Source organism: Chiloscyllium punctatum, chromosome 49 (genome assembly GCF_047496795.1).
Source record: "Chiloscyllium punctatum isolate Juve2018m chromosome 49, sChiPun1.3, whole genome shotgun sequence".
Taxonomy (NCBI): Eukaryota; Metazoa; Chordata; class Chondrichthyes; order Orectolobiformes; family Hemiscylliidae; genus Chiloscyllium; species Chiloscyllium punctatum.
The window spans coordinates 52417246-53570678 of record NC_092787.1 but is presented as its reverse complement, the minus strand read 5'-3'; the positions used below and the strand labels follow the sequence as shown (position 1 = coordinate 53570678).

Here is a 1153433-nt window from a genome sequence, read left to right as displayed (position 1 = left end):
CACTATGGAAAGTAAAACATATTAGCCCTTCATCCAGGTAGAAATGCTAAGTAACTATCTTTGATCCGACTCACTGTCATCATAGCAGTGCATGGATAGTTCACAACACATCCATATATGAAAACTACAACATCTTTCTGGGACTTGCACAGCCTCAGTTTACTCATTTTAATCTCAGAGACTGCTGCAAATTTCTCCAAACATTGTAGCTTCATCTCGGTAATAACATCCAAGCTCTCTAACCACCGAGGGTTAGTGTCAAACAGACTTCAGAACAGATTGTAACATCCCCTTCATCTAGCCTAAATTTAAATTTGCACTCCCAAAACGTCATCATTTTACAAGCTTCACAGCTGTGACAATTGCCAGAAATGACAGTAGGCACTGGATACCGCACAGACTATAGTGTCTGCCAACATCTCAGCTATAGGATTGAACATTTGTGCTCTTGAACAAGCTGTACCTTTAACCAAGCTGTTCCAGTACAGTTACAACATTGGCATTTACATGAGATTTTTTTTGGAGCAGCTTGTAATAGAGCCCATTAAGGAACAAGCAATTCTACATTTAGTAATCAGTAATGAGGTAGACTTGATTCAGGAACTTAAGGAGAAGGAACCCTGAGGGGACAGTGACCACAATATGGTAGAATTCACCCTGCAGTTTGAGAGGGACAAGCTGGAATCAGTTGTAATGATATTAGAATTGAGGAAAGATAACTACAAAGATTTGAGAGAAGAGCTGGCTACAGTTGATTGGAAAGTAATTCTAGCAAGGATCATGGTAAAGCAGCAATGGCATGAGTTTCTGAGGATAATTTGGAAGGTACAGTAGAAATTCATTCCAAGGAAGAAAACATACTAAGGAGAGGATGAAGTGACTGACAAGGTAAACTAGGGACAGCTTAAAAGCAAAATAGGAAAATATATAATGTGGTGAAGGAATAGAATGTTCTAAATTCTGTTGATGTGTTTTTGCAGGTGTAATCAATTCACTAATTATGCATGATTGTCTCTGGGAAGTTAAAGGATTGGGAAGCCTTTATAATCCAGCAGAGGATGACGAATAAAGCAATAAGGAGGGAGAAGATGAAATATGAGGGTAAGCAAGCCAGTAATAATGAAAGAAGATTGCAAGAAATTTGTTTGGGTACATAAAAAGTAAGAGAGAGACAACAGTGGACAAGGAACTGCTGGAAAATGAGATAAGAGAATTAGTAATGGGACACAAAGAAATAGCTGAGGAAGTGAATGGCTACTTTGCATTAGTCTTCATTGTGGATGCCATGCTTAAAATACCAGAACTCCAAGAGAATCGAGGGAGAGGTGATTGTAGTGGACATCTCTAAGGAAAAGGTGCAGGGCAAGCTGAATGGTCTAAGTAGGGACCATTTAACTGGATAATTTATTATGAAATGAAACTGATTCAAGGAAGATGCAAAATTGCTTAACACACAATTTGTAACATGAAAATATAGGCGTTTACTCAACTAAATAATCAAACAAACAACACATATAAATTTAAGATAAGAAATGGAATTCTCTCTGCAGAGATACCCACTAAAAAAGTGAAACTCCTTCTGGCCAATCGTGCATATTCCTGACGACAAAATGGATAAGGAATAGAATGTTTTAAATTCTGTTGATGCGTTTTTGCATATGTAATCAATTCACTAATTATGCATGATTGTCTCTGGGGTCTTGGTAGATTCAGATTGTTCAGGAAATATAATATTGAGTTCTTTTGGTTATTCTTCCAGAGGAACAATCAGGTATCACCCGACTCTGACAGACTAGACAGTTTCTCAGACATGGAGATACGAGGTGATCAGCTTGATCAGTAGCATGTTTTCCTGAAATTCCAAGTGCAAATATAAACTCCAAGCCTGCAAATGCCTTTCAAACAGAATATGCCATAAAATCTGATTGTAAAATGATCAGGTGATTTCCCTAAAATGAATTCAAGTCATGAAAACCAGTAATTATCTTGGACATGATGGTTTCCAAAAGAACGCCTTATTTTAAAAAAATGTTACACTATGTCTTTTCATTGAGGCTATCACTTTTTAAAAACAATCCAGGCATCTACAGAATCCTTAAGACTCAAGCCCACTAAAATGATTAAATATGAAGCATCATTGCAAGATATTTATTCAGTCATGACACACTCATCCATGCTTCATTTGGATTCTGCCAGAAACAGTTAGTTCCAAAACAGAACATCAACTGTTAGGTGTGATCCTGTGATTGGGCACCACTTGCTGAACAACCAGAGTGTGCTAATTGCTATACTACAACCAGTTGGAACTCAGAAGTTCTCACTATCCCATGGAAAAATACATTTCAGAAAAATCTGATGAATAGCAAGAGAACTGAGAAAATGGGGCTTATTTCCTATAAGAATGAATGAATGAGTTTTTGGCAGTATTTTGAATGAAACAGCTCAAACCATTGAATGAGTTTTAAAACTTGCTCCCTAATAAAGTAGGATGTATATGCAAAACAATACATATTGGGCAACATATAGTGCAGACATTCTGTACTCAGTTGATTTTGTAGTGTTGTTCATTGTCACTTGTTAGAAGTGATGTACATTGTTATGAAGAGACTTTATCTCTAAAAGAATAGAAAGAATATGTTCAAGCCTTTCACTTTGACACAAATAACTTGAGAGCTCAGACAGCCTATAATCATAACATCATAGTCATAGAGTATTACAGCCCGGAATCAGACCCGTCGGTTCAACCAGTCCATGCCGTACATAATCCTAAACTAAACCAGTCCCACCTGCCTTATGTCCCTCCAAATCTTTCTTATTCATGTACTTATCCAACTATCTTTTAAACATTGTAATTGTACCCACATCTACCACTTCCTCAAGAAGTTCATTCCACACGTGACCCAATCCTCTATGTAAAACATTTGCCTCTTATGTATTTTTAAAAAATTTCTCTCCTTTCAGTTTAAAAACATGCCCAATAGTCTTGAAATCCTCCACTTTTGGGAAAAGAAACAATGACCATCAATTCAATTTATATCCCTCATTATTTTATAAACTTCTATCAAGTTGCTTCTCAATTTCCTGAACTCCAGTGAAATAGTCCCAGCCTATTCCGCCTTTCTTTATAACTCAAACATTCTTACCCGGCAATATCCTGGTGAATCTTTTCTGAACTTTCTCCAACTTAATAATATCCTTCCTATAACTGGGTGACCACCTACAGTTCCTTCATGCTTTCTACTTGACAAAGTTGACTTGGTAACCAATCAGTACCCTTTCCTCACGTCGTATAAATTATTGTAATCATTTGAAATGTGACATTGCTGCATTTGTCCTGATGAGTGCAAGATGGGAAGTTTCAGCAACAGGCATTTCTTCTAATCAACATTTCTTCAATAAATGCCAGTATTCTTTATTGATATCTTTCTAATCACATGCTACCATTCAGTTGACCTTCCATCATCATCTGATTTTTTGCCCTCACTATTTTGCTACCTTCAACATAGTCAATATGCCTACACATCAAATAAAAATAGACCTTATAATATACATATTTGATAGAGTAACAAGGAGTGACACATGCTTGACAGTGATTCGAACACAATTAAAAATATTTCAAGACGCTGTGGTAATGTGTAATGATATATCAGTTCTACCAACCAAGTTTGGATAAATGTGATGAATACAAAGTAACAACAGCGTTTCTTTGATACTCAAACTGATCACAAACTATGCTCATAGTGTGAAATATAATTGGAACATAAAAGCCTAAGCTTTGCTCCTGGAATAAAAATGTTTCAGTAGCAGAATTTTGTCCCTGTAATAAGATCACAAAAATGTGATAGCACAATTTCACTCGTAGCCATTCTTGGTATATTGGTACAAGAATTCTTTAAGAAAGCTAGAGTGGTTTGTAAATTCTATAAGTGTAATAATGAAGGTCTTTAGTCCAGTCCAGGTTGCAGATTTTCTAGAAAAAAGTCAAATACCAAGCCATTCACAAACAAAATCTACTGAGAAAATTTGCAGATGGCAGGAACCACTTGAATTGAGAAACACAATGAGAATTTTTTTCTTGGGTCAGACATCCTCTGCATTCATCAGCTTTGGTCAAACAAAGAAATTTATATCAATTGTTCACGTAACTAGGCAGACAGTCAGATTGAAGGTGTGGGAAAGACCAGCACGAAACAATCCATGAATACCACCATAAAATATCACTGAATGTAATACATAAAGGTTATTGAATGCAGTGATAAGATAATACAATAGCAGTACACTGACACAGAAATATATCAGTAAAAATGAAATAGGCATGAATGAGAACTGGTAATGGATTATATAAAGTACATTGTTGCTATATGTGGGCAGGAAAACAGATGATGGGTGGGAACCTCCAAGCTGAATCACCCTGATTTTGAAAATGTATAGAATCCTAGCATTTCCCATATGTCATAAATTAATATTTTGAGATGGCACCTTTATTTAGTCCAATGATATCCCATATGCCAAAAGCCCTCTCAAATATACCTTTCCAAGATAATTTTCATGACTCATGAGCTGCTGAGGGAGAATATATCTCCTGACCTATGCCACAAACCCTTTCTATCCTCACAATGAGAGGCATCCATAATGATTTAGGTGTTCACCAGTGAATCAGGAATCTACTGTAATACAATCAATATTAGAGAATCTGGCAGGGAACCCCTGGTACTTATATAAGGATCAAAGTTTTCTTGCATTTTCCAGATCCAAGTGAATCCCCACAGATGTAGCACTGTTGACTAAACTTCCATAAAATTATTGTATATAAAATCAGTGAAGCTTGGGTTCCTGAGCGACAGGGAGAGTATACTGTAAAATGTTAACTGCTGGATACGCTGCTTAATAGGTTGCAGGTTCCAGAATGAATGAAACATAACTATATTTAGTTCACTTCTCCCACTGTATACTTCTGATGTTGCTCTTCCAATCTCCTTCTCTGTCTTCTTATCCCCTCGTGAAGTGTCTTTGTGCTCAAATCTTGTTATTACTCAATTAAAGGTTGAAATGATTCACTCTGATGGCTTTGAGTGGGTGAAATTGGTCTATATCGGCAATGAAGCGCGAATCGTAATCAGATTAACACTTTGCTCAAACATTCCTATGCAGAGGCATTATTCTGCATTTCTTCCACCCTTTTCTGAGCCTGGCTTCCATGGCAATGCCAAGTGTACAACCTCTCCAAATTCCATTTCAATGCTGTAGCATCCAGGGGAAAACAAATCCCTTCTTAACATCATGCCCTTCAGTTTAAACGTATGCCTTTTAATTAGATATTTTCCAATCAACCTGTTCAGTGAAGCAATTACATAACTCTGGACCAACAGGGACTTGAATCTGGGCTTCTGGTTTAAAGATAGGGATGCTACCACTGCAGCATTAGAGACCTATACCTCCTCATTATTGACCTTTCTATTAACAGGAGCTTGTATGGCATGATGGATCAGTGGTTAGCCTCACAGCACCAGAGACCTGGGTTCGATTCCACCCTCGGGTGACTGTCTGTGTGGAGTTTACATCTTCTGCCTGTGTCTGTGTGAGTTTTCTCCAGGTGCTCCAGTTTCCTCTCACAGTCCAAATGTGTGCAGACTAGGTGGGTGGGCCATGTTAAATTGCCCATAGTGTCCAGGGATGTGCAGGCAGATTAGCCCTGGGAAATAACAGAGTACTAGGATAGGATGGGGGGGTGGTTGTGAGTGGGGTGCGCGTCCGTGAGTCAGTGTGGACTTGATGAGCCGAATGGCCTGCTTCCACACTGTAGGGATTCTATGATTCTAACTGCTTCCTGTCAACCTTGTCCATGCCCCTTTTAATCTTTCACACATCATCTCGGCTCTAAAGGAAGCAACCCCAACTTTTCTAGCTTCTCTTCATAGCTAATCCCCGATAATACCTTGGCAAATCCCCTCTCTAATACAATCGCATCTTTCCTATAGAGTGCTAGCTAGAACTGCACTCTATATTGTCTATAAGTAAAACACACTACTATTTTCAACAATGATGTACTTCATGGGACAGGCACATTGAGGATTTGTGACAAATAGTTAATTAGATAATTTATGACAGATGGTTATCCCTCCCTCCAGCCATTGGTGGCCCAAGTAACATGACACAGTCATAGTCTCCCTGATAAATCTGAGCTTCCTGATTTACGAGATGTGGTTGTCATTGGCTGGGCCACCATTTATTAGATTATACTTCCTACAGTGTGGAAACAGACCCTTCGGCCCAACAAGTGCACACCAACCCTCCGAAGAGTAACCCACCCAGACTCATTTCCCTCTGTCTAACATACCTAACCTATGGGCAATTTAGCATGGTCAATTCACCTAACCTGTACATCTTTGGACTGTGGGAGGAAACCAGAGCACCCGGAGGAAACCCATGCAGACACAGGGGGAATGTGCAAGCTCCACACAGACAGTCGCCCGAGGCTGGAATCAAACATGTGATCCTGGTGCTGTGAGGCAGCAGTGCTAACCACTGAGCCACCGTGCTGCCCATTGTCCATCCCTGATAGCTCAGAGGATAATTAAGAGTCAATCACATTGCTGTGGGCCTGACAATAGTGTGTAGACTAGACCAGATAGAGAAAAACAGTTTTCTTCCCTGCATGACCACATGGGTTTTTTCCCTTGTTCCACAGTTATCATTAGACTCCACATTTTTAATGAATTCAAATTCCACCATCAGCCATGTCAGAGATTTAAACCCAGGCCCTCATACCATGATATGAAGAAGGGTCACTGGATTCAAAATGCCAACTCTGCTTTTTCTCCACAGATCCCTCCAGTTTCCCACCAATTTCTGTTATTTCCTCAGACCAGGGTCTCTGGATTAACAGGATAATGATAATACCACTAGGCCATCACTTTCCTGTGTTACACACCTTTACATAGAATTTCTAACACAGAAAGGAATCATTCAGTCTGCTGATCTAACCCAGTGTCTACATTTCAGACATCAACGCCCAACTTTCTTCATTACAACTATTAACAAATCCTTCAGTTTATTGCTCCCTTGTGATAACTTTGCTTCCTTTTCAATACAACTATCCAACTCACCTGAATTATTTCATGTGTTCATTTCACATTTTAGCATTCTTTGGGTGAAGAAAAATTGTTGAAATTGGATTGATCATTGTATATGGGGCTGAAAGGGGGGAATGGTTAAATTCCACAGGCACCACCCACTGTGGATGATCTCATGGTAAATGGGTGGGGTATGCAACTAAGGAGCTTGAAGTTGCAAAACCAATGATCAGGCTTTCCTAACAATCCCTGCGATAATGTAGCCATCTTCCTATAACTTGGAAATTGTTTTATTTGTTTGTTCATGGGATGTGTGTTTCATTGGCAAGACCAACTTCTAATGTTGATTTGCCCTGTAGAAGGTGATGGCGAGCGGCCTTCTTGAACTGATGGAGTCCTTGGAGTTTAGGTGATGTATCATAGAATCATAGAATCCCGACAGTGTGGAAACAGGCCCTTCGGCCCAACAAGTCCGCATTGACCCTCTGAAGAGTAACCTAACCAAACCCTTTCCCCTACCCTATTATCCTATATTTATCCCTGACTAATGCACCTAACCTCCATAACACTGAACAGCATGGGCAATTTAGCATAGCCAATTCACCTGAACTGCACATTTGTGGAAGGTGGGAGGAAACCTGAGCACACAGAGGAAAGGCGTTCCAGAAGTTTTACCCAGTCAGAGCGGTCTGTTGCAGAGATGCCATAGACTACATGTTGTTTCCTACAAGGGTTGATTTTAGCCAGATCAGTGGTGGATGCCCTCATTCACACTAGACCATATAGTCTTGTCTTTTGGAACATATACCTAGAAGATACCGGTGGCAGCACATGCAATATGGTGAACTGTGACGATCTGCAGAATTGCTTCAGCCTCACCGTGCAACATGGTGATCAGGAGTGGCGATCTGAATGAGATCTGAAATCTGATCTGCCTGTTGCGACAGAATAGAGGGAAGTATTACGAAGGTCATCACTTGAGAGCTGAAAATGTAACAAACTGTAAAGAACAAAACCTTGTGGCAACATTCAACCCTGAAGGATGATAGAAAGCATTTCCGATTGGAGAAAAGTTGCATTGTAACAGCAAAGACATGGAGCCGCAAAGCTTAGGCTATGTCACAAAGTGGTGATCTGCAAGAGGAATTCAATGTCTGAGTTCAGCTGGTGATCAGTCATCAGATATTGGATGAGTCAAAACTAGAGGTCCTTGGTACAAAGTGGCATCATTAAACAGAGTAGTAGTTCAGGCCAAAGTAACTTGCATCCCACTGAGTTGACAGGAACTGACCAGAGAATGTGTGCAAGAGGCAACTTTGCTAATGTTTCATCTGAAGCCTCTGAACTCTCCTCCTCAGATGTGCTTCCTTGTGGGGGCACTCTGCTTGACAACCAAGACAGTGGACATCTCCCTCCAAACTGCAAGACACAAAAAGGTGATGGTGTCTCAGCAAAGAGTTATAAGATGTGTTTAGTGAATGATACTGACAATGGGGTAAATGGAACAGAAGCTTTCAAATGAAGAATGGTCATCCCCGTTGGAACAGTTCCTTTTTCTCCTGTGATGATGAGGATTCATCAGGTTGAGCAGCTAAATCTTTCTACCATCTACCTGGACCTTGTTGGTCTTATTATGGGTGACATTTTCGTGCAATGAGACTTCGAGTGAACTGAAAGTGGGTGGTACATTTGTTGGTGCTGTTGCAGGTGTGGGAAGGGTGGCAAGATGTACTGTAGTAGGCAGCACAGAGGACATGCAGGATTGGTTTTATTTTTAGAACTCTACAGTGTGGAAACAGGCCTTTTGGCCCAATAGGTCCACACTGACCCTCCAAAGAGTAACCCACCCACACACATTCCCCTACCCTACTACCCCACATTTACCCCTGACTAATGCACCTAACATAGAACATAGAACATACAACAATACAGTGCAGAACAGGTCCTTTGGCCCTTGATATTGTGCCTACGTATGATCTAAACAGCCTGTCCCCCAACACTATCCCACCATCATCCTTTGCTTATGCAAGGACTGTTTAAGTGCCCCTAATGTGGCTGGGTTAATTACATTGGTAGGTAGGGCAATCCACGCCCTTACCACTTTGAGTAAAGAATCTGTCTCTAACATCTGTCTTAAATCTACCACCCCTCAATTTGCAGCTATGCCCCCTCGTACAAGCAGATGTCATCATCCTAGGAAAAAGACTCACACTGTCCACCCTACCTAATCCTCTGATCATCTTGTATGTCTCTATTAAATCCCTTCTTAGCCTTCTTCTCTCCAATGAGAACAAACCCATGTCTGTCAGCCTTTCCTCATAAGACCTTCACTCCAGACCAGGCAACATCCTGGTAAATCTTGTCTGTACCTTTTCCAATGCTTCCACATCCTTCCTGTAATAGGGCAACCAGAACTGTATACAGTATTCCAAGTGAGGCCGCACTAGTGTGTTGTACAGTTGCAGCATGACATCGTAGCTCCAGAACTCAATCCCTCTACCAATAAAGCCTTATTCACCGCATGACTTCTTAACCTTATACATCCCTGAATGCTATGGGCAATTTAGCATGGCCAAGTCACCTAACGCGAACATCTTTGGATTGTGGGAGGAAACCAGAGCACCTGGAGGAAATTGACGCAGACACAGGGAGAATGTGCAGACTCCACACAGACAATCACCCAATGCTGGAATCGAACCCAGGTCCCTTGCATTGTGAGGCAGCAGTGCTAACCACTGAGACACCTTGCCATCCTCAGGTTGGTGAGCGAATGAGGGAAGATGTTGCACGTCACAGTGCAAGTGGTAAGGTAGAACATGACTCTTGGTGGGAAGTGGGTGCAGGAGCATGGATACAGTGAGTATGAGATTGCAGAGAGAAGATGGTAATGCATAGCCTGGTGGAGTGGAGAAATGTCCTTTATGACATTTTTGCCCTTGCCTCCAGACTGTGCCAACCTCACACCAAGCTGGCAGGATTTGATGGCTTGGCCTCCTCTGACAGTTCTAGGGGGAAGAGAATTTCCTTTGTCTGCACCACCCATTGACCAGGGCCCTAAGGTCCCTGTCAGCAAAATAGGTGTGGCAGGTTTCCCTGTATTTCATGTCTAGGAGAAAGGTGACTTACCACGCAGGGCAGTTGCAGAATTTTAATGCTCATCCGGGTGCACAACAGCCTTTTAAAGTTGATGTCAGTGATGCCTAGATATCCAGTGAGTGGGGAGTTCTTCTGCAAATAGCAAGTGGTAGAATTGGGCTAGCAGTGAACAAGAAGGTTGCTGTCGGCTAGTTAGGTACGGTTAGTTAGTGAGACAGGTTTCAGATGAATTGCTGACAAACTTCACAAATCCTCATGGAGAGAAGCTCTCTGTAAAACTCAACAGAAAGTCAACAAGTCAGAAGGTCAACCATCTTCTCTGCAACTACCCCATCGAATCTCTTTGTAGTCTTAAAGCCAGTTTTTGTGTCATGCTGATAGTGATCTACTGATACATCCAGTGAAAAGTGCATGACTATTCAACATTTCCTGATGTTGTATATTCTCTCAGTTTTGGTATCATCCTTGTAAATATATTTTGGACTTTCTCCAGTATTCGCTGCCATGCCCACTGGCTGACTCTGCTGCAATACACCCACGTGCTGTTTTAGTACCTGCTGTGAATCAAGCACCACTTATCCTCCTGTGTTCCCAGATCATACACTTCTTGCTTTTGTTGTTTTGTGATATGCACACCACTCTCTTTCCAAAGACGTTCTCTTGGTAAGAAAACAAAACTCTCCATACAAATCACTTCAGTTCCTGAAAATAATTGTCAATCAATCATTTTTACCAAGGCTTTAGTAAAATACTGTTTCTTCCCTTTTTTTTGAGGCAGAAAATTATTGTACATGCTTTCTCTGCTGATGTTAGTTTTACAGCAATGTCTCATATTTTATGTCCTGCTTTATGCTTTTCACTATAATTAGTGGAGAGAGGAATTGAAGCTGGATTACTACATTGTAAATCACTTTCCGCAGACTATTGATCGTCTAGTCTGGTTATAAAATCATCATTGCAATAACTTACACAGAATTTCACGTATGTTACAATCAATGATGGTGTCGATTGTTTCCACACACGTTTTCGATGCTGAATAGAAACACCTGATGACTAAGAAGGTTGGGTTGGTTAAAACCTTTGGCAGATTACAGAAATTCTCATCATTTTTTTCTATGCTCATATGAAATTATTGGCAAGGATGATTGCTGATACATCAACTTGTAAATCAAAAAAAACTTTAAGAGTAATTTGCTGATCTACACAGATCGTAGAGATGTCTTTAACTAATAAATCAGCAAACTGTGGATTGGTTATTAATTGCAAAGCCTTCAGGACACCTGTAATGGACAGCTTTACTGATCCCAAGACACACATTTTGTGTAAGATATGTTATCTACCACATTTATGATCTACTTTGAAAGTATACTTTTCATGTCCATCTCTAAGACTGTTATAATTTACTTCAATCACTATGTGCAGACAATTATTTTAATTAAGTTTCTGATCAAAGTGACACTTGCAATTTTACATGATGTAATTCTAAATTAATTCTAGTGTTTTCCATTGTTTTTCTCTTCTCAGTTCTATCTTCAGCAAAAAAATACAGTTGTCACAAACCTTTTGCATTTGCTGCAAGTTACATTGAGTTGAAAAATAGGAGACAGAGACAAATTGAGAAAAAAAAAACATTGCATATAAGATAAGGAAAATGATTGTTACTAAGAAACTCAGCTGCATTCACTCATGTGAAATAAGTTTTTTGTTGTACTCAGGTTGCATCTTTAAAATAAAGTTTGCCCAGTCAGTCATGTTCTGCTTGAGAAATGTCTTGTTCCGTTACTGTCATAGAAAATGATAATAGGGAGAATTGCAAAACCACCTCAGTGCTCAGAATTTTATCTTAAATTTTTCCAATTTTCTGGTCCATACACTATATTAGATACATGCCATTATGTGTAAGTTTTGTATTTATTCTATTCTTTTCTATCATTGTTTCTCATATCTCAATAAAGTATTTCATTCGTCTCATTAATAAGTCAAGATCAATGTGGGTTGTGAGTTCTAATTCAGAAAAAAAAATAATCCCCAGCTTCAATGGTGGATGGTAAATCCTTTCCTGCTACGTATCTAAATTCTAAAAAAAAAGAGAAAAAAGAGCAAATGGAAAAGTTCCATTTTCTCATGATTCAGAAGGTAGTCATCAATTCATGAATAAAATCTATCCCCTTTGGCAGTCGGTTATAATAAAAACTAGGACAAAGAAGACTATCCACAGATTGATGAATGATAGTGTGATTTTGCGTCAGCTATGAGTCAATCCAAGGATAACTATTTGCATAGTTTATTTCGCAGCCGATTTCTAATTGGATATTAACTGAACCTTGGAATCAGAGATGTACAGGACTGAAACAGATCCTTCAGTCCAACTTGTCAATGCCGACCAGATATTCTAAATCATTATATTCCTATCTGCTAGCCATATCCTTTGGCCCATATTCCTCTAAACCCTTCCTATTCAAGTGTCCATCCAGATGCCGTTAAATGTTGTAATCACCTCCACCACTTCCTCTCGCAGTTCATTCCATACACGCACCATCGTCCGTGAATCAAACAGCACCAAATGCATGCATAGTCAAAATTTACCAAAAGGAAACTGAATGCAACTATGCCAGTTGAACAAGAAGTTATATGTTGGGATAAGCGATATTCTTCACTGAAGGTCAAGCATGTATGAGGTGGGGATGGGTGGGAAGTGTGGTAAAAGGAATGAAAAGAGTTTTATTAATGAATTGCTGAATAACTTCTGAATCATGAGGATATTTAATGTGTTCATTTGCTGTTCACTCTCCATTCCTTTTAGAATTTAGCCATTAACAGAAAAATATTTACTATCAACCACTGAAACTGAGGACTAAGTTTTCCAAATTGGATTTCTGATAGTTTTAAGGAGATCATTTTCAATGCTTCCTATATTATGTAATAAGGTTCATTTTTTTCTGAAGCAAAAGAACATAAAAATGTATTAAAGTACAATGGCAACCTTTTATAAATATGTTCAGAGACTTACCACCACAGTAAACAAAAATAATAAAACTTTCAATCCATCAAGCCAGGGTATACTCTGGAATCTGACTTATCTTGTGTTAGTAACAGCTAGAACCATAACAATTTCACTAACAGGCAGGAAGAAGGATCAGCCAGTATGCACACCCATTGCTATCCACTGTACTGTACTTATGCATGTATATGATCTGGTGTATATAAGATTAGCTGTGCCTGTGATTCTGCCCATAACTGAGCAGTACAGCACAGAAAGTGGTTCTTCGGCCCATCATGAAGTGAAAGACTGCTGATGCACACAACTGTCTCGCAGATAACATGTACGTAACTAAAAGTGGAGCAATGGACTTATATTTACTTTACATCCATCACCAACTTAGGACATGGCAATGTTTAAAACAGTTTAAAGCAAATGTTTGCAGTGTCATCACTGTTGTGAAGTGGGAAATGCACAGTCAGTTTACACACAGCAAAGTCAAAAAAGCAGCAGTGAAACACCAGATCACCTGCTTTAAGGATCAGGATTTTCTTCCAGTGATGGGACTCCCTCAATCATTCGGAGAACCAGTGGAAACTTTTTATTTCTACTACAGAGGGTGGTCAAAGCAGTCAAGCAATCATCAAACTAGGTAGCATTGGGTCTCCCACACTAATTGGTATCCCAAGACTGAAAATTCCCTTTATATGACAGTTACCAGTCAATCAAAGGCCAGCAGCTCTTCATTGCTGCCAAACACCTAGGGACGCCTTTTTTTACTTCCAGGGATATCCCAAGAGTCAACATTGGATTGCATGACTCGGCTGAGGGGGATAAGATGGGGAAAGACCAGAGGTGGTGGTGACAGGCAGGTCAGTGCCATGAAGAGTGATTGGGTTTCAATGATTGCCCCTTTCCCAATGCAGGGTCCTTCATAACAAGGTTCTCCACATTGTGAGGGTACAGGCAAACACCACAGAGGTTACAGCCAGCCCTTTGGAAATATGGGAGAAACGTGCAACCCCCAATAAATCCCTGAGCTGGTGGTAAATTCTGGTTGGCATGGGAATTACTGGAATCAAGTGACTCCTCAAGGAATCTCATTAACCTTGATGATGGCAGCAATTCCAGCTTTGGGCTTTTCGACTCCCCATCTCAATTTGGTGACAGTTTCCCCAATGTAAGTATTACTGCCTGATTCTCTAGTGATAGCTCCAACCCCCTATACAGCCACTGTGCTTACTCTTGTGCGCTTCATTAAATTCTGCCAAATGTTTATTGATGGATAAATGTTGGTTGCGATAATGGCAATAAACTACACCATGGAATCTATTATGTGATTGTGAGTGGAAAGATGGGAGCTTGGTTCAATGCTCATTTGAAAGTTGCGAAAGCATCTTCTTTATGAGAATGCTTGCCTGACTTATATGTTCAAAACTCAGGAGTGGGTATTGAACTCATGACCCTTAGATTGGTGACTTCAGGACAAGGGGAAGAAATCTTAGGAATGATAACAGAAGGAATAACAGTTGGACCACAGATGGCTTATGTCAGGATCCCTTGAGTATCCCGATACTCAGATACTTTGGTAATAATAAATCTGACCCCCAGTCACTTGCACTGACCACTAATTTCCCCTGCTGAACTCCCAATTATCACCTTGTATCTGGGCACATGACCATCACCCACTCCTTCAGACTCTGACCTCTACAGCTACAGCATCTCCTTCACCAAACCCAGGACTAGCCCTTCCACAAACAAACTGCCCCCTCACCCCAACTGCCCCTAGCCCCAAACACCAATACCCAAATCCTCGGTCTGACATGATTAATCACTCCCTGTTGCCTTGATATTGAACTCACTATCCTCCTCACTGCCACCTTAACATCTCATTCATTCTTCTGCCAGCCTACTACACTTAGCTCAAACATTTACCTTCTCTCAGTAGTTATTGGAGTGGATTTGGGATGGTTAAACTGTGTTTACTTGGGAAATACAACAGCTATTTGCAGTTGAAAGGAACCCAGCTTCTATGAAGATTCATTCCAATGCTGCCTGTATGGTTCATCAGACTGTGTATGTTGGGATAGATCCTGGAAACTGGATTAATACCCAACAAGATCTTGGAAAGTATGGAGATATCTCATTGTCTGATTTGATTTTCAAGTAGCCATTCTGACACAGAATAGATGATTTGGACCAATATGATTGCATTTCAAAAAATATCCTATTATCAGTTATTATACCATTTCATTTAATTATGTGCAAATAGCACATCTTTGTGAATTGATAGTTTCCTGCTGCGATAATCTTCTTGGTTTTGCATTTAAACATGGAACTAAATTCTGAGATGTAACATGGTGGTTAGTTCTCAAATGCAGCTCAAATTGCAATTCCTCTCTAACTTGTCTCTGCATTTTCAATCAGTGACAACATGAAGTTCAATTTCGGCTGATGTATTCCACATATGTACATGGGAATACATATGATTCCAGGAGGACATGGAGACTGTGTTTCAATGAAATTTTTGTGCATTAGTATGAAGATTATTATCAGATGAAACTCAAGCAAAGTGTACTCTGTTCTTTGAGTTTATGATGTTATCCATTTATTTAATTTTCTTCAATCTCAAATTGTCAACATTGCTGTCCCATGGTTCCTGCCATCAATAATATTATGAGTGTTCCTATTTAAGTCTCCATGCTGCTTCAGGTTTCTGAAGCCTCCATATTACAATTTTAATGCCTATTCTACCATTTACACCTGCTTATAGGAAAAAAAAAGCATTAAGTTCCTAAGAACAATACACTCACAGGTGAAAATCAAGATAAAATAAAACGAGGAACTGTTGATGCTGGAAATCTGAAACAAGAAGTGCTGGAGAAGCTCAGTAGGTCAGGCATCTGTGGACAGACCAACAGAATTAACATTATGAGTCCTGTAACCCTACTTCAGAATTGGACTTGAAATGTTATCTCTGTTTTTCTTTCCATAGATGCTGCCAGACCTGCAGAGTTTCTCCAGCAATGTTTTGTTTAGTTTGTGAAAAACAAGGTGCTGGGCACAAGCAATGTGACATGCTTTGCTATACTCAGTTTAAGAATAAATGCATTTCTAACTTGCTTTACAGAGCCAAAAGCAACCCAGAATGAATTAGCAACCTATTTTACACCATTTATCTGAATGCAATGTACCATAGCTTCTTCTGTGTTCCAATTCCCACTGTGGAAACTCCTCAATAATCCTTTTCTTTTCTAGTCAGATTTGCTTTTCATCCAGAAGCTGGAATTTTGCGCATGCCAAAAAACAGTGCAAAGCTATTGAACAATGAAGCAAGAATATTAACATCAAGCACTGCAACATAAACATTGTGTTCGAAGGCATGAACTCTTCCTATCCAGCTCTTTAACTCATGGTCTGTGCTTCCTCAGAATATTGAACAACTTATACTAGTTAAATAGTATTCACTTGAAAGTATGAGTTAGGGAATATCACAAGGAGGAAAGGGAGACATGGAGAAAAAGGGAAGATAGAGGAGAGCAGACTGAAAACATGATCCAACAGTCTAGTAGTATGCCATTAGTAACAAAGAGAGAGGGGAGAATTATATAGAAAGAAAATTCCTCAAGCTAGTGTAATGGTATTTTTTTAAATCCTTGAGAAAATTGGGAACAAATGACACCAGTTCAGACTCTTGTGTCAATTAATTTAAATTGGCAACTTGTATTGCAAAGTTATTTCCTTAATGGATGTGACCAGGGAGAGTGGTCCAATCAGCGTGTGTTGGGCAAACTGCACAACACAGAATTTCTTCATGTTTATGAGTGGGAAAAGACTGCAATAGGCAGGCCAGTGAGAAGGAGCATCACAGACCTGAAATATTGCTGTGAGGATCGGTTGAACGCTGGTTTCTGCAGTGCTGAAGAGAGTGTGGAGAGAGCCATCTGGTCCCACTACTGGTAAGCTGATCTGGGAAACGAAACAGCTTGGTGAGAACTCTCATCTCAAAATATAAGCAACTTCAGCGGAGTGAGTAGTTTGTGGGAATTGATGGAATTTTAGCCAGAGTAATACAGTTGCTAGTGAGAAGGAATGGGGATAGGTCAATTGAGACACATGGATTCATGTCTTCAGTTGTGCAACAGGTACAGTGCCAGTTCTGCATTAGTGGTGCTGATGGAGTTCCATAGTTAGGTGTCACTGTCCCATATATTAAATATTGATCTTAAACTTGTGTGTGATCTTATGCAGGAGTAGGAGGCAGAAAAAGGGTAAGAATCGATAACAAAGGATGCATGAGCTTGGAAAGAAAAATCTTTTGAAAAAATATGAGGTTTGGTTGTATGTTATTTTTGGCAATGTGTCAGTTTTGTTCGGTTCCATTCAGGATTTGCTCCACAAGACCAAGTGAGAGCTCTCATGTAAGTTACTGAACTTGCTTTATTGGCGGCCCTCTTACCTGAAGCTAGTGTCATCTTATTATTCATTGTTTCTGGAACAACTCGCCACTCACTTAAGTCCCACACCAAGACCAGCATCCCTGGTGCCTGTGCCATCTTTAAAAGACCACTGACCACCTGAATGAGCACTAGCATCTTGAAGCTGCTCTGCTCATTGAAGGATAGTCATTCTGAAGATGTCTGAGAAGGGGGAAAATGGTGCTGTGATTCTCCGACAGGAACCTGGAGGTCCTGATGGAAAAGACGGTCTAGAGGAGGGTCATCCCACCTTATGGAGGGCTAGCAAAGGAGTCCACACTGCCAGGCCTGACAGCCTAGTCTGAGGTTACCACTAGGGTGAGTGTGGTCTCCATAGTTCAGAGGAATGGCCAGCAGTGTCACAAGAAGGTCAATAACCTCTCCATACCTCTAAGGTAAATGGCGCACTCCTCTCTCTCAACCTCTGACTTGCTTTAACACACTTCTTGTACTCAAATCCAACCAAGACTGCACCTCCAGCACTCTCACTATTATAAGTCATATCTTCCCTTGCTTGTTGTCACCCATTCTAACATCCTATTCTACTAATCTGGTAGGACCTCGGTGGCTGTTTACTCACAACTCCAGAACACCAGCTTCTGACCAACCTGTACCTGCACTAAAAGCTGTACCATCCACTTCCATGTACCACTTAGTCACTTCCTTTCTCTCAATACAGCTCACAGCAGGGAAGCAGGGTCCATGAGCTGTTGAGGAGTGCTCAACATCAATCTTCTCAAGCATAATGAATCTTGTCCCTCGTAGAAGAAGGCTGACACTGCTCCGACAGGAATGCTGAGACACCCACTGTTCTGCCAGTTGAGTACTTCCTCATTCTGCTACATCTCTCACATTATCCGCACTATCAGTGTCAGTTATGACACACACTTCTAATCATGGGGATACAACACCTTCTCTCTCATGTCTACTAAGCGCCAATGGGAATTGGCATAAACTGGCTAGTAGGTAGAACATAGAACATAGAACAGTGCTGCACAGGAACTAGAACTTCGGTCCACAATGTCTTGCCGAGCATGACGCCAAATTAAACTAATCCCTTCTGCCTGACTTTGGTGCATATCCCTCCATTCCTTGCATATTCATGTGCCTACCTAAAAGTCTCTTAAATGCCTCTATCGTATCTGCCTTCACCATCATCCCTGGCAGCTCATTCCAGACTCTATCACTCTCTGTGTATAAACCTTACCCCTCACATCTCCTTTGAACATTCCCCCTCTGACCCTAAATGCATGCCCTCTAGTTTTAGACATTTCAATGCCTGGAAAAAAAATTCTGACCATCAGCCCTATCTATCCATCGATAAGTTTATGGACTTCTATCAAGTTTCCCCTCTGCCTCTGCCGCTCCAGAAAAAAAAAACTTGATACCCTCTAATCCAGGCAGCATCCTGGTAAACCTCTTCTGCACCCTCTCCAAAGCCTTCACATCCTTCCTGTAATGTGGTGACCAGAATTGAACACCTATTCCAAGTGTGGCCTAACCATAGTCTTATAAACCTGCAATTTAAAATCCTACTTTTGGAGTCAATTCTCTGAGCAATAAAGGCAAGCATGCCATAACACTTTCTTTCAAATATAAGAACAGAAGAACTAGAAGCAGGTGTAGGCCATCTGGCTCCACCATTCAATAAGATCATGGCTGATCTTTTCGTGGCCTCAGTTCCACTTACCTGTCCTCTCACCATAATCCTTAATTCCTTTACTCATCAAAAAATGATCTATCTTAGCTTTAAAAACATTTACTGAGGAAGCCCCAATCACTTCAGTGGGCGGGAATTCCGCAAATTCACAACCCTCTGGGTGAAGAAATTTCTTCTCATTTCAATTCTAAATCTGCTTCCTCTCATCTTGAGGGTATGCCATCTTGTCGTAGTTTCACCCACCAGTGGAAACATCGTCTCTACTTCTATGATATCTATTTCCTTCATAATTTTGGATGTTTCTACAAGATTCCGCCCCCCCCCCCCCATTCTTCTAAATTCCAATGAATATTATCCCAGTCTACTCAGTCTCTCCTCATACACCAACCCCCTCAGTTCCAGAATCAACCTTCCCAGCACCCCTTCTTGTGCTAGTACATCCTTTCTCACGTAAGTAGACCAAAACTGCATGCAATACTCCTGATGTGGCCTCACCAGCACACTGTACAGCTGCAACATAACCTCCCTGTTTTCCAACTCAATCCCTTGAGCAATGAAGGACAAAATTCCATTTGACTTCTTAATTACCTGTTGCACCTGCACAAGGACACCCACCCAGGTGCTACAATTTCTTACTATTCAAGTAATAGTCCTTTTTACTGTTATTCCTACTGAAATGGATGACTTCACATTTATTAACGTTGTATTCCATCTGCCAGACCTTTGCCCACTCACTTAAACTATCTATATCCCATTGCAAGGTTTCATAGTCCTCTGCACATTTTGATCTACCACTTATCTTAGTGTCATCGGCAAACTCTATACGTGGTCCCCAATTCCAAATCATCTGTGTAAATTGTGAATAATTGCAGTTCCAGCACTGATCCCTGAGGCACACCACTAGTCACTGATTGACAACCAGAATAGCACTCATTTATCCCCACTCTTTGCTTCCAGTTGGTTAACCAATCCTCTATCCATTCTAATATATTACTGTAACACCTTGCATTGTTATCTTATGCAGCAGCCTTTTGTGCTGCACCTTGTTGAATGTCTTTTGGAAATCTAGATATACCACATCTACTGGTTCCCCATTGTCCTATATGTTCATAATGTCTTCATAGAATTCCAAAATATTCATTTGGCATGACTTGCCCTTCATGAGCCCATGATGCATCTGCCCAATGGGACAATTTCTATCCAGATGCCTTGCTATTTCTTCCTTGATAATAGACTCAAGCATTATCCCCACTACATAAATAACGCTAACTGGTCAATAATTCCCTATCTTTTGTCTACCTTCCTTTTTTAAACAGTGATGTCACATTTATTATTTTTAAATTTCTTGGAACTGCCAAGAATCCAAAGAAATTTCGAAAATTACCACAAGTGCATTTGCTATATCTCCCGCCATCTCTTTCAGTAGCCTGGGATCATTCCATTGGGGCCAGGGAATTTGTCTATCCTTACCTCCATTAGTTTGCCCAACACTAACGCTTTTGTGATAATGATTTTTTCCAAATCCTCACCTACTTTCCTCTCTTTGTTAATTGTTGGCACGTTATTTGTGTCCTCCACTTGTGATGATGCTGCCCCTTTCACAAGGTTATGCTGTCCTTGACTTTTTTCTCAGAGAAGTTGTAAAAGCAGTGATTCCAAAATGTCTGGCTTGGATAGGTTTTAGGGCCAATTTGATAACAGCTAACAGATACTGGCTCAGGAAAAAAGGTTCAAGTTAAAAAAAAACACACATGTACAATGAAAGAGGAGTAAGGAAAGACCGGAGATGCTGGAGATCAGAGTCAGGCAGCATCTAAGGAGCAAGGGAATCAATGTTTCAGGCAACAACCCTCGATCAGGAATGTAGACCTCATTCCTAATGAAGGGCTCTTACCCGTAACATCGAATCTCCTGCTCCTTGGACGCTGCCTGACCCGGTGTGGTTTTCTAGCACCACATGCTCCACAATGAAAGGGGAGTGGCCAGTTCTTCCAGATCAGTTTTTTTCTCTGGTTTTGGTCTGGCTGTTCACAGAAAGCAGGTGGTCAGTTTTGAAGCTGCTGATCCAAGAAACAGCCACAAAGAAGAGGGTGCTCCATGCTGCCATCTCTCTCTCTCCTGCAAGACCCTGTGTTTGACTTTACTTTTTATGCCAAGGGGCATTTATGGGGATTGTTGCAAGTATTGGGGACAGCATCATAAAGTTGGATTTTCAGATAAGTTAATTTATTTGGTATTCTATTCTCTTTTGTTTGTGTTTCATTCAGTAATTTTGTAAATAAATTCTGTTTTGTTTAAACCTATGTGGTTTGACCAGCTGTATCCCTCTTGGAATATTTGTGTTACATCTGCTAAAAACAACTAGCAAAATTCGGGCTACTTTCTTGAAATGTTTTGAGGGGGTCTGGCCTAGTCCATTACATACTGTGAAGACCTACACAAAGCCAGGTCCCTCTCACCCTATCGACTTGCATGATCACTTTCAGGGAGCTATGGATGTGAACCCCAAGGTCCCTTTGCACACCAATGCTGTTCAGGGTCCTGCCATTAACTCGATACCTTTTCCTTAATATTTGATCTTCGAAAGTGCAGCTTCTCACACATGCTCGAACTAAACTCCATTTGCTACTTTTCTGCCCATTTCTGCAACTGGTCTATAGTCTGCTGTATCCTTTGACAAGTTTCTACATGATCCACAACTCTCCTGATCTTTGTATCATCTGCAAACTGATCGACATCTACATTTTGATAATTCTACACCGTCTGAGCAAGTGACTTCAGAAGTCTCAGACAATGCCTTGACAAGACTGTCTGGTACACCTACCCCACCTGCCAATAGGTTAAATCCTGAGATCGCGATGGGAAGGTGACATTTTGAAAATTTGTGACCACTTACTGTGACGGCACTCGAAGGACTGCCAGAGACCATGTACCTGCTTTGTTCCAGGCAGGAGAAGATTCATTGATAATGGAAACCAGGGACTGTGTCAACATGCACAGGAAGGTATACAAGCAGAAGACTGCTTTGTGGGAGTCAATGGCCCTCATAGGCTAGAGAATACAGGAGAGCAAATACGCTCTGGGGAACTGGTTGTCTCGAGCATGTGGTCATCTGTCTGCCTGTATGTTTGTGTGTGCAGTCAGGATCAAAGACATGGGGATCGGCCAGCCCATGGCACATGAGCTGACCATACCAGATGTGATCAAATACTGTGCCCCCTGGAGATCTGGGGCTCCTGAACATGTACAACTGTCCCCTGCTTACCCTCCATCCCCATATCTCACCCTTACAAATACATGGTACCACGTTGGTTGAGTAATCATCACTGTTGTCTCACAACACCAGGGACCTGGGACTCTTGGGTTATTATCAGTGTGGAGTTTGCATGCTCTTGGCGTGTCTGTGTGGGTTTCGTTCGGGTGCTCCAGTTTCCTCCCACAATCCAGAGATGTGCAGGTTAGGTGACTTGGCCATGCTAAATTGTTCATACTGTCCAGGGATGTGCAAGCATGGGAAATGCAGAGTTGCAGGGACTGGGGGGAAGGTGGTGTTGGTCTAGGTAAGATGGTCTTGGAGGGTCAGCGTGGACTCGATGGGCTGAATGGCCTGGTCCCACACTGTAGGGATTCAATGATTCTATATGCTATGATTTGGATTGAATGCCATTTGCCACTGATTGACCTATCTGCTCAGCCATCCATACCCTCCTTTCACCTAAGTCCATCCTCCCCACTATTTACAACAACACCAATTCCTCTGCACCTTCTCTAAAGCTTCCACATCCTTCCTATCATGAGGCGGCCAGAACTGAATACAATATTCCAAGTGTGGTCTAACCAGGGCTTTATAGAGCTGCAGCATAATCTTGTGGCTCTTAAACTCAGTCCCCCTGCTAATGAAAGTAGGCATACCATACACCTTCTTAACAACCCTATCAACCTATTCCTCCACACTGCCAAGAATCCTGCTTTTAACCTGTAATCTGCATTCAAATTCGACCTTTCAAAATGATTCACTTTACTATTTTCCAGGTTGAACTCCATCTGTCACTTCTCAGCCCAGTTCTGCATCCTGTCAATGTCCCGTTGCAACTTCCAACAGCCCTTCACACTATCCACTACTCCACCAACCTTTGTGTCATCGGCAAACTTACTAGCTCATCCTTCCACTTCGTCATCCAAGTCATTTATGAAACTTACAAAGAGCAGAGGTATCAGAGTCCTCTCGTGATTCTGTTTTGTTTCACACCATAGCCCATGATGTTCAGACAACTATCAGATTCCAATAATAACCGTACTGGAAGAGGTTGGGGTTTGGCCATGGAAGGACAATACTTTGGAACTGGCAACAGAAGGCAAGGTTCCCCATGGGAGACTGGTGAGCAAGGTTAGATCTCATGGAATTAAGGGAGAACTGGCCATTTGGATACAGAACTGGCTCAAATGTAGAAGACAGAGGGTGGTAGTGGAAGGTTGTTTTTCAGACTGGAGGCCTGTGACCAGTGGAGTGCCACAAAAATCGGTGCTGGGTCCACTATTTTTTGTCATTTATATAAATGATTTGGATGCGAGCATAAGAGGTATAGTTAAGAAGTTTGCTGATTATTGGAGGTGTTGTGGACAGCAAAGGAGGTTACCTCAGATGACAACAGGATCTTGATCAGATGGGCCAATGGGCTGAGAAGTGGCAGGTGGAGTTTAATTTAGATAAATGCGAGGTGCTGCATTTTGGGAAAGCAAACCTTAGCAGGACATAGACACTTAATGGTAAGGTCCTAGGGAGTGTTGCTGAACAAAGAGACCTTGGAGTGCAGGTTCATAGCTCCTTGAAAGTGGAGTCCCAGGTAGATAGGATAGTGAAAAAGCTGTTTGATATGCTTTCCTTTATTGGTCAGAGTATTGAGTACAGGAGTTGGGAGGTCATGTTGGGGCTGTACAGGATATTGGTTAGGCGAGTGTTGGAATATTGCATGCAATTCTGGTCTCCTTCCCATTGGAAAGATGTTGCAAAACTTGAAAGGGTTCAGAAAAGATTTACAAAGATGTTGCCACGGTTGGAGGATTTGAGCTACAGGGAGTAGTTGAGTAGGCTAGGGCTGTTTTCCCTGGAGCGTCGGAGGCTAAGGGGTGACCTTTATCGAGGTTTATAAAATCAGGAGGGGCATGGACAGGATAAATAGACAAAGTCTTTTCCCTGGGATTGGGGAGTCCAGAACTAGAGGGCATAGGCTTAAGGTGAGAAGGGAAAGATATAAATGAGACCTAAGGGGCAACATTTTCACTCAGAGGGTGGTACGTATATGGAATGAGCTGTCAGAGGAAGTGGTGGAGGCTGGTACAATTGTAACATTTAAAAAGCATCTGGATGGGTATATGAATAGGAAGGGTTTGGAGGGATATGGGCCGGGTGCTGGCAGGTGGGACAAGATTGGGTTGGGATATCTGGTCGGCATGGATGGTTTAGACCAAAGGGTCTGTTTCCATGCTGTACATCTCTATGACTCTATGACTAAAAAGAGATAAACCAATGTAGGAATATGGGATATTCAAAAGTCTCAGCATCAGCAGAGAGTGAGGAGTAAGAACAAATCTTTGACACAACCACATATTTTGCTCAACTTGAATTGTTGATTAATGTTATTCTCCTTCAGATGTCCAATCTTGATAACCCCTTTTGAGCAGACAGTCTGAATTCTCTTCATTCCTAATTCCCTATATCAAGGAATGGCTTTAACTGATTGTAGTCATTTTCTCTGATCCTTAACCCTGTTTTCCTCTTAAAATTCTATATTAAACCACAGATAGCTTACACAATGGAACCTACTTTAAAGTTAGAATCATAGAATCCCTACAGTGTGTAAACAAGCCCTTTGGTCCAACATGGCCATACTGACCCTCTGAATAGTAACCCGCCCAGATGCATTCCTCCACACTATTATCCTATATTTACCTCTGACTAATGCACCTAATCTTCATATCCCTGAACACTATGGGCAATTTAGCATGTTCAGTTCATCTAACCTGCACGTCTTTGGATTGTGGGAGGAAACCGGAGCACTCAGAGGGAACCCACACAGACAGTCGCCCAAGGCCAGAATCGAACCCAGGTCCCTTGCACTGTGAGGCAGCAGTGCTAACCACTGAATTACCTTTAGTTGAACTTTAGTTGAACCTAAAATTGAGAAGCCTGTTGATTGCACTTATATGGGCACTTGGAGTTTTAGAAATTGTCAAGAGTTCTGTTTTTTTTCCTGAAATCCTAAAGAGATGATTGGTATGTAACTGACACCAATCCAATTAGAAAATATTTTTGAAGCATAGGACTAATCAGTAGTATTTTATTTGTCTCCAAGCTATGGGCTAGGAGCTGAGTATAAATGAATTCAAAAATAATGAAGCTCCTCTCTTAATGTCTATTCACAAATGATGAGGTGCTGCCAGTAAATGGCTATAAAGATGACTTTAGATCAGGTACAAATCTGCAAGAAGTCATGTTTGTTCTAATCACAAAGATTAAACAGAGATTCATATTATTTTATAGTGAACCCTGAGAATTCGTGCACCTGCATGTATTTTGTTTATGTTTGAAGGTGTTGGAAAGGAGAGTTTAAGATGACTTTGCAAACATATTGACTGTTTTTTCTCAGTTGGAACAGTAAAATCTCTCAAGTTCAGATGAATGTTAATTTTTATCAGGTTGGCTTTGAAACAGGAAGAAAGTGAGCAACAAAGTTGATGTTTATTATCTTGTCATACTTTCTCCTCACTTTCTCCTAGAAGATTTTAACCTACTACGAATCCTCTTGCAAGGATGCCTTCCTTGAAGAAGCTCTCTTCCTCCCTCTACAAGGATTTCAGTGAGTCCCTCTCTCACTGCACACCCCAAGTCATCTCCTCTGCCCAGAAGCTCTTCGGCCACTTTCTCAAACCAAACCTCCCACTTCCTCCAAACCAAAGGAGTAGCCATGGGCACCCGCATGGGCCCCAGCTATGCCTGCCTCTTCGTAGGATATGTGGAACAGTCCATCTTCCGCAGCTACACTGGCACCACCCCCGACCTTTTCCTCTGCTACATCGCTGACTGTATTGGCGCTGCATCGTGCTCCCACGAGGAGGTTGAACAGTTCATCCACTTTACCAACACCTTCCACCCCGATCTGAAATTTACCTGGACCATCTCAGACTCCTCCCTCCCCTTCCTAGACCTCTCCATTTCTATCTCAGATGACCGAATCAACACGAACATTTACTATAAACTGACCGACTCCCACAGCTACCTAGACTACACCTCCTCCCTCCCTGCCCGCTGTAAAAACACCATCCCATATTCCCAATTCCTTTGTCTCCGCCCAATTTCCCCCCAGACGTGATCGATGATGCTCTCCACCGCATCTCCTCCACTTCCCACTCCTCCGCCCTTGAGCCCCGCCTCTCCAATCGCCACCAGGACAGAACCCCACTGGTCCTCACCTACCACTCCACCAACCTCCATATACATCATATCATCTGTCATCATTTCCGCCACCTCCAAACGGACCCCACCACCAGGGATATATTTCCCTCCCCTCCCCTATTAGCCTTCCGAAAAGACCACTCCCTCCGCGACTCTCTTGTCAGGTCCACAGCCCCCACCAACCCAACCTCCACTTCCGGCACCTTTCCCTGCAACCGCAAGAAATGCAAAATTTGCGCCCACACCTCCCCTCTTACTTCCCTCCAAGGCCCCAAGGGATCCTTCCATATCCGCCACAAATTCACCTGCACCTCCACACACATCATTTACTGCATCCGCTGCACCCGATGTGGCCTCCTCTATATTGGGGAGACAGGCCACCTACTTGCGGAATGTTTCAGAGAACACCTCTGGGACACCCGGACCAACCAACCCAACCACCCCGTGGCTCAACACTTCAACTCCCCCTCCCACTCCACCAAGGACATGCAGGTCCTTGGACTCTTCCATCGCCAGACCCTAGCAACACGACGGCTGGAGGAGCGCCTCATCTTCCGCCTAGGAACCCTCCAACCACAGGGGATGAACTCAGATTTCTCCAGCTTCCTCATTTCCCCTCCTCCCACCTTGGCTCAGTCCCAACCCTCGAATTCAGCACCACCTTCCTAACCTGCAATCTTCTTCCTGACGTCTCTGGCCCCACCCCCACTCCGGCTTATCACCCTCACCTTAACCTCCTTCCACCTATCGCATTTCCAACGCCCCTCCCCAAGTCTCTCCTCCCTACCTTTTATCTTAGCCTGCTTAGTACACTCTCCTCATTCCTGAAGAAGGGCTCATGCCCGAAACGTCGATTCTCCTGCTCCTTGGATGCTGCTGCGCTTTTCCAGCAACACATTTTCAGCTCTGATCTCCAGCATCTGCAGTGCTCACTTTCTCCTATCTTGTCATCCAGTCAACAATATAATGAAACGAAGGAAAATCCAAATCTGTTTTCCAAATTATAATAATGAAGCAGAAGTTCAATTGCCTAAAATATAATAAATAAAGCAGAATTTCAATTGTCAAAACTATTAGATTGCCTAGTGGATAAACCTCTAAACACAGGATGAAGGATAAAATTGGTGACACAGGAGCATCTTCTGGAGAATGTAATGTTCTGCTATTCTTAGAGTTATGTAAAGACTGTTTGATGTACGTCACTCAAAAGATATTTGGTGTAACAGACACCCCAAAGCATGAGAAACAGATGAAAGGAAAACTTTCTGTGTCAAAATGTTTCTTTTGATGACATGATGAAGGTGGTTCAGATATGATGAGCAGAATGGCCTCTTCCTGTACCATGAACTTCCTATAGTTCTATGGAAAATGTAATTGAATTGGATGTGCACTAACTGGTTACTAGAAATGGTTATTATGGGTTAAAAGGTTGTGGGTTCAAAGCCCACTCCAGGACTTGAGAACAAAATCTAAGTGAACACTATATTGTAGCATTGCAGCATATTTCAACGAAAAGTCGGTGAGTTTTACCTGATATCCTGGTCAGTATTTATTTCTCAATCAACTTTACCAAAATGGATTATCTGGTTATTATTGTGTTACTTTCTGTGGGAGTTTGCTGTGCAGGAAGTGACTGCCACACATGCTAAATACAATAGTGACAACAGTTCAAAATGTGCTTCATTCATGGAAAGTACCTTGCAGTATCTGTGCATTTTTTTAAAAAAAAGAATATAAATGCAAGTCTTTTTTTACTGCATTTCTTTCAATTTAGGTTGAATGATAATTTTGACAGAAAATGATTTGGAAGCTCCTGTTGTATTGCCACTGGATTACATAATTAGAGTTTTAAAAAAAAACTGCAGATGCTGGAATCCAAGGTGCTGGTCAAAGAGCTAGAATACACAAAGGATCACCAGCAAAACTGGTTAAAATGTTTCAATTTTTGTGATCACAGGAAATGGTGATTTATATCTTTCCTTGTTATTTAAGAACATTGACTGATGCCCAGAATTAATAACGCATTTACCATTTTTCTATTAAAAAAAGCAGTGTGAACTATGTGGGAATAGTTAAACATTGCAGCAAATCCCAACAATGTAGATCCAAGGGCCTTGATACAAAGCCAGAAAAGAATGACATCAGACAAGCAGTCAAGGCTTGTGAATGCATCTTGAAATATCATATGCTGAGGAATGAATGGCTGGCTTCAGACCCCGTTCCATTCATCGCACCCATTTAATTTAATTCCCAATGCACCTAATATAACATGACTCACTTCACCATAACACTACTGCAAGCCTCAGACCTATACCTCGCAGACTGACAATAGTTCAATGATAGCATGCCTATCGTCCAAAAAACAGTACCAGACTCACTGACACACTTCATTTTTTCTTGCAAGATGAAGTGGCCTATAATTGGAAGCAACTCCCTCACCCTCATGGAGGAGAGCACACAGGATTGGACCCATGCTTAGTGATAAGTCTGATATCCTAGAAGATAATCCTGTGTTCCTACCTAACTCACCATCTTACATCTCACTTAGCTCTCATTACAAAATCTCTTCTGAGACAAAAGCTGCAGATTGTGCAACCATACACCTTTTGCATTGCTCTTTTCCTCATCCCAACCTTATCCTTTCAGATAACAAGAACTGTCTCCTGTACAAAAAATGGTGAAGGAGTCGAAAGTGCAATAGGGACAATGAGGCTGTTGAAGACGCATGATTTGATATTCACAGCCATTAGCTCAGATATTAGCCCTTGCGCAAACATAAGAAGGTGAATCCGACTTTGAGTTACAAGGAACAGGCAGGATCTAGCCAGGACAGACGAAAATGATAGGATGTGTGTCAGTTCCCCAGAGGTCATGCGGAGGTTCGACTGCAGAAGACTCAGATGATGATTCTGACAGATGGCATAAAGATAGAGGCTGATGGGCCCAAACTGTGAAATGATTGGCATATTGGCAGGCCTGCCTACTGCCACAGTCAGGGAGCAGAGCGGACTCTGATTCCACTTTGTTACATGTACAAGATGATGCTCAATCTTTCCAGTGTGGAAGTGTCAGCAGATTGTGAAAATTGCTGAGGGACCACCTCGGAGGAGTAACATCATATTCATGGAGCACCAAACTTCTGTCTCACTTGAGTTAACAGCAGCTGTTGACCAGTCACTACCAGTTGACCAGTGTTCTGTTGCCAGCCAGCCACCAAAGATTACTGTCATCCATATCACTTGAACTGGACCTTTTATATTTGGAGATGTTTGAGAATATCCTTCAAAGCCTTTGGAGGTATTCTCTTCTGAAATTCAGCAGCCTTCTGTCTGTCATGTGATAACCACTGGGGTAGCTTTGCTTACAAACACTAGGACAGGGAAAGGAAATCAAATGTCAAACAATCAGGGATTGAACAAGAGTGGTTCCTGACTTTCATTTAAAATATTGGGTATTTTGTTAAGTCAGTATATGTGCCCTTCATGACTGAAGTGCATTTACTCCCTGCTCCACCTCCACCCAAAGTCGGCAATCCCAGTAACAGGCCAAATATTATTTCTCTACATCTCTCAAACTTTCTTGAACACTGTTTCTTTTGTCACAGATGTTACTTTCTCTAGAACAGATATCTTGCCTTATCATTTGTAAAGCATACCATCAGAACTGAAGCTAAAGCTGAAAGCTAAAGCATATAAAAGACAAAAAAAGATTAGTTGCAAGTGTGCATATTGTCAGTATAGTACTAACTGTAATATTCAACATGTTATGTATTTATACAGTGCCAATCAGTTAAAAATTCTCAATATTGAATAATGTTACAGAATAATGGGGACATTTCTGATTTTCCAAGAAAATTAACTTGCAGCTCTGGTTTATTATGCAATTTAAATACCATCATTAAAATGATAGTCTCGTTACCCAAAATAACATGCCATACTTGGGCTCATCTCTATGATCTTTGCCAGGCAGTGGGAAAGTCTGAGGATCTCCTTAAGACCATAAGACATAGGAATAGAAGCAGACTGTCTGACCCATCAAGTCTGCTTTGCCATTAAATGACAAATCCACTCTCCTGCCTTTTCCCCATAATCAATTATTCTATAACTGATTAAAAATCTGTATCTCTGCCTTGAATGTACTCAAGGACCCAGCCCCTACTTTGGAAAATAATTCAATAAATTGACGACACTCTGAGAAAAGCAATTCCTCCTCAATTTGGTCCTAACTGGATGATCTCTGATTCTGAGGTTATGCCTGCTTGAACTGTATACTTGTCCACAAGAAGATAAACAAAACCTCTCTGCATGTATCATGTCAAGCTCTCTCAGAATGTTTAAAGCAAGGAAAACAATCACATTTGGAAGACTTGGTATCATATATAATACTGCCAGGAAAATTTTATTTCAGACATGGTTCAAGCAGAGCATAGAGTTGGATATCTTGGAGAAAATGCAGAACAGCTTCTAAATCAGGGGCTGAAAGTGTTAAGACATGTAAACATTCAAACAAGAAGGCAGAAGTGGGTACTGCAGATGCGGGAATTCAAAGTCTAGATGAGAGTGGTGCTGGAAAAGCACAGCAGTTCAGGCAGCATCTGAGGAGCAGGAAAATAGATGTTTTGGGCAAAAGCCCTTCATCAGGAATGCACCATTCAACTAAGAGCAGATCTGATGAGTTTACAGTTCAGTATGGTGTGAAGAACCAATGAACATCTAGAATGAAGAGTTAAAAGTCTTTCACACATACTTTAACCTCAGGACTCATATAATCCTTGAAAGAGCAAGATTTAATTGAAGAAGCAGCAACAAATCTAACTTTGCAACAGTACAATAGTACACAGAACTCATGTAATATAGTCAGCAGTGCAAGGGATTGTTCATGCAACAGGTTGGATGTGACTTGAGGAGGTGGTCACTCCTACCAATTGAATCTATAAGGAATGTGAAACCTAAGAGCAGAACTAGACCATTTAATAAGATCATGACAGTGATCTCAACTCCATTTTCCTGCCTGTTCTCCCACTCATATTTGTTGATTCACTAAAACAGAAGCAGAAACTCTGCTTTCTCTTTGCAAATGCTGCTAGACCTACTGAGTTTCTCAGCAATTTCTATTTTCGATTTCAGCATCCACAGTTCTTTATTTCGTCTCTTGACACATTGTCTATCAAAACAAAACGTCTGACCCAGTCTTGACCAAATTCAAAGACTCAGCCTCCTTCATATTTTGGGGAAGAAAATACCACAGATTAATGATACTCAGAAAACAATCCTTCTCATCTCCAAAATGAAAGAGCCACCATGTCAAGTTCCCTTAGGATCTGATATTATTCAATAAGATCACATCTCAATTTTCTAAATTACAATGAGAATTGACCCAACTTGCTCAACATTCTGTCAAGAGATTCACTTTATCTGTGGAATTCACGTCCCCAGAGTTTGGTGGATGTTGAGACATTGAGTATATTTAAAGAGGCGATAGGCAGATTTTTAATTTGAAATGTGTTAAAAGGTTATGGAGAGTGCATAAAAAGGTGGAGTTCAGGCCAAAATGAGATCAGGCATGATTGCATCAAATGGCAGAGCAGGCTTGAGGGACTGAATTGGCTACTCCTGCTCCTTTTTTTTATGGTCTTCATCAAAGTCATGAGTGCTGTGATTTTTTTTCTGAGCTGCTCCCAATGTAATTAAACCTTTTACTCCTTACCTTCAGTCATCTCCAGATGGCCCTGAGCAGCAAGTGTGCCATTGAGACCTTCTACTACTGATGGACACAACAGAGACTGAAGTGCAGTTTTAGACACTGGGAGTTTACTAAATTGATTTGTTTCTTTTGTTTTAGGGTGTAGCTCTGATTCGTTGAACTTCTCCAAAAGGGACATTTAGATTTCAGTTCAATGACACATTCTACTTGTCACAAAGCTGGTTTCTTTTCTTTAAAAGCTGTTCCTTTTCTCAAGGATACTATGCACTTGGTTTTTTCAGAGGGGTAATAAACTGCTCTCAGTGCCGATTAATCTGGTTTGGTACAGAGATTAAAGGGTATTGAGAGACCTTTTTGTTCATATGTAAACAGATGAGACTTCAGGCCAAAGTGGTCATGTTTTAGAAGTTACCTGTATAATGAAAGGGGAGTGGTCAGCTCTCTAGCTGAGCAGTGTAGTTCAGTCCAGAACTAGTTGGGAGTTCAACAGTGAGCTGTGTAGAAACAAACTCTCTCTCTCTCTGCCCTTCTAACTTCAACCTGTAAGCATCTGTTCCATTTATTTATACTGGTTTCTAAGGGGGTTTGCTTATTGGGACTGTTGTGTGTATTTGGAACAGCATAATTAAGTCTAGTTTAGATAGACTAAGTTCTAGAGGTGTTCTTTACCTGTTCTTTGTGTTTCATTGTGTAATTTTGTGAATAAACTTTTGTCAGTTTTAAAACTTGGTAGTCAACCTCGGTCACTTAATCCTGGTAATTTTCACTGTACATTTACCAAAACAAATTGAAAATTTATGGTCTGGGCTGTCTGCTTAATAACGTTTTGGCCTAGTCCATAAAATGCTGTTTCTTTATGCCTGTATTTAGAAGGGCTTACACCAATCACTGTGTCATGCATTGTTGCCAAGCACCATCAACTGTATCACTCCAAATAAATGTGATATAATCCTATCTTAAAACACATCAGATTTTCTGTAGTATCCCTCATGGCTAGAGAGTCCACTTGCTCTATTTGGCAGTTACCATTGGCTTCCCCTTTAAGAGACTTGTATTAAATAAGCAAATCATAACTGCTGGGATGAAGATAAATTGTTGTCACTTAAAAGACAATTGTAAGTGCTTGTGAGTTTCATGATACAGATCAATGAAAGCTTCTTTTTGGATAAGACTGTTGCATTTTATCATGAAAAGAAAACAATATGAAGTATGAAGCTTAGATTATGCTGGACATATACTGGATGTGAGAATTTTACAGATACATATATTTTTCCAACCATTCAATAATTAGAAAATCACAAATGTTAACAGACAAAGAAATTTTTAAACACAATTGTTACAGGTATTGCATTAGAATCTAAGACTGAATATTTTTATCTGATTTACTGTCAAAGCCTGAACATTTTGCAGTACAATAGCATACTCCAAATGATTAATGCAATTTTGTTTTTTGTTATTTTAATAGAGGTTCTAACCCATTACAAATAACCTTTTAAATTTATATTTACTTTTAAAAAGGTAGTGCCTCAGTTTAGTTATTGGAAAATAAATTTAATATCCATGGCTTCTACTTTTAATTGCAGAGTGCAATCTCAGGTCACAAAAAAATAATAGGTAGGAGGAAGTTATAAGACAGTAATACAATTGAACAGCTACTGTGATATCAAGAGGAAAGCCCTGGCAGCTCAGTTTATGTAACAAATGGAATGAGATTTTGTGCTACAGCACTGTAAAGCTGTTTTTCAATATCGAGGCTAATGCAACTGAAACCCCAACTTGCAGCAAATTTCAGCTCATTGTGATTTCCACCGCTATAATTTAATTTCATCCCCTGTATAAAACAGAATTCTCAAATGATACAGCACACAATATAAAATGCATCAAATCTCTTTGTATGTCCTTTGCCTCTCAACTGCCAGTGGCATTTAAGATCTTCTTTGTAATTCTGTTCCTGACTACATTAGGTTTAGTATTGTATTTTCATCTGTTTGAATGCAGATCCATTCTTCAAGAGTCTTTTGATTTTGAGGATTTTCCTTTTGTGTTTGATATGCGTGTATCATTTATATGTCTTGTGCTGTTCCAAACTTATTTCTATGTTTTCCTTGCCTGCTAATTTAGTTTTATTAATAATTTTCCTCAATTCCACATCCATTGATGATAGCTTATGCTTTGGAAACTTATACTTAAATTAACTCCACTCTGCAAACAGTTTTTCAGTAGCATTAACTTAATCACAATTCACTAAGTGACATTTGAAAATAATTTATAAGAACATGGACGCAATTTTAAAGTTTGCAATTTAAAGTGCACATTTAAAAGATGTTAGAGCAATAGCTTAGGGTAAAGTGCACAAAGTTCATGCATTACATTTTGCTCAATTCTTGCAGTTTATGCTAATTTTAGATCCCTTTATTGTCTTGCTAAGCCAAGATTTGTCAAGTTCGGCATTTTTAAAAACTGTTTTTGGGCTGAACAGAAGTGAAGGTTCTCTTGGGCACAACTGTTATGTACCTATTGATGAAAATGGAATTGTCTGGGATAAATGGGCTTCAGATTGGTTCCATCGGTCAGCGCAGCTGAAGGGCCTGTACTGTGCTGTAATGTTCTATGTTCTATCTGTGTTCTAACAGTTTCATTTCATTTATTCATGGGATGTATGTATAGTGGTTAAGTATGCTGGCTGTTGAGAAGATGATGGCGAGCTGTCTTCTTGAACCCACTGCAGTCCAATTGTTGTAGATTGACAATGCTGTTAGTGAGGGAGCTCCAGATTATTGACTGAGATACACTGAAGGAATGTCATTATATTTCCAGGTCAAGATGGCGAGTGGCTTGGAGGATAACTTGCAGATGGTGATGTACCCATGTATTTGCTGCTCTTGTCCTAGACGGTCAGAGTTGTGGGTTTGTAAGGTGCTACTTAAGAAGCCTTGGTGAATTGCTGTAGTGCATCTTGTAGATGATGCACACTTTTGCCACTGAGCATCAGTAATGGAGGGAATGGATGCTTGTGGATGTTATGCCAGTCAATTGAGTTACTTTGTCCTGGATGCTGTCAAGGCTCTTGAATGTTATTGGAGCTGCACTTATCCAGGCAAATGAACATTATGCTCTTCACATGCAGCTTGTAAATAGTGGACAGGTTTTTGTCAGTCAAGAAATGAATTGTTCACTGAAAGACCACTAACCTCTGACTTGCTCTGCTAGCCACAGAATTTATATGAATGAATGAACGATTTTTATTGTCACATATATTTGACAGTGAGAAAAACAGTAAAAAAACAGTGAAAAATGTTTCCACTGTTGCCACAATCAGTGCCATTTTGAATAGTTTGAAGAATAAGAAAAAAAATCTAGAAATACATGGCCTAAAGAGAGACCATTAGTCATAAGCCAGCCCATCATCAATGACACTTGTGCTGCTATCCTTCCTCCAGCTGCCTCGACACCATCTACACCGGACCCAACTAACATTGATGTTGTCACTCTTCAGGTGCCATCTTTCTCTGCTGGGCTGATTCTATGCCTCGCTACCGCATGTGCCAGACATGCCAATGTCAGAGTCGTATTTCTCACCAATGGGCCCATCTGGATGTCACCATGATGTTCTACCACTATCGCTAGACCCAATCAATGGTTGCCGATCCTCAAGCGCCATCTTTTGCTGCTGAGCTTACCTTGCCAATGTGGCCTCCACTGACGTAGCAGCCGCCGATGTCAATGCCAAGTCCCTGCTCACCCCGACAAAATAAGCAGGGGCGTAATCACCACCACATGAGGTCCACACTGGACCCACTTACCGCTGTCATCAGGTCCGATTCAGTTTCTGGTAAATGGTAACCCCCAAGATACTGATAGTTGTGTACTCAGCTAAAATAATGTATTTGGTTTTTAAGAATGAATTGTTCAATTCTCTTTTGTTAGAGATATGTAGTATGGGTGTGGCATCAAAGTACTTTCCACTTGACAGCCCAGGTATGGGTATTGCCCAGGTCTTGGTGCGTTTGCATATGGATTGCTTCATTATCTGAGGAGTTGCGAAAGGTGTAGAAAATTGTATAATGGTTAGAAGAGGGAAGGTATTTGATGAAACAGCTGAAGCTGATTCAGCAAGTAAACTACCCTGAGAAACTCCTTCAGGGAGGTCCTGCTGCTCAGATGATTGCCCCCCAACAATCAAACATTGTGGTTAGTATTATTCCAACTTGCAGACAAGGTACACCCTGATTCTTATTGACTAGTTTTCTAGGCTCCTTGATACCACAGTCAAAAGTGATCTTGATGTCAAGAGCAATCATTGTCACTTCACTTTGGAGCTTAGGTCTATTGTCCATATTTGGACTAAGGCTATAATAAGGTCAAGAGATGAATGGTCCTAGGAACCAACAAACTGAGTGTCAATGAGAAGAATATTGCTAAGCGAATGCTGCTTGATATTGCTGTTGATGAGAGATCCATCACTTTACTGATGACAGAGGATAGACTGATAGAGCGGTAAATTGACTGGATTGGATTTGTCCTGTTTGAAATGTACAGGACACACTTGGAAGGTTTTCCATCAATGTTGGATTGATGCCAGTGTTGCAGCCGTGCTGGAACAGCTTGGCTAGATGCATGGAAACTTCTGAAACATAGGTCTTCACTACTACTACTGCAATGTTTGCAGAGCCCACAGCCTTTTCATCATCCAAAGCCTCCAACCATTTCTTGATATCAAGTGGAGTGAATTGAATTGGTTGAAGTCTGGTGTCTTTATTGTTAGGAACCTCTGAGGAAATTGAGATGGATCAGCCACTCTGCACTTTTGAGGGACAATAGACAATAGACAATAGACAATAGATGCAGGAGTAGGCCATTCTGCCCTTCGAGCCTGCACCGCCATTCAATATGATCATGGCTGATCATTCCTAACTTACATTCCTAACTTACATTTCTTGTAAGTTCATTACCCTTAACATTTGTACTGATGTGCTGGTTCCCATCATTCAGGATGCAGAGGTTTGTGGAGTATTCTCCACCTCCAATCACGATTGGATATGGCAGGGCTGAAGAACTTAGATCTGACCTGTTTAGTGAATAAGTTCATGAATAGGAACGGTTTGGAGGGATATGGGCCAAGCACAGGCAGGTGGGACTAGTTTAGTTTGGGAATGTGGTTAGAGTGTACTGGTTGGACTGAAGGGTCTGTTTCCATGCTGTATAACCCTATGACTCTAAAAATCTCTCTAGCACTTCCTGCTTATGCTATTTAGCATACAAGTAGGCCTGTTTTGTAGCTTCATGAGATTGACAACTCAGTTTTAGCAATCTGCTGCTCCTGGCATGCCTTCTGCTCTCTTCATTGAAGCAGGGTTGACCCCAGATTGATAATCGTGCTGGGTAATGAGGTTGCAGATTGTGTTGGAGTAAAATTCTGATGGATTCCAGTCTTGAGTTGCTAGATCTGTTTGAGTATCTATCATTAAAAAGAAGCACTGATTCATCAGCAGCTGTGGGGGAGGGAACACATATGTGTGGTTATCAGCAAGAGGTTGTGTTTCCCAATTTGATCTGATGCCATGACACTTCATGAGGAGAGATGAGATTCATGGGGTCTGTGATCAATGTTGTGGACTCCCAGGCTAACTCCCTCCTTACTGTATATCATAGTGCTGCCATTTCTGCTGGCTGTGTAACACTGGGGGAGACAGGATATACACAGAGATAGCGGTGCTGTTTTGTGTGCCTACATTGGCTGTAAGGTATGATTTCAGGCTGTTAATTAACTACTCTGTGAGATCGCTCTCCCAAATATGTTACTAATCCCCAGATATTAGTAAGGAAGACTTTGTAAGATTGACAGGATCAGGTTTGCTGTTGTTATTGCCAGTGCCTAGATAAAAAGAGTTAAAAAGAATCAACCATCTAATTTTAAAAGATTTTGTATTTGTCATTGTTACCATGTCCAATGGTCTATTACCCAGGTACGAAGCAAATCACTGAGATATATTCATTTTTGGTGTTGAAGTAACACATGCAATGTTGTATTGCACTCCATCGTTCTCCTTATTAAGGCTACCCTTTCCTTCAAGAGGAACAGAAACAGAAATGCAAGGATAATATACACTCCAAATAATGCCATGCTGAAAGGGTTAGATTCAAACTAGTGGCTGCGTTGAATAGCTTTGCATTGTTAAAGTTGGGGAGTGGTCTGATAAAGTTGTTTAAAATGATGAATTAATTTGATAGGAAATGATTCCTCTTTAAGTGACTCTGTCGGCAAATCCAGAACAAAGACCATAAGACCATAAGACATAGGAGAGGAAGTAAAGCCATTTGGCCCATCGAGTCTACTCCACCATTCAATCATGGCTGATGGGCATTTCAACTCCACTTACCCGCATTCTCCCCGTAGCCTTTAACTCCTTGTGACCTCAAGAATTTATCAATCTCTGCCCTGAAGACATTTAGTGTCCCGGCCTCCACTGCACTCTGGCAATGAATTCCACAGGCCGACCACTCTCTGGCTGAAGAAATGTCTCCGCATTTCTATTCTGAATTGACCCCCTCTAATTCTAAGGCTGTGTCCACGGGTCCTAGTCTCCTCGCCTAACGGAAACAATTTCCTAGCGTCCACCCTTTCCAAGCCATGTATTATCTTCTATTAGATCTCCCCTTAATCTTCTAAACTCCAATGAATACAATCCCAGGATCCTTAGCCATTCCTCGTATGTTAGACCTACCATTCCAGGGATCGTCCATGTGAATCTCCGCTGGACACGCTCCAGTGCCAGTATGTCCTTCCTGAGGTGTGGGGACCAAAACTGGACACAGTACTCCAAATGGGGCCTAACCAGAGCTTTCTAAAGTCTCAGTAGCACAACGGTGATTTTATATCCCAACCCTCTTGAGATAAATGACAACATTGCATTCGCTTTCTTAATCACGGACTCAACCTGCATGTTGACCTTTAGAGAATCCTCGACTAACACTCCCAGATCCCTTTGTACTTTGGCTTGATGAATTTTCTCACCGTTTAGAAAGTAGTCCATGCTTGTATTCTTTTTTCCAAAGTGCAAGACCTCGCATTTGCTCACATTGAATTCCATCAGCCATTTCCTGGACCACTCTCCAAACTGTCTAGATCCTTCTGCAGCCTCCCCACTTCCTCAGTACTACCTGCCTTTCCACCTATCTTCGTATCATCGGCAAACTTTGCTAGAATGCCCCCAGTCCCTTCATCCAGATAATTAATATATAACGTGAACAGCTGCGGCCCCAACACTGAACCCTGCGGGACACCGCTCGTCACCGGCTGCCATTCCGAAAAAGAACCTTTTATCCCAACTCTCTGCCTTCTGTCAGACAGCCAATCCTCAATCCATCCCAGTAGTCACCTCGAACACCATGGGCCCTCACCTTGCTCAGCAGCCTCCCGTGTGGCACCTTATCAAAGGCCTTTTGGAAGTCTAGATAGACCACATCCACTGGGTTTCCCTGGTCTAACCTACTTGTCACCTCTTCAAAGAATTCCAACAGGTTTGTCAGGCACGACCTCCCCTTACTAAATCCATGTTGACTTGTTCTAATCCAACCCTGCTCTTCCAAGAATTTAGAAACCTCATCCTTAATAATGGATTCGAGAATTTTACTAACAACCAAGGTTAGGCTAATTAGCCTATAATTTTCCTTCTTTTGTCTTGATCCTTTTTTGAACCATGGGGTTACAACAGTGATCTTCCAATCATCCGGGACTTTCCCTGACTCCAGTGACTTTTGAAAGATCTCAACCAACGCCTCCGCTATTTCCTCAGCCACCTCCCTCAGAACTCTAGGATGTAGCCCATCGGGGCCAGGAGATTTATCAATTTTAAGACCTTTTAGCTTTTCTAGCACTTTCTCTTTTGGAATGACAAGCATACTCAACTCAGCCCCTTGACTCCCTTTAATTGTTGGGATCTTACTCATGTCTTCCACTGTGAAGACTGATGCAAAGTACTTATTAAGTTCTCCAGCTATTTCCTTATCTCCCATCACTAGGCTTCCAGCATCAGTTTGAAGTGGCCCAATGTCTACTTTTACCTGTCATTTGTTTCTTATGTATTGAAAGAAACTTTTACTATCATTTCTAATATTACTGGCTAGCCTACCTTCATATTTGATCCTCTCCTTCCTTATTTCTCTCTGTGTTATCCGCTGTTTGTTTTTGTAGCCTTCCCAATCTTCTGATTTCCCAGTGCTCTTGGCCACTTTATAGGATCACTCTTTTTCTTTGACACATTTCCTGACTTCCTTTGTCAGCCATGGCTGTCTAATCCCTCCCCGGATAATCTTTCTTTTCTTGGGGGTGAACCTCTGTAAGTGCCCTCAATTATACCCACAAACCCCTGCCATTTTTGCTCTACTGTCTCCCCCACTAGGCTCTATTTCCAGTCTATTTTCATCAGTTCCTCTCTCATGCCCTCATAATTACCTTTATTTAACCGTAACACCATTACATCCAATTTTGCCTTCTCTCTTTCAAACTGCAGACTGAACTCTACCATATTATGATTGCTGCTTCCTAAGTGTTCCCTTACTTTAAGATTTTTTTATAAAGTCTGGTTCATTACATAGCACTAGGTCCAGAATAGCCTGCTCCCTTGTGGGCTCCATGACAAGCTGTTCCAAAAAGCCATCCTGTAAGCATTCCATGAATTCCCTTTCATTGGATCCACTGGCAATATTATTTACCCAGTCCACCTGCATATTGAAGTCTCCCATGATCACCGTGACCTGTCTTTCTGAAATGCCTTCTCTATTTCCTGGTACATGTTGCGCCCCTGGTCGAAACCACTGTTAGGAGGTCTGTACATAACTCCTATTATGGTTTTTTTGCCTTTGTAGTTCCTCAATTCCACCCACACAGACTCCACATCATCTGACACTATGTCATTCAGTGCCATAGATTTAATTTTGTTCTTAACTAACAAAGCAACCCCGCCCGCTCTGCCCACCTCCCTGTCTTTTCGATAAGTTGAAAATCCTTGGATGTTTAACTGCCAGTCCTGACCCCCCTGCAACCACATCTCTGTGATGCCTACCACATCATAATCATTCACGATAATCTGTGCCATTAGTTCATCTGCTTTGTTACGAATGCTACGAGCATTCAGGTAAAGTGCCTTAATGCTAACTTTCTTATCGTTAGAGATATTGGAAGTCATAAGATGTCCTAAATTATCCTTCCTTTTTGCTGCATTCCCTGAAGGCCAATCACCTTAAGGCCAGTCACCTGAAGACGTGAGGCAGACTGTTCATAACAAATAAGAGCAGGAGTAAATGATTCAACCGCTTGAATCTGCTCCATAATTTGATATGATCATGGCTGATCTCATCTCGACCTCAACTCCATTTTCCTGCTCACTCGCCATATTCCTTGAATGCATGAAAATCCAGCTAGTTCCTCCATAAATTAACTTAATCTACCAGCATCCACCCACACTCTGGGGGAGTAAATTCCACAGATTCACAATCCTTTTGCGAGAAGTAATTCCTCCTCAACACTGTTTAAATCTGGTTCCCCTTATCCTCAAACGAAAACTTCTCATTATAGATTGGTCCACATGAGGAAACATCCTCTCTGTATTGAATTTGTCAATTCACTTTAACATCTTATACTTCAATTAGATCTCCTCTGATTCTTCTCAAGTGCCAGTTTCAGGGATAACTGGGGTTCTTTCTGGGGAAGGTGGGACCTCTATAGACAGGATGGTCTGCACCTGAACCTGAGGGGCACCAGTATCCTTGGGGGGAGGTTTGCTAGTGTTCTTGGGGGGGGTTTAAACTAACTCTGCAGGGGCATGGGAACCCAGACTGTAACTTTAGGGTGCAGGACCTGGAGTGTAGGGAGGGTAGGAATATGGTATCAATCTTAAAGGATCGTGCCTGTAAACAGAAGAGTGGCTTGAAGTGTGTATACTTTAATGCCAGAAGTATACGAAATAAGGTAGGTGAACTCGCAGCGTGGGTTGGTACCTGGGACTTCGATGTTGTGGCTATTACGGAAACATGGCTAGATCAGGGACAGGATTGGCTGTTGCAGGTTCCAGGGTTTAAATGTTTTAGTAGGGTCAGAGGTGGGGGTAAAAGAGGGGGGGGTGTGGCTTTGCTTGTCAAAGATAGTATTACAGCGGTGGAAAGGAAGATGGATGAAGATTTGCCATCTGAGGTAGTTTGGGTTGAGGTTAGGAATAGGAGAGGTGAGGTCACCCTGTTAGGAGTCTTTTACAGGCCTCCTAATAGTCCTAGAATCGTTGAAGAAAGGATTGCGAAGATGATTCAAGAGAAGAGTGACAGTAATAGGGTGATTGTTATGGGAGACTTTAACTTTCCTGATATTGATTGGGAAAGCTATAGCTCAAGTTCGTTAGATGGGTCAGTGTTTGTGCAATGTGTGCAGGAGAGTTTCCTGACACAATATGTAGATAAGCCAACAAGAGGTGAGGCCATACTGGATTTGGTTCTGGGTAACGAACCAGGCCAGGTATTAGAACTAGAGGTAGGTGAGCACTTTGGGGACAGTGACCACAATTCGGTGATTTTTAGTCTCGTGATGGGGAGGGATAAGTGTGTACTACAGGGCAAGAGTTATAGCTGGGGGCAGGGAAATTATGATGCGTTGAGGCATGACTTAGGATGTGTGGATTGGAAAAGTAGATTCCAAGGCAAGAGCGTAATTGATATGTGGAACTTGTTCAAGGAGCAACTATTGAGTGTCCTTGATAAGTACGTACCTATCAGGCAGGGAGGAAAGGGTCGTGTGAAGGAGCCGTGGTTTAATAAGGAGTTGGAATCCCTTGTTAAATGGAAGAGGGCGGCCTTTGTAAAGATGAGGCGTGAAGGTTCAATAGGGGCGATTGAGAGTTATAAGGTAGCCCGGAAGGACCTGAAGAGAGAGCTAAGAGCAGCAAGGAGGGGACATGAAAGGTCCTTAGTTGGTAGGATTAGGGAAAACCCTAAGGCTTTCTATAGGTATGTTAGGAATAAAAGAATGACTAGGGAAGGAATAGGTCCAATCAAGGATAGTAATGGGAAGTTGCGTGTGGAGGCTGAAGAGATTGGGGAGGCGCTGAATGAATACTTTTCGTCAGTATTCACTCAGGAATAGGACATTGTTGTCGATATGAATACTGAGGCACGAATAAGTAGAATGGATGGCTTTGAGATATGTAGAGAAGAGGTGTTGGAAATTCTGGCAAGGGTGAAAATAGATAAGTCCCCTGGGCCTGATTGCATTTATCCTAGGATTCTCTGGGAAGCAAGGGAGGAGATTGCAGAGCCATTGGCCTTGATTTTTGTGTCCTCTTTGTCTACAGGAGTAGTGCCAGAGGACTGGAGGCTAGCAAACGTGGTTCCCTTGTTCAAGAAGGGGAGTAGGGATAATCCTAGTAACTATAGGCCAGTGAGTCTCACTTCTGTTGTGGGCAAAGTCTTAGAGAGAATTATAAGGGATAGGATTTATGCACATCTGGATAAGAATGATGTGATCAAGGATAGTCAGCATGGTTTTGTGAAGGGCAGGTCGTGCCTCACAAACCTTATTGAATTCTTTGAGAAGGTGACGAAGGAGGTAGATGAGGGGAAAGCGGTAGATGTAGTATATATGGATTCTAGTAAGGCGTTTGATAAGGTCCCCCATGGTAGGCTACTGCAGAAAATACAGAGATATGGCATTGAGGGTGAGTTGGAGGTTTGGATTAGGAATTGGCTCTCTGGAAGAAGACAGAGGGTAGTAGTTGATGGCAAAGATTCATCTTGGAGTGCCGTCACTAGTGGTGTTCCGCAAGGATCTGTTTTGGGACCATTGCTGTTTGTCATTTTTATAAATGACCTGGAGGAAGGGTTAGAAGGTTGGGTGAGCAAGTTTGCGGATGATACGAAAGTCGGAGGAGTTGTAGACAGTGAGGAAGGATATGGCAGGTTACAGCGGGATATAGAGAAGCTGCAGAGCTGGGCAGAAAGGTGGCAAATGGAGTTCAATGTAGCTAAGTGTGAAGTGATTCACTTTGGTAAGAGTAATAAAAAGATGGATTACTGGGCTAATGGTAGACTACTTGGTAGTGTGGAAGAGCAGAGGGATCTTGGTGTCCATGTACACAGATCTCTGAAAGTTGCCACCCAGGTAAATAGTGCAGTGAAGAAGGCATATGGCGTACTGGCTTTTATTGGTAGAGGAATTGAGTTCCGGAGTCCTGAGGTCATGCTGCAGTTGTATAAGACTCTGGTGCGGCCGCTTCTGGAATATTGTGTGCAGTTTTGGTCGCCATACTATAGGAAGGATGTGGAGGCACTGGAACGGGTGCAGAGGAAGTTTACCAGGATGTTGCCTGGTATGGTAGGAAGATCCTATGAGGAAAGGCTGAGGCACTTGGGGTTGTTTTCTTTGGAGAAAAGAAGGTTTAGGGGTGATTTGATAGAGGTGTACAAGATGATTAGGGGGTTAGATAGGGTTGACAGTGAGAACCTTTTTCCGCGTATGGAGTCAGCTATTACAAGGGGGCATAGCTTTAAATTAAGGGGGGGTAGATATAGGACTGATGTTAGGGGTAGGTTCTTCACTCAGCGAGTCGTAAGATCATGGAATGCCCTGCCAGTAGCAGTAGTGGACTCTCCCTCTTTATGGGTATTTAAGCGGGCATTGGATAGGTATATGGAGGATAGTGGGTTAGTGTAGGTTAGGTGGGCTTTGATCGGCGCAACATCGAGGGCCGAAGGGCCTGTACTGCGCTGTATTGTTCTATGTTCTATGTTCTATGTTCTATGATGATGTCTTCAACCGAAAAGAATTGGAAATATTGTCAACTTACTCCCTCACCAAGATCTGATGAAGCTAGCTCAGTTGAACACTTCAAAATTGAAGTTGATAACTTTTTTTGTTAGGTCAGAGTATGGAATGATAAACCAAGTGATGGGATTAATATGGAATTATCAAAACTGGGGCTTGTGTGCACAGTAGTGGTCTCTACATCTCTGAGCTAAGGTGCCCAGTTTCAAGATCGTCTGCTTCAAAGTATGGAAAAACATCTCCAAACATGTTGATTTGAAAATATCTATCATCATCTAAATTAAACGTGATGGAGTTGAAAAATGCAAAAGGATGGAATTGCTAACTCTAATTCCTATCTTTGTCTGTAACATCCTAACTAATCGTTGTAGATTTTATCGATTTTGATGGATTACCAGTTAGTGTTCCATGTTCCCCGGAGTAGAGGGAGGACAGGGTGAGATTGAAAAGCTGTCTACTTGTTAGCTGCATGCATTTGCCTCTTAGTTCTCCATAGCATGGCAGCTGAGGGAGTTATTTTCTATACAGTATCTTCATAACACCTTCAGAAATTGGAAGTCGGGAAAGATCAACTCAAGTGAAAATTAATATCCCTAGAGTAATGAGAGTTTTTGCTTTATCTTTTTATTTAATTCTACACTTAGAATATTCAAAGCTATGGAAAGAGCTAATTGCAATGTTGGGTTCACAACTTTGTTTAAGATGTTATGCATCTCTTGTTCAGGAATGACATTTATCATTTCAATTGCTTGATACTTTTCAATTTCATCAAGATTCACATTCCTCTTCGATTTCAATCTATTTATTTTACAGATTGGTGAACTAATTTCTCATTATATTGGTTAAAACAAAAGAATTAAATATGAAGTGCCTCCCACATATTCAGCAAAAACATTTTTGGTATTAGTGTTGATAATAAGTCTCGTCGGTTCTTTACGTTGTGACCACATGCTGCTGAATCTTGATAAAGACAAAGAGGACTTTATAGTTCACTTTCCAGAAACCTTCTCCAACGTTCTGATCAACACATTATCTAAAGGTGAAACCAAAGTTGACAAGTGATATAGGGCAGAAGGACATGGGCTCCAGTGAGAAATCTGGGAGAATGAAGTGAGAAGTTCAATGTGGCCTTTCTTGATGGTCATACGTCAAGATGGTTTCTTGCTAACTGTCACCTTCCTTAACACTGTGTCTTGCCTCGTTACTATGCCAGTATTGTTCTAGCATTCACAGGTGGACAAGCATATGGACGTATATGGAATAGTGTGGGTTAGATGGGCTTCAGATTGGTATGACTGGTCGGCGCAATATCGAGGGCCGAAGGGCCTGTGCTGCGCTGTAATGTTTTATGTTCTATGTTCTATGTAGGTGGAAACTAGACTATCATCAACAGCAAGCAGCACCCTGGGGTGAGGTGGTTTGAGGAACAATGTACTACCACGTCTGGCATTTCCACCTCATATGCCTGGGGCTTTGAAGGTGCAAATAATGTCGACAGATGCAGACTTAGAAAGGTTCGGTGGGTAAGTGTGACCTTGTTGACAGGGAGGGCGAACTGGAAGGGGATGGTCATGGTTTGGGGTTCACCTAGGTAAAGAGACAGCCTGGAAATCATTGCCTGACGAATAGCTTCTGTTGTCTTCCATCATCCTGTTAACAACAAATGCCCGATAGGAATAAAAATGACTGTGACCACAACTGGAGCAGGCAGGACAAGTGTTGCGATCTGTGTGGAAGTGGTCTGCAGTTTTGAGTGACGTGAGGCCCTTCAAAGAGCAACACCAGTAGGTACGCACTCATACAATGAAGGTGAGAGAGTTGTGAGCACTGCATTCCTTGTGACTCTTAGGCCTTAGCTTACAGTGAGTAGGCAACTCTTTGCTGAAACCCTCCTGACTAGTTAATGCCGGATAATGACTGATTACCAATAACGATGTCTTTGCACTTCGGAAGATGAGGTATGGTCACCAAAGTGACAATCACCTGCGATGTACCCACTGCCTGGGTCACAGTGAGCAGCTGCCTGGTAATTTCACACCTTGGTCCATGGAACACAATGTAGGGATAAGGATAGGTGGCTTCAGTATCTGCAATGCTGACACAGAGCCTTGCACACCAGATGGTGGTAAAAAGTGAACATTTATTTTCAAAAGTGAGAACCTATTTACAATGAAGGGCCACCTGTGCCACCAGTGTGCCCCCAGAAGGTTGGATTCCACTCCCTCCCATTCCATCTCAGTGCAGACTCAGGTTCTGCAGCTTGGATGGGGCAGATTCTGTCCTGCAATGGAGACAATGGCTTTGGAGGTTCGGTTGGCTGACTCTGGGGCAATTGTGACCAGAGGGCCTCAATATGTTGAGTATGTCTTGCCCAGGGGAAAGTGCAGCCTCCTCAGCTTGTGCTCCCAGGTCTGATGGTGGCAGGGAGGCTGCAGGTGGTAGGCTCTACTCAGAATGATCACCTCAGGAGTGTGCTTAGAGGAGACCGCTGAGAGGGGTGGGGGGCTGCTGGTGTGTGACTCCCGCTCCTGCTTTGGGTCTATTGGCACCCACGGAAAGAGACCCTTCGGTCCAACTCATCCATGCTGACCAGATATCCTAATCTAATCTCGTCCCATTTACCAGCACTTGGCCCATATCTTTCTAAACCTTTCCTATTCATATACCCATCCAGATGCCTTTTAAATGTTGTAACTGTACCAGTCTCCACCATTTCCTCTGGCAGCTCATTCCATACACGTACCACCCTCTGCGTGAAAAGATGCCCATTAGGTCCCTTTTATATCATTCCCCTCTCACCCTAAACCTACACCCTTTAGTTAGTGACATAATGCTCAGCATGATTAGCAAGGTTAGATCTCATGGAACGCAGGGAGAACTAGCCATTTGAAAACAGAACTGGCTCAAAGGTAGAAGACTGAGGGTGGTGGTGTAAGGTTGTTTTTCAGACTGGAGGCCTGTGACCAGTGGAATGCCACAAGGATCGGTGCTGGGCCCTCTACTTTTTGTCATTTACATAAATGATTTGGATGCGAGCATAAGAGGTACAGTTAGTAATTTTGCAGATGACACCAAAATTGGAGGTGTAGTGGACAGCAAAGAGGGTTACCTCAGGTTACAACAGGATCTGGACCAGATGGGCCAATGGGCTGAGAAGTGGCAGATGGAGTTTAATTCAGATAAATGCGAGGTGCTGCATTTTGGGAAAGCAAGTCTTAACAGGACTTATACACTTAATGGTAAGGTCTTAGGGAGTGTTGCTGAACAAAGAGACCTTGGAGTGCAGGTTCATAGCTCCTTGAAAGTCGAGTCGCAGGTAGATAGGATAGTGAAGAAGGCGTTTGGTAGGCTTTCCTTTATTGGTCAGAGTATTGAGTACAGGAGTTGGGAGGTCATGTTGTGGCTATACAGGACATTGGTTAGGCTAGTGTTGGAATATTGCATGCAATTCTGGTCTCCTTCCTACCGGAAAGACGTTGTGAAACTTGAAAAGGTTCAGAAAAGATTTACAAGGATGTTGCCAGCGTTGGAGGATCTGAGCTACAGGGATAGGCTGAACAGGCTGGGGCTGTTTTCCTGGAGTGTCGGAGGCTGAGGGGTGACCTTATAGAAGTTTACAAAATGATGAGGGGCATAGATAGGGTAAATAGACAAAGTCTTTTTCCTGGGGTTGGGGAGTCCAGAACTAGAGGTCATAGGTTTAGGGTGAGAGGGGAAAGATATAAAAGAGACCTAAGAGGCAACTTTTTCACGCGGGGGTGGTACGTGTATGGAATGAGCTGCCAGAGGATGTGGTGGAGGCTGGTACAATTGCAACATTTAAAAGGTATTTGGATGGGTATATGAATAGGAAGGGTTTGGAGGGATATGGGCCGGGTGCTGGCAGGTGGGACAAGATTGAGTTGGGATATCTGGTCGGCATGGACAGATTGGACTGAAGGGTCTGTTTCTATGCTGTACATCTCTATGACTCTATCACTCTATGACCACCTGACTCTGATTAAATAAAATGAGTGTCAGTGTGTCAACACGAATACCACCATTACACGGGGCGACGCCTCCCATCATGAACCCAGTGAGCACTCATTTGACTCGGCCAACATTGTCTATCTCATATGCTGCAGGCAAAGATGTCCTAAGGCATGGTACATTGGCAAGACCGAGCACATGCCATGACTACGGATGAATGGGCACTGTACAACAATCACCAGACAGGAATGTTCCCACCCCAGTTGGAGAACACTCCAATGGTCCGGGACATTTGGCCTCAGATCTTCGGGTGACCATCCTCCAAGGCGGACTTTGGGACAAGCAACAATGCAGAGTGGTCGAGCAGAGGTTGATAGCCAAGTTCGATACCCATGGAAACGGCCTCAACCGGGATATTTAGTTCATGTCACACTATTGTACTATACACTCTCTTAAACACACATACACTCCTACATACTCAAACACCCATGCAGATTCTCTCTCATACACATGCTCTCTCTCATAAGCACACACATGTACTCTCCGCACTCACATCATGCACGCACTCTCTCACAGGCGTATTCCCCATCACACTCACACACACATATATACACACTCTATCACATGCACTCACACTCACATGCACTCACTCACTCTGTCTTTCCTGCCAGTGCACACATATAAGTTTATGGGGTGCACTTTGTTTTTGCAGAATTACATTTTATTTTGATCAAAAACTGCATGACTCCATGTAAAACTCTGTAAATCCCACTTTAGAAATAGAACCAGTCTAAATCAACATTGGGACACAGATAGACCTCACACCTTAATGCATTGTCTGAGCTGAAATGGCATCTGTTGTTAGAAAAGATAGACCTTTCTTGAGAATGTTAAAGAAGTTCTGGGATTTACATATAGTTGGAACAGAAATCAACACATCCCATTCTAAAAGATGAAAGACTTGATCTAAAATTGTTTAAAGAATCATCTTCATGACACTGTACTCATTTGGCTATAAATCCTGTGTCTTATGATCTTATTCTCCACAATCACCTGAGGAAGAAACGGCACTTCAAAAGTTTCCAAATAAACGTGTTGGACTATAACCTGATGTTGTGTGATTTTCAACTTTGTTCATCCTAGTCCAACACCGGCACTTCCAAGTCATGCTTAACTAAAATGCCCTAGTCCAACACCGGCACTTCCAAGTCATGCTTAACTAAAATGCCGAGCACGATGCCTGAACCTGAGCTGGTAGGAGGTGGTCCAGGAGGCAGCCATTCCAGTGCTCTCTCTGATACTTCCATATTGTTCTCCTCAGGAGCAGGGGAGGGGGATATCTTGCAGGGCAGACCCCATTATGATGGTCTCAGTGGGCATGCTGTTTGTATCTGCAAGATACAAAAAGCAGTCAAAGCTTCATGACCAAGGGATATAATAACGTTAGGAGTACATTATCATTATCCTCCCTGTGCATTGTGAGAGTTACGCAACAGTGAATAATGCTTCTTACTTGGAGTTGGCACCTGGATGTCTCTGAATCTCTGCAGGAATGGTCCTGGTTCTTACTGGTGAGAGCTGGGATCCTCCCTATCATGGGGGGGTAAGGAATGAAATGTCTAACACCCCTATACTCGTTCAAGTGTTTTAAATGCCACTTTCTCCTGGAACAGAAGACAGGGAGGGTTGGAATGAGGTGAAAATGGGTGACATAGCGGTAAGCACTGATGTGGGGCAAAGATCATCAGGGGTCCTGAGTGAGTGAGCACTGGAACCCTACAAGGTTAGTAAGGTAGGGGGACTGGGTAGCTGAGAGGGAGTGATGGAAGATGCGGCATACAATAGTGAGAGTGGTAGGGAATGAGCCTTGGTGACTATTCTCAGAGAAAAGGACAATTTCCCTCTGAAAGGCACCATCCAGCAAGATCTCAATGTTCCTGACACATAATGGAGTGCCATTTCTCCATGGAATCTCAGAGACTTTGGTAGTGCAGGACAACTCTGGAGTGCCAGGTACTTTTCCAGGTGGTACCAGATCCATGAATCAGGGTGCATGCCAGCTTGTCCTGCCATTGGTGAATTCTAGGAGAAAGTGAGGACTGCAGATGCTGGAGATCAGAGCTGAAAAATATGTTGCTAGAAAAGCGCAGGAGGTCAGGCAGCATCCAAGGAGCAGGAGAATCGACGTTTCGGGTATAAGCCCTTCTTCAGGGCTTATGCCCGAAACGTCGGTTCTCCTGCTCCTTGCTTGCTGCCTGACCTGCTGCGCTTTTCCAGCAACACATTTTTCAGCATTGGTGAATTCTTCCAGCTACAGTGAGTGGAAAAAAAATCAAGCTGGCATCAGAAGAGGGGGCACCACGGGGAGGTGAGTTAGTAGTTAGAGATGAGTTTTGGATGATCACACAAAAAAATGAGATGTCCTGGAAATAAAGCCTCTAAATAACTCAACAAAAATTGTCCTTTGCCAAAGTACAGTAGAGTTCAGTCTGAATTCTTGTGATTTTCAATCTCTTTTGGAGCTCTCACCAACTCTCAGTAACACTGTTCTCGTTTCGGCAGATCAGATTCTTCAAGCACATTTATTTTGGTAACCAATGCTTTCATTCAAGGAAGGTTTCTAAAGAGTCTTTTTTTAATGGTGCTGTTTTTTTTCTGTCACCCTGTACTTGAGGTTTAGTTTCTTCATGCCAATTTCCTGATGTGTGTGGTGAGAAATGAGATTCACAGATACGGGTAAACCTGTTCTTACGGATACTAAAAATTCCATTAAGTCTGTTCTCAGGTGTGGGAGTGTGAAATGCAAGCTACCCATACCTGATTCCACTAAATCTGGGCTGTTCCTTAATCGGCATGCTTTTAGCATAGGGCCCAGTGTGCTTAAGAGCTGTGTTGCTGTCGGTTTGAATACTTAGCTCGGGACCTAGCAACAAGATTGGTGCAGCTTCTATTAAAGGAAGTCTGCTCTTCTGAAAGGGTTCAATAATCAGCGGAAACGAACAGCTGCTGACTATCTCCTCACACCGATTCCAAATATAACTTACACAAGTTGAGCACCCAATTAATGAAGGCATTGCAAGAGATCCCAGGGTGGAGATCAAAAGGACACAAGAGGGCACATTTCCTGAAGAGATACAGGAGGCTTTCAGGCAAAACTGTGTGAAGGAAGGAGGTAGCCAGGGAGACCAATACCCAGAGTCTGGCTCCAAGGGCCTGGGAGAATAAGAATATTAATGACACCTCATGGTGTTTAAAAGTAGGGGAATGCACTTTCATATGATACCCCTATCCACAACACCCAGATGAAACCCCTTATACACGAGAGCTACTATAACATCCTGCTGCTCCATGCATAGAAATTGGAGCCCATCCCATCCAGATGGTGGCCAATTCTATTTCCACAACCAAAGATTCTGAGATGCCATGGTGTCCACTTGTGGACTCACCAGCAATGCAATCTCTGGACCCCTTTCAGCAATTTCTATTGAAACATAATGAAAGCCATCATCTCCCTGGGTGCTCCATTGGTCACTCAGAGGGTAATGCTGAGATCCATGCTAGCTGACGTTCAGAGTCAGACTGATGCCTTCATGGCTGCAGATCTCAGTCAACAGGCCCGCAGTCTGAGTTCCAGTAGGTTACAAAGCTCACCAAGGACCTGCTGTGAGAGAGTGACAGTTGCATTGTTAAGTAGGAAACTGCCAACCTCTCTGAGCAAGCTGTCATCACTGCTGCTCCAACTGACCCTTTCAACAAGCCAGCTGAGACTGCTGCTGCCCATGCAGTGATGCTGTAGCCCCAATCCTTGCCTGTGAGGCCTTGAGCTGGTTATCATTGTTATCTCCAGCTTCCATTAGTAAATGTCAGCAGCCTTCTCCGAGCTGAGACTGCAGCCCCTGGGGCAGCATTATGTTGAAGCATTAGGACAGCTAGACACCACCAAGATAGACACTAGAGGAATATACGTGGTCAAATTGTTAATTCTGTTTATACTGTTAAATGTTATTTTTTTTAAAATGATTAGTGGCTTTTATTGCAGGTTTTTTGGGATAAATAAATTGAGAAGTGGGCTTGGTGGAGGTAGTTTAGTAAATGGATGCCATTTTTAGGGAGTCAGAGTCTGAATAGATATAGACAGACAGCTTGGCCAGGAGACAGTCTCGGTCTCTTTTTCACACCTCTTCTGAGCTTCCTCATCCCCAGTCTCAGCTCAGGCTCTGCATTGTATCTCAGATCCATGGGCTCCCCAACCTTACCTTTTGTCGCCTTTGTGCAGACAGACCACCCTCTCTGTAAGAACTCAGTAACATTTCTTGCCAAATCCAGAAACTCATCTCAGCCCTTCTAAAAACACTACATCGCATCCACAATCTTTCCTTAGAATCACAGAATGGTTAAAGCACAGAAGCAGGCCATACAGCCCATATAGTAGAAACTCACCACCACATTCTCAAGGGCAGCTAGGGACGGCTGGCTAGCCAGTGACACCCACATGCTCAGAGAAATAAAACAAAATCTGTATTGGCCCTTTGAAGGAGCAATTCACCTCCTGCCACTCTCCACTGCCTTTTGCCACACAGCTCTGCAAATGTTTCCATTTCAGTTAAGAATCCACTACACTTCTTAAAGTCTAACTGAACCAACCACAGTGTCAGGCATTGCTTTCCAGATTCTAAGGATGCACTACATGTCATTTCCTGTCCTCACACAATGTCATTGCTTTTTTTTTCCAATTGCCTTACGTGTGCATTCTCTGGTTTTCAGTCTTTCCACCAATAGGAACATTTTCTCCCTCTCTATTTTGTTCAGACTGCTCATGATTTTTAACACCACGATCAAATTGCCTCTTATCCTCCTCTTAATCAAGGAAATCAGGTCCAACTTCCCCAACCTTTCTACACACTGAAATTCCTCATCCCTGCAACTACTTCTGTGAACCTTTTCACTGACTTCACACCCTAAAGTGTGGAACCCAAAACCAGGCACAATACTCCACTTCAGGTTGAACCAATGCGTGTTTTACTTGGTTCTAGCATAACTTTTAATACTCTACAGCCAGGATGTCATTGGCTTTATTTGCTACCTATTCAACCTGTCCTGTTATCTTCAATAATTTGTGCATATATCAACCCTGGTCCCTTTACTCCTGCAGCATCTTTAGAGAAGGATCTTTCATTTAATATTGCCTTTCTCCAGCCTATTAAAATGAACAAATTCACCACTTCCTTGCATTACTTTTCATCTGCTACCTTTCTGTCTATTCCACCAACCTGTCCCTGTCCTCATCAAGTATTAGAGGAGAAAGTGAGGACTGCAGATGCTGGAGATCAGAGCTGAAAATGTGTTGCTGGAAAAGCGCAGCAGGTCAGGCAGCATCCAAGGAACAGGAGAATCGACGTTTCGGGCATCAGCCCTTTTCCAATAGTTAAATTCCTGAACAAGGGCTGATGCCCGAAACGTCGATTCTCCTGTTCCTTGGATGCTGTCTGACCTGCTGCGCTTTTCCAGCAACACATTTTCAGCTCATCAAGTATTAAACTACCTTTCTCATTATATTGTGTATAATCTGCAAACTTTATAATTGCATCCTGTACCTCACGACTGGGGACTTAAAAAAAATCAGGGCTCATAACATTAATCTCGAGAGAACTCTATGATAAAGCTTTCTCCAGTTTAAGAAAATGAACCCTTCACCAGTACTCTATTTCACATCTTTCAGCCAATTTCATATCTGTGTTGCACCTTTCACTGCTATTCTATGAGCTCTTTCCATGCTCACAATTCTGTTGTTTGTTACTTTATCAAATGCCTTTTGACAGTCCATATACACCACAACAATAGAATTACCCCCATGAACCTCTCTGATTCCTGATCAAAAACATACTCTATCATGTTAGATAACTAGGTTTGCCTTTAACAAGTCCATGCTGTCTTCTTTAGCTAACCTATCAAATGACTCCTAAGTTTGTCACTAATTATCACTTTTAAATCTTCCCTAATACTGTGGTTAAACTGAAGACCTGGAAGTACAGGGCTACTCTTTATCCCCAAGGATATAACATTTCCAACTCTACAGTCCTCTGGCCCTACCTTTGAATCTAAGAGAGACTGAAATATTATTGCTAATGCCCTCAACATTTAGAACACTTACTTCCTTCAGCATCCTTGTATGCATTTCATTTGGTCCAGATGTCTGGTCAACTTCAAGTACTGACAAACTACCAACTACCTACTCCTTATCAATTTTAAACCCTTAACTACCTCCTCATCATGATCCAGATAACACCATCTTCTTTGATAAGAACAGCTGTGCACCTTACCTCCATTTTTAATCTCCCACTTTGGTCCCCAAACAGCTCTATTCCATCTCATAAGACCACTAACTATGTGCCACTAACAGACTTTTGATTCCATTCAATATTAGCTGCCAATTTCTTTTCATACTCTTTCTTTGCTTCTCTTATCTGTTTTGTCAATGTTAATCTGAACCTTCTATAGTTAGCCCTTGTTCTCAATTGTGTTCTGATTTTTGTTATAAGCACTCAATTTTTCCTTCAACTTAATCTTTATTTCTTTTGGCATCCAGGTAGCGATTGATTTGTTTGTCTTATCTTTCCCTTCGTGATGACGGTGTCACTTTAAAAGTTTATTTTGTCCTTTGTTTTGAAGAGAGGTTGTAAAGCAAAGGTGGAGAACTGTCTATTGAAGACAACTAGTGTAAACAACTTGTGAGGCCTTGGGGTATTTTAAACAGCCTGAGTGGGTGTGGCCAGCTCTCAAAGATCCAGATTTCTGGGTTTTGGTTTTCTTATCAGCATAAGAAGTCATTGGGGTCTCAAAACAATCAAAAGCTTCAGTAAATTTCTCTTAGCTGCTACTTTTTCCAAAATTTCTCATATTGGTTTTTTTCCTTCTGGATTGGAGAACTGCATATAAGAATCATTTCTGAATTTGCCTTTTTGTCAAGGGATGTAGTTATGGAATATTACCATAGTGAAACAGTTAATTAGAAATAGATACTGTATCTACTATTTGGTTAAGTTTTCCAATAGTAAAATTGTTATAAATGCCTCTTTCTTTTGTTTGTATTTCAACTATCGTGTTTAAATAAATTGTGTTTCATTGAATGTTGAGTAGTTGGACCAGTTGCATGGCATTTGGAACGTGGCACTTTCCATTTACCTTTAAAATAAGAAAATGATAGAGTGCAGGCTACCTTCCTAAAATATCTCAAGGGGGCCTGGTCTGGTCCATCGGCCTCTTTATAGGAATGTACCTGATTGCACTTTGACTACGTCTTTAAAAGTAGCACATGTGTATGGCTACAGATCTGTCTGGTGGAGTTACTCAAAATCATTTCAGTTGAATGTTTCATGGCAGGTCCTTTAAATAGCATCAATAAAATTTCTCTTGCAGTTGAATGCATGTTCATCTCAAAGTGACTAGTGATTGCATGGTCCAACTTTGGTCTGTGTCTCTCAAATCAGAGGCAGAAATTTTAATTTGCTGTGTGAATTCTTGGACCCATGACTTTTTCTGCAAAAACTACACAACCGATTCAACATTTAATAATGGTTTTGCGTGATTCCTAGTGCATGAAAAGCTCATTGAGTTTTACATATTAAGCACTCCTTAAATTTAGTCTCCACAGGAACTGTGACGCTTTTACAATTATGTTCTGGGAAAAATAAATCCATTTGTCCATGAATCAACATTAGTTTGCTTTCAAAATCTGCCTATTTAGAGCATAGTTTGTAGCTCAACTAATTGAGCCCCAGTAGTTGTTGTATCACCACCCACATCCATCGTACTTTGTAAAGTATAAACTGTTCAAACTCCTGTACCATGCTGGGTAGAAAAAAATTAAGTGAGCATTCGTAATTGTCATTTAGAACAAATTTAAGTTGATTGCAACAGGGGCAGCACTAACTAACATGATACGAGACTTGAATAATTTAGACTCGAGTGCAAATCCTGCTTCTGAATCATTTAACTTATGTTCCCTTAGCAGGCAAGTTTGAGCAGCTGCCAGGTTTCTCGATTAACTATGTAATAGAAACAGTGAGGGGAAGAACATTTAAAAAGCTCCTTTTACAGCAGTTCCACCTGCCGGAGAATTGCAGATCAGGACATTAGCAGTATTTTTAAAAACATTTCATTTACTCATTTATGGACTGTGGAAGTAACTAGAAAAGTCAGCATTGACTGTCCATCCTGAATCACCCTCATAAAGTGTGTGGTGAATGGAATTTTTAAATGACTGCAGAACATGTGGTAAAGTGACTCACATATTGCTGTCGTGAAAAGAGATTTTGAATTTGACCTTGTAAAACTGAAAAGTCAGGATAGGATATCACCTGCATGGGCACTTGCAGCTGGATACATTTCCACATGCTTGTTCCTTTTGTCGTTATAGACGGTGTTAGTTATAGGTTTGGAAGGTACAATCAAAGAGGCTTTAATGTCTTGTTGGCATGCATGTTGCAGATGGTGCCACTGTGTACCAGTTGATGGGTGAAGTGTTGATCAAGCAGAATGCTTTGTTGTGGATGGCATCCAGCTTCTTTGGTGTGAATGGAGCTGCACTCACCCAGGGAAGTAGAACATATTTCCTCATGCTTCTCACTTGTGTACAGCCTTGAGAGAGTCATTGCTGAGTGATACCTAAACACTGACTTGGTCTAGTAGCCTCTATATTAGTAAGTCCAGTTCTATTTCTGGTCAACAATTCCCTTCCATTTTAGCTGTCAGTGTCTTTTCATACTCTCTCGATTTTGTTTTAATTTTGAGGGGAAGGGCTGGAATGATGGTGTGTCACTGGCCATTAAGGTAATATAATTAGAGTGTAATTGAAGATAATCACTGACTGACACTTTGTGGTGTTAGTGCTCCTTGCTACATCAGCCTAAGCCTGGATGCTGTTCAGGTCTTCTGCATGTAGACACAGACTGGTCCAATATCTGAAGAATTGAAAATGTAAATAAATACTGTGATTTCATTAATGAGCAGCCCCTCTTACTTCAGACCTTATGATGGAAGGAAACATCAGCATGTTTTATTCGGGATGAAAATGAATTTTGGTCATATAGTGTGGTGCTGGAAAAACACAGCCGGACAGGCAGCATCCGAGGTGGAAGAAAGTTGGCGTTTCGAGCATAAGCTCTTCATCAGAAGTGCTGGGCGGGGAGGCCCAAGGGGGCTGAGGGAAAAATGGAAGGGGTGTGGGGTTGGATGGAAGGGAGCTAAGAATGTGATAGGTGGATGAAGGTGGGAGGGTGATGGTGATAGGTCAGAGTGGAGGGTGGAGCAGATAGGTGGGAAGGAAGATGGACAGGTAGGACAGTTCAACAGGGCAGTGCCGAAGTGGAGGGTTGGGTCTGGGATAAGGTGGGGGAGGGGAGATGAGGGGGCTGGTGAAATCGATATTGATTCCTTGTAGTTGGAGGGTCCCAAGGTGGAAGATGAGGTTTTCTTCCTCCAGTTGTCTGGTGGTGAGAGTCTGGTGGTGGAGACTTGCATGTTCTTGATGGAGTCAGAGGGGGAGTTGAAATGTTCAGCCATAGGACAGTGGGGTTGTTTAGTGCATGTGTCCCGGAGATGTTCTCTGAAATGTTCTGTAAGTTGGCGTACTGTCTCCCCAATGTGGAGGAGACCACATCAAGAGCAACAGACATAGTAGATGAGGTGTTTGAATGTGCAAGAAAATCTCTGCTGGACAGTGGAAGGATCCTTTGGGGGGCCTTGGATGGAGGTGAGTGGGGAGGTGTGGGCAGAGGTTTTATACTTCTTGCGGTGGCAAAGGAAGGTGCCAGGAATGGAGGGTAGGTTGATGGATGGCGTGCACGTAATGAAGGAATTGCAGAGGGAGTGGTCTCTACAGGGCAGGTAGGGGTGGGGAGGAAAATATATCTCTGGTGTTGGGGTCTGACTGTTGGTGGCAGAAACAGCAGAGGATGATGTGTTGTATATGGAGATTGGTGGGCTGGAAGGTGAGGACAGGGGAATTCTATCCTTGTTACAGTTGCTCCACTGCCCCCCCTGTAACTCCCAGCCCCCTTGGGCCCTCTTCCCCCCCCAACATTCATGACTCTCCAACCACAACAAGGATAGAACTCTCTTGGTCCTCACCTTCTACCCCACAAATCTCCAGATACAATGCATCATCCTTCACCATTTCTGCTACCTATAGTAAGACCCCACCACCAGAGATATATTTCCCTCTCCACACCTATCTGCATTCCGCAGAAACCATTCCCTCCATGACTCCCTTGTTCGGTCTATGCCCCCCACCAACCCACCCTCTACTTGCGGCACCTTCCCCTGACACTGCAAGAAGTGCAAAACCTGCACTCACACCTCCCCCCTCTCCTCTATCCAAGGCCCTGAATTAACCTTCCACATCTGGCAGTGATTTTCCTGCACATCCAAACACCTCATTTACTGTGTCCGTTGCTCTCGATATGGTCTCCTCTACACTGGGGAGACACGATGCCAACTTACGAACAGTTCAGGGAACATCTCCAGGATACATGCACTGAACAACCACACCACCCTGTGCCCGACCACTTCACCTCCCTCTCCCACTCCACCAAGGACATGCAAGTCCTGGGCTTCCTTCACCACCAAATCCTAGCCACCCGACATCTGGAGGAAGAAAACCTCATCTTCCACCTTGGGAACCCTCCAACCACGTGGAATCAATGTCGGTTTCACTAGTTTCCTCACTTCCCGTCCCTGCACCTTATCCAAGCTCCAACAGTCCTAAAGATCTGTCTTCCTTCCCACTTATCCGCTCCACTCTCCACTCCGACCTATCACCATCATCCCCCACCATTCACCTATCGCATTTCCAGTTACCTTACCTCCAGCTCCACCCACCTCCCAATTATCTCTCATCCCCCTTGGCCTCGCCTTCCACCTAATTCCTGAAGAAGAGCTTATGACTCTCTTGCTCCTCGGATGCTGCCTGACCTGCTGTGCTTTTCCTGTGCCACACTTTTTGACTCTGACGCTCCAGCATCTGCAATCCTCATTTTCTCATATGAAAAGGAATCATAGCAGATGATGAATAAACATGAAACTTTAACTTTAAATCTTAAAAGCATGATTTTTTTTTGCTGAATCCTTTTCGTTCTTTAATAGCATAAATATGTTTCATTTAGTGAACCAAGTGTGGAAGGTGCTGTAGAAACTCTGCAGCAGGTTTGGCAGCATCTGTGGAGAGAGAGACAAAGTTAACATTTTGCATGAAACTTCATCAGAATTAAGTTTCCACACTATTTTTTGTTCATTTCATATTTCCAGCATCTGTAGTATTTTACTTTTATCTTCCTGAGGGGTCTTGCCAGTAACTGTAGTCAAGAAACTGTTGTCTGGACAATTCTTTGTGAGTTTTTTTTATGATATCACAACACACATCACAATTTGAGTAGAAAAAAAAAGATACCAGCATGTGATTTGTGCAATACAAACTTCCAACTGAAACATAGATCAAGAATGCACTCATACTTGAATCTACTGAGACAGAATTATTTTGATTAATTTGTAAAGCTACAATTTGACATCACTGTCTCAATGTTAAACCCAGGAAATCTCCATTGCATATTGCAAATCAAGCTGGTAATTTAATCCAGTCTCTTCCTCAAACTGAAGCAAGGTCTTAAGGTTTGGACTTTTCAGCAGGCAGACATTGCAGACCCTGATAAGTGAAAAGTTCTGAGAGTTAAACAGAATATTATTTGTTACATTCGGTGAGTCACAGTTCGTGTGGTAAACTCATGTGGCTGCTGCTCTGGAGGTTAGCTGATTGTAGCCAATGCCGTGTGCACTATTCATCAGTTCTATACAACAGAGGTCTGATGTTGTGAATGGCTAGCACTACTTAAAGATATTCTGCATCTTTTAAGGGGAAGTGGGGTGCATTGTGACTACTGGAAGCTGGAGAGTTTTGAAAAGTAAATCTGACCCGTGATATCAGAGGAATTGTTGAACTTATGAGACAGAGGGTGTACGAATAATTGCTGACATACAAATGTATAAATTCATCACGGAAAAGGCTTCTCAGGTCCTTGAGTCTGAACACCACTGAATAAGATCATGATTGACATGACTTATTCGCATTCCAAAAACCCAATAACCTCTTGCTTATCCAGAATTAATGCCTTTAACGCTGAGGGAGAAGAAGAGAGAATGTAATTGAGGTCCTGATGTCTGAAGAGGAAACTGGGAAGGATATCCCATGACTGGATGTCATCTCCTCAGTGGGAATTAGGAACAGGGATGTTCATGGGGATAGTACAGGAAGGTATTTCACTGATTTGAGATGTATTGTCAAGGTGACTTTACCTAACCAGCTCCATGACAAGCCTCAATCAATCCTTCATTCACTTCACCCCCATTGCTTAAGAAGAATCCTATTTATTTCATAGTTAGCACTGATGCAAACCTTATACCCATAAGTCACAGCATGCCTATACCATCAGATCTTCAACCATGCCACACTTGCTCTTTCTGTGTCGAGGAAGGTGAGGTATAGAGGAGGTAACAGGATAGAACTGGAAGAGGGCTGACACACCTACATGATTTAACCCCCGAGGAGGAGACAGTGCTGGCCTGACTTAGATATGGGGATGTCACTGATGGTGATGGAGAAATTGCTAAGCTTAACTCACAGTTAACAGTTTAAAATACTGAAGTAATGTATAGTTTAGAGACTAGAAGAGAGGACAGTTCCCCACATAGTGAGATACCAGGCACAATGCACACTGGAAGGAGGGATAGCTCAAGGATAACTCAAGAATCAGTTCCTAACAAACATTAGTGAACAGTAGCACAAGAGGATATTGATGGGGCAGGCAAGAGAAGCAGGCCGATGGATGTACATAATCAGTAAAGCTGTGCATAAGGTCAAGGAGCAAAGCACCAGCATCAACTAGGTATAGGACTTAGCCCAGAATTTCATGCTCCTCCTTACCAATGTAGAGCAGTGATAATCTCCAGAGGTATACCAATGAAACCCAACAGGGTGCTGCAACTGATGAGATCACAATATCCATTGCAAGACAATGGTCCAATGTAAGCTTCAATTTCTGCCATCATGACTGTCAATATCCTTGATCCAAGGGTCATACAGGATTCACCAAGGTTCAATCTGCTATTTCAACAGATCAGTATGTTTCCTGAACCACAGCAGGAGAGTTGTTGCTGTTTCCTGAATTATGGAACTGCTGTTCTCACAGACTGTTAATATTCTAATTCCATCATTTCCACTGTTGTCCACCAGCAAGCCCAGACTGCTATAGTGCAGGGTGAGATGGTGTGATCTAAAGCCATGCCTCCTGGTCCTCAAATGTGGGTCAACTAGACTATTAATCCAGAGACACAAGCAATGTTCTATGAACCTGGATTCAAATCTTGCCACTGCAGATGATGGAATTTGAATTAATAAAAAATGTCTGGGATGAAGAGTCCAATGGTTTTGTGGACCAGACCTGACCCTTTCAAAATATATTGACAAAGTAGCCGAGACCCTAACATTTCCTTATTTCAAAGGCAACTGTAAAGTGCTGTGTGCTGGATGCAATTTGATTGGTCAAACTACTTGATGTTAAGTAAAACACAATTTATTCAAACACTATAGGCAAAATACAACAAAAAGAAAGGACAACTTAGAATAACAACTCTATTGGAAAACTTAACAGAGTAACAGGTACAGTAATTACTAATTAACTGTTCCAATGCAATAAAACATCCTGCAAACATGCCAATGGCAAAAAGGCAAATTGAGAAAGCAGATTTTCTCATATGCAACACTCATAATAGAAAGAGAAATCCTAGCTTCTAGCTGTAACTGAGAGAGGGAAATAAAGCTTCTACCTTAAGACTCCAGTAACAACTGCTGAATCTAACAACTAAAAACTGAAAAAAAGCCTCTAGAAATCTTGGTCTGTGAGAGGTGGCCACACCCAGCCAGGCTGCTTCTATTGTTCCAACTTTAAATTAAAACAAGGCCTCATTAGCTGTTTATGTTACCAAAGATGGTCCGTTACCTCTCAGTGAATCTCTCTCTAAATAAACCAGGACAAACCACAGCATCATCACAATGTTTACAAAACCATTGCTGATTATTGGGAAAATCCATTTGGTTCACTAACATCCTTCAGGGAATGATATTTGTTGTTTGCTACCATGTATGGCCTACCTGTGTCACCAGACCCACAGAAATGTGTTTAACTTGTAACTGCCATCTGGGTAATTAAGAATGGGCACTGAATGCTGGCATAGCCAGAGGCACCAACACCTTGAGAATAACTGCAAAAAAAATCTCCTTGTGGAAAAATACAACTTTTGTACCTTCGCTGAAGCAAGACTGGTTTAATCCTTCATTTGGTTCAAACCAATAGGTTATTTTGAAAATATAATTATCTTTTACTCATACCTTAAACTTAAAAATTACATCCAAGCTAAGTTTACGCAATGTACACGCAATGTAACGTGAAGCATAGCTCCTTATCGAAGTACTGCACCTTTTGAAGTTTTGAAATATTTGGCATCAAAGGCTTTTTATCATCTGTGAAACAAAACACCTTTTGAAGCCCTGACCCATCTTCCAGGGAGGTTTAGAAAATATCAGAAAAGATAGTTCCATAATTAGTTCTATTATAACATTTGCATGACATGTGATTCTTCACTCAAGGACACGGGTTTGTTTTCCCTCACAGTTTTATTGAGCTGCAGTTTCAGCCACTACAATTGAACTTACATGGTGAATCAATTCTTTACAAAAACATGTACTTTATGAACAAATGTTGGGAGGTTAATTCAGGTGTCAGAAACGTCAAATCAAAATGCAGTGAAGCACAAATTGCCTAAACTTTGCTGACTGCCTCATTGCCAACATAACAGAAATGAAATGCTGTACAGCTGAGTTCCTCAAAGTGTAGTTTCATGTACTACACTGAATTTTTTCACCTCGGTCTACCTTTCTGAGCCATACATACCAGCAGCTCTCAAAATTAGTCAAACTGATCAAGGTTTGTATGAGAGGTACCTAGTTGTAGTCAAGGTTACCAGTTTTCAATAAGAGATGGAGGGTAGTTTAACTGAATCTCACGGGTGAGAAATCCATAGAATTGGGTGAAATGTCTGCTTTGAATCCCACTTCAATTTGACAGATGCAAATCAATTAGAATTCCACATTCATCAAGGAAATCCAGAGCTTAGAACCTTGGTAACTGACAGTCCAGCCAACTATGGTGGAAATTAAAGCTGGTGAGCCAAAGCGGCCTGAATTAGAAGGGTACAGATCATCTGAAGGGTAGCAAAGCTGCAGGAGTTGGTCGGGTAGGGTCAGAGGTGGAGGAAACTCAAAGCAGAATGTTTAAACTGGGAGTTAGTGTAGGTCAGCAAACACAAGGACAATGGTTCAACAACATTTGGTAGATGAAAACAAAGTCATGAACATCTTTGGCTTTCTTAATTCTTTTCTAACCTAAATTAATCATGGTCATGTACAAGGCCAAAGCAGACCACAGTTAAAATACTTTTATACACTAAAAGAAATTAACTCTGACTAGAACAGGGAGAGGTATCAAGTTCAAGTAAAGGGAACAAACTCTGAATACAAAGCATCTGGATAGAAGGGAGCAGTGGATAGCTAGTAACATTTTTAAAAGCCATATTAGGAGTTCAAAGTTTGGGAGAAGATTTGTAGCTTGGGTGCTCGTTGTTGTGGTTCTGTTCGCCGAGCTGGGAATTTGTCTTGCAAACGTTTCGTCCCCTGTCTAGGTGACATTGTCAGTGCTTGGGAGCCTCCTGTGAAGCGCTTCTGTGCTGTTTCCTCCGGCATTTATAGTGGCCTGTCTGTGCCGCTTCCGGTTGTCAGTTCTAGCTGTCCACTGCAGTGGCCGGTATATTGGGTCCAGGTCGATGTGTTTGTTGATAGAGTCTGTGGATGAGTGCCATGACTCTAGGAATTCCCTGGCTGTTCTCTGTTTGGCTTGCCCTATAATGGTAGTGTTGTCCCAGTCGAATTCATGTTGCTTGTCATCTGTGTGTGTGGCTACTAAGAATAGCTGGTCGTGTCGTTTCGTGGCTAGTTGGTGTTCATGGATGCGGATCGTTAGCTGTCTTCCCATTTGTCCTATGTAGTATTTTGTGCAGTCCTTGCATGGGATTTTGTAGACTACATTGGTTTTGCTCATGCTGGGTATTGGGTCCTTCGTTCTGGTGAGTTGTTGTCTGAGAGTGGCTGTTGGTTTGTGTGCTGTTATGAGTCCTAGTGGTCGCAGTAGTCTGGCTGTCAGTTCGGTAATGCTCCTTATGTATGGTAGTGTGGCTAGTCCTTTGGTTTGCGGCATGTCCTCGTTCCATTGTCTTTCCTCCCATGTCCTTTACTCACCCCCACATCCCTGGCCCGGTCATGACATGGGCTCCTTTCATCACAGCCAACCTGTTTTCACCCATTAAAGCTTTCCTTTCTCCCCAGCTCACCATGATCCATTCCCTTGTCTGTCCAACTCTTGTCCTTTCTCTCTCGGGTCTCCATCTCTACCTATCACTCACTCCTTGACCTCCACCCCCACTCCTAGTAACTTCAACATACATACCAGCTTTTCTTAGCTGTAATCAGTTCTGGGGGTGGTGGTGGGTGGGCTGTCACTGTACCCAAAATATCAACTTTGCCTTTTCTTCAGAGAGGCTGCCAGATCTACTGAATTTCTTCATCAATTTCGGTTTTATTTTAGATTTCCAGCATCTGCAGATCTTTGTCGTTTACATGGTGTTCAAACATCTATTTTACGTAAGTCACCTTGTCAGTAGAGTATGTCAATTGTCATGGTTGTAATGTGCAGTTAACACTGAAGTTCAACAACATAGAAGCTTTTTTTTTTGAAGGCGCAAGTCAAGAGTTGTTCCCGTAGATCAAAGATCGCTAATGTTGCATCAACATTCGAAAAAGGCAGCAAGTGCGATCTGGGAAATCAGCTCGACTTCAATGATAGGCAAGTGAGGAGAAAGGGTTAACGATTCCTTGCTTAGATTCCCAGAGAAGTCTCCAATGCTCAACTCACAATTCTGGAAATGAGGAGCAAGTCTTTCTCATTTCACTCAATCGGCATTATGCATCTGGAATATCATGGAGATTTTGTTAACGTTTCGACTTATTCCATAGGGATCTGTGTTAAGACTGTTTCTCCTTATTACCTATACTGACCCAAATCCTTACCTTCTCCTGGAAGCAGATTTTTAGTTCAGTCTGATCTCCAATTCATAATCACACTCTGCCCCGTGGCGATTTGTACAACCACACTTCTTCCCCTCCTACCCAGTTCAAATCAGTAACAGCCCTTCCACCACCACCCTTCCACCACCACCCTTCCACACCTCCCCCCCCACCCCCCCCAAGTCTTGCAATCAGAAACAATAAGATGATTGGAACATTATAACCATATGGCAAATAATAAATTCATAACTCTCCTGAATGATGAGGGTAGAATCAAATGGACATATGGGACAGACAGCTCAATGGCAAGAGCAAAACAATGTTAAATCAAAAATAGCAATTTGTGCCTTCCCTCAAATGACCAGAAATAGCTGCACATGCTCTTGAATTAATTCAAATACATGTTTCTCGATGAACTATGTGCTCTTTTGAATAAATAGAACTTGCCACTTTTAACATCAGATTCCAGACATCCTATGAGATCCCATTAGAAATTGGTTTGCAACACTGCACCTTCAATGAATTATGAGTCTCTCAGAGTAAAAAAAAAAGCCATAACTCTCTACTACCAGGATGGTTGACTAATGATTACATCAAGGATGTGTTTTCCCATTGTGTAGAAGTGCTTTTCTCATAGCTTTGTAGAAATAAGTACACATTGCTTCATTGGTTTTCTTCAGTTTGGTCACATGCTGAGGAAGCTGTTGATTCAGTGTTCAGTCCCTTTCCCCTTGTGAAGCCTTTAATCCCTGCTTCCAAGTTTGTACAAATGTCTCCACCCGGCCATTTGCCACAGGGTGTTATGGGGCCAATCTTATGTTTGACTCCATGACTTTCTAAGTACTCCTTGAATTCTTGCACCACAAACTGTGGACCATAGTCACTCATGACTTGTTTTGGGGTTTTCGACCTTGGCAAATATTTCATCCACTTGGTCTGTTGATGCTTCTGCCGATACAGACATGGTGTCCCACCACCTCAGCACACTTGAGGTGGGCATCCATAACCAGGATTAGCATCTGTCCCTTGATTGGTCCCACAAAATCGACATGAATCCACTGACATGGCTAAAGAGGCGTTAACAGCGCTGCCTTTCTAATGAGTGTGCAGGATTCAAAGGATCCCACTTTATTCTCAACCTGGCAGTCCACATTCAACCAAATATAGCTCCTAGTTATCTCCGTCATTCACAACACGCATACTTCCAGAACCTTTCTGCAAGATGGTGCCGGATATAGTTGACTCCTTGCGAGCTCCTGCATGTAAAACTAAGTTTTCTATTTCCTACACAGCGAATACCCTTGTCAAATTTTATAGGTGTGTCATGGAGAGCATTCTGTCTGGATGTATCACTAGCTGGTATAACATCTGGAAGATCGGAGACAGTTACAGAGAGTGGTGAGCTCGGCCCAGACAATCACAAAGGCCAACCTCCTATCTCGAAAATCCATCTAATAGGCCCACTGTCAAGAAAAGGCCGCCAGCATTCTCCATCCCACCCTAGCAATGTTTTTCTACAACCTCTACCGGGGAGAAGGTACAGAAGCCAGAACACATGTACCAGCCGGTTTTGAAACAGTTTGATTAGATTAGATAAGATTCCCTACAGTTTGGAAACAGGCCCTTCGGCCCAACAAGTCTGCACCGACCCTCCAAAGAGTAACCCACCCAGGTCTATTTCCCTCGGACGAACGCACCTAATACTATGGGCAATTTAGCATGGCCGATTCACCTGACCTGCACAACTTTGGATTGTGGGAGAAAACCGGAGCACCCAGAGGAATCCCACGCAGGCAAGGGGAGAATGTGCAAACTCCACACAGACAGTTGCCCGAGGCTGAATTGAACCTGGGACCCTGGTGCTGTGAGGTTGTAGTGTTATTCTACCCTACTGTTGTTAAAATACTGAATGAACTCACAAACTCTTAACATTAGCCTGTACCTGTGTTATTGTTTTTGCCGCTGTTTACCTATTATTTACTCTCTATGCTACTTAACTCTGTGATCTGCCTGTATAGCTCGCAAGACAAAGCTTTTCACTGTACCTCGGTACATGTGACAATAAATTCAATTCAATTCTCCTCAACAGGGGAGGAATAACAACTCTCATTCTCAATGTTAACCACCAGTCTGATACGCAGAGCTGTCACCTCCTGGACAGATAAAGGTGTAATTTTGAACAGTTTTCCTCCCTCTTTGAACCATGCAGCTCAAACGTATAGTAATGCACCACATCTGCTTCACTGATACCAATGCCTTATTATCCTGGGAAAAGTACATAATTTTCAAGTTCCAATCAGGAATCTTTATTACTGGTAGCGGCAGTCTTGATAAGGTGTATGTGCATTGCCATGTTTTTCTGCCTGTTGGCATTTGATCTCATGTGGAGTAGGCAGACAGAGCCAGTACGTATCCCTGCAGCCGTGCCAATGCCATTGGTAGCATCCCTGCATCAAAGATGGAGGTTAGACCTTTCTGGGTCGCCCAGTAGCATAAAATGTCTGCGATAAAAGAAAACGGGGCAACTTCTTTACCCCAAAGCAATATTGAATCTTTTCAATGGGAGCATAATCCTCCTGTGTCTTTGTTAGTCACCTCAATGCAAAAGCAGTGGGCCTTTCCTTACCTTTCAGTAGGACAGCACAGGGCCAATCCCATAAGGTGAGATGTCACATGCTGACTGGAGTGACAACTTCAGGTCAAAATTTGTTAACATTCCCATACCTTTCGTGCTTGGTTCCCCTTCCATTAAGTCACCTCACATTTCTGAATCCATTTCCATACCCCTCTTTTCCCAGCAACCGATACAGCAGTTTTAGCATAGTTACCAGATCAGACATGAGCGTGCAGAGTAATTTGCAAGTCTCTGGGCCTTCATGATAGCCTCCATCTTCTTGGGCACTTTATGCAGTCCCTCACCATCAATTACATGGCCCAAATATAGTCTTTAAACAGAAGTCATATTTCTCTTTTCATTTGTTAGCCATGGTCTTGCAATTTTTAAAGGATTTGTTCTAAATCTTTCAAATGCTCCTCTTCTGAGGAACTAGCCGTCAAAACGTCATCCAGAAAACACTTGACTCCTAGAATCCTACTGAGTATTTGGTCATGACCCTGTGGAACTGAGCCACTGCTGATGTGATGTCAAGAGGAAGTCACATGGAGCAGAAAAGGCCCCTGTTGTCACTATCGTCAGTGCCGACTGAGACTCCTTTGTGACTCCCATCTGTAGATAGGGCTGTAACAGATCCAATTTGGAAAATTTCTTTCCCCCGCCAGTCCACTGAATTGATCTTCTATGAGTGGAAGGGGTATTGGTTTACAGTCAGATCTGGGTTGACTGTGACCTTAAAGTCATCACAAATCCTCACTGTGCCATCTGTTTCTAAGACCGGATGGATGGGAGTGGCCCAATCATTGGTGGTTACTGCTTCCAATGCTTCCAGATTCACCAGCCACTCCAGTTAATCCATTCACTTTAGGCCAGATGGTGTACAGTAGCGGAAGTGTTTTTAGATTCCTAGAATAAGCCTCCGACTTCAGCTGTAACTTAATTTAAACTCCTTTCATTTCCCCCAGGGTTTCTTCAAAGACATCTTTGTACTTGTCCAGAATCTCTTGCAAACCTCTGTTGGAGTCTGCCAAACTGCTAACCATGCTCCTGTTCAACCTTAGCACGAACATCTTGCATCTGAATCTTGCAGGGTATTTGCCTTTTACTAGGTAAAGTGACAATTCTGCAGACTGGTCCCTGGACTGAACTTTCTCCAGTACACAACCCTTCAGTGACACTTCTTGTTCCATGTATGTCCATCGTATAATCCTTCGTCATTTCCACCACCTCCAGACAGACCCCATCACCAAGGATATCTTCCCCTCCCCTCCCCTATCAGCGTTCCGGAAAGACCACTTCCTCCGCGACTCCCTCGTCAGGTCCACACCCCCCACCAACCCAACCTCCACTCCCGGCACCTTCCCCTGCAACCGCAAGAAATGCAAAACTTGGGCCCACACTTCCCCCCTCACTTCCCTCCAAGGCCCCAAGGGATCATAAAACATAGAACATAGAACATAGAAGAATACAGTGCAGTACAGGCCCTTTGGCCCTCACTGTTGCGCCGATCCAAGCCCATCTAACCTACACTAGCCCACTATCCTCCATATGCCTATCCAATGCCCGTTTAAATGCCCATAAAGAGGGAGAGTCCACCACTGCTACTGGCAGGGCATTCCATGAAGTCACGACTCGCTGAGTAAAGAATCTACCCCTAACATCTGTCCTATACCTACTACCCCTTAATTTAAAGCTATGCCCCCTCGTAATAGCTGACTCCATACGTAGAAAAAGATTCTCATGGTCAACCCTATCTAAACCCCTAATCATCTTGTACACCTCTATCAAGTCACCCCTAAACCTTCTTTTCTCCAATGAAAACAGCCCCAAGTGCCTCAGCCTTTCCTCATACGATCTTCCTACCAAACCAGGCAACATCCTGGTAAACCTCCTCTGCACCCGTTCCAGTGCCTCCACATCCTTCCTATAGTATGGCGACCAAAATTGCACACAATACTCCAGATGCGGCCGCACCAGAGTTTTATACAACTGCAACATGACCTCAGGACTCCGGAACTCAATTCCTCTACCAATAAAAGACAGTACGCCATATGCCTTCTTCACAGCACTATTTACCTGGGTGGCAACTTTCAGAGATCTGTGTACATGGACACCAAGATCTCTCTGCTCATCCAAACTACCAAGTATCCGACCATTAGCCCAGTATCCCATCTTCTTGTTACTCTTCCCAAAGTGAATCACTTCACACTTAGCTACATTGAACTCCATTTGCCACCTTTCTGCCCAGCTCTGCAGCTTATCTATATCCCGCTGTAACCTGCCACATCCTTCCTCACTGTCAACAACTCCACCGACTTTCGTATCATCCGCAAACTTGCTCACCCAACCTTCTAGCCCCTCCTCCAGGTCATTGATAAAAATGACAAACAGCAATGGTCCCAAAACAGATCCTTGCGGAACACCGCTAGTAACTGCACTCCAAGATGAACCTTTACCATCAACTACTACCCTCTGTCTTCTTCCAGCCAGCCAATTCCTAATCCAAACCTCCAACTCACTCTCAATGCCATATCTCCGTATTTTTTGCAGTAGCCTACCATGGGGAACCTTATCAAACGCCTTACTAAAATCCATGTACACCACATCTACCGCTTTACCATCGTCGACCTCCTTAGTCACCTTCTCAAAGAATTCAATAAGGTTTGTGAGGCACGACCTGCCCTTCACAAAACCATGCTGACTATCCTTGATCACATTATTCCTATCCAGATGTTCATAAATCCTATCCCTTACAATTCTCTCTAAGACTTTGCCAACAACAGAAGTGAGACTCACCAGCCTATAGTTACTAGGGTTATCTCTACTCCCCTTCTTGAGCAAGGGAACCACCCTTCAGTCTTCTGGCACTATTCCTGTAGACAACGACGACATAAAAACCAAGGCCAATGGCTCTGCAATCTCCTCCCTTGCTTCCCAGAGAACCCTAGGATAAATGCCATCAGGCCCAGGGGACTTATCTATTTTCACCCTTTCCAGAATTTCCAACACCTCTTCCCTACATACCTCAAAGCCATCCATTCTAATTAATTGTGACTCAGTATTCACATCGGCAACAATGTCCTGTTTCTGAGTGAATACTGACGAAAAGTATTCATTCAGTGTCTCCCCAATCTCTTCAGCCTCCACACGCAACTTCCCACTACTATCCTTGACTGGACCTATTCCTACCCTAGTCATTCTTTTATTCCTGACATACTTATAGAAAGCCTTAGGGTTTTCCATAATCCTACCAACTAAGGACTTTTCTTGTCCCCTCCTTGCTGCTCTTAGCTCTCTCTTCAGGTCCTTCCTGGCTACCTTATAACTCTCAATCGCCCCAATTGAACCTTCACGCCTCATCTTTACATAAGCCGCCCTCTTCCCTTTAACAAGGGATTCCAATTCCTTATTAAACCACGGCTCCCTCACACGACCCTTTCCTCCCTGCCTGACAAGTACATACTTATCAAGGACACTCAATAGTTGCTCCTTGAACAAGCTGCACATATCAATTGCGCCCTTCCCTTGAAGCCTATTTTTCCAAGCCACGCATCCTAAGTTGTGCCTCACTGCATCTTAATTTCCCTTCCCCCAGCTATAACTCTTGCCCTGCAGTGCACACTTATCCCTCTCCATCACTAGAGTAAAAGTCACCGAATTGTGGTCACTGTCCCCAAAGTGCTCACCTACCTCCAATTCTAACACCTGGCCTGGTTCGTTACCTCGAACCAAATCCAGTATGGCCTCACCTCTTGTTGGCTTATCTACATATTGTGTTAGGAAACCCTCCTGTACACATTGGACAAACACTGACCCATCTAACGAACTTGAGCTATAGCTTTCCCAATCAATATCAGGAAAGTTAAAGTCCCCCATAACAACCACCCTATTACTTTCACTCTTTGCCTGAATCATCCTCGCAATCCTTTCTTCTACGTCTCTAGGACTATTAGGAGGCCTGTAAAAGACTCCTCACAGGGTGAGCTCACCTTTCCTATTCCTAACCTCAGCCCAAACTACCTCAGATGGCGAGTCTTCCTCCATCGTCCTTTCCACCGCTGTAATACTATCTTTGACAAGCAATGCCACACCTCCCTCTCTTTTACCCCCACCTCTGACCCTACTAAAACATTTAAACCCTGGAACCTGCAACTGCCAATCCTGTCCCTGTTCTACACGTCTCCCTAATAGCCACAACATCGAAGTCCCAGGTACCAACCCACGCTGCAAGCTCACCTACCTTATTTCATATTCTTCTTGCATTGAAGTATACACACTTCAAGCCACTTTCCTCTTTACAGGCACCCTCCTTTGAGATTGATGCCATGTTCCTAACCTCCCTACACTCCAGGTCCTGCACCCTAAAGCTACAGTCTAGGTTCCCATGCCCCTGCAGAGTTAGTTTAAACCCTCCCAAAAAGCACTAGCAAACCTCCCCCCAGGGATACTGGTGCCCTTCAGGTTCAGGTGTAGACCATCCTGTTTATAGAGGTCCCACCTTCCCCAGAAAGAACCCCAGTTATCCAGATACTGGAATCCCTGCCTCCTGCACCATCCCTGTAGCCACGCATTTAACTGTTCTCTCTCCTTATTCCTCAACTCTCTATCATGAGGCACGGGTAACAAACCAGAGACAACAACTCTGTTTGTTCTAACTCTGAGCTTCCAACCTAGCTCCCTGAAAGCCTGCCTAACATCCTCAGCCCTCCTCCTACCTATGTCATTGGTGCCAATGTGGACCACGAGTTTGGGCTGCTCCCCCTCCCCCTTAAGGATCCAGAAAACACGATCAGAGACATCACGTACCCTTGCACCTGGGAGGCAACATACCAAACGTGAGTCTCTCTCGCCTCCACAAATCCTTCCATATCCATCACAAATTCACCCGCACCTCCACATACATCATTTATTGCATCCGCTGCACCCGATGTGGCGTCCTCTACATTGGGGAGACAGGCCGCCTACTTGCGGAACGTTTCAGAGAACACCTCTGGGACACCCGCACCAACCAACCCAACCGCCCCGTGGCTGAACGCTTTAACTCCCCCTCCCACTCTGCCAAGGACATGCAGGTCCTTGGCCTCCTCCATCACCAGACCATGGCAACACGACGGCTGGAGGAAGAGCACCTCATCTTCCGCCTAGGAACCCTCCAACCACAAGGGATGAATGCAGATTTCTCCAGCTTCCTCATTTCCCCTCCCCCCACCTTATCTCAGCCCCAACCCTCGGACTCAGCACCGCCTTCTTGACCTGCAATCTTTTTCCTGACCTCTCCGCCTCCACCCCCTCTCCAGCCTATCACCCTCACCTTAACCTTCTTCCACCTATTGCATTCCCAACGCCCCTCCCCAAGTCCCTCCTCCCTATCTTTTATCTTAGCCTGCTTGGCATACCTTCCTCATTCCTGAAGGAGGGCTTATGCCCGAAACATCGATTCTCCTGGTCTTTGGATGTTGCCTGACCTGCTGCGCTTTTCCAGCAACACATTTTTCAGCTCTGATCTCCAGCATCTGCAGTCCTCACTTGCTCATCGTATAATCTTCAATGGTAGTGCCCTTAACCTCTCAGTCTGGGCTGATTCAGGGATCAGGGACATTGCTGTGCCTATATCCACTTCTATTTTTAACTGCCTTCCCCTCCACTTTGACAAGGACCCAGAAGTGCTCAGCTTTACCCATATCAACAGGATGTTTAACTGGGTGTCCTGCTTCTCCCACAGACCCAGCAGACTCTCTGACTACTTCCTGGCTGGTGGCATATCCTTATGCCTTGCCCTCAGGGTTATTTTCTTTTCTGACTCCCCTTCTCTTGTTTGGGTTCTACTCAGCAATTTCGGGCAATATGACCCAATCACTTACACCTATGCCATTGGGCTTCGAGTCCAACATGTTGACTCCTTTGTGGCTAGTCTTGCCATGTTATAGCATTCTATGGCTGCAAATGCATGTTGAGTTTCCACTACTTGATGTACCCAGGGAGTTGTCAGCCAACTGGGTTACTTCACTGGCAGCCAACTCAATTGAGATAGCGATTTCAAAAGCTGCCATAGAATCCAGGTCACTCCTTGTTAGTAGCTTCCATGGGTTTGCTGTGTGTCAGAGCCCACAAATTAAATGGCCCCATAAGGCATCTCAGAGGAAGCTTCCAAAATTTTTGATATTTCACTAACCTGCTTAAGGTGGTCACAAACTGGGAAATGGACCCTCCTGCATCCTGTATTCATTTGTAAAAATGGAAAAGTTGCAAAATTATCAGTGGCTTGGGTGGGAAATAATTTCCTAACACTTCATATTGTTATGAAGGTGAAGGTGTGTACTGTACTGTTAAGAGAGAATGAATGTTGTTTTGCACTGAGAGCTTACAAACATCTGTCATATGATTAACTAGCAGTCTCAGAGTGTACCGGAAAATTGAAAAAAAAATGTAACATTTGGCTGTGAAATAGATGCCTGAATTGATTGCTGTTTTGACAATTCAAATCTAACCTGTTTAAATTATGCCCCAAGATACTAAACCCCAAAAGAGTTTGAATGTACTATTTTTGCCAACATCAAAGCAATGAGATGATCCGATGTTGGGGTACAAAAAGGCAGGCAGTTTGAAAGTCAGACACAGCAACTGTCATCGAACTAATAGCTGCCATCGAGACAGACCCAAACACTCCCTATCAAAGGTACCTTTTCAGATAAAAAAATGTTCGCAGTAAAAGAAAGATGATGACCTAGGGAGATCTTCAGCCGGAAGAAAAGAGACACCGACGATGATAGTTGCTGTATGGTTTTGAAATTAAGTTGATGTAACTTTACTAAGTGTTTTTATTGGCACAGTATATTATTATAGACTTGGAGGCAGATAGCAAGCAGTTAAGAGAAAGGGGGGTTAGAGTTGTGAAGAGTTGTTGTTTAATGTTCACTTTTGGAGTTCAAGAAAAAAATGACATTATTTTAGTTAAATAGTAGAATTTGGGAGTTCTCTGTCTCTCATATTTTAACGGATTACAAGGTGAGGTGAGCTTTTTTGGGTATTTGGTTAAATTAACAAAAGGGTTCACTGCCATGTCATAACAATGTAGATTTTGAAAAGTCTTCTCTGTAAATTTTTCTGGTTGCTCCAGAATCTTTACAATTGCAAAGGTTCTGCTCCTGATGATATTAAAAAAAAACAATCCAATGATTTTATCCGCCACGTTGTTCACTTTTAAGAATAAATTAAAGTGTTCTGTGTATAAAATCCAAGTTTCTGCCTCAAAATGGTTCCATCACCCAAAATTAGTCTTTCATTTTGTTCTCCTGCTGGCAGAGATTTTCTCGCCACTCGAGTCTAGTTGCTGTTCACAGCCCAAGCCCCCTCAGTGAATGTTCCTGCGTTGGCTGCTCCCTCACTGCCTGTGTTCACATACTGTTTCTTCCTGCATCGCCTGCAGCCTGAGTCCCCTCGGGAGTGCTCTCCCTGATGATTTCAGTAACTCCCAGGTATGCAGCCTTTGCTTCAGCCATCTCTCTGCCTGGTGAGCACCTTCTTTCCTGGCGTCAACCGCAGTCAGACTTCCCTCACGACCGTTTCTCTTGATGTTATCTCCTTACCCTATTTCCAAAAACAGTTTGTGCATAGATCGTGAGCCAGACACCATCATCGTCGTAGGTTATATTGGTGCTTCCTTTGGAACCAGGAATTATACTCCAGGTAGACCAATACTAAATCTGAACAGGAACATTTGAATTATGGTGCTCACAGCTCCATAGCCATTTCTAGATTGGACCCAAGCTCCATCCCAAAAGGTTACCTGACCAGATCTCTTAAAGGGGCAGGAACCTCAAACTACATACATAATATTTTCCACTATTGGAGCATTTTGACACTTGCCCACCTAATGTAGCCAGAGAATATGGTGCTAGTCAACTTTGTGAAAGAACTATTATCAAGCTTTCCTCACCCTAGTGATGGCTTCTTCAGTCAACTGGGATAACTATTTTCTCGCATAATTAATCAATCAGCTCCTACACCTTATGTGCGAATTATTCCAGTGAACAGTTACAAGTTAATGTGGACCATGAGTTTCATCCCATTTTATGACACAATTTCTTTTAAGGAATGTTTGCACCTCATCTTGTGTATCCATCTGTTGGACTTTTCATTTATCTGGTTTATATCTAACTAGTGGAGTCCAAAATAACTCAACATACCAGAGATTATGCAATGGATTATAGAATGGGTAAGGGACAGAATGAGGTCATTAAACTGAACAGAGATACCATATCCTAGACAAGCAGGGTCAGATGCTCACACCTCTATATCCTAGGTTAAACAAGGTAGGAAACTGAGCATGATTTTAAAGGTACCAATGGGTGCAGTTCTATTCTATCGAGCAGCCTAACCTACACTTTAAAATGTGCGCTGACTTCCAAAATACCAATAGGGCAGAGATATTGTTTCACACATTTGTGCATTTCCAGCTGGTTTTCTTGACTCTTCTGCCAAAACTGAACTGCTGATTGTCTACTGAAGTGATATTACAGAAAGCCAATTCTGAAAAGGAATGTCGTGGATGTCATAAAACCCGGTAAACTATTGATGACAACATAGTAAGATAAATGTTAATGCTTATGCTACAGAAAAACAAAATGTTGATAATTTGTACCCGATTTTAACAAAATTGGAAAGGTGGTCATGCTGTAAGTATTTGAGATTTACTCTTATGGTTGACCTCAATCAGGCCTTCATTGTTTATACAAGGTTGACAGGCTCAGGGAAATTGTTCAGACAGTGCAAAGCAAATATGTTTTTATACCAGCAAAGCACGCATTGCATAGAAAATGTCAACAGTTTTAATCTTATCACTTTGCACTGGGGCAATTCAAAAGGAATCAATACAAACCAGAGGACACTCATTGAGAAGGCAAATACTCTTAAAGCAATAGGATAAACACTTCATTTGAGACAATACAGCCCCTCAGGTGATAGGGCCAACCACACATCAGGTCTCAAATTTCCAGACTTCAGAACTGTACCAGAAATTAAAAGCACATTTGAATTGATGTCATCATGCTGACACAATAATTTTGACTTGCTGCGTTTGCTTTATTTCAGGAAAAGGGATGAAATAAATTTTTAAAAATGCAATCCAAATGCATAGGTCAAACTGACAAGAAAGAAGGAAAATAACTTGGATTTGTGTACATAACTTCAATGGCTTCCACATAATATTGTAAAGTATCTTAAACACAATGTAGCTACTTCTAGTAATTGTAGTTTGTTGACAAAGTTTTCTATGGTAGTACCAACCTTGACTCACTCTTAAACTTGTCTCAATCCAAAAGGCTATGGATTCAAACCTGCTTGAATATAAAGCACGGATCAACACTTCGGTGCAAGTTAATGTCATGGCTGCATCGTTGATGTATTGTTTCAATTTACAAGTTCCACCCCATCTGCACTTTCAGGTGGACAAAAAAGATCTGAAAGCTCTATTTGAAGAAAGTAAGATGTCCTCGACAACAATCATTCATGTCAAAAATGTATCTGATCTGTTTTCATGTCACAGTTTGTGGTGCGATAAAAGGATACTTCACAAAAACAGAAATTGCTGTAAACATTCAGCAGGTCTGGTGCACCTGTGGCGAGAAAGCACATTTAATGTTTTGGATCTAGTGACCCTTCTTTAGAACTGTTTATAACCAGGAAAATAATCTCTGACCAACATCTGATCGTGGCCAACTTTTGTCTTAGGCTTGTGTCAGTGCTCTCGTGAAGGTCAGCGCAAGCAGGAAGAATAGCACCTCACTTTCCACTTGGAAATCCTACAACCCTCTGGATTCAGCATTGACTTCAATAATTTTAGGGCCTGAGAACTTTCTCTCATGTCCTTACCCCAATCCTTACATGCTAGACCTTGTCATCACATAGACTGTTACCACAAACAACCTATTGTCAGTGACTAATAGTCTCCATTAGCAACTATTCATTTCCCCAGGCTGACCATTACTCATTCCTTTTTCTGCCCAACTAGTTTTCTCTGTCTGGGCTTTACCATTTCTTTCTTCTTTTACCCCATTTCTAGCAGAAATACTAAATTTTCATAGCTACATTCAGTTCTGAAGAAGAGTATCCAAACTCGAAACTTTGACTGTGCTTTGTCTCCTTAGATACTGCCAAACCTGCTGAGTTTCTCCAGAAAATTTGATTGTTTGACATCTCGCATCTGCATTTTTTATTTGTGTTTAAGATACTTTACAATAGTATGTGGGAGCCATTGAAGTTATGTACACAAATCCAAATTATTTTCCTTCCTTCTTGTCAGTGAAAATTTTTCTTTTTACCATTTTGACCCTCTGAGAATGTTAATCTCTCAGTCTATTGACATTACAATCTATCTGTAAGAGATTATTTGTGCAACAGTTGGACACAAGAGACAGAGTGCAAAAAACTTGAAAGCAGAATGAAATGAATAAAATGGGAGGAAACTCATGGTCTCGCTTAATTTACAATTGTGCCTCCCATTAATGATTCTCCTATTACAAGCTCATTCACTTGTCCATGGCAAGCCAGGCAGCATCAGGAGGTGCAGAAGTTGACATTTTGGGTGCAACCCTTCTACAGGACCTGAAGGAGGGTTACACCTGAAACATTGACTTCTGCACCTCCTGTTGCTGCCTGGCTTTCTGTGTTCTTCCAGTCTCCTGCCTGTCCACTTTGGATTCCAGCATCTGCAGTTTTGTTTTGTCTCCATTCACTTGTCCATGACATGCTCCACCATGCACACTGAACCGATGGCCATCCAGTGCACAGTGCACACTTTCTCAACTTTGCCCGTTTTTTTCTATGCTGAACCTGGGCTGTGGGAACACACAGCATGTAGTGAGAAATGGTTACTGCCACAATACCACTGATGTGGTTTTCAGGAACTGAGAAAAGTGGCTGAAATGAAACGTAGAACAAAAATTTTCACAGGCAATAATATTCAAGTCCAAAGAATCGTATGTTCAAAATCAACACAAGTTTGTTATGTGATGACAAATCTGTGCACAAATTAGTTAAAAATGCATTACAGGAAGTCATCCTTACATATTATTTTGCTCCAGCAATTGAACGTGATGTTCTATTTAATGAAGTAAAACATCACTTGATCTTATGCCATGACCTTCAACAGCCTCTGTTTCAACAAAGTTGCCCTCCCTCCTGAAGTGAATTGCATGATTAATAGTTGTACCTTCTGCTTTGGCAATAAAATTAAACCAGTGGCATGTGGGTTAATAATTACAGTTTGTGATTCAGATGGAATAACACCTGTTAGCCTATGTCCTGAGGGGAGCAGAACAGTTTCAAGAAACCTTATTTTCTAAACATTGGCGATGTCACAGGTAAACCTCTGCCAATAAATCTTGTGCTAGCATCAGGGATTCTTTTAAGAATCCATTTAAAAAAAGAGCCATTTTGCAATATTTATACTATGCTTAATCATTCATATGCGGCTAAATATAAACAAAAACTGTAGTGGATTGCAGAAAAAAGAAAAAATGCAACCTAAAATGAATATCAAGGAAAGAATCTTTGAAAAATAGTCTAATGCTTTTCACAGTAAACAATAAATTGTGATAATTTTCTTATTAAATTTTGTGTGCAGTATATTTACTGGATGGAGATTTATCATCCTGCAAGCACTGATGAAAGCAATTGCTGTCTGGTTAGTCGCTGAAAAAACTCTCAGTCGTAGTTGGTAGCTGACTCCTCAGGCTCACCAGAGAACTCTCAAATGTCTCAAAGAGCGTCAGTTCACAGAAGGCTGGTAGTTGCAGATCAGCAAAGTCAAACAAACTGACAAATCTAACATATTGAGTCAACTTACTTTGGCTGGATGAATCAGTTACCTGGACTCAAATCCATTCAATGTTAACAAGACATAACAGGAATCATCATCATTCTTCAACCTCATGATGATTACTTTCCTTTCAAGGAGTCAATCATTTCAAGAGCACATGAATCACATGTGAAGGAATGTACACAAAAAATTGAAAATTAAATGAATATTGTTCCAAAGTTCCAAGAATAGAGGTTTACAAAATTATGAGGGGCATGGATAGGGTAAATAGGCAAAGTCTTTTCCCTGGGGTCAGGGAGTCCAGAACTGGAGGGCATAGGTTTAGGGTGAAAGGGGAAAGATATAAAAGAGACCTAAGGGGCAACTTTTTCACACAGAAGGTGGTACGGGTATGGAATGAGCTGCCAGAGGAAGTGGTGGAGGCTGGTACAATTGCAACATTTAAGAGGCATTTGTATGGGTAAATGAATAAGAAGGGTTTGGAGGGATACGGGTAGGGTGCTGGCAGGTGGGACTAGATTGGGTTAGGATATCTGGTCGGCATGGACGGGTTGGACCGAAGGGTCTGTTTCCATCCTGTACATCTCTGTGACGCTAAGGCTCTATAATGATTTGATTTGGGTATCCTTTAATTTCTTCTGCAATTGAAACAATGTTCCAAAGGAAAGGTAACAGACATTACAGCAAAGTGTGATAATAGTATGGCTTTGAGAGGTGCATTTTGTTCTTTTTTAAAAAAAACAATGAAGCGGTTGAAATAGAGGTGCAGTTTTGAGTCAATAAAGTAAACCACTTGTGGGGCCTTAGGGATTTTTTTCAAGTTGGAACAATAGAGGCAACCTGAATGGGTGGAGTAAGGCTCCCACAGAACCACGGTTTGGTTTAACTTTCAGCAGTTGCTGGGTTTAGAAGCTGGCTGCAGAAACTCTCTCTTTCTCTACTACAGCTAAAAACTTGGGTTCATTGTCTCGCATGTAATTCTAGCAGCAGAAAATCTGTTTTACTGACTTTGTCTTTGCCAAGGCTATGTTTAAGGGATGTTACTATACTGGAACAATTGCTGTTTAGTAATTTAAAAGTCTACGATTCTGTTAAGTGTTCCAATAGAGCTCATGTTACGCCAATTCTTCTTTCTTTTTTTGGGTTTTAACTGTAGAGCAAGAAAGTGTGTTTTGCTTAAAGCTGAGTTATGTAACTAATCTAATTACATCTGAAACACAGAAGCTTACACTTGTCTTTAAATAAAATTAAAGTTAGGGTCTAGGCTATGTTCTTGATAAATTTGCAGGATGTTTTGTCTGGTCCAAAACAGTTAAAATATGTATTCACACTTACACCCAGCTATTATTAAATGAACCTAATTAACATGCAATTGCTATCTATGCATGGTAAAGTACAGGAATTTAGTTAACTTATATTTACTTAAATGAGTGGAGCCTTCTGATATTGTCATATTTTGAGGGAGGAGTTGACTAAGGGGTTGGGGCTAGAGTGAAGAAGGAAACACCAGTGTTTTGCTTTGAGGTGAGATTTCCAAACATCACTTGCCTTAAATTTTAAGATCTCTCCAGAGTTATTTTGACTCAATTAGCTCATTCAATATTTTCTTACTCTGGAATTCTGCAGGTTTGATGATATATCATATTCCATTTATCATTGACTTTTAGAATATTATAGTCAAAGCACCAAGGCACCCAAAGACATCAGTGATAGAATGCAGGCCTATGGAGCTCATATTTTGGGCATGGTGTTTCTCCTTAGTGGTTAAAAAAAAATTCAATCTCCCACGTGACTTGCACTGAATGTCACATGGGTGAGAATGGTTCATGTATGTGCAATGGCCATGACTGGCATTATGCAGAAAAATGGTAAAACATTTGTAATAAGATTTGAATCCAGTTGTACTGTTGAGGTCTGATATTTGAAGATAAATTCACTGACCTTGTGCTAGTGTGAAATTGTCATTTTAAAAAAATTGTTATGTTATTCAGACACTTGGTGCTTGATTCTTCACAGCTAACTGATCACACCTTTACTTAAAGGGTCTTATGATCCTGCACAGAAAATTCTCTGTTTGTATTTTTTCCCTCATGGGTTCCAGTGCAGTATTTAAGAATGTAATTACATCTTTTCTGTCATCTTGAGCCAATATTCAACAATTTCCCATAGCCTGAGGGAATTGTTCATGAATTTCCAGCATCTCCTTCAGTCACAGTGCTCATCCCATTTTTGAGGTGCATACTAGCAGTGTAAGCTAATCTGCACACACACTAGCTTCTCATGATTTTGGTCTCACAGCTATTTCAGTGCTTGATGAATGCTAGTTGCATACATGTTGGCAGCAAGGTGGGTCAGTGGTTAGCACTGTTGCCTCACAGCGCCAGGGACCTGGGTTCGATTCCCTCCTCAGGTGACTGTTTGTGTGGAGTTTGCACATTCTCCCTGTGTCCGTGAGGGTTTCCTCACACAATCCAAAGATGTGCAGGTTAGGTGGATTGGCCATGTTAAAATTGCCTGTAGTGTACAGAGATATGTAGGTAAGGTGTACTAATCTGGGGTAAATGTAGAGCATTAGGGGAATGGGTCTGGGTGGGTTACTCTTTGGAGGGTCAGTGTCGACTTGTTGGGCCGAAGGGCCTGTTTCCACACTGTAGGGATTCTATATCAAATCATACTATAATCACAGCACTAAACAGGCACACCAAAAAACTGGCATGGTGTCAGCATCAACGGTAATGTGTAGGCCTTTATCAGTGGCTGTTTAGTTTAGTCCCCCGAGAATCTCAGCAATGAAATGTTGGAATGTTGATCTCGTTTGCTAAATTCTTCTTTGAAATGGACTTAGTAGCTGAATGATCATTTTAAGAGTTTCAGCATGTAGAAGCAAGGCCTTAATACAAGTTAGATAGATCAGTCAGTTACCATCAGTTACACTTAGTCAAGTTACTATTGGTTTACTTATTTATTATCATAATTTCATGATCACAATGTGAGACCAAAAATCACATTCTAAGATTGATTGTCCTATGATGAACTTACATGCGTTATAATAGAACAAGCTTCCACATGCAAGTATTAGACAATTTCCTGCCCCTCATTTTGATATAATTCTTTCACAACAGTTTTATATTTTGAGATAAAGAACCATGAAAATCAACAATAGAAAGTTTCAATTCTATAACCAGCCCTTCCCATGGCATTTCATGCTCCATGCTCTTTGGTGACTCAGAAACACAGCTGTCCACATCCCCCAACACTTTGTGTATCGGCTTTCATAGATAATCACATGCTTATTATGACCAAACAGTTGCTTCCCTAATCATTGAGACGATATTAAACATGGTCCTTTTAATAGGAGGTACACTGGCTGAGAAGTAGCACATGCCATTGTCCGTAACCTTGGAGTCAAATATTCAACAGACTTCGAGAGATTTATACCCAGCTCTGTTGGCACTCTGCATTCACAATAACAAATCTGACATAAGTGTGAGCATATTCGGTAGATAAACAGCAGGCAGCATTCACATGATGCTGTTTACATCAATCTCATTCAAATTCACAATGAATAGATTTCATGCAAGGAACAACTTTGCATTGATGCTGTAATCAGTTATCTGCACAGCTTCAATGGAATGTTTTCTGAAGAGATACGAAAAGGTAATAGGCTCCTGAAATTGAACACTCCAACAATCTTGAACATTACGATTATGGTTTTAAAAGTGCTGATGATCCAATGAAACTCACCTAGACTATTATTCTCAAAAGGAGATTAAAATATGTGCATCAGTGGTTTATGTTATAAGGAAAGGTTTAATAGGCTGGGACTTATTTCCCTCGAGTGTAAGAGGCTGAGGGGGTGACCTTATAGACATTTATAAAATGAGGAACATAGACAAGGTGAAGAGTCAAGATCTTTACCCCAGGAGAGTCCAAAGGTAGAGGGCATAGGTTTAAGATGAAAGGGGAACAATTTGAAAGGGGAACAATTTAAAAGGGACTTGAGGGGCAACTTTTTTATGCAGGAGATGGTCCACGTATGGAATGAGTTGCCAGAGGAGGTGGTGGAAGCTGGTATAATATAACATTTAAAAGGCATCTGGATGGGTACATGAACAGGAGGGATTGAGAGGGATATGGGCCAAACACAGGCAAATGGGTGAGTAAGTTACTTGCAGATGCTGGACTATGTACTGAAAACAAAAAATGCTGGAGATCACAGTGGGTCAGCCACCATCTATGGAAAGAAAACAAGTTAACGTTTTGAGTCAAGATGACTCTTCAACAGAACTGATGTGAAGTGTGGAGGGGCGATGCTGCCCTCTCTACTCTTCACTTCAACTCTGATCAAGAGTCATCTTGACTCAAAACGTTAGCTCATAGGCAAATGGATTAGGTTAGAATAGGGTACCTGATCAGCATGGAGGAGTTGAGCCGAAGGATCTGTTTCCCTGCTGTATGACTCTATGGGACTAGAAGGCATCAAAATCAAACTTAATGCTAAAAGAGTCAAATTGGGGACACATTTTCCAGCAAGTGTCATAAGATGATGACCAAGAATAGCAGCTTTGATTAAACTTTCTCCCACCCAATCTGAAATCCAAAGCATAAAGCCTTGACAATTAGTTGGTGCAATGTCAGTTTCAAAAATGTTACATATCTCATGACATCTTACTTTTTCAATGCAATACTTCATTAACTTCTTGGGTCTTGACTCTGTGTATTTTTCTCACGTTCAGAGAAACTGAACTTCTCACGATCAAAAGAAGAAAAAAAGAATTAAGTGGAGGAATGTTTTTAATCAAAAAGTTGTCAAACCTTCTTCAGTCTAGGGATGGAGATGGACCATTATTCATCATAATGGCAAGTACACCAGAAAGAAAAAGGTGCATTTTGATGTAACCTTCCTTGAAACTGATTTTCCACATTTCTTCTCATTAAACTTGTAAGCAATTAATTTTGAAATGCTCGGGACGGCAAAACAATTTGTAGCATTCTCTCCAGAACAAGCATGCACAAAAGTGAGCTCTCTTATGGAAGCACAATGAGGTATTTGGGACATAAGACTAGCCAGTACAAGGGACCAAGAAGTGCACCTGGAAAAATTTCCATGAAAGCACAAATTGGTTCTGTTTCCATATAGTTATGTATCAACACATTTCTCCCCATTCCATTTTATTCAGTTATTCTTGCTTAGCCACAGCGTGCTACGAATCATTGTCATAACAGTGGTTCTAACTGCACAGTTGGAGCCACCCAAGAGTTACTGATGCAAATGTCCCTCTCTGCAAACTGCCACAGTGTTATGCTTTGGAAGGAGGGCTTCAATCTACCAACCTGCTTCATCATTGACCCCACCTTCAATGATGTTCCCAGCTCACTTAAATACCCATTTGCATTGGTTGATTGCAACTTTGATGAAACAAAGAGGTTGTGGGCTTGTGCTGTGTGGAAATCCTCATTTGCAGCCTTTAAATAGCATTGAATTTTAATAAAGTGTAGCAGCAGGTTCTGGTAGCAAAGCACAAGTATTCAATAATTTGAAAAGACTGTCAAGTTACTGCAATATTTAACTCTTAATATTTTGACACTTATGAAGACTGTCTTTAAACCATGTTGTTAAATGCAGGAATATAAAACGGTGTCCAAAAATAATGGAAGATTGACATTTAAAGGACCCAGAAATGGATATTAATGAGGCTGATCGTCTCAATGTTCTGGAAGATAGAGTCACAGGAGGTATTGAATACTATGCCCCTATCAATGGAAATACCTCATGTTATTTGAGAGGAGTCAATGCTGCCAAAGAATGCCATTTCGTTTAATCTGTTTGAATACTGGATGAATTTCAATAACTTGAAAAGAGCAGGCAATATCCAACTTCTCTTCTTTGTCTGTTTCAGATACCAACTCTATGAGCCTATCGTCATCCTCAATAACAAACAGCTGCACAAGTCACCCTTCAATCTGATTGAGGGTTTCAGCAACTACATCTTGCAGCATGTGTTACCATTTCCTGTAGCATAAATTAATTGCATACAAAATCTTAAGTGCACTTTGCCTGCTTAACAAGGAAATATTGACTAATTCACAACATCAGTCCGCTGATATCATATGGGCAATATCCATCTAAATCAATTTCAATAGAAGCATGGAATCATGTTACTGGGCATGTTTATGCAGAATGACATCTTACCCTTTCTGAAGAGATGATAGAGCTGTTGACAGCGATATTCTGCTCAAGTGAGCATTTTTTTTTTGCTAATCCCTAATTGCCTGCGAGGTGTTGGTGGTGAGCTTCCTTCTTGAACCATTACAGTACTTGGAGTGTAGAGAGAGTCACAGTGCTTCCAGAATCTTTACCCAGCAACACTGTGGGAAGATGAATATCATTCCAAATTGAGATAGCATGTGGCTTGGAGGGGATCTTCCAGATGTTGGTCTTCCCATGCATCAGCTGTCCTTAACCTTCCAGATGACAGAGTTCTCATGAATTTGGGATCTCTGTCAAAAGAGCCTTTGAGTTACTGTAGTACATTTTGCAGACACACATTGTTGCCTTTTATCAGTGAATGTTGATGATGATGATGACGGATGGAATGCCCATAAAATGGGTTGCGTTCTCTTGGATGGAGCAGGGCTTTGGGTGTTGTCAGAGCTATGAATGCTTAGGCAATTAAAGAGTATCTCATCATACTCTTGTCTTATACCTGGAGGACAGGCTTTAGGGAGTTAGGAGGGGAGTTCCTGCTGCTCTCTGATTTAATCTTATAGCCACAGTCTTGATATGGCTAATTCAGTTCACTTTCTGATTAACGGTGACCCGTAGGATGTTGATGATGAGGGTGGGGGAGGTGGGAAATGGAAACCCAAAAGAACTGCGGATGCTGGAAATTAGAAACACAAACAGAAATTGCTGGAAAGATTCAGCAGTCTGGCAGCATCTGTGGAAAACTGTTCTGAAGCAGCGTCGCTGAATCCAAAACATAAAAATGTCTCTTTTTGGTGTTGATAATGGGGGCATCAGGGATGATAGTATTATTGAACATCAAGGGGAGGTGGTTACATTCTCTTATTGGAGATAGTCAGAACCTAGAACTTGTGTGACAAATGTTAACTTGCCTTTTATCAGCTGTGGTTTGAATATAGTTCATGTCTTGCATGTATATATGGATACTTCCAGTATTGGCGGTGTCCCAAATTGACAGCCTCAAGTGTAGCACTAACAACAAATATCCCCTCCTCTGACTGTTTGATGGAGGGAATGTTATGGATGACACGGCCATGAATAGTTGGGTCTAGGAAAAGCATCCTGAGGAAAAAGGCTCTGGTGCACATTGGTCGTGTCTCTACCTCCGAATCAAGGGACCTGATTCAAGTACGATCTACTCCAGGAGGTTTATCGTAATATTTCTGAATAGGTTGATTAAAAATGGGGCTGTTGTGGCACTGTAGTAATGTCTCTCCCCCTCGGCCAGGAAGTCAGGTTCAAGCCCCAACTACTCCATACCTGGTTGAATGCTACTGTGAATTCAAGCACAGTCCCTCCCTCTGAACTGCCTCTGGAGTTCAGCTCTCTTGTTCATTACAACAAGGCTGTAATAAAACACCAGAAAAAGTCAAGAAGCCCTGGCAGAACCCAAACTGAGCAGCGAGCAGGTTATTAATGAGTCGGTGCGACTTAATCACTTTATTGGTGATCAGGAGTAGACTGATGGGACAGTAATTGGCTGGGTTGAATCTTCCCTGCCTTTTATATACAAAACAAGCCCAGGCAATATTTCACATTGCCAGGTGGATGCCAATGTTGTAGCTATATTAGAACAACTTAGCTTGGAGCATGGCCAGCTCAGGAGCACAGGTCTTCAGCACAATTAGTACATTGTTGTCAGGACCATTAGTCTTTATGGGATCCAGTGTTATCAGCTAATTCTTGATATAACCTGGAGATTGAATTGAATTGGTTGAATGGGATGCTGGGGACCTCAAGAAGCAGAACAGAAAGGACCAACTGCTGGTACTTCTCGGTGAAGATTGATGCAAGTGCTTCTGTCTTTTGTTGAAGATGGGGATATTTGTGAATCCCCTTATTAGTTATTTGATTGCCCACAACTAATCACAACTGAATGAGAAAGGATGACACTGCTCAGGTCTGATCCATTGGTTGTGGCATGCAATTAACCATGTGTTTTAGCTTTACAAGATTGCGACCTCACATTGAGGTATGCATAGTGTTGCTCCAGGCTGAGTTGGTCTTTCAGCTTGAATGCTGTTTATATATTCAAAGACACAAGGCACATAATGGTGTTTCTTTGGTACTTTCCCATGGTATGTTGCTCCATGATTCTATAATTAAACAAATTTACACCAGTATAAGGGTAACAATTACAGGAAGATATTGAACAAAGAGGTTTTAAGGAATTTGGCACTTGTGTCTTGTAGGTTTTTTTTAATATCAATATTCCTCCTTTCTACATAAACCCATATTTTTAGAAACTTTGCATGAAATGTGCATTCAATAATCTTAGTTTCAAATATTGACATTCAGGTTATCAATGAATGCTTTACACATAGATGTGACAAAGTAACGTCTCTAATCTTGCTTGAATTTACGGAAACAGCTTCCACGGTCTTATTGCAGACTTCCTCCAGTAGCCACTCATGCCTCTGAGTATAAGTGTCAAGTTTTAGCTAATAAATTAATTATAAGCACCAACATAAAACAAAGTTCCACCCTTCTTTGGGTCTGTGTACAGAGAAGGGCGAGAGCAAAGTTCATTAGTTCATCCAAGTTTTACTTATGGCTTTTTTAAAAATTACAATGCAGGAGACTCAAATTGCTTGAAAGCACATGCTTCAATGCAACATTCATTTGGTGGAACATTCTTGTTTCCAATGTGTTATGCATAATGTTCACAATAACTGGGCGTAACTTAAAAATTGCCTGACTGGTTTCCTAGCATTGAATCATTGCTTCTGACTTTGGGGTTTGATATCTACTTACTTGCTTTCAACTTAGAATCTTTTGCTGTTGGACCCCAGCATTTGGCAGAAGTGCCTTGCGGTAGGCTATCCTCTCTGTCCAGTGGAATTTCACAGTCTTCAACTGAACAGTGTGTGGGCAAATTCAAAATTTAATGCACACTGCCAACAACAAATGCAAGTGCAATACTGTATTGACATTTCTAGGGTCATGCGAAAGAAGTCACAAATCTGTCTTCCCAATGCATTTCATACAGGAAGTGTCATGTACCAGCTCACTGCAAAGTTGGGAGCAGCTGGAAGCTTAGGAAAACTCCGTCTGTACAGAAGCAAGAGTTCCACTTGGAAAAATGTGATGACAGAATCTAAGGAGGAATTGTACTCCATAATTCCTTATACATTCATCTCCTCAGATCAGTGGGCCAACACATTTCTTCAAAACTATTCTTATCACAGTTGTCTGACGGGTGGATAAATTCTAAATCAGAACACATAACCTGTTAGCATCAGCATGGATGCATGAACAACATGTGACAATAGAGCTCCAACTTATTGTCAAAGCTGATCCACAAGGCATCAATTTGCAATTACAAGCATTTCCAAAAGACAGAAAGCTTAGAGCACTCCTGCACTGAGAAAGGACTTTGATAAATATACTTTTTTAAGAACAGGGAAGCATTTGATACATGTTTGCCTATCTAATGAGATTCATGACATGAATTATACATGGCTGTCTGACTCCAAGTGTAGCAGATGCTATGGAGTGCAGTGACAGTAGGAAAGATGTGGGTTGGGGAGGGGTGCATTCGATGGTAACATGTGCATTATTTTAAAGTACAGTTGTGAGCATTGGTTGTGTGGGAAGAAAATGGCAGGCAGCAGGAAGCCAAAGACAACAAAACATAACAAATAAATTTGCTTGTGGAGAGAAATTTAAAAGACAGGTTTTACTGTGTCATGAGATTTGCGTTTACTTGTGTTTCAAGGAGAGGTAGGTGGGAGTATATACAGTTTCTGTGACAATTCCCTGGTGTGGCGAATGTGCCAACAGTCCTCCTCCAGTACGAACCATAACACAACAAGGTCAGTTATACAACTTTACTGGGAGCACAACATTTAAGATCTTCATTTGCGTGCAGACAATGAATTTGTTGTCCTAAAAAAAGAAGCAATGGCTCCACATTTCTTTGGCTTGAATGCCAGTAACATCATTAGGCTCCCTTTAACAAAATAAAATGGACCTAATAAACATCTTGAATGACAATTTGAGTGATTTCTTGCATCCTTTCCAAATTGAAAGGAATATTAATAACAGTTCAGTGCAATGGTAATGACAGTGAATAATCGTCTGTTTCTACTAGAATACATCACTATTACAGTTGCTGTATATTTGTTACTAATGGCATTTATGAAGTTCCTTGTAAAACTAATTTAACTATTTTGAAAAGTATTCTTATTTGTTTCAAGGCAGGGTAATGCAAAGGACAGACACAGTCCACCATTGTAGATATAGAATCCCTATAGTGTGGAAACAAGTCTACACAGACCTTCTGAAGAGTAACCTATTCCCCTAACTAATACACCTAACTCACACATTCCTGAACACAATGGGCAGTTTGGCATTGCCAATTCACCTAACCAGCACATCTTTGGATTATGGGAGGATGCCCACACAAATTTAGGGAGAATGTGCAAACTCCACACAGACAGCCGCCTGAGACAGGAATCGAGCCCGGGTCCCTAGCGCTGTGAGGCAACAGTGCTAACCACCGAGTCACTGTGCACACTTGAGAGTCACGTAATGAACCACAAATGGCAACAATTGAATCTCTAATATATATTATATCTGTCTTTGCACAGCACAAACAACAATGGAAACTTAATGAAAAGGGCAGTGTATCTTCAGTTCCAGTTAACACATTGCTGTCAAAGGCCTGTAGGGGTCACAGTTGGATCATGCAGAGAACATCAGTAAATTGTTCACATAGTAAATTAAGAATGTTGTGGTTCACTTCCTGCTTAAACTGTACATCATAAAACAGCACGAGACTAACAACATAACTAGGCACAGCAGGCATCTTGTTATCTTGTTACGAAACAGCATGGATAATTACATTTGTGTATCTATCACTTTCATGTGAAGCCAAATATATGTTTTCAGCAGTTGAATGTACATCTTGTTCTTCGGTGCTCCCAAAATTAAGAGGGCATTCTCCATTTTTTGTATCTCTCTTTCATTTCTTCTGTCTAACACAGTTCCCTGCACATTTTCTTTGGGGACGTAACATTTCGCGTTACCTTGAATAAAAAGATTTTCCCCAAGGAGCATCCAATATATATAACCTTTATACATTACAGGTGAAAGACTCTAAATGTGTGGCTACTAAATTTGCTAATTATGTGAAGGTAAGGAGGAAAGCAAATTGTGCGGAGGATATGAAGAGTTTAGAAAAGGGATTTAGGCAAGTTCAATTCAGGGACAAAAGAAAATTGGCAGATTGAGTCTGGCAAAATGTGAACTCAACCATTTTATAAGAAAGAATAGAAAAGCAGTATATTATTTAAATAGCAAAAGATTGCAAAATGTGTAGTACAGAAGGGTCAGAGAATCCTGGAACATGAATCACATTTAACATGAAGGTACTGCAGTAGATTAGAAAGGCAAAAGGAATGGTTCTGTTTATTGCAAAGGGAATGGAATGTAGGGACATTTTGCTAAAGTTCTACACGGCATTCATGAATCCACATCTCTGGTACTGTGTGTAGTTTTGATTTCCTTATGCATGAAAAAAGTAAAATTTTCAAAAGCAGTTCAGAAAATGTTATTTGACCGACTCCTGAGAGGAAGGGTTTGTCTTATCGAGTTGAGCTTGGATAGTTTAGGGGGGTCATGTCCATTGCAGTTTAGAAGAATGAAAAAGTGAACTTATTGAAGTGCAGAGCCTGAGGCATTTGAGAGGTTAGAAACTGAGACAGTGTTTCTCCTTGCAGGATAGACTAGAATAGGCGTCACAGTTGAGAAATAAAGGCTCTCGCACTTGATAAGAATTATCTTCTGATGGTCATTGTTCAATGGAATTCTCTTCCACGAACAGCAGTGGGAACAGTCATGGAATATTCTGAAGGTTGAGTTAGATTGATTCTTGATTGACAAGGGCACAGGGTAGACAGACAGGAGGCTGAAAGAACACAGCAAGCCAGACAGCCTCAGAAAGTGCAGAAGTCGATGTTTCAGGTGTAACCCTTCTTCAGGACTTTGGATTCCAGAATCTGTCGGGTTTTTTTGTCTCTAATCAAGGCACAGGGTAGACAGGGAGGTGGAGTTGGGACTTCAATCAGATCAGCATGATCTTTTCAAAATATTGAACAGGCTCTTCCCGCTAACTATGTTTGGATATTCATAAGAATGAGAGAGATAAGAGCAGAAGACTATACTGCCAGTTAAGCCTGTCCCAACATCCAACAGGATTACGGCTGACTTTGGTCTTCAACTCCCTGTATTACTTGATTTCCCAAAGTTTGGGGACCACAAGAGAACCAAAAGTCCGGCTAAGTATTAAATATAGTCAATCATGGAAGATCCAAAAACTTCTAGACTTGAGAATTACGTATTAAGTAACATATAATTTTTCACAGTACTAAATAATTAACCTCTGATCCTGAAACCATGTCCCCTGTTCTAGATCCCTTAATCAGGGGAAGCAACATCTCAACATCTCAACATCTATCCTGTCGGGCTTTTATAATTTTCAATGTTTCAATGAGATCGCCTTTTTCTAATCTCCACAGAATGTAGATATCATTTACACAGATTCTCAAACAGTACAGCACACTCATGATAGGAACTAATCCAGTAAACCATGACTATATTGTCTTCAATTCAAGTATATCTATCTTTGAATATGTCAATTAAAATTGCAGTTTTCCTGGTCTCATAAAAAGCTCAGTGGAGTTGAAGCAAAATGTCTTCATTCCTGCATTCTAGTTCTCTTGAAATAAGGCCAACATGCCTATTTGCAAAGTAAAGTTACTCATCTATTTTGGGGTTGCTGTTTAGACAGATATTTATTGCCCTTAAGAAATTAGAGGTGCACTGCTCTGCTACAATGTTGCTGTCCTTGGGGTGTGCCTTCCTTGTGGAAGTACATCCAAAACTCTTTCTGACCATCAACATTTATAAATTTAATGTGTTTAAAAAAGTTCTGCATTTTTATTCTATGGTTTAAGTGACTAATTTCATATCTGCCTCATGTTATACCACATTTACCACCTTATTGCTCACTCACTTGACGTGGCTATATATCTATTTGCAATCTACATCCACCTCACAGCTTGCATTCACACCTTGCTTTATGTCAGTGCAAACTTGGATAAAGAGACAGAGTAATACAATCTCAGGCAACAATGTGGATTGTAAATAACCAAAACTCCAATACTGATCCTTGCGGCATGCAACTAGTCACTACCAGCCAATTTGAAAATGTCTCATTTGTCGTCAGTGTCTGCTTCTTGTCCATTAACCAACATTCTATCCATGATGACAGCTTTATGAGACCTTGTCATGTGTATCACTATGTAGCACCTCACTGAATACCTTTTGAAAATCCAAGTGAACTACTTAAATTGACTTTTTTAGGTTTCAGCAATTAACTGATGACTGATGTCAGGCAAATTGACTTACTGGACCCTATTTTCTGAATAGCAGCGATACAGTTGCTGATTTCTATTCCAAAATCTAGGAAAGACCACAACCAGTGCATCCACTATACAGAAGTATAATGGACTCAAAACATTAACTCAGCTTGTTCACAGGCCTGCCAAGTTTCTCCAGCATTTTCTGGGATTATTTAATCCATCCTCTCTACAGATATAATTTTCAGATCCCTAGGACTTAGGTCATCAGCCCCTGAGGACTGGCCCAATGAAGCTAATAGCTCAATTTCTCTTGTACACATGCTTTTCTGTTATTAATTACCTAATTTCCTGTTATTTATGCCAGACTATCCCTTTATGCATGCAATTTGTCTGCTACTGTGAAGGCAGACAAAATTTAGGTTCAATAATTCTGCCATCCCTTCCTTCCAATAATATTTCTCCAGCTGATACTTTTAATGGAAAAACATACTTTCTCTTCCTTTTTATATCCTTGCAAGAGGTCTTATAATCATTTTTTGGATTCCTTGCTAGCTTCTTATGTTCTATATTGCCGCTCTAGATGTAGATTTGCTCGCTGAGCTGGAAGGTTCTTTTTCAGACATTTCATCACCATACTAGGTAACGGCTTCAGTGAGCCACCGAATGAAGCCTAGTTACCTAATATGGTGATGAAACTCTGAAAACGAACCTTCTAGCTCAGCGAGCAAACCTACACCCAGAACCTCAACCTGAGCTACAAATCTTCTCAAATAATACAGCTTTTTAAAAAATCAACTCCTAGTTCTTAAAATAATCCTTAGAATAACTAGTTATTCTTTGCAACTTGTCAGCTTTTTGTTTTAATCTAATACTGTTCTTAATTATCATAACCAGATCCTTCTCATAATCCTTTGTTTTCAATGGAGTGTGTTTCTGTCCAACATTTTGAATCCTAAATTTTATAGTTCCCTGGTGCTTATTTTCAGTCAAAAAATTCTGTAATTACCCAATTAACTTTAACAAGTTCTATACATATACATAATTGAGTTTATTTAAGATCAAGTTCCACGTTTACAAATTACATACTCCAATCACAAACTTAATGCTGAAATGGCCGCTATTTGCCAATAGATCTTTTAATATGATATTGTCAGCCTGGCTTCATTGCATAATACTGGATGTAAAATAAAATTTATGCCTGAATATTTCCATAACATAGTTCTAGGAAAAATCCATAATAGCATTTTGTAAACTTATCTTCAAAGTCACCTTTGTCAAATTGATTTGCCTAGTCTGTATGAAAATTAAAACCCACATAATTATTGTGTTGTCTTTGTAATAACTTCCATTAATCTATGGTTTTCTCAATCATTTAAACTACTGGAAGGGAGCCTATTAACTCACACCCACCAGCAGTTTCTGCTTTTCTAATGGGTAACTAAATCTGATTTGTTTACTTCTACTTGCACCTCTAAATCATCTACTTTATTGCACAAGTTTCATATAAAGTGGTTTCAGTTTTATTTTTCATTACTATTCCTTGGGTGAACTTAATTTATCTCACTCAATATAACTTTACTGACAACATTTTTATTGACTCAATTTTTATTTTTCGATTCCAAATCACCCTTCACAAAAGCTCTCCCTCACCTCCAATTTAAAGCTATGTTTCCCGACTCTGACTTCATTGGTGTCTTTTTCTGCCACTCTCAGGTTACTGTTGCTAGTGTGACTATCCTGCACCACTTTCAAAATGTATCCCTCGTCACCCTTGACCATTTACTTTAAATCCTTCTCTCTATGCATAGTTATAGAAAATGCAGAACATTGGTCCCAGTCCAGTAGGATGCAGATTATCTCAGTGGTACAGCCCCTACTTTCTCCAGCCCTAGTACGACTATACCATGTGTAAAAACTCATTTTTCCCATACCAATCATTGATCCATATATTCAATTCTCTCATCTTATTTATCATAAGCCAATTTGCACATTGGTCAATTAATAAGTCATTGGTGAATCTTTCATTGCTATATTTTTAAATTTGGCTCCTAGCTATTCATATTCCCTCATGTTGGATGAAGAAAGAGATTCAGTGTTGTGTACCATGATAACTGCAACATTTGCTCATTTCTAAGTTTCTCTTCAGACCAGTAATAACATGGCACCAGACAGGCAAGACCGGCTTTGAGACTCCTTCTCTCATTTGTTTTGAGCATTAAGAATGGACCGGAAGTGGTCAGGAGACTTAGGAATTAAAAAGTCAAAACCCTAAGGCTTTTCATGATACAAATGCAAGATGAGAATACCAGAGAGTTGGGAGCAAGGCATCTGAAGGTTAGTCTGTTCATTTTCCTCACCACCGGCTCTCTTCTGCTTTGCCCTTGCTAAATATTTAGATTCTGGATTAGTGGTGCTGGAAGAGCACAGCAGTTCAGGCAGCATCCAAGGAGCTTCGAAATCGATGTTTCGGGCAAAAGCCCTTCATCAGGAATAAAGGCAGTGAGCCTGAAGCGTGGAGAGATAAGCTAGAGGAGGGTGGGGGTGGGGAGAAAGTAGCATAGAGTACAATGGGTGAGTGGGGGAGGGGATGATGGTGATAGGTCAGGGAGGAGAGGGTGGACTGGATAGGTGGAAAAGGAGATAGGCAGGTAGGACAAGTCCGGACAAGTCATGGGGACAGTGCTGAGCTGGATGTTTAGAACTAGGGTCAGGTGGGGGAAGGGGAAATGAGGAAACTGTTGAAGTCCACATTGATGCCCTGGGGTTGAAGTGTTCCGAGGCGGAAGATGAGGCGTTCTTCCTCCAGGCATCTGGTGGTGAGGGAGCGGTGGTGAAGGAGGCCCAGGACCTCCATGTCCTCGGCAGAGTGGGAAGGGGAGTTGAAATGTTGGGCCACGGGGCGGTGTGGTTGATTGGTGCGGGTGTCCCGAAGATGTTCCCTAAAGCGCTCTGCTAGGAGGCGCCCAGTCTCCCCAATGTAGAGGAGACCGCATCGGGAGCAATGGATACAATAAATGATATTAGTGGATGTGCAAGTGAAACTTTGGTGGATATGGAAGGCTCCTTTAGGACCTTGGATCGAGGTGAGGGAGGAGGTGTGGGCGCAGGTTTTACAGTTCCTGCGGTGGCAGGGGAAAGTGCCAGGATGGGAGGGTGGGTCGTAGGGGGGTGTGGACCTGACCAGGTAGTCGCGGAGGGAACAGTCTTTGCGGAAAGCGGAAAGGGTTGGGATGGGAAATATATTCCTGGTGGTAGGGTCTGTTTGGAGGTGGCGGAAATGTCAGTGGATGATTTGGTTTATGCGAAGGTTTGTAGGGTGGAAGGTGAGCACCAGGGGCATTCTGTCCTTGTTATGGTTGGAGGGGTGGGGGCTGAGGGCGGAGGTGCGGGATGTAGATGAGATGCGTTGGAGGGCATCTTTAACCATGTGGGAAGGGAAATTGCGGTCTCTAAAGAAGGAGACCATCTGGTGTGTTCTGTGGTGGAACTGGTCCTCCTGGGAGCAGATCCGGTGGAGGCGGAGGAATTGGGAATACGGGATGGCATTTTTGAAGAGGTAGGATGGGAAGAGGTGTAATCCAGGTAGCTGTGGGAGTCGGTGGGTTTGTAAGAACTGTCAGTGTCAAGTCGGTCGTCATTAATGGAGATGGAGAGGTCCAGGAAGGGGAGGGAGGTGTCAGAGATGGTCCAGGTAAATTTTAGGTCAGGGTGGAATGTGTTGGTGAAGTTGATGAATTGCTCAACCTCCTCACGGGAGCATGAGGTGGCGCCAATGAAGTCATCAATGTAGCGGAGGAAGAGGTGGGGAGTGGTGCCGGTGTAATTACGGAAGATCAACTGCTCTACGTAGTCAATAAAGAGACAGACATAGCCTTGTGAATACCGAGAGTCGAGGTCAAAGAATTATTTCGTAATGATCTGAAAACATTGTCTTGCACCAACTGATGGAGTGCACTCCTGCCGAGAGGGACCTGTCCTGCAAGATCTTTGACCTCTCCTGAGAATTAATTTTCCATGATTGAATACTAATATATCCAGCTCAGTGAAACAATAGACTCTGTGATCTAGAATTAAATGTATTCAGGCAAGAGGAGAGGATATAAATCTAGATTGACCCCTTTAAGTAATGCAAAATGTCATTACCAAATTTTTTTAATAGTTTAGTAACATGGTACTTTTTAATATAATCACTTTCTTATGAATATTTGGAATAGATTGAGATGCAGAACAACAGTATTTCATTTTGTGTTGTATTTCTTATGATACTGTAGATGTTAACCCAAAATTGGCTGGGTTAGCCAAAATGAAGTAAATGAAAGTTAACAAAATTAAATGGCAAGAAAACACAAAGCCTGGTGATGACCTAATGACTAAAAGATTCATGGATTTTAATGTGTTTGTGTTTTGCTTAAGGAATGTATGTTTATATTGAATATTGGAACTCAGCGTAACTCTTAAAAAGTTGGTTTTGCTTAAAAAATAAATGAAAGTGGTGCATAATGTGCACTATTTATGACTTGAATTTGAGATTGTCATACAATTGTGTAAATATCATACAGCTGATTGGATACCAAAATGTAAGCAGGCTAAAGATGAGGTCAAAATTCATTAGAAGCCAGAAATAAACATCTTTCCAGGGAGATGATCCAGTCCTAATGAGTGAATCAATTAAATCAATGTGGAAAACATAACACATTTGTGATGTTTACTGGTGTCAAATTAATTATCTGTTGCAGGCACCTCAAGAGCGTAAATGCACAGCTTCTTTGTATGAAAAGAGGACAGAAAGAAACTTGCTTCACAGCACAATTAGCTGGCTCAGGAGAAGTTGATAGTAAAAAAACTGAAAGTTAGGACAGGGCACGCTGATCACTTGTTAAGAGCATAAGAAATGAGAGTTTAGCCCCGCAAGCCTGCTCTGCTCTTTAGACAGTTCCACAAAAGCGGGTTCACTCATGATTGTAAGTCTTGTATGGGCAAGTTTGTTTTTTGTAGTGTACCTTGCTTTAATGAAGAACATCAGAGATACTGAGAAACCTCAATTATCTGGCATTCGATTCGCTGAATTTTGGATTATATCCGAACAAAATCTCAAGGTCCTGATGCTTGGCTAAACTGTGTTATCCGGCATTCGATTATCTGAACATTTGATTATCCGAACATTCGATTATCTGAACATTCGAGTATCCAAACAAAATACCCCCTGCCCATGTCGTTCGGAAAATCACGGTTCCTCTGTATTCCATTGTTAGAACTACTTTGGGCTTTTGATATCTGGAGGAAATTTGAGGACCGAGGAAAGTAGGAATAAACACCGACACTGTTTTTCCTTGTAGGTAGACAGGCAGGGGGCTGGAAGAACACAGGAAGCTAAGCAGCATCCAGAGGTGGAGAAGTCAATGTTTTGGGTATCACCCATCTTCAGGACTGGGGGTGTGGGTAAGGGGAGGTGCAGATAAAGGGAGAGTGGGGAAAGGTGGGTGGGTTGGAGAGGTAGGGATAGTTGAACACAGGGAGAGGGTACAACCTAGTCCCTCAGACATGCCTCCCCATCGACCAACCAGGTCGTACCCTCTACCTGTGTTCACCTATCCCTACCTCACCACCATGCCATCACCCCCCTCCTCATTTATCTGCAGCTCCCCTTATACCACCCTCAGTCCTGAAGAAGGGTTATTTCCAAAACGTTGACTTTTCCACCTCCTGATGCTGCCTGGCTGGCTGTGTTCTTTCAGCTTCCTGCTGGTCTACTTGGATTCTAGCAATTGCAGTGTGTTTTGTCTCTAACTGTTTTCCCTCACAGCATGTACTCCTGATTTGAACTCTCCCAGCACTACCCTGGCCCCATTCTTTTCTTACAATTCAAATGATTAACAACCTTCAAATCACAATCAGAAAATATCACTTGCCAGAATGAAATAGATCTCTGCCTGATCCCGATAACCTCTCATCCCTTTGTTTACCAACAATCTATCCATCTCTTTTGAAAATAATCAAATACTCTACTTCCAGACCCTTTTCAGGAAGTGAGTTCCTAAGACACATGCATGTCAATCGAAATAATTTAAATCTAACGTCTTAAATAGTTGACCCCTTATTTAAAACAGTGATCCCCAGTTTTAGATTCTCCTTCAAAATAAAGAGTCTCATTCCCCCACTGAAGACCCATCAGGATCATACATTTCAATTAAGTTGCCTCCTCCTCTTCTAAACTCCAATAGATACAACGTTCTCCCCATGTCTGCGTGGGTTTCCTCCGGGTGCTCCGGTTTCCTCCCACAGTCCAAAGATGTGCCGGTCAGGTGAATTGGCCATGCTAAATTGCCCGTAGTGTTAGGTAAGGGGTAGATGTAGATGTAGGGGTATGGGTGGGTTACGCTTCGGCGGGGCGGTGTGGACTTGTTTGGGCCGAAGGGCCTGTTTCCACACTGTAAGTAATCTAATCTAAAAAAAAGTCTGGTCCTTCCAACATTTCCCCGCAACTCCCCCCTTCTCCACAGGCTTCCAATTCATTTCCATTCTTCATAAAAAATAAGGTAATGAGTGCTGTGTCTAGTATTGCAGATGTGATCTCACTAGTGATCTGTGTAACTGAAGACCAAGTTCCCTACTTTTGTTACGGTTTCCTAATTACTTGCTATATCTTATGCCAGAATAGATTTCGTTTTAACTGCATCTCAGAGTGCTGCAATCTCTCACCATTTAGATAATACTCTTATTTTAATTCTCCCTGATGACATGGACTGTTGCACATATCCCCACACTTCTCCACTTGCAAGATCTTTGCCCACTAACATGACCCATATGTATCTTTGAGGCCTGCCTATCCTTGACACAAATTAAATTTCCTCTCCATTTTATGTCATTGATAATTCAGCAAACGTATCAAACTTCCGTCACTTCGTCCAAGAGACTTATAATTTGTGAACAATCAAGATCCCTGCACTGAAGCTGGCTACATACCTCTCTTTACATCTTGCAAACTTTAAAATGATCCAAAGTTTGGTAGAAGATTTGTAGCTCGGGTGCTCGTTGTTGTGGTTCTGTTCGCCGAGCTGGGAATTTGTCTTGCATATAATTATATTCTTATTGTTTCTTAGTGATTTTAGTGCTTCCCTCTCCTCGGTGTTGAGTTTATCTGTTTGTTTCTTTCTTGTTATCAGCGGTACGATACTTTGTCTCACAGTTTGTTGTGTCTCTTCTGTCAGTCCATTGTTCCTGAGTGTGCATTCTAGTGCTGTTAGGAAGTCTGCTGTCTTGGCGTCCCTGTGGTTGTAGTTGAGTCCCTTGGCCAGTATGGTTCTTTCCATGTCTGTGAGCTGTCTGTGGGAGAGGTTTTTAACCCAGGTGTGTGTTGTGGTGTCCTCTTCGTTGTGTGTTAGTTTGACCATTTTTTCTTTTAGTGCCGTTTGTTTGCGGTGTGTGGTCCTGTTCTGTCCTACGGTGACAGCCTGTTCTATGGTCCGGGTCCATTCCTGATTGGTGGTTTTTGAAATTAACAATTTTTGGCACGCAATTTCTGGTCTGTATTTGTGTAGTCTGTTGTGAGCGTCTGTAATCATTACCTGGATCATCCTGAATCCGTTCTGTCTGGCTGGGTCCCTGGCTTGTGGATTGTTGACTGGTGGTCTGTATCTGACACATGGTGGAAGGATTTGATTCTTTCGGCATTCATGCAGGAACAGGAGTTGTTTGTATGTGGCGCTTAGGCGGTTGGCATAGGATTCCCATTTCCTGGCTTGTCTTAGCGTCTCTCGCCCGTAGGTGTTCAAAGTTACGTAGAAGATTTGTAGCTCGGGTGCTCGTTGTTGTGGTTCTGTTCGCCGAGCTGGGAATTTGTCTTGCACTAAAAAAAAGGCACTAAAAGAAAAAATGGCCAAACTAACACACAAAGAAGAGGACACCACAACACACACCTGGGTTAAAAACCTCTCCCACAGACAGCTCACAGACACGGAAAGAACCATACTGGCCAAGGGACTCAACTACAACCACAGGGACACCAAGACAGCAGACTTCCTAACAGCACTAGAATGCACACTCAGGAACAATGAACTGACAGAAGAGACACAACAAACTGTGAGACAAAGTATCATACCGCTGATAACAAGAAAGAAACAAACAGATAAACTCAACACCGAGGAGAGGGAAGCACTAAAATCACTAAGAAACAATAAGAATATAATTATATGCAAGACAAATTCCCAGCTTGGCGAACAGAACCACAACAACGAGCACCCGAGCTACAAATCTTCTACGAAACTTTGAACACCTACGGGCGAGAGACGCTAAGACAAGCCAGGAAATGGGAATCCTATGCCAACCGCCTAAGCGCCACATACAAACAACTCCAGTTCCTGCATGACTGCCGAAAGAATCGAATCCTTCAACCATGTGTCAGATACAGACCACCAGTCAACAATCCACAAGCCAGGGACCCAGCCAGACAGAACGGATTCAGGATGATCCAGGTAATGATTACAGACGCTCACAACAGACTACACAAATACAGACAAGAATTTGCGCGCCAAAAATCGTTAATTTCAAAAACCACCAATCAGGAATGGACCCGGACCATAGAACAGGCCGTCACCATAGGACAGAACAGGACCACACACCGCAAAAAAATGGCACTAAAAGAAAAAATGGCCAAACTAACACACAACGAAGAGGACACCACAACACACACCTGGGTTAAAAACCTCTCCCACAGACAGCTCTCAGACACGGAAAGAACCATACTGGCCAAGGGACTCAACTACAACCACAGGGACGCCAAGACAGCAGACTTCCTAACAGCACTAGAATGCACACTCAGGAACAATGGACTGACAGAAGAGACACAACAAACTGTGAGACAAAGTATCGTACCGCTGATAACAAGAAAAAAAACAAACACATAACCTCAACACCAAGGAGAGGGAAGCACTAAAATCACTAAGAAACGATAAGAATATAATTATATGCAAGACAAATTCCCAGCTCGGCAAACAGAACTTTAAAATGATCCATTTACGCATACACTTTGCTTCCCATTTGCCAGCCAATTATGGATCCATTCCAATATGCTGCACCCTACCCCCACATACAATGAGTTATTTTCTGTCATAAAACGTTTGATGCAAGACCTTATCAAATGCCTTTTGTATATCAGTGTAATACAGCTACTAGTTCCCCTTCCTCCTCGCATGTTACTTTTTCAAACAGCTCCAAAAGACTGATTAAATGGGATTTCTCTTATAGAAAAACATGTTGGCTGAGTTCTGGAGAGGAGTTATACTGCATTTGAAACATTAACTTTTTCTACGCAGATACTGCCAGACCTGCCAAGCTTCCTCAGCATTCTCTGTTTCAGGGAGTCAATGTTTCGTGTCAAGTGACCTTTACCTCAGAACGCTATTCATGCATTTCGACCATACTTTGCCTTTCTGAACTTGCCACCTCTTTCAGAACAGACATGTGAACAGTGATTCTCTCTTTTCTTGCTGTTTAGCTCAGACACAAAGCCAGGCAGCTTGCCATAGTTGTCAGCAGTTATCAGTCAAGGGGATGGACATGTTCCTACACAGTACCATGCTATGCAAACGTCACACCTCCACCATATGCCATCGGTATATGCAGCAAGTACACTGCATATGCTTCAATCGAATGACCATGTCTCAAAGTCTGAGAGTAATCCTTAGTAAAGTCAAGGGAGACACCCTTCAAAATCAATGGGCTCCAGCACACTAGTTCACGACATTGTCCTTTCTCAGCCCAAGAGCTTGGACATGTTCAGTTTTGCCGCTTGCTGTCTATAGTGAGTGGGTATAGGTAATTACAGTCTAGGAAATGGGCCATGGTCAGTCATGCATATCTAGCACAAAAGATTTGGAGATTAACAGTGATTCAGGTGGGGAGCTGAACAGCAACCGTGGAGTGGTTTTTCAAAATTGGTCAGGAGGGTGGGCTAGAATCAGGCAAAAAAAGAGTTACTGAAGATGCTGGAGATTAGAGTCAAGATTAGAGTGGTGCTGGAAAAGCGCAGCAGGTCAGTTAGCATCCAAGGAGCAGGAAAATTGATGTTTTGGGCAAAAGCCCATCATCAGGAATGAGGCTGGCCTCATTCCTGATGATGCGCTTTTGCCTGAAACGTCAATTTTCCTGCTCCTACGATGCTGCCTGACTTGCTTTTCCAGCACCGCTCGAATCTGGGCTGGAATCAGTCCAAGGGGTCCAAAGACAAAATCAAATGCTGTTGATCAGGAACCACTGCCGTAGTGGGGAAAATCAATTGTGGGGATTGATTTTCATGCCGGGATGTGTAGATGATAATAGTTGTGAAAGGGGCCACTCAGAATACAAGGGTGTGGGAGACAATAGATCACAGGATGCTACAGGAATGGAGGATGATGTCATCGATGGTCACCATCATCCTGGCTTTGATGGTGAGACCTAAGTTTATGTTTTGCATAACTAAACTCTATGTCTGGTGCTCAGGCAGTAAAGTAGGGAGATGAACTGTTGTTAAATAAAGTCGAATGGGAATGTGTGGAAGATCAAAGATGATCAGGCTGACTGTGAAGGCAAAGAAGAAAAGCAACTTGGAGGTTTGGAAGACGGTATGGCATTGAGACAGGTGCTGAGCCTGTGATTCACTCCATACAACACATCCTGCGTCTGCCTTCCATCCTTGCTCAAGTTGCAAAATGTGCAATTAAAATAGAAAAAAGCTGCCCCGAAGTGTGCAGAGTAAGAGTTTCATTCTCTGAAGGAAGGGGCTCCACTTGTGTACAATATGGAGCCTTTCAAAAGGCAATGGCCTTAAAACAGACACTTAATCGAAACAAAAGATACATTATCACAAAGTGCAATTTATGGACCTCATGCATCAAATGACTGTCTCAACTAAATTCTGGCCCCAAACACCAGCTAAACATGACTGCATAACTAATAAGGTAAATAGTGAGAGTTGTTGGAAAGTGTTCTGTCAGGGAACAATTGTTCAATATTAAATAGGCACAATGCATTGAGAAATTCAGGGAGCAAATAAAAGGGAAATACTACTTGGACACAGCAAGACCCCAACAATTAGGATATGTTTGTATGTAAATAAAAACTAAAATTCCCAGAGAGACTCATGTCTGACAGCATTTATAGAAAGAGAGAAAAACAGAATTAATGCTGAATCCAGGATGACTATTCTCTGAAACATGTACTGGACTCAAAACGTTTACTGTTTTTCTCTCCATAGGGTGCTGCCAGACCTGCTGAGTTTCTCCAGACCATTTTCTTTGTTTCAACTTTCCAGCATCCCCAATAGTTTGCTTTTAGTTCAGCTATTTGTGCATTGTTTTCTTCAGAGTACAGTTCTTCAAATAAACTCAGATTAAATCACCTGTAGGTAGAAAATTCATGACTGCAGATACTCCAAGTTGCATATAGAGATCTAATTCAAAGGAATAGCTGCATTGTCATAGGGAACAACTTCCTCAAAGAGGCAGATGAACAGGCAGAGATGAAGGGCTTTTGCCCGAAACGTCGATTCTCCTGCTCCTCGGATGCTGCCTGACCTGCTGTGCTTTTCCAGAACCACTCAAATCTAGACTCTGATCTCCAGCATCTGCAGTCCTCACTTTTGCCTAGGCAGAGAGGATTGTCAGTGAGCAAAGGAGAAGAGAGATGACTGGCTGTGTCCTACAATGTCAGGTAATCAAATATAACAAGCTGTCTAAACAATTTGTATTTCACCACCAGATAAAACAAAATTATATGGTCTGACTAATTTTAGGAACTTCCCTGAATTTAAATTGACATAATTTCCAATGTCTGCAATAAAGACAGACAGATGTTCCAAGTATGAAGTGACAGGAGGAACATTTCACCCTCATGTCCTTATGCAGGGAAATGTGAATCTTCTTTGCAATAGTTGTTCTCTCAAAAATCAAGTAGAGTTTTACAAGGTAATATCTCTCAGAGCATTAACTAATTCTGGTTAAGCTTGGAATGGGGACCTTTTGAAAATGTGGCTTGTGAAGAATGGAGTTGTACGGATGGGATGCTATAATGATGAAACAGATGTGCAAATTTTAAAAGAACAGTCAATAAATGTACAACAAAAGTGCCCAAAAGGAGTTGAGTGCAACTGGTAGGCTGTGGGCAGTGAGTGAGTAGGTACCTTTACACAATAAAGGATTACAGCACTCTTGATTGGCTGCATCCCTTACAAGCTTCTAATTCCACATGAGCCACAGATTCCAGGATCAGGAGAAGGGAACTGGTTTCAGCAATGTAAATACCTCATGTCTAAACTCTCAGTGAGGATCCATGAGACTGCCAAATTCAAGGTTCCTGTGGACGCTCTTAGCTATTGAAGTGATCAACCAAAATCTGAAGATTGCTTTCACCAAACAAGATGTGTAAAAGTAAAAACCCCTGGAAAGCATAACTTGCCTGGTGCAATACTGGTCAGTTCAAATAATTAATGGAGGAAGACAACACATTCGAGTGAACAGTTCAGGCCACTGACCCTTATCAGAACCGGTATCGTTGGAAATGCAATAGATTTTGAACAAGGGGGAAGTGGGTAAAATAAAACAAAATGAAGGTCCATGTTAAAGGTGGATAGAAGATCTTAACAGAAGAGATAATCTTGTTTGAGCCAAAAGGAATTAGCTGCTGGCTAAAAGTAGAAACAAGATGTGACTAACTTAAGGCAAAAAAAAAGACATTTGGATAAGTACTTGATTAAGAAATGTTTGGAGGGATTTGGACCAAATGCAGGCAGGTGGGATTAGTTTAGTTTGAGAACATGGCCAGCATAGACTGTGCTATGCGACTGAATGCTATAAATTCCCCAGATTAAAGAGAAGATGTTCCACACTCCGAAACATTAACTCAGCTCCCTTCACTCTAATCAACAGGTCCTTTCAGGACTCAAGCATAAAACATTTTTGCATCATAATTTCATAGCTGAGCTGCCCAATGAATTTTTTGTCAGCTCATTTGCTCCACCTTATTGCACATAAAAAAATCCATCTTAAAAGGTGACATCTGAAAGAAGGCATGTTTTGTTGAGTTTGTGAAGCTCAATTAATATTATTATTTACCAGACACCTTCCGTCATTCTGATAGTGACTATCATTGATGCTCAGTTCTGGATTAGATTGCTGCAATGCTGGAGCTTATACTATAAAAACTCTCAGATGGTTTTCACACAGGAAACCTTCCTTATGGCAGACATTTTCACTTGATATGGACTCAGTTTGAATTTAAATCTTGAGGAGAAAGGATACAATTCTGACCCAGTTTACATTTCAGTCTCTATAATGTACAGGAAACTATTTTAATTAGTATCTACATACAAAAAAGACTGCTGATGACTTGTCATGACTGTCCCAGCTGAACACCAGAGAGTAGTGATGCCAACTATTAAATTATTCTATTTTTTTAAAATAGAATACCTACACTGTGGAAACAGGCCTTTTGGCCCAACAAGTCCACACCGACCCTCCAATGAGTAACTCACCCAGACCCATTCCCCTATCCTATTACTCCACATTTATCACTGACTAATGCACCTACTCTACACACCCCTGAACATTATGGGCAATTTAAGCATGGCCAATTCACCTAACCTGCACACCTTTGGACTGCAGGAGGAAACCAGAGCACCGAGAGGAAACCCAAGCAGACACAGGGAGAATGTGCAAACTCCACACAGACAGAGGCTGGAATTGAATCTGGGTCCCTGGCACGGTGATGCAGCAGTGCTAACCAGTGAGCCACCATGCCACATGCACTACTCCAATGGAATAATCAAATAGAAAAAGGAAACAATATCATTTTAAGTGCATAATCAGCTGGTGAGAGCAGATTCAAGAACAAGAGTATTGTATTACACATTTACTAATCAAATAAGTATTTTACAAATTTACTGAACAGGCCATGCATAATTAATGCTGATATTTTCATTTATTCAATATATATAATTTGAAAGAGGAAAATACTGCAAATGTTGGAAATCTTTAATTAAAACAGTGCTGGAGGGATTCAGCAGATCTGACAGCTGAAGTGTCTTACTGGACTTAATGTCAAAGGTTTCTTTGTTGCCAGACTAGCTCAATTTCTCCAGCATCTTGTATTTATTTCAGTGTCCATAGAGGATTCTATCGCTGATCTTCTTCAGTTTCTGATCAATGATAACCTCCAGAACATTGATACTGGGGAATTCAATGACACTAATGCCATTGAATGTCAAGGGTAGATTGCAGAGATTTATTGTTGGGACATTTACTTACCTGGCACTTGTGGCACAGGTGTTACTTACAACTTAGCCCACAACCCAGAAATGTTGGCCATGTCTTGCTTTCTATGGATAAAGGCAGCTTCAGCCTCTGAGGAGTGGTAAATAAATGTGGAACATCGCACACAGAATATTCCCATTTATGACCTTACAGTGGGAGGAATATCAGTTGAGAATAATTATGCCAATGACAGTATCCTGACATCCTCCAGTGATGTCCCAGGACCAAGCTGATTGGTGTGGTTATTGATAATCAGTTATCCTTTGTGCTTGGTATGATTACAACCAGAGCTCTCCTTCCCTGATTTCCAATACTTCTAGTTTTGTGACAGTACTGTACCTTTAAGAGAGATGTGTTTGGTGCTGTTTCTCTTGCAGAGAGGTGTTGCCAGTAGTGCAGGAACGTCTGCTTCAGCCAAGCAGTTGGTAAACAGCTTGGAGGTATTTCTGAATGTTTCTTCCCCCCTCGCCAAGTTATGCAAAAAGAGGCATGAGTAGCCAAGATGAGGGATCACATAGACCTAGGAAGTTTTTTTTTGTTTTTCTTTCAGTTAACGTGAAAGTTTCTGCTGCTGCTGAGCGAACAGCTTGAGCTCCTACTACAAGAATCTGAGGCAAGAGGCTTCATCTTCAAAATAAAATGAGGCAGACTGTTGCTTTCAGTATGTTATTCTGCTAGACTGGAGGGAGAGGCAGCATGTGAGAACTTTAACGTTTTGCTAAATTGTCTTGCCAAGGCTGTGTTTATGAGATGCTGCTTATATTGGAACAGTTGCTGATTGCTGGTTAAGTAAAACATTATCTCATTAAATATTCCAACAGAGTTAAAGTCATGCCAATTTTTCTTTGTATTCAGTGTCATAAGAATAAACTTCATTTGATTAAAGCCTAAAGATGGACCAATCAAATCACATCTTGAACACCTTAAAAAAAATGAGAAAAATTTATGTAGTCTCCTTACTATATGTTGGGGAAAACCTGGTCTGGTCCATGACATTTTAGAAATACTCCTTGATTCCAGACTTGATCATAGAGTCATTGTGATTTACAGCACAGAAACAGACCCTGCGTTCAACTCATCCATGCCGACCAGATATCCTAACCTAATCTAGTCCAATTGCTGTCTGGGTGTCAAGGGCAGTCAGTTACTCTCACGTCTCTTGCTGTTGCAAATCTCTTGAGCTTGTTTGATCAAGGATTGAAATTATGTCAGGAGCTGGTTGGCCTTGGTAGAGCTCAAATGGAGCAAGTTATCATTGAGTAAGTGCTGCTCATGATTATAGTCCCATAAAAATACTTGACGATATGAGTAATCATTTGAGCTAGCCATTGTCCAGGTCGGATTTGTCCTTTTTCATTTTTGGGAAAGGTTATGTCTGGATGCTTTTCCATTTTGCTGTGTACAACTACAATGTTGTAGCTGTACTGGAACAGCTTGCGTAATTATTACTGAGGCAATGGAACATGTCAATGAGGATAAGGTTATTAATGTGGTGTATTTGGTATTCCAAAAGTCAATAGATGAAAGGTATCATGACAGACTGGAATAAAAAGTTAGAGTTCCTGGAACAAAAGACACAGTAGCACTATGGAATTGAAATTGGCTGAACGACAAGAAAGAAAGTATTAGCCAACTTTTGCTTCCGACTGAAGGAAATTTCTATTTCATGCCCCCAAAAGGTCAATGATAAAGGTATTTGCTGACCAGGATATATCCAAAAGTGAGCTACACCTTGATCTACCAAGCAGTTTTAATGTGCGAATAAGTATTGCAAATTATATCAATAGTATAGAATGAGTGTGAGGTTAGTGAAATAGCTGGAGACAGACAGGTGAAAATTAAATGCAGAATAGCGTGAGGGGATTCATTTTGATTGGAAGAAGATGGAATTACAATAGAATTTTGCTCTTTATTTTATAGAGGATAGAAGGGTGAAGTGATCTGGGTGCTAATGTACATATTTTATTTAAACTTGGTGTAGTTAATACTGCAGACAGCATCCTGGGCTCAATCAACAAGGACAGAGGCTGAAACAGCAAAATAATTAAAATCACTTGATATAAAACATCGGTTAGTCTTCAACTGGAGTATTGTATGCAGGTTTGGGTAGCACACTTGAGAAAGGATGTAAAAAGGCATGTGGGAGATAATGCAGAAAAGATTCACAAGAATAGTCCCAGGGAATGGAGGACCTTTGCCACATAGAAAGACAAATGAGGGGGTTGTCCTGGGAGAACACTGAAGCTTGGGAGAAGATGTAATAATTTTTTTAAAAAATCAAAAATCAAATGAGGGGGATGGGTAGAAACAATGAAAGGATTGAGAGTGAGATGGTACAGACTTAATGGAATGAAAGTGAAATTTTACAGAAGTTGGAAATCAGTAATAAAACATGGAAAATGCTGGAGAAACCCAACAGGTTGGCAGTATGGAGACAAACAAAGTACTTCAAAAATCAGGTTTTGATTTGGAAAAAGAAGCAACAACACTAGGTAACATTTTCACAATGGATGGGCAGGACCTGGAAAGGCGTATTCATGTCGTAACACTCAGCTGAGGTTTTAAAAAAGGGAATTGGATTGTTCTGTATTTTGAAAAAGACATTTGCAAGGCTATACAGAATAATGGCAAAGTGGACCGAAGGGTCTGTTTCCATGCTGTACATCTCTATGACTTGAAGTAGCACAAGGTCAATTGCTCCTTTTGAAAGTTAGCACTGATGTGATGGGCCAAATGGCTATCTTCTATGCTGTAACCATTCTATGATACTACATTAAGCAAACAACATGAAAAACCTTACTCCTTTCGTGGTCACAGGGAAGTGCATAGTCCTTTGCAGCCAACTGAATACTTTTTGAACTACAGTCTATGTCGTACAAAATAATGTCTGTCTGACATTATTTTCCTGTCTCAGTGTCCCATGAAATAATGAACACAAAGACCCAAATCAATGTCCCAGATTGGAAATGAGACATATCAGGATATTATTTTATCTGATCTGAAGTAATGTCCCTTTAAGAGTTCAACATGTAAATGAGCCAAATATCCAAGAGTAACCACATGATCTCAAGCTCTCTACACCTTCACGTTTGAGGCACAAGCTGTATTTGAAGATTACTCAGTGTATATATTAAATTAAGAATTGCAGCTGTTGGGCGATAACCTGGTGTTGTGATTTTTAACTTTGTCCACCCCAGTCCAACACTCCACTCCAAATCCTGTATATATTAGGTTAGGATGTAATAAACCCAGGAGATCCTTAAGTAATTGGAATCCATGTATCACATTTATTAGATTTAGAAGTCCAAGGATATTATCAAATAGGATTGTTTATTCCCCATTTAGAAAGCACATACAAAAACCAGCTTTTACAATCTCACCAGGCCAAGGGGAACAACAGCAGCAAATAAAATACAAAGGCTCCATGGTACAGAAAACAAAGATAAAGGTTTCTTCACAAACTAACTAGCCAAGCTCATAAAGGCCCCCAGCTGCTTCAACCCCTCCCTATCATTCTGAAACTTCAGTCACCATGGGGAGTCAGCCATAATCTGGCTTTTTTTTCTCTAAAAAGTACCTAAATTTAACAAAAGCAATGGAAATAAAATGACTGTTTTCAGCAAGAATGTAAAACTACCACAACATACCTTAAAACAAGCATCAAGCCAAATTTTAAAAAAAGCAACAGTGCTGAAAGCAGAGGGGTGAACAAAGTTAAAGATCAAGATCAGATCCCCTGACAAACTGGAAGATCCTACAAATCTCTGATCAGAGTTCAATTTCTTTTTAAATAACAAAGGATGCAGCAATGCTTCATGAGCTAAATCATGGCAGAAGAAATTAGGAGAGATGCGAAAATACGCATCACACTTAGTGGCACGGTGGCTCAATGGTTAGCATTGCTGCCTCACAGCACCAGGGACCCAGGTTCAATTCTAGCTTCAGGTGACTGCCTGTGTTGAGTTTACACATTCTCCCCATATTTGAATGGGTTTCCTCTCACAGTCCAAAAATGTGCAGGTCAGGTAAATTGCCCATAGTGTTTTAGGTGCATTAGTCAGAGGGAAGTGGGTCTGGGTGGGTTACTCTTTGGAGGACTGGTTGGGCCAAGGGGCCTATTTCCACACTGTAAGGAATCTAAAAATGCTAAATGTAATCATTTACAATTCACGCCCTACAGACAGACAGCACTCAACTCAAATTATTAATTGATGCTGTAAAAAGATTCTGCAACTTTCAAACGTTGAGGTGGATAATGGAGTTTAATGGTTGGAAACTTTGATTGATGTTGAGGCAAAGAAAAAGACTGCTTTGGGAAAAAAATTGGTGATACAATTGTTTCAGTGCTAGCAGGTAGTGGAAAGTGCAAAACCATTATAGATAGACTGCAGCACATGCAAATATTAGATCCAACAAGTTGAATTGACACTGTAGCCAGGATGTAAGCAAGCTAGCTGTGTGGCAAATGCAGTCTATAACACCCATTACAATGCTGTCTCTCCTTTTAAGATCAGTGCAAGCTATTAGTACAAAAGAATACTGGGGGCTCGCCTTTGCAAGAAAGTCATTCTCCAAAGGTACAGCCTATGGCTGTATCAAACAACAACAAACAGAACCCAGCAGTATGTCGGCAACAAGGAATGAAGCAGAGTCCCATGTAGAAATGCAAGCCCATATAAAAAGTTCACAGCAAGGTAGATCCGAGACAAGACTCAGCATGGAACAACTTCCAACCAGAAAATGAACAGGTGTTCTCCGTGGTCAATGCAACTAATTGTGAGCAAAGTCAACAAAGAAGCTTTTGCTGCATTCAAAATCCTTTGCCCTGAGAAAATCGGCAAATATATTTAAAAATTGAGTGGGTGCAAGTCCAAGAACAGCCAAATGGAAAAAGGCACACTTCAAGAAGGTTACATGGTCACAAGATCTGCAAGTACTGTTGGACTCTAGAACAGTATGGACTCTGTCACTGTTGCTTGTAAAGTTTACAATCCTGATGTTTGCCTAACTAAATGTTGTTATTGCCCAGTACTTGTGTTTTAATTATATCATGAGAGCTCTCTTTGGGAAATTTTAAAAAAAATCATGTTTAGAATGATATGCCTTAAAAAATCATAGCATGCAAAGGAGTCGAATACACAAGTATCACATGATCACTGGCTCTCTGCACAGGCTGCATTTGGAACTAACATTTACACAGGGGATCAAAAAGAGAGAGATCTTAATGAAATCCAGATACTTCTTCGGTGTTACATTTAGATAATGAGAATATTAATAACAAGTATTAGGAAACTGTGGAAGACTTCAAATGTCAACATTTCAGAATTGTTCAGGCTCATAATGGCTGCCCAGTGCCTTCCAACCTTGAGCTGAGGAGAGTTGCATAGGAAACATGTGATTTTCCTGGATGCTTACCTAGAAAGTTGGTTAAAACAGTTTAAAACCTGGATAACAACTAGGTAACTCCACAACTAATTCCCTCCACCATCATCCCCTGACCATTCCATTATCCGACAATTGAATTAGCCCCACACACTGATTTGGACATGACCATTCCTTCCTTCACTACTCACCTCCCCGGGCTGTCCTGCAAACCAACTGGGTATAGGTGCATGTGTGTGGCATGTGAACAGTATGAACATGTGTGTGGACACGTGCAGTGTACACAGGCATCAGGCAATGTGACTTGAACATTGCAATTAAGTATTGTAGACACTGTTTTCACAGCATTATTCTCATGGGGGTAAAGGTGCTAATGATCTGTTGAACTTCCTCAGAAAGTGCTGCACTGCCCATTTCTGTCAAATGGTTTGGAAAATCCAAGAAAATGGGCAGTAAAATCAATTAAAATCTCCAAAGGTTTGGGGCAGTGTGCCCAGTATCTCTGCTGTCTGGAAGAGCATTGTATGAAACATCGTTGCGTGAAGAATAGAAATCAACCAACTCAACAGAGGGGAAGAACATCCTTTTCTTTGGAAAGGAGTAAGTTGAGATGTCATTTAGATGCTTGAATGCAGGCGAGACCTTAAAATCTCATCTGATAAGTGGCACCTTCAACAAAGCAGTGCAGTTTCAATAATGCACTGAAATGTCAGTGTGGATTTAGAGCAGGACTTAAAAGCTCTAACTGAGGTGAACTTGCTACCATTGAATCAAAGCAGAAAAAGAGTCACTTAAGAAAAATGTCCCTTGGCTTCCACTGCTCCAGCATCTTGGTTCATTTTTAAAAAATGGCTCTGTGTCCTCTGAGAATAATGCTATAAAAACAATGTCTTCAATACTTACTTGTAACGTTCAAGTCATGTCGCATGATATAGACTTACTGTTCATTGGAACAGATTGAGACCATGCCTGGTTTGGCAGGTACAGCAGAAACAAACACATGCTGCGAGAGAGAGAGAGAGAAAAAAAAATTGAATAAGATTGAAGTGTCAGAAATCTCAAGTTATGATTGCACCTCAGGTTGTACTCACCTTAAAAAAATCCTAAAACGAACATTTAATTATCAGAACAAATAATTAGTCAGTTAATTATAAAAATGGTGTACAAGACAACAATCCAAAGTGTTTTTGACAAAGCCTGTACATTTCAGATCACATACAGAAGTGCCAGTCCAGTTGTTTAACATAATAAATGGGTTGTGTTAAAATCCCAGTAGAGATTGGTGACTTTAAGAAAAAACATTTGACATTACAGTGACTGACTAAAGAATCACATAAGGTTCAGGTTAAACTTTTACTTTAACAAAAACAGTAGAATTGACTAAATAACTTTCAACGACAATAGAGTAATGAACTTCCTCTTTTAAAAATGACAAAACCTACACTGTCATGGTTACACTTTACTGTGCCGTAAATGGACAATTCATTCTCCAGGAATTAGCCCAAAGCTAATTCTCTAATTCTGATGGCTTACTTCCTTTTCAAACTGGATACATTTGAATCTATGAACTGACATTCAGAGTGAGGGTTAAGAGATATCCTGCCCTCTAGCCAAAGCTAGGTGAATCTTTCAGTCTTGACTCTTCAGATTAGATTAGGTTCTCTACAGTGTGGAAACAGGCCCTTCAGCCCAACAAGTCCACACCAACCCTCCGAAGACCAACCCACCCAGACCCATTCACCCCTGACCAATGTACTTAACACTATGAGCAATTTACACGGCCAATTCACCTAACCTGCACATCTTTGGATTATGGGAGGAAACCAGAACACCTGGAGGAAATCCATGCAAACACAGGGAGAATGTGCAAACTCCACGCAGATGGTCACCCAAGGTGGGAATCAAACCTGGGTCCCTGGTGCTGCGAGGCAATCTCAATGCAAACTCCCACTTGTTTTCTGTGTAGTAAATAATACAGCTTGGCTTCTTCCATCACACAGATCTCTATCAGGATTCTTGCAGACTGTACTGTCTGTGTGATTCATGAATATTTTGGCAAAATCCTGTAAAGTAATAAAAAATAGCTTTCAATGGCCTGTTTCTCTTAAAAGCCTCTCTCTATTTTAAAGGGAATCAACTGAACTGAGCATCCAGATTGAAATGCTGAGTAAAAACTGAATTCTCAGAATGGAGTTCGGGATTTAAAGACAGAATTTTAAGACTTTTGCAAACTTGACATCCTTAAAGCCTATTTTTGAGACTTGGGGACTAAAATTCTATCCACTATTAGCAATATTTTATTGGTTGTGTATAACTGAAAATCTAACTCCTTCTCAGTAAGGCTACCTAACCTATCATTTACCAACCAGACCAGATTGGTTATCAGGCAGAGTTTGACACAGGTCACATTCCCTTCATTCATTTCCTTCAAATTGAAGACTCATTCCCAAAACATTATCAAAAAAACTTGATATTTATAACAAACAGAAAGAATAGCACATGAATATAGCCAAGGAGGAGCTGAAGAATGGGCTTGGTAGGGCTAGAATAGAACATGAAAAAGTCTTAGTGGGCAGAACTAAGGTAAAAGATAAAAACAATGACTGCAGATGCTGGAACTCAGATTTTGGATTAGTGGTGCTGGAAGAGCACAGCAGTTCAGGCAGCATCCGAGGAGCAGCAAAATCAACCCTAAGGCATTCTACACTTACATGAGGAGCAAGAGGGTGGCCAAAGTGAGGGTATGGCTGATTAGGGATTGTGGAGAAAACTGGTGCCTGGTGTCGGAGGAAGTAGGGGAGGTCCTTAATGAATACTTTGCTTCGGTATTTACTGTCGAGACGGGCCTTGACATTTCTGAGGACAGTGTGAAACAGACTGATAGGCTCGAACAGATTGTTATTAGGAAAGAGGATGTGCTGAAAATTTTGAAAAACATAAGGATAGATAAATCCCCTGGAGCAGGCTGGATATACCCTAGGTTACTACAAGAAACATGGAAAGAGATTGTTGTGCCTTTGGTGATGATCTTTGCATCTTCACTGTCCACTGGAGTAGTACCAGATGATTGGGGGGCAGAAAATGTTATTCCCTTGCTCAAGAAAGGGAATAGTGATAATCCTAGGAATTACAGACCAGTCAGTCTTATGTCAGTGATGGGTAAAGTATTGCAAAGGATTCTGAGAGAGAGGATTTCTGATTACTTGGAAAACCACTGCTTGATCGGAGATAGTCAGCATGGCTTTGTGAGGGGCAGGTCATGCCTGACAAATCTTATTGAATTCTTTGAGTATGTGACAAAACATGCTGATGAAGATAGAGCAGTGGATGTGGTGTACATGGATTTTAGCAAAGCATTCCATAAGGTCCCCTATGGTAGGCTCATTCAGAATGTATGGAGGCATGGGATATGGGGAAACCTGTCTGTCTCAATACAGAGTAAGCTGGCCCATAGAAGACAGAGGGTGGTGGGAGATAGAAAGTATTCAGCCTGGAGCTTGGTGACTAGTAGTCTTCTGCAGGGATCAGTTCTGGGACCTTTACTTTTTGTGATTTTGATAAATGACTTAGATGAGGAAGTGGAAGGGTGGTTTAGTAAGTTTGTCGATGACACAAAGGCTGGTGGAGTTGTGGATAATATGGCTGGCTGTTGTATGTTGTAATGAGACATTGACTGAATGCAGAACTGGACTGATAAGTGGCAGATGGAATTCAACCTGGAAAAGTTTGAAGTGATTCACTTTGGAAGGTCAAATTTGAATGCAGAATATAGACTTAAAGTCAGGATTCTTGGCAGTGTGGAGGAACAGAGGGATCTTGGGATCCATGTCCATAGTTCCCTCAAAGTTGCCACCCAAATTGATAGGGTTGTTAAGAAGACATATGGTGTGTTGGCTTTCATTAGCAGGGGGATTGAGTGTAAGAGCTGTGAGGTTATGCTGCAGCTCTCGAATTCTGGTGAGACCAGACTTAGAATATTGTGTTCAGTTCTGGTTGCCTCATTATAGGAAAGACATAGAAGCTTTTGTGAGGATGCAGTGGAGATTTACCAGGATGCTGCCTTGGACTGGAGGTCATGCCTTACGAAAAAATGTTGAGGGAGCTAGGACTTTTCCTATTGGAGCGAAGAAGGATGAGAGGTGACTTGGAAGAGGTGTACAGGATGTTGAAAGGCACAGATAGAGTGAATAGCCAGAGACCTATTCCCATGGTGAAAATGTCTATCACGAGAGGGCATAATTTTAAGGTGATTGGAGGAAGGTTTAGGGGAGATGTCAGAGGTGGGTTCTGTCCACAGAGAGTGGTGAGTGCATGGAACGCAGTGCCAGCAGTGGTGGTAGATTCAGATACATTTGGGACATTTAATTGACTCTTGGATAGGCACATGGAAAATAGTACAATGAAGGGTATGTATGTTAGTCTAACCTTAGAGTAGGATAAAAGGCTGGCACAATATTGAAGGCTGAAGGGCCTGTACTGTGCAGTACTGATCTATGTTGCATTATTTACAATTCTGCTCTTATTGAACTGCTGTTATATGTTATTCTGGATTAGTGGTGCTGGAAGAGCACAGCGGTTCAGGCAGCATCCAAGGAGCTCCGAAATTGACGTTTTGGGCAAAAGCCCTTCATCAGGAATAAAGGCAGTGAGCCTGAAGCGTGGAGAGATACGCTAGAGGATGGTGGGGGTGGGGAGAAAGTAGCATAGAGTACAATGGGTGAGTGGGGGAGGAGATGAAGGTGATAGGTCAAGGAGGAGAGGGTGGAGTGGATAGGTGGAAAAGAAGATAGGCAGGTAGGACAAGTCCGGACAAGTCATGGGGACAGTTACTGAGCTGGAAGTTTAGAACTAGGGTGAGGTGGGGGAAATGAGGAATCTGTTGAAGTCCACATTGATGCCCTGGGGTTGAAGTGTTCCGAGGCGGAAGATGAGGCGTTCTTCCTCCAGGCGTCTGGTGATGAGGGAGCAGCGGTGAAGGAGGCCCAGGACCTCCATGGGCTTGGTAAGGGGAGTGGGAGGGGGAGTTGAAATGTTGGGCAACAGGGCGGTGTGGTAGATTGGTGTGGGTGTCCCGGAGATGTTCCCTAAAGCGCTCTGCTAGGAGGCGCCCAGTCTCCCCAATGTAGAGGAGACCGCATCGGGAGCAACGGATACAATAAATGATATTTGTGGATGCGCAAGTAAAACTTTGATGGATGTGGAAGGCTCCTTTAGGGCCTTGGATAGAGGTGAGGGAGGAGGTGTGGGCACAGGTTTTACAGTTCGTGCGGCGGCAGGGGAAAGTGCCAGGATTGGAGGGTGGGTTGTAGGGGGGTGTGGACCTGACCAGGTAGTCATGGAGGGAACGGTCTTTGCGGAAGGCAGAAAGGGGTGGGGAGGGAAATATATCCCTGGTGGTGGGGTCTGTTTGGAGGTGGCGGAAATGTCGGCGGATGATTTGGTTTATCTTCTAGCTTATCTCTCCACGCTTCAGGCTCACTGCCTTTATTCCTGATGAAGGGCTTTTGCCCGAAATGTCGATTTCGAAGCTCCTTGGATGCTGCCTGAACTGCTGTTCTCTTCCAGCAGCACTAATCCAGAATCTGGTTTCCAGCATCTGCAGTCATTGTTTTTACCTTGCTGTTATATATTAGTTAAGTGCAGCACTTTAATGGGAATAACATCTAAAATATCTTTTTGTATCTGAAGAACAAATGAGCAATGCTCATGGGATATATTGGTGATTCTGTGAATGTTTTAGATTAGATTAGATTACTTACAGTGTGGAAACAGGCCCTTTGGCCCAACAAGTCCACACCGACCCGCCGAAGCGCAACCCACCCATACCCCTACATCTACCTAACACTACGGGCAATTTAGCATGGCCAATTCACCTGACCTGCACATCTTTGGACTGTGGGAGGAAATGGGAGCACCCGGAGGAAACCCACGCAGACACAGGGAGAACGTGCAAACTCCACACAGTCAGTCGCCTGAGGCGGGAAATGAACCCGGGTCTCTGGCGCTGTGAGGCAGCAGTGCTAACCACTGTGCCACCGTGCCTCCCATTATTTTTCCCCATTCATCAGTATGGGAGGCACAATAGCAAGCACTGCTGCCTCACAGCGCCAGAGACCTGGGTTCAATTCCCGCCTCAGGCGACTGACTGTGTGGAGTTTGCACATTCGCCCAGTGTCTGTGCGGGTTTCCTCGGGGTGCTCCAGTTTCCTCCCACAGTCCAAAAATGTGCAGGTTAGGTGAATTGGCTATGCTAAATTGCCCGTAATGTTAGGTGAAGGGGTAAATGTAGGGGAATGGGTCTGGTGGATTGCACTTCGGCAAGTTAGTGTGGACTTGTTGGGCCGAAGGGCCTGTTTCCACACTGTAAGTAATCTAATCTAATCTTTTTTCAGGTAGGTTTATCCGAAACTGTTCCTCAAGGTCCAATGTCTCAGCAAAGGAATTTTTATGGAATAAAGTGGAGCCCTCCTAGTGCCCTCACCATATTCCTCCCCTACCCAATCCCACCAAATAAAGATAATTGGCTATTGGCTGCCTGTGAGAAATCCTTGAGCAAGAGTTCTGCTGATTCTGACAGTGTATTAATTATTACCCTTCAGAGCCATTGGAAAAGCAGAAATTGGAGATGAAATCAGTAGTTCAAGTCCCCAATTCAACAAATCGTTTCTGTAATCTTTTCCCATTTTAAACTCCTTATATCCACCAATACAACTTTGGTCAATCCTCTGAATCTATTCTTAACCTGGAGTTTTAGAACATATCACTGGATATAAAGAGTGATTCAGACTGGATATAAAAAGGAGCACCATCTTAAGTTGTGCCCATGACAAGTGAAGTAGTTTTTATATGTTTCAATGAAAATGTAGAAAATTAGTATGCTGTAAATTATGACAAGTGGAGATGGAGATGGTAATATATTTTGGGATCCAAAGGAAATGTTTACACTTGTTCAGATGATACTGAACATTGTTTACTCAAAAAGACTGCAATCTTCAAACGCAGATGTCTCTGAAAATTCAACAGCATCAAAGGTACACGATTTTTTTTCAGAAAAGAAACAGCATTTGAAGAGTAAGCCACGGTGTACAATAAAACATTGCCATACAAACCAGTGAGTGTACGGAATATAGGAGAAAGTGAGGACTACACATTCTGGACATCAGAGTCAAGTGTGTGGTGCTGGCTGAACTGTTGTGCTTTTCAAGCACCACAGTCTTGACAGTACTCCACAATGGAAGAATGAGAATGTGCACTGTACGTTTTTGTACAATGATACCCAGGATGGAAAACTATACCCAGTAGAGATTTGAGATGGATGGACTAATTGCACCATAGCAGAGAATGCCAAGAAGTAATTTGAGGATTTGACATTACATACCAAATCAGGAAAAATTACTTACACTACTTGAGGAAGCTTGAATAAGAAGTCAATGTAAAATTGTCAATGAGAGTGAGGAGCAAGGTTAACAGAAATGTCTTTATGTCATTGACTATGAAGTGGGGTGGTACAGTGGCTCGCACTGCTGCTTCACAGCACCAGGGTCTCACGTTCAATTCCAGCCTCAAGTGACTTTCTGCATGTCCCTGTGTCTGCATGGGTTTCCTCTGGGTGTTCTGGTTTCCTTCCCACAATCCAAAGATGTGCAGGTGAATTGGCCATGCTCAATTACCCATAATATTAGGTGCATTAATCAGAGGGAAATGGGTCTGGGTGGGTTACTCTTTGAAGGGTTGGGTGTGGATTGGTTGGGCCGAAAGGCCTTTTCCACACTGTAGGTCATCTAATCGAATCACAAGTAGATAGCTTCTGAAGGGAATGTCTGAGAAAAAGGCTCTTGCATTTTTAAAACCAACAGGAAACATATTGGAAATACAGTAAGATGCAGAGCTATGAAAAGAATGCAGGACAATGCGATTAGTTCTAAAAAGCTGGAACACAACAGCCAAATGATTTCCTGGTACCTTTGGCTTTGATTAATTGTGTGAAGTGTTGGACGATATTTTCAGGACATAACAATGTGGCGAATGAATATAAGACCTTCCTTATTTCTACACAGAAAACCATTTGGATCAACACATGTTGACAGATGCAACATTAAAACCTGACCATCTGTACTGTGCTCCTGTTAAATTGAAATTAAACAAAAAAACTTTCAACTAAGTTGTCCAACATGACACTCCATTGTGCTAGATACCATTTATAGTCATGCTGCTTGGAATAATTCTATCATGTTAATTGTCCCCTTTTAAAACAGCTCATAATGGCACAAAACATATCAGCACTTAGCTAATTTTGCACATTTCTCACCAACTAAACCTTTTATATGCACTGCCTCCCTTACTCCACAATCAAAATATTTCAAAGTTCTGCGTCAGCCTGGCTACATAGCAAAATAAAGAATATTTTTCATGTCTTTGTGCCTTCAGCTTATAAGTAATAAAACAATAATAGTTCTGTACGATCAGCAGATTGAACTGGAGACAATTGCCTCTCTCTTTCAAAAATAGATAAGATGATCAAGAAGGCATCAGGCATTCTTGCCTTCATCAGGCCGGGCATAGCATATACAAAATGGCAAGTCATGTTGTAGTAGCCAAATTTGGAATATTGCTTAAAAGTTCTGGTCACTGCACAACCAGAAAGATTGGAGAAAGTACAGAAATTATTTACCCAGATGTTACCTGATTTGGAGGGTATTAGCTGAGGAGAGATTAAACAAACTTAGCTTGTTTTCACTTGAATGTAAAAGGATTGTTATGTCCTGATAGAAGTTATGAGATGCGATGAAAGAATGGATAATTGGAGTATTTTTCCCACAGGGTCAAAAAGTAATTTACTAGGAGCCAGAAGATAAAGGGAGATGGTTCAAAGGAGATGTGAGAGGCAGTTTTTCAAAATAAAAGGGGGTGGTAACTGCCAGAAATGTACTAGGTAAAAACAATGACTGCAGATGCTGGAAACCAGATTCTGGATTAGTGGTGCTGGAAGAGCACAGCAGTTCAGGCAGCATCCAAGTAGCTTCGAAATCGACGTTTCGGGCAAAAGCTCCTGATGAAGGGCTTTTGCCCAAAACGTCGATTTCAAAGCTACTTGGATGTTGCCTGAACTGCTGTGCTCTTCCAGCACCACTAATCCAGAAGCCAGAAATGTACTACCAAGTGGTTGTGGTGGAGGCAGATACAATAGCAACATTTAAGATGCAGATTGTCAAATAGGAATAGGCAGGGAGTAGAGGGATAATGAACAGTGTAAAGGCAAAAGGGTTTTAGTTTACAGAGGCTTCATGTGTTGGCACAGTCTGAGTGGGCCAAAGACCTTGTTTCTATGCAATACCATTCTTTGTTCTTCTGAGAGTTGCTTCGGTATAATTACGAGAAATTAAATTGATCAGGGATAAAATTCTAGATTGAGAAACTAAACTTAATGCAATGATAAATATGGCAATGGCAGATTTGTTAGAGGCATTCAAGAGGGTATTGGATGGTGATTTAGACAGGAATGGTGTATGCAAGAGTAGGGGGTGTGGTAGGGGTGGGGAGGTGGAAGGAGATTGATACGAGATGATGCTTGTTTGAGGGGAACCAATGTAAGCCCAAATGGGCTGAAAGACCTCTTCATGTGCCAAAACAATTCTGTAATCAGGTTTCAATTGACAAAAATGATCAATTTGTTTAGTAGAAACCGAGCAAGCAGATTTTCTGAAGAGTGGCAACCATAGTCAGGCTGCCAATTTGATTCAACTTCTCTTCCCTCTGGTCCTCGCTCCACTACATCCAATTAAGACAGAGCTCCATACGTCTGACAGGTGATTCCCCTCATGGCTCCTTCAGAAATGTGAAGCATATATGAAATCTAACACAGTAATCAAATACAAGGACAGAGGGTAATTTTGAATGGGGCAGGAGGTGAAGTAATGGGATGCATGGAACAAAGCACTCCTACTTTCCCACTCCATAAGAAGTGCTATAAAAAACATAAACCTTTTCCCCAAAACAATCCTTGCCTCCCTTAAGCTCTAGGCCAGAAAATCCAAATGGACTTCATTTCACCGAAACAGATTAAGTTTAAAAATCACAACACCAAGAGATAGTCTAACAGGTTTATTTGAAAGCACTAGCTTTTGGAGTGCTGCTCCTTCATCAGATGGTTGTGAACCACTTGATGAAGGAGCAGCACTCTGAAAGCTAGTGCTTCCAATAAACCTGCCGGACTATAACCTGAAGAAGGGCTTATGCCCGAAACGTCGATTCTCCTTCTCCTTTGATGCTGCCTGACCTGCTGCGCTTTTCCAGCAACACATTTTTAAGCTATAAGCTGGTGTTGTGTGAGTTTTAACTTAGTCCACCCCAGTCCAACACTGGCACCTTCACATCATAGACAGATTAAGTCAGGCTTCTGTCCTCATGAGAATTATTAAATGGCCAGTCTACTTTGTGGGTACAGGCAGATTACCAGGTCCTGACTCTACCATTGAAGCTGGAACTGGCTGCATTTCACTTGGAATGGAGGTTCATATTTCTGGCATCCTGCCTGACTCCCAACTCATTTATTCTGGTATTAAAATGAACCACAAAAATGGATGGATAGATACACAATGTGATTGTAATATCGCCTTCAAGGTATAGGAGGAGAAAATAGTTTCTTCCCCCACTTTATTTCCTTTCTACATTGACAGGATGAATGGGAAAGATATTTGTGATCCATTTCACTGAGAAAGCCCGTTTGCACAATTCTAGCCATTCAAAATGAGCCACTATGATCTGTGAGTTCCAACTATTACATTATTAATGCCAACAATTCAAAAATATAGAATCAATGAATCCCAAAAGTTTAGATAATGGCCATTCGGTGATAGGCTCTGCACTGACTGTCTGAAGAGCGTCCTAACCAGACCCACCCCATCCACAAAATCCTGCATTTACTAGCTAAGCCACCTAGCCTGCAGGAGGAAACCAGAGCACCCGGCAGAAACCCACGCAGACATGGGGAGAATGTGTGACCTCCACAGAGACAGAAACCCAATCGAACCCAGGTCTCTGACATTGTAAGGTCACAGTACTAACCACTGAGCTACTGTGCCATCTTGTATTTAAAATATTAAAAACAGACCAGAAATTCAGAGTTATATGACTGCAAATAATATAAATACTGAGAAACCCTTCTTCAGCTTATACCCTAATGAGAATGCTATGAAATTTCAATAGAATCTGGAGAAGCCCATAGGCAGGTTTGAACCTTGTCATTATTTACAACATGCTGTGAAAAACTAGATGATCTTTAAATCCTGTTTCTGGTTCAAGGTGGTCAGAAGTACACAAATATTCCTGCTGCTTCCTCAATTTCTCATTCTTATATCAAGTCCATCGCTCAAGACACCAATTTCTCCGATAAGTTTGCCAAAAGTATGGCCAGACAGCTACAAGATACTCAGGCAGAAAAACCCATAATACTTAGAAACAGAATTGTTGATTGTACTGAACCTCCATTCTAAAGTGCATGGACAAGTTGGACCAGATGATCTCATTTCTCAATGTTACTGGTTACTCCTTCTGGAAAAGATTATCGTATTTCAAAGGAACTGCGTGATTCAAGTTTCATGTCAAAATTTCACATCCTTCATTGCTTCAATAAAGTTGTTCACAAGCTGCATAATCGTTCAGATGCACATTAAAAGTTCTGACATAGAGTTAAAATGTGAGAACATCTTCCAAAGCTGCTAATTCCTTTTGCTTGAACAAACATCTCTTATCTCTTGACTGAACAAAGAAAACAAAGTGTCGCACAAAATCAATCAGGTATTTGTACATAGAACACAAATGTTAAATACCTAGCAATTTTAGTGAATAGATTAGTTCAAATTTTCACAATAAGCTTGAGGACAAGCTGTTGGTTTCCATTTGGACAAGAAACTCACCTCATGTGGGGAACTAACTGAAGCTCAGATTTGGACATGGGGAGTTATTGGTTGGAATTGAGGGTTTTTTGTCCACTTTGAGCCATTGGGGGCAGGAATGAAGTGGCTCAGATTAAGGTTGGGATTCTGTTAGTTTCTTCATAGCAGCACAACTGAAACTGCTGATTTCTCTTTGAGACAGAATCTGCTGGTCTACCAGAGAGAAAGATATTACCCTAGCACCTCGAGCAGCACAGGGCCTTGTAGCCCAATAGCCTTATCCTTTTGTTACTTTGTCCACATTCAGTCAGCCGTCATTTGTTATAATTGGATGATAAATGGCCAACACGTGTGCTGAGTGCATAGAGCCTCACCATGTTCCATGACTTGTTCAGGTTCCGGAAACATATATATCAGCACTAGCTAACTGTAAGGAATATAACTGAATAGTTTAGTTGCAATCTGGACATTTAGTGGGTTTTCTTGCCTACTTTACCCATAACTTCAGTTGGACCTTTCTATTTGGTCATTCCTTTCTATAACATTTCACATTGCTGCATTTAAACTTATTTCTGATGGCCTGAGGCTTGTTGCTATTAAAATCCTCCAAAACCTGAACCTTAATCAAGGCCTTTGTATGCAGGCCCTTAAGCTGCTAAGAAAAAGAAAAGTGTAGCTAATTATTGTGTCTTCACAAGCCGAGGAATAATCACAAAATTACCACAACTGGTACATATCTTACAAAAACCAACCGATATGGCTTTTAACCTCAAACATCTAAATTCTGGACATGAACAGTCCTTGCCATGGCACTTGTTAACATACAACTTGGTCAGTCTGCTAAACTATTCTGAAGCATCTTCTATTATCTTGCGACTTTTGATGTGTTCTTACTTTCATATATATCTTTAAATTCATCATTGGCAATCTCCTTCCCACCTCCACTGCAATCATCAGCCAATGTCCCAGTCTGGTTTTTATCTGTTTTCCCCTTAGCTTTCCCTGTCACACTACACTGCAGATTCACTAAATATAGTTGCCTTTTCAACAAACTAGAAACAGCACTTTTTCTCTAACCCCATGATTATCCCAAACCTTCAAGTCCACTGCTGCAACATTTGTTGTCATTTCTTGCGGATGACTCACTGTAGGCTATTAATCTCATCCTCCTATACTTTGGACATATAGAAGAGATCAATGATAAGTATGCAAAGTTCAGTATTCTCATTATCCATTCTGTTTCTATCATTTTGTCAGATTTGTAATTCAAGGTGGTGTATGGGAAACTGATGCAGTATAGATAATTGGTCCATTTTTCCTTTAATTCCTACCTACTGATGCCAATACCTGCTTAATATAGATTTGGGAAGTTGTTTTGAAAAAGGAATACAATAGAAATTCAATAATGCTCATTGTGTAAACTCTAGGTCAATTGGTTGCCTCCCAAAAAACAATTGTCCTGTTACATTCCATGTCTACCTTCCTTTCTGTCTTTTTCAGCTTGATTGACATAATAGGACAGACAACTGCTGATGCTGGAGATCTGTAAAAAAAAAAGAAATTGCTGACAAAACTCAGGTTTGGCAACATCTGTGGGCATAAAACAGGTTAAATGTTTCCAGTCCAATGACTCTTCATCAGAACCTCACTTTGATCTTGATTACTTACATCTAGCTAACACTAACTCATTCATTTCATTCACTGTGGATGTGTATCCACTGTCTAAACAATGATTATGACTAACATATTCCGTCAGTAGATTGAAAAGCTTTTTGTAACTTATATAACTCACTCTGTTTGACTTGTATCACCACCTTTTCCTTCACAACCATCAGTGTTGTGTAACTTCAAACAAACAAACAAACAAACAAAAACAAAACTTGATTTTGGTTAATTTGTTACGTAATAGTATTGAGTCACATCTTGGACATTTGTGGGTTCCTCCTGTTATAGTTCTTCAATTCCTGTCATACAGTAGGCATCTCTCACTTCACTCCTTGCAATTATAACATTCTCCTTTCAGTCTGTGACCATAGCTACTGCCACTGAATCCTCCATTCCAACATACTTGCTGAATAACCCACTTGAGTAATGATTACTGCTGGGAATGAATATTTTCCTTTCCCCTTCCTGAAAAAGGCTTCTCACATTTGCTCCAAAAACAACTTTTTCAAAAAAAAATCTTCATTTAGCTATGAAAAAGGTAAGCACCAAATCAGAAATCTCCAAACAGAACTTTTTGCCTCCTTGCATTGAGTAAAATTCCATTTTGCATTCTTGTATAGAATATCTCACCTGCCTTCTTAATTTGTCAAAGTCGGCTCATTCTTCATCTGCATTTAAAAGTTGGTGACCTCTTTCTAGTTTGTCCATAAATTCAGTAGAATTTAATCAACCTTCCTCTGTCAATTATTGAGACTCTATCTCTGACAATACTTCACACCTGCTCTTGCTTCCAATAGCAAGCAACAGTGCCAACACCTTACTTTTTCTGGTAAAAGCATAATCTGCGTCCATATAACCACTTCATTTTTCCATTGATTGCAATGTTTAACTTAATAACACTCAGTTTGAAAGCAAACCTCAATACTTTGCTCTTGCTGTCAGCTAGTCGCCTGCATACCTTCAATTATACAGATTTTTTGTCTGCAAAGACCTTAACCTTCCAATATTCACCTTGATGTGACCAGCCTCTGCTAACAATTTGCCATAATGATAATGTTGTAAATTATGGTCCTTTGAAGGATGAAACAGTCCAACCTCTGCTTTACTAAACAACTGACTAGCAAAATGATACTCCTCTGCCTTTCCTCCTGCTTTCTACCCTTGAGATGCCAGGATTATCATTCAGATCCAAAGCCTAGATGTTGAGTGCCCACACCATACTAAGGGCATCCCCTCATCAAGTGCATAGTCATCCTTTGTTCTGCATAGCAGGCCAACATGATGCTGTCGGGCCATCATTACAGACTCCCCACTGTATATCCATCTCCTCTCAACTGGTCTGATGCCAAAATTTTGTACAATCACTTTAAGTATCCCATCCGTGCCCATTCAGGAATGGAGTCATTTAATCAAGTATAATTGAGCTTTATGAGAATGAAATTTCATCTGGACTCTCCCTCTGTACAGCTCATTATTGCTCACACAGGGATCAGCACTTGGAAGTGGGGGAAGGGGGTGCGTCCAAAACATTTAGCCCTGCTTGGAGTTGAGTAAGTGATTGCGTGATTGAGCGAGTGGGCAAAAATCTGGGAGATGAGAAAAACGTTATTCTTTCTGGTCGGAAGGACTAAATCTAATTTTATTAGTAAGTTTTGATTTTAGATTCAAAACCAGAGCTCATTTGTCAACTTTCCAATCAATGTCACACAATTTGTACATTTGTACCAGAAGAGAACTAATTAAATGCAAGGACTGCTATTTCATGGCACAAGAATCCTGATAATGGGATAATTTACATTTTCAATGGTCTTCACTTTGGACGAATTACCCATCAATGCTAACCTGCACAGACCACATAAAGTACACACATTAAAAACAGTGGAAATAAAAAATAATTAAAGCTGTCGCAGATCAAGGAATATACAGCTTACAACTAAATTAACTAGTTGATTAAGATTATTTTAAAAAGTAAGGGATAGATCAAAATGCATTTATCTGGTATGGGCGTTCAAAAGTGTAAAATTATTTAAAGGTGACAATTACAATTCCAATCCTTGCACTTATAACAAAACAGAATTTTAAGTAATTATGAATCATAACTGGCTGCAGTTGAAATAGATGAAAAACTGAAAACGTTACAAGATAGTCAAAAAATGAGTCAAATTACATGTTTAATAAATTAGTGCTTTACTTCATTGTTTCAGTTTAGGAATTGTTGTGCTTGGAACTTGAGAAGTATGCCACATTAATGAACAAGTTGATCTCTTGGGTTAAACCTTTAGGAGTTTATTGGCTATGACATGTGGGTATCAAGAATTTCAAGCCTGCAGAAATCCACCTCAATTAAGTTCCTCCCCCTGCTCTTAAACTCCAATGGAACCAAGCCAAACCTGTTTAACTTTTCACTCAAAATAACTTGTCATTCCAGGTATCAGTCTAGTTAATCTCCTCTGAGCTATTTACATTCTTCCTCAAAAACAAAACTGCATGCAATGTTCAAGACAAAGTCTCACCAATGTCCTGTCTAAGCAAAGTGCATTATTCTTATCCTTACTTTTTAATTCCTTTCATGATAAAGCATAGCATTCCATAAGCCAAGTTAATTATTTACTATACATGCATACCTGACCTTTTGTGATTCTTGCATTTGAACACCTAGATTCCTCTATATATCAATTCTGCAGTTGGTTTGTTGAAATAATACGTTGTTTTAATTCTTCCTGCCAGAATGAACAATTTCATTTTCCCATATTACATGTCATCTGCCAGATTTTTGCTCAATCACACTGGTTTATAGTGTCTGTAACCTCAAGTCATCTTCACATTAGACTATCCTATCTTTGCATCATGCGCATGTTTAGCTACCATGCAGTCTCTCCCCCATCCAAGTCATGAATATAAATTGTAAAATGATGGGGCCACAGCACAGAGCTTCGTAGGACCCCATTCATAGCCAGCAAGCCAGCCTGTGATTCATGCAAATATGTTACCCATTATTTTACAATAAGTTGTCACCTTACGCAATCACCTTTCATGTGGCACCTTAGCAATTACTTTCCAGTGATCCAAGTGTACAACATCTATAGGCTCCCCTTTATCCATAATGCATGTTACTCCTTCCAAGAACTTCAGTGAATTGAATCAATTGGATTTCCTTCTGACAAAACTGTGCTGACCCTTCACATTAGTCTTAAATTTTTCTAGAAGTGGTTATAATCTCTTTAAATGATAAATTTCAAGATCTTCCTCACAACATTTCAAGCTAATGAGCCTAAAAGTCCAGTTTTCTGACTCCCTCCCAGCTTCAGTAGGGGTATATGTTCTGCTTTCTAGTTAAAATTGTAGAATTCTGGAAAATCAACATTAACATATCTACTCTTTTATTACTACGCTATTCACCTCCCCTTTTAAGCACTCAGTATGAGCTTAATCTGGACCTAGTGGCTTGTCATTCTATAGTTGTCAGATTGCTCAGAATCACTTCCCTAGTAAAGAATTTCAAGTTCTTCACTCCCTTCCATGTCTTGATTTACAGCCTCATTGGAGTATTTTGCACATAATAGTGAAGACAGAAGGAAACGTTCATTAATTCATAACTATTTCCTTGTTGTCTACTGTATTAATACCTCATTCTGATTGGAGGATCAACACACTTGATGTATTCTTCCCAAGCAGCTCTAGACACTTCACATTTCCAGCTCGTTTTCATCCCCACTCCGATTTCTCAGGGTCAACCTTTCAGTCAGTCAGTCATTCTCTGATCTTTATAGTCCATCTATTCATCTTTGCACAGTTCTGGTTTTGCTTCAAGTCTGATAATTTTCAGAACCTTTAAGTAACCACAGATAGCAGATCCTCCCTTTACAATTTTTCTTTCCAGGAAAAGTATTGTTTAAGAACAAAATGCAACAGCATGTACAACACAGAAAATAGTGAACATGGTCCAGATCCTAACTTTACAATGTTGAGGTATCAAAAACAAACTCCAATACATATATTAAAAAAAAAAGCAGAACAGGATTTTGTACTCATTTGAATCAGAGGGGACACAAGGATGCAAAGACTTACAGTAGGAGTAGGTAATTCAGCTGATCCAGCTTAATATGATCACAATTAGTCTCAATTCCATTTTCCTACCAACTCCACATAATTTTGTAATCCATTAATAAATTGAAAATCTCTCTGTTTTGTCAAAGTTATTTAGTAGTCGAACAACCATGCATTCCAGGGGAGTGAATTCCACATTCATGACCCTTTGAGAAACTAATTCCACCTCCTCTGTTTGAAATCTGCCACTTCATAGCCAAAGGCTATAACCACTCATTCTAGATTACCCCACAGGGGAAATGACTCGTCAATTCCCTTTAGCATTTTGATTATCATCTCAATTACATCACTCATGAAGATAGGACTAAACTGCTCAAATTTCAACAGAAGCACTTCATCTCTGAAAAGAACCTGTTGAACCTTCAAACTGCCTCCCATACAATTACATTCCTTCTCAAGCAAGGGAACCAAAACAAAATGGCTCCCCAATGGGAAGTCTCACCAATGGCTTGACCATTTGCAACAACTTTGCTACTTTTATACTCCATTCTTTTCACAAGAACTGCTAACATTTCATTTGCTTTCTTTATTACCTGCTATACCTGTGTAGTAGTTTACTGCAATTTATGTACTAGGATACCCAGAGGTCTCTGCTCAAAAGCATTATGCAGTTTCTGATTCCCTCCATTTAGTGAAGTTGCCTTTTTATTCTTCCTACCAAAATGGACAACATTTCATTTACCGACATTAAAAACATTATTTGCTAAATTTTGGCCTCTTCACCTATACATATCCATTGGTAAAATGTCTCAACATCTCGCCACCACCTCATTGCCTCAAGAACCAAATCCTGTGGCACCCTACTCAGTGCACCTTGCCAGACAGAAAGAACAATTTATCCCAATGCTGCTTTGTTGGTTATCCAATTCTCTCACCAAGAGAATATTACACCTATCCCCTAGTCATTCATTAGTTATCAGAAAAATAAATGTAAAACATGTGTCCTCCATTTGTATTATTTACCTGTGATTTCAAGCAAATAATTTCCTAAACTTCAAAGTTGTTGTGGAAATTTTTATAATGCGCTTGGACTTTGCTATTTAATGTTTATATTCTGCTCAATGAATTTCATGGACTTTTAATACCAAGAAAGTACTAAGACATTGATTAAAAAGCTGCAAATTTTGTTTATATTTAGGACTGCCAGACCTAATAATATCTAGAAAGCAAAAAAGGTACAGTTCCTTGTTATAGTCAGTAAACCATTTCCCGATCCAACTGCATTTCTATAATCCTCTAAAATACATTCTTAAGCAGACACTTTGCCAGCTCTTTTTAAAAGATATTAATGACAAAATGTTAATTACTTTTGTCAGTAATTTATTTCACAAACTAACTATGCTTGTTACAGATTCATTAATTCAGTGTTCTTGCCCTCTACTTGTATAGTTGTAATCCAAGTTAATCATCCTGCTTAGATCTACATTTTAATTAATGAAAAATACAGATAATGTAAAAGTAGAATCATAATCCCTGCCAATAATCTCATTTCTATGAAAACAAAGCCGCCTAAATCTGGGAATCATTCTATGTACTCTTTTCAGAGCCCTGTTACAGTATGTTTGTGTCAAGTGTAAGGCGTTGTATCCAAGACTGACTTTCAAAGCCAAACCTAGTCAGGCCAATACTATTCATCTGTGTCAGTTGATTGCCAGTCATGATTTGGGCTGTACAGCCAGAGACCATCTTTTATCCAGATTTTACATACACCCCAGGCTCATTAGATAGCGAAATCCTTTGGGTAACGTCCATCCCACAGGACAGTCTTTCACAGCCCATGAGTTGCTAATGAATTTAATCACTTACATTAAAATAGGCAAACATGACATCCAATTTGCAACCAAAAATGGAAAAATGTGTTTTGAGGAGTACTGTGTGCAGTTTTGAACCTGTGGATGATAAAAAGTATCCATTCAATGTGTTATAATCACTGAATCCCCCACTAATTTCACTTTAAGATTACCATTGACGAAAAAAAATTCTCAACTGGACTCGCCATAAATTGGTTACAAGAGCAGGTCAGAGGCTAGGAATACCATGGTGAGTAACTCACTTCTTGACTCCTCAAAGCCTGTCCATCATCTGCAAGACACAAGCCAGGAGTGTGATGGAATACTAGGAAACAGTGAGGTCTGCAAATGCTGGAGATCAGAGTTGAGAGTGTGTTGCTAGAAAAGCACAGCAGGTCAGACATCATCCGAGGAGCAGGAAAATTGACGTTTCGGGCCAGAGTCCTTCATGAGGAAATGATGTGATGGAATACTCCGCACTTGCCTGGATGGGTGCAGCTCCAAAATACTCAAGGAGCTTGACACCATCCAGGACAAAGAAGCCAGCATCTACTCCTTCCCACCACTAATGCTCAGTAGCAGCAGCGTGTACTGTTTACATGATGCACTGCAGAAATTCACCCAAGATCCAGAGATAGCACCTTCCAAAGTCACAACCACTTGCTTCTGGAAGGACAAGGGCAGCAGATTGAAAGAGAGAAGGCAAAATCGGATGTAATGGTGTTACAGTTAAATAAAGGTAATTATGAGGGCATGAGAGAGGAACTGACAAAAATAGACTGGAAGCAGAGCCTAGCGGGGAAGACAGGAGAGCAAAAATGGTAGGAGTTTGTGGGTATAATTGAGGACACTGGAGAGAGGTTCATCCCCAAGAAAAGAAAGATTATCCGGGGAGGGATTAGGCAGCCATGGCTGACAAAGGAAGTCAGGAAATGTGTTAAAGAAAAAGAGAGATCTTTTAAAGTGGCCAAGAGCACTGGGAAATCAGAAGATTGGGAAGGATACAAAACAAACAAACGATAACAAAGAGAGAAATAAGGAAGGAGAGGATCAAATATGAAGGTAGGCTGGCCAGTAATATTAGAAATGATAGTAAAAGTTTCTTTCAATACATAAGAAACAAACAACGGGCAAAAGTAGACATTGGGCCACTTCAAACTGATGCTAGAAGCCTAGTGATGGGAGATAAGGAAATAGCTGGAGAACTTAATAAGTACTTTGCATCAGTTTTCACAGTGGAAGACAATTAAAGGGAGTCAGGGGGCTGAGTTGAGTATGGTTGCCATTACAAAGGAGAAAGTGCTAGAAAAACTAAAAGGTCTTAAAATTGATAAATCTCCTGGCCCCGATGGGCTGCATCCTAGAGTTCTGAGGGAGGTGGCTGAGGAAATAGCGGAGGCGTTGGTTGAGATCTTTCAAAAGTCACTGGAGTCAGGGAAAGTCCCGGATGATTGGAAGATCGCTGTTGTAACCCCATGGTTCAAGAAAGGATCAAGAATAAAGATGGAAAATTATAGGCCAATTACCCTAACCTTGGTTGTTGGTAAAATTCTAGAATCCATTATTAAGGATGAGGTTTCTAAATTCTTGGAAGAGCAGGGTCGGATTAGAACAAGTCAACATGGATTTAGTAAGGGGAGGTCATGCCTGACAAACCTGTTAGAATTCTTTGAAGAGGTGACAAGTAGGTTAGACCAGGGAAACCCAGTGGATGTGGTCTATCTAGACTTCCAAAAGGTCTTTGATAAGGTGCCACACGGGAGACTGCTGAGCAAGGTGAGGGCCCATGGTGTTCGAGGTGAGCTACTGGTATGGATTGAGGATTGGCTGTCTGACAGAAGGCAGAGAGTTGGGATAAAAGGTTCTTTTTCGGAATGGCAGCCGGTGACAAGCGGTGTCCCGCAGGGTTCAGTGTTGGGGCCGCAGCTGTTCACGTTATATATTAATGATCTGGATGAAGGGACTGGGAGCATTCTAGCGAAGTTTGCCGATGATACAAAATTAGGTGGACAGGCAGGTAGTACTGAGGAATTGGGGAAGCTGCAGAAGGATCTAGACAGTTTGGGAGAGTGGTCCAGGAAATGGCTGATGGAAATCAACGTGAGCAAATGGAAGGTCTTGCACTTTGGAAAAAAGAATACAAGCATGGACTACTTTCTAATCAGTGAGAAAATTCATAAAGCCAAAGTACAAAGGGATCTGGGAGTGCTCGTCGAGGATTCTCTAAAGGTAAACATGCAGGTTTTGTCCGTGATTAAGAAAGCGAATGCAATATTGACATTTATCTCAAGAGGGTTGGAATATAAAAGCAGCGTTGTGCTACTGAGACTTTATAAAGCTCTGGTTAGGCCCTATTTGGAGTACTGTGTCCAGTTTTGGTCCCCACACCTCAGGAAGGACATACTGGCACTGGAGCGTGTCCAGCAGAGATTCACATGGATGATCCCTGGAATGGTAGGTATAACATACGAGGAACGGCTGAGGATCCTGGGATTGTATTCATTGGAGTTTAGAAGATTAAGGGGAGATCTAATAGAAACTTACAAGATAATAGATGGCTAGGAAAGGGTGGACACTAGTAAATTGTTTCCGTTAGGCGAGGAGACTAGGACCCGTGGACACAGCCTTTGAATTTGAGGGGGTAAATTCAGAACAGAAATGTGGAGACGTTTCTTCAGCCAGAGAGTGGTGGGCCTGTGGAATTCATTGCCGCAGAGTGCAGTGGAGGCCGGGATGCTAAATGTCTTCAAGGCAGAGATTGATAAATTCTTGATGTCACAAGGAATTAAGGGCTACTGGGAGAACGCGGGTAAGTGGAGTTGAAATGCCCATCCGCCATGATTGAATGGCGGAATGGACTCGATGGGCCAAATGGCCTTACTTCCACTCCTATGTCTTATGTCTTATGTCTTAGATACATGGGAGCACCAACACCTGCAAGTTCCTCTCTAAGACACATAGAAATATATCCCTGTTGCTGAGTCAAAATTCTGGAATTCTCTCCCTAATGGCATTGTGGGTCAACCCACAGCAGATGGATGGCAGCGGTTCAAGAAGCAGCTCACCACCACCTTCAAGGGCAAATAGGGACTGGTAATAAAAGCTGGTCCAGCCAGTGACGTCCGCATCGCACAAATGAATAAAGACAGTTCATGTGAGAAGCCGGAGGGGTGAAAATCATGGATATTTTTAGTCATTGACTGGTTGAGAATCTGTCTCTTTGTTTAGGAAGGTGTCAACACACTGGCCTCAATTCCCCACCCCTTCTCACTTCACCTGACAAAGGGGCTACACTTCGAAAGCTTGTCATTTCAAATAAACCTGTTGGACTTTAACCTGGTGTCGTGATTTGACCTTTAGATCAGTACATAAATATGAAATGTTGAAAGATATGGGCCAAGCACAGGCAGGTGGGACTTGTTTAAATTGGGATTATGATTGCCATGGATTGGTTGGACCAAAGGATCTGTTTCTCTGCTGTATTACCCTATGACTCTAAAAACAGCCAAATGTTTAGTTCTCTTCCAGCTGTCAAACTAGGAATTTAGAACTCCCTGCTGGGTTAATTGTTTGTAAATGATATAACATAACATAAATGATCGCTTTAAATGTAGACAAATAGCTGTTTTAAAAATGGAGTGAAAAGTAGCTGGTCTTTCATTGACATAGAAAGACTACTTTTCACTTTTGAAGGACTGAGATTTACAGAATTTCACAATTAGTTTATCAAAAGCACTTAAAAATTTGTAACTCTCACATTTCCCTTTCTACAGTCAACGTGTCACAGAGTTCACATTTCCCTTGTAGGTCACATCCATCCCCTTTCTTCTACTGGTGAAAATTGCATCAATTCAAATGAAGTTGTATTTATAAATGTGAGTCTCACTCATCATTAAGATGAAATCCAGAGTCTCTATGACTCAGCAAACATCCAGGTTTAGATTCCTGATGATCAATCTTCCAACTCTTTGATCATAATCTTCCTGTTGCCCTTGATGACTTCCGTAGGCTTCAGTTAGATTCCACCTGTATGTTCATAAGACTCAACTGCATTCTCTCACTGCTGACTAAAACCCTGTCTGATTTGAAGTCTTAAAATTTAAGCTAGAATTTTCTCCAATTCAGCAGGAGTTGGAAAAATGAAAGCTGTTCTGTTCTCAGCGCTAACATTGCTTTCTTCCCCTTGACTCCATCATTAGTCCTGTCTCTTGCATCAGTTGGAATCCATTAGAGATTGCACAATGTTGTGAAGAAAAATTCAAAATGGTTCCGTTTCTTCAGGCTTCTCTTCATCCCCATTGGGGTTTCACTCTGCTAACATCTTATTTGTTCCAAATCCTAGCTCTGTCTCACCATGAAGGAATTTAAAAAATGGAATAAACATTTTTTCACCAGTTTGGAGAGTGTGAATCCATTTTGTCCAACATTAACAGCTTGCTGAGGAGTAGCTGAAAGAAAGGAGAGCTGTAGTATAATTGTAAATGAATGTCAATTGTGATTTTTTAAAAAAAAATTACTTCTCAATATAGACATAAGGGAAAAATGGAAAACAGCAAGAAAGCCTAATCAGTATTATGTACACCAAAATTATGAATAAACAGGTTACAGTGTTGTGTAATGAAGAGTTACTGTTAGATGAATCAGAGATAGAGATGTACCAAACTCGATAGATCTGGTCCAGCCATATAGAGCAGCCTCCAGAATGAAGAACAGAAATCCAATGCTGAGAATCCATGGTAGGTGGAATCCCATGATAGGATAATGATGCAGGCTTGGAATCCAATGAAACAGAATAGTTCATGAGTACAATAGTATCAGCACTAAAGTAAAAGATGCTTGGAGTATCCCGAGGAGTTGAAAATAGTTGCATCATGGGGCAATTTAAAAATCACTTACCAATCAAATTAACTTATTTGGTGACTGTTTTGAACTAACATGCCCTGACAACCAAGGAGAGAAATAAACATCGGATACTACCTTACAAAAGGACCAATAATTTTCAATCAGGTCAAGAATAATTAAAACAGACATATCCAAAACGTGAGTCACAGAAATGACTATTATGAATGAACTGTGAGGTTCACATTTGCATATACCATACATTTTCATGCATGAATTATCTGTGTCTTCGTTTGCCTCATGAGTTTTCATTTAGTTAAATTTCTTTTGAACTTCCAATTATAATTAATCATCCCAACCTATTATTCCAACAGTGTAAATTAGATGCAATTGGAACAAGAAAAGGAAGGAATGGAATTTTAAAAACAAATAAAATTCAGATGTACTGCTTAAAGTTTTATTTTCAAAATTAGGGCAGCTGACAAGATATTTTAGTGCCAGAGTTGAAGGTAAAAAGGGACTTTGATCACAAAGAGAAAGTTTTTGCAACTTTTTAAAAATAGACATGTAGAAATTTTTAACATTTTAAAAAAAGGAGCATTGTACTTGTGCTGCTGTTAACTTACATCCTGTCCAAGCTTTTTTAAATCTTCTTATCCAATCTAGTAAGATAGAATTTGAAATTACTTTCAAACACATAAGTGAAACTTTTCTTTGTTCAGTCCAGTATTATTGAGTTTATTACAAATTCAGAAATAAGCATAATGTTGAGGAACTTCAGCAGACTTATTAGCATCTGTGGAGAGAGAAACAGTTCATGTTTAGAGTTGAAATGCTAATTGTTCCTCTCCACAGATGCTGGCAGATCTGTTGGGTTTTTGCAGCACTTTTAGATTGCCAGCATCTTTAAAGTATTTTGCTTTTACTTATTGCAAATCCAGAGAATGTTCTTAAAAAAAAAACTAGGAATTTTGGAACCTCATTTAGATCAACGACTGACAATTTTGATCCAATAAACAACTGTACCAAAAAATTACAAGTAGTAAAAAAATTAAGTTCAAAAATCAGCAAAATCTGGAAAGACAGATATTCAGATAGAAAATACAGCCAATACCTGAGTTTTGTAAAAGTGACGATAAAGAGGCAGAGATACACAAGCAGAAGGCCAAAATTGCAGACGTTTTCATCAGCAATTCCCTATATTTTTTTTCCAGACATATTCCTACCTCTGAGCCAAGAGGGTCTCACCTGCTCCAGAGGTATGTAATGACCCTTTTACAAATAAACTGCAACGCTGAAAATCAGAAACAAAAACATTCTGGAAAAACTCAGGTCTGGCAGCATCTGCCGAGAGAAAGCAGAGTCAATATTTTGGGTCCAGTGATCCTTGTTCAGAACTGACAATTGGCAAGTCTTGCCCCTTGAGACATTGCCAAAAGAAGTCTTTGACTCGGACTATTTGGAACATACTAACCCAAATAGTTATGTAGGTAATGTATACCGTATGGTCTTGATTCACTGTATGCATAAGTGAACCCCTGACCATACACTTTCCCATCTGACTCATATCACCCCTTCCACAGTCCTGGCACACTTACCATGTCCCCACATACCTCGCCCTGCAAATATTCACAAGCTCACTTCACACCAGCTGGCACCATGGAGAGAGGGTGGCCCTTCTTCCTTCCCACCTGAATCCACAATGAAATTCTCTGATGAAAGGTTCACTGTGCTGTTTTGAAGCAGCTGGGATTGGAGGAGATGGCTGGAAATACAAGCAATTGTCTCAGGTGCAGATAAGCTATCCAGCACTGATCAGGCTTTGTAGCAAATCCAGCCGGAAGCGACTATGTTAATGTTGTAATCCTCTCAATCATGTAATGTACAATGAAACTTCATTAGCAGAGAGATGAACAACCAATTGATCTGTTGCTCAGATACTTTATTTACTCGTTAAATATTTTGCGTTAAATAAGTTAAATAATTATTGCACTGCTTCCATTCCAGTTCCATTGAATTTGGTCAAAATCAAATTTAGAGCCACACTCCAACCAATACCTACTGTGATTACAACATAAATTAGAAAATTAAAGTAGTCTTGTTGAAAATGTTTTCTTGCTCAAGTAATTCTACTTTTGAGTCAAGCAGTGTACTTATATGTCTCCTAATCTCTGCTAGAAAAAGCAGTGTTAAGAGAAGCCTTGATAAAAATGGGAAAATTTTAAAATCAATTGTGTTCCATTTTACCATATTTTGGTTCAAATTCAAGGATCTGAATAATCACACTTGGTATCCCAGAGTAATTTTTAAACAATTGTTTTGAATTTTGAATTTTAAATTTGACTGACTCCTCATTAAGTGGTAATATCTTGCTGTCTGTCTTGCAATTTAAAGAAGAGTGCTATTTTGCTTGAGATTACGCAACGCTAGCAGCTTAAATTCCCATTTATCACCAAATTTGGACTTGGACCTTACAATAGTCCACTTTGTTTTTAATGCCTCTGATATTTATACTGGTCAGGTTGTTGGCAGGCAAAGTAAACACATTGAAGCCATTAGTATTAACTTGACTTGAGAACAGAAATATCAACTTTCCCTCTTTAGTTCACTTGACAGAGCCAACCTTGCAGAAGTGGTCTCCAGAATGTGAAGCTTCCTAAGCATGGAATCCCTACAGTGTGGAAACAGGCTCTGCGGCCCAACAAGTCCATACCAACCCTCCAAAGAGTAACTCCCCAGGCCTATTATCCTATTTTACCCTGACTAATGCACCTTATCTAAACATCCCTGAACACCATGGGCAATTTATCATGGCCAATCCACCAAACCTGCACATCCCTGGAGACTACATTAATTTAGCATGGCCAATTAACCTAACTGCATACCTTTGTGATTGTGGGAGGAAACTGGAGCACCTGAAGGAAACCCATGCAGACACAGGGAGAATATGTAAACTCCGCACACACAGTTGCCCGATGCTGGAATCGAACCCTGAATCCTGGCGCCGTGAGGCAGCAGTACTAACCACTGAGCTGCCAGGCCGTCCCCGTTGGAGGGATAGTGCGTGAGCCATCAGGTTGATAGATACGAGAAAGTTTCAGCAAGCTCTCTCTCCATAGGTGCTGTCTGAGCCAGTATGATCTCCAGCATTTGTTGGTTTCAGCTTTATATCTAACTTTGTTTTTTTTGTGTGTAAGTAACTTGACTGTCCTGGTAAAGAAAATCTGTAGTGCTTACCAATGTGTTTCTGTGACTAACCACCACAGTAAGCAACTGCAAAAGTTAAATATATGAACTATCAAGCCAGTTTTCATTCTGGGATCTGGGCTGTGCAGTATCACCATCAAATGGGGATCATAACACAGAATAGGTGCTTTCCAAACTGGTGACCATCCACTCAATGTAAATTACCTGAGAATAAAATTGGATTAGTGAAAATTTCATTAAAGTATTCATATAATTGAAATTAATAGTTCTTAAAATGCGATTAAACATCTTTTTTGTTCCATCTGGAATGGATGGTATTTAAATCAAAAACCAAGATTGGGAAAATGTATTAAGGGACAGAAATCAATTCTACTTTCCACATTACATTTCCATAGTCTTTTTGTTGCTTTTCTTTTCAGTATATCAGCATGTTCTTCCTTTGAGGCAGGTTCATAAGTCAGCCAGGTGCAGTAAAAACAAATTTAATTTCACCACAACAGTGATTAAGTTGATGTTCTGAGCACAATTACCACAATTTACAACACAAAAATGGAGACACATTAAGTTTAGTGGTGTTACAGATTCAAAAAAAAAGGAGACAGTTTTAATTGTTGGCAAATGATGAAATTTCATCAGCAGTTCAGAAATTTTAAAAGTTAGCATGTGTTTTCAGAAAGTGCATATTGCTTAATGTCTAGTAGTTTGACTTTGTGCCAATAAGTGCAAGGTGAATCATAACTCTAGTTAAAAGTCTAAGCACTAAGTTGTTCGGGGAAAAAGCACCAGCAAGACTTGCAAAGGACACATGATGGTCCAACAAAACTTGTATGTTTTGAAATGGAGTTGCAGCATGACCAGCATATTAATTTCTAAGTTTGACTTTTATTTTTTAAATCTTTCCTTCTGGGATCATCTGCTTTGTTTCTGGGTCACATTGGGTCTTTTCACTTGATCTGTATGCTAATTTTGGAAATGAGTGTCAGCTTCACACTGTCGCTGAATGTATAAACAATGACCACAATATAAATTGCTGGAAAAGCTCAAAACGTCTGGCAGCATCTGTGGAGAAAAATCTGAGGAGTTAATAATTCAGGTCGAGTACATAAAAATGCACCTCTTTAAAGGAATAAATAAGCCAATTTGCAATTTCTTTATCAACGATATCAGCAACAGTATTTAATGTTATTAAACAAATGCTTATTAATTCAGAATTTCTGCCATTGAATATTGGCATGAATCTTTCTCTATCTCCCATTTAAACACCATTGTATGATTGCAGCTTTGGTATTTTCACTCAGATACTGCAATCAAATAAGTGATTCTATTGCCTCCTACTACTTAAAATAGAACATGAAACTTTTATTCTGCAAACTTCATTCTTGGTGCAAACATTGTTATTTCTAACCTGAAATTGTCACTTCTGAAGTGGTCTGAAATGCAATGAGGTCATTAGGGATACCAACACACATGATATATACATTGAGGGGATGATCTTTGAGCATCAATAGCAAGGGAGAAATTATTGCCCCTGTGTTGTCTGGATTGTGTTTGGGACTTAATTATGCACATTGTTATCAGTATATATTCAAAAATTGAAACTTCTGTTTTCTTCTTTCAGATAATGCAACATAATATTGAATATGTCTTTAGTCTCATACCACAGCACATAGAAGATTCAAAAATGCTAATATGTACAACATTAAAATTTTGATGTTGCATCTGGGACATTTTAGGTGTATACTGTAAACCAAAAAGGTTGAATGTAAATCAAGAGTATCTATAACATGGGAGAAGAAAATTGATACAATATTAAGGACAAGAAGAACAAACAGCTGAAATAATATTAAATGAGTTAGCTTCTCATAGTAATTATTCCCATTATTGTCAGAATTAGTGTTAATGAGCCAGCTTCCCAGAGTAATTATTCTCATTATTGTCAGAACTAGGCTGCAATTGGTGCTATTGATGGTCAAATAAAAGGAGACAGCGGCAGAAAGAGATACAAGTGGTTATACCCAGTTGAATTAATGTTCAGAACCAGTTGACAAAAGTCTGCTACTCAGTGACTTTTGGATCTCATATTAAATAAACGGAGATAATACATTTGAAAATACTTGACATTTTGGAAAGATCTTGCATTTCTAATTCAAGGAAGAGAGCAGAAAACTTAAGGCCATCCAAACACCAAGTAATTAAATATTTTGAAATGATTAACATGTTACTTGCAATGTGCTCAGTTTCGTTCACATCATTGAATGCAATTTGCTGTTTAATGTTACTGCATTCATGAAGTTGGAGATGATTATGCTCATTAAAAGTCTCCAGATTAACAAAGGAGAAAAAGTCCCATTAATGTCACTGCATTATAATGGATAACCAGCTGCATTTACTATATTTTTTTCTATTGCAGGCTTTCTTTCACTATGGTCTGGATCGTGCATATCCTCCCACAGAAGCAAACGAAGGGGATAAAGCCATTTCAGGAATATAAATTACACAAACCTATTCAGAGAACATAAAACATTACAGCGCAGTACAGGCCCTTCGGCCCACAATGTTGCACCGACCTGTGGAACCAATCTGAAGCCCAAGTAACTGATACTATTCCATTTTCATCCACATGTTTATCCAATGATCATTGAAATGCCCTTAAATTTGGCATGTCTACTACTGTTGAAGATGGGGCATTCCATGCCCTTACTACTCTGAGTAAAGAAACTACCTCTGACATCTGTCCTATAACTATCACCCGTCAATTTAAAGCTATGTTCCCTTATGTTAGCCATCACCATCTGAGGAAAAAAAAGCTCTCACTATCCAACCTATCAAACCCTCTGATTATCTTGTATGTCTCAATTAAGTCACCTCTCAACTTTCTTCTCTCTAACAAAAACAGCCTCAAGTCCCTCAGCCTTTCCACATAAGACCTTCATTCCATTCCAGGCAACATTCTTGTAAATTTCCTCTGAACCCTTTACAAAGCTTCCACATCTTTCCTATAGTGCGGTGACCAGAACTGTATGCAATACACCAAGTGCGGCCACATCAGAGTTTTGTACAACTGCAACATGACCTCATGACTCCAAAACTCGATCCCTCTACCAATAAAAGCTTACACACCGTATACCTTCTTAACAATCCTATCAACCTGGGCGGCAACTTTCAGGGATCTATGTACAGGGACACCGAGATCTCTCTGCTCATCTAACTACCAAGAATCTTACCAAGTTAAAAATCACACAACACCAGGTTATAGTCCAACAGGTTTAGTTGGAAGCACTAGCTTTTGGACGGCTGCTCCTTCATCAGGTGGTCCCACAACCACCTGATGAAGGAGCAGCGCTTCAAAAGCTAGTGCTTCCAATTAAATGTGTTGGACTATAACCCGGTGTGTGATTTTTAACTTTGTACACCCCAGTCCAACACCGGCATCTTCATATTAAGAATCTTACCATTAGCCCAGTACTCTTTATTCTTGTCACTCCTTCCAAAATGAATCACCTCACACTTTTCTGCTTTAAATTCCATTTGCCACTTCTCAGCCCAGCTCTGCAGCTTATTGATGTCCCTCTTAACCTGCAACATGTTTCTGCATTATCCAAAACTCCACTGACCTTAGTGTCATCCGCACATTTACTAACCCATCCTTCTATGTCCTCATCCAGGTCATTTATAAAAATGACAAACAGCAGTGGCCCCAAAACAAATCCTTGTAGTACATCACTACTAACTGAACTCCAGAATGAACATTTCCCATCAACCACTACTCTCTGTCTTCTTTCAGCTAGCCGATTTCTGCTCCAAACTGCTAAATCACCCTCAACCCCATACCCCAGTAATTTGTGCAATAGCCTACTATGGGGAACCTTATCAAACACCTTATTGAAATCCACGTACACCACCTCATCCACCTGTTTGGTCACATTCTCAAATAAGTCAATGAGGTTTCTGAGGCACGACCTACCCTTCAGAAAACTGTGTTGACTATCCCTAATTAACTTATTCCTTTCTAGCTGATTATAAATCCTATTTTCATAACGTTTTCCAGCACTTTACCCACAACTGAAGTAAGGGTCACTGGTCTATAATTACCAGGAGTGTCTCTACTTTCCTTCAAGAGGACCACATATGCTATCCTCCAATCTTCTGGCATTATTCCTGTAGACAATGATGACATAAATATCAAAGCCAAAGGCTCTGCAATCTTCTTTCTGACTTCCCAGCGAATCCTATGATAAATCCCATCTGGCCCAGGGGATTCATCTATTTTCACACTTTAAAGAATTGATAACACCTCCTCCTTGTGAACCTCAATCCTGTCTAGTCCAGTAACCTGCATCTCAGTATTCTCCTCAATAACATTGTCTTTTTCTAGTGCGAGTACTGATGAAAAATATTCATTTAGCACTTCCATGATCTCCTCGGACTCCACACCACAACCTCCCATTACAGTTCTTGGTTTGCTCTAATTGTACTCTCATCATTCTTTTATTTCTATGGAATGCTTTAGCATTTTCCTTGATCCTATCTGCTAATGACTTATCATGTCCCCTCCTTGCTCTTCTTAGCTTTCTCTTTAGGTCCTTCCTGGCTAACTTGTAACTCTCAAGCGCCCTCACCTCATGTTTCATCTTAACATAAGCTTCTTCTTCCTCTTGACAAGAGATTCAACTTTTGTAGTAAACAACAACTCCCTTGCTTGACCACTTCCTCCCTGCCTGACAGGTACACACTTATCAAGGACATGCAGTAGCTGTTCCTTGAATAAGCTCCACATTTCAATTGTGCCCATCCCCTGCAGTTTCCTTCCCCATCCTCTGCCTCCTAAATCTTGCCTAATCGTATCATAATTGCCTTTCCCTCAGCTATAACTCTTGCCCTGCAGTTCATACCTATCCCTTTCCACTGTTAAAGTAAACACAACCAAATTGTGGTCACTATCACCAAAGTGCTCACCTACCTCCAACTCTAACACCTGGCTGGGTTCATTATCCAGTATCAAATCCAATGTGGCCTCACCCCATGTTGGCCTGTCTACATTCTGTGCCAAGAAACCATCCTGCCCACATTGGTCAAAAACTGACTCATCTAAAGTACTTGAACTGTAGTTTTTCCAGTCAATATTTGGAAAGTTAAAAATACGGAGGAAAGTTTTCCTGAAATGTTCATGTCAACTAATGCATAGTGACCAATTGGCTTCTGTATCTCAGTAAAATAAGTTGTCAGAAAAGGAAATACTTATTAACCATTAACCATTTTGCTGTCGACATTTGTTCAATTTTGCATTGAAGTTTCAAAAATAAAAATGTGCTGTTCCAAGCGTTTTGCCTCTTGGCAACATCACCTCACACAAGCATACAACAAACTTGGCAAATACTCTGCTAAGTGTTGCGCCAGTCGTGTTGAAACCCAGGCTAGGCAAATGTGTCGAAAGGTGTGGAAAAGCACAACCGGTCAGGCAGCATCTGAGGAGCAGGAGAATCGATATTTCGGGCATACGTATGCAGGACATACACCATCTTGAACAGACTTTCCTTATTGGACACAAGAAAAAATTACTCAGCTGGGTAGGTTCCATAATGGCAATGTCACCCTCCCAAAAGTCTGTGCAAATGAAGAAAAAAAAACAGCAGGAAACCAGTGCGGCAGCTACATCAGGATATTCACAGATATCACAGATGTCATGAACTCCCAACAAGTGGAGTTCAGTGTTTCCAATATGGGTAGGCTGGACCTATCCAACCACTTTACAGATGTAAATGTGCACATGACTGAAAGCAGCAAAAAAATTCTCAAGGAGAAAATACTCGATAAGGAGGATTTTTGGAAAAGCAGAAAACTTCAGAGTGTGCAAATAAGTAACAGGGGAGGGAAAAAGAAACAGGTAAAGTCAAAGACAACACAGCCACTGGATGGTCGCACTGGAAATGAAAGTCTTAAAATATAAAACAGGTTAAATTAGGCACCAATGAAGCACTTTCATTTTTAGCCAACAAGCTACGATTTCGTAGATGGCCAGTCAAACATGAGACAAAAAAAATTTCATTCGCAAGGTAACTGTATTTTTGCACAGTCAGAAATATGGGAATAAAAATGAGGAACAAAAAAAAATGACTTCTTAAATATATACTGTAGCTTTCGGTTCACAAAGGCAGGTAATATCTAAAAAATTGAGTGGAACTCCAGGTCGAATGATAATTAAGAATTAATAGTAATGAATATAAATGGCAAATGGAATTTGTGGGGCAGCATGGTGACTCAGTGGTTAGCACTGCTGCCTTACAGCACCAGGGATCCAGATTTGATGCCACCCTCAGGCGACTGTGTGGAGTTTGCACATTCTCCCCATGTCTGCACGGATTTCCGCTGGGTGCTCTGGTTTCCTCCCACAGTCCAAAGATGTGCAGGTTACTTGGGTTGGCCATGCTAAATTGCTCAGTATCCAGAGACATGCAGGCGAGGTGGCTTAGCCATGGGAAATGCAGGGTCCCAGGGATAGGGGAGAGGGTGGGCCTGGATGGGATGCTGTTCGGAGGGGTGGGGATGGACCAGATGGCCGACTTCCACACTGTTGGGATTCTATTCTATGATTCTAAATTCCTCAGAGCTTGATTACCTTCAGCCTAGAGTACTTTATATAGTGGCCCTAGAAATAGTAGATGCGCTCATGGTATCTTCCAAAATATCTATAAACTTGGGAACAGTTCCTGTGGATTGGAGCTAATGTAACCCCATTATTTAAAAAGAAGGAGAGAGAGAAAGCAATGTTTAGGCTGGTTACCTTGACATGAAAAGTGAGTAAAATGCTACTGTCCATTCTAAGAGATGGAATAACAGATAACTTGGGAGATTGTGACAGAATCAACATGGATTTATGAAGGGGAAAGTCAAGGCTTGAAAAATCTTCGGGAATTTACTTTTTAAGAATATAATGAGTGGATTAAACAAGAGGGAGCCAATAAATGTAATTTTCTAAAGGCTTTCAATAAATGTCCCACATTAAAAAAATCATCAAAGTTAAACTGATGGAGTAGGGGTTCTTGCACTGAAATGGATTCAAAATTGATTGGCATGCAGGAAACAATAGGAATAAAAACAGGGATTTCACCCTCACTTCCCAGTGACAGGTAGTGACAAGTGGAATACTGTAGTTATCAATACTTGGACCCTAGCTTATCACATTATACATTAGTGATATCAGGAGGAATCTCAATATAATATCTCTAAGTTTGCAGATGATACTAAGTTGGTCAGGAGGACATGCTGTGGGAAGGATGCAGAGAAACGTCAGTGCTATTTGGACAGGATAACCAGACAATTGCCTGGCAGATGCAGTATGATGTAGATACATGTGAAGTGATCCACTTTTGTCGTAGAAAAAAAAGGCAGCTAGGTTTAATAGTCTGAATGGGGATAGATTGGGAAAGGAGCAAGTGCAGTGAAACCTGGGTGCCCTTGTCCACCAGTCACTGAAAAACATGTAGGTGCAGCAGGCAGTAAAGGCAGAAAATTATATGTTTGCTTCATAGCAAGAAGATTTGATTACAGGAGCAAGGATGTTTTATACAAATGTACAAGGCATTGATAAAACCATGGAGTATTGCGCGTATTTGGTTTCTTCATTAAAGGATGGATGTTCACGATTGAAGTTGTGCAAAAAAGTAGTTTACCAGAATGGTAAATGGTAGGGCTTTAAGTGTAGTCGAATAGAGAGATCTTGGAGTACAGGTTCACAGTTCTCTGAAAGTGGAGTCACAAGTAGGCAGGACAGTGAAGGCAGCTTTTGGCACATTGGCTTTCATCAGTCAGGGCACTGAGTATAGAAGTTGGAAAGTTATGTTGCAGTTATACAGACATTGATGAGGCCTCACTTGGAGTATTGTTGTCCAGTGTTGGTCACTTTCTTACGGGAATGATGTTATTAAACTGGAAAGAGTGCAGAAGAAATTGACAAAGATGTGACCTGAACTCAATGGTTTGAGTTGTAGGTAGTGGTTGGACAAGTTAGGCCTTTTTTCTTTAGAGCGTAGGAGACTGAGGGAGTTGGGGGGAGGGGAACCTTACAGAGCTGTATAAGATCATGGGAGGCATGGATAGGGTGAAGGCACTCAGTCTTTTTCCCAGGGTTGGGGAATCGAGGACTAGAAGACTAGTTTAAGGATAAAAGGGAACCTGTGGGGGGGGGGAATCTTTTTTACACAGAGGGTGGTTTGCACATGGAATGAGCTGCCAGTGGAAGTGGTTGAGGTGGGTACATTAACAACATTTGGACTTATACATGTATAGGAAAAGATTAGAAGGATATGGGCCAAGTGCAGGGAGATGGGGTTAGCGTTGATGGAAATTTTGGTCAACATGGACCAGTTTGGGCAAAAGGCCCTGTCTCTGTGCTATAGACTCTATGACCAGAATGAGTCCCAAGATGGTGAGATTGATGTACGGAGATGGATTGAATCAATTAGGACTGTATTCACTGGAGTTTACAGGGTTGGTGGGGGCAGGGAAATCTCAAATCCATAAGGCTTATGCCCAAGGCATCAATTCTCCTGCTCCTCAGATGCTGCCTGACCTGCTATGCTTTTTCAGCACCACACCCTTGACACAGAATTAGACAGCAGGAAGGATGCTTGATGTCTGAGGAGTCACAGTCTAAAAGGATAAAGGAGAAGACCTTCTTGGACAAAGAAGGAGAAATTCTTCATCCAAAGAGTGATGAGCTTGTGAAATTCTCTGCCACAGAAAAAGTGTTGGAGGCCAAAACTTTAAATGCTTAAGAAGAAATTAGATATACTTATGATTTTAAAAGGATCAAGAATATGGGGAGACAGCAGGAATAGAGTATTAACTTGGATGATTAGCCATTCTGTATTGAATGGTGGAGGAGGCTCAAAGGGGCAAATGGCTTACTCCTGCTCTTATATTCGAATGTCCCTATTTTTCTAAAAAAAATCCAAGGTGTCAATCTCGTCAATTTCAAGCTTTTTCCACTTCTACTTAGCCACAAGGTGAGAGAGATCAAACTTTGGTACACAAAGAGCTGAACAAAACATGATCTGAGAATTAATGCATACATATAATTGGGTCTTCTGGACAGAAAGGGAAAAAGTGGACCCAGTATTGCAGGAAGGTAACAGGACAGAATTTCATGTGCCAGGAAAACTCAGGCAAAGGAAATTACATCTCTCCTGGCAGATATAGATATATTAGATTGACATCCTGAAGTAAACCACATGGACTGGAGAATGCTAGCATACAGTTTAACCATACGCTACAGTGGGGTGTTATCAGTTATCCCAGAGCCAGCAAAAATGTTCTGCTTCCAAATGGAATGGTGGGCTTCAGGAATGAGAAGTCTGATATAGCTCATGAAAAGCATATTCTTCAGGAAGTTAGATGCAAATAACATTGTTTGGCAAATGACTGCAGGCTACAAGTACATAATTGCTGTTATTGTGTTTAATTTTGGGATTTTGTTTTAATTCCTACTATTTGAAATATTTCACAGGCTGATTATATTCCAATGCATTGTGTCCAAAATCCTGGAAGAGAAACAAAGTGACTTATCACATGGATAGCATGTCATAAAAGGAAGGACATGTGAGCTCAGATCATTATAGAATGCAAGCCTAACAGTGATTCTCTAATAGCTTAAACACTTCTGACCGAAAGCTACAGTTTCTATATTGTGGTGAACTATAATAAGTGTTTATTGGAATATTCAATGTAATGCTATCCTCCACCAGCACCTCTTCTTGCGGGAGGAGACCACAATCATTGCTGCATCAGACAAAATACCCTGCTGGGCAAATATTCACTTAATAGTTTATTTGTAAGATGAAAATATAAAATATAAAATTAGTAAGGGCAAGAAGAGCACACACAAATGAGGCAGGACAATATCATACTAGAAGAGGGAAATGACATGGAACTGTTTAGAACGGACACATGGTAAGGAGGGAGTATGGATATCCTTGTGCCAAGGAACTAAAACACCAGGATTGAAGAAAAGATTTTGTGTGGGCCATCTGTCATCAATATCAGTGTTAACAGTTGTAGAATTGAGGACTTCAAATCAAACTTCTGTTCGGATGAGAGAAATACTGATATTTGATCAAATCATGTTGCAAGATGATTTTGCTTTAGGGCTTTAGTTTTTCTAGAAGGATCAGTATCTGGCTTTTCCAGACTGGAGGTCAATCTTCAACTGAGGCACTTAACTGAGCTAGAAAACAGTAACTGCTGTCTAGGGGTTGTTGCTGAATTTTATGTCTCTGCAGCTAGTAATCTGTGAAACCCCATCTCTTAAAAAGCTTTTGATGTCTTTCCCACAAGGTTATTTGACTTCCAACCAAAACAGCAGGATTCTAACAGCCCAGATTAAAATTCAACTAACAGTAACTGCTGAATATAACACCTGGAAATCACATGGTTAGAAAGCCTTTTTTTTTAAATTACAGAACATCCAGTTACGTAATCTCATTCATTGTTGTCCTTAAATATAAAGATGCATATTTGCAACATCTCTCCTTATGTCACAACAGAAGTTCAAATAAATTTATCAAGAACTGAATAAAACAAACTTTCATACAGCTTTTCTACATTAGACTTCAAACAAAAATAAGGTAAAAACAATGACTGCAGATGCTGAAAATCAAATACTGGATTAGTGGTGCTGGAAGAGCACAGCAGCACCACTAATCCAGTATTCAAATAAAAATAGCCAACCATGTTTTGTCAGTGAATACTAATTGGGGGAAAAATGTTTTACAAAGGTATAACATAATCAATGTTATGTGGTATGTGCTTGTGGTGCAGATCAAAATTGGCAGGTTTAAGGTGGTGGGCATCACGGAGACTTGGCTGCAAGGGGATCAGGACTGGGAGCTAAATATCCAAGGATTTACGTCCTATCAAAAAGGCAGGCAGTGGGCAGAGGGGGTGGGATTACCTTATGTGTAAGAAATTAAATTAAATCAATAGCAAAAAAATGAACTGGGGCCAGATGATGTAGAATCTGTGTGGGTAAAGTTGAGGAACTACAAAGGTAAATAAAAATTGTTGTGGGCATTATGCACAGGGCTCCAAACAGCAGTCAGGATGTGGGTCACAAGATACACCAGGAGATAGAAAAGGCAAGTTTAAGAAAGTTAAGTTTACGGTGATCATGGGGGATTTCAATATGCAGATGGACTGGAAAAATCAGATTGCAAGGAAAGGAATTTGTGGAATGTGGAGCAGCTTGTGGTGGAGGCCATGAGGGAACAGGAAATACTGGATTTAGAGTTGCGCAATGAAGCAGACTTAATATGGAAACTTGAGATGAAGGAACTGTTTAGAGGCAGTGACCATACTATAACAGAATTCATTCTGCGATGAGGGGGAGAAGCTGGAATCAAATATAATGGTATTACATTTGAATAAAGGCAATTACAGATGTTTGACGGTGGAGCTGACTGGGAGAGGAACATGCAGGAAACACAGTGGAACAACAATAGCAGGAGTGTCTGAGAGTAATTTGATTGGAAAAATCCCTCGGAAAATAAAGCACGCTAAAGAGAGGATGAGACAACCATGGCTGACCAGGGAAGTCAGGGATAGCATAAAAGCAAAACAGAAAGCATATAATGTGGCGAAGGGCAATGGGAAACCAGGAGGTTGGGAGTTTACCAAGACCACAGGACAACGAATAAAGAAATAAAAGGAGGGAGAAGATTAAATATGAGGATAAGCTAGCCAATAATATAAAAGAAGATTGCAAGAGTTTCTTTAGATATAGAAAGGGCAAAAGAGAGGTGAAAGTGAACATTGGGCCATTGGTAAATGACACTGGAGTATTAGTAATGGGGAACAAAAGAAATGGTTGAGGAGCTGAACAAGTCCTTTGCATCAGTCTTCATGGTAGAAGACACGAGTAACATCCCAAAAATTCAAGAGACTAAGGGGGGGGGTAGAGGTGAGTATGGTGGACATCACCAAGGAGAAGGTGCTGTAAAAACTGAAAAAGTCTGAAGAATAAATTACCTGGACAAGATGGACTGCACCCAGAATTCTGCAGAAGATAGCTGAAGACATAGTGAAGGTGTTAGTAGTGATCTTTTGGGAATCACTAGAGTCATGGAAGGTCCCAGAGGACTGGAAAAATCGCTCATGTAAGAAGGGTGTAAGGAAGAAGATGGGAAATTACAGGCTGATTAGCCCATAATTATTGGTAAGATTTTGGAGTCAATTGTTAAGGATGAGATTTCTGAATACTTGGAAGTGCATGGTAAAATACGGCAAAGTCAGCATGGCTTTATCAAGGGAAGGTCATACCTGACAAATCTGCTAGAATTATTTGAAGATGTAATGAGCAGGTTAGACCAAGAAGAGCCAATGAATGTTAGCTACCTGGACTTCCAAAAGACCTTTGACAAGGTGCTGCACAAGGTACTGAGTAAGCTGGCATTAGAGGCAAAGTTCTAACATGGATAGAAGATCGGTTGTCTGGCAGAAAGCAGAGTGGGGATAAAAGGGTCCTTCTCAGAATGGCAGTGGGTGACAATTGGTATTCCACAAAGGTCAGTGTTGCACCACAACGTTTCACTTTTATACATTAATAATCTAGCTGAAGGATCTGAGGGCATTCTGGCTGAGTTTGCAGATGATACAAAGATAGGTGGAGGGACATGTATTATTGAGGAGGCAGGGAGGCTGCAGAAAAAATTAGACAGGATAGGAGAGTGGGCAAAGAAGTGGCAGATGGAATACAATGTGGGAAAATGTGATGTCATGCACTTTGCCAGGAAGCATAGAGGCATAGACAACTTTCTAAATGGGTAGAAAAACTCAGAAATCCGAAGTGCAAAGGGACTTGGGAGTCCTAGTCCAGGATTTTCTTAAGGTAAATTTACAGATGGAGTTGGCAGTCAGGAAGGCAAATACAATGTTGGCATTTATTTTGACAGGACTAGAATATAAAAGCAGAAGTGTACTCCAGAGACTTTATAAGGATCTGGTGAGACCACATTTAGAATATTGCGAGCAATGTTGGGCCCCATATCACAGCCTGGAGAAGGTCGAGAGGAGGTTCACTAGAATGATCCCAGGAATGAAAGGCTTAACATATGAGAAATGTTTGAGGACTCTGGGTCTATACTTGATGGAGTTTAGAAAAATTAGGGGATATCTCGTTGAAACTCACAGAACACTGAACAGCCTTGACAGAGTGGACGTTGGGAAGATGTTTCCATTGGTAGGAAAAACTAGGAACTAAGAGCACAGTTTTAGAGTAAGGGGACAACCCTTTAGAATGGAGAGGAGGAGAAACTCCTTCAGCCAGAGTGGTGAATCTGTGGAATTCATTGCCACACAAGGCTGTGGAGGCCAAATCATTGAGTATGTTTAAGACTGAGATAGATAGGTACTCGATTATCAAGGGGATCATATGTTATGAGGACAAAGCAGGAGAATGAGATTGAGAAACTTATCAGCCATGATTGAACGCCAATTGGTCTAATATCTGCTCCTCTGTCTTGTGGTCTTCTGAATGGCGAGGGCAACAAATGCACGGGATCAACCCCTGTAAAACTTCTCTAGAGTACTCACCAGCCTGATTTGGAAAAGTCTCACTTCTTCAATGTCTTTGGGCCCCAATGCTTGACTTCTCTCCCTAACAATATTGTGCACATTCATACACTAAATGCACTGTGGTGGTTAGACAAGGCAGTTCATTGCTGTCTCCTTAAAGGCAATTATACAAGCCCAATCTGTGAAATATACATTCCCTGAATGAAAGAATAGAAAGTCTTATGTAAGGCAGTGACCTGAATAATCCACACAAACTAGAGACAATGCAATCTAAAAGGAATAACCTCAACAGTGAGGTCCAGGATAATACCTCAAGTGCCCATACCAAATGGTAGTCTAATCCACCAGGCTTGATTAACTAAAAGATGTATCAGTGAAAATAGATCAATTCAATTAACATTTATTGCTAAAAGAGGGATGTTTTAACTTAATGTGATGAGATTTAATTTCATATTAATTGTCTTTAATTGTATGCAGATGGTGGCCATTAAGTGAGAATTGACATGTGACCTTAAACTCGACCCAAACTGAGATTGTAATTGTTAGGTGAGGTTCGTGTTTGACATGTAATTTGCAGCTACATGAATAAATACTTCAAAAATTTGTATAAAATATTCTCTCTGCTTCTCTTACCAAATGGCTTTTTGGAATAACAATTGCTATTTAAGGAGGTTAGTGCGTACCTGTATGCAAATAAAGCAATTTCATTGTACTCTGTGTAATTCAAATATAGACAGGAAGATGTTGTCTTTGTATATGCATTGGAGCAATTGGACGAGATTAAATCAAACAAATGCATCTTGTATGAACTTGGTATATTTACACAAAAGTAACAACCAAGTCTGCTAAATTTAACAGAACCCAAGCCCTTTTGTTGGAAAGTAAGCTCAGTTTTGCAACTTGCCATATGCTGAACTGCTAAATCAGGACCTTTGCCATCAAATTATTGGCTTGGAGTGTTACAATTTCCTCAAATACAGGAATAATGAATGTACTTGGTTTAAATCTCAGGTAGTTGAATCTGTACTTGTTCAGACAGATTCTTGACAAAGATACTGAAAAAAACACTTCATGTGCTGAGTATCATTCGATAGATAATATTTATGATTTGGATTATTAGTCCAGTGATGAAACTTTACATTCCTGTCAGTATGAACAACTGCACTGGGTGAGTCTTCAATTCTGGTGTTAAATTGGTGTTATTGTTTGGATGATTTCTTGAACTTTAAATGCCTCCATGCCCCTGCCACATTTCTGATGCAGCTCTTGAAAAAAAATGGTATTTCCTCTGTCTGTGACAAAGATAAACCAAAAAATAGAAAACATAATTGGCCAGATAAACCTGCACAGGCATTTTGAATAAGGTGTAAATAAAAAGAGAGAAGTTTTCCTTTTCCATTGTTAAGTTCCTAGCTAGATGTCTTTTGAGAGGTGGCACATGGTGTCTCGTGTTCTCGATGCCTTTAGAGAGAAATAGCCACCGCGGGCAGATACAATTCTTTATTTTTCTCTCCAACTCCAATTTTATTTAGTTCCCTCTCACCTCTCCCTCCCTCTCACTTTTGATGGTTTGCATTGCAACTAATAAGCTTTGCTTGTAAATATGTCATTGGCTACATGGGTGTTTTACAGGTGACAATTCGTAGTTTAAGAAAAAGGTCATGGTGATTTGGTGGAGGCAAAAATCACTCAGTTGAGACACTTCTGGGTATAAAAAGAAAAGAAAAAAAAGCAGAGGGAATTTCTGCCTGCCCCTCTCAGTTTTGTTGGTTTACATTTAACCATAATGGGCTTTGCAGGTAAACTTCCAACTGGTTACACAAGTACTTTACTGGTGATGGTTAATGCTTGCAAAAAAAAAGTCATCTGATTTGGTGGTGGAAAAGCTATTTGGTTTGGTTGTATGTGATAACACTACTGGATACATGAAAGAAACAAAGGTGGGAAGTTAGGATTCTTGTGGCGCAGTGTTAGTGTCCCTACTTCTGACATAGGAGACCGGGGTTCATGTCCTAGAGGTGTGTTGTAACATCTGAAGAGGTTGATTTTTCAGAGTTAACACAGTTGGACTGAAAATTAAATTTATGCTTATCTTGAAAATTCTGGAAACTCCTATGCCTAATTTAAATTCGCCAGACAGGCGAGTTCCCTCCCAGGTGGGGAACACTTCAGTGGTCAGGGACGTTCAGCCTCGCATCTGCGGGTGTCCATCCTCCAGGCAGACCGCGGGATATGCAACAATGCAGAGTGACTGAACAGAGGCAGACAGCCAAGTTAAGTACCCATGATGGTAGCCTCAACCAGAACCTTTGGTTCATGTCATACTACAGGTGACTCCACTACACCATACGCACACACTCTTACATACTCATGCAGACCCTCTCTCAGATACACACACACACACACATCCCCCACACTCACATCCATATACTCCGTCGCACTCATGCACACAGACTCTAGCACTCTCTCTCATACACACACACACACACACAAGTCTGTGTGGTGAATTTGCATGTACAGAATTATATTTGCAAATACATTGTATATTTTTACTCAAAAAGCACACAACCTGCAGGCATCAATCCATGTAATATTTTATAAATTCCTACTTTGGAAATATAACCGGTCTGCTTCAAAATTGGGACATCGGCAGACTCTAACCTCACACTTTTAATACATTGTTTGAGCTGAGATGTCACTTTTTTTTTGTATTAAACCTTAAGTTATCTTGAGAATGTGACTTAAAACAAGTTCTGGGATTTACATATTAATGAACCAAAACCTGCAACCCACTCTGAAAGATGAAAGACTTAATAGAAATCTAGGTTTGTCCAATATGTTGTTTTAATTGTATGATACTGTTATCTTTTACCATAAACTCTGTGTCTTATGATCCTGCCCCATGCGTTACCTTGATGGAGAAGCAGCATTCTAAAAGCTAGCACTTCCACATAAATCTGTTGGACTATAACCTGGTGTTGTGTGATTTTTAATTTTACTTTAGTTAACGAACTGGCCAAATCTAGAAATGAAAAGCCGATTTCTTATTTTACTTTGAAAAGGGTAGCTACCATATACAGAAAATGTACATGATCCACTAAGAATCAACTGGAATAAGTGTAGACCAATCTTTTTTTTATTCAGAGTGTGAGCATTAATGTATCATTTGCTTCCAACAGGATGTTTTACCTGATGTTGCAATGTTATTGTTTATGGTATTGAAGAATCCAACAGATATTATATACAAGTTAACTATCACATTCAATCAATAGATTACAAGTGAGCAGTATGCTTTATGAGGAAAGTCACGTGGTGATTTGATTGCTGCAGGATTCGTAGCCCCTGATCTGCTTTATAGCTATAGAATTTATGGCTAATCCAGTTCAGTTTCTGGCCAATACTAAACCTCCCCACGTACCCAAAGATGTTGATAACAGGAGAAGCAGGAATGTGGTAGAATATCAGTGATTTCAATGCCATTGGAATCCAATGGGTAGTGTTAGATTTTCTTTTGTTGGAGACAATCATTGCCCGGTACTCCTGTGATGGTGTGAATATTACTTGCCAATTTTCAGTCATTGTCCTAGTTTTGTTGCATATGGTCACAGATTGCTGAAGAGTCATTAATGGTGCTAAGCATTGTACAGTGAAGATCTTGATATCTGAACTGATGATGAAATGATAGATAATCGATACCTGAAGATGGTTGGGCCTAGAATTTGATCATCAGGAATTCCTGCCGAATGCAGTATTTGGCTAAAATTGACCTCCAAAATCCACAACAGTCATCCATCATGCTAGCTATGACTGCATAGAGTAGCTTTATTCTCATCCTGTGTTCCTATTGACTTCAGTTTTTCTTGATACCAGAAATCTTGATACTGGAAATCAAGAGTTGAATAGTCCTGGCAGAATTTAGGACGAGCAACAGTTAGCAGGTTATCATTGAGCAAATGATGCTTGAGAACACTTTTGACAATTTGTGAATGATCCAGAGTAGACTGATTGAATGTTCATTGTCTGGGTTGGATTTGACTTGCTTTGAGACGAGGAAACACATGGACAATTTTCCACTTGGCCGATATTGTAGCTGTTTGGGAACAGCTTAGCTGTGGTGTGGCTAGTTCCTGAGCACAAGTCCTCAATATTGTTACCATAACATAGTCAGTGCCCACACATCACCTTTGTACCATGCAGAACCTTCAACCATTCCTTTATATTAAAGTGGAGTGATTGAAATTGGATTAAAAAATGGTGCATGTTGCTGGGGGCCTCCAGAGGTGAGGTATACTATTCATTGGACACTCTTGACTGAAAATATGTGAAAATGTTCAAAACATTTAGTCTTTCTTTTCGAACAGATATGCTAAATTCTTGCACCAGTGACGATGGGGAAAAGGACATTTGTATAGCCACTTTCTTCTGAGACTTGCTTACTTCCACACATATCACAGGAAGATTTGGCAGGGCTTTGGTATGGTCCATTAGTTGCGGAACTATTTTTCTATTGTATGTTACATCCATTGGTTGCCATGCAAGTGGTCCTATCTTGCAATTTCACCAGTTTAGCACTTCAATTTTAGATAGATCTACTCCTAATGTACTCTCCATTAAACTAGGGTTGCTCTCCAGACTTGATGGTACAATATGCAGTTTCAGTGACAGTGTATAAAGCTATGATTTTGTTGTGGATAGGTAGGTGGTGTTTTATTTTCCTAGCTTTGTCAGCTTTTTCTTCGTCCTCCTTCCTCATTATTCATTCATGGGATGAAGGCATTACTGGCTAGGTCAGTATTTATTGCCTTAATTACCCACAGTAGACAGGGAGGAGGCTGGAAGAACACAGAGCGTCAGGAGGTGAAGAAGTTGCCGTTTCAAATGTAAATCTTCAGGACTAGGAGACGCTGCAGGTAACAGGGGTGGTGGGGGCAGGGTGGTGAAGTAGGGATAGGTGAAGATAGAGTGTGGTGCTAGAAAGATACAGCAGGTCAGGCAACATCAGAGAGCTGGAGAATTGACATTTCGGGAAAAAGACCTTCATCAGGAATGAAGGGCTTTTGTCTGAGACATCGAATCTCCTGCTCCTCGGCTGTTGCCTGACCTGCTGTGCCTTTCCAACACCACACTCTTGACTCTAATCTCCAGCATCTGCAGTCCTCACTTTCTCATAGGTGACGACAGGTAGAGGGTACAACCTGGTTGGTCAATGGGAAGAATGAATCTAGTAGATGGCTGGGAGGAGTGGAAGGGAGGGGGAGGGGCTGGGAAGGGAAGGGAATCGAAACAAGGGAAGGGAAGGGAGGTCATTTGAAATTGGAGAACTCAATGTTGAGTCCTCCGGGCTGTAGGCTGCCTAGGTGGGAGTAGAGGTGTTATTCCTCCAATTTGTGGTTTGGTTCAGTGTGGAAATGGAGGGAGGCAATGATGGTCATATTGGAAAGGGAATGGGAAGGCTGAGATGTTCGGCAAACCATTCCCTTAGTTTACGTTTGGTCTCCCCAGTGTAGAGGAGACCACATCAGGAGCACCTGATGCAGTAAACTAGGTTGGAAGAGAGGCAGGTGACCCTCTGTCTCACCTGGAAGGACTGTCTGTGGTGCTGGATGGAAGTGGGTGGGGTGGTGTACCAGCAGGTTTTGCATCCTTTCCGGTTGCAGGGGAAGGTACCTGAAGGTTTGGTGGTGGTATCGAAGACTATTGAAGGGAACAGTCTTTGAGGTAGCCAGAGAGGGGTGGGAAGGGGAAGATGATTTTGGTGGTGGAAGGCAGTTAAGTATCAACCACATTGCAGTGGGGCTGGAGGTACATGTACACCAGACCAGGTAAGGATGGCAGTCTCCTTCCTTAAAGGATGTTTGTGACATTATGGTCAACATTAGATCCCATTCCAGATTATTATTTCATTCAAATTTCACATCTGCCATGGCGGGATTCAAACCTGGGACCCCAGAACATGACTTGGATTTCTAGATTAACAGTCCAGCAATAAATCCACTAGACTATCACCTTTCCCAGAGTCTCCACCCGACCACAAGGGCAGGGAGCCAATGATGGTTCAAGGCTAGAAAATGCCAACAAATGCACTCAGATAAAAATAGAAAGATGATATCACAGGGAAAATGTGCAATTGATTGTCTGATGAGCATTTTGGTCATATTGTTGGAGCCCAGAAATTTTAAGCATTATAATTTTTTAATTAATCATCTATTATACAATCTATTAATTTCTTGCGAGTGATAGATTTCATTATTTTTGTTAATTTAGAACTGCAGGATTTGGAAGTTCCTAATCCCTAATGTTCCAGAATGAGCACAGCTTTCTGACTTGTGTGTAGCTCAAATAAGTTTGGCTCAGAATTTGAGCAGAAAATCAGCATGTAGACATTGATGTATCAGAGAGGGGAGAAATGAACTGAATATTTCATTCTAAGAATGTTAGGGTCTTCTGATTTGGTCAGTAGTCATGGACAGAAGGTTGTGAATACCTAATGTAAGTCTGGAGCCCCAGAAAGTTGAGATGGGGGAACCTCAGTATTTATAATTGTCCAGCAAGTTCATCAATCATCTCAGCATTATTATCTGAGCCACGAGCCAGTAGGAATAGGCAAATTAAGATTAGAGAGATGACGTGGGTGGCTCAAACATTTGTGTGACAGAGAAGTGGATGCTGATTCTTACGGCTTTGGAGAGACCGCTATATCATTGGGATAGCCTACACTTGAACTAGGCTGGAAGCAGTGCTTTGGCCAATCACATAATTAAAAGGGTCTAGATATCAACCTAAATATTTGTGGAGCAGGCAGGTCAGAAAAGGAGATCATGTAAGCAGAGACATAGTACATGGTGGCTCAATGGTTAGCACACTGACTTGGTATCAAGAACTGGATTCAATTACAGCTTTGGTTGACTGTGGTGGTTGCACACATTCTCCTGGTGTTCGCAGATGTTTCCATGAGGTGATGTGGTTTCCTTCCACAGCCCAAAGATGTGCAGGTTAGCTGGACTAAATTGTCCCCATTATACAGGTGAGTGGGCTACCTATGGTAAATGTGGTGAATGGGGGAAAATTACATCTGTTATTTCATACAATCAGTGACATTTACAACCCCAAAGTGTGCTGGATGCTGGGACATTGAGTAACTTTAAAGTGGAGACAGACAGATTTCTAACTCGTAATGAATTGAAATGAAGAGTGGGCTGGAAAGTGGAGTGAGGCCAGCTGAGAACAGCTGTGATTGTATCAAATGGTGGAGCAGCTTCAAGGGGCTGAATTGGTTACTCCTACTCCAAACTCTTACACAGTCTTTAAGGAAAGTACCAAAATAATCATGGTGACTTTAACCTACATGTGGATTGTAATAACCCGATAGGCAAAGGTAGCTTGGAAAGAGACATTCTAGAGTCTGCAGGACAATTCCATATGATATGCTCTCACAGTAGTCACGACATGTCAGATCAGTTTGAAAGAAGAATGTGGACCTTTGACGAGTTAGGTATGAAAGCAGAGCTGACTAAGGCAAACCAGGAAACAAGGTTAATAAGGTAGATTGGTACAGATGGTGGCAATTTTAATCTGATAAACGTTGGTTGTCCAATAATAAAAAAAAAATGAATGTGTACACAGTATTCCAGATGTGGCCTCAACAAAGCCCTGTCAAATTGCAGCAAGTTATCCTGTTGCTGCACTCAAATCCACTGCTCTCAACAGGGGATGTTCTTATGGTATTCACCCTGTTCAGTCCCTTGGATCTTTACCAGTTCAATAAGATCACCTCTCACCCTTCCAAAGCCAATGTTTAAAAGTTATTCATTTAATCATTTTCAGCAAAGATTATCCCAGTCTGAAAGAAAGATGATACAGCCTTCTCAAAGCTTGTGGCTAAATAAGTTAAGAATAAGATTAAGGTGGGCAGCACGGTGGTTAGCACTGCTGCCTCACAGCGCCAGAGACCCTGGTTCATTTCCCGCCTCAGGCGACTGACTGTGTGGAGTTTGCACATTCTCCCCGTGTCTGTGTGGGTTTCCTCTGGGTGCTCCAGTTTCCTCCCACAGTCCAAGAATGTGTAGATTAGGTGAATTGGCTATGCTAAATTGCCCGTAGTGTTAGGGGCAGGAGTAAATGTGGGGGAAATGGGTCTGGGTGGGTTGCGCTTCGGTAGGTTGGTATGGACTTGTTGGGCCGAAGGGCCTGTTTCCACACTAAGTAATCCAATTAAAAAAAAAAGGAAAGACCAACTACCAATTGGCAAATGTTAATGTTAGTGCAATAAACTAAAAATGAAAAGAAATGCAAACGATTAATATGAAGAAAAGCATAAGAAAAAAAGAACAAAAAAGTCAATTTAATGCAAATACTAAGAATTTATGCAATTACTTGAACAGGAAAAATATAACTTCAGTTAATGTCAATCTTCAAAAATGAGCCAGGGGAAATCAATAATAAAAATCAAGGAAATGGCAGAAGATTTTAACAAATATATTGTATCTGCCTTCACCGTAGATGATTTAACTCTCCAAAAGGTAATTGGAAATCATGATGATAGGGAGAGATGAACTTCTAAACATCACTGTCACCAGGGACAGCATACTAGAAAACTATTGGACCTAAAGGTGCACAAATCCAGGACTAGATGGCTTGAATCCTCAAGACTTAAAATTAGCAACATAGATAAGTGCATTTGCTATATTCTTTCAAAAGTCCTTTACTTCTAGAAAGTTCCACCTGATTTTTAAAAAATATCAAAATGGAACACCCTTATTCATGGAAAGGAGGGAGAGCAAAACATGCAATCTATAGGCCAATCAACCTAACATCTGTCATCAGAAAGGTGTCAGAATCAAGTATGTTCAAATTTGAAATGTGGTCAGCCCAAACCAAAATGAGCTTTGTGAAAGGGAAGTAGTATTTAACTCATTGATTGGGGAGTTTTAGATGAGCTAACTTTCACACTGAAAGAGGGGAGCTGGTTGATGGGGTGTATGTGAATTTTAAAAAAAACGCATTTGATAAGGTGTCACATCAAAACGTTACTGCACAAAGAAAGAGTTCATGGTGTAGAGGGTGACATAAAGCGATCCTTTATGCATGTTCATAACAGTAAAGAGTGGATAAATGGATCAGGTTGAATAAGTGGAATAATGTAGCGTATTGGAAATGAGGGCTGGGCCCTCAACTATTTACAATCCATACCAATTGAGAGGGTGAATGTCCAGATGTATGATAGTTAACTGTTCTAACTGCATCCAGATTGGTAGGAAAGATATTGAGAAGATAGAGAGTACATAATGAGGTAGACAGGTTAAGTGAGTGGACAAAATAAAAAGCAGATAGATTATAATGTAGATAAAAGTAAAGTTGTCCATTTAGGCTGGAAGGATAGAAAAGTAGCCTAATTAAATAGAGATCACAGAACTCAATACTAAAGAAAGATCTGGGTGTCCTGGTATAACTGGGTTTAGAAAGTGATTAGGAAAGCAAATGCAATGTCCCCATTTTTGCAAGTCGAATGGAATGTGAAAGAAGGAAAACTTTACAGCAGCTGTCCTGAGTCTTTGTGACAACATATCTGGAGTACTGTTCACAGATTTGATCTCTTCTCTTGAAAAAAGATTGAACTGCTTTAAGAGCAGTTCAAGAAAGGTTCACTCCACTCCTTCTTGGGATGAAGGGCTTGTCTTAAGTGACTATTTAATGCTTCTCCTATTTTTTAAACAGAGTTTAAAAGAATGCAATGGATCTACTGGCCTGGATAAGGGTGTTCCATTTTGATATTTTTTAAAAATCAGGTGGAACTTTCTAGAAGTAAAGGACTTTTGAAATAATATAGCAAATGCACTTATCTGTGTTGCTAATTTTAAGTCTTGAGGATTCAAGCCATCTAGCACTGGGGGTATTGGATCAGGCTTGGCAGAGGGAGGGGTGGTTGACAAGTGTCAAGGCCCAGGGTTGATGAATAAAAGGTTGGAATTAGATGTAGCTGTGGCAAATGAGGCAAGGATGTGGCCAGTAGAATACCATTACTCAGGAATTAGGACTATGTATTAAATAGTCTAACTTTTCTGGAGGAAAATAGAAAAGTCACATAGAAAAGGCAGGCAGAAAATCCAGTTCCTAGCAATTCCTTACGATAAGGATTCCATAGGGTCCCCATGTGTAACTGCAACTGTGCTGGAATAAAGACTGGATGGCCAGTGGAAAAATGTGTCTGATTTACCCAGTGACTATTTATACAACTGGGATCTTTGGTTCTTAGTATTAGAATCTAAACAGGTAATCGGTTAAGACAAAATAACAATTGTCATCGCAGAATTTTCTGTTCCCCATATCTGGAGGGATTGGATGACTGAAATAGGCATCTGTAGGACTATCAGGAGAAGGGGAACGGGTTATAGTCTAAGGTTTTCGCTTATTTGAAGACTATGATAGAAAGTTAGATGATTCCATTTGGAGTGCATTATCAAACATAGTTGATCAAGTTCAAGAACAGGAGAATTAACATTGCAAGCATCAGCCCTTCATCAGGATGGGCATAAAAACAACAAATGAAACACCTTTATTCAAGGAAATGAGGGAGACCAAAAGCAGCAAGTTATATACCAGTCAACCGAGCACCTATCATAGGAAACGTGTTAGAATCTGTTATTGAACAAGCACTTTTCAATGCTGCAGTCTCACTTTTCCCAGGTTTAAGAACAGGTAAATGTCCTCACTGAATTCTATTTCATTTCATTCCTCTGTAGTCTTTGCTCAGCTTGCAGAAAGATGACATTTTAAAAAGCCAATTCTTGACGTTTTGAAAATGATGCTAAATGCAGACAGATAGGCTCATTTTGAGATTGAGAACTTGAAATGAGAGTAGTAATCATCCTGGACTGTCACATTGATCTTCACTGCTGAAAAGCAGCTCAACAGCCATCAGATCAATTTTTTATGTTCCATGCCAAGCACATTTTCAAAAGTAAATGTTTTCAGTAAAAAAAAATTCCTCTTATCTTTAATGTGTTATGATCTAAACAAGAAAACGGTTTTTCAAAAGTGAGTTTTACAACCTCAGTACATTACAAATGCTTCAGAGTCAATGATATGCCTTTTAAGGATCGTCATAGTGCTAGAAAAACATGGAGGACAAGTGAGCAGAAGTTTCCAGAAAAAGTAGCATGATAATAACCAGATATATGTTTCTTACTAATGCAGGTTAAGGGACAAACATTGGCCTGAACTTTCCTGACTTTTGTTTTTGCAATTTCATGGCTCAAAGCATGACTCTGCACAGTGTGTCAAATTAGTGATTTGTTCTAGTCAGTGGAGTAGAACCGGAATCCTTGGCTCAGCACTTCGACCAATCGACAGCTGACAGACAAATAATTCAATTTCTTTTTTCCCCTTAGCAAATGCAAAGAGGGTTTTGAATTGGCTACTCAAAGCAAACAGTGTGACAAAATTCCAAAAGATAACTAGTGGTTTCCCTTGCTCCTTACCTTACATATCCATTGATGGAGGGAAAACAATGGCAGAAACCAAATTTGTGCTAACCAGGTAGATTGCCATCTGAATGGCAACACTCCCTTAGTTCAACTCAAAAGGTGTTTGCCATCCTGAGGATGAGCAGCAAGTGCTTCATAGTGGTACAAAGCACAAAATAAAAGTGACATTTTAGCCCCGACTTTGCTCAGATTGTCTGGCCTTACAGAATACACCTTTACCTCAGTTCCTGCTCCAGAACCAGCCCATCAGCAAAGCTGTGATGGAGAGAAACGAACCGACTGACGTCCTGAGAGTCCAATGGAGCAAACCAAGTCAGAACCTACATCCATCAGAAATCTGTCCAGAAACAGGATTTTGCAAGTTACTTAATTCACTCACTTGTGTAAATATTCTGTGCTATATCTGCTGACCATACAGCCATAGTTTACATGTGATGATGCTGTCACTTTAAGGGTCATTTTGTCCCTGTTCTTCTTTGAAGAGAGATTCTAAGGCAGAGATGCAGAGCTATCTCCAAGTCAGTAAACAATTTGAAATCTTGGGGATTTTTTCTTTTAAGTTTGAACAATGAAAACAGCTGGATGTGGCCAGCTCTCAAATCAAGCTCTCTTTAGTTTTTAGCAGAAGCCTTTGGGGTCTCAGTTGAAAACTTCAGGTGAATGTCTCTTAGCTGCTATTCTCTGAATCTTCTCATGTATCTTTCCTCCTGGATTGGAGAACGTGGGAATGTTGCATGTGGGAATCAGTGTCTGAAATTGCCTTTCTACCAAGGGGTGTTTATTGGGACAGTTAATTAGTAATAGTTACTCTGCCTATTGTTTAGTTATGTTTTCCAATAGTTATGTTATTCTAAACTCTGTTTGAATTATAATCTACTGTTTAAGTAAATTAGGTTTTGCCTAATGTCAATTGGTTTGACCAGTCGCATTAGGTCTGTAACACAGCACTTCCTATCTACCTGTAAAATAAGGACAAGTTAGGGTTTAGGCTACCTTCTTGAAATATTTTGAGGAGGCTTGGTCTGGTCCATAACAAAAAATAATTTAACATGGTGAGATAAGTGAAAAATGGAGCTAAGGGCAGTGAGGTCATACGACTAGTTTCAGCTAATTCAGAATACATGGAAAACTAATCTGAGGAAACAAAGTTTAGACAAAGCTCATGATCTATTTGATGTGGTGAGACTGGTGAAGGAGGAGGAAGAAATTAACCTCTGCTATGCAAAAAAAGGAAACATTTTGGATATGGAATGTGAAATGAAAATTCTAAGAATGAAATAGGCAGTGCAAGTTAATTTGAATATCCAACATTCCAAGCACCAGTCATGAGGGGTTGGGAAACTGAAGAATAGATTTCCCCAAACATCTTTCATAACTTAACTAGAAAGCTGCTTAAAGTTGCTGTCACCCATTGACAATCTGGAGGTCTTTCAGACAGGCACCAAGATAGCAGGGAGGAAGGAATCAACTTACCCTGCTCTGCTATAGAGCACTTATGACATGGATTCACCTTTGGCTTTCCATAGGTTTCAGAGGTTCCTCAGGCTTGGGAAACCTGGTGGGTTCTGTTCTGTAAAATAAACAGAATGGGTGTGCAATTGAAGATACTTAAAATTTTAATCATCAAATAACCAACTTTCATCTCAAATGATATAGGCTAACTACCCATCAATATGCCTTTAAAACAGGAAGTGGCAGATATTGGGGTTGGGATGAAGTAATCAGTCATTCGTTGACCCACCCCCAACTGCTCACATTAACCTTCACCGAATCCCCTGCCTCCTTTTATGCTTTCACTCAATTTCTGCAGCCCACATATGAATATTAATTTAGAATTCAGATCACAATTATGTGGAAGCTATCTACTCCATTAAAAAAAAATCTTGAAATTATAAACATTTGGAACAGATTCTACAGCTTGCAATATTCACAAAGCCACTTTTCTCATTAGATTTCTGTGTTCTGCTCAACCTTAATTTTAAAAATTACTTTCACTATCCATTACTCCAGAAACCAAAGGAGAGATGGATTCACATTTACATAATATTCTTCAGAAACGCAAGAGTATTTTATCCACCATGAATTCTAAAACTTGCAATACAGAATTGCACTAACAGAACACAAGTATTACTCAAAGTAGTGACATTGCACCTTTAATAACTATTCAATGCAGAAGTCCACTGAAATTAACCTCTGCTTTGCAAAAAGGAAAATTTTGGACATAGAAAAATGTAAGGAATGTACTGAATGTCAAGCCTTTAAAAAAAGTACTGACCCTTTTCAAACAGAATTGTCATTAGCATATTTCTAGCCCTTGTTTTAAGTACAAGAACTCCAAACTACAGCTTTTGGAATTGCTAAATTTCTATAGGCACACAAAGAATAGGGTAAATTGACAATCTTTTCCCTGGGGTCAGGGAGTCCAGAACTCGAGGACATGGGTTTAAGGTGAGGGGAATGATTTAAAAAGGACAATGTTTTCATGCAGAGGGTGGTGTGTGTACGGAATGAGCTGCCAGATGAAGTGGTGGAGACGGGTACAATTACAATATTTAAAAGGCATCTGGACGGGTACATAAATGGATGGGTTTAGAAGGAAATGGGCCAAGTGCTGGCAAATAAGACTAGATTAAATTTAGGATATCTGATCAGCATGAACAAATTGGACCAACAGGTCTGCTTCTGTGCTGTACATCTCCATAATCTAACTACAGAATACAAAACATAAAATTCAGTAATCTAGCATGTCTGGCCACTATTACATAAAACACTTAAAAAACCTAATGGCCAACATGAAACCACACTATATAATGCATTAGGTACCATTGTGAGAGGATGGAAATACTGGACGTGTTTTGTGAAGTTCCAAACTGAACTCTTAACGAGAAAGAAAACATCAAATTTGCTATGAATAAATTGTTAGCTGGGATTTCACAGCTCTAATTGCAGTAGTCTCTTTTCATTCCCTCTACATATTGGACCATTACTATATTTGCATGCTGTGAATTTTATATTGAAGTGAATAATTTTTTTAAAATAAAACACTGAGGAATAAGGCACCACTAAAACAGCCAATCATTGACCACTCTTTGATGCCCTGGAAAAGTGATTGGCAAGCCTGCTTAAGCATCACTATAGAATGCTGAGAGATACAGGATTCCAAATTGGGTGAATAATTATGAGTTAGAATCACAGCTCTAACAGGATGGAAACAGACCCTTCAGTCCATTTTGTTTATGCTGACCAGATATCCTAACAGTCTCATTACCCAACATTTAGCCCATATCCCTCTAAACCCTTACTATTCATGTACCCATTCAAATTTCTTTTTAAATGTTGTAATTGTACCAACCTCCACCTCTTCCTCAGACAGCTCATTCCATACATACACCATCCTTTGTGTGAACAAGTTGCCCCTTAGGTCCCTTTTAAATCTCTCTCACCTTTAACATCTGCCCTCTAGTTTTGGAGACACCAGCCCTAGGGAAAAGAATTTGGCATCTCACCCTATCCATGTCCCTTACAATTTTATAGGCATCTACAACGTCACTATTCAGCTTCCAGAGAAAACAGCCCCAGCCTGTTCAGCTTCTCTGTGCCTCAAATGCTCCTGTCCTGGCAACATCCTTGTAAGTAGTTTCTGAACCTTTTCCAGTTTCACCACATTCTTCCTATAGCAGGGAGACCAGAAGTGAACACATTATTCCAAAAGTAGCCTAACTCAATGTCCTGTGCAGCTGCAACATGACCTCTCAATCTCTACACTCAATGCACTGACCAATAAAGGCAGTCATACCAAATACCACCTTCATTATCGCTGCTCATTGGATGCTGCCTGAACTGCTGTGCTCTTCCAGCACCACTAATCCAGTATTTGGTTTTCAGCATCTGCAGTCATTGTTTTTACCTTCATTATCCTGTCTACCTGCACACCAAGATCTTTGTTCAGCAACACCCCTAAGGATCTTACCATTAAGTGTGTAAGTCTTGCCCTGATTTGCCTTTCCAAAATGCAGCACCTCACATTATCTAAATTAAACTCCATCTGCTACTCGTCAGCCCAGTGGGACAACTGATCAAGGTCCTATTGTACTAAGGTGACCTTCTTTATTGCCAACCACACCTTCAATTTTGGTGTCATCTGCTAACTTATAACTGTAGCTGCTATGTTCACATCTAGAACATTTTTTTAAAAAAAGGACAAAAAAAAAGTGGATCCAGCCCCACTGCTTTTTGTTATTTATGGCACATTGCTGGTCACAAGCCTCCAGTCTGAAAAGCAACTCTTCACCATAACCCTCTGTCTTCTTCCTTCAAGCCAGTTCTGCATTCAAGCATGCACAATATGGTGTCAAAGTTAAGACAGTGTATCAGGTTATACAGATAGTTTCTCCTTACTGGTAGAAGCTACTAATGTTGGAGGGTCAGTAAGGGTAGTGGAAAAAAAAATCACACATTTTCTCCATTGAGAAAGTCTGAGACACTGGAACAGGTGTTTCCTAATTTTAGACATTTTACAAACAGAGACCATCCAGACATCCTAGTAACCACAGAAAGCCCAATCATGTTCAAAATAAAAGTGGCTAATGTACATCTTGACTTTTTCCCTTTACACAAAAAAAAAGTTCAAATTATTAAAGATTTTCCATAGGATCTCTGCAGTGTGGAAGCAGGCCATTTGGCCCAACAAGTCCACACCAACCCTCTGAAAAGCATCACACCTAGAGCCATTCCCTGATCCTGCAACCTTGAATTTACAATGGCTAAAAGACCTAACCTACTCATCCCTGAACACTTTGGGTATTTTCGTGTTGCCAATCCACCTAACCTCCTCCAGGGAGGAAACTTGAACACCTAGATGAAACCCACACAGACACGGGGAGAACATGCAAACTCCACACAGACAAATTCCCAAGGGTGGAATCAAACCCATGTCCCTGGTGCTGTGAGGCAGCAGTGCTAGCCACTGTGACTGTATTGGGTTCTAATCCTTCCTAATGGAGGTATCAGGTTTGGTTTTTCTTAGATAGAAAAAAAGTCTCAGAGCTCCACTTGCATTAAATGTTTGAAAGCTTGAGAACAATTAAGAGAAATAACTGACTAATACAGGGGCTTCTTAGCTCAGTGTTACTGCTAAAGAGTTCATGGTATAAGTTATTATTTCTCCAGACTATGAAGGATAAACGTATGACAGTGATACATTTCAGATAGTGAAAATTTGCAGAAGAGCCCCACTACCTGATGTAAACCCAGCTGAATCAAATCATAACACAAGAACACTGAATATGATCCCACTAACCTGTGCTGAGCTTCATCAGAATTCCACAGTGGAACAGCAATGCCCAACTCATCTGTTCCTAGGCCTCTTCACATTGTGTCTTTGATAGCCAGGGACAGTATTAAAATGTAAAAATCTGCATAGCTCCTCCATACAATCAGACAGGTCAGCAATTGTGCAGACATCCATCCCAAACATGGATCCAATTTACTTGATCAGCAGATTAAATCAGTTTGGCCTTAATTACATTAATCAGCATCATTTATTCTTTATTCCTGATGAAGGGCTTTTGCCCGAAACGTCGATTTCGAAGCTCCTTGGATGCTGCCTGAACTGCTGTGCTCTTCCAGCACCACTAATCCGGAATCTGGTTTCCAGCATCTGCAGTCATTTATTTGATCCAGGTTTAGTTTCAATCAAGCATTTTGGAGTTAAATGCATTGCAGATTACAGAAGGAAAATAATAGTACATTATAAATGATTAACTTATATTGATTGATTTTTAATCTTCTTTAATTCATTTTCCAAGTTATTTTCTTCTAAAGTAATTCTATTGCTTTTTAATGTTATCTTTTACATGATTCAACAATTTCCAGTTATACAGTTTGTAGTTCTTTCAGCTTATTACCTGCTTCTCTCTGATCTGAGTTGTTCCAGTCTTCTGAAATTGATGGCTGCTACATTGCCAGAGGTGATGTTGGCGAGGTAAGCCCAATGGCAAAAGATGGCACCTGAAGATTGGCCAGTTTGTTGTTGGTTGTGTCCCGTGCTGGTGGCACCACGAGAATCATGGCAACATTAAAGAGGTGGATCCAGCGGTTAAAGACACAACTCTGATGTTGGTTGACCTGGTGTGGGCGACAGGGAGGAGGAGTATCAGCCCAGTAGCAAATATGGCGCATGAGGATCAGTGACTTTAACATTTGTTGGGTCCAGTGCATACAAAGCAGTGCCAGAGAGATGGTGGAGCAGGTATTATTGACGATGTTGAGCTGGCTCAGGACTGATGGACTCTCTTCAAGCTATAGTTTACTTTCTGTTTTCCATTTCCTTAAATTATTTAAAACGGCACCATTTCAAGGCAACATATGAAAGCTTTTCACTGTATCTGTAAAATGTACGTATCAAAATCAAAATCAAATCAAATAAAATAGTCTGAGCAATTAAAGAAAGCATGCAAACCACCTTTTGTGCCACCCTGTATACTTGTGATGCAACTTTCAAGGAATGATGTACCTGTACCCTGGGTGTCTCTCTGTTTGACAACACTCCCCAGGGTCCCACCATTAACTTGCCCTTGTTCAACTTACTAAAATGCAACAACTTGCATTTATCCAAATTAAACTCTATTTCGCATTCCTTGGCCCATTGGCCCAATTGATCAAGGTCCCTTTGTATTCTTAGGTAATGTTCTTTACTGCCCACTAGCCCACCAATTCTGGTGTCATCCACAAACGTGCAAACCATGCTTCCTAATTTCTCATCCAAATCATTTATATAAATGACAACCTTCATATTTCCATTTATTACAACCTTTATATTTCCATTATTACCCATTTGTCTTCAATACTTTGTGTTTTGTTTTGATTGTCTTACTTGATTTATTTCATTTTCTTTTAAAACCAGCTGCATATATGATTAATCCAGAATTAGCTAGGTTTCCCAAAAGAAGTAGCTTTGGGAGTTTTCCTACAGACAGCTGAAATTCTTCCAATAACTTTATTCTTTATTCTATAATTTCAAATTCAAATGCAATAAATTTATTTATGCTTTACTTTAATGGCCAGATCTTCAATGGAGCAGCGCAGACTGGAGTTGTGCATTGGGAATGTGCATGTGGAATGCTGGATGCAGCAGATTCCCTGGGAATTGTCCAGGAAGTTGAAACTTTCAATGGTTAATTCCCTATGCCAGCAACATCCAACCTCCAAACCTCCTGTGCTTCCAAACACAACCGTGAAATACAGACTTCGGAGTTTTCTGACTTAGTTAAGCTTATTTGTTGCCCAAATGAATTGGAGAGTTTAAACCAATTCTAACACTCATTTAATTATTGAACTGAGTACCCTTCCCATCCCCAAGACAGGACAGACACCCTCCACAGCCATGAACCCTGATCTGACCCTCCCTTGACCCAACACCTTTCCCCTTTTTCTGCTGCTTACTCTAACTGGCATTATCCAACACCTCCACACACCCCACAAAATGGATTAGTCAAATTCCCACCAACCTGATCAACGGTGATGTTAGTTTACCTGATCCCAACCCAATGCATGTCAGCAGCTTCCTCACACCTTATGCAACACTCCCCACCCCCAACATAACCCCACCTCCAATGCCAGACCTGATACCTCCTCCTTGTCTTCACCGTCAACCTCGGCTGGGCACAACATTTACATTAAGGGCTGATTTACTTGCCTGGCACCATAACTAACTGTCATTCTATCCGCCAGACTTACTACCATCCAGTCGCCCTACTCACCTCATTGAATTGCCACCCTAACCCCACACTTTGCTTGCATTCTTACCCCTCCATAGAAACTGACATTTTTAGGAAAAGGGTTCCAGGATTTTGATTTGGCAACAGTTAAGGAACAGGGATATAATTCCATGTCAGGATGATGTGTGGTTTGAAGGGGAACCTGCAGGTGATACTGTTCTCATGCAACTGCTCCTCTGGTCCCTCTGGATGGTTGGCCCAGAGTCAATGTTGTGGGTTCCCAAGACAGCTGCTTCCCATCTGCACACCATTCTTCCACTACTCTTTGTGACTCTCTCCTGACAGTGGGACAACATGCTTTACTCAGTTGCCAACACAAGCACATTTAAAGAACAACTGAACTGAAAAGAAATATGGATTGTATCATTCAAAACTGGTGTATAATTCCTCTCAGAATCACCATTGCAAAAATCAGGTGTAGAGTCACAAACAATGATAGGCCCATGAAATGTGGATCGGACAGAGAACTTGATCACTGCAATTGAACTGAGCAGTGTCCATTTCAGCAAAACCACTTTGCCAGCCTCAGGCTACACTTTGAGAAAGCTTGAGTCATCTCTCTCAAAATAACTTTAAAACTGGGTTTGGGCACAATTGTTTTTTTTCTTAAAATGCAATGATAACATTCTTATCTCTTGGGATAATTCTCATGTCCTCAGTGCCAAAGACCAGAACTGAGGTACAGTCAGTTTTGCTATAATGCGGTAGTTGTGTTCCCATGTAACCTCATGTCATAGAAAATCACGCAATAGAAATAACAGGGGTATGGGAAAAACAGAGTTGGGGTGGACCACCAAAACTATCAGGAAAAATCAAAACAAAAATAGTGGTTAACCTAACACAAATGATAGCACCGTCTAAGTAAATGGTAAATCGTACATTTTAATGAAATAATACAGTAAATTTAACACTTTAAGGGGTTCCTAAGTTCGCTAAGTTACAGTACTGTGTTAAGGCAGGGGCTGAGGGTCATCATCAGCATCATCATCACTATTTTCAGGTGAAGGTCTGGGTGCAGGATTATAATGAAAGAAAATATTTAGTCCAGAAGTGGGTGGCTGTGGTTTATTGGCCTCAGACTGTTTCTTGGGGGGTTTGGCTAAAAAAGGCATCCATTTTTGCAACTTTGCCATCTTTCTTCTTTCATGAAGAAGCTGCTCATAAGGTGCCAGATAAGACTTTCTGCCGTGAACCGCTATCCTGCTGTGTTCTTCATTGTAGTCATTTTCTTCTAAGAGCTACAACTGCTCCTCAACTTCCCTCAGGATAGAAGACAAAACAGAAGTGGAATGTTCTCATGGTACTGCATCCTGGACTTCATCATCTTCATCTGGAGCTTCGATTTCCCCTGCAGCAATAAGTTATTGTGGATCAGTCTCCAGTTCTTCAAATCTAACTTGCTTTGCAAGAGTGATGCAATGTTCTTTGATTGCCGGAAGCTTCTCTGATAGTTCAACACCTTTAAAATCATGAAGAAAATATTGGAGAAGCTTCTACCAAAGACCATGCAAGCCGTCCCTACTGTCATCACTCCAGGCTTCCACAATGATGTCAATAACATTCTTAATTTGAAAGCTCTTCCACAATAGAAGGACGCTGCTGTCATTATCCCCCTCAGTAGCTGCAATCAGCTTCCTGAATGTGTGCCTTAGAGCTGCTATTGCACCCTGTTCCATGGGTTGAACGAGAGAGGTTGTGTTTAGAGATAGAAATAGCACTTTGATGTTTTTTAGAAAGCTCACCAATGACAGGAGGATGGCTTTGGTGCATTGTCCACAATGATGAGAGCCTTGAAATCCAAATCTTTGCTCTTGCAATAATTTCGAAAACATCCTTGCCAACATCAACAATAAGGTCAGAAAAACTTGCCCCAACATCCAACCTCTTTTGCTTGACCAGAAGTAAACACTGAGAGTGGACTTAAGGTAACCGGGATGGAATCGCGTAAAATCAATGGGAGTTTGTGTTTTTAAAAAATCGTTCCCCAATTCACCAATCATGTTGAAGCCAAATGGCATTGAGGAAATGTGCATTATAGGAGACCAACCTGTAGGCCCTTTCATCTTTTGAACCAGAGGGATTTTGAAACCCCCAACACCAGTACTCAAAGGAGCCAAGTTGACCTTGAACCGTCTGATTCAAGTTAGATGCAAGTGGTGATGCAATGTCACCCATTCTGGTTGTTCCTCAGTTATAGCTGTAGCCAGTTTCAGCATAGTTCACTGCTGTACAAATACAGTATCAGTTTTGAATGGTTAAAGTCTCTTAATATGTCGGATCCAACAATGGATATAGGATTCCACTTGTCACATTGAGGAAGAATACATTACAGTGTACCTTGTGCATTCTCAGATCAGTTCTACAACTTGTAGAAAAGAACACCAGCAAAAGTAAGTTTGAAATTATCTTTGTGGGGTCAAGAGACTAAGGAGTGTTTCTTCAGATCATGAAAAGAAAATTGTTCTTTCTTCACTGCTGCTAAACTAACAGGCTGATTGTCTGACTTTCAGTACTCGGTAAGCAGAAGTTCCCTCCAACAAAATATGGGGAGACTAAAGCAATTGCATTGCCCTTCTGCCTCCAACCTGACTTCAGGCTCCAAACACAGGTCCCCAGCTATAGACCTTTCCCCTTTCCTTTACAACAATCTGGCATTTAAAATAATTTGTATGCCACATTGTTGACCCTGAGCTGTGCTGAATGAGACTATCACTGGACTTGTAATTCAGAGGTGCACTGGGTTCAAATCCCACCAGGAGAGCTGGTTAAATTTAAATTCAATGAATAAAATTTGGAATTTAAATCTCATCTCAGTAAAGGTGACCATGATAACTGTCATTGATTGTTGTAAAAAAAAGCTGGTGCAGTAATGTCCTTTAAGGAGAGCAATATGCCAACCTTATATGGTTTGGCTTATATATAACTCCAGACATAAAATAATGAGGTTAACTCTTATTTACCTTTTGAAGCAGCCTAGTAAGTTCTAGGGCAATTATGGATGGGTAATAAGTATTGGGACACCCACATCTCATGAAAGAAAAAGCATTCTATCTGATTTCAGCTCACATGCTGCTGTTGTCATTACCTCAAGACAAAAGAAGACATTCCAACTGCATATTACCATAACCTCAAATTAATAAAAAAAACTGATGTAAATTTGACTTGAATGTGGAACATTTGATTCTAATATCAACCTTCCATACAAAAATGAGAAAAGTTATTATTATCCTAAACTGTATAAAATGACATATTAGACTTATAAAGTGCATATCCTCATTAAGAAATGCAGGCTGGCTTTAAGTGGTGTGGGCTAACTTTTACACATGCCATCGTCTTATCACTTTGCACCCTCTGCTCAAGTGTCTCGTCATTCAACAGTGTGCCTTGCACTAATTGCTCATCATTTAAATTAGCAGGTGGCACCTAATTTACATGCTATTTGCAATTGAAATGACAGGGCCAAGTTAATGATACATCCTTTTCAGGGTTATCAGGATCATAAATTCACATGTCTTAATGTCATATGACATGCTGAGAACTGATGAATTCTGCCTCTTTCTTGATTTGGCAAATTGTCTGATTTTTTATTGTCAATTTTTTTCGTTTAAATTGTTTTTTTCGTCTGTAATGACAATATTGCAGTAAAAGTACAAATAAAAATGGAATTTGAGGGGTTTTTTGCTGCAGGATTATAGGCTACTATTTTTTTTCTCTGAACTGAGCATTGTCAAGCTTTGAGTCATAGAATCCCTGCAGTGCAGATAGAGGTCAATTGAGTCTGCACTGACTAGCAGTCACAGCTATCTTAAATCTACTGAGTTGCTTGAGGTAGGGATTCTGATGTGAGCATTGCGTAAGTGTTGCAGTTGGGTCCTATACAAGAGAAATCAGGCATTTTTGAAGCTTGCAAAAGAGGTGCTTGGGGATTAATGGGATTATGCTTTCACTTTGAGTTTAAAACTCTTTGAATTTATGTTATAAGCAAATAGATTGATTCATTCTATTTATATCCATTTATTTTGCTAAATATACCTGTGTTTGATATTTAAAGCGAAATCTGCAACATTGCATGTTTTTGTCATAGTGAGATACCACCTTGATAAAATCGAAACATGGTCTATCAAACTAGGTTTCTGTCTGTGATCTGATGTGTCCAGTTGAGTCATAACAGAAGGAGGTTAAGAACATAGATTAGATTACATTAGATTCCCGACAGTGTGCAAACAGGCCCTTTGGCCCAACCAGTCCACACCGACTCTCCAAAGAGTAACCCACCCAGACCCATCTCCCTCTGACTAATGCACCTAACACTATGGGCAATTTAGCATGGCCAATTCACCTGACCTGCACATCTTTGGACTGTGGGAAGAAACTGGAGCACATAGCCAGTAAATATACTGGAGAGCTACAAGCAGAGAAGCTGGAAGGTAAAGGAATGCATCCAGTGGCAGGAAGAATAAATTTTTTTGTTGTTGAAGAGATAAAGCAAATCACTCCCAAGAAGAGTTCATTTTTTTCTATTTGCAGAAAGCAATAAGAGAGCTCTTGGAGGTGCAAGATCTAAAGCTTGGGAAACTGTTTAAATGGCCTGCAATGCAGGGTGCATTCCCAGAAATAGTTAAACTGTGATTTCAGGTATTATTGGATGGTTAATTGATAAGAAACTTTGGAGAGCTATACCCCGAGGGCTGACATGACTCAAGACAGCGAGTTTGCTGAGGTGCATCTTAATGATGGAAATTATACCTATTTGAACTCAAAGGTGGAGATTCGTCAGATAGGTCTCCTGACCTATCTCACATGAACAAAGAACACCATACTGTGTAATGGTCTAGCGATCTAAGTCCACTCGTGTACAGGAAGTTGTGTGAATTTTTGGGGTCCTGTAGGACATGGCTTTGTTCTACTGTAATTGAAGATGAAATTCGTCCTTTTATTTGCAGCATAATTCATGTCTATATCAATTCTGATTTGTGTTACAGTAAAAGACTTAAAATGAAATTTTGACTGCAATTTGTGTTTTAGGTGTCATTGGTAAGTTTAGTCATTTTGGCTTATAGTTCCTCAAACTTTTGAATCTTTTTCTTTAAAAAGAAGCATAATTAAAAACTTTTGAAATGTAACTAACAAAGCTGAGACAGGGACAAACTAAACTGATTCAGACAGCGAAATTGACCTAGAAGAAACAAGCAAGACACCGAACATAACCTTAGTCAGACCTCTGATTTTATAGTCTTTATAAGCACATGAACTGACCCTGAGAACCCAAATGTATTTTTAAATTCAGCATTCACAGACCAAGCTGAAAGAATTTAGATGAAAACTATTGCATATGGATTTGCAAAATGTAGTTGAATTGCTGCAAACAGATGTCTGGAATCTAGTCTCTCTGGTGTTGTGTTTATGCCACGTGTCTAGTATCAGTTTCACATTGACTCTATACAGGCAGAATAAATTTGTAAGGCTGGACCTAATGTGACTGCAGGACTGATTGGAGGAAGTCTTAAAATACTAATAACAGTAATAACAACAAAAGCATGGGTTTATATCACATCTTTAATGTAATGAAACATTTGAGGCACCCATCAGGAGTATTATTAAAGATAATTCAAAAGTCAGGAAATAGATAGTGGCACAGATGACCAAAATCTTGCTCTCAGAGATAGGATGCTCTTTAAAGACTATCGGGCGAAAATGAGGTAGAGAACCGGAAAGGTTTAAAGAGAGAATTGTAGAGCTCAGGGCACAGGCAGATAAACGTATGTCTACCAAAGATAGAAAAATTAAACTTAGGAATACTCAAATGTCTGAAATCAGTGGAATATAGGCATCATAAGATTGTAAGGTTAGTAGTGAGTACTGAGATAGGGAGGGCCAGGAGATGGAGTAATTTAAAAATACTTATGGGATCTGGATGTAGTTTTGCTCGCTGAGCTAGAACTTTCATTTTCAGATGTTTTGTCACCACACATGGTAATATCTTCAGTGAGCCTCTGGATGAAGCACCACTGATGATTCCTGCTTTCTATTTATATGTTTGGGTTTGTTTGGGTTGGTGATGTCATTTCCTGTGCTGATATAATTTCCTATGGTAATGTCATTTCCTGTTCTTTTTCTCAGGGGATGTTAGATTGGGTCGAAGTCAATGTGTTTGTTGATAGAGTTCCGGTTGGAATGCCGTGTTTCTAGGAATTCTCGTGTGTGCCTCTGTTTGGCTTGTTCTAGGATGGATGTGTTGTACCAGTCAAAGTGGTGTCCTTCCTTATCTGTATATAAGAACACTAGTGAGAGAGGGTCATGTTGTTTTGTGGCTAGTTGTTGTTCATGTATCTTGGTGGCTAGTTTTCTGCCTGTTTGTCCAATGTAGTATTTCTTACAGTCCTTGCATGATATTTTATAAATGACATTAGCTTTGCTTGTTGTCTATCTAGGGACTTTCAAGTTCATTAGCTGCTGTTTTAGTGTGTTGATTAGCATTATTCCTTTGATCCCAGCAATATCTTCTGGCAGTCATTTCTGAGCTGTCTTTGATGTAGGGGAGAGTGCCTAGGGTTTCTGGACACGTTTTGTCTGCTTATTTGAGTTTATTGCTGAGAAATCTGCGGCCTGTGTTTATTGGGTACCCGTTCTTTTTGAATACACTGTATAGATGATTTTCCTCTGATCTGCATAGTTCCTCTGTAGTGCAGTGTGTGGTGGCTCATTGGAATAATGTTCTGATGCAGCTTTGTTTGTGGATATTGGGGTGATTGCTTCTGTAGTTCAATATTTGGTCTGTATGTGTTGTTTTTCTATAGACACTGGTTTAAAGTCCCCCATTGGCTGTTTGCTCTACTGTGACATCTTGGAATGGCAGTTTGTTGTTGTTTTCCTCCTCTTTAGTGAATTTTATACCAGTAAGGGTGTTATTGATGGTCTTGAAGGTTTCCTCGAATTTCTTTCATTTAGTGATGACAAAGGTGTCATGAGTTTAGCGGACCCAAAGTTTGGGTTGGATGGTTGGCAGCACTGTTCAAGTCTCTGCATTACAGTCTCTGCTAATAGCCCTGATAATGGAGATCTCATGGGTGTTCCGTTGGTTTGTCTGTAGGTTTTGTTGTTGAAGATGAAGTAGGTGATAAGGCTTGATGATACTGTCCTTGCTGATGGAATTTGGTGGTTTTTGGTATATGTGTCTTTAGGTCTTCTAATAGTGTAGTCAGTGTTTCCTTGGCCAGGTTGATGTTGATTGATGTGAATAAGGCTGTTACATCAAAGGAAAGCATTATTTCATTCTCTTCTATTTTAGTATCTTTGTTCTTCAGGAATTCTTGGATGGTGTGGCATGTGTCATCTACTCAGTGTTTTAATCTTTGGTGTACCTCCTTGGCTAATCTATAAATTGGTGTTCCAGGTAGCAAGAATATGGGTCTGAGGGAGCCTCCTGGTTTGTGAATTTTGGGTAATCTGTAGAAGTGTGTTGTGTTGGATTTGTCTGGTTTCATGTTTTAGAAGTTTGCCTTATTTATTTCTCCAGATTTCTGAAGTTTTTTAAGTAGGGCTGTGATTCGGTTCTCTAGTTGTGGAGTTGGGTCTATCACCACTTGTTGGTAAGTGTTGGTTTCTGCAAGTAGTGCGTTCACTTTTTCAATGTAGTCTCTTTGATTTAAAATGACTCTCAAGCATCCTTTGTCCACAGGTAGGATAACAATGTTTTTATCTTCTTTAAGTCTTTCTAGTGCTTTCCTTTCTTCTGCATTGAGTGTGTTTCCTTCCTTTTTTCTGCTTAATGATGGTGCGACTACCTGTCTGTTAGTTTACTGAGCTACAAATCTTCTCAAAACTCGCTAATACTTATGGGAATTATAAAATGGTTGCATTGATTAATCAGGAGCTAATAATGGGTTAGCAAGCATAGGGATTTATAATTAATTCAGCTGGTATTGACACTGAACAAGTCAGATTCCAGATGATAGTTCCCGAACTTACTCACAAGAAGCTTCCATTGTGCTCATTACATGAAAAACAAAATGTTTAATAAACATGGAAAACATATGAATTATGTTGTATTAAACAAAACTTTTGGAAAGATGTCATTATAAACACCATAAAAAGATTCAGATTAGCATAACTCCTTTGATCCCAGCAATATCTTCACAAGCATCCAAGCCTGAGTGAAATATTACCATTATCTCCAAACTATAGCTTCTTGTTCAGTTGGTAACTTATTACCTTTCAGTCAATTTCTGTGCAACCAGCAGATGCTATTTTCCTTCAGCAGATATCTCTCCCTAAAACAAACTGTAAACTAAATTCACCATTGTCTTGACTTCAGATGAAAAAGTAAGTTTGCTCAAGCCAGTGTCGAGTTGCCTTGCCTCCACTCTCTTATGCAAGAGCATAACATTTCACCTTCCACTTTCGGAAATACGTCACAATAGCTGATTAACTTTCTGCATTGTTCTGTCTCTCTGTGTCACTGGATTCCTGTTAGAAAGCAATAGCACTTTTTTTCCCCTCTTGTGCCTTTTTAGTGCACGGAATTGTCTATCTAAAGGGTTTAACACCACATTGTAATGCATGTAAACAAAATAAACCTCCAGGTGTCTTGATACCAAATCCTCAAGATCACAAATGAAACTCTAAAAATGAATAACCATGTCTTCTTGTTCTTCACACATAAAATATAAAATAAATTTAAAGTTTTACATTGTTTTTAATATAGTAAACAGTACTTGGTACATGTTAAGGCATGAGAGGTTGAGTTTTGGATGGTATTGAATTTATAGAGTGTAGAATATGGGAGTTCAACCCAACATGCATTGATATAACCTTATCTAAAGGTAGCAAAGGCAGGAATCGAATGGTTCCATAATGGATGAGCTGAGGTGGGATTGGGTGTGGAGATGGGGTGGTGGGTGGTGGGGGATAGAGGCATTGTCACTTGCCTTGTTATTACAGAAGTGGAAATGTCTAAATAATGGCATAGATACACAGACAGAAGTGTCACAAAGTTAGGGTGTAAAAATGGTAGAATTGTAAAATGGGGGAAAATTTTTCATCATCACTTTAAGATAAAGTGCTTGTTATGCTTAGAGATTTAAAAATGAAAATCTGTGAGCATCAGCTGCAGGTGCTTAAACTGACACAATGTATCAGAAAGCCATTCAATTAGCAGGCCCAAGCAACATATTTTACCCAGAAAACAGTTTAAAATCAGCCAATTATTTTAAAAAGGCAGTTGGTAACTAAGGAACAACTCAATTCAAATCTGATGGTGTTGACAACCTGAAACCAATCATATAAAATATGATGTGTCATGAGGGTATATAACTGAAGGGCAATTGGATAGAGAGGGAAGAGCTAACTGCTATCTGATGGTGTGAGAGCAAAGTGACATCTGTGAAAGAAATGCTAGGGTCTCACCTGAAATCTCCTTGCTTTCTAAAAAGCACTATTTATCTATAAATGTACTCCGCAGGTTTAACAAATATTCTTGACATCAGAAAATGACTGAGAAGGCATTTTGGACAGAGAAAGATGACAGAAGAAGATACAAAAAGTTCAGGAGAGGCCATTATGTGTGAACTTTGAGAAACTAAATTTTAATGTACAGTTTTTATTAATTGGATTTACATAATGGGATCTGTGTTATTAAAATAGCACACCAAATACAATATGGGAATAGTAGTTAGATGAGAGTTATTATGTTTGTTTGTAATTCTATTAATTTGTTCACTGTTGAAGTTAGATAACTAAATTGCTACTTGTTAATTAGAGTAGGTGAAAGGATTTAATTTCATTTAACCACTCCTTTATAACAGATTGGCGATAAGAGGTAGGTTATACCACTTATCACACTTCTTTTATCAGATTACGAGGCGAGGCAATCTTTTAATAGTTTTTCAGTTTTAAGTACCAGAGTGGTGTTTATCTCTACTTCATAACAGAAGGTCAGACAAGGTCAAATATGACGCCAAGGTTACACACAATCTGATTCGGTTTTAGAGAGTTTGTAAGGAAGGAGATGGAATTGGTTGCTTGGGAAACAGTCAGATAATTTAGAGGCAGTAGTGTTATTTCCTGATGCAAGTGGTTTTATATCAATTTGGTTTAACATTTTATGGAGGAAAAACCTGATGTGGTGTTAGAACTGGCCAGTAAACCTTCAGGAGAGTCAAACATATAAAATTATAGGACCTCGTAGAATCCTGGTGGATCTCTTTTATGAGAGCTGACAAGTGGTGATGAAATTTTGGAGTGTGGAGCTAATAATTTGAGTCATATTTCTGATTCATATCAATGACTAGAGTCTTGAATATAGCAAACCGCAGAAGGGACAGATCTCATTCAATGGACAGCCTTACAAGTACAGTGCTGTGCACGAGAGGTTAGTTCAACTGCAGCTTGAAGCAACTCAACCTTTATACTATTCCCAATAAATTGACTAGAGAAGTATTCATTTTAACATTGATCAGTTTTAATATTGGCACAGTCGAGACTTCCCCTAAGGTAATGTCCTCACATTACTAACAGCCAAAAGAACTTGCAAAGATATGGAAAGCTCATTTATCATCAGATAAAGTGCATTGAACTACACATTATATTGCACAGGTTGTTGGCTTAGGATCAATGATGGCTGTCATATAAAACGATGCTGGCAAATGCTTTATGAACAACGGCTCCTCACATTTTGACTTCAATTAACTAACAATTAAAGGACTGGATATTGCATGTGATTTAAACATCCAAAGCTAGAGTTTTAAAATTGTTCTTTACTTCAGTCTTGACCACGTATGAACTGAGTCTTGCTGTTTTCATTGCAGTCCACCCTTCATCAGTTTGTTTCCTTTAAATAAGCCTATTTCTAATTTTGACAGCACGGACTGAATGTGACAGCATGCTGTATTTTTGTTAAATAAATAAGAATGCTATAAACTTGGCTCTGACCAGCAAATTGAACTATTATGAGCATAAATTGTCATGATAATTTATACTTGCTTGTGAAGTTATTTTGTCAAGATCATCGGAAAATGGTGTTAATCTAAAACTCAGATGGGATTCATATCCATCGGTTCCAATTCACCACTGAAACTGTTGGGAAAAATCGAACTGAAACAGAAAATTAAAAGACCTCAAAGGGGACTGCGTTTCAAATCTATTGCACTGGGCCAGTTCAAATAGAACTAAATAATCTATCGGGCTGTATTCATGCACATTGTGTCACTTATGGTACACCACATATACTGTGCTCCTTTGGTATTCTCTGAAATCGTGTCTCTATGAAGTCACAAAGGCATAAAACAACTACATGTCTCATGGCTATGCCAGCTTGCATTCAGAAAGGTCAATTAACTGTGCTTCACACTTTTACTTTGGTGAATTAACAGAGCATCAAGGTGACTGCAGAAATAGTCATCACAGAAAATAGGTTTCTATTTTTTTTAACCTGTTCTTCTAATTAATCTGTTCAGAGATATTATTGGATACCTGTGGAGCAGCTGCCTCTTAGTCCACTGTGCCACAAAAAGGCCCTTTGGTTTCTATATTCTAGGCTTTATTAATGTTGATATACAACATTTTAATTCAATGAATTACACCCGATCATATTAGGTCGTCAATTATTTTCAACGTTCTCATACTAAACATTGGCAAGTACAAAGCTGTGACTTTAATTACACTCCCAACTTTACACCTCTTCTCCCACCAGACATCCAAAGATTGTGCAAAATCTTGGCTTTAAATGTAGTTTCCTGTCACCAATTTTTACTTGCACTTCCACAACCTTATCCACCTTTCCCCCAATGTCACTGGAACTTTTAAACCTTCAATTGTTATCTTAAGGTTCATTTGGATAAATGTTCCAATTGTCTTCCTCCCTTCCCACTTGGTCAAAGCTAAAACAAAACAAAGAACTGCGGATGTTGGAGATCTGAAACAAACAAAACAGACAAAAAAAAAGGAAATTGCTGGACAAACTCGGCAGTTCTGAAAAAATAAGGTCACTGGACAAAAAAAAACCTTAACTGCTTGTTTTCTCCACAAATGGTTCCAGACTTACTGAGTTTCTCCAGCATTTTCTGTTTTGATTTGATCAAAGCTAAGTTGTCCAGTTCACGTCTGGTTTGCTTGTTGTCCATATTTTCACTAATTTGTGTTGGATTTCTCCCAATAATGAATGAAATGGACGAATACTATCATTCTGATTGGAGAAGGGGCGCTAAATATTTTAAAAAAAACTAATTGTTGGCAATTAAATATGGCCTATTCATTCCTTGGTAATATTCCTCAAGCAGTTTTTAAACAACATTGTGCGCCTCCATTGAATAAGCATGCGAATCAACAAAAGTAAATCTCACATGTGGGGAGGTAAAATGGAATAACCACAAGAGAGCATCATCCGGTCCATAACTTTCATGACAGTACCATAACTGACTGGGCCCAAAAGGAACAGATGTTCTTGTTGTTGAAGGAAAAGCAAAACTGCACTCAGATTGAAAGCTTTTTTTTAGGATGAGGTGATCAAATTTTAAAGCTGTAAAGATTAGCACAAAGAACAAATTATTTGAAATTTATGATAGCATGATGCAACTTGATAACAGCAGTTGCAGAAGAATGGACTCTTCCTTCAAACGTGTTACGTTTGCAAAACCTTGCAATTAATGAAGGATTTTGCAGTCCAACACGGTACCATAAACACTGCACTTCTTTTTCTGATGCAGGATTTCAAAATGATGGTGTTGCATGCAGGTAATGTTTTGCATTTCCCCCTTCACGCATGGAAAAGCGAGTCATCCTTTGTATACAATCTCTCAACTACTCATTCTGCAACAACCTGAAAAATACCACAACGCCAATGCGACTCTGATGTGATTTCAGTCAGAGTTTATCGTTGCAGTTATAAAGAAGGAGAGAATAGATGTTGGGAGGAGCAGAAGCTATGAAGGCAGGGAGTGAGGGGACAGGATTCGTGAGAGTGAGGAGTCAGGAGCAAAGCATGAAGGGGTGGGGAATTGAGGTGAGCAGGAGCTGTGAGGAGATGGAGACAAGGAAGGGAAGTGATGAGCATATGGATTGGTGATGGGAGCTATGAGGTTTGGGAGTTGGGGTGTGGAAGCCTTCAGTGTAGTGGGGAGTCAAGAATGCAGTGAGGGTATTTGAAGGTGCGCAGTTAGGGTGGGTATTTGAAGAAGGGGTAGGGTTTATAGGAGATGGGCAGTGAGGAGGAAGCAGGAGCTGGGAGGGTGGGAAGTGGAGGGGACAGATACTGTCTGGATGAGTTGTTGGAAGGCTGAAGGTGTCTAAAAATAAAAATCAAATGAGTTGATGAATACAACGTTCAAATGGATTTTGGATCAGAGGCACTTCCAGTGATGAAGATTCAGTATAGAGTTCACTGGAAAATAATGCGAGCCTGTACTGATAAGTCATTGAAATTACTGGTGCCAGATTTCTGACCAGCAGAAATACTGAATGTGAATGACACAAGTGACAACAGAGGGATACAGACAGATTAAATGAGTGTCAGTGTCAGGGCTTTATTTCAAAAGGAATGGAGTAAAAAATTAAGAAGGCTTGACCAAAACTATACAAGGAAGTCATCAGACCGCAGATGGGGTTTATAATGAGCAGTTTTGGGCCCCTCAACTACTGCATTGGATACAGTCCCAGAGAACGTTCACAAGGCTGACACAAAGTAGGGAGGGATTGTCCTATGAGTAGAGGTTGGGTCTATACTCATTGGAATGGCCTTATTGAAACATCCAAGATTCATAGGGGACTTGACAGAGTGGATGTGGAAAGGATATTTCCCAATGTGGGCCAGCCTTGAACCAGAGGGCATAATCTCAGAATAAGGAGCTACACATTTCAGAAGGAATTTCTTCTCTCAGAGGTAGTGAATCTGTGGGGTCAGTGGGAAGGTTACTGAGGTTGTATTGTTAAGTATATTCAAACTGTGTAAGTTTCTACGTGAGCACAAATGCAATTTCTCCTTAGCTGTAACCATTGCTGTAATAGTACTAAGGCTGTGATTTTGCTCTTACACGATCCTTACTCAACCTAGTAGCGGTGTTGTAAAAGAGGTAAAAACAAGAACTGCAGATGTTGGAAACCAAATACTGGATTAGTGGTGCTGGAAGAGCACAGCAGTTCAGGCAGCATCCAAGGAGCAGCGAAATCGACGTTTCGGGCAAAAGCCCTAATCTAGTAGTGGTGTTGTTCATTAATAGAGCCTTTTTTCTTGCCTGTCCAAATAATGCTGCCAAATAACTTAATCAAATTCACAGGAATGGATTGGGTCGCCGTTAACAGCCTTTAATTCAAATTGAAGTTCACAAATTTGTTCCAGCTGGAATAGATTCAAATATAATTTCCTGTTGAAGAGAAGCAGTTGAAGTCTTATGATTCAGTTCAAGGCTCAGAATGTGCAAGGTTTATTTCATATCAAGTGTGACTATGGATAGAACTGTTTAATTTCAAAAGGTTCTGACACATTCTGTGAGTCAACACATTGCATTGCACTTTCTGATCCACAGTATTTATGATAGTTCTTTAGGTGAGCACCAAGGAAGTCAAAACGTTGTGACCTTGATTAATTTGCTTCTCGCTTCAGTGAGAGAACCAAAAGGTTAGAAACATGCCATTTCAGTCACCGTCAAGTCACAGGTACCAGTCTTTTATTTGAAAACTACATTCCATAGCTCATAGTGATAAAGCTATTGAGGCAATATTCATTTTCTCTTTTGATTTCAACCAAAATTTCATCTTAATTTATTTTTCCACCCAAAAGTAATATGTGTGTTCTGCAGACAGGAGTAAATAAAGGTCAAGCAGTTCTAACATAGCTCAAAATGTGAAAACTCCCATTTTGTACTGTATTTTTGCTTCTGAGGGAGCAACTGTCAAAACTATAAAGCCTGTGAGGCTCTTCAAAGATGCAGGCATTGCAGCTCATACATTACAGGATGAGGGGACAGAGTACATTTCTCGTAGTAGTGATCTGTTCAGATATTGAGAGCCTCCCTTTAACTGAGCCAATATGATAATCAGAGCTTGCTGGTTATGAGGAGTGCAGTACTGAGATGGTGCTAATGGACATCACCATTCAGTTAAGTCTCAAGGTGGGATAGAGGTGGAACTTGGTTTCTAATTGAGGGGAGGTGAGCATATTGAGAAATGACAATGCCTTGATCCTTTTGTGTGGAGCAGCCTACCTTTTTGGTGGGGTGTGAGAGGCTATTTCTATACCTGCCTCCCCAGCGTGTCATCCAGCAAATTTAGGGAAACCATTAAGCCTTTTGTAGGAGTAAAAAAAAAGAGGCCTTATCCTTGTGTTCAGGCATTCCTGAGAGATACATATTTTCTGTCCTTGCCCAGTTTTACATCACAGTTCTGGCCAACAGTGTGCACCATTTCCTGTTTCTTTACTGTGACCTGACAGAGTAACATCTAAAAATAGGAGATGCAAGGATCGATCTCTAGTCTGATGTATCCAGAAATTTGTGCACAATTGGAGTTTTGATAGATTGCACAAAAAGAAGGAATACTTGCAAAAAAAAAAGTGTATAATTCTTCATTTGAGAGAAATTATGGGTATAGCTCTTAATTGGAGCATTTGGGAAGATGGTAATATTTCAATCCAATCACAGAATTTTAAAGCAGAAGAGATTGCTCAGAGAGCAGAGCATTTTAAAAACACATCCTTTGCAAGATTCAGCATAGAATGGCAGAAATCAACAACATCCTGAAACTGTAATCCTTCAGCAATTGTACAATCTCTTTTTCAACCTCCTCCACTATCTGTCAGATAGTGGATCTGTCAGATCTGTTGTTTTTAGCACAAAGTAAAGGTAGGAAAATAAAAAGATAGGCTTTTTAAAGCCTCAATGGGCACAATTGGAGTAATTTTCACAGCAGGGTCCAAGGGAATGACAACTCTGGTACAACAGGCACTTGTGACACATTTTTGTGAAAAGATGCCACTCATTTAAAAACTTCAGCCACAATACGGAGCTCTCACATTCACAATGTCACAATGTACTATTAGATATATTATTGAGCACACAAGGATAAAAGAAAGTTCTAAATGGCCAGACATAAGTCTGTTGGGGTGATATCCAAGGCATCCTGCAAAAATGGATTGCTATCATTTTAGATAAGGTCACAAAAATTGCAGTGCTGAGGTACTGCAACCAGATCATGTGACTCTACATTTCATCATAACAATTTTTAAATTCAAGAATGATTTTCAAGCCTACATTATATCAAAATGACCCAAAATAGTTCTCCTCTACCCATTTATAGAAACTCTTAATTTGCTGCTAATAAATATGAAAATTAATGGTTCGATCAGTGTACTTTCTACAAACAGGAAGGACCATTCTGGTAGGATGGAGATGGGAATCTGTGATTCTACGCTGGATAAGTCCAGCTTGAGAGAGTCCTGCATGACAAAGTCGAGCAAAGGTCAATAAATTTCCTCACAAATAGGAGAAGTTTCACTAAACTAACTATTTGAGACCATTCTCAACTCATCCAGTAGATGATTATGGAAGAGAATTAATGATCGCATTGCATTGTTTTTCAGAGTCATGGCGAATATAATGAGAGCAAAAGGATAGGGAAACAAAGAGGTTAAAAATATTGTTCATTACAATATCAAAATAGTGCACTTGCACATGAAGAACAGGAGAAACCAATAACACATTGAGTTTAATAGTGAAAATAGAATCAAATAGATTAGAAACTTCATAAAATAATACTTTTACACTTTTCAACTCCTCAAATCTGACCAATTATGACAACGCTGAGTTACAAATTGCAATTTGTGTCAAGACTGCACTTAGTTGGTCTCCTCAGGAAGACTATCACTATCATTACTTTGGGTTGTCATGCTTGCTAACTAACTGCACACATTCCTTCATTATGATGAAAGTGGACTAATCATATTTATGAAACACAGTGCAGCAACACACAAGGAGTTCCTCAGATGCATCTCCCAAACCCATGATCTCTCCAATCTCGAAGAAATAGCTTTAAACAGATTTTAATTATATCACTGTCACTGTCCAGTGATATAGGGGTTCCCATAAACACAACCCACTATCATGTAATACTCTCTGATTTTGTAACATAATTAATCTAAGTGAGCAGGTGTTCAAAAGGCGTCCAGCACTCCTGCAGTTATTCTTGTTGCTTTGATCAAATTATGGTCATTTTTTTAAAGTGTTTTTTTTTTGGTGATGCGCAACTTAATAGTTTTTCAACAATTTGTCCATGTTTATGAGTTAATCTCCATCAATCACATTGGAGTCAATTTAGTATCAAACTTATTTATCTGGTACAGTTTGACTGTAATGAGTAAGTCATCCATTGTTACATTTTTATAAAATTTGGAAACACTTTAAGGACAGTTTTGTTAACGTTATTAATAAAAAGTGAAATATATAGCTCAAAGAAATAATCCACAAATTGCATACACTTAAGGTATGGGAATTTAACTAAGAAAGTAAATGTTCCATTACAAAAATGAAGTTGTTAAGATTGTTATGTTTTGGGACTGTGTCTTTAGTTTAGGAAGAAGTGGAGGAAGTCAAGTGACCTCTTTTGAAGTCTGCCTAGTAACAGGTTGGTGTCAAGTAACTGCTCAAAATTAAAAGGTGGTCTTTTCTTCACACACGGAGGCAATGACAATGGCATTTGTGTTTACATTGGTTCAACTGCTAGTTTCTAAAACTCCAAGGAGGTGCTGAAAATGTCAGGCTGCAAACTGTTTTAAACTGTCCACTTACTTTGAAGATTAAAAAGATGATTTAGAGGTCTCAAAGATAGCTAATCAGCTATCACCGTCTAAAATTAAAAACTGGCAATTCTGGAACGTACTTGACAGGCCAATCTTAAGCAGCTCACAGAAAATGAATTTATTCTGAATTCAAACATCACATGACACCGGTTATCATCCAACAGTTTTATTTGAAACAGGTTTCAAATAAATGATCCAGTGTCGTGTGATTTTTGACTTTGCCCACCCGGTCCAACACCAGTACCTCCATACCATTCTGAATTGTGACCAATAAACGAGACCAGCAATTACTTGTCTACAATGATATTCTCCAAATGGCATGAAGCTAGTACACATTTATTTCTAGATATGATGCATTAGCTGAGGCAAACAGTTTAGTTAAGAGACTTAGAGATTTCAAACAAACATAGAGAAACTCCACAGTTCAAGCAACATCGGGCAGAGAAAAAACAGGGTTCACTTGCATTATTGCTCTTGTTCAGACTTGGAGATCTTGTCTGTTTTTTTTGGATAATTGCCATAAGATCAGTTGGGGTCTCAGTTTATAACCTAATTCAAAAACTTGTGTGCTGTAACTGCCTCTTATTGTGATATTGATTCAAAATATATCTCGGAGTAGAGCTGGAACACAGCATTCCAATCACCAGATAGAGTTTCAACACCGAACCAAATTGAGGCAATGGGCTGAATTTTCCCAGCTGGTTCGTAAACCTCACATCAGCATCAGTTCTGGCATTAGGTGCCTTTGTCTTCGAGGCATCAGCTACCATCTTCCCTGAAGCTGTCAACTGAGAAGGCAACCCTGGATCCCCATCCAAAGAGGGATAGCAGGTGAATGAGGAATGCAGGGGGCCCAGTAAGAGCTTTGCCGGTATATCAAAACAAAGGACTGCAGAGGCTGAGGATTTGAAACAGAAACAGAAATTGCTGGAGAAACTCAGCAGGTCTGGGAGCATTTGGGGAGAGAAAATGGAGTTAATGTTTTGTGTCCACGGATCCTTCTTCAGAACTGGAGAACTTCAGTGACAATGATAGAGAAACAAATTTCATTAGAAAACTATGGTCATGATTGGAAGCCAAGTTGTATTTCCTAATTCTATGATTCCAGACTTGGATCTTATTTCTCATATTCAATCTGATTCTGTGTACACTGTACTGCTAATTAATTCTAATTTAATTGCTAGACCGACTGGAAGAAGCAAAGTCAATATTTTGGCTGAAGAAAAAATATTATACTCATGCCATATAAATTGAAAGACAACTTTTATTACACAGCGTGGAACTATTAGTTTTAGAGAGGAATTGATTCATTAAAATGACATGATTGTATCATCAAAATTTACAAGGCCAGTATTTCCAAAATTAAATCAATTTCTCATTGTAGTTATGTGCAATTCTCCACTTGCTGCAATGCAGATTTTCTTATTTTTCTGCGGAGAGACTGAGTTTGCTCAGTTAGTTAGCTGGTTGGTTTGTAGTGCAGCGCGATACCAAGAGTATAGATTCAATTCCCACATCAGCAAAGGTTGCCACAAGGGACTCTCCTTTTTAACCTCTCCCTTGCCTGAGCTTGGTGACCCTTGGGTTAAATCATCACCAATAGGTTCTATCTAATGAGAGACTGGAACTTTGTCAACTTTGCCTTGTATCATGTTTGTTTGCATGCGTGGTGGTGGTGGTGGTGGTGGTTGGGGGGGGGGGTTGATAGGTAGGTGTGCTCTCCTAACTGAAATTGAAAATAAACTGTTATATGGCTGGAATAGCAAGGGGGTTTTGAAATTTGGTGAAATTAAGAGATGTGTATTTTTAGCTGTGTCACACAATGTCCCTTTATGAAAAAGCAAGGGAGATGATTTAAAAATGACCAGCACTGAGAGTCTTTTATGTGAAGGAAGTTCTGGCTTATCACAGCCTTCCCGTTGGTTCAGTTGAAGATGGTCACAAATCTGGAAAATCGACATTTCATGAGGAATAGAAGAAGGGAGCCTTCAAGTTGGAGAGATAAATGGGAGAGGGGGGTGCGTGTGGAGAGAGGAGGAGAACTTCTTCAAGGTGGGCATCCTTGCAAGAGGATTCACAGTAAGGTTAAAATCAACTCGGCAAAAGTGAGGACTGCAGAGTTTAGATTAGAGTGGTGCTGGAAAAGCACAATAGGTCAGGCAGCATCCAAGGAGTATTTCTTCCAACATCTGGTTTCCAGCATCTGCAGTCCTCACTTTTGGGTGATGCCTAACCTGAAGAAGTTCTCCTCCTCTCTCCACAAGCAACACCACCCCCCTCCGCACCCCCCCCCCCCCCCCCCCCCCGATTTATCTCTCCACCCTGGAGGCTCCCTGCTTTTATTCCTGATGAAGGACTTTTGCCCGAAACACCAATTTTCCAGCTCCTCGGACGCTGCCTGGCCTGCTGCGCTTTTCCAGCATCACTCTGATCTAAACAAATCTGTCAATGCAAATGTAGCCAGGAAACATCCAGAACATGCAAACCTGAAATATCTGCCTCTCTCTCCCTCAATGCGGGAAAGATAGAAAAGTCAAAAAAAAGATATTGAAGAGAAAGATCACCACTTTGGAAAAATGGAAAAATGCTATCAATGTTATAAATTAAAAAGAACTGTGTAAGACAATTTCACTCAACTTTGAAATTTGGCTTTTGACCTTCAGAATAAAATACCTGTGTCAAACCTTTATTTTTGTCTGCCTTAATTGTGAATGCATATAGATTCATACGGCATTGAAATAAACTCTTCAGTCCACCTCATTCTTGCTGACCAGACATCCCAATCTGACCTAATCCCACTTGCCAGCATTGGGCCCATATCCCTCTAAACCCTTCCTATTCATATAGCCATCCAGCTGCTTTTAAAATGTTGTTATTGTACCATCCTCCATCACTTACTCTGGCAGTTCATTCCCATACACACACAACCCTTTGTGTGAAAAGGTTATCCCTTAAATCCTTTTTAAATCTTTTCCCCCTCTCCTTCAACCAATGCCCTCTAGCTTTGGACACCCCATCCTCAGAAAAGAAACCTTCACCCTACCCATGCCCCTCATGATTTTATAAACCCCTATCAGGTCACCCCTAAGTCTCCCAATGCTCCAGGCAAAAAACTCCCAGCCTATTCAGCCTCTTCCAAGCCCTACAGCCTCAGCAACATCCTTGTTAATATTTTCTACACCTTCTCAAATTTAACTGCATCCTTCCTATAGAATACGACCAAAATTGAATGCAGTCTTCCAAAAGTGACCTCACCAATATCCTGTACAGCTGCAAGATGACATCCCAACATCTGTACTCAATGCAGCGATCAATGTTAGTAAATATACCAAACACAACTGCACTCCTAGCTCCCTGTGTGCGATAACACTCTCCATTAACAGTATAAGTCCTGCTTATTATTGCATTTGGGATTTTTTTGTTCAGTCTCAAATCATCTCCCTCACTGCTTCATAAAGGGATATTCTCTGACACACCTAAAAGTACATGTCACTTGATTTTACCAAGTCGCTCTTAGTATTCCAGTAGTAGACTCTCTTAGTATTCCAGCTATAGTTAGAATTATGCAGTAGTATATTTAAAATCATTTTTTTCCTATTTTTGTCAAATTATAACAATAAAAAATATCATTATTTTCTGCTAATGAAGAACCTGGTGTGAATTGTTTTTGACCTAAATAGCAGTCAGTCATGAAAATTAGCCATCATCGTGATCCATTTAGGTTTTTATACATTTTGTGAAGGCTGTGGCAGAGTGGGGATATGATTACTGGTGCTTTCTTTCGAAATAGGCGGTGACTCAATGTGTTAATAAGTCTTCTTTAATTTCAATCTCTTTATATCCAGAATTACTCTTACACAACTGAACTTATTTTTTCCATCACCAAATCACCCATGGTTTTTGTTTTCCAACTATGAACCACCACATGTGCTCTAATTGAATAACTTACATGCAAAGCCCATTAAGGGCAAGACAAACAATCAAATGTGAGATTAATGTGTCTTCATGTGACTGCATCAACAGAGAGCAGACAACAAGGACGATTGCTGATGGATTCAATTTACTTTAATACTCCTCTTGGAGGATGATTTAAACTCAGAGATGGCAAATGTGTAATTACCTGAGATCTGCCTTACACCAACAGTACATCATGCTAAAAGGAAAGAACCAATGAAACAGTGGTGAACCCAATGGATGCATAACAACATATGGAAATAACTGAGGGTTAGGAAAGTGGATACACTAAGTACACAGTAATGCATGTTATAATGGTTACTTTTACTTAAGAGAAGCAAGTGTGTGATAATAAAGAATAAAAAGAGATTAAGATAAAAGAAGAAAATAATTAGGAAGGCAAAATGGAATAATGAATATTAAATTATCAAGGACCATAAAATTAAATTGTAAAGTATATTACAACAAATCAATAAACCAGGAAGGCTGTAATTGGAATAAGACTATTAAGGGATGGACTGGGTGGTATTGCAGATAACAAAAAAGATATCAACTAATAGTTTTACTTTGGTGTTTTGCCAGTGTGATAGAACAGGTAAACATGCAATGCATGATAAGGCAATAAATTAGATAAGTGAATTAAAAATTAAAGGAAGTGCATTTAAATATAACGAATCAAATTTAACAAGGATAAAACTTTCATCCAGATGGATAGTGCCCACACACTTCAAAAAAAATCCAGGGAAGAAATAACAGGCAGTGATGCTAATATTTAATAATTATTTTTTAAAAATATGCTGCATCAGAGGACTTGTGGATAGCTAATGACATTTTTAGATTTATGAAGGGAGTTAGAACATGCCAAGGGAATTATAAATCAGTCAACTTAATGTCAAGAGTTGGAAAAAAAAACAATAGATCACATATTCAAGATGGGAACAGAGGAAATTCTTGAAAAGAAAAAGATGGAATAACCAAAATGGATATCAAAAGGGAAAATTTTGATAGGTAAATGATTAATTTTTGTGAGGAGATAGAAGAGAGAATGGACTATGGTAATACAATAAATATAATTCATCTGGATTTTCAAAAAGTCTTCTGCAATGTCAGAGAACGTAGAATCAGTGGACAAGTGCAGAATGGATTACTAACTAGTTTCCAGTTAGAAAGCAGAGAGTGAGGATAAAGGGCAGATATTCAGAGAGGCAGTAAGCAAGAAGCTGAAGGATTAAGAATGGGAACACAGATGGTCATAATCTATGTCAACAATTGAACTTTGAATTCAAAAGCTAAATTGCAGACAACACCATGTTGGGGCTGATAGTGGTGGTCATGATAATTAATACGAAGGAAGACTGTAACAAATCAAAGGGAGAACATTAATGGACATGCACAATGGCTAAATAATTGGGAATTAAGGTTCAATGCAGATAAAATAAAGTGATATGTTTTGGTCAGAAGAATAGTTAACAGTAATATTAACCTCAATACTTGGAAGTTGAAAGTTATATTGGGCAATAAGTGATTCTGAAGTTCAAAAATACCAATCCCTAAAGGTTGCATCATACATTAGCAAGGCCAGTTAAAAACAAATTTGGCTTTATTTCTTTAAAAAAAATTTGAAACTTAGAGACAATGTGTTGAACCTCATTATGGTATTAGCCAGGGCATAGTTTGAAAGAAAAACCAAGAACTGTGAACGCTGTGAATCTGAAGCAAAAATGGAATTTTTTTTGTTCTGCAAGGCTGACAGCATCTGTGGAGAGAAGGTGGAGTTTCACGTACAGTGACCCTTATTCAGAACTGTTAGTAGCTAGGAAAGGTTCACATATGTGCTGAAGTCAGGGGTTCAGGGTAATGGACGGAGAAGGGAAAGGAGGAAACAAATAGGGAGAGGTAGATCCCCAAGAAAGACAGTTAGGGAGACAAAGGGATAGTCAGCCAGGGAAAAACAAAAGCTGATAGGAGGAACTTATGTAGGTGAAAATGGATTGGCTGTGCTGAAAGCCACCCATGTTATAACAGGGCCTGCAGTGTGGGCGTGGGTAAAGGACATGGAGAAAGGTGTTCAGCTTTTAAAATTATTGAACTTGATATTGAATCCTTAAAGCTGTAAGATTACAGGTGGAAATGAGATGTAAAAAAGTGCTGAGCCTTGCTGGAGCACTGCCGTGAGACAGAGATGTCGGCCTGGGAACACAGTGTGTGTTAAAATGGCAAGCAACTGCAAGCCTTGGTTCATTTTTACAGACAGAACATTAGTGATCTGCAAAGCGATTGCCCGGTCTGTGTTTCATCTCCCCAGTGTAGAAGACACCATAAATTGAGCAGTGAATACAATGGATAAGATTCAGTGAAGTGCAGGCAAATCGTTGCTTCACCTGGAAGGTATATCCTGAGTCATTTTGAGAGAACATTGGAGAAACACAACAGGTCTGGCAACAACTGTCGAGAGAAAAACAGGGTTAACGTTTTGAGTCTGGTATGATCATTCTTCAGAATGGAAAGATGTTAGGAAATAAGTTTTTAAAATATTTTTGACAGAAGCAGAGGAGGAGCAAGAGGGAATGTATTAGAATTGCCCAGTACAAAAGACAATAGAGTTGCTAACAGGGGAGAAAAAAAACAAAATTTAAAAGCGGTATAAAATAAAGTATGAAATGCAGAGAATGGGGCCATGCTATTAAGTTCAAATTAAGCAAAATACAAATATGACATGGCCATGAGGAAAGGTTGGAAGAGATTGTTAGAGAAATGACGGGCAGTCATAAAGTGAATTCAAAACCTTCAGAAACTGATCAATGTTGAGACCTTGAGTGCCTAAACAGGAAATGAAGTGTTGTTCCTGAAGCTTGTACTTCATTGGAATGTTGCAGCAAGACTGGAACAGAAATGTTAGCATGGAGCAAGGAGGTTTATTGATATGATAAACAACTGGGAGATTGGTCATCCAGTCTGGGTTTGGTCTCACTCATGTAAAGGAGATGGCAATGTGGGCAGCAAGACTAGACTGAAAGAAGTACAAGTGAACTATTGTTTTGTCTTGAAAGTATGTTTGGGGCCTTGGACAGTGAGGAGGATGGAGGTAAATGTGCAAGTGTTACTCCTTCTACAATTGCATGGGAAGGTGCCATGGGAAAAACAGGAAGTATTGGGAGTGATGGAAAAGTATACCAGGACATTCTGGAAGGGACAGACCGTGTAGAATGCTGACAGTGGAGGAGAGGGAATGATCCCGTTGGAGGTGGCAGAAATAAAGGAGGATAATCCTTTGTAAGGGGAGACAAGTGGGGCAGAAAGTAAGGTCAAGTGGAGCCCCACCATTCTGGGAAGGAGGGGAATGGGTGAGGGAAGAAGTGTGGAAGATAGGTTGGACACCCCTGTCAATCACAATAGGAGGGATTCCTCATTGAGAAAGGCAGTCCAGTGGAAGGTGACATCATCTGAATACATGCACTGGAGACAGAGAAACTTGGAGAATAGAACAGAATCCTTGAAGGAAGCAGTGTGAGAGAAGGTGTAAGTGAAGGTAACTGTGCAAGTCGGTGGGCTTCTCATGGACAATGCGGGACACCTTACCCTAGAAATGGAAACAGAGGTGTCAAGGAAGAGAAGGGAGGAGTCAGACATGGATTGGATGAAGGTGAGAGAAGGACAAAATAAGAAGCAAATTGATTCATTTTTCCTATTCTGGATGAGAGCATCATTGATGGAACATGGAAGGAATTGTGGATGGGAGTTCTGAGTAGGATTAGAACAAGGAATATTCCACATACCCTGAAAAGAGGTAGGCATAACTGGGACCCATCAGATACCCATGGCTACAACTTTGACAGGGAGAAAATTAAGTTAGTCAAAGTGGTAACAAGCTCAGCCAGGTGTAAAAGGGTGGTGGTGGATGGAGACTGTGTGTTGTTTTTAAAGGAAGAGGTTGAGAGCTTTGGACCATCCTCATGGACAATGGATGTGTTGAGGTGGAATAGCTCAGGAAACCTGCCTGGAAAGGAACATTGCTAATTGTTGAACACCAAAAAGATGGCATGGTGGCTCACACTGTTGTATCACAGCGCCAGGGAACCCGGTTTGATTCTAACCTTGGGCAACCATCTCTGTGGATTAGATTCCCTGTAGTGTGGAAATAGGCCATTTGGCCCAACAAGTCCACACCAACCCTCAGAAGAGCAACACACCCAGCCCCATTTCCCTCTGACTAATGCACCTAACATGATGGGCAATTTAGCATGGTCAATTCACCTGATCTGCACATCTTTTGACTGTGAGAGGAAAACCACACAAACACTGAGAATGTGCAAACTCCTGAGGCTGGAATTGAACCTAGGCCCCTGGTGCTGTGAGTCTGCAATGCTAACCACTGAGCCACCATGCCAACTTATATATTCGCCCTGTGTTTACATGTTCTCCTTGTGTCTGCATGGGTTTTCTCTGGGTGCTCTCATTTCCACCCACAACCCAAAGATGTGCAGTTTAGGTGGATTGGCCATGCTAAATTGCCCATAGTGTTTATGGGTGTGTAAGTTAGAAGGATTAGTGATGGAAAATGCAGGTTTAAAGGGTGGAGGGGTAGGTATGGGTGGGATGTTCTTTGGAATTGGTGTGAAATTGATGGGCTGAATGGTCTGCTTCCATACTGCAGGGATTCTACGATTCAATGATACTATGAAAAATAGAGCCATTACCACAGGTTATGCCTCACCTGCGACAGATATCTCTTCAGACCATTCTTGGCTGAGGTGATAAATTCCAGCTTCGCACATCATTGTCTGTTACCGAAGGAACTCAGACTTAATGAGCTCCACAAGGAGATTAATTAGTGATATTCCCCTTACAGAGTTTATTAGGAGAAGGATTGCACATTGAAGGAGATGAGGAGGTGGCTAGGACCAGGAAACTGGAAAGCGATGGAACGTATCAGAAGAATCCCAGACATAAGTGAGAAAAGACTGAACAAGGTCTTCTCTTCACCATGGATATGAGATTGCCTATATGCAAATGGATTATCATATTATTTAATAAAATGTTACTGGAGAAGGTGCAGAAACATGTACATTATGAAAAATGAATAGGTTATGACAAAAAGGAGGTTAAGGTTAGAGTCGTGTTGGAAACGCACAGCAGGTCAGGCAGCATCCGAGAAGCAGGAAAATCGACGTTTCAGGCAAGAGACTTTCATCAGAAATGAGGTAGGGAGCCTCTGGGGTGGAGAGATACATGGTACAGGGGTTGGGCTGGGAAGAAGATAGCTAAGGGTGAAATAGGTGGATGGAGATGGGGATAAAGGTGATAGGTGGGAGAGGAGGGTGGAGAGGATAGGTGGGAAGAAAGATTGGCAGGTCAGACAGGTCATGAGGCTGGTGCTGAGCTGGCAGGTTGGAACTAGGGTAAGGTGGGGGGAGGGGAAATGAGGAAACTGGTGAAGTCCACATTGATGCCCTGGGATTGAAGTGTTTCGAGGTGGAAGATGAGGCGTTCTTCCTCCAGGTGGTGAGGGAGTGGCGGTGGAGGAGGCCCATGACCTGCATGTCCTCGGCAGAGTGGGAAGGGGAGTTGAAAGGAAAGGACTCTGAGGTATAATTCTATGGAGATTTTGATAATTATGTAAGGTTTTGATAGAATGGATGCACAGAGAATGTTTCCATATGTGAGGAAGAATACAGTTAGAGGTCATCAACAGAAAGATGGACATTAACAATAAATTATTCACCGTGAAATACATACAAGAGAGGAGGAAATAGAGAGTCATGATGATATATTTAGATAAGGAAGGATTGGAGGAAGGTTAAGTCAAGTATCAAAGTAACCATTGATATTTTAGGCCAAATAGTTTGTTTCTATCATATATTCTCCACCTTGAGTTATTTCTGCTTGGTGTAAAATGCATGGGCCCATAATTGTGGCTATTTCCACTGGTCACTGACTAAAGATTAAATGTTTAATATTGTCATCAAAGGAATGAGAGTAAATTGCAAGAATGTTTTTGCTTTGTAGGTGATTGAGAGAAAGTTGCATGTCCCACCAGAAACACTGTTGGAGGCTGAATCCATGAAGAATTTTACAAGGAATGTGAATAAGAGTTTCCAAAATAAAAATAAGAAAGAATAGGTTCAGCAAAACAGCAGTAGACTGGATGTAAACTCTTATAGAGAATTGCCATGGGCTAAATCAGTTGAAATGTCATTATGATGTAAAATCTGTAAACAACTGGAAGTCAAAACAACTAAGTCATTGGTGTATGCTACAGATCTCTCAACAATGCCAGGAATAGGTCAGACATTTTGATTCATTGCTGTGCAATTACATGCAACAACACTGAAAAAAGAATCCAGCAACTTTAAACTCACTGCTTCCCCACATCTAAAACATATATGTAAGAGTTTGGTTAAAAACAAAATATGGATGGACAAAGAAGCATAGCATATAGATTTTCATTGAACATGACATTCAACTAATTGGTATATCACAGCACATTACCAAAGTGTTAGCTTTATTCATGTTGCTATTGCTTTGATGGTTTCATCGTTTCCCATCTGCATTTTGGCAAATAGAACACCACCCTCGCCCTGAACTCCCAACCTACCTTCCCTCAGCCAGAGCAGCATACAGGCTACAGTAATAACAGTCTACATTAAGAGAGGAAATGTTGTCTAATTGCACACAGCCATCTGTCTCATAGACTATCCAGTGTCTATCACATTATGACCAGGGGAGAAGAGGTTTGATGACTTCCTTATTCCCTCACTCTGTGTTTGAAGTAACAGATTTTTGCTTTAGAATTTACAGAAGATGTGCCTTGACAATTCCGTAAGTGTTCCATGCATTATGTTTTCGGTCAATGAAGACTTCATTCAGTTTCCTGATGAACAACCTACATTGATTGAAACTATTTCCTAAATTAGAAAAACATCTGGGCACCATACTTCATTTGTACAGTCAGACACCCTATTAGGCCCACAAACGCAGGTGTACAGGTGAGGAAGTAAGGGACTTTTCTGACAAGGATTTTGCTATGAACCATAAAGTGAAGAATAAATAAGTTATTCACTGACATCACTGTGAGCCTGCATTTAATACTTATCCCTCGTTGCTCTTGAGAAGGCAATGGCTAGCTGTCTCCTGGAGTCAATGCAGTTCATTTGATGTGAGTACACCCACAATGCTATTAAGGAGGAGAAAGTGCGGACTGCAGATGTTAATAAACAATTTACAATGCTGTCCACAATGTTATTAAGCAGGGATTTTCAGGATTTTGCCCCAGTGATATAGAAGGTCCAGCAACATATTTATAAATCAGGATGGTAAGATGCTTGAAGGGAAACTTGCAGGTGGTGGGTTTCTTATATATCTGCCGTCCTTGTCCTTCCAAGTGGTAGGTCATGGGCTTGGAACATACGAGATAAAAAAAAAACCTGGCCTGGTAATTTGTTTGAAATGCAACTTGTAAATTTTACATACCATGTTACTGCCATTTTGATGGGGGGGGGCTAAATCTTTGTGGATGTGGTGCCAACCAATCAGACTGCTTGGTCCTGGATGGTGTCAAACTTCTTGAGTATTGTTGGAGCGATACACATCAAGAAAGTGGGGAGTATTATATCACACTCCTGACTCAATCATGATTAGGTTTTTGGGGAATTTGGAAATGAGTTACTCACTGCAAGATTCCTACCCTCTGACCCGCATTTGAAGCTACGGTATTTACATGGCTAGAGGATTGCAGATGCTGGAGATCAGAGTCGAAGAATGTGGTGCTGGAAAAGTACAGAGGGTCAGGCAGCATCTGAGGAGCAGGCGAATCAATGTTTCGGGCGTAAGCCCTTCATCATATAGCTTTTCCAGTTCAGTTTCTGGTCTATGGTAACCCCCAAGATATTGATAGATGGGAAATCAATAATGGTAATATCATTAAGGTCAACCGGTGATGGTTAGATTGTCATTTGTTGGAGATAGTCATTATCTGGCATTTGTGTAGTATAAATGTTTCTTGTCCCTTGTCAGCACAAGCCTGGATATCATTCACTTCTTGTTGCATTTGGGCATGGACCACCTCAGTATCAGAGGTTTTACATGCTGATGAACATTCCACAGCATCAACAAATATCCCCATTTCTGACTTTATGATGGAGGGAAGGCCATTGATGAAACAGCAAAAGACAGTTGAGGATCCCACTGAATGTTAAGGGGCAATTGTTTGATTCTCGTCAGAGAATGCCATTACCTGGCATTTATGTGATGCAATTACTAATAAAATGGCTCTATCTGGAATGAATCAAACTGCTACAGACAGGCATTTGTGATGCTGGGAACCTGTGGAGGAGACCAAAATTCAATATCCACTCAGCATTTCTGGCAGGAGATTGTTCCCAATGCTTCAACCTTATCTTTTGCACTGATGTACTAGACTCTCACATCAGTGAGGATGGGGATTTTTGATTCTTCTTCAGTGAGTTTTTAACTGTCTACCACTTTATATGACTGGATATAGCAGGACTGCAGAGCTTAGATCTGATCCATTGCTTATGGAATTACCTAGCTCCATCTATAACTTGCTGCTTCTGCTGTTTGTACACAGACTTCACCAGGTTGACACTTCATTTTTAGTAAAGCTAGGTGCTACTCATGACGTACAAGATTATATTCATTAATGAACCAGGGTTGTTTCTCTGGCTTGATCTTAATGGTAGAGTGGGTGATATGTCAGGCCATGAGTCTGCACATTGTGTTGGATTACAATTCTGCTGTTGCTGATTGCCCACAGCATCTCCTGGATGCCCAGTCTTGATGAGCCAGATCAGTTCAAAGCCTATCTCAATTAGCAGAATGATAGTGTCACATAACAAGATGAAGGGAATTTTTAACATGAAGTTTGGGACTTCATCTTCAGAAGGACAGCATGGTGGCCACTCTTTTCGCTACTGTCATGGATAGATGCATTTTCAGACCTTGTTCTTTAGCAGTTAATCAGCTTGAAGAGTAGGGGCCACTGAAGACCCCACTCAGATTACATTCTAAACCCTTTCTGCACTGAGTACTTCTTCCAAGTGCTGTTCAACACTGTTGAGTACAGTTTCATCAGCGGGATGTCTGTAAGGTCTGATTCCATAAATATAACTGTATCAGGCTGTTACTTGTCTGGTCTGTGAGGCAGCTTTCCTAATTTTGCCTTAAGCTCGCAAATGTTAGTAAAGAGGACTTTACAGCATCAAGAAGGCAGTGTTTGCTGTTGTAATTTCCTTTGTTGATTCCAGATGGTCCATCTGCTTTCATTTCCAAGTTAAGGCTTCCAAGTGGTTGATAAAACCGATTAACTGGCTAGGCTAATTCATGGGTGGGTAGGGGTTGATGGTTAGGGTCGGGTGTTTGGGAGATGTGGGGGGGTTGAAAGTTAACCACATTACTGGTACACGTAGGCCAGCCGATGTCAGGGCTACAGATTCCTTCCCTAAAAGGACATTACTGAGCCAGATGGATTTGTATGATGATTGACAAGGGTTTCATGGTCATTATTGAACTCCAGATTTTTAAAAATTCAATTTGCACCAGCTGCCATGATGGGTTCCTGGCTCTGGGATCCAGACAGCATCCTTGAAGTCCTTTGCTTATTTATACATTTCATACAGACTTTATGAATTCATCTCGATACCAGTGATTGCTTCAAAACAGGTACTTACATTTTGTTATCTCATCTCAGAAAAGTTTGAGTGTGGTAAGACTTCATAGCAGATGGGGTCTTTCATGGTCTCCAAAAGTTTAATTGTCTGTTTTCATCCCACTTCATGGAATGCAAAATTCTATAATTTTTAATGGGCAGCCTATCTGGCACCCTCTCTTTTAATAAAGACAACTGCCTGTAAAGGGTCTTAGTTTATTTTTAATTCGAGCCAAGGAAAAGAAAAACTAGAAATGTGTGGAGCTGCAGAAAATGGGGGAGATACTAAGTGAGTATTTTGCATCAGTATTTACTGTGAAAAAGGATATGGAAGATATAGAGTGTGGGAAAATGGATGGTGACATCTTGCAAAATGTCTATATTACAGAGGAAGAAGTGCTGGATGTCTTGAAACGGGTAAAGGTGGATAACTCCCCAGGACCTGATCAGGTGTACCCTGGAATTCTGTGGGAAGCTAGAGAAGTGATTGCTGGGCCTCTTGCTGAGATACTTGCATCATCGATAGTCACAGGTGAGGTGCCGGAAGACTGGAGGTTGGCAAAAGTGGTGCCACTGTCTAAGAAGGGCGGTAAGGACAAGCCAGGGAACTATAGACCAGTGAGTCTGACCTTGGTGGTGGGCAAGTTGTTGGAGGGAATCCTGAGGGACAGGATGTACATGTATTTGGAAAGGCAAGGACTGATTAGGGATAGTCAACATGGCTTTGTGTGTGGGAAATCATGTCTCACAAACTTAATTGAGTTTTTTGAAGAAGTAACAAAGAGGATTGATGAGGGCAGAGCGGTAGATGTGATCTATATGGACTCCAGTAAGGCGTTCGACAAGGTTCCCCATAGGAGACTGAGTAGCAAGGTTAGATCTCACGGAATACAGGGAGAACTAGCCATTTGGATGCAGAACTGGCTCAAAGGTAGAAGACAGAGGGTGGTGGTGGTGGAGAGTTGTTTTTCAGACTGGAAGTCTGTGACTAGTGGAGTGCCACAGGGCTCAGTGTTGGGTCCTCTACCTTTTGTCATTTACATAAATTATTTGGATGTGAGCATAAGAGGTGCAGTTAGTAAGTTTGCAGATGACACCAAAATTGGAGGTGTAGTGGGCAGCGAAGAGGGTTACCTCAGATGATAACAGGATCTTGATTAGATGGGCCAATGGTCAGAGAAGTGGCAGATGGAGTTGAATTCAGATAAATGCAAGGTGCTGCATTTTGGGAAAGCAAACCTTAGCAGGACTTATACACTTAATGGTAAGGTCCTAGGGAGTGTTTCTGAACAAAGAGATCTTGGAATGCTGGTTCATAGCTCCTTGAAAGTGGAGTTGCAGGTAAATAGGATAGTGAAGAAGGTGTTTGGTATGCTTTCCTTTATTGGTCAGAGTATTGAGTACAGGAGTTGGGAGGTCATGTTATGGCTGTACAGGTTTCATATCAGAAAGATGTTGTGAAACTTGAAAGGGTTCAGAAAAGATTTACAAAGATGTTGCCAGGTTTGGAGGATTTGAGCTATAGGGAGAGGCTGAACAGGCTGGGGCTGTTTTCCCTAGAGCGTTGGAGGCTGAGGGGTGACCTTATAGAGGTTTACAAAATTATGAGGAGCATGGATAGGATAAATAAAGTCTTTTCTCTGGGGTTGGGGAGTCCAGAACTAGAGAGCATAGGTTTAGGTTGAGAGGGGAAAGATATAAAAGGGACCTAAGGGGCAACCTTTTCACACAGAGGGTAGTACATGTATGGAATGTGCTGCCAGAGAAAGTGGTGGTGGCTGGTACAATTGCAACATTTAAAAGGCACTTGGATGGGTAAATGAATAGGAAGGGTTTGGAGGGATATGGGCCGGGTGCTGGCAGGTGGGACTAGATTGGGCTGGGATATCTGTTCGGTATGGATGGGTTGGACTGAAGGATCTGTTTCCATGCTGTTCATCTCTATGACTCTATTATACCTTCAAAAAAGAACGCCTTTATTACAATTTTGACTTGTCTCTATTTTAGCTTAAGCAGCTAACATAAGCTACATAAAACCATATAAATTGTGTAGGCCGAGAGGTCATTGTCATTGTAAGACAGCTGATCTGTTTTATAAACTAGTTGGAAACCTTCATACAGAAATGGAACCAGATGGAGATCTGGCATCAACAAAGGAAATGACAACGGTAAACACTGCCTTCTTGACCCTGCAAAGTCCTCCTTACTCACATCTGGGGCTAGTGCCAATGTCATTGTCAATGATGGTCATTGTATGAGATGCCCACATACAGAAAATGAAAAGACATACCACTTCCAAACACCATCTTGTTCCATGGCCAACATCTATGCCTCTGGCTTGCTGCAGTTCCAGTCAAGCTGATTGCAAGCTGGAAGAACAGCTCCTCATTTTTGCGTTGGGAGCTTTACAGGCTTCTGGGCTCAATATTGACTTCAACAATTTTAGCCTTTGAGGGACCTTCTCCCATAACCTCCCCACCCGGCGTTGTTATTACACGCTCTGTTACTACACACAACCCATTGTTGGCTGTTAATAGTCCCCATTAGCAGCTACTTCTTCTCCTCGCTGACCCTTATCCCCTCCTTTCTCTGCCCAGCTGTTCTTCTCTCTTGCTGGGCCCAATCTCCACCTATTATTTACTCCTCCACCCTATCTTCTGCGTAAAACCCATGTTTTCCTAACTTCCATCAGTTCTGAAGAAAGGTCACTGGACCTGAAACTCTCCATGGATGTTGTCAGACCTGCTGAGATTTTCCAGCAATTTCTGGTTTTGTTTATGAAAGAGATGCACAAGTTTGTCTAAGCACAAGAAATTTTAATTTTAATTGTGCTCTCATATTACCATCAAATGTCATTTCGCAGCTTTAGTCTCATTGAAAGTTGTATACAGAAAATCAGTATTTCTTTCTAATGACATAAGAAGGCTTTCATAAAAAAAAAGCACCAAAAGCAAAACATTAATGTCCATGCAACAATCTGCTAGATTTGAAAAGGTGCTATAATCAAATTGCTGTTTCGAACCTCAAATTTACTTTCAATGTTTGTACTTCTAGTAAAAAGGCAATATCATTTCTAGTTATATCAAAACAGTAGTGAACAGATTCAGCTTGATTTGCTGAGTATTAACTGTGCCAAGAAAATGTCATAATTTCAGCAAATAAAAAACATGAAATCAGGAAATGTAAAAGACAACAAAATTACACAGGTCTGGAGAGGATATTAAATCATTGTTTGCATTGAATTCTGTGCGTCATGCCACTTGGTCTGAGCTCTGAGAAGTGCTGATACCTAATTCAATTTAGTTTTCTGAAATTAAGGTACGTGGTTTTGTAGGTATTCAGTCTCGGTGAAATAATGACTGCAGATGCGAGAAACCAGAGTCTAGATTAGAGTGGTGCTGGAAAAGCACAGCAGTTCAGGCAGCATCCGAGGAGCAGTCTAGACTCGTGGAAATCGATGTAAAGATATAAAGAAATTGATGTTTCAGACGGGAGCCCTTCATCAGGAATCTGATTCCTGATGAAAGGCTTTTGCCCGAAACATTGATTTTCTTGTTCCTCGGATGCTGCCTGACCTGCTGTGCTTTTCCAGCACCACTCTAATCTTGCTGCTCCTTGTTCATCTGTTCTTAAAATACAAGAGAAGCAGTTACCCTGACGCAGCCAGAAATTTTCCAGAGGGTTAACACTGCTGCAGAGAAAAAAGAAAAGTAAAATAAAATAACATCAACAGAACATCAGCCAGTGTCTGAAATAAAACAACTATCATTCTGAGTTTGACCCATCATCAAGGTCTCAAAACAGAAAAATGCCTTTTTCTTTCAGACCAACCCATCTACAATTCATTTCCTACACTTTAAAGTGGTGAAACTGTTGCCAATTCTTTGGCCTTCAAATAGTTCCATACCATCATTTTTGATTGATATACTGAACAGTTTACAAGGTATTTTATAGCAACATGAAATAACAGTTTAGCCCCTGTAAGCAATAAGCCAATTGTTTTATGATGTTGGGAGACAGCTGCTTGCTTGTTCTCAAACAAGCATTTGTGATATGGGAAGGACAAAACATTTGCAGTCACTTTTCATACAGTAATGACCACCTCTGCCCAAATTATTTTTGGAAAATAAATTTCTAACATTTCAGGATTAACTGTGACCTCAGTAATAATTGCATTCTAAAGTAGGTCTCTTATGAGGAAAGAAAGTTATGATTGAAGATGATGATAAGACTGTGACAGTAGGAATCAGAGGTATGAAAATATGTTAAGGATACGTAAGGGTCGACTTTAGTTTCATTTTTTCTGTTTTAGATTAAAATGCTTCTCTTGTATTTTAAGAACAGATAAACAAGGAGCAGCAAGATTAGAGTGGTGCCGGAAAAGCACAGCAGGTCAGACAGCATCCGAGGAGCAGGAAAATCGATGTTTCGGGCAGGAGCCATTCATCACGAATCTGATTCCTGATGAAGGGCTCCTGCCCGAAACATCGGTTTTCCTCCTTCTCGGATGCTGTCTGATCTGCTGTGCTTTTCCAGCACCACACTAATCCTGACTCTAAACTCCAGCATCTGCAGTATCCACCTCCGCCAAGGAGCAGCAAGAGGCAATTCATGAGGCCAGGTCTGCTCTGTCACTCAATCGGATCATTGATGATCTAACTGTATTCTCAAATCCACATTCCTGCCTCGCTCTGACACTCCTTCGCCCCAGTGCTTAACAAGAATCTGCCTCCCTTTGCCTTAAAAGTATTCAAGGACTTGGTTACATTAGCTTTTCAGGAAAAACATTTCAAAAACTAATAGCCTCAGGACAAAACAAAAGCTTAATCTTTGTTTTACTTGGGCAATCCATGACTTTTTAAAATGCTTTAGAAAACATCTTCTTCACAGGTAATCTATGTCAAGACCTCTCAGAATCTTACATGTTTCAACCAAATTACCTTTCACTCTTTTAATCTCAGGTGGATAGAAGCCTAGCCTGCCCAACTTTCTCTCATCAAACTCATTCCAGGTGTTAGTCTTCTTCCTATGCATTTCCATCAATCCTTAAAAAAAACTGACCAATATATCCACAGTATTTCAGATGTGCTTTGCCCAATGTCCTGTACAACTTAAGTATAATTTCCTTACCTTTCTATTCAATTCTCCTCACAATAAATGATAACATTTTATTAACTTTCCTTATTCTAACCATTTGTAATTCATGCCAAAGACACCCAGACCACTCTGCATCTCAGAGCTCTGTAATGTTTCAGTAAAGACATTTTTTTCACCTTCTTTCTGCCACAATGGACCATTTCACACTTTCCCACATTATACTCCATTTGTCAGATTTCCACCCATGCACTTAAGCTGTCCATATCCCTCTCCAGCATTCTTATATCATCTTTAAAACTTACTCATCTCCTACTAATCCAGAACCAGGAGTCGCAGTCATTTCGGACTGAGAAATTCCTTCACCCAGTGAGTGGGGAGATGGTGGAATTCTCTGTCACAGAAAGCAGTTGAAGCATTGTATAATTTTCTCAAGGGGAATACACACTTAGTTCTGAAGCTAAAAGGCTTAAGGGGGTGGGATGAAAGTGGGAACAAGGTATTGAGTTGAGTGATCAGCCGTGGTCATATTGAACAGAAATAGTAGGCTGAACGACCAACTCCTGCTCCTATTTTACACATTTTTTTATTATTTTGGTGTTATCCACAAATTATTGAATGGTGTAATGAGTACCAATCCTCAAATATTGGTGTACAAAAGTGATTCGACATTCCCTTGTCTGATGTTCTAGAATACATATCACGATGTTTGAGGTAAGAAAGCAAATGTACCTATTAAAATGGCTGACAAAAGAATTTTATATGAGCCCATTAAGTGCTTTCATACCTGATGTCAAAACACCGAAAGAGACTGTTTTCATTTGCAGACGTCAAAGCAAGCTACCGTCCAATCGAGTAGCAGCACAACAAGAGATCTCACATCGTATTCGGAAGCCAGTTCATCATCATCTAGGAAAAGATTCCTGGAGTGGTCAGATTTAAGAGTGATAAGTTCAGCGACCACAAAAACTGATATACACAATCTGAGCATAACACTAAAAGTTGTAGCTTGAAACAGATACTGACTCCCAAAACTGATTTCCATCCAAATCATTCTTAACTTAAGTTGGTACTTGATTTTTGAGTTCTGTTAACTTTTGTAGAGTTGCTTCTGTTTCTTTTGAATGCAAATGAGCCAGTTCTGTCTAATTTCTCCTTATTCAGTTCAAAATAGATTTAAGTTGGCAATTGATGGTAAGGAAAGTGGCAGATAATTACATTTTTTCATTGTGATCTTCTATCACCCTCAGAGCTGTTTCATTGTAATAACACCTGCTCATTTTCATTAGCTTCAACTTCTTTGAGTCAGTCATCATCTTATAATAGCTGATCGCTCCTTCAGCGATGCACATGAATTTAGCAATGAATACCGTGTTTTATTTTCAAGGAAAGCCAGATTATAGATAACACGGGCAAGATTTCCAATCTAGAACTGGGGTCGACGTATAATGGCTCTTTCGACGTGCTGACCTCATTATTTCCAAATGAAAATTACTTTAAAAACCATGATTGGCATCCATCGCCCAATTAACAGCAGTGATCGGGGGATGGGAAGTGAGCCTAAGACAGAAGTGGGCCCAGTTAAAGTATGGGCAGAAGCCGATCCATTTGGTGACACCCAGGGCTGGCAAAAAGAGCACAGTTGGAGCTGACATATGAGGTCTGCAGCAGAGGAATGGTGAAGGTGCCTGAAAGTGCCTCAATGACTTTACTAGATTCAACAAAGTGATTGGCACAAGGGAAATGAGGTGAAAGAAGACAACAGTCGACCTCCTGGTCAGACGTCACTGCAGTGGCAAGGAGACGGGTGTCCTGAGGTTACACACAGGGGTATTCACCAGGGCAGAAGGATGTGCTGTGATGCCTCTCTCCCTCATAATTTTAGGTCGGAGGCTAGTCTGTGATCTGTAATGTTTTCAGTGAGGTTGCAAAGCAAAGAGCAGGAAGGTCTTATGCTACTGGCATCATTCTTCACATTGCAGGCCAAAGAGAGATAACTCTCTCTAAGGGATAGAGATGGCAGGGAGACACGGTTCACAGCTCTGGCATAGTTTGAGGACCAGCTGCTTGATGTTAATACAGTGCCTAGACTCAGAAATGGAGAACAAACATCTCAGTGGATTCAGGGTCAGCAAGCGTGACAATACATCTCAGACAACCAGCTGTCATTGTAGAAGCTGTTGTCTCATCATTTAAAGCAGCAGAAGCATTTGTTGAATACAACAATCTCTCCTCTCTATCTTCTCAAATATCTCCCACAGGATCTGCTATAGACAGCCAGCAATTGATAACCAGGGAGCAAGCTGCTGTGAAATCAGAGGAGTATGCACCTTGGAAGTCACACAATCACATCTTACTTATCGGTGTTTGGATTATGGAAACTGGAGATATCAATGGTAGGCCTGTTCAATGAAGAGAAGATCATAGAATCTCTACAGTGTGGAAGCATGCCATTGGCTTTTGCCCGAAACGTCGATTTCGCTGCTCGTTGGATGCTGCCTGAACTGCTGTGCTCTTCTAGCACCACTAACCAAGCATGCCATTCAGCCATCGAGTTCACAATGATCCTCCGAAGGAACAGCCCACCCATATCAAACCCCTATCCTATCCCTGTATTGCCCATGGTTAACCCACCTAACCTGCACATGCCCTTGACATTATGGGCAATTTCAGCATGGCCAATCCACCTAACCTGCACATCTTTGGACTGTGGGAGGAAATTGGAGCACTCAGTGGAAACCCACACAGGCAAGGGGAAAATGTGCAAACTCCACACAGACAATCACCAGAGGGTGGAATCGAACTCAGGTCCCTGGTGCTGTGAAGCCACTGTGCCACCCATTTGTAGGTGACTTTTAAATAGTTTATGAAGAAGCAATTTGCTAAATAGTCAGGAAAGGTATATGACTCATGAGATTGGAGGGTGGTTCACCAATAGCAGAGGACAAATAGATGGTCTGTGCAGTGTGCACTGAAGTCAGTTGTGTGTGATTGTAGCAGCCCACTCTCCCTCAACAACATGTTAAAGAATTCTTCCCTCAACTTTCCTCCTTCTGTTCTGGTCAATCTTTATTCCGTAGAAGGCGGCTGCCTGATAGGGACTGCCACATGAGTCGCTCAAACATACAGTCATTGAGTCATAGAGATGTACAGCATGGGAACAGAACCCTCAGTCCAACCCATCCATGCTGACCAAATATCCCAACCCAATCTCGTCCCACCTGCCAGCACCAGGCCCATATCCCTCCCAACCCTTCCTATTCATATACCCATCCAAATGCTTTTAAATGTTGCAATTGTACCAGCTTCCACCACTTCCTCTGGCAGTTCATTCCATACACGTACCACCCTCTGCATGAAAAAGTGGCCCCTTAGGTCCCTTTTATATCTTTCTCCTCTCACCCTAAACCTATGCCCTCTAGTTCTGGACTCCCGAACCCCAGGGAAAAGATTTTGCCTATTTATCCTATCCATGCCCCTCATATGTAGACCTCTATAAAGTCACCCTTCAGCCTCCGACGCTTCAGGGAAAACAGCCCCAGCCTCTTCAGCCTCTCCCCATGGATCAAATCCTCCAACCTGGGCAAAATCCTTGTAAATCCTTTCTGAACTCTTTCAAGTTTCACAACATCTTTCCAATAGTAAGGAGACCAGAATTGCATGCAATATTTTAACAGTGGCCTAACCAATGTCCTGTACAGCCGCAACATGAACTCCCAATTCCTGTATTCAATACTCTGACCAATAAAGGAAAGCATATCAAACGCATTCTTCACTATACTATTTATCTGCAACTCCACTTTCAAGGAGCTATAAACCTGCATTCCAACTTTTCTTTTGTTCAGCACCACTCCCTAGGACCTTACCATTAAGTGTATAAGTCCTGCTAAGATTTGCTTTCCCAAAATGCAGCGCCTTGCATTTATCTGAATTAAACTCCACCTACCACTTCTCAGCCCATTGGCCCATCTGGTGAAGATCCTGTTGTCATGTGAGGTAACCTTCTTCGCTGTCCACTACACCTCCAATTTTGGTGTCATCTGCAAACTTATGAACTGTACCTCTTATTGTCATTTATGTAAATGACAAAAAATAGAGGGCCCAGCACCAATCCTTGTGGCACTCCACTGGTCACAGGTCTCCAGTCTGAAAAACAACCCTCCACCACCACCCTCTGTCTTCTACTTTTGAGCCAGTTCTGTATCCAAATGGCTAGTTCTCCCTGTATTCCATGAGATCTAACCTTGTTAATCAGTCTCCCATGGGGAACCTTGTCGAACGCCTGACTGAAGTCCATATAGATCACATCTACCACTCTACCATTATCAATCCTCTTTGTTACTTCTTTAAAAAACTCAATCAAGTTTGTGAGACATGATGTCCCACACACAAAGCCGTGTTGAGTATTCCTAATTAGTCCTTGCCTTTCCAAATGCATGTACATCCTGTCCCTTAGGATTCCCTCCAACAACTTGCCCACCACTGAAGTCAGGCTCACTGGTCTATAATTCCCTGGCTTGTCCTTACCACCCTTCTTAAACAGTGGCACCACATTTGCCAACCTCCAGTCTTCCGGCACCTCACCTGTGACTATCGATGATACAAATATCTCAGCAAGAGGCCCAGCAATCACCTCTCTACCTTCCCCCAGAGTTCTAGGATACAGCTGTTCAGGTCCTGAGGATTTATCCACCTTTTACCATTTCAAGACATCCAGCACTTCCTCTTTTGTAATGTGGACATTTTGCAAGGTGTCACCATCTATTTTGCTACTTTCTATATCTTCCATATCCTTTTCCACAGTAAATACTGATGCAAAATACTCATTTAGTATTTCTCCCATTTTCTGCGGCTCTACACAAAGGCCGCCTTGCTGATCTTTGAGGGGCCCTATTCTCTCCCTAGTTACCCTTTTGTCCTTAATGTATTTATAAAAACTCGTTGGATTCTCCTTAACTCTATTTTCCAAACCTATCTCCTATCCCCGTTTTGCCCTCCTGATTTCCCTCTTAAGTATACTCCTACTGCCTTTACACTCTTCTAAGGATTCACTTGATCTATCCTGTCTATACCTTACATATGCTTCCTTCTTTTTCTTAATCAAACCCTCAATTTCTTTAGTCATCCAGCATTCTCTATACTTACCAGCCTTTCCTTTCACCCTGACAGGAATATACTTTCTCTGGATTCTCGTTGTCTCATTTCTGAAGGCTTCCCATTTTCCAGCCATCCCTTTACCTGCGAACATCTGCACCCAATCATCTATTGAAAGTTCTTGCCTCATACCGTCAAAATTGGCCTTTCACCAATTTAGAACTTCAACTTTTAGATCTGGTCTATCCTTTTCCATCATTATTTTAAATCTAATAGAATTATGATCACTAGCCCCAAAGTGCTCCCCCACTGACACCTCAGTCACCTGCCCTGCCTAATTTCCCAAGAGTAGGTCAAGTTTTGCACCTTCTCTAGGAGGTACATCTACATGCTAAATCAGAAAATTTTCTTGTACACCTACAAATTCCTCTCCATCTAAACCCTTAACACTATTGCAGTCCCAGTCTATGTTCAGAAAGTTAAAATCCCTTACCAGAACCACCCTATTATTCTTACAGATAGCTGAGATCCCCTTACAAGTTCATTTCTCAATTTCCCTCTGACTATTAGGGGGTCTATAATACAATCCCAATACGGTGATCATCCCTTTCTTATTTCTCAGTTCCACTCAAATAACTTCCCTGGATGTACTTCCAGGAATATCCTCCCTCAACACAGCTGGAATCCTATCCCTTATCAAAAATGCCACTCCCCCTCCTCTCTTGCCTCCCTTTCTATCCTTCCTATAGCATTTGCATCTTGTAACATTAAGCTGCCAGTCCTGCCCATCCTTGAGCTTTGTTTCTGTTACTGCTATGATATCCCAGTCCCATGTTCCTAACCATGCCCTGAGTTCATCTGCCTTCCCTGTTAGGCCCCTTGCATTGAAATAAATGCAGTTTAATTTATTAGTCCTACCTTGTCCCTGTCTGCCCTGACTGTTTGACTTGCTTCTGTTCTCCACTGTATCAGTCTCAAGTTGATCTCTTTCCTCACTATCTCCCTGGCTGCCCCCTTCACCCCCCCCCCCCCCCCCCCCCACCTTACTAGTTTAAATCCTCCCGAGCAGCTCTAACAAATCTCCCTGCCAGTATATTATTCCCCTTCCAATTTAGGTGCAAACTGTCCTTCTTGTACAGGTCACTTCTACCCCAAAAGAGATTCCAATGGTCCAAAAATGTGAATCCTTCTTCCATACACCAACTTCGCACCCATGCACTCATCTGCTCTGTCCTCCTGTTCTTGCCCTCACTAGCTTGTAGCACCGTGATTAATCCAGATATTACTACTCTTGAGGATCTACTTTTTAAATTCCTGCCTAACTCTCTGTAATCACCCTTCAGAATCTTAACCTTTTCCCTTCCGATGTCGCTGGTTCCAATGTGGACAATGACCGCTTGCTGGCCCCTCTCTCCCTTGAGAACATTCTGCACTCTCTCTGAGACATCCTTGATCCTGGCAGCAGGGAAGCAACACACCATTCTGATTTTTCGCTACTAGCTACAGAAACGTCTATCTGTACCTCGGACTAGACAGTTCCCTAACACAATTGATTTCTTGGAACCTGACGTACCCCTCGTTGCATTAGAGCCAGTCTCAATACCAGAAACTTGGCTGTTTGTGCTACGTTCCCTAAGAATCCATCACCCCATATGTTTTCCAAAACGGTATACTTGTTTGAAATGGGGATAGCCACAGATAGCTGCCTACCTCTCTTACCTTCCCTGGAGTTAACCCATCTATGTGGCTGTATCTGAGACTTTCCCCCTTCTTATAACTGCCATCCATCACATACTGTTGCAAATTCTTCATTGCTTCTATCTGTCTCTCCAACCAATCCATTTCATCTGATAAGATTCGCAACCAGCAGCATTTATTGCAGATATAATCCGCAGTAACCCTTAAACTCTTTTTAAACTCCCACATCTGACAAGAAGCACATATCACTCTACTAAAGGCCATTTTTGCTGCTTCACAATCTACAGACCCAGAAAATAACACTGTCTTATTCCTCTACAAACCACTGCCCCAGGTTAAATTAATAGCTATGGCTTATATTTTAAGTTTAATCAAGAGACATATCTCAAAAAACGTATAATCAAGAAAGAACCCACTCTACTCATTACTGCAGACTTTCTGTAGGTCCCACTTAAAAACACTTATCTGCTTCAAGCATCATGCAGTTGATAAACTAAATGACATGCTTTGAATTCTTTGTTCCAGGTTTCGAGTCTAATTCTTTGCATTGAGAAAGGAATACATGTAGAAGCAGGTGGCAAAGGGGTAAGAAAAGTTGGTGGTGCTGTTGGAGGATATGTGGTGGTGGAGGAGAAGAAAGAACTGGTGTGGGATGGAGGTGGGGAGGTGAAATGAATACCTTATGGATTGAGTCCTTCTTGCCTCCTTTTACCTGCTAACTTCTCATGGTCAGGGGAAACTGGTTTGATGTTGGGCAAAAGTAAAAGCAAAAGCCTGTTAAGTGAAGCCTCCTCACAGTCTCGAAAAAAGATCAATGACTGATCGACGTCCTGACAGCAAACTGGTTTCCTGTCACCTGCTCCTCTCTGTGGCTCTGCGAAAGACATGACAGGACAATAAACCATGTAGAGCTGCAGGGAACTTCACAGCATGCATTTACCGGATCATTCTGCACTAGAATACCCAGCAACTTCATCTCATCCTATTGATGTTTGATGTCAGTTTCAACATTTGGTCTGGGAGTCTTGAGCCCAAGTCAATGATGTAAATGTTGAACCACAGTTGTCGTAGAAGTGATACCTGTCGTACCCCATTTTTGCCTACAGCCAGTCGATGTATCCTACTGTCTATATTGTAGGCAGGTTACTATCTGTTCTACATCATCCCAACTCCACAAGTTCTGATCTAAATCATCAATCTGTTGTATGGTGAAATATTAAAAATCCAACTATGTTATATCTGTTGGATTAGTGTTGTCTGAAACTGCCAAACAGGAGGCTGGAAGAACACAGCAAGCCAGATAGTATCAGGAGGTGGAGAAGTCAACGTTTCAGGTATTAACCCTTCTTCAGGACTAGATATGGGGTTGGGGGAGCTACAGATAAAAGGTGGAGGGTAGGAAGAGTAACAGAGTGGTGATATGTAGAGACAGGTAGCGGGCACTTTTCCTTCCAGCTACCAATCAGATTCATCCCTCCAATCGACCAACCAGGTCGTTCTCACTACCTGTTTCCACCTATCACTACCACACCATTCTGCTGCTCTCCTTGCCCAATGCCCCTTCTTTTATCTGTAGCTCCCCCACATCTAGCCCTCAAGAAGGGTTAATACCCAAAACATTGACTTCTCTACCTCCTGATGCTGCCTGGCTTGCTGTGTTCTTCCAGCCTCCTGTTTGTTTACCTTGGATTCCACTATCAGCAGTTCAATTTTTGGCTCTAACCAGATTACTGTTGTCTGTTAATTCTGTTACCTCTTCAAAGAATTCAATAAGATTGGCCAAGCATGGCCTTCCCTTTTGAAACCTATGCTGTCTGTTCTTTAATACATTTTTAATTACTAAATGATTTTTCTGTTAAATCTTTGAATAAAAATTCCAATATCTTTTCTATTACCAACAGTAAGCTAACTGTTCTATAATTTCCTTGATGTGTTCTGAGTCCTTTTCAAAATATATAAGTCACATTGGCTGTCTTCCCGGTATCTCGCATGATTCGTTTTTCGATTGGAGTTTTATATATTTGTGCTGCAGCTGTGTTTTCTGTGGCTTTATTTGGGGGATGGAATGGAGATAGAATTGCTTTTGCACCCCACCCATATTTTCAGCACTAAAGCTCTTGTTTCACATTCAAACCATGACTTGCTGTATGTTTGCACTTCTCTGGTGCTGGCCAACTTAGTAAGAGCCCATGAAGCACATGCCAGGTGTACACAGGGTCAGCAGACTGTGACGACAGTCAGTGGTGTCACTTTTTTTAACTCCAGTGGAGTGAGCTTTGGGCTGAACACTCCAGCCACTGCCTTTCTTAACCTCACCCAGTTGAGCATAAATTCTGCAGCAGAAGGGACGCTCTGGGAGTGCAATTTAAAGGGAGAATCAACCAGATTTGGTTACATAAGTAAAAACTGAAAGAATTACGGGTGCTGTAACTAAGAAACAAAAGTAGAAATTGCTGGAAAGGCTCAGCAGATCTGGCAGCACCTGAGGAGAGAAATTGAAATTAACATTATTAATCCGGTGACCCTTCCTCTGAAATGTTAACTCTGATGCCAGGCCAGCTGAGCTTTTCCGGCAATTTCTGCTTTTGTTTTCGGTAACCTTTCTGATTGATGTCGAATTGATGAGTTTTCAAAGCAAACGATGTTTTGAAATGCAATCTTAAGCAGTTAAAGTCTAGAGGGTGTGTGGAATGACATAGGGTGAAAGCCTTCGATCTGAGTTGAAGGCTTCTGCTGGATACATTTGGTCCGGACATAGTTACTGAAGTTCCTTTGTCAGTTTGTCTGCAGCATGCCAGGGAGAACGAGAAGAATTGATACAGAGGAGGACAAGGTGCTTGACACTTTAGTGCCATACAAGAATACGTGCCACTGTCAGAGGTGCCACCTTCCAGAAGAGAATTAACCCAAGACCCTGTTTGTCCTCACCCGGATAAAGCTGATCCCACTATCTGGAGAACAAGTTTGTAGTTCCAGTGTCCCCTGGCTACTTGTTTATATTGTTTTTCTTTTAACCAACATCAATATTGCAGATAATGTAGTCAGGTATCACATTATGGCTGTGGACCCTGGAGTGTGCAAATGGCTTGTGTGTTTTTCCTATATTGCAACAGTGACTTCACTTTGAAAGTACTTCATTGGTGGTAAAGTGCTTTGGGATGCCCAGCAGTCATTAAAAATTGCAGTATAAATGTAAATCCTTTCCTTTATAAGGAGCACGAATCAGCTGTTCAGGGGACACTGAACAATTTATACAGAGCATTTTAAGGCTGTTTATAGTCTGGGAAACAGAGGCGCCTAAATGTCTTGTAGATAATGAGCACTTACAATGGAGTGGGGACAAATTAATAGAGTAAAAAGCAACAATTGGTAAGAGGTTAGAGATAACTAGTGACATACAGGAAACAGCCTGGGAGTAGAAGAGAGAAAAAGGGATGAAGAGTAAATTATGGAAACTTAAAGGCAGACGGATAGAAAAGCACAAAGAAAGAAAACAAAAAACAAAATTATTAGAGACATGGGACATGTTCTGTCTCTGCTGAGGAAAATGTCACTATGTTAGTGAGGTTTCAATTGCAGGAATTAAATCATGGAAAGCAGAAAGACAATTAATACATAAAAGCAAAATACTGTTAATGATGCAAATCTGAAACAAACACCAAAAATGCTGGCGAAACTCAGTGAGTCTGGCAGGATCTGTGGACAGAAAAGCAAAGCTAATGTTTTATGTTGGTATAATTCTGAAGTTCTGAACTCTGAAGAAGAGACATACTCATACTAGACTCAAAACATTAAACCATTTCTCTCTCCACAGATGTTGCCACACCCATTGAGTTTCTCTAGTATTCACTAGGTTTGTTCGATGATTTACGGAGATGCAGGCACAAGTATTGCTGCATTTGAACTCTGTGGTTGACTTTGCATTAATTGGCAGAATAAAACTGGAATAATTTCCATGAAATAAGACGTAGAAGTCTCCATGAAAAAGTACTATCACTTTGCTTTGATTATCCACAATTTCATTTTTATCCAACACATTGTCAGTCCCTGGTTATTTGCTCATATAGATTTAATTTGATTTGATTTATTATTGTCACATGCACCCACGTACAGTGAAAACTTTTGTTTTGCGTAAAGTACAGATGAATCATACTATACAAAGTGTATGAGGGTAATAGAACAGAGAAATGAATACAATGTTATGGCTGCAGAGAAGATGCACAAAGAGTGAGGTCAACATTAAGTTCAAAGTTTGAGAGGTCCATTTGGAAGTCTAATAACAGCCAGGAAGAAGCTGTTCTTGAATCTGTTGGTATATTATATCGAAATAACTATCTGCTTTCAGGAAGCAAGGCATTTTAGACTTCACTAATTGTTCATAGATATTTGAAACCCAAGATCTGTTATTTTTGTTCAGTTGTATCATGCAAGGAAACTACTATCAAAGGAAAATACTATCAAATGAATTGGAGACATGGGACATGTTCTGTCTCTGCTGAGGAAAATGTCACTATGTTAGTGGGGTTTCAATTGCAGGAATTAAATCATGGAAAGCAGAAAGACAATTAATACATAAAAGCAAAATACTGTTAATGATGCAAATCTGAAACAAACACCAAAAATGCTGGAGAAACTCAGCAAGTTTGGCAGGATCTGTAGTCGGAGAAACAAAGCTAATATTTTATGTTGGTAAAGTTCTGAAGTACTGAACTCTGTTTTATGTTTTATGAAAATGTAGGGCAGGTTGGTGGAACAGGGTTGTGTGGTTGACTTATACTCCTATTTCTTTTTCTTTTCTATTCTTATTAGATACTGGATTAGTGGTGCTGAAAGAGCACAGCAGTTCAGGCAGCATCCAACAAGCAGCGAAATCAACGTTTCGGGCAAAAGCCCTTCATCAGGAATATTAGAGTCCATTAGGGGTGGCATGGTGGCTCAGTGGTTAGCACTGTTGCCTCACAGCACCAGGGTCCCAGGTTTGATTCCAGCCTCAGGTGACTGCCTGTGTGGAGTTTGCACATTGTCTGCATGGTTTTCCTCCCACAGTCCAAAGATGTGCAGGTTAGGTCATGCTAAGTTGCCCATAGGTACATTAGTCAGAGGAAAATGGATCTGGGTGGGTTTCTCTTCGGAGGGTCGGGTTGGGCTGAAAGGCCTGTTTTCACACTTTAGGTCATCTAATCTATTCATGTTTTTGCCACGTTCCGGTATATAATGAATTTTCAGTCAATATTTTGAAATGTTGTCAAACAATTTTAAAATTACTACTACAAATCTCATGACCATTGATATTCTGAGCTCCAGAAGGTCCTTAATTTCAAGCAGAAACCTAACTGAACAGATAGAGTCAGTTGTGAATTGACATATTCCTTTGTTTCAGGATAGACTGTCAACAAAGAAACTAAGGCATACCAGCTGGCTCACTTTTCTCTTTCACTATGGACAAAAGTTAATCACTTCAAAAATTAATGCGTGTTCGATGATTACGAATGGGTCCTTAAACAGCATTCCATTGTATGATAATGGCCCCTCATCCAAAGTAGACCAAGAGAATTTCAAAATGTGTCAATCGCAACTCAGGACATATAAACAACTTACCATTTCTTGGAATAAATGACTTTGAACTTGTAAAAGTCACATGATGAGGAATCCATATTTACTATTTTAAAGAAGCTGCTTGAAAACAGAATTCCACCAAAAAACTATCACAGCAGCTGCAAGTTAAATGAGTAGCAATTGTTTCTTGAAAGTTGGACACAGCCTGTCCTCTGACTTGTTTCAACTTCAACTTGAAGACCAACCTCTGAGGAATTTCACAGTAAGATGGCTTGCAGTTTTTTTTAATGAGAATCTTTGGCTTCACAAGAATGTCACTTCACCTGAAGCACTACTCATCTAAGAAGCTGCAGACCTGCCATGAAAGAGACTGAGTCCATTATACATTGTAATTGTATGCGTTTTTCCTCCATCTGTATCTAATCCTTGTGCATGTGACAGCATGTGTGAGTCAAATGAGATTTTGCTATTTTTAAATAAAAAATCATTGAGGGCATATGAGTGATTGTAAGTAACATTCTATGAAGAAAAACAATCATAAAAAGCTTGAAGCTAGAAAACACACAGGTCATAGGCAATTGGAAGGCATATAAATTTAGACTTTGTCAATCCAATATCTTTGTAGTTTTCATTAAACAATATTGTTTCACGACAATTAAATGACTTCAATCAAAGATCTTGTTTGTCATCAGTATATAAACAATCAGAAATGAAGAAAGTTAGTTCAAACAAGATGGGACTGCCTTTTCAACATCTGTGATCCACGACTCTGCTCAATAGTGAAATATTGTGTTCAATTATGATCTCCTTGATGTAGGAAAGATGTTGTCAAACTTGAGAGGATTCAGAAAAAGTTTACAAGGATGTTGTCAGGGTTGGAGGGTTTGAGCTACAGGGAGGTGCTGAATAGACTAGGGCTGTTTTCCTTGGAGCATCAGAAGCTGTGAGGTGATCTGGTAGAAGTTTATAAAATCATGAGGGGCATAAATAGTCAAGGTCTTTTTCCTAGTGCTGGGGAGTCCAAATCTAGAGGGCACAGGTTTAAGATGAGAGGGGAAAGATACAAAAGGAACCAAACGGGCAATTGTTTCACACAGAGGATGGTGCATGTATGGAATGTGCTACCAGAGGAAGTGATGGAGGCTGGTACAATTAGAATGTTTAAAAGGCATATGACTGAGTACATGAATAGGAAGGGTTCAGAAGGTTATGGGCCAAGTGTTGGCAAATGGGTCTAGATTAATTTGGGATATCTGGTTGGCATGGACAAATTGGACCGAAGGGTCTGTTTCCATGTTGGACATTTCAGGACTTTATGACATTTCATGATAAACTTATTCAGCCACAAGAAAATACCTTCATTAATTTATGAAGCCACATGTTATTATAACATGCTGCCAGATAAATGTTGTCTGTGAACATTATGATATCACTGATCGTACTGTTATACAACCACCATCCAGACATTGCAATATCACATCTGAAGCAAAACTAGCTTTATTCAGTAATTGACTGGAAATGTCATCATTTATCATTTAGACTGTGAAACTACTGGCACCTAGAATATCTACAAGAAGTGTTTCAAGTCATGCAGATGAATGTTCAGATTTCATATTAGTCATTACAGTGCATTGTATCAGAATTAACTCTTCATTACTGCCATCAACTCTATCAAACTTGATAACCCGAGCATTTTGTTATCTCTTGGATCAGTGTTCATCATTCTTGTATTCAAGCACATTCCCACCAGGTGAACTCAGCAGGACCTGCCTCATTACCTGTAGGGAAGCTGTTATATTAAGATTGATGGATTCTATCTCTATTACCAACAATTTTCTTGACAGTTCTTTGATAACTTTGCAGTTATCCTCACTCAGACTACTTATGCTTCTCTTCCTGCCAACACAGTTGGAATAATTGATGTCTGGGAATGATCACTACACAGTAATTCAATCTAAACACTCAGGTAGTGTTATAAAGTGCTCAAACAAAAAATGAATGGTTTATAGCCACCAACTGCAAAGAGTGGGAAAACTACACACAATCTTGAAAAATATATGTATACACAATATTTTCATGTTCTGCCTCAGTAGATGTAGAAATTCAACACAGAAGACACCTGAAATCAATAATGTGAGACAGGTTGTTGTATAGTTTGGAAGTGATAATATCTGTTTGTTTAAATCAAAAGAACATTATTATCTTCATCTTGAGCTGTTTAATGAAGTACACATTCTCTATTCTTACATTAAACTTCAAAAATAATCTATCAAAGTTATAGCAGTTGTTCTTTTTTAGCTTTTAAATTCAATTAGCACATAATCTTGGTTGTTAAGTATTTCTGCCAGTTGTCAATTATGCTCAGGCGTAGTAATAGGTTCATCCAAAGGATGAAGCACATGGTGATCTTAGACAGTGAACAGATTTGTTGATATCAGGAGAATTTATAGTGGCTCAGGAATGACACACACTGTTCACCTCATTGATAGCTGCCAGCATTCTCAAGTTTCTGAGAGCGGACTTACCCTACTCTGGCATTGGATCCAGTGTGTTATCATCTGCAGGGAATTCGTGGCATTTCTGAGAAATGGAGGTAACATTGATGCTGTTCAACCAATCAGATTGAAGAATGCTTGGTCAACCAGTCTGATACTCACTTATTTCTGGGAGGCTCAGTACTTTGAAGAGTGAACAACACACTCGATTTCCAATCAATTAAAACACCCATTCAGCCAGAGATTGCTCGCTTGAGAGCGACTCACAGGAACAGCAGAGCCACTTGTAGTTGTAGGCACTGCCAGTACTGCACTCAGGCCTGCAGAAAGCAGCAGTTATGGATCCCAATGTAGAGGTAAATGAGGGGAGAATATGGGCCCTTGAAAAGAAGTGGGGAAAGGTAGTATCAGATAAAATGGCAAGGGGCATAACATTCAGAAGGCTCTGCTGCCTGATAACAGGTCCATCAATCAGACACAGGCCTGTGAATGAGACACCCCTCCTACAAACCTCAGCCTTGTCCCCCAGTAGGCGACAAGCAAATGCAACAAGGTTTGCTGGGCGGTGGTGAGTCCTCACCCTTCACTGGTTAAATATTAGCAGCAGTGGGATGATATCCTTAAGTAGCCACTTAATGGTCTCAATTGATCTCAGGATGGGAAGGGGAGCCTCTAGCTTCCTGATTATAACTTGATCAGGGAGAGTAGGGAAGGAGGCAGAGTAACTCTCCAACATTTTCCCAACCAATCAATCTCCACATTTCTCCCAGTCTTGACATGAATCTCATCTCAGGAGTGGCATTAAAGTCTACCCACTGAATCTAAACAGACAGTACATAGCAGAAGCTGTAAATTATGGTTTTAGTTATGTACCGTAAGAGAAATAAAGATTTGGAAACAAAGAGAGGATAAATAAAAGAGAGGAAGGAAAAAAAAGCAAATTGATATGTTTAAACCTCTAGCCATAACTAATAACTGAAAAAATAAGAAAATTAGACTCCATGCTTATGAAATTAAATGTTTGCATTTGGAACAATATTTTAGCAGTGGTTATAATTTGTTATGTTGTTTAGATTTTCATTATTTTTAATTTTCTCATTTTTGGTTTGGAACCATGAGCTCAAATTGACAAGTAAACTTTGAATTTGAACAGCAGTTTGTTTTTAAAAAAATGAGAGAGTGCACACAAATTGATGTTTGTTTTTGGGAATTGGCCTGGAAAGTTAATTATTTGGTTTGTTCTTGATCTAAGACCAGGGAAGAGTGTAATAAGAAATGAGAGGATCAAATATGAAGGTAGGCTAGCCAGTAATATTAGAAATAATAGTAAAAGTTTCTTTCAGTACATAAGAAACAAACGACAGGCAAAAGTAGACATTGGGCCACTTCAAACTGATGCAGGGAGCCTAGTGATGGGAGATAAGGAAATAGCAGGAGAACTTAACAAGTACTTTGCGTCAGTTTTCACAGTGGAAGACATGAGTAATATCCCAAATATTAAAGGGTGTCATGGGGCTGAGTTGAGTATGGTTGTCATTACAAAAGAGATAGTGCTAGAAAAGCTAAAAAGTCTTAAAATTGAGAAATCTCCTGGCCCCGATGGGATACACCCTAGAGTTCTGAGAGAGGTTGCTGAGGAAATAGCAGAGGCATTGGTTGAGATCTTTCAAGAGTCACTGGAGTCAGGAAAGGTCCCGGATGATTGGAAGATGGCTGTAGTAACCCCCTTGTTCAAGAAAGGATCAAGGCAAAAGATGGAAAATTATAGGCCAATCAGCTTAACCTCGGTTGTTGGTAAAATTCTAGAATCCATCATTAAGGATGAGGTTTCTAAATTCTTGGAAGAGCAGAGTCTGATTAGAACAAGTCAACATGGATTTAGTAAAGGGAGGTCATGCCTGACAAACCTGTTGGAATTTTTTGAAGAGGTAACAAGTAGGTTAGACCAGGGAAACCCAGTGGATGTGGTCTATCTGGACTTTCAAAAGGCCTTTGATAAGGTGCCACACGGGAGGCTGCTGAGCAAGGTGAGGGCCCATGGTGTTCGAGGTGAGCTGCTGGGATGGATTGAGGATTGGCTATCTAACAGAAGGCAGAGAGTTGGGATAAAAGGTTCTTTTTCAGAATGGCAGCCGGTGACGAGTGGTGTCCCGCAGGGTTCGGTGCTGGGGCCACAGCTGTTCGCATTATATATTAATGATTTGGATGAGGGAACCGGGGGCATTCTAGCGAAGTTTGCCGATGATATGAAGTTAGGTGGACAGGCAGGTAGTACTGAGGAAGTGGGGAGGCTACAGAAGGATCTAGACAGGTTGGGAGAGTGGTCCAGGAAATGGCTGATGGAATTTAACGTGAGCAAGTGCGAGGTCTTGCACTTTGGCAAAAAGAATAAAAGCATGGACTACTTTCTAAATGGTGAGAAACTTAATAAAGCCAAAGCACAAAGGGATCTGGGAGTGCTAGTCGAGGATTCTCTAAAGGTAAACATGCAGGTTGAGTCTGTGATTAAGAAAGCGAATGCAATGTTGTCTCTTATCTCAAGAGGGTTGGAATATAAAAGCAGAGATGTACTACTAAGACTTTATAAAGCTCTGGTTAGGCCCCATTTGGAGTACTGTGTCCAGTTTTGGTCCCCACACCTCAGGAAGGACATACTGGCACTGGAACGTGTCCAGCGGAGATTCACACGGATGATCCCTGGAATGACAGGTCTAGCATATGAGGAACGGCTGAGGATACTGGGATTGTATTCGTTGGAGTTTAGAAGATTAAGGGGAGATCTAATAGAGACGTACAAAATAATACATGGCTTTGAAAAGGTGGATGCTAGAAAATTGTTTCTGTTAGGCGAGGAGACTAGGACCCGTGGACACAGCCTTAGAATTAGAGGGGGTCATTTCAGAACGGAAATGCGGAGACATTTCTTCAGCCAGAGAGTGGTGGGCCTGTGGAATTCATTGCCACGGAGTGCAGTGGAAGCCAGGACGCTAAATGTCTTCAAGGCCGAGATTGATAGATTCTTGTTGTCTAGAGGAATTAAGGGCTACGGGGAGAACGCTGGCAAGTGGAGCTGAAATGCGCATCAGCCATGATTGAATGGCGGAGTGGACTCGATGGGCTGAATGGCCTTACTTCCACTCCTATGTCTTATGGTCTTATGGTCTTATTAGCAGCAGGATGTGACATCCTGAAGGACTGGCAGCTAGTTGGATGTTGAATGGCCCAATCAGGGCAGAATGGTGCTGGCCAGCCAATCTCAAAGAAAAAAAAAGAAAAAAACATAGTTTGAATTGTTTTTTTTTCTGGGAATTGGGTAGACAGGTGCAAGCATTGAAGCTGCTAGACTGAAAGCTGTTTTGAGTTTTACTCTCTCTAATTTTATTCCCAGTTAAAGAACTTTTGACGGTTTGGAAGAAAGAACCCTAATTTCTAAGACAGAAGTAAAAGTCTCCAGTGGTTTGTGGCATTGACCAGTATCTTCGGAACTCAAGCAAGGTAGAATCCCAAGTGCATGTAAATCAATGCAACGTTCAAGGGTGAGTGGTGCTTAAAGAAGGTTGGGCTCAGATCAGAGATATTAAGAAGTTTGCCTTGTTGTTTATCTATGTTCAGCTGAAGTTATGTTATTAATAACAATTTGTTGTTTCGTGTTTAAGTATAAATTCAGTGTCTGAACTATATTATTTTTACAGTGTCGTGAGGGACAACCCGGTGATTTTAAGTGTCATTGTATATTTTAATTTCACTTAATTCAATTTGTTGCGAAAGCCAGTACAAGCGAGTTTGGTTTCATCTGGCTTAACATCCCTGTGTCGCAACAATACAATTAATTTGGCAGGCCTGTCTGCATCTGTAGAGAGAAAGGAAAGTTAATGTTTCTGATGTAGGATCATTGGACTTTAAATGTTGACTCTGCTTTCTCTCCAAAGATGTGGACAGGCCTGCCAAATTTCTCCAGCAAATTTTATTTTTGTTTCCAACTAAAAACGTGTTTACTCTTGAATGCACCAGCCCTAAATTTATTCTGACATCTTTATTGTTGAGATGAGTGGATAAGTACCACAAGCTCATGTTATTATAATGATTTCAGCGTCAGGTCTGTCAGTAGGACAGCTATAGCACACACGGTGACAGAATGGGTTCTGAATTTCCCCTCATATAGATGCCAGAAGTTGCTGTGATCATTTCTACTGTAATGGTGACATTGCTACACTCTTCATTACTACTCTCCAAAATCTGGGTCATTATGCTTTCAGCACGACAGTTTGCGATTTTTATAAATGCAAGGTAACATGGAGAGATCAAATAAAACATGAAATGTCACAGCTGAGATTGTGAAAACATGTTTCATCACTGATTAGTATTATGACTAAATGTATATGTATCATGAGAAAGGTTTAATAACAAGTCAGGTCTGATTTTATACATTTTCTCTGCCTCAAGACTACTACAGTTAAATCAATTTCTGCAAGGTGAGGTCTAATCTCTCAACCAGTATCACAGATTGATCTCAACCATAAGTTTCAATTTAACTCTCATTAATAGTATGTGTATGCAGAGTTTATTGCCTCCATTCCAGAATCAGGGAAATGCAACCCTATTATGGAATCAATCCAAATTTAATTTGCGCAAACAGGCCAGGAGATGAACTTCATATAGCGGAGGGCTACCTGGAAGTCTAAGGGACAAGGTGGTTGCTAAGGCGAGCCAGTGGGGCTAGCCATACAGGAGCATCTGGGCCAGTTGTAAATGGTGGTTGGCAGAAGCAGACCAATCATGAGGAGATTTTATTTGGAACTCACTGCCTGGAGAGAAAAAAACTTCTGCTCCTTCTTGTCCACAATCAGTGCCCAAAGGCATTTACATTATGGATTCACCCCTTCTCAAATCCTTCACATGCTGGGCTTCCTGTTAGGGAAACTCAGTTGATGTGATACAAATGGAAGAACCATTGAAATAATGGCACCACCACTTAGTAATACTTCATTGACTAACCCACCCCTCTGGCTGTCATTCTACCTCCAGTAAACTGAAAGTGGGTGGAGTGTACATGATTTGATTTTCTTTCATAGATTTTTGAATTTTGAATTCTAATCAGATGTCACACCAACTGTTTGTGGAGTTAAGATTCAATCCATAGATTCAGATGAATTGGGGAAGGTTCATAGCACGTTCTGTTGGCTTGATTCTCGATAATCTTCATGAAATTGATGTCTTTTGGGTGATAGCAGAGTGGTATGGACATAAGGAATCTCTGATCTCGTTAGAAATGTGTTCTAATGCATCAAATGCTTGTGTGTTAGTCTCTAGTATTGAAACCAACTAGCTACTATTGTGTTTTGCTGGTTTTGTTCATCCCCTTGATGTCTAGACCAGAAATCTTTTTTTTCCCATTTCAAATTATTCCTGCAAAATTTTTCAGATGTTCAATCAGGTAAATTCCTCAAAAATAACTATGGCCAGCAAACAGATTCCTTGACATCCTAAAGGCAGAGCTAACTCGCTCCACTTGTGCTGTTAATCTAATCCAGCACAATTAACCAAAAGTGCTTAAACAGTTCAGCATCTCTGGGGTAGCAGATTTTTTGACATCAGAACAACATCTATATGTTATGAAGAAGGGTCGCACTGGACTTGAAACATTAACTCTGTTTCTATCTTCACTGATGCTATCAGACCTGCTGAGTTTCTCCAGCATTCTTTGTATTTGTTATGTATTTCCAGCATTTGCAATATTTTTCTCTATTATCTACATGATGACTTGGTTTGCAGTCGAATGGATGAATTATTCACACACCCAGGTTTATTGCATCCCATTCTTTAGAATTGATAACTCATTTTTCCAAGCTCAATCAACATTTTTGAATGTTAACATTTTAAAATGTGCTGGTGAACATTTTTGTTGTTAAATTTGGAGCTTGCTTTGCAATTTTAGATGCTAATTTATTCTCAAAGATAGCGAGTGCAATAAACTGTGTAAATACCTAATCTTAAGGGAGATGTCACCAATATTTTGTTCTACACCCACTAGACTTCTAATAAATATCTTTTACAAATCCCTGACATCAAAATTTAATGTAATTGCATTTTTTTAGATATTAATTCACTGTTAATATGCTTCAATGCTGGTTACTATCTCCTTACTCAGAGTATCTGTCAGAGTTGTAAATTACAAAATGAATAATCAATTAGGGAGGTAATCCATGAATAAAATATGGGTTTCTTTCTTCAGTGATACTGTGGCTTATAATTGAAGGAGGGATTGTTGGAGCTGATGTTAAAATTCGAAGTGTGGGCCTTGAGGAACAATGTTGTTTAACACTTGCCTCCAGAAGCACTGATATTGCCATAAAAAAGCATGCATGAAAATAGAGTGGATACAATTTAGCAACTTTGCATTGCTGCCTTAGCTGCCAAATTAGAATCATAGGAGCACACTGCTCATAATTTTCTGATTTTTCTGCCTTCCCAAAAGCATTGAAGCAGCAGTTGAAGCATTATTGAGTGGCACATTGATGAACATATCTTCCTACAATCAGTTAGGATTCTCAGCATTATTTTCAATGATTGTGGGTAGCACAGTGACTCACAGCACCAAGGACTCGGGCTCGATTCCACCCTCTGGCGACTGTCTGTCTGGAGTTTGCACATTCTCCACAGGTCTGCGTGGTTTGCTCTGGTGGCTCTTGTTTCGTCCTACAGTCCAAAGATGTGCAGGTTAGGTCGATTGCCCAAGATAAATTGCCCATTGTCTTCAGGGATGTGTAGGTTGAGTGGATTAGCCATGGGGAATGCAGGGTTACAGGGATAGGTTAGGGAATGGTTCTGAGTGGGATGCTTTTCGAGAGTTGGTGTGGACTCAATGGGCCAAATGACTGCTTCCACACTGTAGGGATTCTATGATTATTACTGTCTCATTATATGCAATTCCTTCATTACTGGCTGTTCAAAATCCCAGAACATCCTGTGTAACTGTACTATGTGAGTGCCTTCAACATCTTCTCAAAGATAAATTGAGATGCAAAATAAATCCCAGTCTTGTTAGCAACATCATGCATAGTCCAAGTAAGTGCAACACTTACTTTACATACATAACATTACTACTTTTAGATCTATGTGTCTTATTTATTCCACTCATCTTAAATTATCTCAATCCCCAAATCATATACATTTATTTTTAAAGTTAAGCAGAGATTTAAAACCTATTTCAAACTTTTTTCCTGTTTATTTATTTCTTTTCTTTGAGACCTGCAAAAATATCCAACCTGATTCCCTTGTATAAATTTGGTCAAAGTCCAAAATGTTTGTGAAATGGACCAAATTGTTTGAAACCTTCCAAATATTTTGATCAAATTTTACCCTCAGTTTTACTTTTGATTTTCAAATCGTGTTTCACACTCAATGTGAGGTGAATCCATTGTTTCTTGTTAACTTGCATAGGTTGAGTTCTTAAGTAGTCTATTGAAGTAGGACATTCATATTTATCAATAAAAGCTTATGTCACTGAAAAGATTGATAACAACACTTCTTTTACCCACAGCTATATAATAATAAGCTTCAGGAGGATCCCACACTTTAAGTAAGAGCATTAAACACAATTTCCCATAATGTCTCAATGCAAGTGAAATTCTGTCAGGATTTCTAATTGACATTTAAGCATTCCAAATGCAACAAGTTTCTTCAGGCAGCCTTATATTTTAACTATTATCAACTGATGAATTTAAGCAGATTATATTTTAGCTCAAAATGTGTCAGGTAGAGAAAAAAAAAGTCCTTTTTGCCATTTAGTCTGAAGACAAATCAAAAGATTCCCAAGCAGGTTCGAAGGGTCAGGTAGCCTACTCCTGCTGTTCGTTCTTATGTTCTTATCTACTTCCTCATTTTGAAATTAATAAATTTTAAGAATTAAGTGTACATTGCACATTGTTTCTGAAGAAAGTCTCATGACTTTCAAATGAATGTTCCAATGACTGAGTAGGTAAGTTTATGTGTTAAAATATAGAAAATTGTACACAGCAAAACAAAAATCATGAAATAATGCCACCCTTATAAAAAGATATTGCCAGATAAATGATTCTGTCATTCAGTACAGTATCAGCAAAATGATTCATTTTAAGCTTTATAGCTCCATCAAAACAGCAAGATGCGAATGGCATCCGAAACAGTCACAGCAACAAGCAATAATCCATGTTGGACATCCACTGCAAGTGAATAAACCAGCATCTTTGGTGAGATGCAGCTGATTGGCAGAAAAATGAAGTAGCAAAGCAAGAGTGAGTTTCAAGATTAAAATTATTGATTGAGGGAGTGAAATGACACAGTAATCTTAGAAGTCTCCCTTAATCTTTGAATTTCTGGATATGACTTGAGAAACAATGAAACACTTGAGGAATCTGATGGGCTGGAACATGTAAACAAGCGTGCACTGTCAACACTACTTGTTCATTTTACTGCAGTTTTAGTGTTATATTAATCCATTTAATACAAATTGAACTTGCGAAATAACTAGATTAATTTACATTTTCTCATGTCATACCTATGTTTGTTTTTCCTTCCAGTGCATTTAACTTTGGTTCTTAAGAGTCTTCCAGTTCCACCTCCACATGCCATTTATGTTTCTGTCACTTAATTAATTTCTAAAGTAGGTGCTGTTATTTGGACCTTCATTATATGATATTCCTTGGTGATGCCTGAAGTCTGATATCATGTTAATTACATTTCCAACAAACTCTCAATTTGTGAAGTCATTATCAAAGGGATTTTTTAAAAAGTTTTTGAGGCACTCTATGAATAGAACTGAAGCTCAAACTCAAACATGGTAGAAACAATTAAGGGATTAATTGGACAATTAATTCTACATCCTGACTGGAGAAGACAGGACTGTACTTGTGGAGATGCAGAGACATTGATGGGTCAGAAGGTAGCCATTCAGTGAATCAAAATGATACTTTAGTAGACTGATCAAATTCATTCCTCTTGATATGTTCCCAAATCCTTATAACTCTGTTCTTTCATGTACTTCCCCAATTCCCTTCTGAATGCTGTTCCTGTTGAATCAGTTTCCTGCACCTGTTCATGTGATGTAGCTTTTCCATTATTTTCTTTGTTTTTATGTTTAATTCAACATTCGCTCCCAGCCCTCACTTTCCTATCTATTGTTTCTTTCAGTTTCCTCCCTCTGAATTTAAAATGTTTTTTTTAATCTTTCATATTTCTTCTTTCTCCCTGCTTTCCTTGTTTAGCAGGGAGCACCTTCTAAGATATTGGATTGCCATTATTGAAAGTTACATTCAAAAGATCATTTTTTGTTAGCCAAATAGAGCAAAGTTTTTGAGATTTACTTGGAACCACATTAACATTCAACATATTAAATGCATGCTAGCTTTAAAAACTGACAGACGCTGAATTCAGAAGGAGAAAGTGAGGACTGCAGATGCTGGAGATCAGAGCTGAAAAATATGTTGCTGGAAAAGTGCAGCAGGTCAGGCAGCATCCAAGGGGCAGGAGAACCGATGTTTCGGGCATAAGCCCTTCTTTAGGAACCTGAAGAAGGGCTTATGCCCGAAACGTCAATTCTCCTGCTCCTTGGATGCTGCCTGACCTGCGCTTTTCCAGCAACACATTTTTCAGACTCTGAATTCATGCAGGTAAACAGCAACAAACTTGTGCAGTTTATAACACTTTAGATTTCTGTTCAATACTGTTCAATTGAATTCCGTTCAGTATATAATCTCGCAGTATTTCAAAGGTGTTTTAACTCTCTTCATGGTATGCAGAACAGTCTAGCTCAGAGACTTATTTCTAAGCCTGACAGTTACCTGTCTCTGTGAATTTGTCTGTTCTTATCCTTTTCCCTCTATCGTTAGTGCTCTTTAGCGTATTGAAATAATGTGATGGTCAATGGGTTCCTCTCAGTGGAATATTGCAAAAATGGGATTCAATCTTTGAAGAGGGGTCTTTTTTGCTTTACTGACAGAAGAGCCTCCTTCGTTTGATTCAGAAGATCAACAAAGCCTTTAGCGATGCTGCTGTTAAAGGTATCAATTCCCTATCCTGTGCTTTTGTGCTGTTAGTTTGGTGACCTTTTCTTCTATCTCATCTCGTGCCTGCTCAAGAAAACTGTATCATCCAACATCCCTATCAGATGATATTTTGGCAGCTTTATTATATTTTGGGTACCTAGTCATTTCAACTAATTCTCTGTAGAGTTCAGCAAACAATTGAAACTTTGATACTACTTCTCTATAGACTGTTTGCCACGTCACTGCAAGAATAGAAATGCGACATCTCTGCAGAGGCCTCTGAACATAATCTCTATATGTGCATAAAATTAGATTCAAATATGTATTTACCATGACATGGTAATTATTATACACATGTTTTGTTTAATTACCCATGTGTGCACTACATTTACTGAAAAATGATGTAATGTAGAAACAAATAGCAGTTAGTTTCTCTGTTGAAACTTAGATGGTGCCAAACTACTCTCGAACAAATCAATCAGGTTGCAGATCATTGCTCCAGAAGAGAAAAAAAGACAAGGGTGATTTTTAGTTTTTAATAGTCTGCAATAGTTGGTAGTGTTAGCATAAAAAAGGTAACCAGGAATTTTGCCAATGAGGTGGATATCTTGAGTTGACAAATTTCCTTGATCACCACACCCAGCTTCATAGAAATGGGCAGCTCCAGTGAGTGGCTGGGGCAGATTCACAATGTAGTCAGCCCTGCTCCAGGTGCATATTGGGGGTGAACATACTGGCAGCCAATTACAAAAGTGGGGCTGGTTAAAAGGCATATCTTGGTGCTCTGAAAATTGGACCCATTTGTTTGCTTACATTTGAAGCCATGTCGCCTTTACCTTTCTTATCCTGTCACTCTCACCTGAACCCTGTGCAGCCTCTATGCCAATGCATGCTGCCCTGTTGACCTCAATGACCCCTCATCACCACCATGCAAATTCAGTGAACGTCCAGTCCTATTTACCTACAGAACCAATGAACTCTTAATAACAATGATGTGGTTTGTAAAATAGTAAAACTGCTGTTGTTACATCTCTCTACAGATGACAATCAAACAAACCCTTAAAGTATCAATAGCGGTAGTTATTAATGCTTGACAGCTTTTTATCTTGTGTAAAATAGACATTGAAGTATTAACAAATTAGATTACAGCAAAGTTACATGTCTCATCAGAAAGCCATCAGTATTCCCCTCAGCTTTATCAACACAGTAAGTGATTCTTTTTATAGGAGTTTGGGTTCTCCGCCAAGTGTGCTTCATGATGCTGAGGTGACAGTTTAGATTCCTAAAAAAAAAATCACTTTGTTGACACTGCTGGGGAGAACAGTAACAGATATACATTGTGTTATGTTATTTTCAGTAATACCTCAAAGGTCTGGTTGACTGACAAATCCTAAGTGCAATATGATTTTCAGAAAATTATGCATGTTTTTATAGGCTGTGTCAAAATACCATTGTTACTAAAGAGTTACTTTCTCTGTATGAACATATACCAAATGCTTAGATATGGAAATGTCATGAATTAACATGGAGGACACAAGACATTATTGGAGAGGTCAATGGGCATTGCAGAGTCATGGATAATGTATTTTGTGTGCATCTTTCGAAAAGTTCACTGATCCACACAATAGTTCATGACTCCTCAGATCTGTGAACTATGAGTTATAGAGAAGCTAGTTCAATTTCACAAAAAGTTGGAGAGGTCCAGAAGATAACTGCCTCCAAAATGAAACTGGCCAACTGTATTAACAAGGTCAGGCTCACTATTTATATCCACATCCTTCTCCATCAAAAATTAAGGACGCCAGGAATGTAAGCAGGAATTTGGCCATTCTTTTAATATCAACAGAGTCCTTGCCTTGCTGTGAAAATTAAGGCTAAAGTTTTTAACTCTGTCAAACCAGGAATAAGAGCCATAACCCTCCATAGATTGTCATCTTAGTGATGGAGAGGATGTGTAGTCAGACAATGACTTGAGCAATGCTTTCAGGAGCTCTTTGTTCCTACTAGGGCCACATATGTTAACAAGATTAGGGTGAGTTGCCAGCCAAAATTGGGTTCGAGAATATCCTTAACAAGAGTACAGGCAATGAAAGGCTCTGCATCACTCTGACTGCAAAGACAGATGAGGGTTACTGTGGCAAAGTGGTCTCTGTCAGCATGGCACGACAATTCACCGAATACTGACAACCAACCTGTCAAGATCTTTGGACAATGATGGCCCCCACAAGTTCACAAAGTCACACACAGGTTTCTGCCATGATCCATTTTCCAAGTAACGTGCTGATGGAGAATTAGCTGTGAACATGCGAGACTCTCATCAAGATTATGGACATACATGAACACCAATATTGAGGCAGAGGTATCTTTGTCCAGCAGCATCTGTGACTGAACTTTCCTCTTCAGGGTATCCTCAAAAAAGTGTCTGAAAGATGGGATTGTTCCACTGGCTGGAGAAACACTCCACAGGATCATTACCTTTGCAGTCAGAAGGAGAAACCTCAAAATTTTACAATTTGGAATGTTCGAAGATTCCTGGCTAGTCTTCATCTGAGAATGCACAGTGACAACTGATATTCTCCAGGCTCTTCCCCAGCACCCTCTGATCGAATCCATGGGTGGACCTCCATTAATGGGAGAGCTACAATGAACAATGAAACAGATGGAAGATGACAAAGAGTTCAGCCTTGATTGTACTACAGTTGAGGCCTTCAAACCTGGTGTGATTCTGCTCACAACAGATCAAGTTGGAAGTATTTGGAAGGGAAAAAAAGCTCCCCATCATGTCTTCAAAAATTGACAGTTGTAATTACATTTTAAAAGCCTCTTGAGGTATTTCCCTGTTTTGCATAGCATTGAAAGTTCTGAGACACATTCTCCTGAATAGCTTGTTGTAGCTGAGGAAATCTCCACTAGAGACACAATGTGACTTTAGATTTTCCAAAAGAAAGTCTGACATTCTCTTTGTTACCAGGAAAATCCAATAAAAATGTTCAGAGCAATGCCTGGGACTCTTCATTGCGTCAATCAACTTGTCAAATGCATTTAATTCATTGGCTGATGAGGATCTATGGATTGTTCTCCAGAGATTTGGATATCCAACAAACCTCATTACAATCCTGCACCTGCTGCATGATGGTGAAACTGGAACTGCCTTAAATGGAAGACCAAGAAACATCAAAATCTGAAACGAAGACAGAAAAATGCTGGACAATCTCAACAGATCCAGCAGTATCTGTGGAGTGAAGGCAGAGTTAATGTTCTGAGTTCGGTGACCTTTTCTATGGACCTAACTGTAGCTAGGAAAATGAGGCACATATGCTGAAGACAGAGTGGGGTGAAAAGGAGTGAGGGGATAGGAAGAGATGAAGTCCAGAGATAGAGAATGACAGGCAGACAAAAGGGGTGGATGATAGCATGCCAGGGAGAAAGAAACCGATAATGGGGAACAAAAAGGACCAAAATGAGTTGGCTGTGCTGAAGACAGCCGACATCATGAAAGGGCCTGGGATGTGAAGGGAGGTAAATGGCACGGAGAAAGGTGTTCAGGCCCTAAAATTATTGAACTTGATATTGAGGCTGCAGGGTGCCCAAGTGGAAATGAGGTGTTGTTCTTCCTACTGGTGCTGACTTTTGTTGGAGCACTGCAACAAGTCCGAGACAGAGATGGTGGGCAGGATGGTCTGTTGAAGTGGTCGGCTTTGCAAGCTCAGGATCATTTTTTCCTGTGTCATTTCTGTGTTAAGGAGGGAACACAGGTGTTCTGCAAAGCAGTTGCCCAGTCTGAGTTTCACCTTGTCTGTATAAAGGAGACCATGTTGTGAGCAGTGAATAGGATGAATGAAGTGCAGGCAAATCTCTGCTTTATCTGAAAGGTGTGACTGCAGCATTGGATAGGGAGGAGGTAATTAGACAAATATTGCACCTTCTGTGATGGGAATGTGTCATGTGGTGCAGGGAGGAGGAGTGCACAAGGGTGTCCCAGAGAGAATGGTCCTTGTGAAATGCTGTCAAGTGAGAAGAGGGTAACATGTGTCTGATGGTGGTATCACACTGAAGTTAGCAGAAATGGTGGCTTATGATCCTTCAAAATCTGGCCTGGCATCAACCAAGGCTATGTGATAGCACCTGTTTGATTTATAATCGAGCTGATAATGGTTATTCACTTATTCTGAATCATTTTTTGAATTAATTGAGTACTACAAGAAGGTGCTTACCACCATCTTAAGGACAACTCGGGAAGGGTAATGAATGTTGGCCCATCCAGAGACACCCACATCCCACATATGAATTTTTAAGGATTGCTATCCTGTGTGAGTCTCAAAATATTGCCTCAACGGAAAACTCTTCCACTTCATTCACATCTGTGTCAAAACTAAACTGACTACCACAGACCTACATGGTGTACAAAACGCGGATGACTGCAGAGTCTGTTCTCACTTGGCACCACATTTGAAAACCACTATCAGTCTCTTCAGTTCTGTATACAAGGACTTCATCTGTTCTTGAATAATGCTTCAGACAATCTCATGTCACGGTGGGTCATTGGTTAGCATGGCTGCCTGACAGCACCAGGAACACTCGTTTGATTCCACCCTTGGGCTATGTGGAGTTTGCACATACTCCCTGTGTCTGAGTGGGTTTCCTTCAGGTGCTCTGGTTTCCTTCCACAGTCCAAACATATGCAGGTTAGGTGTTTTGGCTATAATAAATTGCTTGTAGTGTCCAGGCTAGGTGGTTTAGCCATGGGAAATGCTAAGTGTTGCAGGATAGGGGTGTGGGTCTGGTTGGGATGCTCTTCAGAATGCCAGTGTGGCCTGAATGGCCTACTTCCACATTATAGTGATTCATTGAATTTACACTTCAGGTTGTAAGTTTGCTCCCTGAGCTGGTCGATTTGTTTTCAGACATTTTGTCACCATGCTAGGTAACATCATCAGTGAGGCTCTGGTGAAGAGCTGGTGTCCATCCTGCTTTCTATTTATGTGTCTTGGTCTGTTATGGTTGGGTGATATCAGTTCCAATTCTTTTTCTCCAGAATGGCATCCAAATCGATGTGTTTATTGATGGAGTTCCAGATTGAATGCCAGGCTTCCAGGAATTTCCGTGCACATCTCTGTTTAGCCTGTCCTAGGATGGTTGTGTTGTCCCAGTCAAAGTGGTGTCCCTCTTCATCTGTACATAAGAATACTAGTGATAGCTGGTCATGTCCTTTGGTGGCTAATTGGTGATCGTGTATCCTGGTGGCTAGTTTCCTGCCTGTCTGTCCGATGTAATGTTTGCTGCAGTCCTTGCAGGGTATTTTGTAAATGACATTTGTTTTGCTGGTTGCTGGTACAGGGTCCTTTAGGTTTATCAGTAGCAGTTTTAGTGTGCTGTTAGGTTTATGGGCTACCATGATGCAAAGGGTTGGAGTAGTCTGGTAGTCAGCTCCAAGATGTCGTTGATGTATGGTAGTGTGCCTAGCATTTCTGGATGTGTTGTGCCTACTTGTTTTGGGTTTGTTGTTTAAGAATCAGTGGACTGTGTTTATCAGGTACCCGTTGTTCTTGAATACGCTGTATAAGTACTTTTCTTCTGCCGCTTGTAGTTCCTGGGTGCTGCAGTGTGTTGTGGCCCGTTTAAATCAGAACTCTATAAATAAACACATTGATTTGGACCCCAACCTCTGAGGAAAACAACCAGAAATGATTTCACCCACCTTAACAGACCAAGACACATCAATAGAAAGTGGTACTGAACACCAGCGCTTCACCGGAGGCTCACTGATGATGTTACCGAGCATGGTGATGAAATGTCTGAGAACAAACCCACCAGCTCAGCAAGCAAACTTACAACCTCACCCTCAACCTGAGCTACTAATCTTCTCAAAAATCACAAACTTAGACCTGTTCAAGTCAAAAATCCAACAATGGAGAGACTCTGGCTTATGTTGGACATTTTCCACATCTTTTACCGTTATCTCTCAACATTATGGAGGAGATCCAACACCAGTTCAATTGTGCCAGCTCAGGCTTCCATCACATACACCAGAGAGGAGTATTTGATGACAAATGCCTCTGCAAGTCAAGACAATTCTTAGGGTGCATTTTTTCACTCCCTGAGATAGCAAGAATAGTAGATGGCGTGTGATCAGGTCAGAGGCAAAAATCAGGTTCTCACCATCAAGATGAACTTCTAAGTGCTATCCTAGCTGGCAAGTTGAATACCACAGCAGCAGATAGACAGAGGCCTGTCTACATACTAATGCATTGCATTAATACAACAACGTGCTGAAATTAGCTTGGCCTTCCCAATTAACCTTGACTCAATCAAGTGAATTAATATTTCAGAAACTTCATGGCAAAAAACAATTACGTCCTTGGATAGTAGCACTTTGTCAGTTCTGAAGAAGGGTCACTGGATTCAAAACACTAACTCCACTTTCACTCTACAGATGCTGCCAGACTTGCTGAGCTTACCCAGCAATTTCCTTTTACTTGTTTCAGATTTCCAGCATCCCATTTTATCCCATGTCTTTTATGCCCACTTGAAACACTGACCTCAGGTCCAGGTCATTTGGGACCAATGGGAAGGGAAAAGGACCTCCTTTCTGGCCTGAAGTTCAGTGCAGAAACTGTGAAGCGAGGAATCATCTTTGCAGCCATCTTTGGGAAGTTGAATCAAAGACCACTACCTGTTGTGGAGTTTCTCGTTTACAGTGAGTGAAGGGGTGCCTTTTAAAATGGCACCGGAACCTCCGATTCCAGCAGATATCTGATGGTGTGATAACCTGTGGCCGACAGCTTCGCACTGTTTAAGTCACCAAACTCTGTTGCATATGAAAGGAGCTCAAGAGTGGACAGTTACTCCAGAGAACTTGTCACTGCCCATGGCAGATGTGATGCCATCAAAGATGCCCACCATCTTACTTTAACTCTAAGATGGAAGATCGTGACGCAAGTGTATGGAGCAGTTATCATCATCACATTCTGTATGGACTGTGTATCAGTGACACCTCAGAGCACAAGAGAAATTCCACCAGGAATGCTTCTGCCTCATTCTGTGGACTCATTGAGAGAACCATTTGAAATAAACCCACTGGAAAAACACGGCAAGTCAGCCAGCATCAGAGGAGCAGGACAGTCGATGTTTCGAGTATTAGCCCTTCGCCCTGATGAAGGTTGTCCTGCTCCTTGGATGCTGCTTGACCTGTTGTGCTTTTCAAGTGCCGCACTTTTTGACTCTGACTCTGCAGCATCTTTCGGCCTCATTTTCTCCTAGTCAAACAAACACGGGTGTCTTCTTGAAGTCAGCTCTGTAAATGTTCAGGCAAAACGCCTGCAAATGGTTGATAACACATTGTGACTAAGTGTCTGAAGAGAAGTTATCCCCACTAAATCCTGTTTCTTCACCTCTCCAAATGCCCAAAATTCTCAGGGCGAGAAAAGAAAATACTCCGAAAATACTCTGAAGCTCTCACTATTTGACATTATCACTAGGAGGAGCTGAACAGCAAACGTTCAAAAACTGACAGATTGTCTATTAAACTGCCTCATGCTGAGTCAAAAGACTTCAGTGGTGAAATAGAGCAGCGATAGTGAAGTCAAGAAAAGGAACCAAATCTTATACTCCAAATCTGATGACTTCACATGATGTCCCGTATTAAGCACCATCAGCCTGTTCAGTCACAAGAAGATCCTTGGCAGGAACTTGGAAACCTGCGTAGACTTCATTTTTTTTATGAAGAGACCAGCAACAGAGAATCACAAGTGATCAAACAGTTGTTAATGAATCTAATAAGAGTGTTCAGAAGAAATGTATTCACCCACTGCTGGGTTAGAATCTTGGAATCACAAGTGAAAATTGAGGCAAATATATTAATTACAAAAAAATGGGAAACTAGAATAACATTTGAGAGTGTACACAATAGAGGATGTGTTGATGGAGTTAGCTGAATAAGAATGAAAATGTATTTTGCGGAGAATAAAGACTAACATAGACTCTCTGGGCTGAATGACCTATTTCTGTCTTGTAAATTCCACACAATAATGGAGACAATTCCTGTTAAAAATTCCATAAAGAAAAATTCAGTGTTATGTGTGCGATAATGATCGCTTGTCAAAGTCACGCAGAGGTCTATATTTTTTATGGGATAGCAGCTTTTCTCAGCTTGATTCAAGAGCAACAAATTTATCAGATTTTTTGCACTCATTATCCTTTAGGTTTTGCAAGCAGTGCGAGAACAGTCTTCATTATTAACACCTCAGCAAACAACTCATTTTCTTCAGGCTTGCTGTTTAGTTCAGTTTCAAAAAGACAGATGTTCAGAGGGACCACAATGCACAAGAAACATACCCACTGCACATTTTTGGATATTATTTTCAAGTATAGACCAGAAAGCTGATTTACAATGTCAGTAGAAAATCAACTGAATGCCTGATCCAAGCAAGTCGTTTAGACTAGGAAGCCACTTAATTTTTATTTGATACAACTGCCAATTTCTCTTTTCTAGACTTCAATTGTCAAAATGCTTTATACCCTGTTGTTACAACTAAAAATTACTATTGAAGTTTAATAGCTTGACCAATTGTGTACAATTTATGTTAAATTTTTGCAACTTTGTTCAGAATGAAATATCGAGAAAATAATTTGTATTAGATTGCGAAGATTTGTAATTGTTCATTTTCTTCTCGCAAATGTAACATTTCAATTATTTTTCAAAATGTTTCTCCCATGATTAATTCGGATGCCTACATGATAATTTTTTTTGTCATTGACTTGTTCAGGCATGCTATGACATACCTTTAGAGCAGGTAGGACTTGAACTGGGGCCTCTGGCCATAAGGTCAGGACATTACCACCAGGTTACAACAGTCCTCAAAACCATTGTGGAGATTATGGCAATCGAAAAACTCTACCTCTCACATGCGAGTCCTCTGCTATTTGAACTACTCCCACCACTGCATACATTTGTATGTTTTGAAACCCCACATAACCCTATTCTGGAAATGTGAATGACTTCAATGTCCTAACAGAAAATAACAGAGAAAGGTAACTGAGTTAAAAATTGGCAGAAATAAAATCAAATTTACCACTTCCAACTCTTGTATGTCAGCTGAAAATAATTCACACAGTCAAGAGAATAGAATAAGCTTTGCAGAGGTGGATATGTGCGGTGAAATAATTAACAAAGCTTTGTCAGAACTACAAAGTGCAATTCTGAAGGGGTTACACCAAGGTTTTAAAATGCAGACTGAGCCCATGGAAAATTGTTTTTTGAACCACGTAAGATGAAGGTGTCTGTATTTTCGGCCATATGGGGAATAACAACAAAACTGATCTCAAGGGCCATGGGCAGAAGACATGAGGATAAATGAAGTAAGTTGAATCTGCTGCACAGGGAGGAGGAGGCAGGTATAAGATAAAATGATGCATGTCAGAATATAGGCACTTTAGCTAACCTTATTAATTAATAGATCGGAGAGTCTTGTGTCAGCAACTTTACCACTTTATTCCGAAATGCAAGATATAGATCTGACTTTATATTGTTAATATCAATCATAATAAAAATTTGACCTTGTGTCAACTGTAACCTTCATAAAGTCAGTTCACAAAATGAAACCTCAAAATACCTTTAAATTGATCTCTAGAGCAGAGATTTCCAAAATTTTTCTTCTGGTGAAACTTGAAAATTGTTGTCACCCCTCAAAGGTAACTGTGAAAGCAGAAACTGGGGATGGGGAGGGGTTAAAAGCAAGGGCACAGCTTTTATAATTGGGTCAGAGCTCCAATCTCAGAGACAAGACCTCCAAAATTTCAGCTTGTCATCCCACTAGGGGTCATGACCCTCACTCTGAGAAGTCCCACTCTCGAGTTAGGTGCCCAATCTTTAACTGTGATACTCTTCCCATTCCCTCACAACATTGTATTCTCTTTATAAACTGTAGCAATCCACTTGAGTCTTTATCTGGTCTGAGTCGTTTTGATAGAAAACTAACAACGCTACCAGAAGGATGTGGAGGCTTTTGAGAGGATACAGAAATGGTTTACCAAGAAGTTGCCTGGTTTGAAGAGTGATTGCTCAAACTTTATTTGTTTTCACTTGAACATCGATGGATGTAAGGCATTGATAGAATAGATAGATAGAATCTCTTTCCCAGGGTAGAAATGTCAATTACTAGGGGACAAATGTTTCAGGTAAAAGGGGTTAAGTTTAAAGGAGGTGTGAGAGGCAATGAGAGGCAAGCTATTTGCGCAGAAGGTAGTCACTGGAATGTGCTGCCAGAGGAAGTGTTGGAGGCAGATTCCAACGCAATGTTTAAGAGACATCTTGACAGACATATAAAAAGGTAAGAATAGTTTGTTGAAGAGAGATTAAAGAAATTAAAACTTTTTGCCTCTATGCTGTCCATCTTCCTCTGGATTAATAGTCTAGTGATTTTACCACAACGCCATTCCCTCAGTTGCTATTATATTGACTCTCCCATGACATAACCCCTGCCATTGACAGACAATTGCCTCCAGACACAGCATCCAACTTGATCTGGCCTGACTTTCCATCATACCCTCAATCACCCGATTACACCCACCCCAGACATAACACTTCCTCCCATGGACACAATCTGTCCTAAGTCTTATAATAAACAATAAATTGGGGGAGGCAATGGCCTTGTGGTATTATTACTGGACTATTAATCCAGAGAGAAATGGACAGCATAGAAGCAAAAGGTTTTCAGTTCAGAAAGGCATTGTGAGTTGGCACAGTCTTGGTGGGCCAAAGGGCCTGTTCCTGTGCTGTACTGTTTTTTTGTTCTAATAGCAGCTGGACTTTATCTCCATGCCATCACTAATTGTCTTATTACACCTAGAATAATTTATCATTCTTTTTGTTATGATTTCACAGTTATACGCATCCCATGTTGCAACCTAGTATATCATTTTTCCTTAAGATTATAATTTGGTTAGTAACTAATCCCTTTTCTTCTTGCTCATCTCACCGTCAAGCCATTATTCTCTTGCCAACCTCTTGACAGTGAAGTGTCAGTCTGTGTTTATAACTGAAGTCAACCCCATTTGCCCATTGTGAATATAGGCCCAAATCTTCTGCTTAGGATTGGAAACCCTATTTTTGATTCTGATTGGAGAAAGAACAAATACTTAGAGCTATCAATGGCTGTACTACTATCTCTCTCCTCTGGCAAGATAAAACTATCCAATCAAACTTATCATTTACTTAAAACCTCAACTAATGGAAATTTCAGATAATTAAAGGAACTTAGCTTTTCCAGGTATTAACTATGCCTCACACTGAAATATTCTTCCCCACCCAACCCAGTTTCCAAGCTAGCAATATTATTTCAGGATAGAATCCATCTATAGGCATAGGTATACTGCTTAAGTTGATTAATGCCACAAATAAAGTCTTAAATTAAGAACTCGAGGTTATTGTTATGTGTGTCTGAGTTTTTAAGGGGTTAGTAAGAGAAAATAGAAGCTTTCAATATATGTTTTTAATGCATAGGATGTGGGCCTAACTGGCTATAGCAACATTTATTGCCCATCCGCAATTGCCCACGGGGCAGTTAAGAGTCAACCACATTTCTGTGGGTCTGGAGTCACAATGAAATGGCAAATCTCCCCTCAGAAGGACTGACAATTGAGAACTGTTTCATTGTTTCATTAGACTCTTAATTCCAGATTTTTATTGAATTTAAATTCTACCTTCTGCCTTACTGACTTTCAAAACTGGGTCCCCAGATCATTATATGGGTCCCTGGATTAAGAGTCCAGTGATAAGACCATGAGGTCATTGCCTCCCTTAATTTATTATTCTAAGACTCAGGACAGATTAGATCTGTGTTAGGAAGTGTTCTGTCTGAGGTTAGGTGCAATCAGGTGATTGAGACTATTATAGGGAGTCAGGTGTGATTGAGCGAGGTGCAGTTTCTGGAGGAGATTGGCTGTCCACATGGAGAGGGAGATGTTGTGGGAGAGTCAATTTAATAATTACTGAGGAATTTGCGCAACTTTTAATTCCTTTGACCTCTCCTCAAGAAATTTTTAACCAAAGCCAATCAAAACTTTCTGAAGCAACAACAGTAATTGCTGGAAAAGCTCAGCAGGTCTGGCAGCATCTGTGGAGAGAAATCAGAGTTAACGTTTTGGATCGAGTTACTGCCTCCTCAGAACCCTGAGTTCTGATGAAGGGTCACCAGACCCGAAACATTAACTCTGATTTCTCTCAACAGATAATGCCACACATGCCAAGCTTTTCCAGCAATTTCTGTTGTTGTTTTTGATTTAAAGCATCCACATATCTTTTTGTTTTTATTTAGAACATTCTGAAGTCTCTGATTTGAACTCAACATTGAAGACATTTTCAGTGGGTTCCAGAGATTCGGTAATTGTCCATCAAAGATTTCTATTTCCAGGAAATATCAGGAGCGTTAGATATATTAGGGTTTCCACATGGTCCAGACATGCAGCTCCAATCTACACTACTAAAATGATTATCTACCAGGCCATTTTGTCAACCATTTATTAACCACTTTCATTTGAATCTCTAATAGCAGCAACATAAATTGATGAACCTGAATTATTATTTTAAAAGTAGCACAATGATAGCTTATATCACAAAAAGCCTTCATGAATTGGCCCAACCCACTTACAATAGTATTAGAAACAAATGATGACTTTTGGCGATAAAAGGAAATATTAGGTGGGATGACCAGAAGCTTGATTGAAGATATAGGTTTTAAGAAGTATTTTAAGGGAGGAAAGAATCTTTTGAGATGGAAAGCTTCAGGGAGGGAATGCCAGAGATTGGGGCCTAGGCAATGCTGTCAATGGTGAAGCAAATATGACGAGGACAGCACTACCAGGCCAAATTATAGAGTCAGGGAGGAGCATGGCACTTAAGTAAAGGATGACAACATTAAAATAAATACACTGCTTAACCAATTGACCAGGTGCTGATGATGGGCTGTGATCGCAGGGGTAATAAGGGAATGGGACATGCTGTGACATGATGCCTAAGTGGCAGAGTTTTGAATGACTTTGAATTAATAGAGAGCAAAGTACCAGAGACCAGACAGGACTGTATTAGAATAGTTGAGTCTAAAGGTGCTGCTGGTGTGCTTCTGGGTTTCAGCTTCAAATCAGTTAAGACAAGAGCAAAGTTGAGGAACATCACAGAGTTGCTAAAAGGAAATCGTACAGATAGCCTGACTATGAGGTTGAAAGTTACCTGAGATTCAAATGTGACGCCGAGAGTTGCAAATTGATTGGCTTTTAGCACAAGATGACAGAAACATATTCAGTAGATAAATATTATGCCACATACTTGGAAAAACTCATATGTCCAGAGGATGATAAATATTTGATATAATATCCTGTGAGAACTAGTTGACACAGGGAATAAAGGTCTTCAAAATGCACTTGGATGCTGATCTAGGAGAGTTAGATTGCCAGGGCAACAATCTAGATTAGCTGAGTGATCTTTTCTCACATATTTTGCCCAAGCAAATGTTATAGTTAGTGGTTTTATGTTCCTGTAGAATGGCAACACGGAGACATATTAGGTATAACAAAAGGTCACCAGTTGTTTTTTGGCTCTCCGATCAACATGCAAAAACATTCATAGTTACATCCCACAGCCATAAACAGACAGTCTGCATTTCAACCATCACCAGATTCCGGGAACTCAACATTAACAACAGTAAAAACTCATATAATAAATACTTCATGCAAGTATTAGTGAAATCCAGCTTCTCAGAAATTGCTGTGCACAATAATTTCTCATATTTTTAGTTCAGCTTGAAAGAATGTTAATTGCAATTTCTGCTTTAAAGCAAAGTGGGAAAAAAAAGATTAATGATTAATTCTTTCGGAATGAAGGGTTCCATCAAATTCCTGCCGAACATTTTAATACTGCAACACTTACGGCAATATTGTAAGCTGGGAAGAATTATTATCAATTTAAAAGTTAAAGTATATAAAAAAATCAATATTTTAGGTGAGAGTTCACCTTACTCCATGCCACAGATGGTAGTTACTGCAACTCTAGTCTTTTGTTAATGTTCCACTTCTTTTTGCATTTAGCATCTCCCGAATTTCAATGGCACAATAATAAATGGGCAGCATGAAACCATCCGAGAAAGATACATTCCACCAGTGAAAAGATCACCAAGTTGTTTTTCACAGACTATACAGCCCATTTTGGAGGCGTTGTTTAGCTCAGTTAGCTGAGATGCATTGCAATGTCAATGATGTGCAATTCAATTCCTGCAGTGGCTGTGGTTACCAAGCAGCACTCCCCTTCTTAACTTCTCCCTTTATGACAGGTGTGATGAGAGTCAGGTTAAAACCACCACTATTGTCTCTTTCTAATGACAGCACAGGATTCTGGTGACATTGCATTTGGTTCTTTTTATTTCAACAGAGCTCAATTCTCATCCTCATGGATATTTTCCTCACCTTTCTTATCCCCCAACTTTCTCACCTTCTATACAGCAGCAATCTGGCTGTATCGAGAATTATAGAATCCTTAGTGTGGAAGCAGGCCATTCAGTCCATCAAATGCACACCAACCCTCCGAACAGTATCCCACCCAGATCCACTCCCTTACTCCATCCTTGCAAATCTGCATTTCCCATGGCTAACCCACCTAGCCTGGACTTGCTTACACACTATGGGCAATTTAGCATGGCCAATCCACCTAACCTGCATATTTTTGAATTGTGGGAGCAAAACAGCACCCAGGGAAACCTGCACAGACAATGGAGTGAATGTGTAAACTCGACACAGACAGTCACCCAAGGCTGGAATCGAACCTGAGTCCCTACTACTGTGAGGCAGCATTACTAACCACTGAGCCACCATGTCGTCCCCTGCATGGAATGATCAATAATATTGATGGCTTTATTTCTGTATCTATCTACCTTTGTGTAAGGTTACTGCCTCTGTTTGAATGTTTTGTGTTTCCATGCCAATTGTCAACAATAATGCATTTATATAGCTGACAGCTACTTGAATAAGGAAGGACATACTTGGAATGAAAGCAAGTATGTCAAGATATTCAATCACAATATCCAATATTCCCATCGTTGAGCCCTCAATTCCCTTCAAACTAATGCATTCAAGTGATGTTGCAGGTTTGAGTCAGAATGGAAATGATTGACAGGAGAATCACCCAATCACACTCTAAGTGACTCAGATTGATTTCATAGAACATAGAACATAGAAAAGTACAGCACAGAACAGGCCCTTAGGCCCACGATGTTGTATCGAAACTTAATCCTAATGTGAATTATAGTAACTTAACCTACGCCCCCCTCAACTCACTGTTATCCATGTGCATGTCCAGCAGTCGCTTAAATGTCCCCAATGACTTCACTTCCACCACCACAGCTGGCAACGCATTCCATGCATTTACAACTCTCTGCATAAATAACCTACCTCTGATGTCTCCTTTATACCTTCCTCCTAATATCTTGAAACTATGACTTCTCATACCAGTCAATCCTGCCCAGGGGAAAAGTCTCTGGCTATTGACTCTATCTATTCCCCTCATTATTTTGAACACCTCAATCAGGTCTCCTCTCTTCCTCCTTCTCTCCAGAGAGAAACGTCCGAGCTTATTCAACCTTTCTTCATATGGCAAGCCCTCCAGTCCAGGCAGCATGCTGGTAAACCTTCTTTGCACGCTCTCCAAAACCTCTATATCTTTCCTACAGTAGGGCGACCAGAACTGGACACAATATTCCAAGTGTGGTCTCACCAGGGACTTGTAGAGCTGCAGCAAAACCTCGCGGCTCTTAACTCGATACCCCTGTTAATGAAAGCCAAAACACCATATGCTTTTTTAACAACCCTATCCACTTGGGTTGCAACTTTGAGGGATCTATGTTCTTGCACACCCAGATCCCTCTGTTCCTCCACTCTACCAAGATTCCTGTCTTTAATCCTATATTCAGCATTCGAGTTCGACCTTCCAAAATGCATCACTTCACATTTATCCAGGTTGAACTCCATCTGCCATTTCTCAGCCCAGTTCTGCATCCTGTCTATGTCATGCTGCAGCCTGCAGTAGCCCTCTATACTATCAACAACACCTCCAACCTTTGTGTCATCTGCAAATTTACTAACCCACCCCTCAAACTTCTCATCCAAGTCATTTATAAAAACTACAAAGAGCAGAGGCCCAAGAACAGAACCCTGCAGGACTCCACTCAACACGGTCCTCCAGGCAGAATATTTTCCATCTACAACCACTCTCTGCCTCCTATCAGCCAGCCAATTTCACAAATATAATTTTCATAATGTAACTATCTTCCACTTTGGATTTTCCAGACAAATGATCCAACTTTTCTCAGGAGAACTTGTTTAAATAGATAATGTTTGTTCTTTGCTGGGCAAACAGCTGATTTGGTTAGTAAGTGTTCTGTTTTTGGTAAGTCCTCCCATAAGTCTCACCCACCCTCAATTCATTAACTATCACCGCAGTGCTGTCGCCAATCTTAATTTGATATGAAAGTTAATGCTCGAGGGATACACTCTTCCATTTGTTCTTCCATTGTTACAAGAAAAGGATTTTGGAGGCAATTTCATGAAATATTTCAGAATTGAGATTTTAATGAACAATGACTGATTAACTTTTTCCTCCTGATAAATGGAGGTTAAACCAAGATACTATTATGTTCATATTAGCAAATGGAGGCAAATTGTGAATTTAGAAATAATTGTTTCAGATCATAGTGACTGCGATAAATGAAAACAAAATTGCCATGTGATGAAAAATAGGAAAGGATTAAAACAAAAGATACAAAAGTGGATCAGATAATAACCAAAAAACAGATTAAGTGGGTCAAAAAGTCTTTACATTGTTGCTAAATTTTCTACTGCTAAGTTTAAAACCAAATGCTAGTTTCAGACCAAATAGTTACTACTGAAGTGCTTGGTTCCCAATTTTAACACGATTCTGGGCATGTATTCAGGAGTTGCCAGAGTGGTCACTTCATCAGGTTGTATATTTCCTGCTCTTGAGCGCTGAAGTTGTCAAGGTGGAGAGTAACATAGTCCACAACACAACAAGAAATGGATCTTTTGTTATGGAACTGACCAGACCCCCTCAAAATATTTTAAGAAGGTAGCCTAGTCTCTAACTTTTCCTTATTTTGAAGGTAGATTGGAAGTGCTGTTTTCCAGATGTGATGCAACTGAGCAAACTACTCGACATTAAGCAAAGCACAATTTATTTAAAAACTACAGTTAAAATACAATCAAATAAAGAGGAATTCAGAATAACTTAACTCTCATGGAAAACTTAGCCAATAATAGGTACGGTAACTATTACTAATTAACTGTTCCAATATATTAACATCCCATAAACAGACTGTTTAGCAAAAATGAGAATTCAGACACAGATTCTCACATGCAGTTCTCCAATCCAGGAGGACAAAACATATAAGGAGAAAATTCAGGGACAGTCACAGTGAGGTGACATTTACTGAAACTTCCAGCTCTGTTGAGACCCCAACAGCTTCTGATGTGACAGGAAAATCAAATCCAAGAAAACCGGATCTGTTAGAATTAGCAACACCCATTTAGGCTTTCAAAAAAAAACAAGGCCTCTCAAGCTGTTTATTCAAGTGAACTCCACTACTCACCTCCGCATATCTCGTTCAATCTCTCTCTTAAAATAAACCAGGACAAAATAACCTCCTAAAGCCACAGCATCATCAGACCTTAAATATAAATGCCAGCATGAATGCATGCAGAAGAGAATTTCTCATCTTGACTTGTTTAAAAGCAGTCACAATACTTCAAAATATGTTGAAAAAAAACCCGTCTGGTTCACTAATGTCCTTTAGAGAAGGAAACTGCCAACATCCTTACCTGGTCTGGCCCACGTGTGACTCCATAACCACAGAAATGTGGTTGGCTCTTAACTCCTCTCTGGGCAATGAGGGATGGATCATAAATGCTGGCATATCCATCGACACCCATATTATATTAGATTAGATTATTTACAGTACGGAAGCAGGCCCTTCGGCCCAACAGATCCACACAGACCCTCCGAAGAGCAACCCGGCCAGACCAATCCCTATATTTACCCCTTTGTCTAACACTAAGGGCAATTTAGTATGGCCAATTCACCTAACCTGCACATTTTTTGACGGTGGGAGGAAACCGGAGCATCAGGAGGAAAATCAAGCGGTCACGGGGAGAATGTGCAAAATCCACACAGACAATTCCTGCCTGAGGCGGGAATTCATCCCCTGTGCCACCGTGCCACCCATATGCCATAACTGAATTTTTATAAAAGGAGGACATAGAGTGAAGTGCTGTCAGGGCAGACCAGTTCAATTTACTCCATAAGCTTCTGCTCACGATGAAAGTTGCTGTCACTGTCCTCTTTAAGTGTTGAAAACTACAGGCCCTGCTTGGTTTGCTCTGCTGAAGGACATTCACTCCCTGGTCTAATTAGAAGCATCGATTGCAGAGAACAATATAAAGTTGTTTGCCAGTTAGCACTGACTACAGATTGCACTGGGATGTTTGAGGTTTTCAGAGAGACATGTACCTTGTACCTTTAGTCAGTTGCATGTTAATATTTGGGTGGACTGGCATCATAACCTCCACTGCTAATTCCTAAAACCATACCCTGGCATTATGTCTTAGCTGACAGACAAAACTTTGAGAGGGGAGAAATAATAAACGTAACAGCATTGGGTAATGTCATTTCTTGACAAAGGTAACAACGAGTGCAAAGGATTTCAAGTGGCTTCATGTTCTGGACCAAAAACATTTCAGACTATATTGAGTGGACTGTGGTTATTGATATTCTAGTCATGGATAAATCAGCAAGGGATGGAGGGTCACCTTGAACAGCATCTCACTTTGGAGAAACTCTGAGCTCAAACCTATGACTTGGAGACCCTCCTGCCGCAGTCCTGGTTTAACGGGCCATGGCAAATGACTTCCAGGCTTAGAGGGTGGACCCAATCAGTGCTAAGTGTACTCTAGCCAGGCATAAAGGAAAATAAAATGAATCCATTCCAACTGAAACTTGACAAATAGGTCCTGCATGGATCCTAAATGGGAAGTGTGAGATGCAATTGGCAGCTACATCTCCATTGCTGCTTTTTGGTTCCTCTATGCCTATTTACATTCTGATAATGACCCAGACACAATATCAATGGTTCACAGAGGAAAAGAACAGTTTAAAAAAAAATTAGCAATGAACATACTGGCCATACTGGTCCTTCATTCTGAAAGAAGTCAAACTAGTATATGTGTCATTGATGGGATTTCCTGATGTTTCCTTCTGACCTGGTGACACCCTGACTGACTTTGCAGCCTTTTTGGAAAGCTCTGCTTGCTGCTGAATTAGAGTGATGCTAGTAGTAAGTTTGTATCTAGATAGCTGGTATAAAGTAATCCATATCTATGCCAGTGAACATCAGCAAGCATTGTTTAGTGTAGACACTATATAAAGGACATGGTGAAAGAGAGGGTCTCTGGAGCCCTATGCACTTGAATCCCAATTTGTTGTAATCCAACATCAGCATGATGTAGCTATTGAGCATGTCAAATAAGAAGCTTTCATAAGAGTAAAAGTACAGGTAATACTTTTCTCTGCACAGCTGATTCTAACTGTGCCAGCTTAGTCCTTTTATATATTCCTATGTTAAGCTGAACTAATTGATTGAAGTTACGGCAGGGTTGAAACTGTCCCAAATGGCAGTAATACCTCCTGATTTTGGACAGTTCGGTTTCTGCTCTTGATCACTCTCACAAAGTCATAGCTTTGGAAATTGAAATAACTCCACAGACACGAGTGTCCGTCACCAAGTCATCCTTTATTTACACATGGAGAGTCCTTGACATTGATCCAGCTCCCTCAGAGCTAGCTCTCAGAGTGTCAAAACCTTTGACAGTTTTTTAAAAAAATTTTCAAAGACAACTATTGTAAGCCAGTTTCTTCAGGAGCGTGCTTTTCTCTAGTTACCACTGAAATAACTCCACAAAGGCCGGTATCCCGTTACCAAGTCACGCTTTATTGACACTGATCCAGCTCCCTCACAGCCAGCTCTCAGAGTATCAAAACCTTTTGAAGGTTTGTATTTGTCAGCTAGGGCTCTCTAACTGGACCACATTAACAGCCCCAATCAGTGAACTCATATTTTATGAGGTCCACCTGGCTGACCTCGTTACAAATACTACATAAGTTGCAGCTCTTCACTTGTATGTTTTAGATAAAGACTACATCAGCCTTGGCTCTGAAATCTTCAGAGCCCAATGAAATGCTTTCTGATTCATATGATGAAAGTTAATTTGGATTCAGAGCTTAGTGGCTGCTAGCACTGTTCCCCACCACTGCCCTTAGAAGAAAGTAATGAGAAAATAAATGACACAAGAAAGATTTTAAAAAGTTGGCATGGTTACAAACCATTGTACAACATCAGCATCTGTAGCAGTACGGTCTCCTGAATGGCCAACGAGGTGAGATTAAAACTGACAATTACAACGAGAAAGGCTGCTGACAGAATTTCCCCCAAAAAGGATCCATTTGAATACTAACTAGGTCATTCAATAAAGGAGAGAATTAAGAAAACGAACTAAATATGTAAATAGAATACCAAATTTGGGATGAAATGCCACTCATATCTTGCTTATGAAGCTGGAAATAAAATGTCTATATGTTGACCCTAAGTGTGAATCTCAACTGAAGTTAAAATTGGCAAGTAAACACAATAAAGAATTATCTGAGTCAGGATTACAGTGGTGTTGGAAAAGCACAGCAGGTCAGGCAACATCCGAGGAGCAGGAAAATGGATGTTTCAGGCAAAAGCCAGGTCCTAGCTCCCAGCCTTGCCAAGTTTTCACCATCCCCCCAGACCTCACCATCACTGAGGATGAATGACCAGTCCTCAGCAAAGGCCTGACCTTTACCCCCTTCCATCCACACATCAATGAATTCAATATACGTCGTGACGTCAAACACTTCTTCTGCTGCCTCCGCCTCTGAGCTTACTTTTACAATCAGGACTCCCGCCCACCTTCCAAGGACCCCTTCACCTGCCCCCAACACATTCCATCCACCTGGACACCCTGTGCTGGCCTATTATCCGCTCTCGATCTCCTCATTTCCAACTGCCGCTGAGACATTAACTGCCTCAACCTGTCTACCCCCTCCCCCACTCCACCCTCTTACCCTCAGAATGCGCAGCCCTCCACTCCCTCTGCTCCAATCCCAACGTCACCATCAAACCAGCAGATAAAGGGGGTGCAGTGCAAGTTTGGTGCATTGACCTCTATACTGCTGAAGCCAGGCGCCAGCTCGAGACACCTTCTCCTACCACCCCCTCAACCATAACTCCCCCCCCCCATCACCAAACCATCATCTCCCAGACCACACACAACCTCATCACCTCTGGAAATCTCCCAATCACAGCTTTCCAACCTCATAGTCTGGGAACCCCGAACTGCCCGATTCTACCTCCTTCTCAAGATCCACAAGCCTGACCACCTTGGCCGACCCATTGTCTCAGCCTACTGCTGCCCCAAGGAAGGGCTTTTGCCCAAAATGTCGATTTTCCTGCTCCTCAGATGCTGCCTGACCTGCTATGCTTATCCAGCACCACTCTAATCTGGACACTGAAGACTCTGATTGCCAGCATCTGCAGTCCTCACTTTTGTCTAATTATCTGAGTCATCCTTGAACAGAATAATAAGCAGCATGGACAGCTTCCAATTAATTATGTATTAATTACTGTCCCAAAACAGTTTACTGCATGGCTCTCTATACAGCATCTTCCACTTAAGCAACATTTGAGAAACCGTGGTGTGTTTTATATTCATTCACAGGATGAGGGCATTGTTTGCTTGGCCAACATTTATTGCCCATCCAGAATTGGCCAAAACAGCAATTTAAGAGTCAACCACATTGCTGTGGCCTGGAGTCACTTGTAGGCCATACCAGCTAAGGATGATTAAGTTGGTGATCTGACAATCAGCAATGGATTCATAATTGTCATTAGATTCTCAATTCCAAATCTTTGTTGATTTCAAAATCTGCCATCTGCAGTGACATAAGACCATAAGACCTAGGAGTTGAAGTAAGGCCATTTGGCCCATCGAGTCCACTCTGCCATTTAATCATGGCTGATGGGCATTTCAACTCCACTTACCCGCATTCTCCCCGTAGCCCTTAAATTCTTGATGTCACAAGGAATTATCAATCTCTGCCTTGAAGACATTTAGCGTCCCGGCCTCCACTGCACTCCGTGGCAATGAATTCCACAGGCCCACCACTCTCTGGCTGAAGAAATGTCTCTGCATTTCTGTTCTGAATTGACCCCCTCTAATTTTAAGGCTGTGCCCACGGGTCCTAGTCTCCTCGCCTAATGGAAACAATTTCTTAGCATCCATCCTTTCCAAGCCATGTATTATCTTGTAAGTTTCTATTAGATCTCCCCTTAACCTTCTAAACTCCACTGAGTACAATTCCAGGATCCTCAGCTGTTCCTCGTATGTTAGACTTACCATTCCAGGGATCATCCATGTGAATCTCCGCTGGACACGCTCCAGTGCCAGTATGTCCCTCCTGAGGTGTGGGGCCCAAAACTGGACACAGTATCCAAATGGGGCCTAACCAGAGCTTTATAAAGTCTCAGTAGCACATTGCTACTTTTATATTCTAACCCTCTTGAGATAAATGACAACATTGCATTCGCTTTCTTAATTACGGATTCAGCCTGCATGTTTACCTTTAGAGAGTGCTCGACTAGAACTCCCAGATCCCTTTGTACTTTGGCTTTATGAATTTTCTCACCATTTAGAAAGTAGTCCATGCTTGTATTCTTTTTTCCAAAGTGCAAGACCTTGTATTTGCTCACATTAAACTTCATCCGCCATTTCCTGGACGAAGTTCCCAAACTGTCTAGATCCTTCTGCAGCCTCCCCACTTCCTCAGTACTACCTGTCTGTCCACCTAACTTTGTATCATCGGCAAACTTCGCTAGAATTCCCCCAGTCCCTTCATCCAGATCATTAATATATAACGTGAACCGCTGCGGCCCCAACACTGAACCCTGTGGACACCGCTTGTCACCGGCTGCCTTTCCAAAAAAGCACCTCTTATCCCAAATCTCTGCCTTCTGTCAGACAGCCAATCTTCAATCCATACCAGTAGCTCACCTCAAACACTATGGGCCCTCACCTTACTCAGCAACCTCCTGTGTGGCATCTTATCAAAGGTCTTTTGGAAGTCTAGATAGACCACATCCACTGGGTTTCCCTGCTCTAACCTACTTGTCACCTCTTCAAAGAATTCTAACAGGTTTGTCAGGCATGACCTCCCCTTACTAAATCCATGTTGACTTGTTCTAATCCGACCCTGCTCTTCCAAGAATTTAGAAACCTCATCCTTAATAATGGATTCTAGAATTTTACCAACAACAGAGGTTAGGCTAATTGGCCTATAATTTTACTTCTTTTGTCTTGAACCTTTCTTGAACAATGGGGTTAAAACAGCGGTCTTCCAATCATCCGGGACTTTCCCTGACTCCAGTGACTTTTGAAAGATCTCAACCAACACCTCCGCTATTTTCTCAGCCACCTCCCTCAGAACTCTAGGATGTAGCCCATCGGGACCAGGAGATTTGTCAATTTTAAGACCTTTTAGATTTTTTAGAACTATCTCTTTTGTAATGGCAACCATACTCAACTCAGCCACCTGACTCCCTTTAATTGTTGAGATATTATTCATGTCTTCCACTGTGAAAACTGACGCAAAGTACTTATTAAGTTCTCCAGCTATTTTCTTATCTCCCATCACTAGGCTTCCAGCATCAGTTTGAAGTGGCCCAATGTTTACTTTTGCCTGTTGTTTGTTTCTTATGTATTGAAAGAAACTTTTACTATAATTTCTAATATTACTGGCTAGCCTACCTTCATATTTGATCCTCTCCTTCCTTATTTCTCTCTTTGTTATCCTTTGTTTGTTTTTGTATCCTTCCCAATCTTCTGATTTCCCAGTGCTCTTGGCCACTTTATAGGACCTCTCTTTTTCTTTGACACATTTCCTGACTTCCTTTGTCAGCCATGGCTGTCTAATCCCTCCCCAGATAATCTTTCTTTTTTTGGAGATGAACTTCTGTAAGTGTCCTCAATTATACCCACAAACTCCTGCCAGTTTTGCTCTACTGTCTTCCCTGCTAGGCTCTGCTTCCAGTCGATTTTCGTCAGTTCCTCTCTCATGCCCTCATAATTACCTTGTTTAACTGTAACACCATTACATTTGATTTTGCCTTCTCTCTTTCAAACTGCAGACTGAACTCTATGATATTATGATTGCTGCTTCCTAAGTGTTCCCTTACTTTAAGATTTTTATTAAGTCTGGTTCATTATATAGCACTAGGTCCAAAATAGCCTGCTCCCTTGTGGGCTCCATGACAAGCTGTTCCAAAAAGCCATCCTGTAAGCATTCCAAGAATTCCCTTTCTTTGGATCCACTGGCAACATTATTTACCCAGTCCACCTGCATATTGAAGTCTCCCATGATCACCGTGACCTTGCTTTTCTGACAAGTCTTTTCTATTTCCCGGTACATGTTGCGCCTCTGGTCCTGACCACTGTTAGGAGGTGTGTACATAACTCCCATTATGGTTTTTTTGCCTTTGTAGTTCCTCAATTCCACCCACACAGATTCCACATCATCCGACCCTATATCATTCAGTGCCATAGATTTAATTTTGTTCTTAACTAACAAGTTCACCCCGCCCCCTCTGCCCACCTCCCTGTCTTTTCGATAAGTTGTAAATCCTTGGATGTTTAACTGCCAGTCCTGAACCCCCTGTAACCATGTCTCTGTGATGCCTACCACATCATAATCATTCACGATGATCTGTGCCGTTAGTTCATCGACTTTGTTACGAATGCTACGAGCATTCAGGTAAAGTGCCTTAATGCTAACATTCTTGTCATTAGAGATATTGGAAGTCATAAGATGTCCTAAGTTATCCTTCCTTTTTGTTGCATTCCTAATCTGCCTCAAGGTTAAATCCACCTGCATACATGCTATCCTCCTGCTTATCTTTCCATTTAACTCCATACTCCCTTTCACTTTCACATCCACCCCCAACTCAGAAGTTTAAAGTTCTACTGATCACCCTATTTATCCTCTTCGCTAGAACATTGGTACCAGATCGGTTCAGGTGGAGACCATCCCAACGGTACAGATCCCCCCCAGTTCCAAAACTGATGCCAATGCCCCATGAAATGGAATCCCTCTTTCCCACACCAATCCCTTAGCCACATGTTTACTTCCCTAATTTTCTTATCCCTATGTCAACTGGCACGTGGCTCGGGCAGTAATCCGGAGATTATGACCCTTGAGGACCTGTACTTCAATTTCCTTCCTAGTGCTTGATAATCCCCAAACAGGTCCTCCACCCTAGCTTTGCCTATGTTGTTAGTCCCAATGTTTACCATAACAACTGGATCCTCCCCCTCCCGCTCCAATGTCCTTTCAAGTCAGTTGGAGGTGTCCCGCACCCTGGCACCGGGCAGGCAACACACCATGCGAGACTCCCGATCCAGCTCACAAAGGATACTACCTGTCTCCCTAATTATAGAATCCCCTCTAACAACTACTTGTCTTTTTGCTCCCCCATCTTGAATGGCCTTCTGCACCATGGTACCATGGTCAGTTGGCTCATCCTGTCCAGAGCCCTTTTCCTCATCCATACAGGGAGCAAGAATCTCATACCTGTTGGTCAAGGTCAAGGGTTGAGGCTCCTGCACTCCTGAACTCAAGTTCCCCCTGCCTGCCTCACTTCCAGTCACACTCTGATGTCCCTGATCTCTAAGTGAATGTGAATACTTAATCTCCCAGGTGTGACTGCCTCCTGAAACAAAGCGTCCAGGTAGCTCTCCCCCTCCCGGATGTGCCGCAGTGTTTGAAGCTCAGATTCCAGATCATCAACTCTGATCCGGAGTTCTTCCAGCAACCAACACTTGCTGCAGATGTGGTCACTGCCATTCACAATGGGCTCAGCCAGCTCCCACATCATACAGCTACAGCACATCACCTGCCCAGCCATCTCTGCTTAGTTAATTACTTTATTACTTTGTATAGGTTTGAGTTAAAATACTTTCTGATACCTCTCTGCTATAGTCTTTTTCTGAAAGCCAATTAATAGATAAACCATAAAAAGTAAATTTTTAACCATTCACCGATAAAGAAAATCCTTACCTTGACAAACCAGAGTCCTATTTTTGGTTGGGGGTGGGGGGGTGGGAGACACAACATGGTTGGTGTCTGAAATTGGAGAGATTGGGGTGGGTACTTGTATTGATGGTGTTCCCATGTACCTTTTGCTCTTGATTCCATTTTAAGGTATCTTAACATTTCAGCCTCTGATGCATTTGGTTGGGTTTGGTCTAGAGCCACAGCTGGGACTAGGTTTAGGGTTAGGGTTTGGGTTTGGTTTGGGATTGGGATTGTTTCTCATCAGCATATTCAATAAGATTGAGAATGAGGGAGGAGAAAGATGGCATATTAAATGTGGAGGTTGTCAGTCCATATGAATGAGGAGATCTTTTGTCAGAAGATCAGATTTACTCAGACAATATGAAGCCATAACTTGAGGAAGAATGGTGGGAGTGTATTTGAAGCTATCAACAAAGTCAGCTTGTGGCAATAATTGAACATAATGTTTTTGATCTTTGCAATGTTCAGCTGTTGGAAATTGAGACTCATAGAAGATCATGTGACCAGCAAACCATTTGAAAGCACAAAGGCAATAGAAGAGTCAAGTAATAAGGAAAGAAAATTGAGTTGCTGCAATATTGAAACTGGGTCTGACCTGTGTACAACAGATGCTAATCCCCTGACTGGAATGATCTTGACAAGAAGGAAAATGTAGATGAGAAATGAGAAGCATCACAAAAATGAATAGATCCCTTAGGGATTCCAGACAGATGAATGTAAAGGCATTCTTCCTGGAAATGTAGTGGCTACAATTCGTTAGATATGAGTGGACCAGAGAAGAGTTGTGGAAGGTGGTTGACAATTTTGAAGGTTATGGAGAAGCTAATGAAGAATGATGTACCAAAGTCCTAGTCATTGAGAATGTTTAAATTAGATTAGATTAGATTCCCTACAGTATGGAAATAAGCCAGTTGGCCCAACAATTCCACAATGACCCTTCGAAGAGTAACCCATCCAGTCCCATTCCCCAACCCAATATTTACCCCTGACGAATGCACATAACACTGCGGACAATTTAACATGGCCAGTTTACCTAACCTGCACATCTTTGGACTGTGGGAGGAAACCCACGCAGACAGGGAGAACTTTCAAACTACACACAGACAGTGACCCGAAGCGGGAATTGAACCTGGATCCCTGGGGCTGTGAGGCTGCAGTGCTAACCACTGAGCCATCTTTGAAGGAGAAGGAAAGGTTGAAGATGATGGCTTGTAAGGCAAAGGGTTTGTTGGTAAGCATTTCAGAAAGAGACAAGATGATGACATTTTTGAAAGGGATCTGGATAGTATCTTAGAAATAGAAAAATTCACATTGTCAGCTCACTTGGGGTCAAGAAGAGAGATTCTGGGTGGTGAGCAGTTCAGTGGGAAGAAGTCACAGGTCACCTACAAATTAACTGGAATTGCCAAGTAGTTTACAACTACATTTCTGTTTCGTCAAGTGTCTGAGTACTGTATCATGTCTTTTACCCAATATTTGTTAAACTGTTGAGGCACAGCAAAGTAATCCAAGAGCACTTTTTAAATTGGTGTCCACAATGCTGATAGGATCTGACAAACAAAAAGTGTACAATTTTGATACATTGAACTTGAAACAAAATTACCATTATTTTAATAAAATCTACAGCATGCTTTCCAGTTTGTTTCTCCAATGGCAGCGAACTAGAGAGACCTTTTTATTAACCTTTTTTTTCTGCTGGAACAGAGAATGACATGGAAATATTTCAATGAATCTAACAACATCAGAAATGAGGAAAACATCTGCCATATGATATTACCTGCTTTTGTCACCAACATTTTTGACATTTGTTCTTGAAATGAAGGGCAATAGAAATGTTTGCACAGAGTCTAACGAAGCAAAAACAATACACAACTAAAAGGGCAATGCTTTTTATAAATCGATTCAGACACTTCAGGCACAATCACGGAATAAAAAATAGAATAAAACAGAACAGGAATTGTCCAAAGCAGCTTTGATCGAAAGGTCCATGTTGTACATGGGCCTAAAAGGGTGAGTATTTGATTGAGTGCAATGAACACCATCATGGAGACTTACTTTGAGTAAAGAAAGAGCTCATAGGAGAGTGGTAAAAGCGTGGAATGCCCTATCTGCCAATGTAGTTAACTCAGCCACATTAGGGAGATTTAAACAATCCTTAGATAGGTACATGGATGATGATGGGATAGTGTATGGGGACGAGCTAAGAGTAGTTCACAGGACGGTGCAACATTGAGGGCTGAAGGGCCTGTTCTGTGCTGTATTGTTCTATATTCTATGTTCTATATAAACCTGGGCCTAGTGTGTGCTCTTACACGCTTATAGGTAATACACTGCAAATAGTTGCAATAATACAATAAACTTCGTATTGCTTACTCTTCTTGTTAGACTCGCAGGTTGCTTTCCTCATTCACATTACATCAATTTGAACTTGAAGGAACTCAACATAACAATCTGTGCATATAATATTGCATTCAGAACATTGAAATCCTTCTACCCACTTTGTCTTGAATAATTTAGGTATCGTTTTAAGTCAATTAAAATTAAAATCAAGAGATTTAATAGGCTGTGAAATCAATATCATTCATTCTACTACATTGGCCCAATCAAAATTTATTTATTGTATAAGAAAGAATTTTGCTGTCAAAATAATAACTTGCGTGTTTTATTAGTTTGCTCTCCTGTCATAATTTAATTAGAAGTAGAAATATTTTCATATGTTAACAAATTTATTTTTCTTCTGAAACTTCTGTGCCTATTTCAAATGTGACAGTATAATTACAGTTTTGTACTTGTTCCAATGGTGATTAAATCAAAATGGATAGTTTTTTGCAGCTCAGTTCAGCATCGACTTGCCCAACAGGGATGAATAAGTCAACGTAAGCCAACTTCAGATTTCCTTTTATTATTGTTGAGGTTGTGGGCATCACTGATAAAGCAAGTCTATTTTGCCTATTAGCAACTGATTGGAAAGGTGATTGTGAGCCACTTTCTTGAGCCTTTTCAATCTTTCAGGTAAATGACTCTTGTAGTGATTTTCTATAAGGAATTCCAGGATTATGGTTCATGAGGAAATGGTGACATAGTCAAGGTTTGTGTAATGATTTGTAGCTCAGGTGTTGGTTGTCATAGTTGTGGGTATGGTTGCCGAGCTGAGAAGTTGATTTGCAGATGTTTTGTCCCCTATCTAGTGGATATCTTCAGTGTTTTGGAGCCTCCTGTGAAGTGCTGCTGAACTGTGTCTTCTGGAATTTATTTGGTTCCATTTCAGCTACTTCTGGTTGTCGGTTCCGAACAGGAACGGAACCAAATAAATTCCAGAAGATATAGTACATCAGAGTTTCAGAGGAGGCTCCAAAACACTGAAGATGTCAACCAGTCAGGAGATGAAACATCTGCAAATCAACTTCCCAACTTACCTACTACTATGACATGGTGGCATATTGCTAATTCAGATGGTTTGGAAAAGAATTTTCACAATAACAAAGTTCCAAACATGGATCCCAGCAGAGCCCCGCTGGACACAGTTTTCTAGTCACAAACAAAACACTCAAAAATTACTCTTTGATTCCTACTACTCAGCCAATTCTGCATCCAATTAGGCAACTGTAATGCCTTATGTAGAATTCAACTTCCTAAGAACAAATTCCAATTTGTAGTGCTACGACTCTCAAACAAAAACTAACAAACTTAAAAGACCCAGTACAACCCATGGACAAAACCAATGTCATCTACAAAATTCCATGCAAGGACTGCCACAAACACTACGTACAACAAACAGGAAGAAAGTTAGCCACCAGGATACATGAACACCATCTAGCCACAAAAAGACACGACCCTCTCTCCCTCATAGCCCTACACACGGATGAAAAAAACCACCAATTTGACTGGGATAACACATCTATCCTGGGACAGGCTAAGCAAAGACATGCCAGAGAATTCCTAGAGGCCTGGCACTCCAATCACAATGCCATAAACAAACACATAAATCTAGATACCATCTATCAACCCCTCAGAAAACCAACAGGAAATGACATCACCACAAACCCCAGGAACCCCATCCAGGACAAACCTATAAATAGCAAGCAGGAGACAACAGCTTCGCTTCACTTGGAGGTCACCACTGATGATGTTACCTAGCCAGGTAATGAAACGTCTGGATATCAAACCTACAGCTCAGCGAGCAAAGCTACACCCTAAACCTCAACCTGAGCTGTAAACTTTCACAACCCTTGCAAAAACGACTTAATGGCATTAATTAGAAATGCATCCACCAGAATAACCAAAATCTTTGCTTCGTTTTTGTTCATGCTTTACACTGAAGAGAGTATAAATGTTGAGCATTCACCATGTCCGTATCTATAACACTGCACTTATTCAAGTTATGCATCAATTCTGAGTCGCAAGTCCAGCGTCCAGAAACATTTAAGGTCTGCCCGAGGCACATAATTGTCATCTCTGGATCACTAGAAGATCAAAAGCTTGATGACAAAGAACATATGGCTGATTGTCCTAGAGTGATTTAAAGTTGGAAAATTGCTTCTGTGGCACAGAGATACCAGTCATGTCACTTATCTCATTAAAACAGCCATGCATAGCCTTCATATCAGTAAGTGAGGATGTAGCTTATGCAGATGACTGAGGTTACAAAGCTGATAATAATGATAGAAAAGCATCAAATGAAATAAGAGGGCAGCACAACTGTTTTTATAATAAATTTAATCTATGAATATTATAGGTAGGTTTTGCAGTGATGAGAGATGATATCAGCACTCTGTTGTGAAGAAAGCATATCAGTCAGCAACTTCTGTTGTCTTTGTATACTCAGTAAAACTATGAAATTCAGAAAGTTGCTGCCCAAGTGCCCTTCTCCTCCAGAAACTTTGCTTTGACAATATCTTTCCAAGAAATGCAATGTTCACTTAAAGAAAATTTGCAGTACTGATATTATTGATGTTTTAACCTATGCCATTATATGTGCCAGAAATAAAGTTGGATTTGTTCATTCAAATGTAAGTGAATTTTTAACATTATTAATTGCTAAACAGAATTCCTCATAATAAAATTACATTTTTATAAATGTGTATTCCATTCCTTCAGATTTTAATTCTGGTTGAAGATCGAAACAAAATGACAAAAAGCAATTTGGAGCAACATCAACAATTTGCTGAGAGTTCCAGGACGCTGATCACTGTGCATTATGGATAAAAGCAGACAGCAGCTAAACTATTAGATTCAGGTCTCACCACTCTCATAACCTAAGGATTCTAAAATAATTGTAAACTGCAACTAAGTGTACCTTCCATGCAACAGCTGGCTGACCCTTTGTTTTCTTCAGTTTGTTATCTGAATATGCATGTAGTTGTCATCATATTTTATGTTTTTTTTTAATGTAACAAGACTCTTCTCTCTTGCATTCAGGCACTCTTTAATTTCTGGTTCACTAAATTTAATAGCAGTATGGTAGCTATGTGCTAGAAATGAAAAACGTACAAATCAATTGTTGTGACTTGCCATGAGGTGGTTAAAAAGGAAAGGTCTTTACCTGATCATAACAAATGTGGTAAACATCACAGATAGTTAGAAATAGTAACAATTCAGCCTTGGCAGCCATGTCAAGCAAACATATTTCACAAAACTACACATTTCCTCTTTGTTGCAGGATAAAATGGCTAATGAGGGCAGGTAGCAAGAGTTAATGGACACTTGGAACAAAGAGACAAATACCTGCATGTGTTAATTTGCAAAGGTGAGACATGGAAAGGACGATCCCTCAGAGTGCCTTTCCCTCTACTTCACTTCCCTATTCTAACGTCATATCCTGATTTGCATGGGTTCTATGCATTTTCACAGTTATAGGGAATTCAAAGGGGATTGTCAAATAGTGTATGCCCAGATGTGAGAGCAATAGGTTTATGCAGAAGCAATGAAGTCACCACAGAGTTCTTTAGTACCAACCAGACCACTTCCTGCAGATGATTGAAAACTCTGACAAGTTTACAAAAGTACACAAAGACTATACAATTGCAACAAGAATCAAAACATAGCCTGGCAACTGGCTTGCAAGTCATTGATGATCACTTTGAACTGCAAGGTTGGTTGGAAGATGGACAGTTACCTGGTGCTCCAAACTGCAGCATTTATGTAATATCACGCCCTTCCTGTGGCACTTTACATGTGGCCAGTTGTTGTGTGTTGTGAATGTGCAAACACATTTATAGATAGAGTATTCAACATAGTTCATGCATATCATAGATACTGTTTTCTCCAGATTCTGAAGCTATGTACTCAAAAAATAAGCCTGACAGAGCCAAGCACATGCTGTGTGTCTCATTAAAGATTCAGTAATTTGATTGGTTAAGGAAGCAAACTATTCTTTGCCGGATTCACAAAGATCTCAGACTCACTCAAGAAAATGCCATGCTATTTCAGCTTTCCATTTATCTCGTATCTCAATGTATAAGCTCACACTATGTGGGCAATGTAAGGTCAGTCATGAACATTGTTTTGCTCTGCTGACATTAGAAGTTAGTCCTATCCATTTTCAACCATTTGGGAATTCATTTAACTACCACAAATATTTATATTGGACTGTTTAGATAACAGTGTCCAAAGGTATGACACATTACCAGTAATAGAGATTAAGGCAGATGATTCAATGCTTGATCAAAGAGCGGTCTGACCAGTTCCTGAATGAGATTCTCCAGTCTGTTATGGTTCCAGCTGATGTACCACAAATCGTTAAGCTCCTGGATAAGGAGGAATGCTCCTCCTCTTCATTCATCCACTCTCTTGAGTGGTCAAAGCAAGGTTAATTTAAAATGATCCCTTATCTTGTCAATACCTGCCTTTCCGATCCAAAAGATTTATGTTTTAAAAGGAGTCAATTTAACCAGGATTTCTTGAGTTTCTGTGTGTGTGAGGTTGTTCATTACTAAACGTGAGAAGGAAAAAGAAGTCAACACACATCCTGAGGAAGGGTCACTCGATCTGAAACGTTAACTCTGATTTCTCTCCAGAGATACTATTAGACTTGCTGAGCTTTTCCAGTAATTTCTATTTTTGTTATGCATACGCACAGATTAGGAAGAACAAGTATGTTCAAAAACATATAAACATTTTAAAAATAAATTATATGCTTCATTTACTGAGTAGTGTATGAAGAGTAGATAATAGGCAACTGTGGTCCCTACGTAGGATGTCACCAGTAATGTGGAAGTTGGGATTTGAGTAGTTTCTTGGTTTTGGAGACTGACTGAAATTATTTTGCTTGGATCCTTTCAGAGGTGCATCATTGGCAGCACTCAGAGAGAGAGAGAGAGAGAGAGAGAGAGAGAGTGAGAGAGTGAGAGAATGCCTTTTCCTTTTCTTTACCTGCTGATTAGGTGTGTTTACTGGATATTCTCAAGCTGTGACCTTCACAACACACCATTCTATACACTAGCATGTTAAAGCCTAGTGGACGCAACTGATTCTTAACCTTTTACAGTATAGCCCTGGCAAGGTAATACGCAACCAGCTCTGCAGGATATGACATCAGCTGGGGGGCAGTGGGCTGACAGGCTCTCCTGATCTCTTACTTTTTACTTTTTTTATTTGAAGCTTCCATAATCCTATACTGGTAGGACATTCTACAGGTCTGTATAGGACTCTGCCGAGAGTCTTTGAATTTACATCTACAGGCATCTTTTGATTGAAGTAGTTCTCTGCTAACCAAAAAAACACATATTGAAATAACAGTTTGATACGTTCATTAGTACTTTGCCTATTATCATGTGTTACGAAGCAGGTAGAAAAATAGGAAATTGCAAAGCATAGCGTGGTCCCTTTAAGAATTCAGCAGAGACATGAGTCTGTGAGCAGTTGTGGAAGCCAGACTGTTCTGAAATGGAAACATGTAACAGTTGGCTTTGTTAATGGATACCTGAGGTTTGCTGCTGTTTTGACGACAATTAATTTAAACCAAACACTCAGCCATTCAAAGCCAAGTGAATTTAGAAACTGAGGGTGTTTATAACTTGGAACCAATCATCTCGTAAGAATTTGTTGCATCATCAGGAACCTCTAAAACTGGGACTTTAGAAAATCGGAAGAGAGCGAATTGCCCATTTGACAAGAAAAGCTCTCAAAGAAATCTCTAAGAAGGCACCATCTGTTTAAAAGGTACCAGGCATTTGATAGCTAAAAATACTCACAGTAAAAAATAAGAAGGCAGCAGATTCAGGAAAAAGGGGAAGAAAAGCTGAAGGAAGATGAGAAGACCATCTGTATGGACTTTTAACAGATTAATTGCTAATTTACTTGTGTTTTGGAACAGCCTATTAACAGAATTGTGGTCAGCTAAGGGATAGTGGTTAGTTAAAGGAAAGAATGTTTGGCTTGTTAATAGTTTTGTTAGTGTTCATTTTTAGGGTTAAATAAATTGTTACTTTTTACTTATACAATGAAAATCAGGGATCTTGTTTCATTCACATGTTTTTAACAGATAACGAGGAGAGGCAATCTTCTCTGGGTGTTTTAGCTTCATTAGTAGATGGGTTCAACCTCTGTGCTATAACACATGACAAAGAGGTAGGCTTTAAGGAATCCTTCAGTATCGCTGGCTCAGAGCCCATGAAATTACTCCTGAATGACATTATGAGTGTACCTTCATCAAGTGGACTTTATTGGTTCAAGAAGGCAGTTTATCATTGCTTGCTCAATGGAAACTAGAGATTATGCAATAAATGCTGGCCAAGCTAGCAATGTCCACATCCTGTGAGTGAATAAAAAAAAACTTGGCACAATGGCATGGTGAGCATTCTTGTTCAAGGCTGAGATAGATAGATTTCGAATCAGTAAGGGAATCAGTAGTTACAGGGAAAAAAATTAGGAAAGTGATGCCGAGGATGATTAGATCAGCCATGATCTCTTTGAATGGAGGAGCACACTTGACAGATTAAATAGCCGACTTCTGTTCCTACATTTTATGGTATTCTGGTCTTATTTGGTTATTGTTTGGAAGGAGCTAATGCTTAAGTTCCATTGATCTCCATTCTTTCAGGACCTGATCAGGTGTAGAAGAAAGTGAGGACTGCAGATGCTGGAGATCAGAGCTGAAAATGTGTTGCTGGAAAAGTGCAGCAGCTCAGGCAGCATCCAAGGAGCAGGAGAATCGACGTTTTGGGCATGAGGCTGAAGAAGGGCTCATGCCTGAAACGTTGATTCTCCTGCTCCTTGGATGCTGCCTGACCTGCTGCGCTTTTCCAGCAACACATTTTCAGCTCTGATTAGGTGTACCCGAAAACTCTGGGAAGCTAGAGAAGTGATTGCTGGGCCTCTTGCTGAGATATTTGTAACATCGATAGTCACAGGTGAGGTGCTGGAAGACTGGTGCTAACATGGTGCTATTGTTTAAGAAGGGTGGTAAGGACAAGCCAGGGAACTATAGACCAGTGAGCCTGACGTTGGTGGTAGGCAAGATATTGGAGGGAATCCTGAGGGACAGGATGTACATGTATTTGGAAAGGCAAAGACTGATTAGGGATAGTCAACATGGCTTTGTGCGTGGGAAATCATGTCTCACAAAATTAATTGAGTTTTTTGAGGAAGTAACAAAGAGGATTGATGCAGGCAGAGCAGTAGGTGTAATCTATATGGACTTCAGTAAGGTGTTCGACAAGGTTCCTCATGGGAGACTGATTACCATGGTTAGATCTCATGGAATACGGGAGAACTAGCTATATGGATACAGAACTGGCTCAAAGGTGGTGGTGGAGGTTTGTTTTTCAGACTGGAGGCCTGTGACCAGTGGAGTGCCACAAGGATCGGTGCTGGGCCCTCTACTTTTTGTCATTTACATAAATAATTTGGATGCGAGCATAAGAGGTACAGTCAGTAACTTTTCAGATGACACCAAAATTGGAGGTGTAGTGGACAGCAAAGAGGGTTATCTCAGATTACAACAGGATCTTGACCAGATGGGCCAATGGGCAGAGAAGTGGCAGATGGAGTTTAATTCAGATAAATGCGAAGTGCTGCATTTTGGGAAAGCAAATCTTAGTAGAACTTATACACTTAATGGTAAGGTCCTAGGGAGTGTTGCTGTACAAAATTGGAGTTCAGGTTCATAGCTCCTTGAAAGTGGAATCACAGGTAGATAAGATCGTGAAGAAGGTTTCTGGTATGCTTTCCTTTATTGGTCAGAGTACTGAGTACAGGAGTTGGGAGGTCATGTTGCATCTGTACAGGACATTGGTTAGGCCACTGTTGGAATATTGTGTGCAATTCTGGTCTCCTTACTAATGGAAAGATGTTGTGAAACTTGAAAGAGTTCAGAAAAGATTTACAAGGATGTTGCCAGGGTTGAAGGATTTGAGCTATAGGGAGAGGCTGAACAGGCTGGGGCTATTTTCCCTGGAGCATCGGAGGTTGAGGGGTGACCTTATAGAGGTTTACAAAATCATGAGGGGCATGAATAGGGTAAATAGGCAAAATTTATTTCCCTGGGGTCGGGAAGTCCTTAACTAGAGGGCATAGGTTGAAGGTGAGAGGGGAAAGATATAAAAGAGACCTAAGGGGCAACCTTTTCACAAATAAGGTGTTACGTGTATAGAATTAGCTGCCAGAGGAAGTGGTGAAAGCTGGACACTTGCAACATTTAAGAGGCATTTGGATGGGTATATGAATAGGAAGGGTTTGGAGGGATATGGGCTGGGTGCTGTCAGGTGGGACTAGATTGGGCTGGGATATCTGGTCGGCATGGACGAGTTGGACCGAAGGGTCTGCTTTCATGCTGTACATCTCTATGACTCTATGTCATATAGTACAGAGGAACCTTGATTATCCGGCATTCGATTATCCGAATTTTGGATTATCTGGCAAGATCACATGGTCCTGATGTTTGGCTAAACTCTGTTATCTGGCATTTGATTATCCGACAAAATACTCCCAGCCCATATTGTTCGGATAATCGAGGTTCTTCTGTATATGTGGATGGAGACAGTCTGTTCTACACTAGTGTTCACAGGAAACTGATGTATTCTGTACCACTCTCAAGAATTCTGCCTAAATTGTCATACAGTTGCACTTAATAACATCATGCAATCAATCACCATATTAAGGAAGGACAGTGCCTCTCCTGTAAAGATTCTGCACTAATGAATCTCTATAACTGATATTTAGACAGGTTCTAAATCCAGTGTAAACAAAGAAGTCAGTGATGGTGTCAGAGGTTACAGAAAACTCCCTCAATCAACCCTTGCCATGAAATGCAGAAATGGCAGATACCATGAGGAACCAGAGTAACAATTGGATAATACATAGTAATGGCTGCTCTCTCATGACTGCCAGTTTATGGAGCATGCACAGAGTCAGTATTAGGCTGGAACCCTCCCAGTCTCTTGTTATTACTCTCTTGTCCTTCATCTCTCACAACCAGCTGGGTATATTCTATTGGTGACTCCGATTAGGTCTCCAGTAAAATGAATTGGATAGCATTCACACTCTTCCAGAACAGGTGTTAATTGTGTGCCAAAGACTTGACAAAGTGTCCCACAAATTCTCCTGAAGTGCCTTAAAATTGTGCTTCAGAGTTAATCTCCTGTACCTATTGATCAGGGAAAGCTGAACATGGCTCCAAATTATATAAAGCAATCCTCAAAATCCTCACTGATGCTGTTTTTATTCTTGTTCAACTGGATTCTGTTCAGTGAAGTTGGCGATTATAGTGTTAGACAGAAAAGAAAAGCCTCTTTACTGAAAATTAAGACTCAATATACTTGATCATCAGAAGCTTATTCACTCCAGCGTGGCTCTTCTGATACATGCTTAAACCTTTTTACTGAATTGGCATCACATGCTAAAGGCAGGCGAACCAGATATTGCAAGTCAACTTGACCACCTTGAAAAATCTTTACCATTTAAGAAGCCATCAGCACAGCCGGGAAATAACTCCTTATATCGTCACAAAATAATCAAACAAGGAGCTGAACCATTCAGCTGAAATGCAAACATGTTTAAAAATATAACATAATTGGCAATGCCTTTTGAACATAAAGCACACATTTTTAATTTACTACTTCTTGGGAAAACATTTGAAACGTAATTCTCAGCTTGTCTAATTCAATTGTTCACTGCATCATCAGACAGAGAGAAAGGGAGGGAGAGAGAGAAAGAGAGAAGAGAAAATCACGACAGAGTTAAGATAGAGAAAAATATGAAGGTGGTTGTTAAAAAATAGTCTTTGCATGAAGGTTAATATTGAGGGACTTTTCCTGCACATCCACCCATCAATTACTGTGTCCTTTGCCCTCTGGTCTTCTCTGTATCAGGGAGACAGAACGCCAAATCACGGACATTTCAGGAAACATCTCTGGGATACATGCACTAAGTAGCCCTATACCAGCCTGTAGCCAAACAACTCAACTCCCCCTCTACTCTCCCAAGTACATGCAAGTCCTAGGCTTCCTCCACTGCCAAATCAAATCCACCCACATTCTGAAGAAAGAATGCCTCACCTTCTGACTTGGGACCTTCAACCACACAGCATCAACACCCACTTCACTAGTTTCCAAGTCTGCCCTCTCCCCATCTCATCCCAGATCCAACCCTTCAACTTGGCACTGCCCTCTTGACCTATCCTCCCTGTCCATCTTCTTTCCCAACTATCTGCTCCACCCCCTGCACTGACCTATCAGAATCAACCCCACACCTTCATCAACCTATCACCTACCCAGCTACCTTCACCCCAGCCCCACCCCCTCTCTCCAATTTATCTCTCATCCCATTTCCTCCTCCACATTCCTAATGAAGGGCTTATGCCTGAAACGTTGAGTCTCCTGCTCCTCGGAATGTGTCTGAGCTGCTGTGCTTTCCCACTGCCACACCTTTTGACTCTGACTTTGAATAGGTTAGGCCCGATGGTTAAAAGGGTTTGTGTCTAAATTACTGTGCAATTTGGCTCCATTGTTCTAAATGCCAATTTACCTCTATAATTCCAATGCTAAGCTATTTTGAAGATGTTGGCCTGGGGCCAAATTGGCTACCAGCTGGCGAGCTAGCATTTATTGTTAATTAAGGGGTCTCGTAGGTTCCCATTTCCATGCCAACGGGAATTTTCAGTCTATAATGCAAGTAGCCTACATTGACTCAGAAGGTCTCGGAGGTGAACTTGCAGGATGGTAGCCCGCCAACAACAGTGTTTTACGAAGAAAAAACGTCTCCACATTGTCCCTTGGTGTCTCCAGTTGATAGGGATGCCAATCTTTTGTGCGCTTTTATGCCTTTATTTCTCATTTAGCTTGCAGTATTAACTGTTGTTTTCTCTTTTATGACCAGAAATGTTTAAGATTTTAACAACTGAAAATCTACAGTACACCCTTGCAGCTTAACTATATATTAAGTCATTCAAGTATCTGTATCTAGTGCCAAGCTAGATTGAATATTTATTTTATCATTTTCCAATGTTAAGGAATGTCAAGTAAGAGAATATAATTAGGAAGCTGGATTACAGTGATTTGAAATTTCTGTCTGAACCCTTGGGCTTGTTATTAATTATCTGGGTGTCGGATAGAGAAAGGCATTTTATGAGAAGGCTTTAATCATTGGTGTATATTCTGAGACATTGCATTAAAGGAAAGTAATTGGAATAAAGTCACAAAAATGTCGTCTACTACACAGTGAATATTTAATTCAGAAGAAGTATTCAGGTTACACAGTCAAAAATCCGCTTCAGAAGTACCAACATGAACTAATGTAACAGGCCTCCAGCGTATTTTTCTTAAATAAATGATTTTCTGTAACTGTAATCTTAAATTAAATCCTTGCATTGTGTCATACAACTAATCTGGGTCTTGAATTACATTCATATGCCACCCAGCTGAACAAAAAAGTATTAGACACTGCCCTGAAGGGACAAGTAACCATGGACACAGTCTGCTTAAGTAGCAGTCTTTCAAATTCACAATTTACTCTGTAATCATTAAACGCTTGGGAAGCTGAAAGCTTTTTAACAGTTTGCTGAAGGGAATTTCTGGGTTTTTTTAATGGTTTAAAAATGGCTGATCATTTGTGTTTTGAATCCACTCAATTCTTTGGCTTTGGAAAGCCTTAGGCTAGGATATCGGATGGCCCCAGGCACTTGGGAGGCAGTTTTTTTTACCAGGTATGTACTGTACTGTCCGGACAGATTGTGTGGTATAATGTGATAGCTTTCTTGCAGGTCAGGGGGATAGGGTTATGAAGGGGTGGAGGTGCAAGAGCCTCCAAACTGTACATGCTGTGGCCCACTGAGGCTACACATGGAGGGCTTCCTTCACTGACAATGGCCATGCCTTGGTAACGCCGTCCTGCTGCTTTCGCAAATGCACCTGTCACAGATGTATCTGTTCAATCTCATCTTCACAGTTCTTCAAAGACATAACAAACAATACAGGTAACGCGGATCCTGAGAGAGTAGTATTCTTGGACATTCAGAAAGCATTTGGTAAGGTGCTGCACAGATTATCTGAATAATTAGGAGGAACTCATTAACTTGGAAAGACAAATCGTTAATCAACAGAAAGCAGAGAGCTGGGATAAATGGGTCTTTTTCTGGTGGCAAAGTGTAACTCGTGTAATGCAACAGGGTTTAGTCCCTAGGTTCCAACTATTTACACTTCTAACTTTCTTACTTCACTGCAACTCACTTTCCCACTTATTTTGGTATTTTCTGCAAATTTGGTTATGGCTAGGTTCGGTGAACGGGCCAAAATTTGGCAATTGAGGTTTGATGTGGATAAATGTGAACTTATTCATTTTGTTTGGAGGAATGGAACGACAACTTATTACATAAACGGAGAGAAACTTCAGAGTGTTCCTTTGCAGAGGGAGCAGTGTACCCTTGTGCATGAATCACAGAAAGCTACTATACAGGTCCAGCAGGCAAAAAGGAAGGCAAATAGAATTTTGGCATTCATTGCTAAAGGAATAGGGTATAAAAGTAGGGATTTATTGCTGCAACCCTAATAAGGCATTACTGAGATTGTGTCTGGAATATTTTAGTTCCCTTACTTGAGGAGGAATGTAGTTGTACTGGAGGCATTTCAGAGGGAGTTCACTGGATTGATGCCTGAGATGAGGGGTTTGGCTTAGAAACAAGACTGAGCAGCTTCGGCCTATGAAGTCTTTGAAGAATGAAAGGAGACCTACTGGTGCCGCTGAGATTCAGTGGTGAAGGGAGTTGATTTTGTTTGATATTAGAAATGGGTTGAAGGGTTATGGAGACTGGACAGGAATGGGGAATTGAGGGCAAGGTGAGATCAGCCAGGATCATATTATACGATTGAGAAGACTCCAGGGGCTGAATTGCCTCGTCCTGATCCAAGTTCATATGCTTTCATTTCTTTTAAGCACACCCATGATTACACCACGTGACATTACTGACTTGCTCAGTGGGACATTTCCAGAACAGATCTAGCCAAATAAAACTGGTCTTACATACGGCACTGTGGACCTCAACAGCAGCAGAATTGCTACCAATCACAACCTGTAACTTCATGGTCTAGCATATCTGTCATGTTATGTTTAACATCAGACCAGAGATCAATTCTGTTTCAGTGGCTGGTAAGGGCATTTCAAAGGAAATACTGAACGTGTCTGAGAATCAGGTGTTAACCAGATGAAGCGACAAACTTAGATTACCTGGAGGGTAGCTATTGAAAGTTGCATGTAATATTTAGAGCTCAGCAATCTCACAACCAATAGATCAGATCCAAACTTTGTAATCCTGCCACACCCAGTTATGAAAGATGGTGGTCAATTAATTGCCTAACCAGAGGAGGTGACTCCAATAAACTCCTCATACTCGTTGATGAGGATGTGTAGTACATTGATGAAAAAGTCTGAAACATTTTCAACCATCTTACATCAGAAGTGCCAGGTGGATGATTCATCCCAGGCCTGTCTGTTTTCAGCCGATTTGGTTTACTCTGCATGATATCAAAAGATTACCAAAGGCACTGGCTACCAGGGGGCAGCTGCAGGACTTTCAACTTGTGCTCCACAACTAATTCCACCCACATCCAAGCTGTTCAAATTCAGTTGCAATTTTGCATCTACAGACAAAGTGGAAATTTGCCCGGATTTGTCCTGCCTCCAAATGCACAGTAAATCAAACATGGCCAACTACTGACTGACCCGGCAATCTACATTCAATTATCATAAAAGTGATGGTAGGCAGTGTCAACAGCGTGTAAGCAGCATTTACTCAGCAACAACATGCTCTCCGCATTATAAGAAGGATGTGGAAGCTTTGGAAAGGGTGCAAAGGAGATTTACGAGGATGTTGCCTTGTATGGAGGGAAGGTCTTACAAGGAAAGGCTGAGAGACTTGAGGCTGTTTTTGTTAGAGAGAAGAAGGTTGAGTGGTAACTTAATAGAGACATATAAGATAATCAGAGGGTTAAATAGGGTGGACAGGGAGAGCCTTTTTCCAAGTATGGTGACGGCGAGCACGAGAGGGCATAGCTTTAAATTGAGGGGTGATAGGTATAGGACAGATGTCAGAGGTAGTTCCTTTACTCAGAGTAGTAAGGGTATGGACTGCTTTGCCTGCAACAGTAATAGATTCGCCAAATTTAAGTACATTTAAGTCGTCATTGGACAAGCATATGGACATACATGGAATAGTGTAGGTTAGATGGGCTTCAGATTGGTATGACAGGTTGGCGCAACATCGAGGGCTGAAGGGCCTGTACTGCGCTGTAATGTTCTATGTTCTATGTAATGCTGATAGGGAGTTCCTCAGTGATCAGTCAGCTGCAATACTCTTTAGAACCTTGATCCAAACACGGACATAAGAGCTGATCTCCAGATGTAAATCAGTATGACGGATCTCGATATCAAGGCGGAAATTGGTCGAATGCAGCATTTTTTTTCAAGCCTGATTCCTAGGACTGTTCCTGTAACCTTTCCCTGTAAACCTGCAGCACTCAAGCATAAATTGTTCAGGCAAGGTGTAAGGACTCTTGATAAATACATGTTTTCTGCATATTTCAATAAGGTTTAATTTTTAATCCTTTCTGTTGTTTGCTGTCTAAGTGAATGTGCAAAGCTATACAATATTACACAACTGATTTCACAGGAGAGTTGAGATCAAGAACAGATGCATGAAGAATCTTTGGTGGTAATGCAATCATTTCATATTGTAAGGTAAACACACCAAATGCATGAATAGCCAGTCCTGCAATTACTTACCAAAGTAATTGCAAAAATTAGGATTACACATTGATTTTTGTCTAAGATGAAAAGCATCTTTAGTTCATTTTATGGTATGCTTCCGTTATTAAGTCAGGTTCCAGATCACAAAAGGTTAATTTCCCTGCCACTGCAGAATTCTTTTCTACATCAACAGCAGAATGTCTGGAGCCACTTACCGATCAATAAGGTGGCTAGCTATGTTGATGGTCTGACCCAAGGAGAAATGGGTCAGCCAATGAACTGAACCTTGCTGGTGCCTTGTGCCCATTGTTTTCCATTTGACTTTGTCAATTGAAAAGCAAAATTATTTGATGGTGTCATAAAGAGTGCTGGTAAAGTTATCTACGACAGAAATTTAAACCTGATCAGTGCCAAAACACTGGAAGGTCAGTCCGATTTTAATATTTTTTGGATATTAAAATTCAACACATTTACTGAATTTTTAAATAGTTGAAAGCCTTGTTTGTCATTTATATAAATGATTTAGGTGAGAATATAGAAGGCATGTTTAGTAAGTTAGTGAATGACACCAAAGTTGGAGGTATAGTGGACAGTGAAGAAGGCTGTCTAAGATTACCAAGCGGTCTTGGTCAATTGGTTAAATGGCTGAGGAGTAGCAGATGGAGTTTAATTTGGGTAAATGCAAGGTATTGCATTTTGGTAAAACAAACAAGTGCAGGACTTACACAATAAGAAGTAGAGCCATGGGTAGTGTTGTACAACATAGAGATGTTGGGATTCAGGTGCATAATTCTTTGAAATTTGCTTCAAAGGTTAGCAGGGTGGTGAAGCAGGCATTTAGCACACTTGCTTTTATTGCTCAGACTTTTGAGTATGGGAGTTAAGAAATCATGTTGAAGTTGCACAGGACATTGGTGAGGCCTCTTCTGGAATATTATGTCCAGTTCTGGTTGGCCTGTTATAGAAAATATATTATCAAGCTGGAGGGAGCTCAGAAAAGATTTACCAGGATGTTACCAGGAATGGAAAGTTTGAGTTAGAGGGAGCGGCTCAAAAAGCTAGGACTTTATAAACTGGAGCGTAAGAGGTTGAGGGGTGACCTTATAAAGGTTTTTAAAACCTTGAGGGGTATAGATAACATGAATGTCTATTACTCCCTATGACAGGGGATTTCAGGACTACGGGGCATATTCTTAAGGTGAGAGGAGAAAGATTTAAGAAGGACATGAGGGGGAACCTTTTCACACAGAAAGTAGTTCGTGTGTGCAATTGAACTTCCAGAGAAAGTGATAAATGCGGATACAGTTACCACATTTAAAAGATATTTAGATAAGTACAAGAAGAAAAGTGATTTGGAAGGATCAGGCAGGTGGGACTAGTTTACTTTGGGATTATGATTGGAGTGGACTAACTGGACCGAAGGGTCTGTCTCCGTGATGTGTGACTATGTGACTCTGACTCATTGAGCAAGATTATTGAGCAAAAATTTATTGTGAGTCAAGATATGTCACGTTATGTATCTGACAGAAACTTGTGGGTTCAAATAACCTTCAACTGTATTGTAAATAATTCTAAAGTAGAATTTTGCGGAGGCAGTGGGTGTCTAGTCAGCTGACTGGATGGTCGTTTTGATGGCAAGTCTGCCTCTCCCAGTGAAATCCACCCCAAATTAGTCCACCACAATACATACCATTCAGTCAGTGAAGAGGTCACTGGTGAGGCTTTGACTGGAATTGAATGGCTGGTGGTTGCAGTTCTGCCCAGCAAGGCTAGTTGGAGACCGGCAGCTCATTTGTGGCAATGCCAAGGAGGAATCCTAGGATCATGGAGGATCCAGATTAAATACAGGCAAGGTGGTGGTGGTAGGTCATTTCAAGTGTTAGGAATCTCAGGGAGATGGGGAACAAAGACCCTGGCGCATGTAACTGCCAGCAGCAATCTCTGCTACGATTAGATTAGATTCCCTACATTGTGGAAATGGGCCCTTCAGCCCAACAAGTCCACACTGACCCTCTGAAGAGCAACCCACCCAGTCCCATTCCCCTACATTCACCCCTGACTAATGCACCTAACATTAAGGGCAATTTAGCATGGCCAATTCACCTAACCCGCACAACTTTGGACTGTGGGAGGAAACCCACACAGACACGGGGAGAATATGCAAACTCCATACAGACAGTTGTCCGAGGCGAGAGTTGAACCCGGGTCCCTGGCACTGTGAGGCAGCAGTACTAACCACTGAGCCACTGTGCTTCCCCAAAATTATTCAGGCATTTTTGCACAAGTGAAGTTAAGAAACATGGGCTTGCCCGGGATATGAACCTGAGACCTCTCGCAAGCCAGCGTAGTTGGACACCCTAAGTGAGAATCATACCCCTCGACCAATGAGCCATTTATATATCCATTTTATTGACCTGGAGCTGAGTGCATTTGATTAAGGGAACCCCACACCCACACACCCCTCCTCCAGGGTGGCAAATTGCTCACACAGGTTGACCTGCTGGCCAGAACTACAGCTACAGGCCCCCTTCATGGATGAGTCAATCCTAGTGGCAGCCGAATGAGGTTCTTCATTCACCATTTCTCCACCACATAAGGACCTCAAGGGTGGGAAGGTTGACCAAGGGTCTACCACTCCTAGAACCTAATTGCAGTAGAGTCAAAAGTGTGGCAGAATTTGGGTATGCCACCTTTTAACTTCTTAAAACATTTTTCCATCCTCCAAGTTCATTCCAGGAGCAGAAGATCTCACCTTCAGTTGCAGATATACATGGTAGTATAATGTACTAAATGAAGGCAAACTAACATTTCATAAGTTATACCAAGGTAGACAACAATGAAATAATAGTAACTCTGTCAATCACCGAAATATCTTTTTGGAAAGGTACATGAACTAAATGCTGGGGGAGCATTAATCCACCCTAATTACTGACCAGGGAGTGACCTCTGACACTATCTACAACAGAATTGTGGGCGGCACGGTGGCACAGTGGTTAGCACTGCTTCCTCACAGCGCCAGAGACCCGGGTTCAATTCCCGCCTCAGGCGACTGACTGTGTGGAGTTTGCATGTTCTCCCCGTGTCTGCGTGGGTTTCCTCCGGGTGCTCCGGTTTCCTCCCACACTCCAAAGATGTGCAGGTCAGGTGAATTGGCCATGCTAAATTGCCCGTAGTGTGAGGTAAGGGGTAGATGTAGATGTAGGGGTATGGATGGGTTACGCTTCGGCGGGGCGGTGTGGACTTGTTGGGCCGAAGGGCCTGTTTCCACAATGTAAGTAATCTAATCTAATCTAATCTAAGAATTGGTAGTGAGGAGAAGTGGGAGGGCTCTGAAAGTTTAGATGCTTCATGTGACCTTGCTTGGAGATCACATATTACAGTGTAAGTAGCAAGACTGGCAGAAGGTGCTGGGTTTGTCACTTGTCCCTTAATTGAAATTAACTTCTCTACAGCCCCCTTTGAAGCAGGAAAAAATTGTATTAAATAAGGGGGTAATGATTTGATTCTGCCTTTTGGAAATGGTCATTGTCTGGCACTTACATGGTGCAGTTACTGATGGAACAGCACTATGTGACATGATCATATTAAATGACAGAGCGGTTTGATGGGCTGAATGGCCTACATCTTTTCCCATATTCCTATGATATTAAGCCCAGCTATGAGCTCAACACAGACCACAAAAGCTTGGACAATGACCTTCCTCAGAAATGTTAGCCACTATTATACCAGTGTGGCATTAATTTTCCTCAAATAAGCAATTCCTCTGTCAGCTGTTTGACTGAAAGCATCGATTTAGTGCTGAATTATTTGCAGTTCTACATTCTGATCTGATTCCAAACTAGGAATTTGGTTGTGGCTGGCTAAATCAATCTCGTGCAGCCTGTGGGATGGAAGTGAAAGAAAAAAATCTCTTCAATCTAAGCCATATGAGACGAGTACTAACAGATTCTCTTCCCACCACCTGCACCTGCCCACCCCCCACATACATTTTCCAGTTGAATACATTGAAAACTACTCAAGTTTGAAAGGCTAAAAAGTGCTTCGGTCTGATGTTGATTTTATCAGGTTGATATTAGATACTGCCTTATGGGTGGAATATGCTGTTGATGGCACCATACTTTCAATATCTAATATATTTCTAGGTCTCAACATTCTCCAGTGGAATAGTTCATCAGAAGGGTATAGGTTCTAGACTTTAATAAAAATAGACTGAGTAGCTGTCAGAGTTTTGTACTGCTAACATTAGTTTGGAAATAATTATACTCGAGTTTCCTGATTTGACTTCTTGAAAATGCTAATTTCTAGACTTTAATTCATAAAATTGTAAAACTCAACAGACAAATCTATTATAATCACAATTCAGCTAGGCAGGAGAAATGTTGATTTTCTCTTGACAAATAATTATTAATAGGACTTCTCACAGAAGCTTCACTTTATTCCTGAGAAAATCAATTTCCTCTCATCACATGTTTCTTTTCAGGTACAGGTAGCGAGCAGCGTAACACCATCACAGGATAAAGTAATTAGACCCAGGCGTGCTTTCAGAAGTGCAGCAGAGAGGATTGGAGCATTGAACATCCACATAAGTGTTTTTCAGCAGTTGAAGCATTTGTGGCACTTTTCTAATAAACAGGGATAAAGAATGGATCATTGGCAATATAGATTCAATATACATGACTCTATAGTGATTCAGCAGATTTTAAGCATCTTCAAATACCACATGGAGATGGATGTCGACTACAGTTTGCATCATTAAGGACATTTCACGAGTACAGTACAAGTGATTTTATATTTAAATAGCTCTGAACAAAATTACCAGCATCACATGAATCACGTTATTTTCACTGCATAAAGAATAAGGTGCATTTTTTTTAAAAGTCAGGGGAAACATTTCTAAAATTTGTGCTGTGCAATATAATCGGCTCAATCAAAATCAAATCGCTCAGCATTCATTTCTTTCTAATTTCAGGCTTTCAACAAGAATGAACCAGACATTTCTTTGCTGCACTACAGGAGTCCTCGGCTCCAAACCTGCACTGCAGGCTGCTTTTCAAGCCAAAGCATTCATTATAATCTGCAAGGACTGGCAATGATGGGGAATGACACAATACTAAACATTGGAAGCAGAAACTGCCCATGCTCAGGTTTTCAGAAATCTGGAGTAAAATTTCTACTTTGAATGCAATCTGCAATTCAACCCAGTTTGTACCAAAATTGAATTCATGTTGAAAATTGTCTCTGTGCCCACCTTCACTATTCCTTCTCCCCAGAGATCACTCAACCTCACTCGTATATCACCAAATGCAACATCTGCTATATAAAGTACTGTCAGGCCGTATCTTTTGAAAAGTTTATCTAAAAAATAAATCTTTCATATACTTAAGAGTGCAATATAATGATGTCTGCAAACCACCACTGCAGCCATGCAATTTTGAATTACAGAAATTCATGATTCAATCAAAAATGTTTTGTTCCATTACTCATTCACGGGATGTGATTATCACTGACCAGGCCAACATTTATTGTCTTTGTCATTCTGGAAAAGGAGTTTTTGAGCTGCCTTCTTGAATCATGACAGTCCTTGGTGTGTAGGGCCACTTAGCAGTGCTGTTGGGTGTGCTTTTATCTGAAATGTCAACTTTCCTGCTCCTCGGATGTTGCCTGACCTGCTGTGCTTTTTCAGCACCACACTCCTGACTCTAATCTCCAGCATCTGCAGTCCTCACTTTCACCTCTCTAGGATGTTGACATGGTAACACTAACAGAATGATGGTACACCTCCAAGCCAGGATGTTGTGTCACTTGAAGGGGAACCTGTAAGTAGTGATGTTCTCATGCATCTCCTCGTATGTCTAGGCGTATAGGACATGGGTTTACAAGGTATTGTCAGACATCATCTGCTGGAACTCAAAGCTCAGTGTCAGTGAGCAAGTTATTTGTTTACAATTGCCATTTACAGCCATAGAGTTCTAGAGTCACACAGCACAGAAACAGACCCTTCGGGGGTCCAACCATTCCACGCCAAATATAATCCCAAGCGAAACTAATCCTACCTGCCTGCTCCTGGCCCATATCCCTCCAAACCTTTCTTATTCATGCACTTATGCAAATGTCTTTTAAACATTGTAGCTGTACCCACATTCACCACTTCTTCAGAAGGTTCATACCACACGTGATCCACCCTCTGTGTAAAAACTTTGCTCCTTATGTCTTTTTAAAATTTTTCTCCTCTCATCTTAAAAATGTACTCCCTAGTCTTGTAGTCCCCCATCCTAAGGAACTACCATTAATTCTATCTACAGCCCTCATTACTTTATAGATTTCTATAAGGTCGCTTCTCAACTTCCTACACTCCAGTGAAACATGTCTCAGCTGATCCAGCCTTTCTTTATAACGCAAATCTTCCATACCCAGCAACATCCTGGTAAATCTCTTCTGAACCCTCTCCTGCTTAATAATATCCTTCCTAGAACTGGGCAACCAGAACTGGATGCAATATTCCCAAAGAGGCGTCACTAATGTCCTGTACAACCTCAACATGACTTCCTAACTCCTGTCACCGAAGATCTGAGCAATGAAGACAATTACTGACAAAAACCCTTTCCATCATTTTGCTTATTATTGAGAGTAGACTACTGGGATGGTAATTGGCCGGGTTAGATTTGTCCTTTTATTTTGTGCAGAGGACATATCGGGGTAATATTCCTCATTGTCAAGTACATGCCAATATTGTACTGGATTTGATGGAGTCGGGTGTGGAATGTGGTAAATTGTGTCAGGTGCTTGGGGATGGTGAGGGCTTTGGGTGAAGAGCTGCTACTTTGTTGCAAGCAGAAGCCTACCTGAGGATGTGAAGGCATAACGTGTCAGAATAAAATGCTCGCCTTTCCAGACAGGGAAAAGGGGCTTGCCATTTTTATGACTTCAACATTAAGCACCTGCCAGGTTTTGGAAGTCAGACTCTCCCAAGTCATCAAAAGGCATCATTTGTTAGGTCTAAGGTTTTATATTTTTGTGCCTCAAATTTCTAATAATGTGTAAGAAACTATGTATTCCCTTGTTGGCCTAACACAAGATAATTAATGAATGTGAGAAAGTTGGGCATTTGCAATGTTAGAGCTTAGTTGGGCTGCAGACTTTGCAGAATTATTAAATGTGTGGTAAATTAACTTCGACTGTCACTATGAACCCTTTTAGAAAAGGTTGAGCATTCTAATATCATCACACGAGTGACGTTCTGTCCTTGCGAGCACTTAAGGTGTGAAAGAGTCACAAGGTGAAATGATAGGTGACGTCAAAAGACAGCTTGCAGTTAACAAAACAGTGAAGTGCTAAAAAAAAAATCTGAGTAGAACTCATAAATGCTAAGTATGGGCAGTGGAAGAGTGAGGCCATGACTGGGAAAGGAACCTGCTGAGTTCAGCCTGCGATTTGAAAGACTGATTAGCTTTCATATTTAAACCTTCTCCACAATCTACCACAGAATTCTCGATGTAGCTGACTTTGAGGGAATTTATTTTATACTGTTAACAAGATGGGAACATGTGATGAGACTGATTGACACCAATGTTCTCCATTGCTTTCAACGCTGAAGAGCACTCAGACTGCAAGCACCAGAAAGGTTTGAGTGGAACACAGGCAATGAGATAGGTAATGAACAGCATTAACCACTTGAGCCAATTGATTAAACTGTAACTCAGAGTGCAACATAGCTTGGTGAACAAATGATTATAACAGAATTGAGTCTGACGTTAGGCGTTGCGGTGACTCGAAGAAGGCTAGTTTGGAAGAGGTAGAATATGCAACATCCTGATCTTTGCAGTAACATATCCTCAATATCCGTGAAAGCGATCATGCAAGGCCAGAGTTTATCCTCAGATAGGATTCAACAATCCTCATAGGTGAGGAAATGAACATGACAGTTTCATGAATAATACAACTGCTGAAGGTGAAGGAGAGAGTCCAAAACAATTTACAAGTTGAATTCACAGGTGTACATGCCTCAACACAAATCAACAGGTGAATTGAGAAGAAAAATCTGTTGCTACAGAATAAAGATATAATGCATATAACTCCATGGAAGCTAGAACTGAGATAGAATGATTGTTGTCCAACAATTCTAGATAATGTAAAGAGGAAATTGCCTGCTTCAGCATGGAAAGTATTTATTGTGAAGGAAATCCAAGAGCTAAGAAATGCTACAGTTTAAAGGGGACCTATAGATGTCAGATTGTTAGGAAGGGAATCAAAGGCAATGGTCTTCCACTCATCAAGCTATCAATCTTATAAGCCCAAAGAGGCATGTTCTCGCAGAATAATGCAATCTTCAGACCATCTGTGTTTTTAAAGTCTAAGTCTTTGGAAAGATGAGAGATAAAGAAGTTCATCATATCTAGAAATGTATAATATTAAAAACAGGAATAAAGCTTAGGTGATATATTGTAATTGAACTGAAAGGGTCTGCAAGGGTTAATAACAGAAAGTGTCATAAGTACCACCCATAATCATGATGTCACTTGGACTTGTGTGAAGAACCATTTTGGCCCTAGGCTGAGTGAGACCTATCATCTGGTCCTCCTCAAAGTCAGTGCAACAATGTCTAACAAATCAATGTAACTTGTAATTAGCTAAACTGTTTATTGTTAACTACAAGTAACATTTCTAATTGGACTAAGAAGTGGTTTTCCTCTACCATGCTCGAGCATACAGGCCTTGAAGTTTCCTACACTTAAAAAGGATGGTTGCTACTAATTTCATCATGAGTATCAGTTTGAACAGTACAGTGAACTGGTATACCATACACCATGTATAATTTCAAGTAGAAAGCATTTATAGGTACAGAGAACAGTGGGATTTGGCTCCATTGCTGGATTCCTACAGGTGCTCAGCTTTGGCCAACCATGTGGCCATTGAAATACAAAGTGAGTAGCCAGTGAGATTGATTCACCAATTTATCATCTCCCGAAGCATGCAGCCAAACCAAGAGATTTTATGTCTGTGTGGGCTCACATTGTTTGCAGCTACCATGCAATCTTCATTCTCAGGCATTCCAGCACACTGCAGTTCTTCATTCCAGACCCCAAATTGCGTACCAATCCTCAAGGACAAACCTTTGAAGAAATGGTTCCTCAGCCTTTGATGATAATCTTATGATGGAGTCAATGCAACCAAATGGTATGAACTTCACAGGTAGCACCATCAACTAGGCTAGTATCTTTCTGAGCATGCAGATTTGGTGCCTCAGCCAGTCTGTTGGCAGTATATAAGGGTGTCACTCATTGTGGCCTGCTACACTCTTCATAACGTCTCTCTCCACACAGGTCTGGATGTTGATGAGGGTGAAGGACTAGATTGACAGATTAATTGGAGAAGGAGGATGACGAGGAAGGTGCAGAGAGAAGGGGTGCCACAGTTGGATAGAGTGAAGGCCTGGGCCCACTTAGGAGTCAAGGCACTTGTGAGGAGAGTGTGAAATCTGATCCTCGAACATTTGACTTGAACGCAACTCATCTAGCAGTCTCCGGCATCACTTTGATCAGCCTTTGCAAAAATGTCCATTAAAGATTTGAGCTTGAATAATATTAAGGCACAGCATCCTTCCATTTGATGGTCTCTTCAAAAATCATTCACTGTCATTCATTTCTTCTTCGCTCTTTTGCAGTTGTGCCATTGAGTAATGGAAGCTCACACAGCTGGGCTCAAACTGACCAGTGCACATTAACAAATGAAATGAATCAGTGAACCAGATAATACTTTGACCTGTCCTCAGCAATTCCAGCACAGTATTCCCTTGTGGCCTTGGAATGGGCGAAGTGGCTGCTTGTGTCCAGTAGAGGCAGCCTCCATTCCTGAGCCCTGCTGCATAGATGGTTTCTCCCAGTGATGAAGAGGACTTCTGCCTAACCACCAGGCTCATGGCCCATGGAGGAGCACCAGAACAAATGCAAAGTTGAACACCTTGTCTTAATTTATTTATCTTTCTGTATTTACATTCAATGTTTTGGTTTATTTTGTGTTTTAAAATGGAAGCAGACAGTGGCGCCACTGGCAGCACTTTTCACTGCATCTTGTAAGAAATTATATGTGCCAATAAATAAGTCAAATCAAATCAGAGCTGCCTAGTGTGAACAACAGTCCTTCAGTATTTTAGATGACCCCGTACTTCAGGTGGTTGCCCTGTCTCTTGAGTTTAGTGTTGTCAAGATGGCAGTTGTCTTGTATTTTCAAAATGAATGTATGGTCTGTACCACCATGTGCAGACTGTACTCTGCTATCCCTGCCCTCTCCCATGGTTTCATCAACCCCGTCACCCTTTTGTTCCCACAGCCTCACTCCGCTTCCCCCACACCTCTGTTTGTATGGCTCCCTGTGTCAAAATGAGCCTTTATTTCCCTCAGGAGTTGGTCATTTGCAGATGACCCCCAAAGCAGAGAGGTTAAAGGGACTGATGCTGATGATGGTGCACCACGAGCTGCAACACGTTCATCCCCATTGGTGAACCCTTAGCTGATGATTTGGAGAGTTAGAGGGGAATCACCAATTGGGCAACAAATGACATCTAAATACAAGCACTTTTCCCACAGCAACAGCTCAGCCATGTTACAGACTGTGTCGTAGAATTGTATCTATGTCAGTTTGTCCTGTATGCAGTCAGATTGCTGCTGCATTACGTTCCCAATGAGCATAGTTAACTCTCTCAATGGAGAGATTCATGAACTCACTGGCATGAATGAACCACCATTAGAAACCATTTGAAATGTAACTGGAACTAAGCTTCAAGCTGGGAGTAACATATTCCAAGTCACATGTATTGGGAGCAAGTGAAAGGATTACGAAGTCTACCAGGAAATCAGTTCAGATTCCCAGTCATCTAGTTGGCACCAGAATTAGTCAGCTGGCTTTGACTGCAGCATGATGTGCTTAACTGGAAATAGCTCACTTGTGAGCTGAGAAATGGCAGATGCAGGACTGGATGGAGTCTGCTATCAGATTGTACAGATGCTAATCCTTCTTGAAAAGTGTCAGTGACCAGATTGCACAGGGGGAGCTCCTTTTCTTTGTGTATAGACAGATTTCCCATTCCGATGTGTCCGTGGTCAGACTGTGCAGACCTTCCCTCCATCATAAGGTCAGAATGGGGGTTGTTTGCCAATGATCACATAACGTTCAGCACCGTTCATGACTCCTCAGATATGGAAGCAGTCCATGTCCAAAGCAACAAGTTCTGGACAGTATCCTAGCTTGGGCTGACAAGTGGCAAGTAATATTTGTGCCACACAAATGCCAGGCAATGACCATCTTAAATAAGAGACAATTTAACCATTGGATTTTACCATCACCGAATCACCCACTCTCAACATCCTTGGGTTTACCACGGACCAGAAACTCAACTGGACTCACCACATAAACACAGTGGCGACAAGAGCAGGTCAGATGCTAGGAAAACTGCGGCAAGTAGCACACCTTCTGATTCCCCAAAGCCTATCCAACATCTCCAGACATAAGTCAGGAGTGTGATGGAATACACTTGCCTGGATGGGTGCATCCCCAACACTCAAGTAGGTTGGCACCATCCAGGGCAAAGCAACTTACTTTACTGGCACCACATCCACAAGCTTCCACTCCCTTCACCAGCCACACTCAAAAATGGCAGTGTGTACTATCTACAAGATGCACTACAGAAATTCACCATAGATCCTTAGGCAGGATCTTCCATACCCACAACCAGTTGTATCTTGAAGGACAGGGTGCAGCGTATATATAGGAATGCCAACACTTGCAAGTTTTCTGTTAACCACTCACCATCCAGACTTGGAAATATTTCATTCCTTCATTGGCACTCAGTCACAACCCTCGAATTGCCTCCTAAGGGCATTGTGGGTTTGTGTACAGCACGTGGCCTGCAGTGGTTGAAGAAGACAGTTCACCACGACCTTCTCAAGGGCAACCAGGGTTTGACAATAAATGCTATGCCGCCAGCGACACCCAGGGCCCATGAGTGAATAAAAAACACAAACATAGTTTCTCATTACTGTGTAGGAGCAACCAAACTGCACAGAAAGATTCCCGATTCCTGTGTGTCAGCTCCCCGACTGTGCAGAGAGATTCCCCGTTCCTGTGTGTCAGCTCACAGACTGTGCAGATATATTCCCCGCTCCCGTGTGTCAGACCTCAGACTGTGCGAACAGTTTCCCCGTTCCTGGGTGTCAGACCTCAGACTGTACAGACGGTTTCCCCATTTTTTTGTGTCAGCTCTCAGACTGTACTGATAGTTTTCCCGTTCCTGTGTGTCTGCTCTCAGACTTACACACAGTTTACCCATTCTTGTGTGCCAGCTCTGAGGCTGTGCAGACAGTTTCTCTGTTCCTGTGTGTCAGCTCTTAGACTGTGCAGACAGTCTCCCCGTTCCTGTGTGTCTGCTCTCAGTTTGTGAAGACAGTTTCCCAATTCCTGTGTGTCTGATCTCAGACTGTGCAGACAGCATCCCCGTTCCTGTGTGTCTGCTCTCAGACTGTCCAGGCATACTCCCAGTTCCTGTGTGTCAGCTCTCAGACTGTGCAGACAGTATCCCCGTTCCTGTGTGTCAGCTCTCAGACTGTACAGACAGTATCCCTGTTTCTGTGTGTCAGCTCTCAGACTGTGCAGACAGTATCCCCGTTCCTGTGTGTCAGCTCTCAGACTGTGCAGACAGTTTCCCCGTTCCTGTGTGTCTGCTCTCAGACTGTGCAGACAGTATCCCCGTTCCTGTGTGTCTGATCTCAGACTGTGCAGACAGTATCCCCGTTCCTGTGTGTCTGATCTCAGACTGTCCAGGCATACTCCCAGTTCCTGTGTGTCAGCTCTCAGACTGTGCAGACAGTCTCCCCATTCCTGTGTGTCAGCTAACAGACTGTGCAGAAAGTTTCCCTGTTTCTGTGTGTTAGCTCAGACTCTAGACAGTTTCCCCGTTCCTGTGTGTCAGTTCTCAGACTGTACAGATAGTTACCCCATTCCTGTGTATCAGCTCTCATACTGTGCAGACAGTATCTCTGTTCCTGTGTGACAGCTCTCAGACTGTGCATTTTCCCCATTCCTGTGTGTCAGCTCTCAGTTTGTGTAGTCCGTTTCCCTGTTGCTATGTGTTAGCTGTCAGACTGTGCAGACAGTCTCCCCCTTCCAGTGTGTCAGCTCCCAGACTGTGCAGACAGTTTCCACATTCCTGTGTGTCAGGTCTCAGACTGTGCAGAGAGTATCCCCATTCCCATGTGTCAGCTCTCTGACTGTGCGGACAGTTTCCCTGTTCCTGTGTGTCAGGTCTCAGACTGTGCCGACGGTTTTCCCGTTCCTGTGTGTCAGCTCTTGGATTGTGCAGTTTCCCCATTCCTGTGTGTTAGGTCTCAGACTGTGCGGACAGTTTCCCCATTCCTGTGTGTCAGCTCCCAGACTGTGCAGACAGCTTCCCCCTTGTGTGTGTCAGCTCTCAGACTGTGCAGATAGTTTCCCCTTTACTGTGTGTCAGCTCAGACTGTACAGTTTCCCAATTCCTGTGTGTCAGCTCTCAGACTGTGCAGACAGTTTCCCTGTTGCTATGTGTCAGCTCTCAGACTGTGCAGACAGTTTCCCTGTTGCTATGTGTCAGCTCTCAGACTGTGCAGGCAGACTCCCCGTTCCAGTGTGTCAGCTCTCAGACTGTGCAATTTCCCTGTTGCTATGTGTCAGCTCAGACTGTACAGACAGTTTCCCCATTCCTGCATCAGGTTTGACCCTGCTTGTTGCTTTGCCCCCTGCGCTGACATATGCCAGGTTCCTACGTGCTAATTACCGGAGTGTACACAGATGCTTTCCATATGCCAAAACCTTCCATGTTTCCCCTCCCATCTGTAGTGTTAGGTGTAACTGTGAGAAACAGCAGACAGTGGAGGAGTGCTGAATACGATGTCAGCGACGTGAGTTTGTGAGCAGAAGGCTGGTAGCACTGACATGATCTCACTGTGCAGTAAAAACCTGCTGAGGCAGTACTGCCTGAAATATTTGTTGGGTAGCTACTTGCAGCTATTGCGAATTGCATGAGGGTGGTTGTTGGATGTTCTGTGGGAAGTGACTATGTGGTGTTCTCAGGCTGGTCAGCTGTGACTGCTAATGCCTGCAGTGTACAGCTCTCGTCTGGGTGCTGCCTAGCATTTACCTTCGAACATTCTGCAGCATTGCCCAAAGATAGCTGGACAAAGTGAAAAAATCACGTCAGACCAGGTTATAGTCCAACAGATAGATTTGGAAGCCCTAGCTTTCGGAGCGCTGCTCCTTCATCAGGTAGCTGTGAAACAGATCATAATACACAGAACTTATTGCAAAACATTACATTGTCATGCAACTGAAATGATGTATTGAACAAATCTAGATTGCTGTTGAGTCTTCCATCTTTTGGAATGGGTTGCAGATTTCAGTCAATTAATATGTAAATCCCAGAAGTTCTTTTAAGTCACATTTATTAAAAAACAGGTGACATCTCAGCTCAGACAATGCATTAAAGGTGTGAGATTAGAGTCTGTCTGTATCCCAATCTTGACCAACTTATCTGGTTAACCCCACGGTTATGATCAATTTCTGTCACCTCAACCTAGCCCTGCTTATTTTGGTGAGGTTTCTGAATGTGTCAGACCTCTAAAACTGCTCCTCATGGTATGAGGTTTCTATTGGCTGTTCAACACAGTTGTGGGTGCAGTCATGCCTTTAATTCAGGCCTGTATTTTAAACATTTCCCATCTCCATCCTGAGCCCTGCCATCACTACTTGACCATAAAACATGCCATCCACCCAGTCAGTAGCTCAGCTCAGGGCAAATTGTGGCCGTGATCACTATTCCTACATCCATGTTCCCACTTGTGATCATTAAAATGGCCATTTCTCACCCCAAAAGCAAAGACATATCTGTGAAATCAACAGATAAGTCTGAGAATGGAATGTCAATCAAACTGGATGAATTTAATGTCAAATCAGGTACAGAAAGCGAAACACAAGGTAAAAAGGAAGTTTGCATTAAAAGGAGAAAAATAAGACTAAAAGCAAAATCTTAAATTTGGCACTTTGAACTCTCAGACAAACAACTCACACTGGAAGGAAGGAATTTATGCATTATTGATAGTTACTTTTTGTAGGAGGCAGTGCTTAACAAAGGGAATTTAGAGTTAAAACAGTGAGACAATGGTGCAGATTGTAAGATGGCCAGCTAATTGTTTCTGAGTGTCGATAAGAGTTATGCATGGGGTCATTGTGGAAGCCCCAGTACAGCAGGCATGGAAGAAATTACTGAGGAAATTGAATTTAGGACCAATCAAAGCTATCCATTTAGTTTAAAGAATTTGGAGTGTGCTGCTATTTTAAGGAAATAGTTACTCAGGAAAAGTTAGATAATTAAAAAACTTGTCTGACTCCTGAGTAGCTATTAAACTGACTCCCAGTCTACCTCACAAACTCCAACTAGAACTCCCCAGAACTTGGTTGAGAGTATGTTGTTGGGAAAACACCACAAGCCAGACAACATTTGAGGAGCAGCAGAATCAGTGTTTTGGGTATAAGCCCTTCATATGCCTGAAACGTCGATTCTCCTGCTCCTAGGATGCTGCCTGACCCACTGTGCTTTCCCAGCAACACACTCTCAACTCTGATCTCCAGCATCTGCAGTCCTCACTTTCTCCTCTCCCAGAACTCATACACTCCCCAGCTCCTGATCCAACACCTCTGTCTCCCCTAACACCTGAAATCTAACAGCACTCCCACCTCGGTAATGTGCCTCGCTACTGAGCCTGGCCCTCCCTACCACTGACACTGGCTTCAACTGACCCTAACCCCATCTGATTCACTGCTAGCCCAGCCCTCTTCCCCATCCCTGGATCCAATAGCCCTGCTCCAGACTTGACTCCTCTCCCCTACCACTGCCAAACCCCATACCTCCCACCCACTCAAACTTACCGAAACATTCCACCACCAACTCAGCTCCTTTGTCACCTTGTGTTCTGGTACCCAACTTACCTGGCACCCTAACCTCCTCATCACCTACCCTGGTACCCGACTCACTTGACCTACCTTAGAACCCTGCCCTCCACACAAACCTGGCACCTAACCTCCTGGCACACTTACTTCACAATTACCTTATGTCTATCCCCTTTCACAGGACCTCTCAGTGTAGCTGCTTGTGAAAAAGTCATTGAGTCAGAAACACGAAAGCAGACCCTTTGATCCAACCCATCCATGTTGACCAGTTTCGCGTTCTAAACTGGTCTCATTTGCCTACTTTTGTCCCATTTCACTCTAAACGTTGCCTATTAATGCATCTGTCCAAGTTTCTTTTCAGTGTTGAAACTGCACCTGCATCAACTCTTCCTCCAGTGGTTAATTCGATTTATAAACCATCTCCTGTGTGAAAATGTTGTCTGGCAGGTCCCTTTTCAAACCTTTCTTCTCATGCCTTAAAATTATGTCCTCTAGTTTTGAACTCTCCTACCCTCGGAAACTCTGCTACCCTTATCTATGCCCCTTCATGATTTTAGAAGCCTCAATAAGATCACTCTTCAACATCCGACACTTATGTGGAAGAGGTGCCAGCCCATCCAGCCTCTCCTTACAAATCAAACTCTCCAGTCCCAATAACATTTTTGTAAATCTTATCTGCAACCTCTCCGATTTAATAATATCCTTCCGACAACAGCTTTGGTTTCTAGGATTGACTGCTGTGGTAAAGGGACTTGCTTGTCTCCCCCAACTTTCTACATTGCGAGGGACCTGTCAGAATGAACATATGGCTCCACGTTTCTGACAGAGCTCTGAGTGAATTCTCCTGTCAGCAATACAGAGTCTTTTCACTGCATCGCAAAGAGGGAGTGGAATGACAATCAGCAAAATGTTGCCACTCCTCAGAAATGATGGCCCACAATTTCAAGTAATAAGTTCTGGTCATAACTATTAAGCACACACAGCGGCTTTGCATTATTCAATGTGAAACAATGGTGAGGTAAGACAAAGAGATTCTGTTTTTGTAAAACTTTCATGAGTGGAGTGTTTCAGAGAACAACATTTCAATGTTTGAATTAACTCATGCAATTGCCCTTGTGTAGCTCAATCAGTGATGCACAAATAGCGGTCAGCATCGTTAAACTCATCATTAACAGGAAAATCTGGATCAATATGTATAGGAGAACGTATGTCATTGCATTGGGTAGACTCACACATTGTTACAGAGATTGCATGCCTCTTCAAACATTTTTTGTCGACACACCAAAAAATTTGCAGAACCACTATGTTGCAGCTTTGTAAAATGAAAAGTGCCCCTTTGAAGAGAGTTACAAATAACTACAATTCCATTGATTTTTAAAATAGTTACTAGCACAGAGATCAATAACACATCTGAGAGATCAGACAGGTGTAGCCAGGGTTGAATTTAAGATAGTAAGCTTTAGCACTTCATTTTCATCATTTGAACTTCCACAATTTGAAAATGACAGTAAGATCATAAGAAATAGGAGGCCATTTGGCCCATCATACCTGCTTCATGTTTTGATGATCTATGTCTGAATTTTTTAGACTAGATTCCCTACAGTGTGGAAACAGACCCTTCAGCCTAACCCGACCCTCCAAAGAGTAACCCACCCAGACCCATTTCCTCTGACTAACGCACCTAAAACTATGGGTAATTTAGCCTGGCCAATTTACCTAACCTGCACATCATGGCTCATGGGAGGAAATCAGAGCACCCGGAAGAAACCTGCGCATACATGGGGAGAATGTGCAAACTCCAGACAGACAGTTGCCCAAGGCTGGGGTTGAACCTGGGTCCCTGGTACTGTGAGGCAGCAGTGCTAACCACTGAGCCACCTGTCTAACCCTCAGAACCCTTTACTCCCTTGTGGGTATAAAATCTTAACCTTAAATATATACAATAAGAACATAAGAATAACAGCAGAGGGTCCTGGGGTTCACGTGCAAGATGATACAATTGTTAAGAAAGCTTATAGGATTCTTGGAGTTATCAAGAGAGGCACAGAGTATTAAAACAAGATAGTGATGCTATACCTCTAGAAATCATTGCTCAGACCAAACTTGGAGTACTTTGTTCTGTTCTAGCCACCTTACTAAAGGAAGGATGTGAAAGCGCTGGAAAGAATTCAAATGAGATTTACGAGAATGATACCAGGAATGGGGGATTTTAGATACAAGGAAGCTGTAGAGAGATAGGGCGTATTTCTCTTAGAGCAGAGAAGAAAAAAAGAGATAATTTTACAGAGGTGCTTACAATTATGAACACTTTTGACAGGGTAAAGAAGAATACTCTGTTTACACTAATTGGTATATCAGTAACATGGGATCACAATTTCAAGACCGTCAGCCGAACAGCTGGGAGTGAGACGAAGGAAAAATCTTTCACTCAGAAAGTTGTGAGGATTTGGAATGTTCTGCTTTGGAGAGTATTGGAGGTGGATTCCCTGCATGGTTTCCAAGAAGAGTTAGACATATATTTGAAAGTGATGAATTTAGAGAGTTATGGAGCATGGGTCTAGCTGGGTAGCTCTTTTGGAAGCCATTACAGATGGGATGAGTTAATGACCTCCATCTGTACTGTACAATTCCATGATCCTACAAACTTCCTCCTCACCTCCATCTTAGATGGGAGGCCCCTGGGCAGTTTCTTATAAAGGCTTGAACAATGAGGGCATATGGTTTAATTTGTGACAGAATCATCAAAACATTTGCTGAGATCGATCTCGACATTGGGAGCAACTCGTTGCATCTTTGATGCATCTGTCAAGCAGCTTGGTAAGTTTGTAGCAGGCAGCAGCAAGTTGCCAATTAAGGGATTTGGGCCTTGTCAAATGTCTTATTAAAACCACAACTTGACTCATCAAAATTCAGTTTCGCCTTTTACTAAACAAACTAAACAAGCTACACATTGAGAATTCTCAACATGGAACTCAAGAACCTGGTGATTTCAGCTCACTGATTGTTCCACGTCAGACAGGGTGGATGTTGGTCACCGACATCTCAGGGCAGATTCCATGGGGACCCATAACACACATCCCACCTCCAAGAACATTGACATCCATGTGCCTCCTTCGAAGAACTGTCATGGCACATCGCCAATCCATTTCAGCACTTTAACGCTGCACCCCAGATCACATAAGCGACCATTGTTGCAATGCTGCTGCAAGGATAATGTGCACTGAGTGGCATGCATCGAAATCCATGGATAGGGCTAGGCTGTGTGTCCAGTCTGTGTTCCCGCTGGCACAATGTTTATTCACTTTGAGTCAGCCTGGTTCTAACAGCACCTCGACTCAAATTGCCTTGCCTTTCCTTTTTGCACTTTTCCCCTTCATCTAGAGATACCAGGCTTACAGTACTGCTGACTTGCCTTGCCATTTAACACAGGTACAGAAGTAGGAGGCTTGTTATTGGTTGTGAGCAAGCCTTAGTCCAAGGAAGACAGCCTTTGCACAGGGGGTCCTCAAGGGCAGACTCTGCTACCTATCCAGGGATTTGGACATGGCCAGTCAGACTTTGGTCAGAATTCGACTGTTGGCCACATAAGTAAAAATGAGCTGAATGTCCAGCGGCTCACCGCCTAACTTGACTCGTTCTGCCCAATTGTGTGCATTTTTTTTCTAAGAGTAAGGCACAGGCAGATATTAAGAGAGAAGAAAGTGGAAGGTGCAGCAATTAGTTGTGCTGCAAGTGAAGGGGTGACCTGCGTTAGTGTAGTGCAGAGGGCATGCAAGGTTAGCAGCGCTGGAGTTGGGGGTGGTTGAGAGTGGATAAAGGAATATGTTGCAGGAAATAGTGAATATTGTGGAGCATAAGCCTTGGTGGGTGGTGGACACTGTAGCAGAGAGAGCTCGAGTGAGCATAGTATTGAAGAGTAGATTGTGGTACTTCTGCTGACAGAGGGATACAAGACATCGATATTCCTCCTACATTGCTCAACATTGCTTCAAACATCTGAGGTTGCACTGACCTCCCTTGCTGATCCTGGTGAAAGAGGACAGCACACCTGTGTACCATCCCATCAGGCAGGATGTCCAGGTCCCTGCGTGGAGAGTAGGGTGTGAAATTTCCCTTTTCTGTTATGTCCAGGTTATATATCATGAATCATACAAGGCAGCTCTGGACAGACAGTCCTTATTTGGGTGCACAGCGTCCTTTTAAAAATGATAGTGGTGCCAGTGATATCAGTCAATTCCAGAAGACCCTGTCAGTGGTAAGCTGTTTTGGGAACAGTGTGTGGCAAGATCGGGCTGGAGTCTGATGAGAGGAATAGCATAGGGGCACAATGGATATAAAATGAGGTGAGTTTGGTGAGATGCACAGAGAAACATCACTAAGCCTCGCAGTGAAAAACCCTTCAACAAACTCGATGCAACTAGCATTGAGCCAATAAAATGTGAGATTTAATTCTTCATTTTGAAACTCTCTAGATTCTTCCAAAGGTGTAACATTCTCCCAGAACCTAATACCTCTCTGTTAGTCAAGCAGATGGGGTTTTTTTTGTGTTACAATGGTGATATGGCTATCTGCAATGGTGGGATTTCAACCCATGGTCCCAAACCCTTAGCTTGGGATCCTAGATTACAAGCCAGTGACATTACCACTCTCCCATCTTCCATCAATGTTTGCATAATTGTTCCCAACAAGACAATGTGTATGTTAGTTTTGGCAAACATAATTTGCAGAGGAAACAAAGATGACTTGACAAGATGTAAAATTCCCGTGCTGTCAGACACCTGACTGCAAGAACTTTCTAAGTTGATCCTTTGAGGTGTTGTACAGAGCATTTCTTTATGAATTTTCTATCCTCTACAAATAGTGCTATATTGAATTCAATGCATCCAATTCATCTTGAATTCAAAAATCTTCTCTCCAATGTCTTTGCATCTTCATAATCTTCATGAAACACTTTTCAGAAAATCAATTTTCCAGATGTACAAACCAGTCATTTGGATATTTGAATGCTAAAAACACTGCTTAGCATTTAAAGGGTTGAGTCAAGAATGATGGCTGTTTGCTAATATCTCCAAAAGCACTGCATTGTACACAATCTTGTTTCTTCAGAGAAAATGGATTGACACAAGCTTAATGAGTTGACCTCTATTCAAAAATGCGTTTCCTGGAAAAGGCAGCACTGTGTGAGCTTGTGTCTATGATCAGTGAGATTTAATCGCCACAGTTTGGAATGCATATCAATCCACAATAATGTTTAGGTTTGTTTGTTGAATTTTTTGTGCCTGTGTTTCTCTCTTTTTGGATGCAGATTGAACAGGCATTTCAACATAAAATGGGTTTCTTCACACAAAACGTGTGTTGTATGTAGATATGGTAGTCAACTCTGTTCTTCAATTTTGCAGATGAATTTGAAGAGTGCTAATGGCTGTTTCTTTTGGTAAATCCCACAAAGCATTGATAGTTGAAAAGGAAATAATGCCTCAGGATCAACATCAAACTTGATTTGCTTAGTCTGTCACTTGAGTTGGTTTCCATGTTACAAACAAAAGCGTGAGAAGATGTTGACAAGTGAAAAAACATTTGCATCAAGTTCTTGTTTGTTGTCCCTTTAAACCTGTCACAGTGCAGGAGAAGTTAAATTCTTATTTTGCCTCAGCTTTGCTATTACACATTGTTCACATATTGTGAAATTTCTTTTAGTAGCACCTTAGCAACAGATTCTAAAGGAAATCAAATATTTATGTTTCAAATTATAAATTCAGAAGTTGATGGACTGTGCCACACTTAATACGTCAACAACAAATCTCAATTACTGAAAAAGTAAGCACAAATCAATTAACTTGTACCTCGGTGAATGATAGGGCTAAATGTCTACTTGTTTAACAAAACAAGTTTAAGATTAAAGAAAGCAAAAGAGGAGTGATAGAGATGGAAATAAAACAAATTCACACCAATTTGACATAGCAATGCACATAAACAGCAAAAAAGCATAAAAACTTTCTATTTATATGTTTGGGTTTTTTTGGGTTGGTGATGTTATTTCCTGTGACGATGTCATTTCCTATGGTGATATCATTTCCTGTTCTTTTTCTCAGGGGGTGGTAAATCGGGTCCAAGTCAATATGCTGATTGATAGAGTTCCACTTGGAATGCCATGCTTCTCAGAATTCTCATGCAAGTCTCACGAGAACAGAACAGGAAAAAAAGAACCATAAATGACATTAACAACCCAAAGAAACCCAAACATATAAATAGAAAGTAGGAATAATCAGCAGTGCTTCGTCCGGAGGTGCACTGAAGATGTTACCTAGAATGGTGATGAAATGTCTGAAAATGAACCTTCCAGCTCAGCGAGATAAAAAAAAATAAAAAAAAGCAAGACAAAAACTGGAGGCCAGGTTGACAAGAAAGGAAAAATAATACAGCATTTTTTAATTAGTGAATATCTGGAGCCATGATTTTAAAAAAGAGTATGGGGGGTCCCTTGGTGTGATGAATAGATTTTGGATAAATAAATTTTGTTCGCATTGGTAAATTTTTATAAGCGGCCAGAATAAAATTTGGATGAGTATTAACTTGTTTTCTGTTTTGAAGGATTCTTTTATTTTCTTTTGCTTTTAGGAGTAAAAAAGAAACATAGTTTGGAAAGCTTTGTGTTTTTTTTAAGTTCAAGGAGGCCCTGGCTACATTGAGATGTGTGAAACAGTCTCTTCCAAAGAAACAAGATACTTAGGGCTGTTAGTAAATAGGGAATCGCAGTGTAAGGGTTTTAGTTTAAAAGTTCCACATCAGAAGTGTTTGGTTGGAACAGTGAAGATTGGCATTTGAAATTTTAAAAAAAATTAAACCTACAGATGTGATCAAGAAGCAAACTCATTCTGGTACTCAAATACTGTAAGATTTTGTTTGTAGTTTGAGAGCTTTCATAGGTCACAGAGTCATACAGCATGGAAACAAACCCTTCAGTTCAATTAATCTACACTGACAATGTTCCCAAAATAAATTAGTCCCACTTACCTGAATTTCGCTAATATCCCTCTAAACATTTCTTATGCATATATTTACCTACATCTCTTCTGAACATTATAACTGTACCTGCATCCATCACTTCGTCTGGCAGTTTGTTCTATATATGAACCACTCTCTGTGTAAAAAAGTTGTCCCTCATGTCATTTTTAAAACTCCAGGAGAGGTTGGACAGGCTAGCACTTTTTTCCCTCGAGCGTAAGACACTGAGGGATGAACTTCTAGAGATTTATAATGGACAACGTAGGTAGCCAATAGATTGTCCCGATGGTAGAGGACTCTAAAACCAGAGGGCATAGGTTTAAGCTGAGAAGAGAGAGATACACAAAGGTCAAGAGGGGCGATTTTTTCACACTTGATGGTGGAGAACAGGCTGCAAGATATAGTGGTGGAAGCGAGTACAATTTCATCATTTAAGAAACATTTGGATAGATACATGGGTGGGATAGATATGGAAGGATATGGACCAAGTACAGGCAAATGGGACTAGTTTATTTGTGAAAATTGAGCGGCATGGGCAAGTTGGGGTGTAGGGCCTGCTTCCATGCTTTAGACATCTATGGCTCTTTCCAGTCTACTTTTATAACTCAAACCCTCCATTCCCAAAACATTCCATTAAGTCTTCTCTGAACCCTGTCCAATTTAATAATATCCATTCTCCAGGAGGGTGACCAGAACTGCAAAAGAAGCCTCACCAATGTCCTGTATAACTTCAACAAGACAGCTCAAATCCTATACTCAGAGGTCAGAGTAATGAAGTAATGTGTTAAATGCTACCTTAACTAACCTTTCTAAGAAAATACCTGCCTATACCTGAACCCCGAGATCTCTCTCTGTTCTACAATACTATTTAAAGCCCTAATATTAATTGCATAAGGCCTGCCCTTGTTTGTTTTACTAAAATGCAAAACCTCACATTTATCTGAATTAAACTCCATCTGCCATTCCTCAGCCCTTTGATGCAATTGATCAAGATCTCTTTGTAATTTTAGAAAACCTTCTTCACTACCCATAATACCAGCAATTTTGGTGTAATCCACAAACCTATTAACTATGTCTGCTTTATTAGATTAGATTACTTACAGTGTGGAAACAGGCCCTTCGGCCCAACAAGTCCACACCGACCCACCGAAGCACAACCCACCCAGACCCATTCCCCTACATTCACTCCTGCCCCTAACACTACGGGCAATTTAGCATGGTCAATTCACCTAACCTGCACATTTTTGGAATGTGGGAGGAAACCGGAGCACCCGAAGGAAACCCACGCACACACGGGGAGAATGTGCAATCTCCACACAGCCTGTGGTGGGGTATGAACCCGGGTCTCTAGCGCTGTGAGGCAGCAGTGCTAACCATTGTGCCACCGTGTCATCCAAATTTTGATATAAATGACAAACAGTGGAACACTGCTACTTGTAGGACTCCAGTCTGAAAACAAAACTCATCAAGTCTATTTTGTATCCAATTGGCAAGCTTACCCTGATTCTCATGTGATTTAACTCTACTAATTAATCTCCAATGTTGAAATTTGTTAAAGATTTTACTCAAGTACACGTAGATAATGTCTACTGTTCTACCCCATCAATCTTTTCGGTTACTTGCTCACAATTTGCCTAGCACAAAGCCATGCTGACAATCCCCAGTCAGTCCATGCCTCTCCCCATGCATGTAAATCCTATCTTTCAGAATAACTTACCCATCACTGATTTCAGGCTCACACGTTTATGGTTCCAGATTCTCCTTACAGCTCTTCTTCTTTAAAGGAACAACAATAGTCAGCCACCATTCCTCTAGCACCTCACCTGCAGATATAGATGATACAAATATTTCTGCTGCAGGCCCCATTTCATTTCTACAATCCCACAACATCCTGGGAATACATTTCAAGTTGTATTCTACATAAGCAGCTTAGTTTATTCTATTTTACCTTTTCTTTTTTGTAATAAACTTCTATTTCTTGCTAAAATCAAATTTGCTTGTGTGTTAACCCCTACAAAGTCCATGAGGAATCATTAATTAATCTGGAAGTAGGTTTGCTCGCTGAGCTGGAAGGTTCATTTTCAGACGTTTCATCACCATTCCAGGTAACATCTTCAGTGCACCTCCGGACGAAGCACTGCTGATTATTCCTACTTTCTATTTATATGTTTGGGTTTCTTTGGGTTGTTAATGTCATTTCCGGTTCTTTTTCTCCTGTTCTGTTCTCGTGAGACTTGCATGAGAATTCTGAGAAGCATGGCATTCCAAGTGGAACTCTATCAATCAGCATATTGACTTGGACCCGATTTACCACCCCCTGAGAAAAAGAACAGAAAATGATATCACCATAGGAAATGACATCGTCACAGGAAATAACATCACCAACCCAAAAAAACCCAAACATATAAATAGAAAGCAGGAATCAGCAGCAGTGCTTTGTCTGGAGGCTCACTGAAGGTGTAACTAATGACTTCTGAAAATGAACCTTCCAGCTCTGCAAGCAAACCTACTTCCAGAACTTCAACCTGAGTGACAAATCTCCTCAAAACTCATTAATTAAGCTCTCTGCAGACCTCCTTGAGTATGGATTCTCTCAGCAATAAAAAATGATCTGTCCAGCATTGCCCATATGGGCTTTGCAAGGAAATATTCCATTGGCCACACAGAGTAGCTGATGACAGTTAGTAGTTAAAAACAAAATGTCACTATCATTTGATAGTAGAAAAACTATTTGGCTGTGTATAATAGCAATTCTGGATATACAAAGGAAAATGAAATAAAACATACCCAGTATATTCATGCCCGGGTATCCTTGGAGAACAGGCATGCAGTGTCTTTAAAGAGAGGTGAATACTGCAAAGTTTTGAGTGCTTTGTTTCCTCTTCAAATTTGCATTTTGCTTTAGCCCCTTCTGGGTCTCCCTACCTCACCTTTTGATGCTTTGCATTGCAGTTAATGAGCTTTGTTTTTGTGATGCTGCTGCTCCTTTAACAAAGTTATGTTGTCCTTGCTTTTTTCAAGATGGGGTTGTAAAGGCAGAGTTGCTGATTTGTCTGGAAGTGGCTACTTGAAAACAAAGGCAGGGGAGTGGCCAGTTCTCCCAGTTCGGGTTTTTGTTTTGCTTGGTTTAGTTTCAGCAAGCAGTCAAAAAACTGCTGGGGACCTAGAGAAGCAGCGATAGTGAAAAGAGGTTCCATTCTTCAACAGAGGTCTTACCTGAACTTTGTCTCTTGAATCTCATCTGCCTGTAAGAAACTGTGTATGAATTTACCTTTTGCCAAGGGGTGTGTTTATGGGATGTGGCAGGGATTGCTTTGTTTAAAGCTGAGTGGTTTGACCAACTACATCACTCCTGGATTATCCACTTATATCTGCCTAAACAAAGTACAAGATAGAGTTTGGGCTATCTTCTTAAAATGTTTTGAGGGGGTCTGGCCTGGTCTATTACAATGTTAACAGCTAGTTGGCCACATAAGTGGTTTATTGGTGGCAGTTAATAGATGGAGAAGAAACAAAGAATGTCACAGTGATTTGGTGAGGAGGAGAATAAAGACTGTTCAGTTACGTGTAATAAGAACTTCTGGATATACCAGGCCCAGTGTGTTCATGCCTGGGTATCTTTGGAGAAGGAGCAGGTGGTATCTTCCAATACTCTCAATTCCTTTAGAGAGAGATATGCACCACAGGGGACCCTGTGCTTTATCTCCCCTTCCAACTCCATTTTGATTAGGCCCCTTCCCACTCGTCCATCTCTTCCTCGTCTTTGATGGTTTGCAATGTCCTTAAAGGGCTTTGCATTTTTTTGTTCAATTGGAAACATGGGTGATTTATTGGCAATGGTTATAGAGTCATAGAGATGTAAAGCATGGAAACAGATGCTTGCCAACCAGATATCCCAACCCAATCTAGTCCCACCTGCCAGCACACGACCCATATCCCTCCAAACCCTTCCCATTCATATACCCATCCCAATGCCTCTTGAATGTTGCAATTGTACCAGCCTCCACCACATCCTCTGGCAACTCATTCCATACACGTATCACCCTCTGAATGAAAAAAATTGCCCCTTAGGTCTCTTTTATATCTTTCCCGTCTCACCCTAAACCTATGCCCTCTAGTTCTGGACTCCCCAACACCAGGGAAAAGACTTTGTCTATTTATCCTAAGCATGCCCCTCATAATTTTGTAAACCTCTATAAGGTCACCCCTCAGCCTCCAACGCTCCAGGGAAAACAGCCCCAGTCTGTTCAGCATCTCCCTGTAGCTCAGATCCACCAATTCTGGCAACATTCTTGTCAAATCTTTTCTGAACCCTTTCAAGTTTCACAACATCTTTCCGATAGGAAGGAGACCAGAATTGCACGCAATATTCCAACAGTGGCCTAACCAATGTCCTGTATAGCTGCAACATGACCTCCCAACTCCTGTACTCAATACTCTGACCAATAAAGGAAAGCCTACCAAATGCCTTCTTCACTATCCTATCTACCTGCAACTCCACTTTCAAGGAGCTTTGAACCTGCACTCCAAGGTCTCTTTGTTCAGCAACACTCCCTATGACCTTACCATTAAGTGTATAAGTCCTGCTAAGATTTGCTTTCCCAAAATGCAGCACCTCGCATTTATTTGAATTAAACTCCATCTGCCACTTCTCAGCCCATTGGCCCATCTGGTCCAGATCCTGTTGTAATCTGAGATAACCCTCTTCGCTGTCCATTACACATCCAATTTTGGTGTCATCTGCAAACTTACTAACTGTACCTCTTATGCTCGCATCCAAATCATTTATGTAAATGACAAAAAGTAAAGGACCCAACACTGATCCTTGTGGCACTCCACTGGTCACAGGCCTCCAGTCTGAAAAACAACCCTCCACCACCACCCTCTGTCTTCTACCTTTGAGCCAGTTTTGTATCCAAATGGCTAGTTCTCCCTGTATTCCATGAGATCTAACCTTGCTAATCAGTCTCCCATGGGGAACCTTGTCGAACGCCTTACTGAAGTCCATATAGATCTCACCTACCGCTCTTCCCTCATCAATCTTCTTTGTTACTTCTTCAAAAAACTCAATAATGATTTGGTGATCGAACAAAACCATTCAGTTGGATGTAAGCTCTTCTGGATATATAAAAAATACAACGGGTCTGTAAAATTGTCTGTCCCAGGCTGGGACTAGCCTATTTGTGCCATGAATAGTGGCTCTATTTTGATGTTCAACAATAAATGGTATACTTTTCCAGTTGGGTTCGCTGAGTTATTACTGCGTTCTTGTGTTTCAGCAAAAAATTAAATTAAAAAACGCAGAATATGATCCATCAAGCCAGATTTTACACTGTGATCTGGGCAGTCCAATAATAACATCAGTTCGGTTCAGAACATTATCTATCCTTCTCACTTTCTCTATTCATCTCTCCCAAACACTCTAGGAACACCTCTTTTTTGCATGAAATATTATACTAAGTGTCTATTTGCACTTTCAGGTGAACTTTAATGGAATTATTTTGAAGAAAAATATTTGATTTTTATCAGTTGACTGATTATCGTTCAAATGCAATTACCAAAAACAAAAGTTGAGTCAATATCTCTTTGAAGGTGGGAGCATGTCATGCATAAATTAGTTGCTACATTTCTAACATCACGATAACCACACTGTTCAATTGGCTATAAAATACTGGGAACAGGGCAAGATTGCAAGTGAAAGTCTAAATGAATGAAGGAGACAGAGAGAAATTTTCCTTTTTACAGAGTTTCATTTGTTTTTTTCTTCCTTTTATCAAACTGAATCATCTTTGAATATTTAACATGATGACCTGATATTTTTGGGGGCTTAATCTTACTGTAATTAAAATACAAAGGCATTAAGGAGGCTTTCATTAAAGATCACTCTGCATTTATAGAACATATCATTGCAATGAGGCTTCAGATTTCCCCGGGCAATGTGTTTTATGAAAAAAAACTGAAATTACATGAAAACTAGATTTTTTTTTCAAATTCACTGACTCCAAAATTGTTCTAAAGGTTAATTTTATCATTTTCTAATGTACATCAACAATTGTAATGATGGCAATGGATTAAATTCATTACGTTTTGGCCTATATTAGAAATTTAAATGGGAAAGGAATTCATAACAATGACTAATGGTTGTAATTTTGCAGACTTATACCAACTCCAGAGGCCTGCAGAAATAGCTGGTGGGATCTGATTATGTAATTCATATTTCTATTCCTGCTGCCTGGTGTTTTTGCTGGTATTCAGTGACATTAAGCTTCTGTAATTGATCCTACAATGATTCTATCTGATCGATGCTTTTATAAGTTTGTAATAGCAGCAGTTTCTTGCAAATGCAGATTTTTGAGTTGTGGTTTTTTTTCATGCCTTTCAAAACTTATTGTATGATTTGAACCAATGAGCGCATACAGATAAATGGGTTTGGAGAGTGCAGGAAAAAATACAAATGAGGAAGAGGGTGGTGTGGAGAGTCAATGGAAATTCATCCAAGAGAAACAACGGTGGGTGATCTGACGTCACAACATAGTGGCAGCAGCTAAGTGCTAGTGGCTGAAAGCTATTGACAATAATAACTGGGGTGAATGGTTCTTTTTCCAAACCATTAGGCATCACCAACCTGATTTCAGAGCTAAAAGTTATACAAGTAGCAAGACCTGATGTTACAACCTCTGCTGAAGCTCAACAACATCAGCAACTCTCGTACACTCTCTCTCCTTTTTCTTTTAGATAAAGGAAGTAAGATGTGTCTAATTAAAAATAAAACAGTTTTAGAAGAGACGCAGGACTGCTTGGATCTGGCAAAGTGAACCTTGAATGAAGTTGATCCAACATGCTGAGTCAAACCATTCTATGCATGACTAAAACCTTACCTGTCCAAATATCAATCAGTTCCATTGTTTCATTTTACATTTCCAAGTATGTGCAAAACCAGCAAAAATGACATGATATTACTCAGGTACCTCATTTGGTCTGATATCCATATACATACATTGATTCCTGATTTTTAAAAGCACCAACTATGAAAGCAACATAATAGACAAGAGACAACGAGAGAGAAACCAACAGCTAAAAAGGGGAAATGATTACTCCCACATTTAGACAGCATCAAATTCAACAGCAAAAGGGAAAGCCATGATGTCTGAATAGGCACAGGCATTCCATTAATATTTTGTCCGAACTTCAGTGATTTAGAGGAACGATAAGTCTTTACTCCATGCATCAATAAATAGTTTATAAAGTCATAGAGATGTACAGCACAGAAACAAATCTTTCCTCCATGCCAACCAGATATCCTCAATAAATCTATTCCCATTTGCCAGCACTTGGCCCATATCCCTCTAAATCTTTCCTATTCAGGTACCCAACCAGATGCCTTTTAAATGTTGTAATTGTACCAGCCTCCACCTACTCCCTCTAGTAGCTCATTCCAAACAAGCACCACACTCTGTGTGAAAAAAGTCTCTCTTAGGTCTCTTTTAAATCTTTCTTCTCTCATCTTAAATCTATGTTCACTAGTTTTGTACTCTCTCACCCTGGGAAAGAAAAGACCTTGTCTATTCACCCTATCCATGCCCCTCAAGATCTTGTAAACCTCTATAAGGTCACCCCTCATCTTCTGATGCTCCAGAGAAAATAGCCCCAGTCTATTCAGCCTTTCCCTATAGCTCAAACCCTCCAACCTGGGCAACATCCTTGTAACTCATTTCTGAACTCTTTCAAGTTTCACAACATCCTTCTAATAGCAGAGAGAGCAACCTTTCACATAATATTCCAAAAGTGGCTTAAACAATGAACTGTACAGCTGCAACATGACGTCCCAACTCCTGTACTCAATGCTCTTACTAATAAAGGCAAACATACCAAATGCCTTTTTCATTCTCCTTTCTACCCGATAAAGCAACACAAGCAAATGGAAAATGAAAAAGTAAGAAGGATACAATTCTTTAGCATTTCTATTGATGACTACAAAGATCCTGACTAAAATTTCCATTTTCTAGAAGGTGATCTCAAAGTTCAATCAAGTTCAGGATACATGGACACGTGTTCCTGGAATAATTAACCAATTCATAGATAGATGTTAATGCAAAGGTACAGTACCAATCATAGTCAAAAGTCTTGTGGATCTGTTCTTTTCTGTTACATCCAAGAAATAGTTCCAAAGCTCATTTCTAGTCAAACCCAAAGAAATATACCACTAATACACTGCTAGAAGGAGGATACAAGTTTGAAACAATTGAAGCAGACCAGCTGTGCCTATGGATTCTTAACATTGGAACAACAATTGCAGCTGACTGTTGACAAGAAAGTATTAAAATGTTGTACAGGTCTTTCAACCCAGAGACAACAAACCAAGCTAAGTCAGCCTTACTGGATTCACAACACAGTGAAATTAAAAGGTTCAATGACACCCAAAATTTTTCAATTGTTCTTAACCAGACTTTACGAATAACTGATATTGGATACCAAGTTCAAAACTTAACCAAAAATTGATGATTTATTATTCAGGCTGTAACATTGGAGCAAAGTTGAACAGTAACAGAATTTAATTAATATCTGTAACTTAAACCCTATCTTCTTTGATCATGATCCAGACTCACACATGGACAGAGCTAAGGGAGAAATTAAAAAGGAAATGAAAGAATTGCAATTTACCAGTTCAATTTAACAGCTTCAAATAATGGATGCCAAGCTTTCATGCAATAGTTTGACAAGATTTGCTCACATATATGTAACTGTGTGTCTAATTTTGAATTTACCAATGAACATAAATAGTTTCAGTAGACTTCGAGAAATATTTACATATTTCTTACAGATTTTCTTCGAACATTCATCAATTTGATAACTGCACAGAAATCTAGAGAGAGTAAAATCAACAGCAGTCCCGAAGTTTCCAAAATCACTTTTCACCAAAACCTGAAAAGACTTTGGAATACCTTGCCTGAGAGAACTGTGACGGCAGAGTCATTGTGTATATTCAAGGCTGAAATAGATTCTCTATTAGTAGGGGAGTCAATGGCCATGGTGACAAGGAAGGAAAATGGACGTGAGGAATGTTTGATCAATCTGAAACTACATAATGGTGGAGCAGGCAGGAGGGGCTGAATGGTCTACTTCTGCTTCTACAACATGCAGCTGTTCAAAATTCCACTAATCAGCTCAGAGTTCCAACCAAAAAGAATGAGACAATAAAAGACAAAGAGGAGCAGCTTCTACACAGGCTATGCCTTGGTCTCACCCATTCAGAATTTCTTGAGACATGCAAGCTATGTTTTACAGGTCAACATTGGGTTGTGATGTGCAAAACTTTCAAGTGCCCAGAGAAACCCAAAGTGCAACACAATGCTCCACAAGGTATATAAATAAGAATGTTTCCAAACTCCCATGAATGGCATACAAAGTATATCCATGAAATATGTGCAGCAAATACATTTCAGATGGTAGATGTAGTCAGTTGAATACACCACATGGGATGCTGTCTGAAAAGCTGAAACCTTCATCACCACCCGAGTGATTTCTCATAGTGGCTCAGTGGCTAGAATGCTGCCTTGCAGCATCAGGTGCCCAGGTTCATTTTCACCCCCAGGCCACTGTCTGTGTTGAGGTGGCACATTCTTTGCGTGTGTTTCCATCGGGTGCTCTGGTTTCCTCCCACAGTCCAAAGATGTGCAGGTTAGGTGGATTGGCCATGCTAAACCGCCCATAGTGTTCAGAGATGTGCAGGCTAAGTGGGTTAACTATAGGAAATGCAGAGTTACACAGATAGGTTAGGGGTATGGTTTGAGTGGGATGCTCTTCAGTGGTTCAGTGTGGACTTGATGGCCCAAATAGCCTGTACTGCAGGGATTCTATAATTCTATGAAAACTAATGGAAAACATATTCTACAAACAAAATTGATACAATTCCAAATGTTTTTCCAAGTATATATATATTGATCCATAAATCTTTCCCCAGAGGAACTGACAACTTTGAGAACAGTTCTTGGTAGATATTGCTTCCTCAAATTACAATTTAAATGATCCATCAGCCAAGACATTTTCCAACATGTGTATTATATCATTGAGACACTCTGTATTGCAGTTGACATTACAATCCTTGAAGAACTAAACATGAACATGACACAAATATCCATCAGGTCATGACAGAAACAGGAAACAGGTTCTTGTTTGCATCAGTAAAAAATGTCAAATCAACATGAATCAAAATCATTTCCTCAGATCAAACTCTTTATCAGACTTGATTCTACTAAAATAAAAGATATATAGAAGAACGCCTACACCATTATACAATGTAGACTGACAGAGATGTCTTGGTTTCTTTAACTTTCTTTTCCCATATATCATACTTTGCAATCAAAACTCTTTACAATCTTCATCACAAAAGCACACCATACGTATGGAAGGAAGGTTAGAATGATATCTTTCAATCTTTCAAAAATGTTTTATTATGCAACAAGTGTGCACTTCAATGTTACGTTACTTCCAATTTTATCATATCTGAAAGAGATACATCCCAGAAAGGTCTCCAAATATGTTTATTATAGGATGAGAAACCTAAAGTATTTGGTTTTAGGGTCATTGTGATATCTTACATCCCTTTGGCATTACCATTCTCTGCACATATCATGAAGGACCCTTTGAACATTATATTTGATCAGTTGTTTATACTTTACTCTCTACTTCATTTCTTCCAACACCAATTTGGTGAAATCTGAATGTGAGAAACCACCAGAGCAGAATCACAACTTTCCAATTCATGTTGCAATACTTGGTGGTGAGAACACGGAATGTATCACTGGATGACATTTGACAATGTTATAACAACATGTAATTAATAAAATAAGACTCATTTTTTTGTAATGACATGAGATAGAGCCCTTAAAATCAAGTCCTTAATTACAAAGAATCTGAAAGATCTCAAAACCTTGCCTCTGCATGGGTTTATGGCTCTGGAGAATCAACAATTTGCTCCCTTTTATGGCAAGATCTATCTTTTTCAATGCCTATACTAAATGTGAGAGAAATTCAAAAGATTTCTTTTGGGTGATTCTATAAAACAATGAATTCTTTTTGAATCACCTTTCAAACAACCAAAGCATGTCCAGCAATTTATTGAAAGCTTACTAAAATGTCATCTAATTTTCTAATATTTCATGTATGAAAATCAAGATTTCCGAAGAGGAATTATGAATCATTTCTGGTTATAAATATTGCTTATTAAAAGCATGATTTCCAATTCAAATAAGGAGATTACATTGATTTTTTTGTTCAACGTATTATGCAGGCATACTATTTTCCCTGAAACAGCTTTTGTTTTATTTAATATTGATGGAAGAATTCTACCTTGCCCCATGAACCATGTTGTATTTTTTCTCTTTTTCGGTGTGTGCCTGAACATAATTTTCCTTTGGTGTTGCTTTTAATCAAAACAAGTATGTTGACTCCTACCTTTTACACAGAGCACAACAGGACACACACAAACACACACTCTGACAACTTTCTGAAGATAAATTTTGTGGCAAAGGACAGTAGGCGAGAAGAAAAAGGGTCTATCACCCCAGCCGAATCGGACTGCTTTTAATAGGTTTGATACAATTTGCACTGCCATGTGCACAAACCCATTTATCTAATCTCATGAAGGAAGTGCAGAATTCAAAGAAGGATTTGCAGGATGATGAAAGTCTTCACAGATTCCTTCCTGCTGTCAAAAAGTAAATAAATGAAAATGGCAGAATATCAATACATGATGAAGTATCGTCCACATATTTGAAAATCAAAGCATCTACACTGTCCAGGGTCAATTCTGTGGTCTCAATCCACAGAAGACTGTTTTTCATCTTTGTCTTTCATCTTTTATCATATTCTTGATCAATACTGTTGCACTTCCTTATTAAAAAGTTAATTGATGCTTTTGATCCCAGTACATAATATGAGTCTCGTCTAAAGATCAGTTACTTCAGGTAGAATAAAAACCCATATCTTTTTTTAAGTACTGCAATCATAGATTTACATTTGAAAAACTACCAAAATAAACTCCCCCCAGTTATTCTCAAAATCTGTTTCAATTCTATGCATTCTATTTCCTTTGAATTCAAATATCAAATCCTAGAATTATCCTCTTTAAATGGTGGAGAGGTGTCACAATGCATGAATAGCCTTCATGGTAAGAACTTCCCATTGGTTGAATACTTAGTGAATGATAAGTGGTTGAATATGAATACACTTTATTTTTCAGTTCCAGGTCTTCCAGATGCATGTTTTCCAAATTTGTGTGTATTACATTGTTTTTTTTTGATATTGAAATCCATCTGCTTCCTAAGCCCAACAGCTTACTTTCCCCAGATAAATTGGAATCATATTGATCTTTCTTACGATGGTGATTGATGTTAAAAGCGACAGATCTGCACTATCCAGGGTCCAGGTAGGTACTGCTTTGGAAGGTCAAAGAGAGCCAGGAAGTTGGGGTTCGGGCTCAAGAAGTGCCATGGGACCAGTAAGGGTCAGGTCTTGTGATTCTGGTAACTTAAACCACAATGTTTCTCTGAAGTTCTTCACAATACTATTCTAGCATCTTACCCATCATCAATAATCAACTGGAACTGACAACCAGAAGCGGCAGATTCAAACCACTATAAATGCCGGAGGAAACATCACAGAAGTGCTTCACAGGAGGCTCCCAAGCACTGAGGATGTCACCTAGACAGGGGACGAAACGTCTGCAACACAAATTCCCAGCTCGGCGAACAGAACCACAACAACGAGCACCCGAGCTACAAATCTTCTCACAAACTTTAAATCATAATTTTAGTTTACTTGCATGTTTAAAGTTCTTATATTAAAATACTACAGAAAGAGAAGATCATTTTTGTTCTGTTACCATCTTATAGTTAATGATTCTCAACTTGAGCCAATTTAAATTCAAATGAATTCTCTGGCTACTGTAGATCATTTTAATTATCAGGGTACCATATTGATCTGCTTTTCTGCTATTCTAAACTTAATCCAGTAACTACCTCTTGTGCAAATAAAATCATAGTATCTCTGCTTTGGCCATAAAGTGGGTGGCACAATGGCATAGTAGTTAGCACTGCTGCCTTACAGTGCCAGAGACCCGGGTTCAAGTCCCATTTGCACATTCTCCCTGTGTCTGTGTGGGTTTTCTCCCACAGTCCAAAATTGTGTTGGTTAGGTGAATTGGCCATAGTGTTAGGTGAAGGGGTAAATGTAGGGGGGTGGGTTGGTGTGGACTTGTTGGACCAAAGGGCCTGTTTCCACACTGTAAGTAATCTAATAAACCAGGAGGAAATCACTTTTCTTATGTGACACTCTACACTTATATTAAATAAACCTCAATCCGACTGTGAATGAATATTCCCATGGTGAAAACTGAGTTTTATGTAATAGTAATGACTCACCAAAGATTGTTTTTTAAAAACAGTACACGTCTAAATTGTATGTTTTATGTTTTTATTTCTTTCTATATCTGTGTGATATACATGCAGGAAGGATGATAAGTTATAATCAGCGATCATAGCTTAAGGATAAGGGATAAACCTTTAAGGTTGAGGAGAAAGGTGGGTCGATGGAGTTCATTACCACAGAATGTAACTGAGGCCCTTTTGTTGTGTGTTTTCAAGTAGCAAGTAGTTATACCTCTTGTGGTTAAAGGGATACATTGGGATGGTGGGATTAGGACACTGAGCTTGATGATCAGCTATGATGAAAAAGATTGGTAGAGCAGACTTGAGGGGTTGGACGGCCTACTTCTACTCCCATCTTCTATGTATCTATGTCATATTGTTAATCTTTAGTTAATCTTATACTACATTAAGTATACAGAAGATCTCATGGTTCTACAGCCTCAAGGAATATTGCATTTCTTGTCAGCAGCTTCTTAGATGCTATTTGCTGACAAATATCTTCAAAATCAACCATGACCCCATTTTATATATAGTTGCTGTAAGTCATGTAACAGTTCTTGCCAGTGTGCAAGCATTCCTTTTAATGCGTTCCATTCTACTTTTTATATAATTTACATTTATACAATTCAATTTTATTCCACAGCTGGAATTCAAATTTCTTGTCTTCCTTGACACCAACTCGTCCATCGAAGTGAGCAAAGCATCATCACCCAGTTAAGCACAGGTTATGAAAACGTTGATGGCCTTGGTATAATGGTAACATGCTGTGATGTCTTTGGACAAGGTTTCACAAAAACGATCACTGTTCCGCTCAATCCAGCTATGAATGAAATGGTGAAAACTGAGATTTATATAATAGTAAAAATGCACAGAAGATTTTCTTTTAACAAAAGCACAGGGCTGAATTGTACTTTTTATGTCAAAGCCTCAGTTTTGCAGAGTTTCACAGAAGGCCTTTCTCGGTGAAATCGATCAGAATCCCTCACATCTTATCAAGCTTGATTCAATAACCACATACCCAACACTATGGTGCCTCTTCTGCCTGATTTTAGCCTCACCTTGGCACTTTTTGTTCTCATTTTGTATGTGTGATATTAATGTAGCATGGTATTGTGCAGCAACTCGTCCATCCCTTGACTAATCCCTGTTGATAACTATGAGAAGCTGTCTGGCTTTGAGTCTGAGCTAAAGATGAAGTAAGGTAGAATTTGCATGAGTCTGTAAGCTCTGAATAAGGCAGCAACAGGGCAGGGCAAGGAAAGGTAATGCAAGGCAGAGATGCCACGATCATCCGGGTAAGCACAAAGTGAGTGAGCACAGAGAAAGCAAGCAAAGCACTCTGGGATGCATCATGATTGAGAATGAGCCAAGTGGCCTGTAAAAAGTATGAATGAACTCGACAGTGCAGCATTGAAGTTGATAACTGTATTTGAGTTGAGCCAGAGATGTGCCATGAGAATACAGCGAGAAGATGGTAAGGATCTGAGAAAACCCTTGATAGATATAGTGCAAGCACTCATTACACATGGAGCATGCACTGAGGTGCAAGTGACAGCTGACAAAGATGGAGGCCAGAGCTGAAAGCTGCAAGATACCCACTCTGCCTTTCATAGTCATAGTCATAGAGTCATCCACACAGAAACAGACCCTTTGCTCTAACCAGTACGTGCTGATCATAATCACAAACTAAACTAGTCCCAACTGCCTGTTTCTGACCCATATCCCTTCCAACCTTTTCTACTCATGTACTTACCTAAATGTCTTTTAAATATTGTAAATGCACCCACATCCATCACTTCCTCAGGAAGTTCATTTCACACGTGAACCACTCTCTACGTAAAAGATTTGCCCCTCAGTTTTTTAAAAATTTCTCCCCCTCACCTTAAAGTATGCCCCCTAGCTTTGAAATCCCCAATCCTAGTGAAAGGACCCCGAGCATTAACCCTATCTATAATACTCACGATTTTGTAAACCTCTATAATTTCACTTCGCAATCTCTTGCGCTCCAGTGAAATAAGTCCCAGTCTATCCAGCCTTTCTTTATAACTTAAACCTTCCATATCAGGAACGGTGACTGCCTTATTTCTTTCCACTGCTTTCAAACTATGTTTCAATGAGGCAATGGTGGGTAATGATGAGCGAGATTTTCAGATGGCCGGGATCATCGTTTCTGCACCATTCATCGGAGTTGGAAATTAGGACCTTCCAGAATCCCCGATGTAACAGACTCCAAGGGAATGGCCTGAAAAGTTGAAGATTCCACTGGGCAATTCCCTAATGCTTGGTACCTCCTGAAATTATCCATTTAATTCAGAAAATTTGGAGTGTTCCACTCCAATCACCCAAGAGATTTTAACCAACTATAATGTACTTTAATTCATAGATAGCTATTAAACTGACTCCCCAGTTTAACAATGATCCCTTCTACAAACCCTTATTCCTTTCAGTCCATGAGCTGTCCACCTCCATATTCTCCTCAGGACCTCCTTGTCCTCTGCCAGTAAACCCAACATCTACATTCTGCACTGGGACAAAATAGCTTTGGAATAAACCCTGGTCCTCCAACTATTAACTGAAGTCAAATTCCATTCACCTTATCTAAATATTTTTGAATTGTTGTTCCAATGAAAAATGTCCTTTTCTTCTGAAGTACCTTTCCACAGAAACCAATGATACAAAGAACAGAAAATAATTGGAGAAACTCAGCAGGTCCGGCTATATATATAAAATAATAGAGTTAATACATTCACCAGGACACAGTATCCATAATTACTTAAAGACTGATAGAACTGTGGATGCTGTAAATGTGAAACAAAAACAGAAGTTGCTGGAAAAGCTCAGCAGGTCTGGCAGCATCTGCAAAGAGAACTCAGAGTTAACATTTCGGATCCAGTGATCCCCCATCAGAACTGTTCTAACCAAGGGTCACTGCCCCAAAATGCTAACTCTGATTTCTCTTCACAGATGCTACCAGACCTGCTGAGCTTTTCCAGCAACATCTTTTATTGATCCATAATTATTTGTTTTATTTAACTCTAATGAGATATTATAAAGGGCACTATGATTTTTCTTCTTCAGTGTTGATGAAAGCTTGTAGTAGAATGTAAAATTCCATTGTTTTTACACTTTTATTAACTAAATAGACATCCTTTAAGATCCTCTTGAACTTGAACACCAAATCCCTCTGCTTTTATCCAGAATATTACTACTGCTGGTACAGAAATCTCCTCATGTTTAACAATGTTCGATTCATAGCAGTCAATCTTTTAGCTCATTCTTCCATTTTATCAAGACCCCTTTCCAGCTTTCTTTGGTTTTCTAAAGAGTTTATTGATTTCTGGCATTTTAATAACATATTTAATTGTTCAAAAATATTACTTTCAATCCCACAGACAGATAATTGATATGCAGAACTGGCTCCAGAGTAATGTTGCCGGATAATCAAATGTTAATGGCTTTATGTCTTTACCCTTCTGTGAAGAATATGTGTTCATTTGAACTTATGTAAGGCTAAAGCCTCAACCCGGAGAGAGGTTAAATCAACACAAATTTAGTCAGTATTACTGGCTACAAACTTGTTTCTTAAATTCTAGTTAATTCTGAAGAGTAATGCCATGAGCAATCAGAGTCAACCTTCATGGTTTAAATTTAAACAAAGTTTGACAGTTAACTGTCAATCTCATACCCCTAGTGTGATCTTGTGTATATTTTTGTCCTGTCTCAGTCTTTAAGGAAATTCAATATACTGTGTGACTAACATGGCTGTACCCTTGTTTAACCCTCTCGAGGTGTTTTTAGTCTACAAGTTCATCTCAGAATATAATTTACATATCCACAAAAGAATATTACTGCAAAAACAATTGATGTGGGTTGACCAATGTTAGGACATTGAATTTGACTTAATAATTTTAGATTGCTTCCGTTTTTTTGAGTTGGGTCATTGAGGCATTGAATAGGACTCAATGATTTTTTGATAATTACTTAATGATATGTTATCATAAAAATCAATCCTGGATTACAGTATAGTAATTAACAGTTATTTGGTCATGCATAACTTGAATGTGCTGAGAAAAGATACATTTTATCAAAGCATTTCACCACCAGGATATTTACAAGAATGGGTAAAAACAATGACTGCAGATGCTGGAAACCAGATTCTGGAGTAGAGTGGTGCTGGAAAAGCACAGCAGTTCAGGCAGCATCCGAGGAGCAATAAAATCGATGTTTCGGGCAAAAGCCCTTCATCAGGAATACCGGATGTCAATGTAAAGGAGAATAACAATTTATACGGTAAAAAAAGAAACTACTGATTAATTGGTAAGCGAACTTTCATTAATAGAGGTATTGCCCTGGTTACTGCAGTAGCTCAGTATTGCATATCTTCAACTATAGATCTTGTGCCTGTTTAAATTTAGCAAAATAGCAAAAAGCATTCCTTGATTAAATTGGAAGAACATTGCCATGAGCAATCAGGATCAATCTGCCTGATTTACATTTAACCAAAGCTTGACGGTTAATTGTTGGTCATCATACCTCAAGGATGTGGAGGAATTCTGTTATAAGAACTCAATGCTCTGTATGACCAAGGTGGTTGTAACCTTGTAAGCTAATCTTTGAATAAGATATTTGACCACTGTATGTAGGTCTGGAAAAGAGCTCCTGTTTTTTTTGTCCCCAAGTCTTTTTTTTTTGTGAAAGGCAGAATTATTGATGAATCAAAAGAAAGTATTAAAAAGTCTGATCATTAATAAACAGTTTTCAGGCATCTGATTCAACTAGCAGGTGCATGGTCATTTATATTCCCTAAGCTGTCTACAAGGTTGCTTATGAGCTTGGCATTTTGTTTCAGATCCAATACTGGTTAATTCTGTCTTACATTTAACCCTTTCATTGCCACATTGTCTTAGTGATTTCAATTACATGAACATGTTACACACTTTGAAAGGAAGTTTGTCAACACTTGATCATTTTGGAACAACAGGAAAGTGCGGCAAGATGTTAAAATTACTCATTATTTCCAACGATCAGATCAAGTACAAGCCAGAAACAAAAATGTGATTCAACGAATAATGTTGTTTGTGATCAAATTGTCGCTGGTGGCAATCACACGCTAATGAGCATGATAGTCCACCTAGGAAGAGCCATCCCATTGGTCATGTGTTGTAGGTCCTTATGTGGTTGATGTGCACGACCCTTAAGCCACATCTCCGACCACATACTTGGAAGGAGTTTCCGGGTTTTAAAAATGGTCATTGGCCTTGACACTGTTAGCAAGTCTTCTCAATGAATCACATCCAGGAGTTTCCTCCAAGTCGGTTTCTTCTGAATGAGGGTCTCCCATGCAGTGACAGTTCGGTGGCATTTCCTGAGGAAAGCCTTTGGAGAGTCATTGAAACACTTCCCTTTTAACCTCTCATTCAAGTCCCTTTCTTGAGCTGGGTGAAGAGAACTTGTTTTGGCAGTCAGAAACCAGATATCTTGAGCATGTGGCCAGCCAATGGAGTTAGTATTAGATAATCAGTATTGGTGCTATTATTTGTTTCAGGAAGAGAGGGGATAAAGTGGTTCTCTGTCTTTATTCATCGATCCCCTCGGTTGATTGCCAAAATGTTTTTGAAAATAGATCCCTTCATCTGAGGATGCTTCTCTTCCAAACTCCAGAGGGCCCAAGTGTTTCCAAAGGAACAAAATGAACAAGTGTTTCACAGCCCCCATACGGACTGATCAGAAATAAAACATGAACCCAAATGGATAAATACTTAAAAATCCTATGGCTTCATATCAGTTATTAGTTTATTAAGAAATTTAAGGCCATTGTAGTGGGGGTTATCAGTCACACTGACATTGGTAAGGAAGCAGTCTGTTTTAGGATCCTTAGTTTTACAGATTGGTTACGATTCTGTCGTTCTGATTCCTTGCTGCCATGATTCAGTTTCAGCATTTTGAGGGAGAGAGAGAGTGTCATTTTGTTGTTCTATTTCCTTTTGTCTGGTTACTTTCTAGCACTCAGTGTGAAAGAGAGTCGTTATCTGCAAAACATCAATAACTAGGGGCTCGTTCATTCACTTTGACCTTTACAATATGACAAACCTTGAATACAAGCAAGATGCTCAGCTTCTCCAGCACACATCAGTTGAAATGAAACTAGCTTTTTAACTCTTGCTTTTATGTATACTCCAAAGAGAAAACACAAAATCTGTCTGTGGTTTACGACATAATCCACAGCAAGTGGCTTGCTCTTGAAAAGGATTTAATCAACCTCTAATTATCTTGTTAATCAAAAAAAAATCAAAATCAAATCTATTCGACTTGTCCTTCCTCCATTGCCCTTTTGGAGGGCTGTTGCTTGCTTGACCTCCTCTTCACTTCTATCAGTACAAAATTCCGTGGGTCTCTCTCAGCAGTTACATTTTCATCCTCAGCCCTCTTTAAAAATAATATTGTGGAATTTCAACTTAAAAACGCCCACAGTATTTCAGAGTTCTATCCCATGGTCACATCAAAATCATCGCCTGCAAGTTCCTCTCTCTGAAGACCCATTCCAGAGTTGAAAAGTATGGTGCTGGAAAAGCACAGCAGGTCAGGCAGAATCTGAAGAACAGGAGAGTTGATGTTTCGGGCATAAGTCCTTCATCCGGAATGTGGAGGGAGAAAGGGTTTGAGAGATAAACAGGAGGGTGGAGGTGGGGTTGGGGGCAAGGTAGCTGGGAAGGCGATTGGTGGATGTAGGTGGAGGAGAGTGTGATAGGTCACTGGTGAGGGTGGAGCAGATAAGTGAGAAGGAAGATAGATAGGTAGGATGGTCAAGAGGATGGTGCCAAGTTGGAAGGTTGGATCTGGGGTGAGGTTGGAGCGAGGAGGATTTGGAAACTACTGAAGTTGATGTTCAAAATGCCCCCTCCTCCTAACCACATCCCAGCTTCAACCCTCCAACTTGCCACCGCCCTCATGACCTATCCTACCTGTCCATCTTCCTTCTCACCTATCTGCTCCCCCTCCGCTCCGACATATCACAATCAAACCCCACCTACCTCCACTTATTGCCTTCCTAGCTACCAACCCCCATCCTTACCCTCCCCCATTTATCTCATCCCCCTTTCCCCTCCACATTCCTGATAAAGTACTTATGCCTGGAACATCGACTTTCCTGCTCCTCGGATGCTGCCTGACCTGCTGTGCTTTCCCAGCACCACACTTTTTGACTAACTCTCCAGCATCTGCAGTCCTCACTTTCTCCGAAGATTAATGTCATCCTCACCTGGAACTCTATTACCAGGGAAATAAATACTCATATGGCCAGCCAGCAGTGCCTACATTCTATGAATAAGAAAACAATATTGCTTAGAACTATTATGAAATTCAGGTTTATTTTATTATAGAGTTCTATTAACTTCAACTGATTTCCATTCAGATATTCAATGGACTCAACATTTAATCATGGCTTGAAGAAGCTTTGCTTCCATCTTTTTCAAGCAAACTCCAGAGGTCAGTTAAATTAACAAAAACAGAAGAACTGTGAATGCTGTAAATCAGAAACAAAAAAACCCCGGAAATTGCTGGAAAAGCTCGGAAGGTCCGGCAACATCTGTGGAGAGAAGTCAGAGTTAACATTTCAGGTTGAGTGACCCTTCCTCAGAATACCTTCCTCAGTTCTGAGAAAGATCAATTGACCTAAAACGTTAACTCTGATTTCTCTCCACAGATGCTACCAAATTGGCTGAGTTGTTCCAGCAATTACTCTTTTTGGCTTGCTGACATCATGAACAGTAAGCAACAATGGGCATTACTAAGACTGAAATTCTGCTGTTCTAAAAATGCACAGCTACTGAAAAGCGAAACTTGAATTCAGTTTATCTCTAAAAGATTTCAACCAGGCAGTGAATAGGAAATGTATCTATGAATGACTGTTCAAAGAAGCCTCCTTTCAATATCACGTATGTGAAATTGCTTTATGCATGTCAAATAATGAAGTGGAATGATTTCAGCATTTCTTTTTATTGCAATTTAGCTAACATATTTGAGGAATATCAGTCACAAATTGCAGAAAATAAGAAACATGAAAGTTTTAGATACAATGGCAGTCTTTGTAGCAATGTTCTGGCAGGGATTTTTGTAGGAATACATTATGCTATATTTCTCCAACTGCTATATATAGGCCTCACATAAGGAATGGACCAGCACATTCAGAAATTGCAAGTCATTTTCTGACTCTAGGATTTCAACTACATCATTTTTTTAAAGGAAGATTGGCTGTTGTGAAAAAGAGTGCTGAAGATTTAAATAATGCAAGCTCTGATCTTTGTGATGCTTTGTTTGTTTGAGGGTGAGACTCAAATAATGCAGAGAGCATCTTTATCTGTTACTTCCCTCCACAAGCAAAATCTTAAGAAGCCTAATTTTAGGGTGATACAATGCTTCTTCAAACTAGATTGCAGGGGACCCTGTAGGATGCCTGCACTGAACACAGGTCTAACATTTGAAACATACACATTTCATAAGATCTCTCCATCAATACATAATTCAAACTTTTGCATTAGAACATGAGATGTCAAGACCATTTCTGCAGACCTGGAGCTCATTAGTGTGATGGGCACATGCAGTATAAAGCACTCATCTTTTGATTCTGAAGTCGGCTGTTTATTATTGACTTGCTAACAAGTACCATGGAAGAGAGACAGACTAGCGTTCGATACACAATCAATTCTCTGATTGCTAAAGGTATATCAACTGAGCTCGTCAGAAACATCAAACAGGTGGGAAAGGTCAGCATTTATCCACATTAATCATATCACTTAAACTAACTGATCTTAAATGATTTGTGTGAAGGGATGAGGAACACAGATTATCAGTAACTCTCAAAAGGAAATTGGATTAAAAATTGAAAAGAAAACGTGTACAGGGTTCTGGAGAAATCCCAGGATGTGGGACCAATTGGTTAATATCTATCAAAATATAGGCACAGACTATTACAGCAAAAACGATATCTTCCTGTGTCACATCAGTCCATTATTCCATGTTCAACAACAAAAACGAAATTGCTGGAAAATCTCAGCAGGTCTGGCAGCATCTGTGGAGTGAAATCAGGGTTAGCATTTCGGGTTGAGTGACTCGACTTTTGGTTTTTATTCATGATTCCATGTTACCTGATTCTCAGATGAGTCACAGTGACAGTTCTAAAAATTTGCCAAATGTACTTTTACCTTAAAATTAATCATTAAAGCATTTTATTGGATACTATCTGACTTCATCAGAAATTAATGCTTATTGCTCGCAAATTGTTTTTGAAAGTAATTCATTTTCAGTTCCTCACATTCACATGCCTGAGATCTTGGATTTCTTTAGTTTTTTATTCATTCATTGGATGCAGGAAATGTTGGCTAGATCAGCATTTACTGTCTATCCTCAATTACCCTTGAGAAGGCAGTGTTGAATTGTTTTCTTGAACCACTGCAATTTAATTAGTGTAGGAACAGCCACAATGTCATTAGGGAGGAAGTTCAAGAATTTTAACCCAGCAACGCTGAAGAAACATGACATATTTCCAAGTCAGAATGGTATTTACAAGGATGTTGCCAGGGTTGGAGGATTTGAGGTATAGGGAGAGGTTGAATAGGCTGGGGCTGTTTTCCCTGCAGCATTCGAGGCTGAGGGGTGACCTTATAGATGTTCATAAAATCATGAGGGGCATGGATAGGATAAATAAACAAAGTCTTTTCCCTGGGCTGGGGGATTCCAGAGTTAGAGGGCATAGGTTTAGAATGAGAGGGAAAAGATATAAAAGAGACATAAGGGGCAGTTTTTTTTACCCAGAGGATGGAATGAGCTGCCAGATGAAGTGGTGGAGGCTGGTACAATTGCAACATTTAAAAGGCATCTGCATAGGTACATGAATAGGAAGGGGTTGGAGGGATATGGACTAGGTGTTGGCAGGTGGGACTAGATTGTGTTGGGATATCTGGTCAGCATGGATGGGTTGGATCGAAGGGTTGGTTTCCATGCTGTACATCTCTATGACTATGACTCTATGACCAAGTAGCTTAGAGGTGAACTTGGGGCTGATGGTATTCCCATGTATCTGCTACCCTTGTCATTTCGAGATTGAAGGTTTTGTGATTTTGAAAGGTGACATGCAAGTAAGTTTGGCGAATATTTGCAGTACATCTTGTCAATGGTACACACTGCTACTAATGAGTGTCGCTGGTGGAGGGTGTGAATATGAATGCGGAATATCAATTCCATTTACTTTCATCCCTCATATTTCTTGATTGAGAACCCTCCCAGCTTGCACTCCTTCTTACTTTCCTGGTGCAAGAATTAATGTTGCTTCACCTCATTATCTTCCTCCAGTATTTTCTTCCTGACACTTGCCAAGATGTAACTAAACTACTAATTTCTTTCTGTCATGCCTGACATTTGTTTCCTTGTTTCTGAGGTCAGCCTGCTGGCACATCAATATTAAATGTTGTGCAACTTCTAGCACAAGTATTGTTCTTCTGCTGGCATTATTTTATTATTGAAATCAATTTGACAGTAACAGGAATACAACATAGTTCATTTCCAATTGACTTCAATTAACTACAGGTACACAATCCTTTATCCGAAACACTCGGGACTAGCTGGTTTTCAGAATTCAGAATTTTTCGAATTTCAAAATAAGTGACAGTTTGACGGTGCAATTTAAAAAAAAATTCTTACCAAAAAGCAGACTCGCTGTGAGTACTCCAGGCCCTGAGACAGAATTGAGGCCTGCCAGTGCTGGACTGCCCACCCACGGTGCATCTGAGTGACACACATCGAGTGGGTGTGGAGTTGGGTTAACTGGTTGCATGCCAAACGACCTTATTAATGAGAAAAAAAACCTCATGAAGAAAACCTTCGGATTTTGGAGCTTTTCTGATTTCGGGATTTTGGCTAAAGGGTTTTCTACCAGCTCTGACAAAAGTGTCCTTTTATTTGAGAGGACCAGTTCAATTTGACTAACTCATCGGACTTGACATTCTAACTGGGATTTTTGTTTATTCATTCACAGCTTGAAAGTGTTGCTTGCCATTTATTATCCAATCCTAATTCCCAAAGGGCAGTTCAGAGTCAACTACATTGCTGTGGATCTGGAGTCACATGTAGGCTAGACCAGGTAATGATGGTCTGCCTAAAACATCGACTCTCCTGCTCTCCTGATGCTGCTTGACCTGCTATGTTTTATCCAGCTCCACAATGTATCAAATCTTGCAGTTTCCTTCCCTGAAGAACATTACTGAACCAGATGTGCTTTTCTGACAATCGACAACAGATTCATGATCATCATTTGACTCTTCATTCCAGATTTTTATTGAATTCTTATTTGCCATCTGCCATGCTAGGATTTGAATCCAGGTCCCCAGAACATTACCTGTATCTCTGAATTAACAGTTCAGCGATAATACCACATGGGAAATCAGACTATACAGAACTCAAAATACATTGGTGCAAATGACAGAAGTAATGAGGAATAAACACCCATCACCTCATCCTAATTGGCAGATGAGTGCTATCAGGGATTGATACACAGCAGTTGTCCAGCTAACTGCAGATCAAAGCAATTATTTGATACAAATTTGTTGCAGAATTAGTTTGAATCTACGTCATTATTTTAAGCTGATATGCATCACTTTAGCTTTTAACTGGAGAGAACTGTCAGCACAATCTGATTATTGCCTGCTATGGAAACTGTTGAAAATTGCAGGCATAAAATTACTTGTCAAATAAAGAATTTACAATTGCAGCATTAAGACTCACAATAGTGGTAGGATTTAAAGCTTCGTCAAGTATGAAGTCAATACGCATCATATAACGAGTGAGGATTCAACAGAGCTGAAGTTCAACATGTGATAATAAAAACAACATTAAATAGGAGGTGGCTGTATAATGCACTTCAAAAGTCCAGTCTTGTTTTTAAAGTGGAGACCTGGTGTTAGAAGCATAACCAACTGAGAGATTATAATGTTCTGATGTTCTCAACTCAAAGATTATTAGACAGACCTTCCAAGTCAATACCAACTACTCCATGTGTGAAATAGATGTGTATACCGAGCGATTTAGTCAAGAGCTCACACACCAGATCAATAGAAATTGGAGACTTTTCCCAGGCAAATTTGACACAGCAACAGTCGTTAGTTACCCTTTTCACATCCACGTAACTCATTACATTTGTTTAGTCTGAATAAAGACACAAATTGTTACACTAGAATCATGAAGTGAGGGCTGATGATCTGGAGTGGAAAAAAGCAATTAATGATTAGCCATGCTGGGATGAGTGATTTTGAAAGATTATTAGGGGACAATCTTTGAATGAAGAGGCAGTTAAAAACATGCTGTCTGGACCAGCTCTTTGAAAGCTAACCAATTAAATCCACTGCCATGTTCTTTTTGCAGCTCTGAAAATGCTTCCTCATCAAGTAAAGACTCAGATCCTTGTTGAAATCTATTATTGATTATACTTCCACGGAGAATCTTTGGGACAAGACCAACTTGACTTTGGTTTAGTATCTCATCTGAAAGGTAAAAATATAGTATTCCCTTATCACTGCATATTAAGTTTCAATTTAGATTGTATGCTGTTGTCCTGGAGTGAAATGAATGCTACGTCATACATCAATGCTAGCAAAAAAGCAAATCAAAATGATTAAAGAGCATTTACTGGATGTGTAGCAGGTAGAATTCCTGGGATTGAAAAGGAAAGGCGAAAGATGTCATACTCAGCTTCAGCAGAGAGTGTAGACAATGGCAATATCTCCCACAAAGCTGTGTCATTGCTACACATGGTGTTCCATATACAGTTCCAAGGTTGATCACAGGAAAACAGTTTTGCAATAAGGTTGCTCTATACCCATGTTGGAGTCTAAAGCCAGCCAAGAAGGAAGAAGTGTGTCAATAACAAGAAGGAGGAGATGTTGGGTGCCTTGAAAAACATTTGAGTAGATACATCCCCAAGACCTGATGGGATCTGTCCCAGAATACTGAAGGAGGCAAGAAAGGAGATTGCTAGGGCTTTGACAGAAATAGTTGTATCCTATTCAGCCACAGCTGAGGTCCCAGAAGACCGGAGTCATTTCACTCCAGGACAATAGCATACAATCTAAATTGAAACTTAATATGCAGTGATAAGGGAACACTATATTTTTACCTTTCAGATGAGATACTAAACCAAAGTCAAGTTGGTCTTGTCCCAAAGATTCTCCGTGGAAGCATAATGTTGTTCCTTTATTTAAATTGGGCAACAGAGATAATCTATGAAACTGCACACCCATGAGCCTTACATTAGTGATAGGGAAATTATTGGAGAAGCTTCTTAGGGACAGAATTTACTCGTGTTTGGAAAGAATGGACTAATTATGGCTAGTCTGCGTGGCTTTATTGAGGGGATGTCTTATTTCACAAAATTGATCACTTTTTTTGGGAAGTGATAAAGATTATTGAGGTTTGGGTGGTGGATGTTGTATATCTGGACTTCACGAAAGCATTTGACAAGGTCTTTCATGGTAGGTTGGTCCAGAAAATTAAGTTCACGTGAGATCGAGGATGAATTGGTAAATTGGATACAAAATTGGCTTGGTCATAGAAGACAGAGTGGTTGCGGAAGGATGTTTTTCTGACTCAAGATCTATGAACAGTGGTGCTCCATAAGGATCAGTCCTGGGATTTCTGGTTGCATATGTATATAAATGACTTGGATGAAAGCATCAGAGGTCTGATTAGTAAGGTAGAGGATGACATGAAAATTGGTGAAGGTGTGGATAGTGAGGAAGATTGACAAATGATACAGCAGGATATAGATCAGTTGGAAATTTGGGCAAAGAAGTGGCTGACGGAATTTAATCCAGACAACTGTAAATTTGGAAGATCATTTTGTGAGGTTGAATATGAGAGGAAAGTTGATAGTAAATAGCAAGATCCTATGGAGCATTGACATATGGAAGGATCTTGCCATCCAAGTCTCTAAAAATAGCAATACAAGTGGATAAGGCAGTAAACAAGGCTTACAGCATGCTTTCCTTCATCTGTCAAAGGATTGAGTACAAAAGTCAGTAAGTCATTTTGCAGCTGATTAAGACTTTAGTTAGGCCACATTTTGCATATTGGAGTTCTGGTTGCCAAACTAGAGAAACGCCTTTGAGAGGGTGCACAAGGTATTTACCAGGATGTTGCCTGTATTGAAGGTTGTTTTTAAACACGTTCACAGGATGTTGGCATCGCTGGCTGGGCCAGCATTTATTGCCCATCCCTAATTGCCCAGAGGGCAGCGAAGAATTAACCACATTTGCTCTGGAGTGACATGTAGGCCAAACCAGGTAAGGTTGGCAATTTCCTTCCCTAAAGAACATTCCCTAAAGCTACCCCCCAGATGGCTTTTTCCGAACAATTGACAATGAATTTATAGTCATCATTAGATGCTTAATTCCATATTTTTATTGAATTCAAATTCCACCATCTGCCATAGTGTGGATCAAACCCAAGTCTCCAGAACCCTGGGTCTCTAGATTAATAGCTCAGTTTATTCAGAGAAGTTGGACAAACTTGGATTATTTTCGATAGAGAGTCAGAGGTTGAGGGGGTGACCTGATAGAGTATATACAATGATGAGAAGCATGGATAGTGTGGATAGTCGGAGTTTTTTTTCCCAGGGTGGAAACATTATGCTAGGGGACATAGGTTGAAGGTGAGAGGGGGAACATTTAAAAGGAGATGTACAAGGAAAGTGTTTTACCCAGAGGATGGCAAGTGCTGCAATAGAGGCAAATATGACAGCAACATTTAAGAGGCATTGAGACAGACATATGAACAGGCAAGGAATAGAGGGATACTGATCATGTACAAGCAAATGGGATTAGTTTACAATGGTATCATGCTCAGCACAGACATGGTGGACTGAAGGATCAGTCCCTGTGATGTGCTGTTTTTTTTAAGGCTGAACATTAATGTGGGGATCACAAAATGTAATGAGTTCATGCCTGTGGGTTGTGATGCAGGCTGCATCCCAACTTCCTACTGCCTGTTTATCCCAATGATATGAAGACCCAGCCAGCACTGACCTGTTGATTGTCAGGACACCTCTTCAAGCAGCAAATTTTCTGAGTGCCAAGCATTACTTCAGGCCAATCTGAGTTCCGTAAAGATAGTGCATATTGTGGCTGGTGCATGCAGAAGTGACTCTAATCTGGGAAAGGGAGGAAAAAGCCACCGGATCAGGGAAAATGGGCAGCTAGGATTTTAGAATGATGCGCTGGAGGTCTTAGAGGAGTGATTTCTGCAAGAGACCACAAGATTCTCTGAACACATGCAGCAATTGCAGTCTCCAATCAGAGAAATATGGAGATCAATGACAAGAGTTAGGTTCCGAGGAGCTGGACACAATGCTCAAGATTAGCAAATGTATCTTCAGTGTTCTCCATCAGAGCAACTGAATTACTTGCCCCAACTTCTGATCAAATTACTGCATTCCCACCTTTCACCTTCTAACAGTCTTTATCAGTCAGGCATCATATTCAACACTCATCTCCTTCACTTCACCCTCTCACATTGGCACTGCTGAAAGCCTTATATCCACATTTCACCATTTCCACTGTCAGTTATTCAACTGTGACACATTACCTGAACAGATTGCACAATTCCAGTCGTATATCCTTCTTGCTTGTAGGACAAGATGTTTCACAACTGGAGGCAGCAGGAGCTGATTGGACAGGGACAGGCAAGCCTACATGTCTCAATCCAGAGGTCTTTATTGGGGCAGTCATTTCTGAGGCCAGCATCAGGACTGAAACAATCAAACATGATAATCATACTGAATCTTTTGTCTCTCCTCATCCCACAGTCTCCTCTTGGTTATGCTCAGTACAGGTATACATTTTTTCCTTTTATCCGACCTCCGCAATATATAATGTTAATCTGGTGTAATCTGGTTACAGGGTGCAAGAAATTGAGCAATTGAAGACATATTCACTTTCAAAACATCTAGCATGGGTGTCAACACTGAGTATAATGTAGACGATGTTACAGAGATGCAATCTGCACTTGGTTTGACACCAAACACTGATGGCCTTCAGACAGAATAAGGGATAAGAATAGCAACTTGTCGAATGCCAAGGCCATAAATGAGTTCTGCACAGAGGACTCAGATGAACAATTCAATAGGGCACTTTCAGAACAAAGTTGCTGCCTTTATCTCACAAAATGTACAGAGCATTATACAGTCTGCCTGCTGAGATTGTCAACCGTATGGAGGAGTCTGGTACATTTTTTTATGCAGAGCTGAATAGCCTAGTTTTACTTCTTTATCTTACGATCAAGTCCAAAGTTACATGTAGGTGCCCAGTATTTCTTGCTTCTCATTTCTCCCCACCAGGTCAAACCTTCCTGTGTCCTTAGTACATTGTTCTACTAATTTTGAACATTCCCGAACTGGTCAGTGACCGGGGGAAGACAAGATGTAGAGCTGTCGATGAGTGAGAAATTTGGATATTGTTTACTGCTATCTTCAGAAACACTCCTGACAGATCGGGGCTGTGTAAGCTTGTCTCCTACTTTGGACTTTGCCCATCTTTATCATCTCCCTAACATTGCTGTTGGGCACGGCATGCAAGTGGAATACCATCAAACACCTTGACACCCACTATGCTGAGTACTCCTCCAGAGCCACCCTGACTATGGGAACATTGTTTCAACACACTAATACTCTGCTGCCACATTTCATATAGCAACTTGGGTTTCATGGTATGCACAGTGCACACATGCATGGAGGTTGCACACTGGAGTCACCAGCCAGGTTTCAACAATATCCATTGATCATTCATTGGTTTGCCGGGCAGGTGGGGGATGGTGGGGAATTTTATATGTGGAGGGTGCTGCTGAAATGTAGAAATTGTAGTGGGCTACTAGAGAATGTAAGCTTCATAACAGTGGTCAGAATACTGGACAATGACATGAATATGGTCTATGGTTACTCATATAGAGTTATAGAATCATGCAGCATGGAAACAGAGCCTTCAATCCAACCAGTCCATGCCAAACATAATCACAAAGTAAACTAGTCCCACCTGCCTGCTCCTGGCCCATGTTCCCCCCAAACCTTTCCTTATCATGTACTTATCCAGACTGGAACGGCCCAAAATATCGATTCTCCTGCTTCTTGGATGCTGCCTGACCTGCTGTGCTTTTCCAGCAACACATTTTCAGCTCTGATCTCCAGCATCTGCAGTCCTCACTTTCTCCTGGAATCCCTCTTAGTTCTGTCTTAGGGCAGAGTTGGCATACAATGCTGCAAAGCATTCAGTGTGCAATCAATATTCCTCTGCACCACACAAACCCCCCCCCACATTCTGCCTATTTTTCTCTCACAAGACAGCATGGAATGTATTTACGTCTCCCTTCCTCATATAACATGGGATGATAAAACTGCAAAATGTTGTAAATATCTCCAGCTCTATAAGCAGCCAGATGCATTCAAATTCATCCCCATTGTCTCTCGCACAGCCCCTGTGGCACTACATTTCTTGGGCTGCTCCAATGCTTCATTTGTTGCTGCAACAAGCGACAAATTTCAGTCAGGACATCCTTACTAAGTATAGACAGTTCACCCATTTTTCTTAATTCACATTCACTTAGGAGAGTTGTTTCCTGAACATGTGAGCTTCCTGTTGGTGAGCCTTTCTCCCTGTACTCCTTCCTCTTCCAGCAGCTTGTTTTGTTCTGCATCATCTTTGCTCATTCTCCAAGTTGTAATTCAAGGGGAATGTCTACTGTTACACCAATACCTAGGAGGAACTAATTACTCGGGCTTCTTTCCTACTTCCTTTGTTGACTTTTGGAAGTTGAAACAGCAATAATAAGCTTGATGTTTTTTGTTGAGTTCGAGCAAGATCAGAAGAGATGAGCCTATAGTTAAATTACAGTTGATGATCAATTTAAGCAACGCTATTGGGTGACCATCTTGTTGCTTATAATCCGTTCAGCTGTGCAATGTGAAGGGAAAGTGTTATAGTGTTGTGCTTCACAGTTGTACAGATGGCTCTGAAGTGACATCCAGAAGTTAAGGCATTATATCTCCTTCCATCAAGATTATTCGTGGGCAGATGGGTTTTTCCAAAAATTTGGAGTCACCATATTTGAGCCTTTTATTTTCATCCAGATTTATTTGGCACGATTCAAATTCTCCAGCTGATGTGGTGAGTTTTACAGTGTATGTGAAAGGATTATTAATTTCTACCACACTAGCAAAACATGTACTGTACTAGCATTCCCTGTGATCATTTATTACAGCAGCTTCTTACTTTTTCATAACCCAGGCTGATTTCAAAACTCTGTAGGATAGTGAAGCTTCCTTATTTCTTGAAGTCAGCAAATGCACAGGTACTTTCAGATGTTCAATGCTGTTATTTCCAACAAATGTGGTAAATCAATTTAAGGATGAAGATCAAATGAAGTGTCTATAATCTGCAAGCTCACCATCAATTAACCTGCAAACTTTCATCCCAGAAAAGGTGTTCTATTCCTATTGAATTTTATCACAACACACATAGATATTTCAAATCTCTGAGAATGAATAATTTGATGAATACCTAACTGACTGAAAGAGCCACAGAGTCATACAGAATGGAAACAGACCCTTTGGCGCAACTAGCCCACGCTGACCATAATCCCAAACCAAACTAGTTGCACCTGCCTGCTCCTGACCCATTTCCCTCCAAATATTTCTTATTCGTGAACTTTCAAATGTTGTAACTCTACCTGTATCCACCACTTCCTCAGGAAGTTCATTCCAGATACATGGCACTTCCTGTGTAAAATAATTGCCCCTCACATCTTTTTAAAATCATTTTCCTCTTACCTTAAAAATATGTCCTTTATCTTGAAATCCTCCACCATAGAGAAAAGATCAGCCACTCACCTGCCATTCACCTTATCTATACCCCTCGTGATTTTGTAAACTTCTATCAGGTCACCCCTCAATCTCCTACACTTCAGTGGAAAGAGGTCCCAACCTCTCCTTATACCTCAAACCCTCTATTCCTAGAAACATCCTGGTAAATTTCTTCTGAACCTCTCAAGGTTAATCATTTCCTTTCTATAATAGAGCAAGTAGACTGGACACAGGACATTGTGTACAACCTCAAAATAACATCCCAACTCATGTACTCAATGGTTATGCAGAGAACAAATAGAATGTCAAGTGACAATTTAGTCACCTGAGGACTGCCCAATTTAAACACAAATCTTGGAAAAAACATCCATTATTTCCAAAAAGCTCTTTGATATTCAAAAATAAGTTACAAAACCTACACTCAAGCAGTATCCTCTGTCCAATGCTGTCATCAGCCACTCAGTACTTCTTGTGGAGAAGAAATGTTTTTATCAGTGGAATTCTCTATCTGCGATCAACGATGTTTTTATATATTATCCATTATTCATTATTCTGTTGCAGTCTACCACTTGATCCTTCTAATAGCCCATTGGGCAGTAATAATGTAACATTCATGGGACTATTTTATTGGAAGTGAAATCTATATTGAAATCTTTAGAGAAGGAGGACAACAGCAAATAAATCACTGACCAGATGATATTGCCAGCTGAACTTTGATCAGGTGCAGAACCGATGCTGCTTATTGGAAACCCAACAGTTTGAAGAAAAAAATACTTTGAAAGTTTGCAAGCTTCACTGGTGCACTAAATTAGAATTTCTTTTTGCAGCAAGGCTAAATCTTTCCTGCCAGGGATTCACCAAAGTTTGGAGATACAAATGTAAATTTATAATCCAAAACAAGGTCAGTAATGAGACCATAAGACCATAAGACCATAAGACATAGGAGTGGAAGTAAGGCCATTCGGCCCATCGAGTCCACTCCGCCATTCAATCATGGCTGATGCGCATTTCAGCTCCACTTGCCAGCGTTCTCCCCGTAGCCCTTAATTCCTCTAGACAACAAGAACCTATCAATCTCGGCCTTGAAGACATTTAGCGTCCCGGCTTCCACTGCACTCCGTGGCAATGAATTCCACAGGCCCACCACTCTCTGGCTGAAGAAATGTCTCCGCATTTCCGTTCTGAAATGACCCCCTCTAATTCTAAGGCTGTGTCCACGGGTCCTAGTCTCCTCGCCTAACAGAAACAATTTTCTAGCATCCACCTTTTCAAAGCCATGTATTATTTTGTACGTCTCTATTAGATCTCCCCTTAATCTTCTAAACTCCAACGAATACAATCCCAGTATCCTCAGCCGTTCCTCATATGCTAGACCTGTCATTCCAGGGATCATCCGTGTGAATCTCCGCTGGACACGTTCCAGTGCCAGTATGTCCTTCCTGAGGTGTGGGGACCAAAACTGGACACAGTACTCCAAATGGGGCCTAACCAGAGCTTTATAAAGTCTTAGTAGTACATCTCTGCTTTTATATTCCAACCCTCTTGAGATAAGAGACAACATTGCATTCGCTTTCTTAATCACAGACTCAACCTGCATGTTTACCTTTAGAGAATCCTCGACTAGCACTCCCAGATCCCTTTGTGCTTTGGCTTTATTAAGTTTCTCACCATTTAGAAAGTAGTCCATTCCTATATTCTTTTTGCCAAAGTGCAAGACCTCGCACTTGCTCACGTTAAATTCCATCAGCCATTTCCTGGACCACTCTCCCAACCTGTCTAGATCCTTCTGTAGCCTCCCCACTTCCTCAGTACTACCTGCCTGTCTACCTAACTTTGTATCATCGGCAAACTTCGCTAGAATGCCCCCGGTTCCCTCATCCAAATCATTAATATATAATGCGAACAGCTGTGGCCCCAGCATCGAACCCTGCGGGACACCGCTCGTCACCGGCTTCTCAGTTCACACCCTGATGTATCAACTCGCTTGAAAATAGTTTCTATAAACATCATTCAAATGTGCTGATTTGCTGATGGGCAACTTTGTTACTCATCTCAACAGTCTCCTTACTTTTTAAAAGTGCATAGGTAGTGAATAGGTGAAGTGACTAAAAAGTAATCTTAGTGATGCACATCACTTAGTAAGTGCTATCAGAATGTTAAATTGAAAGTAAACTTAAAAAAAACTTGAAAGTGAAAGTAGGAGACAGATTCATGCCAATAAAAGGCAAGATTAGGACTGATATTAACACAGTATTCTTTCAAGCAAGAGCTGAACACTGCAGTGAATGGACTAATTGGCAAACTAGTGGAGGAGAATCATTTAAGTAATAATTGGGTGTGAATTGACTCTTGAGAACAAAATCAATAACCCTGAAAATGAACCAAAATATTGAGCCATCCCCTCAAAGCAAAGGAGGACAAAGAGTCACAGTTTCTTCTACCTCACCTTTATTTCTTTCATCCTCATTTGGTGGATATTTTAATCTATTAATGACCATTATTTTCTCAATAAGCTTGTATACCAAGACAGGAAGACATTTATGGGCATTTGAATTGTAAGTGATAAAAATCTATAGGCTTTTTTTTAATGCAAAGCAAAATCAACACTAAAAGCATTTTAAAATGATTCACAAACTGGAATATGTTAAGTGATCTCAAGTTGAGAGCATTAGCCCTCTAAATGCTTTAGCGACACATTGGGAGTAGTGACGGAAAAGAAGAAGCTAGCATTCCTTAGTTGTCTAAGGAGGAATCCATGAAGTTCCTTTATCTTGCAATGTGCCTCAGGACAGAGGCCACTCAAAGAGTGTGTTGACAGAGCTTCCACTTTCTTGTCAGATGCAATTATTTTAAAAATCAGACTGGACTAGCAGAAAAGCCATTGGATGTGACAATGACTTCTTTTCCCAGTCAGAGCTGCAATCACTAATGTTTGTAAAAGGAGATTATTCAATAGAGATATGCGTTGTTATGACATCTTTAGATAAGGTAGACAGAAAAAAATCCTGTTGTTATTAGCTGATGATACAAGGACTACAGGAAATCAAGGTAAGATTTGTTCCAGAAAAGCAGTGAGGGATGTGTGGAAGAATTTTGTTACAGTGCAGGAGATCTTGAGCTGGAACATTTTGCATTTAAGAATGGTGGAAGCAGCGATAGTGAATAATTTCTAAAGGATATTTGGTGGATGCTTGAAGAAAATAGACTTCGAAGGCTACTGAGATAGTGTGGCAGTGTGATGGACTAGATTGCCATGTTGAGAGCTAAAATTGATTTCATGGGCTGAATGGCCTCTTTCTGTGCCATAACAACTCTTTGCTTATAGGTCAATGGACGAGCTATATTTTAGCTTTGTAAGTTATATAACTGTTCCTCTAATAAATTCCCATTGAGGTAAATTAAAATCAGAAGAGGAAGTAAATAGTATACAATGCAAGAAAGTAAGAGCAGGAAGAACAAATCAATGAGAAAACAGCAATAATACTGGAGCAAATAGTAATTCATGGAGATAAATCATTGACTGCACAAGAAAGAAAACATCAAGGTCCCAAAATTCCATGTTGTAGCAGCCATACATCTAATACTGTAGTTGTCACTTTGGTTTGGAAAGGTGTCTCTTCAGCCACTGATTGCTTATGCATCACAACTATTTTCAAGTAACCATGAATATTATTCCCCAAGAATATTTTCAAATAGCTCCAAGTTTTCCATGTGGTGAAACTTGTGTGGTTATTAAATCAAGCTTTAATCTTTAAAAAAAATGAAGTTATAAAGCATTCATGGAATCCTGGAAAAAAGTATAGAAATATTAGGGAAAGATGGATCCCAGTAGAGGCAAGAACATAAATGTATGGGAAGCAAGGTCAGTCCAAATTTATTGGAATGATGTACTGTGTAAATAGAGGAATTAGTATAACTGTGGATGGTTGTGATAATGTATGCTTTGCAGGGATCATTAATCTCCGAGCACAACATACATGTAAAGACATATTGCCTTTCTGTTAAACATGTAGTCATCAGTCAAAATTGACAATATAAAGAAATTAGAAAATCAAAACCTGTGCACTATGAATTTGTATACTTGTCAACTCTGTATTTGGTTAATGGTTGGTTTATTGGGTTTAATGATTGTTGGTCCAGAGAATGGATATTAAAATGGAATCATTGAATGAATATGTAAATGTGTGTTTGTGTGTGTGTATGTGTGTGTGTATGTAGGGTTCTGCAATTGTTTGGTCTTTCCCTACGCCCGCTCTATGGACTCTGTGTGCTCAAAAAATAAAGAATTTATTTGAGGAGAATTGTATTCTAAGAGACTAAGAGATTTACCAGAATGTTGCCAGGATGGGAGGCTTTGAGTTATAAGGAGAGGTTGGATAGGCTGGGACTTCTTCACTGGAGTGTAGGAGGTTGAGGGGATGACCTTATAGAGGTTTATAAAATCATGAGGGGGATAAATAAGGTGAATGGCAGGTGTCTTTTCCCTGGGGTGGGGGATGTCAAGATGAGGGGGCATATTTTTAAGCTGAGAGGAGGAAGATTTTAAGAAGTCAGGAGAAGTATTTTCTTTACACATGTGCAGAATGAACTTCCAAGATAGGGATATGAATAAGAAATATTTGGAGGGATATGGGCCAAGTACAGGCAAGTGCGACGATTTTAGTTTGAGAACATGGTGGAATTGACTGATTGGACCAAAAGGTCTGTTTCTGAGCTGTATGACTATGATTCTATGATTACGTTGACACATTTCCCCCAGCAATTATCCGTCATCATACAGCTTACTCTGCATTAATGAATAAACAATTTTTTTATGATTCTCAATAAATTTCTCATTTCTAAGCACTCCATGTGCATTTCTACAAAACGATCTCTGACCCATGCAGTGACCTTAACATTCCTTGCAGTCATATGACCATGTCAGAAGTCACATGACACCAGGTTATAGTCTAACAGGTTTATTTGAAATCACAAGCTTCCGCAGTGCTGCTCCTTTGTCTGGTGATGGGGCAGTACACTGAAAGCTTGTGATTTCAAATAAACTTGTTAGGCTATAACCTGGTGTCATATGACTTCTGACTTTGTCCACCCCACTCCAACACCAGCACCTCCACATCAAACAACCATGACATCTCTTTGAAAGCTCCTGGTCCTGTAATCAAAAGCAAACTGTTCAACATAAGAGCAAATATGAAAATGCTTGCTTGATGTATAATTACTGAGAAGAGGATCAGGCAAGAGAGAGAGTGAGAGGCAAGAACCAGAAAGAGATGAACTGAAAAGTGACAGAGTTGATAAAGATACATGAGACATGAAAATGCTGAGGTGAAGAGAGAAAGGATCAGGGAAGGACAGAGTATAGGAGGTAGAGAGGGAAAGGGAAAGTGTGAAGGAGACCTGAAATTTGTAACACAAATAATTTAAAAGCGAGAAACAATTTCCTCTGATGCCTTTGTAGATTGCCAGAAATACTTTGCCCTCCAGAAGTTGTCTTATCTTAGGCAGCATATGTTTCTGTTTTCTTCTCACAATCTTCTTATTCATTCAATTGATGCAGACCAGATGCAATCAGTGATGCCATTACATTACTGATTGCTTCTCTCACAGACCACTGTACATATGTGGTGTAATGGTGTGCAAGATACCTTATCGTAGCAATTAGGTCTTTTTACATACAAATGAATGTTTCCTCAATTTCACATTTCCCTGGCTGCAAACCACTCTTAGAAGGAGAAAAGTGACCTTCTCTAAAGCTTCAGTCATTGCTGCTTGTAAGTATAGTGGCTTGAATTTTAATTAGCTCTAACATTTCCTCATTTGCAGTGGAAATAACTTTCGCCTCAATTCAGGAACTCAGCTGTTAATTCTATTATTAGCATTAATAGATGAAGAATTGTTGGCCAAGGAATAGGTTTACAGTCCAGATTTACAATGAGTTCCGACTGACACAGTTTGAAAAATTGGCAATTTGAATAAAAATCATTCGCAACTTCTGTTTGACCATATTCTCAGTAGGTATTTTTTGACACTAGCTTCAAGAACCATTCATTCTCATCCCTATGTGACTGCTGAATCAAGTGACATATACAAGTACAACATGGATAAAATTAACCGCTGCTCAGTTGGTAATTTCTTCAACTTGATTTTATGAGTTTTGCAGGTTCAAGTTCTACTCCAGGAACTTGAACAAATAATCTAAGTCGATATTCGCAATTCTGAGGGACTGTCCTACTGTCAGAGGTATGTTATTTTAAATATGTCCTTAAACATGGCTCTGTCTTCCTGCTCAATATAGATTCTTTTGTACTATTTTGAAGAAGTGAATTCTCTCTGCTGTCCTGGAAAGTATTTTACCTCTCAACCAAACAACTAAATTAACTTTGTTTTTGTGACATCATTATTTGTAGAAGCTTAGTACGTATAAGTTGGCTAATTAATTTTGTAGCTGAAAATGTGTTGCTGGAAAAGCACAGCAGGTCAGGCAGCATCCAAGGAGCAGGAGAATCGACGTTTCGGGCACTCTCCTCATTCGTGAAGAAGGGCTCATGCCCGAAACGTCGATTCTCCTGCTCCTTGGATGCTACCTGACCTGCTGCGCTTTTCCAGCAACACATTTTCAGCTCTGATCTCCAGCACCTGCAGTCCTCACTTTCTCCTAATTAATTTTGTACAATACATTGTTTATTATTCTTTGAAAAGTACTCGATTGCTCGTAAAACACTTTGCAAAATCCCAGATCATAAAAGTCACCAGTACAGTCTTCCTTTAATATCTCAATAAAAACCCTGCTGGATATTGAGAATAAGCCCATCATCGTAAAATGCCTTTTCTGAGTCTTGGTGAGAATTCAAAAATGTTGTTTGGAGTGAGCTGCAAATGCCACGTTTGTCCTTTAGTTCAAAGTTCAAGGAGGCAACACACACCGAGTGAGATTACCGCAGCAAATAATATTATATAGAAGCCTTTTGCCTTCCATTCCAAATTGCTGTTCTGTGTTGAGGTGAGTTATTGGTACTGCTGTTTTAGTTTGCTTTTGTAACAGAGAGACAACTCTGTCCAGTAACTGCAATGTTGAAGATTATTAAGGGAGGTAAGGAGGACTATATTCAATGTTCAGTGGCCATAACTGGTGTGCATTAAACAGAGAATAGAGAGAAAAATATGAGTACTGCAATTGCGACACAGAATATAATATAGAAGCACTGGACAGGCAGAACTTTCACAGAACAAATACAGCTCTAAGAAATAAAGCTGACATATATTAAGATTTTCCATTCTTTTCAAGCTTTCTAGCCATTATGCTATCTATTTTCCCAGTGTACTCGCATGGAAACATTATTAATTAAATATTTGTAAAGCTACTGAAAGCAGTATCTGAACTGATCATATTTTGCTGGATAATATTACAGATAAACCAACCGGACATGCTTGGCTTGGCCTTTTCCACCTTAATGATAACGTATTATTTGTTATCCCACTGACTTCACCTGCGTACACCAGTTGTTATCATAACAGAGTGCTCATGTCCCGATCTGAACAATTGTGTTGCCAGTAAAAATATGTGAATTGGTAAGTCATCCTGATGGAAATCATTGCAAATGAACACAAGCTGAATGGAAAATGTCAGCTATTCACATATGATTTGGAATGTTGCAGTTGCAGGCTTCCTCCATAACAACCAAAGTAAATGATGTAAAATACAATTCAACTTTATGCATGACTTCAAATGTGAAAAGACAATGACATGCAGCAAAGTTTGTGAAAACGGGCAGAGCACCTTTTACACTCATTCTGTTCGTTGCCCCATTATTGTCCCGACAAAATGAAAACCAACTTAATTCCAAATTGGGTAGGATTACCAATCAAGTGGACACATGAAAATCTGGTCCCCATAAAATCTGCTCACAGAAAGAAATATATGCAAACTAATTCGATAATGGGAACACGGCATACTCTCCAATACATCAACACAGAACACGTTCAGGAGCATCTTAAGAAATGTGTGCAGACCAGACCGTTCTGAAAAAAACCTGAAAAATGTCCACCTGATTAATAGGAAAGGAAACAATCTTTTCGAACATTCTGGTTCTACACTAATATTGAGGCTTGAGTTTACAATATTGTTAAAATTGATCAAGGATCAGTGCTGGGTCCCCTGATTTCTAATATCCATATATATGATTTGGATGTGAATACAGGGGGTAATTCTGGTATGTTTGCAGATGATACCAAAATTGGTGGTATAATGGATAGCGAGGAAGATTATTTCAGAGTACAATGGCATCTTGATCAGATGGGCCAATGGGCTGAGGAGTAGCAGATGGAGTTTAATTTAGATAAATTTTGGAAAGGCAAATCAGGCAGAACTTATACACTTAAAGTTAAGGTCCTGGGTAGTGTTGCTGAACAAAGAGACCTGGGAGTGCGGTTCACAGTTCCTTGAAAGTGGAGTAGCTCCTTGAAAGGTAGATAGGATAATGAAGAAAGCTTTTGGTATGCTTGCCTTTATTGTTCAGTGCAGTTGGGAGCTCATGTTGTACCTGTACAGACATTGGTTAGGCCACTGCATTCACTTCTGATCCCTCTGCTATAGGAAGGAGCTTGTGAAACCTGAAAGAGTTCAGAAAATATTTACGAGGATGTTGCGGGGTTGGAAGGTTTGAGCTATAGGGAGAGAGGTTGAATAGGCTGTGACTGTTTTCCTTGGAGCATTGGAGACTGAGGGGTGACCTTATAGAGGTTTATAAAATCTTGAGGGACATGGATAGGGTCAATAGTAAAGGTCTTTTCCCTGGAGTAGGGGAGTCTGAAACTAGAAGGTATAGGTTAAAGGTGACAGGGGAAAGATTTAAAATGGATCTGAGGGGCAATGTTTTCATACAGAGGGTGGTGCGTGTATGGAATGAGGAATTGGTGGAGGATGGTACAATTACAAAATTTAAAAGGCATCTGGGTGAGTATATGAATAGGAAGGGTTTAGAGGGAAATGGACTAAATCCTGGCAAATGGGGCTAGATTAATTTATGTTACCTGGTCTGCATGGATGAGTTGGACCAAAGAGTCTGTTTCCATGCTGTGCATCTCTATGACTGTATGACTCTATCAGGCACTGCACAGCTCATTTGAAGGGGCTCCATGCAACAGCACCATAAAAAATGTTGTTAATGTGCTGCACTTATGTTTATAAAGCAAATGAATTATCTAAATGAAGTGTTTTTCACCTGGTTTCATGTAACTCCCAAGGAAATAAGCAATGCTGCTGACTTCAGCACTTTCGTCTGGTTGTCTTTTTCACTGAACCTGCCATGCAACTGTCATCTGTCATCATCGTGAATTAAACAGAAGTAAACAGATTGCACAAAAACATTTGAACAGCTGTTGTCTATTTGTGTCAACCACAGGGTACACAGTTCCAGTAACAAGCCGGATCTCTAGAAAACAGGTCAAGCAAGCTGGATGGAATTGATCAAAATATTTTATGCCTCTGTGTCAATGTTGTAATCATGTAGCCACTGGGTCACACAAGGGGAAGGCATGTATTAGAGAAGCTATTTGTCATGTCCACTTGCCGTATTTCCACTGAATCAGAAGATTTCATCTCTGCAGAGCATTTATTTAATGAATTACCTTTAACAAGAACTGGTTCTTCCTGACATCAACTCTCAGCTGTTCTCTCGGCAAGTACACTCTTCACCTTCCAGTCAGGAAGTAAGACACAGAACAGAGCCACTGCCACCTAAAATGGCTCACACACAATTCACACGCAGACACACAGTTTTTGAAGTCCACACATGAAAGTAAAATGAGAGCAACTTCCCCTTTTATTTCATCATTTTCGATTGAAAAAAGAAAATGTAATCGAGTTCTACTTTGTAGCTCGATGCAGAACCATGCCCACAGTTCTCAAAGCTATTTTCTGCGTAAGTGCTGTTTAGAAATCTTAACAGGAAACAAATCAATTTTCTGGGAAAAGTGGATATGCAGGTCAGATCTTTGAGACACTTGATGCGATGTTACCAGCTGTTCATCCGTCAGTCTGTTTCATACGAACATCTGCCAAGTCTGAATGTGCTGATTCCATCTGCATTCGAGAAATTATTTTTAACTTGCATTTCTCGGGTCTGAGAACATTGGTTTATTCATCTTCCATCACTTTGTCCTTCACAAAAATAAACATGAAACAACAGGCTTGATGGATTTATCTGCAACTATTTTAAATTTTTAAAGCTGCTGATTTTTTTTTTAACCGGATGTACCTAGCTTATTCTGTGGCAGCATATGCTAATAGGATGTGGTACAGCTTTATTGTGTTGTCATGTTAAAAGTCATCAAGGTCTTCCAGTGGATGAAACAAGAACCAAACTAAATTCTAAGCTATATAAAGCAGGGAATGCAAACCACAGTGCACCATCGCCTATGAATACATTAAATTGAAACACAGAGGAAATAAATGCAAATATAGTGCAAGTCTCAAGGAGAAGAAATTAATAATCAATCGCTCAGAAAGAACTGCAATAAAATGCCAGAAAAATAACTATTTCCTTGTTGTGCCTTAAATTCCGGACCAAGAATATAAATCAGATAAACCTGGATGTAACAGCAATGTATATTTATCTGGCACCTTCAGTGTAAGAAAATATCACAGGAGCATCGTAAAATATGACATCAAAATACAAAAGATTAGATGACCACAAGTTGGGTAAAGTTGTAAAGAATATCTTCAGGGATGAAAATGAGATGGAGAGATGTAATGGAGATATTCCAGAGCTTTCAGGCCTGGACCTCCTCTGGGATTGAGGGAGGACAAGAAAATAGAATTAGAGGAGCCCAGATATTCCAGTAGATGGAGGGGTGGAAATAGATTTCAGATATTGGAAGGGATGAAGCCACAGGAACATGTAATTCAGGATTAGACATTAATAATTAAGATTGCTTGACCAGCTACCAATCAGTGAGCACAATAGTAGATGGAATTTTATCTGGACAAATGCGAGGTGACGCATTTTGGAAGATTTAATGCAAGAGGGAAGTATGCAGTAAATAACAAAACCTTTAGAAGCATTAACATACAGAGGAGTCTAGACATACAGGTCCACACTTCCCTGAATGTAGCAACACAAGTGGATAAGGTGATCAAGAGGGCATATGGCAGGGTCGCCTTATAGATAATAGGGCTGATGCACGTCAACAAATCTATTGTCCATCGCAGTGTGTTATTCTTTGACCTGGCTCACTCCCACTTGTCCATCAGTACATGCTTTCCAACACAGTTTGACTTGATGACTCCACAAAGAACAGGGACGGGCCCTTTGACCTACCAAGTATGCACCAACACATGATGCCTTTCTAAACTAAAAACATTTTGTTTCTACATGATCAGTATCCCTGTATTCCCTGCATTTTCATTTATCTGTCACAATGTAATTGTGTCTGCCTCAAGGCATCTGGATGGGTACGTGAATAGGAAGTGTTCTGAACGATATAAGCCAAATGGGAGTAGATTAATTTAGGATATCTGGTCGGCATGGACTAGTTGGACTGATGGGCCTGTTTCCATGTTGTATGTCTCTATGCCAGCACATTCCAGGCACTTATCACTCTCAGTGTAAATGCCTGCCTCCTACATCTCCTTTAAACTCCCCCCCCCCCCCGCCTTTTATTTTAACCTATGCCTCGTAGCAATTGACATTTCTACCCTGGGAAGAGGACCCTGACTATCCATTCTATCCCTGCTTCGCATAATTATGTAATCTGCTATCACACTGCCCCTCAGCCTCTGACGTTCAAGTGAAAATAAACCAAGTTTGTCCAATCTCTCCTCATAACTAAAACCCTCCAAACCAGGCAATATCCTGGTAAACATTTTCTGTACCATCTCCAAAGCCTCCACTTCTTTTTGGTAGTGTGGCAACCAGAACTGTATGCAATATTCCACATGTGTCCATACCAAAGTTTTAGACAGCTCTAACACGTCTTGTTAATTTTTACACTTTGTCCCTGATGAAGGCGATCATGCCATATGCCTTCATGATCACCTTATCCCCTTGTGTTGCTGAATTCAGGGAAGTATGGTTTTGCATGTCTAGATTCCTTTTTATGCGAATGCTTCTAAAGGTTTTGTTATTTACTACATACTTCCCTCTTGCATTAAATCTTCCAAAATGCACCTCACTTTGTTCAGATAAAATTCCATCTGCCATTTCTGTGCCCAAGTCTACAGCCTACCTGCATCCTACTATATCCCTGACAGTCCTCCTTTCAATCCTCCTTAGGCAGCTCCCCTGATCTTTATGTCATCTTACTAATCAGACCATCTACATTCTCCTTCAAATCATCTATATATATTACAAATAATAGGAGTCCCAGCACTGGCCCCTGTGAAACATCACTTGTCATGAATCTCCAGTCAGAAAAACATTCTTCCACAGCTACTCTCTGTCTACAATGACCAAGTCCATCTTGTAACCATATTACCAGGTCACCACTGATCTCATGTGACTTCAACTGTTTGCATCAGCCTGCCATGAGGAACCTTGTCAAAGGCCTTGCTAAAATCCATGTAGACAATTGCCTCATCAATTATCTTTGTTAGTTCCTCAAAACACTCATGTTTGTGAGACATAACTTCCCCTCACAAAGCCATAATGTCTGTTGCTAATACACCTTTTCCAAATGTGAGTAAGTCCTGTCCCAAAGAACCATCTCCAATAATTTCCCTACCATTGATGTAAGGCTCACCAGCCTGTAATTTCATGGATTATTCCTCTTGTCCTTCTTAAACAAAAGGAACAATATTTGATAATTTCTAGTCCTCTGGGGCCTCTCATGTGACTAAAGAGATTTTCATATAGATTTGCATCTAAAACTTCAGCAATTTCCTCCATTGCCTCCCTTAGTATTCTGGGATAGATCCCACTAGGTCCTGGGGACTTGTCTACTTAAATGGTTTTGAGAACACCCAACTCCTCCTCCTTCTTTATTTCAATGTGCCCTGGAATATCAACATAACCCTCTCTAGACTCATTATCCACCATCTCCTCCTTTTTGAATATCAATGCAAAGTATTTATGAAGGACCTCACTGAAATCCTCTGGCTCCACACATACATTTCTTCTTTTGCCCTTCAGTGGACCCACCCTTTCCCAAACTACCTTTTTGCTCCTTATACACATATCAAAAATCTTGGAAATTTCCTTGATTCAGTTTGCCAAGGTAACTTCATGGCCTCTCTTACCTTCTTAATTACTTATTTAAGTTCTTTCTTGCTTTCGTTATATTCCCCAAGGTTCAGTTTCCTCAACCTTATATATGCTTTCTATGTCTTTCTGACAGAGCTCACAATTTCCCTTGTCTCCCAAGGTTGCTGAATCTTGCCATCCTTATTCTTTGTTTTGAAAGGAATATGCTGGCCCTGAACTCCAAACATCTGGCCATTAAAAGATTCCCACATGACAGATGTGGATTTACCTTCAAACAGCGAAGACTACATTCCATCTCATCACTTTCTCAGCTCAACCAGCGTCCCAAATTATGTGTATATCTAAGCTCAGAATTTTAAGTGCAACAAGAATGTCCATCTTTTCTCCGGCATTTTGTTGCCATTTCTTTTGAGGAATTGATTTATCAATTTTCTGACATCTGGACTATATGCTATGTTTATGTTTCACAAGGCATTTATAGCTGCAAAACAAAACACATTAAAAATTGAATTCCTTCCAAGACTGCAGTTTCTTGGACCTGTGTAAAATGTACATGAACAATGCTTGGATACTATGAAACATTCATGTGTAAAGGAATATTATAAATATTTTTAAGCAACTTGTTCAGAGATGTCATGACATGCCTCTGGAGCAGGTGGGACTTGAATCCATGTCTTCTGGCTGGGAGGGATATAGAAATTACCACCACACCAAAAAAGCACTCCAAAAGGTGAATATATTCTGTGGTTTGCCATGATCTCTGCTTGTTTATAATCATTTTTGTTTTAGCATTTGATTTTAGGGTTGACAAGAAATTTGTGTGAAAAAATAAATACGTAAAATGGGTGCATGAGTGTGTGTAATTTTGTATGCAACTTCCAGATTATGCTCACTTAGGAAAGTCTAACCCTAAGAGCTGATTAGAACCTGCGCTAGGTTAGGTAAAGTAATCTATGTCGTGATAACAGGCCAAAACGTTTGGTTTTCCACACTTTTTAGTCAAGGAGCAACATAGAATAAGATGAAAGATTCTTTTTCTGGTGTCTCAACAATTAGTTTAAAGTGAGGTCCAACTCACGGCTGGGTTGAACTTTTATCTCAATGTTTCAGCTGACACAGCACAAGTGATGTAAGAATTTTAAAAATATTTAACAGTTGATAAAGCCCATTGACACCATTCTGCCATTCAATAAGACCATGGATGAACTTTGATATCAACTTCACTTTGCCAACTGCTCACGTAATGCCATCTAGGTACTTGGCTCATCTGCATGTTGAGCTTCTTAAAGAGATATCACTCTTAAATTAATAACACAGCGTACCCCCCCACCCCCCGAAGCCATGCACATGTACTAGCTTTACGGGCAAAACCTCTGAGCATCCTACATGGATTATTTTGGTGTAAGAAATATCACTCTCAGCATTTTCCCTTTCAAACACTCCGTGAATAGTGTACACTTCAATGTGATCATCTCTTTGATGTGTCTTCTAAACTGCAGACAATTTATTCAATCTTCCTTCACAGGTTAGCCTTCTCATTCCAAAAATCAATCCAGTGAACATTTGTTTTATTCTCTTTAAGTATGTCCTTCCTTAGGCAAGTCTTGTTTAAGGTAATATTTCCAAAAGGGTTAATATTGGAGACCATATTAGGCATTACCTAATTTGGTTATGCCACAAAATCTTGAATCAGAAATTTTAGGATCTTGCAGGGTGAAGTCCTATATTCATAAGTCTCTCAATAGTTTTAGTAACTAAGTTTAACTTACTTATGTAGCTTATACATGATTGCTAGCATGCAATAACCTGCCTCCTGCTGAAATAAGAATCTCGTCTTGTTAAGATTCACTTGCGTTTTTCATCTGCCACAGAAGAGCCTCAGAGCTTGTAATGGAAAAGGGTTAATGTGACTAGCTAATGGGTGGCTTTGCAGTACATTCAATATGGCAGTAGTGCTGGGTGTCTTTGCTTAAAACCACAGCGTAACAACAGTCAGAAATACAGTAGTCTCAGGAACAGTGCTGAATGTTTACAGCTTCAAGACGATATGACTTTCAGCACTACTAAAGCAGACAAGCAGTAGCTGCAGCAGGTAAGCAGTCTGCAGCTGCAGAAAAATCAACAAGGGAGAAACAGTACTTAATTATAAAGTTTTGAGAACTGGTAAGAAAAGTGCTAAGCAAGATGGAGCTAGAAGCTGGCTATACCTGGCAGTTACAGATAACAGTAGGAAGTGATAATCCTCGATCAGAGATTGTGCTAGGCATCAGAACTCCGTAGGTAGAGTCATATTGGGAAGGGGAAATGGTTAGTTTACTACTGCGGAATGGGGTGAGGCCAGAAGTTTAAAAGAAGTTCTTGTACTTCACAATCAATATTGTTGCATTAGTGAGTGATGCCGTGAGGAATGACCACAGAAGGGATATTAAGGGCACGGGCAGTAATATAAACCGACACTGTATACTCAATAATGTTACGAAGTCAGAATTAAGGTGAAAAAGGGGCAACTTAGAAACCTAACAGACACACTCTAATAAATGTTTATAATAAGAAGACTGATGCAATCAAGTCAGTGACAAGAGATCCATCATCTAATGGCTCAGATGGAAAAAACAATTAAGGCGACAGACACCAGCTTTATTTGGGAATATTGTGAAAAAGATAAGGACAAAAATCACACGCCACCAGGTTACAGTCCAATTGGTTTATTTGAACACACTAGTGATCGGAGCGCTGTTCCTTCATCAGGTGCTCTGAAAGCTGGTGTTTTCCAAATAAACCCATTGGACAATAACCTGGTGTTGTGTAATTTTTGACCTTGTTGAACCCAGTCCAATACCAGCATCTCCACATCATGAAAAAGGTAGGCACTGCTGGTTAATCCATAAATGGTGCGATATTTTCCATTTTGCCCACAGAAGCCAGGGATCTCCTCTTTGCTCCGCAAAAGAGGGGAAGCTCTATTTTGAGTGTAAAAACATGGAAGGTTGTTGTAGTTGTGGGTATGTTCGCTGAGCTGGGATGTTGATTTGCAGGAGTTTCATCCCCTGTCCAGGTGACATCTTCAGTGCTTTAGAGCCTCCTGTGAGGTACTGCTGTACTGTGTTTTCTGGAATTAATTTGGTTCCGATTGCTGCTTCTGTTTGATGGTTCTGGTTATTCAATGTAGTGGCTGGTATATTGGGTCGAGGTCTATGTATTTCTTGATGGAGTCTGTGGCTGAGGGCCATCCTTTCAGAAATTCTCTGGCTGAGCTATCTTTAGTTTATGCCATGATCTTTGTGTTGTCCAAGTTGAATTTGTGGTCCATCTCATCTGTGCGTGTAGGTACGGAGGACAGCTGATCGTGGCATTTAGTGGTGAGTTGGCGTTAGTGAATGCTGATGCTAGTTGTCTGCCTGTTTGTCGTATCTGGTGTTTCATCCAGTCTTTGCATGGAATCTTGTAAAAAATGTTTGTCTTGCGCATGATGGGCATGCCGTTTTTGGTCCTGGTAGGTTGCTGTCTGAGTGTAGCTGCCTGGTTTATAGGTTGACGTGATTCCGAGTGATCAGAGAAGTCTGGCTGTTAGTTCTGAGAGGTTTTTTATAAATGGTAGCGTGGCTAATGAGTTAGGCTGTGGCATGTCCTCATCGCATTGTCTGGTTGTTAGGCATCTGCAGATGAAGTTGTGGGGATATCACTTCATACCAAATACACTGTACAGATCTTCTTCTTCTCCTCTTCATAGGTTGGGAATGCTGCAGTGTGTTGTAGCCCTTTTGAACAGGGGCCTAATGCAGTTTCCCTTGTGTGTGTTTGAGTGATTGCTGTTGTAGTTCAGGATTCAGTCTGTGTGTACCGTTTTCTGTACACTTCTGTGGTGCATGCACCATTCTGTGTTCATTCTACCATCACATCTAGGAATGGGAGTTGATGTTTGGTTTCCTCATCTCTCATAAATTGGATCCATGTGAGTATGGTGATGATAATCCGCTATGCGTTCTCGATTTCTGTTGTCTTAATGATAACAAAAGTGTCATCCACGTATCTGATCCAGAGTTTGGATTCAATTTGTGGGATGGCTGTTTGTTTCAGTCTTTGCATCACTGCTTCTTCTGCAGCCCAGAGATGGGTGACCCCATAGGTATTCCATTAATCTGTTCATATATTTGGTTGTTGAATGTGAAGTGTTTCATCAAGCACAGGTCTAGTAGTTGGAGTATGTAGTCCTTGTTGATAGATTCCTCATCGTGTTGTCTGTTCTGTTTGTCCAAGAGGTTGGCTATTGTCTCTCTGGGTTTTGTCAATTGAACAGTGTCATTCCATCAAATGAGAACATTGCTTTGTCCTATTTCATGTTTATGTACTTGGTTGTCTAGGAATTCCTGTGATGATTGTATGGAGTGTTTAGATCTACTGATGAGATATTTCAGTTTTTGTTGAAGTTGTTTTACCAGTTAATACAATGGGGTTCCTGGGAGTGCCACAATGGGTCTAAGTGGTATGTCTGGTTTGTGTCCCTTGGGTAATCTGTAAAATCTTAGGGTATTGTTCCTTTCTGGCTTCATCCTTTGTAGGTCAATCCGAGTTATCAACCCGTTTCTTTGTCAGGTCCATAGTGTATTGTTTATTCTGTTAGTTAGCCGTGGTGTGGGGGTCACACTCCCTCTGTAGGTAGGTGTCGTTATCTGCAAATAGTTTCTCTGCTTTCTGAATATATTCAGTCTTGTCCATAATAACAGTCATTCTGCCCTTATCTGCTGCTACGATGATTATGTTCTTGTCATTTTTGAGTGCTTTAGGACTTTTCTCTCTTTGGTGGGGGTTGTTCATTTGTCTTTTCTTTGTGAGAAAGAATACAGTGGTTTCTCTGACTGCTTGCTGTGTCTCTTCAGTTTGTCCACTAGTTCTGAGCTGACATTCTAGTGCAGCTAGGAACTCTGTTGATTTTGCTTCCCTGTGGTTGTAGTTGAGTCCCTTGACTAGTGTCTGTAAGCTGTCTGTTGGAGAGGTTCCTTACCCAGGTGTCTGTTGTGTTGTCTTCTCTGCTGTTGGAAAGTCTCAGTAAGCAGTACCAAAATAGAGCCTTACTTTCTACAGAATTTAAAAGCTTTTATGACAAGGAAAATAAAATAGCATTTGTAAATTGAAGAAGAAAGAATATACTTAGGAAAGAGCTTAAAGGAACTTACATATGTTATGGAAAAGGCCTGATCCCTCAAAACCTTTTTACGCAGGTAGCCCAGACCGTAACTTTGCTATTTGTTTTAGTGAAGTATATAGTGGATATTCTCTGAGTGAATTAGCTGGTTCAATTGCCAAGTTTTAAACAAACAGAATTTATTTACGACATTATGGAATGAAACACAAAGAAGAGAAAATAGAATACCAGATAACTTATCCTATCCAAGCCTAGTTTAATGATGCTGTTCTGAAAAAAACTTGCAACAGTCCCAATAATAGACAATAGACAATAGGTGCAGGAGTAGGCCATTCTGCCCTTTGAGGCAGCACCACCATTCATTATGATCATGGCTGATCATCCTCAATCAGTATCCTTTCCTGCCTTATCCCCATAACCCTTGATTCCATTATCCTTAAGAACTCCATCCAACTCTTTCTTGAAAGTACCCAGAGACTTGGCTCCACAGCCTTCTGGGGCAGAGCATTCTATACACCTACCACTCTCTGGGTGAAGAAGTTTCTCCTCAACTCTGTTCTAAGATGCCTACCCCTTATTTTTAAACTGTGTCCTCTGGTTCGGGACTCACCCATCAGCAGAAACATGCTTCCTGTCTCCAGAGTGTCCAATCCTTTAATAACCTTATATGTCTCAATCAGATCCCCTCTCAGCCTTCTAAACTCAAGTGTATACAAGCCCAGTCGCTCCAATCTTTCAGCGTAAGGTAGTCCCGCCATTCCAGGAATTGACCTCGTGAACCTACGCTTCACTCCCTCAATAGCCAGAATGTCTTTCCTCACATTTGGAGACCAAAACTGTGCACAAAATTCCAGGTGCAGTCATAGCAGGGCTCTGTACAGCTGCAGAAGGACCTCTTTGCTTCTATACTCAATTCCTCTTCTTATGAAGGCCAGCATGTTCTTCGCTTTCTTCACTGCCAGCTGTACCTGCATGCTTGCTTTCATTGACTGATGTACAAGAACACTTAGATCTCGTTGTACTGTCCCTTTACCTAACTTGACTCCATTTAGGTAGTAATCTGCCTTCCTATTCTTGCCACCAAAGTGGATAACCACACATTTATCCACATTAAACTGCATCTGCCATGCATCCATCCATTCATCTAGCCTGTCCAGGTCACCCTATATTCTCCTAACATCCTCTTCACATTTCACCCTGCCACCCAGCTTTGTGTCATCAGCAAATTTGCTAATATTACTTTTAATACCTTTATCATTAATGTACATTGTAAAAAGCTGCGGTCCCAGCACTGATCCCTGTGGCATACCACTGGTCACTGCCTGCCATTTCGAAAGGGAGCCGTTTATCACTACTCTTTGTTTCCTGTCAGCCAATCAATTTTCAATCCATGTCAGTATTTTGCCCCTAATACCATGTGCCCTAGCAAACACATCCCTGAGCAAAAAGAGTAAAAATGACACAAACAGCTGGCACGTTACAAAGTCAGAAGGCAGAATGAAAGAGAGAGCTTCCAGTTTCAAATGTGACTTCTACTCTACTCACCCACGAACTGAATTGAACTGCACAGCTTGTGGGCTGGCCATGCCCCCTTAACTATATCGGTTGTTTCAAAAGACTTTACAAGCTTTTGTCCTGAAGTACTCTGTTAGGGTACACAACAAGGTCCCAGTGGACCATTCAAACTTCAAACACAATGGAATCTGGCTAATTATCCCCTCTCTGAAAAAAAACTCAAGGGTAAAGTAACCTTGTACCAGACCAGCATTGTGACGGATCTAATACATACTGCATGATTAAAACTGCAGATTGCAGAACATTGAGATACAACAGTGTTAAAACAGTTCAGATAAAAAAGAATAAATAATCACAGAGTTAAATGGCAGGAGAAATAATACTAGCAGATGCCTAGCAGATATAATTTCAGAGATAGGCCAAATAGCACACGAGATTAGATAATATAATGCAGAATTACTTTTAAGTTAGACACTAAATCACAAATTAAGTAAATAAATACACAATAGTAATTAAACAGATTTCCTAGAAGATGACTTCCTAGAAGATGCATCAAAAACGCAGAAACATTTGGTGAAGTTCTACAGGGGTTTTGACAACTACTTTTGTCTGAGAATAAACAAAATTCTTGAAGTTGCAATGGTTGCAAGAAAAGTTCAATATCCAAGGGAATTCATAAAAATGTTCATCTCAGATTTAAACAAATTGTGACTTGGGAATTTTGAAATCAGAATTCATTGCAGACATTGTTGGAATTAGTGGTGAGCCTTTGTCAGATTTCTTAAAGTCCACCAAAGATTTTATTTTGGAAGTACTATTCAGATTTTGTTGGGTGTAGAAAACAAAGAGAATCATAGAGAAAGCCTGAGAGGGGAAGGACAATATTGTCATAGGGGAGCAACCAAATCCACTTAGTTAATGAAGCTGGAAGACCTAAAAGAACATGTAACAGGATAATGCAAAGGCAAGCAGCAGATATTAAGAACCAATACAAGAACTATGGAACAAAGACGCTTCACAGGCACAAGTACTGTTAAAATGAATGTCAAATCTGTAAGATTGCAGATCACTTCAAGAAGCGGTGTAGATGTAGGACACAGCTACAGAGCAGCAAAATGTGTCATAAAAACTGGTGATTCAATCACTCCAGTTTTACAAAATCTATTTATATCAATGGATGGTTCATAATTTCAACTTGATTTATAGTTACTGTCTTATCAGATTGAATACCACAGGTGAAAACAGCAGAAGTCACAACCTACAGAGAGGAAAATACGTAGTCCAGGTGCAGCAGTTCTTACCTTTAAAGGTGTGTGACAAGAAATGCTACAATATGAAGGAGTATACATAGTATAGAATGTAGACATCATTCATAATGAAGGGCCATACTCAATTTTACCCTTGGACATTTTTGAAAACCTCTAGATGTTGAACAGCACAATAGTTAAATGTTCTTTGAGAAAGCTTATGATAAATGGTTCACAGCAATACAGAAACTCAATTCCGAAATAGTGTCACTCTAACAAATAATACTCAACCATTTTGTCTCTGCATATCTAACGATCCCTCATTTCTTCATGGAATGAGACCAGGATCAACTGGGGGGGAAATGAATAGAATGGACATCGTTTAATATAACTTAATGAACCAGCGATAAGGAAAATTCCCTCTGCATCCAGAATAGATGAGAGTTTAGTCAAATTGTCGACAAGAAGAATTGTCATTAAACTTGATGCTAACTGTGTGCTTTAGCAGGTGCCATTAGATGAGTATGGCCACAAGACTGGTTATTATATTATTCACTCCATTTGAGAAATTTTGCAGTGAAAGATTGCCATATGGGAAGGCCTCAAGCTCAGAGGTTTCTCAACAGTCTATCTCATATGTTTTACAAATTTAGCAGGTGCCATATGGTAGTAAGGTGACATATTGACATATTGGGAGACAGTCAAAAAAAGAACATTTGGCAACTGCAACTAAATCCTTGAAGCAAAGTCTCATGAAAACATAAGGATGATGCTGGAACTCACATCAGGTGGACGCTTTCCAAAAGACCAAGAACCTGCTGGTGCCGTGGACAATTCATCCTTTCCAACTGTCATAGTTGTGATGCACTGGCTACAGATATAGGAGCAAAGTTCTTTCAGGAGCAACCAGATGGCTTTCAGAATGTTCTGCTATGGCCAGCCATTGGATGTGATGCATCTTGTTATGATGGTTCCAGACAGGTTACCCTAAATTGTCAAGTTCCCAGTTGACAAAGTACAAATTGAGTCCCCTTATTTATTCATACAACCCTCGGTCGATCACAAGAAAGCTTAAATTAAAAGCAGAACCTTTCGCTTGGGGATGCCTTTCCCCCACAGCAAAGAAGATCAGTTTTAAAAGAGACCAATATAACCAAACTTTAATGTATGAACAAAAGAGTGAGTCGATCCCCTACCCCTGGACTCAGAGAACTGGGTTTAAGTCCCACCTGCCCCATAGTATCTAATAATATCTTTGAACAGGTTGACAGAAACACAGGTAAATATGAGAACAAATAATATCAAAACAAACAAATTAGAAGTGAGAAATGTATCCAAAAATGATCAAAGTTAAAATAAATCTTTATTGACCAATCTCTGAATTTCATTAAGAGTAGATGATTGCCATTCTGACCATTATATGGAGTCATACTGCTAGCATGGATGTTTGTAGGTAAGTGTTTGATTTTGAGGTACTTGACTCTGCAGGTCAGCTGAAAGACCTTTACCCTATTTCCTTTTAAGTTTTGTTTGACTTACTTTCTGGTTTGAGCAAAGAGAGAGAAAAAGATCTCTCTTTTTACCTGCAGTGCAAAGATGATTAGGTGTTTCCTCAACCATGAGACTCACAGCATACACCTTTGCTAATTATCACTCACAGATCAAGGCTGAAGATTTAACTCCAGACCATGTGTAATCTTGAAATGAGAAAAAACACAAACATGTCTGTAGTTTAGGAAATAACGTGCAGCATTTATCTTTCTATTAAGGGGGATTCTAGGATAGCCAGTCGCTTATTATCCCTGTAGCCACATGAGATCACAATCTATTTTGTTTTGATTTGTCTCACGTCCTTTGAAGATCTGTTTTTTGAAGTTCCCTCTGTACTTTGAGATGTGAGATACAAGGATTCCTCTCCAGACACTGACTGACTTTACATCTGTGGTCATCTTTTGGCTCTAATCCCACTTTATCACAAATATATATATAGTCATTAGAAATTCAACGTGACTGCAAATATTTTGGGCTTCTTATCCATCATCACAACTGTGCAATGTACCTAGGACATTGTCAAACATAATAATATCCAACAGAGCTTCAGGTCCAACAATGGATCATAATTTCCTCATGGGTCACTCAGTCAATTTGAAACCAGTTCTGGATGTGAACAATTAAGCAACTTGCCAAGGTACCTACAGTCAAATGGGAAAGCTGACTGTAGGATCCTGATGGTCACATCCTTTTAGAAATAAAATAATGACATTCATACAGCTTTGTTTATTCACTAGTACACCCCACTCTGATTAGCATATTATCAACAGAATTGTTACTGCACAGAACTTTGAAGACCTGACTCCTTATCTTGCCTAGGAGGATGGCTCCACTGTTAAGGTCATGGATTATAATAACATATTAAGACGGAACAGTCTTAGCAAACTGCCCAACTTAACGGTCATCACTTGCATCATGGATGAAGCACTTAGTCCAAGGGTGACAGGGATAAATACAGCACCTTCGCAGTAAAAACGTTTTGTTGTCCAAGATATGTGGTATTACCTGCAAAGTTTTATTATCTGTATGATTGTGCAATTTTACAAAGGAACGGCAAATCATCTCACTACCTTGTGGAATAATCAGCTACCAAAAATTGATTTGGGCAAACACAATGAGAAACATTATGATGACCTCAAAATCAGAAGCTGCTGAAGGAACTCAGCAGGTCTGGCAGTCTCTACAGAGAGGGAAACAAAGTTTACATTTCAAATTGTCTTGACTCTTATTTGGAATTCTGAAGAAGTCATGATTAGAATGATTTACAGGGTCAAGAACGGAATCTCAAAGCAAAGACAAATCTTTCAGATCCACTGAGAACACATGCTGGAAGAAATGTAAAATCCTCCAGACTGCCAAAACTTGTGAAGTTAGAGACTTGGGAACGATAAAGTAGTGATAAATATAATTAAATACATGAATGTTTCAATTTTAAATGTGGGAAAAATGTTTGGGGGAGTTGTTGTTTAAGATGAAGCTTCTAAAGTCTTCATGTTAGAGACTGCAACAAGCTCTACCAGATCTGCTGATGCCATAAAGACTTGGTTAAATAAAAACAGAACATCCTAAGATCTTATAGGATGAAGACAAATATCCATAAGTTTTGGAGTCAGAGAGTCATAGAGATTTACAGCACGGAAACAGATCTTTCAATCCAACTCATGCATGCCAACCAGATACCTTAAATTAATCTAGCCCCATTTCCCAGCACTTGGTCCATATCCCTCTAAATATTTCCTATTCATGTATCCATCCAGATATCTTTTAAAAGTAATTATTCCAGCCTCCATCACACCACCCTTTGGGTGATAAAGTTGCCACAAATGTCCTTTTTAAATCTTTCCCTACTCAAACAAAACCAATGCCCTTTAGTTCTGGACGGCCCCACCCCAGGGAAAAGACCTTGTCTATTTACCTGATCTATGCCTTTTATAATAATTTTATAAATTTCTATAAGGTCACCCCTCAGCCTCTGATGCGCCAGGGAAAACAGCCCCAGCCTATTCACCCTCTCCCTATAGATCAACCTATCCAACCCTGGAAACATCCTTGTAAATCTTTTCTGAACCCTTTCAAGTTTCACAATCTTCAAGTCTCTCAATCTTATGTTTTTTTTGCACAACTGTCAGTTGTGTTGAGCAGATATGGATCTCATGATTTTGCTCATCAAATTAACACTGACACTACCTCCCTGAGTGTTGTCGCAGCCTTTTGTTGTCTTGATCAATGTACTTGGTAGGATAGGAAGCTGAATATTAAAAAGGCAAATTGCACCATCAGTAAAACTTTTCATAAGTTATAATCCCCCTTAAACATGATTGCCTAGGGAGAAAGACAATTTGTCACTTGGCAAATGTGTAAAAGTTGGAGCAAATTACTTCCAGTGTCAACATAGGCCTCACTGGACATCATGCATGATTCTGCAACAAATCTCATTATAGCCATGTGGTTCAGAACCCTGTAAAATCCCATCCCAACTTACCAATGTATTAATATCGTACAGCAAACTACACCTTCTGTTTCTTCTCATTAGACTCACCCATGGTTTCCGTTTGCCACTGCAAACCAAGTAGGCCCTTAGATAGAGTCAGGGATAGCGGACAGTGGCTCCAAAATATTCCAACCCACAATGGGGTACACAAAAAAGTCAGGTGACATATTCTAGGTGTCATCTCACCAAAGTCCCATACTGTTCGAAAAAGACTTCCTTGCTCTATCCACCAGTCCCATTGCAATGGAGGCTAACAGACAATTTGCCTTCTGAATTGTTTGAAAGAAAAATATGTGTTTGTTTTGAAGTGGTGCAATTTTGAATTTTAAACAAAATAACTCAGCACCTTCAGGACATAAAAGAACAGTGCAAAAATGTCAAGCCCTAATCAAATTATGTTGTTTTACCATGTACTTACAATAAATTATCCCACTGACCTACAACTCAGGTGCAAGAATCCAGTTATACAAATTGTCCTCCAATTTGTATATCTTTCTCTTCAGTTTTATGATGTAACAATTAAGGGTACATAACCTTCGTACTTTGACATTGCACACTTTGATAAATGAAGTGAATATACAAAACAAAGTCTTCTCGAGAGTAGGATAATAATTTCAAAAAAAATCAAAAGGTAGGCCATCAAGCAGTCATTCAATTTGAAGATGGCTGATCTGCATCTCATTGACCAGGCTTTGTTCCATATCCTTTGATACACTTTGTAAAACTGTATCTAAGTATGAACAGAAAGTGCCGGAGAAACTCAGCATCTATGGAGAGAAAGCAGAGTTAATGTTTCAAGTTCAGTGACCCTTCTTCAGAACATTTCCTTCAGGAAACAGAACATAAGTTCTGAAGAAGGGTCGCTGGACTGAAACATTAACTCTTCTTTCTCTCAGCAGATGCTAGAAGACCTGCTGAGTTTCTCCAGCAATTTCTATAGAATATAGAACATAGAAGAATACAGCTCAGTACAGGCCCTTCAGCCCTCAATGTTGCGCCGATCAAAGCCCACCTAACCTCCACTAACCCACTATCCTCCATATACCTATCCAATGCCCGCTTAAATACCCATAAAGAGGGAGAGTCCACCACTGCTACTGGCAGGGCATTCCATGAACTTACGACTCGCTGAGTGAAGAACCTACCCCTAACATCAGTCCTATATCTACCCCCCCTTAATTTAAAGCTATGCCCCCTTGTAATAGCTGACTCCATATGTGGAAAAAGGTTCTCACTGTCAACCCTATCTAACCCCCTAATCATCTTGTACACCTCTATCAAGTCACCCCTAAACCTTCTTTTCTCCAATGAAAACAACCCCAAGTGCCTCAGACTTTCCTCATTGGATCTTCCTACCATACCAGGCAACATCCTGGTAAACTTCCTCTGCACCCGTTCCAGTGCCTCCACATCCTTCCTATAGTATGGCAACCAAAACTGCACACAATATTCCAGATGCGGCCGCACCAGAGTCTTATACAACTGCAGCATGACCTCAGGACTCCGGAACTCAATTCCTCTACCAATAAAAGTCAGTACGCCATATGCCTTCTTCACTGCACTATTTACCTGGGTGGCAACTTTCAGAGATCTGTGTACATCGACACCAAGATCCCTCTGCTCTTCCACACTACCAAGTATCCGACCATTAGCCCAGTACCCCATCTTTTTGTTACTCTTACCAAAGTGAATCACCTCACACTTAGCTACATTGAACTCCATTTGCCACCTTTCTGCCCAGCTCTGCAGCTTCTCTATATCCCGCTGTAACCTGCCACATCCTTCCTCACTGTCTACAACTCCTCCGACTTTCGTATCATCCGCAAACTTGCTCACCCAACCTTCTAACCCTTCCTCCAGGTCATTTATAAAAATGACAAACAGCAATGGTCCCAAAACAGATCCTTGCGGAACACCGCTAGTGACGGCACTCCAAGATGAACCTTTGCCATCAACTACTACCCTCTGTCTTCTTCCAGCCAGCCAATTCCTAATCCAAACCTCCAACTCACCCTCAATGCCATATCTCTGTATTTTCTGCAGTAGCCTACCATGGGGGACCTTATCAAACGCCTTACTAAAATCCATATATACCACATCTACCGCTTTCCCCTCATCTATCTCCTTAGTCACCTTCTCAAAGAATTCAATAAGGTTTGTGAGGCACGACCTGCCCTTCACAAAACCATGCTGACTATCCTTGATCACATTATTCTTATCCAGATGTGCATAAATCCTATCCCTTACAATTCTCTCTAAGACTTTGCCCACAACAGAAGTGAGACTCACTGGCCTATAGTTACTAGGATTATCCCTACTCCCCTTCTTGAACAAGGGAACCACGTTTGCTAGCCTCCAGTCCTCTGGCACTACTCCTGTAGACAAAGAGGACACAAAAATCAAGGCCAATGGCTCTGCAATCTCCTCCCTTGCTTCCCAGAGAATCCTAGGATAAATGCCATCAGGCCCAGGGGACTTATCTATTTTCACCCTTGCCAGAATTTCCAACACCTCTTCTCTCCATATCTCAAAGCCATCCATTCTACTTATTCGTGCCTCAGTATTCATATCGACAACAATGTCCTGTTCCTGAGTGAATACTGACGAAAAGTATTCATTCAGTGCCTCCCCAATCTCTTCAGCCTCCACACGCAACTTCCCATTACTATCCTTGATTGGACCTATTCCTACCCTAGTCATTCTTTTATTCCTAACATACCTATAGAAAGCCTTAGGGTTTTCCCTAATCCTACCAACTAAGGACATTTCATGTCCCCTCCTTGCTGCTCTTAGCTCTCTCTTCAGGTCCTTCCGGGCTACCTTATAACTCTCAATCGCCCCTATTGAACCTTCACGCCTCATCTTTACAAAGGCCGCCCTCTTCCATTTAACAAGGGATTCCAATTCCTTATTAAACCACGGCTCCCTCACACGACCCTTTCCTCCCTGCCTGATAGGTACGTACTTATCAAGGACACTCAATAGTTGCTTCTTGAACAAGTTCCACATATCAATTACGCTCTTGCCTTGGAATCTACTTTTCCAATCCACACATCCTAAGTCATGCCTCACCGCATCATAATTTCCCTGCCCCCAGCTATAACTCTTGCCCACTTATCCCTCTCCATCACTAGAGTAAAAATCACCGAATTGTGGTCACTGTCCCCAAAGTGCTCACCTACCTCTAGTTCTAATACCTGGCCTGGTTCGTTACCCAGAACCAAATCCAGTATGGCCTCACCTCTTGTTGGCTTATCTACATATTGTGTCAGGAAACCCTCCTGCACACATTGGACAAACACCGACCCATCTAACGAACTTGAGCTATAGCTTTCCCAATCAATATCAGGAAAGTTAAAGTCCCCCATAACAACCACCCTATTACTGTCACTCTTCTCCTGAATCATCTTCGCAATCCTTTCTTCAACGATTCTAGGACTATTAGGAGGCCTGTAAAAGACTCCTCACAGGGTGACCTCACCTCTCCTATTCCTAACCTCAACCCAAACTACCTCAGATGGCAAATCTTCGTCCATCTTCCTTTCCACCGCTGTAATACTATCTTTGACAAGCAAAGCCACACCCCCCCCTCTTTTACCCCCACCTCTGACCCTACTAAAACATTTAAACCCTGGAACCTGCAACAGCCAATCCTGTCCCTGATCTAGCCATGTCTCCGTAATAGCCACAACATCGAAGTCCCAGGTACCAACCCACGCTGCAAGTTTACCTACCTTATTTCGTATTCTTCTGGCACTAAAGTATACACACTTCAAGCCACTCTTCTGTTTACAGGCACCCTCCTTTAAGATTGATGCCATATTCCTAACCTCCCTACACTCCAGGTCCTGCACCCTAAAGCTACAGTCTGGGTTCCCATGCCCCTGCAGAGTCAGTTTAAACCCCCCCCCAAAAAGCACTAGCAAACCTCCCCCCAAGGATACTGGTGCCCCTCAGGTTCAGGTGCAGACCATCCTGTTTATAGAGGTCCCACCTTCCCCAGAAAGAACCCCAGTTATCCAAATACCGAAATCCCTCCCTCCTGCACCATCCCTGTAGCCACACATTTAACTGTTCTCTCTCCCTATTCCTCGACTCTCTATCACGTGGCACGGGTAACAAACCAGAGACAACAACTCTGTTCGTTCTAACACTGAACTTCCAACCTAGCTCCCTAAAAGCCTGTCTAACATCCTCAGCACTCCTCCTACCTATGTCATTGGTGCCAATATGGACCACGACTTCAGGCTGCTCCCCCTCCCCCTTAAGGACCCGGAAAACACGATCAGAGACATCACGTACCCTTGCACCTGGGAGGCAACATACCAAACGTGAGTCTCTCTCGTTCCCACAAAACCGCCTATCTGTGCCCCGAACTATCGAGTCCCCAATTATTATTGCTCTGCTCTTTTTTTTCCCCAGATTTCCAGCACCCACAGTTCTTCATTTTAATTTTGCATCTCAGTATGGTAAGCTTCAGTTACCCTTGGCTGTATATCTGAGATAGAGTTCCAGAATGTGACCACCCTGATGTGAAAAGATCCTGAAAGACTCAGCTCTGATTTTATACCCTCTTTGTTCTTGAAACACTAGAGAAAATGGCTTGGCTAGATTCTGAGAAGCTATTTGTTTTTGATTAGATTAGCTCTTAAACTTGCAAGGTCAAAAGAATCTAGACTGATGTCATCCAACTTTAGTAACTTCACCCCTTAGACCACCTTATAGTAGCTTATAAAATCATGAGGGGCATGGATAGGATAAATAGACAAAGTCTCTTCCCTGGGGTGACTAGAGGGCATAGGTTTAGGCTGAGAGGCGAAAGAAATAAGAGACCTAAGGGACAACATTTCACACAGCAGGTGGTACGTGTATGGAATGAGCTGCCAGAGGAAGTGGTGGAGTCTGGTACAATTACAACATTTAAAAGGCATCTGGGTACATGAATAGGAAGGACTTGGAGGGATATGGGCCGGGTGTTGGCAGGTGGGACTAGATTGGGTTGAGCTATCTGGTCAGCATGAATGAGTTGGACTGAAGGGTCTGTTTCCATGATGTACACCTCTATGACTCTATGACCATGTTATCATTGTTAAATCAGATTTCCACCTCCTTCAAGAGAACAGGTGAGAAACACTGGAAATAAAGGGATGCTTGAGAAACGGAGATATTTCCATTGGAGTGTGAAAAAGAGGCAAATTAATGTGCATTTTTAAAATGAGGAAGTTTTTAAGGATTAACTAAAGCTATTAATTTGAAATAGCAATTATGGGAATGAGAAGAAAAGGTGAAAGAAATATATTGTAAAACATTTGACAGTGTGAGGAATGCTGTTCTGCAGGCAATGGTTAACACAAAGGCCACTGAAGCTTGTAAGCTAAACGTAGATCAAGATTCCAAGCAGTTGAAACCATCAGAAGAGAGGTGGTCAGTGCAATATGAATTACTTGATTACCCTCATGAAAGGAAACAGATTCCTTATAGGAAGCAAACAGTATGCAACAAGGAAGTAAGACAGACCTCAAGAAGGAAGCACAGAAAATAGTTTTCCATTGGAGGAAACTGACAGGTCATTAAAACGATGAGAGAACACCAACAACATTTGCTGGTTATTATTGAGATTGCAGAGTAGTTCTGGGTTTGAGTCCCAGGACTTGAAGCCCATGAAAGGGGCATTCATGATGTGGCAAAACCAGATGATTATCAAAATATAAATCACTCCAGGATGTCAATGGTAGGCAAGTAAGAGTGGACGATCCTTCTGGTCAGCAATATTTTATATGGACTGCCTTAAGCTGTATGCTCTGGTAACTTGCTAGCAATGTGTTTCAGGAAAAATCTGGTTATGGAAACAAATGTAAGCACAGAAACCCTCTGTGAACCTTAGAAACAGCAAACAGAGATAGGAAAAGAAGAAAGGAAAAGGAAGCCTATATTTACATAAAATGAACAATTTATACCAATTCATGGATAGTTTTGCATTGTCTTTTAGGCACCATCTTGAAAAAATGTCAAGAGAGCAGGAGTTGCACTTTATCTTACTGTTGTATATCAGCTCATTTCCAAATGGACCCACTTAATGTATCAGACAGAAAGGACTTTCTTCCAAATAGGTTGGTCTTGAAACCCAGCTTCAACAGTTTGATCAGTGTTCAAATCTGCTGTACCTTCATTTCTCATAGAGTCTTCAGCTGTCCATTGTCACCATTATATGGACAAAATAAGTAATCTGATATTAATAATGGTAGATTCTGTAAAACATAAAGCCATAAGAAAAAATAGCAACATTTGTCCAAATTTGCCAGATGACAACCAACTGTTAAAAGCTTTTAAGTATTCAGCTTTGGTTTTAAATTAAATAATCAATGAATAGAGCAATTCCATTTATTGTCATTATCTACACTCAGACTTTAGTGCTGAAGGTGACTTGGAAGATGTATCAGCCACAGCATCAATCTTACATTCAGTGTTTATCTAACTACATTCTGAGAGCAAGAGATTATTAATATGGAAATGCCCTTTATTCTCTGCTTGAACCTAAATAAAAATTCACAGCATTTCTGAAAAATAGTCTAGCAGGTCTTTCGAATCCCAGCCATAATTAAACCATTTTGTACACCATGTTTTGCACTCTCCATAGACAACCATTGATATGTTAATCCAAAATAAGCATAAGTAAGAAGCAGAAGAGAAAACGAAAAAGAGAAGTGACACAGAGAACAGAAAGACAATTATGAGTGAGAAATTAAAGAAACAAGAGAGAAAATGTAAGCATCCACAATATAAAGTGTGAACTTTAGCTTCTGTCAGAAGAATACATTGTTTTACACATGAAAGGATCAGCCTAGATAAACGAGTTTGGTCCGGCTAACCAACGATGAAACTTGAAAAACAATGACAAAAGTTGAGGTTCTATGTTCTTTTTTACCGTCTGATAACCGAGTGTCTGTTTTATTGCAATAAAAGTTGAAGTTATGCACAGGCCAAGTTTTAATTAAATTTTAGTCTTGGTGAAAACTCTACTGAATCAAATAACAATGAAATGAATACCTTGACAGATAGCTTTTCTATAATTTTATATATATCATTAACTAGACTTGGACAGGAAGCAGTATGATTGGTTTTGTTATACAACTAAAATTGAAAATGGAAAACATTGCTAAATATGAAATGGAATATTGTCATTATTTGGTTACAAGTTCAACTACAACAATGTTCTGCTGTTCGAACTCAAAGCATTACATGACAATCAACAGGTTGTGATGAACATATTAACATTGCCTCCTAGTACAATACAAAAATAGATCTGGTCAGGCTTTAATATCTTGAAAGTGTGTGAAGATCACATATACTTCAGCAAATCATGTTGTATATTCCTATTGATGACAAATGAGGTTCCTATTTTTAAAATTATGGAGGACAACTTGAATCATATTATGGATTGGAATCAAACTCTCAAAACAGTGAATATTGGATCAATCTTTGATTAACTTGTGCAGTATATTTGATTTAATTTGTTAAGGCTACTGTGTCAGGTTTTTACGACCCTTTGTGTGACATTGTAATGATGTCACAGAGTTGCACATCACTGAATATAAATAGAGCACTGTGGGTGGAGTTAGAACATACTGCTCACTCTGGGAGGCCACCCCTGGCCTGTGACAATCTAGACTGGAATATACACATCATCACATGGACATGAACAAACAAAGAAGATAGTTTAGTTTTTACCTCATGTGACAATGGGGATGTATCTTACTTTTTTTGGCTAAGTCTGAGTTGCACTGGATTTTTTGGAAGGTTTTTTGTTGTAAGGTTTGGCAGGTTCCCTTAACGTATCTTACCAAACATGGCGCTTTAGTTGCTCAGGTCATCTCTGTGGTACCCCTTATGTCCGATTATGGCCTCATCTTACCACGTGCCATTCCCAGAACAAATTGTATTTCCTAGAATTCACTGCCATTGTAACTGCACTATCTTTAAAATATCCTAATAAGTACTCTCTGTGTCATCTGTCCCATACAATTCCTGACATTTGATTCAGATATAATGGCCAGGGGGGAGTCAGTACCCTGCTCTTTGGGCAGGGGCCTGGAGCTCCTGCTGGGAAAGAACATGCATAGAGTAGGTGCTTGTCTTTGTCCAATACCATCAGTGGAGGTTACTTCATCTTGGTCCATGGGGGCTGCCCTGGTATTTCTGGCTGAAGGGGCATGCACAAAATGACAAAGCAAGGCAAGACAAGGCAGGGATACAGTGAACATCCAGCGAGGGTCAAAGTGAGACAGTACTATGATAACAAACAAAGAGCCCAGAGATGCAACTTGGCTCAGTTTATGAGCTGTGTGTGTGGCCCTGAGTGAAGGGTTCTTGCTGCAGTATTGCAGTGAGTTTTGAACAACCTCTCCTTTAACTCCTCCCACTTTCTTCAGGTGAAAGGGATGGTCGTGGGTACATGCTTGGGCCCTCGTTATACCTATCTCTTCTTGGGGTATGTGGAACATCCCCCAGTCTTGCTCTGAGCCCCTCCCACAACTTTTTTGCCTTTATATCATTGACATCATCATCCAGAATTGGGAAAATTCATCAATTTTGGTTCCAATTTCCACCCTGCTCTCATCTTCACCTGGTCCATCTCTGACTCTTCTTTTTCTTTCATGGGCCATCTCTATTCCTAGTTCTGGGGCTAGGCTGGCCACCAATACCCACAACAAACTCACCGACTCCCACAGTTAGCTGAACTATACATCCTCACACCTTGTTTCCTTTATTGCATCTGATCTGATGATGACTACGTTCATAAGAGGGCTTCCAAAGTGTCCACTTCTCCCACACTTCAGCACTCATCTCTTCTCTTCCTTCCCACAACAATGATAGGACACTCCTTGTCCTTCTCTGCCATCCCACTAGCATCCCAATCCAAAGGATCATTAACTGTCACTTCTGTCAGCTCTAGTGGAATGCCACCTCCAGACACATATCACCTTCTCCGTCCTTTTCAGTCTTCCACAAGGACCAATCCCTCTGGGACTCCCTGGTCCACTTCTGCTTCACTTTCAACATCTCCCCATAGTTCCACAACAGCTTTCTATGTGATTACATAGCCATCATGTTGCTATGGTCTGGTGATGGAGGAGTCCAAGGACCTGCATGTCCTTGGTGGAGTGGATAGTAACACGACGGCTGGAGGAAGAGTGCCTCATCTTCCGCCTAGGAACCCTCCAACCACAAGGGATGAACTCAGATTTCTCCAGTTTCCTCATTTCCCCTCCCCCCACCTTGTCTCTGTTCCAACCCTCGAACTCAGCACCACCTTCCTAACCTGCAATCTTCTTCCTGACCTCTCCGCCCCCACCCCCCACTCCGGCCTATCACCCTCACCTTATCACCCTCACCTTAACCTCCTTCCACCCATCGCATTTCCAACGCCCCTCCCCCAAGTCCCTCCTCCCTACCTTTTATCTTAGCCTGCTTGGCACACTTTCCTCATTCCTGAAGAATGGCTCATGCCCGAAACATCGATTCTCCTGCTCCTTGGATGCTGCCTGACCTGCTGCACTTTTCCAGCAACACATTTTCAGCTCTGATCTCCAGCATCTGCAGTCCTCACTTTCTCCTAGTTGTTTTCCTCAGCACAAGCTGGAAGAAAAACACCTTACTTTCCAGTTGGGATCCCTGAAATATATTGGATTCAATATCAAGTTCAATAATTTTAGCACCTGAACAACTTCTTTACCTCACGTCCTGATTCCAACCACCACACACCAAGCTTTGTCATCACATGTGTTGCTACCTTAAACAACCCATTGTCAGCCACTAATTTTGCACATTAGCAGTCATTCATTCTCCCAGGCTGACCTTTACTCTTCCTCTGTATGTCCAACTATATTTTTCACTTCCTGGGCTCCATTTCCACCTATCGTTCACTCCTTCCCTCTCCCCCACAAGACAACTTGAGCAGTTTTACCAACCATTTCCTGCCTATAATCAGTTCTGAAGAAGGGCCACTGATCTGACACATTAACTTTGCTTTCTCTCCACAGAGGCTGCCAGACCTGCTGAGTTTCTCCAACTGAGTTTCAAATTTCTAGCACCCGCAGTTCTTTGTTCTTTTTTCACAATGATTGTTGCTGGTGCAGAAGCAACTCGTAGGGGCATTGATAATGCACTGTAAAGATTGTAAGAAGGTGGCACTTGTTGAATGCCAATGTCCATGGATGTGGGATGCCATTGTTGGTGTCCAGTGTCCAACATGGTATAATTCACAGCAAGCAGAAAACTGAATCCATCCAACCTGCTCTGATTTCCATGTTGAAGATTCCCAAAGTCTATCTTGTTTGGTGAGATAGAAATGTTACTGAATGAGTTGGGCCGTAAATGAGATGTTCAAAAATCTATAATCCCCCTTCATTGCCACTCACAATGCAGCCTGTGTAAAGCATAAAAAATGGGGTGGAATTCTCCTGATGTTGAGATGGGCCTTGCTAGTTGTCTTATCTGGTTCTGCCATATAGCATACCATAGTCCATACATTGAGACATCTATAAGATTCTGTCATAGTGTGAGATCAAACTGTATGATAAACACAAGGCAAAATCAGCCACGTTCTGGTATAATATGTGTGATATGCCTGTAAAATATCAGTTTTGTTTTAAGAGTTTGTACTTTGAACTATTAGTATGCAGCTTTTGGTCTGTAGACATGAAGGCGATTAATACTTAATTTGTTAGTCATTTTAGTGTAATGAGATTTAAACCAGTATGTGAGAAAGCAGCTCCTCGAGAGATTATAGCAATTTATTTTTGCATCGTATGAGTTTTATGATCAAAGACAGTAAGCATTGAAAAGCATTAGCTTGCTTATGGTTTAGAAGAATCACAAATTGATTTCTTTTGTGAGGAAAAACACAAATGTTGGAAAAACTCTGTTTTTTATATTGTAAAAGATTTCATTGAGCATAAATATATGAACAGTTTTTCTTGCCAAAAGGAACTTATTCATACGTTACAAAATAGGTTACCTCAATGAAAGAGTTTTAGTTTGAATACTCCAGATCGCAAGTGTCTGGTTCAAACCCTGAATGAGTTAATTGAAACTAATCAAGTTTAAGATAATTTGTTTAACTAATTAAGGAAAAGCCTATTAAGCTCTGAAGACTGGAAATTGAAAGGAACAGTTAGATCTAACCTATGGATGTCCGAACCCAGGAAGACGGCCTTAGCTGTGATCTTGGATTCATGTCGCACTACATGTAACCTCACCACATTGTTCTATATCTGTAAAATCTTCCTTACTGTTCTGTTTTGATACCATCACCTTTATAACCTGTTATGTTTTCTCTACCTTAATTAGTTTGTACAGTTTTGTATTACTGATTACTTTGGTTAGACCCTCGGCGGCGACTCTTGTGCCTAACATGTTATTCCAACTATTTACTTTGTCTCCAGAACCATTTTATTTTTTTATTTTTTGTAATTATCTCTCTGCCTCAATTAATTGGTTCATAGGTCATCCCTTCACTTGGTACTCAGCTGTTGACACTTTTCTCACACCGTCTGACACATTTGATCACCTGCACAGCCTTACTATTCAGCCAGTCAACAGTCCACTCACACCATTTGTATGAGCTTTTGATGTCTCTGCCTATAAATTCTGTGCCTGTGTGCTTTGCTCTCGCTTCACCTGATGAAGGATCAGCGCTCCGAAAGTTTGTGATTTCAAATACACCTGTTGGACCATAACCTGGTGTTGTGTGACTTCTGACCTTATGATGTTCCAGGAAGGGGAGTACTGTAAAGTGATGTTATTGTGAAAATATGGGATTTTATTTTAATACGTTTTGAAATCTATCCAATTGTCTTACATGGAAACAGCTTGATTTCTTCTACTTTATGTTCATTTCATTTGCATAATAGACTGCTGTTTTATTGTTAGAAACAAATTTGCATCATAGCATGTTTATGTTTCCATGGAAGAAAATGCTATTAAAATAGAAAAAAAAACAGATATCCAGTCTTGTCTTGTAGTAGCATCAGCTGGGCATCATAACAATATCACATAAACAAATGAAATTTTGCCTTCAACTAATATCTTCCCCTGACTGTCTCTTCCTTCTCTCTTCAAACAAAGAAGCACATTAGAGAAATTGTACCTTATCTGCTTGAACTTAGCAACAAAGTGAATTTTGCATTTTGACAGCAATTGTGAGAAGGAAATATTGATTTCAGAATCAATAAATCACCATTGTCTGAGATGCATTAGGGAGAGGCTGCTAATTTGCAGAGAAGGTTTGCTGCCATGGTGATATGACAGTAAGTGGTTGATCAACATTTGTAAATTTTAGCTACCTTGGATTGCTATTCAACACGTTCCTTGCGAGAAAATCAAAACTGCAAAGACACTAAGATGCAGATCTTTTGATTGGTAATTTGTCTGTTCATCTCCTCACTAATGCAAATTCAGACATTCAGCATTCAGACACACCTCATTAATTGCTTCATTGACTCTAAGCTCATGGTTTCAAAGTACCTTAATTCCCTTCCTGCGTACTCCATCACTTGCTATACTGCATGACACAGGATTTAATAACCAATGTGAAGAGACTGAGTTGGATAGCAGAGACAGAAAAACTATTTCAAGTTACAAGATGTGAAGCCTGATTAATTAACAGGATGCTAAACAGGCTGAAATGTTTCTGATGCACACAGTCTGGCTGATTGGTCATGCAGCATTTTTATTAAACAAAACACACAAATAGACTTCTGATTTTTGTCACTTCTTAGACAATTCAAAACTCGAGAATTTTGAGCATTATTGGAAAAGTTTGATGAAAATTACAAAGTCAGGTCAAAATATTGTGAAAATTGCCCTGGTTGAATTTCAGAACAGTGGCAGGCGAGAAGAGAAGAATATTGAGGAGAATAAAATCTTTCTCTGATGCCTTTGCACAGGTGGGTGAGGCAGAAGGAGGCAAGGATTCAATTTAATTGCATCCCTGGAGTGCTTCCTTTCTATTGGACTTTCAAAATAATATACTTTTCTTATATGAAACAACTGCATGAATACTCTCTCCAAAATTAATCCCAATACCAAAGGAAAATCTACTCATTGGGGGAAATAATTTCTAGCTCGAAAATAAGGTATGCTTACAGAAAATAAAATCTCTGAATTTTAAATCTCATTCCCTTTGCACGAAGTGAAGGCTTTGAATTTCAGGAGGAGACAAGAAAGGAAAAGCAAGAGTCCATTCATTATTTTAATAGGAACTTTCAGAGTTGTCGGTTCAAAGTAATTTCTTTAAAAAAGAATGGACTTGGGCAACCATGTCTGCATTTGTCGCTTAACCCCTGCCCTCCCTTGAGAATGATAAGGAGAGTTCTGATTTCTTGAACCATCATAGTCCATATGGTGTGGAGACATCAAGTATTGCTAGGAGGGAGTTCCAGGGTTTTGACCAAGCAGCGGGAAAGGAAAGATGATGTAGTTCCAAGCCAGGATGGTGCGTGGCTTGGAGGAGTACTTGCAGATGGTAGAATTCAAATTGTTTTTCTAGGTGATTGAGTTCATGGATTTGGAATACTCTGTGAAGGGGAACTTTGCATGTTGCTCCAACACATCTTGAAGTTGGTACACTCAAGCGTTAAAGTGGTGTATAGAGTGCCAATTAGTTGGACACATAGCGTTGAGCTTTGTTAGTGTGGTTGGAGCTGGAGTGATCCAGACAAATAGAAAGCATTCCAAAACACCCTGGATTTTAATGGTCAGAAGTTGAATGTTATCCTGAGAAACACCAACAGTGAAGTCCGGGGCCTGAGGTCTGTAAAACTACAATCATGTACATTTGTAATAGTTGTGGCTTCAATACAATGGAGAGTTTTCCCTCTGATTCCCATTGACTGCAGTTTTGATCAGTCTCCTTGACTCCATTTTTGGTCAAATTCTTACTTAATGTCAAGGACAATCACTTTTACTGTATGACTGAAATGTAGTTCTTTTGTCCTCATTTGGATCAAGGTCAAAATAGTCAGAAGGCAAGTGTCCAGCGTGGAACCCAAGCTGAATATGGATGTACTGGTAAATGTATCTGAGACACTTTCCTGATGATTAAGAGGGAACTGATGAGTGGCAATCAAACAAATTAGATTTATCTTATGTTGTGGCTTCACTATACTTAGGCAATTTTCCAAATTGTTGTTTAGATATCAGTGTTGTAGCTGTACCAAAACAGCTTGATTATAAGCATAGCTTTTTCTGGAGCACAATATTTAAGATTCAAACTGGAGTTTATTAGCAGTCCTGAGTTGTAACTTCACAAGTTTGGTAATTTTATGAATGACTGGTACTGTTCCTGGCATATGTTTCTGTTGTCCCATACTCTTCACTGAATCAGTGTTTGTCCTTCTTGTCGGTTGTTCCCACCACACCCCTGTCTAGCTGATAAATTGCTCAATACTCCATCACCTTTAAAACAGTGATGCTCCTGAGCCATTCTTGGTGCCAATATTAAAGTATTCTGCCCAGATTATGAGCTATGCCTTTGCTATCCAAGTGGAGAGTATTATCAGCCAAAGGAGAGTGGTCCCTGTTTCCTCTAAACATCAAACACAGGCTCAGCTCTCACTCAGATAGGACTAGTAAACTGTCAGCAAATCTTCAAACGTCTACACAACAGATAGAGGCCATTTGGCCTGTTGAATCTGAATCAACCCTCTGAAGAGCATCCCACCTTCTACCCTATCCCTGCAACCCCTCATTTAACAGAGATTAGCCTGTACATCCCTAGATACTATGGACAATTTAGCATGCCTAATCTATCTCACCTGCAAATCTTGGTAGTGTGGGAGGAAACTACAGCACCCGGAGGAAACCCACACAGACACAGGGAAAACTCCAAACAGACAGTCACCCAAGGTGAGAATTGAACCCGAGTCCCTAGCGCTGTGAAATGTTGAGAGATATTTTGTTTGAATATTATGGTAGTATGTAAACAATGCTGGAGACCTTTTACAAAGTTGTTTTACTTGTCAACATTCCAACATGATGGACAAAATCAGATGATGTATTCCAATTATATACATACCTATCAGAGGTATACAGCAAATCCTTTTTTTAAGAAAGGTAAGATGAAACACTTCGAATGGAATAAACAGGCAATAATCAGGTCATCACATTGTGTGCATTAATATAAAATTAATGCTTTGTGGAATTATAACTTAACATGTTTGTGCATCCCAATACCATAAAAAGGTCATAGTTTTTAGCATAAGGAAAGCAGATTTAAAACAGAGATGAGGGGAAATCACTTCTCCAAAGATCATGAATCTGCAGAATTTTCTTCTCCAGAGTGTGGTGAATGCTGGGATGTTGAATAAATTTAAGGAGGAGATATACAGAATTTTACTGAACAATGGGATAAATAAAGGATTGTGAAGACTGGGCAGGAAAGTCAAGTTTAGGCTGTGATGAGATCAACCGTGATCACATTGAATGGCAGATAGATTTCAGGGCTTAACTGCCTCCCATTGATCCTAATTCTTCTGTTCTTATGTTCTTAAATGTTGTTTGTTAATATGATATCACCTGGAAATCATCAAACTTCTTTGAATCCCCTGACTGTTAGCACAGTCTGGCACCCTGGCAATGTTTTTCTACAACCTCTGCCATCGGGGAGAAGGTACAGAAGCCCGAACACACGCACCAGCCGGTTTCACAACAGTTTCTACCCTACTGTTGTTAGAATACTGAATTGATTCACAAAATCTTAACATTAGCCTGTACCTGTGTTTTTGTTTTTGCCGCTGTTTACCTATTATTTACTTATCTGTGCTACTTAACTCTGTGATCTGCCTGTATTGCTCGCAAGATAAAGCTTTTCACTGTGCCTCGGTACACGAGATAATAAGTTCAATTCAATTCAATTCAGTTTAATGACCTTGATTCATCAGTGCATTGAGTCCTTGCATAATGATTGTGTGCTAGCTCAAGGATCTTCTACAGTGCTACATTCAAATCTCACTTTTGAACATTTTCTTTTTTGAATGGGATTGCTGGGTATTTCATAATTTGAATTTCAGTTAATATCTGTAAAAAGTCGATCCATTTGGTATCACTGCTTCAAAAGATCTCAGCTCTTGACAAACTTTAGACACTTCTAGAAACTTAAATATTTCTGTTGGATGTATAACTTGAAATTTTGTTCTTTGGTTCTTCATTCTTTATTATGTTTAAATCATTCCTCTTCTACAACTTGGATAAGATTATAATTTGGAGGAGTTGTTTGATCAAACCTTCTATATATAAGTTCTGCTGGTCTAGAAAAATTGCATTCAATGTTGTTGTCCTTCATATAATATTGCAATGTGAAAAACTCATTTTGTTTGTCAGCACTTAATATTTCCTAACTTTACAGTGCAAACCATTCACTCTGTTAGGTCTCTTAATAGAGGATAATGGCACAGGGATGTAAAATGATTTATGACCCACTTCACAAAAATCTCTCAGACTGACTGAAGACCATTGTCTGAGATAATTTCTTGTGGTGTCCTGAAAATGACCTTGAATGTGTTGTCAATAGCTACCCTCTATATTTCTTGTAGTTGCTAAATTATTTAAAACTTGGAATGTAGATTTTTACTTGTAGAAGATAATCTTCAGGAACACTAAATATGTTTATAATAATTCTGATTTGCTAGTCTGATGGAATTTCATGATTTGTCAATAGCTCTTTGAGATAGGTTGTCTTGACTGATGCTTGACATGCTCACTGTCTTCTTTATGTCATTGCTGGTCCCTGATTAACATACCATTTATCTTGACCAACAGATACTTAATAGGGGAGGCAATAGCTTGGTAATATTTTCACTGGACTGTTAATGACCTTCATGTTTCTTTTGGCAAACTACGTTGAATGTTTACTAAAACAAAACAAAGAACCACGGATGACGGATATCTGAAACAAAAACAGGAATTGTTCAATGAAACTCAGCAAGTCTATCAGCACCTTTGAAACAAAAACAGAACTAATGTTTCTGAAGAAGTATTACTGGACTTGAAATGTTAACTCTGTTTCTTTTTTCCACGGACACTGCCAGACCCTGCTGAATTTCCTCTGCGATAAGTGTTTTTACATTGAATGTTATGTTATTCCTTCAACAGCACATTCCAAGTCAGGACTTTAAACAGCTAGAAGGACAAGGATGTATGGGAAATCATCAGTGAGTTTCCCTGCATCACACAAACTATTGTAACCTGTAACTATGTCACATTTCCTTTATAGTTGCAGGTCAAAATTCTAGAAATCTCTTCCTAACAACACTGTTGGCATGCCTAAGGACTGTAATGATTCAAGATAAGAGCTCATCTCAACCTTCTCAAGGAAATTAGCAATGGGCAATAAATGCTGGCCTAGCTAACAATGTCTGTATGCCACAACCTCGCTAATAAAGATTGGAAATTACATTGGGATAAACCCAATGCTGCAGAGCTCCCACCAACATCTCTCACTTGGTCAATTAACAAATGCTAACTCATATCCTGTTTGATGATATATACAGATAATTGACTACTTACAGAAAGTGTTTGTGATAATTAACAGAGATAAGGGTCAATGTCTGACATGATTCCATGAGACCTCATGGGGGCATGGAATCGATGCTGAGAACTATTCCTCTCAAAGCTTCTCCATAGTTCATGAGGTTTAGCAGCTAGTTCCTGTCAGTGGGACAGAGCATACCCGTTGTGATGTGGAAGTCTACGACATTGGCCATAATCTATGATTCAACAATAATATTTGAGGCTGATTGTCACAATCACTAGGCATATCCACCATGTTGTCAGTAAAGTCTAGGTGAATATAGTTTAAGTAGTCCCTTTTTTAAAAAATGTTTCAATTTAGAGCAGACTAAAAATCAAACATTTGCTTAATGAGTTATTATAGAAGGTTCCTTCCGGATAAAGTTATGGCCAAGAAATACAAGGTAGCAAGATAAAACAAATAGTGATAAGAAAAGAAATATAAGACGAATGTGGCATACGTTTCTGTGGTATATCATTGACACTCATTGCTTGAATTCATTGTTGCAAAAATTAAGAGATTATCACTTGAAGTTAGATCCAGCAATTACAATAGAATCTATAGTTAATAGTTCCTTGTACAGATTATCCAGCAGGACAGCAGATTTTGGAAAGAGAGAAGGTCCATGACTTTTGGTTCTGTAGACATATACTGCCGAATTACTTTACAGCAGACTTCTGGTTGTCTCAAAATTTCTCTTGAGCCTTTCTTTTCCTCTGTCTCTCTCTCTATTTTGAGACTTGTTTTCTTCCTTGGTTCATGATGGAATCTCTCTTGTCTTGACAGCAAGTCTTTTGACTCTTTGGATAAAATGGCCAGTGGGTGAGCTATGCAAAAAAGCTAACATACGTTCCATATAAGGGATTGACATTTCAGGGACAACTCATCTCTGACCTGCGGCTCTTGGTTTTTGTACAAATCAACATCCAATTTACATTCTCACAACGTGTTATCAAGGAACTTGGTTAGGTCCTGGATGAGAGTAATTAGATGTCTGGGTATGCCTCCTGGTAATCTATTTGGAATTGGCAACAGGAATGTCCAGTCACTTGTTGGTAGCCTTGTTTTTAGCTTTCTGCCCATCCACAGTCACATTAGCGCTTTTATAAAAGGTGATAGCCTTTAATAGATTTTCCTGAGTATTACTGGACCATAACTATCCAAGTGTGGCAATGTTACCTGACTAGTCTGTGGGACAGCTTTCACAGTTTTGGCCCAAGTTTCCAGGTGTTACTAAATGGAGAATCAGTGATTGCAGAATGTACCTGTTATTTCCAGTGTCCATGTGAATGCTGAATGGTCTGTCCAATTTTATTATTCAATGTTTTTGTTATGATTTGGTACAAACGATTGGTTTCTTTTGCAATACAAAAAACAATTAAGGGTCAACCTTACTGCTGTTGGTCTGGAGCCCTAATAGATCAGATTCCTTGGCAGATTTCTTTCTGTGAAGTAAGTAAGTGAACAATAAGGTTTTTTGCAACAATCCAATGGTTTCAAAAAAGTTATCACTGAGACTAGCTTTTTAATCCAGATATATTAATTGAATTTAGATTTCCCCAGCCATAGTGGTCAACTTAAAATCAAATCTTGAGAGTATTGCGAAGAAGATTATTAGTCCAGTAACCCTATTAATATGACACTATTATGGATGAAAAGGAATCTCATTTTGGTTTACTGGTCTAGAGACAGTATCGTTACTACTCTTTAAATTTTAAAGCAAATGTAATTTGTTTTCATGAGACTTGATATGAGGACCTAGTACTCTAAAGTTCTAGATTAATAGATTTGGCAATTATAAGAGGGGTAATAAAATTGTTTTGTAATACCTACATCAATAATAATGTCAGTGCAAAGTATGCAACTAACCAGCTTTGCCAATCAATATTATTCCATTAAACTCTGCATTAATTCATTAGGGGTACAGATGGTGCTATAAAGACTGTGTCATGATACACCAATAAGCAATTACCAGTCTGATTTCAGTTTATACTCTAGATAAATGGGAACCATTACTTACTTCAGGAATCCTTGCAGAAACATGAGTTGAATAAAATGCAGCACAAATGTATGTACGCCTTTTCTGAATAAAATAGTATAATCTTGCAAAGTATAAACATTTTAATGCGTTCACCTCTTAAGTACTTTTTTGTTTCAACATGTCTTGCAGGAATGGTTGGCTAATGGACATTATTACTAAAATCTGTCATAGTGGACCAACTGTACAGAAGGTCATGCGTTTTGGACTGGAGTCACGAATCGTGCCATGACCTGTGTTGTCAAATCCCCAGTAGCGAAGCTTTCATTTGCGGTAAGCAAAGAAAATGATGGGGAAACTTTGCATGTCTGTCTGCAGCTGTGGAATGAGAAACAGAGTTAACATTTCAAGCCTGATGCAACTCTTCTTCAGGACTTTCTTATAACATCATGGGTCAAACACAAATAGCGCAAAGGATTCTGGAGAATGTGAGAATTGTGGGTAGGATTGTGGTCATTCATTTGAACGGTGCATTACCTGTAACCACATTTCAATGATATATTTCAGGAACGGAATCCTTTTCTGCTCCTGGATGATGAACAGAGTAATATGTGAGCCAGAACTGGGATCCTGCATTATGTGAACACCTGCACTCGATACAAATCCTTTAGCTTCTTCCGCCAACTGGTCCTCAGAAGGAGGGAGTGAGGCATTGTTTTTCTTAATATAGAATATCTCAGTGGCCTCACTGACACAACAATGTGCTCCATACTGTATGATGCTGCATATACCTCCCATAACAGGACCTCGATGCATAAGAGTTCAGAGCCCATGGTCACTTTGACTGTCATAGGCAATGCAGCCCTTGCTCGCCATTGCACTTGTAGTTGTGACTCCAGAAGTTGCCAGATTTGCTTTTAAGTCTCCAGTGAAGAGAAGGAGACTGAAACTGTGATCTTCACTATAGTTGAGGTAAAAGTTGTGCTTCTAAAAGGCCTCCTTGTAGAGAATGCTTCCCTCCCTTCTCTTCCTCCCTTCCTATTGTAGCAGCTTGCTCTGCTTTACATGATTCTTCCCATCACACTCATTTTCAAGAGGAATGTCTTCTCAAATAACTCCATAGAGACCAAGTCACCCTTTATTTACATGTGGAGAGAACTTGACACTGAACCAGCTTTCAGAGTGAGCAGAATCTCTGACACTCCTGTCTTTTTCTGTCAGCCAGGGTCGGTGTGACCTTGTTGAGCTGCAAACCCTGTTTCGACCCTGTAGGGATTCTATGATTGGAACAGATTAACAGCCCCAAGATAAGGGAACTTAGGTTCTGTGAAGTCCACCTGGCTGACCTTATTACAATTACTACACCTTCAAGATTTGTTGCAGGGCGAGTATATAAATGAATGTTAGATCATAAGACCATAAACTTTATGAGCAGAATTAGCTCCGTCAATTCTGCTCTGGCATTTGATCATGGCTGATATATTTCTCAATCCCAATTAAGTACTTCAGTCCCAGTCAGATCAGTCCTGTTGAGGGAAACTCAGACTGGCGAACAAAAACTCCAAGATTGTGTACAATATACTAACACCCATAAGAAGCCACCCAGAAACTAGCCTGCAAATAGCTCATGATCCCCTTAAATAGCACCAATATAGAGTGTTGGTGCCATTTAACACCGTGTTCAGTTGTGAGAAGTTAAGACCAAGCAATGAATAAAGTGGGGAGTTTGAAAATGATTATATTGGCACAATATAAGTGCATTCTGCCTCTGCTTCATGAAAACAGGATGAATAGATGAAAACCCTTCAATGAGACAGAATCATATTGCAGACCTTTCCACTCAGCCCTTTCTGCCTGCTCTGTCAGCTAAGAGAATAATGGCTGATCTGGTTGTAGGCCAATTTCCTGTATTTCCCCCTCTTTACTTAATCACCTCACTCCAAACCCTCTGCTCTTTTGTTTTTCAACAGTCTATCTACCTTAAATTTGAATAGATTCAACAACCCAGTCTCCACGGCTTTCAATGGAGAAGAATTGCACAGACTATTGATTCTCTGAGGGAAAAAGTTTTTCCTCATCTTAAAATGGAAATGTGCTTAAACTGTATACCCAATGTTTTGTCTCTTCCACAAGAGAGAACATCCCTTGGGATCAACCCCTTCCAGTGCCCTCCATAAAATCAATTCTCATTCTTCTGAACTCCAATGGCTATAAGCTCAACCTTCATTCTGACATATGCTCTTAATTCAAGGAAAGACTCAACTAAACCTTCTCTGAACTATTTTTAATGCAATTGTACCTCTTTTTGACTAAGGAGACCATCACCGCAAATATAGTTACATCCTGGCCCTTATTGTACTGGGAACCATTCCTGCTTTGATTTTCTATTCCCTTTTCAACAAATGAAATCATTTAATGTGTTTTCTAAACAGTTGCCTTACACGGAGACTCTCATATCCACAGATCAGGTTTTCGCGGTTTCAGTTACCTATGATTTACATTGACCGGAACATATTATAGGGAACAATCCAGAAGCAGGGACCATGAGGCTGCCAGGAAGGTACATATCCCATTTAAGTGGATGGTTTTGTACCTATTCGCGCTTTCCGGCTTCCAGGGTACATCTCGGGACATATTCCTCTGTGGGGCTACTGTGTATGCATACTGATGTTTTGGGATTCTTGTACCATGACTCCCAGATCCCTCTGTACCCACTAACTTCAACAATCTCTCTCAGACTCTGACTTGGGTCATAGGTTAAGACAAAAAGTCAACCTTTTAAGATGGTGATGAGAAGGAACTTTTTGTCTCAGATGCTCGGTAGGCTGTAAAATTCTCTTCTCCTGAAAACAGTGGCTGCGGCGTCACTATACTTATTCAAGGCTGAGATGAAGATTTTGTTGAAGTACAATGGAGTTAAGGTTTATGGTGAGGGTGGCAGTAAGGAAGGTGATTGTGACCATGTTACTCCTTTAACAAGATTACGTTGTCCTTGGCTTCTTTTTCAGAGATGACGTAAAAGATGCCGACTCTGAAAAGTTTGCGTTTGGAAGGGTATTAGGGCCAATTTGAGTACAACTAACAGATACTGTCTCAGACAAAAGGCTTTGAAGTAAAAAGAACACTTGACAATGAAAGGGGAGTGGCCAGTTCTCCCAGCTCAGCTTAACTGTGGTTTAAGCTAAAAACAATGACTGCAGATGCTGAAAACCAAATACTGGATTAGTGGTGCTGGAAGAGCACAGCAGTTCAGGCAGCATCCAACGAGCAGCGAAATCAATGTTTCGGGCAAAAGCCCTTCATCAGGAATAAAGGCAGTGAGCCTGAAGCGTGGAGAGATAAGCTAGAGGAGGGTGGGGGTGGGGAGAAAGTAGCATAGAGTACAATGGGTGAATGGGGGAGGGGATGAAGGTGATAGGTCAAGGAGGAGAGGGTGGCGTGGATAGGTGGAAAAGAAGATAGGCAGGTCGGACAAGTCCGGACAAGTCAAGGAGACAGTTACTGAGCTGGAAGTTTGAAACTAGGATGAGGTGGGGGAAGGGGAAATTAGGAAGCTGTTGAAGTCCACATTCATGCACTGGGGTTGAAGTGTTCCGAGGCGGAAGATGAGGCGTTCTTCCTCCAGGCATCTGGTGGTGAGGGAGCGGCGGTGAAGGAGGCCCAGGACCTCCATGTCCTAAGCAGAGTGGGAGGGGGAGTTGAAATGTTGGGCCACGGGGCGGTTTGGTTGATTGGTGCGGGTGTCTCGGAGATGTTCCCTAAAGCGCTCTGCTAGGAGGCGCCCAATCTCCCCAATGTAGAGGAGACCACATCAGGAGCAACGGATACAATAAATGATATTAGTGGATGTGCAGGTGAAATTTTGATGGATGTGGAAGGCTCCTTTAGGGCCTTGGATAGAGGTGAGGGAGGAGGTGTGGGCACAGGTTTTACAGTTCCTGCGGTGGCAGGGGAAAGTGCCAGAATGGGAGGGTGGGTCGTAGGGGGGTGTGGACCTGACCAGGTAGTCACGGAGGGAACGGTCTTTGCGGAAGGCGGAAAGGGGTGGGGAGGGGAATATATCCCTGGTGGTGGGGTCTTTTTTGAGGTGACGGAAATGTCGGCGGATGATTTGGTTTACGCGAAGGTTTGTAGGGTAGAAGGTGAGCACCAGGGGCGTTCTGTCCTTGTTACGGTTGGAGGGGTGGGGTCTGAGGGCGGAGTGCGGGATGTGGACGAGATGCGTTGGAGGACATCTTTAACCACGTGGGAAGGGAAATTGCGGTCTCTAAAGAAGGAGGCCATCTGGTGTGTTCTATGGTGGAACTGGTCCTCCTGGGAGAAGATACGGCGGAGGTGGAGAAATTGGGAATACGGGATGGCATTTTTGGAAGAGATAGGATGGGAAGAGGTGTAATCCAGGTAGCTATGGGAGTCGGTGGGTTTGTAAAAAATGTCAGTGTCAAGTCGGTCGTCACTAATGGAGATGGAGAGGTCCAGGAAGGGGAGCGAGGTGTCAGAGATAGTCCAGGTAAATTTAAGGTCAGGGTGGAATGTGTTGGTGAAGTTGATGAATTGCTCAACCTCCTCGCGGGAGCACGAGGTGGCGCCAATGCAGTCATCAATGTAGCGGAGGAAGAGGTGGGGAGTGGTGCCGGTGTAATTACGGAAGATCAACTGTTCTACATAGCCAACAAAGAGACAGGCATAGCTGGGGCCCATACGTGTGCCCATGGCTACGCCTTTGGTCTGGAGGAAGTGGGAGGATTCAAAGGAGAAATTGTTAAGGGTGAGGACCAGTTCGGCCAAACGAATGAGAGTGTCAGTGGAAGGGTACTGTTAGGGACGTCTGGAGAGGAAAAAACGGAGGGCTTGGAGGCCCTGGTCATGGCGAATGGAGGTGTAGAGGGATTGGATATCCATGGTGAAGATGAGGCGTTGGGGGCCGGGGAAACGGAAATCTTGGAGGAGGTGGAGGGCGTGGGTGGTGTCTCGAACGTATGTGGGGAGTTCCTGTACTAGGGGGGATATGACAGTGTCAAGGTAGGTAGAGATGAGTTCAGTGGGGCAGGAGCATGCTGAGACAATGGGTTGGCCAGGGTGGTCAGGCTTGTGGATCTTGGGAAGGAGGTAGAACCGGGCAGTGCGGGGTTCCCGGACAATGAGGTTGGAAGCTGTGGGTGGGAGATCTCCTGAGGTGATGAGGTTCTGTATGGTCTGGGAGATGATGGTTTGGTGATGGGAGGTGGGGTCATGGTCGAGGGAGCAGTAGGAAGAGGTGTCCTCGAGTTGGCGTTTGGCTTCAGCGGTGTAGAGGTCAGTGCGCCAGACTACAACAGCTTCCTCATTTCCCCTTCCCCCACCTCATCCTAGTTTCAAACTTCCAGCTCAGTAACTGTCTCCTTGACTTGTCCGGACTTGTCCGACCTGCCTATCTTCTTTTCCACATATCCACTCCACGCTCTCCTCCTTGACCTATCACCTTCATCTCCTCCCCCACTCACCCATTGTACTCTATGCTACTTTCTCCCCACCCCCACCCTCCTCGAGCTTATCTCTCCACGCTTCAGGCTCACTGCCTTTATTCCTGATGAAGGGCTTTTGCCCGAAACGTCGATTTCGCTGCTCGTTGGATGCTGCCTGAACTGCTGTGCTCTTCCAGCACCACTAATTCAGTATTTGGTTTTCAGCATCTGCAGTCATTGTTTTTAGCTTGTTGATTTTAACCCTACTGCGAATCCTCTTCCAAGGATGCCTGCCTTGAAGAAGTTTTCCTCCTCTCTCTACAAGAATCTCAGGGAGTCCCTCTCCCACTGCAACTCCCAGGTCATTTCCCCTGCTCTGAAGGTCTTCAACCATGTTGCGAAACAAACTCGGTACCACAGCCACATTTGCTTCCTCAGTGCATGCCTCCGTAACCAACTCATCCCACACGGACTCCAGACCACCTTTAAACCAGCAGAGTTCGGACCCGAACAGGACAAACAGTACAGACTACAGATTCAAAAACACCAGCAACAGTTCTCCTTCAAGATCCTCCGCTCCACGCTTGCAGCAATGCACCGGCACCTAACCTCTCTCCAGTCAGCCCTGCCTCAGCTGAGGGCCACACTCTCTCAGAATTGCAAAGGACCCACTCTGTACTACATCCTCAGGAGAATTCATACTCTCAACAAACAGTATTTCAATTCCATCTCAAACATCAAAAACTGTAAGTACAACAAACTTTTATCCACCCACCTCCATAACCAGCGCTCCTCAAACATTCCAGAAGATTCCCCTGGCCTCGGAAATGCCATTAGCCATGCGGCTGACGCAGCTACCACCCCCACGCTGAGTGATGATGTCACTTCTGCCCCCATCATGGCCACTCCCACAGCCACTTCCGGCCCTCACATCATCGCTGATGCCACACGCTCAGTGACTTCCCCTACTGCCATGATCATCACCACTTCCGCCTCCACCAGCGCCACTCACCTGCATTCTGCTGACGCACCCCCCACAGACCTCACTATCACTATCCCCACACCCCAGAACCCCGAGGGCAACATTACCCCAGCTCATCCCTCCACCCCCATTCCCCCACCATCACACCCACTCCAGGTACTGGCTCCGACCCCACTCCCAGCTCCACACCCACACCAGATCCCAGCTCCCGGCCCTGCCGAGTTTTCACCATCCATCCAGACCTCCCACTCACTGAGGACGAACGATCAGACCTCAGCAAAGGACTCACCTTCATCCCCCTCCGTCCACGCATCAATGAATTTAATACACGACGTGACATCGAACAATTCTTCCGCCGCCTCCGCCTCCGAGCTTACTTTCACAATCAGGACTCCCGCCCACCTTCCGAGGACCCCTTCGCCCACCTCCAACACACTGCATCCACCTGGACACCCCGCGCTGGCCTATTACCTGCCCTCGACCTCTTCATTTCCAACTGACACCGGGACATTAATCGCCTCAACCTGTCATTCCCCCCTCCCCCACTCCAACCTCTCACCCTCACAACGTGCAGCCCTCCAATCCCTCTGCTCCAATTCCAACCTCACCATCAAGCCAGCGGATAAAGGGGGCGCAGTGGTAGTCTGGCGCACTGACCTCTATACCGCTGAAGCCAAACGCCAACTCGAGGACACCTCTTCCTACTGCTCCCTCGACCATGACCCCACCTCCCATCACCAAACCATCATCTCCCAGACCATACAGAACCTCATCACCTCAGGAGATCTCCCACCCACAGCTTCCAACCTCATTGTCCGGGAACCCCGCACTGCCTGGTTCTACCTCCTTCCCAAGATCCACAAGCCTGACCACCCTGGCCGACCCATTGTCTCAGCATGCTCCAGCCCCACTGAACTCATCTCTACCTACCTCGACACTGACCTATCCCCCCTAGTCCAGGAACTCCCCACATACATTCGAGACACCACCCACGCCCTCCACTTCCTCCAAGACTTCCGTTTCCCAGGCCCCCAACGCCTCATCTTCACCATGGATATCCAATCCCTCTACACCTCCATTCGCCATGACCAAGGCCTCCGAGCCCTCCGTTTTTTCCTCTCCAGACGTCCCTAACAGTACCCTTCCACTGACACTCTCATTCGTTTGGCCGAACTGGTCCTCACCCTTAACAATTTCTCCTTTGAATCCTCCCACTTCCTCCAGACCAAAGGCGTAGCCATGGGCACACGTATGGGCCCCAGCTATGCCTGTCTCTTTGTTGGCTATGTAGAACAGTTGATCTTCCGTAATTACACCGGCACCACTCCCCACCTCTTCCTCCGCTACATTGATGACTGCATTGGCGCCACCTCGTGCTCCCGCGAGGAGGTTGAGCAATTCATCAACTTCACCAACACATTCCACCCTGACCTTAAATTTACCTGGACTATCTCTGACACCTCGCTCCCCTTCCTGGACCTCTCCATCTCCATTAGTGACGACCGACTTGACACTGACATTTTTTACAAACCCACCGACTCCCATAGCTACCTGGATTACACCTCTTCCCACCCTATCTCTTCCAAAAATGCCATCCCGTATTCCCAATTTCTCTGCCTCCGCCGTATCTGCTCCCAGGAGGACCAGTTCCACCATAGAACACACCAGATGGCCTCTTTCTTTAGAGACCGCAATTTCCCTTCCCACGTGGTTAAAGATGGCCTCCAACGCATCTTGTCCACATCCCGCACCTCCGCCCTCAGACCCCACCCCTCCAACCGTAACAAGGACAGAAAGCCCCTGGTGCTCACCTTCTACCCTACAAACCTTCGCATCAACAAAATCATCCGCCGACATTTCCGCCACCTCCAAAAAGACCCCACCACCAGGGATATATTTCCCTCCCCACCCCTTTCCGCCTTCCGCAAAGACCGTTCCCTCCGTGACTACCTGGTCAGGTCCACACCCCCCTACGACCCACCCTCCCATTCTGGCACTTTCCCCTGCCACCGCAGGAACTGTAAAACCTGTGCCCACACCTCCTCCCTCACCTCTATCCAAGGCCCTAAAGGAGCCTTCCACATCCAAAGTTTCACCTGCACATCCACTAATATCATTTATTGTATCCGTTGCTCCCGATGTGGTCTCCTCTACATTGGGGAGACTGGGCGCCTCCTAGCAGAGCGCTTTAGGGAACATCTCCGAGACACCCGCACCAATCAACCAAACCGCCCCGTGGCCCAACATTTCAACTCCCCCTCCCACTCTGCTGAGGACATGGAGGTCCTGGACCTCCTTCACCGCCGCTCCCTCACCACCAGACGCCTGGAGGAAGAATGCCTCATCTTCCGCCTCGGAACACTTCAACCCCAGGGTATCAATGTGGACTTCAACAGCTTCCTAATTTCCCCTTCCCCCACCTCATCCTAGTTTCAAACTTCCAGCTCAGTAACTGTCTCCTTGACTTGTCCGGACTTGTCCGACCTGCCTATCTTCTTTTCCACCTATCCACGCCACCCTCTCCTCCTTGACCTATCACCTTCATCTCCTCCCCCACTCACCCATTGTACTCTATGCTACTTTCTCCCCACCCCCACTCTCCTCTCGCTTATCTCTCCACGCTTCAGGCTCACTGCCTTTATTCCTGATGAAGGGCTTTTGCCCAAAACGTCGATTTCGCTGCTCGTTGGATGTTGCCTGAACTTCTGTGCTCTTCAAGCACCACTAATCCAGTTAACTGTGGTTTAGTTTGGTTTGGTTAGCAAGCAATAGTGGTAAAAGCTGCACTGACCCAAAGAAGCAGGTTCAGGCTAATCCTCCTCCACTCTCCAGCTTCTCTCCTGTAAGACTCTGGGTTTGGTTTTACCTTGTGCGCCAAGGGGCACTTCTGGGGATTGTTGCAAGTATTGGGAACAGCATCATTACATTGATATAATCTGTCGGGTTTTGAATAGGTGATGTTATTCGTTATTCTGTTCCCTTTTGTTTCTGTTTCATTCGGTATTCTTGTAAATAAATTCTGTTTTGTTTAAAACTAAGTGGTTTGACCGGCTACATCAGTCCTGAGCTGGAGTGTAGCATCGAGTTTTGAGCACCATATATCAGGAACGATGGGAAGACACTATTGTATTCTCCCAGTTCCCGTGTCCCAGTGAAGCCAACTTCAACAATGAAGCCTCCAAAATGTCCATCTTCTTTCTCAACCAAGGATTCCCCAGCACTGTTGTTGACAGGGCTCTCAAAAGGGTCCACTGCAACTCTTGCACTTTCGCCCTTATTCCCTCTCTTCCCTCCTGCAGCAGCAATAGGGTTCCCCTTGTCCTTACCTGCTATCCCACTAGCATCCACATTCAGAAGATCATTAGCAGCCATTTCTGCCACCTCCAGTGAGATGTCACCACATATGCTCCTCCCCTTCCTTGTCTACCTTCTGCAGGCACCATTCTCTCCTGGACACGCTGGTCCATTTTTCCTTCACTTCCAACACTGCAACCCCAGCTCCACCACACCTTCCCCTGCAATCAATGAAGGTATAATCCTTGCCCATTTACCTCTTTCCTCGTCACTACCTAAGGGCCTAAACACATATTCCAGGTGAAGCAGCACTTTAACTGTACTTCTCACAATCGAGTCTGCTGCACTAACTGCTCACAATGTGGTTTCCTCTACATTGGGAAAAAGAAGAGTAGACTGGGGGACTGCTTTGCAGAACATCTATATTCTGCCCTCAAAAAGGATCCTGAGCTTCCAATTGCCTGCCACTTTAACACACTACCCTGTTCCCTGGCCAATACCTCTATTTCAGGCTAGCTGCAGTGAAGCTCAGTGTAAGTTGGAAGAACAACACCTCATCTTTCTACTTGGAGACCCTGCAGGCCTTCTAGACTCAATATCGCAATCAATAACTTTAGGGCTTGAACTCTCCTATGTCTTAGCCCTTACCCCTACAGACCACATCTTGTGATCACATTACACACAATCCACTGTTAGCTACTATCAGTCTCCATCAACAGCTATTCACCCTCCTAACCAGAGTGTAATCCAGTCCTTTGTCTGTTCAACTGCTCTTCTCTCTCTTTGGGGTCTATCCCCACCTGTTATTTACTCCTTGTCCCCTCCCCCCATCCTATCTTTTGCACAAAAAACTGGCAAGTTCCTAGCTACAATCGTTTTTGAGGAAGGGTCATTGGATCCGAAACATTTAGTCCAATTTCTCTTCGCAGATGCTGCCAGATTTGTTGAGCTTTTCCAGCAATTTCAGTTTTCATTTGTGCATGTGAGACAATCTGTTTTACTGACTTCACCTTTTACAAGGGTGTGTTTATGTGATATTAGACATCATGTTTTACAATTAGGAGCCTGTACAGCAATGGAAAAATGCCCACAACAGCATCTTATTTCTCCCCTGCTCTATATTAATGGGTCAGATAGCTACATCTTAGAATTACAAGTCTGTTTCTGAGGGATGAGGTTGAAACAAGACATCTCTAGTTTTTTAAAGACTTGATCTTTCATACTTTTCAACTGATTGGAACTGTTGCGAACTGAACGGAGATGAGACAAACTGCCAAAGAATGCTAATCCACCTCAAACTTGTGATGATAGACCAAACAAATCATCTTTGATGAGGGAGGAGGTGCAAAAAGAGGAAGCTTTTACAATCCAAACTGACCGAGAGAATTAAATCACAGGGAACCAGCTCACTCCTGCTCACATGGTCTTTGTAGGGTATGGACAGGTACAAGTGAAGGGCATGTTTTATTTGCAAAATTGCTTTGTGACTTTGTCTAGCCTAATAGAGTGTGTTACTAAGAACAGCTGTCAGACGCTTTTTGCTGTCACTGTACCTTCTTCAGCACACCAACTAAATGATTGCAAAGAAAATTCTAAACTAGGTAAAGAGAATTGATTAGCAGCAAATGTGTCTCTGTGAAACACAGCTTTTGATGTCGCTAAATGTTAGCAAAAATGTTAGTAAGTCCCTAATAGTGTCAAACACAGCATGCGCTCACATAGCTTGGAAGGCACTGAGTTAGTTGATCTTACTGAATGTAAAAATCATGTTCAGACATCAGATGAAGACCTGTGGTGATTACATTTACATTTTGATCAATATTAGAGGCATTCCACTAACTCCAGTCAAATTCAACCTTCCAACATTTTGTTTGTTGTCTTGAACAGATTGGCGATGAAGCAAATGATTAGCTACAAAAATGCAGATTCACTAAAGAGCTCCCCAACTCTGAACAGTGATTATGACCATATTACCCAGACAGTGCTGGTGATGGCTCAATGCTCAACATCGAGTTTCTGCTTCAGGTAAATAGAATTAGAATTAGGTTTTATTGTCATGTGTACAGAGGTCCAGGTGTATAGGACGGTAAAAAGTGTACAGAATCACAATTCCCAGGGCCATCTTTGGTACAAAAGCATCTAGGTACAAAATCTCAAGTACAACATGAGAAAAATAAAGAAATAAGTGAAAAATGTTCGACGTTGCAGTCCTTCTACATCCAAGGATATTTACTGGGAATCCACCTTTGGTAACAATTCTCCTTGAAGTAGGCAGCATCAATAACAAGCTCTGAAACACCAGAGATGCAGCAGATCACACCACCTTTTCTCATTTTGTGGATAATTGTGCTTGGCTTTGAACCCTTCGCAAAGAGAAAGTAAAATCTCAGCACTATCTTTGAATAATAAGTGTTCAGAGAAAGAGTCAAAATCTTGACTTTAAGTCTGTTTACTGCTCCACTGTAGTTATAAAGCCAACCTGACTAATTCCAGTACTTTCTGCTTTTAATCCTCACCACTTCTTGCAGCTGCCAGGCCAAATAATGGGGCTCAGACCACAGACAACCCTATAGCTCGATGGTAATCTCCTCCTTATCTTTGAATTTATCCTGACACTTGCATCAGGGGATATATTTCCTTCCTGTACATCATACCATTCCAGTTTCCCCCATCTCTCTGATTATGTAAAATGCAATAGACTGTGGTGATTAGTGAAACAAGAACCAGACAATATTTCAGAGAGCCACCTTCAATGAGCTTTGCATACAAATCTCATTGAACAATCACCTGGGTGGAGGAGTAGCTCCAATTTTGCCACTACACTGTCTCTCTGTAGATTTCTCACCAGGGCATGAACTACCTCTTTCACAGGTATTCCTCATCTCCAAAAAGCTAATCCTTTAAAACTCTGGCAGAAAGGACATCTGTGACATTTGGGAATGTCTGAGGATATAAGAGTCTTGGCATACCGAGGAATGAACCTTTGATGAAGAGTACGCAAGTTGGAGATTGATAGAATGAAAACCTTTATGATTGACACTTGCCCTTAGCTGGCTCAATGGAGTTTTTATGGTCACGTGTGTGCTATTTATCACACAGCAAACTTTGTGGGCAGCACGGTGGCACAGTGGTTAGCACTGCTGCCTCACAGCGCCAGAGATCCGGGTTCAATTCCCGCCTCAGTCTGTGTGGAGTTTGCACGTTCTCCCCGTGTCTGTGTGGGTTTCCTCCGGGTGCTCCGGTTTCCTCCCACAGTCCAAAGATGTGCAGGTCAGGTGAATTGGCCATGCTACATTGCCCGTAGTGTTAGGTAAGGGGTAGATGTAGGGGTATGGGTGGGTTGCACTTCGGGGGTGCGGTGTGGACTTGTTGGACCGAAGGGCCTGTTTCCACACTGTAAAGTAATCTAATCAATATTACACATGAAACCTGTTCCTCTTGGTTCAACTAATGTGCAGCAAGTTTAGTAATTTGTTCACTTAATCATTGCATGTGTGATTTTCATTATATGATGACAAACTGAAATGAAAGATATGCTGAAAAGGTTTTTGACTTGGATATTATTAAGCTGGAGGGTGTTCGAAGGGATTTACAAGACGTCGCCGAGTATGGAAGGCTTGCGTTATAAAGAAAGGCGAGATAGGAAGGGATTTTTTTCAGTGGAGCATAAAAGTTTAAGAGGTGACCTTATAGATAGGTGGAGTATAGATAGAGTTACTGTGATACTAAATGAATATTTTGCATCAGTGTTTACTGTGGAAAAGGATATGGAAGATATAGACTGTTGGGAAATAGATGGTGACTTCTTGCAAAATGTCCATATTACAGAGGAGGAAGTGCTGGATGTCTTGAAATGCATAAAAATGGATAAATCCCCAGCACCTGATCAGGTGTACCCTAGCACTCTGTGGTTGAACTCTGAAGTGATTGCTGGGCCTCTTATATTATCGGTAGTCACAGGGGAGGTGCCGGAAGACTGGAGGTTGGCTAACGTGGTGCCACTGTTTAAGAAGGGTGGTAAGGACAAGCTAGGGAACTATAGACCAGTGAGCCTGACGTTGGTGGTGGGCAAGTTGTTGGAGGGAATCCTGAGGAACATGATGCCAATGTATTTGGAAAGGTAAGGACTGATTAGGGATAGTCAACATGGTTTTGTGCGTGGGAAATCATGTCTCACAAACTTGATTGAGGTTTTTGAGGAATAATAAAGAGGAGTAATGAGGGCAGAGCGATAGATGTGATCTATATAGACGTCAGTAAGGTGTTCGACAAGGTTCCTCATGGGAGACTCATTAACAAGGTTAGATCTCATGGAATACAGGGAGAACTAGCCATTTGGAGATGTGTGGTGGTGGAGGGTTGTTCTTCAGATTAGAGGCCTGTGATGTCGACTTTTTGTCATTTACATAAATGATTTGGATGCGAGCATAAGAGGTACAGTTAGTAAGTTTGCAGATAACACCAAAATTGGAGGTGTAGTGGACAATGAAGAGGGTTACCTCAGATTACAACAGGATCTTGACCAAATGGGCCATTGGGCTGAGAAGTGGCAGATGGAGTTTAATTCAGACAAATGTGAAGTGCTGCATTTTGGGAAAGCAAATCTTAGCAGGACTTATACGTTTAATGATAAGGTCCTAGGGAGTGTTGCTGAACAAAGAGACCTTGGAGTGCAAGTTCATAGGTCCTTGAATGTGGAGTCACAGGTAGATAGGATAGTGAAGAAGGCGTTTGGTATGCTTTCTTTTATTGGTCAGAGTATTGAGTACAGGACATTGGTTAGGCCACTGTTGGAATATTGTGTGCAATTCTGGTCTCCTTCCTATCGGAAAGATGTTGTGAAATTTGAAAGGGTTCAGAAAGATTTACAAGGATATTGCCAGGGTTGGAGGATTTGATCTATGGGGAGAGGCTGAACAGGCTGGGGCTGTTTTCCCAGGAGTGTCAGAGGCTGAAGGGTGACCTTACAGAGGTTTACAAAATTATGAGGGGCATGGATAGGATAAATAGACAAAGTCTTTTCCCTGGGGTCAGGGAGTCCAGAACTAGAGTGTATAGGTTTAGGGTGAGAGGGGAAAGATATAAAAGAGACCTAAGGGGCAACTTTTTCACACAGAGGGTGGTATGTGTATGGAATGAGCTGCCAGAGGAAGTGGTGGAGGCTGGTACAATTGCAACATTTAAGAGGCATTTGGATGGGTATTTGAATAGGAAGGGTTTGGAGGGCTATGGGCCGGGTACTGGCAGATGGGACTAGATTGGGTTGAGATATCTGGTTGGCATGGACGAGTTGGACCGAAGAGTCTGTTTCCATGCTGTACATCTTTATGACTCTACTGGTAGTTTTCTTTTCCCTCAGGTGAGGGATTTCAAGACTCGGGGCATGTTTTACAGTGAGAGAAGAGAGATGTAAGAAAGACATGAGGGGCAAATTTATTTCGAGAGAGATTGGTTCATGTGTGAAATGAGTTTCCCGGGGAAGTGGTGGATATTTGTACAATTACAATATTTGGAAAAGTACATGAATAGGAAAGGAGGGTTATGGGCCAGGAGCAGGCAGATGAGACTATTTAGTTTGGGATTATGTTCAGCATAGACTGGTTGGACTGAAGGGTATGTTTCTGTGCTGTGTGACTGTATGACTTCTGAACACAATGAGCCCTGTGCATAGAAGCACAATATTTCTGACATCTTGAGAGAAACAGGCATACAGTGGGTGTCAACGAAAATTGAACTGATGTCCTCCTGTCGCAAGCAGTTTGTGAATCTAGGATAGGGTTAGGTTACTAGATTATACTCTCCTTATTTGTAATGTCAGTATACAAAATGTCAAATAATTTAAGTGCCACTGTCACCATAAAAACCCCTCAACCGGGTGGAAATCACTCCCAATGTTCCTTTTCAACTCAATGACCACAGAATGAAGTGGATAATTTAAATTTGCAGTAAATTGTCGCATTAACAAGCTCAGTAGTCTGTTCACTATTTTATTTACAAAATGTTCGACACGCAGTCGCTCGCCTTCCCTATAATCACAATGATGCTGGATTGCCATATTTTGTAGTTGGAGATGTTCATCCACCTGATTGAAGCGATAAGATCTATTCCTTTGTTTCAGTTCTGTTCTGCACCAGTTTTCTTTCATCTATAAATTCTGAATATTGGTTGAAAATCTCCTTTTCCTTATTGTAAAGTTAAAAGCAGGAATATGTCAATTGATTAAGGCAAAGTTAATAAATTTAACTTAGATCAGAAAACCATACTGTTCACAAAAGGCCCTTCGGCCCTTCATGTCTGCACCACCCTAGAGAGTAGATTAGACTCCCTACAGTATGGAAACAGGTCCTTCAGCCGAACAAGTCCACACCAACCCATTCCCTCCATTTACCCCTGACTGATGCACTAACCCTATGAGCAATTTAGCATGGCCAAGTCACCTGACCAGCACATTTTTGGATTGTGGGAGGAAACTCACGCAGACATGGGGAGAATGTGCAAATTCCACACAACAGTCGCCTGAGGTGGGAATTGAACTCAGGAACCTGGCACTGTGCAGCAGCAGTGCTAACCACTGAGCCACCATGCTGCCCCCAAGTCACACTAGTCCCACTTTTTTGCACACATCCCATAGCTTTGAATGTTATGACACATCAAACGCTTTCCAAGGGTTGCGAGGTCCACTACCATCCTAGGCAATGTATTACACGTCCCCCACCACCATCTGAGTAAAAAAGCTTTTTGGCAAATCCCCTCTAAACCTCCTGCCTTCCACTTTAAAATCAGAATTTAATCATAATCAATATATCTTAAACTAGACACATATAAAAATGCTGAATCTCTGCTTAGGTATCTCTACTTCCTGATCCAGAACCTGCCTTCTGGTGATACAGCCTTAAACACGGGATCAGCTTCTGTTGTCCTGGAGTCAATGCTGCCAGAACACTGGAGTCAAAGTCAAATAGGAGTGAATCTCATACAGAAACTGGATAGTACCACGTAAGGTCGGGCAATAGAGCAAACATAGCACTTCACTCCACTTGGTCCACCCATCAGCAGAACACTGCTGCTGAACATAGCTTAGAAGCTGCCAGTAGCGTCCAGTTGATATCTATCTCTAAGAAGCCATCAGGATAACTTTGGGGACATTGTAACCAACACAGCTTCAGGACTAGGACATGCTGAACCTTTTGTTATCCACAGGGATAACATCTACATCAAATACCCCCATTGATTGACAGCTAACTAATGTTCCGAGAGATACAGTGTTTGAAAAGAAACATCACAAATTCATGACTTGACTGCAAAACACTCCTCACTTCAACAATTGATAGGAGCACCACCTCACAATCTAAACCTCCTGTCTGACTAAAATATACCAGGAGAAAGTGAGGAGTGCAGATGCTGGACAGTCAGAGTCAAAAAGTGTGGCACTGGAAAAGCACAGTCGGTCAGGCAGCATCTGAGGAGCAGGAGAGTTGACATTTCAAGCATAAGCTCTTCATCAGAACTGGACTATGCACTTGATAACAGTCCTGAGTCATGAAACTCTAGGTTTCAACCTTCTGTGATGATGTTATGGTTTTAAGAGGTGTATTTTGTCCTGACCTTTTCTTTTGAACAGAGATTTTAATGCAGGGGTGACAAGCAGTCTACCAGATCCTTTAGCATAAACAGATCGCGAGGCCTTGTTTTTTTAAAAAAAGTTTGAACAATAGAAGCAGCCTGAATGGGTGGGGTCAAGTTCCCAAAGAACCAGGATTTTTAGTTTTGGCTTTCAGCAGTTGCTGTTGGGTCTTGAAGAAGTGGAAGCTATTTTTTCCCCTCTTTGAGTTATAGCCAAAAAGTGGGGGCTCTCTTCCTGCTACTGGAATTGTATGTGAGACAATCTGTATTCTGAATTTATCTTTTGCCAAGGATGTGTTTATGGGATGTTATTGTATTGGAACAGTTAATTAATAATGGTTACGGTATCTATTATTCTGTTACTTTTTCCAACAGGGTTAAGTTATTCCAATTTCTTCTTTCTTTTGTTGTATTTTAACAATATGGATGAATGATGAATGTTTTGCTTTAAATTGGGTATATTGACCAATCAATTGCATCTGGAATACAATATCTTGCATTTACCTTACAAACAAGAAAAGTTTAGGGCCTAGGCTATCTTCTGAATACTTTGAAGGAATTTGATCTGGTCCATAACACTTCTGTGGAAAATCTGAACAATGTTCGTCTGCCTGACGAAAGGCCAGGGAAGATGTAAACACCTGGTTCATAAGCATAACATGAAGAGCAGTGGAAATTGTGACTGTGACCATTTAAGTCAGACCATTAACCTTATATTTAATGTGTTAATTGAATGCCCTAATCACTCCATTCCTGCATCAACTGAAACTGCTGAAGGGATTGTGAACCTTGATATCGAACCATAACAGCTTCTCCAGCCATATGTGTAAAACACACGAAAGCTACCATCTGACACATTCTGCCACTTGGTGGACATCTTAGTTGAAGGCTGTCTGAGGAGTGTTGTATGCCTCAGGATTATCTGTGACCCTGGTGGGGTTTGAAACATGAAGGATGGAATTTCAATTCCAAAGTGAGATGCTCAAAGATGAGAACATGACAGAGTTACAGGACACCCAGTGATCTTGAGATAAGTGCTGTATCACAACCTCAACAGTGTTGATGAGGGCAGATAGTAGAAGATGTAGTCAAATGGATGGGTTTCATTAAGAGGAAACTGTCATCACATGGGCTAGATGGGATAAGTCCCCTGGGCCAGATAGGATTTATCCTAGGATCCGCTGGGAAGCCAGGGAGAAGATTGCCGAGCCTTTGGCATTGATCTTTAAATCGTTATTGTTTACAGGACTAGTGCCAGAAGACTGGAGGATAGCAAATATGGTTCCCCTGTTCAAGAAGGGGAGTAGAGACAATCCTGGTAATTATAGACCAGTGAGCTTTACTTCAGTTGTTGGTAAAGTGTTGGAAACGGTTATAAGAGATAGGATTTATAATCATCTAGAAAAGAATAATTTGATTAAGGATAGTCAGCACGGTTCTGTGAAGGTTAGGTCGTGCCTCACAAACCTTATTGAGTTCTTTGAGAAGGTGCCCAACAGGTAGATGAGAGCAAACCGGTTGGTTTGGTGTATATGGATTTCATCAAGGCGTTCGATAAGGTTCCCCACAGTAGGCTATTGTACAAAATGTGGAGGAATGGGATTGCAGGAGATATAGCAGTTTGGATCAGTAACTGGCTTGCTGAAAGAAGACAGAGGGTGGTGGTTGATGGGAAATGTTCATCCTGGAGTCCAGTTACCAGTGGTGTACCACAAGGGTCGGTGTTGGCTCCACTGCTGTTCGTCATTTTTATAAACGACCTGGATGAGGGTGTAGAAGGGTGGGTTAGTAAATTTGCAAACGACACTAAGGCTGATGGAGTTGTGGATAGTGACAAAGGATGTTGTACGTTACAGAGAGACATAGATAAGCTGCAGAGCTGGGCTGAGGGGTGGCAAATGGAGTTTAATGCAGACAAGTGTGAGGTTATTCAGTTTGGCCGGAGTAACCGGAATGCAAAGTACTGGGCTAATGGTAAGATTCTTGGTACTGTAGATGAGCAGAGAGATCTCGGTGTCCAGGTACACAGATCCTTGAAAGTTGCTGCCCAGGTTGACAGGATTATTAAGAAGGCATATAGTGTTTTAGCTTTTATTAATAGTGGGATCAAGTTCCAAAACCATGAGGTTATGCTACAGCTGTACAAATCTCTGGTGCGGCCGCGCTTGGAGTATTGTGTACAGTTCTGGTCACTGCATTATAAGAAGGATGTGGAAGCTTTGGAAAGAGTTTAGAGGAGATTTACTAGGATGTTGCCTGGTATGGAGGAAAGGTCTCACGAGGAAAGGCTGAGGGACTTGAGGCTGTTTTTGTCAGAGAGAAGAAGGTTGAGAGGTGACTGAATAGAGACATATAAGATAATCAGAGGGTTAGATAGGGTGAACAGGGAGAGCCTTTTTCCAAGAATGGTGACGGCGAGCACGAGGGGGCATTGCTTTAAATTGAGGGGGGATAGATATAGGACAGATGTCAGAGATAGTTTCTTTACTCAGAGAGTAGTAGGGGTATGGAATGCTTTGCCGGCAACGGTAGTAGATTCGCCAACTTTAAGTACATTTAAGTTGTCATTGGACAAGCAAATGGTCGTACATGGAATAGTGTAGGTTAGATGGGCTTCAGATTGGTATGACAGGTCAGCACAACATCGAGGGCCAAAGGGCCTGTACTGCACTGTAATATTCTATGTTCTGTGTTCACCCTGTAGCCATGATTCTGTGAAGTCCATGACGTTCATACAGACATCCAAAATATCCAAAAGATGAGTGCATTGATAGTGACAGCTGATCTGCTGGCAAATCCCACCAAGACAAAAATAGGATGAGTGAGATGGAGTAGGAGGAGATTGGCAGAATTCGCTCTTTGCAGGGATACTGGTTGATACAGATGTACTAGTTGGTGTAAGGTATATTGGTTGGTGCAGGTGTACAGGTTGGGGCAGGCTTACTGGCTCAGCACAGATTTATTGATTAGTGCAGGCATACTGTTGCTGCAGGTGTACTGGTTGGTGCAGATCTTTCGGTTGGTGCAGTATACACGTTGACACAAGTGTACTGTTTGGTGCAGAAGTATTGGTTGGTGCAGGCGTACTGGTCAGTGCAGGTATACTGTTTGGTACAGGTGTACTGGCTGAGGAATTGGGGTTGGTGCTTATAATGAGGCATTGCTGGGTACCTCTGTGATTCCTTTGGAGGATGCCAAGAGAAAAACACAGTGGGAAATGTTTAGGCTTATTTAAGAGCAACCAGGGCATTGTAGGTGAGGAAAGGTCACAGAGCACTGTAGAAGGTAATAGGTGAATTGGCAAACAGAGTAGCTGAGAGGAGAAGTGAAAGGAGGCACTATGATGGAAGAGTGGCGAATGGGCTGGCGTGGGAAGTGGCTTATGAAAAACAGAAGTAAAAAAATTAGGATCACAGAAATAGAGTGGTCTTTAGAACAGCAGCCAAAATGTGCATTATTAAATGAAAATCCAGGGTTTAAGAATTGAAGTGATCCAGTTAATCCCAATCTCAATCCAAGTCCAAAGGCAATTGCTATTTATCGCTGGTACCGATCATATGAAAGCACACATTAACATTGTCTTTTTCAAAACGACATCTGATACTGAAGAAAAAATAATTTGGATACATTTCATGGACTAGTGCCTGCAACTTCTTTTTTAGTGAGAAAATGATGTTCTCAGTTTTCAGATCAGCTTCCATTGTTTGACTATAATTGACCTCAAACAACTGTGTCCAACATTAAATGGCCTTTCAGCAGAGTAATCATCAACTAAGTTCTTACAATACTGAATCCAAATTGTCCAACCATGAAATGGATCTGCAATGCATCAATTATCGTGGCTTCAGACCGAGAAATTACGCTACAATTTCACCTCCATAGGACTTTGTGCAACAGCATAACTTGCTGCTAAAACCATGCATCATTTGATAAAAAAAAAACAATTTCAGTGTTTTTCTCAATCGCATTTTATCATTGGTGTAATTTTGTGTGTGTGTGTGCTGAATGAGTGAGTGAGACAGAGAGACAATGAGTGAGTGAGTGACTTTGAATTTAACTTCATCAAGGTTCAGAAGGTAGACGCAGATCTGAGAAAAATTCAATGTTTCAGCCATGCCCTGACAAAGGCAACTCACTTTCAAGCAATGTAATATACAATTGAACACTGTTGTAATGAGAAAAACAACTAGCAGACACCAGTGTAATTGACATTTGACAACATGATTTACTTTGGGAAGCAATTTAAAATGTTATGAATTTTCCATTTGTATACAATGAGGTGATATAGGAAAACAGACCTGACAATACATTTGTAAAAAAAAAATGCAATACCAGAGAATAAATTATAGAAACAGATTCTTCACAAAGCAAACCCTGTCGAAGGAAAAGCAGAATATTTCAGATGATGGAAATCTGAAATAAGAAATAAAACTACCAGAAAGAACAAAGCAGATAAACTAATATCTGAGTAGAGAGAGAAACAGAGTTAAAATTTTATGCCATGTGGTCTTTCATTAAAACTACAAAATGTTAGAAATCTACAGATAATAAAATGTTAACCCTGTCCATTTCAGGTTAAAATTAGAATCTTTGCTACATGGTTAATATTCTGCAATTTCTATTACATAGCCACCTATGTCCACCCCCAAGAGAATATTCATAACCATGTATTATTTGACTTCTTGAATTCTTTAATTTTAACTGCAAGCTGCATCAACCCCACTTGCTCTATGACTGACACTGAGAGATGTAAAATTCATTTCATTTATTTGGATACAGCCTCAATGATGTCAGGATGACCAAGTTCACAGGTTGTTGCTGTACTGTAAACTAGGATTGAACTGTATAATTGGAGATAGTGGACCCACAATTGCAAACAGTGAATTGAAGGAATATACATAGGAAAAGTAAACTGGAGGACAATTTGTTTCCATCATAACTTTGAGAATACTTGAGCAACCAATTCATTCTTGATTAGAAATACCATTAAAATTTATTTCTTCTTTTTATTTATTGTTTAAGGTGGGAAGGAAAGGAATTATATACCAGGGAGCTTTATGGCAGTGATGAGTAAGTTGTTGGAGGGGATTCTGAGGGATAGGATTTACATGCATTTGCAAAGGCAAGGACTATTGGGGATAGTCAATATGGCTTTGTGCATGGGAAGTCATGTCTCACTAACTTGAGTGTTTTGAAGAGATGGCAATGAAGATTGATGAAAGCAGAGCAGTGGGCATTTTCTATATGGACTTCGGCAAAGCATTTGTCAAGGTTCCATATGGTAAACTGGTTAGTAAGTTTCAATCACATGGGCTTCAAGGGGAGTAGCCAATTAGTTATAAAATTGGCTTGAAGGTAGGAGACAGAAGGTGGTGGTAGAGGGTTTTTTTTCGGACTGGAGGTCTGTGACCAAGGATCGGTGCTGAGTCCACTACTTTTCATTATTTAAATAATTGATTTGGATATGAATATAGGAGGTGTGGTCAGTATGTTTGTGGATGATATACCAAAATAGGTGGTGTGATGAACAGTGAAGAAGATTATCTCAGAGTACAATGAGATCTCGATCAGATGGGCCAATGGGCAGATGAAGCTTAATTTAGATGCATGGGAGGTTTTGTATTTTGGTAAGGCAAATCAGGGCAGGACTTATATAGTGAATGGTAGGGCCCTGGGGAGTATTGCTGAAGAAAATGGATCCTGGAGTGCAGGTGCATAGCTCCTTGAAAATGGAGTCACAGGTAGACAGGGTGGTGAAGAAGGCGTTTAGCACACTTAGCTTCATTGGTCGGAACATTGAGTATAGCAATTGGGATGTCATGTTGCGGCTGTATAGGACATTGGTGAGGCCACTTATAGAATACTGCACACAATTCTGGTGGCCCCTCTACAGGAAAGATGTTATTAAACTTGAAAGGGTTCAGAAAAGAATTACAAGGATGTTGCCAAGACTGGAGGGTTTGAGTTATAGGGACAGACTGAATAGGCTGGGGCTTTTAACCCTGGAGTATCAGAGACTGAGGGGGGGCTTTATAGAAGTATATGAAATCATGAGAGGCATAGGTAGGATGAATGGCCAAAGTCTTTTTGTAGGGTGGTGGTGTCTAGAGGGCATAGCTTTAAGATGAGTGGGGAAAGATTTACAAAAGATCTACGGAGTAACTTTTTCACGTAGAGGGCAGTGTGTGTATGGAATCGTGTGTCAGAAGTGATAGAGGTGAATACAGTTATAGGATTTAAAAAGTATCTGGATGGGGTATATGAATAAGAAGGGTTTGGAGGGGTATGGGCCAAATGCTGGCAAATGGGAGTTGGTCAGATTACGGTGTCTGTTTGGTGCAGATGAATTGGACTGAAGAGTCTGTTTTTGTGCTGTATAACATTACTTATGGTGAGCTTCACGTGATTCACACAGCAATTAATACTAAAAAGATACATTCGACCTCCCTCAACTATCTTGCACTTCAAGGGACCTGTTAAATGTAAGGTGTGCTCCACATTTCTGAAGAGTCTTAATTAGAATCTTTTGTCAGAAAAGCAGAGCTCTTTCTTGACAGAAAAACAATCAGGCCACAGTAGCAACATGCTTATAAGAATCACTACAATGATATATATCATTAATATCATGCCAAAATTTAATGTGGAAAGAGTGGATGAATAATGGCTAATAAATTGAGAATCAGGCCTTACTTGTCACATTATTAATTTTAACATGTTAAGTTAAAACAATTGAAGCAAAAATGTTAAGAATTTGAAAATTTGGAAAGTTGATATAAACTTTTAAAAAGGGGTGGAAATCTCTCATCTTGAATTCAAGTGTTTTGCTGTATGTGTTTTATTTTGAGTTAGTGCTTTGCTGAGTCAGTTTCATGGCACCAGTCTACCATGGCTTTGTGTAACATTTCCCCCACCATCATCTGCTCTTCACCACAGTAATTATGTTACTGGAGTCTTTGGTGTACTTCTTGATGAGTTGTGCTCTGACTACATGGAGCAGCAAGGTGGCACAGTGGTTAGCACTGCTGCCTCACAGCACCAGAGACCCAGGTTCAATTCCAGCCTCAGGTGACTGACTGTGTGGAGTTTGCACATTCTCCCAGTGTCTGTGTGGGTTTACTCCAGGTGCTCTGGTTTCCTCCCATAGTCCAAAAATGGGCAGGTTAGGTGAATTGGCCATACTAAATTGCCCATAATGTTAGGTGCAGGGGAGTGGGTTGGTGTGGACTTGTTGGGCCGAAGGGCCTGTTTCCACACTGCAAGTAATCTAATTGTTCAGCGCTCACACCATATTTAATACTCATTTTTGACACTGGAAGCCAGAAACTGCCCTTCAGACTGTGATATTTTGCTGCGATTGTGCATAGAAAGGAAATTTTCATGGACAGAAATCTGTTGATGGATTTGTGGGAGAGTCGAGCCGCCATCAGAAGTCAGGATTGCAGACACAGTCAGACTTGACCCAAATAGCTGCCTAGCTCAGTGCTGTGTCTAAGGTGAAGTGGAATGCTTTGCATTGAAGGAAAAATATTCACGATCCTTTGCATTCTACATCTTCTCTCTGCTTTCTCGCACCCAAAGAGCTGCTATTCACTCTAACTGCCACCACACACCTCTCATCAAGGATTGCTATTGAATGCATCATGCTCATGCAACAACTCTGACCCATTCTCATCTGCCCAATCTATATTAAGTTTGTGTCTTTCATGCATCAATTTGTATGTCCGTTTTATTGGTCGATACTTAAAATATCCTTATACATTTGCTGACTTCACCATTTATTAATTTAAGCCCTTCCCTCTCTGTCTTCAAAGTAATATTCTGCACTAAGTTTTTCGAGTCCTTTATTTATCCCATAGACATAGTTTCAATGCTAAAAATCTCATTGATGTTTACTACTTAACATGTGTATTCAGCATCTTAGCTCCTCCTTTGATTTGACTTATTACTGCCACATGTATTGACATACAGTGACAAGTATTGTTTTGCATGCTATCCAGATAAATCATACCTTACATAAGTCCATCAGGGTAATAGAACTAAATACTGAGTATAGTGATACAGCCACAGTGAAGGTGCAGAGAAAGATGAGCTTTAGTTCATGAGTCTGATAACAGTGGGGAAGAAACTGTTCTTGAATTTGTTGATACGTGTCTTCAAATGTTTGTATCATTGCCTGACAGAAGAGGGTGGAAGAGATCATAACAGGAGAGCAGAGGTCTTTGATTATGTTGTCAATTTCCCAAGGCAGTGGGATGTATAGATGGAGTCAATGTCTTCCAACTCTTATGCAATTTTCTTGACAAGCAGAACTAGACACAACCATTCAAGTGTTGTCAGATTTGCCTTTTCGCATTTATTGCGCAAGGAATAGAGTATTTACAAGACATTGCCCCAGTGTATTGACTAGAATTGTGGCCCTCTATCTTGAAGAGGAATGTAATTGTGTTGGAGACGGTTCAGGGAGGTTCACTGGAGGGATTCCAGAGATGAGGAGTTTGTCTAAAGGAAGGAGGAAATATTCAGATTTTTAATTATTAATGGGTTGAAGGTTATGAGGAATGGGCAGAAAAGCAAAGTTGAGGCCAAGATGCAAACAGTCATGATCATACTAAATGTTGGAGCAGGCCCAAGGAGCTAAATTGCCTACTTTGTTCCTAGCTCATGTTGTTATCAATTAATTTCCTCTGGCATACTTATTGTTTGTCCAGAGGCATATTGTTGCTTTCACTTCTGGATACATTGAGCATGGACATGTTGAACATGTCAACTTCATCCGAAGCAAACTGAACATAATCCATGCTTTGTGTGATTTTCCTTTTAATTTCCTCTCCATATATAGTACTCAAGTTATCTGCATTAAATGGGATTGTTCTACTCTCATACACGTTTGCCTGACTCATTTTGCATCTCTTGAGCAACTTCTCATATTCTATAAGCTTTTCAGCTTTGACATTCTCCTCCTGACCATTTATGCTTTTGATGTGATCGCGCTGGTAAAAGCCAACATTTCTTTGATCATTTTTAAATTGTCTTGTAAAGGAAGTCACCTTCATGAAATGTTGTAAGTCTGTATTTAATACAATCGAGGGGCTTAAAATAGATGTTATAAATTAGTTTAAAATATAAAATATAATAGTGTTGATCTGGAAGCACATGAAGGCAAATAGGCAGATTAAAATCCCAGAGTTACAAAGTATTTACACTACAGGAATCTAGCCCAATAGGTCCATAATATTCATGTTTCCACTCTACTTGAATTTCCTTGCAATCTTCTTAAATTAACCCCATCAATGTGCCCTTCTATTCTTCCCTTACTCATTTTTCTTCCTCTTTAATGGATCCATGCTATTTGCTTTAACTATTTCTAATCTGTGTGAACCATACAGTTTGAGGAAGGCCTTTCCTATACAGTCCACTGCATTACTTCAGCCAAAGATAGATGATTATGCAATTTTGTTACAATATTAATTTATGTGACAGTGTATGCTTGTGACTCACTTTTATGAATTTATGTAGTTAAGTTAATCTTCCCAATTACCTGCTTTACCTTCTCTAGTCCTGTAACAAAACGGACTGGTCAAAGAAGCAGTGGAGTTAATTAGCCAGGGCAGGATTTTTGATCCCCAGTAGCAACATCAAAAGTTGCCATATCTTGTGCATAACCTAGCATCTGAAGTCATCATGTGAATTCTAATAACATATTTAAGATGGACCTACATTCCTGACTAATTGGACTCTGGCACACTCTTTTGTGCAACCTTCAAAAGGTAACACTAAATGCTGATGCATTGTATTTGTAGTGAATACAAGACTCCAGATTTGCCAAATGTAAGATGATTTGTCGGGTACTTGGTCTATAAAGGGGATATTCCTGAGCTTTTTCTTTCTGTCTAGAATATCTACTTTGTGCTAAAGCCTCATTAGCAGACATTGGTGCACAAAGGGTCTTGGTTGGTCCTGAACCTGATTAGCAAAGCTCACTGTCAAAGGCTGTTCAAAGCCTGCTGTGGTTCAAATGCATATACTGTACATGAAAGTATTACATTTTAAAAAACATTTTAAAAGTTTGCATTAATATATTTAGTTTTCCAAATCAGACTTTTGTGAAGTTTTTTTCTGCTTTGCCATAGCAATACAAACAAGCAAAATTCGCACATTTTCTTGATTTATCCCTGAAAAAAGATATAAGTTCATTAGGATTCATGCAGAGTTCAAAGTACAGAAAAGGAAAGTGCAAAATACTTCCTTCTCTTTGTACATGCCTGCAGCAAGTTTCAGATGGTAGCAATTCAAATTGTAGAATCAATATCATAATATGTGATAAAAAGTTATTTTCATTTTGTGCTCTAATTATTTTTGTATGAGAGTGCAAGGTTCTGTGTTAAATCACTCAGTGGGCTCATAAAATGAAAGGTTTAGCCTCCCTGTGCCCTATAAGATTTCATTTCATAACCACTACATAAATTATAATGTGTTAAATTGTGTCTATTCTCAAGAGTATTTCAGATACATCCATTTCCATCATTTTTTATAAAAGAATGCTAAATTGCACCTAAATAAATGCTGCCAAGTGCACTGACTATGATCACTGAAAGACTCAGTTTCTTATGAATGCAATATTAAGTTCAACTTCTAGAGCAGATTTTAGTCCATTAATCTTTCACCTTAGCAATGAAATTAGTCAATTGGGGAAGAAAAAAACACTTTGCACTGACATGGCTTTTTAAGGTGCATTAGCTGTTATTCTAAGCTGTTAACCTCCTGCTTGAATATTATTACTTTGTTTACCTGTGGTCTTGCAATTATGAAGTTATGACATTCTCACATTTGTGGCTGTTGACTTTGAATCTTGCAACTTGTTATCATATAATTGAGGAACTGGTTAAATAATCATTATAAATTCTAGAATCATTATAATTTGCAAGGAGTAGATGACTCAAGCTCTCAACCACGAAGAGATAGGACTACTTATTATTTCAGCAAAATAGCTAATATTTAAGTACAGCGTGAAACAGTGATCTTCACAGCTACACACACAGACAAACATATGAAATGACCTCCCATTTTCTCCTCCATAAACACCTCACTGGATGGAGCCAACCAAGGCAGGACAGATTGAGGACTGTATTTATGGCCTTCCTGGATTGCGATATAACTGACCTTTTATTGGTTGGAGCACTATGTCACATGATCAAATTGAAATGTAAGTATACTTCTACTGATGGGAAACTCCACTGCCTCCATTGTACATCTCTACAATGTGCTTTACAAATTACAAAGTCAATTTCTATTATTTCAATATGTCACCACTTACTTCAATACCAAGTAACAGAAATGATGGAAGTAGGAACTATTTGAGGAAAAGTCGTAAGTGAAACATTAGCACCAAGCTTTTAAGGAAGAAACTGGGGCTCGCTGCTGGTTACACAATGCCTTAGGTTTTAAACCATTAGTATCCATGTACAGCAAATACCTGGACAACATTTATGTCTGTGCTGATAACTGGCATGCAACATTTGTGCCACACAAGTGCCAACTGATGACCATTTCCAACAAGCAAGAATCTAAGCAGCTTTGTCAATGGCATCACTGCCATAAGATTCCTCACTATTAACATCCTGGGTTTAACTATTGACTAGAAACTGAATTAGTCCAGTCACAAAAACATTGTGGATACAAGGCTAGGTCAGAGATTGGGAATTCTGGGGTGAGTAACTCACATTCTGATTTATCAAAATCTGACTACTTGCCTGGATAAGTGCAGCTCCAGCAACACCTTTCAGAACAAAGCAGTCTGCTTGATGGCACAACATTCACTACCTCAAACGTTGACTTCAGCACAGAGTGGCAGTAACTTGTACCATCTACTCACCAAGGTCCCTGCAAATGTGCCTTGCAAATCCACAACCTCTCCCCTACAGATGAACAAGGCCTTCAGATGCCTGGGAACACCATCACATGCAAGCTCCCCTCCAAGCCAATCACCAGCTCCTTTACTGTTGCTGGGTCAAAATCCTGGAATGCCTTCCCGAAAAGCATGGAGGATACACTTACGGTTAGACTGCTGCCATCCAAGGCACTGGCTCACCATCACTCTCTCAAGGGCAGATAGGGATGGGCAGAAAATGCTGGCCTGACCATTACCTCACATCCTGTGCAAGAATAAATTAGAAAAAAAAACCTGATTTTCTCTTCATTTACGTTGTCTGTATTATTCATGGGATGTGGGTGTTGCTGCTAGGACAATATTTATTGCCCATCCCTAATTGTCACGAGGGCAATTAAGTATCGACCACATTGCTAAGGGTATGGAGTCAGTCCAGGTAAAGATGTAGATTTCCTTCCATAAGGGATATTTGTGAATTATGGCAATTGACCAATGGTTACAATGTCACGATTAGGCTTGGCTTTTAACTCCAGATTTGTATTGAAATCAAACTTCACCATCTGCTAAGGATGATTCAAACCTATGCCCCAGGACATTACTCTGGTGTTCTGGATTACAAGACTAATGATAAGACCACTATACACCACTGTCTCCACCTGATAAGCAGTATCAGCATGTTCTATTTTTATTTGCGTTAGAGCCAATATTATTTTTTAAATAGATGGGTTATTTTCCCTGGAGCACTGGTGGCAGAGGGGTGACCTTATAGAAGTTTATAAAATTATGAGGGGCATTGATAGGGTAAATAGACAAGGTCTTTTCCTGGGGTGGGTGAATTTAAGATGAGAGGGGAAAGATTTAAAAGGGACCAAAAGGGGCAACATTTTTCATGCAGAGGGTGGTGAATGTGTGGAATGAACTGCCTGAAGAAGTGGTGGATGCTGGTACAATTACAACATTTAAAAGGCATCTGGTTGGATATATGAATGGGACGTGTTTAGAGAGATATGGGCCAAATGATGGCAAATGGGAGTAGATTATTTCAGGATATCTGGTCAGCAGGGAGGAGTTGGACTGAAAAATGTGTTTCTGTGCTGTACAACTCTATGACTCTATAATTCTAAATTCTAAATATTTCTAGTCAGAAACTTGCATCCTGCCATGAACATCTACTCATTTGACCTCTAACCTGAATCCTTTACTCTGCGTCACTAATTCCTTTAACTTGCTGTTCAGTATGTTTCACTGCTCTCACTCCTTTTTGATTTGAACTGTCCCAGTGATTAGGGTTCCACTTCTAGAGTTTTATATATATATATATTTAAAAATCTTCCTGAACTCCTTCTCCCTTGATTGCTTTTCATGTTTGTACATTTTGGGGATCAAGGATGGGAAAATAAGAAGGGGAAAAAGAGAGGGCTAAAATTGCAGCTAAGAGGCCATTTCAATCAATCTTTTGAGATAACTCTCGTAAAAGTGTTCCAGATAGATTGGCATGTCAAATCTTTACAATACTTCTAGGTCTAAGGAGCAATTACATTTAAAAAGTCACTTAATAAGATAATTGTATCTGTGAGGAGAAAGGAAATAAATAAAACAAAACCATTTTGACTGTAACTAAATGGTGCTTCAGTGCTACTATAAAGAAATATATTTTAAATAGACACCCTCACTGTAATGAGGGAGCATCAAAAGTCAGACTTACAGAGTCATAGTTTCAGAGAGTTATACAGCACATAAACCCTTCAGTCCAACCAGTCCATGACCACCACAATTTCAAACTAAACCAGTCCCACCTGCCTGGACTTGGCCATATCCCTCCAAACATTTCTTATCAATGTAATTATCTTCTGTCTTTTAAACATTCCTACTATTCCCACATCTAGCACTTCCTCCACACACAAAACACTCTCTCCCACCTCATATATTTTTAAACTTCTTTCTCTTCTCACCTTAAAAATATGCCTCCTCGTCTTGATATTCCCCATCCTGGGGAAAAGGCACCTGCCGTTCACCTTATCCATATCCCTCATGATTTTATAAATCTCTATAAGATCATCCCTTCCTCCTTCACCCTAGTGAAAGGAGTCCCAGCCTATCCAGTCTCTCGCCATAACTCAAACCCTCCATTCCCAGTAACATCCTGGTAAATCTCATCCAGGCATGGTCTGATACCAGGAAATACTCGTAGAAAGTTTAAGGCAACTGCTACTAAATTCAGGGTCTTCTGGCAGCTGTTGGCAAGGGTCTGAACACTTAAGGATCCAATTAAAAGGACTGCTGCCCACTCCTTGGATCATTGTTCGGCTGCTGTAGAGTACCTACACCTCTTTGCTTTGACTGTGGTACCAACTAAAACAAAACATCTTTTTTTTTGATGTGACAACATCAAGTAATTGAGGAGAGAAGCTGGGAACTCTGAGCTTTCTGCCAATTGCAGGGAACAGAAATCTTGAAAATGATCAGAACTGCTTTTCCCTTCCATTTTTCAGACTCTTTCTCTCTCTCTCTCTCTCTCTCTCTCTCGAGAGAGAGAGAGAGAGAGAGAAACATAATTCTCAAGGACAAAGGTTGGGAAACTTATCTCCTGTAAATAATCTATAATAATTTTGCAAGATATTTCTGTTGTCGTTTCTTCCTCTTCATGAGAGATATGTCTATGTTTCATGTTCATCTATTTGTAGGATGTTAAAACTGATCAGAAATGAATCACCCATATTTTCCTCTTTCTCGTGAAAGTACTCAGTGTTGTTTGGTTGCAACTCAAATCGGCATCAACAAAACTCTCCAAAGTGTCCTCCTCATAAAGTCAGCATGATTCAGCAGAGAAACAGACCTTTTGGTCCAACCAGTACATCCCAAACATAATCCCAAACAAAATTATTCCCACTTCTCTGCTCATGGCCCATATCCCTTCAAGCATTTCTTATTCATGTACTTATCTAAATGTCTTTAAATGTTGTAATCATACCCACATCCATTGCTTCCTCACTTCACACTCAAACCACCCTCTGTGTAAAACAAATTGCCCCTATGTCTTTTTAAAAATCTCTCTCCTCCCACCTTATAAATATGCCCCCAAGTTTTGAAATCCCCTATCCTAGGGAAAAGACAGCTAGCACTAACCTAATCTATGTCCCTCATGATTTTGTAAACTTCTATAAGGTCACCCCCTCATCTCTTATGCTCCAATGAGAACAGGGCCAGCCTATCCAGCCTTTCTTTATAATCTGCCATACCTGGCAATGTTCTGGTAAATCTCTTTTGAATCCTCTCCCACTTAATAGTATCCTGGTTATAACTGGGTGACCAGGATAGTACACAGAACAGAGACGCAAATCAACATTAAGCATTTATCATAATGAATTAATTCTGGTCATTCCCCATGATTCACGTGTGCACTTTCCAGAAGAGATTATTGTCAGAAGTTTCCTGCCTAATATTTTATAGGGATGTTGGTGTGTTGGAATGGGACCAGTTCACCATGAACCAAGCCTTCATTCCCTGTACTAAGATTTACCACGTTAGCAGAAAACATGCACTACTTATGGGTCTTGTCTTTGCAGCTTAATGCAACAGCAAGTGGTCATTACTCACTTCACCGAATATGAATCTGTCTTCATTCAGTCTTGTTCTGGCACTGAACACGAAGAATCACTGCAGCATTTGTTGTTTATGGAGTTCTTACTCATCATATGTCTATGTCCTGAAGCTTGGAAATTGTGCCATTTAATATTACTTTAACACATCTATTAAAATTGCAGGCCCAGTGTTTTTATGTGAATGCATTAAACATTCACAGAGAAATATTGAAGAGTGTAATTCTTTGCTGACACCTTTATGAGCACAGGCCTTGTAAAAGGTGACTAAAGCAACTGAGACTAAGCTGAGTTGAAGTGTTATCCAAAAATTGAGCAACTCGTTAAAAAAGCAGGACTAATTCAGACAATAAATTTCATATGATGCAAACATTCATCAAATGGCATTTCTGTTATAGCTTGTTATTTAAAAGAATAGGTAATCTGCTGATGGCCTCATGACTTTACAGAATAGAAGAGAAAATACACTTGCATTTTTGAAAAGATATCAAACAGAGAAAGGCATATTACATTTGTGGCAAACTTAATAGTTGCAGTGGATATTCACCAGGATAAAGCAAGCAAGATTCACCAAAAAATAAACTTCAATTGGAAAAATGAATATTAATGATTGGATTTTTGCAGAGGTTTGTTTCATACATTGTGGTCTGAACACCAATCTGAAAAATGGTTGAAAAGAACTTAGGTTGATTTTGTGACATTTCCTGTAAGTAACATCACAGCTGAACAGTTACCACAAAAGGGCACTCTCCCAGTAGGTGGAAAACCCATCGAGTTATAAATGGGATGTCAAGGAAATAGTTTCTGCCAGTGTATTAGATGGTTGATCTAAGTAGCTGTACGTGCAATAAGACTTACCTGTAAGACTGGACAATATGGACAGCTTTTTTCAGTTATTTCCAAGGGAATAGTTAGCATGAAATTTGACTTATGTCTAGGACATACGATAGTATATATCATTGATTTTATTTTGTTGTCAGCAGCACATCAAAAGATGTAAATTAATAAAGTCTTCATTCATGATGTGCACCGCCTTTCAGAGATTTATTAATGAGATTTGCAAGTTTTCATGTGAAATTTTAGCTGAGAACCTTACTTCAGTTCCAGTTTTATAGAATCGTCCAACCCCTGCATTGTGAATGGAGGTCATTCAGCCCATTTAGTCCACACCGATTCTCCAGAGAGCATCCCATCCAGACCCAGCTCCTCCAGCATCCTCCTATTTCCCACAGCTAATCCACTTCAGCCTGCACATCCCAAAACACTACAATAGTTTTAGCATGGACAATCTAACTAATTTGCATTTATTTGGATTGTAAGAAGAAGCCAGGGCACCAGGAGGAAATCCATGTAGACACAGGGAGAACGTTCATACTCCACATGACCTGCAAGTTTGGAAACAAACCAGTGTCCCTGGCACTGTGAGGTAGCAAGGCTAACCTGCTGCTATATCAAATCTCAGTATAGAAGTTGCAACTATTTGCTATATTCTGAGTTACATTTTACTGTAAGAATTTTATTATGTCAAAAAGCAGAACTGGATAAATATCTGAAAAGATAAAATTGCAGGACTAGGGAAAGATGCAAGGGAATAGAAGTGGCTACACTCTTCATTAAATGATCCAGCATCACCAGGATTTCCGTCTGTTCTGCAGTTTTCTCATGATTCAAAAAGGAGAATCAAAAGTATTATGGCACAAGATACCTGGAAATCTTTAAACAATTGTAAAGCGATGTCTTACAATGATGTGCAGCTCAGAATGCTCGGCTGACTGTCATTTTCACTCTGATATCCTTTTTTAGAATTTGTGGGATTATTTATGATATAAGGTGTTGGAACAAGTCAAAATGTATGGTTTAATAGTTAGCTCATTCTGCCCCTGGTACTGTGAGACAACAGCTAACCACTCTGCTGCCACATTCATTGAATTATAAATAATTTCAAATAATGCTGATCTTGTTAATGTTGATCTTGTTTCGCACACATCCTGTATTGTGTAACGTGTATGCCTTATTCTGTCCAAGTTCTTTTCATCCTATGATTTGTATGCCCTTAATTACTATGATTGGCCTGTACTGCTCACAAACAAAGCTTTTCACTGTACTTAGGTACACATGACAATAAATCAAACAATCAAGAGGGATATGTAAATACCCTCTTAACCACAAAGGTTATTGTATAATTAATATTGGAGATGGATATTAATGTTCAGCAAAGATGTTTGGTTTTGTTTTGCCGTGTCAAATTGAGATGAAGTTAGTTACATCACAACCGTTAAATAGCAACAACAAAGCACCTTACCCATTGAAAGAATGCTGATGGCTAACTCACAACCTGCACATGCAACATACTGCCTTTTGGTCAAAAACACCAGTTCATTGACAATTAAAATTTCAAACGAGATCACAAGGATACCTTTGGAGGCGGCTGGAAATAAAATCCGATAACAAATGATAGATCAGTTTCCACTTTCTTTAATATCCTGAGGAGAAGTAAGCAGACAGATAAGAGCAGCTTGAAAGGAATGATGATAAAAATTCCATGAGTGGGGCAGCACAGTGGTTAGCACTGTTACCTCACAGCACAAGGATTTCAGTTTGATTGGAGTCTTGTGGAGTTTGCATGTTCTCCCCATGATTGTGTGGGCTCCCCAGGAACTTTGGTTTCCTTCCACAATCCAAGCATGTGCAGGTTAAGTGGACCGGCCATATTAAATTGACATGCATAATGTCCAGGGATGTTCAGGCTAGGTAGGTTAACAATGGGAAATCCAGGATGACAGGGACAGGGTTGTAGGGTGGGTCTGGGTGGGACACTCTTTGGAGGGTTGGTGTAAACTTGATGGATCGGGTAGGCCTCCTTCTGCACTGTAGGGACTCTATGATTCTATGAAATATTTCTTTATCAATTACTTGAGGAGTCTACAAAGAAAATAGTATCAAGAGGAATCTCTGGAATGTAAAGGATTATGTTAATGTATTTCAGAAGCATTCCAATTATTTATTACGCTCACAGCCATTCTGTCATTTAGCAACGTCACCCTAATAGACAAAGTCAGAAGTCACATGACATCAGGTTATAGTACTTTTTTATCAGGTCGCACTCTGATAGCTTGTATTTTCAAATAAATCCATTGGGCTATAACCTGGTGTCATGTGACTTCTGACTTTGTTGACTCCAGTCAAACACTGGCACCTCCATGTCATGACCCTTATAGGCAGCATTTACATTTGTATTGTTTCAATAGGCTATCCCAATTAAGCCACGTGTCACATAATTGATTTTCTAAACATAAACAATTTTTGTCTTTTCTTATTTCTGTTTGAATTTGTTAAACAGAACAATTCCTGTTCATTTCATCTCAATATGATTACCATTGAGGAGCACTCTTCATTTTTTCTGGTCACTTCAAAAGATATTTTACAAAGTGGGAAAATATACAAAAACTGAACGTAGAAAGAAGCTCATTTCTCATCAATATGCAATCAGATCATCAGGAAAGATTATGCCTTATGATGTTCAAAATTAGTTTGGTAATTTGAGCTTAATATCCTCATAATGATGAACATTCTCAAATAAAAGTCATATTGCAGAAAAAGAGCCTGTGTAAACTTGCTGACTTGCAAAATATTAGTTCATTTAAAAAATTCACAATGTTTTATTTGTGAGTTCTCAAGTTATTGTCTATCACTTTTGAGACATATAGATCATTTACCTGGGGGAAAGTGAGGACTGCAGATGCTGGAGACCAGAGTAGAAAAGTACAGCAGGTCAGGCAGCATCCAAGGAGCAGGAGAATCGACATTTTGGGCATAAGCTCTTCACCAGGGCTTCATCAGATCATTTACCTGAACATGGAGATCAAGAAACAAATGACAAATTTGTGGTAGTGAGTGCAACTCATTTTCCCTTCAGATACTGTAAACACAATGGGTCTAAAATCTGCAACAATAGTTACAACACAGCAGCCAGACTTGCTCCAGGAAGATGTGCAGTACATTTCATTATGTTTAATGCCCTTGCTGGGAAGCACTCAGCTGTAGGCCTGCCAGCTGGTGTGATCAACACGTCAAATAGCCACCACCTGTTTTGGTACCTTACTTCCAAGCTTGGATCACACAGTTTCATTGAATATATTTGCCTGTAACTCACCAACAATTCTGTTTTCTGTTCTACAAAGGGTGCAGAATGAGCACAATTCAATGGACCAGACCCCAAACTCGGCAAGTAAGGTAACTTTGTATGATGCCCGCTCTTGCAAGGTTTCGAGAAGTACTGTAGAGTTTTCTGGTAGGACATATGGTGAATTTGTGGATTTGTCAGGTAGTAGTGTAGCATACTCACTTGGACAAAGGATGATTTAGTGATGTGTTCATTTAAAAACAGGCCACAAGATGGGGGCTGTAGTTGCGTTGCCTCTGAGTCAGGAGCATGACAGGGAGACAATGTAGATCAGAATGACAGAAGAGAGAAGCTGTGTGTGATGCCCTCCTTCAGTTTGGAGTCATGTTCTTTGCTAGTGACAGGCGGTTACCTGGCAGGCCAGCTCTTCCACCTAGCAGCTCAGTGCATGCTCATCAGTACACTCCTGCATGCTGCCTCATCAATGTTTTCATATGAGCACCCTGCGACAGGACTAGTCTGCAACTTTGTCCTTTAGAACTGGCTCATAATGCAGTCTTTCCACTGATAGCCAGCTAATTCACCATGTGTAGAGCATAACTATAGGAATGCTTCAATGTGGGTGCAGTACCAGCAATTGAGCTGGGGGCAGCAAGTGCTAGATCATGTAATGGGGCCTCATCATTGGTTTTACAGTAGAGTACGCTCTCCTCCTGCTGAGTGCTCTCTGACTGGCCTGGACACAGTTCCTGTGTTTCAGAACAAACAGGTTTGGATTATGGAAGGTGGTTGAGATAGAATCCGAAAGGTTCATGGTCACACCACCTGCAACTTATTTGACAAATAGCAGAATGCGTTGTGCTGGGATTAGGGGATAGCATGAAGCAGGAAATCTTCCGAAATGTTTTCAATAACATTCAATACTGCAGGTTCTATTGCAGACAACCTCACAAAATAAGAATCTTGCCTTCACTGTACTCAAGAAATGCAAGTGTCCATGTCCCCTCCAGTTTTACTCTATTGTGCATGCCACTTGATCCTACAAGATTGGTGATGGACACCAAAATTGGTGGTGTAGTGGACAGTGGAAAAGGTTACCTCAGAGTACAATGGGCTGATGAGCCATGGAGTGACAGTTGGAGGTTAATCTAGATACATTTTTAGAAAGGCAAATCAGGGCAGGACTTATATACTAAACGTTAGTTTCTGGGGAGTGTTGCTGAACAAAGAGACCTTGGTGTGCAGATTCACAGTTCTTTGAAGGTGGAGTCACAGGTAGACAGGGTTGTGAGGAAGGCATTTAGTACGCTTGCCCTTATTGGTCAGAACATTGATTATAGGAGTTGGGAGGTCATGTTGTGCTGTACAAGACATTGGTTAGGCCACTTTTAGAATACTGTACTCAATTCTGGTCTCCCTGCTATAGGAAAGATGTTGTGAAACTTGAAAGGGTTTAGAAAAGATTTACAAGGATATTGCTAGGTTTTACGAGTTTGAGCTGGAGGGAGAGGATGAATAGACTAGGGCATTGGAGGCTGAGGGGTGATGTTATAGAGGTTTATAAAGTCATGAGGGCATGGATAGGGTAAACAGACAAGGTCTCTTCCCCAGGATAGGGGAGTCCTAAACTAGAGGGCATAGGTTTAAGATAAAAGGGGAAAGATTTAAAAGTCACCTAATGGACAACGTTTTCACGTAGAGGGTGGTGTGTGTATGGAATGAGCTGCCAAAGAAAGTGATGGAGACAGATATGACATTTAAAAGGCAACTGGATGAGCATATGAATAGGAAGGGCTTAGAGGGATGTGGGCCAAGTGCTGCAAAATAGGACTCAATTACTTTAGGATATGTGGTCAGCATGGGTGGGTTGGATCGAAGGGTCTGTTTCCATGCTGTATATCACTATAATTCAAAGAGAGAGCAATAATATCCTTGAATGATTGACATAAAAAGCCATAATATACTAAGTTCTTCTAAAGTGCTTTGATTAGAATATTGTAAAGCAACATTACACTCAGCTACATTGGGCAGATAGTCATAAAAGTGATCCAAGAAATAGATTTTAAGGAGCATCTTTCAGGAAGAAAGAGAAAAACACAAAGGTGTAGAGAGGGAATTTTGGAGCATAGAGTCCATACAGCTGAAAACATGATCACAGTTCATGAAATAGTGACAGAAAAGAAGGAAATGATTTGGTATTTGTGCCAGGTCTATGTGAAAGCAACTCTACTCGATGCCATCCTCTGCCTTTTTATTATTATCCAGTACTAAATACACTTTCAGCTTAGGTTACACTGAATGGAAATTGAATTACCACAAACTTTGACACTTTTATTTTTTAAAGTTGCTTTCCTCATCCAAAAACCTGACCCGACCATGCACTGAAACAAGTTTCTGCCAATTGCACCTTTTCAAATGATCTCCACAGACCCCGATAATGTTCTGGGGACTTAGGTTTGAATCCTGCCATGGCAGATGGTGGAATCTGAATTCAATAAAAAAATCTGGACTGAGGAATCTAATGATGACCATGAATCTATCGTCGATTGTTGCAAAAACCCACCTGGTTCATGAATGACCTTTAGGGAAGGAAACTGCTGTCCTTACCTGGTCTGACCTACATGTAACTCCAGACCCACCGTAATATGGTTGACTCTTAACTGCCCTCTGGGCAATTAGGGATGTGCAATAAATGCTGCCTGGCCAGTGATGCCCTCATCCCATGAATGAATGAAGAAAATATAAATTATGAAAGTCATTTTCAATCAAAAGTAACACAGTTACTCAAAAATAGTTGATTATGCACAGTGTTAAAACTATTCTGTTATGATACATCAATTTTCAGTTAATAAAACTGCATCAAGTGACTATTCTCAAATACAATTTTTTTAATGTAAAGACAACTATAAAAGTATTTTCTACTACAGTGACTAATTCCACTGTTAGATACAGGATTTGTAATTCCATCGCGATTAGGCAAATATGTCATCTGGAACCAGAACATGTCTTCTACACGAAAAGGCAATGCAATTTCAGGAGCAGTTTGAGGTCAGTTTGATAATTGCACACAATGTAAAAACTCTTCAATCATTTGTGCATTAACCTATACAGCATTCTTGATCTTCAATAATACATCTTCCAAGTTATCGTGACCCTGATTATAAGACTACTACTTATCTTGCAAATATCTCTAAAATGACCCATGGCTTCCTGAGTAACATAGGGCTGAATTGCACCAAAAATTGGCCAAATGATAGTTACAGGGAGGTTCATGAAAAGTTTCTTGCCTTAAGCTCCAGTGAGTTTTTCACAGAATTCTCTGTAGCTTGTCTCATCATTACACATCATGCCTCTATTACCATAAGACCATAAGACCATAAGACATAGGAGTGGAAGTAAGGCCATTCGGCCCATCGAGTCCACTCCGCCATTCAATCATGGCTGATGCGCATTTCAGCTCCACTTGCCAGCGTTCTCCCCGTAGCCCTTAATTCCTCTAGACAACAAGAACCTATCAATCTCGGCCTTGAAGACATTTAGCGTCCCGGCTTCCACTGCACTCCGTGGCAATGAATTCCACAGGCCCACCACTCTCTGGCTGAAGAAATGTCTCCGCATTTCCGTTCTGAAATGACCCCCTCTAATTCTAAGGCTGTGTCCACGGGTCCTAGTCTCCTCGCCTAACAGAAACAATTTTCTAGCATCCACCTTTTCAAAGCCATGTATTATTTTGTACGTCTCTATTAGATCTCCCCTTAATCTTCTAAACTCCAACGAATACAATCCCAGTATCCTCAGCCGTTCCTCATATGCTAGACCTGTCATTCCAGGGATCATCCGTGTGAATCTCCGCTGGACACGTTCCAGTGCCAGTATGTCCTTCCTGAGGTGTGGGGACCAAAACTGGACACAGTACTCCAAATGGGGCCTAACCAGAGCTTTATAAAGTTCAGGAGTTGGGAAAATTCAGCTTATAGCTTTTAAACATTGTCAGTAAATAATTTCAATCCAAATTCGCAATTTATCTGACCGTTTATTGATGCGGCCTTTGTATTTTACATGGCTTAATATCTCCATGCAGTTAGTTAAAACTACCTGCTTAGATTATTTACCCACAATTGAACACAAAAAGATAAGACTCTATCAGAAATTAAAATTGTTGTGTGTGTGATACAATATATTAGTAAAGAAGAATAAGTTGAAAATCTACTTTCTATAATCAGAAAGCTTATGCTTATGTATCAAAAGGGTTTCATCTTTGCCATGACTTGAAACAAGACTGATGAGCAAACTCACATTTTAAAAAGTTGTTCAGCTAATTTGACTTTTGAAAATAGACATAGTGAAGGGGATAGAAAATTTGGAAAATTAAGCTCAGGAGGAAATGTTATGATCATTAGATACCTCCTGAAAATACATTTTATTGGTGGACTGATTGAAAGCCACTTTATCTCTTGCAATTGCTTGAAAGGAGATTTTTGATAGTTGCTCATTAATTCTTTGCATTTTAAAAACTGAGTTCTCCTGAATCTATATTCCTCTGAAACAATTCTGTTGGTTGGAAGTTTGAAGCATTATTTGTCAGTTTAAGGAAAATATTTGATTCATGGGACCTAGTTATCATTTACAGCAGCAAGAATGGTGAGAGCACAGACTAGGGGGCTGCTGGGAAGGTAACTTTTCCTGTTAAATAGTTTCCTCATGAAGAGGCGGAGCGAAGGCTCAACAGGAGGGGACTGCTGTGTATATGAACTGAAATTTTCAGGCTGCGGCTGAACCCGAGACAATATACATGTAATGCCTCCCACCCATCCTCCCTCTCTAACCAAAAGAAAAAGACCCTGTGTGGAGGGTTGGTAAGGTAAGGCTTTCATTATTTTGTCAAACTCTCTTGCCAATTTAGAGCAGAGGGGATGGAGGCTGGGCCAGTTTTGTAGGATGAGTGAAGTAAAGGTCACTACTAGTGTCCCTGCTGACTTCAACTGCGAGAAGTGCACCCACTTCCAGCTCCTCACAGACCGCAATAGGGAACTGGAGTTGGAGCTGTATGAATTTCACATCATTCGGGAGGGGCTGAGGGGGTGATAGAGAGGAGTTACAGGGAAGCCATCACACCTAAGTTACAGGATAAAAATAGCTGGGTGACTATCGGGAGAGGGAATGTGAATAGGCAGAAAGTGCAGGAATCCCCTGTGGCTGTCCCCCTCAATAATAAGTATACCACTTTGGATACTGTTGGGAGGGGGGTCCTACCAGGAAAAAGCCACAGTGGAGAGGTTTCTGGCACTGAGCCTGGCTCTGTGGCTCAGAAGGGAAGGGTGGAGAATAGGAGAGCAACAGTGATAGGAGATTCAGTGGTAAGAGGAATAGATAGGAGATTCTGTGGTTGCAAGCTAGACTCCTGGATGGTATGTTGCCTCCCGGGTGCGAGGATTGAGTCTGCAGGATTCTTAAGTGGGAGGGAAATCAGCCAGAAGTCATGGTACACATAAGTACCAATGACATAGGGAAAGCGATGAGGGCCTGAGAAGTGAATATAGGGAGTTAGGTTGGAAGCTAAAAGGCAGGATGAGCAGACCAATAATGTCAGGGTTGCTACTAGTGCCACATGCTAGTGAGGTTAGTAACAGAGAGTGAGTGCAGATGTACATATGGCTGCAGAGCTGGTGTAGGAGGGGGTACTTCAGATATGTGGATCATTGAGATATATCCTGTGTAAAGTGGGACCTGTACAAGAAGGAAAGGTTACACCTGAACTGAGGGGCACCAATATCCTATGCAGGAGTTCAGTAGAGTTCTTTGGGAGGGATTAAACTAGTTTGGCAGGGAGGTGGGAATCGGAACTACAGACCTGAGGATGTAGTAGCTAGTCAACAGCCAGATATAGTGTCCAGAGAGTCTGTGAGGAGGAATAGATAGTTGATAGGGCAAAGTTGCAGTCACTGTGATGGGTTGAAGTGTGTCTATTTTAATGCAAGACATATCAGAATAAGGGTGAGGAACTTAGCACATGGATCAGTACTTGGAGCTATGATGTTGTGGCCATTACAGAGATTTGGATACCACAGGAGCAGGAATGGTTGTTAGATGTTCCAGAGTTTCGATGTTTGAACAGGAATAAGGTGGGAGGTAAAAGAGATGGAGGAGTGGCATTGCCAATCGGGGATAGTATCAGAGCTGCAGAAAGGGAGGTCATCCAGGAGTGTTTGTCCACTGAGTCAGTATAGGTGGAAGTCAGAAACAGGAAAAGAACCATTACTTTTTTGGGAGTTTTCTGTGGACCTCCCCCAAATAGCAACAGAGACATGGAGGAGCAGATTTAGGAGGCAGAAGTAACAGGGTTGTTGTCATGGGTGACTTTAACTTCCATAATATTGATTGGAACCTTCTTAGTACAAATAGTTTGGATGGAGCAGTTTTTGTCAGGTATGTCCCGGAAGGATTCCTGGCCAACTAGAGAGTAGGCCATTTTGGATTTTGTGCTTGGTAACAAACCAGGTCAGGTATCAGATCTGTCAGTGAGAGATCATTTTGGTGATAGTGATCTCAACTCCCTGACTTTTACTATAGTCACGGAGTGGAATAGGAGCAGACATATGGCAAAGTATTTAATTGGGGAGGGGAAGTTACAATGCTGTTAGGCAGAAGGTCTGGAGCATAACTTGGAAGCAGATGTTCTCAGGGAAATGCACAACACAAATGTGAAGGTTGTTAAAGGAGTACTTGCTGTGAATGCTGGATAGGTTTGTCCCACTGAAACAAGGAAGGGAGAGTAGGGTGAAGGAACCTTGGAAGACAAGAGATGTGAAACATCTAATCAAGAAGAAGGAAGCTTACTTAAGGTTGAGGAAATAAGGATCAGACAGAGTTACAGAGGGCTATAAGGTAGCCAGGAAGGAACAGAAGAATGGACTTAGGAGAGCTAGAAGTGGGCATTATAATCTTTAGCAGGTAGGATTAAGGAAAACCCCAAGGTGTTCTATACTAATATGAGGAACAAGAGGATGGCCAGAGTGAGGGTAGGGCTGTTCTGGGATAGTGGAGGCAACTTGTGCCTGGAGTCCGAGGAGGTAGGGGAGGTCCTTAATGAATACTTTGCTTCAGTATTCACTACTGAGAGAAAACTTGATGTTGTGAGGACAGTGTAAAACAGGCTGATATGCTTGAACAGATTGATGTTAAGAAGGAGGATGTGCTGAAAGCTTTGTCGAATGTAAATATAGGTAAGTCCCCTGGGCCAGACCCAAGGTTATGACAGCAAGTGAGGGAATAGATTGCTGTGCCTTTGATGATGATCTTTGCATTCTCATTGTCCACTGGAGTTGTGCCAGATGATTGGAGAGTGGCAGATATTATTCCTTTGTTCAAGAAAGGGAATAGGGATAATCCTGAGAATTACAGACCAGTCAGTCTTGGAGTGAATAGTCAGAGACTTTTCCCCAGGGCAGAAATGGCTATCACAAGGGGGCATAATTTTAAGATGATTGGAGGAAGGTTTAGGGGAGATGTCAGAGGTTGGTTCTTTACACAGAGAGTGGTGGGTGCGTGGAATGCACTGCCAGCGGTGGTAGTAAAGTCAGATATGTTAGGGACATTTAAGCAACTTTTGGATAGGCGTATAGATGATAATTAAATGAAGGGTATGTCAGGTAGTATGATCTTAGAGTAGGATGAAAGGTCGGCACAATATCGAGGGCCAAAGGGCCTGTACTGTGCTGTACTGTTCTATGATATACACGTTTACATAAGTACTGTATTGTTTGGTGTGAAATGCTTCTTCGAATTCCATTGGTTCAGTTTGCAAGGTTTTCTATTTACATAGTTAAACAGATTGTCAATAAGTCAAAGGACAGTTGACCCAAGATTGGCAAACTCAGCAACAACCTCAAATGTAAATTGTTATCAAGATGTAATTTTACTCCTGACATATTCGATAACTGTCAGTTCTGATGAAGGATGAGCATTCTGATTTCAGCGCTGGGTCAGTTCAATTTGATTTAAGTTGAGTCTGAGGCCATTGTTCAGGCAGATCTAAATCTAGTTACATCTAACTTCATTCAGCCTGATCAATTGCAAAAGACAGAATACCAAATGATGAATAATATCATTAATGTATAATTTTCATGTCATTTTACTATTAGAAATGTTATCTTTTATTAGTTCTCTTTGCCCTTTCCCAACCCATTTGCACATTTGGTCACTTCTTTTGTATAAACATTTATATAGTTTTGGTGACATTTTTTATGTTAGTTATGATGAAGAATTGTAATGTTTTATGGTAGAGCTCACCTCTACTTTGAGGTCCATTTTTGGTAACAAGCACGGTCAGTTAAGAGATTTGCAAGAACACAACTCTGGCTTTTGCATCTTGAGAACCGTAACCTGTAAATAACACTTCTTAATTTTCAGCTCAAAATTGCAAAGCTGGCACTCTGTGGGCAGTTGAGCAGAAACGAGTCAAACTTCTTTTGCATTGGTTTCATTCAGTAGAACTTAAAAGTGTGTTGCTAGAAAAGTGCAACAGGTCAGGCAGCATCAAAGGAACAGGAGAATCGGCGTTTCGGACATAAGCCCTTCATATGCCCGAAACGTCGATTCTCCTCTTCCTTTGATGCTGCCTGACCTGCTGCACTTTTCCAGCAACACATTTTTAAGCTCTGATCTCCAGCATCTGCAGTCCTCACTTTCTCCTCCTTCATTCAGTAGAAGTTGGGATTCCAATCCAATTAAATTGGATGGTTTTCATTTGAGAACTTATAAATCGTAATATGCTGTTCCAACTCAAAACCTCCTGTATATTACTCTCCACAGGAATCTCTTCAGCCTCAATGTAAAATTCACAAAGAGCATTCCCTATGTACACGAGTTAAAGTCACTTTCAACTGGAAGTTGCCCCCTTATTTTTGGGCAAAAAATCTGGAACTTTACATACCTCTTGGGTAAAAGCTGACCTTAGTTCTTCACAGATAACAGATCAACATTATGAGTCAAGGTATTATCCTGTACATAAATGTTACAATGAGGAAACTTTTTTTTGAGCTATTATGTGTTTTGATGTACAATTCACACCAAAGTTAGACGATGGATTTCTTAAATTCATTATCGAACGAGCACTATATTTTGTATAATTAATGTGATACAAAGCTTATCACCCCATCATTTCTGATATAAGATAGGCCTACATGCAATTACTTCGCCATAGTTACCATGCGGCTGTTGTGATTTTTCACTGCTACAATGATTGGTGAGACTGTACGAGAGTCAAATGTCTGAAAATTTTTTTTCAAACAGAAACAAAAGCTTAAAATGTTAGTTTGGAAAACTGAACAACAGTGGTTGTCTGTTAGCAGTAGTTATGCAGCATTGGGGAGACGATGGCAGTAGATGAGAGAAAATGGAGGGAAATGGAAAAATGTGGCACGCAAGTTTAAAACCCATCAGGTCAGAGTCAGGTGATAACCTCCCTTTGGGAGCAGCTCAGGTAAGCTCAGTTCCCTTGTAGCACTCATGGACTACCATAATTCGTTGTGCTTTTTTTCTTTATTCATTTAGAGATCAATTGAACTTCTACTACTTATACAGTATATTGGACTGTAGAATTAATTTCAGCCCCTCAAAAATAGTATCTATGTAATAGTTGACCCCATAAATTTAAAAAATAGTCTAAAAGATTTGCTTTTACACAAGTATATACGGGATTAATGTTTTTGGCGATGGTACTGGACATTTTGTGCTTTAGCAGCTCACCCAATCACTTCAGGATGTGGAGGCAGAACTTTTAAATTGCAGTATTAAAATTTTTGTCTTGGCCACATAAACCATAAACTCACATCTTATGTCAAAAGTACTTTTACTCCTAGCTGCTAAAAGTTAAACAATTACTTGTTAACTGCTGTGATAGAAAAGAATGCCATAGAGAAAAAAAAGCTGAGTGGGAAAATAATCACAGGTACAGTATTTGTACAGTACATTCACAAATTCAGGACACTCTAAAATACTTCACTTTCGGAGAAGTATTTTGAAGAAAAGTGACAATTATAATGCAGGTAAAATTTGTAGACAACAAGCTTTTATAAATACCTCTAATTTAATTGGCCAATTAATTATTGGCATGAATTGAAACGCAAAGCAAGAATTGGAAACAGGACCTTATTATTCGAGTTCAAATCATGACTTTCTTACTTTGTTGAATGTGTTTTAAAATGGTCATTTTCTTCCCCCACTTGTTTTGCCTTTATTCCCCTTACCTGGCTTTTGAATGGTTGTAACTTGCCATTCATACTTCATCCAGCCACACTTTCCCATCTCCTTCTTATCCATTAAATTACAAATTTATTTAGTTTTACCATCATGAAATCTTTTCTAATTTAGACTGTTCTGGCATTTCAGAGAATTCATGCATTGTAGAAACAGGCCATTTGGCCCAACAAGTCCACGCCAACCCTCTGAAGAGTATCCCACCCAGACCCATTCCCCTGCCCTTTTACTCTACATTTCCCCTAAGTAATACACCTAACCTACACATCCCTGAACACTATGGGCAACTTAGCTTGGCCAATTCACCTAACCCGCATGTCTTGGAACTGTGGGAAGAAACCAGAGCACCCAGAGGAAACCCACACAGACACAGAGAGAATGTGCAAACAACCCACATACGGTTACCCGAGACTGGAATTGAACCTGGGTCCCTGGCGCTGTGAGGTAGCAGTGATAACCATTGAATCACGGTACCGCACTGCAGTGCTTGAACATTATCATTGACAATATGATCCAGTTTGTTCCCTACTTTGAAGTGTGCTGGTAGTTGGGGTAGTGGAGAGGAGGGCAGTGGTTTTCCCTCTTGATGGCCAAAGGAGACCCCACCACCGGCTCCAGACAGCCCTGGATGCAGACTGCAGCGAGGGTCAGTGCTGTGTGTCCCTGCAGTGCAGGAAGAATGCTGATGATCTTCTGTGCTCTGTAACGGGGTGGGTGTCACCATATTCCCTCTGCTCTCTCACACTCACAGGGTCATTATTTACTCCAAGTTGAGAGTCTGATGCTGGAAAAGCACAGCAGGTCAGATAACATCTGAGGAGCTTATGCATGAAATGTTGATTCTCCTGCTCCTTGGATGTTGCCTGACCTGCTGTGTTTTTCCAGCACCACATTCTCGACTCTGATCTCCAGCATCTGCAGTCCTCACTTGCTCCCATTATTTGCTCGAACTCTGACACTGAACACACATCTCACCAAAGCTCATGGATTATAAACTCTCTCTATTTCATGCATCCTTTCTTCTCAATGGCCTTTACCCAACTCATCCAAAAGTTTACCGACTGTTTCTACTCTCTGAACTTCCTACTTACTCTCCAGGGACATCTCTCCACCTCTTCGGCTTGTGCATCACCTTGCATCATACTCAATCCCTTCTACTGTACCATTACAGAAAAACTGATAAATAAAGAGACTGGGACTTCGATAAGATGCACATTCATGGAAGTGAAGTAGTTGCCAATTAGTGGCAAGTTTACTTAAATTGCCACTGAAAAATGAAGGGAAATTCAGGGAAGGCTTTCTTGACTCTGAGGTTCTGATTTTCTTTTTTATTCTCACTGTATTTTCCCAACTCTCCAGCCACTGAGCATGCCACTCCAGAGTGGAAAATTCCATCCATTAGCGTTTTCTTTATTTTGATGCTGCTTGATATGTTGGGTATTTCTAACATTTTCTGTTTTATATAGTGGTTAAATATATTTGACACATAATGGAGGAACACCACCTCTATATTCATTTTGCACTTTCAGCTGTCTCTGTCAGTAATGATACCTTTTGTGAAAAAAAAGTTTCATAATGTATTAATGTATTTCATAATGTAAAACTCTTTGCCAAATTATAGATAAATGTGTTTTATGGAAGAATCATTGAAGCAACCAAGGCAACATGTTACATTGCCATTGAAGGCTTTTTAAAATTTGCTACTGGGATGGAGCTGTCACTGGCTAACATGTGATGCCCATCCCTAATGTCAGGTAAAAGTCACCATATTGCTATGGGTCTGGAGTCACATGTAGGCCAGACCAGATAGATATGGCAGACTTCCTTCCCGAAAGGATATGAATAAATTAGATTTGTTTTACAGTAGTTGACAATAGTTACACGGTCAGCATTGGGTTAGCTTTTAATTGAATTCAAATGTCACTATCTGCTTTAGTGAGATTCAAACCCAAGTGTTGCAAGCCTTCATTTTCGCTGTTCCTTCTTAACAGTGGACAAACACTAAATGAATACCTCAGCAGTTTATCAAGTCTGTGAGATCCGATCATTTCAAAGCAGCATGCAAAAGACTCAGCTTTGCACTACCTCAGAGAAACCCCACATCTAACATATCGAATTAAAACAAAACATAAATCGCATTTAATAATGCATTTCACAATCTCCTTGTTCGATTAAACATGCAATTTGTAATGATGTGCTTCATGTGACATCTGCTATGAGGCACTAACTCAGGAGGGTCATTTTGTAGCCAGTTTTCAATCAAACCACATAATAGATCAGACTGTTGTCTTTTGAGTTTGAAACACATCCCAAAGTGTTTTATGACAAAGTACAGTTGTGATGTAGTCGCTGTTGTAAGTATACAAAGCACTGCAGCCAATTTATACACAGCTAGTTCCCATAAACTGCAATGAAATAAAGGATGTGATTTTCTGTTTTAGGTGGTGCTAGCGTGATTTGTTTTAACAAAACTGGGAGATACACCTTTTCGTTTAGATGAAAACTGTCAAGAAGACTGACACAGTTTAATGCCTCATCAGAAGAAACATTAATTTAATTGAGTGATGGAAGTTAATCCAGTGGAGGATTTTCCATTAGAAATAAAAAGATTTCTTGCTATTAAATCACAGTTGTGCAGAGATATTAGGTGAGCTGGTGTCATTTATCAGAAATGTCACTGTAGTTTAAGATGTAGAACATGAATGTTTGCAGTATAACTTGACAGAAACAATATAACAACTAGCTCTTGCTCCATCCCTTTTTGCCACTTTATAAATTTGTCAGCTATTAAAAATATTATACAGTGTTCAAGTTAATCTTTAACTGAGACTATATCAACAGTTAACTTCAGAATTTCTTGAAACAAGAAAAGATAAAGAACTGAGGAAGCTAAATATCAGAAACAAAAACAGAAGTTGTTGGAAAAAGAAATCAGCAAATGTTCTGAAGAAGAATCACTGGAGTTGAAACTTCAACTCTGCTTTCTCTCCACAGATGCTGCCAGACCTCCTGAGCTTTTCCAGCAATTTCTATTTTTGTTTCAGAATTTATTTTCAAGACTAATCCAGATTAAATGCCAACCTGAAAAAGTTTTTTTTGGATGCACAGCTTTTAGATGCTATATCAGAGTCTTAAAGCTACAGAATAGATTTGAGGCCAATGTTGCTAACCAACTGGGTTTTAACTTGTGAAATATTACATGTTTCATAAATAATGAGATCTTTGTGTATCAATTAGTTTTCAGAATAACCACAGAAATTAGATTATTATCATTCCTTTGGGACGGACTGTAAAATGGGCAAGATTAAAAGAGTTTGAACTTTTATGGATCAGCTAATTTGTCTGCTGGGTTCCTTGCTAATCAATGCTACTAAGGCAGCTATGGTACCACCATACGGCCAAAGAATGAGCTCTGCAGGTCAGCTGCATCCCGTTGCCAAGTAAAGCTGCTATAAATAAGCCAATCACCTTTTGTATAATTTCAATTTTGTTTTATGATATTTTAGAAAAAAAAAATCTTGCATTTAAATCACAGCTTTTGCAACCAAACATATCAAAGCAGATTACAGCCAACAAATTACATTTGAAGTGTTATTGCTGTTTGTAATATTGGTAACACCCACCAGAAAACTCCCACAGGCAGAGAAATAATGATAATCAGAACATGTGTTTTTTGTGATGATTATTGAGTCAGAGGGATATTCATCAGGGAACTGGGGCTAGCTTCCCTTTTCTTTGAAATGCAATAAAGAGCTGCGATTTACATCTTTGCCATTATCAAATTCACCTCTCAAAACAAAATATTCTGTGTCCCATACCACCCACTGCAGCATCATTATTTACTTATACATAGTTGTAACAAAACACATCATTCAATGCAGTTTTCTGAGTATAAGTGATATCGAAGTCTGCTATTTATCATGTTTCAGGCATGATGTCAATTGATCCTTGCCCCAGACTAGACCATATATGAGAACAAGAAGAATAGTAATTTATGGTCATATGTGTTTATACAAAAAGTACAATGCAGAATTTCATAAGTTGCCATACCGCAGCGCCTATATTAATGATAGAAGTCATGAATGAATAGAAGAAAAAGTATAAGCTCAACATCCAGCTCAGATAATGGCTCCTGGGTTTGGGTTATTCGGGAAAACCAGATTAAGATCTTCACACCAGGATCAGACCCCCATAACCGGGATCAGACCCCTCACACTGGGATCGGACTCCCAACACCGGGATCAGACCTCTACACTTGGGTCAGACCCTCACAACCAGGATCAGATCCTCACACCGGGATCAGACTCCCACACCAGGATCAGATCCTCACACCGGGATCAGACACCTCACACCGGGATCAGACCCCAACACCGGGGTCAGACGACCCACACCGGGATCAAGACCCCACACACCAGGATCAGACCCCTCACACCATGGTCAGACCCCTCACACCGGGATCAAGACCCCACACACCGGGATCAGACCCCTCACACCAGGATCAAGACCCCACACACCAGGATCAGACCCCACACACCGGGATCAGACACCTCACACCGTAGCCAGACCCCTCACACCGGGGTCAGACCCCTCACACCGGGATCAGACACCTCACACCGGGATCAGGCCTTGACACCGGGATCAGACACCTCACACCGGGATCAGACACCTTACACCAGGATCAAGACCCCACACACCGGGATCAGACCCCTCACACCGGGGTCAGACCCCTCACACCAGGATCAAGACCCCACACACCAGGATCAAGACCCCACACACCAGGATCAGACCCCACACACCGGGATCAGACACCTCACACCGTAGTCAGACCCCTCACACCGGGATCAGACCCCTCACACTGGGATCAGACACCTCACACCGGGATCAGACACCTCACACTAGGATCAAGACCCCACACACCGGGATCAGACACCTCACACCGGGATCAGACCCCTCACACCGGGATCAGGCCTTGACACCGGGATCAAACCCTCACATCGGGGTCAGACTCCTCACATCGGGATCAAACCCTCACATCGGGGTCAGACCCCTCACATCGGGATCAAACCCTCACATCGGGGTCAGACACCGACACTGTGATCATGCCCCTCACACCGGGATCAGACCCTCACATTGGGATCCGACACCAACACTGGGATTAGACCCCGATACTGTGATCAGACCCCTCACACCAGGATCAGACGTCCATGCCGGGCAACTGGAATACCTGGAAGCCATCATAGTAGACCATCATGCCAAGCCGAGACTACCCCTTCTGGGCAAGACCGTCCGCCAGGCACTAGGCGTATACCAACAGTCCAGGCTGTTGGACACCACTTCATTGTCCAGCCTGAGCCGGGAGGAGACACCTTTCACTAAAGTTGTTAAGAGGTTCCAAAATAAATGGAAACATTTTTAAAAAACAGCATAGAAAGATAAAAGAAATTAACACAGATGCACTAGACAAACTCTGGGCTCCCAGCTGAGGTGCCCACATGTTGTGCTTCTATTCTGCCACCATCTTCACATCATGACATTTTTGAAATCATTTAAGCATCACCCTTGCAAATAGCATGCATTTTGACTCTTCAGTCTCTATTGCTAATGATGTGTTTTCCCACTAATTTTTTTTTCCTCCAAGATTCATTGCTTCTTTTTACCAGAAAATGATTACAGACTTCCTGGTATCAATCAATTCTGCTCTCCTGCAGCAAGTTAATATCAGACTGTTGTGAACTTCCAATAGCTGGCCAGATAAACCAGGCAGAATGGGAACAGCATTCTGTCTCTGCCTTATCTAAAAGTGTCTTCAGATTAATGAATCGTGTGTAGTATTTAAGAACTGTGCAGTTGTTGAATATTTGATAACTGTGCAATTAATTAAGGAAGTGCGGCCTTTCTGCAAAACTCAGTTCCCCAAAGGTTTACTTGAACAGGAATTGTGCAGGAAATCAAACAGTTCCCTACAGAAAAGTGCGATGCATTGAAATCTGCACAGTAATTACAATAAATACAACAATTTAGAAATCCAGAAGCTGGAAGAAACATTGTAGATATGCATGATGCAAATTACTGAGTTAAAAATAAACCACATTTAAAAATTAATTGTAGCAAGATAACCAAACGTTTAATCATCAGTTAAATATAAATGTATCATGCAAACTAAAGCTGTCAGTTTCAGAGACTGTGCTCTGCCAACAATGGTGATAACTACTGCAGACATTCCTGCTCTAAGTGATACATGTTTTGTATTTTCTTTTTTGTGTTGTAGATAAGACTGAATTTCAGTATATTTAGAACCATTCTCTCGAAGGTGCTAAACATTTTTGTTGAGCAATTTGATCTCCACCACATGTCTTTTTGTTGTTGGGTGTCACTCAAAAATAAAGTTGCCATTCCTGACTCTCTTGTTAGAAGGAGATACTTGGTGTTGGTTTAACCCGATAGTTACCACACCTCAGATGAGGAGCCATCACAGTAAGCTCAGGCTGGTGTTGGAATTGAACCCATGCTGTTGGCATCATTCTGCATCAGTGAATAGCCATCCAGCTGACTCCCATTTATTGAAAAGCAATGTCGCTATTTTGTGGGAAAGGGAGTACAGGCCTGCTGATCCCAGAAAACACTGAGAAGCTCAAAAGGGATTACAGAGGTTAGAGAATTATGAAGCCTTTTTCTGAGTCTCCAGTGAAATGGTGGGAAAGAGTCATGGAGGACATCATCCATGTACATGGAGGTTTTGATCTTCAGGCTTTCACTGCCTGAAATAGTCACCCTGTCTCAGGCTTACATCTTTCCTGATGAACTGGTCAAAAATTTGTATAAAACACACAAACAAGGCAGGAGAGAGTGGGCCTGACATCCAGATCTGTTTGGAAAGTTTTCTGATTCCCACCCATTGACTGTTGATCCCAGAGAACTCTGAGAAGCTCAAAAGGGACTACAGAGGTTGGAGAACTATGAAGCCACTCTTTGAGTCTCCAGTGGACGGGTGGGAAAGAGACATAGGGGATGTCAAGAGGTTCCTTATCCTCAAAAATGTTCAGAAGGAAAGTGAGAGAGATGGGGAGAACTGTCCAAAACTCCAGAAAAGCACATGGAACCTGCTCCTACGATGGAGATCAATCACAGAGGAAGAGCCAGCAAGCCTCACTCTTTGCTTCGGAGGCCTCCAAGATAATCTTCCAGCCCAGGGTGTGCTCCGTGGAGCAGGATGAGACATGCACATGTTTCTTCCTCCAGAAGGTGCACAAGGAGAGCTCTGCGCTCAACAGCCTGTAGGAGGAAGATGGTTTGGACATATCATCTCAGTCTGACATCCTGAGGAATAGCAAATACTTTTATGCCAGACCATATGACAGAAAGCCCACTGACAGCGTGGCCTCGCAAACATGCCTGTCCTCTACCATGGAGGCCTTAGACAACAGCACATGAGAGAGGCCGGACCAGCTGCTATCTCTGGATGAGCTGACTATAGCCCTTAGAAAATAATAGAACTCCCAGAAACAACAGCTTACTGGCCGAGCTGTGTTCAGCTCTGTGTGACTTGATTGGCCAGGAGATACGGGAGGTGTAAGACAATATGCATCTGGCAGGTAGCATGAACAAATCCATGAAGAAAGATATCATCACCGCTAGGGGGGGAGGGAGGAAATTAGACATTGGTGACCAATTTCACTGCTAAATGCAGCCTATAAAATCCTGTGTGAGGTCATTGCCAACTGGATCAGGTCTGCTCTGGGATCAGTGATCCACTCTGACCAAACCTGTGCTGTACCAGGCAGAACGATCTCTGAGAGTCTCGCGCTCCTTAGGGATACAATCACCTACATGCAGGACTGTAGGATGGGCACCTGCCTCATCAGCCTGAACCAGGAGAAGGTCTAAGACAGGAGACAGCACACCTACATATGGGACGTGCACTCCAAACCAGGCTTTCGGAGGGAATCTACAAATGGATCTGATTGCTTTACACCAACATTGTTAGTACAGTCTCAAACAATAGGTGGGAATTAGAAAGCTTCCCAATCAGACCCAGAGTCACGCAGGGCTGCCACTCTCTCTCCTGCCTTGTTTGTATAGAGCCCTTTGCTGAGTCCATGAGGAAGGATGTGAGCCTAAGAGGGGTGACTAATTCAGGCAGAGGAAGCCTGAAGATCAAAGCCTCCATGTACTTGGATGATGTTGTCATTTTCAGCCCAGATCCACTGTCAGTGCGTGGACTCATGAGCCAGTTCAAACAGGCCTTGGGAGCCAAGGTAAATTGAGGCAAGAGCATGGTTGTGTTCTTTGGGAATTGGATCAATTGATCCCTTCACCGTCAGGGCAAGTTGCCTGAAGGTGCTGGGAATGTGGCTCGGAGCAGACAGGATGTGCACAAAATCTTGGGAGAAACATATTGCTGAGGTGAAGCAGAAACTGGTCTTCTGGGAGTACTGCTCCCTCTCCATTGTGAGTACAATCCTGGTCATCACGTGTGAGGTACACTCAGTGTTGCTCTACGTGGGACAAGTCTGGTCTCTCCCATGAGCCTGTGCCAGTGCAGTCACCCAAACCATCTTCCATTTCATGTTGAGGTTCGAGATGGACTGTATCCACAGGGATACTGTGCACAAAGCTCGGATAAGAGAGGGAAGAATGTACCTAATGTTGCATTCATTCTGATAGCTACCTTAGTGTGTGGCTGCATCAAGCTGTGCATAAAGCCTTGGTACTCAAACATGAAGTGTCACTATGTAATGAGGTTCAATCTGTCCCTAGTATTTATGAAGGATGAAATTGGCCTCAGAACTGCAGAATGCTCCAAGTAGTTGGACAGTTCTGTATCATCTGTACTTCATGGAAATATTTGCAAAGGAAAACAACTTTGACAACATTTGTCCCTGTGGGAAAAGGAGATGGTGGATCCTGTTGGGTTGTTCCCTGAGCAGAGGGAGAAGATCATTTTAGCAGAATGCCTTATTGCCAGAACTTTGCAACAAGCGCCAAGACATAGCTTGGCTGGTGGTGGGAAGGGTTCTGCCTCTCAGATCTTTCACTAATGCCTGGTTTTTGTCTGCTACCCCGCACTGCGGGAGTAGAGACAGTTGCACATCTCCTTCTGGAATGTGCCTATGCAAAGAGGGTATGGAGAGAGGGGCACTGTTTCTTTGTCAAGGTTGTTTCTGAGCAGCTCTGTGACAAAGGACCCTGTGCTCTACAGTCTGTTCCCTGGGACGCATGTCAAGACAAACATCGACTGTGCCTGGAAAGCCATCAATGAACCCTTTGGTAGGCCCAAGATCTGTTGATCTTCCAGTATAAAGAGCTGACCTCGATGGAGTGCTGCAGACTAACACATTCCACGTTCCAGGACTATGTGCTGTGGAATGCACTAAAGCTTGGGGCAGCCGTCGCCAAGGTGCAGTGGGGAAAGACCGCTGTCTGAGGTCTTTTTGCCAAAGCACAATGGGATTCCATTCAATTATCAGTCCCTCCCTCTGCTGCAAATCTATGTAAATAATGTCCTGCATGAGGATGAAATGCCCTTGGTTTCTGCAACTGCGGGGAATGTCAAATTCTAATATTTGTTTTTTCTTGAAATGCAAACACTGCACAGAACTGCTTTAATACCTGTGAATGTAGACTTTTTCATAATAAAGTACATTTTTGCATGAAAAATGCAGGAGTGTCCAGGTAGTCTTATCAGTGTAGTGTTAGTGTCCCTATCTCTGATTCAGGAGGTAAATGTTCACATCCCAGAGTTGTGTTATGACATTGCTGGTCGATTAGAAAATATTGGGTATAATATTTATACGAGAAAGTAAGTGGAGAGATTTCTGGAATCCCTACACACTCAGGACCCAGTTCCATGTGATTTGAAGTGACTATGTGACAGGTTAATACATTCATGCTCATTATTACATGACTCATGATCAGAGTAAAGGTACAGTTAAATCTTTGTTCTATAAAGATTGGAGAGATCAGCTAAAGTGCCAAAGAAAGAAACTTTGCCTGCTGAGATTCTTGACATTAACATTGTGATAGAAAACGAAGAATTAAAAACAAAGCAGGGAAGCAACGTAAAATAGCCCATAAGCATTATATTCTATTTCAGGACTATGTCTTTAAGGTGCTGAGATTAGTCTCACTTGTCCAAGTTCAAACCGCCCATAAGTTTGACTAATACATTATAATGCACAGACAGATAAAATGTAAATCCAAAGCTTTACAACAGTGAGGTAATTATACCATCACAACACTATTAACAATTACCGAATAAGATTTTCCCAAGAGCATTGAAATTAGCAGCAATATCAACATAAACAGGAAAATAGTTGCTACATTTCACGTGTTACTGTAATAAATAATGGGAAACATGAACAATGCTGATTACGATGTGTTTCCTATTACAGCACTGCCCTACTCCAATATAAGTCATCATTACCGAATACTGGGCAACATCTGTTGAAATAGATATTTAACATGGTCTCCAGGAGTAAGCTGGAATTAAAAATTCAAAAGGACTGATCCTCTTGATTGTAAGATCTGAAGAGAAGCATTGGCCGCACAACACTGAGCGAGTTAATGGAGGTTTCCAATTCAATTCATACTATGTATATTCTGGTACATTTCATATTTCAAATCTAATTTAAACCGTTAAATTCTCAAACCAATTGATTATTGGAAACATGTAGATTGCCTTCTGAGATCAAAGAGTGAAGAGTTTGGTGCAATACAACTTACTATCCACACTTTCAATATTAGTTCCTCGGGATTAAATAAATGCAAACATGGCTTTCCTGGTGAATAAGCCTATAAGTGACATTTTGGCCACACAAGTGAATAACTTGAAGTGCAACTGAGTTAGCAAAAGAACTTGTGTCATTATGCAGTTTGCTTTCAATGAGAACCATAGAATCCCTACAGTGTGGAAACAGACCAGTCAGCCCATAATAACTCTCTGAAGGGTATCCCACCCAGCCTCAACCCATTTCCCATGGCTAACCCACCTAGCCTACAAACTTTGGACAAGTTAGCATGGGCATCTATCCTGTGCATCTTTGGACTGTAAGAGGAAACCAAAGTACCCAGAGGAAACCCATGCAGACACAGGGAGAATGCCTGTGTGGAGATTGCACAGTCTGTGTAGAGGGTGGAATCAAATCTGGGTCCCTGATTGGGTGAGATAGCAGTGCTAAACACTGAGCCACCCTGGCATTGTCTTTTATTTGATTTTACCTTGTTTTGAAAACAAAATTTAGATTTAAGTTGCTTTCATATATTTCTCCAATGTCATGGATCCAAGTGGATGATTTTCTGTGCTTATGGATTCTGCCTGCCATGAGCTTGAGGTGTTGGATTTCTAATCTACACTCTCGAGCCTGCTATCTTTACTAGACAGTCCGACTGTGAATTTGCCTCATCTCTGTCGCTTCCTTATCTAAGACTATTATGTGGCTCACTGGAGTTCATACAAACTATTTTATTTGCATATTAATGTACACAATACTGAATACAGCTCTCTGGTAAAACTTTTCCACTTTATCTTCTCAAAATCTCAATTCCAAGTAATTAATTGTTGATGTCAATGGCCTCACTATGTACAACATATGCATAACATTTGAATTATCATCATAATACAGTTTTAACAACATTTTGTCAAATATTATTAAATAGAATGTAAATAATTACTTTAAACTGTTTCTGAATTGAAATCATCACAAAACATTTGAAACTAAAATATAACAATTTAATGCTTTAGACACATAAACTAGCAAATAGGAAAACTGTCATAACTTATAGTTATGGTCTGGTATGTTTTTCAAAGTAAAACTGTTAAAGGCCACAGATTTTGTCAAAAAAGTAATAACATTGTGTCTTGGATTAATTTATTTTGAAGATTTTCCTGCAGCAGACTGAAATAATTGAGGATAATTGTTTCTGCTTTTGTAAAGATAAAATCGATGGCATTGAAAAAGTACATAATTACCAATTGATGTTAACAATACAGCATTGAACACATATGTAGGGCACTAGATTTCACCCCCAGTCTCTTATTTAAGGACTACACACATCAGCCTGAGTATTGTCACATTTTGGCAAAGTGTCATTTTTGTCGTTTCATAGAAAGTTTCTCTTCACAGAAATGAGTTTTCTCCTGGTATCATCCCAAACACACCTGAACAACTAATTACCACATCTATATGGTGCTCCCAAACCCATCCAATGTTGGACCAATTCGCTCACTGGAGTCATACGTACTTGCTACTGCTGAGATATCCCAGTTTTTCAAGATACTGTTGACAGCTTGCATTTTGATACCTGTCTGGTCTGGCCTTTTAAAGTTCGCAAGAGTTTCAACGAATTGCATGTGAGAGCAAAAGTTGCTTAAATGTTCAAATTAGTCAACCTTATCTGCCCTCGAACTGAACGGATTGCTTGACCTTTTCAGAGGTAGGTGAAAACCAAATACATGACTGTTAGTTTGCAGTCACATGAGGCAGACAAAGTAAGGATGCCAGATTTCCTTCCCCGAAGGGCATTAATGAACCAGATGGATTTTTACTACAATTGATGATAGCTTCACGGTCATTGCCACTGAAATAAGTTTTCAATTCCAGACTCATTGTTTAAACTTCACCAACTGACTATGATTGGATTTGAGTCCACCATTCCCAGAGCATTCACATAGGTCTCTGAATAACTAGTCTCATGATATTCCACTACACCGCCATTATCACCCTGTATTACTCATTTCGGGAATATCTTCATTCATATCATTTATATCCTTTCAATAAAGTAGAGAACAAGATGTGAGGTAGAGTGACAGTGCAGTGCACAGGCTCCTTAACCCAGGAGCCTTGAGCTTGTCTATTCTGCCTGCTTTTACATTTATTTTCTTTCTCGGCTTTTTAAAAAATGTTTCTACTTATTAGTTATTATCCAGATTCATCTTATCTTCTATTAATGGCTTTGAAGGATGGCTTCTCCCAATCCAGCAACTGAACATTTTTCAGCTTTCTGGCATGGTGTTCTCGGCCCAGTGTGATGGTCTCGGCCCAGTGTGATGGTCTCGGCCCAGTGTGATGGTCTCGGCCCAGTGTGACAGTCTCGGCCCAGTGTGATGGTCTCAGCCCAGTGTGATGGTCTCGGCCCAGTGTGATGGTCTCGGCCCAGTGTGATGGCCTTGGCCCAGCGTGACAGTCTCGGCCCAGCATGGTGGTCTTTAGAGCATCTGCAGTTTTTTTAGTCTGCCTCTATCTAAGCTTAAACTACTGCAAAGTTTCTTCAAAGGATGCCTACTTTGAAGATGTTCTAATTTCAAATAACCTTCCCACCCATCCTGCAGCTCCCTTTCTATTTTATCTACCGATCCTTCCTTCCAGCTACCAACTGGATTCATCCCTCTCATTGACCAACCAGGCTGTACCTGTGTCACCTTTCACTATCTCACAACTCTGGGGCTCTCCCCACCCCACAAACCCCCTGTCTTTATCTGTAGCTTCTCATGACCCCGCATCTAGTCCTGAAGAAGGGTTAACATCCGAAACATTGACTTTTCCAACTCCTGATGCTGCCTGGCTTGCTGTACTCTTCCAGCCTCCTGTTTGTATCCCAATATGGCAGTCTTGTCTGTTGTGAAGGTCTCGACCCCATGTGGAGGTCTTCTTTGGTGTCTGCTTCCAGGTATTCCAATGGCCTAGCAGGTGATTTCATATAGGAGTGATGGTCTCCTCCTGGCTGCATCTTCCAGATTATCCATGGTTCCTTAATCAGCTTTTCCTGAGCTCAGGAGCTAGTAACTGAACTTTGTAATTGTTGTTGTCGCTATAGTCTTACCAGAGCATAGGAGCTGCTCTCTCATTAGAGAGAAGCAATTGGTGGTGATTTAACCTGAGGGCCACCAGACCTCAAGTGAGGGAAGAAATTGAGAAGGAGAATCATTTATGGTAACCTCAAACTGGTAATGGGAATTGAACCTGTGCTGTTGGCATCGCACTGGTCTGTAAACCAATGATCCAGCCAACTGAGCTAAACTGGCAGAACCTTGTAGTAACTTTACTTTTTTTATTGTTATTATGTATGACGTCTGTCATTAATATAGCAGCCATGATAGGACAACTTATGAAACTTTTCACTGCATTTTTCATCTAAAGGTACATGTGAAAATAATTGTCTGTTCTATTCTGTTTATTACTGACACAAAAACAGAAATTGCTGGAAAAGCTCAGTAGGTCTGGCAAAATCTGTGGAGAGAAATCTGGAGTTCACATTTTGGGTTTAGTTTTGAATTCTGAGGAAGGGTCACTGGACCTGAAATGCTAACTCTGATTTCTCTCCACAGATGCAGCCAGACCTGCTGAGCTTTTCCAGCAATTTTGGTTTTATTTCTGATTCTAGCATCCACAGTTCTTTTATATTCTCAACATTATTGGCATAGTTATACAGTTATAGAGTTGTAGAGATGTACAGCATGGAAACAGACCCTTCATCCAACCCATGCCCACCAGATATTCCAACCCAATCTAGTCCCACCTGCCAGCACCTGGCCCATATCCCTCCAAACCCTTCCTATTTATATACCCATCCAGATGCCTTTTAAATGTTGCAATTCTCTTAACTAACAAAGCTAAACAGCAGCATAATTTTATTAACTGATGAAAAAAAAAATGTTATTTGTATCTTTTGGGCACCTGAGCATTTCTACTGAGACTTATGCTCTTCTGAAAATTTTGGGAATGGGGTAATTCAATACTAGATTTCTCAGACAGCTAGGAAGAGGTTATACCAATACCTTTGGCTGGAACTCCGAAAACATTGTAGCCTCAATGAATGCACTGGGGACAATTATGAAGCATTCATCTATACAGTGCTGTCAGTGCAAATCTATCTTTAAAAAGGCCAAACATTGAATGGGAGCCTGAAGTTCCAAATGTCAAAAAAGCAAGCTACAGCATTTTCAACCAGTGATTATTACCTGCGCTTGTATTTCGAGCCAAAAGCTTTCAAGTTGCAGGAAACTAATAGCAAAAGGTGCAATCTTGATGACAAAACCAGAACAATGGTTCAGCTGATACACAACTCCTGACAATGCAAGAAAAAAATTATTTTGCTTATTACTTGTATTTCTTTAAGCGGGACAGAAATTCAGTCATCACTAAGTTTAGAAGGGTTTGACTGCTGGTATTGGCCATCAAGGCTATCTGATCATACCTGAGTTAGTATGGAGTGCCTACTTGTCTCTTGTAGATTGAGCACAGTTCTCTGTCTCACAGTGTTGGAAAACCTGAGACCCTACTGCCCCTCCCATTTTATGCCCTTTTGTTGCTCTGGCAGAATACATTTGATGAAACCTCCAGTACCCATCATCTGTCCCACCCTTAATGCACATTCCTTCCAAGGAAAGCAGACCAGCTTTAAATGGTGCTGACTTTTCAAGTTTTGGGGCGACTGTAAATTTTGGCTGATTTCCGATCTCACATGTTGCCCTGAATCTACGTAGACCAGACATGTTTGCTGTGATAATTTCAAAAGTCCATACACAGACAGAAGTGAATTTAATCACCTTCTCACTCTTTCTCACACTGTCTGACTTTGTTAATTTCTGTGTTCATCTCTCTCTTTCTAAATATGTTTAACATTCCGTGAGAAGTGTTGGCTATACTGGGGAATTTAAATCACTTTGCGCTACAGGAGCAGGGTTCACCAGGTTAATTTCAAAGACTGCTTAGAGTCATGAGAAAGGACACAAAGGGTCTAAAAGTTGAAGGTTTTTTCCTCTCTCTCTCTCTCTCCCATTGCTCTCTTACTGCAGCAATCCTGCACAAAGCATTGGGCACAGCCTGGAGCCCATTGCTTTCCATGACCAAATCCATGGACGTATGCATCAGTTGTGGAGCCAGCCAAGACACGATGTTGGGGTAGATCATTTCAGAGCTTCCCTTGCAGCCCAATGCAGGAAACACCAAATCCTATGCCATTTCAATCAAGAGTGTGGAGCTGGAAAATCACAGCCGATCAGGCAGCATCCAAGGAGCAGGCAAATCAATGTCAATTTCCAGCGCCATGATCTCCAGCCTCTACAGTCCTGACTGTCTTCTGGGTCATTTTAATGACAAACAAGCTCAATCCACTGCCATTGTGGCTGCCACTGCCTGTGATTGAATACATCTGCAGGTGCTCTTGCAGTCCCATCATTCATTCTCCAACATTTTATGGTGAGGCTGTACTCTTAGATTAGATTACATTCCATACATTGTGGAAACATACCCTTTGGCCCAACAAGTCCACACTGACCCTCCGAAGAGAAACACACCCAGACCCATTTCCCGCTGACTAATGCACCTAATACTATGAGCAATTTAGTATGGCCAATTCACCTGACCTGCACATCTTTGGACTGTGGGAGGAAACCCGAGCACCCAGAGGAAACCCACACAGACTCAGGAACTCCACACAGACAGTCGCCCAAGGCTGGAATTGAACCTGGGACACTGGTGCTGTGAGGCAGCAGTGCTAATCACTGAGCCACCGTAGTGGAGTGAAAGTCGTTTCTGATCCTCAAAACTGCTATCGTCTCTCTGAGTGAGAGCATTTATGCTGTCACCATTGCCCTCTTGCCATACCCTTGCTGTTTCCCAGACCTGTTCAAGGTTGTTCTGCTAGATCAACTGCAGCATTTGCCTCTGAAAGTAAGGATCCACTGCATGGAAATACAAAGACAGGTGTTATGAAGTTGAAGGCATGTACTTCACTTTTAAGAAAGAGTGAATGACGTTCTGAACTGAGAGATTACAGCAAACACCTGTTATGTGTGATTAACTAGCAAGCGCAGTGTACTTGAAAATTGAACATATATAACATTTCGCTGTGAAATAGCTACCTAAGTTGGTTGCTGTTTTGACAACGATTTGAGTTTAACCAGTTTAAATTATGCCCCAGGATACTAAAATTTAATCACGTTAGAATTTATTGTTTTTGCCAACATTGAAACAATGAGATGATTTGAGAATGGGGTATAAAGAGGCAGGCAGTTTGAAAGTCAGACAGAGTAACTGCCATTGAGAGAGTAACTGCAATTGAAACACTCTCTATCAAAAGGTACCTTTTCATATGAAACATATTTGCAGTCAAAAGAAAGATGACAACCCAGGGAGATCTTCGACCAGAAGAATACAGACACCGAAGATGACAGCCGCTGTGTAGTTTTGAAATTAAGTTGATGTAATTTTAACAAGCCTTTTATTGTCACAGCATATAGAGTTGGAGGTAGATAATAAGTGGCTAATAGAAAGGGAGGGATGCTTAGAATTGTGAATTTTTATTATTTAATGTTCACCTTTAGGGTTAAAGAATAAATTGATTAGTTTCTTTAAATAGGAAATTTGGGAGTTCTCTGTCATTCATATTTTAACAAATTACAAGGCAAGGTGAGCTCGTTTTGGTGTTTGGTTTAATTAACAGAGAGGTTCGCTGCCATGACACAACACAAGCGAATGAGATAAGGACTAAACAAACTCAAATGAACTTTGTTTGTCCATTATATGACACAATAAATTACTGTGTCAGGAAAAATATAGAAGATAAAGTGTTGAATTGTTGGCAAATAGGGAATTGCAATTGAATTTTCTGTCAGTGAAATAGGAGGAGTTTTTAAATGGACAACCTAACTAAAAAGGCTGCTTACATTGCCTCTGCCCTTCCTCCATCCTCTTCCTTTCCCTGCCCTTCAGCCAATCACTGTATAGCTGGTTGCAAAGTCCATGTTCCCGTGATGGCGAGATTGTATAGCATGCAGCAAACAATCGTGAATCTTGACATCCATTCTGCCAGATTCTCCAGGGCTCCTCCAAAGGAATCCAGGTAATGGAAGTATTATTCCAACACCCCAGTGATCCATTCTGTCATATTTTGTCTGTATGTCAGTAAGAGTGGTTTGCTCACTAGGGTTGGGCGTTATCCATAGAATGAACTTGTTATCCAACATCCACCCTGTGGTGTGGCATTGTCAGAGTTATTATGACACTGAAGGAAGCCATTTGGAGTGGAGTCCACATGGGACCTGTCACGATGCTTCATGTTTAGAAGGTACAGAGAAATGTCACAGAATGAAGACATCATAATTCCTGGTAGGATATCAGGTTTGATATGCTGCATGTGGTCACACTCCAGCTGGGTTGTGAAATACAGAATCCACACAGATACAAGTATCAAGTCAATGGAACCCTGCAACATGGGAAAGCCTACCATCCTCAAAAGCAATGCCCTCACTCTACCTGCTGTGCTCTGGCTAGAGAGGTGGAGCAAAGCTGGTTTTCTTCAAATTAAGAATCAGAAGGACCTCCCTTTAACCATGGTGGGAGACAAGCTGTGCAAGGTTTCAAATATCTCCAGCTCCAAGACATGAAAACCCCACCTGATAAAGTTAGTGACCTTCACAGAAACTGAGGTGGTGATCGGCTGTTGTGGCTGCAGCAGTCAGCCTGTTTCAGGGAGGACATTTAGAATGATGTGCAGGCATACATTGGTCCCGCAGAGTTGGGTTTGGAGCTGGGACTGCAAGCAACATTCCCGATCCTCACGGTGGGAGTGACCCACTGAGGTGGTTCCCACTTCTGGTTATTCCTTCAGGAGATACATTCTAACCCTGGTCATACGTCCGATAGTGATAGCAAGTCAACCCTTCATTTCTGTGCCCAATCAATGTAAAATTGATTACACCAATCAGATGTTTACTCTGCTCATCGCAGGCTTGATACCTATGGCCACATTTTTATCTTTTTAGAAATTCATACTTCCACAGAGGGAGTCTCCATCTTGAGATATCATTATCTGTACTCACTTCTCCAGGTGGGATTGCCAGACAACAACACGATGAGATCTCCTGCTAGACCTCCGCCATCACTATTTGGATAGGGTACATGATCATGGCTTCTTAACTGGATCAATGAGAAGTTCAGAACAAACTTCCAGATTCCAGACCCGGAATTTACTCAGATTTGTGTTTTATTGCCACGTATGTTCAAGTACGGGATGCAAGAGTACAGTGAAAATTGTACAATATTGCCACACACAGTGCCATCTTAGGAACAATGTACTAAGGTACAAAATCTTAGTTGCAGAAATAATAAATAAGGAAATAAGTTAAAAAGTTGAGCGTGTCAGTCTTCTTAGTGTAACAGTAGAAAAATAAAGAAATAACGTTAAAATGCCAAACATTACAGTCCTTTCTTAAGCATGGGCCTGCTCACGCTCCAAACTAAGCTTTCCCCAAGATGGCACACATTCATCCGTGCTGGGCTAATACCCACCTGGGCTTGCCAGCTGCTTTCTCCACTGACCACTGCTACTGACCTCCATTGGGCATGTCAGGCTTTGCTATTGCTACATTTGAGGTTGACCTTGGAATAGTGACCCAGCTAGAAGAACATAACCCATTAAATCTCACACAGAGTCAGGAAGCAAAACTGCTCCCTGAACAGTCTATGCAGAAAGCACATCTCTCAATCCTACTCCCACTTCTAGCAGCTTGTTCTGCTTTATCTGGCTTGTTTTCATTGTCTGGATGTGTTATATTCCAAGGATAGTTCCTATTAAAGTGTCCATATGTGCAAATAAATGGTATGTGCAGAAACCTTGAAATCAGGACCATCTCATTCAGCACTTGACACAACATTCCTTGTAAACATTAGCAACTTTACTGCGAAAAATATGAAACATTTGTACATTGGTAGCAAAAGCCAATAGAAATCAATTATTCAGTATGTAACCTGACAGAAAGTTTTAAATGAGTTTGCTGAAGGAACATTCCTGCTATTAATGCCTGCTCAGTAATGTGAGGTTAAGATATAATTTTAGCTCATACATTGGACTTCAGTATGGAAATGTTAACATCAACTAGTATAATCCAGCTATTTCCAGCCATGTGGTTGAAGTTTCAGTAGGGGATTACTTTGGGAATAGTGATTACAATTCCATAAGTTTTAGAATACTCATGGACAAAGATGGGAGTACTCCTAAAGAAAGGGTGCTAAATTAGTGGAAGGCCAACAATCACAAAATTCGGCAGGAGCTGTAGAACATAGATTGGGAGCAGCTGCTCGAAGGTAAATCCTAATCAGATATGTGGGAGGCTTTTAAAGAGAAGTTTATTCAAATGTAGGAGAGACATGTTCCTGTGAAAATACGGGATACAAATGGCAAGATTATGGAACCATGGATGACAGGTGAAATTGTGAGACGAGCTAAGAGGAAAAAGGAAGCATATGTAAGGTTGAGGTGACGAAGACAGACAAAGCTTTGGAGGAATATCGGGAACATAGGACCAATCTGAAATGAGGAATTAAGAGGGCTAAAAGGGGTCATGAAATATCTTTAGCAAAAATAGTTAAAGAAAATCCCAAGGTCTTTTATTCATATATAAGAAGCAAGAGGGTAACTAGAGAATAAAAGTGTTGGCCAACTCAAGGACCAAGGAGGGAAGTTATGTGTGGAGTCAAAGAAAATGGGTGAGATTCTTAACGAGTGCTTTGCATTGATATTCACTGAGGAGAGGGAGATGACGGATGTTGAGGTTAGACATAGATGTTTGATTGCTCTAGGTCAAGTCGGCATAAGGAGGGAGGAAGTGTTGTGTACTCTAAGAGATATGAAGGTGGATAAGTCCACAGGCCCGGATGGGATCTATCCCATGTTACTGAAGGAAGTGAGAGAGGAAATAGTTAGGGCCTCAACAGATATCTTTGCAGCATCCTTGAACATGGATGAGGTCCCAGGAAAGCTGCTGGAGAAGATACTGAGGGATAGGATCTATTCCTATTTGGAAGAAAATGGACTTATCAGTGATTGGCAACATGGTTTTATACAGGGAAGGTCATGTCTTACCAGCTTAATAGAATTCTTTGAGGATGCGACAAATTTGATTGATGAGGGAATGGCTATAGATGTCATATACATGGACTTCAGTAAGCATTTGCTAAGGTTCCCATGGCAGGCTGATGGAGAAAGTGAAGTTGCCTGGGGTCCAGGGTGTACTAACTAGATGGATAAAGAACTGGCTGGGCAACAGGAGACAGAGAGTAGTAGTGGAAGGGAGTTTCTCAAAATGGAGAACTATGAGCAGTGTTCATAGGGTTCCATGTTGGGACCACTGATGTTTGTGATATACAGAGGAACCTTGATTATTTGAATACCAAATATCCGGATTTCTGATTATTCGAAGAAGATCTCAAGGTCCTAACAGAAACATTACATCAAAGACTGTTTCCAAGATTGATCATGTCTTTTGTTTACAGTGATTAAAAGTGAACTCAGGTTACTGAAATGCTGCTGAGATCAGTCCAGGACATCAATGGGAGCCCAGGCACCATCTCCAAATGAGTGACCTCCCATCCTCTCTTACTGCCCCCACACTTTCACTGGAGTTCTACACAGGGGTGTAACCTAAACCCCCCTCCCCCAGATTGTCCTGTTCAGGACAATGTTGAAGAGACTGAGGTGGAACCTGTCAAAAAGCTGCAGTAAAAAGTTGTGTGTGTGGCTGTATGTGTGTGAGAGACAGTGTGTGTGTGGGAGTGTGTGTGAGTGTGTGTGTGTGTATGCTAAGTGGACTCTCAACCCACCCCCCCACCCCCACAAAAGGCAGCAGCAGTCTTACTGTTGGTGTCCAGTCCGGCTGCCCCAGAAGGCAGGGGGTGGGGTGGGCTGCGCATGGAGGCGGGACAGCTGGGTCAGACTGGGGATGAGGGTGCAGATAGAGGTCGGATGGTGGGTGGGGGCAGATGGGGTTGGGTTCAGTGTTGGACGGGATTGGGAGGTAGGTAGGGGGTGGGGAAGTGGGCAGATGGGAGGCGGTTTTGGATGGGGTTGGGAGGCAGACAGGAGGGCAGGTGGGGGACAATTGGGTGTGTAGTATTGGATGGGGATGGGGAGGAGGTATTAGATGGGATTGAGAGGCGGGCAGGAGCGGACACTGGAGCAGGGCCCGTGTGCATTGTGCTGCTGCCTTGTCTCCTGAACGCGGAGTGAACTTAACGGAGCCCCAGAGAAAAAACATTGAATCAATTAACCAAATAATCAATTATCTGAACAAAATAGTGTCTGCCCATCTCGTTCGAATAATCAAGGTTCCTCTGTACATAAATGATGTGGAGGAAGGTATAAGGGGTCTGATTAGCAAATTTTCAGATGACACTATGATTGGTGGAGTAGTAGATAATGAAGGGGACTGTCAGAGAATACCGTAGAATATAGATAGATTGGAGAGTTTGGCGGACAATTGATAGATGGAGTTCAATCTGGGCAAATGTGAGGTGATGCATTTTAGAAGATCTAATTCAAGAATGAACTATAAAGTAAATGGAAAGGTCCTGGGAAAGTTGATATACAGAGAGATCTGGGTGTTCAGGTCCATTGTATCCTGAAGAAGGCAATGCAGGTCAATAGAGTGGTCAAGAAGGCATGCTTTCCTTCATCGGATGGGGTATTGAGTACAAAAGTTGGCAGGTCATGTTACAGTTGTATAAGACTTTGGTTTGGCCACATTTGGAATACTGCCACAGTTCTGGTCGCCATATTACCAAAAGGATGTGGATGCTTTGGAAAGGGTGCAGGGGAGGTTCACCAGGATGTTGCCTGGTATGGACAGCATGAGCTATGAAGAGAGGTTGAGTAGATTAGGATTATTTTCATGAAAAAGACAAAGGTTGAGGAGGGACTTGATTGAGGTCTACAAAATCATGAAAGATATAGACAGGGTGGATAACAAGAAGCTTTTTCCCAGAGTGGGGTCTCAATTACTAGGGGTCACAGGTTCAAAGTGAGAGGGGAAAAGTTTGAAGGAGCTATGCTTGGAAAATTCTTTATGCAGAGGATAGTGGGTGCCTGGAACACATTGCCAGTGGAGGTGGTAGAAGCCTGTACAATAGCATCATTTATGATGTATCTAGATGAATACATGAATGGGCAGGGAGCAAAGGGATACAGATCCTGAGTAAATAAGCGACAGATTTAGATAGAGGATCTGGATCAGTGCAGGCTTGGAGGGCCGAAAGGCCTGTTCCTGTGCTGTAATTTTCTTTGTTCTTTGTTCATTTGAATGCTACTATTTACACAATAATTTGCAATAGACCAGCCAGTGCGTTTTGCACGAGAAAGTTCTTCCTATTTCAGTATCATAGATTGACATCTGCATTTTGTAAACACTTTTAAAAATTATGATCGTGGTGAACAATGTCTCTATGAGCACATAATCTGTTTCTGTAGTGTTAACTGTAGGACAGATGTTAACCAGGACATTATAGACAGTCCCTTTGCCTGTCCTAGAGGTGGTGCCATGGGACCTTTTACAAGCACCCAAAAAGGCAGCTTGCCTTAAAATTGGGTCTGCGCAGAGTGGAGCATTTTTAGCTGCAGTCGGACATACTTCCGGGATCTTTTGGTTCAGAGGCATATGTGCTGTCAAATGAGCAAAAACTGCTACTCGCATCAAACACACCAACTCAAGGCACTTAACGTCATGTGCTGCAAATTCCGATTTTGTGCCAACGCTATTTACAATATGGCAGCATATAATAGCTGCATCCAAATTATGTCTATCGATTTGGATCAGATGCTGACATCAAAGAACTTGAAGTCATGTATTAAAGCTGCTGACCAATCTTGATGTATCTTGCTATCTACTCCCTGGGATTTATGTTGTGCTTGACAATTGGTCAATAACTGAAATGAAAGCTGTTTCCAATGCATTTTTTATGTATTTTAGAAGCAGTAAGTATTTCAGCAGTTTAATCTTTTAAATGTCACAAGGGAAAAATAGTTTATTTTTTTATTTTGCATAAAATCAATACAACACTTGGGCTGAATGACTCGGGTTAAAATCAGGTAAAATTATAAGGGAATTAAGTGAACTCAGAGCTATATTCAAAATCAGAGTTCTTTTTAAGAAAAATGTTTCCTTTTATATGGGACCTTATCCTGTGCAATAATATCCCTTGGCAAATTGCAATACAAAGCCAGAGTCAAGTAGAACGAAATCTAAGAATGCAAGCTGGTGATAAAACTAAGAGTTATATGTTAAACAGGTTGGGTGCTGAAAGCATATATTGCTTCAATCATTTTATCAGTTGTCTAAAGCAAAAAACAAACACATTGATATTTAATTTCAACACAAAGAAGAAACTTCATGGGCTGAATTTTACCAGAAACCAGTAAAGTGTTATTTTTGGCAAGTTTCCTGGAGGGTTATTCTCCATGAGATCTTCCCAAACTCATATCATTTACTAGGCGCCATGCCCCAATGGTATTCCCATTGCCATATTCTCCCAATCACTGCAGGAGGACTTATTGGTGATTGCCAGTGCTTCTTGGGACTCCTGCCATTGGTGCCATTTTTAAAGTCTAACCCTGCAACCAGCCAAGTATTGGCAGCTCCCCAGCACATTTCAATGTGCAAGCTCAGATATGTCAGACAGAGAGCAATTGGCTGCTTTGCTGATGGTGTTCCTGGAAGTCCTCCGAGATTGAATTGTAATACTTGGAGCATTCCCTGAGATGTTAGCGATTGGTGGACATCTAGAGAAGCAAATATCCTTGTTGGGAGTTGTTGCGTTTATGTAGCAGCTGGGAGAATAGAGATCTACATATCACTGAGATTAAATGACATAATTTTAATGCATGCTAATACATACAAACAAGCCTCTGACTACTCACAGTGAGAGTCTCATCTTGCTATTCAAAATTTGAATGAAACAGTTTACTTTTGATGAATCTTGGATGATTCTACCAGCTTTCTCATCGATGCTCACATCATTCGGGGGTCAGGTAAATTTCAGGCCAGTGATAGACACCTTCCTTATTACTTTAGTTGTCAAGCAGCTCTTCAGTTTTACAAAAGAATTTTTCCCACTGATGCTTAAAACTGTCTTCAAGAATTTCACCAGACACAAGGGCTTCCACTAAATTCATTCAAATTAAATCCATGTTTACTATGGTAAAAACAATTCATTGAACAACTAAGCCTGAGGTTCAACAACATAATCTCCAGCTTCTTATTCAGATAATTGAAGCTTTTTTTTAAATCAAGTAATTTAACTGGATTGTTACTGGGGAACTATCAACAGACCGAGCTCATAACTTCTCTTGCAATGCGGTTTTTTTCAATCTGCCAAATAATAGGCATCAAATAAATTATATCAAATGTTTTTTAAGTGTATCAATTAGATTTTTCAATACACTATGAGCTTGGGTTTTTCTCCAGAAGCTGCGGCCTCATGGTAAGCCTTATGCTACTAAAGTAGCGCAGGCCTTTTCACATGATCCAGAAACACATGCTCTGGTAAATCCTCAGCACCCATTAGAACTGGGCAATCTATCACAACACTACCTTTTATAAAAAACTTTACCTTTTCAATTCTCTGGCTCTGTCCTTGAGTCTAAGGAACAACGACATGCTATGACCATTGCTTCTGTAATTTCCACTCTCACTCCCATCAGTATTCTTCCATACACATTAGCCAGCCCTGGTGCCTTATGAGGTTTAAAATTGGACAGTCTATCTGATCCTTCCTCCTTATCAAATTTAAACCCAACAATGTCTAGATTACTACTGCTTCACTTGGACTTGCATAGCAACCTCTTTTTTGGTAAAGAGGAATCCAAAGTGTTAATCTACAACCTCAGATGCGTAAATGTGCAAATCTTCTTGCTGATGCACAATTGGTCTACTCCTCCTTTATCTTCCATTTAATAATCACATACAGACTTTTTACTTCTTCCTCTTCTACCACCATTAGCCTTAAACAATCCTCCCAAGTGAAATAATGATTTGCTTCTTTTACTTCAACTTACTTTACTTACTTCTCATTGTGTGACACTAGGGAGTCTTGATGCAGGTCAAAAACCTTCATCCAGTTTTCAAACATGTCCCAAAACTTATCTGTCAATCTCATTCTGCTCCCATTCCCCCATTATCTTCCTGTGTTTGACCTCGTACACCGTTCACATGAAGGTCAACATCAATTTGAGGAACAGGATCTAACATTCAATTTTAGTATACTCTAGCCTCTGGACTGAATAATGAGTGTGAAAATTGCAGATCATAGTCACGGCCTTTATTTTATCAAATACTAACAAATAATTCTGCTATTTCCTTTTACATTTGATCAAAACACATTCTTTGTTTATACTTATTCTAATACCAACTCATTTTGCCTTGTGTCATCTTCCTTTTTGTCATTTACTGTCACATCTCTTATTGCAGCTAATCACAGTTCCTCCATTTTGCTCTTTCCTCTCTTTTTCCTGGTAACAGAAAATTTTGCTACATCTCTAAATGATTCCAGTTCTGATCAACTATTCTCTCTGCACAGATAATGACTGATCTGTTGACCATTTTTAATGTTTGAGTTTGGTGATAGATAATCTTGTCAGCTTCACATTTTGGGAGAGTTGGATCACCTTTTGGGAAAGCCAGCAAGAAAAGAAGAAAAGAAAAGGCACAAGGGAAAGTTTACATTAACACATTTGCATTAATTCAAATGTGTTCCCTTGTACTCTTACCAGTTTTTATAGATACACCATGGAAAGTATCCAACCTGGATATATCACAGCATGGTATAGCAATTGCTTTTTCCAAGACTGCAAGAAACTACAGAGAGTTGTGAACACAGCCCAGTCCATCACACAAACCAGCCTTCCATCCTTGACTCCATCTATACTTGTTGCTGCCTGGGAAACCAACCAACATAACGAAAGACCCCTCCCATCCTGGTTGTACTCTCTCCCACCCTCTTCCATTAGGCAGATGATATAAAAACTTGAATCTACATACGAACAGATTCTAGAACAGCTACTTTCCCTCTGTTATCAGACTTTTGAATAAACCTCTCAAATGTTAATGTTGATCGCTCTCTGTGTATCTTATCTGCAGCTGCATTCTGCACTCTGTTCTGCTACCCTGATGCACTTTACATGATACGATATGCCTGTCTAGCTCATAAAACAACACGTCTCACTGTATCTTGATACATATGACAACAATAAATCAAACTCAAACTAAATCAAAATCAGAGTGAAAATCAGAGTCTCATTTTGCAAAAGATTATTTCAAAATATGGCAAAAAAATCTGAAACAGAAAGGAAAATTTGACCTCGAAATCCTCAATACACAATCACTGTTCTGCTTTATTCATTCACTATTGAACTGATGTTTGCAAAAGCAAGAAGATTTTGCAGCAGTTTCTTGCTTCTATTTATTGCAATCTCAGCTTCAGTGATGATAACGTGAAGTGAAATACAACACCAGTCCAAAAGGCAGAGCAGGGTTAAAACTGGAACACAGAATCATATCAAGGACAAAATTGCACAATAACTTCTCATTTTTTATGTTCCTCCAATGTCCTTTTGCTGAAACAAGATCATTTAAACATAAATAAAACAACAATTGTGAAAAAAATACATTCGGTAAACACCCCATTGGAGCTGAAATGAATTCTGTGCAATGTATGTACAAGATATAGAGCAATTTACATGATGTCTCTACCATATTTAAAGAGAAACTTACACTCTCAATAAGGATATATTTGGTTAAGTCTGCATCTTTTTTCTTACACCACACATAATTATTCTGTTCTACATTTCCTATTCCAAATAATATGAAAAAAATCATGATGTGGACATTGATAACAAGGTATACATATTGTTACTTTATTTCTCTTACAAAGGCTGTTGCTGGAAAGTCTCCTCCATTTGTTGTGTTATGTCTCATGGTCACTATAGCAGTATACCTTTCAGAAAAATACTCATGATGTCATCACTGTTTTATAACACATGCCTTGGGTATAAATATTTCAGAATCCATCTTAATTCAAGCCACACACCGATTCTCCTCTTTGTTGCCAAATTGCTTAAAGTTGGCGTGGAGACTGAAATACATAGGAAAGTAAGATTTGTATAAATTTATGAGCTGTAATAAATGTCTGTTGGATCTTTCAATAACACACCAGGCTTATGTCATTGTTATGGCATGAAAGATAATTAAACGTTGCTGCATTTGATACAATACACTGCTGCTGGCACATCATGATAAGCAATGGTGATTGTTTGTAAAGAAATAACTCCAAGATCTTGGTGGTAGATTTTTGAAAACCAAATTAAAGATGAAATGGACAATAACTCTTGACATTAAATAATTTGGACACTGTGCGGTATCTCTCTGAGTATAGGTGACAGAGTTTAATTGGATAGAAATTAGCACTAAGTTCTTTCAAATTAAAAGACCTGGCAGTCAAAGATTCTTCACAGCATAGCGACAAAGAACCTTTACCTGTGTCCAAAGCTGAGTTGGCTTCATCATTTTATTTGTTCAGACATGAAGGTCGAAGGATGATATTACTTTCTAATTGGCAGAAACACCATCTACAAGGTGAAATCTGCCTGACAAGCCTGCAATTCTCAAAGGACATTTTTAAAGGAATAAGGTTAAGAGTGTGGTGCTGGAAAAGCATAGCAGGTCAGACAGCATCTGAGGAGCAGGAGAATTGAAAGTTCAGGCAAAAGCCCTTCATTAGGAATGCAGTCAAAGATTCCTCACAGCATAACGACAAAGCAGGACAGCATGGTGGCTCAGTGGCTAGCACTGCTGCCTCACAGCACCAGGTACCTGGTTTCAATTCCAGCCTGGGATGACTGTCTGTGTGGAGTTTGTACATTCTCCCCCTGTCTGTGTGGGTTTCCTCCGAGTCTTCCAGTTTCCTCCCAGAGCCCAAAGATATGCAGTTCAGGTGAATTAGCATTGCTAAATTCCCATAGTATTCAGGGATGTGTAGGCTAAGTGCATTAGTCAGGGGTAAATGTAAAGGAATGGGCTTGAGTGGGATACTCTTCAGAGGGTCAGTGTGTACTTGATAGCTGAAGGGCCTGTTTCCACACAGTTGGTATTCTAATTCAAAGTTCAGTTGGCTTCATCATTTTATTTGTTCATATTGACATGAAGGGTAGAGGAAGCCATATGATGGAAATTATTTAATATCCAAATAATTTAATGTCAAGAATTGTTGTCCATTTGATCTTTAATTTGATTTTCAAAATTTCCATTCCTGATGAAGAGCTTTTGATGAAAAGAACATGAGTGTTGCCTTTCCAAAACAAAACACTCAAGAGAAGCCTAATAAACTAACAATTATTTCAACACCAAGTAAAGCTTTTAGGAAGTGTCTTCTGGGTAAGAAAAGGGGCATTACCATTGTTACATTACTTGAGATGGGTGCAAGCATGATGTAATAGTGGAAGGCTAACAACAATTACACGCTTTAGGTAAAGTCAACAATATTGCTAAATTCAGCAAAGTGCACCAAACCACCAAAACCTACAATAGATTCAAAGTATTGCATCAACTGTAAAGCCATCCAACTTTTCTGGATATCTGCACAGCACATGGTACCAAGGGCCATTGGGCATTCATGTGTGGGAAATTTTATTCCTAAAGTCAAACCGGGTTCTAGAACAAAAAAAAAAGCTGTCCAACAAGAAAATACAATGCCACAACACTGACAGCAGGAAAAGTGTTAAGAAGGTGCACAAAATAACACATCAATGAAGTTCAGAGTTAACCTAGAGATAGACAAATTTACGAAAAATTTCTATACTGCAAACCTCACACACCATGTTGACTGAGTAAGGTGATCAGAAGCTTTTCTGGTCATTCCTATCATGTGTCCTGAAAAAGCAGGGTATGAAGGTTATAAGGTAACATTTACACAGGAGCTAGTGCCAACATATTAATGCAATGCATCCTGAAAGACATATAACTCAGCAAGGCATTACCTATGAGAGAGTGTCTCTCAGCAAATGATAGACCACTGATTCTGTGCATTGGCAGAATCACACCGCAGTGCTAATACATACATACATTGTGACTTCCTGAAATCATCTACCAATATATTAGAATTAGAATTAGATTTAGAATTAGATTTTATTGGCATGCGTACTCAACCACAGGAATACAATGAAAAGTGTACAGAGTCGACATTCTCCGGCACCATCATGGTTCCAAAAATCCAAATTTTAAACAAATGCCAGCTGAAATAAAAGAAACAATGACAAAGGAAATTGTTATGCAACAAAGCAACAAATTTCTTCATTTGTCACTAATTAAGGTTCTGTGACGGAAATCACACATCTAAGGAGTTTTATAGCTCTATTCAAATTCATAAGAAAGAAATCAAAGAAAATATTGAATCAAAGAGTCCAAACGGTCTTTCAATTAATTTTGTCAAGTGGGTGCCTTTGATATTTTCCAAGTGGGTTCTCCATACAGGAATGAAAAATCACATTGTATATAATTGAATGCAGGGAATAATAAAACTGAATGATCTCCAGGAGGATGCTACTGTAATTCTAACACCTGGCAAATGAAATTCAACATAGAAGAATGTGATGTGATGGATTCTGGTCACAAAAAACTAGGAGAGGCAATAAAAAATGAAGATTCTGCAGTGTCAATCTGCTGAAAAATGGTTTCAAGAGTAGAGAAATTTGGAGGTTTTATGTGCACAAAATCATTGAAAGTGGTGGGGTTGGGTGAGAATGCTGATCATAAAGCGCACAGAATCCTGGGATTTACAAATAGAGGCATAGTGTATAGATCTCAAGGAAGTTATGGTTAACATGTATAACTGTTTGGTTTAGACTCAACTAGGGATTGTGTCCAATTTGGACACCACACATTTGGAGAATGCAAAGGCATTATAGAGATTTACAAGAACATAGAACATAGAACATAGAACATAGAACATAGAACATAGAACAATACAGCACAGAACAGGCCCTTCGGCCCACGATGTTGTGCCGAACTTCTAACCTAGATTAAGCACCCATCCATGTACCTATCCAAATGCCGCTTAAAGGTCGCCAATGATTCTGACTCTACCACTCCCACGGGCAGCGCATTCCATGCCCCCACCACTCTCTGGGTAAAGAACCCACCCCTGACATCTCCCCTCTACCTTCCACCCTTCACCTTAAATTTATGTCCCCTTGTAACACTCTGTTGTACCCAGGGAAAAAGTTTCTGACTGTCTACTCTATCTATTCCCCTGATCATCTTATAAACCTCTATCAAGTCACCCCTCATCCTTTGCCGTTCCAACGAGAAAAGGCCGAGAACTCTCAACCTATCCTCGTACGACCTACTCTCCATTCCAGGCAACATCCTGGTAAATCTTCTCTGCACCCTCTCCAAAGCTTCCACATCTTTCCTAAAGTGAGGCGACCAGAACTGCACACAGTACTCCAACTGTGGCCTAACCAAAGTCCTGTACAGCTGCAACATCACTTCACGACTCTTGAATTCAATCCCTCTGCTAATGAACGATAATACTCCATAGGCCTTCTTACAAACTCTATCCACCTGAGTGGCAACCTTCAAAGATCTATGTACATAGACCCCAAGATCCCTCTGTTCCTCCACCTCACTAAGAACCCTACCATTAACCCTGTATTCCACATTCTTATTTGTTCTTCCAAAATGGACAACCTCACACTTGGCAGGGTTGAACTCCATCTGCCACTCCTCAGCCCAGCTCTGCATCATATCTAAGTCCCTCTGCATCCGACAACAGCACTCCTCACTGTCCACAACTCCACCTATCTTCGTATCATCTGCAAATTTACTGACCCACCCTTCGACTCCCTCATCTAAGTCATTAATAAAAATTACAAACAGCAGAGGACCCAGAACTGAACCCTGTGGAACTCCACTTGTAACTGGGCTCCAGGCTGAATATTTACCATCTACCACCACTCTCTGCCTTCGACCGGTTAGCCAGTTTTCTATCCAATTGGCCAAATTTCCCTCTATCCCATGCCTCCTGACTTTCCGCATAAGCCTACCATGGGGAACCTTATCAAATGCCTTACTAAAATCCATGTACACTACATCCACTGCTCTACCCTCATCCACAGAATGAAGTCTCTTATTCCTTGAACCACTTATGTGAATGATGTAGAGGAGCCAGTGTTGGATTGGGGTTGACAAATTTAAAAATCACACAACACCAGGTTATTCTGGATTAGTGGTGCTGGAAGAGCACAGCAGTTCAGGCAGCATCCAACTAGCTTCGAAATCGATGTTTCGGTCAAAAGCCCTTCATTCCTGATGAAGGGCTTTTACCTGAAACGTTGATTTTGAAGCTACTTGGATGCTGCCTGAACTGCTGTGCTCTTCCAGCACCACTAATCCAGAATCTGGTTTCCAGCATCTGCAGTCATTGTTTTTAACACCAGGTTATTGTCCAATGGGTTTATTTGGAAGCATTAGCTTTCGGAGCGCTGCTCCTTCAACACCAGCGCTCCAATAGATAGCCTACAAATAAACCTGTTGGACTATAACTTGGTGTTGTGTGATTTATATTTATGTGAATCAATTGGAGAGCTTGTGGTTGACTTTCTGACAAAAAAAGGTTTGAAGAGAGGAGGTTTGATAGAAGCATTAAAATCATAAGGAGTCAAGCAGAGTAAATAGGGAGCTAATGCTCCCATTGGTGGAAAGCACAAATGGATACTGATTAAGTGGAATTGATGACCGAACCAATGGCAATATGAAGGAAATAGCTACAAAGCAAATGGTCTCAAGGTTAGAGTTTAGATAGAACAAATAATCAGGAAAGCTAATAGAATAGTATCATTTATTGGAATAGAAATTGAATATAAATGGATGGAGGTTAAGCTTCAGTTATACATGTCACTGGTAAGACCACATCTGGAGTAATGCACACCTCAGTAAGTAAGGATATAAATTTATTGGAAACAATTCAGAGATAGCTTGCCAGACTAATATGTGGATTGAGTGGGCTGTTGCATGCGGAACGGCTTGGCTTGAAATCACTGGAGTTCTGAGGAGTAAGAGGCATCCTGTTTGAAACATTTAAGATCCTGCAGAATATCAACAAGGTCGTCTTAGAGAATGGAGAACTAGGGGTCACGGCTTAAAAATCAGGGTTGCCTATTTAAAACCGACGAGGCAAAATCTTCTCTCTCAGAGGATTGTAGAGTCTTTAGAACTCTCTTCCTGGAAAGGTGTAGAAAGCAGTCTTTGAATGTTTTTATATCAGTGGTGGATTCAGTTTTGGTAAGGACAGGATGAAAGGCTAACAGCGATGTGGTTTTGCGGTTATAATCGGATCAGTCATGATCTTATTAATGGGCTGAGCAGGATCGACAGGCGAAATGGTCTATTCACGCTCTTTATTCAGGTTAAAAAAGAAACAAAGCAAATAGTTAGGGTGTGGAATGCAGTGCTTGAGAGTGTGGTTAAGTCAGTTTGTAGCTTTGGATAATTAACTGAAGAGAAAAGATATTGTGGGTTTTGGGGAAATTGGATGAGTTATTTGCTCTTGCACAAAGCTGAAATGAACACAATGGATTAGATGGCTCCCTTCCACTCTATGGTTCTTTGCAGAACAATAGTACTAAGTTGACAGAGTTATCATCAACAGGTTTAGCCTGCCAATATTGATAAAATGGCTAACTCTTTTCCAAAGTGGCAATCTCAATCACTTTAGTGTCAAACATTTTTAAATATGTATATTGATTTCAAAGATGGCCTGAATTCTTCCATTTGCTGGATAAGTGTTTTTTCCAGTGAAATTCATGGAGGATGGTCCGGCACAGTCCGTGTCACCTTTTCTTACATAATTGACTGCTCAGGTTGTATATTTGCTCACTGAGCTGGTGGGTTTGTTCTCAGACGTTTTATCACCATGCTAAGTAACATCAGCAGTGAGCTTCCGGTGAAACGCTGGTATTCTGTCTCACTTGCTATTTATGTGTCTCAGGATAGAACATCAGCGCTTCACTGGAGGCTCACTGATGATGTTACCTCGCATGGTGATGAAATATCTGAGAATAAACCAACCAGCTCATCAAGCAAACTTCCAACCTGAACCTCAACCTGAGCTACAAATCTTCTCAAAAAAACTGCAGGATTGACTGCTCTTCAGCTTACTAATTATGCAACCAGTGTTCATCGCAACCGACTCCTGCAATTGCATGGCAGAAGTGCTTGTTGCTATCAAGTCTTGGTAAAGCTCACGTCTTTGGTGCTGTATTGAAGGCTCAGCTCCACAGCACCTTTGATGGTGCATGCATTAACTGGTCCTGATGACTTGGTTCTGCGCTGTTGGAACAGGGACCTGGAAGAGCTGTTGGTTTGGTGAACAATGTAAGACCAATGATACTTTGTTCAGACCACTGAAACCGTCTATGCCATCTGACACAGTCAATCTAGATGGTTAGGGAGGCAGAGGCATTATAGTAAATTCACTAGTAATCTGGACCCCAATGCTCGTGTCCTGAGGACACGGATTCAAATCCCACCATAGCAGATGGCAACTTTCGAATTCAATCAAAGTCTTTGGGGCTGCATGGTGGTTCAGTAGTTAGCACTGCTGCCTCACAGCACTAGGGACCTGAGTTCGATTACCACCTTGGGTGACTGTCTGTGTGGAGTTTGCACATTCTCCTGGTGTCTGCGTGGGTTTTCCCCAGATGCTCCGGTTTCCTCCCTCAATCCAAAGATGTGCAGGTCAGGTGAATTGGTAATCCTAAATTGCCCATAGTGTTAGGTGTATTAGTCAGGGGTTAATATAGAGTAGGGGAATGGGTTTGGAGGAATTACTCTTCAGAGGGTTGGTATGGACTTGTTGGGCCAAATGGCCTGTTTCCACACCGTAGGGAATCTAACCTAATCTTGAGAAGAAAGTTAGTCTAGTGATAACATGTTACTACTGGCAATTGTTGTAAAAACCTGTTTGGATTACTAATGTTCTTTAGGGAAGAAATTGCTTCATCCTTATATCTGACTTGAGACCTGCAGCAAAATGGTTGACTCTTAATTTCCATCTGGGCTGTTAGGGATGGACAATAACTTCTAACCTAGCCAGTAACACCCACATCTCATAATAAATTTTAAAATAAAAGAATAGTGAATTCTCCACAGCCAGTGCATCACTTAGATGTGCCAAAAGAAGGCTAATGATTGTCTGCAGTCTATCAGAGCAAGTACCATTGTTTTTTCTCTTTAAGTATACAGTGTAGCTGTTACCCACTCTAGCTCTGCCACTGCATATGCCTCTGACTGAGATTCATAGAGCACTGCTCTCACTGTCAAAAGCATCGTGTCCACTCAACAACTCTCATTCGTCTCACCTTTCCAAACTCCCTTTCTGCTTTCTTTTCTTCCTTCTCAGTCACCCATCACTCCTCCTGCTCCTGTCTCACCACTAACATTCCCATCCATTCCCATCATATTTAATCCCTCCCTTTGTGGCATTGCTGGACTCTCATAACCAGGATAACAGATTTAAAAATTTGGGTGGGGAGGGTAGGGTGATGAACCTTAATTCCTTCCCTTGCATCAGGAGAAAATGTTGTCGATGGCCTGAAGGAGTAACTTACACTGTCAACACTGCATGCACAAGTAGTCATATTACCTACCTTTGCGCTATTTAGATTGGTGTGACGATGGCAAAATTTTAACTCGAGCTTCATTGGTGAGTTGCAGATCCTAGCAGAGACTAACAATGGTTGTAGGTTTGCTTGCTGAGCTTCAAGGTTATTTTCAGACGTTTCATCACCATACTAGGTAACATCTTCAGTGAGCCTCCAGATGCAGAGGCTTACTGAAGATGTTCCTAGTATGGTGATGAAACATCTGAAAATGAACTTCTAGCTCAGCGAGCAAACCTACATCCAGAACCTCAACCTGAGCTACAAATCTTCTCAAAGTTTGCTAGAGACTAACAATGATCCCCCATCCTTCATGTTCTTTTTGTGTGACTACCTTTGCATTCCTTGATGATCTTTCTGGATGCCAAAAATTGTGATGCTGGAAATACACAGCTGGTCAGGCAGCATCCGTGGAGTAGGAGAGTCGACGTTTTGAGCATAAGCTCTTCATCACATTCCTGATGAAGAACTTTTGCTTGAAATGTTGGCTTTCGTGTTCCTAGAATGCTGTCTGACCAGCTGTGCTTTTCCAGGACCACACTTTTTGACTCTGATCTCCAGCATCTCTTTCTCCTCGATCTTTCTGGCTGCCCTGTTTTCTGTTTAGCTTCTTTACTTTACTGATGATGTTCCCCATTTATTTCCTAAGTCTATGGCTTTGCAAATAGCCATGTCCTTGTTAACTAGACACTCTTCTTATATTGGATAGGCTAGGGTTACTATGCCTAATGTTACTTTGTTAATATATCTCCATATCACTCCAACTGATGAACCTGTCATCTTCAGACTGCACTAATCCTACAGGACCTAAAGCTGTCCAATCTTGCACTGTGAAAGTATAGTTCCCTCAAATCTGTTTGCAGCAAGTGCTTGAGTGGCCATATCCAAATCCTTTGACTGAGACCTTACAAGCCCCTTGACTGAGTAGAGCAGTTTTCTCTGACTGACAGCTCCCCTTCACTCTTTTAAAGATTGGATGTATTGGTTTTCAGACATGTCCGTGGTAGTTCAAGCTCATGCAGTCTTTGCCACATAAGCTGCTTGTACATAAATTGGTGAGATGTTGACCTATTATGGTGCTACACAATGACATGTCTACCCCTTGATTCATTTAGTGCACTGAACAATGAAAAGCTGCCTATCTCTCTTTCTGAGTCGGAAAGCATTGCAAGCCAAAGAGGCTGGACTGGCTATTGATGAGTTGAAAATGCATGGAAATAAAGTAGTCATCACTCAATTAGATTCAGAATTCACTGTTTAAATGCGAAGGGGAAAATTTCTTTTTCTCCCCCAGTCTGTTTTTTTCCATTTAATTTTCCAAACCTTCTCGCCATTGTACACACTGCTTACGATATATAAGGAGCCATTTTTTTTAGTAGAAAGGGAAACAACTCTCAGTGATTCCAAAGGCTGGTGATGGTTTTTGTGGAAACAGCAATTGTCTCATCTCTAGAAGAAACCAGGAGGACAGTAAACTTTCTATTGTCTGGCATGGAGCAACCTGAATATTGCCGAGCAAAAGTCATCCAGGCGATACAAGGAACATGAAAATTTCTGAGTGTCATTGGGTCATTTTGGTACTGCAAGTCAAGCTCACGGTAAAGACACTGCTATTACCTCTTATTGGTAACCACCATTGTGACTCACTCTTACAACAAGACATTGTTCTCCATCTTTAATTATAAACAACATCCTATTATGACAATTGGTAGATCAGAGAAAAGCTGAGATGAGAACTGTTAAATAGTTGCCTTGACATTAAAACAGAAAATGAACATTGGTAGCTTAATTGAAAAGGGAAAGAATCATAATGTCTGATGAAAGAATATAAGCTGTGGGTAAGGAATAATGGGCCAAGATTGGATATTCCAAATTGACCCATAGCCGGAGAATTCAGGCCAAATAGAAAATGGGCCAAACAAAATTGAACAGCAGCCAGTACCAGCTGCCATAGAGGACAATGGAAAACCAATGTTAAAGAGGTCACAAAGATTGAGGGGGCATCAGTCTGAGAGATTTATATTGGAGAAGTATCAATCAGATTTTCTGTCACATTGACTTAAAGACAGTGCCTGAGGACATGGACTTCACACACCTCCCTGGCATTGTAACAGTGAGGAGTGTTGGCATGACCCCATCAGATGCTTTGACTTTTGTTCATAACCCTATTGGCCAAAGACCACAGAACATGTTAGAAGGGCTGGGGCACAGAATAAAGACTCACAACAAGACGAGTGCAGAAGACTGTGCAGAAACCCCCCAAAAAACAGGTCTGGTTTGTGAGATTCACTTTTGTGGAAGAGAGCTAGTTCAATGTCAAAGAGGAAGGAATTCCAATGGTCCAGCTCAAATACATGGGTCATTGCAGAGATAAACAAAACCCTTTCTCAGATGGATAGAGCTAGACAGAGAGGAAATATCGTAGGCATTTGGCAAACACTCACAAAATGTTTTCTTTAAAATTGAGTTGAAACACAAACTGAATTCTTTGTCACTTTGTCCATCTCGCTAACAAGAGTACTTAGGCAAAATGGTTTTGATACATAAACTGGTCCAAGTGGTCAAAACAGCAACAACAAAGTTGTACTGTATTCCATCTCTAAATGTAGTGCTCTGTTAACTATCAGTTTTGAAGTTAAAAATCACACAAAACGAGGTTATAGTCCAACAGGTTTAATTGGAAGCACACTAGCTTTTGGAGCACCGCCTCTTCATCGAAGGAGTGGCACTCAGAAAGCTAGTGCTTCCAATTAAACCTATTGGACTATAAACTGGTGTTATGTGATTTTTAACTTTGTACACCCCAGTCCAACATCGGCTTCTTCAAATCATCATTTTTGAATAGTTAGTTTCTGGAACATGTGGATAGCAGAAATTTTAATTTCTATCCCACACATGAATGCCTTCAAAATTAAATGTTCAATAAATATGAATGATATACGTTGAATTTGACGGTTTTGCTCCAAATACAAGGACATAAAGGTTGAAAGCATTAAGTTGTAAAAGTCGTAACAGCTGGATGCCTATTGAGTTACGTAATATCTCATTTGAAAGAGAATTTAGGAAGCCAGCTTTACTCCCTGTTCAAGATATAGCAAAAGAAACAAACTGTTTTTGCAGTCTGGAAGAAAACCATTAGAGAGTGAGTGTTCCAAAGGCAACGTCTCCATGTTGCTGTGATCAACTGGGTTGTTAAAGTACCTCAGAGCTGTGCCTTGAAAGAGAAACAATGACTGTCTTTTTCTCAACTATTATATCTAAAAGGAGGAGACAGTGAGGTCTGCAGATGCTGTAGATCAGAGTTGAAAGTGTGTTGCTAGAAAAGCACAGCAGGTCAGGCAGCATCTGAGAGTGCAGGAAAACCAACATTTTGGGCCGGAACCTGATGAAGGGCTCCGACTCAAAACATCGACTTTCCTGCTTCTTGGAATCTGCTGTGCTTTTCCACCAACAGACTCAACTGTTATATCTTCAAGCCTACCTGAGAAACCAATTTGGCAAATCAACTAGAGGAACTAGCCCAGCTGCCTGAGATATTTCTGCATTTTGAACACCTCCATTTCAGTCAATGTACAACCCAACTAAGAAATAACAGGCCAGCACTGAAATAGAGATCGTTTTAAATCTCATTTTTATAACTACTATTTCTGCTCATTAATATTTATCGTGTGAGCACATATGAGTGTGGTGTTACATTCTCATTAAGCTCTGAGGCAAGTGTGTAGAAATAAATTAACTTTCTTCATTTTGAATCTATAAAAGCTTGCTGCTTGGTTATTAAATCTGGCATGTGATAAAATACACACATCCACCTAAATATTCACTTGATTACAGGCAATTAGAAGGAAATATTTCAAAATTGTTAGTGACACCATTATAATGTCCAAAACATGTAATCACTTTAGGTACAATTCCTTCAAATAGCTGTGACCAGGTATTCTCTTTTAGTGATTTTGCTGGAGTTAGAAATATTGTCCAGAAATGGAGAGAACTCTCCTGAATCTATTTTATCCATTTGAGTGGCCAAAAGGACATAAAGCTTCATCAAATGCTGCAAGGCAACACAGTGGCTCAGAAGTTAGCTGCTTCCTGCCTCCGGGCACCAGGGACCCAGGTTCAATTCCACCACTGAGTGAATCTGTGGAATTTTGCACATTCTCCCTGCGTCTTCATGGGTTTCCTCCCAGTGCTCTGGTTTCCTCTACAAAGATGTGCAAGTTAGATGGATTAGTCATTGGCAATACAAGGAAGGAGTGGATCTGTGTGGAATGCTCTTTGGTGGATCAGTGTGGATTTGATGAACCAAATAGCCTGCTTCCACACTGTAGGGATTCCATGAAAGTGCAACACCTGATAAAGTGCCTGAGGTTTAGAATGGGAGGTAATCGCTTTAATTTTCTGATCCAGAAATGTAAGTAGTAGAACTGAGCTGAAGGTGGTAGGCAGTAAAGAATAAATAGTGCAGCCTCAATGACTTGTTGCATTGGCTTTTTAAATGCATTTATTTTTCAGACTTATTTGGACATTTCCAAATTCTACCAAGATAAAGACATGAAATGGCTGTGTCAGTGCAAAAGCTTCACCTGCATATTTTATTTATAAAAATAGAATCCATCATGGCAATTGCACAGCAGAAGACAAAATACTGGTTGTCATTGGCATTGCTAATCTTTTAAAGCCCAGAGAACGTGAGGTCATGCAACGTTGAATATTTCTTGAAAAATAAGAGACAGTGACTGGGATTTTATTTGGAGCTAGCATTCATTAGGAATGCAGCAAATCTCATGGCAAATAAGGACAAATTAGGGCAATATGAATTGAAACAAGCATTCAGGTCTGAATATTTAAATATTTCATAATCTTGTACAGAATTAGACATATTATAGGAATTTGAGTCATACACATTGTTATGATTCATTATAAACAGCGTAGTGCAATCCATGAATATTGTTTTAATCACATTCCTCCCCCTTCAGAATTATTTAATGTTTGATTGACTAAGAGATGTCCTGAAATGCCCTCCCCTGATATATTGTTCGCTTAATGGTGCTATCTTTCTGATAATATACTTACTGATAAATCATAACATGTTCAGTTGCTGAAGAAGTGTACCGCTTAACTAGCTTCATGCTGCACTTCAGAGATGTTGAGCAGTAAATTAGCTGGGATTTATGTTCAATAAGTGGTGATAAACTATTAACAGGATGGGTTAAAGGGCATTCCACAATGTAATGTAAATTCTGTACAACAGGTAACCTCCAAAGACTATTGTAATGACTTAAGAGCTGTAGATTTATATGCATTATTTTACAACGGCAGCATGGACCCTGATTAATGCCAGACAAATGAAGAAAATTTTTAAAAATCCACTGGATTCATGGGCTTTATAGTAGCCATAGACATTTTATTTATGCTAACATCTGAAATACACTTCTGCCACTTCTGTTGTTGTGATGGTTACACTTACCTTTGCTATAATCCTCTCCTACTAGATTTTTATTTACCCTTTTATATTTATTCTTGTTACTTCTCTCTCCTGTTTTATCAATGCTTTTTCTTGTCACAGACAGTGGCTGTCAATGTCACTAAATTTCAATCTCCAGCACTAATGATTTTAATAGGTGAAAGTGAATACTGCAGATGCTGGAGATTAGAGCCAAGAGTGTGGTGCTGGAAAAGCACAGCAGGTCAGGCAGCATCCGAGGAGCAGGAAAATCTATGCTTCGAGCAAAAGCCTGAAGTGTGGATTTTCCTGTTCCTTGGATGCTGCCTGACTTGCTGTGCTTTTCCAGCACCACACTGATGATTTTAAGAGGCTAATCAACTTATTTCTGTTCAACAAGAAAATACAAGATACAAATCTTGATGGATAGTTTTTTTTCCTCTAAGCATGGAATCGAAATAATTTGTAGATATTATTGTATGAGTTGCTTTAGCTCGAGTCAATTGTTTTTATTTACTCACAGGATGTTGCCATTGCTGGTTGGCCAGCATTTACTGCCCGTCATCTGTTGCCCTTGAGAAGGTGGTGGTGAGCTGCCTCTTGAACTGTTGTTGCACATATGCCGAAGGTACACCCACAATACTGTTAGGGAGAGGATTTCAAGATTTTGACCCTAGCAGCTTAAGAGGGGATGGTGAGTGGTTTGGAGCGGAACTTGCAGGTGATGGTGTTCCCATGTCTCTGCTCTTGTCCTTCTAGATGTCGTGGTTGTATGTTTGGAAGATGCTGTCTGAGGTGAAATTGGTGAATTTCTGCAGTGCATTGTGTAGATAGTACACAATGCTACTCTTAAGTATTGGTAGTGGAGAGGGTGGATACTTGTGGATGTGGTGCTAATCTAGTGAAGTGCTTTAGCCTGAATGGTGTCAAACTTCTTGAGCAGCTTCTTGTCAAGCTGCTAGAGCTACATCCATCCAGGCAAGTAGTAAGTATTCCATCACACTCCTGACTTGTGCCTTATAGTAGTATCCATATGTGAGTACAGTAACTTTTCTGGCCAATGATACTTCCAAGGATATTGTGGGGGAATTCAGTGATGATAATGCTATTGGGTGTCAAGAGGCGATGATTCGATTGTCTGGTATTGCAGATGGTCATTGTCTGGCATTTGTGCACTTTAAATTTGACTTGACACTTGTCAGCCTAAGCCTGGATATTGTCCAGATCTTACTGCATTTGAATTTGGACTGCTTCAGTACCTGAGGAGCTGGAGGAGTGCTGAACATTGTGCAACCATCAGCCAACATCCTATTTATGATCTTAAAATGGAGGGAAGGTCATTGATGAAACAGCTGAAGATTGGGCCTATGGGATTGAGCAAAAATCCCGATCATCTAAAATACTCCAACAGACTCTGGACAAAATCCTGAGCTCAGGCTGTACACACAAAACCAGAATGATTTCAATCTGGGACCATTGTTCAGCCTGGAATCCCAGTTTGCACCTTCACTCTAAAAGAACAATCAACCAAACCTAACACTCTGGGCCAAACATAACTTTTACACCTCAGGCTACTCAGCACAGGCAGTACGCAACCGACTGGAAATTTCACTTCAATCCAAATCCATTCACACATACTCTAACCATCGGAAGGCCAATTAACCTCAGAAGAGAACATTGAAAGCTTAAAGATAACTACAGATTTGAGGGGAGATAATGAGGCACACAGTCAGTATAACTGCCAGCTCTGATCTGACCCGGAGGGGAGAGCCTTTTCAACAGCAAGCTTCTCCACAAACAGCCTCCCCACAGGCTTCCAGCTCCAACAACAGCTTCAGAACCAAGAACCACAAAGGCCGAACAGAGAAGCTGAGTCAGGAAGATAAACCTTGAACATCATCAGAACAAAGGACATCTGAGGGGGGGAGGGGAAGCTAAGTCCTGTCTGAACAAGAGCTTCCACACACGGGCCTGTTCCGAACGAAGAAAACTGACAGCAAGAACCTCAGCAACCAGGCTCATTTTTAATCTGTGTTTCCCTCAGTGTGGGCTGAAACTTCAGAGACCCCAAAGTTCCAACCCAGCTAGCAGGAAGGGGAAGGTGGGTGGTGATAGTGCATGGGACCCCAAGAGTAGGGAGCCTGATTAGTTTCTGTGATTAAAACTGCTGTTTAGGTTCTAATAGTATTTAATCTGTGTTTAATTTAATAATGTATTTAGTTACTGTCTTCTGCATAATTGAGTGTCAATTCCCTGTTGATTGTATTTACCTTTATTTCTTGTGTTATATTTACTTTTTTGTATTTAAATAAACAGAGACTTTTTTTCCCCAAAATACCTGTCTTCTGCTTTCATCATTTTACATTCCCTAAATAATTCTAGTGCCAGAACCAGGGATCTGGGGGTGATTCAAACTATCTAAAATCAGCAAAATACTGTTCTCAAAGTAGAATCCTATAGGGCGAGGGCATTATCCTGAGGAACTCCTGCAGAGATGTCCTGAGGTAAGATGACTGACCTCCAACAACCACAACCGTCTCCATACATATCAGTATGATTTCCATTGATTTGTTAGGGTTACTTGATGTCATACACGGTCAAATACAAACTTGATGTCAAATGCAATCTGATGATGTGACACAGTGCTTGTAGTGGAGATGACAAATTCTTCTCTAACATTCACAGGGAGCTAATTTGTTTATTTTTAATCAACTATTCCGACTTTTATGACACACCTCTAGGAAAGGTAGGATTTGAACCTGAACCTTGTGGTCCAGAGGCAGGAACATTATTCCTGCACCACAAAAACCCTTGGGCAACACATACATTTTGAACGGCTACCTAGAGTCCTAATAATCATACGTTATTATCACGTAACAAATCATCTTGATACTTGAGGTAAGTGCAACTTCTGTTTAGGTTTACCAATTGTCTTCCTCCACCATAATAAATAGACCCTAAATATGATGTAGGCATTTATAAGTCAACAAGTCAGCAACTAAAATATGATTGCCAGAAGAGATGTACTGTAGCAGCCATGGGAGGGTCAACTGGGCAAGCTCAGTACTCCAAACACATAAGGATATGTTCAGGGGGCTGAGGAAGAAGAGTGAGAGCCAGGAAGAAAGGGAAAGAAATGCTGTTCTTAAAGAAAAAGCAAGAGGCCTTTGTGAAGGAGGTTCTGTAAAGAGCAAGAAAGGCTCCACATGTAAAGTTAGATATCTCTGAAGAGAAAGGAGGAGAAACTTTATGAAAATGGCACAAAGGTCAGAAAGAAAGTTGAGGGAGTAATAAAGAAGGTTCTCACTAACATTGCTACCATCACAAATAGGTTTCATAAGGAATGGCTGCTTGAGAAAGTGAAAAGACCAAAAATCAGGATACAGCATTGGGAAGGTAAAATTTTTATTTCAGTCAGAAAGGAACAGATTTGGGGAAGGGATCTAACAGAAGAAGGAATGTCAGAAGAAATGTTTTCTTTAAAAGTTCAGAGTGGCTACCTGTTGTGGTCAGTCAAATAAGAGCCCAAATTGGACATTCTAAATTAGCCCACACATCTGGAGAAATCAGGCCTGACAGAAAATTGGCCAAACTGAATTAAACTGCGGCCAGCAGCTACAGAGAACTATGGAAACCAAGATCAAGAAGTCACAAAGGTTCAGGGAGAACCAGTTACAACCCACCTGAGGGTTGTGTATTGGAGAAATATCAACCAGACTTTCTGGTACCTTGACTTCCAACCAGTGTCCGAGGATGTGAACTTTACATCTCCCTGGCATGGCAACACTGAAGGGTACTGGGGCAACCCTGCTGGATGCTTTGAACCTAGTTCATAATCCCATTGGCTAAAGACCATGGAACATTTTGGAAGGTCCAGGGTGAGGGGTATATAAACACTCAGTTAGAAGTCAGACCCTTGGAGAAGACTCACAAGAAGACAAATGGCAGAAGACTGTGCAGCAATCCAAGAACACCCAGGAGAAGATTTGTCTTGACCTGTGAGATCCTCCTTCATGGAAGAGAGTCAGCCCTACATCAGAGACGAGGAAGATTCCAACAGTCCAGCTCAAACACATGGATTATTTTGGGTAATATCCTTTCTCAGACAGCACTAGATGGAAAATAAATATTGTGGGAATTTGAGAAATGCTCACATGGTGTTTTTAATATGGAATATTTTATTAAAAATATCAAGTTGAACTGAAAACCAAATTATGCATCCTTTCTCTGCCTCACTGGCAAGAGCACTTTGGTGAACTATTTTTAATTCATAAACTGGTTGAAGTTTCCAAAGCATGGGCAACATCAGTCAATAAACTGTAATTATGGCAAGATGGTTTCTGAGAGCTACAGACAGAGGACATTAGTCTTAAAACCTGTGTAGGAAAGTGCTTGTATTTGAGACTGGAAAAGATGCTCATTATTTAGGGTGGCATGATGGGTCAGTGGTTAGCATTGCTGCCTCACAGTGCAGGGATCTGGGTTCCATTCCAGGGTCAGGTAGAATTTGCACATACTCGCCATGTCTGTGTGGGTTTCCTCCCATAGTCCAAAGATGTGCAGGTCAGGTGGATTGTCCATGAGAAATGCAGGATTATGGGGACAGGGTGGGGGCCTGGCTGGGATGCTCTTTTAGTGGTCAGTGCAGACTTGATGGGCTGAATACTTTCTGCACGGTAGGGATTCTACGATTTTGTCCAGGAAGAAATAGGAATGTTCCATCTTGACTGCAGAAGGTAGGAAATGCACTAGGAGGACACCATCTTGATTGTTACAAAATAACAAGAAAGGCCCAAAATGGTGGGAAAATGCAATGAACTGGAAAGCAATACAGCATTACAAATAAACAGAATTTTGAAAGCTTGAAAGCAATAAATCGATACAGAATAGCCAGTGTTACTATTTTAAGGCTTTATTCAAGAAATTAATATAGCATTAAAGCAAGATAGAGTGAAAGGGATAGGCAAATCAGAAAAAAGTAATGTATAATCTAACAAGTACAATTGTAATTGAATTTAAAACATGCATCAATGAATATTAGACTATAAGATTAAAGTGACAGAAAAAAAAAAGTATTGAAATGATACAAATTTAAAACGGCTTTACGGTAAGAATTGCAATGATACATAATGCTTCCTTAAAGAGTCAGCTTAAGGTAGATACTACAGAGAGAAAAAAAATGGACTTCTTTGTGGAGACAGCTTTTAAGAAACAGAAGAACCTCAACATTAAACATTAGGTTTGAATTAACCTAGAAAACATGAACATTCAGGGAGAAATTGGTGATCCCAATGATTCAGGATTCACAGAGCTTGTTTATAGTAGTGGAACTCCCATTAATTTTAAGCTTAATATAATTAGTGTCACTAATCTATTGACCAGGTACCATTGATGAAATATCAGAAGTAACAGCCTACAGAAATGAGGCAATATGGCATGGATGGAATAACAGTCAAGAGTACAGGTATCCAAGTTACAGTAGAACTGAGGGAGCTTAAGGCAGTTATAGAGTCATAGAGTCATAGAGATGTACAGCATGGAAGCAGACCCTTCGGTCCAACCCATCCATACCGACCAGATATCCCAACCCAATCTAGTCCCACTGTGAGCATCCACATCCCTCCAAACCCTTCCTATTCATTTACCCATCCAAATGCCTCTTAAATGTTGCAATTGTACCAACCTCCACCACTTCCTCTGACAGCTCATTCCATACACGTAACGCCTTCTGTGTGAAAAAGTTGCCGCTTGGTCTCTTTTATATTTTCCCCTCTCACCCTAAATCTATGCCCTCTAGTTCTGAACTCCCCAACCCCAGGGAAAAGACCCCTCAGCCTCCGACGCTCTAGGGGAAACAGCCCCAGCCTGTTCAGCCTCTCCCTGTAGCTCAAATCCTCCAACCCTGGCAACATCCTTGTAAATCTTTTCTGAACCCTTTCAAGTTTCACAACATCGTTCTGATAGGAAGGAGACCAGAATTGCACACAATATTCCAACAGTGGCCTAACCAATGTCCTGTACAGCCATAACATGACCTCCCAACTACTGTACTCAATCATCTGACTAATAAAGGAAAGCATACCAAACGCCTTCTTCATTATCCTATCTACCTGTGACTCCACTTTCAAGGAGCTATGAACCTGCACACTAAGGTGTCTTTGTTCAGCAACACTCCCTAGGACCTTACCATTAAGTGTATAAGTCCTGCTAAGATTTGCTTTCCCAAAATGCAACATGTACAGTTTAGTCTCAACGAACCTTAACAGGTTTGAAATAGTCCCACTGGAGAACAATTGGTCCAGAAACAAAATGTTGTTGACCAGCCAGAGGCCAAACATTAAAAGATTTAGTTGGCCTTCCCACGCACATGGCAGTGCTCACAAAGAGGAAAGAATCTGTTGAGATTACCAAAGGGGGCATGAAATAAATGCTCCATATGGCCAAGATAAAACAATGGCTAACAAACTGAATGAGGCTCAACTCAATTGAACAAACCAGTGATCAAGTCTGATCTCACAGCCTGTGCCCAGGACGCAAGTAAAACCAGGCCCTCTAACTCTTTGACAGTAAAGTAACTTGCATGGTAAATCAAAATGAAGTTTATTGAAAACATTATAAACCTACCGAAAGAGAAATCTAGACCAAATACCACCTTGAGAGCTAATTGGTCATGTGGAAATGAAGCACCTCGGAGATATGGGTTTGGTCAGACAACCATGATTGCTGATGCCCGATACTCCAGTAGAGATTAATATAATGCTCGTGGAAAAAATCAACACCCCTTTGAGCAATATTCCAACCTGCTGGGAATTCTATGGACACCCACTCATACTCCAAGGTCGGAATTCTATATTCACTTAAATAGGCTTTTCAAGGAACTGAAAATACCGTGCACACAGAACACAAAATTAGGAGGAACATTGCTAATCATGAGAAATTTGAGTGATCATATCTGAGAATACTAACTTTTACCATTAATATTTTTAATGCCTGATCTTTTGCCATATTTTCACGCAAGTCCTCAACTTCCACAACTTTCACAAGTTCCACAACTTCCACTTAAAACAGGCACAATGTTCTTGCACAAATGAAAACAGAAATTGCTGGAGAAACTCAGCAGATCTGGCAACATCTTGGAGAGAAAGCTCAGTTAAAATTTCAAGCCCAGTGACCCTTCTTCAGATCAAGAACTCTGCTTTCCCTCTGCTTTTGTTTTAGCAATTTCAGGGTTTTTTTTGATATTCAGCATTTGCAATTTTTTTTGTAAAATGTTCTTATCTTGGTTTGGTGCAGCCTTGCAATTGGAGATAAACAATTGAAACAACAGGATCTGATAGAAGCTTGTGTATTATTTCTTCAGACAACATTTTGGTTGTTACTGGAACTTGAGAATTTAGTTCCTTCTTAAGATAGAATGGAAAGCCAACTCGCCCAAATCTTCACGGTTTCATTTATTTTCCTTCCCTCCACTTTTAACATTCCTCCATTTTAATTGTAAATCTCCTCATGATTTTCAATCTTTCCTCTGAAAGCACAGCAAAACCTAATGACTGGCTAATCTGGTACATTCAGGACAAAGGTAGTTAGGTGCTGATTGAGGGGGTACCATTTCCTCATAACTGAACACTAATGAGTACAAACCCTTTCATAATAATATTCATTGAAGAGATAATCTAACAATGAGATACTGCTGAAAAGTGTAGTGGTGCCATTGGAGAAGAACATTATCATCAGAAAACATCATCAATGGCATGATGCCATCGTGAAGTTCTCACACTTTATCCTCAAGTTCAGGAAGAAGAGAGGATTGAATCATCAGGAAGACGCAAGAGTACAGATTCACAACTACAAATTCTTGAAGAAAATCTGAAAATGATCAATGAAAATCTCCTTCGAGATTGTTGGCTGCACCTGGACTATTGAGACCAGAAGACAACACAAAACTCATCAGGTAAAAAAGGTGAAATGGGAGAAATGTTTACATTAGCTATTGCTACTTCCAACAGTATTTCTGGAACACTTAAAAAAGACATAAATGATTCTGGGCTCTCATGCAAAAGTAGAGCATCATTCTCAATCTTCAACATTAGTGAAGAATTGTCCAGCCTGGACGGAGTTTCCTGTGCTCTGTAATCTCGAGCAATCTCATCAGGTACAGTGCATAAATATGCCTAAGTGATAGCGCTGGACAATCTTTTTGCTTCTGATGTTTCCTTACATTGTAACATGAGAGCTTCAATGTCTCATTTTTGTCTTAATTTTTGGGAGGTTTCTTCTTGAGAGAGGTGAATAGTCTTGCATGAAATCACCCAAAAATATCATACTTTATTCTCGACCTGCCACATGCACTGGATCATGGGTTTTAATGTTAGCCTTTGTTTGGACTGCATTAAATCATGGAGTATTTCATTAAGAATTTCAAAGAGTTTATCCCTCATTGCTGCTTTCTTGTACGAAATAGCCACTTTATAAAATACTCAGTGCACTGAGACCACAGGCTGATGGGAACTCTGGTTCCCTGTAAATAAGCACAAACATCTTGCCTGATAAGAATCCCCTTGGTACTGGCAATCAAGTTACCTTACTTCGTAAATCTTTAACTACTTTACCCAACCTCAGGTAGGTCTTCAAGTCACTATGCTTGAGATACCTTGATGTTCCTGCACATTGCCTCATCAATCCTGTCTTGTGGTTCTTCAGATTCCTTTCCCATGGCTAATCCAGCCAACCTGCACATCCCTGGATACTGCAGGGCAATTTAGTATGGCCAATCCACCTCACCTGCAAGGAAACTGGAGCTCCCTCAGGAAACTCAAGCAGACATGGGAAGAATGTGCAAACTCTACACAGACAGGCAAGGATGGAATGGAACTTGGGTCCCTGGTGATGTGAAGCAGCCGTGCTAACTACTTAGCCACTGTGTTGCCCGTTCTAGTATAGATTTTTTCAAATCTTCATGCATGTTATTTAAGTATAACCTCAAGTTTACACTTTAATAAAATTTATGAGCAGTTAGTAAATGCTGGTAAAGTTACAGGTTTACAGGAATAGCACATGACTGTAGAAGTCATAAGCATATCGCACCTGACCTCCAAGCCTCATCTTCATTAAAGCTTATCCCATTTGGACTAATTGCTCTGAATGAAACACTAGTGATAAAATGGTTGCTGACCCCCAGTAGATATGATGATGGGACCCGTGATGTCACCTAGCCATGAGATACTTCAGGATACATCCAAGAATGTGTTTCTGATGTCACCACACACTGTGCACAATGACCTCAGCAACAGCATATGCCTAAACAGCCACCACTTTATTTTGCATTATCAATTTTTTATAAAGTAATGTCCAGTCCCCTGTGCTGCTTCAGACACTTGCCATCATGCTCCCTTCCAGTTCCTTGTGACAACTCAGTCAGTGTCAGATGTCCCAAATATAGTGATTGGAAGATTTACCCAAAGTTGGGTAAAGTAGTTAGACTTACACAAGTGAGATAACTTGGTCCTTGAAGTGTCAGTTAGTCCCTCACCCTGCCACTTTTCTTCCCTTTTGGTACATAGATTTCTTCCTATTGGATAGTTGAATTAACTCCCTAATTCACTGTAGCATCTCAACAAATACCCTCTACTTTGCTGCTTTTCTGCTAAACTGTGGGATTTTTAATCAACCTAATGTTTTTAGGAATTGACTTGGTGGGTGCTCCCCAAATTATTTGATGAAAGAATCTTAGAGTCTTCATTGCAATTTTGTGTGAAAGCATTCCACTCACTAAAGTCATTTTAAAATTGTTCTCTGCTTCTTGACTCTGAGTTCCTCTTTACATGCATGTACTCCTTCGTCCTGCTGGAGGTGATGTTTGAACCATTTGCAGTCTTGCTCTCTACACAACAATGTCAAATTCTAAAGCACAACAGAGTTGAGTCCCTTACTTTTGGAATGGATACCCATTTCACCACGCCATTTTAAAGCCATATACAAACAACTTGACACCTCATGTGGAGTGAGTTTAAAATAATGTTTGTGGTTCAGCATTACAAACTACAAACACAACAGTCATTTGGTAGGAATAAGTAAATCGGAGTGATATTTAGGGTAGTCATGACATGTTAAAATATGTTATCACACTTCATTTATTAAACAAAAAAGGAACAGGCAATATCTTTCCCTATTGTATAATGTAATTGTATAAGATGGATAAATGTTCTGGCAACGTTATAGTTATATTAATCGGTCATGTTTCGATTGTGAACTTCACCACTGTAATTGGATTTCACCCTGGGGCTGCTTTTGACCTGTAACCTATGATATCAGTTAAGTAAACTGCAGTAAGAGAAGGTATAAGAATCAGCTACCTCCTCAATTCAACATTACACAAGGGGATGGTGAATCAGGTTAGTCATCCAATTTTAATCTTCTACTAAATTATTCTATTTGCATGCATCACCTTACTCTACTTGGTTTGCAGCCTGAATTATAACATATTTCTGGGTTGCTGACTGTAGTAGATGAATAATTTCCAGTATAAGTGTACGTGAACCTAAATATTTTAAGGCTCAAATTTGGAGGGAAAATTCCATGGACACATTCAATCTGCATATAGAGGTCAAGAGTTAAAATTACCTCAGAAATGAATGTTTTTAAATGCTTCTATTACTCGATTTAACATCGAAATTTATTTGAATGCTGAATCTTCTGCTGATTTGACCTGGTTAGCTATCAGGTTCATCATCCTGCATTCGTGCACAGTAAGTATAATATGTTGTCATTAGAACAAAATGCAATTTATCCTCAGAAAAACAATCAGTCAATCTCTGCTAAATATATAAACAGTTGAGTGAAACTTAATATTTTTCAGAGCCTTGATAGATAAAACGCTTATATTTCTTATTTTGAGATTTGGAGTTATGGCCGAAGTTGTCCACAGCCTACTGTTCACACATTTTAAAACAGAGAATAAAACATTTGAAATTTGAAATCCATAGCAATGAATTATTAAAATGCTTCTCCTAGAGCCATTAAGCATTAATGATATTACTGTGAATATGATGGACAATCTAGATCTGGAAACCTCTTAATATGAAGACTGTAAATTTCCTAATAAAAAGATCAATGAAATATCTAATGATTTAGTACTCATTGATGGGTCTAGCAGTTGGTCTATAATATCGAGATTAATTTTGTGAATAATTCATCGAGTCCCAAAGGTTCATCTTAAAATTAATGATGTTTGCACTAGTTCCAATAGCACTGTTTAATAGATTATGTATGTTTTAGTAATTAGTCATAGGGTTCATCATCAGCACAGATGAGAACTACGGTACTTTCCTTTCTCTCTGAAAGATCAAATTTCTGTGTTTTTATGTGGATCTGGTGATGCAGACTAGTCAAATAGTTAATTCTATGCAGCACAATAAGGAGTCATACAAATAATATAACTACTCAAAATGGGATTTCTAGAACATTCACAAACTGGATTGTGCTGTTAATCATTAAGATCTGTTGCTTGTAAGGTCTGATCACAAATGTAGAATTGTACATTTTGCTGCACTGAGGATAGGTCTAGGTGAAGGATAAGACAAGGAAATTAGGAATTCAAATTCTGTGTTGATAATGTGTAAAATTGAAAAATTCATTGCTGATTCATGTGCTGGCAATTTGTTCACAGTATAATACAATTGGATTGCTGATGTCCTCCAAGGACAGCAAACTAACAGTCTTCCCAGGTTAGGTCAGACCTATGACATTTAGCTGACGCTTCACATCTTTTGAACTGGTTTGATGAACCACACAGTTAAAAAAAAACATGCTAGCAGTGCTTTTAATCTGTAAATGAATCTTAATTGGAATAAGAACTCCTGGTTAATTCTTGGCAATAGATGTTTCATACCACTATTCAAAATGAATTGGTTCCTGCAGAATGTCATATCAAACTTAAGGTGTTTAAAAGTATAGAAAATGATTGCTCACTGGTCCAAATTTTAACATCAATATTGGAAATCTTTATCAGGCAAACAACAAGTATTGACTTACCTTCCTCTAAACTTTCTGCCCAAACGTCCACTGGAAGAACCATCCAAACTTAGTCAGTGCAGAAATCCTTGGAGAGGATAGTTGAGAGAATTGTACAGAAGCCATACCTCCTTTTTATAGCACTAGCTGGTGTATTCTGGTGAGAAACAGTTCATATGTTCCAGAAATTCTCAGCATGTTAGTGCAAGAATGAATGAATGAATGTGTCCTATAAGGGGGAAGGGAGTTAATTGGTCTAGAAGAGATGGGTTGGGGTAGGGTAGCAGCTTGGTAGGATGGTGAAGTCACATCAGACCAGACAGGGGAGAAATTTGAGCATTGAGAGGAGGTGGTCAGGGAGTTTTGGTCGGTCAGGGAAGTGAGGCAGAAGGGAGATGGTGTATTGAGGTGGAGTCAAGGGTTAAATCAAGAGAACAAGGGGAATCAGAGAGGGTCGTTGGAGCTGAGGGAAGAGACAGAGAATGGAGTGGAATCAGAGCTTGGGTGGAATCTTGGGGTCCGTCAAGAATTTGGGGGATTTGAGGGTGAATTGCTGTGGGGGCTGGTTTGCGAATTAAGGAGGGGGTATCAATAGACTGAGTGAGAAGATTGTTGTCAGTTGCATGCTAGAGACAAGAGGTGTCGCATTCAGTGGACTTTTTAAAAGCACTGTAAAGAAAACCTGTAATACTAATAAAAACTTGATTAATCTCTGACAAACTCTAGGATATTACATATACAAATTCTCTGTTTGGAAAATCTAGAAAAGGACGGCTTAATCTTAAAATGGATGCTGGACAATTTAGGAGAGAAATTGGGAAACTCACAAAGAAGAATAAAACCATCAAAGTCACTCTTGCAAAGGTTTGCACAAGACCTATTAATTCAAATTTTCTAGACTGAGACTGATAGATTATTTTTTAGGCATGCATATTAACAGGTATGGATAAGAGTTGTGGTATAGATCATGCATGATGTAATTGAATGGCAGTACAGATTTGAGAAATTGGAAGGTCTACTTTTATTAAATCATTCTATTTAAATACAACGTGAACTGTGAGGGTTCATTGTGCTTCATATGAACATTTACCATCTTCAAATTTAAGGATATTTGCAGTCATTTTCTCTAAAACCATTCCAGCAGTATTTGGTGACAACATTCTCAATTAGTTGTCAACTCATTCAATTGTGTCAAATTGCAGCCACTTTCACATCTCAAAATTCATGTCAATGTATTTACAGGTTCTGATTACTGACACCATGCACCATCAATTATTGCTGACTGCAGGTTTATTGCTACAGCCACAGATAATGACTCATTGAAATAGACTCACTTATTGGTTGGTATTTTTAATTATTTTTATTTTAAAAATTGCTGTTGATGTGCATGTTTTTAGTGCCAGCAAGCATAGCCTAACTTAAAATTAGAAATAATATTGGAATTTTCCAGCATCAGCCAGAATTTGCTCCTCATTATGTTAAAGTAAACTGACTGTGGAGTTTCCTAAAGAACTGAAAGGGAAGTATATTACGCCTGTAATGCAGTGTGATAATTCCTGCCAACAGTACTTGCCGTCAGTTGATCTTCTCCTTACAAGTCTTTTTTTTTGTTGTTTGTGTGATAAATTGGTGTGAGGAAAAACTAGACATCTAGTACTTAATTGAATATATCTCACATTTGTATATTTCTAAAAATAATCTGATTGAAAAATTGAGAAATTGTTTGCACAAGAACAGAGAGCAGTGGACAAAGTAGTATGGGTGAGTTGCATGTTAAAAGTTGACACAGGAACATAAATAAGGGTAGAAAAGAATATTTGAATTAGAATAGATGTGAAAAGAAACAGACGATGTAACACTAAGATTACATTTTGTAATTTAAACTATTTCTATTCTTCAATAATTAAAACATGATGGAATCAAAGTCAGCAATTGAAACATAAAGCTTTCAGAGCTTGAAAGTTGGATCACAATAACCACTCACATTATCAAAATGATACGACAAAAATAGACAAGAACTATTGTTCAGTAGCTTATTTAGTTCATGTCTATTGCACAATACAATGGCTTCACTGCAATCATTCCTTTGTAATGGTGAGATAGACAGTGAGATGTCATTGATGCAAAGCTAACAGTGCAACAATCAAACTTCGACACAAACTCTTGGCTTCTAAAGTTGACCATGTAACGTTGCTTTATCATTTTCATATAGATAGCAATGTGCAGCATTGATCTCACTGTAAATTATGAAATCTGAACAGTCAGCCCATGTAAGGGGAATAAAGCATGTGAATGAGAAAGAGCTTATGGCTAGAGACCTGAAAGCACTAAAGGAAATCTGAAATCTTTACTTCCTCTTTCTGAAACAAATGGAATCTAAACCTTGATGTTACATCAACATTTCAGAGTGTGTTAGATGAAGGGAGCTATTGTTGTAAGAATTGTCCTGGAAACCTTTTCAAATAATGAGGAATAGACTTTCATTCCATTGCTGTGATGAATAAAGCCAGGTTTGCAAATTGAATAACTTTAAGCTAATGGATTGCATTAAAATAGTCAAATCTAAAGATGACAAAGACACGATTGAAGATTTTAGCAGCAGATGCGCTGAAACAGTCACTGGGTTTTGTGAACTTATGGAGGTGTACAATTTATTTTATTCCTTTATGTCACTGGCTAAGACAGCATTTATTGTCCATCCATAATTATACATGAGAAGATGTTGGGGAGTTACAATTTTGGATATCATGCCGTCTACAATACTGTTGAAATGCAGTTCCAGGATGGTGATCCAGTAGTATTAAAGGACGGGTGATATATTTTCATGTCTGGATGATGTGCTGCTTGGAGAAAACCTTGAAGGGATGCGGTGTTCCCATGCATGTGCTGCCCTTGTCCTACTATGTAGGTCACTATGATAGAGGTCACTGTTTTGGAAAGGTGATTTTGAAGGAGCCCTGGTGAATTTCTGCAGTGCATTTTGTAGATGATACACACTGCTGCCACTGAGGATGAGTTGTGAAGGGTTTGAATATTGTAAGTAGTGATACAGTGCCATTAGGGGACTGGTTGCTTTGTCCTGTTGGTGATGAGCTGCTTGATTGTTGTTGAACCTTACCATGCAGGAAAGGAGACTGTATTATATTGGACCCTTGACTTGTATCTAGTAGTTACTGGATAGCTTTAGGGAATCAGAAAGTGAATTACTTTCCTCAGAATTTCAACCTCAGACCTGCTGTTGTGTCAATAGTATTTATATTGCTGGTTCACTTCAGTTTTCAGTCAATTGTCAACCCAGGACTTCTAAAGGGAGATTCTGAGGGATTTCAATGAGAATTGGTTAGATTCTCTCTTGTTGGAGATGGCAACTGACTGGCACTTGTGTGATGCAAATGTTACTTGGCACTTTTGACTCGAAGGTTACATGTTGCCCAGGTATTGCTGCATGTGGACACTGCTTCACTTGGTGCTGAACATTGTATATTCATCAACGAATATTCCCACTTCTGACTTCATGACAGAGATAAAGTTATTAAAGAAGCATTTGAAGATGGTCCAACATTTATGATTTGGATACCACTCTGAGGAACTTCTGCAGTGATATTCTAAGCCATGATGAAAGACCTCCATTAATCATAACTATCTTCTTTTATGCTATGTATGATCCAACCAGTGGGAGAGTTTATCCCTGAATACCATTGACTTCAGTTTTGGTAAGAATCCTTGATGACAAGGGACAGTAACCCTCATGTCACTTCTGGGGTTCAGGTCTTCTGTCCTTGTTTGAATCAAGTCTATGATAAAGTCTGGAGCTAATTTCCCCCTTGTGGAACCCAAGCGGAATGTTAATTATGAGGCTATTGAGCAAGTACCGCGTGATAACCCTGTCAACAAATTCTCCATCACTTCAGTGATGATTGAGAGCAAGTTAGTAATTGGTTGGATTAAATTTGCATTGCTTTTTGTGCACAGAACATAATTGGGAAGGTTTCCACATTAACTGGGTAGATTTCAATATTGTTGCTGACCTGCAATGGCTTGGCTACGGACAGGGCTAGGTCAGGACATAAATCTGTGGATTTATTACCGGAAGGTTGTCAGCACACCATTGACATTTTCGAACTTCAATGCCTTCAGCTGTTTCTTGATACTTTACAGAATTAGCTGAAGACTGCCACATGTGACTGTGGGAACATCAGAAGGGGTTCAAGTGGAATCACTCACCCAGCAGTCTGGCTGAAGATGGATGCAGTCGTTCAGCCTCACCTTCTGCAGTGCATGTTGGCCTCCTACATCATTGAGGATGGTGATATTTGTGAAAACTCATCCTCCTGCTATTCAATTAGTTTTCACTCTTCATGACTGGATGTGGCTGAAATGCAAAGCTTTGATTACATCTGCTGGCTTTGGGATCTCGAGCACTTACTATGTCTGCTGTTTGAAATGCAAGTCATCCTGAGTTGTAGCTTCACATTACACTTTAGGCATGCCTTGGTGTTGCCCTCGGTAAGCTCTCCTGCATTCTTCACTGAACTAGTGTTTATTCCTAGCTTGATGGTAATAGTTGATTGGGGTATATACTGAGCTCTGAGGTTATAGATTGTGGCTAAACACCATTCTGCAGCTGATGCTGATGGTCTACAGAACTTCCTGAATGCTATTGCTGTTTTGAGTTGCTAAATCTGTCCAAATCCATCTCATCTAGTTTGGCATTAGTCCCACAGGACACAATGGATGGTGAATTCAACGTGAAGATAGATTTGGTCTCTACAAGAATTGTGTGCGGTGTTAACTCCTAGCTATAATGTCACGGTGAGTTGCATCCATGATAAATATATTGGCGAGGATGAGGTCAAGTACGTTGGTTCCCTCATGATCTGTCACTGATCCAGTCTAGCAGTTACTTTCTTCAGAACTCAGTCAGCTTGGTCAGCAATGGAGCACTCTGGCTGATAAACAGAAGTTGCCCAGAGTGCGTTCCTATTGTTTCTGCCAGTTATGGATCAACACGAAAGAGTAGTGAATTATCAGTTGAGGAGAGGCAGAGTCAGTAATAACCAGCAGGAAATGTCTTTGCCTGAGATTGATCTAATACTATGAGACTTCATGGGCTGTGGAGGCAATATTGAGGACTCCCTCTACATATTGCAGTGCCACACTGGTTAGTCTGTCATGCCAATTGCTCAAACATACTCAAGGATCATTCCAGTGGTGTCTCAGACTCTTGTTTAATGAGTCTGTGAGACAGTGCTCCTAATTTTGGCACAAGTCCCAGATTTTAGTAAGAAGGACTTTGCAAGGTTGATAGAGTTGTGCTTGTCATTAAACTTTCCACTGTCTAGATCGATGCTTGGTGGGTCTTTTTGCTTTCATTGCTTTTTTATAGCCTCTGTAGTGTTTGAAACAAATGAGAGGTTTGCTGAACCATTTCAGAAGGCATCATGAGTTATTCACATTGCTGTGTGTCTGGAGGCACATGTAGACTAGATCAGGTAAGAATGGCAGATTTCTGGATATGTGTTTGGAATAGTCTTTCAAAATTAATAACTTATGTTATGAACAATTTGTTTTAGACTCAAGAGAGATGGCAGGGAATAGGATTGACTGTATAGCACGGGAATTGAGACTACTGTGAGGGCTGAAGATAATGCCTTCAACCTTCCCAATATTTAGTTGGAAGACAGTTTTCCTTCTCAAACACTGATTTTTCAGCCAATGGTCTGACAGTTCAGAGACAGTGGAGAGATTGAAAGAGGTGGTCATGGCCTACCATTGTCAGTTTAAGAGTGGAAGACGTGGTTATGATGTTCAGATTATGTGGCTGGGTAAATGTGCAAACATTGGCACAAATGTCATAAAATACACACTTGGATTTTCCCTGCATAGAAAGCATGGATTTGCCAGCCCACTCTGATTTGACTGCTGCCAAATTGGCTACTTGCAATGTCATAAGGCGAGAAAGAATGTGGGAAGCTTTCCAATGATTTCAGTGGTGATACAAGGAGGAGGCAAGAGTGGAAGTAGGTTGGAGAAATCAGCAGAGACTCAAAATGGAGGTGTCATTGTGGGGAAGCACAAATTAGAGATTCAAAGGAGATTACAGGAAACATCCCTTTGGGGCTTCAATGGGGGCATCCGGGGCTTCTTCTATTGCCCAAATACCCCTCTTTGGGGCACAAATGCTCAAATTCCAATGGCATTCCAGACTGCTGCTGTGAGATTTCTTCCATAAGTCTGTTGGCTTCACCATATGTGTGGGGTAGGGGCTGTGGGAGAATGGTGTCAACTCCCCACTGGGAAAAAATGATGGGTCTTTCATAATGCAAATGAACAACTCACTTCCTTGGAGGGGGCAGTTGATCCAATCTCAGCTCATCTCGAATCCATTGTGTCCTCCTTCCTGTTGCTATCAATGCCTCTGTTACTGTCAGCCTGACACATGAGAGAAAATTATGCCCATTAATTCAAATAAACCAAAGTTCTGCATCAACTACAGATGTCAATGCCACCTAATGGATGTCAAGAAGAATAAGATCCATTTACAAATAACCTTAACTCTTCAGAAAATTGCACCACTTCAAGTTGTATGATCTGAATACAAAATAATGTGTCTGTTCAGTTCATACTCAAAGAAGAACAAATGTAAACCATCCTTTGTAACAGAAGAAGCTTTGAATCACCAGAACTCTAAATTGATGCCAAACTTAGCCGAGTTTATTTTGACCTTGAAGTAGCTCTTGTTTTTTTTTCAGTTCTTTTGCTGGAAATGAATGTTGCTGCTAACACCAGCATTTAATATTCATCCTTAATTGCCTTTGGTAAGGTGTTGGAGGAAGTGAATGTTGTAGATGAGGTAGCCAGTTCAGTGGACTGATTTGTCCTGCATGGTGCCAAGCTTCTTGAGTATTGTTTAAACTGCATTTATCCAAACAGTTGGGAGTACACCTTGTAGATGGTGGACAGTCTCTGGGAATTCAGGGGATGAATTAACCATGAGAAAGTGAGGACTGCAGATGCTGGAGACCAGAGTTGAAAAATGTGGTGCTGGAAAAACACAGCAGGCCAGGCAGCATTCGAGGAGCAGGAGAATCGACGTTTCGGGCATAAGCCCTTCTTCAGGAATGAGGCTCGAGTGCCAAGCGGGCTGAGATAAAGGGTAGGGAGGAGGGAATTTGGGGGAGGGGTGCTGGGAATACGATAGGTGGAAGGAGGTGAGGGTGAGGGTGATAGGCCAGAGAGGAGGTGGGGGCGGAGAGGTCAGGAAGAAGATTGCAGGTCAAGAGGGTGGTGCTGAATCCAGGAGTTGGGACTGAGATAAGGTGGGGAGAGGGGAAATGAGGAAGCTGGAGAAATCTACATTCATCCCGTGTGGTTGGAGGGTTCCTAGGCAGAAGGTGAGGCACTCTTCCTCCAGGCGTCGTGTGGTCAGGGTCTGGTGATAGAGGAGGCCAAGGACCTGCATGTCCTTGGAAGAGTGGGAGGGGGTGTTAAAGTGTTCAGCCACGGAGCAGTTGGGTTGGTTGGTGCGGGTGTCCCAGAGGTGTTTCCTGAAACATTCTGCAAGTAGGTGGCCTGTCTCCCCAATGTAGAGGAAACCACATCGTGTGCAACTGATACAGTAAATGATGTGTGTGGAGGTGCAGGTGAATTTGCAACGGATATAGAAGGATCCATTGGGGCCTTGGAGGGAGGTGAGGGGGGAGGTGTGGGCGCAAGTTTTGCACTTCTTGCGGTTGCAGGGGAAGGTGCTGGGAGTGGATGTTGGGTTGGTGGGGACTGTGGACCTGACCAGGGAGTCGCGGACAGAGTGGTCTCTCTGGAACACTGATAGGAGTGGGGAAGGAAATATATCCCTGGTGGTGGGGTCTGTTTGGAGGTGGCGGAAATGACGGAGGATGATACGATGTATCCGGAGATTGGTGGGGTGGAAGGTGAGGACCAGTGGGGTTCTGTCCTGGTGGCGATTGGAGGGGCAGGGTTCAAGGGCGGAGGTGTGGGAAGTGGAGGAGATGCGGTGGAGAGCATCATTGACCATGTCGGAGGGGAAATTGCGGTCTTTGAAGAAGGAGGCCATTTGGGTTGTTCGGTAGTGGGTAGTTCGGTAGATGAATTAACCATTGCAGGATTTCTAACTTCTTCTCACCTCAACATTTCTATGGCTGGTCCAGTTCAGTTTTTAGTCAATGGTAACCTCCAATGGGGACATTCATTGATGGACTCTGAATGTCAAAGGATTGATGGTTAGATTGTCTTTGATTTGAGCTATTCATTTCCCGGTATTAGTATGGAATGACTGCTACTTGTCATTTGTCAACCCAAGGAATATTTTTCGGGACTTAATACGTGTGGCCAGAGGCTGCTTCAGTGTTTGAGGAATTGCAAATTGTGCCGAACATTGAGCAATCATGACCATCCCTCCTTATGATGGAGGGATGGTCATGGATGAAGCAGCTGAAGGTATTTGGGCTTGGCACACTATCTTAAAAACATCCTGTAGCAATGTCACAGAGTGCAGATGACTGGTCTTCAACAGCTTCCACTATTATCATTTTTGCTTGGTCTATCTCTGATTCTCATTGACTTTCAATCCTCCTTAATGCAACACTCAGTAACATTAGCTCAATGTCAAGGACAGTCACTCTCAGGAATTCAATTTTTTTAAATTTTTCGACCAAAGCAGCAATGAGATCAGGATCCCATTGGCTCCCATGGAACCCAACTAACATTTGTGAGTAGGTTATTGCTTCATATGTGCGACTTGATAGCATTGCTTATCACACTTTCTATCGTTTTACTGACGATTGAGAGTAGGCATATGGATCTGTAATTGCTCGAGCTTGATTTGTCTTGATGTTTGCCAACAGGACATTCTCAGGCAATTTTCCACACTGTTGAATAGATGTCAGCATTGCAGGTGCACTGGAATAGCTTTTCTGGAGGCATTGTTTATATTGGAGCAAAGTATTTCATATCACAGGCTTGATGCTATTAGTGCCTATAGATCCAATATTTTTAAAGCTTTCTTGATACCATGTGGAATGAATCAAATCCTGTCTGAAGATAGGAAGCTGTGATGTTAAGGACCTGGAGGAAGCTAAGATGGATCATTTAAATCAGCACCTCAGATGCTGATGGTTGCAAATGCTTTATCCTCTTCTTTTGCACTGATGTGGCAGCAGAGGTCTGTGAAATCATCTCCTGCTGTCACTTGTTTAATTACCCCTCATATTCCCAAGTGAATTTGGCAGGACTGAGAAACGTTGACTTGATCTCACATTCATCGCTGAAATAGGAACTGGGTATTTGATCTGATAAAACAAAATTCCCGAAGAGTATTCTGTTGCACTAAACATTTAAATCTTCAAAGTTAGTTACTTGACCAGGTTTGCGGATTCTCTTCCAAATACTTCTATTTCCTTTAAGCAGTCTCCAATTGAAAAATGCTTTCTTTGGCCTCTCCCAAAGAAAGCTTGCAAATAATTCCCCAAAACTTCAGAATTTAAGCAGAAAATGAAGACCTCAAGAATTTCCAGTTATCACCAATTAAGTCCTACTCAGGAGATGTCCCCATTTGGCCAAACAACAGAATTGGAGCAGCACAGTGGCTCAGTGGTTAGCACTGCTGCCTCACAGTGCCAGAAACTCAGGTTTGATTCCAACCTTGGGTGACTGTCTGTGTGGAGGTTATATATTCTCTCTATCTGTGCATGAATTTCCTCTGGGTGCTCTGGTTTCTGAAGGTGTTCCAAAGATCAGCTCAGGAACTGGAAATCCTACGATGATTAACTCATCTCCTGAACCCTCACTGTGTAAATATTAGATGGATTGGCCATGCTAAATTGCTGGATTAGTGGTGCTGGAAGAGCACAGCAGTTCAGGCAGCATCCAACGAGCAGCAAAATCGACGTTTCGGGCAAAAGCCCTTCATCAGGAATAAAGGCAATGAGCCTGAAGCGTGGAGAGATAAGCTAGAAGAGGGTGGGGGTGGGGAGAGAGTAGCATAGAGTACAATGGGTGAGTGGGGGAGGAGATGAAGGTGATAGGTCAAGGAGGAGAGGGTGGAGTGGATAGGTGGAAAAGGAGGTAGGCAGGTCGGACAAGTCCGGACAAGTCAAGGACACAGTGCTGAGCTAGAAGTTTGAAACTAGGATGAGGTGGGGGAAGGGGAAATGAGGAAGCTGTTGAAGTCCACATTGATGCCCTGGGGTTGAAGTGTTCCGAGGCAGAAGATGAGGTGTTCTTCCTCCAGGCATCTGGTGGTGAGGGAGCGGCGGTGAAGGAGGCCCAGGACCTCCATGTCCTTGGCAGAGTGGGAGGGGGAGTTGAAATGTTGGGTCACGGGGCGGTTTAGTTGATTGGTGCGGGTGTCTCTGAGATGTTCCCTAAAGCACTCTGCTAGGAGGCGCCCAGTCTCCCCAATGTCGAGGAGACCACATCGGGAGCAACGGATACAATAAATGTGGATGTGCAGGTAAAACTTTGATGGATGTGGAAGGCTCCTTTAGGGCCTTGGATAGAGGTGAGGGAGGTGGTGTGGGCATAGGTTTTACAATTCCTGCGGTGGCAGGGGAAAGTGCCAGAATGGGTGGGTGGGTCGTAGGGGGGTGTGGACCTGACCAGGTAGTCACGGAGGGAACGGTCTTTGCGGAAGGTGGAAAGGGGTGGGGAGGGAAATATATCCCTGATGGTGGGGTCTTTTTGGAGGTGGCGGAAATGTCGGCGGATGATTTGGTTTATGCGAAGGTTTGTACGGTGGAAGCTGAGCACCAGGGGCGTTCTGTCCTTGTTACGGTTGGAGGGGTGGGGTCTGAAGGCGGAGGTGTGGGATGTGGACAAGATGCGTTGGAGGGCATCTTTAACCATGTGGGAAGGGAAATTGCAGTCTCTAAAGAAGGAGGCCATCTGGTGTGTTCTATGGTGGAACTGGTCCTCCTGGGAGCAGATACGGCGGAGGTGGAGAAATTGGGAATATGGGATGGCATTTTTGCAAGAGTTAGGGTGGGAAGAGGTGTAATCCAGGTAGCTGTGGGAGTCGGTGGGTTTGTAAAAAATATCAATGTCAAGTCGGTCGTCACTAATGGAGATGGAGAGGTCCAGGAAGGGGAGCGAGGTGTCAGAGATGGTCCAGGTAAATTTAAGGTCAGGGCGGAATGTGTTGGTGAAGTTGATGAATTGCTCAACCTCCTCGCGGGAGCACGAGGTGGCACCAATGCAGTCATCAATGTAGCGGAGGAAGAAATGGGGAGTGGTGCCGGTGTAATTACGGAAGATCAACTGTTCTACATAGCCAACAAAGAGACAGGCATAGCTGGGGCCCATACGTGAGCCCATGGCTATGCCTTTGGTCTGGAGGAAGTGGGAAGATTCAAAGGAGAAATTGTTAAGGGTGAGGACCAGTTTGGCCAAACAAATGAGAGTGTCAGTGGAAGGGTACTGTTTGGGACGTCTGGAGAGGAAAAAACGGAGGGCTTGGAGGCCCTGGTCATGGCGGATGGAGGTGTAGAGGGATTGGATATCCATGGTGAAGATGAGGCGTTGGGGGCCGGGGAAATGGAAGCCTTGAAGGAGCTGGAGGGCGTGGGTAGTGTCTCAAATGTATGTAGGGAGTTTCTGGACTAGGGTGGATAGGACAGTGTCAAGGTAGGTAGAGATGAGTTCAGTGGGGCAGGAGCATGCTGAGACAATGGGTCGGCCAGGGTGGTCAGGCTTGTGGATCTTGGGAAGGAGCTAGAACCGGGTAGTGCCGGGTTCCTGGACTATGAGGTGGAAGCTGTGGGTGGGAGATCTCCATGCTAAATTGCCCCTTGTGTCCAGGGATGTGTAAATTAGGTGGATAAGTCATGGGAAATACAGGGAGTGGGTCTGGGTGGGATGCTCCTTGGAGAATGGTGTGGACCCGATGGGCCAAATGGCCTGCTTCCACACCATAGGGATTCTATGATTCTAAAATTCAGTTACATAGATCCATTGTGCAGTGTCATTTAACAATACAGTTTGAAAACTATAATCAGCAAATTTCAATTTGTTTTAAGACAGACTGCACTCCTGTTCGGAATGACTAGATCAAAAAAGTCAAAACATTTTCTGGTGTCAATGCATTTAAGTTTTATTAGCTTGTTTGCTAGAATAGGGTATTTACCCCTCAATGAAAAAAAAGCCTAAGGGAGATTGTCTGGTCAATTTTGAGAACTGAACATTAGCCGAAACGTTTCTGTCTACAATTCAAATGTTCTTCACTTGCTGTAAAGTAGTTCAACAAATCCTGAGGTTGTGAAAGGCATTATACAAATATAAGCGATCTTTCTTAAGCAGCAGACGCTTATCTTTGTTTTGTGGAATGCACCGGCAACTTAAATGGGATGAATAACCAACCAGTGAGACTGTTTAGCTTGTTCGGATCACATTTCCATACAGTAAGATTTTGATTCATTTGTACTTCTGCATGTAAACACCAGCTGCTGCAGGGACATGTGTCATCACAAACCACTGATTTTTACATATTATACAAATGAGGTTTTGTTCATCAGTTGGACGTAATGGAGCAGATACAACAACAAATTCAATGAACACACATGCAAATAGTGCCGTGTCTAAATCAATACAAACACAAAATCGAGAGTGAATTTCCTTCACAGTGGGCCAAATTGGAGTTACTAAATTTGCACATTTACATTGCCCACCACAGGATAGTTCTGGTCAACATTGAGGCTTGTCAGATTTCTTTGTTTCCAGTGTTAGAGGAATTAAAACAGTTTATGCTGTTCAATGCTGCTGAGAAGACATCACTATTTAGCATTCTCCTCACTCAGTTCAATTGTGCCCTGGGAAATGCAGCAACATTAACAACTATTATCTCCATAATGCTTCTGTTTAATAATGAATGTGATAGCAAATGTCAGCACAAAGGCTCAGTTGAAATGTCCGTTTTGCTGGATAATGAGAGGTTATAAAATACATATTCTTTGCACAATGTATGTGTCCAGCCTCCTGACTCACCCTACACAGATAAGAAACAGAATACAGCAACAGATTTTCTTTGCTACTCCTTTGTGAAAACGATGGATGCAGCCAGCTAAATGTCTTCCCAAATGCCGAAAGACATTATTCTCATGAGCAAACATCCCTTCTGTTGCGGAGAATCATTTCAGTCTGTTACCAGTGTTGTGTATCTGTTTTTCTTGTTGTGTCAGATTGAAACACTTCCTACATCTGTGAAAGTGGGATTTGCCAATGTTAGTGCCAAGTTATGCTGGATCCTGAGAAAAACAAAATGATGTGACAAGAAGCAAAGGGAGTTTGTAATTAGTGCAATGCGTGCTAAACATTGTGTGTTTTCATCAAATGCTTTTACTTCAACCATATATAATTGAAAAGAATCCCAAATATCGCAATTTATCATGAGTGTTAAGAAAACAGAAGAACTAAGAAGAGCTAATAACTTTATGAGGATATTAATGAATAAGTGACATGCTGTTAGCTTTTCACCTTGCAGTCACTAGGACAGCGCTTCATAGCGTTACATACTCAGGTTTGATTCCATGCTCGGGTAACTGTCTGTGTGGAGTTTGCGCATTCTCACTGTGGGTATCCTTTGACTGCTCTGGTTTCTTCCCATCATCCAAAGATGTACAGGCTAGGTGAATTGGCCATGCTATATTGCCCATAGCATCTAGCTGTACTAACCATGAAGAATGAGGGGTTACAGGGATAGGTTGGGGGTGTAGGCCTGGGTAGAATGCTCTTCAAATTGTCTGTGAGAACTCAATGGGTGGATTTCCACACTCTACGGATTCGAGGAAATAACAAAGATGCAAGGATGGCAAATTTCAAAAGGAGAAGTATAGCTTGTTTCTGGGTTTGAAAGTTGGTATCCTTATAGTTGTCCTCATTAGTGCAAGACATCATGTTTTTTTGTTTTGGAATACTCAGATTCCATAATACCTAATAACTAAGAGAAAACATCTCGGTAGTTCTTAAAAACTAACTTTATATTTAGTGTTCAATATATGCCAACTTGCCTCAAAACAAGAATGACCCACCTTTATCAGGTTTGAATTTCACCTTATGGAGTAAAACTAAACAGATCTTAAATATTTTCTGTGTGTATATATGAAAAGTATACCAACTTACCTCAGAAAAATATGCCTGTGATTTCAACTATTCATGTACAAAGGCACATCTCCCTTTTTAAACTACACACAGCAGGTGGCTTCTTTGCAAACGTTAAAATGGCCTCTGAAAGTACAAATTAGGTTTGTCAAAAATGAAACAATTCTCGAGCCACATTATCACATTTCATACACAAAGCTGAGGGGGAATGAACAGTTGTTTCATCTTAAATCAAACAGAACTGGAAGAGAAAAGATGAAGGGGAAAAGCTAATTGGATGATTACTGCCCTATGCCAATCACTTAAATTTGGGCCACAAGATGGCAGTGTGTAGACGCTGAAGAAATGTCTTCATGAAAATAGTTACTTAAGTAAAGTACACATTTACTTTTTAATTCAACTGGTCACAGTCAATATTTTAGATGTACTGACAAGCTCCTATCTGTGCCATTCTTGAAAAAGAACCATAAACTGACAATCGATTCAGCAGAAATGTATAAATCTGCGTCTGTATTTATTCATCCATTCACTTTCATATTTAGTAACTTTCTGCCAAGAGGTAAATAATTTTTCAAATTATTCCTCCCTTCCTAAAAAGGGCCTTTCACCCAAACTATCTCAGTCGCAACTCTCTTACATTAAATTTAATGAATTGCAGCATTCTATTCATTATTTATTTTACTGAAGTGTCAGGGATATTACCGTATTCCTCAACTGTGATGACTGATAGAAAGCTCTTATTAAAAAAGTAATAGGATAAATCTACAGATTAACAGTGGGAGATTTTCAGAATAGAATTTATCTTAATGCAGAACCAGTATTTTTATTGGCAGGGGAAATAATTCATCTCACCAAATAACAGGTCATGGTGAGTCATATCATAAGACTAAGGTAAAAGGTAAATAGAAGTATAGAGAATAATGCAGATTTGGGGACCGAGATGAACATAAAACTGCAAAAAAAAGATGAAAACAAGACAAATAAAGGGAGCAAGTGCTAACAAAAGGAAAAAAAATGAAAATAATTATACAAATGGTATCAAGACTAACAGATAAAGGGTTTGCAATTTTATTAGAAGAAAAGAATAGACAGGGGAATTGTAGAGCCTTTAAATCAGATGGATATAATAATGCAAATGAAAATGAGGAATTGGTCGGCTGATTGAATCATCACTTTCTTTCAGTGTTCACAATTGAAGAAGATACTGTGTCTGATAATCCAGGGAAATTAATAATGCATCAAAAGCTGGAACTTAGTAAATGTACTGAAAGCAAGAAAACAGTATTAGAGCAATAATGGCAGTGAAAGATTGATAAATCCCTTGGAACTGATAGCTTCAACACCGTGGCCATTAAAGGAGGATTTCTCAGATATGTTAACTGGAGTCTTGCAAAGCCTTTTTCCTTCATTCATTTGAAAATTATAAATGTAATTTTACTGTTTCAAAAAGATGAGAGTAAAAAAACAGGAAATTATCAATGTTCGTGCAATATCTGCTGTGGGAAAGCTATTGAAATCCATAATGAAAATGAATGAATGAGAAGAACTGAACCAGTTAGAGACAGCAACATAGATTTATAAAGGATAGATGATTTCTAAAAAAAAAGATGAAATTGTTTGAGGGGTTAACTGACATATACAAAAATTGGAAATATCTAAGATTATGTTTAATGAATGTCCAGATGGCATTTTAGTACATTTCACTAAAATGTAAGTCCATTAATTGTGAGCAAATAATTGACAATGTTTGGATGTTGTCAAAGGTGGAAAGCAGAGAGTAAAAGTGATGGAAGGAAGCAATTAGTAGTGCCCCACAAGGATCTATATTAGGGCCTCAATCATTTGCAGCATTTATTAATGAATTAGATAACGCAATAAGAGCTCTGTATCCCGGTTTACCGCAAATATTGATGGTATGATAAATAGTGGTGACAGGACCATAAAATTACCGATTGACATTGATAGATTAAGTGAATAGGCAGAACTATGGTAAATGGATTTCAACAGAAGCAAATACAAAGTAATCCATTATGAACCAAAAGTCATCGATTCATTAATTATATAATCATTGGAAAAGTTGGGTAAAATGGAGTCCAAAGAGTTTTAGGGAGTCTATGGCCACAGATTACTACATTTTCCAAGATGTTACAAATACTCCTAGGTTCAGATTTTCTAAAAATTATGTTTGCACTTCCTAGATTATGGAATATTAAGGGACAATTTCCTGTTGGCTCTTAGAAGGAATTCATCAGAGAGGCAAAAGACATTTTTGCTGATGGTGGAGCAGGGTCAAGCAGATGAAGATTTAAAATTTGAAACAACCTGTTTAGGAGGGAAATTTTACAAATACCTTTTTTTTACTTGTAAGATGGCAGAAAGTAGTCTTACTGAAAAGCATTTGAGGCAGTCACAGTTTGATGTGGGGTTGATAAACTTTTGATAACCAAGAGCATAACAGGAACTGGCAGCAGCACGGTGGCTCAGCAGTTAGCACTGTTGCCTCACAGCACCAGGGTCCCAGGTTCGATTCCAGCCTCGAGCGACTGTCTGTGTGGAGTTTGCACATTCTCCCTGTGTCTGCTCCAGTTTCCTTCCACAATTCAAAGATGTGCAAGGTTAGGTGAATTGGCCATGCTAAATTGCACATAGCGTTAGGTGCATTAGTCAGAGGGAGATGGGTCTGGGTGGGTTACTCTTCGGAGGGTCGGTGTGGACTGGTTGGGCTGAAGGGCCTGTTTCCACACTGTATGGAATCTAATCTAACCTAAGAAAAACTGGAGCCAATGGTAGTTTGCAAGTTTCAATAGAGAACAACCACAATTAAATTGAATGGTGGAAGAGACTTGAAAGGTTAAATGGCCTATTCCAGTTTCTATTCATCTGCTTGTGCATAGAGACTTTAATTTAAATCTATAAAGATCTAAATATCCACTTGAAAGTTGCTTTCTCCCATAACAAAACACAGGATATGGTTCACTCAGGAATTCAAACATATGCAGGCATATAAAGTAAAAAAAACCCACAGAATTCATGTAAAATGAATCCACAAAAATCACTACAAAAATGTTAGTTTTCTTTTTGCAGGAAGAGGAAAAATAGATTTCCCGAAGCTCTTCTGAAAGTGATTTGTATTCATGTCAAAAGCAACTGAACCCTAAAAACATTGCACAAACAGGTCAGGCATGTGAGACAATTGAGAATTTGCCACAGAAACCCTAATCATTAAATGTATATTGTCAATGGGTCTGCTTTGTGGAAGTGCAGCTTGTTGCTGATAATCATACTGTGAAACCCAGAGGTGAAAAATATTGTTAGATAAGGGTCCTGAAATCCCACATAGACCACATGGACAAAATAAAAACCCAGCAGATATAGAATTATATATCTGATACTGTAATACAGTATCTGAATGGACATATTTGTGATAGTATAAGATGGGGATTTAGGGTAGATTCACACAGCATGGAAACAGACACTTTGGTCCAACTCGTCCATGCTGACAAGTTTCTTAAACTCGCACTTGCCTGCATTTGGCTCATTATCCCTTTAAGCCTTTCCTATTCTAGTATCTGTCCAAATGTCTTATAAATGATGTAACTATACCTGCATCTATCATTTCCTTGGGCAGTTCATTCCACATATGTACCACCATCTGTGTGAAAAGGTTGCTCCTCAGGTCCCTTTGAAATCTTCCTCCTCTCAGCTTAAAAAATATGCCTCCTTGGTTTTGAACTCCCCCACCCTGTTATTCAGCTTATCTATGCCACCCATGTTTTCATAAACCTCTACAAAGTCACATCTCAACCTCATATGCTCCATTATGTTGACTATTTAAAGCAAAATTGACCTTTTTTTTTAACCTGATGTGTATCTTGCTTGTTTATTTATGCTTATCTGCATTGGAATCCATGCTAACATAAAAGCTACCAAAAGTAAAATCTTGTTGGTCATTTCTTCATCTGGAGGTAGATTGTTAAATTTGGTTATATTGGTTTACTGTTGAGATAATGACACTTCTTATTTGTAACATTGCCTGTGGCCCTACTGAGGCTTGGAATCAAGTAAATTATTTTCTGTAATTTTATTGGGAGAGTAAAATCCAATAGAAAAGGGTCTGTATTTGTCAATGGTGATGAATGTAATTGTAATGACACCAAAAGTGCTTTCTTTACAGTTATAAATGACAATTTACAGAAGTGTCAACAAGACTGTTCTAATTGCATCAATAGGTGCTCAAAACACTGATTTGTCAAAAAAATGGTACTTTCCTTCTCAGGAGAGTGAAGTGAAATTAGATGTGTCGCATTACTACATACTGACTCATTTGAAGATAAGATAGTGCTATCTTTAGTTTGTGTTGAGCACCACTTCAATTCCCTGACTTCCTCGTTGGCTGACATGACAACGATGCTGACTGGTGGGAAATACACTCCAATACTTCTGAGAAGAAAATGTGGGTAGCTTGAAATGGATTCAAAAAGTACAGAGAATGAAAATGATCTGCCACCCAATGAATCTGTCATATTTTGCTTTTTCATAAATGAGGAAATAGCATCAAGACTGTGTGAAGCATCGAAAATGGAAAAGTTGCCAAAGAGAAAGTGGCAAAGGCAGTGAAATGAAGACAGAGCAGAATCTGACTGAATAGTTGACAAGTGAAATTTGACTCACATTATAGTCAGGGTTCGGTTGCTCTAAGAACATTAAGGGTTCGTAGACTCAAAAGTATCAAGCTGGAGAGGAAATATTGATCTGCTTATATGCAAAACATTGTTCAAGTACATTATTTTTCAGTTGCTCACCATTATTGGCAAACATTGCGCTATTGGCCCGAACAACAGTTGATTTATTATGCTGCTCCGTTCACTTGCAGCATATGTTAGGAGATCTCCATTATTTTCATTTTTGTGACAAATTGTATTACTTGACTTGTATTTCACACGTCCTGAGCAGTAGTGAAACTGTTGCCAGAGCAGATGGTGCTGCATTAGTGTATGTGCAAGTTAATGATTTGATAGAAGACATATGATAAGGGGATCCTGGAATGGCTCAGAAAGTTTCCCTTCAAGAAGAAACCAAGCAAAATGACTTCAGATTCAATCCATTATGTGTGCCAACTCAACACAAACAGGAACAGGACAGAGGCATAGCGTCATTTAGGGGAGGCAATGGCCTTGCAGTATTGCTGGACTTTTAATCCAGAGGCACAGATAATGTTCTTGGGACCTGGGTTCAAATCCTACTATGGCAGATGGTGGAACTTGAATTCAGCAAAAAAATCTGCAATTAAGAGTCGAATGATGAACACGAATCCATTAACAATTGTTGTAAAAACCCATCTGGTTCACTAATGTCCTTTAGGGAAAGAAACTGCTATCCTTACCTGGTCTGCCCTACATGTGACTCCAGGCCCACAGCAATGTGGTTGACTCTCAATTGCCCTCTAGGCAATTAGGGATGAGCAATAAATGCTGGCCTAGATAGTGACAACCTCATTCTGTGAATGAATGAATAAAAAGTGATAGAATCATACACACTGAAACAGACCTTATATTCCAACTCACCAACGTTGACCACTGGGCTGCTGAAGTTATGGCAGGGAATACTGGGCCACCTTCCTCCTTCAGTCACTATCCAGTGCCACTTACACAACTCACCAGGTGATGACAGCAATTGGCCCTGATACCCCATGCACAAACAATCGGTTGATTCCTATCATTTAGATTCACAGGTGAAAAGCAGTATTTTTGCTGAAGTACAGTTGGAAATAAACACACCTTGAAGCCCAACTCACCTAGAGGGTTAGAGTCTTCAATTGAAACATGAAAGAAACTGAGGCTGAATTAAATAAAGACTTATTCGACACTGGATCTTCAAGCTTGGAAATCAGATACAAATCCAGTTCAAATATATCTTCAGGATCCTCAAAGCCCGAACAATTAAGGTACATATTAGCTTGATGAAGGGCAACTTCCTATCCCTGTTAACATATTGCCTCCCTCAGGAGGGTGTACTGCTGAATGGGAAGACCACAATGACCATCCTTTACAACTGCACTGAATCTTATGTGGCTGCCCTCTGCCCAACTACCTCTCCCCAACCTCTCAGGCACGTAATACAATCAGGACGCTACCTGAACACAGATATCTGATCTCCACTCTGAAAGTGTCTTGGGAGTGAAACGACTTCACGTCTATGCTGCAGCCTAAAGAATGGCCACTGTTAACGGTGGCACTGGTGAGCAGTCTCCAATTGGACTAGCAGCTCGAGCAGATGGGCTGTTGTATGCATCAATATCCCATTTAATATTTTTGAATTTTATAGAAAAAGCCAAGGGTCAATATTTTCTTAAAATATCCCCTTGAATGCATGACAAAGATCTCAGCCATTATAGAACATTCTAAAACAAACACAGAGAATGCGAGAGAACTTTAGCGCATTTGGCAGAGGCTAAGCAGTGGAAACAGAAACAGCAGAAACACAAACAGCACTAACATTTTGAATCCACATTCTACCCTGCTCTTTCTATTCCCCATATCATCTCAGACAACTTGCAACTTATATTCATTGCTTGCTTCTGCATTCAAATGATTGGTGGGGCATAGAGCATCAAGGATTCCTTTCCCACCTTAAGAGTTTATTTACAAATCTGATAACACCTTGAGAAGATATGTATAAATAGCACATTTTGCTGCAATTTTTTCAATGGTCATTTAAGACAACTTAGCAAAGTGAAATTGTAGCAATGTTAATATTAAAGTACAAGGACACCTTCGATACACACTGAAGGAAGGAATGTGAAGTTGGCTTCATGTCAAATCCACACAGAAAATCATTGTCAAGAAAGAAAATCAGCTTAACTCTACATTATGCAAATTTTCTCTGAGACTCATTGATGCTGGGTTTCTTTAATTGGCAAGTAGATCACAATCGTACCTTCAAAGACAGTGAAAGGTAACAGATGTTTGCACATGAAGTGATATATTGAGCAAAAATAGATTTTGCGAGATTTGGTTTCAAAAGCCTTTCAACATAAACTGAACACAATGTTTTCTAGACAGTGAATGTGAGTGTGAAGGATGTTGAAAATGTTGGCATTGAGCCTTTGTATTCTATTTTCATATTGGCACATTGGATGGCATGGCAGTCCCTGGTGACCTGAGAAGTGTAACCTTCAGTGGTAGCACTGGATTCACAGGGGCAGTGAATGCCATTGATAACCCTTCCTTGGGCCATGGAATGTTGAGAACATACTGCCCTCAGTCACAAGTTTTATAACTCTGTCTAGCTGATGGACTCGCCTTAGGGTGGGGATTGTCAAATCTTGGTGGCATGGTAAAATGGCTAATAATAGATCAATAAATTGCCTCAATTGGGCATCAACTTTAATTTACAAGCAGCAGAGCTGCTTCTCTTCTCATTGGTGGGAACAACATCATTTACCCATCACCAATCAACTTGTAAAATACCAGCTTATCTTGCCTTGTTTCTCACATTTAATTTGCTTTGGTGACCGCATAAGAGGTTGGCTTATTTACCCTTCTTGGCAATGCAATTGGACTATCCCCAACATTAATCCTTCTTGTCTTCAAGCTATTTCAGAATAATATTGAAGCTTATTTTTCTGATATTTACTGGGAAAAGACCATGTTACTTGTCAATTGCATTATGTAAAATTGGAGATACCTAACAGCATTTTCTGTGTTCAAGATATAATTTCAGTTGCGGTCATATTTTCTTACCTAATACTACACACAACATTTGATGGGGTTTTGCCTCCAGCAGCTTATTTTACCTGGTGTGACAATGCCTATAATACCTCTCGAAATACAAGAAACTGGAACATGAATAAGTAAAAATGGAAGTTCCAATCAGATGTCTTTCACAGCATTCTATTATATATGACCAATACATTCAGAGGCACAAGTCCCACCACTTAATGGGAAAGTGTATGCTTCTATTAACATGTAGTGCTTCAAGTCATCTGTGTTAAGATGGAGTCTGGGATTTTTATACCATCAAGTCACATGCTATGATACAGTTAGCATCTTTCTTAAAGGCACATTGACATACTGTGCGTCTTGAAGGTATTGGTTAACATAACATCATCCAGACACAATATACAGAACCTTGTATTTCAAAAGATCACAAGGAAATAAAAGGATTAAGTACAATGATGATGTTGGGATTGCTCAGCAAATGCATTCCTATTGAAAGGTATAAATCCTATCTCACTGATAAGTTGATATTCTATTAAATTTTACTATAATCTCTCCCATGAACTGAATGATGAGTTCACATTGAGACCCCCAACTATGTAAGAGCAAAGAACTTGAATTAAATTCTTCCAAATCCTGTTGCTACCAAGTGTGCTTCAAGGTAGTATTTGAAGTTGGTTTTAAAAAGAACTGAAAATGCTTGAAAAGTTTGGATTGTCAGGTAGAATCAATGGAGAGAGAAGCAGAGATGACTGATGTGGAGAATAATGGACAGTATGATTCCTTAATTGGATGAGAGTTGAAAGACCCAGTCAATTGAGTTAAATCTGGACAATTAAGTTCTCCAATCTTAGCAAGTGAGATCCAATTCTTGCTATTAGGTGGTGAGAAGCCTGTTTGCACATATTAGAATCAAATGAATTAACATTCCCTCCCTGATTAAGTTAAAAATCACACAACACCAGGTTATTGTCCAACAGGTTTATTTGGAAGTACAGCCTTTGGAGTGCTGCTCCTTTGTCAGGCAGTTAGTGACCATAACCCCTGTTGGACGATAACCTGGTGTTGTGTGATGTTTTTTACCTTTACCCACATCATGGCTTCCTGATTAATGTCTCACCAACTAAGAAATGTGAGTCTCTCCATGGCCAATGGATGGTGTCTCCCATCATCTCCACGCTGTCTTGCAGACGGTATGGTCATACCTAAAAGGGCAACTGGAGGGTGTGACTTGGTGATGTCCTGATGGAGATTATATTGTCTGAGTTGGGGGTGTGGGCAGTGTCAAGGTGAGTCCAGGACATTCTGGGCTTCATTTTGGAAAGGTACATAGCTTGTAGGGGCATGGGGAACTTTGAGACATGGGCTATGGGTCAAAATCGTCTCATTAATGGTGATATAAAAGGGCTCAAACAAACGATAGGGTGGTGGTGGGGAGAAGGGTGAAGTGTCATTAGGGATCACAGGTTTATCAATACAAAGGAACAAAGGACAGTAAAGCACTGGTATAGCCACTTTAGCCCACCAAGGAGGCTCTGGATCATAATACCTTTCCAAATGAAAACTCTTTGGCCCCTACATGACTCATATGCCTCAATTCCATGGCTATTCGTATATCTGTAAAGTTGCTTCTTAAACTGTCATTGTATCTGCCTCCACTATCGCCTATGGCAGCGCATTCAAGGCACTTATCACCCACCCTGTAAAAAAGTTGCCTCTCACATCTGCTTTGAACCTTTCCCTTTTACCTTTAATCTAGGTCCCCTGATAATTGACATTTCTACCCTGGGAAAAAGACTCTGACAATCAAATCTATCCATGGCTTATCATAACTTTATTATCCTCTGTTAGGTTGTCTCACAGCTTCTGACGTTCAAGTCAAAATAAACCAAGTTTGTTCAGTCTTTCCTCATAGTTAATACGCTCCAATCCAGGTTAACGTCCTGTAAACCAATTCAGTGTCCTTTCCATAACCTCTGTATCCTTCTGATAGTATAACCAGAACTGTACACAATATTACAAATTTGGCCAAACTAAAGATCTATTCAGCTGCAATGTGACTTGCCAATTTGTATACTCTATGATGAAGGCATCTTGATCATCTTTCCATTTGTGTAGCTCCTTTCAGGGAACTGTCGGCCAGTACACCTAGAGCCCTCTGAATGTTAATATCTTTATGGGTTCTGCTATTTACTGTATACTTCCCTCCTAAGTTCGACCATCCAAAATACATCACCTCAAATTTGTCCACAATTTCTCAGTATGTGCCATGTACATGATGTACTGCAGTTATAGTATTAGTTCAACAATACCACGCTGATGTGAAATGTCTACTGCTGAGAAATGTGAGTTTTCCATTTTAACACTGTAGTTATTACTCACATCCTATATGTAGCCTGATTGCCTTGATAGCTGTTGAAATTGAATGACAACAGACTAGAAAACATCACGTTGAATTAGATTGAAGTAAATGGGAGGTGGAGGAAGACTATTTTCACACAGCAAGTAGTTAGGGTGTGAAACAACTGAACTGGAAGTGTACTGTGGGAAGATTTTAGTAAGACTTTCAAGAAGTCTTGGGATGATTATCAGAAACAATGTGCTAAGTTGTGGGCAAAACACAGATCAACACGACGTTAAAATGTTCAATTAACTTAAGTTAAAATGCACAGAGAAACAGAGACAGGCTAAATGGGCTCCTGTGAATACTCTATGATTGTGCGATAGAATGTACATCAGAGGCCAGCTATTGAACTCATTCTCCCTTGTAGTCAGTCAAACATCAAGGGCAATCAAATTCTCACCTATCACTTGCTTTGCATGGGGTGCTGGATACAATCCATTGTACCCAGATTTTTTTTAAAGTATTTTATCAACAACCACCAATCTTTGTGATCAAAAAATCATTCCATTCCCTTCATATTCTGTGACCACAACAGGCAGACTTTGCCATCCTGCACTGGAAATCCAGGAACCTGCCCCAACTCATAAGAAGCTGAGAACACATAGGTGCCACTTTTCATCAAAGCTCTTTGGCCCATCCTGGGCTGGTCGCTAGGAGACAACGGTCATCCCATACAGGGCTGGATGCTGGGAGGCAATGGTCATCGTCTACTGGGCTGGTCACTGGTAGGCAATGGTCATCCCATATAGGGCTGGTCACTGGGAGGCAATGGTCATCACATACAGGACTAGTCGCTGGGAAACAACGGTCATCCCATACAGGGCTGGATGCTGGGAGGCAATGGTCATCCCCTACTGGGCTGGTCGCTGGGAGGCAATGGTCATCCCAAATAGGGCTGGTCACTGGGAGGCAATGGTCCCATCCCATACAGGGCTGGTCGCTGGGAGGCAATGGTCATCCCATATAGGGCTGGTCACTGGGAGACAGTGGTCATCCCTTCCGAAGCCAGTTCACGACAACGCGGAGAAATCCTCAGACTTTCGCAGAGTAGTTCCAAATCCTAGGTCTGCTGAAAGTGGAGCCTGAACTGGTGAGGCAGAGCCATGCAGTATATCCAGGCTGGTGTCTCACATCATTGCCCCCTTCATAATCTGCGTCGGCAAAGGGGAGGGGGTGGTGGATGGGTGTTCTGTGCTGAATGTGGAAGAGATCCAGCAACAAGAAGTTATCTCTGGGGTGAAGGTCCTGTGATGTCCAGAAATAACTGTCAAATACAGGAGGACAGCAATATTCCAGACAGCCTGAGAGGCCAAAGAGAACCTTAGCACTTCCAGAAGAGCAGGTGATTTTTGACTTGTTGATTATTATTTTATTTCATCAGTTTACATATTTAATCAGTCTGGTGTGTTGCAAAAACCTAATGGTTCTTGTTCATTACTATCTTCATTGAAACTTTCAGACTTTCTTTCAAATGTGGTTTTGGTAATGACATCTCTGTGAAAGCTAAAGTGCCTCATAAAACTTTACCTTTCCCCAGCATAAGCCACAAAGCACCTGCGATACAGTGGGCATTTTCACTACATCACCATACCAGAAGGTTGCACTAAAATGGCCCTTGAGCCAAGGAGATCAGAGTCACATCAGAACTGTGCTCCACTGTGAGGACTAACAATTTGTCACTTATCCAGAGAATGCTCCTCCTCAGCCTTAGTCCATCACTCCCCCTTCAAATCTTCAGAGTGCTGTGAGCCTTTCCTGTGCCCTTGCTATGACAGTACATCGCTGAGATGCTTAATAAAGTACAATGAGTCATAATTTCTGTGCCTGTCTTCTAAAGAAACTTGTACAATAATAGAAACTAAATCAAATCACGCATGGGTCATCTCACAGTCTTAAGTGTCACAGCATTCCTTTAGAAGCCCAGACATGAAAGAAATCTTTCCCTCATGAAAAATGTGCAAGTGTCACAGATCCCACACAGTGTGATGGAGGGGTAAACAATTTAGAGATCCCAGATTCCACTTCATCTCCTGTACTTTCACTTCAATATCAGTGTTCTTGGGATTCATCTGCCACCCCCGGCTACACTCCCTGATTTATAGGATGCGAGGTTCCCTGACAGATGAAGCTATTAGCAGACACTCTCTCAAAACCAACAAAAGAAGTAAGCAATGCTCAATGATTGCAATGCAGTAAATACTGTTGCTGGTTGAAGATGCACACTATATTTCACACCACTTCATTAACCCGGACCTACTGTGTCAATTAGACTACAGCAGAGGTTATAACAATGGAGGTGAATAACAGAAGTGCGAACTTTACACCAATAGTTGAACATGCATGTCACTGGTCTGTTCTGACCATAAGAAATAGGAACAGGAGTAGGCTGTCTGGACCCTCAAACCTGCTGAGCCATTCAATAAAATCATGGCTGATCTGACATTCCTCACATCTACTTTCCTGTGTGTTCCCTCTAATCCTTGATTTCCCCAAGAATCTATCCAAGCCTTAAATATACACAAGGAATCTGCTCCCACAGGTCTCTGTAGCCAGGAGTTCCAAAGACCCACAGATGTCTGAGAAAAGAATTTCCTCCTCATCTCAGTCTTAAATTGGCAGCCCTTTATTCTGAGACAATGCTCTGGTTCTAGACTCTCTCAAGAGTGAGAAACAAGCTCTTAACATTTACCCTGTCAGGCCTCTGAAGAAGTATATGCATTGTACTACCCCTCCCTTGTGTTATGACTAGACGTAGGCCCAATTTCTGCAGTTGGGGTGGAAGGACTCTTTTGCGAGGTATGCCCTGCTTGGGCGGCATGGTGGCACAGTGGTTAGCACTGCTGCCTTACAGCGCCAGAGACCTGGGTTCAATTCCCACCTCGGGCAACTGTCTGTGTGGAGTTTGCACATTCTCCCCGTGTGTGCGTGGGTTTCCTCCGGGTGCTCCGGTTTCCTCCCACAGTCCAAAGATGTGCAGATTAGGTGAATTGGCCATGGTAAATTGCCTGTAGTGTTAGGTGAAGGGGTAAATGTAGGGGAATGGGCCTGGGTGGGTTGCTCTTCAGAGGGTTGTTGTGGACTTGTTGGGCCGAAGGGCCTGTTTTCACGCTGTAAGTAATCTTATCTAATTTTGAAGACTTGGCCAGTCACGTCTTGATTGCTTTCACTCCAGAGAGTCCAAAAACCTCCTGCTTACTTGCAGGGTCACCCTGATCTGCTTGACACACTGTAAGCATTGGGCTCATGGGCAGTAGAGAGGTGAAAGGGCAGGGCACTTCTGGAGCATCCTGAGAAGAAGCTGCAGAGGACATGCCTTTTGTTCATCCTTCCTGTGGGCATCTGAGAGGATGGGGAAGTAGGAGTGAAGTTAAGGTCTCCAGGTAACCTACTTATCTTTCCATTGATGCTGAGGACCCGTCGCAAAAGCAATGATATTCAGGTCTGAGTACATTTCTGGCAGTCACTCAAGAGTTCTGGTGGACTCAAATCTCCAAGACAGGTGTCACCATAGAAATGTGAATGTGAAAGGGCTCCTCAATGTTTCCTTTCAATGTATTGAGTACCTCTAGCATACTTGGCTGGTGTTCCCATGCCACTCTCTGAAGGTTGACCATTGCCACTAATGGCCAACTGCAGAGGTAGCTCTGCCGAATGGGGCAGAGCAAGCACCTGGTCTCTGGCAGTATCAGGGACCTCAGGCACCTCTTCTTCCACTATCTGTCGTAGACCTGTCGGTGATGTGCTCACCAAAGTGAGGCCCCCAGACCTCATGAATGAAGGAGAAAGATATAAAATGGAGCCTGAAGTGACAGTCTAACATTGTTGAACTCATTTTTGAATCCAGACAGCTGTCTCATGCCAAGTCAAAAGATTCTTCAGAGGACTTACTCGCTGAGCTGTAGGTTTGATATCCAGACGTTTCATTACCTGGCGAGGTAACATCATCAGTGACGACCTCCAAGTGAAGCGAAGCTGTTGTCTCCTGCTTTCTATTTATATGTTTGTCCTGGATGGGGTTCCTGGAGTTTGTGGTGATGTCATTTCCTGTTCGTTTTCTGAGGGGTTGATAGATGGTATCTACATCTATGTGTTTGTTTATGCATTGTGGTTGGAGTGTCAGGCCATAAAATACAGTCCGCGGATTCCTCAAGAACAAACCACGACAAGCAGACCAAACACAACTAGAAACCCGAACCACCTTGCCATACATCAAGGAAGTTTCAGAAATGACAGCCAGACTACTAAGACCCCTCAGAATCCTAGTAGCACACAAACCCACCAACACTCTCAAACAAAAACTAGCAAACTTAAAAGACCCATTATAACCCATGGACAAAACCAACGTCATCTACAAAATTCCATGCAAGGACTGCCACAAACACTACATACGACAAACAGGAAGAAAGTTATCCACCAGGATACACGAACACCAATTAGCCACAAAAAGACACGACCCTCTCTACCTTGTAGTCCTACACATAGATGAAAAAAACCACTAATTCAACTGGGACAGGCTAAGCAAAGACATGCCAGAGAATTCCTACAGGCCTGGCACTCCAACCACAACGCCATAAACAAACACATAGATGTAGATACCATCTATCAACCCCTCACAAAACGAACAGGAAATGACATCACCACAAACCCCAGGAACCCCATCCAGGACAAACATACAAATAGAAAGCAGGAGACAACAGCTTCGCTTCACTTGGAGGTCGCCACTGATGATGTTACCTCGCCAGGTAATGAAACGTCTGGATATCAAACCTACAGCTCAGCGAGCAAACCTACACCCTAAACCTCAACCTGAGCTACAAACTTTCAGAAACCTCGCAGGACTTATTATGTTTCTAACCTTTCTCAGCTCTGATGGAAGATCATAGACATTTTGTGTTACTGTCCAACATCAATGTCACATCGAATCATAGAATGTTAGAGTACAGAAAGAGCACATATGATACCCAGCTAGTCCCAATCTCCAGCCCTATTTCCATTGTCCTCTAATTTAATCACTTTCGAATACATATCCAGCTCTCGTTTGAAACCTCCTATGGAATCCCCCTCCCCCACTCTCCCAGGCAGTACATTCCAAATCCTAACAACTCTCTGAGTAAAGAAGTTTCTCCTCATCTCATTCTTTGCTCTCTTGCTGACAATCTTCAAACTGTCACCCCTAGTTACTGACAGACCAACTAGTGGAAACAGAATAGTCTTCTTTATCCCATCAAAATTGTTCATAATTGTTCACCTGTTAATCTTCTCTGCTCCAAGAGCAACTCAATTTCTCTAATCTTTTCTTGTTTCTAAAATCCCTTATTCCTGATATCATTCTAACAAATCTCCTTTGAAATTGCTCCAAGACTTAGGCATTCTTCCTGAAATAAAATGCCCAGAACTGAACACAATACTTCCAATGTGGTTTGACTAATGATTTGCAGAGGTGTAGCATCACTGTCTTGCTTTTATACTGTATGTCTCAGTTTACAAACCCAAGGATTCTATAACCCTTATTAACAACTGTTTCAAATTGCTTGGCTACCTTCAGAGAATTATGAACATGAATCCCAAGGTCCCTCTGCTCCTATACGCCCTTAAAGTTGCATCATCTCATCTCATCTTTTAGGTAGGGTTTATTTTTAGCTTTAAAGGTTTGATGTAGAAGTAGAATTTGATATTTCACAATTACTGCCTGGATGTACAGCTTTGTTTGTACCTTATGGCTCGATAATAGTCTCTCAGGTCCAGTAAGCAATAGAAAATTATTGTATTAGATGTCATGTTAATATGACTAAAATTGTTCATCTTCACAGAAGATGATAGGATGAGTTCTTATGACCAGAAAAGGATTGCACTTTAAGGACTAAGGGAAATAAAACTGGCTTCTGAAGTTGGCATTTCTGCTGGATAAAGCTGATATTCACGGTATTATTTCACTGTATTCGGTGATTTTGAAGAAGTCAGCAGGCAATAGTAGTAATTGTATAAAGAGTTTTGTGTTGACTGCGGCAAGTCATAAACAGGCACACTACATTTATTTGAGCTTCAACTGGGACTGCATAATGAAACACTGGACAATTATACGAGCAAAGAAATTCTGAACATCCTCAGTAATTTGAGAGTCAGACCCAAGTGCTAGTGTCTTTTTTATTTGCTCATGAGATGTGGTAGCATTAAATGCTACCAAGCCAGCATTTGATGCCCATTTTTAATTATCCTTGAGAAAATGGCATTAAGCGACCGACAGTGTTGTCAGAGAGTAGCTTTCAGGACTTTGACCCTGGCAATACTCTGACTAAAAGTAGAGATTCCATCACATGTCACACTCTGAGGATACATATCAAAAGTTTTATTTGATAAAAAAGTTGCTTACACAATTAATTGATCAATTGATCAAATATTCACAATTTGTGCACAAGAGATTAATCAAATACTTCAGACTATTCAAAGATCTTTGTACACAAACTTGAAATGGAGTATTTGCCAGAAAAAAATAAACAGATTTTGTATTCAATGAGAATAGAACTCAAGAAGAAAAGTTTGAATATAAACTCTCAGAACATAATTGCCTTTGCTTCATTTCAATGTAACAAGCTGTAACAGTAACATCGGAAAGGTGTTGAGTTTTTGTACGTGACTATCCTGTCAAGGACAGGCACTGTCTGTGCAGTTTTAACAAGCTATAATTATCAAGGCATGTGGATCACCCCACAAGAGAGGCACGATGAAAAATGAACGCACATGTCACTGGGTTGGTTAATTCTGACACCAACTTCAACTGACACTAGGGCTACGATTTTCCATTTTCAAGGTGAAGTATTAAGGCATATTAAGTGTCAGTTAATTCACTACTGAGGAAACTCAATTGATTACATGCTTGTTAAGAGCTCACAAGAAAGCATTCATGAGTATCACAGCCCATCAGAGTCTTCAACAGTGGGGTCATGGCTCCCCAGAAACTGCCCGCCAATAGGAAGCCGACTCTTCAGTGTCCAAAAATCTGTCTGTTAAGGATTACTCCTCAAGGGTTTCAAAAGTGAGGAAGTTTTTTTAAGGAGTCATGGGGAAAGGGGATGGAGGGGGCATGGTGGTGGGAGGTCAGAGGGGAGGTGAATGCCTTCTGCTTGGAACGATTGGCAGCCTCCCTACTGAACCAGCAGGCAGGTCACCTTGGTTAGCCCATGGACAAATCTATCACTTTTCTCACCTGGTGGAAAAGCAGATAATGTGAGAGTCCTGAACTGAGGATCCTAAGTGACCATATTTGACCACTTAAGAGTTTCACTTGGATCGTGGTTTCGAGAAAGTCCCAATAGTCCTTCTCACAAAAGAAGACTGACTTGGTGCACAATTGCACAATTATTTCCTCATCCAACCACCTCTTAGTAGCAGTGAACCTTTCCCACCAAGTTAATTACGTTTCTTTTGTATCGCACTTACTAGCATTGATATATTTCTGAACAGAAGACTTATCCCACAGTCAGTCCTAAGGAAGTAAAATAGTACAACAGCAATTTGTTTTCTCCTCCAAAGAGGTAGTGGCAATAATTCACCCTTCTCGTCTGCAGTGTGACCACTATTTAATGCACACAATGATTTTTTTTATGACTTATTGACAGAATGTCAGCATTGTTTGCTGGCCAGCACTTGTTACCCATCCTTAACTGCCCTCAAGATGTTGGTGGTGAGCTGCCTTGAAAAAAAAACCTTTGTGGATGAGGGAAAAATTGAGGAACAATTATGGAAGACAAAGTCCATTTTATCTGACTTCCTCTTGAATTGCAATGTGCAATATGCCCTTTAGAACGCCAGTGTCATACACCAGATACAAAATGGCTGCCAAATTGCTCATGTTAATACATGATCTTTAACTGCCTGGGACTCAATTTTAATCGAAATGAATGGGCAGGATTTTCTTGAGAGTGAAGCAAGGAGAAAAGCGCAGGAGAAACCTCAGAATGTTGACCCACCTCCAGAATGCCCTTTCTAACTTGACATTCAATTCAAAACAATCTAAGGAGGTTTAGGACATTAAATGAGGCTTAATCCCATTGCCAAACAGTTTTCTATCTTTGACACTACTAAGCCAGATTTCCCCAATTTCTTAAGAATCAGGTAGCCTCAATGAGCTGAGGACATGGTGGGGGTTGTGTCTACTTCTTGGATTCCGGTGTTTGCTTGAGAAGCCTTGCAACTGAAAAGTCACTATGAGCTACCATAAGAATTTCAATCTCACTTTATAGCCTCGACTTCCCCAGCCATGGAATTCCCAAGCTCCACTCCACCACTGACAAAGAAAGACCAGTAAATCTTGTGAATGATGACTACTCATTTGACTGATCTTGTGTACTTGCAAATGGAGCTCCAGTCCAAAATGTGCGTTAGATTTTTCACTATCCTTTTTTCAAACCTTTTCCTTCTGAACAGATTGTTATCCTCCTCTACTACAAGGCCACTGATCTAACCCCACCACCACCAGAGGCCATTCTGAAACTCCAATCTTTGACATATCAGCCTCAATGCATCCATTTGCCGTTTGACTTTCTGACCTCTTTGGTCATGGCGCTCTCAACTTCCCTCCTGAAATGGCGTCAAACCCCATTGGCCGCAGCATCAGCACCGTCCGTCATTTACTCATTTCACCATCAACTGATTCCCTTCTAAAAAAACGTTTTCTTGTCATATGCACATAAAGCATTTGCAACCCGAATTATGCAAAATCACTCAATAAACACCTGTTAGAAATAAGGTTTGGTCAAACTGTTGCATTAGATTTTGTGCAACAAAACTTTTCTTTACTCAGCTTTATTAGTAATTCACAACAGGTAGTGTTATTGTTTTAAGAGTCGAGCATACTAATGAGACAAGGACCAAGATGACACAACATCTCCAGCAGCCATAAGGAGTAATCAGCAATATGCCAAACTAAGGAGCTAAATTATTTAATGACTAAAAATAATCAGTCTAAGTATTAAGTGAACCTATTTGAAATTTTAAAATAAATTGAACCAATGCTACTTACTAGCCAGCATTAGAGTGATACAACACAAGAATATGTCAGGAAGTATACAGTAAAACACAAGCAGTAAAAGAAATCTTCAACAATACAAAACTGCTTTTTCATTTTTTGCTTATTTCAAAGGAGCTGTCGAGACTTCACTGTTGGGTGCGAGCTGTCTCTTTTAATGTGTTGCCATAGCAATGTAGGGTGTACCAGAGAATGAAGTGAAAAATCATGGGAATGATACAACTACATTGAAATGTCTATTGAGAAGAATAAATGTGTCTCTCACCAAGAAAAAGTTTAGCAATGCCTTTGTTTTTTGAAGACTCAACAAGGTAAAGCAATTATGGCCAAAAAAAAAAGAGAATTGTACCTGTTGGCTTGTGAACATAAGTTATTCTGCTGTGAGTCATTTGAATTTTAATCCGATAGATTGGTTGATTTTGTTAGGACTGTAAGTTATTTCATATATTTTTTCACGTAAAGTTAAGAGAAAGGTCAACTTTAATGATTTGTTCCAGATAGTTGTCAGGTTATTAGGATATGGTAATGTTCAGAGCAAATCTTAAGAATTATAGGGCTATCTTTAATTCTTTACAATGACAGTCTTTGAAAGAGCAATTATGTACCTTCATTTCAAGATACATTATGCATAGCTAATTACCCTTCATCATTGAGGGTGCACAGCATGAAACAGAATAAATCCGAATATTACACTATGCAATTTCTCAAAAACATTTGAAGTACATTAGAGCATTGAACAAGTCAGTAAAAAAATAATTCTTCAAGCTTGTTCCATGATGAGACCATAGCTGTTTAAAGGGTTAAACAAATTGACACACCTTTACAGTATTTCTCTGAATGTTTCTGGGTTAGCAAAAATCTACTATTTTCAGATCTGGCATTAAGAGTTGGCTCATCAAAAGTTGTTTATGGAGGAGAATTTGTTGTAGAAGTGCTATCTGTATTCAAACATTAAACAACATAGAGTCATACAGCATGGAAACAGACCCTTCCGTCTAAACAGCTCATGCCGATCATAATCCCAAACTAACCAATCCCACCTATCTGTGCTTGGCCAATATCCCTTCAAACATTTCCTAATCATGCACTTATCAAAATGTCTTTTAAATGTTGTAACTGCACCCATATCCACCACTTCCTCTGGAAGTTTATTCCACTCACAAACCTGTGTAAAAAAAAATTACTCCTCATGTATTTTTAAAATCTTTCTCCTCTCACCTTAAAAATACGAAATACACTCCCTAGTCTTGAAATTACCCACCCTAGGGAAAAGACACCTGCCACTCATCTTATCTATACAACTGTAATTATTGAGTTGTGTCCATAGTCCTAAACTTCTTGCCAGTGAGAATAGTTTCTATTCACATCATTGATTCCCCTTAGTACCTTGAAAACATCAATAAAGTCATCCGACAACCTAAATTCCAGGAAAAGAAACCCAAGTTTACATAAACGCATGTCGCAATCAAAACTATAGAGCTCAGGTATACTCTTCTGAAGTTCTGAAGAACACTCATACTGGACTCAAAATGTTAACACTGTCTCTCTCTCTCCACAACTGCTCCCAGATCTGTAGAGTTTCTCAAGTATTTTCTGTGCTTGTTTCAGATTTCTAGTATCTGCAGAGTTTGGCTTAATTTGTATTCCTCTGGGAAATCTAAGACACTCCATCCAAAGGCTTTACAACTCAATCTTCTCAAACTGTGGTACACAAACCTGAACACAGGATTCCATATGTGGTCTAATGCAAGCTTCACTTAGCTGCAGTATACTCCCACACCACCACCACCTGTCACTTATGCTGTTGTATTCTAGTCCAATAGAAATAAAGTTCAACATTCCAATATTTTCTACCCTTCATTACTTCCTGGTCACAACATTTTACTGATCTAAGTATGTTAAAGATGAAGTATCTTAGAATCTTCATAGTTTCTAACTTTTTGCAGATATATCCTTTTATGTATAATTAACTTTAAATATTAATAAAATAAATCAAATGAATATTTGCTGTCACGACATGAATTGTAGGATGCCATTATTGATACATGAATCTATTCCAAGACTGCTGTAAGGAACAGCCATAATCTAAAGTTAAAACACAATTTGCTTTATGTTGAAAGTCCCTGTATTGAAAACAATTTAGTGATAGAAATGACAATATTTGCCAACATTTTATCTCCTGAATAGAGTAGAAAATGTTGGGTTGGTAAAATCAGATATAAATGTCATTTAATACCCTGACCAATCATAACATTGCCAAATATGTTATTTGCCCTGACAAACTAATTTCACGAATGTAGTGTTTCATTCCATCAGAATTTAGTTAGCATTGTAGATTTTTTTTTTAAAGTGCTGAATTTTTCTGTCTTTTTATATTTTTTTTCTCTCATATATTATTCCTCTCTGTCTATTAATCCTGGTTTGATTCATTTCTCAATCATTAGTTCATTAACTTATATGAATTGAATCTAATTTATAGTTCCTGGCTTACACATTTTAGTTCAGATTCTATTTGTTTCGGTGAGGATTCTTCAAGTTGAATTGTTGGTGATTAATGGTAGCACATCTCTTCCAAGATTCACGTAAACTATGTGACCTGCTATCAGCTTGTTGAATGTTCCTTCACATTCCTTCCCTGCTGATATCAAACTCCAGGGTATTAAATAATTTCAAACATTTTGCACTTCCACACACTTCCTTTCCAATACATTTTACACCTCACATAGAGTTATAGAGATGTACAGCATGGAAACAGACCCTTCAGTCTAACCCGTCCATGCCGACCAGATATCCCAACCCAATCTAGTCCCACCTGCCACACCTGGCCCATATCCCTCCAAACCCTTCCTATTCATATACCCATCCAAATGCCTCTTAAATGTTGCAATTGCACCAGCCTCCACCACTTCCTCTGGCAGCTCATTCCATACATGTACTGCCCTCTGCGTGAAAAAGTTGCCCCTTAGGTCTCTTTTAGATCTTTCCCCTCTCACCCTAAACCTATGCCCTCTAGCTCTGGACTCCCTGACCCCACGGAAAGACTGTGTCTATATACCCTATCCATGCCCCTCATGATTTTATAAACCTCTATGAGGTCACCCCTCAGCCTCTGACGCTCCAGGGAAAACAGCCCCAGCCTGTTCAGCCTCTCCCTATAGCTCAAATCCTCCAACCCTGGCAACATCCTCGTAAATCTTTTCTGAACCCTTTCAAGTTTCACAACATCGTTCTGATAGGAAGGAGACCAGAATTGCATACAATATTCCAACAGTGGCCTAACCAATGTCCTGTACAGCCGTAACATGACCTCCCAACTACTGAACTCAATACTCTGACCAATAAAGGAAAGCATACCAAACGCCTTCTTCATTATCCTATCTACCTGTGACTCCACTTTCAAGGAGCTATGAACTTGCACTCCAAGGTCTCTTTGTTCAGTAACACTCCCAAGGACCTTACCATTAAGTGTATAAGTCCTGCCAAGATTTTCTTTCCCAAAATGCAGCACCTCGCATTTATCTGAATTAAACTCCATCTGCCACTTCTCAGCCCATTGGCCCATCTGGTCCAGATCCTGATGTAATCTGAGGTAACCCTCTTTGCTGTCCACTACACCTCCAATTTTGGTGTCATCTGCAAACTTACTAACTGTACCTCTTATGCTCGCATCCAAATCGTTTACGTAAATGATAAAAAGTAGAGGGCCCAGCACCGATCCTTGTGGCACTCCACTGGTCACAGGCCTCCAGTCTGAAAAACAACCGTCCACCACTACCCTCTGTCTTCTACCTTTGAGCCAGTTCTGTATCCAAATGGCTAGTTCTCCCTGTATTCTGTGAGATCTAACCTTGCCAATCAGTCTCCCTTGGGGAATCTTGTCAAACGCCTTACTGAAGTCCATATAGATCACACCTACTGCTCTGCCCTCATCAATCATGTTTGTTACTTCTTCAAAAAACTCAATCAAGTTTGTGAGACATGATTTCCCACACACAAAGCCATGTTGACTATCCCTATGCTCTCAACTTCAGGAAAGAAATGAATAACAGGCTGTCATTATTAAAACTAAGTATGGAATTAATTAAGCTACTCTAAACTATTGTAAACATTTCTGAATGACTCACAATATTGGGGAACCAAAAATGGACACTGATTTAAAATCAACTTAATCAAAGGATGAAGCCAGAAAAAAAATGATATATTTTCATTCACTATTGGAATATTGTGAAGAATACATTGGCATACATAATATGATAGAATAGCACTGCTTCTGAATCTTAATAAACTAAATTATAATTATACTTTTGTTGCATTCTGGACATCCCTAAGATCATGTTCCTGAATAGTGCACAAATTAATGTACAGACCTCCATACGTTTATAATATTGGATTCATCGATATAGTGCTGCCAGATGTCAGTCCATTTCCCTTTTGTATCTGGATATATCCACGATTGATTTTTCTGATCTAGTGTTCTGACAGATACAAATGTTTGGATCATAAGTGAATGTACAAATAATTCCCCCAATACCTTCATTTAGATCACGGAAATAATTGTGAAGAGAATGGTCCCAATGCCAATCCTTGCAGGACCACACTAATGATGCCTTATCAAACCCAAAATCTGTCACCAGTTTGAAATCTCATTAAGCAGCCTATTGTGAGACATCTTGTCAAAAATGTTTTGAACATCTTGGTGCACAATAACAGTCAGGCTAGTCATTAACCTGCTAACTTCCTCATAGCAAAATAAAAATAATAAACGTTGGAAATATCAGCAGGTTGGTCAATTTCTGTGCAAAGGGTGACGGTTACCCTTTCAGTTTGTTGATGTGTTGTCAGAATAAATTGCCTGAAATGTCAACTTTTTCTCTGTACCGCTATTCACTGAATTACTGAGCATTTCCAGCAGTTTATAACTCCATTTTTCTTCCTGAGGTTAAATATTCAGAGGTAAACTCAGCTCCATGAATGAAACAACTGAAAAATGAACACCTGCACTTTAGACTTTTGATTCACAGAGGGAGCCAGTTCCCTCTGTGACCAGGTGATTGGGGAAGAGCTGAAAAGGTGGATGACAGGTAGAAAGCCAGGTTTGGGTCTTCAGCAATATGTCCCGAATTTATAACTAAACATTAAAAAAAAATAATAATCCTCCTGCTGTTAAATCCAACACCTTACTCTTCATGTCCTATCTATGACAACCCATTGCCTTGTAACACATTGTTTAAGAGTTTGGATTTCAAACTCATGATTTTGGTCTATTTTCTGAAGATATTGAAGAATTAACCAAGTCAGTCTTTCCAGAACCATGATTTTAAACCAGTATGTGTCTCCTGAAGTATTAATGGAAGTTTTTTCCATTGTGAGCGTTTATAACAGGAGAAAAGCCCAGAGGTGTTTTGGGAACATTGTGAAAAAGCTTCCCATCATAACAAAAAACAGAGCTATGTCTTCATTTCAAACTTGTAGCAACTGCAGTAATTGACCTTTACCCTTAGTAACAGAGGATTTGAATATCTGTAACTGTAACCTTTATGTTCTGACCTGTGATCTGGAAGGCAATGAAACTCTACAAACTAACTCAGTATTTAATTGACGGCAGTCAGACTTTGTGGTCTTAAAGGCCCATGTATTAATTTTAGCAATTGAATACGAGAAATGTAAGCATGCACATTGTAGAGGCACAGGTGACATGATGAATGATGACGACATCTGTCTAGATGGGCTGAAAATGTATTAATACTAGCCATAGATCTTCACTGAGATGGAACTGCCAGTATTGTGATGGTAGATAAAGGGCAACATGGTGGCTCAGTGGTTAGCACCGCTGTCTCACAGTGCCAGGGACCTAGGTTTTATTTCACACTGTCTGTATGGAGTTTGCACATTCTCCCCATGTCTGCGTGGATTTCCTCCAGGTGCTCTGGTTTCCTTACACTGTCCAAAGATGAGAAGGCTAGGTAGATTAGCCATGCTACATTTACCCGTAGTATCCAGAGGTCTGCAGGCTAGGCATGTTAGCCATGGTGAATGTGGGTTACAGGGATAGGATAGGTCTCTGGATGGGATGCTCTTTGGAGGGATAGTACAGACTCAATAAAGCAAATGGCTTCCTTCGGCACTCTAAGGATTTTATGAGTCTATGAGCAATGGAAGAAATGGTAGACCAGGAAATTACAGTGTTTCCACAATCAGTATAACCTTCTTTGATTGATAATGGGCCATGATAGTTAGTTCACAAAAATGGCAGCAGTAAACTTCAAGTGTTCAGGAAACATCTGTCATGAAGTTATAATAAATAGCTATCAATCTTTAACTCCACCAACTAATGCCCGGAACTTTCATTTGAAGGAAAAAAAACCTTTACATGAGCATGGACTCTGTTCAAAATGGCTGTTGAAGTCACCTGACTAAGAAGATGGATTAAATTTTGAAGAAACACACTCCAGTATAGTTTAACAGAACACATGTCTGGGTGGTTCCCCTGCAAAGCCTCACATTTGCCATTGCTGGATCTAGATTAGATTACCTACAGTGTGGAAACAGGCCATTCGGCCCAACAAGTCCACACCGCCCCGCCGAAGCACAACCCACCCATACCCCTACATCTACCCTTTACCTAACACTACAGGCAATTTAGCATGGCCAATTTCACCTAACCTGCACATCTTTGGAGTGTGCAAAGATCTATCTGAAAGAAAAGACGACAACATTCAACAGACATATCACCTGCAGAAATTACCACAAGTAAAAGGGGAACTCCCAACATAAAGATTACCAGAGTATCCTACATTAGTCTTAATGGCATCTTGAAAGCATTAACAATGGGAAACCAAACCCCTAATGAACATAGAGCGATCCCATTGTGCACCAATAGCCAGCTGTCATGTGACCAAAAAGCTGCCTGTTTGGTAGAAAGAAGGAAGTAAGATCAAGAAGGGCTGTAGGTTAGAATAACACAGCAACTCTCTTTCAGCATCCTTTTTTTTGTGCTGAGCCCCCATCCCTGTCAAAAGTTGGAATACATCACAGCAATATAGAAGTTAAACATAAAATGAACACTAAGTGCTGTAACACCCATCCTGATTAAGGACAAGTTGCCATTTCGTAAAAAAACTGCCCTGGGAAGAACAATTAGCTTACATCAGTTCAAAAACATTAAGACCACCATAGGGATTTGAAAACTATAATCCTTCATATTTGTTTATCACGTAGTTTCTCCAACCTAACTTACCCACCCTAAAATTTGTTCAGTTAAACATGTGAGTGATTGAATGTGTATCAGTGTCTATGTCTGTGAGGGTGCATGTGTGCATCATAGGAACTGAGTAGTCAAGGTTTTACCTTTTTAATATGGTTTAAAGTCCATTTAGCTAATTTGCAATAAAACTAATCCATGTTTTATCTTAAGGAATACATTTTGTTTATTTCTTCGTAAACGTTTACACATGGACAAGTATCTAGTGAATTGAGAAATCTTAAGAATTCCTATTCTGATCCAACCATCTGAGGAATGAAAAGACACTCCAACCTTGGTCATGACAGTTGAGAAGGAAGCTGTTTGTGTTTAGACGGCCAACAATAAGTGGGAATGGAATAATGGGGGGGTTCATAATGTCCTACCCATTTCCCACTCCAGATTGAAGTAAATATTTTTTATCATCAAACTTACTTTTGTGTGAACATGAACTTCAAAACATAAGGCTAACCCCAAAAATTGAGCTTCAGCTCTTCTCCTGATGAGGGGCTTATGCCTGAAATATTGATTCTCCTGCTCCTTAGATTCTGCTGTGCTTCTCCCAGCACCACAGTCTCAACTCTGATCACCAGCATCTGCAGTCCTCACTTTTCCCTTCAGCTCTTATTGTAAGAGCTGTTGAGGCCTGGATCCCTCATATAGGTATGAAGCTTTTTAAAAAATTGTGCTTCTTTTATCTGAATGTGGACTTAATACCTGTTTCAAAGAGACACCTGAAAAATTTGCTTGACCCAATATCAAATTGGGTATCTCTCAGATGTCCAATGGGTAAGGGACATTAACTCTCAGTTTGCCCTTATTGTGATCTTTATAAATTAGTGCAGGTATATTTTATTCCTAAGTATGTTATTCTCTCCCTCAATGTCAGCAAAACAAAGGAACTGGTCATCGACTTCAAGAAGCAGAGTGGAGAACACACCCCTGTCTACATCAAGGGTGCTGAGGTGGAGATGGTCAAGAGCTTCCAGTTCTTATGAGTAAATATCACCAACAATCTGTCCTGGTCCATGCACATTGATGCTTCAGTCAAGAAAGCACAGCAATGCCTCTACTTCCTCAGAAGACTAAATGTGGCATGTCCATGTTGACTCTTACCAATTATTAGAGATGCACCATATTAAGCATACTATCTGGATGCATCACATAGCTTGGTATGGCAACTACTCAATCCAAAATTACAATAAATTAGAGAGCGTTGTGAACGCAGCCCAGTCCATTACGAAAACCAACCTTCCTTCCACTGACTCTGTCTACACTTCCCTTTGCTTCAGTGAAACAGACATCATAATAAATGACCCCTCCCACCCTGGTTATACTTTCTTCTACACTCTTCCATTGGTCAGAAGATACAGAAGTTTGAACACACATATCAACTGATTTAAGAACAGCCTCTTCCCGCTTTCATCAGACTTATGGATGGACTTCTCATATATTAGAGCTGATCTTTCTCAGCACCTTCTCTGTAGCTGTAACACTATATTCCACATTCTATTCTATTACCCTGATATACTTATGTAAGGTAGGATTTGTCTGGTTAGCACGCAAAACAATATTTTTCACTGTTTCTGTGTATATGCAACAATAATAAATCAAATCAAATCTTTATTCCTCACTGGTATATATCTTTACTGTGAGTCTTGAATTATTTTCTTAAATGTCTGTCATTGTTCATCAGCTGTCTTTTTTGCTCGACCCTTTTCCCTGACCACTTCAGCCAATTCTGCCGTCATTCCTTTTTAATTACACTTATTCAAGTTTAGCACAGTTGTTTCTGATCGAAGTCTCTCACTCTTAAACCGCACACTTAATTCAACCATATCATGGTAATTGTTTCCTCAAGGGTCTTTTACTCTGACATCATTTGACAAACAAGCCTAATTGCACATCATCAAATCCAAACTAGCCTGACTCCTGGTTGAATGGACAATGTATTGATTCAGGAAATTGTTCTTAAAACACTGTGCGAGTATTTTCTCATGATTACCTCTGCCAACTTGCCCATTCCAATGTAGAAGATGAGTAAAATTGCCCATGATTAATGTACTGACTTTTTTACATGCACCATCAAACTTCCCAACTCTCAAAGTTCTCTGACCACACAATTCAAAATTGTGATGCAACTTAGCCAAACAATCATATTCCATTTCCATAATGTGTAGCAGATATACAATACCAAGTAATCTCAATCATACCATCTTAAAACACTATGTTTCAGCACTTCATTCATCGAGCCATAAGCAATGCTACAGGAGATCTGCCAACAAGGTGGTATCTGCCACACATTCTCAATTAAGAGTCAAACTTCAAAGAAAGAATTCCCGCCATTTCTTCTCAAATTTGATAATCTGATTTCTATCCAAGGATGCAGAGTCACATTGACATCTCCCTGTAAAAATTAGCCTTTAAGTAATTTCAAGTTGTGCATAGCTGACCTCATACTACAGCCCTTTGACGGGCTAATTCATCTGAAAAGCTATCAGCCTTATAAGTACAAAATGCATGAATGATATGAAAATAGATCAGTTAATTAGTATTTTTAATCAAATTTTATGCAAGATATATAACTTCATTTTCAAATAAAGTCCCCAAATTGTTGCTTTTGGACCAAATCTGATAATAAATCCTTCACTACAAAAGATACAACACTAAATGGAAGGAAACATTTTATCATGTTGAATTGAAACAATTCTACTTCATTTACCATCATATTTTTCATTCCACAGTGCAATATTATTTGCAGACAATAGAACGCGAAAGCTTATTTTCAATGTTGTTGTCTGGATAACAGTTGGAATGGACTATTCACATATTTTTGAATCCACCTTTTCATTTCTTTCAAACCCATGAAAAAGGGGGGATCCCCTCCAGTATTTGAACATGACTCTGTTTGAAAAATAATACTTCATTACGACAAACTACAGAATGAATTTGAAACTAAATATATGACCAAAAGTCAACCAATATGTACCATTCAGGCTGAAACTTTTTTGATCCATTCCATCCCCTGCATATAACATGAAGGTGCCAGTGTTGGACTAGAATGGACAAGGCCAGAAGTCACACAACACCAAATTATAGTCCAACAGGTTTATTTGAAATCATGAGTTTTCGGAGTGCTGCTCCTTCATCAGTTGAAGTCACTATAACCTAGATTATAACCTGGCATGGTGTGAATTCTGACTTTATTCCCCGAATCTGTGCTGCATCTGGTGTTTCAAAACCATGTGTTTTTTAACACAAAGAATCGCATTGACTTATCATTGTTGCCAGCATTTTATCACTGAAGCCTCAGCGGCAAAGGAAGAGTAAAAGGCTTTTTCAGTGTGGTGTCATTTTTATTGCAAATGAAAGACGACAATGGTAAATAATAATTTCAAAGACTTCCAATGAGCTGGAGTGACAACATCAGTAAAAGAGAAAAAGAACTTTTGACAGAGAAGATTCAGACTTGTTTGAATGTTCCTGACCACACCTCACTAAATTCTTCGCAAAAAAAAAACTCAAGTGAAGTAATAGCACAAAATGTTGCCAAAAGACTTTCAACTAGAAATTTAATATCATCGCAACTCAATTAAAATAGCTGAGAGACATAAATTTCTACAAAATACTGCTTGAAAACAACATAATATTCAAAATAAACCCAGAATTACAGTTTACAACAGCTACTTAAATAAAACATATACAGCGCAATACGTCAAAAATGAAGCCCAAATCGAGATATTAAGAACATCACTTAACAGGATTAAGAGAGGCCTTCCACACTGCCAGTCCCTTGATTTATGAGAATAAATTTCAATATAAATTTGTTATTTCTGTATTAATGAAAAGTAACTGGAATACATAAGGTTTCAACCTCAAATACATTATTTCCCTGGAAAACACATTTGCTGTAAAAAGATGTAATAAGCTCCACTGACTGAAAAGGGTCTCATTTTAAATTATCTTATATATTCATTGACTTTTTCAAGGTATGAATAAAAGTTACATTTACAATGAGAAAAGAAAAAATCTGCACTCAAAAGTTCTAATTTAGATGATCAGATTCCCCACAGTGTGGGAACAGGCCCTTCGGCCCAACAAATCCACACCGACCCGTTGAACAGTAATCTACCCAAACCCATTTCCCTCTGACTAATGCACCTAGCACAATGGGCAATTTAACATGGCCAGTTCACTTGACCTGCACATCATTGGACTTTGGGAGGAAACCCACACAGACACGGGGAGAATATGCAAACGCCACACAGACAGTTGCCTAAGGCTGGAATTGAACCTGGGACCCTGGTACTGTGAGGCAGCAGTGCTAACCACTGAACCACAATGCCACCCATTTACATTCTTCTCACTTTGGTAAAACCAGAGGATTCAATTTTAGACAGTGAAAGTTCATATGCAGGGGAAGGATTGGCATTTAGCCTCCATTTTTCTTTTTATTCATTTATGGAATACGAGTATTGGTGACAAAGCCAACATTTACGGTTCATCTTTCATTTCCCTTAAGAACCTGGCATGAGCTGACTTATTGAAGAGTTGCAGCATGGTGTAGAGACAGCCACAACTCTGTGGGGGAGAAGTAGAATAAATCCAAGTCATAATGATTGGAGAAGAATTTGTAAATGGCAGTGTCCCTATGCACCTGTTGCACTTGTCTTTCTAGGTGTTGGTGGTCAGAGTTTTGGTAGGTGCTGTCAAAGAAATAATGTTGAGTGTTTGTAATGTGCCTTCGGTTTTATTCAGGAAGAACAGTTCAATCTTAAATCAGGTGAAAAGGTGAAGAGTGAACATATAACACAAAATATTATGCGTTTATTATATATTAATTCTGACTGTTAGCAGACAAGTGGGTTTATCAGGAGTTAATGTAACCTTTAGTTTCTCAGAGATGAAGTAAAATGCAAAGCAGGATGCTAACTCATTATCAATTTAATATGATTTTATTAAATTCAACTGGTTTCGATTCAGATATTCAATGGCCTCAATATTTAATACTGGCTTGAAGCAGCTTTGCTTCCATCTTTTTAAAGCAAACTGCCTGGATCAGTTGTGCGGTTAAGGCTTCATTGGGTGTATTTGTATTCTGAGAAATAATTTATTTATATAGCTAACTTCAATAGGGTGCCATTATAAGCTTGGTTACAGATGTGCATTGTCTGTTGTGTACCCAGGCACCATAATCACTCAATAGCTGAAGACAATGAGTCCAACTGAGCAATACCTTTTGTGACATTAATGTCCAGAGGGATTTGGAATCACCAGCTAAATCATGACATGTAGAACAATGCTGTACACAGCATAATTTTGTGAAATTTAAAAGAAACTAAAGCTTCTATGTATATGGCTTTCAGTATGCTACTCGGAAACTTCTGAAAGCATTGCACATAAAATGAATTGTTAAAGAATATGAGGATTCCCCAGTTTATGAATGCCTGACTTATAAATACACATACTTAGGAATGTAATTCCATACAGGGGTGCAAATTAAAATATCTGATATACAAATGTTTTTTATACTAAGATTTTGGAGAAGATTTGAAACTCAGGTTGTAGATCAGGTTGTTAATTTGCTCGTTGAGCTGGTGGGTTTGTTCTCAGACATTTCACCACTATGCTAGATAACATCATCAGTTAGCCTCCTGTGAGGTGTTGGCGTTCCGTCCCACTTGCTATTTATGAGTCTCAGATTGTTGTGGTGGGTGATATCATTTCCAGTTCTTTTTCTGAGGGGTTGATAAATGGGATCCAAATCGATATGTTTGTTAATGGAGTTCTGGTTTGAAAGCCAGGCTCTAGGAATTCCCATACATGTCTTCGTTTGGTCTGACCCAGGATGGATGTATTGTCCCAGTCGAACTGGTGTCCCTCTTTGTCTGTGTGCATGGATACTAGTGATAGTTGGTCAAGTCTTTTGGTAGCTAGTTGGTGCTCATGTATCCTCTGGATAGTTTCCTGCCAGTCTGTCTAATGTAATGTTTGCAGTCCTTGCAGGTTATTTTGTATATAATGTCTGTTCTGCTGAGCCCAAGGCATCATGGTAGCACACAAACTTACCACCACACTGGAACAGCTACTGATGAATTCAAAGGTTCTGTACCAAGAGCCAGCAGAATGAACATTATTGTCCCTAGAATGGGTAATTTCAAGACTCAGAGGCACATTTTTAAGGTGAGAGGAGAGGGACTTAAAAAGGGGCATAATTTTTTCACAAAGATTGGTTTGTGTGTGGAATGAATTTCCTGAGGAAATGGTGGATGTGGGTAAAATTAAAACATTTAAAAGATATTTGGATAAGTAAGTGAATAGGAAAAGTTTGGCAGGATATGAGCCACGAGCAGGCAGGTGGGACTTGTTTGGTTTGGGATTATGCTTGGCATGGACTGGTTGAGCCAGACGGTCTGTTTCCATGCTGTTTGACCCCTGAAGAAGCTTCACCAACATCCTGTACAACTTCAACATAATGTAATAACCTGAACATAAACATAATTAGCAACGTCCTGGCAGTTACCATTAACCAGAAGTGGAACTGGAACAGCCAGCCTACAAAAAGAAGTCAGAGATTTTTGGGATTAATGATTCACTTCCTGACTGCCTAATATCTATCCACTATCCACAATGCATAAGCCAGGAGTGTGATGGAATACTCTCAACTTGCCTGGAATGGTGCAGCAACAGCAAGACTTCAGAAGCCTGACACCATCCAGGGCAGAGCAGCCTGTTTTATTAGGAGCCCATCTACCACCTTGATCATTCATTCCTTCCATGATCAGCAAAATTCTAGATGCACTTAAGCGACTGCCATAGTGTTAAAGGTTTAGATGGAGAGGACAAGACAATTTTCTGATTCAGTATGTGGATGTACCTACTAAAGAAGGTGCAAAACTTGACCTACTCTTGGGAAGTAAGGCAGGGCAGGTGACTGAGGTGACAGTGGGGAAGCACTTTGGGGCCAGCGACCATAAATCTATTAGTTTTAAAATAGTGATGGAAAAGAATAGACCAGATCTAAAAGTTGAAGTTCCTAATTGAAGAAAGGCCAATTTTGACAGGATTAGGCAAGAACTTTCAAAAACAGATTGGATACAGATGTTCGCAGGTAAAGTGACAGTTTGAAAAATGAAAAGCCTTCAGAAATGAGATAACAAGAATCCAGAGAAAGTATATTCCTGTCAGGGTGCAAGGGAAGGCTGGTAGGTATAGGGAATGCTGGATGACTAAAGAAATTGAGGGTTTGGTTAAGAAAAAGAAGGAAGCATATGTCAAGTATAGACAGGATAGATCGAGTGAATCCTTAGAAGAGTATAAAGAAAGTAGGAGTATACTTAAGAGGGAAATCAGGAGGGCAAAATGGGGATATGAGATAGCTTTGGCAAATAGAATTAAGGAGAATCCATAGGGTTTTTACAAATACATTAAGGACAAAAGGGTAACTAGGGAGAGAATAGAGCCCCTCAAAGATCAGCAAGGTGGCCTTTGGGTGGAGCCACAGAAAATGGGGGAGATACTAAATGAATATTTTGCATCAGGTTTTAATGTGGAAAAGGATATGGAAGATATAGACTGTAGGGAAAGAGATGGTGACATCTTGCAAAATGTCCAGATTACAGAGGAGGAAGAGCTGGATGTCTTGAACCAGTTAAAAGTGGATAAATCCCCAGGTCCTGATCAGGTGTACCTGAGAATTCTGTGGGAAGCTAGAGAAGTGATTGCTGGGCATCTTGCTGAGATATTTGCATCATCGATAGTCACAGGTGAGGTGCCGGAAGACTGGAGGTCGGTGCCACTGTTTAAGAAGGGCGGTAAAGACAAGCCAAGGAACTATAGACCAGTGAGCCTGACCTCGGTGGTGGGCAAGTTGTTGGAGGGAATCCTGAGGGACAGGATGTACATGTATTTGGAAAGGCAAGGACTTATTCGGGATAGTCAACATGGCTTTGTGCGTGGGAAATCATGTCTCACAAACTTGATTGAGTTTTTTGAAGAAGTAACAAAGAAGATTGATGAGGGCAGAGCAGTAGCTGTGATCTATATGGACTTCAGTAAGGCGTTCAACAAGGTTCCCCATGGGAGACTGATTAGCAAGATTAGATCTCGTGGAATACAGAGAGAACTAGCCATTTGGATACAGAACTGGCTCAAAGGTAGAAGACAGAGAGTGGTGGTGGAGGGTTGTTTTTCAGACTGAAGGCCTGTGACCAGTGGAGTACCACAAGGATCGGTGCTGGGCCCTCTACTTTTTGTCAATTACATATATGATTTGGATGCGAGCATAGGAGGTACAGTTAGTAAGTTCACAGATGATACCAAAATTGGAGGTGTAGTGGTCAGTGAAGAGGGTTACCTCAGATTACAACAGGATGTGGACCAGATGGGCCAATAGGCTGAGAAGTGGCAGATGGAGTTTAATTCAGATAAATGCGAGGTGCTGCATTTTGGGAAAGCAAATCTTAGCAGGACTTATACACTTAATGGTAAGGTCCGAGGGAGTGTTGCTGAACAAAGATCTTGGAGTGCAGGTTCATAGCTCCTTGAATGGGGAGTCACAGGTGGATAGGATAGTGAAGAAGGTGTTTGGTATGCTTTCCTTTATTGGTCAGAGCATTGAGTACAGGAGTTGGGAGGTCATGCTGTGGCTGTACAGGACATTGGTTAGGCCACTGTTGGAATATTGCATGCAATTCTGGTCTCCTTCCTATTGGAAAGATGTTGTGAAACTTGAAAGGGCTCAGAAAAGATTTACAAGGATGTTACCAGGGTTGGAGGATCTGAGCTACAAGGAGAGGCTGGGGCTGTTTTCCCTGCAGCGTTGGAGGCTGAGGGGTGACCTTATAGAGGTTTACAAAATTATGAGGAGCATGGATAGGATAAATAGACAAAGTCTTTTCCCTGGGGTTGGGGAGTCCAGAACTAGAGGGCATAGGTTTAGGGTGAGAGGGGAAAGATATAAAAGAGACCTAAGGGGCAACGTTTTCATGCAGAGGGTGGTACGTGTATGGAATGAGCTGCCAGAGGATGTTGTGGAGGCTGGTACAATTGCAACATTTAAGAGGCATTTGGATGGGTATATGAATAGGAAGGGTTTGGAGGGATATGGGCCGGATGCTGGCAGGTGGGACTAGATTGGGTTGGGATATCTGGTCGGCATGGATGGGTTGGACGGAAGGGTCTGTTTCCATGCTATACATCTCTATGACACTATAACTCACCAAACCTCCTTTCTCCTGCGACCTCTATTACCTAGAAGGACAAGAGCAATGGATATGTGAGAATGGCATTTGCAAGTTTCCCTCCAAGTCCCCCCAGACACCATTCTGACTTGGATATATATATTCAATGGCTCACTGTCATTGGTCAATATCAAGGAGCATCCTTCCTAACAGGATTTTTGATGTTCCAACACCATTTGGACTGCGATGAGACAACAAGGTGGATAACTAGCCCATTCATAATGTGTTCCACAGATAAAATGACACTTGCTCAATCATGTGAACCATGAAAGCACATGTATATTTCCAGATATGAAACTGTACTTCCAATGAAGGGTTACCAATGCCATCTATGTGTCTCAAATCGCTTTTTGTTTGTTGCCTTACAACTATACTGAGGTGCAGATCTGTTCTCCACAGTTGGGGTCTAGAGAGCTTTTACTAAGGTGCCCTCTGTCAGCTTTGAGTGTAGAATCCCAGGTCAGAGGGCCCAGAAGAGGGTCCTGCCCAGATATAAATTTCTCCTCCACAGCTACAGGATTGGGCATCACAGGCAGTTAAGAGATGGGGGAGCTCAGTAACTCTGACGTGTCTGGAGAGCCTGTATTGGCTACATCTCAATAACACTGCCTCACTCTTCTGTGCTCCAAGGATAATAAGGCCAATCTCTTGAATATTTCCTTCTATCATAAATCCTTCATTTCTGGTAAAATTCGAGTAAATATCCTTTGAACTCTCTTCACGGCTCTCTTGGCCAACTCTGCCCAGTTAGGAGATACCTTCTCCCACAATGAGACAAAAGGGGTGATTAGCTGAGATTACATTAGATGCAAAATCTTTTAGTGGAGGTGCAGGAGCAGCAAAGGTGGTCAGGTGTCACCAAGTGAGTTAATAAAAAGCACAGAGGTCAGGAAGAGTTTGTGGTTTAGAAGGATAATGTGGGAGGGAGCTGTTAGGTGGAGATGTTGCAAGCAATAGTGAGATCCCTAAACCTTGTTGATGCCAATGTGTGTTGGCAGAGTTAGAGTGATTGTATGGGAACAGAGAGAAGTTGATAGGACTTACTCTTGCAGAATGCTGAGATCACTTATCTTCTTCTGCACTGCAGGACATTTCTTTCAGTGCACACAACAATATTGACTCAGGATACTATTTGGGACAGGGCTGTCCTGTGGTTGCTGCTGTGGCTTTTGTTACCGGTCATAGGAAAGAGGTGGACCACCTCTGAACCACCCCATTCACCAGAACCTCAAGGCTCTTTAGCCAAAGTTGGGTGCCACTTCCCCTTTCTGAGGCATGTCCTTTCCCGAAATGATCCAGGAGCAGAGTGTGAAGGCCAGCTCCTGGCTTCCAGTGTTTGAAGTGGTATGTAACTGGGGCTCCCATATGGCCACAGCAGCATGAGAGACACAAAGTCCCTGTGGCGGCAGGCATTTCCACATTTGCTGTATGGTTTCAAGAGAAGACCTGAATGAAAATGTACAAAGTGAACTTCAAACAATTATGAGAGAAGAGCTGCTCTGAGCTTTGATAGGAAACCATCCATGAAACTCCCCAGACATAACACACAGTCAGAAATTGGAAAAAAAATCAACTTAACAGTTCTTTTGCCAAAGTATTCCCTAAGCATTACATTGGCTTGACTATGTGTTAGACTGAGATTTGAATTCACATTTAATTGCTAAATGGTGTGCTTTAATGATGACCTTGTTCAGAATGTCACGTTTCACTTGAAAGCAAGTTATGCATTGTCATCCTATCAAATTACTTTCAAGGTATAAGTATCTAAATGCTTGATGGAATAGAAAAGAAAAACTAAATATTTTAACAGACCTTGCAAATTATTTTTGACAAATTAAATCATCCCAATTATTTTAAACTTGGTTTTCGAGTTAGCAAAGTTTTCACATGAAGCAAGTTATTCAAATGACCTAATACACAAACTGTTTTTTTGCTCATTCCCAGCTAATAAATCTATTGGAATTTATGTAGATAAGGGATGCTATGAAATTAATACAGTATGATGTGGTTTTCCATAGCTTTGTTTTATTATGATGTATTATGTACAATCAAAGGAAAGGAAGAGGAAAGAGATGCCTTGTAAATCATTGCAGTTGGAAATGTTTGCTTGAAACAGACTAGAAACTTGAACACAGCAAATGACGCAGCCATCAAAGATAGCATGACAGGCAACATGGACTTTATTCCACAGGCCTGAGTGGGAGATCATGGGCTCTGGTAATGCTTTCTGTTTCTGTTTGCCTTACCCCTCCTGCTTAACTCTCCCCTTAAGTTTGAGAATTGGGAACTATGAACGCAGCAGGTTTTGCTTTATATAATTTAAGAAAACCTTGACTTTTGTACTCTAAACCTCCATTCATAAAGCCACTTAAAGCTTGGCTTTCCATATGATACAATTGGCAAACATGTTTTTTGTCAGGAAATGACGCAAAGCTTGGTATTTCATCTTATAAAACCAGCTCCACTTCTTTGAACTTGGTTGAATGCAATTGTCAGACAGCAGTATTTGAAAGACTTGTACCTCACAACAACAATATGGAACTAATAGTGTCCATTCTCTCAGTGCAAAATAGTTTATTTCATTTTCAATGTTTAAAATGACAAAATCTTTCAGTGGAATAGCATTCACCAAAGTACTTTGCCAAATTTTAAATTTCTATCCACATAAGTAGAAAAGAATATATATTCTGAGTGATAAATACTCTCATTTTGATTTGAAATTGACTACATTTATTAATGCCCAACAGGGAGTATACAAGGGGGTGTCAAAGTACTGCAGATGTTGGAAATCTAATATATCAACAGAAAATGTTGGAACTTCAGGCCAGGCAGCATTTGTAAAGAAGGAAGCAGAGCTGAGGGTTCAGTTTCATGAACTGCACCAGCTTCGAAGAAGGACCACGGACATCTGCTTTTCTCTACACAGATATCGCCAGAGTTGCCGAGTATTTCCAATACTTTCCATTTTTACTGGAGCAAACATAATGCCTTTCGCCAGCCCTGCAAAAGAACAATCTGAATCTAACACAGAGATTGCCTTCTTTGGACACTGACCACCTTGAGTGAAAAGCAACTTGGCCAATGACTACAAACCTGCTTAAAGCCACAGTGATTTCTTGGAGACTGTACCACAGAGCTCGACTTGCTGAGGTATCTGTGTCTGATAATGCATGCTTGATTTATCTTTGTAGGTGTTATTTGCCTTTTCTGGACACATTTTAGACACCCCCCACCCCAACAGGCCCTGAATGGCACCAAGATAAATACATGTGCTGTGGCATATGATGCTATAGCCATATCCTCCACTATAACTGTTCTACTTTGTCCTTTATACAATTCTGTTCACTTTGTTTTTGCCGTCAATTCTTACCCTTGTACCATGTTATTCTCAGTGAAGTCTGGAAAAAATGCACATTCTTCTCGAGTTTTGCCCAAGACTTACAACAATTTTTATCTACTGCTATCCTCTAATTAAGTAGTTCACGTTACAATTCATCTTGCAGGGGTTGGAGGAAGGGTCACTGAACCCGAAATGTTTACTCTCATTTTTTTTTCCAAACACGCTGCCAACCCAACTGAACCTTTCCAGCAATTTTTGTTTTTGTTCCTGAATTTCATGGTATTGAAGAATCTAACAGATATTTACTGTCGCTAATTGTTATGCATAAATATTATCTTCACAAGCATTGTGTGTCTGGACTGAAGTTAAACTGTTATGTTAGACAAAGCAGCACCCTTCTAGTACTGTCTCATGCTTCAAGTAATCTAGGGTAAGATTGAGAATGAGATCTTAGTTTTCCTGCTGTTGGTTAAAGTCACTCGACATCACCTGATGATCAATGTGCTTTTTCTTACTGTCCTCATACATGACGGATGTGCATAGACTGGTCAAAGCTTCTGATCCATCAAAATGCAACACCATGATCAGTAATGACTTCCTATGATCTGTGCTCCATGCATATTTATAAATTAGATTAGATTCTAACGTGGAAACCGGCCCTTCGGCCCAACAAGTCCACGCCGATCTTACAAAGTGTAACCCACCCAAACCCACTTCCCTCTGACTAATGCACCTAACACTATGGGCAATTTAGCATGGCCAATTCACCTGGCCAGGAAACTGGAGCACCCGGAGGAAACCCACACAGACATGGGGAGAATGCGCAAACTCCACACAGACTGTCGCACGAGACTGGAATCGAATCTGGTCCCTTGCGCTATGAGGCAGCGGTACGAACCACTGAACCACTGTACCGCCCCTGCTAGCAACCTTTACTGATCTGCCTACATTTGTCTTTCTAACACATTCTCTTCTCGATATGTAGTTTCGGTAGTTCTCTACCTGCCTGCTCATTGTGTATCTCTTTCATTTGCTTTGTCCTTGAAGAAGAATACCTCATATCTCAGTTGGTTAGATGATTAATTATGAGGCAAGGTCGCTCACACTTGCCTTCCAAACATAAGTCAGACTAGTAATGGTAATCCCTTCTCCATTGGTATTATATGAAAAGGTGAAATTGCAATGCTCAAATCTTGCTTTGTTGCTTGAAACTTCGTGATCATTGATTTGATTGTACCATCCATCTGTAAACCAGCTGAGCATATAGGTAGTGGGATGACTTTGTGATACGGGTCACTTCCCACTTATTACAGGTCTTGAAATGGTTTGCTGTTGCATTATAGTCTGTCACCAGGCATTACGTCATCTCGAGTAAACTGAAAATAACGATCATTTTTACTACATTGCTTAGTCATTGAAAAATAGGAAACTTAGAGAACTACTCTGTCACAAGGATATAATCTATTCTATGTACTGTTAATCAGTCTGTTGCTACTTTATTTTCCATTGAGTAAATGGAACATTATTTGTATGTAGACTTCCTCTCTGCTTCTAAGGTTGATACGTTTGGCATGTCTCATGTATTCATAAGTCACTGATTAGCCTTATTTGTCTCTGGCTAGCACACAGATTCATGTACTTGCTGTTTGGTGTCTTCAAAACCCATGTGTTCTCTGTGTAATTCATCCAGAGTCAGTATTTTGTGTGGAGACAATGTTTCAACAATATTCTGTCTAAGTTGCACAGCTCGAACATTCTACACATGGCGTATTGACACATTGGCTTGTCTTTTCTGAAGTTATTGCCATGCACGGACCTCAGAGGTCTGTGTAACAAAACAAAATAATTCAAGGGAGAATTATTTTGGAGTAAAAGGTGGAAGTGCCTTTGATCTAGGTGTATTCTTGCGGTAACATCTTTCTTTGAGAGATACATGCTGGAGTGACACTAATCTGGGTGGTGGTGACCTTTCAAAATGTGCCATTTGTTCCATTTTAATAGATTTCGCTCAAAGCCCTTTCTGAATATGCACTGATTAGCAAGGCTGCTAGATCGTTAAGCTGCAACTTTGCATTGCTCTTAAATTGATGATCATTCTACATCAGTCTCCATACAGGTATTAGACAATTTCAATAGTGACATGTGGTCTGCTTCACAACAGTGGATGCAGTTTTAAAGTCACGATTGTGGCTACATATGGATCTGTGGTTGTGCCATTCTGGACTGTTGGTAACTACAAGGTACATGATTTTTGGAAGCCAAGCTGAACTAACGTATGTATGCCGCAGTGCACAGAATTGGTGGTCTAACTTTCTATATGCTGTTAGGTGGTTTCTTGGAGACTGTACCACAGAGCTCCACTTGCTGAGGTATGTGTGTCTGATGATACATGCTTGATTTATGCTAGGTGTGTTGTTTGCCTTTTTCAGACATACGATATTAAAGGCTGCAAAAGCTTCTGATTTGCCTTACACAATCAATATGGTGTGGAAAGTTGACCATATGGATAGCTTGGCCATCTTCAGAAATTCCCCTTTCACTTGTTGTTGGACCTCAAGGTGCACAGAGGGAAGCACATTCTTAACGGTTACCTTACTATCAGTGTGATACTATACCATCTGTTTGGTTACTTAAGTTTATTCGGTAGTCAGGCTAGGCCTTTGGAACCAGATTTACTGCACATAAGTGCCCAACGTCCCTTGGCGCCACATGCTATCCAGAGATCAAGAAATGCTGGGCATATGTGGGGCATTCTTCCAGAGGGCTGAGATGATGGTAACTCCAATGCTAAGACTTTGCCAGTCAGGTCTGAGGTTATGACATGACCTCCACTTCTGGTCCTAGTGAAAGAGGAAGTCTCATTTATGCAACACCCTACCCATTTGGAGCTCCAGTATTCTGCCCAAGGCAGGACATCCATTTCCCTCTGTTTTCCATGTCCAGTAAATGACAGAAACCCAAAAGGGCAGCACTAGATTGACAGTGCTTGTTTGGGTGCATAACAGCCTTTTAAAGATGGGGCCTGAGCCAGAGATGCTGGTCATTTCTGGGTTATCCAGTTATGCAAAGACCACAATTTTGTTTTATTTTTCTATGTTTTTGACTATGGACTAGAGTGGGAAAAGAACTATTTTAAAAGGTAACAAAGATTGCTGAAATATTGTTGAACTTCCTAAAAAAAAAGTTACTTGATACTCATTGTTAGCAATGTTTACACGTTTGCATGTTCATTCAGAAGTACAAACCAAGTTATAAACAAATTATATATGGATGGAGATTTGGCCAGCATCTGTTAACTGATTGGTTTATTGTCTAAAGACCATTCATTGATGACAAATGTCTTTTGTCTGCCAACAACAGTGGTTGTTTGGTCCCAGTAACTGCATAGTTTGTGGATATGAATGGTCAGGTCAGAAGCAAACAGACCTTTGGAAGAGAAGGAACAGTTCATGCTCTGTAGCCTGAAGATAGCCAGTTTATTTCCCCTCATCAGTTGCTCTAAGATCTGAATTTTTGATAAGTCAGAGACCTTTACGAATGTGAACCAGTCACTCTGTACCTCCTGCAAACAAGTGAAAATATTTGGAGAAGGAGAATGAAGAGGCAATGATCTGATCAACAACAGTGTCATCTCAGTGAACCCTGTATGCAATGAGAACTGCCTTCTCAGTCTTTCCCTCTGCCTATATTACCCATGTTTTTTCTGTCTATTGGTGGGTGCTAAGAAAGTGTTTTGTGGGTGGGCTAGAGTTTAATTATATGCCAATACCTCATAATTGTTCATCTGTAGTTGGAATTTATTTGTAATAAATCAGATATTCTTAAATAAAGCAACCTAATCCATAGTTTTTGTCTAATCAGGTGTACAAAAACATGAAAATTGAGTATTTTAAAAAAAGGTTTAACCTTTGCATTGATTCAGAGAGTAATGGGCCTTGATTTCCAGCGTGCTGATCCTAGCAAGATATAACATGGTGTACAATATTTTTCTTAAAGATGGCTTCTACATCAGAATACTAGTCAATTCTAAGACATCCAGTGAGTGGCATGTTGATCCAGGAATGACACATGATAAATGGGGAGGAAATAGAATGTTGAAAGTACCAGTGGGTCTGGCCAACAATTAAGGTGGCAAGTTTGGTAAAATTTGGCAAGATAACTCATTCGGTCTTGTTGTGAAGATCCTTCCAAGAAACCTGAAACCATTTGCACTTAGCCAAAAAGATTCATACTCCGTGAGATTCAGCCACATAACAGTGACAATTTAAATAAAAGATCTTTGACTTGCTATCAGTGTAAATCATGTTTTACTTCTTACGATCCAGATTGCGTAGTTGTCGTGAGAGATTGTGACTTATATTAACTCTTAAGGCAGAGGATACAAGGCTGCCATCATTCTAATATCTCAATTCAAAAATGGACTTCAGATTTTGGTTTAAATCATATTAGAGGCAATCTTTGAGTTTTCTTTGACTTTGAAAGAGCCAAAATTCCACTCAAAGGAAACTACCTCTGGATTCTTTCCGATTATATATTTCTAAACATATGCATGGTTGTCTGAAATAGGAGTGGCTGATTGTGCACACCTATTGTCCAGTTGGCTTTCGATTAGTTTTCCAAATATCTACCTCTAAAATATCAGAATCTTGTTAAAAGAGCCACCACTGCTAACAACAATTTTATTTTGACACTTTTGGGGCATTTTATGTGATATGGCAATGCCTGTATCATCCCTCAAGACAAAAGCTAGATATTCTATACAAACATTACATTCATGGGTTTGTAAGGGTCTGGACTAAGGTTAAACTTTTAGATTGCATAGAGTAACTTGCTTCTTATAGTGCATCTTAGTTCATGATCTGAGAAAAGATTAAGAAATTAGTCCTTTATATCCTCAGGTCACATGCTTTGATATGGTAATGACATGATAAGCATACCTCTTAAAGGTATATAAACAGGAAGACATTACACAACAGGTGAGACTGAGGGAAGCCACCTGCACTGATTCCAACTAAGGTCTTTAAGTGGTTACTTGTTGTCGTGCCAATTTTGAAGCTGCAGGACGAGTTCTGCTTGTGTGATGATACCCAGCAAATGGGTGTGTACCTCTCACAAGAGCCTTCCTTCCATATTGGATCATCTCATCAAGGTCTGGGCCTGCGCTCATTGCTCCCTCTACCACAGTCTTAATCAAGTCCCCTGCACCCTCCTCTCTAAAACTGGCCTTCCCTCACAATGATGGGACTCCCCCGTACTTGCCTAGTCCCGAACCTTGATGTTTGAAACTGCTCTATTTCCAGGCGTGGTTATCATTTGGATCACAGACCTGTTGGTGAATCAGATTATGGAGTCTCTCTGAGATGAGAATTACACCTGAGTTGTGCAGGTTAGATCTTGAGTCAATTAACACTCATTGACAAATGGCTTTGGAGCTGTTGTGATCACAGGGAGCACATTCCCTGTCAACTGTTTGGATGATACGGTTATAAATCCCTCTATCCAAAGTTAAATCCTGCCCTGTTTGAGTCAAGACTGATCTGACCTGCTCTCATGCTCTGCTATAGATACAGTGATGGACTTTTCACATTCCAAAAGGTATTTCTACCTGATGAGGGAATGTTTGGTGTTATGTATGCAGTTAGGCGTGCTTGTTGCCCCACTAAGAGAGTGGGTTAGGTGAATAGAGGGGGAACTTTGGGTCAGTCTAGGTCTGACTGTCTAGCTGGATAGTCATGCAATATATTGTCCCTGGTTCAGTCGTTACTGACCTGCTTTGTCGTCTATTTATAATATATAAATTACCTAAACATAATACTTATGTTAGCTCCAGTAACAAAGAATTAGCTATTAGTAGCATGGTATGTAAACTAACATTTATTATAACTTCTGGTATCTACATATTACAATCAAAGGTATTGCTGTGTCTGGGTTAATTGTAGGCAATTTGGTCATAGGTAGTTATATGCTTTCCTTAGCACATCATGCTTCAAGCGGCTCCAATAGAATAGATCAGGAAATGAGCTAGGTTATGATGTTGGTGTCATGAACATGTCTCTTTACTAGCAGCAAAATATAACACATAAACAAAAATAGAATGCTTATAGTGTGCAAGCAGGCCATTTGGCCCATCAAGATCAACTCCCCACCCCCACCCCCATCTGACGAAGAGCATCCTATCCAAACCCACTGGCCTACCATATACCTGTAATTCTGTATTTCCCAGGTCTAATCCACCCAGCCTGCACATTCCTGGACACTACAGCAATTTATTTTGGCCAATCCACCTTACCTGCACATCCTCGGACTATGGGAGGAAACCGGAGCACCCGGAGGAAACCCACGCAGAAACGGAAATATGTGCAAACTCCACACAGTCACCCAAGGGCGAATTGAACTTGGGTCTCTGGCACTGTGAAGCAGCAGTGCTAACCACTGAGTCGCCATGCTAAATAAACATGAAGGGATGTTTTCTCATGAGGTGCATTAATAAATTTGAACTTGGCATCTTTTCATATTGATATGTTCATTCTCCACAGTCCTTGAGTGGGAACAGGGCTAATCTTCCACTCACCAGTTCAGGGTAATCTCGCACAGACTCTACTACCGTTCAGCTGAAATTAGCTAACTGTCACATTCTGCCTTAGAATCAGCCTTTCTACATTTTAAGTTGACAAGCTACAGGGTTTTTTTTTTGAAAAGAAACAGAAAATGCTGAAAATCCTTAGCAGTCCAGACATCAACGATGGAGAAAGAATAGAATTAATAGTTAACATGGAAGGTTTTACTTTTAAACATTACAGATGCTGCTGAGGATTTCCAGCACTTTCTATTCTTATATCAGACAGCCTCAATGCGTTTTTGCTTTTGGAATATGTTAGATGCTGTTCCAACATAGGGATAACAAAGGGAATGGAGATAATTATTCGATAACATGATTCAATGCTTGAGAGTGCACAGTAAGGCTCAGAAAAAAAATGTGACAAGAGGTGCAAGGTTGAATACTTCTACAGACCACTAAATACTTCAACTTCTGTTTGCAAGGTGGTTGAAATTCTGGATATGAAACAGGGTTCCAAAGCATGACTCACTCATTTGCTTTTGTTTTGTGATCTGTGCAATCTTCAAATCAAAAGAAAACCAAACACAAATAAAGGAAGCTTCAATTAGAAACACAAAGACTAATCCATAATCTAAAAAAAAAACACAGAAAGGTTTACGCATTGGGTCTGTGACACTTTTCTAGAATCATCAAAATGCCTCCATGTTGACCTTTCTAATGATATGAACAACAGGGAAAGAGTTAAGTCTGTCTGGCCTTGAACTGGTCCTGCCATTCTATTTGATCATGCGTGCTCATAGAGTCCCGCAGGCCAAATCAGCCCATCGAGTCCACACTGACCCTCTGCAGAGAATCCCACCCCTGAGCAAGCACAGTGCAGAATTTACAAAACATAGGAAAGGGAAAGTAGAAACAAAAACCGAAGTTGCTAGAAAAGCTCAGCAGGTCTGGCAGCCTCTGTGCAGAGAAATCAAAGTTAATGTTTCGGGTCCAGAGACCCTTCCTCAGAACTGACTGTAGCTCAGATAATGTCAGTTTATATGCAGATGTTAGGGCATGGGGAGTAAACGATAGGGATAGAGCGCAAAGAGAGAGAAGAACAGTTGGACAGACAAAGGAGGCGATAACAATTTGGCTGGGAGGGTGACTACCTGTTAATGGAGACTGTTAGTGGGTAACATTCCTGATGAAGGGCTTTTGCCCAAAACTTTGATTTTCCTGCTCCTCGGATGCTGCCTGACCTGCTGTGCTTTTCCAGCACCACTCTAATCTAGTGTGTAATGGTCGTGAATTAATGTTGGTCGTCAAGAAGCAAGATTGGAATGGAAATGCTGTCTGACAGAAGGGAAAATAATTGCATTACAATGTCACCAGTCATAGCATACAAGTGAGAAAGAAAGGAAATAATCTGAAGCAGAGACTTGCCAGCGAGATAAAATGGTTCACACAAAATATTGTTTGATAAGTTATATCCGATTTGACATTCTTTAGTCTCTTTCTGCAACTGTGTTGTATTACTGGCCTCAGGCTTGGTGTGTTTGGGTTGACAGGTGAGCACAACACACATCATCAACATTTTCCCAGGGAGAAGCAAATTGCTATAATCTTAATCAGCCCGAACTGAGTATGTTTTCCTTTGTTTTCTTATCAGCTCCATGGACCTTTCGACTAACCAGCTCACATATTGATTTCTCTTCACTTTATGTGGGATTAGTCTAGCCCCCTACCTACAACTACTTATCGTGCTGTTTTTGTTTACTTTCCCCTTTGTGTTTGGTGCTGCTGATACAAAGGAATACAGTACATGCTTGTATTCCCAATTTGGGGAAATAAATATTCTGATTTTCTTCATTCACCAATAATGTCATGTTCAACTTTATCTTCATGACACTTTCTTTATTAAATTAACATGACAAAAGAGTTTACATATGCCTGCTGAATGGTTTCGAAACAAGAACTTTGCATTTCAAAATTCGTCACTCCATTATCGTTGTGATATTGAAATTATCTTACCAAGACATGCCCTCTTGTCTAAATAAAAATTGGCAGCATGTTTATTATTGCCCCCAAAGTTGTGGCAGTATCAGGGGTCAGAAGATCAATGCCAAGAGATCCATTAAGCTTCACTTTGCATTCTCAACATATGCCCTGCAACCATAAAAAAAGCCATCCTGCTTCAACACCACCTGATATTGATAGAACACTTTTAATTTATCTATCACAAGATGATTCACAGGAGCATTATGAAGCAAAATAGGACATTCGGACACATAAGAAGATAGGGGGTCAGATGACAGATTGCTTGGCCAAACGAGCAAGGTTTAAGAGGTGCTTTAAAGCTGTAGGTGGAGAACGCAGAGAGCTGTGGTGAGGAAGTTCCATATCTTAGTGTTGGGGTCTCTGAAAGAGCAGCCAGCAAAGGTGGAGTGACTGAAATTAAGAATGTTCATGTGGCCAAATTTGGAGCGGTGCAGTTATCTTCGAAGGTTCAGGGCTGGAGGCAATTGGAGACAAGGAGGGCATGGGGAGTTGGGGAAGGTGGGGGCAGTTCCGCCATGGAGGATTTTGAAAAGAAGAATGGAATTTTTGATTTCTATACTTGCTTAACCTGGAATCAGTGAGCACAGGAGCGAAAGGTGAATACGATCTGGTCTGATCTGTGGGCTGCAAAGTTATGGATTTATCAAAGGTTGCATGTGGGACACCAGTCAGGAGTACATTGGAATGGTAAAGTCTAGGAGTAAAGTATGGGGCAGCCTGTCCATTAGTAAGATGCAAGTGTTTCCTTTACTCCTGTTGTTGGAAGCAGTTGACACCAGTTGACTATGTTGTCGCATCAGCCCATAAATAACCAAGTAATTTGACAATGTAACAACAGGGGAGAAATTGATCTTACAGTAGATGGTTCAGGCAAATCAAGTAGGAGTAAGGGTTCCATGTTTCATGTCACGATTTGTCACCTTTAATCTGGACCGGTTGTCCAACAGGAGAATATCCTGCATGACCAAACTTTAGGCTCTCAAAGTGATCTCATGGAACAAAGCTGAGGTATTTGCTCAATCGTGTACACATTTTGTGTAGTGGATTTTCTTCTGATAACTGGAAAGGAAGTTCCAACACTCATTTCACATGGAAATATTGAAAGCCAAACAAAAAATAAGAGATGCTCACCAGCTCCTTATATAAGCTAAGTTTCCTGATGCAAATCTGTATTTTGTGTGGTTGGTTAATAAAGAAATATGTACAATCTTCCATCACAATTTGAAGACTTTGACCCCGTTTCTGAAATATTCAACAAGTCTTATAAATGAGTCCTTTAATTCAGAAGGTTTTCCATCAATCAAATGAGATGTGAGATTGAGTTTAAATATTCAATAACTTGGAATTTGCCATGTGCTGTTTGTGCAACCTAATTAAAGTGAAGCGTATGCAGGCAATGTAGTAATTGCTAGACTTTGATAAAACTGGCTGCAAGAGAAACTATTGACTTCAGTCTCCAGCACATATGAATGAATCAATAAACCCTGCACATTTCTTGAAAAAATATTTTTGTTGAATTATTAACGAGACGACAGGGTTTGAGTTAATCTTCAGTTAACTGCAGAGAGTGATGTTGGAAGTCAATTAACACTTTCAGGTTTCCAAGCAAGCAGCTTGAAAAGCAGCATGTTGACAGTCGCCTCTGACCCAGGCCTGAGAGAGCGCTACCAAAAGAATTCCAAAGGTTTACACCTCTTGAGAGAAGGTCCTCCTCACTTCTGTCTGGGTTATCCCTCACTCTGACTTTATGCCTCCAATACTCAATTCTCCCACAAGGGGATAGATCCCTTCTGCATCCACCCTGTCAAGTCCCTTAAGAATGTTGTACATTTTAATAGGGTCACTCCAAACTCCACAAATATCGACCCAAACTATTCAACTTTATGCCATAACATATTCCTCTCATACTCACGATCAGTCAAATGAACAATCTCCTCTGGAATGGCCTCTATCATTGTATTTTTCTTTTGAAAAGGATAGGGACCCTAAACTGTGTCCTGAATGATATCTTGTGTAGTTTGAGAAAAAGCTCCCTTTTTTATAGTCCATTCCCTTTAGAGTAAAGGCCAACATTACACTTGTCTTCCGTATTACCAACTGAAATTACAAATGAGCTTTTATGTTGTTTAAAGAACAAAGGACAATACCTTACAGGAACAGCCCATTCATCCCTTCAGGTCTGCACCAACACATTTTGCCCTTCTATATGAAGACTGGATCCATATCGCTCTATTCACTTCCTGTTCATATGTTTGTCCAGGTGTTTCTTGAATGCTGCTAATGTGGCTGTTTCCACCTCCTCCTCTGGCAGCACGTTTCTGGCACTCACTACCCTGTGTGTGAAAAACCTGCCTCGCTCATCTCTTTTAAATATCCCCCCTCGGACCTTGAACTGTGTCCCCTGGTAATTGACCCCTCCACCCTGGGAAAAAGCCTCATACTTTCCACTCTACCCATGCCATTCACAATCTTATCAATTTCTATCACCCCTCAATTACTTGCATTCCAGTGAAACCAAACCCAATCAATCCAATGTTTCCTCACAGCTAAAATCCCTACGCCAAGCAACATTCTGGTAATCGTTTTCTGTTTCAAAGCATCCATATCCTTCTGGTGGGTGGTGACCAGAACTGTACGTAATATTGCAAGTGTGGCCTAACTAAATTCTATAAATCTGCAACATAATTTACCTATCCCTAAACTCAATGCCCCTTCCAATGAAGGCAAACATGCTATCAGCCTTTTTTACTCCCTTATCGACCTGAGCTGCTACCTTCTGTGATCTGTGGAGCTGCACACCCAGATCCCTCAGCAAGTCAATATTCCTAAGGGTTCTGCCATTCACTGTATAAGTTCCACCTGTACTTGCCCTTCCAAAATGCATCCGCTCACATTTATCCAGTTTAAACTCCATCTGCCATTTTCTGCCCTTGCCTCCAACTGATCTGTATCTTGCTGATTCCTCTAACGATCCTCATCACTGTCTGCAACTCCACCAATCATTGTATCATTGTTCATGCACAATGACTTCCAAATGCTCTTGTCCTCTAGCTTTTTGCAGTATTGCTTCATTTAGAGGTGAAAGCTGGAATGAACCTGTCAAACGGTCATAAAGAAATCAATTACTTCCTGGAATTTGATAAAGTTTGAGAGGCCAGTGTTTAGTAGTTTCAAAAGTTATGAACAATAAGAATCTATGATTATTTACATGTCACAGTTGAAGTTGTTCACCTTTTAAGATGAATCAGTCCTAGATTTTAAATGTCATTGGTTTATATTTCCTTAACAGTTCAGATTTACTTAAGTTATACTGTGGTTTGCATTCAATTTATCCAGTGTTCAATCATCTTTGACGAGACCTATATAATCGAATATGAAATAATAAATGCTTGTCATTTTCAAAATGTATTGAAACTGAAATCATGTATTGATGGAATTATTTGAAGTAGGCTTGTCATTTTATTTTTGCCTGAAACTTCAACCATTGATTATGGGATGCAGGCGGTTGTATTAACTATTTATAATGGGCAATTTCTGAGATTATGACTGTACTCAAGAACATAACAAGGATTAAGGAGCAACAAATTTATTATCAATGAATTCCTAAAGATGCAAAAGGCAAGTGACCTCACAAAAACAGTACCCTTCTTTGAAATACTTCTTATGACTGTTTAGATCCTTGATTTTTGTTTAACAACAAACAATTAGACAATATCTGTACATGCATGACATGGCAGCAAGGTGGCTCAGTGGTTAGCACTGCTGCCTGACAGCACCAGGGATGTGGGTTCGATTCCAGCCTTGGGTGACTGTCTGTGTGGAGTTTGTACATTTTCACAGTGTCTGTGTGGGTTTGCTCTGGCAAACTCCCACAATCCAAAGATGTGCAGGTTAGATGAATTGGCCATGCTAAATTGCCCATAGTGTTCAGGGATGTATAGGTTAGGTGCATTGGTCAGGTTAGATGTGGGGTTAGGTCTGAGTGGGTTACTCTTCAGAGGGTCAATGTAGACTTATTGGGCTGAAAGGCCTGTTTCCACTCTGTAAGGATTGTGTTAAAGCATCATCATAGTTTGAGAAAAGTTGAAATCTCCCAGACATTTTGTGAGTTCATTCTGTAATTTTATGCGTTTGTGTTTTTGTCATCTTTTCCAATAAGCAATATTGTGGATTCATTGTGATCTGGCCATCAAACAACAGAATCCAATTTTTCAATTGTCAATTAGTTATGATGTAATAACTAAAAAAAGAATCTGAATTCAGAACTACATTGCAAATGGAAGGACAAATGATTAATATCAGTCATGTCTCATCCTGAAACATATCTATGTTTCTTACAAACATCTAAAACTGATAATGCTATTTAGTTGGCATAATTGACAAAAATGTGTGGTAATTTCTCAATGAAATGTCTAAAACTTAATTGCATAAGATATAAATGAACAAGAGTTTGTAATATTTGTCAGATATGTGGGAAGGCAATCGCGCAGTGTTATCACTGGACTATTAATCTATATTATTAATCTATAAACTCAGTAAACATTCTGTGGACACCAGTTCAAATACCAGCATGGCAAATGGTGAAATTTGAATTCCATAAAATATATCTGGGATTAAGAATCTACTGAAGATCACAAAACGATTGTCGATTATTGCACAAACCTTACCATCTCAAATATGTCCTTCACGGAAGGAAATCTTCCACCTTCACCTTGTCCAGCCTACATGTGACTCCAAACCCACAGCAATGTAGTCGACTCTCAATTGCTCTCTGAAATGGCCTAACAAGCCACTAAGTTGAATCAATTGCCACAAATAAAGAAAGAAACCAGATAGATCACCCGACATTGATCAAGGCACGGGAATAGACAACAGAAGCCTCATTTACCAGACAAAGTCCTCCACTGGGAGTGATTGCCAAAACTGAGAGAGCTGTTTCACAGACAAGTCAAGCTACAGTCTGATATAGTCAACTTATGAAATCAAACCTGCCCCAGAGACCACCATTACCTTCCCTGAATATGTCCTGTTCCACCGGCAGGACAGACTCAGCAGAGGTGGGAGCACAGTAGAATATAGTTGTTCTGGGAGTCCTCAACATTGACTCCAGACCCCATGAAGTTGCATGGCTTCAGGTTAAACATGGGAAAAGAAACCTTTTATTGTTTACTGTGTGCAGTCCTCTCGCAGCTGATGAATCAGTACTCCTCCACATTAAACAAAACTTAGAGGAAGCACTGATGGTGGCAAGGGTCCAAAATGTATTCTGGATGGGGAATTTCAATGTCCACCACAACAGTGGCTCAGCAGCATTACTGATCAAACTCTTCGGGTCCTGAAGGACATGGCTGCTAGACTGGGTCTGCAAGGGAACCAAAAGGAGGGAAGAACATACTTGACCTTATTCTTACCAAACCATTGGCTGCAGATGCATCTTTCTATGACAGTGTCAGTAAGAGAGACTACTTCACAGCCCTTTGGAGACTAAGTCCCACCTTCACATTGAGAATACCCTCCAACATACAGAGTGTTCGAAATGGAACAGACTTTGAACAAATCCCTTAGTTCAAGAGTGGGTCATCAACAGCAGCAGAATTTTACTCCAGCAAAAAATGCAACCTCATGGCCTGGCATATCTCCCACTCAACAAATATCATCAAGCCAAGGAATCAACCCTGGTTCAATGGAGAGTGCAGATGGGCTAAAAACAAGATATGAACCTGGTGAAGCAGCCAAACAGGAGGAAACTGCACACACTTGTGTGCCAAGACAGAGCAAAGCAATCTCACAACCAGCAAATCGTATCTAAGCTCTGCAGTCCTGCCCCATCCAGTTGTAAATGGTGATGTAAAGTTAAACAACTCCCTGGAGAAGGATTCCACAAATATCCCCATCCTCAATGTTGGAATGGCCCAGCACATCAATGCAAAAGATAAAGCTGAAGTATTTGCGGCAGTCTTCAGCCAGAAGTGCCGACTGGGAAATCCAGCTTAGCCGCCTCCAGGGAACCCCAGCATTACAGATACACATCTCCAGATGATATCAAGAAATGGTTTGAGACACTGGATGCTGTAAAGGCTATAAGCTCTGACAACCTTCCAGCAATAGTACCGAAGACTTGTGCTCCAGAACCTGTCGTTCCCAAAGCTAAACTGTTCCAGTACCATTACAACACTAGCATCTACCTGACACTGGTGGAAAATGAGCCAAGTATATCTTAGACTCTCTCACACTGGGAAACAATTTCTCCACATTTACCTTGTTGAATGCCCTAAACATCTTTTCTATGAAGGCCTCATTAGAAAACCGAATAAAGCTTCTCTGAATTACCATCAAAGCCAGTATACATTTCCTTAGATAAGTGGACCAAGATCGTTCTCAGTCTTCTAGATGTGGTCTAACCTACATATTTTTATGAAGACTTCCGTATTTATATACTTCATTCCCTTTTGCAATAAAGGCCAACAGTCCACTTGTCTTCCCAATACCTGCTGAATTGATACATTAGCTTAGTGTGATTTATGTACGAGGATCTGCAAAAATCCCTGTCTGGCTGCTGGCTTTCATTTTTTTGCAGCAGTTGTCCGATTCCAAATCTCAGATTTCAAAACCAGCTGCAGAAACTAAAACACATTCGTTACTGTTAAGTTGGGTGAATAAAGATTCACATTGCGTGTTCAGGTCAAACTCACATCTGGACCAAAAAATCTCGGCTCTAAGCTTATTAGCTCCAATCAAACGGTGTTACTCATCAATTTCCTGCAAAACACAAATTAACCTGTTTGTGCACTTGTAGACCTTTAAATGTCAGAACCATTTTCTTACAAGTCTCATTTCATTCTCTATCTCCCTTTAATTATCAGCTTAATCATATTAGAAACAGAATAAAACGATGAAGGTAACCAATTAATTGCTTGAATATCAAATGTACATGTATTGGATTAAGGTGTGATAAGGCATCATAGAATTTATTTGAATAAATATATTGAGTTAGAGCTGATGCACAACGTGACTGAATAAACGTGTAGCAGGTTCATGAAGTGTATTTTGCCAAGGTCAGTCTGTTATTTTCATCCAAAGTTCTTCCCCTTAATAGTAAATATGGACATATTAAGTCCATTAATATTTCATTCTTCTCCATAAAAAAATTAAGAATCTCAAAATTACATTTTTTGAAATACATCAGTGCAAGTGTAAAAGTGCCCACACAACATAACTTCAATTTCTGACACTAAGTCCAATGTTAAGTATTCGACCATGTTTACTTCTAACTTAGAAGTGATGTACACATACATATACTTTTATTCTTACTTCTTTATTGCACATTTCATCTTAAGTAGCAAGACTGAACAAGAAAAGAATGACAAGGAAAACAATTGGAAAACCTATACTTGATCAGAATGGTTGCTAACCGGAAAGCTGAACAAAAGAACACAAGGAGTGGCTTGTAAAGAATTTGATTTGGAGTGCTGTTTCATACAACTATCCAGTATGGAACCTATGGAAAAAGGAGACCAATATGCTTACATTACATGAAATGTGGAATGAATGAGAATGGAAAGGGTCGGTGGATAAAAACAGTATCTGATTACAAATTGTTGGAGAGATAAATGAACAAAGAAATTTGCTGAATAAATTGGGAACAGAAATAATCTTACAAAGCACACCTTACAAGAAAAGGTATTTGTAAAAGACATTATGGACGGAAGATTTTAACAAAGAGGATGGAATAAAATATCAATGATAGATCACTTGCAAATTGGAGAAAAATAACAAGGGGTTGTTAAGAAGGTGTACAGCATGTTAGCTTTTACTGGTAGAGGGATTGAGCCATGATGTCACGTTGCAGCTGTACAAAACTCTGATGTGGCCACACTTGTGTACAGTTCTGATCTTCGCATTATAGGAAGGATGTGGAAGCATTCGGAAAGGTGCAGAGGAGATTTACCAGGATGTTGCCTGGTATGGAGGGAAGGTCTTACGAGGAAAGGCTGATGGACTTGAGGCTGTTTTTGTTAGAGAGAAGAAGGTAAAAGAGTGACTTAGTAGAGGCATATAAGATGAACAGAGGATTAGATTGGGTGGACAGTGAGAGTCTTTTTCCTCGGATAATGATGGCTAGGACACGGGGACATAGTTTTAAATTGAGGGGTGATAGATATAGGGCAGATATCAGAGGTAGGTTCTTTACTCAGAGAGTAGTAGGGGTGTGGAATGCCTTCCCTGCAGCAGTAGTGGACTTGCCAACATTAAGGGCATTTAAATGGTCATTGGATGAACACATGGATGATAATGGAATAAGGTAGATTAGATGGGTTTTAGATTGTTGCATTGACCCGTGAAACCATTACGGGCAGAAGGGCCTGTACTGTACTATAATGTTCTATGTTCTATATAGAAAGAGTGGCATAGAATGGAAAGATATGGAAAGATTACCTTATGCCAAGACCTAACATCAGACAAAACCCACATGATGGGGGTTTATAAGTGTTACGCATTATAATTGGAAAATACTCAGCAGTATCAAGGGAGAAACAGCATTTATGTTTCACGTTGATAACCTTTTGTCAAAACATAATGACATTGTGTGTCAAAAGAACAAACATTAAAATATTCTCTTAAAAAATTGGGCGACTGTGACAAGAATGAAAAAAATGAGTATCTCACTGTCGAAACAAACATCAAATCTTCCTCTTAAGGATTCAATAGCTGGATAAGAATCTTGCTCATAGGTGGAAAAGACCTTAGTTTCATGCAATATCACCTCATTTCTATACAGTTTGCAAATATCCCAGGTAAAATTGAAAGCCATTGAATGCCTGCAGTGTGGAAGCAGGCCATCAGCCCACTGAGTCATAACCACCCCTCTGAAGAGCATCTTGCCCAGATCCAGCCTCCAACCCTATCCCTGCATTTCCCATGGCTAATCCACTTAGACTGCCCATCCCTGAACACAATGGGCAATTTATTATGGCCAATCCACCTAACCTCCACATCTTTGGACTGTGGGAGGAAACTGGAACAGACACTGGAGAATGTGTCAACTCCACACAGTCACCCAGGTTCCTGGCACTGTGAGGCTGTAGTGCTAACCACTGAGCCACCATGCTGCTCTAGTTACGTGGTAACCCAAAGCTATAGGTCAGTGCAGTGTTCTTTGAGCTTCATTACTCAACATCACATGGCATGCTTCATAGACAACAAATAGAGTGCGCACTCTATCTATGGTGGTCAGCATCTGCAAAACATTAGGTTAATCATATCATTAGGGCCAATTTTCAACAACCTCAAAAGACACATCAACATTTTACAATTGCACTGTGGATCTCACTGATACCTCACATTGCTATGCTCCTAACAGATCACTCTGTATGCAGAGAAACACACACATCTCATTTATTTACACAGGAAATTAGGGCAGATGAATAGTTTTCAGTTCATGGGACATCTGCACATGTACAGAGGGAGAAGGTAGCTGTTTCACTTGATCAAAGGCATGTAAGTTTTTGAAGAGACAGACAGGAAGAGTAGAGTGATGTGTTCGCACTAACAAAGTGACCAAAAAATGAATTGGGGTCAGAAAATGGAAAATCCATATGATTGGAAGTAAGAAATAACAAGGGGAGAAAAGGATACTGCTGGGATTAGGTTATAGGTCCCTTAAATGGTAGCTCTTCCGTAGGATAGAGAATAAATCAAAAGCTCATGAGGGCAGGTAAAATTAATGAAGAAAGCCATGAGGAAGAATCCATAGTGTGTTCAGGAGCTTTTGCTCAAATATTATGTTGTGGATCCAAACAAGGAACAGTTTATTTTGGATCTTGCCATGTGTAACTTACGTGGCAAGTTTAATAAGTGATCTTAGAATAAAAGATCACCCAGTGACAATAATATTGTAGAAATTAGTATTCAGATTGAGAGTGAGAAACGGAGGTTGGAAAGAACTATGCTAAACATCAATAAAGGTAATTACAAAGGAATGATTGCAGAAAGGGGAAAGGGCTTCGGAAGGAGTTTAGCAGAAAATACAGTTGAGAAAGAAAGACTGACATTTATGAAAATAATTTATGACTCACAATAAATCTATATCCCAGTGAGGAAGGTCTTTTGAAAGGATATAAACTAACCATAGTCAACCAAGTTATACTGTAGGAAAGGTCAGAAAATGAACATTACATAATTGATTTAGTTATGTTAAAATTACATAATGAAACATATTAATTGATCAATATATTATTCTATGAGAAAGTGAGGACTGCAGATACTGGAGCTCAGAATCGAAAAGTGTGGCACTGGAAAAGCACAGCAGGTCAGGCAGCATCCGAGGAGCAGGAGAGTTGACATTTCAGGCATCAGCCCTCCATCAGAAATTCCTGACCTGCTGTGCTTTTCCAGCGCCACACTTTTCAACAATATATTATCCTGTTTAAGTATATCGCATGCATATCTTTGTACTGTAGCATCCTGTGACTCTGCTGAACATCATTTGGCAAAGAACACGCTAAAGGATTGTGAACATAGTAAAAATGACTAAATGTCAGAGCTATAAGGCTGAGAGACTCTTATTTATATTGCGTCCAGACTTACGATGTTGAATCAGACAATGGTCATATACTCCTGGCTGGTTAGTTCTTATCACAGAATGATAACTATATGATATGTACTTATTTTGGACACAGTGATTTTAATTTGTCATACTAAATATTTCCTATGTATTAGAGTTAACTTCATGACAATGTGTTTGTAACTGTATCATCCTTGAAATTTTAACATATCCTATACGACAGTTTGGAGACATTATTTCCTGTATTCATATTTCTGACTTTCTGTTTTCATTTTACTTTTAAGATAATAAAAGGTAAGGTGAACTGTTTCCAAGCATTCAAACACAGAAATACATAAAAAAGATAATTAATGAATCAAAGTGAAAAGCAAATGGTCAGTGATAAGTGAATGCTTTAGTGGGAACTTCGCCAAATTCAGTGAGGATTAAGACATCAATTTAAGGCGATAGATCTTTATATACTGACTGCAATATGGCCCTTTTTTTTGTTTAACAGAGGTCAAACCATCTTTTTGTCTCAGTAAAATGACATTGCAAACTGTATAGACAGCTTGGGTCCCTGAATAATTGACAATTTAAGGAAGAAGTCAGGAAATGGTAGGATATGAGATAAGTCAATGTCAACCACCCTTAACCACCAATTAGACTTTGATTGTGTGTTTCTTAACCTAATAAGTTTCAACTCGCCCAGGCCAATCAGTCTGATGTGCTTGATCATGCTATGTTGTGACTTGGAAAAAAGTTAGTTAACAACAGGTTTCAATGGCCACTAAGTTTGAAGTTATCCCGCTTCTAATTCAAACTACAAGGCCTTCGGGGCATGAAAAGAGACCAAGAGACTGGGTATCAACCTGTGCCATTAATGGGAAAGCACAAATCACAGTGTGTCTATAAAGTCACTAACCTGCTTAACTCGGTGTTATTTATAACTTATGTTTCCTGAGTTACTGCACTAGACTGTCTACTGTTGCTTTATTGATAAGATTCTGAAATGAAGAAATAAACATTGATTTTACATTTAAATTATACAAACCCTGAGAACTTACAAAGGATAGGATCAGATAGAATCATACAATTATCGCACAATGTAGCAAAGATGGAATTACAAACATGCAAACAACGGATTCGGCAAGTGTGTTTTTTTGAGGTAACAAAAGATTATGGAAAAAAATACAATAATTCAGAGGATAAAAGAGCAAGTAGTGTAAAAAACACACAGTAAAAGTGCCTTTAAATATATAAAGAAGAAGAGAAAGACAACTGTGGGCATAGGCTGCTTTGAGAATGAGGTTGGGTAAGTAAGAAGGGGGAACCAGAAAATGGCATAGAAGTTGCAGAAATGCTTTGGGTCAGTTTTCAGAGGACACATATGGCATTCCAGAAATACTGAATAATCAAGGAGCAAGAGGAAATAAACGTAGTAAGTACCATGACAGAAAAACAAACAGTACGAGGGAAACTAACAGGACTGAAGGCTGATCAGGCCTGATGAGTTGCACTCTAGGATATTAGAGGAAGTAGCTACAGGGATAGTGGATGAACTGGTCATGATCTTCCATGAATCCTTAGATTCAGGAAGAGTCCCAGAGGACTGGAAATCTTCCAATATAAGGCATTTATTCCAAAAAGGAGAGAGATGTTAGCATCCATTAGAAAGAAAGGAAAAGCAGGATATTGAGAGATACACAGAAAGAATAAGCAGAGTCAGCATGTCTTCATGAAGGGGAATTTATGTCTAACAGAATTCTTTGAGTAGGTAATAAACAAAACACAGAGGGGAACCAGTGTATGTAATAAATTTGGATTTGCAAAAAAAAACCTGTACATCAGGTTACTTACTAAGTTAAGGAGTCTTGGTTTTGAATGTGGTGTTAGCATGGATGGAGACAGGTCGAGACAGCAAGATAGAGACAGGTTAAATTAGAGAGCAATAACTTGTCAATGGAATACCTTGTGGGAAAATATGAGAATATGCACATTATCAGGGAGAATAGAAGATTTGATTATTATTTTGATGGAGAAAGACTGCAGAAATTTGGGAATCCTTGAACAAAAATCACAAAAAGCAGTGTACAAGTTCAGCAGGGAATAGAGAAGGCAAATGGAATTTTGGACTTTATTTTAAAGGGAATAGAATATTTACAAAGGGGAAACTTGCTAAAAATATACAGGGAACTAATTAGAACACACTGGAATACTTTGAACAGCTTTGGTTCCTTTATCTGAAGGAAAATATACTGGCATTGGAGGATTCCAGATAATATTCATGAGTATGGAAGGATTTACGTATGAGAAAAGGTTGAGTAGATTAGGCTTGTACTTATTGAAGTTTTTAGGAATTAAAGATGACATTATTGAAACAGACAGGTTTCTTCAGGGATTTGACAGGGTGGATGCAGGGAAGTTGTTTCCTCTTTTGAGACCGCCTGGGACTAGAGAGAATGATCTTAAAGTCAGAGGTAGCCCATTTATGGCAGAAGATGAGGACAAATTTCTTCCTTCAGAGGTTAATGAATCTATTTTACTGTAGAGGGCTGTGGAATCTGTTATTCAGTATACCCAAGGTTGCTATCAAGGTATTTTTAACTAGGAAGGGAAATGGGAGTTATGTGGAAATGACAGGAAAGTGGAGTTGAAAATACAGATCTCATAGAATGATGGAGCAGACTTCATTGGCTGAATGGTCTTTTCTGCTCCGACATCATATGGAGGCATCTCAGAACTCACTTTGCTTTCTTAATTTTCACTTACCTTATGCTCACTTTTTTTGTTCACAGCATCTCTGCCTTGCATTTTAGCTCAGAAGAAAGCGAGATCAATTGTCAAGCTTGTCTGTACTGAACAGTCAAGATATTGGGCATATTGCTGTACAACAATGTGCTGCATCAATACCATGGCATGGTTCAGCATCATCTATGGTCAACACCACATATGTGCTTCAACCAAATAGTCACATCTGAAAGTTAAAGGACCACAGTCCTCTGTGGAGTGAAGGGAAAACGTAGGGAGTTGGGGGAGTGCTGACTTAGTCAAGGACATCAGCCAATTCCAGTTCATTGTCAGCTACTCAATGTAATCACTGCCCGGGATTTCATGTCCAGCCAAATTGAGGGTTGGGTCATTGCCAGCCCTACACAAAACCCAAATCAGTCCAGGGAGTACAGGGAAGTCAGTTGGGGAACTTTGAGGCATCAATCTATGGTCTGAGCTCTCCTCCTGGTTAGTCCGGGAGGTAGGTCATGATTTGGAGCAAGCAACTTTGTAAATTGTGAAACAATTACTTTGAAGGGTGGCAAAGCCCAAAGACTGGGAAAATAGAAATTGAGTGAGCAAAAGAAAGACTGAATTAAAGGAGGAAAAAAAAGTAGATTTTTTAAAAAAACTTTTAAATTATAAACTAAAATCTAAAGAAATAAGACTCACACTAGTAATAATAGTTTTCAGTACCAGTGAGATTCGTTAGCAATAATTAACACTAAGAGCATTGTTAAGAAAAATCTCTCAATAAGTTTGCCCAACCTTAAGTGGCTCCAAGAAAGGGAGTTTGCATCATTTAAAATCATAGAATCCCTACAGTGTGGAGATAGGCCATTTGGCCCATCAATTCCACACCAACCCTCTGAAGAGTATCCCACCCAGACCCATTCCCCTACCCATCCCTGAACACTGTGGGCAATTTAACCCTTCATCAGGAAGGGCTGATGAAGGCCTTATGCCTGAAACACCAATTCTCCTGCTCCTCGGATGCTGTGACCTGCTGTGCTTTTCCAGCACCACACTCTCGCCACAGCTCATACAGAACTGATATCACTGTTGCATTTGCATATAAATAATAAAATGTTATTATCGTCATTGATAGTTTGACATCAAATTATGGAGTATTATTTTTGTTCAAAATTACATCGTTTAACAGAGTCAAAAGTTTTGACATACTTTTATTCAAGTTAACCATACTGTACAGTAGTTTTGACACAAGAATTGTACTTTGGCCATTTCATGAACAAAAGAAGTAGAGAAGACTATTTATGTTAACCTGCACTGTAAGAGCTTGTGAAATGTGTGAAACCTAATATTCTGCAATATATTGGTAGTAAATTTTGGAACCAATCAGATAAAATGTAAGAGTTACCTTTAAAGCATTGTACCTTCCTTTGCAACATTGTCAAATCTTTTACTTTCATTAAAATTTGAATATGACGAATTAACTTTGAAGCAGTAATGTTCGATAATGTTTTCTTTTTTAAATTAGTTTATTGATCAAAAGCTAGGTATTGAACCAAGGAAAATAATTAAGCAATAATGAATGTTGGATTATTGAAAATAGATCAAATGGCACTTTCAAGCCTGTAATTTAGAACTGACTGACATTTTGCAAGAAACTGTTTTCAAAAACTCAGAATCACATGTAATGTTTTACCTGTTATAATTATGAAACTTAATTAAAACTTATGGAAGGGCATTTAACTCGTCTCTTCAGCATCAAGATGGAAGGATTACAATCATAGAGTAATGGAGATGTATAGCACTGAAACAGACCCTCAGGTCCAACTCGTCCATGCCAACCAGATATCCCAACCCAATCTAGCCCATATCCCTCCAAACCCTTCCTATTCATATACCCATCCAGATGCTTTTTAAATGTTGCAATTGTACCAACCTCCACCACTTCCTCTGGAAGCCCATTCCATACACGCACCACCCTTTGTGTGAAAAAGTTGATCCTTAGATCATTTGTATGTTTCCCCTCTCACCTTAAACCTATGCCCTCTAGTTCTTGACTCCCCCACCCCAGGGAAAAGACTTTGCCAATTTATCCTATCCATACCCCTCATGATTTTATAAACCTCTATGAGGTCACCCCTCAGCCTTTGAAGCTCCAGGGAAAACAGCCCCAGCCTGTTCAGCCTCTCCCTGTAGCTCAAATCCTCCAACCTTGGCAACATCCTTGTAAATCTTTTCTGAACCCTTTCAAGTTTCAAAGCATCCTTCCGATAGGAAGGAGACCAGAATTGCACACAATATTCCAAAAGTGGCCTCACCAATGTCCTGTACAGCCACAACATGACCTCCCAACTCCTGTACTCAATGCTCTAACCAATAAAGGAAAGCAGACCAAATGTCATCTTCACTATCCTATCGACCTGCATCTCTACTTTCAAGGAGCTATGAACCTGCACTCCCAGGTCTCTTTGTTCAGCAACACTCCCTAGGACCTTACCATTAAGTGTATAAGTCCTGCTAAGATTTGCTTTCCCAAAATGTAGCACTTCACACTTATCTAAATTATACTCCATCTCCCACTCCTCAGTCCATTGGCCCATCTGATCAAGATCCTATTGTAATCTTCTTCACTGTCCACTACACCTCAAATTTTGGTGTCATCTGCAAACTTACTAACTATACCTCCTTTGTTCATATCCAAATCATTTGTATAAACGACAAAGAGTAGTGGATCCACCACCGATCCTTGTGACACTCCATTGGTCACAGGCCTCCAGTCTGAAAAACAACCCTTCACAATCACCCTCTGTTTTCTACCTTCAAGCCAGTTCTGTATCCAAATGGCTAATTCTCCCTGTATTCCATGATACCTAACTTTGCTCATCAGTGTCCCCTGGGGAACTTTGTTGAACGCCTTACTGAAGTCCATATAGATTATGTCCACCATTCTGCCTTCATCAATCCTCTTTGTTACTTCTTCAAAAAACTCAATCAAGTTCATTAGACATGATTTCCCACACAGACAGCCATGTTGATTAGATTAGATTAGATTACTTTCAGTGTGGAAACAGGCCCTTTGGCCCAACAAGTCCACACTGCCCCGCCGAAGCGCAACCCACCCATACCCCTACATCTACCCCTTACCTAACACTAGGTAATTTAGCATGGCCAATCCACCTGACCTGCACATCTTTAGACTGTGGGAGGAAACCAGAGCACCCAGAGGAAACCCACGCAGACACAGGGAGAATGTGCAAACTCCACACAGTCAGTCGCCTGAGGCTGGAATTGAACCCGGGTCTCTGACGCTGTGAGGCAGCAGCGCTAACCACTGTGCCACCGTGCCGCCCATGACTATCCCTAATCAGCCCTTGCCTTTCCAAATATGTGTAAATCCTGTCCCTCAGGATTCCCTCCAACAACTTGCCCACCACCAACATCGGGGCTCACCAGTCTATAGTTCCCTGGCTTGTCCTTACCACCTTTCTTAGATAGTAGCACCACATTAGCTAACCTCCAGTTTTCCAGCACCTCCCTTGAGACTATTGAAGATACAAATATCTCAGCAGGGGCCCAGCAATCACTTCTCTAGCTTGGAGAGAAGGTCTTATGAGTAAAGGCTGAGGGACTTGGGTCTGTTCTCGTTGGAGAGAAGAAGGCAAAGAGAGTATTTAATAGAGACATACAAGATGATCAGAGAATTAGATAGGGTGGACAGTGAGAGTCTTTGTCCGAGGATGATGAAGTCAACTTGTATGAAGGGGCATAGCTGCAAATTGAGAGGTGATAGATTTAAGACAGATGTCAGAGGCAAGTTCTTTACTCAGAGTGGTAAGGGCGTGGAATGCTCTGCCTGCCAATGTAGTTCACTCAGACAATTAGAGGCACTTAAACAGTCCTTGGACAAGCATTTGGATGATAATGGGATAGTGTCAGTGGATGGGCTTAGATTAGTTCACTGGTTGGCGCAACATCAAGGGCCGAAGGGCCTGTTCTGCGCTGAATTGTTCTATGTTTGATATTTCCACAGAGTTCACACCTGATCAGGTCTTGGGGATTTATCCACCTTTATGTATTCCAAGACATCCAGCACTTCCTCTCTCTATAATATGGACATTTTTCAAGATGTCACTATCTATTTCTATAGCTTCCATGTCCTTTTACACAGTAAACACTATTGCAAAATACTCATTTAGTATCTCCCCAAGTCCTATGGCTCCACACAAAGGCTGCTTTGCTGAACTTTGAGGGTCCCTATTTGCTCCCTCATCACCCTTTTGTCCTTAATGCATTTGTAAAAACCCTTTGGATTCTCCTTAACCCTACTTGTCAAAGCTATCTCATATGTCCTTTTTGCACTCCTGATTTCCCTCCTAAGCATACTCCAACAGCCTTTATACTCTAAGGATTCACTTGATGTCTCACGTCTATACCCGACATATGCTTCCTTCTTTTTCCTAACCAAACCCTCAACTTCTCCAGTCATCCAACATTCCCTACACCTACCAGCCTTCCCTTTCACCCTAACAGGAGAATACTCTCTCTGGATTCTCGTTATCTCATTTCTGAAGGCTTCCTGTTTTCCAGCTGTCCCTTTACCTTGAACATCTGCCCTCAATCAGTTTTCGAAAGCTCTTGCCTAATACCATCAAAATTAGCCTTTCTCCAATTTAGAACTTCAACTGTTAGATCCGGTTTATCGTTTTCCATCACTATCTTAAAACTAATAGAATTATGGTCGCTGGCCCCAAAGTGTTCCCCCACTGACATCTCAGTCACCTGCCCTGCCTTATTTCCCAAGAGTAGGTCAAGTTTTGCACCTTCTCTAGTAGGTACATCGACATACTGAATCAGAAATTTTCTTGGACAAATTTAACTTCCTCTCCATCTAGCTCCTTAACACTACGGCAGTCCCAGTCTATGTTTGGAAAGTTAAAATCTCCGACCATATTATTCTTACAGATAACTGAAATTTCCTTAGAAATTTGTTTGTCAATTTCCTGCTGGCTATTAGGATGTCTATAAACAATCCCAATAAGGTGATCATCCCTTTCTTATTTCTCAGTTCCACCTAAATAACTTCCCTGGATGTATTTCTGGGAATATCCTCCCTGAGTACAGCTGTAATGTTATCCCTTATCAAAAATGCTACTCCCCTCCTCTCTTGCCGCCCTTTCTATCATTCCTTTAACATTTGTATCCTGGGACATTAAGCTGCCAGACCTGCCCATCCCTGAGCCATGTTTCTGTAATTGCTATGAGATCCCAGTCCCATGTTAGGATGTCAGGGACCTGTTAGGCCCCTTGCATTGAAGTAAATGCAGTTTAATTATCTGTCCTACCTTGTTCTCTGCTTTGCTCCTGCCTGTCCTGACTGTTTGAGTCACTTCTTTTCTCAATTGTACCAGTCTCAGATTGATCTCTATCCTCACTTTCTCCTTTTGATGCACCACCACGCCCCCCCCCCAACCTTAATAGTTTAAATCCCCTCGAGAAGTTCGAGCAAATCTCGTTGCCAGTATATTAGTCCCCTTCCAATTCATGTGCAATTCATCCTTCTTGCACAGGTCACTTCTACCCCAGAAGAGATTTCAATGATCCAAAAATGTGAATCCTTCTCCCATACACCAGTTCCTCAGTCATGCATTCATCTGCTCTATCCTCCTATTCCTGTCCACACTAGCTCATAGCACCGGGAGTAATCTAGATATTACTTTCCTTGAGAATCTCTTTTGAAATTCCTTCCAAACTTTCTATATTCTCCCTTCAGAATCTCATCCTTTTCCCTTTGAATGTCATTGCTATCAATGTGCACAATGAACTCCTGCTGGTCCCTCTCCCCTTTGAAAACATTTTGTACCCTCTCTGTGACATCCTTGATCTTGGCACCAGGGAGGCAACACACCATTCTGATTTTTCGCTGCTGGCCGCAGAAACATCTGTCTGTGCATCTGACTAGAGAGTCACCTATCATAATCGATCGCTTGGAACCTGACGTACCCTTTGTTACGTTAGAACCTGCCTTAATACCAGAAACATGGCTGTTCATGCTACATTCCCCTGAAAGTCCATCATCCCATACATTTTCCAAAGTAGCACACTTATTTGAAATGGAGATAGCCACAAAAGACTACTGCCTGTCTACTTGTTCTACCTTTCTTGGAGTTAACCTATCTACCTGACTGTATCTGCAGCTTTCCTCCCTTTCTGTAACTGCCATCCATCACACCCCCCTAGCTCTTGTGAATTTCTCATGGCCTCTAACTGTCGCTCTAACTGATCCACTCAATCTGACAGGATTCGCAACCAACGACATTTATGGCAGATATAATCCTCAGTAACCCGTAAACTCTCTCGAAACTCCCATATCCGACAACGAGGCCCTATCACTCTACTCATGGCTACTTTGCTCCTTCCAATCAACAGACCCAGAAAATAACACCGTTTTATTGCTCTACAAAAGACTGCTCTTGGTTAACTTAATACTTATGCTTATATTTTTAAAATTTAATCAAGAGACAGATCCCAATAAAACATATAATCAAGAAAGAACTCACTCTCCTCACTATTGTAGATTTACAGCAATGCTATACCTAAAACTATTCACTTGTCTGTTTCTGTGTTATGACCTCTCCCAGATTCCTCCAAGAAGAGTTGTGAATTTCACTGTTTGTTAATTTTTTCTTGACACACTCCAATGTCCAGCGATACATGAATTCAAACAGCAAAGGCAGTAATTATGCAGATTCACTGCTGTGTCAGTTGGCAGTGTAGATTTCTTTCTCTCTCTCCCTTACAGACCATGTGCTTACTGCCTTTGTCTGTCTTTCTCCCTTTTAAAAGTGCTGTTATTTTGACTTTTTTTTCCTCCAAAGTTCTAAAACAATACAACAGCATATAAAACAGTAATTGGTGCTCTTGGAATTTGAGGGAATCACCTCAGAAAAGGAACACCTGTTACAGCTAAACGTTTTCCCGTTATCCATCTTGGATTACCCAGAATCCTTCATTCATTCTCTCATTCCACTGGTTTTATCACTGCCTGAAGTTTTCCATTTACCTGACACACAGGACATGTCTGGCAAAATTCAACCACATTCATATGCAGTCCAGGCCAATAAAAATGTTTTTGTAAATTGTTTTAGCCAGTCCCAATATGGATGATGTTTTCTCTATATTAAACCATAATTTAAAAGAACATCAACCGGATTTCCTTAAGAAACAGAAAATAATTGATATATTCATAAAGAAAACTTAGTCAAGAACAATGTGAAGCTGATTAACTCACTAAGTTTAATATAAAAACATAAATTCTTATCCCATTAAAAATTTCAAGTGTGCACATGCACGTGCACACAGTATAAAGGGGAAAAATGTGTGTCCTAGCAGAGATTCACTTCAGGGAAAGAAGGCAACAATCTTGGCTAATAATTCTGAGCTATTGAAAGCAATCATAAGGTGAGGAATGCTCAAAAAGCTGCCTTTCTGACTGGTTGGATTAGCAAAGACAGATGTCCCCAAAACAGAAGCAACTGTATGTGGGATCCTCATCAAAGCAGCATGTTCAGAAGACGCAGTATTGAGAATTCTTCTAGAGGCTCTTTAGGAGGAGAAGCACAGTTCAGACTAGACCAGAGATCTAAGTACCATACTGGACAAACAACAGGACGTTTTTATTTCAGGAACAGGAGAGCTGGGCTGGATCTTTTTCAATCCCTCCTCCAGACTGGCCGTCTATTGGATATCCAAATGATGCCCACAGTAGAAGCTGCAAAGTGACAAACATAAAGCCAGACATGAGTCCAGACTGAACAAACAGTTAACACAAAATGTCTGATTCTAATAAAAAAGTTCTTGTTAAGAAATAGTTGGACTATCCTTCTATTGACTTCTTAAAAAATACAGATTGTGTGTGCGTGCGTGCGCACATCTGTGAGTATGTGTTAATTCGTGAAAGTGGTGCTCCTTATGCCATATCGGGCAGAAGTCTTTAATTTGGTCAGAGATTGGAGAGATCTCCTTGGGCGACCAACTCAGTCAACTTCCTACCAAAACTAGCTTACTCCTAACCTACATAATCTTTCAGCTCTCTCACACAACTAATCGTCCCTCTTCTCTTTAGTCGGCAGCACCAGCTCCAAGTGAACCTCCACTGGGTAGAAGCTAGCTCCAGAGACCTTCAGCTCCATCTTCATCTCTGAGGATGAAACCACTCATCCTTCACTGTCTAGGCTTTCACCTACACCCTCGATCATCTCAGACACTTTCACGGTGATTAAATGGGGAAGCACAATCTGGTGAGTATATGATGGACAACCTTCTCTGGGTGATGAAGAAATACCCAGGATGCTGCACTCGGAAGACTTCCAGAGTCCATGCATTAGGCCAGCCTCCAATAGAAGAGAATCCCTTATTCTTGGCCTTTAATGACCTCATGAAACAGCACAGGGCGAAAGTGGGTAATGCAAATGCTGGAGATTAGAATTAAGATTGGAGTGGTATTGGAAAAGCATTGCAGGTCAGGCAACATCCGAGCAAAGCCCTTCGTCAGAAATGAGGCTGGGAGCCTCGGGGGTGGAGAGATAAACGGGAGTGGCCTGGGGCTGGGAGAAAGGAGCTGAGAGTGCAATAGGTGGAAGGAGGTGGAGGTGAAAGTGATAGGTTGGAGAGGAGGGTGGAGCGGATAGGTGGGAAGGAAGATTGACAGATGAAACAGATCATGAGGATGTTGTTGAGTTGGAGGTTGGAGCTGGGGTAAGGTAGAGGGAGGGGACATGAGGGAACTGGTGAAGTCCACATTGATGCCATGGGTTTGAAGATTTCTGAGGCAGAAGATGAGGCCTTTTTCTTCCAGGTGTCGGGTGGTGAGGAAGTGGCAATGGAGGGGGCCCAGGACCTGCATGTAATTGGCAGAGTGGGAGGGGGAGTTAAAATGTTCAGCCACGGGGCAGTGGAGTTGATTGGTGCGGCTGTCCCGGAGATGTTCTCTGAAGCGCTCTGCGAGTCGGCAAGTAGGTGAAACAGCACAAGCAGGCACAGGTGCATCACACAGTTTTGTTAAGGCAGTAGGATTAGATTCCCTACAGTGTGGAAACAGGCCCTTCGGCCCAACCAGTCCACACTGACCCTCCGAAGAGTAACCCGCCCAGACCCTCTGACTAATGCACCTGATACTATGGGCAATTTAACATGGCCAATTCACCTAACCCGCACATCTTTGGACTGTGGGAGGAAACCGGAGCATGCGGAGGAAACCCACGCAGACACAGGGAGAATGTGCAAACGCCACACAGACAGTCACCTGAGGCTGGAATTGAACCTGGGACCCCAGTGCTGTGAGGCAGCAGTGCTAACCACTGAGCCACCGTGCCACCCATAAATTGAATCAAGGGATAAAGCAGTCAATCAATGTCATAATGATTATGTTGGCTCTGGCACACATGAATCTGGCTGTCTACATGGAGAGGGGTTGACAAAAGACATGATAAGCTTGGACCAGCACATTCAGTGTCTGCTGGCTATCTGATGCATTCCATCACTGTAGACATGGGTGAAAGGGCAATGAGGGACCTCACCTCACTCTAGCTGTCACTTTCTCTGTTGGAGTTCAGATAGTGTCAGCAGGCACTCATAAGGAAGAGGAGCCCCACATACATAATTTTCCTGTAGGAATATTTCAGAGGGGCCCTCGCCCTTACACCTTTCTCTGAATGTGATCCCAAAGCCTGCAAATGTTCAAGTTGCATCTGGACAGACACTCATAACAGGTCTAGATCCTCTCAGTCCATACATTCCTGGGATACCCACTTTCTAGGGCAACATGACTAACTACAATGCCAGCTCCCTCCACACCAGCTGCACAAGACAGAACTGAACTTTTACAGCGGAAGGGAAAGGATGCAGATAGCATGCTGAAGATGCATGGGTGACATTTCATTTCCCATATTTTTACAAAATTGTAAAGAATAACTTGCACCATGTGATAGTTGAGCAGCCTCTGCTGGGTTGTTAAGGACTGGCTCACCATGATCTTTCTCTCACAAACCATCAACTCCTTGGCTGGTGGTACTTCGAGCCCTGGTCCATTCTGAACCACGCTTGTCGTCTGAAAGAGTCCTCAATACCAGACCCCCCAAGTAAGCTTCCTTGGTAAGGGTCTCAAACATATCTGCTTCTGTTTTGGGAACATCTGTCTTTGAGGGATCAGCAGGTCAGAAAGGCAACTTTCAGAGCATTCCACACCTTCTTATTGCTTTCATGAACTCAGAATTATTTGCCAAACGTGCTTTTTTCTTTCCCCAAAATGAATCTCTGGAGGGAAACATACATTTTTCTCCTGCTGCTAGAGTCAGACTAATATCGACACCTACCATCAAGGCTCTACACCTTAATGCAGACAACACTGGGATTAAACCAAATCTGAGGGGGAAAAACCATTAACATTTGAATGATATATGCTTGCCTGACTCATTTAATATTTTACAAAATGTAGCACAAGTACATCCCATACATTAATTTACTGTCTTTTTAAAAAATTGTATTTGTCCCTCTGAAATATTCAGAATTATGCTAGCGTCTAGCCTGCACATATCTTCTATACTCACACCAGTGCACTGAGCTCTGATCTGCATACAGTGATGATCCCACGCATCCTTGGAAGCAAATGTTCATTCTAACTGGCAACTTTTCAAGTGCATGTGAGGTGTGCAAAGGGTAGGTCACCTTTCTGCTCTTCCTCAGAGAGCAGTGGGCTTCTAAGAGAAGCTGCAAAAAGCTCTGTTCTCTGCACATTCAGTGCTGAACTGAATACTCAAACATCTCAGGGCAATTTAGCAGTCTATGTGTACTCTTGAAATTCTGAAGGCTAACCGATGATGGAAGGGCAAAAAGGAAGTTCCTCAGGATTCCTCTCAATCTTCTACCTATTCTGAGAGACTTCATTGCATAACATTTAGGTGTTAAATGCTGACTGAAGCCTGAAAAATTAGTTATCCTTTGTACATTGCAATGTTAGTGCTCTGTTACACTGATCCTTGCATTTCCTGTACAGTAAATAGGATGTGCAATGTGTAGACACATGTAAGGGAGAATGACCTGAAGTTACAAAGTTCACCTCAAGTTCAGATGGGATTGTAAACTGAGCTGCAAAACCTAGAAGCTGGCAGCCAGTAACCCCAAACTACCCTAAAGTGCAGTACAGGCCACAGAACCTCCAAGAAAACACAAATTGAGTGAATGCTAAGAACAAAGCTAATAGCTGTAAGACGCATGTGCATCCCTGATGTCTGGAGCAACCTGGCTAAGAACGTTTACGGTCGGTGCTCCTAAGCTCCATAACGATGATTGAAAAGGATGAAGTGTTTGTCCATCAGCAGACATGGTGATGTGCTGAGGTTCATATTTTGCTGCTGCCAACTTGTACAAAGAAAGTGTGGAGGGAGATAGTGCCAATGGAACATGCAGGAACGTTGTATCAAATACAGAGTTGTCTAGAGGCCCAGAGACACAGCAGCACTGCTAGGTAACTGTGTTGACCCTCATATTGACAATACACACATCCAGTATCCCTGAGAAGCTAAGAAAAATTGGAAGTCACATTTAAATTAGATGAGTAGAAATAATAACGAGATACAATTGCACGGAAATAAAATAGTTTCTGCTTAATAAGGAAGTTCTGAAATTGTCATTTAAATCTGAAAGAGAAAATTGAGCAATTGTTTTGTGACTTTGAGATTTTGATTTTTCATTTTGATTGTATATTTTTCCCAACATTGTTAGCATTGCCCAGTCCATTCTCCAATCTGTCCTATGCTTCTGATCACAACTTTTAGCTCATACTGGGCAAAATACTGCAACCTACATGTCAGTCAGTCCTAAGATATTGAAACAGCATTCATTATAACATCTGTAACAACATAAGGAAGCTGCACCTTATGACTTCAGTCAAACTGCTAATAACTCCCAACTTCTTAACATGGAGTGAAATTTCTTCAAAAGTGACAAAAAGCTGCAGCCAAAATCTTAGATTATCACTTTGCCCACAGACAATGACTGAATTGTTTTACTCTTCCAGCATTTTAGATTGCCAGCACTGGAAATCTATTTTGCTTTCTGTCCTTTAATTACTTTAAATAAATTTTCCAAAGCAATGTACCTGGGATGATTACGATTTGTCAAAATCTCTTTGGTTGTACAAGTAATTATGTTCAAAGCAATGACATTGTGTGCTGAAGTGTGCCATCCAGTTGCTTCTACCATAGTCCTTAAATGTATGCGAACATTTTGTTTTAACTCCAAACAGTAAAGGAGATGAACCAAAATTTCCCCCCAGAGTAAAATTACCATTGCTACTGGGACAGAATTCATTTTTTGTCAAATGTCCAACTTTCTGATATAAGTTGTTTTTTGTTATGGGTTGGTTGTGACATATTGGGCTGTCATGGCTGTTTGTAAACAACATTTTCGGTGGAGTTTGCACATTCTCCCAGTGTCTGCGTGGGTTTCCTCCAGGTGCTCTGGTTTCCTCCCACAGTCCAAAAATGTGCAGGCTCGGTGAATTGGCCATGCTAAATTGCACGTAGTGATAGGTTAAGGGGTAAATGTAGGGGAATGGGTCTAGGTGGGTTACGCTTCGGAGGGTCGATGTGGACTTGTTGGGCCGAAGGGCCTGTTTCCACACTGTATGTAATCTAATCTAATCCCTCCAGTGCATGACTCACTTAGCTATTGAGTGCTGTGTGGACTGGTAAACTGCAGACAGACAGGTGAACCTATTCTGATGTGACTCCATATGTACATATCTTCGAACAAAAGTCGACATTAGTAGGAAACCTAAATAGCATTTTCTCCCCCTGTAAACTTGGGACCTGAGCTAATTGCAGTATTCTAGCTGAGATCAGAAAGAGGATTCAAGCTGGGAATCTGCCTAGCTGTGTATCACACCAAACCTATTATTACTAGTTCCATAATTAACAAAAACATACAACTGTGTTGATCGAAAACAGCTTCATTCCTGCTGGGAATGACAGCATTTCTGTTCAATTACACAGACTCTTCTTTCTCTTCCAGGAGAATCTGAAATAGTCTCTAATGCCCTCAAACATGGCAATCTAACTACTCTGTTAAAATAACAACACACAGAGATGGTAAAATTTTCTGTTTGTCTGTCTGTCAAGTTTGGTGTGAGTATTGGGTGTTAAATATTGATGACAGTGCCTGGTCTTCATTAGTGAAGAAATGAGATGTATTTCAGGTTTCCATTTCATTTATTACATTAATCAGTGGGGGGGAAAAAAACCATTCAGTAAGTCAAGACTTTACTAATGATTGCATTTGAGCTGAAGATCCAAGTAAAATTCAGTTCTCGCTTTTAGCTTCAGTATGGTTCTTTCATGAAACAATATTTCAGTGTCTCCAAGGACTAGATCCTAGGACTCCAAGGAGTTGGGAATATTTAAAGTTTGTTGCTCCATATCCAAGAAGAGTAGACTTGGTGGTCCTCTCTCTTGAAAAAAGACATTTAGGTCTAGATCTCACGTGATCAACTTAGAATAATACACTCTAAATATATTAACTACAATCCACTGAGTGAGGGACAGAAATAATGACAGCATTAACTTGCACATTCCTTTATTATAGTGGGGCTGTGTAACATAGCCTAATTCATTTGAATTATCATGTTTTCCAGCACATTATGCAACAATGTATGTTTTGCATTATTCACTGCAAAGCATATTTAAATTGTGAAGTAAGTTATTTTCATTTTGCAATATCTCATTTTCATTGTCTGTTTTTCCAAAGAAAAATTTGTTAATATAGCTTGTTTCATTTGAACATTTTTATTGATGCAGGAATGCAGTATAACATAAATTAATAATACCTTGCTTTAAGCTCCTTATAAAATAATAATCTGTTTCCTGCTTCTATCCTTTTCTGTTGTCCTTGAGCTCAAAAACATCCACAGAAAATTATCTGGGTACTTTTAATATCAAATCTAATAAAAAGTGATAGAAAATTGGTTCTGTGCAAAATGAAAAGTGCAAGGCTGGAGTTTATTTCGAAGTTTGCTTGTTACCATTACCTTTGATACCATTCATTTGCATCTTCTTGAGATGTTTATATTTCAGATTTTATGAAAAAATTATAGAGGAAGTGACAGTAGGAAAGATAATTAAAATTGTATGTAACACTTCTAGATTTGCATGCAAAACCATTTGTGTTCAAAAGAGGATTTATAAAAGAATCACAGTAAATCAGTCGGGATGGAATGATCAACTATGTGAAAAGTGAATGGCATCAGAGGCCAGGCAGAAGTCCAAAGCTCAGACAAGTTTAGAAGTGCCAATGTAGTTCTGATAAACCTCCTGGAAGCTCTTAACTTTGGTTCAGTTCTTCAGTGCAATGAGAAAACAGATGTTCGTGCCTATGCCTGGCCAGATGGTTCTGTACATTCTTCAAGTCAGACACATGCAGTGTTTCAGTACGGACAGTGCTGTGGTAGCTGAGAGCCTGGTTTCCTAACAATCAGAAGACCATTTCACAGGACAACCCATGATGGTTCTCCTCTCAAAGCACAGCTTCCAAATTTATTAAAATAAAATTCTATCATTGATTAATGGATTAGACTAATCAGCTTTATTTCAAGCATCTGTTGGAAATGCAGTGGCCAATATAATTGAACTGTATATCATACTGTTTATGTTTTGTTTCAAATGCCACAAGAGGAGTTTTTGGAGATTGTAATGTAACAGTGTGGTAATCTTGAGACACGGTTTAATCAGCTTAATATTATTTATAGTTTACATCATCAAAATGAATGTTTTGTTGATTGTGTTAGTGCTGAGAAAGAAATATACAAATGGGAGCAATACTACTGGAAAGATGGCACGAACTCCACCCATTTGCCTGATATTGTGATAGAAAAATGTGATAGAAATTAATATAAAGAAGAAAAATGTGTTGCGTGTTAATTGTCAATCATGAAAAACCTGTGCATATTTAAGCCTGTTATTTCATCTGAACCATTTTCTCACATTATAATTAAGTTTAGATGGTTTTCATATGATAGCTGATAAAGAGCAGAAGGACCACCTTAATCTTGTTGAGGTTTTTTTCAGTTGTGGTATTCTCTTTCTAACCATTTCACTGTTCTTGCCACCTTGAAATGCTCATTAATACATATAGAGTCATAGAATCATAGAAATATACAGCATGGAAACAGATCTGTCAGTCCAACTTGACCGTGCCGACAAGATACCCCAACCTAATCTAGTCCCACTTGCCAGCACTTGGCCCATATCTCTCAAAACTCTTCTTATTCATACACCCATCCAGATGCCTTTTAAATGTTGCTATTGTACCAGCCTCCACCACATTCTCTGGCAACTCATTCCAAACATGCACTGACCTCTGCATGAAAAGGCTGCCCCTTAGGTCTCTTTTATATCTGTTCCCTCTTACCTTAAACCTATGCCCTCTATTTCTGGACTCCCCCAACCCAAGGGTAAAAAAAACCTTGTCTATTTACCCTATCCATGTCCCTCATGATTTTGTAAGCCTCTATGGAGGTCACCCTTCAGCCTCCAATACTCCAAGTAAAACAGCCCCAGCATATTCAACCTTTGTGGGCAGCAGAGTGGCTTAATTTAGATTAGATTCCTTACAGTGTGGAAACAGACCCTTCTGCCCAACAGGTCCACACCAACCCTCCGAAGAGTAACCCACCTAGACCCATTTCCCTCTGACGAATGCACCTAGCACTATGGGCAATTTACCATGGCCAATTCACCTCACCTGCACATCTTTGGACTGTGGGAGGAAACCCATGCAGACACGGGAAGAATGTGCAAACTCCACACACACACACAGTCTCCCGAGGCAGGAATCAAACCCAGGTCCCTGCCGCTGTGAGGCAGCAGTGCTAACCACTGAGCCATCGTGCCACCCATAACTGTGGTTATGACTTCATGTGTTGAGAATCCAACAGCTCTGTCCTTGGCTCTTTGTCCAACTGAGCCTAGGCTTTCTCAGCTTCAAATAACTCCTTAAAAAATTTAAACCAAACACGGCTGGTCTGAAACTTTATATCTCTACTCTTTACAATGTCATAGTCTATTTCTTAACTGTTCTAAACTTTTTTTAGAAGCAACTGCTATATACATGCAGTTTTAGCCTTAGCAACTGGAAGTGCCAACCTGAAACTGAATGGCCTTTTCCCAAGCTATTGGGTGTGTCTTTACTGAAAACAAACTTTGTTCTTCTAAACTAAGGCTCATGCACGACCTTTTCCTAATTTTGCTGTAAATAATCTTGCAAAGGACGATCATGAACAAGGAATTGGACAATTCCACTGCATGAGTTACCAATGAAACTAGATGCCACAAGTTGATGCTGGAACATAACAGTATTAAGATCATTTTTATTAAAGGATATATATGATTAGTTTACCTACACTGTGGAAACAGGCCCTTCAGCCCAACAAGTCCACACCAACCCTCTGAAGAGCAACCCACCCTGACCCATTTCCTTCTGACTAATGCACCTAACACTATGGGCAATTTAGCATGGCCAATTCACCTGACCTACACATCTTCAGACTGTGGGAAGAAACCAGAGCACCCGGAGGAAACCCACGCAGCGAATGTGCAAACTCAGACAGATAGGCGCCAAGGCTGGAATTGAACCTGGGACCCTGGTGCTATGAGGCAGCAGTGCTAACCACTGAACCACCAAACCACCATGCTGCCCCATTACTGCAAACCATCAAACCTTTGCCATTGAATCTATGGAGCCCATATCTACAGGTAATAAATTGTTCTCAGAGATAGTCCAGATAAAAGTGGGCGAAATTTGACATGGCAGTCAAAACACGATATGTACCTGTAACAATTGCTTCTACTGCATGCTAACTACATGCTAAATGCTAACATGCATGACAACACTGTTTGAAGCCTCATATCCATATCTCAGTTTGCACACGCTTCCATTTAAGCCGCATAATCTAAAGATTGCACTACATTCAAAGATGCTGTTCACTCTTTCTTGCAGCAGTTTGGTTCACAACTAAAGGCGACAAAGATAACCAAAGGGCAGCAGGCAGAGCTGCATATCCTTCCTTGCATGGACATATACTGTGCAGCCTTCTCTGGAGAGACCCTCACTGAAATTGATAAGAAGTTGGCTGAAACCATCAAATTTGGTCAACATTTTCTTTCTAACCCACACCCCTTCAATTTATCAAAAGGAATTCATCCTTGTACCTTTCTCAGGTAATCAAAAGCTTGGCTGTGTAACACATAGTTGAACAAGATGACAAGGTAGGAAGACCAACACTGGATCTGACGCAGCTACAAACTCAGAAGCTGGTATTGTAAGAACTTGAGGACATTTTGAGCTGAAATCTGTGGGAGTCCATGCTGGACACAGGTGGTCTGCAGCCAGAACAGGGGAGGGATTGCCAACTTGTCAGAGAGTGAAATTACATTCAACATCAGTGGCAGAGGGCTCAGGTGAACACTTTAATTGGATTCTCTACAAGAAAAACATTAAAAACTATGCACAATGGATTTTCTTTTCCTTTGAAGGCATGCCATAAAACTTTTATTGAAGTCCTCACATCGAACGCACTGCTGTGTTGTACACTTAAAACTAGGTGTCAGAATGGATACGAGTGTCCAAAGCTGAAATGAAAAAAACATAGCTGAAGAGCTGTGCACTACCAGTAACAAAACAAAGATCACAATGTAGACACTGCTTAAGAGAAAATAGCTGCAGTTTTTTCTCCCCCCTCCGACCAGCAACTGTTCAAGTGACTGGGGATCAGAAAGAATGAGAAATTATTCCATCAACAATGATAGAATTATTCAACAGCTGTAGATTTGTTGAACAAACCAGAACAACAAAAAGTTGCTATACTTTTATCACTGTTGACAAGAGATTGTTTCAAAATATAGTTTACCTTAAATCTCTACGAAGAGCAGAAGAAACACAGGGCAGAACTTTTTAAATTTTGAAGTCACAGTTTTAGCCCCAAGTGAATGCCACTTCCAAAAGATATGCATTCAATACAAGGGAACAAAGTGAAAGAAAGCCTTGAGTGATGCATAAGATAATTAACTGCCCTAGCAGAAACCTCTGAATTTGTGGAGTTAAAGGATGGGTTAGTTAGAGATAAGACTGTCTTAGGAACAAGGATTAAAAAGTTACTGAGACAAGGCAAACTTTCACACAGGAGAATGATTGTACTTTATAGATGTGCCGAAGCTGTCAATCAACAATTAGAACACATAGATGGCAGAACAGATGAGATCCTGTATTACGCTGACAGATATTCCAAGCACATAGGGCAGAACAATCACCAACAAAAGGTCAGGATGCAAATACTTCGAATGCAACATGCAAAAGAGAAGACATGCCCAGCATGGGGAAACCAATGTTCTCACTGCAAGAAGCAGAATGATTTTGCATATATGCGTATGGCTAAAATGAAGCACAGCAAGCAGGCACAAAGATCCCCTGGAAAGATAACAGCTGAAGAGTCTCGTGAATTGCTCTACACCATACAAAAAATGTAAGTGAGGCATCATTTGTGACTGTTAGAATGAGGTCTGCAGAAGGAGAACATCAGGTCAACATAAAATGTCAGATAGCCGCTGGTATATCACATATCGTGGTGACCATTACAGACCTGTATCAAGTGGTTTAACATGTGATCCAAAAATGAAATCCTCAAAAGTAAAGACTACACAAGGGTAGAATTATGCAATAACTATACATTTGTCTCCCTCCTCCCACCTTAAAAATGTGCCCTCTCCTCTTGAAATTCCCCATCTTAGGGAAAAGATAACTACCATCAAATCTACCTATGCTTCTCATTATCTTATATAATTCTATCAAGTCACCTCTTAACCTCCTATGGTCCATGAAAAAGGTCCCAGCCTATCCAGCCTTCCTTTATGACTCAAACCTTCCATACCTGGCAACATCTTATGCTGGACTTTTGTTTATTATTCTTTCAATCTTGCGCCAAGTACTAAAGTATCAGCAACTGAGTATCTTGTACCTAAGATGGCGCCATTGCAAACTTTTTACTGTACCATTTAACATGGACGTGACAATAAAGCCAATTCAGAAATTCATTCATACATTTGGTAACTCTTCAAACGCATCCAAAAAGATGCAAAATGTAGCAGCACACGGAACCATTGACAGTGCAGCACATCCTAATCGGGTACAAAGATGTGTTCACAGACCTTCAGGAGAATGTCATCTCAAAATAAACGAGAATGCAAGACCTATTCAGCATCTGCTGAGGAAAGTTCAATCGATCATCAAGGCCAGCCTGACAGACAAGATGGAAGAGCTGGGAAAGAAGGAAGTAATCACGAAAGGGATGACTCCAACAGAATGGATTAGCTGCATGGTTCAGTGGAACATTCTGAAAAGTTGAGAGAGTTCTTTAACCTAAAGAGTCTGAAGGAATTACATGACCCAGTATTAACCATTTGAAGAACTTTTGCCATAATTTGCAAAGCAAGAATCATCTTCACTGTGGATGTGAAAGATTGGAAAGTGAAACTGGATGAAAACAGTAGCTTTCTAATTACATTTGGGATGCTTTTTGAGAGATGTTGATCGTCGTGTGTGCTGTTTAGCATTACCACTGTGGAAGATGATTGTCAGTGCAGACAAGGTGAGGTAGTTAGTATTTTCCTGGGTTACAAGCTATGGTGGATGATCTACTAGTTAAATGGTGACCTAATCAAAATGAAAGAAACCATTACTGACCACAATTAAAATCTAATGCAAGTGGTTAACAGAACTCGCTAGATGAACCGGAAATTGAGCAAGAGGAGCCCAAAATCTAATAATAGGACATGTACTGGCAGGAAGAAAGAAGTCTCCAAGCAGTGTAACAACGTGTTGGATTTGTCAACTATTTGCTGAAATTCTTATCCAATTTACTTTTGTGACGTCAATCATAATGACACCTCAAAGCTAACGACATGGGGGCACAGATCAAGAAGATGCATTGAGCAAAATCAAACAACTAGTGTCATTCATTCCTGTACTAAAATACAATGATGAAGTCATCCTGCAGTGTAATGCCAGCGAGAAGGACTTTGGGTAACTTGAATGCAGCAAGGTTAACTGGTTACATTTACTTCCAGGGCACTAAACACAGACAGAAGGATGTAATGTTCAGATCAGTTAAAAAAAATGCTTGGCCATTGTCTTTGATTTTGAACATTTTGATAAATACCTGCTTGGAAGAGACAAAATAATAATAGAGTCTGATCACAAACCAGTTCAAAGCATTTCTTCAAGTTGCTGCCATCTGCTCCAAAGCATCTCTGATTAAAGTTTCAGACTGGTGTGACATATATACAAGGAAAACAGGTGCATTTTGCAGACATGCTGTGAAGAATAGCCCTTTCAAAGAAGAGAGAGTGGAGGATACTACAATAGAGTGTGAAATCTTCCAGATTAAATGTGAAACAGTAACTCATTATGCTTGGGAATGCATAAACCCAAAATACATGCTGAATGTAACTGACAGACATCTTGCCAAACCAAAAAGTGGAAATCTCCAATTGGTGCATGAAGTAGTGATTAAAATGATGGCCAGAAAGCATGAAGGACACACCTGTTGCCATAAGACCATATTGGGCAGATGGAGATGAACTGACAGCCCAAAATGACTCCTAAGGAAATACAAAGGAAATAAAATAATTATCCCTCTACTGGCAAAATAGGAGAACACAGTGAAGGTCCATGTCAGTCAGTGCAGTGCCTGTAATGAGTACCAAGCTGAACAACTTAAAGAGTCATTCATGATACATGACATCCCTGACATTGAATAGATGAAACTGGGAATTGACATCTTCAGACTCATGGGAACAGATTGACTTATCATGGTTGAATGCTGTTCTGGCTGCTGGGAGGTGGGTAATTGACTTCAATGACTACTGCTAAGAATGTCCAGTGCCTAAAAGCACACCACTACATTATTGCATTCTTAACATTGTTGTGACCAACAATGGCCCTCAGTTCATGACTAGAGAATTCAGTCACTTCGAGAAAGATCTGGAAATTCAACAGCACACATCAGCTCCAAAACTTGAAATGATCTCAACAAACGTAGCCTAAGTGGCAACCTGGGACCTGAATGGGCCAACAGTTACCTTGATCATATGTGGTGGAATTGAATGACTAGAAATTTTGCTACAAGCATGAACACATATTCCCACCTGCAGAAACTTCAATTATAGGGGACTGATCTGGAAGAGGTGAATGCAACACCTGCACAGATCACACATCATCTCCCAGAGATCTACAACAACTCAAAACATTTTAAAAAATACATTCCTGGGATGTGGGCATCCCTGCCTGGGCCAATATTTATAGCCCATCACCAGTTGCTCGAGAAGGTGATGGTGAGCTACCTTCTTGAAATTCTGCAGTCCATGTGCTGTAGGTAAATGCCATGAGGGAGGGAGCTCCAAGACTTTAACACAGCTGCACTGAAAGAACTACAATAAACTTCCAAGTCAGGATGTTGTGTAGCTTGAAGGGAATCTTGCACGTAATTTAGTTTTCCATGTAGCTGCTGCCCTTCACCTTCCATGTGGATGTGGTCATGGGTTTGGAAGGTGCTGTCTCAGGATCTTTGGTGAATTTCTGTGGCGCATCTTGTACATATTATACACTGCAGTTGCTAATCATCAGTAATGGAGGGAGTGGATGTTTGTGGATGTGGTGTCAATCAAGTGGACTGCTTTATATGGCTATCAATTTATGCTCAGTGGTAACTGCCAGGATATGGATAGTGAGAGTCTCAGTGATTGGAATGCAATGGAATGAGGCAACGGTAGGATTCACTTTTGTCGGAGATGTTCTTTGCCTGAAATGTGTATGCTGGGAAAGTTACTTGTGCTCCTTTCTGCTTAACCCTGGATGTTATCCAGGTCTTGCTGCATTTGGACACAGATTACTTTAATAATCTGAGGAATCATGAATTGAGCAATCAGTGAAAATCACCACTTTTGTCATTATGATAAAGCAACTGAAGAAGGTTGTGCCAAGGACATTACTTTGAGGAATGCCTGCAGAGATGTCCTGGAATCAAGATGACTAACCTCCAACCAGCAAAAAAATCTTCTCCAGTTTTCCTTGGGCTCCTTGATTGCACACTCAAATGTGACCTTGATGTTAAGTTGACAGGCAGGAGGCTGGAAGAACACAGCAAACCAGGCAGCATCAGGAGTTGGAGAAGTCGATATTTCAGGAGTAACCCTTCTTCAGGACTGGGGATGGGTGTAGGGGGAGCTGCAGATAAAGGGGGTGGTGAGGGCAGGGTAGGTGAAGATGGTTGGAGGTTTTGACCTGGTTGGGCAATGGGAGGAATGAATCCGGTTGGAGGCTGCGAGGAGGGAGGGGGAAGAGGCTGGGAGGGAAGGCGAGGAATGGGAAGGGAGGTTATTTGAAATTGGAGAACTCAATGTTGAGTCATCTGGGCTGTAGGATGTCCAGGCAGAAGATAAGATCTTGTTCCTCCAATTTGTGCTGTGGTCCGTTGTGGCAATGGAGGAGGCCAAGGATGGTCATCTTGGAAAGGGAGTGGGAAGGGTTTTGAAATGGATGGTGACTGGGGAGGTTCAGTCAAGGGCAGTCACTTTTACCTCACCTCAGAAATTCAGCTCTTGTGTCTACGTTTGAACCATGGTTGTAATGAGCTAAAGAGTTGAGTAGCTCTGTCAGAATGCAAACTGAATGGGTTATTGCTGAGCATTTAGATTCAAACCAGGGTTCCCAGAACATTACCTAGGTTTCTGGATTAATAGTCAAGTGATAATATCATTAAGCCATTGCCAAACCTAAAGAAATAGATCAACAACAAATAACACAGGAATAACACTCTCTGGTGAAACACTCTCAGATGAATAACCAACAATATACATGTGTACCATTAAAACAGCAGCATGATTTAAGGACTTTGACTGCAATGCATATTCCAAGACTGATGTCAATAACAAACTGCTCAGGCATGAGAACAACAATTATGTATATGGGAAGTGGGTAACTAAAATTATACATAATAATACATGCCTTTTTTATGTCAGAAGACGGATGTTTGAAATGCAATTACATATAAATCTATGTTCTGGTCGTCTGCAGTCATGTGATCTCTACCATGAGATATACATCCTGTCAGCAAAAATCTTAGCTTTCACTTCAATACATCCTCGTATTTATCACACTACTATGTTGTACAGACAAGCAGCATAATTCTGCTGATATGTAGCATTACAGAAACAGTTTAACAGTGAGGTGATGTGGGGAGTGGAGAGGTGAAGGTGAATCAGTTTCCCTCTCTTTCGTCAGCTGCTAATTTTTAAAATTCATTTTAGCATGCAGCTTCATCATACTTCAATTAAAATATGATTTGCTGAATTAAAATAAAGCAACCAGTTACTTGATTTTCTTCAATGAAAGAAACATTTTATTTTACTTACGAGAATAACAATAAAACAGGAGACAAAACGTACATAAACACAGGTTTAAAGTTTTAAAGAGGAGTGTGTGACTCACACAAAACTGAAAATAACAAACAGATATTTTTAAAAATGCCTTTTTGTCTTTGAGGTGTTTGGTTTTAACCAGAGGTCATGGTTTGAAGCAACACACAAAAAAAGTGACCAACATGTAACCATGGAAAAATTACAGCATAAGACACACCAGTCATTCCACTATGTCCACTCATTTCTCTGCAAGAGTACTCAGTAAGTCCCACTCTCCTGCCCTTTCCAGATAATCCTACAACTTTTTTTCCATTTTGGATAATTTTTTGAAGGCCACCTTTGTATCTGCCCACAACATACTGAAGCAATGCATTCCAGATCCTAACCATTCATTGCATAAGGAATATTTTTCTTTTTATCGCTTTTGGCTATTTTGCTAATCACATTAAATTGGTTCTCACCCTTTCGAGCTTGGTAAACATTTCTCCTTCTTCGTTATTTGCAGACCTCTCGTGATTGTGAACATTTCTATCAAATCTTATCTGTGGAGATCGGTTACAGGAAAAAAAATCAGCAAAGCTGATGTCTCTCATCCCTGAAATCATTTGCAAAGCTGTCCCCTCACCAATATTATTCTATGTTTCCTAAAATATGGTGTTCATAATTAGACACATTATCCCAGTTGGGGCCAGCACAGTGTTTTATAGGCACTCCTTCCTTGCTGTTATATCTGTGTCTGTTTCTGAAGCTCAGGATCCCATATGCTTTATTTATTGCTTTCGCAGCTTGCCCCGTTGGCTTCAAATGACTCTTGCACAAATACCTGTAGATCTCTCCAATCCTGTCCCCATTTTACAATTGTATTCTTTGTGTTGAGCAATAATGTATGTAGCAAAATAAATAACTTCACATTTCTCTGTATTAAAATTCATCGACTACATCATTCCCATGTTCCATCAGCCCATTTCCTCTTGAAACCTATCACCATCCTCCTCACAAGTCCCTCAACCTTCCAGTTTTAGGCTATCTGTAAATTTTGACATTATGTCTTGCACACCCACTTCTGCTCAGTAATATAGAGCAAGGAAAGCAGATCTGAACAAGAGTCATAGTGAACGCAAAGTGTTAACCTGGTTTCTATCTCTGCTGATGTTGCCAGACTAGTTAGATTGTCCAACAGTTTGTATTGCCATCCTTTTGAATCCCTTTTATGTTGTCCACTAGTCAATGCCCAAACACTCTCTTTGCTCTGCACTTTTTTTCCCCATTTCTCTCAAGTTTTTACACTCATCCTTTTTGGACATATATTATTAAACTAATGTCTTTAATATGTTGCATTTTTCCAATTCTTTTTACTCTATCACTTCTTTTGAAGAATTATGACTTTGTCCGATCTTTCTCCATGTGGTAATGTAATAGAATACACCTAGTAGTGTATTAGTATTTCTACTCCTTCTTAGCTCAAATCCAAATAGATAAGTCTTTAAGTCATACTCTCTCTTCAGTACTTTAATATGATTTTTAATCAATACTGTTTTCCTCCTTTCTTTCCTGGCAGCTTGTTTCCAGGAATATGAAATACCAGTTCTACCTTTATAAACAAAGTGTCAGTTATCATCGTGTTATATTTCCCTTGAAGCTATCCATGCCTGAATCTCATCAATCTTATTTAACACACTCTATGACACTTACTGTTAATATATTTTAGACTTAATACATTCCTTCTTATTCTGCATTTCCCCCCCCAAATACTTTACCATTTCTTATTTTAGTACTATCTATCTGTCTCTTCTTTTCTTTAAGCACCTAGATTTTGCTTCTGAATCTCTATCAGGTTAGCTTCAACCATCTTCTATAATTCTAAGAAAAAAAATCTGACACGCAAGAACAAACCTAAGCTTGCTTGAAAAGAAAAAAAAATGGCAAAATGATGGCTGAAGTTAGATCCCAACAGTAGAATTACAGGTTTGTCTGAGACCAGTTGTTTCTCTTGCCCATGTTATTTTTGAAGTGTACATACATTTCAAGATATCAGACGAGATGAATTGCAGTTCTGCACGCCTTGCTACATCTCACAGTATCAGCTCCAAATGACAGCTTCAATACAGTGCAATTTGTTCGCCAAAGACAAGTGAAACAATCATGAGGTATTAACTCCTAATCACATGTCTGGAGTCTCAACAGTTTTGAATGAGCAAATAATTATGTACCTGCATCTCCTTTCAGTGCTTGTAATTCTTCAGACTCAGACATTGCCAAATGCTCAAAAATATGGTAGCGGTTCAGGGGACTCTGCTTGTGGTGACACTAGTTTAATGAGGTTAATGTTTATTAATTCTTCACCCATTATTGATGATCACATTAGAATCTCCAGAAGTCTAATTGGAGCTGTGAAGATAGAAAATAAAATGTACATAATATTCCTAAATGAAAGTATGCTTAGAGAAACCTTTATTTCTTATTTGCTGTACGTTTTTACTGCCGATTCCTAATTTACCACATTCAATCAAACTTTGAGAGAGAAATGACTCTCCCCAATATTTACTAAAGTCTTAAGAATAAATAACAGCTTGCATTAATAATGGGCTGAATGCTCTCATAGGCAGCTGAAGTGTGGTGGTGAACAACTTTCATGCTCTCAACTCTGCCATGGTCTAGGGGAAGATTTCTCATCCACCTACACTTTTTAAAATATATAAATGAGATTGATTACATTTCTCAAGGGATCGCATGGCAAATAGGATCTTCCAGTTTCCATGCCTCTAGAACCATATTGAAAGCATCGTTGTACACCACTTCAAAAAAGCAGGAACTACCCCTCAAAATGTAATGCTCCCAACAGTTTTAAGAAATAGCACAGAAGACAGCAAGGTATGTTCCCTGATTTCAAGACAAAGATCGAGAGGTTGTGGTGGAGGAGTGGTGAAGTTAAGACCTGTCCTTTTTTCTGTGTACTGCCATGAGTGGCTATCCATCAGAACCAGCCAAACTGGGCTAAGGCAGAAGCACAGGTCAGTGCTATCTTTTGAGAAGTGAAGGAGATTCAGCAGCAGATGAAGAAGGTTGATGATCTTCTGCTACTCTATCATTTCACTGCTACCTCATACTATCTGGGTCATTACTCACTCACTCTGCCACGATATAAAAATCTCTCCAAGTGTGATAGACTTCAATTCTCAGAATTATTTGCATAATGTCTACTCAAGACTCTCGTCCTCTAGAAACACAAACACTTCCCGCTCTTTCACTTCCTTCTCACTCAACGGGTATATCTCACCAACTTTCTTGCACACTATTAAATGGTCATCCATCAAAGTGTATCATACTCAACCCCTCTCTTTGTTGTATTGTAGGACAAACGGGTTCACATCCAGCCCAAGAGATCCCAGACACACAGGAATGGAAGGGAGACATTAGAGGATGGTGGTCCTCAAGCTCCTTTTTTTTGAGGGAAAGATAGCAGAGCTGGTTGGAAACCAATAAAGCAAAGTTAATTGTGATGTTCTTCCAAAATATAATTGGTGCTAACTTATTCTTAATCTGTCCAAATTTTTATCATTTTTCTCCAACTAATTCCCTCTATTCTCTTCAGCAGGCATGAACAGCAGCCAGTGCACCTCCATAATGAAACATCCAGGCTGCCTTTACTTACTTTCCTCATCATCTTATGTTGAAATCAGAAGTAACTATTATGATGCGATATTTGTGTTGCCCACATAAATTGACCACCAAAAGACTCACCACAAAACGTTAATTGTCAGCACCATAAAAGACAGGGAATTACCTTCCTACATATTGAATATTGTTATCATACTTGAGGAGGATATTCCAATATTTAGATGATGGGAAAAGTTGGAATTTACATAATGTCTTTCACTATCTCAAAACATTCCAAAACAATTTACAGTTAAATACTTTTCAATGTGTAGACATTCATGTATTTTTTTTTTAAAGATAGAGATTACTTACAGTGTGGAAACAGGCCCTTTGGCCCAACAAGTCCACACTGACCCTCCAAAGAGCAACCCACCCAGACCCATTACCCTACCTTTACCTAACACTACGGGCAATTTAGCATGGCCAGTTCACCTAACCTACACATCTTTGGACTGTGGGAGGAAACCCACGCAGACACAGGGAGAATGTGCAAACTCCACACAGACAGTTGCCGGAGGTGGGAATTGAACCCACATCTCTGGTGCTGTGAGGCAGCAGTGCTAACCACTGTGCCGCCCATGAAGTAACAGCCTTCATTCAGTTCCAGTGAAAACTCAACTTGCCTGGAACATGAAGCGGCAGGATAGCTGCTTGAGCCTGTGATTTTCCAAGTGGGAGACAATCACGATCATGACAGCACGGACACTGACCACTTCGAGAGAGTCTGCACTCTAACACACCACAGATAATTTTCTAAGAAGCAAACCCACATTTTTTTTTATTTTGAACTTTAATGCATCAATGTTTAAAACGGCATTTTTTTCATGCTGTAGCATTGCAGTTGATCCGCAGAAATGGCAGCGATGGAATTTGAACCCACGCCTTCTTAGAGAGTGGAACCAGCACCTTACACCACTGGGCCACGCTACTCGGCTGACAACTAACATGGACACGGCAGGCTTCCATGAATTATGACATGATAATGACAGTAAATCAAATTGCAATGTTGATTGAAGGATAAATACTGGCAAAGACATGATCAATGACTCTATTCTTCTTCAAATCTTTTAGATGCACATCAGTGTAGGCAGGGTAATGTTTGATGAGGAATGGTTTAGCTCAGTTGGCTGGATGGTTGGTTTGCAATACAATGTAATGCTAACAGTGTGGGTTCAATTCCCATCGCTGTCTGAGGTTACCATGAAGGACTGTGCTTTTCAATCACCTCCCCATCACCGGAGGTTAGTGGTCCTCAAGTCAAATCACCATCAGCTGTCTCTCCCTAATGAGAGTGCAGCGTGTGGTCTGGTAAGACTATGATGACTTGACTTGTCGAGGTTAAATGCTTATTCAAAAAAGAACACCTCCAACAGTGCAGAATTTCCTCAGCGCTGCTCTAGAGTGGCTGACCAGATTTTTTTGTACAAGACTCTGGAGTGGAACTTGATTTCACATCTTTCTGATATAAAAGTGAGTGTGCACCTGCTGACAGAGCATGACTGGCTACTTGGCAAGATATACTTATTTTAGAAAAAGGTTTGATAGACCTTTCTCTTCCCTCCAGGTCATGTCTTTTTTCTCTCTCTCTCTCAATCGCAAATTTTCCTAATTCCTATTTGAATGCTGCAATTAATTTTACAGTGTTAGACTTGTGCATTTGTTCTCCATTCAAAATCAAAACTTAACACACTATCTAGTTTAACTTATTCATTTGCAACTTCTTAATTGATTAGATTACTTATATAGTGTGGAAACAGGCCCTTCAGCCAAACAAGTCCACACCAACCCATTCCCCTACATTTACCCCTTCACCTAATTCTACAGGCAATTTACCATGGCCAATTCACCTAACCTGCACATTTTTGGACTGTGGGAGGAAACCAGAGTTCCCGAAGGGAACCCATGCAGACAGAGGGAGAATGTGCAAACTCCACACAGTCAGTCGCCTGAGGCAGGAATTGAATCCGGGTCTCTGGCGCTGTGAGGCAGCAGTGCTAACCACTGTGCCACCGTGCTTTCCCTCCTTTATGTTTTTTTGTACAGTCTACAGGCTTTTAAAAGCGGAGCTAGGAAGTATTTATGATCTGCCTGGTCTTCTCTGCTGCTCTTCTCAACCTTGGTCCTGCACTTTGGACCTTTTATCCAAGTTAGTCAATAAAGAAAACAAATTAAACATATTATGTGTAAATCACAGGGGGCTGCAATTTACGGTTTTTGTGATATAACATCACTGATTGCACTTTTCTAGAAGCATAAATGCCTGATTTACTAAGTGCAAATACTTTGACATTTGCTTCATAAATAAATGTCAGTGAATCTTAGTTTTATCTTTTAGGGAACAAGCAGATTAAATGTTATTGATTTACCCATCTAGGAAAATGAAGTTCATTTCAACCTGTTCAAGGCCCATCTGACTATAATAAATTATTGTGAGGCAGAGTCAATTTAGAATTATAAATTACGCTTTCATTTCAAATGGATTCATGGAATCAGAGCTGTACTTTCTCAGGAGGGATTTACAAAGAATTTCGAACATGCAGAAAAATAATTTATCAATCTAATGTCATTCTTTTGAGGGATTTGTTATTGCCTACACTTTCTCCAAGTAGCAGAATTTCAATTTGATTAGAACTTTTGAGGTAAAATCTGATTCCGTCAATGGACTGTGAGCAACAACTGTGCTACATATCAACTCAAAAGTGATTCAAATGCCTGGAAATAATTGTGCATTTAAAAAAAACCCAAAGGCAAGCTTTCGAACTTGCAGATTCTATTGTATTAACATACAAAGGCTTCAGGTAACAAAGAACAAAGAACAGAGGACATTGGAAATCAAAAACACAAACAGAAATTGCTGGAAAACTCACGGCAGGTCTGGCAGTGTCAATGGAGAGATAGCAAAGTTTACATATTGTGTCCAGTAGACCCTTCCTCAGAACACGTCAAAGCTAGATCAAACGGAAAGGTTGCATATAAAAGGGGTGGCACACTGGTTAGTAATGCTGCCTCACAGCGCCAGGGACCCTGACTCGATTCCACTCTCAGGCATCTGTGTGGAGTTAGCACACTCTTCCCGTGTCTGCATGGGTGCCCTCCAGGTGCCTGGTTTCCTCTCTCAGTCCAAAGACGTACAGGTTAGTTGGATTGCCCACAGTGATCAGGGATGTGCAGGCTAGGTGGAGGGTGGGGTGGGGTGGAGGGGTTCAGTGTGGGCCAAATGTCTGCTTCCATACTATTCAATAACAACAGTGTTGTATTAAATTGGCCTTTCGAGCAATTATCAGGAGTAGAGGCTTTCTGTTCACCAGATATTAAAAAAAAACCTAATGTTTTAAAATTAGATTCTAACTCTTAGAAATGTTCAGTTAACCTGTTCAGACATGTTACGATTATCCTCTGGCACAGGCATGGCTTAAACCTCTGCCCTTTGTCCCAGAACTGGGTGATACTACCATTGTGATGCAAGAGCCCCAGGATCAGGGTTTTAAACAAATGCTCAATCACTACTGAATTCCAGGTAAGAAAAGTTTGCATTCTGCAAATAACTAACCTAATTCTAAAAGATGAAAGAATTAGCAGCAAACTAGTTTGTTCAATTTATTGTTTTAATTGCATGACGCTGTTATCTTTTGCTATAAATTCTGTGTCTTATGACCGTGTCCCACTAGTTATCTGATGAAGGAGCAGTGCTCTGAAAGCTTGCACTTCCAAATAAACCCGTTGAACTATAACCTGGTCTTGTGTGATTTCTACTTTAAACAGAAATGCAAGATAATTATTTTTCATTTCAGCAGAAGTCTTTGATTTCATAATCCATATGAATAAGTTGCATGCCTAAATGATGTGATCACTCTGTCTCGAGACTCATTGGTTTCTTTGTATAATTGGTTTTGTGATAACATGTTTCTTCAACATGTATTGGCTCTAACGCAGTTGAAGAATTTAGACCGTTATTTGTAGAATGCAAACTTTCCTTACCTGCATTGGCTCGAATGTGATTCCAGCTCAATTAGTATAAAATGCCGTGGCTATTGTGTGATTTTCTTATAATGCAAGATTGTACAAGACGGAACTAGCGCGTTATATCGGAACTAACTGTATATGGGGTCAACATAAATAATTAAAATATTTTATTTAGATTTACCACAAATTACCATTTTTTATAAAATATATTTTATTGTTAAAAATTCCATTAGCTTCTACCTTAATTGCATGTGGTTTATACCAATGATTTATTTTGATATCTGTAAAATAAAATGCCAACCAAATTTCTGACTCTTCCTGCTTTGCTGTCTGTGGAGATATCTCTTTGTGGTTGCTGCTTAACTAACTGGCCCCAGAAACAAATTGACATGAGAAGAAATACATTACATTCCTTATATTAGGTTAAAATAACTTTATTTTGCATCTTTAGTTTTCAAAGCAAGTTGGCTTTCGCTTTTCTAATTGCCAAACCTAGATCTACAATTTGATAAACCAGCACAGAGTCAATTATTGGCCAGTCCCCTGGAATTCAGTAGTGATTCAGCATTTGGGGCTGATCCTGGGGCTATAGCCTGGTATTGTGTGTTTTTTAACTTTGTCCACCCCAGTCCAACACCACACCTCCATATCATATTTGTTTAAGATCATGCAAAAGGATATCATGTTGTCATGGAGGTGGGCTCTAGCAGGACTCCTTTTTTTAATTTATCTGTCTGCATATTTCTGCTCATACAAAAAGAAAACGGCCAGCCAGCAGTCAATTAGCAACAGGAGGTTGGTTAGAGCAATTGGTTGGTTTGCAATGCAGAGCAATGCCAGTCGTCTGGGTTCAATTCCAGCACCAGCTGAGGTGAACATGAAGGATTCCCCTTTTTAACATCTCCTCTCAGGTTAAACCACCACTGGCTCTCTCTAATAGTCTGCTAAGATTATGGTGACTTTCAGATCAGAACGAGCATAGAAAAAGCAGGTGCCAGCTAATGTCCTCTGCAGAGAGGCTGTGGGAGGCACAGAGTGCACTTTGGAATCAGACGTGCTCATGGCGTTATAATCCCTAACCAAGGAGGCAGTAAAACCTGCAAGTGAGGAAATCTGGGGATAGCTTGGTCAAGAACTAATGGATGGATCCCCATGAATTCTCATACTTCAAAGAGTAGCTATAACACCAACAAGAAATGAAAAGCTGTTGAAGAATGATGGCATGCATTTTGAGTTGCTCCCAGGAAGGATGAATGATTTTGTATGGTAAGAGAACTTTTATTGAGGAAGGAATTTGTCATAAAAATATAGAACCAAGTTCATAACACAAGTCTTTATCAACTATAGTGTTCAGTTACTATTAAGTAGATTTTTTAAAAAACATGTTTAATACAAACTTGTTTCTGTTTACAAACATGGTCACTTGTAATGTGATACCTTCCTTTTAATCACTGGTGATTCCAATTTCTCTTTGAATGTTAATGGTTAGTACCTCATTCAAAAAGGTACAGTGCTTTCTCGAGGTTTACAGCAAGACCCGAGAGCAGAAGCATGGATGTTCCTGCCAGTTCATTGATTTCCATTGAGTAGAGTCTGGACAGATCTCAAAAAAAGCATCCTGCAGAGAAACATTGACTGACAACAGCTTCTGAATTGACCACAACTATCTGCACATATTCAGATTCCTGAGAATCTGATTCTCTATCAGTTTTAGAGAAATAATGGCAGTGAATTTCTCAGCGTACTATTGGAAAATCAGAACATATTTGTATGATTAAAAATTAACTTCTGTTGACCTTTAGAGGTACCTAATTCTATGTAATCCAAACAGATGATGAAGTGCAAAAATATCATTATACAGAGTCTATTTAAAGGCTACATATTTGGGATGTTGTTGAAGGGATCTTGAAGGAATCAAGGAGCTTGAGTCTTTCTACTTACTTAAAAGGTTACATTTATTTGTACCTAAATTATAACAAACATGCAGATAAAGAGCAGTCCTGTTTGCATTTCAGCTTTCTCAGGTGCAAAACTTTTTAACCTGTGCAGCCGAGTAACAAATTGATCTTTTTTCTTGGGCAGACTTTTCCAATCTGCATCCACGACCGAAACAATTTCAGAGTACTCAGTCCCAGTTTGGTGGAGTTTTGCATTCCACAATGTACTTTAAAGTCTTTAATAGGCTCCAAGTTCTCCATCAGATAGAAACAATTGAAAAAGCAAATGACTAGCTGCACTGACAAAGTTGACATGATAGCGTGGCTGAAAAATGTTAATGATTTTCATTTTCCAGAATAAAACTTTGCAATTTCATTGACTCCCTGGGCGACATCAATTCGAACATTTAATATACCAGAAAATTCGACAGATAAATTAACATTGCATGTTGGCAGTAGCAGGGGTTTTCCTGAAATTATACTCTTGAACCCACATTTTTTGGCACAGAAATAATAGTGGACCAACTGAGTAACAGCTGATAATGTAACAAAATGGGACACACTGATCTAATAACAGTGAATTGGGGTGGTAATCTCTATTGGTCCTGTCCTGATTTGGGATGTAGCCCAATCGTCTATTGTTTTTTTTAAATCACTTGTGAGGTGTGAGGCAGCTCTCAGGCCAGCATTCCCTGCCTGTCCCTCGTTATCCTTGAGAAAGTGGAGATGCGATGCCTTCTTGAACTACTGCAGTCTATGTGCTGTAGATAGGATTCCAGGAAGTGGACCCTACGACAGTGAAGGAATGGCAATACATTTCCAGGTCAGGAGAGTGAGTGGCTTGGAGGAGAACTCGCAGGTGGGGCTATCTTCTGCCCTTGCCAGGCGGACATGTTAATGGGTAGATTGCAGTCCAAGCATGTTTGATGAACTTCTGCAATACATCTTGTAGAAAGTACACACAGCTGCCACTGAGCATCGGTGATGGAGGGAGTGGATGCCTGTGGATGTGGTGTCAATCAAGAGGGTTCTAAGTGAATAAAAATGCAGATCTATTCAATGATTGGTGGCATTATCAGGATAGAGTGTCAGGCATTTGGTGTCATTTATGATAGTTTAGAACAAGATTCATTGTGAATGAATGGATGAATAGATGGTCCACATTTGCATCTTCTACTTTCCTACTGTACTGCTCTTGTGCATGCCATGGCTTGAGGCAGTTGAGACGGAGAGTCTACTCACATCCATGTCAATGGTATTATTGCCAAAGGCACTAGACATAACTTTGTATGCTCTTGGTTAGAACGTAGAACAATACAGCACAGAACAGGCCCTTCAGCCCACGATGTTGTGCCGAACATTTGTCCTAGCTTAAGCACCCGTCCGTGTACCTATCCAATTGCCGCTTAAAAGTCGCCAATGATTCTGACTCTGCCACTCCCACAGGCAGCGCATTCCATGCCCCCACCACTCTCTGGGTAAAGAACCTACCCCTGACATCCCCCCTCTACCTTCCACCCTTCACCTTAAATTTATGTCCCCTTGTAACACTCTGTTGTACCTGGGGAAAAAGTCTCTGACTGTCTACTCTATCTATTCCACTGATCATCTTATAAACCTCTATCAAGTCACCCCTCATCCTTCTCCATTCCAATGAGAAAAGGCCTAGCACTCTCAACCTATCCTCGTACGACCTATTCTCCATTCCAGGCAACATCCTGGTAAATCTCCTCTGCACCCTCTCCAAAGCTTCCACATCTTTCCTAAAATGAGGTGACCAGAACTGCACACAGTACTCCAGATGTGGCCTTACCAAGGTCCTATACAGCTGCAACATCACCTCACGACTCTTGAATTCAATCCCTCTGCTAATGAACGCTAATACACCATAGGTCTTCTTACAAGCTCTATCCACCCGAGTGGCAACTTTCAAAGCTCTATGAACATAGACCCCAAGATCCCTCTGCTCCTCCACCTTACTAACAACCCTACCATTAACCCTGTATTCCGCATTCTTATTTGTCCTTCCAAAATGGACAACCTCACACTTGACAGGGTTGAACTCCATCTGCCACTCCTCAGCCCAGCTCTGCATCATATCTAAGTCCCTTTGCAGCCGACAACAGCCCTCCTCACTATCCACAACTCCACCAATCTTTGTATCATCTGCAAATTTACTGACCCACCCTTCGACTCCCTCTTCCAAGTCATTAATAAAAATTACAAACAGCAGAGGACCCAGAACTGATCCCTACGGAACTCCACTTGTAACTGGGCTCCAGGCTGAATATTTACCATCTACCACCACTCTCTGACTTTGACCGGTTAGCCAGTTTTCTATCCAAATGGCCAAATTTCCTTCTATCCCATGCCTCCTGACTTTCCGCATAAGCCTACCATGGGGAACCTTATCAAATGCCTTACTAAAATCCATGTATACTACATCCACTGCTCTACTCTCATCCACATGCTTGGTCACCTCCTCAAAGAATTCAATAAGACTTGTAAGGCAAGACCTACCCTTCACAAATCCGTGCTGGCTGTCCCTAATCAAGCAGTGTCTTTCCAGGTACTCATAAATCCTATCCCTCAGTACCATTTCCATTACTTTGCCTACCACCGAAGTAAGATGAACTGGCCTGTAATTCCCGGGGTTATCCCTATTCCTTTTTTTGAACAGGGGCACAACATTCGCCGCTCTCCAGTCCCCTGGCACCACCCCCATTGACAGTGAAGACAAAAAGTTCATTGCCAACGGATCTGCAATTTCCTCTCTTGCTTCCCACATAATCCTAGGATATATCCTGTCAGGCCCGGGGGACTTGTCTATCCTCAAGTTGTTCAAAACGTCCAACACATCTTCCTTCCCAACAAGTATCTCTTCTAGCTTACCCGTCCGTTTCACACTCTCTTCTTCAACAATACAGTCCCTCCTGTTTGTAAATACTGAAGAAAAGTACTCATTCAAGACCTCTCCTATCTCTTCCGACTCAATACACAGTCTCCCACTACTGTCCTTGATCGGACCTACTGTTGTTCTCGTCATTCTCATGCTTCTCACATATGCATAAAATGCCTTGGGGTTATCCTTGATCCTATCTGCCAAAGATTTTTCATGCTCTCTCTTAGCTCTCCTAATCCCTTTCTTCAGCTCCCTTCTGGCTATCCTGTATCCCTCCAACATTCTGTCTGAACCTTGTTTCCTCAACCTTATGTAAGCCTCCTTCTTCCTCTTTACGAGACGTTCAACCTCCCTCGTCAACCAAGGTTCCCTCACACGACCATCTCTTTCCTGCCTGACAGGTACATACATATCAAGGACTCATCGTATCTGTTCCTTGAAAAAGTTCCACATTTCAACGACATCCTTCCCTGACAGCCTATGCTCCCAACTTACACTCCTCAGATCCTGTCTTGCACCATCGTATTTACCCTTCCCCCAATTGTAAAACCTGCCCTGTTGCATGCACTTATCTCTCTCGATAACCAAGGTGAAAGTCACAGAATTGTGGTCACCATCACCAAAATGTTCATCCACTAACAAGCCCATCACTTGTCCCAGTTCGTTACCAAGTACCAAATCCAATATAGCCTCCCCTCTGGTCGGACAATCTACATACTGAATCAGAAAAGCTTCCTGGACACACTGCACAAACACAGCCCCGTCCAATCTACTTGATCTAAAGAGCTTCCAATCAATATTTGGGAAGTTGAAATTGCCCATGACTACTACCCTGTGGCTTCTGCACCTTTCCAAAATCTGTTTCCCAATCTGTTTCTCCACATCTCTGCTGCTATTGGGGGGCCTATAATAAACACCCAACAAGGTGACTGCTCCTTTCCTATTTCTGACTTCAGCCCATACTACCTCCAAAGGCAGATCCCCCTCAAACTGCCTTTCTGCAGCCGTTATACCATTTCTAATTAGCAACGCCACAGCCCCTCCTTTTTTACCACCCTCCCTAATCTTACTGAAACATCTGTAACCAGGAACCTCCAACAACCATTCCTGTCCCTCATCTATCCATGTTTCCGTGATGGCCACAACATCGTAGTCCCAAGTACCGATCCACGCCTTAAGTTCACCCATCTTATTTCTGATACTCCTTGCGTTGAAGTATACACACTTGAACCCATCTCTGTGTCCGCAAGTAATGTAAAGATATGAATTATATTATTAAACACACTTCTATCGTCACTTTAAGTCCAGCTCTGCATTTCACTCAGAACCTTTTCTCATGTCAAAGATGAGGTACAATTTTGATTTATAACCTTCACAGCACACAGAATATGCTACACAAACTCACTTCCAGCAACCTAACAAACAAGCCACAAATGCTCAGAATATTCTCGCCATTACTTCAACAGTCCCTTCAGTTAATTGTTGTTTATAAACTCTAGGTAGCTTGGGTATCTGACAAATTAATGTCTGAATTGACTCGAGATGGAATTGTTTTGCAATTGGTTCAGAGAGAATCATGGAAATGAAGCTCTCCATTTAACATAAAGCAATGTTCCCCAAGGACACCATCAACAGATCTACTTCCTGAAGAACGATGTGTGATAAAATAGAATTTTTATCAAACTTGATTGAACCCAGACAATTTGTGAGCAGTCAGAGTGTTCATTTCCCTGAAGATGCTTAATGTGGTATACTTTCCTTTTGATTTTTAAGCATTTGATGTTACTGATGATAGATGCCAATTCTGCATCACATCACGCGAAGTGAAGACTGTTACCTTACACAAATGAAACTGATTTGACCTCTGTCCTTGACAATATTTAAACCCCAGTTTCTCTCTGTCCACATTTTTTCCAGAAGTATAATTCGGGGCATATTGCTGGAAGCCTGTTCCTCTTATTGCCAAGGAAAACTATTAAGGAAAAACAACCTTTGGAACCTGGCTCTGCTCACATAGATGTCAGCAAGCAGATTGTTGCAAGATGGAAAAGTGACAAAAAATAGAAATAAATTATTCCCAGTTTGGCAACCTTGAACTTTTGCCAATTTACACAGTCAGTGGCTAAATAAAAAGCAAGAAACCATTCTGCTGGTTGCATGATTCTTTGGCTTCCAGAATTATTTTATGCTTAAACAATATGAAAATTAGCTTAGATGGCAGTAATTTGTCTCCCCTGTTATTGACAATTCATTTCACTGGATATATTGCAGGAACTGGGTTATAGCTGAAACTAACATTTATTTCCAGAAGATTCAATGAACTGTTTCAAGGTCATTTCTACAACCATGCTTTACTTATCCTTTCTGGTCTTGCGTGTGGACAGAATTTTGGATTTCAGACTGGGTATCCAGTCAAGGAGGACTAAGGACAACCCTCAATTTAATAAATTTCACTGTGGTCTCATCCAGAAGGAAGTTTCACTGGAAGTGCATTGTCAGAATGTAAATCAGGCAGTGTTCAGAACTAAAGCTAAGAGTAAAAGAAAGGCTATTCTCAAAGTGTTAACAATATCTTAAATGATTACTTACAATGTGGAAACAGGCCCTTTGGCCCAACAAGTCCACACCGACCCTCTGAAGAGCAACCCACCCAGACCCATTTCCCCTTTCACCTAACACTATGGGCAATTTAGCATGGCCAATTCACCAAAACCTGCACATTTTTGGACTGTGGGAGGAAACCCACGCAGACACAGGGAGAATGTGCAAACTTCACACAGACAGTTGCATGAGGTGGGAAGTGAACGCGGGTCTCTGACGCTGTGAGGCAGGAATGCTAACCACTGTGCCACCGAGCCACCCAATGGAACATGATTTAGCTTTTCACAAATGTCACATGGTAATTTGCCAACTACATTTTAAATTAAAGCTTTACAACTGGTTATTTTTAAATTGGAAGACTTGAAAAGAAAAAGTAGTTAAGCAATATAAATTCATAACTCAGTGATCACACTGTGGAAGCATCTGGTTGTCATGCCAATCATGACTATGAGACTTAGGAGCAGAAATAAATTATTCAGCCCATTGAGTCTGCTCTGCTATTCATTCAATCGAATTCTAGTATCTCTAATAACCCTCATCTCCACTTCCCTGCCTTTTCCACATAATCTTGGATTTGCTTACAAATTTAAAATCTGTTTATTATCAGACGGGTGTGAAGGCTGGGTCATTAAGTAGATTCAAGATGGAGATACTGAATTTTACACATTAATTAGCCTCAGAGAATGCATTCCTCTCCATCCCTCTCAAATGGACAACCTCTTACTCAGATGTTATTTCCTCTGGTTTTAGACTCTCCCACAAGGAGAAACAAATTGTCCATGTCTACCCTATTAAATCCCCCTATGAATTTGCATATGTTTCAATAATATCATCCCTCATTCTTCTAAACCCCAATAAGTACAGGCCCAATCTACTCAAAGTCTCCTCATAAAACAGTCCCTCCATACCTGAGATCAGCTCAATTAACTTTCTCTGAATTGTGCGGCAAAAGTGGGTACTGCAGATGCTGGAAATTAGAGTCAAGACTAAGGTTGTGCTGGAAAAGCACAGCAGGTCAGGCAGCATCCGAGGATCAGGGAAATTGATGTTTCGGGCAAAAGCCCTTCATCAGGAATTAATTTGAAATGTCAATTTTCCTGCTCATCGGATGCTGCCTGACCTGCTGTGCTTTTCCAGCACTACTCTTTCTCTGAATTGTCTCCACTGTCAGCCTATCTTTCCTTCGATGAAAAGAGCCTAAAAGTATTACAGTAATCCAGCTATGGTTTGACTCGTGCCTTGTATAGTTTTAGCATTACTTCCCCGATTTTATACTCCCTTTGAAATAAAGGCAAATATTTACCTTCTCTCTCATCAGTTCTCTCTCCACTGCATCTAGTCGGTTCTAAGTTGTAGTTTTAAATTACTTGGCTCGACAGTCTACAGCCTCGTAGCATAGACATAGTAAATATAGGAAGAATACTCTTACTTTGCGTGGATTTAGTCAACTTGTCTAAAGCTAATGTAACCTGATAATTCACTATTATGTGTTAATTCAGGTGCTTTCCCCTCCTGCTGATGACTTAACTTTTACTACTTAATTGGAGTGACCCAAAAGACTAGTTTTAGGAGGAGGAGGGTTGGTGACATGAAATCTACTGAAATAAGATCCTAGCTGATTCAATTGCCAGTATCTCTTCTAAGTAGTCACAAACTCAATTTGGTGTCAAATATGAGTCCAAGGTATGAAGGCTCAGCCAGTTACCAGAAAGAATGACGAAGTCGGTGGCTAGGACGCGGAATGTGTGGCAGAAACTGAAGTCAGAAGTGTAAAGTCTTCCATTAATTCATGAGAAAACATTCCTTCCAGATCAACATCACAAAAGCAATCTGACAATTTAGGGATAGGATAGTAACATGGTTTCCTCTACATTGGAAAGACCAAGCGCAAACTTGTGGAATGGTTGAGGGAACACCCACCCCATCTTCCTACAGCTATCCATTTCAATTCCCCCTCCCAGTGACCACATGACATGTCCATTCTGAGCCTGCTCCACCACATAAACAAGGCCACCCACAAACTGGAGGAGGAATGCCTGAACTTCTGCCTCGGGTGCCACAACCACACTGCCTCAACATTAAATTCATCAGTTTCCAAATCTCCCCTCCCCCCATCCAGTCCCAAAGCCAACCGACCAACTTGGTTCCGGCCTCTTGACCTGTCCATCATTTTTCCCATCTATCCTCTCCACACTTCCTACCGACCCATCATATTCACCTCCTACCTTTGTCCACCTATCACCATCCTAGCTACCTTTCCCCTGACTCCAAACCCCCTATTTATTTCTCAGCTCCCTCACCCTTCCCCAGTCCTAAAGAAGGGGTAAGCCAGAAACATCGGATCTCTTGCTCCTCAGATGCTGCCTGACCTGTGCTTTTTCCAGCATCACACTTTATCAACTCTGATTTCTCCAGCATCTGCAGTCCTCATTATCTATAAGAAATAGGATAATGGAGAATCAAGCCAAGTGGTGGTGAGGTTGAACAGAATGTTGTCAATGGATTTGGCAGATGATGTCCCAAAGCGGAAACACATATCAGAAATAAGATAGCGGCTGAGGATTAATCCTTGGATAGATATAAGTAGGAACCCATTTTATTTGATTCTCTAACAACAATTGAATAACTACAAAATCAAACCAGGTCAATGCAGTCCAACAAAGCTGGATGACAGTGTAGACTCTGGAGAAAGGTGGTGTGGCCAAATATATCAAATACAGCAGACACAGTTAAAAAGGAGGTGAGTTGGACAGTTGGTGACAGGAAAATTGCTGAGTTAGCCCACTGTGCAAGTGCTAGGTGGTGAGGTTGGTGAGACAGTTATACAAACAAGGCAAGTTGGTGCAGAGACTAAGTATGATGGAGTAGTTCGGTTGCTGCTTGTAAGGAATCAAGAATAATACTTTAATGAGCCTTTTACAAGATCGTCAAGATTGGTCACAGCATCTGTTAGGTAGTAGGCATTATGGACAACAGTCTTCTCTGTCGTCGCTGGCCTATCATTACACCCAGGTGTAGTAAAAACTCGAAAGCACTTTCCTTCAAATCTTTAGCTCTTTGGGCATTGCTGCTGTTGATAATAATCTGTCTGTCATCTATCCAAATAGCCATGTCTTCCAGTTACCACTTCGCTCCTGAGGCGGTCTCCAAATTCAGGACTCAAAGATCTGGGTTGTTCTCACGTTTAACAACACCCCGACTCATGATTTCTCCATGTCCAAGTGAAACAATGAAAACCTTCACAATCTCAAAAAAGGAGGAAATAAAGAAGTTTTGTCCATTCCGCAGCCAATTCCAGCAGTAGTTTTTGGTTATCTAATTTTATAATTACATTCTCGTCCCCTCCACTGTGGGACTATTTCTTTGTGAACTGCAAAAGTAGCTGTAAAATATAGTTGTGGGTGGAAGGGCCTTAATAAATGTTGCAGCAAATAGTACAGGATAAAACCATCAGATGGAGAAACCGACAAGAACATGTTTGTCCTTGACAGCTCATTAGTGATGGAGGCTTGTATGAATGCTCGGGTTGACACTCGAACTCAGAACACTGGTTTTCGTCCATCAAGCTGGCTTCAATGTGTGACACTGCAAACAGTTGGCAAATTAGAGAAGGCAAATTTGTGCAGTGATTGCTTTGAAATAAACAACATATGACAACACACAGAACTGTAGGTGGGTGCTAGTTATAAAAAAGGAGGAGATGGACATCCCACAAGGGTTGGTAATGGCAGATTTTACATTATGCTCAATAACAAGACATGGAGTCAAACTAAACTTGAACCTGAAGTGAGTTGAGCTTGAGAGAGAGAAGGATTTTAATCAGTGGATTCCTTGTTTGTCTAGCTGTCTCACTATTCTCCAAATGCAAACATGACAGCATTTAACTCAATGTGATTACCATTCAACCCTTTCAGGTAAAAATAAAATTGGGAAGAAAGAATAATGAGACATGATTTAAAATCTTGATTTTAGCTGCTCCAATAAAACATATCTTTTTACTCATGCATCATCACATTTCATATTGATTGAAAGGGTAACTGAAGTTCAGCACATTTTTCTTCTCTGCAATTTTATTTTATGATGTATGATTTCTTTTATGTACACTATTGCATTGCAGTGTGCACATCAATCTCCCTCTGGTAATAAAAGCAGAAATACCTGGAGAAACTCAACAGGTTTTCAAGCATTTATGGAGAAAGAAACTGAATTAATGTTTGTTTAGTTTCCTGATGAAGGGCTTTTGCCCGAAACGTTGATTTTCCTGCTCCTCGGATACTGCCTGACCTGCTGTGCTTTTCCAGCATCACTCTAATCTAGACTCTGATCTCCAGCATCTGCAGTCCTCACTTTCACCTTAATGTTTGAGCCTGTAGACTCAGGTTCCGAGAGTTAAGAACAACACAACACGGTCATACTCCAACAGATTTATTTGGATGCACCAGCTTTCATAGCACTGCTCGTTCATCAGGGAACTTTGGAAGAGGACCATAACACGCAGAAATTATAGCAAATGATTACAGCCTTGTGCAACTGAAGTGATATATTGAACAGCAATCTAGGTTTGTTCAATATATCATTTCAGTTGCATGACAATGTAATCATTTGCTATAAATTCTGTGTCTTATTATCCTCTTCCAAAGCTACCTGATGAAGGAGCAGCGCTCCAAAAGCTAGTGCTTCCAAATAAACCTGTTGGACTATAACCTGGTGTTGTAAGATTTTTAACTTTGTTCACCCCAGTCCAACACTGGCACCTCCACATCACAGGTTTGAAGAGGCAGTGCTCAAAGTGCTCTTGGTCTCGATGTGAAGGAGTTCATTCAGCTGGCATGCTCCACCATCACTCAGGGCATTGAGTTCCTCCACTGAAAGAAATGCCAAGTTCCTGGCATGACGGGTGTGATCACACTCTATAGTGGATGCAGAAATAATGCACTGATGCTATATAGAATTTATCACTCATTGGCACTGATGATTCCAGGATGCATGGTGTAGGTAGGGCAGCACAGTGGGTAGCAATTCTGTATCACAGCGCCAGGGACCCAGGTGCGATTCCCCTGGTTGACTGTCTCCTTGTGTCTGTCTGGGTTCCTCCGGGTGCTCCAGTTTCCTCTTAGTCCAAAGATGTGCAGATTAGGTGGATTGGCCATGCTAAATTGCCCATAGTGCCCAGAGATGTGTAGGCTAAGTGGGTCAGCTATGGAAAGTGCAGGGTTATAGGAAGAGAAGGATAGTGGGCGTATCTGGGTTAGATGATCTTTGGAGGGTCAGTGTGGATTCAATAGCCCAAATGGCCTGCTTCCACTCTCTGGAGGATTTTTGGGAATAGATGTCAGGTGTACACCAGCTGGTGGGTATTACAAGAATGTCACCCAAACTCTGAGGCTATTTCCAGTGTCACCTCTACTGGCATGTCATTCTCCTAGTTGATCTCTTGGCCATTTTGACTGAGAACCATTTCTGCATCTTGGTGCAATGATGAAGGTGCCCCTGCAACGATGTAGTGCAGGAATGTTCAAAACTCAGTGTATGACTTCAAAGAAAAATCTCTTTAAGCTAAAGATGTTTAGTTTACCAAAAGAAAATCAGTTCTTGAACTTAGGGGCTGGAGCTTATTTGTCTTGTTGAATTGTAAAACCTTATCAATGTACAGAAAAACCCATTGATTCTAAAGGTAGGCCTCAAAACTCTGTCTTTAAAGAAATTGCCATGGCTGTAAAAATACTTGCGAGTTAATTATGAAATTCAGACTTAGAAAAATCCATCTCTCTCTCTCTGACAAAAAAATCCAACCTTACAATAAATGGTACTAAACATTTATCACATTGCAATATCAAGACAGTTGTCATAGTGGGTGATTTCAACTTTGCCAATATTGAGTGGAACTCCTTTAGACCAAGAGGTCTGGACAGGGGCAGAATTTTGTAAGTGCATCCAAAAGGGTTTCTTGAAACAGTATGTGGATAGTCCACCTAAGAAGGAGCCATACTATACCTTGAGTTGGCAAATGAGCCTGGACAGGTGACTGACCTTTCAGTGGGAGAGCATTTTGGAAACATAGATCACAACTTCTTAAGTATTAAGGTAGCTATGAATAATGAATAAATAAGGACCTTGCAGTACTAAATTGGGAGGGCAAATTATGTCAATATTGGGCAGGAGTTACAGAGTGTGAATTAGGAGGAGCTGTTATCAAACAGGTGCACCTTTGACGTGAGAATTGTTTAAACACCTACTGATCAGAGTTTAGGACTGGCATGTTCCAGTCAGGAAGAAGGACAAGAATGGCAAGTTAAGGGATCCTTGGATTACAAGGAAGGTTGTGAATGTAGTCAAAAGGGAAAAAAAAAACAGATATAAGTTTTAGGAAGATAAAATCTGTCAGGGCCCATGAGGAATATAAAGAATGCAGGAAAGAACTCAAGCAGGAAATTAGCAGAACAAGAAATGGCCATGGAATATCCTTTATTCCTGATGAAGGGCTTTTGCCCGAAACGTCGATTTCGCTGCTCGTTGGATGCTGCCTGAACTGCTGTGCTCTTCCAGCACCACTAATCCAGTACATGGAATATCCTTGACAAGTGAGGTTAAAGAAAATCCCAGGGCATTCTATACATATATTACAAACAAGAGGATAACTAAGGAGGTAGGACCACCCTAGGATAAAGGAAATAACTTGTGCTTGGAGCAGAGAATGTGAGCGAGATTGTAAAAGGGACTTTGCATTGGTACTCACACTGGAGAAGGATATGGAGGATAGTGAGGTTTAAGTGGAACATGCTAGTATGTTAGGGCATTTTGAGATGAAGAAAGAAGCAATATTGGGTGTCTTGAAGAGCATTCAGGTGGATAAGTCCACAGGCACCTGATGGAATCTACCCCAGGTTATTGAGAGGGGCAAGAGAGGAGGTTGTTGGGTCCTATATCCTCATTAGCCACTGGAGAGGTCCCAGAGGACTAACAAGTAGACAGTGTTGTTGCTCTGTTCAAGAGGGCAATAGAGCTAATTACGAAACTATTGCAGTGAGTCTTACATTGGTGGTTGGAAAGGTATTGGAGAGAAACCTTAGGGATAGGATTTACACACATTCAGAAAAGCATGGCCTAAATAGGCACAAGTGAGCATGGCTTTGTGCAGGCCAAGTCATGTCTTATGAACTTCATTGAATTTTTTGTGGTGAAGGTGATTGATGAGGGTAGAACATGTTGGATGTTGTCTACATGGATTTTAGTCAGGCTTTTGACAAGGTCCCTCATGCAACGCTCATCCAGAAGAATAAGATGCATAGGATCCACAGTGACTTGACCACATGGATTCAGAATCGGCTTGCCCATAGAAGGCAGCAGGCAGTGGTAGAAACGTGTTTTCTGGCAGGAGGTCTGTGACGAGTGGTGTTCCGCAGGAATCTGTACTAGGACCTCTGCTGTTCGCGATTTATATATAAATGATTTTGATGAAAATGTAAATTAGTGGATTAGTTGGTTTATGGATGATACAAAGATCAGTGGAGTTGTAGATAGTATAGAAGTTTGCCAAATGATACAGCAGGATGCAGATCAGTTGCAGATATGGGCAGAGAAATGGCAGATGGAGTTTAATCTGGGTAAGTGTGAGGTGCTGCACTTTGGAAGAAGAAATGTGAAGGAAAAGTATGCAGTAAATGGCAGGACCCTGAACTGCATTAATGGGGTTCACGTCCATATCTCCCTGAAAATGGCCACTCAAGTGGATAGGGTGGTAAAGACGACATATGGCATGCTTGCCTTTGTTGATCAGGGAACTGAGTACAAGAGTTAGCATCTTCGAGGAGAAAGTTAGCATGTCATGTTGCAGCTTTATAAGACTTTGGTTAGGCCACACATTGAGTATTGCATTCAATTCTGGTCACCACATTACATGAAGCATGTGGAGGCTTTGGAGAGGGTGCAGAAGAACTTTAACATGATGCTGCTTGGATGACAGCGTATGAGCTATGAGGAGAGGCTAGAAAAACGTGGATTGTTTTCTCTGGAGCAGCCGAGGTGGAGGGGAGATTTGATAAAATTCTATAAAATTATGAGGTGCATAGGTAGGATTGATGGTCAGAATCTTTTTCCCAGTGTTGAAATGGCTTATAATAGGGGGCACGTATTTAGGGTGAGGAGGAAAATACAAAGGAGATGTAAGGGGAAAGTTCTTTTACACAGAGAGTGGAACACTCTGCATGGGTAGTGGTGGAGGCAAATACAATAGAGGGAGTCAGGACATGTTTAGATAAGCATATGACAATGCAAGAAATGAAGGGATATAGACAGGATGAAGGGATTGGTTTAATTTGGTGTCATGTTTGGCACAACATCAAAGGCCGAAGGGCCAGTTCCTATGCTGCACTGCTTTATGTTCTATCTACAATATCTGAAAGTGATGTCACCTTCCTTGTTGTAAGTCTATCCCTTAATTTTTAATAGACTTAGCTAAGATAAAACAGCCACCTTCACAGAGGATATAGAAACATGGAAGACCAGAACTGGAGAAGGTTTTCCAACCACTCGAGCCTGTTTCACCATTCATTATGCTCACGGCTGATCATGGAGCTCAATACTGCTTTACGCCTTGGTCTCTTTAGCCACAAGAGCCAGATCTTTCTCCTCCATGAAAACACAAAATTGTAGCTCAACCACTTTCTACGATAGCGATTTCTACATGCTCTCCACTCTGTGTGTGATGAAACCTCTCCTGATCTAAGTATCAAAATACCTCTAACTTTAAACAATGATCCTTGGTTCTGGGCACCCCACCACCACTGGGAACATTTTTCCTTCATCTAACCTGTCTATTATTGTCAGAATTTGATAAATTTCTATGGTATCCTCAATAAATTCTTCCAAACTCCATTGAATGCTATCCTAACTGACTCAAACTCTCCTTATACATCATTCCTCCATCCCAGGAATCAATCTGGTAAACCTTCACTGCATTGCCTCTATAGCAAGAGTAACCTTCTTTGGATAAGGTGACTGAAATTAGACACAGTTTTGCAGGTGTGGCCTCACCAATGCCCTGTATCAGTGTAACACTGGGTTGGGGGATTACATAAGCATTGGGCAAATTGGGGTTAAGCAGGGAGGGGTGGGTGTTGTCACAAAATTACTGGGGGCATTATAAAAACACTGGGCAGTGTTGGTAAAATTATTGGAGGTTATTAAAAAGTGCGAGGTAGGTTGTGATAAAAATGATTAGGAGTGAGATAAACAATGGACTGGGGTGGGATTAGTTTAGATTACTTAAAGTGTGGAAACAGGCCCTTCGGCCCAACAAGTCCATACCGACCCACTGATGCGCAAACCCACCTAGACTCACTCCCCTACATTTCACCCCTTCACCTAACACTACGGGCAATTTAGCATGGCCAATTCACCTAACCTGCACATTTTTTTTTGTACTGTGGGAGGAAACCAGAGCACCTGCAGGAAACCCACGCAGACACAGGGAGAATGTGCAAACTCCACACAATCAGTCGCCTGAGGTGAAAATTGAACCCGGGTCTCTGGCGCTGTGAGGCAGCAGTGCTAACCACTGTGCCACCGTGCACCCACAAATAGGATAGGATAGGATACGAGAAAGCCTTGCTGCAGTTGCAGCAAAAACAGGAGCTTTAGCTGACAGATGGAGAACTTTAGGCTGTGTAGGCACTGCTAGGCACCATTCTGAACGTCAGAAGACCCAGTTCAGAGGCAGCCAGTAGATGAGAGGAGTGGTGCTCGGGCTGCCGTCACCAGAGCTGTGTGAGCAGGAGAGGTCGAGCGAGATATGGGAAGATAAGGAGAGGTGAGGAGGGGAGGTGAGGGCAGATAGGTAGTTATGTGCTCAGGCAAATGGGAACAGTGACAAAGCCCCAGATGGACAGAAGTAGTACTTCAGGTTTACCCTCAAAACCTTGCTGGCGAAGTGCGGCATTTCTACAAACACCTGGGAATCACTGGCCCAAGACCATCCAAAGTGGAGGAGGAGCATCAGGGAAGGCGTTAAACACCTTGAGACTTGCCATCAGGGAAAAATGGATGCCGGGGCAAACAGAGAAAGGAAGGTACTGCCCCTCCAATGTCCCACACCCGCTTTCCTGTGACCATCTCCTGTCCCAGGTGTAACAGAGCCCGCGGTAGCTGTATCAGTCTATACATTTACCTATGGATTCACCCTGAGTGGTGGTGATGGTGATGGTGATGGTGATATAACTGGAACCTGTATTTAACTTCTGTCACTATGAGGGCCAACATACAGTTTGCAGTACTTCCTTACTGCCTGCCACACTTGTGTGCTTACTTTCAGTGGCTGATGTACAAGGACCTCCAGGTCTCATTGATCATTCCCCTCTCTCATCTTCCAGCCATTCAAATAATAATCTGCCTTCCTATTTTTACTACCAACGTGGATGACCTCACTTTTATCCATATAACACTTTATCTGTCATGCATTTGCCCTCTCGCTGCATGTTCTCCCATTAGAATGCGATGTCCGGTGGTGGTTTAATATCACCATGCTGGAGGTAAGTGCTTAGGTTAAGAAGGGGACCTTCATAGCGTGATCTCAGCTGGTATGAGAATTGAGTGTATTGATGTCACTCTGCAGTGGAACACAGCTATTCAGCCAACTGAGCAAATACCCCTCTGATGACGGACATTGACTGTGAGGTCTTTGAGCCCCTACTGTGATCAAATTATAGTATGAGTTAAAATAAATCCCCCTTGAGCCCTTACCTAGCCCTGCCATCCAAGAATTCTCCTGAACATTTTTCTCAGCTACAATCTCTTTCATTCATATTATCTCATTTATCAGGAAATTCTGTAAAGTAGAAACAATACCTCTGCATTTATGTTGGTGTATACGATATTACAATACACACAGAAGCAGAATAAGAATTGATCAACATCTTCAATAGTTCTTAAACCTCTTATGTCAGAACATGCAAAGCAAAGCATTAGTTTCCTTGCCACCACAGGATTTAATTTTTTCTGAAGATAACAGGCATAAATTAACAAAAGATTATTTTGAATCACTTCTACATTAAAAAAATTGCTAGGACTCGCAAATATACCTTCTGCAAACTGGTGAACTCACAGCAACTGCATTTCACATAAATAGATACAAAATTGGAAAATTTTAATCAGTTTCCCCTTTTCCTGCATCTTAGTTTTTCATCTCAGATTTAAATGGCACGATTGACAGAGTGCTCATTACAATAGTCTCCACTGTATTTTCCCCGGATTGTGTCGCTCCTGAACCTATGCAATTTTAAACTGGAAATTACACACTTGTTTGCAAGGAATCCAATCCCTCAGTGTTTTCTAGAATTCCTGGATCGCAGGCACATTTTTGTTGAGAGGTTTAAATCTGCACTCTGTCTTTTGGCAGCTTCATCTCAAACTTGCAGTTTCATTCGCCTTTGTCTTCTAACATCCACTTCATTTGAGTTTCCTATTCTCCATTCCTCCTCCCCAACCCCTTTGTTGCTTCCTCCTCCTCCAGCCTTGTCTACAACCCTGAAAAGCCCACGGCAAAAAAATCCTCTCCCTTGTCAAAAGGCCTTGCTAAATACAGAAGATGACTCTCCTGGTAATACCCTCACCGTTGGCATGTATTCTTTTAATTGATACTGGCTCCTCCAATCTCAGGCTGATCTCCCCCCACAATTCTTGCTGATAAGGAATGTCTCAGGATCAAACATAAAAAGAACTGGTCTGTGATTAAAATAGCAGCTCCTCACCTCATCTGGCCACTCAATTTATGGTTGGCAACTTCCCTTTAATTTTGGTTTTCCTTGACATTTCTTTCAAGGATAGATTTGCCTGCCTTTCCCTATTTATTAGGAATGCTCCCCACCACTGCATGTCTGGCATTGCATGAATGCTCCCTCTATCAAACTGGAGACCTAACAAATTGCACAGCATGCTCATAATTGGCTTTGGTTGTGTTTCCACCCCTTTCACTTGCACTTCTCGTCATCCATCATGTAGCGCACACAACTCACATAAAAATTCCAAACCGTTTGTTTAAGTTTTCTCTTTATCATTCACAGGAATCTCTGGCTAGGCCAGCGTTTATTGCCCAGAGGGTAGTTAAGAGTCAACCACATTGCTGTGGGTCTGCAGTCACATGTAGGCCTGACCAGGTCAGGATGGCAGTTTCCTTTCCTGAAGGACATTCATGAACCAGATGGGTTTTTCCAACAATCGGTACTGGGTTCATGGTCATCACTAGATACTTCGTTCCAGATTTTTTTGTTGAATTCAAATTCCACTAACTGCCATGACTGGATTTGAAACCTGGTCCCCAAAACATGTGCTGAGTTTCTGAATTAACAGTATAATGATAATACCATAAGAGCACAAATTAGGCCATTCAGCCCATCAAGTCTGCACCGCCCTTAAAATCATGGCTGATTGATTCTCAACTCCATTTTCCCACTTTCTCCCCATAACCCTTTGATCCCCATGGCAATCTAGAACTTATCTATCACTGTTTTAAATCTACTCAATTAACTGGCCTCCACAGCCTTCTGTGGAAATAATTTCCACAGATTCACCACTCTCTGGCTGAAGAAGTTTCTCCTTATTTCCCTTTTGAAGGGTTTTCCTTTTGCTTTAAGGCTGAACCCTCAGATCCTCGTCTCTTCTGCCAATGGAAACATCTTACTAACATCCACTCTGTCCAGGTCGTTTCAAAACTCCATTGAGAATTGCCCCAGAGTCCTCAAAGTTTCCTCATATGTTAAGATCTTCATTCCTGGGATCATTCCCACAAACCTCCTCTGGGCCAGCTTTAGGGCCAACATGCCCTTCCTGAGGCACGGGGCCCAAAATTGCTCACAATATTCTACATGTGATCTGACCAGAGCCTTGGAAAACTTCAGAAGTACATCCCTGCTTTTATATCCTCACCATCTCACAATGAATGCCAATATTGGATTTGCCTTCCTAACTAACGACTCAACCTGCAAGTTTAACTTAAGAGAAACCTGGACTAGGAGTATCACATCCCTTTGCAGTTCAGATTTCTGATTTTTCCACCCATATAGAACATAGTCCATGCTTCTATTCTTCTGACCAAAGTACATGACCTCACACTTTCCCATGTTGCATTTCATCTGCTACTTCTTTGCCCACTCTCCTCACCTGTTTAAATTTTTCTGGAGCCTGCCCAGAATATTACCTGCCCCTCCACCCAACTTTGTATCATTTGAAAACTTAGCCAGAAGACCCTCAGTTCCTTCATCTGGATCATTAATGTATAAAGTGAAAAGTTGTGATCCCAACACTGACTGTTGCAGAAAACCACTGGTCACTGGCTTCTTTCCTGAGAAGGGCCTTTTTATTGCCGCACTCTGCCTTCTGCAAGATAGTCAATCTTCTATCCATGATAGCACTTTGCCTGTAACACCACGGGCCCTTATCTTACTTAGCAGCCTCCTGTGCAGCACATTGTTAAAGGCCTTTTGGACGTCCAGGTAGATAACATCCATTGGTTGTCCTTGGTCTAAACTGCATGTTACCTCCTCAAACGATTCTAACAGATTTGTCAGGCATGACTTCCCCTTGATGAGACCATGCTGACTTTGCCCAAATTTACTATACACTTCCAAGTATTCAGAAATCTCATCCTTCACAATTACTCCAAAATCTTACCAACAACTAAGGGAGGGCATTCCATGCCTTTACCACTCTCTGAGTAAAGAACCCACCTCTGACATCTGTCTTAAATCTATCACCCCTCATACAAACTGACATCATCATCCCAGGAAAAAGACTCTCACTGTTGACCCTATAATTCTCTGACCATCTTGTATGTCTCTATTAAATCCTCTCTTAGTCTTCTTCTCTCCAATGAGAACAGACCCAAGTTCCTCAGCCTTTCCCCATAAGACCTTCTGTCCAGACCAGGCAACATCCTGGTAAATCTCCTCTGCACCTTTTCCAACGCATCCACCCATCAGTAGAAATAATTCACTACCTCCCCTCCACTTATTACATTGCAATCCATTAGATTTTAACACTTCCGTTCAATCTCCCAATTCAAAATTTTCTATTCCAGGGAGAAAAACCTGAATTTCTCTAGTCTTGTTGATAGCTGAAGTCCTCAAACGTGATAAAATTCTGGCATATACCGTGTGTACCCATGAGACTTTGAAATACATTTTCTAAAGTTTTGCAGCCAGGTTGTACACAACACCACGCTCTGGAAGCTAGCCAATGTTTGCAGAGGTTTACCACAATTCAAAATCAGATCTATCTTTTCTTATACTTTCCATTCTGCTAAAATGGTTTATTCAAATGCATTAGAGTCATGAATTATTTATTTACATACCTTGTAATTAAATCTTTCACTGCAAATATTACACCTGACTAGCTAATTGCTGATTTGCGCAATTTGATTTCTCCCTGCAGTTCAATATTTTCAATTACTTAAAAGCTAAAAAAAACCCACCTGGGTGTAATTACAAGATGGTAATCTGTTCAAAGGGTCCAGAAGAGGGAGATCACAAACCAAAGCACTGAAAATTCAGGCAGTTGTTAGCCTTCATTTGAGCCCTCAGACTAGACAGTACTTTTGAAATTATGCACGGTTATTCTTATGTTGCCCCAGGTTCAAATAATTAGTTCAATTTTGTGCAGTCAACTGTATACATGTCTGATCTGTGTATAGGTGTGTGTTTCTGCATTTTAAATTGGGATGGAGGACTGGTAGATCAGCAAGTTGATTTTGCTTCTGACCTCAGACAAATAGTTTAAAAATTTAAAACCAACTTCCTTTTTAAAGATAATCAGAGCTGGAAAGGAAGGAGACTTTCTTGAGCTAGCGAACCATAAAAACCGAGGTTCAATAGTAGGAGCCTGGGAGTTGAAAGGTTGGAAGAGATGCTGCATGATGCTGTTTTAGGATAAGTCCATGAAAGAAACATTTAGAATTTGGGTTATTTAAAGATAAATGTGTATAAAGAAATGGACATCCTACGATCTAGGGAGTTCATGTGTTGTACAAATGAAACTGCCTGACAACCCTGATCCATAATCATCAAACCTTCCACAGGAAAACATCAATCTCAGTTTCAAATGTTTCCATTCACATCACAAGTTTTATTTTGAAGTGAGAGAAATACTTGCAGGAAAATTTCCGAAATTTTCCCAACATTTTTTTGGAGAAATGTTTCTCTACATAACCATTTAAGGGTTTCTGTTCAATTTCAAGGCAATCCTCCTTTGTTAGACTTCTGGCCCAGGTTATCGGCCATGTAGTATCTCCTTTCCCATCCTCAGTCCATTAATTAGAGATCCTGTTTGATGGGATGATAATCGATAGAAACAGGAAGGTAGTGAGGAAGAACGCTTGTAGGGATGGGTGTGTGTGTGTGTAGACAGACAGACAGACAGACACACACACACACACACTCCTACAAATGTTCTTCCTCACTACCTTCCTGTTTCTATAGACTATCATCCCATCAAACAGGATCTCTAATTAATGAACTATATATGAGCATGGGTAGATCTTCGGGATTCTTCTCATTCATGCACTCCTTCTCATGAGCGATTCAGACCAGGATTAAAGAAGACCAGTGTTCTGCCTCATGGTCAGTATAACTTTGAGATATGCCAATGAAAATATCACCATTATAGCATGTGAGCTGAGAGCTTAAAGGTTTTATACTCCCAGTTATCCGTTCACTTGATGCATGATTGGTGTAGAAGCATGTTGTTTTTAAATATGTGGTTATCTTTCATATTAGACCAGACACCTAGGCATCTGAGAAATGTTATAGAACAAAGAACAAAGAAACTTTACAGCCCAGGAACAGGTCCTTTCGGCCATCCAAGCCTGAACCGATCCAAATCCACTGTCTAAACTGATCGCCCAATTCCTTTGCGTCGATATCCCTCTGCTCCCCACCTACTCATACAACTATCCAGACACACCTTAAATGAATCTACCATGCCTACCTCCTCTGCCTCTGCTGGCACCTCCCACCCTCTGTGTAAAGTACTTTCCACGTGCATCCCCGTTAAACTTTTCACCTCTCACCTTGAACACATGACCTCTCGTTATTGAATCCTTCACCCTGGGAAAAAGCTTATCTCTATCCACCAAGTCTATATCCTTCATGATTTTGTTGACCTCAATCAGAACCCCCTCAATCTCTTTGTTTCTAACGAAAACAATCCTAACCAACTCAACCTCTCTTCATAACTAGCACCTTCCATACCAGGCAACATCCTCATAAACCTTCTCTGCACTCTCTCCAAAGCATCCACATCCTTTTGGTAATGTGGCGACCAGAATTATACACAGTATTCTAAATACAGCCGAACCAAATCTTGTACAATTTTAACATGACCTGCCAGCTTTTGTACCCAATACCCCGTCTGACGAAGGCAAGCATATCATATGCCTTCTTGACCATTCTATCCATCAGTCCAGCCACTTTCAGGATACAATGGACCTGAACTCCCAGGTCTCTCTGCTCATCATCTTTTCACAAGACTCTTCCGTTTACAGTATTGTTCACTCTAGAATTAGACTTCCCTCACATTTGCCTGGATTGACCTCCATCTGCCACTTCTCTGCCCAAATCTCCAGTCTATCTATATTCTCCTGTATTCTTTGACAGTCCCCTATATTTTCTGCTACTCCACCAATCTTCATGTTATCTGCAAACTTACTGATCAGACCAACAATTCCCTCTTCCAGATTATATATGTATGTCACAAACAACAGTGGCCCTAGCGCTGATTTCTGTGCAATATCACTGGTCACCTTTCTCCACTTTGAGAAACTCCCTTCAACTACTACTCTTGGTCTCCTGTTGCTCAACCAGTTCTTTATCTACCTAGCTAGAACACCCTGCACACCATGTGATTTCATTTTCTCTATTAGTTTACCATGGGGAACCATATCAAATGCCTTAATAAAGTCCATGTATATGACATCTACAGCTCTTCCTTTAGCGATCAAGTTGGTCAGTTCCTCAAAGAACTCTATTAAGTTGGTAAGGCAAAATCTCCCCTGCACAAAACCATGTTGCCGATCACTGATAAGCCCATTTTTTCCAAATATTAATAGATTTTATCCCTCAGTACTTTCACCAGCAACTTTCCCACCACTGACGTCAGGCTCACTGGTCCATAATTACCTGGAATATCCCTACTATCCTTCCTTGTCCAGGGAGATAAGATGAGCAACCCTCCAGTTGTCAAGCATTTCAACTGTGTTTAAAGATGTTACAAAGATATCTGTCAGGGCCCCAGCTATTTCCTCTCTCGCCTCCCTCAGCAACCTGGGATAGATCCCATCCAGTCCTAGGGATTTGTCCACCTTAATATCCTTTAGTCTACCCAACACATCTTCCCTCCTTATGTCAATGTGATCCAGAGTAAACAAACTTCTATCTCAACATTCATCATGTCCCTCTCCTCAGTGAACACTGATGCAAAATAATCATTGACAATCTCACCCATTTTCTCAGGTTCGAAACACAACCTACTTTCCTTATTCTTTAGCGGAAACATCCTTTCTCTACTTACCTGCTTGCCTCTTATATATGAATTAAAGGCCATGGGATTCTCCTTAATTCTGCTCACTACAATTATTTTATGACCGCTTTTCGCCCGCTTGATTCCTCGTTTAAAATTGGTCCTACTCTCTCGAAATTCCTCCAAGGCCCATTCTATTCTTAGCTGTCATGACCTTAGCTAGTCACATGATTTCTTCCATTATCCATGGTTCATGAATCTTGCCTCTTTTGTGTATTTAAATTTGTTGCGTTTAATAATGTCTGTTGGATTCTTCAGCAACACAATATCTGTGTCAGGTTTCTTTTGTTAAAATAGATAAGATTAGCATTGCCACATCAGGTAGAATACCCTATTGGAGGCTTTTTGAGTAAAATATTCTTATTACTTCTTGGTTTGTCCTGCAGCAGATCCAGTTGTGTAAAAGAGAGAATTTTAAGGACATTTTCTTGATAAATGATGCACATGATAATTTAATAGATAGAAAATCCAAAATATATGATGGATAAGAATGTGTTATCTTTAATAAACACTGCTCTTGCAGCTGGAATAATGATAGCCTATCTCATAATCACAATAAATGTATTCTTCAATATCTTCCTGAAAAGACTAGATACGACAGACTTTAAATAATTGATGTACTTTTCACAAGAAAGAAAGATAACTCCCAGAAAGCAAAACTGCTGTCAGCAGCTAAAACAGATACTGTTGGAGCACACTGGCACTGCAACACCTCTGCATAGGTTCACATTCAGAGGCAGGATTTTGTCAACTCACTGAAGGAAGGAATGGAAGAATGAACTGGGCCGAGACATGGCTGCCAACTTCCAATGCCACCTGCAGGCCATGTGTGGGGAGGCTGGGATGAGGAACAGAGATATAACCAACACCAAGCAATTGGCAACCAATTGAGGCTCATTAAGGTTGTCTCCTGTGGACTGAAATTTTTCAGGTCAGCTTGCAGTAGTAATAGAAACATGATCAATAGAAGGAGTGGTCTATCAGTGACTGACTGGGGCTAGTGCACCTGAGGCACAGTCCTCTCATCCAACTGTCAATATGGGAAATGGTTAACCACTCCAACAGACTACCCTGTGGTGATATCCCAATTTTGCAATGGTCCAATGATAATGTGAAGAAGCACTTCATCTCAAACAGGAGAGTAAAGTTTCTCCTCTCAAAATGCAGTTGACATCAGTGAGTGGGATTCCCCCTCCACTGCTGATCTGTCAGTTTTGGCCACTGTCATTAAAGAGATTTTAAAATGTTCAGAAGGTGCCTTCATCTTGAAATATGAATGTTGTCTCTGGCTGCCTGAGTGGGCAGCTTGCTCATTGCTGAACGGTGTTGCATTTCTTTTTTCGTGGCATGCCATTCTGAAATGGATTCTGGATTAGTGGTACTGGAAGAGCACAGCAGTTCAGGCAGCATCCAAGTAGCTTCGAAATCGACGTTTCGGGCAAAAGCCCTTCATCAGGAATAAAGGCAGTGAGCCTGAAGCATGGAGAGATAAGCTAGAGGAGGGTGGGGGTGGGGAGAAAGTAGCATAGAGTACAATGGGTGAGTGGGGGAGGGGATGAAGGTGATAGGTCAAGGAGGAGAGGGTGGCGTGGATAGGTGGAAAAGAAGATAGGCAGGTAGGACAAGTCCGGACAAGTCAAGGGGACAGTAACTGAGCTGGAAGTTTAGAACTAGGGTGAAGTGGGGGAAGGGGAAATGAGGAAACTGTGGAAGTCCACATTAATGCCCTGGGGTTGAAGTGTTCCAAGGCGGAAGATGCGGCGTTCTTCCTCCAGGCGTGTGGTGGTGAGGGAGCAGCGGTGAAGGAGGCCAAGGACCACCATGTCCTCGGCAGAGTGGGAGGGGGAGTTGAAATGTTGGGCCACGTGGCGGTGTGGTTGATTGGTGCGGGTGTCTCGGAGACGTTCCCTAAAGCACTCTGCTAGGAGGCGCCCAGTCTCCCCACTGTAGAGGAGACCGCATCGGGGGCAACGGATACAATAAATGATATTAGTGGATGCGCAAGTAAAACTTTGATGGATGAGGAAGGCTCCTTTAGGGCCTTGGATAGAGGTGAGGGAGGAGGTTTTACAGTTCCTGCGGTGGCAGGGGAAAGTGCCAGGATTGGAGGGTGGGTTGTTTGGGGGCGTGGACCTGACCAGGTAGTCGCGGAGGGAACGGTCTTTGCGGAAGGCAGAAAGGGGTGGGGAGGGAAATATATCCCTAATAGTGGGGTCTGTTTGGAGGTGGCAGAAATGTCGGCGGATGATTTGGTTTATGTGAGGGTTGGTAGGGTGGAAGGTGAGCACCAGGGGCGTTCTGTCCTTGTTACGGTTGGAGGGTTGGGGTCTGAAGGCGGAGGTGCGGGATGTAGACGAGATGTGTTGGAGGGCATCTTTAACCAGGGAAATTGCGGTCTCTAAAGAAGGAAGCCATCTGGTGTGTTCTGTGGTGGAACTGGTTCTGCTGGGAGCAGATCCGGCAGAGGCAGAGGAATTGGGAATACGGGATGGCATTTTTGCAAGAGGTAGGGTGGGAAGAGGTGTAATCCAGGTAGCTGTGGGAGTCGGTGGGTTTGTAAAAAATGTCAGTGTCAAGTCGGTCATCATTAATGGAGATGGAGAGGTCCAGGAAGGGGAGGGAGGTGTCAGAGATGGTCCAGGTAAATTTAAGGTCAGGGTGGAATGTGTTGGTGAAGTTGATGAATTGTTCAACCTCCTCGCGGGAGCACGAGGTGGCGCCAATGCAGTCATCAATGTAGAGGAGGAAGAGATGGGGAGTGGTGCCGGTGTAATTACGGAAGATCAACTGCTTTATGTAGCCAACAAAAAGACAGGCATAGCTGGGGCCCATACGTGTGCCCATGGCTACCCCTTTGGTCTGGAGGAAGTGGGAGGATTCAAAGGAGAAATTATTAAGGGTGAGGACCAGTTCGGCCAAACGAATGAGAATGTCGGTGGAAGGGTACTGTTGGGGACGTCTGAAGAGGAAAAAATGGAGGGCTTGGAGGCCCTGGTCATGGTGGATGGAGGTGTAGAGGGATTGGATATCCATCGTGAAGATGAGGCGTTGGGGGCCAGGGAAAAGGAAGTCTTGGAGGAGGTGGAGGGCGTGGGTGGTGTCTCGAACATATGTGAGGAGTTCCTGGACTAGGGGGTGTAGGACAGTGTCGAGGTAGGTAGAGATGAGTTCAGTGGGGCAGGTGCATGCTGAGACAATGGGTCGGCCAGGGTGGTCAGGTTTGTGGATCTTGGGGAGGAGGTAGAACCGGGCAGTGCGGGGTTCCCGGACTATGAGGTTGGAAGCTGTGGGTGGGAGATCTCCTGAGGTGATGAGGTTCTGTATGGTCTGGGAAATGATGGTTTGGTGATGGGGAGTGGGGTCATGGTCGAGGGGGCAGTAGGAAGAGGTGTCCTCGAGTTGACGTTTGGCTTCAGCGGTGTAGAGGTCAGTGCGCCAGACTACCACTGCGTCCCCTTTATCTGCTGGCTTGATGGTGAGATTGGGATTGGAGCAGAGGGATTGGAGGGCTTTGCATTGTGAGGGTGAGAGGTTGGAGTGGGGGAGGGAGGTAGACAGGTTGAGGCAATTAATGTCCCGGCGGCAGTTGGAAATGAAGAGGTCGAGAGCAGGTAATAGGCCAGCGCGGGGTGTCCAGGTGGATGCAGTGTGTTGGAGGTGGGCGAAGGGGTCCTCGGAAGGTGGGCGGGAGTCCTGATTGTGAAAGTAAGCTCGGAGGCGGAGGCGACTGAAGAATTGTTCGACATCACGGCGTGCATTAAATTCATTGATGCGTGGATGGAGGGGGCTGAAGGTGAGTCCTTTGCTGAGGACTGATCGTTTGTCCTCAGTAAGGGGGAGGTCTGGGGGGGATGGTGAAAACCCGGCAGGGCTGGGAGCTGGGATCTGGTGTGGGTGTAGAGCTGGGAGTGGGGGCGGAACCTGTAACTGGAGTAGGTGTGACGGTGGGGGGAATGGGGGTGGAGTCATGAGCAGGGATAGTGATCCCTTTGGGGTTCTGGGGGGTGGGGATAGTGACAGTGGGGTCTGTGGGGGGCATGTCAGCAGAATGCAGGTGAGTGGCGCTGGTGGGGGCGGAAGTGGTGGTGACCACAGCAGTAGGGGTGATAGATGTCACTGAGCATGTGGCATCAGCGATGATGTGAAGGGCAGAAGTGATGTCAGGTGTGATGCATGAGGAATTGAGAGGGGTGGAAGTGGTTGTGGGAGTGGCCATGATGGGGGCGGAAGTGACATCATCAATCAGCGTGGGGGTGGTAGCTGCATCAGCCGCATGGCTAATGTTTTAGAACTAGGGTGAGGTGGGGGAAGGGGAAATGAGGAAACTGTTGAAGTCAACATTGATGCCCTGGGGTTGAAGTGTTCCGAGGCGGAAGATGAGGCGTTCTTCCTCCAGGCGTCTGGTGGTGAGGGAGCGTCGGCAGAGTGGGAGGGGGAGTTGAAATGTTGAGCCACAGGGCGGTGTGGTTGATTGGTGCGGGTGTCCCGGAGATGTTCCCTAAAGCGCTCTGCTAGGAGGCACCCAGTCTCCCCAATGTAGAGGAGACCGCATCGGGAGCAACGGATACAATAAATGATATTAGACGCCTGGAGGAAGAAGGCCTCATCTTCCGCCTCGGAACACTTCAACCCCAGGGCATCAATGTGGACTTCAACAGTTTCCTCATTTCCCCTTCCCCCACTTCACCCTAGTTCTAAACTTCCAGCTCAGTAACTGTCCCCATGACTTGTCTGGACTTGTCCTACCTGCCTATCTTCTTTTCCACCTATCCACGCCACCCTCTCCTCCTTGACCTATCACCTTCATCCCCTCCCCCACTCACCCATTGTACTCTATGCTACTTTCTCCCCACCCCCACCCTCCTCTAGCTTATCTCTCCACGCTTCAGGCTCACTGCCTTTATTCCTGATGAAGGGCTTTTGCCCGAAACGTCGATTTCGAAGCTACTTGGATGCTGCCTGAACTGCTGTGCTCTTCAAGCACCACTAATCCAGAATCTGGTTTCCAGCATCTGCAGTCATTGTTTTTACCTCATTCTTAAATGGATGCCAAGCATGTTTTTTTTGTCATTAATTGTCCAATTAACCCATTGGGAGAACACACTGTGTAGAGTCAGGACCCAGAAACGATCCAAATATTCGGATCCAACTCCTAAACATTATGCCCTATGTTTCCTTTATAACATCGTCTCACTATTTGCAGACTCACGTACTCATACAAATAAGTCATTGGTTTGCTGCAGTTGTCAAATACCAAATTAATTTCTCCATTAAAGTATAGCCTCATAATTTACATCTCATTGACAAACTTAAAGAAAAAAAAGCATAAAATACCAATATTGTACAGTGTAAATTGTGAGTAAAGATGCATAAAATCCCTTTGTCTACTTTTCATTTTCCAATCCATGGGATTTTACCATCCAAATAGTCATTCGTGTGGATTTTGGGGGTTAAACGCTTACAATCTCAAATGCTAGAATTTATATTAACTTATCAAAGATACCAGTTGGAAGAATTGGAATGCTGTCAGCATCAATCCCTCCTGGGTGAAATGTAGGATTTTTAAGATGGAGCTTTCTTCCACCTGGCTTCAATTCATGACTAAACCCAACATTTCTGAGGATCAGCCTGACTGTACTTGCAACTGCTACATAAACAACCATAATGGGCTTCTGAATGGGTTTGCCAATTTAGTTCAAATTTGTGCATAATTTGTTGTACTTTTATACTGTGAAAGGGCCCACTGAGATATATTGGTCGACACTGTCCAAATTTCTCCCACTCAATGATTATAGTTGGCAAATTAACAAACGTTCATATCAGTTGGCTGGGTAATATTCAAAGTTAGTTTTTGGAGCTCAATAGAGGCAAACTCACTCTTCCACTGCTTTCTTTTCCTGCAGCACTCAAACTTAAACCACTGATTCCCATAACCAAAGAAATATTGAGCCAAGTTTTGTTAGAAAATTAATGTCATATTGAATGAAAGCTATTAATGCAAAGGATCAGCCAGCAAATTCTACGAGTTAAGGGAAAAAGAGTTGCAAATATCCAGAAGTTGATGGCCAATAGATATCACACTGTTATTGGTTTCTCAGTGACTGGACCTATATCCTACCAACCTATTGACTTTTCTAAAAAACTAATTTTCATATTTGCACATTACTTTCAATAAATGCACCACAAAGTAAGAACAGTTAGACCCATACACATACCCAATTATCAGTCTGTCGGCCAGAAACAGCACCATTTACTCATTTGTCACATCCCTCCATGTAGTACGTACTTCTAATGATTTGTAAAGGTGTTAAATTTTAACAAAGAAATTTGAATTTCCCTTTCATCTATTTATCTCTCTCCATTCTAAACTCTATATTTCAGCATCTCTCACTAAATAGTTTACAACTGTAGTTTACCTTCTTTTCCATTGCTTTATATTTTAACTCACCTCTTAAAGTTCACTGACTAAGGAAACAACTTGTTGGTCCCATCACCTCCTGAGGTTCCAGACGCCCCATTGCCCTTGCCATGCTTTGTTTAGCACAAAACCTCCAATTCTAGTTTAAGACCTTGAAAGACATTGTATCATGTATCATCTCAGCAACTGCACAGCAGATATTACGCTTAGACACACTCGCTGGGATAGCATTCTTCCTTTATCAACTTCAGTAACAGTTTCTACCTTGTTCATACCGATCCAAAGACGTGAGCAGAAAACTATGCTGACACTTCAGTGTAGAACTGAAGGAATATTGCATTCCAGGGGGTGTCACTTATTGTTTAGGCTCTAGTTGATCGAGGTATAGTGTTTCCACCAGCAGTAATAAAACAGCAGTGAAAGTTATCAAAATTAGAATTGACAGGCCCCACAGGGCATTGTAAAAAAAAACCCAAAAGTGTCAAAGGAAACTTACAGATTCAAAATCCTCCTTTCTACTCCTCCAAATAAAACAATAAACAAGTTAGACAGCCCCTGGTGGAGTATTGTAGCAAAAATAAAAATTAAACAGTCAACAGAAACATGCAACACTGTAACAGGAACATAAAATTAAATAAAATATTGTTATCAGAGGAGGAGGAAGATGAAGATGAAGAGGAGGACAAGGACGAGGACAAGGAGAACAAGGACGAGGATGAGGACGAGGAAGTTACACCTGAAATTCTCTTCTTTATGATGAGTCTAGGTTCTGTCGAATTATCAGTGGCAGAGGATAGGTGAATCTGAACAAGAAAAGGTGCTTGTCTTGTATAACAAGAAGTTTATTTCATACTAGCAATAGGTACAAGTTACGTCAACTAGTTAGACTTAATTAAAGGTTACGAGGAGCTAACTATGACAAATTTGACCTTCCACACAAAGGCTGTGTGATGTCAGATTAAGCCAAGTTTAATGCAACTTGAACCTCAACTCTTTCAGAACTATTACCTCATACAGCAACACTTTTGGATGACATGTTAAACTATTTGTTCAACTTTTATTCCTCTATTAACACCAACAAGAACAGATTTCCTGGTCTTGATCTCAACTCTGTTTGTTAGACTTTGGTCTTTGCAGTTGGCTGATGAAATTATCTATATTACTATTGGTGACCACATTTCAAAAACACCAGAGTGGCTCCGGAATATTTAGAGGTTGTAAAAATCACTCTATAAATACAATTTATTCTTCCTTTGTAAAATACAGCGAGACCCTTTGCTGTATTTAGATTTATTCGGTTTTATACAAATTTTAGTTTATTGAACTCTATCTGTACAGTATTAAAATGTTGCTAAGGTATAAAAAAAGAAATGCTATTTTGTTACAAGGCTGAGTCAGAGAGTTGAATCAAAATAGGCTTACTACCCAGTATTCACAACACAGTAAAATTAACGCTTTCAAAATCTCAAAATTGACCCTAATGGTTCTTCACCAGACTTTTTGAATGACCAATTCCAGACTCAGTGAATAATCAATTATAAGTATTGCATTTGTATGGTAAACAAAAACTTAGTAATTTATTGACAATACAGTAATTTTAGTAGAGCAAAGTTAAGCAACAAAATTATCTAATCAATACCTATGATTTTTACCTAACAGTCTTTGTTTTCAGCACCATTCATGCAAAAGATCGACTGATAAACACAGTTATGAATAAATAAGACAACAAAACTGGCAAATTATTTAAGTAGTTTTAATGTTGTGTTGTTCTACAGACATTTTTGGTGGCTTCTTGATGGATTTTTATGAAGACTTGATCAGAGCCACTTTTTTAGTCAACTCAGAGAAAGTCAGTGATACGTCAAAATTATTTTCTATTCTCTGAAGTTACATTGTTGATAATGGGAGGTTAGGTAGAGGCTTTTCAAATCTTCAACAGGCAAACTCCTTCCTTTTGAGACAGTGTCAAAAAGAGTTAAAACTCGGGCGCCTCCATCAATGTGCTCATTACCTTCCTTTCCAGACTTGTCGCCACCAATTCCTAAGGACTCACTTTAAGTGGCCAGACATCTGCTATCTGGTTAACATCCTGCTTTCCCATGGTGTCAAAGAGTCAATGGAATTATTTTGATCAACAATAGACTAGCAATTAATTTCTCAGACTGGTCTCACAACCATAGAACCACTTGTTTTTTTTTCTGTTGTGTTTTGTGTTTAACACAAGCTGCTGCTCAGAGTCCAAAGGCTATCTTCAGCTCACAGTTCCCAGTTCCAAAGCAAAATTGAAAGTACGAAATAAAAACAGTGAACTATTAGCAAAGGGTCAAATAGCTGGAAAACATCATGAATTCACTCTTCCAATGATTCATAACACTCATCCTTTATGGATTGTGGTGGGTGCAGAAAACTCATAACTCTGAGTAAGTAGGATTCATTTGACCCTCATGTTTGTAATATCTTGACCACCATGCTACTAAACAGTCTTAATGTCTGTAATTTGCTCAATCTTGCAAGATTTGATAATCTGCTGAAATGAGGGGTACACAGAGATTGTCGACTGAAGCAAGTTATCCAAGGATATTAGGAATCCATTGCTCTCAGGATGCAACTCAATCAACCATTGACTTCTTGAGAACGGTTCATGAAGAAAATTGGTAAGAAAGGAGAACAAAGCTCAAGCTGAAGTAGAATTCAATCTTAAAGACATGTATTCCTCAGTTTCAAGAAACTCATCAGTTGGTTTGAAGAAACTTATTTTTCATTGTAATAACAACTGTGCATATAACTCTAAGCACAACCAGTTGTGCACTAAACAGATTGCCTAATTTAATTTATCTTCAAATGTCCATAATTTCTACTGCCTTACATGTACCATAATGCTTTTTTTAAAATGATGTTGAAGCAAAGTGATGCAATTAGTTATGTGATTTAGATTAGATTCTTTACAGTATGGAAACAGGCCCTTCAGCCCAATAAGTCCACGCTGACCTTTCAAAGAGTAACCCACCCAGACCCATTCCCCTATCCTACATTTACCCCTGACTAATGCAGCTAACACTATGGGCAATTTAGCATGGCCAATTCACCTGACCTGCACATCTTTGCATTGTAGGATGAAACACCTACAGACAAGGGAGAATGTGCAAACTCCACACTGACAGTTATAGAGTCAGAGAATCATAGAGATGTACAGCATGGAAACAGACCCTCCGGTCCAACCCGTCCATGCCGACCAGATATCCCAACTCAATTAGTGCCACCTGCCAGCACCCGGCCCATATCCCTCTAAACCCTTCCTATTCAAATGCCTCCCATCCAAATGCCTCTTAAATGTTGCAAATTGTACCAGCCTCCACCACATCCTCTGGCAGTTCATTCCATACATGTACCACCCTCTGCGTGAAAACATTGCTCCTTAGGTCTCTTTTATATCTTTTCCCTCTCACCCTAAACCTATGTCCTCTAGTCTGGACTCCCCGACCCCAGGGAAACGACTTTGCCTATTTACCTGATCCATGCCCCTCATAATTTTGTAAACTTCTATAAGGTCACCCCTGAGCCTCAGACACTCCAGGGAAAACAGCCCCAGCCTGTTCAGCCTCTCCGTATAGCTCAAACCCTCCAACCCTGGCAACATCCTTGTAAACCTTTTCTGAACCCTTTCAAGTTTCACAAATCTTTCCGACAGGAAGGAGACCAGAATTCCACACAATATTCCAACAGTGGCCGAATCAATATCCTGTACAGCCGCAACATGACCTCCTAACTGGAATCAAATCTGGGTCCCTGGTGCTATGAGGCAACAATGCTAACCACTGAGCCACCGTGCCACCCCAAACAGCTGTTATCTGTAACAACTCTTTGAACTTTGAATTATTTCTGTTTTAGCTGTTGAACAAAATGCATTTTTGTAGTTTAAAATGATGGATAATTCTGTACAAACAGTTTGTCACATTCTATTGTTTCCATACCTTTTATTTCAATTTGAAGCCAAGGAAAATTGTAGGTGGCACAGTGGCTAGCACTGCTGCCTCACAGCGCCAGAGACCCAGGTTCAATTCCCGCCTCAGGCGACGCTCTCTGTGGACGTTTGCACATTCTCCCTGTCTCTGCGTGGGTTTTCTCCGGGTGCTCTGGTTTCCTCCCACAGTCCAAAAATGTGAAGGCTAGGTAAATTGGCCATGCTAAATTGCCCATGCAAAATTGCCTGTCATGTTAGGTGAAGGGGTAAACGTAGGGGAATGGGTCTGGGTGGGCTTCGCTTCGGCGGGTTGGTGTGGACTTGTTGGGCCGAAAGGCCTGTTTCCACACTGTAAGTAATCTAATCTAAAAAAATTCAGAGGGATTTGTAGCTCTTGGCAAACTTCCATTCACATCAGTTAGGGTGACCTGGTGTATAAAAGAATTTATCTTAAATGATTCCAGCCTGGAGTTGTCTCTTCACACACCAGACAAAGTAACTTACTTCAATCCATACTCTCATACACATATAATCAGCACATTTCTGAGCACAAGAGGGCAGGTTTTGAGATGGGGTGGTTAGTTGAGTTGGTGGTGGTGAAAAAGAGGCAGGGGCAGTTCAGGGCTGGGGGGCCGGTGGGGCAACATGGAATTATAAGAACATAGTGCATTCAATTGATCCCTCATGTGTTCCCTCTGATGAAGGGGCCAGTCAGCAACTCAGATTTTCACGATTGGTTTCAGGACTTTAATGTCTTGTTTAAATGGGTTTCAGAAGCTTGCAGTCGTTGTAGGAGTCGTGGTGAACCAGCAACACTTTACCATGAATTAGCATGGTGCTGGAAAAGCACAGCAGGTCAGGCAGCATCCGAGGAGCAGGAAAAAAAAAATCGACGTTTTGGGCAAAAGCCCTTCATCAGGAATAGAGGCAGGAAGCCTCCAGGGTGGAGAGATAAATGGGAGGGGGGCTGTGGAGAAGGTATCAAAGAGTACAATAGGTGAATGGGGATGGGGATAGAGGTGATAGGTCAGAGGGGAGGGTGGAGCAGATAAGTGGGAAGGGAGATTGGCAGGTAGACCAGGTCATGAGGATAGTACTGAGCTGGAAAGTTGGTACTGGGGTAAGGTGGGGGGAGGGGAAATGAGGAAACTGGTGAAGTCCACATTGATGCCCTGGGGTCGAAGTCTTCCAAGGCGGAAGATGAGGCATTCTCCCTCCAGACATCGGGTGTTGAGGAGCAGCGGTGGAGGAGGCCCAGGACCTCCGTGTCCTCGGCAGAGTGGGAGGGGGAGTTGAAATGTTGGGCCACAGAGCAGTGGGGTTGATTGGTGCGGGTCTCCCTGAGATGTTGCCTGAAGTGCTCTGCGAGGAGGCTTCCAGTCTACCCAATGTAGAGGACACCGCATCGGGAGCAACGGATACAATAAATGATATTGGTGATGTGCAGGTGAAACTTTGATGGATGTGGAAGGCTCCTTTGGGACTTTGGATGGTGGTGAGGGAGGAGGTATGTGCACATGTTTTGCAATTCCTGTGGTGGCAGGGGAGGGTGCCAGGATGGGAGGGTGGGTTGTTAGGGGGCGTGGACCTGACCAGTAGCCACGGATGGAACAGTCTTTGTGGAAAGGGTTGGGGAGCGAAATATATTTCTTGTGGTGGGGTCCGCTTGGAGGCAGCAGAAATGTCGGCAGATGATGTGGTTTATGCGGAGATTGGCAAGGTGGAAAGTGAGGACCGGGGAGGTTCTGTCCTTGTTACAGTTGGAGGGGTGGAGTTTGAGGGCGGAGGTGCGGGATGTGGATGAGATGCTATGGAGGGAATCTTCAACCACGTGAGAAGGGAAATTGCAATCTCTAATGAAGGAAGCCATCTGTTGTGTTTTGTGGTGGAACTGGTCCTCCTGGGAGCAGATACGGTGGAGACGGAGGAATTGGGGATACAGGATGGCATTTTTGCAGGAGGTAGGGTGGAAAGAGGTGTAGTCCAGGTAGCTGTGGGAGTCAGTCAGTTTAGACAGCTCTAGACTGCCACTGAAAAATTGCCACTAGAATCATAGGTAGACAACAGGAGTCTGGAGGAACACAGCAAACCAGAGAGCACCAGGAGGTGGAGAAGTCAATGTTGTAGGTGTAACCCTTCGTCAGGACTGGGGGTAGGGGTAAGTCTTGGGTGGGGAGAGGAGTGGAGTGGTGAGGTAGTGAGAGGTGACATAGTGACTGGAGATTTTTTACACAGGTATCACTACCTAACCACTCTGCCCCTCTCCCCACCCAAAACCCTCCCCCATTCTTCTTTATCTGCAGCTCCCCTTACCCCACCCCTATTCCTGAAGAAGGGTTCCACCTGACATGTTGATTTCTCGACCTCCTGATGCAGCCTGGTTTTCTGCGTTTTCCCAGCCTCCTGCTTGTCTACTCTGGATTCCATCATCTGCAGTTTTCTTTTGTCTCAAAGTAGAGTCAGAGAGATGTCCAGTATGGAAACAGATCCTTCATCCAACTCCTCCATGCCAACCAGAGATCCTAAATTAATCTAGCCCCATTTGTCTGTATTTGGCTCATAACCCTCTAAACCCTTCCTATTCACATACCCATCCAGGGCCTTTTAAACATTGTAATTGTACCCGCCCACTACTTCCTCTGGCAACTCATTCCATACATACACCACTTTCTGTATGAAAAGGTTACCTGTCAGGTTTATTTTAAACATTTCCCCTTTCACCTTATACCCAAGACATCTCGTTTTGGACCCCCCCCCCCCCCTCTCTTGGAAAAAGATCTTGGGTACTCACCCTACCCAAGGCCCTAATAATTTCATAAATCACTAAGGTCACCCCTCAACCTATTCAGCTGTTCCTTATAGCTCAAGCTATCCAACTCCAGCAACATCCTTGTAAATTTTTTTCTGCACCATTTCAGGTTTAACAACATCTTTTTCATAGCAGGGAGACCAGAATTGAACACAGTATTCCAAAAGTGGCTGAATCAATGCTCTGAACAGCCTCAATATGACCTCTCAACTCTTATACTCAATGCACTGACCAATGCACCACCCTATGTACGTGTGACTCCACCTTAAAGGAACTACGAACCCGTACCTAAAGGTGTCTTTCATTGACATCACTCCCCAGGACCCTACCATTAAGTGTAAAAGCTGTGTCCTGATTTGTCTTAACGAAATGCAACTGAAATAAACTCTAAATCTAAATTTAACTCCATCTGCCGCTCCTTGGACCATCTCATCAAGGTCCCTGAACTTTGAAATGAACTCCTTTATTGTACACTACACCATCAATTTTGGTGTCATCTGAAGACTTACTAACCATTCCTTGTGGCACAGCGCTGGTTAGAGGCCTCCACCACCACGCCAATTTTGTATCCAAATAGCTCGCTCTCCCTGGATTTAATATAATCTACTTTTACTGATCACTCTACCATGTGGAACCTTATCAAATGCCTTGCTGAAGTCCATATAGACAACATCCACTGCTCTGCCATCAATCTTCTTTGCTATCTCTTCAAAAATCTAAATCAAGTTAGTGAGATACCACTTCCCATGTACAAGTCACATTGACTAATCAGTCCTTGCCTTTCCAAATAAATGCAAATCCTGCCCCCTCCAACAATCTAACCATCACTGCTATCAGGTTCACCGGTCTACTGTTCTCTAGCCTTTCCTTACCACCTTTCTTAAATAATGGCATCACACTAACCATCTCCAGTCTTTCGGCACATCACCCGTGGTTATCAATGACACAAACATGTCAGCAAGGTGCCCATAAATCACTTCCTTAGCTTCCCACAGAACAGGGGTGAACTTTTGTTTGGACACACCAAAATTGGATGGCACAGCATTAAGTTCTCCTCTCCCACTGAGATCCAAACTTCAGTTTCTACTATCTCGCCATCCTAAGACACAAGTTGGCCTCTGACATTGTGCGAATACCACCAATTTGAGTTAAATATAAAGATCATGAAATCAACTTTACAACATGAGAGGACCTCAGAATGATCCCCTTGTATCCCACAATTCCTCCTTAAATCTACAAAATACAGTAACCAAAGCTCAGCTTCAAGTAAAGTGCCATTTCTTGCTCTCGAGAGCTCAAGAGGGAAAAAACAAACACACACTCCTGTTATGAAGATAATGAGGATTGTTTTGGTAGTGCATGCTGACTGTAGGCTAGCTAGTCTGCTGCCAGAGCAATTTGGGAAGCTATCATCTATCAATGAAATCTACAGCCATTTGATACTAGTTGCATTAAATGGCAACTCAATGTGTACAAATGTCACTATTTTCTTAGTATGTTGTGTATTGCTTTCATTAGTACTCAATAATATTGCAAATATTTTCCCTATATATTGAGCTTCAGGATAGACAAATGAACAAAATCAATGCCAGATTGTACAATTATCCATGACTTTATAATTAAGAGTTGCACATGCATGGTCCATGTGAAAAACTGGGTATTGAATATTTTACTTATATGGACTTATGTGGACAAAATCTGACTCCAAATCCATTAGTCAGATATTTAGCTATGTGTCTTAAATCCCAGTATTTCCTTTCTATGTTATGCTTCTCAAACATACTAAATCTCTCCCAGTTCTTCTTCTGTTGTTGTTTTAATGTGTCTTTTGGAATTGTGTCCTATATCTTTTCTGGTTTGTTCAAAGGCTAATCCTTTGGAAAGAGTTGTGATTGGAAAATGACCGTGAACCCACTGAAAGGTTCACATATTATGTTTAATAAAAATTGAAACAATGATTGATTATTCTGAACATTAATAGTTGGGGCTGTCAGAAAACAAAGATAGCTAGATTATTAAAAGATTATATTAGCTGCAAGTATATAAAACTTTCTGAGTTATATTTTGCTCTGTTTCATAAATAAATTGTGTGAATAATGTAGTTTGTATTTCAAATTTGGACAGGGTAAGTATCAGAGTAAAATACAAACTACTTCTTAATCACTGGGATTGTATTTGGGGAAATAAATATTCATATACAGAGATAATCACACCTAGCTATCCTACAGCAACCTTTATATCAAAGATATGATATGGAGGTGCCAGTATTGGACTGGGAGAGACAAAATTAAAAATTGTAATTAAAAAGTGTTATTTTAAGCTATAATCAAAGACAAACAGCCAAAGCATAAAGTAGAGAAACCTACACAAAGGCAAACAGAATGGGTCAGGGTGAAGTCTGAACTCACTCATTCCTAATTATGGTACTAATTATGTGATTTGCAGTAATAAAGACACGCTGACTTAAGGATTGGAAATCTAAACAGGAATTTTAGAACTGGGAAGATTGCTAAATGTCTTCAGGCATTGAGGATGAAAGCAGGAAATGTAAGCTTTCAGGTGTGCTGAATGAAGGTGAATCCCATATTTGTCCGTTCCCCTTTCTTTTAACCACCATTTTAACCCATTCTTACATTGCTGCTCCTTCAATTACAAGCTGTGGCAATGCACTGAACTGCATACAGATATAATGGAATACAAGAGAAATGTTCTTCCTCCTCTTTGTACCAAACCTCTTTAAATTTAATCTCATGTCTACATCTTCTATCTCAAACTCTCAAAGAATCTCCAGAAATAACCTGTTTCTCCCATCAGTCTCAGGAAGGGTCACTGAATCCAAAGCATTGCATCTGGTTTCTCTCCACAGACACTGTCAGCTCTATAAAGCCCTAGTTAGACTAGTCATGGCATGTTGTATTCAGTTCTGGTGGCCTCATAATAGGAAAGATGAGGAAGCTTTAGAATAGGTGCAAAGGAGATTTACCAGGATGCTGCCTGGACTGGAGGGCACATCTTATGAAGAAAGGTTGAGGGAGCTAGGGCTTTTCTCATTGGAGCAAAGAAGGATGAGAGGTGACTTGATAGAGGTTTACAAGATGATGACAGGCATTGATAGAATGGATAAGCAGAGACTTTGTCCCAGGGCAGAAATGGCAATCACAATGGGCATAATTTTAAGGTGATTGGAGGAAGGTTTAGGGGAGATGTCAGAGGTGGGTTCTTTACTCAGAGTGGTGGGTGCATAGAATGTAATGCTAGCAGAGATAGTAGAGTCAGATACATTAGGGACATTTAAGTGACTTTTGGATAGGCACACAGATGATAGTAAAATGTAGGGTACTTCGGTTAGTTTGATCTTAGTGTAGAATAAAAGGTCGGCACAACATTGAGGGCCAAATGGCCTGTTCTGTGCTGTATTGTTCTATATCCTAATGTTCTAGAAACAGAACTTGCAAGAAAGGCTCAGCAGATCTGACTATAATCTCATGGTTCTCAAATTCAATCCCCCTGCTAAGGAAAGCCAACACACCATACGTCTGCTGAACAATATCAACTTGGGTGGCAACTTTGAGGGATCTATGGACGTGGATCCCAAGATCCTTTTGTTCCTCCACACTGCCAGGAATCCTGCCTTTAACCCTGTAATCTGCATTCAAATTTGACCTTTCAAAATGAATCAATTCACACTTTTCCAGGTTGAATTCTATCTGCCACTACTCAGCCCAGCTTTGCATCCTGTCAATGTCTCGTTGCAACTTACAACAGTCCCCCACACTATCCAAAACTCCACCAACCTTCTTGTCATCAGCAAACCTAATAATCCATCCTTCCACTTCCTCATCCAAGTTATTTGTAAAAAAAAAAATCACAAGAAGCAGATGCCCCAGAACAGATCCCTGCAGAATAAGATCATTGGTCACCAACCTCCAGGCTGAATACTTTCCATCAACTACCACCCTCTATCTTCGATGGGCCAGCCAAATCTGTATTCAGACAGTCAAATTTCACTTGATGCCATGCCTCCTTGCTTTCTGAATGAGACTATCAAACCTTATCAAATGCTTTGCTAAAGTCCATATACACTCATCCACTGCTATACCTCCAACGCATTTTGTCACATCCCCAAAGAATTCAGTAATGATTGAGAGGCATGACCTGCCCTTCACAATACCATGCTGATTATCTCTAATCAAGCTATGGTTTTCCAAGTAATCATAAATCCTGTCTCTCAGAATCCTCTCTAATACTTTGCCCATTACTGACATATGTATTTCCAGGGTTATCCCTATTCTCTTTATTGAACAAGGGAATAATACTTACCAAGCTCCAATTATCTGGTACTACTCCAGTGGACAGAGAGGATGCAAAAATCATCACTAAAGGCACAGCAATCTTTCCCCTCGCTTCCCGTGGAAACCTTGTTTATACCTTGCCTGGTCCAGAGGACTTATCTATCCTTATGTTATTAAAGATTTCCAGCACATCGTCCTTCTTAACATCACCTTGTTCAAGCATATCAGCCTGATTCACACTGTCCTCACAAACAATAAGGACTCGCTTACAGTTAATACTTTGCTTCAGTATTCATTAAGGACTTCACCTATCTCCTCTGACTCCAGCCACAAGTTCTTCCAATTATCCCTGATTGACCCTACCCTCACTCTGACCATCCTCTTATTCCTCACATAAGGTGTAGAACACCTTGGGGTTTTCCTTAATCCTACTTGCTCAGGCTTTTTCATGCCCCCTTCTAGCTCTCCTCAGCCCACGCTTCAGTTCCTTCTTGGCTACCTTGTAACTCTCTAAAGCCCTGTCCTACCCTTGCTTCCTCAACCTTAAGTAAGCTTCCTTCTTCCTTTTGACGAGATGTTCCACATCTCTTGCCATACAAGATTCCTTCACCCTACCCTCCCTTCCTTGCCTCAATGGGACAAACCTATCCAACACACACACAGCAAGTGCTCCCAAACATGTGCCCTAAACCTCCACATTTCTGTCATGCATTTCACTGAGAATAGGTGTTCCCAATTCATGCTCCACAGTTCCTGCCTAATAGCACTGTAATTCCCCCTCACCCAATTAAATACTTTCCCATACCATCTGCTCCTATCCCTCTCCATGACGATAGTGATCACAACTCCCTGACCTTTACTATCACTAAAATGCTCTCCCACCTGATCTGACAGCTGACCTGGTTCATTGCCGAGCACCAAAAGCAGTGGCCTCTTCTTTAGTCACCCTATTTACATATTCAGTCAGGAATCCTTCTGGGACACATCTGACAAAATCTGCTCCATCCAAACAATTAGCACTAAGGAGGTTCCAATCAATATTAGGGAAGTTGAGGTCACCCATGACAACATCTGTTACTTCTGCACCTTTCTAAAACCTGCCTCCCAATCTGTTCCTCTATGTCACTGTTGCTATTGGGGAGTCAAAAGAAAACTTCCAATAAAGTGACTACTCCTTTTTTGTTTCTGACTTCCACCCGTAATGACTCAGTAGACAAACCCTCCTCAATGACCTCTCTTTCTGCAGCTGTGACACTATCTCTGATTAGCAATGCCACTCCCTCAGCTCTTTTACCTCCCTCTGTTTGAAACATCTAAACCCTGAAACGTCCAACAACCATTCCTGCCCCTGTAATATCCAAGTCACTGTAATGGCCACAACATCATAGTTCCAAGTACTGATCCATGCTCTAAGTTCCTCACCCTTACTCCTGACAATTCTTGCGCTAAAATAGACACAATTCAACCCTTCACATTGACTGCAACTTTGCTCTGTCAACTGTCTCTCCTTCCTCATGGACTCTCTGCATACTGTACCTGGCTGTTCATTACCTACTCAATCATCTTATCCATAGCTTCAGTTCCCACCTCTCTGCTAATCTAGTTTAAATCCCCCCCAGGATATTGGTACCCCTCCAGTTTTTGTTTCTACAACATTGTTTAAAATTCTGGAGAGATTATCTACCTTCAACACATAACCCTGCTGAGGTTGGATCACATAATGTCATCACATGCAGTTACACTCCAGTACTTTTTGTTAGCTTTTGAAAATAATATACAATCTACAGTATCTTTTCAGCTTAAAATCAACTAACTGGGTGACAACTAGTCAACTGTTAAACACTGGTTTAAATGTATCCGTATGTGAACGCACATACCAAAAATCTTCTTCAATGCCACTGAGAACAGTGTCTCACCATAAAACATTGGGAGTTCATTGCCAGCACCTTCCTCAACTATACACCGTTTCAACTGTGTTCTTATCTACAAATAGGTTATGGTAGCACTCAAATCCTAGAGGCAAGAATCATCGCAAAGATAGGTTAAGCTTCTGGGCTGAAGATAGATAAAACTTGTGACAGGTGATCAATTCAAAATAGATGTAGCCACAAAGCAGTGACAGAGCTGATGAATCAACTTCCTCAGGATTTCCTGCGGCTCAACAAGAACGATTCCCATTTGATTCGCACTTACTTGGGAAATGCTGATAGAGAAAAGGTCCATTTCAATGTGAGAGAATGATTCTAGTTACACAAGAAACCAATAATTTAGGGCCAATGGGGATAAATTTGTTATTTTTCTTTAATTAGATAAAATCTAATTAAAATGTACGTCCTTCCAACTGAGTTGAATTTAAATGAGGTGTAAACAAATCAGTTGAGTAGTTAATTAGTTTAAATACAGTAGATAAATCAGGCTGAAAGATAATCACACTGCCAATGACCAAATGCTAATACTCTGAAGACCACAAAGCTTAAATAGTCAGACTGCCCAGTAATCGGTTGATGCCAGATAATGTTGCTCAGGTGTTATCAAACATTACATTGAAGAAATATCTGGAGATATCAACAAAGTCCAATAGACTCGTGACTAACAAGGCTAAAACCAGAATTGGCAGTACAGCTGTTTATGACATGCAAAAGCTAAAACAGCATGACTATTTGTGAGATATAATTTAATACGGAAGATCCCCTTAAGCATAACCAGATGGCACTATGAGATACACACTTCCTCTACACACTTTTGGAAGATGGTTTTAAAATTGGCTTGTTATAAACATGTAAAAGTATAGTTCAGTGTAGTATAGAGTTCCAGTGTTACACAGTTAACAACCACCCTAATTATACAGAATTCTCAATTCAGACAGACAGTGTTACATACAGATAGGAGTCGAGGGTCTCGGAAATTACTCAACAAGATTAATACACTCAATCTGTTGCCTAATTTTAAAATGGAATACAGAAAAAAAATAACAAAGTCTCATACTTTTCAGTCACAATTTTATGAAAATGTTTACATCTGTAGTAATGCTCGAATGTAGGATGAATGTGTCTTTGATTTTGAAATGCTTGGTTTCTTAAGGGGACCACAGCAGTCAGATGCAAAAATTTGGAACTACTAGTTCTCTGTGACCAGCCTATTTGAAACATGAACATGGTGAAGGGAGCCAATCAGGTGTCACAATCCCAGCTGATACTACTACTGCAAAAGTCAAAACGAAGTCTGGTTGGTGAGATTGTACTTTCTTTAAACAGTGGTGGTCTGCTAATGAACTCAATATATTTTGAACGTCAAGAATAAGATGTTCATTAAACAAAGTGCACACAAACGATCTTATACACATTGAAAATGTTGGAAATACTTCATTACAGGTATTAGGTAAAGATCTAAATTCTTACTCTTTCTTTTCTCCTACTAATATCCTTACAACCATTCAAATTTCAGTGAAAAGTCATCAATGCTATACACTATTAAAATTTACCTCAGTTCTGTGGAGTTACATTGAGTTTTTATCTAATAAAAAACAACAATTTTATCCTCATCGGCCCTAAATTATTGGTTTCCTATGTATCTGGAATCATATTCGCTCATATTGAATTGGTCCTTCCTTCATCAGCATTTCCCTACACCACAACATCCTGCTCAATCTCTGCAAATGTTTGTGCATTTGATAAATATTATTTTTCTTCTGCTGTGGTATCTCCCCTTGTAGTACCTAAAACAAAGACAACTTCAACTCTTTTATTACCTTAACTTTAGAGAAAGCACACAAGCTCAGCTTTCAGCAGTTTTTGTTTTGCTGGATTGCTTATGAGAATGTTAAATACATCAGACTTCGCTCTTTGGTACACACACTCAGAGACTGGATTACTGTGCCTATGTTGCATTGGATCCTTGGTGCTAAGCAGTTGATCCATTTTGTCTTTCGACTTCAAGGTTGAAAATCCTCCTTAAAAGGGACCATACAGACACCCAAACTCCCTGGCACCAAGTTCCAAAGAACTCTAAAGACATTTATCTCCCTTTTTAACACCAGAAATTATAAAATTTAATTAAAATTGTAGCTATAAGTTGGTCCTCACTGAGTGCATCAGTGCTGACCACCTTTAAATATTCCCATCATATTCCAATATTACAACAGGCCGCAAAGCTAGTAGGAAAAAAAAGTCTACTTCTCAGAAATTTCTCTCTCTCTCTATGATCTCTCTCCATCGTTATCCTGACTCTGAATCTCTGTCTCAGAAAATTAACATCAGTACCGTTTTACTTTGATGTGTGCAGCCATGCCTGCTAGATCCTCTATCAGACCAGAATACAAAAATCTCTTCATGTAAATTTATATTTACAACTATATACAATTTATATCGCGAGTTTCTCTCCTCCACTCAGAAACATATCAGCACAGGATAAGGTTCAGCCTGTCAAGTTCATGTCAGCTGTCAGTACAGCAATCAAGTCAGTCCTGTTCTCGGACTATTTTACCCTGCCACTTCATTTCCCAGACGTGCCGATCCAAATTCCTTTGGAAATCATTCAGCTGGTCTTTCAGCAAATGTGTCAGCAATATTTTCCAGGACATTACCATTTGATGTAGGAAAATGTTCAACCCCTACAAGTCTGGTATAAAATATTAAATTCTGTGTCCTCTTATCCTTGTGCGATCAGCTCATAGAAACAGCATTTGTCTAGCTTACCTAAATGTTTCGTAACAACGTAAATGCAAAATTTCCCCTCAACTACTGCCGAGAATGATTCTTGCTGCTCTCATTCTCTTCCGTGGACCCATTCTGGTAAATCTCTTCTGCATCCTCTCAAGGACCATTACATCCTTCCTGAACGGTGGTGACGAGAACTCGACTGGGTACTCTTTTTGTACACTGATCAGAGCCCACTAAAAACTCAGCAAAGTTACCCTACTTTTGGACTCAATGCATCTACTCATGAAGCTCAAGATTCCAGATACTTTGTTTAAAATATGCAAATTAGTAGCAGGTGTAGGCCACTCAGTCATTTGAGCCCCTTTCGGCATCCTGGAAGATGTCGTCGATCTGATTTTGGCCCAAACTCCACTTGCTTTTCTCTCTCCCAAAACCGTTTAATCCCCGTGCTAGTCATTAATGCATTCATTACGGCCTTCAAAATCTTCAATGATCCAGTCTCAACCGCTCTCTGGGGAAGAGTTCCACAGACTCTCAACAATCTGAGAGAGAAAAGCATTTCCATTTCTGTCCTAAAAAGAAATTCCTTAGCTTTAAACTGTGTCCTTTCGTTCTCTCCAAAGAAAGAATCCTACTCAGGATCTTATATGTTTCAATAAGGTGACATATTATTCTTCAAAAGCACAATGGATGCAGGCTGAGCCTGTTCAATCTTTCCTCATGAGATAGACCCCTAATCCAAGGAATAAAAGAACATGAATCTTCTCATGCCTCTGATGCAAACATGTAATTTATTAACTAGAGTGGTCAATACAGTGTACATAGTACTCCAGATGTGGTTTCAGCGATCACCATCTGTACAACTGCCACAAAACATTTCTCCTGCAACGCACACTCAAGATAGAATTTTCCCCTTTTACAGTTCAAAGGTTTGGTCAAGTGAGGTTCATTACATACCATCTGCCAATGCTCAGCAAGACACTCCTCACACAACTGTCTACTCTTCACTCTTCACGACACAACTTAAGCAACTGGATATTTTTCTTTTGTGAATTTAGTGACCAGAGAGATAGCAGCACTGACCAACTGTAGAACTTTCCAGTGTTCACACACCTTTGGTACCAATTTTAAAGCCCAGCTACACATCATTTCAGGAACTGGCCCTCACATTGTGGAGCTTGACTGTTATTACTGAACACATGGCCCAGTTGGAAGAAAAGCTCATGCCCCACTTCATGGGCAGGGACCCAGAACTGCAGATAGATGGGGTGGAGGAGCTGAGAGTATTCTTCTTTCCACGAGACGTTATGTCACCAGACACAGCCATTTGGATGCCGATGTTTTGGCGCAGCCATTTGGGCGCCAGCTGAGTTAGCGCCAGCCCATTCTGTGATGGACACTTTGGCAATGTTCATTGATTCATCAGCATTCAAAAAGTAGAACTTTAAAAAGTTTTAAAACTGTAACTTTGTTGAAAAATATAAACATTAAATCGGTTAATCACTAAAAACTATAACGTCCAGATTTACAAATAAAGAAATGTTCTTAGTGCCAAAACATCCATCACCAAATGGTCTGGTGCCAAAATAGGTTTGGCGCCCAAATGGCCGTGCCAAGACGCCAGCACCCAAATGGCTGCACCAAAACATACCAAACCGAACCAGAGTGCTTCTCAAGAGTAAGTCCCATTGTTTTCACCATGTCCTTTCCAAGGCTCTCACCCACCTCAAACTTCCTACCTTCTCTAGTTCCTACTCACTCATTGAAGATTCCTCATCACCTCTCCTCCTTGTGATCACCACCAATTGCTCTTCAAGCCACTTCAAAGATACCCAGTCACTTTCGGCAGGATAGAAATCGCCCAGGCCCCAAGGCTGATGTGTCAGCAACACTGTCTGACTTGCATGCAATCCCAGACTAGTTGCACTAGACCTATAAGTCCGATCTGGCTTAATCTTCAGGAAGCAAGGACACCGATCCCTACACTCTAGTCGGACACCTTTGACTCACAAGGGGACACTGTTCCCCTTTGATTTTCACAGGTTGCCTTTTGCTTGAAATAATGCAATGTATTGGTTATTCACTGGAAGTCAAATATCAAGTCCATGCATGCTCTTTCTGGTTTCAATTTTCCTTCAACCAACCACATCCCATAAAATCCAATCACCTTTCTGCTCAACTCTTTTTTTTAATGCATTGGAATTAATGCTTCAGCAATCAACCTGTTTGCCGATGTTATTACAAACCTCTGGAACAGGTGGGACTTGAATGTAGGCCTCCGGTCTCAGAGATAGCAACATTACCACTACACCATAAAAAAGTGTTCCCATACAATGTGAATACAATTAACTAATTTGCTCACAACACATTTGCTTTGTTACCTCATATCCTTGGCAATCAGCATCAAAATTACAAAATTAGATACTAACCAATTACTCATTTATTAAAATTAGAAAAACTTACAACAAACTGTATAAAATGATAACACATTGTATATTTCATTATTATATGATCTTTCACAAACTTTATATTCCACTTCATTTCAAAAACACATTCAATAAGACAACAACATGAATATTCCTTTGATTTCACAATTCATCACAGCACTCTAGGACATTCAAACATTTTTTTTTGTAAAATGCACTATGTCAGCATTTCTGAACAATCCATCATATTTTTTTGAAATATCCTTGTTTTCTAAACATCCCTCTCATATAAATCCTCAATCTCTTCTTCACAATTGTGTTTGGCAAATTGATACCGATAATCGTTCGCTTTGGGATAATGTAGCAGTCTTTATGCATATTTGGTTTTCTCCCTATGGGGCATTTATGCAGTAGTTCCTTTAAAAGGATAGATAGGTACAAGGTCATATCTGTCACTTTTTCCAGCACAAGTGTCTCTGCAGCCAAGATATTTTCACTGGAGTTGTTTTAATTTCCAAGTTATGGACAACATTAGTCATTTCTTCCCACTAATTGGACTACAATTCCTACTGTATTTGAAATACCACTGGGAAAATTTACATTTGAAGCATCCTTAAAAGATATCAATTTCATTCTTTTCCAATCACCCAGGAAATCTGAATGTACGCTGCTCTAAAATCAATTTTTTACTGTCTTTTTGCCTTCAACACTTCTGCAACAGTAGCATATTTCAACATGCTGCTCAATTCTTATACATCAGTGTACACGAGGCCTTGTGTATGTACATCCAATTTAATCACCCAATTAAACTTTTAGCTAGTCAGCTTCTTTCGTAGTTGTGGGGTTTTCCTTTAGAGCGCATCTGGTCTAGTTTATCACAATTATTTAACATTCTCCAGGTAAGTTTGTTGATACAGTCATTTTGAGCTTCATTTGCCTAAATCTAATCCTATAAATTTACAAGATCCTGAGAAAAATTCTATTTCTGAATTTTGGTTCAAGGCCATTAACATCAAATTTGTTATCCCACTTTGTCAATAATAATCATCTATGTATATCAAAAAGATACCTGAAATCCTCCCCTTACTCCAACCATGAAGCCAATCAAACATGGTGAAATCAGTTTTTAATGAGGGACAATCTAATTTTGATAGGAGAGACTTTATTGTGAAGTACCAAACTCAAAAGGCATTTTCCAAGCCATTATGACTTTTATTTGACTTCTAGAGCATCTGCATTACCATTTGCTGCCTATTTTGGATGGTGAAAAAGCACTCCCCTTTTGAGTTCTTCTCTCTCTGCAGAAGTACAGCTGCAATATCAGTTGATCTACATGCCCAATTATTTAGAGTCATAGAGATGCACAGCATGGAAACAGACCCTTCGGTCCAATCCATCCATGCTGACCAGATATCCCAACCCAATCTTGTCTCACCTGCCAGCACCCGGCCCATATCCCTCCAAACCCTTCCTATTCACATGCCCATCCAAATGCCTCTTAAATGTTGCAATTGTACCAGCATCCACCACATCCTCTGGCAGCTCATTCCATACATGTACCACCCTCTGCGTGAAAAAGTTGCCCCTTAGGTCTCTTTTATATCTTTCCCCTCTCACCCTAAACCTATGTCCTCTAGTTCTGGACTCCCCAACCCCAGGGAAAAGACTTTTGTCTATTTATCCTATCTATGTCCCTCATAATCTTGTAAACCTCTATAAGGTCCGACGCTCCAGGGAAAAACAGCCCAGCCTGTTCAGCCTCTCCCTATAGCTCAAATCCTCCAACCCTAGCAACATCCTTGTGAAACTTGAAAGGGTTCAGAAAAGATTTACAATATCTTTCTGATAGGAAGGAGACCAGAATTACATGCAATATTCCAACAGTAGCCTAACCAATATCCTGTACAGCCGCAACATGACCTCCCAACTCCTGTACTCAATACTCTGACCAATAAAAGAAAGCAAACCAAATGCCTTCTTCACTATCCTATCTACCTGTGACTCCACTTTCAAGGAGCTATGAACCTGCACTCCATGATCTCTTTGTTCAGCAACACTCCCTAGGACCTTACCATTAAGTGTCTATGTCCTGCTAAGATTTGCTTTCCCAAAATGCAGCACGTCACATTTGGAATATTTTCGACAAGCGTGTCTCCAGCTGTAGGCGAATCTACTTTTACAACTTGGCCCCTCATGTTTCTCCTCAAAACTTGTGCCATTGAACTGGCGTTTGCCTCACATCTTCAAACAGGAAATTATTTTTCTACACATGTTTCTGTCATAGGCTTGACTATCTCCTATCTGATGCCTCTGTTTCCATTTTGATGCTTTACTTTCCCAATCCAAAGAATTAATATTGACAAGGTTTGCTTCATAAACTGCTGGCACACTGTAGCTGTGACATATCTGCCTCATGGTTTGGACTGCTCAATGCTTCCCAATGCACATAAGATGCTTGCATCATCCTCTGTTCTACAACTGAGTACAACCCAAACAGAGCATAGCAACGTGTAAGCCATTGCTTCCTTAATTCACACTTACTGCAATGTGAAATATACAGAGGCTGGCAGCCTCCCAGCAGGATGTAAAGTAAGTGAGCATTAAGAATCACATAGTGAATCCTCTGCTGATGCATGACGTGTGTGCCTGCATGCAAGACAGCGTGATAGAAGCATACAAGTCATAGGTGCTCTGAGCTCTAAAGTGCTAAAGGGCTAAAGCGATGTCCAAGTTGATCTTGTTTTGGGCAGGTTGACATGAGAAGACTCATGGTTTGCTGATATCAACTTGCATAGATGAAAGATCATGGATGAAGTTGGCCATGGAGGGTGTAAGGGTGTTACTCTGACAAAGCAATTGCACAATGGGACACACAGTTGTTGAACTGCAGCTGCCAAGTGTCCACTTGATTTATCTGTCAGGAATTTGTGTCGTCCAGTTTCTGTTTGAGGGTGAGAAGCATTGGAAGTGACCTTAAATAAGTTAGGGTTTGAATGAACATCACGGTTTATCATCCTCCAGTAAGAAAAATATTGATTTACGAGATCTTGCTTTTTTTTGACATTCTGCTGATTTTTTTTTAAATGCAGCTGAAAATTACACTGAACTTCTGGCAGCATTGCTTACTGTTCAACTTCTATCTCAGATTCAAACCTATTGCACTTGTCTTGGTGACCAATCACAAAATAAGCAGCAGCGAAGTGACTAGCCACTTTCCACTCTATATCAATAAATTCTTATTCATTTGCAGTAGTATGGTATATATCTTGCTCTACTTCACAATCAAATTTAATCCCAACTCAACCTCAAAATACTATGATTTCCTATTGTTATGGAACAGACTGAACCCCCTTCAAATATATCAAGGAGATAGCCTAGACCCCAACTTTTTCTCATTTCAAGGCAAGCATAACTTGCTGTGTTCCAGATGTAATTCGATTGGTTATGTTGCTCAGCTTTAACCAAAGCACATTTCATTCTTACTCCATCGTTAAAATACAAACAAGGTCTAATTTTAATTCTACTTAAAAACATAACCAATATTTAGATTATTTACCTGCTAAACAGCAACTGTTCCAATATACCAACATTCCACAAACACACCCTTAGTAAAGGCAAATTCAGTAAAACAGATTACCTCAGATTCTGACAATAGAAATAACTCCAGCTTTTAGCTGTACTAAAGAGAATGATATAGCAGCTTTCACAATCAGTTTCAAAACCCCATCGACTACTGAAAGCTAAACTAAAACCCTGTGTCCAGAGGGAGCCTGACATCACCCAGTCATGCTGCTTTTATTGTTCCAACTTAAAATCACAATCAAGGCCTCACAAAATATTTACTTTATTGGCCTGAAATAGACAATTTTCCACCTCTATCCCAATCTCTCTTCATTAAAAAAAGGACAAAATACATTTCTTCAAAGTATCATCACACTTTCTAACTGATACATACAATCTCTAGCCATACGGTGTATGTTTATTCATGTGTGTGATGATAGAATAGTCTCCAAGCATTTGCTGGTCACATACATGAAGATAGGCAGATAGGACAGGGGGCCACTTAAATGAATTAGCCTTGTCTTATGTGTCGAACTGTATCCTCAGGAGAGGCGAACATTTGAAGTACGGACATATTTAAATTTCGTGTTCAGCAAAAACATTTGTAATTTATTGTGTTTTAGTTGAGAGGCCAGAAATAAATTAAAGTTGAAGAGAAACAAAGAATAATTAATGAATGACAAACAAAGGAAAAAAATCCTACTAAAGTACAAAGAGGAAAATACTGTTTGCATAATTGAAAACAAAAATGGCTTTTTTAGTTTGGAATCCTAATTGCTTTGAGCTCCTTTAGAAATTGGTTCAATCAGGGTCAATTTATGCAACAAAGTAGCCTTCTGTTGTTAGATCCTTTCTCCATTAATTATTTCAGAGAAATTGAAAAGCAACCATTATTCTCTGCTCACTTGCTTCTTTTTAAGTGAAGGGAAAGTGCACAAAATTAATAGCCTGAAGAAGGATTTGCAGCATTTTGGAGGTAAGTAAGTGTTATGAATAATCAATGTGGTGCTATTGTTATTATGTTTTCCTGACACAGTTCTCTGTTTTGAGATGCCAACATTTGAACAAAGCACCAAATGCAGCTGGAAGCTCAGCCTGAAACTTTTCAAAATCAAGATCGTTAACAATCAAATGGGTTTAGTTCAAAGATGCAGCAGTATTTTTTTTTATTTACAAAGAAACATTGTTCACAGTGCATCTTAGTGTAAGCATGAAAAATAATATGTTGGCATGAATTCAGAATTCATCATCCTTTTCCTAATTGCTGAAATTCTGTCTCACCCACATCACTGTTACTGTGTACGACTGAAACAGCACCCCTGTGTGGGATTAAGTCAGGAGATGATATGAATTTTTATGGATACATTTCTACCACATACAGGTATGATACAATGAATGTTTTCTTGATGGCTTCTGAACTCTGATGATTTTACCCTTTATGGTGGAACTGGTTGACTGATATGTTGCACTGCTTGTGAAAAAGTTTGTTTTAAACTGCACTCGCACAAAGAACAAGTTCCTTCATTTACGATCTCAAAATTAAACTAGAAATATACCTTGCCACTTACTTTCAGTCAAATCAGACACCATAAGATTATTACTTACCACTCATTCTTAACTCGGAGTTAAATAGATTTTACTAATGGTCAGATAGAAATTTGAAGAGGCCATTGGAACAGTCTTTACATCATAGAAACATAGAGGATAGAAGCAGGAGTAGGTCATTCGACCCCTCAAGACTACTCGGCAATTCATTATGGTCAACCAGCTCAATGCCCTGAGTCCACCAGCTCTTTGTCTTCCTTCATCCCTGGAGCCACAAGAGCTCTATCTACCTCCTCCTTGAAAACACACAAGGTTTGGGCCCCAACCACTTTCTGGGGGTGTCAGTTCCACAGTTTCGCTACTCTCTGGGAGAAGAAACTCCTTCTTATTTAAGTCCTAAAAGGTATACCCCTTGTCTTCAAGCTACGACCTAAGGTTCTCGTCTCCCCTACCATCAGGCACATCCTTCCTTCTTTGAATCTGTGGGATACAGGTAAAGCAGTGTTACTTCTGCAATCATAATTGTTTATGCAAGGAAAATTAACTCACACCAGTGTATAATTGTTTCAGCCAAGAGCTGAGTTAACAAGAATGAAAACTATATGAAGGAAATATATAATTGTTTTAGCATTAGCTAAAATGTGCATACAAGAATGAAATGTACCTGCAAACAATGGTAGATGTTACAGACAAATAGATAAGGTGCTGTGAGGGGAGGGGGTGTAGGTTAAGCTAGATATGCCTGTACAAACAGTTACAAGCATCTGTTTCCCACTTCAGCAAAAAACAAAAAAAGACCACCATCAAAAGGTCATAAAGCTCAGTATGAATAAAGGATAAAAAGGAAATATTGTTTTGGCAAGCTCGAAAACAGATGGCAGTGAAGAAGGATAAATAACAATCAGACCACAGAGGGAGGTGGTCAAACGGCCTTGTGAGGACAGAGATAAACATTTTCTCATGGACAAGGCCGGATGAGTACAGAGATGAACAACTGGGTTTAGATTAGAAACAGATGTATTCAGGGGAGGAGCAATGAGAGGAGAGAAGAGAAACAAATTACATAAATATTGTGTACTAGTTGAATTCAGTGTGTGTGTGTGTGTCCCTGCCTTGTGGACACTGGACACAACACCCCTCTTGCAAGAGCATAATAAACGATACTACTGATTCAGATCTTGTCTCGGACTGAAATTATTAAAGTGAGTGAGCTTCATTTCTCACAAATCTGTCTGGTCCTGTTGGACTTCTGTAGGTTTCTATGAGAATCACCCATCATTCATGGTCAGTCAGACTACTAATTAAGTTCTTACCTATCTGCTCCACCCTTCCAATTGACCAATCACAATAACCCCCTACCTGCATCCACCTATCACCACCCCACCTATGTTTCCTCCAGCCCCACCCCTCTCCCTATTTATTTTTGATCTCCCTTCCCCCTCCTCAGTCCTGTTGAAGGGTCCCAACCGAAACATGGACTTTCTTCCCTGCTCCTCAGATGCTGTCTGATCTGCTGTGCCTATCTGGCTCCACATTTTATTGACTACTAATTAACCCAGATATTTTTGAATGTTTCCACTGTTCAGTGGAAGCAAGTGACTACGATATGTGGAAGTAGAATTTTGACTCTCAAGGTTCACCCTCATGTCAGGAATGTCAGCTAATCATGGAATCCCTACAGCACAGTGGCATTTCTGCCCACTGAGTCTGCACTGACTTTCCAAAGGACATTCCACCCCTTTTCCTGTAACCCTCCATTTACCATGCCTAAATCATCTAACCAGCACATCCCTGAAAACTATGGGATAATTTCAGCATGGCCTATCCACCTAGCCTGCACATTTTGGAAATTGGGAGGAAACCAAGGCACCCGGAGGAAATCCACACAAACATGGGGAGAACATGCAAATTCCACACAGGCTGCAATTGAACCCCAGTCCTTGTTGCTGTGAGGCTGCAGTGAGCCACACAGTGAGCCACAGTGCTGCCCCGCTGGACCTATATTTTAGCACCCAACCCATTTACTCTCAAAAGAACTTTAAGATCCTCTCTAGAGTTTTCTCAGATCCATTGGAAATTCCGATTCTCATGCCTTCTGGCTATCTTTGAGTACATTCAGACATCTTTTAGGCCAGACAAAATTGGTGAAATCATCCTTGCAGGATACTTTGGTGAACATCAGGTTTCTTTATTGATCTATATTTTCAGCTCAATTAGCGACATGGACCATCCTCATTCAGATCTGACAGGATTCTGGATTAGTGGTGCTGGAAGAGCACAGCAGTTCAGGCAGCATCCAAGTAGCTTCGAAATCGACGTTTCGGGCAAAAGCCCTTCATCAGATCTGACAGGAGCCATTCTGTTCCTCCACCTACACAACAGATTACGCACCCCAATCGTAGCAGCCCTATGTCCTGTTATTGCCAATGACCTCACCCACTCCAATAGTTGTATTTATATCTAATAAGAAAGGAGGAGCTCAAGTGTTTATGGGAAAGGACCACAACTGACATCATCTCCTTTTGGGAATGGCACTGCACATCAGTCCATGTTTTGAGAGGCAGAGATCCAGATCTCCTTTGTTGAGACTGACGGGAATGGTGTTAGGAAGCTGAGCTTACAGTCTTCTCACTCCCAGGCTCCAGGCTGCTCTTGCATTTCCAGAAAATCCATTTCAATTCAAAGTTGCAAAGATGCTTTTCACAAGAATTAATATTTTGTACAATAATTTAATAGTCTATAAATTAATTTGTCAGGGAAATGATAATATTCTCATCCAGTTGTTATGCTATAGGGTAAAACAGTGAGGGGAATTAAATCAGAGCAATTCCTTCATCTTAAATGAATAATTATAACTGGTCACAGGCATTTCTTTGAGCTTACTTCATCGGATGCAAACTTTTACATTCTTCTCCAAAATTCAAATTTAACCCATCTTATATTCAAAACCTGTTGTTTTGCAGATTTCAATGCCAGCACAATCACTAATTTTTCTTCCACAACCAATATAAATATTAAAATGAAATTTTATTTTAATTATCAAACCAAAATGATGTTTATCTCTCTCTGTTATGCAGAGAGCCAATAGGCCATTTAGATCAGTGCTTCAATATTTAGATGACCTCCAAGTGAACTTGCAAATAATCTCTTGATAATTACCGTCAGTACTGAAGTTTCACCACTTGGAAGATGCACTGAAGAGACACCATACCTTTTTATCCCTCCCTCTTCCTTTGGGATGAATACTGATACAACACTCTATATATCGAGGTAAGCTAGTAGATGTCAAGTGGTTACATTTATATGCACTCTTTATTCACAAAGCCCTTTCTTTCTGTGTTTGGAATAGTTATTACTGTGCTAAACTGCCTGCAATGTTTTGTGTAGGAAGTCTTGCTGCAAATATATATCTTATCTGAACATATCATGATTTTCACTGCAATTACTCTGCAGAATTATCAGTTAGGTGTTAAGAAATATAGTCTTTACATTGTATTGCAACTGTAGGATATAAAATCTGCACATTCCTCACTCACACACTAGCAATGATATTCACCCTAGCAGCTCTGTTTCAATACATAGGACAGTGAGGATGTTGCCACACTGAAAAGAACTTGAAATGAATTTGAATTAATGTGGTGCCTTTAGTTCACATTGTGTAGTCACCACTAAAATGTTCTCCTTAACATTGGGTAGCTTGTGCAGATTTAGGAGAGCAGTTCTACAGATCAGTCAAGTGACAAACCAGCAGAGTCAAATTCATGGGATCATATCACTTAGCTCATGTCTCAGACTCCTGCTTCAGCATGTCTTTTACCACCAGCAAATCCATCAGATGTGGCAGTACAGAGTGATGTGGTGGGGATGGAATGGTCAGGAGTGTTTTGAAATGAGTAGAGAGTTAGTGTTGTGCTTTTGTCAACTTAAGGATAACATACTCGCTTGACCCAGCAGAATGACTCAATAAAGTCACTTGACTGTACTCTGCAAGAGGTGATCATTCAATCCATTGCACCTGCACCAGTTGTCTGAGTATTTTAACTAGGTGCTTGATGCTAGTCTCCTTCTTTTTCCCTGTAGTCCCACACACGTTTCTACTTAAATCCATCAAGTAAAGATGCCACAATTCCATTATTTTAGAGAGACACAACTGGTGGTGGTTTAAGCTGAGGTGAGGGAGAGGTTCACAAAGAGACTCCTTCATGATAACCTTAACCAGTGCAGGAATTGAACCAACAATGCTCACTTGGATGCATCAATTCAACATGCTTCCACCACACTTCCAAACAGTACATTCCCAGACCCTAACCATACTTTGTGTCAAAAGGATCCCTTCTCACTTTATATGTGTTGCTTTTGCAAAACAATTGAAGAATTAGTCCTTTGGTTCTTGATCCAACCAGGAACAGTTCCTCCTGATCTACTCTGTCTAGACCCTTGTATTTTGAAAACTTCCATCAGATCTTCTCTTAGCCTTCTCCCCCACCCCACCCAAGAAAAACAGCTTGAATTTCTTCAGTCTATCATCATTACTCCAGTCCAGTACATGGTACATCAGTTCCTGGAACACACTGTGCTCAGGTCAGGTGAGATGGGAGTGGAGGCCCCAGTCAGGAGTGGTTCCAGGGCACATGTTGCTGTGCATGGCCCTGTACCTATCTGCCTCGCCACCAATTTGTCAATGTCCTTTTGGTGTTCCTAATTATCCTCCCCATGCTTTACAATGCTCCCAAGTTGTATCATACCCAAGCTTTGAAGTTGACCCATGCACACCAAGATCTACATCATTCATATATAATAGTATTAACATGGAAAGCTTGATTGTATACTGTCTAGAAGAAGGACACTGTAATCCATGTTTTGAAAAATGTGATGATGCTGCCACTTTAAGAGTTTATTTTGTCCTTTTTTAAGTGAGGTTGTAAGGCAGAGGTATTGAACTAGCTACTGAAGACCACTTGAGTAAACAGCTTGGGAGTCCTTGGGTTTTTTAAAAATTGCATGAATGGGTGTGGTCAGCTCTCACAGAACTAGATTTCAGTGTTTTAGTTTGTTCAGTAGCGGCAGAAGCTATTGGGATCTCAACAGAGTTGGAAGATTCAGTGAATGTCTCTTAGCTGCTACTCTTTGAATTTTCTCCTCATGTCTTTTCCTTCTGGATTGGAGAACTGCATGTGAACCTCTGTGTATAAATTTGCCTTTTTGCCAAGGGGTGTGTTTTTGGGATGTTACTATATTGGGACAGTTAATTAGTAATCGTTGTAGTATCTATTATTCTATTACATTTTCCAGAGTTAAGCGATTCTAAGTTCCTCTTTGTTTGTATTTTTAGCTAGAGTTTAAATAAATTGTGTATTGCTTAATGTCAAATAGTTTGAGCAGTCACATTGAATCTCAATCACAATACCCGATGTTTACCTTTAAAAATAAGAAAAGTCAGGGCCTAGGTTATCTTTTTAAAATATTTTGAGGGCATCTGGTCTGGTCTGGTCCATGCACCCATTTTGTTTCTTGTTGAATATGCTTGTTTCTTCGGAAGAACAGTGTCTTCAATGAAGATTGTACTCACAAAGTCACATGGCATCAGATCATATATGGGCAAGGAAAGGTCCTGCTAATGATCACATATCACTCTCCTTGGCTGGTGAATCAGTTCCTCCCCAAGTTGACTTGGAAGAAGCACCGAGAGTAACAATGACACAGACTATACTCTGGATAGAACGCTACAATATCAATCAGCTGGAAGCTCTGGAAAATTCCTTTCCAGCCAGTCAGAATGGACAAACAATCAAAAGCAGTCTAGTAGATTACATAGAATAAGCCTTACCTGTTAAAGAACATGTCTTCTGTATGGTGTGGTCTTTGTGCTCAAGAATGTAATGGTTTTGAGAAAGGCTTTTGACATGTTCAGAGTTCCATTTCCCTGCAAATAAATTAGTAACTATTTGAAGAAAATTAGAATAGCAGTCCAAACGAACTTTGCAGTTGTAAGACTAGTTTTTGATATGAGCACAAGATTCTAGTGATTGAGTGGGGATAATTTAAACATCCTTTTACTACAGGCTAGAATTACACTCTCTACAATGCCAAGCTGAACGGATCACCATTAGCCTCCTGCTCGGATTCTCATACCCTCTCAGATTTCCAATGCAGAAGGTCATTTGGAAAAGTTTGTCTGTGTCACTAATTTGTCAGAGCAATCAAAAAGCTTTATCCCTTTTCCCTCATTGCGCTGTATCATTGTTTTACCTGTACTCCCCTCAGATAGAAATAATGCCCTCTATTTCAACACTAAAGTAAGGTGAAATGCCTTTAACAAGTTGGTGAAATGCAGAGTATCCTTGATATTGGGTTTTAGACCTTCCCAGGGAGCCTGCAATGTGCAAAAAATCCTTTGGCAGAATTTATGCTGCACAGTAGAATGAGGAGCCCGTATTGGTGGGATTAGTCACCAGAGAGAGAAATTGGAGATCAACTCGATGGGACAGGAGGGAAGTAGAAAGTCAAAGATTTGAGAAACTAAGGGCAATACTGTTTGAAAAGTCCTCAGTGAAGACCACTGTGCTGTTTGCAATTTTCTGCACAAATAAGTTTGCTGCTACCATCTTTTTTTTATAAGAATCTACATGGCCTGGAAGAGGAGAACTATTAGCTACTCTAATGAGAAGAGGCTCATATCTTCAACAAGCTATAGTTGATTGCATGTTAACAACTGTGTCCGCATTACACTAATGTGATAGATATTATTACCAGATGGTTGACCCAGATGAGAGATCTTATGGTAAGGTCTGAAAAGTTACTCTTTCACTAAGTACTGTGTACATCATCATAGCAGGTAGTGCTTAAGGTACACTTTAGAATTAACTCTTTCAGACCCACAACACATACATCTCCCTCCAAGTTATTTTAATTATAACAAATTTAAAAAAATATATTTTTCTCATTATTAATAACCATCCATTTGTGTACATAGTTACATTTAATACTACCCCATGTCCATTCCCACCCCTTCCTGTGTATCCAGGTCTATGACTTCACAAATTCAGGCTGTCTGGAGGTTTTATTATTCTTCCAAATCACAAATCTTTTCAAATTTGGAAAGCTGGTAGAAGATTACAAAGGCTGAACATTTCTTTAATCTCTTGGATTTCTTTTGCAGAGCATTGTTTTCTACTTAAATCGGCAAATGTACCATTGCAACATCTGGAAGATTTTTAATCTCATGTATTTCTTTTGAAGAAGATGACTATTTTGTTGCAACAGGCAATTTCTTCCTTGCAGTGTTTTGAATCTTTGGACATCGATCATCCCTCCTCAAAAGTGACATCCATTAAATTCTATGTACCACACTTTCAAATTGTGTCAGCAAAATTTTATTTTCAAATCTTGAATGTGGATCTGTGTTGAAGTATGTGGCTCTAACCTTATTGATTAGGTAGGATGCTTTTGCTCAGCTTCAGTGATTACAGTGTTGGTGAAACCACCAGATACATGTCCTCAATTCTGCTATTTAAAATGCTGCTTCTTGTATATCATGATCTCTGTCATTATTACTGGCAAGACAAGGTAATAAACTTTTTAAAAAAACTTCATCTTCAGAATTGCTTCAATATCTGACATCAAATTTAAATCCGTTATAACTATTTGTTTACCAAGCTGAGTCACCTCAGTTGAAGAAGCATCAATAAGCTCAAGTGGGATATATGGCTCAAAGGCAAATTCATTGCTGGTATTTTCTCACAAACCTTACCGATCCTTGCAGTCTGAAATCTCTTCAGTGTTAATAACAGAGAAAAACACTTCTGACAATCCAATTTAGTCGCTGGTTTCCATCTTGGATCCTGAATGAAACAAATTTCTCATGCCAATGTAGTCAGTCAATCTCAATGAAAGTTAAAATTCACACACCACCAGGTTATACTCCAACTGGTTTATTTGGAAGCACTAGCTTTCAGAGAGCTTCTCATTCATCAGGTGGTTGTGGAGTATAAGATCATAACACAGAAATTATAGTAAAAGGTTACAGTGTCATGCAACTGAAATGATATATTGAACAAATCTGGATTGTTAAGTCTTTCATCTTTTAGAATGGGTTGCAGGTTTCGGTTCATTAATATGTATATCCCAGAACTTCTTTTAAGTCACCTTCTCAAGATAACTTAAGGTTTTATAACAAAAGGTGGCATCTCAGCTCAGACAATGCATTAATGGTATGAGGTCAGAGTCTGTCTGTATTCCAATCTTGAGTCAAACTGGTTCTATTTCCAAGGTGGGTTTTACAAAATGTTACACGGATTGACTGTCTGCAGCGACTCCCTGCAGATAGTGCATTTTTTGAGCAATTTGGATCGGTATATGAATAGAAAGGGTTTGGAGGGATATGGGCTGGATACTGGCAGGTGGGACTAGATTCAGTTGGGATATCTGGTCAGTATGGACAGGTTGGACTGAAGGTTCTGTTTCTATGCTGTATATCTCTATGACTCGAAGTCATCTGTTCAGGTTTCGCTTTGAGTCGAGGGAATCTGTATGAAATCTTCAACTAGTTGTTCCCTTACCAACTATTTAATAACTGAGGGCTTCTGGCCTGTTGCTCCATGACTGGCTGTTTCTGGTCCTTTTCCTTCTTGACTTTGAGCTTGACTTCTTCTACCATTTGAGGAAGATTGAAGCCAAGGCACACTTTCCTACTCAAATGTGAAAACTTTAAGATGTACAAACATGTTTTTAAAAACTATTTGTATTACATATTTGCTTGTAGCATGCCTTTTAATTTAAAAGACATACCTCCTGGATCATCTGGTAGCACTGATTAGATTAGAGTGGATTAGATTACCTACAGTGTGGAAACAGGCCCTTCAGCCCAACAAGTCCATTGTTGTTAGCTTTAGGCTGTAGAACAGTTGAAAACACACTGCCTACATGGCAGGACTGTAAATGACAAATTAAAGCAAGAGGGGATTTTTGATTAAGGAACTGTAGATGTTGGAAATCTGAAACAAAATCAGAAAGTGCTGGAAAATTTCAGCAGGCCTGGCAGCATCTATGAAGACAGTTCTGAAAAAGGATCACTGGACACAAAATGTTAATTCTGATTTTTCTCCACTGATGCTGCCAAACCTGTTGAGCTTTTCCAGCAATTTCTCTGAGAGGACATTTGATGTTGCACATAACTTTATCCAAACAAAGCAAGTTTTAAAAACCTTTCAAATTTAATCTGCATACTGTCAGATTCACACAAACAAAGGTAGTTTAAGGTGATCCCTTAATATCACATTTTACAAAGTTTAATAGGGATTAAAATGATCCTATTCTCATGGGATTATAACTTGGGCCGATTAAAGCTGAACTCAGTGGTCTTACAGGTTTGGGCATCGAGGCACTTTACAGATGTGGACCAAACAATTTATCTATTTTTCTGGAGACAGCAGCTTCTGGCTTAAATTCTTTCTGAAAAGAATTGTCTGCCTGTTCACACATGGGTAGTCAAAAACAGCAGACAGACTTGACAACGACAAACGTAGGTGGACAGGATAAGCAATCCATAAAACAATTCTTCTGTACCATTCATTTCAAAGTTGGCATGGTTTTCCCTGGCATTTCGTCTAAGATTGTTTTTTTGAAATGAGTTTCAGTTATATAACTGCCTGATCAATGCTCATGTTTCCATATAATGGAGCTGAAGCTGAAAGCCATTGCTACACAATGGGGGATGGATGGTCACTGTCCACAGCTAAGAGTGATGAATAGGTTTCCCAACAGCTCTCTTTACTAAGTTTACTACTTGGGAATGTGGATGTCTGTGAATTTTCAGTTTTGATTAGACCATAGACAATAATGATATATGAAGTCTATTCACGCTAAGTTAAAACAGTCAATAGAGGGAAGACCACCCAAGGCCATATATAAAAGAACCATATGATACAAGAGAAAATATAGGCCTTTCAGTCTATCAAAATTGCTCTGCCATTCAATCAGGGCTGATACGTTTCTCAAACCCATTTTCTTGCCTTCTCCTTGTAGCCCTTGATGCCTTTACTAGTAAAGAACCTCTCTGTCTTAAAGGCACTCAGTGACTTGGCCTCCACAGCCATGTGCGACAATGAGTCCCACAGATGAGCTGCCCTCTACTACTCACCAGCTGCCATTCTGAAAAAGACCCTTCATCCCCACTCTCTCTGCCTTTTGCAAGTCAGCCCATCCTGAATCCATACTAATGCCTTTCCCCCACCACCATGGGCTCCCATCTTATTTAGCAGCCTCCTGTTCAGCAACTTGTCAAAGGCCTTCAGGAAATCCAAATAGATAATCTCCACTGACTCTCCTTTGTCTCACTTGCTCATTATCACCTCAAAGAATTCTGGCAGATTAGTCAGATATGACCTCAGTTTGAAGATGCCATGCTGATTCAGCATTTCAAGTACTCTACAATCATATCCTGAATAATGGACTCTTAAAATCTTTCAAATGATCTAGGTCATACTGACTGACCTATAGATTCCTGTCTTCTGCCTCCCTCTATCCCTTGTTACCCACCCTAAATTCATTGACTCCTGAAATATCACCACCAAAGCTTCCATAATCTCCTCAGCTATCTCCTTCACAACTCCGGAGTGTAGTCCATCTGTTCCAAGTGATTTATCCACCTCCAGACCTTTCAGCTTTTTCAGCAACTTCTCCCTTATGATGGCCACTACACTCAACTCTGCCCCTGCCTTTCTTGAAGTTCTGGTATGCTGTTGGTGTCTTCCATTGTGAAAATTGATATAAAGCACCTATTCAGTTCCTCCACTATTTCTTTGTTCCCCATTTAGGTGGCACGGTGGCTCAGTGGTTAGCATTGCTGCCTCACAGCACTGGGGAGCAGAGTTTGATTCCAGCCTCGGGCGACTGTCTACGTGGAGTTTACACATTCTCCCCGTGTCTGTGTGGGTTCCCTCCAGGTACTCCAATTTCCTCCCACAGTCTAAAGATGGGCAGGTTAGATAAATTGGCCATGCTAAGTTGCCCATAGTGTTCAGGGATACGTGCATTAGTTTGTGGTAAATGTAGAGGAATAGGGGGTGGGGGAATGGGTCTTGGTGGGTTACTCTTTGGAGGGTCAATGTGGACTTGTTTGGCAAAATGGCCAGTTTCCACACTGTAAGGATTCTATGAATTAATACGTCTTCTGCCTCATTTTCCAATGGTCCATTGTCCATTCTTGCCTCTCTTTTACATTTTAGATATCTAAAAACAATATTCCTTTACATTTCCAGCAAAATTACTCTCATATTTCATCTTATTCCCCCTTGTTATTTTAGTAATCATCAGCTAGTTTTTCCAAGTCTTCCCAATCCTATGGCTTCCCATTAATCTTCACCACATTATATGCTTTTTCTTTTGTGTTGTCACTGACTTTCCTCGTTAGCCATGGTTATCGTATCCCCACCTCGGTATGTTTCTTCCTGCTTTGGATTACCTTCTACTGTGCCTCGCAGAAACTCCTGTCATTACTGCTCCACCATTTTCCCTGCTAGGCTCCCCTTTTGGTCAAGTCTGACCAGCTTTCTGACCACACGTCTTTCCGTAGAGATGAGGTAACTATGAGTTTCAGAAATCTATGAAGCGTTGGTTGCTATTTTAAAAATTGGTTGTTTTTAAATATTCCACCAGTAAATATATAATGTTATTTTTCATAAATAGAGCATGTCTTTGTGACACAACTAGAGGTTGATTAATGGATGATCCACCTGATGTTTCAGTGATTTCTGAATTAATTTTGAACCTCAAGTCTGCAGTTCAGTTGCCTATGATTTTTATTCAAATATCCCTGCTATATACAAGAATAAGTAAAACAATCCTTTATGCTAGATTGAAGAAAATGTTACAGCAGTGTTCTTTAACCAGAAGACATTTGAATATTTTGAGCAAAGTGCTGCATAAATCAAAATTATTATATTTTTACATCTGTTGTCATTTTCTGCAGACAAACAGTAGCACTCTGACTTTGGTTGTGTGATCACAAAGGAATTTCAGTTCCAAGCAAAAATCAAAGAAGCTGGAATATAGCCAAACAGAATTTCTCTCATGGAAAGTGGAGGGGAAATCAAAGCATGATGATAAGCAAAGTTAATCAATCGATTTCAGCAATTAGTCAAATGGCTGTGGAGATTAACTGAACTAAAACACTATAAATCCCAATTAAATATTGTGCATGTTGAACCAAATATCATGTCAGTGCTTTGCTTTTTTTTTCAGGTGGAGGTCTCTTGGATTGTCCTTTTGTCATTTCAATTCTGCAAATTACACATTTTGAATTTCCTCAGTCAATATCTTTTAGAAAAGCTCATTGAAATGTATCAGAGGTGCTACAGTTGAAAATGTGACTCCAATTCTGCAATTCACATTCCTACATTATAACAGGGACTACAGGTCTTTGTGTATGAAGTATAAAACACACATGCCCAATCACTACATAGGTGAATTCTGAAGCAGTTCTTCTGGAGTGCGATGGTTATTTCCCCTATGCTGGGTATGAAGATCTGAGTCCAACTCCAAACAACCAAAGGGTTTTGTCACAGCATGGATAAACAGGTTGATTAACAATAATTTAAGTAATGCACACAAATCAGACATTCATCTTTTTACTTCAATCAGCAGACATGTCTCTTTATTCACTTTAAATATTATCTTTCTGTTGAATCCCAGTGCTCCACCCTCTAAGTTTAACTAAGAGTAAGTTTAACTTCAAACAATAGATTGTCCACCATGTGAATTCCTTTCAGCAGTACACACATTTATATACTCCATCATGTAAATTAGAAGGTTGTTTTAAATTTTAATAAAATCTTGCTGCATCCTGGTTATCATTTTTCAGATGCCTGCTCACCATGCATAATAACCCATATCTTTAACTTTATCTTCAGAGTATATCCAACATCTCCAGGATCTTGGAATATGCAAAACTTTCAACATCAGTGGAACAAATATGTCACAGCTACATTGTAATAGCAACTACATTTCAACATTTAAATGGGATATGGATTCCCTTATGGGGTACTGAGGTCAAGAAAGATGACATATTAATGAAAGTCCTTTAATTCTATAGAAGGCAAAACATCTTTTACCAAAAGCATAAATGGGACAATAAATCTGTGAATACTCTACACTATTCAGTAGCTGGGCTTTTCTTGACTTTATAGAAATATGCTACTGTACATATTTCTCTAGAATTCTCTTTTTCTCCCTAAATATACAGAAGACTTTTTTTTAAGTCAAGCAGACTGGAATGTCTAGACCCTCCAGGTCCAGTGTGTATGTGTATGTATGTATTATATTATGCACAGATCCACCCTCAGCAATTACCTCCATAGCAAGCTCAGGGCTTTCAAGTCTCTACACTAGGTCAAATGTTCAAGTATTTTAAGCACACAGAGGCATTATAAAACTAATTGAAAGTAAATCACTTCTAAATCACCTTTAATTGAAATGAAAATTAAAGGTGATTTAATCATAATCCATATTAGTGACAGTTCTAACAGTAGGAGCAATAGCTTATCAGTATTTTTGAAACAGAACTACAATAATTATGGGTGCTTGCAGAGACAAGGAGAGTAGCTGGTACTTCTATAAGAGTTGATTATTAAACCACTGAAAATTTTTTTTGAGATGTGGTACTATATCCTTGCAGGAGTTGCTGCCTGCAGAAGAGGAAAAGATTGGAATAATTGATCCTGCAGTATTCAGTATCTTTGAATACTTTATAAAATCAAGTTATTTAATCAGCTAGCAGGATATAGTTACCAAAGATGAACCTGGTTAATTTACAGACTGCAGTTAACACCTTCCCAGTTCTAAACCTCATATTGCCATTAACAATCAAATTTGACATTGTAGGGGCAGTGTGTATTTTCATATAGAATTGTGATTCATGCAATATCAACAGCAATCAAAGCTGGACATGAAATTAACAAGACCATACCAATTACCACATCAAGGATGTTCAATAATGTTCTACATTTGAAGTTTGAATCTTTTCCTGTAAATCTATTCCATCATTGGCAAAGTAAGGCTTCCTGAAGGAAACTCTGTTGGCCAGAAGTTCTACACACCTTAGTAAGTCATTACCAATTAAATAAGTATGTTATTACTTTAACTCCCATTAACGTAAATTACACCATTCCTGCAGATATCTCCAACATCTTTTAATTTACAGCCATATTGCACATTAATTGTCTGTCTTGCCTTTTGCTCCCAGAAAACGATTAAAGTGTGAACATTTGTTCAACTCATTCATTTTGCTTTGCTCAGATCAATACATTTAATTACAAAACCACTTACTGTTTTTTTTGGACGTTTCAAGAGAAGATTGATTCTGTTCTTTTTTTCAACCTATTGGGTTTTATTCACTTTTTGAGGGAAATATGGGCTGTGCAAAGACTATTTTCCAAATTTATATAGTCCATGCTTTCCTTTACATAAACCCTGAAATTAGTTGCCATCCAATAACTAAGCACAATCAAAAGTACAAGGCAACTCTATGACTGCTGTTCAGTAACTGGTGAATATACTCTGTAGGTAATGACAAACATTTGATGTAACCTTTCGTCCTGTGTTTTTGAGCCCATGTATTGATAATTTCATCATTTACATAAATGATTTGGAGGCGAGCATAAGAGGTGTGGTTAGTAAATTTGCAGATGGCACCAAAATTGGAGGCATAGTGGACAGCAAAGAAGTTTACCTCAGGTTACAATGGGATCTTGATCAAATGGGCCAAGGGCTGAGAAGTGGCAGATGGAGTTTAATTCAGATAAATGCGAGGTGCTGCAGTTTGGGAAAGCAAATCTTAGCAGGACTTATACACTTAATGGTAAGGTCCTAGGGAGTGTTGCTGAACAGAGAGACCTTGGAGTGCAGGTTCATTGCTCCTTGAAAGTGGAGTCGCAGGTAGATAGGATAGTGAAGATGATGTTTGATACGCTTTCCTTTATTGGTCAGAGTATTGAGTACAGGAGTTGGGAGGTCATGCTGCAGCTGTACAGGATGTTGGTTAGGCCTGTTGGAATCCCACATGGACTCCGGACCACCTTTATACCAGCAGAGTTCAGACCCGAACACAATGAACAGTACAGACTACAGATTCAAAAACACCAGCAACAGTTCTCCTTCAAGATCCTCCGCTCCACGCTTGCAGCAATGCGCCGGCACCTAACCTCTCTCCAGTCAGCCCTGCCTCAGCTGAGGGCCACACTCTCTCAGAATTGCAAAGGACCCACTCTGTACTACATCCTCAGGAGAATTCATACTCTCAACAAACAGTATTTCAATTCCATCTCAAACATCAAAAACTGTAAGTACAACAAACTTTTATCCACCCACCTCCATAACCAGCGCTCCTCAAACATTCCAGAAGATTCCCCTGGCCTCGGAACCTATTCCACCATTAGCCATGCGGTTGATGCAGCTACCGCTCCCACTCTGATTGATGATGTCACTTCCGCCCCCATCATGGCCGCTCCCACAACCACTTCCACCCCTCACAATTCCTCATGCATCACACCTGACATCACTTCCGCCCTTCACATCATCGCTGATGCCACATGCTCAGTGACTTCCGCCACCCCTACTGCCATAGTCACCACCACTTCCGCCCCCACCAGCGCCACTCACCTGCATTCTGCTGACATGCCCCCCACAGACCACACTGTCACTATCCCCACCCCCAGAACCCCAAGGGGAACACTACCCCTGCTCATAAGTCCACCCCCATTCCCCCCACCATCACACCCACTCCAGTTACAGGTTCCGCCCCCACTCCCAGCTCTTCACCCACACCAGATCCCAGCCCTGCCGAGTTTTCACCATCCCCCCAGACCTCCCCCTCACTGAGGACGAACCATCAGTCCTCAGCAAAGGATGCACCTTCATCCCCCTCCGTCCACGCATCAATGAATTTAATACACGCCGTGATGTCGAACAATTCTTCCGTCGCCTCCGCCTCCGAGCTTACTTTCACAATCAGGACTCCCGCCCACCTTCCGAGGTCCCCTTCGCCCACCTCCAACACACTGCATCCACCTGGACACCCCGCGCTGGCCTATTACCTGCCCTCGACCTCTTCATTTCCAACTGCTGCCGGGACATTAACTGTCTCAACCTGTCTACCTCCCTCCCCCACTCCAACCTCTCACCCTCACAACGCACAGCCCTCCAATCCCAACCTCATCATCAAGCCAGCGGATAAAGGGGGCGCAGTGGTAGTCTGGCGCACTGACCTCTACACCGCTGAAGCCAAACATCAACTCGAGGACACCTCTTCCTACTGCCCCCTCGACCATGACCCCACTCCCCATCACCCCACTCCCCATCACCAAGCCATTATCTCCCAGACCATACAGAACATAATCACATCAGGAGATCACCACCCACAGCTTCCAACCTCATTGTCCGGGAACCCCGCACTGCCCAGTTCTACCTCCTTCCCAAGATCCACAAGCCTGACCACCCTGGCCGACCCATTGTCTCAGCATGCACCTGCCCCACTGAACTCATCTCTACCTACCTTGACACTGTCCTATCCACCCTAGTCCAGGAACTCCCCACATACGTTTGAGACACTACCCATGCTCTCCACCTCCTCCAAGACTTCCGTTTCCCTGGCCCCCAACGCCTCATCTTCACCAGGGATATCCAATCCCTCTACACCTCCATCCACCATGACCAGGGCCTCCAAGCCCTCCGTTTTTTCCTCTCCAGACGTCCCCAACAGTACCCTTCCACTGACACTCTCATTCGTTTGGCCGAACTGGTCCTCACCCTTAACAATTTCTCCTTTGAATCCTCCCACTTCCTCCAGACCAAAGGGGTAGCCATGGGCACATGTATGGGCCCCAGCTATGCCTGTCTCTTTGTTGGCTACGTAGAGCAGTTGATCTTCCGTAATTACACCGGCACCATTCCCCATCTCTTCCTCTGCTACATTGATGACTGCAATGGCGCCACATCGTGCTCCCATAAGGAGGTTGAGCAATTCATCAACTTCACCAACACATTCCACCCTGACCTTAAATTTACCTGGACCATCTCTGACACCTCCCTCCCCTTCCTGAACCTCTCCATCTCCATTAATGATGACCGACTTGACACTGACATTTTTTACAAACCCACCGACTCCCACAGCTACCTGGATTACACCTCTTCCCACCCTACCTCTTGCAAAAATGCCATCCCGTATTCCCAATTCCACCGCCTCTGCCGGATCTGCTCCCAGGAGGACCAGTTCCACCACAGAACACACCAGATGGCCTCCTTCTTTAGAGACCGCAATTTCCCTTCCCACGTGGTTAAAGGTGCCCTCCAACGCATCTCGTCTACATCCCGCACCTCCACCCTCAGACCCCACCCCTCCAACCATAACAAAGACAGAACGCTCCTGGTGCTCACCTTCCACCCTACCAACCTTCGCATAAACCAAATCATCCGCCGACATTTCTGCCACCTCCAAACAGACCCTACTACCAGGGATATATTTCCCTCCCCACCTCTTCCCGCCTTCCGCAAAGACAATTCCCTCCGTGACTACCTGGTCAGGTCCATGCCTCCAAACAACCCACCCTCCAATCCTGGCACTTTCCCCTGCCACCGCAGGAACTGTAAAACCTGCGCCCACACCTCCTCCCTCACCTCTATCCAAGGCCCTAAAGGAGCCTTCCACATCCATCAAAGTTTTACTTGCACATCCACTAATATCATTTATTGTATCCGTTGCTCCCGATGCGGTCTCCTCTACATTGGGGAGACTGGGCGCCTCCTAGCAGAGCGCTTTAGGGAACGTCTCCGGGACACCCACACCAATCAACCACACCGCCGTGTGGCCCAACATTTCAACTGCCCCTCCCACTCTGCCGAGGACATGGAGGTCCTGGGCCTCCTTCACCGCCGCTCCCTCACCACCAGACGACTGGAGGAAGAACGCCTCGGAACACATCAACCCCAGGGCATCAGTGTGGACTTCAACAGTTTCCTCATTCCCCCTTCCCCCACTTCACCCTAGTTCTAAACTTTCAGCTCAGTAACTGTCCCCATGACTTGTCCGGACTTGTCCTACCTGCCTATCTTCTTTTCCACCTATCCACTCCACCTTCTCCTCCTTGACCCATCACCTTCATCCCCTCTCCCACTCACCCATTGTACTCTATGCTACTCTCTCCCCACCCCCACCCTCTTCTAGCTTATCTCTTCACGCTTCAGGCTCACTGCCTTTATTCCTGATGAAGGGCTTTTGCCCGAAACGTCGATTTCGAAGCTACTTGGATTCTGCCTGAACTGCTGTGCTTTTCCAGCACCACTAATCCAGAATCTGGTTTCCAGCATCTGCAGTCATTGTTTTTACCTGTTGGAATACTGCACGCAATTCTGGTCTCCTTCCTATCGGAAATATTTTGTGAAACTTGAACGGGTTCAGAAAAGATTTATAAGGATGTTGCCAGGATTGGAGGATTTGAACTATAGGGGGAGGCTGAACAGGCTTGGGCTGTTTTCCCTGGAGCGTCGGAGACTGGAGGGATGACCTTATAGAAGTTTACAACATCATGAGGGACATTGATAGGATAAATAGACAAAGTCTTTTCCCTGGGGTGGGGAACAAGAGGGCATATGTATAGGGTGAGAGGGGAAAGATATAAAAGAGACCCAAGAGGCATTCTCATGCTGAGTGTGGTACGTGTATGGAATGAGCTGCCAGAGGAAGAGATGGAGGCCAGTACAATTACAACATTTAAAATGCATCTGGAAGGGAACATGAATAGGAAGGGTATAACGGGATATATGCCAAATAGTGGACTGGAGTAATTTCAAATATCTGGTTGGCATTGGTGAATTAGACAGAAAGGTCTGTTTCAATGCTGTACAGCTCTATGACTATGACTCTCTAAATATTAGTTATGTTACTATACTTTCTAAGGAGGAAGAATAAAAATGCATCTGTCATTAATACCTGCAAACCTTGTCCATATCAAAACTTTAGCCCCTCCCCCCACTGTTTGCTGTTTTCTGATGCTAGTACAATTACAACATTTAAAAGACATTTGGATGGGTACATGAATAGGAAGGGTTGGGAGGGAAAACGTCCGGATGCTTGCAGGTGGGACTAGATTGGGTTGGAATACCTAATCAGCGTGGATGAGTTGGACTGAAGGGTCTGGTTCCATGCTGTACATCTCCCTGACTCTGATAAAGAAACATCAAAGATGTTCAGAAATCAAGACAGAGCAAAATGTTAAAACTGAGTGAAAGTGAGGACTGCAGATGCTGGAGTGGGGGGGGTGGTGAGGGGGTGGGGGGGTGGTGAGGGGGTGGGGGGGTGGTGAGGGGGTGGGGGGGTGGTGAGGTGGTGGGGTGGGGGGGTGGGAGGAGAAATTAGGAAACTGGTGAAATCCACATTGATGCCACGTGGTTGGATGGTCCCGAAGTGGTACATGAGGTATTCTTCCTCCAGGCTTTGGGTGGATAGGGAGTGGCGATAGAGGCGGTGGAGTGGGAGAAGGAGTTTAAGTGGTCAACCACGGGGTGGTGGGTTTGGTTGGTGCGGGTGTCCCGGAGATGTTCTCTGAAGTGCTCTGCGAATAAGAGTTCTGTCTCCCCAACATTGAGAAGAACGCATCAGGAGCAACAGATACAGTAAATGACATGGGTGGAAGTGCAGGTAAAACTCTGATGGATGTAGAAGGCTCCTTTGGGTCCTGGACGAAGATGAGGGGGGAGGAGTGGGCACAGGTTTTGCAATTCCTGCAGTGCAGGGGAAGGATAGGGTTGGGAGGGAAATATATCTGTGGTCGTGGGGTCTGTTTGCAGGTGGAGGATGAACTGTTATCGATCTCAAGGTATTCTCTTTCTTGAGATGGACAGATTCTTTACTCAAGGAAAAAAAAATGTTCTGAAACTGTCATGATCAGAGGATATTGGGTCGCAGGACTTAATTATGAAATGTCTGTTGCTACTTTAGAAAACTTCAGGTTGAAAGCCAACCACATTGAAAAACTCTTTCTGCTGCTTACTGACAGAGTCAACTTTCTATTTCCAGAAGGTATGCTAACATATTCCTAGCCACCAAATGAAGTTTCCTTTAATCACATGCTAGAAATGTTCAAGGGATAATTAAATGGATATTGCAACTGTTATGAATAAGCACTTCTCATAAAACTAGATATGAAATTTGAATCTCAGCAATAAGTTTTATCTGCTGCCAAGAAATAACTTTTAATTTGAAAGAAAAATATTCATTCACAGGATGTGGATATCAACAGTAAGGTAATCATTTATTGCCTAGCTCTAGTTTCCTTGGAGAAAGTGGTGTTCATGTACCATCTTGAACTTCATGAGCTGAGGGTATTAGAAATCATCACCGTCTCAATTGCCTTGTAATGTTACTGAGTTAAAAAAGGTGACAGATATTGCAGGTTTTGATTCCTATTCTCTCTATGGAGGGAAAGAGGTATTGGACCTGGGATAAGTAACAAATCAGTTCTGAAAATAGTATTAGTTTATGCCTTTCAAGTGCCAAATTTCAACATTGTCCAGCTCAAAATAAGCTTCATTCGAATAAAATCATAGACTCGTAGAGTAAGACAATAGGTTGTTCAGCCTGTTGACTCTATACTGCCAAAAATACGTTACAACCCACACTAGCCCCACTTTCCTGCACCAGATTCAGAGCCTGGATACATCTCTTTTTGATTCATTACTTCAACATGAATATACCTGATCATGATGTCAGAGGAACATCACCCATCACAACAACACTTATATTCCATTTCTCATTCCAGCATTATTCTCTATATGATTAAAAATTTGGGACGTACAGAAACATGCAACATAGTAGACATTGTTCATAGACAGAAATATAGTGTAATAAACTTCCTGCTCTAGGGACGTTCAGCTATTAGGGTGTGCTAGCTTTATGAATTAACCTTTGCTTCAAGTGTCTTTGCCCTCAAGTTAATTTGCATAATTATAAACACAATCTTCCATCAACCAAAAAAAAACTTCCTTTGTACTTTTAATTTTAACATTAAAAATAAATTGATTGATGCAGTTATAATTGATCGCCAAAGTGCTATTTTATTAACACAGTTGAAAACCGTTTTCATGAAGTAAATATTTGTCTTAAGCACATAGTTCATTCGGCAGTAACCAGATTACAAGTCACTCAAAAGAACTTAAAACTACAATATCACATTTACCAGTCCCATTGCCAATTAGTTTCTGGCTAAATTAAACATATTTCAGCATTTATGAACTTTTTAATGTCCCTTCCACCTAAAAAGCTGAATTTGAAAAGCCTCCTTGAACAGCCATAAACAGGCACATAGGAGGAAGTTTGCTCAGATGTTTATTTTGATCTGAATGAATGAGCTGTTTTAATATGGAGGGCCAGTTTTGAACACAACATGTTTTAGGGTCAGCATTTACGATCACTGAAACCTGATTTATGCTCAACAGTTAACCGAGTGATTTTTTTTTCCATACCGGTTTGATCAATGTCAAGTGAACCAGCACAGACAATGACAAATAATTATATGCAATCTCCATAACCTGCTCATATGATTAAATGCTTTACAGAGCTCTGGAGAGTGTTGAGATCTGATGTAAGCTCCCTCATTTCCATTAATTTTATATAGCGTATAAAATTATGTCAACAATTATTATTTGCAAGAAGAGTTGAGGATTCTTTGTTTTTTTTTCCTCCCCTAGCATGTTAAGACTCCAATGCAGTAAGAAACAACATTCTTGTAAAACTGTTACACATCAATTCACCCATACTTCTGACTGATTTACTGAAAATAAACTTTCATAATATCAGGAGGATACTGTTGCTAGATGACAACTCTTTCTTTGTTGAATCGCTGATCTACTAGTACAAAAGTTATTGCACCAATTTATCACAGCCTTTGCTCAGAGGCTGACAGTGCCACACTGCCGAACACTCCAAGTTTTGTTGTAGACAGAGAGGGAACAGATAAACTAAAATTCCCAGTTCTCTTCCACAACTATCTGTAATAATCAATCGTTATTATGAAAGGTAGATCTGTGATATTCAAATTCCCCCTTTGCCTATGGCTAATTAAAAACTAAAACAATAGTGGCCTTTTGTAGACATAAGAAGAAAGATTAATCACTCTCACATTCACCAGGTTCTGCGTGCTACACTAATCATATCGCCCTCATGCATCGATACTCGAGAAAACAACAGCTAAAGACAATAGAGCATTTTCACAAGATTCCAGAGAGTTCCAGGGTATAGCCAGTCAGAAATATAAGTTTCCAAGGCAGTTCTGCAACAGTGAGTACATCAGGACTTCTGAAAGGTCCCATAATTGGCAGAGTACTATCTGCAGACTGGAAGACCAGGGACAATTCAAATTTCCACTGGGCTATGCTGTCTGAACCTATCTGTTAAAAAAGGGAGGCCCCATGTCCTGTTTTTTCCAGCTCACAGAATTGTTACAATCCACATGGAAGCTCTAGCCTGTTTGCACCAGCTCTCCCAATGCACAATTCACTCGGTCCTATTCTCATAGTATTCCTGTACATTCTTCCTTTTCTTGTAAGTGTCAAATTCCCTTTTGAATGTTTCAATTGAACTTTCATCTACTACAATCTCAAGCAGTGAATTCTAGGCCCTAACCATTTTAAGAAAATAAGTCCCTTAGTTTACTAACCTTTTTAAGCTTGTGGCCACTCCTTCTCAGTCCCTGCATGCTTGAGAACAGTTTCATCCCATGTTCCCTGTAGGAGCAAAACAAGATCTTGCTGCAAGGTTTGAGGCAGAAACCATAAAGTCACCTGACCTTGGCAGCCATCTTAACAAACGTGTCATTGGACATTCTGAAAATAAAAGAAAAACAGTTCTAGAGAAATCTTATGTTTATGTTATGAATGGGACCTGCTTTTCTTCTGTTACTTATTTGGTAAGGGTAATTAAACAGAAGCAAAATCACAAAGGTTATGTAAGCATGGAACCTGATAAATATTATAAAAATCACAGCATCCATTCAAGTTTCAAACTGGTGCTGAATCTAACCTAGAATGATGCTATACTTGGTTGGATATTAAAATCCCTCCACGCTACCAAAAATAGGCTTTCTTTTGCAGTAGAAAGTAGCATGTCATGTAAATAGCTTGTGGAAGGGAGATTGGCATGGGAGCACTCTAGCCCTATCTTACCCACAAGGAGAGCCCTAAGAAATAAATCAGGAACCTGCAGCTGCTACCTTCATTTTAAAATTCTTTTCAGGGAAAGGAAGATGCTGAAAGATTGTTTTTACATTAGGTTGGTAAGTCTAGAGCTAAGAACCATCCACTTGGCACTGGAAGCTGAAAATTGTTGTGAATGTTTCTGGTTTGTCTTTTGTACTGATGTCCTGTGCTCCCCATCATTGGGGATGAGGATATTTGTGTGACCTCCTCCTCCAGTGAGTTGCTTAATTGTCCATCGCCATTCACACTGGATGTTGCAGAACTGCAGAGCTTAGATCTGATCCATTGGTAGTGGAATTTTCTTAGTTCTGTCCAGCACTTTCTGCTTAAACTGATTAACATGCAAGTAATCCTGCTTTGTAACTTCAAGTTTGCTTGGTGCTGATCTGATATGCAGCGCTGCATTCTTCTTTGAACCAGATTTAATCCCCTGGTTTGTGGGTAATGTTCGGGTGGAAATACGCTAGACCATGAGATTGCAGATTCTGTTGGAGTATAACCCTGCAGTTGACGATGGCCAGACATCTCTTTAATTGTTAGATGTGTTCAAAATCCATTCTATTTAGCACAGTAACATTGCCACACAACACGATGAAAGCTCACTTCACTAAAAAGACAGACTTACCTGGTCTTCTGTACATGCGATTGCAGACCCACACAATGTGGTTGAGTCTTAACAATTCTCTGGAATGGCTGAGGAGAAAGTGAGGACTTCAGATGTTGGAGATCAGAGCTTAAAAATGTGTTGCTGGAAAAGCGAAGCAGGTCAGGCTGCACCAAAGGAACAGGAGAATCGATGTTTCAGGCATAAGCCCTTCTTCAGGAATGAGGAGGGTGTGCCAAGCAGGCTAAGATAAAAGGTAAGGAGGAGGGACTTGAGGGAGGGGTGTTGGGAATGCGATAGGTGGAAGGAGGTTAAGGTGAGGGTGATAGGCCAGAGAGGGGGTGGGGGCGGAGAGGTCGGGAAGAAAAAGATTGCAGGTCAAGAAGGCGGTGCTGAGTCTGAGGGTTGGGACTGAGAAAAGGTGGGGGGAGGGGAAATGAGAAAGCTGGAGAAATCTGCATTCATCCCTTGTGGTTGGAGGGTTCCTAGGCGGAAGATGAGGCGCTCTTCCTCCAGGCGTTGTGTTGCTATGGTCTTGCGATGGAGGAGGCCAAGGACCTGCATGTCCTTCGCGGAGTGGGAGGGGGAGTTAAAGTGTTCAGTCACGGGGTGGTTGGGTTGGTTGGTGCGGGTGTTCCAGAGGTGTTCTCTGAAACGTTCCGCAAGTAGGCGGCCTGTCTCCCCAATATAGAGGAGGCCACATGGGGTGCAGTGGATGCAGTAAATGATGTGTGTGGAGGTGCAGGTGAATTTCTGACGGATATGAAAGAATCCCTTGGGGCCTTGGAGGGAAGTGAGGGGAGAGGTGTGGCCGCAAGTTTTGCATTTCTTGCGGTTGCAGGGGAAAGTGCCGGGAGTGGAGGTTGGGTTGGTGTGGGGTGTGGACCTGTTGAGGGAGTCGCAGAGGGAGTGGTCTTTCCGGAACGCTGATAGGGGTGGGGAGGGAAATATATTTTCTGGAACGCTGATAGAGGTGGGGAGGGAAGTATATTTTCCGGAACGCTGATAGGGGTGGGAAGGGAAATATATTTTCCGGAATGCTGTGCCTGCCTCTTCGTTCGATATGTGGAACAGTCCATCTTCCGCAGCTACACTGGCACCACCCCCCACCTTTTCCTCCGCTACATCGGTACTACCTCGTGCTCCCACAAGGAGGTTGAACAGTTCATCCACTTTATTAACACCTTCCATCCCAACCTCAAATTTATCTGGACCATCTCAGACTCCTCCCTCCCCTTCCTAGACCTGTCCATTTCTATCTTGGACAACCGACTCAACACGGATGTTTACTATAAACCAACTGACTCTCACAGCTACCTAGACTACACCTCCTCCCACTCTACCCCCTGTAAAAACGCCATCCCATATTCCCAAATCCTTCGCCTTCGCCGCATCTGCTCCCAGGAGGACCAATCCCAATACCGAACAACCCAGATAGCCTCCTTCTTCAAAGACCGCAATTTCCCCTCAGACGTGGTTGACGATGCTCTCCACCACATCTACTCCACTTCTCGCTCCTCTGCCCTTGAACCCCGCCCCTCCAATTGCCACCAGGACAGAACCCCACTGGTTCTCACATACCACCCCACCAACCTCCGGATACATCATATCATCCTTCGTCATTTCCACTACCTCCAAACAGACCCCATCACCAAGGATATATTTCCCTCCCCACCCCGATCAGCATTCCGGAAAGACCACTCCCTCCGCGACTCCCTCATCAGATCCACACTCCCCACCAACCCAACCTCCACTCCCGGCACCTTCCCCTGCAACTGCAAGAAATGCAAAACTTGCGCCCACACCTCCCCCCTCACTTCCCTCCAAGGCCCAAAGGGATCCTTTCATATCCATCAGAAATTCACCTGCACCTCCACACACATCATTTACTGCATCCACTGCACCTGATGTGGCCTCCTATACATTGGGGAGACAGGCCGCCTACTTGTGGAATGTTTCAAAGAACACCTCTGGGAGAACCGGAACCAACGAACCCAACCACCCCGTGGCTGAACACTTTAACTCCCCCTCCCACTCTGCCAAGGACATGTAGGTCCTTGGCCTCCTCCATCGCCAGACCATGGCAACACAACGCCTGCAGGAAGAGCGCCTCATCTTCCGCCTAGGAACCCTCCAACCACAAGGGATGAATGCAGATTTCTCCAGCTTTCTCATTTCCCCTCCCCCCACCTTTTCGCAGTCCCAACCCTCAGACTCAGCACCGCCTTCTTGACCTGCAATCTTCTTCCCGACCTCTCTGCCCCCACCCCCTCACCTTAACCTCCTTTCACCTATCGTATTCCCAACACCCCTCCCCCAAGTCCCTCCTCCCTACCTTTTATCTTAGCCTGCTTGGCACACCCTCCTCATTCCTGAAGAAGGGCTTATGCCCGAAACGTCGATTCTCCTGTTCCTTTGATGCTGCCTGACCTGCTGCGCTTTTCCAGCAACACATTTTTAAGCTCTGGAATGGCTGAGCAAGCCACGCAGTTAAAAGGCACAAAGAAATGGACAACAAATGTTGGCCTTGGCAGTGACATCCCTGTCCCATGATAGAACAACTCTCCCCATGTACATCAAGTTCTTGGGGAGGAACAATAAGATTCCCCAGTCAGCAAATGAGAACTGCAACTGCTATGAATGCATTTATTCTCTTTTGGACTTCCTTATTCTTAATTGAACAAATGTGTAGTGTAATGTTCAATACAGCACACAGCTCAAATAAGCTTTTAGAGAATGGTACAATGTTCCATCCAATTGCACATTGATCCTGCTTATTCCTTTACTTAGCGGTGGATTACCAGGAACCAAGGTCACTCAAACTGTAATTGCATTGATTTGGAGCTCTTCTATCAGGAAGCCTTAAACATCAGTTAAAGAAAGGGCCGCCTATCCAGGAAAAAGTGTAGAATTCATTTCACACAGCATCCAATCGCTTCCTATTTAAATGCATCCATTCTACCTCCATTAACCAACTTGCAAATCTAATCAATCTTTCTTGGCATTAGTCCTAAAATATCGTTCAGAATTCTGAACCTGCATCTCCTTGTGCTGTTGAATATTTTTTAGTTAATTTAGTAAAATGGATGTTAGAGTTACTGGGTAGTTCTTTGGCAGAAGGTCCAATTGGAAAATAAAGAAAACATCACATGAGGTTTTTGAAGCTCAAAACAGAGTGTGTTAATTACTCGTCTGTCCTGTAGGCTCTCCTGTGGTATGGGACTAGAGGTGAAAATGTAAAAACAACCATTTACTTGCTGCAAAAGAAAACTGAAATTAGTCCAACTGATGTACTGTGGTAATTACCTTTGTAAAATGATCAGAACAAATCACAAAGCAGTACAAATAAGCAAAACAAATCACAAAATTGAATTAAACGTTCTGCTAATATAAAAGCCTTTGGTGTTGTTTAACATTCTTGCGTCTGCAAATTCCTCAGAGGCTTTTCATCAGGTTTTCAATTTAATACGAAGTGTCTACTTTGTAAAGTTGGTTTTATGGGCAGCTGACTATTGCTTCAACTCACATTTCATCTTGTTACCACATAGGCGATCAAGTCATTTGATACTGCTTCGGGTGCTGAGCTTTTAGTTTGAAAGCCTTGCCTGGACCGATATAGGAAATGTTAACAGAGGCTGCAGCCTCTTGCATTGGTGCATTGTCACTCAAGTAGATGCACAAATCTATCAAACTAGTGTCAAGCCATCCTTCAATCAATCTCCCAGAGCTGTACAGGGTCACTGCATCACCAGACTGAGTCAATTTGATTCATTTTTTTAGCCACATGAGATTTTTGACATAGGTGTTTTTAGGAACATGTTGAAATTCTTTTAATGTTTCTTGAAATACTAGAAATGTTTACTATTACAAAGAATTACTTGTGAGGGTCATTTTCTAATATCACACACAGGAGAGGCAGACAATGCAGTGATGAACAGGCGCACTCATATCATTGCAAATCTGCAAGTAAATAACTGCTTTCTCAAAGAACTAAAAAAAAACTATATACTGCATTTTTATGTCATATTATAATTTTGGATGTGAAGTCCAAGAACACTCATCCATTTGAAAAGAAGTGTATCAATGAAAAAAAATTACAAGATCCTCTAATAACGTTAAAGAAATTAACTTTGGTCCAACACTAAAAATGTGCACAAACTTAAAGAACTCAGTTGAAATTCAATCTACTCAAACTGCTTGTGAACTCAAAAACAAGGAAACATTTGGTCAAGCTTACAGATATAAGACAGATGGACAGTTAGGTTTTTTATTATAATCTAGAAGCCGATGGAACAGAATTCCCAACGATACAGATGGTGATGAAAAATTGAAAGCAGATTTGGGTAAATATTAGAAAAGCAAGTGATTCAAGTAACTGTCTTTAGATTCTGCTTGAAAACCTGCAATCTTGCCCAACCCTGTGCTTTCCTATACTCACTTGCGAAATTAAATTTACTTTGACCACAGTCTGGTTACTTAAAAAATAAGACTTTGTTACCTTATGAGGATAGCTTAGGTAGCATAAGAATAATGCACAAATTAGTACACTGAGGCACAACAGAGAAATAGACCAACAAACCCAACCATCTGCACTGTTGCTCATTTCATGATATTTTTTTCCCTTGCATGGGCATTATTCAACTTTCAGCATATCTTTCTAACAGCAGACCGGGTTACCAGAAAGACTTCCTGTATTAACCCACATTTTAACCTGAATAAATAACTCTATGATTCTACAAAATTAATTTCCTTATTGATGCCTTTGCAAATATCTTGTGCTTATTGTCCTTAGTTTTGCATTCTCCCAGAAGTAGGAATCTTCCCTCGACATCTTTCCTATCCACATATCCAATTCCATTTAAAACCGAGAGACTATCCATATTTGGTACTCTATTGCAATCCAACAAGTTGAAAACAAGTACAGATGTGGGGATTTCCAAACAGAATTATTAATTGACAATATGTGAGATCACGGCAATTCTCTTTGGAAATCCCTCCAACTGTTCTTGTCATCTACTTGTTGCATTGCAGTAAATACATACATACATTGATATATTCTTCCATTCAAAGTTTATCAAAATCTGACCAAGTCTCATAGATATTCTATTGTAAGTCATCTTTCATGTATAATATATCCTTTAAATTTAAGAGACAGTCTAGACCTTTTCGTTCTCAGCTTTTAGTTTCAAGAATATTTTGCAGCTGATCTTGCTTCTGCAAATGATAGAAAATACCAAAGCCATTCCTTGCTTCCTGTTCGACAGAGGTGTAATTCATGTTAGTGCATCAATTTCATTTTTTCTCCTGATCGTAACATTTTGTTTCACAAAATAACTGTGGTAAAACATATCCTGACAGCTTATGCCTGGCTTCAACTATCTTTCTTAAAAGGCTGTTTAATCACAATCCTCTCCAATTTGAACTGGTTTGAACATGAATCTGAGTCATCAAGCATCACTTGATAGCCATCCACTGATACCAACGTTAGAGGACCTTCAAGCCTACTTGTGTAGAATATATCAGGACTAGAAGGGTTTGGTAAGAGACTGTTTATAGTTTATATTACAACCGCAATTTCCACTCTAAACAGCTTCAGCTAGTGCTGGATGGCTTTTTTTTTAAATACACATCTTAACAGATGTTTTCCTAATCCAACTGTTCAAAGGTGGACTAGGTGGGACTTGAACCCTGGACTCCTGATCCAGAGATAGGGACACTACCACTGCAACATGCAAGTCCCAACACATCTCTCGAACAGGTGGAACTTGACACTAAGGTTTCCTGGCTGAGGTGGAACTTGACACCAAGGGTCACTACCATTGTGCCACAAGAGCCTAGACACAACTCAGTACAAATAACTGGTCAATATGCATCAATAGAACTTTTGAGATACTAACACTCCATTGCCAAACAATTTCTCTAATTTTAAGATAGTGTCCTTATGCTGTGAACTCTGCCGGTGGAGGTAATAATTTCCCTGCACCTACTCAATCAAATCTAAAACACTTCAGCTAACTCGATCCACAAAATTTATAAGCTAAAATTGAAAAATTGGAGTTTACAAAACCAGTTAACATTACAAATTAGCTGTCTAAGACCTGGAATCACTCTGCTGAAACTGTCCTGTATGTACTCCAAAATGAATATACCCTCCCGTTGCATTGAATTCATTGAAATATTCCAGACGTTGACCAAAGCTGTGCTCCTTTGGATCCCAGCCCAAATTTCATTAACCTTTTATGATACCTTGCATGAATGTGTGCAAGCCTGTTGTTGAACATTTTGAATTTATCTACACTGTTTGAATACAATTGAGCAGTCTTGGCAGAATCATATATAATCAATAGAAAAAAAAACAAAGAGAGAAATCCTTTCAAATTTGGAAATAATTTCCATTTATCTTTGAAAATTGAACAGGAATCCAGTTACAAAAACAAATATGGTGTGGTGACTACCAGCAGATAACTACATATCACAACACAGTTCGTTGATATTGTTCATAAAATAGATAATACTGAGTTCACTAGTCCCGATGGAACAACAATATTCAGGGAACACATTAACAAAACAAAGGTTCTAATTAAATTGCTGTCAGACTAGCTCCTGAATGAATTGTACTTCTAGAGGGCATTTAAAACATCACCGGTTTAATGTGCAGCTTAACTCGTCTGTCAAAACTTGAAATTCAGAGATTGCAGCTTGGACTTGGTATGTTGCAGGATCAGTTCACAGCATCTAGCTTATCAGGGTTGTTTATTCTTTATACATTTGCAGAATCATAGGATGGTTACAGTGTGGATGGAGTCCATTTCTCCAGTATATCTGTGCCAACTCTCTGTTAGTATAGTTCACTCAGTAACACATACTTGTCTTTTCCTGCAGGCCTACACATTTTCACATTTCAATGAATGATCAAATTTCCATTTTGAATGCCTCAATTGATTCTGTCTCCACCACACTATTAGTAAGTGCTTTTCAGATCCTAACAACGTACTGGTTAAAAAAAAACTTCACACCCCCATTGCTTATTTTGACCATTCCCATAAATCTGTCACCTCAGTTTAATGATCTTTCCATCAATGGGAATAACATCTTTTGATCTCCTTTATCTAGCTCCTCATGATTTTGAACAACTCTATCAAATCCCCTTTCAACCTTCTCTTTTTCAAAGAGAACAATTTCATCTCCTACAATCTTTCTGTATTGCAGAGGTTCCTCATCCCTGGAACCATCCGCGTGTTTTTCCTTTTTGCATGCTGTCTAATGCTGTCATTTCCTTCCTAAAGTGTAATACCTCAAACTGGACACATTACAATAGAGTCTAAAGCTGTGTTTTGGTCCATATATAGTTGTACTGGAAAGGTATAGCAGGTCAGGCAGCAACATTTCAAGTCGGGACTGCTGAAGGGTCCTGACCCGAAAAGTTGACTTGCCTGCTTCTCCAATGCTGTCTGATCTGCTGTGCCTTTCTAGCTCCGCATTTTGTCAACTCCGATTTCCAGCATCTGCAGTCCTTACTATCTCCACGAAGCTGTGTTTGTACACATTTAACATTAAGTATTTGTACTCAGTGCCCATATTAACATTAAATGCCCTCTAGGAGTACAATTCAGTCAAGGATGCTAGATGCTGTAGTAACTGCTCTCAAACTTTCTTGCCACCTTCAATGATTTATGCGCAGGTACCCCTGGATTCCTTACTTCATGCCTGCCTTTAGTACAGTGTCCTTTAATTTATATTGTCTCCATATTTCTTCCAACCAAAGTAAATATTTTTACACTTCTGCATAATCTATTTCATCTGTGACTTGTCTGGCTGTTCCACCAGCCTTTCAGAGTTCTACAATATTTTTTCAAACTCATGATTCAGAATTTTTCTGTGTATTAAAGCATCCATAAATTTTGAAACTTGGCCCTGTACACCAAAGTCTAGATCATCAATATATAATAAGAGCAGAGGTCCTGGCACCATTCTCTACAATCTGCCCTCTCAAAAAATAACTATTCATCAGTGGTCTTTGTTTCCTCTCACTGAGTCAATTTTGCAAGTATTCCTTTTCTGCCCATGAATTTGAAAGTTGCTCACAAACCTGTGACTTTTGGGAATTCATGTATATCACATCAAATGCATTACCCTCATCAAAGAAACCACCATTTCTTCATCAAAGTACTCAAAATTAGTTGAATATGACTTGCCTTTAAGATATCCATGGCTTTCCTTAATCTTCCAAGGTGATTATTAATTTTGTTCCAAATGGTTTCGAAAAGTTTTCCCAAAACCAAACTTAAGTTGACCAGCCTCTCGTGGCTGGGCTTACCTTAACACTTTTTTTTGAATAGGACTATAACATTTGCTATTCTTAAATCTTCTGGCGCCACCTTTGAGTCAGAAACTTTGGAAAATTATGAAAGTTGCTTCCACAATTGCCAGTTTCAGTCCCTTCAGTAATCTTGATTGTTCATCTGGTGCATGTTTAAGTGCACGTACATTGTCCAGTATTTTATCTCTATCAAATTTAAATCTTTCCATGATTTCAACAGCTTCCATTTTCACAATTACTCGGGTGGCATCTTTTTTGTTGATAAATTGTCATTAGCAGATTTATTGTACTTCATTATAATCTCCATTCGTTTTGTCACCCAGAAAGCTTTGGATTTCCTTGCCCTATTGTATATTTCCTTGCCCTACTTAGATTTGAATCTATTGGTTGAACTCTTTAGTTCCTATGTTCATTTTTTCAAGGTGAAATAGTATTGCTCATGGAGAATGCTTCCTGTGAATTGTCGCTTCTTGGACTAGAGGGAGTGGGTGCTCCCTGTAGTTCAATACCAGAACTAGTATGTTTTCGTTATATTTTATAGTGACTTGAATTTACGGTGGTACAGGACACAATTGTGAATTTGCAGAGGATATGAAATAAAATCAAGCACTGAAAAAGACAACAAGCGCCAACAACTGGTAAACTGAGTGGACAGATAATAGATAACGTTAAATGCTGAAAAGTTGATTTGATTTCATTTGACTTATTATTGTCACATTTACCTAGGTACAGTGGAAAGTTCTGGTTTGCATTCAGAATAGTCAGATCATACCATACAAAATGCATAAGGGTAATAGAACAAAGTGATGTTATGGCTACAAAGAGTGGGGCCAACATTAAATTTGAAATTTGAGAGGTCCATTCAGGAGTCTTATAACAGTGGGGAAAAGGCTGTTCTTGAATCTATCAGTACATGTACAAGATCTTATACTTTGTGAGCAAGAAGAGAAACTTTACAAGTTAAATCATATCAGTTGATAGGGAGTAAGAGGATAAGGATTTGGGGGGTGCATGTCCTCAAATCCTTCAAGGTAGCAAAACAGCATTTTTTTAATATAATGGAAATAAGACCCCAGGCTTTATATAGAAAAACATGAAGTACAAAAGCCAGGAATTACATTAAATCTAGGTAAAAACGAGTTGAGCCCCAGTTAGTGCATTATCCTCAATCATGGGCAGCATGCTTTAAAAAGGATATTCAGAAAAGGGACAGAGATCTTGAGAAGGTTTCCAGAGACGATGGATTACAGTTATACACACACACTGCAGAACAGACGTTAGTGAAGGTTGCAAGGAAAATTGTCCTACATTTCTAAATCATGAAATATTTTGAGAGAGTAACTATTTTGCCAGAACAAAACAATCTCCAACTGAATCACTTCAATCGATAGTATCCTCACCTCTGAATGACAAGGTTCTAGATTTTAATCTGCATGTGGATTGGTCGAACCGGCTCGTTCAGGGTAGCCTTGAGGAGGTGTTTGTTGAGTGTATCTGTGATAGTTTTCTTGAACATCATGTAATGGAACCGATGAGGGAGCAAGCTACCCTAGACCTGTAATGAGACAGGAATAATTAATGACTTTATAGTCAGGGATCCTTTTGGAAGGAATGATCACAGTATGGTTGAATTTAAAATATAGCTGAATAATGTGAACATAAAATCCAATGCCAAGGTCCTGTGCTTGAGTAAAAGGAACTATGATAGAATGAGGGAGGACCTGGCTAAAGTAGACTGGAAACAGAGATTTTATGGTGTGACAGTTGATGAACAGTGGAGGACCTTCAGAGAATTTTTTTCAAAGTGCTCAGCAAAAGTATATTCTGGTGAGAAGGAAGGGGTAAGAGGAGGGGTAATCTGCTGTGGGTGTCTAAGGAAATAAGACAGACTATCAAAGTGAACGAGAAGGCATACAAAGTGGCCAAAACCTGTGGGAATCTAGAAGATTTGGAAAGCTTTCAAGGTCAACAGAAAGCCACAAAAAAAGCTATAAAGAAAAGTAAGATAGAGTATGAGAAACAAACTAGTACAGAATATAAAGACACATCACAAAGGTTTCTATAAATATACAAAATGAAGAAGAGTTGCTTAAGTAAATGTTGGTCCTTTAAAGGATGAGAAGGGACAGGTAGTCATGGGAAATGATGAAATGGCTGAGGCATTGAGCAGGTACTTTGCATTGGTCTTCACAGTGGAGGATACTAATAACATGCCAGTCAGCGAGAAAGACACAAAGATAGGTGAAGACCTGGAAATATTATTATTATTGAAGAGTTAGTGTTGGGCAAGCTAATGGAGTTCAGGATAGATAAGTTTCCTGGCCCTGATTGAATGCATCCCAGGGTGCTAAAAGAGATGGTGAGAGAAATAACAGGTTGACTAGCTGTAATTTTCCAAAATTCACTGGACTCTGGGGCAGTCCCAGGAGATTGGAAAATAGCAAATGTGATGCCACTGTTTAAAAAGGGAGGTAGACAAAAGATGGAGAATTATAGATCAGTTAGCTTAACTTCTGTAGTGGGGATGATGGTTGAGTTTATTATCAAGGAAGAAATAGCAGGGCACCTCGAAAGACATTGTCCCATTGTACATGTGCAGCATGGGTTCATGAAAGACAGGTCATGCTTCACAAATCTTTTGGAATTCTATGAACATGTTTCAAGCAAAGTGGACAACAAGGACCCAGTGGATGTGGTGTATCTAAATTTCCAAAAGACCTTTGACAAGGTCCTGAACAAGAGGTGCTGCATAATATAACGGTCATTTTGAGTGCGAGCAGCAGCTAAGGTAAGACAGTTTGTTTTAAAATTACTTACTGGTAGCGGGCAGCGGTGTTTTTTTTCCCTCTCTTCACAGAAAGAGCGGGAGCAGCAGGGGTAAGTGACAAAAACCAGAGGGGCAGCCGAGACCCGGAAGCAGGTATAGCGTAAGCTTACCTGGGTAGGTTTTTTCCCTATAAAAGCACGCAGGAGAAGAACCCGAGGCACTACAGAGGTAATGCCTCCCACCCACCCTCCTCCTCTAACCGAATAATAAGACCCATTGTGGGAAGGAGGTAAGTGCTGCATTTTGCTTGTTCTATTCTTCAGACCCAGTTTTTTTTTTAAAAAGGGTTACTTTTAGAGGGATGGCAGTGAAGGCAGTATGTAACATGTATGAGGTGAGGGATGCCATGGACGTCCCTGCTGATTACACTTGCAGGAAGTGCACCCATCTCCTCCAAGACCATGTTAGGGAACTGGAGCTGGAGTTGGATGAACTTAGGATCATTCGGGAGGCAGAGGGGGTCATAGTTCAGAGCTTTAGGGAAATAGTAACTCCAAAGATTGCAGACAGATGGGTGACAGTGAGGGGGACTGGGAGGAAGCAGCCAGTGCAGGGACCCCCTGCGGCCGTTCCCCTCAAGAACAAGTATACCGTTTTGGATACTTGTAGGGGGGGGGGGCTTACCAGGGGTAAGTAATGGGGCTCAGGCCTCTGGCATGGAGCCTGTCCCCATTGCTCAGAAGGGAAGGGTGGAGAAGAGCAGAGCAATAGTAATTGGGGACTCGATAGTTCGGGGCACAGATAGGCGGTTTTGTGGGGGCGAGAGAGACTCACGTTTGGTATGTTGCTTCCCAGGTGCAACCAGAGACGTAATGTCTCTGATCGTGTTTTCCGGGTCCTTAAGGGGGAGGGGGAGCAGCCCGAAGTCATGGTCCACATTGGCACCAATGACTTAGGTAGGAGGAGGGCTGAGGATGTTAGGCAGGCTTTCAGGGAGCTAGGTTGGAAGCTCAGAGTTAGAACGAACAGAGTTGTTGTCTCTGGTTTGTTACCTGTGCCACGTGATAGAGTCGAGGAATAGGGAGAGAGAACAGTTAAATGCGTGTCTAAAGGAATGGTGCAGGAGGGAGGGATTCCGGTATCTGGATAACTGGGGTTCTTTCTGGGGAAGGTGGGACCTCTATAAACAGGATGGTCTACACCTGAACCTGAGGGGCACCAGTATCCTTGGGGGGAGGTTTGCTAGTGCTTTTTGGGGGGGTTTAAACTAACTCTGCAGGGGCATGGGAACCTAGACTGTAGCTTTAGGGTGCAGGACCTGGAGTGTAGGGAGGTTAGGAACATGGCATCAATCTCAAAGAAGGTGCCTGTAAACAGGAAAGTGGCCTGAAGTGTGTAAACTTCAATGCAAGAAGTATATGAAATAAGGTCGGTGAACTTGCAGCGTGGGTTGGTACCTGGGACTTCGATGTTGTAGCTTTTATGGAGACATGGGTAGAACAGGGACAGGATTGGCTGTTGCAGGTTCCAGGGTTTAAATGTTTTAGTAGGGTCAGAGGTGGGGGTAAAAGAGAGGGAGGTGTGGCATTGCTTGTCAAAGATAGTTTTACAGCGGTGGAAAGGACGATGGATGAAGACTCGCCATCTGAGGTAGTTTGGGCTGAGGTTAGGAATAGGAAAGGTGAGGTCACCCTGTTAGGAGTCTTTTACAGGCCTCCTAATAGTGCTAGAAAAGTAGAAGAAAGGATTGCGAGGATGATTCAGGAGAAGAGTGAAAGTAATAGGGTGGTTGTTATGGGGGACTTTAACTTTCCTGATATTGATTGGGAAAGCTATAGCTCAAGTTCGATGGGTCGGTGTTTGTCCAATGTGTGCAGGAGGGTTTCCTAACACAATATGTAGATAGGCCAACAAGAGGTGAGGCCATACTGGATTTGGTTCTGGGTAACGAACCAGGCCAGGTGTTAGAATTGGAGGTAGGTGAGCACTTTGAGGACAGTGACCACAATTCGGTGACTTTTACTTTAGTGATGGAGAGAGATAAGTGTGTACTACAGGGCAAGAGTTATAGCTGGGGGCAGGGAAATTAAGATGCAGTGAGGCATGACTTTGGATGCGTGGCTTGGAAAAGTAGGCTTCAAGGGAAGGGCGCAATTGATGTGTGGAGCTTGTTCAAGGAGCAACTATTGAGTGTCCTTGATAAGTATGTACCCGTCAGGCAGGGAGGAAAGGGTCGTGTGAGGGAGCCGTGGTTTAATAAGGAATTGGAATCCCTTGTTAAATGGAAGAGGGCGGCCTATGTAAAGATGAGGCGTGAAGGTTCAATTGGGGCGATTGAGAGTTATAAGGTAGCCAGGAAGGACCTGAAGAGAAGACCTGCAGCAAGGAGGAGACATGAAAGGTCCTTAGTTGGTAGGTTTAGGGAAAATCCCAAGGCTTTCTATAGGTATGTCAGGAATAAAAGAATGACTAGGGTAGGAATAGGTCCAGTCAAGGATAGTAGTGGGAAGTTGCGTGTGGAGGCTGAAGAGATTGGGGAGACACTGAATGAATACTTTTCGTCAGTATTCACTCAGGAACAGGACATTGTTGCCGATGTGAATACTGAGTCACAATTATGTAGAATGGATGGCTTTGAGGTATGTAGGGAAGAGGTGTTGGAATTTCTGGAAAGGGTGAAAATAGATAAGTCCCCTGGGCCTGATGGCATTTATCCTAGGATTCTCTGGAAAGCAAGGGAGGAGATTGCAGAGCCATTGGCCTTGGTTTTTATGTCCACGTTGTCTACAGGAATAGTGCCAGAAGACTGGAGGGTAGCAAATGTGGTTCCCTTGTTCAAGAAGGGGAGTAGGGATAACCCTAGTAACTATAGGCCAGTGAGTCTCACTTCTGTTGTGGGCAAAGTCTTAGAGAGAATTGTAAGGGATAGGATTTATGAACATCTGGATAGGAATAATGTGATCAAGGATAGTCAGCATGGTTTTTTGAAGGGCAGGTCATGCCTCACAAACCTTATTGAATTCTTTGAGAAGGTGACTAAGGAGGTAGACGAGGGGAAAGCGGTAGATGTGGTGTATATGGATTTTAGTAAGGCATTTGATAAGGTTCCCCATGGTAGGCTACTGCAAAAAATACGGAGGTATGGCATTGAGGGTGAGTTGGAGGTTTGGATTAGGAATTGGCTGGCTGGAAGAAGACAGAGGGTAGTAGTTGATGGTAAAGGTTCATCTTGGAGTGCCGTTACTAGCGGTATTCCGCAAGGATCTGTTTTGGGACCATTGTTGTTTGTCAGTTTTATAAATGACCTGGAGGAGGGGTTAGAAGGTTGGGTGAGCAAGTTTGCGGATGATACAAAAGTAGGAGGAGTTGTTGACAGTGAGGAAGGATGTGGCAGGTTACAGTGGGATATAGATAAGCTGCAGAGCTGGGCAGAAAGTTGGCAAATGGAGTTCAATGTAGCTAAGTGTGAGGTGATTCACTTTGGTAAGAGTAACAAAAAGATGGGGTACTGGGCTAATGGTCGGATACTTGGTAGTGTGGATGAGCAGAGGGATCTTGGTGTCCATGTACACAGATCTCTGAAAGTTGCCACCCAGGTAAATAGTGCGGTGAAGAAGGCATATGGCGTACTGGCTTTTATTGGTAAAGGAATTGAGTTCCGGAGTCCTGAGGTCATGTTGCAGTTGTATAAGACTCTGGTGCGGCCGCATCTGGAGTATTGTGTGCAGTTTAGGTCGCCATACTATAGGAAGGATGTGGAGGCACTGGAACGGGTGCAGAGGAGGTTTACCAGGATGTTGCCTGGTATGGTAGGAAGATCGTATGAGGAAAGGCTGAGGGACTTGGGGTTGTTTTCATTGGAGAAAAGAAGGTTTAGGGGTGACTTGATAGAAGTGTACAAGATGATTCGGGGTTTAGATAGGGTTGACCGTGAGAACCTTTTTCCAAGTATGGAGTCAGCTATTACGAGGGGGCATAGCTTTAAATTAAGGGGTTGTAGGTATAGGACAGATGTTAGGGGTAGGTTCTTTACTCAGTGAGTTGTGAGTTCATGGAATGCCCTGCCAGTAGCAGTGGTGGACTCTCCCTCTTTATTGGCATTTAAGCGGGCATTGGATAGGCATATAGAGGATAGTGGACTAGTGTAGGTTAGGTGGGCTTGGATTGGCGCAACATCGAGGGCCAAAGGGCCTGTACTGCGCTGTATTCTTCTATGTTCTATGTTCTATAAGGATGCGTGGTGTTAGGGGTAGAGTATGACTGGGGATAGAGAATTGGTTGACTGACAGGAAGCAAACAGTGGGGATAAATGAGTACTATTCTGGCTGGCAATCAGCGACTAGTAGTGTGCCTCAGGGATCGGTGTTGGGACCACAATTATTTACAATTTATATAGATGATTTGGGGTTGGGGACCATGCGTACGGTATCAAAGTTTGCCAATGACACTAAGATGAGTGGCAGAGGACTGTGAAATTTTGCAGAGGAACATAGAGACATTGAGTGAGTCGGCAAAGGTTTGGCAGATGGAATACAATGATAGTAAATGTGAAGTCATTCATTTTCGTCGGAGTAACAGTAAAATAGATAATTATCTGAATGATAAAATGTTGCAGCATGCTGGTATGCAGAGTACCTGGGTGTCCTTGTGCATGAATTGCAGAAGGTTGGTCTGCAGTAATTAGGAAGGCAAATGGAGTTTTGTCTTTCATTGCTTAAAGGGATTGAGTTTAAAAGCAGAGAGGTAATGTTATAGCTGTACAAGGTGCTGGTGAAGACACACCTGGAGTACTGTTTGCAGATTTGGTCTCATTACTTGAGAAAGGATGTACTGGTGCTGGAGGGGTTGCAAAGGAGGTTCACTAAGTTGATTGCAAAGTTGAGGGGGGTTGGCTTGTGAGGAGAGGTTGAGTAGATTGAGATTATATTAATCGGAATTCAGAAGAAACATATAAAATTATGAAAGGAATCAATAGGATGTTTCCACTGGTAGGTGAGACTAGAACAAGAGGGCATGGCCCCAAGATGAGAGGAAGCAGGTTTAGGACTGAACTGAGAAGGAACGTCTTCACCTAGAGGGTTGTTAATGTATGGAATTCCTTGCCAAGGGAAGTAGTTGACGCTACTTCGTAATCGCTTTTAAAGCTAAGGTAGATACATTGTGAAGAATAAAGGAATCGAGGGATAGGGTGAAAACGCAGGTAAGTAGAGCTGAGTCCATGAAAAGATCAGCCATGATCTTAATGAATGGCGGAGCAGGCCCGAAGGGCCGGGTGGCCTACTTCTGCTCCTCATTCTTATGTTCTTATGTTCTAATGCGTCGCAATATGCACTTGCTGCAACCGGTGATCGATCAAATATTCTGTTTAAAAACAAATAGGCAAAGAGGAAAGGAGAATTGAGGGCCAACAGCTCATAAAACCCAGCCATGTAAACCATATCGAATGAACTTAAACCTACAGAAAGCTTTGTCACAGTTATGTTTCAATGTCACTCATGCAAAGTAAATCAGTTACATTATATTTCTAAGAGTTGCTGATACCAGCAAACTTTGTATTGGCCATCAGCCACCATTTAAATCTAACAGTGGTGTTGTTTAAATGTCAAGAACATTTTCTAAGTCCTATCACCTAGCTCCTAACACCTTTTCGTCAGAGCACTGAAGAACTGACATGCAAGTCTGAAAATGTCCAAGAATTTATTCTGCAAATTGTGTTAGCAGGCTTGATTTCTGAATAACATTGATGCCAGTGATAAAGTACAGAGGACAGACAATAAAAAAAAGTGATAAATAATCAAAGAGCTAGGAGAAGAAAGATGTGTAGATATTAAATATACTAATGCAGTGAATGTTAATTTTAGTGCCCAATCAATTTAGTATGAGAAAACAACTATTTAAAATATTCATTTCAACATCCTGTCAAGAATCTACAGAAACCTAAATAATTTATCAATTCTCACCCTCTCCTTAATAATGTTCATATAAACAGTGAATCCCCTTTCTGGGCCCCCTCTCAGATACAGTCAAATCTACATCTGCAACTTATTTGCGTTGTCATGATGGACTCAAGGATTGCTTCTAACCTGACACTACTTTGTTTGTTTTTCTTGAGAACAGATCCAATTCTTCTTTCCAGGAGAGATTTGATCCAGTGAGCTTGCACAGTAATGCAGGACTTTGTTTCAAGCAACTAACTACGATGATACTATAAACCAGAACTTTGTACTTGCACATCGGGAACAACCAATGTAAAATTTATCAACTGAGATTAGTACTGTACAATGATGATAATAACATTTATTGACTTTTTGCCTTTCTTGTCATGAACATTCTAAGTTGGTTCACAGGAGCATTATAAACTAAGTATGAAACATCCATGTAAAGGAGGGATTAGGTTCAATGACCAAAAAAAAAATCAGTGAAGTGCAATAGTGTTACGTGATGTGATCAAATTCATTACCAAGTTGTGATTGGAGTAATTTTCTGTCATCATCTTCTCTCCTTGATTGGGTCTATTTGTTCTGTCATAGAGTACAGCCACTTATAAGTCTAAATGAGAAAGAGCTCTTGTCTTAGTTTATTGCACGAAAGCAATTAAGTACTGTTGTGCCAGGCCATTAACGCCCTGGAGTAACTTTGCGATGATATCACAAAGCTGCACATCATTGAGTATAAGTAATACAGCATGGGTGGAACTATAACACACTACAGCCTGGAACACTCCAAACTCCAAAATGACAAACTTCGTGAGGAAATATTCGCAAATTCCTCTATCAGATAGTCTTCGGGAGTTTTATTGAAGTGTATTGTTATTGTTCAACACTACTTCAGCCCAAGTTTTCAAATCCCATTATTGACTTGTCCCTCCCTATCTCTGTAATTTCCTAAAACTACTGGTTTCATCTGTCTTTATTGCTACAAGCTCTAAATCAGCTCTATTGGTTAGGATGGCATGATCACTGAAACTTGGGAGTCCAGTCGGTACCAGACCAGACTACAATGTAGAGATGAGCTGACAAAGATGATAAGTTAGTCCTGAACTAAATGGATAGATCTATGATTAATATTAAATTCTGCTGTGCACAGTTATTTGTAATAAGTAAGTCCTGAGGACAGTCCTTAGAGTCACAAAATCATACAGCAGAGAAACAGGCCCATTAGCCCACAATGTCTGTGCCAATTAGCAAACATGAACGTATATTAATCCCATTTACCTGCACTTGGACCCTGGTCTACTATTCCCTGGCGTATTAAGTACTTATCCAGATGTTTTTAAAATGGTGCAAGAGTACCTGTCTCCACCACTCCCTTAGATAGCACATTCCATATACCTACCACCCTCGGGGTGATTGTTTTTCTTTCATGTCTTCTCTAAACCATTTGCTCCCCACCTTAAGTGTAAGCCCTCTGGTCTTTGACACAGCTGCTATGGGGAAAAGATACTCACAACCTACTCTGTCTATGCCTCGCATAATTTTTGATACCTTAATCAGAGCCTCCCCATCCTATTCTGCTCCACGAAAACAAACTTAGCCTATCCAGTGTTTCCTGAGATGTTTCATACAGGACAAAATCACATCCTTCCTATAGAATGGCAACAAGAAATGGACATGCTATTCCAAGTGTGGCCTAAGCAATGTTTTATAAAATTGTAACAACTTCCTTCCTCTTATACTCTACTCCTGGCTGAAAAAGGCAAGCATTTCTAATGCATTCTTCACCATCCTGTCTGCCTGTATTGACACCTTCAAGGAACTATGGACCAAGGATGCTTTGTTCCTCAGTACTCCCCAATCACATACCATTCATTGTGTATCTCCTTCTCTTATTAGACCTCCCAAAATGCATCACCTCACACTTACTGAGATTAGATTCCACCTGCATTGTTCTGCCCAATTTACCAGTTAATCGGTATTAGATTATAGCCTGAAACTTTCCTCCTCACTCTTAACAGCACCCCGAATTCTCATGTCATTTGCAAACTTACAAGCCTTTAATTCACATTCTAGTCATTAATGTGCAGATCAAATGACAAGGGTCTCAGCACGATCCCTGTGGTACATCACTGGTCCCATGCTTCCAATTACAAAAATAACTCTCCACCATCATGTTTTGCCTCCTATTTGTAAGCCAGTAAAACCTTTGGCAAGATCTCACAAAGAAGATTGGTCCAAAAGAGTAAGAGTCCATGGGATCCAAGGTGAGTTGGCAACCTGAATCTAAAATCCAGTATAGTAGCTATAGACTAAATGCAGGTAAATGGGATTAGTGTAGTTTTGTGTTTGATGTTTGGCACAGTAGGCTCAAGGGCCCACTTCTATGCTGTATGATTGTATGACTCTTTCTATAATGACTTAAAAACTTGGAGCGTTATGGTCATTATTCCTAAAATGATCATCCACTGAAACTACAGAATATTTCTTAACACCATCAGGAGATTTGTATCTTCTGCATTACCTCTAATCATTTTTGTTATTGGATTCCCACACCCTTTGAACAACATATTTTGTAAATTTTTAATGATATATTGTAGTTTAGTTTATCATTAATGTTCTGATATCAGAAGTCTTATCGAGCTGTAAAGCTGGTCGTTCATCATATATTCACGGTGATGCACTTATGTTTTAAACTTTTTCAGTGTCTTAGGATCAGATTCAAGACTCAGACTCATAGTAAGCCATTGACCAGATGTAGCATTTCATCATCTTGATCTATGTTGTCAGCTTAATGTTGTTTATTAGTCAAACATGTTGGTATTTTGCACAAATCAAAATTGTAGCGACTTATCAAAAAGAATGCTTGTGGAAGATATGGTGGGCTTTTATTTTGTCGGAGAAGTCAAGATGAACAAGGATCAGCTAAATCTGGATGCAATCTCGGCTCTGGTCTATTGTCGTGCAATTAGTATTCAAAAGGAAACAATTTAATTTTCCAATTAATTCTATCAGTCTAGAAAATTATTAAAAATTAAACGGTGCCTTTATGCATATTAAGGTGAGTGCAGGATGATATGAATATAAATCACACAATATTAATGAGAACAGTGAAAAAGTCAAAACAAAGGACAAATGGGAAGTAGAGAATAGGAGAGTGAGGGGCACCCATTTAATCTTTCACCTCAACTGTTATCAAATGACAGTTTGATGGAGATTGTCCTTTCATAAGTTGTTTCTGGACTAGGAAAGTTGGACAGAGTGCTATATAAAGGACATTCCAGCTTTATAACAGAGAATCACAGTTAACAGAGCACAACTTTATATTGATCAGATGATTACCAATGTTGCAATTCAAACCTGTCATGAAAACTTAGCAGTTTTCCTTGACCACACTATTTTATTATTAGCTTCCTTCTTTTGTCCTCGTATCTGAAACATTTTCCTTCCAAACCCAAGCAAAATTGTTTAAATTAGTTGTGGAGTCTAAAATTATGGACATGGTTTAAAATTGGAGCCAGACCTTTCAAATAGGAACAAAATGGGAAAATATGTAGAACCCATATAGTGCAGAAAGAGGCTTTTCAGCCCATTGAGTCTGTAATGACCCTTTGAAAAGCATCCCACTGAGACCCTATCACTATATCTTACATTTCTCGTGGCTAAACCACCTAGTCTGATCACCACAGGGGAATGTGCATGGCCAATGCACCTAAACTATACACCTTTGGATGTTGGGAGGAAACTGAAGCATCCAGTGAAAACACATGCAGACACAGGGAGAACATGCAAACTGTCCACGGACAGTCACCTAAGGCTGCAGTTGAAACCTGGACCTTGATGCTGTGAGTCAGCAGCGTTAACCACTGAACCCTGTGCCACCCATCTATAGCCAGAGCTCATGAAGTCTGAAACTGTCCTCAAAAACATCAATTGACAAATTGATTAGATCTACTGTTAGTGTTTAAATCAGAGTTTGTTATTCAATGTTATTAAGGGATATAGGGCAGAGGACAAATTACGATCTTGTTGAATTGCATAACAGGACAAAACAATTTGAGGGACAAAATGACTGATTTCTATTCCAACGATTTGATTTGATTTGATTTATTATTGTCATACGTACCTAGGTACAGTGAAACATTTTGTTTTGCGTGCACATCATACCATATGAAGTGCATTAAGGTAACATAACAGAGCGAAGAATATAATGTTATGGCTGCAAAGAAGGTGCACAAAGATCAGGATCAAGATTAAAATGATCAGAGTTAAAATAAAATTGAACTGAAGGAAAGGATGATCATGCAATCAGGACTCACGCTGACAAATGATATAACTATAAGTTCCTGCGTTCTTGATCCCTGTCTGACAGGAATCTATAAATCAGCTGTGCTTTGCAGTATTCAGGATTGTTGTCATTTTATAGATTATGATTGCAATAATTTATTAGGTTCTGCTGAACATGGATAGGATGCAGCCGGAGTTTGCCAATTCTGACTTGGCCAGAGTACTGAACAAAACAGAATGGAGAATTGTTTCTGACAGAATTGATTACGCAGCAGGTGTAGTGTCTAAGCCACTGTTCCCTTCAATAGATTCATCCTTGATGAGTGACTCTTTTTCAGGAGGCATTCATCATCAGAGACCCAGGTGCTGGTTGAAACTGACTTGGCTTTGGTAACGTTTTACAAGCAACCCCTTGGCTCATCCAATTCTGGGGACTGACTGCCTTGGGAGATGATAAATCTTGGTGTGCTGCTCAATTTCCAGTTTTGTTTCCTCCCTCACACCTGCACAGTTACAAACACAATTTCTCCCAACTCAACACAATTTCCTACCAAAACCCTGACCATTAATATCATAATTATGAATTCCAATATGTCTGCCTTCTTTTGCAATCCTGAACTTCACACCCCTCAAGTTTATACTCATTTAATCAACAACTGCATGAAAGCCCTCTCCTCATCACCTTTGTTACAAGAAGCTGACTTCATAATTCTCACCCTTGCTCTTAAATGTCGCCACACCATTTTACCCTTTATTTCTTCTCTGACATTATAATCTCAAAAACACCTTCTATACTTTGACACTTTTCCCACTTCCCATTGCCATCTAGTTTAAGAAAATCCATTCAGTCACAACATCCTTGACCTCTAACACCTCTTGATCTATGGCTCTTGTCTGTCTTCAGTCCTCCACTCTAATCCTTGCATCCTATTTTCTTTTGCTCAGTGTTGACTGATAGTTTACTCCATCCTCTGCAGTGTATTGATACCTCTGCATGTCGTTTTTCACTTTAATACAGATTTTTCCTCAAATGTGTCAGAAACAATATTGCCAGGTATTTGTTAAACTTGCTGATAGAAACTCAAAAGCTTTTTTATGTTATATCTACTTCGGAAGCAAATATGTCAAAAACCTATCAAAGTATTTCACAAAGGAGGAAGCCATTAGGCACATCATGCCCATTTCAACTCTGAAAGGACCATCAAATTAATCATAGACATCAGTTTATCACTTGAAAACATGCAAATCAGTTTCTTCAAGGGTATGTCGAATTGTCTTTTTAAAGTTTATATTGAATCTGAACCAGGGAGCAGATTCCAAAGCCTCTTCCACTTGCGCAAAGAAATATCTCCTTATTTTCTCACTAGCTTTGCTAATTATGTTTGGTTCCAGACGGAAATAGCTACACAGAGGCCAGTATCCCACTATCAAATCTTCCTTTATTTACATGTGCACTGTACATGGGCTGTGACCAGCTCAAAGGCCCTAGACTGAGGCGACCATCTAAATCTCCTATTTGTAATTGTCAGCCAGAGGTCCCTGTCTGGCACAGGTTAACAACCCCAGCCAAGAATCTCATAGTCAATGACATCCCCCTGGTCATGGTTCCAAGTACTACGCAGACCCACTTGCCCAAGGAAATGAACCCAAAGGAAATGATTCACACCCCACAAAATTTAGAAAATATTTTTCAAATCGCCTTTTTTTTAGGAGAGTAGTATTTTAATTGTCATTTCTACCATATACAACTGATACAGTAAAGATGAGACAATGTTCCTCCAGGACTGAGGGTGCTACATGGACAGCACAAACTACACACTACATAAAGTGCATAAGAAGTGCAAAACACTCAAGTTACAGTGGAATAGAAGAATGATAAATCATAGACTTTTTTTCCTAGCAGCAATTCAAAGTTGTGCAAAGAATTTCAGTGGGGAAGTGTCGGATCATACTGTGTTAAAGAGCCCGATGGCTTGGGGGAAGAAACTGTTACATGATCTGGCCGTGAGAGACCGAATGCTTTGGTATCTTCTGCCAGATGGCAAGAGGGAGAAGAGTTTGAGTGAGGGATGTGTGGGGTCTTCCACAATGCTCTTAGCCTTTCAGATGCAGCGTATGATGAAAACGTCTATAATGGAGGAAAGAGAGACCCCAACGATCCTCTCAGCTGTCCTCATTATCTGCTGTAGGTCTTACAATCCGAGGCAGTGCAAGTCCCGGCCAGGCAGTGATGCAGCAGTTCAGGGTACTCTCAATGAACCCACTGTAGAATGTGGTGAAGATGGGGATGGGAGGTGGGAGGTGGGCTTTCCTCAGCCTGCGCAGAAAGTAGAGACACTGCTGGGCTTTCTTGGCCATGGAGCTGGTGTTAACGGTCCAGATGAGATTCTCTGCCAGGTGTACGCCAAGAAATTCTGTGCCCTTCATGGGGGGAGCCTTCAATGTCCAGTGGAGAGTGATTCGTTCCATGCCCTCTTAAAGTCAACAACCATCTCTTTCATTTTGTCCATGTTCAGAGACAGGTTGTTAGCTCTGCAGCAGTCTGTTAGCCACTGCACCTCTTCTCTGTATGCCGACTCAACATTCCTGTTGATGAGACCCACTACAACTCCTCTTTCTTAAAGGAGAATAATCCTAACTTCTCTGGTATCATCCTGGTAAGTAGGTTCTGAATCCCTTCTCAACCTTAAACATTCTTCCTACAGTTTGAAGCTCAAGTATTATACATAGTACATCAGTTGAAGCTTAACCAGAGATGCGTGAAGTTTTAGCATGACTTCTATTGACTGTTGAAAAATGTGTTGCTGGAAAGGCGCAGCAGGTCAGGCAGCATCCAAGGAGCAGGAGAATCGATGTTTCGGGCATAAGCCCTTCTTCAATACTGTTCAATAGAATGTTCCTACATGCAAGTAGCCCATGCACATTCTCAACCGCTCCATTGGGTTGGCCTGCCACCTTGAAGGATTTGTGGATATGCATACATCAGTCTCTCAGCTCTTAAAGCCATAAAGAGTGCATGAAGTCACATTTACCTGCATGAATTTCCAACTCCCTGCCTGCCTGCCCATCTGTCTGACTGAGTGTCTGTTTGTCTGCCCACTTACCTACCTGCAAATTCGGCTGTATGTGACTTTGAGGTCTGCTAATGTACAACTTGCTACCCATTACATTGTTAAGTTTGTGATCTGTTATACTCAGAGATTGTAGTCTCAGGTCCAGGTTTTACTCTGACTCATTGGTGGCATACTATAAGCTCTTGAATCAAGAAAGCATCCACCCTGTTGCTCGCTGACGATGAATTGTTCAGTAAAATTGTATGCAAGTTACCATCAAACTTTAAAACCACATATTTCCACTTTCCAAATATGTCTGTAGTAATTTTGGAAGTCCATATATGCAACATCTGGTATATGCCTTATCAATCTAGATTGAATCAGAAGAATTCAATCATGCTATGTGAGTACAAATTGCCTTTCAGAAATCTGTGCTGGCAGTCCCTTAAAAACTCACATTTTTCAAGGTGAGAATTAAATATCGTACTGCTCTTTAGTAGTATGAGATCCGAGTTTCTGCTGTCTCTTCCTTTGGTTCCCTCTTCAACCAACAACAGATATCCCTACTGGATCGGATGATTTGTGAAAATTGACTACAAATGATATATTCAACACTTTACGTATATCTTTTGTTGCTTTAATTGTATTCAAAATCTCCCCTGCAACATTAACTCCAATCTTTTTTCTGAGGAAAACCTGAGTGTCGTTCAGGTTTAGGCTAACAACATGGAAATTTACCTTGAAGTCTAACAAGCTTGTGGATAATGTTCACCCCCAACAAGAGTAAACCTAACCATCTCCCCTTATATTCAATTGCACCAATATGACTGAAATTCTCCCAGTATTGATATCCAAGTGACTACCATTGATCGCAACTGAACTATACCAGTCACATAAGCACTGTGGTGACAAAAGCAAATTAGAAGCTGGGAATTCTATGGTGGTAATTATCTCCTAACTTCCCAAAGACAGTCTATCATCTACAATGTCAGGAAGGTTTTGGAATAGTCTCCACTTTGCCAGACTGCTTAAAAATTACTCAAAACATTTGACACCTTCCAGAACAAAGCTGTCCACTTGATCAGCACACCATCCATCAACTTAAACATTTACTTGCTCCACCACAGCCTACAGCGGCACCAGTGTGTATCACATACAAGGAGCACTCCATCAACTCAGAAACACTTCTTCAAGAGCATGATCTAAACCATCTACAAACTCGACCAACTTTCAGGGCAAGGGCAGCAGGTGCATTATCATCCATAAGGGTTACCCTCTAAGCCACATATCCCCCTGACTTTGAACTAAAATCATCGTTCCTTCATTGTCACTTTATTGATAACCTGGAACACTATTTCTAACAGTGGTATGAGTGTACCTAAACCAGATGGACTCTGAGTTAAAGAAGATTGCTCACTGCTACCTTTAAATTCGGGTAAACAACAGATGCTAGTCTTGCCAGAAATGCCCATAATCTGTGAGTAGGAAAAGATTTCGCATTTATTGTGTCAGAGGAATATTAATGCAGACATTTTGTTTAAAGAATGCTTCATTGTCCTTGCCTTTAACTCTTTTTTCCACAAGTGCATGTTAAGACAATAAAAGTCCTTTGCTATTACTGCACCTTTTCTTCCATACATTTCCTGTATGGAAATCTCATTTTCATTTGGGACTCAAAGTACAGGTCTAGCCATGTAGCAGCTTGTTGTTTTTTTATTCCTTAACTTTAACAAGTATTTGTACCCTCTAGAAAGACGCCCGTCCACAGAAATATATCACCTTGAACAGTTTGTCATAGCACCTATCCTTTCTCCCTCTCTCCATCCCCATGGCATATTGTGAAAAATAGCACAATATTTTAGAAATGTATTGTTCAGTAAATGCACAAGAGTGACTGGTGAGCAGATTAAAAATTATTCTCACATTTTACACATTGCAAGACAATTTTTGTTGACAGTCATAATCCTCTGACATGCAAGCTCTCACCTCAAATTGATGTTGACAGCATCATAGGTCAGATGATGCCACTGTCTCTGTTAGTCTGCCTCAAAAAAAGCAAGTAGTATCAAAGCAAACAGAAGAACAATTAAAAAGTACATCAATGGGTTGAGTCCCTGATTGTGACATCTGACCCATACTTTTTACTGAAGTAAATTAATTGATGGTTGTCTCCAGCTCGATGATTTCTGATGGATTTGATGATGATATAAGTTTAATTTCTGAATAGTTGCAGAAATAAAATTGAATTTGCTGTCTGTCCAACACAGCTGTAAAACACTGTTTAGGCCCTATGTCCATGACATATCCTACTCCTACCTGATTGTGATGGTACTAAATGTAATATTCACAAAGGCAATAAATCCAAGGAAATAAAGGGAGCTAGAAGCCAGAGTTCTCAAACTGCCAGCTATGGATCATTAACAAACAAAGGCTCTCTAAACTCAGCTCACTCTTAAATCTAATGGGCATCTTCTTTTATGATTGACATACAGTCAGAGTCATAGAGATATACAGCACAGAAACAGACCCTTTGGTCCAACTCATCTATGCCAGGTATCCAATATTAATCTACTCCCATTTACCAGTATTTGTTCCATATCCCTATTTACCCTTCTTATTCGTATACCCATCCAGATGCCTTTTAAATGTTGTAACTGTACCAGCCTCCATCGCTTTCTCTGGTAGCTCATTCCATACACACGCCACTCTGTGCATGAAAACTTGCCCCTGAGGTCCCTTTTAAATCATTCCCCTCTCACTTTAAACCTTTGCCCCCTAGTCATGGACACCCTGACCTCTGGGGTGGAGGCCTTGTTTACTAACCCTATCCATGCCCCTCATGATTTTATTAATCTTGATAAGATCACCCCCTCAACCTCTGACCCTCTGGGGAAAACAGCCCCAGTCTCTATTCAGCTTCTCTTTATTCCTCATACCCTCCAACCCTGGTAACATTCTGGTAAATCTTTTCTGGATCCTTTCAAGTTTCAGAAAATCCTTCCTATAACAGGAAGACCAAAATTGCATGCAATATTCCAATCGTGACCTCACCAATAGCCTATACAGCCACATCATGACCTCTAGACTCCTATACTCAATGCACTGACCAATAAAGACAAGCATACCAAATACTTTTATCACTATCCTACCTAGCTATGACTTCATTTTCAATTATCTTTGAACCTGCACTCAAAGATCTCTTTGTTCAGCAGCACACCCCAGGACCTTACCATTAAGTGTAGAAGTCCTGCTTGATTTGCTTTTCCAAAATGCAGCACCTCACATTTATCTAAAATAAACTCCAAGTCACTCCTCAGCCCATTGCCCATCTGAGAATTCCTGAAGAAGGGCTTATGCCCAAAACATTGATTCTCATGCTCCTTTGATGCTGCCTGACTTGCTGCGCTTTTCCAGCAACACATTTTTCACCATCTGATCAAGATCCCATGGTACTCTGAGGTAACCTTCTTCGCTGTCCACTACACCTTCAATTTGTTGTCATGCAAGCTTACTAACCATACCTTCTATGTTCACATCCAAATCATTTATATAAATGATGAAAAGTAGTGGAACCAGCACCAATCCTTATGGCATACCACTGGTCACAGGCATCCAGTCTGAAAAGCAACCCACCACCATCACCCTCTATCTTCTACCTCCAAGCCAGTTGTATACCCAAATGGCTAGTTCTCCTCGTATTCCATGAGATCTAACCTTGCGAACAAATCTACCATGAGGAAACTTGTTGAACACCTTCCAGAAGTCCAGATATATCTTGTCCACTGCTCTGACAATCCTCTTTGCTATTTCTTCAAAAAACTCAATCAAGTTTGTGAGACATTATTTCCCATGCACAAAGCCATGGTGTCTATCCTTAAACAATCCTTGCCTTTCCAAATACATGTAAATCCTGTCCCTCAGGATTCCCTTCAACAACATATCTACCATCGAGGTTAGATTCACCGGCTACCGTTCCCTGGCTTGTCTTTACCACCTTTCTTAAATAGTGACACCATGTTAGCCAACCTCCAGTCTTCCAACAGCATGTTCGTGGCTATCAATGATACAGATATCTCCGTAAGGTGCCCTTCAATCACTTCCCTAGTTTCCCTCAGAGTTCTAGGGTATACCTGATCAGGTCCTGGGGATTTATCCATCTTTATATGTTTTAAGACACCCAGCATCTCCTCCTCTGTAATATGGACATTTTTCAAGATGTCACTATTTATTTCTCCACGTTCTCTATCTTCCGTATCCTTCTTCACAGTAAACACTGATGCAAAATAATCATCAGTCTCTTCCCCATCACTTGCGGTTCCACACATACGGGACCTTGCTGGTCCTTAATGGACTCTATTCTCTCCCTTGTTTCCCTGTTGTCCTTAATGTATTTGTAAAAATCCTTTGGATTCTCCTTAACCCTACTTGCCAATGCTAACTGATGTCCCCTGTCTGCCTTTCTGATTTCCCTATTAATGGTCCTACTGCTTTCAGACACTTCTGGGGAATCACTTGACTTCTGTTGTCTGTACACTATATAATTTTTCTTTTTGTTATTGACCAAAGCCTCAATTTCTCTAGTCGTTCAGCATTCTCTACACCTCCCAGTCTTTCCCTTCACCCTAATAGGAACATACTGTCTCTGGACTCTTGTTATTTTTTGTGAAAATTTCCCATTTTCCAGACATCTCTTCACCTACGAAAATCCACCCCCATCAACTTTTTGAAAGTTCTTGCCTCACCACATCAAAATTGTCTTTGTCCAATTTAGAAATTTAACTTTTAAATCCGGTCTATCCTTTTCCATCATTTCTCTAAAACGTAGAATTATGGTCACTGGTCCCAAAGTTCTCCCTCACTGACATCTCAGTCACCTGCCCTACCTTATTTCCCAATAGGTACATCCATATACTAAATCAGAAAATTTTCTTGTACATGCTTCACAAATGTCTCTTCATCCAAGTCCTTATCACTATGGCAGTATGTCTGGAAAGTTAAAATCTCTGACCATAGCCACCATATTATTCTTACAGATAAGTGAGATCTCCTGACAAATGTGTTTCTCAATTTGGTGCCTATAGTACAATCCTTTTCTTATTTCTCAGTTCCACCCAAATAACTTGCTTCAAAGTATTCCATGGAATATCCTCCCTAAATACAATTGTAATGTTGTCCCTAATCAAAACTCTGCTCTCCCTACTCTCTTGTCCTTCTTTCCATCCTTCCTACTGCATCTATATCCTGGAACATTAAGCTGCCAGTCCAGTCCATCCCTGATCCATGCCTCTGTAATTGCTATGATATCCCAATCCCATGTTTCATGCCATGCTCTGAGTTCATCTGCCTTACCTGTTCGGCCTCTTGCATTGAAATAAATGCAGTTTAATTTATCAATCCTACCTCATTCTCTACTTTGTTCCTGCCTGCCCTATCTGTTTGTCGTAATCTTTTTCTCAAGTGTACCAATCTCAGATTGATCTCTTTCCTCACTATCTCCCTGGGTCCCGCTCCCCTCACCCTTATTATTTTAAATTCTCTGATGCAGCTCTAGCAAATCTCCCTGGCAGTATCCCCTTCCATTTCAGGTGCAATCTATCTTTTTTATATACATTGCTTCAACCCCAGATGAAATTCCAATGATCCAAAAATGTGAATTCTTCTCCCATACACCAGCTCCTCAGCTACACATTCAACTGCTCTATCCTCCTATTCTTACTCTCACTAGCTCATGGCACCAGGAGTAATCCAGATATTACTACTGTCAAGGACCTCCTCTTTAATTTCCTACCTAACTTCCAACATTCTGTCCTCAGGACCCCATCCTTTTCACTTCCTATGTCATTGGTTCCAATGTGTACAATAACCTCCTGTTGGTCCCTCTCCCCTTTGAGAATATTCTGCACCCTCTGAGAGGTCTTTGATTTTGGCTCCACAGAGGCAACACACCATTTTGATGCCTCACTGTCGGCCGCAGAAACATCGGTCTGTGCCTCTGACTGGAGAGTCCCCTATGACTTGGAACCTGACAAACCCCTTGTGATATTAAATCCAGTCTTGGCAACAGAAATCTGGCTGTTTGTGCTACATTCCCCTGACAGTCCATCACCCTTTACGATTCCAAAACAGCATACTTGTTTGAGGTGAGAATAGCCACAGGACACTCATGCACTAACCTGCCCCTCTCTCCTACCTTTCTTGGAGATAACCTGACTGTATCTTTGGTTTATCTCCCTTCCTGCAACTGCCATCCATTGCACCCCTTAGACCCTGTAAATTGCTAATTGTCTCTAACTGCCGCTCCAATTGATCTAATAGGATTTGCAACCAACACACTTCCTTCAGGTATAATCATCAGTAACATGGAAACTCTCCCTAATCTCCCACATCACTCAACTAAAGATCATCTTTGCACCTTAACAATCCACAGACCCAGAAAATAGCTCTTACTGCTCTAAAAACTCCGGTTCAGACTAGCTTAGTACCTATATTTTTATATTTTCAAAATTTAATCACGAGACACATCTCAATAAAAAAAACATGCAATCAGAACAAAAAACACTTTACTCACTATTGTAGATTTACAAAAGAAAGCCAGTAAGGTTACACTTTCAAAAGCCACTTCGTTGCTCCTGTGCTGTGAGCTCTCCCACACATAGGTTTCTCCAAGATCAGCTGTGTGTTTGTGGCAGGGAGGCGGTGTGGGGTTGGGGGGATTTAAGAAAAATGAAGAACAGACATCATGTGGCCTGGCTAAGAATTTGTGGACTTCAACTGTTAGATTGTGTGTTAACAATTCACACCCTGCAATGGGTCAATTTGTCATGGAATATATTTGAGCTCTAAACAGTAGCAGCCAGGGCCTTGACAAAGATGGAGTTTATCTTGGAACTACAAACTTTTTCCCATCGACACTCTGTGATGCCCACAGCACTGGCAGTGACAGCAGCTGGGGAAGAGAATGCATCATTTTCCTGCCTATCTGAAATGGAAAATTATGTAGGTGAAAGGATAAATGTACAGAGTTCAAGGACAGAACTAATATGGTTTGGAGCCAGAGGAGAGCATAGAGTATCCTATCTTCAACATCTAACCCATATCATACAAAAGGCAGTTTAACAACGATTCTTGGTACAAAATGAGAATTGTCATCCTGTTGATGGAAGTCCACAGGCTGTTTCCATGGGCATGGGGGCTCTCTGCCTATGACATATGACGGAATATAGTCTTCTTGCTGATTTGCAATGAGATGAATGGTTCTGATCTCAAGATTCATGGCTTGGCTGGTTTTTGGAGGTTGTTCTACAGCAAAACTCAAAAAATAAGTTTTTTTTATTCGCTTCAGAAGCAAAAAAGTATATTTTATGGTCAAGGATCTTCATCTTCCATTTTAATCTGCGTGGATCCCGATTGCCTTTCCTGTTAATCAGTCATCCTTGGTGGAGTTGGAATTTCGTTCACACTCTTCCAGCAAATTTGCTGATGGAGGATGAGAAAGTGCCAAAAAGATGAGAAACCTTACCTCGAGTCAGTGCCATAATTTTGCAGTCCCAGCTTTAAAAAAAAGTTTAAAAAGATACAGAACTATGGATGCTGGAGATCTGAAACAAAAACAGTAATTGATAGAGAAACTCAACAGGTCTGACAGCAACTGTGCAGAGAAAACCAAGTTAACGTTTCAGGTCCAGTTACCCTGATTTGATGGATGCAAGACCCAAAATGTCAACTTTCCTTTGTCTTCTACCAGACCTGCCGAGTTTCTCCAGTTTTTGTTTAAGAAAACAAAAGGCTCCTTTTGTAGAAAAGAAGTGTTGACATAACATTTCCCCTATTTCTCCTGGTCAACCAAATTATAATAAAGGTTTTGACAAAAGCATTGTTCCTTACCTGGACCTCCAAGAAGACAAGCTGGCTGTAGACATTGCAATTACCTCTTTGATGTCTTCACCTTCCAAGCATAGAACTGTGAGCTGTTGTTTGAAAACAATTCCTGAAATCTTCATTCTTTCACAAAGTGAAAGCCGTCACAATGAACGTGCGCTGTCATTGACAGATTGAACCATACAATCATAAAGAAGGAAAGAATACAATTGAGGGCAGAGCACGAGATGTGAAGGCAGGGAGTCTGGGGGCAGTATCGGTGATGGTGAGAGTCAGGTGGGGGTAGGGGATTAGGGGTTTAGGAGTTGAGGGTGAATACTTAATGGGGGCAGAGATTGTGAAGGTGGAGTGTGCAGGAACTATGAGGGTGTGGACAGAGACTGTGAGAATGAGGGGGGCATGAGGGGAAGGAGCTGTGAGAGTGGTGTGGTGGGACGAAGATAGGTCAGGGTGAGTTGGGCGAGTTGGGGAGGAAGACTGTATCAGTCTAAAAGTAAAAGATAGGTGAGAAAATGCACATAACACTCGAATGGATTTTATATCACACAATGACCAAGAGTTAATATATAGTTTATTGCAGAGTAATGTGAGTCCACAATGAAAATCATGGAAAGTACTGGTACCAGGTGCCCTACCAATAGTCTTGTGGTCCACTCCAGTAAGAAGCAACATCTGACCAGTTCAAAACCCCCGTGCACCAATATATTGCCAGCAGATCACAATCTGGTTTCATACTGATCAATAAGTACTTTCCCCTTTAGAGTTGTACTGATGAGGCAAGTCAATTTACAGTTGAAGTACATGATTGCCAGGCTTATGCTAAGAACACATGAAGCTGAACAGCACAAGCAACTAGGAGCTGTAAATCATTCATCACACAGTACTTTCAGAAACAAATGGCAGCAATCATACTCTTGTCAAAAATCTCAAGTGGGTCATTGGGGAAACCAAACAATCACTGCAGTGCCACATGGAAGAGGCCCAGGCTGCAAAAAACAGGAAAGAAGGAAAATAAGGTTGGAGACGCTACACTGTGATTATAACAGGATATAAAAGAGAATCTTATATTGGACCAACAGAATTATAACATTTTGTAGAATACAGTGTGTATAACTAAAACCTTTAAAATACACTGGAGGCTGTTCAGGAACCAATTAGCAAATGCTAAAAAGGTTTGCACCATCAAAAATATCCTGAGACGCAATATCCATCAATATTTAATCAAGAGCAATCACGATAAGAAAATTCTGGAACAGCAATTACATTCCAGGGAAGGAAAGCTTAACAAATTAAACAGGAATGGTGAGCAATAACTGATGTCTGCAGAAATCAAGGATAACTCCAGACAAAGTCATCACAAGATCTTTATACATCAGCAAATTACTTCTACATTGGGGATTCAGTTACTTTGAATAATGAAATATTCTTTTGGAAAAGAGGGAGGGGTTTGTGTCTTAAAAGGAGTTCATCTTTGAAGGACTTCAAATGCTGTGTTTTTAATGTTATGACTCTGTCAGCAATTGGAAACAATAGTTGGCATGAGGCTCTCATAAGGATTTAATGTTCTATTTGAACCCTCATTGTATGGAGATGTGTGCCTGGTGGATGATGAGTAGCTATAGCCTCTAAAATCATGCTGAATGACTCAATTAAGATTGCAGCAGACAGAAGAGCAAAATGGACACAATTAGATGCACACTATCCAACCATCCGACAAAAGAAGTGTGCTTGAAGCACCTATTGCAGCCATGTTGTTGTTTATTCCAGAAGATATTTTGTCTTGAGTACTGTTCCTGTCATTTTAAAGCTACAGGATTTTTTCAGGCCATTGCAATTTCAGAGCAGCTTACAGGTTGTGGGGCATTTTGTGCAATTGTTTGTAGATTTCCCCTTCTGAAAACTTTCTAATCAACTCACCTTTCTCCATGGGATTAATCCCTGTCATTCCTGAATTCCTGTCACTTGGTCATCATCTCAAACTACTTAACTGTATTAATCTCCTGTACATGAGATTGCTGATCTATTAGCTTCTTTGACTTCTGGAATCTGGGTCTTTAAGCGGTCTCGGTTGAAGGTGATCATTTCTCCATTCTTAATTAAACAATGGGACTCCACTCCTATATTCTTATTTCTACTGTGCATGACTTCACTCATTGATAAAAAAGTTGCATTTATTCGTTCCTTTAAATGATTCAAATATCTCTGTTATCTCAATGAATGTAGTCACTGCTGTCATGCAGGTAATATAGCAATTCATTCACACAGTAAACTCTCTTAAACAGCAACATGACAAGAACCAGAAAATGTGTTCTTGTTAAGTTAATTAAATGGATAAATACCATCCAGGCCAAAAAGGGACTCCTCTTCGATATTCTTAAAACTATCATGTTTTCTTTCCATCCACCTGGGAGAATAGACGGGTTTAATATCCCATTCAATAGATGATACATCTGGCAGTGCCGGGCTCCCTCAGCACTCTACTGAGCTTTCAAATATGGCTTTTGTGCTGATGTCCTGGAAAGGTTCTTGTGAACCAGAGGCGAGAATGTTGCTGAAGGCTGGTGCTCCTTTTTTTTAAATATTGCTCTTACATCTCACTATTTATTGTCCCCCAGGCTGCACAAGGAAGATACCAATCTGGAGTTGTAGAGTGAATAGAGGCAGTAGAGGCTGTGGTTCCAGGAGGCAGATAGCAATTCCCTCGTTAAATATCTGCAGAGTCAATTATTTATCTGACCTTTTCCTTCCAGATAACCTTCCCCAAAAGGTGCACACTTAACAATTGTGTCTTTGATGATAGGTATTGCCAAGTCCTAATATTTGAAGAAAGCACTTAAAACAGAGATAAGGATGTTCCATCTGTCACCACCCAACTTCACAACAGCTGGAGGCAATGGCCAAGTGGTATTATGCTAGAATATTAATCCAGAGATCTGGGTAATGTTCTGGGGACTGGATATGAATCCCATCATGGCAGATGGGGAATTTCAATTCAATGTAAAAAAAAATTGGAATTAAGCATCTAATGCTGACCATGAAGCCATTGTTGATTGTCAAAAAAACCATTTTGTTCACTAATGCTCTTTAGAGAAGGAAACTATAGTTACCTGGTCTGACCTACATATGACTTCAGGCCCATAAGAATGTCATTGACTCTTAACTGCCCACTGGGCAATGAAGGACAGGCAATGAATTCTGGCCTAGTCAGTGACGCCTACATCTTGTAAATGAATAAAAACAAGTTACACGCACATCAATCTTTTGCATGTTCAAATGTTTGTTGTCCTGTCCACCATACGCTGTGTTTCCGCTTCCTCCCAATGCATCAAGATTTACCACAGAAGCACCACCACCACCATCCCTACTGATATGCATTTCTTTGATGACTGAGACATAGACAAATGTGAGAAACATTGATGTCAGGATATAAACACTCTTCTGTCCCAAGATGAGAGTTTGATGTTTCTTTAAGGTGAATGTTCTTGAGAAGAAACAAAGAAGGAGTTGAGTTGTGAGATATTTCCTTATTAGAAAGGAATTCCTGTCACCCAGATGATTGATTAGAGAATGATAGATTCGAAGATGAGTGAAGGCACAGTGTGTAATGGATGATAGGTGGAGGCATGAGTGCCTTAAGCACATCTAACTATCCATAAGAGATCATTGAATCACTTCCTTAAATATGTGTCAGCTATCAGATGGTGCACTGACTGTCATCCTTTTCCAGATAACTTTGGCTACATTCTTACAGGGCTCCTGCTCAGCAAACAGTTACATCGGCCTTTAATTTCAGCAAGCAGTTTTTTTTAAATCCTGCTATAATGAAAGAAAATACACCAAAGATGATGTAAATCTGTTTCAAAAATAAAAAGGTATTGGTAATATTTAATAGGTCTGGCTACATTTGTGGAGATAGAAGTAGAGTTATGAAAAATCACTTTTCAGAACTGAAAAGGTGTCATATTTGACTTGAAAGATTAATTTGGTTTCTGAGAGTTTCTAGCATTTTTGTTTTTATTTCGTGCTATTGCTTCTTTGAGCTTTATGATAATGTCCAACTCTTTGCACAAATTAAATTCTTGTACAATGTAATAAACACCAAATTTGTAAATGTGAACATATTCTATAATGGGAGTGAATTGGATAGATTGCAAACAAAATTGTTTTCTTTTGTAAAATAGTCATTCACTGGCTATGGGTGTTGCTGGCTGTGCCAGAATTAATTACATATTCGAAATTACCCAGGAGACAGTTGAAGATTAATCACATTGTTGTGGATCTGAAGTAACATTCAGGTCAGATCATGTCAGGTTGTCAGATTTCCCTCTCTAAAGGGATACGTGCACCAATGGCTTTTTAAAATGACAATTGACAATAGTTAGATGGAAACCATTAGACTAGCTATTAATTCCGTGGTTGTTTTTTTAATTCAAGTTTAGCTATCTACATTCAATTCAACTGACTTAATCAAAGGACAACATGGCAATTCATTGCAGTCACCTATTGGATGGTTTAACCACCTTCCACAGCCAAGATATGAAAGCATCTTTTAACTTTCTTAAGAAAGTAAAGTGCATTCTTGCAAAATCAAACAAGTACCCAGGCAGAAGCGATCAATTTGCTAACTACAAGTTGATTTCCACAGAGTTGAATACAAAGCAATTTCTTAGCTTTCCAAGGAAGTAAGAACAAACTCACTTCATACTCACTGTGTTTGATAGTCTTTGATCTCTGTTTGGAAAAGATGGGATATAGGGAGGTGATTAGGTACAGTAGCCTAAGTAAAAAGAGACTCTCACCAGGAAACCTCAAAGATATTCAAGATTGCGAAAGTGAAAGCCTTGACGGTATTAAAAGAAGCAACCAGGTTTGGAATACTGGAGCGTAATTAGAAGGCAATAAAATGCGTCTTGTAAAGGATAATGGTGAACGGTCATTGCACATCAGTGTTAGTGCTGGAGTTCAGAGATAGGCCAAGACTTGTGCATATCCAGAACTTGTTGCTTGAATTATCCACTCATCATCTTGTACTATAAATCACCTTTAACCACCCAATTACTTTTAAGAATTTGTTGGATTTGCACAATAATTGCTGAATACTCTCATGTAGCAACAGGATCACTATTAATGCATCTATTTTAATTCACCCTTTCAGAAGTGATTTATGTGAGACCAACTCAGAGGTTCTCCAACTTGGGTACAGCTTGAAATCACCATCCTTTCTAAATGATCATCCAGTCAGTGAAATCCAGCAGCTTCAGATTTTGGTGCTCAAGACTGGAAGAACATTAATAACATATGGAAAAGTGATTTCTTCAAGGCACAAACCAATTTCTCCCTTCATATCAGAGTTAACATTGTTATGATCTTGTATCCAAACAGCCCTGAGGTGAGGGTCCTTGTGGATAATTCTGTACATGTCTTTAATTCGGATGATAAATCCATCACAATGCACTTTAGTGATATTGAAGGTGCACTGCTGTTGCTAATCTGGAAATATCTTTTGCTGTTGCATTAACTCCTGTCAGATAACATGTTCAATATGGTCTAATCCCTGTAACATTCATAAATTGTGTGAGGATAGATCTTAAAATCATAGAATCCCTACAGTGTGGAAACAGGCCATTATAGGCCGACAAGTCCACACTGACCACCTGAAGAGTAGCTCACCTAGCCCCATTCCCCTAACCTATTGCTCTGCATTTCCCATGACCAATGCACCTAATCTACACATCCCTGAACACTATGGGCAATTTAGTATGGCCAATTCACCTAACCTGCACATCCTGAGACTATGGGAGGAAACCAGAGCACCTGAAGGAAAGGTACTCAGACACAGGGATAATGTGAAAACTCCACACAGGCAGTTGCCCAAGGCTGGAATCGAACCAAGCTCCCTGGCACTGTGAGGTAGCAGTGCTAACCACTGAGCTACTGTGCCACCCTTGCTACCTTTCCTGAAAATGCTCAAAAATTTCTGTGTTGTGCCAAATGTATCCCCAGTGGGCAGGATGAAGAAAGTGAATTGAGAAAGAGTAATTAAAAGGGGAAGGTGAAGCAGATCTCATTCAGCTAGGGGACACATTTCTGCACTTTTTTAAAAACTGGAGGGGAAAATCTCCTCATATTGGCTGATCTGCATAACTAATACACTAAGCTGTCCTGCTTCCCAGCCATCTCAAACATTGTTCACTGTGTTGAACTGTACGCAACTATAACTAGTCAGCATCTCAAACTACACTCCAAGCCTCAAATACCTCCTTCGTGGGGTCAGGAGTTGGCAAATTAGCTTGTGCAGTGTTTCCTTTGGTCGCACCCTTTCCAACCTGAACTTCAAAATAGCAATTTGTGCCTAAACCTTCCATTTCTACAAACATTCTGAAAAATGATATGTGCATTTGATCTCCCAGAGGGAGCAGTATAGAAATAGAGGATTCTGAATAATCCAAGATGGAGGACAGGAAAAAACTGTGGCGTCAAGAAATGTTCATATTTTGAGGTATTTTCAGTGTTCAAGTTGATTTCCTTGACTTTATTGGAGCAATATTTAGCATTTTGTATGCTGTTGCATTGTTTCCGAACTTTGGAAAAGAAGGATTGAAACAATGGCACTTTAAAAAAGAAGAGGGAGGGAGCAGGTACTATGTGGGAAGCGAAGGAAATGGAGAAGTAAATGTGCACAGCTGTCTGACCCAGCAATAAACCTGCACAGCTGACTGCCTCAGCTGTTTCATAACAAGTGTCTCTGAACATTGGAGTTCTAGTTCTAAGAAAAATAAACAAACAGTGAAATTAATAGCTGGCCTTGGAGAAACCTATGTGTGGAGAGCTCACAGCACAGGAGCAACTAAGTGGCTTATTATTTTAAAGTTTGACTTCGCTCTTTGTAAATCAACAATAGTGAGTGGAATGGTTTTCTTTGATTATATGTTTTATTGAAATTTGTTTCTTAGTTAAACTTTAAATATATGAAACATAGTTACTACATTATCCTGGAGCAATGTTTTGAAAGCAATAAGACTGTGCTATTTTCTGGCTGTGTAGACTGCTAAGGTGCAAAGATGCCATTTAGTGGAGTAATGTGCTTTTCCGGTCAGATGTGGAAGATTAGGAAGAATTTCCATATTACTCATGATTATGTCTGCAGGAAGTGTGGTCGCAAATCCGATTGGATCACATGGATTGATTGGAGCAGCAGTTGGAGGCAATGATTAATTTACAGGAGCCAGGGAGTATGATGGATGGCAGTTGCAGGAAGGGAGAATTATTGTAGATACAGTCAGGAATCTGGGTTACCTCCTGGAAAGATAGGAGGGGTAGGAAGGTAGTACAAGAGTCTCCTGAGGCTTTCCCCATCTCAAATATGCTGTTTCAGAAAGTGTAGGGGGCAATGGGCTCTCAGGGGAATGTAGCACTGACAGCCAGGTTTCTAGTACTGAGATTGGAGTTTGCCAGTTTCCTAGTGATCAAATGTGATAGAAGGCTCTCTAGTCAGAGGCACAAACAAACATTTCTACAGTCGACAGCAGGACATCAGAATGGTATGTTGCCTCCCCTGTGCCAGGATCAAAGATATCTTGGAGAGTGTGCAGAATATTCTCAAAGGCAATAGGGACCAGCAGGAGGTTGTTGTACACTTTGGAGCTCATGACATAGGATGAGAAAACCACAAGATTCTGAGGAGAGAACACAAAATGATGCAGGAATTTAAAAGAGGTCCTCGAGGGTAGTAAACCTGGATTATTCCTGGTGCTACGAGCTAATGAGAGTAGGAATAGGAGGATGGAGCAGATGAACATGTGATTGAGGAGCTGATGTCGGGGAAAAGTATTCCCTTTTTTTTGGATCATTGGATTCTTTTCTAGGGTAGAAGTGACCTGTATAAGAAGGACAGATTGCACCTGAATTGGAAGTGGGCTGATATACTGGAGGGGAGATTTCCTTGAGCTGCTTGGGAAGATTTAAACTAGTAAAGGGCAGGGCCCAGGGAGATACTGAAGAAAGAGATCAGTCTGAGACTGGAGCTGTTGGGAAAAGGACCAAATCAAACAGACAGGGTAGACAGGGAACAGCAGAGAATGAGGTAGGACTGATCAATTAAACTGCATTTATTTCAATGCAAGAGGACTGATGGGTAAGGCAGGTGAAGTCGGGGCGTGGTTGGAAACATGGGCTGGAATATCACAGCAAGGACAGAAATGTGGCTCAGTGATAGACACGACTGGCAGCTTAATGTTAAAGATGTTATAGCAAGGGTGGAAATGGGAGCAAGACTTTGATTTGGCAACTTTTGGAACCGACATTTGATTCTGGTCTCCCTGCTCTCGGAAGGATCTTGTGAAATTTGAAAGGGTTCAGAAAAAATTTACAAGGATGGTGCCAGGGTTGCAAGTTTTGAACTATAGGGAGAGGCTGAATAGGTTGGGGTGTCGGAGGATAAGGGGTATGGATAGGGTAAATAGCCAAGATCTTTTCACCAGGTTAGCGGAGTCTGAAACTAGAGGGCATAGGGTTTAAGGTGAGAGGGGAAGATTTAAAAGGGATCTAAAGAACAACTTTTTCACACAGAGGGTGGTGCGTATATGGAATGAGCTGCCAGAGGATGTGGTTGAGGCTAGTGCACTTGCAACATTTAAAATGCAATGGGTACACGATTAGGAAGGGTATAGAGGGATATGTGCCAAATAGTGGACTAGAGAAATTTCCATTATCTGGTTGCCATGAGTAAGTTAGACCAAAGGGTCTGTTTCAATGCCGTAAAGCTCTATGACTCTAAATGATTCTCTAAATATCAGTAATGTCACTATGCTTTCTAAGGAGGAAAAATAAAAATGTACTCCCATCTTTCATTAATACCTGTAAACCTTGTCCACATCAAAACTCTATTCTCTACCGCCACTGCTTACTGTTTTCTGATGCTAAATTTGCCATTGACAACTTTTGTCTCTTATTCAATTCTGAGCACAGATTCTCAGCAAAGTTGCCTTTTCGCATGTCCAGAGTATCAATAGTCTCTCTCAGCCCATTCGCTGCTGAATACTTGATCCTTGCCTTTTTTTTAGTTATTCCAATGCTTTCTTTCCTGACACCCTGCCTTAATATCTCCATTATCATGAACTCATTCAAAACTAAATAAAAACTGAAAGAACTGCGGTTGCTGTAAATCAGAAATAAAAACAGAAATTGCTGGAAAAGCTCAGCAGGTCCAGCAACACCTGTGGAGAGAAACCAGAGTTAAGGTTTCGGGTGAGTGACCCTTCCTCAGAACTGTCTCATTCCAAACTGGTTGTCTGGATACAGAAAAACAAATGCTGTCAGTCATCTACGCAGGTTGTGAGGTTCAGAAATGAAGTCAACTATCCTAAATTTACAATATTTTATTCACAGAATATATATTGTGCACACCTACGTCAATTAAGACATTTTCAAATGAATTATTACACACCTCTGAAGCAGGTGGGACTTGAACCTGGACCTCCCAGGCTTAAAGGCAGGGACACTACCATTGTGCTTCTAAGGCCTAATGACCATTACATTTTTCCTTTGTTTTCATATCCAGAAATGTTATCGCGCACGACCAAATCACTTAGGGCTTTTTAAACCTTTCATGACTGCCATTAAATTACCCATGATTCCCAATTAATCAAATTAAGTCCAATGCGTGACAAAGACAATACAGCCACCGTTTTGTTTTTCTTTTGAGGTCTATCTGGAACAGTCAATCACAGTTTTAGTCCTCCTGTATCTATGAATCAGGTGAGTCTCCAGTTAATGCTCAGCACTGAAATATAGTTAAGCACCTATTAACAATTAACACTGAACCTTGTTCGCATGCCACCCTTGTGCTCATTGACAAAACGTTGTCTGTGGATTCAGCAATACCTTGGTTTTAAAATTCTTATCAAGTACTTCAACTTGCCCCATTTCTTGGACCTTATCCAACCCACTGAAATCTCTGCTCTTATCCAATTCAGACCTCCAAGGCATTGCTGGTTTTCATCACTCTGCTGTGCCTTCAGCCGCCAGACCCATAAATTCTGGAATTCCTCATTTAATCTGTCTCTGGTTAATCTTTCTCTCAACATCTTTCACCTCTGCCAAAAGATTTATCAAGGTTTTGGTCACTTATCGTAATAACTCTTCATGTAGCTTGCCATCATGATTTGCTTGATGACATTTTTCTGAAAAACAGTAGTTAAAACACTGCATGATGATTTACTATGTTAAGGGAACCATATAATTACACACTCTGGGAGGCAATAGCCTTATGGTATTGTGGCTAGACTAGTAATCCAAAGACCCAGGTAATGTTCTGAGGACCCAATGTGGGATTTTTTTTTGGTGCAGTGTGCAGGGAAGAGTGAGTGCTGAGGTGATGTCAGTAAAGTAGGCCCAGCTACGAAAGATGGTGCCTAAGGGTCGGCAATTTCTTTGTTGGTTGGGTCTAGCACCTGCGGTGGTAGAAGGGTGTCATGGCAACATTGAGATAGGCTGTGGAGAGATACTCTGATATTGGTGGATCCGGCGTATGTGGTGGTGGAATTGATTTGGCCCAGCGGAGAAAAATGGCACCTGAGAATCAGCCACTTCACGTTAGTTGTGTCTGGCATAGATGGTGGTGGTTCTGAGGTAGCCCAGAACTCAAACTTGGATGGACTCCTCTTTCAGCTATATCTTTTCACATTTATTCTTAAATTGTCAAAATGGCACTGAGTTGTAGTGATGAACGAAAGCTTTTCACTATATTTTATTGTTCCTCACTGTAAATGTGACAATAAAAACACTGCTGCATTCAATTTTGACATCCATTTTATTCAGTGGTAGTGTGCCTGCCTCTGAGCCAGAAGGTCTTTGTTCAAGTCTTACCTGTATTGGAGGTGTGTTGCAACATGTCTAAACAGGTTAATTAAGACTACTTACAAATACAAGCTTTTGTTATTGTCCTTACATGCAGCAGGTATAATCCAATCAAGGAGCATTTAAAGATTTGGCATTTTCAATTACATAACCTGAACATCCCTGTCTTTACTTGGCAAAGTTTACCTGCAACTCACACTAAACAAATATTGACACTTTCACCTTTGATCGATATTTTAACTCAACTATTTTAAAGACTCAGACGTTTCGCTTCAAAGCATATTAGCCATCAATTATCTCAATGTTTGACTTTACTTAAATAATCTAGTTTTAATTGGGCAGAAACAGAGGAAGGAGAGAAGATCGGTCAAACTGATTTTCATGCTTTGAGTCAGATGTTTCCTGGACACATCACCCAAACAACTCTCATGTGACAGTTCATGTGGACAGACTGAAATAAAACACAAATAGATGCTTCACCACTGGCTTAATATTGCATGACAGTCAATAACTCAACACTGAAGCACAAAAAGTTTTGAAAGCAATGTTCAAAAGTGCCAATAAATTAACTCAGCACTTACTCGGAAGGAAAGATGAAACCTCTAGATTGTCCGAGGATTAAAAGCTTCAATCACCTCATTGTTTCGACAGAGACAGCAGAAACAGCTCTCAAGTCAAGGGCAGGTTTAAAAAGAATCATAATTTATGGAAGTGAATTGCAACCTCTTTGTAACTCCTCTTACTATTTGGATCATTTTGTCCAGGTGTTTTGGTTTAACAATGGGGAGATAAATGAACTTTGTTACATATTGCATATGGTTTAACAGCAAGTAACAAGTTAAACAAAATTCATGCAAAAATCTAGGAATAAGTAAATCAAATTATTCATATCAGTAGCTTAAGTGAAATGGCAAAACTAAATGAACCAGTTTGAGAGGAAAAGGTATATTTATGTTTTATGTTTGCTCAGTCAGTTTTGATCATAAAATTTTATCTGCAAATGACCTGGCTAAATTACTTCGTATTTGTAATGTTGAACACTGCTCTGAATCCATTAGTCGTTAATGGAGAAAAGAGAGAGAAATTGGGATGAAACTATTTGAGCACAGATTAAAGTAATCGATTTCGGAGATCATGAATGTAAGCCGTTTCCAGTTGCTGAGTGTGGAAAAAGATTTATTAAGTGAGTTAACTGCATGTTCAGCACAATAAGACACTGTGAGCAGGATGTTCCTTGAGCTTGGTAAATGGAAGATGGTACCATTGCTCCATTGGGAGGAGCAGTCATTGGTCCCGGGTTTCCAAGGGCTGCCCCACCTATTAACTTGGAATTCGGTTTGACTCAAATACTACTCAAGCTCAGGCCTGCATTAATCAAAGCACAGTAGTCTTTCCTGTGGCTGCCATGTCATTATTGTTGTGCTTAGTCTGGAAGAGTATAGATGCATTAAATTCAGGAAATCCAGAGGTCTGTAACTGTGGTGGTGAAGTCCCCTGATTTGCTGATACAGACCTAATGGTCTGCCTTGATACTGTAAAGGGAGAGACTTGCACTCGGAAGAGTGGCAGGAGGAAACCACCTACTTAGGCTAATTGTGAGTACAGTTTACAGTAGGCATAAAATCATAGATTCCTTACAGTGTGGAAATAGGTCCTTCAGCCCAACAAGTCCACACTGACCCTCCGAAGAGTGACACCCAGACCCATTCCCCTACATTTCCTCTGACTAATGCACCTAACCTACACATATGCATATGGTGCATAGAAAATGGATGTTGTTTTTGAAGTGGTTTAATGAACTGATGCATTCTTACAAAGAGAATGAAACATCAGGTAGGCCTCCAGCAGCTGAACAGCCTTAAGATGCATCCTGGTCTAGAACATGGGAGCCATGTGCTCAAAGCATATGTTGCATCTTGAGAATGGCTTAAAGCCATAAGGCAACTGAGGAGCATTAGGCACTGGCCATAGAGGAGAGCAGTGGCTGCTGACTGTTGACATTGCAGGTGAAATGGTTGATGATGGCTGAGAGATGAGTGTAAGGGTGCAATACAGTGAAGGAGAAACAATCATAGACTCCCTACAATGTGGAATCCACACTAATCCTCCGAAGAGTATCCCACCCAGACCCACACCCACAATCCTACCCTATCCCTGTAAACCTTCATTTCCCACAGCTAATCCACCTAGCCTACACATCCCTGGACACTATGGGTAATTTAGCATGGTCAGCCACCTAACCTGGAAGATGGGAGGAAACTGGAGCACCCAATGAAATGAGCAATATCCGCACATACAGTCACCTAAGGTTGGAATTGAACCAAGATCCCTGGTGCTGTGAGGCAGCTGTGCTAACGACTGAACCACCATGCTGCTCTCAACAGGATTATCAAATATGCAGTCCCACAAAATATCATGCATTTCAACTTCATTTGCAATTCTCTGAACATTTCTTGCAAGAGCATGCTTTCAGAACCAAAAAAAATTCTCTCATTCTCAAAAAATGGTAAAATCAGACTCTGTTTCTAAATAATATGGCACGCTTGCATGAGATATTTGCATCACTTTGTGCCTTTTTTTAGGACACACTGACGATGCAAAATCTTTACATCAATCTGTTTTAGGATATCTCACAAGCGACAGTGTATGGAATTGGCAGCCCAAGAAAAGTCAGTATCTCACACAAAATGCATCACTGATCTGTATGCCAACTGACTGCAATTTTTAATTGCTTTTTTTTTAAAGAGGTGCTTTCTGCTCAACTCCAAGAATTTCTCAGAAGCTGGAATATTTAACTGAGATTCATATCCTGGAGAGGAGAATAAGAATTACCAGAGGACATAGGTTTAAGATGGCTGGCAGAAGGATTAGATGTGACACTACCCAAGTTGACAATTAAGGCCAAAGCCTTCAACTTATTTAAAAAAGAATGTGGATATGGACCCAAAAGGATGCAGAGCAGTGAGTAGAAAGTGGGATTAATGAGCAGCCAGTTTACTCGGCCAGTGAATACCTGATGGGGCTGAATTTTCACTTTTTGTGCTGTCATTTATCTATGGGGTTCCAAGGAGCATTTCTTCGGTTAGCAGCTCTTTGATTTGATACCCAGAATGGGTCATTTTCAAATCCATATTACTACATGCACTCTGTGTAACCTTGGTGCATTCTTCTTTGACAGTGGTATCAGGAAATTGATGAACAGCACTTCTATACAGCAATATTGCTACATATTACTAGATACAAACATTTTCTGAAGAATTTAAGCTTTTAGCTTTATATTCAAAATATGCTTTTCTTGGATTGTAATTATACGGATCAACATGCCAGTCAGAGGTTTGTCTGGTTCCAGAATAGCTTTCATTATAGACAGCTCGCTAGATTTGATTTGAATGCAAGTCAAATAAAGACACTATATTGTATCAAAAAATGATACATTTAACCCTTGCTGTAAATGCCACATTTTTTTTCTGTAATTTTGATTGTGCACTAAAACAGTACAAGGGCTGACTTAAAACCAAATATTGTGGAGTGCCACAAGGATCGGTGCTGGGCCCTCTACTTTTTGTCATTTACATAAATGATTTGGATGCGAGCATAATAGGTACAGTTAGTAAGTTTGCAGATGACACCAAAATTGGAGGTGTAGTGGACAGCAAAGAGGGTGACCTCAGATTACAACAGGATCTGGACCAGATGGGCCAATGGGCTGAGAAGTGGCAGATGGAGTTTAATTCAGATAAATGCGAGGTGCTGCATTTTGGGAAAGCAAATCTTAGCAGGACTTATACACTTAATGGTAAGGTCCTAGGGAGTGTTGCTGAATAAAGAGACCTTGGAGTGCAGGTTCATAGCTCCTTGAAATTGGAGTCGCAGGTAGATAGGATAGTGAAGAAGGTGTTTGGTATGCTTTCCTTTATTGGTCAGAGTATTGAGTACAGGAGTTGGGAGGTCATGTTGCGGCTGTACAGGACATTGGTTAGGCCACTGTTGGAATATTGTGTGCAATTCTGGTCTCCCTCCTATCAGAAAGATGTTGTGAAACTTGAAAGGGTTCAGAAAGGATTTACAAAGATGTTGCCAGGGTTGGAGGATTTGAGTTATAGGGAGAGGCTGAACACGCTGGGGCTGTTTTTCCTGGAGCTTCGGAGGCTGAAGGGTGACCTTATAGAGGTTTACAAAATCATGAGGGGCATGGATAGGATAAATAGGCAAAGTCTTTTCCCTGGGGTCGGGGAGTTCAGAACTAGAGGGCACAGGTTTAGGTTGAGAGGGGAAAGATATAAAGGAAACCTAAGGGGCAACTTTTTCACGCAGAGGGTGGTACGTGTATGGAATGAGCTGCCAGAGGATATGGTGGAGGCTGGTACAATTGCAACATTTAAGAGGCATTTGGATGGGTATATGAATAGGAAGAGTTTGGAGGGATATGGGCCGGGTGCTGGTAGGTGGGACTAGATTGGGTTGGGATATCTGGTCGGCATGGATAGGTTGGAACGAAGGGTCTGTTTCCATGCTGTACATCTCTATGACTCTATGAATTGCTGTATTTTTGAAATGTAAGTTGATGAACCTAGAGAAGAGGCTGTATATGTAGATGGGTCAACACAAGGTATTGTATACAAAGTGAAATTTGGCTGACAACATGTTGCTGATTGGTTTGTGCAGTTATCTCAGTTGGTTGGATAGTCAGTTTATGAAGTAGTGTGATACTAACAGCATAGGTTCAATCCCCTCACTGTCTGAGGTTACCTTAAAGGATTCTCCTTCTCAACCTGTCTCCTTGCTTGAAGTAGGGTGACCCATCACCATCAGTTGTGTCTCTCTAATAAGAGAGAAGCCCTACGGTCTGGTAAGACTATGGTGATTTGACTTGACTTGTGCAGTCAAGATTAGAATGGTGCTGGAAAAGCACAGCAGGTCAGGCGGTATCCCAGGAGCAGGAAAATCGACATTTCAGGCAAAAACCCTTCAAACAGGCTTTTGCTCGAAATGTCGATTTTCCTGCTCCTCGGATGCTGCCTGACCTGCTGTGCTTTTCCAGCACCACTCTAATCTTGACTTTAATCTCCAGCATCTGCAGTACCCACTTCTGCCAAGGTGACCTGTGCAGTACTGACCAGTTGTAGATACTGAAAGCCATCAGCCTGACAATCTAGTTCCTGGGGGACATGTGGCTGTGATTGATACTGATAGAACCCTTTGGACTGCTGAAAGGGCAGATATTATGTCTGTCTCTCCAGTACGAGACCTAATGCCGGAAGAAGACCATTTTATTTTCACCGATCAGTTCCTGCAAGCTGCTCTTTTTAAACCAATATGTCAGAGATTTCGTAATCCATCAACCTGCTGCTGTGTACATCTGGTGAAGAAATGGGGAAACCAAAAGGAAAAGATCTGAGAACTGAAGGATTTGGGAAACAAAAAGAACACTCACCAATCCCAAGGATGGTTCTATTGAACTACAGTTTTCCCTGTATTTATTTTTCCCTCTATCCACAGCACTAAGATTTTTTTGTCTGTCTGTATCTATTTGTATGAGTGTAACTGAGAGTTATAATTGTAATTAGCAAGTTAATAGTTCATAGCTATTTACCTGTGATTATAACTGGTTTATTTTTAATAATTAGTAGTTCCTGTTAGGTACAGAAACTTGATCCATGTTTTTGGTTAACCTGCGTCTATCTGACTAGTAATTTCGGAACTTTGAGAACTTTGACAACATTTTTAACTTTTGAGATGACTCTGGGAATAGAGGAGATTGATTTCCAGTTCACCATCTACTGGGGTGTGATAGCACCAAGCAATGGAAAAAAACCACAGATAATTTTCTTCAATTGATTTCCTGCAGTTACTTATTTGAAATGGAATGGTAAACTGCTCATTTGCCTTCAACAAAATAGACAGCATAACAAAAAGTTGATTGTTTAGGCTTTTGCACTGCAAGGTGGAAATTAATTTAGATACTCAAAAATTCCCGCAATACCAGAGTTGACAAAACAAAGTAACTGAGCCACATAAACCCAGGAGACCAGATTTAAAGATAATTTAATATCCCATCCAGGATGTTAGGACACACTTCTGGAGCAGGTAAAACATGAACCTGGGGGTCCTCCTAGCTCAGAGATAGGAACATTACCACTACATCACCAAAAGCTTTTTAGGGATTTAAGACTCTGATGGCTTTACTGATCTTAGCTAGGATGACATTGGAGAGACTGCAATTGATCCCAGCAACTATGAGCTGTGGAGATAGGTAAGAAGGAAATTAAGGGTGGATAGGGAGGACGGGGGAGAGAAAGAAACGGAAAGAAGGAAATATGTAAAATGTTCCAAAGAACATTTCAACCAATGAAATAGTTTTATAAGTCTATACATGTTAATATATATCAGGTCTGACTGTAGAACATCTTTTAATTGATGAGCCTGACCGCATCAGATTCATGTGTGAATTCTTCACAGATACATATACATAAATACGGTAAAATTAAATCAGCCTGCTCAATTACACACGGGAAAAAGGAATTGGCCTTCCAATCCACGTGCATCTTTACCTGATTGGAAGCCATTGGCATTGTGAGAGATTAGCTACTGAACATGACAAACAAAATAGATTAACAAATAATTAGGAATTGCCTGATTTAATGTTGAGAGTTAATGGTATGTAATACAATCCAGCAAAAGAAGCACCATTAAGTGTGATAATTTAACTTCTTGTAAAGATCATTGAACCTAACCTATGTAGTGTCTCAGTTATATTCAAAATTGAACTGTTACAAGTTAAAACTTTGACATCAGACTAAAATTCAACACAACGTGCTTTCACTGATAAAAAAAGTCATAATTTGAAATAACATAGTAATTTGTCTTTTACAATGACTTTAGGTTACAAAAGACCAGTTCAATCTATCTGCTACTTCAATAAAAAGTGTCACCTTGTCAGTTAACAGCAGTCGTAATCACTTTTTTTTGACAATGTTGGTATCATATTTCTTCCCAAAATCTGAAGATTTATTTTCTTTTCAGTTGGTCAACTTCCTTAGAAATTCTTTCTTAACAGCATTCTCCCCATTTCTGGTTTGCTTTTTACTGTGTAGTTGTTGAACAGGATTGAGTGGCAAGTTTTTTTTCTCTCATATTCTTTAAGAAATTATTTTTAATAAGATTAAATGCATGATAAGATGTATAAGCATCCTTTTCCCAGCAGATCTTTTAAATATTGCCCTCAGGAAGCCTCACTTTGCTGAACAATGGCGTGATTAATCCAGATGTCAAATTTTGGGTTTGATATCAATCTAGATCCGTGGCAATTCTACATGCCTGCCTGACTGCTTGTCCAATTTCATTTCAAACCGTCTCGGTTCACATAATAGTTCACGTGCTGACAATGATCACATCTTGCAAAGTTTCAATTTTTTAAAAAGTCAAAATTGCTTGCGGTCAAAACATATTTTGATTTAAGCTAAAGCTCTCACTATAACCCTCTATTGTCCTCCATTTATGCAATTCCTACTCTAGGTTTCAGCATGAAATTTAAGAAATTGCCAAAAGGACCAGCAGGGAAACAAGGCAAATTTATTGCAAGGACTTACAATGGACTGCTTGAAAAGGGGTTGGGAGTAGATTCAAAAAGGGAATCTGATAATTATGTGTAAAATATAGCAGTGCCACAAGGAATGAACAGTGCAATGGGAACCATTGGATAGTTTTCAAAATATCAACACAGGCATGATGGGCTAAATGGTCACCTGTTTTGGCTAAATCTATGCTAAAAACACAGAATTGCTATTATCTGTGGGAGGATTTGATATTGACTTTTCTATAGGGAAACTAACTGAAATTGACCAGAATAACCTTCTGCTTATTTTGTTAGCATCACAAGTAACTTCAATAAGGAGAACCAAGCCTTCAAAGCAAGTAGCCAACACTTCAGAATAGAAATTACTGGAAGACAAGAGATATAATTTTATATCAATCCAGCCTTAACTAATAGAATTGAGAAGGTCATTTTCATTTCAATTTAATAACTGCCATATCATTAAAAATACCTTAACCAAAACAGCTCTTGCTGAAAGCGAAAAATACCGTTAAGCTTGATTAGGTCCATCTTAGAAATAAGTCTACTGTATTGAGAAGATGATTAAGGCATTATTTAGTCTCAATTCATTCTCAGATTTAAATTCTTGAGTGGACAATAAATTAGATGCTCAATAAACTTGACGGAACTCAAGGTACAATGTCCATTGACTGTCTTCAAATACTGGCAACTTCACAATTCAATCTGATGGATTCTCAGGCCAAGATAATCATATCATGTGCTTAATTAACTGTTACGCATGTGAGATGTATCTAGGCTAATGTGAATCGAGTTTGAATTTATTCAGTCTGAAGCTGTGGTCAGGTGAAGTATTCATTCAATAGATTCCTGATCCCTGCTTTCCCCATGATATTTCCATCTCAATATTTAAAAGGGCTATCTAGTCCTCTCACCTGAACATTGACAAAAAGGATAGATGCTGGAAACCTGACAAAAAAAAGGAAAATGCTGGAATGAGTTCTGTATTCAGGCAACATCTGGAAAGAGAAAGTGATCTTCCATTATCGTCTGGGGCTTGTCTCAATCAGTTCATTCATATGTGATGTGTCAATGCTTATGCTAGTGTCTGTAATATAAGAAATAGAGATGGACAGTGTGATATTGAAAGATTCAACAGATATTTATTATAGTTCCTAATAACAGTTCCTACAGTCACAAGGATTTATGTATCTGGACTAATAATACACAATTCACTTATAAACAGTAACAGGCTTCCATTACTGTGTCATGCTTCAAATAATCCAAGGTAAGGTGGAGTTTGAGACCTTCATACATTTAGGTCACATGCTAGGATCCAGTAATACCATGGGCATGCCCCAAGGCAGATGGTGAAATCTGAATTAAGTTAGTAAATCTGGAATTTAAAATATGATAACCTTGAAACTATTGTCAATTGCCATATAAGCCCAATCTAGTTCACTAATTAAGTTAGGGAAGGAATATCTGCCATCCTCATTTGGTCTGGATGACATGCCTAAGAGGATAAAGAACCAGACGACACAGATGTAACAGATTTTGCAAAAGAAGCCCATGCGGGATGAGTTTTTGTTTATACAATGTGCATTTAGGGTCTGGAATGCATAGCTGAGAATTTTTGTTTTTATTCATTCACCGGATGAGGGAGTCATTGGCTAGGTCAGCATTTATTACCCATCCCAAATTTCCCAGAAGGTAGTTAAGAGTCACCCACATTACAGTGGGTCTGGATTCACATGTAGGGCCGGTCCAGAAATGGATGGACGTTTCCTTCCTGAAAGGACATGACTGAGCCAGATGGTTTTTTTTCCTGGATTTGAAATGGATTCATAGTTATCATTTGCCTCTTTAATTCCAGATATTTATTAAATTCATATTCTACCACCTATTGAGGCAGGATTTGAACCTGGGTCCCCAGAACATTATTTGGTTCTCTGTATTTATAGTCCAATAATAACACCACTCGGCTATCACCTCCCTTAATTGATTAGATTACTTACAGTGTGGAAACAGGCCCTTCGGCCCAACAAGTCCACACCGCCCCGCAGAAGCGCAACCTACCCATACATGTACCCCTCACCTAACACTACGGACAATTTAGCATGGCCAATTCACCTGACCTGCACATCTTTGGAGTGTGGGAGGAAACCGGAGCACCCGGAGGGAAACCCACGCAGACACGGGGAGAACGCGCAAACTCCACACAGTCAGTCGCCTGAGGCGGGAATTGAACCCGGGTCTCCGGCGCTGCGAGGCAGCGGTGCTAACCACTGTGCCACCGTGCCGCCCATTGTGGGGGGGAGGCTGTTCAGGTGAGGCATTGAAGAGAGTATTGGACAATTATTTCAGCAGAAAGAGTGTTCAGGGTGACCAGAAAAATGTGAGAGATTGGCACGAAAGCAAAGTTTTCAGTGTGTTCGTGCAGAAACGATAAGCCGAATCCGCACTGAAACAATTCTGAGGATGTGATTGATTCTTATTTGCGCCCTGAAAAATCCTAGCAAGACATTCAGTTCAAGGGCAATTAAGGACGGCCAAGAAATGCTGCTTTTGCTTGTGATACCCACATTTCAGGAAAAGAATAAAGAAATGAGAAAAATACATGGATTACTAACTGGGATGTAACAAACAGAAAGAAATAGAATTAATAGCAGCTGACCTTTCATTGCAGAGATAGGAAACAGGGTGAGGAATCCAGTGCTAGTGAGAATATAATTAGGGTCATGAATTTTCTGTGGGTGAGGCATTAACTGATATTGTGATATGTTCCCTGTCCTGTTGTGGGCAGTGGTGTGGGAACTAAGATGTTTGAGGTGAAGCATGGGACTGATGTAGACTCCCATGGCAGCCTTTATTGTGACTGATGGTTGTCCAGAAAGCGAGACTTGTGGTTTTTGCCAAAGCTTTCTACTGTGCCACACGAAAGCAATGTGAGTCAGGCAATCTGGGAGTTTGGCACCCATGGGCAAGACGCCTATCCCTGGACACTCACAAGAGGAGACCACCAGTAGAAACCAAAGAGATCAAGGACATTACCAAAAGGACGTGGATGCTTTGAAGGGGGTGCAGAGAAGGTTTACGAGAATGTTGCCTGGTAAGGAAGGTGCGTTCTATGAAGAGAGGTTGAGTCAGTAAGGATTGTTTTCATTAGAAAAAAAGAGATTTGGGAAGGGGGAGACCTGATTGTGGTCTACAAAATCATGAAGGGTATAGACAGGGTGGATAGAGATAAGCTTTTTTCCAAGGTGTGGGACTCAATAACGAGAGGTCACGCATTCAAGGTGAGAGGTGAAAAGTTTAAGGAGGATACACGCGGCTAGTACTTTACACAGAGGGTGGTAGGTGTCTCCAATGCGTTGCCAGCAGAGGTTAGTAGCGGCAGGCACGATAGATTCATTTAAATTGCATCTGGACAGATGCATGAGTAATTGGGGAGCAGAGGGATACAGATGCTTAGGAATTGGGCGATAGGTTAAGACAGTGAATTTGGATCGGCTCAGGCTTGGAGGGCTGACGGCCTGTTCCTGGGCTGTAAATTTTCTTTGTTCTTTGTTTTATGCAGATTTTACGCAGATTGCTGAGTGTGGCGAGGGGGGATCGGGGCTGGTGGATGGTTCACTCCTCCCCCAGAAGAAAAGTTAGCAGCAAGCTGACAAACACAAAACAAAATGCCAGCTGTGAAGCCATAAAGTGGTGAGCATGGATCAAATTAATGCCAAGTGGGTACTTCCAGCCCTCAGCAGCAGCCTTGGGAGTGTATAGTGCCATAAAGGGTGTGCCAGAGGCCTCATGGAACTCTTGGCATTGGCACCAGCAGCCCTGTGCAGGGGTAGTTTTGGCACCTGAGGAAGGGGAATGGGAATAGAGATTTGAAATGTGTGTGTGTGTGCATGTGTGTGTATAGAGTTAAAAATCACACAATGCCAGGTTATAGTCCAGCAGGATTATTTGGAAGTACTGGCTTTTGGAGCACTGCTCCTTCATTAGGTAGTTGTGGAGCAGGATCATAAGACACAGAATTTATAGCAAAATATTAGTGTCATGCAACTGAAATGATATATTGAACAAATCTAGATTGCTGTTAAGTCTTTCATCTATTAGAATGGGTTGTAGGTTTCAGTTCAATAATATGGATATTCTAGAATTGTTCTTAAGTCACATTTTTGAGATAACTTAAGGTTTCATTAACAAAAAAGGTGACATCTCAGCTCAGACAACGCATTAAAGGTGTGAGGTTATAATCTCTCTATCTCCCAGTCTTGAGTCAGACTGGTTCTATTTGGTCTGTGCAGCATAACCTGATATTGTGTGATTTTTAGCTTTGTCCACTCCAATCCAACACCAGCACTTCCTCCACATCATGTGTGCGTAGGAAGGAAGGCGGCTGCTATTTCTAGGTGACTCTCCGATAAGATAGTACCCCATCTCCTTTCTAACTTAAATTTTAAAAACATTTTTCTAATCTATTCCATATCAACCTGGTTACAAGTGGGCCAGGCATTACTGGGATCAATTGAGTTTTTATGAGATGTGATGGGCAGGCTATTAATCTTCGCATCATCTCACCCTCTATATTATAGTGGTGAAGCTTGGGCTGTTTGGGCTGGGCAATCACCCAATTTTACATGTTCCTCACCCACCTCACCGAAACTACACCTATGGAAGCATATAGTTTTCATCTCCACCTTCAGATTGCTGTGACCATTAGCATCAGAAGTGAAACAAGAACAACCTGGATTCAGTGCCCTTGAAAGCACAACAACTTCAATATGTTCTGGCAAGATGAATGCAGAGCGGTGTCAGAGATTGCAGTCTCCTCCAGCAGATACATTGCCTGATGAACTTCATGCTGTTCCTGAACACGGAAGGGTTCTTGTGGCCTGGGCACTGACTGAATCCTCAGAGAGATTCACAACAAAAGAGCTGTTGCCAGTGCTCTGAATACAGCTCTGAATAGAAAAGGGCAGCTGACATTGGACACATAGGATGGATGTGCCTTAACTCACTTTATTTTATCCTTGCAGAAGAAATATATGCACTTGGAGGATGCCCTAAATGAGAAATATTCAACCAGACAATTCCAATGGAGCATTGATGGAGACAGGCACGATGCTGGCAGGGAAACTAGTCTGGTTTTGGATCTCTTGATGATCCTGGAAATTACAGAGAGCAAGGTGGTCCACCTCATCCAATACTATGTCGCACAATGAGTACTATTAAGTAAGGTCAGCAGTGAAGATGTTGCTGCCCTTCTAGATTGTCTCTTATCATCTCTTCTTGTACCTTCCATGGGTGCAGATTTCTTACATATCATAACCTTGCTCCACTGTGGGCCAAAATCAGCAAAAAATGAGCCATCACAACCATCCAAGCATATCATCCTCGGGCTGAGATACTCACTGCTGTGTGGCTTCTCATGGGCATCTATAGGTGGTATTCATGGCACTGGTAAGCCAAGAGGGGAAGCAGAGGTAATCAGAAGAGGGACTCTCACCCATTCTCCTCAGAGCATGGATGGCTGGGAGAGCCTTGCTCAGCTGGGCCTAGATGCAAGGCCCCGAGAATCACTGTGAATGAAGTTCTACGTTGGAAACCAACAGAAAATGAGTTTCCTCTTGTCACAGATTCATACAGCAGTGCAGCATCTTGGAAAGGGAATAGAGGAGTATGGAAACTCCATGTGTGCCATGCTGGCTCAGGACTATGAGTGCATGAGCTCCGCCATCGAGAACGGCCAACTGTTTGGAAATGCTTGAGATGCTGGGTAGCATGGACCAATCAGTGGCACAGAGATCATAAGAACATAGGAACTAGGAATAGGAGTAGGCCAGCTGGCCCATCGAGCCAGCTCCGCCATTCAATAAGATCACAGCTGATTGTTTTTGTGGACTTAGCTCCACTTACCCACCTGCTTACTGTATCCCTTAATTCCTTTACTATTCAAAAATCTACCTATCTTTGCCTTAAAAACATTCAATGATTTAACCTCAATTGCTTCACTGGGCAGGAAATTCCACAGATATGGAAGGCTCAGCTCTGCTCTCCTCCAGACGTCCAGAATGCCAATACAGGCTGAAAATATCATGGAAGGTGAATCTCTCCTCTTTGGCATTCTTAACCCTTCAGATTGAGGGATCATGTGTGAAGCTGGGTCAAGTGACATTGACTGTTGCTGCCATGGTACAACTGCAGCAGTCTCTGGAGATGCCCCCACTTGGCACCTCCAGGATGAGAATAATTGCTACACGCATCTCAGCCATCGGGGGAAACAATGAGGTAAAAACAATGACTGCAGATGCTGGAAACCAGATTCTGGATTAGTGGTGCTGGAAAAGCACAGCAGTTCAGGCAGCATCCAAGGAGCAGCGAAATCGACGTTTCGGGCAAAAGCCCTTCATCAGGAGGAAACAGGCAACAGGGTTGGCTTCATGGAGGTGGCATTGTGCCCAAATGGCTGAGGTCCAGAGGTGACCGTGTTACACGGAGCAATACATGTGAGACTGGAACTTGTTCTTCCTCTCTCTCTCTCTCTCTCTCTGTTTAATGTACTCAGTAAAATATCCATTATTCTTCTGTTGTTTTGCTTTCTGGTTAGAAATCTTTACAACCCTTGTGGGAGCCTCATTACTTTGTCAGATGTAGGAATGTTTCTCTTGTTATTTTTGGCCCCACTCTTTATGACAGTATTAAACTTTACGATAGAACGAAGGCTCTACTCCAAGTGTCCTCCTCTTTTCAGATTACTAATCAGTTCCCATCATGAAAAATTAAATTTAAGATAATATCTGTTCCAGTATAATGTTTCCCTTTTGTCCAGGGATTAGTGTTCAACAATCTGATGGAATGATGCCTGATTTCACAGATGTTTTTGTGAGTTTTTTTTTACTTTTCAACTTTCTTGCCGTGATATTCTCAATTTTTTTTTGTGTTCTCTACAGCACCATTGTCCTTGAGCAATTCCCATATTCCCATGAGCAATCTAATTGTTCAGCTGGTGAATTCCTTCTGACTTTATGGCTCATATGATTAAATTCAATCCAAATCATTTCGAACATACCTGTCTCCATGATTATTCCCATCTTTTACGCCACAGCCAAAATGTCTTTCCTCCAAACACCAGGTTATAGTCCAACAGGTTTATTTGGAAGCACTGGCTTTCAGAGCGCTGCTCCTTCGTCAGGTGGTTGTCAACCAGAAAGTGAAACAAAAGAAGAATAATGAATATTTTACTGAGTACATTAAACAGAAAGGGAGAGAGAGGGAGGAAGAACAAGTTCTAGCGTCACATGTATTGCTCTATATATATTGTCTCCTCTGTGACAACCACCTGATGAAGGAGCAGCACTCCAAACCCTGATGCTTCCACATAAGTCTATTGGATTATAACCGAGAGTTGTGTGATTTTTAATTTTGTACACCCAAGTCCAACACTGGCACCTCCACATCATGACTTCCTCCAAATAGCTTTGTAAGAGCCTTTTTAAAATTATTCTCTTCTAGCATTGGTCTATTTTGCATCTATGTTTCCAGCCATTTATTTATGTTGGCAAGAACTTTGATATTTCCATCCAATTTACATCTCTTCATCTTCAATGGCTTATGCAAACTGTGTCTTTCCATTCATAGGGAAGCATTTACCAAACAAATACATGACAAATGGAATGATCCTGTATCTCCTTGAGGTGAGGATGGTGGCAGTGTTGGTGGCAACAGTGAAGCAGGCGAGAAGGAAATGCAGCCAAATAAACAACAGGTGTGTACAATGCTATAAATTGGCTCAACCAAAGCACCATTTAACGTATTTGAAAAATAATCTTTCATCACCAAATTACGGCATTATGATCTTTTATCGTCTTTTTATTCTCTCACTTTCTTGTCCCAACTCCAACAATTGATTATGACCTGATTTGAAAAATGAACTGTGGGGATATTACAAAAGAAATATAGACTGGTTAATTATGTGGGCAACAAGAAAACAGATGGAGTGCAAATGAAAGAAGTGCCAGATTGTTTGCTTTTGTCATTAGGAAAGTAGGACATTATTTTAAAAGATGTCAAACCTGCAAATATTGATAAGATATTGAAAGATTCACAAGGACTTGGGTAAGCTCAGATAGTTCTCAGGAAATTAGCATGGACGTAAAGCAAGCAACTAGGAAGACAGATAGCATGTTGGCCTTTATTACACAGGAATTGGAGATACAAGAATAAGAGCATCTTGCTACAATTCTCCAGAACTTTGGTGAGATCATTGCTGTAAGTTTTGATATCCATATTTAAAGAAGGACATATTAAATTGGAGGTAGTACAGTGAAGGTTCACTCAATTGGTCCCTGGATACATGGGATGCGGTGAGAAGTGGAATAAATTGGACTTACTTTTTTTTGCAGTTTAGAAGAATGAGAGGTGGTCCCATCGCAATGCACAAGATTCTGAAACGGCTTGATAAGGTAGACATTGAGAGCTTGTTTCTGCAGGCTGAGAAATCCATAACATGGGAGCACAGTCTTAGGATAGGGATTATTTATGACAGAGAGGGGGAGAACTTACATCGCACAAAGCATTCTAACTATTTGGAAATAACTACATCCTAGAGTTTTGTAGCTTCATTACGTTTAAGGCTCTAATCAAGTACACTTTGGTCTCTCAGGGATTCAAGTGATATGGAAAGTGAGCAGGAAAATGTTTCTGAGGTTCAAGAATAGATAAATGATCATATTGAGCCAATGAGCAAACCACATGCTGTACTCCTACTGCATGTTCGCTTGTATTCTTGCAATCGTTTTTCTCAATTTTTAAATAACTCTGATTGATCCTAATTTTCTATTCTCTGGACATCCATTTTCCAGGCCGTAGTAGAAATAGCTGAAAATCTAGTTTTATAAATTACACATCTGCCTTAATTCCTCACACCATTGAGCATAGGAGTAGGGATACCATGTTGTAAGGCTTTGGTGAAGCCAATTTTGGAGTACTTGTGCAGTTCTGGTCACCCTGTTATAAGAAGGACATTATTAAATTGGAGAAGGTTCAGAAAAGATTTACCTGGATGTTGTCGGGAATGGAGGGTTTGAGTTATAAGTAGAGGCTGGATAGGCTGGGGCTTTTTTCCTGGGAGAGTAGGAAATTGAGCTGTGACCTTTATAGAGGTTTTTGAAATCATGAGGGGCAGAGATAAGGTGAATAGCAAAGGTGGGGGAGTTCAAAGCTAGAGGGCATATTCTTAAAGAGAGAGGCGAAAGACCTAAAAGGGACTTGAGGGGCAATTGTTTCACACACGCTTTGTTTGTGGAATGAACTGCCAGAGGAAGTGCAAGTTGCAGGTAGAGTTATAACATTTAAGAGACATTTAAGAGATATTTGGATAAGTATATGAATGGGGAAGGTTTAGGGGGATATGGGACAAGTGAAGCCAGTTTAGTTTGGGAAACTTGGTCAGCATGGACAAGTTGGACTGAAGGGTCTGTTTCTGTGTTGTATGACTCTGTGACTCCGTGAAGGATGACATCAATTGTCAAAGTACAATTCTAGAACAAACCCTGTATACATGTGATGACCCTTTCAGCAGCAAATCTGGAAGGAAGATTGTTGTTGAGTAACAATATCTGTGTTCCCAAAAGCATATTAGTAAATGTAACTAAGCTTGCTCTGGTTTGAAGTTCTTACTGTATTCCTGTTTCTATCTTCATTTTAAAATTCTCTTCATTTTTGAAACAAACACTTTGTGTAAAAGTTCATCAGTAAAAGCATCAAAACTAATTTTCATGAATCACAATGAATGCTGATCAGTTTTTAATTGACATATTTTCCATTACAGTCCAACATTTTGACCTAAAAGTTCTCTAAGGTCATTCCAGTCAGCAGCTAAAGCACCTTACACTCCAACATCTATATTTACAATCGCAGATCTCTGGGGATGTGACAACTGTGTCCCCTTGGCATATGAACCAGATGCTACGCCTTTTGCTCATGTCTCAGCAAGTGCCTCCTCAATTTCTTTCAAAGGTTGAACACAAAAACATTGCTAAGTCAAAGCTAGGTGCAAATCAATAACTTTGTTTCACACACAGCAAGGCAACATTCAGCAGCATAACAATGATCAGATTCACTTGATTCCATCAGTATATCTTGTATTCATTATGTAATACTGAATAATGAAGGTACTATGCTTCTTCACATCAGTGGTCCACCCCGTTGACTTATAATAAGCTGTAATTTCTACACTGCCTCTTGACCTTCAAAAGGCTGCTTTTGTGGCTTTCTGTTTAAAAACCTGACAGCGTACGCTCTGTGTTTCATTTGCCACACACAGAACCTGAGAGGAAAACATACACAAAACCTAACCTGCTGAATGCTCAGGGCAGTATATCGCCCAACACAACAGGGTGTGAGCTGATTATTGATTATGGCAACACATTAAAATTTCCTTTACTATATACAGTCTTCAGTAAAACGAACATAGTACCCTAACTCATGTATATTATTAACTATCTTTTGATGCAGTACATGTTTTAAAACCGGTGTGATTACAATTATAGAATCCCTACAGTGTGGAAGTCGGCCATTCAGCCCATACCAACGTTTTGAAAAGCATCCCACCCAGACCCAACCGAATCCCTGTAACCTTGCATTTCCCATGGTTAATTCACTTCACCTGCACATCCCTGGACACCATGAGCAATTGAGCATGGCCAATCCACCAAATCTGCACATCTCTGGACTGTGGGAGGAAACCATAGCAACCGGAGGAAATCCACACAGTCGTCAAAGTATGGAATCAAAACCAGGTCCCTAGCACTGTGAGGCAGCAGTGCTAACCACTGAACCACCATGCCGCCATTTGGTTGTTGTTTAAAACAGAACCATTAAACATTGATATTTTATTCCCAATATCTTTTTTGGAGTAAAAGTGATCAAATTCATTAAACATGGTATTCAATCTTTCCATTCCCAAAATCTGATTAAGTGCAAATCATCTTTCCTATGAAAGTTTGGTATGTCTGAAACATAACTTCCCACTTCTGCAAATAGACAGCAAGTCTCTCCGACAATTTTGATCACTTGAATGTCATGTTTTGTGGAACTTTCACTCAGAGTTCCTTTATTACATGGCACATGCACATTTGTCAGCATGAAATCTATAAAAGGCATTGTATTTGATAAACATGGATCATATGTAAATTTGTATGTATTACAGGAGACCACAGAAACTAATGTACATCAGCCTCAATTTTGTGACAGAACTAACTCGTTCATCGTCGTTAAGATTTCAAGAGGTTTAACATGATAAGTGTAAATAAAACCAATTTGAGGTGGTTACAGTTAATTTAGCAGGCAGCTTGATTTGATTGCTTGCTTTACAGGCCTATTAGATTTTACTTGCTTTTACATCAGACAAAAGATATATGTGTAATTGTAATGAGAAATGATGGATGTACACACAACCAGCAGTTTAATAGTGTAATGCTATTAAATATTAAAGTAATAAGAGTTGAAGGAACAAGTGAATAACAAGATCATATCCTAGAATAGCTATCAATCAAAGTCAAGGCAAAAATGGTTGTTTTTTCTTAAAATGAAGTGAGGAAAAATTACAATAAATTAATTGTGAAGTACTGCTCAAAGAAGGTCAATCATTATGTAATAATTTTAATATTGAGTATGCAGTATGTTTACCTAAGAAAAGTGATATCTGTATTTTCAAAAGTGAATCAATGGAAAATGAAATAGGAACGAAAAGCATATCCAAACTATGCAAAGCCTCCAGGGAGTTGGTGGGAGGACACTTGAGCAGAAATATAGAGATTTATTCAACAGATTGAAAGTAGAGCTAATAGTGTAAATATGGCTCCAGTGAAAAAAAATACACTTCAGTGTATTACAGAGGCAACATTTCCCTGTCAGAGGTAGAAACATTTGGATCAGGCATTAAACTGAGGCAAACTGTCTTTGCTTTGGTTATTGGAGAAATTTACTTTGACTTACCATACCAGTTTGTCATGGTCATGTGATCTCTACCTCTTCTGCGAGTGCTTTTGAGTAATGAAGGTGATTGATGAGTGTGTGGTAGTGGATGTTGTCTACTTAGAACTTACTGAAACATTTGAGAAGATCCCTCATGATAGGCTGGGCTAGAAGATTAAGTTGCATGGGATCATAGTAATTGGCAAATTGGATACAAAATTAGCTTAATCATTGATGACACTAAAGTCTGTGGAGTAGTGGACAGTTTGAAAGAATGTTACAGGTTGCAGAGGGACTTGGATAAACTGCAGAATTGGGCTGAGAGGTGGCAAATGTCCAATGCAGCTCAATGTGAGGTGATGCACTTTGGGAAGAATAATAGGAAAGCAGAGTACTGGGTCAATGGAAAGATTCTCGGTAGAGTGCTTGTGCAGAGGCGTCTTGGAGTCCATGTACATAGATCCCTGAAAGTTGCCATCCAGGTGGATAATGCTGTTAAGAAGGCTCACAGTGTGTTAGGTTTCATTCGTAGAGGGATTGAGTCCTGGAGCCGCAACATCATGCTGCAACTATACAAAACGCTAGTGTGGCCACACTTGGAATATTGTTTACAGTTCTGGTCATCCCATTACAGGAACAATGTGGAAGCATTGGAAAAAGGTGCAGAGGAGATTTACCAGGATGTTGCCTGGTCTGGAGGGAATGTCTTATGAGGAAAGGCTGAGAGACCTGGGTCTGTTCTCATTGGAAAGAAGAAGGCTAAGAGGGGATTTGATAGAGACATGCAAGATGATCAGAGGATTAGATAGGGTAGACAGTGAAAGTCTTTTTCCTAGGATGATGATGTCAGCTTGTACAAGGGGACATAACTACAAATTGAGGGGTGATAGATTTAAGACAGATGTCAGAGGCAGGTTCTTTACTCAGAGAGTGGTAAGGGCATGGAATGCCCGATCTGCCAATGTAGTCAATTCAGCCACTTTAGGGAGATTTAAACAATCCTTGGATAAGCACATGGATGATGATGGGATAGTGCAGGGGGACAAGTTGAGAATAGTTCACAGGTCGGCACAACATCGAGGGCCAAAGGTCCTGTTCTGCGCTGTATTGTTCTATGTTCTATGTTCTATAGGGGCAGAGGGTTCAGCATGGATCAGGGCTGGGACTTCTGATGTTTTTTAAAATATGTAAATGACATAGATGAAACTGTAGGTGGTCTGATTAGTAAGTTTGCAGATGACACAAAAATTGGTAGAGATGTGGATAATGAGGAAGGTTGTCAAAAGGTACAGCAGGATATTGATCAATTGGAAGGTTGGCAGAGAAATGGCAGATGGAGTTTAATCCAGACAAATGTGAGGTCCTGTATCTTGGGAAGTCAAATGCCAAAGGAAAGTACACAGTTAATGGAGGGTCCTTAGGAGCATTGATATACAGAGGGATCTTGGGGACCAAGTCAATAGCTCTCTGAAAGTGGCAACACAAGTGAATAAGGTGGTAAAGATGGTGTAGTTCATACTTGTCTTCATTGGTCAGGTCAGTGAGTATAAATACTAATCAATACTAGTTTGATCATAACTGGGAGAGATACCATAACAGTAGAATGCAACAGCAAAACACTTCATAAATCTTCCACAAACCAAGCTATCTGCAAGGAATGTTACTTTGACTGTAAAGATATAACCTGGCTGTGACATACATACAAGTAGGGCGCACAGACGAACATGGACCTTGACTGTTGACAGCAGCACTCTTAATGCGAAAGGTTGAAGATGACAAGATGGATTGTGAAAGCTATCAGATTTAAAAAGAAGAGTTTACTATAATCTGACTTCTGAGAATCAGATCAGCTAATGACAAAGTCTGCCAATGACATTGTTGGATGCCTGAAAGTTCCCTTCATTCTTTACAGCATTCCTCACATTGTGATGAGTGACAATAGACCACAATTCATAAGTGTAAAAATTAGTCCTGAGAAGCAACATCTGAATAGGAATGAGTAGTTACCAGATAAATAGGGAATGACAATGTTCATGTATACTATTAAAAGACATACATGAGTTAAAGACTGAATGAAATGCATGAGCAGAGACTGATAAAACTAGAACTGACTAGAGTTAATACATAGTTCTGGGTTATGAATTAATAACTCTCTTTGTGACTATTATATTAGGTAACTTGGGGAGTTTATAACTGCAAAGGATAATCCATGCATTTTTTAAAATATTGTTTATGAAAAGTGGATTTTTGGGGAAATGCAATTACACTTAGCATTTTGGCTAGCTTGCCATAGCTATGTGACATCTACCTCTGCTGCAAGTACCTTTGTGTATTGTCTGAGGCAGATGTTAAGTATTACATTTGAAACACTACTGGATGTAAGAATCCCATGGGCACAATATTCTCAAAGAAAAACAGGGACATTATCCCTACACTCCTGACTATTAGTTTCCCTCAGTCAACATCACAAAAACAAATTATTTGATCTTTATGACATTGCATCTATGAGAGTTTGTTGAATGTAACAGGCTATCTCATTTCCTACATTTCATCAGTGATTATATCTCACAAGTACTTCATTAACTAGAAAGCATTTTGAGATATTCAATTCTTGAAAAGCATCATATTATGCAATTTGTATCAATGAAGGTTGGAGCTACAGGGAGACAGGCTGGGAGTTTTCTCACTGGAGCGTCAGATGCTGAGTGGTGAACATATGGAGGTTTATGAAATCATGAGAGGCATGGATAGGGTAAATAGCCAAGGTCTTTTTCTCAGGCATTAGGTTGAAGGTGAAAGGGGAATGACATAAAAGGAAGCTGAGGAGCAGGTTTTTCATGCAGAGAGTGGTGCATGCATGGAACGAGCTGCCAGAGAGATATCAAAGCGAATAGAATTACAACATTTAAAAGGCATGGGTACATGAATAGGAACTGATATGGGCTAAATGCTGGCAAATGGGATGAGATCAGTTGAGGACATGTGGTTGCTGCAGACGAGTTGAACCCAAGGGTTTGTTTCCATGTTGTATAACTCTATGACTTTATGATCTCAAGCTATAGGAATTCAGGACATTGTTCTTCACAAGTTTGGACTTGGGGATTCATAATTTATGAACGTTTGTCCATGGACAGGCAGCATGTAAATTATAACCCTTCTCCTCATTGCAATCATTTCACCGTGCAGCTCAGAGCACAGTAAGGGATCCAACCATGTCCCCTCTTGAAGAGAAGCTGCATTGAATCATATGAAGCTAATGTGATGTTTCCAAAAGAGAATGCTGCAAAGATTTCCCAAAGTTTCTTAGATGCTGAAGTGGACTCACAGCTCTTCACTGCTGAAGATGAAACATTAGTTTTGTTTTTAAGTCTGGAAAACCAGCCACCCTGCAATCCTGCCCAATGCCTCAGCCATGCAATGTAAACTCAAACTGATTTGTGAGATGTATTCAGACTCAAACAGCTGCCAACATGTTTGTGGATCTCACAACAGTCCAGCAATCTATCCTCCAGAGGTCTGAAGTTGAGGAGTGTAAGATAAATTGATACAGCACAAATGCATCAGCTTTCTTTAAAGTTATGCATTTGTATTTGGCATGGTGATGCATCAAGTGCACATTGACAGATTGCTGGCCTTTGCAGTTGCTGTCCCTTTACTCATTGTCCTGTAAGCCTGCAGAGCCATATGACACAGTAAATGATGCTTGAAGAATCAGAAATATCACTATCCTGGTGAAAACGTGTCATCTTTCATCCTACTTAGCCCTGCTGAGAGAAGGTGAGGGAGCAATCATCTCCAGATCCTACCCCTTGCTCTGATGGACACGGCATTGTAAGGTTGAGCTGGATGGATTCTTGATCAGTAGGGGAATCAAGGCTTCCAGGGAAAGGGCAGGGAAGTGAACTTGAGGAATGTTGGATCAGCCATGATCATACTGAATGGCAGAGCAGACTCAAAGGGCCAAACAGCCTATAGCGCCCCTATTTCCTCTGGTCTTATAGTAATATGTTGAAGATTTTTCATCTCCTGCCAAGGTGGGCCCAGAGACCTAAACAAACGTTGATGGGCCATTAGCAAACCTGACCTTCTTCTGGTGTGAGGCTTTAGGTCACATCCTGCTGAAACCCACGTTAGATCAGGCACTGCTCCTGGGTGAGGTGGAGAGAACACAAATGGTCCTGAAAGCACGCGGTGGGTACAGCCTATCTTTTTTGGAGATCTGTCCTTCCCCTTCCTCTTAATTGAGCCCCCCCTCCCAGCAACCTCTGCTCAATTATTCACATTACACACCCATTGGCTCTGCAACCACAGCCTTCCACTCCTTCGTCACCAAATGCTCTGTGGATTAAACCACCAGTTCTCCACAGGAAAGGAGGCTAATGCATCAATAAATTCAGAGAAAGCAGGCTAAGTCAAAACTATCAAGAGAAATCCAAAAAAAAAGTCCCCATTAAATTGCATTACTTTGTTCTGGTATTTTGGAGGCTGTTGAGGGGAAAGTTACTACTGAACATTTTGACACCTGGGAGTGATCAACATAGCCACTGTTTGAAAACATGCTTTAGACTTTTATCCTCACTTTCCGTGGTCTGTCAGCTTTACGCTGCAAATCTCAGGCAGCTCTAACAACAGGATATATTCAAATTTCTTTATTAAAGCAAAGTAACAAAAACCAAAATAACCTTACACTTGCCACACTTACGATCGCAGGTGACCTGGTTTATGTGGACTTGTCTAAGGTGATCAATCTGCTCAATCTCAACCTGCATCAGATGGATCCTGAGCAAGCTACCTATTCTCTGAAAAAGGTTTTCTTATACTCCTTTATTTTTAACATGCAGACAATACTATGCATTCAAACTTTGACATCTATTCAGTCTCCAGCAAATGATCAAGTTGACTCCTGGCAAACATTACAAATGGGTCATCCACCACAGCCAGTTTGATCAATATGCTCCTCAAAATGTGTTCATTTCTGCTTAAAAAAAAGAGGTTTATCATGCAATTTTTACAAACATCAACCTCAGCCTGAGCTTGCTCATACTGTTTCCATTTTTATGATATTTACACATCACAATTCTCTAATCAAGGACTTTCTATTAAATAGGGGAAAGTGAGGACTGCAGATGCTGGAGATCAGAGCTGAAAATTAGATTAGATTACTTACAATGTGGAAACAGGCCCTTCGGCCCAACAAGTCCACACCATCCCGCCGAAGCGTAACCCACCCATACCCCTACATCTACATCTACCCCTTACCTAACACTACGGGCAATTTAGCATGGCCAATTCACCTGACCTGCACATCTTTGGACTGTGGGAGGAAACCGGAGCACCCGGAGGAAACCCACGCAGACACGGGGAGAACGTGCAAACTCCACACAGTCAGTCGCCTGAGGCGGGAATTGAACCCGGGTCTCAGGCGCTGCGAGGCAGCAGTGCTAACCACTGTGCCACCGTGCCGCCCACAAATGTGTTGCTGGAAAAGCGCAGCAGGTCAGGCAGCATCCAAGGAACAGGAGAATCGACGTTTCGGGCATAAGCCTTGATTCTCCAGTCGATTCTCCTGTTCCTTGGATGCTGCCTGACCTGCTGCGCTTTTCCAGCAACACATTTTCAGCTCTTTCTATTAAATAGTCCACATTCTACCTAATTCACTGTGTCTGTTTCAAAACAAGACTCCAGTCTTTCAGAATTGCTGCAATAGTTCAGTCCCTTAGTGCTGAGTTACAACACTTAATCAAACATCCACAATTCCTGCAGATACAGAAGCACATTAAAACCCAGTGACCTTTCTAATCATTCGGTCAACATTAGATCTCCCACGTTTTGTTCATCACATATCATCTCACCCAGCAAACTTTAGGTTGGTATCTACTGTGCAAAGAAAATTCTGAAAATTGATGACAAACTGGCAGGAGTGGCTGTTTAACACTTTGGTAGCCTTGTCACTTCCAGAACATGTACGACATGCCCTCACAAATACCCTCGCCAACTTCATGAGGAAAGGTGCAGGACTGCCAAAGTGAAGAAGTACAGGCAGCATCACTGTCTTGCAATGTGGCTTCTGTAGCTATGGAAGCAGCAGTGCTGCAGACCTCAAATTCTGCCCTTAGTCTTTGAATTTGACTGTTTGGATTTCACGTGTACTCAAGTTACAAAATAACAGGGGTACAGGTAGTTCTGGGATATTGTGCTTTCCGGCGGCATGATTTGACTTTAACGTCACGGAAGATTGATGGAATGATATTTTCAAGAACGCTTATTTCTGTTGGTAATAGAGCGATTCCAGTGGGGATCGTTTCACGGGCTTCATTCAGTGCACGTGCTTGGTCCTCATGCGGTTATGTGCATGCTGCCGACCGAGCAGCTTTCTGTGAAAGATACTGCACAGAGAGCAGCGTTCTTACATTTTTAAAATGTACTGTGTTAAATTTAATTTTGTTTTGTTTATAAATATGATTTCGACCTTCATTCAGGCTGTGCTATACTTTGCGTTAGACATTTGGGTGATTTTTGAGTGATCGTGAGTGGTTTATTTTATGCTAGTCTGCCTCAATCCTATTTTTCCCACGGGTCCCATTATTTCTATTAAGCAGTGTTTCACTGGAACACAACTATGACATTATAGGAGAACTACATGTACAGTGGAAACTGTATAATATTGCCAAAACACAGCATCATCTTAGGTACGAAAATAGAGAAAATAAAGAAAAAGTTTACACTATATTACAAATATACATAGGAGACAAATAAGTTAGGAAGTTGAGAAATATAGCTAAAATATAGATATTACCATTTTTTTATAAGGGCTTTCACGTGGTCTGACTGGGCTCCACTGGTTCCCAACCAGTAACTATCTTTGGCAAAGCCCACCAGCTGTCCCAGCTCCACTTCATGCCACTGGTTATCACTGCCTCTGGACGGCTGGCAGAAGAGGAAAAAAAGAGGGAAAAGACAAAAAAATGACAAAAGAGCGGAAAAATAAGAGTAAAAAGAAACAAAAGGAAAAGTTGGAGCTGATGAGCTTCGGTTGGAGCATTTTACTCCACTGCCATCTTATATCTATCATAAAAGAATCATAAATGCTAAAGAGCAATGCTAGAGCATTTTAAAATTCTGTAAGCTAAGGGAAGCAACAAAACAAATCGACAATAAAATAGATGAAACACTAAAAACAATTTCCTGTCAGTATTGACTAAATGAAGTATAACAAGACTTATTGATTCTTTATTCCACTACCAATGCACAGAATGCTGTTCCTAGATGTCATTAGCACAAGTGGTGTACCAAGGAGTCATAAAGTGCTCAAGACAACACAGGAGAACCTGAATCGCTTGTCCATTTTGCTATCCAAAGTAAAGGAACATGCACAAAGAGCCATCAATTCATTTTTAGCAAAGATTCAAATGATCTCCTCAGTCAAAATTAGTCAGCTGGAAGATCAAATAAATTAACATGTGTAAATTAACAGAATACATTGGCCAACCAGAATTAGCAAACACTACAGAAGAACAAAGGGACAAACAGTTGAGGGGATTTACATCTAAAATCATTACCAACCTTGTTAATATTAATGATGTTTATTGTTGTAAAACTACTTAGTCTAAAATTACGAGAGGTCATGCTTTTAAGGTGAGAGGTGGAAAGTTTAAGTGGGATACATGCGGTAAGACTTCACACAGAGGGTGGTGAGCGTTTGGAACGCTTTGCCAGCAGAGGTGGTAGAGGCAGGCACGGTAGATTCATTTAAGTTGCGTCTGGGCAAATGCGTGAGTAGGTGGGGAGCAGGGGGATACAGATGCTTAGGAATTGACCGACAGGTTTAGACAGTACATTTGGATCGGCTCAGGCTTGGAGGGCCAAAGGGCCTGTTCCTGGGCTGTAAATTTTCTTTGTTTAAAAGGAATATTTAATTGGAAATAGTCAGTGGACAATCCATTCGTTCCCCGATGATGCCCCATGGGGCTTCTCTTTTATTGAATTTTGGAACATTATGCAGGCCATTCAGCCCTGAACCTGCTCTGCAAATATCTTTGAAGTCAGAAGAATGTTTTCAGCACTGCTTCAGTGTGTTTTTGGATCATTCCCATCAAACAACCAATTCTCATGATTGCTTACTTTTTATTTTTGCCGTTTCTTTTACTGATTTACTTTTACAATCACATCTTTATTCATCCTCTTGACAACACAATGCAGGATTGAGCAAAAATCATCATCATCTAAAGTACTGGACAAGACCTGAAATTTTCTGACATTTAAAATATTGGACAAAAGCCTGGGTTCAAGCTGCAAACACACAAGAGAGCCAGAAAGATTTTCTGTCTGGGGCTATTTTTCAGCCTGGAGTTCCAATTCATGCCAAGCACTCTCGACCAAATAAAAATCAAAAGAACTGTGAATGCTGTAAATTAGAAACAAGAGTTGAGATTGCTGGAAAAGCTCAGTGCTCTGGCATTAGACTTTTGAATGGAAACTAACTTATACACCTCAGGCTATGTAGCACAGACAGTATGGGAGCCTACAGTAATACCAGACATTCAATTCAATCCAAATCCCTTCACACATATTGTTTACTATTGGGAAACCAATTGACTTCAAAAAGGAACGCCAGTAGCATGGCAAGCTGGGATTTGGTGCGAAGGGGCCCACAATTAGTATAATTGCAAATAAAAAGATTACCCAGAGAACTTTCCAAAGACTGTGATCCCCGGAAGTGTTTCAAAGAGCTACCCTCAGAAATGCTCCGAGGAGCCAACTCCAGCAGCTGTTTCCAAGAGCTATCTCCAGAAGGAGGATCTGCATAGCAACTCTGAGAGCTACTGACATCGACCTGTTCCGAACCGGGTAACCAACAGCAATAAACCACGACAAGCAGGCCTAAGAAGTGACAAACTCCGAAAACCACCGACCCGACAAGACCATAAGGCCGCAGACATACCCTGAGGTGTAAATTAGGCATGCAAAACCAACAGACAGTATAGAAAACCAAGTATACATCCGATAGATCCACTACACCAACTACTGTATCAGCCGACTCAACACTTTTTGAAGGTCTACGCACTCCGAAGTCTTTATCTCGGCACTGGTGCAGCAAGCAGGAATAGCCAGCTGTACTTCAAAATGGCGTTTCCACCAGTGGTGAGCTTAAACTCCAAAGACCCCAAAGTTTCTGACCTAGCTAGCAGGGAGGAGGAAGGTGGTGACAGTGCATGAGATCTCAAGGGTAGGAAGTCTACTTAAAGTTTATGTGATGAAAACAGTTTAGATTTAGATTAGATTCCCTACAGTGTAGAAACAGGCCCTTCGGCCCAACAAGTCCACACCTACCCTCCGAAGAGCAACCCCCCCAGATCCATTCCCCTACATTTACGCCTGGCTAATACACCGAACACTACGGGCAAGTTAGCATGGCCAATTCACCTAACCTGCACATTTTTGGATTGTGGGAGGAAACCGGAGCACCCAGAGGAAACCCACGCAGACACAGGGAGAACGTGCAAACTCCATACAGACAGTCGCCCAAGGCTGGAATCGAACCTGGGACCCTGATGCTGTGAGGCAGCAGTGCGAACCACTGTGCCTGTTTAGTTTCTGATAGTGTTTGATTTTATAGTGTATTAAATCAATGTTCTCTGTCTAATTGATCGTGTTAATTTCACTGTTTTGTGTTTTTCCCTGTTTTCTTGTATTATACTTACCTTTGTATTGTGAATAAACACAGAGATTGTTTTGCCCTGAGACATCTGTCTACAGTCTTCTTCACTTCACATTCCCTAAGTAACTCCAGTGTCTAGAACGAGGGATCTGGGGATGATTCGAACCACCTAAAATCAGCAAATGACTGATCTTGAACCTGAACCCTACCCATTAATGCTACTTTCCTCTGTCAGGATTCACCAGACTCATTGAGGATAATGTTCATCATTTTGTGTAATTTTAGGGTATTATCAAAATACAGAAAAGGTGAAGACCTCTGGCAGGAAAGAAGATTATTTTGTGCACATTGCTTTCTTTTCCAGTAATGAGCCAAAAGAAAAACCTCTCTTCATAATCCTGTATCTTCCTCACCTTTAGGTAATAAACTACTCTTTCCCTTTCAAAATGTAAAGGGCTATGCATCAACCAATCTTTGCGATAGGCAATTCTATGTTATATAATTTTCTGCCACAAGGAATTTCTCTTATCATCCCTCTTCACCCTGGTATTGATCATTTTAAAGTACTAATATCATTTCAATGACAACTCAGCCAGTGAAGTCAACATTAGAAACTTTGATCTTGGAGCTGCTCTGCTGAATAGACGTCAGGCAGGACTTTTCTGTGATACTGAGACCACTTATGTAAGAGGTAATGAGTGAAAATGCCAGAATTTCTTCCAGTGGCCAGAGCGGGAGGAGAGTTCTTTGTTCTTTGTTTCTTGAGCAGACTGCAGGTGCAAAACAGATATCAATTTCTAGTTTTCCCTGTTCACATATCAAAAACTTCAGTGAAATGTTTGCTTAATTTCTTTGCTCCCAATGAAAACAATTCCAGTATCTGAAGTCTCTTCAAGTACCTGCATTGCCCTCACTGCTAATAAGAATGTTGCATTTTATTCAGTTAAAGAAAAATTCAGCATCCAATGCTATTAATAAGTGGATCATTAATTTTTTAACTAAAAAAAGAACATGTGCCAAATAACTAGTAATTGCTCTACTAACACCATGGATCAATGATTTTTTTGTGTGTGAATTAGTAAGGAGTGAATGGTCATTTAAAAAAAAATTAACCTATTTTTCTAATCAAGCTGTTAGGAGGTGTTATTACACACCTCTAGAGCAGATGAGACTTGAACTCACGCCTCCTGATCCAGGAGTAGGGGCACTACCACTGTACCACAAGAGGGCTGCCAAGATGCTCATATTTTCAAATACACAACTACTTTAGAAGTCTAGATTCAATCAAGCCAGACAGCAGTTGAACCTATAATCTTCTAATCCGAAGTTAGATGTGTTACCCACTGTATGTTGGCCCTACTCAATGGTCACCTGTGTAATTTCAATCCAAAGCAATTTCACATGTGAGCCATTAAGTTACCTGATTGAAGCACACTATTATTGCCAAGTTAATGACAGAACAACTTATTGAGGACCTGAAATCAACAAACTTTTGATTATATTGTTAATGGTTGAAACTGCAAGGTAAATACCTTGCTTTTGATTTGTTCATGTTGCAGGTTCTTGTTTGCAGAGATCATGTTACAAGGGATTAAAGAGAGCTGGCATGAACTTCTCAAATCTGGAGCAACTTCTGATAGAATGATGTTTTACTTTAGTGTACTCTGCCTTTCCCTTCACTCTGTGGTAATATTGCACTGATATAATTGATCTGAGTTAGAGCCTGGTCTGAGCTCAGAGCAAGGTGCAGTGCATGTCCTTGGAGTCTCACTCTACTTGAGTTTAACACCTCATAGAGTGAAGATCAAGTACAGTGCCAAATTTAAACTGTGCTGGAGAAACTCTGCTTGTCTAGCACCAACTGTGGAGGGAGAAACAGTATGGTGATTCCTTGAAACTGCAAAACTTGGTTTATGTAGCGCTCAGTAGGAATGCCTTCCCAGCATCGTTCCGTTTTAACTGATCTGACCTCACTTGAAATGTTCGTAAATCAGGGACTCTACCCACCTGCACTCTCATAAAAGCTTGCACTTTGAAATGTCGAGAGAGAACGCAACACACACATGCATCCATTAGTCCACACAGCTCTCTGCTGGGCAGGATAATTAAGGGTTCTAGTCAGGCAGACGCCAAGTAATGTGAAAAGGGCACTGAATAGCTGAAATCTGAACTGTACTTACCAGTCTCAGGATAGTAGCTGTAATGTAAATATGCTACTCACTGACAGGTTGTAGAAATGATAATGCAGAAAGAAAGGTTATTTTCCAGAAACTTCTTCCTTCAATCCTGGAACCCATCAATGACTTTAGCCCACTCACAGATTAGAAATGGTTATCAAGCCATGAGTTTGTTAAGCCTCAAGGAGATACAGAGATGAATTACATTGTGTCTGACTTACATTGCCAGTGGATAAATTAATTTATAAATAGTGAAAATTCAGCCCCTTCCTCCCACTTCCAAAATGGTAGCTGGAAGGTTTGCAGATAAGAGAGATGAACACATTTTTTTCTCTTTTGAAACAAACTTCACAAATCTAGGACAACTTAAATATGACAGAAATTTAATTTGAGGATCAGTGATAACAGTGATTGGGAAGATAGAATGAAGGAAAATAGCAAAGGTCAAGTATTTTCAATGAACATTAGCTTATATTTTAGTTTTATCGGGTTTGTTTTGGTCTAATAAAGCTTTGTTGGCAGTTTACGTTTTACTATTATCATTTCAGCACCAGTGCAGCATGAACTGAAAGTAAACAAATCCAATCAATTTAGGTGATTTAACACTTCCATGGATTTGCTTGTCTGTTTTGAGAAAATAAAATGGGAGTATAAAATTGACTTATATTGGTTAAGCTGCTTACTTTGTTGAGATTACTTAATATTCATTATGGGCCACACAATTTTCAAAGTCATCATTTACATTATATGATCGCTTTAACAGAACACTGAGAATTGCTTGCAACAGTGAATTGACACTTTCAGTGTACAGCTTAAGGTAGCACAGGTTATTTATTTCACCATTTCACAAACGACCCTTTGGAACAAGAACCTCTCCTGCCGCCCCGAAAACACAGTGAGTTGAGTCAGGGTTTTGGCACTTTGTGTCACAACATTGTCATGACACAATGATAATAATGAATGGCTTTGAGTGAGCAGCAAGTTTGCTAGCCCATCCATTTAGACTGAACACACTCTATGACAGGGCAGTGATTTTATTCTCCCCCACCCCTCCCCACATCAATCAGCAGTTCATTTTTCTGGGACAGACTTGGTTCATTCAGTTACATTCTTTCCCCTGAGTCAGAATTTTGAGGCTTTCAGGCCTTCTTCAGAAAACGTAAAACATCAGTGAAATTCTGAAATGTTAGATGTGCTGTTTTGAATGAGGTATGAAAATGCCACAGCCCACTCTGCCAGATTCGATGGTTATAATGGACAGTGTGGCAATATTTGATGAGGACTCAGGGAGTTGTTTTAATACGCTGATTAATGTTTCTCCCTCAACCAAGATCATCAAAATGGATTAATTGGTCCTCCCGTCTCATCTGCTGCTTGTGGTAACATGAAAAAGGTGCAATTAAACGGCTCTGCATGTTTCAAAATATCCTGCAACTGTGACATGATCCTCGTTCTTCTATTTTTTTCTCTGTCACACGACTGCCCTCTAAGGACCAGTTTTTGAAATGGGGACAGGTCCATGGGCAGAACCGGCAATGAGATACGGTAGAGTGTGCGCAACAAATCTCGAGCATATGCAAGCTTTCTGACCAAGTCGAAAAAGAACACAATGGAAACTGGCCCGTGTATTTCCAATTTGATTCTATCAGAAACTGTTTTGCAATGGAAGCTGTTGCAAAGACATAGCATGCTATTTATCTCTCCCAAGCTGTTTTAATTGAGGACTCTTTGCGTGATATTCAGCTGCTGTTTTGCATAATTGCATCTGCAAGTCTGTGCATTGCAGACGTTAATCTGTTTGTGTTTGTTTATGCATAGCGTAATAAGACTTCATTAAATCACAGACTGTCAATTCACAAAAACCAGACAATCAAATGTCAGTGCTTGGCTCCAGTTTGAATCTAGTGCATTTTGAAATTCGTTGAGGAAGACGCTGATCACTATTTGACCTTTTCTTCCCCAGTAATATCTTTTATCAACATTTAAATCTGCCATTCAGAACTGTCAGAGTGAAACAGTCCCCACTCTTGCTTAATCGCTTGTAAAAATCGGCTGTTGGATGAACTTTATCCTAGCTTCCTCCCTTCCCAATGCCTGATAGCCTCCCAACACCACCCCTTCAGCTCTCACACCATAGTTGGCTCTCTTCACTGTTTTGTGATCCACAGCCTCCTTTTCCCATCCTTGTAAAGTGCCCCATCTACTGGTTTTGATTAGAACTGATCAAATGTGTATAAAAAGTCACAGACATCCTCATTTAAGAACCAATCAAATCTCGGATCCAGAGTTAAAAATGCCTGGATAGAGCTCAGCTCAGGTCGAACGTCCAATAGTGGGCTATAAGAAGGCAAAGGTAAACATAGTCAAGTATTCTTGGTCCTCCAAAAAGAGATTAAGATCTAGAACTGATATTCCAGGATACAAACATGCTTATCTTTTAATTTCCTTCTTTGCTGTTTCAACGGAGATTCACCAAAGATCTCCAGACAGCACCTTCCAAACCCATAACCACTTTCACATAGAAGGACAAGGGCAGCAGATATATTGGGGGTGAGGGGAGGGGCTGTGTGGGGAGGGATGTCCAGAGGAGTAGGAGAGTCAATGTTTCAGGTCAGGACCTCCTGATGAAAGATCCTGACTTGAAACATCATTCCCCCCTCCCCCACGCCCGGTCCTCTGATGCTGTGCTTTTTCCAGCTCCACATTTTATCGACTCTGACTTGTCAGCATGTGGAGTCCTCACCATCTCCAGCCAGCAGTTACATGGGAATACCACCACCTTGAAGTTCCTCTCCAAGCTACTCAACATCCTGACTTGGAAATATATCGCAGTTCCTTCACTGTCGCTGGGTCAAAATCCTTGAATTCCCTCCCTAATGGCATTGTGGGTCAACCCACAGCAGGTGGACTGCAGCGGCTCAAGAAAGCAGCTCACCACCACCTCCTCAAGGTCAACTGAATACTGGCCCAGCCAGTGATGCCCACATCCCACAAATGATTTGAACAAACAGAGGGGATGTTTAGTTTGTTTTTAAAAGTTACCACATTTTCAGATTAGTGAAGAGAGGAATTTTAAATAAGAGACTCAGTAGTTGGAAAAAAAAGCTCCTTGAAAATGGAGTTGCATGTAGATAGGATAGTGAAGAAGGCATTTGGTATGCTTTCCTTTATTGGTCAGGGTATTGAGTACAGGAGTTGGGAGGTTATGTTGCAGGTGTACAGGACATTGGGTTAAGCCACTGCTGGAATATTACATGTAATTCTGGTCTCCTTCCTATTGGAAAGATGTTGTGAAACTTGAAAGGGTTCAGAAAAGATTTACAAGGATGTTGCCAGGGTTGGAGGATTTGAGCTGTAGAGAGAGGCTGAACAGGTTGGGGCTGTTTTCCCTGGAGCATCGGAGGCTGAGGAGTGACCTCATAGAGGTTTATAAAATCATGAGGGATATGGATAGGATAAATAGGCAAAGTCTTTTCCCTGGGGTCGGGGAGTCCAGAACTAGAGGGCATCGTGGTGAGAGGGGTAACGTATAAGTGACCTAAGGGGCAACATTTTCACGCAGAGGGTGGTACGTGTATGGAATGAGCTGCCAGAGGATGTGGTGGATGCTGGTACAATTGCAACATTTAAGAGGCATTTAAATGGGTATATGAATAGGAAGGGTTTGGAGGGATATGGGCCGGGTGCTGGCAGGTGGGACGAGATTGGGTTGGGATATCTGGTCGGCAGGGACGGGTTAGACCGAAGGGTCTGTTTCCATGCTGTACATCTCTATGACTCTATGATTACTGGATGATTTTGTGACTGAAAGACTTTCTGTGGTGTTCCAAGGAATTCTTTATTGATCCCTTTGCTGTTCATGTTACATGTAAATTATTTTGTCTTAAGTTTTTGACTGGATTAGATTCTCAACAGGGGAACCAGGCGCTTCACCCCAATAAGTCCACCCCACCCCACCGAAGAGTAACCCACCCAGACCCATTCCCCTCCCCTGACTAATACACCTTACACTCTGGGCAATTTGGTATGGCCAATCCACTTGACCTGCACATCTTTGGATTATGGGAGGAAACCCACGCAGACACAAGGAGAATGTGCAAACTCCACACAGACAGTTGCCCGAGGTGGGAATCGAACCCAGGTCTCTGGTGTTGTGAGGCAACAGTGCTAATCACTGAGGCACTGTGCGACCCCTTATGATGAAAGTGTTTGCAAATCAAATGAAAACTGGCCGGGAGGTTGATAGTGAGGAAGACTGCAATATGCACTAGTCAGGTAAACAAAATAATGGTAAATAGAATCCAGCCTGGAGAAAGGTGATGTAACGCATTTGGGGTGAGCAAGCAATGTGGAGGAATACACAATAAGTGCTAAGAATTAGAGAAGAAGAGGAGTCCTTAGACATCAAGTCTGTAGGTAATTGAAGAAAATGTTTTGGCATGGGGATGACCAAAGAAACAAAATTCTGCTACCATGGTCCAGTCTGTCTTCTGTATTTGGCTTGGTTTTCCCCATTCCCTTTCGTGCTGATTCAGTTGGTAATGCTTTTCTGCTCTACTGTCTCAGTAATCTGGGCATGGGAATGGTAATTACTCTTTATTCACTTATTATATACATTACCAGAGCCGAGAATTGTTTCTCTCAAGTACATAGTGTTACTTCTCTCTCACTCTTCTTTGCAGATACAATTGCTTAATTCCATCATCAGTTTCATCACTGACCGATTTACATTAAGTGCCTTACTCCATAGGTAGATAAATGAGTTGATATTGTTGACAGGATAATTTTTTTAAAAAACCAGAGCATGGAATATAAGAACAGGAATGTTATGGTAGCATTCTTCTTTAATATCCAAGATAGGCCACAGCGAGTACATTGTGTTTCACTTCTGATTACAACAATCCAGGAAGGATCTACTCACAGTAAAGGATACAGAGGAAACTTATGAAGATGCAGCCAATATTGGAATATTTTAGACCAGAGGACAGATTGGGCAGACTGTGGTAGTTTTATCTGGAACAGAAAAGATTTAATTGAATTTTTAAAAATCATGAGAGCTGTAGATAGAATGAATAGGAAGGTCTCATTCCCTATTGCAGAGTCCAATAACCGGGGGAATATATTTAGAGTGTTTGATAAAAGGGTTAGCGGGGAACTGAAGAGAATTGTTTTAACTTGAAATGAAGTGATGGCAGTAAGGAAAACTTTCTTTCAAAGAATAGATAAGGCAGAAGCCCTCATCCCATTTTTAAAAAGCAATGTAACCTGCAGGGCTATAGAATAACACTGGGAAAATGAAATTGAGCTGAATACTTATTTATTGGCTAGCAAAGAGATGATGGGACAAGTGGCCTCCTTTACTACTGAGTTCCATGACTCTGTGAATGTGAGCAAACACTCAGCTCTCATAATGTAACTCCAGTGCCAAACTATCCTCAATAGAAATCATAGAGTGCTAATCGTCTGTGCTGACCAGGTATCCTAAACGAATCTAGTCCCATTTACCAGCATTTGGATCACATCCCTCTAAACCCTTCCTATTCATGTGCTCGTCCAGATGCCTTTAAAATGTTAGGATTGTACTTGCATTCACCACCTTCTCTGGCAGCTCATTCCATACGCGCACCACCCTCTGCATGAAAACGTTGCCCCTCAGGTCCCTTTTATGTCTTCCTCCCCTTACATTAAACCTATGGCCTCTAGTTTTGGACTTCCCCACCTTGTTGAAAAGACCTTGGCTAATCACCCTATCTGTGTTTATAAACCTCTATCTGATCATACCTCAGCTTTCTGTTTTATCTCCCAGAATCATGTGGTTATGTTGGGCTTGGTTGGAGGTAACTGTGGTCAGGGATAACTTAGAATCTCTTGCTATCTGTCCAGTGATATAATTTGTCCTATTTAACTGATAGACTCACCCATTTGACTGCAACTTATCGAATGCCCAATCCATCTCAATTTCTCCAGCGGGTAAGTGTGTTGTCTTTTCAGTCAGGGATGGCCTAATGAGCTTAAGAATCTATTTGGGTGTATATCAAATTCAATATCAGATCTTTAGGATCATCCAAATGTCTAATGGTTTTTATGTTCATTCCCATTCGGTGGCTAAAAATTCAGTTCTTTATCTAACAGGCCATCAACTAAGGCTATTTAAAAATATTAATTAGGCCTATGTGTGCTATTACTCTAAACATGCCAACAGTGAATTCTTTAATGGATACCTTAAAAGCAGCCTGACTGGTTGTACATCATCCTTCTAACAGGTTCAGTTTATGCGTTTAATGAAGGATTGTCTCAAAACCTCTATCTCATTCAAATGCTATGGTTTTTAGTGATCCTCAATTATGTTCGACTTGAAGAAAGTGGGGACTGCAGATGCTGGAGATCAGAGTTGAAAGGCGTGGCACTGGAAAAGCAGAGCCTGTCAGGCAGCATCTGAGAAGCAGGAGAATCGACGTTTCAGGCATTAGCCCTTCATCAGGAATGTATGGGGTGGGGGACGGGAAGGAGGCTGAGGGACAAATGAGAGTGTCGGGTGGACTGGAGCTTATTATAGTAATGCTGAGGAAGCTTAACTAGCACTTCCGTGAAGTGTGGATAGGTGAAGACAGGTGCAACCTGGTTGGTAGCTGGGAAGGCGATAGGTAAATGCAGGTGGAGGGGGGAGGGTGGGTGATGTTCAACGATAAGCAGTCAAAACTTTTATATCTTTAAAGTATACTCTCAAACAATGGCAGGGCACAAACTGACACAGGGAGGAATTTGTAATGGCATCATTTGTCCTGCAAGACTTGAGTGGATGAGCTGACCCAAGGTTTGCAATTTGCAGGCACAGTAGCAGAAAATCAAAGGGAGACATGCACAATAAAACTGATGATTGGGAAGCAACTAGAGTGAATCAGAGACAAAGAAAAATACAAAACAAAGAAAAATAAAAATGGGCATGATTGAGCTGGATAAAATAACTAAGAGACACAATAAAAGAGACAGAATACTGTAATTTTGTCTGTCTTAGGTACCATGAAGCATAAGGAAACAACCAATTTTAGTTTCAAATAAAGGGCATTGGCCCCCTCAAATCTCATCCTTTAATATTGATAACTCCAATTTCTTTCTCCTGATGAGTTCACCAGTTTCATGTTCTCAGTGGAGAATCAGGCTTAAAAGTTGAAGACAAAATAATATTAGGGTAACAAATATTAAATCTGTCCACCCTTTGATGGCAGTGCAGGACTGATTGATATTTCCCACCTTGTAAAATCGAAATTTTTTTCTGTCTGTTCAAATCTGTATGAGGTGTGACTTGAAGAAGAATTCAGAGGAAATAGCACCTCAACCCCAACCTCACAGTCCTTACCATTCTAGATATTAGAAGTAATGGGTTTGGGAGTACCCTGCCAACTAACCACAGTGCACCCTGCAAGGAGATCACACTGAAGACATGGTGACAGAGGAGCTGGATGCTGAAGTGACTGGATGAGATATCAACCTCTCCTTGAATGTCAGTGCAGCTGCCCCTAGAGGAGAATATTCCAGCATGTTGTACTTAACCCTGTTAGGGACTCCTTCCATCGCTTTGACAATTATTACAATAGGCTAATAGTGATGGTAGGGCTTTGGAAAATGAGGGAAGTGGTTGAATTAGCTGGACTGAATTTGTTGAAGAATGCGGCGCTGGAAAAGCATAGCCGGTCAGGCAGCATCTGAGGAGGACGAGAACTGACATTTCAAACACAAGCTCGTCATCAGGAAGATGAGGAACTCATGCTCGAAACATTGATTCTCCTGCTCCTCAGATGCTACTTGACCTGCTGTGCTTTTCCAGCACCATACTCTTCAAATCTGATCTCCAGCATCTGCAGTCCTCACTTTCTCCTAGTTGATTTTAACCTTACTGTGAAGCCTCTTCCAAGGATGCCTACCTTGAAGTTCTCCTTCCTCTCTCTACAAGGATCTCAGTGAGTCTCTCTCTCACTGCACTCCCACAGGTCATCTCCTCTGCCCTGAAGCTCTTCAGCCACATCCTGAAGCAGACTATTGCCACAGCCACATCTTCTTCCTCAGCATCTGCCTACAGAACCGACTGATCCCGCATGGTTTCTGGACTACGTTTAGACCAACGCAGTTTGGACCTGACAATTCCTGATGACAACCTCATGCTCAAAACGTCAACTCTCTTGCTCGTCAGATGTTGCCTGACTTGCTGTGCTTTTCCAGCATCACACTCTTGGTGGTGGGGTGTAGTTGGAGTTGGCAGAAGTGTTTAAGGATGTTCCAATGGATCCGGAGACTGGTGGGGTGATAGGTGAGGACAAGGGGGACTCTGTCTCTATTGCGTTTGGAGCGGGGGGGGGTTTAGGGCAGTGGAATGGTCATGGGCTGTCTGGATGACAGAGGGAGGAAAATGTTTGAAATAGGACATTTGGGATGCTTGGGAGTGGAATGTCTCCTTATCTGAGGAGATGTAGTGGAAGCAGAGGAATTGGGAGAATGGGATGGAGTTCTTGGGTGTGAGGCAGTGTAGTCCCGGTATAGTCCTTCCCCTGCAACTGGACAAGATGCAAAACCTGCTGGTACACCACTCTCCTCACCTCCATCCAGGGCCCCAAACAGTCCTTCCAGTGGAGACAGAGGTTCAACTGTCTCTTTTCCAACTTAGTTTACTATATTAGGTGCACCCGATGTGGTCTTCTGTACATCGGGGAGATCGAACGTAAACTTAGGGAATGTTTCACTGAGCATCTCAGCCAAGCCTACAGGGGCTGGCCAGACCTCCCAGTCACCGCCCATTTTAACTTCCCTTCCCACTCCCTTCCAACATGACCATCTTTGGCCTCAGTGGTTAGCACTGCTGCCACACAGTGGCAGGGGCCCGGGTTCAATTCCAGCCTCGGGCGACTGCCTGTATGGAGTTTGCGCATTCGCCCTGTGTCTGCGTGGGTTTCCTCTGGGTGCTCCGGTTTCCTCCCACAATCCAAAGATGTGCAGGTCAGGTGAATTGGCCATGCTAAATTGCCTATAGTGTTCAGGACTGCACAGGTTAGGTGCATTAGTCAGGGGTAAATATAGGGTAGGGGAATGGGTCTGAATGGGTTGCTCTTCGGAGGGTCGGTGTGGACTTGTTGGGCCAAAGGGCCTGTTTCCACACTGCAGTGACTTTAATTTTAATTCTAACACTCCATCTTCGACCTGGGCAGCCCACAGCCCGAAGGAATCATCATTGAGTTCTCCAAATTCAAATAACCTGACTCCCTTCCCAGCCCCTCCCCCTCCCTTCCACTCCTCTCAGCTATCAACCAGATTCATTCCTCCCATCAAATAATCAAGTTGTACCGTCTACCTATCTTCAACTATCCCTACTTCACCACCCTCACCCTACCCCTGCTTCCCCCTTTATCTGCAGCTCCCCTTACACTCTCCCCCCCACCCACACACACACACATACACATCCTAGTCCTGAAGAAGGGTTATACTTGAAAAATCGACTTCTCCATCTCCTGATGCTACCTGCCTTGCTGTGTTCTTCCAGTTAGTACTTCCAGCTAAGCTGTTTGCAAATGTTCCATATCTATTGTGTTCACATGATGGGGTACACCATCATTGAGGATTGAGTTTTACATGGAACATCTTCCTCCATTGGTTATTTTAATTCTCCACTTCCATTCACAAGTGGAAGTGACAGGATTGCAGTTTTATCTCATTCATAGTCATATGATATAGCTTCATTCATAGCATGAGTTTTTTCGTGGTTTGCATGCAAATGTAACACCTTGTTGTTAGAAATGAATTGTGTTGAAATAGGGAAAGATAAAGTTGAAACAAACCTAGAACGGTTAGATGAATAATGCACAGTATGCTTAACCAATGCAGAAAACAATTGGTAAAACCAATTTTGTTTGTACTAACTTACAGGATTTAGCCATCATTGGCCAGGGCAATATTTACTGCCCAACCCTTACTATCCTTGAGAAGTTGGTAGTGAGCTGCCTTATTGATCCACTGCAATCCATGTGATGCGGATAGACTCCGCACTGTTAGGGAGAGAGTTCCAAGATTTTGAGCCAGTGAGAGGGAAGGCACAGTGATATGGTTCCAAGTCAGGATGGAGCTTGGAGCTTGACTTGGCGGTATACTTACAGGAGGTGGCCTTGTCATCTATCTAGTGCCTTGTCCAGTTGTGGATTTGGAAAGCGCTTTCTTACCCTTTGTGAGTTATTACAGTGCAGCTCCAGTTGGCACTATGTGTTGATGTGGTGGGAGTGAGTACTGAAGGTAACTATCAGGTGGGCTGCATTGTCCTAGATGGTGTCAAGTATCCTGAACACTGTTGGAACTGCAATCATCAAGGAAAGTAGAAAGACTTCCAATATAGTTCTGACTTGTGCCTTGCAGGTGGTGGGTATTCTTTGATGAGTCAGGAGTTGTGTTGCTCACTGTGGAATTCACAATCTCCAACCTGCTTCTGCAGCCACAATATTATTTGGCTGGTCCAGTTCAGGTTCTGGTCAATAGTAGCCCCTGGCATATTGATAATGTCAGATTCACTGATGGCAATGCCCTTTCATGTCAAGGGCCAAGGATTGGATTCTCTTTTGATGGTCATTGCCTGGCACTTGCATGGTAAATTTTATTAGCCATCTACCAGCCCCAACCAGGTTTTGCTGTAATTGAACAAGGACTGCTTCAGATTTATGGAGTCACAAATATAATTGAACACCATGTCATCCTCAGACTACATCCCATTTCTAAGCTTATAATGGAGTGGCTGAGATGGTTGTAATGAGAACATTACCCTGAGGAATCCCTGCAACTATGTCCTGTGATTGAGATGATTGAATCATATAACCAAAACAGTTGAGTATGAATTAGAAAAAGTCACGAACAAATTATCTGATACTTTGTTCAGACTACACCTCATATACTATGTTGAGTTCTGGTCACCAAAACAAAAGGGAGAGGTATTGATGTTAGACACAGTGCAGAGATGAGGTAAATGATTGATCTTCAGTAAGAAATATCAGATGTCTGAGTAATGAGCAGAAACTTAGCTTCTCAGCCTTTGAAGAAGGCATCCTTTCTGTCCAAAAGAGTAAATAGTGTGAGTAAGTCAAAAATATCAATAAGCAAGACATGACAGTAGTAAAACAAACACTAATCCCAATCAGTAAAGTGTAGGTCCAGGACTGATACACAAATTTTCTTCTCACATGGTAGAATGAGCAGTTGATTACAGTAGTGGAAGAGCAATCCTTCCAGCCATTTAAAAGCCAACTGGATGCTGTAATACAGGAAGTAGATTGATTCCGCTTGGATGCACTAAGATGGGATGAACAGTCTGTCTCATCAGTAATTCTCCTGTCATTTGTGCTATATAGCATATAACTATGATGTAAAGTCTGGTTGAAAAATTGCTTAAGGCTTTAATTGGATCCCCCTCGACAGTTTGTCAGTGGAATCAGCACCAGCCTTAATGCTTCACAAAGCAGGTGCTTGCACTTCTTTCACGATATTAAAGATTGCTGGCATGGACTGAGTTCTCAGCAAGATTAGAAATGTGTTGTCTCCTGTAGGCAGACACCTCTCCTCAGAAAGTGTGGATGTATACTTAGTTATTCCCAGCTTTTGACTGTGACTGGCAGCCAGACAACAGAAGGCAGGCTGTGAACTGCACTCTGCAATGACTGGCCTCACATCCAGTACAAGTAAATGGGGTAAAAGTGGGTGACCTTGTTTAGGCCCTACTTTGAGTGCTGTGTCTCTCTACAAATGTCAAAGGGAGCAGTGTGATTGCTCTTTATTCACTGAGGAGAGTCACCAGACATGATTTTAATAACAGTGATAACTCCAAGCCAATGGGAAGAGGTGGAGGAGGGGACTTGTAACTATTTACTGTACTGTAAAATATTAGCTTTACAACAAATTTTATTTTACAGACTTCCATCAGACTGTTTAATGGGTTTGACTCCATGTTGGGAGGGCAACTCTCTGGAATAGGCTGTGGGTGCAGCTAAGGAGCCATGAACTAAGAAAACTGATTGTAGATTCAGTTTCCCATGCGATTGGATGGAATAGAGTGTGTTTAATCTCAATGCCCTTCCAATCCCTGATTGATGAAATAATTCTTCAGAGGCCAGCATCTATCACCAATCACCCTTTATTCACAGCTGCATAGCTTTTGACAAAAGCACTGAGTCAGGCATTCAGAGTTGTTATGTCCCTTGCATTCATCCTTTTATATCAGCCAGGTCACTGTGATTGGAGCAAAATAACATCTCCAATCAAGGAACTTATATTCTACAAGGTCCTGCTGGCTGACCTCATTGGACTCATTATAACTGGGATCTAATTAACCGTCAGAGCAAGGAGTATTTGGATGGGAGCTGTATTTCAATGCCAGTGAAGCAAGTTATTTTGAGGGACCAGCAGTTTCCTGAGCCTCAAGCACAGTCCTAAAGGCAGATTGCTACACCTAACGCTCCATGGAGCTGCTGAGTATCCTGAAGCCTGAAAAACCCAACTGGCCAGGACTAAGTTTGTGACAGAAATTAGATGTAAGCCATAAAATAATAACTAACTAGGCATCCCACATCCTAAGTGTCCCTGTCTTACCTCAACAAAGCTGAAATGGATCAGTGAGGTTCATCTATGAAATTTATAACATTCTATACTTCACCAGACTCTAATACAACCATTTTGGATGGAAAGATTGCCATCTTATTTTCACTGATAGTGCGGTCAGATTGACAACAATTGTAGTAAGACTCTGCACCTGGCATGTTAAATAAATTGGCCACATTTGGATTAAAGGATGGAGCCAGTGAATAATAGACAAATACTACATCCTTTATACTCTATCATTGTGTTTTGTTGTAGGTTTATATGATATTATTGAGGAAACTTGAATTTTAAAGTCGAGTTAAATAGGTTGGTTAACTGTATTTCTGGGAAAGTGATTTTTTTTTAAAAATGTGTCAAAAACTCATTTTGTTTTCATACTGGATCAGAACAGCGATTCCAAAAAGCATGTAACTTAAGTTAAGTAACTAGCAAGATATAAAGTTTTATAAGTTAAACTTTCACTGTCTACAGTATGAGAAGTCAGAGGCCAGAAGCAAGTTCATCAAGAAGAAAAGATCTTTGCTCACAGATGTGCTGTTTGGCAGGTTTGAAGTAGTCAAAGTCAGGGAAAATTCAGTTAATGAGCATGTTTCCATGTCTCATGGAGAGATGGAGAAATTCACATCTGGTGAACATCCAGCAAGTCACCAAAAAGACATCTTGTGACCTCTTCAATTGAGTAAGAACAGTTAAGTTGAAAATAGGAAAAGTTATCTCATTGGGTTCAGAGTAAAAGATATTAATGTTTAAAAAGGGACTGAATCTCCCATTTGCTAGTTACTGTCTATTATTTCTGTTGAAATTGTCTTATTGAAATATACATTCTGTTATTTTCTTTTTTTAATAAAAGCTTTGATAGCAAGGAACTTTTTCCCAGAGTGAAGAATGCAATTACTAGGGGTCACGAGTTCAAACTGTGAGGGGAAAAGTTTAGGGGAGATATGTGTGGAAAGTTCTTCATGCAGAGGGTGTTAGATGCCTGGAATGCATTGCCTGGAGGTAGTAGGCGTGGGAACGATAGCATCATTTAAGATGTATCTTGACAGATACATGAACAGGCAGGGACCAAAAGAATACAGATCCTTAGAAAATAGGCAGCAAGTTTACATAGAGGATCTGGACTTGCACATGTTTGGAGGGCTGAAGGGACTTTTCCAGGGCTGTACTGTTCTTTGCTTTTTGTTCTTTGTTCTAAATAAAGTTATGCTCTGCTGTTAAAAAATTATTGACAACCTCATGTGAATATGTTCCAAGATCATGGTAACCAAATTAAAAATCTGATATTTATTCACTATATCAAGCCAAACAAGTCTAGTATAACCTCAGCTGGGATCATAGATGCATGACAGAAAACATTCTATCAGGATGCATCACAGCTTGGTAAGACAACTGCTGTGTTCAGGACTGTAAGGAACTACAGGAAGCTGTGAACGCAGCCCAGACCATCGCGCAAACCAACCTTTCATTCATTGACTCCATCTACACTTCTTGTTGCCACAGAAAGGCAGCCAGCATCATCAAAGACTCCTCACATCCCAGTTATAATCTCTTCCAACCTCTTCTGTCAGGAAGAAGATACAAAAGCTTAAACACATGTACCAACAGGTTCAAAGACAGCTTCTTCCCCACAGTTAATCAACTGCTAAATGGACTCTCAATTTTCAAATTTAATATTGATCTTGCTTTTTGGACACCTTTTGTGCAGCTGTAGCTTTGCATGTCTTGCTCTTTTCAATCATTGTATGGTGTGTATGTCCTTGCATGTTATGATCTGCCTGTACTGCATGCAAAACAAAGCTTTTCACTGTAGTTAGGTACATGTGACAATAATAAAGCAAATCATAACAAATTTGGAGTTATGACAAAATATAAATCCATTGAAATTAAAAGGGATCAGTGAATCTTTAAAGAAACAAGTATGTGGAGAGACTGGACATTAAAAAGTAGTATAATTGTGAAGTATATTACACATCTGTACATTACACAGACTGGACTTTCAAAACAGTTTTGACGATGAGACATTTCTCACAATAGAAGATATGACAGTGGATTGTTTAAAATCCTTGTTTAAGGCTACACTGAAAGAATTAGCAGATAAATTGAAAGTTGAAGTAAAGGTAGGACTTCATAAGGATATGATGCTTAAAAAGGGATTACTCAACTTTTAAAACAAAAAAGAAACTGAACTTGACGTGTTCCAACTTGAATTAACTAAGATTCAATTAAAAATGGAAAACATAACTCAATTGTAAGGACCATGGGAGGGAAAGAAAAATGGAAAAAGAGAAGAAAAACAAAGAGTAATAGAAAATGTGGAGGAAAAAAGAAAGAAAATTGGAAGTAAGAAAGCTTGAACTGACCAGTAAGATGAAATAACAACAAAGAAAAATGGAAAAAGAGAAGAGGAAAAAGAAAATGAAAGGAATATGGATTTTAAAAAGATTGAATCCCAAAGATAGGGAGAGAGAGTGAGTCAGACAACATGATTTGGCTCAAGGAAAGGTTAGAGTAAATGCATAGAGAAGAGAAAGTTGCTCAGAAGATGATTCTGATTCTAATGAGAGATCTAATTTAACTGGAAATCTTGGTTTACTGCCTAGATTTACAGGGGATGTAATAGAATAAGGAATAAGGTAAATGAATTTGTGGTGCAGATCGAAATTGGCAGGTGTGACATGGTGGGCATCACGGAGACGTGGCTGCAATGGGATCAGAATTGGGAACTGAATATTCAAAGATATATATCCTATCGAAAAGACAAACAGATGGGCAGGGGGTGGGGGGGGGTGGTTGCTCTATTGGTAAGAAATGAAATTAAATCAATGGTCAAAAATGAAGTAGGGTCAGATGGTGTAGAATCTGTGTGGATAGAATTGAGGAACCACAAAGGTGAAAAAACCATAGTTGGAGTTATGTACAAGCCTCCAAACAGTAGCCAGGACCTGGGGCACAAGATACACCAGGAGAGAGAAAAGCTGTGTAGGAAAGGCAAAGTTACAGTGATCATGGGGGATTTCAATATGCAGGTAGACTGGGAAAATCAGGTTGGTTGTGGATTGCAAGAAAAGGAATTTGTGGAATGTCTACGAGATGGCTTTTTGGAGCAGCTTGTGGTGAAGCCCCTGAGGGAACAGGCAATACCGGATTTAGTGTTGTGTAATGAGGCAGACGTGATGAGGGAGCTTCAGGTGAAGGAACCCTTAGGAGGCAATGATCATGATATGATTGAATTTACTCTGCAATTTTAGAGGGAGAAGTTCGAATCAGGGGTAACGGTATTTTAGCTGAATAAAGGTAAATGTGGAGGCATGAGGGAGGAGCTGGATAGAATTGACTGGGAGGGGAGCCGAGCAGGAAAGACAGTGGAACAGCAATGGCAGGAGTTTCTGGGAGTAATTCAGAAAATACAATGGAGATTCATCCTGAGGAAAAAGAAGCATGGTACAGGGAGGATGAGGCAACCATGGCTGACTAGGGAAGTCAGGAATAGCATAAAAGCAAAAGAGAAAGCATATGAGGAAGCGAAGAATAGTAAGAAACCAGAGGATTGGGAAGCTTACAAAGAGCAGCAGAGGGAAACAACAAAAAAGGAGGGAAAGAGTAAATATAAGGGTAAGCTAGTCATTAATGTAAAGGAAGACAGTAAGAGTTTCTTTAGATATATAAATGACTAAAGAGAGGCAAAAGTGGATATTGGGCTAGTGGAACATGACATGGTAGAAATAGTAGTGGGGAAGAAGGAAATGGCTGAGGAACTGAATAATTACTGTGTGTCAGTCTTCACAGTGAAAGAAATGAGTAATATCCCTAAAATTCAAGAGAGAGTGAGGGGACTGAGTAGAGTATGGTGGCCCTCAGCAAGGAGAAGGCGTTAGAAAAACAGAATGGCCTAAAGGTGGACAAATCACCTGGACCAGATGGACTACATCCCAGAGTTCTCAGGGAGATAACTGAAGAGATCGTGGAAGCATGAATGGTAATCTTTCAGGAATCACTAAAATCAAGGAAGGTCCCAGAGGACTGGAAAATTGCTAACATAACACCCCTGTTTTAAAAGGGAGTAGGGCAGAAGATAAACAATTACAGCCCATTAACCTAACCTTGGTTGTGGGTAAAATCCTGGAATCCATCATGAAGAATGAGATTTCTGAATACTTGGAAGTGTCTGGTAAAATAGAACAAAGTCAGCATGGTTTCATCAAGGAGAGGTCATGCCTGACAAATCTGTTAGAATTCTTTGAGGAAGTAATGAGCAGGTTAGACCATGGAAATTCAATGAATGTTATCTACCTGGACTTCAAGAAGGCCTTTGACAAGGTGTCACACGGAGGCTACTAAGTAAGATAAGGGCCCTTGGCATTAGAGGCAAGGTACTAACATGGATAGAGCTTGTCTCTCCAGCAGAAGGCAGAGAGTGGTGATAAAAGGGTCCTTCTCAGGATAGCAGCTGGTGATAAGTGGTGTTCCGCAAGGCTCAGTGTTAGGACCACAACTTTTCACTTTATATACTTATGATCTAGATGAAGAAACTGAGGTCATTCTGGCTAAGTTTGCAGAAGATACAAAGATTGGTAGAGGGACAGGTAGCATTGAGAAGGTAGGGAGGCTGCAGAAGGCTTTGGACAGGTTCGGAGAGTGGGCAAAGAAGTGGCAGATGGAGTACAATGTGGGAAAGTATGAGGTCATGCACTTTGGTAGGAAGAATAGAGGCATGGACTACTTTCTAAATGGAGAGAAAATTCAGAAGTCTGAACTACAAAGTGACTTGGGCATTCTAACCCAGGATTCTCTCAAGGTAAACTTGCAGATTCAGTTAGCAGTTAGAAAAGCAAATGCAATGTTGGCATTTATTTTGAGAGGACTTGAATATAAAAGCAGGGATGTACTTCTGAGGCTCTATCAGGCTCTGGTTAGACCACAGTTGGAGTATTGTACATAGTTTTGGGCCGCACATCTCAGGAAGGGTGTACTCGACCCGAAGCATGTTCAGAGGAGGTTCATGAGAATGGTCCCAGGAATGAACAGCTTAACAGGTGAGGAATGGTTTGAGGACTCTAGATCAACACTTGATGGAGTATAGAAGGATGAGGGGTGATCTAACTGAAACTTTAAAAAATTCTGAATGGCCTGGACAGAGTGGATGTTGGGTAGATGTTTCCATTGGTAGGAGAGACTAGGACCTGAGGGCACGGCCTCAGAGCAAAGGGAAGACTGTTTAGAACAGAAATAAGGAGAAACTTCTTCAGCCAGAGAGTGGTAAATCTATGGAATTCACTGCCACAGAAGGCTGTGGAGGCCAAATCATTGAGTATATTTAAGACTGAGATAGATAGGTGTTTGAGTATCAAGGGGATCAAGGGTAACAGGGAGAAAGTGGGAGAATGGGGTTGAGAGATTTATCAGCCATGATTGAATAGCAGAGATGACTGGATGGGCTGAATGGCCTAATTTCTGCTCCTATGTCTTATGGTCTTATAGTGCAGCTATGAAAATAGACAAGATTTTGTCAGATGAGTAATCTGCAGACTAAGAAGCTAACAAAAGATCACGACTCTGTTCTTATGAGCTTGCTCCTGAAGCTTGTCAATTAAAATTTAGGATATTGGGAAAGAAACCTAATCAAGTAACTGTAGAAGTTGCAAGAAACGCATCAATCAATGAAAGGAGCAAAAAACATCTGCGAATGTGAAGGAAATCATGGTTATGGAAAAAATCCAGTACAATATGCCAGTAGTCCATAAGATTTTCTTAGATGAGCATTTAAAATTTTGAGAAATAGCTGATAGTTCATATCGATGGTTCCACGTGAGGAAATGATCGTATAGGAATCAACATCGAAACCGTAAAATAGAAAGTCTTGAGATGGAAAAGATAGTAGTCAAGGGAACAAACATATGCTTTTGTGGAGAGAAATCAGACTTAATGTTTCAGTTCTGCAGTATCTGCTGCCCTTTTGGTTTTTAAACAGAAGCTTCTGTTTGGCCAAACCTGGAAATAACATTTACACCACGACTTAAATGCTTGATCAGTAATTAAGGAGTTGGGGATGGAAGAAAACTATGCAGAGGGTGACTCACTTGTAGTGGTCCAATTTAGAATTGAAGTACCACACACAAGCCTTGAGTATTGACTGATTTATTCATGAGCTCACAGGGAGAGTCAAGTCGACTGAATGGTCACTAGATGAGATACAGAGAGTTGCATGATTATATAGGTTACAATTGTTTAACAATTAGCAAACTGTTAATTGCAAGATAATGAGCAAGCTAGGCAACTTACTTAGTCAGTAGCTTCAGTCACGTAATGTCTGGACAGTGTTGGTTAGTAGCTAATAAGCAGGTGTTAGTATACAATAGGTCCTTGCAAAGAGATGACTAGCCCCATGCAAGGAAAAAAATTGTTTATCAGGTATCTGTACAGCTGCAAGGCCAACCATCTTAACTGGACATGGGAAACACAGGCTTTTAGCAAGCAGGTGCTAAGATGAGATTCAAAATGGTTTCCAGGCTTTTCATATGTGACAAAATGGCTGCCATGAATTTAACAAGTCTTCCACAATTTCTTCCTTTTCACCAAATCGGGAGGGCAGTTCAGTGGAACTGGCCAAAGGAGGACCATAGCCAGACCTAGGGGAGTTGTCAGATGGTGGGGGCTCAGAGTCATCCAAGTAACTGTCACAATCAGGGTAACCAGGCTCAAGTGAATAAGGATCAGGAAAGTCATCCATTGGTGGAGGAATGTCGGAAATGGGAATCTGAACAAGTTGGGAAGAGGTTGAGATATTTGGCAGCAGAAGGGAGCCAAAAGGGGCATGACATTGTTTAAGAAAAATGATAATAAGTGCAAGCAGAACAAAAATGAGAACCACAAGATCCTGGAGGAGAGCATTAGCCCAAGAGTCAAGCCACCACCCATCCAGGTCCAAAGGTACCTTCGGGGATTAATGTCACGGAGGGAGGGGCCCACCCTGTGTGTGTATGCGGCAATGGTAGTAAGGTTCTCACTGGTGTCAGGAATGTAGGTACAACAATCAGAGCCAATAAGGGCATAAGTGCCTTCTTTCTTGGCTAATAGGTAGTCAAGGGCCATGTGATATTTAAGGCAACAGTGCAGATAGCAACCACCTCTGTGGTAAGCTGGTCAAAGGCTGAAGGTGTGGCATTGGCAATCTCTTCCAGAGAAGTAGCAATTAGCCTAACCTCGACATTAAGTTGGAAGGTGGCATAGGGAGGGGAGAAGATAGATAAAAGGCACTGAAAAGTTGTGAGTGCCCTCTTGCTGCAAGGCATGGAAGTCTCAAAAGGCAAAGAGCGGGAGTGGTAAAGAAAAAGGACAACATAACCTAAGTAACAGCTTCCAGTCCAGGAGGCAGACAGTAAGGTGTAGGCCTTTTGGCCACAAATGAAATAAATGCTATTGAATGTCACCAGGTAGTTGCATTGGGTGCCAGTCTAAAAGATTGTACAAGTGGAATTGATGGCAGTCTTGTTGGGAACTCTGAGGTTAAGTATGCTCCCATCTGATGTGGAGTGAAATGCAGTGGAAGTAAGGAGTAAGGAGTGCACACACATACTGAAGCCAGCATGCCATCCTGAGGGATGCTTGCTTTTCCGAGAGGTGTGGTCGTGGCCGTGAGATTCGTGAGGAACAGGGAGGGTAGTGTATGGGAGAGATTGCATTGAGGTTGGAACCAGCCCTTGAATGTATTCATTATATACCCCATTGATTGCCAATGTAACCGGTATTATCCCCGTAAGAGTTTGAGGTGCCCAACCACTTAAGGAAACCAGGAGATTTGATTAGAGTCGTCCAAGTAACTGTCAGAATCAGGATAACCAGGTTCGAGAGAATAAGGATTTGATTAGATTAGATTAGATTCCCTACAGTGTGAAAACAGGCCCTTCGGCTCAACAAGTCCACACCGACCCATTTCCCTCTAACTAATGCACCTAATACTATGGGAAATTTAGCATGGCCAATTCACCTGACCTGCACATCTTTGGACTGTGGGGGGAAACCGGAGCACCGGAGGAAACCCACGCAGACACAGGGAGAATGTGCAAACTCCACACAGTCGCCCGAGGATGGGGTCATAACCACAGCGGAGCGACCTTGACCCAGCCACCATTCAGCAGTGTCAACCTCATTAAATGGTACAGGCCACAGGGGGATCCCTCCCTTTGAGTGGATGGGAATATGGGCACAAACCCAGCAGCTAGAGTGGTTGACCTTCTGTGTATAAAAGTAAGTCATGGAAAGAAAAGTGTTGAAGTGTAATTCCCGTTTACGATAGGTCATCAGACTGTCCATAGAGCCCCAGTCAAACATAGTTAACATCAGAAAAATGAGCAGAAGTAGCATAATGAGAGGCATAGCAATCAGGCTGAGCCATCTGCAGTCAGTGGCTCTACAAGTCTCTCGGCAGTGTTCTTCTGGTGTTCCTCTGGGGGTTGCGCTGTCTTGCACTGCGTGGCCTGAGTCCATTCAAGCCTCCCCACGACCTTGAGTGCTGTACGGGTCACCAGAAGGATTAGGAATAGGCCTTTCCATCGAGGAGAAAGAGAATTCTTTTCAAACAACTTGATCATAACACCGTCTCCAGTTTGGAAAGGATACCTTGGTTCGCCGCTAGGGACAGGAATGGCTGCCTGAACAGGGTCATGATCATGCGTGATGAGCCAAGACAGAGCCTTGGATATAATCAAGAAGAGACTCCTGTGTCAGGAGCAACACCACATCAGCAGGGAGGTTGGGGGGGTCTAGCTGCAGTAGGCATGGGGGTGCCCATCAAGACCTCAAAAGGAGTGAGGCCTATAGTCTGGTTAATCTGATTCCAAATTGTGTACAGTGCCAGGGGCCACACATCAGGCCAGAGTAAGGCTGTGTCCTGTGTAGTTTTAGTAAGGACAGTTTTGAGAGTGCCATTCATTCTTTCCACCCTGCCCGAGGACTGTGGTTCTGATAAGGGATCTGATGTTTCCAGGTTATCCCCAGAGTCTTACCAATCTCTGTGACAATACCTGCAGTGAAATGAGTGTCCCTATGTATCAATGGAGCCTGGAACACCAAATCTGGGAATGGCATTTTTTAATAAGCATTTAACCACTGTTCAAGCATCATCTTTCTTGGTGGCAAAAGCCTCAACCTATTTTGAAAACATGTCAACAATCCTCAGCAGGTAGTGAAAACCCTGCTTTGATTGGATGTGAGCAAAATGTGCCTGCAATTGAACAAATGATTATGCAGGAGCTGGGAGGTGATCATATTTAGCCACTGGTTTAAAGTTATTGTTCCGCAGGCAATTGAGGCACCGTGATAACTAATTTTAAGCAGCCATTGTAAAGCCAGGGCTATACTAAGAACGTGCAACAGCATGCCGCATGTCCCGCTTCCTAACATGCCCACCCCATGGGCAACGAGGGCAAGGGCATGCAGGTGAGATTTAGGACAAATGATGCAGCCAACAGGATGTGTATGAAGACACAGTGAGCAGGATTCTGTGGGGCCCAAAAGAGTCCACGGATCCTCCTTAGATTGGGGGGGTTAACTGAGGGCATTCGAGCAGCTCAGCAATCAGGAAATTGTCTTATCTCATGGTATACAAAACCTGCAGAGTAGAATTAGTAGCGACCAGATGGGCTGCCCTGTTAACAAAAGCATTCACACGGGTGACAGGATCCCCAGCAGCTGTATGGGTGGTACATTTGATGACCGCTATAGCGGAGGGGGGAAGATGGCTTCCAACAGATTGTCAATAAGCTGGCCATGTAATACGGGTTTCCCCGAAGAAGTGATGAAGCCTCTATGCTTCCAGAGGGTGCTGAAATCGTGAACCACTCCAAAGACGTAGCGGAAGTCTGTATCAATATTGACACATTTGTTAGTGGTTAGGATGCAAGTCCGGGTGAGAGTGAACAATTTAGTTGCCTGCGTGGAAGTACCGTTAGGGAGTGCAGCAGGCTCAAGGACTTCAGAAGGCGTACATATCGCATAGCCAGCTAGTGTCTGATGATCGGAGGGCCAAAAGGAGAAGCCATTGGTGAAAAGGACCATATCAGGGTTATCCAAAGGGGTTTCAGAGAGATCGGGGTGAGGGATCTCGACATGCAAAAGGTCATGGTTAGCCGTCAGAGAGTGGTCAGTGGCAGGGAGTAAGGTCGCAGGATTTAAGGCTGGGGCACCGTGCAGTGTAAGATTAGAACAGGAAAGTAGGATGACCTCATAACCTGTACCCCTGGAAGCAGGAAAATGTTGGGTTGCTGCGGAATTTAGCAGCAGGGAAACCGAATGTAGAACAAATACTGTGCATGGATGATCCAGCTCAAGAGGGGTAGACTTTTGAACTATTACAGAGGCAGCTGCTATGGCTCGCAAACACGCTGGCATTCTCCTCACAACAGGTGCTAACTGTGCAGAATAAAAGGCTACAGAGCGCTGGAGAACCCCATGCATTTGTGTCAGAATGCCTGAAGCATACCCCTCCTTCTCAGTAACATAACGCTGGAACATCTGTGAGTAATCCAGAAGACCCAGGGTGGGCGCAGAACTCAGTCATGACTTTAACTGTTCAAAAACATACGTCATTTCAGGTATCCACTTTACTTTTGTTGGTTGTTTTGGTGAAGACATCTCCCCAAGAGGTGCATCAATCTCACAAAGGTCAGGACTCCAATGCCAGCAGTAATTCATCATCCCCAGGAAAAACATTAACTTGGCGTGTGTAGCAGGGGGAGGGAGAGTGGTCATGGCAGCGAGGCGCTTAGGGGCCAGGGGCTCTGGTACCTTGTGAGAGTGCAAAGCCCTTTCGGCTGTCAGAGCTGCATCTTGTCAACAGAGACTTTGTGGCCATCCTGTGCCAGGCACTGAGGCAGGGCAACAGTATCTTGCACGCAGGCATCAGCAAAGGCAGAGGCGACAAGTAAGTCAAGGATACTGTTGCAAGGCATGTGGAGGATTTTGAGTGTCCACTGCACAGTGGAAGCATAGATAGTGGGGCTTTCGTATACCCTTGGGGAAGCTATGTCCTTGTGTACTGGCAGCTGTCAAAAGTAAAGACAAAAAGGTACTGACTATCAGGAGACAATTTAATAAAGAAAAGGACAAAGCAGAAGTTAACCACTGAAAAACAAGCAGCAGAAGCGGGACATTAGTGAGAATAGCATTGTTATCAGGCACCACAGGGGAACAGGGAACAACAATGGCATTCACAGCATGTAGATCCTACACAAACCTCCACCTGTTCGGTTTTCTAGACTTTGGAACCAGCAAGATGGGCTGCAGGGCCTCTGTATGGGCACAAGGATGCCCTGCTGTAGGAGGGTAGTAATGACTGGTCAAATCCCTTCTGTAGCAGCGAGTGTTAACACATACTGGCAGACTGACGGAAGGTGAGTGCCAGCCTTCAAGGCGATGATATGTGGTGGGGCAGAAAGGACTAACCCAGCCTGGTTAGGGTGGCACACCCAAATAATGGGTGGCAAGCCCTGCAGAAGCCATGGGTGATCGTAGGAAGACGTGGCTGAGGTGTCCTGAGTAGTAAAGGTAGTGGTAATGGTGAGAGATAGGAAAATGCACACAGAATCCATTTGAATCAAGCATAGCAGCATGCAATGGTGATGAATCATTAGGGGTAAGGGGCTCGAATGAACCGGGAAGCTTTTGGAGGTGCGTATATATGGAGGCTAAATTGCCAAGTTTCCAGGGGGTTTTAAGGATGATGGGAATAAAAGGCATAGCATTGGTGAGGAAAAGCTGAGATTGCTGGAATGTCAGCGAGACTTCAACAGAGAGTCCATGGTGTTGGACAGCAAAGACCTGTAAGGGTAATGTTGGTCTCTTTATTCAAGTGCGAATCCGCAAGCGCAGAATATGACAAGTCGGGATGGCAGATCGAGCAGCTGTACAATGGACATCATGAAGGGGACAGCCAGTCAACAGGACCCAGTGCAGAAAAGAAGCACAAAGGGATGAATGGGCCCTGCATAACTGTGTAATGAGGGAATCAAACAGCGAGCAAATTCGGGTCAGTGGCACAGTGCCAGGTGTAGAGGGCAGTTGCAGAGCGTGGTGGTGTGACAGTCAGTGCAGAACACAGCATAGCGTCGCCAAATTCAGGAATCTCCTAGACAAGACCCTGAGGGGAACAGTCGATGGAAGTACTTAATTTACAGAGGGTCTCATGGCCCAGTAAAGCAACAGGACAGGAGGGGGAGATGATAGCCAAGTCAGGACCAGTGACAGGTCCAATGGTAATAGGGATCGTATCATAGAGGGGCGCAACCATTCATATACTGGAGATACGCACAATACGACAGATTCAGAACTGAGGGGTAAGTCCACAGATGGAAGTGCAGAAGAACGAATGGCCCCGGAATCCACAAAAACCAGAACGGCAAGACCCCCTTCTTCCCTGCCATCATGGGGTTCTCAGATGGAGCTGGGGGAGGCATATCAAAGCGGCCTGCTGAACCTCGCTGAACCTCGCTGTGCCCCCACCCTCTCCACCCCCGCAGCAGCTGTAATCATCAGGGGAATGGGGAGAAGGGACATAGAAGTGGGAACGATGCTGTGGTGTAAATGGCGGCTGTGATGGTGCCAGCCGCCATGAAGCAACTGTGCGGATGTTATACTCCCAGTGGCCAAACTGACAGTTACAGTTGTCTTTTGAAGGCAGCGAGTGACCTCACCAAAGTCACTCTGCTGTCTAGCACTATTCATGATGGCATCCTTAGCACATCTACCTAGCCAGTCAGACCACTTTTCAGCAGTGGCACAGTGTGTGGAGGGAAAATCAGTGGAGTCTTTAATGGTAGTCCAATGGGAACCATAAACCAGCTGAAGAAAAGTTTGCACATCCTATAGAAGGCAATTGTAGATGCTGCAAATTTGTAAAAGCCAATTATAAAAAGGAACAGAGCACTTAGTGGGATCTGGGGCATCCAATCACATGCCTCAGCATGGGTCCAGGGTTTGTCAAGCGAGTATTACCAATCATAACTCTGGGTAACTGTGGCGTGAGATGACTATCAACTTGCGAGGGAAGACCTCTCTTGAAATCAGTGCACTGCTGTCACCGATTTAAGTGGCTATCGTAGTGGTGACCAGAGGTATTAGAGTCAAGTGCTTGCTGCAGTGAGGCATCAGATGCAGGCAGAGGCGATGTTGTAGCAGCATCACCCTCATGGGGGTGATGTTCGAGAGGCGGAGCTGCAGTGCTGGCTTGTCCTCTGTTGCGAGTGGCAACAAAGGCAATGATCTCATCCATTCGAGGTTCAGGTTCTGGAGTCAAAGTAGGGACTTTAGAGGATCGAGGAGAATAGGGCAGGAGTGCAATGGGAGCAGGGATGGGAGAGGGAGAATTTCCAGCGGGTTGATGATGATCCTTAACCTTGGGGTGTTGGTGTCCTTTTGCAAGTTCCTTAAACTTTTCTAGGCATCGGAGCATGTAATTTTTATCCCAGGTGGAATCATCACACCCTCCCTCAATGTTAACTAACCAGTAATCAATCTTGTCTAATTTAAATGAACCCGCACAAGGCCAATTTCCCTGGGACCACCCATAAAAAAAAACTAAGATTAGCCTCTCTTGCCACAACCCAATCCCACTCACTCTGGCTCATGGCTGAAGGTTCACTTGCCTGCAGCGGTCACTTCTCTCCTCTTGTTACAATATCTGCTGACTCAGGGAGGCACTCAACAGGATAGAGGGCAATATTTAACAACTTCCGCGAAACCTTATGAAGTAGAGGTCCTACCGACTACACCGACTGTTGGGGATAGAAGAAAATTATACAGTGGGTGACTGACTTGTAGCAGTCCAATTTAGAAGAGAAGCACCACACATAAACCTTAAGTATTGACTTGTTTATTCATGAGCTCATTGGGGGAGACAAGTTGACCAAATGGTCACAAGTCACTCCAATGAGATACATAGAGTTGCGTGATTATACAGGTTACAATCATTTAACAATTAACAAACTGTTAATTGCAGGATAATGAGCAAGCTAGGTACTTTGCCCAGTCATTAGCTTCAGTCACGTAACGTCTGGACGGTGTTGGTTAGCAGCTGATTATCAGGGATTATTATACAATAGATCCTTGCAAAGAGAAGAATAGCTCCATGCAAGGAAGTAATTTATCAGCTGCAAGGCTAACTGTCTTGGCTGGGCATGGGAAACACAGGCTTTTAGCAAGCAGGCACTAAAATGAGAGTTACAATGGTTTCCCGGCTTTTCATGAGTGACAAAATGGCTGCCGTGAATCTAACAATTCTTGCACAAAAGGACAAATTTGGTATTAAATTTGGCTGAAGTCAATTTGTCAAAGCAATTGTGACTGAGTTGAACCACACAGTGGGACCATGCTTTGTAGCACCTAAGAAGCAAAATAAAGGGCTATTTTGACTTTTTCCGCATCTAAAGCAAAATGAAAAATTTTGCAATATATTGACATAAGTGGATTTTATTGAAAATTTGTCTTAAATTTCAGCAGCATTAGAGCCTTCTATGACAAGTTTATTAAAGAAACATAAGAAATTTGACTGAAGAAAAGAATGTCAGATTATCTTTGATAAATTGAAAGCTATGGTGAGTACTGGAAACAAAATAGGTCAGACAATCTTCTGTAACAATAACCTCATCCAGTATGTGTCAGAGAGCAAGGAACCTCTGAAACATTAATAGGAAATTGATTTTAACTAGTACCTTTTATGACAGATAGAGTAAATGTTAAAGGCCTTTATCTGGGTTTCAGTTTAGAATAATCAAATATTTTTTTGTTTAGAAAACTGAGTTTGAAAACTTTTAGGACAGGTCTGAGGAGATCTTACTGTATTTATAAGGAAGCATAGTTTCTATCCCAAAAATTGAACCAGTTTAGAGCAGTTAAGGGAATGCTTTATTTGTGCAACTCCTAGATTGGGGTATTGGGTTAGAAAGCCATTAGAAGCTCACAGGGTCCAATCTCTTAGTTTAATGAAAATTCATGTAAAAACATTTCATAGTTCGCAGGCCAGAAACCTGGGAGAATCATTTAAGGGAAACTTGAAGACTTGTTATAAGTGTATAATTTCTATGGATTTGAATTGTTGTAAAATGATGGTGTGGGCAAAGCGTTGAATCTTGGTTTTGCTGTGTGCTTTATGTTTTTTTCAATGTTCTATGTCACAATAGCTTGTTTTTATTTTTTTTTGTTATTTCATATGTTGCATCACCAACTTTTGTTCCATTGTGAAAGAAAGTCTGTAACCTTGTGTGAGTATGGTTCTATGAATGGCCATCATATTCATTAAAATGAAAATAAAACAAGAAATCTATCAAACCAAGTTTCATTCAAGGGTCTGACTTGTCTAATGCTGCCATCAGCTAAATGTAAACCAACTGTTAATCCCAGTGATGTTGATGTTGGCGCAGTGTCATTACAGGAGGAGTAGTTGGGAATTTAATGCACATTTAGTTATATTTCAGTAAACTAAGTTCATGCCAACAGAAATATTCAAAGATGAGAAAAGAGATACTGAGTCCTACTGTTGACTACAGTACATTTTGAAGTCTATATATTCACCAACTCTGCAGTTATTGTTATTGATATAGAACAAACCTTTTATTCAAACTGAGTTTCCATAATATAAGTCTGAGACTCATTCATTGGAGTTTATTGCTATAAATATATGATTTGAAAATCAGCCCATGTTGCAGGAAAAGATAATCTTACCGCAGACTCTTTATCATGATCAAAAATGGAAGAAATAGATGTCATGGTCAACATGGGCTCATATAGAATATAAAAGTTGTGAAAATCTTTTTCTATTTAATGTGTCATAGAGTTATAGAGTGATACAGCACAGAAACAGACCCTTTTGTGCAACCAGCCTGTGTTGACCATAAACCCAAACTAATCTAGTCCCATCAGCCTGCGCTTGGCCTTAATCCCTCCATACATTTCCTATTCATGAACTTATCTGTGGGAAATAGGTAAAGTAGTGTTACTTCTGCAATCATAATTACTTATGCAAGGTAAATGCACTCACACCAGTGTATAATTGTTTCAGCCAAGAGTTGAGTCGACAAGAATGAAAACTATGTGAAGGAAATACATAATTGTTTTTGTATTAGCTAAAATGTGCATGCAAGAATGAAACATGCCTGCAAACAATGGTAGATGTTCCAGACAAATAGATAAGGTGCTGTGAGGGGAGGGGGTTAAGCTAGATATGCCTGTACAAAACAAAAGTTATAAGCATCTATTTCCCACTTCTGCAAAACAAGGACAAGCCACAATCAAGAAGTCATGAGGTCATAAGGTCATACAAGTGAGGGAAGCAGATGGTAATGAAGGACGATATACCTAACAAAGGCCTACAGCAGGACATGGTCAAATGGCCTTGTGAGGCCAGAAATAAGCATTTTATCATAGACAAGGCCGGATAAGGCAAGAGAGGAACAAGAGTAATGGGTGCTGGTCTTAGAGAAGTGGGAGATGTAAACAGGGGAGGAGCAATGGGAGGATGGAATAGGAACGAATTACATAAATTTGTGTACTTGTTGAATTCAGTGTGTGTGTGTCCCTGCCTTGTAGACACTGGACACCACACCCCTCTTGCAAGAGCGAAATAAATGACACTACTGATTCAGATCTTGTCTCGGACTGAAATTATTGAAGTGAGTGAACTTCATTTCTCACATTATCTAAATATCTTTTTAACATTGTAATTGTACCCATGTCTATTACTTTCACTGAAAGTTCATTCCACACACGAATCACTATGCATAAAAAAAAGTCCCTATGTCTTCTTTTAATCTTTCTCCTCTTGCCTTAAAAATATGCCTCCTCGTCTTGAAATCCCCCACTCTAAGGAGAAGACACCTGCCGTTCACCTTCACGATTATATAAACTTCTCCAAGGTCACCTCTCAACCTCCTTCACTCCAGTGAAAACATTCCCAACCTATCCAACTTCTCGTTGTAACTGATAACATCCTGGTAAATCTCTCCTGAACCCTCTCCAGCTTAATAATATTAATGTAAATATATTATTGCTGTCAAAATAAAATACAATTAGCAATGAAAAAATTTGAATAAAAAATGAAACCCCCACTTTAAGATGTTTTTTTCATTTTTATGGGGTTCAAGGCATGATAGATTTGTTGAATATTATTTGGAAAATTGGATTATAGTATTAAGTGAGTTTTTCATTTTAATTCTTGGAAGATGACATTTTTTTTGAAAAGGTTAGAAACTCATTGTATTTTAGCACTGGTTCAAAATAGCCTTTCCAAGAAAACATGTGATGTAAGTTACATGGATAGCAATTCACCTGATGAGATAATCATTGAATTGTTCACCAATGTCAATACTTATAATCCTTACAAAGGTCAGAGGTCAGAGACCAGAAGCAGGTTCAGATAAGCAGAAAACATCTGTACCATTAGGTGTGCTGGTCAGCAGCCTCAAACTCATCAAATAAAGAGAAAATTCAGCAAGGTAGTGTGTGTTTTTTTATATCTTGGAAAGAAACAGAGGAAAGCACATGCGATGAATATACAGAAAATCACTAAAAAGAATTGCTCAGCTTAACAGAAGAGGAAGAAATCTTCAAGTGAGAATTGGAGTGATACGTCATTAGGGTTGATTGCCTCTACAGGACATTGTTGAGAGAAGTGGTTGAATAATTTTGATGGTATTCATTTTCATATTTTCCAAATTATCTTTTATCTCACTTTCATGTAGTAAACTAATATTACGTTGTCAAAGGAATATTGACAGCCTCATGTCATATGGTCAGTCACTGATTACCACAGCAACCAAACTGTAAAAATAAAACTTACAATCTATCAAACTTAGTTTTAACTTGGAGTCTTATCTGTCCAGGATCACCATTAATTTGAATCGTAACAATGAAAAATGCTATCATTGCTAACAAGGTGAGACTGATGTCAGGTATTCCTTCAATTTAATTTATCAGAATACAACTGGGTTGGAAACTGAGGATGGCCCATCCAAAGCATTGGACAGCTATGACATGAAATAACATTCTGAAGGTAAATTCAGTATGTATTATATTTAATTACTGTATAATATTCTTGATATATTTGTTGGCTTAAACATAATATTCATTTTTTATTCATAATATTTTATATCTCATTTGGTTCAGTATTAGACAGGCTCAGCTCAGCTTATCTAGTTCTCCATTATCTTCTTAGAACCTTCATTGTACTGTTACTTTCCTTCTTGTGATGTTGGATGAACCCATTGCCCACATAATTTATTCTTGCCTTGGGAACTATCAAAATATCCTTTCTAACTTCCTTTTAATAGAATTCACCTTCACTGCAATGTAAATCATCTTTGCAACCTTGTGTGAGAAACAAAGCTCCGAGACAAGACCTGAAACATTAGTGTCATTTATTTTACTCTTGCAAGAGGGTGTGGTGTCCACTGTCCACAAGGCAGGGACACACACACACTGAATTCAACTAGTACACAACATTTATGTAATTTGGTTCCTATTCTTTCCTCTCATTGCTCCTCCTCTGTTTACATCTCCCACCTCTCTAAGACCGACGCCCATTACTCTTGTTCATCTCTTGCCTTCTCCAGCCTTGTCTGTGACAAAATGCTTATTTCTGGCCTCACAAGGCCGTTGACCACATCCTGCTGTGGGCCATTGTTAGGTATATCCTCCCTTACTTGTTATGACCTTATGACCTAATGATTTCTTGATTGTGGTTTGTTCTTGCTTTTGCAGAAGCGGGAAACAGATGCTTATAACTACTGTTTGTACATGTGTATCTAGCTTAACCCCCTCCCCTCACAGCACCTTATCTATTTGTCTGTAACATCTATCATTCTTTGCAGGCACATTTCAGCTAATACAAAAACAATTATGTATTTCCTTCACATAGTTTTCATTGTTGTTGACTCAGCTCTTGGCTGAAACAATTATACACTGGTGCGAGTTCACTTACCTTGCATAAGTAAACATGATTGCAGAAGTAACACTACTTTACCTATATCCCACAATTTCCCCCTTTTTCTTTAAATATCATTTGTTACCTTCTGCATTTTTCTGATGTCACTTCCAAATTGACGAGCATCTTACCCAAAATTTAATTTATTTTGGAAATCTTCCTGAGGTCACTTATTCCTTCATTGTTTAACAGGTAGAGTCCTTCTCTCTGAATGCTCTTTAGTGGCATTTGTTTCATTAAGGTCTTCACAATCAGTCTCTGGGTTAGCCCTCGTATACAGGGTATGATACAACAGCCAATGGCAACCAATACCCCTGCTACTACTCTCAGGGAAGTAAGGATGGAAACCACCACCCCCTTCAATTTTCCAAAGCAGGATTCAAGCCATCCTGTGAGAGATGTGTCTACTCCTGACTTCTCAGCCAGTTCCTCTGCTAAGGTAGTCAATCCCCTTAAGGCCCAAGTAATTGAACCATCAGGCACAGTGCTATTAGGAATAAAAGGTACAACAGCTTCTTCCTACCATCTCACACACACACATCCTTTTTCCATTAGAATTATATCAAGGGCCATTCTGTTTTCCCATGCCCTCCTACTTGTCGCATCAAGTTGTTCTGATATTCCTTTAACCGCACATCTCTTGTATAATTTATAAATCACTGTTGATTATAGAAAATGGAATTTATCTAATCTACATTTTTATTAATTGTTACCCACCAGAAGAGAACTGACTCAAAGCCTGCTGCAATCTGGTTGTGAACCTTGAACACATCAGGTACCCCCCCAGGGACTCCTATAGAGTCTAGATAAATCCTACCATCGAAAGAGGTGTCTAACAGTGATCTCTTACTCCTTCCATTTTACTCTACTATCTTTTCCTTCTCAAATGCCAGGGTAAATGGAATTGCCAATTGTACAATTGCACATATCCTTCTCCAATCTGGAGGTAGGGTGGGTCTCAATATTTTGCCTCCACAGTACCACCACAGATCCGCTCAGGGAACCTTCAGTGCTGAGTAGTTCCCTCCCTTGTCTGTTTCGGTGCCATTCTTAATCTCTGTACACAATTTCAGTTCCCCCAAATCTCTGGACCGATTTGTACCTCGTCTATGCACACACAACGTGTGGTTTCCAACTGTGGCTGAAAACGTAGGGGGGTGCTTTTAAGTCTTTCTTCTCCAAGGGAGGAAACATAAGTGATAGGGAGGCACAGTTCCTATCATTCCATGCAGCCTCATCCTGGTTAAGGGCTATCATACATTTCATGCCCTTCCTGTCTCGCGCGGAAAGGGAACCACCTGGGCCACTGGCCTACCGGAGGCACATGCACAGCAATTGCTCTTATTCAGACTTTTTACAGTATACTTTACCCATTCAACCCAGGCATTTACATCCCCATATCCAGTTTCTATTTCAATGGCCTGTTTTAAGTCCTTTACCTCTATAATTTTTACTACTTTAAGGTCATCAGGAGGGGTGAAAGATTGGACCTTACTATCCAGTAGTTCTACCCGTTTTCCCTGTCCTACACTAATTTGAAAGCAACAGCCTGAGAAATCATTCCCGTTTGCTTTCATTTCTATCCCAAATGTTTCATTTAATTGTATCTCATAGGTGCCCCTCCCCAGAATTGCTTCATGTCATGTAGTTTTCTTTATCATTAAGTATATTGGGTTACACTTTTTATCGGGACAATCGTGAACTGGTCGAAGGGGGCCCCGTGTACTGTGACGAGACCATTATACCAAGTACCATCCCCAAGGCCATCCCCATAGGACTTAAAAGTATCTCTGAGCTGAGGTACTGTCTCTGATTATTTACATCCCCATAATTTACTAAGCTGCATGCATCAGCGTCTATTACTTGTAGATTATCAGACTCAGGAACTGTTAATAACACGTCCGAAAATGATCTTTGACAAAATCCCGATACTAAGAGGGCGAGCATCATAACTCTAAACATCCCCAGCATTCTAAAAAAACGTGCTGAAACACAAAAAGACTTAATATACAATCCTACAGAAATAATCCTGTGCTTGCGTCGCCACTGTATAATCAGTTACTCAAAGTCTCGTTAGCCTGAGTTTCAGCGGTTCTTGCATTGATTTGATTGTCCAGACTTCTTCTTCAACTGGAGATTCCACTGGGCCTTTGATCCGAGTGTAGTGAGTCCAGCCTTTCTCCGCCATCCTTATTGCCGTTCTGGTAGTCAAAAGAGCCTGATACGGCCCTTCCCAGTCCGGCTGCAATTTAGTCTCTGTTCATGATTTTACTAAGACTCAATCTCCCGGTCGAATCAGATGAACAGCGGGGCAGAGTCTGTGCCAATAAACCCTGTTTGCTGAGGAAAGACAAAGAGGTGGACAAGCCCAGAATATACTTCTTTAGGAACAAATCTTTAGTTTCTAGGATTGGCAGTGGCCAGAGATAGGAACTTCCCGAGGACCTGGGACAGTAGGTATTAGGGAATAAACCACCGCTTCCTGTGGATTCAGAACTGCTTCTTTCATTACCTCATCAGCCAGTAATGTAGCTTTCCATTCTTTAATTAACAATGAATTAATGCAGTCATGTTTTAAATTAACCATGAATCAATATGACAGGTCACTGAGACTGCATGAAGGGATCCTGCCAATTAATATTGATTCAGGCTAGTACAATTGATTAATTATAAATATTAATTATTAATTATGTATTATATAAATATTAAGATCATTATCTGTAATTCAGGGTGGAAACACAACAAATGACCAAAACATTTTAAAAACTGTAATTGCGCAGTTCTGTTTGTTGACCGGTCACTTGTGCTTTCTCATTCTGTTTCTGTAATTGTTTTGCTCGAGCACATTCAATTTTAAGAACCTCAACAGATTTCATAGCACCATTTGCAGTTAATTCAGTCCCAATTTGGTGGCAGTATTTTGTCATGAGTGCAAAACTGATTCTTCATGCCTCTCATCACAAAACTGTCACCATAATTCAATTAACTCTTTCGTTCCCCTGCCTTGGGCTTAAATTTTAAGGATGACCTTGCTGCCCCTGTATCGACTAGGAAAACTACGTCCTCTTTATAAAGTCCCACCTTTAAATTTATCAAGGGATCCTGATGGGTCCCCGAGGGCAGGAACTCCTATTTTTCATCAAGGTTCATAAACAGTACTGTCTTTACTTCCTTTTTCAAATCTGGACACTCTCGCTTAAAGTGACCTGTCCTTTCACAGTAATAACATCCCGCCTGTGGGGATTTCCACTTTGATCCTTGTTCCTGTCCACCAGACCCCTTAACATCTCCTCCCTGACCATTCCAGTTTCTTTCTCCTTTTAGTTTTGTCCTTTTCTTTATTATCTCATCAACCATGGCTATCATTATGTCTGCTTTTTGTTTCTACTTCTCATATTACGTTACCAGATCAATTGCTGACCCGATTTAATCAACTGAACAGCCTTAGGGCCAGCTAATGGCCTTTCTTCATCACCCAATGTTTTATTTAGACCTTGAGAATTTTTTAAAAGAAATGTTGCAGTATTTCTTGCTCCCCATAACTTCAAATACCAACTCATCAATTTATACTTGACTAACTTTAAAGCCTGTTCCTAACTTGTAAATATATTTATATATTATACATTCATTTATTCAGTATTCAATATTTAAAATGTAAAATGCATACAGTTCCCAACTTTGAAATCCACTATAATTACCCAGTTTTCGTTCCTTAATTTATATCCAAAATTAGTTTTCTTAAATAGTCCTGACCAATCATTGCTCAATTAAATGCTATAGGTCGTGAAATAATCGGAGCTGCCTTAAAAGAATTTGTCTATTTAAGTTAAAAAAAACTTTTAATGCATGAACAATGGCTGAATCCAATGTCACAGATATTAACCATAGCATTTTGTGTTTACTATAATCTAATGTTGAACTGAAACTTCAACTGTCCTCCATAAATCACATTTATGTAAGGATAAAAAGATTAGTTAGAAACTGATAGTAAGGCAGTCATGACCTGTAAAAAGAACAGGAGTTATCATTTTATTTTCATAATTACTATAGAATCCTTAACCTTAAAAGAAATCATGTTAAGTTTCCATAATAAAAATCAGATTCAAAACAGTCCTGGAACTCAAGCTCCAGGGAATATAGCGCAAAGATTCAATCACCAACAAACAAATGTGCATTCAAACCAAATCACAAAGGGTTAAACTTTCTACCAACTGTACAGCTCTTTTCGTTCTCTCTCTCTCACACACCATATCTCACAGACACTTCCTGAGCTTCCCGCAACAACACCTCTGGGTGCTCCCTGCTTCAGCCCTCGATCTTTTGAATATTTTTCTGGATGTCTGGCCATGATTTAGTTACAAAGTGTACCCTCACTAGCCCTTCAGCCACTATTCTGACTTGAAGCATAATCTGATTCCTCATGACTGTAAGGCTGTTTTTCATTGACATATAAATTCAAATATTTACAAACCCAGTCTTTGTCCGACCCGTACTTTGGCCAGAAGATGGCGGGACGAAGAATGGATTCCTTAGTCCATACGAAGCAACAATATTTAATCATCTTTTTCCCTTGTACAAGTATTATTTTGCCAATTCCACAACATCCTGCCCAAAGGACTTTCTGGAGGTATGTTGTAAGGGACCCCGCCTCCATTTCCATTGCCTTTTCCTTCTTTTGTTCTCCCGGAGGCTTTTTCCTTACGCACGGCACAGCCCATATTGAGTTCCTTCATTAATCCCTTATTAACTACTAAAACTCAATCCCAGCCACAAGGCAGGACTTAAAAGTTAATTTTCTTACCCTGGTCTGTGCACAGAGTTGCCTGGCCTCTTTTTGCTGTATTTCCTATCAACCTCCTTTCATTGTCTGATTCAGATGTCTCTCTTGTGGGATTTGTACCAGTCGCCCAAGGGAGCGGACCAAACCAGGACACGAGACCGCTCCTCAATCGGGAACGGGACAAGTCTACCCAGTGTCCAGGGCCAGCCACTCCCCCTGGCGATGGAAGAACATACCGGACAGCCCCCAATTGTGAGAAACAAAGCTCACTAACTTCAATAATTTCAGTCCGAGACAAGATCTGAAACAAGTAGTGTGATTTATTTTACTCTTGCAAGAGGGGAGTGGTGTCCACTGTCAACAAGGCAGGGACACACACACACTGAATTCAACTAGTACACAACATTTATGTAATTTGGTTCCTATTCTCTCCTCTCATTGCTCCTCCTCTGTTTACATCTCCCACCTCTCTAAGACCGGCGCCCATTACTCTTGTTCATCTCTTGCCTTATCCAGCCTTGTCTGTGACAAAAGGCTTATTTCTGGCCTCTCAAGGCCGTTGACCACATCCTGCTGTGGGCCATTGTTAGGTATATCCTCCCTTACTTGTTATGACCTTATGACCTCATGACTTCTTGATTGTGGTTTGTTCTTGCTTTTGCAGAAGTGGGAAACAGATGCTTATAACTACTCTTTGTACAGGTGTATCTAGCTTAATCCCCTCCCCTCACAGCACCTTATCTATTTGTCTGTAACATCTATCATTCTTTGCAGGCACATTTCAGCTAATACAAAAACATTTATGTATTTCCTTCACATAGTTTCCATTCTTGTTGACTCAGCTCTTGGCTGAAACAATTACACACTGGTGTGAGTTCATTTACCTTGCAGAAGTAAATATGATTGCAGAAGTAACACTACTTTACCTATATCCCACACTATGAACAAAACAAAACAGCATGATTTATTTCATCCCTGTGCACCTTTCAATCTAAAGCCTAATTATGCAATCCTCCAGCATAATCACTTGTTTAATATTAACCGCCAGCGACACATTTTTCCTCTAGGAACACTTGGCTGTGTCCTTTTTATTGTCATTTTTCATCAAGATACAAACTCCATTGCTTTCATATCTCATGATACATACTGTACATTTCCTGTCCATTAGACTTAAAAAGAATGATTGATGCAAAATTCTCTCTGATATTTTGAAGCAAGATATAAAGAAACAAAATCAGTCTTTTGGATTCTACCGAAAGTGCTCCCACAACAGAAAGTATGGGAAGCATTAATTCTACAATTTTTTAATTAAGCTTGCGACAGACTGAGCTTAATCTCTTGCCTAGATGGTAATTAACCTTGAAATGAACTCATTCAATGTTTACCTAGCAACAATCAGATTTTATACTTCTAAGTACACATAGAGTTTTCATGAGAAGAAGAATAACATATTAGTGTAGGGGTGGTGGGGAGATAACGGTAGAAATGAAAGGTCAGAGGCAGAGATTGTTTGGTTTACTGATGAACCATGCAGCAGAGACAGTCAGTCATCTCTTGGGATGAATGAAAGGAAAAGTGAAAGCCAACATTAGTGTTGATAGGTAAGGTTTCAGGACCTCAGAGAAATGTTGCGACGATGTCACTGGACATTAAAAATGCACAACATTTTTGGGGAGGGGATTAAGCTGGATACACATGTACAAACAGTAGTTATAAGCATCTGTTTCCCAATTCTGCAAAAGCAAGAACAAACCACAATCAAAAACACGGCATGGTGGCACAGTGGTTAGCACTGCTGCCTCACAGCACCAGAGACCCGGGTTCAATTCCCGCCTCAGGTGACTGACTGTGTGGAGTTTGCACATTCTCCCGTGTCTGCGTGGGTTTCCTCCGGGTGCTCCGGTTTCCTCCCACAGTCCAAAGATGTGCAGGTCAGGTGAATTGGTCATGCTAAATTGCCCGTAGTGTAAGGTAAGGGGTAGATGTAGATGTAGGGGTATGGGTGGGTTACGCTTCGGCGGGGCGGTGTGGACTTGTTGGGCCGAAGGGCCTGTTTCCACACTGTAAGTAATCTAATCTAAAAAAAATAGGTGAAATTAGAACACACCGGAGACTAGGACTAGAAGGAACACTCTAGAAAATAAGAGGCTATCTGGAAAGCTTTGAATGCACATAGACATAAACACACAAAGATGATAGCTGATCCTTACATAATAAAATTATAAGTCAGAGCATGGACTATCTATATATATATATATATATATATATATATATCATTACCATTTACTGTAGTATTTAATATGAGAGTGTAATAAATAGTGTTACTTTGAAGTCTAAGACTGAAAATAGTTCTTGACTTTGCCTTTTCCTTGACCAATCTGTGTTGAACCTAGAGTCATAGTTGGCATCAATCCACATGACAACAGATGTCTGTCTGTTCTATTCATTTTTTTAGGATATAACTGCCTCAATCAATAGGGGAAAGGACATTGCATTTTATGGAGCAATTTTATTTCCTGCAACCAGTGATACTGCAATGGTGAAGAGTTAATGGATGTCGTGTGCTCAGACTTATTGCATTGGGATTTGCTCAGATTCACATGTACTCAGGGCCTGATGCAAATAGATGCAAATGTCAAACATGAAAGTGTAACAGTGTTCCATAAGTACTTGAACAATATTTATACTTCCTCAATCATTTGTACCTATAACTTATAGATTGTGCACAAACATGTCTTAATATGACTTCAGTTTCAGAAATGGTCATACACGTTAAATTCCTGCAATAATACTGGGGGTGAGTTGAGGCCAAGAGGTGTGGCAGGAAACAAAGTCATTTTTAATATTGAATTTTGATTTCTTTTAAAATCAAAATTAAACATCAAAATATAAGTTATTTTAAGTTCAATAAATGATTTTTAAAAATTATATTGTTCTTCTGGTGCATGTATGATGGCTTGACACTAATATTCCCTTGCTTAAAGATCAAATATATGCTTCAGGTTCCATATTCTATTCAGGTCATGTCAGTATAAAGTAATTGTCTTCCAAATTTTACATCCTAGTTTTGAATAATATGATTAGCACATAGCAAAAATGGTCAGGAATATAGTATTTATCCCTTTCAGCCTGCTCCGCCATTCAATATGATCATGGCTAATCCTTCATCTTAATGCCATATCCCCACTTTCTTCCATTATCCTTGATGTCTTCGAAATGTAAAAATTGTGCAACTCCGTATAATTTGTTGTTAGATGTGATGCTGGAAAAACACAGCAGGCCAGGCAGCATCCGAGGAGCAGGAGAATCGAAGTTTCGGGCATAAGCCCTTCTTCAGGAATGAGGCTGGTGTGCTAGGCGGGCTGAGATAAAAGGTAGGGGGAAGGGGATTTAGGGGAGGGGCGCTGGGAATACGATAGGTGGAAGGAGGTGAGGGTGAGGGTGATAGGCTGGAGAGGGGGTGGGGGCGGAGAGGTCGGGAAAAAGATTGCAGGTCAAGAGGGTGGTGCTGAATCCAGGAGTTGGGACTGGGATAAGGTGGGGGGAGGGGAAATGAGGAAGCTGGAGAAATCTACATTCATCCCGTGTGATTGGAGGGTTCCTAGGCGGAAGATGAGCACGTCATCTTCCGCCTAGGAAGAGCGCCTCATCTTCCGGCTAGGAACTCTCCAACCACACAGGATGAATGTAGATTTCTTCAGCTTCCTCATTTCCCCTCCCCCCACCTTATCTCAGTCCCAACCCTCGGATTCGGCACCACCCTCTTGACCTGCAATCTTCTTCCCGACCTCTCCGCCCCCACCCCCTCTCCGGCCTATCACCCTCACCCTCACCTCCTTCCACCTATCGTATTCCCAGCACCCCTCCCCCAAATCTCCTCCCCCCTACCTTTTATCTCAGCCTGCCTGGCACACCAGCCTCATTCCTGAAGAAGGGCTTATGCCCGAAACGTCGATTCTCCTGCTCCTCGGATGCTGCCTGGCCTGCTGTGTTTTTCCAACATCACATTTTTCAAATCTGGACTCCAGCATCTGCAGACCTCACTTTCTCATAATTTGTTGTCAGCAAAGTGGCTGCGCAAATAAGCATTATTTCAGGCATGAACTCCCAATTCACTCCGATTAGCAATTCCACATCACAATGTATTCACCATTTCTTCAGTCCTTAGACAGTAATCAATAGACAGATATGGTATAATTCCTCCATAGCAAATCTGTGGTCATGCTGGTCTGCTTTTCCTCCCACTTACAAATTTTTACCTGTGACAATTCTCTTCGAGCAACCACCAACATAACATTTTGGAATCCTCAACCCTTGCATCCACATCCAAAAAGAAATTCAAAATGATGTCAGATTGTATTAGAATTCTTGGGGGAAATTAGATTACTTACAGTGTGGAAACAGGCCTTTCGACCCAACAAGTCCACACCGCCCCGCCGAAGCGCAACCCACCCATACATGTACCCCTCACCTAACACTACGGGCAATTTAGCATGGCCAATTCACCTAATCTGCACATCTTTGGACTGTGGGAGGAAACCGGAGCACCCGGAGGAAACCCACGCGGACACGGGGAGAATGTGCAAACTCCACACAGTCAGTCACCCGAGGCGGGAATTGAACCCGGGTCTCTGGCGCTGTGAGGCAGCAGTGCTAACCACTGTGCCACCGTGCCGCCCAAATGTAGTTCCATGAGCTAGTGTCAAAAACTGAAGGACATAGTTATAAGACAAATGGCAAAAATGACCAGAATTAACAAAGAGAAAAGAAAATCAAGTGGTAAGTAACGACATTTCTTAAGAGGTGGCTGAAACAGATTATTAGTATTTTCAAAATGAAGTTGAAAGGGTTATGAGGAAAGAGGATATGTTGGCAGCACTCAGATAACTTGTTCAAAGAGTCACAAGAGGATGATGGGCTAGCTAGCCTATTCAGTAAGAGCCTTGGATTCTATAATGCTAGAAATACCAGGATAATTGAATCTTTGTCGGCTGAAGTCAATCAATTGTATTTGGTAACAGTGTCCAAGGACATGGAACTCAGATTAAATTAAACTGCAATATATAATTTAAAGGCCGAATGGGTTAGCTCTGTTCTTGAATAAGATTGTCGTCCAATGGAAAACTTTAAGCACAGAACAACTGATCTTAAACATAGATGAAATATGCTCCAATAGCAGAATTAGTTTTAGTCACACATTTCCCAGTGATCTGTTATTTTGCTGCAAATCTGCAAAGAATCTGCCAATACTTTTGAGAAAATTTCAAAATATCCTTTTGGTAAACTCCTTGAATTTTCTCTGTTTATGTTAGGAAGGCTTCAGAGAGAGTGCATTATGAATTTAGCAATAATGTTGCCTGGATTCCACAGGATTCAGTGGAAGCAAATACCACAAAACTATCCCTGGTGTTTAAAAGAATAAAGGGTTTATTGTTTGGATTTTTTCATGATGCTAAAGGGAGTAGGTAGGGGCGATAGAGATAAGCTATTGTGTTGGTCGGGGAGTTCAGGAATCAAGGAAATTGGCTAAAATGTAGACCTTGGGCACCTCAGGAGTGAAGTTTGAAAGCTCAGAATAAAAATCATATTGGGATTGAAAAGTTTCTGTCTGCACGGATGCTGTCAGACCTCCTGAGTTCTCTAGCACTATCTATTTTAGTATTTCCCTTCAGGTGTACAGTATGAAACACGGCTCAACATGATAAATGTTTGAAGCTTCCTTCTGCAAATGGCTGTCGATACCAAATTGAGGGCACAGGCTAGCTGCAAAAAGACCCAAGGTAATGAGAAGCTACACAGAGTGAATACTTTAAGTCTTTTTTTTTGCAGAGGCCAGAAAGATTACACAAAAGTTATAGAATGTGCAAGTGGATCAGCTTCATATGAGATTCAACATAAGAACACTGGGTTGAAATTTGTTTTCTTTCTGCTACGTCTGAGTTGTGTCGTGCTTTTTGGAGGGCTTGATGCCGCGCAGTGTTCTGTGTTCTCTCACTCCAACTTACCAAATTTGCTTCATTAATTATCTGCCACATTTCTTCGGTATTTCTCGCATTCAATTTATGTCCCAACTTACTGTGCTTCTAGGAACAACTCAGAGGGTATTGCTAAAAAAGGGCACCCCTGGCATCTGCACCATATTTGAAAGCTTGCAGTGGACCGAGCAAACACTGATAATTCTTTACAGCCCTTCATGGGGAAGGTTCTGGAGGTCCTATTGGATATGGTGGTGCCAAAATGGGATTTGTTCCTCCTGCAGGGTCAGCACTGGATGCCATGACACTGAACAGATTTTCATTCGGGTTAAAGCAATCCCAACTATCTGCAGGAATATCACAGCAGGTTGGGCAGCATCCGAGGAGCAGGAGAATCAACGATTCGACCAATTCCTGATGAAGGGCTTATGCCCGAAACGTCAATTCTCCTGCTCTTCGGATGCTGCCTGACCTGATGTGCTTTTCCAGCACCATACTCTTGACTCTGATTTACAGCATCTGCAGTCCTCATTTCCCACCATCTGCAGGAATGCCCCCTATTGTAGGAAGAGCACCAATGTCCCTCCAGGCCAAGATCTGTATCTAGATCATTGATATAAGCTCAGCATTCCAGGAGAATAGAAAGCAGAGAGAAAAAAAAATTAAGTGAAATGTAATTGCATCAGTAGTTCTAAATTTAGGAACTTCATGCTATCTCACTTTAATCCTTTCTGTTATGACTTTTATCATCATATTGAGAGGTCATAGAGACATAGAAATGTCCAGCATGGAAACAGACCCTTTGGTCCAACCCATCCATGCCGACCAGATATCCCAACCCAATCTGGTCCCACCTGCCAGCACCCGGCCCATATCCCTCCAAACCCTTCCTGTTCATATACCCATCGAAATGCCTCTTAAATGTTGCAATTGTACCAGGCTCCACCACATCCTCTGGCAGCTCATTCCATACACGTACCACCCTCTGCGTGAAAACGTTGCCCCTTAGAGAAATGTGTTTGCATTGCAGCTTCAACCATCAATGATATAGTTAAAAGTTTGTTGATTTCAGATCCTCAAAAACTTGTTTTGTCATTAAATTGGCTTTAATAGAGTGCTCCAATGATGTAATTCAATAGTTCACATATGAAATTGCATTGAATTGAAATTAATTAGGACACCATTCACTCCTTATTCATATGAATAAAAACATGGATCTTTGGTGTTAATGGAGCAAAACGTTCCTGAAAATCACTGGCTACTTGCCAAATGTGCCTTTGTAGATCAGAAATTAATGATCCACTTACTTATATCATTGGATGCTACAGTTTTCTTTAACCGAATAAAATGCATCATTGACATAAGTAAGTAATGGCAATACATTGAAGGCAGAAAAAAATTCAAGCAAAAGTGTTTTGCGTTTGCAGTCAATGCAGGCTGGTCAACGTGAAACAACCCATCTTTCCCCTCTTTCTGGCTGCTGGTAACAGTAATGCAAATGAGTGCTGTTGTGCTTCGAGACACGGTGCATCTTGTTCACATCTTTAATTGTGCCAAAATGCTATAAGCTAACTCAATTCTTGCTCCATTCTTCTCTGTTAAAATACAGGGGTTGTTACCAAATTAAATAATTTGGAATGCTGACCTCTCATTAGAGTGAAGAAGGATGAGAGGTGACTTGATAGAGGTGTACAAGAAAGGCATAGATACAGTGACCAGCCAGAGACATTTTCCCATGGCAGAAATGTCTATCATGAGGGGGCATAACTTTAAGGTGATTGGAGGAAGGTTATGGGGAGATATCAGAGGTAGGTTCTTTACTCAGACAGTGGTTGGTATGTGGAATATACTGCCAGCAGTGGTATTAGAGTCCATTAGGGACATTTAAGTGACTCTTAGATAGGCACATAAAAGATAGTTCAATGAAGGGTATGTAGGTTAGTCTGATCTTAACAGAGCATAAAAGGCTGGCACAACAATGAGGGCCGAAGGGCCTGTATTGTGCTGTACTGTTCTATGTTCTATATTCAATGGCACTGAATCTTGTGAAAGAAACTATTTTAAAAGATCATACTGATGGTTGATTTACCAATTATTCTGGCTTAGAGCCAGAATTTATCCTATTAGTGTCCACTCCATTTGGTGTGACCATGAAATGGTTTAACTGGAAGTACTGTGAAGAGGCAGGAGGCAAATAAAAACAACAATTTTCCGTCTTCCAAAGGAATCAAGATAGGACAAAGGAACCAAGGGCATTGTTGCTAATTTTAGAGATGACACAAAGATAGGTGGAGGAACAGGTAGTGTTGAGGAAACAGAAGGCTGCTGAAGGATTTGGCCAGGTGAGGAGAGTGGGCAAAGAAATGGGAAAGTCTGAGTCATACACTTTGGTAGAAAATGGTCTACGCGTATATTCTTCCTAAGTGGGGAAAAGCTTTAGAAATTCAAGAGTAACGGAATGTGGCAGTCCTAGTTCAGGATTCTCTTTAGGTTAACAGGTAGGTTCAGTTGACAGGAAGGCAAATGCAAAGCTAGCATTCATTTCAAGAGGGCTAGAAAACAAGAGCAGAAATGTGTAAGCCTCTGGTCAGTCTGCATTTGGAATATTGTAAGTAGTTTTGGGCTTCATATCTAAGGAAAGATGTGCTGGTGTTGGAGGAGGTCCAAAAGGGTTTACAACAATGATCTCAGGATCAAGGACTTGTCATTTGAGGAGTGATTGAGGGCTCTGGGTCTGCACTCAATGGAACTGAGAAGGATGAGGGGAGACCTGATAGAAATTTACACAATACTGGATAGGGTGAATGTGGAAAAGGTGCTTCCACCAGTAGGAGAGACTGGGCCCTAAGAAAGCCTTAGAGTGAATAGACGACCCTTTAGAACTGAGATGAGGAGAAATTTCTTCAGCCTGAGCTTGGTTAATCTGTGGAACTCTTTGACGCTGAGGGTTGTGGAGGCAAAGTCATTGAGTGTATTTAAGCCAGAGATAGGTTGGCTCTTGACTAGAAAGGCCATCAAGGGTCACATGAAGAAGACAAGAGAATGGGCTTGAGAAACATATCATCCATGATCAAACCATGGAGCCAACATGAAGGGATGAATGGCCTAGTTCTGCTCTTATGTTTTATGGTGTAAGAACCAAGCAGTTCCTACTTCAACTGAAAAGGCATAAGGGATTATTGTCCATTGGACAACAGCTCTGTCAGTGCAAATAATCATTAGCTGGGATGTACCCTCTGCTTCTATTGTCTATTCTTTCAACTTAAATAATGGTTGAACAGTCATCAAAATCAGAATAAATTCTTACATGTTACAAAGAAAGCTTTGTAAATGAACACAAATTATTGTGATCACTGTGGGTGTGTTTGCAAGTCTCTTGGATCTTCTGCGGTCGCCACTTCCCCTTCCCTTGGATCTGAAGTGCTGTCAATTTCAGTTATTGCCACTATCATTCACCCTTCTAGAATTAGAGAAAACCCCGGTATAGAGTAGTCATGGGCAAGAATTGTTTGACCAGCGTTGTGTGTGTTTGAACAATTGTGCAGTGACTTACTTTCATGCCATTTATAGCATTATTTTGATTTTGGTGCAGCTTTGTTGCTAAATTCGAAAACCGGGTAGGAGATGTTGAATGGTTCAAAGGGATTAAATTAGTAGCAAGGCTAAGGAAATGATCTAAGGCTAGGGAAAATGTTAATAGATGTATTTCTGGATCCATTTCACCCATCTTTAAATGCATGTTTACCAAAATGAATTAAACTTTAATCCCACGGTATACTTTATATTGTTCATCACTGCGTGAATGAAAAAGAAATGATTTTGCTTATTTGTACTTTTCAGTATGTAAGTAGTCTGAGACTGTGAATTATTTTTGGTAACTTAAGGTCAAATCAAATTCAGAGATTAGGGTATGGAAAGCTGTACATTAAATATTGAAGGAAACAATATTCTGCATGTTGGCAAAAATCATGGTATGTAATGAGGTTGAAAACATTTTCTCAGCATTTCAGCACTGCACTGTGCATCAAATACATTTCCTGGTGACAATGTTTTAAGCTGTTCTAAGAAGAACCACAGTGAACTGTAATCATTTCACTCTCTTGAGTGAATATAAGTTATGGTCGTTTGGGAGCATTGCTAATGTCTCCTCCTTCAGCTTGAGTTCAGATTTTCTACACTTGTATCCGACTGCTGTAAACTTTGCTGTGGCACTGCAACTTTTCCAAATCCATAAGGTCGATTAACTTATGCTTCAAAAAAAAGCTTTTGTGAGGTGTGAATGCTATTTTCCACTAAACAGTCCAAATCTGAATGTTGTCCAGATCTTGCTGCAGTTGGACATAGAGTGCTTCAGTATCATAGGAGTTATGAATAGTATTAAACATTGCATAATCACCAGTGATTGGTGGGAGGGGGTGGGGGAGGTCACTGATGAAGCAATTGAAGTTTGTTGCACATTTAACAATACGCTATGGAGCTCCTGCAGAGAAGTTCTGGAGCTGCGATGACCAAACACCAACAATAACAGTAATCGAAATTTGTGCCAGGTATGACTGCAACCAATAGAAATATTCCCCTGATTTACATTCTTTCTAGTTTTGGAGTGGCATCAAGCAGTCCTTTTTATTCATTATGCACACAATGAAAATCAATCGATTTTGAAAGCAGCAGTTGTTCCATCATCGAGAATACTTTGTGGAGCAAGTAATCAAACATTTTACTGTTCTTACTGTGACAAGGTGTTTGCTGATTTTACTTCAATGTTTCGGCTCTGATTTTAAGATTATATCCCACTGTTATGGAGTGCCCAACAAGGAAATAAATTCCCCAGACTTCTCAAATGTGAGAATAACTTTTACCACATTCAAATGATGGCAGTAGGAGACTCCAAATTAGCTTGGCAGTTGTTCTGATTGACAGGAATTCATTTACAAGATCAATTTTATTATAAATTTTAAAATCCAATTAAATAACATTATATCATAGTCATTGCATCACTTCTGCTTACATCTTCTCTTAGATAAACTTAAACTTTAAATTCATCCGGCAGCAATAAATTTTCTATCATAAAAGAAAATCAGATATTATCAATCTGCTGAGATTTAATCTATACTTTTGCAGTTCTTTTCCATACGTTTGCTTTATTTATCTATCTGAACATGTTCGTGCGCAACTCTTGTTGCTGCTTTTAATTACTTTTTCTTTTCATTTTGAAAACAATTCATCTCGCTCTGGAGTGGTTTCCAACATTGAGTCACTTTCATTTGTCTTAACCATTATTTTCCTATTCCATTTCGGTTCTTAATACTTAGATGGTATCTAACAATTTGTTTTGATTAGATTAAATTCCCTACATTGTGGAAACAGGCACCTCAGCCCAATAAGTCCACAGTGACCCTCTGAACAGTAAACCACACAGGCCTATTTCCCTCTGACAAAGGCACCTAACACTATGGGCAATTTAGCATGGCCAATTCACCTGACCTACACGTCTTTGGACTGTGGTAGGAAACCGGAGCGCCCGGAGGAAACCCATAACAGACACAGGGAGAATGTGCAAACTCCACACAGATAGTCACCTGGCATTGTGAGGCAATAGTACGAATCACTGAACCACCGTGCTGCTGTTTTGTGTGAGCTTGTTCCTCTGTCTTTTTTTTATATCTAGTTTCACTCTTCTGAATTATTTTTGGAAATTATATGAATATTTTCTTTTCCTAGCATTCTCCTAGGAGGTTAAAAATTTGTTTTTTCATATGTTGCTGTGAGGAAATGGCTTGGATGAATTTTGGTTAAGTATTTACCTTCTTTCTCAGTGTCATTTCTGTTCTCCTGCAGCAGCCTTCTCAGCCAGCATGTTTGGCCTTTTCTTCTTTTGATTTTAATATTCAAGTTGTTAAAGTGACACCCTTTCCATTTTTAGCTGAAGATTTCTTTTAGCTCTCTCAGTTCCATTATCCAAGTGCCATATTGTCTGATCATGGCAGATTTCCCAAGGGCACCATTAATCAGTTCAGTTTCTATTCTTTCCTAGATTCACACACCTCACTCAGTTGTACCAGCATATTGGAGGTGAGATGGGAGGCATGAGGTGTGGTGAAGTGGCATTGTGTTGTTGCCACCAGATAAATTCTTAATGATTTCTCATTGACCGAAGATGAACCTCAATTCATTTCATTACTGGCCTATTAACAACCACAATACTAGGCTGACAGAAGATCACAAGTGTGGGAAATGGGAACCACATTCTCCTCCCTTCCCCCCCCCACCCCCATATTCTAAGTCTGTCAGTTATATTGAGGCAGCTTCCAAGTGGTTCCCTGAGACGGAATGGAGGGCTTTCCTTTTTGGAAGCAGTAATCACTTCTGTGACCCCGAAGCTGCCAACACTGGAGGGTTCTGGTTTGCACTCAGTAATTTGCTGATTTTAGGTGGTTCAAATCATCCCCAGATCCCTAGTTCTAGACAGTGGACTTATTTAGGGAATGTGAAATGAAGGGAATGGGCATGTTTCAGGGCAAAAGAATCTCTGAATTTATTTAAATACAAAAAGATAAGTATAATACAAGAAATACAGATAAAAGCACAAAACAGTGAAATTACACTATCAATTGTACAGAGGACAGCAATTAAAATACACTCATACATTAAACACATGAAACACGATTTGAACCTAAACAGCAGTTTAAACGACAGAAACGTTAATCAGGCTTCCTATCCTTAGGTTGCCATGCACTGTCACCAACTGCCTTCCCCCTCCCTGCTAGCTAGATTGGAAACTTTGGCGTCTCGGGAGTTTAAGTTCAACACTGAGAAAAACATGATTTTGAAGTACAGGTTGGCCTTGCTGTCAGTCCTCCTGGTTTGGAACAGGCCAGTGTCTGGAAGCTCTTGTTCGGATAGCACTTGGTAAGCTCCCCACTCCCCCCCCCCCCCTCCCCGCCCCCCGCCCCCCGCCCCCCACCCCCTCCCCGCCCCCCACCCCCCACCTCGGATGTCCTTTGTTCTGATGATGTCTGTGGTTTGTCTTCCCAATTCAGCGTATCCACTTGGCCTCTGTGGATCTTGGGTCGGAAGCTACTTGTTGGGGCTAGAAGCCTGTGGGAATGCTGTTTGTAGAGAAGCCATATGTTGAAAAGGTTCTCCTCCCAAGGGCTGCCAGTTATACTGACTGTTATACCCCGCTATCTCCCCTCAAATCTATGTTGTCCATTGTGTTCCTGGTATTTGTTTTTGAAGTCAATTAGCTTCCCAATTGTTAAGCATATGAGTCAATTGATTTTGATTATGGTAGAATGTTTGGTATCTGTGTAGAATCCATGCTGTCTGAACTGGGTACCCCAAGGTGTAAAGGTTAGTGATGGTCTAGAGTATTAGGTTTGGTTGATTGTTCCCTTAGAGTGGAGATACAAACTGGCTGAGATGCACATTGTTATCTTCATTATCCTCAATAAGTCTCTCAAATGGCTGTTGCTGGTAAATGACGTAGAGATCCCCCCACTAGCACCTCACCCCCCACTCTCACCTCCACCAGCCACCTACCTCCCCCCAACCTTCATTCATTGCTGACTTGGGAGCTGCAGTGTGTCCCAATGTTGGGAATCAAACTTTTGTTACAAAATTGTCACCTCGAGGCCCTTCAGCGGATCACCTCTAACAGCATTTAAATATGTTTGCGTCATTCGCTAATCAAAAGCAACTTATCATTAAGCTTTTCTCTTGAAATTCTTTGGGATGACCAAGATCATTTGAAAGTGCTACAATTCTGAGGAATGGTCAGCAGATCTGAAAAGTTAACTTTGATTTCTCTTCACAGATGCTGCCAGACCTGCTAGCATGGAAACAGACTCTTTGGGCCAAATCATCTGCACCAGCCAGATAACGCAATCTGACCTAGTCCCATTTGCCAGCATTTGGCCCATAACTGTCTAAACATCTCCTATTCGTATATCCATCCAGATGCATTTTAAATGTTGTAATTCTACCAGCCTGCACCACTTCCTCTGGCAGGTCATTCCATTCATGCATCGCCCCTATCCATGCCCCTCAGCCACTGATGATCCAGAGGAAAAGAAGCTGCAGCATATTCAGTCTCTTTTTATAATGCAAATCCTTGTGACGATGCTGCTCCTTTAACAAGGTTACATTGTCCTTGTTTTTTTTTCCCAGAGAGGCCATAAAAGGCACAGACTGTGAAAAGTCTAAGTTTGAAGGGTTTTAGGGCAAATTTGATTATAGATTATATTCCCTACAGTGTGGAAACAGGCCCTTTGGCCCAACCAGTCCACACCGACCCTCCAAAGAGGAACCCACCCAGACCCATCTCCCACTGACTAATGCACTCAATACTGTAGGCAATTTAGCATGGCTAATGCACCTCACCTGCATATCTTTGGACTGTGGGAGGAAACCAGAGCACCTGGAGGAGGCCCATGCAGACACTGGGAGAACATGCAAACTCGACACAGTCGCCTGAAGCTGGAATCGAACCTGGAACCCTGGTGCTATGAGGCAGCAGTGCTAACCACTGACCTACTGTGCCACCATTATAGTTAACAGATACTACCTCAGGCAAAAGGCTTTCAAGTTTAAAAGAACTCATGCTTTTTTTTAAGAATCCCTTGGCAGTGTGGAAGCAGCCCTTTAGCCTACTAGTACACACCAACCTTCTGAAGAGTAACCCTCCCAGACCACTACCTATTGTCCCACATTTACCCCTGACTAATGCACCAAACCTACATACCCCTGAACACTATGGGCAATTTAGCATGGCCAATTCACCTAAACTGCACATCTTTGGACTGTGGGAGGAAACCGGAGCACCCGGAGGAAACCCACGCAGGCACTGGAATAATGTACAGTCTCCACACAGTCACCCGAGGTTGAAATTGAACTCAGGTCCCTGGCACTGCGAAGGTGCAGTGCTAAACATTGAGCTACCATGAAAGGGGAATGGACAGTTCTCCCAGCTCAGCTTTCTCTGGTTAGGTCTGGCTATTCATTCAAAGCAGTCAGGCAGTTATAAAGCTGCTGATCCCAAAACAGCAGGTCTAAGGTGATCCTCCCTCTCTCTGACATCTCTCCTGTAAGACCCTAATGTTTGATTTTACCTTGTGCCAAGGGGTGTTTATGGGGAATGTTGCAAGTATTATCATCATTAAGTTGGGTTTGGTCAGTTGGGTTTTCGGGTAGGTGAAGTCATTCAGTATTATGTTCTCTTTTGTTTGTGCTTCATTTGGTAATCCTGGAAATAAATTTTGTTTTGTTTAAACCAATGTGGTTCGACCATCTGCATTCCTCCTGGAATATCCATGTTACACCCTCGTAAATAAGTTAGGGTTTCAGTTACTTTCTTGAAATGCCTGGTCCATACACCCTCCAGTCCCAGCAACAACTTTGTAAATCCTTTCTGCATCCTCTCAAATTTAACAACATCCTTTCTACAGAAGGGCAATCAAAATTGGATGCTGTATAACAAAAAGTACCCATAACCACCTCTACAGATATTGTCTATGTGAGGGACTTTATTGCCATAACAGAGTTTCCACCAACTGTAGAGCTTTGAAGAACCGAAAATAGGTAATATTTAGTCAATACAATATACTAATTTGCACTTATCAGACCCTAAACACTCACATTCCTTCCCTAAACCTCTTTGCTAGTCTACCTCTGCCTCCTTACTTTCAGCTGGGAGAAAGTGAGGACTGCAGATGCTGGAGATCAGAGCTTCAAAATGTGTTGCTGGAAAAACGCAGTAGGTCAGGCAGCAAAGGAGAAGGAGAATCGACGTTTCAGGCATAAGCCCGTAGAAGGGCTTATGCCTGAAACGTCGATTCTCCTTCTCCTTTGATGCTGCCTGACCTGCTGCGCTTTTCCAGCAACACATTTTTAGGCTCCTTACTTTCAGTTCTGTCCTGAAAGCTTTTCTCTTACATTATTCAGTTGACTCAGTGTCAAGTTTCAAAACTGACAACACACTTTGGAACACCTCGTGATGTTTCCAGTACAGTAAAGACAACTTTTAATGCAAGTTATTGTCATACATTTCAAAGAACAGTGATTCAAGGAATAACAAATCTTTAGTATTATGTATTTTTCAATATCGTTAGTCAGTCAGAGATGATGGATGATGTGAAAGCATTTTGCACTGTCAAAACAACAGAAAATAAGCTTACCTTTTGAAGTTCAAAGCACACCTTGTTGTCCCAGTCATTTTTCCTGAACTTATAGACTTCTTAGTACCACTGAGTACATCAAGATGTAAAGCATATCTATTATAGCTTTGATTCTGAGCTTCTGATCTACAAGAGAAAAATAACAACAAAACACCATTGCTTTAAAGATGTCTGGAGACCCTGTTTTGTGCGTTCTAGCTTATGCTGCATCGTTGTACTCTGGTTTCAGGAATGTTGTACTATTGTAAAGCCAAATAAAATTAAAACATGATTCAAATTGCTGACCATACCAACTGCAAATCAACATCTCAGCAAGGCAGAATTTTTTCACGATGTTTTCAAGATATAAAAAAAGTGAAGTGCACTGGCCATTCTTGCTCTGTAACATCTGTAATTTCATAACATTGTGACATGTTGCTCAGCTGAACTTTTTTTTGATTCAATCCCTTAAATAAAATCAGATACTTCTGAAATAAGATGTTTAACAAATGAGGTTAAAATGATGGGGCTCTAAACTAACTTAGAGCTGGTAGACCCATTGTGTCAGCACAACGAGTACAAACCTGTGTGGAGGAAAAACTGGAGTTGAAAAGTGTAGTGCTAGAAAAAGCCACAGCAGGTCAGGCAGCAGATGGTACATGCCTCCATGCAACAACTGTCAAATTCATGAGGACCTTTTGTTGTAACCCTAACAGCTGTCTGAATTGATTGCAATCCAAGTCACAAACTTCTGGTGCAGAAATGCAGAGACCTGAGTGTTATCTGATGTACAAGTGGCCTAAGCCTTGAAGTGACTGCCAGTAAAACTGTCGGTCTCTTTCAAATGTTTACCTTGATGTGAAGCCAGGAAGTTTGGGTATGAACTTCAGAATACGTAGTATGATTGAAAAACACTAACTCCCCTCATTCTGATCACTTCTTACTTCACACGTGACTTAACGGAGAGCTGTTTCTAATGAGACCGGCGACCCAAATTGGATTGAGTCAAAAAGTAAGTTGCATCTGGAGACTTGGCAGGCAATGGCTCTCCACTCCTTTACTGTAAGGCAAGATGGCCAATTAGGGATGACTATTTCACCTCCCGTGCTGGAAGTGTCTCTTTAGTGATCCACTGTTATGAATTTAGCCCCAACAATTTCAACAAATATGCATTTCAACTAAGAATGTCAACCTGAACAGTATCCCTTGCTTTTCCTTCTGATTCTCATGCAAAGTCAATATTTGGAATATTGGATTGCAATTATACAAATTGAAGAATTAAGAGTCTTTTAAGGAACTGTAGTGAAAGCATCTCCAAGACCTTTGTTCCTCAATAGATTTGAAATATTGATAACCTCTGAATGGTGTATCACAGGAGGTGGTGATTCAGACCACAGTACCTTTGTAAGCTCTTGTAAGGTTTAAACCAATCGCCCACTCTTTCCTCCAGCTCTGCAAATTTTCCCTTTTGAGCATTTATCCAACTTTAAGATTACAACAGCACACCTTAAAAATATATCCACCTCATTACGCCTGTGGTAATTTTGTCACTTAACTCAAATCTGTGGAAACAGAAACACAAGTTAGTTAACATTGTTTCTCTTTAAACATTACCTGACTTTGAGTATTTTCTTAATTTAGATTCCGCAATCTGTAGTACTTCACTTTAGTTACTTCACACCGAGGTTATGTAATTACCAACCTTCTGTCACTGGAAACAATATCTCTATATGTACACCGGCAAACCCCTTTATGACTTTGATCAACTCTATTTAACCTCACCTTAGCTTTCTCTGCTGTGAAAAAAAATGATATCCCTGTTCCTCATTGTATGATTCTTGTAAATCTCTCTGAATCTTGAAGAAAATGTTCAAGTTGTTGGTGTGGATACAAATTTGGAAATGAAAAGTAGACAAGGAACACATAAACATCTCTCATTGTCCTGTGCTTTAATAGCCATAACATGGTACAAAGGTCTGTGATAAACTTTTGAAGCATAGAAATGTGCCATAGTGCAAACCATATGCTGATAAATAATCTAAGTATGCTTCTTGTGAATTTTATTCTTTGTAGTTTTTCAAACCATACAAGGTTCATTTCCTTGGAAAAATCCACTTTGTTTTGCTCTACGCAAATTACTGTGGACTGATAGTTTTGAAGTTTGACAAGCGAGTGACATGAGAGAGTGAATGATTCAAATCGAGGTGCTTCATTTTACTTATTTATGGCGTTGTTAGCTGATAATGGTTATTTTCTGAACCATCACATATGGCTGAGTACTTGCTGTATCAAATGTAATTTTGGAAGTGTTGCAATTTTCAGGAGCCTTACGTTATATTAAACAGGCTGAATTTGTTTTGAAATTACACAGAGTGTTGCGACAAGATTTTGTTATTTCAATCAGAAGTCAAGCGACTGAATCACAGGGTACAGTGTGGTACACACACATGGCATACTCAGTACCATGTCAGAGTAAATTTTGATGAAGTATTAGCTCAGTACATTTTTGTTGCTGCATAATCATTTTTGGGGAGGACTGTTTGAAAGATAGATGATCTAGCGAAATTGGATATTCAACCGCGCTTCCTAACACAAGGGATAATGTTGAAGTGTCATTTTGCAAAGTTTATTCCTATAATATTGTTAGTGATCTGTAATTGAGTCGTAAAGTGATTATTGCATTATGAATGGTCCAAAACCTCTCAAAAGACCGTCGTTATGCATTTTGCACTTGAGGCATCAATGATAAATGAGAAAGGTTACTGACTTACCTTTGCTTAATTTCTGCTGGTACAGCTTGCCTTGATATTGTTTAGCTTGAGCTGAAGGTTGTGGTTTAGTTTGGATTCTCGTAAGATCCAATGACTTGTCCTTCCATTGGAAAAGCAAGTGGAGTTTGAGGTCAATTTGCAGCTCACTCACATCTCAAATTGCTTTGTTTGTGAGACTGTAGTCCAAGATGTTGTAATGGTAGAGTCACCAGTATTGCCATATTGACTGAAAAATAAAAGAAAACCCAGCAGAATTTCCTACATTGTGCCCAGCCACTATTAAATTGGCTGAGAGGAAAGATGGATCAGGAAAACTGGCTGCCCTCAAGGGGGATTACTCAAATTTCTCCAGTTGGTTTAAATATTCACAAGTTCGAGTGGGTACCATTGGGCATGAACAATTTCTTCTTCCATCTGTCCCAATAACTTTCCCTCAATTCTAATGTACCGGATGTTGACATAATTCTACATATAAGTATCAATTGATAATTGACCATGCTGAATGTTGTTTTGGTATCATTCATTTGGATTCAGTGAACTGTTATTTTCTGTCACAGTGACGAATATACAAAAGCATATTGTGTGCTATTGAAATCTACCCATGCCTAATCCAATATTTTATTAATAAAGTTTAACTTTAATCTTTCATTTACATTGTGCTGGCAGCCAATGTATAGTGTTTATGTTCCTTATCTTTTCAGAGATGCCTTTTCTGAATTTGCTTCCATAGCAGTCTTGTTATTATAGAAAAAGAATGTCTTATTGCAAGACTTTACATCCCTTTCTTCTCTCTTTTAAGCATCGATTCCTTTCTGAGAACATTCGCATCAGAACTGGTCATCCTTTTGGTACCTGATTCATTCTTCATCTGTTATCATCGTAGGGAGGCCAGAGGGACTGCCACATCCAATTCCAAACCGGTCTTCACCCGATTTCAATATAGGAGCAATACGCAAGCATCAAACAGCTATCAGGAGTGGAAACTCAGCCAATTATGAGGCTGTTATGCAACTCACATTTAATGTCTATTTTCCTTTTGCCAAGCACCAGCTAAAATTGAATGAGAGAGTGAGAGCATGGGAAATTCTTCACTGATGAAATGAAAAAGCTGCTTTTTATTTTTTTCTAATGGTTTATTCTGACCTTCATAAGTAACCACAAAATGTAATTTTCTACAGAACTCCACTTTAACGAATTGCTTCTCTCCAAGTGTGGGTGAACAACTTGTAGCTTTAATCATACCAGTGACTACATAATTCTCAGCCCAAAATATTTCCAGTTTCACAATGCATTCAGATGCAATGGTTGTAAGTGTTCAAAAGGGAATGGATATGCAGCCAAAAGGGAAAGACTTACAGATCAACGGAGATAGAGTGGGAAAGTTGGAATGATTTGATGGCTATTTCAAACAGCTAGTGCAGGCACAACAGACTGAATGGCTTCATTTCGCATCGCGTAATTCAACAACAAATAAACACATTGAACTACTACATACATCACTTTACAATTGAGGAAATGATAAAAAAATTATAAATTATAACTGAGCAACACCATGTAATATCTCTTTTTATAAAGCATGTTCAGGTAAACAAAGAAATACATTTTCCTATAAATGTAGTTGTGTTGCCTTTGAATTCATTCAATCTTTTGTCAACTGTTCTATATTCTCTTCAGTCTCCATTCCAATAGTTTTTGATATTTCTCAGGCAATTAATCTAAGCAGCAACTATATTTCCAAAAGCAAACCCAATGGCCTGGCTAAGGGCACCTCTCATGGTGAAGATTTCATTCATTCAGGTTCTGGTTACATTTGAGTGATTATTTGTTCATGAGTTGATACTCAATAGTTCCCTGAAAGTCTTGGAACTAATGGATCCATCTGAATCTGCTTTCCACATTAAGTAGATTCATCCCAAAATAAATTAATATATTCCATCACCACCACATCGGCAAATGCAGATCTGCTAATGGCTGAATGTATAGATTCCGTAAAATCAAAATTAGATTTGATTGGATAAACCTAATTAAGTATGTCCAATATGCATTTGTAATAAGAAATGAGGCCTGAGCTGGCCAATGGAGGAAATGCAAAGTTTACAAATCTAAGAAAGTGTTTGACAAAGTGCCATATAAAAGGTTAATTAACAAAGTTGAGGATTATGCAATAGGAATGTCAGTGTCAGTTTGGTAAAATAAAAATGGCCTCGAGGTCAAATAGAGTGAGTCATGGTAAATGGTTACTTTTCAGACTGGAGCTAGACAATGGTGTTCCCCAAGTATCAGTCCTAGGGACATTGCACAATTTGTTTCCTGGAATGCATAGTAAAATTTGAAAATTTGCTGATGATGCCAAACTTGGAGTAGCAAATTGTAAAAGTTATTTAAATCAACTGTGCAGGATATAGATACATGTGTGCAATGAGCAGATAAGTGGCAGACAGAATTGATTCGAGAAATTTGAGTTGATGTTTTTGATAGTTGCAGGAAGAGACAATGGAGATTTAATGGCACAATTCTAAACAGTTTGTAGGCACAAAGGGACCTGGCAGTGCATGAGCATAGCTCTTTGAAAGTAATAGGTCATTTATAAAGTGGCAAAACATATGAAATCTTGGGTTTTAGAATTACAGGTATTGAGTACTATAACAGGAAAGTTATATCAATATTGTTTTAAGCTATAGTGAGGTCATGACTGAAGTATTTCATCCAGAGTTCTAGTCTCTGTAATGAAAGAGAGGTATGAGTGTCTTTGAAAGAATGCAAAGAATATTTATTGGTTAGTTCCAGAAATCGGTAATGTTGACAACAAAGTTAGGTTGGAGGATTTGGGATAGTTCTCCTTTGAGTGAGAAAGAGAAGAGAGATTGACAGAAGGTATACTAAATGCAGAAACTTCTGGCAGATTTGGAAAATGTAGATAGGGCCAATCCTTATTGTATTATTGGTTGCTGATGGAAGTGCTAGGGGACATAATTATAAAGTTTTGGACAAGTTCTCAGCACAATGTCGTGGGGCGAAGGGCCTGTTCTGTGCTGTCCTTTTCTATGTTCTTGATACAATAAAGAATGGCAGGGGTGGGCATGGTGGCTCAGTAGTTAGTACTGCCGCCTCACAGAACTAGTTTCAATTCCACCTTGGTTAATGTCTGTGTGGATTTCTGCTCAGTGCTCAGGTTTCCTCCTGCAGACCAAAGATGTACAGGTTAGATTGATGGGCCATGTGAAATTGACCATATTGTGCCAGGATGTTCAGACTGGGTGGAGTAGCCATGGGAAATGTGGGGTTATGGGGATAGGTTGGGGTGGGGTGGTATAGGTCTGGGTAGAATGGTCTTTGCAAGGTCAGTGTGGACACGATGGGTCAAATGGCCTTTTTCTGAAACGTACGAATTCTATGGAATCTAACCTTTTTTAATACATCAAGTGATAATAACCTGAACATGTCACCTCCAATGGTGACAGAAGCAAAGATCATCAAAGACTTGAAAACAAAATTTCATAGGCCTTTTATGGAAATACACTTGCAATACCACAGCGTTAAAGTGGGGAAATTGGACTGATTGGTTTGTTCTTTACAGAGCTTGCATGGCGTCTTCTGTATCTAGCCAATGTTTCTTCTCAGTAATATAAATAATTTGCAATGCCACTGTAGGTAATCTCAAGGCACTCTTTCCTCTTTTCTGGTTTTATCAGATCCTAGGAATTTCTATGAAATCTACCAGTTATCCATTGACTGGTAATTTGACAATAATTTGTTTCTGGGCCAGAGGTTCAACAACTATTTCCTTCTCAAATAATTAGTCTTTTGGAACTAATTGGACTTTATTGGTCTGTTTGATAATAATGAGGCCCAATCTTGTGGAGCGTTGACTGTGAACAGCATTGACATTTTCAACTGTGTTACACTCCATGCATTGTGGTGTAGCTTGTAGCATTTCTTACAGTTCTACCATCTACCTCACATTGTCTTTTCCTTTCTTTTTCAAGGTTTCCTTTTCGAATTATCAGGATGGCAGTTTGCCTCCTTTTCCATGCTTTTCCCACATTCTGTAGGAAAGTAGACTCTTTCTCATACATTTTGCCTAGAAAGAAGTGTTTTCTTACATTTTACAGTCTAAAAGCGTTGTTACAGTTGGTGGATGGCAGATCAGACTCCATTTTCAGCAAAGTTACTGTTAGATGTGCTATGACAGGTGACTGAATGATAAAAGTTCTACTGCATATATAATTGGAGAGCTCAGAGAAGTCTCAGAGCATTTCATATCTTTATGTATCTGGGTCTCAGGGAAATCTTAGGACAATGAAGCAAACTGCATGCAGAAAAGACCCATCAAGCTGCACTCCTGAAAAAAAAGCAATGGAACTAAATTGTATATTTAGGAGCTCAGTGAAAAGTCTTGAACACCTGGGTATTTTGGTGCTGTTAGAATTCAGGATGTAGTTCCAGGAGTTAATAGGCAGCTAAACATTGAAATCAGAGCACTGGAAAAGTCTTGGAAGCTGCAGGAGTCATGTGTCTCCAGTAATTAAGGAAAGCAGGGAGGGAACAAGCAACAATTGGTTTGTGAAACTGAGAAAGATGCGAGTTCAGGAAGAATCCAGAGGCAGGACTGTTTGGCGAAGCTGGAGCCGTGTTTTTGACTATGTTCTGAGCATGAGAGTTTCTGAGAACACAGCAGTACATACAGCCTGGAAAGGAAGACGAACCAAAAAAAAACGTGATCAGTCACAGCTATTACCCAAATAAAACGGCCTTAATGGAATTCTTAGACCAGGTCATCCAAACTGAAGAATCACAATCCCTTCTGAAGGTTTGGTGAGATTCAATGTCATTAATCTCTTTATTCTAGTTGGGGTGTGGGAAAGAGAGGAAGGACTTATTATAGGCATGGGGTTGTGGGGAAATTGCTCAGAAATCGACGAGATTTGTCTAATTGCATTTCCTATTGTCACAGCACGGGTCTTATTGCAAGGTATTTATGCCCTTGAGTATTTTTCCCCCAGAGAGGGGGTAATTGGCCAAGTTCCAACTGAGTTTGAAAGGTTCATTGGGCCCCTTTCTGTTTACTCCTAACAGGTAATGCCTCCAGCCAAAAGCTTTCATGTCTTTAAAAAAAAGTATAATTAAAGGGGTGTGGCCAGCTAGCTGTATGGCTAGCCTTTGTTTAGATGAGAGATCTTTATTCAGTTCAGCAGCAGTGTGTGTGAAGAGAGGCTGCAGGGGCAAGTCCAGCCGGATACTCTCTCTCTCTAATCTCAAGCCTGTAGGCCTTGGTTTGTTTCACTTCTATTCTTTGTGCCCACAGATGTGTTTATTGGAAATGTTGGAAGTATGTTTGGAACAGCATCATTAAGTCGGGATAGTCTGTCAGGTTTTTAGATAAGCTACGTTATCCATTATTCTATTTCCTGTTATTTGTGGTTCACTCCATAATTTTGTAAACAAGTTCTATTTGTTTAAAACTTAGCAGTCGGACCAGCTCATTTACTTTGGGAATATCCATATACACTTACCTAAAACAAATAGCAAAGTTATGGTCTGGGCTACCTACTTAAAAATGTTTTGAGGGGACAGGCCTGGTCCACAACACTATTTATTGTGTTCTAAGTGGTGCTGAACCATTCAATAGCATATAAAAGTCGGAAGATTTGGATATGAATAAAAAAGGTCTGAGTCAAACCACAATTGAAATACTGTGAACAGTTTTGGCTCCCTTATCTAAAGGAATGATATACTGACATTGGAGGAAGTCTGGAGAAGGTTTATGAGGCTAATATGGAATAGTAGGGGGACTACCTTATGAAGAGAAGTTGAGTCGATTGGCCTGTACTCGTTGTAATTTTCAAGATTCTAAGACATAAAATTCATAGGGGTCTTGACAAGGGTAGATGCGGAGAGTTCGGTTGCTGTTGTGGGAGAATCTAGAAATAGAGGCATAATCTCAGAATAAAGGGATGCACATTTAAGCGAGATAGGAGGAGGAATTTCATTTCCTCAGGGGGTAGTGAATCTGTGGAATTCTTGAGATTAGATCACAAAGTATATTCAAGGTCAAAATTTAATTTAAATTTATTTAATCATTAAATAAGTCAAAGGTTATTGGGAAAAGGCGAGAAAATGGAGTTGAGTAGTATCAGATGAACCATGATCTCATTGAATGGTGGAGTCCATTCAATGGGCTGCATGACCTATTTCTACTCTTGCATCCTATGATCTTCCTGGTCTTACCATTTGTTTGTTAGCTATCATTTGCCTCACTTTAAGTTTAGGATCTTAGAATATGGCTCACACCTATCTTTGTATAATCCACAACATTTATAAATAACATTTGTTTGAGTATTTTATTTTTAATAAACTAATTATTCTTTATTGATGAATATTACCAATAATAAACTAGCTACAATCTAAATCTGTATAATTGGCCACATGACCATTCTAAATAAGCCTAGCATATGTTACGACAGAGGAGGAGTGGGTTTTAAGATGACTGGAACATGTTTCAAATTGATCAGTGAACAATACGTTGATGGTTCAGCAGATTTTATTTAGCCAAACACAATGTTGTCTACCCCTGCCGACAGCCTACAAGATCTTCAGTAAAAATGAAATTTGATAACTTGATCAGCATCAACTTTAGATTGATCCTTATAGAAGGTGCATCACCTCTATACTATTACTTCCATCAGTCCATTTCTGCAATGCTATTGGTCTGCATAACCTCTTTCAGGATTTTTGACTGGTTTTATAGACAACTTTGCAGCAAATTAAAATGTGGTTGAGGTTTAAAATTTGGAATTTTAATGATCAAAGTTCAATTGCCATTTCTTTCTCAGTGGATGATTTTAATATGAGATGAGCGAGTGTTGTAATAGATCTACCTATAACTTTGTGCTATCCATTCCCGTTCTTAACATTATGAGATCGGAGTCTTTTGAAGCCAGCTCTGCTTTATTCATTCAGGAACTAGGGAATTAGGTTTGACCCACAATAAATATCAGGTACTTGGTGGGAAGGCTGATCCCAAAGAAAAGCCCTTGCACTATGAGTTGGAATTTCTTTGTAAACCTTGGAGAAATGATAACAGCAAGAGTGCTATTCATTTCTTGACACTAATAGGCATAGCACTGAGACTTATAGATACGTCAGGGTCAAGGATTCTGAGAATAGTTTAATATCCAGAGGCCAAAATCTAGAGGAAGAATGTTGAGAGAAAAAGCCTGAATACACAATGGACCTGTCATTTCAGTGTCGATGGTCATTTCCACATGAGACATTTCACTTCCTCACTGCTTTCTGTACTCCTTAATTTTGCTCTTTCCCAGGCAACTGTCTTGTAATGGAATAATTTGTTATAAACAATACATATAAAAAAGTGGATTTGGAATAAATATAACTATGTGTAAAAGAGAGAGGTAAAGATAGCAGGTAGAGAAAGCAAAAAAAGTGGTTTTTGGAAAAACTGTCAGTGCAGTTTAATATTGCATATTAGTCTTCAGTGACTTTTCTTTGTGAAGCAATACATTTCAAAAAGTTCATTGAGCATTTTCTCTTGATGTGATTCGAGCTTCCCACATTTGTCCATTTCTGAACGATTCCACTAATGGGAATAACTTGAAGGTTTTTGTGATCGCTTCTGCAGCCCAATAGCTTCAGGTCTTAGTATGAAACATAACCTGTCACCACACAAATTTGGATTGCTCAGTCTTCCCTGACACCATGCAATCAATATCTTAATGCATTGAAAATGGTCATGAGCATGTCAGGGGTGCAAGGGTTGGTGAGTGAATAAGGGAAAGAAGTTGGTTAAATTAATGGCCAATTAATAATGCTCTTAGTCGCAAAATCACCTATGTGTGACGTAGCTGCTCATAGACTTTGCATGGGTTTGTTAAAAGAGATTTCTAGTCAATCAACATTTTTTTTTTGGCACCAGTGTGTTGTCTGCCAACAAAATAAGTGACAGCAAAGTTCTTCACCCAGATTGTAAAAGTTTCACAGAGACACGGAGAGTTAAAACAGAAGGTAAAACACAAGAAATATAAATTGCATTTAAACAGTGTAGAGGAAGAAAACAAATCATGAAATACAGCTGAGGTTGAGAGAGATAAGAGACATGGAAAACAATAATGTTTCTTTTAAAAAAAGACTTTAATATTAATTTTATTCTGCAAGAATGAGGCTCAACACTTTTCGTCAAACCAAACTTCTGTTAAGTGTTAATGAGCATTGGCCACACTGTGAAAGGTGCTCTCATTGAAAATGTTAGATTCTAAAGATAGACACAGAGAGGTTGTTTCTGCTGGTTGCAGAATCAATAATACAGAACAGAGCCACAAGGTAAGGAGATAATTATTTAGGACTGAAATAAGGAAAAATTATTCGACCCAAAGGTCACTGAAATTCTGTACTGCAAAAGGGAGTGGATGCTCTAACATTAAATACATTTGAGGCTTGGATAAACAAATCTTTAGCTTCTCAGAGAATCAGGAAATATAGGGAATGGTTGGGGAAGTGGAATTGAAATAAGGATAATATTGAATGGTGGTCTGATTTCTTGTGCACCGGCCAGTTTTTAATTATAGAACTGTGGATAATTACCCCAATTTTACACAGTTAGAGAGTCATAAAGTCAGAGTCATGGAGCTCAGAACTCCACAACTCAACCACGCTGACCAGACAACCTAACCTGACATAGTGCCATTTGTCAGCATGTGGCCCATAACCTTGCAATTCATATTCTCATTCAGGTGCCTTTTAAATGTTGTAATTGTACCAGCCTCCGAAACTTTCTCTGGCAGCTCGTTTCATACACTTATCACCCTCTGCATGAAAAAGTTATCCGTCAGGTCCTTTTTAAACCTTTTCCCTCTCACCTTAAAAACTTATACCCTCTAGTTTTGGACACCCCCACCCGAGGAAAAAGACCTTGGCTCTTCACCATGGCTCTATCCATGCACCTCTATTAGACCACCTCTCAGCCTCCAACACTTCAGGTAAAAAAAAATTCAGCCTCCCCCTATAACTCAAACCCTCTCAACCCAGCAACATCCTTGTAAATCTTTTCTGCACCCTCTCAGTTTGACAACATCCTTTCTAAAGCAGGGTGACCAGAATTGTACGCAGTACTCAAAAAGTGGCCTGAGCAATGTACTGTAGAGCCACAACATATGTCCCAACTTCTATACTCAATGTTCTGACCAAGGAAGGCAAGCTTGCCAAATGCCTTCTTAACTGTCCTGTGTACCCACGGCTTCACTTTTAGGTAACTGTGCACCTGTCCCCCTTGATCTCATTCTTTGGCAACACTCTCTATGGCCCTAATATTAAGTACATAAGTCCTGTCTTGATTTGCCATATCAAAATGCGACACTTCACATTTATCTAAATTAAACTCCATTTGCGACTCCTTGGTCCATTGACCTATCTGATCACAGTCCCATTGTAATCGGAGATAACCTTCTTCACTGTCCACTGCAACACTTATTTTAGCATCATCTGCAAACTTACTAACCCATGCCTTCTATATTCACATTCAAATCATTTTTGTATATAATGAAAAGCAGTGGGTCTAGCATTGATCCTCGTGACACATTGCTGATTACAAGCATCCAGTCCAAAAAGGAACTCTCTACCACTGTCCTCTGTTTCCTTCCTACAAGCCAATTTTGTATCCAGTGGACCTGCTTCCTATGGATCCCATGTGATCTAATCCTACTAACCAGTGTACCATCCGGAAACTCGTTGAATACTTTGCTGAAATAGACTTACACTGTGATGTCTGCTTTGGATTGATTGGCATGGCTACAGCAGCGAATTCTGTAATTGTGCGGGATACCTCTGACAGCAATGTGTGGAATTCTGCACTTAACTGAATGTGTAGATGCCAGATATTGCTGTGAAGTTGAGTCGGTAAAAATGATAAGTGCTGTGAGACTCCCCATTATTATTGTAGCACACTCCAGATGATTGAGTGATGTATTCTTGTCTTACAAATGAATTTCAAAAAATACTTTGTCCCTAGAAATCAAAACTCATGCTTCTTCTCCTTATTAAATCTATCCCTTCCCTGAATCTGAAAGCTGTGGAGCTCTCCTGCCCTCCTCAGCTGTTCCTTTCTCTTTCAAATTTTAGTTCTTCTGTCACCATTTGAACTGGAGGAGATGTTATATTCTCCCTCCTTCTCTATGATTCCTGCATTTTATCCTTGACCCATCTGCTAGGCTTCACAGTACAACAATCAAGCATGCAGGTAGTGAAGAAGGCTAATAGCATGCTGGCCTTCATAGCAAGAGGGATTGAGTATAGAAGCAAAGAGGTGCTTCTGCAGCTGTACAGGGCCCTGGTGAGATCACATCTGGAGTACTGTGTGCAGTTCTGGTCTCCAAATTTGAGGAAAGACATTCTGGCTATTGAGGGAGTGCAGCGTAGGTTCACGAGGTCAATTCCTGGAATGGCGGGATTACCTTACACTGAAAGACTGAAGCTACTGGGATTGTATACCCTTGAGTTTAGAAGATTGAGAGGGGATCTGATTGAGACATATAAGATTATGAAAGGATTGGACATGTTTCCGCTGATGGGGGAGTGCTGAACCAGAGGACACAGCTTAAAAATACAGGGTAGACCATTTAGGACAGAGATGAGGAAAAACTTCTTCACCTAGAGAGTGGTGGCTGTTTGGAATGCTCTGCCCCAGAGGGCAGTGGAGGCCCAGTCTCTGGATTCATTTAAGAAAGAGTTGGATAGAGCTCTCAAAGATAGTGGAATCAAGGGTTATGGAGATAAGGCAGGAAGAGGATACTGATTAGGAATGATCAGCCATGATCATATTGAATGGCGGTGCAGGCTCGAAGGGCTGAATGGCCTACTCCTGCACCTATTGTCTATTGTCTATTAACAATAAGAACACTTGAACCCACTTGGCTATCAAGCCTTTCCAGAGTAAAATCCAAAAATGACAAGATGAAATTGTGAAAAACAGTGACAAATATTCCCTCGTTATAAAGATCATTATTAACTTGCACATTCTAATCACCTTGATTACACTAATACATTAAGACTAAGATCCATGTGAAAGATTCATAGACATGGCTATTATTTTATATTATGCAGTTGAAGTGTCAGGACTTTATTTGAAATTTGAGTTTTAATGTTCAATTCAGAGCACTTTAAAAATATCCAATGTAGGACCATCTGAGTATCCTAGCAGACAGAGAGGAGATGCTTGCTAACATTTTTACATTTGGCTCAGACTCTGCAATTAGGAAGCTGATTTAAAATTTTAATGCATTTCTGAGGCTTTACAAAGGGAATGCAGAGGCTGGTTGTGCAAGGTGGGAGGGAGCTGTCAATTTTGTAGCATGTATTGTGGGCCAGATGGAGACACAGAGCCCCTCAAGGAAGTTAGTGTTCTCTCTTCGCCTTTGACCATTGGTGTCCTCCAAGCTCATTTCCCACCAATTATGATAGCTGGACTTCCACTTAAAGATCTCTTCTCACTCTCAATTGATGGCAATATGCCTTTTGCTGCATATTTCCCCTGGGTGTAGTCAGTGCTGTCCATTTTGCTAGTTGTAAAACAGGTGGAAGGATGTACAAAGTGATAAAAGCGGCCCTGCCATCGAGTTCAGTCGAGCTTCCTCTGTCGTGGTTTGCTGGGTGCTCTGGCTGTGTTTAGCCCCACACCCTCCCTGGTAATCATCAGTGTAAGAAAATCTTACTTTCTTTGCTGCAAATAAACTCCATTCAGTCGAAGGACGCCTGATAATTTAAAGTCAATGTTTGCACTAAATGAATTGAATTATCAAGAATTTGAATTAAACACGACAACATTAGGACAAATGCCAAAATAACTTGTCTGACAATTTAAATAAACGAACTGAGCACTAAAAGGATTAGACTGTGCAGTGTCACTCATTGTAAAATTACGATATTTACATTGTTCAGCAATTCTGTTTACAAATCTAAATCTATAAATGCTAATTAGCCTCTTAAAACAAATTAGTTTTTTGCAATTACGAAAAAGTCATGGACGATTTAAAATTTAAGAAATATTGCACAGAATTGGTATATATGACAGATTTTAAAGTGTCATTTGATATGTTCTGCCTCAGGCATATTTTGACAAAGTTTGTAGCTATACCTTTCGAACGTTAGGTAGAAAGGCAACCAGAGTGGCATTTAATGCTACAAACATGTTTTACCACTTAAGTAGAACATGGTCGATCAGTATCTCAACATTATTTAACTATCTTAGCTCCATATCCCCTCATACCCTTTCTGGCAAAAAAAATCTATCTCAGTTTTGAAAGCTCCAGTTGGCTAAGCCAGGGTAAGTATTCCTGTGTGGTTTCTGTCTGAAAAATTGTGTCAAACCTTCTGTTCGAAAGTGCTTCCAAATATCTCTCCAAATGGCTTAACTCAAAGTTTGAGATCACGTCCTCTCCTTCCTGCTTTTCCACCTGAGGGAATTGTTTCACTTGGTCTAACTGATGAAATCCTTTTATCATCTGAAATGCCTTGATCAAGTCACCCATTAATGGTCTACACTCAGGATTACATGCCAAATTACATAATATTTTCTCATGAATGAAACCTCTATATGAACATTTACTGTTTTCTTTATGAGACCGTCAGTCTTTATTGGAGAGATGGCACAAGCCAACTGTGCCTCAAGCAGGTAACATACCCTGAAATGATTCTGCAATATTTCAGTACTTATATTGTGTTGTAAAGCAGAGAAACAATATTCTCTTGAACTATCTTTTTCAGTGACTACATCACTTTAAAAACAAAACAATTCTTTCAAATTTAACTATAGGAATTCATGGTCAATACTTTTTTTAATGAAACATGGATCTAGTTCAGGGCGGGTGAGAGATTTTATCACTTCTCACACATCATGTCTGAAGAGCTTCACCCATCAAATTTCAGACTGATGATGCCTGTATTCAAAAGGAAAATTTGCTCATAGTTGATAACATGACTAGACGACTACAGTGTTTAATCCAGTCTCATTCAATTCTGCAGCTTGGGTTAAATCCAGGCCTCTCACTTATCTCACAACCAGGTCCCCCAATGACAGCAGACAAATTATGTCCTTCAGCATTTAGTCAAATTCATGCTGAGATCAGAACATGAGGATGGTAACTGCAGTTAGGGAAGCAAACCTATGTACTTCTCTAAGGCTAAGTATGAAGAACATTACTGAGCAGGGTCAAACAGTGGCCATCCATCAACTCAGCACGTGACTCACGGAGAAGAATTTTTATAGGTCAATATTTTGTGAGTAAAATTACTTCTACATCTGTGAAGGAATTAATCCTCCAAATGTTCTCAATTTCTGGACCATTCTGAAGCAGAGAAATTATCGCACTTTAGCAAAAATGGTTCTATTGTCTGAGAATAATTGACAAATCAGTAAGAAGCCTGGAAAAGAAAAGAGGATTGCTTCAGGCCAAGAGAAATATTATCGTTAAAACTAAACAAAAAGAGAATTACTTCAGTGAAAAGATTTGGAGTGATTTTATGCCATTTTGTGAACATCATGAAACAAAAAAAATTGAATGCTTTTTAATCCATAGGCACCAATTTCAATCTGTTCTGCACTTTCAATCGTATCACTTTCCACGGATTTCCATAGAAATTGTAAGATTTTTCTAAACTGGGTTATTAAATAAGAGGGGATGGAGATACAACTGTAGCCAGTTAAATGTTAGAAATATACAGATAATTTATTCATTCTTCACAGATGTGAAAAATGTACTTTTAATATTGCTTATGCTGTGAGAATTTCTTTGAATCAAGAAAGCTCGTTGCCATGCATAATAGTATGAATATAGAAACAGTCGGACAGAAAAAGGTTATGATGGCTGATGCAGAGATTAGAGAGAACGGTGAGATGGACTTCCACATTTTTGAGGACCTGTGAATGAAAGGGTGCATGAAATAATGTAACGTATTCCCATTGAATAACGAATGAAAGGGGCATTTGTCAATCCTGGATGAAAAGAGTGGGGTCTCGAGAGTTTTCTGGGCAGTGGCCCAGACTAAGTGGTATCTGATTGATTGACCACAACAGCACCATCTGTTATTCATTTCCATTACAATCAATGGAATTAATTGTTAGGCATAGCTTATAATTGAAGTCAATCCATATTGCCCATTTTCTGTCATTGCCAAGATGAATTTCTGCTGCTGTGAGTTAAAGGCAATTGAAGTTCATTGTTTTTCAATGTTTCCTCTTTGAAACAGTGCAATGATTCCGCTGGCAATATTTTGGTCCTGCATCTTGCTGAAAACAGCCTTGAACAAATTTGCAGAATAGCACTACAAATGGTTTTACATTTTAAAAATTTCATTTGATTTATTATTCTCACATGTACCTAAGCGCAGTGAAAAGTTTTGTTTTGTATCCTGTACTGGCAGATCATACCATGCAAAGTGCTAAAGGGTAATAGAACACAGCGAGGAATACAATGTTGTGACTGCAGAGAAGATGCACAAAGAATTTAATATTTGAGTGGTCCATTTAGAAATCTAATAAGAGCAGGGAAGAATTGTCCTTGAATTTGTTGGTATGTGTATTTAATTTTTTGTATCTTGGGCCCGATGGAAAAGGTTGGAAGAGATTATATGCGGGGGGGGGGGGCTGCCTTCTCAAGGCAGTAGGAAGTGTAGATGGAGTTAATCGATGGAAGATTAGTTTGTGTGATGGACTGGGCCATGTTCTTAACTCTGTACTTTCTTATGGTCTTGGATAGAGCAGTTGCAATACCAAGCCATGACACATCCAGATAGAATGCTTTCTACAGCGCATCTATAAAAATTGGTAAGTCTTTGTGGACATGTCAAATTCTCAACTGTCAATGTTTTGTTTTCCCTAAGATGGTATTTTACACACAATTTCTTTTCTTTCCTGTCTTCCTGTGCTCTACAATAACTTCAACTGAGAGTGTCAGTGCATGGTGTTAGTGATCTGCTTTCTATCAATGTGTTTAGGTTTCCTTGGGTTAGTGCTACCATTTCCTATGGCTAGTCAAGTTCAGTTTCTGGTCAAATGTGAGCCCCAGGGGATTCAGTGTTGGTGACTGAATGTCAAGGGGTAATGATTAGATTATTTACAATTGGAGATGATCATTGCCTGACATTTGTGTGGCACAAATGATACTTGCCACGTGTCAGCCCAAGCCTGGATATTGTCCAGGCTTGCTGCATTTGGACCTGAACTGCTTTAGAATCAGAGGAGTCATGACTGCCACTGAAATTTTGCAATCATTAACAAATATCCACACCTCTGATCTTATGATGGAGGACATCAATGATGAAGATACTTAAACCAGAGACATTTTACTGAAAGACACCTACAATAAGCTCCTGGAGCTGAGATGACTGACCTCCAACAATTGCAGCCATCTTCCTTTGTGCTAGTTATGATTGCAACCAGAAGAGTGTTTTATTTTCCCATGATTCCATTCACTCCAGTTTTACTCTGACTCCTTGATGTCACACTCAGTCAAATGCAACCTTGGTATCAAGGGCAAACACTCACCTCTGGAGGTCAGCATTTTTTTGTCCATGTCTGAGCCAAGCCTGTAATGAGGTCAGGAGCTGAGTTGTCTCTGGTGCAAGTCAAACTGAGCATCAGTGAGTATGTCATTGCTGAGCAAGTGCTGCTGTATGGTGCTGTTGATGACACTTTCCATTATGTTTCTGACGATTGAGAGTGGACTGATGTGGTAGTAATTGGTTGGGTTGTAATTGTCCTGATTTTTGTTTACAGAATATACCTAGGCAATTTTCCTCTTTTTGTTTTGTAGCCAAATGTCTGAATATGATCTGTTAGATGCCTCCATTGCAGCTGAATATGAGGGAATGAGCACAATGAGGGAAGCCATGACAACAAAAGACTTAGGAATACCCTTTAAAAGACAACAATAAACCTCTATAGCATCACTTACATTTTGTGTAGCTTTCTCTTACTGTTCCTTATATACATATAATTTTATCTCTATTATAGACTCAGATGTACAGCATGGAAACAGACCCTTCGGTCTGACCTGTCCACACCGACCAGATTAATGATACATGCAATAAATCCTTTATTAGTGAGTTTTGACAAGATTTGTAGCTCAGGATGAGGTTCTGGATGTAAGTTTGCTCACTGAGCTAGAATGTTCATTTTCAGACATTTCATCACTAGGGAACATTATCAGTGAGCCTCTGAATGAAGCATGGTGTTAGTGATCTGCTTTCTATCAATGTGTTTAGCTTTCCTTGGGTTAGTATTGCCATTTCCTGTGGTGATGTCATTTCCTGTTCTTTTTCTCAGAGGGCATTAAATTGTGGTAAAGAACCGGAAATGACATAACCCTAGGAAATGACATCATCGAACCAAGGAAACTTAAACACACAAATAGAAAGCAGACCACAAACACCAGTGATTCATCGGAGGCTTACTGATTATGTTACCTAGCATGGTGATGAAATGTCTGGAAAAAGAAACTTCCAGCTCAGCGAGCACACTCACATACATAAATCTTTTATATTGGATTTAAAGATTTAATTTCATGGTTGTGGAATAATTAAGAGCAATTAGTTCTTATTTATTTTAGCAATCAGTATCATTCAATGATTTTCAGTGAATGGCTCTGCCTAGGAAATGTTATGGAGTAAGAGGGTAACAATGAAATAATTGGCTAGGTGAATGAGGCGGCACGATGTTAAGATGGCAGACTGGCAGGTATATAAGGTTGCAGTGTGGTGGATGTATAAGGAGGCAGAGGGCAGGTTGGAAGAGTACCATGTAAGGTGGTTGGTAATCAGAGGTGTTGGGGGTCAGTGGTGATTCAGGGATGTAACCAGGAGTTCAAACAGATTTTATCATATCTTATCACAGAATCATAGAATCCCTACAGTGTGGAGACTGGCCATTTGGCCCAAGTCCACACCAACCCTCAGAGTATCCCAACCAGACCCATTCCCCTACCCTATTACGCTCCAATTCTCTTGACCAATGCACCTAAAACTACACATCTCTGAACACTATGGGCAATTTAGCATGGCCAATTCAGCTAACCTGCACATCTTTGGACTGTGGGAGGAAACCGGAGCACCTGGAGGAAACCCATGCAGACTTGGGGAGAATGTGCAAATTCCACATAGACAGTCGCCCAGGGCTGGAATCAAACCTGGGTCCCCAGCACTGTGAGGCAGCTCTGCTAACCACTGAGCCACAATGCTGCCCTAACTTTTCCTGCATGGCTATGAAGGGAAGTGTGAAGTCTTCAACTCTAACTCAGAGCTGGGGACTTTTGCAGAGGGTTCCAGAAACTGTGGGATTGTCCATTGGAAATTTCAAGTTCCAGAACAATTCTCAGTGCCATGTCCTTCAGCACTTCCACCTTGGCCCGAAGCATAAATCCTATCTACGCTTCAACAACAATGACCTTCCATTCCAAAGATTTGGGCTCATATGTCTGAAGTTTGGGAGGAAGAAAAGACAGAGTGCCAATATAATTGAAATGGTTCTATTTTGAGGGAGTGCAAGAACATGGGGAGCTGGGTATGTACATACACAAATCCTTGAAGGTATGTAGAGAAGCTGATTAGAAAAGTATATGGAATACTTGTCTTTGTAAATAATGGCATTAGTGAAAATACCAAGGCAGTCACGCTAAACCTTTCCAACCTTCCAGTTAATTAGGCTTCAATTTGATATAGTGCTCTGTACAATTCGGAACACACTCTTTCGGAAGGATAGTAAGGCATCAGAGAGAATACACAGAAGGTTTACTAGAACAATCCCAGGACTGAACGAGTTCAGTTCTGTGAAGAGTTTGAATTAGCTCGGATTATTTTAATTGGATCAGAGAAAGTTGACACTAAAGTAACTCCATGAAGGCTGGTATCTCATCACCAAGTCACCCTTTACTTACACGTAGGCAAAAGTGAGGACTGCAGATGCTGGAAACCAGAGTTTAGATTAGGGTGGTGCTAGAAAAGCACAGTAGGGCTTTTGCCCGAAATGTCGATTTTCCTGCTCCTCAGATGCTGCCTGACCTGCTGTGCTTTTCCAGCATCACCCTAATCTAAACTTTACTTACACATACCTAGAACATGTTACCTGGCTTAGCTAGTTCAGAACTGCCTCCTAGAGTGAACAGAATCCCTCTCATTCCCATTCTTATCTGTCAACGAAGGCTCCCTTACTGGCTCAGGTTCACAGACCCAATTAGGGAACTCATAGTCTAAGAGGTCCACCTGGCTGACCTTGCTCCAAGCAATGCAGATGCAATACTCATATTTATGATTGGCCTTGATACATCATGGAGGAAGAAACTGTTTCCTCTGGAAAAAAGGACAAGAAACAGATGCCATATCTTTAAAATTATCAGCAAGAAAACCAGAGGGAAACTGAGGAGAAGTTTCTATACATAAAGACCTGCAATCTAAGAGCTGAAAATGACAGCCAAAAAGTTCTTTAAATCATTACAAGCCAATTGGATATTCATGTCAAGAAATCTAATTCGCCATGATTGGGCTGGCCATTACCTTTGCAAATGGACAATCGGAGAGAGCACAGGGACGACAGTAGTTTTGTGGACTCTCCCCAGATAGACAAACATTTTCTGATGCCTCACTGGAAGCTCTGATTAATTTTGCAGGTCTTAGAGATGTTCTCTTCTCTCTGTTTGCAAGGCGAGGTCCTGCCAGTCAAACAAAGCAGGCATAGCAATAGACAACTGTGGATGTCAACAACACAGCTCAAACCATGTTTGTTTTGAGTTGGGGCCTTTGAGGTTTCTCATTGTGGATGTTTGATTTTGGGGCTCTAAACTTTCAGTCACACATTTGGCGAGATGTACATAGGTCGTATTGCTATCTTCTATGTTCGATCAGCAGCTTTAATAGGGTGGTTATAGGACAAAGGCAAGATATTAATACCAAGTTAAAATCTTTTTCCTGAATTGTAATGATTCTGTGAAGTCAAGCCTTTCAGATCCAGCAAGAGGAAACACTGTACCACTGCATGAACAATGGCATTGCACTGACCACTCTTGATTGGTTATGATGGGCTGGGCACATCGATGGACACAAGGCTCCCCAACCCCACATGCTCTACTTCTAGCTTCAAAATGGCAGGCAAGCCCCAGTGGACAGAGGAAGTGCTTCAGTGATACCGTCAAGGCCTTGCTGGGGAAGTGCAGCATTCTCACAGGTACCTGCCTCAAGTGTAACAGAGCCTGCAGTAACTGCACCGGTCTGTAGAGCCATCTTCAGAATCACCCTGAGAGAAGAGAGTCACCCTTGTCTGTGCGGGAGTGCCGATGATGATGAAATGTTTTCACATGGTCACTAATTGTGGTCCAAGCAGCCATTCTCAAACATTTCTCAGACCTTTCCTGTTCCCCGCCACAGTCATTTTGAAAATTGTGAACTGTTACTGCCCATGCAATTAACAAACTCAACAAAACCCACAACAAGTGTGCAGGTTTCCAGCTCCCATCACACCACTAACAATATAAACAGGTCTCTCAGACAACAAGAAACACCTTCTGACTGTGAGATTGTCTTTCCTCTCCTCCACCCGAACTTACTCCCAAAAATGTCTAAGAAAAATCAACTTGGGTGACATTCTCTGAATGAAGTGTTTGCTGGGAGAGAATTCTCCTTAGCACCACCTCATGGTACAGATGAAGAATGCAGAGGTTTGGAAAATCAGTGAGTTGCAAATCTACTCACAGCCACATCAAATATTTTTCATCAGTTTGAACGTGTTATGACACTTCTGGGGGAGGCGAGACTTGAAACTGGACCTTCTGGCCCAGAAATAGGGATACTGCCACTGCTTCACAAGATTCTTCCTTGAACTCAGAACTTTGGGATTGGAATGCTGCCTATTTTCCCCAGCCACTTTATAGTCAAGCACGCTGGAGTGTTTTTTTTAAAATGCACAGTACCTAGTACAAATGATCGATCCGTGAAGGGTAAGGAAAGGTGAGAGATGATAATTGAACTTGGCAAGTGTGCCTGAACTTCTCTTGTACTTCATCTCACTCACCCACAGCAAGCTGACACTTCCATTGAAATAGCTTAGATCGCTGCCCAGCCAAATTTGTCAGCATCTTGTGTCAGCAAACCAATCAGAATTGAAGTTGTCAGAGGGGTCTGCAGTATAAAATAAAAATAAACGTGGCAGGGAGGTTTTGCTGGTGCTAACAGTTACAATGATTACAATACCATGCAATTCGGTATTAATCCCACTTTGGTACTATGGCACTTTGCTTGCTGGCTGTTTTCTTTTCATTTAAGCCAGCTTCACTGACAAAACAATAGTGGTGTACAACAAACAAATTAATGTCCCATATCCCCTCTTGTTTAATTTTTGACTGCACATCATTAGCAACTTCAACATGCTGGGCCTGCTTATCAGGATGCAAATTGCAACATTGGCAGAAACGGTAATATTCAGGAAGGAATTTTAAAAGTGATACAGGCGTCAAATTGACCACTCAAATCAAGTCATGTGTCACAGTTTTACACTTTATGACTAATGAGGTTCAGCTGGTGCACTGCGTCAGTACATTGGCATGTCATATTTTAGAATGACAAGTGGCACCCAGTTGGCCTAGAGCTGTTTTCAGTCTTTACTTTCCTCAATACAAGGGCCAAATAGATCACCTGAGGAAACAACTGAAAAATCACAAGACAAAGATTGCCCCTCATCACGCTGAAAATCTGAATCCTAACAGGATGATTCCATATAAAATAAAATATCAGCAATCTTTATTTCAGTATCTACTTATTGCACACTGTCCTGTCTTATCTTTCTTTGTTTGGCATAACCACTATAGTTTAATGTTCCACCTCTCTGTGAAAAACTGCTGATCTCGTACCACAGCAATGCAAAATAAAACCATATAATGTTGCAGATTTTTAAGAACAAAATAAGCTTCATCCAATTCATTGTTCTGTATAAGACATGAATTATATGATGCAAATACAATACATAATTGCAACAAGTTAAAACACAATCAGTGCCCTTTTTTTGTAAGAAATAAAAGGTGCCTATTGGAATTGCACTATGCTATCAAACTACAACAGGGCAACATTGAAACTTGCCTTGAAACTCAGCTGCATGTATTGATGCGGCTTTCATCTTAGATGTCAGTTTGAAATGAAGACCCGGTTTAAATCGATGAAGTTCTTTTACTGGAAACTTGCAGTGTATTAGGAATTAAATGTAATGATATACTATCACATGTAAAAAAGCATTGAAATGGAACTGATGAAATAACTCCAATACCAACATTCCTTGCTAAGCCAACACCATCAAAAAGAGATTAGCTGGTCATTCATCTAATTTGTTTTGTTGGGATGCTCTGATGTGTGTAAATTGATGGATGCAATTATCTGCATAATGTTATGACTATCATGCAAGGAAAGGAACTTATTAGTGCTGGAATGCTTTGGGACATCCTGAAGCATAGCTAGGTGCTATGCAAATGCAAGCTCATTGTTACTTTCAATTTATTTTAATGAGGGCAGCTGAGGGTATTTCAAGCTGAAATCTGGTGTACTAATTTAGGCTCAATTTAGAAATAAGCTTAATGAGAGAAAACAACATCTTCAAATGAATGAACAAATGCAAGAATCAACCCTTATTAGAGTGTTTCTCTGATTCATTTTCACCATTAATACCAAATTTGAACCTAATGGGTCTTCTGAGTTCAGTACAGGTTCAAGCCAGACAATCAAATTAGATCCCGACTGATTTTATGCTCCATTTAGGTTATTGTTCACCAGGTGGGTTTAGTTAGAATCTGAGCTGTGGGAATGGAATTTTCGGTCACCAACTGGAGCTGGGATTGCTACCAAAACAATTGAGTTTCTCCAGCACTTATTATTTTATTTCCTAGTTTTATATTACTTTCTGCTTACATTGAAGTAAAAGTTCTCTGACATTAAGCTAAAACAATCCCACTCATTGCTACATATGTGTACTCATTTTCAGGACATTCAGATCCCTCTTCAGAGTTCTGCAGTATCTTTTCTTTAAATAGTATTCTGTTTTCCTGTCAAAGTGATCAAGTTCATCTTCTCCCAGATTATATATCTGGCAATTTTTTTTTCTGAGTCACTTAGCCTATTTACATTCCTTTGCAGATTTTTATAACTTGCTTTTCTAACTACTGTTACTAAATTTAGCAACCATACATTTCATCCACTTTCTCCAAGTCATTGATATAGATTGTCAATTATTTAGCCGAAGCACTGATCCCTGTGACAATCCACCACTCTGCAATCAGAAAATGTACAATTTAATTCCACTCTCCACTTAATGACAGTCGAACAATTCTCTATCCAATTAATGTTATTCCTACACCACGAACTCATTTTCTTAATTCAAAAATATATGATTCATAAAAAAACTTTGAATATAAACATTGTCACAAATGCAGTTCAGTTTTTTACAGTTGCATATCAAGTAAATAAACAAAACATTAGACTTTGACTCTATCCAAAAAAATCAAAGATATCTCTTATACATACAATTTTGATATTTACATATATTTGATACACTGCATGGGTCCTATAACTAAATGTACCACCATTTACCATCAATAGGATGACCTCAGAGAGCGGTCTTTCCCCACTGCACCTTGGTAGCAGCTGCCCTAAGCTTTAGCACATCCTTCAGCACATTGTCCTGGACCTTGGAATGTGCCAGTCTGCAAAATCCAGTCTTAGTCAACTCCTTGCTTTGGAAGTTCAGCAAGTTTTGGGTAGACCAAAGAGCACCTCTCACCCAGTTGATAATCTGATGAGCTATTAAAGTGAATGATATGGTACACAACTTGTTTAGAGATGTTAGTGCACACCTCTGGAGCAGGAATGGGTCTTGAATGCAGATGTTTTGGTCCAGAGGTAGAAACACTACTACTATATCACAAGACCTCTCAATGTGACTGATGCATGATTACTTTAAGTACATAGACAAGGAAAAATGTGCTCACCAATACTTGATGAAAACACTGTAGCAACAGCCTTAAATTTGCAGACATTAATGTTCTTCAGTAGGGACATTTACCACCATGTCACGAAAGTCATTTATTTGCATGCGCAGTTGGGTCTGTAATTGTATTGGGAAGAGAAACGTCATTTAACAAATGTTACGTGCAGTGAACTAACAGGAACAGCACTGCAGCAACTCACTGCCTGCACATAGTCCTCTGTTTCCCACGAAGGTTGCCTGACAACCAAAAGCTCATTACAGAGTTGAAACATTATTTATGACCAAACATATGAAGTACTCAACCAGTGGTTTGCCTACTACACACACATAATTCCTCCTGGACTACCACACACACAAGAAAACTATACAGTGCTGAACTGACAATAGCAATTTAATTAATGAAACATCTCAAGATGTTTCATTGAAGCATTATATTACTTGATGTAACACCAAGTCAGATAGGAATGTACTATGTCAGATGACTGTTATATTGTTATATTCCTCAAAATGAATTAAGAACTATATTATTAGGTGCATACCATATATACAAGATGCCTTATCACTATTTCATTACAGTCCATGTATAAATGCAATAATGTATCATTGTGCAAGAGCCTTCAATATTATTGATATATGATTACTTTAAGTGCAGGGACATGGCAAAATCAGAGAAGTGCTTTCAAAATCAGCTCTAACATTTGAGTCTATCTGTGTGATTGCTTCAGACATCTAAATTAACCACATGCAAGAAAAGACTAAAAGCTTGCTTGCTAAGTGGAAGGTTTTAAGGGCTGTCTTAATGGAGGAAAGCAAAGTTGAGATTTGGAAAGGTATAGAGTAAAATTATCCTGCTTGGTACCAAGGCAAAGGAAGGACAGCCACTGATAACAGAACAATTAGCATTGGAAATGTGCAAGACGCACAAATTACAGAGATTGGGAGGGGTCAGGAGGTATTTGGCAATAAAAGGCAGGGGATGTTACAATTAAGTCAAAAGTCAACACAACAAAAATAGAAATTTCTGACAAAACTGAGAAGATCTGGTGGTATCTGTCAGGAAAACACAGAGTTCTTCATCAGAAAGCTAGAAAATAATGTTTTTTATACAAAAGACTGAGGTTGGGGGGGGGTGGGGAGTTGTGGATTATCCCCTCATCTGCCTGCCCCTTTTCATACCTCACTCTTTTTCTGGGCTCTGTCTCCACCTATCAGCTCACCTCTCTCCACGCCACACCCATAATACCAAAATTACCAAATATTCCCTAGCCGCTATCAGTTACGATAAAGAGTCACTGAATTTGAAACATAACTCTGTTTCCTCCCCACAGATGATGCCAGATCTGCTGAGTTTCACCAGTAATTTCTGTTTTCGGTTCAGATATTCAGCATCCTTTGTGTTATATTACAAAGGTAAATGTAAATCAGCAAACATAAGGTAGGGGAATGGAAGAGGAAAAGGACATACTGTGAGTTAAGACACAGGTAACAGATTTTCGGATGACTTCAATTTTGTGGAGATTAGACTATGGTCAATTGAGTTTAGAGGTAACAAAGGCATGAATGAAGGGTTCAGTAGCAGATAAACTGAGACAGGGATACATTGAGCAATACTACAAGGTTGAAATTAGCAGTCTGAGAATCTGCATGAATGTTGGGTCAGAAGTTCAGCTTGGTATTAAGTGTGACACTAGAATTATGAACAAACTGCCTTAAACTCAGACTGTGATGAAGAGAGGTTTCTGAATCAGTCGGTCATTAAAGCTGAAAGTTTGGAGTTGGAACTGAAAACAATATCTTCAGTCTTCCCAATATTTAATTGGAGGAACTCTCTGCACATGCCATACAGGAGTATGGAAGCCAACCTAGAAATGAGTAATTTTTTCATATCTAGAGTCATAGACTCATAGAGATGTACAGCATGGAAATAGACCTCTCAGTTCAACTCGTCCATGCTGACCAGATATCCCAGCCCAATCTAGTCCTACCTGCCAGCACCCGGCCCATAGCCCTCCAAACCCTTCCTATTCATATATCCATCCAGATGCCTTTTAAATGTTGCAATTGTACTAGCTTCCACCACTTCCTCTGGCAACTTATTCCATAGACATACCACCCTCTACATGAAAAAGTTGCTACTTAGGTCTCTTTTATATCTTTCCCCTCTCACCCTAACCCCATTTCCTCTAGTTCTGCATTCCCTTACCCCAGGGAAAATACTTTGTATATTTAGCCTATCCATGCCTCTCATGATTTTATAAACCTCTATAAGGTCACACCTCAGCCTCCGACGCTCCAGGGAAAACAGCGCAAGCCTATTCAACCTCTTCCTATAGCTCAAATCTTCCAACCCTGGCAACTATTAATGAATTTATACATCCTGTAGCTTACAGGTCAGCAGAATTTTCCTTACTTGCCAACTCCTCTTCAAATCTCTTCGCCTGAAAGATTCCTCTCCTATCTGTGAACTTAGTTACTCAGTGTTTATCACATTGTCTTCAAATCGCAAATGTTTCATAGTTTTTTAAAAATTATTATTTCTGTAGCAAATGTAAGAAATTTAACAGCCAATTTACCCACAGTAAGGTCCCACAATAATAGACTAGATTTCCTACTGTGTAGAAACAGGCCATTTGACCCAACAAGTCCACAACAACCCTCTGAAGAGTAACCCACCTAGACCCATTCCCCTCCCCTATGTTTACCCCTGACTAATGCACCCAACACTATGGGCAATTTAGCATGGCCAATTCCCCTGTCCTTCACATCTTTGGATTGTGGGAGGAAACCTACACAGATACCAGGAGAATGTGTAAACTCCACATGGACAGTTGCCCAAGATGTGGATTGAACCCAAGTCCCTGCGACTGTGAGGCAGTAGTGCTAACCACTGAGCCACTGTGCCACCCAAAGGGGAACAATGAAATAGCGGAGGAACTGAATAGGTGCTTTACATCAGTTTTCACAGTGGAAGACACCAGCATCATACCAGAACTTCAAGAGAGGCAGGGGCAGAGGTGAGTGTAGTGGCCATCATAAGGGAGAAGATGCTGGGAAAACTGAAAGGTCTGAAGGTGAATAAATCACTTGGAACAGATGGACTACACCCCAGGGTTGTGAAGGAGATAGCTGAGGAGATTGTGGAGGCTTTGGTGGTGATATTTCAGGAGTCAATGAATTTAGGGCGTGTAACAGGGGACTAGAAAATGGGTCATGTAACATTCCTGTTTAAGAAGGGAGGGAGGCAGAAGACAGGAATCTATATGCCAGTCAGGATGACCTAGGTCATTGGAAAGACTTTACAGTCCATTATTAAGAATGCAATTGTGGAGAACTTGGGATTAATTAACACAGCATCATCAAGGGGAGGTCATATCTGGCTAATCTATCAGGTAATTTATATTTTTGATGTTTTTGAGATACATATGTTGGCCAGGATAGTACAGACAAATCACTTGTTCTCCCATGAATAACATTATGTGGTCTTTGACATCCATTTTAGAAGAAACTACCTTAATTTAACATCTCATTTCCACTGTGTAACACTCCCTTAATTCAGTAATGTAAAAGCCTAGATGCAAGTAATAAGCCCAAATCCATCAGCTCAGTGATGACTAAAGTTGACTTTGGTTTTAGAGATTGGAAGTTCAATGAAGGTAAAGTTTTGCACTCCTTTCCCCTCTTCAGAACAGGGAATTAGATGGGGTTGGAATGTGTAAATTCCTCTAGACAATGGGAGTCATTGTGTGGGCAACTATTTCAGCAGCAGCTGAGATGCTCTTGAAGACCCCACTGATGTGGTGTATCAGCACAGAGGACTTGGCCCATCTGTGCACAGTTTAAGAAGACTGTTGTCACTGCAGGAAGGGAAGACCAACAGTGGTCTGTGATCAGGGAATGATTTCTGGTGGATGTTATCCCCTGTCAACCCTAGTAGCATAGGTCCTAAGCTGTTATGTCTTGGTGCTGTGCATAGCCTGAGGAAAGGTGCCCTGCTGTGGGGTTAACAAGGTCATTGAATAAAGGCAAAATTGGGTTGCAGTAAATTTATTGCAATTGCCCTCCAGATACATAGGGAAAGGGCATCTTTCTGAGGAACCAAGACAGGGCAAAATCCACTAACGGAACAAATAGTACTTAGAAATGAGCATATTGATCCTATTGGATTGTCATGTTGAAGTAAATAAAACGAATATGCGTCATTCACAGTTTTTGCTGTTATTTTCTTCTGAAAGGGAAAGTGAGTAACTGTAATGGTGTTTTGAGGAGTTGCACATCAGTAGGTTTGCTGTAAACAGACTTGTACCACAATAACAATGGGGAACAATGGATCAATGTCCATAATAAGACCATAAGACCATAAGATGGACCATTTTGCCCACTGAGTCCACTCTGCCATTCAGTCATGGCTGATGGACATTTAAACACCATATACCCACACTCTCCCCATATCCCTTCGTTCCTTACGAGATTAAGAATTTATCAATCTCTGCTTTGAGGATATTTAACGTCCTAGCCTCCATTGCACTCTTTGACAATGAATTCCACAGGCCCACCACTCTCTGGCTGAAGAAATGTCTCCTCATTTCCATTTTAAATTGACCCCCTCTAATTCTAAGGCTGTGCCCACGAGTCCTAGTATCCCCGCCTGACGGAAACAATTTCTCAGCACCCACCCTATCCAAGCCATACATTATCTTGTAAGTTTCTATTAGATCTCCCCTCAACCTTCTAAACTCTAATGAATACAATCCCAGGATCCTCAGATGTTCATCGTATGCTAGGCCTACCATTCCAGGGATCATCCGTGTGAATCTCTGCTGGACACACTCCAGTATGTCCTCCAGGTGTGGAGCCCAAAACTGGACACATTATTCTAAATGGGGCCTAACCAGAGCTTTATAATGTCTCAATAGCACATTATTACTTTTACATTCCAACCCTCTTGAAATAAATGACAACGTTACATTTGCTTTCTTAACCACGGACTCAACATGCAAGGCAACCTTTAGAGAATCCTGTACTAGCATTCCCAGATCCCTTTGTACTTTAGCTTTATGAATTTTCTCACTGTGTTTTTTTTTACAAAGTGCAAGACCTCACATTTGCTCACATTGAATTTCATCAGCCATTTCTTGGACCACTCTCCTAAACTGTCTAAATCTTCCTGTAGCCTCCCCACCTCCTCAGAACTACCTGCCTGTCCACCTAACTTCGTATCGTCGGTGAACTTCGCCAGAATGCTGTCGGTCTTTTCATCCAGATCATTTATATATAAAGTGAACAGCTGGGGCCCCAACACTGAACCCTGCAGGACACCACTTGTCACCAGCTGCAAGTCCAAAAAGAAACCTTTTATCCCAAGTCTCAGCCTTCTGCCAGACAGCCACCCATCATGCCACCCAGTCTACCTTGAGGTAGACAATGATCCTCCTAGCAAATGGAATTCAACAAGCCTGTACATGAAGCCTTCCACTGTCTATGAATCAAAACAAGCCTTCCATCCTGTTCCTGAGGCATGGGACTGGAAGTCCCCAGTCCGAACTAGTTGAGGCATCATGACCAACTTTGACTGAAATAATCTTCTGGGTGCAATTGTTGCCATGCAAAGATGTTTTTCTTGAAAACTCTCGTTATGACTGGTTCAACACAGAAGACAAAACTTGGAGAGAAAATTATAAAGATCCAGCAAAAGAGAAGATAATGTGATTTTCCTTTTCTAAAGTGCGGAATAATCCAACTCCAACTCAGTGGACAGCGACGAATGCAAACCTTTTGTTGGGCTTACACACACGTGGAGACTTTCTCAGGAAGTTTGCACTATAATTTACTGTCAATTAAGAAAAATTAAAACCCTGCAGCACTCTCTATATGGTATAGGCGAATTGTGTGAACATTGCAACCTAAGATGTATCTATAATGAGAGTGCAACGTTTGAATCAGGAAGTGCTGGTGAGAATATTTAATCCAATTCAATATCAGATACAAAAAGCAAAATAGGCAGACAAAGGGTGCAGTTGTAGAGAAAGGCAAAATGGACAGAAACTAAAAGTAAAAATGTTGAAGTGAAATTATTTGATTGCTTAGTCATTAAAATCTGAAGTATTGAAGACACTTTTGGAATAAGAGAAGTTATTTAGCAATAACTAAGACTTATCACACCGTTAACGTAATTACACTGGAATGGATGACACCTAACTGATTCTGATGAAGTTATTGGGCATCCAACAGTCAAGCACAGCAACCTCACCTGCTTCCATGTATTGGATTGTTGAATCACCTGGTGGGATCCTGGTACGGTGCAGCTCTTAAAGAAACAATGCAACTCAGATTGCAGCTTCTTGTTTGCCCTGTTTGGCTGCACATATCTGCTAGGAGACAGCAAAAACTGCAGATGCTGGAGAGTCAGAGTTGAGAAAGCATGGCACTGGAAAAGACACAGCAGTTCAGTCAGCATCAAAGGAGCAAGAGACTCAACATTTCAGACAGGACCCTTCTTCAGGACATATCTGCTGCATGAATTACTGTTCCATACTGCTGTGAACGGATAATATTCAAGTTAATTCCATAGCAAAATTTAGACAACTATATTTGCTTTCAATCTTCATTTCTTTTGAAGTAGAATGACCCAAAAGTACCTCTGGTGCAACTAGTATGCTTTAGCATGCACCATTTACGGAATTCTTTCAATTACATTTTTTCACATCATTTACGGTTATTCATTTTATCACTTATCGCAAAACCTCTAAGGACATGACTACATGGCTGTTAGTATAAACTTAACAAACTGTTCATTCTTACAATGGTTCTAACATTTATGTGGTATGAATTTGCATTGATTCCCTACAGTATGGAAGCAAGCCACTTAACCCACCCCTCCCTCCCCCCCACCCCCCCCCCCCCCCCCACCCGCCACCACCACAATAAAACCCTACATTTTCCACACTAACTACCTAGCCTGCTGATCGATAGACACCATCTAACCAGCATGCTTTTGGACTGTGGGAGGAAACCAGAGCATCCAGAGAAAACCCACACAGACATGGGGAGAACATGCAAACTCTACACAGACAGTCAGCCAAGTGTGGAATCAAACCCGTGTATCTGGTACTATGAAGCAGCAATGCTAACCACTATACCATCCCATTTTGTAATATGTATGTTTGAAACATTTTTCATTTCACTGCTCTTTTGTATGGTTCAGACTTTTGTCTTGTTTCATTATCTTAATTGCAAACAGAATCTCAGTCCTCACCATACAGCAGTTGTTATTCTTTACTGCTCTTTTTATTTTTTGATAATTAACTTGTATGAAAATCTGAACCACCAAGTTAAAAGCTATGGATCGAATCTCCCACTGGCCAGACAGCATTACTTTAGCATAGCTAGGACTGGTACCTGGGGACTCTGTGAAATCCCCATTGTATCTCGTATTTGGAATTGTCTGATTGCTTGCCTGCCAGTGATAAGAAGCTGGTCTCCAGTGAGCACTTAGAGAAGGTGTTTAGATGGGAGGTAGCTATATGCGGGGGATGGGAGTCTGGTGGTTAAACAGTGACGAGGGTGAGAGAATGGGGTTGTAAGTATGGGGAGGAGATGGTGTCAGCTATGTATCAGGAGCAGTGTGTCATTGTGGCTACTGTGCCATTACATTGCCACTAAGGGGCAACGCCAGATTATCTGGGTACACTTGGCACAAGCGATGTCAATAGTTCAGCACATATTTGGCGAGTGGTGAATTGTTCTGGGAATGGTTCACGATAAGATGGGAATAGAATCAGATGTGAGGGATGCTGCAGGAGTGGAGTACACAGTTCATGAGGTGAGTTTGGTAAGATACACTAAGAGATCTCTTAAGGCCTCATGGCAAGAAACACTCCAAAGATTTTCCAAACAAAGTTCAACCAGTAGAAGTTAAATGTTTCTAATTTCAGTCAGGACCATGTCTCTGCCCTTTTATACATTGGCTTGCTTCTTTCTGTGATTCCTGATACTATCAGAGGACACCGAATGTTCAAGGGTTGTTACAATCTCAGCACTGACAAACAGGCAATGAAAGATAGACTTGCTTTCCGATCGATGAAGGGAGATCCATAAACAGACAGAGCTCTGCAGAGAAGAAAGGGCAATCTTGCTGAAGGCTTGTTGCAGAAACGCAACACCATTTACAGAGAATTTAAATTTATTCCAGTCCATGTGACTTGAAAAAATAAGTGCCAGTTTTTCACACATTTACTTTAACCGGCCAGACAAGTTAACAAGTTCCACAATTCTGAGAGCATTCTGTTCAATATGTGGACAGCCTGTTTGCTCACAGTTTGGATTCAATATTAACACTTTCACATAATAATTGTTGGACTTTGGTTTTCCACTCAGACGGTGAATCATAAGCTTTTTTTTTTACACACCATTCCCTGTAAATTTTAAAGTTATCCCTTTCAGTAAGTGAAGATGAGGAAGTGAAGGTTGACATTATGGCATGCATAGTCTTCGTTCACACCTGATTTAGTGAAAGGGACTGCAGAATTGATTTTTCGAGATGACGAATCTCATCACTTTTCTATTCATAGATTGAAACTACTTTTTAATAGACTTAATAGAGGCATCAAAAGTCATGAGGATTAGATAGGATTCGAAAGGTCCATTCTAACTTAGCAGTTAAGCTGGTCAGCAGAAGACACAGGTGGAAGATAACTGCTGAAAGAACGAGGTGAATTGAGGAGAATTATTGTCTGTGCAGTAAATTTGTATAGTGCAAATGCATTACTTGGAAGAACTTTAAGTCAGATTAATTTGTAGCACTCAAAATATAATTGGATATGTATTTGAGAAGGAAACATTTGTGGGGTAAAGGGTGACAGCAGGGGAGTGGACTAAACTGAAAGCATTTTTAAAGGCTTGAGAAGTATGTTTGACTGAATGCTTTCCAGGTCTATGATTTAAATGAACCTTTACAAATGAAACTGATCTCTCTTATTTAGCACACTTCTTTGTTAATGACATGGTGCTAATTCTGCAGTGATCTGACTTTGTGAAGGTAATTGTTAACTTAATTTGCTTAGAAGCCTGAATATGAAAATGTAATTTTTAAATAATATTCAAATGCAAAGACATGACTGTAAAAACCAAGTTTTCACAAATGAAATAGACAGTGTCAGAAGACAGTTACAGAGAGATAATGGATAATGAATATGACTGTGATTAGCTACTGAAATGTTTTCAGTGAGTTGCAGACAAAATACAGAGGCAAAAGTAATAATTACTTTGAATTTGTCATGTCATTTAATTATAATCGTTGATGAACAAATATGAAAACCTTGATGAGATTTCTTTGAAATCTTTTGTTACAATGTTGCTACCAATGGGAGATAATCTTCCTTTCTGCTTGTTAACAGAACAGGATTAATTTAAATGAGGAAGGAAGGTTTCAGAGGAAAAGCTGACTAAAGCATTCTGCTTTTCATTCAAGAAAATCAAAATCATCCTTTTGAAGATTCTTAAGCCTGACACAATCTCTGCTCCAACACCTGAAGAATGTCAGTATGTATGGAGGGTGGTGTGTTTGTCGTAGTTTTATACTCCAGATGTGACCCCTGAGAGCCACAAAGTAAGGGTTGTATCATCATATGGATAGGTTATGAATTACCTAGCAGAATGCCTATGATCTTGACACTTGTCCCCAAACCCTCACATGCAATCAGCACCCTCCTAATCTCCATTCCTCAGAGCCCCTTACACTGTCACACCCCAACTGTCCACTCCATTCCTCCACCAGGAACAGGGCATAATTCCCATAAGTGAGAAATCTGAACTCAATACGGCCATTGGAATGTAGTGTTAAGTTCCAACAAACCTCATTTTCATGGGAACCAGAGCCTTATTCTGCAGTGTGGGAGTTGTGCATTTTTAGAAACGTTGACAATGCTCTTGAAGGGCAGGTAAGATATGGAGAACTGTCAAGCTGTCAAGTCATTTCAATGAGCAGTCCTTTAAAAATGAAAGAAACAAAAACTTCCTGCCTCCCTCTTTGAAAGTGAAAAAGATTCTGTTCCAGCAATTTCAATTGCTATTTGTTAACAAAACTCTCAGTGCTTTTATTACAGCATTTTAAATTGGTAGCCGTATATGGCAGCACATCAGCCGAAGGTAACACTAGTATCACGGAACTAGTAATCCAGAGATTGATGCTTTAGAGATATAGATTCAAATTCAACAATCACAGCTGGCGGAATTTAAATCTGAAATTATGAAACTAATCAAAGCAATGGTGGCCATGAAACTGTTATCATAAAAATCCATCTGATTCCCTAACTAAGGCGATCTACCAACCTAACCTGGTCTAGTCAAGATGTGACTTCTTCTCTTTGAGATGGCCTAGCAAACCACTCAGTTTAAAGTAATTAGAGATGAACCATACAGAAGTGAAGGGGTGAGAGAGCCGGAGAGGTTTAAATTCAACCAAACAACATGGTCAAAATTACAGGGAAATGTAGTGGATCTTTTAACAGCCCATGTTGGCACACAGCCCACCCTGCAGTTGTGCTCCAGGTATCCACAACTGGTGGACCTTAATCTATGCCATATCCATCTCCATGGACCAAATATTTGTATCATTTTATGGCATTTTTTTCCTCAAGATAGGTTCATAAAGTCTGGAGACTTCCTGACTCAAGCTTCACATCTCAGGAGTGAACATCCAGGCTGGAACGTCTACCGGATCTTTTTGCTCTCATCCTGAAGTGGGACCTGAATCTTCCATCTTATAGCTTCAGGCTGAGCCTGCTACCAACTGAGCAAAAGTTCACATTTTGTTTCTGCCAGAATAATGATATTGAATAAATCTCAGTATATCACAAGACAATGATCAAATTGAAAGATTTAAATGGTGTTATGATATGTAAGAGTGAAAGTTAAATTAGATCATGTTTTAAATTTAGTTGGTACTTTGTTATCATCTTTCAGGATGCGATTTTATTTTTGTGACTGTTGTGCATCTGTCCAAATATCTTTCAATTATTGTAATTGAACTAGCCTCCATCACTTCTTCTGTTTAAAAGGCATCTGGATGGGTATATGTTTATGTCTTGTGATATACTGATATATGTTCGAACATGATTTTATTCTATACTTATTTGTGGGGTATGGGCATGGCTGAATGGCCAGCATTTATTGTCTGTCCCTAGTTGCCCATGAGAAGGTGGTAATGAGCTGCCTTTTTGAACCACTGCAGTCCACCTGCTGTGGGTTGGCCTACAATGCCTTCAGGGAGGGAATTCCAGGATTTTGACCCAGCAACAGCCAAGGAATGGCGATATATTTCCAGTCAGGGTGTTGAGTTGCTTGGAAGGGAACTTGAAGGTGGTGGTGTTCCTATATATCTGCTGCCTTGTCCTTCCAGATGGATTTGGAAGGTGCTGTTTGAGGACCTTTAGTGAATTTCTACAGTGCATCTTGTAGATGGTGCACACTGTTGCTACTGAGTATTAACAACTGTATTGAATTTTTAATGTAGGCATTCTAGATATTCGGTAATGTTTACTAAACAATTTCAAGTACTAATTTGGACATATTGTACTGTTTAGCATACAGCATTCTCTCAGTAAAATTGAAAAGAAAAGAATTAAACTTCTACACCTATCTTAAAATATATTACCTTTTTTCAATGTCAAAGTAACGTCAATTTCTTCAGGAGGTCTTGCAATCATTGCTGTGAAAAATTATTTTAGCATCATTACAATTGGTAATAAACTGTGGGCTTTAGCATTTGTAATATAAATAACAACAAATAAATGGTGAATCAGTAATTTCATCTTCCTGCTCTACTGCTGCTCATAAACTGTTCAAGCCTCATTCTTCAGGTTCATGGTATCAACAGAGCTGTTCAAGTAAATTACTGTCTTAAAACTCACTTCCAGAAATTTATTACCTGTCGTGTATTACACGAGGGGAAGCTGACAAGCCTCCAATTTTTTTATGTTTGCTGCAAAGATAGATGGTAACCTTGGTCATTTACTCAGCAGGTGTCTAAAGGTAGATTTGGTTCATCTCAAATGAATCCCTAGCTTCTTACAAACAAGACAGTTCCCTGACATCAGTACTGTATGAATTTGTCATATCTCAATGTCACCTTCTGTGTTTATATCCTCTAACAAGCAAGCATATGAGAGTAGAACAAGCTGCATTATAATGGAAGAGCCTGAATTAAATTATTTCACATCAGTATAGCAAGCAATATGTCACACATCTCCTTCTAGCTGTGGCATACATTTCCTGTACAAATTATATGCAAGCAGTGTGTGATCTATGTGTTGGATCCCGTCTTATAAAGCTCAAGCTATTTTAAAAATGCACTGTTGCAACCTTTCATTCCCAGGCTCATAATGAATAAAATTCAGTGTTGTAGAATGTGTTGCCACAGAATTAAAACAAGTTAAAATCAAGCCTCTGTGGTAAAATTATAGTTCTTATTTTGCCGATATACTAAAGATATCATGTGGGGAGTGAACAAAGGCAGGGTGACGCAAGGTGTGGTTATTCTGAATCACAGGTGAAAAATTGTATTATACCAGGCTTACAATAGCTCTGTTCCATGAACACACACCACAGAAATCCAATTCTCTTTTTTTTTTATTGTCTGTTCATCTCCAGCTCAAGATTAACAAGTCTTGTCTTCCAAAGCTTTGATATAAAGTGAAATGAAATTTTAGATTTAAGCTACACAGTTTAAATCCTATTGCAGAACAACTTTTGCCTGAAGAGGGTGCCCTTTACTCATCCATCTTCAAGCATCCATCAAAGTAAGTGAACTGAGAACAAGAGTAAAAGGGACAAATTGGATCATGATACCATATCCATATGGTGAGGTGTTAATAGCTTGAACAGTTACTGAGATGACAATGGGATATGCTGTGAGATAATCCACATAATTAAGCAAAACAAATCATTCAGCAAGCCAGGCTCTGTGTTACATAAAATTGAGGCGATGAAAGTTGTGGCTTTTATAATCAGGTACGAGCTATAATGGCCTGTTACAATAAAGGCCTGCAGCACTAGATGTCATTGGAGTTCTTTGATATTCTCTTAGGAATATCATGATTTTATAAACCTTTTATAAAGTGGACGAGGGTAAAGCAGTAGATGTGGTGTATATGGATTTTAGCAAGGCGTTCGATAAGGTACCCCATGGCAGGCTAATGCAAAAACTACGGAGGTATGGCATTGAGGGTGCATTCGAGATTTGGATTAGGAATTGGCTGGCTGGAAGGAGACAGAGGGTAGTAGTTGATGGTATAGGTTCATCTTGGAGCGCAGTTACTAGCGGTGTTCCACAAGGATCTGTTTTGGGACCATTGCTGTTTGTCATTTTTATAAATGACCTGGAGGAGGGGCTTGAAGGCTGGGTGAGCAAGTTTGCGGATGACACGAAAGTCGGTAGAGTTGTGGACAGCGAAAAAGGATGTGGCAGGTTACAGCGGGATATAGATAAGTTGCAGAGCTGGGCAGTAAGGTGGCAAATGGAATTCAATGTAGCTAAGTGTGAAGTCATTCAATTTGGTAGAAGTAACAAGAAGATGGATTACTAGGCTAACAGTAGACTACTTGGTGGTGTGGATGAGCAGAGGGATCTTGGTGTCCACATACACAGATCTTTGAAAGTTGCCACCCAGGTAAATAGTGCTGTGAAGAAGGCATATGGTGTACTCGGCTTTATTGGTAGAGGAATTGAGTTCCGGAGTCCTGAGGTCATGTTGCAGTTGTATAAGACTCTGGTGCGGCCTCATCTGGAGTATTGTGTGCAGTTTTGGTCGCCATATTATAGGAAGAATGTGGAGGCATTGGAACGAGTGCAGAGGAGGTTTACCAGGATGTTGCCTGGTATGGTAGGAAGATCGTATGAGGAAAGGCTGAGGCACTTGGGGCTTTTCTCATTGGTGAAAAGAAGGTTTAGGGGAGATTTGATAGAGGTGTACAAGATGATTAGGGGTTTAGATAGGGTTGACAGTGAGAACCTTTTTCCGCTAATGAAGTCAGCTGTTACCAGGGGACACAGCTTTAAATTAAGGAGTGGTAGGTATAGGACAGATGTTAGGGGTAGATTTTTTTACTCACCGGGTTGTGAGTTCATGGAATGCCCTGCCAGTAGCAGTGGTGGACTCTCCCTCTTTATGGTCATTTAAGCGGGCATTGGATAGGCATATGGAGGTTATTGGGCTAGTGTAGGTTAGGTAGGCTTCGGTCGGCGCAACATCAAGGGCCGAAGGGCCTGTACTGCGCTGTATTTTTCTATGTTCTATGTTCTATGTTCTTTGCAAAGTTACCCCTCAGCCTTTGATGCTCCAGGTAAAAAAAAAGTCCCATCCCATTCAGCATCTCTTCATTTCTTGAATTCTCCACCTGAGTAGAACTACCTCAAAACAACAAGGCACCATGAAGTGATTCTGAAAGGCTGATGAGCAACAACTGTTTGCATTACCAACAATAGTCGCATCCTACATATGAACAAAAAGAGGAAAATTGCTAGCCTCGAATAATTTTAATTCGATGACTTTGTTTTACTAATTGCTTTGAAAGTATAACAGTGGATTTCAACCAAATGGATAAAATATATTTCCAGGTGAAATGTGAATAGTAAGCAGGCTAAGGCAACATAGTTAAAAATCACACAACACCAGGTTATAGTCCAACTGGTTTATTTGGAAGCACTAGCTTTCAGAGTGCAGCTCCTTCATCAGGTGGTTGTGGAGTATAAGATCATAAGACACAGAATTTATAGCAAAAGTTTACAGTGTGAAGTAACTGAAATTAAATATTGAAAAAGACCTGGATTGTTTGTTAAGTCTCTCATCTTTCAGAATGACCATGTTGGTTTCAGTTCTTTCATTTGTAAATCCCAGAACTTTTTTAAAGTTACGTTCTCAAGTGAACTTTAACAATAGGTGTCATGTCAGCCCAGATAATGCATTGAAAGTGTGAGGTGTCCTGTGTGAGGCTGGCTGTGCCTCAATGTTCAGATTAATTCTATTTCTAAAAAAATGGATTACAGAATCTCACATGGATTCATGCAGTTTTTGAGCAAAATAAAATGTAATTCTACAAGTATAAATTCACCCCTCAAATTAAACGTGTGGGTGTGCATGTGGGTGTGGGTGTGTGTGCGGGGGCGTATGAGTGTCTGTGAGAGAATGTGTGTATATGTGTGAGGGTAAAGGGGTAATAGTCTGTGAGAGGATGTGTGTGAGGGTGTGAGTGTGTGAATGTGTGAGCGTATAGAGAGAGCTTGAGTATGAGAAAGGGTCTGCTCTGTGTGTGTGTGTCTCTGTTTGTGCATCTGTGTGTGTGTATGTGTGTGTGTCTCTTTGCATCTGTGTGTGTGTATGTCTGTCTGTAGTCTGTACTGTGTAGTTGTTTCAGTGACTCCTCGCCATGGGTCCATGGGAAGAAAATGTCATCAATATAATATTGGTTGGAGGTACTGCATAGAAGAGAAGTCATGTTCGAACCTGTGCCTGGAAATGTTGGCATATTGGGTTGTAAATTTGGTTCCCATGGCTGTTCCATGTGTCTGGATGAAGAACTGGCTGTCAATATAAAAACATTGTGGCCGAGGATAAAGTGGATGAGTCGTAGAACGATGCTCGGAGATTGGCAGTTGTTGGTGTTGAGTACTGAGGCTTTGCTGTTATTCCGTCAATGTTGGGGATACTGGTGTAGGGTGCTGAAATGTCCATTGTGATGAGGAATGTTCCTGGTTCGACTGGTCCATGGGTGCTTCTGTAAGAAATCTGCAGTGTCGCGACAGAAGCTTGGGGTCCCCTGTACAATGGATTTTAAGATGTCTTCAATATAGCCAGAGAGTTTCTCACACAGGGCCCTATTGCCTGATATGATGGAATGTCCTGGTATGTTGACTTTGTGCATATTCGGAAGGCAGTAGAAGCCACCTACACGAGAAGTCCATGGGATGACGACGTGTAGGGAACTCTGAAGGACTGGATCCAAAGTCCTGATCATTGTGTTTAGTTCATGGGTGTGTTCTTTGGTAGGATCAGCTGGTAGTTGCCTGTAGTGTTCCTGGTGATTCAGATGTCTGTACACTTCCTTGCAGTAATCTGTTCTATTCGGAATGACGGTGGCTCCTCCTTTAACTGCTGGTTTGATGACAATGTTGTGATTGGTTTTAAGAACATGGATGGCATTGCGAAGGGATCGGGTGATGTTTTGCTCTCCCTTGTGGGTGCGGTTGATGAATCTGGCATTTATGTATTTCCTGACAGTTTGAGCATACATGTCAAGCCAGGGCAGTGGCCCTCCGGTGGGGTCAAGTTGACTCTTTCTTTGGTCGCCCCTTTAATGTTCCCTGTGATGACTGTTCCGGTTCCTCGATGGGCTCATTGGGATCACTGCTGACATCTTGAAAGAATTCCTGGAGTCTCATTCATCTGATGAATTTCTCCGTGTCTGCTGCAAGACCCGTGGAGTTCATTTTGGTGGTGGGGCAGAAATTGTAACCCCTGCTAAGAGCTTCAATCTCTTCTAGTTGAAGGGTACGGCCTGATAAGTTGACGATAGACTTCCCTGTGGTGCAAGGGTGGGCTTGGCTACTGCTGGTGGTGATGCCAAATTCCTCCAGTTTCTTGTTCTTGGTGTGCATGTATGTGATGCAGTTTTGTCACCTTGCCTGTTTGGCAATGTCCCGTACTTGTACTGCTGTATTCTGAGTGCAGGCTGAGAGTGTGGACTCCATCTTAATTTCAAGATTGTGGCACCTGCTGTAGAGTTGGTGCACGGGATGATTGAGGAGTTTGTGAAAGGTCTTCACTGTAGTCTGTGTTGAAGGTTGACTTGAGTGGGTTCATGTTCCGTAATCCTTTTGGGATCTTTCCTGCTTTCCTGCATTCTGTACAAACTTGATGTTTGTGCTGATATGTGTGATCTTCTTGGAGATCCTCTCCAAATTAAAATAACATATGCAGTGGAGTGAATAGTAGAAAGAAATCGTCTCAAAAGTATTTCAAATGTGTCTTAAATCTGGAATCAACCATCAAGAAAGGGGTGCACAAATACTTATAAAACTGTGAAGGCTTCTGTGAGCAACAGATTCCTTATCAGGCAAAGAAAACAAGTTATTAATATCACAGACTTGGAAATAGCTTGTTAAACTCATAAAAGTGTCTTGTCCAGATGTGTTTCGTAATTTTGTTAGCAAAGCGCTAAGATATTAAAGAGTGACTTGACAGGTCTAGCTGCTAAAGCTTCCTTGCTTTGTAAGTTGTCAGACCTGTTTTAGAATCTCTATAGTATGGAAGCAGATCATTTGGCCCATCGAGTTCACACTGACCCCACCAAAGAGAATCCCATGCAGACGCATTCTCCTACCCCTTTATCCCTGCATCTTCCATGGCTCAACCACCTAGCCAGCACATCCCTGTGACATTGGGTAATTTAGTATGGCCAATGCACATCGAGGAAACCCACATAGACACATGAAGCACGTGCAAACTCCACACAGCCAGTCAAGGGTAGAGTCAAACCTAGGTCCCTGGTGCTATGAGGTAGCAGTGCTAACCACTAAATGCTAGCAATTAACCCACTCAGAACAGTCAATTTGAATGTTTCTTTTGAATTTAAGAATATTTTAAAAAAGGCTATCATTAGAAAAACAAAGAAAAACAATACTGATCTGTGGTACTTTAGAAGAGACCAATCACTTCAGCCAATTGGCAGAAACTATGCACATTTCGCTTATCATTTTCCAGCCACAACATGTAGAGCCTCCTAACTCTGCACACACTCCTGCTGCTTTGTCATTGTGTTTGTTACAGACCTGTGTTGCTTTTTTGTTCGCCTCACGAATTTCTTCTGCCCATATATTTTTCCAATGGAAATTATCTTGCCACACAATAATTACACCCTGCTCACAAATTGTCACCTCCCAGCTTTTCATTTGTTGTTGCAGTGAAACTGTTAGATTAGATTTCTTACAGTATGGAAACAGGTCCTCCGGCCCAACAAGTCCACACCAACCCTCCGAAGAGTAACCCACCCAGACCCATTCCCCCTGACTAATGCACCTAACACTATGGGCAATTTAGCACGGCCAATTCACCTAACCTGCAAATCTTTGAATTGTGGGAGGAAACCGTAGCATCCGGAGGAAACTGACGCAGACACGGGGAGAATGTGCAAACTCCAGACAGTCGCCCGAGGTGGGAAGTGAACCCAGGTCCCCGGTGCTGTGAGGCAGCAGTGCTAACCACTGAGTCACCATGCCACCCCTATTAGCATCTAATGAGTTTCTTTTCACTTGTTACCAAATTGCACAAAGTTTTGCTGTTAGTAAAAAAAAACTGTATAGAAACAAAAACAGAAAATGTACCTTTAAAGTAGAGAACTGAATTATAATACGCACTGACCAATTATTTCTCTCAGAATGCTGCGTGCAGATGTGGTTTTTCATATAAAAGAGCACAACTTTGTCTGTGACACAAGTGTTAGGAGTTCCCATCCTCTCAAAACACTATGAAAACTTATATTCAACATATAACATATTCAGGGTGTTCAACTATTTCCTTGAAGTAGACATGTACTGCCTGGCGTTATGTACTGCCCATTGTCAAGCATCTGTATTCTGAACTAGCTTCCTTCAGGGACTTACACTGCCGGACCTGAAACCCAAAGGAAGTCATAAAGTTATAGTACCAACCCTTGGACTGAGATGAGGCAGAGAGTGATAATATAACTTCATCCTCAGAGTGAGTGGATGGGTGGGCTGCATCCAGGAAACCAGGGTACATTTATCTTTAATTCTCTCATGGGTTACAAGCACTCCTGGAAAAGCCAGCAATTATTGCCTGTCCATGACTGCTCTTGAACCTAAACATAAAACTGAACTGAAACAGAATGTTAAGTCCAGATATGTTAACTGAATTCAAATCCCACTTGTTATAACGTGGTAGAATTTGAACCCACACCTCTTGAACTGTAGCCTGGGCCTTGAAATCACAAGACCTCTTTGCCACCTTGTCTCTGATTAAGTGAATTGTTGAAAAACATTTGTTAAGCTGAGGATTCAACACTCATGATAATCGAGATGAAAATGCAAAACTTAATTTCCGCGTCATTATTACCTCAAAGGAATAGAGTATTTTAATAATCTCAAAATATACTCTCATGCCTATTCTATTTCCCACACACCTTTTGCTTTTGATTTTTTTTTTGCATGTTTCAGATGTACTGTATGCATTAAATAAACCTTTTCAGAGGGCATATTTGCATCTTTGAATTATTACTCACTAATAATTTGGTACCATGTGGCCAACTGCACAGAACAATTAATGGCTAGATAAGTCTTTTTCCAAGTAGAAATGAAATCCTTTGTCATGAAAGATTTTAGTTAATTTGATGTTCAGTGTCCCAATAATTAAACGACCAGTAATCTTTTCTTCTTTCAAAGTGCAGTTTTGCAGGACGTCAGGATCAGTACAGTGATTTTATAAACCTTGATCGATTAGAGCTGCAAGTCTAAGCTTTTAAGATGAAGGTGAGATGGTATAAGGAAGCTAAGACAAAGGCATGACCTCAACCTGATAGAGATAAAAGTTCTTCATGTTCTCCAATCTACATACATCAGGAAACCAGATGAAAGCACAACATCAAACATTGCTTTGTAACCATAATCCTGGCTCAATTTTTATGTTGAACACAAAAAACAGGGGGCTGGATTTTAACTGGGCAAAACAGTAGGAGTGAGGGCACCCAGTCATTCATGGGAAACCAGTAAATAATGCAATATATCTATCAATGGTTTTTTAATACAACCCTTGTCTGACCACACCACTTTCAGGTCTCCTAACCAATAAGTCTAATACCAATGCCAATATTTAAAGGGCCACTTCCATTGTGTTATTTGTAGCAGATTGGACATTGGGAAAAAAAGTCGACAGAATTGGCTGAAAGGGAACAGATGTTCAAAGGTTGCTTCGTCCTAAATGTGTTGTTGGAATTGTAAGAGATCACGAGGAGGCTCTCTTCCCTGTTGAAAAAAATGAAACCTGCAGATTAAACAAGGAAAGTATGGCTGGAGTCTGTCTTGAAGTCAGCATCAGGAATTTGGCAGCACGTGTGGATATAGAGTGCTAGAATTAGTTTTGATCAATGATCAGGTCAGGAAAGGTGAGTGCAGTGGTACACTCATGATCTGTGCATCGTGCCAAGCCCCAAATCTTACCTCTCTATATTCCAAAACATATATTCTCATGCTAGTTACTTTCATGTACATTTCCTCTGCCTATTCACTTCTTCACATACCCCAGCACATCTAAGAATATGGCTTTATGTGGACTTCTGAGGCTAATGCCAGCATGAAGTAATCCAAAGCTTTTCTTTTGAAACAATCATTCTGTAAAAGCAAACTGTAAGTTGTGTTCATTTGGACTATTTGTTGAATTCTGGTATGTGCAGTATCGCAAGTGGCCTTGCTATTGAATAAGGTGATTCCTATTGCTAGACGAGAAAGAGAAGGACAATGTGAGCCTTGAGAAAGCAGTGTCTAAAGCCTTATCCTTTATCTCTTTCTATTTCTATGGGAATATACAACTTTGATAAGTTACTGAATATATTCAAATGTTTGCAATTTCGTTAAGTCGTTGCTAAGCCAGTCCATTTATTCTTTTTGAGATTTTTTCAGATTTCACTTGAAATTGGGATTAAGACTCTTCCAAATTAGGAGTCTTTTGTTGATATTTGTATCGTGCATTGTTCCTTTGGATTGGATCTAAACAGACTATGTATAGTACCTTCTTTGATCAAAGCACATGTACCAGAGCTGCCCAGATCAGAATAATTTACCTTGTTAGATAGTTTTGTTTTGTACCATTGAATCCAATTCCAACTTGACCTTTTCTTGACAGTGAATTCTTGCATTTACAACAAGAGTTAATGTTAGGGTTAGCATCATTTTGCAAATGAAACACTGCATTGCTTTTAAAGTTGAATTTGGCACCCAACCAGTTCGAGTGAATGTTAGTCAGGAGATGGATAGGCTTGATATTGCTGTGACCTGGAATCTGTGGTGTTAGAAATCACAGGCTTGGCATCTTGTGGATCATGACAATATGTGGATCTCTGCATATTGATAGATCAATAAATAGGTGAACCATCTGTTTTGATGTTGTGAAGAGCTTTGGGTGTCCAACCTGAAAATTTGTGTTGGCATTTAAAACAAAAAAGCAATATATGAGATGTTGAAGTCAAAGTAAGCAGTTAAATTTAAATTTGATGTTGAATTCGCTCTTTGGTGCAACTTCTCTACAACCATAACATTGTATTCTTTGCTCTCTTTAATTACCCAACGCACTTCGCATGGTATGATCTGCTTGTACTGCGCATAAAACAAAACTTCTCACTGTACATAGGTACATGTGACAATAATAAATCAAATCAAACCAAATGAAAATTTAAAAAATCAGTTAACTCAGCTTGTGTGTACTGGAGCACATTGTGCCAGCTTCCTGAATATATCCCATGTAGGATGCAATGATATTTCCATCGGTAATAGTGTTAATTTTGGCATATAGAGAACGTTGTTTATTCCATTTGGATGGTGATAAAGGCTTTAGCTTTTCTGACAGTATCCATATGGTCTGTGAAGTTTGCCATATGTTTATGTCTAAAAACTCTTGGCTTTGTTGATTTAGTTTTGTGCCATGGACAGAACTTTGAAAGCTTCTTTGGCATTGTTCCTTGGTTGGCTCTTCCTCACATGCTGATGTGGTCCATTGCATTGGACTTTGCATTTCTTTGGATCATTGGATTTCTTCCACATTTTACTCCATTGTCATCTTGTCAGACACAGCTTGCATATCTCATTTGGTGGCATGGTGGCACAGTGGTTAGCACTGCTGCCTCACAGCACCAGAGACCTAGGTTCAATTCCTGACTCAGGCGACTGACTGTGTGGAGTTTGCACATTCTCCCCGTGTCTGTGTGGGTTTCCTCCGGGTGCTCCGGTTTCCTCCCACAGTCCAAAGATGTGCAGGTCAGGTGAATTGGCCATGCTAAATTGTCCGTAGTGTTAGGTAAAAAGGGGTACATGTAGGGGTAAGGGTGGGTTGCGCTTCGGCGGGTCGGTGTGGACTTGTTGGGCTGAAGGGCCTGTTTCCACACTGTAAGTAATCTAATCTAATCTAATCTAATCTATAATGGACACTGTCTGCACTGGTGAAGCCAGGCATTCCTCAGATATGCTTTGGATGTCCCACTGAACCTGTTAATGGTTGCAATAATTGTTTCACTATCAAGTACTTCCAAATGCTACTGTCCAGCTACAATTGCTTCACACTTGTGACCTTTTACAAGCAGAACATCAATAGACTCTTTGGTTTTGATGAGAAGTGGGTTTGGAAAGATTCGATGGGTAGAAAGGCAATGATCAGTTCCTTCAGTCTTTCAGTTAATTTAACTCCAGTAAAATCATATGTCACACCTTTATGTTGATATCTGCTTATAAATTGGTCAACTGTTTCACGTGGTTGTTATCAAAGTGACATGAACAGAAGCCTGTGTATTCTGACATTGAGTTGAGCTACTAAAAATTGGAAAATGCTATCAAATGCCTTGCAGTTATTGGCAGAAATACTTGAAGATTCTATTTTTCTCAATCCTTTCGTACAAAAGGAAGAATTTGACACTCTGCCATTCTTTGTCCTTTTCTGTGGTAGAGGTCATGGTTTTGAAGGGTTCTGTCAAAGAAGTGTTGGTGAGTCATTCCATTTTGGTAAAAGTTATGATTCCAGTGAAACATAAGTGAGACTTCATATGTTGCCCTTTTCCAGCTGTAGTTTACAGTGTATAATTGAATATATCATTCTGGTTATTGTACTGTCGGTGGGAGGTAGGGTCCATTCATTGTTCTTTCTAGTCACATACATTTATCTGGTACCCTTCCACATTAAAAATGATGCAAACCCATTAGTACTGATCTGAAAACCACAGCTAGTTTGACGCTCAGGTACATGCCTTGGGAATTCCTACCTACTTTTCAGCCTAAAGCACAAGCAGGTTTTCGGTTTGATAGTTGGTGATGTACTACAGGACAAGAAGAGTTCTAATGAAAAATAAAATCTTGTCTTTGATATACTCAAATATAAGCAAACTAACACAGATGCTGGAAATCTGAAACCTGAAAAAAATGATTTTTCTGATTCAAAAGTGAGCTAATGGTAATCAATGTCTGCTCTCTTCAATTGTAAAACCATCACAATTCTTATTATTATTCCAGGAGAGGCCCAGTCTGCTGAATCATACTGCTTAAAAGTTATGGAAATACTGACATTTTAGTTATTAAAACCCTTCATACCCAGAGACCATAACACACATGCCACTATTTCAAAAAAGTAAAATAAATTGTATTAATATGCACAAATCATGCATCTTACTTCATAGCTGTCAATTTAAATCTTTCAGTCTAATTAGTTATGAAGATACAGTCTCCGTTTGCCCTGTCCACTAAGATCGCTATCACCAGTGTTACTCATTACAATGTTAAGAGTTTGTACTTTTAGGAACTTATCACAAAAAATGATTTTCACAAAAAAGTAAGTCTAAGTAATGATATATACTGTTAGATGCTTGGTATTACAAAATCTGAGCCAGAATGTATTTTCAAAAAACGATCTAAAGTATTTCAAATAAATGTTTATTGATTGTTTTTACCTGTCATTGCTGATTTTTTTGTATCACAGTTTATAAAAAACAATTAATTGTAATGTGAATTAAGCAGTGATTAAAATTTAATTAGCAGTACTGTTTGGATTCAATTTTTAAATAACCTTAATTGCTTTCACATAACTAATAAAGTAACAAAGAAGTAAATTCAAGCCTCAATTTTTATTTGTATTTCGTCCATGTAATTCTGGTAGATTTTAACCATCATAGTCTGAAGCAGCAACACATCGTTAATACATAACCCAAAGCAGTGACAGAATTGGAAGCAAAGTTTTATTACCATTTATCTGTTTAGGCTCATCTGTTTGTTTCATCTAACAAATAGCAGAATAAATGCCAGCCGAAATGCGCTTGATATATAATTGTATGTGGGATTTGTGATTTCTAACTCAAAATGTCATGTCAAAATATTTCTTAAGAAAACCAAATACCAACCTCTAAGACAAACAAAAGGCAGTCTAAGGTTCTGGGATTCTTTTGATAGATGGTGTGAAAAATAGAACTGATCTATAATCACCTTACTGGGATAAGTTTTGAAAGATAATCAAAGTTATAAAGTTTGGCATCTCTGTTCTCATGAATTAATGTTATGCATAATATATTTTTCATCTGTCCATTCATTAAAACAGAACAGATTGCTGGCCTGGACTAAGAAGAGACAAAGAATTATTTAAGATCAAAGATTTTGGAAGGCAATGAGGCAATTCTGAAAGACTGCAGAATAAATTCAATTAAGCTTCAGAAGAATGGTAATAATTTATTGGATCTACTATTTTTACTTTCATATCAGACCAAAAATGTGAAGTGTTTGAATTTTCCAAATGTGGTATTTGCCCTTCTTGTTTTGCTCAAGAGTGATCTCAAAGGTGGTGATTGGCAAATTCATGGGACATCTGTCCTATTGGAGTTGGAGTTGAACTTGGAGTTCTGGCAAATGCCAAATTCAGCCTGGGAACAAAAACCAGAAACTACAGTGTGAAAGGATGAGGATTACTTTGGTCTTTTTTTATTAAATCAGAAAACCCCAATTCACTTCAATTTCTGGCACCAAACAATATTCGTAAACCATTCCATTATTCAAAGTTTTTTTTAATGGGAAACAGAAAAACTTTGCCTGGTTTGTACATTAGGCATAGCAAAAGCAAACAAACAAAACATTCACAGGAAGGTAACAGCTCTACACCAAATATGTCCTTGAATGTACTGGAGAAAGATTCAGTCTCTTAGTGGTCACACCTTTTTTTGTTATGATACTTTAAATTCTGACTTAATTGTAATGAGTGAACTTGGTGTTCATTGGCATGACATTAGCTTTGCCATGTAAGACGTTACTTTCTGTGGGAGGTAACCACCCGCTGCTTAGCTTATGAGGAAACTGAGACTTGAAAGAGGCAGAAGGACTTGCGGTTGTACAGGACATTGGTTAGGCCATTGTTGGAATATTGCGTGCAATTCTGGTCTCCTTCCTATCGGAACGATGTTGTAAACCTTGAAAGGGTTCAGAAAAGATTTACAAGGATGTTGCCAGGGTTGGAGGATTTGAGCTAAAGGGAGAGGCTGAACAGGTTGGGGCTGTTTTCCCTGGAGCATCGGAGGCTGAGGGGTGACCTTATAGAGGTTTACAAAATTATGAGGGGCATGAATAGGGTAAATAGACAAAGTATTTTCCCTGGGGTTGGGGAGACCAGAACTAGAGGGCATAGGTTTAGGGTGAGAGGGGAAAGATATAAAAGAGACCTAAGGGGCAACAGAAGGTGGTACATGTATGGAATGAGCTGACAGAGGAACTGGTGGAGGCTGGTACAATTGCAACATTTAAGGTTTGGAGGGATATGGGCCAGGTGCTGGCAGTTGGGACTAGATTGGGTTGGGATATCTGGTCAGCATGGATGGGTTGGACCGAAGGGTCTGTTTCCATGCTGTACATCTCTATGACTCTAATAGCTTATTTGGAGCTTGGTGTCTCATGCTGATAAATTCCAGAGACTGGCTATCGCCTAGAAAACATGAAATTAACTAATTACTGACAAGAAGCCATACTCCTGGAGAGCAATGAAATGGTAAATAATTTGTTTTGAATTCGTAATGATGTACTTGGCTGTGAAAGTTCAAATTTAAATTTATAATTTAAAAATCACACAATGCAAGGTTATAATCCAACAAGTTTATTTGGAAGTACAAGCTTTCAGAGTGCTGCTCTTTTATCAAGTAGCTACCCAATGAAGGAACAGCACTCCAAAAGTTTGTACTTCCAAATAAACCTGTTGGGCTATAACCTGGTGTCGTGTGATTTTTAACTTTGTTCACCACAGTCCAACACTGGCACCTCCACATCAAATTTAAATCAACCATCCATTGGAATGTGATACTCTGAAAGAAACCACAAAAATACTGAATGTTGTAGCGTACAATTGCTGGACAACCAACCGACCTAGTTAACAATGGATTCCGGAGAAAGAGACCAACCTCTGGGATTCCTCAACATAATGTGACAGACGGACTATAGCAAGTTGTTTTAGTGAGCTTTGTGATTCTAGCTGATTATGTTTCAGCATAATCAAGCTTCCTCTTGCCTGAACTTCCTCTTCAAACTGATACATAGGCTCTCTGAAATGAGCAAGTGTTAAAGGGAATGAGTTGCACTTGGCAATTCTTGAACAGAAAGGCAACAAGTGGACAGTTAAATGAGCAGTAGCATCAATATGATATTTCATCTGTGAAACCGAACTCCAGATATACTTTAATGTATTCACTTCCTTCGCCTGGCATCTCCATTGTATTGAAATGCACACTGTGTCATATGCCAAGTCATCATCTCATAGGAACTATAAACCATTGCTTCTCTGATCAATTTTTATTGTTTTAAAACCCAAAATGTATTCACTTAGCGAGTTGGATTCTTACATCTTATCTCCCGTTTTCAGACATTTTCACAGTATCTCCCAGATCTAGGAGCTAAACTGAATCAAGTGACTTGTTACTGGGATTCTTTCACATAAGCCTGCAGGCCAAATTTCTAATCGAGAAGCAGTTGGGAGTTTACTAACACCACTCTGTGAAGTTGCCTTTTTTTTTGTTGGGTAAGCTTTTGCAGTACAGTTGTCAGAAGGCAGATGATAAAGGTGGTGATGCTGTCTAAGGAGTTTCTGAAAGGAAGCTGCCTATGTTGAAAGCAGTGGTAGTAGGAATTTAGTGTAGCAACAATTTCAGAGATTGTGGGAGCTATTTATTCAACTATAAGCTACTTCTTGTACTAAAGCAAGTAAGCGATAAGGAAACAGGAAAATCTCCAGCAAAATGGAACATATTGCAATGCAGCAGAGCAGAGAATTGTAAATGTAATGGGTTGACTCAGTCAAGTGTAGATTTCTGCTCATGTGCAAGGAGTTCACATTTGTGAGTTTGCTTTATCAGGCTTTATTTGGCCATTTTTATAGAGAGAAATCTATCACATCAAGCGATGCTGCTGCATTATCTGCACGTCTCCTGCTGTGCTCCCCACTGACCACTGATCCTCCCTGCTTTATATTAACAGGATAGAAAACATTTCCTAATTGCCCCATAATGGTTTCTCAAAACAAACAAAAACTACTACTACAACCTGGGAGAAAAGCCTTAAATGGCACAAATAGTGCAATGCACTTCTCTTAATTTGAAGCTGCTGAACACCATTTGCCTTCAATCAAACATACCCCTGTGCTATTTTATTTGAAGTACTTAATTTCGGCTCTTGAGTAATTAAATCTTTTCAGCAAAAGAAACCAGGTTTTGAATTATCAGGAGTAACCTGAATAAAAGGCAAAAATGAATACAATTAACAATTAGATTAGATTACTTATAGAGTGGAAACAGGCCCTTCGGCCCAACAAGTCCACACCGCCCCGCCGAAGCGCAACCCATACCCCTACATCTACCCCTTACCTAACACTACGGGCAATTTAGCATGGCCAATTCACCTGATCTGCACATCTTTGGACTGTGGGAGGAAACCGGAACACCCAGAGGAAACCCACGCAGACACGGGGAGAATGTGCAAACTCCACACAGTCAGTCGCCTGAGGCGGGAATTGAACCCAGGTCTCTGGCGCTGTGAGGCAGCAGTGCTAACCATTCTGCTGCCAACGGTGTTTACCGTTCTGCTGCCAGCGCACATAGAAGAGGTTGAAATGGTTGGGGTTTATAGCAAATGAAATTCTGTGCGTTTTTATTTCTCTGTTTTGTGATTGTCACATGTGGCTTTGGTGAAGCCCATGCACATCATGACTTCCATTCACTTGGAGATAGCTGTCGTAAGTTTAATTCAGGTTGAGCAATAAAAAAAAACCACTATGGATGCTGGAAATCAGACACAACATCGGAAATTGTTGGAAAAGCTCAGCAGGTCTGGCAGCAACTGTGCAGAGAAAGCAGAGTTAACATTTTGGCTTCAGTGGCACTTCTTCAGATCTGATTGTGGTTGGGAAAAGGTTGGTAAATCTGCTCTAGATGGGAAGAGGGGGAATGAGTAAACAATTGCTGGAGATGGAACCCAGAGAGAGGGAACAGCATTTGAGCAGAAAAAGGGCTGGGTAAAGATCAGCCCAGGAGAATGGCTAGCTGCTAGTGAGGACTGTTATTGGCTGGTAATGGGTCATGGGTGGTAGTGACTCCTGTGATGACAAGGCCTGGTATGTGAGGGTTGGGGTTAGAACATGGGAGAAGTGCTCTGGCCCTCAAATTATTCAACATGATATTGAGTGCAGAGGTTGCTTTCTTATTTATTCACAGAATGAAGGCTACATTTGTTGCCCATCCTTAATTGCTCAGAGGACAGTAAAACGTCAACCACATTATTGTGGGTCTGGAGTCACATGTAGACTAGACCAGGTACGTTTGGCAGTTTCCATCTGTAAAGGACATTAGTAAAGCAGATGGGTTTTCCTGACTATCACCAATGGTTAATGGACATCATTAGACTCTTAATTCCAGATATTTATTGACATCAAATTCCACCATCGATCAAGGTGGGATTCAAACCCAGGTCCCCAGATCATTACCTGGGTCTCTAGATTAACCCTAATAAACCACTAGGCTTTTGCAGGGTTCCCAAGTGGAAAATAAGGTGCTGTTCTTCCAACTTGCACTGAGCTCCACTGTAACACTGCAGCATGCCCAAGATAGAGATGCTGCCAGGGAACACAGAGGTGTGTTGAAATGGCAGGCAACTGAAAGCTCAGGGTCATCATTGCAGAGAGAACATTGGTATTCTGCAAAGCAGTATCTCAGACTGCATTTCATCTCCCCAATAGAGAGGAGGCCATATTGTGAGCAGTGAATACAATAAATTAGATTGAACAAAGTGCAGGTAAATCACTACTTCACCTGGAAGATTTGCAGGATTGAGCAAAAATCACCATCATCTAAAATACTGTGAAAAACACTGAATTGGGGCTGCAGCAAACACACAACAGAGTGAGGAGAATGGGGATTTTTGTCTGGGACTATTGTTTAGCCTGGAGTTCCAATTTACACCTTGTCTCGAAAAGAACAATCAATCATCACAAATAAACTGTAGCACCGAGACAGCATTTACACTTCAGGCTACCCAGCATAGACAGTATGGGGTCTCCAGAGATACCAAATGTTCAACTTCAATCGAAATCCATTCACAGAAATACCGTACATTCAACTTGAAAAGAAATCCATTCACACAGACTTTTAACAATCGAGGAATCAATTGATTTCAGGAGGAAAACCAGGAACACTGTGAAAAGCACAGATTTGGTATGAAGATAAGGAGTCCAGAATCAGGATAATTGCAGGCCCAGGCCTCATCTGAGAGAGCGATTCTAGTGGCAATTCCAAGAACATTCCAAGGAGTAATTCTGAGAGCAATCCAAAGCAATTCAAGAATATTCCATGATCATCTGAGCAAGAGCTACCAGATATCGGCCTGTTCTGAACCAAAGGAAGTAACGGCAAGCGACGGCGACCAGCAGAGCCAAAAACCAACAAACTCTGAAAACCAACCAACCTGACTAACACCACAAGGCCTCAGACACATCCAGATGTGAAAACAGGACCTGCAAAACCAGCAGAGAGTAAGGAAAAATAGGTACTTACCTAATAGATCCAATGCACACCTTACCGCTTCAGCTGACTCCAGCCAAACTGAAAAGCTTACGCTGATCGAAATCTTCATCCAGGCTCTAGGGTAAGTGGGAACAGCCAGACATATCTTAAAGCTAGGTTTTCCTCAGTGGTGAGCTACAACTACTAAGACCCCAAAGTTTCCGACCTAACTAGCAGGGAGGGGAAGGCGAGTGGTGACAATACATTGAGACCCCAAGAGTAGGAAGCCTGATTAATGGTTCTGTAATGAAATCTGTTATTTTTAAGTACTTATAGTGTTTAATTTAGCTCAGTGTCTTCTTGTTCTCTGTAAAATTGATTGTGTCAATTTCCTTGTTTATTGTATTTACATATACTTCTCGTATTGCACTTACCTTTTATACTGTAAGTAAACACAGAGTTTTTTGCCATAAAACACCAGTGTATTTCTTTCTTCATTACATATTTCTTAAACAAGTGTAGTGTCTCAAGTGGGGAATCTGGAGTGATTCGAACCACTATAAAGTCAACAAACTACTTAGTGCACCGCAGGACCCTACAGGAATGTCTGGGGCCTTGGATGGTGAGCAAGAAGTACATAAACGAGCAGGTTGCATGGGAAGGTGCCCTGGGACTGTGGGGACATGTTGGGAGTGGAGGATTGGACCAAAGCATGCTGGAGGGAAAGGTGCCTGTGGAAGGCTAACAAGGGAGGAGAAGCGAGGGGAATATGTGTCTGGTGGTGGCATCCTATTGGAGGTAGCGGAAATGGTGGCTAGTGATCCAATGGATGCGAATGCTTCTGGCATGGTTGGTGAGGACCAGGGGACCCTATCACTGTTGAGGGAGGGAAGAGAGGGGGTGAGGGCTGAAGTGCAAAAATGGGAAGAACATGACTGAAGAGTAGAAAGAATAGTATGTATAGTACCCGGTACATTTAGAATAGGGACAGTCCCAACACTATCTGTTATCTGTCTGATAACCAAGAGAAGTGTCTTTATAACTGAGCCAATCTGAGTATCAACATGCAAATTCTTCCAGCATGTCAATGGAAGGTGATAACACTGTGAGAGATTCCCAACCATGCATGTGTCTTCACTATCCATGGCTGTGAACAACAATGTACTTCTGCATGTTGCCACAGCAACTTGGATGCCCTGAGGAAAGTGTAACATGCCACATCAGCAAAACAATCAAATAGACTCCTGCATCAACTGTACAATATTTTCTGTTGAAAACTGCATGAAATTTTGTTAGAAGTTGTTTTCAGAAAACATGTTAGTAAAGATATGATGTAAATTGTGTTAAAACTCATCACTACGGTAACCAACCTTGTTACTGAATATGCTTAACTTTGTCTCAATAAATCCAGTCTTGGCCTCCATCTCCTGACTTCCCACCATATTTCCAGTATTCTGTTTAATGTGTGCATCTCTTTGAGATCCCTCAAGATTGAAATACTTTGTTGGTTTTCTCCTTCCAAAAAAAAGGAAGATTTTCAATGTCTCTTTGTGAAGGTTTAATCAAGGCTATTAAATCATTATCCCACTTATCAAAACACATTGCATATCATGATTTGCTGACAAATTATGAAATCAAATTTCTTTTTAATTTGTTACGGTATCTATTTAAAGAAAAAAGACATGATAAAGGGAAAATATATTGGGGCAATTATTTTGAAATAAGTTATAAAATAAAGGCTACTCTTAGACTGCTAAAAGTTTAAACATATCAGACTCATTACAATGTAATTTAAGATGATCTGAGGTTGCAATACTGAATTGGAAAATATGTAGCCTTTGTATCAAGAATTGAATCTCATTTTATGGAATCAGTGATGTTTCACACCAGAATTAAAACTAAGTGCTAAATCCATGATATATTTGCAACTAATTTCTTAAATAAATAATCTTAAATAAGGAAGATCTCTTCATAAAAGCAGGAAAAGATAAGCATGGAGATAATGGTTCGAGCTTATGCCTGAAACATCGACTCTCTTGCTCCTCGGATGCTGCTTGACTTGCTGTGCTTTTCCAGCACCACACTCTCAAACCCCAACAATCTCACATTCATTTGAACCTCACTTGAACCAATGTTTCGGGCAGGAGCCCTTCATCAGGAATGAGAATTCCTGATGAAGGGCTCCTGCCCGAAACATCAATTTTCCTGCTCCTCAGTTGCTGCCTGACCTGCTGTGCTTTTCCAGTACCACTCCAATCTTGACTCTGATCTCCAGCATCTGCAGTCCTCACATTTGCCTACATAATCAACCAGCCTCTACAAACTTTGTAATGATGCTAACAGCATATAAGGGGCAGTATGATAAATAGATGGATACAAAATGAAACAAAGTTCAAAATGTTGAATGATGGCAGAGATTGCAGACAGTTATCATTAGAACATATGATATTCTGGTATAAAGGTTCCAGTTACTCACTCTCTGGCAGGGAGTCAGTGTATTCAGTCGGCTTATGTCATGTTTAACATCACTATTAGAAACCAGACCGTGTGTAAATCTGTGATGTTGTAGCCTTGTAGCCAGTAAGTGTTGTAAATAAACTTCAAAATATCAAACTCGAGATGACCCTGATTATGTGTGGCATCATGTAAGTTATGTAATCTAATGAATAGAAACCTGGAAACAGCATCACAAAACAAGCTGCACTGGTATTTGTGATATCGCTGTCCACCACAATCCATTACAAGATATGACATATAAATGCTCATCGTCTGTAGACTGAACACAGCAGTAATTCTACAGACTGGATAAGTTCCATATAGTCTCCTAGTTACCATTGCATGTATGGAGTCTCATCGTCAAAGAAATATTCTACATTTTGTCCTACCAATTCTTGTATGATTGGAATATTTAAACTAAACAGAACAACACAACATAGCAACAGCTATAGTATTAGCCACTCATTTTTTGTACAACTGCCTGAGCAACTGACAAGCCTCAGACTTTCTACATGAAACAGAAGTCTTGATATGGAAGTGAAAGAGTAGTCAAGTACTCAGAGCACTGAAAAGTTAAGTGATTCTATTGATTCATTCAAGGAAAATGTACCTTACTCCAACCAGCAACATTGAAGGCAAATTTCATCTTCTTGAAACACCAACGTGATATAAATGACAAAGTTGGAGAGTTCCAGAAATCTTGTGAAGATCTGGTCCACTAGATTTGAACTGGTTATTTTGGAAACCTGGGAAATCTGCTCTTACTGCAAGCCTGTTGGACTTTTATTTCTGCATGAAAAATGATGGCTAATTATATAAATATTTATATTTCAGGAGCCTGCTAAATACAGTCACCAATAGACCACTGTGTATATGTTAAAAATATTCACAGCCAAAGATAGAGTCAGGCGCCATTTACTAGGCCTGAAGTTTTCAAAGGTACAGAGTATCGTCTTCAGCATAGTTGATCAGGAGGTTGGTACCTATGATGTCATTATTGTGCCCTGGGCTACATTGGAATTCTATAATAATCTTCCATCCAGAGAGGTCAAAAGTGGGTGTGGTCACTGGTGATTGCGCAATGTTCATCTCTATTCACAATTCCTCAGATACTAAATTAGTCCATTTTCCAATGCAACAAAATCTAGACAATATCCAGGTTTGGGTTTAAAACTGCAAGTAACGTTTGTATTACATAAATACCAGGTAATAATCATCTCCAAAAAGAGACAATTTATCCACCTCATTTTGACATTCAATGGTGTTACTGTCACTAAATCTCCCATTATTCATATCCTGGGGGTTACCGTTGACTAGAAACTCCACTGGATGAACTGTATAATTATTATGGTTATAGGGCAGATCAGAGGTTGGGAACATTGTGATGAGTAACTCACCTCCTGACTCCCTATCATTTACAAGGCACAGGTCAGGAGTTCAATGGAATACTCCCTACTTGTCTGGATGGGTACAACCCCAACAACAGTCAAGAAGCTTGAAACCATCCAGGACAAAGCAGCCTGCTTGAGAAACGCCACATCAATAAACATCCACTACCTCCACAACCGAAGCTATTTGCAAGATACACTGTAGAAATTCATCAGAGATCCTTAGACATCACCTTTCAACCCCATGAGCACTTCCATCTAGCAGGCCAAGGTCAGCTAATGATGGAACTACCACCATCAAGCCACTCATCATACTGATATGTAAATGCATTGCCGTTCTTTCAGTGTTGCTGGGTCAACATTCTGGTATTCCCGAACTAATGTCATTGTGTGTCTCCCTGCAACACCTGGACTACAATGTTTCAATATACAATAGACAATAGGTGCAGGAGTAGGCCATTCTGCCCTTCGAGCTAGCACCACCATTCATTATGATCATGGCTGGTCATGTGCAATCAATATCCTGTTCCTGCCTTATCCCCAGAACCCTTGATTCCACTAGCCTTAAGAGCTCTATAAACTCTTTCTTGAAAGTATCCAGAGACGTGGCCTCCACAGCCTTCTGGGGCAGACCATTCCACACACCCACCACTCTCTGGGTGAAGAAGTTTCTCCTCAACTCTGTTCTAAGTGGCCTACCCTTATTTTTAAACTGTGTCCTCTAGTTCAGGACTCACCCATCAGTGGAAACATGTTTCCTGCCTCCAGAGTGTCCAATCCTTTAATAATCTTAAACATCTCAATCAGATCCCCTCTCAGTCTTCTAAACTCAAGTGTATACAAGCCTAGTCGCTCCAATCTTTCAGCGTAAGGTAGTCCCGCCATTCCGGGAATTGACCTCGGGAACCTATGCTGCATTCCCTCAGTAGCCAGAATGTCTTTCCTCAAATTTGGAGACCAAAACTGCGTGCAATATTCCAGGTGCAGTCTCACCAGGGCCCTGTACAGCTGCAGAAGGATCTCTTTGCTTCTATACTCAATTCCTCTTGTTATGAAGGCCAGCATGCCATTAGCTTTCTTCACTACCTGCTGTACCTGCATGCTTGCTTTCATTGACTGATGTACAAGAACACCTAGATCTCGTTGTACTTCCCCTTTACCTAACTTGACTCCATTTAAGTAGTAATCTGCCTTCCTGTTCTTGCCACCAAAGTGGATAACCACACACTTGTCCACATTAAACTGCATTTGCCATGCATCCGTCCACTCACCTAGCCTGTCCAGGTCACCCTGTATTCTCCTAACATCCTCCTCACATTTCATCCTGCCACTCAGCTTTGTGTCATCAGCAAATTTGCTAATATAACTTTTAATACCTTCATCTATATCATTAATGTATATTGTAAACAGCTGCGGTCCCAGCACTGATCCCTGCAGCACACCACTGGTTACCATTTGCCATTCCGAAAGGGAGCTGTTTATCACTACTCTTTGTTTTCTGTCAGCCAACTAATTTTTAATCCATGTCAGTATTTTGCCCCTCATACCATGTGCCCTAATTTTGCTCACTAATCTTCTATGTGGGACTTTATCAAAGGCTTTCTGAAAGTCCAGGTATATTACATCCACTAGATCTCCCTTGTCCATCTTCAGAGTTACATCCTCATAAAATTCCACAAGATTAGTCAAGCATGATTTCCCTTCATAAATCCATGCTGACTCTGGCCTATCCTGATACTGATATCCAGATGTGTTGTAATTTCGTCCTTTATAATTGACTCCAGCATTTGTCCCACCACTGAGGTCAGACTAACTGGTCTATAATTCTCTATTTTCTCTCTCCCTCCTTTCTTAAAAAGTGGGACAACATTAACCACCCTCCAATCCGCAGGAACTGATCCTGAATCTATAGAACATTGGAAAATGATCACCAATGCATCCACGATTTCTAGAGCCACCTCCTTCAGTACCCTGGGATGTAGACCATCAAGTCCCGGGGGACTTATCAGCCTTCAGACCTAACAGTCTCTTCAACACCATTCCCTGCCTAATATAAGTTCCCTTCAGTTCAGGTCCTTCAACTACTCTTACATCTGGGAGATTGCTTGTGTCTTCCCCAGTGAACACAGATCTGAAGTACCAATTCAACTCTTCTGCCATTTCTTTGTTCCCTGTAATAAATTCACCTGTTTCTGTCTTCAAGGGCCCAATCTTAGTCTTAACCAGTTTTTTTTCTTTTCACATACCTAAAAAAGCCTTTACTATCCTCCTTTACATTTTTAGCCTGTTTACCTTCACACTTTATTTTTTCTTTGCATATTTCCTTTTTAGTTATCCTCTGTTGTTCTTTAAAAGCTTCCCAATCCTCCAATTTCCCACTCATCTTTGCTATGTTATACTTTTTCCCTTTGTCTTTATATGGTCCTTAACTTCCCTCATCAGCCATGGCCACCCCTGCCTCCCCATAGGATCTTTCTTCCTTTTTGGAGTGAACTGATCCTGCATCTTCTGCATTATACCCAGAAATACCTGCCATTGTTGTTCCACTGCCATCCCTGCTAGGGTATTGCACCATTGAACTTTGGCCAGCTCCTCCCTCATAGTGCCGTAGTTCCCCTTATTTAACTGAAATATTGTCACTTCCGATTCTACACTCTCCCTTTCAAACTGCAGATTAGATCTTATTGTATTGTGGTCACTACCTCCTAAGGGCTCCTTTACTTCAATGTCCCTGATCAAATCCAGTTTGTTGCACAAAACCAGATCCAGAATTGCTTTCCCCCTGGTAGGCTCCAGCACAAGCTGTTATAAGAATCCATCTCGAAGGCATTCCACAAACTCCTTTTCTTGGGGTCCAGTACCATCCTGATTCTCCCAGTCTACCTGTATGTTGAAATCCCCCATAGCAACTATAGTAATATCTTTGTGACAGACCAATTTCAGCTCCTTATTCAACTTACACACTACTTCCAGGCTACTGTTTGGGGGCCTGTAGATAACTCCCATTAGGGTCTTTCTACCCTTAGAATTTCTCAGCTCTACCCATACTGACTCTACATCCCCTGATTCTAGGTCCCCCTGCGCAAGGGTCTGAATATCATTCCTTACCAACAGGGCCACCCACCCCCTCTGCCAGTCAGTCTGTCCTTTTGATAGCACGTATAGCCTTGAATATTCATTTCCCAGGCCCTGTCCACTTGAAGCCACGTCTCAGTTATCCCCACATTGTGACTGCCAATTTCCAAATGAGCCTCAAGCTTATCCACCTTATTTCTAATGCTTTGTGCATTCATATATAATATTTTGAATTTGTTACTCCCCTCACCCTGCCTATCAATCCCTATTTCACCTTGACCTTACGCCATGATCCTTTTTTGAGTTTTCTGTTCCATTGACTCCGTTGTCTTTCTTGACTTCTCTTGTTCTAACTTTCCCTTTAACTTCCTTCTTAACTTCCAGTTTGTCCCCTCCACCCCCCCCCCCCCCCCCCCCACTATTTATTTTAAATGCAGCTGTGTTGCAGTGGCAAATCTACCTGCCAGAATGCTGGTCTCCGACCTATTAAGGCGCAACGCGTCCCTCTTGTATAATTTATCCTTACCGCTAAACATACCCCAGTGATCCAAGAATTTAAATCCTTGCTTCCTGCACCAGTTCCCCAGCCACACATTCAAGTCCATTATCTCCCTGTTCCTGTCCTCTCTGGCCTGAGGAACTGGAAGCAAAAAGGAGATAACCACTCTGGATGTCCTGCTTTTCAGCCTTCTTCCGAGTTCTCTGAAGTCCCGCTGTAGAATGTCCCTCCTCTTCTTTCCAATGTCATTTGTGCCAACATGCACCACCACGTCTGGTTCTTCACCTTCGCCCTTGAGGATTTCCTGCACTCTGTCAGTGACGTCCTTAATCTTGGCACCAAGAAGGCAACACACCATCCTCAAATCCTGCCTGTTGCTGCAGAAACCCATTTCAGTCCCTCTCACTATGAAATCCCCTATTACCATGGCTCTGTGTGCTGTCTGACTCCTCGGCTCTGCCTCCACGCCAATTTCTGATTGGCAGACCTGACCACCTCTCAGACTGGCAGTGACGTCTGTCTTTACGGTTTCCAAGAGATTCAACCTGTTCCTGACAGGTACTTGCCCCGAGGTCTCTTGCACTTGTCTCATCTCTGCCTTCCTCATCGTCTTCTCCCTTCTACTCTCTTCTGGTATGCTCGGTGTAACAACCTCACTGAAGGTCCTATGTAGAAAGATCTCATTCTCTCGGATGAGCTTGAGGTCATCTAGTTCTTTCTTCAATGCTGCAATATGCTCTGTCAGAAGCTGAACATGTACACACTTTCCACAGTTATACGAGCTAGCTACACCAGAGTTCCTGACCTCCCACATCACGCACACAGTACACTGAATCAGCTTGGCAGTCATGTCTTCACCCTCTTCAACTGTGGCGTAATCACTTCTCTCAACTTCTTTGTTGAAGACTCCTGAGCCAAGACTCGCTCTTTTCTCAACAGAAACTTCCCTCGACCCCCATGTTTTGTTGCAAGTCTGTGGACTTTTAAGTTAGGTTAGAGGAGGCCCTACTGTGTAGGACCTGGGGCCTAGAACACACCTACTTAAATAACACTCACCCACCTTCCCACAGCCTCTGTGCTCTGACTTCACTTCCGCCCAGCTCCCGCCGCTCTCTGCTGCAAAAAAAGGAAGGCTGCTTGCCACCATCTTCTCAAGGTTACTAGAGATGGACAATAAATGCCAGCCAGTCATGTCCATGTCCCATAAAGTAAATAAAAAAACAAATAGAAAGTGGTATGTTCACTGCTGCTGCCTCTACTTCATCGCTTCATTCTCCCCTCCTTCAGTTATCGTGCTTGCTCTGTTGTGAAGAATCTGTGCACTCTATGATGTGGCCTTTACCCTCAACAGGATATTTCACTTGATGTGATAACATTTATGTTATCATTATTAACATACGAAATTAGGGCCTGTATAATGTGGCATTGAATAATCCAACATACTTTTAGTGCAGATCATTAATATAAACAAATAATACACGCATAGGCATGTCAGTGTTTGGGTTCACATTAGGTTACAAAGAGCATAAGAGGAACCTCGAGTATCTGGCATTCGATTATCCGAATTTTGGTTTATCCAGCAAGATCGCAAGGTCCCGATGCTTGACTTGGCTAAACTATGTTATTCCATTATCTGGAATTCGATTAACCGAGCGAAATACTCTCCGCTCCATGTCCTTCAGATAATTGAGGTTCCTTTATACTTCCATTAGTATGTCCTGCTTCAAATGAGCCCTGGATAAGATGGAGTATGTGATCATTATACCCCTTGGTCACTTCTTATGGTGCAATGATGATGACGTGAATATGACCTTTCAAAACGTACTGCATACAGACCATGGGACATAACATAGTTCTTTGCTTGCTGCATCAGTGATTTAATAATTTTATATATTGTTTCTATGGAGTCATCAAATTTAGATCACAATTTTTTAACTCAAATATATTTCCTTTTAACTCCAAGACTTCCATGTGTATTGTGTTGGTTCAAATATAGCCTTAAAGATAATTTACTGCATGTTTTTAAAAATATTTGAAACTCTTCATCTGCTGGCTTGATTTACATTTCTTTGATTTTTTCATAGGTTTTCCCTTCTTTATGACATTAGTATTCTGCAGAAGGCAATTCATGTCTTGATTTTCTAATGACTGTCCATCATTTGCAAAACAGAATTGAGGTCTGTATTGGAATACTCTCTGTTTTCTTCAATGCATGCATCTCCAAAAATAGTCAAAACAAAAAGCTCAACATGGCCCAGGACAATATTGCCTACTTGATTAATGTTCCATCTGATATCTTCAGCAGACACTCCCAACAAATCAATCCACTGTGACAGTATAGTGTACCACCTGTAAATATACTGCAGCACTTCATCGGTATATTCTAGACCACAACCTGTGCCAACTGGAAGGTAAGGAGGAGCAGACACATGAGAACATCACCGGCTGCAAGATGCCCGACAAGCCACACATTGTCCTGATTTGGACCTATATTGCCATTCCAACACTGTTGCTGAGTCAAAATCCTGGAAACCTCCTTTCCAACTGTGCTATGGTGTATCTACCCCCAGGGTAACTGGAGCAGTTCAAGAACGTGGCTTCAACAACTTTCTCAAGGGTAAAAAGAGTGGACCTTGCCAACAACACTCACTTCCCATGAAAGAACAGAAAAATAACATTTTACTTCCTTTTTTTATGCTATGTCACAAATGGAGCAATTAGCTTTGAACAAGTATTCAGAAAAAGTTAACCCCTGGAGTGTCAAGCATTCAGAATAATCTAAACATAAGAGCAGTAGACATACAAAAGAGAGATAAATATTATTCAAAGTGACCGAGTTGGAAATTGTGATTTGAAAGTGATGTGTCAGATATATTTTGACAGGACACCTGACATTTCCTCGTCTGATTTTTCCTTTTCTTTAATTCTTCCATGTGTGGGATATATGTAAAGTAGTGTTATTTCTGCAATCATAATTATTTATGCAAGGTAAATGCACTCACACCAGTGTATAATTGTTTCAACCAAAAGCTGAGTCAACAAGAATGAAAACTATGTGGAGGAAATATATAATTGTTTTTGTATTCGCTAAAATGTGCATGCAAGAATGAAATGTGCCTGCAAACAATGGTAGATGTTACAGACAAATAGATAAGGTGCTGTGAGGATGTAGGTTAAGCCAGATATGCTTGTACAAGCAGTAGTTATAAGCATCTGTTCCCCACTTCTACAAAAACACAAAAACAAACCCCAATTAAAAGGTCATAAGGATCAATTTGGTTGGGGAAAGGGAGGAAGTGTCACAGGTGGGAGAAGTAGATAGTAGTGAAGGAGGATATACCTAACAATGGACCACAGCAGGATGTGGTGAAATGGCCAAGTAAAACTTGTACTTTGTTATGCACAAGGCCGGATAAGGCAAGAGATAAACAATAGAAATGGGCACCGGGTTTGGAGTAGTGAATCCTATATAAGATGTGTACTTGCTAAACTCTGCATGCCTTATTCCAGGCACCACGCTTGCAAGCGTATAATAAACATACTGATTGCTTCAGATCTTGTCTTGGAGGGAAATTATTGAAGTGAGTGAGCTTTGTTTCTCACAATTGGGGGCCGTCTGGGATGTTCTTCCATCGCTGGGGGAAGTGGCTGGCCCTGGACACTGGGAAGACACGTCCCGTTCCCAATTGAGGAGCGGTCTCGTGTCCTGGTTTGGTCCGCTCCCTTGGGCGACTGGTACAAATCCCACAGGAGAGACATCTGAATCAAACAGTGAAAGGAGGTCGATAGAAAATACGGTGAAAAGGGGCCAGGCAACTCTGTGCACAGACCAAGGTAAGAAAACTGACTTCTAAGTATTGCCTTGGTGGCCGGGAAAAGGGCTATTTAATTGCTGAGGGACTGGCTGGGGCCCCGAGAAATGGGGGATAGGCAGAGTAAGTCAAACTGCGATGAAGTAAAGAAAGAAAATGTCCCTGGTAATATTCCTCCTGAAAGTCCGTTGGGGAGGATGTTGCGGGAATGGACAAGTTACACTTGTACAGGGCAAAAGATAAAAAGAAAATGATTAAATATTGTTGTTTACTATGGACCAAAGAACCAATCCTTCGTCCAGCTATCTTCTGGCCAAAATATGGTTCAGATGAGGATTGGGTCTGTCAGTATTTAGATTTGTATGTGAATAAAAAAAAACCTTTTAGTCCAGAAAGAGGCGGACTATGCGTCTTGTTGGAAGGGCAGTTTGGGAATGATGGTAGTAAAGACAAAGGATTACTCCTCTGCCCCACCCAGTCCCTGGGATCCTCTTGGCTGCTTGCCCCCCCCCCCCCCCACCCCGTACCATAAAATCAGGTTAGGTGAAAATGCAGGAGGAGGAGAGACAGACAGACAGGGACAGGGAACGGTTGACCCACAAGAGGAGGACAAAGGGGTGGTGGACAGGGGTGTTGTTGTTCCCGACCCTCAATCCTCAACAAAAGAAAGGGAAGTTAAAGTAGATGTAGAGGAGGCCTCTGGAGGATCTAAACCAAAGCCTAAGGGGGAGAAACAAAAAAAAAGGCGGAAGAACATAAAGACTTATCCCCTTCGGGAGATACCAATAGGGGACCAAGAAATTGGGTTTGTAAGTGCCCCCCTCACCAGTGGGGAGGTCAGAACATTTAAAAAGGAGATGAAGGTCCTGGTTGAGGATCCGGTAGTTGTCTGAACAAATTGATCAATTCTTGGGGCCCAGTCTGTATACGTGGACTGAGTTAATGTCTATTTTGAATATACTATTTACTTGGGAAGAAAGGGGACTTATACGAGGAGCAGCCATTAAAATATGGGACAGGGAACATCCCATTGGAGATGGGGATGCTGGACAGGGAGAGGTGAAGTTTCCCCTCAGAGACCCCCAGTGGGAAAATCAAAATCCGGAGCATAGAGAAGAAATTAGGGAATTGAAAGACCTGATTCTAAAAGGAATAAGTGAGGCAGTTCTGAAGTCGCAGAATTTGACTAAAGCCTTTGAAGTTAGACAGGAGAAAAATTAAGAGACTCAATGCAGAAATACTCTGGAATGAACCCTGAGGACCCAGTGGCACAGAGTCTTTTGAAAGTACATTTTGTGATAAAGGCTTGGCCAGACATACAGAAAAAGATACAGAAGGTAGAAGGTGGAGTGAAAAGCCATTAGATGAATTGTTAAGAGAGGCACAGAAAGTGTATGTAAAGAGAGAGAATGAGAGACAAAAACAGAAGGCAAAAATGATGGTAGCTACGGTTGATGAGGTAGTTAAGAAAAGAATGGAACGAATATTGAGCAACCGGAGCGGCGGGTGGCAGCATGTAGGACAGAGAGGAAGAGAGAGAGGGAGAGGATCAGGGGGGAGCATTTGATAGAGGGCTTGGGCGACAGGGGCAGAGATGGAAGTCTCCACAGGCAGAATGCTATTATTGCGGAAAGATAGGGCACTTTAAGCGGGAGTGTGCTGATCTACAAAGGGAAGAAAGGCCAATGCCACTTATGAATTTTGATGAAAAATAGGGGTGTCAGGGGTTCCTGCCCCCGGGGACCCACCAGGAACCCTTGATAAACTTGAAGGTGGGACCCTATAGGGAAGAGGTAGTCTTCCTAGTAGATACGGGGCCAGCATGGTCATCGCTGAATTTTAAACCAAAGGAAGTAGGAATGTCAACACGGTCAATTACTGTTTCCGGGGTAAAAGGGGAAGGATTTAGTGTTCCAGTATTTGAACCTATGATGATAGAAGGTCCTAAGGATACAGTCACAGGGGAACTGCTGTATATCCCTGATGTAGGAAGTAACTTACTAGGGAGAGATTTAATTATCCTCTTAGGACTGGAGATTGGAACTCAGGAAAATGAATTAGTTGTACAAATGGCAATGTTGACAGAGGATGTGGAGAGAGAGATAGACCCTATTGTATGGGCTAGGGAAGGGAATCGTGGAAAAATACAGATCCCTCCCCTAGAAATAAGTTTAAAAAGGAAAGAGGACATTGTCTGTGAGCGACAATATCCCATTTCCATAGAAGGTAAACGAGGACCGCAGCCAGTAATTGAGGGACTGATTAGGGATGGACTATTGGAGCCATGTATGTCTCCTTATCATACCCCAATTCTACCAGTGCGGAAATCCGATGGAACTTATCGATTGCTGCAGGATTTGAGAACATTGAATCAAATAGTACAGATCAGGCACCCAGTGGTGCCAAACCCCTATACTTTATTAAGTAAGATCCCTCATGACCACAAATGGTTTAGTGTGAAAGATTTAAAGGATGCCTTTTGGGCTTGTCCCTTGGTGGAGGAAAGTAGGAATTTGTTTGCCTTTGAATGGGAAGATCCCAAGACAGGATGGAAACAGCAATACTGGTGGACTGTGCTCCAGGGGTTTACGGAATCCCCGAATTTATTTGGACAGATGTTAGAACAAATATTGGAGAAACTTAGCAGCCCCCAGGGAACTACTCTGTTGCAGTATGTAGACGACCTCTTAGTAACAGGAAAAAGAAGAGAAAGAGTAGTAGAAGCCACTAACAAATTATTGAATTTCCTGGGTCTGTGGGGACTGCAAGTATCTAGAAACAAACTACAATATGTGGAGTGAGAAGTGAAATACTTGGGACATTTAGTTAGTGAGGGAAATGGAAAAATAAGCCCGGAACGGATAGAGGGAATAGTGGGGATGCCGCTGCCCAGGACTAAACGGGAGTTATGTAAGTTTTTGGGTCTAACGGGATATTGCAGATTGTGGATTGATTCTTATGCTCAAAAGACTAAGAAATTATATCTCAAACTATTAGAGGAGGAACCAAAGTGTCTAAGTTGGGATGATGAGGAAAAAGAGCTAGCTGAGGAACTCAAACGAGATCTGATCCATGTGGGTAACAATTAATAAAAATGTGGATTGGATAAATTACATTTTCTATAATCAACAGCGATTTATAAATTATACAAGAGATGAGGTTAAAGGAATATCAGAACAGCTTGATGCGACAAGTAGGATGGAATGGGAAAACAGAATGGCCCTTGATATGATTTTAGCGGAAAAAGGGGGTGTGTGTGTGATGTTAGGAGGAAGCTGTTGTACCTTCATTCCTAATAACACTGCACCTGATGGTTCAATTACTTAGGCCTTAAGGGGATTGACTACCTTAGCAGAGGAACTGGCTGAGAATTCAGAAGTAGACACATCTCTCACAGGATGGCTTGAATCATGGTTTGGAAAATGGAAGGGGGTTTCCATCCTTACTTCCCTGAGAGTAGTAGCCGGGGTATTGGTAGCCATTGGCTGTTGTATCATACCCTGTGTACGAGGACTCATCCAAAGACTGATTGAGACAGCCTTAATGAAACAGATGCCCCTAAAAGGGAATCAGGCAGAGGAACTTTATCGATTAAATAATGAGGGGATGAGTGAGACTAAGATGGATGAAATCTCCAGAATGATGCTTGCGAATTTTAGAGGTGATGCTTAAAAGAAAAATACAGAAGATCACAAATGGTAATTAAAGAAAAAGGGGGAAATTGTGGGATATAGGTAAAGTAGTGTTACTTCTGCAATCATAATTACTTATGCAAGGTAAATGCACTCACACCAGTGTATAATTGTTTCAATCAAGAGCTGAGTCAACAAGAATGAAAGTTATGTGGAGGAAATATATAATTGTTTTTGTATTCGCTAAAATGTGCATACAAGAATGAAACTTGCCTGCAAACAATGGTAGATGTTACAGACAAATAGATAAGGTGCTGTGAGGATGTAGGTTAAGCCAGATATGCTTGTACAAGCAGTAGTTATAAGCATCTGTTCCCCACTTCTACAAAAACACAAAAACAAACCCCAATTAAAAGGTCATAAGGATCAATATGGTTGGGGAAAGGGAGGAAATGTCACAGGTGGGAGAAGTAGATAGTAGTGAAGGAGGATATACCTAACAATGGACCACAGCAGGATGTGGTGAAATGGCCAAGTAAAACTTGTACTTTGTTATGCACAAGGCCGGATAAGGCAAGAGATAAACAATAGAAATGGGCACCGGGTTTGGAGTAATGAATCCTATATAAGATGTGTACTTGCTAAACTCTGCATGCCTTATTCTAGGCACCATGCTTGCAAGTGTATAATAAACATACTGATTGCTTCAGATCTTGTCTCGGACTGAAATTATTGAAGTGAGTGAGCTTTGTTTCTCACACATGCAAGGAGGGCATCTCCGATAAGCCCAGAATATGTTATCTATCCCTATGTGAGAAACAAAGCTCACTCACTTCAATAATTTCAGTCCGAGACAAGATCTGAATCAGTAGTGTCATTTATTTTACACTTGCAAGTGGGTGTGATGTCCAGTGTCTATAAGGCAGAGGACATACATATACCAAATTCAATTCATACAAAATATTTATATGATTTGGTTTCGTTTGTTTAACATCGCTCCTCCCCTGTTTACATCTTCCACTTCCCTAAGACCGGCCCCCATTACTCCTGTTTATCTCTTGCCTTATCCGGCCTTGTCTGTGACAAAATGCTTATTTCTAGCCTCACAAAGCCGTTTGACCTCATCCCACTGTAGGTCATTGTTAGGCATATTCTTTCTTCATCACTATCTACCCCCTCCATCTATACCTTTCCCTCACAGCATCTTATCACTAAGCCCTTTTAATTGGGGTTTGTTCCTGTGTCTCTGTAAAAGTGGGAAACAGATGTTTATACCTACTGTTTGTACAGGCATATCTAGCTTAACTTCATCCCCTCACAACATCTTATCTATTTGCCCATAATGTCTACCTTTGTCTTGCAGGCCTGTTTCTTTCTTGCATACAATTTTAGCTAATACAAAAACAATTATATATTTCCTCCACATCGTTTCCATTCTTGTTGACTCAGCTCTTGGCTAAAACAATTACACACTGGTGTGAGTTCATTTACTTTGTAAAATGGAATTGCAGAATTGCAGAAGTAACATTAATTTACCTATATCCCACACCTAACTGGCCTGGAGAAAGCCATAACCTTCTGCAGTCCACTCAATTATGATACAATACCTTGGCAACACTGTAAAGAGGAGAATTTCAAGATTTTAACTCCATGAAAGTGAAGAACCAAGACTGTAAGTCAGACTGGTGTGATATCTGCAAACAGTGGTGTGCCATTGAGTCTGTTGCTCTTGTTCTTTCCAGGAAGAAGTTGCAGGTTTGGAAGATGCTGTTGAATAATCCTTGTTGTTCTAAAATGAATTAGATGTTTTCAAAAAAAGGAACTGGGGGCTCACAATCTTGCAACTGACAATAAATCTCATTGATGATCTGTTCTAATTGTTCACCTGAGTTTATGGGATTGAATGACGCCAAGTTATAGATTGATGATCTTAGATGAGCGGGAATAATTCACAATTAAAACTGATGGTGCTATTCCTTTATCACACTCACAGAAGAGGGTCTGTGCACCAAGTTGTGCTAACACTCAGCTAAGGACAGAAATAAGTCAGCGAAGACCCTCACTGCGAATATATACGGGTAGTTTTTCTATTATGAGAAAGTGAGTACTGCAGATGCTGGAGACCAGAGTTGAAAAATGTGGTGTTGGAAAAACACAGCAGGTCAGGCAGCATCCGAGGAGCAGGAGAATCGATGTTTCAGGCATAAGCCCTTTATCTATTGTGTCATGATTGCATTCTTGTGCAACCCTGTGTTAGAGGAGAATCGTGCTTTCAAAACAGCATTTAAAGTGTTTGCGATGTAATTGTGTTATAGTCTATATACGTTTTAAAAGTTCACACTTTAGAACCAGTGTCCCTAATTCGTCAATCAGGTAGCAGCGAACTTGCGTTAACGAAACACACGTTATAGTAGAAGGACTTGTATTGTGCCGCAAAGTGTAAATAAATGAATGTGTCTCCAGGTAAGGACTTGATTCTATCCCTTATCAAAGAAATAGCTGGCCAACATTTTTCACTTTAACTGATTCCTCTAGAATGAGCTCTTATTCTGAATAATAATGAAAGTAGAATTGTACCACAGAGAATTGTACCACAGCAAGAGGCAATCCTCTGGAAGAAAAAGGGAGGTGTTTATGGGAGTGTGAATAAATCATAAAATATTGAGAACTCTTCCTCCTCAGGGTAACAGCAGAGTTGGAAAAGCCCTAAATATTGTGGTTAGCCACCAATTGTTTTCAACTGACCTTGTAACGAACTCAAAGTACCAGTGAGTACATGGTTCCACAGCCTAAAAAGCATCCTCAGCCCCTTTCAAATCTTTGCAGTTATCAATGGCACTTGTGAATCATCAAAGCAATTTACTTAAGGTCAAACAGTTAATGAGCAGGTGGATCATAAATGTAGGTTGACAGCTGTTAATAGCTTCCAGACAAATCCCAGTCACACATAGCTTTCAAGGCGTGTGCCTTTCAAATTAGACGCACGTCTCACAAGGCCAAGTTGTTTGAAGCATGATTACATCAGATGACCAATAAATAAATCATATTTAGGGAACAGTCTTAGCCCAACAGGTTTACCAATGGGGATCAAGAGGATTTTACTTTGTAACCAAGCCCAATGAGTTGACATATCAGTGGAATCAAGCAAATACTGGGCCACAGATCACTGTTTTGTTGTAATTTATTTCATGATAATACAATAGTTGGTCATGTGACTGAAATGTAAGGTGGTTAAAAGTGAATTCTAATCCCCTTGTCATAATAATTCTTTTGCAGTTTTCAAGGTCAATGAACTAATACCATTAAATATGAGGCAAAACAATTAAATTAATGGTGGAATGCAAATATCCACAGGAAGTAGTGCATTGCTAATTTGGAAATGTGTTTTCCCAAATGAAATGTTTTAAAGGAGAGAACAGACTTACTCTACTACTGTATTGAGCTGCTCTTTGTCTCCTGGTAGCACTTATTCTGAATTTCTCTTTCTCACCTGTAATTATCATTATCTCTTTCTGTATCCCTCTTCTTTCAAGTCATAAAGAAAAATAATGTATAAATGAAAAATAAAATTGTGGAAATGCTCTGCAGGTCTGGTAGCATCAATGGAAACTGAAACAGCATTAACAGGCTTGATTTTCAATCCCATGTCACTGAAGCACTGATCAATTTTGTGATTCTAACCCTGTATTGGCTCTGCATTATTGATGCAATGCTATTTTCAAACACAGGTCATTTAAACTGCCCAGAGGCAGGAGCTCAGGAAACTAGAGGCTTCAAGGCACAAACAGCTGTTCAACTGCCCAGTGAAAAGAGAGCAGAACCCTTTTTGACAAAGCAGTCTCTTCAGCTTTGCATGACATGATGGTTTACTGCATTGTTAAACTTTAGATATCAGAAGTGCATCTTGGAAGAATCGGACAGTGACACAACATCTGGGAATGCTTCTTTCAAAACAATCTCTCACCAAGTGCAAGGTTTCAGGGCACTGACCTACCATCAGAACTAGGAAATGCTTGCGATGTGGTAAAAACAATGACTACAGATGCTGGAAAGCAAATACTGGATTAGTGGTGCTGGAAGAGCACAGCAGTTCAGGCAGCATCCAACGAGCAGCGAAATCGGCATTTCGGGCAAAAGCCCTTCATCAGGAATGGAACATTATGCTGCATTTTTAGTGAAGTTTCCATAATGCTTGAGATGTGTCAGGTTTCAAGTGAGTGAAAGAGAGGTAGTAGAAAAGGGGCAAAAGGGAAGGTCTATAATAGGATGGATGACAAGTGAATTTAAATAACCAATCAGACATTGTCCAAAGCCAAAAGGAGGGTTAGTGTGAAAAGTGAGAAAACAAATGATGTGACTAGAAAGAGATGTGAATGAGAATAAGAACAATTTCTACCCAAAAGAAAAATAAGATGAAAACAAGTGTACAACAAAGCCTTCCAAGACATAATAAACAATATGGAGGTAGAAGCTACATTCTGAAATTGTTGGAATCAATTTTGATCTCAGAAGTCTGCAAAGTATCTAATTAAAATATGAAGCGCTGCTCCTCAAGTTTATTTTGAATTTCATTAGATCATTAGAATAGGTCATTATTTGGTTGTTAGTGTGAGATGAAAGTGAAGAATTAAAATAATAGGAAGCCTATGTGCCTGGCCCTGGCTTCCCTGCCCTGAGAACCTGCTATCTCACCATGGATGTGCCCTCATCCTGGAGCTAATTGCCACGACACTGCCAACTTCCTATGTTAGTGATTGTAACAAAGTCAACCAGGTGGAGCTTGTAGAATATGAGTCCCTTGATTGGGATTGTTAACCTGGCCCAATCAGGGAGCTCTGGCCAACATAAAAGGATGATTATCAGGGATACCTGGCCCCCTAATTGCCATCTTTGTGAGAGGCAGTGCTATTGTTAAAGGCTATGCATTTATAAATACAAGGTGATTGGCGATGGCATGCCAGCCTCTGTGGAATTACTTCACTCTGATGGGGTTGATAACTCTTGAGGGTGTGTAATTGTCCTCAATTAAACGAGATTGCCTCCCGCTTTTAGTCTCTTTAGCCAGATTAAAATGTCCCTTACATTCAGTGAAATTCAACCCTCCGTTTCACTAAGTACTCATTAGCTGTGGTGTGCTCTGGAACATTTTGGGGGTTGTGAAAGTTGCTGTATAAATGTAAGTCTTTTTTTCTCGAAATGTCTGTGGAATGCATGAGATGATTCCTTACCAGAATCACAATCTGTACAGTAACTTTACCCTGACATTTACCATAAGTTACAGAATGATCATCAGGTGGTAATTCGTGCAATCTTGATATGTGAATGTGTAGATGGAACTAGTTACAACAAAGAAGTATTCAGCAACAAAAGCAAGTTAAATTTGTAACAGGAGAAACATGGTTAAAGTAAAGCTGAATGCATTTACTGAATATGCAAACCCATAATTTTTATGTTTAATAATAAACAATTGAAAACTATTTCGCTTGTGGTACCATTCAATAATGTTGGTGTTAGTTTCAACAATGTTTCATGGGAGTGGAATATTTATTGCAGATTTACTTTTAAGCAGGGCAAGGGAATGGGTGACAGAAGGGGTATCATCCTTTGCAAAAGCTGTAAGCTCTCAGTTATGATAGAATAGTAGTGACACTGAGGCCCTCTCTCAATAGAGATGTTTGTATTGTTATGCAGGGTACAATAAATGCTGAGCAGGCATCGCACTTACAAACAACTCCTGAATTGCATTTAGCTGTGGCAGTCACCATACCCATGAATTTTGTAACATATTTTTTTCCAGGCATGAGGAACTTATTGTATTCAATAATCTACTATGCTAAGATGTGTTGAAAAATTACCTGTACAACAATCTCGCAGGTTATCAGATCTCTTAACCATTAGATTGGTCCATTTATTAATTAAGCTTCCTTGAGAAATGCATCATAGTTTATGACAATAGATGCCATTTTATTCTTGTGAAATTAGAAAGCCAAAGAATCATAATAAAGATTAAAAATCTGAATTATTTATTTCACTCTTGAAGAAATGTTTCCAATGTCATGCCTTCCTCAGGGAAAGAAACAAAATGAATTAATCAGTGCCACACCTAAACCACATGTACTTCCCAGATAGACTGCAGTATCACCTGAAGTCATACCCCAAAACTTATTACATTGACTGCCAAAGACAAAAGCCCATTTTGGTGTGGCATTGCAGGTCGGTCAGAATAAATCAATAGCCCTGGAGGATGCAAAATCTTCAACAGGGGAAACAATTGGGATTGAAAAGGATTAAAAAGGTCTGCAAAAATCAAAGCACCATTTGAAATTTTCATTTATTGGGACAATCCAAATTTCCTCATTTGGGAATATAGATTCAAAAATGCATCCTTATGCCTCTTGTAAAATAGACCATTCTTGCCATCTACTTTAGTGCTGTGAAATGGGCTACTGGAATGTCTTATAGTTGAAAACAACACATCACTATGTTGCTGCTGAATGAGTTAATTTGAAGCTGTTATCTAACTGCTGTCCCATAGCAGAGCATCGGTCCAACTGAAAGAATCACCACCTCTTCAGATTAATCAGACTTTATGGCTCTGAAAGGAACTGACTGAGTTTAAGTATAATTATACATGAAACATATGGAATGTTTTACAATCTGAACATTATGCTTTTGTATCAGATAGCCAAGTGTCAAGAGAATATTTACATCAATGTCAAAAAATCCAATGTTTATTTGAGAGTTGACAGACACAGGAATCTAATGCCATTTTGCGAAATCTAGTGCTAGTGCGGGATACACATATGGAAAGTAGCAACTTCCATTGTTGTTCCAATGTCTCACTGTTAATGATTGTGTCAGGATACAGTCAAAATTGCCTAAGATTGTAGTGAACAATCAGTTAAAATCATACACTTTGCTTCTACATGATTTAGTTTTATCTTCATCTATTTGTAAGTAATAAGGAATAAATCTAGGAAAATGTATCTAATGCACACAAATTGGATTGTTCCCCTTCTGTAGCTGAATTTAGATAAGCTTTAGAAAATTATATGGTGGCTCAGTGGTTAGCACTGCTGCCTCACAGTGCTAGGGACCTGGTTCAATCCCAGCTTTGGGTGACTGTCTGTGTGGAATTTGCACATTCTCCCTGTATCTGTGTGGGTTTCTGCCTACAGTTCAAAGATGCCCAGGTTAAGGTGAATTGGCCAAGCTAAATTGCCCATAGTGTTTAGGGATGTGTAGGTGAGGTGCACTGGTCAGGGGAAAATGTAGAGTAATGGGTCTGGGTGGGGATACTCTTTGGTGGCTTGGTGTGAACTTGTTGGGCTAAAGGGCCTGTTTCTACACTGTAGGAATTCTAATTCTAACTGTGAGTTACTTCCAAAACATGAGGAAATATCATGTTATAAATGATTAGATTTTATTTTAAAGTCAACTGCTTTCTTACATTTTAATTTGCCACATTCTTCATTTATGGAGTGGAGGAACTGATATTGGACTGGGATGGATAAAGTCAGAAGTCACTTGACACCAGTCAAATGAGCACTGCTCATTTGTCAAGTGAAGTGGAGGGGAGCACACGTGTACTTCTGTCCACTTTACCTGATGAAGAAGCAGTGTTCCAAGAGCTTATGATTTCAAATAAACCTGTTGGACTATAACCTGGTGTCCTGTGACTTCTGATTTCATTTATAAAGGCAACCTTTCCTACTGCCAGTATTGTTGACTAATTTATGCTAAATCCAACACAGACAATAAGCCTCTTCATCCAACAAGACAACAAAGGCTTTAAACTTTCCTAAGGCAAAAAAACAGTAGATGAATGATTATGTCCTTCTATTAATCTTCCTACTAAGCATTTTCTGAGATTCCTGAGGAAGGGCTCATGCCCGAAGTGTCAATTCTCCTGCTCCTTGGATGCTGCCTGACCTGCTGCATTTTTCCAGCAACACATTTTCAGCTCTGATCTCCGGCATCTGCAGTCCTCACTTTCTCCTAATGTTGTAATTATACCAGCCTCCACCACTTTCTCCAGCAGCTCGTTCTATACACACATCACCTTCCATCTGAAAATCTTTCGCCCTCATCTTAAACTTATGCCTTCTAATTTTGGACTCCCCTAACCTGGGAAAAATACTTTGACTATTCACCCTATTCATGCCCCTCATGATTTTATAACCCTCAATAATGTCACCCCTCAGCCTCTAATGCTCCAGGTAAACAGCCCCAGCCTGTTCAGCGTCTCCCTATATAGTTCCCTATGTAGCTCCCTAAACAGCCTCAGCCTATTCAGCCTCTCCCTATATAGCTCCCTATATAGCTCTCCCTATATAGCTCAAGTCCTTCAACCTAGCAACGTTTTTGTAAAACTTTTCTGCACATTTTCAAGTTTAACAACAGTTTTTCTATAGCAGGGGGACCAGAATTGAATACAGTATTCCAAGACTTCTTTATTTCTAACTTACTTACTGGTTCTCATATATCAGAGCATTCTCAGTGGTCGATTCTAGCTCAAAGTCTTCCACGAAGTGTATTGTCCAATTACTAAATCAATTTTGTAGGTAACTTGTGAATCAAATTTAAAAGTACTTCAATGACAATACCTCAACGACAGCTTTTATCATGTGATCCTCCTTGTCTTCCAAAGGTGGCAGACTAACACTGTGACTTGGCTTTCACTGAAAAATAATTATATTCAGTATTGAAGTGCAAGTGAATTATAGCATTAACATAGAATATAGATTTTCAGCCACAGTGCAGCTCAGCTATCTCCTCATGTATTTGTAAATAACCGATAATTTGCAACTCTTCATATAAGCTATGACTGAACTAAAACAAAAATTGCTTGAAAACTCAGCAGGTCTGGCAGCATCTGTGGAGAGAAAGCAGAGTTAACATTTTGGGGCCAGCGACCCTCTTTCAGAGCTGTTCCGAAGAACAGTCACTGGACCCAAATTGTTAAGTCCACTTTCTTTCAACAGATATTGCCCGACCTATTGAGTTTTCCCAGCAATTTCGTTCTTGTTTCTGATTACCAACATCCACAGATCTTTCTTGTTTTTCTAAATAACTAAACTAATTTCACTACATTACCCTTTCTCCCTATCAACAGTTTCAATTTGTCCTGACCACCTCCCAATATGGCAGATGTTTTTCATTCTTGAGTAGGATTGGGGCTTAGTGAGCAGCCAGAACAGTTGAGAACAAAGTCAATAATGGGAGTCCTGACTTGGTTTAGTGGCCAATGTCCTGACCAGAACAGATGCTATTCAATCAGAATCAGACAATCTGAAGATTAACCATCTTGCCCAAGCTGGGGAAGGGTTTCCAGGTAGCTCACATTTCTTCAAAGATAGGATAAATTGGAGGAGAACTACATTTCTATAGTGGAGTTTGTGTGAAACTGAGTTGGTCAGTTCAGTTGACTGCACAGTAGATCTGCACTGTAGTGTTACAGAAACAGCATGGGTTCAATTTCTGTACTGGCTGAAGTTACCATGAAGTTCTTGATTTCTCAACTTCCCCCCTCACCCAAAGTGCGATGATGCTCAGATTAAATCGAAATAAATTCTCGCTCTCGAATGAGAGAGTGGGACGATAGTGACTTTACCTTGTACCTCCCCTGGGCTGCAGTCTGATTAACAAAATCAGACACATTTTTGCACAAAAGTGTGAAGCCCCACCTCACTGATTTGCAGGTGCCTTGTATGTCTGATATATCGTGCACCTGAAAATGAGATTAGAATATAATCTTCCACCCATTCCATTTTAAACGCTTATGGCCTGGTGGTTTATGTAAGTTTGTGGGTTGGGAATATGGCAGTGGAGGAGTCATTTAGAGTTAAATGCCTCCCACGGACTCAATCCTTAATGAGACAGATAATTACTCTTCAAAAATAAAATGACTAGGATGCTCATTACTATAGCTGTAACTGTAACTGCTTGTAGAATCAAGTTTCCAATCAAACACATCTTTGACCAAACCTGACAGAGTGTTTGTGCTTGATTAAACTGGCTCGGTCTGCCCTCTGACAGCAGTAATGATAAAACTGACTGAAAACTCAAATTATGGGTACATTATTTTGAAGGGTATGACTTCTTTAATATAACAACCCAAGAAAACATTAATCCGATCCAAACTTTGGAAGAATACATCACTATCGCTATTGTCATATAGAGCATGCACAAAGATTGCTGAATTTCTGGAAGTTTCAAGTGTTTTCTGGGGCATTCAATATTTACCAAGCTTTCACTTGAAAATTGTGTGTCTCTTGAACAGAAAGAAACAGAGCATTTCCCTACAATTTGCAGTGGCTTCCCTGTGAGCACCTCTCATCTGTCTTGAGTTGGAGAGTTTGTGAGAAGGAGGCAATTTTAATGAGTTAGTCCTGTAAGTTATACAGCATGGAAACATACCCTTCAGTCCAACATGTCCATGCCGATCAGATATCCCAACCCAATCTAGTCCCACCTGCTAGCACCCAGCCCATATCCCTCCAACCCCTTCCTATTCATATACCCATCCAAATGCCTCTTAATTGTTGCAATTGTACCAGCCTCCACCACTTCCTCTGGCAGCTCATTCCATACCCATACCACCCTCTATGTGAAAAGGTTGCCCCTTAGGTCTCTTTTATATCTTTCCCCTCTCACCCTAAACCTATGCCCTCTAGTTCTGGACTCCCTGACCCCAGGGAAAAGACATTGCCTATTTATCCTATCCATGCCCCTCATGATTTTGTAAACCTCTATAAGCTCACCCCTCAACCTCCGACGCTCCAGGGAAAACAGCCCCAGCCTGTTCAGCCTCTCCCTGTAGCTCAAATCCTCCAACCCCGGCAACATTCGTGTAAATCTTTACTGAAACCTTTCGAGTTTCACAACATATTTCCGATAGGAAGGAGACCAGAATTGCATGCAATATTCCCACAGTGGCCTAACCAATATCCTGTACAGCCGCAACATGACCTCCCAACTTCTGTACTCAATACTCTGACCAATAAAAGAAAGCATACCAAACGCCTTCTTCACTATCCTATCTACCTGCAACTCCACTTTCAAGGAGCTATTGTTGTGTAGAAAAAAGAGAATCACCAGGAGACGCAGAGGGTTCTTCTTTTATTTGAAAACAAAAAACCGTGATACTGAGAAAGCAGATTCTCGAATGCCCATGAACCTCAGGGTCTGTGGATTTTTATATTTTTTTTATCATGTTTCTGTCAGCTTATCAACATGTCAAACTATATTAATCAAAGTACCTCACTCTAGCTATACAATAAACCACTGATGTTAGTTCCCATTATCTCTTTAGTTGTACATTCTACTTAATGTTATTTTAATGTCACGGTTTACCGCCACAGTGCAAGGAATATATCCACATGGGGCGTTGATGATACTTCTGAAGAACGCATGGGTCCTAGATTGTAAGGGATCTTGGGTCTTTTTTCCAAGGGCCAAAAACCTGTCCTCCAATAACCATTACAGGAAAAAAGACCCAAGATCCCTCACAATCTAGGACCAGCGCGTTCTTCAGAAGTATCATCAACGCCCCACATGGACATATTCCTTGCACCTTGGCGGTTGATAGATCATAATAATAGAGCGGTGGGGTTCCATCAGAGGAGTAAGCACTTCCTGGGGTAGCTGAAATGACCACAAGTTGCCATGTAGTGACACAAACTAAAAAGGACTTAATAAAAGGTAAAGCACAACAAAAGACAAAGGCAACAACCAGCAAAACTGCACCTACAATAAGGCCAATCTTGATAAACCATGATCCCCAAGACCCTAATATATTATTCAGCCAATCGAAAACCTGATGACCAAACCCTGCATTGTCTTTTAGCTCCCATCTTAGATTCTTTAGTTTTTTCATTGCTTTAGTAAAAGATCCCCCAGGGTTAGTGTTGTTAGGTATAAAGGTACAGCAATGTTCCCTAAATATCACACAAACCCTGCCTTTTTCTGCCAGTATCCAATCTAAGGCCTGCCTGTTTTGCCATGTCATTTTGGTAGTAGCATCCAATTGTTCCCCCAAGGCCAGAAGGGCATCCCCAGTATTATTGATAAATCCCTGATGATTGTAATAAATGTAATTAATCCAGTCAGCATTCTTGCTAGCCCCTATCATTGGGATGAGAGCCTCCCAGCCTGCAATCTCATTGTGGGCCTTAAACTCATTAGGAATACCTCTTGGCTGTCACTCTGAATTGTCAGATCAGGGACATACTGTTCCTTAGTTTGGTGCAAAGCTGACTGTGACGTAACGTCAAGCTGCACGTATGGCGATATAACTACCTCGTGTCGGAGCATTATACGGGCACAGCTGCCACTCCAGTCAGTGGGTAGCATCGGGCGCAACCCTCCTTTCTTACCACACAGCCACCAAGTATCTGCCAGTGGGATGCATTGCGAATTTAAAATAGTCCCAAACGTGGTGTCCACCTTTAATTCAATCGTATTCCCGCAAAGACCCTTAAAATAGCCTACTGGTGTGGAGCCATTTCGCTTAGAGCATTCAAAACTCAACACTCCCCATATCCTGAAAGCAGCCACGGGGAACGCATAATTAGTCTGACTGGTGGACCATGGGGTACTATAGCCACACCACCGTTGAAGTGGCTGCCTGCCCACGTCATCCTGCTGATAGAACGTAGAGGGCTGAAGTAGGACGCACCAAAACGGGCAGTGGTATTGCCTGTAAGTTGATGAATCATCCGGGTTAAGAGGTCAGCTAGAGTGCTGCAAACGTCATTGAGTACAGGTGGTAGAGCTATAAGGCATAGGAACAACACAATATGAGAGGGTTGCCTTTGTACACACGAAACAATCCTGTCTAGCCATCATTGCAGCCATATAGTTTGCCCATTGATACCAGTGATTGTCACGGGCACATACCATGTTAGGGCAGCAAGGTCTGCATTCCTAATACATCTTTGCCTCCCAGCCTGAATGACTCTGGCTTTACTAGTCCAAGTCAGCCAAGTTAATGGTCTCCAAGTTTGAGTTTGCAAGCCCGGTATCAGATGCATCCCCCATGTCTTCCCCATCCCCACTGCCAGGAGAACTATGCTCTACATCTCCACCACAATCATTTCTGGAATGATCAGTATCCCCAAGAACTTCACCTGTACCTTTCTCGGAACCCTGCTGAGGGATACTAGCCTCTTGTGTGCCCTGCCCGTGTCCAAGTTCCTCGGCCTCAGCTCCACTTACCTCAGTGTTAGAGTTAGTTTGTGCTGGTGGGAGAGACTTAGTACAATGATTAAGGTGGTAGCATATGTGTTGTCCTTCCACTTGGATGGCGGTAGGTGATGCCTTAGTCACTACGAAAGGTCCCTCTAACCTCGGCTCATTCCAGCATCTTTGAAAAACCCGAGTGTACACCCAATCCCCAGGTTTAATAGCTCCTTCCTTGTTGACAGGTGTCAGTTCCCTTTGTGTTTCCTGTTGGTGTATATTCTCATGTATCATAGTTAGCTGCTGCATATATTGCTTAAGTTCAAAGCTTAACCACTCCAAGCTAGGCCCTTTGTATGGGCCTCTCCACCTTGGCGCTGGCATAGCTTTATCTGTGAGGATCTTGTGCGGTGTTAGATTGGTCATGTGATTAGTCTGCATGCGATAACTCATTAGCGCCAGCGGCAGTGCATCAACCCAATTAAGGTTGGTGCTTGCGCAGGTCTTGTTTAATTTGGCTTTCAAAGTCCCATTAATCCTTTCCACCAAAGCCTGTGACTGGGGATGATGCATGCACCCCAAATCTCTGTTTGATTCTCAAAGACTGCAGCACCAACTTAACTACTTTCTGAATGAAGGCAAACCCATTGTCTGAACTAATTTCCGATGGTATACCAAATCTTAGAATAACTTCATTTGTCAGAAATGTCACTACTGTCCCAGCAACTGGTTTCAACCTTATTTCCACTGGGCTAACTAATTTCACTCACCCCAGATCTGTATCATGCTGTGACCACAAAGTTGCATGGTAATGCATCCAATTGCACATTATCATATTGATCATCTTCCTCCACTGTCACTGGTATGCTCCGCAGGGGTGTTACCTTGACTTCCTTCGGATTCCCTGTCAAGTTGCAGCATGCTAGGATTTTAATATCGCTGCCATCCCTGGATTCCCAAACCCTTGTCGTGAGGATATGTCATTCCCTAACTGTTTCTACATGCCTGGCCAGAGGTCCTAAGTCTTTAGATTGACATCCCTTATTTACCAGTGAGGTTACATGTGCTGTGGCGCCTGGTACTCTATACCACTTTTCCAGGAACGCATTTCTCTCTATTTGCAGGATCACTGCCTGCTCCCCTAATACTATAGCTTCACTTCTCAAATGTTGCAGAGCAGTGACTTCCTGCTGCCACTGCCTCTCTAACACCTCATCCTGAGACTCCTCAAATATCACTGTACAGTACGGCTCAGACTTAGCTGGTCTTGCTTTAGTCAACACTGTCAGCATTTCTGCTTCCCACATCTCCAAAGTGTCTTGAATATCATTTGCTATATCCCCTATCCAATAAACATTAACATTTTTAACTTATTGCATCGCTAATTGTGTATTGGCCTTTTTTATGACCAAGCCCTGCTGTGTGCATTCCAATCTTACATCTAACTGTAGTAAAGCATCCCTACCTAACAAGTTAATTGGTGTCTCTTTAGACAATAATATTGGCAGAACTATCTCCCTACCTTCCATTTCTAATCTTACTGGAGCTGTAAATCGAGTTAACTGTGATTTCCCTGAGAACCCTACAGTTTTAACAAATTTACTTGACATGGGAAGCTGAGAGGCATACCGCAGCTGTACACAAGTGTATGTAGCTCCAGTATCTATCATCACCAGTATCTGCTGCCTTCTATATTAACTTGTATTACTGGTTCATGATCAGCCTCCCATGCTACTACAAGGTACTGCCCCTTCCTACCCAGGTTCTCAGGGCATCCTTAACACATCCCATATGGGTTAACAGGTCCTGCTGGGCCTATAGATGTCTGGGAAGTGGCCACTGGGGATTCCCACCATCTCGGCCTGCTGTAGGGCAGAGAGGGCCCGGTCCAATAAGGGCAATTCCTCCAAAAGTGGCCTGGTTGATGGCACATCATTTCTGGCCTCCCTTGAGCCTGATTATTTATCATGTACCTTAGTCCCCCATTCCTACATCCCTGTCCTTGGGGACCCAAGTTCTGTTTTGGCTGTTGTTTAAATCTGCCCTTTCCTGCCCTGGATACATCACCTGCGGTAAATCTTCTCTAAAAACCTCCATTGGTGGCATGGAACTTTCTGGCCCCTGTCTGACTACCTGATAGGACCCCCCTTCCACCGGCTCTTGGTTCACACCAGTGTTGATTACTCTATCAGTTCTTACTGGCAACACCTTTTTAGCCTTCTCTTTTTCTTACTTTTTAAGCTCTTTGAGCTGTATTTGTGCCAGCTTCCTTTGCACCTCCTCCTGCTGTTCAGACAGTTTCTCTTTGTCTTTTTGAAACCTTTCAACTGCATGAGCTACATAGTCTCTAAATTCCTGATGGCTCATTGATGATGTCAGACCCACCACCTCCTCCAGTCTTGACCTGACTTGGGAGGGTATTGCCTCAATGATGTAATTTCGGAACATTGTGGTCAGCAACTAATTAGTCTCTATATCTTGCTCTGTTTCCAGCTTCCACTTCTTGAACTGTTTCTCTAAGTAGGCAGCCAGGTTTTCACTTTCTCCCACAGGATCCCACCTCAGAGCCTGGGGGTCCATTTTGGGTGGATAACAGTCTCTTAAGGCTTGCTATATATTCTGTCTCACTCAATCAAACCCAACCCCATCAATCATTGGATTGTTTGCCACATTTTTCAAACAGGCTCGGACCATTATTTCCCTTAACTTTGGTAGTCCTACCAACCTCACCAGCAGTCGCTCTGTGGTTTCATCTTCACTGATCCACTTTCCTGCTCCCTCATGTAAACTGGGCAGTGTATTCTTCAGCCCTTCCAGATCCTAAGTTTCCCAAAGAGTGCATTGTGGGTTTCTCCCCTCTTTTATAAGGAGCGGTAGCATCCTTCCCTGTTGGCCCTTTTTTCTCTTTACCGATACTACATCTCAATAAATCCCCCTCAGAATCTGAGTCCGATGCTATTTCTAGTTCCTTCCATTCTTTAGGTATTGGGGCCTTTTTCTTTCCTTGTCTCTCATCATCCTTTTCTGCTTGCTCTGTGTCACATTCACTGTTTTTCTTTTCAGCTCTTCTTTTGTATCTCAATGAGTATCCCTCAATTACTTTTTGTTCCCTTAGCCCACACAACACACTAATCTCATGTTTCAGCTTTTCTTGCTCTCGTTGTATAGCTTCTCTTTGCTCCTACTTGTCCCTTTTCTCTCTTTCTCTTCTCTCCCTCAGTTCGTTTTTGTTTTCCACACTTCCTTCTCATTCTAACTGTCCCTCTATTTCTACTGTTCCTTTTATTACTGGACACTGCTTCAATGCCTTTTCTTTCGAATAGGGAGGAGGTCTACTCAACTCCTCCACATCTGGGTATGGAGTGGGGGAGGGGAGCTGATTCCTGCTTTTCTGTTTCCCATAACTGCTCAGCTTGTTCTTTTGTAGCTTTCCTAGTCACCACAGGTGCCCAACAAGCTACCTTCAGTTCCTCACCCTCTTTCCTGAAAAGTTTCAGGATTTCCATCTCCTGATCCCTCTTTTGGTTTCTATTTTTAGATTTATCTTTCAGCTTATAGTTCTTAATTAGTCCTTCCGTCTCATTGCACATACGTTTATCAAAGGTACCTTCTTTTTGGCCATTTAGTCAATAAATCCTTAGGTTTTTTTTGCATTTCTCAGAAATTTTTACAATATCATTTCTTGCCACTGGAAATTTCTTACTCAGTATCTCAACTGCAGTCCCTTTATCCATCCTACGATATATTTCAATCCAACTAATGTATTATCTTTGCTCTCATAAATCACCTTCTCATACTATTCAAGTCCAGGAGTGCTTTGTCAATAGTATAAGCAATCCGTAACTTTATAGCTTACAATTGTCCTTTACCAATCTATCAATTCCTAAACGTCCTCAATTGCAGCTAATTAATACAAACAATCTATCCTCATTCATTCAGCCTAAACCAATCTAACACTGCATCTTCAAAATGCACCAATCACTAATGGTTTCTTGAAAAAAATTCTCTGAAAAAAAACTATCTTAAATTCTTACAGTGCAAAATAAAATCAAAATACCCCTGGATCTCAAGCTCCAGGGAAACAAAACACAAACATTTAACCATGAACAAACAATTATGCATACAAATCAGATCACAATTATTAAACTATAAACTCTCTCTCTCTCTCTCACACAAACACATACACACACAAACATTCTGCAAGCTACCGCTGCTCTCTCTCTTGTTCACACACACACACACACACACACACACACACACACATTTGCTGCTAACAGCGAAGAACTCGGCCGTAAATTAATCTGTCACCCAAAGCCTTACTTAAACAGACCCTTTGTTCATTTCCAGAAGTCCTATTATCCTAAGGCCTTATCTAAAACATTTAACAGTCGAGTAACACTTTAACACTATGACTATTCTCTGCTATTTTACTTTTAATCATCCACTACCAATCTGCCGGCTTTCTAAACAGGTCTATCAGCGCTTCCAATAAAATAATTTCCCCTTATTTATTCTGCTCTATTTATCTATCGGGTCTTATAAAACAATTTCCCCTTATTTATTCTGCCCCATCTATCCAAAGGGTCTTAGATACACCATCGTGGATTTTACATAGTTTTTTACCATACTATGAACCTGCACTCCAAGGTTTCTTTGTTCAGCAACACTCCCTAGGACCTTACCATTAAGTGTATAAGTCCTGCTAAGATTTGCTTTCCCAAAATGCTGCACCTCGCATTTATCTGAATTAAACTCCATTGGCCACTTCTCAGCCCATTGGTCCATCTGGTCAAGATCCTGCTGTAATCTAAGGTAACCTTCATTGCTGTCCACTACACCTTCAATTTTGGTGTCATCTGCAAACTTACTAACGGTACCTCTTATGCTCACATCCAAATCATTAATGTAAATGACAAAAAGTAGCGGGCCCAGCACCGATCCTTGTGGCACTCCACTGGTCACAGGCCTCCTGTCTGAAAAACAACCCTCCACCACCACCCTTTGTCTTCTACCTAAGAATCGGTAAGAGATTTTAAAAGAAGCAGAGGAAATATGATGGATCTAATGGCCTCTTCCTGAGTGATAACAATTCTCTGAAGATGATTTTTGGGTCAATTCACTTCATGGCAGCTATCGGTTCTTACTGTAAAAATTGCAGGTCAGTAACTCGACTGACCCTGATTGCATACTTTCTTATGCAAATCTGATTCTCATTTAGCACATTCTGTTTATCTCAAGGTATTTTTAGGAACTCATTAATTGTGTTGAAAAAGACTTCGCTTTTTGTCAAATGAATGAGGACAGTGTTATGGGGTGAGAGAGATCAATGCTTCTCATACTGTTAGTCTCTATCATTGAATCTTATTTTCTCATTATTTCCACATCCACTATGACTAATAGTTTTGCACTTTATTATCTTTGCTTTCTCTCAGACACAGAGGAGCCAACAGATAGTCACTTATTTCCTTGAGTAATGTTTCAGTTTAGTGTACTGCAAATGTCTACATCTTGCACTGTTCTGATTCTCAATTGCAGCAGAATTGTCTTGAAATAATTTTGCACCTATTATGCATTATATTCTTGGGATTCTATTGACAATCAAACATATTGAAGGATTATTGCATCCCTGAATACATAATTCTTTAGAAATTGGCAAGGAAAGGCAGAAAATTTATGTGTTGAGTTTTCGGTGTTGACATCACACAATTCAATTTTTTTTAATGAGTCTGGACCATTCATGACATGTCCTTGTCTCATGTTCTACTGATGCTTCAGTCTGAGGCATTCACCTTTGTTGTCCATGACAGTTTGCCATTGTCTTCCACATGGTGAGGAGATAGATCCAAGTCTACATAAGTTGGAACAGGAATTGTACTCATGTTGATCAGCCATGATCATAATGAATGGTGGTGCAGGCTCGAAGGGCAGAATGGCCTACTCCTGCACCTATTGTCTATTGTCTAATATTCTAAACCACATGTTGGGCAAATAATCAATTGAGCCAGCAATTGATTCCTGATGAAGAGCTTAAACCCGATATGTCGATTTTCCTCGGATGTTGCCTGACCTGCTGTGCTTTCCCAGCAACACACTCTCGACAATTGAGCTAACTAGCCTCATTTAATTACATCAGCAAAGGTATCAAAATAATAAATTACCCTATTCCTCCATTTCATGCCTCACATCAAATGCAGACAACTTCAAGAAATTACTTCAATTGCCCTGGTCTGTTTCTGTTTTGCTCTTCTACAGTTAATTGGTGAGATGCTCCCTGTAATAATTACAAACATATCAACCAATCATTCGCCACCTCTTGTGACCTGTTGGTGTGATTTAGCAATCATTGTCTTACAGGCCCCAGGTTACAAATCATAACAGTATCAGATGGCTAAATATGATTCTACTGATCTCATGCCACAATAATTTCCAACCTATGATCACCTCCATTCCTGTCCAATTCATGAAAAACTATTGTCGTAAAGTCATTGATTCCATTAATTGATTCAATATCGCTGCCCAGAGGAGCATAGCCCAAAGTGTGCCACATAATCCGAAAATGCTCTGCCCTACACAATTGGTAAAAAGCAGGCAGGATATGATGGAAGCTGATGAGGTAGAAAAGCAGGAACTGACTTCTTAGAAAAAAAGATGATGACTCTCTGTATCCATGAGAGTAGTACCATCACTGAAGGGCACGACAAGGCAGACACGACTTACTGCTCACCCAGTTCAATTTGTTGAAAGCTATGTTCAATGAAATTCATCGACTTTCACATTGTTGGTGTTCAAAAAGCAAGCAGTCTCTATTCAAATGCTGTTTCTAATTGTTTTCTTTTGTGGGCATTTGTTGTTGCTGAATAAAAGAAAATGGTTTGAAAGCATTTGAAGGCTTTTCTGTCTGTGATGGTCCCATATTGAATAATCATAAGATACAGTGGACATTAGGAAACAGTAGTTGTGACTTAGTGAGGGTTGCAAGATGGGATGTGGCTAAGGATAGGTAATTATGGTTTAGTGTGAAGCAGCCATAAATATGGGAATAAATAGTTGCATGTTCAATGAAGTGTCTACAGTGGCACTTACGTGTTTGAAATTATTTGCTTTGTCATTGCTGTCCAAAAAGTTTGAAATCTTTGTGTTAGTATGGAGTGACCCATTGTGTGCCAATAGCCAGCTCACATAATTAAAACATGGTCAAAGAATTAACATTGTTAAGCATATCTGTCACAGCAGGTAGTTTCATTCGGGTGACTTGAGAATGGAACTGTAACATCAGGTCTATCTCGGAAGTCTTCTTCAAACTTAGTCCGTCTCTTGGTTACATTGTGTTTTACATCATGAGTTAGAGAAGTTAAAAATAAAAGGAACTTGAAGTACCATAGCACAAGTTCGAAGAAGGGGATATTTTCTGGCTCCAGAAAAAGAAACCACTTGCGTCACTCATAGCACTAGTGGGATTTCAAAAATACTGATAAATGATTACTTTTTTCCATTTTGATCTTAATAATTTAACAACTTATTCTGTTTGTGCATGTTAGTGTGTGCATGCGTGATTTCCAATTCAGGATTATTTATGCCCCTTTGATACGTTCATGCTTAACCTTTGCTAAAGAAAATTAATGCCTTATTTATGTTAACTTGGGCAATGCAGCTGACTTATTTCTCCACATGTTTTACATAGCAAAGAACTTAAGGAATTTTTAAAAATTCTTCTTCTTAGAAATTTATGCCCTGCTTTAACCCAGTTCAAGAGCGAAAAGAGAGACATTTAATCACTTCTCAGAAATTGGCCATACCACTATTGAAATGCTCTGAATGACTAAACTTCCTTTGGCAACGGTTTGTATATTTATGGCACTTGAACATTTTCAGATACAACTCCTTCCATACAATGTCAAAATATTAATGCCACATTATTTAACACCAAATCAGTGAATAATTTCTACTTATTTTTCTCATTCTAAAGGCTGAATGGTTTTTGCTACATTGTTTTTCTCAATGTAACATTTTTTTTCTCACACCATTATTAAATAAATATCATTGATGTCTCGAGAGGCCATAAGTAATTCATTAATCTGACATCATTCCTGCTGAAAATATACCTGGTGGGTTTCAGGCCCCTGATAATTGAGCCTGCTAATTTCCAAAGATGTGGATGTCTCACTGGTTAGTATGGTGTTAAATTATCACAATCTGTTCAGTAGATTTTTTTTACACCAGGCACATGTTATTTTGTCAAGTCCAAGAAAATATTCTTTTGAAACTAACAGTGAAATTTCAAATATGTGTAGACTCAGCCACCTCTTATATCTTTGGTCACTATAGCAATCATTAAAAATCAACGACACCAGGTTTTAGAACATAGAACATGGAACATAGAACAGTACAGCACAGCACAGGCACTTCAGCCCACGACATTGTACATTGATCCTCATGTAAGGTAAATCCAATGTACGAACCCTCAAATTTCTGTGACCATATGCATGTCTAGCAGCCTCTTAAATATCCCCAATGACCTCACTTCCACAACTGCTGCTGACAACACATCCCATGCTCTCTCAACTATCTGCGTAAAGAACCTGCCTCTGACATCCCCTCTATACTTTCCGCCAAACAGCTTCAAACTATGACCCCTTGTGTTAACAATTTCTGCCCTGGAAAAATGTTTCTGGCTATCAACTCTATCTATGCCTCTCATTATCTTGTACACCTCAATTAGGTCCCCTCTCTTCCTTCTTTTTTCCAATGAAAAAAGTCCGAGCTCAGTCAACCTCTCTTCGTAAGATAAGCCCTCCATTCCAGGCAGCATCCTGGTAAATCTCCTCTGAACCCTCTCTAAAGCATCCACATCTTTCCTATAATGGGGCAACTAGAACTGGACACAGTATTCCAAGTGCGGTCTAATCAAAGTTTTATAGAGCTGCAACAAGATCTCACCGCTCTTAAACTCAATCCCCCTGTTAATGAAAGCCAAAACAACATATGCTTTCTTAACAACCCTGTCCATTTGGGTGGCAATTTTAAGGGATCTCTGCACCTGCACACCAAGATCCCGCTATTCCTCCACACTGCCAAGAACCCTGTCTTTAACCCTGTACTCAACTCTCAAGTTCAACCTTCCAAAATGCATCACCTCGCATTTATCCAGGTTGAACTCCATCTGCCACCTCTCAGCCCATCTCTGCATCCTGTCAATGTCACGCTGCAGCCTACAACAGTCCTCTATACTGTCAACGACACCTCCAACCTTTGTGTCGTCTGCAAACTTGCTAACCCATCCTTCAATCTCATCATCCAAGTCATTAATAAAAATTACAAAGAGTAGAGGCCCAAGAACAGAGCCCTGTGGAACACCACTCACCACTGACTTCCAGGCAGAATACTTTTCTTCCACTACCACTCGCTGTCTTCTGTTGACCAGCCAATTCTTTATCCAGACAGCTAAATTTCCCTGTATCCCATTCCTCCTGACCTTCCGAACGAGCCTACCAAGGGGAACCTTATCAAATGCCTTGCTGAAGTCCATATACACCACATCCAATGCTCGACCCTCATCAACTTGGCTAGTAACATCCTCAAAGTACTCAATAAGATTTGTGAGGCATGACCTGCCCCTCACAAAGCTGTGCTGACTGCATTTAATCAAGCCATGCTCTTCCAGATGGTCATAAATCCTATCCCTCAGAATCCTTTCTCACATCTTGCAGATGACAGACGTGAGACTGACTGGTCTGTAATTGTTGGGGATTTCTCTATTTCCTTTCTTGAAGAGAGGAATTACATTTGCCTCCCTCCAGTCCTCAGGTACGACTCCGGTGGAGAGTGAGGATGCAAAGATCTTCGCAAGCGGTGAAGCAATCACATTTCTCACTTCCCAAAGCAGCCGAGGACAAATCTGGTCTGGCCCTGGTGACTTGTCAATCTTAATGTTTGTCAAAATTTTCAGCACACCAGCTTCCTCAATCTCTATCTGTTCCAGCATGCTTACCTGCTCCTCAATGGTTTCATTCACTACAAGGTCCTTTTCTTTAGTAAAGACAGAAGCAAAAAACTCATTTCAGGCTTCCCCTCCCTCCTCAGACTCTATACACAAGTCCCCTATGCTATCCCTGATTGGCTCTACTCTTTCTTTGATCATTCTCTTATTCCTCACATCCGTGTAAAATGTCTTTGGATTCTCCCTTATCCTTCCTGCCAAGCCTTTCTCGTGCCCCCTCCTGGCTCTCCTCAGACCATTTTTGAGCTCCTTCCTCGCCTGCCTGTAATCCTCTAGAGCTGAGCATGACCCTTGCTTCCTCCACCTTACGTAAGCTGCCTTCTTTCTTTTGACGAGAAGCTCCTCCGCTCTCGTCATCCAAGGTTCCTGTATCTTACCCCTTCTCGCCTGTCTCAGAGGAACACATTTATGCATCACTCGCAACAACTGTTCCTTAAACAGTTTCCACATGTCTATACTGCCCTTTCCATGGAACACTTGCTCCCAGTCCATGCATCCCAACTCACGTCTGATAGCATCATTGTTTCCTTTTCCATAATTAAATATCCTCCCACTGTGCCTGCTTCTCTCCTTCTCCATAGCTATGTAGAATGTGAGGCATTTGTTGTCACTATCACCAAAATGGTCTCCTACCGCAAAATCTGACACTTGCCCCGGCTCATTGCCGAGCACCAAATCCAAATTGGCCTCTCCCCTCATCGGCCTGTCAATGTACTGAGTTAGGAAACCCTCCTGAACACACCTTACAAAAACAGCTCCTTCCAAACCATCTGCTCGAAGGAGGTTCCAATCAATATTGGGAAAGTTAAAGTCACCCATTACAACAACCCTACTACGTTCACACATTTCCAAAATCTGCCAACCTATGCTTTCTTCAATCTCCCTGCTGCTATTGAGGGGCCTGTAGTAAACCCCTAATGAGGTGACTGCTCCCTTACTGTTCCTAATTTCCACCCATACTGACTCAGTAGGCAGACACTCCTCGACAATGGTAACTTCTGTAGCTGTGATACCCTCTCTGATTAGCAGTGCTACACCCCCTCCTCTTTTTCCCCCCTCCCTATTCTTTTTAAATGTTCAAAACCCTGGAACATCCAGCAACCATTCCTGCCCCTGAGAAACCCATGTCTCTGTTATGGCCACAACATCATAGCACCAGGTATTGATCCATGCTCTAAGCTCAACATTTTTTTTCCTGATACTCCTTGCATTAAAGCAAACACACTTTAACCGATCCCTTGGTTCTTTCCCAGGAAATTCCTTCCCACTGGCTGCGCTATCTCTTGCTATTGCCTCATCTCCATCAACTGTCACCACCAGTGTATAGCTCAGGGTCCCACCCCCCTGCCATACTAGTTTAAACCCTCCTGAACCACTCGAGCAAACCTTCCACCCAGGACATTGGTCCCCTTCCAGTTCAGGTGCAACCCATTCTTCATGTACATGTCCCACCTTCCCCAGAAGGCATCCCAATTATCTACATATCTGAAGCCCTCCCTCCTACACAAGCTGCGCAGCCACGTTTTAAACTGTGCCCGCTCCCTGTTCCTGGCCTCACTATCTCATGGCACCGGCAGTAAACCCGAGAACACTACTCTGTTCATCCTGCTCTGCAGCTTCCACCCTAACTCCCTGAAATCACTTTTTATATCCTCGATCCTTTTCCTGGCTATATCATTGGTGCCAAATTAATTTTGATTCAACAAGTTAATGAAAATACAACCTTTCAGAGCTCTGCTCCTTCTTCAGGTAGCTTGCACAGCTCTGAAAGCTTGTGTCTTCAAATAGACCTGTTGGACTGTAACTTGGTGTAATCTGATTTTTAACTTTGTCCACCCCAGTCCAACACTGGCACCTTCACTCTGTAGCAATATTATGATCAGTGTTATTTCAGAAAAGGTCTTGGCAAAACCTCAAAGCTGACTCCAATTTGATGTTGATCATGAAGCTAACAAGAATTTCACTTTGAGATTGAAGTGGTCAATTTACTTTCTCACCATGTGGCCAAAGGTGCAGATTGTACGAGAAAAAGGCTTATGTTTCTGACCCATCTATTTGGTAGAAGACAACTTCTAATTTATTGCAAAATATCCAGTCAATATATTATAGTTTGAAGCCCTCAAAATCACTCACCTCCTTGGGTTGAATCCTCCCAGAAACTAACAGTGTCATGTTTGCCTTCCATGGAGGGGTTCTGTCACCATTCACCCATTAGCTAGGTATCATGCCTCCTATCGTGCCCCCTCAGGTGATTGTCCTACTGTCTGTGGGTAACAGTACTTGCCACTACCAGGGCATCCTGGGATTCCTGGTGTCAGTACAATCTTTAAAAAACTGTTGTGCACAGACTAGTGTTGGCAGCCTGGAGCTGTCCTGAATAGTTCAATGACATTTACCTTGGACATGGCAGATAAAGGGAAGTTGGTGTGCTGCTCTATGGGTAGAGTCTTGGAGGTCCTGGTGAATGGAATGTTACATAGAAGACTATCCTCTTCCCTTAGGACAGGAAGAGGAGCCTGGCCAAAGGTTATCTCCAAGGTTGGTGCACTCTCAACAGTTTGGAAGTACATGCAGCGATGTTGCTAGAAGGTCCATGTTCTTCACTGCACAGCCAGGGTAACTGGCACCACCTTTTTTCTGATACCTCACTCTCCCTCAGACTCTGTGATTGGATCCACTTCCCACTAATACCCATTTGTTAGCACTCTAACTATTGCATGAATTACCTTTCCTCACTCGCTCTCACCGAGCCAATCCCCAACCTATAGGGTTCTGGTTTGCGATCAGTGATTTACTGATTTTTGGGTAGCTTGAATTAACCCCTGATCTCTGGTTCTAGACACTGGATTTATGTAGGGAATGTGAAATGAAAAAGGCAGCGGACAGGTGTTTTAAGGGTGAAAGAATCTCTGTGTTTATTTAAATACAAAGCAGTAAATATAATACAAGAAATACAGGTAACAGCAATAAACAATTAAATTAACACAATCAATTAAACAAAAGACTGTAATTAAACATGCTATTAAATTAATCACAGTAAACACAGTATTAGAATCTAAACAGCTGTTTTAATCACAGAAACTTTAATCAGGCTTCCTACCTTTGCGGTCCCATGCACTGTTACTACCTATGGTCGGACATTTTGGGTTCTATGGAGTTTAAGGTCACCACTGAGGAACATGCAATTTTCAAGTACAACTGGCTGTTCCCACTTGCTGTACCCAGTGCCCGGATGAAGACTTCGGACTACATTGGCCTTCAGTCTGGGTTGACTCTACTGATGCAGTAGATATGAAATGGATCTATCAACTAAGTACTTAGTTTTTCTGAATTTCTGGTTGTTTTTGTGCATCCAGTTTTCAATTCGGGATGCATCGTAGGCATTGTGGTATCGGTCGGATTGGTAGATTTTCGGAGTTTATCGGTTCTTCAGTCTGCTGCTGGTGGGTGGTTGCCATTGGTTCATCTAGTTCAGAGCAGGCCTGTGTCAGTAGCTCGTGAAATTGGTCTGGGGAATCACCACCTTTGGAACACTCTCTGAATTAGCTCCTTGGAACACCTTCTGAAGTTAGCTGTGGGATGACTGCCTGGAACCTATCTGGGGATAGCTGGATGAATCATTCCTTGGGTGAGGTTGGGACCTATAATTATACTGGCTATGGACCCCTTAACGCTGAATCAAATCTGTGATCATCATTGTGTTTCTGGTGTTCCATTTGAAGTCAGTTAGCTTCTTGATAAGAGTACGTGTGAATCGATTTTGATTGAAGTTGAATGTTCAGAATCTGTGTAGGCCCCGTTCCGGTCTTTACTGGGTAGCCTGAGGTGTAAAGGTTAGTTACGGTCGAGAGTGTTAGGTCTTTTAGATTAGATTAGATTTTCTAAGTGTGGAAACAGGCCCTTTGACCCAACAAGTCCACACTGACCTTCCAAAGAGTAACCCACCCCCCCCTCTGGCTTATGTACCTAACACTATGGGCAATTTAGCATGGCCAATTCACCTGACCCGCACATCTTTGGATTGTGGGAGGAAACTGGAGCACCCGGAGGAAACCCACGCAGACACAGGGAGAATGTGCAAACTCCACACAGAGAGTTGCCCGAGGTGTGAATGAAACCTGGGATCCTGGTGTTGTAAAGCAGCAGTGCTAACCACTGAACCACCCGTGCCACCTTATGGTTGATTATTCTCTTAGAGTTGGGGGGGGGTGGTGTAAACTGGGATTCCAGGCTGCACAATGGGGCCAAGCAGCCATCTCTGTGTTTGTGTATTGTTCCCAGAGCTCAGCCCAACTCTCCCCTTTACTTTTAAAAGTTTTTAAAAGTCCAGGGTCTTGTCCAGTATTTTAGATGATTGGGAGTTTTGCTCATCCCCCAAGCTTCATTCATCCTGTATGGCCTCTGCACCTCCAATTCACTCACTCAGAACACTTAACATTGCCCCAGTCTGTACCAGCTCCAACAGACGTGCCTGTCATCTCACTTCAGCACCTCGCTTTGCCTCATTCCAGGAGAAAACAGGTCAGAGTAGGACAGAAAGAACCACAGCAGATGATGTGGTGGCCAACATTCAGCAGATCACCCCCCTATGAGGAGACAATCCCAAACATGTCTGCCCTGAGCGATCAACTGATTTTGCCCACAGCTCTGCATTGATATTGGAAAAAGTCCTTGATTGACTGAACAGGAATGTCCGATTTGGATTATTGTGTTCTCCACATTTGGAGTATTGAGTTCAGTTCTGGTCACCTTATTGAAGGAAGGATGTTAAAACCCTGGAGAGAGTTCAAAGGAGATTTACGAGAGTGATGTCAGGAATGAGGGATTTTGGATATGAGCAAGGATTGGACGATTTGGGCTAATTCCCTTTGGAGCAGAGAAGATTAAGAGATGAGTTTATTGAGATGTTCAAAATTCTGAACAACTTTGACACAGTAAAGAAGGATATTCTGTTTCCATGAGTTAGTTTGTGAGTAACTTGAACTCACATTTTCAAGACTGTCAGCAAGAGATCTCGGAGTGAGATGAGGAGAAATACCTTTACTCAGAGAGTGGTTAGGATTTGGAATGCGCCGCCTGGGAGAGTGGTGGAGGGGGATTCCATATAACGTTTCAACAGAGACCTGGATGTATTTTTGAAAATGCTGAAATAGAAGGCTACAGAGATAGGGCTTGAGAATTGGACTTGCTGGGAAGCTCTTTCAGTAACCACCACAGACACAAATGCTATGATTGTATTGCTCTACCAGGCATGACTGTGACTCCCCTGTGGACTTAACCAAGGACTATTCTCCTTCAACATTGAAAAATGCTATTTGGTTGAAACACATGCAAATACATTTGTCACATAGGCTGCTGGTACAAGCTGCAAGTGTGACATTGAGAGAGGACAGTGCTGTACAATAAATTGTGCATCGTTTTGATTGATGATTGCTGACAACCATGAAAAGCTGCCTGGCTTTCTCTCTGTGCAGAACAACAAAGCGAGACAGATGTATTGTGAGCTTTTAAGCTCAGGCTGAGCAGCAAAGCAGAAAATGCAAGGCAAATCAAGGAAAGATGCTGATGAGCATTCAGGTAGGAGGAAAGTAATTGGATGTTAGGAGAACAAACGAGCTGAGCTAAAATGCTCTCAAGATATGGGTCCAATTGTGAGCTGGGTACGTGTCAATATATGCAATGTTTCCCTGGAGTAGCATTCCAGGAAAGTTGCTGTGGCACTCCAAATGCAGCATTGAACTGCAGAAATCTACTGACTGTAGATTGGAGATGTGCCATGATGAGACTGGTACATGTCAGATGTCAATGTCCTTGGATAAGGCATGTATATGGAAGGTGCTCATGGAATATGCCCTGAGATGGTGGTGCCGGGTATCCAAGATGCAGGTCCAGATGAGCAAGTGCTAGATAACTACTTAGACATCCATTTTGGGATTTTCAAGTTTCTAGTTTCTATCTCATGGGTGATAGAATAAGCACCTACGTATTAATGAGGTGGGACAAGGTTGTAATGAGAATGATTATGGATGACAATCCCTGTTAAAATATCTATCTCTGCTCACTAACTGGTTGGAGTCATATCTGGCACATAGGAAGATGGTTGTGGTTGTTGGAGGTCAGTCATGTCAGCTCCAGGCCATTTCTGCAGGAGATCCTGAGAGTAATGTCTTAGCTCCAATTATTTTCAGTTGCTTCATCAAAGACTGTTCCTCCATCATAAGGTCAGACGTGGGGATATTTTCTGATGATTGCATAATATTCAGCATCATTTGTGACTCCTCAGATACTGAAGCAGTCAATGTCCAAATGCAGCTAGACCGGGACAATAACCAGGCTTGGCTTGACAAGTGGCAAGTAACATTTGCACCGCACAAATGCCTGGCTCTGACCATCTCCAATAAGATACACTCTAACTACTGACCCTTGATGTTACCATTACTGAATCCTCCACTGTCAACATCCTACTGATTGCCATTAACCAGCAACTCAAATAGACTGTCCACATAAGCACAGTGAACTGCAACAGCAGGCCAGAAACTCGGAATACTGCAGTGAGTAATTCCCCAAAGCCTGTCCACAATCTGCAAGGCACAAATCTGGAGTGTGATGGAATATTTTCTGCTTGCCTGGATGGGTGCAGTTCCAACGACTCTCAAGAAACTTGAAGTCATACAGGACAAAGCAGACCACTTGATTGGCACAACAGCTACAAATATCCATTCCTTCACCACTAATGCTCAGTCACAGTAGCATTCATACTTCATAGGGTGCACTGCAGAAATGCACCAAACATTCTCAGAGAGAACATCCATCTAGCAGGGCAAGGGCAGCAGATATATGCTGCACCTGTGAGTTTCCCAACAAGTCACTCACCGTCCCTATTTGGAAATATATCGCCATTTCTTCACTTTTGCTAGGTCCAAATCCAGAAATTCCTTCCTTCACAGCATTTTGTGTCGTACCACACCACATAGACTGTAGTGGTTCAAGAAAGCAGCTCACCACCACCTTCTTGAGGGCAACTAGGGATGGGCAATAAATGTTGGCCATCCACGATGCCCGCATCCCGTGAGTAAATAAGAAAATATCTTGTTTTGACATCCGGGGCTTGTTTGGGGAATGTGACTTTATGGCTTCAACATCAAGAAAGGCCTCCGTTGACACTTTATCCAACTTTCCCAAATGTCTCACCATAGCCCACATCATTCAGGGCCTGGGAAAATTCTGCCCCTTATCTTCTTTGCGTTTTTTCTTGCGCTTGCTAAATTCCTGCTTAAAAACTCCCACAAAGGGTTTTATTCTGCATCATTTTCTCCTGTTTATCCTTTTCCACTTTGTGACCTCTACCCCTAAGAAAGACAATAGCAACAGACACATGACTGACCTCACTCTTATCAAAATCATTCCGTCTTTATGTAGATCCACTGATCCTTCGTGATCGCTGGATCCATTTAGAACTTGCTGCCCAACACTATGAAATGTCTCTAAAACCAATGGACTGCAACTGTTGATGAAGGGTCTATCAACTTCTCAAGGACAATCAGGGATGGGCAATACTAGTGATAGCCAAATCCAAAAAAGAAAATTAAGAAATGTAAATCGATGAACTTAAAACACCAAAGCGATTGAACTGATCTTATCACTGTTTTTATCTCTGATCATAAGAACACTTAATCTTTAGGAATAGCACATATTCCAGGCAAAATCTTATAAGAATTGAATTCAACTGTTTCTTTATTGATCATTTGACTTTGATGAGGCATTCAGGTGAATGTTAAACTGAATCAGATTGATTTTATGTATTTTCCAATGTGGCTTGGAGTTGAACACAGAGTTTAACCAATGCTTGTCAATCTATACTCATACGGGAGAGAGTTGTCAAGCAGACTTCCTAGCCTCTGGCTCACTGCAAAATGTCACATCGTACACCTGAATGGCTTGTGACACTTTATTCTGATACTTTGCCTGATGGGTTTGGAATAAAACTGAATGAAAATCATCTGCTTATCTGGGAACAAATGTAACATTATTTGATTTCTCAACATTGCCCATCTATCCATGCATCATTGTATAGTTGAGCCCACTGAGCACAGTGGTGTTGAAAATACAACTGCTTCCTGTCAATGGTCACTTTCCAGAAGGAATGTTGTTTCCTTCACCATCCAATATATTCAAGTGCAACAGTACAAAGGTCCTTTACACTGAAATGATTATAATAGTAGACTGATCTAACTTATAGTGAAATGACTACATAAGGGAATAGCTAGCTGATTTTCCACAATTGCTTAGTGATCAACACTAAGAGTTCTTGCAAATTTGTGTTAGAGGGTTCAGCAGTGCAGTTCGGGCTGAAGTCAGGCAAACTAATGTAAAGTTTTAAAGCCATTTATTTCATATGTGAACTGAATTTCCACACTGGTTTAAATAAATCTACTGGGCCATAAATTGGCTCTGCCAAGAAAACTGGCCATGGCTCTAATTTGAAAATACGAGAGTTTCCATTGATTGTGGTAATTTCAGAAGACTGTTCAAATAGAGTTCATTTCCTTAGACATACAAACACTAATAGCCACATTTTAAATGGTGTGGAGGTGCCAGTGTTAGACTGGCATGGACAAAGTTAAAAATCGCACAACACCACATTATAGTCCATTCAGTTCATTAATATGTAAATCCCAGAACTTCTTTTAAGTCACATTCTCGAGATAACTGTTTTATAAATAAAGTTGACATCTCAGCTCAGACAATTGAGGGTGTGAGGTTAGAGTCTGTCTCTATCCCTATCTTGAGTCAGACTGGTTTTATTTCCAAAGTATAGGAATTTATAAAATGTTTCATGAATTGAATGCCTGCAGATTGCGTGCTTTTTGAATGAAATAGAATGTGCTTGCAAATACTTTCTGCAAATGCAAATTCACTCCTTGGACTTATATGTGTGTGTGAGTGTGTGCATGTGAGTGTGTGCATCTGCGTGTGAGTCCACGTGAGAGAGTGTGTGTTTGCATGAGTGTGTGTGTGGGTGTGATGGAGTATAAGCCTGTGAGAGAAGGTGTACGTGGGTGTGACTGTGGGGAGTGTATGTGGGTGTATGTGACTGGGGAGATGGGTTGAAATAGGCAGTCAGTTTCGTGCAAGGTAATACTGTACAAGAAGGCATTCGATGATACTTGGAAACCAGGCGAGGCCAGACGCTGATGGTGTCCACCATGAGATGCATTCCCTGTTATCACTTCCCTTATTCTTGATATCACAAAATGAATGGAACAACTCCTTGGGCAGGCGGAGTATTTGATGGGCAAATGTTGGTGTCCATGTTTGCTGGAAGTTATGACAATGAAGCAACAAATAAGAGAAGCAAAGTACAACTCATTGAATTTTAAATTATTTTGTTGTCCATTTGCTATGCATGCAAAATGAAGGTGATTAGTGTTCAGATGTCGATTGAAAGCAAGCCAGCCGCTAGACGTAAATTTGTACTTGTAAATTTAACTTTGGCAGCTCCATAATCCCGGAATGCTGTGCTCTGCAACAAAGCCATGTGCTGGATACTAAGGAACTGGGGACATGGTGGAAGGCAGTGACACTGGGGAGCAGTTGTTCATGTCAGAGATCAGGTGTACTGGGTGCTACCAACTGAAAGGAACTTTATTGATACCCACACCCAAATGATGAGAGCTGGATGCAGCAGACAATGGTCGATTGTAAAATATTAATTGGACATGATGCATTTTTGGGTGAATTTCAATTTTTATTAGTTTTGTTCTCTGTTGCTCTCTATAAATAAAGGCTCATGTTTGTATTTGTCCAATTACTAACCTGTATGCGATGTGCCCCTACTAAACAACAAGAATCTGGGGGTGACCAGTGGGCATTCGGAATAGGAGTGCACTGATTTAGGGAGTGTTCAAATGAGGCATATTAAGGACAGGTAAATTGTGCAGGCCAGTGCTTAGGGTGATAGAATGGGGTTGTATGGGCTGGGGACTGTCAGCCATGCTAGTTATGGCTTTGGAGCAGTGTCATACACCAGCTGCTGTCCCACGATAATGCCAGTGAGCGTCAACACGGCATTGCCAATGCTTGTCTGAGTGCACAGTGGCCCTTCAAAGATAACGTGACACAAGTTCTGGGTATTTAGACAGATATCTGTGATTTATTTCAGAGACAACATGTTGTAGAATCAATATGATATAGGGGCAGTGTAACTAGTCAATGTGGTGAATTTGTTAAGATATGTTCAGAAAACTCATTTGGCCTTGATGTAAAAAATTCTCCAAAAAAACTTGATGAAACTCTGACTTTTCCAAATAAAATGATTCAGTCCTTTGTTTTAAAGGTTATGGTTTTAGATTCACTTGTACTTCACTACTCTTGTATATTATTCCAAATAAACCCATTATATTTATCTTTGGCTTGGTGATGTGGTGCATTTTACTGTACATGAGAACATGATGCAGATCTTTCAATAATTAAGGAGTTAAAAGTAATACTCATGACATTACTCCAGTCACATAAGAAGTAGGAGTAAAACAAAACCATTTAGTTTATTGAACCTGCACTAAAACTTAGCATGTTAATGTCTGATCTTAGACTTTAATTCCATTCCCCTCCTACATCACTTGATTGAACGAGAGACCAAAAATCTGGTTATCTTACCCTTAATTATGTTTAATGATGGAGTATCTGCAGTGTTCTGGGGTAGATGTGAGAGAAAGTGTCTTTACCCAGTGGATGGTGGGAAGCTAGAACTTACTGCCTGTTAGGATGGGAGAGGCAGAAACTCTCATATTATTTGAAGAAGTATTTCGATGTGCACTTGCAATGCCAAGGCATACAAGACTATGGACCATGTGCTGGAAAATTGGAATAGAATAATTATATGGTTGTTTATCAATGGCATGGACATGTTGGGCCAAGGATTCTTTTTCTGTGCTATAGATCTCTATCGCTCTATATAGAGAATTCTCAAGATTCACAACCATTTAAGTGAATAAACTTTTTCTCATCTTGGTCCGAAATGATCAACCCATTACGATGAATCTCTTCTTCTAGATTCCCTAATCAAGGGACACAATGTCTCAGTATTTAACTGATCAAATTTCTTTATCATCTTGAATTATTCTCACTTGCATTCTTTTGAACTCTAGAGTTCAATAGGCCTCAATTGGCTCAGTCCTTTGTCCTAGAACCAATCTAATCAATCTTTGTTAAACTGCCTCTGATGCAAATAAAGCCTTCCTGACATATGGAGGCAAGGATTGCATAGATGTGTGGTGTCACCAAACCTCTGTACAATTGTTACAATGCTTCCTATTCTTGTACACCAAATCTCTTACAGTGAAGAGCAACATATGATTTTGATTCTTATTGCTTATTCTTCCTGCAAACTAACTTTTGGCATTCCTTATGTAAATATATCCATTCTTCCATGGATGCTGCCAGACCTGCACAGCTTCTCCAGCATTCTCTGTGTTTGTTTAAGTTTTTCAGGACCTACAGTATTTTCCCTTTATTACACCCAGCTCTCAATGAATCTCAACATTCAAATGTTTAATGCATTTTTAAAAATATTCTGGTTTTCCACTCACACAGCCAAAGTCAATAAATTGACAATTTCTCATATTATATTCTATCTACCATCCTGTTGTTCACTCATACAGCCAGTCTCTGACTCTTTAAAGTCTCTTTGATTAGATTACTTACAGTGTGGAAACAGGCCCTTCGGCCCAACAAGTCCACACCGCCCCGCCGAAGCGCAACCCACCCATATCCCTACATCTAGCCCTTACCTAACACTATGGGCAATTTAGCATGGCCAATTCACCTGACCTGCACATCTTTGGACTGTGGGAGGAAACCGGAGCACCCGGAGGAAACCCACGCAGACACGGGGAGAACGTGCAAACTCCACACAGTCAGTCGCCCAAGGCGGGAATTGAACCCGGGTCTCTAGCGCTGTGAGGCAGCAGTGCTAACCACTGTGCCACCGTGACTCCTTGAAGCATGTATTCCCAGCTAGCCATATATTTTCAGCAAACTTCCATTCATTATTCTCAGCTTCATTTTAGAAAACATAGAACATAGAACATACAGTACAGTACAGCACAGTACAGGCCCTTTGGCCCTTGATGTTGTGCAGACCTTTTATCCTACTCTAAGATTAGACCAACTTACATAACCTTCATTGCACTATCTTCCATGAGCCCATCCAAGAGACACTTAAATGTCCCTAATGTATCTACTACCACTGCTAGCAGTGCATTCCACACTCCTACCACTCTCTGTGTAAAACACTTACCTCTGACATCTCCCCTAAACCTTCCTCCAATCATCTTAAAATTATGCTCCCTTGTGATAGACATTTCCACCATGGGAAAAATTCTCTGGCTTTCCACTCCATGTATGCCTCTTATCATCTTGTACACCGCTATCAAGTCACCTCTCATCCTTCTTTGCTCCAATGAGAAAAGCTCCAGCTCATTCAACCTTCCTTCATAAGACATGCCCTCTAGTCCGGGCAGCATCCTGGTAGGTCTCATCTGCACTCTCTCTAAAGCTTCCATATCTTTCTTATAACAAGGGGACCAGAGCTGAACACAGCCCAATTGTGGTCTAACTAGGGCTCTATAGAGCTGCAGCATAACCTCACAGTTCTTAACCTCAATCCCCCTGCTAATGAAAGCCAACACACCATATGCCTTCTTAATCCTTTCAACTTGGGTGGCAACTTTGAGAAATCTATGGACATGAACCTAAGATCCCTCTGTTCTTCCACACGGCCAAGAATCCTGCCTTTAACCCTGTATTCTGCATTCAAATTCGACCGACCGAAGTGAAGCATTTCACACTTTTCCAGATTGAAATCCATCTGCCACTTTTTCCATGTCAATGCCCCATTGCAACCTACATCGCCTCTCCACACTATCCACAATTCCGCCAACCTTCATGTCATCGGCAAACTTACTAACCCACCCTTTCACTTCCTCATCCTAATTATTTATAAAAATCACAAAGAGCAGAGGTCCCAGAACAGATTCCTGCAGAACACCAATGGTCACCGAGGTCCATGCTGAATAATTTCCGTCTACCACCACCCTCTGTCTTCTATGGGCAACCAATTCTGCATCCAGAGAGCCAGATTTCCCTGTATCTCATGTCTCCTTACTTTCTGAATGAGCCTACCATGGGGAACCTTAACAAATGCCTTGCTAAAATCCATGTGCACCACATCCCCTGCTCCACCTTCATCTGTGTGTTTTGTCACATCCTCAATGAACTCAATAAGGTTTATGAGGCATGACCTGCCCCTCACAAAGCCATGCTGACTATCTCTAATCAAACTATGGTTTTCCTGTCTCTCAGAATCCTCTCCAACACTTTGCCCACCACAGATATAAGACTGACTGGTCTGTAATTCCCAGGATTATCCCTATTCCCTTTCTTAAACAAATGGATTGTAAATACTTGAGACCACTATAATACTCCACCATTCACAGAGCCCCAATTTGAAAATGCCTTTTTCCTCACCGTTCTCCACTCCTTGCCTGTTAATTCACCAATTCTTCCATTTCTCTGCCCAAAATGAGATCTGACATGCACCGCTGCAATTTCCAGGCTTATCCAAAATCAATCCCATCTGGAACTACAAGTGAGCATCATGTTTTATTACCAATGTGATCAATATCATCTGCCTGAGACAACCAGCTCCTGTTGTTGTTACAACTTACACTTTCCCAAACATATTGTGATCTGGAAATACAGATAGTAATGGCTGGGGCTTCAATTTCCATCTCATGGATGATCAGGAATCTCTCCAGTTCTTACCACTTGGATTGGTATGTTATTGGAAGGAGTTGCAGGTCGATACTCAATTCATTGCCTCTTACAAGAAGAGGAGAAAGTGAGGACTGCAGATGCTGGGGTTCAGAGCTGAAAATGTGTTGCTGGAAAAATGCAGCAGGTCAGGCAGCACCCAAGGAGCAGGAGAATCGATGTGTGCCAAGCAGGCCAAGATAAAAGGTAGGGAGGAGAGACTTGGGGGAGGGGCGTTGGGAATGCGATAGGTGGAAGGAGGTTAAGGTGAGGGTGATAGGCCGGAGATGGGGTGGGCGCGGAGAGGTCAGGAAGAAGATTGCAGGTCAAGAAGGTGGTGCTGAGTCTGAGGGTTGGGACTGAGATAAGGTGGGGGGAGGGGAAATGAGAAAGCTGAAGAAATCTGCATTCATCCCTTGTGGTTGGAGGGTTCCTAGGCGGAAGATGAGGCGCTCTTCCTCCAGGTGTCGTGTTGCCATTGTCTGGTGATGGAGGAGGCCAAGGACCTGCATGTCCTTCGTGGAGTGGGAGGGGGCGTTAAAGTGTTCAGCCACGGAGCGGTTGGGTCGGTTGGTCCGGGTGTCCCAGAGGTGTTCCCTGAAATGTTCCACAAGTAGGCGGCCTGTCTCCCCAATGTAGAGGAGGCCACATCGGGTGCAGTGTATGCAGTAAATGATGTGTGTGGAGGTGCAGGTGAATTTGTGATGGATATGGAAGGATCCCTTGGGGCCTTGGAGGGAAGTGAGGGGGAAGGTGTGGGCGCAAGTTTTGCATTTCTAGCGGTTGCAGGGGAAGGTGCCAGGAGTGGAGGTTGGGTTGGTGTGGGGTGTGGACCTGACAAGGGAGTCGTGGAGGGAGTGGTCTTTTCGGAACGCTGATAAGGGAGGGGGGGGAAATATATCCTTGGTGATGGGGTCTGTTTGGAGGTGGCACACGCCAACCTTTGTGTGAAAAACTTGCCTTGCACATCTCTTTTAAACATCCCTCCTTCACACCTTGAACCTGTGTCCCCTCATAATTGACCCCTACACCCTGGGATAAAAGCCTCATACTTTCTGCTCTATCCATGTCATTCACAATTTTATAAACTTCTGTTAGGTCACCCCTCAACCTCTTGCATCCCAGTGAAAACAAACCCAATCTATTCAACCTTTCTTCATAGCTGAAATCTCCCATACCAGGCAATATGTGAGCGGGGCTCTGGTTAATTCCTGCCTTATGAAAGAATATCATACTTTGTGAGCAGTTCAGTGAAGCTTCACTCAACTGATGTAAGGAATAGGGAGTTTCCCTGGGGAGGAAAGGTTGGGCAGATTGAGACTGTATTTATTGGAGATTACAGGAGTGAAGTGTCACCTACTGAGAAATATTAGACCCTGAGTGGACAGGAAATAGTGAATGCTGAAGGGATTCAACCTCTTGTGGGAGAAATTAAATCGAGGGGACACAGTTTAAAAACAAGCAGCTTTCCAATTATGCCAGAGATCAGGAGAAATGTTTTCTTTTTCGAGGACAGTGAAACTCTTTTTGTGGCAATGAATATTTTTAACGTAGAGGTAGATAGATTCTTGAGGAAGTCAAAAGTTATCAGGGATTAGTGGAAATGAGGAGTTGAGGTTCCAATCTGATCGGCCATTGAATGATGGACTAGGCTAAAGGGACTAAATGGTCTCTAGTCTAGCTCATAGTTCACATGTTCTCAAGTCCTGTGCAGCTCATATAACCTTATTTTAAATGTTAAGAAACTGAATGATGTACAGAAGATGGAAAAACACATGGGTTGGGGAAATCTTGATAGAAAGACTGGGCACCATTAAATGAGTGGATCTGGTGTACACAAACAGCTACAAATAGTGATTAATTGCAGCAGTTCATCTCATAGTCTAACACTGCATTGCAAGGATTATTCTTCTTTAAAAGTTATGAATGAAATGAAATAATAGAGTGAAGTGTTCCTTCAGATCTCTGAAAAGTGATGTCCTCAGGATTATCTTGGTTGAATGCAGCTAAGTTGATTTTGCATTGCGTGAGTCTATGGCTGTTAGTCAAGGACAGATGGTTTTAATCCCCACCCTCTGGTCATAAGCTGCTGTGTGGAATTCACAGAGCAACTAAAAACTAACTTAGAAAAAAGAGGCACAACCAAAGGTGTAAGAATTCACATTAATGCTCCCAATTACTGCAAAGGAGATAAGCTCTATATTTTGATGCCTAGAGGAAGAAAAGTGCATGGAAAAGTCTACAATTTTATGCATTCCATGCTAAATGAAGTAGAAACTTCAGCCACAGGGGCTCAGAATGATGAAAACATTTTAAACACTCACTAAAGTTTCAGAGGGTAAAGGGAAAGGAGAATGTACCATGAAATCAGAGGAAGAAAAATGTCAAAATTGTTACGCTCATCTGCTGCTTCCCTGATTCCATCAGAAAGTGAAACATAAGCTTTTGCTGGATTCCTTTGAAGTGGAGAAAGCAGACTCAAACTTATGCAGCTTCTCACAGCATCATTGAAAGGTCTCCAAAGTGTCACACTGTGAATTACTTTTGAGATGTGCTCACTGTTGTTGCGGCAACTGTAGCAGTCTTCCTGTGCCAACAGTAAGGAGATACTCATTTCGCAATCAGTTTGATTCAGTCAGTATCATTTTGACCATTAAAGCAGAAGACTAAGCATTCAAGCTCCACCCCTGAACTAACACACTCAACACTGGTTGACACTACTGAGGGTTTAGGGATGCAAGTGTTTTGTGGTTGCCATTTTAAAAAATGAAACATTAAACCCATAGCTCACCTTCTTGCTCCAGTCATTCACTTGTGAGTGGCATATCCTCTGACAATGAACAGCAGAGAGCTTTCCAGATGTCCTGATCAACCTTCCTTATTATCCAATGCTGCCAAAAAGTCCCACATTGATTTGACATTTATCTCAATTCATGTTTGTCGGACTTTCCTCTGTGCAAATGTTTTGTGGAATCTGTCTGCAGGAAGATCACTTTTAAGCATCGAACATAGAACATTACAGTGCAGTACAAGCCCCTCAGCCCTCAATGTTACGCCAAACTGTGAAACCAAACTGAAGCCTATCTAATCTACACTATTCCATTCTCATCCATATGCCTATACAATGACCATTTAAATGCCCTTAAAGGTGGTGAATCTACTACTGTTGCAGGCAGTGCGTTCCACACCCCTACTACTCTTTGAGTAAAGAAACTACCTCTGATAATTGTACTATATCTATCACTCCCCAATTTAAAGCTATGTCCCTTTGTGCTAGCCATCACCACCCAACCTATCTAACCCTCTGATTATCTTATATGTCTCAATTAAGTCACCTCTCTACTTTCTTCTCTCTAACAAAAACAGCCTCAAGTCCCTGAGCCTTTCCTCGTAAGACCTTCCATCCATACCAGGCAACATCCTAGTAAATCTCCTCTGAACCCTTTCCAAAGCTTTCACATCTTTCCTATAATGCGGTGACCAGGACTGTACACAATACTCCAAGTGTGGCCTCACCAGAATTTTGTACAGCTGCAGCATGAAACATTATAATATTCACTGATTCCAAGCCCATGGGAGAAGAGTTGTATTTGATGTAAATATGAATGATCGAATTTGTTTTTATTGTTTTTGAGGTAGTGGTTAAGAGACAGAGATTTGCATTAAAACCCAGAGAACTCCTTATCCTGTCACTGGAACTTTCACAGTAAAACAGGGCTAAGTTATCACATCCAAAAGATGGACAATGGTATTGAAGTGGTGTTGACTCAAACTTAGCAGGACTTTCAGTGCAAAGGCAAAAAAACTGATCTTCCCCAAACAGTTCATTTGATAATTATAAAGCCTAGTGTGAAACTTCACCAAAAGGACATAGATACTAGTGCAATACAGCACAAATAAAGCCTCCAATTTCAAACTCCAACATGTGCTGAGTTTGCCTACCTTGATTGGAGTTGGGGCAATGATGCTATAAATAGTAGAAGATATTTCAAAATTCTAATCGTTATCTAATATAATTGACTAGAATATGCATGTGTTTGATCATATCCATGGAGGATGACGGAAAGCAATATTGGTCCTTGTTATGATCTTTCCCACAACCAAATGACCTTTAGAAACTCAGGAACAGGAATGAAAAATGTCCATTGTGTCAATCCTCAGAGTGTTCTCAACATTTGGTATTGTACCTCAGCATGTGCAGAATCTTGTGGATTGGCATTAGAAATAGAACAAAATCAAAATAACAAAATAAAATTCATAAAGGCAATAATTGGTAAATATTGCATGTAGTGCTAAGAAATTGCTCATCGTTCAAACCATTTACAAACCATTTCACCTCCAGTGCTGTAATTTCAGGTTGCTTAGTGCAGGATTTGATTTTAATCTCTGATGTAATTAATACGGCACTTTAAACATGAATAATTGATTGAAACTGAAGGTGAACCATTAGAATCTTCTGATTAGTTCTTATAACCTACTTAGATGTGCATCAATTGCAAGAAAATCTTTTCTGAGACCCAATTATCCCATTAAACTGTGATAGTTTGACTGGTTAAATTATATTATCTAAAAAAATCAACATATTTAACTCTTAGCAATGTGTTAAGGAAGTTAATTGCACCTTCCGTAATCTTCTCCAACAAAAAAGCTCTTGCTTAGCTCCTTTGCCTCTGATTCCAAAGGCTTTGTCATGATGAGTTGCACATATGATCTAGACCGACACATACAGTTCTGAGAGTGTGTTCTTTTATTGGAAATGTTGGATTTCATATAAGTCATGAAATCCGAGCCTGTACTGCCCATTTTGTTCAACGTAAAAACCCTCTGGCATTTCTTTCTGAAGTGAAGCAGGAAATTTTACTGGTGCACTGGCTACTTACGCCTTAGCCAAAAGCACCAAAACCAATTAATTGCTCAATCATTTCACATTTCCTTGTGAAAACAACAGTTTTACCAATTTAGCAACACTGAGTGCTTTTCTAAAAATGCAATTATTTTGCTTTATTTGTTAGCTTGAGACATCCTGGGGATGAAAAGGTGTGAAACAAATGCAGGTTCTTTCTTAGAAACAAAAATAATTCAGTGGTATTGAATTGCACTACAAGGAGTGAGTGTTTTCAATGATGATAGATTCAGTGAACAGCAACAGCAGTTCCTTCCAATACAGTATACTGGTGTATTTAATCATTCCTGAGTGTGCTACATTCAAAATTCCTTATATAACAAATTTTACAATGTACAATGGAAATCTCAATTCAAACTTGTGGTGCGACATTACAAAATCACTATGCTCTTCTTCTGAAATGCCTACATTTTTATGAATATCAGTTGTTCCAGACTATTTACTACCAGCCAACTTGCTTAGTTTCAATTTATTGTAAGTGCATTCATCTGTTAGCATTCTATTGTAACTCTGTAGAGAACCCCCCCTTATCAGGTGGCATGTTTCCGACTCAGTGGGCAGACCTCCTTTGGGCTTGGCATATAATAAGCATTGCCCTGATGTGTGCTTAATGAATGTTCAATGGCTGTCATACAAATGAACAAACCCAAATTAACTTCACCATGTGTGGGTTCATATTGAAACACTTTTGCAATATATTCAGTTCCATTGGGGCTGGAAATTTTCCCACTGGTTTTCACAGATCTTTATCCAGTAGCTCCTTGTAAGTGGCTCATTCTCAGGTGAGCACACCTTTGACATATGACTGAATGCCAACAGTCAGTGCCTTGACTTAAATGTGCAAAATGGCCTCTTGTGGGAGATAAACTGATGCATGGGCAAACACAGTAGCACAAGTCAGCACCTTAAAACTAAAAAAGTCTTTAACCAAGCATTTGTTCACCCATCCAAATGGTGCTTCCTTTGGCTCAGAGTCAAGTGATCTCTGAATACACTCCCTTAAGGTTTTACTACAATACTGATGCAATATATCTGAAAGCTACTGTTCAGAGAAAATGGAAACGGGAACAAAGCAGCATATCAATCATGTTAGGATTTCTGGAAAGATGTAAAAATTGGGGAAAGCTGCAATTTTTAAAATCGTGATAGTTTGTGAAATTAATTAACGTTGCCAGCAATACAGTAACCGGGCATTTTCATTTATTTATTTCTTTGAAAGCACATCCTGTGGCAACTGGAAGTCTTGTGTTGATTTAAAATGTGAGGTACAAAGCTGTGCAAATTGAATGCTTCTTGTTTAATTTCAGAATGTTTCATCAAAATCCATCCTTTTCAAAATATTTGCAAAAGAATTGTGCACACTTCTTTTATTTGATCTCTTCTTGAGGCAGATGCAAAGTTATAAAAGAAGATGGCGTGTTGCCATATTGTACTTTACGTGCATATGGGCATCATAAAAATACAATGCTGTGGATGCCAGAAATCTGAAATAAAAATAGGAAGTGCTGGAAAAGCCCAGATGGTCTGGTAGCACCTGTGGAGAGAACAGAGGCAACATTTTGAGTCCGATGTGACTCTTCTTTGTTTTTTCTCTCTACAGATACTGTCTGACATGCTGAGCTAATCCAGTATTTTCTGATTTATCTTCATGAGCATCATCTTGTTGTCAAATCATCAGTACTGTTGGTGCTGACACTGAGGAAGACATTTGTAAACTATGGAGAATATTTTTGCTTTATCTGTGAGTTTGCAGTTAAAATCAATATTCTTTGTTTTTATATTGGAATGCAATACTCTCAAATTTCAGTGATACTTAGCTTTCCTAAAAGCACTCATCATGTCTCAGATTTGAGATTCATGTCTGGCTCTAGACATTTGAGTCAAAAATTGCGGCACTGGAAAACTACAGCCAGTCAGGCAGCATCTGAGGAGCAGGAGAGTTGATGTTTCAAGCATAAGCTGTTCAATGGAATGAAGTGGTGGCCCAAGGGGGCTGAGAGATAAATGGGAGGGGGTGGGGCTGTGGGGAAGGTAGTGGGGAATGCAATAAATAGATGAAGGTGGTGGGGGGAGCGGTGGTGATGGTGATAGGTCGGAAAGGAGGGTGGAGTGAATAGGTGGGAAGGAAGATGGATAGGACCATTCAAGATGGCGGTGTTGAGTTGGAAAGTTGGCTCTGTGATAAGGTGATCATTCTGATGACTGTGCACAGACCTTTGGAGCAACAATGATGAGATCAGAGAGAACATTGTTCCTAACAAGTTATTTTCAGTCCACTCCAACAACACTAGCCAATTTCCCTGCAGGATGGAATGTTTCAGCAGTTAGTGAACAGAGAATGGAGTGATGTCAGGTCATGTGATGAAGATGGTCTTAGTAAAAGTACAAAAAGGAGGTTAAAAACTCATCTTGAGTTCAATTGGAACACCAATGTTACAAACAGCTGTCCTAATTTCAAACTGAAACAGAGTTTGAAGTCAGGACAGTGAACAATTACTTCATTCTTACCAACATTAAATTGGAGAAAGTTTCTGCTATCCATTCCTAGATATTAATTTAGCCACAGTGGAGCATTTGAGAGAGATGGTGGTGAGGTAGAACTGAATATAATTGACATGGAAGTGAAGACCAGCAATATGATTTTATATTATGTTACCAAGACAGAGCAATGAGATGAGGAATAGAAAGAGATATGGTAATATTAATAGAAAAGCCAAGGATGGACCTTTGAGGGACATCAGTGGAAATGATGCATGGGCAGCAAGAGAAGCCATTGAAAGAGATTCTTTGGTATGGTAAGACCAAAATTGGATGAGGACAGTCCTATCCAGCTGGAGGACAGAAAAGACAGAGGATGATCAGCATTGACATGGTGGGCCGAAGATTAGTTTATGACTTGAGGAGGTAGCACACTTTGATGTGGTCGATCATGTCAAAAAGTATGGACAAGTCAAAATGGATGAAGAGGAAAAGTTTACCTCTGTCACACAGATTTTCATCAAGAATAACCCTTTAGTTCTTTCAACATGTTACAATTGTGATAACTTAGTGTGACAAGAAGGCTATTTAATCAATAGGTAGTTCCCTTATTTGACAAACTACATTGGTATTTAATTAGAACATGAGCCATTTGTTGTATAGCATGTTCGGGATATACCATCGTTTGGTTAGACATAAAATTTCATGTTCTGTGATTGTCAAACAGAAGCAAAAACCGATATAAAAATCCCAAGGAAAATAAGAAAGGTCATCACTCACTATTGTGGTCAGTTTTACTCTCTCCACATATTGTGCTGCTGTCACTTGAACTGCATTCAAGGAATCTAGTTTGGCCTTTGTCGTAAAGTCTGAGACCTTTTAGTCTTAGATGCTTGTTCGATTCAGTAAACTAAATTGAGTAAAAGATTGCAATATTCTGTATGCAGTGGATAGTCAGCTAAAACAGCAGCAACAATTGAGTCACAAAGTCAATTTATTACTCGGTGTACATAGAGCATTGTTATTACCTCCGGAGTATGATCAAGTCAGCATTTGTACTCTGTACTTATAGACAATTGTCTCATTTGGAATGGTGCTTCAAAACTGTCTGAAAGGGAGATGACTTTTTTTCCTCTCTGTCACTTCCAAGGTCTCCTGTTCATTTTCCTCCAATTTGAATGAACCTGCAGGTGATAAAGGGCCTGTTGAGGAATCACAGAATCTTGTACTATTTCTTGAGGCAAATTTTATTGCAATCTTAAATTTCCAGTTGTGAATGGGTATTTCTTATTTTTCTGGAATATTGGGAATGTTGCTTTGCTGCCACGGGAATTTCAATGAGTTATGTCCTTGATCAAATGGTAGCAGAAATGCCAACAATTCCAGATACATAACAACAGGCAATAGATTCAAATTGTACTGCCAGACTTACGAATTTAGTGATATACCTTTAAATAGTTTTTCAAATTTTGTTCGATCTGAACATATTTATTTCCTTAATGAAGATTATTGCTGGATAATTTCTATCAGCAAAAGCATTCTATTGTTGTTGTTTATATTAATTAATTATTACTTATCCCTTTAGGAATTCCTCTTTGCCTCAGAGACAGAAGATAACGGAGAGTTCTTTTTCCAAGGGCAACCTACCTGCACCTCTTCAATGAGTTCCATGTAATGTGAGTTCACGATATCTACTTGATAAATGGGCATCAATGGCTTCAGATCTGGGATGACTCCTTCATTTTGAAAAAAAGACTCACCTCCATTTTAGGATCCCTTTCACCAGATCCCAGATATGAATAAAATTGTGATTGTTCCTTAAGGCCTACTATCGTGGTTGTACAATTTGCTGCAGTATTTCCCAAAGTGTGACCATTCCTCTAAGTTATGAGGATGGTCTTTAATCATCCTTACCAACACAGATTTCCTGTGAAGATAGTATTCCACGTTAATACTCAGTTGATGGACAGTAGTCTTTATGTATAATTTCATTAATGCCACTTCAAAACACTTACAGAGTCATAGAGATGTACAAGTATGGAAACAGATCCTTTAATCCAACCCGTCCATGCCGACCAGATATTCCAACCCAATCTAGTCCCACCTGCCAGCACCTGGCCCATATCCATCCAAACCCTTCCTATTCATGTACCCATCCAAATACCTATGTTGGGGATTTAGAGTCATAGTGATGTAAAGCATGGAAACAGACCCTTTGTTCCAACTCGTCTATGCTGACCAGATATCGTAACTTAATCTAATCACATTTGCCAGCATTTGACCCATGGCCCTCTGAACTCTTCCTAATATTGTACCCATCCAGATGCCTTTTAAATGTTGTACCAGCCTCCACTGGCAGTTCATTCCATACATGTACTACCCACATGTAATCCCTTAGGTCTCTTTTAAATCTTTACCCTCTCACCTTAAACCTATGCCCTCTAGTTCATCGTTCTCCCCATTCAAAACTACTGTATCAGATCTTGCATTGAGTTATTTAAGCGTGAGTAAAGCTTTCTTTGTCAGGATGCTGAGTTCCTTACTAATTTGAGACAATGATATCTTCACTGTTGCTGCATTATCTGATCAGTTGCATCTTCCTAAAACAAACTCTGAGTGCAGTTTGCTGAGCACAGCAACTCTCACAGCTGGAACTGGTGCACCTCCAACTTGTCAATTCCCATAGGGATTGCAAGATTCTGTCAGAGAAAAGAGGGAATCCTCCTCAGCAACCTTTTACTCCGCAATGCTATACAGGGAAAAAGAAGTCCGAATGCAAATATTCAGCAGCCACAGGATGTCTCTAGACTCTCACAGAATTGCATCCTGTGAGTTAAGTTGCATCTAAGCAATTTTCTTTCCCTGTATCCATCCAATTCCATATCCCAACCAGTAATTGCCCCACCACTCCAAAGCCTCTGAGGCCAATTGTTCAGCCAATACTTGATGCCAACCGAGGCTGGAGCACACTACCTACTCCTGTCAGAGAAGACTAGAAAGGTCCTTTCTCTCTCTCTTTCTCTCCCTCTCTGTATACTGGTAGGAAACATTACACCAAGCAATATGTCCTTATGTTTCTAGTGCATTTTGAAACCCAACAAAATAGGTGAGTTTTTTGGTGCTCACCATTGCATCCATTAGTCACCTGCTCGTGAAGTGAACAGAATGGTATTGTGAACAGAATGAATAAAAAATGAATCAATTTATAGAGATGTGAAATATTTCAAAGTCTTGCTACATTGCTTAGTATCTCAGATAAAATGTTTATAACTTTTTTTTAGACTTGGAAATATGATTTAACAGCACCGCACAATTTTGTTGATCTTGATGTCCTTTTAGATATTGAAAGGTCTTTCACTCAAGGTTGTCAAAATCTATTGGATAGGATGGGTGTCTCGCAGAGTTGGCTCCAATCTCCTGATGGCCAAAGAAAAAATCCTGATGGCCAAAGAAAAAGATTTAAAAGTTACGTTTTGAAATAAATGAGTCACACAATTGATCATCAGCAACCAAGGAGAAAGAAACTCCCATCATCATGAGGCATGAGCATTTGGAGAGGACATCCAATGCAGTGCCACACAATCAAATCCCAACCTCATTTAACCAAAGAAAAGACAGGGTTACTGTGATGAGTTGGGAGATCGGTGGAATGTGAAACAATTAAAGGAGTTTGAAATTCATTGAGGAATAAGGTGAAAGCAGCAAGCTTCAGTTCAACTGAGATAAAAAGCAGTTAGGTTACAGATCATTTCATTTAACTTAAAACGTAGAGATGAAGATAGAAAGAGCCAAGGATGTCTCAGTGTGAGCTGTTACTCTCCCTATTCAAAACTACTTTGTCAGATCTTGCACTAAGTCATTTAAGAGTGAATAAAGCTTTCTTTCCCCCAACCTTTAATCCTTATTCACTATAGCTGCAATTGTGTCTAGTTTGCCTGATTAAACTTGGTGCGCTTTCCTCTGCCTCATAGTGAAAAGGTGCAGAGGAATCTTCCATTGTCTAAGGGGACATCTGATCAGGTTAGGGATGATCTTAATTCCTAAATTCTGTTCTATGGCTGTGAAAGTGATTTATTTTTAAGGTCAATCGCAAATTCTTAGTAATGGCTTTGACTCAAAATAAACAGCAGATCTTTTACTCTTTGCCTATGTGACTTAACTTAGCGGAGAGTTTAAATTTCCAACATGGAGACAGTTGTTCCTCATGGTGAGATGCTCTGTAAACCTATCCCCAGTGACCTGCTTTCTCACTAACCCCATTCATACTCAGCCACCAGATTACTATGACATCAGAATTGCAAACTTCTGCTGGAATATCGTAGAATGCCTACTGTGTGGAAGCAGGCCATTTGGCCCATTGAGTTCGGACCAACCCTCCTCCCACCCAGATCCAAACCGCTGTCTCTGTAAACTACATTTTTTACTATAACTAGAACATTTAGCCTGCACACCCCTGGACATTATGGACAATTTAGCACACTAATCCATCTAACCTGTAAAGCTTTAGATTGTGGGAGGATACCAGTGCAGTCAGGGGGAAAGCCATGCAGACACTAGGAGAATGTGCAAACTCCGTGCAGACAGTAACTTGAGTTTGGAATTGAACCCAACTCCCTGTGGCTGTGAGACAGCCATACAAACCACTGAGCCACAATGCTGCCCATCAACAAGATTTGATGACTCTACCTTCACCAGGAGTTCTGTATTAAGCAGTGCATTAATAGTTTCAATGTGTTGTGAGATGTAGCCTTACAATAAAATTGAGGCTGTTAGTTTTTACACTAAATTCAGCAATGGGATTTGAAACAGTGAAATTATCAACTACAATGAAATTTAGGTTTTGTTTTCCTGTGTTTGCAGTTACGCCAGTAACAATGAATCTTTAAAAGAGTTACTAATTTTATTGGCCAGTACTTGCATTTCCAGAAGTCGTGATACATTGAATTAATATTGTTTTTATTTTGCAGACCCCATCGGAAATGTTAGCTTGTTCACAGGCAATGTGTTTGACATGATCGGATGAAGATTTAATGAGCTGATTTTGGCTGCTCTGGACTTTCCTTGGTTTTGTGACTTTAGAGTTAGGCTGGATATGTTTGACTTATTCAAATACATAGCCAAGAATTGTTAAACTGTTTTACATTTGGTGTAACTCAGTGAATAACAACAACACATCACCCTCCTCAAATAACTAAACATCACATTTCTAACAACCTCATGCCACTGTGATTGTCGTAATGAAGTAAAATGCATTAATCTTTGCATTCAATCAATTGATTTAATACTTGTGAATTTCATGCATGGGAAGGCATTTGAAGGAGGGACCAATATATTGACTTATTACTGCCACAGAGATCACCCAACACACACAGGTTAGCCAAGTTTCATGAAGCAATTAAAGCTGGTGTAACAAAAAGTTCAAAATCACACAACACCAGGTTATAGTCCAACAGGTTTATTTGGAAGCACTAGCTTTCGGAGCGCTGCTCCTTCATCAGATGGTTGTGGCATAACACAAGATTTTTTGAGTTGAAATTAGCATTTTTCTCTCAAGGGCAATGAAATCAATCTGTCAGACTTCATGTCAGTAAGCAGAAGCCCTCATCCCCTATTTTATTTGTTCCATTAGGAGAACCTTCACATCTACTAGATTTACCAGACTGGAAACAATAATATTCTCAGACACGAAATATACAACCCTCTTCTATCTCAAGGAGCTTTTGGCAGGCTAAGAGAGATGTAATTAAGAATACAGAACTGAATATAAATTGGGAAGGTTCTCTCTCTTTCTCCCAAGAAGAGAAGTGACAGTTGACAGTACTGAATGGAAAAGGGCATCAGAAAACTGAGGATTTTTTGAAATAGCTGCAACATTCACCACTGCAAGCTGTATGCAAAAAAACCCACTAACCAGCCTTGACCTTAGGATCAAACATTAAGCCTCAATGACAGCCAAAGTTTTGGTCTTCCTTTCTGCTGTGTGTGTGTGTGTGTGTGTGTGTGTGTGTGTACATGTTTGTGGATGTAAAGGACTGAAAAAAAGACACATTTTTGTTACCATCTTTGAAGTTAACTGGTAAGGCCATAAGACCTTAAAATGTAACAGCAAGAGTAGGTCATTCAGTTCATCAAGTCTGCTCTATCACTCATTGAGATCATGGCTGATCTGATAACCCACAACACCTGCCTTTTCCTCACAATCCTTGATTTCCTTACAGATTAAAAATCTCTGCTTTGAATATACTTAATGGGACAACCTCTACAGCTCTACGTGACAAAGAATTCCACATTTGCCTTATCTTCAGAGAGGAGAAATTTCTCCTCGTCTCTGTCTGAAATGGGTGACTGTCTTGTCTGAGATTATGCCTTCTGGGCCTGGACTTTCTCACAAAGGGAAACAACCTTTCTATATCTAGCTGGGCAATCCGCAAAGAATCTTTCATGTTTCAGTAAGATTGCCTCTCATTCTTCTAAACGCCAATGACTATAAGGCTAATTTATTCATTCTCTTCTCATAATACAGGCCCTCCGAAACCTGGGGTATGTCGAAGGAACCTTCTCTAGACTGCCTCCAATGCCAGCATTTATGGCCTTATTGTATTCCAATTGAGGTCAAATTAGAGCTTTGTATAGAATCAGTAAGACTTCCTTATTTTTATCCCCTATTCCAACTCCAAAAGATAACATTCCATTTACTTACTGTATTATCAGCTGAACATGTGTGCTAGCTACTTTCTAATTTATGTACAAGGACTCCCAAAACCCAGTGTTCTGTAGATTTTTACAGGCTTCCTCTATTCAAATAATATTCTATTTGTATTTTCTTCTTGTCAAAATGTACAACCTCCCACTTTCCCACATTGTACATCATCTGCCAAGTTTTTGCCCATTCACGTAACCTGAACATATCCCTTTGCAGTCTCATTGAGCCATCCTCACTGCTTGTCTTCCCACTCAAATTTGTGACATCCACAGACTTGACAATAGTACATTCACTTTCCTCATCCAAGTCATTAACATATATTGTAAATACTTGTGACCCCAGCAATAATCCTTAGTTACAGGTTGCCATTTGAAAATGCCCCGTTAGCCAACTCTCTGTCTTCTATTTGTTAGCCAATCCTCACTTCAAGCCCCCAACACCATGGGCTCTTATCAAATACTTAATAAATGCCTTCTGACATCTACTGGTTCCTACTACCTATCCTGCTTGTTACCAACTCAAAATATTTTGATACATGTTTCATGCATGATTTCCCCTTCGTGCAGACGTGTCAACTCTGCTTGATCATATCACATATTTTTTAAATGCTCTGCTTGAACATACATTAGAATAGACATTAGCATTTTCCAAAGAATAGACTTAAGCTAGCTGGCCTTTAATTAGTAATTAGTTTTCTCCCCTTTTCATTTTAAATAAAGAGGTGGCATTGACAGTTTTCCAATCCTCTAGGAACTTTTCAGAATATCAAGGTTAGGAAGGATTACTACCAGTGCATCAACTATTTCTGTTGTTACTACTTTTAATATCCTAGGATGCATTCCACCAGGTCCAGAGGACTTTAGCTCTGTTAGTTTATTAATACGTTTTCTCTCGTGCAAGATATTGTATTAATTTATATTCTCCACTTTTCCTCTTTATTATTTAGTAATTTTGGAATACTAATAATTTTGGTCCATTCTGAAGTCAAGAAATATTTGTGATTGGCTTCTTTTTGCTTACAGTAACAATGGTCAACCACATTTAAATTGAAGAAAGGTTGGTCTCATAATTAAATAAATTTCAACTTTTGTTGTTACCAGCTGAGGGAGCTGTAAAGATGGAAGCTGGTTCACACCATTTTACCTGATCAGAGCACTGCAAATTCTCATACCACCATCACTCACTCACCCAGCAATCCTCCTGAAAATCTTAAGAAAATTTTCACCTGAATATGGCAACCGATGCTGTGAAAAGAGGGATATTTACACTCTGCTGCTTCCCTCTGCTATTACTTTCCTTAGATTACTGCACTGGACATCACTGTCACAGCTGGGATTTCCAATGCAGAAAGTATGCAAAAGAGTAAGCGACTGATCTCTGCAGCTGGCAGTAGTGCACATTTCCTTGAGTCAGGAGATCTCTTCCTTTATCACTCGACTCTTGAACAAAATGGTGTACGCGCCTGGTAAGGCTAATGGATGGAAAAAAAAAACATTACTTGTTCAATTTGAAAACTTACTTGAGCAAAACGAAATTTCAGTGGAAAAGATTTGGTGATTTTTGAGAAGATTTGTAGCTCAGGTTGTGGTTCAGATTGTAAACTTGCATAGATTTGGCCTCAGTGCACCAGATCACTTTGAGAGAAAGCAGCAGTTAAAAGCAATGTGGTGCAAGGTATTGAGGCAATGCTGATTGAGTTAGATACAAAAGAAAATGGAAGGAGGCTGAAGTAGAGCATTAACTCTGACACAAAATATTTAGGTCAAAAACTGCAGAAACCAAGCTATTGTCCAGCAGGTTTATTTGAAAATGCGAACTTTCAGAGTTCTGCTCCTTTTTCAGGTGTTGCTTGAGAGAGGAAAAGAATATCAACAGAGAATTTATAGGTAGGAAGGCAGCTACCCTAAAACTGTCTGCCTCCTGTTAAAATTTTAATTAGTTAGAAAAGAGACACAAGTTTCTATTGATTAAAATTCAAAATCCAGATTTCTTTCAAGTCATTGTCCCAAGATAATTAAAGATTTTATCCATGTATACGGAGGTGATATCTTAGGTCAGACAATGCTTTTTAATCAATAGAAACTTGTCTCTCTTTTCTAACTGATTAAAGATTCAACAGGAGGTGGACAATTTTAGGGTAGCTACCCTTCTGCTGGTAAATTCTTCCTCAGTATTCTTTCCCTATCTCAAACTACACCTGAGGGAGGAGCAGAGCTCTGAAAGCTCGTTTTTTCAAATAAACCTGTTAGACTATAATCTGTTATTGTGTGATTTTTGATCTTATCTAACCCAGTCTAACATCAGCACGTCCACAGTATGAAATATTTAGACCGAGCTGCCTGTGTCACTGATGTATATTCTCTGTCAGATAGTACTTCCTGTTTTGCAAAGTCGAACCACAGCAAAATTTTTGATAATGGCAAATGCTTTTTCCAGGTGCCATCTGGACATGGGCTCAGAATTTCTTGGAGTCAAAAAGTGTGGTGCTGGAAAAGTACAGCTGGTCAAAGAGCAGGGGAATTGATGTTTCAAGCATAAGCTCTTCACCCGGAATGTGATCTTTGAATTGTTGACTCTCCTGATCCTCGGATGTTGCCTGACCAGCTGTGCTTTTCCAGCACCATACTTTTTGATTCTAATCTCTAGTCCTCACTTTCTCCTCAGAATTTTTTTGAGACCTCTACGAAGCTTGTTATGTCATCATTGTCTTACCAGCCCAAAGCGCTGCTCTCACATTAGAGAGAAACAACTGGTGATGATTTAACCTGAGGGTCACCATACCTCAGGTGAGGGGAAAGCTTAAGAAAGAAAGTCCTTCATGGTAAATTCAATTAGTGATGGGATTTGAGCCCATGCTATTGGCATCTGACTGCTTTACAAACTAACCATCCAGCCAACTGAGCTAAACCAACACCAGTGCAAAGGTAATGGTGCATTGACAGTGTAAATCTGTTCAAACCTCTATTCTACATTTGTGATAAAGTCACTGATGTGGGTAAGTTTCTCCAATTTGCATTCTATGCCCTAATTACCTCGGATTTTGTGCTGCTCTGGTGAAATTGTCAGCAAATGATTTGAATATTAATTATTATAACCGCACACCCCTATTAAAATTAATGACAACGGCAATCTTTCAGGATTAAAACTACTTTAATTGCCACCGACAGACTGTTTCAGAAACACAATGGGAGGCTCAGTAGCTTGGTATAATCACAGAAATTGAAAATGGTATGAATATTTTAGTTTCTAAATACAGAATATTGATGGTGACTTCAATGATGAGTCTATACTTTACGATTCATTGAACTGTACTAAAGCAAATTTTTTTGTAAAAAAAAAACAATTATTAGCTACAACTGTGGGTTTGATGAAAAAGATTAACGCTCTGCTGGAAACTCTTTACAGTATGTGATCATTTCTGCATTAAATAGTGGATTCAGAATTTCCATTTGTATAAGCTCTTATGAGTAAAGGTATCATTGTTTTTGCATTTCCAATTGCCCAACTCACAGCTTGTGTCGCCTTTGGAAAACTTTTCACCCTATTGCATTTCATTCAATTCACCCCCTCCCAATCTGAAAGTTCAATCAGTTTTAAAAAGCTGCAGGTTCCACTTTGGCTCATTACCAAGGCAGGAAGGAAGTGACCAATTTAGGGGGGGGGAATCTGATTTCAAGCCACAACAAAGAGCAATGAGTCTGCAATTGCCTTTGTGTGGCCACAGCAACTCTGTTCCACTTAGCTTCTGACATTGATCACTCAAGGTCAATATCATATTGGTGTCCTGCCCAAACAGTACAATGAATGAGCAAAATATTTAATGAATATTCTCCTTGGAAGTTTGCCAGATACAATACAGATATTTTCATTGACAAGCTTGACAGTCAATCCTGGGGATGGAAACATGTCCTATTCTTGAGGAAAGTTTGCTTTTATTTCAATATCTTGTTATTTACTCTTCATACAATATTTAGTAACATGCAGTTGCACTGATTTATAATTCTCTATTTCGCTCGTTTTAGAAGCCTGTACATGTTGATAAGACCCATAATAAGGCAAGATTATTTTCCAGCAGATCTCAGGTCATTAAATTTAAATAGCAATGAAAAAGATATTTTCACAGGTAAATTGATATTTCATTAACTCCTGAGCAGAAAATGTCACGATAGAACTGTAATTGTGGATGACAATCCAAAGTAAATGATATCATTGGCATGCACCTTGCTAGATTTTAATTTTCATTGATATTAAATGGGAATAAAAATTAGGAGTGGGCTATGACAAAAGCCCAATCCAATGTCAGCTGAAGATATCATGCCAACCCATCCCATTATTTTAATTCATCCATTATGAGCTGTTCTCTTTCAAAATGATCTTATTGTAGGAAAGAATATTTTAAACCTTTGCCAATGACTGTGCCAGTCTGAGTTCTGCATGTTCACTGCAGCATACTTCAATGTCCTCCTCTGCAAACTTTAGGCTCCATTGGAGGATTGGGAAGTACAGCAGTGTCTTACGATGTTCTTCTCCAATATAGCCATTCCAGCAAATTTTAGGCCATTGTGGTTTTGGAAAGAATGAACAGTCATGCAATGAAGAGGAACTTTGGGAATCTTATTTTGAGAAGTCCATTACACGCAGAAGCTTTTATTCAGTTCCGTTGTTGTTAATGCAACTTAATAACAGATCACTGATTTCATATCATCCATTTTCAATCAATGTTCAAGTAGAACTTCTATTCCTTCCACAGTAATACAAAGAGGTAATATAAATGGATTAGAGAAAACTGATAGAATTTTCAATGACAGTAAATGATCAAAACTGAGGGATACAAGTCAGAGGGTGTCATGGTGAGATTACTTTGCTAGATGTATGTTTGCTCGTTGAGCTGGAAGGTTTGTTTTCAGATGTTTCATCACTGTACTAGGTAACACCTTCAGTGAGCCTCCAAGTGAAGCACTGGTGGTGTAGCTTATTTATACGTTTCAGTTTCCTTGCTGTTGTGTCAGCATAGGTGGGGCACAGTGGTAGATCCTGCCTTTAGGTCAGAAAGTCTGTGTTCAATTCCCACTCCTCCATGAGTTCTGTAGGAACAAGTTTGAACAGGGGTTAATTCTCAGATTTTCTGAGGAATGACAATTCGAGTTTCTGGTCAGGACTCCTGAGCAAGTGTGGATTATACTTTAACTCTGACAGCTCCCTTCTCCTGCAAGATAGACAGGGGAAGGCAGACCACATTTTATGTCAAAGTCAGTTCCATATTCTGTGGTTTAAAAGTCTTCAATCATAAACGGCTCCTTTGACAGCTCATATGAAAGGGTAGGTGCATAATGTAACTGTAAGATTAAGGTGCCAGGAGGGTAGAGTTGTTGTGGTTCTGTTCGCCGAGCTGGGAATTTGTCTTGCAAATGTTTCGTCCCCTGTCTAGGTGACATCCTCAGTGCTTGGGAGCCTCCTGTGAAGGGTAGAGTGCCAGGTAAGTAGGGGTATAGTGCCAGGGTGGCAGTAAGTAGGGTCTAAGGTAAATATGGTGCCAGGTGGGAAGGGTGCTGAATGTACAGAATGTTAGGGTACAAGATGGGAAGGGAAGTAAAGCACAAGGTGGCAAGAGGGTCAGGGAAGTAATAAAGGAGCTCAGGTTTGCTGGGGAGATATTGGGTCCAGCAGGGAGGAGTGGGGGTATTGGGTGTCATGGGGGTGAGAAGCATCAGGTGCTGTGAGAGCAGAGGAGCAGTGGAGGGGTCAGGTCCCTAGAGGAAGGGTATTGTGTCCAGTGGAGGGGAAGTTGGGATTTTGGGTCTTGGGAGAAGGTCTTGGAGTTGGGTCCAGCAGAGAGGTAGGGGTTTGTTTGGTGTCAGGGGAGAAGGTACAGTTGTTGAGTCCCATGTTAGTATGTTAGCTTCTGGTGGGAAGAATTGATTGTTTCAGGCATCAAGCAGGTGGTGTCAGTCTGGAGGGTGGGGGGTGCTTTGGGATCTTGGGTTGGGGGGGAAGGCGCTGTTGGGTCCTGAGAGTGTATTAGGACATTTGATAAAGTGGGTGTGTTGGATCTGGTGTGGGAGAGGGATTCCTGTTAGGAGGAGAATATGTTGTTTCCAGTACCACGGGAATTAGTAGGGTATCATATTCCAGGGAGGAATGGGGCTATTGGGTGTGGATTTGGTGGGAATTGTAAGAGGCCTGGAGATTGTGCATAAGATATGTTGGCGAGGAGGGGGTGGGGTGGGGGGGGGGAAATTACCCATTGGAATTTTCATTTTCTCAGGCCATTCCCTTGGAGTCTGCTACATCAGGGATCCTCAATTCTGAACTATCCTGCAAATGACCATCTGACAAACCAAGCCATGAAGTAATCTTTCCAGTTCTAAAGTATGGGTGAGAAGTTGCAACATTGAATGAAAGGCATAAGAGGAATCATAAAGTTGTTTCCACTCTAGCGAGATTCAGTCATGACAAAAGGTTTTGAAAAATAACATTTGAGAGGTAGACTCATGACTGTAACTTGTGTCAGGGTCTGAAATATTGGAAGTAATTGTGAGTTTCAGATGAGGTGTCACAGATTCAAATGTATCAAAGACAATTTCAGAATGCATATCAGGATGTTTCTGTCTTCACATGTTGTGATAGCTCAGCAATGTTCTCTGTGCTAACGTAAGCTGCAACCAATCACCATCTCGGTTAGTGAAGCAGAAACAGACAAGAATGAGTTGTACAATGCTATCTGATTAGATGACTAAAATAAAATAAGCTGTACAAGGGTTGCGTGGAATAAAGAGAGGCCAACACTTCAGGATTAAATTAAAAATCACAAATTTCAGGTTTGGAGGCAGGAGATAGCTATTCGAGTCATGTGCTAACTTGGTGAAATACAAGTTGCAGTCTCCATGAAAGACAACAAAATTGGTAATTAACCTCTGGTTCACGGGCAGATGAAGGAGTGCTGGATACCATCATCAATTACTGACTGTGAAGCAATGAATGTAAAACAACGTTTTTCCTTGAACATAATATTGATTTGAAGTCAATAACTGACATTTTTAGCTGCAAGTTCAACTTTATACACGTAAGGTCATTTCACAATGATGCAGTAACATTCTCTGTTGCTACACAACAATGAAGTGATATATCAGCAAAGCACAAACCAGATTCCAAAACAATTAGTAAAAAAAAATCAGCCGATTAAATCGTAAAATTCCATTGATAACTGAGTTTTTATATACAAAGTCAATTATAATCCATATTTACTTTGCACAAGATTCAAGAAATATGCCCTCCTCTGGCTTTTATTGCCCATCATTTGTTGCTGGTGAGAAGGTAACTTGCCCTCTTGAGCAAAGTCTATTTGTTGTAGGAAGTTTTGCAATACTGACAGGGGTGAATGCCAAGATTCTGACAATGAAAGATCAACAATATATTCCCATGTCAAGATGGTGAGTGGCTTTGAGGGGAACTTGCGGGTGATAGTGTTCCCATATATGATACTCTGGGCATATGTCATAGAGATCTACAGCATGGAAAAGGCTCTTCAGATCATCACATCCACATCAGTCAAAAACAACTACTGAACTACTCATCCCATTTTCCTGCAATTGGTCCATAATCTTGTCCTTCTCAAAGATAGTGGTCTTGACCATGGTGGGGAGGGGGCATGCTCCTTGAGACCCTTGGTGAATTTATGCAGTAAATTTTGTTACTACCACGGTGGCAGAGTGGTTAGCACTGCTGCCTCACAGCGCCAGAGACCTGGGTTCAATTCCCACCTCAGGCGACTGACTGTGTGGAGTTTGCACGTTCTCCCCGTGTCTGCGTGGGTTTCCTCCGGGTGCTCCGGTTTCCTCCCACAGTCACAAAGATGTGTATGTCAGGTGAATTGGCCATCCTAAATTGCCTGTAGTGTAGGTTAGGGGTATGGGTGGGTTGCGCTTCGGCGGGGCGGTGTGGACTTGTTGGGCCGAAGGGCCTGTTTCCACACTGTAAGTAATCTAATCTAATCTAATATTGTGTTGTTTGAAACCAATGCTCATTGATGTGGTGCTGTGGACTGATTTGACCTTGATGGTGTCAATCTTCTAAAATATTGTTGGAAATGCATTCCTCCAGGGAGGTGGTGAGTATTTCCTCACATTCCTCACTTATTCCTTCTAAATAGCAGACAGACTATTCCTCGGATGCTGCCTGACCTGCTGCGCTTTTCCAGCACCATATTCTCGACTCTAATCTCTAGTATCTGCAGTCCTCACTTTCCCCCTGTAAGGGGTCTGGAGATGAGTTACTTGCAGCAATATTCTTAGCCTTTGCCCTGTTCTTATAGCCACTGTGTTTTTACGGCTACTCCAGTGCAGTTCGGTCAGTGGTGACCTTAAGGTGTAGATAGCAGTATGCCATTCTATGTCAGGCAGGGTCGGTCAAGTTCTTGATATTGCCGGGCAAATGTGAGGTGAAAATCTTCCTTGTCACTTGTCAGCCCCAGCCTAGATATTATCTAAGTTTTGCTTCATTTAGACATGAATTATCTCAGTTAATGAGAAGTCACAATGGTGCTGAAAGTTGAACAATCATCAGAGAACATCCCCAATTCAGACCTTTGGTTGAAGGGCAAGTCATTGATGAAGTAGCTGAAGATGGTTGAGCCTGGGACACTACCCTGGGGAACTGCTATCAACTCCTGGAGCTGAGATGATTGCTCTAACAATCACAATCATCTTCATTTGATGTGGGCATGACTCCAACCAGCAGACAGCTTTCTCTCATGACTCCCATTGTCTCCAGTTTGGCTGAAGATCCTTGATGACACACTTGAACAAATGTGGCCTTGATGTCAAGGGCTGTCACTCTCAACTCCCTTCTCAAATTCAACTCTTTTGTCCCTGTTTGAACCAAGTCTGTAATGAGGTCAGGAGTTGATTGATTCAAACTGAGCATCACTGAGTAGTTTCTGAAGACGGGGTAAAAACAAAGATTGCAGATGCTGGAAACCAGATTCTAGATTAGAGTGGTGCTGGAAAAGCACAGCAGTTCAGGCAGCATCCAAGAAGCAGGAAAATCGCTGTTTCAGGCAAAAACCCTTCATCAGGAATACAGGCAGATTGCCTGAAGGGTGGAGAGATAAATGAGAGGAGGGTGGGGAAGGGGAGAAAGTAACATAGAGTACAATAGGTGAATGGGGAGGGGATGGAGGTGATAGGTGAGGGAGGAGGGTGGCGGAAGGCAGCAAAGAGTAAAATGGGTGAATGGGGGTGGGGATGAAGGTGATATGTCAGGAGGGAGGGTGGAGTGGATAGATGGAAAGGAAGATAGGCAGGTAGGACAAGTCATGGGGACAGAGCTGAGCTGGAAGTTTGGAACTGGGGTGAAATGGGGGAAGGAGAAATGAGGAAACTGGTGAAGTCCACATTGATGCCCTGGGGTTGAACTGTTCCAAGGCAGAAGATGAGGCATTCTTCCTCCAGGTGTCGGGTGGTGAGGGAACGGTGGTGAAGGAGGCTCAGGATTTCCATGTCCTCGGTCACTGGCCTCAAAATACTAACTCTGTTTCTCACTCCACAGATACTGCCAGACCTGCTGACTTTCTCCAGCAGTTTCTGTTCTTGTTTGCTATCTTTGAGCAGGCTATTGTGAAGCAAGTACTGTTTGGTACATTGCTGATGATCCATTTCACTGCTTTACTGATGATTGAGAGAAAATTGGTGGTTTGGTAACTGGCCAGGCTGGACTTGTCCTGCTTTATGTGTACAGGACACACCTAGGCAATTTTCCATTTGGTTATGTAGGTGCTGTAATGGAACAGTTGACTAGGGACTCAAATTTTTAAGTACAAGTCTTCAGTACTATTGCCAGCATTCTGTCAAGACCCACTGCTTTTGCAGGAGACTGTTCTTTAGTCATTCCCTGATATTACGTGGAGAGATCAAATTGTCCTGAAGTTTGCCATTTTGCAGACCTTCAGAAGAAACCTTGATGTATCATACACTTGACACTTCTGGTTGAAGATTCTTGCAAATGCATCTGCCTTATATTTTGCACTGATGTGCTGTACTCTCCCATCATTGATGAGTGAGGGTATTTGTTAAGACTCATCCTCCACTAAAATGTTTAGTTGTCCACCAACATTCAAAACTAGATATAGAAGGACAGCAGAGCTTAGAAGTGATCCATTTAAGGAATTTCTTATCGTTGTATGTCACTTGCTGCCTCTGCTGTTTGGCTTGCAAATGTTATAGCTTCACTAGTTGTTTTTTAAATTCACTCATTGATATGGGCATCTTTGGATGAGTAAGCATTTACTGCTCATCTTTAATTGCCCAGAAGGCAGTTACCAGTCAACCACATGTAAGTCTGGAGTCACATGTAGCCCAACCAGATAAGGATGATACATTAGTGAACCAGATGGATTATGGCTTCATGGTCATCGTTAGATCCTTAATTCCAGATTCCTTATTGAATTCACATTCCACGATCCGGCATGGTGGGATTTGAACCTGAGTTTCCAGAACATTAGCTGAGTTTCTGGATTCTTGGCTCATGATCATACCACTAGGCTGCTGCCTGCCCATTGACACATTTTTAAATATGCCTCGGGCTGTTTTGACATGTGCTCTTCATTGAGCCAGACTTGATGCCTTAGCTTGATAGTAATGATTAAGTGGGACTATTCTGGGCCATGAGGCATTGGAGTATAATTATGCTGCTGATGGTGCCTCATGGGTGTCCACCCTTGGGTTGCTGGTAGTGCATGAAGTCTAGAGTCAAAATGTGTGCTGCTGGAAAGGCACAGCCAGTTAGGCAGCATCCGAGGAGCAGGAGAGTTGAGGTCAATGCTCAAAATATCGACTCTCCTGCTCCTCGAATGCTGCCTGACCAGCACCACACATTTTGACTCGGATCTCCAGCATCTGCAGTCCTCACTTTCTCCCTGCATGATGTCTATTCATTTAGCATGGTAATAGTGCCCTCTGACACGATGGAGCATATTCTGAATGTGAAGGTCAAATGGAGAGATTAACAAAGTTTTCTGGACTAATACTCCAGCAACAATTCCACTAAGCCATCACTTTCCCCTGAGGTTTGCCAACCTCTGTTGATGTATTGTTTCTCAGCTACAAGTGACAATCTGCAACTCATGGCTTGACATTTCTTCTCCTATATTCCTTCCTAATTTTTTTCGCTTACATGTCTATTAAATCTCGCCACAGCATTGATGCTGGGTCTATGATGGTGCAGCCAATGTAACACAAATGTCTCCACATGAACAATTAACTGCTGAAGGTCCCTTTAGGATGTTCTAGAAGCATAAGAATGCCAGACATTATCATCCTCACTATCATTTCCACTAGATCAGTGAGGCACAGTTCTTTGGCAGACTCGGATATTGTCACAGACTTATCCAGCTGTTGGAGGGGAAAGGAGTGTATCCCCATCCCATTCCAATGGCTGTCAAGATGGCAGCTGTACCAAGTTTGTATGTGGCTGGCTGCTTTCAAGGTGCCATTGGAGATCTGTGTGGGATCACTCAGTCCCTCAACCCACAAGCGTATCAAACCTCTTACCAATGCTATCTGGGTCAGAGCTCATCACTTCATCTTGATTCCCCAAGAGTGATCAGTGCTGGAGCCCAAACATTAAGCTTTGCCAATGGATCTGGCTTTGTTCAGATGCAGGACACAACAAACTACAAACGTAACATTGACAGCACCGTATCATAATGCACCCAACTTCGTCAACAGAAAAGAATTCCCTACCACCTAAGTACAGGTCATCTGACATTATTGTTTCCACATCTTAAGAGGCTTGCACCAGACACCCTTGAAGCTGCCATGATTCATCTGTCCTTGAAGATTCCATCAGGGCCATCACTGAGCAAGCAATAGGTCTACTGAGGATGACATTTCAGTGCCTGGATCAGTCTTGCAATACAGTCCAGATAGACAACCCTTATTGTTTAATTCTTGCATGCTATCCTCTGTAGAACTGCAGCAGGCAAACAGGAGATGGGATGAACTGTAAAAGAACGGGAACAACATGAATAGTCTTCCAGGGACAAAGCTAAAAATCACAATACCAAGTTACAGTCCGACAGGTTTATTTGAAATTACTAGTTTTCGGAGCACTGCCCCTTCATCAGGTAGCTGTGGAGCAGGATCATAAGACACAGAACTTATAGCAAAAAATGTGAGTCTTATAATCCTGCTGCACAGTTACCCGATGATAGAGAAGCGCTCCGGAAGCCAGTAATTCCAAATAAACCTGTTGAACTATAACTTGGTATTGTGTGATTTTTAACTTGTCCATCCCAATCCAACACTGGCATCTCCACACCAAAGATGAAGATGAGGACATTGAACAGGAGGACCATGATCTTGTGCATAATGGAGCATTAAGTGCTAGAAGGAGTTAATTGCCACCCAATTCCAGTACTGAGAGCTGGCAAGAGTGGTCATGCATTGTCTGTAAATCTGTTTGTGCTCGAAAGGTAAGTGGTCCCTGTCCAAACCCAGAAGCACATGCAGCCTCTGTTTTTTTTTGGTTTTTGTTCACTTTTGCTGTCATTGAATAAGATTTAATGTTTTGAGACATTTGGAAGCTTTCTGGGATGTGAGGATACCACGTTGAACAATAAGAAGCTGCTGGGCTGGGGCGGGCATTGGGGAAAGAGTGTCACTTCTTTCAACAGGATTGGAAGATGGGATAAAGCTAAGGATGAGCAAGCTGTGGCACTTAATTAACAATCAATGGGTGACTATGCACTTTCATGTGCAATGAAGTGTCAGATCCTGATGCCTTGATGAGCCTTTGTTTTTCGTTCTCCTCTGACAGTGAAGGGTACCTCCAGACTGACAACATTTGACAATGTGCATGGCTGGTCTTTAAAGATGGTACCATTACCTGAGATCCATGGAGATGCTGGCATTGGTAAGTTCATATGCCTATATTATGTCAGCAAATACAACAAGTACACCTTGGTGATGTGGCACTTCAATAATAGGGTGAGTTTGGCAATATAGTACGAGGCAACACAAAGACAAATGCTCCATGAAACTCATCAAAATTGGCAAAGTCTATTTTGGGAAAAATATTCACACCAGTGAGTTAAATGTGCTTTCCTTGTTGTCAATATATGTCACATTGAATTTACAACATAAAAATAAGTCATTGAATATGCTCCAGCCAAGTCTCCTGCTACTCTGTTATTAAATCTCACCTGATCAACATATTCTAATATTCTTTTCTCCCTTATGTGCTTCCCCTTAAATAAATCTTACCTCAACCATGAAACTTTGAGTAATGAAATTTTTTCTGAATTTTTAATAGGGTTTACTAGTGTCAATTAGTGTCAACCCTTATTTTGGATTCCTCAATTCATACAGACATCTTCTCCTTGTCTATCGATCAAATCTCTTCATGATATTAATGACCTTTACAGGAAAGAGCCCTTGCCTGTGGGCTCTTTATTCAGGGTAGTTTAAGTCTATTGCCATTAATCTGAAGGAATTTTGAGGAAAATTAGCTGAGTTAGGCAAGAGCTTTGTGAGTTTAAGAATGTAATCCCTGGGCAGGCTACCATCCCTCAGAAGGTGACTCTCCTTTGTTTGAGAGTCTCGACGTTGAGGATGAAAAGAGCTTTGAAATGTGAAGGCTACAAAGTTCAGCCTTGTAAGGCTATTGTCTAGTGCCCACATTATGTCCTGGCAGCATAGCTCACCAAGCAGTGGGCATAGGTGGTAATAATATACATCACCTTTTTGAATTATTCATGTTCCTCATAACACCAGCATCAGTAAACAAAATTATTATGGTATTCGCCTTCCTCAGGGTGGCAATTTGATTTGAGCTATTCCTAAGCATAAGGAATGCAAATGCGAGACAATGGTGAAAAAAATATATTTCACAACTTATTTTTCGCAGTTCAATAAGATTATTTTATTAAATTCTTCACACTGACAGGATGCCTTGACAGAATTTTTTTGATGCATAAATTTTATATTGATACACCCACAGTGTTAAAGCTGCTGCACCTAAGATAACTCCATTTGATTTTGAACATTTTTGGCATGACTGTAGAAATTCCTTGTGGTAAATCATATACATTTAGTGAACATACTAATTATTTATGTATTTCCTTGCATTCAAGACTTTTTTTTCTTAAAAAAGGCTTACAACTGTAATGTTGGGGAAATAAATATATTTTTCAGTGCAAATGCAGCTCTGAGTTTAACTGAGTATGCCATTTTTATGGTGAAAATTTAGATAGTTGCAGTAAAAATATTTATAAATGTTGTCAAATTATTTGTGTGCTGTGAGCTTTAATACTCGTTACCTGGAATTGGTATATGCTATGAAAGACTGTCTCTTTCAGTTGTGAGTGTCTTGTCCATAAAGGGCTTGAAGTGCATCAGGTTAATTACTATCCGCTTGGTGACAATGGTGACAATGTAAGCAGTTAGATATGGACTAAACGATTGTCAGATGATCAATAATGGACAATCTTTGGGTTTCATCAGCATCAATCTTTTATTGTGAATTATAAAGTCATAAAACCCCTGCAGTGTGGAAGCAGGCCATTCAGCCCATCAAGTACACACCAACATTTCAAAGAGCATCCCACCAAGACCCCTGTCCCCCAGTCCATGTAACCCTGCTTTTCCCATGACTAATCCACCTAGCTTGCAGATCCCTGGACACTGGGCAATTTAGCGTGGTTATTCCACCTTCTGCACATCTTTGGACTGTGGGAGGAAACTTACATAAACAAGGGGAGTATATGAGCACATAGGTGAGAACTCATTGCAAATGCAAGCTCTCACTCATAAATGTATGTCCTCGGCAAGGAGAGAGGGTTTTGGATTCCTGGATAATTGGGACTCTTTCTGGGGAAGATGGGATCACTACAAACAGGACAGACTTCACCTAAACCAGAGGGGTACCAACATCCTGGGGAGGGGGAAATTTGCTAATGCTCTTCGGGTGAGTTTAAACTAATTAATCAGGGGGATGGAAACCTCAATTGTAGTTTGAGTATTCAGGAGGTTGAGAGTAGTGAGGTCAGAAATAAGGTTTCAAGGTCGCAAGAAGGCACCAGAAGCAAGACGTTGGTTTGAAGTGTGTCTACGTCAACGCTAGGAGTATCCAGAATAAGTTGGGTGAACTTGTGACATGGGTTGTGGCCATTTTGGAGACATGGGTAGAGCAGGGACAAGTTCCAGGATTTAGATGTTTCAATAAGGGTTGAGAAAATGATAAAGGTAGCGGGGTGAGGTGTGGCATTGTTAATCAAGGACAGTATTACGGTTGCAGAAAGGACATTTGAGGACTCATTTACTGAGGTAGTATGGGCTGAGGTTAGAAACAGGAAAGGAGAGGTCACCCTTTTGGGAGTTTTCTATAGGCCTCTGAACAGTTCCAGAGATGTGGAGGATTGCAAGGATGATCCTCGATAGGAACGAGAGTGACAGGGTAATTGTTGTGGGGGACTTTAACTTTCCACGTTTTGACTGGGAATACTATAGTTCAAGTACTTCTTATTAGTCAGTTTTTGTACAATATGTGCAGGAGGGTTTCCTGACACAGTATGTAGGCGGCCAACAAGGGGTGAGGCCATATTAGATTTGGTACTGGGTAATGAACCCGGCCAGGTGTTAGATTTGGAGATAGGTGAGTACTTTGGTGATAGTGACCACAGTTCGGTTATGTTTAGTGATGGAAAGGGATAAGTACATACTGCAGGACAAGAGTTATAGCTGGGGGAAGAAACAATTACAATGCAATTAGGCAAGATTTAGGATGCATAGGATGAGGAAGTAAACTGCAGGGGATAGGCACAATTGAAATGTGGAGCTTTATTCAAGGAACAGCTATTGCGGATCCTTGATAAGTATGTACTGGTCAGGCAGGGAGGAAGTTGTTGAGCGTGGGAGCCGTGGTTTACTAAGCAAGTTGAATCTCTTGTCAAGAGGAAGAAGAAGGCTTATATAAGGATGAGATGTGATGGCTCAGCTAGGGTGCTTAAGTGTTACAAATTAGCCAGGAAAGTCCTAAAGAGAGAGCTAAGAAGAGCCAGGAGGGTAATGAGAAGTCATTGACAAATGGGATCAAGGAAAACCCTAAGGGTTTCTATAGATATATCAGGAATAAAGGAATGACTCGAGTAGGATTGGGGCCAATCATGGATAGTAGTGGAAGTTGTGCATGGAGTCAGAGGAGATAGGGGAAGCACTAAATGAGTATTTTTCATCAGTATTCGATTAGAAAAAGACAATGTTGTTGAGGACAATATTGAGATACAGACTACTAGATTAGATGGGATTGAGGTTCACAAGGATGAGGTGATAGCAATTCTGGAAAGTATAAAAATAGATAAGTCCCCTGAGTTAGATGGGATTTATCCTAGGATTCTTTGGGAAGCCAGGGAGGAGGTTGTGAAGCCTTTGGCTTTGATCTTTATGATGTCATTGTCTACAGGAATAGTGCCAGAAGACTTGAGAATAGCAAATGTTGTCCCGTTGTTCAAGAAGGGGAGTAGAGACAACCCTGGTAATTATAGACCAGTGAGCCTTACTTCGGTTGTGGGTAAAGTGTTGGAAAGGGTTAAATGTAGTAAGATTTATAATTATCTAAAGAATAAGTTGATTGGGGATAGTCAACACAGTATTGTAAAGGGTAGGTCGTGCCTCACAAACCTTATTGAGCTCTTTGAGAAGGTGACCAAACAGATGGATGAGGATAAAGCAGTTGATGTGGTGTATATGGATTCAGTAAGGCCCATGTTAGGCTATTGCACAAAGTATGGAGGCATGGGATTGACGATAATTTTGCTATTTGGATCAGAAATTGGCTAGCTGAAAGAAGACAGAGGGTGATGGTTGATGGGAAATATTTATCCTGGAGTTCAGTTACTAGTGGTGTACTACAATGATCTGTTTTGGATACACTGCTGTTTGTCATTTTTATAAATGACCTGAATGAGGGCATAGGAGAAAGTGAGGACCGCAGATGCTGGAGATCAGAGCTGAAAAATGTGTTGTTGGAAAAGCGCAGCAGGTCAGGCAGCATCCAAAAAGCAGGAGAATCAATGTTTCGAGCATAAGCCCTTCTTCAGGGATTCCTGAAGAAGGGCTTATGCCTGAAATGTTGATTCTCCTGCTCCTTGGATGCTGCCTGACCTGCTGCGCTTTTCCAGCAACACATCTTTCAGCTCTGAATGAGGGCATAGAAGGCTGGGTTAGTAAATGTGAGATGACACTAAGGTCAGTAGAGTTGTGGATAGTGAGGAAGAATGCTGTAGGTTACAGAGGGACATAGATAAGCTACAGAGCTGGGCTCAGTGGTGGCAAATAGAGTTTAATGCAGAAAAGTGTGAGATGATTCAATTTGGAAGCAGTAACAGGAATGCAGAGTACTGGGTTAATGATAAGATTTTTGGTAGTGTAGATGATCAAAGAGTTCTTGGTGTCCATGTTCATAGATCTTTGAAATTTACCACCCAGGTTGATAGGGTTGTTAAGAAGACATATGGTGTGTTAGCCTTTATTGGTAGAGGGATTGAGTTTCAGACCCATGAGGTCATGCTGCAGCTGTACAAAACTCTGGTGCGGCTGCACTTGGAATATTACGTACAATTCTGGTCACCGCATTATAGAAAGGATATTGAAGCTTTGGAAAGAGTTCAGAGGAGATTTACTAGGATGTTGCCTGGTATGGATGGAAGGTCTTATGAGGAAAAGCTGAGGGACTTGAGGCTGTTTTCTTTCGAAAGAAGTTGAGAGGTGATTTAATTGAGACATAAGATAATCAGAGGGTTAAATAAGGTGGACAGTGAGAGCCATTTTCCTTGGATGGCAATGGCTAGCATGAGGAGACACAGCTTTAAATTAGGACGTGATAGACACAGGACAGATGTCAGAGGTGGTTTCTTTACTCAGAGAGTAGTATGGGTGTGGAATGCACTGCTTACAACAGTAGCAGACTAGCCAAATTTAAGGGCATTTATCTGGTCATTGGATAGGCAGATGGACAAGAATGGAATAGGCTTCAGATTGTTGGCCACCCTGTGAAACCATCGAGGGCTGAAGGGCCAGTACTGCACTGTAATGTTTATGTTCTATTGTCTATATTCTATATATCTGACCAACTGTCATTGTAACTCTTTCCCAAGCATCCAATGTACCATAAGCTCTTGAATTATTCAAAAAGGGAGCATCCGCATATTGCAAAACCTTCAAACATAGGAAACATTGGCAACAGCAAAAGTGAAGAAATAACAAACAAAACAAACATTCTAAGGAAGGATCACTGGACCCTAAATGTTAACTCTGATTTCTCTCCAAAGATGCTGCCAGACCTGCTGAGCTTTTCCAGAAATTTCTGTTTTTGTTTCTGATTTCGAGCATTGGCAGTTCTTTCTGGTTATTAAATAAAACAAAAGCTGCATTTACTGTTGGGCCTAAACTGGGACCTCTAACCTTTTAAGCAACAACAATTTTATAATATCATAGAATCTCTACATTGTAGAAGCGGACCAAATGGCCCAACAAGTCCACACCGACCCTCCAAACAGCAACCCACCCAGACCCATTCCCCGACATTTACCCCTTCACCTAACACTACGGGCAAGTTAGCATGGCCAATTCACCTAACCTGCAGATTTTTGGACTGTGGGCGGAAACCAGAGCACCCAGAGAAAACGCACGCAGACACGGGGAAAATGTGCAAACTCCACACAGACAATTGCCTAAGGCAGGAATGGAACCCAGGAAATAGGGAAATCCCCGGCAATTACAGACCAGTAAGTCTCACATCTGTCGTCTGCAAAGTGTTAGAAAGGATTCTGAGAAATAGGATTTATGACCATCTGGAAGAGCATGGCTTGATTAAATGCAGTCAATATGGCTTTGTAAGGGGAAGGCCATGCCTCACAAACCTTATCGTGTTCTTTGAGGATGTGACTAGAAAAGTTGATGAGGGTCGAGCTGTGGATGTGGGGTATATGGACTTCAGCAAGGCATTTGATAAGGTTCCCCATGGTAGGCTCATTCAAAAGGTCAGGAGGAATGGGATACAGGGGAACTTAGCTGTCTGGATACCGAATTGGCTGGCCAACAGAAGACAGCGAGAGGTAGTAGAAGGAAAATATTCTGCCTGGAAGTCTATGGTGAGCGGTGTTCCATAGGGCTCTGTCCTTGGGCTGCTACTGTTGGTAATTTTTATTAATGACTTGGATGAGGGGATTGAAGGATGGGTCAGCAAGTTTGCAGATGACACAAAGGTTGGAGGTGTCATTGACAGTATAGAGGGCTGTTGTAGGCTGCAGCAGGACATTGAAAGGATGCAGAGATTGTCTGAGAGGTGGCAGATGGAGTTCAACCTGGATAAATGCGAGGTGATGCATTTTGGAAGGTTGAATTTGAAAGCTGAGTACAGGATTAAGGATAGGATTCTTGGCAGTGTGGAGGAACAGCGGGATCTTGGTGTGAGGGTACATAGATCCCTTAAAATGGCCACCCAAGTGGACAGGGTTGTTAAGAAAGGATATGGTGTTTTGGCTTTCATTAACAGGGGGATTGAGTTTAAGAGTCGTGAGATCTTGTTGCAGCTCTATAAAACTTTGGTTAGACCGCACTTGGAATACTGGGTCCAGTTCTGGTTGCCCTATTATAGGAAAAATATGGATGCTTTGGAGAGGGTTCAGAGGAGGTTTACCAGGATGCTGCCTGGACTGGAGGGCTTTTCTTATGAAGAGAAGTTGACTGAGCTCGGACTTTTTGCATTGGAGAAAAGGAGGAGGAGAGGGGACCTAATTGAGGTGTACAAGATATTGAGAGGCATAGATAGAGTCGATAACCAGAGACTATTTCCCAGGGCAGAAATGACTAACACAAGGGGTCATAGTGTTAAGCTGTTTGGCGGAAAGTATAAAGGGGATGTCAGAGGTGGGTTCTTTACACAGAGAGTTGTGAGAGCATGGAATGCGTTTCCAGCAGCGGTTGTGGAAGCGAGGTCATTGGGGACATTTAAGAGACTGCTGGACATGCATATGGTCACAGAAATTTGAGGGTGCATACATGAGGATTAGTGGTCGGCACAACATCGTGGGCTGAAGGGCCTGTTCTGTGCTGTACTGTTCTATGTTCTATGTCTCTGGTGCCATGAGGCAGCAGTGCTTACCACTGTGCCACCATGCCACCCACTTGTTGCTCAAAAACTGATTGCAGCCATTTAGTAGTGTACTTTATCCCAGTAGATTGCGTACAAATATCCAGCCATCTCAACTTGATATCAAAGCAAGGAGTTGCAAGAGTTGACTTACCTTTTGCTAGCAACAGAGAAACATAAATGTTGATGGATAGTTGCCTATTATACATTCTCCCAGATTGTCATTTCTGTCGACAAGTTTTGGAGCTATCCTGAGCTACATGATCCAAGTAAAGAAAGAACTTGACATTTTATATTGTGCTTTTAACCTATTGTCAACATATCCAAGTGTACTTTACAATCTACATGGTGGAGTCACTGCTTTTTTTGTAGAAAAGGACAACTGTTCTGTGGTATGCAACAAGATCCCAGACACTGCACAGTTGTTTATTTTTGGTGACATGATTCAAAGTGGAATGATAATCAGGACACTGCGATGAGAGTTCCGTCAGCTTCTTCAAATTATGGCTGGAGATATTTTATACCCGACTCAAACAAGACACAATCTCCTACTTGAAGGGTATTGTAATATGATGTGCATACATCTTTAAGGGACCATATCTTAAAATACTGCCAATCATTGCACATCTCAACAAGATATCATGTAATTGCTTCATGATCAATAGACAATCTAAAACAGCAGTCTGGGGGTAAGAATTGTATAAAATATTCTCTCAGTGAACATTATCTATATATAAACTGATTTTTGAATAAAGAAACCATATTACAATTGCATCAAGTCCTTGTGTGTCATTCATATATTTATCTCTCAGACAAGAACATAATAAAGGATAACACCTTCAATCATGCAGCATTGTTACACAGAAGTCTTTGCCTAGATTGTGTTCTCAAGTCTTTGCATGGAATGTGAGCCAATAACTTACTTATATAAAGTTTCGAGTACCAAAATCTGAGAGGTGTTCATACTCAAAGCAAAGTTTTAGTCTGAAACCTTTTGCATACCTGGTTAAAAGAAAGAACCCACAGAAAATATTGGGGAACTTTTCGCGGTTTGAAAAAGCAACTATCGAGACAGAAGCAAAGTTAAAAGACTGGGTTTTACCAAAAATAAACGGTGTCAATTTTGGGATTTTGACAGAGGATTTCCACTGTGAGCCCCATTGAGTTTTCTCATGCCGATTTATGGAGCTCACCAGATTATGTATGAGCTATGCCTATACGCCAGCTCCTCAGGCCATCAGGCATTCTCCAGTGGCAGAAGTATTTGCCACTGCCTGTGCCTGTGGGGTTTCTGAAACCAATTCTACATTTAAAGCCCTGCCGTGCACCAGGTCAAATGCTGCCAGCCATGACAAGACTTTCACAGTCAAAGCAATGGGAGGGAAATGACAAAGAAAAGCCTCGGTGGGCAGATAGGTGACCCTGCATTGCAAATCCAAGCTCACAGTCATAAATATATTACCTTGGCAAGCTTATATATCTGATTGACTGTCATTGTAATGATAGCTTCAACAATCAGAAACTGCCTGTCCTTAGCACTAAACCATGTTAGAGCCCTTAGTGAGGGAGTGCTACTTTTTTCCCTTACACCCAATGAACTACAACCTTTTGAATTATTCAAAACAGGAGCATCCACATACTGCAAAGCCTTCAAACGTCGGCAACAGCAAAAGTCAAGAAACAACGAACAAATCAGAAGTTCTAAGGTAGGATCCATGGACCCAAAACGTCAACTCTGATTTCTCTCCACAGATGCTGCCAGACCTGCTGATCTTTTCCAGATCTTTTTGTTTCTGGTTTCCAGCATTGGCAGTTCTTTCCATTTATTAAATAAAACAAAAGCTGCATTTACTTCTGGGCCTAAACTGGGACTTCTAAGCTTTTAAGCAACAACAAATTTATACTGTCATAGAATCTCTAAATTGTGGAAGCAGGCCATTCAGCCCACACTGACATTCCAAAGAGCATCCCACTTTGACCACTGCCCCACAATCCTAGTAACCCTGCTTTTCCCATGGCTAATCCACTTATGCCGCACATCCCTGGATACTGCGTGCAATTTAGCATGGTCAATCTACCTGACCTGCACACTGATGGACTGTGGGAGGAAATCCACATAAACAAGGGGTGAATGTGCAAACTCCGCACAAACAAACAGTCACCTGCAGATGAACCTAGATCTTCTGGGACAGCAGTGCTAACTACTGAACCGCTGTGCCACCCAAATTGTTGCTCAAAAACTGATTGTAGCCACTTAGTAGTGCACTTTATCCCAGTAGATTGTGTACAAATATACAGCCACCTCAACTTGATATCAAACCCAGGAATTGAAAGGGTTGCCTTACCTTTTGGTAGGTGAAAGTGAGAACTGGAGATGCTGGAGATCAGAGTCAAGATTAGAGTGGTGCTGGAAAAGCACACCAGGTCAGGCAGCATCTGAGCAGCAGGAAAATCGATGTTTTGGGCAGGAGCCCTTCATTACGGATCGAGGAGCGCTGGTTATTGAGGTGGATATATAAAAGTTTGCTGTACTCACAGTTTTTGATGTTTAAAATGGTGTAGAAATACTGTTTGTTGAGAGAATGAATTCTTCTAAGGATATGGTACAGAAGGTGTCCAGTGCAGTTCTGAGAGAATATGACCCTCAGTTGAGGCATAGCTGACTGTACAGAGGTTAGATGGCAGTGCAGGGCTGAGAGTGTCGAGCTGAGGATCCAGAAGGAGAACCATTGCTGGTGGTTTTGAATTTGTAGTCTGTACTGGCTGTCCGGTTTGGATCCAAACTGTGCTGGTCTGAATGTAGTCCGGAGTCCATGTGAGATCAGTTGGTTGCGGAGACAGGCACTGAGGAAGCAAATGTGGCTGTGGTAGTGAGTCTGTTTCAGGACGTGGTTGAAGAGCTTCAGGGCAGAGGAGATGACCTGGGAGTCACAGTGAGAGAGAAACTCACTGAGATCTTTGTAGAGAGAGGAGGAGAACCTCTTCAAGGTAGGCATCCTTGCAAGAAGATTCGCAGTAAGGTTAAAATCAACTCGGCAAAAGTGAGGACTACAGATGCTGGAGATTAGAGTCAAAATTAGTGTGGTGTTCAAAATGTACAGCAGGTCAGGTGGCATACAAGGAACAGGAAAATCAATGTTTCGGGCAGGAGCCCTTCAACAGGAATCCTGAGAAGTTATCAAGTTTTTGAGCTATCCTGAGTTACATGAGCCAACTAAAGAAAGAACTTGACATTTTATATTGTGCTTTTAACCTATTGTCAGCATATCCAAAATGCCAATGACTGCCCAGCTCAGCTACTGGAACCAATGAGTCCAGCCTGGCTCGTTCATCCCAACATTGCTACATTCAGTTATGCTGAAGGAAAGTTCTTCCAGTGAAATGTCTTCACTTCCCCCCTCAGAGGTCTGATGCTGCTCTCACAGTTCTTCAGCATCTATCAGATTCCCTTAAGCCTACTCCAGCTGTGCAGAGCATAACAGAATTATGCGGCATATTCTGTCTGAACTATATTGTATAGCACCAACATTGCCCCAGGCTCCTTCCAAAAACCACTCTACAGATCAATCCAAACATCGGAACCTCATCGCCAGGATGCCTATCATCTACTAATGATGGACCTGGTTGAAGAATGCGTTGCATTGTATCTATACTCAGTCTTGGTCAGGGAGCTTTGTAATGGGATTGGCAGCCTTGGCAGCAGAGAATTGCCGCTGCCTCCCAATATCCATGTTTCTAACACATTTGGCTTTTGAAACAAACCAGGACCCTGATACTTGTCAAGGATATAGGCACCATGCACCTCCCAGTGCAGCTGGTGCAGACTTCTAAAGAAGTGGTATTGAAAAAGATAGATTGCTTACACATTTATGGTGACAAAGTCTGCTATATTATGGCATGAGGCTCTCAAAGCAACACCTGCGCAATCTATTGCACCCTGCACTTTGAGCTCTGCACTTTACATTGGCAAAGCTCACTGTACAAGTCTCCTTGCTACAGGGAAATGAGATGAATCAATGAGGTCTAGAACAAATTTTAATGCCTTTGCGAAGTGAGGATTAAGAGATCCCACGGAGATCCTCAATGGATCCTTGGAAGCAGCCAGTTGCATAAAAACTTAGTGCAGCTGTCACCTTGACAGCCACCTTGACAGGATGAGATGGCCACCACCTCTTCAGGTCACAAGTCCTACTGCAGTGGATGGCACAGCTCAAGTCTTTTGCCCACGGTGGCAATGAATGTCCCTCATCCAGAGGGAATGGCATCAAGGACAACACAGTCAGCAGATTTGGCAGCATCTATAGAGAGAGAAACAGAGTTAATGTTACTTGATTGGTTTGAGTCTTCTTCAGAATAAAGGTAACACTGAAGAGAACAAATACAAAACATCCCAGACTGCAACAGAAGCAGCAATGGAAGGAATTTGAAGCTGCAACTGAATCTGCCCTAACAACAAGTGTATGTACATAGGAATCACTATAAAGTCCATATTGACTCTTAGACGCAGTCTCCATCTGGCCTTCCACTCAAAGTTATTATCTTGACCAACCACATAAAATGCTAACAAATATATTGGTCCGACATTTATTGAAAATTCCTATTATAATTGAATACTTCTCTGGCTGCAAGCTGTCAGCTCAAAAACAATTTGAACAAAACTTAGAAGTAGAACTAAGACCACAGATAAAATGATTTAATTTCAAAACTGCATTGCTTTCTCTCAGTAAATTACCTTTCTGAGCATTAAAACAAATAAGTCGGAAAGATGCAATTGAAGAATTGAAGAATCGCGTCTCATGGATGTTGGGATTCAATGAGGGGAACGGACACTGTTTCATCCAGAACCGACTATACAAAAACAATTATTGAAAGAGGCACATCACAATTTCAAAGAGACAAATAAAATCTCATAATTTTCAAGATGCTGATGCCAGCAGAAGCTGCTGAGTTAACTGACTGTCACCTTCAGAACTTCAGAGAATCCGTTCAATCAAGGACACTTGCTCCAAATGAAAATGTTAATTTGCAAGTGAAATTGCTTGCATTGGTTGAAACATAAATCCATTAACAACTAAATCTTGCAGGACCATCTCCCAGGGTTTTGCCCTAAATATAACAGCAGGTTTCTGAACAGATTCTAAACAGTGAAAAATTCAACACTGGAATGCTGTCAATTCCAGGAGGCACCAAGAGACTTTCCTTCCCTCCAGATTGCAAACTTAATTATAAGATGGCACTACTAGATGTCTAGCTATTGTCAGCCCTCTTTGCTGTATTGTATGAAGAGACTGCAATAGGATATATGAAAGAACATCAGGCAAGAGGTTAAGTTCTGTGCCAAGTGACATTTAAGGACTCCTGGATAGGCACATGGAAGATAGTATAATGAAGGGTATGTCGGTTAGTCTGATCTTAGAATAGGATAAAAAGCCAGCATAACATCGAGGGCTGAATGGCCTGTACCAAGCTGTACTGTTCAGTGTTCTATGTTCTAAGTGTGACTAAAACTCCGAACCAGAAATTTTTTCTGAAGTGTAGAGTACATTTGATACATAAAAGAATAAACACATGTAGTTTCACTTACACAGAACGTGATGCATCTGAGCCAACATCTTTTCTGCAAATACATTTTTCCATATCACACAAAGGTGCTCAGAATCTGTTCACTTCTTCTTTCATACCATAGAAGCAAATGTTAAATGTGACAACTTTATTAAAGAAAGTTGTCTCTGCACATTGTGGATAGCTTTAAAATGTCACACTACCTGGCAATAAATTAAAAGTTTATATTCATTAAAAAGTGCACTGTATAAACAATCAAACTTCAGTTTGCGTTCACCCTTTAGCTTTGAATATCCCATTGATGGGGAGCATAGAGGAAAATTGAATGCGGGTGATTGAGAACCTGCCCGATATTCCTACATATGCCTTTCCATTCAATATTTTACATCCAAAAGCTAAAACAGAAAATATGTTATACTTGTGCATTCAAAGTCAGAAATTACATAATACCAGGTTATAGTCCAATAGGCTTATTTGAAATCACAAGCTTTCAGAGCATTGCCCCCGGTGCACCTCACCTGACCAAGGAACAGTGCTCTAAAAGCTTGTGATTTTAAATAAACCTGTTGGACTATAACCTGGTGTCATGTGACTTCTGATTTGGTCCACCCCAGTCTAACACTGGCACCTCAACTTCATGTACATTCAAGATTGCACAAGTAGGTAGTGTTGTGTTCAACAATGTTATGGATTTGACTGGAGATCTTGGTGCTCCATATCATCTTGTTAGAGGGACCATAAGGGTTATTGTGCACTTTGGTGATTTCAATATTTTGAATGCTGTATTCATATTGGTTTCAAGATGAACAATCACAGAAATCTTGGTTAAATTCTACTTTAAATACCTTCACATCCAAATGTGTGAGAACTATTAAGGATAGTCAGGCACATAAATTTGAGGTCACAAATAATGGAACCCAGTTGCACAGATCCTTTAAAAAAGCCAAAGCAGGATTACTTGAGCACATAACCTATACTGATGCATCACTGCATTATTGAAGGTGGGCCATACTGTCAGACATAACATCTTTTAGATTGGATGGTTTCCTATCAACTCAGATGAATTTCAAAAAGATCATGGCATTGTTGACCGTGATTGAGAAACTTCTTTGAGCATCTCAGCCAGTGCTACTTAATTCTCATCGCTTGCCATTTGTGAGATCTTTCTGTGCGGAAATTGATTGCCACTTTATAACAGTGACCACATTTCAAAAAGCACTTAATTAGCTATAAAGCACTTCAGGAGAAACTGAGATTGTGTGAGACCCCATATTAATTAAAATGTTTTTTTAAATCAATTATAATGAAGTTTTGAGGATAAATTCTCAAACACTTGATAATATATAGACCATTTTGGAAACTTGTCAAATCTGCTACATAATTTTCAAGGAGATGTTGGTGTGAGTCTTTTAAAGATTTAAACATTTCCCCTTAGTCTAAGGAATGAAATGGTTTTTAAAATGCAAAATAAAGTCAAAAACAGCTCTCAGAACTGAATAATGTACACAAAGGGATTCATCTTTGAATTTTTTTGAAGGCTATTTAACGCAAATACCAAATTAAAACAAGGCTTCTGTGGTAATTTTATTTGACATTTTCATTATTTGTATTTATTTTTTAATCAATACACATGACAGGTTTGAACTTCTATCTTACTAATCTGGCCATTCTGAAATATCCAGTAAACAATGTGATAGCATCTAGAAGTGTGCTAGTTATGGTAACCTCTCCAAACTCATCAGGTTTGACAGAAAGCTTGGAATGCTAATTAAATGGTCCCTTCTGCAAGTATTTCCTTTTGCGGAGTTCCAGCAGCAGTCAAAGATTTTCCCCAAATGAAACTGAACTGGACTTAACATCTTCAGAAAGGAAAATTGTTTAGTTTTTACTCAAATGATGATTGTTCAAATATTAGTTTACTTTAATCTTCCAAAGGTATACCTTTAGATTGACGCTTGTTAAGACTCAAGAGACTTGGTGCAGCAATGCTTTTTATGTTTCAGTACAACATAAATGGATTTATTTGGCTGGCTGTCAAATTTGCTGTGTCAATAGAAAATTTCATTCCAAGATTTTTTTTTGGTATTTCCATCACTCTCACACTAGGGAATTAACACCATTATCTTTTCCCACAATCTTGAAATCCAGGAGCTTCCTGAGAATTGAAAGCCAATGCTACAAAACTTCAGTCTGCCAAATTCTCATTGATGTCAGTTGATAAATACAACTTTTTTTTACCATTCAACCATTACCGTCAGCTTGACAGGAGAGGACTTGTTTATCCGTTGTTCAAGGGGGAGACAGGACATGACCTCCAGGTAAATTCCACCAATTTAGTCGTGGCAGCAAGGACTGACTCTAACCTTTCAAACAAGGTGAAACCAATACTGAAAGACTCCTTTTCATCAATGGGATGTTCAATAGACCATTGAAGATAGCCTTTAGAAAAGGTCCCAGTGACCCATCCTGGCTCAGCTCTCTTTCTTTAGATTCATGTTCAGTGAGCCACTCATCTATATTTGCATAAATATTAAATCCGACCTGCAGAACTAGATAAAATTTGAGATTTAGTGATGTATACAGATAAATTTAATCATCACCAGCTCAGCCTGAGGTAACTGACCAGAGGTCTTCTGAAAACTTGTAAAACTCTCATAGGAATACGAGACTAGGAGCCGAATTAGGACATTCACTTTATCGAACCTTCTCTGCTATTCTATAAATTCATAACTGATCTACCCAAGAGTCGACTCTTCTTTCATACCAACTCCTCATACCCTCAAGTCAATATTTCAAAAATTAACTATCTTCACTTTAAATACTTTTAGTCTAGTCTCCACAACACTCTTGGGTAGAGACTTCTAGTCATTCACTACCCTCTGACAGAAGAAAGTCTTCTGCATCTCAGTTTTAAATGACTGTTCCCTTATTCTGTAACAATATCCCCTAGTGTGAGATTTCCCCATTAGTGGAAACATCTTCCCCTGCCCCATTCCATTTACCCTGTTGTGCCCCCTCAAACTCCTTTACATTTCTTCTAAATTTTAGTGACTAAAGGTTTACCCTGTTTAGATGTTCTAAATAAAGACAACTCCTTCATCCCAGATAATCAGCCTAGTGAACATCTTCTGTGTGGCTTACAAAGCCAATACATCCTTTCTTAAATATGAGGATCAAAACTATACACAACCCAATAACCAAGCACTGAGTTCTGAAGAAGGGTCACTCAACGCAAAACATTAACTCTAATTTCTCTTCACAGATGCTGCCAGACCTGCTGAGCTTTTTCAGCAATTTCTATTTTTGTTTCTGATTTACAGCATCCACAGTTCCTTCGGATTTTACAAACACCAATTTGGTTTCTTCAAAGTTAATGATTATCTCAGAGAAGATATACCACTTGTATATCTTAACAGGGGGCAGGTCAGGAAGATCAGTCATGGGCCTTTCTGGCCAGAATGTAATTCCTAAGCTGGTGGGAATGGAAAACTATTTGTCCAGTGCCAATTGTCGTGCTTATCTGATCTTTTCACTCCCTTCTCTACCACTTCTTGGGAGGTGTAAGATCCACCCTAAATAGTGTTCTTCTTTCTTCTGTAGTTTTTATTTACAGAGATGTGGAGGAATGAAAACTTCAAACTTCGGAAGTGCCAGGACTCTTTTTGAAAAAAAAACATATATGTCACTGCAGCCCAGTCAGCTCAGTTGCCTTTCACTCCAATTTCTGAATTTACATTTGTTGAAGGATATGTGTATCATTTATTTTTGCTTCCATTAATGTGATCAGATCATACTCATCAGATTACCTTAATCCATAAACACCCTAACTTGCTTCAAATCAATCAAATCCAGGATCACTAATATTCTCTGACTTTCTAAACACTATCAGAACATTGGAACTATTGAACAACATCTATGAACAAACCTAACTTTCCTCTTTAAATATTTTTTGCTTTGTCTTTATTTTTGCATTAAAGAGTTGTGGAAGATTAAAAGGAGAAATGTCAGTAACAAGGTCAGATGATTTCCATTCAAGTTTCAATGAGGCCCAACTATCTCTATTCCAAGGATGATGTATGAAACGGTAGATTCAGAGAGAAGATCAACAGACTTCATAGTTATGGCAGGTTTGAAAAGAATCAGGAAAAAAAAAATCATGCAATAGCTTATCAAATGATATATAAGTATCATTGCAACAGACTCTCTCAATTTTAAATGTGAGGTATTATCCACAGTAAGGGTCTTCCTCCCCGCTTCCACCCTCTCAGCCAAACCTTCCCACTCTTCCCCAAACCCTAGTCCTTCCATGTAGCACAGTACTCTCTTCTGAGCTCTATCCAATCACATTAATCTGACAAGGAAAGGGTTTACAATGTTTCCCTGAGCCCCTCAAAAGGTAAATCGTAGAGGGGCGAGGGGATTAAAAAATTCTTGAGGGCAGGTATCAAACCCTGCGTTTTGCATGAATTACACTTTCCAAACCAGTGTCTTCCTCCACAGTTCAAGAGCTAATCAATCCTCACATATTCAATTACCTCTGTCTGTAGTTATCTTTATAGCCATCAGTTCAAAATACATTCATTTAGTGTCCATTTGAATGGTGTTAATCAGTACAGTGTTAAGTACCTGGAGTGTTTGAACAAATGCACATATCTGGGGAACGGAGTTGAAGCTTTCCAACTTCAAACCTTGTTTTACAAAATTCCAATATTACCCAAAGCGTCATTATGTTATCTTGTGAAATGTAAAATTATTCTATACCCAGAACTATACAAATAGAAATATTAATATTTCATATCTATTAAATTCCTTTACTTACTAATGACCTGAGCTGGTGAGACTCACATCAAATTGAAGCTGTCAGCAGAATCATTTATTTATTAGAAGTAGTGCACGATGACAAAACCAAATCCCATCAAGTTTCAATGAACATTGAACCAAGTGTAGACAGACAAAAATAAATGAACAGAAAGACATGAAACAACACTAAAAATCACCTGATTTTCATTGTGTAGGGAATCGATGGTAATTAATTCAGCAGTTTTCCATTAAACAGGTAAAGATTGAGGGAGGTATGTATTAATGAGTTTCAGTGCATTAATGCCAAGGCAAATGTAAAGGAAACAAGAGAGATTCAGCTGCTAAAATCAAGAACAAGTGTGTTCTTTGACATATATTGCTCCATGTTTAGACACTGTTTTTAAAAGGGGAGAATATAAAAGGATTTCTTATAACCTGGAAAAACAAATAAGGATACCTAATACTAATTAGATGTTATTAATTTTTGCTGATATCAAGCGCAGGCAAATTTGAGCCACAGGTTGTGGGTTCAGTTTAGTTCAGCATAGTAACAGCTCTCTGATTGGTCAGGCTGCAGCTTATCACAAACTCAGTGAAGGAAATGCAAATGGAGAAGCAAGAAGTCCTTTGAGTGTTGGTTGCACAACATCTCCTTTTACAGTGAATCAAGTTATTTTCCTGATAATGGTGAAACCTGGTGTGAACTTCTTTTGTCCTGCGTAACAATTTGTCAAACAAATTAATCATCATGGTGGTTTAACTAGGTTGTGACATGTTGTAATGCCTTGCAATTAGTTGGGCTCGATCATAAGTGCACTTGTTCCAATTAAATTTAAACATCAGGTATAGGCTTATCAATTCATCCGATTGTGTGAAACAATATTTTCATGAAGGCACATTTTAGTTTAAGTGAAATGAGTCAAGCTTTCAGTTAAAATAAATACATTCAGAACATATTTGTCTCTAATGTAGTACAACAGCCGACAAAGTAAGTTAGGCTAGTTTTCAAACACCAAATGAAAATAAATGCTGTGCCCAAAATGATATGTCAATCACCAAAAGAAGGTGGACCTTGTTCTCCATCTAAAGAATTACTGTGAACTATTAGGATTATTGCATTGCCACACACTACATGGTCAGCTGAAAATTCTACTTAGCTGCCCTTATGGTGCAAAACGTGGAATGTTGAATTTGTTTTGTACTTAAGAACTTTGTCTGTTGTAGCAATGCAACAATACCCAACCAACATTCCCAAGATAAATATCAAAATAAAATTGAAAACTTTGTTTTACTTCAGTAATTTTGTAACCAAGAAAGAATGTAGCATGAATGTGTGAATGATACTCTGAGAATACCATGTGCTTCACAATAAACACTAAGACTGGAAGGCTTTTCAATCCTGGAGGTTTTACTAAGCCGGGTTTTCCTAATGATCAAACAGAGAACACCGGTCTGTCTTTTAGCATTTATTCTCCAATGTTGAACAATAAAAGAGAACCAAAGACCTTATTCTGATGTCAAGGATTTTCAAGATGAAGAACAATTGTGCCTAAGGAGAGGGGAGCAGCTGGTCAGTGGCTGTGGGGAATCTCGCAAGCGTAAGAAGATACTTCCCTGCAACAAAACTCCATTGGCTAATGATCCATGTATTATAACTAAAGAACAAGCATTTGTAGAGCTCCTTTCACATTATGTTGTCCCAAATGCTTCACAATTAAATAATCAATTTAATATCCCTATATCATTGTATAATTCTTACTTTTGTCCTTTAAACATACTACAGGGCACTCAATTTTATCGCTTCTGTGTTTGTTCATTCTTCCACTTCCCTTATGTTTTGCCTCTTTATAAAATAAACCTCAGTTTACTTCTGCACATATCAAGACATTTGAGTATTCCAAATCACTTTATAGCTAATTAAGTATTATTTGAAATTCAGTCAGTCAGTCAGTCATTGCTGTGATAAAGGAAAATATTATACATAATTATTTCTATTCAGAGGAGGGAATTTCACAGGAAAGGTAATTTTATTGAGCAATTGTTTTGGTAATGTTGATCACAACTTTTAGATACAATCAAAGGCCTAATCTGTCACAACTGCCAGCGTCTTATCTCATTGTTCCAGCCAACATAGTTGCCATCCTTACTGGAAGGACAGCCTTCATAAATGGAGCAAAATAAGACATCACGAGAGGCATGCCACAAAATGCCAGCACCTGGGACAGATCCCTTGGTTTGTGTGTTATCTGTTTGGGCATATGGTCAGGCCAGTAGACCAATTGAATCTCTGATCTAATGGAAGTCAGCAGAGAAAATACAAGATCACCAACCTAACCTCAGTGCTTACAGTTTTAGAGAATTCCATTGCCCATCTATTAGCACATGTGCATCAAACCAAAACCTGGGGTTGTTTGGGTGGGGAGAGGACTGGTGGCTAGGGATAAAGCAAAAATGTACAATAAATGTTGCAAAAAGCAGTAATCCAAATAATTCATTTGAAAATACACCTAAACATTAATCAATGTTTATGACAAGGGAAAGATGTGTTGGGAAGGGTGTCACATAGGAGTTTATGACACTGAAGTAACCTTGTGATGGTGTCATGCAACTGTACATCACCAAGTATAAATACCACAGGGTAGGGGGAGTTAGCACACTGTCGGATGAGAGGTTGAGAGCATGTGAACATGAACACGAAGGCAGATTAGACCTTATCAAACCCGGCTAAGTCACAACTTGGTATATTTATGAATATCATGTAGAACAGCATTTAGGCTTAATGTGAAATAACTAGTGTTATTTTGATCTATAACTCTGAGAACAGTTCTTAATTTTGTCTTCTACATAACCAGTCTTGCTCAAACTCATTGTTGTATCAAATTATATGATAAAAGAATTTCCAAAGCCAATGTGATTTTCCTGAGGTCCATTGTCCAAAATTGTCACCATCGTTTTATGCAATTGAACTTTCACAATTTTGAATTCTAATACAATTGAACTGAAAGGCAACATATTGTCTCCCAGTGTACAGTGTTTTCTTTCAATGATGTATGTTAAGAGATATGTTAACACATAGAAAGTAACAAAAATTAGCACCAAGTTCATTAAGTGCAACACGGGTAATATTCCATTTCATCTTCAATGGAATCTGAACCTATTATTTCACTTTTTAGGTGAACCTGTTCTGCATTTAAAGCATTTCCTCCTTGTTTTTGTTCAAATGCACAGGAACTGTTCTTTTATCGGGTTACCTGATGAGAAAGATTAGCAAAAACTTCAAGCAATTCCAATAGTCCCCAAGTGCCAACTAATCACTCACCTCTTCCCAACAAAATGTTCAAATTCAGGCAGAATTTGAGAGAGAAGTTAACACTTAGATACAAACAAGATTAAGATGATTTAGATTAGATTAGGCTGTTTCTGTTTTACATATCTGTTAGCATGCTTTGAAGTTCCATATTTAGCAAAGTTAAAAATCACACAACACCAGGTTATAGTCCAACAGGTTTAATTGGAAGCACACTGGCTTTCGGAGTGACGCTCCTTCGTCAGGTGATTGCGTTGCTCCGAAAGCTAGTGTGTTTCCAATTAAACCTGTTGGACTATAACCTGGTGTTGTGTGATTTTTAAACTTTGTACACCCCAGTCCAACACCGGTATCTCCGAATCATATTTAGCAAAGCAGGCATTCTGTCATTTGATCAAGTTATTGGACTGCTGCATCTTAGGAGATGAACCTTGCTGGAGGTTTTGCTTCACACTCCTTTTCCTGAGGGCATCCTAAATTCAAAAATGAACATTTGTGGTAGTGCTATTGGTTTTCCAAACACATGAATAAACTAGTTTGGAGCAGGGGTAGGCCATACAATCTCATGAACCTGTTGTGCCTTTTGATAAGACCAAATCTGATCATGACCTCAACTCTAATTTCCTGTCTATCCCCTAAACCTTTTGACTCCCTTGTCAATTAAGATTCTATACAACTCAGCCCTAGACCTGGTCAGTAATTCTGCCTTCACTGCTTTCAGTGGCAGAGAATTCCAAGGACTAACAACCCTCAGTTTTTTTCATCTCTGCCTTGAATGGGACAACTTTCATTTTTTAAACTGTGTCTCCATTCCAGACTCCCTCTCAAGGGAAAACATCCTTACAGCATCCACCCTGTTAATTCCTCTCTGGATCTTATACGCTTCAATAAGATCATCCCTCATCTTTCTAATATAACCTCTCATTCTTCTAAACGAAGAAGAACATTTCAATCCTGGTGTATCGGTGCCCCATATAAAGAGTGCAGCCTCATGATCTTTATTATTCTGCTAACGATGTTTTTCCTTCTTAAACCATGAGGTGAAAGAAGACGTGAGAAGGTGAGTAATACCGAGTGGTCAACACCATTGTTGTTTCAGGAGCAAAAGATGAATCAACTGTTAAAAACTTAAATAGATTAGCTTACACAAGAGTTACCTTTCAGCATATAATATTTGTTCTAAGTTTTCATAATGTCTGCAGTCTTAGGCGTAGCAGATATTTCTTCTCAACTCTGTAGAGTTTCAATATGTTTGTACAGTAGCCACATCTCTTCAAGGTATAAACACAATTTCTTTCTTTACTTGCTTTTCATGCTTTTGACTTTTTCCAGGCTTAAAGCTCTAATAATTATAAGCTAATTAGTATCAGCATTTCCAGAGCCAGAAAGTGCCAGCTACAGGCAGGTGATAGACAGTTTCACCACAACATCCTGCTCCCAACAAATAATCGGTGACTGAAAAGGCCAGCTAATCCCCAAGTATGATAAATTAAATGACTAGCACACACGATAATTGCCTGTGATAAACTTGGCAGCTACTATGCTCTGAGACTGGCTTTGCCACAGCATAACAATTCAAAATTGCAGTACATGAGAAGTCATAAGAATCCTTACTGCTGTTTCAGGAATAATGTCAAACTGAATATTTTCAGAGGCTGAAAATGTCAGCCCATACCAAGGTAATGTAAAGGTAATCTAAATCTTTACAATTAGGTCTGGCTTCCAAATTGACCTTTTTCTTTGTGCAATAACTGGAGTAATATTGTCAAAGTTGAAACATTACTGGTTTATAATAGGAAATTGAGCTCTATTAGAAACCCAAGTTATTTGTAACTCTTTGCTACAAACTCACTTTCACTACTAGGTGGGTTACTCTTCAGAGGTTCAGAGTGGACTGGTTGGGCCAAAAGGCCTGTTTCCACACTGTAGGGAATCTAATCTAATCGACTGATTTTCTTTTAAAATAGAAGCTTTTTGAAATCTTTTTCACTAATCTTAAGTTTGCCCATCCATCAATTGCTATGAAGAATGCAACAGTCAGTGATGACTGACAGTTAACTGTCAAGGTTTGTTTAAGTTTTAAACCAGGAAGGTTAAATGCTGATTGGCCAAGGCATTACCTTGAGAAATGAACTAGCAAATGACTCTATTTTCATTGAGTTGAAAGTACTGCAATGCATATTGTTTTGTCTGTATGAACAAACGCTGTCTTGTTTTTACTGTTTCAGTTGTGTATGATAGAAATTATAACTTAAAAAGCTACTCTCTAATCTACAAGACCCTGTGTGATTCCAGCACTTGTGAGAGCACTGCACTGCAAATTGGACTGAAAATTCAAAATTAGTAATCAGCATATTTCATTGCATACTCAGGATTATTTATCAAATGTTGTCTAATTGTGAAATCACACTTAACTTGACCAGTTTTGCAAGTGTTTGTTAGTTGGATACAGTTAGTATCTTCCTTGTCATGAAGATCTGAAGGCACATGCAGTTTGATATTATTCCCCAGTCTTTGAGACATAAGGTGTACATACCTAGCAGTGTACCAGCACTGAAATATACCACATTACTGATCAATGTGAAAAGGCAGAAATTCTTTTGGTTTGACCGTAGGATGCTATTAGTATAAACAAACAATGTGACTACACAGAAGTAACATGAAACATCTAATCCACCTGTTGCTCAAACATTTAAGATATTCCATCCTTCTGAGGCACACGGAGATGCACTTTTTTGGACCAAACCAGACAACCTCAGGCCCATTCACAATCAGCAACCCATAGACAGGTGAGGGAGTGAAACTGATGGAAGAACTTTAACAGTCCTGTCAAATTACTTGTGTATAGCAGGATGATGGATAGGACAAACAGACAAGATCCTTTTCCCTGGGGTAGGGAGAACCCAGAACTAGAGGACAAAGATATAAAAGGGACCTAATGGGCAAATTTTTCACGCAAAGCGTATTGTGTATATGGTGTGAGCTGTCAGAGGAAATGGTGGAGGCTGGTAGAATTACAATATGTAGAAGGCATCTGGATGGGCATATGAACAGGAAAGGTTTAGAGGGATATGAGCCAAGTGCTGGCAAATGGGATGAGATTAGGTGAGGATATCTGGTCAGCATGGATGAGTTGGATTGAAGGGTCTGTTTCCATGCTGTACATTTCTATGAAAGAGCAAGATGAAGCAAATGGCACACGCCCATTAGGAACTTTCAAGAATATAGCTCGGAGGGTATATTAATGGAAGTTGTAAAGGAACACTAAAGTCTTGAGCCACATCAACACGCAAGTCCAATAATGTGTTCAGCAGGTCAGACCAAATTAAGGGATTACTTCGTCCAATAGATATATTGTCCTAGGGAACAAAGAGACCTTGGAGTACAGGTTCATAGCTCCTTGACAGTGGAGTCGCAGGTAGATGGGATAGGGAAGATGATGTTTGGTATACTTTCCTCTCTTGGTCAGAGTATTGAGTATAAAAGTTGGGAGGTCATGTTGCAGCTGTACAGGATATTGTCTAGATTAGAGTGGTGCTGGAAAAGCACAGCATCCAAGGAGCAGGAAAGTTGACGTTTCAGGATAAAGCCTCTTCATCAAGAATTCATCTATTCCTGATGAAGGGCTTTTGCCAAAAATGTCGATTTTCCTGCTCCTTGGATGCTGCCTGACCTGCTGTGCTTTTCCAGCACCACTCTAATCTAGACTCTGGTTTCCAGCATCTGCAGTCCTTGTTTTTACCCTGTACAGGACATTGGTTAGGCCACTTTTCGAATATTGCATGCAATTCTGGTCTCTTTCTTATTGGAAAGATGTTGTGAAACTTGAAAGGGTTCAGAAAAGATTTACAAGGATGTTGCCAGGGTTGGAGGATTTGAGGTACAGGGAGAGGCTGAACAGGCTGGGGCTGTTTTCCCTGGAGCGTCGGAGGCTGAGAGGTGACCTCATAGGAGGTTTATAAAATCATGAAGGGGCATGGATAAGATAAATAGACAAAATCTATTTCCTGGGGCGGAGGAGTCCAGAACTAGAGGGCATAGGCTTAAGGTGAGAGGGAAAGATTTAAAAGAGACCTAAGGGGCAGCTTTTTCACACAGAGGGTGGTGCATATCTAAAATGAGCTGCCAGAGGAAGTGGTGAAGGCTGATACAATTGCAACATTTAAAAAGCATCTGGATGGGCATATGAATAGGAAGGGGTTAGATGGATATGAGCCAAATGGGATAGAATAGGTTGGGATATCTGATCGGCATGAACGAGTTGGACCGAAGGGTCTGTCTCTGTGCTGTACATCTCTATGACTCTATATGTCTTGGCGCAACCAATGCTTTTGCATCCTACATCTGGTACCTTAATATGGTAACAATAGATCTGGAAAGGGCCTTTTCTACACTTCATTCATTCCTGGCAATTTATACAACATAAAAGAAAAATTGCAAATCAAAATAGTTGGAAGTGTTGTTTTTGTAAAACAAACTAAAACTTGACACTTCTGGTTTCTGTCATTCATTTGAACCTGGCTGAAAGCTGCTGAAGATTGGTCAGATCAGCTGACTTGGGGTCCTCTGTATTAATTTAAGACAGATATGTTCTGATACTGTTCACCTAAAGCAAAAAGTTTTCAAGTTTTCAAGTTACCATGGCTTGGCAATAGTGACAGAAGTTCAAAAGAAAAATCAAGAGTGTAAAATTGGAAGGTTTAGTGGTTTCAAAGTAACAAAAGAAAATAACATGGTTGGAACACTTGATTGGACAAGTCTTTGAAGTTTGAGTGCACAGCGAAATGCATAACTGAAGAATAGGAAGAAAATATACAGGATGTGCAAGGTTATATAATATTGGGAAGGAAAACAAGTGAAGAAAGATGAGGATTACAAATGAAGCCAAAGGTGAAAGTACTAATTGCCAAAAGAAAACAAAGTGTCTGTAACCACAGTCAGTAATAAACTATATTTATTTGACACCTTTAACGTAACAAAATCACCTCAAGGTGCTTCACAGGAGCATAACAAGATAAAGTGTGACAAAGACCAGCATAAAGACCACATAGCCGGCTTACAATTAAAGGAAATTATTGTATTCCCAGACCCCCAATTGGCAGCATTAATACTCACATTACCAGGTTGGATGCAAAACTCTGAACATTTTTTTTTCTTTACCTGGGGTTAAATGCTATTCAGGAATACTCTTACTAAGTGAAAGTAAGTCAATGTTTCAACAATTGTAAATTTATAATTAAGTTTCTATGGCTCTTTAAATAATTGACTTAAATTCATTTTGTGTCTCAGAGTATGTGTAATGTAATCAATGATAAAATGTTTTGATAACACAACTTTAACTTCATTCAGTAGAAATTTTTGTTAATTGGTATTTTATTTGCCTCCAAGAAGAGTTCATATCATTTTCTCTCCGATTGTAGGAAGGTTATACTGTTGACAGCACAATATTCAAAAACATTTAAATATGTAATATAGAGCAATCCCAAGAGAGCTGAGATAGCACACTGTAAGTGACATACATATTAATCAAATTTTGAAACAATAAAATGTTTCTGTGAAAAACAGATGATTATTCCAATATCCTTCAACAGACATAGGTTATACGGAGACTTTTTGTCACACACCAGGGATGACTTCATTGTTAATTGCCATTGAAAAATTGACTGTTGTGCCTGATTTTCATTCCCAAACTGTTGTAGATTGAAATTACCCCAATATTTCCTGTTTGTTTAAGGCCAAACCACTTGTAATTCTCATTCAGTCCATTGTCTTGGATTTTTTTCGGTTTTTGCTGACATAAACTGCTTTTGTGCAGGTTCCTCCAAATGACCATCTTGAGGAAAAAGGCCAGAAGTAGAATTAACTGAGTTGTTCTTCCAGAAAGATTATCAAAGTATTGGGCAAATATTGTCATTTTGTACTGTTTGATTTCTGTGAGCTTATGATATGTTAAGTGATTCAGCAGCACAGACTATTGTTAAAAAGCTTCATAGAGTTTCTTACATGCATACTAATATCAACATGGCTGAAGTTGCAACACTTGATAAATATTGACGGAGGGAAGATAGATAGATAGATAGATAAATAACTTACTTGTACAACTGGAGGATTGTCTGAAATGAATATGTATGAACAGGTTTGTTTACACAAAGCAAACATTGAATTCATTGTTTCTGCAAAATCATGTCAGGTAAATCCCACAAATTTCAGACAATTAGAAACAAATGTATCAATCCATGGCAAAAGTTCTTAGTTTCCAGTGTTTTTTTTCTTAATTCTTTAGATTCTTGCAAGCCACATAAAGCATCAAGTGAAAGTGAGATCATCTGTTCAACAGTCAGCACTTCAAGCGTCTATTTCAGCAAGTTGTACAGGAAGGTCCAGCTCAATTCTCGACTTTTACTGTTCTTCCTGTGAATCAGCACTTACACCTAATGTATCAAAAATATCCTGTGAATCAGGACCAATCCATCTTGTGCAATTCATTCTTTGAGTGCAAAAATAGGTGATGGTGACTTAATTTCAATCGACAGCTGGTTAGATGCATAATGGGCCGTTAATTTGACACTGTCCATTTTCTTCCCTGTTAACGTTGAATTTTATCCCTTTCTGCTACACAGTACAGAATTGCAGTACTAAAAATTTGCTTTTTTATTTGTTACCTATTCAGTCTAATGACAATCCATATAAAGTACATTGCCCTGGTAAGCTAGGTTGGTGTAGGTGATCTTTACATTTTTAAATGTGCTCCATCATTTTCAGCACTTTATGTGCCACTCTTTTAATATGACAAGATTAAAATTTTCTTTATCTTCTGATAATTGTATCGTTTGAAGGCTTTTAGCCCTACTTATCCAGAGTAAACCCGACAGAGGTTATCAGTATTCTAAGGCAGTACCAACAATGGGATATACCCAACTGTTCTTTATTGAATTGCAAAAATACTGTAAAACTAGTAATACATCATAAGATTACCTGAACAGTACTTACAATCACAGAACTCAGTATACATGGACCAGTATCCCGCAAGAACTTCATCCCATTCTCCCAACTCCTCTGCCTCCAATGCATCTGCTCGGATGAGGAGACATTCCACTCCCAAGCATCTCAGATGTTCACTTATTTCAAACAATGTGCTTATCCTTCCTCTGTCATCCAGACAGCCTTTCACCATGTCTCCTGCAGTCCCTGCTCTAAACACCTGCAAATACAATAAAGACAGGGTCCCTTCTTGTCGTCACCTACCACCGAACCAGTCTCTGCATCCAACGCTTCATCCTTAAACACTTCTGCCAAATCTAACAAGACCCCATCACCAAGAACATCCTCCCCTCCTCGCCCCTCTCTGCTTGATGCAAGGACTATTCCCTTCACCAATCCTTGGTTTGCGCCACTCTCCCCACCAAACCCCCAGGTACCTTCCACTGCAACTGAAAAAGATGCAAAACCTGCCTGTAGACCACTCTCCTCACCTCCATCCAGGGCCCCAAATATTCCTTCCAAGTGATACACTGGTTCACTTACCTCCCTGCCAACCTAGTTTACTGCATCAAGTGCTCCCAATGTGGTCCTCTCTACATCTGCATGACCAACCGTAAGCTTATGGAATGGTTCACTGAGCATCTCAGCCGGGTCCGCAGGGACCATCCTGACCTCCCAGTCACTGCCCATTTTAATTCCCCTTCCCACTCTTTCTGGTATGATCATCCTTGGCCTCCTCCACAGCCACAGCGAATCAAGCCACAAGTTCAAGGAACAATACCTCATCTTCCACCTGGGCAGCCAACAGCCCGGAGGACTCAACATTGAGTTCTCCAATTTCGAATAACCTTCCTCCCCATCCACTGACTTCCTTCCCATCCCCTCCCCTCCATTCCTCTCATCAATTCTTCCTTCCAACTACCAACCTCCTCTAGACCAACGAGGTCGCACCCTCTACCAGTCTTCATCTATCTACACCTCACCGCCCTGCCTCCTCCCCCTCCCCACCCCCCACCACTCCTTTTATCTGCAGCTCCTCTTACACTCATGCCCAGATCCGAAATGCTGATTTTTCCACTTTGTGTTGCTGCCTCACTTGCTGTGTTCTTTCAGCCTCCTACTTGCCTACCTTGGATTCCAGCAACTGCAGGTTTTTTTGTCTCGAATCAAGATCATACTGAATGGTTTGAAGGGCCAAATGGTCAACTTCTATTCCTATTTACTATGTTTCTGACAATATTAACTTTATATCAATTGATAATTGGAATATTATGGGTGGATTCCCGAGTTCGTGCATTGATCCACCCAATGTAGCATTGCTTTCTGGTATGTTAACATCAGGTACATGACTTGATTTCAGCACACTGGATTTCAAGTCATTGCAGGCACAGAGTTAGCCCTATTTTTGTCTTGTATTAGGCCTTTCCCCTCTTCGTTCTTCTTTTTCCAAATTATCCCTATGACATACCATGCTGGACTATTTAGTTCTTTACTTTTCTAAAAACTTTTTTGTTCCTCAGAATTTGATCTTCAGTATCTGTACCTAGGTACCTTTGCACCCAAGATGGCATTGTAACGCAGTGACTAAACTTTTCAGTCATTTGAGTACATGCAACAATAAAACTAATTCAATTCAATTCCTGCCTACATTTCGATGGAAAAGCTTCAGTAGTTTCCCAATTAGGGAAATCTGTACATTAACTTTCATCTGAAATTGGTTTTAGCTCCCCATTGATGTCAGCTGGACCCAAATGCGTATGTGAAGACTGCAAGTTGAGTAAATATCTTGCCTTTCTTTTCACCAGAATAGCTTACTATTTAGAACAGTGAAGTGCTGGTGGCTTTCCATCAAACAAGTGACATGGACATTTTAATCAAGTCAATCAACCTAATTTCACTGGCCTGATAGTTATAAAATTTCATTCCATGGTCTTTGTCAGACATAATATGAAAGGAAATTTTTGCTGATGATTAAACAGATTTGAATTTGGTATACATTGATATAACAACACAGAAGAATAAGTTGAAAATTTAATATGTTTAAATCTCTGAACTTTCTCGGTAACAGAGAAGATGAGAATTGAATTCAGTAGCAAAGGAGCTTAGAAACTGTTGCAGCTGCTAAATGTTAAAACAGGGTGTGACAAGCTTATGAAAGCATATGTGGACTGATTATTAATTGGTAATTTGTGAAGGATTATTTCCGAAACCAGACAGTGATATGATAAGTACTCGTAGTTCTGTTGTCTCCCTCTGGAGCACTTGAAAGTAACTATGTCATTTTGACACAATCACAGCCTCTGTAACAGTTCCCTAATTTAATAACTAATGGCTGCACAGTCTGCTTTCCATGTATATTTCTGGCACAAACACTTTTCTGGGAGCATGAGAAGACATTAGTTCAAAGAACATTGTATATTTCAGGTTGTGTGTGCAGTAACAAACAAAAACATGCATCATTGAAGATCGTCAGAGAGAAGTTTTCTTGATCTGCACAGGTTTGTGAAATATCCTTTCTTACGGAATGATGTTTTAATGAAATGCTTTTATGAAATGAAATGAATTCTTATGAAATGATATTACTGCCTCGTTTGCAACAAAGTCCTCACAATTTTCAGTCATCTTTTTTGAACTCTATGTCACCTAGCAAAATCCCACACATTAATTGTAGTGACCATATAAATACTGAACTCTGGGTGAGTCTCTGTCAATACCTACATTGTTAGTTTCTGTACAATGAAATATGATCATCTGCTAATGGTACATTTAGGACAGGCCAGATATTCTCTATAGTAAAAAGAAATTGAACTTCATTATAACTTTGTCATACAGCTGTCAAAGGAGCCCTTATGAATTTATTTTATTCATACTACTACCAGTGAATGGAGCAAACAAATTTCAATCCTATCCATTGGTAACTTGCCAGAGGTGATGAGAAAGCATTTAAAAACGACATTGTTTGGCACTGCCCAGATTTTGTAATCCTCTCATATCCTGAGTGAGACATTCACTTCCTAATGCACATATGGCTTTCCTTATTTATAAAAGTTCAGAATCCTCATTTCTAACTTCATGGGATAAAACATAATGCTTACTCAAAGCAGACTCTGACCAAATTACAGTGACAAATGCTTGCTGAAGGTCTATAACATTTTATCCCATCAGTGGTTCAAAGGGCGGGTGGTCAGACATTTCAAACTCCAATCGTTTAAAATAGATTCCCAACAATCTTTAGGATACTTTGAGGGTACTGATGAGAAAGGCATACCATTTAGTTTGCTAGAATGTTCCCGTTTCTATGGCAACTTCATTATCATTCACCACTACAGACAGTTATTTTATTCCTACACACAGCAAGAAGTTTTGATTTTAATTTTTTTAAGATATATTAGACTTAAAATATTGGCTTTTGATGCTGTGGGTAGAGGGTGTGGTGATGATATTCTAGTCACAGCACTGAAGTGAACATAAATAATTTGTTCACACTTACCACACAAAATAAATTTATTCTAAAACTCGATCTTAAACAGTGCCTGACATAGCAATTTATTCCAAAATGTGAAATTCCTATGCCCATCTCATTGAACCCTCTATTGCAGTACCCAAATGATATCCGAAATATGGCTATGTTGTTTAATTATGACAATTGGCCTATAAATGGTCTCAGCTATTGATAAGGAAACCACCCTATGATGGAAAGCTTTGAGAACCATTGATCTGAAGCCACTTGTTTTACATAAGCTATGCTTATCACGTGTCTCGTCTCAAAATTACAACATCAGAATTTAAAGCCTCTTGCAAGGCACAAGATTTAGTAAAAGCAGCAATTCCTTGCTTAGTTTAATGCTGCAATCACTCAGGTTAGGCCAAATATACATCTCCTTCCATTTGAATTGTGTCAGTGACTCAGACTAATATCTGTATTCCACCAACATTTGTATCAGTAACACTAACTGAACCAGGCATATGATGGTAGTTCAGATAATGAAAACTTCCAAATGGAAATAATCTCATGCATCTAGATGATTTTATGTGATGTGATTGTTATCGCAGTCATGTATCAAAGCAAAATAAAGATTTATTAAAAGTGAAAGGTGAGCTTTTAAGTGAAGAAAATCAAATCAGTTTGAAAAGCTTCAAAAGCAGATTTGAAGCTTGAGGAGATTAATAATTTGCAAAGATGAGAAAGTATTCCAATCCACAAACCATCAGATGAACTACTTGGGAATATAAACTGCAGAAATGTTAAAAACAATGATGCAGATTTCCTTTCGGTCCTTATTGGTAATTGGTAAATATTCATCTGGCAAAAGAGAGGAAGCATTCATTCACACTTCACAGTCCAACTTAAATGCAAACTAATATCCTCTTCAAATGTCCTCTTCTCCAGAGTAGCCCCCTGCTCTCACATGGGAACTGATTCTTCAACGTGTGCTTCAGTTCATCAACTGTGCTCAATACCTCCAGGAGCACACACATATCCACACTCAATTTAGATTAGATTCCCTACAGTGTGGAAACAGGCCCTTCACCCCAACAAGTCCACACCGACCCTCTGAAGAGTAACCCACCCAGGCCCATTCCTCTACCCTAACTGATGCCCCTAACACAATGGGCAATTTAGCATGGCCAATTCACCTGCAAATCTTTGGATTGTGGGAGGAAACCGGAGTACCCGGAGGAAACCCACACAGACACAGGGAGAATGTGCAAACTCCATACAGACAGTCACCAGAGGCTGGAATCGAAACCGGTTCCCTGGTGTTGTGAGGCAGCAGTGCTAACCACTGAGCCACCGTGCCACCCAATGAGCTCAGCATTTTAAACATATGCACCTTATACTGTAAGTGTTAATGCAATTGATCTTAAAATTGGTCTTTGGGTTGGCACAGTAGCACCCAAGGCCAATTTGTTGCTAATTCTCAATTACGGGAGACATATATCATTAAATACCTTATTAACAAAATAACTCACCTCAGCAAAATTCAGCTTCCTACCTCACCAAATACAGCAAACAAGATTTCTCGATGTGGAAGTCAGACCAAACATCTGGCAACTTCCGTTCACCACTGGCTGCAAACAGCCTCCATGTACTTCAGCAGCTCAGGGCACCAGCTAAATGCAACCCTGATTTACAGACATCAGCAGCTGACATTTTTCAACAACTCACAATCCACCTCTCGTACGCTTGCATGGTGCTCCAAAACATGGATTGCATTGCAGTGCACACTGGCAACCTACATTGAAAGGATGCTACGAGGATATGGAGGATGCAGAGATAGGCAGCTAGCTCACAGACTGGACCAGAAAACATGGCCCTCATTCTCAGAGCACTGAATGTTTTCTGTTTGATAGAGTGTGCGCAACCCTTATCTTTTGATTTGGATTTATTGTAGTCATATGTACCTAAGTTCAGTGAAAAGTTTTGTTTTGAGAGCCATACAGGCAGATCATATCAAACAAGAACGAACAGATCATAGGGTTTTAGACAGAGCAAGGCATACAGGAGATGAACAAATTAAGATCAATATTTGCAAGATCAGCAAATTATTTGTTGCTAAAGATGTCCATTCAGCAGCCTACTAACAGCAGGAAAGAAGCTGTTCTTGAATCTGTTAATGCAGGTGTTCGAGCTTCTGCAACATCTGCCTGATGGAAGAGTTTGGAAGACAGCATTACGGTAGTGGGAGGGGTCTTTAATGATGTTGCAACCTTTCTGCAACAACGAGCCATGTAAATGGAGTCCATGGATAGGAGGTTGGCTTCTGTGATGGCCTGTACTCTGCACAAAACTGCCTGTAGTTTCTTGGTCCTGGGCAGAGTAGTTGCTGTACTAGGCTGTTATGCATCCAGACACAGTATGCTTTCAATGGTGCATCTGTAAAGGTTGGTGAGATTCCTTTTGGCCTTACCGAATTTCCTCAGCCATCTGAGGACGAGGAGGCATTGTTGTGCCTTCTTGACTGTTGCACCCATGTGGGACGGATGGTCAGTTCTCATCAATGTCATGAACTTTGTGCTCTTGACCTTCTCCACCTCAGCTCTGTAGATGTGGATAGAGGTAGATCCTCCTCCTTTCTTCCTGAAAGGAATGATCAGTTCCTTTGTTTTGCCAATTGAGATTCGTTCTTATTGCACCATGACACTAAGAACTCTAGCTCCTTCATGTCTTCTGACTCATCGTTTTTTAATATCCATTTGACCACAGTCGTGTCATCAGCAAAGTTGAAGATGGTGTTTTTTCGGAATGTAGCTGCATGGTCATAGGTGTACAGGGAGTACAGTGGGGAACTGAGGACGCATTCTTATTTGAGAACAATCATGGAAGAGGAGCTACTGTTATCTATCTTCATTGATTGTGGTCTGTGGGTCAGAAAGCTGAGGATCCAGTTGCAAAGGGCAGAGCCGAGACCTAGGTCATGGAGTTTTGAGATCAGTCTGGGGAGGGGGTGGGGGGGGGGGAAAGAGGCAGAGCTATAGTCAATGAGTAGTAGGTTATGTAGGTGTCCTTGTTATCCAGATGTTCCAGGGATGAGTGCAGGACAATGGAAATGGCATCCACTGTGGACCCGTTATGTTGGGAGGCAAATTGCAGGGGTTTAAGGCAAGCTGGGAGACTGGAGTTGATGTGGGCCATGACCAACCTCTCGAAGCACTTCATGATTATGAAGGTGGGAGCCACTGGGCGGTAGTTAAGGCATGTTGCACGTGCTTTCTTTGGTACTGGAATGACGATGGTCTTATTGAAGCAGGGGGGACCACATCTAGCAGCAGGGAGAGATTAAAGATGTCAGTGAATACCTCCACCCGCTGGTCCACACAGAATCTGAGTGCACAGCCGGGGATTCCATCTTGGCCTATCTCCTTCCTTGGATTGACTCCCAGGAAGACTGGTGACGGAGGGAACAGGTGTGCCCAGGGCTATCAGGGCAGGTGGCACAGCACCACTGGCATTCTGCTTGAACTGAGCATAGAACACATTGAGGGCATCAGGGAGGGGTGTGTCATTGTCTGCTTTCTTGCTCTGCTTCATTTTGTATCCTGTTGTGTTATTCAGTCCTTGCCACAGGCAGCAAGTGTCTCTCTGGTCGGTTTGGGCCTCTATCTTGGTCTGGTACTGCCTTTTGGCATCTCTGATAGCTTTGTGAAGAACATACCTGGGTTGTCCGACTTGAATGCTGGATGGAAACACTCTGACTTCTTTGGTACTCAGTGCTCCACACACTTGCTAATGAAGTTCATTATGGTGGTGGCATACTCATCTAGGTTTCCCCCTGAGCTCTTGAGTATGGTCCAGTTCCCTGATTCCAAGCAGTCTCGGAAACACTCTTCCACTGCCTCAGAACAGCATTGTACTACTTTCTGTGAAGGATCCTCCCGGTTCAGCTTCTGCTTGCAAGCTGGGTGGAGGAACACAGTGCTATAATCAGAAATGGCTGGCCTGGCATCCTTGAGGACAGGTTGCGGAGGTAGGATTCTCACTCCTGGTTTAGTCCTGGGTGTTGGCGATGTGAGTCTGCTGCTTCAGAAGGTAAGTGATGGGCCAGGCCTTCTCAGAGATGAGTAGCCACAGGATCAGAGACGAGCCTGAGCTGGTCATGTCTTCTCGGAATCGAGTTACTGTCAGGGCCAGTTTAATTTCATGTTAGGTCAGGTCACCATGGAGTCAGGTCACTGTGAGGTCAGAGTTCGTGCTTTAGAAACCCAGAACCAAGGCCCATCTCCATGACAAACTGAAACACACAGGTCTTGAAACAAGGTATGTATGCTAATTTATTGTCCATTAGATTTGTGGCTCCACTCTAAGAATTACAGACAGTTCAAACTGTAACCCTTTATAAAATCTGACAATCTTAATACCTCCATTTGAAACTTGGAGACAGTCTACCCACAATTAGCACAACTGCTCCTGTCATTTCTCCAACTATAAGAATCTTACAACTTCTCCCTCTTGTCAGGCAGAAAGCAAAACAGGGCATAAGACCTTTCCTTTATTTCATCAAATTGATCTTAAATTAAGAAAATTGCGAAGCGTAACAATCTTTTAAACTTCATATTTGTAACAACATAAATTACTGTCTTCCATTAACAGCAGAATGACTTCATGAATTAAAATTCTAAACGTTTGGTCAGTACTTTAGTTTTCTTTATAATTTTCTTTGGACATCACCTATTAAAAATCACTTGAGAAAGCATATTTCATTCCTCTTCTTTTACAAGGAAATCGGAATAGAAATAACTTGTAAAACAAATGGCAGTTCATTGGACTATAAAAGTTTCAAGTGATGTAAAATGAACACTGAATCATTTTTATCGTTACACTTTGGAGGAAGTATGTTTTAATAGCCCAGAATACTCCCAATTATTATTGGAAACCAAAAGACACGATTTCCATCTTCTCAATTTAGAAAATTCTGTTCTATTAATACAATGACAATAACACATCAATTCACTGAATTTATAGTTACATTTGCACTTTGCCTGGCAATGAAATCTTAATTCATAAAAATGATTGAGGCATAATACCACTCGGAGAAATATGCGCAGGTTTGATTAATTACATTCTACACAGCATAGATCTCTTTATTTGCAATAAATTACATCTTTGGATTCCGAATACTTTCTGTTGCCCTAGAATTGTTAAAATGTTTTCCTGAAAATTGAAAACTGAGATCATATCAACCTCAAAAAGACGAGTGCATCACTTGTGCAGAGGTATGGATTTTGGTAGATTGTCTGAAGGCCTAAATGGTAAACAAGTAACTTATCAGTCACAACGTCTCTTGCTTCCAAATAGATGCTATTACATCAATAACATTGCTCTTTCTTGCTTGTCCATCTATCTTTTGGCTGATGCGTAAGTCTGCTAATGATGAAGTCTCAATTACAATGTTCAGTGACCTGGTTTTTACATATCCTTTGACAGGCTTTGGATTGTCTTGTCACTATTTGGACTCTTCTCTCACTCATGCTCTGTCCTGAGCTCAATGATTAGTTTATCAAACATTCTACATTTCACATTATATATGCATCTTAAAGATGGAATATATTTAAGAATCGTTTACAGCAGCGATAATGTAATTGGTGCATGACAGAAGTAAATGGTTTTGAAGATAACTACTAACGAACATCCAAAGGTATTGAATCTTGGACAGAAGGAAGCTATTCAGGAAAGTGTACCAGTGCTAACAATTTGAAAGAACTACACAATTAGTCCTTTTTCTTTTCCCATAGCTCTGCAGTATATCCAATTTTCATGTCAAAATTATTTATTGAATCTATTTTCTCCATTTTTGCCAGGCAATGCATTCCAATGCTTTGCTCATTGTGCATCAGAGGTTGATCTGACTCAAACAACATACAACCCATTAGTCTGCAAATTGGGTAATAGGGACTATGCCAGTTTCTTGAAAGATTGATTCCCATGCAAGCCAGGGATCAAAACATGTTCCTTCGTTTGTGGAAAGGTTAATTAAAAGCCTGTGCTCATTGTGGTTGCAGTAGTCTCCATTTCTGGGTAGCATTCCACTTATTCTTACTCTCTGGTTTTAATTCTTCCTCATTTTTTGAGGACTAAGTCAAACACTCTTGTTCAGTGATTAGTGATAACTAAAAAAAAACGATTAGGAGCTAATCATAATGAGGCAGAGATTATGCAGTGGTAAAGATAGCAGTGGGATCAGATGCTTATTTCACATGGGGGTTAGAAAGTAGATAGATTCTTGATGAACAATGGTGTGAAAGATTATTGGGGCCAAGCAGGAATGTGAAGTGACCAGATCACTCATAAGCTTGTGAATGATAGAGCAGCATCAAGAAGCTGACTGATCTACTCCTGTTCTTTAATATGCAATAGCTTGGACCTCTTTAACTAATACAAAAATAATGTATGAGTCAGAATTAAACTTTTCTGCATGGATAATGTTGTCAGTTAAAAATAAAGAAATTACTGTTAAATGAGTAGTTAATTAAATTATTGCACATTTAAAGTTGAATTACAAATAATTTTCTCGAGTGGTTAAACTTCAGATTTGTGAATAACTCAAGATGGTGGCTAACAGAGTTTTCAAGTGAGTTGATTTATTTCATTTCTTCCTTTCATTTGCAGTTTTGGTGATTGTTCATACTTGAATCATTAAAAGCAACTTTATCCCTACAAAGAGGAAGGCCTATCAAGTGGGCTATGAAAATCCTGAAACGTTGAACATAACTCACTTCAAATCCACCTATTTCTGGGTTAAAGAATTAAGATAGAGGCCAAATCCAGGATCTTCCCAAATCTCATTCAATCACTTTAGCTACTATTAAATCCCTTACCTTGTTTCTAATCTTTCCATTTTTTGTGAACACTACATGTCTGGCACACCGTCAAGTCTGTCAACCAGTCTAGCATCTGGGTGGAGAATCTCCTGTGGAAGAAAGATGTCCCCCTAATTTCCAGGCTTGCTGCCAAAATCTCCTCCTCCCATTACCCCTCACCTTCAAATTCTTTGGACAGTCAACCCCAATATTTCATGTATCATTAGAATACCCTCACTGAAGTTTACGACCATCATTTGCAAAAGAACTTGGACAAATATTTGTGAATCTGAAGGATGATTGGACCCGGACATGAAGAACAAAACTTGGAGTTGATATTCTTATGTCATTCTTTGTGATAAGTCTGAGTAATTGCTCTTTCATAACAAGGTATCGCACCATGTAAAACACAATATATTGTTTAATGATTTATTCTATTGTCATAAATCATTTCAAGTCTCACTTTTTATTATTTAGAACTTATATTACTGTTTGGGTGGGATTGAATTTAGTGGTTCTGTCCATCTTTCTTTGGAAGCTAACAAATCAGAGAGCTTGATGCTTCAGCTTGTTTACCACTTGTTTTCTCTCATCTCTTCATAGGATTAGGCTGGTATTTTGTTTAGTGATTCCAGTTCCAAAGACAAGTTGTGGTGGTCTTGAAAATGTTAACTGGTTTTCTCCCTTCAGATTCTGTCAGACCTGCTGAGTTCCTCCATTATTTTCTAGTTTTACTTGGAATAACCAAATAGAATTTCTGATATTCACTATTAAGAATCATTTCTTGACCAGCTGGAAACTATTTAGCAGTTATCAGCATCTGAAGATCTTTGAATGGGTCAGGTCACATTGGTAAAACCAGGCAAACACTAGGTAGATACACTGATGATTTTTCTTGTTAGTAACCACCATGACAAGTTGTATTGCTCTTTGGATTATTGCAAATTAAAAAAAAACAAAGGTGCCATTATCAAATCCAAAACATGATAGAAAACTAAAGAATAAAAGCACAAAATATTGTGTTGCCATTAGAACAGAAAACAGATGTTTAAAGACAAAATTATCTATTTACTCAGCACAAAATGGGCGGCACAGTGGCTCAGTGGTTAGCACTGCTGCCTCACAGCGCCAGCGACCCAGGTTCAATTCCCACCTCGGGCAATGTCTATGTGGAGTTTGCACATTCTCCCATTGTCTATGTGGGTTTCCTTTGGGTGCTTCCATTTCCTCCCACAGTCCAAAGATGTGCAGGTTAGATAAACTGTCCATGCTAAATTTTCCGTAGTGTTAGGTTCATTAGTCAGGGGTAAACGTAAGGGAATGGGTCTGGGTGGGTTGCTCTTCGGAGGGTCGGTGTGGACTTGAAGGGCCTGTTGTTTCCACACTGTACATAATCTAATCTAGAACATGAAAATAGAGAGCTGCACACACATTCCAAAGCTTGAGAATCTTGATAAAGGAATGCAAATACTGTACTGTATTCCATTGGTAAATGTAAATCCAATGTTAACCAGCAAGACGCATTCCTATAGTATGCCGGATAACAAAGCATTTATGCACTTTGAAAGACAGATATTTAGTATTAAGTAAGATAACAATAAGGTCAATGCAGCTAGAGATACATCCAATTAATGAGATGCCCTAATGGAACTGAAATCATTACATTAATCCAATCATTCTCAATAAGCAAATGCTTTAGGAATACAGTTGTGAAGATTAAAATGGGTAATCCTTAAATTACTCCAAATACGTGACAAACCAAACTATTAGTCAGAGATATCACAAATTATTTTAACCTCTTCAAATATATTCATTTTAAATTTAGATACCTTGAATTATTGCATCACATCTTGTACTGAATTATACATGGCAAGTTATTAAGGAAATCTTGAATTGCAATCTTCAGTGATGGCTCAGGATTTAATTCAAAATACTTTTAAATATAACTGAAAATATTTTCTGATTAGTTGTGACATTACTCATCATCATTTTATTTGAGATATCACTAATTCTTCTGAAAATATTTTCATAAAATACTAAATGACAGCTTAGTTGACCTTGTAAGTGAATGTCATGGAGTACTACGTGAACCTTATTTCAATAAGTCTTCAAATGACATCCTATCTGATTTGCAAAATAAATGTTGAAATATTTTGTAACGAACTATATACATCTTAATTTTTAGTAATCTGCAAAGCTGTCAGCATCTATTTCTCATAATTACCAGTATCTATAAAAATTAACATGACATACTTATTAATGAATTAGGCTGGTAGTATAAAAGAGATTTGTAGATATCCATAATTCACTAAAGGCAGCTTGATGACTTCAATTTAGTTGAAGAGGAGTTTTAATTTTGACTTTAAAACATCCATTATATCTGAATATTTGAAAGAATATTTTCATCCACTTCGATATTTCTGAAAATTTGACCCATAATATATATTTGCCAACTGGTACCATTTTGTTTATCAGTCACCTTCTGGTTGCTTGTCTGTCCTGGTTACTTCTGATAAATTACACATGACTGAAATCAGAAGCTTTTTACTTTGAATTAAACAATTGGTACTAAATTTTGACAAATTCCAAGACTGCACAGTTATAAGCAGTCAGACAATTCCAGAGACTACAAAGCTGACTTATCTACAATAATTGTTTTAGTTATCAACAGATGGACTAGCGTTGCAATGTATAAATTTATTTTGGCCATCTCTTAATATTGCGAAGCAGATGAAAAGTTCAATTGATTTTGTGAAAAAGTCATATTCAATAATTTGATATTACACCATAGTATTTTGTAACAAAATATTTGATTTAACAAAACACGAATGCCCAATGTTACTTTGGCAGCTGGTGCAAAAAAAAACAGAAATTGCAGTTTAAAGAAAAGGGAAGGCAGTAAAGTTAGATAATGGACATTGCAAGTGTTTTTTTTGCACTTGTCATTGTGCTAAGTTGCAAGAGACAAGGAGTGAAGTTTAAGGAGGAGTTTAAGGTGGAATGGAGTAAAATATCAAGGTTTACATTTACTCACCAGAAGGAGGCTAAAGTAGTTTACAGTTTTGGAAAAGTCTTTGTAGCACTTGATGCGGTTCAGCCATACCTAATGATGACTAACTAAAGCATTTTACATAGGATGCTTAGATTAATAGGAACCAAAGGTAAGGCCAGAGCTGAGGTAGTCATCATAAATTTGTTGGGTGAGCCAAAATGGGAGAAAACATATGAAACCTACCCCATTGAAAGATAAATTGGACTGTTCTCTAAATAATAGAAACTTACTGGTCTATGTCTTCATGTTTTCAGTGCTTTCTGAAGAGATGTGTGTGTTTACATTAGGTGTTGTAACTAGTGACATGGAGTGTCCGGCTAAAGTCCTGTTTAAATCAGACACTAGATATATGATGAGCCATTTGTCAGTGAAACAAAGCTATTGACCATAATGTGCTATCATATGGCTGAGTAAAAGACATAAAAGTTTCATTGAAATAATTTATATAAGCAGCTAGAGCAAGCAGGCCAGAGATCAAGGCTCATTAAAATCCGGAGATAAGCTTCTTTCCATTAAAAACAAGTTGATTTCCTAATAAATGAAAGGTTCACTGAACTGTGGTAAATGACACTCTTGTGATGCCTACCAGTGGTCAAACTGAATAATTGCCGAAAACTGGATGGTGTCAAGGTTTGATTACAAAGGTTGCTGCTATGAAAGGAGAATAAGGAAGTATGCTACTGAATGATAGTTAATTAGTTCAAGGATGGGAGTCTTCGGATCAGTGATTTGGGGTGGAGTCAGAGTGGAATGATCACTTGTTTTGGTCTGATCCTCAGACAGGTAGGAGGAGATGTAGTCCAGACCATTGTGAGGATCTGCAGGTTTCTAGTAAACGTTGACTTCTGCACCTCCTGATGCTGCCTGGCTTGTTGTGTTATTTCAGCCTCCTGCTTGTCTACATTCAATATGACCATGGCTGATCATCTAACTCAGTGCCTTGTTTCTGCCTTTGACCATAACTTTGATCCTTTTAAGCCCTAAGATTTAAATCAATATTCTGCTTGAAAATGTTCAAAGTTTTGGCCTACACCTCTTCAAATGTGTCAGAGAATTCCACAGGCTCACAAATCTCTGGGTGAAAGCATTTTTTTGTTCTGAGTTCCAAGTGTTATCAGGTGATACTGACTGAACTCTGTGCAAGAGTGTGCTGGAAAGACACTTACTTGCTCCCTAAAGATGGCCCACCATAAGCTGTTAGGTTTCCTCAGCCTGAGAAAACTGTCCTGGCAACTTCAAACTAACAACTCAGATCAAATCCAATGTTCCACCATTCTTGGATAAACATTTACAGAGTTAATTAACACTTTACAGTTGGTTGACTGCCTGGTCCTTGTCTCAAAATCATTTAATGTGGAAGTGGGTGGTTGGGGGTTAAGATTTTTTTTTCACATTCCTGTACTTCAGCCACTTTGCAAGGTTAAAATCACCCCACGCCAACCCTGTGCCCCCACCCTCGTCCCAAGAGTACCAGGTGTATCAGTTTGAAACAGGAATAGAGATCGTGATGTCAAGAGTGTGGTGCTGGAAAAGCACAGCAGGTCAGACAGCATCCAAGGAGCAAGAAAATCAACATTTTTCACCTGCTCCTTAGATGCTGCCCGACTGCTATATTTTTCCAGTACCACATTCTTGACTTTAATCTCCAGCATCTGCAGTCCTCACTTTCGCCTGGAGATCCTGATGTACCTTGCAATGAGCCAGCTCACTCCATTCAACCATCAAGCTGAATAAATGCCATTGTAAAAGCAGCTGTTATTCTACCGTCCTCAAAATACAACACAAAATGTTGAAGGATGGGCTCTTACTTAAAAGGATAAATAAAACAAATTCTGCTTGAGACATCCAGCAAGTCAAGAGAAAAAAAAGTCAACCTTTCAGCTCTGTGACATTTAATTAAAAGAATAGATTAGGCTAAAATGTGTATGAATATATTTTGTCTGTGTAATTATGACCAAAAAGATAACATTACAAAAAATATCCCACAACTTTTATATTGTGGTAGGACTACCCTTGTAATGTCGCACTGAAGTGCGATATCACACATAATTGATCCAGCAGTGGTTAGCACTGCTGCCTCACAGCGCCGGAGACCCGGGTTCAATTCCCGCCTCAGGCGACTGACTGTGTGGAGTTTGCACGTTCTCCCCGTGTCTGCGTGCGTTTCCTCCGGGTGCTCCGGTTTCCTCCCACAGTCCAAAGATGTGCAGGTCAGGTGAATTGGCCATGCTAAATTGCCCGTAGTGTTAGGTAAGGGGTAGATGTATGTGTAGGGGTATGGGTGGATTACGCTTCGGCGGGGCGGTGTGGACTTGTTGGGCCGAAGGGCCTGTTTCCACACTGTAAGTAATCTAATCTAATCTAATCTAACATTACTTCCCTTTTACAATTGAAGATCAAGGAGTTAATAGATTAACTACACTATGCTAGGAATAAAGAAGGTTTATTGTTATATAATGGTAAATAAGAGTCCAAACTTCAAGGACTTGATGGTATTTACTCAAATGTTTTTACAGGATAAACACATTCAAGGCAAATTCTTGCCAATAATTTTCATTGCTTTATAGAGTCACATGGAGTTTTATCTTCATTGATCTGTCATAAAGGTATACTGCACTATACCTTGAGCCTATGGATTTCCTCTATCCTGTACTAAATCCTTATCAACAGACGCTCAAATATTTAGTTGCAGTTTTACGAAAGCAAACTTGGCAGATAACACCGAGAAGGAATGATAATCACTTATTTTGATTTTGGAAATGTTTCAAAGATATAATCAAGCAAAGAAAAAAGTTTGCATTTATTTGTTCTATCCACTGAGACTTCTAAAGTATCTGACAGCAAATGGAACACTTTATGCTCAGCCATTATTGTTTTATAGATCACCAAGGGCAGCCTGGTGACATGGATGTACTTTGCATATTAATTTTTCTCATCTTATACTTTTTTTCCTGGAATTCTCTTCCTCACTTTGCAGGCCACAGAGTTGGCCAGAGTGTCCTCTGCTATTCCTCATTGGAGATTTTTCAGAAATACCACAAGTGCTGTTTTTGCCCACTATGCACGTCAAGTGTCAAGAGATATTGATATTTGAACAGAATTGGTAACTCATTTCTCTCATTGCTCTGCATTCAATGTCAACAGAATGGACAATACTTTATTATATTGAACACATTCAATTCAATCCAAATTTCAACACTAAATGTGAAATCTGAATTTAAATATTAAGTGTGAGAAAAATAGATTATTTTAAGAAAAAAAAGTTTTATTTTCAAATCACCTTAACCCTTTAAAATAAATATCCAATGAAGTTGAGATTTTCTACTCACTAAAAGCTGGACTTCAGGAAAAGTTGTCAAAAATCTGACTTACAATCCTCTCATCCTCAATCTATCTTCAGATATAGCTTTGATGTATTTATTTTACTTCAGAACTACCTGAAATAGGAGCACAGGAAATAGTTCCACAGAAGCCAATATCCCATCACGAGGCCACCCTTTATTTATATGTTAAACCTCCTTCACTTCAGTACTGCCTTGCAGAATCAGGCATCAGTATCTCGAACACTCTCCTTTTCACACACAGGCTGTAAGCAGCCAGTAAAGCAACAACTCAATGATGAGAACTGAAATGCACCTGAAACACATTGACTGCATAAATCAGGCAATTTAGAAATCAGTCTTCAATAAATAAAAAAGGAATACCAGTTAACAAACTGGATGTGTAGTTCAGCCAGCTCAAGAATCAGATCCTCCCACCCCACAAAAAAACCCAGAAATCAACAGCAGTACACACTGGAACATTCCCCTTTTTTTTCTTTTAACCCCCACACGACCACCTGACTGCTGTAGTGCTTATTTTTCCCCTGCCCCATGTTGTGTGTGTGCAGGTGTGAGACACAGTGAAAGACACAAGGTATACGAATCTTTATTCAAATTTCCACCACCAGGAATAAATAAGACATCCGAGTGGCCAGGGACAAGCAGTGCCCTTCACATCAAAGGGCAATGCTGTGTGATCAAAACAGTGAAGGGGAGGGCAGGGATTAAATCAAAATAGAGTTGGACGGGGGAAATAATACACTCCACTCTCTGTGACGCCCACCTCTCCCTGAACGACTCCAGGGTGTTGGTGGACACCACGTGCTCCTTCTCCAGTGATACTTGGGCTCTAATGTAACCACGGAAGAGGGGCAGGCAGTCGGCCCTAACGACCCCCTCCATGGCCCGCTGTCTGGACCTGTTGATGGCCAGTTTGACCAGGTCCAGGAGCAGACCCACGAGGAGGTCTTCATACCTGCCCTCCCTCCTCCGTACCGGGTGCTCGAAGATCAGGAGCGTGGGACTGAAGTGCAACCAAAAGCAGAGGAGGAGATTTTTAAGAAAATCAAAAAGGGAGTGCAAACGCCCACACCCAATATATACATGGTCCCTGGACTCCACAGCGCCACAGAACAAGCGGTTGGGCTGGGAGTCTGTGAACAACCGCAATCTGCGGTTGCAGGGGACTGCTGCGTGCAGCACCCTCCACCCCAGATCCCCGAGAGAAAGGGGGAGGACTCCCGCGTAGAGAGCCCTCCACTGGAGATCCCCACCGCCCGGTGGCAAATGGGCACGCCAAGGCGTGTCCGGACGGTGGATGAGGGAGAAGAGGTGGACGGTGTGCAGCAGCAGTCGATACAGGGCCTTCCTTTTAATATCCTTGAATGAGACAAAATTAAAATTCCGGAGGCGGCTCAGGTTGTGGGGCACAGGCTCCCGCGGGAAGTACGGGACCTTGGGGCCAATGTGAAATTCCGTCCGGGCCGGGGTGAGCGCGGACGGGATTAACACTCCCCTTTTTATCTGTGATCCAGGGCTCCCTGATTGGGCCGGATTAACAGCCCCAATCAAGGAAATCACATTCGACAGAATCCCTACAGAGTGGAAACAGGCCATTCAGCCCAACAAGTCCACACCAACCCTCCAAAGTGTAACCCATCCAGATCCATTCCCTTCCTACTCTACATTTACCCCTGACCAATGCACCTAACCCACACATCTATGGAACGTGGCAGGAAACTGGAGTACCCAGAGGAAACTCACGCAGACACGGGAATAATGTGCAAACTCTACACAGACACTTACCCGAGGTTGGAATCAAACCCTGATGCTGCGAGGCAGCAGTGCTAACCACTGAGCAACCATGCTGCCCAATGATGTCCAGTTGCCTGACCTCGTTACAATCACTCCAGCCTTTACCTGGATAATCACTGCCACAGGCTCTGGTCATCTATGAATTGTTATAAGATTGTGTTGGTCCAGAAAGATAAACAATGAATAAGGAGCATAAATAACTGAATCTTACATTTATCAACAAGGGCTTATTTGGTCACCGACTCGAAATAGTATTGTATTATATTACATCTGCATAATGTTCTTCCATTAGGAGATATTTAAAAGTAATTTCCTGGAGGAGGACAGAAAACTACTTGACATTGGTTATTGTCCCTCAGTGTTTGACCTAAGGCTTGATTGTGTCCAATTCTCACGTTTTCTTGTCATCTCAGTAAATCTTTGTGCTTGAAAATTGACAGCAGCAAACAGCCATGGATACAACTCTAATACAAAAGTGAAATCCTGAGGCTGCTGGAAAACTGAGGAAAGAAAAGCTGAAAATGTTGGATATACTCTGCAGGTTAGGCAACAGTTTGGAGAAAGAGTAGCAGTGTTCATATTTCAAGTCCTTTTGTTAACTCTGCTTCTCCCCTATGTGTGCTGCCTGAACTGTTGAGTATTTCCAGCATTTTCTCTATGGTTTCTACGGGACAACCATCCAGTAACAATTTACAAGCATTGTGTAAACCACAGTGAAATGACATTTTTAAAATTTTGTTCACTGGGTATGAAATTGCTGGCAAGGTCAGAATATGTTGCTGATGCTTAATTGCAATTCAGATGGTGATGTTTACAGCACGGAGCCTGGAGATGCAGTCTGGCCCAGTTCACAAGCTATGCTTAGGTACTTGAGCGCACAATGTCCTTATAGGAGCATTATTGATTGTAACCAGGGCAGCCCAAAGTGCAGCATTGAAGTGCAGGGACATCTTGCAGTTGGGTCAGGGATGTGCCAAGTGCACTGTGGAATGCTAATGTCCCTGGATATAGGGTGCTTGTGTGTGGCCAGTGTCCATGTTGCTTCTCCCAAAGATTTGAATTGACTACTTGAAAGTGTGGTGGATGCCAGAATATGGAATGACTTTAAGGAAGAGTTAGATGGGTTCTTAAATGAGCAGCAGGTTAAAAGGTTGTAGGGACCAGGCAGAAAAGTGGAACTGAAGCCGAATTTAGATGAGCCACAATTGTATTAAATGATGGAGCAGCTCAAAGGGCTGAACTGTCTACTCTCATTCCCAGTTCTTATGGCCTGAGATGTTGGTGCCGAATGTCCAACATTGATGTTGTTCAGAGCAAATGGTGAACTGAATGCACCAGGTAACTCCAATGGTTACCTTGCTGAATTTTCACATTGTCTAGTTTATTTGGCATGTTTGGAAAGGGAGGAAGCTGACTTCTTTAAAAGTAGTCAGTTCCCTTTTGGAACCACTGCAGTCCATTTGATGTAGGTGCACCCAAATTGTTATGAGGGAGCAAATTCTGGGACTTTGTCACAGTGACAGGACAATACAGTTCCAAGTCAGGAGATGAGTTGGTCCAGCAACAAGATGCTGGACAAGTGACTATCCACCATAATTGGCAATCCATGATTGCCTAGTGAGAATTTCGCTTCACCACTTGTAAAAACCATAAAAGATAGAACGAGATGCTCTCAAACTCATGACTTCTCCAATTCTCCCACAGGGATATCTCATAGCCCACATTATTCAGACTTTATAAGATTCTTTATTCCCAACACTATTGGGACAACCATACAATTCCTCATGACCTCATCAGATTGGATGGAGATTACTGCAGTCTTTAGGATTAATCGTTTTTTTTAGAATTAAGAACTTCTTCAACAGGAGTTAGCTCCCTTTTGGAACCACTGAAGTCCTAATGATGTGGGTGCACCCACATTGTTGTGAGGGAGCAAGTTCTGGGACTTTGTCGCAGTGACAGTAAAAAACAGTTCCAAGTCAGGATGACGAATGGCTTGGAAGGCATCTTGCAGGTTGTAATATTTCCATACATCTTGTTCTTTTAGATGGTAGAGTTTCTGGATTTAGAAAATACTACAGAAGGAACCTTGCTGTGTTGTTGCAGTGCATCTTGTAGTTGGTACACACTGCTGCCACTGTGCATCCAAGATGGAGAGACTGAGTGTTGGAGGTGTTAGATGGGTGCCAAACCAAGCAGTTACTTTGTTCTAGATGGTATTGAGCATAGAGTCATAGAGTCTTACAGCATGGAAATAGACTCTTCAGCTCAACTCGTCCTGGCTGATCAGATATCCTAAACTGAACAAGTCCCATTTGCCTGCACTTGTACGTGTCCAAATGTGTTTAAATGTTGTACTTGTACTCGCATCTCCCACTTCCTCTGGCAGTTCATTCTATGTGTGCACCACCCTCAGTGTTAAAAAAGTTGCCTCTCCAGTACCTTTTATCTCTCACCTTAAACCTATGCCCTCTAGCTTCATACTCCCCTATCCTAGAAAAAAGACCTTGGCGATTCACCTTACCTATGCTACAGGGAAAAAAGTCCCAGCCTGTCCAATCTCTCCTTATAACTCAAACTGTCCAATCTCGGTAACATCCTTGTAAATATCTTTTGCATCATTTCCAGTTTAATAACATCTTTTCTGTAGCAGAGTGACCAGAACTGTTTGGTACTCTAAGAGTAGCATTACCAAGTCTTGTACATGAAAATCCCATCTCCTGTACTCAATGCTCTGACAATGAAAGCAGTGTGCAAAACACCACCTTCACCATCCTATTTACCTGTAATGCCACTTTCAAAGTACTATGTACTTGGACTTCTCTGTTCAATGACACTCCCCGGAACCCTATCATAAACTGTGTAAGTCCTGGTTTGTCTTACTAAAATGCAAAACCTCACATTTATCTAAATTAAACTCCATCTTAAGTGTTGCTGGAGCTGTGTTTATCTAGGCAAATGAGAAGAATTCCATTGCACTCTTGACTTTTAGCTTTTAGGTGGTGGATGGGGTAGAAGGAGATGAGTTATTCACTCAAGAATTCCCAGTCTCTGACTGACTGTTTTAGCCACAGTCTTTATATGGCTTCTCCATTTCAGTTTCTGGTCAGTGGTATGCCCCAGAATGTTGATGATAAAGGATTCAAAGATGGTAATGTCATTGAATGTCAGGGGTCAATAGTTGGACATTTTTTGTTGGCGATGAACATTAACTGGCACTTGTGTAACCTGAACCTTAACTTACAGTAATTTGCCCACACTTGGATAGTGTCCAGGTCTTGCTGCATTTGGACATGGACTGTTTTAATATCTGAGGAGTTGTGCATGAGTCATAGAGTTGAACAGCACAGAAACAGAACCTTCGGTCCAACTTGGCCATGTCAACCAGATATCCTAAACTGATCCAGTTCCATTTACCAGTATTTGGCCCATATCTCTCTGACCCATCATATTCACTACCCATCCAGATGCTTCTTAAAAGTTGTAATGCTACCAGCCTCCACAATCTCCTCTGGCTGCTCATTCCACACAAGCATCATACTCTGTATCAAAATATTACCCCTCAGGTCCCTTTTAAATCAGTGAATGGTGCTGAACATTATGCAATCATCAATAAACATCCCAATTTCAGGTGTTATGATGGAGGGGCGATCATTGATGAAGTAGTTGAAAATGCTTGAGCTTAGGAAACAGCCCTGAGGATCTCCTGCAGAGATGTGCTGGAACTGTGAAGATGGATCTCTGAAAGAAAATCATCCTCTGCACCTGGTTTCATTCCAACCCCCGATTCCCAGTGGGTCCAGTTTGCTTTGGACTCCTTGATTCTAAGTTCATTTGAATGTTGTCATGATGTCAAGGCAGTCACCATTACTTATACATAATACTGACCACTGACAGTCACTGTGAAGTGGAACAAACTTGTTACTGCTTTCCCTCACAAAGATTCTCAAGACTAGTGGTAAAAAAGTTTAAGATCCATGCACCAACATATTATTCAGACTTGTGTGAAGTTGTACAGGTTGACCCCTAGAATCATAGAATCCCTACAGTGTGGAAGCAGGCCATTTGGCCCTTTGAGTCCACACTGACCCTCCAGACATCAGCCCATCCACACCCATCCCCTTCCCTACCCTATCCCTGTAACCCTGCATTTCTCATGGCTAATACAAACCCTGACACTATGGGCAATTTAGCATGGCCAATTCACCTAACCTGCACATCTTTGGATTGTGGGAGGAAACCAGAGCACCCGGAGGAAACCCACGCAGACATGGGTAGAATGTGCAAACTCCACACAGTCACTAGAGGTTGGAATCAAACTCAGGTCCCTGGGGACGTGAGGCAGCAGTACTGACCACTAAGCCAGCGTGCCGCCCTCATCCCTGAATTGAGAATAGTTTTACACAAGTTCTTATCTGGGTCACTAATGCCCATTAGGGAAGGAAACTGCCATCCTTACCTGGTCTGGTTTACATATGACTCAAGACCCACAGCAATGTGGTTGACTCTCAACTGCCCTCTGAGCAATTAGAGATGGCCTAGCCAGTAATGCCCACATCCTGTAAATGAATTTTAAAAATGGTTAAGTGACAGCTGGCCAAACATTTTAGTCATTGGATGCTAACAATCGAGCCTGTGTTTACCCATCCAGCAACCTCACATGAGCGCCATTCCATGGTGGTCATTCAGGACATTAATTTAATAATGGCCACAAAAGTTCACAGCAGTGAAATTTAACATATTAGTGAACATATCATCACTCTTACAAGAATTAAAATATTAAAAATAATTATTTTGCTGGAAAATCATAAATTTATTGCTTTTATAAGAATATTGTCTTGATTGCCCTGAACTATTTCGACATTATGACATTTACTCAGCTCCTTCAACAAACAATAATGTAGGAATCGAGTTGAAACGTTTGTACCATTCAGATAAACTGATCTTAAACGTTCACATGCTAACTGACATGCTGTAAATGTGTTGTGCTTCTTTTTTTGTTATCAATTGTCTTTAAAAGTAAGTTCAACATTATTTGGAGATTTACCAGACTGTTCCTTTCAAGCACCTGAAACTGAAAGTCAGCAAGCTATTTGACTAAATTAAATCAAGTTGTGTTTAACAAAATAAACTTTGTGCTGTCCAGATTGAAACAGTTTAAATAATTGAATCCTTCATCAAATGGGCACCTAATGTATTCTAGTTACCTTGCATAATAAATATATTCTGGTGCTTTTTCTGAAATCCACTTTGCACAACACTGAAGAACATTATTCTAACCCAACAGAGTGTGCAAAGTACATCATTTCTGATCCTTTCTTTTCCAGTCAGTGCATTAACTTACAATGTGTGAACTAATTTCTTTCTCTTCATACAGTTGAATGTGATAGCAAGTCAATGTATGCAAATCAGATACAACTAATATAAAGTTATAGAGTGTTTCCAAAATTAAACTCAGTGGGAGCATTCAGGATTGCATTGCCTACAGTGATACGGAAAATTTACATTAGTTTATTTTTATAGCTGCATTTAATCCAGAGGTGACGGACATTTTATACAACATCACAAAATGTGCCAATGCTGACTATTTTTATTATTTGTTTTCAAGGCCACAAACCCTTTACAAAATATTAACTAATTTCATTAGTGATCCGACATATTCTTTGGGGCAGGTTGGTTGCTTAAGCTTCAGAATAAAACAGTAAATTGTGTGATATTTATCTGAGGTGTCACTAAGAATCTTTTCCATTCTATCACACAAACAGTATGCAATGAAAGACAAGAAAGAAGAAAGGAACAAAGGAACAGGAGTAGCTTGTTCAGTCCATTAAACCTCTTTCACCATTTAATGAGGTCATGACTGATCTGTGGCCAAACTCCATATACCTGCTTTTGACCCATAATTCCTTTAGGCCAAAGTGAGGACTGCAGATGCGAGAGATTAGAGTTGAGAGTGTGGTGTTGGAAATGCACAGCGGGTCAGGCAGCATCCAAGGAGCAGGAGAATCGATGTTTCGGGCAAAAGCCCTACATCAGCAAGCCATAATTCCTTTATGCTTTTGTTTAACAGAAAATGATATTTCTCAGATTTAAAACTAGCAACAGATCCAGCATCTTCTGCTGGTTGGGGAACAGAGTTCCAAATGTCTACCATCCTTTGTGGATAGAAGTGCTTCCTCACATCTCTCCTGAATGGTCTGGCCATAACTTTTAGATCACGCCACTGCACCATTCTCCCCACCACACACCCATAATCCCCAACCCGTGGAAATAACTTATCTTAACTGTCTTTGCTGTTAATATCTTGAAAACTTTAATTAGGTAAAGGAAATTAGGTAAATCTCAATTAAAAATCTCAGACCACTGATTTTGGTCCAGAGAACGCTGAGATTTTAATGCAATCAGTGGCACTAAATTGACTAATTTGCAAAAATGCATAAGCAAAAAATATTAGCTGTCATTTTAGAAACTTTGGGATCCATGGATTTCAAGTGATTGGCTTCCACAAAAAATGCAGAGGTCACATGATTATGGCAACACAGACAGTAAACAAAGTACAATTGAATTTCTCCAGCCATCTCTCTTTTCAATAAAAGCATGCAAAACCATGTGCAAGTAACAACTCATGTAAGTTATCCTATATATGGTCACTTAGAAAATTATTGTTCATTAATTACACACTATGTTAACTTGAATCACTTCTACTCACTGCACATTTATGGCATATGTAAAAGGCACAGGTTGCTTCTGGTACATGTACCCATTGTCATTGGTAGTTCACCTTGTATCTGTTTGTATAAAGGGCAATACTCCTTCTCTCTACAGTATCATTGCCATGGCAAGTGCTGTTGTCAATGTAATGGTTGTCAATCCACTTCTGCTGCTATTGAGCATGGAATCCAGAGACTGATGGTCAGAATGTAATATATGCAAGATCACATCTTTCTGGTTGGCTGCCAATAGTAAAGTAACATCTTTTTAAGTTTCACATAGACATCTGCCATTGTGACAATATATCTGGTCATTTACATGCATAGGATACAAGCAAATGACAACTGCCCAACACAGGTCTCAAATAATCACATGAACTCACTTTTGTGCATAGCATTGAATATTTGTACTGTAAGTGTAAATTTGACTGGGGACAGTGTGGAGGTATGTGGTGTCAAATTTCCCAATCCCCTGTGAACCAGCTTTAGTTTTCACCCTTGGTTTGTGAGCCATTGTCACTCATCACAATGTCTGGGATGCTGTAATGACTGAAGTTTGCTTTCAGACATACTAAAATCTCATTGGTTTTCATTGAAGTCAGCTGCTGTGGTTCCCAGAAGTCAGAATATTATTTAACACTGACAGGATAATCAATTCCTGTGAGTGTGACAAGGTCTATTCCAAGCTTCATTATGACCTATTTCTGATGTTATCGTCGATAAGTGGCCCTTTAAATTAGTTAGCTTGATATTTAATATAAGCACTGACTGGCTGGAGTGAGGCTGAATTTCATTGCTCATATTTGACCGAAAGGTAAAGTGTCCTTTGTTCCCAATTAGTTTGCTCCAGCTGATGGCAAACTATTTCAAAGCTTCTGTGCATAAATAACTTTCTTGACAATAGGTTTCTCCCCTCACAGAAGATGTCTGTCATGACAAGATAATTCATATATAATATAAACCTATTTCTGAAGAGAGCATCTTTCAGTTCTCCAAGCTCAGGATTCAACTGGATGGATCTAGCTCAGTTAGTTGAATGGCTAGTGACAAAGATGCCAACAGTGTGGGTTCAATTCCCACATTGACTGAGGTTACCATGAAAGACAACCTGTCACCTCACCTGAGGCATAATGACCCTTAGGTTAAACCACCCCATATCTGTTTTGGCACAGTGTCTCAGTGGTTAGCACTGCTGTCTCACAGTGCCAGGGACCTGGATTCGATTCCAACATCAGGCAACTGTCTGTGTGGTATTTTCACATTCCCGCTGTATTTATGCGGGTTTCCTCTGGGTGCTCCTTTTTTTCCCCCACAGTCCAAAGATGTGCAGGATTGGTGGATTGGTCATGCTATATTGCCCTCAGTATCCAGGGGTGTGCAGGCTTGGTGGATTGGTCATGCTATATTGCCCTCAGTATCCAGGGGTGTGCAGGTTTGGTGGATTGGTCATGCTATATTGCCTTCAGTATCCAGGGTGTGCAGGCTTGGTTGACTAGCCATGGGAAGAACAGAGTTGGTTTGGTGGGATATTATTTGGAAGGTCAGTGTGGACTTGATGGGATGAATGGCCTGCTTCCACACCATAGAGATTCTCTGATTTCCTCTAACAAGAGAGCAGCTGTCTGTTCTGCTGCTCTGAAAGAAGAGCAATCTACAAAATGGCTCACTGTACTCTTTCCCCAGCATCGGTGACAGTTAAACATGAAGATCAGGATGTTGTAGTCTGAGTTGTTACATTTCTACAGCTTCATTGTAACAATATGTCAGACAGAGACATTGGATAATGCAGAATTATACATAATATGACATAACACAGCTATTAACACAGATACACACTAAAACGGTCAATAAAAATGTATCTGTTACTTGTTGTCTCATGTTATGAAGCAAAATAAATGTTGCTTTGTGACTGCAACACCTGAGGAGGAGTTAGTGAGTAAGGAAGGTAATAACAATGAAAGCAAAACACCCCTGAAGCAGACCTCTGGAAAGTTTGAGAAATACCCTTAAAACAGCTAAATTATTTTAAACCGGGGACATACCATTAAGTTACATTCCTCCAGTAAAGAAAAATATAGAGTAATCACTCTTCTGATCTGAGAGAGATGAAAATATATTAATGACTTATCGTGCCTCAAACCAGATGTTGAGTGACCAATAAGTATTTGTAGAATTCTGTTTCTATCTCATTAATGATTCTCTCTGCTTTTCAACCAGATTCCTATAATTTCTCACATTCAGTTTCATACTTGATGAACAGGTTTACCATATAAATTGCCTTTAAAAATGTATATGTACTATATTTCCTTTCTCAGTACTTTCCATGATTCCCTGAAAGGGATATAAAACATTTGGCAGATGTGATTTGCCTTGTAAATCTCTACTAATTGTCTTTGATTAACCTACTTCTTTTGAAACAAGTATGAATTTTATCTTATAGCATATTAGAATGTAGAATCTCTTATTGTCCACTCACAATCAAACTTTAAACTGTGATAACAAATCTAAATTATTCCCTCCCATAAATTTCTTGGAAGTGATCCAAACATTCTGGTCAAAAGTGCCTTTTGTGGGTAAATTGAAAAATATACTTAGTCAACTAAGGTAGAATTCTGACCAAATTACTACACAAACCAATTATCATAAGCCCAAGCATAAGATTGTCTCTGGTTCAAATGGAACAAAATAGACAAGACTTATCAAGCTTTTCACAAATTAAACAGCAGATGTGAATTTCCTGACACTGACTCAGTCACCTTTGTCTTTTGATAAAAATGATAATTTTGGTGCTGTTTTCTTTACTCCACATGGGATCCTCAATCTGTTGTCACATGGTTAAAAATCACACAACACCAGGTTATAGTCCAACAAGTTTATTTGGAAACACGAGCTTTCAGAGTACTGCTCCTTTATCAGCTTTGTCCAGCCCAGTCCAACACTGTTACCTCCACATCATGTTGTCACATGTCCATTGAAGCCTTTTTTAATGTCAATGTTTATTCTTTTTTTAAAAAAACATTTTAGTCTGTGAAAGTTTATAGGTGTACTAATCAGATAATGAAACTTAAAATTTGAAGTCTATATTTACTGCAATCATAACAAATATAGCCAATAGGTCCAGAAAAATTTGAATGCTCTTTTCATGTTTGGATATCAAAGTTTATCAAAGTTTTAGACAAGTGCAAAGAAAATGTTCCTTATTGAAGTATTTGGTTACACTGGTAACTTAAATTGTCCTATTAACAACAATGGCTGTGTCGATGGTTGTTTATTTCCTCATTGGAAACTTAAATAAACATTGTGGATAACAAACTATTAAATGTTAATTGAAAACAATTGCTGGCTGCTGCTGAATTTAACTAGACTCATCAGCCAGAAAGAACAATAGAATGGTGTCACCCCAGGTAGGCAATTGCATTTTCTCAAATTACTTTGAATGGAAGGCAGATGTAACCCTTAGACTACTGAAGGACTGTCCAAGGAATGGGCCATTTTGCTTTCTGCAGATGGCTAAGAAAAACTAAAAGTGAAACCAACCAGAACAGAACGATCTTGGTTCGTATCCTTGGTCTTGGTTGAGTTATCTTATCTCAGCGAAAATAAAGCCTCAGATGAAATTTGGGGAGGATCCAACATTCCTGATCATTGCAAATTGATACCATTACAAATGTGCATGCAGTCCCAGGTGTGAAATGTCACAATCTACTCCTACTTCAGTTCATCTACTACTGAAATCTCAATAACTAAAGTTGTCACCTCAATTGAACTGACTGATCTTTTGTCCCATTGACTCTCAAATTAGATTGCTTGAAGGTTCGGGGATGTGGCTTGGATTGGCCAAGGAATGCACTCAAGATTGCAAAGGAGATTTAACCCTGGTAAAACAGAATCAGAACATGAGGAATTCTATGTGAGAATCTGGCCAACAGGTATAAGGTACTCTTGGTGTTGTTCTGTTCTGTACCTGATTCTTGCCTATAACACTCACCTGGACAACTTTATCTGGAATCAAAAATAGACCCTGTCCAAAAGGGCTCAGTGCACTGATCTCAAGATGAGGGGAAAATAGTAACCAATGATATGGTCACTTTTCTGTGCAGCTGCATCAAAAAGCATACAGAGTCTATGTTTGCAAACACCCCAAGTATCACTTCATATTGAGGTTCTACCAGTCCCTGGCTTTGATACCAAGAAACAATTGATTCAGCTGCACCATGCTTTATCACCAATCCCACATAGAAAGATTTATGCAAAAAATACATTTTATCAGAAGTCTACCAGGCAGTGGTCTACATGTAATGTCTGTAAAACCTTGTGGAAATAGAGATAGTGCACTATGTTGGATTATTTCCTGATGGTTCCATCTTTGCCAGTTTCATAGACATACTTCCAAATAACTCATAATAATGATTTCAAATCAATCAAATTACATTGGTTCTTTGTTCAAAGTTTGTGAGAAGATTTGTAGCTCGGGTGCTCGTTGTTGTGGTTCTGTTCGTCCCCTGTCTAGGTGACATCCTCAGTGCTTGGGAGCCTCCTGTGAAGCGCTTCTGTGATGTTTCCTCTGGCATTTATAGTGGTTTGTCGCTTGACAACTGCCGCTTCCAGTTGTCAGTTCCAGCTGTCGCTGCAGTGGTCAGTATATTGGGTCCAGGTCGATGTGCTTATTGATTGAATCTGTGGATGACAAGCAACATGAGTTCGACTGGGACAACACTACTATTATAGGACAAGCCAAACAGAGAACAGCCAGGGAATTCCTAGAGGCATGGCACTCATCCACAGATTCAATCCACAGATTCAACCAATATACTGGCCACTGCAGCGGACAGCTGGAACTGACAACCGGAAGCGGCAGAGACAAACCACTACAAATGCCGGAGGAAAGATCACAGAAGCGCTTCACAGGAGGCTCCCAAGCACTGAGGATGTCACCTAGACAGGGGACGAAACGTCTGCAACACAAATTCCCAGCTCGGCGAACAGAACCACAACAATGGTTCTTTGTAGTAGGCAGAATACAGACCACACTGAACCAATCCATGCTTACAAAACCCAAAGTGTATGTTTATTGTGAGATGTGATTCTGTGATCAAAGACTAATGGAGTGATTCTGAGAACAATGGAAACTACATTAACAGCCAATTTAATACAATCAGTTGTGCTTGTAAATTAGTTTATTTTTTCTTTTGAGGATTAACATTTGTTTAATTTAATTCAATTTGTTGTAATCATTTGAAATTTGGCATTCTTGCATTTATCCTGAGGAGTGCAAAACCTTTGGCAACATGTCTTTCTTTTCAGTCATATTCAGATTTCATATACATGAGCAACAACAAGTAAGATCTGAACAAACCATAAATGTAGATTTATTTAATCTATTTTAAATGTGCTTTTAAGGAAGAAGAATAACAAAGAGCCTTGGGACTGGGGACTGTTTTAATACCAGTGTGCAGGCCTTATTTGATTATAGGATATCATAGAATATTTACAGTGTGGAAACAGGTCATTTAGCCCAACAAATCCACGCTGACCCTCCAAAGAATAATCCACCTAGACCCATTCCCCCATTCTCTTACTCAACATTTCCCCTGATTAACACATCAAAGTTACACATCCCTGAACTCTATAGGCAATTTCGTATGGCCAAATCACCTAACATCTTTGGACTATGGAAAGGAAGCAGAGCACCTGGAGGAAACACACACACACACACACACTGTGCAAACTCTACACAGAGGTCACCCAAGGCTGGAATTGAAACCAGGTCCCTGTCATTGTGAGGCAGCTGAGCTAATCACTGAACCACTGTACCCATTAACTTTGTAGTCATCTTGAGACATCAGATAACAAACACCACTTGAGCAGAAAAGAAATAGATTTTGGTTTTACAGGATATAGCAACTGTGATTATTTTATCTTTAAAATGTACAGTTTTGCTTAATAAAAGTAGATTTATCCTTCGGATTTTGATGAGTAACAGGATCCTGTGGGTAAAATGCTGCACCAATGTCTTGTTTGATTGTTTTGATGAACATTAAAGATCCTATGATTAGTTTTGAAGAAAAAAAAGCTGACTTAGTAAGGTTCTTTCCATTATCTCTGAATTGGACCACAGCATGACCCAGGCAAGAGGAGATCATTTAGACTATCATGTCAGTGCTGGCTTGATGAGCTTGCATTTTTCTCAGAGCACGGTGTTCTTTTTTCCCCTTTAATTATTTATTCCTTTCTGTACATTACTATTGAAAATGCAGCCACCAGCTTTTGAAGCATTTCATTCTAAGCCATAAGAACATACTGAGTGGATGAACAATATTCCTTCATGTTGTCTCAGGTCCTTCTGTCAATCTCTTGAATTTGTCTCAATTGGTAACTGACCATAGTGCCACAGAAAACAGTTTCTCCTTACTTATTCTATCCAAACCGCTGATGATTTTCAACATCGTTATGAAATCTTCTCTCGAACCTCTGTTCTGTAAGGAGAACAAACCTAATGCCACCAGTTTCTCCACAGAATATTTCCAGGGCAGAAATGACTAACACGAGGGGTCATAGTTTTAGGCTGGTTGGAGGAAAGTATAGAGGGGATGTCAGAGGCGGGTTCTTTACACAGAGAGTTGTGAGAGCATGGAATGCATTGCCAGCAGCAGTTGTGGAAGCAAGGTCATTGGGGATATTTAAGAGAATGCTGGATATGCATATGGTTACAGAAATTTGAGGGTGCGTACATGAGGATCAGTGGTCAGCACAACATCGTGGGCTGAAGGGCCTGTTCTGTGCGGTAGTGTTCTATGTTCTATGTTCTCTATGTTCTATGTTCTATCACTGAAGTTTTGCATCTTTATGACAAATCTCTTTGAGATCTTGTCCAAGACCTTGATAGCCTTCGAAAAGTGGTTCAACACAATATTCTTGCAGATGCATTGGCAGAGTTTTCGAGATGTTGTGGAACTCTATTGCCAGGAAATCCCCGGCAATTACAGACCAGTCAGTCTCACATCTGTTGTCTGCAAGGTGTTAGAAAGGATTCTGAGGGATAGGATTTATGACCATCTGGAAGAGCATGGCTTGATTAAATGCAGTCAGCATGGCTTTGTGAGGGGCAGGCCATGCCTCACAAATCTTATTGAGTTTTTTGAGGATGTTACTCGACAAGTTGATGATAATCGATTGGTGGATGTGGTGTATATGGATTTCAGCAAGGCATTTGATAAGGTTCCCCATGGTAGGCTCGTTCAGAAGGTCAGGAGGAATGGGATACAGGGGAATTTAGCTGTCTGTATACAGAATTGGCTGGTCGATAGAAGACAGCGAGTGGTAGTGGAAGGAAAATATTCTGCCTGGAAGTCAGTGGTGAGTGGTGTTCCACAGGGCTCTGTTCTTGGGCCTCTACTCTTTGTAATTTTTATTAATGACTATGGATGACGAGATTGAATGATGGGTTAGCAAGTTTGCAGATGACACAAAGGTTGGAGGTGTCATTGACAGTATAGAGGACTGTAGTAGACTGCAATGTGACATTGACAGGATGCAGAGATGGGCTGAGAGGTGGCAGATGGAGTTCAACTTGGATAAATGTGAAGTGATGCATTTTGGAAGGTTGACCTTGAGAGTTGAGTACAGGATTAAAGACAGGATTCTTGGCAGTGTGGAGGAATAGCGGGATCTTGGTGTGCAGGTACATAGATCCCTTAAAATTGCCACCCAAGCGGACAGGGTTGTTAAGAAAGCATATGGTGTTTTGGCTTTCATTAACAGGGGGATTGAGTTGAAGAGCCGTGAGATCTTGTTGCAGCTCTATAAAACTTTGATTAGACCGCACTTGGAATACTGTGTCCAGTTCTGGTCACCCTATTATAGGAAAGATGTGGATGCTTTAGAGAGGGTTCAGAGGAGGTTTACCAGGATGCTGCCTGGAATGGAGGGCTTATCTTACGAAGCGAGGTTGACTGAACTCGGATATTTTTCATTGGAAAAAAGGAAGAGAGGGGACCTAATTGAGGTGTACAAGATAATGAGAGGCATAGATAGAGTTGATAGCCAGAGACTTTTTCCCAGGGCAGAAATTGTTAACACGAGAGGTCATAGTTTTAAGCTGTTTGGCGGAAAGTATAGAGGGGATGTCAGAGGCAGGTTCTTTACACAGAGAGTTGTGAGAGCATGGAATGCGTTGCCTGCAGCAGTTGTTGGAAGTAAGGTCATTGGGGACATTTTTGAGACTGCTGGACATGCATATGGTCACAGAAATTTGAGGGTTCGTACATTGGATTTACCTTACATGAGGATCAATGGTCGGCACAACATCGTGGGCTGAAGGGTCTGTTCTGTGCTGTACTGTTCTATGTTCTATGTTCTAATTAATAAGGCAAAGATTCTGTATGTCTTTCTAACAATCTTTTCAACTTGCCTTGACACTTTCAAAGATTTAATCACATACACACTCAGGTCCCTCTGTACCTGTACAACCGTGAAAATTGTAACATTTAGTTCATGCTTTCCCTCAGACATTTTTCCAACATGCTTTGTTTTCAGCCTTTCTCCAGATGTTCACTGTTTGCCAGTCCATTACCTCCTCAAGTGTGTTCCAGTCATTCTTCTCTGGTATCTAAGTTTCAATTAATTAGCAAAGTTTGAAATGATGCCCCCTTTAATCCAAGTCTGGGGGGTTAATAAATGTTAAAAAAAACAATGGAACAATAATTCCCATGAAATATGACTGTATACAATACCTCCCTTGAATCTGAATAAACAACAATTTACCAGTCTCACCAGGAAGAGATTTGCTTTCTATTTAAGTTGTTGCTGCACTCAAAATGCTGATGTACTGAATTATGTGACTTCACTACAAAAGTAATCCGCTGCCTGTGGAGAACTTTATAACATTGAGGACATATTGAGGTGGCGTATAAATGCAAAGTATTCTTTTGTAGCACTTGGGAGTCAACTAATTAAGCTTTACAAATGAGCCAAAAGGTTTGCATTGTCATGGTGTTAATCAACTAATGCAAGAACTCTAAAGTGTGTCAAGGAGCATTATGGAGATTATCCCTCATTATATTATTTTTGAACTCTTAGCCTCTCTGTTTGTACCTTATAAATTCATAGTTTCATATGTTACCTCTCTGTGGAACCTAACCATCTATCCTGCAGTGTTTTCTTCATCAATGCCACAATAGAGGCAATTGATGCCGTTCTCACCAATTGAACACAGTCAACGAGCAAAAATAACAAGAAAACAGTGGCTTCTGATTGCCTCAATTTAAGGTTTCAATTTGTCTGAAGTATCTCCTGAAACGCTTCTTTTATTGTTTTGTTACAGTAGTTGTCTTTCAATCTGTAGTGGGGGAAAATGTCATGAAGGTTCCACTTTACTTTCAGCATAGAACTCTGACGCTGATGCACTGGGTGACCTTTCTGAAGCATTTCCCTTCTGTATTGCTACCGTATTATAATAATTCAGAATATTTCAGTTCATCCATTAGTCTCCAGGGAGGATGTGCAACGTTGGTTCCTTGAAGGGAAATGCAATATAACAGAAAATGAAATGGGTTTTCTCTAACCAGCAATAGACTGTTGTTTAAACCGCTTAAAGAGCTACTCATACAAAGTAATAGAAGCACTGTAAAAACAATAAACAGGAAAAACTAAGAGTTGCAATTCTGGAAACTGGAAACAAAAATAGGAATTGCCGGAGATACTCAGTAGATCTGGCAGCATCACTGGAGAGAAAGCTGAGTTAATATTTCTGGTTCAGTGATGCTTTTTCAGAACCAGTTTTCTGGAATGTGGAATCAAACCCATCCTAGCAGGTAATGAAACTTAAATTCAACATACTTTACAACTGAAAGATAGCCTCATGGTGACCACATAAAGACTGTTGATTGTCTAAGAACCCATGAACCTGGTTCTCTTAATATCCCTTAGGGAAGGAAATTTTCCATCCTTACCTGGTTTGGCCTACATGGCATTCCAGACCCACAGCAATGCGATTGACTCTCAACTGCCCTCTGAAGCAGCTGAGCAATCTGTTTCAGAAGGATAACTACCGATGTGCAACAAATGTTGGCTGTGCCAATGACACCCGTAAAATCTTAATTGTAATCAGTTCTGTTAACAACAACAATGTGCCTTGATTTAACTTGATTTGTTGTAGTCGTATATACCTAAGTACAGTGAAAAGTACAGTCCTTCAAACCTATCTGTTGAAATCTTTGTTCAAGCCAAACTCTAACCACCTGCCCTTTCCTCAGACCGTGACTGTTCACACTGTTGAGCTGTGAGGTAAGCCACTGGGCAGTTCATTATTCACATTAGGAGGATTATCATGAATTTGAAACCTCTTGAGACTTATTAGTAGCCTTCACACTGTTGAACAGTAACAAATTTCCATAATATTAGACCAAAAACCCAACAGACATTCAGAATACCAACTGAATGAACACACATTAAATTGATGAGTTTCTTTTTCAGAAGCTAATAGGAGCTGATTTGCTTTTGGAGCATTTTATGTATCCAGTATTCAAATATTGGGACTGATAAATATGGAATCAGATCCAATAAACAGTTTGACAGAACAGCAATTTGATCTGGCTTGTTTCATTTGTTAATAATCGCCAGTGAATTGTAAGTAGGGCAAAATAATCAATTTGAAAGTAAAAGCCAGCAATTTCAGATCAGTTCACAGATCAAGTAATTAACTTTTCTGATATGAGACTGACCATGCTGTTCAACAGATTAAACCACATCTGCAACTTTCCTGAAGATTATGATCTTCACAACAATCTCTGTTTTACTTAAAAACACCCATTTTCAAATCTCATATCAATTTCAGGAAGTAAAATGACAATTTGTCAGAAATAATCTTATGAAAGCTGATGATGTGAGTGTCACAGTTGTTCATGATCACATTAACATTTGCCCTTCGCTGTTTATTAGATTCTAATACCTTCACGAACAATGTACTGAATTTGCATCATTACCTTAACACATGGAAACACAAGGTGTGAGACTGAATCACACTTATTTATTGTTTAACAAGCTATTGATTATTTCAACAAACTTGTGGCTCTCGAATCGAGCATTCACTGCCAATCTGTCAATCACAGTCCATAACAGCTCTAAAGTCTCAAATTGGACTAATTCTTCAAACAACAATTGCACAAATGATTTGGATCCGGTAATCAATTGAAAATATGAGGGTGCCAGTAGTTTAAACGTGTTGTTCATCTAAACTTCAGGAACCTGTCAATACTTATCCTTTACCAGTCTCTGACAGTTGATGTTTGACAGACATGTTTCTACATTCTCTAGCCTATTAGAGTTATTGGCCAGGCTTTGTTAATGTCAGCACATGGTGGGCCAGTGCAATATAGATTGAGTTCAAACAAGGCTGCGTGCAACATATTATTTTTGAAGTCAATTCTGTGTGCCATTATCAGGGCAGAATCAACTTTCATGTCATGGATCCAGTCTCTCATTTTTACTAAATAATAAAAAAAAATTCTCATTGACTCTGTTTAACTTTGTACAGACTTTGCGAAAATCACAGCCATCAGTGCTTACGAATGTCAACTCTGCGTATAAAAAGAAAGGACCAAAACTGGGACATGAACACAGCTGTAGTGATCTTTTTAATTTAAAAAAAACACTCAAGGATGAGGCACTAGAGAATAATCAAGGCAATCATAAACTGTTGGCGTTTCAGCCTCATGGTAATAGCATCACTTGAACCACTCATTGCCTAATAGTAATTCCTGGACATTTTTTACTGTCTGTGAAATAATGAACAAAGCTTAAATTTTCTGCTTCATTGGTGAATTTTCTTGCCTACATAAATTTAATCAGTAAGATTTAACTATTTGATTCCTGCAGAAGGTAAACTTCCCACTAAAAATCACCACCTGGACGTTTTCTGCAGACTGATTCAACCGTTGCACATCTTTTGAAAGATTCTTCCCAAAATTTTCAAATTTTTGACCTTCCATTAATTTCTGTCACTGGGCTCACTACCCTTCAGTGAAGAAAAAAATATATTGTCTGTTCATTGTTTAATTTGTCCTGACAGTGGTTAACTATGATTTATCAATTTTGACTGACTGATTTCCTTTTAAAGAATAGTTTTAGAAAGGACCTAAAGTAAGTGCAGTGATCACCTGATCACAGATTGAACCAAATTCAGGAAGACATTGTGGAGTATGTTGAATTGTCCAAACTGAAAATATCTTTTACCTCAAGGCATTTAAAGCAGTGAACTCAATCAGAAATCAAGGAGCTCAGTTATGTTGTGGACACTTGTCTGATAAATTGTACATTTAGTGTCTTTATCAGGGTAGAAAGCATTTCTAAGTCAAGGACCTAGCAAACATATTCTATGTTCCTATCATATGCTAACTAAAAGAAAAATACTTCTAATTATCTGTGTGTTTCCACTTAAACCAATACAGCACATTAGAGATGATAACAACCAGTATTGAGTTTAACCTTTAAGCGGTGACCTTTAAGCGGCAATTGGATAGGTACATGGATAGGTGCTTAAGCTAGGACAAATATTCGGCACAACATCGGTCACCAAAGCTCAAGTGAGGACAGAGGTTCAGAAAGAAGGATCATTATGATAATCTCAGTCTAGGATAGGAATTAAAGCCACAATCTTGGTATCATTCTGCATCACAAGACAGCCATTCAGCTGATTGAGCTAAACAATCCTACGAATAGACCTTATAATAATCATGACTGTTGTAGGCTTTTAGAATAGCATAGTATAACCAGGCTAGAATAGCATAATATAGCCAGACTGTATGAATGTGTTTTTTAGGAAAAAAACAAAATTAAGTAGAGTTTTTTTGAGAATATAACAAGTTGGGTGGATAAAGAGTAATGCATTTAGATTCCTAAAAGGAATTTGATAATATATTATATAAGAATCACTATACACACAATAAAACCTTATATATTGGGACAGAACCACTATTACTGACAGAGAATTAGCTAAATAAGAGGGAATAGAGATTCGAGATAAACTGGCCATTTTCAGGTTGGAAAAGAGTAACTGCTGAAATGCCATTTGGATAAATTCTGTGTCATCTACTATTTATGTTATTTACTAGTGGCTTGGATAAGGGATGGACTGTATTTCAAAGTAATAAAACAAGTTGTAAGCAGGAGGCTTTGTCTTCAATAGGATATAGATCGGTTCAGTGGGTAGCAACAAATTAACAGTATCAGTTGAGGATTAGTTTGTTGAATACCTTTAAGTCTGAATTAGACCAATTTTTAATCAATAAGGGAGGCAAAGATTATGAGAAATGGTCAGAAAAGTGGAGTTAAGGCCACAATCAGATCAACCATAAACTTATCAAATGCCAATTACTTACTTCATCTCCAATTTCTTTCTGGCTTTATATGAAGTACTTTTGATTTCATTGGCCTATTTATTAGTTCGCTCACTGAGGCTAAACACTAGTGCAGAAAACAGATACTTTAAAATATGCAAAGACGTTGTCCATGAAATCCTCATTGACAACATTCAGGAGCTGGGACTTGTCTATTATTGTTTCAACAGTGGGTCAGTCTAAAGCTGCTCGGTCTAGTTTCACATATGAAAATATGACACTTTGTTGAGGCAGGAGGACTTTCTGTCCTGTGTAACCCCTGACCTTTCAGATTAGAAAGGTGAAAAATATATAGTAAAATAAAAGAAATGGAAACTGGCGTGCATTTCCTCATTTTCGATTTTGCAGTGAAGCTATTGTACTGACTGTGTGAAACGCACTTCAAGCATATGAAAGCACTTGACAGTGCTATTCTCTGCATGAATTTTCTTTCACACATCATTGAATGTATTCAGCTGGAATATTATTTCAATTTTCATTCAGACCGGTTGTAATTACTTTGCAGCTGTCGAAGTTGAGGTAGTTTGTGGGATCATCTCCTCCTGATACTCCTCCTAAAATTCAATTTAGGGCACATCACAGTTGGGTTACACTGACCATTTTATGCCAAGGAACAGCCATTTGATTTCAGCACCAGGCCTCTGACATATCGTGATAGTTTATTGCCCACCTCCAATCTCTGCTCATCCAGTATTCTGTTCACAGTGCCCAAATTTCATATGTTCAAGGAGTGAAGGTGTTCCACAGTGGTATGAATTAAAACTGAGCACTAATGACAGAAGGATTGTTGAAAAGGATTCACAGCAACAAAAGAGTAAAGGAAACATTAACCTGAGGACATGATCAACTGCTCATTTCTTTCATTAGTTGACACGTCAAAGTGAAGATTACAAATGAACACAAGGGGCATTAACAGGGAATTATTTTTCTTCCAATACAGCAGATTTCTGAAGTGAAATGCTGAACTATTAAAGTAGACACCGTGAAAAGAATGCGAGGAATGGTTTTGTCTACATGCTGAAAATCCCTTTTGTCACGAACAAGATGTAACCAAAAAAGGCCAACTGACAGGGCTGATATTTTTGTGAAATTAAAAACTTGACAACCTTTCAGCAAAATGGCAGAAAGAACATTGACACCTTAAACAGATGCAGCACACTACATCGCTCTGAGAAATAAATCACATCCTAATCCAGTCATGTTTAATACCTTATGCACATCTCCTGTGGATGCATTCAGCTTAAGTCAGTTTTATCACCTAAATGGTTTTATCTGTATTTAACACATTATCTCTGTTTGCAGCTGTCAGGGAACTGGAATAAAGAACTATGTTCAATTTTGTTAACATAAATGCAATTTGAATGCAATGATGAGAATGGCTATTCCACAGTCTAAAAGTGACAAAAAAACATTTGTAACTTCCCCCTTTACTTGATGTTTAATTCATTTGACAGTGTAAAAGTAGCAACAAATGTTATTTGACAGCAGTTAAAGTTCTATGAACTGCTGGTGCAGTTATTTAACAGACTGGGGAAATCAAATAGAAATCAAGCATTTTGAAGTTGTCTCACTTGGTATTTTGGCATACCCCTTCCTTGTCAGTTTGTTTGATTGCTAATAAAATGGCTGTCTTATCTGTTTCCAAGAGAAAAACATGTACAATTCTCACAAAATTCTGGCCTGCGTTATGAATTCAAACCCAATTTTTAAAGGTAATAATTAAACATCAATTGCTTGATACACTAATGCTGTTGTTCACTGTGCTGATTAATTAAAATTGATGTTTTTATTAGGAAGAAGTCCAAAGCACATTACTTCCCAAAATGCTGATTTGCAAACAGTCCATGGCTAATTTAGCAACATACTAATCAGCACCTACTAAATTTCAACTTAACAACAATCACTGGGAAAAATATTTTGTGTGACACACTGCTTAATAAATCTGAAAATTGGGTGCTACTTCTTGACATTATTGGTTGAGTAATCCAACTTCTTCACTGAATTCACGTCTGCCACAAAATCCAACAAAACTCATTTATATTCCTCAATGAACTCTGTTGCATCCTGAGCAAATTCTCTTGCAAACCTTGATGCTAGGTGGCATTATAAATGGTTCCCTCTCAATCAGGTAGTGCACGAGTAGTTTCAAAACCACTATCATCTCCGTTTTTTCTATTCTTCTGAAACTCATGATGTAATTGTCCTCAATGTCTTTACCTAACTAAGGTTTTTTTCATGTCTCAACAAGTTGGATCACTATGTTAATCTCTCCTGCAAGGTTTTCATCTCCTAATGTTACAAATAGATAATAATGCATTGAAATCACCCTAAACAATTTTAAGAAAACTCTTTGTGACCTTTGTGATTGCTTCTTGTTCACCTTACTCTGATCAACTACTTGACCTTCAACATTCACCATCAGGACTTGTTGTCTATTAATCATCTGTAAAGAAGTTTTTTTTAAAAAGTCATATTTTTGATTACAGATGGAAATGGAATATGTACTATGTTAAAAACTAGAATTGTTGAAGGATTTCAACATTTGTTAAGAACAAGCAACCTGACACTCATTGAAAATATTGTTTACACAGCTGCTTGTTCAAGCAGTATAGAGAGCTTAGTTTGCAAACAACTTCGAGCCAAAGGGTGTGTACAAAAGAAGCATTGGATGGCAACAAGTACTAACTGGTCTGTAGACTAGTGACCAGTCATTAATGATGAAGGTCTTCTGCCTGGCAAGAATGATACATGCAAGGTAGCTGAAAAGCTTAGTGGTATGGATGCTTTCAGACCTCGAGAAGGTTTTTGCACTGCAGTATAAAAAAACATATCAAGCCTGAAGATAGTCAAAACTATGACTTTTCAAAGACGTTCATAAATATAAACCAGGGACTCTGTCCACCCTGCAAGCAAGTGAAAGCATCTGGAGAAGGAAAACTAAGAAAGAACATCTTGATCATCAGAAGGATCATCTCTGCAAACCTTCTGGACAGGGATCACTGAACCATCCACTCAGTCTCTCCTTTCACCACATGACCTTGTCTTTTCTTATCTGTATCTAGATATAGAGGGGAAGTTAACAAGGCAATTAGAGGTTTAACTAGTAGACTTATATGCTAATGCTTCATAACTGTTAATCTGTAATTTGAATCTATTTATTTCTGGTAAATAATCATACTTAAATACCCAAAACCTAAATACCATTACATCTCAGTGACTCACGGTCTCTCCAATGAGAGTGTTATTGGACTATTTGCTTAACCTTCTTCAGCCTACTAGTTAAAGGACTGAGACTATATTTGCCTATGTTACTGCACTAATTATGTTGTCCAGTGAATCAAAACCGTGCCCGTTTGGCTTCTTCCTAACCACAAGCTGCATTTTTGATCCATGCCAAAGAACGATAACTTCCACTTTCCTAAAATTACTCCAGTTTGCCTCCACCCCAATCAATCTGCTGCTGAAATTTTGAGAGCTTCCTTCATCAATGTGAGCCTTGATTAGTTTGCTTGATCACCTTCCCATACATTCAAATCTAGACTGCCCATAATCTATTGTCTGCTGGTCACCCTCCACTCTCATTTTTGCTGAATCTCTTTGAGATTCATTTTGAATTGAATTGAGTCCCCCTTGATTAAAGATGGCAGCAGAGTAGGACACCTGAGCTGTAACGCGTCTGCTCCTTTTCTTTTTTCTCTCTCTCTTCCCATTTTTATTCTTTTCTTCTTATCTCCTGTGCTCGGGCAGCATTGGGGATTTTCAGGGTGAAAGCCAGCATGGACTCACCTCCTGCCCTCAATTCGGAAGGACTGTTATTCTCAACTATTATTTCTCTAATTTATTGCTTGATGTTTTATTTCTTTATTTTTCTAACCCCAAGGAGTTTGTACTTTAGAATCTATACCCAGGTACCTAAGATGGCATCATAAGTGGTGACTTGTAAGTTTTTCAATGTACTCATGGAATCTCTGCAGTGTGGAAACAGACCATTCAGTCCAATGAGTCCACACTGACCCTCTGAACAGTATCGCACCAACCCCGCATTCCCCATGGTTAATCCATCTAGTCTGCACATCCCTGGACACTATGGGCAATTCAGCATGGCTAATCTACCCAACCTGCACATCCTTTGGATGGTGGGAGGAAACTGGAGCAAACCAGGAGAAAACCCACACTGACACGGGGAGAATGTGCAAACTCCACACAGACTGTTCTCCAAAGCTGGAATCGAACCTGGGTCCCTGACACTGTGAGGCAACAATGTTAACCACTGTGCCACCGTGCTGCCCTATGCTGTGCCACGTGACAATAAAGATAATTCGAATACAAAATTCTTCATCAAAATCAATATCCAGAGATACAAAAATGGACACCAAACCTTGGGGGACAAAATGGAGAGCTGAAGAGACATTGAAACGAAAATTTGCTGGAAAAAGAAAGGAAAAGAAAATCCATGATTACTCTGACCTTACAACTATTGGTTAGCCATCTGGGCAATCTTTATTGAGGTACTACTAAGCCTCTGGCCAAAGTCTGAGTCGTGATAGGTCGCAGCAGTAGGAGCAGGAAGTATGAAAAGGAAATAATTGAAAACAGGATTAAGATCTCACTTTAAAAGTCAGCTGAAGTTTTAAATTGTTCCAAATTACCACAAAGAAAGGATGGTTTCAGAGCTGTGCAATAGTGGAAACACAGCAGTATGAAAAAATAGAGGTAAGGATGGCAGAGGACACAACTCCACTTCAAAAGAAATGGAAAAGAGCATAACCGGCTGTTATTCTATTTGTGATTTATGATCCTCCATCACTCTCAATTCTTTGCTGCAGTAAGGAACTCGAACTCAGAAGAGAACAAGTGACTCTTTTGAAGGGAACAACTCGTCTCCTGCAATAGCCTTGGCACTAACATATTGATAAATACCTAAAGAACTGAAGCATTTCATCCTCGAATACCCCCAAAGTGACTGGTCAGAACAGATTTTAGAAGCGTTGAAATGTTAACTAACATTCATCTTTAACTATCTGGTATATGACATAAAATCAATATTGTCAAAGAACTCACTTAACAGAATGGAATGTACAGGAGATTCACGTGCAGCAACCATTTCAACATTAGGAGGCACTCACACTCCACCAATTCTGTGCAAAGCAGAGAGAGCGTAAACTGACAGGAAGTCCATTGCATTGAAGGTCTGAAATTGAGGAATTGTGCAACTGCTTTGCAGTTAACTTAGCTACAAATCCAAAACACTTGCGACAATTGCTTCTTACCTGAAAGCTGGAACGAGAGAAATTCCAAGTGGGAATTTGTGGATTTCTGTATTTTGATTCCTTAACACATGGAATATAATTACCAAGGTCACTGGATTTCTGTTATCATTGAGTAACAGGGAGAATTATTAGCATGCATTAAAACCCTGGAATCCAATGCAATAAATTCAAATTGCACTGCAGTAAAATAGTATTCCTTGTAATTACATCATCCTTGTGTGTGCAGAATATATCGCTCAGTGCTGGTTTGGCAAATATTGTCATGACACTGGTGATGATTCATGCTTAGCGCAGGTTCGGGGCATTTATAGCACTATTGTCTTCCAATATGAAGGCATTCAATGGGTATAACATGGAAGGATAAGTCTGAATTGGTCCTGCTGAGTAAATGTTACAAAGTTAATATACAAACTACGCTTGCAGGAGACAATCATGCAGAAATCATAGCCTTTTGAAATGATTACAGGTCACATTGACACATTTAAAAAAGAGCCAAGTATTATATATGATTAAGAAGGGAAAAGAAAGAATTGGGAGCAGGGATAAAGGGGTAACTCAAATTGCAGGAATCTACTCCTGAAAAATAAACACCAGCATCGATCATTTGGACCAAATTACTGCTCTCTGTTCCCGAAAACTAGGTGGTTCTATGGGAGTGGAGTAAAGGAAAAATTTAAAGGCTGCTAAAACACTGTGGTACATCTTTGCCCTCTCCCTGGCCTCTGCAAAGCCATTGGAGTACTTTCCTTCTTAACTTGGCCAAGGTCAGATAACACAGACTGAGGATTAAACACAGAACAACTTTACTCATGCACTTCGCACGTAATTAATTCCCATCTGTTATCTGTCGTAAAGAAGGCAATGCATGGATTCAGTTCCATCAATATTAACAGACTTGCATATCCCCAAATCTTCTCAGCTCCTGACTCAGACTGAAAGGGAATGTTTTGATGATCTCTGGAAATTAATTTGGTAAAGATAAGGTTAAGGAAGCAAGAACCAATTCAAGCAATGAAGTTATTTCTAGTCCAATTGCAAGCAGATGATACAATGCACTCACATACTTAGAAAAGTAAATGGGGTGAATGAATTATTGGAGGCACTGTAGGGCATTCAGCAACAGTGTGCAATGGAAGGGCAAATTGAAATATCGGCCTGTGTTTTTGGCAGTCTCAAAGAATCAGAGCACTAATAAATCCATCACTGCTGAGTGAAAACTGAGGAACAGCGCAAGGAGATAAAAGGTCAGTGGGTCAGGTGGACAGGGGACATAGAAATAGAGATGAAGCCAAGTAGCCTTCTCTCATTGATGTGAACACTGCAGACATTAGCTAGTGTATACATACAACTGCTTGGTGTTGTAAGAGAATAAACAGCTCCCATGGAGGTTTCCATGTCATGGTGATAGAAAGCTTCCAAATGCTTGGGCCTCAACTGTTGCATCTTTTACATTCTGCAAGCAAGTAACTTCTGCTTATGCACAGATGCTTAATGCTCTTCAGTGTCTCTAATAAGTGCTTTAGTCTTTCAGACCTCCTACAATGCCTGTGAGGCTCCACTGGCATGGTGGGTTGATGGACTGAAACAAATCATGATCAGACAGCAGGCTTCCTGGTACCAATTCCCAGTCTCACCAACTCCTTCAGATTGACAACAAGTGGGGCTAGGAATTGAGACTAATTAACTAAAATTAAACTTGGAATACATCTTAGAAGCTGATAGCTCTGGGGCTGATGTAAAGAGACAGAAGGCAACCTCCCACACACACAGTACATGGTTCCATGGATGTTGCCAGAGCCTGCTGAGTAATTTGCAGTATTTTCTACTTTTATTTCAGTTTCCCAGCATCTGCAATATTCTGCTTTGTAAATTTGCATTTAAGATCATTCCCAACAGAAGGAACTTTATTAGCAGTACTAGAACTTTGCTAATTGCAGGGGAAATCAGAATGGAAATTCCCTGTTCTTGTCCACTGAAGATATTGGCATTGCTTTTCAAAGCTACAGCTTACAATAGAATTCAAATGTGTCAATATGTTCAACTGGCTGAAAGTGAGACTTAAACTCATTCCTGTTAATTATGAAATTAATTTGAATGCTATGAATAACGTATCTTCATAATTCTGGTTTATGCTTCACTTTAGTTTGTACACTGGGTCTTTAATTGAAAGGTTTAGTCTTAATTCCCTTAAATTAATTTAGAGGCTTGTAAACTTGCATCACAATCGATTAGCTAACGATGTTGCATCATTTTATGCCACACATGAACAATTTAGACTTACGGATTCGCCTGTGTTAAAACAATACTTTTGATCAACCTACTCCAACAAATCTTGGCGAACGGCACTTGAAATCAGATCCTTTGCCTCAGAGATAGGCACACTGTCCCTGGGCCCTGAGAACCCCACCCCCACCCCCACCCCACTCCCAAATGACCGTGTTATAATTACACTGTATAATCATCACACAATCAGTTCACAAGTATCCAACAGTTATGGCTCTGTTGATCATTAAGGATTACTAAAAGTTGAGTGCTCAACTGATAATGTGCAAGATTTATGCTGAAGCTAGTGATTAGGACATTCCTTGGAATTCTATCTCAAGAATTCAAAATAGAAATATACCTGCAGCTTCTTTTCCCAAATGTAGGTAGACACTTTACTTCCACCTCTCTTACTTTCTCTCTTTCAGACTTCCAACATTAGGTGTGAGGAATTAAAGGATTCCTTTCCATGCAATCAAATAATTTTGCTATGTTCTAACTTCCTACTACCCACTTGGTAAAAGTTTCTCTCGAGCTGTCCTCTGTCCTTGCCCTGAAATTGGGTACCAACTCACCCCTGAGCCTGTTTTCCTAGAGACCCATTTTATCTCACCCAGACCATCAACTCCTCTGTACCTGTTTGCTCGTTCACCATTTTACCCATTTATCCACTCATGCTTTCACTCAACCATTCAAAGACTGGACCTTCCCACTTGCCATACAGTGGCTAACACGATCAAGAGAGTTCATGTCCCGTCTTTCCCGATTCTACTCCGTTAGGGTGGCCTTCCATAAGAGACATTGTGCTGTGCTTCTTTTCTGGAATATCTATGATCAGAAAACCCTGGATGAAACGTGACATGGGAGCAAGTCAAGGGGAATGGATGAATGCAGTGAAATCCTCTTGTCTTTGCCACTACTTGGGAGACTTAGGCACTTTTTTTTGTGGTAGTCGCACTTTCAGGCATAATATAAAAAGTTCATCAAGTTATCACACTTAAATACATCAAGAACATCCATTTTGAAATCATACTTTAAAATGTCATCTGGTTGAACTTGTTCACTGCAGATTTATCCATTGAGTTTCAGCAGAATCTCTGGAATTGGAGCACAGTTTTCAAAGGAAGGAAACGTGGGCTGCTAATTGCAGTATAGCTTTATGTTTCAGGCGTGCAATGCTATAAGTTATTTGAAAAGAGTCACTTGTTACTTGCATGTACACATGTAGATCCAGAATGCTATATCACTTGCAGCTATTCTGAAGTCAGTGTACCAGAACAACATTGTGTCAGTCTGCACTACATGATGAGATCTGAGAAATAATTTCAAAGTCACCTCCTGAATCTGTGCTAATTATCGGTGATTATTTTGAACTTCTGGGAAGTATATGATTTAAGACACCAAGGGAAGTATATACCTGATCTTCATATAATTGCATAAAAATTGTTAGTTTTCATCCAAAATAATGGTTGTGAAAAGGGTAATTTTTGAGATTAGGTTCCACAAATCTGATGATGCATTGTGCGGAGTTACAGGACTGTAGCTCTGGATCCCTATAGAATCAGACATGCACCCTGGTCCCTGACAGTAATTATGTCTAACTAGCCAATGTAAGATTAGATTAGATTAGATTACTTACAGTGTGGAAACAGTCCCTTCGGCCCAACCAGTCCACACCGACCCGCCGAAGCACAACCCACCCAGACACATTCCCTACATATACCCCTTAACCTAACACTATGGGCAATTTAGCATGGCCAATTCACCTACCCTGCACATTTTTGGATTGTGGGAGGAAACGGAAGCACCCAGAGGAAAGCCATGCAGACACGGGGAGAATGTGCAAACTCCATACAGAGAGTCGCCTGAGGCTTGTCCCTACTCATATTTTAGAGTAAGCTGAGTCCTGTTGGCATGGCAAGTGACTCTTCTTATTCATTTGTGAAGCACAAGGACTAGACGAGGAAAGATAGATGATAAAAGGAGCATGTACTGGTCAAAGCGAGTGTTACAGCCAATTTGCGTGTGCACCATGAGACATGGCTACAGTCAAGAAGTCAAGGTCATTAAACTAAGCATATTGAGTCTGTACCATTACGAATGCCATGGAGCAGATTTTAGTTGACAAAAGGGCAATTTAAATGATTTAGTTAATAGAATCTGACAGAAGAAGGTGGTCATACGAATTTTAAGCTTGTCATCCGATCAGGAGATAATAATTTAAACCATAGATCTGGTGCGAAGATTTAACAAGGTCGCAAACACAGAGTTTTATTTAAAATATCACGGAAAGGCATGTGAATTATGCATCGGCTGTGAAAGACAAGAAAACCTCCACTTTGCCCACAAAGAAGCAATTAAGTCTCCACCTAATCCACAGAAGATAGCAGCCCTCCATCCAGGCTGCAGATAGTGGCAAGCATTCCATTTTGCCATCATGAGTCAGAAAGCCACCATTTTAATCACAGGTAGGTGGATTAAACCCCAGCAAGCAGTAGAGGGATACAGCTGGTGAATGAACAGAATTTAAAGCTTAAAATAAGAAACATATTATGGCATTGACCTAATGCAAAATCAGAACATCTGCTGCAAGAAAATAAAGTACCATTCCTGTAATATCATTTCAAAGCTTGACAAGACTTCAAAGAAAGGAAATTAAAGCATCAATAGGATGAAAAAACCCTGAAAGCCAGAAGTTCACAAACAACTTTAAAGTAATTTTAAAAACTAAAGTAACTTGCAACTATCGTATTATGGAATATATTGAATCTTCTTGTTGAACCAAGTGGATCCTTGTGAAGACTCACAAATGATTCATCCTCTATTACTATTGAATGAACAGGTTCTTAGACCAAGTACAGAATTGAGGATTTGTCGGAGAACTCTACCCCCACTATCATTTGGTTGTGGTTGGTTCTGTACGGATACGACAATGAGTGGATGAGTAACTGCATTGTTCTGAATATGTTGCAACTTTTGGCAGCAAAGAACATATACTCTAAGCAGTTTCAATGTAACTCTAAGTGACTTCTATTCAGCAATCTTCATGTCAATTCTGCACAAATAAAGCTATTGAACAATATTCTAATTCATTTTTATGAGTTCAGCCATTGAAATCATAATAACAAAGAGAAGAAAACCATAATTTTCCTTGCTTCTCTCACTGCTCAAAATCAGTGGAGCTATTAATAATTTACATGCTCACTGTTTACAATGCAACGTTGGGGAGACAGGCCACCTACTTGAGGAACGTTTCGGAGAACACCTCTGGGACACCTGGACCAACCAACCCAACCACCCCGTGGCTCAACACTTCAACTCCCCCCCCCCCCCCCCCACTCCACCAAGGACATGCAGGTCCTTGGACTCCTCCATCGCCAGACCATAGCAACACAACGGCTGGAGGAAGAGCGCCTCATCTTCCGCCTAGGAACCCTCCAACCACTAGGGATGAACTCAGATTTCTCCAGTTTCCTCATTTCCCCTCCTCCCACCTTGTCTCAATCCCAACCCTCAAACTCAGCACCACTTTCCTAACCTGCAATCTTCTTCCTGACCTCTCTGCCCCCACCCCCACTCTGGCCTATCACCCTCACCTTAACCTCCTTCCACCTATCGCATTTCCAACGCCCCTCCCCCAAGTCCCTCCTCCCTACCTTTTATCTTAGCCTGCTTGGCACACTTTCCTCATTCCTGAAGAAGGGCTCATGCCTGAAACGTCGATTCTCCAGCTCCTTTGATGCTGCCTGACCTGCTGCGCTTTTCCAGCAAAACATTTTCAGCTCTGATCTCCAGCATCTGCAGTCCTCACTTTCTCCTAATGCAATGTTAGTCCATTTCACTCGCAATAGGTAAACTAGTAAACTGTGTGTGCTGTGTAGTTCAAAAAAAATTGTGGGTTATCTTGGTGGATAGTCTCTGATTCCCCATCACTAGATTGTTACAATTTCTCCTATTGTGGTCTTAAGTTGCTGCCACAGTTTCTCGGTGTTATTTGATAAGAGGAACCTGTCATGGCTATGAAGCTAATCAATTCAAAAGCATTTAAATTGCTGGGAGCAATTCATGGACATGGACACAGCCTGTATACATCTACACTTTGAATACATGCAAAATACCCAGCACTACCGAAGTTGATGATTATTGGTGAGTGAATACTTAAGTTCCTTCCACAAAATGGAGCCTTTGATCTATTTTACCTGCTTGAAATGTAAAATGTGAATATTATACCCAAGCTGAAAAGTGAGACACCTGCAATGCAGCAATTTCCTATGCTATCCATTTAAAATGCAGGAGCAGGACTTTAAACTGGGCCTTCAGATGCAGACAGGAGAGAGCTATGTCTTTATTTTTTTAATTTCAGACGTGGCTTTATTATATGGCACAGGGGGCAAACTTCCCAAAGAGTGTGTTGTTCAGGTATCTTCTGTTGCATAGCCAGCCATGGGAGTAAGAAGTGGTGCTTGTTTCAGCTTGCCACCTGTGGTGCTCTCAAACTGAGTTGCCATGGCAACTGTCTAGAAAGTGCATTTCCAAACCAATTCGTAAAAAGGGAATATCAATCATTCTCTTCCCTTTAAGATTCAGCAAATTATTTCAAAGAATTTTTATTATTGTTAAAAATCACAAGAGTTTAAAGTTACAGCAATTACCTCGGTGTAAAATTAACTGTCAACAGAAAAAGTATAAATAAATTAGATTGTTTGCCTTTAAACAATTAGTGAGAAACTGAATCTTGACCATATTCCTATTCACATTTGATGAAAAGAACTGTTTAATTCACATCTACCGCCATCTGAAATGCATCCTGCAATTGAGAATTAACCTAGCAGCTAGACTCCACAAAACAAAGCGGTAAAGAAACTGCAAGAAAATAATTTTCAGTAAACACTCACCACATAGTCCAAAGGTCCATCTCAGGCTACATAGATACCAACTCTATTAGACATACACTTCTACTAATCATATTCATGCTGTTAGAACTTTTTATGGTGGTTATCATTAATTGTTCTTTATGAGGCATTTATTTCGTGCTTGATTTCTTTAAAGATGACGACAGAAATGGGACCATGTCTCTTTCATTCTAATTCTTATTCCTTTCACAATCCACATACTGAGACAACATTGTCTCCTGCTGCACATATTCCTTTTGTTAAAAACTCATATAAACTCACATCTTAAAAATAAGTGATTATATGATCAAATAATATTCAATGAATATCTCTTGTGTGGAGCACCAAGTTCCCTTATGCTCAATGTTTTATCAATTTGCTTTCACCTATTCAAGATTTTGAGGTCGAAGTTTGAGCGAGGCTTTTAATCTCTCAAAACCCACAGTTAAACATTTCATAGGAGTTAATTTCCTACTATTACCTTGCCCAGCCCACCACCTCCTCCAGCCCATTTGTGGTGCCAGATCATGCGACAGAATTATCTGAGCATAAAGAATTATAAGTTGAGTTGCATTTACTGATCGTCTTCAATTTTGCATTCTTCACATTGCTACACATCAGAACTCCAAAGTGGGAAATCTATCCATAAAGCACAAGGAAACTAGGTGGAACTTTGAGCAAGGTCTGGATTGAAGACAGGCAGATGCTTACTCTTGTTTCATTTACCTCCTGTGCTAGTTTGCTGTTATGATCCTGATTTATTTCTAATGTGAGTGGGGCTCAGTTTCAGATTTGGTGACCACTACTTCCTAACAGCGACTATCAATTCAGCTCTTGTTCCATACTGGCTGGACTGTTGAGTCAGTTGTGTCTGGACTCTGTTCAAGTCAAAGTGGTGAGCTGAGGGTGGGAAGGTGTAAGGGTGAATGGATCAGATGTGCAACCAGGCCCCTCATTCCCGTCCCACAAAGAAAATATATTTCACTGAGTTCAACAAAATGATGCTGGTCTTAAGAATACTGGGAAGATTTATTTGGGTGCGAACAAATGGATTTAGCCTGGCACTGTCATGTAAACTAGCTTCTGACAAAGATTGAAATGAAAAATTAATGTTTGAAGCTTTTCAACTGCTGTACATACAAAATAGCTTATATGTTTGGACACATTCTACTTTCATTCAGCTTTCCTGGATGATACTTCACAAGAGACTTAAGAAAGTACTCAGTCCTTGATGGAGTAATGGATGAAATGTTTGAGAATCACAAAACTGGGGAAAAATTAAGTGACTAATCTCCTCACACCCCATATTTGCAATAAGAGAGGGAAAAATCAAGTCATAACTTGTAGTGGCCTCGAAGCATTTACTTTTGGTTTTACCCTTCTGAATGATTTTGGTATCACAGAAGAGTTGGATGTGAAGAAGGAATAGTAATATTTTTTCAAAGAGTCAAGCCAGATCTGGAAACATTGTGTACCAGTCTGTGCAATATTGACTAGAATCCAGGAAATATAGATTGATAAAGGTAATGAAGAAAATATCTAGTATCTAATGGAGGCACCAAGAGTAGGAGCAGGACAGATGGTATATGAGTCGAGATTGTGGTGCTGGAAAAGCACAGCAGGTCAGGCAGCATCCGAGGAGCAGGTAAATTGATATTTCGGGCATAAGCCCTTCATCAGATGGTATATGACTGCTAATATCTTTATGACTGCAGGTTCAGATAAGAGGGTAAGGAGGAGCAGGAATGAATACTCTCTACAAACGTAATGGTGGAAAGTGAAGGCAGAAAAATAAGCAAAAAGGAATATGAATGCCATATTTCTAACACAGTTCCATCTTCAATTAATTATTCATTTTTTAAATCTTGAAATGTTTTCTATTTTTCCCGGTAATAATAAATAAACATTTTATTACTCAGAATGAGGAATGCATTTGTTGCTACAGAACCCATTGAAATGGCATGGCTAATAAAGAAAATGACACACCACACAGCCCTTGGAAAAATTAATGTAGAAATGTCACAATAAACTTTCAGTTATAACTCGTATTGAATCAGACTGCATTATATCAGTGAAACAGTGTGAGCTCTGGCATAATTAATGTTGACTTGACCACTTGGACATTATATCAAGGGCTTAATACATTTAAACATATTTCTCCTTGTGATTAAATCCAAAACTTGGAGCTCCATAAATATTAGATTGTTAATAATAAATCTAGTGAGGCATCAAGAAGAAACATCTTTTAACTAGAGAGTGATCAGAATCTGGAACGTACTTACAGTGAAGTAGTTGAGGAGAATAGGACAGATGTATTTAAAGGGAAGCTAGATAAGAACATGAGGGAGAAAGAATGGAAAAAAATTGCTAGGAGGGAAAGGTTAACTAAAGTGGGCATAGTGATTGTAATGAGGTTAGTCAGGAAGACTTAAAGAATAGGAGGTCCCTCACTGGGGCTGCTAATCTGGTCCAATCAGGGGCTCCTGACTGACAAAAACAAGATAGAAGTATCAGAGGTTCTGCTCACTCTGAGAGCTGTCTCTGAGGTAGCTGGATGAGTGTCAATTACTTTCTGCATTTCAACAAAGGGTGACTTGATGACAGGATACCAGTCTCTGTGGAGCTATTTCAATGGAGATGAGAATGGGATTACTGAAGTGTATACAAAAGCACATATTAACTGAAGCCCAGTTGGACAGGCACTACTGCTGGTTTTATGATTGGAAAATGTGGTAGTTACTGCATATGAGTTTCAAATTATTCTAATGGAAGTGGAGACCCTTGGCTGCCTGACTGAGCTTGGGGAACATTACTTGAAGACAGCTGTCTAGCCTCATTCAGGACATATCCTGACCAGAGGCAGTTCTAGGCCATCCCACAGAAAACCCCACATCAAAGCCAAGCCTCAAACAAACGGTTAAAGTTTTTTTTCGGAAATTGAGTTGGCAAGTCAATTTGGTTATTTCTGACATGGATTCGCTCGACAGCAAAAGAGTTCCACTTGACCGAAGGTGAGTATCCAGGAGAGTGCACACATCCTAGAAAGCCCACCATCATCTGGTTTGGAACAATTAAACTGCTTAACAACATCCAAACCAGAACAGATTTGGTTAAATGGGGGTCACCCAATTCTAATGGAGTTCGAGACTACTGCGGCTATTTCAGTGAACGTAGAACCAGTCTTCAAAAAAATTTGGTTCAATTCCAACCCTGAAGCTTGTACAATACCTCGACTAGACCAAACCCCAAACCAAGGAACCTCCACAGGTTAAGGGTAGAACTTCGTTTCCAGTCTCTTATGAGAAGCAGCTGGTTCAATTCCCACTGATTGTAGTAAAAGGCTTGGGCCCATGCTTGATGGGGTGAAATTGGTTGAGAAAGATTCATTTTGATTGGCTCAACATTTTTCAATTAGAAACTGGCTGCCTGAGTGAAGTCCTAAATAAATACAAGATAGTTTTTCAGGGAAGTCTAGGGACTATCATGTTTTCATGATTCTGCCATTGTCTCTACAGGAGAAAGTACAGGCAGAAACCAGGAGGCTGGAAAGTGAAGGGATCATTAAACCAGTAGAATCTGCAGAATGGGCAGCACCGGTCATATTCATCGTGAAGCCTGACATGTTAGTTCACCTTTGTGGAGATTTTAAAATCAATACCCAATCCCTCATACAGAGGATTTCTACTGACAGTTCGCTGGAAAGCTGTCCTTCATGAATCCGTACATTAGACGTGTACTTGCAATTGCGATTAGATGAGGACTCCCAGAAGCATGCTACAATTATTCCCTGTAAAGGTTTGTTCCAACATATGAGACTGCCTTTTGGGATATGGTCAGCCTGGGCAATTTATCAGCGGATGATGTAGAACATTTTACACGGTCTATACTACATCACTGTTTATCTAGGTGATGTACTTATAACAGGGAAGACCAATAAGGAGTATTCAGAGAATTTGGGAATTGTCCATAGACATTTCTCCCAGGTGGGCATATGCCTTAGAAGGGAAAAATGCTATTCCAGTCCCCCCAAGTGACCTACTCGGGTTACAGAGTCGACAAGGTCAGGCTACACCCACTGGAAGACAACATGAGGGCAATGAAAGATGCCCTAGCTCCAAGTTTATCAGATTTAGGTCCTTTCTTGGGCTGGTGAACTATTATGAAAGTTCATATATAACCTGGCTTCCACCCTGGGAGCTTTGCATCAATTCTTTCAAAAGGGTCAACCTTGGAAATAGAAATAAAGAAACAGCTATCAGCCTTTAAGGTGCTGGCACGCTATGATCCTGGGCAAGACCTGGTATTGACATGCGATAGTTCTTCCTGTGGCATGGGGTAGTATTAGTTCATTGGTCACCAATGGAGAGGATGTTCAATAGTGTGTGCATTCAGGGCTTTGGCTAATGCAGAGCATAACTATACCCAAATAGAGAAGGAAAGTTTGTCGGTCATATTTAGAGTCAGGAAGTTCCACCAATACCTTAATGGACATAAATGTGTAATAATAATGGACCACAAACCCCAGCTCGGTCTACTTAAAGTAGACAAGGCAATGCCAACAAGCCAAATTCAGAAGTGGGCTCTGATACTAAGTGTGTATAATTACAATTTGGAAAACTCTCTGGGAGGCCAAGTAGCGAATGCAGAATCATCGAGCCACCTCCCGCTGCCAGATACACCACTGCTAGTATCGCCATAATGGTTTTAAATTTTCTGGACACACTTCCAGTCATAGCTGATAACTTTAGATTTTGGACAGAGAATGATCCGGTCCTGGCAAAACTGTAACAGCTGGTGGTGACGCTGGAAACCAAAGGGCAGTCACAGCCAGAAATTAAATCTTTACCTGGAGAGACCATATCTCAGTAGAGAATAGCGGGTTATTATGGGGAGCCAGAGTGATTGCCCCAAGAAAAGGTCACCGCACGATACTGACTGAACTCCACCAGAGTCATCCAGAGGTGTCCAAAATGAAGACATTGGCACAAAGTTATGCCTCGTGGCCAGGATTAGATGTAGATGCAGCCACTTTGGTGGGGAAATGCCCAGAGTGCCAACTCAGAAAAAAGTTACTGCCAGCAGCTCCCCCATACTCATGGGGATGGCCTGGACTCAGTTACACATTGATGATGCAGGTCCTTTCATCAGCTCAATGTTCTTAGTCATTGCAGACACAAACTCAAGGTGGCTGGAAGTGCCTAGAGTTCCTTTGTCAAATATGGGGATGAATCTTTTGCAATACACAGACTTGCCAGAGTGTTAGTGACAATAAGTGACCATCATTTACCAGCAGGGAATTTGAGCATTTCCTAAAGTCAAATGGCATTCGTCGGATAAGGACAGTTCAAAACCATCCATCATCAAATGGTCTGGCAGAACGAGCAGTCCAAAATTTGAAGGCAGTCTTAAAGAGACAGCCCACAGCTTGACTAGATACCAATCTGTCCTGGTTACTGTTTGATTGTAGGACCAGCCCGCATGCAAGTATAGGGAATAGCCACAGCAGAGTTGCTAATCAGAGGAATGAATGAATGAGTGAGTGAATGAATGAGTGAGTGAATGAGTGAATGAATGAATGAATTGGGTTACACCGTGGCTCAGTGGTTAGTACTGCTGCCTCACAGCAACAGAAACCCAGGTTCAATTCCAACCTCGAGCAACTGTCTGTGTGGAGTTTGCACATTCTTCCCATGTTTGCATGGGTTTCCTCTGGGTGTTCCAGTTTTCTGGAAGATGTACAGGTTAGGTGAATTGGCCATAATAAATTGCCCAGTGTGTTCAGGGATGTGAAGGTTAGGTACATTAGTCAGGGGTAAATATAGGATAATAGGGTAGGGGAATGGGTCTGAGTGTGTTGCTCTTTGGAGGGTTGGTGTGGACCTGTTGGGCTGAAGGGCCTGTTTCCATACTGTCAAGGTTCTAATAAAAAAGCTTGATTCATTGAATGACTGAACGAATGAATGGATGGAAAGATTGTTTCAATGAATGAATGAGTGCCAATGTTTACTCTTTGAATGATTGAGGAGAAGACTCCACACCAGGCTAAATGTGATCTTGCCAGATCTCTATGGGTGGAGAGGGTGAAATGGCATCAGGAACGCCAAGACCTGACACAAAATTCCTCTAAGTGAGGAAGACACTTTAACTCAGGGAACAACATTTGGTGTAGGAACGATTGGAATGGGTAAGAAGCATGGTCAACGCGAGGTCAGGGACAGTGATATATAAAGTTTGAGTAGGTGTGACAGTCCTGAACAAGCACATGGACCATATGAAAGCTGCAAACTCAAATACAGGCTGGGAGCTAAATGTACTTGGCTCCTTGGAACCATCGGGAAAGCAGTCAGAAACTGTACATTTTCCCTCTTGGTTGAAGAGACCGTGAAATCTGAGATACAAATGGCAGAAGTTACCACCACAATGACTTTGTCACCTGAAGAAAAGAACAAATTTCTTCTGAGACACTCTGGGCGCAACAGGCAAGCTACTTAATGTTACACACCATCAGTATCTGAGGCAGATTTGGAGGAACTTGACACGGTGCTAAAACACCCCAGAAGGAGCTACAAAAAGAAAAAGAACTGGCCTATGTCTTCAGACTCAGAGGCGAAGGGTTGCAGTGAGTGTAACAAGGTCAGCCAGGTTGACTTCACAGAAAGTGAGTTTGGGGGCCGTTAACCTGGTCCAATCAGGGAGACCTGGCTGACAGAAATAAAAATAGTGTCATAGGTTCTGCTCAGCCTGAGAGCTGGCCCAGTGGATCAGTGATAAGGACTTTGCACATGTAAATAAAGAGATACTAGCCACTGTGAAGTTATTCAGCAGAAGGAGGCTCGTGTGGAGGATAAACGTTACCATGATTTGTTTGGCCGAAAGACCTGGTTCTATGATGGTAACTTGCTGTAAAACTATGGAATAGATAACAGCAACATTACAATTGCTTCTCCATTTTACTTTGGATCTTCTTTTACATAATTACAATTCAAAACAATTGCAGATAATGATTTTTTTTGGTTCAGATCCATATAAACTCAACTCCCTCTAAGCCTCACATGAAAGGTTTTTTTTTGGTGCTTGAATCTATAATTGGAAGCTTTGCTATTTATCTCACTTGTTGCGCAGTCATGACATTTCCAGATCTGTTCTCAAGATTATCTCAACATAATTAATTCAAAAGCAGAAAGATGCCATTTTCATCTTGGTATTTCATTCTATTCATGTACATCCTGTCCTGCAGACAGCTCCTTGGCCCATTGTTTGCCAATATTACATCCTAAGTCATTTTTCTTGGCAGTTTCATGAGTGGTGGTTATCACCACCCAACACCCAACTCACTTCAGCCATGCGAAACTGCTGCTGAACACATATCACCTTGAGAGATGAACAGATTTTAAAGCTGCATAATATTTTCAATTTCCACAATTGTTACTTATATAAATTAAAACTGACAGACTGGTCAAAGTTTTGAGATAATTCCAGTAGTTCAATTATGATTTTTGTCAAATGTGTCCAAATATTTGCCAAATCAATACGTTTTTTCAGATATTCAGAGTTCTAAAATCACTTACAAAATGTCAAGTGCTAAAAGCCAGCCAAGGATAGATAAAACAAATCAATGGAATTTGAAAATGGGCGAATGGCGGTGGATGTGATTCTAAATAATACATTGAAATAATTAAAAATTTGTAAGAAGATGAACAGGGTAAAATTTCTCCCAGATGATGGTGACAAAGTAGCTCTTGTGAAGTGAATGTTGGAAGAGATTCAAGTAAGATCATAGCAATAGGCATTTGAAAGGATCAATCACTAAAAAGGCAACCAATAAAACAAATATTTTCTGCATCTGTGAAGTGTAAGTTGGAAATGCCAACGCTTGAAGAAATGTAATTAGCAGGCACTGTGCCATGTGCCCATTTTGTGTTATTAAGACAAAACAGAAATAAGAAGTTATGAATGACATTTTAGGGAAAGGTTTAACCTCACAGGACTGAAAACACTTGGGTATAGCAATTTTTAAAGAACATAACTAAGGCAATCCCACAGAGGTATATGAATAGTTAAATATTGTGGTAAAGGTAAACCCAGAACACAGCGGTGGGATAGCTATATGAGTGAATTAATAATCCAGAGAACAAATCCAAACCTCATGAGCCAGCGAGGAGGGTTACATCAGATTACAATAGAATCTGGACCAGAAGGGCAAATGGGCTGAGAAGTGGCAGATGGAGTTTAATTCAGATATATGCAAGGTGCTGCATTTTGGGAAAGCAAATCTTAGCATGACTTATACACTTAACGGTAAGGTCCTAGGGAGTGTTGCTGAACAAAGAGACCTTGGAGTGCAGGTTCATTGCTCCTTGAAAGTGGAGTCGCAGGTAGATAGGATAGTGAAGAAGGCATTTGGTATGCTTTCCTTTATTGGTCAGGGTATTGAGTACAGGGGTTAGGAGGTCATGTTGCAGCTGTATTGGACATTGGTTAGACCACTGTTGGAATATTGCATGCAATTTTGGTCTCCTTCCTATTGGAAGGATGTTGTGAAACTTGAAAGGGTTCAGAAAAGATTTACAAGGGTGTTGCCTGGGGTTGGAGGATCTGATCTACAGGGAGAGGCTGAACAGGCTGGGGCTGTTTTCCCTGGAGCGTCGGATGCTGAGAGGTGACCTTATAGAGGTTTACAAAATTATGAGGGGCATGGATAGGATAAATAGACAAAGTCTTTTCCCTGGGGTCAGGGAGTCCAGAACTAGAGGGCATAGGTTTAGGGTGAGAGGGGAAAGATATAAAAGAGACCTAAGGGGCAAATTTTTCATGCAGAGGGTAGTATGTGTATGGAATGAGCTGCAACAGGATGTGGTGGAGGCTGGTACAAGTGCAACATTTAAGAGGCATTTGGATGGGTATATGAATAGGAAGGGTTTGGAGGGATATGGGCCAGGTGCTGGCAGGTGGAACCAGATTGGGTTGGGATATCAGGTTGGCATGGACGGATTGGACTGAAGGGTCTGTTTCCAAGCTGTACGTCTCTTTGACTCTATATGAATTTATTTGAAAACAAAATGGAGACGTAGCCACCAAAAAATCTTTCAAATTGTTTCACGAGGGACCTAGGGGGAAAAAACGTGTGAGCTTTCACTGAAGTGATTCCTCGTTAAATTGTGAAGTGGCAGAGGCAAGCCAAAGATATACTGGCACTTTGGTGAGGAATTAATTCACAATGCAATTTCACACAATTCAGCTGACACAATAAACTTCATCTCACTAAAATGTTGGTGACCTGTAACAAAGTTGGTTTAACAGATCCACATTTTAGTGAAGAAGCAGTCTGAGATTACTCAGGTGTAAGTTTATGAGCATAGCTCTGACCTGGATTCTTCCAACAGTAACTTTATATTGGGTGACACCATCATGATTCGTTCATCAGTACTGTAACATTGCATGAGATTAGCATAGGGCACCCTCAACCTTGATTCTGGACCACACATAGTCTCATCACTTGAGGTCAAACTGAAGCTAGAAATCATTCTGGTATTTCACACCTGTTCACCCTCCCTCAGATGATTAAATGGTACTGGTGCACATGGAATATCATTTCTCAGTAGTTTTAAGGTTATAATATTCTAGGTGGGTGAAATTCAGTGTCCATCACTAAGAGTGACCCAATTGTGCCATTAATGCCTCATAACCTCATTCAAAGCCATAGCCATCAGACTGAGCTTGTGGCAAGAGTTGTGAGGACAAAAACAAAGGAGTAACCCACACAAACTCTGTCTTAGCATCCTAATGTGCAGTCATTGTGGAGATAAAGTCCCGTTTTCAAACGGAGGATATTCTGTGTGCGTCACTGTATTAACTGAGTTTGATTATGAATAGATTTAGCAACTCAAAACCAAACATCCATGAGATGTCATCAGCCAGTAGTATCAACAACATTGTACACGACCACAATCTGGAACCAGTAGTCCAGCATATCGCTTGTTTTTCCAACCATCAAGGTCAAATCAGATGAGTATCCAAAGCTCAAAAAATAGCATAAAAGAGCAAGCTAGCTAATGACAGGCATGCATGAAAATATGTTTCCCACCTGCTGTCCTTACAACACATGACTACCTATGTGCTGAACTGTGGAATTACCATTTTAAAGACATAGATAAATAAACCCCGAACCAATAGTTCAGCCAATATACTGCAGTCCTGCCAAATTCAGTCATGAGTGATGAGAGACAATTAAACAACTAACAGGAGGAAGAGCTTTCAGCATTCCCATCCATTATGTTAGTGCAGTCCAGTACAAGTATAAACATTGCTGAATTATTTCTAATTACCTGGAATCAGAAGTGTCAAGTGCAAGAGCTTTTATGTGTTTCTCCTTTGGTCCCCACTTTCACAGGTGATAGTGTTAATTCAATTCAATTCAGTCAGGGTAACATCAATGAAGAATTGAATGCATTGTTCCCAATAAGCTGCGAGCACAAGGCTGAAATTATGTTACGAATCAACTTAGACATAATGTTTTATTTGGGAACTTGAATTTTGAAGGATTTTAGAAAATGCATTCATTTCAAGTTCTGCGTAGATCCACAATGGTCTTATAAATAATTAAGTTACTGAAAAGCTTTTGGGTGTTGAAACATACTTTTAACCAAGGTTTCATGGATGTCACATGAGTTATAATCTTTTTTTTGCTAGAAAAAAGAAGAAATTACTGGGAAAACTCAGTAGGTCTGGCAGCATCTGCTGAGAGAAATTAGATTTAATGTTTTGGGTCGAGAGACCTTTCCTCAGTATGGTTCCAAAGAAGTGTCATTCAGCCTAAAACATTAACTCTGATTTCTCTCCTCAGATGCTGCCAGACCTGCTGAGCATTTCCAGCAATTTCTGTTTTTGTCTCTGATTTACAACATCCATAGTTTATTTTTCAGTTTTTGCTTGTTTTGTTAGGACTGTTTCAAAACTATGTTGGTCTTGATGAGTGTTTGTTTTTTTTGGTATTACTTGGAAAGAAACCAGCTGAACAAAAAGCACAAACATCCAGATTACAGAGGAGGAAGTGCTGGATGTCTTGAAATGGTTAAAGGTGGATAAATCCCCAGGACCTGATCAGGTGTACCCTAGAACTCTGTGGGAAGCTAGAGAAGTGATTGCTGGGCCTCTTGCTGAGATATTTGGATCATCAATAGTCACAGGTAAGGTGCTGGAAGACTCAGATTGGCAAACGTGATGCCACTGTTTAAGAAGGGCGGTAAAGACAAGCCAGGGAACTATAGACCGGTGATCCTGACCTCGGTGGTGGGCAAGTTGTTGGAGGGAATCCTGAGAGACAGATGTACATGTATTTGGAAAGGCAAGGACTGATTAGGGATAGTCAACATGGATTTGTGCATGGGAAATCATGTCTCACAAACTTGATTGAGTTGTTTGAAGAAGTAACAAAGAAGATTGATGAGGGCAGAGCAGTAGATGTGATCTATATGGACTTCAGTAAGGTGTTCAACAAGGTTCCCCATGGGAGATTGATTAGCAAGGTGAGATCTTATGGAATACAGGGAGAACAAGCCATTTAGATACAGAACTGGCTCAAAGGTAGAAGACAGAGGGTGGTGGTGGTGGAGAGTTATTTTTCAGTCTGGAGGCCTGTGACCAGTGGAGTGCCACAAGAATCGGGGCTGGATCCTCTACTTTTTGTCATTTACATAAATGATTTGGATGTGAGCATAAGAGGTACAGTTAGTGAGTTTGCAGATGACACCACAATTGGAGGTGTAATGGGCAGCGAAGAGGGTTTCCTCAGATTACAACAGGATCTAGACCAGATGGGCCAATGGGTTGAAAAGTGGCAGATGAAGTTTAATTCAGATAAATGCAAGGTGCTGCATTTTGGGAAAGCAAATCTTAGCATGACTTATACACTTAATGGTAAGTTCCTAGGGAGTGTTGCTGAACAAAGAAACCTTGGAGTGCAGGTTCATAGCTCCTTGAAAGTGGAGTCACAGGTAGATAGGATAGTGAAGAAGGCATTTGGTATGCTTTCCTTTATTAGTCAGAGTATTGAGTACAGTAGTTGGTAGGTCATGTTACGGCTGTACAGGATATTGGTTAGGCCACTGTTGGAATATTGTATGCAATTCTGGTCTCCTTCCTATCGGAAAGATGTTGTGAAACTTGAAAGGGTTCAGAAAAGATTTACAAGTATGTTGCCAGGGTTGAAAGGTTTGAGATACAGGGAGAGGCTGAACAGGCTGGGGCTGTTTTTCCCTGGAGCGTCGGAGGCTGAGGGGTGACCTTATAGAGTTTTACAAAATTATGAGGGACATGGATAGGATAAATAGACAAAATGTTTTCCCTGGGGTAAGGGAGTCCAGAACTAGAGGGCATAGGTTTAGGGTGAGAGGGGAAAGATATTAAAGAGACATAAGGGGCAACTTTTTCACGCAGAGGGTGGTACGTGTATGAAATGAACTGCCAGAGGATGTGGTGGAGGCTGGTACAATTGCAACATTTAAGAGGCATTTGGATGGGTATATGAATAGGAAGGGTTTGGAGGGATATGGGCCGGGTTCTGGCAGGTGGGACTAGATTGGGTTGGGATATCTGGTTGGCGTGGACAGATTGGACCGAAAGGTCTGTTTCCGTGCTGTACATCTCTATGACTATGACTCTATACAGAAAATGCTGTAAAAACTCAGCAGGTCTGGCAGTACCCTTGGAGAGAGAAACAGAGTTAATCTTTGAAGTCCGGTGTGACTCTTCTTCAGAACTGAAAGGTATTGGATTTTTTTTAACTTATATTATGTGTTGTAAACACAGTAAAATAAAACATATATAATATATAGTCATACTGGACTTGAAACATTAACTCTGTTTCAGATTTCCAGCATTCACATTATTTTGCTTTTATCTCAGTTCAATTCTTCTCTTCTGGAAACAACTTTATTCTTGGTTCAGTGTGGAATCTTATTGTTCTTCTGGAACAGCAACTGAAAGAATTTTTCAACAATGTAACTATGCAAGCTGTGCCTGTCAAAACTTCAGAGACAACTATTCAGGATTTGTGACATGGCCACATGTGGGTGGCACGGTGGCACAGTGGCACAGTGGTTAGCACTGCTGCCTCACAGCGCCAGAGACCTCGGTTCAATTCCCAACTCAGGTGACTGACTGTGTGGAGCTTGCACATTCTCCTTATGTCTGCGTGGGTTTCCTCCCAGAGTCCAATTGGTGAATTGGCCATGCTAAATTGCCTGTAGTGTTAGGTGAATGTGTGGGTTGCGCTTCAGTGGGTCAGTGTGGACTTGTTGGGCCAAAGGGCCTGTTTCCACACTGTAAGTAATCTAAAATGTTTAAGAACACAAAATCAACAGAATTTTCTATGCCTTTAAATTTGCTTTCAATATTAACCACAATTGGCCAGAAAGTATCTTTTTTTTAATGTGGACTCCTGCTTAAGAAATTTAACTTTTAATTTACCTGTACTTTGTATGTATTTGTGTGTGTTGGATTATTTAGAAAGTTAAACATTTATAATTTCAGATAGATTCTAACAGATTCTGTATCTTCATTAGTGAGGTTTTGGTTTACAAATCAATAAGTTTGTGTTTATTAAAGAAACCCGGTTGATTGGTTGATTAAATGTGTAATATAGAGACAGCATATGATTAGCCATATCAGCACTGTAGCAAAATAGTTTTATTTTATGTTGTGTCCCATGGATACAAGAATATCAATGTTTTTTGGCCATCTCTGTTGTAAAAGTAATTATGTATGTGCGGTCACGCACATAAGTTTATTGGCCCATTCACTTATAACAATATAAGTAGACAAATCTTATTCTCAAACATTAACAGTGCCAGAGAAGGAGATGCCAAAAGTCCTATCAAATAACATTTACACACTGACAGGATGTTCCCCGTATGTGCAGTTTAGATTCTGTAAGAACCATGTAACTTCAAACTTCGTTGTAGCCAAGGTCCAAAAACAGACACCAGCTACTTCCAGAAGTAAGGCAAACATCACTGCACTTGACATCAGTGTAGCATTTGACCAAGTATGGCATCTAATAAATTGACCAGGATGAGAAATTTCCAATGGCTCAAGTCATTCCTTGCACAAAGAAAGGTCAGTCATTATGGGTCAGTCATTTCAACCCTTGGATATATTTATATAAATTTGTCAGTGTTCAAGGCCCGGTCATCTTCATCAATGACTTTCCCACCACCAAAAGATCTTCCAGTGACTTCCTGGCCTGTTGTGGCAACCTCCCGGCCTGGCGGGATGGACATTTGGCCTGGCTTGGTGGACCTTCAGCCCAGGGTGGTGGTCTTTCAGCTCAGTGAAGCAGACTCTTGATCCAGTTTGGTTGACTTTCAGCAGTACATGGTGGTCTTTTAGCACAGCATGGCAAACTTTCAGTCCTGGTGTGGCAATCTCTCAGTGGCTCAGTGTGTTGGTCTCTTGGCCCAGCATGGCAGACTTTCAGGCAGTATGTAGCAGTCTCTCAGTCCGGCATGACCTCAGTGTGGACTTCCCGTCTTGTGGTGATTCCTCAGAATGTGATCCCACCGCAGCTACGCACTTAATAGTGGCTGTAATGTTTGAACTTGAAGCATTATTTCTTTATTTTCTACATAAAACTAAGAAGATTTGTATTTGTCAAATATTTAACCTTATTTTGTACATGTTGTGCTATACTGTGATTACTGCAAAGTTTAACTTTTAACTTTATACTTTCTTTCTACCTTGTTGCTCAATTTCTGTACATCGGTACTTGTTACTAAGATGTCACCTTGTGTGACAACATTATTCACTTTTCACTGTCCTCCTGCACTTTTCTAATGAGTAACAATAAAATCCAAATCAAAATGAAAAAAAATCAAATCAAATCAAGATCAGAAATATGCGTCCTTACTGATAAGGGCATAACATCTCACTTTCTCATTCCTTCAGATATCAAAGGCCTTCACACTCTTCTGCAACAACTTTGACAACATTCAGGTTCAGGCTGGATATAGGATAAGTAACATTTGGTCCACTTAAATGTCACATTTTCTTTCTCTAAATTTCCTTTGGCATTCAATGGGTTATGCTTAGAGGCAGGGTGAGAGTTAGAACATAGAACAATACAGCACAGAACAGGCCCTTCGGCCCACGATGTTGTGCCGAACTTCTATCCTAGATTAAGCACCCATCCATGTACCTATCCAAATGCCACTTAAAGGTCGCCAATGAATCTGACTCTACCACTCCCTCGGGCAGCGCATTCCATGCCCCCACCACTCTCTGGGTAAAGAACCCACCCCTGACATCTCCCCTATACCTTCCACCCTTCACCTTAAATTTATGTCCCCTTGTAACACTCTGTTGTACCCGGGGAAAAAGTTTCTGACTGTCTACTCTATCTATTCCTCTGATCATCTTATAAACCTCTATCAAGTCACCCCTCATCCTTCGCCGTTCCAACGAGAAAAGGCCGAGAACTCTCAACCTATCCTCGTACGACCTACTCTCCATTCCAGGCAACATCCTGGTAAATCTTCTCTGCACCCTCTCCAAAGCTTCCACATCTTTCCTAAAGTGAGGCGACCAGAACTGCACACAGTACTCCAAATGTGGCCTAACCAAAGTCCTGTACAGCTGCAACATCACCTCACGACTCTTGAATTCAATCCCTCTGCTAATGAACGATAATACTCCATAGGCCTTCTTACAAACTCTATCCACCTGAGTGGCAACCTTCAAAGATCTATGTACATAGACCCCAAGATCCCTCTGTTCCTCCACCTGACCAAGAACCCTACCATTGACCCTGTATTCCGCATTCTTATTTGTTCTTCCAAAATGGACAACCTCACACTTGGCAGGGTTGAACTCCATCTGCCACTCCTCAGCCCAGCTCTGCATCATATCTAAGTCCCTCTGCAGCCGACAACAGCCCTCCTCACTGTCCACAACTCCACCTATCTTTGTATCATCTGCAAATTTACTGACCCACCCTTCGACTCCCTCCTCTAAGTCATTAATAAAAATTACAAACAGCAGAGGACCCAGAACTAATCCCTGCGGAACTCCACTTGTAACTGGGCTCCAGGCTGAAGTTAGGGTTAGGATTAGGCATTCACTGAGAAGCAACCTGATGGTTAGTACAACTTCCATAATGTAGAATCAGAAAAACATCGAATCTTTGTACCCTACAGATTCATCATGTACTATGATTTTTTTGTTTCCATTTCACAAGTAATACTAATTCCTGCATGGCAGAAAGTGAGGACTGCAGATTCTGGAGTTCAGAGTTGTGAGTGTGGTGCTGGAAAAGCACAGCACATCAGGTAGCATCCGAGGAGCAGGAGAAACAATGTTACGGGCATAAGCTCTTCATCAGGAATCAGGCTTGTGGGCCAAGGGGTCTGAGAGATAAATGGGAAGGGAGTAGGGCTGGGGATGTGATAGGTAGATGAAGGTGGGGGTGAAGGTGATAGGTCTGGGAGGAGGGAGGAGCAGACAGGAGGGAAGGAAGATGTACAGGTAAGACAGATCAAGAGGGCAGTGCTAAGTTTGAAAGTTGGGTTTGGGATAAGGTGAAGGGAAGACAAGTGAGGAAACTGGTGAAATCCACATTGATTTCATTTTTTTGGAAGGTCCTAAGGCAGAAGATGAGGTGTTCTTTCTCCAGGCTTCGGGTGGTAAGAGTTTGTTGATGGAGGAGACCCAGGGCCTGCATGTCTGTGGGGGGGAATGGGAGCCGGAGTTAAAGTGTTCGGCCAAGGGGTGGTGGGGTTGTTTCATGTGTGTGTTCTGGAGATGTTCTCTAAAGCGTTCTGCAAGTAGACGTCCTGTCTCTCCAGTGTACAATGGGAGCAATGGATATAGTAAACGAAGTGTGTGGAAGCACAGGTAAATCTCTGTCAAATGTGGAAGGCTTCTTTGTGGTCTTGGATGAAGGTAAGGGGGCAGGTGTGGGTGCAGGTTTTGCAATTCTTGTAGTGAATTGCAATTCTTGCAATTCCTGCATGTTAACTGATTCTTGAACACCATTGTTCCCTTCATGAAAATCCTCCTGACCTAGAAATATGTTATTGTTTGCTCATTGTTGCTCTACTGACATTCTGGAACTCTCTACCTAACATTATTATGCATTGTGCATACAGTAGCTTTAAAAAGGTGGATAACAATTGGGTGATATTGTGAGGAAAGCTTGAACAATGAATTAGATTTGGTTTGGGGTGGGTGCAGTGGGTGAATTAATTTACAGAACAATATGTTTTTAGGGACTAAAAGTCATTATTCCCAGCCAATGGACATTTTTGCTCTTTACAAGACCACATCATCTATGCACAGACAGAAAACAAAATTTAGTATCTCTGAATTATGGATAATGTGCAACACAGTTCAAATACTCTGGGGGAGAAATGAAATTCAATGAAGAAATCCCCAAGGATTATACTTTTGTTCTGAATAAAATAGAATGAGAGAGAAAAAAAAACAAGTGAAACCGAAATGCTGGCGAGGTCAACTACAAAGTGAAGAACAGGACAGAAAAGAAGCAATAAGATCACTTATTTAATTCAATTATTTATTTCTTATTTGCTAATTTGAGAAATGCCTGTTTAAAAACAGCACCATCTCCGCTCCACCACCGTCTCCTCTCTGCTTCATTTCATATTACCTGCCGACTCAAATACACTTGGACAATTTGCCTGCTGTTATGAAATGTAACTGACTGAAATATGTTTTCATTAAAATTACTGATGCAGTTGTCACCGGTGGGCTTTTTCTGTTTTAAGACGACCAAAAAGGAGGAATATGTACTGTCACTGAAATCAGTAACCTAAAGAGGAATAAACTGTGCTCCAATCAAATCAGATTCACACACGCAAAGCCTCTTTCAACAGCCAGCTGCTTGAACTAATTCATTTTTTATTACTTTGTACAGGTAATAAAATGGCTGTGCTCACTCACCCGATGGTCACTTTAGTAAGTACTTTCACAACATCGTTTTCAGATTGTGTATCTTGTGCAAGCTGTAATGCAATGGAAGCGAGAAGTTGTAAGTTCAACTGGTGAATACGAAATCCAATAATGATACAGTGGCCCTGATATGAGGGTAGACTATTTCATAATCTTCTGTTTGGTTAGGTGTAAATGTTTACGTTCGTTGCTTGGAGTTATACAGGGAAACCAGGGATGCTGCCATAGAGTTTCAGAACCAACATGTTTTGTTTTGCTGATTAAGATATTTTTAGAAATATATAATTATGATTTTACTGCCACTGCATGCCACACCCACTTTTAGATTAAATTCCCTACAGTGTGGAAACAGGCCATTAGCCCTAAAGGTCCACACTGAGCCTCCAAAGAGTAACCCACCCAGACCCATTCCCCTATATTTAACCCTGACTAATGCACCTAATGCTGTGGGCAATTTAGCATGGCCAATTCACCTGACCTGCACATCTTTGGATTGTGTGAGGAAACCGGAGTACCTGGAGGAAACCCACGCAGACACAAGGAGAATGTGCAAACTCCCCACAGGCAGGAATCAAACCCGGGTCCCTGGCGCTGTGAGCCACCGTGCTGCCCTATTTAATCCATTTGTTGATTTTGTTTCTGAGAATGCTAATTCATCTTAACAGACAAGCAGGAGGCTGGAAGAATACAGCAAGCCAGGCAGCATCAGGAGGTGGTGAAGTCAATGTTTTGGGTGTAACCCATCTTTAACACTCATTCTTCACCTAGCAAATCTTTCAACAGGCCGAAGGAAGAGAGTGAAGGCAGGCACTGTCAGGCACCAATTCCATCCAGGGAAATGGCCAAAAAAAAGACCCAGCATGTTTGCCAAGATGCTAAATCTAGGTCGAAGGTAAGTCTCCACATTGAAAATGCAGAAAATCATCGTCTTGGAATATAGCTACTAACGTATCCAACATTTCAACTTTGCTTTGGTTTAAAATTACTTCTACATTTCTTGGAGAATTTATACACTGTTCAGATATGGAGTATTACTCTGCAGTTAAATCTAGATGAGTCGACTATATAGACTGTTTAACAGTGAATTCCCACCTACATGCATTCAAGATGGAATTTATTTTTTTTGTTGTGCAATTAAGTATAATATTGGTTCTCTTTTTTTTCCCTCTGCTTCCTCTGTTTCCATCCATCCCCCATTCAAATTGGTTCTTTTCCCCCTCCAGTTCATTTTAGTTTTATCCTTCCTCCACTACAGCCCTTGATATATTAAAACAAGCCACTTCCCTTTGTCATGGAGTTAACTGTAGCTCCTCCCATTCATCCCTAGTGCTGTCCCCAGATTTTACCTTCCTATTATCACCCCAGACTCATTGTGGAACTCTTTATGTCGCCCTCCCCTCAAGCTGCTTGAACCTTCCATTCAAATGTGGTTATTTTGCTTAGAGCAGCAAATGGCCAGAGCTAGAAAAGGCACTCAGTTGAGACCCCAAATGGGACACTGACAGGGACAGAATTCAGGGTGTAGACGGTGGGGTGGGAGGATTTTTCTCATCTCTGGAAAAAGAAATGCAACTTTTAAAATGTTGACGAGAGGAAGTAGGTTCAAATTTGAAGTGCGGCTTTTGTACAATGTAGAAAAATGTCATGGATACCAGAGACTAAATGGCCTCCTGTGTTATTTTATCAATGGATTGCATGTTCAAAACATTTGTCTAGACACTGTATGTGAATATCAATAAGTTTCAAAGTTGTTACAATTGTGATGAAAATGAGCTTTCAGTATTCAAGTTTCATCATTTGAATGTAATACCTGAGAACTTCAAAACAAAAAAGGCCTTCTCATGAATGCCACCACAAGAACAGAAAGAAAACTGTTGCCCTTTATCTGTGGTGCAGGTACAGACACTTGCTGTGGCCTGTCTGGTCGTAGCCAGTTGACATACAGGCCATGTCTGAGAATGAATGATGGCTGCTGAAAATGTGTTGCTAGAAAAGCGCAGCAGGTCAGGCAGCATCCAAAGAGCAAGAGAATCGACGTTTCGGGCATGAGCCCTTCTTCAGGAATGAGGTAAGTGTGTCCAGCAGGCTAAGATAAAAGGTAGGGAGGAGGGACTTGAGGGAGGGGCTTTGGAAATGCGAGAGGTGGAAGGAGGTTCAGGTGAGGGTGATAGGCCGGAGTGGGGGTGGGGGGCGGAGAGGTCAGGAAGAAGATTGCAAGTTAGGAAGGCGATGCTGAGTTCGAGGGATTTGACTGAGACAAGGTGGGGGGAGGGGAAATGAGGAAACTGGAGAAATCTGAGTTCATCCCTAGTGGTCGGAGGGTTCCTAGGCAGAAGATGAGGCGCTCTTCCTCCAACCGTCGTGTTGCTATGGTCTGGCAATGGAGGAGTCCAAGTACCTGCATGTCCTTGGTAGAGTGGGAGGGAGGGTTGAAATGTTGAGCCACGGGGTGGTTGGGTTGGTTGGTCCGGGTGTCCCAGAGGTGTTCTCTGAAATGTTCCGCAAGTAGGCGGCCTGTCTCCCCAAAATAGAGGAGGCCACATCGGGTGCAGCGGATGCAATAAATGAAGTGTGTGGAGGTGCAGGTGAATTTGTGGCAGATATTGAAGGATCCCTTGGGATCTTGGAGGGAAGTAAGGGGGGAGGTGTAGGCGCAAGTTTTTCATTTCTTGCAGTTGCCGGGGAAGGTGCCGGAAGTGGAGGATGGGTTGGTGGGGAGTGTGGACCTGACGAGGGAGTCACGGAGACCATAGCAACACGACGGTTGGAGGAAGAGCGCCTCATCTTCTGCCTAGGAACCCTCCAACCACAAGGGATGAACTCAGATTTCTCCAGTTTCCTCATTTCCCCTCCCCCCACCTTGTCTCAGTCAAATCCCACAAACTCAGCACCGCCTTCCTAACCTGTAATCTTCTTCCTGACCTCCCCGCGCCCACCCCCACTCCGGCCTATCACCCTCACCTTGACCTCCTTCCACCTATCGCATTTCCAACACCCCTCCCCTAAGTTCCTCCTCCCTACCTTTTATCTTAGCCTGCTGGACACACTTTCCTCATTCCTGAAGAAGGGCTCATGCCCAAAATGTCAATTCTCCTGCTCATTGGATACTGCCTGACCTGCTGCGCTTTTCCAGCAACACATTTTCAGCTCTGATCTCCAGCATCTGCAGTCCTCACTTTCTCCTTGAGAATGAATGATGGTCACTTTGGCATCATGAATAAACACTCTGAACTGAAAATGGATACTAAAATGGTCTCCAGTGTCCTAAGATGACTGGTATGATCATCTGACCAGTCCAGGCAGCTCATGTGGAAGTTATAATGCTGCATGAGAATTACCATTTTAATCAAGAGACACCAAACCTCAGTAAAGCTTCAAGAAAGTTGCATCAAAAACAGAAGCTGTTGAAAAAACTCAGCAGGTCATGTACTAGCTGAGGGAAGAAAACAGAGTTAATGTTTCGTGTCTGGTGACCTTGCATCAGAACATCAGAAATTTGCATCTCCTGATTTACACACAATTACATGATAAATTCACATGTTGCGAAATTAACGGTTGTCCATGAAATTTGAAAAGACGGTGGAGCTAAATCTGGAATTTACAAACAAATCCCATTACAGCTTTTGATTATCAAAGTTTTAAAAACCATCATCAAGGACACTCAAAACTCCTCTCTCTTGAGGAACATCTTGCGGAATGTTCAATGTTTGAGGAAAGCCTTCAAGCCAGTTGAGAACATTGACTTTTATTGAGCAACAGGAAATGAGGGGAAAAAAAACTAACACAAACAAACTGCATTGGCTTTGGCCACAAACTGAGACACTTGCCTTTGGGTTGATGACAAATTTACTGTCAATGCTTGATCAATTGGAAATGGGTGTCAACCAGGTCCTGTCTGGTTTGTTGTGCCCCACACTGCATCAATGTTTCATACTGAAAGTGACGTTCCTCCTTCTCAATGGGCTCACCTTCCTCCTCAGAAGACTACTGTGGTTCTCCAAGCTCATCAGTGTCCATCAAATCCTCTTTTTGCCTGCACCAATTGTGCAACACCCTGTCTCGGGTGCAGGCGATCGCTGTCTATGGAGTGTACGTTGAGATGTTAGTGACAATTGTCTAAGATGGAGACCTTAAGGAGAAAACAGCAAGCTGGAGCTGCCAAGGACTGGCCCTGACTTGCATATCATAAAATGTCACTATGTAATTTCTCTCCAGCACATTGGACAACAGGAAATTGTGTATAAATGCAGTGAGTTTGAGTATTAATGAGATGTGAGAGCATGCAAATAGATCTCTCGTTACTCATTAGGACGCTTCCCATCTTGCTGTTCAACTCTTCAGTGTAAAATCAGACTTTCTTTTCTTTACATTGAGAATCTCATTTTTAACTTTCTCACCGCTATCTTCCAACTGACAGGCCATTTGCCACATTGTCCAGTGGTGGCAAACATTCAACACAGGGAATCGAAAGTCTTAACCTGCACCCGCCCTTGTCTTCTTTTCTGTATTAGGCAACCCTCCCTTCAGAGCTTCTTTGTAATCTTATTGCCTGCATTTGTGTTATCAATTCAGCATTTTCTTCTTTTTCTTGGTTTAAATAAACAACAAAACTCACACTCCCTTTCACTTAAGCATACCTCAGTATCTCCTTTAATGGGATGTTATTAATTAAGATTTAATGGAAGAATGACAGACGTGTGCTAGAAAAGAAATTGGGTTTCTTCCGGGTGCTCCAGTTTCCTCCCACAGTCCGAAAGATGTGCAGGTTAGCTAAATTGGCCATGCTAAATTGCCCGTAGTGTTAGGTGTAGGGGAATGGGTCTGGGTGGGTTGCTCTTCAGAGGGTCGGTGTGGACTTCTTGGGCTGAAGGGCCTGTTTCCACACTGTCGGGAATCTCATCTAACCAGGAAATGGTTCAAAAATATTTCTCATTCATCGTACCTGCTCATAACAAATTAAGAAAAAAGAGAAAGGGATACTCTGTAAAAGATTAATCAAAACCACATATGACGAGAATTTTACTGAATTTAATTAAGTTTTTGACAGGCACCACATTTCAGCTGAGACACTACCCTTTCAAGTGGTCTTATATGCCTATATAAGTTTAACTGAACTTCATTTTTTAAAATTACTTTCTGTCAATTCTTACACTTCACTATAATAACATTCACAGACCAGACTTTAAAAAAAATCCCACATATCAACGTTTAGTGAAGGGTTAAAGTGATTAAATACAAGCACAAGCTGAAGGTTCTGAATTCAGCTGAAGCAATGTTATACATACTTGTTGTCATGGTAATCTTGGGCTGCTGGATTCTTGATATGTGTTTCAATGTGCAAGTTTATGTACAACTTATGAATGAGGAACAATACTATAAGACATAATGGTTAACATCCACTAACTGTGCCAGTTATACCTAACGAATAATTAGCTTATTGAGAAATCCAGGTGAAAAGCATATTAAAGTTGATATCAGCAGGATATTTTGATAAATTAAATGAAGCCCAGCAACCCTGGAGAAGGGAAGAATATGAGTTAAGCAATTTCACCATTTTCGATTGAGATGGAAGGCAGTGCAAGGAAATATGATATTAACACAGTGATGATATTTTTATTCAAGGAGTTAGAAATGTCCCAACCTGGATATCAATGGATGACTTCAGACATCATTTGGGTCACTCCTATTATTAAAAACTGAATTACACACATTTCCATGCATGATACTGGGTGAATTCAATCCTAAATCAATAATCTACATGGGACTAGCATTAGTCTGAGAAATCAAGAGAAACCAATGCCATATTTGAACCTTTCTAAACTTTAACACCCTTATTGTCCTACACAGGGAATGAGAAAATGCTATAATCTGAAACAACCTCTTTTTATCAAGAATCTGCTTTCCAAGCAGCGAATTGAATTTATTATCTTCAATGAGAAGGTGTGCACCAGGTATGGCAACATTAGCTAAACAGATAACCTTCCCTCTGGACAGAGAGACTTTTTTTGGTATTTGTTCACAGGTTTGGGTGTTGCTTGCGAGGCCAGGATATACTGTTCATCCCAAATTGCTCAGAGAACAGTTAAGAGTCAACCACACTAATGTGGATTTGGAATCACATGTGTGGCCAATGAGGTAAGAAAAATGATCTCCTCCCCTACACGACATTAGTGAACAAGATGGGTCTTTACAAATATTGACCATGGTTACATAGTCATCATTAGTCAAGCCCTCTATTCAGATTTTTATTGAACACAAATCTCCCAATCTGCTATGCCCCCAGGATCTCTAGGTTGCTTGTGATATTCATCATAGAATAATAGAATCCCTGCAGCGTGAAAACAGGCCCTTTGGCCCAACAAGTCCACATCGACTCTCCAAACAGTAACCCACACAGATTCATTTCCTGACTCTATGACATTACATTTACCCCTGACTAATGCACCTAACCTATTCATCCCTGAACATTATGAGAAATTTAGCATGGTCAATTTGCCTAACTTACACGTCTTTGGATTGTAGGAGGAAACCCTCGCAGACATGTGGAAAATGTGCAAACTTCATACAGAGAGTCGCCTGAGGCTGGAATCGAATCTGGGTCCCTGGCGTTGTGAGGCAGCGGAGCTAACCACTGAGCCACTGTGCCGCCATACCACTACAATTTAGAACTGAGGTAAGAAAGAATTTCTTCAGCCAGAAGGTGGTGAGTCTGTGGAAATCATTGCTGCAGACGTCTGTAGAGGTGAAGTCATGATGTTTATTTGAGCCAGAGATGGATAGGTTCTTGATTGGTAATGGGATTCTGGCCTTATTGAATAGTGGAGCAGACTCGATGGGCTGAATGGCCTCATTCTGCTCCTATATCTTAGTGTTCTGGTCTACACCACTCCCTCTCTTATTGAAAACCACCCTGATATTAAAGTTGAAACTAAATCTTGGATGTTTGGATAGTTCCCCATTCTTACAACTGGCAGATGTATGATAGGTATCTATGACTGTTGATTGTTTTGTTATTCAAACCCTTTTTTATTAAACACCAGTTCAGGATCTATGTGTCTGTCTGAGACTGAAAGGGTTCTTTTTATGTCACATTACTATCAAAATCCTTTGGGAATAGGCATTTTACCAGCATATGTCATCACTTTGGCATTTTCCTGGATTTGTCAACTCAGGAAAACCATATGCCACAACTCACTGAACAAATGATCTGTTAATCGTGTGGAGAGAGCAATGAGGCAGTTGGGATCTCAGGGATTGGTGGAATCAACAAAATTAATTTGATACAGGTGAGGAGAGCTGAGCGGCCTCCTTTCGTTATAATTCCATCTCTCCATTGATTGCAACAAGTATATTTTTTCTGTGTAGAACACAGCCATCACATTCAAATCAACCGGATCCAAACGAAGGAGTCAATTAATTACAAAGATTTTCTCCCATGAGAAAATAAGTTATTACCCACTACCCTGAGAGAATGACAACAACTGGCAACATCAAATACACACATGTAAGCCCCTTTAAAAAAGAAGCGGGAAGGATGTCTATACAGAGAGGAATATAAATACTGCCGCATGAATTAACTAAATCCTAACTATTTAGCTGTTGCCTTGTTTTCTTTAACATTGGCACAGTTTGTGGATCTGAAGTTCTCAGTGAATGGCTGTTTCTTTTACGCTGGGGTATGGGTTTTGAGGTAAGTGTGGGAGAGAAAACAGATTTCGGTATCCTTGCTGTTATCAGTCCTTGTTGCCTCTTTGCTCCTTTGTGGTTCAAAAGCTGTTGTTGATACATAATTCCTCTCTGGATTCTGGTTTCAGTTCCATTCTTTCACTTCACACTGGATAGATACAAGCATCATTTCAATTTGTGAAGCTTCAATACAAGCACGAGCAAAATGAGAAATGCAAAGTTCTGAGTTTCACCATCTTTTGCTTAAAATGGTCATTCTGATACAGTTGACTTTGTATGCAACATGTCAGTTTCCTGGACTTGTTCATAGCAGCCACTTTGAGTCAGTAATATCATTTTTAAATTCAGCTTTAGCCCCTGAAATTCTCAAGTGTGAAAATCAAATGTTGAAACATTGATCATCCATTTTATCAATACAGAAACATAGAAACATGGAGCAGGGTTTTGCCCGAAACGTCGATTTTTGTACTCCTTGGATGCTGCCTGACCTGCTGTGCTTTTCCAGCACCACTCTAATCCAGACTATTTAATCTTTCAGGTCTGCTCTGCCATTCAGTGTGATCTATCTCAAAGCCATGTTCCCAATTTCTCCCCTTACTCCTTGACGACTTTAAAATCTAAAAATGTATCTGCCTCTACCTTGAATATATTCAATGACATATAACTCTGTGATTCCCTGTCTTATCCTCCATGACCATTTGCGGTGTGAAATTCCCATAGGTTCACGACCTTGAGAGTAAATAAATCATTCCTCGTCTAAGTCTTCAATGACCAACTGCATATTCAATAAGGCCAGAATCCCATTACCAATCAATAACCTATCCATCTCTGGCTCAAATAAACATCATGACTTCACCTCTACAGACTTCTGCAGCAATGAGTTCCACAGAGTCACCACCTTCTGGCTGAAGAAATTCTTTCTTGCCTCAGTTCTAAATTGTAGTGGTATGGCGGCACAGTGGCTCAGTGGTTAGCTCCGCTGCCTCACAACGCCAGGGACCCAGATTCGATTCCAGCCTCAGGCGACTCTCTGTATGAAGTTTGCACATTTTCCACATGTCTGCGTGGGTTTCCTCCTACAATCCAAAGACGTGTAAGTTAGGCAAATTGACCATGCTAAATTTCTTATAATGTTCAGGGATGAATAGGTTAGGTGCATTAGTCAGGGGTAAATGTAATGTCATAGAGTCAGGAAATGAATCTGTGTGGGTTACTGTTTGGAGAGTTGATGTGGACTTGTTGGGCCAAAGGGCCTGTTTTCACGCTGCAGGGATTCTATTATTCTATGATGAATATCACAAGCAACCTAGAGATTCTGGGGGCATAGCAGATTGGGAGATTTGTGTTCAATAAAAATCTGAATAGAGGGCTTGACTAATGACGACTATGTAACCCTGGTCAATATTTGTAAAGACCCATCTTGTTCACTAATGTCGTGTAGGGGAGGAGATCATTTTTCTTACCTGATTGGCCACACATGTGATTCCAAAGCCACATTAGTGTGGTTGACTCTTAACTGTTCTCTGAGCAATTTGGGATGAACAGTATATCCTGGCCTCGCAAGCAACACCCAAACCTGTGAACAAATACCAAAAAAAGTCTCTCTGTCCTGAAGGAAGGTTATCTGTCTGTTGCTAATGTTGCCATACCTGGTGCACACCTTCTCATTGAAGATAATAAGTTCAATTTGCTGCTTTGAAAGCAGATTCTTGATAAAAAGAGGTTGTTTCAGATTATAGCATTTTCTCATTCCGTATGTAGGACAATAAGGGTGTTAAAGTTTAGAAAGGTTCAAATATGGCATTGATTTCTCTTGATTTCGCAGACTAATGCTAGTCCCATGTAGATTATTGATTTAGGATTGAATTCACCCAGTATCATGCATGGAAATGTGTGTAATTCAGTTTTTAATAATAGGAGTGACCCAAATGATGTCTGAAGTCATTCATTGATATCCAGGTTGGGACATTTCTAACTCCTTGAATAAAAATATCATCACTGTGTCAATATCATGTTTCCTTGCACTGCCTTCCATCTCAATCGAAAATGGTGAAATTGCTTAACTCTTATTCTTCATTTCTCCAGGGTTACTGGGCTTCATTTAATTTATCAAAATGTCCTGCTGATCTCAACTTTAATATGCTTTTCACCTGGATTTCTCAATAAGCTAATTATTCGTTAGGTATAACTGGCACAGTTAGTGAATGTTAACCATTATGTCTTATACTGTTGTTCCTCATTCATAAGTTGTACATGAACTTGCACATTGAAACACATATTAAGAATCCAGCAGCCCAAGATTACCATGACAACAAGTATGTATAACATTGCCTCAGCTGAATTCAGAACCTTCAGCTTGTGCTTATATTTAATCACTTTAACCCTTTACTAAACTTTGATATGTGGGATTTTTTTAAAAGTCTGGTCTGTGAATGCTATTGCAGTGAAGTGTAAGAATTGACAGAAAGTAATTTAAAAAATGAAGTTCGGTTAAACTTATATAGGCAAATAAGACCACTTGAAAGGGTAGTGTCTCAGCTGAAATGTGGTGCCTGTCAAAAACTTAATTAAATTCAGAAGGCCCTGTTACTTTATATCCATATTGGTCACAAAAAAAACTTAGTAAAATTCTCGTCATATATGGTTTTGATTAAACTTTTACAGAGTATCCCTTTCTCTTTTTTCTTAATTTGTTACGAGCAGGTACGATGAATGAGAAGTATTTTTGAACCATTTCCGGGTTAGATGAGATTCCCGAGTGTGGAAACAGGCCCTTCAGCCCAAGAAGTCCACACTGACCCTCTGAAGAGCAACCCACCCAGACCCATTCCCCTACACCAAACACTACGCACAATTTAGCATGGCCAATTTAGCTAACCTGCACATCTTTCGGACTGTGGGAGGAAACTGGAGCACCCGGAAGAAACCCAATTTCTTTTCTAGCACACGTCTGTCATTCTTCCATTAAATCTTAATTAATAACATCCCAATAAAGGAGATACTGAGGTATGCTTAAGTGAAAGGGAGTGTGAGTTTTGTTGTTTATTTAAACCAAGAAAAAGAAGAAAATGCTGAATTGATAACACAAATGCAGGCAATAAGATTACAAAGAAGCTCTGAAGGGAGGGTTGCCTAATACAGAAAAGAAGACAAGGGCGGGTGCAGGTTAAGACTTTCGATTCCCTGGGTTGAATGTTTGCCGCCACTGGACAATGTGGCAAATGACCTGTCAGTTGGAAGATAGCGGTGAGAAAGTTAAAAATGAGATTCTCAATGTAGAGAAAAGAAAGTCTGATTTTACACTGAAGAGTTGAACAGCAAGATGGGAAGCTTCCTAATGAGTAACGAGAGATCTATTTGCATGCTCTCACATCTCATTAATACTCAAACTCACTGCATTTATACACAATTTCCTGTTGTCCAATGTGCTGGAGAGAAATTACATAGTGACATTTTATGATATGCAAGTCAGGGCCAGTCCTTGGCAGCTCCAGCTTGCTGTTTTCTCCTTAAGGTCTCCATCTTAAACAATTGTCACTAACATCTCAACGTACACTCCATAGACAGCGATCGCCTGCACCCGAGACAGAGTGTTGCACAATTGGTGCAGGCAAAAAGAGGATTTGATGGACACTGATGAGCTTGGAGAACCACAGTAGTCTTCTGAGGAGGAAGGTGAGCCCATTGAGAAGGAGGAACGTCACTTTCAGTATGAAACATTGATGCAGTGTGGGGCACAACAAACCAGACAGGACCTGGTTGACACCCATTTCCAATTGATCAAGCATTGACAGTAAATTTGTCATCAACCCAAAGGCAAGTGTCTCAGTTTGTGGCCAAAGCCAATGCAGTTTGTTTGTGTTAGTTTTTTTTCCCCTCATTTCCTGTTGCTCAATAAAAGTCAATGTTCTCAACTGGCTTGAAGGCTTTCCTCAAACATTGAACATCCTGCAAGATGTTACTCAATATTAGGGATCAGAGAAGAATTACCACTCATTTAAATAGAGTTCTAACATCATATAGCATGAAGGATGAGCAGTCTGTGATTCTTGTAGTTGGACTTGCAATGGCAATTGATCAAATAGGTGTTAATGTAAGGTAATAATACACTTACAAATTCAAGCTGCTATTTGCAATAAAAGTCACCCATGCCACCTAGGCATCCTCAGAATTTTCCTTTGGGTTTCTACACATACTGAAGTTCAGTTCCTGACTGGCAGCACTTATCCGAGTGGACAGATAGGCTTTCAATATGGGATTGATGCTTGAAATCCTGAAGGTCCTGACAGCATCTGCTGCTGGTGAGCACACAATCGAGTGAGTGCAGCATCACAACGGAGTGGTGTTTCCATAATGAGGCAGGCGGTGTTTGGGTGGGGGTATCCATTCAAGCTGAAGGAGAGCTGTTTTTTCTGTCAAATTCAACCCCTTGATTTTAGTGTGTGAAACATGTTTCCAACTGTTTCGCTGCTATCTTGTGTCTTTCAAATTTCCAAGCTGATTATCTCCTGGAGTTCTCAGTGCATGGTTATTCTTGTTTGAAGTCACTTTTCATCAGCTGGTTTCTCAGCTTCAGAAAAATTGAAAGAGAGAGGAGTTTTGAGTGTCCTTGATGATAGTTTTGTTCAAACTTTGATACTCAAAAGCAAGCTACTGTAATGGGATTTGTTTGTAAATTCCAGATTTAGCTCCACCGTCTTTTTCAAATTTCATGGACAACCATTAATTTCGCAACCTGTGAATTTATCATGTAATTGCGTGTAAATCAGGAGATGCAAATTTCTGATGTTCTGATGAAAGGTCACCAGACACGAAACATTAACTCTGTTTTCTTCCCTCAGCTCGTACAAGACCTGCTGAGTTTTTTCAACAGCTTCTGTTTTTGATGCAACTTTCTTGAAGCTTTACTGAGGTTTGGTGTCTCTTGATTAAAATGTTAATTCTCATGCAGCATTATATTAGATTACATTACAGTGTGGAAACAGGCCCTTCGGCCCAACATGTCCGCACCAACCCGCCGAAGTGTAACCCACCCATACATTTACCCCTTACCTAACACTACAGGAAATTTAGCATGGCCAATTCACCTAACCTGCACATCTTTGGACTGTGGGAGGAAACCGGAGGAAACCCACGCAGACACGGGGAGAACGTGCAAACTCCACACAGTCAGTTGCCTAAGGCGGGAATTGAACCCCGGTCTTTGGTGCTGTGAGGCAGCAGTGCTAACCACTGTGCCACCGTGCCGCCCACATGAGCTGCTTGGACTGGTCAGATGATCATACCAGTCATCTTAGGACACTGGAGACCATTTAGTATCCATTTTCAGTTCAGAGTGTTTATCCATGATGCCAAAGTGACCATCATTCATTCTCAAGGAGAAAGTGAGGACTGCAGATGCTGGAGATCAGAGCTGAAAATGTGTTGCTGGAAAAGCGCAGCAGGTCAGGCAGCATCCAAGGAGCCGGAGAATCGACGTTTCGGGCATGAGCCCTTCTTCAGGAATGAGGAAAGTGTGTCCAGCAGGCTAAGATAAAGGGAAGGGAGGAGGGACTTAGGGGAGGGGCGTTGGAAATGCGATAGGTGGAAGGAAGTCAAGGTGAGGGTGATAGGCCGGAGTGTGGGTGGGGGCGGAGAAGAAGATTGCAGTTTAGGAAGGCGGTGCTGAGTTTGAGGGATTTAACTGAGACAAGGTGGGGGGAGGGGAAATGAGGAAACTGGAGAAATCTGAGTTCATCCCTTGTGGTTGGAGGGTTCCTCGGCAGAAGATGAGGTCCTCTTCCTCCAACCGTCGTGTTGTTATAGTCTCCGTGACTCCCTTGTCAGGTCCACACCCCTCACCAACCCAACTTCCACTCCCGGCACCTTCCCCTGCAACCGCAAGAAATGCAAAACTTGCACCCACACCTCCCCCCTTACTTCCCTCCAAGATCCCAAACGATCCTTCCATATCTGCCACAAATTCACCTGCACCTCTACACACATCATTTATTGCATCCACTGCACCCGATATAGCCTTCTCTATATTGGGGAGACAGGCCGCCTACTTGCGGAACATTTCAGAGAACACCTCTGGGACACCCGGACCAACCAACCCAACCACCCCGTAGCTCAACACTTCAACTCCCCCTTCCACTCCAACAAGGACATGCAGGTCCTTGGACTCCTCCATCGCCAGACCATAGCAACATTTCAAGTCCCATGACTCTTCATCAGAAGAGTCTATTATAGTTAGGAGACAGTTGTATTTATGCTGAAGCCGAAGTTATGCACAGGGGAGAGGTGAGCAGATAGGTGGGCAGAGCCGAGAGAAAGAGTGACACGAAGGATGATGGTAAACAAACAGGTAATGGATAGAAGAGCAAGACAAAAGGAAAGCTGAATAAATGACAATAAGTGTGAAAATGGGTTAGCTATTCTGAATGTAACCCATGTAATACGATCAAAAACAGAAGTTGCTGGAAAAGCTCAGGAGGTCTGGCATCATCTGTGAAGAGAAATCAGAGTTAACATTTTGGGTCCTCAGAGCTAGTCACTGAACCTAAAATGTTAACTTTGATTTCTCTTCACAGATGCTAGACCTCCTGAGCTTTTCCAGCAACTTCTGTTTTTGTTTCTGATTTACAGAATCTGCAGTTCTTTCGGGTTCCATTTAATGTGATAATAGGAGAATGGGTGACTGCTAAAAACAAGCCATTTCAAAACAGGACTGCGTGTCGGGTGGGTAAAAAACATGGAAGGATGAAATCAGGTTCCAGAGTGATTGAACTTTATGTTGAACTTGAGTCCGAGAGGCTGCAGGGACCCCAAGTGGAAAATGAGGTGTTGGCCTTCCAGCTGGCACTGATGTTGGCTGGAGCACAACAGCAAGCCTGAGACAGAGATGTTAGGCTGGGAACATGGCAGTGCGTTGAAGTGGCAGGCAACTAAAAGCTCAGGGATACTTTTGTAAACACAACATCGGCATTCTGCAAAGTGGTCACCCAACCTACATTTTGTCTCCCCAGTGTGGAGGAGACTATAATGCAAATGGTGAACACAGTAGACTAAATTGAATGAAGTACTGGTAAATCACAAGCATCTCTTCCATCAATTAGATTTCTACATTAAGAAAATAAAAAGAATATTAAAAGCATTTATATAAAATCAGGCCCAGAAAAAAAACAATAAAGAGCAATAAAAACGAAATTGAGGGAAAGTGAAAAAAGATATTTATTTAAGTCTTTAAAAATATACTGAATGAAGGGATATGACTCAATTGTTTAAATGGTTGGCTGAATGCTTGTCGGCATTGCATTAGCAAATGCAAATGTTGCACAATAGTGTTTAATTTGACTTCACTGTGGAAATTCATTAGATGGTTCAAAACTCATAAGATTCCTTTTCATTCAATAGTATTTCCCAAACTGTACATTAACAAAGTGAGCATTGTAAGTTTCTTATTATTTTTCCAGGAATATTTTGGCCAAACATGAACTAAACCAAAATCACTTTCCAACTAATATGATAAATGTCTGAAAATGCTGCTTTGCAGATGCTGTTGTTGTCCATATGTGGGTAGGATGACATTTCTGAAAATTGCAATTACATCGATGGTATTAGCAAACCTATCAGGAAATGTGAAGTAAAGGATTAACTGTGGGAATAACCTAATATTAGCTAATATTAGTATGTAAGGAGTTATGATGAAGTCAGATCACACAGCTGATGGAAGAAGGTGCTGGCTAAACCTTGCTATTCCTTGCTTGTGTGCATCGTTATGGGCAATAAATATTAACTGCTTGTACCAGTTTTGTGTTCAAACCTAATTCATCTTGAGCTTCCAACAGCTCCTAACAGTACTATCATAGGAAAAAAGTTGAGTCAAGTTAGAATTTTGCATAATAGCCAGTCAAAATGAGTTTGGAACATTACTTATATAATTGTGAGCATTGTACGTTCAATATAGCTCAACCGTAGCTCTCTTAACCCTGAATCAGAAATACTGGCTTCAAGCTCTTCTCTACAGTTTGGAACACATTGCCCGACATTTCAGTGCACCACTTAAGGAATGCTATACTGTCAGAGGTGCTATCTTTCAGATAAAATTTTAAACTGTCCCCATTTGCACTCTCAGTTAGAAAGATCCAATATTCTAAATAGGGCTTCTCTTTCTATGCTGGTGAATATTTACCCCTCTAAAAATCTTATTGAAAATTAAGCAATTGGTCATGTATTGTACAGTTGTTTGTTAGATTTTGCTTAACAGAAATTAGCTGTTATATTACCCTGCATTATCACAGCATTCAGACTTCACAATGATTTGAGATATCCAGAATTCATGAAACGTGTGATACAAATGCGAGTTTGTTTTTCTATTTTTCACATTATTTTCAGACATGAAATTGAAAAGAATTGTTAAAGAGTAAAGATATCATTAATAATTGCAGTTTTAGGGTTCTTAGAATCAAAGGAAAAAACAAACATTATAGGTTATAATTATGGTGCAGATGGTTTTCAAGGGAGCTGTAGTGAAAACAGCATATAAAACCAAAGCATAGAAATAAATGTCTTTGAAAGAAATATCCACAGAAAGCACTTTTAAATAAGAAATCTTCTCAAAATTCCTATGAGGCACACACATCAGTTGGGTGCTGCAGGAGAAAAAAAATCTTACTGTAAATTACCATGATTTGAAAACATGGCTGAATTCTGTTCAATCTAATGTATAGAAAATATAAACATTAAACTTGATCTACGATATTCCATTTACCTAAAACATCTATGGGCCTTTTAAAATTCAGCATCATCTGCCTCACTTACTGACCGCCTGTCTCACATTGCTTCATACAAATACAATGCAGCAATGAATTATTCCCACTGGAGGATTGGTTACAATGTTCCTATCTGCCACCATGGACAATCTAACATACCCAGGGGTAATTAAAGTGCCAATAACTGCACTCTATCACACCAACCTGCTCGCGCTCCAGCAAGCTTAGACGAATAGCATGCTTACTTGCTACAATACAAAGCAAACTCATTTATTCCAAAGCTAATTCACCTCTCCTATGGAGCAAAACACTGGAATCATTGTTTTAAGTGACTGTACTGTTTGGAAATGTCAGTTGTTCTCAGGGTATCCTCAGGCTTGCATTCCTTCTGATTCGAGTGAGCAACTGCATTGTTAGCCCATTACATTTCTTTGAAGGTTCTTTGTCACATTGGATTGTTGTCCCACAGGGTTGGCAAAAAGGTAGTTAAGTAAAAACATAGAATAGTTTTTTTTTCCTTTTAAAAAAATGCAGCAGAATTTAGTGAAGACATCACACTTTAGATCTGCAATCTCAAGAGATTAGCGTTCTGTGGAGCTAATAGTTGAGAAAGAAAACTGCTATCACCACTAACATACTTAAGTTAAAATTTCTTCTTCCTCATTGCAAGTTCTGCAGGTCTAAATTTATGTATTAGAAATGTCACACATTTATCTGCTAAGGAATGTTAATAATTTGTTGATGAAAACCAATCCCATTCACACAAACTATGAATTCCAACTTGTTCAAATGCAACTCCTGGACCTTTACAATATTTGCCCCCACAGGCTAAAAATCACATCCTGGAGGGGTTACATTGGATCCCTGCCTGCCAACAAATTAAAATCTTTGCCAATTCAATTAATTGCTTTCTTGTTGTGTAAATATATAAAGTATGTGTTTATTCAAACCTATAGTGATTAGATATTCAGACTCTCAGAAATCAAGACATTTGAGATAGAACAGAATGAGGAAATTCAGCTCCATTATCAACTATGAACTCATTGAGTGGTGCAATAGGTTCAATAGGCCACTTGATTTATTCATGTATTAACCTTGATCAATTTACTAATCCAATAACTGAACAGATTAGTAATTTATTGGAATTTAGGAATATGAGGGAATAGAGGTTAGATTATTTGGGGCCCTATGCTTACAAACCACTCCCTGAGTTGGCAGTTCCTCATCCTGCACAGTGGTCTATAGCTGCTCCTTGACTTGCCTTTGGCCTGGTCCTCTTGCAACTGTTGCTGCCTTCTTACCAAAGCAACCACAGAGACCAACATCTCACCAGCAGCAGAGTGCAGGAGTATCTGCGAAAATTGCCTATGTTGAGAATATAAATGGTTCTGCAAGGTCGGGAGAGTCATTAGTGGCTAACCCTGTAGATGAGGGCTGCAGCTTCTACCCGACTGTTATTCAAATACTGAATGGACTCACAAACTCGTAACATTCGCCTGTTACCTGTGTTTTTGTTTTTGCCACTGTTTACCTATTATTTACTATCTATGCTACTTAACTCTGTGATCTGCCTGTATTGCTCGCAAGACAAAACTCTTCACTGTACCTCTGTTCACATGACAATAAATTCAATTTAATTCAATTCAATTCCACAAAGTGAAACATGCTGCTCCCCAATAATGAGAGCCACATCTCCATCATCTGTTCAGCTTCAGCCTCAGGATGTACTGTAACTTGGTGACAGTTACCAATGGAACAGCACATTTCATCAAAAGGGCTGCTGCACTCTGAAAGCCTTCCCACCCCAGACCTATTTCTTTGACTTCACCTTTTACTGTAATCAGTACACATCATCATTAAAACTTACATGCCAAATAATGAAGTAACGATCGGCGCTTCCTGCTGCACCCTTGGAAGTTGCACAAATAATGGCTTACTTTTGGTTAACACTGGCCTCTTTTTAAAGTCTCTGCTGCTAACTTCATCATCATTGAAATACCAATGTTCAATTTACAAGGACAGATGGCACGTCGCAAATTGCTTTTCAACCAGCTTTTGACACCTAATCACCTTCGCTCTGGATGTATAACAAATGAATGACAAAATAACTATAAATTAAATGTAACCAGAGTTTAGCAAACAGCTGCTTCATATACTTTGCATTTTAACATTCTATCATCCAGTAGGTATGAATCTTGAACATTTACTCACCAAAGTGACACTGACTTCACCCACCCTGGGCATTGTCCCAGCCACTTTCAAGTTGCATTTTGTGCCTAGATGGCAGGAACCACAACTCATGAGAGGCAACATCAGCATTGTGCTCTGCCTCAACTCCAGGGACCCACGCATTAGCCTCCATGACCCCTTTACCTTGCACTACATCAACAAATTATTTCCATCCATCCCACTCCATGAACTTCACCTCCACCTGCTGAACCCACTGTCAACCATTCTGCTACTCTACACTCCCCTGTGTAGGCCATGCTGGTGGTCACTGTAAATTTACACCTACCCCTGTGCCTATCATACCCTCTGATGGTGTTCTGCGTATCTGTCATACACCTTGAGACATCTCCCCTCACCAAACTTGTCCCTACCTCTACAATTCCCTCTCTTTCTACCACATGTAGTCTTGACTCCTCCATCTCTTGTAGCAGTGATTCCTTGATGTCCCTACAAACCCCTATTGCAGTGTTTAAAATGAATAACTTACTGATCATAAGTATAATTACCCCAGATTGACTTCAATGAGCAGCCACTGGAGATGACTGACCAGACTCCTATTTTCAGTGCCCCAGAATGACAATATGCGATTCCCTTGATGGTCAGTGCTGATTGCTTCCCACTTCTTAGACTGTAGTATATCTTATGAAATGTCCAAGCAGATGGCTGACCATTGACAAGCTACGGACCAAGTGCAGATTGTATCATGAATAAAATCAGTTTATCTTACCTGCAACAGCTCTTGTATGCTGTGCCTTTTAATTCATAATTCAGAGGCTTGGTATGGGTGAAACATTATGCCTCTTACTGCATCTGGAAAAAGATGACTGAAACAACATGTGAAGAATCACAAGGATTACATCAACCTGGGATAGGTTTGCTCTCTGTCCATAACCTATTTACCCAGTATGCTTGCCAGTCTGTGAGTGTGTCAGGATGAGTTTAGAAAGGGATTTGACTTTTAATTAATAATATTAAATACCAATAGTTTAGAGCTGTTTTTCTATACTGGAATCTGATTACTTGCAATAAATTGTAACTCCTATTAAGGACAGAAGAATGGTCTGTACTTCCTATCAACCTGAGTTTGAAAATCAGGGAAATTGGGGACAATGTGTAATTTTCACTATCTTTAAGTACTGCGATGATTCCGGAAATAGCTGCAAGCTACTGCAGTGAGACCTAACACTGTTACCTCATGAGGAACTCACCTTATCGCTCCCAATATCAAGATAGGCTTCTCACCTATTCTGCCACAAATCTCATCATATCCCAAGTCATTCTGCCTGCAAAAAGATTCTTTCCAATGATTTCAACATCATTAACATCAACCCTGAAATCTTCTAAACTTGGAAGGATGCAAATTTTATAAACTTTTCTTATAATTTAAACACCTACTGTAGTGATGGGAACCAGGTGGATCTTATTGACGATGGGATCCTTGATTGGGCTTGTTATCCTGGTCCAATCAGGGAGCCTTGGCTGACAGATGTAAGCAGGAGATTCACAGAGTCTTCTGACTTGAGGGGATTGACTCCTAGCTGGCTGGTCACTGTCTGTAAATAAAAGTGACTTGGTGACAGGATACCAGCCTCTGTCCAGATATTTCATTTCATAATTGAATCGCCTTCCCATCATTTTCGAGAGACTAAAAGACCTACTCCTGCTCCTATTTCTTGAAATCAGTTTCAGGAGTGAAGCCAACTGTATAAAGTAAGAGATCTGACAATTCAGCTTAAAACTTGAATTTTAAACAGCTTTTATATATTGCTCATTCACACAAGATGATTTGTTTTTTAAAGATGTGAAGTTAACTTAGCAGCAATTCAGAAAATGAACAACTTCATCAACATTTGAGCACTCCTTAAAAAAGAAATAACTTCAAAACATTGAAAACACACATTTCAATGATGACGAACATATTGGCAAAATAATAATCAGTTAAGAGCTGAATGCACTGATAAAGAATATAGTGATGAAGCATGTGAAAATAACTATTTATATCATGTTGATGGTATGTTACTAATTAGGCAGAACTATAATGAATTGCTAATTGAGTCTTTGTACTTAGAATTTATTTACCCCTGCCTTCTAAGTTTGCAATATTCAAAATGTAGCCATATTTTATGACAGAATGATGATTCAAACAACAGATAACAGCATGAATTAAATATTAATGTTTTTACAGAAGTTTATATACTTATTTTAGTGATGTGAAGCTTTGATAATCGCAAGATGCAATTGTTTAGTAATTTTTTTTACTGTTTTGCACTTCTAAAGCTTCCTTAATTTAAAGTTGCAGCACTCTATGGGGGGAAAAAAAGCTTTTCCTTAAAGGCAGTTTCAAGTTTATTCTAAACATGCTATATTTTTGAGACAAAATAAACTTCAGCTTAACATTCAAATTCTTATTTTTATAATCTTCAGTATCAAATGCAATTATGTCAAAGAAAACCTGATTGCTTTGTATCATCACCAATTATATTTCTGAATTCCCCTTGCCCTCTGTGCTCCCATATCAGATTCTATAGATAACACACTACCAGCTGTTGTTTTGACAAATATTGATGTAACAGTGTCCTAATACAGTCTCCATGTCAGAATTAATGTAACTTCGACACCGTTTTCAAGGGCATTAGTAGCCGAGTGTATCTTCTGACCTAAAATAATTGCACAATTGACATCAACATGGTACCTGGCATCTTATGATCCTAGCTGATGGTGCTACTGTACAAATCAGTTCCCAGAATGAAATGTGGCTTGATAGATCATATTTTTCTTAATTTAGCATGGTACTATTTCACTGAAACCTGAACACACAAGTCTATAGATCTACAGATTTGGTTTTAACAACAAAATGGAAGTTTGTTATGCAAAGAATATTAAAAAAAGACTAATCAAACTTTCGAAATATAACACAGTTTGAAAGTTACAAACACACAGCAAAATAGAATTCCATCCACTCTCCAACACCATTAATTTACAAAATTAATTAAAATCCATAGAAATGTTCCTTCTCTATCATATCAGTAGGTTTAACTTAATGACTTCTCTGTTCTGAACTGTGAGGCTTTTCCTGTGATCACTCACAAACTGAGCTTAGACTTTCTCACCATTTTCATAACCTAGTTTAACCAAACATTCCTGGTCTATAAATGTTCACAAAAACCTCCCATTGAGGTATCTTATTTTCTTAAAAGTACTGAGCTTCTCTAGAAGAGACGGGACTTGCTTCCAATCATAGTCAATTCTTCTTTGAACTGCCCAAGAGCTTATAAAACTCTCCCTCTCCACACGCATGCAAACAGACATAAAACAAAAATGGATGTGATGGAGAGAACTACAGGGAAGACAGTTCAGTGGTTCTTGCCCCCAGGGTTTGTTGAGATGATTGTTTTAATGATCAGAATGCTGCTTCTCAATCTTTCTTTTCCAGGTTTCACTTGGTTTCTGAAGGCACAGTGTGACTGGTTCACATTTATATATATTGCTGCCTTATGATGGCGCATAGTATCTAAGATGGAGGACCAGAGGAGATGATGGCAAGCTGGAATTATCAGGGGTACCCTCTCTCACTTTCATGTTAGGTATTGTGGCCATCTGTTTTCTATCAAGTGATGGGAGCATCATTTAGTGCATATTAATGTGGCAATATTAACTAATAATGAGACAGTAATGCATGCATACATGCCTCTCACCACTAACCAGTGAGAATCGTGGTTCACTGTTCAACACACAATTAGAAAACTATGGCCTCAGCATCATAAAGCTCCCCACTGGCTATCTCATGCAATTTTCCCAATGTTCTCACCATAGCGCTGAGCTCAGGAGCTGTAAAGATTCTGTCCTGTTATTCTTTCTGAAGAAGCATCATTTCAGACTTGAAACATTAACTCTATTTCTATCTCACTGTTGATGCTATGCTGGAGTTTCTCCAGCACTACCTGCTTTTATTTCAGATCTGCAGTAGTTTGCTTCTATGGAATCACGTGACCATTCCATTGAACATGCGAGAAATGCTTCATGGGTAATTTGCGAGTTCAGAATGGCATTGAAAATATTTCATCATCTTCAGTTGGAGACTGATGAGAGTAAAGCTGATGGACATCATTAAAATATATAACATTGGTAAATGAGAAAAAGATCATCCAAATAAAAATCCAAAAGAAACAACAAAGCTGTTTATAATGAATCTCCATATGTTTGGTGAACCAAATAACTGCAGGAGGTTCAGAAAAAAAGGAACAGAATGATTATTGGCATACATCACACTGATTGGCTTCTCTTGAAACTAAAACAGACATGAAAAGCATGTACTAATGTCTGTAATGTCAGTGAATTGAAATCAAGGCAAAACAATCCAAATTTTGCACAATAGCAAAGATACAATAGGCTATAATTAGACACTGGTATCTCTGTCCAAGCATTATCAACAAAATAGGATCCAAGTAAACAATGCAAAACAAAGTCCTTAAAACAAAAGAGGGAAATATTTGTGTCTTGAATGTCCTAAATGTCAACAATAAACATCCTGCTTAGTTGGAAGCAATATTAAAAGATGCTTTCCTCCACAAACCAACCTTAAAGAATTTATGGAATTATTATTTTCATCAGATTTCTCAAGAAAATTAGAGCTGTTTCTTTTTGTTCTTCTTCTGACCTGTTGAAGGATATATTAGGTTAAAAATTGATTTTATGTACGTTTCTGGCATGGGGTTAATGACTCATGACTTGTCTATGCTAGTTCCTGTAAAGATAGGTAGCATGCAAATTTGATGCTGGCACCAAATGCCAATGACCGGAGCTGAGAACCATGCATCTACTGTGCATTGACTACATCTGTATTCAACAGGAAACAAGGCAATATTTATGGATGGCATGGCTTGCAGATCACGTTTGCTTCCTGAATGCAGTCTGTCCCACACAAACGGACGTGACACTGAATGACAGCAGGGGCCTGTTCAATATTTTGCTGCCATTTTAAACAAGGATATGGAATAGCAAGGCAAGGTGAGAGAGAGAGAGCGCGCAAAAGAGAGGGTTTTAGAGCAATGGAGCTGCATTGAAGGAATTAATGGCAGAGTGAACAGGAGAAGAGATGCCTGTAATTTGGCAGGAGCCTGCAAAGGCAATGTTCAGAAAAGGTTTAGAAATAGAATACCAGAAAGGCCAAGTTCTGGAATGTGGATGGGACGGCCTGGCTGAGTGATATATTAACACGTTAACATGGATCATCAAGGTCACTGAATACTTTTCAGACCAATGGCATTTAAAAAGGGATATAAGTTGCCTAGTGAATGAAAATAGATTAGATTAGATTAGATTAGATTTACAGTGTGGAAACAGGCCCTTCGGCCCAACATATCTGCAGGTTTAGGTGTCATATTTTAAGACTTTTATCATAACAAGCTAAACACTACCTAACAGGCAACTAATACACAAACTGATGAAAAGCTACTAACCCATTAATTAACTAACACCCCAGAATATCTTATTACCATGCTCCCAGCAAACCTTTTTTTAATACCCCCTATATTCGTTTATGGGATGTGGATGTTGCTGGCCAGGCCAGCATTTATTGCCCATCCCTAATTGCCCAGTTAAGAGTCAACCACATTGCTATGGGTCTGGAATCACATGTAGGTCAGACCAGGCAAGGATGGCAGTTTCCATCTCCAAAGAACATTAGTGAGCCAGATTTTTTTTTTCTGTCAATCAACATTTGATCATCAGAAGACTCTTAAATCCAGATATTTATTGAATTCAAATTCCACCATCTACCATGGCAAGATTTAAACCCAGGTCCCTAGCAGACTACCTGAGTCTATGGATTAACGGTCCAGGCATAATACCACAAGATCATCGTTTCCCTCAATACCACCATTGCAAGTGTCTTGATGAGGTCAAAGAAGAAATCAATTTCAACCTCCATGAGGATATAACTGAAGCAACAATCTACCATTTGCTAACACTATGGGTTGGTCTTCCATTACAGAATGGCAGGTGGAAAAAATTGTTCCTTCTTTTATCCAGCTGGAAAAAAGAAGCTAACCAGCTGGAGCAAGAACAAGCATCCAGCTGCATGTTTAAATGCAAAAGCAAGTCAATATCACCTTCTTTTACAGATTAAATTAAGAAATTGTAATCTCTTGTTGAAATCGCTTTTCATACAAGGCAAACACAGTCAAACGAATATCTCCTCTAGTTTCAACACTCTGGATAGCTCATTGGCAGAATAAAGGTTGGTGCAGATTTGAGGGCACTGGGGGAATTATTAATGGATAATAAATTCAACAATGCATTGATATCTGTGTGAACCCTGCATACATTACTGCCAAAACTATGTTCTTGAGTGATTGTGGATGACACATATTATGGGAAATAAAGCAGTTCTGTTCTGTTGTGGTATTACTTTGTTAAATCTGAAGCTTTGTGATGGAAGTAAATTAGAAAATCTTTTCTATCAATAACTTCATAGAAAATGCTCATTTTTTTTCAATATTCAGAAACTACTTAGTTACAAGCATTCATTTTAAAAATATTTTTGATATTTGCTGGCTTTTGATTCTAGTATTAGGAGGAATATGGACAACATTACAAAACGGATTCCTGAACTTCAGAAGGTTAAGTCATAAGGAAACATATCATAATAGAAAAGAATGTTCTGTGGAGATATGGAGATTGTGTGATTCTAGGGAGAAATCTTAAAAGTATTTTCACAAATATGAGGAATTTGGATACAGGAAATGTCTACTTTGGCCATGTAACTTTAACATTACAAGAATGAAGCAATGTGTGGGATTTGTATTTCCCTGCTCCTTCAGCATGGTGCCCCTACACTTCCTTTTTCAAATATTTAAACAATTCCCTTTTGATTTATGTTATAATCTTTGACATACAAGCTGCATGGAAAAATTCTGTATTCATACTTCCAATCCTCTTAATTTTCTCCTGATAATCCTTAATCTATGATTTTTATGAGTCTACCAATCAACAGAAATCATCATTCATTCCTCGCCCTCTTATTTCTTGGCTCACCGTACCTCACTAGCTCCCATGTCAATGCTCACAAAGATGAATGAAATGACAGAAAGGCTTGTGCTACGTGAAAGGAAAGCAGCACTAAAACTGAATTTACAAGACAGTTGAGGGACTGGACTTGTTGCATACTATAAAAAACCTGGACAATGTCAGGATTCATTTCACAACTTGCTATGTTCCCCATCCGTTGGCTGAAGGGACCCATCCACAATCCTAATAGTTGCCTAGCAGCAATGTAATGCCAGATAATTGCCTTCAGGCAAGACTTCTGCCCCATCTCAGGAGGAAGTCATGCCTTTGACAGCTGCCAGACAATCAGAAAGTGGATAACTGTAGTCCCCACAAATTGGGGTTCGGGTTAGCTGATCCTTACTGATACTATAGTTCTGACAAAGAGGAACAATGACTCAGGGTAAGTCCTAGGCACCGCTGTGACTAGGCCACTATTGACCTGCTCTAAGGATGAAGACATAGGAATCTGGCTTGAGAAGACACAACAGTAGGGTAAAGGAAAAACAAATGATCTTTTATCGGTGTGGGGGTGACTCCAGAGGCACCCAGGAAACCTGCAAAGGACCCCCACTATTAGAGTGTCAGTAGCCTGTTCAGCTACAGCTACAGCTACCATAGATGATGTAGATCTCTCCTGCCACAGATAAGCTACATAGATCAAGATGAGGTCCTTAAAAGTCCATTATGTGTGCCTCTGTGGACCTAACAGTGGGTGGGATGGGCTTGCAGGACCACCCCTGCCCTTTATGAAGACTTCAAACTGCCACCGGGGTGGGTGTGAAAGGATGGTCTGTGTGACTGGGTGGATGAAAATAGGGTGAGGGACACCTGGACACAGGTACAAGGCTCTGTCATGAGCCTTCCACCCTGATCTTGCAGACTGCAATTTTTAAATTTTGAGTGCTAAGTATTTCTGTTCTGTAGATCTGGTCGCATCCTTAAGACCTGACTGTGCTAAGCTCAGACCCATGTGAGGATGACCATGTGACTTCTAGGAACAAGTCAATCCTGTCAAAAAGAGGAACCAGCACAACATAAGGCCCGGAATCATTCTCCAGAGTCCACATGAAAATCTTGACTTTCCCTTTGACTCATTGGCTGTTTTGAACAAAGGTTTTGGTTATGTGGGGTTATGCAGTTAAAATTACGTAACCCACATGCTGCTGCTCCCAACAGGCTCATTTTGCATCCTATTGTCCAGCCAGGAACTAAGAACAAACACATTTGTTTATGTTAAAGCAAGTCAAAAAGCCTTTGAACATCTCACCATGAAGCAAATGGCAAATGATGGTCCATCGGAGTTCTCTTGCAGTAACGTATACACATGGAAATGCCCATCTGTGGATGCAGACTACTTCTTATGAATAGAACAGCCCCATATAACAAAAAAATCAATTTCATACCATTAGCACAGGCAATCGAAAATACTGGCAATGGTACATCATGGGAGCTCTCCAACAACAGTTGCAGATGTCTATAGTTTGAACTAATGAGCTGCTTGAGTACAAGAGTATACTTTACCTTTATTTCTATGATTTCCATATATTGTATATTTTTCTGATTGGATATTGTTTATTTTTCTCCAGACCTGTAATATCTTAAAAGGTCTGTTGAATTGTTCCTTTTTTTCCATTTCCTCAATCTGAAATGAATTTGCATTCAGCACCGTGCCTCCCAACAGCCAACACATTTACACCAATGAACTTCTCTCACATAAAGATGATCTGTCTACTTCGAATGCTATTTGTACTTTTCTAAGTGATTAAAAAGCAAAAGTGGAAATGCTTCCAGCTGCTAGTAAACATTAACTTCAATCCTATTCAAGAGAATAACTCAGGAATACAGTCATTTAATAAGAAAATTGGAGATTTTTAATTTAAAAAATTAGTAAATGAATGATTGGGATTCAAATCATTTAATTTGATTAAATATTATTGTCACATGTACTGAGATACAGTGAAAAGTATTGTTTTGCGCGTTAATCAGCCAAATCATACATTACATAAGGATATCAGGGAAATAGACCAGAATCAAGACTGTGATGCTGGAAAAGCACAGCAGGTCAGGCAGCATCCGAGGAGCAGGATTCCTCCTCTGCTGCTCTTCCACAGATTCTCCTGCTCCTCGGATGCTGCATGACCTGCTGTTCTTTTCCAGCACTACACTCTCACCTCTGATCGCCAGCATCTGTAGTCCTCACTTTCTCCTCATAGACCAGAATGCAGAATATAGTTACCGCTGTGGAGAAAGTGCAGAGAAAGATCAACATTAATATAGGAGACATCCATTCATGAGTCTGATAACAAAGTGGAAGAAGCTGTTCTTGAATTTGTTGGTATGTGTTTTCAAATATTGCCCAATGGAAGAGGGTAGAAGCGACTATAACCAGGATGAATAGGGTCTTTGATTATGTTGGCTGCTTTCCCGAAGCGGTGAGAAGTGTAGATGGAGTTAATGGAAGGAAGCCTGGTTTTCATGATGGACTGGGCTGCGTTGACAATTCTCTCTAATTTCTTGTGATCTTGGGCAGAGAAGTTGCCATACCAAGCTGTGATGCATCGAGACAGGATTCTTTCTATGGTGCAGCTATTAAAATTAGGAGTCATAATGGACATGCCAAATTTCCTTAGCCTTCTGAGGATGTAGAGGCGTTGGTGTGCTTTCTTCACTGTAAAGTCGACATGGATGGACGAGGACAGATTGTTGGTGATATTTACTCCTGGGAACTTGACACTCCTGAACATCTCCACTTCAGCGCCATTGATGCAGACAAGGGTGTGTCCTCCACTCCGCTTACTGAAGTCAATGACCAGCTCCTTCATTTTGCCAACATTGAGGGAGAGATTAATATCTTTACACTATGCCATTAAGCTCTCTGTATCTTTCTGGTACTCTTGTCGCATCATTGTTTGAAATCCAACCCACTATGGTGGTATCATCAGCAAATTTGTAGACAGAGTTAGAGCTGAATATAGTAAGTGGTTGAGTATACAGCCTTGCGGGTCTCTGGGGTTGAGGATTATCGTGGAGGAGATGGTGTCACCTATCATTACTGATTATAATCTGTGGGTGAGGAAGTCACGGGTCTAGTTGCTGAATGGGAAGCAGAGACCTAGGTCTCACAGTTTGGAGATGAGTTTGATAATTTAACCACAATCATCAGCAAAATAGAAAATAAAATAGAGATGACACATTTATTCCAGCCAATGAAAGAATGAAAATTTCTTAGAGGAATCTTGATTATACATTCAAGAACAAAGATGCCTCTGATTTTGTTATTCATGCATAATACATTTTGACAACTTATGGCTTGGCAGAGATTGGAAAATGAACTTACTTCATTGGCAAAATTCTTGCATCTATTTAATATCTCAGGCAACATGTAGTGCACAAATTGTTTTCTTTAGTGGAAATAGAAAAAAAGGTTTTCAGATTGAATTTTAAAGCAAATCACCTTGATGAGTTTATTAAATGAATCACATCATTTCAGTAAGTTGGTAGAGACATCAAATTGTGTGGAGCAGTGATTTAATGTCTCTAACCACTCACATCCTTCTTCAACTCAGAAACTATGCAAATGATAGCAGATCAGAAATGAATTACAGGGAACATGAACCAGAAATTCAAAGCAAGACCACTTTTCTATGAATGTAGACTATTACTAACCAGGCACAGGATATAATTGGTTAAGGCCTTTTAAAAAATGATTTTAACACTGAATATTTTATCCACTGCTGGATCTCTAAAAAAAATGTTGCTTTTGCAGAAAATTAATTGGTTTTCATCATTCCTGACTCCCTCTTTGCCATCTCAAGGTGGTTTCTACCTAATCCCATGTGTTCTGAATTAGCAGAACAGAATGAACTTGGCACAGTAAATGGAAGCTTGAGTCTAACCGATACGTTGCAAAAGCATGACCGTAGTTCACAAAATACTTTTCACATACAGGTATTTACCACAAAGGTTTCTTCTTCTCAAACTCTTCCCTCATCTGAGGTGTGGTGCCCCTCTGATTGAACCACCAGCAGTCATCTCTCTGGCTCTCTATGTAATGAGAGCCATGATGTGGAGGTGCCGGTGTTGGACTTGGGTGGAAAAAGTTAAAACTCACAAAACACCAGGTTATTGTCCAGCAGGTTTATTTTGAAATACAAGCCTTTGGAGTGCTACTCCTTCATTAGGTAGCTAATGGGGCAGGATCATAGGACACAGAAGTTATAGTACACTACATGAAACTGCACTCTACACACACATACACACAATCTCATTCACAATCTCACCCAGATTCTCTCTCTGACACACACACACACCCCCACCCACATCCACACACAGGCACGTAAATGCACACACACACCCCTCCCCTCCCCACCCCGCACAGGCGCACACACACACGCGCACGCACACACACACACAACTTTGGAAATAGAACCAGTCTGACACATAGTTGGAATACAGACAGGCTCTAACATCACACCTTTAATACATGTCTTAGCTGAGTTGTCTGGGGTTTACATATTAATGATTCGAAACCTGCAACCCATTCTAAGTGATTAAAGACTAAACAGCAATCTTGGTTTGTTTAATGCATCACATCAGTTGTATGACACTTTGATCTTTTACTATAAATTCTATGTCCTATGATCCTGTCCCACCAACTACCTGATGAAGGAGCAGCACTCCAAAGTCTTGTACTGCCAAATAAACCTGTTGGACTATAACGTGGTGTTGTGTGATTTTTAACTTTCAGCCTTGATCTACATTGCCTCTATGTTAATAATGCAATTATCGGACATCCAGACAGAATCCTAGGAGCATGGATGTTGGAGACCTGAAATAAAAACTGAAGCTGAAAACACCAAAGAAATGTCATACTGGATTCAAAAGGTTAACTTGGTTTCTCTCTCCACACACACACCCCTCCCCACCTAGACCTGCTGAATTTTTCCAACACCTTCTGATTTTATGTTACATCTTACATCCAATCTTGGATGAGTTGTCAGTTCCTCAAATCGTCTTTGGCCTCTGATTCCCTTCACACTGATTTCATCTTATTCCTAGGTTGCTACCTTGGGATGTGCAGGATTGTTCACTTCCTTGGCATCCAATTCAATCCTGAGAGAGCTTTCAACTCCTCTTGCACTCATCACAAACTCTTTGCCTCACTAACACTGCCTTTGTCTGCCTTGCCATCAGATCACTTACTGCTGTAATCTACATTGATGCTTTTGAAGGGACCTGCCCTGACTATTTCAGTGCTGTGTTAATTGGCCTCCCACTTTTCATAGTCCAAAAGCTTCAATGCATTCAAAACTCTTCTGCCTGAAGGCTAAGTCTCATCAAATTCCCTGTGCACACTCTCCAAAACAGATTTCCAGTGTTGCAAAATCTCAGTTTAGATATTCATTTTTGTATAAAACAAACCCCTATCATGTGCATCCATAGATACAGTAGGTTCACATTCTCCCAGGCTGCCTGTTATATCTGCAGCCTTGAGGGCCCATAACAAAGCTTTTGAAGCAGCAGCTTATTTTTCAACAGTTGAGGGGCTGCTCCTCAATGTTAACATGGACCTCAGCCCCACACTTCAGTCTTTGGCTCCTGAATGCAGAAGGAAGTCGGAGGGCCTAGTCATGGATCTGTTCTTGATCTTGCTCAAGTTGGTGCATAATTGGGGGTGCAGGTTGCCAGCTATGGAAGAGGTCATTGTGTCTGACGATCTGCTTCTATTTCATGGTACATCTATGCATGAGTGGCCTTGGAGAGGGAGCACGCAGTGCCTACCTGTATGTCTATGTGCCTATCTGTAACTGGTGGACACCGCAGTGCATGGAATGCATTATCTCTCCATGAAAATACACTCTGATTTAAGTCAGTAAGTCACCTTTGGGGTTTTCTGTTGAATTATAATGTTTCTTTAAGCAGCTATTTGGCTTAATTTGGTAATATTTATACTTGGTTGCTAGGTTTTGTCAGAAAATAGTATAATCAATCCTCTCCATGGTCTCAGCCTCCACATATCTATAACATCCTTCAGCCTCAGGACCTTTGGTGGTATCTACTCCCCTCCAGTTCTGAGTTCTTATACATTTTTCAGTCTTTTGTAGCCTAATATTGGCCTCATCTATTTTAACAAGCTCCCATGCTTCAGAACTCCCTTCCGAAAATCTCGATTCTCTATAGAGTCAGAGAGATTTACAGCATGGAAGTAAACCCTTTGGTCCAACTTGTCCATGCTGACCAGATAGCCTAAATTAATCCCATTTGCCAGCATTTAGTCCGTATTCCTCTAAACCTATCCTATATATATTCGTTTGTCTACTCTATAGATCATGGGCTTTGCAGGATATGCAGTTGATATTGAGACGCTAATACTAGACTTCATCAGCAATAAAAAGTCACATGGGACTAAGACCTGATGGAAGAAGAAGTTTCTAGTGAAATTCAACTTAACCCATACCTCTGTACATAGTATAAATGGTTATTAAATATGTATCATTAGCTTGCATACATACATTGTACAGTTCTCATCTGTCTAAAGGTTCAGAAGAATTCCACATGATATGCACGCAGTCCTCCTTTGAGAGGTCTCTTAAACCTATCTCTGTTGCCAGTCGTTCTTCCTAGACTTGATATCAATTCATGACTGAAATACTTCTGTAAAGTATCTTGGGATATATTTCCTAGAAGGCACTGCCTAAAAAAAGGTTTTCATTCATTATTCTCTCTGATGGCCATGGAAAGGTTTAATAATATATGCATTGTCGAAAGAGGCAGATGCACCATCCTTTTGAGTGCTGTTCGACACATCATTGAAAGAAGATAGCTGACAGCTAATTAAGAAGCTAAATAAGCTTGTCCGCCTACTTTTGAGAGCTACCAGCCAATTGAGAGGATTAGCAGCTTGATCACATCACAAGTTGGAAGTGTGAACCTTCTGGTTGCTATTTCAGAATCACAGGGCTGCTGTGCTGCTGAGAGGTTCATCCATGCGCTTTGGTGTGGTCAGAATGTTTGTTCCCAAATCTGCTGGGAGGTTTAGCTGGACATCTCTCCAAGTGGTTGCTACCAGTAACATATCACAGGGAGTTGAAATTGGCTGTTAGTTGGCCACTTGGTTAAAGTAATTCTTTGCCTGATTCCACTTGGCATACAATTAATCTGATGCCATTATCACTTCTGGGAGTATCCCATTGCACTGGGGGAATAATAGGCCATTTTAATAGTACCCCTGCCTGTCTCTAGAAGGCTGGTAAAATCCAAGCCACAGCATACAAAAAAAAACAGATGAAGTTAAACAATACAAATCATTACACTATTTGCCACAATCAGAATAAATAGATTTTGCTCTTGCTCAAATCCTCCAACCTTTGTAAATCTTTTCTGAACCCTTTCAAGTTTCACAACATCCTTCCACTTGCACACCAGAATTGCACACAATATTCCAAAAGTGGTCTAATCAATGTCCTGTACATCTGCAAAATGACCTCCCAACTTCTATATTCAATGTTCTGAACAATAAAGGAAAGCATATCAAATGCCTTCTTCACTATCTTGTTTACCTGTGACTCCACTTTCAAGGAGCTATAATCCTGCACTCCAAGGTCTCTTTGTTCAGCAACATTCCCCAGGACCTTACCATTAGATGTATAAATCCTGCTCTGATTTGCCTTTCCAAAATGCAGCACCTCACGTTTATCTAAATTAATATCCATCTGACACTCCTCAGCCTAATGGCCCATCTGATCAAGATCCCGTTATGTTCTGTGGTAACCTTCTTCGCTGTACACTACACCTCCAATTTTGGTGTCATCTGTAAATTTACTAACTATACCTCCAATGTTCACATCTAAGTCATTTATATAAATGACAAAAAGCAGTGGAACCAGCACCAATCCTTGTGGCACTCCACTGGTCATAGGCCTCCAGTCAGAAAAGCAACCTTCCACCATCACCCTCTGTCTTCTACCTTTGAGCCAGTTCTGTATCCAAATGGCTAGTTGTCCCCGTATTCCATGAAATCTAACCTTGCTAACCAGTCTCCCACGGGGAACCTTGTTGAACACCTTGTTGAAGTCCATATAGATCACATCCACCACTCTGCCCTCATCAGTCCTCTTCATTACATCTTCAAAAAACTTAATCAAGTTTGTGAGACATGATTTCCCATGCACAAAGCCATGTTGACTATCCCTAATCAATCCTTGCTTTTCCAAATACATATAAATCCTATCCTCAGGATTCCCTCCAACAACTTGCCCACCACCAACATCAGGCTCACTAGACTATACTTCCCTGGCTTTTCCTTACCACCTTTCTTAATAGTGGCACCATGGTAGCCAACTTCCAGTCTTCCAGCACCTCACCTGTGACTATAGATAATACAATTATCTCAGCAAGGGACCCTGCAATCACTTCATAGCTTCCCACAGAAATCTAGAGTACACATAAAGACATAGAGTCATAGAGAAACAGATCCTTCGGTCCATGCCGACCAGATATCCCAACCCAATCTAGTCCCACCTACCAGCACCTCGCCAATATCTCTCCAAACCCTTCCTATTCATATACCCATCCAGGTGCCTGTTAAGTGTTGCAATTGTACTAGCCTCCAGCATTTCCTCTGGCAGCTCATTCCATACACGTACCATCCTCTGCGTGAAGAAGGTCTTTTTTATATTCTTCCCCCTCACCCTAAACCCACACCCTCAAGTTCTGGACTCCTCCACCCCAGGGAAAAGACTTTGTCTATTTATCCTATCCATGCCCCTCATGATTTTATAAACCTCTATAAGGTCACTCCTCAGCCTCTGATGCTGCAGGGAAAACAGCTTTAGCCTATTCAATCCCTCCCTATAGCTAAAATCCTCCAACCCTGGAAACATTCTTATAAATCTTTTCTGAACCCTTTCAAGTTTCACAACATATTTCCAATAGGAAGGATTCCAGAATTGCATACAATATTCCAACTGTGGCCTAATCAATATCCTGAACAGCCGCAACATGACCTCCCAACTCCTGTACTCAATACTCTGACCAATAAAGGAAAACATATCAAATGCCTTTTTCACAATCCTCCACTTTCAAGGAGCTATGAACCTGCACTCCAAGGTCTCTCTGTTCAGCAACACTCCCTAGGACCTTACGTTTAAGTGCATAAGTCCTGCTAAGATTTGCTTTCCCAAAATGCAGGACCTTGCATTTATCTGAATTAAACTCCATCACTTCTCAGCCCATTGGCCTATCTGGTCAAGATTCTGTTGTAATCTGAGGTAACCTTCTTCGCTGTCCACTACATCTCCAATTTTGGTGTCATCTGTAAACTTACTAACTATACCTCTGATTCTCACATTTATACCCTGCCAGCCTGGAGCACTATTCTCTTTGTCTAAGGGAGGCTTGGAAGCTGTAATTACTGTCAGCCCCTCTGCTCATGTGGATTCTTGATGTTGTTACCAACCTATACAAAGTAGCTAATGTCTGAGTGCTGATAAAGATTGGCCACACAGTTCAGCAATGCCTTCCTCAGGGACATTCTCCAAGCTGTCTGGGAACCTGTCCTGTTTCCAAGTGTTGACAAACAGGAAGTCTTCTCTCCAATCATGAGCAGTTTTGATCACTAGTGAGTCTCATACTTATCAATCAGTCACACACTAACCTCCACAAAACCATAAGAAACTCCATCCTCAATGTACACTGTAATGACCTCTTACTAATGCAGTCTTGCCAATTGCAACAGTTCAGCACCCCTGGAACTGCCAGTTATCATCCTGCAACCATCCTCAGTTATCGACTTTCATTTTCCCTCCATCACCCTCAATTCTCACTCCATCACCCTTGCTCTGTCTCAGTGACCTTTGACCCATTGCTTCAACCTTGACCCACCGATACAACCCCACAAACATGCTTGGTTGACCATCTGTAGATATTGACTATCCTTGTGAATCCAGCTTTCTTCCTTTGTACAGCATAGGACTTTGCAAGGCCACAACATCCCTCCCTCCCTCAGCCATATCTTAGTTCCTTTTCACTGCCACCATCTTGTCTCAATTATCAATGTCTTCTCTTCAGTATTTCAGCAAAACTCCCCATAGAATAAAATGCAGCTCCTTTTCATTCCAAATCAGCCAGGATTCACCTGATGTAAGTCTTTTAAGAAGTCTTAACTTGGAAGGCTAGTGATTTCTGTTCACTGATAATCTAATTTGAGATGTACAGTGAATCATACTGGAGATTTTGCTTTCAATCTGCATGGATAACATTCAATTATTTAAAAAGAGATTCCCGACACTTGTTGTCAGGTAGGTCAATCCAAGTCAATCCATCACCAACTTAATCACAGAGTTTCATCTTGCCTTTAGGAAGCTACGTTTTGGTTCCCTGAGAAATAAAGTGCGTCATTTTGGCCCGGCCCCCTGGGAACTTTACAAGTAACCTTCAGAAAACAATTATTTGGTTTGAAATCACTAAAAACAAATCCTACAAAGAGTTCAATTTTTTGATAGCAATGTCACTCATAAACGAGTCAGGCTGGACAATATGATGGGTACAAAATCTTTTTTTCCTAACACAGCCTTGCAAAAAAAGTGATATGTAGCCTTCAATGCATAAGACAAATCATGCCCTAACCATACAAAATCACAGTAACAGTTCACCACAATGTAGCAAGATTTGCACATAAATGAAAAGTAAATTTATTTCAGGAAAAGCCACATGAATTTTTAATTGACTGGTTTGTTAAATGAATGCCCAACATAGGCTCTGGTTGCAATTTTAAATAAAGTTGATGAAAATTATTTCTTTAGCATTCAAGGTTTGTGTAAAGATTTGTAGCTTGGGTGCCGGTTGTCGTGGTTGTGGGTATGTTCGCTGAGCTGGGATGTTGATTTGCAAATGTTTCGCCCCCTGTCTAGGTGATATCTTCAGTGCTTTGGAGCCTCCTGTGAAGTGTTGCTGTACTGTGTCTTCTGGAATTTATTTGATTTCATTTCTGCTGCTTCTTGTTGCCGGTTCCAGTTGTGCGTTGTACTTACTGGCTGGTATGTTGAGTCTCGGTCTATATATTTGGTGATAGAGTCCGTGGCTGAATACCATGATTCTAGAAATTCTTTGGCTGTCCTCTGTTTAGCTTGTCCTATGATTGTTGTGTTGTCCCAGTCAATTTTGTGATCCCTGTCATCTGTGTGTATGGCTACTACGCACAGCTAGTCGTGGCATTTAGTGGCTAGACATCTTTAGTATCTGTATGTACCAGAACATAATAATTAGAACAAATAGCATAGACTGAAATTTTAATTCACTCAAACACATCCACTTTACATGGAATTAAAATTAAGCCACAAGCTGTCACATGGAATCTACGCTGTTACTTGCCATCCTATTCAACGAAGGAATTTTGCAAAGTCACGTTAATTAAGTAGAATTGACAAAATGGTTGATTGAAATCAAAATATTTTTAACTAATTCATTTTTGACTTCATGGCCATTTGACCATCAGGAAACAATCTCCAGGTGGGAAGCTTTAGACTGTTTCTGACCACAATGAGCCAGGAGGAACTGTTAAGAATAGAGTGAGGCTGACAGGTCATCTCAGGACAAAAACTCACTGCAGTCAGGTAATGGGTGACAAGTGTTCAATTATTTGCCTATTGGACCAAATTTGGTGCTAAACTTTGATAAATATTCACAATAAACTGGGTAGTTGAATCTCTTGTCGTCAACACTTCATTATAAATCCAGAGTGTAACAGTCCATTTAATAGCCGCAAATACACTGGACCGATTGAAAACTCAAGCTTCCTAAAATGTTAGTGATAATGATTTTTTTCACTCTTAGTGTTAAAGCTATTCACATATGTTGTACACAACAATGATAGAGCATTAATGGAATGTGATTAACATAAAACATTTCCATGCATAAATCACAATCTAACTTCAAGATATTTGGATTCACCTGTTGTTCCGAGCAATTTATAATTACAAGTCATTTATATACTTAATTCATAGTATATTATAGTCAAAACTGTTATTCAACAATATCTTGTTTCCCAGATCTACAGACTTAAATTCTATTAGTTTAAGGGTTTACTAAACTTCGATAAACTGTTACGAATGTTTTCATATTTACCTTGAAACAGATCATCTTTGTTAAACTCTGTTTCTCTCTGTTGTGAATCCTGTTGAGTATTTCTAGCATTCTTTGCTATGTTTATTGCGAACCATTTTAATAATTGACAGCATTTGCTTCAAGGCTCTCAGAGACAAGAATGCCAAGGAATTCACAGGAGTGAAAGTATACAACCAAGAATATGAAACCAAAACTACCAGTAAAAAATCATCAAGCAGTTAACCAGGTGAGAGGATTTTCACTGTTGGGTGAAAATCAAGCCCAAGGAACTCCTGCTGTTGCTTCAAGCAACTCCTGCGAAGAGATCTGCTCTCACAGTATGTCAAGCTCCCCTGCCTGGACCATACTTACACATCCATTATCTGAAACCACTTTGTGCTAACTGCCATTCAATTACACCTAGGTTGATGTTTCTTTCTGCTGCACTGCATTTTGTCCTCGAGAGGAGGTCATTCTGACCGAGTGGCCATGGTATCACGTGAACTGCTACCATTGTGCAAACTTGATCTTTAACAGGGTGTTTATACCCAATGTGGTAATTCTACTCTCAGAATGTTCTAGATGAGGCAGATGACAGCATTCTGGTTAAGTTTGCAAATGATACAAAGATGGTGCAAAGATAGGTAGAGGGATGGATGGCATTGAGGAGGTGGGGAGGCTGCAGATGGATTTGAACAGGTTGGGAGAGTGGGCAAAGATGTGGCAGATGGAGTACAAAGTGGAAAAGTTGTAGGAAGAATAGAGGCATGGACTGTTTTATAAATGGGGAGGAAATTCAGAAATCTGAAGTACAAAGAGACTTGGGAGTTTTAATCCAGGATTCTCTCAAGGTAAACTTGCAGGTTGGGTATGTACCTAGGTAAGCAAATACCTTATTATGGGAAGACTCAAATATAAAGCAGAGATGTATTTCTAAGGCTCTATAAGGCTCTGGTCAGACCACATTTAGAGTATTATGCACAGTTTTTGGCCCCACATCTCAGGAAGGATGTAATGGCCCTGAAGTGTATTCAGAGGAGGTTAACAAGAATGGTCCCTGGAATGAAAAGCTTTACATATGAGGAATGTTTGAGGACTCTGGGTCGATACAGGAGAACCTTGATTATCTGATCATGATGGGCGGGCACTATTGTGTTTGGATAATCGATTATTTGCCTTTCCTCTGGTGCTCGGAATTTTTAAAGACTGCTCCCCGTTCAGGAGACTGCATAGTGCACGAGCCCCCGCCCCCAGCACCACCCCCAACCAACCAAGCCCGCCCACCCACCCCCAACACCCTCCCCTGTGCCCCAACCCTGTGCAACACCCCCCGCCCCCAACACCACCCCCCTTCCCCCAACTTCGTGCAACACCTCCCCCTGCCCCTGTCCAACCCAGCCCCTTGCACCAACACCACCCCCGACCCTCAATCCTGTCCAACACCTCCCCCTGATCCCAACACCACCCCTGCCCCTAACCCCAGCCAACACCCCCCCCCATCCGCCCCCACCCCCTCTCTGGGGCAGCCGGACTGTACACCAACAAGACTGCTGCTGCTTCTTTTGTGGGGTAAGCCTCCAAGTAGCATACACACGCACACACACACAACCACAGCCACACACACAATTTTCTGCTCAACTTTTTGACAGGTTCCACCTTTGCCCCATACAGGTCAATGTTAGAGAGATTATCTGGGGAAGGGGGATTTAGGGTACAACCCTGTGTAGAACTCCAGGGAAAGTGTGGAGGGAGAGAGAGAGAGGGCGGGTGGGCAGACAGTCTTTTGGTGACGGTGCCTATTTAATCACAGTTAACAAAAGACGCGATCACTGTTGGAAACACGTCTTTGATGTAATGTTTCCATAGGGGCCTCGAGATCTCCTTCGGATAATTCAATTTTTGGATAATTGGTAGTCAGATAATCGAGGTTCCCCTGTACTTGTTGGAGCTTAGAAGGATGGGGGGGAGCTAATTGGAACTTACAGAATACTGAATGGCCTGGACAGAGTGGATGTTGGGAAGACATTTCCATTGGTAGAAGAGACAAGGGCACAGCCTTAGAGTAAAGGGAAGACCTTTTAGAGTGGAGATAAGGAGAAACTTATTTAACCAGACAGTGATGCTGTGGAGGCCAGGTCATTGAGTATATTTAAGATGGAGATAAATAGGTTCTTCATTGTCAAGTGGATCAAGAGTTATGAGGAGAAAGGGGGTGAGAAACTTATCAGCCATGATTGAATTGTGGAGCAGACTCAATGGGCTGAATGGCCTAATTTCTATTCCTATGTCTTATGGTTTTATGTTCTCCCATATCAGTGAGTTTTGAGAAGCTCAGGCTGAGGTTCTGGATGTAGGTTTGCTCACTGAGCTGGAAGGTTCATTTTCAGATGTTTCATCACCATATTAGGTAACATCTTCAGTGAGCCTCCGGACAAAGCACATAGTAAGCAGTAAACATCAGCAGTGCTTTGTCTGGAGTCTCACTGAAGATGTTACCTAATATGGTGATGAAACGTCTGAAAATGAACCTTCCAACTCAGCGAGCAAATGACATCCATTCTCCCATATTATAAATAGCAGATGTGGGAAACATAGTTTTGAAAGATTAAACAGATACTTATTCCATAAACTGACATTTATAAATGTATAGACATAGAAACATCAGTCTTTGGACTGAAATTAAGCTATTTGGCTACAATTTTACATTAATATTTCAAGTGTTCTCGTTAAAATGGAGACTGAGGCCTTTTGACCCTCAGACAATGTGCTGTTACACAATAATAATATCGCAAGATGTCTCTCAAAGATATATCGATATTCAATGCATGAGATATAACACAAGCTAAATAAATTCAAAACAATGAGTAATGATTTCATGAAAAATCAACTGACCCCATAATGAGCAGAAAATATAATGATTGCGCCTTTGGAAAGAGTGTTTGTTGAATCAACAGAGTTTCAACTGACAATAATCCTCCTGGACCAACCTAAATGGCTTTTCTTGAATGAAATTAATGCCAAGTAGGTGATTGAAAGGCCAAATGTTGTGGATTTATTTTTACTGAATCCCTCATGAATATAAATGCAAATAACTGAGTATCAAAAGCAAAGCCTGAGTGTATTTGTATTAGTTTTTGCACATTTTACAAATGGAATTAATGCAAGGGCAGTGTAATGATTGGGATCAAGTTGACCTTATTACCTATGAGGTGCTTGATTGGCTCAGGTTAACAAACTCAATCAGGAAAGCTTTGGCTGACCAGTATAACCAGGAGACTCTCTATGTGGGAGTCCTCCCTCTTTCATTTGAGGATCTGGGGTGGAGGCTGCTGTACACAGCAGTCCCCTGTAACCGCAGATTGTAGTGGTTTACGGACTCCAAGCCAAACCATTTGTTCTGTGGTGCTGTGGAGTCCATGGACCGTGTATATATGGGGTGTAGACATCTGCACTCCCTTTCTAGTTTTCTGGAAAATCTTCTCTCTGCCTTTGGTTGCACTTCAGTCCCATGCTCCTGATCTTTGGGCATCCAGTGCAGAGGGGGGAGGGTAGGTCAGAGGATCTCCTCGTAGGTCTGCTCCTGGGTCTGGCCAAACTGGCCCTTAACAGTCCCAGGCCATGGGCCATGGAGGTAGTCATTATGACTGATTGCTTGCCCCTCTTCTGTGGTCACATTCAGGGCCTGGATTTCCCTGAGGGAGGAGCACAAGCTATCTACGAACATCCTTGAGCTGTTCAGGGAGAGGTGGGCACCGCAGGGAGTGGAGTGTTTTATTTCCCCCTCCAACTCTACTTTGATTTAATCCTTGTCCTCCCCTTCAATATTTTGATCACACGGTATTACCCTTTGATGAGAAGGGCTCTGCTTTTCACTGGCCATTCAGGTGTTTCCTTTCTTCCTGGTGGTGGAAAATGAATAAAGATTTATACACTTGTTATTCTTCACTGTGTCCTACACCTGCATGCACATGACATGGGTGCTGGGGAAAATGTAAGCACTAATGTTGCGAGGTGGTAGCGTAGGGAAAAATTTTTAAAAATATGTAACCAGGAGACTCTCTATGTTGGAGTGCTGCCTCTTTCACTTGGGGATCTGGGATAGAGGATGCTGCACACAGCAGTCCCCTGCAACCACACAGTGTGGTAGTTCATGGACCTACACCTCAACCATTTGTTCTGTGGTGCTGTGGAGTCTGTGGACCATGTATATATGGGGCGTAGGTGTCTGCAGTCCCTTATTGTGTTTGTTCTGGTTCTTCTTTTCTGGTTTTGGTTGCACTTTAGACCCATGCTCCTGATCTTTGGGTACCCGGTGTAGAGGAGGGAGGACAGACCTTGTGGGTCTGATCCTGGCCCTGGTCAAACGGGCCATTCATAAGTCCAGTTGGCCGTGGAGGGGGTCGTTATGGCCGATTGCCTGCCCCTCTTCCTCGGGTATGTCAGAGCCTGGAAAAGGAGCACACAATGTCTACCAGCACCCTCGAGGTTTTCAGGGAGAGGTGGGCATTGCGAGGCATGGAGTGTTTTATTTCCCCCTCCAATTCTATTTTGATTTGATCCCTACCCTCCCCTTCACTTTGTCAATCACCTAGGCATTGCCCCCAAACAGAGGGGGCATTGCTCGTTACTGGCCACTCAGGTGTTTCTTTTCTTCCTGGTGGTGGAATATGAATAAAGTTTTCTGTACTCATTGTTACTTCACTGTGTCCTACACCTACCCGCACACAAAATGGGTGCTGAGGAGAAATGAGCTGTAAAAAGAAGTAAAAGAGAAATAATATGCAACCAGGAGGTTAAGAATTGACTCTGAGCTGGCTAGCTATAGTTAGTGTACCTGAAATAACTGCCTCTGTGCAGATAAAATTGAAAGCAAGAATGGAGAAATTTTGAGACACTAGAAAATGTTAAGGCCTAATTAATACTCTTGAAATGTAGTAACTGTTGTCATGTAGGGAAGTGATTACCCAATTTGCACATAGCCAACTCCCACAAAAAGGTAATTAAATAAATGACCAGATCATTATTTCTATAACAATATGAACAAAGAACAAGACAAGGCCACTCAGCCCTTCAAACCTGCTCCAACATTTAATTAGTTCATGGCTAATCCGATTCTAACCTCTTACATTCTTGCATGCTACTAACAATCTTTAGTAACAACACTCAGAAGGATGCCAATGAGGGCATGAAAATGGGCCCAGTTACACATTGGCACTCCCTTGGGTGCATACTGTCACATTATTGTGATTTGGATGCTGTTTAGTGGAATGAAAGCATTTGTAATCACCATCTGCTACATATCACAGAGCTTTATGTGGCCCAGTGCAAAAAGATGATTGGGAAATAAATGCAACTGAGTTCAATAAAGTTGTTCTAGTAACGTTACAATACTGGCAACTACCCAATAATGTGGGAAATTGGACAGTTGTGTACTGTTCCTAAAAAATGGGACAAATCTAACTCAACAAATTGTCATCTCTTCAATCTATTCTTGATAATCAGCAAAGTGACACAGGATGTTGTTAACACTGTTATGCAGGCACAATAAAAGTCTGCTCACATTGGTTTGGATTCTGTTGGGCTACTTTGTTCCCAATGTCATTATAGTTGTTCTGAGTGTGAGAAAAGTGGACTAAGCCCCTGTAATCAAGAGACAGGTGGATGCAAGAGTAAGATGATATAAACTAGGAGAAAGTGAGGACTGCAGATGCTGGAGATCAGTCAAGAGTGTGGTGCTGGAAAAGCACAGTCGGTCAGGCCCCCTCGCATGCTGCCTTTTCCAGCACCATACTCTCAACTAAGATGATATCAGGCAACATTTGATCAAAGTGAAATCAAAGGTCCTGATTAAAATTTAAGACAGTGACATCAAAGGAAAATCTCTGTTGGCGAAAGCCGTACTTAACATAAAGAAAGATGGTAGTGATTGTTGGAAGCCAATCATCTTTAATCTACGATTTTGTTATATTCATGCCTCATTGATTAGATTACTTACAGTGTGGAAACAGGCCCTTCAGCCCAACAAGTCCACACCGACCCTCCAAAGAGCAACCCACCCCTCTACGTTTACCCCTTCACCTAACACTACGGGCAATTTAGCATGGCCAATTCACCTAACCTGCACATTTTTAGACTGCAGGAGGAAACCGGAGCACCCGGAGGAATCCCACGCAGACACGGGGAGAATGTGCAAACTCCACACAGACAGTTGTCTGAGGCGGGAATTGAACCTCGGTCTCTGGTGCTGTGAGGCAGCAGTGCTAACAACTGTGCCATCGTGCTAACCATTGCTGGTGTATTAGAAGCAAATATTTTCAATTGCGTCATCAATGACCTTCTCTCCATTATAAGGTGAGAAATGGGAATGTGCATTGCAAATAGTACTAGACATTGTGCAAACATTAATGTTTAGATAATGAAGTACTCTATGTCTGTTTTCACTGGACTGCAGGAGGGGTGCACACACAGAAGCTTATAAGATTGTGAATGGCGTGGATAGAGTGGAAAGTATAAGGCCTTTTCCTCTGGTGGAGGAGTCAATTACTAGGGGACACAGGTTCAAGTTGCAGGAGGTGACATTTAAAAGAGATGCGTGAGGTATAAAAGGTAGTGACTGTCTGGAATGTGCTGCCAGAGAAGGTGGTGGAAGGAACAATAGCAGCATTCAAGAAGCACCTGGACAAATACTTGAATAGAAAGGGAATAGAGGGAAATGGATCCTCTAAGTAAAGATGGTTTTAACATAGAAGGACAAAATGTGTCAGTCAGGCTTAGAGGGCCAAAGGGCCTGTTCCTGTGCTCTACTGTTCTTTGTAAATGCAGCCACATCTGGTCAATACTCAGGATTGATCTGATAATTGGCAAGCAACATGTACACCACACAGCTGTCAGACAATAGTCTTCTGAAACCGTAGAGAATCTAACTATGTTGCCTTGACATAAAATCTCATTATCAACATTCTGGAATATTTCACAAGAAACTGAATGGGCAACAAACATAAATACTGTAGAGGTTAGAGTGGTGCTGGAAAGGCACAGTAGGTCAGGTAGCATCTGAGGAGCAGGAAAATCGACACCTTGGGCAAAAGCCCTTCATCAGGGTCAGGATGTTGCCTGACCTGCTGTGCTTTTCCAGCACCACTCCAATGTTGACTCTAATCTCCAGCATCTACAGTACCCACTTCTGCCTATATAACTACTGCTGTTGCAAGAGCAGCATTGTGGCTGGGATTACTTTTTCACTCATTTGTTGAACGGAGGCATCACTATTTAGGGCAACATTTTCACCATGATTGATGCACAATAACAACAATGTGTACCAGCAACAATGTGTACCAACAACAAAATGGGTTGCTACAGCATATCAGGCCTCCTTTGACAGTATGTTTAAAACCCACAAACTCTCCGACTCAAAGACAAAAGCAGCAGATAATTAGAACTCCACAGCCTACAAGATCTCCTCTAAGTCTCACACCATTGTGACATGGAACAAAATCCTTCACTGTCACTGGATTAAAATCATAGATCTTCATTCCAAACAGCACAGTGCTTGCAACTCCAGCAGATGAAATACAGCAGTTCCAGAAGATGGGTAATAAATTCAAATGCTACCAATACACCCGTGAAAAGATAAATGTATGTTTAAAAAACTTGAGGGCTCAAAATCTGAGGCTCCAAATTGTACAATCGCAGTGCTTCTGAGAGCTTGTAGATGAAGTTGTTGGGAGGAGGTCTTAGAGTCATAGAGCCATAGAGATGTACAGCACGGAAACAGACCCTTCGGTCCAATTCAGAATGCCGACCAGCTATTCTAAATAAATCTAGTCCCTATTGCCAGCACGTGGCCCGTATCCCTTTAAACCCTTCCTATTCATATACTCATCCGATACCTTTTAAATGTTGTAATTGTACCAGCCTCCACCACTTCCTCTGGCAGCTCATTCCATATCCACACCACCCTCTGCGTGAAAAAGTTGTCTCTTAGGTCCCTTTTAAACTTTTCCTCTTCCACCCTAAACCTATGCCCTCTAGTTCAGGACAGGGAAAAGACCTTGTCTATTTACTCTATCCATGCCCCTCATGATTTTATAAACCTCTATGAGGTCACCCCTTAGCCTCCGATGCTCCAGGGAAAACAATCTCTCCTTATAGCTCAAATCCTCCAACCCTGGCAACATCCTTGCAAATCTTTTCTGAACTCTTTCGAGTTTCACAACATCCTTCCGACAGGAAGGAGACCAGAATTACACACAATATTCCAGCAGTGGCCTAGGCAATGTCCTGTACATCTGCAACATGACCTCCCAACTCTGATACTCAATACTCTGACCAATAAAGGAAATCATATCAAACACCTTCTTCACTATGCTATGTAATTGTGACTATACTTTCAAGGAACTATGAACCTGAACTCCAAGGTCCCTTTGTTCAGCAATATTCCCTAGGACCTTACCATTAATTGCATAAGTCCTGCTCTGATTTGTCTTTCCTCACATTTATCTACATTGAAGTCCATCTGCCACTCCTCAGCCCATTGGCCCATCTGTTCAAGATCCTGTTGTAATCTGGGGTAACCTTCTTTGCTGTCCACTACACCTTTAATTTTGGTATCATTTGCAAACTTCCTAACTACACCTCCTATGTTCATTTCCAAATCATTTATATCAATGATGAAAAGCAGTGGAACCAGCATCCATCCTTGTGGCTCTCCACTGGTCACAGGTCTCCAGTCTGAAGACTCCACCACACCCTCTGTTTTATACCTTCAAGCTGGTTCTGTATCCAAATAACTAATTGTCCCTATATTCCATGAGATCTACCTTTGTTAAGCAGTCTACCATGAGGAACCTTGTTGATCGCCTTACTAAAGTCCATATAGATCATGACCACAGCTCTGTACTCACCAATCCTCTTTGTTACTTCTTTAAAAAATCAAATTCATGAGAAATGATTTCCCACGTACAAATCCATGTTGACTGTCACTAATCAGTCCTTGCCTTTCCAAATACATGTAAATCCTATCCCTCAGGACTCTATCCAACAACTTGGGGGTGGCTTAGTGGCTTTGTGGCTAGCACTACTGCCTCACAGCGCCAGGGCCCCAGGTTCGATTCCAGCCTTGGGCGACTGTCTGTGTGGAGTTTGCACATTCTCCCTATGTCTGTGTGGGTTTCCTCCCACAGTCCAAAATGTGCAGGTCAGGTGAATTGGTCATGTTAAATTGCCCATAGTGTTAGGTACATTAGTCAGAGGGAAATGGATCTGGGTGGGTTACTCTTCAGAGGGTCGGTGTGGACTTGTTGGGCCAAAGGGCCTGTTTCACACTGTAGGGAATCTAAAAAAAACTTGCCACCCCTGATGTCAGGCTCACCAGTCGATAGTTCCCTGGCTTTTCCTTATCACCCTTCTTAAACAGTGGCACCACGTTTGCCAACCTCCAGTCTTCTGGCACCTCACCAGTGACTATCGATGATACAAATATGTCAGCAAGGGGCCCAGAAATCACTTCCTAAGTGTCTCATAGAGTTGAAGTTCCCTTGATTTAGTTGTTGAAAATGGGGTTTTTGAAGTGAAGCTGCAAGGTTGAGCTCTCTTTCTCTTTTGCTGCTGCAAAAGCTTGATCTCTCTCTCTCTCTCTCTCTGCTGTTAGATTCATTCTTTCAGTTTTTCCTTCTCTTGAGCTGGAGAAAATTGTAAGTGAGGGAAATCTGCTTTGCTGAATCTGTCTTTGCCAAGGGTATGTTTATGCAATGCTGCTGTATTGGAACAGTTGATGAGAAGTAGGAAAATAATGTATTATTTTGTTAAGTATTTCAATTGAGTTAAATTTACATCAATTGATGTTTTTTTGTTTGTACTTTAACTGTGATGCAAGAATAATGCATGCTTTGTTCAAGGCCGAGCAGTTTGACCAGTCAAATTACATCTGGAACACTGTGCCTTATACTTGTCTTTAAATAAAAGTTAGGATCCAAACTATCTCCCTGGCATGTTTTGAGGGGGTTTGGTCTGGTCTGTAACAATATATTGCTCGTGTGATCAGTACTAATAAATTCTTACAGAGAACCCGAGAGTTTATAAGCTATACATTCCAAGCCAGCTGTGTTAGTCTTTTGAATGACTAAGTTGGGTTCCTAATATCTTCCTACAGTGTAGTAGCTTTACATGGCTAATCACGTCAAGTGAATGTGCAATTAGTGTGTAAATACCTTTTAACTACATGCAGTTAGCACACAGTTATATACAGCTAATATATAATTATGTCAGCAGATGCATTGGTCGTTTCATGCATTTACATGTTAATTAAATTGCTGCTTGTTGCTCTTCTAAGTTTCTACTTTTGTTCTTAATAATTTTCACTTATCATCTCAGATATTCATTACAAAAAGATCCATTGTCCTTCTGCTTCTTAATTTTCAGAAGAGTTGGTGCTATTCAGTAACTTAAATGTCACACTAGCGTCGTTCCACAACTAAATGCTGGTTTCCTTATCTCCCAATGTCTGGAGACTGATTTCATCATATTTAACCCTTAATACAACTAAAACGGAATCTTCCATAATACGTGCTCTTTCATTTGATCTAGTAACACTCCAGAATGTTGCTTTGTTATTTCATGAATGAGTTTTCCAATTAGAAGTTCATTATCTGTGACAATGCATTGCCAAGTGCAATGATAAATTTACAGCTCCCAGTCGTTATTGCCATGGGGGGGAGATAGTGGTCCATGCATTGCCATTCAGACTGGCAGATACATCAGCAGAGACATTTCAGTGGTAAGCAGACAGGAGACACCTTGCCCAGATTTTTACAAGACAAATTCAGCCTCCCTAGCTGGTATCCAACAAACATTAAAATGCTGACACTGCTTATGCAGACTACGTGGAACACAATGAGTGCAAGATGAGACAGGTTTCTGAAGCAGTAAATGGTGTTTGCTTTTTTATTTCATCTCCCTGGAGATATGAACAGATCCAAAGAAATCAGAACGTTGACAGGAAATGATAGCTCCTGAGCTAGATAAAGGGACATGTTAAAATATGAAATGTCATATAAAGCTTTTATTCCTAAAATATTCTCTATTAGAATTCAAATATTTATCATGTATAAAAGAACGTAATGATCCCATTACTTCAAAATGTTGGTGTACCTTTGAGAAACTAAATTTGCATGGCAAATGACAAACAATTTAACCTTTGGATCTTTGTATTGTTTTTTGGATTTTTGGATTTTTTTTCCCTCCAATATTTCTCTCCTCTTTCATCCATCTTATCATAATACTCAGATGCAACTTCTCTCAGCATCTGCATCTTGTCAGATCCTGATCTTCAGCAACCTGCCTAAAGTCATCCTCTTTGACAGACTATCAAGCAACATGCCCCCTCAGCCCTCCCCCCCCCACCCCGCTCCAACCCCTTACATGTCTGCCATTTTGACGATCAAATTGGTTGATTCCAATTTGAGTTTTGAAGAATGAGGTGATCTTATTGAAAAACACAAGATTCTGAGTGGTCCAGACAGGGTGGCTGCTGAGAGGAAGCTTTATATTGTGATATCATATATAGGGATCCAGGAACTAATTGGAATGTGAATGTGTGTATCTTAGTGCTGTAGGTTTGCTACTGTAGCACTGCAGTTATGTGGGGAATTCAAATGGCTTGATGTTTTGCAACAATGGAGAGAGTATCCAGTGTAACCACAACAGCTACAGGGCCCAATTCAGAGATCTCCTTCTTGAACTCTGAACCCACCATTGACACCATCATGTCAAATGTAGCTGCCTTGAATGTTTTTTGTTGGCAGGCTATCCAAAGCATACTTCTGAAGACAAAGTCTAAACTTGCTAGAGTACTTTGGAGAGGAAAGGTCCCCTTTTGGAGAGTTAAGGGACATTTTAAATTAATCTAAATCCAGCTTTTTGGAAGAGATAAAAGTCTGTGGGGCAGGTTAACTGCTCTTCAGGATTGTTAAAAATAAATATGAATGTATGCACTGAATGGTTAAAGTCATTGCTACTGGCAAGCTCATTGGAGCTGTCAGAAGAAGAAGCAAACTTTCAAGGCATTTAAACCATCAGACATTTAAATTTATTCTTCAGTTTTTAAGAATAATTGCTATTTCAATCTATAGGTTGGCATAAGTTCTTAGGGCTATTAGGCTTTTGCTTCATGACTCATTGCACAATCTAACATTATTATAATGGGTAAACTGTGATGAGTCTGTCATTTTAAAAATGTTATTCTGTCCTGGATTTTCCGTAGAGAGGTTGTAAAAGCAGAGGTGTCAAAGTTGCTGGCCTAAGCCAATAGTAAAGAGGTCTTTAATTTTTTTTATAAAACACTTGTAATAATGGAAGGGGAGTGACCAGTTCTCCCAGATCAGGTTTTTTAGGTTTTTTTAGCTGTTGTAGTCAGAAGCTGTTTGGGTCCCAGAAGAGTTAAAGCTGCACTAAATGATTCCTAACTGTGACTTTCCCCGAAACCTCTCTTGATGTTGAAATGACATGTAAGAATCTGTGTCTGAAGCATGTGTTTATGTGATGTTACTACATTGGAACAGTTAATCAGAAATAGATACTGTAGCTATAAGATGGTTACGTATTCCAGTAGTTATGTTATTCTAAGTTCCTCTTTCTTTTGTTTGTATTTTAGCTATAATGTTTAAATAAATTGTGATTTGCTTAGTGTCAAGTAGTTTGACCAGTCGCATCACATCAGGAACACTCACTTCACATCTATCTTTTAAAATACGAAAAACGTAAAGTCTAGACTACCTTCTTAAAATATTTGGAGGGGGTTTGGTCTATTCCAAACAAAAATAGAAATTGCTAGGGAAGCTCAACAGGTCTGTCAGCACCTATGGGAAGAAAGCAGAATTAACATTTCCAATCCAGTAACTTTTTATCAGAACAAATGCAGAGCCAATGGACTCAAAACTTTAACTCTGCTTTCTTCCTACAGATGCTACAGTTTCATCAGCAGTTTTTTTTTCAGATCTCCAGCATCTGCAGATTTTTGTTTTATTATTACACTGGGAGCCTGTCAGTTTAAAGTTTGATTAATATGGCAGGTAATTATAAAGTCCCTGCTGGGCTAGGAATATCAATGTTTTTGTAAAAGGTTAAGTTATTGAAGGAATTGCAATTCAGTAAATAGTTTGTTTATCAATAAACGTGTTGCTTTTAAATGGTGAATTCATCATTAGAAATATGGAACTTTGTTAGATCTCAGCATAGGCCCTCCTTGAAGTCTGCTCATGGTTGTCACTGGATGAGCTACTGTGTCAAGGCACGTAATGGTTTGTGAAGAGCATGGTTTGACATAAGCTGATACCAAGTTGTTAAATAGTCAATTAAAGAGCTTTGAGGGTTGATAGCATGTAATTGAAAAGTATGAAAGGAAAGTGGGGTGAACATGGACACTTAGATCAGCATCAAGCGTAAAAAGGACCATGGGTGTGTCAGAAGGGGATGTGAGGTAATATTATTTGGAAAGGACGGGATGTAAGGAATCTGTAATGGGTGAGGGATAAAGTGCTGTTTTATTTTAGAAAAAAAGCTGGGGAAAAGCATTGGAGCACCAAGCTGGATCTTCATGTAGTCTTAACACCCTCTTCCCCACCACCCCCGCTCCCCCCAATTCCACTCCAAACAAAATTAGAGTGGGCGGAGCACATTCTCCCAAGTTGAGTTTGTCAAGCTGGGAATTTCCACAACTCAAATCCTGGTTTGGGTTTGGAAATTCAGAATTCAGTCAATCTACTACAAAGAGTTCTTGTGTTATACTGGTGATGTCCCTACCTCTGAGCCATAAAGCATGGGTTCATATCTTACCTACTACACAGGTTTCTAATAACATAGCTGAGCAGATTGGTTCAAAAATATGTAACAATCTAAAGGAGAGCATTAAGAAATATATTCAATGAAGCTCCAGAATATTGATGTAAAGTGTTCTGATATCTGGGAATTGGATGCCCAAACTCATGAGAGAATTGAACATTCGGAGATACAGTTTCAGAATCAGGGATTTCCCATTGGTGGAAGTCCTTCCCTCAGAGTCTTCAATCTTGAGAGTTCTCTCTCATAGAAGTGCAGTCTGGGTCAATAAACGTATTTGAGGTTTTCCAACTACAAGGGATCCCAGGGTTATGGGGATCAAGCAGGAAATAACAGATGACAGCATGATCGAACCACCATGTCTTTATTGAATGAGAGAACAGGCTTCGTGAGCTAAATGACCTCCTCCTCCGCCCATTCCTCAGACTGTCTACATAAAGTCGACAAATATTATGAAACTCCTCTGATTTTGTTTTCTTTGTTAAGAGCATGTTACTGGCATCTCATATACTCTTCCACATGCACAAGCAGTCTTCCTGTAACTCCCCGCACAAGGCAAGACACTAAGTATCAGCATTGTATTCAAGAGCAGATAAAATAGCAGCAGAGTCGGGGTCATGTAGAAATACTTTCAAGCAAGGTCAAGCGGTCAGTAATCAACAATAGAAACACTTATAGGAAAATGAGTAACTTTTGTTTTCTCAAGATGTTCAAAATTAAGTTTTGCAACGGCAAATCAGAAAGAGATAATTGAAAATAATTTTGAAGAACTCCTAGATAGTCTTTAAGGCTATGAATATAGAATATTCTTTCAAGTGATGTGACTGTCAATGGCTGGCCAGCATTTACTGACTGACCCTAGTTGCACATGGTGGTGAGCATTGTCCCAAAATGCTTTAATCAATGTGCTGTAGTTTGACCCAATATGCCCTTAAAGAGGAAATTCCAGAATTTAGACCCACTGACAGTGAAGGAACAGTGATAAGGTGAGTGGTTTGGAGGGAAACCTGCAGGTGGGGGTTTTCCAGGAAACTAGCAAATGATGGAGTGCCCTCCCTCCATGAAAACAACTCCAGAGCATGATCTGTCGGCCAGGAAGCTGGGTAGGGTCCTGGAGAGCAGCAGAGCAGGGCTTTTTCTGAAAGCCACCTAGAGAGCTGTGGCCTGCATGGGGCAGAGTCTCCCTGTGTTAGCTGTGGCCTAGATTTAGGGTATAGATAGACTCTGTCTCACAAGTCTGTTCTCAGCATGCTGCAGTGTTCCAGTGAATCACAATGTAAACTGCAGGAACATGTCATCTTTTGGCACTTTACAGCCTCCTGGACCTAATATTGAGTTCAACATCTTTAAATTGTGAACTATCTCCCATTTCTTCCCTTTCTTTTAGTTTATCATGTCCTCCCCTTCCCTTATTCCATTTATGGTTCTTTCAAGTCTGGCAGGAGACAAGTCATTGTTCTGCCATTCTCACATTCCAATCAGTTGATCTCAACTATCGACATCTTTTCTCCAGAGACACCCTACACCCACACTTCCCACACCCCAAACTTTAACATAAATGCTGTACCGTCCACACTTCACTTCAGCTCTGAGTCATCTAGAATCAATGTTATCTTGCTCTCTCTCAATAGGTGTTGTCTGACCTGTCATGATTTCCAGCACTTCAATTTTTACAAGCAATTCAGCTGAATACTAAAGGAATCTCTGTAGGGCATGGGGGAAAGGGCTGAATGGATGGGGAGTCACATTATGTTCATCCTTGGAAGTTGTGGGTGGCTGAGACCATGGGCTCCTGATGAATTTGGTGTCATTGTGGAGAATCCAATTTGTCACTGTCACTTGACAGGGCTGCCCCCTGTGACAGGTCTCCCCCAACAAGATTTATAACAACTGCAGCTGGTACACAGAGATGGACAGGCTCCACTTCCCCTTTAACTAAGCTGCTTGAAAGGCCATCTTTCCTTCTCTAGTCAGCCAGGGGAGGTGTGCTTCGGGGGCTGGTACAACAGTTATTGCCCACCCGCAGTTGCCCAGCTAAATGTTATAACTGACAGCATAAAACACAAGTTACAGTGGACTGAAAGTTTTCAACAAAACTAAGATTTATACAAACTTCAAGAGCGATTGTATAGGACCACAGCAATACTAAATAATTTAGTCAATATTGAGCCACAATATAATGGACCCAATCCCAGGCTGGGATTCATGTCAGAGCCTGGCTTCTATCAGTTTTATAGTGAAAGATAAACACAAGTCAAGTTTCAATCCAAAGCTGAGAATTCAGCACAGAGACAATGGTCAAGATTAGAGTGGTGCTGGAAAAGCACAGCAGGTCAGGCAGCATCCGAGGAGCAGGAAAATCTAACCTCCAGCATCTGCAGTTCTCACTTTTGCCTAGTTGATTTTAACCGACTGCAAATCCTCTTGCAAGGATGCCTACCTTGAAGCAGTTCTCCTCTTCTCTCTGGAGAGGTCTCAGTGAGTCTCTCCCTCACTGAAACCCCCAGGCCATCTCCTCTGTCCTCTCTAATCTCCAGCAACTGCAGTCCTCACTTTCTCCCACTGAGACAATGGTGTCCAGCATGCAACTTCAATGAAGTTCAGGGTCCCACAAAAATAGCCACCAAGTTGGTTTTGTTCTGAGGTATCTAGGTCATGGTTTTCCCAACAGCAGTCTGGAATATCTAATTCCTGAGTATAGGAGACAGATTTGAAAAGTATTAATCTCTTGAAGTTTGAATGTGAGAGTTTGACAGATCATCTGCTCTGAAATAGCCCGTGGTGACAATTCTAACTGTGTATACTTGACAGAAGAATGGGAATATTCAGCAAGAAGTAGAGTTACAATAAACTGCCACAAAACAGGATCAAACAGGATTCCATACAGGAGTCTGGAACAAAAAGTGAAAAGAAATGAGGTGAACCTTCCTATCAGAGTCCAGTCGGACTGATTCCATAGGAGACCTGGAAAGCAAGGAACAAGAAGACTTAGGGCTGTGTGGATTCAATAGGCTGAATAGATTGCTTCCACACTGTTGGGATTCTATGAAGAAGATTCCTGTCAATTCCTCAATATATATTTGGTGCTATGAGAGTGTAGTTCAGAAGATCCAAGGTGCAACAGACATTACAATAATCTATACAAGAGATATTGTATTTATTTCTGTCAACATCCAGTATACATGCACAGCCATGCAAATATTATCCAGATTCCACACAGACAGCTCAAAATATCCTCTTTGAGACAGTGCACACTCTGACAGCAGCCTCACAAGCAAATGTAAAGGTACCAGATATTGAAATAAACAAACCACACACAAAAAACATTGAAATGTATCATTGAAGATTTCTGGCCTTCTCTAAACTGACTCTCAAATATTTACTTGTAGTTCAGATCAACTGGTCCCTTGAAAATTCAATGGTGCCAGGTAAATATTTCACGTAAAAAGTCATTGCACCACATCCATCTGAGTTTAAATCCAATCAGCCTGATGTAGGTAAAATATCATGTTCAGATGATTTTAGTCAGTCTCATCTTAGTATATATTCAGCAGCCAAGAACCCTAAATGCTTTCCGTTGATGCTCTATTTATATTGTCACTTTGAGCATGGGGAAGGATGTTTGGCAAGCCAAATAGACAAAGTACAATTTATATAAAATGAATGCCTTCTGAGTTGGGGTTAAGTGTGAAGGTATTTGTGAATTTGACATTGTTTGAAAGCATTCTTGCTTCCGCAAGGAAATGTCATGGGTTAAAGGCCTATTCCAGCTCATCATTCAAGCACATAACAATGTCACATAGAGGGAATGCTGTATTGATCATGGTGCAATCTTTTGGATGACACATTAAATGGAGGTCCAACCTTGCTTGGAAGACAGGAATGCAACATAATCGCTGAGCTGAATGCACAGTTGTAGAGTACTGTTTGCTAATAAATATACCTGTTCTTGAAGGTGCACAGTAAGGTGATTTATTTCACGACTGTACTCAAATGCAATGCTGTTACTCTGTTGTAAAACAGTGACTACAATTTAAATAAAATTCATTCACTGTGAAGGCCACAAGTTGAAGGGAGGAGTCGCTAGTTGGAAAATCTGGCAGTGAGAGAGACTACAAATTGGACCAGGAACCACAAGTCATTGACTTGGAGAGCCAAGGAGTTTGTGGATCATGTGGGGAACAACACTGAGCACTAGAAGATTAATTTTAATGATATTACCGACCCCATTAACTTAAAGGCATTAAGGTGAAATTATGTTAAATGGGAGAATGTTAATTGAAAACTATCTGTATGTTAGGTAGACAAGCAGGAGGCTGGAAGAATACAGCAAGCCAGGCAACATCAGTAGGTGGAGAAGTCAACATTTTGAGTTGACATCTCCACCTCCTGATGCTCCTTGTCTTGCTGTATTCTTCCAGCCTCCTCCTTGTCAACCTTGGATTCCAGCATCTGCAGGCTTTTTGTTTCTAACCTGTATGTTGGGACATCTTGAGAATATAAAAGTCATTATCTAAATACATGTTTCTTCTTTCCAAGCTATCACAATTTTAAAAAAAAGCTGACAACTTAACTGTCTTAATGGATCCTACAATCAATTACACCCTAAGACAGAAAAACCAAAAGAACTTTGGAGGCGGAAAATCAGAAACACAAACAGAAATTGCTGGAAAAGCTCTGCAGGTCTGACAGCATCTGTGGAGAGAAATCAGAGTTAATATTTTGGGTTGAGTGTTCCTCAGAATACCCTAAGACACGTTACATCCCTTAAAAATACCATCTCGATATTTTAGCTTAGAACACCATGAAGAATAATTCCATTATCGTGTTGAATTAGTTTAAAAAACTGCTCAGAGAGTCCAACAAATCTTTTTGGCATTTACTGCACTTCATCAGATTTTTATTCAATTACTTGACAAAGTCCAGACCCTTAAACTATGATCAAACAGTTTGGGAGTAGAGGTTGATATCTCCATATAAATGTACATATGTGATGCTTTCCCCAGTCTGTGAATGTGGGATTCCAGTGGATCTGCATCTGTCAATTCAGGAGTTCAAATCAGGACAAAAGCAGAGTCTAACCAATGCCTGAGGCTGCTTGTTGAGAGACTGACAGGCCGGTGTAAAGAAAGCTTTACCTCCCCATTCAATGCTTGGTTTCCATGAGTAATACAACAGCAAATATTAATAAGCATGAAATGTATCTGAGTCAAAATGCTCTGTATGGGAATAAACGAGAACAATTCTCATGCAAAATAAAATATTGTAGATAATGTGCTGACTTCTTATTGACAGTGTGTCTTTTCAACAAACTGAAAAGAGCTGACTGGGCAATTAGTCTGTTCAAGCAGAAGGGCAGTGTGCTGTACACAACTTCAAAATGAAATTGAAAGGTTGGCTGCATTATCCTGCTGTAAAAACAGAATATGAGACAAACAATTAATCATTTCCATTTGTATTGTCTCATTTACATTAACACTAAGTGCAGTTGGCAGAACAGAACTATCAGCTTGACACTCATACCAGTAATCCAATACAAAAAACGCATAACTCACATGCTACTGAGAACTGCAGATCCTGACACAGCACATAAATGAATAGATAGCAGTTGCTGTTTCCAAGATGTGGAGGTGCTGGTGTTGGACTGGAGTGGACAAAGTTAAAAAGCACACAATACCAGGTTATAATCCAACAGGTTTATTTGGAAGTACAAGCTTTAGGAGTGCTGCTCCTTCATCAGGTAGCTAGTGGGGCAGGATTATAGGACACCAAATTTGTAGAAAAAGATCAAAGTGCCATACAATTGGTGCAAACTATTGAACAAATCTAGACTGCTATTAAGTCTTCAATCACTTAGAATGGGATGCAGGTTTTGAGTAACTAACATTTAAATCCCAGAATTTCTTTCAAGTTACAGACCCGATTAACTGAAGGTTTTATTAAATAAAAAGGTGACATTTCAGCTCAGACAATGCATAAAGATGTGAGGTTAGAGTCTGTCTGTATCGCAATCTTGAGTCAGACTGGTTCTATTTCTAAAGTAGGAATTTTTAAAATGTGACAAGGACTGACTGCCTACAGATTGTGTGTTTTTTGAACAAAACAGAATGTATCTGCAGATATAAATCTGTAAATGCAAATTCACCCCGTAGACATGTGTGTGTGTGTGCTTGCGCACGTGTGTGTGTGCAGTCACACATTCAAACAGACCCTTTCTCATACACATGGTCTCTCTCAGACACACACACACACACACTCATTCACACATACACCCTCTCACAGGCATATACTCTGTCACATTCAGGCACAAAGTCTATCATACCCACACTCATACACACACACACACACACAAATAACTCTATGGGGTGAATTTGCAGATATGTATTTGCAGATACATTCTATTTTGTTCAAAATGCACACAATCTGTTGGCAGTCAGTCCATGTGACATCTTATAAATTCCTACTTTGGAAATAGAACCAGTCTGATTCAAGGTTGGGATACAGATAGACTTTAACCACACATCTTTCATGCATTGTCTGAGCTGAGCTGTCACCTTTTTGTTTAAAACCTTATGTTATCTCAGGAATGTGACTTGAAAGAAGTTCTCGGATTTGCATAGTAAACACTCACAACCTGCATCCCCGTTCTAAGTGATTAAAAACTTAACAGCAATCTAGACTTGGTAAAAACAAGGACTGCAGATGCTGGAAACCAGATTCTAGATTAGGAAAAGCACGGCAGTTCAGGCAGCATCCGAGGAGCAGGAAAATCAATGTTTCGGGCAAAAGCCCTTCATCAGGAATAGAGGCAGAATGCCTGCAGGGTGGAGAGATAAATGCGAGGAGGGTAGGGGTGGGGAGAAAGTAGCATTGAGTACAATAGGTGAATGGGGGTGGGGAAGGAGGTGATAGGTCAGGGAGGAGGGTGGGGGAAGGTAGCAAAGAGTACAATAGGTGAACGGGGGTGGGGATGAAGGTAATAGGTCAGAGAGGAGGGTGGAGTGGATAGGTGGAAAGGAAGATAGGCAGGTAGGACAAGTCATGGGGACAGTGCTGAGCTGGAAGTTTGGAACTGGGGTGAGGTGGGGGAAGGGGAAATGAGGAAACTGGTGAAGTCCACATTGATGCCCTGGGGTTGAAGCAATCTAGACTTGGTCAATACTTTGCATCAGTCATATGACACTTTGATCTTTTACTATAAATTTGGTGTCCTATGATCCTGCCTCATAGCTACCTGATGTAGGAAATGCGCTCCGAAGGTTTGTACTCCATATAAACCTGTTGGACTATAACTTGGTGTTGTGAGACTTTTTAGCTGTTTCCAAACACTAATTCTACTCATTAAACATGTAATCTCAAAAGAAGAAAAAAGTAATTGGTACAAAAGTAATATAGTCATCAGTGAAGTAAATTGCAACTTCCCTGTATTTTGAAATGAAGATTTACAATTAATCAGACTAAAATTCATGAGTGCAGAACACAAGCTCAGACTTAAACATGTGTTGCACACATTATTATTATCTGTCTTGACACTTGCCATGCATCAGGCAGTTTGAGTGTAAAACTTTGCATAAAATAACATGTAGCCACTAGAATTTTAAGTGAACTTGCACTTAACTTAATGCATCCTAGTAAATTTTTACATCAGACAGAGGATTTTCATTTTGTTTCGAGTCACAAAAATTTTCAAAACTAGGGTCTGATAAACAAAAGTTTTGCAATCACGTGTTCCTTGGTATATTCTCCATGTCAGCAACACTAGTATCCACTTGCCAATCATTCAGCACATTCTTCTGATGTAATGTAAATTGTTGCTTTCTTTGAAATTTGGCATTTTTGTGATTGTGTCCTGATGAACACAAGGCAAAAAGCTTTAACAGTGTCTTTTTAATCAGCAATACAACTCAATTACATTCCTTGTGTGCACAGAACTTATCATGATGTTTAATATTAATGATGAATCATAACATTTCAAAATTCTAATGTACACATGCTATATGTTTAATGCGTTTTTCTATTGTTGAACCAGCCTGTTTCTTTGGCTGTTTGTGGTCCAATCCTAAAATAAAAATGATAAAAGGGATAATCGCTGAAGAATAAATAATTAACTTTCAATCAAAAGTTCAGTTCAAGATTTTTTCTTGATCTTTGGGACAAATAAATGGTGTGTCAGTTATACTGCTCCTGGATCTTGCTGTGAATTTAGTTAGGGATAATGCAGCTACCTTACATTAACACAGTGGAGGTCAGTTAACTCAATTGGCTGGTTTGGAATACAGACTGTCACCAGCAGTATGGATTTATTTTCTGCACTAGCTAAGGTCACCATTAAGGTCCTGCCTTCTCAAACTCATCCCTTTGCCTGCAGCATGGTGATCCTCTGATTAGACTCAACACCAGTCATCTCTCTCTAATGAGAGAGCAACCCTCTGGGACTATGGTGACTTTACTTACACTCAAAGTGCTTTATATTCTCCATAAGCTGATAAGGAAATCTCCAGATCCAAAATTTGTTGGCAGAAAGCAACTGTACTCATAAAAATGGCAACTTATTGGGACACCCAAATTCAATTTGTCTTGTAAAATATACAAGAGACACCTTCAAACCATAGTCTTACAAAGATGAGCATGAACTAAATTATTTTAAACCTGGAAATATAGGATCCAGCCTATTGCAAAGCTGCTGCAGCCAAAATGTTCACCAATAACACAAGCCCATTGCATTTTGCTCCCTTTCTGTTTCTACATTCGCAGCAACATCTGGTTGGCATGAGGTTTTGCATAGGACGCAGGGCTTGCAGAATGAGGAGCTCTTTATCCAGCATCCATAGTGTGGGATAAACTATTCTGTCCCTGGAATTAATGCTTCCAACGGTCAATCCTAATGTGGTAAATAACATTACAGTGCATACAATGACTATTCTGAAAATGAAGGAGATCTGTAAAATAAAAGACAGCTGATGCCACTCCTTACGTTTTCTATAACTTACAGTTTTCAGCACATATCGAATGAAAATGGCAGATTTAGCAAGCTCTAGAAATTGTCTTCTGAATGAACATGTCCACACATCCACATCAGATTGTGAACATTATGAAGACTGAGATAATGGCAGAAAGTAGATTGTATGCTTTTGATTTAGATTCCTTCTTTTGGTCCTTTCAAGTGGGTCCTTCTGCAAGTAAACACAAGTCAGGGTAGGGAAAAGTTGGGTTTGGGTAGCATGCTCTTTGTTAGTCGGCATAGAGTCAATGGCCTCTTTCTGTACTGTCAAGATTCTATGAAACCCATTTGTTCTCCTGGAAGAGTGAGTAAAACAATATCGCAATAGTGTATTTCCTGAGCAAGCTGTGTCTGTCAAGACTTCAGAAGCAACTGCATGTGTCTGGTGATCACTCTGAGCATCAGGCTGCTGAACCAAATTATGACATGAATATTCCAGGGATCTTTCGCTTTAAAGGACTAAAACATATTGCTTTGCTGCTAAAGCACTTTGCCCAATCATTATCGAGCAATCTTTTTGCTCATCCTTAATCTGATCCTTTTTCTTATTCCTCTGGTAAGCATTTTGGCTATTTAGTGGAAAAATACATTTAAACTTTGACATTACTGCATGCGCATGTTAACGAGTTCAGTAGCTTCATGGATTAAGTTGGGTTTAGAATAATTCAGTAATTATACATGAAGCCCAATTGATCAGTCTTTTATTTAATTGCTGATACAGATAAGATATTTATTAGGCCACCTGATTAACTGTACTAAAATACTTTAATATTATATAAAAGCAAATTACTGCGATGCTGGAATCTGAAACTAATTATATTGTGGCCAGAAAAGTAGTTAATTCATGACATTCCACCAAGTTCCGTCATATTGAAGATGGGCTCCATCTTAATTCCCAAGACCAGGTGGTTGGGATACCATCATCAGTGGTTAAATTCAAAAATGTAGAGTGGATCTGAACCTGCCTTGAGCTCATTTACTTCCAGTTCTAATTAAGGGGTGGGTTACCATTCTGCTCTTAAGGGAATGTAGTGGTCATTTAAAGAGTACAGTGAGGCTGTGTGCTTTCATTTTAACGAGCATTGTATTTTAACCACTGGTGATCTGGTTTGTTGAGGATTCAGCACTTTAAAGAAGGTGATCAGAACAGAAACCACAAGGGAATTTTTTTTAACACCATAAACTTTAAACTAAAAGGAGCAGGAGTGGTAACTCTAGGTCAAACAAGTTGCTCAATGAAACTCACACCCCATTATTTGTTTTTTTCTGTTCCCAGCTGAGTGTCATCCAGCACCCTAATCACTATTTGATGCCCTGACCCCCATGAGACTTCAAGGCACTCCACTATGATAGGGACCTGTCAAATCAACAACTACCCCACAATCGAGAGCCAAAGTATCACCATCAAATTCTCTGTCTGCAATAGGGCTATATCCTAATCCTGACTGCCATTGCAATCCTTTTTATTTCCACACACCAACCAACTGCTGTCTATGAAGCAGATTCCAGGTTCCCTGTGCATGGGAATACCACCCAAATGAAAGGGAGTCTATCCGTTGTACTCTGCAGATGATCCTTGTTCCTTATAGTTTATTGCCTCACAATAGTCATTCAAAACTGAATTTGCCTCCAGGCTAATGTTTCTACTTGTGGGCATGAACAGAAACAAGGGCGATAAATATGATAAATTCACTATATTGCCATAGGGAACTCGGGAGAAACATCTTTACTGAGAATGTGATTAGAATATGGATTTGGTACCACAAGGAATAGTTGAAAGAAGTAGCATAGAGGCACTGAAGGTGAGGCTAGACAAGTACATGAGGGAGAAAGGAAGAGAAGGTTATGTTCCTGTGGTTAGGTGAGGAGAAATGTAAAAAGGCTGGTGCGAATCATACACATGGTCACACTCTGTAATGATTTCTCATGGTGATACTGAAATGTAAATGTCAGTGGAAATGTTCAACACAGGAAGAGGGGGATGGCGTCTTCAAGACAAAAATTTTGCGATGAACCTTTAGATTGAAGCATCCCTTGAGGAAAGGCAGACAACTTTGAAGTATTTTACTAACTACCATCTGTTCCCAGTTCTATTTTCATTGCTGGGCTAGTTATCAGCAGCAGCAGTCAGCTATCTGCTGCCTATTGACGGATACATCTGATCAACCACTTCAAGCACAACATTTCACATTTGTCCAGATACAGAAAAAAAATAAAATTTTAATCCTGCAAAAGTTATCAAAGCATTACTCAGGATTTCATTGAATGACTGAGCAGACTGAATAGCATCATGCCTTCTGGTCTTATTTCCCAGTAGTTTATAATGGTTATGATTTATTTGTACTTTTGGGTTCAGAGGACTGATGAAGTAAGTTTTGTTGAATGCAGCAGAGAAGCCTGTCCTCTCTAAACAACGATATAGTGGTTGTGTCTGGCAATACTCATTTGTAGACAGCTATTTGACAGTGTTGGTGCAGTACTAACATCATTAGGCGAGTAATACAGAGGCCCAGATCAATGTTCTGCAGGCACCAGATCCAATCCCACAATAACAGTATGCGGAAGCTAGACTTTTGATGGAGCATTTAAACCCATCTGGTTCACTGCACTGCTTTAGGGAAGGAAACTCGCCATCATTACCCAACCTGGCCTATGTGTGACTCCATGTCCATTGAAATATAATTCACTGACACTGCCCATTGGCTTACTCAGCCATTTCAGTCGGGTTCAGGGCAGCTGGTTGTGGGCAATAAATGTTGCCTTTCTCCACAATATCTTTATTCTGTGAAAGAATTTTAAAAATCCAAAAGATGGAAACAAGAACATGGAGAAGAGTAGGCGAATCAAAGTGACAAGGTGTAACTGTTGTCATTTCTATCGATAAATAGCCCAAAACTTAGCTGGCAGTACTCATGCCTGATAGAAACTCCAATTTTGATAATCAGATCAATGTCAATCATTGATCTGAAAGAACACCAAGTTTAGTCAGAGTATGTTCAATTTCCAATGTTTCTTGGGAGAGATTGTGGTTCAGATATTATCAAATAAATCATAACCCTTACAAACTGTTGGAAAGTAGCTAAAATGGCCATCATCATGTATTGTATCATATATGACAAAGGATCAGAATTAGGTCATGATTAATGGAAAACAAAATTGTAATTGTTATGGGGAAGAAAAAACTCATCCTGGTGTTTTCAGTTAGAAATGGTCCTACGGACGGATACATTCACGCAGACCCTCACTCATACACAAGCTCTCCCTCATACGCTCACGCATACACACCCACACTCACACCCACACACACACACACACCCTCTCACAGACTGATACGCCTTTACACACACACACACACACACACAAATAAGTTTGTGGGGTGAATTTGTACTTGCAGAAAGATATTTTATTTTGCTCAAAAACTGCATGAAACAATGTAAGATTCTGGAAATCCCTTTACTAGAAATAGAATCAGTCTGAACATTGATGCACAGACAGCCTCACACAGGGCACCTCACACTGTTGATGCATTATCTGAGACGATATGATACCTATTGTTAAATCAAGATTAGAGTGGTGCTGGAAAAGCATAGCAGGTTAGGCAGCATCTGAGGAGCAGGAAAATCGATGTTTCGGGCAAAAGGAATTCCTGATGAAGGGCTTTTGCCTGAAACATCAATTTTCCTTGACTTCCAGGACAATACCATACAACCTTGTCACGGTAGATGCTGCAAGTCATGTCAGAGTGTCGATATGGATGCCACCATTAAACGTAGGGATACCACCCAACATGTACGTGGCAGGTACTCATGTGACTCAGCCAACATTGTCTATCTCATCCACTGCAGGGAAGGATATCCTGAGGCATGATAAATTGGTGAGATCGAGCAGAGGCAATGGCAACGGATGAATGGACACCACGCAACAATCAACACACAGAAGTGTTCCCTCCCAGTTGGAGAACACTTCAGTGGTACGGGACATTCGACCTCAGACCTTCGGGCGACTGTTCTACAATGCAGACTTCAAGACAGGCAAAGTGGCCGAACAGAGGCTGATAGACAAGTTCGGTACCCATGGGGATGGCCTCAACCAGGACCATAGATTCATGTCTCACTAGAGATGACGCCACTGCACTACACACACACTAACACAAACACAAACACACACACACACACACACACACACACACACACACACTCCTACAGACCCATACACCCGCGCAGTCCCCTCTCATACACAAGCTCTCTCTCATACACTCACACATACACACCCACACTCACATTCACATATGCACCCTCTCACAGACTGATACCCCTTTTCAGTCACCCTCACATACATACAATTACACACACTTTCTCACAGACAGTCATATCCCCTCCACCCCCCAACACCTTCCCCTCCACACCACCCCCCCCCAACCCCACACACACACACACACACACATATAAGTTTGTGGGGTGAATTTTTACTTGCAGAATTATGTTTTATTTTGCTCAAAAAATGGCCTGAATCCATGTAAGATTCTGTAAATCCCTTTTTTCAGAAATAGAATCAGTCTGAACATTAGAGCACAGACAGCCTCACACAGAGCACCTCACACCTTCAATATATTATCTGAGACGACATGGTACATATTGTTAAAGTTAACTTGATAATGTAACTTTAAAAAAAGGTCAGAGACTTACATATGAAACAACTGACACCAACATGGTCATTCTAAAATATGAAAGGCTTAACAAACAATCCAGGTCTTTTTCAATAGGTAATTTCAGTTGCATCACACTGTAAACGTTTGCTATAAATTCTATATCTTACGATCTTATACTCCACAACCACCTGATGAAAGAGCAGCACTCCGAAAGCTAGTGATTCCAAATAAACCTGTTGGACTATAACCCGGTGCTGTGTGATTTTTAACTTTGTTTAATTCTACGCTTCCCTTGTCGGCCATTTTGTCTAAGCCAACATGGGCCATTTTGGTATATGCAGGTACGGGTCACACCCACACAGACAGTGGGGGAAACGGAGTGAGAAGATAGGTGGAGATGACAAAATTGATAGTAATGATGGTGAACAAGAATTGATTGATTTATTGTCACATGTACCAACTGCAGTGAAACACTTTGTTTACAAGCAGCACAGACAGATCACAGTAAGCAAGATCAAAGGTTGTAAAAATAACTCAGAGGCATACAGGTTATATTGCACAGGGCATGCACTAAGTGCGATCAATGCTAGCAAGATCAGTATATTTGATGCTGGAGAGTCTATTCATCAGTCTAATAATGGCCGGGAAGAAGCTGCTCCTGAACCTGCTGGTGCGTGTGTTCAGACTTCTATTTCTTCTGCTTGATGGAAGAGGTTGTAGGAGATCATTTCAAATGAAGGAAGGATTCAAATGGAAATCTTACTGATGAGGAAAGCAGAACGTCTTCAAGGTGGCAAACGTGGAAGAGATGGGACAGTGAAGTACGTACTAAAATAAGACAAAGAACTGCAGATGCTGAAGATATGAAGCAAACAAAAATGGACAATGGATTGAAAAAAAAGTTGAAAAGAGGAAGTTGAGCTTTTGTTGCCTGACCCTAATTGCCTTTGAACTATGTGACTTTCTTGGTAATTTCTCAGCACAGTTGAAAGTTAACAACATTGTACTGAGATGACATTTACATGTTGACTGGACTAAGTGAGGATAACAGATTTCCTTCTCTTAAGGGCATTAACTGATCCAAATCGATTTATCTCAGAATTGAATGGTAGCTTTGTGGTCATCAACACTGAGATAAATTCATAAATCCAAATCTGTTAATTAAATTTAAGTTTCCCAAGTTGCCATGGTGAACACATGTACCTAAAAAATTAACATGCGTTTCTGGATTACCACTGTACCGCCATCTCCATTGGAATGTTGATAAACTCATTGTATTTTCTGATAAATCTGTCCTTTGTAGAGTTGTGTTGAATTGAAGAGTTAACTTTACCTCTTTAAACCACAATTAATAAGATGTGCGAAAGCAACTGGCTCATTGGTAGCATACATCTATTTTAAAATAATGGGGACTACCAATTGTTCCAAGAACACAAGACGGATGTCAGCTAAAAAGCCTTAAACACTGATGTTGCTGGCATCTCACAACAATATTGAAAATCTAACGATTTGCAATTGTTTACAATATCATTTGTGTTCTGTTCAGGGGAAATATTAATATCATAATGTTGAAAACATTTCCGTTGCTTCAGTTTTAAAAAAATCTTCATACAAACAGCATAATCATATTACAAAGTCTATTAGCATCAAACGATAAAGTCATTGTACTCTATGTTTATTTATCAGGACGGGTTATCAGCTCCTCATTAAACATGTCATTATCAATATTAGCTCATGTTTTAGTCACAAGATGATTGCCTTATTGAACCTATCAATTCCTAAGGGAACCTCTGTAGCTTGCCACAGTCAATTATTGTAAACCTCTGTACACCATTAGGTAGCTGTTGTTGCTTAACTTGTTATGCTCAAATGTCACATCTGTCACAGTTGTAGTTTTCATAACATCAACAGCACAACACTTTTATAGATTCGTCAACATTTACAGCACAGAAGGATTGTCCAACTGTCTTAAGATTTTAAGATTTAGTGAGTAGTTCACAATGCAGGAAATCCTCCAGGCTCCTACATTCCTTTATTATATTAACAATCTCTTCTACAGATGTCTGCATGAGCAGTCTACGCTGAAATAATTGAAAATAGACAGTTAAGGGAGCAGGTTATACTAATCTTTTATAAATTGAAACTTAATCCTCAGCTGATGTATGCATCAAGTTCTAGGCACCACATTTTTAGAATGGATGCTTAGATCTTGGAAAGTTTGCAGCATTGATTTACGAAAATGACATGAGGGATAGAGCCCTTCATTTATGGGAGAAGTGAAGGAAGGTGTGAATTGCTTTCCATATTGCAGAGTCAGTTCGGGGGAGAATTAAGTGAAGTGCATCAAACTGCAAAACCTTGTGTAGATGAGAATAAATTATTTCTCAAACTACACAGGTATAAGATAACTGGTAAAAGAATCAAAGGGAAAATGATGGAAGTTTTTTTTACTTAAAAAGTAAATGCTTGTGAGTTGAAATGCATTGCCTGTTAGGGTGGCGAAAGCAAAAGCTGCCAGAACTGTTGAGTTTCTCCAGCATTCACTGAGTTTGTTTCAGATTTCCAACATTTGCTGTCTTTTTGCCTTTATTTGAGTATTTTCAACACTATATATTTTTACAACAGATTTTCACCATGTGTAGTATTTTGTTTTCCACATTTATTAACCTCAGTTAAAAGTCAAGATGTAACAATAAGAGAAAAACAAGACCTCGAATGTAAAAAACAAAAAGTCTCATGATAATTAACGAATATTAAAGAAAATAAACATTTGTATTGATCTAGCACTTTACACTTCGGAAGTAGTTTTGAAATAGAATAAAGAACTAGTCTCATTAATTTCAATTATGAAATTATCATTGTCATAAAATCCATCTGGTTAATTGATGAACTTTATAAATGGAAATATGCCATCCTTACTTAGTCTGACCAAACTTGACAGTAAAGGTCTACTGTAATGTTCACAAGCCTGGACTATTGCCCTCAAAAACCACACTGTTAATCGTAGAATCACAGAATTCTCACAGTGTATTAACAGGCCATTCAGCCCATCAAAAGCAACCAATCTAGATCCACTCCTCCTACCGCATCCCTCGAACCCTGCATTTCCCATGGATTGGTCAGGCAGTATCCAAGGGGTGCTGGTTTATCAGAGGGATTTATGCCGGAAACATCAACTCTCCTGCTCCTCGGATGTTGTCTGACTGGCTGTGCTTATCCAGCACCGCAGTCTCAACTCAGATCTCCAGCACCTGCAGTCCTTACTTGCTCCTTTCCCATGGATAACCAACCAATCTGCATATTCCTGGATGTGATGAACAATTTAGTATGGCCAATCCACCTAACCTGCACATCTTTGGACTGCGAGAGGAGATTGGAGTACTCAGTGGAAACCCACGCAGTAAAGGGGAGAATTTGCAGACTCCACACAGACAGTCACCTAAAGGTGGAATTGAACCTGGGTCCCTGTCACATCAGCAGCAGTGCTAACCACTGAACCACCATGCTGTTAAAAAGCAGTTGAGGATCGGAAACAAATGTTAGTCTTTCCAGTGACACCACAGCATATGAGAACAAAGCAAAAGGAAAAAGATATATTTGCATGATCTAGGTCATCAGTGCAATGGCAATTCCGGGCCAAGCACCAGATCCATCCCAAACTAATTCAAAAACCTTACTGTACTCCATATTAGCTTTCTTTCTTCAAAAAGTTATTCTTGCCACTTTGGTTTTTGCCACTTTGGGACCTTATTAATTTGAGTGGAGCAGTTTGGACATGAGCTGTCCTATTGTAACATTAAGTGCTATGCATAATATTTTACTTTCAAAAAGAAGCGATAGGGAGCATGCTAACTAGATGCTAAAGACAAAAAGTCCCAGTTTTTAACTGTTTACAATTACCTTAAAATTAGATCATACATTTGAAAGACTAATGTAAACTTTGGCATTCAACCTGCATGAAGTATACTGATGAATTCATGCTGGTAATTTCATGACCTAGTGGGTTATCTGCTGAAAATTAAACCCCACTATGCCAAGAATTATTATAAATGTGAAAAGATTTAAACTATCCAAAGATCCCAAATTATATGACTGATGAACTCAGTTTGAAAGAAAACACTCACCATGTTTCTGCACTCAACTAGTTATTGTGAATGAATGTTATTCAACAAGCGTAATTGGGAAGTATAAATTGCTAACTTTTAATTCCAAGTTAAACTCTGCATTTTTAAAAACTCCCCCCTTCATGACAGACAGACACCCAGTGACTTGAATTTTTTTTTAAAGTCCAAGGAAACAACTCATTGGTCTGAACCACAAAATTCGATGAAGCTTTTTTTTGCAGTTCCTTTTATTGTTTATTATTGACACAAGTCCAACGTTCTCTTTCATTCACTAGGTGGGAAATCATCCATTCACTTTGAGAATCTATCCATTCACTAGTTATGATTTATTCATTCACTATCATTGGAGACATTTTATACCTCCTCCATTTGCAGAGCAAAGTGAGTGGAATACGGGGACTTCCTGCGACAGACAGAAATAGATTGTTCAATATTTTCACTTTGCCGACTAGCTGTTTCTCTTGCATTGGCCCCACAGAGACCATCTTTGCTGGTCAGGAGCCAATCAACATATTGCCATCAAGCAATTGTCCTTCCTAGTCCAGAACACATTGACTGCATGACTTTCTTTTTTATACCATTCCAAGTGAAAGCAACATTGCATTGCATATAATTCCTAATGTACTCCAGTAAGTGAGACTGCAGAATGCTCATTCTGACTGTCTGTTTATTGATGCTAGAGATTTCAACCATGTGACTGTGCTCCCTACATTCCTTCAGCATGTGGAATTTGTGATGAGAGGGGAGAATACGCTCAATCTGGTTGCCACAAACACCCCCAATGCATACAGGGCAGAGCCTCGGCCCCACCTCAGCTCCTTAGACCACATCGCTGTTCTGCTAATCCCAGCATACAGACCGTTTGTCAGACAGGTCAAACTCATTCTGAAGCAGGTGAAAACCTGACCGGCAGGAGCCATTTCTGCTCTTCAACACTGTTTGGAGCGTGTTCAGGGAAGTAGCAACCAATGGTGATTCCATCAACTGAGAGGAGTGCATGGCATCAGTGATTTCCTACATTAGCATGTGTATTGACGATGTCACTGTGTCCAAGGCCAGCACTTCTTGCCCCAACCAGAAATCGTGGATGACCTCAAAGGTGTGTGCGTTGCTGAGGACCCGTGATTCTATCTTCAGAGCAGACGATAAGGCGGCCCTAACAACAGCGAGGGCCAGCCTGACCCGGGCCATCAAAGAGGCAAGGCATGCACACACACAGAGAATACACAGCCACCTACAGGACAGTGGGGAGATGCAGAGCATGTGGAAGGGCATCCAGGCCATCACCAACCACACAACAGCATTGCCTGCTTGTGCTGGTGATGCTTCCCTGCCGGGTCAGTTGAACAACTTATATGCACAGATTGAGGCACAAAATGACCTGGCATCGAGGAAGTCCACCCTGCCTTTCCAGTGACCAGGTGCTGTGTCTTACTGCGGCCAAGATGAGGAAAACCTTATTCAGAGTCAATCCACGTAAGGCTGCTGGACCAGATACCATCCCAGGCAGAGCGCTCAGAGGATGCTCTGACATACTGGCAAATGTTCTCACACAGATCTTCAACATCTCCCTGAGATGCACCATATTTCCAGCGTACTTCAAGGCCACTACCATTGACCACGTGCAGAAGAAGTCTTCAGTGTCCTGTCTCAATCACTACTGCACCATTGCACTAACAATCATCATCAAGAAGTGCTTCGAGAGGCTTGTAATGTGGCATATTGAGAAGCTGCTGCTCCCCTCACTGGACACCCTGCAGTTCATGTATTATCCCAACTGATGATGCCATTTCCATCACATTCCATCTGGCCCTGACCCACCTGGAGAAGAAGGACACCCCTGTCAGATTACTGTTCATAGACTTCAGCTCTGCATTTAACACTGTCATTCTTCAGCATCTGATTGGAAGGCTGAGTCTGCTGGGCCTAAATACTCCACTTTGTAACTGGATCCTGAACTTCCTGACTAGGAGACCTCAGTCAGTCTGGTTTGGGAACAGCATCACACTGAGCATGGAGGCCCCCTAGGGCTGTGTGCACAGTCCACTGCTGTTCACCCTGCTGGCACACGACTGTGCAGCGATGCGCAGGTCAAATCACATCATCAAGTTCACTGTAGTGGGTACGACTGTAGTGGGTTTCATCAGCAGGAACAATGAGTCAATACACAGGGAGGAGGTGCAGCAGCTAACGGACTGATGCAGAGCCAACAACCTGGACATCTCTATGATTCTATGATTCGGTGACTGAGGGTGCTATACGGACAGCACAAAGTACACAATCGTACACAACATAAAATGCACAAGAAGTGCAAAACACGCAAGTTACAATGTAATAAAAGAACATCCTGACTGGTTGGGGAATTGCATCGTCTCAGATCATAAGACCCTACGACGGATAGTGAGGACAGCGGAGAGGATCATCGAGTCTCTCTTGCCTCCATTACCGACATTTGCATGACATGCTGCACCCGAAAGGCTAAGAGCATTGTGGAAGACTCCACACACCCCTCACTCAAAATCTTCTCCTTCCTGCCATCTGGCAGAAAATACCAGAGCATCAGCTCTCTCACGGCCAGACTGTGTAACAGTTTCTTCCCTCAAGCCATCAGGCTCCTTAAAACAGTATGATCGACACTTTCCCATCTGAAATTCTTTGCATGACTTTGAAGTGCTGGAAGAAAAAAGTCTATTATTGAACGTTCTTTTATTACATTGTAACTTGCGTGTTTTGCACTTCTTGTGCATTTTATGTTGTGTACGATTGTGTACTTTGTGCTGTCCATATAGCACCCTCAGACACCGAATCATAGAATCATAGAGATGTCCAGCACAGAAACAGACTGTTCAATCCAACCTGTCCATGTCGACCAGATATCCCAACCCAATCTAGTCCCACCTGCCAGCACCCGGCCCATATCCCTCCAAACCCTTCCTATTCATATACCCATCCAGATGCCTTTTAAATGTTGCAATTGTATTAGCCTCCACCACTTCCTCTGGCAGGTCATTCCATACACATACCATCCTCTGCGTGAAAATGTTGCCCTTTAGGTCTCTTTCCCCTCTCACCCTAAACCTATGCCCTCTAGTTCTGGACACCCCGACCCCAGGGAAAAGACTTTGTCTATTTATCCTAGCCATGCACCTCATGATTTTATAAACTTCTATAAGGTCATCCCTCAGCTCCGATGCTCCAGGGAAAACAGCCCCAGCCTATTCAACCTCTCTGTATAGCTCAAATCCTCCAACCCTAGCAAAATCCATGCAAATCTTTTCTGAACCTTTCAAGTTTCACAGCATCTTCTAATAGGAAGGAGACCAGAATTGCATGCAATATTCCAACAGTACCATTTTTTCAGGAAGAAAGTTCCAAAGACTCCTGACCCTCAGAGGAAAAAATAAATCTCCTGATCTTTTTGTTAGGTTAGCTAACCCTAATTTTAAAACAGTGACCTCTAGTTATAGATTCTTCCATAAGAGGAAACATTCTCTCCATAATTATACTTCTAACACCTGTCAGGACCTTGTTTGTTTTCAACAAGTTGCCTCTTTCTCTTCTAAACTCTAGTAGATACAAGCCAAGCCTGTCCAAACTCTCATATGATAATCCTCTTAGTCTGATTAAACCCTCTCTGAGCTGCCTTCAAAGCACTTGTATCCTTCCTTAGATAAAATACCAATACTGTGCATGATACTCAAGATTTCATCTCATCTATTTCCTGCAGCTGAAGCATTCCTTCCTGACTTCTGTATTCAATTCCTCTTCCTATAAATCGTTACATTCTATGAGCTTTCCAATTGCTTGCTGTACTCCACATGCTACTCTTTTATGACTCATTCACAAAGACACTTAGATCCCACTATATCTGAGAACCCTGCAGTCTCTCAACATTTTCACAACTTGCTTCAGTTTTATTTCTCTTGTCAAAATGGACAGTTTCACATTTTCCCATATTATAGTAACTTTGCGACATCTTTACCTTCTCACTTTGTCTAACTATATATTTTTGAAGTTCCCTTATATCCTTAACCTCCATAGTCCAAAGATGTAGGGACAGCATGGTGGCTTAGTAGGGAAGCATGCTGCTTCACAGCACCAGGTAACCAGGTTCAATCCCATCCTCAGGCGACTGTGTGAACTTTACACGTTCTCCCTGTGACTGCATGGATTTCTTCCTGGTGCTTTGGTTTCTTCCCACAGTATACAAAGATATGCAGGTTAGGTGGATTGGTCAGACTAAATTGCCTGTAGTGTTCAGGGATGTGCAGGCTACGGCAATTGGCCATGGGAAATGCAGGGTTATGAGATGGCTCCGAGTGGGATGTCCTTTGGAGGGTTGGTGTGGTTTCGATGGACCAAATGGCCTGCTTCCACACTGGACAGATTCTTTGTGCAGGTGAGATGGTTTATCCATGGGAAATGAAAGGTTACCAGAATAGAGTAGGGGGCTGGATTTAGTGGGATGCTTTTTGGAGGGTTGGTGTGGACTCAATGGGCCAAATAGCTTGCTTCCACACTGTAGGGATCCTATGATTTTATGATTCTATGATTATGTCCCCCTCACAACTTGCGCTCCTACCTAACTTTGTATCATCAGCAACTTTGATAATTTATCTTCTGCTCTTCATGTAATTCATTTATGTGAGTTGCAAGTAATTCAGCTCTTGCAGCCAATACCTCTGGTGCACCATTCTTTATATCTTGCCAAGCTAAAAAAAACAGTTACAACTACTTTTTTTTTCCCTGTTAGTCAGCCAATGTTCTCTCCATGCTAATACACCACACCCTGTACTATGATACTTTATTTTTGACTGTAATCTTTGATCTGTCACCTTTGCAAGTGTCTTTTGGAAATTTAAACAAGAGCATCATTGGTTCACATTTATCAACACATGTCACTTCCCCAGTAGATTGGTTAAAACCCTTTCACCAACCATGTTGACTCTGCCTGATAACCTTGAACCTTTCTAAGTGCCCTGCTCTAACATCTTTATTTTGCAGTACCTTATAACTACAGATGTTAACAGGCCTGTAGTTTCCTGATTTTTCTCTCTTCTTTATGAATAAAGGAGTTACTTTTACTATTTTCCAAACTAATGGGACCTTCCCTGAATAAAAGAAGTTTTGGAAACATCAAATAAGTGTATTAACTATCTCACTAGCCAGTTGTTCTCTGATTTGATGATTAAATCCATCAGGACACAGGTCCATCAAGTCTGTAGCGCCAAAAGCAATAGGCCAAAACCGGTGAATATTATATTTCAAGTGATCACCCACGTTCTTTTTAAAGATTAAGAGCTTATCGACCTAAACTATCTTCTGAGGTTAAAAAACACACAAAACCAGGTTATAGTCCAACAGGTTTATTTGGAAGCACTAGCTTTCAGAGCGCTGCTCCTTCATCAGGTGGTTGCGGAGTGTTTGCGGGTCATAAGAACGTAAGAGCTGTCTTCTGCTCACCTGCAACATGCCCCTCATAATCTTATGCACCTCTATCAGGATCCCCTTCAACCTCCTCTATTCCAAAGCAAACAATTGAAGTTTATTCAACCTCTCTACATGGCTGAAATGGTCCATCACAGGTAGTATTATAGTAATCTCGCCTGCACCTCCTCCAATGCAATCACATCCTTCTTATAGTGTGGAGATCAGAACTGCACAGTACTCTAGCTGTGGCCTAACCAAAGTCCTATACAACAACTCCAGACTTTTGATTTTTGCCCTGTAGATGATGGACAGGTTTTGGAAAGTCAGGACGTGAGTTGCTCACAACAGAATTCACAGCCTGTTACCTGTACTTTTAGCTATGGATTTATATGGCAGGTCCAGATGAGTGTCTGTCAAATTTTAATCCTCAGAATGTTGATAATGTGCTATTGAACATCAGAGTTAGATGCTTATTTTTTTTAATCATGTTACAGATGGTCTTGGTCTGGTAATTGTCTGCTATGAATGCTACACAACACTTATCAACTCAAGCCTGAAGGGTATCCAGATCTTGCTATATATGGGCATGCACTGCTTCAGAATCTGAGGAAATGTAAATGATACTGAACATTGTCTTAAAGTCAGAAGTGTTCACTGATGATTGCACAGAGTAAGGCCATTGATGAAGCAGCTAACGGTAGCTGGGACTAGGACACTATGATGAACTCCTGAAATGATGTCCTGGGGTGGAGATGATTAGTTTCCAATAACCATAACCATCTTTCCTGGTACTAGGTAGCAGAGATTCACATTGATTTCAATTTTATTCCAGCTGCTTGATGCCACTTCAATCAAATGCTACTTGATGTCAAAGGTAGTCAATGTCACCTCAGCTTGAGAACCCTCAGCTCTTTTCTCCATGTGAACCAATGCTGCAATGCATTCTGAAGCTGAGAGGCTCTGGCAGAATTCAAACTAAGCATAGATGGGTAGTTTATTGCTATTCAGTTTCACTTGACTGCTCTGTGAATGATGCTTCACATCATTTTATTGATAATCGAGAGTCGACTGATGGAATGGTAATTAGTCAGGTTGGATTTTCCCTGCTGCTTGTGCACAGGATATACCTTGACAATTTTCTTTATTGGGTAAAAACAATGACTGCAGATGCTGGAAACCAGATTTTGGATTAGTGGTGCTGGAAGAGCACAGCAGTTCAGGCAGCATCTGAGGAGCAGTAAAATCAATGTTTCGGGCAAAAGCCCTTCATTAGGAATTCCAGCACCACTAATCCAGAATTTTCTTTATTGCCTCTATTATAACTGTTCTGCAACAGCTTGAGTAGGAGCTTGGCTTGTCCTGGAGCACAAATCTTCAATATTGTGAATGGAATATTTTCAACTTCCATAGTTCTTGGAGTATACATTCCCTTTAACCATTTCTTAGTATCACCTGGAGTAAATTGGACTTGCTGAAGATTAGCACCTGTATTGCCAGGGACTTCAGGAAAAGGCCAATATGAGCATTGCCTCAACATTTCTGGCTGAAGATTATTGCAAATGCTTCAGCATTGTCTTTTCACTGACATACAAGGGTCATTCTCCAGCCAGTTGTTTGTTTGTCCCTTAACTTTCATGACTGGGTGCAACAGAAAACAGAGGTTTGATGTGATCAATTGGTTGTGGAATTAATTAACACTGCCTATCACATTGGCCATTTAATGTGAATGCAGGACGGGTTTGTAATTTTGAAAAGTGTGGCACTGGAAAAGTACAGCAGGTCAGGCAGCATCTGATGAGCAGAAGAGTTAACAGTATCCTGATGAAGGGCTTATGCCCAAAACATCAACTCTTCTGCTCCTCAGATGCTGCCTAACCTGCTGTGCTTTTCCAGTGTCACGTCTTTTGACTCTGACTCTCCAGCACCTGCAGTCCTCACTTTCTCCTGGTTAGTAATGTCATCAGGTTAACACCTGATTTTTACGAATGCCTGGTGCTGCTCCTGCCTGTTCATGATTTAGAGTTGGCCCCCTGGCTTGTTAATAATTGAAGAATGTGGGATATACAAGGCCATGACATTTCAGACAGTGATGAAATATATTTCCACTGTTGCTGATTGATCAGTCTCTTTTAGTTGTATTGCATTTGCATGAGATTTTAGCAGGCAGGAAAGGCCTATCTAGCTGGCCTCGTCCCTTCCCCATGTTCCTGCAAACTATCTGTTCACTCTACGGCTGGTTACAAGAGCTATTCTCTCATGATTTCCACGTTCTGCAGCAGACCACCATAAGTTCTGGTTTTGTTAAATGCAGCTTCTCCAGGGTGGTCCACACAGCAGGACCATCTCAAAAATGGAACCGTACTTTCCACTAGCAACAGCAAACTAAATGTAGCAAGCTGGTATTCAGCATCAGTGTAAATGATCAGTGTTGCAAATATCTTCAGCTCCAGAATGATCATTTCACAATAAAACTTCATACAAATGTAGAAGCTCGAAGCAAAAGTAGGCTCTTGCCCTTAAAGCCTACACCACCATTCAATGTGATCATGGCTCATCTTCTACCTCAACACATATTTCTATATTCTCCCCATACTCCCCAATGCATTTAATATCATTTTTTTAAAATCCTTTTTTTAATACATTGTGGCAGTTGCAGATTTCAGTGAGGCCATCTTTATTGAAGCATAGTTGTCTCACAGATTATTACTGAGGTATAGGCTGGGGAGATGATCCTGACCATGCTGGATGGATTTGACTTCTTATTTTAACCTTCTTTGCCTCCTTCTCCTTTTCCACTTGCTTCTGACAGTTTGCCCTGCTCTACAAGACCTCTGTCAGAATGCAACTTGTGCAGTATTCAAAGGAATAGGTTCATTAGTGCACCTGTGATGAGAAAGTAACTGGCATGTTCAAAACCCTTGATATCAGGCCGGAGTCTTTCAATTCAACTGTAGAATATATATTAAACATGTGGAACTTCAAAGCAATGGCAAGGAAAAATTAATTTATCAAGTAATCTATACGTTATTGGAACCCAAGTAGTAATAACAGTGCTGAGGCGGGGTCGGATGCAGTGTGTGTCCTTATTGCAGATCTGTTGTTCAACTATGTGAAGTTACAAGAAGGAGGTTAACTGGAAAATTGTGTTCTTGGCATGAAATCAGCATTGCACACTGATGCCGTGCCCTGCCTGTTAAGTACATGTTAACCAGCTGCTCACCACTACCACCTTTACCAATATGGCGTCTGGCATGTTTCACCCCCAAGTTGTGTTTCTGCACAGCAGACATCGTTTTGAAATTCTTTGGGCACTCTTAATGTCCAATTTTTTTTTTAAATCCCAGTTTCTCACCCTTGGGCTTCTGCAAGGTAATTTTCAATTACATTCCCTTAAAATGTATTTCGAGACTTGCTCACTTGTCTTTTTCCTTGATGTAAATTGATTGTGAATGTGAAACTCAATTAGCAGCACGTACGCACACCTGCACAAGGTTTCTATTATGTTTCCCATCTGCTTTGCTCCGTTGAGGATATTGCAAGTCTTTCTTTTCTGTTAAAGAAGCAGGTGGCTTGTCTAATCCCTAAGCCATTGGGATCTCCTGTGAAAAATCTGTCAGGTAGCCAGCACTCCATGACAACCATCAGCTTTGATTCCATTAGCAATCTCCATGCAAATCAGGCATGGCTGCTGGCCCTGAACACAGCTCTTAATCATGGGGAAGAGAACGGAACAATCCACAGGGGTGATATCTCTGTCCCTGAGCATTACAAGCCCAGGTCTGTTCATTAGCAGCTCATGAGGCTGTAGAAGAGTAAGCTTTCTGAATGCTTAGAAATTAAGAGGATTAAAATATTCAATGAAATGTTTGCATCCTTCCCATGTCAGTCATTCTTTTTCCTATATGCTTACAGTACGATTTCTTGATTTTCATTTCACGACTTGCTTCTACCTCAAGTGATTAGAATAATCAAAGATTATGTGGATGGATGTCCCACAGACATCTTGTGTTCTAATTGAATGGAATTGAAAAAAAATAAGCACTATATGTCTTTACTCTATAAAGAAGTTATCTTCTTAACTTTTTCAAAACGTATTTCTCAAAGAGTTTATGAGACTGTCTTGTTTTATATGGGTCTGAAATGGGTTAATAGCGAGAATTATCATGAGTACTCCCCCACCGTGATAATTTCTTATGGACATTGAAGCGGAAGAGCTTGAGGTCTGGTTCAACATCTCTATAACTGGAGCTACAGATTACAGTGATAACATGCAATAAACTATGTTTGTTAACTATCAGTTCAACCAGGGGGCAGTTTCCCTCTACTGTGATCAGTCACGATCTCATTGAATGGCACAGTACACTCAAATGGCTGAGTGGCTTTCTTTTACTCATAAGTCTTATGATTTTATGGCTTAATGCCATGCTAGACCAAGAAGGTCACATAGTTCCCTACACGTACAACAGCATGGTGGCAAAAGCTTCCAATCATGACTACAACTCACACAGTGTAGTACGTTAGTACAGGTGTACAATCCTTTATCCGAAATGCTCAGGACCAGCTGGTTTTTGGAATTCATAATTTTTTAATTTTCAGAATAAGTGACAGTTTAAAATTTTTTTTAAAATCTTACCGCAGAGCAGACTCGCTGTGAGTAAAACAGGCCGTGCTGGGCCACGCCACTCCACATCGCAACTGAGTGACATGCATTGAGTGGGTGTGGTGTTGGGTTAACTGTTTGCACACCAAACAACCTTGTTAATGAGAAAAAAAATTATGAAAAAGCCTTTGGATTTCGGAGCTTTTTGGATTTCGGATAAAGGGTTGTCTACCTGTACTTCCATCCAACACTCAGTGAACAGCAATGCTGATTTGATTTGACTGCTCAGACTACATGGTGAGCAGTGGGGAGAGATGTTCAGACTTAGTCTTAAGTCCCCTGCTCAGACAATACAGCTAGCAACAGAGAAGAGATAAGAATTTAAGACCTCTACAGACAAAACCCTCATGGCGACTCTTAAACAAATAAATACTGTACCGCCAGGCAGTAGCCTTTGAGAACACTTCTAAGTCAAAAGTTATCAGTGTGCAAGTAGACATCCAAAGTTCCATGAATCAAACTTATGTCTCTGGTGAACCAGAGAAAAAAATAAAAAGATGCGATAATCCGGGTTGGAAAAGTTATACTTTCATCTCAGATTGGGCATCAGTTTCCCCAACAGGATGAAGTACGTTTACAGAAACAGAAGGAAAGATCTGTGAAAGAGATACTAAACCAGGTTTACAGACCCAGGACATTATGAAAGGAAGATTGAAAACTCATTAGGCCTCACGGAAAGAAAGTTTGTGAGACTCTATTCAGGAGATCTTTCATAACAGCTGCGATAAAGACAAGAATAATTTATTTAAACTACAAGGAGTGGGAATCGTTCAAACAAACTGTTAAAGCAACAGGGATAAACTATTAAAACCCTGAGCAGCAAGGATTGTGGAACAAAGCTGCAAAAAGGTGGGAATCCTTCACTTTCTTTGTGAAGACCAAGCTCCACTACCCCCCCAGAAAAGAAAGGAATCCTCAATTTTCGTTGGAAAATGTGAGAAAATCTTTGGTCCAGCAGAAAGAACAACTAAATTAACTTCTGTAAACAATTTGGAGTGTATCTGCTGATGTTACTGAAAGTTTAAGAAAAAAGCAACAGATACCAAAAGCTCTTGACAATTGCCTCAACCCCTGAATAAATAAAAGTTTGACAGTAAGCATCCAGAACAAATGATTTCATCCATGATCTCTACAGAGTAGTGGAAAAATGCAACAATGACGACCTCAACCCCACATTCACAAGGAGCGGAATCTTTCTAAAAACTGATGATGCGTCTGCTCAATTGGTGTCAGTTTAAAGAAGTCCTGACTCTAGAAAAAGTCACTCAGAAGCAGAAATCTAGAAGCAATTGTGATCAATCTTAAAGAGAGAGGAACAGCCTTGGAACAGGAGATCAGAATAGTCCATCCATTCACTTGGGTACCGAACAGCAAAATGTCACATGTGATTAAGAAAGGCACCAGATAATAAATTCATCGCAAGTGCCACTGGAACAAAGAAACTTCACAGGAACAAACGATGCCCAACTATTAAAAGTGTATGCTTAATCACTTACAAAATGGGTCACTTTCAAAAATATGCAGAAATGGAGCCGTTTCAGAACAGTGAGAAATGAAATGGTCACCTACTGAAAGGGGATTTAATGGTACAGAATAGTCTATAAAAGAAGAAAAGCCTAAGATGTCCCAATGGGAAATTGGTAATCCAGAGTGAGATTTTGCCAAACTGATATTTGTTAACAGTTAGACACCAAGGCAAATGTATTATATATTCTCTACACACACATATATATATATATATATATATATATAAAATATATTAAACACACTATATTATCAGATGGTTAAGAAAACATGGTCTAAGGCTAATAACAGTGGAAGTAGGATCCAGAAAGCAGAGCACTTAAGATTAAAGGTATGCCACAAGCTACAACCAACTTTCAAATATAGGAGATGCCAAATAGTGAAAAAAACTAAACATAAATCAAAATTCAAAGTCCTACCTGCTGATTAAGAAAACATGTCTTGATCACTGTGTCCTTCAAAATGCAGGAGGAACAGTAGGCCAGGCAACAGTCTTTCAAGGAACAACTAGTTGAAGGTCAGTTGGTAAAATATTTCATAGGGCTCCATAAATTTACATTGAAACCAAAGCAAAAGACAGAATTCATTCAGGTTAGCTATGTTAGCATAACACATTTGTTTCATATTGTCAAGGAAATAGGAAGATGTGGCCATACCGGATCAGCAAAAATGTTTTCCAACTCTATAAATATTGAAGACCACTCTAATTGCAAGATGCAGCAGAATTTGTGAAGGAAAACAAGCAATGAGATAGCCACTGAACGTTATCTCCTATTAAACCAATTGATGAATTTATAATAGTTGTAAAGTGGAAAGCAGGCTTTGTGAACAAATCTGTGACACATTCAAGTCTCATGTTAGATGCTAATGTGACCCAGAACAGGTAAGTTTAGGCAGAATATTTAATTCACTTATCTTCCTTGGAAAAATCTTCAGTAACTGTAACAGAAATCATGAAAAGCAAGAATCAATTCTCAAACAGCAGAACTGAGGAAGGGAACATGGTAACTTCAGCAATAATCTAATTAAAGAGGTGTTACAAAAAGAGTTCAAACCAATCAATATCTCAGAATCTAAAGATGGATTGAGAATAAAATTTTGCTGAAGTTGTGGTGCGTGAAACTCCATGGAAGTTAACACTGAGAAGGGATAGCTGCTGCCTAATGATTCAAGATACTGCAAAGTAAAAAATACCTTTGTAGCTAGAAACACATCTTCTGCAAAGGTAATCAAAGAGATTAAAAAACCAACACACACCACAAAGAAGAAATTGCCTGTGTTAACAGGGAAGGAAAGGAACTGCAAAGGAAAGCCAAGAATTTAAACATTCTCCAGTTTTAAAAGTCTTGCCCACCTCAGACTATCAGGAAGAGAATCAAAGTTAATAGTCGTTCACTCAGTAAATTACCAGCTTTCCAAGTAGGAAGAGAAAGTATTCTGGGAGAATATTGAAACCTCTAAATCTTCTGATTAGTTTTAAAGGCAGTGGCTTGGGGCAAATGGGTTATGGTAAATGTAATTACTGCACATCATTCATTGTGAGGATGATCAGGAAGTCCATGTAACCAATGTGATTGCAAGATATAAAACAATGTGACATGACTTACAATCAGCAAACCAGTTACTCAGACTGCTGTTTCCACTGTGTATGCTTGTATAATAAACATTTCTCTTGTTTGAAACAGCAATCATATCCTGTTGCAGTGTCATTTTAGAATACAACAGTCTAAACTCAGCTGAAAGGGTTAATACTGAGGCATGTCATCAGCATCAGCCATTATAATGTTCACATTAGTATTTGTGGACAGAACAGCTTATGATATCAAATGATTGAGACCTAAATTTTAAATCTCTTTAATGTATCATCATAACTGCAGTGTCATAAGCCCAATCATCGACAGTTTGCTTCATCAATGATCTTCCCTCCATTTGAAAATCAGTACAGGGCAGCTTGCCATTGACTGCACCATATTCAGCACCATTTGTGGCTGCTCAAATTCTGAGGTACCTATATCCATTTGTAACCAGACTTGGATATCACCCAGATAAATGGAAATAAAATTCTCACCACAAAGATGCTGGGGAATGGTCACTTCCAACAAGAATGTTTCTAACCATTATCCTCTCTGAATGCTCCACTGTGTGAACAGTTGACCAGCTACACAGTGTCAGAGAGTTGTAGACATGTACAGCATGGAAACAGACCTTTCAGTCCAAATCGTTCATGCCAACCAGATATCTCAACCTAATCTAGTCCCATTTTCTAGCACTTGGGCCATAACCCTCGAAATCCTTCCTATTCATATATCCATCCAGATGCCTTTTAAATATTGTAGTTGTAGCAGCTTCCACCACTTCCGCTGGCAGCTGATTCCATACATGCACCATCCTCTGCGTGAAAATGTTGCCCATTGGATCCCCTTTTATACCTTTCCCCTTTAATCCTATACCTATGCCCTCTAGGTCAGGACTACCCCACACCAGGGAAAAGAGCTTGTCTTTTTACCCTATCCATTCCTCTAATGATTTTATAAATCTTTATGACGTTACCCCTTAGCCTTGAACATTCCAGGGAAAACAGCCCCAGCCTTTTCAGATTTTCCCTATAGCTCAAATCCTCCAACCCAGGTAACATCCTTGTAAATCTTTTCTGAACCCTTTCAAATTTCACAAAATCCTTCAGATAGGAAGGAGACCAAAATTGCATGCAATATTCCAAAACTGGCCTAACCAATGTCCTGTACAGCCACAGCATGACCTTTCAACTCCTATACTCAATGCTCTGACCAATAAAGGAAAGCATACCAAACACCTTCTCCACTATCTTATCTACCTGTGACTCTACTTTCAAGGAGCTATGAACCAACATTCCAAGGTCTCTTTGTTCAGCAACACTCCCTAGGACTGTACCATTATGTGTAAAGGACCAGCTAATATTTGCTTTCCCAAAATGCAGCACTTCGCATTTATCTAAGTTAAATTCCATCTGCCACTCCTCAGCCCATTGGCCCATCTGATCAAGATCCCATTGTAATCTGAGGTAACCTTCTTTGCAGTCCACTACACCTCCAATTTTGGTGTCACTTGCAAACTTACTAACTCTACCTCCTATGTTCACATCCAAACTATTTATATGAATGATAAAAAGTAGTGGACCTGCACCAACCCTTGTGGCACTCCACTGGTCACAGGCCTCCAGTCTGAAAAACAACCCTCCACAACCACGCTCTGTCTTCTTCCTTTGAGCCAATTGTGTATCCAAATGGCTAGTTCTTCCTGCATTTCATATGATCTAATTTTGTGAACCAGTGTCCCATGGGAAACTTTGTCGAACACCTTACTGAAGTCCATATAGATCACGTCTACTACTTTGCCCTCATCAATCCTCTTTGTTACATTTTCCAAAAAAACTCAATCAAGTTCATGAAACATGATTTCCAACGCACAAAGCCATGTTGATTAGCCCTAACCTGTCCTTGCCTTTCCAAATATGTGCAAATCCTGTCCCTCAGGATTCCCTCCAACAACTACACATATACTTTGGCTACAAAACTGGGTCAGAGTCCAGGAATTCTGTAAAGAGTAATTCATCTTTCATTTCCCCAGTGCCTGCCCACCATCAAGTAAGGAGTGTGACGTAGTATTCTCCACTTATCTGGATGAGTTCAGCTCCAATAAAATTGAAGCTGCTTGACACCACCCAGAAGAAACAGTTGGCTTGATTAGTGTTTCATCCACCACCTTCAACTTTCACTTCCTTTCATCAGTGACATATAGTGGCAAAATAGGAGGATAGAGCCACCACTGCATGCTTCAGCCTGGGCTTGAGGTGCTGGAAGACTGGAGGTTGGCTAATATGGTACCATTATTGAAGAAAGGTGGTAAGGAAATGTCAGGGAACTATAGGCCGGTGAGCCTGACATCGGTGGTGGGCAGATTTTAGGTTAGTTTAGATTCCCTACAGTATGGAAACAGGCCCTTGAGCCCAACAAGTCCACACCGACCCTCTGAAGAGTAACCCACCCAGACCCATTACCCTACCCTGTATTTACCCCTGACTATGGGCAATTTAGCATGGCCAATTCACCTAACCTGCACATCATTGAATTGTTGGAGGGAATCCTGAGGGACAGGATTTATATGTATTTGGAAAGGCAAAGATTGATTAGGGATAGCCAGCAAGGCTTTGTGCACGGGAAATCATGACCTATGAACTTGATTGAGTTTTTTGAAGAAGTAACAAAGAGCTCTGATGAGGACGGAGTGGTAGATGTGATTTAGATGGACTTTGGTAAGGTGTTCGACAACGTTACTCATAGTAGACTGGTTTGCAAGGTCAGACTTTATGGAATACAGGGAGAACTAGCCATTTGGATACAGAACTAGCTTGAAGATAGAAGACAGAGAGTGGTGGTGGAGGGCTGCTTTTCAGACTGTGGTGTACCACAAGGATCGGTGCTGCGCTCACTGCTTTTTGTAATTTATATAAATGATTGGTTGTAAACCTAGGATGTATAATTAGTAAGTTTGCAAATGATACCAAAATTGGAGATGTAGTGGACAGCGATCAAGGTTACCTCAGAGCATAACAGGATCTTGATCAGATGGGCCAATGGGCTGACAAGTGGCAAATGGGAGTTTAATTTAGATAAATGTGAGTTGTGGAATTTTAGAAAGGCAAATCAAAACAGGACATTTACACTTAAATGTAAAGTCCTGAGAAGTGTTGCTGAACAAAGAGACCTTGGAGTGCAGGTCCATAGTTCCTTGAAAGTGGAGTAGCATGTAGATAGGATAGTGAAGAAGGCGTTTTGTATGCTTTCCTTTATTGGCCAGAGTATTGAGTATAGACATTGAGAGGTCATATTGCAGTTGTATAGGACATTGGTTTGGCCATTTTGGAACATTGTGTGCAATTCTGGTCTCCTTCCTATCAGAAGGATGTTGTGAAACTTGAAACGGTTCAGAAAAGATTTACAAGGATGTTGCCAGGGTTGGAGCATTTGAGCTTTCCCTGGAGCATCAAAGGCTGAGGGGTGACCTTATAGAGATTTATACAATCATGACAGGCATGGATAGGATAAATAGACAAGGCCTTTTCCCTGGTGTGGAGTAATCCAGAACTAGAGGGCATAGGTTGAGGGTAAGAGGAGAAAGATGTAAAAGGGGACCTAAGGGGCAACATTTTCACACAGAGGGTGGTGCGTGTGTGGAATGAGCTGCCAGATAAAGTGGTGGAGACTGGTACAATTACAGCATTTAAAAGGCATCTGAATGGGTATATGAATAGGAAGGGTTTGGAGGGATATGGGCCGGGTGGTGGTAAATGAGACTAGATTAGGTTGGACTACGTGATTGGCATGGATGAATTGGACTGAAGGCTCTGTTGCCATGCTGTATGATTCTGTGAATTAAGAAAAACTAGTTACTAGCATTCAATAAATGATATCTTGTTCATTACTATTTAGCCCAGGAAGAGGTTGTTTCTAAACCACACCTTATGTGGACTAACATGTGCTACACTTATTAGAGGGGCTAGCAGAAAAGCTCATCATGAGCAGCAACTCATATGCTGTAGTGAGCTAGCATGGCCATGCAACATGCCTGACTACGCTTAAGTGACTGTCAGAGGCAGCATGGTGGCTCAGTGGTTAGCACTGCTAACTCACAGTACAGGGACCTGGGTTCAATTCCCGCCTCGGGCAACTGTCTGTGTGGAGTTTACACGTTCTCCCTGTGTCTGTGTGGGTTTTCTCTTACAGTCTAAAGATGTGCAGGTCAGGTGAATTGGTCATGCTAAATTGCCCATGGTGTTAGATACATTAATCAGGGGCAAATGTAGGGGAATAGGTCTGGGTGGGTTGTTCTTCCAAGGGTTGGTATGGACTTGTTGAGCCCAAGGGCCTGTTTCCACACTGTAGGGAGTCTAATCTAATCTTTTAAAGGTGATATCAAAGCTTGTTAAATGCAGTGCAAATCTTCGGAGAGTTGTAGGCTTGAAGGAAAGCACTTGTATTGCTTTTGCACCTTTCGCAATGTCAAGGACATCCAAAATGACTTCTGTGCGATCATGTTGTAACGTAAGAGTACAACCGGGTTACAGAAGCAGCAATTTGATAAATACCAGCTTGCCTCTTCCAAGGAGAGAGGGAGAATAAAATATATTCACTGGTTCCTGCATCTAGATCTAAATTACTAGCTGGACCTTGATGACATTTTTTTCCATTGTCCTAGTATACATTTGAATCCTTAAGCTTAACAATCTGATTATTTTTGTACTTTTAAAAGAAGAGCTACTTTCTCCAAAATTTTGAGATGCCATGATAAACAATTAGAACATACAGGGGCTTTCCAAACCTTTCTGTTTTCCATAATAGTTGCACTGGATCGAGGAAACATGAACAATGCATGGAACTGCACTCAATGGCAAATAAGGAATTCCCTATGTTAATTGCCATGAGACACTTGGCATATTTCATATGTCTTGTGGGGTACACACCAAACATAAAGATCAGGGTATTTTACTTCGATGTTTTTGCCTACAAATCCAACTGTAGTTTCTGGGGAAAATAGTTACTTTTCTTGTGCTAAAAAGATCAGATATAGGAATTATGTTCATCGGTGTACATTATGAAATGTTGATTCTCCAACATGGTCTCAAGAAGAGCCAAGAAATTATCCTCATGAGTATTTTCAGCAAAAGGATAGGATTCTGAATTTGTTCTGACTGCCTGCAACTCTTCTGAAAGTTAAATTAGAAATGTGTCAGAAGTTCAGATCATCTGCCCTCAGGAGTTTTTCTCTGGCAGAGTTATAAGAGAGTTATAAGAGATTAGCATCATTTAGTTCAAGACAATCGCAGAGTATGGTCTTTTATTTTCATCAAAAAACACTCTGATTTAGGGAGTTTAGAAAATGGAACGAAAGAAAAGTAATTAGTTTTTTATTATAGCTTGATCAATCAGATTTCTAGAACATCTATGCAAATTGCCTGAAATCACATTGATTCTGAGATAATTTAACCACTTTTTTCTCCCTAATGTAGTCAGCAACTGACATGACATAGAGCACCACTGATAGTGAAAAGTATATATTTTGTCTTAAACTCAATACTTTGAGTTCATCACATGGCATGCTTAGACAAATGTCATTGAAATTAAGAATCTCCAAATCATTCTAATCAAAAACATACACTTTATGCAACAAACACTCTATGTCCTTCACCAATAAGAAGAAAAAAACCCACTAATACATGTTTAAGCAGCCTCAGTATAACATTGCATAACAAAATGTGCTGTGTGTGTATGTAAAATACTGCTGTTGAGTCAGCCAATACCATACAGAGTCAAAGGAAGGTTTCATCCAGCTGGCTCCATCCTACTTACCCTTTAGCAATTTATCACACCTCTCAGAAAAATCTATGTCTCAGTTAACTCAAAATTATGCAGGTTAATAATTTGTTTTGGTTTGGTTGGCTGAGAATCTAAGTTCCTGTGGTGTGTATTGCACCCCTATTGTTCATATATAAGTAAAACTTCTAATCCAGGGTAATAAATAGATTCATAGAGTTGAACTGCATGGAAATAGACCCTTCAGTCCAACCCATCCATGCCGACCAGATAGCCTAAATTAAGCTAGTCCTATCTGCCAGCATTTGGCCCATATCCCTTTAAAACATTCCTCTTAGAAAAACAAAGTTTAAAATACTCTTTAGTTTTTGAGTTTGCCATCGTTTAAAGAAAATCTGCTGCATGTGTTCTCAACGTGACTTGATATTATTTTGGAGTTTTTTTTTAACCACACACCATGAGGCTCAAATTTTAAGGGAAACCCGAACCCAGCAAGTCTTATTCCAGTGTCAAATTGGGTCTCATCTTGAAACCCATCCAATCTCTGTTTTCAGTCTCATTCTCAAAACTTGAGCACATGGGAAAGTCCTAAGCTGACACTCCTGTGTCATCCTGGAGGAGTGTTGCAATGTCTGGGGCTATCATACTGATGAGAAGTTAAACCTATGCCTCACCTCCTCTTTGACACAAATAATTCAATTACATTATTTTGAAGAACACAGGAAATATTTTCTGTATTGAAATTACAAAAAAAAACTGACCATGGTTGTTTTTTTTTGTAATTTTGATACAGAAAATATTTCCTGTGTTCTTCAAAATAATTCAATTATTTGTGTCAATTGTTAATTGAAGAGAAAAGCAGAAAAATGCCCCTCCTCTAAATAGTGCCTCTGGATCTTTCAGGATAAATAGATTTAGATTTAGATTTTATTGTCAAGTGTATAGAAGTATAGAAGTACAGCGAAAAGTGTTTAATGTCAACACACACAGTACCATCCAAGGTACAAAGTTGCTAGGTACAAAAAACTCAGGTGCAAAGTAGTTAAAAAAGCAAAGTTAAAAAGTCAAGCATTACACCTTCACAGAATAAGTCAAAAATAAAGATATAAGGTAATTATTAACATTAAAGTCCTTCTTAGTATAAACAAGAAAACAAAAAAAAACGACAAGTTCAACAGTCTTTGATATGTATTTTCTGGGGCACCAATCTCCTGTGTTTAATTCACTCTCCAAAACACCTCAGTTGCCTGTTCTCACCACTGCTGCAACATGGTATCATACCTTATCAGAAAGTTGACAAGACCAATAGTGTGGAACCTTCTCATTACATTACCGTAGTATCAGTATGGGCTTAAGTTTCTGGAGTGGGACTTGAACCCAGAACCCTATGCCTCAGGGATCAGATTGCTTCAACTCAACCAAGACTCACAACTAACATAACATCATGGAAATCATGCAGTTGGTTACCAGCCTGCTTAAATAAACTGCTTCGTTAAAGCAGTGATAGCTTGAAAATACAGTTTATTATTGCACTGCCTCTGGTGTCACAACCTGTTCAGTTTCTGAATCAAACAGATGCATAAGAGCAAACTATAAGCTATACTTTCCATAAACCAACACTGGCGACCCATGGAATCATGTTGACAGCTGATACAGTTATTTAAAATGGAAGAGGATCAAAAGCAAATAGCTTGGTTTCAGGGAAGAGGAGCACCTCCTGGGGAGCTTGGATCAAATAACAAAATGGATGAATCCTCTTTCAGCTAGAAAATGATACGGGCTAATGGTTTGTTAGCACAGATGCCCACAGTTCCGGCAGTGACCGCATTCCTTTTGCCAAAAGGTCTACAATATGCAGATGGTGTTTTCCCATGTGTCTCCACAAAACTGCAGATGGGTTGGTTGACAGTGTCTGGGAGACAGATGGATGCAGTAAATGGGGAGATGAGATTTTGGCATTCAAATTAGTTGAATAGTTGAAAGCGGTCGAGTCAGCCGACGGAGCTGATATCATTAGAAACCCCTTCTGAGCAATCTTTTGCGAGGAATCTAATATTGTTGTCTGAAGTTGTAGTCTAAAGGGCTTTTCACTGGCAAATGTACAATAATAGTAAAGTAAACCTGTCACAGACAATTGTTATAAACAATTTCACTTAATGCTTCACCAATGCATATTGAATTAGGTGTCAGCCAGCAGTTTATTTGGTGCTGCCAAATTATTGCCTTTTTTTGCATGAATGTAACATGGAACAAACAAGGGAATATGTTTTGTTAGAAAATCTGTACTTTGACATGACTAGCACACTGCATGATGGAGAGTGGGGTATATGCTTTGCTATATTGTAATAAAATATTTATTGGAAGAATTGGTATCTTTAATTTACTTAATTTTAATCTCAACTACAAAAAGAGCTGGAGAAAGGACAAAAGAGGAAGGAAAGAAAAGGACTAAGTGCAATTCTCGGAGAAAGACAGACAGTTTGAGAACATGACAGTGAGAAATACATCCAAACGCATTACAACTCATGAAGATTTTCCTCCCAGTAAAAAGTCTGAATGGATACAATAGATTCCAACATATCATCATTGATTGAGTTGTGTTGTGGAGGTGCTGGTGTTGGACTGGAGTGTACAACGTTAAACATCACACAACACCAGGTTATTATTCACGAGGTTTGTTTGGAAGCACTAGCTTTTGGAATGCTGCTCCTTCATCAGGAATGGAGTATTCTCCACAGCAACCAGATGAAGGAGCAACACTCTGAAAGCTAGTGCTTCCAAGTAAAACTGTTGGAATATAACCTGGTGTTGTGTGATTTTTAACTTTGATTGAGTTGTGAAGACATGGATGGATCCAAGTTCAATCTGTGAAATTCAACAAGTCTTGCTTTCAGAATTCCATCAGATAACATCCATTTCTAATATTTCAATTGGTTGGTTACTTGAGCAGAACTTGTGTGCTGAAAATTTCTGGATGCAGTGACTGTGGAATTAAAAATACAGGGCAAATTCAGTGACTAGTTTGGTGTTGTCAGCAAAGCCATTTCATCCAGTGCTTTGTTCAATGATAGTCTGCGATAACCTTTCCCCCAAAAACCTTTAAATTCTTTAAGGCATTCAATGAGTTACTAGAATCCCTATAATGCAGAAGGAGGCCATTGAGCCCATACTGACCCACTGAAGAGCATCCCACCCAGACATAGGCTCCCACCATAGCCCATAACTCCACATTTCCAATGACTAATCCACCTAGCCTACACACCGCTGAACACTACAGACAAATTCAGCATGTCCTACCCACCTCCACATGTACATCTTTGGACTGTGGGAGGAAACCAGAGCATTCAAAGGAAAGCTACACAGATATGGAGAATGTGTAAACTCCACACAGTCAGTTGTCCAATGCTAGAATTGAACCCAGATCCTGGGTGTTATGAGGCTGTAGTGCTAATGACTGTGTTACAGTTAATACAGAAAAGGGCTCATGGAAATAGGGCTGAAACATTCCCCTGGATGGAAGATTGGCTAATATGCAGTCAATGGAGATAGATATTTTCCATCAACCTTTGGAGCAGGTGAGACTTGAACCCAGTCCCTCTGGCTCAGTAGTTCAGGAAACTACCATTGCACCACAAACAGAGAACAGGAATATAATAGCATTATCAAGTGGGTCAGCTGTAACAAGTGGAGTGCCATTAGGCTCTGTGCTGGGATTTCAGCTAATTACATTCTGCATTAAAGGATTGAATCTTCTAATCTTACTGGTGGTGAGCTTTGAGCAGGAAAGGCTGCTATCATACCTGTTGTGTTATGTCTCACAACTCAGAAATGAAATATCGTTACAGAGGCTGGTGTGCCATCACCAAGTCATCCTTTATTTACCTGTGAAGAGCTTTTGACACTGATCCAGCTCCCACCAAACCAGATCTCAGTCTGAACAGAGCCTCTGACACTCCTGTTTATAGTTCTCAGCCAGGGCTCCCTAATTGGACCAGATTAACAGCCCCAATCAGCGAACTCATCTTCTATGAGGTCTACCTGACTGACCTTGTTACAATCACTGCAGAACTTTTCTTGAATTGTCCTTCCCTTTCATTTCCAGCTTAATAGCACCTTCTGGAATGTTATTTGTATCCTGTATGTTGAAGACAAATACAATATATGGAATCAAATTGTCTGCCTATTTTACATTAATAATTTCCCAGCTCAGTTTCACTTGGGTCAATGTTCACAATCTTTACCTCTTTGTGGAGACTCTGACACTGTTTTTATCTTATAGCTCATATTCATGGTTTTTACAACCCCCCGAGTGCTTGTGGACCAAGAGGAGAACTATTATGTGATTTATACATTTGTGGGTTATAACAGTGTTTATAGATGACTAGAGCTGAGGGGTTGTGTACAGATGGAGCTTTGGTCTATGGACTAGTAACAACTTATTGGTGGCAGAGGCATCTTCCTGCCAACAAGTATGTGATTGGTTCTCAGATAACTGAACAGTTTGGGGTTTGGGAACAAGGTAAAGACATGTGCAGACCTTCAGCAGTCAGGATCTCTATCTCCATTCTCTGCAGCAAGCCAGTAAACAGGAAGAAAGCTAGTTTATCTTTCCTATCAGGGTAGCTATAAGCAGTGACTTTTATTTGATAAGTCAGAGAGCTTTTAATAACTGAGACAAATACACCGTACTTCTTGCAAATCAGACTAAGTATATGGAGAAGGTTATTAAGAAACAGCATTCTGACCAGCAGAACTTGGGGTGGCACGGTGGCCCACTGGTTAGCACTGCTGTCTCACAGCACCAGGGACCTGGGTTCAATTCCTACTTCGGGCAACTGCCTGTGCGGAGTTTGCACATTCTCCCTGTGTCTGCGTGGGTTTCCTCTGGTTTCCTCCCACAGTCCAAAGATATGCAGGTTTGGTGAATTGGCAATGCTAAATTGCCTGTAGTGTTAGGTGCAGAGGTAGATGTGGGGGAGTGGGTCTGGGTGGATTGTTCTTCGGAGGGTCGGTGTGGACTTGTTGGGCTGAAGGGCCTGTTTCCACACAAGTAATCTAATTATCTCAGTAACTCTTGTAAACAAGAATCACTGAACTATCTGTTCCCTCCAATCATAGCCCATAGCTATTATGTGTGTGTGAAGGCAGCATTTATAAGGGGATTAGAATTTTAATTTGGATGTTATAAGCTAATGGTTTGTAACTGTTTACCTGTAGCTAGGGTCTAATTATTTGTAATAGATAGCAATCCTTATCAAGTACATGCCTTCTATCACTGAGTCTCAAAGTAAGGTAAATTGGAGAATCTTTGACTCTTAAAAAGCTTCAACTTACGGCACGGCCTCAGGAATAGCAGTCCTTGAGTTGTGTCTCCATATTTGCAACCATGAAACGATGCCTTAAAAGCCCATCTGATTCAATATGTTCTTTAGAGAAGGAAATCTGCCATCCTTACCTGGTCTAGCTTACATTTAACACCAGATCCACAGCAAAGTGGGTGACTCTTAACTGTCCTCAGAAATAGCCTCTTAAATTTCAGAGCAATTAGGGATGACAGCAAATATTGGACTTTCCAGTGACCCCCGATACAGTGAAAGAATGAAGAAACTATCTCATCAAGTCAGAGTCAAGAATTGTGAGCTAGTATTTGTGAAGCACAACATTACACTGCCTTAAACAATTGTCCGTTATCCTTATTCATTTTGGTTTGGTCATTGTGTCTAGCATATGTTTGTAACACAGTCCCATCCACTTAATGTCTATCAAATTACACTTTTCTTTTTACAAGTGACATCATCAGCAGGGATCATTTATAAATGTAAACTTTGTTGACAGTATGGACTGCCACATCAACAAAATATGATTAATTTTAATTTGGATTCTACAAGCTACAAGAGCTGATAAGCTACTTGGGAACTTTTCCACACGTATGTGTATGCAGTACTCTTCCAGTGCTGGTCAACTGTCAAAAAAAGATTTATCACCCATCAAGATATGATTCTGCTTCACTTCCTAATTATCGTGAAATGGGAATAGTTTCAAACTGTGAGCGATTTCCCTAAGGATCTAGATTATGTTCATTTCACTCTTAATCATGTATTCCTGATGACAGAGATGAGACGTAAATCCTATCAATCTCCCTCACAAGTGATGAAACTTTAGTTAGTTGTTGTGATGACAGAATTTATTCACCATATGGTGATAAATTAGATGACTTTGATAAATTAACATTAGCAGGGCATTGCTACCATTGTGAGTTTCCAATATGTAAGATAAACATTTTTGTCAATTAACATTTCCATATCTAGCAATTAAATGTCACCTTACAAGCAGTATTCTGCTCTTGAGCACAGTTTCAGAATTTTATAAAGCAAGATCAAGACTTGGCAAATGCCCTGCACACTCACCTCACCAGACACACACACTCATATTCTCAAACCAGTTAGCAATGAGCAGTTCAATATGTGTCCAAAAGTTCCAAAATAACTGATGAGCTTTTGTAGTTTGTAAAACCCAAATGAACCTTTGCTATATTTTGCTGGTGTGGTTGTCCATTTTGTCAATAAAGTTTAAACGGGAATGCTGGTTAAATTTATAAACCTGGAGCTAACTTAAAGACAGCACCAAGTTATAGTCCAACAGGTTTATTTGGAGGTACTAGCTTTCATAATATCAGGGAACAAGTGAAGTAGGATCATAAGATTTTTAACTTTGTCCACCCCAGTCCAACACCAGCAGCTCCACATCATAACTTAAAGACACTTGCTAATCTGACAAAAGAAAATTCAATACAAACTAAATACAAAGCTGGTCAATATGTCTCTGTGTGAAATGAATTTGAGAGGAGAGGACCTTTGGGATGAATTTGGGTTGAATATTCACAGAGGACTGGAAGAAAGATCACTTATGATTCACAATTCTGATTCCTGCTGATGATGTCACTTAATTCCAGTAAAAAGTGTAATTTGACAGACAAAGGCTAAGTGGATGACACTGTGTTTAACAACAAAGGCTCCAGACACAGTGACCAAACCAGTGTGAAGAAAGACATTGGACCATTGTCACAGTGTTACAGTACAAAAAGTCTGGATTATTTTAATGGCCACTTTGTCTAACACTTTACTTTGTCATCTGCTCATGTTTTTCATTTGTGATTTCCAAAATGGGAATTTTCACCATTTCCAAAAGGTAGCTGGACCTCTACAGACAACTCACTGTCCAAAGATTCTGCAAAACCATTGGTATTACATGTACCACTCAATGTGATTAAACTATTTAAAAGTCAGATCTGCTGACCAGCACCTACTCTCAGGAGAAATGTTCCATACTTACTATTCTGAAAAAATAAAACTTCACAGTTCGTATCTGAACTGGTAAGTATGTTTCAGGCTTTTCTGTGGTTACTTTGAGTTTTCTTGCAACTATAAGAACTTACTTTGCATTGTGTCAGAAACCTCTGAAAGATTTAGTCGACAGATGGACACAGAGGAAACTTAATACAGTCTCTCAGCAGGCACCATTCATAGGGGCTTTTGTATATAATTATGGTGCCAATATGTTGTCTTGTAAACCTGAAATGAAACACAAATTTGATACTGCTCATACTTGCTTTGTAACTCATAAAGAACTTGCCATATCACTTTCTGAGAGTCTTAACATTTTCTCTTTCAATTCTTATTGAAACATTCCTGCAAAATTAAACCAAACTATCTTAAGCAATAAGTTGCAGATACTGTAATTATTGTTGCTCAATTCTACAGCCCTATTGATCAAATGATCGTGAAGTTAATGTGAAAACTCTGGACATCTTTTGGGATTTATTTTTCATAATTAAGTGCAGCATAGTTGACTGAAAAACAGCAAGTTACAAAACTCCAAATACATCCTTTCTTATTGGCCTTCGTTAATATGCATCAGTGGTCAATTGCTAATAGCCTGGTGTCAAGTTAAATGAAATCTGCTTCAGGAGGTGAAGGGAACCAGTTATTATCTGTGCGGTCATGAATAGCACTATAAAATTGGATAGTCTTACTCTTTGTATAAAGCATTTTTGAAAATGGCCTGTTATGATTTCCTTTATTATTGTGCATCCAGTTCCTAATAATTTTCCATTTGTGCGTCAATGTGAATCATTCTGCAGTTGCACTCGGTTGTTGCACCTGTGTAGAAATATCTTTATTTAAATTCCCCATGATCACACCTCGGTTTTTGTTAATTAACATAGCAAAAGAGTATTTTCATATATAATGGAACATAAAGGAAAAAAAAACAGACCTGAAATAGTACCATACTTATTGTCAGTAATGATCAGAAAGCTGTTGACATTTTAATTATCCATTCCATTTAGATTACTAGCCTGACATTAAAAAAAATTCTGTTAAACTATGACTCTGTGGGATGGCATTTAACTATCAGCCAACCAAACAGCAGAGCCAACCAGTTATACCAATGGGATGCCTTGTCCACTTAGAGACTAAGTCCCATTGCCATGTTGCTGACAAGTGCCAACTCCATGACCACAACACAACAGCTTGAGGCAAGTATTACCAGGCATCCAGATGACTGGCATTAAGACAGATCCTACAGGCATTTTTTCCCCACTAGATGGGCAATGTGGAATCAATTGTGGTGGGAATTCATTGCCTTTGATATTGAATCCTTTGGAACAGTGTAAAGTTTTTGGCTTTGAAGCTCGGCTCCTTGGTACAATTCACGTTGTTAAAGGTATTACATGAACGCAGGTTGATGTTGTTAACCAAGATAACAGTTATTCCTGTTTACGTTCCTTAAGGGGTTACAAGACAGAATCACTCATGTCATATTGTTCTGGTGCCAAATGCACTGTGATCTTGTGAAGAATATTCTTATCTGCAGATCCTGCAGTGTTATTGCTGACGCTGGCAAGTGTGCCACATAAATCTCATCTATATGTCATTAAGGAGATTTTGCCACTTGTAAGGGAAACATATTTATGTCAGAGAAACTAAAGACTTCTACAAGCATCCTTTACCTACTTAGCTGTGGTGCAAAATAATAATAGGATGCTCCTATATTAATCCAGCACAAGTTTCGTTTAAATATCAGCCACTGTGCCAAATTCGCCATGCATCTCATCTATAATGCGCACAGTGGCTCTCCCATAGGTTATAAGGTGTGACTGAATTCGTATTTTTCAGCCATCGGTATTTTAATGGTACTCAGTCAGGAGCTTGTAGATACAAGCTCCATTCGATATAGCTAGCAGAAATCCTCACGTTGTTAGTGTACTATTAAGAGTAAAGTTAAAACCAGTGGGATTTTAAGTGATAGAAGCATAGCAAATACAAAATTAGCTAAAGAATAGAAAGTAGAGTTGTGGTGAATGGCATATTTTTTAAGTAGATCAATTCCTAGCTGCTATTCCCAGGTTTCAGTACTTGAACCAATGCAACATATTTGATTTGAAGGTACAAGACACAATCTTGAAATTTGCATATGACACAAAAGTGGTATTTGACTGCATGAGGACATTTGCAAGTTGTTGGAATGGGCAGAATCAACACAAAAAGGTTTCAGCTGGTGAAATTTGGTCAGTGGAATAGTGGGAGACAATACAATCTAAATAGTGCAAGTTTAAAGGGTTTGCATGAATTGATGAATGCAGTGTGTGGTGAGGAGTAATGCACAGCGTTTGTGACAAAGTTTCAAAGTGGCAAGACAGAAGAACCGTGACCTTGTTTTGCTTGTGTCTTGCTGGCTTTACTTTAAGCAAGTTGATTCATTTTCAGCTTTTTGCACCTACCATTTACACTTATTTTCCAAATCTATGCCTCTCTTACCACCTTCATCACAGACTTTATTTGTTGCCCTGGGCATCCTCAAAATCTGTTTCACTCGGTCCTCCTACCACTTCTGCCTACACCACAAGAACGTAATTTTCCAGCTACTTTCAGTTCCGAAGAACAGTCATAGTGCACTGGAATTGTTAACTCTGTTTCTCTGTCTGCTGATGCTGTCAGACCTGATGAGTGTTTGCTTTCTTCCCATGTTTCTGATCTATTTCAAGGGAAGAATGTTGTAGTTTGGGTTGTGACCATGGTAGTATCTCCATTGGGCAATCCCTGACTGAAGCAGAGTGTAGATTGCCCTTGAGAAGTGGTGATGAGCAGCCATCTTGAACTGCTCTAGTCTGCGTAGTGGAGGTAGATCCTAAATGAGGTTACAGGGGTAATTCCAGGATTTTGACTGAGGGAATCTAAAGGAACGGCAATATGTTTCCAAGTCAGGATGAGCAACATGGAGACAAAAATGCAGATGGTGGTGTGCCCATGAATCTTAAACTTTATCCTTCTTGATGGATGTTACTGTGAGTTGAGAGGTTGCTATCTCATTATTTTGCCTGGGAGGTGATGGCCTCGAGGTATTACTGCTGGACTGTTAATAACTTTCTGAAGCCTCAGATTTTGGAATTTGAACTCAGTAAAGAAAAAGACTGGAATTAAGAGTCTAATGATGACCATAAATCCATTACCAATTGTTGGGAAAGAAACCCATCTGGTTCATTAAGGTCCTTTATGGAAGGGAACTATCATTCTTACCTGGTCTGGACTACATGTGACTCCAGACCAGTAGTAGTGTGGTTTATTCTTAACTGCCCTCTGGGGTGGCTGTAAGATATTTTTCTAGTCAGCAAGACCCTAGTCCTGTGATTGAATTTTTTTTAAAAAGCAATGCACCCATTCTTTGATCAGAGCCATACAGGAGGAGATGGTAAGTCTCCTGAAGATGAGGTTCTAATGCTTTGATTGGTCTGGGGTGGGCCTTACAGTACACAGTGTGCTCCATAATACTAACATGCTGCAGAACTAAGAGGAGGTGTGATAAGTGCTAAAGTGCTGGGAAAGTGGTAGCAATCTTTTGAGGAGGAAGGGGAGGACAGTGAAAGGGAAGAACATCACCTTCTGCATTACAAAGTACAATAGCATCAAGTGCAACAGCCCAGACAGAACATAACTGACACCCAGTTCCAGCAAATGAAAGCTGGGTGCTTTTGTTCCCGGGGCTAATGTAGATTCTGTCTGTTTTTATTTATAAGTTTTTATGGTTGCACGATAAAAGTGATTGTTTTGAACTTTTCAAAGGATTTCCCCAATCTATGAAGATCCCACATTAAACAACGTGAAGATTCTGAGCTGGATTGAGCATTGGGAAAATGTGACACTGACTTAGACAGGGTTGTAAAAAGGGATGAAACTAAGGATGGGAAACCTGTGTGGCTTAGTCCCTAAAGAGCAATAGACGTAGGAAGAATACTGTTATGTACAAGAAAACTTCAGCTAGGTGCCTTGAGGAGCTTTGCTTTCTGGCTAATCTCTCACTATGTGCACAATGAAAGACAACTCCAGAATCTTGAATGGAGGCATCATTGAGTTTCAAAAATGGCACCAGGATATCCTGGGAGCAGGGTGCATATTTGGTTTTACAGAATAAAAAAATACAATGAACTGGGCTGTATAGGAGCATGTACATAGATAATGAGACATGTTTAGCCTATTCCTGGTAAGATTCTATTCATAGAGAGCAAAAGAAAGAAATTAAGTTAATATAAAATACTAGTTTGGATCTGTTTGGAATATTTCATGCAATTCAGAATGGCATGCTTTAGAGATGATACAGAAAATATTCATTCATGTGGTTTCATGAATGAGACATTAAATGTTTATCGATACATCAGCAATTAGAACACAGAACAATACAGTACAGGAACAGGCCCTTCAGCCCTCCAAGCCTCAGCCAACACATTCTGACCTTCCATACTAAAACTGTCTTCACTTACAGGATCTGTATCCCTCTATTCCCTTCCTATTCATATATTCATCCAGGGGTTTCTCGAATGTTGCTATTGTGTCTGCTTCTACCACCTCCTCCAGCAGCGTATTCCAGGCACTCACCACCCTTTGTGCTAAAAAACCTGCCTCACATATCTCTTTTAACTGTCCCTCCTCACACCTTGAATCTGTATCCCCTAGTAATTGACCTCTCCACTCTGGGAAAAAAAGCCTCAATCTTTCCATTCTACAATTCCATTCACAATCTTATAAACTTCTATCAGGTCGTCCTCAACCTCCTGCATTCCAGTGAAAACAAACCCAATCTATCCAACTTTTCTTCATGTTAAAATCTCCTATACCAGTCAACATCCTGGTAAACATTTTCTGTACCCTCTGCAAAGCATCCACATCCTTCTGGTAGCGTGTGACCAGAACTATATGCAATATTCCAAGTGAGGCCAAGTTGAAGTTCTATAAAATGGCAGTATAAATGACCTATTCTTATACTCAATGCCCCTTCCAATGATGGCAAGAATGCCACTGGCCTTTTTTATGACCTTATCTATCTCTGCTGCCAAGTTCAGTGATCTGTGGAGTTGCACTTTCAGATCCCTCTATATCAATGTTCCTAAGGGTTCTGCCATTGACTGTATAGTTTTCACCTGGACTTGACCTTTCAGAATGCATCACCTGATATTTGACTGAGTTAAACCATTTCTGGCCAATCTCCCTGTATCTTTTGACAGTGTCCTCACTGTCAGCAACTCCACCAATCTTTGTATCATCTGCAACCTTACGAATTAGGCCAGTTATGTTTTCATTCAAACCATTTCTGTAGATCATGAACAGCAGAGGTCCCAGCACTGATCTCTGTGGAACGCTACTAGTCACAACCCTCCATTCCGAAAAGCATCCTTTCACCACTGTCCTTTGTCTCCTATGACTAATACAGTTCTGTATCCATCTTGATGGCTCACTCCTGATACTACATGACTTCACCTTTTGTACCAGTCTGCTATGAGGGACCTGATCAAAGGCTTTACTGAAGTCCACGTAGACAACACCAACCACTTCTCCCTCATCACTCATCTTCATCACCTCCTCAAAAAACTCAATCAGGTTAGTGAGGCATGACCTCCCCTGCACAAAACCATGATGTCTATTGCTACTAAGTCCTTTTGCTTCTCAATGCGTATAGATCTTATCCCTGAGAATCTTTTCCAATAATTTCCCTACCACTGATGTGAGACTCACAGGCCTGTAATTTCCAGAATTATCCCTATCACCCTTCTTAAACAATGGGACAATGCTGGCTATTCTCCAGTCCTCTGGGACCTCACCTGTAGCTAAAGAGGATACAAAATTGTCTGACAATGCTCCAGCAATTTGTTGTCTTGCCTCCCTCAATATTCTGAGATAGATCCCACTAGCACCTGGAACTTATCTACTTTAATACTTTTTAAGAGGCACAATACCCCTTCCTTTTTAATACCTACTTGGCTTAGAAAATCCACACTGCCTTCCCTGAGATCATTCTCTGCCAATTCCTTCTCTTTGGTGAATACTGACACAAAGTATTCATTTAGGACCACACCAAGCTCTTCTGTCTCCACATATAGATTCCCTCCTTTGTCCTTGAGTGGGCTAACTCTTTCCCTAATTACCCTCTCACTTTTGATATGTCAATAAAAAGCCATGCGATATTCCTTAATCCTGTTTGCTAACAATTTTTCATGCCCCCTTTTCGCCCTTCTAATCCTTCTTTAAGTTCTTTCCTATTTTTCTTATATACTTCAATGGTTTCAACAATTCCCATCCTCCTAGACCTTATGTATGCTTCCTTTTTCTTTCTGACCAAGGTTATAACATCCCTGGTCATCCAAGGTTCACGTAACTTGCTTTAGCTACCTTTCATGTGGATTTAACTTCAAATAGCCACCTCCAATCAAAATTGTCCAGTTCCTGCCTAATATTGTTGTAGCTTCTTGATGAAGAGCTTATCCCCGAAACATCGATTGTCCTGCTCCTCAGAAGCTGCTGACCTGCTGTGCTTTTTAGGCACCACACTCTCGATTCAGATCTCCAGCATCTGCAGTCCTCACTTTCTTCTAGTTTACCTTCCCCCAATTTAACATCTTCACCTGAGGACTACTGTTATCCCTGTCCATGAGTCTCTTATTATGGTCACTACTCCCGAAATGCTCCCCCACTGAAACTTCACTCACTTGGCTGGGCTCATTTCCCAAAACCAGTTCCACTTAACCCCTAGTGTTCTCTCTAGAGCAGAAAAGATTAAAAAAAGATTTGACAGAAGTAATTCAACTCATAATGAATTTGGCTAGATGCTGCTTCCAATGGTTGAAGGTTTAATTACCAAAGACCATAAATTTTAAAAGTTTGACCAAAAGACAAGAGATAACATGAGGATAAATTATCCATGACAGATTAAAGTGTCATGAGGATTTGGAAAGCACTACCTGGTAGTGAACAGATAAAGATTCAACTACAGCTTTCAGAAGGTTAAACACTAAATGGGTATAAAATTATAGGTATGGTGTGGATACACAGGAACAATGGAACTGACTGGAGCAGAGACTAGCTAATTGATGGATTTCTTTCTGAGCTTTACTACTGTTGTACTGTACAGTACCAGAATTAATGATTAATATCAACAGATTGATCAGTTATTATCAAATTTCGTGTCTGTGGGTTATCAACAAACTGTGTTGATTCAGAGTTTTTTTAAAGGTCATGATGCTAATGGATTAATTGACCTTCCTTGTGTGAGCAATTCTATCATCAAGAAACATAACTTCTTATTATACCTTGAGGTTTACCTGAGCTAATTTATTGGTTATAGTGGGTTTTTATATTGACCTTTTCACTTTTTTTTCTATGCATTCAATTTTGCAGCTTAAAGTTTCAAACATACAGTCTTGCTTAGTCAAAAATGATAAGATCGCAGTGGTTGCAATCTTTCCTGAGGGAAAGCTTATAATTTACATTACATAGAGTAATGATATCGTGAACTGTTGAGGATTAGTATTGCAGATAACAATCATATCTGCTTCAAAAGTAATGGACTTACTTTCATTTCTTGACTTTCCTCCCTTGAAAGCAAAAGTGCTTGAATTGAAGTTTCAGAGGTTAAGCATCATTCCAGTCACTTGCAGAAACTTCTTTGAAGAGGAAGCCAACTTGATTCACTGCTACTTTGACAGGGGATTAATGCTGACCTTTTCTTCATCTGATGTCCATCCTAAACAACAATCAAGAATTTTTATTTCATGGGAATGCAAGCATTAGTTATTATTCATTGCCCATCCATAACTGTCCTCATGAAGGCAGCTGACTTGGAGCACTTTGGTCTATATGATTTGGACATACCAATAGTGAAGGTAGTTCCAAGAGATTCATCTAGCGACAGTGACGGCATGGCAATATTATTCCAAGTCAGGATGTTTTATGGTTTGAAGGAAAACTTGCAATTGATAGTGTTCCCATGTATCTCCAGTCCCTGTCCATCGAGATAATAGAAGACCTGAATGTGGAAGGTGATGTCCCAGAAAGCTTGGTGAGTTGCTGCAATGCATCTTGGTGATGTCGTGCACTGCTGACACCATGCGCCACTAATGGTGGTTGTGATAGCAACATTTTAAGTTGGTGGATGAGGTTCCAATTAAACAAACAGCTTTGTCTTGGACTGTGATGAACACCTCGAGTGTTGGTTTTTCCGGGTGCACCGGTTCCCTCCCACAATCCAAAGATGTGCAGGTCAGGTGAATTGGCCATGCTAAATTGCCCATAGTGTTCAGGGATGTGTAGGTTAGGTGCATTAGTCAGGGGTAAATGTAAAATAATAGGGTAAGGGGATGGGTCTGGGTGGCTTACTCTTTGGAGGGTTGGTGTGGACTTGTTGGGCCAAATAGCCTGTTTCCACACTGTAGGGGTTCCATGATTCTATGATTGGTGAACTAATCCAAGCAAGTGGACAGTATTTCATGAGGGAGATAGCCTGTTAGAGTCTTATTTGTCTAAGCTACTTCAATATTTATTTGTTCAATATGGATGTAATAAAGATAAATGTTTTCTTCCAGCTTGTTTATATTTATTTTCCTTTGCTCTCCACTCTTTGACAATGAAACTGTATAGTTCAATTCCAGTGGGATATTGAGATTAATGGTGTCTTAACTGTTTGTGCTGAGTAGTTTCAATGCACAAGCTGTCATAATCTGAAATGCACGTGCTCCTGAATGGAGAATTGGAGCAGCAGTTAGCGTTTAGACAGCAGCATTAATCTTCAAAATGATTCATTTGTTCATAAAACTGAGAGGAATAAATATGCTATTCAATTCTTCACTGTATAAGTAATGGACTTAAGTGTGTCTGAAGAGAATATCATCTTGCTTTGCAGAAATTATTCAGCTACCAGGCTATGAATCTTCAAGGGAAAATTTATGAATTTGCATTCCCAACACACAGCTGTCCCCACCTCCTGAGAGTGTTATGATCTCGGTGGGCAGCAATAACTTTTAAAAAGAAAGGAATTTCCAGGTGAATGAAGGACTTTTTAAGACTTTTTCCATAAAACACAAACAGAAACTACGATAGTGCAAACATTAACAGGCCACAGCAAGCTGTGGTTAATGTAGAATCACTTTAAAATGAAGCCATGCAGTCTCATTAATGTACATAAATGATATATTCATAGAATGGATTAGTCATTCCATATCACTTTTATTAAAACTAGAAATAAGAAGGTTTCAGGCAGATTGGATTCCAGCTTCAGTTTTTCTTTGATACCTTAGTTTGCTGATATCTTAAAACTGGTGTCCTGCAAACCACAGATAATGTAATTCCAGTTACACTATGTAGGATATATTCAATACTTTTGCTTTCCAGTAAACTCTGTTTGTTTGGATGTTTTGTATAATAAAACATTATTATTGAGCTAATTTGCTGTGCTTATTTAAACAGTTCAAGCGCTTCCTCAGCTGCAGTGTTGAACTTCTCTTTATAATAAGTGGTTAAAGGCATAAATGCATTTAAGAGAAAGTCAATTAAGCACACAAGGGAGAAAGGAATCAGCAGGAAAATTAGGGGAAAATTTTCCACTGACAGAAGTTATACTGAGCCCCAAAGTAAATGGTTGTGGTTGTTGGAGGTTGGTCATCTCAGCTCCAGGAAATCTCTGCTGGAGTTCCTCAGGGTGATGGTGATGCCCAACCATCTTCAACTTCTTCAGCACCTTCACTCTGTCATAAGGTCAGGAGTGAGGAATGTTCACCAATGATTGCACAATGTTCAGCATCATTCCCAACTCCCTGGATTCTGAAGCGATCTGTGTCCAAATGAAGCAAGATGTGGACATTATTCAGGCTGACAAATGGCAAGAAAGATTTATATCACACAAGTATCAGTCAATGGCCCAATCCAATAAGGGATAATCAAACCATTAGCTCTTGACATTCAATGACATGATAATCACTGAATCTTGGGGGTTACCATTTACCAGAAATTGAACTGATTGAATTGATCAATCATAAAAATTCTGTGACTACAAGACCAGGTCAGAGGCTGAGAATCCTATATTGAATCATTCAATTTCTATCAGAACGTTTCCGCACTCTACACTAGCATCCCTCATAATGACAGCATTACTGCAACAACCTCAGTGGTCAATACCCACAACTGCCAATTTCCAGACACCATCCGCTTCATCCTCGACCAAAACGTCTTTCTCTTCGATAACCAGTTCTTTATCCAGACATACAGAACAGCCCTTGGGGACCAAATGTGAACCCTAATCTGCCAACATGTTTACACACAAGTTCAAGCAAGACTTCTTCACTGTGCAGGACCTCTGACCCACACCACACACCAAATACATCGACAACATTTTCTTCCTTTGGATTCATGGTGAGGAATCACTGAAACGGCTACTTAGCGATGTCAACAAGTTTCATCCCATCATCAGGCTAGCTATGGACTACTCTTCACATTCAGTTTCATTCTTGGACATAAGTATCTCCATCGAGGATGGATACCTCAGTACCTCACTGTACCGCAAGACTACAGATAACCTCACGATCTCTAGCTTCCATCCAAAACATGTGAAAGAAGGAATCCCTTACTGACAAGCCCTATGCAGGGACCTACTCAGTTAAGGAGGAAGACGATGGACACCTGAAGGTTTTGAAGCGTGCCCTCATAAGAATAGACTACAATGTTCAACTACTCGATCACAAGTTCCAACGTGGCACAGCAAAAAACCGCAACAACCTCCTCAGAAGACAGACATGGAATACATAAAAATGTAAGAACTAGGAGCAGGAGTAGGCCATCTTCGAGCCTGCTCCGCCATTCAATATGATCATGGCTGATCTTTTCACGGCCTCAGCTCCACTTACCCACCCACTCATCATATCTCTTAATTCCTTTACTGTTCAAAAAATAATTTATCTTAGCTTTGGAAGCATTTACTGAGAAAGTCTCAACTACTTCACTGGGCAGGGAATTCCATAGATTCACACTCCTCTAGATGAAGAAGTTCCTCCTCAATTCAGTCCTAAATCTTTTCTCCCAAATTTTGAGACTATGCCCGCTTGTCCTAGTTTCACCTGCCAGTGGAAACATCTTCTCTACTTCTTTCTTATCTACTTCTTTCATAATTTTATATATATCTATAAGATCCTTTCTCATCCTTCTAAATTCCAATGAATATAATCCCAGTCTACTCAGTCTCTCCTCATAAGCAAATCCTCTCAACTCCAGAATCAACCAAGTGAACCTCCTCTGCATCTCCTCCATTGCCAATACATGCTTTCTCACGTCAGGAGACCAAAACTGCATGCAGCACTCCAGGTGTGGCCTCACCAGAACCCTATACAGCTACAACATAACCTCTCTGCTTTTAAACTCAATCCCTTTAGTAATAAAAAACAAAATTCTATTTGCCTTCTTAATTACCTGTTGCACCTGCAGACTAACCTTCTATGATTTATGCACAAGGACACCCAGGTCCCTCTGTACAGCAATGTGCTGCAATTTTTTACCATTCAAGTAATAGTCCTTTTTACTGTTATTCCAACTGAAATGGATGACTTCACATTTATTAACACTCCTCCGTCTGCCAGAAGTTTGCCCACTCACATCAAGTATCTATGTCCCTTTACTACATTTCACAGTCCTCTGCTCACTTTGCTCTATCACTCATCTTAGTGTCATCAGCAAACCTTGACACATGGTGCCCAACTCCAAATCATCTACATTAATTGTAAATAATTACGGTCCCAATACTGATCTCTGAAGTACACCACTAGTCACTGACTACCAACAAGAAAAGCACTCATTTATAGCCACTCTTTGCTTCCTGTTGGTTAGCCAATCCTCTATCCATGTTGATACATTACCCATAACACCTTGCATCTTTACCTTATGCAGCAGTCTTTTGTGTGGCACCTATCAAATAATTTTCGAAAATCTAAATACACCACATCTGCTGAGTCCCTGTTGTCTACCATGCTCAAAACGTCTTCCTAGAATTCCAGTAGATTCATTAAGCATGACCTGTCCTTCATGAACCCATGCTGTGTCTGCCCAATAGGATAACCAAGAGAATACCCTTCATTTTCCAGTACCTGCCCAGAGTGGAGAAACTATGTCATGTTCTTCACAGGTTTCAACATGTCATCAATGATAACGAGCGTCTCTTCAAGACCATTCCTACACCCCCACCTCTCACCTTCAAACAACTGCCAAACCTTAAACAGATCATTGCTTGTAGCAAACAACCCAGCTTTCAGGACAACATTGACCACAACACCATGGCAACCTTTGCAAGACATGTCAGATCATCGACATAGATGCTACCATCAGACGTGGGAACACCACCCACCAGGTACATGGCAGATACTCATGTGATGTGGCCAATGTTGTCTGTTTCATATGCTGCAGACAAGGATATCCCAAAGCATGGTATATTGGCGAGACCAAGCAGATGTTACTACAACGGATGAATGGACACCGTGCAACAAACATCAGACAGGAATGTCCCCTCCCAGTCGGGGAAGACTTCAGTGGTTTAGGACATTCAGTCTCTGATCTTTGGGTAAGCATCCTCCAAGTCAGCCTTTGAGATACCTAACAATGCAGAATCACAGAGCAGAACCTGATATCCAAGCTCCATACCCATGATGATGGCCTCAATCGAGATCTTGGGTTCATGTCGCACTCCATGTGACCACACCATACTGTTCTGTATAGAAAACATTTTCCTTACTGTCCTGTTCTTATTCCATCATCTTGATAAATTATTATGATCTTAATACCTTAATTAGTTCGTACAGTTTTGATTTACTTTGGTTAGACCCTCGGCATGCGACTCTCACACCTATCATGTTATTCCAGTCAAATAAAAACCGAAGGAACTGCAGATGCTGTAAATCAGAAGCAGGGGTAGGAGTTGCTGAATGGGGCTCAGTGAGTCTGGTGGTATCTGTGAAGAAAAATCATTTAACAGTTCAGATCTTCTGGTTTTCCTTCATAGACACTGCTGGACCTGCTAAGCTTTTCCAGCAGCTTTTGTTTTTGTTCCATGTTATTCCAGTCATTTGGTTTGTCTCCAGCACAATCTTTTGTTTTGTAATTATCCCTCTGTCTCATTTAATCGGATTATAGGTCATCCCTTCAGTTGTTTTTCACCAATGACACTTTACTCACCCTGTCTAACATCCTTGGTCACCTGTAGAGACCCACCTTTTGACATTCCACTCACACCATTTGTATGACCTTTTGATTTCTCTGCCTTTGATATCTCTATTCATAAGTTCTGTGTTCTGTGTACTTGCCTCTCACTTCACTTGATGAAGGTGCTATGGTTTGAAAACTTGTAATTTCAAATAAACCCGTTGGACTATAACATGGTGTTGTCTGCTTTCAAACAGGCACTACAAGTGGCTTTATCAGTGGAAAATGTGGCTAGTGGAGCATATGAGTTATAGGGTATTCTGATGGAAGTGGACACTCTCGCCAGACTGACTGAGCTTGGGGAACACTTGAGTGAAAGCAATTGCATAGGCCCAGTCAGGACATATCCTGGACAGAGGGACCCAAGGTCAACCCAAAACAAAGCCAAATTTGGGTCAGTGTGACAGTCCTGAACAAGCATGTGGATCATATTAAAGCTGCAAAGTCACAAACAGTGCGGGAGCAAACAGTGCCAGGCTGCTCAAGTGCCTTTCCAACTGCTCCGAAACCCATGGGTTCTCCATCTCCATCAAGCATTGGAATCTGAGATGGACACTTTGGTCATTGCCACCTCAACACTTTCGCCTCCTTGACGAGGATAATGATTTTCTTCTGAGATGTTCTGGATGCAAGAGGTAAGCTATTGTGCATTGTACGCTGCCTTTACCTGAGGCAGAGTTAGAGGAACCTGAGAAAGTACTAAAAAGTTCCAAAAGAAAAGAATTGGCTTCTCTCCTCCGACAGGAGTGTTCCAACTCTATTTTGATTTAGTCCCTACCCTCCCCTTCACTGTTTTGCTCACACAGCATTGCCCTGTGGTTTGAAGGGCAGTGCTTGTCACTGGCCACTCGGGTGTTTTTCATATCTTCCTGGTGGTGGAAATTGAATAAAGATTCGTGCACTTTGTGTCTTTCACTGTGTCTCAACACCCGCACACACACACCATGGGTGCTGGGGAAAAAAAAATAAGCACTACCGCAGTTAGGAAAAAAAAAGAGAAAAAAATAAGCAGAGAGTGGAATAAAAAAAATATATAAACAGGAGTGTTCCAACTCTATTTTGATTTAGTCCCTACTCTCCCCTTCACTGTTTTGATCACACAGCATTGCCCTTTGATGTGAAGGGCAGTGCTTGTCACTAGCCACTCGGGTGTTTTTTTTCATATCTTCCTGGTGGTGGAAATTGAATAAAGATTCGTGCACTTTGTGTCCTTCACTGTGTTTTACACCTGCACACACACACACCATGGGTGCTGGGGAAAAAAAAAATAAGCACTACCGCACTTAGGCGGTAGTGTGGGGGTTAAATTAAAAAAAAATTAAATTAAAAAAAAAACAGGAGTCCCCTCCAACAAAAAAAAAGAAAAAAATATAAACAGGAGTGTTCCAACTCTATTTTGATTTAGTCCCTACTCTCCCCTTCACTGTTTTGATCACATAGCATTGCCCTTTGATGTGAAGGGCAGTGCTTGTCACTAGCCACTCGGGTGTTTTTTCCTATCTTCCTGGTGGTGGAAATTGAATAAAGATTCGTGCACTTTGTGTCTCTCACTGTAAAAAAGAGAAAAAAAAGAAAAAAATATTTTAAAAAAAGAATAAACAAACAGGAGTGTTCCAACTCTATTTTGATTTAATCCCTACCCTCCCCTTCACTGTTTTGATCACACAGCTTTGATGTGAAGGGCAGTGCTTGTCACTGGCCACTCGGGTGTTTTTCCTATCTTCCTGGTGGTGGAAATTGAATAAAGGTTCATGCACTTTGTGTCTTTCACTGTGTCTCACACCTGCACACACACACCATGGGTGCTAGGGAAAAATAAGCACTACCACACTTAGGTGGTAGTGTGGGGGTTAAAAAAAAAGGAAAAAGGAAAAAAAAAACAAACTCCATTTGAAAAAAAAACAAACAGGTGTGAGCATTGACAAAAAAAACAAAAAAATAAACAGGAGTGTCAGATGTTCTGCTCAGTCTGAGAACTGCCTCTGAGGGAGCTGGATCAGTGCCAAGGATTCTCCTTGTGTAAATAAAGGGTAACTTGGTGGCAGGATACTGGCCTCTGTGGAGTTATTTCAATTATCTTCACTCAAGAAGCAGAACAACAAATTCTTGGATCCAGATGGATTTGTTTCTAAGGTCCAAAAAAAAAGGCTAATGTGCGAGTTGATGCATTGGTTCTAATCTTTCATAAATGCGCTACTTTCAAGGAAGTTTATATTATATTGGAAAGTAGAAAATGTAACTCTTTTATTCAAAAAGGGATAGAGACAGAAAGGACAAAATTACAGGCCAGTGAACTGAACATCTAAAACAGGGAAGAGTTAAAAGCCATGATTAGAGATGACTTAGAACAATCATGATAACCAGTCAGTGTCAACATGAGTTTGGAAAAGGAAATCATATTTAACCAATTAATTGGATAAAAACAAATTCCTCAGTAGGGTCACTAATTAAATTAAAGATTTGGTTTTCAATATAGTCAACTGTTCTACATCCATCATCTGAATCAGAACTGAACTGAAGAATGACCATGTGCTGTGAATGAAAGGGAACTGGTGGATGAATTGTAATTAGATTCCCAGAAGGCATTTGATAAGGTGCCACATCGACAATTATGGTGGAAAGAAAACCAGATGCTGTGAGAATGGAGGTAGGGAAAGAATTGTATGTAGCATTTTAATATGAATACAGAATAGATAGCTAACAGGAAACATCAGTCAGCACAATTTGGGTATTTTTGGTCGACAATATGTAATGAGAGCTGAAAATGTGTTGCTGGAAAAGCACAGCAGGTCAGGCAGCATCCAAGGAGCAGGAGAATCGACGTTTCGGGCACGAGCCCTTCTCCAGGAATCAGGACCCTGAAGAAGGGCTCGTGCCCGAAACATCGATTCTCCTGCTCCTTAGATGCTGCCTGACCTGCTGTGCTTTCCCAGCAACACATTTTCAGCTCTGATCTCCAGCATCTGCAGTCCTCACTTTCTCCTCCAATATGTAATGAGAGGTTGCCACAGGGATCAGTATGAGTGTCCCAGTTTTTACACCTTTTTAATATATGACTTTGATAAAGAAACAAATGCTGTATTGCTAAATGTTCTGATTATGCAAGGATAAATTGGAGATTAAGCTACAAAGGACCAGCTTCTTTAGCTAAGCGCGCAAAAAGCTAGCAGATGAGGCAAAATTCGGGAAAATGTGAAGAAGCACTTTTCTCTAAATGGTGAGAGATTGCAGAGCTCTGAATTGTGGAAGGAACTGTATGTCCAAGTGCATGAACTATAAAAGATCAGTATCCAGGTACAGCAAGTTTTGAGGAAAGTTAGTAGAATACTATTGTCTATTGCAAGGGGAATTGAATAAAAAAGATTTACAAGGATGTTGCAAGGGTTGGAAGACTTGAGCTATAAGGAGAGGCCGAATAGGCTGGGGCTGAGGGGTGACCTTATAGAAGTTTATAAAATCAAGAGAGACATAAATAAGGTGAATATCTAAAGTCCTTTCCTGAGGGTAGAGGAGTCAAAAAGTAGAGGGCATAGGTTTAAGGTGAGAGGTGAAATATTTAAAAGAGGCAACTTTTTCATGCAAAAGGTGGTGCATGTATAGAATGAGCTGCCAGAGGAAGTGGAGAACGCTGGTACAATCACAACATTTAAAGAGATAGGAAGAGGAAAATGGGCAAAATGCTGGCAAATGGGAGTAGATCAGTTTAGGGATGTCTGGTCGGCATGAATGACTTGGACTAAAGGGTCTGTTTCCATGCTTATAGCTCTTTGACTCTATAGTCCAAAAATGGGGATGTCATACTTTCAGTCATACAGGACATTAATACACTGACATCTGGAATACTGTGTACTGTATAGATCTTCTTATTTAAGGAAGGATGCAAATTTATTGGAAGAAATTCAGATGCAGTGCAGGACAGAACTCAGAGTCACAAGTTTATAGCAACCTAACTCATGAGGACTGACCAACAAGGGACATATCAATGAAAACAGGTAGGAAGACCAAGTTGTCAGCACAAGATTGCATTAGCTAACTGTATTGTTGTGGAACCAGTTTTCTTGTTGTATTTCCTTTGGCAGCAGTGATATCCTTTTTGTGATGACTATCTGGATCACTGGGTATGTAGAAAATAGCTGGCACTCCATTTAACTGTTGACCAACATCAGAATGTGGTCCAACCAATATACACAGGCATGCTAACTCCCTGTATTCCAGCAGATTCCAAGAGCCCCAGTTCAATTTTGCAAACACTGAACTTTGGGAATGATTAGATTAGATTACTTTCAGTGTGGAAACAGGCCCTTCGGCCCAACAAGTCCACACTGACCCGCCGAAGCGCAACCCTCCCATACCCCTACATCTACCCCTTACTTAACACTACGGGCAATTTAGCATGGCCAATTCACCTGACCTGCACATCTTTGGACTGTGGGAGGAAACCGGAGCACCCGGAGGAAACCCACGCAGACATGTGCAAACTCCACACAGTCAGTCGCCTGAGACGGGAATTGAACCCGGGTCTCTGGCCCTGTGAGGCAGCAATGCTAACCACTGTACTACCGTGCCGCCCACAATGAATAGAACGTGGAACATAATGCCCAGAATTGATGGGTCTTGCACGTGTTGCATGCTTAAAAATCTGACATATCACTGAGCAAATTGATCTCAAAATTTCAGATTCAATTAATTATTTTCATGATGATTTTCAGGGCATTTTGTTCATTAGTTTTTAAATTATTTTGTTCTCTTTGGTTAGCTTTGAGATAAGAAGTAAAGATTCTCAAATTAAATGTTGTGTCGTATTATCAGTGTGTGTACCCTGGCTAATTCACGAACTTGACAGCTCTGGTAGAATGTCCTGAAAACATTATGCTGGGCCAATAAGCACCAAGTTCTGACACTGAGAGATAATTCAGTGAATACTGTAATAATACTCAAAATCAGTACTTATTTTTTAAAAGTATCACGTCTCTGACCTACAACTAGTCAAAAAGTTCAGTGTGTTCCAACTAGTTTGCCCAAAGTGATAGGGCTAAACTTGGCAGAAGAGAAAGGGAAGCAATTAAACATTTTCTTGGCTATATTTTCTTCATCACCAGCTTTCACTTAGCAACAATGACTAAGAAGTAAACTGACTATGAAATATCACTTTATGGGAAATGAGCTATTACAAGGATATGGTTGTGTGAATTGTTTTTAGTTTCCATTAACTCAATGGGAGTCCTGAAAATTCCAGCTGCTACCTTTGATATTCTGGTCTGTGCTCTTGGCTGTAATTAGTTTTACTTTTGGCATATCTTTAGTGTATCCCACAATCTTCAATTACATGGCAGATACTTTGAGCTTAAAAAGCATTGTTGTCTCTGCCCACTTTCACCCATGGGTTTTTCTTGCACAATTACATTTATCCCTTTCCTGCTTCAAAATGCGATCCATATGAGAGGAAAATAAATATAGTCCTCACGTAATCTGAGGTACTATTAGTATGATTCAAACTGCTGTCCTTTGGTGTAATATATGAACTGCCATGAACGCATATGAGGTTCTGTTGACCAGGATTTACTACCAGAACATTCAGTCATCATCTATTTCACAAACATTGCTTCTCAGCTTTATTCCACTTCATGATTTATACAGGTTTCAGAAAACATTAAAATCTCCTTTCTTCCACTATTTACTTACAGTTTAGAATGTGCCTTCTCAGATCTACTTTTTGCCGAGTAATCACAAAAAACATGTTCAGTCAGGAGAAGCAGGTGAGATGAAGACCCTGAGACAGTCGTCATCAGCTAAAGAGGGCAGTGATCTAAGACCTTGAATATAGTGTGAAAACAGCATGCACAGGCAGCTGCCTTCTGTATTTGGCTTTACTTTGATAGAGGGGAAGAAACTTACTGGTGAGAATTAATACATTTTTGTGTGGTTCTAATTGCAACAAATGTTTTAAAGTTACGGATATGGCAAGTTGGCTTGGCCAAGTGAAGTATGTGTGAAGTTCTGGATTTTTTTAATTTCAAAATATTTTGATGATCTGTACAATTGGTCATGCCATACATCTGTAAACATTCCATTTCTTTGCATACAGGGACAGAGAAATCATTCATATATACAGGTCTGTACAATTACTATCCACATATTTATCCACAGGGGAGCCCCCTTACTATGTGCTTAGGCAGGCAAACATTACATGGTGGTCTTTCCCCACCGTGCCTTGGCGGCAGCTGCCCCGAGCATCAGCGCGTCCCTCAACACGTAGCCTTGGACCTTGGAATGTGCCAGTTTGCAACAGTCAGCCGGGGTCAACTCCTTCAGCTGGAAAATCAACAGGTTTCGGACTGCCCAGAGAGCGTCCTTCACCGAGTTGGTGATCCTCCAGGCACAGTTGATGTTCATCTCGGTGTGCGTCCCGGGGAACAGGCCGTAGAGCCCGGAGTCCCACATCACAGCGCTGCTCGGGACGAACCTCGACAAACACCACTATATTCCTCTCCAGACTTCCTCTGCATAGGCACATTCCAGAAGGAGGTGTGTGACAGTCTTGTTGCCCCCCCCCCCCCCCCACAGCCGCTTCGAGTGCAGCGTGCAGTGTGGCAGAGGAAGCTCTGGATCATATATCTCAGGTGAACAGATCTGGAGGAAATGTCACCAGAATATCAAGCTCATGTTCTGGGTTTCACAGCTTGAGCAGCAGCTCACATCACTGTTGTGTATTCATATGGCAAAGGATTATTGAGCGGCATGGTGATTCAGTGGTTACCACTGCTGCCTCACAGCACCAGGGACCCGGGTTCAATTTCCACATTGGATGACTGACTGTGTGGAGTTTGCACATTCTCCCCATGTCTGCATGGGTTTTCTCCGGATGGTCCAGTTTCCTCCCACAATCCAAAGATGTGCAGGTCAGGTGAATTGGCCATGCTAAATTGCCCGTAGTGTTAGGTGCGTTAGTCAGGGGCAAATGGGCCTGTTTACATACTGTAAAGAATCTAATCTAATCTAATTATGTGGATAGCTGGTTCGGAGAGATGATCACACTGTAAGTTAGAAGTGCATAGACAGGGAGGGAAGAGATAAATTTCATCGAGCCTAATAAAACCAGCCAGAGAGTCTCAGATACCCTGAATTTATTGTGTTCATTCATCAGTGTTCCACTTTGGACACTGGTAAAGATGCTGGTTCCTAATGAGAACATAGTGAGACCCAAGTTGTCAATGCCATTAGCAACTCAGGTTTGGTGGGGGGGGGGGAAGGGTAGGGTTACTGTTTGGGAGCAAGGAGGAGCAATAGGATAGAGGTTTCAAAGTCGGAAGTAAGTCTAGTGTTTCTGCAACCATCAACACGACTTCACGATGGTATGCTGTCTCCACGGAGCCAAGGTAAAGGACATTATGTTGCAGGATCTTTTCCTGGGGTTTGGCGGGGGTCGGGGAGCGAGTTCCAATCACTGGAGGCTGTGCTCACATTGATATCAATGACGCAGATAGAAATGGGAATGAAATCCTGGAAGCAGATTTCAGGGAGCGTGAAAGATGGGACCTCCAAAAGCAAACGTCGCAGGCTGTGCCACATGCTAATGAACAAAGAAATAAGACAATTCAGGAAGGTAGCGGATAGCCGGTGTTTGGAGAGTGAGCAAAGAGAGGATAAAAAAACATGGCCAGTAAAATTTAAGAAAATTCTAAGATGTTTTACGAACAAGCGGACAACTAAGGAAAGGGTTCAGCCTATCATAAATCAATATTGTGCATGTTTGCAGAAGAGTATTTTAACTCTGTCTTAACAACAGATAATGCAGATATTCTAATTGAAGAGAAGTATTATGAAATATTGAACAAAATAAACGTAATGAGAAGGGAGGTAGTGGAGGCTCTGAACTCCTCAAAGGTAGATAAATAAACAGGGACAGAAGAATTGTATCCTAGCTGTTTACGAAAACCAGAAAGGAAACAGTGAATGATCTGAGGATAATTTTTCATTGCTCACTAGATACTGGCGAGATACCAGAGGATTGGAGATCTGTGAACATTGTATCAAAAAGTGTGTGATAGGAAGGCCAATCAATTGTATACTGCTCTGCCTGACCTCAGTAGTAGACAAATTACTGGAATCGTATGAAGACAAATAGTGAACTGTTACTGAAGAAGCATGGATTAATCAGGCATAGTCAGTATGGTTTTGTCAAGAAGAGATCCTGTCTTGTTAACTTCACTGAATTTTTTGTGTCAGCATCAAAAAGGATTGATAAGGATAGTGTAGTGAATGTTATCTGCATATTTTACATTTGGCAAGGTCCTACGTGCAGACTGTTAAGAAAAAGTAAAATCCACAGGATAAAGGGAAATGTGGCAAGTTGCATCCCAAATTGGCTCAATCCATTACCATAGGTCCTAAAGTTGCTGACAGGTAGGTGAGATGGTAAAGTAGGTATATGGGATCCTTTCCTTCATTGGGAGAGATAGTGAATAGAAAACCAGAGATGAAATACTGAAACCATATAAGGCACTAATTAGGCCAGAGGTTGAGTTTGGTGTCCAGTCTTAGCACATTACAGGAATGATACAATTGTTCCATAGAGCTCACAGAGGAAATTTCAAAAATGTGGCAGAGATCGAAAGTTGAAGGCATATGAAAACATTAGATTGACTAAGTTTGTTTTCCTTAGAATAGAGGAGGCAGATGGGTAACTTGATCAAAGTATCCAAATAACAATAGGCTTGAACAGAGAGGACAGGAAAGACCTGTTTGTCCAACTGAAGGAGTTAAATACCAGCGATACTGATTAAAGGTGGTTGAAGGATTAGAGGGGACACAGGGAAAATATTTTTCATCCTAAGGATGGTCAGTTCTGGAATTTGCTGCCTGAATTAGTGGTTTAGATGGATCCAGTCCATTTAAAGGAAACTTGGATCTGCAACTGAAGCATTGTAACCTATAAAGCTATAAACCAGGTCGTGGAAAGTGACATCAGAAGGCACGTCTGGTTTATTTCGAAATTACAGACATGATGGGCTGAATGGCCTTTGCATTAGATTAGTTTTTTTTACGTAATTAGATTAGATTACTTACAGTGTGGAAACAAGCCCTTCGGCCCAACAAGTCCACACTGACCCTCCGAAGAGCAACCCACCCAGACCCATTCCCCTATATTTACCCCTTCACCTAACACTACAGGCAATTTAGCATGGCCAATTCACCTAACCTGCACATTTTTGGACTGTGGGAGGAAACCGGAGCACCCGGAGGAAACCCATGCAGACACGGGGAGAATGTGCAAACTCCACACAGACAGTTGCCCAAGGTGGGAATTGAACCCGGGTCTCTGATGCTGTGAGGTAGCAGTGCTAACCACCATGCCACCCCCTATTGTTCTATGGTTCTAGTCATCCAAAAATATAGTTTATAATCAGTTCTGTATCCAAGGAAGCGTTGTGTTCCCCCCCTTGCTTGTGATCTGGTAGTTCAACCTTTTACCATGTTACTGAATGAGGCCTGAGGTCTAAAATGGTGAGAGACTATTGACACTAATGAGAGCAGAAGACCATAATGTCTTAGCAGCTTTCAATAACCTTACCACAGACATCTTTTGTCTATTTCTGCTTCAGATTCAAAGGAAAGCGTCCTATGAAAAAAAACAAATTATTTTGTTTTCTGTGTGTAATTTTAACTTGATAGCATTTCCTTTAATTCAGTCATGTATACAACAAGTAAATAAAAAATGCTGCACTCAGAGGAACTCGGTTTCTGCTTATGCAGTTATCAATGTTGCAACAATTGTTTGAATGCACTCCAGGCAATTTGCTTAGCTGAGGAACCAAGCCACACAATTTAAACATAATTATACTGTGTGATTGGCTTAGATGGTGCTTGGTTGACTGCTCTTTTGAATTTAGATAACACTTAATTCAAATTCAAAGATTCTCAGTCACTGTTGACAGGGGTCAACTAATGCAATAAGTCAAAATGTATATATAGACTCAATATACAATGCTGCAGCATGAAAATTGTTCATGATTTAGCTTGTATGGGGAATTAACAATGTCTGAATTGCTCTGTAAATATATTTTATAAATGCATCTTTTAGTTTTAGTGAATAATTTGTAATCTTAAGAATTTTTTAAACTGTAAACAAATGTACCAATGAAATTAAATCAACTTAAGAAACCATTACACTTAAAAAGGTGTGGTCATATTGAATTAAGAGGTTAATGGTTCAAGAGGTAAGGTGATATAATGAAAGGTAAGTTTTCTTAGCTAATGAATGAATGATGTCTAAAATCCTTGCAGTAATGGTATTCCATGGGGAGAGTTTTGTTTTGTGACTTGGCACTAATTTATTCTGAAAGCCTTCACAAAAGGTTCAAAAATTGTACTTAAACATATCAAAGAGGAAATTATAAATAAGAGATAGGAGTTAATCTAAAGACCAGCATTATGACATCCCAGAGAAGATAATGTCATCACTTAGGACAGTTTTCTCATTCTCACTTATTCTAGGTGTTTTTGCTGAAAGAGTTGGTTGAATCTTGGATCTTTTGGGGCTTGTTGTATATAGGACACTGAGTCTGAAAGAGGTAATGTTGGAGATTGTATTAACCTCCATTGCATCTGATGATGTCGTGTATATCACAATGAGTTCATACCTGGATCTTGGTGGTATTAGTAATATTGTCTAACTGGTCACTGTAACTTCTACTATGGTTGGCATGCTATAACTGAAAACTTATTGTTTAGACAAGATTGTCTTTTTTAAAATGCATTCGTAGTTATTCCTCCATCAATGATGACCAGATGTTGGTTCTGTGGCAAATATGACACTTTGCAGCTTCCTGAAGAAGATAACTAAAGAGAGTGAAAGTTGAATGGACATGAAATAGAAAGAAAATATCCTCACAATTAATCATGTGGAATACTGGTGAGGCTTAATCTTAATTTGGCATTTGCAAGGGAACTGAGGGTGTAAGGTTGCCTCGTTCACTGCTAATGGAAGAATCTATAGGGAACCTCACAGTGTTTTATTGCAAAAGAAGCTGAATTAGCTTGCAAGTATTGATACGTAACCAGGACAAAGAATTGAAAACTCCACATTTAAAAGAGGATAAATGAGAATTTAACCTTTGAGAAAAACTGGAGCTGAGATTAATTCTTCAGAAGCTTGTGGCACATTTAAGGGTGCTTCCTTCAGAAGCAATTAATACAAAGATTGATGTATTTTGTAAGGGAAATATGTTAAGCTGAGTGCTTGTCGTACATTGTTATAAACCGTATTGTTCAGTTAATAGTGCTTGTTTAGTGTAACTCATCAACATATAGGGAAGATTGTCTTTATTAAAAAGGTGAAATCTTATATATTATTATCCCAGCTGCTGGTATAATTGGAAATGTCAGATCTCAAAATGAAATTTACTCAATCTATCATGTTTTGTTTATTTTCATTTAACATGTTAGTCTTCCACTGAAACCTGAGCAGACAAGTTTGTCAATTGATTTTAACAATAAGACAGAAGATTATTACACAAAATAAATAAAGAACAAAATAAACCAAACCAAGAAATCTAAATAGTTTGAAAGATTTCAAAACACAGGGTAACACAATAGCTTGAAAAATTTCAAAACATACTGCATAATAGTCACAGAGTCATAGAAATGTACAGCATGAAACAGACCCTTTGGTCCAATTCATCCATGCCGATCAGATATCCCAACCTAATCAATCCCATTTGCCAGCACTTGGCTCATATCTCTCGAAACCCTTCCGATTCACGTATCCATCCAGATGCCTTTTAATGTTGCAATTGTAGCAGCCTCCAAAATCTCATCTACATCTCAACACCATCACTGTACAGATGTTTAAATTTCAGAAAAAAAACTTTCTGTAAATGTCTAAAATGCAGGTTTGACTTAACTACTTCCTCACAATTCCATTCCCACAAGTTGTGAAGTCTTTTACCTGGAATACTTATACAACTGACCGCTTAGACTTTCTAAGCCATTAATAATCTTCAGAGTTCTATCCAAACACACCTGATCTGGAAGATTCACAACTGAACTCTTTCACTGAGGTAACTTATTCTTCTACCTAACTTATTCTCTTAATTATTCTGAACAATATTTTTTCTAGGAGAGACTATACATGTTTCTAAGTTCAACCAGGTTCCCTTCAGGATGCCTAAACGCTTTTAAATTAAATTTAAAATAAAACTGCTTGTTCATCCTAGATTCTGACAAGACTAATGACTTAATGTCTTCTCTCTCCTGTTGTAAATCCACATGATATAAAGAAAGTTCTACAAACATTTCAGGGTCCCCTTTAATCACTTGCTCTCCGACAGATGGTGATTCTAGAAAGATGGTGTAGCTGTACGGCTGTATCTTAATTTTTACACAGTACCAGTTAACAGCTAAGTCTCTACAGGGATGATGGGGAAAGTGTCCCAGCTCATGGGAACAAAAGACTGTTGTGCAAGACAGCACCAATAACTGAAGATTAAGCTGGAATCTGATTATATGGGCTGCTAAAGGCTGCTTGACCTTTCAATTTATCAAAACTACTGAATTAAAGACAGAAGGGAAGACAATAAAACAGATATTTCTTATCTAAACGACCCTTGGATGAATGGTCTTCGAGTCACAAGGGTTCTGCGTAGAGGTTGCAAATACTGGAACATTTAAGAGAAAATAGGTAAAAAATATGTCTTTGAAGACATTGCTGGTGTAACCCAGGACAAAACATTAGCAGAAGCAGGACCCTGAGCTGAGATTTCAGAGAAGGACAGACACAGCTGAATGACTGTAACATTTAAAACTTAGTACTGAGTCTCAGGCAGCTTTGTTTGTATTATCCTGTAGTGTTAAATTGTCTGAGTGATAAATAAAGAGGTAGTGGTTATGGTATGGTCTGCAATTATTGTGCTTAGAAGTATTTACCGAAGATGGGCAATGGGCAAAAACTGACCTAATTAAATTTGAAACCCCCTTCAGAAAAATAAACCAACTCTTATATACCACTAGCTTGAAATTCAGATTTTCAAAACATTATAGTATTTGTACAAATAATTCCATTGATTAAACTGTGATATAGAGATCTATTTCAATATCACATTGATTAACTCAGAACCCCCATAGTGTGGAAACAGGCCCTCTGCCCAACAAGTCCACCCGAACCTGTTACTCTATATTTACTCCTGGCTAATACATATCCCTGAACACCATAGGCAATTTAGCATGGGCGATTAATCTAACCTGCACATTTTTGGGTTGTGGGAGGAAACCAGAACACCCAGAAGAAACCCAAGCTGACATGGGGAGAATGTGCAAACTCCACACAGACAGTCACCCAAAGCTGGAATCGAACCTGGGTCCCTAGTGCCATGAGGTAGCAGTGCTAACCACTGAGCCACAATGTCACCACCTAACCCAAATACAACATATTAGACATTGTCATGATCATAATATATTTATATTAAATATAATCCTTACAAAATTATCTAATGCAAGCTGTCAAGACTCTTTACAAAGGCATGAGGAGATGCTCTGAATTCTCAAGATAGAACTAGTCGTGAAAGCAAGTTTAAGATATATTTGTTCATTATCATGGGCATACTATCAAACTTTGATACAAACAAGTTTAGACCAGCATTTAGTAATATCCCCAGGATCGAGTAATACAGGCACTTAGGCAAACGATCTGGTAAAACAAGCATCAAATCTCTCATGCAAATGGTGGAATTTCCATTCAATTACAAAATTTAGAACAGGACATGGTGCCAGTAAAACTGTCAGTTATCATGACCAGACTGAACATTTTCTGCAGGATGGAGCAATGCACCTCAAGAGCATGTTCAATTGGTGAGGGGTATTACAGGCCAGTCCACACCTGGCCATGCTCTTTCCAGGAGTTACTGGATAATGATTATGATCAGGAGACTGACCAACTTAACCCTTCCCCTGTCTAAAGGGTTTCAAAGGTCAAGTGAAGCTCTGCTGGGGTCAGCTAACCAGCTCAAAAACGGAGCAGTAAAATTTGGTTGTTAAATAGCTCAACCGATTTCAAATTATTCAAATGTTTGTCAGCACCCAAAGTGTACAACCTGTACTTTACCCAGTTCATGTGTTATACTTAAACATAACCAAAATTTGAGATGGCACTAGATTTATTTCTGGAAACTAATCCTCAGAACTATTGTATGAGCAGTACCTGCAACAGGGTGGCAAGGTGGCTCAGTGGTTAGCACTGCTACCTCACAGCGCCAGGGTCCCAGGTTCGATTCCAGCTTCGGGCGACTGTCTGTGTTGAGTTTGCACATTCTCCCTGTCTCTGTGTGGGTTTCCTCCCACAGTCCAAAGATGTGCAGGTCAGGTGAATTGCCCATAGTGTTAGGTGCATTAGTCAGAGGGGAAATTGGTGGGTTACTCTTCAGAGGGTCGGTGTGGACTGGTTGGGCCAAAGGGCCTGTTTCTACACTGTAGGGAATTTAAAAAAAAACCTGTTGAACAATTGTTAAGAATGCTATTGATATCAAATATTTACATAAAACTTTCACCAAAACCTGCGAATATGGGAAATAAGGTTGGGGCATAAGCCACATGGAATACTGTTAAGACATGTACATTCAATCAAATCTGGTTTGTCAGGACTGAGGTCATTCCAGATTCTGGAGTTTGGCTGGTTTTCGGTGAAAAAACATATCTGGATGCTTTACTTTAAAGTCTTAATCCAGCCATTGAATAATCTATTGAAAACATCAAGTGTGTGAGGTTAATCAGTGCTTAGCAACTCACCAAACTTCTCTGAGCTGGGATGAATGGGATTAATGCTTCCTGCAGAACAAGCAAGAGAAGTTCTCAGACAATGCTGATATTTTGGGTGGCCAGATTTGAGAGAGAGTACCTGTATTGTGTAGGCGATGATGAGATATTTTCAACTCATACTTTTCCCTTATCAAGCAATCATTACGTAAGTAAAGGTTAGTTGTAACATTCAATGTGCTGTATATGAATACAGCCTTGCTTCCTTTCACCATTCCCTTGCTTTGTAACCTTTTCAAAATTCATGGTCGCCATATCCAGTGAGTTCATCTTATTGTTGCAAATAATTGGAACTGTAGTTGAAGTCAAGCATGCATCCAGTGATTCCCAAAGTTAACTCAGTGGACAAGTCTGTGTAGGACGAAGCCAAACCAATCATTAATTTCCAACGAATTCTGTCATAAATAAATTGCTTATTTTGATGCAGTAAATAAAGATTAGAATTTGATCAATATCTCTGTTGCAAAAAAAATGTGATTGACTTCCAGAGAGATCTGAATAATTCATGACTAAACAAGACGTGCCAGTTAGTATGTTACAGAATCTGTAATATTATTAAGTACCCTTTGGATTAAGCAAGGAGCAGTTCGAAATCTTTTCAATATTGATGATGGAAGATAAAATATTTGTATTGATTTTTGAATATTCACAATCATTTCTAACAGAGCTGAAGTGGGCAAAAAGGTTCAATTCTCAATAGTTAAAAATCACACAACACCAGGTTATAGTCCAACAGGTTTAATTGGAAGCGCACTCGCTTTCAGAGTGCCGCTCCTTCATCAGGTGGTTGACAAAGCTAGTGTGCTACCAATTAAAGCTGTTGAACTATAACCTGATGTTGTGTGATTTTTAACTTTGTACGCCCCAGTCCAACACCGGCATCTCCAAATCAATTCTCCATAAGTGACTATGCTCACAGCAAAGAAAACAGCAATTGTTGTGGATTTACAACGAATGTGCCATTAATGTTTATATGCATTTGTGACTTTGAAAGTCCAACGATACATATATCTAGGAGAGGCTCAAGGACAGAGCTTGAGAAAAAATTCAATAAATTCCTTTTCTAGAGATGTTGAATCCCTCTGGATGCATCAGGACTGCCAATAACCCAAATGAATATGTCAAAGCATGGTATTACACAATGTAAATAAATATACAGAGAGATGGGAAAGCATTTACAAAACGACTGGTGTCAGGATTCACTGTAGACATATATTTAACCAATTCATTGTCCCATCTCATCAGCATGTGGGTCGCAACAAAAAGTAATAGATGTGAAGGTGGAATTCAGAACAGAAGCAGATCAGCTATGGTGTTATATAATAGTTGAATGACTCTGAAGGGTGAAATGGTGTACCTCTGTTCCTAATTCACAGATTTAAATGTTTGCCTGTAACAGGAATTATGCTAAAGAACTCATGAATTTATTACTAACCTTTTTTCAGAGGAGATCAGCCGAAACCATGAGATTAGAGGTTAACTTTCTATTGAGGATGATTTGAATACAACCCACTGCATCAAGACAAGGCAGATGCAATGTAAAATTGGCTGGGTTAATACCCTATCCCGAAGGTGCTTGGTTCATGATCTCCTTGGTTAAACAAGCTTCAGATGTCTTGCTTTGCTCCAAAAATACTGGAGACATTTTTAAGTATTCTCGATTCAAGTTGACACTTTAATTCAAGTAATAACACACAATTTATAAAACAATAAGAACAACATTAAAAGTAAAGGGAAATATATATAATGAGTATATTGATAGTATAGGTGTGAATGCACCATGAAAAATGTTATCTATAAATTAATGTCAGCTGAAGAGAGACTTCAAAATTAAATTATCAAGGAACATAAAAAGTAGTGAATCAAATATTAAAAAAGTACAAATAACAAAAAGTAATTCAAGACAGTGATAGAGAGACGAAAGGATATAGATTAATCTGATGAATCATGAGAATAAAGTGGCAGAAATATTAAATCATTACTTTGCTTCAATATTTACACTGCAGATTAACACAGCAGACATGACTTTTGATGAACTAATAAAAAATTCAAAACATTATGGATGAAAAGGGAAGAAGATAATTGATAATCAATCTTTGAGGGGACAAAATGAATGATATGTCAGGACTCATTGTAGCCCAACATTTAATCAGTGCATTGTCCCGCCCCAACAGCATATGAATCACAATGAAAAGTAATAGATTGGGTGGATTGTTTTGTGTTTTTGCTTAAATTCCAGCCCAGTAGTGTACCTTTAAGAGAGTTACATGATATCATGACAGGTGATATTCCAGTAAAAAGATACTCACATCACTTTCAGTCACCTTCAGTCATCTTTTCAGTTTAATGGAGTCAGTGTAATGTGTTCACTCAGTTATTTTTGTAATATTTAGTTAACATCAAGAAATGCAGAACAATGGAAATCTGTGACGTTTTCACAATGTAAATAGCATTGCGAATAAACTTCTAGACATCTGTCTCAACAGAACTCAGTCTTTATGTCATAAGCACGAATATATTGGGAAGCACTCAGATTATATCATGTATTGATAGTGGTGGTTGACCATAGAAACCAGGTCAAATCTCAAATTAAGGAGTCAAGCAAGAAATGGTAGAAATATTATTGTGCATACACAAGAATTCATTAGAATAGGCTGAATTGCTAAAGAGCCAGCAATTAGCTTATATTTCCTATATTTAGAAAGGAATATAGTACAAGTTATGATTGATTAAAGTTGGGTGAAATTGTATAGTGCTGTGCACATTACTGATCCATCTCCACTCACAGTGGAATCATAGAATTTTACAGTACAGAAGGAGGTTATTCAATCTATAGTATTTGTATACTGACTCCTGAAAGAGTTACCTGCCTGCTTTCATTCTCCAGCCCTAGCTTCATAGCCTCTAAATTTATCACTTTCAAATACATTTATATCCAGCTCTCTTTTCAAACCTCCATATGAAATCTACCTCCATCATTGTCTCAGGCAGCACATTCCAGATCCCAATTAAACAATCACACAACACCAGGTTATAGTCCAATAGGCTTACTTGGAAGCACTAGCTTTCGGAGCGCTGCTCCTTCCTCAGTTGGTTATGGAGCATAAGACAATAAGACACAGAATTTATAGATTACAGTGTCATGTAACTGAAATTATATATTGAACAAACGTGGATTGTTTTTAAGTCTTTCATCTTTTAGAATGGGTTGCAGGTTTGGTTCAGTAATATTTAAATCCCAAAACTTCTTTTAAGTTATCTTCTCGAGATAACTCAGCATACACAATGTGTTAAAGGTGCAAGGTTAGAGCTTGTCTGTATCCCAGTCTTGAGTCAGACTGGTTCTATTTCCAAAATGGAACTTACAAACTATTACATGGATTGACTGCCTGCATTGACTCCCTGCAGATTGTGCATTTTTTGAGCAAAATAGAATATATCTGCAAAATAATTTTGCAAGTACAAATTCACCTTATTCACAGTGCCCTGTTTCTCATGCAGATTCAATATTCTTGTACCTGTCCTGATGGCAGATCAAGAGACCATCCTTTTTGCAGACTAATAAATGTGTCAAGTTGAGGAAAAAAAGCCTGTCAATGTCTTTAATAGAGACAGATCAAGACCAACCCTTTCCAGAGACTGTCCCCTCCCCTGGATTGACTTGATTTCCCTCCAGCTGCTAAAAACTAACAGTAGAACCCAAATGAGAAAAGAAATGGAAAAGGAGGGGAGAGTGCGAAAAGAGGGTGTGGTACCCAAGGATAGAACAAAGAACAAAGAAAATTTACAGCCCATGAACAGGCCCTTAGGCCCTCCAAGCCTGAGCTGATCCAAATCTTCTGTTTAAAGCTATAGCCCAATTCCTAAGCGTCTGTATCCCTCTGCGCCCTACCTACTCATGCATCTGTCTAGATGTATCTTAAATGAATCGACTGTGTTTGCCTCTACTGGCAACGCGTTCCAGACACCCACTACCCTTTGTATAAAGTACTTGCCGTGTGTATCCCCCTTAAACATTTCACCTCTCATCCTGAAAGCGTAACCTCTCATTATTGAATCCTTCATGTTCGGAAAAAGCCTATCTCTATCTACCCTGTCTATACCCTTCATGATTTTGTAGACCTCGATCAGGTCCCCCCTCAATCTCCTTTGTTCTAATGAAAACAAACCTAACCTACTCAATCTCTCTTCATAGCTAGCACCTTCCATATCGGGCAACATCCTCGTAAACCTTCTCTGCACCCTCTCCAAAGCTTCCACATCCTTTTGGTAATGTGGCGACCAGAACTGTGCACAGTAATGTAAATGCTGCCGAATCAATGTCATGTACAATTTTTACATGACCTGCCAGTTCTTATACTCAATACCCCGTCCAATGAAGGCAAGCATACCACATGCCTTCTTGACCACTCTATCCACCTGTGCAGAACCTTCAGGATACAATGGACCTGCACTCTCAGATCTCTCTGTCCATCAACATTTTCCAAGACTCTTCCGTTCATGGTATAATTAGCTCTAGAATTAGACTTGCCAAAGTGCATCACCTCACATTTGCCTGGATTGAACTCCATCTGCTACTTCTCCGCCCAACTCTCCAGTCTACCTATATTCTCTTGTATTCTTTGACAGTCCCTTATGCTTTCTGCTACTCCACCAATCTTCGTGTCATCTGCAAACTTGCTGATCATACCAACAGTGCCCTCTTCCAGATCATTTATGTATATCGCAACAACAGTGGCCCTAGCACTGATCCCTGCGGAACACCACTGGTCACTTTTCTCCATTTCAAGAAATTCCCTTCAACTACTGTCTCTTGTTGCTCAACCAGTTCTTTATCCACTGAGCTAGAACACCCTGCACACCATGTGACTTCACTTTCTCTATTAGTTTACCATGGGGAACCTTATCAAACGCCTTACTAAAGTCCATGTATGTAACATCAACAGCCCTTCCTTCATCTATCAACTTGGTCACTTCCTCAAAGATGTTGGACAAAGGAAGGAAGTTGCAGTCCGGAGTGAAGCCCAATCCCCACCCAGAGACAGAGAGGAGCAGCAGCATCTCCCGACACCCATGGTCCATCCCCCACACCCACCCAACACGGAGGGCTCTGATTGAAAGGAGGACCAGACTCCCGCCAATCTTCCCAATGGTTGGTCAGAACGATTCCCCCTGCCACCCCAGCACCCCCACAACCCATATATTCAGAAACATTGTTAAAGTCTGAAAGCACGTACATTTTTTAAAAAGAGCTGCTGAAATCTTTCTGAAACTTGTACTGAAATACGGACAGTTAGGCTACAGCTCAGGACAGGCTGTAAGGGTGAATGGCCTATTCCTATTCTCGTGAAATTGCTTCCGATTGTGAAATAGAATTGTAAGGCACGGAAACAAAACCTTCAGTCCAGACCGTCCAGATATCTTAGTTTAATCTAATGACCCATTTACCAGCATTTGGCCCATATCCCTCTAAACCCTTCCATCTAGATGCCTTTTAAATGTTGTAATTGTACCAGCTACCACCACTTTCTCTGGCAGCTCATTCCAAACACACACCATCCTCTGTGTGAAAAGTTGCTCCTTAGGTCCCTCATAAATCTTTCCTCTCTAACCCTATACCAATGCCTTCTAGTTCTGGATTTGCCCCCACTACCCTAAGGAAAAGGCATAAAAACGTTCAGCATCCAGACAGAATGCAAAAGAAATAAAGTGTTGAGGCACAAGGGGAAAAAAAAATTTGCGACTCTACCCTCTTTTTCTCCTATTGACATTTGGACACTTAAAAACTGTCAGCAACAGCGCCATCGCCACTGCGCATGCTTGGTGGTGTCAGTAAGGCACGACGCATGTTTATCGGTGTCAGCAAATCACTGCGCATACTCCTCGCAGAAAAGGCGCGCGACCTACTTTTGATGAACCAATAGAAGGCCAGGAGGACCGGAAGAAGACTGGTCCTCCTGTCAATCAGAGCCCTTCCATTGTCTGAACGCGGAAGCTGGACCATGAGCCCTGGAACGAAGAGCGAGCCTCACCCGGGAGTGCAACCTCCTTCCACTGTGAGGACTGAACCCTCTTTTTCCATTTATTTTTCATTCTGGGGTCAAGGGGCGTGGGTTTCCTCCAGGTGCTCCAATGTCCTCCCAGAATCCAAAGACGGGGTGGTTAGGTGAATTGGCCATGCGAAATTGCACATAGTAGTCAGGGGTGAAGAGGTGAGGTGCATTAGTCAGGGGTAAATGCAGAGTAATAGAGTGGGGCAATGGGTCTGAGTGGATTGCTGTTCGGAGGGTTGGTGTGGACGTGTTGGGACAAAGGGCCTCTTTCCACACTATTCTATAGATTGTTGACTTGTAGCAACTGGAAGGAAAGGAGGGGACAGACTCTGGAAATGTTGGTCCAGATCTGTGTCTCAATTGGCAAAGTAGACAGGCAGGAGGCTGGAAGAACACAGCAAGAAAGGCAGCATCAGGAGTTGGAGAAGTCAATGTATTGGGTGGAAGCCTTCTTCAGGACTGGATGTAGGTGTAGGGGGAGGCTGCAGAACAAGGGGATGCTGAAGTGAGGATAGGTAAAGACAGGGAGAGGGCATGACCTGGTTGGTCAATGGGAGGAATGAATCTTGTTGGTAGCAGGGAAGAGTGGAAGGGAGGGGGGAGGGGCTGGGAATGGAGTTTGGGGATAGGAAGGGTGCTTTTTTGAAATTTGGGGAACTTAATGTTGAGTCCTCTGGGCTGTAGGCTGCCCAGGCAGAAGATGAGGTGTTGTTCCTCCAATTTGCGGTTTGGTTCATTGTGGCAATGGAGGAGGCCAAAGATGGTCATGTCAGAAAGGGAGTGGGAAGGGGAATTAAAATGGGTGGTGACTGGCAGGTCTAATCGGCCTCTGCGGACCATTTCCCCAAGTTTACGCTTGGTCTCCCCGATGTAGAGAAGACCACAATTGGCAAACACTTGGCAAATACAGTACCACAGTGTGAAGTTGTAGCCTTTGCTGTGGGAGAATAAAAAGCAGAAGGGATGTTTATTGTTTAAATGGTGATATATTGGGATGCGGAGAAAGTGAGAACTGCACATCCTGGAGATCAGGGTTGAAAATTGTGGCATTGGAAAAGCACAGCAGGTCAGGCAACATCCAAGGAGCCGGAGAGTGGACGTTTCAAGCACGAGCCCTTCATCAGGAATGATGTGTGGATATACAAAGTGGCCTCGGTGTCCTTCTGCGCCAGTCAGTGCCAGTTGTCAGACAGGTGCAGCAAGCAATTAGCAAGAGGAATTGAGGTCAGAAGTGGGGATGTCTCCCTGCAGTTAGGGGGTCATTGAATATATTCAAGGCTGAGTTCACCTGATTTTTGAACAACAAAGAAGTGGATGTTTATGGGTGGAGATAAGTAAAA

General features: G+C 40.7%; 1 protein-coding gene across 1 annotated transcript in view; it reads left to right on the top strand.

The window, feature by feature from the left end:
• The first annotated feature begins 1151967 nt into the window (after positions 1 to 1151967).
• LOC140469695 (uncharacterized) overlaps positions 1151968 to 1153433 on the top strand; it is a 7156-nt gene continuing 5690 nt past the window's right edge. The window contains exon 1 of the mRNA XM_072566450.1: positions 1151968 to 1152096. The gene's annotated coding sequence lies outside the window, so the exon portion shown is untranslated. The remainder of the gene's footprint in view (positions 1152097 to 1153433) is intronic.